The 1,022,580-nt window shown below is 38.6% G+C and overlaps 4 protein-coding genes and 1 long non-coding RNA gene across 17 annotated transcripts; 2 read left to right on the top strand and 3 right to left on the bottom strand.

Annotated features, from left to right (window-relative positions):
* Positions 1-218,705: 218,705 nt before the first annotated feature.
* Positions 218,706-765,330, bottom strand: NAV3 (neuron navigator 3). 11 transcript variants are annotated; one of them, XM_040061191.2, is made up of 41 exons: positions 765,153-765,330; positions 620,185-620,589; positions 405,489-405,606; positions 404,686-404,738; positions 379,595-379,667; positions 375,700-375,877; positions 362,057-362,125; positions 359,223-359,362; positions 351,067-352,105; positions 344,519-344,634; positions 331,298-331,406; positions 329,151-329,534; positions 325,661-325,780; positions 285,781-285,919; positions 282,378-282,654; positions 279,622-280,324; positions 277,587-278,075; positions 276,613-276,633; positions 270,920-270,961; positions 268,389-268,549; positions 266,382-266,570; positions 263,944-263,996; positions 259,208-259,231; positions 256,849-256,926; positions 247,900-247,983; positions 246,161-246,272; positions 244,731-244,852; positions 244,100-244,120; positions 242,756-242,928; positions 240,229-240,382; positions 236,840-237,014; positions 233,009-233,106; positions 232,224-232,319; positions 231,762-231,930; positions 230,794-231,029; positions 228,656-228,810; positions 227,707-227,778; positions 227,085-227,281; positions 226,348-226,466; positions 223,479-223,682; positions 218,706-221,339 (listed from the first exon to the last, which is right to left on the bottom strand). In XM_040061191.2, exons 2-41 carry the CDS (start codon positions 620,254-620,256, stop codon positions 221,220-221,222), a joined length of 6,954 nt encoding a protein of 2,317 aa, XP_039917125.1. In that variant the 5' UTR covers positions 620,257-620,589; positions 765,153-765,330; the 3' UTR covers positions 218,706-221,219. The 11 variants fall into 11 exon arrangements, with proteins under 11 accessions (XP_039917125.1, XP_039917119.1, XP_039917118.1 ...); XM_040061185.2 differs by lacking the exons at positions 620,185-620,589; positions 765,153-765,330 and adding an exon at positions 485,484-485,940 and having other exon boundaries at positions 351,067-352,102; XM_040061184.2 differs by lacking the exons at positions 620,185-620,589; positions 765,153-765,330 and adding an exon at positions 485,484-485,780.
* A 102,608-nt stretch (positions 765,331-867,938) lies between these two features.
* E2F7 (E2F transcription factor 7) lies at positions 867,939-885,348 on the top strand. 2 transcript variants are annotated; one of them, XM_040063498.2, is made up of 13 exons: positions 867,939-867,953; positions 868,109-868,189; positions 870,641-870,916; positions 872,866-873,034; positions 875,465-875,746; positions 876,386-876,544; positions 877,712-877,849; positions 878,629-878,823; positions 879,440-879,524; positions 880,149-880,668; positions 881,543-881,813; positions 883,050-883,474; positions 884,438-885,348. In XM_040063498.2, exons 2-13 carry the CDS (start codon positions 868,109-868,111, stop codon positions 884,612-884,614), a joined length of 2,778 nt encoding a protein of 925 aa, XP_039919432.1. In that variant the 5' UTR covers positions 867,939-867,953; the 3' UTR covers positions 884,615-885,348. The 2 variants fall into 2 exon arrangements, with proteins under 2 accessions (XP_039919432.1, XP_039919434.1); XM_040063500.2 differs by lacking the exon at positions 867,939-867,953 and having other exon boundaries at positions 868,038-868,114.
* On the bottom strand, positions 868,226-872,349 carry LOC120752452 (uncharacterized). Its single transcript, XR_005700712.1, has 4 exons — positions 872,238-872,349; positions 871,460-871,643; positions 870,939-871,009; positions 868,226-869,171 (listed from the first exon to the last, which is right to left on the bottom strand). It is a non-coding gene; the product is annotated as an uncharacterized LOC120752452 (long non-coding RNA).
* Positions 885,349-939,454: 54,106 nt separating the features above from the next.
* Positions 939,455-948,071, top strand: CSRP2 (cysteine and glycine rich protein 2). The gene is made up of 6 exons (XM_040062995.1): positions 939,455-939,526; positions 943,142-943,260; positions 945,188-945,356; positions 946,312-946,444; positions 947,108-947,201; positions 947,781-948,071. The coding sequence occupies exons 2-6, from the start codon at positions 943,149-943,151 to the stop codon at positions 947,855-947,857; spliced, it is 585 nt and encodes a 194-aa protein (XP_039918929.1). The 5' UTR covers positions 939,455-939,526; positions 943,142-943,148; the 3' UTR covers positions 947,858-948,071.
* A 1,776-nt stretch (positions 948,072-949,847) lies between these two features.
* Positions 949,848-1,020,143, bottom strand: ZDHHC17 (zinc finger DHHC-type palmitoyltransferase 17). Of its 2 annotated transcripts, none has more exons than XM_040061778.2 (17): positions 1,020,011-1,020,143; positions 1,002,470-1,002,573; positions 991,850-991,972; positions 987,847-987,924; positions 986,408-986,552; positions 980,494-980,558; positions 979,023-979,185; positions 974,319-974,444; positions 972,920-973,062; positions 970,539-970,639; positions 962,539-962,663; positions 960,905-960,967; positions 959,671-959,764; positions 956,455-956,538; positions 955,930-956,087; positions 954,997-955,091; positions 949,848-952,982 (listed from the first exon to the last, which is right to left on the bottom strand). In XM_040061778.2, exons 1-17 carry the CDS (start codon positions 1,020,071-1,020,073, stop codon positions 952,844-952,846), a joined length of 1,869 nt encoding a protein of 622 aa, XP_039917712.1. In that variant the 5' UTR covers positions 1,020,074-1,020,143; the 3' UTR covers positions 949,848-952,843. The 2 variants fall into 2 exon arrangements, with proteins under 2 accessions (XP_039917712.1, XP_039917713.1); XM_040061779.2 differs by lacking the exon at positions 1,020,011-1,020,143 and adding an exon at positions 1,010,598-1,010,734.
* Positions 1,020,144-1,022,580: the final 2,437 nt, after the last annotated feature.

The following is a 1,022,580-nucleotide window of genomic DNA, read 5'->3' as shown; positions in this document are numbered from 1 at the left end:
ATCATTTATCTGGTCAGTTAAAAAACCCACACATTTCAGTGCTAGTAATTATGAGGACTTGATGCTGAGTTCCTAACAGCCACACAGCCAGAAGTCTGTGGGAGTCTGACATTCACAAGGCATGACACATCATATGCTGTCTTAGTATTTGAGCAAAGACAAGAGACATCACTGAAGGCCAGTGGCCCTTCCGTAGTGTACAGACATTAAGGAACAGAAATGCTGTCTAGTAGTAGCGCTGAAGAGGATATCATCATTTTTGCTCTCTCTGACTATGGTAGTCCATAATAATTGTTCTACTATATTTTAAAAATAAACAAACAAAGAAACCCCCCAAACCAACTATCATAGGGACTGGGAGAGTTTTTGCCTGTTATTTTCTGAGCTTGGTTGTTTGCAATGAAAGAATTGCTGCAAAAGTTGCTTCCTTCAGTTTCTTTCAAGTTCAAAGGTTTATTCATACAGAAAGAGGTTTCCAGTCCTGCAATTTTTATTTCACTACTGAGTTTTCAAGGAAATGGGTAGTTGCTATCCAGTCATTATGTTAATTATACCAAAGGAAGCTGTGAGGCTTGAGTAATGGCATACATATCCTGAATGGACAAGGATGCTCTAGAAGAGTTCAGGAGCCATTTGATGAATGCTTGGAGTGCTAGCCAAATGCTAGCCTCTAAAATCATGAAACATAGATTCACTGTATTTATTATTGTTAATTGTTCCACAGTTGTGTTTAGGGAAGAAGAAGGTATTCTATTATGAGAAAAAAGAATAAACATGCAAATCCAGAAATTATATCCTAAACCCTGTTTTGTTGTTTTGTTTGGAATTTTAACTTTTTTTTTTAATGTGTTTTAGTGCATCAGAAGAGATCTTTAAATAGTGTCAGCCATTCAGAAGTTCCATCAGGAATCCTGCTACATACAAATGAAGAACTAGACTCAATTATATTCTTCATATGTCCTGGTTTTGTTTTAGACTTTGACTGAGCCAAAGGTACAGGAGCATCAGGAAACATTTTAAATAAAAAGCAAGACCAGAAATGATTCCATGTTTGTAATTTTTATTTTTTACTGTCTGTATATTGTGATTTCAAGATACAACCTCAAGATGAGAAAGGAATATGAGCCATAAAAACTAGATTTTGAAAATGAAAGACTCCTACTTGATCCATAAAGAAGGAGGAAGCCTGAGCCAAAGCCAATGAAGCCAATATTCTCAGGCCCATCTTGGCAAGTTTTATGACATATAAAGAGCAGATACTGGAATGGCAGTCACGGAACTGAGGCTAATTCAGGAGCAATAGCAGTTGTTACACATAAAAAAAATAGCAATCAGGGCTCTGACTTCTTACCTTTTGTAGGTCACCCTTTGTGTGACCAAGTATCACAACTGCCACAAATAGATGTACAAGATGGGAAGTCAGGTGAATAATGAGAGCAAATCACAGGCAGGTAAATAAGTAAATAAAACTGGTGGCATGTTAATTTACTTAATGGATATATCTGTAAAATAACTGAACTGTGACTGTTGTGATTCACTGGCTTTGTGTTGCAGATCCCTGTCTTTAACAGAAAAATGTTTTTATTTTGTTCTTCATTACCATGTAATTTACTCCTGTTTGTGCTTTGATTTGGTCTTTTCAATCCTCAGGTTCTTCGTTTTTAGAGATGGACCTGTGTGGGAAGATAAAGGAACTGGGTTTTGCTTGGGGAAATGGAAAAGCTTTTCAAATTAAGCTCTGATTGCAGGAGTTTAAGAACATGTTTCTGAAATTTCTTTTAGCATATTAAATGTCTGTTCTTGATTGTGTTGGTGTTTTTTCCAGTTGACTGGGAATCCAAGGGCTGGTCTGTATTGCTGAAAATTAAACACTTGGAATCCCATTTTGTTGTTCTGTTGTCACACTCTTGGTTTCAGTAAAGTTTGCATGATACCTACTGAGTGGTGATGATGCACTTAGAATGAAAGACGTGAAAGCAGAGAGAGAAAGCTACGTCCCCAAAGTGAGAATTAACCTTCAGTAAAATTAATAAATACTAGAGTAACTATTCAGCTATACGCAACTAATGGAAGTGTTATATGAAGTAAATAATCTTTGAAGATGATTTTCCTAACAATGTATGTGATTACCATTTGGGTAGAGAGAGTGGAGAATAAATTTTGGGGTTTTGTGGTTTTATTACAGCTAAAAATCAAAGGGTAAAATCAAAGAACGTTAGTCCACTCACTGATGTTTGTCTCAGTTTGTCATCTGATTTTATTGTTTTCTTCTGTTTGATCTGTACACATCTGCTGCTGCTTCTAAGTTGTTTAGGCAGATATGGTCTCTTTTAATCTGCATTTGTATAGCAGCTGACGATGAGAACTCCTGCTTTGTGCCCCGGCCTCCTGGACACCGTGGCAGCAGAAATGAAAATGAAAACAGAAGCACTCTGAGGGTGTGTTCAAGTGTAGCCAAACCGACTTGCATATGCTTTGCACAGATATCAGCTATGTAATGTGAGAACTGATCTGAGTCAGTGTCAGTCTCTTCCCCTGTAGATGGTGCCCCAAGTTCAGGGATTCTCTTTTGGGTTGTCAGGTCTGCATCCCTAATCCCCCTCCCCACTTTAAAAGTCAGTTTTCACCAAAGAGGTACTCAGGATGGTACTCCAGAAGAAATTTTTTTCAGTGCAGATGAGCTGGACTGAAGCCCCAGTTCTCTTTTTGGGTGCAATCTACTTTATAAAATGACAAACTATTGAATTCTTAGCTTCCAGAATACCTAGATATTATCATTCTCCTTACCTTATGGCTTCCAAATCCACAGTTAATATATGCATCACACAGACGGCTGTGTAATAAAAAGAATGTGAAATGGGATTTCTAATTTAATTTTGAGGAGTGACCTTGCAAAGCAGGTAGAGGATCTGTGTAATGGCAGTCAGTGTTACCTCTGAGGAGAGGGTCAAGACTTAAACCGTGTCTTCTTAAATCAGTATGAATGATTATCACAATGCACATAAGGGAGCACATTCTATGTCTCCAATACAAATTAAGCATAACTCCATATGGAGTGACTCATTGCCTTTTAAATACAAAATATGCTTATATTTACACCAACCTGAGAGAGGTGTGCGGGTAAATAATATAAATATCAAACTATAACACTGAAATAGAGGTAAAATCTTAAGGCTTCAGGCTTTCTAGATTTCATATCTCTAATTTGAGATGTCCACAAAATGTTCACCATGAGACAGACATACAGCAAGAATGACCCAGGAAGCCAGGCCAGCTATAAAGCATGGTAAGTTCTACTGCCTAACTATGCAGAGTAGGTCAAGAACTTCCAGGTGAATTGAAAATGGGATAGAGTTACTTAATATCTAGTTAATATATTTTAAATTTTAGGAAATACTTCTGAATATTAGTAGCATGATAAATAATTCTCAAAGGAGTTTGTTTTCATTTAGCTCACATTGTCATTTCATTCAGAGTAAAATTACCCTAGTATTTGTATTTAAATGCCAAACCAAGAAAGTGTCAGTTATTTTCTACAGTAATCATTATTTCATAATAATTTCTGTCTGTTTAAGAAATTATTTACTTCTCTTACAAAGTCTGATGTCTGGATTTTTATTGAGCTTAAAAGCATGCAAACCACATAGATAAATGAACTGAAAATTATGTGTCATTAATATAATTGGTAGAAAGGGTTTTTGAATTTCGCTTTCTTCATAGCAATGTTTTAGCCAGCATACAATATGGTAAACTAGCATTTGCTCTGACAATTCTGTTTGTCAGCAACACTGTTTTGTTTACAAACTAAAAGAATTGTTTTGTTTGTGTTACTGCTTTTTCTATAGCATATGCCATAGCCTTCAAATTGCATGAGTATAAATTAGAAGGAAATAGAGCTCTCCAACTCTGTTGTTAAGATGATAAGGTCAATAGTAAAGTCTCTTCTGCAAACCTTGATAGATATTTATCCAGGTTAAAGCTGAATTTTTATTCATTACAATATGTTAGTGAAAAGAAGGCCTTTCTTGCTTTTTAAAAAAATTAGGCAAAAAAAAAATAAATCCTATCCAGTGAACCTAATTCTCCTCACAGTTAGGTATAAATCTGTAGCAAGACCTGCTATCTTAAAAGCACAGTTTTCACGACTGTTACCTTCTCTAAATCAAACTGCCTCAGAGTCCTAAAGAACTTAATGTACCAATGCATAATTTTTAATTTAAATCCTGAATTTGAATACAAGTTTTAAGGTAGCAAAGATTCCCGTTGCGCTCTGGGGACATAGTTTCATCTTTATTCAATAGTTCCTACTTAGTCTGGGTCAAGGTCATCTTCCCTAGCTGCTCATCAGTCAGTACTGAGAATCCTCTATCACCTTCCTAGGCTTTTTGCTTTTGGTGTGTTTGCTTGCCAGTCCTTTCACCTTCCTTCTCAGTCCTTTCTGTTCATCTGAGAATATATTTTGGGATAACATTGCCAGTCCTCAGTAAAATGGTCTGAACAGTCACAGTCATTCTCTTCAGCCTGATGTTAGATGCATTTCTGCAAGAACCAGGATTGGTTCTTTTCTGTTAGGGACGGAGGTAAAGTCTGCAGTCCGAATTCTGACAGATGATGCGGTACAGCAATAAAGTGGTTCCTTTTGAGGAACGGAAAGGTCATTAAGCCATTGGTTTGGTTTTTCATTCGTGTTTGTATGTGAACAGAAGTAGCTACTAAGGAAAGTTGCTTCCTGGATAAAAACAAAATTAAAAACAAACCAAAACAAAAACAAACAAACAAACAAACAAACAAAAACACCAAAAAAAACCACCCCAAAACCAGGAAAATGAAATAATAAAACCAGACTAAAAAGCAGTTTAGGATGGAAATAATAAAGGTTCATATCACTGGAAGCTTGTCTCTCCACACTGAGATTGAACTAAGAGTTTGCTAACTTAAGCTCAGTAATTTGATCCTAGGGAGAAGTTCAGCCCAAAGGAGTGTTTGGTACTAATTAGTTTAAGGATTTTGGCTAATATCTCCTTCTCCTTTAGTGTGGATTTTCAAAGAAATGGTGATTTCATATGGTCTTTGATGTTGGAACTCTAAATTAAAATGTTCTTTCTGAAGATGAGAGCCTAGATTAAGTTATTCTGGGACTAAGAGTGGACTCCCTTCCTTCCTTCCTTCCTTCCTTCCTTCCTTCCTTCCTTCCTTCCTTCCTTCCTTCCTTCCTTCCTTCCTTCCTTCCTTCCTTCCTTCCTTCCTTCCTTCCTTCCTTCCTTCCTTCCTTCCTTCCTTCCGCTGGAATCCATGGCTTACACTTTCCCACCGTAATCACAGAAAGACATTGTCATCATTATTCTTTCATAAATACAAAGGTATCTGGAGAATTACCTTAGGGATTTTTTAGAGCATCAGTCATTCATCCTAAGTTTCAAAAGACCCGTACAATGCTAAGGGTTTTTTTATTAGCTTCCTCTACAGTTAAGCTTTATTTTTGACCTAACTGTTTTCTTTTTTTAAGGAAACTGGTCATGCCATTTCCGTCATACAGTGGTTCATGAAAATGTTTACATTTGAATTTTTCCAGAAGATTCATATTAGTTTTCTTTCCCTTCTACTCTTATTTAAATAGAACTTGATAGATTTTTTTTTTCCTGCAGTCACTTCTGAAAAATCCGTGATGGTTTTCTTTTGAGGAAAAAAGGTTATTTGTCAAAGTTATTTACAATTTAATTGCCAGTTTAATTACAATCTAATGTCTCATTTACTATGACACAGTGTACCCTGCAGGCTGACCTGTGATAGGTGGGAGGAGTCACAGTGGCAGCAGATTCACCTATGTCTGAAGCTGGGCAGCCTCACACTGATGTCAGCAGACCTGCCCTGAAAACCACACCAGCCCACTAGTGATGATCACAACATGAAAAATTCTCTGACCAAGCCTATTTGGAGTATTTCAGTATGGTGGTGTTTTTACACTCTCACTTTTTGTCACTGATTGATAGTCCACAGACTTCTTTTACTGCCTATCTGTTGATGAACACATTCAGTGGCTGTGATAGAAAAGACATCTCAGAGCATGAATACAGAGACTAGCTGATGCTTGTCTCACTTCACTACGGATGCTGTCGTATATCTGATGTCATCTTACAGTCCTCCACAAGGATCTCAGAAATCTATGTACAAAGCTGGAAGGACCTCCAGAAAGGAGATTGTAATGCCATTCTACAAAGAACTATATTTATAGTATACGGAGAATCCATTTGAAGTTCTGTTCCTATTTCTGGTCCTGGTTAGAGAGTTATGTGAGAAAAGAAGATTTGATGCCCCTGCATGCTAAATTTCATAGCCATGAAGTTTTGCTGCTAACAACTTGTGGTCATGCATCTATAAAGTAACTGAGGTTATGAGAGACATTTAGGGGTCATCTGTTCTAACCACATGCTCAAAGCAGATCCTGATAGAACAGGTTTCTCAGGGCTTAGTTCAGTCAAGTTGTGAGTGCTGTGAAGGATGAAGTGTTTCAAGTCATGTAGGTGGCCCTCCAGACCTCCTCACAAGCACTGAATAAAGGAATAGATTTTTTGCCTTGACCTCCTGAGTCTTCTCTTGCTGACACTACCAAGGATGTAGTTGGCCACTTTTACTGCAACAGCATACTGCTGATCTGTGTTCATGTTTCAGAAGCACAGCTATACACTGAGAATTTGAAAGGCTGTGTGTGTGTATGTCCATCCTTGATGAGAATCAGCCAAAATGGGTCAGCTTCCCACAGCTCCTTCATGAATTTGGTGTCAGGGAGTCCATGAACCAACCTGTGAGGGGCCACAACCATCCTTCCTCATAGAGAGCTGTGTCTCCTAGGGTGGTGATATGAACACTATGTCTCTAAAAATTTGGGGAAGCTGTGTAATACCTGGAGGAATATAAAGATTCTTCTGAAACCATTCCATTACGGATGATATACATGAGGTCTGTGGGCAATTTTATGATCTTGACAGTAGATTTTCCTAGCTCAGACTAATGATCAGGAGTGACTAAGCCTGAAAGGGTAATGACATCCTTCTAAGATTGGGAACTTCAGAGAGGTACACCAAACCCTTGGCAAATGCAGTTATTCTTGTCCTGAAATTCACTGTCATCCTGAAAATCTGCTTTAAGCTGTTCCAGGCCTGGAGATGGATTTTTTTCCACTATCTGAAATTAATTTAATTTGTCCAAAGTTTCCAGACAGCAAAGGACTGATTGCTCTCATGCAGCTATGGCCCAGTCTGTCCTGGTAGGTTAGTATTTGCTTAAGAGATTTTCTCCTGGTTCTGCAGGTGGAAGAGTGGAAGTGAATGGCCACTCACCTGCAGGATGTCTGCAGAGCAGATTTAGATTGACGTAATGGTCTGTGGGCTTTGGGAAGCAGAGAGCTACTCCTGTATTTGGGACAGTTACAGCATGTGTTTGAAACAGAAATTGAGGGTCAATAAATGCAAAACAATAGTCTATCTATAACCACTATGATTTTGTAGTGAGGGGAAACCAATCTGGGACACAATATACAGACTGCAGCAATGTGGATACAGCTCGAGTGTGCACCAAATACAGACTTAGTCTATGAATCACCTTTGCAAAGTATAGAAGGAATACTTAACACCTCATGTAGCTCCAGATTTCTACTTAGGCTTTTCATATTCATTCATATAATCCAGCCTTGGAGTACATATCTCAGGACCTTTTCCTTGCTTAATTTTTGAGCTTTCTCATTATACACTGGAGACTTCCTTTCCGAGCAGTCAAGCACAGATTCATACTGAGATGGGAAAATGGTACTTACATTTTCTACAATTAAGTGTTATGAGCTCTATCATAACTTATATACTTACCTCTATTACAGCAGAATGAAAGCCTATGTAGTAGTAATAAAGCTAGTATAAAGTAGTAAAGCTAGTATAGCATTAGAAATTAAATTATTTAATACAAAAGTAAAATAAATCAATGTATTTTCTAAAATAAATCAGAAATAATGTATAAAGTCAAATTAAACTATAAATAAATTAGCAAAGCTAGTATACTTGTAATAGTATAGTATTAAATATATATACTATAGCAGTAAAGGATTAATAAATTTTACATTGAGGCTACTATAGTAGTGGTAAAGCTAGTATAGCAATTAAGAGACTCTTCTCTTGGCATGAAGAGTGAGTTTAAAGTTTGTCTTGGAACTGGGGTTTGTACTGTCTGGAAAAAGATGAAAAAGGCTCTTTCTGATACTATTCTTTTTAACTTGAAGGGGTTGCTGGAATACCCTGAAGCAACCTTAAAATATGCAAAAGTCACTTCACTTTCACAGTAAGAACTATATTTTTAAAAGAGTTTCAGTAACAATTCCTCCTACAATACTTTTGCTGCAGAAAATTATGAATGTTTATTCTTCTAATTAAAAATATATATCTAATGCATTTTTTCATGATAGAAAGTATAGAAGAGTAATCTTTGCCTTCAGGTCATAACCCTTGAGCCAGAACTGGAGAGTTGACTGAACTAAAATTCTCCTAATAAGCCACAGAAAAGTGACTAATGCAATGATAATCTCTGCAGCTCTTACTGGAACCATCAGCACGATCTATCACAATATCCCCTGCTTCAGGATGTCATTTCTAAGGTGAATTTTCTCATCACCTTTTTTTGTTTTGGTTTTGTTTTGTTTTGGTTTTGGTTTCTTATATTTTCTTCTTTATCCTCGCCGTATATTTATAGCTTCCACACAGGAACTGTAATTAAACCTTTTCTTTGCTCTATGCCTTCAGCCTCTAATGCATTGTATAATGTTAATAGTCTGAAAGTGGAAGAGTAAGAATCCACTAATGTAAACTTTTGGGAAAGTTTCCAAAAATATATTCTGATTTGAATCATGTAATAAATTGCACTGACATACAATTAAGCTTCTAATGGTGTACTAATTCTCTCCACAGATATAACAGAAATATGGGACTTTTGTGACTTAGAATTTCTAAAATAGAGCTCTTGGTGAAAGACCACAGGTAATCTGAAGTCTGAGGATGCCTGTGGTCAAAACTGAACACATCTATTTTTTATTGGTATCTAAATGTGGTTTAATGAGTTAAATTAAGTTTGTGCTGATATTTTCTGGCCTTTATTCTTCCTAATGTGAGAGAGTTGTTTGGCTATGGGAGTACAGGGGTTCTGTTTGTCCTTTTTAATTTTTTTTCCTTTCCATGTCTTGTTTGTATTTGCGTGTATCATTTTACTCCAAGTTCTCTAAAGTTCTTCCCCTATTTTCCCTCTCTAACCCTGTCTATAATATTTAAATTGCATTTGAAATAGACTTTCTATATCTGACTTGCTGTATACACATTGCATTATTTAGCCTAAAATTTCCATTATGAAACTCCTCAAAAATCCATTGCTCACAAGATGACTGATAGTTTTGGGATGTGTTCTTACTGTTTTCCATTTGGACATTTCACTGGTTTCAAGGCAGATTTAATAGAACCCACATTTCTCCAATTAGAACTAATTTAGGAGTGTAAAGCTAGTTTGATCTTTGGCTATCCTATCTTCTCAAATTCAAACCTTTTAGTTAAATGCCCTGATTTTCTTCTGATTCTTTATATTCACTTGATGGCATTGACACCAAGAATATTGGCCCTTCACTTGAACATCCTATTCTAGCAGCCTAATTTAATGTCAGCCCGGCTACTGAGATGCTGATGAATATACTCAGTATATGGCTACTCAGAAGCTGCTGAATCTCAGGTTTCTCTTTGCAAATTGCCTCTGTATTTTTGATATCCCTTGACAGATACCTGTTAATTCATTATTCAGCTTTAAACCAATGCTTATAGTAAAAATATTACATATTTTTAAAGTCTTTATTATTTTAATTAGCTTTATAATAATTATATTATTATAATTACCTTTAATTAATTAGCTTTAATAAAACTTACTGCATTTTTTAAAAATTCAGAGAAGCTCAGTTGTATATGGGCACAAAACCACTGGTTGTAGCACCAAAAACTATATATTTCTAAAAGTGGTTTCACTTGTTTTCATATCTCAAGGATTCAGGTTGGCTCTCACTTGGCAGAACCAGTTTGCTGTAAAAACTAAGGCAGATTTGGAACCTGCATCCCAAAACCAGAGATGTGTGCTCAGAGAAAGGTCATCTTGCAGTGGAAAAGAGAACCACAATTTTACACAGTGTCAAATTTACCTAAGAACAAAGATCCAAGTTGCATTTATTGATGCTCAGTCTCTGTCTAGCTGAAGAAAGATAGCCAGTCTATAAATGACAGATTCCCAGTGGAACTGTGCTGGAAATACAAGATGGGAGGATGTAGAGGAGGACAATGAAGACTGTAAATTCAGATTACCATATTATAGCTATGTCTGTGCTAGGATGCCCTGACTAATACAGTTTTTACTGAGGGTCTGTTTGTAGGGTATAGGTAGGGCTCCAGGTCATGAACTGTTCTCTTCCTTCTGGGTTTGAGAAAAACCCATCCATTGCCCAGCGTCTTGACTAAGAGATCACATTCACATCAGGGCTGTGACCTCTTCAGACTGTGTCTGCCGTGGCAGATGAAACAGGAATACCAATCCAGAAAGATTTTTAGAAGTTTTAAAAACTGATTTGTGTGAAACCTGTTGTAGCACTTCTCAGTAGCTCCCACATGGACTAGAACCACTAGCATCCTACTTATAAAACAAACTCTCAGAGGTTTCCTGTTATTAAAATGCCAGTGATGTTACAGCACTAGAACACATTTAGCATAATTGTTTTGCATTGGCATCCATGATTTCTGATGTCTGTTCTGCATATCCTTGTTTCTGATTCCACCACAATTTCAGTCTTCTCTTCTACTATTTTTGTTTTTTCAATGATTCATTCAAGCTTGTAGTTTGAAAGCCCATCTTCTTATTTTAAGAGCAGATCTTTCTATTTCCAACCAGGAAAAGAAACAGCAGAATCAACATAATATTGCTGGAATTCAGGTAATTGCATATATATTTACAGGATGCAGATGCATTCCTTTTCACAGTCAAAATTTGTAAATCAGTTTAATAATGACTGCCCCCCAAAACAGGCATGCTATCATTGCAGGAAACAAGTTGTTTTGTAAACAAATTATGTGGAATGATGCAACATGACATGAGTCATGCAGTTTAAACTTGATTCCAAAGTCATATACCACATTTCATTAATTGGTAATATTTCAAATGTACAGTTTTACAGAACCGGGAGAAATTGGTATTGTAATTTGCCCACAGTAAGGCAACAAATGGAAACAAAAATTCTGAAATTCTGCTTCAGACAACTCATGTTCTCTTGGCATTGAGCACTCTTCCCAGCTCTACTTTGAGCCTTGGGATTTTGTGAACATTTCAGATTTTTTTTTTTTTTCACTTGTTTTACATTTGCAGCTAGCTTAAAAACATTAAACAGTAAAACTTGAAAAAAACAGCACCCAAGTGTCAAATAACACAGAGAAAGTGCAATCCCCAAATTCATGTATTTTTCTAAATTTAATTTTCAAGCCAGTCTTTTAGGATTTTTTTTTTTTTTTAATAGCTGCAGTACTAAAGATTCTCAGATCCTTCAATCTAGTCACAATACCAATACAAAAGAAATTATGTTAGTTGAACTTATAACAAATCCTTATCAGAAAGGAAGGATAAACAAAAAGTCATTTGGCATGAATGGGCCATGGATTTTGGCATATGCTGAAATGGCAGTATTGCTTTATTACAAAGATTAATTTTTCAACTCAGTTATTCAACTAGCTAGAAGGCCAATTTTTATGTTTCTCTCAAGAAAAAATGTGTAAGAATTTCTTCTGTATCTTTCCTTTTATATCTCAGTAAATGTGACTGCTTTCTGGTTGTTTAGAGCTCTGGTGCTTTTCCTAGTTTGAGGTTTTCTGCGCCAGTTTAGTAACCTGTTCTTGTGTCCCTACCTTTTTGGATTCTCATCACATTCATTTGGTCTAAAATTCATGTACTTCTAAGGAGTCTGCACAGAATCTGTAAAATACAGTTGACAGGACTATAGGTGTTTTCATATCCTTGGGTTTGCATATATCTGTAATGGTTCTTAACCATTTGCCTAATCTTTGCAATTTTCATCGTTTCACTTTGACAAAAGTTACCTAGGAGTTGAGCTGGAAAACAGGCAAGATTAGACATTTAGACTATTTCATATCTGAATAATGTGGGAGAGATTAAAAAAGATCTCAGTATCTCCCAAGTATTGTCCTTCTTTGCTGTAACCAAATGACATTATCTCATTAACAAATTTAACCTCTTTCACTTTGAGACTACTAGAATGCAAAATTCTTCCCTCAATGTAGATGATTTGCTCAAATTATTAAATCTGTCTTTCTGAGAAAAACAAATGCATCAGCACATGTATACTCAAAGGATCAAAGCAGGAGGTATGCCTCTGTAATGAATTTTGAATTATTTTGAAACTTCTGGGCAAAAAAAGTCTCAGTGCAATTAACAGGCATGCAGGCAGTATAGAAAACAAAAGGGTGCTTATAGAAATATACATCAGAAAGTATAAGAGTAAGAAGATGAGGAAAAAGCTAGAAGAGAAAGCTTTGTTGGCTACAATAGACATCAAGGGTCTTGAGCCTAAACTGGACTCTGATGGATTTCTGGCTGTAAATGCAGTTTTCCAGATGGAACCTGACTTTGATAACTTAGTGAATTAACAAACAGCTCCTTCTCTGATCAGGTGTTCACTGGTGAGCAGAAAGTGTATTGGCCGTGTAAGCAGGATGGGTATCCAACCAGGAATGCTCTAGAGATATTATTAAAAGGGAAGGTTTTGTTTCCTTTCTAGAAAGGACTTTATTTTGGCATATTGACCTCTATCTCTGATCCCATGCCATTCTCTTTTACCCTTCCCATTTTCCTTCTTTGAAATAATTTTTCTTTAGTGTACACTTGCTTTAGTGTAGCTCCCCCAAATATTCTTGATTCATTGATGTTGGCAGAAAATGCTGATCTGTTTTAATCAAATTCTATATGTATGTATTTGTTTCAGTGAAACTACAGCTGAAAGCAAATACGGGCTACAATTCTGAATCTGTGTAACAAAATTAAAATTAAAAAAATCCTGGGAGCTTCTCTAGGTACTAGGTTTTAAGTTCATGCTACTCTCTTGGGAATTGAGGCTGCAAGTTCAAATCCCTGTTCTATCAAATTTGGAACTGAAATTGGAACTGAAAATTGGATCTGCAACATCTGCATTTCAGGTAAGTATCCTGCTCAGCAAGCCAAGAAGTCACCACCCCCTATCCAACAAATATTTTTCATTTAATGAAGTCTTGAATAGGAGAGGTTTAGCTTCCTCCATGCTATGCAGAGGAGACACTGGTACCTGGCCCTCCCTGCTCCCCTTCCTGAGGAGGAGCCATGTGGAAATTCCAGGAACAGACTCAGTTTCAATAGACCCATTCCTTTCTAGTAAATAAGTATCAAAAGCCTTGCTAAACATAATATTTACACTCCAGCTGGAACTCCTGTGAAGTCCTGGGCTGCCACTCTCTCTGGCACTGCAGAGATGTTCTGTCTTGTCCAGAAATAAAGCTTCCCCATTCCCCCTTGATGCCTAGCCCAATAACAGCCCAAGCCTCCATTCCCTGGTCCAAGGCTGGAAAATAAGAGGAGAGACTTGTGCCCAGTGTCATGGGTTAGTACAGTTTGGTTTTTTAGTTATAGAAGGTTGTAGAATAATTCTCCAGGTCAGGACCTGGGAATTGCTTTAGAAAAGACAGGGACCTATCAGAGGGTTAGCTGGAATATTGGCATCTGTTCTAACCACTGAAAATTGTTAGCTACGACTTTGGGAAGTACTATATAAAACTCCTTGATTTCTTGTAGGTGGGTCTTTTTTTCCTTCTTTCCTTTGGCCAGAGAGAGACAGGTAACATCGAGCTGGGCCTGCTGCTCCCCGCTTTTGGGGGAGATCTGGCCTGAGGCTTGGCCGGATTCCATCGAATCCCAGGTGGGGAGGGGAAGGAGAGGTTGCTGCTTTACAACAACTACTTTCTCTAAACTTCCCTGGAGCAGGGAGAGAGCTCTGCTGGGCCCCTGATAAGAGCTATGGGCACCATTTAGGCTGAGGCCACCCCAATTTACACTGAGGGGTGGGCTGAAAAGGCATTTATGATCCTGCTTGGGTTTTTTGTGATTCTGGACTGCCCGGGTGCTCCGATCTCTGATGTTTCTGTGTGAGTTCTTCCTCCCTCACTAGCGTGGCCTTGAACATCTAATATCACGAGCTACAGAAGGAGAGACAAAGACTCTGGGCAGATTTAACCCTATCCTGGCAACATGAAGCTTCTAGAGCTTGTCCCTTCTCTAAGAGAGTAAGAAAGGACAGAGTGAACATAAAGAAAAAAACAGCATGAAGTCAGTAAAGCAAGAGTAAAAAGACTATTCAGGGACAGAGTGTTGAAGAGTTGGTTGTTCCATTCTTACTTGAGCCATGGAAATGAACTCTATATTTAGATCATTCCTTTAAGTCATGGGAAAGATAAGCATTTGGGGAGATGATTGTTTCAATTTGTGTGTGGATTTGAGCAAAGGTGTTTGTGATAGACTAAATTATATTAATCTTATAAGATGCTTGAACAGAGATAAAGATGAGAAGCCCCCTGCACCAGTGAAGAAGTGAGAAGATATCTCTGTACCTTGAGATGAAAAATCCTTTGCTTTGGAGTTATTCATCTTTAAAAGGTGACACCCCAGTATGCAAAAGTCTAAGACCCATGACCCATAAGCAGCTTGGGAAACTGCTCCTGGGAGGGTCACAAAGGCAGGTTTCTCCGGGTGGCTGTTTTTGTCACAGTTTAAAACCCACAAGAGAACTGTTCTAAATTGTCAGTGGGATCCATGACTCTAAGAGATACTCTTCCCCTAAAGAATTGATGGAAGACTATTGTCAGATAGTGAAACTGACTGAAAATTACAAGTTTTGTCTCTTTGTGTTGTTTTGTAAGCAAGTGAACAGTTTGTAAGGGGAGGGAAGAGTGTTTTTGAAGTTTCATTCTCTTTTAGGGTTTTTTTTCCAGCTTTCTTTTCCTATTCTTTTAGTGTGTGTTAATAAAACTATTTGTTCATTTTTAAAGTTGAGCCTGTTTTGTTTTTCTCCTAGTCTCTCTTCCACAGAAAAAGAGTAAGTACTATGACCAGAATTTAGTGAACATGAAACCACTACATTTATTAGTGTTTCTGCCCGGTTTCAAAATTAAAACTATTACACCCAGATAATAGGAGCAGCAGAACTTGCCTGAAGCAGTTTTCCTTTTCTTAAGGGAAAAGGCTGGTAAATGAAAATTTAGAAGTTTGACATCTATTTGAGGTATTGAACTCTTGTGTTTACTTCATTCTCTCCCTGGATTTACAAGTATGAGCTATTTTCATCCAAACTAGAAGAAAAAGCAAGGCAAACTGGCACCTGTAGTAGGCAGTCTCTTCCTAACTCATATAGGCCTGTTACGAAGGCTTATTTTAAGTTTCTTTTTCTCCCAAAAGACATGTTAAACTCCGTTTTTAAGGGCTTTACAGTATAATCAAACCAGCTCAGCACAGCAGGAATTCACATCTTTTTTTCCCATACTATAAAGCCTGCTTTCAAGTGTCTTTGTACACCATTGCATTTTGGGAATTCTGGAGATTATAAATAAAAACATCTTCCTTTCTTTAAAGTACCTCTGGGCAGGTTCTTTCAACAAAGAATGCAGTGTAAAGTTCACTGTTACAGGAAAATATTACTCCCATTCATATTTTAGGTACATTAGTTTAAGACATACCTTTAAAAGTTTGAGTGTTTAGAAAGCACAACAAACCCCTTTGTTTTCTCGATCTGTGTGTTTGCTTTGCCACTTTCAGGCTATACCTTCATAGTTTTGTTCCTTGTTTACTGATTGCACATATTTTCTAAATGCACACAGATAAACCTGGAAATGCCACTTGTGCATGACCTTATCTCAAAGTGCCAGATGGATATAGACAGGTAGCAAAAGAGCTATACAAAAAGTAAAGATTTTCATTTGTGCTTCCTGACAAGCCTTTCTGAGATGGGAAGAGATTTGCTTAGTCCTTCAGTGAAAGTTGGATTCATATTCTCAAGCAAGTCCAATGGGAAGTTCCTATTAGGTCTGCCAGCTTTGTCTGTTGCATGAAATGACAAAATTGTATTTGAGTAAGACCATTAGGTTTTCAAAGAAAATACTTCTGATTCAAGAAATTTAGCTAAAAGTTCTTGGCTACCTCTGAAGTGTTATACAACAGTTTGTGGAGGGTTGTTGTATAGGACTCAGAGATTTCCAGAAAAAGGTTCACCCAAATGTAAGAGTTAATGACATATCCGAAATGTCAGCTAAATGATTATACAAGCCACTTTTCTCTAAAGTTTTATTAATGTATGACAGGTGTCTACATTCCCACAGCGGAATGAAGACCAGTACAGAAAATAGGAATTGATCATAATTGTTGCTGAAATGGAACGATAATGACCAATGACCTTCTTCACTGATGAGAACAATAACATTTACTGTGGATAAAATATATATTTTCAGGAATGTGGCTCACAAACAGAAAATCAATAAGGAGAAGGTTCAGATTCTGCTGCCTGTGTACTAAATGTTTGCTGGCCGAAATGGCAGCTTACTAGGCAGATCTGTGAGCTGTTGAGTTTAACAGCTTTGCACTTTGAAACTGGTGAAAAAGTTGGAATTGAGACTTACTCTTCACACCCACTGTATAGTTTAATAAACAAAGAGAAAAATAGTTTTTGTGAAAAATATGAGAAATAGTAATTTATCAAAAGAACGTTTCTTTCTCTGAAGAAATGTTGACTCCCAATTATTTTCAGAGATGATTTCAGCAGGAAGTTCAACACACTTCAGATAGTAAAAAAAAGTTGAAACTATGCCTCTTTGTATACAGATGTTTATAAAGAACACTTTATTAAAGAATTTTATCCACAGGATCAAAATGTAAGATAGGTTTTAAATCAGCCATGTCTTAATTCAATGAATATTTGTTTCTATTTGTGCCATATAAAAGCATGCACATGTTGTATCTCTTGCCAAATGCCATTATATTAAATTAAAAATACATACACTGTTTTTTCAGAATCTGTGGCTTCACAAAGTATTACAACAGGAACTCAAAGAACCCATTGAGTTCTGTTTTAATTTTATCATATTCTGGTTAATAATGTCTATTAAAACATCCATTAAAAAAAAAATCCTGCTAATTTAACTGGGAATATATAATAGATGCTGTTTAATGCTCCCATTAAATTAATGCTAAGACTTAGTGTCTTCAATAGATGTTGTTATTAATGATATCTTAAATAGATGCTATTATTAAAAAGAGTAATGCAACATTAGTTAAAAGCAAGCTAGGACTTCACTGTCAAAAGAAAAACTCCTTACATAATAGATACCAAAATATTAGCAGCAGCAAAACATTTTCTTGTTTGGTTCACTGTCTCCTACATTCTACCATTATTTTCCCTTTAGTGTAATGACCTCAATTGCACATTGTAATCACATGAGATGTCAAATGGATATAAAATATATGCTTCCACAGTGAGGGAGTTTCTTAGTTTCTTAGTTTGCTTCTTAGTTTCCTTCTCTTTCTTTCTATTTTTAAATTAGTAAATGCACGGTTTAAATGAACTAGAAAAGTATTGATGTCCAAATATTATTTGATGGTAATTTCTGTGTTTATAATCTGTATTACATTTTAGATACATATTGTTTTATATATGTGTATATAATTCTGTGTAATTGATGGCATAAATTTTGTTTTGAAGACTTTTTTTAAAAAATTCAGTCAAATTCAGAGTTCATAAGGCTATAAAGCTACTGAAAGGCAAGGAATGGCCATGTTTGACTTCTGTGAGACAGAAACATACAAGCAGGTCTCATCACACATGCCGTGATGGAGCTGCAGCAAGTACAAAACAATACAAAAGCCAAAAGCCATGGTTTGTTGCAAATACCACATTATAATAAACCTCACAGGTTATATCCATGCTACTATGGCTTTTCTCCACCTTGAAATGCAAGCTAAAGTACACTCCTCACCAGAGTTGTAAGCTTGAAAGTCATTGCTTTTCTCTGTCATCAAAGAGCGGAAAAACACTGAGCAGATACGAATACATGAGAAAGAAAAGATCATGAAGATAATGCTCATAGTCACATCTCCAATAGGGGACAAGATTCACATCACTTTGTAGACTCATATTTCCTGACATTTGTCCTAGCAGATTATGATCAAAGAAATAAAGCAGTGGCCGGGAAACACCACAGGAAGGATTAAATTAAATGATTATGTAATCTTGCAAAGGAAGACTTCTTCCACTTGCATCCTGGCTGCTAGAAACCTTTTAGAGTTTATTTAGAGACTGATTCATTTTCAACATAGCAGGGTCTTGTTTAGGGATCCCCTGACAATTTTAGCTTGTTTTATTGGGCATGCATTGCCCTGCAGTTACTGTATCCTTGAACAGAACTGGCTGTCAAACCAGCAGCTGCTGCCTGTAACCTGTTCACCAGTGCCAGCCAGCAGGAGACCATGACTGAACTGCAAAGAAGGATAATATCACATACAAAATGCACTAAAGTAATAGTAGGTTGGTACATGATTAAAAATCTCAGATATAGTGCTAGTGGGAACCTCTTTACCAAATCCTTATATTTTTAATGAAGAATTATTTCAAGAAAGTAAGAGAGCTTTGCATTTAAAAGTGAAAAAATAAAAATGAGTACGCTCTTTTAACCCCAGTTGCTTAATATATTTCAGTCAGGGAATTCAATCAGCAAAAGCTAAGTGAATTGAACACTGAAAAGATTTTTAAAACAGATTGGACAGGTTTATAGCCTATGTAAAACAAAAATAATCAAATCATATTCATGTGCTAAACTGATTAGCTTCAGCTCCAGTATAGCACAGTAGGCCTGGTCATGAGGGAATGGGAGGAGAGCTGCAGTTAGAGTGACACTGACTGAGATTTTTGCCTGATAGAAAAACAGGGACAAATCAGGGTTGACAATCACAGTAATAGACCTTTCCTTCAAGAAAAGGATGATCTGATGTTTGATAAAGACACTTTTTTAAAAATTTCAATTTTCATATTTTCATTTTGCATTTAGAATTAGTTACAACCCAGTTGCAAAAACTGCCTGTGGAATAATATAGAGGGTACTATTTGTCAGCTATTAACCACAAATCTTTCTAAGAATTTTTTTGTTTTTAACTTATGGGCTCTCCTTCCTCTTCACTCTCAGCAAAGGAGAAGATACCTTTTTAATTTGTCCCTATCTTGTACAATCCAAGTTATCCAAATCCTTGTGCCTTGTGGGATCAACTGCTCAGAGAGCAAAGAGGGAATACTAAGAGGCAATTTTCTTGGTTTCAGACCAAAAACCATCTGTTTTGAACAGCTACATGAATGAAAGTAATGAAGAATCAGATTTTGTAACCTTTTATGTGCAGTTTATTGAGACCTTTTTTTCAGTAGGGAAAAAATTAACTATATTATTAATGATTAATTCACAACTTACCTGTGCTGCCTGCATTAAAAAGGGAAGAGTAGGTAGATGTTGCTGTACTGAGAACTGACGAGTGAAGTTGAATATCACTGCAGAGTTAAAAGATATTTTTAGTTTGTCTCACCAAGATTTTTTTGAGATGACTGGATGAGGAGCACATTTTATATTAAATTAAAATTGAGTATTTCCTTACTCCTTGTTTACCACATGTATTCATGACTTTAGAAACAAAGTAATAGGTGCTGAAAGTATATGAACTAAGGTTAATTGAAATTTTGTAGATTTGTGATATTGTCATGAAAATTTGCAAACACAAAGTATAAAGTTTTTGTCAATAATCTCTATCATTATTTTGAACCATATATAACTAACAGCATGCTTTTATCAAATAAAGAATTTTAATACAATTTTTGGAAATATTTTATCCAGCCATGTCACAAATAACCGCAATTAATTGATTTTATTTAAAATTTTGTCTCTTACAAAGAAAGGAAAAATTCCAGTTTGGGTGCTGAAAAGCTGGAATAGTTATAAATGTCTAAAAATAGTTATTCTCAGCTTTGAAGTCAGTACAGAGAGTTAAAAAAGCAACACTTCATGCATTTTCTTTCTGACAACAAAATGCTTAATCTGTGGTACATTATTAGAGCTAAAAAGCTCCAGCAAATGGCCTAGAGAACAGAGGAGTTCCTAAATTGGATCACTGAGTCATTCCTTTTACTTCATGGTTCCCCTCTCCATTAAAGCACACTGCTGATCAACCTGCAAGACAGGGATTTGCAATGCCAAATCTTTCAGGATAAAGTTGATTGCTTATTAAAGATTCCTTAATTTTGGTGGTCAAGCTGTCTGTGAATCAAGAGGTGGAGCTTTGAGAGTTGGCGCTGGGGAGCAGCATGGCTGTTACAGAAAAGCTGACCATGGGAAATAACCTTGGGTTGTTTGGTAAAGATATGATTCATCTTGTACTCGTAGATGAAAAAAAATGCATTGAAAGATAAAGAAAATTTTATTACAAAATGTATTCTCTCTCAAGAGGGGAAACTTTGATAAACTTTGATAAACTGAAGATATTTTTCAGTATTAAGAGTCACATTGAGGACACCAGGAGTCACATGTAAAGGAAGATTTAAATTTCCTCCAGTCAATGGACATAAAACTGTCTAGGATTTATATTACAAAAAACACAGGGGTTAAGGAACCTGCAGGCTACAGTTCTGCTGGCTGGCTGAATACTTCATGAAGGACACTTCAGAACAAGGAGAAAACCTATTTGGAAAGGAATAAGGCCTGGTTAGCAAAGAAACACTTAAGAGGTCAAAAAGGGCAGGGACAAGAAAGGGTTTGAGAAATATATCTAAATAAAAAAAAGTTCTCCAGCAATACAGGTAAAAAGAGAACAGAAATACCCAGGACTACATACAGTAAGGGGGAAATATGAGCTTTGGCATCATGCCTTTATTAGCACAAATAATTTTTGCTTTTAAAAACTGAACTGTGATATGAACTGGCAGGGCAAAGCTAGAGGGTAAAGCAAAGAAAATGGGTGTAGATAATTTCCACCAATTTTGATAGAAATGCTGTTATGAGCTTAAAAAATCAATACTGTGTATTTTTAATAAATCTTTTCAGTAAGAACTGTTACTATATGGTTGGAGAATAGAAAAAGCAGCAGTTATATTTTCAGTGGAGAATAAATGTGATACAGACAATTGCAAACTTACTCTTTTGTCTGCATATAAGATAACAAATGGTGAAACAGAGCTCATTAGAGACATTAGGGGTTAGAGAATATTGGTTAAATATCACAGGAAATTACCAAAGTAGCCTGGTAATGTATTTCCCCAACAATCAACACAGGAGGTCTTACCTACCTTAAGAGGTGAAGCACCAAATTACTGCGTCAAATGTAAAATTGTGGGTGAGGCTGAGTAGGTCAGCCATCAAAAGCTAAACTACAAGGGAATAAAAAGACTTGTCCAAGGCAGAAGGACATGGGTAGTGATGAAGAACAGCAGTAGGGTGCAGAAGTTCTTTACCAATACGTCCATGAGTCTGTATTTCTCTGAAGACTTCAATAATGGATGGCACCAGCAATATGTTAAAACTTTCTGCTGATAAAAAAGTCAGAGTTGTGGAATAGATGGGGAAGGATCTAGAACAGCCTTCCCATGCTCTATGCACTCTTCAGGAATACATAAATGGGTTGCTAGAATGACAGTGTTTGGATCGCTTGACAAAGCAGTCTCTTTCAGATATCTTTGTGTTTACCAGGATGCTTCAGAAGCCCATCTTCAACCTTCTAATTTGCATTTCAAAAACCACATGCTAAACTGGCATGGATATTGCTTCTGTTTGATGCATAAGTAGTTTACATGTTCTTTGAACAGTCTGCCCACAGTATCCAGATGCTCTGGAGTCAAAATGATAGTGCTTATGAATTTGACTGGATCCACTTGCCAGCTCTACAGTGCCAATAAAGCCCATAACATATGCCCGGGAACCCAACATTCATATCAGATCAGTCTGAACAAGAAAAAGCTTGGTAAGGTATTTTGGCAAGTTAGTAAGGGTATTCACTGATGGAGCCAATGCCAACAGTACTTAAATCTTTACCATTTACTATGGAATTCTTAGGTTAGATATAAATGTACTCCCAGTTTTTACTTCCACATTACCAAACTTTACTTGCTGTAGCTATTTTACTGATCAAACCCTCCTCTTTACGTGCCCTTTCAGCTGGAGAAGACCACTTAAATTAGTAGACCTGTGAGATCTCTTTTTCATAGCTTCAGACTACCTTCACAGAGAGTTTCAGCTGTCTATTTCAGATGACAGATGAGCTTAGCTGCTCATGAGGAAATTAATGTCTTATTTCACTAGGACCTTCCAGCTGATGCTCCTGTCTTGGGAGCAGCACAAATAGCTGGTGGAGTCTATATGCATGCCACAATGTATGAACTAGCACAAGCAAGTGAAATCTGATGTTCTGCAAACAAAAAGGTTAGTGTAGGTAGGCACTTGCTTCTTTGTCACTCCAGGTTGAGAATTATGTTATAACTGAACTCAGGCCTGAGTAGAATTACACATAAAAACCATTTTATTTAAGCATGTTTATAAGTTGAGTTGGTTGCACAATCATTCTGTTCTGCTGGAGGCACAGTCTGTGGGTATGACCACTCTCTTGTGTCAGTTCTTCAGTGGAAACATAGCCTAACAATATATCTTTGCTGCAGAGTTAGTTCCAGTGACAGGAGTTCATTTGTTAGGAACCAACTGGATTCTTGCCCTGCTTGTGGGCAGTACATTTAAAAGAAATGCTCCATCCCTGTCCTATGTTGCATGTTTACAACAAAGCATTCAGAAACCTAAGTGGAAAGGCTGCCTTGCTGTTGCCTGTGGCACAGATTCTTGCTGTAGCTTTTAAACTGCACTGTTGGTCTTCATCTCCTTGATTATATATTCATACATAGAAATAAGTGTAGAATAAGTGACTGCTTTATAAATGTGCTCTCTCAGAATGCAGAGCCGCTGTCTGCAGAGAACATTTATTCATGGAGGGCCTGCAAGGCCATTGTGTGAGCAGTAAAGTAGTCTGACTATGCCTGCATGTAACTGAGGGCAGCCGTGCCACCAAATCTTACAGTTGCTGACCTTCGGAATGCTGTGTTTACAGCAAGCCACAGAAAGGCACCAGAACCAAGAACAGGTGGCCTTGAGTTGTGCGAACAGCCCATGGGGTTTTAAACAGCTCTGATTTATTCAGTGTGACAGTCCCTGTATAATAAGGTTGGACTTGGAGATTGCAAAATATGAAGTTTCCATGTGGTTTTTTTTGTGAATATGATAAGGAAAATGGGCTATATCTTCTCATGTAAGTGATTGACATTCACTCCATTATCACTTTTAAGATTCTGAACAACACTGCTTGTGGACGCATCTTGTGTTCCCTGCTGTTGCCTGATCTCTCAGCCAACAGTGCTCAGGTAGAGCTTTCCATCTCTTGAACACCAGTCAGTTCCTCTTTATAATTTGCTACTCTGCCATAGTGATTATGTTCCTAATAACCTCAGACTAAGAAGATAATTATTACTGAAATTATCTGTTGAATTTTCTATTTTATTTTCTGTTTTGTTTTGTTTTCGTTTGGTTTTTTTTGTTTGTTTGTTTTGTTTTGTTGGGTTTTTTTGGTTTGGTTTGGGTTTTTTTGGTTTTTTTTTTGTTTGTTTGGTTTTTTTTTTTGTTTTTTTTTTTTTTGTTTTTTGTTTTTTTTTTTTGTTTTGGGGTTTGGTTTTTTTTTTACCCCCCCATGGATTTTGTCACATTTAGATCCTGATCCTTCAAATAGACAAATTAATTCAGTGGATCTGTAATAATAGGTAATAAAACAGGGACACCTGTGCCCCCACAAAAATCAAAATACTGACCTGGTCAGCTCTCTTGAGCAAAAATCTTTCAAACTTAGTGTTGTCAGACTACCACAGAGGTATATCACACATCTCACTACAATATCCTTTCTTCTGGTGTTAAACAAGTTTGTTCTTGTTGTAAAACTGTCCATTTCAGTCAAATTTCTAGCAACTACAGCTTGTGTTTTGGGTAAGTTAATATCTTTACATACTCCATTTCATTGTCAGTGTAATGTGACAAAAGTCATGGCTGAGTATAAATAGCCTAACTCTTTCCATCTCTTACAACTAAAATATTAGATGGGCATTAAAAATAGAAAATGCATATATACAAAACTTTGACAACTCCACAAAAGAATGTCTTTATGAAACTCTCTTCTGCTAGATGTCTCTTTCAGGGAAGGTCACCTGCACTGACCTGGGGATAAGGATGTGACACAACGATACAGCAGAGGCACTTGCATCTTCTGCTCTAAAAGGGCTTTGTCAGAGCCTCTAAGTGCAGTTTTCAATCCAGTCATGAAGATGCCTGACCTTTGCTTTAAGCATTACAGAAATTTTTGACAGGAAAAAACCCAACCCTCCAGTTCTTCATATTTGGTGTAGATTAATTTTCCTCTTACATGTACCTTCATAGCAAGGGGTTGAGTCAGAACTTCCTTTGAGGAGATCATTCGCAGTTCCAGTCCTGGGGCCTTCCTAGATGAGCATTTTGATGGCCTCTCAGAATTCTCCTCTCTCTGTTTCCCAGCTGGAAAACTTGTGGGTCTTTCTGACCCAAAGTAGAAGTTAACTATAATACCCACCTTCACTTCGGATAATGCTGCTATTCCCCACAATTATGGCTGCAGGATGTATCCTGGCCTTTTGTCACCCACCCAGTTGATGGCCAGCTACATGGCCTTGGAGACATAAGAAAGAGCCTTTTTTTTTCTTTTTTGATGAGCATCTGAATTTGTACCTCACCTGAAACAGCTGAAACTCTCACTGTGCAGATAGCCAGAAAACATTAAAAAGAGGTCTCACTGATGTGTAAAGTGACCCCTTTCCAGACAAATTATCAGATACCCTGGGGAGTTCTTCTAATGATTACTAGCTAATGCACTTGCATAGAGCGATGGTCAGTAAGGCAACACAATGATTTTATGAAGTGGGGAAAGATAATATTGCATCACCTCTGTTTTCTACAAAACTGCAAATATACAGTGAACTTTTGCTGACTTCTGTCATTTGTCAATGTGGTTTTGTCTTACAGAAGGCAGAAACTTAAATGGGCATAAGCCCAGTGATTTTCCACGTGGTATTTATTTTTTGATTTACATGAAGTCTCTGTTACATGGCCTCCTATCAATTCACTAGCTGCAGTCTGTCACCACCTTTTAGGATCACATCAATACTAGCAGCACCATTATTATCCTCATTCAGCAAAACACATATGTTCCAAAGTTTCCAATGCCCCCCCAGCAGCAAGAAGAGTTATAAAATGATCTGAAAAAAACCCCTCATTTTTCTTGATACTCTGTCTAACACTGTACTTTAGATGTAACTGAGGTTACGACAATAATCTGGAAAATGTGTTTTGGCTTTTATAATATCTTTTATCTTGATGAAGTATTAGTAGGAGCTCTCTGTGCCAGATGAAGAGATGGAATCACATTTATGTTTGATACAAGAAAGGTAGATAAAAGCAGGCAGAAAAAAGTTATGTGACTTAAAAGCAGTCAGATGCTCTAGAAAGATGACTTTTTATTTTGAAAAGCCATGCATATCTCCAGTCAAAAGGTGGGGATAGAATGAGAATTTGAACTGCACCATTTGTTTCAGCAGTATTCTCTCCACCTACCCTCTTCAACTGTCGTCCCTTTCAATTTAACTTGACTGGAACTGAGTAGGAACTAAAGGGCAATGACAAAAGTTGGACAGAGTATTTTTGTTCCCTGGAAAATTAGTATCGCTCTTCTACAAATCAGGATGCTGTAGCTGTCTGGGCTCATTCTGCACATCAAACTAAACTCCAGTGCAAATTTTCTTCCTCCATTTGCTTATTTTAAGATCCAGCTAATTTCAACTGTTTCATAGTCTTACTAAAATCACCCTGTGGGAACGTTAGAATAATAGTCTTTTTCTTAACATTGTAACTACAAGGTATTTTTAAGGTGAACCTTGAAGTGCCCAAAATGCACACAAGCATATGTTTCTCTGTGTGTGCATATGTGTAGTGCATACTTACCTACACAAGCTGACAGACACCTTGTGGAAAGAGGAAAGAAACAAAGGGCACTTTTCCTGACCTTGGGGTCAGGAACTTAAGTCTGATAAAAGTAAACATCTTTGGGATGAATATAAAGGTTCCTGCGTGAGGCAGCTTTTTTTTTTTTTTTTTTTTTTTTTTTTTTTTTTTTTTTTTTTTTTTTTTTTTCCCCAGTGCATTTTACTTTGTGGAAGAAAAATTTGGTCTTGCTTAAAATACTCCCAGGTGTCAATTAACTCCCATCACAACTGCCTTGTGCAGTAAATTTCTCTAAGCTACTGGTTATCTGTCCTTTTGCTATGGATTTATACAATGCATAATGCATCACTGTTGCCCAACTATTCCTGTACGTGAACACTGAATAAGCTAAGGAACTGAGTAGATATTAACTGCTTAAAAGTAAATTAGGTAGTACTTATTATGGACAGAATGTTTCTTAAGTCCTGTGGGGAAGGGTTGTTTTTTTTCTCCATTTTCTTCCCTTCAAATTTTCTCAACTCAGAAATGCGTGAACTCACTGAATTACAACCTGCTGTTCATGAATCACTCAGATGCTGGCCTGATGAAATAATAACAAGACCATTTCTACAGAAATAGACTAATTTTTATGTTACTTGATTTATATATATATATATATATATATATATATATATATTAAGATAGAAGTTACAGAAAAGAAACCCTCCAAGATACCTTGATTTGGGGATAGAGGTTTGAGGCTGGGAGGGAAACAGTCCTCTGTCTGGCTCTGTGCTAACAATATTTCAGTGTAGGAGATCCCTTGTACAGAATTGGGATGCTAATTTGTAATTTTTCTTGTCCAGGATAAATGTTTGTTTAACTGAGTGCTGATTATAGGGGAATTGCCTCTATTAACACCTAAAATCCTGAGTGTACTTTCTGGATGTATCTCAAACCAATACTGAATATTCAAACACTTGAAAAAGACTAAAAAATACTTTAAATTGCAATAAAATATTTGGATGTTCCTAAACGAAATAGTTTCATTTCCAGTCCTTGTGCAGGAAGAAAGAATTAATTTTGAGTTGCTGCAGCTCTGAACTGCATTACCAAGGAGAGTATACTACCACTAACCACTGGCATTTGGTAGTGCTATTTCGCTTGTAGACTAGATTTCCTGGCAGGAACGTGTACTATTCCGAGTTGAGAGGTACTGTCATGCACTAAACAGCTTTGGTAGAAGAGTGACCACAGTCATGTCAAACATGAGGGTTTGTTTTTCAGTAACCACAGATAAGTTGTACGAGAAGTATGAAGAAGTTTTAGTTTAAGAGAAATTTTAGATAAAATATCATTTCAATTAGCATGTTATGCTGCTTTCTCTCATCTGTGTGTTTCTACTGTAATTCAATTGTGAAATACTGCAGGGGTTTTTTTGTTGGAAACTAATTATCAGCTTCAATGCAATTCAATACATCTTTGGCTTTCTACCTCAGTTCATAATTTTTTTTCTGCTTGTATCACTGAAATTAATTGCAGTTTGTTACCCGTCTAGAAATTATTCAGATTTTAACAAATTTTCATGGTTATGTTCAAGTCTGTTTTCACAAGGAGAGAGGATTTTTCCAACAAATTTGAAAGAACCATGAACATGCCATTGTCAACAAGCTTTAGAATTCCAAGTTAGGGTTTTCAATTTGAACATTATACAGTTACAAACCATGTGTACACATGCGTACAACATTCTTTCAAAAAAAAGTTTGCATCTCATGTCACAGTTTCAGCCCTTGAGTAATTCATGCAGTAATACAACTATAAAATAGTTTAAGGTGGAAAGGACTTGTAGAAGCTTTTTTGTTCAGTGTCCCACTCATTGGGTTAATTTGGCCCTTGTCCCAGCCAAGTTTGAACGTCTCCAAGGGTACAGATTCTATAGTCCCTCTGGGGAGTATCACTCAGTGTTTGACTGCTGTTACTGTGAAAAACTTTTTGTTTATATCTAACCATGGTTTTACTCGCTGGAATTTTCATTCATTCCTTCTTTCCCTTTGATCACGTTGCTCCAAAAAAGCCTGTTTCCATCTTATCTACACCCTCCTATTAACTCGTTGTTTGCAGTCATAATTTCTTTCCACAGCCATCTTCTCTGGGCTGAACAGACCCAGCTCTCTAAGCCTCTCCTTGTACACCATGTGCTCCAGCCCACTGACCACCAGGGTGGCCCGGCCCTCCCCTGACTGGACTACTTTATCATAGTGCTGCATTGGCTAGAAGTTCTTATTAGCTTATTCCTTTGCCATTATTTGTTGTCTCACAGATGCATGACATAATAAATAGTAATTACTGACATCATAAGAAGCAGACTGTGAAAGCACTTGAAGAACACTGGAAGTGTTCTTCTCTTTTCTGGTTTGTGTCACTCTTGGAGACTCTTTTCTGGTTTGTGTCACTCTTGGAGAACACACAGTTGCACATGAACATGCACACACTCGTTCTAAAAGTCTAATTGCAGAAATACCTCTCCAGGTGCCAGATGGACAGAGAACTCGCTCTTGAGGACTCATCTCAAGATCTCCCTATATTCAAGGAGGTATCTGCCTCTGAGATCTATCTGAGCTGCTTAAAAAAAAAAAAGAAAAAAAAAATTAAAGAGGCTTTATAATTTTGAATATCATGTAACAAAGAGATTATATAGAATGATCTCTAAAGCATTCTTTGCCGCATATTTGGTATATAAGCTGGGCATCAGCTGTAAACATTAATTTTTCATTAATTTGTAAACATAATGTCCTTTAACATTCATCCATCAGCACCTGCACTGTGAAATTTAAATTTTCACACAGTTTTAGTATTTAGTTACAAAAATTTTCTATCTTAAAAATTATCAAATAGATGACACTTTCAACAGTATATTGAGACAGAATATGTCTTTTCAGTGGCAGAGAAAGTAATTTTTCTGCATTTAACAATTTCTGGTTTCATTTCTGTTTCTTTTCACAGTTCATGTAATTAAACACCAAGTACAACTTTTTTTTTCTGTATTGCTTTGAAGGCTCCCCCTCCCTGCCCCCAGATACGACCCTTATGATATGTTGCGTTTTTTCATTTAAAGCAATAGTGTCCATATAAATTTCTCCTACAACCACTAGTCTTTAATTAGATTTTGATTTTTAAGGGAAAACCTTTGGTGGTGTGCAGTTTTGAAGATATGATCTTCCTATACTGAAGTCCCAGCCATATTTTTAAAAGAACGTTTAATGCTCTGGGAAATGCCTGCAGGGCTCTAAATCAATGTCTCCCACTGATAATTATGGATTTGTCAAAATTAGCTAATATTGACATAGCAGAAGCATGAAATTAAATATCTTTGTAACCTTCCATACCAAGGCTAGAGCAGAAGTCCAGGGAGAAAATTTATCTGCAATGCACTTGAATTATATAGGTTCTAGTAAACAAACAGCGAGGTAAAATTATTTGTTTTAGGTGCCATTGACATTTCAAGAAGACAAAAAAGCTTTCTTTTTTCAAAGCTCATAATTAGTAACTATACAAATAATAATTTTTAAAATTAGTAAACCTGAAGAGCTTGCTTGAAATTTTTCTTGAATATCTAAAGTTTTGCTATATGTTTTTAAACCTAATGGGCTGGTTTTCTGTTTAGAGAATCATTTGTTGTGCGCCCTTCCAGATTGTACAGCTGTTTTGTAATTGCAGGCATACTGAAAGTGAGACAGCCTGTGACTAAGCAAGAATAAATCAGCCCTGTTTCCTTGTATGAATTAATTTTCTTTAGGCTGGAGACTCTATCCTTTTGCTTGAAAGAAGCAGTAGTGCTTGCCCGCTTCTTTTGACAACAAAGGAATATTATCTCAAAACGAGTCATCTACTCAATTTTTATTGGCCACTACTGTGTTCCACTTTTACATCATGAAGATATGATCCTGCATAGAAGCCTATTTGGAATGATGAGTGTCATAAAATGATAACAAGTGGTTTGATAAAACAAGGAAATATAAGCTGCTAAAAAAAAAAACCCAAAAAAACCCCCAAAAAACACAAACAAACAAAAAAACCCCCCACAACAAACAAACAAACAAAAAAAGGAAGACGAGAAGAGAGGAAGGGACCAAATATAAGGAAAGTATGATTAAAAAACACCATAGCAACAAATCCCCCCTGCCTAATTCAACATAATGTGCAAAAGAACATAATTCTCCTCTGTGAACCCTGCTAAAATTTGAACCTGCTGCCTCCAATTTGGCTGCTGGGGTCAGGAGAAACAATACTGATGGAAGACTTCTGAAAGCCAACACTCAAAAGCATCACAGCCACAGAGGGTGTGGGCAGGGGTACAGACAAAGATGATGAGGAAGTCAAATTCTCTGGAGACTTAAAGTGAGCAGAAAGCTTGTGGGTTTTTTGGAGGGTAAAGGGTTCATGAAGTAGGGAAGAAAGGACTAGGTCCCAAGCTAAAGTCAGAACACCTTTGCTAGCATCACATGATCTCTTAAAAAGGTTAGCCACAACACCCCTCTCCCCATCTCCCTGCGTTGTTCCCCTGCGCTCTCTCCATGTCTGACCCTCCTTGGCCAGAGCTGCTGACAGTGCGGCTGCCTGCGTGGAGATGTCCATTCTTCACTTCTTTCAGCTTTGAAACTGAAATAGCCTGACTTGAAACCATTATCCCTGAGACACAGGTCATATTTTGGCAGCATAATAGAAATATTACAGTTATATGTGCAGATATATATACACAACTATATATATTCTTACTAGCACTTCTATTAGAAAAGAAAAATAATCTTCCAAAAGGAGTGTGTGTAGTAATGTTTGAATTAACATTGAGTACATTTTCAGTGGAAATATTCTTTTTCATTACTGAAACTGAAGCACTCCAGTGAATTATCCCCATAATGTTTCATGGGAAATATTTACTTCATGCAAAAAACAACCTGTGAACTGTACCTCTCCAAACCATTAGGGTGTTTTGCCATACAGCCGTTACATGCAAGTAGTAAGACAGTGACAAGACTAATGGAAAAGATTTCATCAGAATAACTCTTGCTTGAAAGGAAGAAAATTATATTGAGGACCGCAAAGAAGAAAATTACATGTTGTCACCATTTATTTCACACAGGAGAAAAGTTGTGTTTTCCATGCTAAGTGTAGCTGCAAATTCAAAGAACCTCGTATAAACTCTGTATAATTCCAAATAAAATAAAGCTGCATTCTAAGCCTCAAGATAAAAATTCAAAATTATGAACTACCATCATGATCCTGTATTTCCATGTGACTACCAAAGCAATACTGCCTAAATCAGACACAAAACATGTCTGCTTTTATACCTGGAATACGGAATAATAATTCTCTATGGCATGAGAGATGAGTCCATTTAAGCATCACAGGCCTACTCAAAAACATTAGGGAGGGTAAAATGAACTTCAAGAATAGTGCTGCTACAGCTCTACGTCTGGAAAGTTACTGCCAGAAAAAATAGAGGGGATGTTTGCACCTTAAGGTTACATGTTTGACATGCCCATCATATGTCTTGAGTAAAAGCTGTGTGTCAATGCACTTGCCATGTCTGCCTTTACATGTTGAGCCAAGTATGCCTTTTCTAAAGTCATGAATTACATGGTTTAATTCAAATCTATTTTAAAATCAATTCTTTTAACTCAGTGCCTCTGAATTCACTGACGCAAATTGAACAGGAAAAAAACAGGTTTAAGCTGATTAAAGAGACAACATTAAGACTGAACACAACCCCTTTTTTCCTGTAGCCTGAGCAAATGCAGATAGTGTGGATTTATTCATGAGAAACTTAATGCTAATGCTACAGTATTTTGTTTTTCAGGACAAGGAGGATAACCAGAACTTACTGGCACAGTTTTCTCTGTTTTACTTCTGCTTGCATCATGCCTCATGTGCATTTGCTCTCACGAGCATTAAACTCAGAAAAAAATTATTTCAAATTCCATTTCAATGCATCATGAATCACTTTCACTTAAGAAATGACAGCTTAGAATCACATGAAATTGCTTCCAAAAAGGAGCAAGATACCTTGGCAGATATTAACTAATTTAAAGTCTCTTAAATTCTTCTGCAGAACCACTGAAATCTCAGATACTCAGCTCAGCATCATGCCCAGAAATTGGTATGAATGTGAGAAGACCAAAAAGGGTCCTTAGTACCTTTGATATCATACAGCACAAAGGGGAGGACTTCTTCCTTTCTTCACTTCATGTGTTCTGTCTCCAGCATTCACTGTGTATCAAAACCACCTACAAATAGGAATATTTATCCATAATCTTACACTCCATAAAATTCAGTGACAGCCATAGGGTTTTTTTGTAGAGGTTTCTGAGGCAGTCAACATCAGCATCAGCAGGCTTATACTGTGATTATATAGTTGGATTTTCAATTTATTTTCTTTTAAAGTACTATCCTTCTTCAAGTGTTGCAAGTGTTTTCAACTTTATTCCATTTCTCATCAGCAAAATCCTATGCAGCATTCTTTTATGTTATGACTGTTTTTCAAGTGTGGTCTCCTGTGTGGCTGATGATTCTTGTAGGACATTTCAGTACTGAAGGCAACAGATACCTACAGGACTTCCAAGATCTCAACTTTTCTCCTTATACCCTCTATTTCCATTAAGAAAAAAGGATATATAAATAAGAAAAATATCTTCCCCTATAGTATTTCCTTCTGTTACTGCATACAGAAAAGAACCAAAAGGTCTGAGTTCCTATTTGGCTCCTTACCTATTGCCATTCAAGTCCAATTGCTAAAAAGCTTTTACTACGGCACCTCCAGGCTCCTTCTGATAATAGTGATTTGCATATTGACTTCAGTAGGAAAAAAACAGGACTTAGATGAAGTTACTTATCAAGGTACAAAATACATTTTTTAAAGTTTGGTAGCAATGAAGTAAAAAACATACTTCCTTTCATCATTGCCAGGTCAGCACAGTGCGGTTTCTTAAGATCAAGCTCAGCAATGACAATATAATGGACACCAAATTAGAGTAACATGCATTTCTTCTGCTTCCTCCTTTCATATTTAAGTGTTTGATTACAGATCTTAACACTTTGTTAGCATACAGGAAAAAAGTTATTGTTACACTCTGTTTTGCCTTTCATTACTAAAATAAGTTAATTATGGTTCTTGAAATTCATGAAGCATTGCCAGTTCCAGTGGTCTAAGCATATTGAGCTGTCTTCTTGGGAAAAAACAATAAGGCCACATCAGCAAGACTGACATTTATTTCAATCTCCTACTCTAAAATCTGTAGTTAACAAGGTCAAAAAGCATTGGGTGAATTATGGGACAAGAATTCTTAAGATGATTTGCAGCAGGGATTTATTATGAAGCCAAAATTGTATTGTCAGGGTGAAGCAGATATGTAGTGAATATGAGAAAAAAAACAGTCCATCCACTTTACATGCTGTCAAGTGTTAAAGGCAGGAATGATTCACAACTGCACAAATGGTGCAATACTGAGACTGTAGGAATTACTTCCTCTTGTATCCACCTTTGAGAAAAAATACCTTTGCATATGGCTTAAGTGTGGAAATAACTAGTTTTTTCCACTCTCTAAGACAGGAAATTATTACCCTATGTCCAATTAAACTTACTTTGAAAGGAATAACTGAGATACATAAGAATAAATCTGCTGGAAGTAGATCAAAGCATGCATTTTAATTTTGCCTAAAAAGGTTTTCCTCACTGAGATTTCCTTTTCTCTCTTCCAAGCAATGGAGGTTTCCCAGGCATTTGTTTGGGTTTTTTTAAATTCTTCTTACACACTACAGGAGTAGGATAGGAGGTTCTTGCTAGAGGACATGAAGAGAAAATGATACTCACACACCCTCTGACTCTAAGAAGAAGGTTGAAGAACTTTTTTATTTACAAAAACTTCACTTATATAGGTTTTGAACAATGACCAGGGATTGGAGAACAAGGTTACTACCTCTCCATTCCACTGGCCAGACTAGAAGTCAATCAGTTGACTCTCATCAGAAAGGAATGTGGAAACCTGATTGTTTTACAGTATAGACCGTGAGGATTCAGCTACAGAGCTGTAAACGTCTCACAAAAGCTCACATAATGTGACAACAGGAGGTCTTGCATGTAGCTTCACATTCCTCTTGAAAAGCTGTTGTAATATGCATGAGGGGTAAGAGAATGTTCCAGGAGGCTAAAGGACAGCATGGGAAAACAAGGTTGTACCAAACTCTCCAAGAAGAAACTGAGAAGCTACAGGGAGGCTCCTGTTGTCTGTAGGCTTTTTCAGACCTTTGGCCTCATGCAACATATATTGTTTGATGCCAGCTCTAAGCACATTCCCTGCTTATTGTTATACCATTGCTAAGTGATCTAAAAATTGATCTGAAACCGTTTGTGGTGTAAAGCGAAGCAAGATCTCTGAAAGTCTTGCTTCGCTGTTTCACCAAAGCCCTGAAGACAGACTCAGTGAAGAAGATGTTGCAGGGCAGGTGTAGAGAGATTGAGAAGTGGTTGAGTCACCCTGTTTGAAAACCGATCTATATATAATGATCTATATCTAACTAGTGAATCCTTGTCACAGCCCTGGAAGGTATGTAAGTATTGCTGCTCAGTTTTACACCAGTCTGGAATGGAAAGCAACAAATTCTGCTGTGTTTTAAAAATGTCTTTAACCAATTGACTGAAGGCAAATTAGGCAGTAATGGTTGTGAATGTGTCTTATAAAGTACAGCTTAATGCCCCTGCTGGTTAGAGTTGAAGTTTACATGCTATAGAACCCTTATATTTATTGTTCCTTCAATACTTTATGAATTTATGAAATTTCATATCCACAAACTGCTTTTTCTTGGAACACATGATGATATATATGCTGGAAAGCTGCTAATGGTTGGGTTGCTCCTACCAAGGGGAGAAAATTTGTGTTCAAGCATTGTAGTCTGAGTTTGATGGGTCTTTGAGCAACTTGGTCTAGAGGAAGGTGTCCCTGCCTGTGTGGTAGGAGGGTTGGAACTAGATGGTCTTTAACCTGGTCCTTTGCAGCTCAGGTAACTCTATGATTCTATGATGTATCTTCTTATGAGAGAAACTCCATCTGGCTTGTATATAGGTATTCACTCTTTCCCAGCTCCTAAGAGACGTATGATGTAAGATGAATGACAACACACACCATCTGAACACAGCACAATGAAGAACTGAGGTACAAATATAGGTTATCAAAACATACATTGAATTTTCTCCTTTCAGAGCCCAATTTCTTTACACTACTAATATTTACTGAGTGACTGTGGAAAGGAAGAAGGCTTGTACAGCTCCTGTTAGAGCAGAAAATTTTAAAAAGTTGGTCTTGTACTCTGAATGAAACTGGACTCATCAGTCTCTAGATTTATTGTATGTCTAGCTGATAAACATACTAATCATGTAAAAATATATTCCTGGCAAGTGAAATAATATTATATACAGATTTTTTGGGGGATATCTGCTGAACCTGGGAATTAGATTCAGTGTCTGAGAATGCCATATATTTCTTGTCACTGCTTAAAGCAATCTGTCCAGAATACATTATTTCTTTGCACTCTAGGTTTTTATTATTTAGCAAGAAGAAACTTTTTTTTCCTCCCTGAGGATGTCACTTGAATATAACCAGAAGAGCCAAAACTGATTTTGAACAACTTGAAAAAACCTATTACTCAAATAAAGTGCACTTTGGGGCTTCCATATTGACGAGTTGAAAGAAAGACACTTTCAAATTGATGCATGCTTGGGAATGCTGATGAGCAGTCTTGGACATATTGCAGCATAGCAATGCTGTTGAGTAGTCATCTTCTCCAGGACGTGCCTGCAAAACAATAGCTACAATTTTTTTTTTTTTTTTTTTAATGCTACAGAATCTTCTTCTGTATATGGTATTCCTTCTTTCTTTCTTTTTTTTTTTCCCTTATTTTTTCTCTTTTCTTTTTCTTTTTTTTTTGTTGCTATTTTAATTTTTTTCTTCCTTATTTTCTGCTAGCTAAATATAAAAAAAATAGTAAAAAAATCTTGTTTATGGTCAGTCCTTTTATTAAAAGGGGTTTTTTTGTTTTGTTTTGTGTTTTGTTTGTTTGTTTGTTTTTTGTTTTGTTTTGTTTTTTTAAGAAACAGTAGCAGCAGCAAAAGTTCAGAAATGTTCTACAGTTTCTCCAGTATGGAACTGAGGGATGTAAATGGGGAAATAACTTCACTTTGAAGAAGTACTTAATCCTTGGTTAACTGATTTCTTAGTTTCTTCTTCTAAATTGCAAAACATACGTCAACATTGCTTCCAGATATAACTATTACATCTGTATTACAGAGAATTCTCAAAATTTCAATAGGTCTGACTGGAGGAGTTCCTAATATTCTGAATATCTGCTGGTGTATATATATATATATATATGTCTGAAACCACTGAAGTTTCCTCACTTCTGTAAGGTCCAATCTAGATTATTATTGTTTTTAGCACACTGCTTTTAAAACCTGCTGTATGCTCAGCCTTGCTCGTTACTCCCCAAGCCTAATTAGGGTGATGGCTGAGGTTGTCCTTTCAGGACTGTATTCCTTATATACACGTTTGTCCCCCTCAAAATGTTGTTACCAGTCTGTAGGAAAATGAATACCCTAAGATGCCTAAGATGCCAACAACTGGAAAAGCCCAACAGCTTACAAATAAATGGGTTGATATTCTGTAACAGATAGAAGCTTTATGATGCCATTATATTCTTGAGGGATATTGAAGGTTAGGGGCTAAATATGAGACTATATGGCCAAATATGCTATGTTAACACTGATAAACATGACAGCATGGAAAAAATTACAGAGAAATTTAAAGATATTTAAAACGTTAAGGCAACAAATAACTAAGAGCAGGGAAATTGTCAATTTCCTTTATTAAAGCAGCTTATATTGAGAAAATATACCTTGGGAAATACGTAAATGAACCAAGAAGATGATGAGCACTAAAGACAAAACTGCTGAGTGCAACCAGGCTATAATTTCTTCATCCAGAAACCATCAAAAAGAAAAATCAGTATTGTCCAAGGTTGAATACGACTTAAAACTCCTAAGTGGCAATAACTGTCCAAACAGGAAGAAATGACAGTCGTTCCATTACACTGAACATAAATTAAGTACATTTGTCAATGAGTTCTAATGGCAAGACAGAATGACTTTTATGCAGGCAAAGTCTCCTGAAGAAGCAGCTTCTCCTATATATTGACTATAAGTTTGAATTTTAACCTTTATGTTACAATTTGTTTCAGAAGACAATGTCACCTTTCATTTTTCTTACAATGGGCAATAAAATTAGACCATCAGTTCTTCTAAAAATAATTTCCATATTTTGCTATGAACAAAGTGGTTCTTTAAATGTATTACAAAGACATTTTTCAGATTTGTATACAAATATATGAATAATTTATGTGGCTGAATGTGATTTTACAGTTCATTAAACATTTGCACAGACAGAAATGCATTCCTGAAATCCACATTTTACTTATATAAAAAATTGTCATGTTAAACAGTCTGTTAAAAATGGTCATGCTGAAGGATCTGACTTTAATGTAGTTGTCTTATGATGTCAGAACTGTTTGTGCTAGTTTCTTTACTGTCATCATATCATTATTTTTTAAAAGAGATGTGATAGGCTTAAATGTCCTGCTTATCTAACTCATGATTGACAACTGAACTTCTGGACTGCCAGATAACTACTTATCTTCAAGCAACACAATATTAAAAAAATTTAACAGGGTGCAGTTATTCATAATTGCATCTGCTGAAGCTGTAGCCTAAAAAACACATTGTATTTTATTGGAAGACAGTGTTTTCTGGAAAGGTGCTTTTTGTGGGGGGAACTGCAGTGTTATTGTTGAGGTACGGGAGTGTGCAAGTGCTGCACACACCCACAGCCATATGCAGGGCTTTCTATCTAACTACATGCCTTTGTAGTGTGAGTCAGCTGGATCCTTGAGAAAAGAGAGGGTGAGCACAAGAAATTATAAGGTAGGGAAATGTTACTCTTGAATTACTACACACCAGAGGAATTTACTGAAATTACTATTTTAAAATCCAGTTACTCTAAGTTCTGTGGTCCTATAAAGTATGGCTAAAGTATGTCTGTTTCCTAGCCATCTCTATTTCAGAAACGTTTAGTCCTCAATTTCAAAATATCAGATGGTATGTATGTGCTTTAGCCATTAACGATGACTAATGCTAAAGCAAAGGTGCTAAATGTTCTAAATCATAAGACCTGAGATGATATTTAGGAAGACCAGAAAGTTCAGCTTTCACCCCTTTGAAAGGTCAAATGGGAATTAAAAAAAAAAAAAAAAGACACCAAAAAAAAGACCCTGAACTTTTATAAAAGCAATAATATCTTGGCTTTGTATGTGTGTAATGTGTATAAACATTAGTAACAGTGAAAGTTCTGCAACTTGTGGAGTCTCCATTTTACAGACAGGAGAAAATAGGGAATGAAAAAAGGTATGGCCTAAATTCTCAGCAGTGCCACTTAGGTTAATCTTAGAAAACCTTGCTTAATTTATGGTATTACAGGGTAGCCAAAATTCCCAATAAATTTGCAGAAAAGATTAAATTCTAATGTAGCTAGATCCAGAACTCCTGAACATGCACTCCCAAAAATTAACTGTCTTTCTCACAGCCACTCATAGGCAGCAGGAATGGCACCAGAAAGCTCTATCTGAATTTTTATGTCGGGGTTAACACAGGGCATAAATTCATCAGACAACAACCAGTGAAACTGGTAATGTGTGCTCTGTATAAAAAAGACTATCAAATTGTAGTTTGGATTTAGGGCAATTAGTTTATTTAGGGCAAAAATCATGTGGGCAGCCTCTTTGAAGCCAGGTCAATTCATGTTTTGGCTTGTACCCTGCAAAATGGCAGTAATTAATTCTGCTCAGTAACTGGTACACAGAACTCCCTCTCATACATCTTTTAAATCTAGTTTATAGTTGTATTTTCTGTTTCTAGAAAAATCCCACATATCTGTACCACAACAGAACGCTGTGTAGGTACACTTCAGTTACACCAGAGTATGTACTTCCATCAGCTGAGCATAAGAAACGCCCTGTGCACCAGAACAGTGGTCTGTCTAGCCCTCTCTTCTGTCTGGCACCGGGAAGAGCAACCCTGGCCTTTTCCCTTGGTTATCTCCCAGCATCCACAATCACTAGATGTGTGTTGCTAGAGGATACACCCATGAGCTCCCTTTGGTATCTATTTATGGATTTTTTGACCATGAATTTGTCTAATCCCTTCATGAACATGATGATGCCAATATTCTCCTACTGATTTTCTGCATTTCATTGGTGTCCTAGGTTACAATGTAAAATGTGCCCAAAGTATGTATTCTATCACCATCTACATGAAATGTTGAAACTAAGTTGTGCACCACTGTTTCCCGTGCCCCCTCCCTCCAGACTATCTTCTGTTAATGGCCCATCAATGCCGTCCTGCATGACTCATAGATAACTCTCCCCAGGAGCTATCTCTGTTTAATAGGCAATCAAGGACCCATTACAAAACTGATAAAATGATATCAGTCCATTGTGAGATGCTCCGCCCAGGGGGAGGAGCCAAGCATTCCCACCTGGATATAATCTGGCATCTGGGACAGCACAGGCAGCTTTACCCACTGGATTCCCAGAGGACAAGAGCTACCAGACCTTTCTGCAAGAACACTGCTTCAACAAGACCACTTCATCTGGACTGCTACCACCACGGTTTCAGGTTGTATTCTGACTCTGTCAGTGATCTTTTGTACCATTGCATGTGTTTTATTTTATTTTACTTTTTTTTCCTCTCCTATTAAATTGTTTTTTCTGACTTGGAGTCTCTCGCTGGTTTTGTCTTCAAGCCAGCACATATATTTTGGTGCCCAACGTGGGGCAGGAGGTACTGAGAAAAGTCAGAATTACAATTTTGTAGTGAGGAAAAAAGAAACAGCTGTCCACTATGATGCTCAACATGCTTTCATATATCTTATACCTAACTCTCTACATTTTCCCACACATGGGGCAGTATTTGCCGGTCTTAATGCTCATGTGTAGACCAGGGTATGGTACCAGAATTGCTGTATTGGTCTATTATGTTTATTGTATGATAACCTCTGAGGCAATGAGCATCATTTGGAATATATACTCTATTTTGAGTTCTTGTCCTGGTCCAGAATGCTACATCTGGGCTCTCAACAATCGCACCCAGCCCCTGTGGGGAGGGGTAAAGAATTACTTTTTCCAGTCTTTTAGGTATGGCACAGCAGTTTTCAAAAGTATTGAGTTCTCTCTAGGTGCCAAGGACAGCATAATATTGTTGTTAGTTCTGCTTTGCCTTTTCTGCACAGCCTGCACCATGTTTAGAAATCAAACACTACATGGGGTGGTGCAGCGTCTCCTTGAGGAGGAGGGAAAAAGAAACAAATGCAAAACAACGGCATCCGTGTCTACACAAACTGTCGTAGAGGAAACAGGAACTGCATCTATGCAGACTGTCACAGAAGAGAAAAGAACCAAAAACAAAGCAACAGTTTCTGCATCTACTCAGACCATCACAGAGGAGAAAGGAACCAAAAACAAAGCAACAGTGTCAGTGTCTACACAAGCTGTCACAGAGGAGAAAGAAACCAAAGGTGCCATCAGCATCTCCACACAAACTGTCACCGAAGCAGAACCACCTAAACCAGTGGCAGTTGCCCCTGTTCAGAAGAAGAAATCAAAGAGCAAATCAGTCCGCATAATGACTGATGAGGATGTGGCAGGACCTTCACACTCAGCAGAAGAGACAGAGCCAGAGATCATCACCCGCTCTCTATCCCTGGGTGAACTGCGTGACCTGCGGAGGGAATTCACCCGCCAGACAAACGAGTCCATCCAGACCTGGCTGCTCCGCATTTGGGACGCTGCAGCCAATGACACCATTCTGGATGGACTGAGGCCAGGCAACTGGGATCGCTGTCTGGGGACGTGGTCATTGACCAGGGGATCGGGAGAACCCAACAAACTCTCAGCCTCTGGCGGCGACTGCTAACAAGTGTGAGGGACAGATACCTTTGTAAAGAAGACCTCCAGGTGCACCAAGGAAAATGGAGCACAATGGAACAAGGTATCCGATGCCTGAGGGAATTGGCTGTGCTGGAGATCATTTTCTCAGAAGACGAGAGATTCCCTAAAAGCCCAGATGATGTCCAGTGCACATCGCAGATGTGGTTGAGATTTGCACGGCTTGGACCAGAGATGTACTCCCGTTACCTGGCAACGCTGCAATGGAGGGAAGGTGAGGACAAGGTGGGCGTCTTGGTCAATAAACTAAGAATTTACGAGGATACTGTCACCGCCCCATTTCGTACCCATGTCTCATCCGTGGAAACAAGGCTGGCTGAGCAAGTCTGGAGCTTGATTGAAGAGGGCCATCAGAAACTAAAAAAGGAACTTAAGGAAGAAATTTACCACATCTCGCCAGAACCAACAAGAGTCTCTGCCATTAGGAGCAGGTACCCACCAGCCAGGGAGAGAGGATACACTCCACGGGGTAACCTCTGGTCTTTTCTTCGGGAGCATGGAGAAGACATGAGGAATTGGGATGGAAAACCCACCTCCTCCTTAGCAGCCCGGGTACGTGAACTGAAGAGAGAGACACCTACCACGAAGAACTCATCTAGAGCCAACACTGCTCCAGTCTCAAAGGCACAGAACTCCAGACAGTATAAGAAGAATGATATGACTGATCCACTTGAAGGGACCTCAGGAACATATTTACAGGAAGAAAGCAACGTGTACCATGACCAGGAATAGGGGGGCCCTGCCTCTAGCCAGGTAGAGGAAAGGGACAATCGGATCTATTGGACTGTGTGGATCCGATGGCCTGGCACATCTGACCCACAAAAATATACGGCTTTGGTTGACACTGGTGCCCAATGTACCCTGATGCCATCAAGGTATGTAGGAACAGAATCCATTTCTATTTCTGGAGTGACAGGAGGGTCCCAGCAGCTGACTGTATTGGAGGCCGAAGTGAGTTTAACCGGGAATGGGTGGCAAGAACACCCCATCGTGACTGGCCCAGAGGCCCCATGCATCCTTGGCATAGACTACCTCAGAAATGGATACTTCAAAGATCCAAAAGGATATCGCTGGGCTTTTGGGATAGCTGCTGTAGAGACAGAAGACATCAGACAACTGAGTACCCTGCCTGGTCTCTCAGATGACTCCTGTGCTGTGGGACTACTAAGAGTTGAAGAACAACAGGTACCAATCGCCACAACAACAGTACACCGACGGCAATACCGCACCGACAGAGACTCTGTGATTCCTATCCATGAGATGATTCGGAAACTGGAGAGCCAAGGGGTGGTCAGCAAGGCTCGTTCACCTTTCAACAGCCCTATATGGCCAGTGCGTAAGTCCAGTGGAGAATGGAGACTGACTGTGGATTACCGTGCTCTGAATGAAGTCACCCCACCACTAAGTGCTGCTGTGCCAGACATGTTGGAGCTTCAGTACGAGCTAGAGTCCAAGGCAGCAAAGTGGTATGTGACCATTGATATTGCCAATGCCTTCTTCTCCATTCCTTTGGCAGCAGAGTGCAGGGCCCAGTTTGCCTTCACCTGGAAGGGCATACAGTACACCTGGAACCGACTGCCCCAGGGGTGGAAACACAGTCCCACCATCTGCCATGGACTGATCCAGACTACACTGGAAAAAGGTGAGGCTCCTGAACATTTACAGTACATTGATGACATCATTGTATGGGGGAACACAGCAGGGGAAGTCTTTGAGAAAGGAGAAAAGATCATCCAGATTCTGCTGAAAGCTGGTTTTGCCATTAAGCGAAGTAAAGTGAAGGGACCGGCCCAAGAAATCCAGTTCCTGGGAGTAAAGTGGCAAGATGGACGGCGGCAGATTCCCACTGAGGTCACCAATAAGATCACCGCCATGTCCCCAACGACCAGCAAGAAGGAGACACAAGCTTTCCTAGGCGTCATAGGTTTCTGGAGGATGCACATTCCTGAGTACAGCCAGATTGTGAGCCCTCTCTACCTGGTCACCCGCAAGAAGAATGATTTCCACTGGGGCCCTGAACAGCAACAAGCTTTTGCCCAGATCAAGCAGGAGATCGCTCATGCAGTAGCCCTTGGCCCAGTGAGGACGGGACCAGATGTGAAGAACGTGCTCTACTCAGCAGCCGGGAACAATGGCCTGTCTTGGAGTCTTTGGCAGAAGGTGCCTGGGGAGACTCGGGGCCGACCACTGGGATTCTGGAGCCGAAGCTACAGAGGATCTGAAGCCAACTACACTCCCACAGAGAAGGATATCTTAGCCGCCTATGAAGGACTTCAAGCTGCCTCAGAAGTAATTGGCACTGAAACGCAGCTGCTTTTGGCACCTCGACTACCAGTGCTGGGATGGATGTTCAAGGGAAAGGTTCCTTCCACGCATCATGCCACTGACACCACATGGAGCAAATGGATTGCCCTCATCACACAGCGCGCCCGTATTGGAAACCCGAATCGCCCTGGGATTCTGGAAATTATAACTAACTGGCCTGAAGGTGAGACTTTTGGATTATCTTCTGAAGAAGAAGAAGAACAAGTGACACGTGCCGAGGAAGCCCCACCGTATAACGAGCTACCAGAGACTGAAAGACAATATGCCCTTTTCACTGACGGTTCCTGCCGAATTGTAGGCGCTAACCAGAAATGGAAGGCTGCAGTATGGAGCCCCACACGACGAGTTGCACAAGCTACTGAAGGACAAGGTGGATCAAGTCAGGTTGCAGAACTTAAAGCCATCCAGCTAGCTTTAGATATTGCCGAACGAGAGAAGTGGCCAAGACTCTATCTCTACACCGACTCGTGGATGGTAGCTAATGCTCTGTGGGGATGGCTGAACCGCTGGAAAAAGGCCAATTGGCAGCGCAGAGGGAAACCCATCTGGGCTGCTGAGATTTGGCAAGACATCGCCGCCCGAGTAGAGAAGCTGACCGTGAAGGTTCGACACGTGGACGCACATGTGTCCAAGAGTCAGGCTAATGAAGAGCATCACAACAACGAGCAGGTGGACAAAGCTGCCAAGGTGAAAGTATCACAGGTGGATCTAGACTGGCAACACAAGGGAGAAGTATTCTTAGCCCGTTGGGCCCATGATGCGTCTAGTCATCAGGGGAGAGATGCAACATACCGATGGGCCCGTGACCGAGGCGTGGACCTTACTATGGACAACATCTCACAGGTCATCCACAACTGTGAGACCTGCGCTGCAATCAAACAGGCCAAGCGGGTAAAGCCTCTGTGGTACGGTGGACGATGGTTGAAGTACAGGTATGGGGAGGCCTGGCAGATTGACTACATCACCCTTCCCCAAACCCGCCAAGGCAAGCGCTATGTGCTAACTATGGTGGAAGCCACCACTGGATGGTTAGAGACCTACCCTGTGCCTCATGCTACTGCTCGGAATACTATCTTAGGCCTTGAAAAGCAGGTCTTGTGGAGACATGGCACTCCTGAGAGAATCGAGTCAGACAATGGGACCCATTTCAAGAACGGCCTTATAAACACCTGGGCTAGAGAACATGGCATTGAATGGATATATCACATCCCTTATCATGCACCAGCTGCCGGGAAAGTTGAACGGTGCAATGGGTTACTTAAGACTACCCTGAAGGCGCTTGGTGGGGGGACTTTCAAAAATTGGGAACTGAACTTAGCAAAGGCCACCTGAATGGTCAACACTCGAGGGTCAATCAATCGAGCTGGTCCTGCCCAGTCTGAACCCTTGTACACAGTGGATGGAGATAAAGTCCCTGTGGTACACATGAAAGGCATCTTAGGAAAAACTGTTTGGATTAATCCCACATCAAGCAAAGGCAGACCCATCCGTGGGATTGTTTTTGCTCAAGGACCTGGTTCCACTTGGTGGGTAATGCAGAAAGATGGGGAAACCCATTGTGTACCACAGGGAGACCTAATTTTAAGTGAGAACTGGGTGTAGGGTTTCATTCTGTATATGTGTATATTTATCTATCTAGCTGTAAGAATGTATTAATTTAGGTATGATGTAGATGGTCATAGAATAAGGGGTGGATTATGTCCTAGGTTACAATGTAAAATGTGCCCAAAGTATGTATTCTATCACCATCTACATGAAATGTTGAAACTAAGTTGTGCACCACTGTTTCCCGTGCCCCCTCCCTCCAGACTATCTTCTGTTAATGGCCCATCAATGCCGTCCTGCATGACTCATAGATAACTCTCCCCAGGAGCTATCTCTGTTTAATAGGCAATCAAGGACCCATTACAAAACTGATAAAATGATATCAGTCCATTGTGTGATGCTCCGCCCAGGGGGAGGAGCCAAGCATTCCCACCTGGATATAATCTGGCATCTGGGACAGCACAGGCAGCTTTACCCACTGGATTCCCAGAGGACAAGAGCTACCAGACCTTTCTGCAAGAACACTGCTTCAACAAGACCACTTCATCTGGACTGCTACCACCACGGTTTCAGGTTGTATTCTGACTCTGACAGTGATCTTTTGTACCATTGCATGTGTTTTATTTTATTTTACTTTTTTTTCCTCTCCTATTAAATTGTTTTTTCTGACTTGGAGTCTCTCGCTAGTTTTGCCTTCAAGCCAGCACAATTGGCTGGTACTCAGTTCATGTCCCACAGAGTTTGTTGAAAGATAGACTGTATTCATTTCACTCACCAGCACCTTCATATTTTCATCATAGCCCCCTGTGGTGGTTTTGGCTGGGGTAGAATTAATTGTCTTCACAGTGGCTGGTATTGGGGCCCTGCTTTGTATTTGTGCTGAATATAGAGTTTGTAATATAGAGATGTTGGCCTCCACAGAACCAAGACCACTTCAGCTTTTTGCGCTGCTGCACTGGCAAGGAGAATAGGAGTGCTTGGGACGTTGAAGGGACACATCCTGGACATGTGACCCAAACTGACCAAAGGGATACTCTAGACCATATGACATCATGCTCACTATACAAAGTTGGGGAAAGAAGGAGGAAGAGAGGGGCATTTGGAGTGATAGGGTTTCTCTTACCATGTCTCTGTCACACATGATAGGGCCATACTCTCCTGGCTGAACACCTGCTTGCCAAAGGAAAGTTGTAAATTTGTAGTTTTTCTTTACTTATGTGTGCACCTTTTGCTTTCCCTATTAAACTGTTTTTCTCTCAACCTACCAGTTTTACTTTGAATCTTCTCTACATTCAACCACATTGTGGGGAAGAAGGGGGTTGGGCAAATGGCTGTGTGGTGCTTGATTTCCAGCTGGCCTTAAAACATGGCACCCCCTCCAGTTTTTCCTTCTCCAAACTGCAAAGTTGTAGTTTCCTCTTTATTGAGGCAACTGCTCTATCTTTAATTATTTCAGTTGCTCTTCTCTAGATCAATAGTTTCTTACCAGCTCAGTAAACATGCATTGCCAGGCTAAACAGCTCAGCTCAGCCTTGCTGGATTGGGCGTCCCTGCCCTGTTTTAATCTCTCGTGTAGTCCTGCCACAGAAGTGGGATTTTATATCCACTGACTGCAACAGTAAGACTGCCCTACATTCCCATCCCTGTGATTAAAAAAGTAACAGTAACTCACATAGCATGTGGAAATGATTTTTTTCCCCCCTTTTAATTGAAAGAATAGGAATAGAAAAGGAAGCTGTTTCATTATGCTTTTAAAAGGGATTTGGAGATGCTGGCAATCTCCAGAAAAGCTCCTTTTACCTCATTTTGTGCCAAACCTCGTAAAATTACTGGTTGGCTATGCACTGACTACACAAAGCAGATTTGCTTTGTGATTGCCTGGATTAAATCTAGTTTTAAAATATACATTTCAAACAAAATCCAAATTCTCAAGCTGTCTTTTATTTATAGAAGTAACGAAGTCTTTTCAGTTTTTCAGTGTTCTGTAAAAAATGATGCTTCTTAAAACATAAGGAATTTCAGTGTCTTGAAAGCAAAAGATACTTAACAACTTTATTAAACAAAATAATTAGCTGATTATTGACTTGTTTGACTAAATAGGCGCTGCAAGTCCATCCTGGGGCAATAGATTAGTGACCTCATTCTGGTACACAGCTTTTACAGCTGGTACAGATATTAAAGGTATTTTACAGGTGGCAGGGATAGTATCTTGGCATTCAAAAGTCACAAATTCCTCCTGTCTTCTGCCACCAAATACCATGTGAATACATGCATGCTAATCAAGTGACAGATTTTTCTAGCAAAATTGGAATAAAGGCCTTAAACCATTTTTTTAAAAATTTATCCTTATTTTCCCTAGGCCTCAAATCTGTGCCTGTAACAGAAGCATAATATTACTATGTGCATCAGCCCAAAGCATGGACAACCCAGGGTAGCTTCATGGCACGCAACCTTATAAAGAAAATGTAGACATCTGGGTGATGCCAGCATCTTTCTGTTCAAACAGAATATTTGGGTGCCTTCAGCCAGTGAGATGTGTGACTTATTTTATATTTGTGCTGTCCTGTAACCCAGTTTCCTGGTTTGTTGCTGGGTTGTGATGAGCCACATGGCTGAAGAAGGGGTCCTGTGGTCTCCTGGGGTGTCTCGAGTGAATCCAAGACACAGAACCTGAGTGTGGCCCTGATAGCTTGTGGCATGTTCACTCTCCATAGATTTGCAAACTTTGCCCTGCTGTATGTACTGTCTTCCTTTAACCTCCTGGCAGGCCTCAGAGCATCCAACATATCCTCCTGCTGTCAGTCTGTAAATACACTGCTCTGTGGGCCACTTTGCAGGCACTTCAGAGCAAAAGACATGAATACGTGTATAGCCACAGACATGTACCTTGGGGTTGCAATCAGAGTGCCAGAAGAGGTCTTCAGTGTGGGAGGTTACTCAGTGGCATGGGGACTCAGGTCACTCCTCACTTCTGCCAGCCAGTTTACAGCAGATGGTTTTCTCAGCACCATCATAGCCTCCTTTGGCATACTTGGATGCTTTATGGAGGAGATTTAGTGACTATTTAAGCCAAAGTGTCGGTGGTGTATGCTTTCCTGACTTTAATGTCCTGCATCTGTTTACCCAAGTCCTTTCCCCAAAGTTGTTGTTCACTAGAGTGTAGTAGTTTTGATGCCTTCATATTGTCCCTGCTTCTTGGTGAAGCTTCAAAATAATCACAAGACTAAATGAGGTCTTAGTTTACCTTAAACCAACCCCAGCATTTCTAAGACAAATGTAGTTTAAATACGGAGCAGAAAAAGGTCTCTCTGGAAAAAACACTTGGATCTCTGCCGAAGCCACTGCAGAGCTGCCATTTCTCCATTAGTTCAATATTCAAATGCTAGACTGAAAATTACTCTTGGTCTTCCTTACAAGGACTACTTAAAAATGGAAATTACTCTAAATTGCCAGGCAATAATTTCTCTCAGGGGGTCTGCTACATTTTAATTCTACTTCTCTCTTTTCTCCTATGTACACCATCCTTCAAATGTTCTATTTCCTTAAGGCTGTTTATACTCCACCATGAAATTTATGTGCTCTGTCTGCCAGCAAAAATAATCAAAAGTAGGTGATTGCAGAAACCAAGGGATGCCTGTCTTAACTGGAGCACCTGGCTACAGCATTTATATGAGGTTGGGTAAATTGACCATATGTGAAAGTCCTCCCACACAGTAAGTACAAGAGAGATTTTTTGTGATCGGGATAAGTAGTTGATTGTTTCTCCGATCACAGGTACAAAAGTGCCTTCAGAACTTAATACAACAGCACGAAACTTCAGTGGTTCCTTAAATCAAATGACTGACATGAAAATATCTCTAACATCTATATACTGGAATATCAGAATTGCTAAGAGTAAGAAGGGCAATTTCTTGGTTTTTTAGTTATTAGAAAACCTCCAGAGGGAGGATGATATTTTCCACGAGGGAAGAAGGATCAGATCATCCTTTCCACCACCCCACAGGGAAAATGGCCAGTGAGCAATTCATTCTGTACAGAACAACAAATTTTTTTTCTGCCATACATTCTGCAATGCTTGCAACCCATAACCTGGGAAGACCAAGTCCAACAGAAGCATGTCCTTCATAGTACTGCATCTCTTTGCAGCCTTAAACCTTTCTGGTTTATCTTGATCCACTGAAGTCCAGAGTTTCTGTGAGCTGATGCTGAGGTGGATAAACCAAAAAGAGGAAAGGAGTACCAAATTGACATGGAGCTATAAGACATAAATCAGTGACAATCAATATTCTATGCTTTTGGAGACACTAATCAGTAAGAGACATGGTTTTGCCAAGAATGCCTTAGTTTTCATTAACATATGAAAAAAAGCAAAGAGAGAGTTTTTTCTGTTTTTCTGTTTGTCTGCTTTAGGTCAGTACGATGCATTGTGTCTCAAGCAGAAAACTGTAAGTTGTAAATTATGTAGAGCTAGGCAGAGGTGGTCTGTTGTGCATTTTTTTCAGGGGTCAAACTATAATTATTTATTTTCCTTTCTGTTTCCTAAATGTCTGATTTTTTTAAAACTGTAACATGAAAACACTGATAGGGATTATGTGCAGGATAAAAAGGAGTGACAAGAAGTAAAGCTGATGGTACAGAAGGTGCTGAGTTATTTAAGAATACCAAGGTGTATATTTCTTTTCTGATGTTAGTGGTAACCACCTTGGTCATACGATTAGGATTTACTAGGACTGGTCTTATTCTTTTCTTACACTATATTAGATAAACAGTTGGCAAAGACAGTGTGTCAATTTGCAATTAATGACATTAAAACAAGGCTGAGCCAGACACGAAAAGTTGTGTTTAGCCTTGAATTTTTATAAAACTTGCTCAGATAATCTGACCTAAGCATTGCTGTTAACACAGCTGAATTCATGGAGCATGTATTCAAAGCAGGCTTTGATATTGTAACTAAATTAAAATTGATTTTGTAATGAGACTATCTGGTATTTTTTCTTACTTAAAAATCTCACTTCATACTAAGTGGCTTGTGTTTGACAAGTTAAGGAAATCGAATAATATATATGTGATGGCAGGCAAGATCATAATGAAGATATATATGGACACAAAGTTATCGATAACAATAAAAAAACATGTAGCACTCACCACATACTGTTCTTTCCTTTGCAGCTGTGCCATTGCTAGGCAACTGGAAATGGATGAATAATAGATTTCAGATATATATCTATACACTTACATTAGGCTTCATTTGCAGGCTCATGAAAGGGATTTGTGAAAAACTATAATTTTTCTGATCAGGGTCCAATATGTCTTTACTGCAAATGAGGACAAGAAAATAGATTATTTGCAACAGGAACAACTTTTGTTGATAAACATTACAGAGTCCCTTTTTTTTTTTTTTTTTTTAAATGCAGTCTTCTGTTTAGTAACTGAGCATTTTCTCAAATTTTCATGCTTCAATTTTTTAGTAACCATATCATCACATTTTAAAAGCTATGATTCCCATAGTCGATTAAATCATCATTAGTGAATAATCAGTAACTAAATTTAAAAATATTAGTAAAATTTCCTTCAGTAAGAATTATATGTAGGTCTAACAGGTAGAAACTTTTTATTGAATAAATAATCTAATGACCTCTGTCATTTAAAATAAAGTTACTCAATTCCAACTGCACTTTATACATGCTTCAATAAATGCTTATTTGTAGTTATGTTTCACAGTAAGGACAGAGAGACTGCTATAGGAGTATTAAAAGTAGCTGATAATTCACATTTACTCTACAGCCTGCTGCTCCTTCAAAAAGGGGGAAAAAAGGAAAAAAATTCTAGTCCCTTGATAATTAGTACCCTTTGTCAAAGCTTCAGTTACAGTTTGATGAAAAAAAAATCCTAAATGTCAAGAACCATGCAGTCTGATAAATATGGATGACATTTAAAAAGCAGAGGAGGTTGTTTCTAGAAAAGCAGAAGTGGCTAAAAGAAATGTAATATGTGTTTATGTTGAGAAATAATTTTTTTACCATGTGTTCTGCTCATATATTGACTATTTTGTACTCCTAGTTTTGTTTTTCATGATGGCTGTGATCCCTTTGTCTTATATCAAATGGTTTATCTGCATTTTGCAGTGTTTCTTCAGCAGAAAACAGTACATTTGGATGGCCCAGGCCTTTCCACTTGTAATAACTCAGTATAATTGATTGAAAAGACAGAGTCAGAGAACCCTCCAAATATTTTAATTTTTCAGTGTTGCTTAAATTTAGCAAAAAAAATGACACCCTGAGAAAATGAAATGGCATGTACTTGTAAATTGCTAACGGTGTGATACAGATCAGTCACAGCCTTCAGTGATTACTCTTTAAAGAAGTCTGTCTAACAAGCATATTCAAAGGAATTGACTTGCTGAATGTTAACAAACTGAAGGGGAAGATCTTTTGCTTCTGACAAGTTTGAAAACTTTCTTCTTGGAAAATGTTTTTCAGCAGGTTGAAGCAGAAAGCTGGTTCTCCCGATTGCCAGTGCTGGGTGTGACAGAACCTCCTACTACAGTCTTTGTCAGAACAGCACTCAAGAAGCAAGCTGTAACAGAATGGAAGATTGTCATGGAATAAATACCTAATTGAAAAGTAATGTGCAATGAGAAAAGATCAAGTTACCAAACTTCTCCATGACAGGGTTAGAAACATGCATCAGCGTGTTGCAAGGACGGGATGAGAGACGGGCTGTAATGAATTCACAATCTTCATTTCCTGGCTGATCATCCTGCCAGAGCCAAGAGCATTAAGAATGTAAATGCTGTCACACAGTAAGATGCCATCTCATCCTGCATTGACAGGATCCAGGTGCTGTACCTCTTCTGGCTTATTTTTCCAGAGATGGCAGAAGGAACAGCCAGGTCCCATCCATATCCTTAGTGGTAGCATACCTGGACTACACTGCCTAGTGACTACTTGTCAAAGCAGCTCTTACTGCCAGGGATACCTGTGACCTGCTCAGCCAAATCTACCTTCATCAGAATTCAGTAGCTACAAACAAACAAACAAACAAAAAAAGTAACCTACCATATTACAAAAATTGACTGAAAAATTTCATTTCTGCATGAATTTTATCATGTTCAAAATTGTGCTTGACTTATTTATGAATGGCAAATAAGTGTCTTTCCTATTTAATTGCAATATATGAAAATCTAAAAATATAAATCTCTCAGATTGTCTTAGCAAGATCTATTGTAACAGATCTTGACCCTTATAACAGATTTTGAGATATCTTTCAGATGAAGGCAGTAATATAGCGCAAATTTATCACAGATATCAAATTGCACCGTTCATGTATGTTGAAACTACCTTGAGTTTACTTAATAATCTGAGAGATTTTGAACAGCTCATTAAAATTTCTGTCCTTTTACCAGTTCTGTGGCCTCCATCTATTTGATTCATTATCTCAGGTATGTCTCCAGCACTTGGACTTCATATTGCTTTGCACTTGTGAACTACTATACCAATTCTACAGTAACAAGGATTGAGAGACCTGCACAAAAATAACATTTGAGATCTGCTATGTGAGTGTCTTTATTCCATCCCTAAACCTTTGAGTAGCTCAATCTACTTTGTGCCAATATGCAGATCACAAAGGTTCCCCTTCCTCAGTTTTGTGAGGCAAATGAATGATTTTCAGCTTATTGCAAGACTGTATTTCTCCCCAGACTTCTTTACTGATGCATGCTGAACAGAAAGAAGAGCTGTTGTCCTCGTACTAGTTCCCTTTGCACCAAGAGGAATGCAGTCTGGCCACAGATAGAAAGATGATGCCTTACCAACAAGTATCCTTTAAAATAGTGATAAAAATACCAGCACTGAGAAAGTGCCCAAAACCCTATGACATGAAAGATATGCATACAGGTTGATACTTTTTTTGACTGATAAATGAGAGGAGAAAGATGCAGAAAGAGAAAAAATATTGGCATTATTGAGTTTGTGGAAAGACACAAATCTTGACGCGCTCTCACCAGGCATGTATCCAATCATGGCTCTGTTTCTGAGAAAACACAGATGTTCTGCCAGCAATCCACTAATGTACAGAGGTGTGACATTTTGCTGCAGTGCACAGCATTTCATCATCTGCACTATGAGAAGGTCCTGAAATAAGGACTTCAGCCACCAGTTTCAGCTGTGCTCCTAATCACTAGTCTGTCCTGTTTCTGGTGAAATCAGGGAGAGCGTTGCCCCTGTTTTCAGGGATGCCAGGATAAGGCCTTTTGTGACTAAAGTCCTGCAGTTAAACAATGCATCTATATATTCAAGTAATTTTGTTTTCAGGATTATTTACAGTATGGCTAATTTAAATGTCCTGCAGCACTGATAAAATTCTTTTGGGTTATCTATTAAAAGCAATGACATATCTGCACTCATGCACAACTGCTACAGCAGTTGTTCAGAATATATGCACTGTATTTTAAATCACAAACTTGCCTATAAAAATTTCCTCTGCCCTTGTGTAGTCTGTTATGTTATTTGTGGGCTTTTGTTTTCAATATTGATTTCTCAACTGAACTTTCCTTTTTGCACTGAACGGTTTGATATGCACAGCACAGGAGTATTTTTAACTGGGATGGTAGTTATACAGAGAGAAACGTGGTGTTGTCATCTCCCTTCCTTCTGGGAGGGCTTTGCAAAAATTGCTTTTCATGAAAAAAAAACATTGAATCTTCTTAAGGATGTTGGAATTCAAGTAGCAAAATACTAGAGAGGGTTATTTAAAATGTAGTCCCTTTGTTTAAATATTCACATCCCTTAAAAAGAAAAATTCATAAAAGTGGTGCATGGTTAAAAATTAATAAAATTAAGCTTTTTCATGTGTCATAGGTTCTGTTTCATAAAACTATGTATTTGAGAATTAAAGCCATGTGATATTTTTTGCATTGTCATTTTTTTCTAAGGCAAATGTAAGAATATCTTTGTCTTCAGGAATAGCACTTCAGCACGAACTTTGAATCCCAACCCCCAGACATCAGTTTCTTCCTAGATTAGCTGAGTGCATTGGGTCTATTTAACCATTAGCTTTTATTGAAGGATAGATGAATATCAGTCCCTGAAGAATAGTGAATTAGCTACTGCCTTGTAGCAAAGCATTTTCTCTTTTCACTCTACAATAGGTCTGCTATAAGCACAGCTTTTCATGATGTAACTGGCAAGTAAAGTGGCAGGTCTGGAGAAGAAAGCGGAAATCTTTTGGAAGAAAAGACTCTTAATGGGCAAGGGCTTTTACTTTCATTTTAGTAACCTTAGAATAAGGTGATCTTTTGAGAATAGACTTTTATGATAAAAGGATTTGAGTAATGCTTAACTGGTCAAAAATATGTCCTAGTGAGTTTTAAACAATATATGTTTAATTTATGTAGAAAAGTCATAGCAACTCTTAGGAAGAAAAAACAAAAAGGCTCCAAAATCATTGAAATATGAAATATGGCAATAAAAACCCAAAAACAAAGAACAGAAAAAACATAATAGAGAATACTTATGGTAAATTAATTTATGAATTTCTGTTGCTGCTTCTTATGTTTATCCCACTTATTTTCCCTTATTCTTGCTCTCCACAGAAGGCCAGCTGAAATTACATCAATTTAAGAAAAAAAAGATGAGTCAGAAATACTGGCTTTTTTCCTCTATTTATAAATATCTGTGTTTACACTGAAAGAAAGATATTAAGGCCATAGTCTCATCCCTGTTAGCTCTCAGCTAAAGCTCATGCAGGTCTTGGATTTTTCTTTTGAATTTGAAAGGATATTTTAAAGACAGCATAAATAACTCCGCTTGTTTTCCTCAACAGAGAGCTAACAGGGGGAGGAAGGGAGCTACAGATTGTTATGCCTCAGTCCCTGATAACCACAGGACTAAAAACCTTCAAGGCAGACAACAGATGATGTATGGAACAAAAAAACCCCCAGCTCTATAAGCATTACAGTATCTTTTCCTATCTTTTAAGTGTTCTGATGCTTCAAATTTAGTCACTTTGTATTTTAGTTAGAGGAAAAAAACCCACAGGTTTGATAGCTTGCATTAGAGACACAGAAACATGAGATAGCCTCGGGAACCCAATGGAGTGCATTTTCACAGACTCCACCAATGATCAAGAGAGGTGACATCCCGGTGGGGGAAAAAGGGGGTTCAGAGGAAATTTTTGGGAAGGAAAATAGACTGATATCCTGTGTTTCTTTCTCCAGCAACTTGCCTTCATAGATGACAAATCATAATTTTTTCACAATAAAATTACCAATGTATCAACTTTTTAAAAATCACCATTCCAGCCTGAAAGACAGAGGAGAACAATTGTTCAGCTGACCAATTACGTGCTCAGGGATGCTGGATAGGCTTTCACATGATATGAGAGCTCTTCTGGTCCTATATGAAATGCCAGTTGCTGTGTAATTTTCTTTGATCATTCACTACACTGGCCAACAGCTTTGCTGGTCACTCCATCCTTTTCTTCTTGATGAAAATACTGAAAGTAGAAAACTCTCACAGAAATAAAGATGACAAATTCCCAGATCCATACTGGGGAGGAAATTATATCTCTCTGGATGTAAAGAGAGAATTCCTGTGGCATCCTACGGACTTCATCATTTTCTGTAATCAACTTAAGGTCAAAGACCTGGGCCTAATTCACTTGGTATTCATGGCCTTGGAATCTAATGCCCAATCTAACAGAGCAGTTGCCTTTTAGAAATATTTTGATTTCTCTTTCTACATAAAGACTTGACAAACCAGAAGCTGCTGATCTGGTATCATAGGTTGGTTCCAATAGCAGGCTGTCTTCCACAAGGTGAGCTATAAGAAATTCAGTTGAAATGGGCAGAATCTGTCAATACATTAGAAATAAAAACTCAGGCTTATAAATACCCTATTTGATCCGATTGCTGTGTAATCTTACCCTTTTTCTTATGTGCTGTGGATACAAAACCAAAAAAAAAACCTGTCAAACCCTCTTCTTGCTTACTGCATAAAAGTGAAAATGGCAAAAACGTTGCTTTGGCAGTTTAGGAAATATCATTAACTTAATATTTGCAGTTTCATCCTTTGCTTTAGTTAAGTCCATATTTGAGGAAGTCCAAAGTTCATTTTGCATGGTAAATACTGGACTGTAATTAGGCAAGCCTGTATGTGGCAGAGGAGGAAAAACACATTATAATAATGTTTTAAGTGGCAGAAGAACGAAATGCGAGTGCCCACTTTTTCAGCTATTTGTCACAGAGTGTTAAACTACATTTGGAACAACAGCACAGTGTTTCAGAGAGATGGAGACAAAAATGGGTAGCTATGTTTTTTGGATGTGGATGTGGATGTGGATGTGGATGTGTTATGTGGATGATTTTTTCACCTAGAAAGCAACTGAGTTCTGCTCAGAAGAACTCTCTCTCATCACATCCGAATTCTCACCTTATGGAGTGTAGCAGTCCTCAGCCCAGTCCTGAAAAGGATGTCTGAAGGAAACCATGTTGGGAGGTAGAAAAATGTCTAGATTCAGATGGGCTCAGACCTCTGTTTACTGACCTCAGTTTAACTGACAGTGTAGAAATGTTTTTTTGATTCGTTCACTGGATCTAATCCATGTGTGCATCAGAAGCACAAAAGCTTTCTAAGGCTGAAAGATAAGCTAGAGCTAATATACAGAATTTCAGTATATCAACCTGGGCTTTACTCTGAACTAATGTATAGGACTGTCTGCTTTCAAGGTGAATGAAATTAGAGGAAAAATTATCTATAGTACTAGAGTAAAGGGTAACCCTTAAAAACATAAGGATAAAGAGAATATAACTGCCCATGGAATTAATATTAATCTGTATCAGAATGGGGTATTACAAATCAAAAAAAGTTCAATGCGTTCCAGAATGTACTTGTGTTGCCTTGTGACTGACTTAAGATTCAGACAGTGAATAAAGCCGACTTTCTTTGGACACTGGCATTGTGACTTTGAATGTTTCTGAATGATAGAAAGTTATAGGAGAGCCTTAATTCCATAAAGGCTCCTAGGACTACTTATTTCATCCTCATGGGCAATCAAAGAGTTACTAAACCATGAGATCAGAACATATCCAGAACAGAGTATCATTTCATAGTATCACAATGGTTAGGGTTGGACGGGTCCCCCAACCCTATAGTTCCAATCCCCTTGCCATGGGTCGGGACATCTTTCACTAGACCAGATTGCTCCAACCTTGCCTTGAACACTGCCACTATCAAAGTATGACACTAAAGGCTGAGAGTGTAGACCAGTAGTAATCAATAATAAACAACAATTTCATTTTTCAAATGATAGAAACTTTGTTGCCTGACACACATAAACGTGTTTAAGCATGGAAGAAAATTCAAAGACATTAAACTATTTACTTCAAATGGCAAAAGAATTGCAGTAGATTGGTGCAGACACTGCTAGATGCAGAAAAATAAGATGATACATTATCCCCTTCCTTCTCTTGTTTGGTGGCAGCCACAGGACTCATCAGCTAGTGACAGAAATATTCCTAGTAACATCTGGAGTCAGCTCTAAGTTTGAAATGGTTATTTTGCTGATGGGCTGTCTACTATTCCAAATTACTTGATAAAAATCATAATAAAGCACTGTATGCACATGACATTTTTTAGAGTTGCATCATAATACTTTTGTCCAATACAGCTAATGTTTATAAGCTTGACTACATGTTGGAAAACTTTGCATTCAATATGACACAGATTTGTGATGAAGCATGGCTGATTATTTTAAGTCCATTTCAACTGTGTGTATCACTTACCTCAGCCATAAGTTGCTCTGAACTCAGTATTTTTGCCTAAGAGCTCTACTGCGCAAAATACAGTTGAGACAACATAACGGAAAAACTTAAAGGGACTAGATTGCCAAACAGCTAGAACAATCAATTGTCTGTGAAAAAACAAAAGCCGCTGGGTTACTCAAAAAGGCAGGCACTATGGTAACAAACAGAAGTTTCACTTACTGTTATCTCTTGTGTTTGGTGAACACAATTTGTGACTTTTCCATCAATTTAGGTACCAGCACATGTTATTTCCTCATGCAGGAGCCACAGGCCCATTTTATCATCTTTTCCCTGAATTTGTATCCTCCTTTGCAAGCTCTGATGCGTTTCATTACCTCCAGGGACTCAGGGGGAAAGGGAGGCCTTCTTGAAGCATTTGCTGGCAGCTTGTATGTCTCAGATTCCCCTCAAGCAATTGCAAACAACTGGTTCAACTTCCTTGGTGCTCTCCAAGTCAGTTGTTCAGAGTCCTTGATCCTAGCATTAGGACGGCAAAGATTAAACCTCTTTAGTTTAGAAGGAGCCAGGTAGGATTATTGGCCTGTTATCTGTGCCTCACTGGCTGAAGAGCTTAATCTTTCATTTATTTATTTATTTACTGTTTTATTTTTCATTTTTTCCTTATTCTTCTCTCTAAAAATTACCTCATTTAATTATCCCCTTGCCATCTGGCAAAATACCAACACACTGATAAACTCAGGCATGATACAATGAAGCCCCTTAAGCTTGTTATCTGGAACAGGAATATTGACATGCTCCATGCTGTACTCCTTGTTGAGCCTTGAGTATGTGCTCTTTTAATATATATGTTTGGAGATAATGTCTTTTAAATGCACATTTGAACAACACTCTCAGGTACATATGATTATTGGGGCTGTCCTGTGCAGGACCAGGAGATGGACTTTGATGAATCCTGTGGATTTCTTCCAGCTCAGAATAGTCTGTGATTCTGTATTTATTTTTCCTAGAAATTCACATAACTTCCATTTATTGGATGCACAAACTGCAAAGTCTTTATGTTTTTAAAATATACAAGGAAATTTTAGGTCTACTCAATATCATTAGTTTAACCCTTCAGTCCAACATAAAACAGGTTAGAATTTGAAAACAGTCAGAGCAAGTCAACTAAATGTAACACTGTGTCTACTAAGGTAAGAATACTGACCTGCTGACAAATGAGTTCTAAGCAGCAACATCCTGAGGCATTTTGATACCCCTCACAACAGTAATATGTATCCCCAGCCCCCTGTCCTGTCATCCCTGCAGTTTCACACTAGCATGGACACTGAAGGCTTAAGCCACTGCGATGGCGCAAAGTGAAATACAGACTGGGGAAGCTCTTCCTAGGTAACAGACCTTCCATTCTGCCCAGGGAATTAAAGTCTGTAGGAAATGCTGCTCACCTCTGGATTCTCAGCACATACTTCCAAAAGCAGCATTTAACAGAGCTGTATTTGGGATTGTGCTCCAAAATTGCCTGATGCAAAGTAAATCCATGCATATTTATTAGTTTTGATTAAACTGACATAGCCACCAATATTTTTAGAACAGTTCAAATCTGAGACTTTACAATAGTTTAATTATATTATATCCATTTCCTACTCATCCCCCAAATCTATGCAAAGCACCATCATTAATTAGCCTGCCCACTGCAATGGCTAATGATTGATAATAGAGCTTTCTCAGTGTAAGCTTTGAAATCTGAAACATCACTATAGGTAAGATCACATGGACTATGCCCCTCACTGGCTTCAGGTCACTGTCAATCACTATTCTTGCCAGTGCATTTATTCTTCCCACTGCAAAAATTTCAGTAATCTAAGGGATTCAGAAGTGTTTTAGTAATATACAAGACACAAATCACAGAATATGCTGAATTGGAAGGGACCCATAAGGATCATTGAGTCCAGCTCCTAACCCTGCATGGGACCAGCCCCAAGAATCACACCATGTACCTGAGAGCAGTGTTCAAACTCTTGAATTCTGTCAGGCTTGATCCTGTGAATACCTCCTTGAGGAGCCTATTCCAGTGCCCAACCACCCTCAGTAAAGAACCTTTTCCTAGTATCCAACATAAACCTCTCCTAAAAAAACCTCAGGACATTTCCTCAGGTCCTGTCACTGGTCACCAGAGAGGGAAGTGCAATGTCAGCTCCTCCTCTTCCCCTCACAAGGAAGTCGTCAGTGCGATGAAGTTTCCCCTCAGCCTCTTCCAGGCTGAACAGACCAAGCAACCTTAGCCACTTCTCATATGGCTTCCCCTCCAGACCTTCACCACCTTCATTGCACTTTTTTGGATGCTCTGTAAGAGCTTCATGTCTTTTTGTTATTGTGGCACCCAAAACTGCCCCCAGAACTTGAGGTGAGGCCGACTCAGCTCAGAGCATAGCGGGACAATCCCCTCCCTTGCCTGGGTGGCGATGCTGTGCTTGTTTCCCCCCAGGACACAGTCTGCCCTCCTGAAAACAACTTCATGAGCTGTCTCTCTAAAATAATACTTTTTCATTTTATACAGTTCAGACTGATATGTTCTGATCTTTGGAATTTAAATAAGATCTTTTTGCAAACATACATGCAATTTTCATTCAATAAAACACACTAAATATATGCTAAAATATATATTATAAATTTAATTTTTCAATTCTAGCATATGAGAATATACTTTACTGTGATCGCGGCACGCAAAGCAATCACATGGAGACAAGATATTTGCTGGGCAGAGTTGCTCCTCAGAGAGAGAGCTCAAGGCTGAGCCCCTCTGCCTGTTTATTTCTTACTTTTTATACACTTGTGGGTCTGGTTGTAGGTTGGCTTCTGGGGTTACCATCTCTCAGCCCAGTGGCCAGACCAGCTGTCAGTTACAATTGTTTTCAGGTTAGAAATATGTAAACAAAGGACAGGGAATGAAAAACAAAAGGTTTGTTTATGTTACTTTGTGTGAGAAAAGGCAAAAACTGCTCCTAATATTGTACAGAAACTAAAGAAACTGACTCCATCTTATGAACAATCAGAAGGCTTTAAAAAAACTCAGAAAAACCAGGGTGACACTTTACTCATAGAAAACATTGCAGTCACTTCTAAATTTGTGAAAATTGGCAATGTGCTTGAATTAGGGACCTAATCAGAATCAAGAAACAGAAGAAATAAAATACAACCTGTGAAACAAATGTCCCTCTATCTCTTTCTATGTGAACATGTAAGATGAGGATTCAGATCAGGGCTAACATTAAAATCCTGTCTTGATTTGTAACCCATATTTTCCTGATAAAAGGAAAACACCCTCATTAAACAGGTAGTAACCCTGGAGATTTGCTCTTTCCAGCCCCTTGCTCCATGTATTTCTGGCCTTGCTGTGACCAGAAGACATAAAAGCATGAAGGCTACTCTAACTGATATTCAACTAGTAATAAGTAGTAAGAGAAACTGTGATTTTAATTAATATATAACTCTCATCAACAACCAGCATCATGTACTCATGAACAACATCAATCAATCACTTGTAATTGGTCTTATTCTCGGCTAATTGCTGTATAGTTCTCAATGGAAAAAATAATCAGATTCATGAGAACATGGATGTTGTGGGATGCCAGCTAATCAACTTCCAGAGAAATGGTGAACATATTCAGTGGAGCAGTTCTAGAATTGATTATGGACACCATAATCTGTAGAAAAAATCAAGCTGAAAGCAGTGGAACAAGAACTGAACATTATCTGTGTAGAAACATAGGTGGCTACTTAGCATCCCACCTTCATTGAGGCTCAACAGTGACTTCTGATAGCAAAGAGGTCCAGAGTGTTATGTTTCTGCTAGGTCTTGACAATTTTAAGGATATTTATCTATCTACCCTTCAAAGGTATCCAGTTTTCGTTTGTTCTATTTAAGTCTTTTCTCCATGGATTACAGTCTCACTGGCTCACACTAAAGAAGTGTAGTGTTTTGCAATCAAAATATAGAGCTATAAAAAGGTAAAAATTACAAATAATTCAATAATTTGTGAAATTACATTAAAACTTCAAATCCTGATGACCTATTCAGTGAAAAAAAAATTAAATTGTAATACTCAATGTAAAATGCACAACAGGATTCTACTCTCCTGACAAGAGGCCACAAAAGAGTTTCCAAAGTGATCCAATAATTACAGAGTAATTACAGAGTAAACTCTGTAGAAGAGAGTTTTACATAAGAGATGCATAAATTGGGAAAGTTGGTCATTTAAAGGTAAAGAAATAAAGTTATGTTCCTGCATGACTCTGGAGAAACAAACTGTAATTGACCCTTCTCTAAGCAAGGGGAGTGGAGTAGGTGACCTCCAGAGGTCTCTTCCATCTTCATCTATTCTGAGATTTTGTGATTCTTTCAAATATATACCCTGTGCACAACCTTTATATATTTTGAGTTAATTACAAGGTCTCATGCTATTATTTTCCACAAGAATCCTGACCTGTTTAAGAGACTGATCTAAACCTCACCAAAGGCCACAGAAGTTTTTCCAATTGACTTCAGTATGCTCTAAAAATAATCCATAATTCATATGATGGATGGTATCTCTCAAATGAGAGAGAAAGACTGACTTTTGTTTTGAAGTAATAGTTATCACACCAGTATAGAGCAAGACAGCCAGGAGTACAATTTTTGTCAATGCAAATATTATTTATCAATGGATAGAACATTAAACAAATTAATTAATTGGTAGTTAAACTATATTAAATACTTTTTTAAATTCACTTCTTAGTAAATGAAGCCTTGCATTTATGTCTGTATTCAATATATGGCATTATCTGATCTTCCCACTGTGAATCAGGGCTTGTTCTGCCTTATTACAGTATCGATTTAAAATAACTTCTTTACCTTCTGCTGAACTATTCCAAATTTATGCTGATCTGAACTGGAGCATGCTCAAGGAGGAATCAACTGGGTCAATATATCTGTCATCATGGTTTAGTGCAGAAAACATGGAAGTTGGTCCTGGGATTTATTCAAGATTTACAGTGCTTCGAGCTGCCAACAGAGCATTCAGCACTGAATGCATTTGCTTCTGGGAAAGGAAAAATGGAATTTCCTGTGTGAAAATAAGGAACAATAAAGTATTTCTTCTTTGATAGCTGCCTATTTTTTTACTTTACCTTTTGGTTATTTTGCTTACATGACAGTTGTTTTTCTGCCCACTGTTCTAATGTGGCATGTGTTTCATCTTTTGAGATTGACTTCTGTCCAGTGAGTGACATTCTATGAAATTACATTTTCCCATCAGTTTTTTTGTCCTATAAAACATCTTGTTTAAATAATACTCAGCTAAAAAAAAAAAAAAAAAAAAAAAAAAAAAAAAAAAAAAAAGAGAGAGAGAGAGAGAGAGAAAAGTAGTTATGCTTGCTAGACTCCAGGAAACTGGGGAACTGTAGAGACATTACTGAGTCTTGAAAAAAAAAATTCCTTACTGCAGAAACCACAATTTACTTTCTGGATTTGAGTCAAATTAATCTCTTTTTATCTTTTGGCTTTGTAGACGTTTTGTGGAAAGTCTGAGTGAAGTGCCAAATATAGAAGAAAGAACCTTAGCACCTTAGCTTGCTTCAGACTCATCTCCTTCCATTTCCTATAATTTCTTACTCTGATTGAGCTCATCTTAGCTCAGATATTCTTTGCAGAGAGACTATTAATCTGCCCTGTAACTTTAAAGTCAAAAGGAAGAGACCTTCAAACACCGACTCTGGTCTCTGACGGGTGTGTAGAGAGGATCTGTAGTAATGGGAGCAGCTACCACTGAGTGCCACTATCACCAAAACGTTCTGTTTTATGTTTTATCATTGACTCAGTTGATCTTCAGAAATATGCTTAATGCTAAATAGAGGCACCAAAAGCAGATTAAAGCCTCAACTGAGGCAATTTTAAAAAATTCAATATTGTGAGGAAGCTGTGCATCTTTTCATTAGTGGATTTCGCTAGAGCTTATTTTTGTGGAAAAGAACACAAGTTTTTATCTTCAGGATACCATGAGTCTAGAAGTAATGAAAATTTTAAGGCTAAAGGTCTTTTGTCTAGAGGGAATATATTTTACTTCTGTCTTGTATAAATAACACTTATATTCCAGTTATATAATAACTGAAAATTTCTGACCAGAAGTGTCAATGGCTGCTAGTTTATCTCACTATTGGACAAAGAGGGTAAGATACTGAAATAGAATTCCCTGAGTAGCAATAAACTTAAATTGTATCACATTTTATTTTGATGACACATTGTATTATTTTAGTTGCCTTTTCACCTTCCTAGTGGAGCAGTTGCCTTTTCAAGACTGAATGGTATGGTGAAAAGCAAGAAACATATTAACTCAGCCAGTAGATAGTTCAGAGTCAGAAACAATAAACAAGAAATTGCATTTTTTAATGAATTACAAACAATAAACTATTGCTGGTAATAAATCATGCAATCTTAACCTTGAACATATTCAAAATTCTAAGAAACTAAGTAGAAAAAATGGAAAATATATTAATATTAATTTTTGGATAAGTACGTTCATAGATCGACTGCAGTATTTTAACCTGCTGTCAAAACTTCAGCCAGAAACAGAGCTCTTAGCCCAGGAGCTACAGGAGGCTGCTAGCTCATCTTTTCATTTTGTTCCTAAATGAAATAATTTCCATTACCAGGAAAAATTAAATCAAAGTTCTTAAAATGGGATGTGTTAACTCTACAACAGGAAAATAAAACAGTTGTTTTCAAAGTAGCCTAGTAATGGGTTATAGTAGTGGCACTTTTGTGATATGTGTGATACTTGCTCTGTGCTTCCTTTTGCATCGTCATGTCTCAGAAACACCTTTGCAGAGAATATCCATTTGTAAGAAGAAATAGGGGTGGAAATGGCTAGACACTAATCTTCGGCATCTCCCAACCTGTCCAACACCTTCCAGATGGATTGAAAAAGATCATCCTTACATAGATTGCAGCACACTCATCTGGTTGAAGATCTTAAATATAGCTATCCAAGAAAAAATATAATGCATATATTCTTATGTTTTTACTAGTTTGGTCCTTCCCAACCACTGTGACAGACCTCACTGACAGGGCATAAGTCAGGTGAAAAAAATGAAGTCCTGATCTGTGTTTGCACCATGGAAAATAGCTGGTAAGTAGTAGTCTTCTGTTAGTAAAGAAAAGAAGAAAGCAAGAAGCTGGAGACAGTAAGGTCTTCTCCAATCAACCAAGAGCTGTGATGGTCAATGTAATTTAGTCACTTGTTTAGACAAGAACTGGACAGAATGTGATTTTAAATTATCAGTAATTTATAAAATACTACTCTGATATGTCTTCTCTTTCTTATTGTCAAATCTGGATACAGGGATAATTCCTGAGTTATTGGCTTGCCCCCAGGAGAGGCATGATTTTCTGATGATACATGTTGTTTGAAATTCTCTTTTATTTCCATGTTATGGGGTAAGGATAAGGTCAGAATAAGTGTTTTTCCTATAGCACTCTCCCGCCTCTCATTTCCAAGTGGGAAACATCTCCTAAAGCATGAATGGGAAACAAGGATCATAGACTGCCACTGCACAGGACTACCTTGTCCCATCACTACCACCCTACCACTTTTGACTGTTGGAAATACAAGAATCTTAGCAAAATATATTTCTTTCTCCTGTGAAGGATTTATGTGCAGTAGATCTGATTCTCATAGGTATGTCTTTGGTAGTGCTGACTCCTGAAAGGGCATGAGCAGTCATTAGTGATTATGTCCACTAGCTCTAGTAATCCATATTCTCAGGGCATTCCTAAAATTGGTTAAACTAGTAACAATAGGTGCGGTGCTGCTGCTCAGAACCTGAAATTCTTTTCTTTTCTCAGAATCTCCATGTCTTCTTTTTAAAAATGTGTGGAAAGGTGGGAAGTCTTTATTTTTAGAACCATTAAGTAATGGATGAGGATGCCTCCAGCTAATACATTATTTATACCGTTTGCTTAACTTTTTGCTTAATAAAATATAAGTTGAAAGGAAGGCAGAGTATGACAATAACAACTATTTGACAAAAAATTCAGCCAGACTTCATGCTTTTCTTCATTCTGCCTTTTCTAGAGGAAACTTTGCTAAACAAGTCAAACTGAGAGAGAAGCTAAATATTGAGGGTATATTTCTCATTTCACCATCCTATGTCATTCCATCATTAATGATTTCTTTATCAGATGAAGGTAAAGCCAAATTTGATATTTATATTTCCAACATGCTAAGCTGAACAACTTGAAGAAACAGCAGAGAAGGAATAATTAAAAAAAAACCAAACAGGAAAAAGTATGCTTCAAATGAGATATTTACCTCTGTTTGTTTGCTCAATTGCTCAGGCATTTCACTATTGCCTGCAGCAGGTACAAACCATGTATGCATAATATGGGAAGCATGCCTGATCTCCTCCAGACCAATTTTGATTCTTTCACTGCATGTCACAGGAAGTCATGAACAGTTGTTCCATTATCATTGCTTTGATTTCCAAGAACCTCTTAGTTTTTAAAAGAGTTATCAGTAAATTAATTTCATATGTAATACATATATATAGTTTCATATATATATAATAATATATATATTAAATATACTTATTTTAAGCATTCAGTAAACTTAAAGGAGAATATTTCATTCATATGTTCTGTTTGCCAGAACAATCTAATCCCAACATTCCACCAAAACATAACCTACAAAGTTTCATGGGATTGTTCCTGCTTGAACAAGAACTTGCTACATGAAGAACAATTTTTCCAAGGAACAAATGATTCCAGGTCTGTTTTATAAAGACAGTGGCATGAATATGAATATATGTAATCTTTCTTACTCTAGAACTAAAAGCAATCTATGCCCCAGGAAATATATCTTTAATCTAAAATCTCAGAACTGATAATGATTGTAAACAATACTTCGCTGTCATGTGTCAGGCTCTAAATTACAGAATCATTCAAGTTGGAAGGGACTTCCAGAGGTCACCTCATCCTGCTGCTTCTTCAAAAGCAAGGACAACTTTCATCAACTTGCTCAGGGCTGTGTCCTGTTGAGTTTTAAATATCTCCAAGGTGGAGATCATGCAGCGTCTCGTGACAAGATGTTCCGGAGATGATCAGCCTCAATGGAAATTTTTTGTTCCTAGTATCTAATCATAATTTCCTATGTATCAACTAGTGTTTCTTCTTTTTTTTTTTTTTTTTTTTTTTTTTTTTTTTTTTTTCCCCTTTTCTTTTCTTTTGTTTGTTTTGTTTTGTTTTGGCAAGAAAGACATCTAAAATTAAAGTCAGTCTTTATTTGTGTCAATTCCTTCAATGTTAGTCTGCCGTCTCTTATTCTAGAGAAAATGTTGAACACTGGGGACATTTGGAATTCCCAAAACTAGAAGGAAAATAAAAGTTTCTAGGAAAAAAAGGAAACAAGAATGCTTTTAAATCCAGCTTTGTATATTCAGAAATGAAATATATATTTTCTGTCAATAAACAGTCCTGAATTTTTTTTCAGTCTCTGGCCAGAAACACAAAAGGTACATGGCTTTGTTTTTTACTACAGCTGGCTGATTACTCAGCTTTGTCTGTCACAAACCAACTGTCAGCTAAGAGAAAGGTCAGTGAAGATGGTTAACACCATTTCATTTTTTCCAAGTAAATTACAGGTTAGTGTGGTGTTTAGGGGTTTTGTTTTGTTTTGTTCTTTTTTCCCAAAGAAGTAAAATCAAGTACAATTATTTTGTAGATCCAGTAGAGGAGGCTGACAGAAAATAGACGTTCTTTTTTCTATGTCATAGTAAAAAGTGTCTGTGATCCTGGTGACTCAACTGGTATATGAATTTACAATTACACAAGGGCAAAAGGATCATCCAAGCCTAAAGATGCTGCAAAAAAGGTTATTTATTCTTGTCTGAGCAAAAATAATTGCAGCTTTTTCAGATTAGCAATTTATTCATGTTCATTCAAATATTTTAATAATGGAAATGTTTTAGTGACATTAATATATTTACCCATGCTTTAACAAAAGATAAATAAATTACTTATCCTTTTCCAAACTCAGTGTTAATAGTTATGAAATTAAAAATTGCAGTACCTGACCTCCAATCACCTGTGTCTGGCAGAAATCAAGATTTAACCTGGCTTTTCTAATGACGCTGCACAACCTTATCTGTCCATTAGGTTTTTGTGTTGTAACACCAAGATGGCTGTGCACAATTAAAAAAAGAATCTAAGTAAATGGATCTACTGTGCTATTAACTTCTTTTAAGAAATGAAATGGCGTTTGACAGAGTGCTTTGTGCGTTGAAAGGATCTCTGCTTACTAAATCTGCCCATCACAAGATCTAAAGGTGAAAGAATGACCATCTGTGCGTCATCCACATAACAGGAAGTTACTTACTGAGAATAAAAGGACAGTTGCTGACAAACAAAAAAAAAACTATGAGTAGTAATTTTTGAGAGAGATGTAAGCTTAATCTCTTATTGATGCATGCTGAGAAGTCTTCTTTTGCAAAATCAAAAGGTGAACTGAAAATATATGAATTGAAACTAAAGGGTACTGCATGCTGACTTTTTAGTGAGTTGCCACTGGCTTTGAGGATCGTGGTGGATGTAGATGGATATAAGGGGCATATGCGCCACAAGAGAAACCAGAAATGCTAAACTGGTAAATGGGACCTGATAATCTACAAAACTATTTGGGTTGACCACCCAAGGCTTCTCAATCTTTTATGAATGTCTGGAATTGGCTGTTCCAAACCACATTCTCCCAATGTCCATTAAAAGGCTTTCTAGTCTATCTGCAATTATCCTAAACATAACCTCATAATGTTTTCTGGGGTATTTCTTATGGTTCTGCATGCTTTTTTCATGCATGTTCTATCTGCATTATCTGTTTCTCCATTTAAGATACTTGCCTTAGTTTGTAGAGTTCTCCCAGATTAAAAACAGAAAGCTAAAGGGAAACAGTGTCAAAGCAGCACTCACAGATGCAGTCACTGGTGCAGGGTATGGCTGAGTTCCTGTCTAGGCTGCATCTTTGTCCCCCTGGAGAATTCTCATGACAAATTTGGGGTAGGGACTAAAACTTCTCCACATCCAGTTTCTCTTTACTTCTTGTTTCTTTTCTTGTGTGGGAGCCACTCATCTGCCATAAAGTTTTCAAGCAAAATTAACCTGAATAGTTGCTTGAACTCCCCAATGCATCTCCCAGGAAAGGGCAAGGGGCAAAAGGCACTGTTTTTTCTCTAGTCTATAGGGGAACATCTACCTCAGAGAAAAAGAGAGTTTCACAGTGAAAATTTACCTTCTACGGATTGAAGTCTAAAGGTGGGAGCTTAAAATTAAAAATTCTCAGAAAAGCACTGCAGATTGGGGAATTGGCAAATCTAATTCTTCCTGCCTGCTAGGAAGAAAAAAGCTTGCAGCATCCTTACAATGTACAAAATTTCCCTCCTGAATGTGATGACTATGTCTTACATTGCTTTCAGTCTGCTAGTAGGCTAAAATACCACTATAATAAACCCAAAGCTTAACATAAGGGAAAAATAGATGGATTCCAGCTGAGAGACTTAGATTTCTCAGATCATTACAGGACTAGCTATTTGCACTTAGCTAGTAAGTGCTTGGTTTTTCTTATATCTGTTTCAACTCCTGTGAATTCTTTTTCAGACTCACATTGTATGTGACAGGCTCCAAACCATAAACTGATTGAAGCTTTTATCTATCCAGTTATCTTCATCCATGTAGAGGTAGCAAGTGATACGGGTCTAACAGAAGAAGACTGTGAGTGCTGGTGATCACTCATTTGTATGGAAGCATTGTTGGCAGCTCGGCAGAAGAGGCAGCCTCGGCAAGGGTACCTGTAACTAATCCATCAGTCAGCTGGCAAAGCAGAACACAGGCTTGCTTGTCAAGATTTTTTTTCAAGAGCTTAATTTTTGTTGTTCTAGACAGGAAAAAAGACAGAAAAGGAATAAGATGTGGAAGAAAAATTCTGCCTAAGTAAAACCTGGAGGATTTTGATCAGTTCCTTAACAAAACACCACAGGAAGCAAATTAAACCACCCTTGGAGCAGAGGAAGATAGGAAGATGAAACAGGGAAAGGCATGAAGTCATTTTACTTTTCTGTCTCATCTGTTAGTTCCTTTCCAAGTACACAGTTCAAATGTAATAGGATAAGGTCTCTTGTTTGACATGGTGGTCTGGATTGAACTAACAGACTGGTCAATATATATGACAGCATTTGGCAGCAATTGCCAGCTGTTGTCAAGGCTTCAGCTCTACAACACATGCATCCCCACTGCCCCTGAGATCATTTGTCCCACTTGCCTTCTCAACCCCTTACTAGAGCCCAAGTATGAGCAAGTATGCTGCCCCAAGTATGAGCAGCACTCATACTTTCTCCATCAGAAAAAAAATTATAGTGGGTATGTAGGGCAGTTGAAGTAGTAGAAAATACTGGAGAAATCAATAATCCAGAAACATGCTGTTATAACATGAATGGTGAGCTCATGTCACAGAGCACCCTCTGTGGTCACGCACCAAGACCCAAATGTACCACATACAGCATCCTGAAGTCCTAACCAAGATCCTTTCCATTCCAAACTGGTGGCAACAGCACAAATAGGAGGCTTAATACAGCTTCTGGAAAATCTACCACATCTCTCTCTACTTTCTCCCCAAAAGAGTGGGGCTCTTCATTAGCTGCTACAGTGCAGTTCAAGTAGCATGTACAGCACCAAAGCCATCAAGCTGCACCAACAGATAGGAAAGAATCTCCTCTTTGCTCCCTGTCTGGCATACCTATGTATCAAAGAGTCAGAATTGACAGTCTTGTGGAAGAAATGAGAACCTGGAAGTTTTGGATTTCTCCTGTAATCCATATGACTGGAATATGCTCATCATCTCTGTGTTGGTCTTTCTTTTACTTTAGAATCAATCTATTTTTATTTATGTCCTTTATGGCAATATGAAAAAATTGGGAAAATAATCACTGAAAAACTCCTTGGCTGCTTGAAAAAGGATTTAGCTGAGCAAACTTCAACTTCTTTCTGGGTTCTTTCTGCACTGTACAGGTCAGATTTAATGCAAGCTGTTTAAAAACCTGACACCGTTTTGGAAAATGTGTACCAGGTATAACAGGTTGCATTTATACTATGCTCTGTTTTCCATACCTATTAAGTATAAACCATAGTTCAATGCAGTTAATACAGACTGAAATTTGAACAGTCCACTGAATTGTTAGTAAATATATTTTAAAAATAGGACACTTTCATTTAGATACATTTTAGAGCTCCAAAGAAAATCCAAAGTGTATCTGGACTGGTAATGTGAGACAATAATTTCCTCTTGGAGTATCAGTTCAAGTCCAGCCCAGACTTGTAGTAAACTGAAATTTTTATTTTCTTAAAGTTACCTGATCACATTATTCCCTATGGACAAGTGTGAAATATGCAACAGCTGGCACAATTCAGCTTCTTGCTGGCATTTGCAAGAGTGAGGATGGGGTAAGAGTGTAGTTGGAATCTAAATGATTCCTCCCTCAAGGTGATCTGGCCAACACAGATAGAAGCACTTTAATTTGAAAGGGAAACTTGAACTTTGTAGTTAATGGATGAATAAATGGAAGGCTTCAGTCTGCAGGACTGTCAGATTGGTAGTTTTCACAAGCACTTAAATCAAATACCACATCTGAGGAGAAGAAATTAAGATGTAAATATCCAGGAGCCAGTGCCAAGACCAGTGGAATCAGAAAACAGATTTGCACTATTTTGCCTCTGTGCCTCAAAATATAACAATACATCAAGATATCATTGCCTGGAAAATAGTTTGTCATATTTTAAAAAAGGTACAAATTACATAAAATCTTTATTTTCTGATCTGACAACAAAATAATTTTTTTAAAAAGACCCTTAAAAATGGCTTCTCTAAAAATTCAGATATTTAAGTAGAGACGGGTTAATTGGACACTACCATTGCCATCAACAGCAATTTCTCTCTGCTGATCATGAGCACTTTCCTGAAAATTATAAACAGCCCACTCCTGTGTCTGCTGTATAGACTTACTGATGAATCATGCCAGACAGGTCACTCTGAGTGACCACTGGACAAGTCTGAAAAAAGTATTAGACACACCATAAGTTTACCTTGAACTATTTTTAAATGCAATTGCCATAGCAACATAATCTAAACATGCATTGAACCTCCTGAGATGGTAAGGAAATGAGTCTATTGCTTTCTGTGCTGGCTGTGGAGGGCAGAAGCAGTGATTCCAGCAGGGTCAGCTCCTAGCACAGGCTTCACTGACATCTAGGACACTTCATGGTTCAGGAAGGCGAGCTGCATTAGTCTACACCGTGGACATGTAGTCTATATTCCTAACCGAATATAGGAAACACCAGGTGTAAGAAAACATAAATCGTACCATTGGTTTAGTTTTGCATATCAAATCTGTGCAGCATCTTATTCACAGATTCCATTAATTAATCTTGATGAAATCATAATGAGAAAAACATTAACACTAACCGATTTGGGTGAGATGAAATTTCAGACCTTCCTGACATTCTCATTTGTGGCACATACCATAATGAAAAACAACCAACCAGCTTTCCCCTCACAATGCAAGCATTAGCCTCCCCAATGGTAAAACAGAAGGTCAGCTTAAAAGTCCCATTTTCTACAATGAACACCAATGCTTTAAATGGCATAGAAGTGCATGCAAGTATTAGGGCTATTGTTTTCATAAAGCTATTCTGCTGGTGACTATTCATAACCACCCTTGGCCACATGATTCCTTTCCTAAGCAGTTTTCTAATTAGGTTTCCATAGGCTACAGTTTGACAGAGTAGCTAGAAGAATTCATGCATGTATATTATGAAATTTCATTACCCTTTTTTCTTTCATGAATAGCATTCCACAGAGAATGTGTTCTGTGGGTTCTCTGTGCCAAGGCAGCATTATTTGCACTTCTTGGCTAATTAGGGTTCACCACGAGAAATAAATCACAGGGTTGTGCAAAGTTTTTTCAAAGGCTCGACAGAAGGCAACTTTTGAAAGCAACCAGTTGGGCCTTCATGAAAGTCCCCCTGGCAAGCAGAGCTACCATGTTTGCTGGGCTGGTGCCAAGCTGGTCACTGATTGCCACAAAAGGCCCCTGGGAGCTCACCACAATTCCCTACTTGCAAGGCTTGTGAGTAGCTGCCCATGCCAAACACCAGGATGGTACAAACAGAAATCATAATCCAGGGAAAAGTCGAGTCCATAAGATATTATCTCTCACCCAAGTTGGAAATTATTGTGTAATTTCTCACCCAGAGTCTAATCATATTCACTCAAATATTCCTTTCCTTCAGAGTGTTGGGTACTGCTGAAGTTATGTTTTTATCTTCTCTCTCTCAAACAAGACCATGTGTTTCTGTTTAATCTGCAAGTGAGAAAATCAAAATGTACCTCCAGCTTTTCATATCTGCATTTTGATTCTGTAATACCTCCAAATGAGTAGGTAAAGTGGTGAGTATCACAGAAGTTTTCAGGAGAAAATATAAAAGATGAGGTTTCATTAAGCAGAAGTAACACATTGCGTATTGCAGGGGGTTCTGCTGTCTTCTGGAAAGAAAAAAAAACCCTCAATAAAACAGCAAAGTAACCTTGCAATAAAGTATCCACCTTTGACTACCCTAGAAGAGAGTCCTCTTCGGTCGTTTTAAAAGGCTATGAAAAGTGTCCACTTTACACTTTCCTCAAGTATGCACAATTGGGGGACTTCTATCACAGTCTATCCTTTGGTTTCTTATATATTTGTACTTATGGCTTGTGAAGGCCTAGAAATGAGTGTGTATCATGCCCAAAGTTTATATCCATCTGTCACCAGCACTAGAGGCTGCTGCATTTTAAATCACTTCAGCATACTGCTTGCACAGTGACTCAGCCCTGACAGGGGTGTCCACCCTGAGGATGAGAAAATGATTCAGTATTCGTTAGCCTACCTTAATGCAGTCTCTCCTCAGCAGGAGAACAGCCAATCACGTGCCTTATCTGTGCCTGCTTCTGTGATTTATCCACTGAGAGAACTGACCGACAATCAAGAATTTTACTTAAAACCTTTGACGGGCATCTAGCTGCCAGTCTGGACATAAAGCTAAGCTAAATACACCCATGCCAATTTCAGACTTTGCTTTTCTTACAATCTGAGAGATCTCTATAAAATCTTTGAATAAAATAAGTCAGACATTCAGACATACTGCTTATGAATGTATACAATTTTCATAAATCAGAGGTGTTCTGTTTCCTAAACTGATCTTGTAGGTTTTGTTGTTGTTGTTGTTTTGTGTGGATGTGTGTCCAGAGATGTGTGCTCCACCCTGTGCAGGATTTCAGAGTGGTGTTTAAAAGGAAACCACTGAACACCCCAAGTCTTCTGAACTTTTTCATTTGTGAAGGTGGAAAAATACTCTGATTGACTAAAGAAAAGAGAAAGAGAGAGTGAGTCTAATTCCAGCACATTCTTCTCAAATAAATCTCAAGTTGAAACATTTGAAATCTCCCTGCATCATGAGGCAACCTAAAATGTTTTCCAAGGGTGTCTGATTTGATAATAACAAGATGCAAAGAGGAGGAATAGAGTGACAGACCTGTCAGTCTACCTATATAAAGAAGTCTTCCTTCTATTCCTGCGCTGAATTTTCCTTGTGAAACTTTCCTTGTGTTTCTGGTTAAAAGGGTAGAAGAGCAATAAGCTGTGTTTTGTTTTTCTTTGCTTTGATTTCAATACGCTCCCAAATACAATTTTTTTTCCCCCAGTCTAGGTTAAGCTGCAGTTGTGGAAATAATATTTCCAACAAACATTCTGGATGTCAGTAGATTTTGGCTTCTATCTTCACAGAGCCTTTAATTCAGTCAATATGTGACACTTAGTTTCAGTTTCGAGAATGCAGGGCAGAATGACTTGGCCCACAGCAAAGGGGACATAAGAAGGATCAGCCCTGAAGAAGGTCCATTTTTAAAGGATTCTTTGGCCTTATGTAAATTTAAATTTGGAGAGAGGAAAAATTATTATGGTTTTTTTTCTTGCCTCAGGGTGAAATTATTGGACTCCCATGGAAGCTAAATAGATTTAGAAAATTCAGGTGTTTCAAACACCTAGTCAATTTATAGATAGTAGTCTTTCATATAATCCCATGATTGAAGAATTAATGAATCCGACAGCCAGCATCTCAGTAAGGTAAGAAATCAGGCTAATTTTTTTTTTTTTTTTCCAATGTCAAGTCAGTGTCATTTTGGGAAACAGCCCTATTTGGGATCAGTTTTCTGAGCTACTCCTGGCTTCGAGAGAAAAAAGGTAGAGGAAATGGACCATAATTAATATAAGCATAAACATGTCTTGATTTGTTCCAATACCTCTTCCTTCTGTCAATCCAAGCACTATCAGATGCAGTTAGCATTAGCCATGAGAGAATTCTAATAATTTTTTTTTTGTCTACACATTGTGTAAGTTATGAGATATTTTTCAATAATCTTTTCTTAAATTTGGTAAAGTTTCTCCTGGCTCAAGAGTAATATAGGTGTTCTGTTGTTGTTTTGATTTTGAGATTTCTTTAGTACCTTAGAGAATGAAATAAATCCCACAGCACTGAAGGTTAATGATGGAATTGTATGTGTACTCTACCATTTCCCTGTCTTTTTTTATTTTACTGAATTTCTACTGAATGCCATAAATTTGAAGTAATTTAGGGTGTTTCCTTGTAAAGAACACAACTTTTGTTTTAAGTAGCTATTTTACTCTGTGTGTGTGTGTGTGTGTGTGTGTATAGAAAGAATTCTTCTGTATTGTATTGGATGGAGAACTGGTAATTCCCAAAGTCCCAATGGTTTCTTGAAGCCCCGGTTTTGAAAAAAGCTTTTAAAAAATCTTATTTAACAAGAGTTTACTTCTCTGTAAAAACAACAGATGATTTGTATGCACCTGAACATTACCATTTTTAAGACTGCCAGACAAAGCCAGTAATAATGATTTGTATGTCTGGTATGTATTGATATTTTTGAGCCCTCTGCTTTTCAGATAAGCAGATGGGAAATGGATGAATGCTGTGAAGCTCTATGGAAGCATATGAAGCATAAAGAAACATAAATAAAATGGTGTAAACCAATGTGTTTAGCTAGTCTCCAATTTTAACTCCTGCAAGCTCTACAGCAAAGGGATTGGTAACACATACTGATTAGGGCTCGAAGGCAATAGTCAATTAATAAACTAAGATGAACTATATAGGACTGGGATGTTTATTTTAAATTGAAAATGTGTAATTGTCAGCAATTAAAGCCTTAATACTATTCAAGTCAAAATCCCAAAGCTGAGAAACACCAAGTATCTTTTTGCATTGCTATGTATTTGTCCTTTTTTGTATGTAAGTGCAAACATTTTTTATTTTTAAGGTTGGTCAAGAACTGAGACAATTGGGGTTCTTCTTATGCTTATTTCACCTTAATAAGACAGAAAGTTATGGATATTTGATTCTGTAACCCATAAAGTAGCAGAAAATCATGTGTGAAATCATTTATACAGTACCTTTCACAAATGCTTTTTATCACTTATGTCATGTGAAAGTTGCTCTCAGAACACTGCAGAAAAATGTTGAATCTACTGGTACTGCAAGGTCAAACTGGATCAAGAGAAAACTACTACATTTTTTCTGCTTTACTTTCATAGTTATGGAAACTTTTCTTCCTTTACCTGGAATTTAGTGTTTTGGGTTTTTTTAACCTGACAGAAGAATATCAGACTGTGCTATTTCTATTAATATGTGAGCACAGAAATGGACAAAAGAACTTCAAGAAGAGTTTTCAAGTGCCCTCAAATTGACCTTTACTTTTGTATGTGAAAATTAAACAAATATGTGGGGTTTTCCCACTTTTTTTTTTTTTTTTTTTTTTTTTTTTTTTTTTCCTTTCTTTCTTTCTTCTTTCCCCAGGGCTGGAAACTAGTGAGGCTGTTATTTGATATCCAGTCAAGTTGCCAGAATATCTATGGATGCTCACTCATACAATTTAACTTTGAGCTCCATCTTTTATCCACCAAACCAGTGAAGTTGCGTGCAATAGTTCTCCTTGCAAAATACTGCTAAGCCATTTAAGAAATCTGTTTTTTGGTGGATTTAGTGCTTCCTCAGAAAAGAAGATATCACTGTAAAATCTATTGAGAAATGAAACACTGACTGATGTAACACATCTCCTCTCTTCTTGTGATAGTCATAATTAAAACTAAACCATTTCTTGTCATATTTTACTGAATGTCTTCACTCATCATGTGACTTTCTATCCTGTCTGTCTGTATAAAATTTTAAGGTGGCCCACAATAACTTAGAAGATTATGTAATTTTGCAATGCATTATAGAATCAATTTTCATGGCTACTAGTTTAGCAATATTTAACTCTTTGCTCTGAAGACTTTCATTCCTGCTTCTTAGGAGGATAAGGTTTGATTCTATGAGAGGCAGAAAATGTAAAGGGATTTTGTCATCTAAAGGCTGTGAAAGTCAAAAGATGTGTCTGCATTCAAGTCAATATAAGTAGAATATGATGTTAAAAATCTAAAAATAGTATTATGTAAAAAATAAAATGAAATATGTAGAAATAATGTTACTGTAGCCACTCCTTTTCCTCATAAGAGAAAGATAAAGATAAATATTACTTGACCCAAACTCTGATTTTAAAATATTAAAATATTATATATATATATATACACACATACATACAAACACCCACACACATATACACATAATATTAAATTAAAAAAAAAAAAAAACACAGAGAAAACTCAAAAAAAACCCCAAAACAGAACAAAACATTCAAAACAATATATCCTGAGAGTCCTCTGATCTCATTTCATGACTTCCGTTAATAACAACTGTTATCTTGACACTCATATGAAATACTTTTCTCTGTGAAATCACATTGGACCTACCTAGCTGCTTTCTGTAGCATATTCCAGTCTAAAGGGAGAAGGGGGAAAACCACAGACGCACCATAACTGCAACTTTACATTATGAAGTGTGTTCTGTTTTACCTATGGATGAATCGCTTCTTGGAGTAGGATGTTCTGGAATGTGCATTAAGTTGCAGATTGAAAAGGATCAGTTAATATATCTGTATATAAATGTCAATAGCTATCAGTGGCTCTCTTTGATGTTTGTAACTTCTTCATGACTATTGATTAAAAAAAATCTAGTATTCAAAATTGGACAGATACTCGTTAAGCTTTTCAATTTCCTTTTTGCAAGAGTTTAATTTCCTTTACTCATTTATTTGTGTGTATTTCAAAACTTTCAAGGTCAGAGATTCTCTTAAAGAGAGACTCCTCTTAGAAATAGTTTTGCAAAAGCAAAGAAAATCACTTCAGCAAATTTTGTACTCACCTGATGGAATGCAAATGCACATTTTTTCAAGACAAAACAAAAAAATTCCTTTCCATAAGGTATTCTATTTGGTATCTAAATGTTAAGAATTCATTTACAGGTGTAGCTCAGATTTACAAGAGCCCATCAGCAGCTGTTTGGTCTTCACAGGACAGGGGAAATTCAAAGCCACCAGATGCAACTTGACAAACTACCATGATATCATACAATAGGCAGGGATAATCTTTCCAATGATAATAGCTTTTGAGCACTGCAAAGGCTGAAAGGTTTGGATCCACTTGCCTGTGGAAAACAGTTCTTTAGCAGCAATGTGGTCTCTTTGCAGAGCAAAGATGTGGCACAAAGAGATAAAAAACATTCTTAACATAGTGGATTAGAGTGTTCTGAATACACATAGAGTTTGGTTTTTTTCATTTTTGGGTTGCAAATTCTTTATGATAGGGAACAGAATCTTCGAATAAATATCAAGAAATCACTTGGCTGCCATATCATTTAGTGGTTAACAGCACATGATTGTCATATAAACGTCATGGTCCTCTTCATTTTCATAGTTATTACTGGTGAAATAGCTGAAACATAACCAGACTGATAATCTCACATTAATAGATTCAGAACTGATGTTAAACTGTGTACTTTCACTCTCCATGGTAACCATGAAGAGAATGTATAACTATTAAAAAAGTTTAATTAATTGGATTAAGAATAAAAATTAAGAACCAGAAGTAATAGTTTATTGATGTATCAATATCATCTGTGTAATAAAAATGAGTCATTACTTCTGTGATTAGATGAAGGCAAGATAGGATGTGTTCATGGACATTCTATTTTATTCAATCTATTTTTGATGTGTAACTCATATAATGAAAAGTCTGATTGACTTTTAAGGGGGATTTTCATCTCTATGAATTCAGATCGTGTACAACCTAGATGAGAGCCAGCAGAGATACAGAACAAAAGCAGGGATATAAACACTTAAAAGAGGTTTGAATTTCGGCCATGTTCTATTGAACTATGTGATCCTTACTGATCTTTTCTCTCCAGATTTTTTTTTTTTCCCCTGTATGTTAAATTTTACTACAGCATATCTACACCAAGAAGGTTCAGACTTTCCATTTCTTCGCACCACATCTTCAGGGCAAAATACATGCCATCACACTTGTATAATTTTAATTAATAATGCATCTAAGATATGTAGGGATAAATAAGGTAAAAGTAATCACAGTCTCCAATGCTTTCCTTTCTCCTGTCACGTATGTTCTTTCACAGTTGTCTTTCCACCTTTGACATCCTTTTCAAGATTTATGTTCTGCTCTTTTGCTGTTATGACTAGCTGTAAATAAACTAGATCACTATAGTTCTGTCAGAAAATAACGCCTGTCTTGATGGCTTATAACTCTCAATTTTTTTTTCCTATACTTGTTGTACACTGATCTCCTATGCAAACACTTTCCAGGGGACCAGCTAATGTTGGAGCCACAGCCAGCACTCCAGAGAGCACAGGCAGCATGGAGTTTAACACCTGCTAATTTGACTGGGCTGGTTTGCATCTGGTTTTGGTTCATTTTCAGTGCTAGTCACCATTGTCTAACCTTGCTATCAGAGTTCTTGATGGTGCTCCCAGTGTCCTCCTAGGCTGCCTCTGTTGGCCTCAGCCAGGACTCAGTCTGCCAGGAGGGGCGGGAGATGTTCAGGCCTCCTCAGCTGTGGCAGGCACCTGCTGCACGGTGCCTGCAGGGCCCAGATGAGGCAGGCAGGCATCCAGTGCTGGCCTCTGTGTTTGCTGCAAGAGCTCTTGCATGACCAGGTTTTGGTAGTGAGGGAGCTACAGGGGCGGCTTCTGTGGGAAACTGCCAGAAGATTTCCCCAAGGGCAACAAAGTTAATTCCAGCCAGCTCCAGGATGGACCTGCTGCTGGCCAAGGCCGAGCCCACCAGCAATGGTGGTAGTACCTCTGGGATAACAGATTTTAGAAAGGGAGAAATCTGCTGGAACAGCAGCCAGAGAGAGGATTGAGAATGTGTGGGAGAAATAGCCCTGCAGACACCTAGATTGGTGCAGAAGGAGGGGCAGGAGGTGCTCCAGGCACTGGAGCAGAGATTTCCCTGCAGCCCGTGGTGCAGCCCGTGGTGAGGCAGGATGGGACTCCCCAGTCTGTGGCGGTCCATGGAGGAACAGAGATCCAACTGCAGCCTGTGGAGGACCCCACACTGGAGCACACATTTGTCAGCCTGAAGGGGGCTGTGACCCTGTGGGAAACTTGTGCTGGAGCAGGGTCCTGGCAGGACCTGTGGCCCCATGGAGAGAGGAGCCCACCCTGAGCAGGTTTGGTAGCAGAACACGTGACCCCATGGAGGACCTGCTCTGAAGCAGTGTGTTCCTGAAGGACTGCAACCCTGAGGGAGGGACCATGCTGGAGCAGTTTGCAAAGAACTACACCCCATGAGAAGGAAGAGGAGTTTGTGGGTTACTGTCTCCTGTTGGAGGGACCCCACACTGGAGCAGAGGATGAACGTGAGGAGTTCTCCCCCCAAAAAGGAAAGAACAGCTGAGACAATGTGTAATGGATTGACTACAGCCCTGATTCCTCATTCCCCTGCTCCACGGGGGAGAAGGAGATAGACAAAATCTGGATGGAAGTTAAACGTGGGAAGAAGGGAGGGGTGGATAGTTTAAGATTTATTGTTTATTTCTTGTTACCCTACTCTGATTTGATTGCTAATAGATTAAACTGATTTCCCCAAGCTGAGTCAGTTTTGCCTATGATGGTAACAGTGAAAGATCTCTCCCTGTCCTTTTCTTAGTCCAGAAGCCTTTCATTCTTTTTTTTCTCCGCTGTCCAGCTGAGGAGGAAAGGGATAGAGCAGTTTTGGTGGGCATCTGGCATCCAGCTGGTGTCGACCCACCACATACTACTGACACAGAAACCACTTTCAAAGCAGACTCCCTCCACTGTTAGCAGCCTCTAAACCAAGGCAGACCTTCCACTTCTGGATATACAACTGGCTGCATAAACCTCTCACAGAGACCTAGCATAGTTATTCCATCCAGCTGAGCTGCCTGAACACCTCCCATTGAAAGGGGCTGTTTTCCAGCTTGTTGTTTTCAGAGGGGCATCTTGGCTATTTCATGTACTGGGAAGCCTACCTGTCCCAGGGCATATTGCCCTACTGAAAACACAGAGCTGTTTTGTCAGGAGCTATAGATGGCTGGAGTCAGTGGTGGCACAGCCAGATGTGCTGGTACAATGCATGAGAGTGTACTGGCTGCAGGGCCTGGCTATGACCCCAAGCAGAAGGGATTTTATGAGAGGACAAAAACAGTACTGGTTCTCTTGTACAGCACAAAAATAGCAACCAGCAGTGGCGCTAGCTATCTTGTCATTCCATATTATTAACACTTCATTTTTCCCTGATAGCAGGAGATTGTACAAATGTCAAGTTTGAATAGATTGTTCACTAAGACTAAAGTTAGAAAACCAAGTTTCCTATCACCCTATTACAGTCCTACTATACAGACAATGATCTAGTCCTCTTTCTAAAAAGGGAATGCACCATGCGGTGCTTAAACTGTCTCCAAAAAAATAATATCTACTGTTTGTCTGAATTAACACTAAAGAAGTGGATTTATCCAGCTGTGATCAGGTTTAGATTTTTTCCAAAGTTCACCTTTAGCATCATCTAAATTCTTCCATTTGCTTTCATTAGAGATCTAAAATCGTTACATGCAGAGTAAGAAAGGCCCAACAAAATCAGTGAGAAAAATAATGAATAAAAATGTGTTGTATCCTTGACATCTAGAATTATGATTCTCCACAAGCACGTGACCCCTTTTGCTCTTAAAAACCATTATTAATTCCTTGATGTTTTAAACTTCAATTCCTTTATTCACTCCACTGTATTTGCTCAAGGATAGAAGGCCTGCACAATTGCATAGAATGGTTTTGATGAAATCTTGGCGTAAAAACAAAGTCACTGTTCTTATTTTTTCTAAAGGAAAAAGAAAGAAATGCTTACAGACTTTCTGTGCTCCAATTGGCACATTATTCTTATGTTTACAAAACTTTCCTCTCACAATCAATGAAAATATGTATGTGTTTCACTTCTCTATAGAAAGTATTCTTTAATTCCATTGAGTAGGTATAAATTACAGTGGTATCTGAACAAGAAATTATTCAAAATTTCAAATTTGGATAAGCTAGAAAAGCAAAGATGAAATAATGGTTCCAAGGAAATTCTTAACAGCTTAAAAACTGATTTTGAAGCACCAAATTTTATTCCAAAACTTAATATTCATATGTAGGTGAAATCAATATGCTAGGCTGGAGCCTCACATCCTATTGTTATCGTCATCATCTATTTGTATTACCTGAGAGCCCTGGAGTCTCCATTCAAGGTTAATCAGTGTATAAGAACCAGGTGTTCCCTGCCTCAAAGGATGGATACAGACAGACAGGATGCTACAAAGATGCAAGAGAATAGTGTTCAGCAGGAGACATGATGGTATCAGCGCAGCACCACCAGATGGATATGATATCGGTAAAAGAACTTGGAGGAGGGCAATAAATTAGAAATAGCTCTGCAAAAGATTCACCATAGTCAAAGGGGAAGTACTTGGACTAAACCAGAAGTATGAAAACATTGTGTGCAGAAGTTGTGTCAGAGGTTCGGGAACAGCAGAGCCCAGAAAAAAGTCAGAACAAAGGTACTCTCCAAAGTTTATGAAGCTTAGTACAATTTAGAATTTAGAATTTAGAATGAAGTTCAGTGCTTCTTGTTTTACTCAAACACTATTGTCCTAGGTTACAATGTAAAATGTGCCCAAAGTATGTATTCTATCACCATCTACATGAAATGTTGTGCACCACTGTTTCCCGTGCCCCCTCCCTCCAGACTATCTTCTGTTAATGGCCCATCAATGCCGTCCTGCATGACTCATAGATAACTCTCCCCAGGAGCTATCTCTGTTTAATAGGCAATCAAGGACCCATTGCAAAACTGATAAAATGATATCAGTCCATTGTGAGATGCTCCGCCCAGGGGGAGGAGCCAAGCATTCCCACCTGGATATAATCTGGCCCTTGGGACAGCACAGGCAGCCTTACCCACTGGATTCCCAGAGGACAAGAGCTACCAGACCTTTCTGCAAGAACACTGCTTCAACAAGACCACTTCATCTGGACTGCTACCATCACGGTTTCAGGTTGTATTCTGACTCTGTCAGTGATCCTTTGTACCATTGCATGTGTTTTATTTTATTTTGCTTTTTTTTTTTTTTTTTTTCCCTCTCCTATTAAATTGTTTTTTTCTAGCTTGGAGTCTCTCGCTGGTTTTGCCTTCAAGCCAGCACATATATTTTGGTGCCCAACGTGGGGCAGGAGGTACTGAGAAAAGTCAGAATTACAATTTTGTAGTGAGGAAAAAAGAAACAGCTGTCCGCTATGATGCTCAACATGCTTTCATATATCTTATACCTAGCTCTCCACATTTTCCCACACATGGGGCAGTATTTGCCGGTCTTAATGCTCATGTGTAGACCAGGGTATGGTACCAGAATTGCTGTATTGGTCTATTATGTTTACTGTATGATAACCTCTGAGGCAATGAGCATCATTTGGAATATATACTCTATTTTGTGTTCTTGTCCTGGTCCAGAATGCTACATCTGGGCTCTCAACAATCGCACCCAGCCCCTGTGGGGAGGGGTAAAGAATTATTTTTTCCAGTCTTTTAGGTATGGCACAGCAGTTTTCAAAAGTATTGAGTTCTCTCTAGGTGCCAAGGACAGCATAATATTGTTGTTAGTTCTGCTTTGCCTTTTCTGCACAGCCTGCACCATGTTTAGAAATCAAACACTACATGGGGTGGTGCAGCGTCTCCTTGAGGAGGAGGGAAAAAGAAACAAATGCAAAACAACGGCATCCGTGTCTACACAAACTGTCGTAGAGGAAACAGGAACTGCATCTATGCAGACTGTCACAGAAGAGAAAAGAACCAAAAACAAAGCAACAGTTTCTGCATCTACTCAGACCATCACAGAGGAGAAAGGAACCAAAAACAAAGCAACAGTGTCAGTGTCTACACAAGCTGTCACAGAGGAGAAAGAAACCAAAGGTGCCATCAGCATCTCCACACAAACTGTCACCGAAGCAGAACCACCTAAACCAGTGGCAGTTGCCCCTGTTCAGAAGAAGAAATCAAAGAGCAAATCAGTCCGCATAATGACTGATGAGGATGTGGCAGGACCTTCACACTCAGCAGAAGAGACAGAGCCAGAGATCATCACCCGCTCTCTATCCCTGGGTGAACTGCGTGACCTGCGGAGGGAATTCACCCGCCAGACAAACGAGTCCATCCAGACCTGGCTGCTCCGCATTTGGGACGCTGCAGCCAATGACACCATTCTGGATGGACTGAGGCCAGGCAACTGGGATCGCTGTCTGGGGACGTGGTCATTGACCAGGGGATCGGGAGAACCCAACAAACTCTCAGCCTCTGGCGGCGACTGCTAACAAGTGTGAGGGACAGATACCTTTGTAAAGAAGACCTCCAGGTGCACCAAGGAAAATGGAGCACAATGGAACAAGGTATCCGATGCCTGAGGGAATTGGCTGTGCTGGAGATCATTTTCTCAGAAGACGAGAGATTCCCTAAAAGCCCAGATGATGTCCAGTGCACATCGCAGATGTGGTTGAGATTTGCACGGCTTGGACCAGAGATGTACTCCCGTTACCTGGCAACGCTGCAATGGAGGGAAGGTGAGGACAAGGTGGGCGTCTTGGTCAATAAACTAAGAATTTACGAGGATACTGTCACCGCCCCATTTCGTACCCATGTCTCATCCGTGGAAACAAGGCTGGCTGAGCAAGTCCGGAGCTTGATTGAAGAGGGCCATCAGAAACTAAAAAAGGAACTTAAGGAAGAAATTTACCACATCTCGCCAGAACCAACAAGAGTCTCTGCCGTTAGGAGCAGGTACCCACCAGCCAGGGAGAGAGGATACACTCCCCGGGGTAACCTCTGGTCTTTTCTTCGGGAGCATGGAGAAGACATGAGGAATTGGGATGGAAAACCCACCTCCTCCTTAGCAGCCCGGGTACGTGAACTGAAGAGAGAGACACCTACCACGAAGAACTCATCTAGAGCCAACACTGCTCCAGTCTCAAAGGCACAGAACTCCAGACAGTATAAGAAGAATGATATGACTGATCCACTTGAAGGGACCTCAGGAACATATTTACAGGAAGAAAGCAACGTGTACCATGACCAGGAATAGGGGGGCCCTGCCTCTAGCCAGGTAGAGGAAAGGGACAATCGGATCTATTGGACTGTGTGGATCCGATGGCCTGGCACATCTGACCCACAAAAATATACGGCTTTGGTTGACACTGGTGCCCAATGTACCCTGATGCCATCAAGGTATGTAGGAACAGAATCCATTTCTATTTCTGGAGTGACAGGAGGGTCCCAGCAGCTGACTGTATTGGAGGCCGAAGTGAGTTTAACCGGGAATGGGTGGCAAAAACACCCCATCGTGACTGGCCCAGAGGCCCCATGCATCCTTGGCATAGACTACCTCAGAAATGGATACTTCAAAGATCCAAAAGGATATCGCTGGGCTTTTGGGATAGCTGCTGTAGAGACAGAAGACATCAGACAACTGAGTACCTTGCCTGGTCTCTCAGATGACTCCTGTGCTGTGGGACTACTAAGAGTTGAAGAACAACAGGTACCAATCGCCACAACAACAGTACACCGACGGCAATACCGCACCGACAGAGACTCTGTGACTCCTATCCATGAGATGATTCGGAAACTGGAGAGCCAAGGGGTGGTCAGCAAGGCTCATTCACCTTTCAACAGCCCTATATGGCCAGTGCGTAAGTCCAGTGGAGAATGGAGACTGACTGTGGATTACCGTGCTCTGAATGAAGTCACCCCACCACTAAGTGCTGCTGTGCCAGACATGTTGGAGCTTCAGTACGAGCTAGAGTCCAAGGCAGCAAAGTGGTATGCGACCATTGATATTGCCAATGCCTTCTTCTCTATTCCTTTGGCAGCAGAGTGCAGGGCCCAGTTTGCCTTCACCTGGAAGGGCATACAGTACACCTGGAACCGACTGCCCCAGGGGTGGAAACACAGTCCCACCATCTGCCATGGACTGATCCAGACTACACTGGAAAAAGGTGAGGCTCTTGAACATTTACAGTACATTGATGACATCATTGTATGGGGGAACACAGCAGGGGAAGTCTTTGAGAAAGGAGAAAAAATCATCCAGATTCTGCTGAAAGCTGGTTTTGCCATTAAGCGAAGTAAAGTGAAGGGACCGGCCCAAGAAATCCAGTTCCTGGGAGTAAAGTGGCAAGATGGACGGCGGCAGATTCCCACTGAGGTCATCAATAAGATCATCGCCATGTCCCCACCGACCAGCAAGAAGGAGACACAAGCTTTCCTAGGCGCCATAGGTTTCTGGAGGATGCACATTCCTGAGTACAGCCAGATTGTGAGCCCTCTCTACCTGGTCACCCGCAAGAAGAATGATTTCCACTGGGGCCCTGAACAGCAACAAGCTTTTGCCCAGATCAAGCAGGAGATCGCTCATGCAGTAGCCCTTGGCCCAGTGAGGACGGGACCAGATGTGAAGAACGTGCTCTACTCAGCAGCCGGGAACAATGGCCTGTCTTGGAGTCTTTGGCAGAAGGTGCCTGGGGAGACTCGGGGCCGACCACTGGGATTCTGGAGCCGAAGCTACAGAGGATCTGAAGCCAACTACACTCCCACAGAGAAGGAAATCTTAGCCGCCTATGAAGGACTTCAAGCTGCCTCAGAAGTAATTGGCACTGAAACGCAGCTGCTTTTGGCACCTCGACTACCAGTGCTGGGATGGATGTTCAAGGGAAAGGTTCCTTCCACGCATCATGCCACTGACACCACATGGAGCAAATGGATTGCCCTCATCACACAGCGCGCCCGTATTGGAAACCCGAATCGCCCTGGGATTCTGGAAATTATAACTAACTGGCCTGAAGGTGAGACTTTTGGATTATCTTCTGAAGAAGAAGAAGAACAAGTGACACGTGCCGAGGAAGCCCCACCGTATAATGAGCTACCGGAGACTGAAAGACGATATGCCCTTTTCACTGACGGTTCCTGCCGAATTGTAGGCGCTAACCAGAAATGGAAGGCTGCAGTATGGAGCCCCACACGACGAGTTGCACAAGCTACTGAAGGACAAGGTGGATCAAGTCAGGTTGCAGAACTTAAAGCCATCCAGCTAGCTTTAGATATTGCCGAACGAGAGAAGTGGCCAAGACTCTATCTCTACACCGACTCGTGGATGGTAGCTAATGCTCTGTGGGGATGGCTGAACCGCTGGAAAAAGGCCAATTGGCAGCGCAGAGGGAAACCCATCTGGGCTGCTGAGATTTGGCAAGACATCGCCGCCCGAGTAGAGAAGCTGACCGTGAAGGTTCGACACGTGGACGCACATGTGTCCAAGAGTCAGGCTAATGAAGAGCATCACAACAACGAGCAGGTGGACAAAGCTGCCAAGGTGAAAGTATCACAGGTGGATCTAGACTGGCAACACAAGGGAGAAGTATTCTTAGCCCGTTGGGCCCATGATGCGTCTGGTCATCAGGGGAGAGATGCAACATACCGATGGGCCCGTGACCGAGGCGTGGACCTTACTATGGACAACATCTCACAGGTCATCCACAACTGTGAGACCTGCGCTGCAATCAAACAGGCCAAGCGGGTAAAGCCTCTGTGGTACGGTGGACGATGGTTGAAGTACAGGTATGGGGAGGCCTGGCAGATTGACTACATCACCCTTCCCCAAACCCGCCAAGGCAAGCGCTATGTGCTAACTATGGTGGAAGCCACCACTGGATGGTTAGAGACCTACCCTGTGCCTCATGCTACTGCTCGGAATACTATCTTAGGCCTTGAAAAGCAGGTCTTGTGGAGACATGGCACTCCTGAGAGAATCGAGTCAGACAATGGGACCCATTTCAAGAACGGCCTTATAAACACCTGGGCTAGAGAACATGGCATTGAATGGATATATCACATCCCTTATCATGCACCAGCTGCCGGGAAAGTTGAACGGTGCAATGGGTTACTTAAGACTACCCTGAAGGCGCTTGGTGGGGGGACTTTCAAAAATTGGGAACTGAACTTAGCAAAGGCCACCTGGATGGTCAACACTCAAGGGTCAATCAATCGAGCTGGTCCTGCCCAGTCTGAACCCTTGTACACAGTGGATGGAGATAAAGTCCCTGTGGTACACATGAAAGGCATCTTAGGAAAAACTGTTTGGATTAATCCCACATCAAGCAAAGGCAGACCCATCCGTGGGATTGTTTTTGCTCAAGGACCTGGTTCCACTTGGTGGGTAATGCAGAAAGATGGGGAAACCCATTGTGTACCACAGGGAGACCTAATTTTAAGTGAGAACTGGGTGTAGGGTTTCATTCTGTATATGTGTATATTTATCTATCTAGCTGTAAGAATGTATTAATTTAGGTATGATGTAGATGGTCATAGAATAAGGGGTGGATTATGTCCTAGGTTACAATGTAAAATGTGCCCAAAGTATGTATTCTATCACCATCTACATGAAATGTTGAAACTAAGTTGTGCACCACTGTTTCCCGTGCCCCCTCCCTCCAGACTATCTTCTGTTAATGGCCCATCAATGCCGTCCTGCATGACTCATAGATAACTCTCCCCAGGAGCTATCTCTGTTTAATAGGCAATCAAGGACCCATTGCAAAACTGATAAAATGATATCAGTCCATTGTGAGATGCTCCGCCCAGGGGGAGGAGCCAAGCATTCCCACCTGGATATAATCTGGCCCTTGGGACAGCACAGGCAGCCTTACCCACTGGATTCCCAGAGGACAAGAGCTACCAGACCTTTCTGCAAGAACACTGCTTCAACAAGACCACTTCATCTGGACTGCTACCATCACGGTTTCAGGTTGTATTCTGACCCTGTCAGTGATCCTTTGTACCATTGCATGTGTTTTATTTTATTTTGCTTTTTTTTTTTTTTTTTTTCCCCTCTCCTATTAAATTGTTTTTTTCTGGCTTGGAGTCTCTCGCTGGTTTTGCCTTCAAGCCAGCACAACTATCAATATTGATCATCATCAATACTCAGATACTCTGTTAGAAGAGCTCACAGAATCACAGAATTGTTGAGGTTTGAAAGGACCTGTGGTGGCCATCTGGTCCAGCACCCTTGCTCAAGCAGAGGCACCAACAACACTTTGCTCAAGAACATATCCAGATAATTTTTGAATACCTCCAATGATGGGAGACTCCACAACATCTCTGGGCAACCTGTGCCAGTACTCAGTCACTCTCCAAATAAAAATGCTTCCTGATGTTCACAAGAAAACTCCTATATTTCACTTGGAGCCCAACTGGTCCAGTCCTTTGCCACCACTGAAAAGAGCCTGGCTCCTTCTTCTTTATACCTTCCCTTCAAGTATTTACACACATTGAGAAAATCTTTATGAGTTTTCTCTTCTCCAGCCTGAATGGTTCCTAGTATCTCAGCCTTTCCTGATATGAGAGATGCTCTAGTTTAAGTCTATTAATCTTCCTATTGGTGATGCACTAGACTCTTTGCACTGTACCCAAGTCTCACTTGTATGGGGGAGCCCAGCAACGAGGACAGAACTCAAAGTGCAGCTTCCCCAGTGCTGAGTGGAGGGAAAGGATAATCTCCCTTGACCCACTGGTAACACTTCTAAAACAGCCCAGGACATCAAAAGTTGCTGTTATAGTGAGGGCACATTGCTGTCTCATGTTCAATGTTTGACAGTGTAGGAAAAAAAAAAGAAAAAAAAAGTGCTTGAGATTTTTTACTTTTAAACTTGATTTTTTTTTTGAAAAATGATTTTTTTAAAATGATTTTGCAAGAAGGCATTAAATTTATACCAGACCAAGAGGAATCCAAAGTCCTTAGATATGGGATTATAAACCAGTCCTTTAAGGGATAGCAAGCTGCCACCCCATAATAGGTTTTTATCAACACTTAAAGTATAGAAAAGTCATAGAATCATAGAATATGCTGAGTTGGAAGGCATCTGCAAAAATCATGAAGTCCAAATCCTGGCCCTGCACAGGACGCCCCAGGAGCCATACCATGTGCCTAAGAAGCGTTTTCCAAATGCTTCTTGAGCTCAGACAGGCTTGGTGTTGTGACCACTTTACACAGTTGTAAATGCTCAAACACCCTCTTGGTGAAAAGCCTTTTCCTTTTACCTAACCTAAACCTCACTTGAAACAAATTCAGGCCATTTCATTGAGTCTTGTCACTGGCAATGAGAGTGAAGAGATTGATACCTGCCCTTCCACTTCCCTAGTGAGGATGTTGAAAAGTGCAATGAGGTACCCTCTTAATAACTTGCTGAAAAATCAAGTATCCTCAGCCACTCCACATACAGCTTCGCCTCAAGCTCTTCACCATCCTTGTTGTCCTCCCTTGGGCACTCTCTAATAATTTAATTATTAATTAATAATTAATAATCTCTAATATTGTGGTGACCAAAACTTCATGCAATATTCACGGTGAGGCCACCCCAGTGCAGTGCAGAGCAGAGCAGGACAATCCCCTCCATTGTCCGGCTGGTGATGTTGTGCCTGATGCACCCCAGGACATGGCGCTCCTGGCTGCCAGGGCACTGCTGACCTGCACCAGCGTTCAGCTTGCCATAGACCAGGACCTCCAGGTTCCTTTCTGTAATGCTGCCCTCTGGCCTCTCATTTCCTAGTTTGTGCACACAACCAGGGTAGCCTCATCCCAGGTGCAGGAAGGATTCCTTGTTAAACTTCATATGGTTGGTGATTGCCCATCTCTCTGATTTGTCAAGGTCTCTCTATAGGGCCTCTCTGCTCTCAAGGGACTTGATAGCTTCTCCTCGTTTAGTGTCATTGGCAAACTTACTTAATATGCTTTTGACGACTATGTTACATTAAGGGAAAAAGAAAAATTCTGCTTTTGTGACTGTCCTTGCTGGTTTTATTCTCAACTATTCCAAGCATTTATCGTTGCATTTATTTCCTGTGAATTTAATTTCCTGTGAATTAATTTCCCATGAAAGGAACATAGACAGGTGAAATGGATTATTCCTGATACTGAAAAATGTTTACACGACAATTTTGAAATAATAAGTGCCTTTTGCACCTCACTGACCACAGTTTTAGCAAGTAAAACTAGTAGCTTTTAGGTCACATGTATTAATGTACAGTGCTAGCTTTTACAAGTTTTTATACTCTGCCATATTTCTGTCTCCAAAATATTTCAAAACGTAACATTCAGTTGTAAATATTGATCTCTTTTTAGTCCAAATGATTAAGTGGTGGTCATTGTAGCATGACTCATTGCTTCTGAATAAGAACATTTTCACAATATTATCTTTATTATGAAGTGCAGTTATGATTCACATCATTCCAAGCCTTCTTCAAGTGAGGATGGCTATGATTACATTTGGAATACTTCATGCTACTTGGCGATTTACATGTAGTGAGCTCAGTACTTAATGCTAATACTTTCTAAGGGAGGAAAATAGAAGAAAGGTTGACTGCATTCCTTAGAGGCTGGTGCTACCAAAACCATATGCCCTCATTAGATGAAAATGAACCTCCTTAGAGGAAAATTCTTCAAAAATTCTCTCTCAGAATCTTTCCACATAGTACAGGAGGCTGCTGACTCATTTGGTCTTGCACAAGGTTCTGACAAAGACATAGGTTAAAGTCATAGGCAGAGCTTTACTCTTCAATGAAGCTTTGATTTTACGTATGTTACTAGCTCTGAGGGAAGATTGCAATAAGAATTACTATAAAACATGTCCCTATTAGGCTGAATTATCTGAGCTGATGTTTGAAATAGAACAGCTGAGTCCAGCTTGTGTACATATATTGGTATCTGGGATTGTATTCTTGCATCTGTGTGTGACCTAAACTAGCTTTTTGCTATGTTGATCTTGCACACAATGTTCAGTGTTTCAAAGGTAGCTCAATATCTTATCTAATTTATTTCAAAATGGTGTTCTAATAGTAAAGTGAAATTAAAACCTCTAAATTATTTTTTTTAATCATAGAACCAGCAACGTCAACTAAAGTATATGCTTTAAACAACCCTAAATAGTTTTCTTTTGATTTGTCTATTAAAGTAAATAAATGTAAATATGCTATCTATTTTAGAGTATACTGATCTACACATTAAATTTTTTGGCAAAGTAAGATTGTGAGTCTTGAAACAATCAAAACATTCCAGGTGTGCTTGAAAAGGAAAGGTTTTGACCCTACCAAAAAGCAACATTTCATCTTTTTCTTCCTCAAAACAAACAGACACATTGACAAACATCAAGGGAACTGCTGAATTTTAAAGATGTCATATTCTCTGAGAAGAAAATAACATTCTTGACTGCAATTTTTTGACCACTTCTCCTACAGATCTTTTAATGTGCACTTTTTAATGTCAGGAGATGCCTCTGCTTGCCTTATGTAAGGCATGCCTAGTATACAAATTAGCTATGCATTAGTTCTGCCTTCTACATAATGAGTCAATCAAGAAGGAGCTGTATTTGTCACTTATATGTACCAGAAGGTGTGAACATGGACTGAACTGTCTTTCTTTCACAGAATCATGTTCACCTTCTCTTCAGTCCACTTCCATGTCACTTAGGCTGTAACTTAATTTTTGCAAATTTCATACTGGGCACATCTTATTTAACCTCAGCCAAGAAATAGGGAGCTACCTAATCAATTTAGCTGCCTCAGACTGCTGTGGGAATGAAAAGACTGTTTCTCCTGTTGTTTCCATTAATTAAAACAAAACAAAACAAAACAAAACAAAAATCAAAATTAACATTTCACTGTTGAACACAGAGAAAGAGACTTAGTCATGACGTTGAAGCAACCAAGAAATCCTTTTGCAATGCAGTTTGACAGCTGAAAGTCCACAGCTTTTTTAATAGCATTCAATCTGCAGAAGGTATTTCATCTATGTAAGGCAATAAATACAACTACACCTGAAGTTCTGGACATCTCATAACACAAGAGACAGTGACAGATTGAAAGAAATTCAGGGTGGCAAAACAAAAGTGAAAATTCGCTTGCCAAACAGACTTACAGAAACATTAGAAGGGCTAAATGCATGCCAGTTAAGCCAAAGAGGAAGTAAATGGCAGACAGAATTTCACTGCTATTTCAATAATGCAGAGACAGGAGATGGGCATATGATATATTTGTTTGCTGGGTCTTAACCTTGACATGACCACATTGAATTTAGAGCCACAAATGAAATATTTAGGACAATGCCAGAAAAATTCCTCAGCTGTGTCACTCAAAGTACTGGGCTGTACTGAACTGGGTATACCACATCAAGGTGCAGAGCTAGAAAATAATGGACTCCAATATAACCAACCAACCCCCTCCAACCTTAAAAGAAAAACCCACCACAATTCAGAAGCAAAACAAAGAACCGCCAGAGTACACCTACTTAGCTGCACAATGGGGGTAATTTCTTGCTCACACAGATTAATTTCTATCACCTAAGATTTTGATGTAGTTGTTGTCTTAAAACATCGCTGCCATCAGGGTAAGGTATGGTAGTGATCTTTTCTTCTGTTGATTGAATAAAGCTCCCTTCTCAGGAGGGACTGACAATAAAAATAGCAAATAAGTTTTTATTTTCTGGAGAGCCCTCAAATTCTCATGTACTGAGTAAAAAAAACATATTGTTGGAACATAAACAATAACAGAGCAAATATGACTGCATCCTGAAAGTTCAAACTTTCATGTTCCATAACTTTATTCCTTCCAGTCCAAATGCTAGCTGCACTGAAAAATTTGTCTTAGTACAGAGGTGTTGGAAAAGTTTTGTAAGAGGAAAATACTGAAGCTACACATTATTCCTTACCCACAATTTATCTAGCAGTCTTTCTGGATCCTGAAAAATCCAGAATCTTCACCATGTTCATCTCCAGACTTCTGGACAGATCTAATTTACAAAACTTTATCATAGAGAGAGTATTTGCTGAATTATAATCAGTACAACATCAATAAGAATACTTTTTCTAAAAATATTTTAAAATATTTTCCAGTAACAGCCATTACTTGAAAAGAATTCACTCATCATGATGATGTGATTAATTCTTTCTATTTTGTCTCTCAGGGAAGAATTCATAATTTCGTATTTCTTTTCAGGGAGTCAGAAAGAAAAAGAGCTAAATCCTTCCAATCCTACTGCAGTCATGGGATGAGATGAACCAGGAGGATAACAATAATATGATCCGCTGTGGTGCTGATTTCTTTTTCTGCAAGTGCTCTCTCATTTGTGGGATATACCAAAGGTAATCAGTAAACACTGCAGTGATCCTAGATTAGTTTTTTGTGTTAGCTTACTAGGTGAAGCATAAATACTAATAATAATTCAAACAGTGCCCTATGCCAATCAGCAGTTTGTAGTGATGGTGGCATTTATTCAAAGTATATAAAAATGTGACTTTGTTCTCCTTGCTGAGAAGTTCTGCCATGATTATTAATGGTTACTTTAACATAACAGGAAATTTAGCTTAAAGCAAACGTGTAAATTAAAGCCCGGATATTTAAGGAAGATGTCACAATAAGAGAATTGCACTTAAAGGCAGGCAGATGGGAAATACTCAAGGGGGCTGCTCAGCAGGACAGTGTACTAGTGAGTCCTGCTTGCACACACTGGACATCTGTGTCTGGGAACTCAGCAATGTCTTTCCAGAAAGGAGGCCCTAAGCTAATGAAAACTGCTGCCAACAGCAGCCTACACAAACCCATTTGACTGCCAAGCTGCAACATCAGGCTGTGAAGTTGTTTTTCCCTGTTTTTACCAGACTTGTGAAGGGACTATCACTTTATTGCCTTTTTTTTAATTTTAATTTTTTCTAACCACAGATTAGCAAATATCTATTTTCTTTTAATTTACTGTGACAAGACCAATGGGGCAGCAGTGCCAATAACACATAGAGCTCTACATCTGCCTTTTTATTTTACAGAGGAATAAAACCCAAACAAAAATAATAATCAGTGAATACATATTTTCCTGTTACAAGCTAGGTTGGCAGTGGTCCTCTTTTCTACGACAAGCCTTCATAAACAGTCAGGAGAGACAGCTGTGCTCAGAATTGTGCACCTGTAGCATGTCCTCTCCCTCTTCCAGCTCATTGGGGGTAAGAAGATTTAAACAAGGAGAAAACATTGGCAATGGTTTTTAATTCTGTAAAAAAATAAGAGAAACATTAAATATGCTGAGCACTGTCTCAAAGCTTAGTAGAAAGAGTAATTAGCTTGAAAGCAATTTTGAGGTACACGCATTATACAGTACATTCACTGTCTCAAGTTTAGAAATCAGTGGAGAAGAGAAACCATCTAGAGCCAGGATGAGAAAGGAGAGTTAAAATCAATTTATAGCTCTCCTAACTGAAAATTCAAAACCTGTCTTCAGCTCTAAGATGTTTTAATGTAAATTCCATAGGTTGCTAGCCTACATTCTTTTAGGATATGACTGCCAGTATGGATCCTGTTGCCGAGGAACCTAAATGTTTATAGTAGGTGAAAGGCATGTTAAGTTTTTTTCCCAGAAGTTCTATTTTTGTGTTATTTTTAAAGAAGTGTGTATTAAAAATTATTGTTCCCCTTTATAGGGTGCCAGTAGAACTACCTGTAGTCTTAGCAGTTTTGGGGAATAGGTAGCCTATTTAGAAAGAAATGTCTACAGCTTCAATTAATTGCCCCTATGCTACAGAGTTTTCTTTATGCCTCCTAAGAACTCACATAATACTTTTAGCTTCTGGACTGCACCTTCTTGTCTTTTCTTAAGACTGCCTTAAATGTGGGCTTTCTGAAGGCTTAGTATCAGACAAGGCTCTTCCGCATTTTCCATGCGATGCTTGCATATGTCCCTAAGTCAGCTGCGAGCCAGCCATGATCAGGCAAAGGCTGTGTGACTGTGCTGCCACCAGACTCACACAGCTCACCCAGCTGCACTACTCTTGCACTTTTCCTTGGTGCAGCTGCTTCGTGTGCGAGGTTGGCAGTGTGCACTAGCCCCAGATGACAAACCCTCACTGTTAGCCCATTACCTGACTGTGCAGCTTCACAGTCATGTGTGGTTCAAACAACTGTTAAAGACCTCCACAACATTATAGCTGTTCCAGCTTGGCAAGTCAGAATGCAACATGTTAGCTTTGATGCAGCAGAAATTCACAATGCAAATTGACACTAATAGGCACAGTGGTATGTCGCAGTGTCCCTCACACCTAGCAGGCATTGACCACAAGCTAGCTCAGTTCTGCACTGTGGCAACGTGGATCGGTCGGGGTTACAGGCTGGGCAAGTAACCTCCTCCTGGTGGGTTTTTGGTTCCCCACACTGGCAGATGGACCTGCTGGCGTCATGACTGCGGCGACGGAAAAAGGGTCGACTCTCTTTGAGCAGGGTAAAAGGTGGTTTATTAAGGGGAGTCCAGCAAGGAGCTCTGCCTCAGACCACAGCTGCCCAGAGAGAGCCCAGATCAAAGCCCTGCAGCCACTTATAAATGGGGGAGGATCCAGGGGTGGTGACAACGGGTCAGCCGACCAGGGAACACGGCGGTGTAATGGGGGGGGGGGGTCAACTTCTGAACAAGGAACAAATCACGAGAGGGGAGGAGGGGATTCCCCAGGCACCAGCCTATCACTCGACGCCTCTCCTGGATCTTTCCAGAATCCAGGGAAGGGTCTCGAAGTGGCAGACAGGGCGACCAAGAGGAGAGAGAGGGGATTGACAGGGACAGGTGCAGGGGGGAATGATTGACACAAGACATCTTGTTATATAACCAACTCATTGGGGGGAAACCATTACGGAACACAAGGGGGTACACAGTGGAATAAACCATTACAAAAATAACTTCTTATAAATCTTACAAAAATAACTTAATAAAACAACTCTTGCACCACTACAGTGGTACCCTCCAGCTCTGTGTTCAGTGAGGGGTGAATAAATGCTTCTACGTACATAACAGAATTTTTAACTGTCACTTCCTGTCACTGGAGTTTTTCTGAGCAGCAATGCTGGAAAATCTTTATGGTGGAATCACGCCTCCATAAGTCACTTTTGGCTGTGGCCACCACAGAGCTCTGCACCATCTGTCATGAAGGTGACAGAGAAGAGCATTGGAATAACAGCCCAGACGTATGGGAAACCCTGGCATTGGCTACATGGCAGAGAACTGGGAGCTTCACGAGGCAGGCAACAGCTTCCTATTGTAACCTCCCAAGAAATGACAGGCAGAGCCATTGCACAAAACAGACCTGGGCTCTCCAGTAGTTGAAACAGCAGCACAGTGAAAAAGAAGTTGTGGTGGGCAGTTCTCCACACTTACATGAGACCCCTAATCCGTTCTTGCTAGCAAAAGCAGAGCCTGTGCCTTGAAGTGCTCCCCAGACTCTTATAACCTGCCATTAACAAAGATGACAATATGTGGTAAAAAAAGTATTTCGGCACAGAGCACGTTTGTGAGCGACAAGGGTAACTGTTGGATGCTCTTATTATTAATAGAATATGGGAGAAATCAAGTGTGCATCAAAAAGATACACATGAAGGATTTGTGGTAGTTTCAAGCTCTGTCTACTCAGAAATTAAAAAAAAAAAAAATAAACTGTGAATTTACAGCTGATATCTCCATTTAGTATAGTTTAGAAAGCTGAGATTGGATGTCACGTGCTGTATGTATGGCAGGCTTCATTGTCTGTGCAATGGGAAATTAGCAGCAGTTACTTAGTGCCCAGCAGGATATTTGGCAGCTGTTTGAATCAGAAGCTAGACTAGAAAAGAGAGAAAACAAGAAAAAATCCTATACGGTGATGACGCAAGCAAAAATGCTTAGTTTAGAGCCTTGTGAAATCAGAAACTTCCAATTAATTTCATAGTGACTTGTGTAGACCTTTAGTAAAGGTTCATATGATCTGAGCAGGAACTAAAAAGGAGAGTGATGTGGCTATGAACTCTACAGGATTGGACAAGAGACTTCTTTCAGCAAAGAAAGTAACCAGCTGGAGAGACTATGGTGTTTTGTTGGGATTGGAGGAACAGCTGGAATCCTCTCAAGATTTGCCAGAGGATGGTAACATTACAAATAGGATTGATTTTATAAAGCTTCTTTTAGTGAAAGATAAAAAATGTACTGGCCAGTCACAGATTGTTGTCTAGGTTTTATCTTTAGTCAGGTGCAGCCATAAGGCAATTCAGTCCCTCTATTTTCCACTATCAACAAAAGAAGACAAGATGGCTATCTTATGCTCCAAGTCTAAAAGGACGAAGTTTATGTACAAAGAGTGCAACTATGAGTTGTTATTAAGCAGTAGCATTTGAAAGACTATTTTGAAGAACTCAAAGATAATCCAGGATCTACTTCTTGGAACCTGTTGAATATTGTCTTTTTACAGATTGAGTTGTGATTTTGTAATTGTATCTCTTTTAGAGAACCGTTTACTTAAAAGAACAAAATTACATTCAATTGCACTTTTATTAGATAAAAGGAAAGCCATTTTCTGCAAAAGTGGCTATTTAGAAAACACTGACACTGTAATTGTCTTTGTTTATCCTGACTGGACAGAGCTCGACCAGGTGGAAGCTTCCTAATGCAAATAGTTACAATGAGAATTGTTGAACACTTCAATCTAGACAGTCCTCATAACTTGTCTCTACTGCTCTGAGAAGGCGTAGTAGGAAAAAAAGATGTCATAAATGTAAAGCAAGACCTTACGTTGGGCATTGGGAGTGAGGGTGGTGGGAATTACCTATAAGAAGGGGTAAGAAATGCAAGAGATTTCTTAGGGGTGTGATTGAAGTGTCAGCATTGGACAATTTTGGAAATTACATGTTATTGGTAACTGATCTTAATTTTGGACAGATGGATGGTTCTTTAAGGATTGGAATCTTCCAGCAGAAAGGATCACTTTGAACTCAGGATAGTGGCCTGGTGAAGAGACGTACAGCCTTGATTTAGTTTCCAATTATCAGCCAAATGCATATTAGACAATTGAGTATACAGATAAACCATTATGATATATTACACAGAGCACTTACATTGTATATAGAACTAAGTTGGGATAAGTCTTGGATAAACTAAGATTTACCTCGACTATGCATTTTGAGAGTTCTCTACCATACTGGGCACACGGTTACCTTGCTAGCATCTGCTCAACCAGTTCAGGTTATCAACTATATCTCAACACTTTTTAGTAGTCACAACTGGCTTTTAATGACACAGGCCCAGATAAATAAATGGGTTTGATATTCTCCTGCTTGGATACCAAGACAACAATGAAAAACCACTCATCTTGGCCAAAAATTATGTCATCAGAAATGGTTTATGCATTGAGAGATATTTGATGCTTATACATCTTTCAGATGATCTTCTAAGTATCTTCTTGCATTTATGGTCTTCAATATGCAGGGCTGTCTTGGTTTGGAGAAGATGGGTATCTGCTAGGGAGGGCAGGACCTCCCTCGGAATGGAGAATTTAAACCCCCTCCCTCCGAACTATTACAGTTTTGAAAATTAAGGGAGCTCTCAGGCAAAAATATGGGGATAGGAATAACAGTTCTTTACTAGTACGTCTAACAAGGCAAAAAACCAACAACTACGGCATTGATAATAAACAGAACCAGGAATCCCGAGAGACTGCTTCGCAAAGGCTAGGGCAGTCTGGTCTCGGTGCCTCTGCAGGACTCTGAGAGCACCAGCCTGGAATGGTGGAAAATCCTGGGCTGGTGGATGAGATCTATCAGAAGCTCCGTGGTGGTGGCTGGAACGGCAGGACGTCCCCAGCAGGCAGGGGGGTGCAGAGCTACAGCGTAACAAAAGAGCCATGCTGGAGAAGCCGCAACTGCCGGACAGGGCTGGCCCAGCTCCAGCAGGGCAGGCGAAAGAGCACAGAATTCCTGGGCACACGAGCCCAGGAAATCTACGATGGCAGATTTCCCAGGACTGGACTTGGTGGTGACAGTGAACTCCTCCCGCAGCAAGCAGCAACCTGGCCGTCCTCTCTCCGATGCCCAGAGTAAGAGAGAGCAGCTGCCGCTAGCCCCTCCCTTTTCTGCCCCCCAAAACTCAGGGCATCTTCCCCCTCTGAGAGGAACTCCCAGAGACAAAAGAACTGTAGCCAGGTACTACAACTCCTCTCCTTTGCCCCTTTGTTCTGTTTAAGTACCTATAAGATAAGTACCCAACAGTTAGTTTCCTAGCAACTTCTGGGAAAAAAAATCTACACGTAAAAAAGAAACAAATCTAACCCCCAACAAGGACACATTGCAGTATCTTGCTGTTAAAAACCCTTTAACAGACATCAGTGCAAGGAGAAAAAAACCCAAAAAACCTGTGTCATATTTAAAGAGCTTTACTAATTTACATGAATTGGTGAGAAAATGGAAAATTTAAATGTAAAAAATAAACAGTGACATAGTAGTTAATAGTTAAACTATGTTTAAAAAAAAAGTATGAAGTTGAATGCCTCGTAAGGCTAAGTGGCTAAATTTAAGCTACTAAGTGGTTAAAATACTAATATCAAGCAAAAAATGTCTGCTGTAATGAAGGAGGGCAAGGGTTAGGAATTAAAAAGAATCTCATAAAATAGAAGCTGTTTCCACATGATATGGTGATATAAGGTGTAATAAATACGATCGACCGAATTCGATAAATCAAAATTTTGGAATTTATTGAGAGACAGAATGACAGTCTCGGACAACCACAATTAAAAGGACAGCGTCGAGCCCGGGATCAGCGCTGGGTGAACACGGTACCACACTTAGCTAGTATGTCACCCCCCAAGTTCACATTTCTGGCTTGGAGCAGTCTCTTTTTATACACTGGATCACTAAGAGAAACTCGGACTTCGAGGTTCCTCCTTCCGAGGCAGCCTCATTAGACATTCATGTTCCAGTTCTGGGATTCTGAATAGGGCAGCTGGAAAGGACAATGCCGTTAATGGTTGGGTCCAGGTGTGGCGCGAAGATGTTAATTTCAGGAGGAGACAGATGAGATATCGATCTGATGTAATCATCTGTTTCTCCGGGCTCTCATCTCCTTTTTCTGTTATCTTTGTTCTCCCCTTAACGATTCCTGGCAGAGACATCCTCCTGTCCCTTCTTCTGGTAATTCCAATCATGGTTTCTCGTGTCCCTCCCATGTCTTTTCAGGCAAAATAAATTCCTGTACCCTTCTCCGGGCTGTTTTCATCTGAGTTAACTCTTAGCATACTGAATTAGAAACAAAACTTATACTTATAGAAGTTGAATTACATTTTACATCTTTTAACACGAATTAACTTTAGGACATATATCACAGAAGGCTTCGTAAGATATAAAGTGCTATGATAATCCTTGAGGGGTGATTCCACTTAATCCTACTTTATGCCATTTTATTTATATATTTTCTTGCTTCACCTGCTTGTAGCAAACATTAATAGTGATAAAAAACTATATTTGTGATGCAGTGCATCATGATCAAAGAACACTATTAATAAACTTTTGTGATTGAAATGGCTTCCAGCAGATAGTACAGTTACATTTTTTCCAATGTGACCTGTAGCCTATATTACACTTCTAAAGTTCAAAGGTGCTGCAGTATGTCTTTCTTACACCTTTTTAAAGATACTGTCAATGGAATAATAAGGCTAATTTAAGGCTAACATCCTCCAAGAGATGTAAAGGTGCTACATAAAAACCAGTTCTTCAGAATTCTGAGGGCAAAGCTTGACACAAATAAAGGAAATTTAAAAATCAGGCTTCATTTAACCTGTGGATCTATTTTGAAAAGAAAGTCACTTTTTTTTTTTCACCAATGTAATAAATCTTCATGCAAGTACTTTAGTGTGACCATCAGAAAACTGAGAGCAAATGTATCTGCTACACTAAAAAACAAAGCGCTAACTGGACCAAACTCTTGTGAAAGTGAACAGCTTCCAGTTTTGGAGCATCATGCCTTCATGTCCTATCTCACCCTTCCTGTACTCAGACTTGACTCCTACAAAGTGTTTCAGGCAGCTGAACATGGCTTGCTGATATCAAAAAGGAACAGAAAAATTATGTTGTTCAAGCCTCTCTTGAAACAAGTAATATTTTTTTCTTCTTTAATCGGAAGTTTAATCAAATCAAACCATATTAATGGGGATACTTTTACCAGTTCAAAAATTGGACTTAAAGACAGGTGGTTTTCCCTAGAAGCATAATACCAAAATAGACACTCCTACTCAAAGATATAAAAAAGTAGAACTTTTTCCACATGTGATTTTGTTATATAGATCATGCAATATAATTAAATTAAGAAGTCTAAGACATTATTACATTGTTGGAAAATATTGTTAGAGGACTTTTAAAATTTAAATCTCTTGCTAAAACAGAAATTTGATGGAAATTTTACCTGGCTGTAAAATTGTCAGTGATACTCCCAAGCATTTATTTTTGATAAAAATACCTCCCGAATGCTATCAGTCCTATATATCTTCTTTCCATATCCACAAAGATAAACTAAATACTGACACATATAGGTTGAGCTTGCATGTTTTTAGGCCAGGATTTACAACTCCAAGACAGGTGGTGACCTCATCTTGAGCCATGCAGAAGTGTAAGTGAGATAAGAGTCTACAGGTTATCCTCCAGGTAGTATTTTTGGTAAATTAAGACATATCATAAAATGGAAATGGCATGCTAAACCCACAGTAATTCAATTGGTCCATTTTCTTCTCCTTAAAAATCTTTACATGAAAGGTCTGGTAGATACCACAGGTACTTTAACAGTGGTACAGACCTCTCCCTCTGGGAAATTCTGATCTTTGGTTCAGCCAAAGAAATGTGTTACTGCAGGAGTCATTAAGGAGTTAACTTTAGCACAGTAAAATATACATGACCTATATTAAGACCTACTCCATGGCAATTAATCACGAAATTTTCTCTTCCACTACTAGACAGGAGCTCTTCAGTGTGTAAACTGGTAATTAATTACTGACATGCTGGTCTCTTAGTCTGCAGAGACTTCTCTCTGTGCTTGTGCCAGGCATATACCGGATGCTGTTTAAGTGCTAAAGAGAGTCACACAGATATATTTGGGACAGTGATCTGCCTGCTATTTATATTCCAAACTGAGTCAAGCTAAATGGATTTCTGAAAGCCTCTTAAGGAAGATTTAGTGAAAGAAACAAAATGAATAGTAGAAGCAAACCAAAAAGAATAGGAAAAAAAATGCAGAAAGGTGGGATGCATTTCACCTGAACAATAGTTACATGCCACAGTTTACCTATTTGGTACTACGTTGGACAAAAGAACAAACCTTAAAGACAAAAATAGAAGGAAAGGGAAACTATCTTTACTTGGGAGATTCTCACTGTTCTGATTCCAGCAAGGACAGCGTGATTATTTTGCCTTAGGCCTATGCCTCAGGGTTTCCAGCAGTAGAGACATGAAAGAAAGATGCTAACTAACAGAAACTGTAAGTGAATTTCTAACAGAGCGCTAGCAGCTAAACACTGCAGGAATAGTCTTAAGGCCCCACATTAGATACAGGGTCTGAATTGCGCTAAGCTTATCAAAAAACAAGCACAGAAAGGAGATTTGTGAATTCACATGGCCAAGGACAGCATATACTTCTGTAGCCACTGCAATTCTTTTGACTCTCCTATTTTCCTTCTGACAAAGCTGAATGGTGTACATTTTCTGGCCCCCAGGTAAATTGCTTCTGTCTATCTGAAAATAAAGTAATGGGCAGCAGGTCTGAAACTGTAGTCCAGTACTAGCTCCATTTGTCAGGAGAAAGGATGTACGCAGAGTCTGCAGGAGAGCAAGACGTAGCAAATTATTTTCCCTTGAAAAGGGCAAACACTAACTGAGAGTTTAAATCTTTAACATGGCCAGCTAACTATAAACTATCTGAAACTTGTTAAAAAGATGCACTGGCTGTCAATTTGAAGAAAAAGCCAGTGATATGCATATGATTCCACAACCTGAGGCTTTGTTTAAAACTACTTAAATAAATATCAAACCAGCATCTCTTGAAAAGTGCTTCTTGTAAAGAATAGTCAGAAGAAAAGTATTCATTTACAAGTATGATTGCTTGATGTTGTCAAGAATCCTGTATGCTGTACCTGCAGATCTTCTTACACTTCATAGTAAATAAGGTTCATATGCTGCTAAATGAATTCCTATTAAAACTGGGTAATATTTAATGTGTCGGGAACTTCATTCTGATTTTATTTACATTTTTTTTCCTTGGGTGAATGTATTTAATTATCATTGTGAGTCAATTCCTGTGAGACATAAAAGAGAAAATGATACCCAAGTAACTTACATTATTGTACCTGAGTCATCATAGAAAATCCCTAAAAATAAAGATATCATAAAGCCACAATGCCTTATCAATGAGATATTGTAATGGGGACCTTTGTTGGTTTAGGGCTTATTGATTCCTCTGTGTCAATTCCATTTCTTGAAGAGATTCAAGTTTCCTCAGAATACTTCACTTTTTTATATGATACTTAAATCTCATTCACCAAGTCACCTTTTTTCCTAAATCCTTAAGCAAGTGTGATATTGAGGGTTTTTTCACTGCTCTTTTTATGGAAGTGGGCAATGTACATTTAGCATTAGTGCCACTTAGTCTAAAGTTTGCTGAAACACAGCTTTTGCCTACTGAAGCGTACACAACCTTTAAATTTCAACTACCAGCTCTTTGAAACTGTTAAAGACTGACCCTGCTTAGCAAGAGTTTTGCTTAACATCCTGCATTCTTCACCATTGCTTTCCCTGACACTCCTAATGCTGAATTTCATGGAAATAGCTCTGTATATCAGTATTTGAAATACAATCATAACCCCAAGTTACAGTTCAGATGGAAAAGAAATAAGTGGAAACTCATTGTCCTCTGTTAGGAAAGAATGGGAGTGTTGTGCATTGTTCAACCAGTCGCTTATGATTTAAAATCAAATCAAATAATCACCCAGCCATTTCACAAGATATTGCAAAAATGCAATATTTCTACTGATAGTTGAGGATTAAATTTTAAAGCAAGATCCCCTGTGAACTAAAAAAAACTAGTTCAGCAGTCACCAAACTAAATGGTCTGTCTTCCTACAGGTCAGTGTCCTGTGATTGTTGTGCTAGAAGGTACAAGAAATACTAAAGCATATGGAGGCTGTTTATTAGACCAAGCATTGCTTGGTGAGCTAACACTAGACTTTCTTTACTAGGCCTACTGCAACAGTGTCACAGCTCCATAAGACTTGACAAAGTTAAATAATTCTGACAACTTCAGTTTTTCTGCCAAATTTAGTTGAAACTGCTGCTACTACAATGACTACTACTGCTACTGCCAATACTACTACTATTATGACTGATAATCATAATAAAAAGGTTGAAATTTTTTTTTAGTGAGAGCAAATGTGAAAGACAAAGAAAAGGACTACATACAGTTTTCCACAGAAAATGTGATTTAATTCCCTTTTCTACCATCTGCCCACCAATGTCTTAAACTCCAGCCTGAATGATATTACAGTTAATGTCAATGATTTTACAACTGTTAACAGGCATGAAGATTGCATCTACTTTCAGCTCATACTGTTTGATTTCCATTAGCACACTGTCATCACACTGTACCTAACAGAAGGTTCTAAAATCTCTTTCAGTAATTCCCCATAATTTTGGCCCTTATGGAATTAAGAATACATCTCACAGGTGAAAGAGTGTATCCATTTTCCCATGCATCCTGCTAAATATGGTATTAATTCTCAGCTGGTCTAATTACTGCTCCACTTCAATGCAACTATTTGCATGTATGCTTGGCAAATAAGTGCATCAGACTTTTCTGTTTATCTGACTACGTGGGATGTACTTTATATTCACCCGCTCATATTAAAATATTATCTAAAAATATACTTCCAGCTCTCAAACTGACATTTCATTAATTTTCATAGATACCTGAGCATATATTGAAACACAGTCTTGTGCATAGCAAATAGGATTTTCCAGTTTCTAGGATTTTTTTTTTTTTTTTTAACGTAGCTTCCCTCTATTAGAGCATTTAATGCTATGGGGAGCTGCAATGTCTTTGATTGTGAAGCACTCTTCATATGCAGTGATCTCTGCTAGTAGTACACGACACTCAAAACATGTTCATCCCTTGTTTCAGATCAAAACTTTCATTTCTGCCAACAAGTACAGGTCATATGTTTAAATAACTCAGGAATGGAATGACATGGGTGTAGATTAGGATCTCAGGACTCAAAAGTGCAGGAGGAAAGACTCCTACAAATGTACTTACCCAGACCTCAAGGGAAAGAGACCCATTTTTGCAAGATCCTTTTCAGGCATCAGGGTGGAAAAACAATGTGTGGAAAAACAATGCAGTGAGCAGCAGCTGGGCAGAGGCCAAACAGCCCCTTGGAGACAGCAGGTCTGAAACCCCTGTGCTGGAGCTCTCTCCTTGTGCATGGAGAGCTGCTCTGGCCTGGCACACACAGGGTGGTGTCACACCCTGTCCAAAATAAGAGTCTACAGAGGTTAGCAGTTGTGGCTTCTGAGGTGGCCCCAGCTGTGGGTCAGGTGATGCCTGACCCAGCTCATCTTAGCAGTTGTACCTCCTCTTGGCCATGTGAAAAGCTCCAGAAGCGCCTTGTTAAGTGGAAACAGTTTCTGTTAGAAGGAATAAATTCCCTGACAGGAATAGATATCAGAAAGGATTAGGTGTCTCCTTGTACAGCTTCTCACTTTACCACTGAACATATTCCCAGACTGGAGGTGAGGGCTTGTGCATATATTTAAGTGCATTTAAGTGTGGAGTTATACTGGCCACACTCTGATGGTGTCCTCCTGCCTGGCAGAAACAATTGAAGTCACCCAATAAACATCATGTCCAGTCTGTTGAGTGTTATATGATGTGAATTGGTGTTAGGAATCTACAGTGGAGCCAGCAAGACTGAAGCAATGACATGTTTGTATAAAGGTTGAAAGTAAGCCAGGTACACTCTATATGAGGCACCAAATGGAGGGTCAGAGGCAGAAGCTGGGCACAGAGTGGAACAGGGACTTTTTTCCCTCTCTGTCTCTTTGCTTCACTGGGAATTGCGGTCTAGCCAGCACTGTGGGGTTTAGTTTAAAAGCTGGCTCTACAAGAAGTGATATTTGAGGATTCTCAGCTACAATCTATCCTATATAAAAGTTTCATCAACAAGACTTCCTCTCATATATTCCTGACATTCTGTATTAAAAACTCTAATTTAGTGTTGCTAAAATTCAATAGCAATGTTTTGGCAAAGATGCTATGTAAGAATGACAATTTTCCAAAGCTGACCTTTTACCGTATGCCCATCAAATTGAGGTGCTGTTCTCTATGAAGGATTGCTTTTGTACTTACTATACCCATTAAGCTGAGGGAAGAAAAAAAATGAAATCTCACAATTTGATCTCAATATTTCATTGGAATGAATATACATTTTTGTGCATGTTAATTATTGGTCTTTACAAAGAAATTCAAACTTGTTTCTGCAATAAATCTTGAATGAAAATACTTTCTGTAATATCATCCTTCTGTGAGCAATATCAGCATGGATTTTCTAGTAGACAGCCTCAGATAATAAAGGACAAAGATATATTTCATCCTGAGATTTTCAAACTAAGATAGCATGCAGAATAAATGATCATAATATTCTGACAAATTCACAAAATTCTACCTAATTAAAAAAAACCAAAAACCCACAGTTGTAACTTGATACAGAGTTTGCCTTCCCCTATTTTTTCAAAGTAATCTCAAAAGAGAAAAGTTAGAGATTAACTGCAAGCTAAATCTCTTTTCTAAAAGATAAAATAAATATTGCCAAGAGCTTTAGCACCCACATTATCACTTCTGTTTGACCACCATTTTTATGACACACTCTACAAAGAACTTTTGAGCATCTATATTTTCAAGGACAGGAAAAGTACTTAAGTGATGTAAAGGTCCATAAATACAAATAAATATTTATATAGCCAGCATAGTCTGCCACTAAACACACACATTTCTACTCTGAACCCCTAAAAAGTAACCTTTCCTCATTCAGCTAAGGAAATTCACAGCACTGAGGCCAATAAGATATATGAATTAAAACTAGTTTTTGCTTGGCTCAAAGTGCTGGGTAAAATATCTTGAAATGGGCATGTTTTTCTGTTCTTGTCATTTTGATTTTATTATAAAAATAGTTATAAACTTATCAAAGCTTAAACAAGCCCTAAATAAATAAGATTTTCTCATGTACTTCACTGGATTTACCCTTCATAAAAGTTCTCCATAAGTGAGTTAATTGATCAGAAATGTTTGCTTCTCACATCACAGAACCATACAATCATTTAGATTGGAAAAGACCTCCAAGATGATCAAGTGCAAACTTTGATGGAAAACCACTTTGTCAACTATACCATAGCACTAAGTTCCATGTCCAGTCATTTCTCACCCAGGGATGGTGACTCCACTTTCCTGGACAACATAAAGACACAAGCAGTGCCACCAGCTCAAAGCTACAACTTTTCACAGTCACCCTCTGTGGACTGGCATACTCCCCAAAATGGAAGATCCAAAACTGTGCTCTGACATCCTTAGGCTGCAGGTTTCTGAGATCCTGTTTCATTCTTGGGTCAGCAAAATGCACATACTTTAAAATCCTTCACATATTTAAGGAACTTTTGGACATATGCATGCCAGCCTGCCAATGCTTTTCTGGTCTCCTGTTACACCAAAACCAAAATGGGTCAGCACAAAGTAGAAGAGGAAACAGCTGTGACAAGAGGCACGTGTGTGTAGTATTTCCCCACGAGACTAGACAACCGCCGATGGCAAAAGTAAAAGAGTCTGCTCTCTGGCTTCAAGTGGGATTTTACAGCTTTTATTCTCGAGTCCTGCCCTGCTTGGTTGGAGCCTGTCCTGATGACTTGCTGGTGCCAGAGATACCTCCCCCCTCCCGTGTTGTGGCTTTTTCCCCAGGGGGCAGGGCCCAGAGGCATCACCCAATCAGGGAGAAGTAGGAGGGGAAGAGTCAGGTTACAGCTGAGTAAGGACAACCCATGATACAGATTACAGATCCGATACACATAACACAATTAATGCATTACAACATTTCCCCTTTTCTTATTAAATTAAGAAGGAGGAAGGCTCGGTTCGTGGGAGATACTCAGAGTTCGGACCTTGAGTACCCTTAAAGTTGCAAAAAATGACCTTTAGTGCAAACAAACAGTCTAGAAAAACTGTTAAGGAATAATGATAATTAGAAGGAGACGGTTCGGCACTTTCTCCTCCTCCAGGCAGCACTGGCCACTTGTGGGGCCTCTGCAGGTGGCTTTGCAGTTTTAGGGATGAAAGGTTTCACCCACTCAGCTGGCACCCAGTTGAGATCTGGGGGAGTGGACACATAGGCGTACCCACGACCCCAAGTGACCAGATCATGAGGACTTTTTGTTTCTCTGGTCGCTGGATCCTTTACTATCATATCCGGTGACTTTTGCTGAAAGGCAGAACTGGTTAAAGCAGGATTATTTAGTTTAACATTTACATTTTCTAGTTTTTTTGAAAAATTCCCTTTGGACCTTTGAGACCTCCTGCCCCCATTGTCCTGAAAGTCCAGAAATTGCTTCTTTAAAGGGCATTGAGATGCCCAATGTCCAGCCTGATCACACAGGAGACACATTGTTCCTCTCTTGGGTGGTGGCTGTGGCACAGGTACAGGGGGCATGGCGTCTGCCGCGGCAGCTCTTTGCAGTGGTCTGAATGCATCTCTGGAACTGTGATTAAGGTGTGCTGTCATAAAAGGGACCTTCTGGGTGCATATGTGCAGCATGTCATCTAAGGTTGGCACTGGTTCCATGGGCAGGCTGAGGATGGCTGCCTTGCACTGTTCGTTTGCATTGGTCAGTGCCATCTCCTCCAGGACCTGTTCCTGGGCTCCTTCATTCTTAACCTGTAACTCGATAGCTCAGGTTAATCGCTCAAGAAACATTACAAAAGGTTCTGATGGAAGCTGCTTTATTTTACTGTAAGGTTGGAAGGACCCATCGGGCTGGATTGAAAAGAATGCTTTTAAAGCAGCATCTTTAATGCGCTCTAAAACAGCTAAAGGAATTTCCTGAGCTTGCTTGAGTGCTGTGACCCATTCACCATCACCACATAGATGTTCTAATCGAATTGGCAAATTATTAATATCAATAGCTGCAGCAGCAGCAGCTTTTTGTGGCAACTTGTCTCTGGAACTGTGGTTTTGATGAGCTTTTATGAAGGGAATCTTCCTGGCACACACCTGGAGCATGTCATGTAAAGTTAGAGCCAGTTCTATAGACAGGCTGAGGATGGCTGCCTTGCACTGTTCGTTTGCATCAGCCAGAGCCATCTCCTCCAGGAGCTGCTCCTGGGCTCCTTCATTCTTAACCTGTAACGCGATAGCTCGAGTTAACCGCTCCACAAATGTTACTAAACGTTCTGATGGAAGCTTCTTTATTTTACTGTAAGGCTGGAAAGACTAATCAGGCTAATTAGCCTTTGGGTTGCTAATTGAATTGGCAGATTCTTATTATCAACAGCCGTTTCAGGATTTTGCCAAAGCTCTGGAGGCAAATCTTTTTGGAGGTCAAAGGGAACTGTAGTATTCCTTGCTAAATTTGCTTTTAAACGGTTGCTAAAGTATTCTCTTTCATACTCAAGTTTGGCCTGAGCTTTGCATAAACCCTGAATCGCTTGTTGGGGGAAGGGGTCCCAATTACTGTGGACAGCACCCCCTCTTTTTGACTGTTGATATGTGACAGGGGTGGCAGAAAAGCCGGGATCACTTCCCGCTTCCGGGTTCCCAGCTCCCCCCGCCCGCCCCGGGGCATGGGAATCGGGACTGTGGGCAGGGAAACCCTGGGAACCAGGGGCAGGGAGGGGCTGGAGGCTTGAGTCACACAGGGAGCAGTCGGAGGGCGGAGGTTTGAGGGTAGGGGGCAGAGTCAGAGGAGAGGGCAGTGCCGGGGGTGGCACTGAAGGGAAGGAGGGGTCTGGGGAGAAGAAGGGATTGCAGGAAGGAGGGACAGACAAAGGGAGAGACTCCTCGTGGCTCAGGAGCACATGGCTTCGGCCAATTTGGACAAAGGAGTCCCCTCCATCTTGTGACCTCCCCCCACCTGGGGACCACTGAGATGGAAGGTTTGAGCACTCGGACTGCCTGCAAAGGTACGAGCTGGGGAAAATTCACAAAGAACTGGCTTTTTTCCCTTTTTTATTTTGCTTTTGCAATGCAAACTTAATTTTTAAGCTATTAAAAAAAAAAAAATTTGCATCTTCTTTATTATTAGAGGAGCCAGATTCAACTATTTTTTTGTTATAGCCTCCCAAAATTCTGGGAAGCTTATTTGCTCTAATGATAAATGTGGAAACACAGAAAACAACCACAGAGTTAATTTTTTCAGCTGTTTCTTTGAATAATGGGTCCCCCATCATCCAAGGCATTTAAAATGTGGTAATAGACTCTTTTTTGAGACTCAGATAGCCTGGCACCCATTTTTGGCTCAGATTTTGAGTTTCTGTGTCCTCTTTACTGTGACTGAGAAAGCGAAAGGAAAAAAAAAAAAACTTTGCTGGAGAGAAAAAAAGCCAAAAGGAGAAACAGTTTCCTTTTCCACCCCCCAGGCTGCTGAAAGAAGTGTGCTATTAAAACACTTTGAAGGTTTACTCTTAAAGTAAAAACCTTCCCTGAAAGGAAAAAACCCTTTTTCCTGAGGAACATAGCCTCTGAAAAAGATTTTCCCTTAGAAAACCGGAAGGGGTACTCACCAAAACTCCAGCGTTCCTCTCCTTTCTTTCCCAATCATTCCTTTTGCCTGCGACTGACCCTTTTTGGTGCAAAAAGAGCTTCCAGTCTTGGTTCCCAGGGTCATCTTTCCATGAACATGTGGTCACCTTCCCTGGGAGCAGCCTGCTGTTCGGGGGGCTTCTTTGCAGCACTCCAATGGGATTTTTGAATCCAAAGGAGAAAACTGCAGCCCTGGCCTGTAGAATCCTGTGTTTCAGAGACTCCACAGTGAACACCAAGCCTGACGGGTCTGTGTCTCTGCTATGGGTGGGCTATGTTTCGTGCATGAGATTCCTGCATGAGATTCCTCAGCCATGTGCTCCCCAAGTGGTTCTTCTAGGTTTTTGGGAACCTTTTGTGGCTTCGAGCCACACGTAAGGCTCCAGTTGTAGTATTTCCCCATGAGACTAGATGACCGCCGATGGCAAAAGTAAAAGAGTCTGCTCTCTGGCTTCAAGTGGGATTTTACAGCTTTTATTCTCGAGTCCTGCCCTGCTTGGTTGGAGCCTGTCCCGACGACTCACTGGTGCCAGAGAGAGCTTCCCCCTCCCATGTCCTGGCTTTTTCCCCAGGGGGCAGGGCCCAGAGGAAGGGCCCAGAGGCACCACCCAAACAGGGAGAAGTAGGAGGGGAAGAGTTAGGTTACAGCTGAGTAAGGACAACCCATGATACAGATTACAGATCCGATACACATAATACAATTAATGCATTACAACATGTGTGGATCCATCAGACGGACACAGTTCCCCTGGAAAGGAACATGAACATCTATCTACTAGGATGGATATCTTTCCAGAAGAAGTTCTCTTCTCATTCTGTCCTATATAAATATAATTTTAAGAAATAAAATTCAGTAGGAGCATAAATGTAAATTACTGCTCTCATTTCTGTTGGCAGAAAGAGTTACTCAATTATTATTATTATTATTATTTTCCTTTAGAAATCCTGATAGCTCACAGAAATGGAGAAGTGAAGACTGATTTACCATGGAAGTAAAATATCATTTCAGTACTACTCTGCCATCCACACAATGACAAGATCAGGACAAAGTTGCAAATCTATTCCCAAGGCAATGTGAGTTCTAAGCAAGAGCAGGTTGGGGAAAAAAACCCAAAACCCTAAAAACCAGTCATAATAGGAAGGTGTAGGGTACATATGGCTTAAACTACAGCTCTTGATGAAGATACAAAAGCTTTTAATGACACTTTATTATCTGAAACCCTTGCAATACTTTGAATTTAAATTGCTTTGAATTTAAATCTCAGCAAATACATGAGGATGATTGTGTACTAGCCAGAAAAATCAAACTGCTCCTTCCTGGCTCTTGATGAATCACGTGAATGATGCAGTAGGACAGAGAGTGCACTAATGGTCAATACTTTATGGAAGGCTACTTTGGGATGACAGCAGTACTCCAGAATGTGTATATTACTGTTCAGAAGATTTTGGGGAAATACAAAGGGTCTCCAAAAATAAAAATAACCCTCAAGATTTATAGTGGGCTCAAGCAGGTATTTTTAACCTTATTCCCAAACAGCTGTGAATCTCAATCAGTGTCTCAAAAATGCAGAAATCAAAACAGGAAACAAATGCATATATGGGGGAAATTCAGGTTAAAATATAAGGAGACGATGGTGAAAATAGACTCACATAATGAAACCACATGGGTGTTTTGCAGGTGAATGTCATGAATGATAAAATTGTTAGGGCAGTTATGCCTAAATATAGCTGGTTTATTAAAGTAATATTTCCACTATTAAAAACAATGTAATAGTAGCAATTCCGTATAGTGCAATAGAGAACATAACACCTAATGTTAAACACTATATGACTGCTAACTTACTGCTGACATTTGTCTCTATCTACTTTGGGCTACTTTTGTAGCAATCATCTGAGCAATGGTTTTTTTAAAACACATAATCTGAAATTTTACATTATCAAATTCACACATATTTTATAGACATTTCTGTTCACCAACTAGGATTAGCCTACCAAGGTGAGAATATTTCAAATTACATCCATTCCTTCTGTAATTATTTCTAAGTGACTTCTAATCAGGATTTGAGAACCTGCCTATACTCTCATTTCTAATTATCAATGAGGTTTGAAGGACTTTAAGTTGACTTAAGTAGCCCTGATGTATGCAGCTCATGACTCATTCATGCCAACCCAGCAATTATTCATGGTGAGGGAAGAGAAACCAGCCTCTCTTTTAAAAGAGAAATCATGAAAATACAACACTTCCAAAACAGCAGTATCTTGAAATCTGTATTATATAACGTGACATTTTTAGAACAAGTCAACAACAAATAATTTTGACTAGGTCTGCAAGTCAATACATCTGATAGAGACAAGTTTTCATTAATGAGGGAAATGTTACTGATTGAAGAAAGATCTCTTTAATCTAATTTCCACATTAGGCTACCTGGCAGAATTAGTCTTAAATTAAAACTCTCCAGGAGATGTGTGGTATCAATACTGAATTTGGAAGCCATGAGACTGTGAAGGTTACATACTTTCCAAGAAAAATCTTAGGCCATGGTAAATGTAGACAGAAGAGACTGCTTTTTAAATTCAACATATTTCCCTCTAATCTGGGTGCAGGAAGCTGGAGCCTGTAGGATGTGCCAGAAGGTTTGGTGCAGGTCTGAGGGAAGGCAAGAGGAAAGCACAACCTTGCCTCCAGAGCACCTCCCTGTCCACTGCCAGCCCAGAGATCCCAGGCCCTTTGCCCAAACTCTGCAGGGCCACTCTCTCAGTGCTGGCAGGAGTCTCTTGCCTGTCTAGGCAGAGCATGAACACAGCACTTTTTCCACCAATCTGAAAGTCAGGGTATTCAAGATATTTAAAAGTAATCCTAATTTATTTTAAAGCAACCATTTGTACACAAGTCAGCTAATAAATATCCAGGGTGTTTTTTCTTTTTCCATGCTCCAGAAATACACTTTTAAAGTTATGCATTTTCTCAGACAATGATTAATCCAGCTAGAAATTCTTGAGTTTGGAGGTAAACCTGATAAAATCTGTGGAACTGATTCAAAGTCATTACAAAAATTGAGTGATCTTGACTTTCCTTTCACCTCATTATGTAACAAGCTGAATTAGAAAGTCCATATAAAGAAGACAGAATTGTTCCAGGACTTGTCTCCTTGTCTGTGAGTGATTAATATGTAAAGTCAGATTAAAAACTTTTTTTTTTTTTTTTTTTTTTTTTTTTTTTTTTTTTTTTTTTTTTTTGTCTGGCAGGTGAAAACAGAGATACCAGGACCAAATTCATCTCCAGTGACAATTCATTAGGCTCAATACAATTACACTAGGACAGCTTCTAACATTGTTTCAAAAACAAGACAAAGCAGAAATGTCTCTGCTTTTCAAAGAATAAATATTGAACAGGTTCTTTTGTTTTCATTTACCTAGATTACTTTAAAGGAAGTTATTTGAAAAGCTATGAGACATTTTCTGTTTATTCAAACAAAGCAAGCTTTTATCCTCACACACCTGTGTCTTCTAAGCTAGGAAATTAACTATGTTCTGCTAAAGTAGCACGTTTTAAAATAATTATGCTGAACGATCCAGCAAAGTGTCTCAATAGGAGAGTAAAGCACTATCCCATTTAATATAGTAATTAACAGAAAAATCATTTACTGTCACTTGCTGCAGGAAGCCACTGAGATACCTCTACTCTGCAGGACATGACATTGGGGATCAGGACACCGGGCTTATTTTTTGAGTTCTTTGAAGAAACTCCTCGTATATCCTGATTGGATTAAAGTGTCTGCTTGAGCTGTTAAAAACTTAACTAATAAGAACCTTGTTTTGATAACCCAGCTGCTTTTGAACAAACACAAAACATTTAAAAATGTGGGTTGGGTGTTGCCACTGCTCTAAAATTAAAAATTCTTGCCTATCAGTGTGACTGTGAGTTATATATTTTCCCACTGGTTTGCTCAGTTTTTGTTTGAGATGTTGGGAAGATGGGAGCTCTAATAAGAGCCTCAGTGAAATTCCCATCCCAGTGTCTCAAATGGAGCCACACCACGCTGAGCCAATAAAACTTCATTAATTCCAACAGCACCCAGAGCAGGGGTTCTTTTCAACCATAAGAGAAAAACATCCTCACTTACTCTGTGCTATCATGTAGGGTGAACATGGGCTTTTATCTTATTTTAAGCAAACAATTCAGTAGTGCAAAGAAATTGATAGGACCTGCAAGTCTCACTTGATATACTCCACCCTTCACCATCTAGACACTCTAATAATGCACTAAGAATTATGCAGTTTAATTTCATCTACAGTTCAAAATTAGTAACGAAAATCTATAGCATAAAACTGTAAAACTAGACAATTATAGTGAAACTATACCCCCAAGGCAGGGCATTTGGAATTAGATGATCCTTAAAGTCCCTTCCAAATCAAGTAATTTCATAATTTTGTGACATGTTACAATTATACTCTCAGTTGTTCACTTTTACTTTCTGAGGAATTATCTTAATTGACTGATGGACATTTAGGGGGATTATTTTCACAAAAAACAGTTCACACTCTCATCCATTCTTATCCGTTATGAAGCATAGAGTATTACCTATAAATTTCTCCTATTCCTACATATGGATGCAATTATTAGGGAAAAGTCTCAAGAGATTTTTGGAGCCTCTTAATTTAAATTGGATCTTCTTTGATGTTATGAGTCAGGGAAAGCACAGACCTGAGGACTGGCTGAGAAGGGACTTCTGCTAGTCTCAGAGTCAATACTGTTGTCCTTTTAATTCTTTTTCTCATTTCAATAGTCATCATACCTACAACTGCTCACACAAGTTACAAAACAAAATAAAACAAAATAAAAATCTAATGTGCCAAAGAAGAGATAGTGAAGAGAGACTTCTTACTGTTTTGTCCTTTTAAAAAATATTTTGCATGTTTAGAATATGCCAGAAAAGTTGAAATTTCAGAATTCATCTAGTGAAAATTATGTTATATAAATGTTCATGCCAATATAATATATTAGATCTGTGAAGTAGAGTAAGAATGGGACAAAGAACCAGCACATTTCTTCAGTGATTTTTCACTACACAATTAAGAACATATTTATATCCTATCAGAATGGTTACCTTGATAAAACTTACCTGGCCCAAAGCCTAAAGGGTGTTTAAAACCAAAATATTGTTATGTTCATTTTTGTGGTGTTGTCACACTACAGTAGGCCAGTTCAGGGGTCCTAAGGATAAAATAAAGGATTAAAATTCAATAGGCAATATGGTTGTGTTTGTATGAATCTTCTTGGCATAGTTGGTTTTCTTGCTGCCTCCACACTAGTTTTAAATTTTAAAACCTATTTCTTTGCTAAGTAATGGATATTTCCCCCTCCTTTCTGGAAACTGGTCAAAGCTGTGTTCTTGTTAATATGCATTGCCCTCCTGGGAAAGAGAGGAAGGCAGCAAGCAAACTTATTTTCCTACTTAACTTCTAAAAATATTAACCATTTTGATGGTCGTGTCATTATAAAGCAATAAAAAGGTGCCTCTTGGAACTAAAAAAGAGAAATGAAATTTCAAGCTGCTCCAAATTATGTTAGTGTAGAGTATACTACTTTATAAGCAACTACATCAGGCACAGAGAATAAATTTTGATCCTTTTCGCTTCAGTCTGTAATTAGAAGCAGCAGTTTTCATTGTTGTTTTTGCTGAGGGTGGCTTGTTTTCTTGTTTTCCTGGCTGCTCTCACTCAGCTGAACAATTCCCCTTAGCAGTGAGATGAACCTCTCTGAGATCGACCAATTTACTGAAGCTGAGACACAGCAAGGTGAAGTTAACTGCATGATGGTGTGTTTTGTTTCTTCTGTCTTTCAGAGACACATCCCAGGTCAGAGGGACACTTGAATTCAATTAGGATTATATAGAAGGAAGTTTGTTTAGAGCCCTTTCAGCAGTGTTCCCTTATGAAAGAAAGCTGCACCCCAAAGATAACTGGTTGCCATGCAGAAATCAAGACCTTAAGAAAGTTTCTTATTTTTTGCAAAATCTTGTGCTTGTGTGTATATGTCTCAGTTACTAATGCTGTAGCCAGGAAGTGGAGAAGAAAGACACAAATTATTCCATTTCTTATTCTGAATGTGTATTCCCCTTTTCAGTCATTTGAAAGGCAAGAAATGCCCCATGATTTTTACAATCTTTATTTTTTTTCCAAAGTTCTACAAAAGTTCTAATCTGGATGACATACTCTTTCTTCCAGCACACCAGACTCTATAAATTGTTTTTGAGCACCACTTTCTTTGATATAAGCATTTTAATATCTTTGTACCCACTTACTAATCCTCAGTATTTGTATTTCACCACAGTAATCCTTATTGTCACAGTCAGACTCCCTTCAAGCACTGCCCAGTACTTTCGCATGCTCCTAAAAGATACACCTACAGCATTAGTTAAACATCTCTTAAGAGCTGCCTAATTGCAGTCCTAAGACTCCTATCATCATCAACAACCTAATCTTCTCAAGTTATGAACAGGGTTTCTGGGAAAATTCTGAAAGTTAACTAATCTAGGGAAACTTCCCCAGTAACAAAGATGGTCTTATACACAGCTAGAAGGAATTGCCACACACTGAATAATTGACCTAGGGAAAAGGCAATGCCCAGATTTATATTAACTATCCTGTGGTGATGTACATTTCAAAATCAAATAATGAACTTTGCCTTGACATGATCAAGGCAAACATAATTAAACAAAAGAATTCATGTATGTTCTCTGAGTCAATAATATAAACAACACAAACCCAAAGAATGTAAAAGCTATGTGAAGATTACAGCTGAAAAATAAGAGAGAAAATAATGCAGCTCCAGCTTATCTGTACAATTTTCCTCTCAGTGCCAGCCAAATCCTCCTGGGTAATCAGCAGCAGAAATGTAGTGAAACTCTTCTCCTCGAAGCATTTTCTATTCTTTACGCTATTTTCTTTCCCCCCACTCCAAATCTTACAGATCTGCATTAATATTCATCTGTATTTATTGGTACAGGCTCTGTTAAATGTTTCCATTTATTTAATTGGTTTGGTGTGTTTCAACACTGATTGACTCAAGTCCCAGCTTCCGTTAATCTTCCCTGCTGACCATGACAAAGCTCTCATACATTTTTCCCACAAACACAAGTGGCTGGTCATTTTTCAAATTCATTTTGTTACCTTGTACAGAAGAAACTTCTTGTTCCCTCAGCCAAGGGTGGCACTTGTTAAACAAGGTGGCATTTAAGGAGCGACTACTTCAGGTTTTGTTAGATCAGGTAGCCCCTAAAATAACTTGATATAGAGCCTTCTGAACTAGACTGGCAAACAGAATACAGTTTTGGAACAATAGCAGAAGTGTGTTTCTCTCTTGCATAAATTCCTTTGTTATCAGCGGCAATATTAAAGTAAATTTGCAGAGGGCTTGTAGATGTTTTTTGTCTAGATTGACAAGAACAAGTGAGCAGTTCGAAGCCACACAACAGACAATTTCAAAACGAGTTCTCAGCCTGTCCGTGGAATTCCCCTATAAACATGATTTTGCAAGAACAATACTAAATGGTGTTTTGAGTCCTGCAGAACTGGGTGGTATCCAGTTACATGGTAAAGACATTTTTGGTTAGTCCATTCAGGGGGAACTGTTCCCTGTCCTCCCTTCCAGCTTCAGGAAGGTGAAGAAAAGGTGGAGCACATATATGTATTCATCCACATGGCAGAGAGAAGTTTGAAGATGAAGGCTGGACAGCTGCCTTGGGATGGAGGAATCATGAAACCCACAAGGCAGCTTTTGTTGAAGACTGTTAAGACTTTCTAGAATGGAAAGCAAGATTGTTGCATCATTGGTACATCTTTGTAACACTGCTTTTGTATACACAAGTTTTATGCTATTGTAAAGAGACAGAACACAATGGACAATTAGACTCATGATCTGTCATTAGCCAAGCAATAGATACCTAGTCCTAATATGCAGGATATTTCTTCTTTATTGAAGGACAAGAATAATTAGTCTGTGTCTATTGAATTTAAGTGGTCAAATTCCCAGTTCCTACTTTTCTTAAGTTGTTGAATACTGTTTTCTCCACAATACCACATCCCTCTACATGATTAGCAGCAGAAGGCATTGTGGGGGTCTTTAGCTGTCATTAGTTAAGCAGGGTTGGAAAACAAAATTTGAATGCTTCCATAAAGCTATGAGGAACTGAAAACAACATCAGAATGACAAATGTTTTCCAAAACTTAATTGGAAGAGTCATATTGCTGCAGTTAGAAAATACGTTATTTCCAGATCAGGTAATCAAAGAAATCATGTGAAATTTCACAATGCTACTAGATATTGTTTTTGCCAGTATTATCTCTTACTGGTTGTCCTGTTCATACAGCAACACCTTTTCCCTTCAGGCAGCTCCAGGCACATCAGGAGGATTGAGAACAGTTCATGTATCAGCAGTCCTGCCAACTGGACCAAGACCTGAATGTGCTGAGTTTACAGAGGAAGAAAGGGTCCAGACATATGGTACAGAGAGACTGAAACCAAAAGGGTGTTGCAACTGAAGATGGAGAGAAAGGGAAGGGGAGGGGGAAGGGGAAGGGGAAGGGGAAGGGGAAATCCCAATCGTACAAATTAAGATGCTCTCAATTTCATTGCTTAACTCCAAAGACAATAAGTAGGCAGGGTCAATGTTTGGGAAGCCTGTTTTTCTCTGACTAACCTGGTTTAGAGCACTGTTTCTGGAGTTAGGCAATGGATGTTAGCCAAAGGAATATTTTTCTGTGTGGTATGTTTGAAAGAAAATGCATTTGACTTCAGAAGGTGAACATTTTTCTTTTCTCCACATCACCCAGAGTTCAGAAGTTAATCCTTAAGCTTTTTACTAAGTGTTACCTTGTATACACTGATCAAATGTTTTTCCACTCCTAATGATACAACCATTTCATTAAAGACTGGATGCTTTTCTTCTCTTTACTGGTCAGATAGTATCTCCATAATCCCTAGTACCATCTGTATTGTACACAGTTGTGCTGATGGTAGCAGTGCTGACTGACTTTCTGCATCACTTGCCTTTTGATCACACAACATAGCAACTTCAAATGTGATGCTGGGAGAAAGGGAGAGAGACACAGACCAAATGAAAATTAATTTATCTTGTCCAAGTCCAGCCTTTCCCTGAGGCAGAGCAGCAGGATAAGGCAGAGAAAAGCTAACTCCCTTTTCCAGAACCACACAAAGCACAAATAGAAAAAAAGCCCTATAAAGTCATATGGTCCTCTGACTTATCACTATAGAATTGTCCTTTGCATTATATTGTATGTACAGTTTTAACTTACACAACCACTGAAACAGCCAACATTTCCCTTAGGCATTTATTCCAAAAACTACTAGGTCACATTCTGAGGAAATAAAGGGATAATAACTGCAAAAGCTTACCATCTGCCAGATTATAGGTCATAAATAAAAAAATGAATGCAGAACTATATTAACAGATCACGACGTCTAACACTCAAAAATTTGGAAAAGAAGAAATTAATGCTAGAGTACTCAATATCATGCATCTACAAGATGATATATTATCCAATTTAACATTTATATACTCTTTTTCCTCCCTGCCTCACTTAATGAGCTGACTGTGACTGTTTTTCTTCTCCTTGTTTCTAGGTTTCAGACTCAGGCACTACACATAGAACAAACCCTTCTGAAGTTTAATCTCCTTAAAGGTTTTCTCTGGTGCTCTTCAAAATACTACTTGTATATTTCACACACACTATGCGCAGGGCAGCCTTGGACATTGTCAGGAGTGATGTTAATTCCTTCTGACAGCCAAAGAGCCCAGGTGTGGAGCTCTCACAATGTTTGGGTGCTCAGTCTGAACCCCAGAGCCTAAATGTTCAAAGTAGTCAGACATATGCACTACCCAAGTGTAGCTGCTACTGCATCAGTTATAGTGAAGTCCATATAGTACTCCTGGAAATCAGAGCACATGTCCCAGGTCAGGCTCTGGAAGCCAAGGGTTGAAAGCACTGAGTATTAGTGCAAAACAAAGCACTGGCTTAAAGCTGGATAGACCAACAACCCAGACTCTGTATACTGGACTAGGAGTCCATTTGTAGGTTTCTATAGCCTCATGTTACCTGAACTAGAGAAGCAGAAAAAGTCTCAGACTTAACAGATGGGCATTCGTGGACATGCATGTCTAGTTAGTAGGTGCAAAACCTAGGGAACAAGTTCTGATACAGATTCAACTGAATGTTTTAATTGTTTTAGTCAGAATGGAGAAGAGTCAGCAGAAATCACTGAGTTTTTTATGCCAAAGAGTGCCATTCAATACAGTCATCACAGTACAGCTTCTGGTTTAATAATTTCAGCTGAGTTTCCCACATCTAAGGGGATATTCTAGAGACTGAAGTTTTGGAAAAGTACTGGTGACAGTGCCTTTGCTAGTGACATCCTGTGTTGTGCAAAGCTTAATCTAATAGTCTCTGAAACAGCTACCTAATAAAAAAAGATAGGCAAGAGAATGGCAATTTGTGAATCTTAACAACATTTAGTTGTAAGATAGGTAGTTAGTTATTCAGCATTTTCAAGATTTACAAGACTTAACTATGTCAGGAAAATTACTGTCACAGGCATTGGTGTCTAGGGGCTTAGGGTGAGGTCCACTATCAGAGTGTGGAAAAGAGGCAAAGTTCGACATGGTGTTCAGGTTGACATGCACCAGTCTCACCACATCTAGACCTATTGGATAGCACTGTCCTAATGCTTTATTGCAAGTAGTATGGTTGTGTGTATGTCGTTGGGGTGTTCCCTGTTTTATTGAAATTCAACTCTCTCAACAATCCCAGCTGCATATGTGAGAGCTCTCAGCCAGATCAGAACTGGGCCAAACTTTTGACTTCTTATGTAGGTATGGTGATTTTTGGCCTGAGGACTGGTACTGTCTATCACAGACTGCAAAAGCAGTGTGTATCAAACATACACTGGTGTGGAACACACCATGGTGCATTTATATACCATAGTATGTTGTGACACATGAGCTTTTATTTAACTATGTCTATATCTGGTGTCAGAGGCCTTGGTATGAATTGAGCCCTTCCCGCGTCTCTGGTCAGGTGCAATTACATCTAAAGGAGATCACACTGCTGTATCCTCATTATTATCTTGTCTAAATTGAGAAAACTGACACGGGTACTTCTGTTGCAAATTCATGGACACCTGGCCTTTATTGGAAAAAATAGCATGCTACTGTATATAAGAGGCCTTGGATCTCAGGTCAGGTGCCAGGGTCTATAGGAAAGTGTGCTTTACTGGGAGCAGACTTTAGTCAGTGTGCCCATGCTCCTCAAATGCCGCTGCTGTACTCCTAGTTGCTCCTAAGACACATCCTCTCACTTCATTAGTCCCAGAGAAGTATTTTAATTTCTCATCCTACTCCCTGTTCTTTTGCATAACCAACCCTTCTCTACTCTTCTGCACTGCTGCCCACTCACTGCTGCATTGCCTTCTCTCTCACCCGGTAGTCTTGTTAACTAGTCTCATTTTCCCTTTCTGGTAGCTCAATTATATTTTTCTTGTCTCACTAGGTATTCAGTTGTCTTCTAAACTCTGTGTCTGTTCCAGTTACCTCCTTCAGCTTTGCTCCCCACTATCACTGCCTAAGAAGTTGCTGCATTCCTGTTGGCACTGAAGATTCTTTTCAGACCCATTTCTCCTTTTTTTTTTTCCAAATTTCACCAGTTCCTACATCACTGTGCAAGCTGCTTAAGAGATCAAGAGCATTGGCCACTCTCAGAGGTTCCCGGTCTTGCCTGAAAACCTTTAAAAGTCTCTGACAGAAGCTCTATGCCAAATTCCCAATTTTGTCCCTCAGTCCAACTCACAGTCTAAGTTTCTCACTTTGTTTGCCATGCACCTTTCCAGCGTCTTTGCCTCAGCTCTGCCTTGTTCCCTGTGCATAATATCTAGTTAACTTTTTGCAACCTGCTGGATCAAGGGACAGGAGGAGAACTGGAAAAACACACAACTCATACAGTGTGGGGGCGTAGACCATGTACAGTCATAGCAGCACAGAGCTGCAATGGCAGGAAGATATCTCCTTCCACTCCACATTCAGAGAAAATGACATTTTCAAGGCATTTATATCCTGGAATTTCAAAATGTGTGATCTGTCTACACATACTTATCAAGTGTGTGTGGGTTTTCATGTATAAAGGAGTTGCTCCTCACTAAACATAAAATTTGCCTCCAAGCCAAAGACTACTGGAGTTTCTAGACAAAAAGATAGTTCTGACAATGTATATTCCCTCTAAGCATTCTCTACCCCAATCTCCTTCTTTAAATAAGGGAAGTTAGGGACTTATAAGACTCTTAAACAATCTTCTTAGCATTCTTCCAAATTCATCTACAGTACAAAAAAATAAGTTACAGGGGGAAAAATTCCAACAATCTGCTAATCCTTTCCACAGAGAATGATCATCTGAGGACAGGAACTTGAAGATCAAGCCAGAGAACCGGATATAAAAAAAAACCTCCCTTAAAATGCTTCAGGAGTAACCTATTATCAGTTCAATGGACCAGCTGGTAGCTTGGCAGTATGATGAATGTTCAAAACAATGGAAACCAGTCCAAAGTACAAACACTGGAAAAGTAAAAAATCAGGTAGTTACTGTCTTTGATTTGTTCTATATTCATTAATATAAATATAGCACTCAATGGAAAATATGAATGTTCTAGTTCAGCAGAATGGCCTGTGTGCTGAAGTTGTATATGTGGTGTCTTACATCCACAGACATGTTTATCTAGCATTGTTCCTACCTCTGTAAGGTATATACCAGTCTATTTTTAAACAGTAATTTTATTTCCCTTGAAACTGTTTTGTTTTTTGTTTTTTTTTTTCTCCATAAGTTTTAATTAAATATAACAAGAAAAATGTCACTGGGATTAAATAACATGCTGTGAGAGTAAAACTACCCAGTAGTCAAAGATAAATAGTAATGTAAAACCAAAAAATGTTAATGATATACTATGAGTGTAGCGATCAACGAATTAGCCACTTAATTTCTCATTTGAAAACAAATTTGCATACCTAACTTATCAATTCAGATGTGCCAGTAACATTATAATTAAAATGTGTTTTGGTATTTCAGTAAATGACAGCCATTGGTTAAATAGCAGTAATACTAGCCTTTATGACAAACATGGAGAGCACATTGCCTAATTAATTTTATTTTCAAATGAACAAGGAGTGACTCTGAATGCCCTGTTTCCCTGCAAATATGCCTGGAAGGGTTTGTTGCTAACTCTGGAGAATGAAAGATGATGACTGCAAAAATTAGGCACCATTTCCAAAGTCAACACCCTAAACTCTGAAGCAGAAGGGTACTGTTCAGACATCAGCTCCCCAGACAAGACAAGTGTTTTGGATGTGGTTTGGACATAGCTGCTCACCAGACATACTAGGTCTCCATGAAACAGTCTTTCTAGCAACTAATATCAACCCTCAAGAAGGAAATCTGAGATTTCTAAGCCTTTTTAACAGAGAAAAAAACCCACCAAACTTCCCTGACAATTAATGGCTTATATAATATTAAATTATTCATGTTCAGAAAAATGACCACCCTAGATCACACATCCATGAAATTTTGGTCAATATCTACTTTACTGATGAAGATATTGAACCACTTCAGGGACATTAAGAAGGAAATTTTGCAAAAAAATAAAGATATCTCTTCTGATGCATTTTTTAGTACTGCTAATTAATGTGTTGTTGATTAGGACCATGTGTCTGAGAAAACTATACCTTATAACAAATATTGCATTATAAATTTCTACTTATAAATCTAGGAACAAAGACACATTGTAATCCAGTGTGGATGGATTATCACTGCCTTTTAAATATGCTTGAAAGACAATAAGGAAAAGTAAATTATTTTTCTTTTTGACCAAGTGACAAGAATTGAATTTCAAAACATACAGGTTACCTTTTCTTACCTTTTCTGTTTGTAACAAAGATACTTACCTGGAATGTTAATTCACAGAGGATATAGAAAACAAAAAGAAGAACCTGGCAGAACTGGAACTTATCTGCTACTGCACATTTGAAATGATGGAAACACAGCCTAAAGAGATGAAGAAACAAACCATGGTGCAAGCTATGTGGCAAAACCTGCACACAGAAATCACAAAACCATCTCTATCTATATCTGTATCTATCTCTATCTCTATCTCTATCTCTATCTCTATCTCTATCTCTATCTCTCTCTCTCTCTCTATCTCTATCTCTATCTCTCTATCTCTCTATATCTCTATATATAGATATATCCATATATCCATATATCCATATATCAATATCTATCTTGATATCTATATCTATCTGTAGTGCCCAGATACATGCTAGGGTGGACAAAATATTCTTTGCCTTGTAATGTTTAAGGCTTCAGTCACTTCTGTTGCAACTTATTATGGTTATTTGTCCCATCTGCATAGCAATGTTCTGTGTGTCAATTTGTGAAAACCATAGAAGATCACCCCCTACATAAATAAGTATATAAATTGAACTATTTATGGGTTAAAAACAGAGACTGAAATGCTGCATTAATTTTGTCTTTTTTCCTTACAGAGTTTCACATACCTGTTTTTCTAAGAATTTAGTGTCTTTCAGCACAGAGCACTCTCTGTGTTGTCAGTTGCGCAAGCAGCCTGCAGTTTCAGAGACAATGTTTGTTATAAGGTTATTTACTTTCATTTCTTAAATTCTTAGCAAAACTCAACAACTTTTCTATCTGTCAAACATTGTCATACCATAACAGTTAGTCTGGTGGATGTGGGCATTAAAGTGCTTAAATTTTTTAGCACATATTTATCTCAAAATGGTCCATTTGCAGTAAAAGAGAAAACCTGGCTTTGCAGAGGTTTGGAGTATTAAAGCATTAAAGTATAAAACATTGGAACATTAAAGTATAAAACTTTAAGAATAGAAAGTGAGGCTGCCCAAAGCATGCAGAGTACCCTGCCTTCTCGGGTCTACACCAGCCTTCTGTTAATAGCAGACCTCTGCTTTTGGCATCAATTAGGAGGATAATTTCATAAATATAAGGGCTGTCAGAAAACTGTAAGAACAATGTTTTTTTGAACAGGTGTTGCTCTTGGAGAGTATTACACAGGACACAGTTTGATCTTCTTGACTACCTGTCTGAACAAAATGTTGTGGAAAGAATTCATACTCTGACCATCAGCTCTTCACTGACCAGCCCTGAAGGGCACCAATTAGTAAATTTAAAGATTATAGTGACAGAAAGGAGTTGGTGACACGTTTCATCACAAAAGAGAGTTAAATTTGGCACCTACTCTGCCATTTCTTTGAAGGGTAAAGGCAAAACTTGTGCTTTGTTTTTTGAATATTCAAATTGGAAAGTCTGTGGACACTGGCACTTTTGTTAAACCAAAATCCAGTGAGTGCATTCAAACTCTCTCAGCCAGACAGACCACAAGTCTCAGTTTCCAGATTTTACTGGCTTAATATACAACCAACTTGTCACCATGTCATGAAAGAGCCATGATTACTCCTGTGCCATGCCACCCCTCCAAAGATAAGCCTCCAGAAACTGCTGAAGAGTCACTCCATTCATCTTCTCTACAGCCCTAATGGCACTTCTGGAGCAGGCAGACAGCATGAATGACAGCAGCCCTGAAGCTACTTCAAAGTGCTTCACAGACACAGGCTGGCATTTGTTACCTGAGGTTCAGGGGTATGCTTCAGTGTTGTCTTAATGCCTCTTCCTTCTAGTTCAAATTTGCTCTAAGCACTGCTCTGCTACCCCAGAAAAACAAGGCCAAACTGCAAGCTATTAGTTAATGCTTGGAGTAGGAGCTAGCCACAGGCAGTGCAGAACAAAAGACTTGGTCTTGGGGTTATTTGCAACCACACTGTATTCTATTGGCTTTTGCACCAAAAAAGTTTTTTTTCCCCTCCATTTGTTATCTAAACTTTTGCTGTATATATCTGCCAATGCTAATTTTTAAATAAAGATCCTTTGATGGATTTGAATGGAAAATCTGAGATAATTCTATCAAAGGAAACTTGTATTTCTTACAATGATAAAAAAAAACCAAAATATTTTTTAGTAATATCAGATAGCATCACCATTCCCAATCAGTGCTATCAGATGATGGTGCCGAGTGTTAAACGTAACAGTTGCTGAATTCTCACAACATAGAAAACAGCATCTAGAAGGTGAGTGATTTCTTTAAGGTACTGTAAAGGGTCAAAACCATTGCTTCCATTAAGTTTCTGGATCCCTTGTACCCAGGCCTAGAACTGAGAAACTGAGCCGCACTGTAATCATTACCTTTTGTTCCACAGCAAGATCAGAAGTGTTGAAGGAAACTTGTGTTGAAGGATGATTTCTTGGTGTATTAACTGAGAAACAGAGGACAGCTACATCCTTTTACAATGCTGAGGATCTTCACATGTCCTAGGACAGCCGCATTTGTAACATCTAAGCTCATCATCAAAGTCATAACACTAACAAACCTCCTGTTTATTTGTTTATCCATTTTATATCTTCATTGAACAACTGGGAGAGTGATTTTATTTTTGGCCACTTTTTACTTACATATCTCTATGACCACATGATTCATGTGTTGTTATTTCCTCTTCTAACCATATTGTCTTTTATTTTGACAGCACACATCTGGCTGGTTATCTTTTAATTTTTCCTGGGGTTTTTAATTTTTCCTGGGGTTTCTTCTCTGACATGTCTTGTTGTTGGTACCTCATTGATCATAATTCAGAATGAAGGGTGGGGCTCAGAGGAGGGTCTCAGATGGAGAGTCTTAGTGCAAGTGGTCAGTGTAGCAGTTTTTGAGTAATGTTATGGTGCTGGCTGAAATGACTTGGAAAGTGATTTCCATTTTTTTTGCAATGTAACTACATCTGCAGCAGGCTCACAGGAGAAGGAAGCAGCTCAGGAGATAACACTGATGGATTAGTGGAATGAGAAACTTGTTCCAAAGGCAGATTTGCTACTGATCTTGTTTGTCTCACTTGAATGAAATGAGGTGGGAAAACATTATCCTTCATCACAGCTGCTACAGGTGAGCAAACCATACTCTAGGTTTGGGGGTTGTAATAAAATGGTCCCTAATCAAATTTCACTATAATTCTTTTATCATTACTAGTATACTTCTCAGTTTCTGTTTCTTCATTTTGTCTAATCCATCTTATTTTTGTATTTCAGCCTAGTTCAGTCCCAGCTTCTCTTTCTGTTTTGCAGCCATTCCCTTCACCATTTAAATGACATGTCACATGCAACACTGCAGGAAAAATGAGGAGCCAAAATGGGAGAGAACTGCAGCTCTCCCCATGCCTACAGCACTCTGCAATTCCGTGGGTTGGTGGCAGTGCCTACAGCAGCTGCTTTCTTCCACTTGCTTGTGACTCATGATTTCTTTAGCATAACCACAATAAGCAACACCCACACAGAGCCATCAGTCAGTTCAGCAATGGCAGCAGAAAAATATTCTTTATTTCTTAGGAAATATTACATCTTTGGAAAAAAAGGAAATGAAAACAACACAAAACCCCAAACCACTACCTGGCAAAGGCTTAATCATCCAGTGCTCTATTTTCAAGGACTATTTAAATTATTTTTCAAAGAAATTCTCTTGCATAGCCTATTGAGGTGTTTGTAAAACAATTTGACTTTAAGGAATTACTGAGATTTTATAGATTTTAGGGAGTCAATTTCATTGTAACCTGCTAATGGCAAATTTAGAAAGAATAAAGAATGAATGTCACAACTGCTAAATAACTGACATCTCCTCTATGCCAAACCTTTTATTGTCTTCCCTAGCATACATTACTCTAACTACTTCAAATGAAATCCAAATAAATTCATAAAAATATAATTACTTGAGGAACACTGAGAAATATAAATTACCAGCACAAGACAACAGTACATGCCTTGCAGTTCAGCTTCAAAAAAGAGAACAACCACGACTGCTAGTTTGAATAATCATGTCTAGGTCTTCTGGCTCTCTGACTTTAGGATGTATTTAAAAATGCGTCTCTACTGCAAAAAGACCATGAACTCCCAGTGATCAAACTATGGTCAAACTATTGGACTGGAGGCACTTTTTTTTTTCACTCTTTACTGAGGTCTCATATGTGGAAGCTAAGTTTGGATCACACTTTTGTGAACGCATTGCTGTATGCTTTTGAAATAATCAAAGTGAGTAAAGCAGAACTTTATCTTCAGGAGTAGCTCAGAGACATGGGGCAAGGTTAACGTATTTCGTCCTTCACCCATCACTTAAAGAGCCAGTTAATGTACAGTCAAAGTGACAAGATTTTAAGAAATTGGAATTTCTAATTGTCCTGCTATTTTGCTTTGGCTTCTAAGCACTTCAAGTGGAGATGGGAAATTGCATGATAAAGCATCTGAAATACAGCACAGACAGCATGCATCTCTCCACCTATTTTTTTGAAAATAAAATCAATTTTCTTTTCTATTAAAAAAAAAATAATAATGAAATGCATTTATTCTGTGGACTGACTGAGATACCAAGGGTTCCAGTTTAATTTACTTGATAATAAACTTTAGTAGGGCCACAGTCTGTATGTTCAAAGAGGAAATTAACATGTCACTTATTGAACAAGATACTATTCACTAGATGTGTGGGAATCTTTTATATTCTCCTCATTTCTTGGCTTTTTCACCTCTATTCTCAGCCCTTTATAGCAAAAGAGAAACATGAATACTTATCCACAAACACACCTTTGTAGCTTTCATTTCCCATATAAATCAACAACTGGTTACAAATGACAAGAGCTGGCAATATTTTCATGATCCGTGCCCTCAATTAACACCATTCCAGTGGTATCCGTGCTGGGATGGATTTTTTCCTGTGTTCCTGTTAACAGGATTCAGGATCACAAACCTAAGAAGTACAAAGCCACACAAAGCTTCTCCCAAATCTTTCATTTGGCCTTTCAATAACCCTCTCTGAAAATCCCTATTAGCATTTCATGTTTGTTATCACTTGCATCAGTATCATCTACAGGGCAGAAGCAAGTTCTTAAGGTTGAGGTTTAGAAAATCTATGAGCTAAATCCATGGGGAGAGGATTCCTGAGTTTGTTCTGCCAACATTTTCGGTCCTGAAATGCAGGTTTTCCAAAACACAAACTGCTGCTGCTGCTGCTCCTGCTGCTGCTGCTTGTGCTCTCTGCGCAGATATTCCCCATCCTGCCACTTAAGCCAAAAGATCAAGGATGAGCAATTCAGTGTCTGCCTGCTTTGCAAGAGGACTCCAGTGGGCCAAGTTTTTCACAATGCACTAGATGTAAAATTAAAAACCACCATTACTAAGGCATTTCCAAGTGCAAGTACCTCAAAAATAAGCAATCTTCAAAGATTTTCTGAAAAAAGTCTTTTAAAAGGCTCTATTAGTTTCAAAACTTGATGGTCCTGTGACTGTTTTCAAGTAGCGAGTTGATTACTTTGGATGAAATTCGAATTATCTTGTTTGCATTAATGTCCAGAAATAATTAACAAAAGCACCCTTAGCATGTGACCTCACTTACAGAATGGTTTTGCTGGCTTTGTGATTGCTACTCTAAATAGAAAAATCATTTTTCTTAAGACAGTCTTAGCTGCAGAGGTCATGTGCTGATCCATGCAGATGAGTGAATGCAATTGTGTTCTTTCTTATTCCCGAGGACCTCTAAAACATTTTCAGGCTAAACTGGCAATTAATTTGTTGAACTGAAATTCATTAAATGCTCAAATTGCAAACATACAGATGAGTATTAACAGTATATGAATCATATTTTTCTATTTTATACAACAAAATAAATTTCCAGTAGAACTCAGTAGGACGAGTCACACTGCCTAAGGGAGCAATTTCTTAACTCAGGGGACTGAGTCAGATTCCTTTATTATCATTATACCCCCAAGAGGGAAAAACACAGAATGAAGCTGAGCTGAAATGTTGATTAAAATGAGAGTTCTGGACTATTTAGTAGAGGAATTATTGTCTGTGTGGTGACTTTCCATAATTGTCTGGAAATCCTTAGCTCTGCCTCCTTTGCATGCAGAATGTATTTTTACCAATACCTGGCTCCTGTGGTGAAAGCTGTACTGTAGCTGTCCAGAAATTTGTATGTAAATTAAGATTACACAGACAAGCTAATTACAAAAATGTCCTATATTTCAGAAGTTTGGCCTTTCAATTTAAGTATGGTGTACCTTTTCACGGCAAACCCAGCATTCAGTATGAGGAGTGTTTGGACTGCATGTCTCCAGAAGAGACATCTTACAGCATATCTGCTCATAAGCAGCTGATAAAGGAGAAGCCTCTTGTTCCAAGGAACAGTGCAGAAGAATCAAGTCCAACAAATAGTCATTTGGGACTTCTCCTGAACTTAACACCTATACATAGATAAGAAGCGGGGGATCTGGAAACTCCCCTTGATGACTTTCCTCATCATCTCACCACAGGAGTGGGGCTGGAACCAGCTGTAATCCCAGAGAGCTCTGTGTATTTTTCTCCACCCAGCAGATACGAGGGGGTAGGAGGGGTAACCCATACAAAATGAGGCAGTGGCATTGGAGATATATTTTGAGCCCAGAGATATTTTAAGACACAGTAGGTGATGCAACTGGTGCCAGAGATGCTGATCAAGCTAGTGAGCAAGTCTCTGTAGAACATTTTTAGATGTTAGTTTTAACACACTGAAGAATCTTTCCAATCAACAGGCATTACTGAAGGCAATTAATTATTATTAACTCTCACATCAGTCAAAACTGAATGAAATTTTGCTTTTCAAAATAAACTCTATCCCTACCTAAGCATTTTTCACCTCCAAATTCCAAAAGCCCCCCAGGAAGGGAAAAACAAAAAAAAACCCCGGAATTTCTTTCCTGATCCAGATAGTAAATTGACAAAGGAAAACAATGTGCATAGTAGAGAAATGTCTTACTGTCTGAAGGATTTATTTTTAAGACAAGCATTTTCAGATTTTTGAAGTAGATGCAGGTGCTCCCTTTTTGTGTCAATGCCAGAAAAATTGCATAATTTGGCACAAAACTAACAGAAATATAGTCAAAATGAAAATATGCTCTAATAATTGTTCTACCTTAAAAGCTGTATTTCTAAGCCACCCCAAGAAGCTCTACTTAGAAATTTGCTTACTTTTCTTTCATTTTCTTTCACTCATTTTGTTTTATTATTCTTGCTCCTTAAACCCACGTCTAAGAAGTAGGAAGTTAATTGCCTCCATGCTGGCAGGTGCTCATGCAACTTGTTTCATATAGTGCTTCAGTGTTGCAGAGACCATCTTAAAAGTACATATTCAGCCTGCAAAATAAACATAAATAAAATTAGAGGAAAGTAGCACTGATAATTTAGTTAGAGTATTTGTTAAGCTATGCACACAAGCAGTAAAGGCGACAAGGGGAGGTGAGGGGTTTGAAAGGCCACAGGTATCAGCCCACTGCATATCTTTTTCACTCTTTCAACTCCCAGGCCCCTCCTCACCAAGGCTATCTCTAGATTGTTGTTCACATTTCCTGTTCTGTTGCCCAGACCACGTTTCATCTCTTTACCTGTGTCATGTAGCAGAGAATATCCGCCTAAACTATGATACCTGTAGATGAAGTTATTTGCAACTGGCTGTTAACAGCTGTGAGTTTTGGGTTATGGCTCATCTAAAGGCACTTTTCCAGTGTCACTAGGTTAGGCTTACCTTGTGGGTGCAGGGCTGTGGATGGAGGTAGCTGCACTCCAAATCATTAGCCAAGGCATGGGTGGAGGAACAGATACCTGTCCATCTCTTCCTCGGTTTGTTCTACCATCTGCCCTTGACATTTCCTCAGATCTCATTTTGCACTCTTTGCCACTTCCCCTATTCCCTCATTTATCTGAAAAACAGGTAAAGAGGTGAATTCCCAGTACTCACCTGAATGTCAATGGTTCCCTTTACCTACCCTTCTGATTTTGAGCACCCCAAATCATCCTTAGAATCCTGTTGAGCTGGGGAAGGCAGAGGACTTGTCTCATACCCTCCATCACTGTAATTCCCAACCCAAATCCTCAAAGACACATCCTGGAAGATGACAAGCAGAGGCGCCGCTGTGATAACAGCCTTATGAGGGTTTATATCACAGTGTAACAGTGGCCAGTTATTTATACATATTCAATCTATACTATTTGAGAACTAATCTGAACTTTAAAATTTACGTGCCTCAAAGCATTTGCCTTAAATACATATTTCATTTCCCCAAGTAATGGGCAAGCTGAGGCTTGTTTGTTATACCCCATTCTCTTCAGTGAATCCTGCAGCACAAATTACAAATCTTCACTTTCTTTTCTCCTGAACAAAGCAGTTGCAATGTCATTTATAGAGTGAGGCTCTGACTAGAGCTATGGCATATAGCTAATATGTTCTCAACACCCCACACAATTGTGTCAGACTCCTCAGAGAAGAAATTCCCACTTTCTGATGCTTTTTGGAAGAGCTGGGTTTTCTTTTGCTGTAAAAAAATGCTAGCCTAATTTCACTATTAGTCACTCTAACATGAAATTTCTATATACAACTGTATTGTTCTGGAAATTGCATGAGTATCTTCTCCTAGTTCATTGTCCAAATTCTCATAATACCAGTCAGAATGGTTGAAATCCTAATTTGGTGCTTTCTGAGGAAAATATATACAGTGACATAATGCACATACAGTCCTTCCCAAGCATGCATTTTTTTAAGCTTGTTTACAGCTCACTGGCCTTTGTAGAGCTCAAACAGTTCTGTTGGGCAAAGTTCTAGCTCTCCTATAAAATTTCCATTAACAGCTGGCACACTTTATTGTACTGGGCTCAATTTCCTCCCTTATAAGTAGAAGAGCTTAGGAAAATCTGTCGGGTTCCTTAAGATGCAGTGAGGGTTTTTTAAATTCTTCATTGCAGTTTAAAGATCCCTACCAGGGACTGAATTTTGTGCTCACCCAAACTCATGCAAGTCAGGGAGTCTATTATATTAATGGCATATTTCATTTCTATGAAATTCAAAAGTGACAATCTATGACACCAGTTAGGAGTAACAGATAGGAAAGAAGCCCAACAGCCAAGGCAGTGGATGACACACCGCTCTGCACAGAGCTTGCTTCGATGCTTGAGCACCTTCCTGTGTCTGAAAGTACTGCCACAATGGACAATGTATTGCATGAGAAAGAAAAGACTTTTTTCTTGTCCATAACTGTCAGTATCTGCCCAGTAAAAGAAATTGTACATTCTGGGGTTATCTACTTACAATTATTTTGTCACTGTTGTGCCACTGCAGAGTTTGGGCAAATACTTCAGGAACCAGAAGGAAATGATTTGGAGGAATTCCTAGGGAGAAAAGGGATGGATAACATTATTATGAGACCTCTCCTCTCTCTAAAAAAATGCCCTCAACAGCAGTTACAATTTCTTTCAGTAAGGTAAGTTACACATGAAAGAGTGGAAACTATGGTCATAATGAATAAATCCATGAATGCCATCTGAAATTATTCAAAGAAACTGCAATATTTTGCATTTTATCAAAATTGTGTAAACAAATAGCAGTACAAAAAAAAAAAACAAAAAAAAAAAAAAACCAAAGCAAACAAAAATCACCCTCAAACCTAAATTCAAAAATATATACAGAAAAATCCGTAAAGTATCAGTGATTTTCACTGCACTAGAAACTACGAGGTATCTGATGATACAATCTTAAGTTTGTTTGATTTTATGAACTCTATTTATTACTATGACCTCTGCTTTGCTTTAAAAATTTCTTTTTTATGATAGAAAAAGGCAGTATCTTTGAATCTTAAACAAGAACATCAAAGATGGTCATCAAAGAGACAGGCTCTTCAAGGAGAACAAAAAGAGATGAATCACTAACCACATCAGAGGGCTGAGCTGAGCAAGAGGAGGACTGGAAAGACATGCTCTCCCTAAGGATGCTGAAAGGTATCCCAGTGTTGGTGATGATACAAAAGGGAGGAATTTGCTGTCAGATACCGGTTTTGTACACAACTTTAAATCTCCTCTGTCTACAAGCAAAGCTACTGCAAATTTAAGAAGGGCTTTAACAAAGCAGACTGGTTTACATCTTTTACTTGGTCAAAGAAATAAACCAAGGATCCTACTTCAGCAACTTCTGTATAGTACATGCAAGGGGTTTGCAGTTATCCTGCAGTAGTGTCAGGTCCACCACTGGTATCAAGTCTGGGAAGTGGCCTGTAGCCTTCCACTAAGGGCTCATCAGAAAGCAACATCATTTTTCCCCTGGAAGTTGCTCCCAGTGTGCCAAAACTTTGTGTTGTGTGTGTGCTTCTGCTCTCACCTTATGGCATCCGCAATGTCCCAGTTGTCAACCACAAAACTCATATTCCATACCCATTGAATCTGTTTCCCGAGCTCTTTCTTTTTCTGTCAAAACAAGAAAATTATACTTTATTTTCTATCAAAGCTTGAAGCATTTCATATGCTATCAGATGACTATCACTTTCAATCTTTATTGTACTGGGCTCAATTGCGACCAACAACTCATCCAGAAAAGGCTCCAAAATCTTGTCCCCAACTGATTTCCCCCTCCCCTGATCTTTTTATTTCAGCTTCTCCCTTTCCTTTTTAAATAGATATAGATTTACTTCTCTCCCCCTACATAACTGCCTGGATTTAATATAAACCATTCATTGCAACATAGGAAAAAAATGTCCAAACCAGATAAAATCTGACAGAAACACTCACTGTTGGTACTGTCATTTCCTTGCATCTGAGTTCATATCTTAACTGTTTTACCAAGCTTTGAGCAAAGCCTTATTTATGCAAGTTTGAGGGGGAGAAAAACTTTTAAAATACAAGGGAGAAATTTCTACTCACCTGTATCAAGAGCTGCCATTCCAGGAAGTTTTGTTTATACTAATATTCATCTCCCCTGTTCTTGAATCTTGCTTATCTCTTTTCATCCTTTCTCTCCACTGCCTACCTCTGTCATCAAGCCTAAGATTTTCCCCATTATTTATTGCCACTGAACACAAGCTGGCTTATTTTTCATTCCTTAATTCCTCCTTTTTGAAGTAACTCTAAATTCTCTTATTTCCTTCCCCTTATAGATTTTCTGTTTCAAATTACTGGTTCCCAGTTCTAGCTCTCACTATTGTCCTCTACTCTGTCTTCTCTTTTGTATATCTCCTATCTCCAGTTTCTTGCTTGGCTGTGTTTTGGTCCAACCTCTTCCCATAGAAGAGAAAAGAAGCTGTTTTCTAGCAAAACTTAGAAGGGCCAGCAGATGAGAGTTGTTCCTTGGACAGGCTATCAAGTCTAGGCCATTTGCTGGAACCTGTCGGAATTTTGCTATCAGATTTATAAGTTTCTGCTCACAGTAACATAAACGTGTGTAGTTTTGGCTCTCTGTAATTGATTTTTATAAAAATAGCAAGATATTGTCTTTCAAAACAGTAGTCCATGAGGTGACAGCAGTGGTGACTGAGATAATCCTAGAGTGAGTGTTAGATCCAGCTGTACAGGGAGCTCCCAAGCTCAAAGACACCCCAGCATCACCCCCAAGCCTTATCGGGACCTTGGACCTGGGAACTCTCATCAGACAACCAGGTGGTGCCGGGAGCATCCACAGGAGATTTTAAACAGCTCTAGGTAGAACAAGTTTGTATGTGTAGTAAAGACCCTCCTAGAGGAAAAAGGATACTAACAAGGATAAAATATGGACTAATTATTATTAGAAGTGAGAAATCAGTAACAAATAGAGAATTGGTTACAACAGAGTGTTTCTCGGTCAAACACCTTATCTTTTAATGTGGAAAAAAGATTCTTTTGCTAGTAATAACAATCCTGGAAACACTTTGAACTTTAAAAAAAAAAAAATGCACCTGAGCAGAAAAATACCCCCACTATTTTTAACATTTAAGTTGTTTAATGTTACAAGCCTTTAATAAGAGGATCTCACAGTAACATGTGCAGGGTTTTCTTAGTCTTACAGGTGCACCACTACCATGGCAATAATTACCCAGTGTAGCAGTGAGTTGAATATAGTCCTTGTAAATTTAGTAGAATATTTCAAATATGTTTCCTGAAAGCACAAGTCCTTGGTGGTTGTAGGCTGTACATCTCACCACTCTGTGTTCTCATCATGTCAAATCCTTCAAGTAAAGTGACATTACACTCAGTCTGCATTAAACAGTGCTCGTGATTCACTAGACTGCAGTCTTCCTTTAAAGTCTGTACTGAGTCAATATTCTGATAGGCGTTTATTAAAGAGCACCCTGATGTTGCAGGTCTAATCCTTTGATGGGGCCTACTGTTGGGATGTGCCCTCTTTTTGATCAAGTAACACTCACAGTAACTTTTCTGAAAGTCACAGTTTGCCTCTTAACCTGGATCTCTTGGATAAATTCCAGCTCAGGAGCAACATACTGAAACCACAAATGCCTTGATGGTTTCAGGGACAGAAACCAAGTTACTGCTTGAACTGTTTATTATTGATGAAGACTTTAACTAGTGGTGGTTCTCTGCACCAAAGGTAATCACTTCTGGTGATTCCATCCTCAGCTGAGTACTCACTGTGCAGCTCTTCTCTGCATCTTAGAGTTGTTGTGAAAATAATATTTTCAGTCATTTTGAAGGCACTGCAGAATTTTATGCAAGAGCTGCTATGTAAAGGTTAAATATTATTATATTGATTTTTTTCTTTTTCAATAGTGTCCAGCTATCTCAACAGATATTTGAAAATACAGTTCACAGGCAGCTAGGAAGCAATTCTTTCCACAGGCTTGGAAAATAGGGTATTAAAATATTTTAATCTAAAGACCTGGTATAAAAATTCATAATCACTTGACTTGTCTAGAAAACAGAATTCAAAGAGGCTTGTTGTGCTTCCTATTTTCTATGAAATAAACACCATCTATAGATCATATTTAGAAAATGAAGATGTAAAATGTCTTTTTGGGGAAAAAAAAAAAAAAGAAAAAAAGAAAAAAAAAGAAAAAAAAAAAAAGAAAAAAAGAAAAAAAAAAAAAGAGCTTTCTAGAATCTTTAAAGGAGACCAGTCTTCCTGAAGGGGAATGAGTCATCTATAATCACACATCATATCTAAGCAGTTCTTCATCAGGTGTATAGGTTTAATTTCCCACTGGATTATTAATTCTGTCAGATAAGGTGGGCAGGGGTGAAGGCAGGTTGTTTGAGCCATGAGAATTATTTGCTGTCCTTCCTTCTCTCCCCCTTCTCTAAAGCTGTCATCTGGGTGGCTCATATTTTTGCCTGGTACAGTGCCAAACACTGAGAAGCAGCAATAGTATTTTTTACACTATTTTTTTTTCCTCTGCTGAAATTCCAACACTTTTTTTTTTTTTTTTTTTTTTTTTTTTTTGACATTGTCCTAAAAAACCAATAAAAATAAAACAAGTAATTTGTCAGGGGTCCAGTGCAAGCTATGAGTCTGCTAACATCTCTGGCCATTTGAAGTCTCTGAGCCACACTGCAGGGAACAGCTATAAACAAGTGTGTGACTGCACAGTGTGACATCCCCAGCTGTTAGGAAGGCATGGTGGAGACAAAAGTTTGGAGGGACTCTGGTTAAAGCCTTTCCAAAAACCAACCAGCAAAAGGTGAGGAAAGGTGAGTTCTCTCCCTTCCTGAAGCTGAAGTAAAATTTATGTGTTAGGAAGTATTATGTGCCTCTTAGAACTTTCACATCTTTTACTTAAGAGTAACAACCTTCCTAAAGCAAGTTAATAAAATCAGGTATTGGTGTTGCAAATATATCTTCCTTTGATCCTGAAAGATTTAGAATTAACTAAACTGTCAGAAATAATTGACTGAATGAAGAGTGGATCTTTCAATCATTCAGACCTGGATCATGACTGGAGTTTTCCATATTCCCTGTCTGAACATCAAGGAGTCAGATTCTAGCTGCTGGGGCAACTCTGAAGAGAGAATATTTTCTGTATAACAACCTTTTCAATAACTTCAATTATGACCTACTGTGATATGTAATATAAAGTTAATTCGCGTTCAGTCTGAATTAAACTTTGTAAAATATAATGTACTTGGGATTTGAAAAGCGGAATGTGAAGGAGGACATGGAGGATTAAGAAACAGGGTGGGGTTTCCGCCGGGAAACCATCAGAACACTCGTTTACCCAGTGAATGGAAGGAGTGACCAGATAAGAGTGTTGTCGTCCCGCACCCCTCCCCCCCTCCCCCGCCCCCCCCCCCCCCCACCCCCGGAGATGAACCTGCTAACGACGCAGCGATCAACACCAGATAGGTATCTTATCTGCTCCAGCCGAGTTTTACATCTCTAAACACCACTCCGGAGAAAGCAATCAAGACATTGTTCTACCCCAAGAAATCTATTCAACAGACCGGAGACAGGGACATGAATATCTGATGAAGAAAAAAGGACACGAAAAGCAAGGTAGCTCTTCATCCTTAGCGAAAGACTGTATAAAAGCCAGAAGCTCGAGACACACTTTGTGACCAGGGTAGATTTGGAGTGATCAGAGTCCGTTTTGGGGTTCACCCAGTGCTGAAAACCAGGGTTCGACACTGTTCCTTTTAATTGTGGCTATTAGAGTCTGAATTTAAGTCTCGAAAAAAACCTCTATATTTTGATTCATGAAATTGGGCTTGATCATTTATTACACCTACAAATAGAGATATTTCTGAATTGCTCTATGTTCTTTGCCCTTAATTTAAATTTTATAGCTCCAGAAATGATTGCTAGAATCTGGATCTGTCTCTCACAATGCACAAATGAGAAAACATGCAGCAACCTGCATGGATTTAAATAATTTCTAAATACTCCCAAGGCATCCATCTTCCCTCTACATACCTGAAAAGGTGTTTCTCAGAACATTAGGGTGTCTAATCCTCCTGTAAGTAAGTGCTAAGTAGCCTGCTATTTTTCAAGCGGAGCTAGTCTTTTCCTCCCCCACATTGCCCTCCAAGAAACGTGGTTTTCATAAGAGTAAAATGGAGACTCTATTTGAAGTTTCTATAAAAGAACACACAGAGAAAGAAAAAAAAGAAATCAATATGAGCCCCTTTGATAGCTGAAATTAGATGCTTCATAATGCTGTGCCAATCTCCCTGAGCATCACGCACTTCACCTTCAGTGTCTTTTCACTTCTTTTTGTCCATTACCTGTGGGAATAAAATACAGTCTTAGGGTGTTTGTTTGGTTTGGGTTGTTATTTGCATCAATTTTTCAAATGCCTTAGGATTTTTTATTAAATATTAGAAAAAATGTCACATCCCAGATCAATGATTGGAGTCCCTTTGTAATGAAAGGCTCCCACATTAGGTGTTCCAAGTTCACTTAAGTAGTCAGGGAGCATGTTTTTAGTTATATCCTAAACAAACTAAATCAGTAGCTTTTATGAAAGCTCATTGCTAGGGAAGACACACAGAGCAGGCAGAGGTAGTATGAGTGATATGCTTCTCCGAGACTGGCTGAGGGAAAGTGATTTTGAGATATTCCTAAATATATTAGCATTGTACTGATGAAATGCCTGCAAAAGGAGTACTGAATTTGCAGTGGCTGCCTCAAAGTATTTTCGGATAGTCAGCTGCAGAGAAAAATATCAAGCCCAACTTAGGATGCATTTTGTAATAAATCGCCAAGCCAAATTCAGTAAATCAAAATTTAGAATTTTATTTTGAGACTTAAATCAGAGTCTCCGGTAGCCACAATTAAAAGGGACAGCATCGAATCCCGAGGTTTCAGCACTGGGTGAACATGGTAACAGACTCTGTCAGCCTGTCACCTCCTCTGTTCACAAACTGGGTCCAATACTGCTGGGTTTTATACAGTCTTCCGCTGAGAGTGGACTGAGACCGTAAGACTCCCCCTCCGCGGTAACTTCATTAGATATTCATGTTCAGGTCTGGGGTCCGTTGAATGGATTCTCAAGGTGGAACAATGCCATGATTGCTGTGTCCGGAGGAGGTTTGGAAATGTTAAATCGGACCAGAAGAGATAAGATATCGATCTTGTAATAAATGCGATCCACCAAATTCAATAAATCAAAATTTTGGAATTTTATTGAGAGACAGAATGACAGTCTCGGACAGCCACAATTAAAAGGACAGCGTCAAGCCCGGGATTGGCGCTGGGTGAACGCGGCAACACACTTAGCTAGTATGTCACCCCCCAAGTTCACATTTCTGGCTTGGAGCAGTCTCTTTTTATACACTGGATCACTAAGAGAAACTCGGGACTCTGAGGTTCCTCCTTCTGAGGCAGCCTCATTAGACATTCATGTTCAAGTTCTGGGGTTCTGAATAGAGTTGCTCGAGAAGATAATGCCTCTAATCATTGTGTCCAGGTGTGGTGTGGAGATGTTACTTTCAGGAGGACACGGATGAGATATTGATCTGATGTAATCATCTGGTTCTCCGGGCTTCCATCTCCCTTTTCCGTTGTCTTTGTTCTCCCTTTAACAATTCCTGGCAGAGGTATCCCCGTGTCCCTTTTTCGGGTAATTCCTATCATAGTTTTCTTGTGTCCCTCCTGTGTCTTTTTTGGCAAAAGAAATTCCTGCACCCCTCTCTGTGCAGCTTTCGTCTTAGTTAACTCTTGGTATACTGGATTAGAAACAAAACTTATATTTATAGGGGTTGAATTACATCTTACATCTTTTAACACGAATTAACTTTAGGACATATATCACAATCTGATCTAATCATTCGATCGTTAGGGCGCCCATATCCCCTTTTCCACTAGTGGTGCCTTTCTGTAGGTTCGTCCCGAAGTGATTCCCAGCAGAAATTCGTTCTTTCTCTCGACCCTCGTGTCCCTCCATGCTGTTTTAGTCTTAGTTAACCCTAAACATACCTTTAGGTTTACCGATCTCAACTTAGACTGAAAGCAGGTCAATTTTACATTGCATATTATTACATTTCATCATAGAGTAATAACACTTCACAACATGAATTAACTTTAGGTTATATATCACACATTTCTTTGCTGAAAGGGTAGTCACACTGAAAAAGGGTTCCTAGAGAGGTGGCTGATGCCCCAAACCTATCAATATCAGGAAGCATTTGGACAATATCCTTAAACCCACACTTTAACTGTTGGTAAGCCTGAGGTGGTCAGGCAGCTGGACTGGTTGGTCCCTTCCAGCTGAAATAGTAGTTCTGTTTGATTCAATTCAGTTTGATCCAATTAAATTCTATTTCTTGGAATAGGCTGTTTAAAACATTCTAACTGTTCTTCAGAGGTGCAAGCAAACTACAGATTTTTTTTTTTTTTTTTTTTTTTCCCCTGGTGATACCCATCAAAAGGCAATGCTGTTGAACACTCCTATGGGAGAAGTGTGTTTTAATGGTTATCCAGGCCCCTTATTGATCTTCACAATCCTGATTAAGTCAAAAGGCCAAGTAGTTCATCTTGTTCAAAATGCTGCCTGACTGAAGCAGCATAAAGCAGCGGGAGAAACACACTGAGGAACACCCCAAGGTTTTTCTGCTAGTTTGGGAAAACAGCAGGGGAATCCAGTTCAGCTCTTCATTAGCAGAGCAGCTTCTGCAGGACAAAGCAGGGGAAAATGCTTAAAACTGGGTATTCTCCCCACTCCACTATTAATATGCAAAACATTTCTTTCTTGAGTGTAGAAAAATTTAACTGTTTTATGTACAGAAACACCTGGTCATTGCCTTAACTTCCTTTCTATCTTCTCTTTTCTTAAAGATGAGAATACCAGGTTGAGTAAAGAACGATGTAGCGGTTCTGCTTACTAGGGATAACTAAGAAAAACCTATAAAGAAGTTGATGCTAGTATGTTAGCATTCTGTTGGGGGTTAGGTTTGTTCCTTTTTTTTTTTTTTTTTGTCTTAGAGAATTTTTCCCCATAAGTTGCTAAGAGACTAAGTGCTGGTGCTTAAATGGTGCTTGACCAACACAAAGGAGGTGGCTGAAAGTCTGGGGGGGGCGGGGGGGGGGGGGTGGCGTGGGGAAGATCACAGTAGTTTTAGGGCAGGAAAAGGACAGGGCTGGGGAAGCTGGGGGCTCTTCTTGCTCTGGGCATCGGAGAGAGGACGGCCAGGCTGCTGCTTGCTGCAGGAGAAGTCCACTGTCAACAGAAAGTCTGGTTGTGGGAAATCTACCATCATCTCCTCGTGTGCCCAGGAATTCTGAGCTCTTCGCCTGCCCTGCAGGAGCTGGGCCAGCCCTGCCCGGCCATCGTGCTTCTCCATCGCTGCTCTTTGTGCTCTGCTGTAGCCCTGCACCCCCTGCCTGCCGGGACACCCCCCTGCCTGCCGGGACACCCCCTGCCTGCCGGGACACCCCTCTGCCTGCCGGGACACCCCTCTGCCTGCCGGGACACCCCCTGCCTGCCGGGACATCCCTCTGCCTGCCGGGACACCCCCCTGCCTGCCGGGACACCCCCCTGCCTGCCGGGACACCCCCCTGCCTGCCGGGACACCCCTCTGCCTGCCGGGACATCCTGCTGCTCCATCCAGCAGCCCGGGAGCTTCCACCGCTCCAGCTTGGTGCTCTTGGGGTCCCAAGAGACCAGACTGCACCGGGCTTTGTGAAACAAAGCCCCTCGAGGTTCCTGGTTCCGTTTATTATTAATGCTGTAATTGTTGTTTGTTTGCCTTGTTATACATACTGGCAAAGAACTGTTATTCCTTCCCTCATACCTCTGCCTGAAAGCCCCTTTAATTTTCTAAATTATAATAATTTAGAGGGAGGGGATTTGAATTCTCCACTCCTAGAGAGGCTGTGTCCCTCCATAGTAGATAACTGTCTTTCAAACCAAGACACATTCTTATTTATTAAACTTAACACATTAAACTGTTTCATAACATCTAAGTTTGTTAACTGGTGGTATCTGCAACAATGCAAGTTAAATTTCAATCCCTGTATTTCAATCAATTAATAGGTGACAGTGCTCTGAACCACAGGCAGGACAACAGGTCCACTCCCTGGATAGCCTGCACCCCTGCCAGGGGTTACAAAATATTGAATTCTGCATCTGTGACCTTTATATAATGGAGAAGGTCATTTTAATGCTAGGACAGCTGCACTAAGCCATATGGTGAGCTAGAAATGGTGTGATCACCACTCAAAATATGTAGCAAAGCTATTGTTCTGGTAGTGCATGCCCTCTGGTATCCTCAGGCAGAGTCTTATTTATCACAGAGTAAAAGTATAATAATTTGAAGAAAAATGATCTGGACTACTTAAAAAAATATTAAGTTCTTAAACAGAAATATTCACTGCTGGATCTGAAGATCATCTCATGGACATTGCTCTTACAAGCCCTCACATTTGCCTTGGGATGCACACTGCATTTGTCACAATCCATCATAGGACCAGTGAAGCCAGGAGCTCTCACAAGTAATGAATTAATGAGGCTAATTAGGGAACTGTGGGTTATTTCTGCTTCTGTTCATATGGCATCATGATTTAAGCTCACAATACAGCCCAGATGCCAGCCAACCGGTGGAGAAGAGTCCAAGTGGTGAGCACCAAGAACAGGAATGTTCTTTCAAGTAGTTGTTGTCCATCAAACTGATCATTGCTCAAATTTGAAGGAACTGGCCCAAATTTTAGATTTCTACATGAATATCTCTGTTCGTATCACTTAGTGATGCAAGAAGACCTCCCCCATGTGGATGGAGTTAGTTTTTAGGTGAAATGAATATTGGAAAATGTATTCAAATCCCAAATAAATAATGCTTGTGTAAGAATGCAGTACAAAATAGCCAGGAGAGACAGTCTGCTTGTTCTCAAATCTGCCCTACTATTGTTAAGAGTATTAAGATTAGAATCAGGATGTGCTGAACATAAGTGAAACACCTGTGATAAATGCTCCGAAAATAACTCAGCAGTGCAGAGCTCTTATTGGGTCATAAATTACTTGATTAATGCTGAAAAAGCCAAGGTTGTTTTTGTTTTTCTTTGTCAAAGCCATGACAATTTTATTCCAGCAAACAATGTTTTAATGTTGAGTTTTAACAGGATTCTTATCATTCAGATGCAGAATGTAACATTTGATGAATTGTCTTTTTTTTTTTTTTTTTCCCTAATGTTATTCCACTGTTAAATTTGAAAAAGCTTGATGAACGGATAAAAGGGGAAAAAAATATTAGAGTGTTTCACATAAACAAAGAAAGTCCAAGAGGATTCCTTGATTTTAGGAAAATTGCCCTCTCTTGTTATATAAAAAAATAAAACTTTGGATTGATCTGCAGTTCCTTAGGATTAAGAGATTGATTATACTGTCTCAGTAAGGTAATTTAAAATCAGCTCTGAAATAGGCCAGCCAAATTATCATACTTTTTTTGTTGAAAGAATCAGATGTAATGAAGGACATTACAAAACAAGGAGGTGTGGTTATGATGGATGTCTTTCCTTTTCCCAAAAAACTATTTGCCTAGAAGGTAATTAATAATTAAAAGAAATTTGGGCTTGATGAACAAAAATACTACTTTCAACATCATAATGAAAGACCATGAATGGAATGTTCTTAGAGGTATTATTTATAAACAAGCTTAACTGACTACCAAGAGTTCTGCTCTACTACTAAGATTCCTACTGAACTTTCCAAAGATTTACCTCTTAACTAGGGACAAGGTTTTGTCCTAAGTGATTGCACATTAGGGGTAATAACTGTACTTGAAGTCTTTCTGCTTGTGTTGTCTGCTCTTACAGTGGAGTTATGAGGAAGTCAACCTGTACACTTCCCAGGCAGGCAGGGTTAAAAAAAAACCCCAAAAACAACACCTGTAGACTTTTGGACAGTAGGAGTGTACTATGAGGAATGTGCACTTTGATATATCTCCTGAACTCTAAGAGAAGCCTCCACACACATCAGTTTAACTACAGGATTGTATTTCTAGCATCTGTGCTGTTAGTCTCTAGTGAAATATTGTGTTCCAGACACTCAGTAATTTATTTCTGCTCTTTCCAACTGATTTACCTTGCATATTAATATTAACAATCATGTTTGTATGAATGGGTCCATTAATTCTAACTTAATTTCCTTTTCAATAGGTAATATATGTAAAGAACAATAACCAATGCAGCATAATTTTACCCATGGCTATTATAAGTACACAATATCCCATTTATTTCCTTCTAAAAGCATTGCTTTTAAATGACCAAAGGATATTGCGACAGTGCAACTTTTTTCCTGCCTTCAATGCATTGCAAAGATGTAGGAGGGTTGGGAAAGGAGAAGCCATTTAAAACCAAAATGGAGTTTGAGAGCCTGATCCAAAGTCAGATTCTTCCAAGGAGAATGTTTCCTTTTACTTTGTGAGGGTTCTGTACAGGCCCCTAATGAGCATTAACAAAGATGCCCCAGCAGACAACGAAAGAGCAAATGCCTGGCAAACTTTGCCATAATAAACAGTATTTAACTGAGTCATATGGAAAAAGGAAGAAATGTATTACAAAGCATGGCTGAAAAACATATACCATGAATTTCATCACCAGAAAAACCTGACATCACAATCCAAATCACAAGCCAAGAAAAATTAGTAAACATTCTTTCATAAATTAGATTAGTATTATTTTTCAGGTTAGGAGCACAGAAATAGATCAAGTGATAGTTGCTATCATACTTCAGTGTTAGATTGTACAGCAGGGAAGGCAACCAAGGAAGTTAAAACTACCCTTAGAAAACTCAAGCAGTAACAAGGAAAAGAACAGAGTTGTACTAGCTTTTGAGTTTGTATCAGGCAAGATCTTGAATAATCAGGAAAGAGAAAATGAGATCCTTCATTATGGAAAAATACTAAGAGATTCAGATGATCTTGTTTCTGTGGGAGAAGGGGTTGGTTTACTGAAGAATTCTTGGTGGTATGACTAGCACTTCAAAGCTCATATAGATTCTCAAACAGAATATTCCAAGAAAAAACACTTCAGTTCAACATCAATATTGTCATTTTGCATGGTCAATACCTGTACACCAAACTCAGCACTTACATCCCACTGCAGCTGCTTCTATGAAGGACCTGACAGAGAAATACTATTTTTCAATTGAATTTTCTAAAAGCAGTCTATGTTTTTAAAACTTTTGTAAGAGTGGCAAAACTTATGAGTATCTAAAAAGAGGTTTTGCCACTTTCTCTGGGAAGTATTTTTACTATCTCCTAGCAACTCTATCCTAAGATCTTACCAGAATGCGCTAAAGCATCACAGAGTGTACATCAACACAAATTCCCCAGCAGAAAAATCATCTTCAAACAATTAAGCTGGCCTTCATGAGTGGAAATATCCATTGCCACCAAGAGATCTCTCTGATATCTACTCCAGAAAGAAGCATTGCAAAGAAACAGAAATGAGCTGATTGCTTTCCACAGAAATCTAGGTATTTTACTTTTCCATGTTGTTAGTGGTGATTTATTTGATAATTTCTGAGAAACATCTGTCACGTAAGTCATAGTCCACCACAATATTTGGTAGTCAATATCAAATCTGGATCACCTTTCAAGTTATCTTTTTTTTTTTTTTTTCCCTAAGAACTCAGAGAAATTATGATTAAACACAAACTCTTAATGAAGTGTACTGGATGACAGCTGATTTAGCCTATTTACTTTCATAAAACTTAGGAGTGGATACAAATACCTGACAAGACTGCCTGGTACAAAGATCCGGGGGTTGGAGTTTTGCCCTAAGGCATGTCCAGTGCTTCACAGGGAGCAGGTCACAAGCTGACAATGATTTCACGGCAAATTTTTCTCTGTGCAATCAGGTGCCATTAGGTGTTTCATTCCTCCAACAGGTTTATCTCCCTCACGGACACAGGCAAACAATAAAAATTATTTCAGAAACATCTACGGGACTACATAAACCCTGAATACCCTAAGTGTATGGTTAAACAGTAAGAGCACATCACTGCGATGTGTCACAAGTGCAGATCAAAAGGGATCAAAGGTCTCTGCAACAGGGAGCAATTTGTGCAGTTAAGTTACTGGACTGTCTGTGGTAATGCCCAGTGAAATCAGGTAAAAAAATAGAAATACAACAAGCTTTGAATGTCCACCCCATGGAAACATTCCCTCATTCCCACAAAGGCATCAGTCTCTTTAAACCTGAACAAGCCAGAGTAATCAGGCCCCTGAGAAATTTTAGAAGCAAGTAGGAGTGCTCCTGTGCAACTCCCAGCAACCTGTCTCCACTTCCTAGCGCATAAAAAGACAACTTCTCTTTTCATTTCCCCATCTTCTGTTTCCCTTGAACCAAGTTATGCATCCAGAGAAAAATTTCCCAAGAATCTTTTTCTTTCTCGTTCTCATGGCTTCATCTTTCTTTTTGGTATCCCTTCATAATAATTCTTTTTGGAAATACCCTCTGCATTTTGATTTAATTTCCCAAATAAAAAAACCCACTCTGCGTAAAAACTCTCTTTAGCATAAAGTTGGCAGGCTTTCTCCCTTGCTGATAACAGGCATTTAGGTTTGTTGCCAACAGTTACTTCAATAATAGTCTCACTGTCTTACTTACAATTAACGTAGGCTTCCCTGTTAGACTGGTAATTAGGACTTCAAAATGTCAGAATCTGGTCCAGTTTGAATAATCTGGATAGTGATTTAGAAATAATAAATAAAAATATAAAATGAATAGAAATCGACAATATCCAGCTGAAAAGCAATTCGGATTACAGTGTGACTCTGCTCCCTGGTGTGGGGGACCAGGCTGGCACAGTCTTGGGAATTCTGGTGGATGGCCCCCCTGGCTCACTCAGCCAAATCTGTGTGATTGCTCAACAGTTGAATTGGGCACTTTCACATGAGTAAAGAAAAAAAAATCTGTCAGTTTGCAAGATAGAGAATTATCTCTTTGAAACACCAAGTGCCACTGCAGAGGGTCATATTTATTAGTAGTCTTAACGAATACTGCAATTAAAATGTCTAGAATGAAAGTCATGCTCCAGCTGCATAGTAGGTGATGGCAGAAAAACAAAACCAGGAACAAGAGGGTTCTCGGTTATGCCAAATTATGGAAGAGGACCTGCAACGAATTCCTTCCTACTCAAATGAGGAAAATAGGGTAAGGGGCATTTTCTATTGACCTTTGTCATAATAGTATGTGTATTTACAAGACATGTCACAGAATCAAATAAATGTTCTTTATAAGTTTACTTTCCCTGGGAGGATTTGAAGAGTTAAGCCACTGCCAGCTGAGGTGCACAGCCTTCCTGTCCTACACGTCTCTGAGTCACTTCTGTTTTTAAAAACACTGATTTGTCAGAAGACAGACACTTAACCAAGTTGTGCCAGCTAAGCTCTATAACACAGCTGCCCCTTTTGACCTGTGCAGTTAGACAGAGGATTTTGGTTCAAAGGAAAAGCTAAGATTAGACTGACAACTCTCCTATGCAACCTTTCTAAATAGGGTTCCATGGGCAAAATAAAAAAACAATTTGTATATGAGTGAATTCGCAGCCTCTTAAAAAGAACCCTTATTTAACCCTTTCTCCTAAACTCCATAATGTTTCATTTTCTTCTAATTACTTTTTTCATAGACTCTTCAATACCTTTCACACATATTTCTCTGCAAAAGGAGAAACCCTTAACCATATCCCTTTATCCACATATGCCCTGCAAGTATGCCAGGGCTGGCTGTATCCCAGAAGGTGTTGTACCATCTTGGTCTTAAGGAAAAGATACCAAGTGTTCTTACTTTTTTTCACATTGTTTATTAATAGTGAAAGAGATGTAATATTAATGTCAGGGTGATTTAATCCAACCATAGCAACAAAATTTGCTTCCGTCTTCCAATTTAATACATTGGGAAAAAGGCACGTTCTATTTCCAAGTTGTGTCAAATGTAATTTTTCAGTACATATATAAAGGAAATGATAAAAAAGCAGTTGGAAATTTTCTCTTCTATTTAGAGGGAAGAAGATGTTTCTGGGTTTTTTAATTTCAGATAAAATATCTCTGTTTTCAGAAAATTTTACATATTTAACATTTAAATGAAAAATATATTCTAGCCACAGAAAAATCACCTATCTGGCAGCAAACTTATTCTAGAAAATGGAAGTATTTTTATTCTAAAGCAGTGGAATAATATTGTTTATATTTTGTGTTGGTTTTCTTTTGAACTGAGAAATCTTGTTATTTAACAAATAAACCAATATTATATTTCAGTCTGCCATATTCTGCAGGCAAAAAACATCAGACTTGCAAAGTGCTGTAATCATTGGAAATAAGAAACTGGAGTTGATAAGCCTGGCTTCCCATACAATCATTTCAGGTGAATTGGTGACAGCTGAAATCAAATTCTGGGGATGAGCAGATGTGTCTTTAAATGGCTGAGATTACTGAGTTCCTTTTCCCTCTTTTCTGTGTATGCAGACTTAAGGAGAAAAAAATTATATATTTTAGGGGTTTTATAATACAGCTCTTAAAACAAATGGTCTTTTTCATCTTTGCTCATGTTTTTGAGAAGGAGAGGGCTTTTGATTGAGAAAATCGTACAAAATCCAGCCTCCATTTTAAAAGATAGCTTCTTCCCCTCTGTTTCAAATGCTATGTCTCTATGTCTATTGCATTTTATTTACAGATATGTTTATTTGTTGGTCTAGGTGTGTGGCTTAGTGATAAGGAGGTCCTGGTCGTCTCAAAAGGCTAGAAGGCTGAATGCTTCCATTAGGGTGGGAAAAAAAAAAAAAAAAAAAAAAAAGCTTATGAGTTTTAAGTGGTTTTTTTTTCTTAGTTTTAACCTTTAAAATTTTTCTCCAAGCTTCCTACAGCTAGCAGAAAAGAACAGAGAAATTCCAGCTGGGTTAGATCTGAGAATGCACAATCTATGTTTGATATTTCTTAATTTTAGGTAAAATGGTTTATCAATTTCTGAGGTCTGTGAAAGAGGTGGGCATGGAGGTGATGGGTTGGAAAACATGGTTCTGGACATAACAGCAATCTGAGGAGAGAGGGCATGAATCAGAGAAACCTGGAAAAGGACAGTAAATATTTCCTTCCTTCCTTCCTTCCTAAAAAAAAAAAAAAAAAAAAAAAAAAAAAAAAAAAAAAAAAAAAAAAAAAAAAAAAAAAAAATTCCTATGTAGAAAATCAAAAGGAATAAAAGAGGATAGAGGAGGGCTTGAGAATGGAAGCTGTGACCATTAACAACACAGTTGCTGCTCTGAACTAAATCTGCATTTCTCTTATCCTATTAACTGGGAAGGCCAGGTCGTATTTACTGCTGGCTCCAATTAAAGAGCAGCACCACCTCCAGATGAAGCTTCTATGGCAGATTTTTCATGTGGCTACTGCTGTCCTCCCCATCTTCCTCCCTGCTCAGCTGTGACCCAGGGAGCCCCCTTGTCCTCCTCTGCCCTGGGCTTGTCAGGGGAAGGGCAGTGCACATCCCAGCTCTGATTACGTTTAATCCTTCCTTACTGGCTCTGTGAGCATGTCATCAGGAAAGGTGGAAAAACCTCTCTCCTTTTTGAATAGTAAACTGCAAATGGTGGCTAGGGGAGGGTGTCAGAGAATTACCTTGAAGTGTATTTTATCCCACCTGGGATATAGCATATTCAAGAAGTAGCAGAAATTTTTAGAGAGGGCTTGACACACCAATGTCTCTAGTGGAGGAAAAGAACACGTCCTTTTTCAGCTTCCTGCCTGCTACCCACAAAACAGCTGCAGGGGAAGTGAAGATCTTTGAAAAAGATAATACCCTCCCAATCTGGAAGGACCTTGCTCATCATTTCAAAATAGAAGAGAACAGCATGCTAGAGCATTCAGCTGGATCTTCAGTTCCTGAAAAGCTTCGCTTTCCAAGAGATCAGTATGGCTCTCTTGAGCTCTCGAGAGGGTCTAAGAGCTCCTTATCATTTTTTTAATACACTGCTGGAGCTGGCAGCTATCCTGATGCACCAGGTTTCTTTTATTCTGATACACATTTGTTTTATGTTTAGGGTAAAGTAATTAATACTACTGATGACCAGCAAAGGTGTGTTGTTACACCTCAGTGAGGGTTGCTCAGGGTGGAATAACCGCTCTGTTCTTGCTCCAGGTAACTGAAGGGACCATGCAACTGTGCTGAGAAAGGCACAGGGGGACCAAGCCAGTATCTCAGCCTGCAAGGCAGAGTGAGATTTAACAGCCTAATGTAGTACCTACAATGCTGCTCAGTGCCTGCCCTGTGGAGGACTGCAAGGATTGTGCTGGTGAGGAAAGTGGAAGCAGGATTAGGCCAGATGCCAGAGGATTGTGAACCAGGATTAGCTTGTGCCGTCTTCTCCTACAGCACCTTTAAGAGCTAAAATGGCCATCATGCTTATTTCTTCTCTAGTCCACCCAGAAGATTTTCAAAGCTGCACAGTTAAAGTCCAGCAGAATTTCTGTCTGACAATCACAGACATCATTTCTCATGAATAGGCTGCGATCTGGTTATCTTCCAACAGAAGATGGCTGCTGTTTCAGGCTTGGATGAGAAAGCCCATCCTGACCCCAGCCTTGTTACGTGAGAATTTGTAGCGTATTTCCCTTGAAACAAAGAAACATGGCACATAAGACAGCCAGAGACCTGCAGCATTTCTCTCCCAGAGCTACCGAGTGTTATTATCTTGGAAGGCAGCACTGCCATCTGGGGATGGAAAAACAATATTTCAGTCACAGTTACTGTCTCAGGAGGGGGGTGGTGGTGGAAACATGGAAAAATAAACAGAAGCTTGCAGTAGCTCACAATGATTTTCTTACAGTATACATGAGTCAACAATCCCCGCTTGGATTATTGCTCTTGAATCAGTTTACATTATTTTTCCCTTTAATATAAAGGTTCTACCCTTTCACAAGCATAAGTAGGTTCTTGCCTTTTTAATGTTTGTATCATTTAACAACCGGCTACATGGTGCAAATGCTCTGCAATGAATTCCCTGTAATTCCTTGAATTACAGTATTATTCCCTTTTTGCTCACTTATAGCAGTAAACAAGGGAAGAAGTGATTTGCTGAGCCCTGCTAATAAACTGTTCTGGAGGTCAGTCTTCAGTCTTTGAAATTCACAACAAATAATAATGCAGACATTACCATACCCATATCTTTTGACATCCTACTGAGTCTACAGTCATTTTCTTTGCACACAGCATTTATTCTGAAACACGTGACTTATTCCTGGGAAAATTGCTGTCCTTTCTTCTGTCTCATCTAGGCCTGTCAGGATTTCTTTCTGTTTCACTAAGAGAGAAAATTCTGCACATACTTACATAGCTAATTATTTCTCCGATCTTGCCTAAAATCCATGTAGAATATAGAGCTGGCAGTCTTAAAGAAAACCCACACCCTCAAAAACACACAACCCCCTCTAGATCTGATAGTCAGCAAAGTGATTTTTCAAGAATTATTACATCCTGGCATGTAGCCAGCTACTTTGGATATCTTGATTTGCCTGTATGTTTTCTGTATATGTGTGTTTATATTGAGTGTGATGACACTGGAAGCATAAGCTGACCTGAGACCACATAGGGGTCAGAAAGTTGATTTCTTGATTTCTGTTCCCTCTCTGCCCTCAACCTTGTGCTTCCATCCTTTCATTAAGCTGGCTCAGCCAAGCAAATTGACCTTGCTGAAAAAATTGTGCCTGTTTTTTATTTTTAATTTTCTGTGATGAAGGTTAATCTTCAGCCAGATCTGATCCCTGCAGACACTGGGACAAGAGAAAACTGAGATCCTGCAGTTAAAATTGCTGTTTTGAGAGGTGGTACAAGATACGTATCTGTTTACACTGAGCATAGAACCATATCCTCCCACATGCAGTTTACAAATCTAATAACTGAGTCATATCTGAGGTATCATGTTTACGTCCAGAAAAGTATTGCATGAAAATTCTGACAGTTCATGAGTTTTCTCAAAAATCCTTTTTTTTTTTTTTTTTTCTTTTTTGCTGTAAAACATACAGAAGGAGCCTTTGTTATAAGCCCAAACCAACATAAACCAGAACAAGACTCTTAAGGCAGAGTACAGAGATTATTATGTAGATTCTAATCTTATAAACAGATTATATAAGCACACCCAAATAGATTGCCCCAAACAATATTATTTGAACTGACTCACTACTTACTTTTTATTTGCCATTTAACAACAAGTAACTGCCTTCTACTTGAAGCCACTTTCTTTTTATATCATTTGCTATTTTAGTGAGCCCATATATCTTGCCTCTGCTGAAAGGATTCTCCTGCAGTAGATAGAAAACACTTTTAATTCTGTCTTAGAAACCTTCATTTTTACACAATTTTCATGGAGAAAGATTTCATAAAAATGCCGAAGACCCGCTTATGTTTATGAAATACATCTGCCATCTGACAGGCTTTACTTACTCACAGGATGGAAATAATTTGGTGTAGCATTTAGGCTGTCAATCTGTTAAGCAGTTTGCTTAAGAATGAAGTGACCAGAGTGATGTTAAATTGAAATATGACTCCCCAGTACAACTGGGTCCAGATGTTCCAGCTGTGGGAGCCTCCAAGCCCCATGAAGAAGGGACAGATAAGGTCTGCCCTCACAGCAGAAATCCAGTATGCAGGATGACTAGGAGCAACTGCCTGCCCTCTTTTCTCATCTGTTCTGTAAATATGGAAGGGGTGTTTTTGACTGGGATCATATGAAGATTTTGGAACCTGACAATAAGGCTGGCCACCCTTTGTGCATAGCATTTTGAAGCAAACTTTTTTTTGCACATTTATCATACCAAAGATAGTGGCTGCTGCTGAGGCTTGCCAGAATTTTACGTGCTTTTATAACTACCTATTTTTGCTCAAATGTAAGGCATTAAAAATACTGCTTTTATATGGACAACAACAACAAAAAAATCTTTCTGGGCTTCAGGTCAGTATTTCCAGAATAAAACTTAAATGTACTTGATAAGGTCCTCAAGAGGTTTGTTCATTCTTAACCAAGCCAACAACATTGTCTCTGCGGTACAACAGAGCAACTCTTGGCCACTCTACACAAAACGTAGCATTGAGCAATAATACTGGATAGCATCCTATCATCTCAGGTTAGCTTAGTGGCTTTTCTGTCCAAAAGTTTCAAAACACTTCTGAACCCCAAAAGATGCAGGTGATATATTCAAAAGTGCCTGAGGGTTTTGGACACCCAAATCTCATTAATTATAATGGAAAAAATAGTCTTTCAACCCCTAGCAACAAATCTGAAAAACTCAGCCAGATGGTATTTTTACTAAAGCGCAGAGCTGGGAGTTAAAAACTGCTGTGAAGAACTTCACAAAGAAAACAGTGATGTGCACTAGAACAATTAACATTACTGGATTAATAAAAAAAAACCCAAACAAAACAGGTGTATAGGTACATAATTCAATATAGTCTGTTCTACACTTGGCAAAACTTAAAATCATGGGCGTACAAGCCCTTAGAGCTTTCAGGGTTTTTTGTGGCTGATAAAATCACTCTGAGATAATTCCTTCCTGCCTGTTGAACTTCTTTTGCTTCTTCAGTAGCACCTATAGAAGTGGTTGATACATGGCTGAGTTTTATATTTGTACTTTAAAACAATTCTATCCATTATTATTTACTGAAGACAATCCACATGGATTATACATTTTCCCCCCACTGATACTTTAAAATTATTGTTTCAACTCGGTGAGTGCAACTTATTATGAAAGCTCCATGCTAAAATCACTTTAGGATGGACTACAAACCTCTGTGTAGACTACAGGCCATGAAGTCTTTTAACACCTGAGAAGAAATAAGAAAAAAACAACTGAAAAACCCCAAACCAAAATAAAAATGCTCAACCACCAGCCTACCTGATAACATAAAACAAGCTTGTGTCCTCTGTTTTATGGGAATCAAGGAATCAAAAGGGAAAAAAAAAAAAAAAAAAAAGGATATTGAAGAAGAAAAATCTGGAGGAGGAAATTAGAACATGCTTTCAAATCTGTATTTTCCTTTAAATTACACAGCCCTTCTCTCTCGGGTTATGTAACAAAAAAACCCCCATGTATTCTATTTCATCAGTTGAAAGCTGTTTTTTGGGAGATATTTTTCCTCATCTCTTGTGACTCCAGGGGGGAGGATGTCTTCTGATAATGGCCCAGCCATTAAATTCAGGTGGGGCAGTGTTTCTTATCTCTTTCATCACCCCTCCATCCTCCAGGGGGACATCTTCTGATAATGGGCCATTAGGGCCCACTAATGACTTGACACGTTCCATCATCCCACTGTGAGATGTTCCACCCAGTGGGAGAGGAGCAACAGTTCCTAGCTAGATAAAAACTGGGACTGAAGGACACAAGGTATCTGTTTTTTCCACTGGATTCCCAGAGGAAAACCAGATCCATCTTGCCGCCGCTGGACTTTCTACAGGATCATCTCTACTCCACAGAACCACATCTGTTACTCCAGGATGATTTATTTGAACTGCTTCCAACACCCTGTCCAACAGGGTGCCAGGTCATATCCCTAACTCTGTCAGGGTTTTTCCAGGGTTTTTTGATTGCCCTTCCTTGCCCTTTTTTTTTTTTTTTTTTTTTTTTTTTTTTTTTTTTTTTTTTTCTTTTTTCTGTACTACTACATTTGTATTTTCCTTTTTTAAAATATTCCTAATAAAGAACTGTTACTCCTATTCCCATATCTTTGCCTGCAAGCCCCTAATTGCAAAATTATAATAATTTGGAGGGAAGGGGGCTTACATTCTCTATTCCAAGGGAAGCTCTAGCTTTCCCTGGTAGACAACTGTCTTTCAAAACCAAGAGACCTTCCACAAAATATGGTGGAGTGATCAGCCAGACACAGATCTAATAAGGACTAGAAGAATTGCTTGATTCAAACACAGATATTAAATTTGTTTATCACAGAATCAGCTAGGTTGGAAAAGACCTTTGAGATCGTCAAATCCAACCTATGACCTTACACCACCTTGCCAACTCAAGAAGATCTGTTTCATAACCTTGTTGGGCACCAAGGTCAGGCTGTAATTTCCTGGATCCTCCTTCCAGCCCTTTTCATGGATGGGCAGCACATTGGTCAGCTTCCAGTCATCTGAGACCTCCAGTGAGCCAGGACTAATGAGAAATGATGGAGACCATCCTGGTGAGCTCTTCCCTCAGCTGTCTCATCACCCTAGGATGGGTCCCATCTGGTCCCATAGTCTAGTGAACATCTAAATGGCACAATAGGTCATGAGTTCCTTCCTCCTGGATTGCAGTGGGGTTATTCTGCTGCCTGTCCCCATCTACCAGCTCAGGCCAGTTGTTCTGAGGTCAACCTGTCTTATTGTTGAAAACTGAGGCAAAGCAGATGTTAATTACCTCAGCCTGGCAGAATCACAGCATTCATCTTCGTCTGACAACATTTTGACCCTTTAACTGGAATGAGATTTCTAGCATAGCTCTTGAGCTGCTGCAGGTTTGCAGCATGGAAAGGCATTTCCTCCTGGAGACCAGAAGCAAACTCTGGGAGCATCAGGGCTTGTGTTATTCATAATTCATGCGGCTCTTGCTCCCCTATAATCACTATAAAACGATAAGCCAAGTTATGTCTCAGGGGTGTCACCCTGGTTTTTCTGAGTTTTTTCAAAGCCTTCTGATTGTCATAAGATGGAGTCAGTTTCTTTAGCTTCTGCACAATATTAGGAGCAGTTTTGCCTTTTCTCACACAAAGTAACATAAACAAACCTCTTGTTTTTCATTCCCTGTCCTTTGTTTACATATTTCTAACCTGAAAACAATTGTAACTGACAGCTGGTCTGGCCACTGGGCTGAGAGGTGATAACCCCAGAAGCCAATCCACAACCAGACCCACAAATGTATAAAAAGTAAGAAATAAACCGGCAGAGAAGCTCTTGGCCTTGGCTCGGCCTTAGGCTCTCTTTGAGGAGCAACTCTGCCCTGCAAATCTCTTGTCTCTGTGTGATTGCTTTGTGTGCTGCCATCACACAGGGGTTGTATCTCAAGATTTTTTACATATCTATTTCCTTATTGTTTTATAGCCGAGAATTTGTTCTCTTATTTCCTTTGCTCCATATTACAAGATATTGCTGGTCTCTCAAAAATCACAGCAAGAGGAAGATATCCTTTTTTAAAAAAAATTATTACATTTTGGAAAATTTCCATTTTGGGTTGTGGTCAAAGCATTCATAGTCTATTAGTTCTGTTCATCTTCCACACACCTATGCTTTTGCATCTGAGTCCCCATCTTGACAAGACAGCGTCTTGTAAGACAAAGCGCCTTCCAGGGTCTTCTTACTGGGAGCCACATTTGCTCTGAAAATGAGGAACCAGTGAAGGTGGCAAATCACAGGTGGACTGTGATGCTGCATCTGCATTACGTGAACATTGAACTCTTTATTGGGAAAATATGAAAGTGGTATGTGCAGGGTATTCCTTCAGAGCTAAATGGAATATCCAGCTCATGGTGTAACTTCTCTGAGGAAGCTTACTTGTTGTGGAATAGGTTCAAAATTCTCCATAGAAAAGTGAAATCAAGTCACAACTATAAACAGCTGCACCTCTAAAGCACACCCATAGGACCTAGGTTTAAAGCACTGTCAATTTTACACAGCTGCAGTAAAGGAGCTGTTAAAGGATTTTAGGAAATGGAAGCAGAAAGTATCACAGAGAAGCAAAAGAGTCTCCAGAGAAGCATCCATCTGAAGGAGAGGTGAGAAGATGGAAGCTGGACTTTTTTTCTCGGTCCCAGGGGTGATGAGGAAATAGGTGAAGAGTGGACAACAGAGGAGCATGAAGACAAGTATCAGCATTTCACACATGTCAGGGTCAGCATATGGGGTTGGACAGGCCTTTGGCCAGACACTCTACATCTGCTCTTTTGTCATTTGCTACTGCGTTAAGATCTGCAGATTTGTATTAGTGAGAGCAAAGAGGATGACTCTATGCATCTCTCTACTAGCATCTTCGTAGGTCTTTAAAGAATTCAGAGAAGCCAGTGCTCTGAATAATATGGAACTCATAAAAAATATGAAATGAAGGGTTAGTTCCTAAGAAACAAGGAAACTCAAGGGTTTTCTTAAGAAAAATTTATTGAGGGTTACCTTCAGGCCTGTCCCAGGAAATATGAAAGTTTGGTCATGAAAGGAGCCAACCCTTCAGGCTGTTGATGATGTAAGTCTCAAGAGCTGATGAGGCCAGAGGAGTGGTGATCCAGTAACTGGATCAATAGGGGATGTGCAACTGATATCACTGGGACACCACATGGAAGAGTATGTTACAGCTTCTCTGTTTATTTTTTCTGCAGGATGTTGTTGTGCATTATTTGGGTTTATATTGTATTTCATTTTTATATCGGGTTCTATAATGGTTTCTTCTGTACCCCCCTGTTCCCCTGGAAAATGTCTCATCCCAAAATTTGTCCCTGCTCCTTTTACCCTCCCATTCTCCCACACTGGAATGTAATCCAACTCTGTTCTACTACCACCTTATCCCTGATCGGGTAGTGGCTTGTTCCCTTTAGCCTTTAGCCCCCTCCCCCTGGATAAAAGCCAGGAGACCATGTGGAAAAGCCCTCTTGGCTTGCGGGGACAGGGACCAGGACTGGGCTTCGGACCTTGCGCTTGCAGGACCACAGGAGAAAGATTGAATAAAGCTGTGATTCCCCCCCGGACCAAGTGCAGACTCTTTCCTTTTGCCATCGACAGGAACCTGCTCTCTCTAAAGGAAAAGGTTCACGACCACTCTGAGATCTTTGGGACCCTCAGGGAAAAATCCTTCCAACTGTGACTTGTCTCTCAAGCTAGCTGAGGCAAAAACCGGGGCTCCGAGAGAGAGAGAGAGACCGCAGTAGGTTACTATTTTTTCTAAACCCAAAATTTCTCCCATTTATAAATGGCCCCATTTATAAATTATACATGATTTTCTTTTAAGAAACCATATAAAATAGATGGAATGTTTCACACAAAGAGGTTTGTAGTGGATACACTAATGTTGGCTGAACTGTAACAGGGGATATCTATATAGAGGGATAAAACCCAACTCTCAGAGGAAAAAATGCCCTCCCACCCTTGGTTTTTCTTGAAAGGTTTCAAGAAAAAGTTTTTCCCTATTCCAGTAAGCAGCCTTGCCTGAGACCATTGTTCCAGCTACACTGCAGGAGAAAAACCTGGAGAAAGCCATCAAATGTTCCAGCCTGCCCTTTCTGATATGCACCCTTTTTGTTAAGAAGGCAGCTTTAATTGAAAATATGACTGCTTGAAAAAGAACAAGGGTCATGATCTTGCTCCTCAGTGGGAACCCGCAGGAAAGAACTGGCCTAGCTTTGTTAAAATGCCTTTCTTCACAAGCTGGATGCTGTCTCTGCAGCGTCCAGTCCTGCTCATATGCGCATCACACCTCCACCTCCTGCTCCCAGAAGCTCAGTTGTTTTGTGGCTGTCCCAGCAGAAATAAGTTCAGCCAAGATACCTCTTAAAGACAGCTTTCTGATGAAGGTGAAGCAAGGCATGAGGAAGGGCACAGACCTGCATGCAGGGATGCACATTATCCTCAGTGTGTACCCCAGTCCATTGGGTTCAACCACTCTGAACAGTGAAAGAATTTGCAGATGTTCATGCTACATCTACTGTTTGTAAGACTGAGCTTATGCTATCCTAGCAATTTTCAGTTGCATGATGGCATATTGCCCAAACAGCAATAAAGCAGCAAATCAAGCTAAGGATTAAGCCTTTCTTAGACTGTGAAGTTTATTAAAGCTGTGGAAAAAAAGAATAGAATTCATGGTCCCACTACCAAATCTAGTGTTAATTATTATTTAAGCTGTAACCCAACTAAACAAGCCATTTTTAGACTTTTATCCTGAAATGGAAAGGACATTTCCTTTTGAAAACCTAACCTTTTAAAGGCCTTGAAGTTGACCACTGCCTTGTTATGTGGGTACAATACAGAGCCCCACTGACACTGACAGACTCACCTGCCAGAGAACCGCCTGCAGGAGGCCTTTTTAAAACAGATCTGTACACCTCTAACAGCCAGAGAAAGCAGCAAGAGGATTAGTGACACCTCATTTCTCCTGTCCCCCTACGATCAGCCTAAGGACTTGCAAAGGACCGCTATATTCTTTTGAAGGCTAAGTTGTGTGGGGTAAATTGATACTTTTACCCTAAATTTTTCTCTGGTGGTAGGAGCTGAACTGATTTCCTCTAGGTACCCAGTGGTGTTATAACAGGCTGTCTGTCGCTCCATTACACTGCTCCTGACGGCAGAGGCAGCACCATTTACCTGTTGTTTTTTTTCCTGACAGAGAAATCACAACAAATACAAGTCAATCACTTTCCTTTGGAGGGTAGCAGCAGGAAGACTGGAACATTGCTTCTGGATTAAAGCTATTCTGAAGAATTTTATTGTCCCCTTGAGCTAATACTGGAGGACCAGCATGTTAAATGGTGTAAATCAGCACAGTCACAATATCACGTAAGCTTCTAAACAAAAGGTTTTCATTTCCACTCTGAAGAGACACCTGATCTCTACCATGAGAGTATTTCCACACATCACACTAGTAAACCATTGACAATTGAGATCACAGTATAAATTTTGATGATGAAAAGATTTATGTAAACAGAGTGACTGACAACACAGCATCAACTTTACTCAATTGAAAGCAAATGTGATGTATCCAGCATAACCCAAAGTTACTGTGAAAAGCAGACATATTTGTAACTCATCTGTTAAAACAGCAGCAGAAGCAAATTAACTGACTGCTACCATCTGAGAAATAGGACAGAAGCATTTTAGTTGGAAGTAAAGTTTGTGAGATTTGCCCTATATTTTGCTTGTTTAGTTTTATTGTCTGAACCTGAGAGGTCCTACTTCAACAAGGAATTCGAATGCATTTTTAAAGTTTTCTAAAACAAACAGAACTTTTTTAAAGTCTTTGGGTTGTCAATCCATAACCCAGTAAGGCAGTCTTTCCATTAAAATTCAGTGGTAGTATCTGCCCTGAGCTTTGAGGCCTTCCTGCTTGCCTCCAAAATTCAGGCACAATCTATCTTGACAGTGAATTTGCCCCATTTGAAGAATCTGACACTGCAAGTCCCTGAGACTGTCTCAGAATTATATGTCTTAGGATGCTGTGAATGAATTCAGATGTTGCCAGAGACTGACCCCATCCCAGCTTGTGCAGAGATAACTGCACTCACTAAAAGCTGGGAGAGGCAGAGGGGGCAGGCAAAACTGCCCTTAGTGGTACCTATGGAGGGCTGTGCAGACAAAACCAGCCTCAGAACAGACCCCTCTCAAAAAGGGCTGGACCATAGTAATTTAAGTGTAAATTAGAGAAGTAGCTATAAAGTTAAATAAAGCCATAATTCTAGTCAACCAGATCTTTGACTGGTTAAAAATTCAAGGCAGCATTTTTGCTCTGTAGTTTTGCAATCTAATTTGAAAGACATTTATTCCCTCCCTGCTCCACTTCACCCAACCGTGACAATCATCAAACAGAAGTTGTTCAGCCTCATTGCATGAGATGAGCTGTCTGGCTCACAAGCAGTCAAATCTTCTCCTACCCTCCAAAGTATTTTATAACTGAACTATTGATCACCCTTTTTATTACAATAGTTTAAAGGTGCAGAAAAATAAAACATCCACGTGTAACCTGCAACATTTTGGTCTCACAGGAGTTGGGGCAGGAGGGAGGGAAACAACAGGGGGTTGGGGGGGACACAGATTTTGAAATGCAGATTAATCACAATGGTTATTCTTACAGCAAATTTCCATCTGTGCTTGTGCCTAGTTCTCATTTTATGACAGATATTATCACTCCCCTCAGCTAGGGAAGGAGGAGCCCTGGGTTTTGATTCAGACTTTTAATGAGAGAAGAACAGAAAAGAGCTGAAAAGAGCAGAAGGTACCCATATGGGTGAGATCAGTGCCCAGAGAGACGGTGTAAATTAAATGGCTATAGCTAGTCCTTCAAGCAAACTGGGTCTGGGTGGGCTCACGGGATAGTATTGCAAGGAAGAACTCTAGCCACTGATGTGGAATATAGAAAGTGATGATGCAGAGGTAAATAAAACCTAGTGCAAGAGAAGGAGGTGAGCCAAAGGACACAATCCCCTTTGGAAACAAAGAAATGTAGGTTAAAATGCATTATATAACCTGCATAAATGATATAATGGGACATGAGGTAGAATAAAAAATAACACAGACAAAGCAGATTTTTGTTTGAGTCACTCCCATTTCATTAAGAAGCCTCTGTCAAAGTGTTTTTTTTGTTTGTTTGTTTGTTTGTTTGTTTGTTTGTTTGTTTTGTTTTGTTTTTTTTTTTAATCCTAGGAGAAAATGTTATAGACTCCCTGAGGGAGTGGAAGTGAAAGCATCAGATCTGAGGTAGAAGAAAGGCACCTGAATTAATCATTCTGTAATGACGACTTCCAAACAAGGCAAAGAAAGAGAAATATAAAACAACATATCAACAAAATGGTGCGTGGGTCCTCAAAAAGTCCTCCAGTATCTTTAGAACTATAGAGATATAAGAAAAACAATGCAAGAACATTTTAACCTGTAATTTACACAGGCACAGAAAACAAAATAAACTTGTAAAATAGCAGCAGAAGAGAGATGTACTATAGTTTTCAGTTTTTATCTATGCTTCACATACATTTTCCTACCAGGACCTCACCTGCAAGCCAGATGTTTTCATTTCCATATGTTCAAAATACCCGACTCACAATGGAAATGCTGCAGATTGAGCAGATGCAGTATCCTTTTCCTGGACTGGCAGAGGATTAAGGACTTGAGCTGTTGGAAGAGACCAGCAGAACTTGGCCAGCTATGCTAAACTATAAGAATGATGAGAATGGATAAGGCTCCTATCTAATAATACGTAGGGTAGGGGAAGAAAGAATAGATGCAGAGACACTGGAACTTCTTTAACTCAGAAGCAGTACAGGCACAAGAATGAATGATTATAAAGCAGTAATGAATACACTTAGACTTGAAATGAGAAAAGATTTCAAACCATTACGGGAGTGAAGCATCTTTACAATGAGAAAAGGTAATGTTAAAGATAGAGCTTATGAGCTATTGTTTAGTGAATGGAATTGAACATGACAATGAAAAGGAGAGAATAAAAATATGAATGATTCCTTCTAGTTCACTTTTTGCTATAAAAATCCCTTTGATTTTTTTAATAGAGTTCTAGGAAAAAACTGAATAAACACATTTTCTTTAATTATCAGCTGTAAGTTATTTTCTAAATTGCATTAATATGAACATTGAAGAACACGAATCATCCACTAATTAAAATGCAAATGTAATGCTAATAGTCACCTTTCATTTGCCACGTCTAACAATTGGAATATCTGAAACCAATCTAATATAATGGGAGTCTATGAAAGAGCCAAGAGTTTTACATGCTTAGTATTTGCTGGATAGTAACACAGGGTTTCAGGAGGAGATAAATTACATTGCTTGATGAAAAAAGGGATGGAACTTAATTTCAAGACATCCCTCATTGTAGAGATCACTGTCCTTGGAAAAGTGAATAAGTAAGAATTAATGTGCTCCTTTCTTCTCCTCCTCCCCATCTTTCCCTTAATGAATCACAGCATGGGATACCACAATGACCCTTGCTCTGCTGGATTGATGTCCTGTATCACCAGAATAAAACCAGACAGGGACTGGCCTTAGGTACTTCATGCATAACTCTATTAACACAGCTATCAGATTCAGCATCTACACAGACACAAAAACATGTTAACCCATTTCTAGATGCCTTTCCTCATCCCTTGCTCCATCATGGGATTCCAAGTATGAAACACCTGTTGTAGGAAAGCACTTATAGGCAGAATCTCCTCTTGATAGGCCTGGGCTGTTTTCATGCAATCTTCTCTTCACACAACCGGGATCAGAGGTCAATACAGAGGCTTCCCTTAGAGAGGAAACATTCACACCTGGGCATAACATGCAAACCTTGGAGAGCCACTGCAAATTAATATATCCTTTGTCCTCTAAAATAAATGTGGGTTTTTTTTTTTAACTTCTACAATAGTAGAGTCCACAGAACTAATGGAACATCGTTGTTTTCAGACAGAAATCAAATGCTTAAACAATACTGAACTCGAGTCAATGTCTCTGTCTTTAGAAACCTAGTTGTCTTATCTTCTGTTCTGCAAAGTTAAGTAATTGTTTGTTATAAAACATATTACACAATTACATGGTTATTATTGCAATAGTCAAACTATTTTAAATTATATTGAGAATATATCTATGCTGCTTTATGCAAAAAGCTGTTAACTGTATAAAATGAGGTTTTGAATAATCTCTTTGAAATCCTAGGAGCCATCTTAAAATGTTAAGGGTAGAGCTTAAAAACAGTAACATAACAGGAAAAACAATCACTTCATCCATAATGTCTATATTACTTTCATAGTGCTTAATTTAAGTGCTTCAACAACTTTTGTTATTACCTTCTCATTGTAATATAATCTCAATGTTCACTAGACCATTCTTGTAGCATTTCAGTGGAATCACTAATACAACAGTTGTACCTATCATTAATAAATAAAACTATGAGTCTCAAGAAAATGGAAAATTCTGGAATTAAGAAAATTAAGAAAAATTGATGGGGACTTTCACCCTTTAGAAAGAAGTATGACAAAGTCATGTTGACCAGGAAACTAAAGGACTCCTACACAAAATGTTGTATAAGAAAAGGGAAATTCGAAACCTGGTGTCACCAAATGCGAGAGGTATGAAGAAAAGAGAGAGATTTCAAAAAAGAAGCATTACAAGACCCAGAGCAATCGATTTAAACAAATAAGTGGCTAGCCTTTTTCTTTTCCATGCTTCTTCCTGCAGCAGAAAGTGACTGAAAGAAAGCCTGAAAGCAAGAATTCCTGAAAAATCAATAAGTAGATATTGGAGAAAAATGTCAGTGAACCTAGTAGAGTAGGCAACATTACACAGCTGATGAATGAAGAAGGGGTTTAAGAAACTGTTGACTAATGGACTAATGGAATCTGGTGTACTCCCTCATACTCCAAATCGCTAGTAAATTTTCCCTTGAGGGTAGTGGGGAGCAGGGAAGTCAGCAGGGAAGTCAGGGCCACTTCAGGCAAATGGTTAGAACAAAGAGTGAGCGCTGCTGCAACCATCCTGGATAGTGCTTTGGGACAGAGGTTGCTGGAGCTGAACCTAGACCTAGAATAGGTTGTACTGGCACTCAGAGGTTAACAAGACTGCATCAGGCCACGTTAAGCTCCCTCTTCTGGAGAGCAGGAAGTTCAGTGCTAGAGTTTTACAGAAATATAACCCTTTATTCTCACTGCCAGGGCCTTCACTGCTGCTACTACTACAAAAAAAAAAAAAAAAAGGGGGGGGGGGGGCTAATGGCATGAGCTTATCTAATCTGTGGGGAGCACTCAATCGATTTTGTCTGTATGTGACAGCTTTGATGCCCCTTTCCCCCTCTTCAGTTAATGTCTTCTCAAATAGTACCAATGACTCGCAGCTTGAAGTGCTCAGCTCTTTTCTTCACTCAGGTATTTTTGCTCAGGTTTTACCCTCCTGTTCTGCTCCAGGTTTTTAAAAACTAAGTCAGTGTATTTGGCTCAAATTTTAATTTGCCTCTTGCATCCACTCTTTCAGAGAAATGTTTCGAATGAGCTGCCCACTAGCTATCTGAGTCCTGTATCATACGAAGGGTCACACACAGAAATGGGTCATCTGGCCCAACCTCCCTGCACAAGCATGGTCATTCTAAAGCAGAATGCACAGGATTGTGCCCAGATGATTCTTGAATATCTCCAGTGAGGAAGACTCTACAATCTCTCTGGGCAAACTGTGCCAGTGCTCAGTTGCCTGCACAGGAAGGGAGTTCATCATATTCAGGAGGAACTTCTTGTGCTTCAGTTTCTGACAGTGCAGGATCTCCACTTTGATTTGCATGCAACAGATTTTGTGTATTTCTCTAATAGAGTGAGGAAAAATCAAGCAACTACTTGGAAGCTGATTTGGTAAACAGCCAAAAGAGTTCTCTGGGACATCCATATGAGCACTTTTGTATGACGATAGTTGAAATTACTTCCTTTCTCTTGCTAAACACCTTTTATAGTGTGCAAGACCAATAACAGAGGTTCCTTTTGTAGCAAAGAGACAACACAATTCCAGTTAAACCTGGACCACAACCATGACAGAAACTTATTGTCTTGAAGTGACATGTTCCAGAGATACAACTGAAAACTCCATACTGCAAAGGGATAAAGAAACAAAACTAGACAGCAATTTACTAGATTTTGCTAAGCCACTTTACGTAAGGGAAAAAAAGAGAATAATTCACACAAATGAAACCTTAGCAGTTGTCCTTGAGCCAATAAATTTCTTGATGAGACAAAATACAACTGAAGAGATGCATCAGAGTTTTCTGAAAGAATTAAACATGGTATTTTCATTTGGCCTTCCTTCTAAATGAAATCTATTAGTAGTATCACATTGATATTTCAAAAATAAGCCTTGCCTTGAGAGAAGGACCACAACCCAAAAATTGCTTCAAAACTCTTCAAGCATTAAAGCCACACAGGCTTCCTAATGAGAAGCTTCTTAGGAAATGAATCCCATTTCTGTCCTAACTCCAGTTTTCTTCTGCTACCACTGCCTTCTATACTTTGCTTCTTTGTTTGTACTCCAATTCTCTAAAGTATTGCCCTCAAATGCCACATCCTCATGACACACATCATCACACAAGAGTACTAGCTTGAAAAACAGAAAATGTTTCATGTGGGAGATTAGGGACAGGCGGTCGGAAGATATCGCGCTGTACGGGCAGACAGAACCCCTCCCTCAACTCTTAGCTGGTTAGTGTCCTTGATAAGGTAAGCAATACCTAACATGTAACGTAAGCAGACGGATGTGATGTAGCAAACAGAGGTTTTATAACTCCATGTAACCAGTTAATAAACGCCATTAGCCGTCCACCACACTGGTGTCTGTGAGCTGATGGACCGAGCAGCCTGGGTGTGGCTGCCGTGTCGTTCCTGAACCAGGTCGCTACAGTTTCACAAGGCAAGAATATTTTTAACAAGGGTTAAAACCAGTAGACTACAATAACAGCTTTGACATTTTAGGATGTACTGTTATGTCTACTTGAGAAAACCTGCAATATTCCTTCTATATTTTGAATGGTGACTAAATGCTCCTAGAGAACAGTGTGGACATATAGGGTGGGTCCAATCCAGTCCACTCTGAAAGTCTAGGCATGATGAATAAGAAATGGAGAAATAAGCAAATAGCAGGGAAGGAAAGAAGGATGAAAGAAAGAGAATAGGCTACAACTGGAATAACCATCTTGAGAGCTATTAAGAAAAATATCTCCCACATGTAAAAAAGAGTCATATTGCTGTAGAGGAAACCAGCACAGAGCAAAAAGGATTATCCCTGCAGAGTACCTCTACTTTAATGAGAAATCAGACCAGCAGAAAGCCTTTGTAATGAAAGCAAGGGGGATGGAGTGCTGCTGAAAAAAGGTTCACCTGCTCCTCCCCCAAGTCCAAATGCTACTTACTAATACTTTTAATGAAGAGAAATGCTTTAAAACAAAAATGTTGTATATGAAGCTTTATTTAACTGGGAATAATTTTTATGTTGACAACATGATCTTTATGGAGAAGCCGCAGCACAGCACTAATTTTCAAAGTGCTCTCCACCTTGATGCAGTGACAGCATGTCCTTGTGCATGTCAGTTGTTTTTCCACATCCAATAGCTTAGAATTATAGATCTGCAGGAAGACAGTGACTTTTGTCATCCAGTGAAGGCTTCATATCAAGCTTCTCAGTAAAAAATAATGTCATGAAATGGTGATAAGTGAGAGGATTCAAACTCAGCACCTCTTCACAAAAATTTCATTTGAATCTCTTTCGTCACAGCAGTGTGATTTATGTCTTTCAGTTTTCCATATTTTCCTTTCTTTCATTCCTGTATCTTGCTTTTAATTATGATTATATGTGTCTTGGAAGATTAAATGGGAGAAAATAGCACAGTGGCTGTATTGTTTGTCCTCTCATCCCTGTTTCTTTGCATGTTTGCTGGAGCCTGGATCTTTGTCTTTCAAAAGTGCTACACAACAGAGAGCTCTGAAAACATTTCCTGATTTATGCTATAAGACATTAATTATAGTATTTAAATGAAACCATTTGTATGTACAAAGGGTACTTTCAAACCAATTTGGTTCACAAAATTGCTCCTACTATTTATTACTACATGAATATTAATTGTTTTAATTAAATTGCAGTAATTTCAACATTACAAGCCATAAGGAGTAACACACAATGCATCCATCAGAAAATCTGGGAGGCAGTGGGCGGGGAGCATCAAAACTTTGTTATAGCCAGTGGGAAACACACTTATTCGATATGTTAACTTTTATGTGTACCCATCAGATATGTGAACACCTCATCTCTTAAACAGACCATAGCAGACCACATGAGTTTCAGTTCAACTTGACAAACATACACTCAGGATTGTATACTATTGTATTAATATTTTAATGATTTAAAGTAAAATATCAGGATTTCCAAACAAGCAGTGTTAAGGAACATTCAAACCCAGAAAAAAGGAAAAAAATGTCTCCATTCTAAGCAGGCCATAGCTCTCGGATGACAAAATGCCTGAAGCAGTACAAGCAGGCAGCTCCTGACTGGGCTCAAAGCTCCCTGAAATTCCTTGGGAGCAGTATTTTAAGCCTTGACTTTTCAAACAGATGAATGTTTCCCTCCTCAGCCCATCCTCTTCTCTTTTCCCCAGTGCTCTCATATCTTCTTTTTAAATACTCATAACTTGGATGCTGTGGTCACACAGAATTGATTTCAAAGCTTTCCTTCCACACACAGAACTGAGGAGCCACAGGAGCAGAGCTTTGAAGGAGCAGAAGATACAAGCAGCTGAGTTCACACAGCTTGAAACATTGAGCTGCACAAAAGGACAAGCAAAGGGGAAACTTGAGTCTGACATCAGAACTAGTGTTACTGACACTCATATACACTATATAATACTCCTGCTTTTCTTCAGGGAGTAAGATACAGAATCTGGGGTCTTGGTTGACTCCTTGGTCCAATTGCATCTAAAGTTTGAACAAAGCTTCTCTTCAGAGTGGGGAGAATGACCAGGCATCCCCTGTGAACAGTAGGAGACTTAGCCAGACACAGGTATCTTAAGCTTTCCTGCAATGTACCCCCATGGCTTTTTTTTCAACAGGTTTTAGAAGTGAGTCACTTGTAGACCACTTGTTTCTTAACTAATGTGACAGCATTGTTCAATTCACTGAAATCAGTCTGCAAAGGGAAATCACTCGTCTCCTTCATTCCAGCATCAGTTTGGCATTCATGTATTTCAGTATTTTTAAATACTATTCAATAACAAGTTCCTCAGCAATCACGATCACACAGGAACTCTGTAGTTCCTATAATAACTCTGTGAAGAAGTAAAGCAATTTTAATCAATCTTTTCATCTGATTATCAGGGTTTTGGGGATGCTTGGGGACTGGAGCACTTGCCTTGTGAGGAAGGGGGTATGTTCAGCCGGGAGAAGAGATGGCTTCAGGTGGACCTGATAGCTTCCCCCTGGTACCTGTGAGGCGGTTACCAGCAAGACAGAAACAAATTCTTTACTGTGGTGCATGATGGAAGAATGACAGCAGTGGTCATAAAATGGAAGCTTCTGACCTGAAATATAGCAATATAAAAATTTCAATAAGCAAAAAAACCCACATGGGAATAAGTGGCCCAGGGCTGTGGAAAAAGCCAGCTCTGAATTCAATGCTGACCCCACTTCATCCAGGAAGTTTGCCTAGGAGATCTCCAGCAAAATTTTCAGCCCAAATGAGTTTGTGGCTCTGTGTGGAGCTTATGACTAGAGTGACACCAAGGGAGCAAAGCCTCAGGATGTGTGCACTAATGCAAACCTCTGTCTAGCTCTGAAAAAGCCCCAGATTCTCAAGAGTGAACAACTTTTCACAGCACTGTGAAATGAGTAAGATAAACTCAAGCAGTGTCTGTTCTGTATTCTCTATGTGCTATTCTAGATAAGAACTTAAAAAGATAAAGCCTTATCTATCCTCTAGTCAGTAATCACCTTATAGCAATATTTATTATTTCAGTTTTACTGCGAGTCCTTGCTAAGATTTTTAGTTTTGCAAGCATAAGTATGGTCTTCTATCTCATTCTTACATCTAGAAAATACAAAATTATTTTTTCCAAACGTACAGATCTTTGAGGTGCTATGATTCTGTGCATATCTGATCCAGTTAGAACAGAACCACAAATTAATTTTATTCATATTTAGAATAACCTGTGGTCCCTAAATATTTAGAGATTTATCTTCAGAAAACCATGTCAGAATAGTCCTCCAGTGAACCTAACTTTTAGGGTCTATACTATGCCATATTGGGATTTCAAGGCAACTGAGCATTCCGTATTATTATCATCTCATGTGATGCACTGCATACACTGTATAAGGATTTTCTCATTATTAACTTATGACTAAAATGGGGCCACATCTTCTGTTCACATTTATTAGGAGTTTTGTTATTAGTAAGATTTATTTGTTTTTATTTCTACACATTATGACTTCACTTACACTTGAGTGTAAGAAGCCAATCCTAAGAGCTGATAAAGATATAACTACATAGGATATTAATCTCACTTTGTGATGTATAGAATAAAAACATATTTGGGAACAGAGGGGATCTGGAGATTTTAAGTGAATTCTGCCACGTGGACCCAGTGTGGCACCAGTTATCCTGTGAAATGCAGTGGTGTGCCCTCCCCATTGTTCAGGACAGCTGAATTCAAAAGGGAAGAAATGCAGAAAATCACCACCACCAGGGCAAACAAGGAGCTCAGCTCTCCATGTGAAGGTCGAGAGAAGACATGATTTTTCTCTCTAAATACATCAGAGGCTGACAGGAGGAACAGAGAAGGCCTATTAAATCTAAGGAGCAACACTAACACAAGAACAAATGGGTATGTGGTATGACTCAGTTTAGGCTGGAAGTTAAAATATTTACAGGAATGGCCTTTCAGTATGAGTAATCAAGAGGCAAACAACTTGCATAGCATTAGGATAAAGCTTCATTAACTGTATGACACAATTTCTTATGATGGTATATATCCAGGAATTCCCTTCAGTCTTATGAAATGTGCTAACAAGGTATATCTACTTAGATAAGGTTCCTCCTCCATGATTGCTATCTAAGGATAAATTTAGGATGGGGAGACATTCTCTTCCATGTGACTAAGCAAAGCAATCTTGCATCTTAGATGAGGAGAGGCATTACATAATTTGTTCATTATTGCCTCCTGTCCTCAGAACAGAATATCCTTTGACTGTAAAATCCAGGCTCCCCAGAAGATTATAAGAATTTTGTAACTGATCAAAGTAAAAGACAACATATTGCAGTCCTATTATATTATAAGTCATATTATATGACCAATATGTATGTCATACTATATGACTAATGCTATGGCTACTCAACACTAAAAAAAAAAAAACAAAACAGTGGGATTGTCAAGCTGCTGAAATCACAGGGTAACTGTTACAGAAAAAAAACCCCCAAAATGCTCCTTGCTCCTTGTTACTCGTTGTTATTCCTTGCTTACTTCTTACCAATTTTTGGAGGATAAAACCCCCCAAATCAACCCCAATAGCAATATAGCAATCAGCAGTGCTTGGAGTAAAGGGTATTTCACTAAAGGAAACATTGCCTAGGTACCTATAATTCTGAGATAATACACATTAAATTAAAAAGAAAAAAAATACTCCTGACACAAAATTACATGCCACTTAAAAGAAGAACTGAATTTGCTACTACAAAATAAATATGTGGTCAAACCTCCAGACTTCTCAAAAGAAAATTATAAACTAGCATGAAATCATATGAATAAAAACTTCACAGTGAAATGAAAGGCAAACAAAGCCTTTAAGAAAAGAATATCATACACAAAAATGAGGCTTAAAGACCATAAAAAGCAGGATAAATTAAAAAAATAGATATATACAGCTTGTGAAGTAGCCAGCAACAGTATATCGTGTCTACCATGGCTGCAGCTGCAGTATAAAACCCCTTTGATCTCTCAAAACAATCTTTTCAAATTATGGATTTGCAACCCTAAGATTTCCCTTTGCCATGAGAGCAGGAAACTGTTGTTGTCCATCATTATGGCTCATGTGTTTTAGAAATTTGATTATATTGCTGTAGTATTTAGGTTGCTTGGAAAACACCCTGCTGCTTTTCAATGTATTTCATTTTTAGGAAGATGGGGCTTATTAATTCTTTCAAAAGGCACTCTTATAAAGGGTGACATATCAGAAATATAGTGTGTTCTGCTTCAAACAAAAAGTCTTTCTATGAGCACAAATATGCTACTGGATATTTAAGTAACATAAATCACAGTGCTATTAAATTCATAATTTATATAATTAGAAATAAATAATAAGAAATAATAAGAAATAAATCTACACCAGAGATAGGACTCTCTTAATCTGGAAGGATGCTTCTGTGAATAATGGAAATGTACATATTCAGCTCAAATAACCCTTTCTAGTCCTACATTCTATAGAACTAATTACTAAGTGCACCACATTTGTTACACAACACTTATTTAAGGTGACAGTTATGCTTGGAAAATAATGGGCTGACAGTTGTACCAGGATATCCCCTGCTGTGAAAGTTTTTGGTTTAGTTTATTTTGGAAGGAATTTTTGTTCTTCTTAACTTTTATGTATGGCAAAGAGCAAGAAGATGTGAGCTGTACTGAATTCCTTGATGGCTGCAAAGATTTAGTCCTCTAAGCCCCAGGTACAGTAAATCAGAAGTGACAACTCCGGCAAGCAGATAGACAGACTGAACTTCTTCTGCTCACACTATTGAAGCAACTTTACATTTCTGATTCTGATAAGTGAATATATAATAAGAGTGTAGGGGCTTTATTCTTGGATCATACTAGCAAATACCTCCTCTGCTTTCTTGAGGATTACCATTAGAAGTGCTTGCACATGAGCTGAAGCACAGGAAAGGTCCCTGCAAGGTTTCCAAGATCAGGAAGCCACTGGAGTACTGCTGTAACAAAGAATCCACATAACTCCAAAACGGGCAAGTCTGCTCTCCTGTTGCCTCCTACAAAAAAATTTTTCCTCCATCCCATACAGCCCATCAAATGACATCATCATTTTGAGAGGTACTCCAACAATGTAATCTATATCTTATAAAACAAATTTTTGTGATTCACAATTTACCAAACAGGAAAATGAATATGAAATTCTCCATTAGGGTACTGTCAGTGAGATAATAAACTTGAGCAAATAAATCACTATCTAGTGACACAGCATCAGATAACAGGATTGACTGGCTGATTTTATCCCCTTTGGTCATACTTCAAATTTCTACATGTGATGATTGCAAATAGCTCAGTGGTGTTTTAAGTAAAGAGAAAAGGATATATCTCTGTACACTTAAGACTCAATCTCTATCATACAAGGGATGCACAAGCTCATTTTTGAGCAAAGATGTTTTGCTACTGAAGAGGAGTAGCGGAGAAGCAAACACAAGAAACATTTGGTTTACATTTTTTTTTTTCCCTATCATTAAACATGGCATGTAATTAAAAAGGTACTAAACCTGATAATGGGTTTGGAAAAATGAAGACATTATCTCTAAATCCAAGGTGAATTGCTGAATTAACATGAAAAAGTGAGCAGTATATTCATGTATTCCATAGCACCCAGCTGCCTCTGTAAAAGATCATAAAATATATTTATGATGTGTGAAAAGCAAATTTAAGCCTCCCAGTAAAAGCAGCTGAAGCTATACCAGTAAATCAAAGTATTTAGGAAAATGCAGAAAATCAGTTGTTTACATTAATAAAACTGTTATAATATTTTCTTGGACTATTTTGGCCTCTAACAATTATCACTATTCCCAGCAATTACCAAGCCTGCCTTGGATGCTGTTTGCTCCATGGAACACTCCCACAGGCAGCAGGCTCACAGAAAATTTCCCAGGTCTGTGCCTCCCAGCCCACAATTGTTCCTGGGCACATTTAATTGACCTGTATATGGAGTCTACAGCATCTGAAACATACAGGGTCAGACAGGGATGGTACATAATGACATTGTTGTGAGACAACTAACCTCAAAAGCATGTTCTGGCTTGCATCAAGTGCTAGGTCCTAATAATAACTGATAGAATTTGGATGATTAAAGATTATTATTTTCCCAAATGTCTCTGCATATATTTTTGTAGTTTATTATATGTACATTTTACAACTCATTATATCTGCTCCACTTAGAGGGTCCTTTATTCTGCCTGCTGTATGATTGCATCCTGCATTTCTGTGAGCGCACTCAATGACGCAATCACAATCAAGTGATATAAGAGCAACCAAGTGATAGTAAAAGCCAATTCTTTCAATGGTTTTAAGCAGTATTAGCAACATTAGACTGCTCCACTGGCTCGGTTTCACCTTACAACTGCTGCTAGAAGCTGTATCCACACTGGCATGCAGACAAAACCACTTCTGCAGATTTGGTATGTTCAGCCATCACAATTCAAATGTCAGCCACTGTCCTGTCAGTCCGTAGAAGCCACATCTCAAAGCCAGATGCAATGCCAACATCATGTCTCTGGGTATTTTCATCTTCTTACTCACTTTCTTGAGAATTGGTGTGTATCTGCAAGTTTACAAGCATGAAAATATGCTTTAAAGCAAGAAAGGTCTTTTGGGGAGAATGGGTATTGCTAAGTGATTTTTATGCCTTGTTTAACTGAACTCTGTTTCAGGATGTTCCTTTCCTTTTCTTAATACAGCGATGCTTTGTGAATAATCCAGTGAAGCTTGTACAAAGCTGGATTGCAAGAAGTGTTGCAAGAAGTTTTGGAAGGAGGTAAGGAGCCTCTATAAGTATGTGAGGAGCAAAAGGATTGGCCACAAATGGCTAGGACAAACTATAAATTCTGTTAACCATAGAATGGGTCAACCTGCTTGTTTAGACTGAGGGAAAATGAGTCAAAGCTACTGAAGATGGTTTGTCAGACTTCCCTGTGGGCTGGCATCAGAAACTCATCTCCTCTGGAAAACTCATTTATTTCCTGGTGGTCCACCAAAAAGCATCCCAGAAAACTTCTTATATAGTGCTTAATATTCTAAACATTCTTATATAGTGCTTAATGTTCAAACCAAAACCTCACTCTTTTGCTTGATCTGAGCCTGAACAGAACATCTCAGGTTAGACAGCAAGGTACTGACATTGATGAGTATGTAACTGCCTGAGTAATGTAACTACCTGCCCAAGTAGCTGACTCTTAACACTACCTGTTCCTCCTACCTTTCATTAAGTGTGGCAATTTGCTAATGTTCAGAAGGCGATATTTCCTCTTCCTCAGTCCCCTACTGCACTTCAGGATGATAACTCAACTGCAATCTTGTGGCCCAGTTTTGCATACTGTAGAAACATTAGATTTTCTTTGCCTTAACAAGTCTCTCTGTGTTATTCTTAAAGCAAATACATTTCTTAGCTTTCCTAGAACTCCTAATAGTTTACAATAAACATGATGGGACTTGCTGACAGAAAATGCTATTCAGAGGGCACGCTCAGAGCAAATGCATGCAGCACAACATCTAGTTCATCCAAAAGGAATTATATCACAGAGGGAACCTCAGCGTGCTTATCCTTTCATGGAGTACTAGTAATTTGTTTTTTCTTACTTCAGTGTTCTACCAGCCCTTTGCAAGTGTGCAGGGAGAAGCCAGTTTACTATTATGTTGTAAATATAATTCACAAGAAATATGGAAGGAAAAAAAAGAAAAAAAAATTAAAAAAAAAAAAAAAAGAAAAAGAAAAAAAGAAAAGTATGACAGCACAAGTGGTGGAACTGTCAGGAAAAGGTGTCTATAAGCCACTATGGGATTAGGAAGACCAAGAAGGTCTATGAAGAAGACTGCTTCACCCCCACCTCCCAAAGGACCAAGCCGTAGGTAGCACCCCAGAGTGCTTGTCAATCAGACCATCTGAATAAAGGCAGAAGGAAAGGTCATGATTTGGCCTACAATTTGGTAGTTATTCTCATAAGTCAAAGATGCTTCTAAATTTAACAGCCTTTGTAACACAAAACCAAATAAAAAAGCCCCATTCACTCAATCAGGAGATTCTGTACATTTCTAAATGAAATTCAAGCTACTGAAGTGTTGTCTTTTCAAATTCTTCAGCCTCCCTATACCACGTAGGAATTAATGTTTTTCAATCTCTCAGTGTAGTCATATGATTCTGGGTTTTTTTTTCCTGTCTAGGGTCTTATAAATTTATCCATGTAATGAACCTCCTAAAATGATTCCTATTTAGTACAACATATACACGAAACAGAAAACCACATTGCAACAATTTCTTTTCCTAGTTACCAACCACGTCACTAGTGCTGGCCTGCTAGCAAACAAGGATGCAAAACTTGCAGTCTGTGGTGGAGTCTGGGTGTTGTATGCAGAATTTTAGAGAAATGTTTTCCCATCCCAGAACCGATGCCAGTCTTACACCTAAGGAAATAGGTCAGCAAGAACTGCATTGCCTGTGGTACTTTTCATCCTTCTGTTGCAGTGAAGCAGAAGTTATCCTTGAAAGACAACAAAGAAGGAAAAAAATTGCTGTCAAATAGATCTATATTTAAAAGTGAACATTTCAGACCTTGGTACAGCACAGACAAGAAGCTGATTCTCAGCCAACCTGTCTCAGTCCCAGGCTTCCCCTTACTACGGGTATTTTGGTATTGCTGGAAGACTAACCTGGAAAATCAAAGGCATATGCAGAGAAATTTGAAGTTGTGAAGAAGTTGTAAATAAGTTCAAACAATTGGCCTGTTTCCTAGGGAATAACAGCAGTCTGATGCATACTGATACTATTTTGCATTAGTGTGATCTGGGCTTTTCCACTCATCCATCTGTAAGTTTGGAGTCCTGATAGGATTTATATATATATATATATATATATATATATATATATATATATTTTTTTTTTTTTTTTTTTTTTTTTTTTTTTTTTTTTTTCTTGAATGAATGGGTGTAAGTTCAGGAGTGAGCTGCCAGGCAGAAAAGTTGTTGTTTCAGAAATATATGACAGTAACACATGAGGTAAAATGATCTTAAAAAGGTTTCAGGCATGGAAGAGGTGGATAAGGGGTAATTCTGCTGGAGCAGTGTCCTAAGCAGAAGAAGATGGAAGAAATATTGTTGCAACTTGTTGGAGTCTAAGGCATTCTTTTGGCTGCCTTGGAGGGTTAGAGACCTGGACAGGGGGGTCTGGGACCCACCCCTAGAGCTTAGAGGGACTCTGGCTTTGATCTTAGTCCATGGGAGAGGCTTCCTGCACTGCGGGAAGGATTGCAAGCCACAAGAGTGTGAAAGATAGTAGTTTAGCTTATCACAGGGTGAGAAAGCAGTAAATTTAGGTTTTTAGCATTGAAGTGAATGGGGGCAAGATGGAGGATTTGGGGTGTTGTCTCCTGCTTCTTCTTTCTTCTTCCCTCACTCCATTTTCAGCAGTGACGGTAGCACAAAGTAGTTTAAAGAGATTGGGTCAAAGCAGAGATGACCTTTTTAGTATAAGTGATAGACATTGGCGAGTAATGATAAATAAAGAATACACAGCAGTGAGTATAAAAGATAACGACAGCTTAGTTCGGGAGGAGTCGGAGTCGGGGAGTTGCCAGATGCCTGAGCAGCTGCAAACATCTTTTGTGGGGCACTGAGAAAATTGTAAGATAAGAACAATAAATGAAGCATGCAGCCTTGAAAATCAGAACTTGAAGGCTCCGTCTCTTTCATCCATTTGGCACAAGGTTTTGCAGAGGGCAAAAAGACTCTAAAACCACCTGAATGTCGGGGAAAGCCCATGACAGCAAATAGGGGGAACAGAGAGAGAAAGCCAACAAGCAGTTTGCTACTTCCTGACTTGTCGGGCAACACACCTGTAAGATGTTAAACAAAGAGCATGCAATTATGACATTGAGAAGAACACACTCCAAGGGTTTATAGAGTTGATAAAACTTCTGGAGAACAAACCGAGACAGGTGCTGTCTTCTCAAATTCCACACTACTGCATAAATTTCAGAGGTATAAAGTCAAGGTTGAGAAAGTAAATGTGAAATCCGAATGGTCCTAATCTCAAGGTCCAGAATAAATATAACATATTTTACATTTTAGCATACTTTTGCCTACTTTGGGCATTAAAGAAATGAATTCTTGTCACTACTTTTATTGAACTAGGTGACAGGCCCCTTCCCTCATTTGCATCAGTGGCAGGGCCAGAGATGCGTGGAGTTTATGAAGACAGATGTCTCTTTGCTTGGCTATAAAATGTACAGGCTCTTACTCCTAACTATGCCCCAGAAAAGCATGACAGAATGACCTAAAAATCAAACAAGCAAATGAACAAGCAAAGAAGATATAGACCAAATTATAGACATTCTTGTAAAAGCTAGGGAGAGAAAAGAACCAAAAACAAAACTAGCACAACAACAAAAAACTCCTGAAAAGCCAAAGTGATGGTTTTCCCAGATAACCTTCAGGTCCCTGTACAGGAAAACCCTGTGGTGTGGTTCTGCAGTTTCTGGTTTCACCTGAATGTAAGAAAAGAGCAAGCTTATTTCTCAGCTCTTATGTGAGCTAAACTCTCAACTGCACTTCAAAACTCACTGAAAATAAAAAGAATTCTATGTTTGAGTAATTCAGGTAGTTCTCCACTCAGATTGAGTGGTGTCCTGCGAGCATTTCACCACTTTTCACTAGGCTGTTGAAGAGTCCAGCTGAATACAGAGTGGTGAGGCTCTGAGCAATAGTCCTCAGATCCCATTTCTACACAGGATATGGAAACAGTGATTTCTTGGAAAGACAGCACTTGTCTCTCATATGTCACATCCAGGAGAACAATGCTTTTATTGATTTATAGCATCCAAGCCACTGCTTTTTCAGAGCATGACATTTACTATTATCTCTTTGCAAAGCATGACAATGTCAGGGCAATGGAAAAAAGAGTTGGCTATTGATTAAAACAAACTTGATTCATTAAAAATACTGCTGACATTTCCACTGATCTGTGCTATTCTTTTCTTTCACATTAAACAATGTAGTCATTCAAAGCTCTTAAGGTCACTGTTCTATAAATGTGCTGTGTTTAAGGTACATGCCATTTAACCATTCCTTGGCCTAAAGGAAAGAAAAGAAAAGAAAAGAAAAAGAAAACAAAAAAAAAAAAGGGAAGAAGCAGCAAGAAGCAAATAGGAGCTGGGTACATTGCTTGCATTGCATTACTTGCATTGTTTCCCCTGCTCCAGAAAAGAGCTTCCCTCTGAGGAGGAAAAAAACCAGAAAAACTGATTAAATACATACAGGTACTTCACATGCACACTCTCTCAATAAGTACAAAAATAGCAAGAATTTATACTGTAGGACTGCTTGTTTATTCTTCCCTGATGTCACTTTAAAATTGTCATTACAGAAGAGGATCCAGCAAAGCTTAGCCAGCACCCACATACTGCCAACAAAACCTTAAGGCAGAACTCCTAAGAGTCCAGCTCCTCAACCCCATCAGCAGCTTCATCTGCCAGCAGTTCAGCTTCCCAGCAGCCCATGACCGTACCCGGTTCCCTGCTGAAAGTAAGATTTTTATGATTATATGCACAGTTCTTACAATTTTGCTACACAGCATGAAACTGTTTAATTCACTGTTTTACAATTAAAGGAGGAGAACATATTTCTAGAGAATTTCCCATATCCAGTAGGGTTACTGCCTCAGGAAAAGCTAGTAAAAGCCCACATGTGGCAACTTGACCCATTTGGATTACTCTCACTCTAAAATGCCGAGCCTGTATCAATTGTTTGACTTCCCTTCTAATGGAGTGATGGTATTCTCTCCCCAGAGGAAGACAAATACCTCCATTAGGTAGAGGTCCTGTAGCATGAGAGAAGCCAGTCTCACACTAAGGAAGTTGCCTTAAGGCTCACCAGCTTTCTCTCACAACAAAGGGCAGGCATATGGTTTTAGCTACCTAATGAAAACATATTTTCTGGATGTTTTTTGCTCTGCAAAAGTCAATAATTAAGGATTTAGTTGTCTGTAGAAGAATTATGTCAATTTATCATCCCAAAACTTTTTCTCAACTTTTTTTTTTTTTTTTTTTTTAAATAAATAAATATAGGGTTTTCTTTCTTATAGGCTTTAATGTTTATATCACTGAGACAACAGTGGTTTAATCTAAATACATATCCCTGCTTTTGTGCTAGAATTTGTCCCTGAGCCTTCATTTGACTTTTTGGGGGCAACTGGATATTCTAAATCCTTCTTGAAGGTCAGAGAAAAGTTATTAAAATCCCCTGCTTTTTTATTAGTCTGTATATTGACTAAAACTCCTGAACACTGAGACAAAATGCTCTTAAAATGGCTGTAACAAGGTGAGAATGAAATAAGTTCTGTCTTGATCATTCTCCAAACAAGAGGCCAGGTTCTAATTTCCTCTTAAGCCTTTGCTAAATAATAAAGCTTGAAAGACCAGAAGCATTACTTTTATACTGTGATGGGCTGATAAAAGGCTAAAATGAGGAAGAAAAGAGAAAATCTAAGCAAGGTGGAATTTGTTCTGACAACACCAAGTGATTTTTTCTTCTGATAAGTGTACATGATCCTAATTTACTTGTTGGTCAAACCCTCACATGTCCAAAGTGTATTTTGGAAGCAGAACCAGTCGCTAGATTTTAATTTCCAACTCAGAATATTTCTGACTATTTGTATGGCCTATCTCATAAACATGTGATGAATTGGTACTGTGGAAACTCCAGTGAGCAACTCCAGAATCTACAAAACCTAAGCTGAAGGGGGACCGCTGCACATACAGTTTAGCAGACAAATGGGTGTACCTTTCCACACAGAAAGTGTATGTTGAAACAGTCATACAGGGGTTGATACCTGAGAAGGACAATGACACTGAAGCAGCTCAGCACTTATGAGGGGATGGTTTTTAATTAACATTATAACCAGAACATTTGTGAGGATCATTTTTTGTTATTATTGTTATTAAAATTATCCACTATTTTATTCCTGGATCTTCTGATAATGAATTCTGCCCTAACATCACTTATCAGTGATTTTCTGCAATAATCCCACAGTTGCAGCCAAATAATATGGCATGTTAATGACCATGGCTACCATTCAAGCATGAATTCAAAGCATTTATGTCCACACAGAGTCGATAATACCGATGCCGCACATTTGAATGATCTGGAAAACAAATAAATGGGCTAGTATCTATCTGCATTAATTACTTCTGAGAGAGAGAATTGATTCACCTAGGGGCATTTTAGACTGTCTGCAAGAATACAAGAAATACAAATGCCTTCCAACTGCATTGCATATTGAAATTGGGAATGAAATTTGACTTACTTTGGAAATCTGAGAGTATTCAAAGCAATTCTTAATCCAGGGGAACTGAAAGACTTTTCTTAGTACACTACACAAAATCTGTTCCCAACCAGACTTCTCTCCTCTTCCTGTTTTGCACATGGATTAAAATCTGCTGTAAGGCACTAGAGTTAGATTAAGTGTCAGGTTAAGATGTACCACAATTCTAAGAAGTAAGGCAAGTTTTTTTCCTTCCTTTAAGATGAAAAATGTATCCAATCTAAGGAAACTCAAGATTTGGTAATTTGATTTTAGGACTGTAGGGGTTTTTATATTATATTTATCTCTTTCCTATCGAATGATATTGCAATGCACATTGATTTTGAAGGAATTTGCTGATATTCCTAGAAATATTCTCAGAGACTGAAGACTGAAGATACCAGAGAAAAAAAGCTGCTGAATGGAAATATAAATGGAATGTTAGCCTCTTACTAGGAAGAAAAAATGTCACATTTTAAATGCTTAAACATATACCTGTATTTCTAGAAGTGAGCAATTTGTATATCTTGAAGCAAGATAATTAATTTCAGTTCAAGCGTACGCATGACCTTAAAGTACTAAAAATATCTAAGCATGAAACAAACCTTCTTTTGCAGAGACCAGGAGAGAAATCAGTTTAGTTTCTGAAGCTTTTTCAAGCTGGAAATGCATGACTTCTGGACTCTGCAGCATCAGATAAAATAAATATCTATAGACAAAGTGAAAACCCAATAAAAATTTGGTTTTGCAGCAACTCTAGTTAGGATGATATCTGTCCGGGTGATATAGTTAATTATGTACAAAGAGCATCTTTCTTTCACTTTCTTGCTGCCATACATCTCCCGCTGTGTCAAAACCTAAAATTAAGATGCTTGCTTTTCATCCAAGAAATCTGCCTGTCCTTTGAAACACTATCATCAGTAGATGTTATACTGTCCTAGGTTACAATGTAAAATGTGCCCAAAGTATGTATTCTATCACCATCTACATGAATGTTGAAACTAAGTTGTGCACCACTGTTTCCCGTGCCCCCTCCCTCCAGACTATCTTCTGTTAATGGCCCATCAATGCCGTCCTGCATGACTCATAGATAACTCTCCCCAGGAGCTATCTCTGTTTAATAGGCAATCAAGGACCCATTACAAAACTGATAAAATGATATCAGTCCATTGTGAGATGCTCCACCCAGGGGGAGGAGCCAAGCATTCCCACCTGGATATAATCTGGGATTTGGGACAGCACAGGCAGCCTTACCCACTGGATTCCCAGAGGACAAGAGCTACCAGACCTTTCTGCAAGAACACTGCTTCAACAAGACCACTTCATCTGGACTACCACCACCACGGTTTCAGGTTGTATTCTGACTCTGTCAGTGATCTTTTGTACCATTGCATGTGTTTTATTTTATTTTACTTTTTTTCCTCTCCTATTAAATTGTTTTTTCTGACTTGGAGTCTCTCACTGGTTTTGCCTTCAAGCCAGCACATATACTCAAGTAAATTCAATTCCATAAAGAACTACCTGCCACCAAAAATTCTGTTGAGAGGCACAGGCATTTATACACAATCCTGCTAAAAAACTCCAATGGTAGAAAAGACAAAAAGATTCTCCAGAGCCATATTTTACATATACAAGAACAAATTTTTTTCCAGTACATTTTGCCCTGAAATGCAGTTCAGTTTTGAATGTATTGGTATAAGAAGGTAATCTATATGCAAACTGGGCTAAGGTAACTTTATAGGAAAGGCCAGTTTGAAAATGTCACAGACTATGGCACAAGTCTGGACATATCATGTTGATTATGGCTGCTAGCTGAGATGCAAAATTATGGACCTGCAGTTCAGTTAGTTCACTTGTGCTTCTTTGCCACCCTAAACCTATTTTGACCTTAGTATTCTTGTATATGAGGTACCACATTTCCTTTATGACCTTCTGGTTCATCAAATAGATAATGGAAAATTTGTTTTGCAATGCTAATTCTTATAATTGTTTTTTCTTTCAGAACATTGCTGGACTAGATACTAACCTCTTAAGCCCCAGACCTCAAAAATTTTGCTCTCAGAAACACGCAGAATATGAGTCTGTGAGGTTAATGATGAGGAAAATGGGTAGCAGGAAAGTTGACTATGTGAATTATGTTGGTTATTGAAATAAATAATGGAAACAGCAGGTGGCATCAGTGAAAATGACACAAGATTCTGGATAAATATTCCTGATTTTTAAATCAAGGTTAATTATGTACAACCTAATTCTGCTGTGTCTTCGAGTAATATTTAAGGAAAAAACAATCCAGCAAATGTAGTCCTACCCATCTCTTAATTATTATACTGTTTTAAAGCTGTACTTTTTGCATTCACAAAAACAGTGGAGTACCATGTATCTCACAGCAGAAGGAACAGCTCTATTGCAGTGACATACCAGTCATGGAAGGTGCCTTTGAGGTATGATGGCTTTGGACTGGCTGCTTTCAATCCATTGGGGTCTGTCAGAAGGGAAAAGGATCAACTTGGGCACCACAGTGGTGGGAGGATCTTCCTCTGCAGGTCATTATCCAAGAAATTGGCCATGACTTCCTTGATGCTCTGAAAGAGGTTGATATTTTAAGTCACATTTACACAGGCCCAACAATCCTATCTATTGCAAAGCTTTAATTAATAGAAAGTCTGTGATAAAGCATTAAAAAAAGAGGAGAAAAAGGCAAATGGGTAATACAAACACAATTAGTATGCAGTGCTCTGAAATTTAAATTCTGTTCAGCCTAGCTGAAAAGCAAATAACAGAGGTGCTATCATTGCTGCTGATTAGCTTAATACACCCAGGAATTGTGCAGATAGAAATTAGAGTCTGTTCTTCATGGCTATCTAGACCTTTGCATGTCCTCTCTGTTCTTTCATTTCTCTCAGTTGCTGTTTCTTATTTCTACAGTTTAGGTTTCCTGCTTCAGGGACTCTCTTTTATGGTATCCCCATCTAGTACAGTGAGGCCCTGACCTAATTAAGGTTGTAAGAGCTAATGCAGTAGAAATAAGCAATAAAAAATTGTTTTTCATCAGTATCAAATAATAAAACGATGTTATGCATAATAAAATTCCCCTTATTTCAGCATCTTCCAGCATAACTTTTACTAATAAGCAAAATTAATACCATTGAAAGAGATATAAGAAAAAACCCTCTTGAAACACAAACTAACAGACTGGGGAATAACAGAGAAAGCAGAAGCTAAAAATAATGAAGAGGTTGCTCTCACTACAACAAATGATTTATAGCTCCTTAATGGAAGTCTTAGGTACATTGGGATCTGTTTACAGTGAACTCTGAAGATTCAGGGAGACCTCACAAACCTAATTCTCAGATTGTTTGAGTTTGTGAAGCACGGTGGTGGCCAGTGGAATGACAATTTACACACCAGAAGGATCTGTCTCTCTCATGACTATTACCTTTTGGGAGGCAAACCCAATTAAAACTTAATACAACTATCATCCACTTAATCTCTCAAAGACTTATACAGAACATTTCTACAAATGTGTAACAGGGAACATAAGACCTTTTCTCTCTCTCTCTCTCTTTTTTTTTTTTTTTTTTTCCCTAGTATTCTAGGGGGAAGATGTTGCATTCCAGTTAGTGTTCTAGGTATGGGGCTCTGGTAAGGGTGCAAAAACCTTAAAGCAAAGAATACAAATTATAACACTATTAGATGCTCAAGGTATTAGAAGTGATTGCTTTAAAAAGAGAGATGACCTTGTGGAAGATGTTCCCAGAATTTGTGCCATGAATGCACAAAACCCATGATTCATGTGGAATGGGCGTTCTGGTAAGTACTGTGACCTTGCAAGTCAGGTTTCACTACCTAAAGATCTTCCAGAGATGCTGTTATAGTTAAAGAGAAACATCTATCCCTGACTGACTTGTTTAAATAGCCTCTGGTCTGAAAACCCTCTGCCTGCAGTGTTTGCCTCCCTGCTGAACAGACTTGGCTTTGCCATGGTTCAGTGTGGGCCCTGCCAATTTCCCAGGCAGATGCTTCCATCTGCAGAGGCAGGAAGCTAGTGTAGTTCCCTGAGAGAAAAGAGGATACAAAACCAGAGTCAAAAGAGGAATAAAAAGAGCCAGTGTCTCATACAAGAGCACTGCCAGTAATGCAAAGGACATTGCCAACGACAGTCCTCAACCTCCAGATTCTCCTCTGTGCAATTCCAACTCCTTAAAGCTCTTCAGCGTGGGATGAGCTCTGAGCTCATGCAGTGGTGCATTAGACACCTTGAGGGTCCTTGTCTGAAGAGGCTGAGAGAAAAGACTGCCAGGAGAAACCCAACGAAGGAAGAGCAAGGGAGAGGGGAAAATCAAGAACAGACAGAAAAGGAAGGGATCATCAGAGAATGCAGAGAGAAAAGATACAGGCACCATAAAGCCAGAGACAAAAGGACTTCATATTAAGAAGTCACTAGCGCATAAAAAAATTGTGTAAAATAAATGTTAAGAGTATATACACGGAGAACTTACACTGGTGAGGTCTGTCTCCTGATGAGGTCCAGCACACTTTTCCCCAAGGAGCTTTTCTGTCTCCTTGTTCCAAGTGGGATTCACCTACCCTGGCTTATAGATGTTTCATGTTCAGGCACCAGTGTTACTCATCTCAAGATCTCTTTGTAGTCAAGGAAGAAAAATAGACACCTTAAAAGAGCGATTCAATTGACCTACATTAGATGTCTTTCTTTCAATCAGATGAATCACTCTCTAGAAAAACTATTTCTATAAAAAGAGGCAGTGGTAGCTAGATAATGTTAGATATCAGAATTTTAATGACTTCTCCTTGGAAGAACATTTCTTTGGTTGGTTTTCTACATTAGGAGAAAGAAAATGCCTTTCACTTTCAGAAAAATATACTCAAATATGAAAGTGAGACCTTTTGCCCTACCAAATCCCTAACTCTTCAGTTTAGAGACCACATTGAGAAGCCTCTATGTTCTACCACACACATTTTATAAAAAAATATTCTCAGACAACCTTACGTGACCAGATAAGAGGAGATTACACTGACATGCATTATATGAGGACTCAGGATTTGACCTTGAATTAAGAGGACGAAAATCTCAGGTATACACTGACCAGCTGACCCTGACTGTGGTCCCAGTGCTTTGCTGCAGTGAAAGAAATGCTGCCCTAATGCACTTTCAGGGATGGGTTAGGAGCCTAATAATATCTGGTAGCCTCAACATCTTGTCAGGGTGCCAAGCTACTCTACCAAACTCTCATTAGTGCAAGAAGGAAAAATCTGCCTCATCTTGTGGCCTTCTAAATTGTTCTTCTGAGCAAACTAAGTACTACTTGCATTTAAACAAGCTTGTTGGGAAATTGGTAGAGGTGTTTGGGCCAGGTCTTGCAAGAGATACTGGACTGCCTCTCTCCACTGTGCTCTGGAGTTATTAGGAAGCTGTTTCAAAAAGCTGCAACTTGTTTTGTACTTTAATTTTAACTTGGCAAGCACACCATGTGGATTGTCCTCCTCCATACTACATGCTTCCTCTAAAACCATTCAGAGAGGCTGGGGAGAAAGGTAGGCTGTGCTTCTCCATCACAGTTATAAGTAGCAGCAGACCAGTGAGAAGAAGAAATGCTTTAGTTCCTTACTTGCATAGTCCCCTAGTCTAGAAGAAAACTACTTCACTCCGTCTTCCATTCACTGCATTCTTAATAGAGAAATTCCATCTTAAAAGCAAAGTTAAATTAATGAGCTCTTTGCTTCTAGAAGAAAATAAATACATCTCTAGTGCAATTGCTTGTGCTAGATACACTTCTCATCTGCAAAACTGATTTTTAAGTCCCAAAATTATGCACAGCAGAAAAGACAGAATGTTAAAAGTTTCCTATTATTTTGCCTGCAACTCATAAAAAGGACAATCTCTCTGCCCTAATAAGCAACAGACATCTCCAGAAGCTGTTTAGCAGTATCATTTGGCTGGAACACTGCAATTATCTAACAAAGTGGGATTTTCTCCTGCCAACACAGGAGAAAAGAAAACCTTCTTGAAAACTTGTTATTTGCTCTGGGAGTAGGGAGCTTCTATCTTGATATTATCTATCTATCTTCTTTCTTTAAAGACTTCCAGCTAATTATTTTCACCTTTATGCACATTTAGACTTCCTTTACTACCTTCTGCACTTATATTTATATCCACTGAGATAGATGGTAGCTGCAGCCTTGCAGTGCTGACAATGGCAATTACAGTCTCAGCCACATAGCACAAGATCTCATTTGGCCCACAACACACTCCAGAGTCTGGGACTGAAGCTCCAAGCCTCCAGATCTGTAATGCCTGCTGAACTCCAACATCTAAAGATTACACAGACCATGTGGGACTTGGATATGAGCAGTAGTTTTACACATATATGGGAAAAACAGGGGTGTTACAAATAGTGGCCTCAGCATTCTGCTCTGGTTGGCACCTACGAGCTTTGCCTCCTCCTGCAGAAGTATTGAGAACACCCTGACTTAAGTGTGTAAATATCAATCAGAAACAGAAAAGTGAGCTCTGATTCCACAAATCCCCACTATTCTTCCCTTTATTATAGTATATGGGGCCTCTTTTGATCAGCTGCACTTTCTTTAGGCTAAGACTGAAATTTGGGCTTAGGAAATAAAAAGTACATTTGACTGCACCATGTATTCCACGAGCTCCTCACAAGAAATTTAAGTTAGTTTTAGGCAGTTCACCTTAATCAATCTCTTTTTGATTCCCTAACAAGAAAATAATTTGATAAAAGTAAAAGTTCTCCCATCACCTGAGAAACACTATTATTTCAAGAATACTTATTGCAGAAGTATATTCTCCTTATAACTAAACACCAGGAGACTGTTTTTTTAATGCAAACTGCAGGTTAGAATCCTTCACAAGTATCAAGTTTGCCAGCAGAAAACAGGTCTTTCATAAAAGCTTTTAATATTGAGCTTCATTGTGCGCAGACTACAGTTACTAATACTCAACATCTTGCAAGCTGTCTTCTGACCTGCAGCACTGTGAAGCACTGCAGAGTACTTGTACTCTACAATGGCACAAAATGAGAGTAATCGTTATCAGATTGATCTTCCAAGATGACTATTGGCACCATTTGTTCCAGAGGCAGTATTCAACCTTCTTGCACTCCAAATTTTACAATAGACAATATTTTCTTAGCTAGAAGCTTGTCTGAATTTTTTCCTGCTCAGTGCAGCTGCTCGGCAGTTTCTAATATTTATTTTTCTTATTAGAGACAAGCCTAGTGGAAAGACTAAGTCTTTGAAGTACACATTGTCTGACGATAAGCCTGTTCTTTAATACAGCAAGATGAGTTCTGTAAAGAAAATATTGTCAAAAGTTTGATTTGAAAGTAATGTTTAAAAATATCCCAAATCATAGTTTCTTAAATTTTATTGGAATCTGATTCTGAATTCTGTAATTCAAGGTAAAATTCATTCCTGTGTTATGTACCACTCCTTTTCTTCAGACAAGAGCTCAAGTCATAAGCTTCAAATGGGAAAGTTTGAAGAGACTCCTTCATAAACCTTGATTTCAATGAAACAAGGCATTATTCACTACATGAAAAACAGCCAGGGTGCTGAGCTGTCTTAGGTTTATAGCAAGTTGAGAAGAGATGATGTTCAGCACCAGCCTACCCTAGCAAACAAGAGGTATCTTTTTCTCTGTTCGTTAAATAACAAACAGCTGTCATTAGTAGCTGCTCACCATCTAAGACTAGAACATTATAAAGGTTCCATATGAGACTGACATTTCTTGAACTTGGCTACTTTTATAAGAAGGCAAATAGATCTCTGAAACACGTGATTTCTAGAGGCTGTTTTTCAGCTCTGTCTGTTACCATACATGCAATTTTTCATGCCCACCCGCCTTCATCTGTGCAAAAGCCTCAACAGCAGAGTTCCCTTCTGTCACAGAGAGAATCTTCAGTCTATCTTTTCTTTCCCCTCCCTGAAAAGCTCATGAATAAAATGATTTAATTACCAGAAGAGCAAAACTTAAGGGCTATAAAACATAGTGAGCCACTCCCCATGCACAGCCAGACCTAATCCCTATTAGAGTTTTCTGTCTGGAGGTGTTGGAAAAATTATTCCCCAGCCACTTGCAAAGCCAGCAGTAAGGCTTGAGGTTTGGAGTCTAGATGGTTTAACAGTGATCCTTATAACTGTGTCTAAAAGCAAACAAATTCCTCCCTGCTCAAGGAGTATTACTGAATCTTTGCCAGCTCAATATGCCTCTCTGAGCCATGGCGAAACATCAAGTAGCCTTACCTCATTATTCCAAGAAGCTTCCTAATGGGCCTTCTTATTTGATTGCTTTAGAAAATCTCTCCTCTTTTCTGACCCAAAAGCCTTTCTTCTTGCTCAGTTTTCAGAAGACCATGGCCTCATTAAGGGAGGATCCTCTCTATCACCTGACTTTTCTAATGATGCTTTCATAGGACACTGACAAGGAGTGGTACCCTCTTAAGAAAGCAGCCTCTGACAGTACAGAAACCAGACATCAGCCTGGGCCAGCACCAAGCCCTACCACCCCGAGGTGAGGATTGCCTCTACAGGGACTTGGGATTCTGGGAAGGGTCTCCCATGTCAGCAGCTCTCATTGCCCACTTTGAGCTTTACCTTATTCTTGTTTTACAAATCAGCATGCCATCCTCAAAGGAGCTGTGAGCCAAGGCCTGGTCACAAGTTCCAAAATTTTATCTCTGACTAAAACCAGGTCTCCAGAGGACAAGAACTAACTAGCAAAAGATGGTACCATCTTCTGGAGCTTGGCTGTGAAGTGCTCCCCAGGGCTGGTGGCTTCCCAGTATTTGTGGGATTATTCCTGACCTGAACCTATGATTTCAGGTTGGAGCTTTGTGGCTCAGTCTACAGGCAAAGGGTCCCAGAAACGTCAGCCAGCAGTTTTGTTCCATCCAACACTTCAATATCAGCCATGAATCCATAAATGCGGATTGACTGGTACCAGAGTTGACAGCTGGCTTTTTGCTAAATCCTTGAAAAAAATAAGCTGCTTCCACAAATTTCTCAAAAAAGACCATATCCTTCAACAAATAAAAATGTTCTTAATTTCCAGGTTTTATCTCCTTTAATTGGGAAAAGCCTAGTTGTCATTTCATGGAGATCTCACAGTACTCCTTCTTTTGAGGCATTTTTCACCCATTTAAAAAGCAGGAATGTTTTCAGTTTTTGTAAGAGAGATTGAACAGATGGGTGGGCAGACGGTGAGTATAAAATAGTGCTGCAGGAAACAGCCAGGAAAGCAGCTTGCTCCCATCCATCCCTGCTTGTTTGTTAGAGGGAAGATACTATTTGAGATGTGGAATATAATGGGACAGTGCCTCAAAAGCATAAGGACTAAACTCGTTATGGTAGCTTTGCTCAATAGCACCCACTGACTTCAGTGGGAACAGGGCCACATTCTATGAACAGCACTATTTAAACGCTGCCTGATGTAAAAAGGGTATTTTCTGCAACTGTTCTGCCTTCCATGCCACCTGGCATGCTGTAGGAGCCTGAACAGGAAAAAAAAAAATAAAAGAAAATGCTTTTTACATAATCCAGAGCAGAATACATATTATCAGGATGCTGAAAGCTGCAGGACAGAAAGAAAAGGGCAGGCCCTCTTAGAAAGGCAGTGAATTGGTACCAAACACAAGCAATTGCATTTGGATAATCTTTTCTAGTGCTGGTGCAGACTTGATATCTGCCACCAGACCTCTCCTTCTGTCGTGAGCCTCCAGCGAACACCATCCTCTCAGGCAAGAGCTTCATTTTTCCTTTTCCTTACAGTCTCTCTGCTGTCAGGCATGTTCTTGGTAGGACTAGGATCTCCCTTGGAATTTGATTGCATCTTCAGTGAAAGTCTGTCCTTTATCATCTTCTTTGTCCATCCCAATTTCCTCACCAGTGTCCCTGCTTCTTTCTGACTTCCATTCTTTTGGGTCTTCTCCTCTGTTTTCTCTTTCAACTTTGCCTTCTGTATGACCTCTACATGGCCAAGGGGCTTCTCTCTCACCTCAAATTCTGTTTTTCCTGATCATTGTCACACTGCTGCAACTTTTTTTCTAAATTCTTACTTCCGAAGATATGAAGATGATATAGATAATGCATGTATCACAAAGAATTGGACTAAAATATTACCTGAAGAGCTATGAATATATATATATATATATACACACACACACACATACATATATATATAATGAAGGAAAAGGCTTAGAAATTATCCTAAAGAGTGTCTGTTTTCAAGAGCAGAAGTCCTTCAAGCACAATTTATATTAAATACTTATGAATAATTGAAGTAGAAGCGGGTTTAGAGTACTAACATAGGACATTGTCTTTAATAGCAACACCTCTGTACTTCAAAAAAAGTCGTGGCAGGAATCAGGTTTTATGAAGAGTGCTATGAACCAAAACCCAGCAACTTTCCCTCCCTCAATTAATTTATATTGAAAGTCAAAATTTTTACATTGCTGTCTGATTAATTCTGAAGTAAGCATGTGTGTATTTTTTTCAAGCCTGTCTTAGTCCAGATGCTGTTCGGCAATTTTAGCCTTTACTCCACAAAGACTCCAATTTTACAGCCTTGCGCTTTATCTCTGAAAAGCTGCATGTAATAAAGGTTATTAAAATTTTATGAGTGGTGGATCTTCATAGTTAGTAAGCCTGGGCAGTCCTGTTCCACATCAGTGCTATCATGCTTTTGCAATAGGAAGAAGTACAATAGGGAGTTTAAATCTTGGATGCTATTTACTTACCTCACCTTATTCTTCCTGCAGTTCTACTGATTTGAATATTTAATTATATTGTGTTCTTTTGTGAGTATTTTTACAGTGTTTCTTTCTTGTTTTCGAGGACTCATCCTTGTCCCATCAACAAGTATTAAGAAGTCTTCTCTTTCATCTGATTATTAATTTCATGTCATAGTATGATAATAAAATTATGCAAATTGGAAATAATGTAAAAGCATTTATGAGAACTCAGAAATAGCTGATTATTTCTATCTAGCTCTCTATATTAAGAAAATGTTTTCCATATTTACTATTACTTAGTGCTGTAGTGCTGTAGACAGGGAGATTGAAAAGGTAGAAGTTACATTTGCCCTTCATCTCATTTGGATACCCCTTCAAAATATTTTGGCATATAATGACTTGTTAAGGATATGGTATTTCACACAGAGCTTGAAATTTTTCTTACATTACAATTCAGTGATATTATCTAATGCAGTATTTTTTTCCTCTACAAACAGCCACTGGCTAATTTTAGATATTGCATCTGATGAATTATAAAAACCAGAACAACCAAAAGAGTAGATTCTTCATAACACCCAGTAGGTCTTCAGTTTATATGTAAACCCATGCTGATATATTATGTCTTTTCAAATATTTGCTTTGAAAATATGTTTAGCAGCAAGATTCTCCATGGAGTTCAGAAATCATAAACCACAGTGGTTATTTCTGATAATGGATGAGCTAGGGTTTTCCCTACCACAAGCCAGGAGAAACATCCTGTGTATAAAATGCAAAATGATGTCTGTCTCAGAAGAGTGATAAATTAGACCAAGAAGTCAATTTAAGTAAAATGAGTAATTTAAGACAAAATTTCAAAGGAGAAAGAGCTAGCCACTGAGGAATGGGAGAGAGAGATTAATGACTCATAGCCAGTGGAAATTAAAAGCTGAGGACCAGGACAGGGAGGTGGAGAAGAAGGCTACATTCCTGCCAACAGATAGGAAAATAGGAGAATTTGATGTTAGATCATTAGGCCATAGATATGACAACTGCAGCTGATATTGTAAGTGGAGGTTGGCCAAGAAGGAAGAAAAGCTACTGTGAAGAAAGAGGAAAAGAAGACACAGGCACATAATTCTCAGCTGTAGAAAAACTAAGTAAATCTATTAAAGAGATGCCATCTATCCAAAAAAGTCTTGCAGACTTGTCCCAAACAGTCCAGCCTCTTTTGAATTTAGCTGTGATAGAAGGTTTATGGTTTGGGTTTGGATTATTTTTTGTTGTTTACCTTTTTCATAAATTTCAGACCAAAAAATCAATCAAGGTTCAAGAAACAATAGTCAGTTTGTCAGTGTTGAGTTAAATAAAGATTTCAAATAAATGCTTAGGTTAATTTCTTGTTCAAGGATATAATGTTTAAAACAGGTTTGCAGATCAGAATGGAGTTTGATGTGATGCCTTCTAATCACACCTTCTTCGGTGTGATGAATTGAGAGAACATCCTGTAAAGGACGAGATGGCAGATGGTGTGCTATCTCCCCGAGGCAGAGATACAAGGTGTCACTCTCTAAGTACAGCTACTGGCAGGTCTTCAGTGAGGTATTTCAGTACCAGAACTGGTTTTCAAAACTGATACCAAAAAAAAAAAAAAAAAAAAAAAAAAAAAAAAAAAAAAAAAAAAAAGGTCAGGCTTGTTTGAGTCTCGCTAGCAAGGGAACAAGCAGTAAAGAAGTAAAAGTGAGTTAATTGTCCCTGCTTCTTCAGTAAATTACTATTTTAGGGCTATGGCCATTGCAGATTGTAATGCCAGGTGAGCTCATTTAAGGTTGGCTGGGTAGCTCTATCTACCATTATTGTAGCCTCTAGTGTACTTAGAGATTCAATAGATTCATGAAATCTGTAATGAGGATACACGGAAGGTGGTGGCCTAAGGATGCTGCCCAATAGCACCTTTATGGCCCATAGACTACTTCAGAGAAACTCAGAAGTGAGCTGAAGTTAGAACCACACAGGCAGTTTTCCTGGTTTTTTCATCTTTCACCCGAAGAACAAGACTAAATATTCGTTGGCTGTTTGTTTTTGCAAGTTAGTTGTTAGGAGAAGGATGTTGTCTCTTCTGCTGGAGCATTTAGTTAGCCTTTCACAAGGTAAAGGGGTTATATGATTTGGGTGGAATCTATGTCAATGTCATGAAAGCTTTGAGGGGACAGCCCAGATAAACAAATCAGAAGGCATTGAGAAGAAAGAGAAAAGATGAAAATAGATGAATGCCAGAATAATGTTTGCAATCAAAATTAATCTAGACATGAAAGCACACGGGGAGCAAAAACTTTAGTTGCATATAAAACAATATAAGGCACCTGATTAATAAACACAAGTCATCAGAATTGCTCATTAAAGGGCATACACTTCACCTTAAAACTATTACTGAGATGTGGGAACTTTGACATGATCAGCTATTGGGAAGATTCAGTTTCAGGTCAATTAAGTGGGCTGAAGAGCAAGAATTTGACAAGCTCAGAAATTACTAGTCTTGTATCGGGCTAACAGAGTGTCCTGGACTGTGCAGTATCACCTATTCCAAGACTTCAAACAGGAATTGGTATAAATTCTGTTCATAAAAAAACCCAGAGTAGATAAGAAAATATTGCAGTGTCTTATGTATCTACTATTAGCTGTGAGAAATGAAGGAATACTGCATTATCATGAGAGTTTTGGTCTGCATGACACTGCCAGTATTAACTTATATTTGCATATTTGTGTCTTAAGTCAGATATGCTCACTCAAAACAAAGAAAGTTTGTGTTGGGCCTCATCTTGACAGATAAGTAGGGTTTGGATCACAGGGCCAAAAAACCAGGAATAACATGTGATACATTAGCATCACAGAATGACCCTTGCTGTGATCTTTGCGGTTGTGCAGATGTATAACACATGCCACAGATGAAATCATGTCTTTTTATGTTGGCTTTTTGCAAACAGAATGAGGAATCAAAATTTTCTTGATAATGAGGTGTTCTTGAAACAGGAAAAAAAAAAAAAAATTGGGGAAATTAAAAATAAGTAAAAGGAATTTGACAGAACTATGTGAACATGAGTGGAAATTTAAGAATATCAAAAACTCTAATCCCTCTACTCAGATGAAAACAACATTGAATATAAAATAATATACATATAGCCCCTTATTTATGCATCTAGGTGTGTGTACACTTATGTCTACACTTGGAAATATTTGTCTTCTGGTATGTATATTATAGACATATTCACAAGATAAAACTTTTCTGATATTTTGAATTATATGAATCAGAAACAAGGAACTGAGAAACACTGAGAAATAAGGCAAAAGGAGAAGTAACCTGTTGCAGGAAAATATGATTCAATTGTAAGTTCATAAAGCAGAGCATGAAAAAAGAAATTTCCAAGAATTAACAGATAAGACTCTCTCAGATTGCAATGTAAGATGTAACCAAAAGTATGTATTCTATAACCATGTCATGGGTTAATACAGTTTAGTTTTTTAGTTATAAAAAAAAAGTAAAATAATTCTCCAGGTCAGGACCTGGGAATTGCTTTAGAAGAGACAGAGACTTATCAGAGAGTTGGTTAAAATATTGACATCTACTCTGACCACTGAAATTGTTAGCTGCGACTTTGGGAAGTACCATATAAAACCCCCTGAATTTCCTGTAGGTAGGTCCTTTTCCTTCTTTCCTTTGGCCAGAGAGAGACAAGTAACATTGAGCTGGGCCTGCTGCTCCCCCCTTTTGGTGGGGGAGCTGGCCTGAGGCCTGGCCGGATTCCATCGGCTCCCGGGTGAAGGTGGCGGGGGAAGGAGAGGTTGCTGTTTTGTAACAGCTACTTTCTTTAAACTTCCCTAGAGCAGAGAAAAAAATCTCTGCTGGGCCCCTAACAGGAGCTATGGGCACCATTTGGGCTGAGGCCACCCCAATTTACACCGAGGGGTGGGCTGAGAAGGCATTTATGATCTTGCCTAGCTTTTTTTTTTTGTAATTCTGGACTGCCTGAGTGCTCCAATCTCTAATGTTTCTGTGTGAGTTTTTCCTCCCTCATCATCTCGGCCTTGAACATCTAACAACACGAGCTACAAAGAGAGAGAGAGAGACAAAGATTCCAAACAGATTTAACTCTTTCCTAGCAACATGAAGCTTCCAGAGCTTAGCCCTTCTCTGAGAGAGTAAAAAAACCCAGAGTGAACATAAAGAACAACCAGATGAAGTCCATAAAGCAAGAGTGAAAAGAATATTAAGACAGAGAATTAAAGAGTTAGTTGTTCTATTCTTACTTGAGCCATAAAAATAAACTCTCTATATAAGTCATTCCTTTAAATCATAAGAAAGATATGCATTTAAGAAAATAATTGTTTTAATTTGTGTGTAGATTTAAGCAAAAGTGTTTGTGATGAACTAAGTAATATCCTGTAAGATGCTTGAACAGAGATAAAGATGAGAAGCCCCCTGTGCCAGTGAAGAAGTAAGAAGATATCTCTGTGCCTTGAGGTGAAGAATCCTTTGCTTTGGAGTTATTCATCTTTAAAAGGTGACACCCCAGTATGCAAAAGTCTAAAACCTATGGCCCATAAGCAGCTTAGAAAACTGCTCCTAAGAGAGTCACAAAAGCAGGTTTCTCCAAGCAGTTGTTTTTGTGACAGTTTAAAACCCACAAGAGAACTGTTTTAAGTTGTCAGTGGGATCCATGACTCTAGAAGATACTCTTCCCCTAATGAATTGATGAAAGACTATTATCAGATAGTGAAACTGACTAAAGATTACAAGTTTTGTCTCTTTATGTTGTTTTTTAAGAAAGTAGACAGTTTGTAAGGGGAAGAAAAAGTGGTTTTTTGAAGTTTCATTCCATTTGAGTTTTTTTCCAACTTTCTGTTTTTCTATTCTTTTAGTGAATGTTAATAAACTATTTGTTAATTTTAAAGTTAAGTCTGCTTTGTTTTTCTCCTAGTCTCTCTCTCACAAAAAGAGTAAGTACCAAGACCAAAATTTAGTAAACGTGAAACCACTACATTAATTAGTGTTTCCGCCCAGTTTAAAATTAAAACTGTAACAAACCATCTGTTAAAACTAGGTGGAGCAGCGTTCTTTATCTCTTCCACGACTCATCCTCCCTCCAGGGGGATATCTTCTGTTAATGGGCCACTAAGGATCACCACATGACTTATAAAATTACATCACCCCATTGTGAGTTGCTCCACCCAGGGGGAGGAGCCAAGCATTCCTGCTTGGATGAAAGCTGAGAGTCAGAACACTAAGGCAGCCTGTTTCCACTGGATTCCCAGAGGAAGACCGGACACATCTCACCACCACTGGTCCTTCAGAGGAAAACTACACCCTTGTACAGGGTCATCTCTGCTCCAACAGAACCACATCTGTCACTCTAGGAGGACTTAATTGGACTGCTACCAACACCCTGAACAACAGGGTGTCAGGTTGTATTCTGACTCTTTCAGAATACAGATTTTATTTTGTGCTACTACATTTTAAATTTAATTTTCCTGGTAAAGAACTGTTATTCCTATTTCCATATCCTTGCTTGAGAGCCCATTAATTTCAAAATGATAATTTGGAGGGATGGGGTTTATATTTTCCATTTCAAGGTAGGCTCCTGCCTTCCTTAGCAGGTATCTGTCTTTCCAAACCAAGGAAAAATAGAATTGCCAATTATGATAGATACAAGACAAAACATAGAACTACATTTATCCACACGAAGGAAAGACAGCAAATAGTAAAATTATGTCATACAGTGATAAAATTCTTTCTCTCCCACAGTGCTTTAGGATTTTGTTAAATAGCAAGGATTCAATAGAAGCAATTTGAAAAATGCAAAATACTTATAATGCAAGAACTTTTCAAAAGTGAAAACTGATCACAGAATTTTTTTAGCAACCTTAGACTACTTGAGCAACTCTGTTAACTTAAAAGGAGTAAATAGAGCAAATGGAATAATTCCATACCCTTCCAGAAGAATGATACTAGACATGGTAAAAACTTTTGAACAGGAGTAACACCCACAAGGTAATAATGGCCAGGGTAAATTTTAAGGATTTAGAACGTGATATGAATGACATTGCCTGGAAAAGACTGTTCAGCTTCTAAGCTCAGACTTCAAAATGGAGGCTTGTAAATCAGAATTGGGCCAGGAAGGAGCCATGTGATGATGTAACAGAGTAAAAAAACCCAGTTTTTGAACAAGATTCTGGGATTTATTTGATGAGCAAAATTAAAAAATTGATACAGGCACAGCTTATGAGTACATGCTTCAGAAAGAGATTTCTGAGAAGTTGAACTCTTCTGCAGAGGGGGAAGAATGCTTAAATAGGTCCAATATATGAAAGTTGTTCCTCAAAATCATTAATTTGCTTTAAGTGTAAGTAAAAGCTCACCACAATTTTGTTCTTGTTCCTTATTTGTGATTTTTTTAACAAGCCCGTCAGCACTCTGTCATTTCTGCTTGCAGCACATCTTCATGTCCTCACTAGACAACCTGGTAGACCAAAATCTCAAATATTTAGCATAGGCACAAGACTTTTGGCTGATCTTTCTATCCAGAAGGATAATAGGGATTTCAAAGTTAGTTTCTGTGTATAATTAAGGTGAACTGCTGCAATATTACAGGCACAAAGTCATAGCAAATCTGATTTTCTATGATAACAGTTAAACAAAGTTGAAGGCTGTGGCTAAAGCACCAGGGGAAAGCAGGGGGTGTGAGTCCTGGCTGCCTTTGTGTTTTTGTGTTTTCAATGCTGCACTCCATTTTTTTCCCCCCTTTAAATAAACTATGCCACAAAACCGAAAGAATAACATCATAGCAAGAGGAGACTGGAAGTATGCAGGATTTCCTCATGCCAGACAGCATCTCAGGGTTGTGTAAGAGATCTGCTTTGCTATACTCAGAGAGCTTTCCAGAGAAACAGTACAGCCATCAAAAGGACATAGAGCTCAGTACTCAGCTAAATGTGCAGTGTTGGTAGTTACTGTGTTTCAGCAGCTCATAATAAATATTTGTGGACCTAATGGGAACCTCCTTTTTTTAGGCATATTGTTGTTTCTTTATCCTGACCCTTGGACTCTGGTGGCTGATATCCTTTGCCCAGCTGTGTTTGTATAATGCATCCTGCCTACCAACGGTGCCAGGTTGTTAACTCATAATTTAGTTCACTGGTTGTCCTCTGCCTTCCTCACTTGTAGCGCAGAAAGAGGAAATGAAAAACATTAATTTTCATTAATAAATTCTATAATTTTCTATAATTTAATAATATAATATAAAATAATAATATTCTATATTATTGTTCATGGCTTATAATACTTTTACTGATCTTTTCAAAGAACTCCCTGTCTATTCATATCCACTCACATATTGTTAATAATTTTCTTCTTCTACTATCCTTTTTGAATAGGGATCATCAGCATACCAGTTGAATGTAAAGTATTTATTAATATAATAACCCCAGTGTTATTTTAAATTCCATTTTTCAGAATTCCCAGCAATCCATATGCCTTTTGAATCACCACTGTGAATTATGCAGAGATTTTTCAGAGACGGTCAAGGTATGCCATTATTGAGAACCTAGCAAGTATATGAATAATTTAATGTGCTTATTAAAGACTGAGATACTTCTGTTTTCTAAGGCATTTTTCATTTGCCATTCTGTGACTTCTTTTTTTTCCCAAATGCTCTGAAAATCTTATTACCTCCATATTCTGGAGGTGACCACCTCCAGACATTGCAAAGTAATGCAAACCTGTGACTGTTTTCATTGTTTCACATCATGAATAATCACAATAAACAGCAATATAGTCCTAAATGCTGCCTCTCCTAGATGCAGAGTGTTACCAGAGCACAAGTATGTAAGGCTATCAGGCTCTTGTCTATCACACTCCCTAAATTTAACAGTGAACTCAGTGTTGAACATTTCCATTAGAATTCACTCACTCTTCCACACACACCTTAAAACAATCAAGGAATGAATATCTGTAGGTCTCACCATGGGAAGCAATCAGTGCATCTTTCAACAAAGCTGAAAATTTGGTAAAGGAGAGGGTGCCTGAGGCACAGATGATTGATTAAAGAGGATGCAAATCTTCTGTTCAGAAGATAGGAATATTATCTGAGTTCTTCTTGGTGGAATATACTGAAGAGATACTGAAAAGAAATGTACAAAGGAATTGTTGCTTCTCCTACTTGTTCTCCCTAGAGCAGAATTGAAGTTGGCTGGAGCTAGATCCAGTGTTTCATTTTAGTAAATGTCATAGTTTTAATTTCAAACTGGGCAGAAACACCAATTTATGTAGTGGTGTCATGTTCACTAAATTTTGGTCTTGGTACTTGTCCTGGGGGTGACTGTGTATCCCCCAATCGTCTGTTGGGTGCAGGGGGGAGGGAAGCACGTTTTTCCCCAGGAAATCTCTGCTCATTGGAGTGACCTTGGAACGGGAGAGTTGGAACACGGCAAGACAAAAGAAGCTCTGTTGTTTTTTTCCCCGGCAGTTAGTTAGTTTAGTGCTAGCGTAGTTAGACGCTGTAGAATAGCTGAAGCTTTTTGCCTTTTTTTTCTTTTTCTTTTTTTCCTTTTTTTTTTTCCTTCCTTTTTTCCTTTTTGCCCTCTCCTCGGAACTGTTCCAACCTCTCCGGACTAAGGACCTGGGGAAGCACCGGGGGCCTCCACAGGGGACCCACCCCACCAAGACCAGCCCTGCACATCTCCTTTTCTCCCAATGCCAGTGGAGACGGAGCAGTGGAGCACAGTGACGACCCTCAAGAGGAGACTTTCTTTAAGTTTGTTATCCCTCCGTAAGCGGCATGAAGCTCTTGTCATCGGGTATTGTGCTGGGAGAGCTTTGCTTTGCCTGTTTAATAAACAGGTTTTTTCCACTTCTCTCTGAGGAAGTCTTTTCCTGAACCAGTTGGGGGAGGGGAGGGGGGCCCCTTTGGAGGATTTCTCCTAAAATCTGCCTGAAACCACCACAGTACTTTTTCTGTGGGAGAGAGACTAGGAGAAAAACAAAGCAGGCTTAACTTTAAAATTAACAAATAGTTTTATTAACATACACTAAGAGAATAGAAAAAAAGAAAGTTGGAAAAAAAAAAAAACTAAAACAGAATGAAACTTCAAAACCACTCTTCCCTCCCCTTACAAACTATTCACTTGCTTACAAAACAACATAATGAGACAAAACTTGTAATTTTCAGTCAGTTTCACTATCTGACGATAGTCTTTCATCAATTCATTAGGGGAAGAGTATCTCTTAGAGTCATGGATCCCACTGACAACTTAAAACGGTTCTCTTGTGGGTTTTAACCTGTCACAAAAACAGCTGCCTGGGGAAACCTGCCTTTGTGACCCTCCCAGGAGCAGTTTCCCAAGCTGCTTATGGGCCATGGGTCTTAAGACTTTTGCATACTGGGGTGTCACCTTTTAAAGATGAATAACTCCAAAGCAAAGGATTCTCCACCTCAAGGTACAGAGATATCTTCTCACTTCTTCACTGGCACAGGGGGCTTCTCATCTTTATCTCTGTTCAAGCATCTTATAGGATATTACTTAGTCCATCGCAAACACTTTTGCTCAAATCCACACACAAATTAAAACAATCATCTCCCCAAATGCACATCTTTCCCATTATTTAAAGGAATGACATAAATATACAGTTCATTTCCATGGCTCAAGTAAGAACAGAATAACCAACTCTTCAACCCACTGTTCCAACAGTCTTTCTACTTTTGCTTTACTGACTTTATGCTGTTGTTCTTTATGTATGTTCATTCTGTCTTTTTTTACTCTCTCAGAGAAGGGCTAGCTCTGGAAGCTTCATGTTGCTAAGAAAGAGTTAAATCTGCTCGGAGTTTTTGTCTCTCTCTCCGTAGCTTGTGGTGTTAGATGTTCAAGGCTGCGCTGATGAGGGAGGAAAAACTCACAGAAACATCAGAGATTAGAGCACTCAGGCAGTCCAGAATCACAAAAAAACCAGGCAGGATCATAAATGCCTTCTCAGCCCACCCCTCAATGTAAATCGGGGTGGCCTCGGCCCAAATGGTGCCCATAGCTCTTATCAGGGCCCAGCAGAGATCTCTCCCTGCTCCAGAGAAGTCTGAAGAAAGTAGCTGCTGCAAAACAGCAACCTCTCCTTCCCGCCCTTCACCCGGGAACCGATGGAATCTGGCCAGGCCTCAGGCCAGCTCCCCGCCTAAAGGGGGTACCAGCAGGCCCAGCTCGATGTTACTTGTCTCTCTCTGGCCAAAGGAAAGAAGAAAAAGGACCCACCTACAGGAAATTCACGGGGTTTTATATGGTACTTCCCAAAGTCGCAGCTAACAATTTCAGTGGTCAGAGTAGATGTCAATATTTTAACTAACTCTCTGATAAGTCTCTGTCTCTTCTAAAGCAATTCCCAGGTCCTGACCTGGAGAATTATTCTACATTCTTCTATAACTAAAAAACCAAATTGTACTAACCCATGAGACTGTGACCCAAGTTACTTTTTATGGACATATTTCTTTTCTGATTCTTCTTCATGAGAATCACAGAATAAGTAAAATTGGAATAGATTTCAGGTTACATTGCCTAACTCCTTGCTCAAATCATGTTTAACTTAGCAGCTGACGCCGGCTGCTTGTGGTTAGAACACCTGCGCAAGCTCTTCCAGTGTTTCACCATCTTCATTTTGATCCCTAGTCAACATTTTTGTCCTACAATCTACCATTTTAGCTGGGAAGAGGATACTTTTTGTACTCTTGCTCAGTTTTTACTTTCAAAGACAAAAGAGAACATAAAATATTCTGAAAATTGAGAGTAGTTCTTTAATAGTAAGTATTTAATGTTTCTGTAAACTGTTCTCTCAAAAGCCTACCTCTACCACTTAATAACCTCTATTTCTCAGCTTCAGAGAACTAGATCCAGACAGGATCCAGCCATGCCACCTAGAAACAACGAAGCAGAAACCACTCACATCACTACGTCATTAACCATTTGAAATCAGAAAGGTGTGATCAGAAAGGAAGTACAGAAACACTCCTGAGTTTTTAGAAAAAAAATGCTCCTAGAAAATACCTCTTCTTCTGTAGCCTCTCCTGTTTCTTCTGACTTACAGATAATTGCTATCACAGTCTTAACTACGGCCTTTTAAAATGATAATTCTTTAGCTGTCACATAAACTTCATGTATCAACTCTAGCTCTTGACACGCCTGGTCTGGACAGGGTTAAGATATACAATTTTAGAGAACATATTAACGTTATTTCCTCAAAAAGTCACCTCCCCTGTCCTTCTTAGGAGCTCTCTCTTTTAGTAGCATTGTGAAGAAAGGGAGAAGCCCTTCGCTGAAGAAACTCAGTTTTGCTTTCTTATTCAGCTATTTGGCACCCCGAGGACATGAATAAATAACTCTGATGCTTCATTTCTCTGCCTTAAAGAAAATGTGGCTCATCTGCAACTCCCTTCTCCTTCCCCTGCCTTTTTATATACTTTCTCTTATTTTAAGGTATACACAGTTGTACCTAAAATCTACAGGTTTCTTGTTGGAGCCTACACAAAACCCACTCTTCCCACCCTCTGTAAGCATCAGGCAGAAGAAGGTTGTGTATGTGTTAGAAGGCTTGGGAAGTGCCAGATTTACTGGATGGGTTAGTAAAAATGTCAACATGACAACAGCTGCTGTTAAATATCTAACCACAGATTATGCACTCAGGCAGCTTCAAGGGTCACTCAGTATTTGGGCACAGATCAGACACTCAGGCACTGCTGAGGTTCAGAGTGCAACCTATTCAAGAGAGCAGAAATGGATGGAGGGTGTGACTATGGATCTGAGACAAGTTACCATCTCGGTGTAGGAAAACTTGTTTCCCCTACATGGGATTCCTAGAAGAACTAAGCAGGAAAAAAGCACAGCTTTATGATCTTGTGGGTTGTTTTTTTGTTTGTTTGTTTGTTTGGGTTTTTTTGGTTTTGTTTTTTTTTTTCTTTCTTTCTTTGTCAGGGGTTTTGCTTGTGTGGCTTTTTTTTTTTTTTTTTTCCTTTGAGCAGCCATTATGTTACTAATAAGAGAACATTTTGTTTTGTTTTTTTTCCTAACCAAGAACAATAAGTCTGGACTCGTGCAACCATATGTGAAAAATACATGTAACCTGTCTTTTGTCACAGATAACTATATCATTGCCATCAATACCATCTCATACTTAGATGTGATCAAAGCATTGACAAGAAGTGGCAGGAAATGAAATGGAACACAGGTTACAACCAGCAAACAGTGGAGGGTAAGGGCAGGGCAATGGTTATTCTTGCTTTTGTCATCTGTCAGATGGACTGAGGCTCTGTGATATATCTGAGCGTGAAGTCCACAGCCCTGTAAAATTCCAGGTAACACGGAGTAAAATAGCTACCTTTGTCTGCAAGTTAGGATGCTGCATATGTAGCAAACCTGTCTCTGAGCTGCATACAAGCTTTTCTTTGCATTGATATAATAAAACACATTGATATTATAAAAATACTAGCAAAGTTGTGCCGAAGATATAGTAATAAATCTCACTCTGTACATCTGAGTGGGAGAGAGTCCTCCACCGCTCTGTGCATTTGGTGCAAGGGACATCTGTGAGCAGAGTGGATCCTGCCCATGCATGCCCCACTGGGAACATTGCACTGAAACTGAGCTCCTCACCTACTGCTGCCAGACCCACCTCTGATCATTCCAGTCTCACAGCAGCATGTGGATTGAAAGAAAAACAAATGAAAATATCTTCAGAAAACAAATGTTCTGCCCCTGCTTCTCTCCCTGGGGGAGGGATTAGAGTACAAACAAGACTTGAAAGATGTTTGTCATGGTATGTAAGTGCTCAGGTGCTCTCAATACAGCATCAGAAAAAACCCATATGGATTAAAATATAAAATAGCCTTCTCTACTTCCTGCCTGCTTCTGTTATGTTGCTGCCCATCTTCTCTTTTCTCCCTTGCCTCATCTTCATCTCCCATGGCAAAATGAAATCCTGCTCACCAGCAAGTACAAGCACTGTCAGTCAACTCTCATCCTCCTTCTTCAGCCTTCTGAAGGCAAGTAGGGAGCGATAACATGCAATGGTGCTACCCTGCCACAGCATTGCTTAAGTTTGGATAGCTCAAAAAATGAAAGGCTTGTTTTGGGTTACATATGAAATACTTAGGTAAGGCCCACCCAACTCTCATATTTCTTTATCAGTACACCTTCAACCATCACTGTCATTGCACAAAACACCCACAGGTCTGTATTTCTAAGCATAATGCTCCACATGGCTGCAGGGAGGATTTTTCAGGGGGAAGAGGTTGTTTCCCACCAAACTATTGTTTTACACCTCATGCCGCTCAAAGTAAATGGAAATTATTGCAGCCAATTCAGGAATGCTACTGCTGCCATCTCCTGAGAAAAGCCAGGTTGAGCATGTTTAATGAAATTACAGAAGCTGCTGCTGCTGCCAGAATGTCTGCCTAACCATGTCCTAATGAAATAGGGTCTTGGCTGGGCTAGACTAGTCTGTAAATGAGTTATAGCTAAGATTACATTTATCAAACTAGAAATATGGGATCCAAACCCACATGCCTAGCAGTTGCCTGGAAATCTCATTTGCAGATGTAACATTAGATCACACTATATGATGTGAATTATCTTCTCTGCTTCCCGAAGGCACACAGGAAATCCCTGCTCTACTGAGCCATGGAGGCCTCCAAGTCCTGCTAACTGGGAGACCTGAAATTTTGAATTCAGGGACATAAATGCTGCTGGCACTCTAAGCAGAAATGCTTACCTTCTCTCACTTAACCCCGAGCACAGAAATTTTGAGGAGAGCTGCCACAAACTACCATAAATTTAAAAACTATCAAGGGATAATATGAAATCTTCTCAGGTATTCCTGAGCCACCATTGAAAACAGAATTCAGTCTCCTTCACCAACTAAGTAACATCAACAGCTCTGTGAAATTCCCATTTATGAAATCCCCAAATACAAATATTTTTTTCCTTCTCTTTGTCCATATGTGGATGTATGATTGAATTGTTCTCACAGATAACAAAATGTTTCATACTTCCTAGGGGCAACTATGTCTATCTAAAAGGCTTTCCCAGAATCTTCCTTTTTGGATATTGAAAGCAGTATCTTACACTATGCAATAAAAAAAATCTAAAGCTACATATACAGTACCCTCTGAAATAAAGGGTGATAGGCAGAAAGAGTGCCAATCAGTTCGAGAGCTTTCTTCATTAGCAGCATCTTGACACACAGCCCTTGCATGAAGCTGTGCTATGTTGTCATCTGCACCCTGCTCCTGTTAGATTTCTTTGCCATGCTCTCCTTAACAATAATGCTCATCCTGACCTTTGTAAAGTACCTCAACATGATGCTTCAAAATCACTAAGAAAGTATTAAATATATTACCTGATTATTATAGCTTGTGTGACAACCATGAAAAAATATTTTCTGTGTTTGCCCAGAGCTAATGACTACTTAACAAATATCACTATAGTAACATGACTATTTCTAATTTTATTTCAAATTACCAATGAGACTTTGCTTCACTTGCAAGATGAGATGTTTCAGCTTGTGTTGAGAGCTTATCAGAGCAGTGGCTCGCAGAAAAGGGACATGATATGATTAAACTAGTAAGAATTTAGGCCTCAAGGATATGCTATCCTTGAAGGAAGGCTTATGTGAAGAACAGGATGTAAGCCGGATGTGAAATTAGTCAAGTATGGGAAAACTAAAGATATGATGTACTGACTTTAACTGTTTTGCAATTATTAAGGTCGATGCTAAGTAATGCTTGCGTTAATTAGTTATGTCCAATGATGAGCTTGGCTTTTGCAATATGTATGAGCTAATTATGAAAAGTATAAAAATGTAAAGCAACCTTAATAAAGTGAGATCTGCTGACCATGATAGCATGAGGCATTTCTCCCGCGGCTCCGGTAACCCGACCCCGACATCTGGCGCCCGAACAGGCTTCTCCCCCTCCCTCCTCAGAGCTGCGTTGGGCTCAGGTCCTCTGCGACGGTGATTTTTTCACCCGGGGTGAGCACAAAGGTGTGCCCTGCTGACACGCGCTGCCGACGCCTGGAGGGTTGCGACGGTACCGGTGAGCATGGACAGGCAAGCAGCGTATGATCTCTTCGCTTCCCTTTTAAAAAGGCGGGGTGTGAAGGGTCTTGATTTAGATAAGGATCTTCCTTCTCTCCTGAGGCATGCTGCCTCTTATGGGTTCTTTGCTAACCCTCATGCTGTGCATGAATTAGCAGAATGGCGTAAATATGGGGACAAGTTGTGGGAATTAGTTTTAGATGATGATAAATCTGCTAAGAAAATGAGCAAGTTTTGGAAGATTGTACAGAATGAACTGCTTAAATGTGAGGCTGAGAAGCAGGCGGTTGTAGCTGCTAAGGAAGCACAGGGGAAAAATAAGATTTATTATGGTCACCCTTCTGATCCTAATCCCCCGAGAGTGGCTTTTGTTGACTTGCCCCCACCGCAGCCGCCGCCGACGGCCCCGCCACTGCCCTCTAATGCCGACCCCCTGTCTCCCACGCCTCCTGACCCCCCCGCCACGGAGCCGTTCCCCGGAGCCCTTTCGGACCTCGCGGAGGCTATGGCACAGGGCAGGAGAGAGACATGGGCGGCTCTGGCGCAACAGGGGTGGCAAAGGGAAGACCCTGACCTTGCGGCGGCTGCCCAAGAACAGATTGATACTTGCGCTTTTCCTGTTATTTTTCAACCTAATCCGCAAGGGGGCCAAAGAGCTGAGCTTGTAAATCTTGACTGGAAGCTGCTTTCTCAGCTTAGAGCTACTGTAGCCAGCTACGGAGTCACGAGTGAGCCTGCTAAACAAATGTTAGAGTTTTTGTTTAATGCCAACCTCCTTTTGCCATCGGACATTAGAGGGATCTCTAAACTTATTTATACGCCACATCAGCGGCTACTATTTGAGGCTCGCTGGCGAGAAGAGGCAGCCATGAGTGCTGCCTTGCCGCGACCTCAGGGTGATCCCTTGACAGGACTTACAATGGATGAACTTATGGGGCAAGGACCATTTCATCGAATCGAGGCACAGGTAGCTTTAGGACAGGAGAAGTTAAGAGAGGCTATGGCAGTAGCAAGAAGAGCAATGGGCAAAATCAGAGCTCCAGGTGGTACCCCCATATATATGGGAATCAAACAAGGTAGAGATGAACCCCTAGGATCTTTTGTTGATAAAATAATTGAAGCATTAAGCAAGGCAGGTATTGCTGATCACATGCAGGATGCTTTAGTTAAGCAATGTATTTTACAAAATGGGAATGCTAATACCCGTTCCCTTATAGCTGCAGCCCCAGGTCATTGGAATGTGCAGGATTTGTTAGACAAAGCTGAATCCATGCCTTCAGGCACTCAAGTTTTTATGGTAGAAGCTCTTCAGAAAATAGGGGAGGGACTGCAGCAACAAGCGCAGGCTTTTAGGGAGCAAACCGCCTCAGCACATACTCAGGTTTTAGCTGCCCTCGCACCCCTCCAAGCGGCAACGGCACATCAGCGCTCTAATACAGGAGGAAGAATGAAATGTTTTCGCTGCGGAAAATTGGGGCATATCCGTCGTGAGTGCAACGCTACCGGTATCTGGTGCGAGAAATGCCGCTCTAACACCCATAACAGCGTCGCCTGTGCCCGGTCCGGATCGGGAAACTGCAAAACCAGCGCGAAGTTGGGCCGCGCCAAGACACAAGTAGCTCCAGCTGCTCTGCCGACAACCAGCTCGTGCCAGCAACCTCCGGCAGCCTCGAATTGGACCTGGCAGCAGCAGTAACTGTTACCTTGTTCAACAACAGCCCGCATGTCATTTCTACCGGAGTTTTTGGCCCCATTATTGTTAATGGACAGCCTACAGGAGGACTTATTTTAGGTCGCTCATCGGGATCGGTGCTAGGCCTGTTTATTGAACCAGGAGTCGTAGACGCTGACTCCGAAGGAGAAATTTTTGTTATTGCCAGTACTCCTCATCCACCAATGAAAATTCTAAAGGGTCAGAGGATTGCTCAATTGGTACCTCTGCCACAATTGACTGCGAACATTTTGCCACGATCCAAGGAGCCACGCGGTACCGGATGCCTTGGCTCCTCAGGAGCCATTACTCTTCCCGTTATAGACTTATCTACAAGCCAAAAGAGAGCCATAATATTTTTCATCAGAATGCAAAAGGGCTAGCACGAGAATTCAATATTTCAGTTAATGAAGCAAGGGCAATTATTAGAACATGTTCTGTGTGCAGCCATCATAACGGAGGGGTAGGATTAGGATTAGGGGTAAATCCGAAAGGATTGTCTCCAAATGAACTATGGCAAATGGATGTCACGCATGTTCCTGCTTTTGGGAGGCTTAAGTATGTGCATGTCACCATCGATACATTTAGTCACTATTTGTGGGCTACAGCACAAACAGGGGAACAAGCCAAACATGTTGAAAAGCACCTTAACAGCTGTATTGCAGTAATGGGTGTACCTCAGAACATTAAAACAGATAATGGGTCGGCATACTGTAGCCAGCGTATACAACAATACATGCAGTTTTGGAATATTAAGCACACACGGGGAATCCCGCATGTATCCACGGGACAGGCCGTAGTGGAGAGGGCTAACGGGACCTTGAAACGCTATTTGCTCAAATTCTCAGACATTACAGAGCCAAAAGAGAAGTTATTGAGATGCTTATTTGTGTTAAACCATTTGTGTCTTTTTGGAGATAGGACAGTCCCTCCTGTTATTACCCACTTCCAGACAGCGTCCCCTCCCTCACCGCCTATTTTTGTCCAGTATAGGGACCCAAAAACAGGAATATGGCAGGGCCCCGCACAAGTGCTTTACTGGGGCCGAGGATATGTTTGTATTTCGTCCCCAACAGGTCCCGCCTGGATTCCTGCTAGATGGACGCGAGCTGCAATAAATGAACAGCCCCGAAGGGAGGAGGCTTCATCGCTTAAGAAAGGCGCTCCAACCACTGCTGATACAGGCTGACAGCCTGCCGGGACTGACTGGGACTCAGTTCATGATTAACTCTGGAGAGGACGTGAAGTTTAGACTTCTTCCAGCTTTAAATGCTTGTTTACTTTTAGGACCATGCATTTTTCAATGTATACAACGCATGATGATGTCAATGGTAGAGAATGTAAAAATGTCGATGTTTGCCATAAAAGAAAACGGGGGAAGTGTTGAGAGCTTATCAGAGCAGTGGCTCGCAGAAAAGGGACATGATATGATTAAACTAGTAAGAATTTAGGCCTCAAGGATATGCTATCCTTGAAGGAAGGCTTATGTGAAGAACAGGATGTAAGCCGGATGTGAAATTAGTCAAGTATGGGAAAACTAAAGATATGATGTACTGACTTTAACTGTTTTGCAATTATTAAGGTCGATGCTAAGTAATGCTTGCGTTAATTAGTTATGTCCAATGATGAGCTTGGCTTTTGCAATATGTATGAGCTAATTATGAAAAGTATAAAAATGTAAAGCAACCTTAATAAAGTGAGATCTGCTGACCATGATAGCATGAGGCATTTCTCCCGCGGCTCCGGTAACCCGACCCCGACAAGCTTGTAATTTCTGAAACTGAAAAATTCTACCATTTTTTACAATAAAAATTCACCTTTCTTGATCACAGAAGCAGCAGTGCTGATAGTCTTCTTTTCCTTTAGCCAATCATAAAGAACGAGGAAAAAAACTCCTTTGAAAAGACTCAGTCTGAGAGTAGAAGAATAGCTTTGCAGCCTCCGCTTCACTGTCCTATATCCTAGATAACTGTGTATCCCTCCCTTACATCCCACAGTCTTCCTCTAGGCTACAAAATATGAGCTATTTAGTTTTGGTAGAGTACTAAGAGCAGTAAAATGTTGCTTTTTAACTTAATATTCCCCAGTCAGCAGAGATGGGGGTATAGAGAAATGGACGGGAGTACTGAGAGGCCATGATCTTGCAAGTCATTCAGCTTTTTCACTGTAAACTTATTACCATGGGTAAGGTACAGGGCTTCCCAGAGGCTGCTGACCTCTCCTGCTGCTGCAGTGGATCTTGCCATGGCACTGGCAGAGTCCAGGAGGGGATGTTGCTGGCTGGATTGTGATTGCTCTGCTCAGCTGTGACAGCATATGCTCAGCATTCAGAGCCAGAAAAGCACATGATGCTGTCCTTCCACACTCTGAGCAGCCAGCAACCTTCTGGGAAGTGAGGAGATGGACAAGTTAAATGTGTCAGGCAGAGAAGGGGAGCCAAACTGAATGTCAATGGGAACAGCAGAGAGAAGAGGAACATGTATGAGAAACTAAAAACAAGAAGGGATGTGCTAAATGGCAGAAGGGCAGAGAGGGGAGTGAACAAAATATTGAGGGGAGAGAAAGGACCATTGACAGTGACAGGAGATATTTTCTTATCTATGACAGGATCCAAGCAGAAAAAAAAAGGCTAAAACCTCAATGCTTGGAGTTCTCTGACAAAATGCCTTCCTTTGGAAATGGCAGTGCCCAGAGCAAGTTGCAAAGTCTGACTCAACAAAGCCACCATTGCCACTGCAGTCTAAACAGACTGTCAAGGACCCTGTATTAACAAAAAGCTGGATCCATATAGAAATTACCTTTACAATAACTTCCTCTATGTGTATGTGTTGGAAACAATTTCAGAAAAAGCTTATCTAAAAATACCACTGGGAAGAAAATCTCCATGCTTTCATTTTAGAAGGAATAGGTGGTTTTGCTCATATTGTCTGGAATAGATGAGAGCAATGTCTGCCTTGTCCCCTCCTCGTCCCACACATCTTAGCAATTTTTACCACATCAACTTTAGGACCTGTTCTTCCATGAGAGATGAGGGTAGTGTGAGTATTCACAGTGAGGGATGCCTCACTGCCCTACCTACTTAGGCTCCTGGAGCTTCCAAGGGAGTGAGAACCTGAATTCCTGCAACAGGCATCTCTGTCTCTCTGTAGCAAGAAGCTTTGTGCTCTGGATCCTGAAAAAAACTTCCCCAGAGCAACAGATCTCTGCAATTCTGGTTCTGAAGCATCTACCTGGGGAGCTGGCAGGAAACAAGGACAAAAATATTCTCTGCTTGTGGTACATCCAGAGTCCCTTTACTCTGATATTCTTTGGGCACCATTTTGGCTTCAAAGGACAGCCTTGTTAGTTGGAATCCTCTTGACCAGCTGTGGTTTGGTGCTCAGCAGGTCTGCTAATAAAACTGAGGGGAGAGAATTGAGACACAAATAAGCAAAAGAACCAGACCTCTCCAGACCTCTTTTCTTCTCTTTATCCTGCTCCCTCAGAGGAAGGACAAGAACAGGGCTCAGCAAATATGGAGGATTATTATGTGGATATAGGTGAAATTTATGTGCATCATAATATGTCCTCAAGAATTAGGCCAAGAGTTTAAATTTTAAAGTCTGGATATTTGTTCTAAAGTTCACACTGAAGTTCAGTCTTATATTTTACATTTTGATTACTGCTTAGTTCAGGCTCCTCCCTCCCCTCATTCGACACCTACTAAGAAAATATTATTAGTAGCTAAAAAACTTACCTTACTTACCAAGGAATGGTAACAACGAAAAGAAAGTGATTATTTTTTCAGTACGAACCATTTCTTCCAGCATGCCCTATAAAGTTATGCTATAGTTTGTCTATCTTTCTGTAGGTGGAGCAACCTCTCTATTATCTTGAAGCTAAAAATAGGCAGTTAGTCTTTATTGCCAGCAGCTGCTCCACTCCAGAAAAAGAGGAGGCCTCCCTCATTCTGATTAGCAACATGGTCCGAAGGTTTTATTCAACACTACAATTGGCAAAATGGAAAACCACTGAATACTGGGCCTAAGCATGCAATTACATTATAATTCTTGAGTGTAATACTCTGCACGGTTTCTACAAGCTGAATCTTGCAGCAGTTAGTTGACCATCTTATTCTCTGAAGATGATGGTTTATGGAGGAATAAATTGCAGGCACAGAAGCTGAAATTAGTAACGCACTTCACATGCTTAACCATATATTCAGGACAGAAATTAAAGAACATACCTTAGCAGAGAATACATAGCAAAACTAAACATGTTATTTAACCCCAGAGACCCTTAGGCTAGAGATAAAATTTACTGTGTGTGGACGTAGTTTGTTAAACAGGCCGGTAGACTGATACAAGGTAATAATCAGTTCTCAAACAAGCAGTATAATTTTATATTTGGAAAAGTAATTTGTTTTTACAAGAAAACTATTTTAAAAGTATTTGAGACACACTGACTCTACAAAAGCAGTAATACAAAGACATTAAGTAGAAATAAGATTAATCACAGTAATTACTAATGAGACAACAGGGTTTTCTTATATAGCTTTTAGGCTTTTTTTTTTCCTCTAGATGAAAAACACATTTGTATTGAAATGTTAGTTCAGTTAAGATGCAAATTCTGCCTCCAGTGTGACTTTGCACAGCCACAAACAATCAAGAGTCAGTACCATTAGTTGAAAACTGCCACTAGCTTGACCCGGAAGAGCGGGGACAGAGTACGCTAAAGATCATGGCAGTTAGGTGAAGAGTATGGCAATGATGGAGCTAAATCATTCATTCTGCCACCAAAATATGTCTGGTAGCTCACAAAGTGCTGTACAGAAGCTGTATCTCTTTCCGGCATTCAGCCTACATGAGTGGAACAGCTTACCTGCACAGTTTTCCAACTGTGTACACCTTTCCAGAGAACAGCAGGACATATTTAAGGTGTATTGAATTATCAGTGCTAAAATACAGTTCACTAATTTAAATTTCTTTTTCATTCACTAAGTCCTTGGGCTTTCGTCATACAGATAACACGTATTTTGTCTGCTTCTTTGGTCTGTCAGAGCCATCCGTAAATGGCATGAAAAAATCATTAGTGCTGGTTATGTGTCACCACGCAAATATTTTATTTTGTTATCAAGTGTCTTTTCTTCCAGGTTTGGCATTTAATTGTCAAGATGCATTTATGTTTCCTAAATTGTATGATCTAATTTAACAAAAACTGTTGGAAAAACAAGCACTAACAAAGGTGAAACATTATTTCATTTATGAATTCTTTTACTAAAGACATGATTATTCAATGTGCTGTCTCATTGCTATTTATTAGCATTTGTTTAAGGCTGCAATTGAACAAAGAACAGTAAATGCAGTTTAGTGTAGAAAGGCAAGGTCACATGGCCCAGGCTTTAGTTAATTTATCTTTCATGACAGATTCTATTTTCTGTTAATAGTATTATTACCAGCATTACATTTCTCCCATGACAGTGCATCTGGAGCTCTTGCATTGCCAAACTTAGTGATAGCATTTAATTTGTGTGACATTATTCAGTTATCAAGAAAAAGTGCATGCTGAGAAACACTGTCGTTAGCTAATGACAGCATAAAGTGACTTCTTGTAAGCAAGAACAATGTCTCAAGTACTTTGCTAAAAAAGCTTCTTTCTGAGGCTGCACTATCCGATTCCTGTCATGGGAACCTGGGCATTCACCAAGCAGGTCTCCAGATGAGGGTTAGCAGGTAGATATGCTGAGACAGGAGACACAAAAAGAGTTTAACAATTAAATTTCCCACCTTTTCCCTTAAGTAATGGCAGCTGGACAATGTGCAGCTGGACAACATGCAAAGACTGCAGCACTGAATTATAGGAAAGGCATACTGAGATTGCCCTAGTCTAGTCCTTTTTCTGTGGAAGATCATCTCTACGTATGTAATTTTCAACAGAAACAAATCTAAGCCATCCTTGGAGACCTCCAGTGATAGAGAAGCCATGTAACTCATCATGTATTTCCTGTAATATTATAAACACATGGCTTTGTATGCTTACATCCATATTAACTGAAATACAAAGATACCCACGGCATGAGTAACTGTAAACAACGTAGCTGTACAGAGGAAATCTTCATGGAACTTCCTACCAGGATTCAACAGGGCTCTGCTCTTGACAAAACATAACTTATTACCTTTATGTACAAACTGAAAGACAAAGTAAAATGACAGTGCATGTTCTGGAAATTATGGAAGCTGATGAAGTTGTAAATTAGACAGATGATAATTATGGAGAATTAATCATTTAGTAGGGTGGGCTGATTTGAATATCCTGTTTTAATACAGATAGATTTGCACTCATATATGTAAGGAAGAAAGAGCATATTTTATACAGAGAGGATTGGACTAAGTATTTCAAAATGAGAGAACATGAAAAGAAGTCAGGGTCTTGGTAGATAATTAACTGAACATGAGTTTGCAGTGGGATGATGCAATTAGAGAGTGAATGGCAGCCCTGAAGCCTAAGCAGGGAAAATACAAAGTGGGAGTAGAAAGGTGATATTAGCTCTGTTTTTATAGCAAATGTAAAATCATGACAGTAATGCTGTGTTCAGCTCTCATACCCACATTTCAGAATGGACTATCTGATAAACATAGTCACAAAGTCCTGCAATAAATATACTGAGGCCTAAAAGGCATAGATTATTGTGAAGATCTAGAAATGAGCAAACTGCCTGTTTTCTCAAAAAGAAAAAGAATATTGTAAAAGATGTGAAAGATGTTTTCGATTGTGACTGGCCTTTTAATGTAAGAAGAAAGGGCATAACAAAGGATAGTAAGGGTTACTATTGTCTTGAAATCATGGTGTGTAAGATTTAACTGCAAATAAAACCCTTAAAAAATCCAAACCACCCAGTGAATAATTAACCACACCTTTAATGAGGTGATGAATCTTCTACTCTGTACTGATATGTCTAAAGTTCTTTCCTGGGATATTGCACTTCCAGGAGGAATTACAGACCTGCTGCTGAGACTTACAGCTGAGGCGCTGCAGCTTGCAGGAGCAAAATTATTTCTTCCAACCTCAAAGTCTATGATTAGTTGGCTAAGACAATTATACTTTCTTTCTTTGAATTCTATCAAACAGTATTGATGTATACCTGCTGAGGAAGTAGCTCTAAGTTCTTTGACTTTCAAAATAAGGCATTAAACTTCAGCGGTTTTGGACAGATTTTTCTGTCACTAAAATAAATAGGCTAGTATTTAAAAATAATCCTGAGAATGGGGAGATTGTGAAGTTGTTTCTGAATGGCATAACCTGTTCCCACCAAGAAAACAGCCATTCAAAAATCCTGCTGAATCATTGAAACTGAAAACAGTACTTAATTATGTTTCTACAGAGATTAGTTCTGCTGAATACAGAAAAATCACATCCTCCAGTATGTAACTTTGTTTTCCTGTTCATATATTTGTAATTATACCTGTTAAGTAGTCCTGACTGCAAAAACACCAGACTGCGTTTTCAATAAATAATTCCACTTTAATGGCAAAGTAATAATTTAGACAGATACAGTGTGCACACCTGCAAAAAAAATATACGCAAGCTGGTTTACAAGCTAGAGGAACAATAAACCAATAGAAAATACATCATCCAGTTAAGTCCGATGACACCAAATACTTGTTATTAGGGTTTTACAAAGACTACAAAAATTTTCAGATGATTTATTTCACTGTTTCTGTCTATTTACAAGATATGTTACATCAAAAAATGTACAAAATATAAAATGTGTACAGACAAATGTTTCACAAACAATTTCTGAGATGTAAACTAGGTGGACTCACTGAGATGTATTGCAGGAAGTTTTGTATATGTAATATTGTGTGTTTGTGAGCTAAATATGGCAGGAAAAGATCTGCAGGTTTGCTCAGAGCACAGGTACAAGAAAGAGCAGCTTTGCTTTAGTTCTTTGAGTCAGTCAAGGTATATGAACTGACAATTTGCATCAGAAATGGATCCAGATTTGGGGGGCATAATGTTGGTCAGGCTGAATCCTATGTGCATAAATTCAGAGATTTATAAGGGCAATAGCACCGTGTAGGAACCTCTAGATTCAGCAACGCAGCTCAGTGCCATTTGGAAACTGCACTGATTTCTTTAAGTTACAGCAGGTGGCCACGGGGTGGCCACAAGGAGTGAATAGCACCAGTTGCACATCCCGAAGGTAACATCCATGTAGGTGTACAGTATATGACTACACAATGCCAGAGCCCTTAGATACCTTCTTGTTCACGTGCACCTATTTTAACCTCACGGCTCTCATTGTAAAAGACTGTTTCCAGCTACTCTAAGCAGTCTGGATGAGTCCAGTTGCAGCCTGCCGTGACATATGAACTTAAAACATTTTCAGACTTTTCCCCTCAAAATGTATTGGTTTCATACAGATATTGAAATGTGCTAACTGTAGCATTGATAGCTCCTGCATAGTTGTAACAGCTGTAAGTACAGGACAAACACACCAGGTAATAACAGCTTTAGGCTTTTGCATTCTGTATTTGTTTGCAACATACAGGAAATCTCAGCAAGTGAAACATCTCTCAACATCAACAGAATAAAATACAATTTTTTGTTTGTTTGTTTGTTTTTGATTTGATTTGTGCAAGGCTTTTTTTTTTTTTTTTTTTCTTTTTTTTTCTTTTTCTCTGTATTTACAGTACCCACCCAGTAGACTGTGCAAAACCAACCCACTTTTACAGTATAAACTCTTCCTCTTCCACAGTGGACATCACTGCTTCAGTGTTCTTTTATGCTGAATTCTTCATGTACAACTATAGCAATCAAAACAACATGCTGAAACTAGAAAAAGGAAAAAAAAAACCCAAAAACCCATATATTTGTGCTCATGCTGCATCAAGTGCATCCAGCTCTGCTGGATAAGTATTCAAAATATCTATCCTCCCCAAAATTCCGTTCCATGGGACCAAATGGATTTTAGCCGATTTTGTCAGCATTTAGGTGGCAGTGAAAGTGGGTTTAGGTTCCTTTTGTACTTCTGAGGGTAGGCAGAGAAATCTATTCACAAGATAAAAATATTATATAGCAACTGTTCTTTCTCGTATCCATTACTTCAAAAAATCATGATATACAGATATGAGGCTACTATGTTAACTGATGTTTTCTCATTAGTAAATGAAGAAAAAAACAGTGTAAATTACCAATGGTTTAGGAATTAAACCAACTGTAAAACTGTTCTAGAAATCTGTTTTAAGGCAGTGAGACAGCACCATAAGAAATGTTCCTTCTTTCACTGAAAAGGCTCAAACAAATGAAGCCCTAAAAAGCCTTTAATCAGTGTTGGTTAATAATTGGTAGAAAACTGTTGTTAAGGAGTGGGCAGGTGGCTAAAAAAGACCCTTGTGGTAAAAATAACTTTATAAAATCTGTGATTTGTGTACTAAAAACTTGATGGAGCGCATCACCATGACCATGGCAGTTAGAATTAAATTGGCACTTATCCAGCATATCACAGTCATGTTTTCTGGTGATTGCACAATACTGTTTGTGCTTTCTGAGTTACTATCATCTTTTACTCATTTTGGAATGGGCAGCAGTGTATAACCCAAACACCACTGCCATCCCGTGACCAGCACCATGTGGCACAACAAAGGTTAGAAGATAATTAGAAGACTGCATTGCTCATGCAGCACCTCAGGGTAAACTAAAGGAAAAAAAAAACCCAAAGAAGTTTCACTGTAAACTTCTACAGAGAAACACAGAGAGACAGAGAGAAAGAGGATAAGGGAAAAAAAATTTCCAGTTTGGCTAACATGTGCAATCTGCTCAGATGCCCTTGGTCTAGGGCACTTTCCAGTTGACAAATGGAGTCTCACTTGGCTCCATAGGTATTGAAATGCCTTGAAATTAAACTAATTCAAGCTTTCCACTTCAATTTTTCTTCCTGACTTTGCAGAGTTAGGTCTCCTGCCTCCCTACAACACACGCTTCTTACTGACAGACCTCAGTGCGCTGCTTTAATACTGGCAGTGGTCTAGTGGAAACAGATTTTACCATCATCCTACAGCAAGATTTGTCCCTTTCAGAGAGTTGATTCAAGGGATGAATCCAAAATGTCATCATGGTGGCTGGTGCTATCACTGTCACAGCTCTGTGTGCTCGAATAGTTGGCGGCCTCTTGAAGCCTCATTAGCATATTCATCTGAAAGAAGAAAGCAGTGTTTACATAATCTCATCTCATTTAATACTGCAGTGACCATGTTAAAATTTAATTAAGATCCCTTGCTGTATGAGGTGTGTTGGAACCTGGATGAGGGACTGTACCAAAGGATTTCAGAAAGGGCAAGGTGTTAGCGGCTCCTACTGGCACTATTTTCATTGCCTTCTGGTTTTTAAATAGAAGTTTAAAGGTCCAGAGAGTGGAGCTGCCTGATAACTCTGTAATTCAGGGGCGAGGCCAGATGCAGCTGCAACCCTGGCAGAGGAAGGAAGCTGTATCTCAGCTGGACATCTGGACCCATATTTGGAGACAGTCAATTCCAGATATAGATGCATTACACTGGAAAAGCAACTGAAAACATATTCACAGAATATGAAAACATATATACATTTCTCTCTACAAGAGAAAGATGGGGAAGGAATGAGAGAGGGGTGGACTGATGCCAGCTGCTTCATAAATGAGTCCCATCTGCTGTTGAGGGGCTGACCTCAGGAGGGGAACAGCAACAGTTCCTCCTACCCAGGAGAGTAGAGGCTCCCATAATATAGGGATTACTGGTACCTGAAATCCATCTGAAAATCATCAAATGGCAGCATTAAGATCCAGAAAATTACTTGCATGCTTGATGCCTAACTATATAATGGTCAGGATTTTATTTATAAAGCATATACTCCTGCCAGTATGCTAAGGAATGCAAGCAATGTTGAAAATACTTCAGTGTTTTTCAAGGAACAAATACACTGTCATTACAAAAAGCAGGCAAAGAAAAACCAAAGCCAAAGTTGCATTCCTATTGTTTTGTGTTCAAAGCCCCTGTTTCCAGTTTGTTCAGAAATCCTTACATTTCTATACTTTCAGCTTGCACGGTGAAGTTTTCTCTAGGCACTGAACAGTGTTATTAACGCTTTCGTGCACTTTTTGCTGAAACTCTAATAGGTATCCATGCTTGTGAACACAGGATACCTGCGGTGCGTGTTAAATACATCCTGCATGAGACGTGTCCTGTTTCCACAACTGCAGTGTCTGTCCACCCACGAGCTCCACTGGAGGTGGGGGCAAACCCTAGAGATGTTGACCGCAGTGTGCAGGGAGCAGGGGTGAGTAGACACTGAATTCAGGCTGCTCATAGTCTGAGTTTTCACCACAGTGGAAATTAAGCTGTGCTGGAAGCTGCTGGAAGTCCAACGCAATCACTGGAAGCCCAAATCACAGGGTCAACATATCACCTGAAAGCTTATGGAACGGAAGAGGAGTTCAAGTAAGACAGTTTTCTACATTTCTTCAGAACACAAGGTCTGTTTTTGAACATGAAACACTGAGGCTGAGGAACCGTTTTCTTAACACTGTTAAGAGTTAAATGCATTTTTCTCTGAGAAATTCCCTTTTGCAAGGACTGCCTGTATTCTAGAAATACAGTTCTCTAAAATGGTATTTTGAATTGTGATAAAGGCAGTCCACAGAGCAAGCACTACACAAGAACAGCAGTTCAACGTATGCATTTTAATGGTCCATTATTAGAGGAGGCAATGGTAAACCTGAATATCTGGGATCGTATTCAAATAAAACAATACATGGCATTGTGGGAAATTATCTTCTTATTATTTAATGCCACCACACTTGCATTCCTTCTACATTAAGACTATTGCACAGTCATAGTTTATCTTGAAATATGAGAAATGGGAGGATGGCTAATTTCTATTTTCACTAAATTTTCTACAATAGGAAAGTTAGATAATGTGAATATTGCAGTCCTTCATTTGTCTAATGTAGATGAAAACCTGGCCCATGAAGAAAGATGTTTTCCTGAAAAAACTGATTAATAAGCTGCTGAAGAGTGGTACCCAAACAATATAATGATAAAGACCTGATACATGGTACCAGATATCAGATACATCTGGGCAGATGGGAAATGCAGAAAATGTAAGGACATATTAACGTGTTGGTGATACATGCCCTCCTGCCTCCTTTCATTTTCAGCATTTTCCTAAATTATAGGAGGATTCATTCTAAAAGCCTATCGTGGAACAGGTGCACAATACTTTTTTACTGCACAGTGTACAGTTTAACATGTGAGATTAAAGTGCATACTGAAAAGCCTTTTCCCAAAATTTTGAATCTTACCAAGGGATCGCCCTCTGTATCAGTCTGTGGAACATGCTTAGAGGTTGTTCCTTCTTTTGCTGATGCATAGCCTTCATAACCAACATCTTCGGGCCTTAACTGAAGTAGTGATGGCCACTCATGCTGTAGAGTTGCAGAGCTCCATGGGTAGGTATCGGCTACCCACTTGGAGGGATCCTCCCAGGGTGCCCTCTTACCGTACATCTATATTATGGATATAACACAGGTAAGTATTCTGCAGAGTTTTCAGTACTAGTTGTAACAGCAGAAAAAAAGTCATCATGAAAATCGAAACCATTTCAGAAAGAGATTTGCTTTCAGATGTTCTCAGTACTCAGGTAAAATAAGACCTGATGGAGATTGGATCATCTCCACTAAACTCCTTCAATACACAGAGTGGCTGCAAGTTAGAAAATGCTCCATAACTAGTGACACTTGTAGACAAGACTAAGTGCTTGATACAATGTGAACTGAGACCTCCAGGTAATTTGCTTAAGGCATATCAGAGAAATTAACACAGGCCTGTCAAAAGCACTCAAGTTAATTGGATTTTGTTTGAAGTGAATTAGGTGGTGGCAGTACAGATTGTTCACTTCTCCTACCAAAATGAGATGCTGAAGCAGACGTCTGTCCACATTCTAAATGTGATAACTTTCAGAAGGTTAAGAGAAGAATGTCACAAGAGACGTATTTTTCCTTACTCTGAAGCATAAAATGCTTATGAATCTGGGAGGAGGACAGAGGAAGTAAAAATGAGAATATTGTAATTTTAGGAAATCTGGTAGCTTCTTCACTAAAATTCACCCCTCTGTATATTGCTGTTTCACAAGCAACATATTAACTGAGAGCTCCTAGGTTGCTGCTTCAAAGATTTCCTTTTGCTGTGACACTGGGATGGGGAGCCATCCACCAGAGCTTTTTGTAATTTCTCCCACCTCAAAGTTTCACACAACCCAAAGAACACCAAGGCTATTGGCAGGGCATGCACTCATGAAGGATATAGGTGGGCTGCACTCCTAAAGGCAGTGTAACAGGGGAGGATGTTAGTGACAATGGCAGGATGGGTTGTGCTTATCTGCACAGCTGCTGCCAGGCACTTGCTGAACGCAGAGCTTCAGCAGCCAAGTTCCCTGTATTAGGCAGAGAGATACTTACACTGCCCAGAACTGAGGCTAGGCTGCTGCAACAGGAACCTGCCTAAATAAGCCAAGAGAAATGTTTCTCAGAGGCAGCAGGCTAACTCCAGGCTGTAGCACTTCCCTTCATCTGAGATTAACAGTGACTAAGTATTTTCTGGAATCTAGATCAAGGCTTGTAAATCCTATGTCCAACAAGTGAGTTTGCAAAGTACCCAACCAGAAAGGCAGTTTGTATCCATCTTTGGTTCCAGGAATACTTAATTATATGATATAAAAGATTTCTATTAATAATATTTTTATTCTATGGAAGCCATCCAAAGCAGCTAAAAATTGGTACAGCTCATGGAGCAAACATATTTTCTTTTATATGCTGCCATCTTCTGCTCCACAACTGAAGTTTTCATTTAAGCAGTTACCCTGTATGCTTGGGAAAATACAAGCATGAAGAATATCACTGCATTTTTATAGCTGGTCTAAACAAGGGCTGTTAATCTCACTGTGGCTGTTCTATCAAATGTTTGGCAGTATTCTGCACAAGGCATAAACACTGTAATTCCCAGAGAGATAAGCAGTTTTAGGAAACTATGAGATATTCAACCAGCAAGATTCTAAAACTCCATTGCATCAGTATGTCACTGGGTCAATACAAGTGATAAAGAAACTGCAGCTGCTTACACAGTTCTCTACCACAGCAATTCTCCCTGCACTATGCAGTAATTAGTAATTTCTTTTGGTGCCATGTGTGGGAAAATAATGCCTTTCCACAAAGCATCTTTCTAGAGGACATAGAATTGCAGTGCATAAACAAAACAAAACAAAACAAAAATGGAAAAGGGAGAAAGCCAATTAAAGTTTGGGGAAAAAAGTACAAAAAAAAAAGGAGAATGGATTAATGTAAATATTTAGGTTTCTTCCAAAGATGTGGAATTATCCAAAATCCTTACGTCCTCTGATATAACCTGGAGAGTTAACGTCCTGGGGAAGACCTCATTGCAGCCTTCCAGGAGGCTTATAAAAGGGAGGAGAAATAATATTTTAATGTGAGCAGATAGTGATAGGACAAGAGAGAATGGTTTTAAACTAAGACGGGAGAGATTTCAATTAGATTTTAGGAAGAAATTCTGTACAGTGAGGGTGGCGAGGCATTGGAACAAGTTGCCCAGAAAAATTGTTGATGCCCCATCCCTGGGAGTGTTCAAGGCCAGGAATTAGATGATCTATCAGGTCCCTTCCAATCCAAGCCTTTCTATGATTCTATGTAAACATCCTTATCCACAAGCTTTCTCCCACAAACCTGTGTACCTACATGTGTATGTAGGTGGTAGGAGGATTACACAGACCAAAGCTATTTTCTGGCACCAGTGTAAAGCTTATTAACTGTTCCGTTCAGGGGTAGGATGAAACTGCCTTGACTCAGGGAGACAGTCTGAGCTGTGTTTAATCATGTTGGGAACTCTAAATAATGGAAGAAAACCCCACCTTCCTCCAGTCACAGAGCAGAAACCCCCTTCATAAAATACAAGTTATGTTAGTGCTGGAGCAGACAAAGCCAAAACATACATTAGAGTAAAAGCAGGTCAAAAGGAATTTGAGTCTGCCTTCTATAACCCATCCAACGGTTTTCCTCTTGCAAATGCAACAGCATTCGTACCAGGATGCATTGTTTAAAAACAGCTCGGAGAAAGCCTTTGAAAGCAATTAAAAAAATTTCTAGGAAGCAAATGATATACCTGGAGTCCTTCTCTCACAGCTTCCAGAAGATATGGAACCAGGGAATAGTTCCAAAGATCTGTGAACCACACTCTGGAGCCATCAACATCCATAGGGCAAGGGAGGAAGAGACGGGGACCTGAGAAGTCAAGTTGTGCATTAAAAATGGTAGAACTAGGAAACACACTTAAAATAATCTTCTCAAAATTAAAAAAGCAGTACTGGAACAAGCTCAAGTTAAGAGAGTACTAAAACAGGACTACATTAAGGGAGCTAATAGTCTCCTGTTATTAAAAATGAACTGGTGTCATTTTAGCCTGATGAACACTTACAAGTTTTATGGCAAAGCTATGTAAAAGCTGACATCTTTGCTAACATAGTTATTCCATTAAAAGACCTCAGGTCCAAGGGTTTTTATTGCTGTAATTATACCGCAGTGTGAAAGCAGGAGAAAAAAAAAATAAGCTTAGGAAAGTTACTATTGGGGTAATTTTTTAAAAAAATGAGTTTTAAAAATTGTGATACTTTACTTGAAAGTATTTAGCAACAAAGCAAGAACTGCCAGGAAATATATATACTCTCTCATTAAACTTTCCATCTTCTTTTAAATCTTGCTGACAGCTAGACTAATTCCCCATCACCAAGTTGTACTTCCCATTGAGACATGCCAACTTAAAAAAATAGTAATATATTCTTCACAAATCCCTAAAATGCTCACCCTGCATCCTTATCTCAAACCATTACATCAAGGACTCACCAATGGTTACATCTGAAGAGCTGTGTGTTTCTAGGAAGCTGTTGAGATGATGCCATGTTTTGGGGATCCAGTCAATGATTTTCATAAGCTCATTATTGCGTATGTTCTTTTCAATTTCAGTTTCAATCAGTTTCCTTCTCAGATATCTTCCTAAGAAACCTTTAATAGGCTCTGTGTGATTAGCACACAGCACCCACCTGGGTAGAAGAGATAAATGTCAAGCAGCAATGAATAGCAAATACATTATTTCCTCTTAAACATATAGATGAAAGTAATGTCATGGAGTCTTATTAGTCAGCAAGTATAACACTGCTCCAATAAACCTTATTACTGCTCACTGTTTCAACAGAGCCATTTCAGGTTCCAGCAGGAATTCAAGACACTGCCAAAGACAAATGAATGCAGGAATGCAATAATCTTCAGCAACTTGCTAGAGGTGCCAGACAGTATCTTATTTCTTTTATCATTCCCCAACGCCATTCAGAGAGCCATCAATAGAGGAGAGACACGGAAACTGAAATACTTTACTGTGATAAGACACAAGATCAATATTTGTCAAAGAATGGGCTTAGAAGCAGGAAGGTATGCAAACATGGCCACAGTAAATACAGAGTGAATGTACCTGAAATTGTGATGCATCTCCAGATTTGGTGAAGAAGAAACTCCCTGGTTCATGGTTCCAATAATATAGGGACTGGAAATATAAAAGCAGTTAGATTTCTTTGAGGGAGAATTCATTCAAATATTCAGAGTATATTCCTTCTTATTATCTGCATTAGGCCAAATTCAAAATGGTCTCTGGGTGTATTATAGTCATAAATTTAAAATATTTCTGAGGTACCCTTTAAAAAATATTTATTCTTTTAAGATTTCCCTCTTGCACATATATAGTTTACTAGTGCTCATCTGTAATGAAGAAATAAATAAAGCAACCCTGTCTTAATGGAATTTATAATTTGGCAGTAGGCTTAGCTTTTTAATTTAAAAAGCCAGTGAATCTCATGAGTAAGACATTGCATGCAGTGATTTTCTGAAGGGAGGTCGCTATGGTATCACTTTTGCAGCAGAAATAATGTTACAGGCCAGTAAAAGTTCTAAAAATCATTATTTTTACTCTTGCTTGAGAATAAAGGACAGTCAGCCAACTTTGTACTTCTGCACTGCTGCACGAAAAACTGTAGGAAGGGCAAATCTGCTAGATACGCAGCTGCTTCTGTATGGCACGGTTTATCCCAAATTCCACTATTACAAAGTGTAAGCTGTTCTCATGGTACTAATGAGCTTGCGTAATCTGACAGGGTGAAAAGGGTAAGACTATAATTCAGCCAAGTGTTTAAGTACATTATAGAATTGTGTGGTACATTTACATCTCACTGAGAAGCATGGGAGTAATGTAAATGAACTACGTTTTTAATTGAAAAGTGTCAAAATTATTGAAGCACATAACAGCCTTGCAGATGGCCTATGGGAGCCTAAGCTTTCACTGGGATATTTTGCAAAAATAACAGCGAACTTTTTACTGTTTTAATTGTAAAACCTGTGTGCAAGGAGAGAGAAGAGATACTACCTACCATTTATTATATTTACAGTTGAGGAAACCATTGAAGATGTCACTTAGTGAACTGATGTGATGGAGGTTATCAAGAATTATGACAGCAGGGAGGTCAGCACCATTGTTGTCAGCGCTGCATTGCTCAGCTAAGTTTGCTAGATATTGCCGCAGATCCTTCAGCAGAATTAATATTAAAAAAAAAAAAAAAAAAAAAAACAAACAAAATCACAAAAAAAAATGTCCCAAGCCCAGAAAAGATTAGTCCAATTAGACCATAGATGTAATTTCACTGGGAAAAAATTCAGAAAGATAAAATGAGTGCTAAAGAGTTTTCCTTCGGTGGATCACTCAGTTGGATCTGCACATGCCGGAAAACATGCTGCTTACACAGGGCAACATTAAAGCCACATGCTAGGAAAAGCAAAGGTGATAAACACAAGGTGAATTACTGAAGCATTCTGATTTGGAGGATATATTCCTTAGAAACTTGCTGCTAAAATGCCTTGTATCCAGAGGAAAATACATTGCAATAAAATATAATATTTCCAATGGGCTGAGATACTCATACTAACTTTTTGACCTTCATTCTTATAAATGCCACACTTATATACCAAAGCCCCACCACACTGTCACACAATTTCAGTGTATTGAACTGCTTCCTTAGATATCTTCTTTCAGCACTCTCACTGAAAATCTGCCTGCCTTCTTGGGGATGTTTTATCACACCTCATTAAAAAATTATTGTGTAAATTCTTCTTTCCTGTCAGCTGTCTGACTGTTGTTTAGTGCAGAGGTAAAAGAGAGCTTTCTATAATCAAAACATTTAATATTTTTGTCAAGAGTTGCTCTTGAGAATTTGGGCTAGTCAAGTTTTACAGCTGTATCTCTAGAGGTATCTAGTTTTGTCAGTGTTAGAAACTCTCAATATTATGGACAAAGTTCCTATTGCTATTTTATTTTCTGGATCAGGGATAGCAGAATCTTTTCTTCCTTAATGGGAACATGCACATCTTTTATTTCAAGAAATGTTTTTCTTTGCCTTTTTTATGATCAGGTATCTCTCAGGGAACATTACAAGTTTCTTCCATGGAATAGTACCATCTGTATTATTCAAACACCCTTGGAATTTGACAGTGTTGCATTTTCTTTTCTTTTTATTACAAACTCAAAAACTCTACATGAATTTTGATAGAAGTAAAGAAAATGGGGGAAAAAACCCCAACCAGTCCAATCCCAAAAACAACAGCCAAACATCAAAACACAGACCAAGCAATTTACCAGAATTCCAAAAGCTGGCACTTTTGTGGGACAACTTTCTTTACAGATGTGTATGGTATAATATACACATAAATACATTCTCTGCCAAAGTAAATGGCACCACAAAACCTCTGTATAAAGACAGTGAAAAGCAGTTATTTTTGCCAGAATGGCCCTTTTACCCCTTTGGGATCTCTATGTTCTCCCTTCTGTTAGCATTCATTATGTTCTGTGCAAATCAGAAAACTCTGGGCAAACTTCTTCATTTTTTTCCCCCCGGGTACCAAGGTAGGAGTACACCCAATTCAGGACAGCCAAGTGAATAGCTGGCTATAGTGGCTAGCACAGAAGTCCTGCTAGAAACCTGATAATCTGAGCTATGTAAATCACTGGGAACTTGACATGATGTGTGAGGCAATTTCAGTACGTTCAGCGCTTCCTGACTGATGCACACCAGAAATCATACAGTTCTCTCTCTCCAGTGCTGATTAGGAAACTGAGCCCAAGACAGTAATTTCAAATCAACCCTTTGAAATCTTTGCTAACAAAGGCTGATGTTATCATAATAAAAAAGCAAGTTACACTAGTATTACTATATAGTCAACCTTTGGACAAAGAAATTATAGACACTCCAAAAATTTAATTTACATAGGAGTTGGACTCTGCACCTATACCTAAAGTGCGTTTCCTCCAGAGGGGGGGAATTGAGACTTCCTTGAGAGTGCTTCAATGGTGAGTTTAGAACAGATAGGTCTGGTCCCATACATTACTGGGATTGGAGAATGAATTCTTGTAGGAAGAAATACTAACTGAGCAGCAAAAAGTACACCAGTTAATGGAATCTGTTCTGCTTCATCACTACAAATTGGACAACAGATTACATTTTCAACTGTAACTTACCTTGCTTGACTTGTGATCTATGTTAAAAGTTGCAATTGCATCCTCAGGTTTTTTTCTGCCAGATTTAGTGATAATATATTCAGCCAGCCTGTTAGCTAAATAAGTCTTTCCTGTGCCACTGGGTCCCGAAAGAATAATTCTGCGATGTTCCATCAGTAAATTAAAGTACCGTTGGGTAATTGGCTTAGGAATTAATGTGTCAAACACAAAACTGTCCAAACTGTTTTCTTCTATTCCTGGGGATAGAAGAAAAGAAAAATGGCCTGTCTTACCCTTGCTAAGGTAGTTATTTGGCCCAGCACCTGATGGTATCAGTGCTATGCTCAAAGCAAGGTAAGATACCTCTTAAACCAAATCTTCTGAATCAAATCCCTGTTAAGGACTTCTTTACTATAGGAATACTGGTATCCTTCCACAAAAAATTAAACAGCAGTAGTGAATTGAGATGAGTGGGAGAGATACAATCAAAGTAAATGTGAAGAGAAGGCTCAGTGAGGCAAAGATGTGTATTTCAGACATTACTGGCAACAATGACAAAAAAAGGTCAAAGTGACAGCCACAAGGGTTACCAGTTGTCACATCAATGTATATAAAGTCCTCCTGAAGACCCTCTCCCCTCCAATAGCAAACCCCGAGAGCTTTTGAAATGTATAGAATTTTTCCTGTGGAACTGAAAAAGCATAATTATTTCTCATCATAATCTCTGTGTTGGGGTTGGTATTTTTGCCACTGTTTAGAAATCTGTATTTTGTTGTGATTTGGCAGTCAGACAGAGGAGGACAAATACCCTCAGATTTCCCTGAAAAGGCTGCAATAGATATTATGCAATGTCAATAGTTTATGTGATAAATGTGTCCTCCAACTAGAGACAATACTGAAAGGTCAGGTTAGGTGTAAGAAAAATAAAAGGATAGGGAACTGCAGTCTAGAACTCTACAGTATCTGCAGAAGTATTCTTCAGATTTTACCTTTCACATTCACAGTGATGACGTTATTATCTCCAACCAGATATCCACAAGGCAGCAGTTCAGGCACTTCTAGGTTATGGGCTCTAGTTACATCCCCTATACAATAGCTAGCAATGCAGTCAGAGTTTAAACCCAGGCTAGTAGTTGGATCCACCCGAAAAATATACTCCTGAAATTATATGAAAACATAAATCATAAAAAATATTTATTGAATGAAAGCTATTTGGAAAACTGCCTACAGTCATTAAAAGAAAAAAAAGAAAAAAAAAAGAACTGCGACATTAGGCATAAAGCTTAATAGTCGTGTTAGGTATATATATATTTAAAAAAAAAAAAAAAAATTAAAAAGAAAAATCACAAACCAAAACAAAAACTTGGCAAGATAACTCAAAGAATACAGAAATTTTCTAAAATGAAAAAGAAAATTGTAATAATACTTAGGCCAACTTTCCAGTGTCTTACCTTAAAGAGACGTCTGATTACACCATCTAAAACATCCCATTTTGTTTTTCCACTGACTCCAATTGATCCTATCAGGTATGCACGAGGCTTTTGATCCTGCAAAGAGAGTTTTTTGGAAACTGGACTAAAAAAAAGGTTCTAATTAGTTTTCTATGAAAATTCATAGTTTTCCTTATGAAGAATAAGAATATTATTTAGAATGAGAGGTTACAACTTCAGTAATATTCTCTGTGCCAGAAATAGTTAAAGATTGTACTACTTTGATACATCTTTATAAATAAGGGAACACAGACTCTTGTTCTGCTCTCTGATTGCATCTGTGTTCTTAAAGAGATGACTAAAAACTGCACTGTATTTATAATTTTTTATAACACAGACCATGAAAATATGACAATACAATTTCTCAGCAACAAATTCATAGTGGCATCCTAAGGAGACCAAGGCACAGATCTAATTTATAAGGACTTTTAAACAGAGATAGCAAGTCCCGGGACGTCCTACTACTAATTAAACTAAGAATTGTAGTGTCTAAACCACCAGAAAGAGAAAGGCAGAAAGAGACTATGTGACATTAGTCTATGGAGCATGCCTAACTGTATTGAGCATGGATGACAGAGAAGAGAGCTGCTATCTCTGGGATATTTCCCTTCAGTTCCTGGCTTAAAAAACTGGGGGGGGAAAAAAAAAAAAAAAAAAAAAAAAAAAAAAAAAAAAAAAAAAAAAAAAGAGCTACTATATTCCAGCATTTGCTTGAGGTATAATTCTGCTCTGGGTAATACACTTACCTCGGCTCGACTATAGCCCTTGTTTATAGTGACTAAAATTTTGACACTATGACCTTCTTTGTGAAGTGCTCCATCAGTGACATCATCCAACAAAATATCTACATTAAAAGAAGGGAAGTGATCAGTCTGGAAATTTACATCAATTATGTTCACATCATCAGTTCAATATTTGTTAAAAGGATTTTTGGTTAAAAAGAAAGGCTGCCATGACAACAACTTGCAATTGTTATAATCTGTACTTATTACTAATTCATAATTTCAAAAAAACCTTACAAGTTGCCAATTTTTTGTAGGAATATTAGGAGTTTTAACCATGCAGAAATGGATAAAGAATCCACAAATTAAAAAAAATCTTGCATTATAGTCTTGTCTTTGCTTTCCCTCTTGGAACAATATCAAAATTACAATGTTCACAAACAATATTGTTTAAAAACTGAATTAAATTTATGTCTTTGGGCACTCATTTGTGCCCTTTAGAATGTTATGAAAAGAGAAAACAAGAAATCCTCACATTAATATTTTTGCTGTAAAGTAAAATAGCATTTAATTTCACTTTCCAGATGATTCCTTTACCTTCTGTACATATGGGATGAATAGAGTCCTTTTCACCCCCACTAGAAAACTTTGGACTCTTCCAGAATATGGGACTCTATTTTCAGCCAATCCTCTAAGGAAAGGCTTCATTTTTCTTGGAGGTGAAGAGTGATCTTGATCTGCTCTGCACCTCTATTTCTACCATTTCATTAACTGCTAAAATGAGAAAGCAGATTTATTTCTTTTAAGGGCTGGGCCTATAGCTTTATTGCAAGTGATAAAACTGATGCTTTCATCTAGAAGTTCTCTCTGATACTTTACTGTTAGACATTTAAACTAACTATAAAATTAGATGACATTATGGATTTACATTTTCTTCAAAGGCCAGCACAGTAATGCACTAACCTAAGCCCTGTTTGTTCTTAGTGTGAAAAACATTGACATTCATGACATAGTCTGCACAAGGTCAGATTTCATAGAAATTAAATGAGGTCCCAGTAAGATTCAGTCACTTGTTCAAAGGAAAACCAAAGAAGGCTTATGAATATAATTTCTATTAATGTATTAAAAAAGGAGTTTTCATGTTAAAAGTTTGATAACTTACATCCAGATCTAGAATGCAGATTCTGCTGTTGTTTTTTGTTTGTTTGTTTGTTTGTTTGTTTTGTTTTGTTTGTTTTAATTCATTGATCAAGGAATAACTTTTTTCTTTTTTTGTGTGTTTTAATAAATCTATGCTTGCTTTATTCTAGGCAGACAGATATTCTTTGTCACCACTGAATATTTCACTTCATTTGTCCTGTGTTTTGGAATATTTGACAAACCTTTAAGCAAACCTAAGAGCTTTGATAATGTCATAGTTTATCTGAGGGCAAATTATGGTATGATCCCCCTGTGAAATTTTTCTATCTCTAAATGACCTTTATGTAGCCCTGTAAATTCATTTTTCTTTAAGTCTTTAGGAACCAGGAACCACCCTGTAGCAAAGGAACAAATTCCACTTCCTAAGAGCTCTCTCTATCACTGATACAAGGGGCAGAGAAGGTGCCCAAGGGCCTCTAATTTCATGGTACTAACTGTTTTAATTACCCCAGGCCAGGTCTGCTTTTTAGGCATGCTATGATTACTTCAGTTCAATTCTTGTCAGAGCTCTGCCACTCTGCATCAGTCTTGCACTGGTCCTTGTTTGCTCCTTTCACTCCAGTGACTGACTGGAAATAGAGGTGTCTGTAATCACCAAACCCCTTCCCAGGCTGCCACTCACACTGATCTGCAGGGTATCCTCGTATCCTTAGGAAGTGACAGTGGACAGCTTTGGTCATTTCCAGATAACCATGGTTGATTGGAGACATTGCTCCCAGAAAGTGCAGTGGCATCTTTTAATACGAACAGCCAAAGCACTAAATTCTCTGAGCTTAATCCTCATCATGATTAACCTCCCCATATCTCAGGGAGTTTTGTTCAGTAATACTCCAGCTGTCTCAGAAATCCCACAAGACTTGGTGGGAATCTGTCACCCTTCAAAGTTCTCTGGCACAGCAAGAAAATGATCATCACAGTGATCAAAAATTCTAGATTCATAATCAAATTAAATTCTCCACTCCTCATTAGGCACCCTTATATCTTTAATTTCCTATAACAAAAAGTAATTACCTTGCATGTGAGAAAAACATTTAGAACAATAATACAGAAAATTATGTGAAGTTTATTAAATAATGGAATCATTTAAGCTGGAAAACACCCTTAAGATCATCAAATCCAACCACTTCTCCCAATCCTGTTGTCCTTCCTCCTGTTCCTTTTCTCTGTTCTTCTTCCCCTTCCTCTTTTTTCTTCCAGCTTTTATTATTTTCTATTCTTTTGCTGAACACTTCCTCCTAATTTTCTTCATTTTCATTCTTCTATCTTATCTTTTATCACCCCTTTTCTTTCCGCCATTCCTCTTCACCCATTGTATTCTCATCTAGTTACCCCTCTTCTTCTTCAGACCTTTCTTCCTACATGTTTTTTTCCTATATCTACACAGAGTTAGTGCCAAACAACAAAGTGCTAATGGCTGCTACTCATGAGAGACATTCTATAACCACTATATTGCAAAAAATATTTTTTTTGTTAGTTCTGGTGGGGGTTTTTTTGTTTGTTGTTTTTTTTTTTGGTTTTTTTTTGTTTGGTTTTTTTTTGGAGGGGGGGGGGGAGCAGTGGGTTGCTTTGTTTTTTGTTTTGTTTTTAATATGCATGGATCTGTGAGCCGTTAAATTTTTTCTCCCTGCTTTTGCAACACCTCATTGCATGTTGAGGCCCAGTTCAGGGTCCTCCATGCTCAAAGTTAAACCTTTCAAAGATACCAATTCCAATTTTTATTCAAAATCTGATATTAACCAGAAAAAATGTTCAAATAATCAATGACTGGCAAGATAATATGACTAACTGCTGATCCAAATTACAGTAAGTTTGGCATATTCCCATCTGTACTCCTGCCTAGACTCTTTCCACAATTATTAGCCACATTTTTATTGCTTCCAGAGACTGCATTATAATTTCTGTGGCGTCTATGCTAATGAGTGCTCCTTTGCTCCTGCTTTACTCCCCATTTCTTGGCTACACTATCAAAACAAATGTAGAAGGCTTATTATACACTCCATGGCATGGAAAATAATCAAATGTTAACGTTCAGGATGTGGATCAGTTCTGCTTCATACATAGAAGACAATGAGAGTGCCTAATAGGCCAGGAGGGATTTGGCTCCTGTGATAAATGGTGATTTGGTCCAACATAGGCTAGCTAGCTGTACCAAATTTAAAAATGTAAGGGATAAAGCTAACTGAGACCACTTTCTGCCTTTGCTGCAAATATGAAGTCAAGTTAAGGAAGCTAACTGAATGATCAAAGATCTGCAAACCATAAGAAAGTTTCACATACTATACTCATATTTATCTCATCTGGGCAAGAGAATTTATCAAATACAGTTGTCATGTATACTTCAACAGATACTTCTTTTCAAAGAAATTGTAAACTGGATGACCAAAGAGTATTGTAAACTACACAGACAGAGTGTCATAGCTAGGAACAAAGCAAACAATGAACAGTCCTACTGCTGTTCAGGGGCTTCTAAAAGCTACATTTCAGACATAATCACCAGCATTTGTCCTCATCACCATTACTGAATGTATATCTGATGTTAACCTGAATGATATGAGGCGTTTTAATTTCCAGTAATGCTTCTCCTATGAGGCCCATTAAGGGGCTGAAAAATTCTTACTAACTGCTGAGGCATGCATGTGTCCAAAGTGTATTCACCTGATGTAACAGATTCTGTGAGGTTTAAATTGTTCAGAGAAAGTCCTAGCGACTGCCGTGATGAGGAAGATGATGTGCTGCTTGACGACTCTGATGATGGCCGGGCAGGCTTTCCAGTATTTCCAGTCTCTGCCTTTAAACGATCATTCTCAGCTTTCAATATCTCAATTTCATTCTATATGCAAAAGAAATCAACACAAAAGCACAGGAGGTCATTATTTTGGAAAACCAGTGTTGGTGGCTAGTCTGGTGATGCTGTTCCCCTGACCTGGTTAACTGCTTTACCACTTTCATAGCAGTGAAAACTGGATTGCCTTTACTTCTTAAATGAAGGGAAAACTCCCAATAACCTTGTTTTAGCTTTTGCCTCAAGATAGATCCTAAACAATATGAGCTTCAAGCTTTTGTGCTTATTGTATAGTTGACCATAATTTGAATGTGATTAGAATTTTCCCAGCTATCCCCATTTTTTTCAGCTACTTTCTATTGTCAAATACCTCAGGTAATAGTCAATTAAGAAAGTTACTGGATATGTCAATGTTTCTAAACTCACAGAAAATTATTACTACCATTGAATATAAAATTTAAGCATTAACTTAGCAGAGAAATTAAATTAAAAATAAAAAATTAGAAATTGATAGTTTAACAGTTTCACAAACCTTCTTGCTATCAAATAAGACCTTTTGATCATTCAAACACAGGATTGTTCACATCGTGGTGAGCAAACTCTCTGATGAAAACAGACAGTAACAGATGAATCAGAACAACTGGAATTTTTTTAGCTAAATCCTCTGTGGTGCCAAGTGATTACTGAATGCACAATAATAAAATAAAAACTTAGCCTGGGAACAGCCTGGTGCCAGCTAAATCTAGCTTCCAAAGTGCATTACAAAGCAACTGTTTATTCTTGCAGATGGTTCTGCACATCAGATTTAATTCTACATTCACTATCACACTGCTAAAAAGCCCCATTTTTTATGGAGGCTGCACAGTTATATTATACAAGCAAAAACATAAGGGATAGATAGCATCAAAAAAAACCCCTGCTACAGATACAAAAAGATTAGATCACACACAAAGGTGAGGAGACAGTGAAAGGGAAGGGACAAACCAGCAAAGCAGTAACAGAAGGTAATAGATATGTGCATTAGTTTAGTCTAGGATTTAGGGTTCAAACAGTTTAGGGTTCAAATCAGGAACCATTCTGCAATTTACGCTGATTAATTACACAACTCTTAGCAGTCTTGAATTCACCTGAGCTTTGGTTTTTAAGGCGCTTTGATTATAAAAGTATTCATGTATCACTTCCACCAGTCCTATTTTTTCCCCTTTCCAATCCTCATTAATCCTCTAAAATATCAGAGTTTGGCAGCCACAAGGTGGCTGCCTGTTCTTTTGGGCAAACTTCAGAAATGGTGTGTAGTTTTCCCCAACAGATTAGATGGCCACCGATGGCAAAAGGAGGAGTCTGCTCTCTGGCACTGGGTTGGGTATTACAGCTTTTATTCTCAAGTCCTGCTCTGCTTGCTGGAGACCTTTCCTGATGACTCCCTGATGCCAGAGAGCCCTGGTCCCTCCCCGGCCCTGCCCAGAGGCAGGGCCCAGAGGCACCACCCAATCAGGGAGAAGTGGGAGGGGAACAGAGTTAGGTTACATTTCAGTGTGGGGGGATGGGCTCTGCTGGGCAAGGAGAGATCACATGATACATAGAAAAAACATTACAAATCTGATGAAATATAAACCCAATTAATGCATTACAACAATGGTGATTACCAGTAACAACATCTCAACTAGTTGCCTCTGCCCAGATTTGAGGAAGTTTACACTTTGGAGAGCTGTGCCTAGAGTAGACTCCTCCCTCTGGGGAGTTCACCTGGCTCAGGTACTCATCTCCCACTATGAGACTGTCATCAGATGATAAGCCTTCACATCCTTTTCTCCACCAGTGTAATTAACTGTATTCTATTCCTCATAGTTCCTTAAAACCCTTCAGTGCCTCAAGATCAATGCCTTACTTATGTCTGGACAAATGAAACCATATTTATGGACCAGTTTTGATAATTCCCTCTAATTGAAGTTCAGCCAAGTATCCCACAGTAATGTTGGCACCTGGGATGATGGCAGGTACCCTAGGTGTTTAAAGTCTGGCTGAGACTGATACAGGCATTGTGTAAACAAAGAGGTCTAGAAAAGACATCAAGCATACAATTTCTGTATGATGAAGTTATGAAATCAGGTGCTAGGGGCATCTACAAAAAAGTGCCTAAAGGTGCACCTGACCTAAGCACCCAACACAGAGCAATTCAGCTGGAAAGGCACTGGGCCGGATTCAGCTGTGCAAATGTGGGTTTCCAGTGGCATGACAAACATGGTCTTCCATGGAAGAATGCTGAACTGACATGTCCTGTGCAGATGCAAGTACTTGAGGCTGGTTCAAATGGTAAGAAATGCCTATGGTCAGAGAACTCCATTTCACCTTCTGTACCCATTTTGGGGTAATTTTAGGATAGCTCTTTAGCCTTCACTACTACAGGACTAAAACTCGATTGAATACAACAGAAGTTTATCATGCAGCTCATTCCTTGAGACAGCCAACCCTGTCTCAACCTGAATCCCCAATCCATGGCCTTGATTCTGTTCCCAAAATGCAGATATATAGTGCCTTCAGGGATGACGTAGGTAACTTAGCTGCCATTCCAGAAGGGCCCAGTTCCACTGAAGGACCTATGTCATACTGTGTGAATATTATAGATACTTTTGGGCACCCACCATGGTACTGGGCATTTGCCTGTAAGCAACAGTCAGGTCCCATAAAGCTCAGTGCTCCACTGAAGAATATTGCCATTCTTTTCAGCCTCATGAAAGGGAACATCTTCTAATGAAAAATGTATTCATGAAGGAATTCAAGCAATGTAACAAAATAATGTAGCAAAATTTAATGATGCTGGATACAGTACTTAGTTCAATTTTACATTCTTTGCCTTGGCAGCCATAACTGAGTTAGGAATCAGAAATGATGAAAGAGTATGCACATAACATCCTGTCCCCCTTCATGGCTCAAGGATTTAAAAGACTGTAGAAATCACTTTTTGATCTGCTTCTCTGTCATGTTGCTTACCCTAGTCACAGTCTTGAGATAATAAATATCCTTTGGGCAGGGATTATGTTTTCTTCCGTATCACATTTTAGCTATTAATATACATGCTAAGAATACCTTTTTATTATAAGGTGAACACTTATCATACCCATCCTTCAGAGGTACTATCAATCCAGGAATTTACTTTGTTTTGACAGTTTTTTGGTGCCTGAAACAAAGTACTGGGAAAGGAAGTACACCAGTCATACCTTTGGTGTGCATCTCTGTCATCACTTAAAGCTACTGCACTGACCTGCATGCGGTTCATGGCTTCCCGGATCTGATCCAGATGGTGTGCAGAGCTGAGGGCTTCCAGACGAATATCTGTTAATTTTAGCTCCTTCTCCCTCAGCTCGCTTTTTAGCTGGAGAATAATTTCAGCCTCTGCCTCTGTGCACTCACAGATCCTAAAAAGGAGCAGGAAACAGGCAGGAGATTAAAGGAAGGTTCTCTCTCCAAAACAGTGTCATTATTAAATATCAAAGAACAGAAAAATGCTTGCTGCTGGTGAAACCTATGAGTGAAGAAAGAAACATATCAAAGAAACATGAAAATGATCAAACTGCAAATTAAAAAAGAAAAAAAAAAAAAGCCCTCTGCAGAAGAAGTGATCAGATTGCTTTATACTTTTTTAGTTTAGCTCACTATGGTGAAAAAAAATTCTTAACTACTTTTCAGGTATTGTTTTTTGAGTGTGTATCATCCACTGGTATTAACAGGATTTTATACTCTCATAATTGCTTTGGTGCGAAGTGTATGATTTCTCTACGTAACAATAGTCAGAACCAAAGTGTGCTGATTAAACTGTGCTGCTGATATCTATTATTTGTTAGGAATCAATATTTTCTCTCTGATTTGACTATTACATAAACATACAGTCCTTGAATTTATGGTCTAGAAGATTTTGATCTGTAATGGTTTTGATTTGTGATGGCTGATGTTTTGCCTATAGCCTGTCATTTTGTAATGTATAATCTATGAAATCATGTGGGTTGGTTTTGGGTTTTTTTTCCTTGAAGACTGGATTACCATGTGTTTATTTTTCAAGAGCATTTATTTTAAGGGAAGAAACCATTATATTGTAAGAAAAGGTTGAAACATGACTGGCTCAGGGACCCACAACTGTTCATCTCATGTCAGACTGTTTTGCCTCTTTGTATCCTCATCAGAACCACCAGTAGAAAACAAACCACTGAATTCTGGCTACATTGTTACACTAAGCAGTATTTCCAGTAAATTCAGTAAATATTATTTGTTCTTTATTACTGTGACTATAAATAGTTAATATTTGCAGAAAAAATTCAATACGATTTTATGAAAATAAGTATTATTATTGTGATTATTACCTCTAATATTAAAAACCCAGACAACCAACCAACCAACGAACCAAAAAAAACCCCACCAAAAAACAAAACCCAAAAACCCCTAAAGTTCAGCATTTAGTTGCCAGAATGCATGCAAATGCATTTTGGGAAAAGAAGATGCAGCACTCCTCAGGTCAGCAGTTGGGTATACAACTCCATGCCCCACACTCAGTTTTACCGGGATCTATGCTTGTAGACCACTCGACCGTTTTGCCTTTTCTTTGATGCCCAGACTAGAGATGACCTGCACACACATGTATTAGACAGATGCAATTGGAAAAAGTAAAGGTAATGGTTTAGAACACGAGACTCGGTCAAGAAAATATATGAAGAAATCGTAAACAAAGGGAAGATGAAAAAGTTCATGGCAAATAAAATATATGTAAAATAGAGGAAGAAAAATAATTAATATAATTCAAAACATGCACAGATATTTTAAATATGATTAAAAATTAATAAAGATATACACTAGGATTTTTTTCCCCAAATATTATGGTACAGCTTTTTCTGTGATATGTCCATACCTGCCTATGCTAAGCAAATAAGAAATGAAATTTTATTTCTATGCATGTTCCATTTATTATCTAATAAAACAGACATGAGACTAGACTTCCTTGAGTGCCTTAAGAAAGGGTAGTTGTGACCTGATTATTCTCAATTAGGAGAAGGAAAGTAAAGCTAGCATCAGTAGTAGGCATTTTTTGGTTCAAAGAGGTTGATTTCCTCATATTAGAAAGAGTTATGAGTTTAATAGAATGAAAAAAACCCACAGAGAAATATGAATAAGAGCTGGGAACTCTATAAGAACATATCAGATCTTAAAAAAATACTGAAGAAATGGGACAGCTGTTGACTGATGCCTTGTTCTCAGACCTGAAACTTTAAGGGTGGTGATTTAAATAAAATATAAAAGTAAAATTCCACAAAAATCCCAATTTGATAAAAGAGAGAAAATAAATTAAAAATTATATACATCAGTAGCTACAAAGTAGATAAAATAATAACAGGAGAAATTAGTATACTGTAAAAATTCATAGCCACCCCACCTGGAAAAGAACATACATTTTTAGAATGTAATGAAAAAAAGAAACAAGTAAACTGTAGCACTTGGCCTTTACTAAGTGGTTACAGTAGAGTTGCTAATGGTGCAGGGAGAGCACAACATAAGCTTTTGGAAGTTTGGATGGCTAGGTGATTTTGGGCAAGGTCTGCAAAGGGAGGAAAGATTAAGACTGAATAAAGAGCTGCTGCAGAACCAGTGTGTAAATGGTGAAACTCATGAGAAAACTGGCAAATGGATGGAGGAGGTCAGGATTAAAAGATCAAAGCTGTTGACAATGGTTTCTGAACTGCAAATGGCCATGCTGGAGGAGGTCTGTTGCCCAGCCCATCCCATTTGCGAAGAGAGACACTTACGCAGATGCTGACTGTGATGGTTTCATTGACGTTGCTGCACACTCTTCTGAGCTGTGAGGCAATTTAGGTGAGGAAGGAAGAGAGGAATCTGTCAGCTCTTCTATGTCTGAATGTGAAGAAGGAGGTTTGGTGGACTTTTTCTTTCCAAAGGCCTGTTTGAAAGAGCTTCTTAGCTGGAAAACAAAGAGCTTCTTAGCTGGAGAGCAAGATTATTTTCCTCATCACAGCACTTTGTGTGCAGCTCATGTTTTGAAGAGTTAGTTTGCAGATGCCATCCTAGCCACTGCCTGAGGTCAGTATGCAGAAGCAAGGTATTAACATATGCAACATGGTATCTCTAAAAACATGATACAGTGCTTTGTTTTGACTTCATTAATCCAGCGCAGTGCAAAAGTAATGCTATGGAAAAAGTGCAGGACCGAGATTAACAGCTGTTGGGGAGGGGTGCTCATTTAAAGCCATTAAGCCCCAGTGGAATCCCATCCCCATGGCACTCCCTTCAAGGGGTGGCTTTAAATAACCACTTTGCATCTAGGTAGAGGCAGTACTAAATGCTGAAATCAAAATACAAGTCCAATTTACAGGGATTGTCAATTTATTTTCCCCATTAAAACTTTGAATGGTCAAACTATGCAAATGCTATGATTTGGATCACAATCAAGAGGATCTAAGCTGGGACATGAGGTTTGCCTTGTACTATTGAGAAGAATGTTAGCTGAAAGGTATGTACTGCTTGTTGCAGTTTTCTTTAGAGTGGTAAGATCTCTGAATGTACAAGCATTGCCTTTTCCCTCTAGAAGCTTGTATCCAGTATTAAAAAGGGACAGAATAGCCAAAGAGCCATTTATTTCAGAAGCCAAGACAACAGTTTTATCTGCAGTTAAAATTAACTAGCTCATTTATTCATACCTTTGTCTAAATACAGAATTTACTAATCTTAGGAAAAATACTGGGTTTATTTTTATTTTCAGAAAGTTGTTCTGATCAAAACTGTACAGAACACAATGAACCAGCTGGTACATCGGTGAAAAAATGAAGATTTCAAACGTATTATTCTCATGATATAATTGGAGAGTGGGGAGTGTGACCGCTGATCTTAATGAGAAACAATATTCAAGTCCTTTCCAGCTCTTGATGTCTGATGAGAAAGAAATGGATTTTGGCTACACTCCCCCTTTCTATAGCCTAAACTTTGAGATTAAAATGAATAAAGACAAACTGAGAAGACATACAGGATAATCTGGTTTTAGAAGGTATAAAAGCCTACTGCCAAAATAAATAGCAATCATGCCAAGATAGGGTTTTTTACAAATGCATGCCAACTTTTCCATGGTTTATATTCACCTCACTTCCTCTAGAGTTCACCTTGCAGAAACATGAAAGAGTGTTGAATTACAAATCAAGGGAATGAAGGCTCATCAGTATTTTAAAACAAATGTTTATGCAGATGATATTTAAAAACAATAAAAACATATTTTCTGATTCTTTACTGAAAGTATTTAATTAAATCTTTAGCAGTATGTGTATGTTTTGGCTGAGAAACCTCTTAATTTCTTTAAACACCATACTAATTTTAAGCAAGAATTCTTAACCGATTTCAACTCCCTCCATAGCTGGGTAGCATATTTGAGTCAAGCTGTTGAACCAAACACCAACTGAAGAATAATCAAACAGGGTTTCAGTGTGGCCCAGAGGTAGTTCTGGTCACAACAGCTATTTTAAATTGATGTTGTTTTGTTGTAGTAATTGTTGCTTGTACTTCTGTTTGTTTTAATTACTCTGACTTATGCAAATAAAACCCTGCTGATAGTCAATTTTAGTTTGCTGGTAGTGTCACAGTATGGATACACATGAATTTCTTGATATCCATCTGGCCCCACAAGAACATTGTAGATGAAATGGACCATTATGTTAGTCAGACACTAGGAAATGACGAAATAGCTAAAAGAAATGTTTAAACCTGCTGAGTACTTACCCAGTTTTTCTTTTTCTTTTTTTTGGAATCAGCATCATTACCACTTCCAATACTTGAATGACTTGTAGCACTGTTGATACTGGAAACACTTTCTGAAGAATGTTGCCGCCTTATACGTAAATCTAAAGAAAAGAAGTAACTGTGAAATCTGTTTCTGCTCCAAAATAATAAAAATTCTTACATTTATGCAGCATCTTCCTCCTCTTCCTCCTCCTAAATGAACATAAATGGCATTGATGCTTGCAGTGGCTCAGATTCAAGCTATTGAAGCCCGTGAAAAATTACATAGGGACCAAGGGGGATGCATACAGTTAGTCCAAAACTTAGGGGCTTTGCCAAACAAGGCTGTTCTTGCCCTGAAGGCAATGACCCTTCACAGCAATCTATGCACATGTATCCTCATAGCTGAGCACATGGATTACTTTGACATATCAGTGCCACATGTATTACAGTTCTGAGGAGTGTAGGCACTACTCGATTTGTAACAGCCCTAAACAGTGTTCAGATGCTACCTTCTAATAAACCATGATGGAAAGAAACAGGCAGGAGTTCATTAAAAATTAATGAAACAAAATAATCTGGAAGTGGAGAATATTAAAGATGGTTGGTGAGGCTTCTAAGTTTCAATTTCTTAAAAGTGTCTGCTAACTATATCTTAATCACTGGAAATTATTCTTCCAGAATGTGCCCACTAATACCAAAGGAAATTACTTTTTAGATTATTTTCTACTTCCTAGAAATTCGCTTTGCTACACTCAAGTCATGCAGTTAAATGACCTTAAGGAAAACACCTAAATAATGACCTCTCTAATGGAAGATCAGTAACACTCTCAAAAACGAATACTGCAATTATTTTTTTTTTCAAGTAATTCCTTTGCTGTTGCTTATCAGTAGGCACTTTTGAAGTACATATTTATCATGCAGTATCTGCCTAACTGCAATGGCAAATTAATTCAACATCTGGAATGTAAAACCTGCTTTCCTGCTCTGACCTTAGCACTTTATGAAGCGCTTAATGTTGTCAGTCCATCTCTTACCAACGAGAACACCAATTTACAAAGCTGCAACTTTGGATTCCCAAGCTACAACCATGTTACACTGTGAGACTTCACTTGTGTCTCGGGTGTATTTCATTACTCAATTGCAGGGACATGCTTAACTCTCAATCAATTCCTGGCCACCCAGCTCTAGGAAGATACAGCTCCAGGAACTTTGGCAGACAGGAAACTTGTCCAAGGTTTCCAGCTCTGGAAATACCACAGGTATGCCTACCATTCACTATAGAATTTGCTTTGCCTTGCAACAGAGTTCCCAAACAACAGAAAAATTGCTGTTGCTTAGGGTTTTTTTGTTTTGTTTTGTTTTGTTTTGTTTTTTGTTTTTTCCTGGGGAGAAATTCCGCATTTATTTTGATAATGATAAACCCATACCTTTGTGGGTATGATCAGGGCCATTCAAGGCTCCTTGAATAGCAGCTTGTGCAGCAGAATTCTGGGCTTTCAGCATTTCAATTGTTTCCCTTAGCTCTATAAGTTCAGATTCCTGTGGGAACATCAAAGGGAGACCAAAATAATGGCAAAAGAACAATGTTTGTCTAAGCTAAAAGAAAAAAATTACAAGAGAAGAGTGTTCAAAATCAAGATCATGGGACTGCTTGGGTGAATAAGGGCAACAATAAAAAGAATGCATGTTTTCTCTCCAAAGATATTGAAGTCAACTAACATATTCCTTTTCATTTATTCTATATAAAGCAATCATGCTATTTTTAAGAAGAAAATATTAATTTTTAATAAGGAGTAATCGAAAAAGGGTCTCAATCACCTATTCAATATAAAATTAAGAAAAGCTCAATGACTTTATTGAAAAAGACAAACCATTTGAAGTACATCTTTTAATATGTGAGGCTACTATTTAATGGATGAATTAAAAAGATTTAATTTGTTATATGCTAATTTAATTTAAACCCCCCTGTTTAATAGAAATTGTCCTGAAAGTTGAAGAAAAATTACTCCACTTGAGTGCAGGAAATTCTGCATTAGAATGCACAGCTGATTTTTATTAAAAATATATTTTATTATTGCTTTTATAAGCAATATTTTATTTATCACTCCCTGTCCTTCCAGTCTGTACTTATATAATTAGGGTTAAAGGAATTATACTCAACAACAGAGAAGAGAATGAAAAGAGTACGTTCTAAATCTTTTGGGAAAGAAACTTGGAGATGGTCTGTTTCAATGTCACTGCTTTACCCTTTCTGGAAAGAAAACCTTCTTATGGAATTATACTTTGTAAAATAGTTAAAAGTTTTGGTTTTAAGAAAATTCCATTGCAATTGTGTTCTTTTTCCTTCCCCCCATAAGATGAAACAAAAGCAAACAATACAAATATTTTCTACCCAGTTCATAATGAGTCTTGCCACATTTCATCTGTTGGTGCTCAATCAGATTCTGAAATGTTATTTTTGTAGACAGCTACAGACTCCAGTGGTGACTAGCAGCTCACAGATAAACAGTTTCTTTTACAGTTTGGCTCAAGGAAGCTTTTCTGTTAATTGGACATTGTTCAAAATTCATAAGGGTAGAAAGTTGCAGAAGTTCAGTCCTGGAAGGTGCTAAGCAGCTTCTCAATCCTGATCTTTTAAAAGGACTCAGATTAAATTTCTTATCAGGTTTAGAATTTTTTTCCCCTCCTTAGACAAAACAGCAGAGTGAAAACCCAAACTATTTATCTTATGGATAAGATGCCTAACCCTCGTTAACTTTCTCAATGGAGCTGTTTTTCTCTACTTAAACTTCTTTGTTTCCTGTAATTCTATTATCCTGGTGGTGCTGGGAGGCTGGAATTAAATACTGCAGCTGCTTATGGTAAGTTTTTGCTACAGGATCTTTCAGTATGGAGTAAATCAAAAGTCACACATTTTAATTGAATTCTGGAAACAAAAGATTTTATCTTCAAACTATTTTATGACACTATCTGTGTAAACCTGATGCTGCATAGTTTTTTCCAGATGCTGCTGGACATTCATGAAAATTTGATTGCAGCAACCATTAAAGAAAAATCTATCTTATGGACAGATGTCCATTTCCTTTTACTTTTTTTTTTTAAGCAAAACTCTAACATAATTTGCTGAGTGTTTTCTACATTAAAGCATCTGATTTGATAAACCTACCTTTTGTTCAGCTGTCATTGTTAGACTTTGCAATCGGCCTGTCATATTTCCCAAGCTTTTTTCAAAAGCTGCTACTAGATGAGCCTGTGAAAAAAGACAAGATTTGTCATTATAATAGGGAATTTTTCCCAGATCTATTTGATTTTTAAAATTATGTTTTTCCTGCAAGCACATTTTCTCCAGCTCTCTAATATTAGTTTAAACTCAGACTGAGCTAAGTCAGATAGATGAATCAGCCAAATGAACCCAGTGTTCCTCAAGCTTCTTTAGCCTGCAGTGAAATTAGCTCAGGTATCTGCCTAGAAATGAGTTATGGATTTAATGCCCAGCTTTAAGTTTACTGATATATTGGCCAAAAGTAGTCTGCTCTCAAAGAGAAGTCCAGGAGCAATTATTTTCAATTACTGGACACTTCAAAACAGAAATTCAAGTACTTTATCTTGAAAAGCAAATTTTAACTTCATGAATAAAAGAGTTTGGAAAAATCCTGAGCCTCAAACAAAAAATATCACAGTTAATTTTATGTAATTGCTTGGTCTATTAATATTATATTGATCATATATGTGTGTGTATAAAATATATTTTGTAAAATATAACATTTATAAGGAGCGAAAATGTAAATATAAAATAAAATCTTGAAAGCTGGAAGTCTTCTCAGTATGAAAAGCAATAAAGTTGAATCAGATAAATCCTTTTTTTTTTTTTTAAAAAAAAAAACCAAAACAAAACAAAACAAAAAAAAAACCAAAAAAACCAAAAACAACCAGCATCCTATACTGTATGCAAGCTGAATTTATACAAATGATATTTCATCAGATCTAACTGGCACTGAGCTTTGTAGGCAAAGAAGAGCAAGTGGTCATAAAAATCCTAATATGCTTAGCTAGCTTGTACAGCCAAGGGAAAGTCATGGTATAATTTTTAAGGAAGTCCAAATAATTCCATCCATTTCTCTCCCAACATCAAATAGTAGAATCATAAGGAAATGCTTATTTTCTCATTACCATCTCAAAAGTGGTAATAGACAAAGTCTCCAAACATTGGCACTTGGAAATATAACTCAAACCCACCACATTTATATGCACAAATGGATTAACTGAGCTTCCTCACTGAGGAAATTTAGTTTTAATATAGCAGTGCAGGCACACACAGTGCCTGGAAAAAATTTCAGTTGCAGATTTGCATGCTTTTACAAGCATAGTTGAAATTGTTTGAATGTATGTGGTTGTACGGAATCAGAGGTATAACCAAGAAAAAACATGGTTCAAAAAAGGATTTTGCTCTGCATTTTAGGAGACGGAAACCTTGCTCTGTATATTATCCCTCAAATAGAAGAAGATTACCATATATCTAATGGTGGGCTACTTCAGCATCACCACTTCAGAGATGTTATATTGATGAGTGACATTTGTGTTTTGTAAATAATTTTAAATTGCTATAAATATTTAGGTATCTTGAAAGCCACTTATTTTACTCTTATTAAACTTGCTAAAAGTTTGCTCCTGTTAACTACACTATTAATATACTTAAATATACTTAATTACTTACGGGTATAGTGGTCAATCTACCTGTTTTCTGCATCTGAAGGGATATCCTTTTGGTAAAGGACACATACCACAAGGACTAACTCCATATAAACATGACACTAGATAAATATGCAATCTCTTAAAGATTCATTAGTTATTGTATATATTCATATTTTAACATTTTTAACTTAGGCTACATTCTTGAAGTTATAATATTTCATAAAGTGAACCTGGAAACCTGTCAATCAATACTACAGCCTTTGGTTGTTTTTACTACTCTATTCCTCAGAGAAAATAAAAGTAACTGTTTTTAAAACTTACTTTTAACTTTTTAATTAGCTACATGTTAAAAATAGCCATACTAATCCATAGTGTTTTATTTCCAAAGACAATGACCACAGACCTAAAACACTACCAGAGACAAAATAGATGCACTACTACAGAATTTTAGCCAAATGTCTCTTCATTACTTTTGTTTAACAGGAAACTAATGGAGCTCACTGTTCCCTGCCTCATAAAAAAAAATCTATGGCTTGGCTGATGGCCCATGGTTCTGCTTTACTCTGAGAATTACAGTGGGGACTGAGGGCTTGAAAGTAGAATAATTTGTTTAATTATGCATTGCTTTTGTCCTGTTCTAGCAATTAGACTGCAGTAACCACAGTACTTTGGTACCAAACTATGCATACTTGTGCAAAGTATTTTTCTATTCCATAACTACAAATTCATCCCCTATTGTACACGAATAGACAACAAAGAATTTATAGGAAAAATTAAGTACTAAAAAGCAGCATTAAAAATGTCATCAAAGGTCACTGAAACTGTTATTTTCTGACAGCCATTAAGAGAAGGACAGCCATGTCACAAGGATTCTAACTAAAATTCAGCCAGTGACAGAGTACATTACCTTCTTGGAATATTATACCAAGCTTTTTGCATCATAAATGTAATTGGATCAAGATGATGCATTTTTCCTAACTCATTTCAAATACAGACTATTAGGTCTTGATTTGCTAATATAAAGAAATGTAATTCAAAGTCCCATTGACCAAAAACTATTCAGGAAAAAAAAGAACCCTTTTAATTGCATTGTTCATTACTTTAAATGTTTATTACCAGACTGCACTCTTCTACTGAAATATAACTTTACATTCAGAGTAATAAACTGTTCTGTCTTTCTCCATGGTAGCTAATATTCATTTAGGGAATGAATGTCTAGCGAACTCCTACTTGAAAACTTCAGCAGATTTTCTCAACAGAAATACTGTACATCAGAAGAAGAAAATTTAGTTTGAAAGAGGCTAAATTATCAGTATACTTATATGTGTGTTGAAGTATACATAAAATATATATATATATGTATATATTCCCATTTGAGATCAGGCTTCACATTTGAACAGTTAAATGCAGAATAATTCATGAAACAAAGCAAAAAAGAAAAAAAGTATCTGTGTCTTTAACAATGTTCAGCAGAAATTAAAAATTCTAATTAGAAACTTTTTTCCCACTTAAAAATTTGGTCATTTATTTTGATTGGATTGCTAATCCTCAATTTCTGAGGATGATTTAATTAATTTCAAAGTATCCATTCTTGTAAAAATATTTAGGAATTGTTTTGTTTTTTTAAGACACATTAGAAATCTGTGTGTTAGATTCAGTAGTTTTATTCATGGCATACACACATCCTTGCAATACTTCAAAGAGTAGCCTGGATATTACATGTGCTTTATCTAATGCTCGTTCTAAAGTAAAAATATGTCTTCACAATTGAATGTAGTATTTGTCTTTGAAAAAAGACATCCTGGAATCAGAGTTAAGCAATTGGGCATTACTTGAAATATGTCTGCAGCAAAATATATCCAGCATTGACATCACATATATATTCGATACACAGACGTACAGCTCTTATATATGAATTAATTTTGTCTTCTATTAACATGTGAAATGCCCGTTGGAAATAGTCAAAGAGATATATGCTTAGGGAATGACTTCAGTGCTAAGATGACAGATTTGATTTTAAACATTCCCTTAGTAAACTATCCCGGCCAGGCAAACCCCAAATACCTCAGCTCTCAGGTTTATAGCCTATCCTGACCATGTGGTTCACATATGAAACATCTGTCTTCCAACACACTTTGGGACTTGATCTGTGGCATTCAGATTTATAAGGCAAAGGTAAATAAAGTTCCTCCCACGTGATGCTGCTGAATGAAAGGAGGTGTGAAAGGCCGGAAGAGATCGGGTTGATTGCAAGCAGCAACTGTACATCTGGTGACCTCTTCTTTTTGCTGCCTGCTAACATCTTGTTGCTTGGCTGTAGGATAGCAGTTCAGAGCTGGCCAAACAAGAGCATTAGCCAGCAAATCCTCTCCCCTTTCCACTGCCATCCTGGCTCTACTACAGTGTGCAAGCATGCACCCCTCAGCTTTATACAGTACAAAGCAGTGATCAAAGTCCCTCTGAACAGACTGGGTCAGGCTCCTCACTGGAATTTGAGCCCTTGTCAGTCACATATGGAGTCTGCTGGTTGGACATTTTCTGCACTGAAAGCAGGCTTTTTCTGAATTAGGATTGAGATTTACCCTTCAGTCACACTAAGACAGATACCAGGGGTAAAGCAAGAATCTCAGAGAAAATCTGTAAATTAAGCATCCAAACGACAGCTGGACCCAGCTTGAATTTAATCATATGCAAGCAAAACACTAGCACTTCGGGGTTAATCAAATGAAATAAACTGCTGAAGTTAAGCCAACAAAACCTAAACAACAAATGAAGCCAAATAAGAAAATTTTCAGCAGTGTTTTCAATAATGCCTGAGAAATGCTGTAAATTCCAATTGACAGATTTTGGTATAAAATATTGTATCAAGAAAAGGCTTGATAAAATCAATCAATAAAATCAATAAAAGGCTTGATTAAATTTCAACTTGCCAGTCTTTTAATGACTTATGTACTAAAGTCACCAATAGTCTTCTGTGGAGAAGCAAGGAAAGGCACAAATAGTGTTGAAATGAGCTGAATTAGATGCTCTATTTTTCACTCACATGCAATACTTGTGCTCAGTTATACACAGGGAAATGCTAACAAGAAATTCACATAGAGATGAACTATGAGGGAACAAGATTTATAGCTATTAACAGTTTCCTTCTCCAGACCACAGCAAGGCAAAAAGTGCCACCTATTTTCAGACAATGGAGGTATGGAAATTAGGACGAGCTTAGTATTAATGCTAAGATAAAGGCATTTGTAGTAAAAGTATCAGAAAGGACAGAGCTTTTTTTTGGTTAGCAAAGTCACCACAAAAGATACTCCATTCATACACTTCTCTGTCTGCCAGAGACAGATGTACTGACAGAGAATACAGGCAGTGATCAAAATTTTCTCAATTAAACTTAATGTTGGTTCAAGTTTTAGCCTTACTGATGAGCAAATGTGACTCAATATGAGGATCACAGTAGTATTATCCATGTAGAGATTTGATTTTTTTCTGTGAGAATAAATTCCAGATTTTGTGGTTAGGAATATTCCTCCTTTAGAAGGCAGTGACTGGTGAAATATGTCTCTTAAACTACAAAATAAATGATAAACGAATACATGCAAGGAACACATTGCTAAGGCAGCACAAATCCATGAAATTTAGAAAGCCATCTAGTTTTCCATAAGTTTGTCAAGTTAAATCAATTGTTTATTAATAACTGTCTGAATTTTTATGAGAAGTACTTAATAACTAGCATTTAAACATCAATTCTGTAAGTAGACTAAATTCAGTGGTTCTATCACAATTAAATAGTTGAATATACTCTCTGCTTTCAAGCTGAATTTTATTTCTGATGTTTAAGAGACACTTTGTAGAATTTCTTCTCATAAAGTGCTTGAAGGACTGACAGGAGTCAAACATTTAAGCAGTCTCTTTTGATTGTTTGGATTCATGTGGAAGTGTTGTTTTAATACTTTACAAGTTCTGTACCAGAAACAGCAGAGAATGAACTCAGGACCAGGTTTATTGCAAAATACTTTTCAATTTTTTGGTTTTTGTAAAGTATGTATCTCATGAGAACATCCTGCCAAAAATATTTACTCCCTATATACAGTAATATCGACTTTTCTTTTTAAGATGGCATTCATTGTGAATATAATTTTGCTCATGCCTGGAGATTTTGAAGCATCTAAATTTCATGCTCCTGAAAAATTTAATTTTGAAGGAATTTCTACATGTTGGGGATTTGGCAAGTGGAAAGATTTCTCTTGTATCATTTAAAAAAATGCATGTGCAAAATGGATCAGCCTTAAGGTTGCTTATAGATTTAGAATTTAAAGAATATCTCCATGGAGATGAGTTAGAAGGTGTGTAACAGTCAAAAGAACATGATTAACCAAATGTGGTGTTTCTGGATAGGCAAAACCAGATGTCTATGCATGTATCTTTTTAGCTATCCTATTGAATGTGTTACCCTTACAGTTAGATCACTAGAAAAGCATTCTTGCCAGCTGTTAAGAAGCCCAGAGGCAGTATATAGGAACAGATTTCCAGCAATCCAGTCTGATTTATACAGACGAACCCAAATTTATTACTTACCCATGTAGCTGATTTAGTTTGAGTAAAAACCAAGCCAAAACACCTGTTTTTAACTTGACTCAGTTTCTTCAAATTATGGATCAAATCTGATTATAACTGGGAGCTAGCTTTGACAATTTGTCTAGAATAAGTAATGCTTTAGAAACCATCCTGTATGGTGTTTATTAAATAGAAAGACATATTGACCAGAGGTACAATGAAGGACTTCCAAGTAAGACTGAGGAGAGATTGGACACAGTTTGTCCAAACAAACAAAATAATGGCTTCATTTCCTCAGCTGCAAAGAATGTTCTGACATCCTCAGCTTATTGCACTTGTTGCTGTATTATAGACTACTGCATTTCTGGGTTGACTGAAAAGTGATGGAGACTGAGTCATCCTTCAACTGTCCCTTTCAACACAGCAGTTAGAAAGAATATGCTAGTGTTTTCTGTTTTGAGCCAGTGGAAGGAGAGAAGGGAAAACTCTTTTCCTGCCAGCAGAGTAAAGAGAAGAGTGGTACCAGGGACCTGAGTTATCACCTGGAACAGGCACTGAGCACAAGCCTACTAAAGGCAAACTGTTTTACTGATATGACACCTCTATTTAGAATCATGAAAAGTTTTGGGTTGGGAGGGACCTTTGATGATCATCTAGTCCAACTTCTGTCTCTGGACAGACACATCTTTCACTAAATCAGGGGCTTGCTGGATAACTCCTCTGGATAACACCAGGGCACTCAGAGCCTATATGGGTGTGTCTGTGATTGTGCTGTGTCACAAGCCCAGCCAGGGGTCACCTCCCTGCGCTCCCCACTTCCATGCAGAGCTGCTGCATCTCTGCATTTGTGCTGAAAAGTGTCCTGCAGAGAACAATAGACCCACTGGCAAACACACCTACCAATAGCATGATAATTTAGCTCTTTTGACCTCTCAGTGTGGGTTTTAGTTTGTTGCTCTCACGATAGTGAATGAAGTACTGCCCAAACTGGTAAAGATGAACGTCAGAATCTAAAACATGTGAGTGAAGGAACACCATATCCAATATAGATATGCTGGCTATTCTAGCTGCACATTCTCAAATGAATAACCCAACTCAGAATCCAGATTTTGAATTTACAAACAATGCAATGTCCTACATAATCTGACTCACTAGTTCATTCTCAGTACTCAGAAGAATCTGGCAACCTACACTGCTACAGATGTACAAATATCCACAGGTGCTCTGTAGCCATCTGAACAGACGAAAAAGTGCTAAGCATAGCTCTTCCACATTTTCATGTATGGAAGTCACACGTGAACAAGCAGCTTTCACAGAGCTAGAGATAATTTTATCACAACACAAAATAATTTCTTCAAAATCAGCAGTATTTAAAAATCTAAATATTCAGGACACCTACACTTCAAAAAAAGGCACTGTTTGGGCTGCCCAAGATATCAGGAAACTGATTTCTTGAACTGCAAAATGATACATTTTTCTAATTGCACCTCAGATTACCTTCATTCTTCTAACTGCACCTCAGATTTCCCTCACAGCAGTAATGACAATTATAATCTGAACTGCATTTAAAAATCACATTACTAGATTTTCAGTAACTTCACCTGAAACCACAACAACCGGACAGGACTGTAGCTTGCATTCTGTATCTGGCATTATTTTCAGATAACATGTTCCGTAACTCATATTACTAATGTATTACCAATCAGGAGGAACACGAGGAAGCTCTCTGTGAAATACCCCAGTTTCAATTAGTTATTTATGAGCACTGATTTGGTAGCATATAAATTCTATATACACTTGTACACTGTGCTTTCCTTCAGACCTGACTGCATCTTGTGGGGTTTGTCTTTGTGAAACAAAACTGTAATGAATTCTCCTAGAATATACAAATCATGCTTTTCTTTGGTTGTGTCTCCTCCTTACTTTTGGCCTTTTTTTATAACTGGTTCTAAGAAAAGGGTGAAACTGAACAGGAGAGGACTGTCACATTCAATATGTGGAAACTCTCCATTTTTACTGTCTACTTTCTGTAGGGGGCTCCTTTGCAGGAGTTTAAATTCCCCGGCATTCAGGTGGTTTTAGAGTCTTTTTTGCCCTCTGCAAAGCTCTGAGCCAAACGGATGAAAGAGACGGAGGTTGCATGCTTCGTGTTTATTGTTTCTTATCTTACAATTTTCTCAGTGTCCAGCAAGATGTTTGCCGCGGCTCGGACATCTGACGACTCCTCCCGTCCCAGGGTTGTCCTTATCTTTTACACTAATTGCTACGTATTCTTCATTTACTATTTCTTACCAATGTCTATCACTATTACTAAAAAGGTCATCTTTACTCTGACCCAGTCCTCACTAACTACTTTGTACCACGTCACTGCAGAAATGGAGTGAGGGAACAAGAAGGAAGAAGCAGGAGACAACGCCCCAAATTCTCCATCTTGCCCCATTCACTTCAATGCCAAAAATCCCAAACCCACTGTTTTTTCACCCTGTGATATACTAAACTACTATTTTTCACACTTTTGTGGCCTGTAAACTCTCTTGCAGTGCAAGAAGCCTTTCCCATGGACTGAAATCAAAGCCAGCGTCTCTCTGAGCTCTGGGCTGGTGTCCCAGACCCCCCTGCCCAGGTCCCTGACCCTCCAGGGCAACCAAAGGAATGCCCTGGACTCCAACAACTTCCCATTTCCACAAGATTACTTCTACTTGAAGCTGAGGCAATATAGAAATTTAATGAAGGCATTAACTTGGGAAAAAAAACCCAAACAAATAAATAAATAAGTTTATAAATAGTAAAAGTCTCCAAGACTCTGTGTTAAGAGGTATTGATAATGTATTTGTTTATACTACTTACCATCACAAGCAAAAATACTTACATTTGCTGAAAGTTGAGAAGTAAGAGTAGCAACTTTCTCTTGAGATGCAACCAACTCTCTCCGTAGTTTCTGAATTTGCTAGAGAAACAACAGACTGATGTCAGTATTTCACCAGGTTTTTTTGTTGTGATTACTGTTGTGTGTTTTCTTGAGAAATCAGCAATAGGTTTACAAAGTCTTAGCTTCAGATTTTAATCTCAGAACTATCCAGAAATACAAAATAATAAAAGTTGTCTCTTAGTGTTGCTCCAACTGTTTTCTAGCACTTAACCAGTGTATGAGCCAGGATTCCAGTTAAGGGAGCGCATATGGACAAATGCTTAATTACTTTGTATGTACTATCCTCTATTCTCAAAGGAAATGTCATGGTTTTTTACCAAATCCCATAAGTTCCAAACATATGCTTAGTGCAATCAAGGAGAGCCGCCCTGGATGTGGTCTGAGGTTTTAAAACATGAGTACATTTGGGTGAGGTTCACGGTGCCTGATTGTAGACATGATGCAACCAACATATGTTGAATGTCTGCATTAGACTAAGATAACGTGAGATATCTACTGCCACACTGACTGGAATGAAGGCTTTGATGGCTACCTTGGATGCAGATTTTTTCTTTAAGGATGTCTAAAATTAGGTGAGGTAAAGCAGTATTTTTTTTTTTTCTCTAACACATGCTTCCTACAGTCCCTGAAATTCAAACACGCAACCTCTTTAAACCTTATATAGTATTCAGAAACTTGCTTGCCAACTTAAAAAAATAAATGTAACTTTAAATGTGCTTGTTGACATGAAAATAAACTCAGGACTCCTTTATACTTTAATTAAAAACAGAATCCTTAAGAAAAATATCTGTTTCCATTTCAGCTGGGGTAGATACTTAGCATGAAGCTTGCACATAATTTTAAGCTCATTTAACCCTGTTTGAGATCTTACAGGGAATTCTTGGCATTGTATTGAAATCAAGCACAGCATGAAGTTTCACTTTGAAGAGCCTTTCATATTCAGACATAAATTATTCCAGACTAGAGAAGTAAAATGGGTAAAACCAGCCTAGGAAAGGGAACATTTACAGTCACTAGTAAAGACCATTGCAGTACTTTAGTTTTATGACTCCTATGAAAACCAACAAGGAATATTGCACAAGCAACATGAGCATGTTCCTGTACTTCTATAACACAAAAATAGCTCAGGCATTTACACTTGCTCAGTGCAACCGGGGAAATTATAAAGCTGTTCTCCATTCTGGACTGACCCTTTTATATTTTCAAGTTTTCTCTTTGATTTTTAAATGCAATTATTTGACATTCCAGCTTAAGCTACACTTTCATCATGTTCTTGCAATTTCACAAAGGTAGGTCTCATGGAGTGCTGCTCAACATCAAGCAGACCCAGATACTACATGAAAACATCATGTAGAAACACATAAGAAAGAAATGTAGTTTTATCTCTATATACAGCTCTATATTAAAGGCAATAGAACGAGGAATTGTAATTTACACTACTGAGCTATGTCATGCCTCTCTAGCTCCTTTGTTCTAACTTTTAAGAAATGTGAGCTTAGACGAAATTATATTGAAATATACTGCGGCAAGAAGGGAAGGATATGTTTACTTGTTCAATTTCCTCAAAATAACTTTTTGTTGACTTTTTCTTTGATTAGAATAGTAAAAATAGGAGCAGCTTAAATGCAGGAGTTGGAAGGCATGCCTCCCTGTGAAGTGGAAATGCACCCCTTGGTGCTGTATTTTATTGCTGCTACTATTTGGTGCCCTTTTAATACAACCAGGACTTCATTTTGAGAAAGGCTGTAATTGTATACAGCTGCTGACCCAGGCTTGTCACCCAGTCTTATGCACTGTGAGAAAAAACTATTATCTATGTCAAATTTGATTTATATCTGAAATCAATCTGCATTGCACTAGTCCATCAAAGTGGTCAGTTTCAGAAATTTAATATAATGCAAAATGTGAAGGAGAGAATTTCAAAGCAATCATTTGAAGTATTTTTCCTCCTGAAAGGCAGCACCTTACATTGAATTGCATAATCTCTTAGATCCTGCACAGAGTGGTATTAAGTCTGAAATCAGACCTACCTCAACTCTGCCATTCAACACCCAGTTCTCACTGATTCTTTTCACCTTTTCAGAATGATATCCACGAGGCTTTCTTCAGCACAATGCTGAGAAAACATCTTCTAGTACACTAAAAGCTGCACCAGGTTTTCACCAATACTTAAAAGGTGATGCAAAAACACAGGGTGTATTTTCCCTACCAACTACACAGTTAGCCAAAGCAGGTAAACAATAAACTATAAAATAGTGTAAGGCAATACAGAACTATAAAAATGAAAAAAAGTTCTTACCTCTGAATGTGCCTTTTCTTCTGCCTGGAAGAAAACAAAGAAGAAAAGGCTTAGAATCAGTGTACAACATAATTGTGATAATAGAACATAAAAGCCAGCTACACTGAAGTGAAATGAATAGCTTCACATATTCATTACATTTAAGGAAGGTATCCAGTAAAAACAATAAATTGTACTCTTTTCACCTTGCTTGGCAAGGCTCCAGCGGAAACCCCAAAGAGCTTGCCAGCATACTGACAAAATGAAATAGTGGAGAAAAGGAGAGCAGGACCAGAACTGCAGAAACTGCAGCTACATTTCTAAGATACAAACAAAAATTTATTATGCTCTCACTGCATGGACCTTAGTCTGACACAACAAACTTTTATGCTGCAATGATTATTAGGACTCCTGGATTTATATTTGTCTTACTGAATACCAAGAAATGTTCCTAATTTGATAATAAGTAACCCCTGATAAGAGAAGTTGACAGCAATACCTGTAAAACATACACTGGGGAAGGTGTGGGGAAATTGCATTTTAATGTAATTTCTTCCACACAGAGTACTGACCAAAACCTTCAAAGCTATCAAGGCATGCTAAAGTTTTCAATTAAACTTGCTAATATTATTTTAAAATGTAGGTATTTTCCATATTGCAATGTATTGTGTCACATATTGAAGCTTTTTACTCAGCAGCCTTTTTCAACAAGCTAAGAAACTAAACCACTTTAAGGCAAATCTTTGAAAGTCGTTCAATTTCTCAGCACCGGATTAGTCCTATTCAGGAGACATTTGGTGGACAGATAAGTCTTGCTTCAGTGGGATTCTAATGGAAAAGAATGGCATGTCATGAGAAAAGAACCTTTTCATAACATAAAATAAAAATCAGTTAATGTACTGGAAATAATTCCACCCTGTGTTCTGAAGTGGCCCACATCCAGAGAAGCAGTCTACATTATCTGGAAGAGAAGTAAGCAGTAAAAGGAAAATCTAGGTAGAGGAATTTTCTATAAATAACACTAGAAATACTAAGAAAACCCAAGGTAAGGGTTCTTCAGAAGATTCTCTGGCATTGCACTGTCTTATTCTTTTATTACCAATTAGTATACCTGACTTTGAGCCTGTAACAGGCATTAATTATGGGCTGTTAGGATTTTAAAGTTTTATAATAGAAATATGGTTTTTTGCTTCACCTTGTGTAACGGGAGAAGACGTCTGGAAAATGCCTCTTTCCACACATGCGTATCTGTTAGTAGTCACTAAACAGACTGTGATGCTATGATATTTACCTTCGCAACACTTAGAAATGCTTTGGGCTGAAACTACTCTAATACCTATACGTCATCATGTGAGGGTTATTTAGTTTAATGAGATATTCTTTTCAGCACTGCTGTGACACACATACTGTAACACACTAACTTTCTGATCTGTGTTTTCTAACAGGAGATCAACCTACAGAAAAAAAAATATATTCCATTCCCATTATTGCTACATCAAATACGTAGTGCATGGAGAGTCACAAAGGGACTGAGGTGACAATGTCCCCTTATGATTTCTTCTGTGACAACAAAAGCAAAAAATTAGGGTTGGTGATTTTTTCCTAAAACTGCCATGTGGGGACATGTGATTGTCCTTGGATCACCGAACCTGCTGATGAAGGCATTGCTAAGTGTTGCTACCAGACAACCCCCTCAGTGAACAAGGAAGTGTTGCCCCTCCCTGAGTCAGAGAGGTGGCTCCCACAAGTCAGATTTTGTGGACAGTGAAGGAAGTAAATTAATGAGAAAAGCCAGGATTTTGGACATACTATCAGCTTAAAAAATAGAATCTGAAAACCAAATACATCTGAGCAGTTTTTACTTAAATTCATGCTCACACCATTGTAACCCAGGTCTCAGCCATTGTTTCAATAGGCTCTAAAAGGAAAAAAATATTTTTTTCTCACTCTACTTCTCCATCATATGCATGCATCCCATCCTTGCAAGGAGTATTTTTTTCCTTTTTTTTGAAGTCTTAGTCTATTAAAGTACAAATGGCATGTCTTTACACAACTCCTCTGAGCATGGATTACTTAGCACAGTCAGTGAAGTCTAGGGAGTCAAAGTGTAGCTAATGCTGAGAGCCAGTGCAAGGAATTGGCAATTAACTAAATATGTGAAAATCTAAGTGATTCACCTATTGGGCAGGAGGAGATTGAAACTGGAGACAACCTATCATAATTTTTGCAATAACTCAGAGGGTAAATGTATTCACTGCCAAAACTGAATCAGTTTACTACATCTGCTGACATGGTATACTTTTCTGTGAAATAAAATGGATGCCTCTGTACATGCATATCTCTGCAACTTCGTATTAACTCGCATATCTTCCAGCCAATGCAAGTTAAGTCTGGAAAAACCCAAATGCAAGTCAAGAAGAAAGCCAATATATACAGAACATAGTAGTGGATGCAGAACTTCTGTGTCATTAGACTTATTCAATGGCAGAAGATAATGAAATATTTCTTCTGAATCTCATATTCTAATTCTCAAAGAAACAATCTTCAGAGAATAACTTGAAAATTTTCAACTATCCTCTGGTAATTCTACATGAAGGTCTTGATCTTCATTTAGTACTTTGTCAGAATTTCTCCAGTAATTAGGTCACAGAAAACACTAGCACTAAGGCTTAAAACAGTGCTTGAGAAATCCGATAAATACATTTAATTGAGATAACCCTGTAAAGTTATCCCATTGCTCTCTTCACTCAGCTGATGTGATAATGAGTGTTAAACTTTTCCTGTTTCTGTACTCGACTTGTGCATCATCTTTTGATTAATTGCTGAAAAGTTTAAACTATTTTCACAGAGGGCTCAAATAGAAGAAATTAAGATCAAAAATCTTTGTTAAAAGTCAGTCCTAGTAATTTTTTCATACTAATTTCTTTCTGTCCCTTTTCAGATTTTTCTGCAGCTTCCATTATCTTGCCTACATAATGCATTACTTAAGGAGCAGGACTCAGCTGCAATGTGAGTTCACAGTCAGGAGACATTTATAGTATGAACCTGGGTAAACAGTATAAAGTTTATTTTGCGGGAAAAATACCATTCTTTGCTATTGTGGGGCTTAGTTAATATTTCCAGGATACTATGTTGAAAGATAACAGGTTATATAATTAGTGGGTATTAGTAAATTTTTGCTACATTACGCAACATCAGAGCACAGACACTTCAGAGTTGCTTACAGGGTGCTGAAAGCATCCTGTGTCACTTTATAACTTGATTTTTTTATCTATCAGTTTCATAACATTCTTCTAAAATTTGACATCAAAGCTTGAATTATAGTTTTTGACACACCTTCCCAAGCAAACTGATTGTAATGTCTCATAGACAGGAAAATAGTTCTAAAGATTTTTTTCAACCACCAAAACATAAGTGAGAAGCTTAACTTTGAACGTTAGTTATGCCTCACATATAGCCAGCCTGTAAATACATTCTACACCTCCCAGCTTCACCTCCCCTCTCCCGCTTCCAAATAATTCAGGACTAGTCTGAACTGGAATGACTTGCAACTTGCAGTTTAAGACTTGTAAAAACCCAAGGCATGTGTACTTGATGTTTTAGTTATCCCCTTGTATGAACCTTTTGATGATTAAATAGAAATAGGAGAGGCACCATTGTGCATGGATGCAACATACTTTTCAAGCTAACATGAGTTTAGCATTGAGACAGATACCACATGCTACAAATGCATCAAACTGCATGAGCATGGTACTCCTTGGCAAGAAACTGGTGCTGGCTCTGGGTAGAGGAGTCCATCTCTTTAATGTCAGGTGACACTATTCAACACCTGGAAATATGGAGAGGACACACACTATTCATGAATGCATGGGATGAAAGCAGGTAAGTGGGTTACTCTCCTGTGAAAAGGGGCCACTGCAGCATGTAATTGTAGTTAGTGAGGAGGTTGCAAAGCAACTGCTGTGTATCAGCAAGGGAATGTCCTAACACGTTCAACTGCTCCCCTAGAGATGATTTCCTGTTAGTAGAACAACTAAAGCAATAAATGATACATAACATATAAAAAACCGTCATAAGATAAAAAACAAACAAAACAAACAAACAAACAAAGAAAAAAAACCCCCACACAAAACAAAACAAAAAAACACAAACCCAACCAAAACCATCAATAAAATAGAGGAAAAAAAAATCCAACTCAGAACAACTGCTGGAGATAGAAACAGACATTACTCAATATAATTGCTCTAATTAATGAAGATTAAAATTTTATAAAGTTATTTTTTTCTTTGTAAATAACATCTAAATGCTGTCACTTGCAAGAAAAATCAGTAGACACTTAAACTCAAAATTACATCTCCCTTACCCTAATCTTGTGGTTTTCAAGTAGTTTACCTCAAACAGCACCATGATATAAATAATTTTCTAAGTTGTGCACTAGCCGAAGGTAAGCAAAATGACTCAGAATGGTCAGCTACAATAGCATAAAGACCCCATAAAAGAGACACTAAGACATTCACCTTTTTTTTAGCTTTAAAAATGTATACTGGGTGATTTTAAACATTTAAAAGAAATTCACATAAAAAGATTAAAATAATGTTTTCTAAAATAGTATGCAGTAGTACAAAGCTGAAAATAAACATTCCTACTTTACTGCAGTAAAACTCTAATTCTTTTAGATCTCAAAGTATTGAAATTTTGATGAACAATGAACAAGAACAGAGGCAGGCAGAACTTTTTTCTAAAATATCGATACTCACCGTAGAGTAGAGAGAGGATGTACTGGAGACAAGTGATAATGAAGACCCATGTACTTTAAGAAAAGGAAAATGACATGAAATATTGATGCAAGCATAAAACTTCCCCCTTGTAGCTCAATAAGTAAACAAATTTTTAAAATGAGAACCAATTTTCCACAAAGAGCAATTATGAGCTATTAGTATAGAATAACTACTGATAGATTTCCCTGCATTTAGAAAGATTTTCCTATACAGAGAAAACATTTTCCTGTATATGGGGCAGGTGAGTGAGCCGATGTAATTTTGGATTATTATCAGCAAACCAAGCATCACTTTTGTTGTTTTGACAAGAAATCACTTGATAAATACACTCTTCAGAGAAACCAGAAATCAAGCTTTTTTATACACCTGTCCTAAGCTGAGCAAATGATTTTAGTAAGAGACTACACTTTGGAAAACAGTTCACATTCTGTGGGGTGAGCTCCCAAGCTTTCCTCAGCAATGCTGACCTGTGTAGTTATAGTCCATGGGAACTGGTAACTGTGAGAGGTAGTGTCATATTTCCCCTAATCCTCAGTAAAGTCAGCCTCAAGAGCATCGAATGAATGTTGCAGGGCTGCACTTTAAGACATGGGGTTCCTGGCCTACCTGGAAATGGAAAATGAAGACTAAAACTGTAAAAAAAATTGCCCCTTTTTGCTTCTGATGACTCTCCTGAGGAAGGCTATACCCACAGATATACCTTAATTACCTCTTTTTATTTTTCTTTCACAAGAAATGTTTTGATATTTGCAATTTTCCAGGGTTTGATTAAAAAATATTTTGCTTTCATAGCTACCTGTATGCGAAAAACAGACACTACAAGAATACCTGGCCTAGCCAAATGGCCTTTAAATCTAGTTTTGTATTCATAGAAATGTGGTACCCTGACTGTTGAAATGGAGTGGCTTCCAAAGTATGTTTGGTTTTCAGTCTCTGGTTTAAATCTCTCAGCTAAACTGCCATTCTGCATTCATACACAGTGGTTTTATGCATGATCTCACTTGTTTCATTTTAACCTTCTTCAGAGTTCCTATCTTAAAATACATTTGACCTTCTAATAGCATCATTTCATGTTAATCTCTAATGACTGTAAACTGCTGAAAACTGTTTATTGCTGTTGCATTGACTTTCATTTACTCAAGTTGATCACGATTATCTACTGCAGCTGGATATGAAACATAACCAATGAAAAAGCTTTCATCAAACCCACTGGTGACCCATTACTGAAATTCTATATTTAACACCTCTTTTTCTATGCATAAATTGCTTTGTTTTCTCTATTATTCTTCCAGTATTTCCTTTGATAATTCTGGTCCTCAGCAAAGGGTCTGTAGTCAGTTGAATTATGTGATATTCTTCTGTGCAGTCAACCATCCTCTCTGTGCTGACAACTCACAGCTTGAGTTGTCCTGCACCCTACTGCTAGTATTTCATACCCAGATGTCTGCCTGATATATCATCTAAAATACAGTAAAAGGAATCAAAAAGTAGAAGTATTATTTGTCTGTTATTTTATCTAGGACTTTTTCCCCCTTTTATCTTGTAACTGTGACCTTTGCAGCTAAGGCAAGACTTTTTAATTTGCCTGTTATAAAAATAACTTACATTGTCATCACTTAGCAGTAAACAAGATGAGTCTTATAGAATGAATTTCATGGAATTTCAGTTGTCTTTTTTTGTTTAATTAAAGGGTGTAAGAACTTTGCACTCATGGGAATTCTGCAAATAACTGGATTTACCAGAAACGTTAGTCAGAAGAAAATGTTACGCTTCATATAATTAGGAGTTGCCAGATTCTCTGCAGATGAAAAAGAGCAAAACCCAAAACCAAACCACAAAAAAAAAAATATTCACCAAGTTCCAGTTGTTGCAGATAGCATTAAAGAAAGCAAACAGGAATAATCTGCATGAAGTAGTGAGGTCAGTTTAAATTACAGAATTTCAACACAGAATTTCACATGGTGTTTGCTGTAGGAGGCTGTAGGAAAGTGGGGAGATTGAATGACTACAAAAGAAAGGAGATGCTAAGTAGCACTGGTATTTGGGGGAAAAAAAAAGGAAGCACAGAAATAGGACTAAGAAAGCCGAGAAACAGTAGCATAGGTACATTCAAACATTTTGAATTTAGGGGAAAAAAGAATAATTTTCCAAGAATGGCTTCCTCTTCTCTAAAATTTCTGATGGAGGATTTGTACATGTATGAGATACATACAGCATTGCTTATTATGGGGTGAAAGTAATACCTTCCACGTTTTAGGATAAGAAAGGCTTGTGAGTCCAACTCAACAGGATTAATAAAAGCTTCACAAAATCATTTACATTTCTATGGTACAGGGTGCAGAAGAAACATTTTAAAATTTTATTTGCTTTGGACATCTATTTTGTGTTGGCTGATCTAAGTAGTTACTCAGTCTTACCTTCTTCCATGCTGTCCCTGAATGAACCTGAATGACTGATTGCTCGTGGTCTCTCTTCTAAGGAAGTAGCACTACCACACAGTTGAGAGTCATCATAGAGATCAAAAGAAGTGTCTTGTGCAGGGATGCTGTTTGAACGCATCATGCTGGGCCCAGGAAGGTTAAACTGTGATAGGTTGGTTGGACTCACTGGAATAAAAAGCTTTATTAATGAAGCATATTTCCATTAAGTGAATTTTGGTTCTGCACAAAATTGCAATGTAGGACTAACTTGGTTAGGTGGACTTCATGCTGTTGAGAAAATGGAAGGCTTTTATTCCTATATTTCAAGCTACAACAAAAAGGTGAAGCAGATGGCCTCAAAGGAGCTGGAGCTGGATGACACTAATCCTATAAAACCCACGGTAACACTAATACTGGTGTCTGAACATCCTTCAGCAGCCCAAGACAGAAAATCAATGGGGAAGATTTAAAAGTTAAAAAGGAGTAAGAGGTCATAAGTGTTTTTATAAGCAGCTCTTCTAATTAATCAGTATCAGTATTTTATTGTCATATACCTGTATTACTGACTGCTGTTAAGACCAAAGTTTATTTGCATATGCAAGACATTTATCCTTTGATTTTCAGGAGTACTTAGCACTATATTAAGTTAAAAATTCGTGCACAGGCCTCAGTTGAATCTCATCCTAATAAACACGTGTAGTCAGACATGGTTGAAATCAAGAACAGCATTGATGAACCTACTTTAAGCCTTCGCAAAGATCTTTTACCAGTAGGAAGGAAAGCCTGGACCACACAATCTCAATGCCTAGAAGAAAAAGCTAACTGTCTAGCCAAATTCAGCCTCAGTGTCTGGACTTTTACTTTAGATCATCCAAGATGTGTCCTAACTTGTAAACTACCAGAACAGCTGTGTTGTGAGAGCAAATTATTCCACAGGGCTATGAAAACTGAAAAAATCAAAGGACAATGAAAAAATAAATTTTAAATCCCGTGACCTTACCACTCTCTACTGTGAGTTCACAAGAACTATGAACAAAAAGAAAAGGAGATAATTTTAAATAGAAAATAACATAGTAAAAAACCACTGCTTACAGAGCTGTGTCTAAAACTACAGAAGGAAATTCAAAGCAGTGGTTTGTTTAGTGAGGAACCAATTTCACTTTTAAAAGTAGCTCAGCTCAAATTCTTTTCCTGTATGTAATAAAGACTAACGTGTATGTCTGATCAAATTTCATTTGAGTGATCATAACTTATAGATGCCATAAGCTGTGACAGAGTGATAGAAGTGTTAATGCTTCCAAGGATGTTACTAATTCCTCAGTAAGGGCCTAAACCATAAATAGCTCATTGTGAACTTAGGTACATGTCAAGTGCAGTGCAGGTAAGTAGTTTTTATTCAGAATTAAAGAAAGAAATAAAATAATAAGGAAAAAAAATAAACTTGTGTTGGATTAATTTGAACCAAGATTCAGAAGAACCAAATCTAAACCTTGGTTCGTCATCAAATAAAACTGCAATGTGACTCACATCCCAAAATCCTATATTGCACTCAAGGTTAGGCTTTGGATTGGGCTCAGTGCAGTTATAGCCAGGTCTAGCTACTGAAACAGATAAAAAAGGTCTATCTCAAAGCAAATCTATATGTAGGAAAAATGCAATGTTTATTTTCTGACATTCACTAAAATAAGTGGAAAGAATCCTACAGATAGTAAATGTAAAAGATGAATAGCTTTGAACTAGAAGGGGATTTCCAGATCCCACTCAGAATTTATCTCCTTGGCCAAGTCATAAAGAATCTGTGTTTTTTCCCCTGTGCAAAATAGGTTGTACCTTAACCCACTTCATTAACAATGCTGTGAGTTTCCCCTCATAGTGAGGTACAACAATATGGGGATGAAGAAGTCAAAAATAAACTACCTTGTTAGCAGACTAAGAAATACGTACAGTTGAATTTTACGGTTCTGTTACAGAGGGGAAGAAACAGTGGAGGTAAACAGCATTTACCCAGGTTGGAAAAGTGGTATTTTCCAGTTGCAGATGAAGACATAGCTGAAGGAGAAACAAGCGGAGACTGACTGCCAGTGTCTTGCAGGCCTCCAGTTGAATGGGAGCGTAGCCATTCCTTGCCTTCCTCCTGACTTGTCTGCCGGGATGACGGTGTATATCTGAAAAACCACAGCTGACATGCTCAAGACAATGACAAGGTGATGTCTTGGAAAGAAACAGCTGTCACATAAATACCCTTCACCAGTTAGAAACAACAAATCCCTAGGAAAACATCAGGTCTAGTCAAGTGATTATCACCAGGGATTTTAACTAGGTACAATTTACCATTGGGTTGCAACAGAAAACATACAAGGGTTGAACCCCCTTTACTCTTCATCCCCCACCCCAAAGGAGCATTCCCATATTTTGAACAGACAGGATGATAAACCATAGCAGGCAGACAACTGAGCTGACAGAAAAAGACTTCAAAGCTATAGGAAGTGTACAGGTTTATGCAAAAGCTTGGAAGCTGTATGGTTAGGATGGGGAATGGACAGAATAGAAGCCATGTTAGGAAGGAATGCTAGTAGCCACTTACAAAATGACATCTGTCACATATCATGTGGGCAACTGATTAGATGATTCGGAGTGAAACAGATCAACAGCTCTGAAAAAGGAGTTTGCATTGGTAATGACTGCTACTCATGGTCATATGCATGTGGTCTGCCACTCTGAATGCTACCTGACATTGTGTCCTGCCCCAAACTGAGGGGAGGGAAAGGGACAGGAAAAATAAACAATTAGCAGAAACAAGTTCTCTGGAAGGAAGAAGTCTGGCAATCAAATAACTCATCAACTGCTTCCTATGGTAAACCAAAAAAAAAGTGCAATGTGACATGTGGGCTAAGAGGGAGAACTGGTAACTCATTTGTCCAGCCTTGGCTGAGCTGGAAGAAAGGCAATTCTGGCAGTCATTAAGCATTAAAATGTACAGACAGTGTGGGTCTTAATCAAGAGATTGTTTTCAGCAATGTCTGAAATAGCCTGCTTCATTCAGATAATATCCTACTGAGAAATGAACACCTTCTTCACTACTGTCATGAGCCATCAGTGTTCCCCAAAACAGCAAAGCAGAAAGGGCTTTTGATATTCTGGCTTCAGGCTTGTGAGGCACAACTGTTTCTGCTTAGAGAGAAGATTAAATTAACGTGTAAGTTCTTGAGTTGTGCTTGGGGTTGTTGTACAATATTTTATAGCAGTAAACCATCTTGTCCTTATTAAATATTTACTTCCTTTCTCCTTTCAAAAAGACAGCTACGGTCTTTGCCTACAAATGTGGTATACCACAGAGTTACTGAGTGGTTATCAGATTGGAAAGATGGCAAAACGAGAATTCAGGATCAGAGTTTTGGACTGAGATCTCTGCCCATTAAATCAGACTTTTTTTCTTTTTTTCTTTTTCTTTTTTTTTTTTTTTTTTGGGGGGGGGGGGTGGTAACTGATCATTCTCATATGCGTGTGAGCAGTTCTCCCGCTCCAATTCACTTTCACCTACCATTACAGCTGTACGTCCACAAACCTTGATCATCCCATTGTATCCTTGCAGGGTCCCCATTATGCCTTTAATGTCTTCCACCTTTCTATTCTCTCCGAATCCAAAGTGATTGTTTTGTGATGATAGGAAATTTTACTAAATTCTTATTAAGGAACTACTAATTAGTTTAGCAAGATCTTAAAATTTCATAAATATTGATTCATAACTCATGAGATTTAATGGTGTAATTTCAGTTACTGGAGAGCTGCAGAGTGTCTGTGTGCATGCACACATATCCTTGCTTGCCAAATCTTTTTCCTGAATTGGGGAGGTGGGCTTCCATGCGTGATGAGACCAGACAAGTTACCTAATGATCCATTCTTTTAATCATGGAGGAGAGAAGAGGGTGGATAAATTCCGTTTTCTGTGATGAAGACAGAATTTAGTGAAGAGTTAGCAGCCAAAGTTGGACTCTGTGCATTGCTGGATAAGGACCAAGAAAACTGTATGGAGCAGCACACTTTTTATACTTACAAATCTTGGACAGTAAAACTGGTATTTTCTAGCTCTACCCTTTAATAGCTCTTCAGTTCAAATTGCATGAGTGTTTGCAAGAGTTCAAGTCAGATTCACCTCTAAATCCTTGTTTTTCTCCGTAATGTTTTCAATAATTAGTCCTATTGAAATGCATAAATAACTTGTTCTGTCTCTTGAACCTCTCCAGGATTCAATGCCTTTTAAGATTCATTGCATAAGGAAATGATCCCTAATAGTATTTACTTTCCATGGTACATCTTGAAAGAAGATTTATTCTGCCTATTTATTTATAGGCAGATGTGGAAAGAAAAATTCCATTGTTAAAATTTACGTTTTCAGGTTTGAATTGAAATTCCAAGAACTCTGTTGTAAACAGGATCAACAAAAGGAGAAAGAAAACTAAAGGCAATGTAGAAAAGGTTACAGGAAAATAGAGAAGCAGCAGTCATGCTCAAAAAAAAAAAAAAAAAAAAAATACCTTAATCCCTTTTTGGGTAGTGTATTTCTGTCAAGCTGCATGCTGTTAAAACAAAAAAAAAAATCCCTAAGGACATACAGTAAACAGGACTTCTCAGAACTACAAATTTTAAAGCTCTAGGTTTGTGTGTGTAACAGAGGGTCATTTAATACTTTTTAATATAACTTTCATGATAAATCCTTTACTTATTGGAGGGAACACTAGGACATGGACTGCTGCACATTCATTTTTCGTCTAGATGTGCTCTGGACTGGGTCAATAGTAATTTGGAGACTGCCCAAGTCAGAAAGAAGTGCTTCTTTACCATTTCTAACCTTTCTACACCTTTTCTCTGCAATCTCTGTGAGAATCATATGGTCACAGTATGAACCCTTATTTTTCACAGTTGCCTATGATAAGGCAATAGACTTCCAAAAGAAATGAAAGTTGTGGCACCTGCTAAGAGGCAGCATGGCCTTGCCAGAAGCCACAAGACAGCCCTGCATGTAGAAATATGTCCTAAAGATTCAGACTCTTGGCTTTCTGTTTTTGAAGGGCTCACATAGTAAGGCAATGGTGGGGACAATGAAAAGTGGCATCAAAGCGATGTTGCTCCATTTTCCTGCGCACAGTGTAAAGTGGCTGATTACCCAAAGTATATGGATGGAGTTTTCCCCATTTAAACCACATCACTAGAAGGGCACCCATCAGCTCTCCTTCCAAGTGTAATTTGAGCATTTCATCATAGAGTCTTGGTAAATTGGTCTCTGGTTGGTTTGGGTTGAACTAGTTATCATCAAGTAAATATTGCAAAGTTTTCTCCCTTTAGAACATAGCTTACTGTCACCATATGGATTAAAGGGCAAAATAGCTTTTGAAAGCTTCTGCATCACATATCCTAATCACACCTCTGAGAACAGCAGAGGACCCTTAGGACCCTTGATACCCAAGAAATACCCTTATTAAAGGTGTTTCCTATTGTGCTGGGGGTGATGGGAGTCCTACTGTCATGTATTCTTGATCCAAGTAGATAAAGACAATGAAAACACTGCTGGGCATGGACAATCTACTATCAATGAGACTATCTACTATCATGGACAACCTACTCTCAGGGCTTGGGTGCATGGAAGCAGACTACGGTTACCACCAGGAAATTGTACAGACAATTTTACCAGTTTAAAAAGGGCCTTGTTCTGCATTTGGAGAAAGCAAATGGAAGGAGAAAATTAGCAGTATTTCAGCACAGGCCCAGTAATCATGGTCCATGTGAGAGCAGTCCCATGTCAGACAGAGGACTGTATTTTGCTCCCAACATAACTAAAAGGACCAAGAATGCCTGGCAAAAAGAAAACATAAATTTGAATGATTCACCTTTTTTTTCTTCACAGAGAAAAATTGGGCCTCAGAGTTCATTTATTTATCTTTATGCACCTCTAAATTTCAAGATGAATAATCATGATCATAACAGTTTCTTATGCAAACACTTAAAAGTCCAAATGAACTATGTATTTTCCAGTATTACTTTAACTTGGAGATACATGTATTTCAAAGTAATCTATAGCACATTATCTAAAAATAAAGGAGTCAGTGCTCCTTTAAACCAATCCAGAAGCCAAAAGGTATGCCAGTTGTATATGCAGGTTGAGCGACCATAGTATTTTCCAAAAATCCTTTGAATTCAGATGACGAAATGAAATAGGGATGAATATTCCTCAATATAATCATGGAGTTATTGCAACTGCATTAAAGTATGCATAGCAAATGCTCATTGTGTGTTTTTAAAATAATAACGCTTACAAAGATTCTCCTACATTTCAGATAATTGCATGAAACCATCAAGAATGGTCTCATGTAACTATTACTTCAGACCAATAACTGCCCATATCTTTTTAATATCTGAAATCATTCATCCACTGAAAGCTGCGTTCATTGCTTCCGCAGAAATTGGACTTTTGGTAAATAGAACTGAATTTACCTCACCCCTCTAAAGTTGATGATAATAAAGACAGGCCTTTCCTGAAAGAAGCAATGCAAACGTGGACAAAAACCAATATAAAGTGAGGATGAGAATATCATACAATTCCTGATATTTTCCTTTGCCATGTAAATTGGAAAAAGCAATCTTGCAGAAAGATGAATGAAGATGTAGGCTGAAGTTATCAAGCCCAATGTATCTCATTCTCTTTTGTTTATTTTACACTGCTGAAACTGACTGCAACTTCTATGAGGGAAATTACAGGAGGCCTTACATTCCTCATTTTCCTACCTGTCCTTGGTGATGAGGTTATCTTGGGAAAGGGCCATAATATCATATCTTTTAGCTACATCTAACTCTTTCAGAGTTGTTAGGGAATAAAATTTTTGCAAGCTAAGAAACAACTAGAGAGCTCCATGACAGGCTGGGCCAAGCTCATACGGCTCATATTAGTTTATACAAAAGGCTAGGCACATAAGAAAATCTGATACATGATGCACTGTTTCACACCTTAAAACCACGACTATCAATTATGATAATTTAAAATAAATGAAAGTCTTGGAGGGCTTAAGTGGATTTCAAAGCATTTTCATAGATGAAAACCTCAAAACTAAACATTCTTTTAAAGCAAACCAGAGAAAGCCAGTCACATTCCACTCGGCTAATCTTAAAATGCAGCTATTACTGCTGTTCAGACCACTGTTTATTTCTATATTTCTGCATTCCTATGCCTTCCTCACTGTGTTCTTCAGATCAAGCAGAAGAAAGCTACAAATCTGCAATGCTCAACAGCAATTTAGGGTTTGAAAGAACTACTGGTGATGTGTCCACCTGGAAAATTTTACAACAAAAGCAGTAATATTTTCAATTAACCCCAGAAGATGTTTTTATTTTAGTGTATAAGTACTTGCATGATTATTTTAATCCCTCTAAATTCTTGTAAGGTAAAATACAAGTATCCTCCCATATAGGGAGCTACACTGCTATGACAGTAGAATTAGACTTTTCTAGATATTGTTAGTGCAAAACCAGCAAAAGGCCTGAGAGAGATGCAAAATCTGCTTTCCTTCTGAAAAAGAAAATACTTTGCTTGCTTTTGCTGAATTTATTTTCTGGTTGTTACAATGCAATAGAATCTCATTGAATGATGCAGAATTTGGCTGGAGTAAACTTCAACACTTCACTCCAGGCAGCTCTGTGTTGATGCCATACCATCACTCAGTGGGTAGCCTGAAAACTATGGGTAATATCTGATCATCCCTGGAGGGATAGGTGGGCAAAAATAGCAGCGACTTTGCAGATTTGCTGTCTCCATGAAAGGCAACTCTTTTTCTGGAGGCAGTCAAGGGCTACGTTACTTCACAGAAAACACAGATGTACCCTGTGAGATTTTGTTCTCATTTTCTGTGTTCTTTCCAGCTGCTCTTTCCTAAAACTTGATGTCCCAATGTCTCAAGTTAAAGCCTTAATGTGAAAACATATAATGGCATAGCTACTTTCTAAGACTTATATGCAATATTTTAATTTTCAAAATGCTTTGTCCCAGCAACAGCACTACAACTCTGTACACATGTTCTGCAAAATAGCCTCACTCTTTTCCATTCTGTATCTATGCAAATATACCCTGCCCTGTTACATCCCTTCAGACTAATAAGCCTTTGATTATTCATCTTCAGTAACTCTTTACCAACTATTCATGCATCTTTATTTTCCCCATTTGCTTATGAGAGTGCTATTGGGAATATCACTTAAAGCTTTAGTAAATTCAGGATTTTTATTGCATTTACTATTTTTCTCTATTCAGAGATCATGTTTTGCTGCAAATTACTTAAAGCAGCCTTCATTATTTAAAAGGTTGTTATTACTGATCCCATGTTATCTGCTACTTAATCTATTTTGTTTCATATCTTCTGTATTTTTGCCAGGCAAACTGGCCTTTGTGTAATCCCCTGGTCCTCCATCCCAGCTCTCCTCCTCACTCCTTTCTCAGCACAGACCCTTTGAAAACTCTTCTCCAATTCTAATGACTACAGGGTTTTCAGGCTGGGTTCTGAAGCAGGGAAATGAAAAGTTCATCAGGACTGATAAACCAAAATTTAACCTTTTCATTTCCTCTTAGTATGCTTGCCATTACTGATATTTATCCATCAAATTACAGCTAATGCTTAAATGAAAAAAACCCACATTTTTAAAAATATCATCTATCATTAGTTCTCTCAGTTTTTCATGCAGTTTCTCTGCATAGACTTTGTTACTTACTAGTTGTACCTCATTGTCTTCAATGTACTTCAACGTCTTGTACCTCAAGACTTCAGTCTTTCTGTCTTTCTCTATGCTGTATTAGTATGCCTGATTATAAGGGCTGCTGATTCAGTCTTTTTCAAGCTCTAGGGTGACTGAAGAAGAAGAAAAAACCTCCTTGGAGATAATTTTTTTATGCTATGCCATGCTATAATTACTATAGCCAAAGCATTTTGGATATAATCTGGGTTTACAGAAAAAAAAGGACATAATCTGCTGCCAAACATATCTATCTCCAATGTTGCAAATCCGTGCTTTTGCAAAAAATACTTTGTTACATGTAAGTTTTAATGTACAAAAGAGTTTAGAAACTCAGCACTTATATCAGACCTTGCAAAAAAATCAAACTGCAAAAACCCTGCTGGGGCTATAATTCAAGAAATGACGCCATTTACTCTAGGTACATATATTTGTTTTGAGGCCAGATCAACATGAACAATAGCTCTCTCTGGACTCAATCATAACATCCCCATATGGACAAATTCGAAACTTAAAAATATTGCCAACAGCAAAGTATTTGGAACCACTGAAATTAAGTCACTGAACAAATACATAAAGCATTAACAGTGGTGGTTGCTCAGGAACTTATGCCAAGCCATTAATATTTGAAATGTGATGTTTAAGATCCTGCATATAAATATAATTTTTGGCATAAATTCATACTCTTCCATATTGTTCTATTGACCTCACCATCCATATATGTGTCAGTGAAAGATTTTGTAAGCTTAGGATTATTAACTGACCTTTTAAGAAATATTGTCACATTCAGTTCATAGTACAAAATTCGAATTCCTTTTTAAAAATTAAAGGCACGGTGCCAACTACAAATTGCTCATGCATCAGTGTATTTTTAATAATACTACATATTGTTAATGTATATTATATTGGTACATATACAAGTTTTATAATTATTAAAATAAATGATATATTTTAGTATAATATATTAGTATAGCACAGTGATATAACTTGTAATTATATTAGTAAGAGGTGTGATTTTTAGCTGATATAGTAATACTTATGAATGTAACATAAGAAAATGAAATCTATGAAAAGTTTCCATCTAGATTTCTCAAAGTTTTGATTATGAGTTTTTTTGTTTGTTTGTTTGTTTGTTTTTGTTTGTTTTTTTTAATGCTGGTTCAATGAAAGTGAATTCCTTCTATGCAAAGGATGGCTATCAAAAAATCTCTGAGTTTATATAAAAGGCAAAAAAAAATCTTGATATGGTATGTTAAAGGTCTTTTTTCCTTAAAATGTTTGTGTTGTTTGACAACTAATTAAGCTTAAAATACTTTTGACCGATCCAGGACTATTTTCTTTTTTGAATCAAAGGCTAGTGAAATATTTAATATTAATTTTACAGTCTCTCTGTGAGATAAGAGTTTCACTGTCAAATTCTGTAAATTTTCATGGGAAGCGGAAATTATGTAGTGCTTACCAAAGACTATTTTTTTCTCTCCTGCAAAAGTAAAAAAAAAAAGTTACACCAAAAAACAAAACAAAACAAAACAAAACCCCCTCCATAAACCAAACCAAAAACCACAAACAAACAAACAAAAAAACCCCCCCCGCACACAAAAAACCCAAACCAACCAAACAAACAACAAAAAAAACTGGGTTTAACTGTGCCAGGCTGGCTGCACATTTTATAATGTAACTTATTTTTATAATGTAATTTATTTTTTTTTAATAAATCATAAAACATCTGCATAGCAAAAATTCTTTAATATAATTCTTTAACAGAGCTAACAGAAAAAAAAATCTTTCCTTGCATTTCTTTGTCTGTTCCAGGCGCTTGGCAGGACTGACCATATAGCAAGGATCTCCTCTTGTAAACTGTCTCCCTGCCAGTGAAACTGCACTTCAATATTGATCTGTGTAATGATTGTCATGTAAGAAGCATCCTGTCAAGACTGAGTATTTTAAGGCAAGACTGGTCAGCTGAAGACCAGGACACACTAGCTCTATCTGTGCTTTGAGCTAATGGGAAGAGAAAAACAGGGGTCCCACAGCTGGAGGTTTGCTTGCTTTGGAACTGCCAAATGCTGGGACAGCAGGTGGATCCAGTGTTCAGGAATCCTTATGTGCCTGTTGGCTGTTTACCCTTGACTTTGATTAGACAATTTCCCCCCTTTTCTCTCACTGTCTCCAGAACAAGGGAAGAAAAAAAAATCTCAAGATAGAAAAAGAAAAGTGCTTGTAAAACCTTAAAAGGCAGTTGATTCCACATTACAATGCCTTTCAGCTCTCTTTTCTTCCTTCCTTTTTTTTTTTTTTTTTTTTTTACATAAAGGACTAAACTGCTAATTAAACAGTGTCCCTTTAACAAATAGATGGAGGGTTTATTATTTTGGCTCCTGTCCTTTTGCCTCTCACTTATTTCGTGGTCACTATATCTACAGGCAAGCTCACCTTTCCGAAAGAGTAGATCTGATGCTTCCAGTCCTCATGAGCAGGCTCTGAACCTCCTGAGTGCTTGTTGTCAGTCCAGAGAGAGAGCCATGATGGCTAAGAGGAAGGTCAATAGACTCGGAACTGGTGTGAAGGCTAGTCATGGACTGGTAACTTGGTGTGTCCTTACTGCCCGCTGAAGAGCTGCTCAGGTTTGCAGCCCACACAAGACCACCTGATGTGAAAGAGTGCACTGAGGCAGGACTGGAAGCCAGGGAGTGACTTAAGCTTACAACATCTGCATTTAAGTCCGAAGGTTTACTGAAGAGGGGGCTGCTGCTACCACTTTGCCCACCTGCACTGCCCATGCTGCCTGTGCCCGAGGATGGCGATTCCAGGCTGCCTTGCCGTGCCAATGTGGTACTAGGGCTGGGCATTGCCGATGTGGGTTTCACACCTTCAGTACTGGGTGCAGAGGCAGCTTTACCACTTGCCTTGGCACCAAACAACCTAAATGTAAAACAAATAGCTTTAGAGAAACTGATAGCCACATTAAACATTCATGGCGCAACATCCTAAGAGCCAAACCACACATTTTTAATTACCGCTACAAAAATCATGCCTACGTGGTTGATCAATCACAGTGCAAATTTGAATTCACTTAACCATATCACAATAATCATGGTTTGTTTCTTTAGTAACAGCTCTTATTCACTCCTATTCAGATATGCCCTTTGCACAGAGACTCTCCCAGAGAGAGGTAAAATAATCACATTTTTGTCTTATTAGTTCATAAACAGATTACACTTTCACCCAAATTCAGTAATTAAGCATTTCTGAGTCATTAACTTTTAAACACCTCGCTTCTCAAATCTGCTCAAGTGATTACAAAAAACACTCGCAAAATCCTTAATAGTTTAATAAACATCTAAGTATTTGTGCAAAATTCCCCTCTCGTTGTTTTTTTGCACAGATGGTCATGTGGTCATCAGTCATGTCGTAACCACTCAGAGAGAATAAACTGCACCACGGCTAAATGGGCTCAGTCTGTCTCCAAGGGCAGGAATGGTAAAAGTGTATTACACATAACGTCTTCCAACAATTCTAGATATGGAAATTCTATGGTGATGATGAAAAAGTAAACTGCAAGTCCTCTAAAATTTGAAGTAAAATGTCATGCCATGCTTTAATGTATTTCTGGAAATATTTTAAGCTGCAGTTAATGTACAGCTTATAAATTACAGGTAAATAAATGCACAACTTATCATGATGTAAAGTAAGCATGTCTAGTAACACAAGAATCCCTTTTACATACTACCAAACCCACAAAACAAAGATGCAACTCCCCAGCTGCCTGGAGATGCTGTTTGGTAAACAGGCACAGGAGGGCACTATTGGCTTTTTCTCCAGCAGTGCAAGTGTACTCCATCCCTATTCATGGAGCATTCATCCGGATTTATACTTTCAGAAATGTTACCATAGAGCATTTACAATTGAAATTTAGCCTTGCCAATGTTTGTGTCAAAAATGTAATGAAGCTACTAAGATAATGAAGTGTTTGTAGCTGGAACTGCCAACAATGTGAAAGCAAATCTAACTCTTTATAATTTAAAGAGCTCCTCTGTTCTCCATCCAGAATATGGCAGTTGCCCGTTCCATTGACAGAATGTGCCTAAACACAGCGTCCTTCTTCCTTTTGGGGGTTTACCACAGTATTGAGAAGAAACTTCACTTGTGGCTGAACTTAGAATCATAGAATATTTTGAGTAGGAAGGGACCCATAAGGATCAGTGAGTCCACCTTCTAAGCTTCAAACTATGGTAATGGGGATGCACCTAAAATGCTTAAAGCTCAAGGAGCAGCTATTTCAGGTCTGAGAAGGTCTTTAAATCTCAAAGAAATAATTGTACTGTATGAAGAAAATATTGCCCTTTTCCTATACTTGATTTGTTTGTGGCAAAATATTCCCTAAAAGGTTTTTTGCAAAGTATTTCAATGTATTGAAAATACTTGCTTTGTATATTGCATCTTCAAGGAATCAGAGAAATGCACTAACCTTCGAAACGTGGGGGAAGCAATATCTGGGTATTTGGATCCTGGCTGTCTAAGTCCTGGCGTGCCAGATGCGCTTGCTGAAGTTGGGCTGGATTTAGGGGAACTGGACAGTGAGATGCTTTCAGAATCTGATACTGCCACTTTCTCTTTTTCCTTGTCTGTCTGGTTGATGGTGACAGGGCTGGACCTTCCAGACCCAATCTTGCTTGGCTCTCGCAGTTTGGTGGCAGCACCCGCAGACTTGCTGCTCACGTTGGAGTCGATGCTGCTGGTGCTGGAGCGGTGGCCGCCCCTGCCAGGGATCCCGCTGCCGCTGGATTTCGATGGGCGAGGCAGACTTCGATACTGCAGAGTTGTCTTTGAGCTCACATGCAGGACGCCATCATCCTGGTTTTGGGAACCATCTAAGCTCGTCTTCCTCCCTGCGTTGGACTTCCCACTGATGGCTGAAGATTTTGGCATTTTTCCTAGTGTTGCTGACCCGCTTGTGATGGTTGCTCCACTTGTGGTGATAACGGTAGAAGATCCCAACCCAGACTTCTTGAATCCAAATGACCCTGTAGCAGTTGATCTCCCAATGCCAGAGGGAGGCTTTTTCCCTTCATCACCACTGCTTTTTCCTGCATCTGATGGAGATCGCTGTATGGAGGCTCCTTTCAGGGGAGTTTTTACTTTTTCTGAAGCTTTTGCATCATCCGTTTTTCCTAAGTAAATTTGAAAAGGTTACTTATGTTTAACTGCAATGTCTAAAATATCTAGTTTCAACACTGTATGACTACAATTTCAAAATGAAAAAAATAGACAAATAGAATTCCCCTAAGGAAACAGACCAGTTTGGTCTTTAGTCTCCCATCAGCTCTCTGTAGCAGGTATGGCACATTACTGGTAAGTTTAAAGTATTAAACGTTTGAAATTCCTGTGAAGACTTCCAGTTTCATAAACAGATGGAAAATGCAGTTGTAGAAAATTATCTTGAATGAGCTATAAGAAATTTTGACTATTTATTTTTCTGTTAACAGTATTTCTATATGAAAGAAATACTACATGAAAATAAAACATTACATGTAATAAACATCTCCTGAAGTATGACGTCAATTATGCATGTAGAAATTAGTGGTACTTGTAGAGTTCTTTGGTTTTCATGGATTACATATTTTTAGCTTATGACTAAGTTTGTTCTGGTTTTAGTTGCACAAAATTATCAGGGAGACATTACGTTATGGAATGAATTGTCTTGATCTGTAACAATATCAATTACACAAGTTAATTAGTCTTTGTCATATCCTTCATATCTTCTCAAGATTTTTGATTTTTTTGTGAGGTTTTCTTCAGTCCTGTGTTGGCTTGTGAATATATAACATATTTCTATGTTTCTTTCATATTTTCTAAAACTACTGTAATATGCAGAAAGGTCGAAACAAGATGTTCTGCTAGACCAGAAAGTACCCTCTTCCTATTTTACAAATAGATAAAAATTGATATTTCAATTCTAATTGATCTCTAAGCATCTACTGTATACCATGAACAACTCCTAAAACATACCAAAGTTTTTAATTTACTCTTCAAGAAATTATTGAGCTTTAGAGACAGATGACCTAATTTCTCTTAAGAAACTAAAATGTAATGAAGAGTAACACCTGCAAAGCAGAACTAACTCCCCTCCTGTTTTTATCCAGCACGCATTTTATGCTACACAAACAGATGCACATGCCATGATACAGACTCTGACCCAGCAAACATACAGATCATTAGTAGTTAAGGTCTCAATTCTGTATTGCACAGTGGATGCCTGATCCCCTTGAGCAAAACAGATTTGGAAAGCTTAGCTTGGCATGCAGCAAGTTGTTTAGTATCTCCATTTTTAACTGCTGTTAGAGGGGTATATTTTCTGTATCCATATGATCACCATGACAGTGCTCCTTAGGGATCTCACAAACCAGAGACTGAAACATTTAGCAGTTCCAAATTGCAAAGAAACAAAAGGGGTTCGCAAAGGATGGGAATATATTCTGAGGAGATCTTTGTTATCTGCCTTTATAACTAGGGGTTGAAGCATGCTCTATTTTGTCAGGATATGACGAAGCCCCAGAAAATGTTCTACTAAGAATACACATTTCCTTAGTAAAATGATGGATTAGGATTAGATGGTCTTAATAATTGTCTCTTTCACCAGCCTTGGATTTTTTGCTTCAAAACTAAAGACGTGGTTACTACTTCTCAGAGGCCTTCCAAAATTAAAGGGCATTTAACACTGAAAGTCTGTAAAAAACCATTTTTTTACAATTTTGGGTGGTCTGTAGAACACCCATAGTATGTGGAATGTGATAATCAGAAACAACTGAAAATATAATTTGGAGTCTCCTCCCTTGGATATTCAGTCTTTTTGACTCAGCTTCTAATATTTGTCCATTTCTACACATATGCTGAATTATCAAAGGTAAGGTTTCCTAGAGAAGATGGATAAGGCACAGATGAGTCCAAAAATACTTCCAGGAATTAATAGATGTTGACATACACAGATGACATCACAATAAAATGCAATCACAATTTTTGTTATGGATGCACTCTTGTGTACTTAATTAATTATTATTATGCCTGTAGCAAACTAACAGGGAAATTTAAAAGTTATTATAATATTACAATCTGAGCTTGCAGTCAATTATGGGATGAGAGAACATAATGCATATAGTATATATACATATATAATACCCATCAATTATTTTAAGACCTGTAATCTGAACTACAGAAGTTTCCTACCTGGGGTCTTGAGTGCACTTGTTCCTGCCTTATTCTTGGACTGAGTTGTTCCTACTTGTGCAGTCATGCCTCTCCTCCAAGATCCAGTCTGTGATACCGAGAGAGATGTTTTCTGCCCCCCCTTCTCTGACTCTTCAGACAGCCCCGAAGGAAGGCCTTTCCACTTGCCACTGCTGTCTATGCTGCTGTCAAAGTCTTCCTCTGGTTTCTTCAGCTCTTCAGTGCTGCCCCAAGTTTCACTGTCCGTAACTGAGCGCTTCTCTGAGTCTGTCTTCAGCTACAAGAGATTCACATGAGAAATGGTCAGTCCCAGTGTCTCAATTATTTGCTGATTTCTTAAATCATAATAGGGGAGGAGAATCTGGTCTATCAGCAAGGGCCACAGAAACTTTCCTTCTAAAACATTAGTATCCTGATTCCAAAAGTTTTAAAACATACAAAATACAAGCATTTGGGGATGACATTTCTCTTTCTTTTATTTTCAAAAGATTTAATCTCTTTCCTTTATAAATAAACTATAATGAAGTGAAATGTAATTCACTCTAACAATCAGTGGTGATAACCTATTGTTCCTCAATTCAGTCTGAATTTCAGAAGTGAATCATTGTGCTGAAAGGTTTTAATAAAAGCTTGGGTGATAGAATTCCTGAATAGACTACTAATATACCTCAGTTTGGCTTCTTGCTTTTTCCTACCCAAGACCTCCAGTGACTGGATTAGGAATATTTCTCCAGCAGAACAGAGTATGTTGTGCCACCAGTGAACAAGGACAGCATCTTCTGCAAAATTATTCATGCTACACCTGATGGCTTTTTGACTGGTCTGTCTCCACAGAAATCAATTGTTTCCAACAAGAAACTCTCCCTAGCTGTATCAGCTCACAGAGCAGAAGAGAGGCTTATGCCAGCACAACTCATCCATGGTATGAAGACAAGCAGCTGGGCTCATGCTCCCTCTGAAACTCAAGTTTCCCTCTGAAACACCCAAGTGCAGGATGCACCAGTGAGGGCCTAACCACCCTGTGGCATCCACCTTCCCTGAGGCATGCTAATAAGGGGGCTCTGAAGGAGCAGCCCAACAAGACAATGTAGAAGCTGTGAAAGTGGTTTAAATAGAAACAGAGACTGACCCTACCCTCTGTGTTTGACAGGACTGGTATTCTTTGTGCTGACAGGCTGTTTGGCGTAACTCTTCCTTCTATGTTTTTCTGCAGCCTCCTGACCTCAGTCTGAAGTGTTATTTGCACATCACCCTCTCACCGCTCCTGCTTGCCTCTGCCCCTCTTTAACAGCAAAAATATGGTGCTGCTCTCAGGTATCAACAACTTAAGAGGGGCTGCAAAATGGATTGCATTGAGGGACAAGCTATTTATTACTCTGTCACAGCTCCTTTACCACAGAGACCTCCCTGTGTGGCACTGTTGTCATAAGTAGGGTTACTACTGATTAGATGACCAACAGAATAATCAGTTCCTATTTACATATATGTCAGCTGAGGTGTAAAAAATGCAAAAGCTCTCTGCTTGTCCACAATTATTTATGTGCTCTGGACATGCTAGCACAGATTATGGGTAAGGATTAATGGGAAAAAAGCCCAAGCAAATATCTACAAAAATATTGTAGGGTCCTTCAAAAGAGTTTGCATTAAAGTTATTGTTACAACTTGTGTAACATGTAACAATATGCTTACAGACATTTTACCATAAATGAATGACTGTAAACATATAGTCTTACATGAATAGCACAAAAGCCTCTCTTCACCATTATAATTATTTTAATAAGAAAACAATGACAAAATATGCAATTTCTGCCTCAGTTTATAGCTAGTCTATAGCCAGCCCTGCTCCAATCACTTAGAATGACTGAGAAAGGGATCTCTGTGTTGGAATATATCTAAGATTTGGAAGAAAGCTGGAAAAATGAGTATTCTGTTCATCTCAGATTCTGACTGAGATTGCTAGCTAGTATAGAATATGGCGAGTTCTGCTTTATGTGCCTGGCAAAGGCATACCTGATAATGGTCTTTTCCTAGTCTTCATAATTAAGAAACTCTGGAATGAAAGCAAAATTTGAACATGTACTGCGTCTCTACTGCTGAACAATTTGCAAATAAAAGAGAGGCTTATTATAGAGCAGCCAGAACATGAGATAATCTAAATGAAAACAAAACCATGAAGAGTTAAATAGTCAGCCTGATGATTATGCAGTAGAACAAGTGAGCCGGAACTACCTGGCCATCAGTGTTGATGTGAAAGGGAAGAGGCTGATCTTCAGTTAGCAGCCATGGAAGTCCCTGATGGAGCGAGCAAGAAAGGCAATGGTAAGGGCTGAAGAATGTTGGCATTTGAGTGACTACTTTTGCATGAATACAGCATTGATCTGATGGAGATCCATCTGTCCTGTTGGAGTTTAAAGAAATTTCCATTCCAAAAGTAACTGTATTTCCCTACTGTTTGGAGGAAATGACAAGTATGTGTTTTTCTCCTGCTCACAGAGTCTGCTACAATGTATATTGACAAAACAGACCTCCGGATTGCAGACACTGGCTGCCTGCAGGAGTCTGAGTGGAATCAGAAGTGTCAGTCCTGTGTCCTCAATACTTGACATCAAATCACCGGAGACAGCCACTCCTCCCCTATGCTGAGTATTCAGTCTTGAAGTTCCCTGCTTGTAAACAGAAGATGACATGGCAGAGAATATTTTCCCACTGAGACAAACTTTTCTGGTTTTATTTCTTTTTTGGAGGGAAACAAGTTCTGCAAGGATTCTGTACTGATTTCTCTATCACTTGCAATTTTGAGGGGAGCTGGGAAGAAATGCCTGAATACCTGGCACAAGAGCTTTACATACACTGACATACACACACACACATATATGTATTATGGATATAGTTTGTGGCTGTAGGCTATTAAGAACTCTCTTTTGACACTATGCATTGTCACTTTCATCCCTGGACCTAAGAAGGGAGAAAACAATCTCTGCCACTTGGAAAGACAATACAGCCTGTATATTTCTTCCCTAATGCGTTTCAGCTCATAAAAAGCAAAAAATACATAATTTTATTGTGTCACCTGTTAAAAGAGATACTCCAAATGAGCTGAAGTGAGTAGAAATCCATAATCACAGATCCAATCATACTGCATTTGTTTCGTGTTAGGGGGGCCAGGTCTGACCAGCTAGCACCTTCAGCAGTGATGCATGCCCCGGGAGCAGGGAATTTGGAATACCAGCTCACAGCCCAAGGCTCGGTCAATGGAGTCTATGGCTTCTTGCATTTAGGTGTAATAGAGCATTTTTAAAGATATGAATATTTCATTTGTTTAGAGGCATTGATACCAAACTTTTTCTTTTGTTATCCTTCATGCTTGGGGGATGTTGAAACAAATGGCAACAAAGCTACTCACCTGGGCATGAGTGTTCTTCCTTGAAGAGGCTGTTATGTTGGAGTAAGAGCTGACAGATGAGGTGGTATTCAAATCATCTGTGCTGAGGTTGTCAAGAGTGTCACTGAGGCCACTGCTAACCGAACTGCTGTCATCCCAGCTGCAGAGAAAGGAGAACATCTACTTTGCATATGTGTCTCAATAGGCAGAAAGCATCTCAAAATCAATAGATGTGATTACTTATTTTTCAAGTGATTTACCAGAAACTTTTCAGTAATTTTTCCTAAGGTACAATGAATACTGTTCTTCAGACTTTTATATTAATTATTCACTCACAGTCAAGTGGTTGCTTGTTAATTAATGAAAGACGAAGTTGTCCTTAAAAAATTAACATCAGGTCTAAGTTTAAGTCATTAAAACACTTTGTTGCATGCTTCATTGCAATCACGTTCAGTACAACGGCAAAGAATCCATTAAGCTTACCTGATATTGCTAGTCAAAACATTATTAATATCTTGGAGAAGACCTGATGAACTGCCAGGCTACATAAAATAAAGGAGTATCATTTTTTGCAGATTAATCCACTCTCAGCAAGAAGCCAGTATTTTCAAAAGTTTTATTTTCTTGTCTTCAGTATCTGTCTAGCTAGTGCAATGTCATCAAAATAGGAACCCCTGAGAATACAGTCACTGAAGCTGACAGAGAATATGTTATACATCTCTGAAGAAACAGTTTGTCATCCGTTTTGCTTTGGGAGATTGAGGTAAAGGATGCAAATGAGAGAGAAAGGCTGCTCTTAAAGAAATGTCATTACCAACTCTCACAAAAGCTTTGCTTTTGCACAGAAGGGAGGTTGATCTGTATTTGTCAGACTTTTCTCTACAGAATTGCTTCTCTATGGCACTATATTTTACTTTTTATTGCCATATACACCATTATACTTCCAGTATTTTGCTACATCTCCACCTGTTCATCTTCTTTTGGGTTATTCACAGGTCAAAAGTTTGAAAAAAAATTCACCTTATTACTTTCAATGGGATTAATCTATAATATTAGGTATATAAATGTTAGGTATCTCATTTAAGTTATCTAAGTGTCCTCTCTAACTAGTATTACAAGAAGCCTCCTCCAGGACGTAATTCATCCTGGCTTAAAATATCTCAGGCTTTTGGGATAAACTGTCTACTAAAGGTGCCTCTTTTTTGTCTGTTCCTCTCTTAGAGGGGAGAGGGTTGATAAAACTCTTACAGATATGTAATTTCTAGAAAGACAAAACTAGATGTTTACACCTGCTGATAAAGTCCCAACACAAGAGTGAACATTTTATCCTTGTTTGTCTGTAGCCTCTTGAGACGATTTTTAGAAAAACAAATGTATTTCAATCCCCCAGTTAAATTAAAGCTCAGTACTACTGCCACTAGTCATTCAGAGTAAACAAGAAAAATAGCTGTGAATCCTCACTTTACATTTGGAGTTTTGGGAGACAGCAGCAGTGACAGGGAACTGCATGGAACACAATGTGTGCTGATGCCCCACAAAGTTCAGTGTACTAGTCTTGTATCATAGCAGCTGCAGAAAGCATTACTTTCCTTTTGCAAAAGGTAGAAAATCACATTAGTAAGCCAGCTCAGTGACAAGATAAACATATTTCAGAGGGCAAGAGTTTATTACAGTGCTGCACTTTCCACCACTGAGTACAATGACTACAAATATCTTCTGCTACATTTCCAGGTAATAAACACATGAGTGATTTAATAATGAAATTATAATGTCATACGTAATAGGCTGTCCACATTCATCTAAGAACCATCTCTGAAGCATTAGTCATTTAGGCTTTCTGTGTTTTTCACTGTCTAATGTGATGCAGGATTTCACTGATGCTGAAAAGGCTGTGTACCACATGGGAATATACCTTTAGATCAGTGTTAAAATGGAGAACCTTAAGGATGGATAAAAATATAATTAATATAAATCTGATAAAGTTGTAGAAAACATAGTATTACCTCACTAAAAGCTGCTCTTGAAAAAAGAAAAAAAAAACAACCATAAACCAGATCCCAAATTATATATATTAGATACTTCCAGAAGGAACATGTATGACATTTATGTCAAATAACATTTGGCCATCAGCTGAGTCTACCTAAGATCCTGGAGATCACATTTCATCCTCTTTCCCCATGTCCCTTTGTTATTATACTCTGTTTTAATTTTTCATACTTCATTTTGTGGTCCTTTTCCTCTGTAAGAGAATTTACATTTTCTAAATTCTGGAATAGTTCAGCTGATTCACAAAATACAACTACGTTCTCTACAGCTGAAGTTTTCAGGCAAATATTACTATGATCATGTTTTCTATTATGGCTTCTCTGTGGTGTTTCACACTCATCACACTTCACTCACCAGTGGATTATTAGAGGGTTTGGAGAACACTTATGGCTGTCTTGTAAGTTGTAAAGAAGATCATTCTGACACCTCCACTACTGACCTTTCAGAGTCATCACTGGATTTGCCTGGATTTTTTTTTCCCCTCTTTGTCTTGGTTTGAAAAGACAGGTGTCTACTAAGGAGAGGCAGGCCTCTCTAGGAAATGAGGAATTTAAATCCTTCCCTCCGTGTTATTATAATTTGGAAGATTAAAAAAAAAACCAAAAAAACCCCTTTCCAGTCAGAGCTATGGGGAAAAGGAATAACAGTCCTTTACCAGTAAATATAACAGGACAGACAAAAAACCAACAGCAATTATAATAATAGCAAAACAGAACCAAGAACCCCGAGGGCAAACGGTGGAAGCTCCGGCGCTGATGGCTGGAAGCCGGGCACGGTGGACTGTCCTCGGCAGGCAGGGGGGTGTCCTGGCAGGCAAAGTGGGCAGTGCCGGAGAAGCCGCAGCGGCTGGACCCGGGCTGACCCAAAATCCAGCAGGACAGCGAAGAAAACTCCAAATTTCTGGGTGCTCCAACAGATGGTAGAATTCCCAGGATCAGACTCCTCCGTTAACCGTGGACTCCAGCAGCCAGCAGCACCCTCTCCCCTCCCCCCCCCGATCTGTGCTCCCCAGAAGCCTGAGAGAGGTGAGACCCCCACCCTCAGCTCTCTCTCCGGGAGCTTTCTCCCTCCCCCAAACGAAGTGATCAGCTTCTTTTGTCCAGGTTAAGCACTCTCTAACTATCAGCATTTAGTCTCCTAGCAACTTGGGGGGGGGGGGGGGGGGGAGGAAATTCTACAGGAAACTTAACCCTCAACACTATTATAAGTTCTTGAGATATTTTATAAATCTGGGGGCTTTCACACACCAAAATTTGTGACAACATTCAGTATGCCTGTAAAACCAGGAATATTGGAACCCACTTTCTTTCTGGCATATTCTAAGGACTGTTACAGAAACTGAGGCCTACTTGACACAATGTTTTGTACCAGCCTTTTGAAAAGACATGGTAAAACCCAAAACTCCAACAGAACAGATCATATCAGCTATCCCTTTGGCAATGAGATTGTTTTTACGTATTTTAATGTATTATCTAGAGTTGTTTTAATTTGCTCATGAAGCTAAATTTTTGTATTTCAGTACTTACTGTTTCTACTTTTACCGACCTCTTTCCCCAAATCTACATAGTAGAGTTGCTATCAGACAAGTAAGTATGTTTTTGATAATGAAAACACCTTGTTTATAATATGGAAAAAAAAAAAAAAAAGATGATTCATATTAATGTATCCTTTAAACTAGTAAACTCATGACAAAAATATCTGATGGAATTATTGTGCATCAATTTGAGATTGAAAACCCATTTGTGGGAGTCTGCAGCAAACTCTAATTTTAGTTCTTGTTCCTCCTTCATAGAAACAATATTAATTTATATTTTAATATACTAGCTGAGATCCATCTTTCAATTTTTGTTGTATGTTTCATTTATTTTTCTCCTTTTCACACATTCTACAGTCTATGACAGGTTAGCGTTGCTTCTCATTAATGTCCTACACCACTTTTCTGTTAAAACCCATGTTTTAACTACATATAATGTTGACAGAATTTGCTTCATTTTTCTTGGTGTCAGACTCAGGCTGATTTCTTTAAAAGAAAATGTCAGCAAATGGTGTTCAGCTATCTGGGAGACTGAGGCTAAGAAAAAAGTGCATTGTTTTGACAAGTTCAGGCAACTTTTTCTTTGAGAAACCTCTGGATCCCAAGAGGGTCTGGAGAAGAACCTTGATATTCAGCATGACATACTCTTCTTATTAAGGATATGAATTTTGCTATTTTGAAGAGAAATCTTCTTAAATCTGGATAATTCATAATTGTCTTCAAACTCATTACTCGAATGTACCTGACACATTTTTATTTTCAGTAACGTAGTTCATTCTGCTTTGTCTGGGTTCAAATCAGCAAACAGAGAACAAGCAAACAGCCCAGTAGTCACTGTTCTCATTGTGAATGCATATAACACCACAGTGTTTGATAACACAACCACATATTATTTTTTCTCTAGAAATGCTTAATTAATTCAGTGTTTTTAAGAGGTCTGCTTTAGGGACGAATCTGAATTTTGCATTAAGAAAAGATGCCATCTGTCTTCATTCAAAGAAGTTGAAAGCTCTGTAACAAAAGAGACTGTATGAAGCACGATCGAAGCCCCTGGTGACTGTTTTAAGCAACAGATACCAAAAAAGAGCTTCTAATTTACTTTAGTGGTTCACATTTGCAAAAACGTAATGCATGGAAATATGTGCTTTGAACCTATATTTTGCTGCAGGGATACCTTAAAATTTAGGTTACTATCAACTCAAATTGCATGTCAAAACCCAGCACCTCTTTTTTTGGCCTTACTATTGCTGTGCTTTACATCTGTAGAACGGAGACAAATACACGCAAAAATGGTAAAAATGTTGGCCACTGTGTTACAGCTTCCCTCCAAAAACATACTTTGTGTCCTCTCACTTTGCCCAGATTCTTTGCAGTCTTTGAGCTTTGCCAATGTTTTTTTTGCTTAGATCTGTGTTTTTCTTTTATGTACTAGTTATGCCAATGAGATCATTTGCACTACCTAAAGCTCATCCCCTAATTCTAGCCTGCATCATTCAAATCTGAACAATTCTTGCCCATTTTGATGCAAGACATTGTCACTAATTGGCAAAGGTGGAGATGTATATTACATACACATCCCAGTGCTTCACAAAATGCTCCAAATGCTTCAAGCAACATTTCAACTCCTTATCAAATACTCCATTAAGTTGAGAAATCCACAACTTGCTATCTACACAGTTGGTTAGTCTCCACTACCACTCTTTGTCTTACCTTCATTAGTGTGTGCTAGTACTGAAACATAATAATCCTCTCATTGACCTCCCTACCACATAATGTTCTGGAAATAGCAAGGTGTCTGAAGGGAAAACACGGTGCTTAGCATCACTATGTAGAGCTGAACAAAGATTACAAACACATTCCAACAAGTATCCTCAAATGGAAAAATAAATTCACTCAGCTGTGTCTGTGAAGCTTTCCCGTTTGCCTTACATAAGTATCTGGGGTTTTTTTTGAGTTCACACACTGAAGTATATGAACCAAATGAGGAATATTTTATACAAAATACGACATTATTTCATACATTAGGCAGGCAAGCAATAGAGCTTTAGGGCAAAGATGCAATTTGACTGTAGCCTACATAATGAGGACCCACAGATAATATGCAACCCATTTTTCTAGATCTTTGCATGATGTCTGAAAGTTAAAATGCACTGGATTAGGAGAGCAAATGAATTCGGAAGGTATGTGACAAGAGGAAGGGATATTAACAATCTACAGATTGTTACAGAATCTACAGAATCTAACTTAGCTCCATGGATACCTAAAATATTCTCTTTTTAAAGAACTTGTTTCAAAAAATCAAAGCAGTCTAGTTGCAGACAACATGACAGAGCACTCAGACACAATCATTGTTCCACCTACCCTTCCTTTTTCTACTTTCAGCATTTTCCTACAAGCCCTTAAACTTGCCAGTTTATTGAAGTTCACCATAATGTTAAGCTGGGTCAGTGCCTGGAATTTGTTTCAACACTGGCATACTTCATTAATTTTTGAGACCACCTCCAGCCAGTGCCTAAGTATGCAAATGAAGATTTTCACAAGATCATCAGCAGACAGCAAGACTCCAATCAATGTGCTATCATGAATGCCAGAAAATTATGCTTTCTTCAATGTATCCAGTCCTTGCACAATTTGACAAGTTGCTCTCATTGTTTTCTTTGGTTCATTATCCATTTTTACAAGCAGAAGCAGGAGTTACAGCTTTCAAAAATACAGCTCTGGGGGAAAAAAAAAAAAAAAAAAACCAAAAACAAAAAAACACCAACCAAATCTTTCCTCTTAAAGTATTCATTTAATCAGAATAACTGTTCTCTCTGGGGAGGTTTGTAGCTGAATGAAAAGCAGCGCTGTATTTGTCCCATGTTTTGTACTGCACATGAAGAGCTTTAGACCACAGCAGTAGACACAGATACTTGATTAGGAATGAGAAATTCTTAGTCACATTCTTGCTAATGCCAATGGAGCTCACATAGCCCCAGGGACTTTTGTATGGATTTGTGATTCAAGGAATCTGAACACATTTAGCAAAACAACCTTTACTTGCTTTTCAGTAGTTTTAGTAGTAGTAGTTTAGTAGTAACTTTGAGCTTTCAAATTGTGAAACCTTTTTAAACACTTCTAAATCCTTCATTGCCATGGCAGGTACATGCAGGGTGGTGCCCAAGTGCATTTCTCTTGCCGGGGGAATGCTTTTAGAGGACAAATAAGACAACTGAGATCATGACACAAAAGTAACGTTCGGAGAGAATCAGAAACTTGACTTCTAAATGTTTTAGGATCTACAACTCCATACTAAGAGCAGATCAATGGGGAGCAGTAAGGTGTCACCCCTTTCTTTGCCTGCATACAGCTCATTGTTCTATATCAATGAATCCATAGATGAAGCAGGTCTCCCTGCCACTTCCTTAGAACTTCTGGATGTTACTACACAAATCTCCCTAGAAACACAGATGCATGAGAAACAGCAGAAATTTCTCTGATTAGTATAGCTCACTTCCATGTTTGCCAAATAAGATGCTAGTACAGTAGTCTACTGCAGTGGATAGGACTTGGACATCCTCAGTTACACTGTATACAGTGTAACTGTGTTTTTTAAATTACAGTGTTCTAAAAATACAAAATCCCTAGATTTAGGCACCAGTGAGGTGAACAGCTACCTGGGGTGTAAGACAATTCGTGTCAGTGATGTACAAGGCATCTACATTAAATGTGAGCTAGGAAATAAAAGATCTGCATTTAATCCCCTAGGCAGTCAACAGCCAAAGGCACGTACATCCAAAGGGTAAGCAGGAAATACTGGAGAGATAACAGCAAACTAAAGGACTTAAACTATATGTCCACAGTAGAAAGTTTGAACTTAGTACACCTTTACTTTACTCACACAAGTTAAGCCCTGCAAGTGGAAGACAGCATTTAAGCTATTTCTACACACATAAAATCCATAAACAGGCAACAAAATGCAAAAATCAGCCTCCAGACCACACTCCATGCAGACAGTCATTGTTTCTCTACAGCACACCAGTGAAGCAAATATTAAAGTGCATTCTGGGCTGCTGCCATGAACTCTCTTCCCTGACACCCATATTTCAGGTCATGTTTCATGAGAGTAAGGCAGGACTCAGCTGATTGTAAAGATTTTGTAGCTACTTCCATAATTGACTTCTGAGAACAGAAATGATCTCTTAGCTCATTAAGAGGAAAAGATAACAAAATAATTGGATGGTTTACTTAAAGCAACTCCTCACTAACATGCCAATATATCAGCTAGCAAAATTTCTCCATCAAAGTTCGATTCAACATGAATTAATCCTTTTTAAATCTTCTACTGTGATCTCAGCTGCTCATTATTCATGAAACAGCAACACTGACCCATCACAGACATATTCAAGAGGCCATAGAGTTTGTAAAATCAATACTTTCCTTCACTCCACACACTGCAAGAGCCAAAGCCAAGGCCCTGAATCAAACTAGAAACTTGCAGGAGCCATAAATCTCCCTATAGCTATTCTGTGTTCATAGCTAAATGAAAACATAGCCAGTTTGACTTATACTTCACCACCTTTTCCTCAGCAAGTGTAATGTATTACCTGTCATAGCAAAGCAAGGCAAATGCTGAAGCCTTAATCCTGAATTACTTTGAGGTCTTTAAGGTAGAAAATCATGCAATGTACATTTTAAAATGGATGCACGCAGCATATTCAAAGGAAAATTGTTTAGAGTTAAAAAGAATAGGAATGCATTTATGCACCTGCTTTAATGCAGTGTCACTTTGCACGGATTTTTTATTTCATGTTAGAAATTTATTTTATAAGAAGATCCAATTAGAAAACTATATCCTGCCAAAGAAAATACATCTAGCCCAAGAGCACAGTAAAGAAAAATGCATTTTTCCAAGGTCAGTTAATTTCCATATTCTTCCAAGCATTTAATAAGTGCTTAAGAAATAATTTGGTTTTAGACCCAGCAGGGAAAAAAGAAAATGAACTAATGGAAGATTTACATTCCTTGAGATAATTATACATACTTTGCAAAACCTGCATACCACACCACAGGATCTGAGTAAGTCTTTGGCAGAACCCCTTCCGGTTTCCACGTACTTCTGAATACAACACTTAATCTGACATGATAGAGACAGCAGAAAGTCATTACCTAGCTCTAAATTCCTAACAGAACATATGAACAATCAGAAGAAGGAATTTTGTAAAATGAATTTTAGGCAAATGAATAAAACAATAAATATCCAACTAGGAAGATACTTTATTTCTGGAATGTACAGGTTGTTTTTTGTTTGTTTGTTTTGGTGTTGGTGTTTTTTTTTTTTTTTTTTTTTTTTTTCCCCATGAGGCACACAAACAACATCCATTTTTAATTATGTTTTGAACAATCCTGGGATATTTGGAAATTTATGGGCTGAAACAAGATGCAAGAAAGTAATTCCATCAAGAGCTGTTGGCAATATTATAACAAACCAAGGGAAAAAATCTTTTGATGGAATTATCTGCCTGCTGCTGTTTGTTAAGCTTCCTACACACTGGATGCAAGAGATGTTTACATTTTTCAAATGCAGATTCAGACAAGTTAATTAACATTAGTTGAATGAGCACAAATAAAATACAAACTGCCCACACAATTCTTCAGAAGTTACAAAGCAATATAAAGACCTATTACTTCTTGTTACCTCTACTTTACAAAGCAAAAATCTCATTCTTCATATTGTATATGGCCAATTCTCATCTTCTAAACTGAAAACATGAGATGCCCCAAAGTATCTCATGGTATCTGCATTTACAGTCAAAGAAAAATCATACAAAACCCAGCCCCTTAAACACCCTGAGATAAGCAGAATTTGCCATTCACCTTTGCACACTGTCAGTCAGATGCTTCAGATGGGAGGGAGGTATTGAAATATCAAACCTCTTTACTCAACCTTGTCTCTACAGCATATTAAGAAACCAAACAGATCTTCCTGATAATTGTTCAGAAGAGAACTATCCCCAGTAATTATTTGCCCAGTGTCAAAGTCCTGATTAACTGGTAACCTACTCTGCTGTGTACAATCTCTCATGCTTAAGCATGTCTGTTGCTAGAACTACCTGTCTTGTTCTTGTTTATGAGCAGTAGCAGGGGTTTATTTTTCCTGTCTACACCTGATTAAACTCAATCTAAAAGAAACAGTGTACATAACTACTATGTAGCCGAATGATAAGTAAATCTGTCTTCATTCTAGTCATGATACTCATCCTATAAATCTCCATGATGTAGCAAGTCTTAAATCTAGAAGTTTTATACAGCTTTTCTGCTGTGGTACAGCAAAATCTGGAGTAGTTTTGGCTCGTGGCGAATATTTGTTACCCCACACTGTCATTTACTTAGAATGGGAAGATGTGGCAAATAGAGACTAAACCAAAATTTTTACATTTAACATGTAATTTCACTGGGTTTTTTTAAATCATCTTTTACAAGTGTAGGCTGACAGCAACAACATAGAGTTGGACCCCTCCTATCCCTGTCACCTCATTGTAGCATTCCCTAATAACTTTATTACCATAATGTGGTCCCAGATTTGGCAGCCTTGCACTACCATCCAAGTAGCGCATTCCAGCTGCAGGATGCATCCCTGAACACATGAGAACTGTTGGAGAAACAATGCCTCTGAAAGTGTAAAATGAGTTCAGTCTTGGCGGGCAATAGGCTTCCTCACGCATAACCTTGTGCAAAGTACTTTCTCCCTGCAGGTCTCAAGAGAAAGTGCCGGTTTTAGTTGAGTTTAGCAGTAAGTTGTGACTATGGGAAAAGGTGCTAGTTCAAGGCCTGAAGAGGTTCTTAATAAAAACCCTCCCTCTTGAACCTTTTTGAGAGCTTGATCCACCCAAATATTTTCAGATAACAAGGTAAGCATATTTCCTGAAGCCTAATAGGATTACTTGCTTGCAGTCAGCATTGCAACAACCTGTCTGGCAAAGTACAAGTTAAGCAGAACACAAGGGTCCTTCTTTTCTTGGTTTTGTTTGCTAGTATTTTATCTCATACCTTTTGCTTCTTTCCCAAATGTTGCTGAGTAACGACCCAGGTTACAGCTTTAGCAGAGAGTGCATCTCCCGCATCTGCATGACCTGATTTTCAGCATCAGTAACAAATAAAGGCTGCAGTGGTCATGCTCCCTGTGCATCTGGCGTTCAGGGTCTTGGTCATCACTGCTGCCTGGACAAAACTACCAGCTGATTTTAATAAAACTTTGCAGAAAACATAAAGGTCGAGAAATTATATTTCTTAACTCTCAAGCAAATACACGGGCACATGAAGACAGAGGCAAAGCAGATAGTCTCTTTTTTAAAAAATAGGTTCATGGAACATTTTTATTTAGGTTTGAGATTTGGAGATTTTTCAAAACCCTCTAGCCCTTTCACCCACAAAGGCCACTGTGCTGAGTTTAGAAAACACAGATTTCAGAACCTAACTTATTTACAGAGGTTTAGCCATCCAAGAATCTATTTGATATTTGATTTTTTTTTCAATATCTCAAATGTTCAAGATTTTCTTGCTCTGCATTAAAGGGCTATCTTGGAATTTATAATATTGACACTGCTTAGTTTAAGATAAATGCTGTTTGAAGGGGTTAATGCTATCTTTAATCTTGACTTGTGCCAGGCTTTTGCAGCAAATCTAAACGCTATTTATTTGCACCTTATGTTACATGACTGTTTTTCACATAGTTGTTAACAGCAGTCATTGAGAGTAATAGTAATTTAATTGTGCACAGAGATCACAGCTGTCATTGATTCTATCACCAGACATTTTCAAACATCTTTCTTATTCCATATGCCAGTGGTACCCAATCCTTGTTGGTCTCATAATCTCTTTTAAAAATTCCCCGTGCCATGTGTTTATCATCTTGCCAATGAGTGTAGGAGCTCACTTATGGAACTGTTATTTGAGGTTTCAACATAATCCTTATTCAATTTTTAAGTCTGGAAAAGGCAGGGATTTAGGAGTAAGTTACAGGCCAGATAAACTGCTCAGGTTTCTGGACTACAAAAAAATAAACTATCATGGAGCTGTGGGGTTATAAAGATAGGTGGAAATTTTCAAATAAAATATAGTTGACAATACACTATTTTTTAAATAGAAAATGAAACATCTTGAAAAAATATTTTAAAATTACTTTTTAATGAAAAATGGAATGGTTTGGGAACTAATTTTTAAATTTCAGTCAATCTATACTTAGTCATATTAAAATCAGAGATAACTTTCTTGCACTGAGAAAACAGGTGTAATAGGACACTACAAATGTTCTTTCTGTCTCAGCTTTCAGATGGTTCAATTTACTTCATTTGGTATTTCAAGTCATTGTGGAAATGATTTAACACTGAACAAAACTACCTTTTAGTAAACTCAACCACCTTCAGTATTATAACATATACTAGTCATATGAAAAAATGCATATATATAACAAAATAATAAAGGGTAACATAAAATGGAAACCAGAATTTTAAAAGATCATTTCTTTTTTTCCTAAATGAAACATATTTGAATTTCTCTTGTAACAAACAAAAAAAAAATCACTCAAAACTGAATGCAAAATCGGACCCAAAAAATGAAAATTTCCTTCAAAAAGAAATGACATTTTTATCACATCCCTAAAGATACACAACCAAAAAACAATGACCAATTTTTATGCATACTAAACACTTTTGTAATCTTCCTAGTACATTGACAGCTATTTCTTGGAGACATTGCTACCTTCTGTTTTGTAAACAATTGTCGTGTATTATTTGGGTTTATATTGTATTTCATTTTTATATTGGGTTTTGTAATGGTTTCTTCTGTACCACCCTGTTCCCCTGGAAAATGTATCATCCCGAAGTTTGTCCCTGCTCCTTTTCCCCTCCCATTCTCCCACACTGGAATGTAATCCAACTCTGTTCCACTCCCACCTTATCCCTGACTGGGTAGTAGCTTGTCTCTGCCACTAGCCCCTTCCCCATGGATAAAAGCCAGGAAACCACGTGGAGCTGCCTCTTGGCTCCAGGACAGGGACAGGGACCGGGCTCTGGACCATGCAGGGACAGGACCACAGAAGAAAGACTGAATAAAGCCAGGATTCCTCCCGGATCAAGTGCAGACCCTTCCATTTCCCACCAATGGGGACCTCCTCTCTCTAAAGGAAAAGGTTCACAGCCACTCCGGGATCTTTAGGGCCCTGGGAAAAATTCTTCCAACTGTAGTTTGTTTCTCAAGCTAGCCGAGGCAAAAACGGAGCCAGGGCTCCGAGAGAGAGAGACACCACAAACAATTTTCTTCAAAAAATTAAGAACCCAATCCCTTAGAAAGCTGCAGTCCTTCTTCTGTATAACAGAATTATTCCCTTGGCTATTTTTAGCCCAAATTTCAGAGAAACAGCTCATTAAAAGAACCCCTAACAGATGGAAAGGTGGCTGCAGGAATGCATCGCACCATGAGTTTTCCCTTTCCTGGGGATGAAAGTACTGAAATTACAATTATTGCCAGGTTGACTGAAAGAGAATAATGGTGCTCATGGATTCAAGACACTTTTGACACAGGTGTGGTGTGAATGGCAGGAATGTATCCCCTTTTTAAAAGGGGACATGTTTCTGCCTGTAAATATTTTCAGCAGCAGAAAAATAATGCCTGATCTCCCTACTGACACATAAATAATTGTCCAAGTGAATTTACTCCCCTAACATATCAGAGTCTATCAAAAATTTAAGGAATTCAGTTCTGTCTGTTTTTAATGGAATCTGGAAGTTTGGGAAGTGCACTGAGGTCAACACCAAGGGGCAGAAAAAGAATTTTGTGATAGGACCAAAGACGTCATGAATGACATACACAAAAATCCTCCGGCTGGTTCTCCCCAGCCTGCCATGTCCATGCACATGTGCTTGAGGAATGGTAATAGCAGACAGACTGGAAGGGAGGAGATTTTGGCACCTGATGGGCCTTTACTGTCTGTCAAGGCATGTGTGCTCTGTCAGTCCCACTGCATCCTGCTGGGCACCAGGGGCAGGATCTCTCCAGGCAGCTCATTTGGCTGTATCAGACACCTCATCTCAGAGCCAATCTAAATGTCCCTTCAAAATGATTCAATTTGGCTTGCAAGCAAGACATTTTAAGTGAAAGTTATCCTTGCAGCTGTGTGAATTTTTAATTAACTTTAGTAATATAAAGAGTAAGTTCAGTATTTATTATTACCACCCAAAAGACCCCAACCTCAGGCAAGCTGTGAAAATGGGGAAGCAGCTCTAAAATCATAGAGAAAAGAAGAAAGAATGCATGTTCACTGTTCTTTCAGTACATTTTTTCTACTTGGGGAAAAAAAAAAAAAAAAAAAAAAGCCCAACAAAAAACCCATAAAGGATAGGCATGAAGCCTGTAGTCCTGCTGGAAAGAGAACAGAAATAACTAGAATCCTCTTTACCACCTGTTAGGAGAACTGAGAATTAAAATTCTCATCTGCAATGTTGCAGAAAGAATTAGGATGCAGGAAAGTTAACAAAAGACCAGACAGCAAGAGATTGTAGGAATATGATGGATTGCAGCAGAGAGGGAAACCAAGCTCAAATCCTGCATGAAAGAAGGGTGAATGTCACCTACAAAGGTCGGAGCTCTAGACATTAGCAGGGAGTGGAGTTTGGGGAATTGAATTGCTACATCGTCTCTGCCCTAGACACATACAGCCAGACAAAGGGCACTACAGACAGCAGCACAGGGCCTGCAGGAAAAACCCTTCCATGCAATTCCAGCAGAGAAAATAAGTTGTCTTTACGTTAGTCAAGTACTTTGTTTACCTACTTTCCACCTGAAATTGCCCTGTTCTCTCCCATTTAACCTAAAATTCAGATAATTTTTGCTCTCTGACAGACCACATAAAATTATAAGCAGCAGCAGAAATTAAAGGACAGAGGGTATTGCAGTAGTAAGAACAGGTTGTGGTAGGCTGAAAATTCTACTGTAAACTTACCTCTTAAAATCCCCAGCATATACAATATATACTACTACTGTTATGATAGCTCTTTTACAAATAATCAATACTTATAACATCTAGCTTTCTTCCTTACAAGAAGTCCCCATTTCCATATGTAATCCCTCCCAAATTTAATTTTCCAGGAAAGATACAGAATTACTGGCATAAACACAAAATATCCTAAAATTATTTTGAAGAACTAAAATTTGGGCAATGGGGTACCTATCTTATACTGTGTAGCAATTAAGATTATTGTGCTAAAATGTAACAGAGAAGACCAACTATGAGAGAAGCAACATTTATTTCAATTAAATTGCTAGAAAAATGAGTGATGACTACCATTTTCTTTTGCAGTAGCAAAGAAAGTCCTGCAAAAAGCACCACTCCCTTTTCTTGACTGTATTGCTTCAGTTGTTGCAAAGGCACAGAGTATCACAGAGGCAATTTTTCAATTGCCTTGCTATTTTTGTGGCTTTTTTCAAAGGAAGAGAACACCAAAGAGAACAGTCAGAGGACCTTTGACCTTACTTCACTTTTTGCTAATTCACTGCCTTAATAAAGATGGTCACTCTCTTATCCTTCATACAAATCTCTGATTTTCAATTGGCCCCTCTAACATTGCCATTGCTTCTAAGAGAAATCCATGTGAAATTCATGTCATATTCAAGTAATACCATTCTAATGTTCTGATTGTGAGACACTTAAATACAGATGATTTTTTTAAAGTGTGATAGTTAAATGGGTTAAAGATTAATTTTTAATAACAATATGAAAACTGGATGTTGGAGACAATATATATGCACTGTTCAAAAGGGGGCCACTGTGTTCAGCAGCGAAGCTCTGTGTGTGGCCTTCCCCTCCCTTGGAATTATTTCTCTTTCCCTGCTGAAGCACCTGATACATGTACTGGCTTAAGCACACCCTTGCTTTTGGCCTCAGATTCATTCTACAGACATCTAGGCATCCAGCCACAATATCACTGTAATTAATTCCGGTGAAGAGTGAAAATGAGAGTGCCAAATCAAAGTTCAAGTTGGAAGCCAGTTGCAGTCGTCTGCAAACAGACTTGGCCAGCTCTTGGCAGGTGCTCCCACACAAAGCAGAGAATCTGGTTGGTACAGATAACTACAGAAAACCTTGCAGGATTACTTCTTGTGACAAACAAGAAGACTCCATTGGATTTTCATTCACTTATTCGAGTTTTTCTCTGAAAAGTTGTAAATTTACTCCTTCTTCCTCTTATCAAAATATGGGTATGAATCAGGCATGGTCTGTGTGCTGGCTTGAAGGCAAAACCAGCGAGAGACTCCAAGTCAGAAAAAACCAATTTAATAGGAGAGAAAAAAAAAAAAAAAAGTAAAATAAAATAAAAGAAAACAAATGCAATAGTACAAAAGGTCACTGACAGAGTCAGAATACAACCTGACACCGTGGTTGTACAACCGTGGACAACCAGTCCAGATGAAGTGGTCTTGTTGAAGCAGTGTTCCCGCAGAAAGGTCTGGTAGCTCTTGTCCTCTGGGAATCCAGTGGGTAAGGCTGCCTGTGCTATCCCAAATGCCAGATTATATCCAGGTGGGAATGCTTGGCTCCTCCCCCTGGGTGGAGCATCTCACAATGGGCTTATATAATTTTATCAGTCTTGCAATGGGTCCTTGATTGCCCATTAAACAGAGATAGCTCCTGGAGGGAGTTACCTATGAGTCATGCAGCAGGGCATTGATGGGCCATTAACAGAAGATAGTCTGGAGGGAGGGGGCAAGAGAAACACTGCCCAACCTAGTTTCAACAGCTCATGTAGATGGTGACAGAATACATACTTTGGGCACATCTTACATTATAACCTAGGACAGTCTGCTGCAACACAGCAAAGCCTAGGAGTCTCCCAAGACTGACAAGGCTCTCAGCCCCCACTTTTTTTGCTGTTACTCTGATATTAAAAGCATTTGGCAGAATTGAACATGGCAAGCTGCTGGTTCAGGCCTCTGGTCATTCTCAAATCTGTCACATGTGATGGCCTACATTTGGGAATGCTGCAGTGTGCATACTTGGAAAATAAACAAGTTATTAAGGGCTCTCCTGTAGATTGTGCAGCATGTGAGTCCACCTCATTATATCTTTATTCTTTTCCACTATCAAAATAGTCTGTCAATAGAAGTCAAGATATTTATTTGTTAGCTAAAAAAAAAAAAAAAAAAAAAAAAAAAAAAAAAAAAAAAAAAAAAAAAAAAATCTGACATCTACTAATACTTCATTCTCTGTTTATTTGCCTTTTGTCTTATCAAATTCTTCAGTTCTTCAGCTCAGGTTTTTCCAGCAATTTTTTTTTTCTTGTTTTTTATGATATAAAACATTTCCCAGACTTTATCTGAAGGAATTTTTCACTATTTTATTTATAGTTCAATTGCTGAAAGTAATTTCTTTTAAAATCCCTTACTTGAGACACTCACAAAAGCGGAAGTCTCTTGGGGAAGAAATGTAACAAACTGAGATATAAACCAACTTGACAAATTTTTAAAAACATCTACCAAAAACAATGAAACATATTTCAAAAAGCAGCACACAATTAAACACCTAGCTAGTCTTTTCAAAGGAATTGGAAATTAATAAGAATAATGCAAATATACATTTTTAATATTAGAATAAAAATAAAAGCTCTTTATGTTCTGAGTTATAAACGATCCCTAAATATCCTTCCCCTAGGATTAGCATTTCCCTAAGACTTTCCTTAGAAAACAGAGATCATCTTTGTTAATAAACCATAATGCAGAGGATTTTCAGCACGCACTTCTGAGCAATTCAAAATACGAGTTTCTTGATATTATGCAACATTTTTCTTTATGACATGTAAGATGTAGGTAGAGATCAAAATTCCCAGTCACAGACGTCTAAAATTATGACACTTAAGCAGTTACAGACACCATCAAATGGCCTGATTTCCCTGGCTACTGCACATCCTTCAGTCTTCTGACAATCTGCCTAAAATTATGGAAAAGAAAGCATCTGCGCAAAGAAAACAGAAAGGTGTCTGATTACTTCTTTGTTTCTATCTATTGCTCCCAAATATGAGACAGATTAATTTGCCACTTTAAATTATCTGAATTAATTTCTTAGCCTCTTTTTATTTTTAAAGTTTGAAGAGGGAGGAGTTGATTTACTCCCGAGTACCAAGTCCTCATCTTTTATGAGGATGCTTTTTATGACTCTGAAATCAATGAAGTTTACAAATACTGAAGAAAATTTAATGAGAAACTGCTAAAATACCCTGTTTAATGCTGCTTGAAAAGATCCTTCCACTTGAAAGTTAATAATTTCTGAGTCAGGTTCTAAATGCATGGTATGTCAAATTTGAGAGCTTTCCCAAAGAAAGGTTTTGTTTGATGATTATTTTAGGGAATAAATCTGATAAATTTTCATGTTCCAAAACTAAATTCACTGGCTTACAGCTCCTCAAACTAGCCATTTGGTTTCCTCTGCCTTTTTTAATGCATTCTAGGTGCTTCTTCCTGGGTGACAACCAGCAAGTAGAAGCACTAAATTGTATTTTCAAGACCACATCTTCTCTCTGCTATGTCATTAAATTCAGTGGAATTTTGTGACACACGTCCTTTAACAGGTTACTCTCCACACTGAAGTTTACTTTTTGGGACTAGAAAGACATATCTATTGTGATTTGCAATTGCTCCCTTAAAAATAAGAAAATTAACTTTTACATTGCAACATCCTGCAGTATAACTGGAGTACGCAGGGTCAGCAAAAAAACCCCAAATCTGAACATTCTGAATGACTGACAAGAGACCTCATCATGGAGCTGGTGTAAGAAAAAAAATACCTACCTACCAGATGGAGAAATACAGTATTGAAAAAAATTGTTCCTCTTAAATGAGACTAGACCATCAATTCACCAAATTCAGATAGAAGCCTTCGTCTCACTGCAGCTCAGTACCATTAAATGCCAATCATTTGGCAGTCACTTATTTCTTATAATTCAGGCATGATTTTGTGAACTGCCACTTTCTCATGTACTGCCACTTATGTATAATATTCTTACTGGATATGTAGGCTTCAATGTACAGCCTAGTAAGTTCACAACATGCAGCACTGTGAAAGATAAGCCTTTGAAATTTCAGGGTGAACAGCTGAGCCATCATTTTCCTAGCAAGCCATATTTCATAGCCAAGATTACCTCGTGCAACTGAGAAATTGTCTCCTAAGGCCACAACAAGCAACACAGTCCTATGAATCTGTCCAGAACCTACGCCCCAACAACTAATCATGTCAAGTCCTAACTAATAAGATCTTCAGCTACTCCCTTACTGAAAGTGGGACACAGATATTATTAGGATTGAACATGAATTCTCAGTGAGACACAGATGAGAGCAGAATACTGTATGCAGCTTCAAAAATAAATTATAACCCAAGAGGAACTTACCATAGCTTAAAAACCTCTGCCAGTAGAAAAAGGTCTTTTGTTTTCCCTTGCTCATCCAGCAGCACTCTGCTGGCTCAACATGTTCAATTTGGAAATGATACAAACAAATAATATTGGGAGGAGAGAGAAGGAAGAACAGCTGTCAGTCCCATTGACATGATGGCTGCCTGGCAGTGAAGATTAAGAAGCAGTGTTGATAGGCAAAAGCGAAGATAAGCAGGAGAGGACAAACAAATCTTACTTATTCCTGCCAATTCCTAATTTACCCAAACCTAAAGCTGTATTTGTAGGCTAGTTGTGACTTCACCTCCTCCAGTGACAACCCTTCTTTGTGTACTGCAGTGGTGACCTTTTCCTGCAGGGCATAGCAGCACTAATCCACCCTGTCAGCCATCCCAGGAGCCTCTTCTATCTTTAACCTTTGTACAAAAACCTTAGGTACCGTGGTAAGCAGAATTAGTAGCTGCTGCCAGAATCAAATCATTAAAGCTAAATGAGTTCATCGACATTGTTGTCACTACAATGAACAACCTAATCTCAAGTGCTGTAAAAAATATTGATTAAAAGAAAATATTTTAAAGAACTAGCTGCAGTTATTTTCATGAAATTGCCTACATAAAAATGGAATCTGGAAACAGCATTCTGGAAAATTTATTTTATTTTGATCTAGGTTGAATTATTTTACGTAACTTCATTCTCACTGTTTTCTAATCAGTTTACTATGAATTGCTCTAATTTAATGTGATATTCAGATATTCGACGGATGAGAACTTCACAATTTTTCTGCTACTACAGAGAATATTTTTTCATTATTCTATTAATATTTCCATTAACTTAGTGATATATTAACAGCACAATGAATATTAAAAATGCCTCCAGTGACAACAATCACTGTGAAATACCATAATTCTCCTGTTTCTTTGTGGTTTGTGTGCCAAAAAGAGTTTTGAATTTGCTAAATCTCATTTTGGATAGCCATTTTGATCAGCAAACTGTTTATTATAACCTGCTCTGGGGGTTAGCTTTTAATAGGTAGACCACCTACAGTGAGCACACAGCTATATGACACCACAAAGTGAGTCAGGAGATTCTTCTTCATGATTAGATAATGAGCTCTTCCTGAGTTCTCATGTACCAGGTCTGGGAGGCCTCCATTATTTTATAGCAGAAATCAACTATCAGTGGGAGGTGGTATTGAAAGTTTATAGAATAGCTTTTTCCAAAAATCTAAAGCAAATGCAAGCGAGTATCACGACAGAAAGCAGAAAAATGCTTGGCATTTTCTCTTTCATCACATTGTGGCTATTTGTCAAATATAGCAGGCCTTCTTCACAAGTGAGGATTATGTAAATAATATATACTTGAATTTATTTCATAAAACATCAGGATTACTAAACAATGACTTCTTGAATCCCTGTGGGTTGTATTCCCACTGTGTGGTTCTGCATTTATTTTCTCAAATTAACTAATACCAACTTCCTGCCTTCGAGAATTCACTGAGCACCATTTTAAAGTCTTTTCCTTTAAGCTTTTCCTTTTAAAATGCTAGGATTCTTTTTGTCCAGATATATCCAATTATAAAGTTATAAAGGAACATTTCCTCTGCCATTGTTATCAAGTGCTAATTTTACCTTTATAATCAATCACTGCCTTGCAGAAAATCAATAAATACTTTATCAAAATGGACATAAACATTACTATCTGATAAAACTCTCTTTTCTAATGCACTATTAGTAAGATTATGAAATCTATTACTTTTTAAATTCCTTTGTGATCTTTATATTATTGACTCCTGGCTCAAATATTTTGTTTTACTTCTTTGCCTTTTATGATCTGATTTCTTTTCTGATAGTTCTCTCACAGATATTCCTTGCAATTTCTTGCCTTCTAGTATTTACTGCTAATTTTTACTTAAGTATTTTTTGTTACTGCATTTGAGAAAACCAATATAAAACCCCAGCCCAGTGAGAAGAGTCAATTTAACAAGATGCTCTGGGCATAACATAAAATCTTTACTATGGGAAATAGAATATTCAAGTGAGAACAGCCAAATATAATTATTTAGCAACAGTGCTGAGTTAGACTACACGGTGAAACAAAGGGTGTTGTAGTGCATAATTTGGTTTATATTGTATTTCATTTTTATATTAGGTTTTGTAATGGTTTCTTCTGTACCACCCTGTTCCTCTGGAAAACGTTATCACGAGGTTTGTCCCTGCTCCTCAGCCCTGCCCATCCTCCCACACTGGAATGTAACCCAACTCTGTTCCACTCCCACCTTATCCCTGATTGAGCATTGGCTTGTCCCTGCCTCTAGCCCCTTTCACCTGGGTAAAAGCCCTGGGATGAGGGGGAGCTCTCTCTCTTGCACCGGGACAGGAACCAGACTGAGCTCCGGACTGGCCAGGACCCCAGAATAAAGCCGTGATCCCCCCTGGACTAAGAGCAGACTCTTTCCTTTTGCCAACCATGGGGACCTGCTCTCTCTAAAGAAAAAGGTTTGCAGCCTCTGGGATCTTTTGGAACCCTGAAGGAAAATTCCTTCTGAAGTGGTTTCTCTCTCAAGCTAGCCGAGGCTAAAACGGAGCACGGGCTCTGAGGGAGAAAGAGAGCCGCTTCAAAAGGGGCTTTCTAATCCAAATCTCTAATTTCACAGCCCCACTATTTCAGTATGAAATACCCTCAATTAATCTTTTAATGAACAGTTCTATTCCATCTATTTTAGGCATGCCATTTCCAGGAAGAATTCTGCTGTAAAGGAACAATGCCCAGCATGGCTGAATCATTAAGGAATAACATTAGGTGATATTTTTGACTGAATTTGAATAATGGCTGTAAAGCTAACTTTGTAGGGGTTGTTTCAGATGATCTTTACTAACAGTTACTATAAGATGAATTATGGTATCCCTTAGAAATAATACTCAAATATTTTAGTTGAATATATTCCCTGCAGACTGGAGCAACATGCAACTAAAATCTTTGCCCCACAATATTTATAATTTCCATAGTGTTTAGGACACAAGAGGATGAGAAAACAGCCAGCATAAGGATAGAAGCATCAGTGGTGACCACATGCAAAAACTGAGCAAAGAAGCAGATGAAGAAGCCAGAGAGAAATTGTTTGCCTATTCAATAACATGAGAAGTAAGGGTGTAAAGAGTAGATCTACCACAGTTAATAAAAAGAATACAGTCTTACAGTGCAGAAATAAAGCACAAGTAATGTGTGGATGCTTTCAAGGAAAAATGGGTATATGACTTTTGAAAACTTAACTCTGAAGGATTAAAAGGGCTGTTAGCCAGTCTACAAAACCAGCAAACCTAGTACTTCAATTTTTAAAACAAAAATAGCCCTTTTTCTTCTTTTTCCCCTGATTTCAAAATAAGGAAAATACTCAGCACTGGGATGTTGGGAGTATCAGGGAATGTTTGTACATGTAGATAAAAATATTAAATACTGGATACTTCCCAAGACTGGTGATGACAGAGTGACAGTATTTCCTTCCTTTGTAACTGTAACAAAAGGAAAATATCAGCATATGCTGCTTGCTCATTTCTACTTCTGAAATATACAGTAAGAGATAATGTAAATGAAGTCTAATATACAGCACTATGCTGTCAAGCAGAAATTGGTAAATAATCAGCAGATCCAAATGACACTGTCAGAGTACATTTTCAATTATCTAGTTCATCAGACAGGAAGAGCCAAAATAGCTTCTGGAACCTCCTGCATCTTTGCAAAATTCTTTCATTAATAATTTTACTGTATCTGTAATCACTTGGAGACCATATCTATAATCTCTAAAACATTTTCACTGCCTTTTTCTCTCCTTGGCTCGTAGCATCATTATTTATCTGCTTCCTTCCTAAGACAAGCCTTACACTTCATCCTTCCAGAGCTAAAAACTTACCATGCAGTGTCATTGCAAACCACTTAAGGTCACAACCTCTTAATTCAACACCCATCCGTTTTCAGGGTGATATTCAAAGTCAACCAGCTTTAGGCAAAGAGCCAGCACAGATGGTGACAGCATGAAGAGGCAGCACAGCTTGTGAAAACCTCTTCCTCCTCTACTAAGAACCTGTTTCGTCACTGTACACACACACAGAGACACTGTCTCATGGGTGTGTACCACGAGTACATGCCCACATCACTTGGAGAAGCACCTGCAGGCAGGACATATGGAGGCAGAGATATGCTGATATAATGTGCCGATTGGTGATTTGCAGTGATGGGTTTTCTGCAGAACAGAAAAGCAACACTTTGAGTTTGTCCAAATCTTGTGTGACTTAGGGGTGCGCATAGTAAAGAAAAAAGTCATGATTTTGCCTTCTGAAAAGTTTCCTACAACAAAAAAGCATACCCATTTCTTCAGTCAGTCTGGGGAAAAAGAAAAAATCCATGTAGATTTAATGTACTATGATGATTTTAAAACAATAAGTGACATAGCATTAACCCAGCAATTAAATCCAGGCAGCTTGAAATAGAGGCTACTTAATAATGATTTAATGATTTCATCAATTCTGTTATGTATTTGCTGTTAGTTTGAGCTGAAATACACCTGTAACTTTACTATTTTGTATTAGGTGAAACAGGAAAGATTGGGTTTTGTAACGGCAAAGAGAACCTACTTTGTAGTAATTTTCCTGGCTTACCCTCTGATTCTTTTATTCGATCCTCTAATTATTAAAGTCCCAAAGCACCTGCACATAATACAAAGAGTCTGGCTGAAACCCAGAGCATATTCATCCTTTTCCAAAAATTCTGTAAAACATATACTATTTTGTCTGAGAAAGAAAAGCAGACTTTGCATTTAAATTATACAAATGGAAATATGCATCCAAAATGGCTGATTGCTTCCACAGCTTAGTTGCAACTTATCAGTGTTTCATATTTAAAATTAAATAACTCTTAGGCTTATAACTTGAATGACTAAGTCTATGACACAACAGACTTTTGCTGAGAAGGTAATGGGACATCTGGCTATCTGTGTTTATAGCAGTAAATGTACCAGAATCACAGTCAGGGAGATGAGGCAAGCTGCATTTGTAAATCACTGCCAAACAGCAGCCAATCACCCAGGATCTCACCCCAGCATCCTGAAGCTCTCAATTCCCATAAATGTCATTTTGATTTAAAGCCAGAAAAGAGAAAAAAGCAGGGCTACTGCTTGGCTGAGCATACACACAAAAATAACAACCCCACGCCCAAACCAAAACAAATTTTAAAAACCCTTTATCAGCTTGAAATCTTGAGGAAGACATAGCAGCAATATAACACATCTCTTTTAGCCTATTAATTACTCCAGTTAGAGTACTGAGCTTCAGAGGTCAGCCACTAACAAAGATGGAAGATTGCCATAAATGGCTTCAATATATAGGGCGAAAAAAATCCCAACTTAAAAGCTCCCTGTTACAATGAAATATCTTCCCCACTTCCTACATTAATAGATGAGATATTCAAGTTGGAGAGCAGGCTAGCAGGTGACAGATGGAATAAAAAAAATAGCAGACAGCAAAAACATTTAAAGTCTGTTGCAATTAATTAGGTCTCTGCCATCTTGGGAAACTTGGTCCTCCTCTCACACTCCAGATTTCTTGGCTATCAAGTTTGTTACCACCCACTTTGCAAAGCTGAAATAATTCTTTGAATGTTCCCCATCAGCAGCAGTATGTCAAAGACTTTTTTCCAAACTGAATACTGACAACAGCCTTTTGCAGTTCTTTCTCATTCCTGACTACTGTTCCTCTCTCCCAAAATCCAGCCAATGTTTACCAGTTAAGTTTACTCTGATATTAGAAGAGATTGAAAGGTAAGCTGGAAGAGGACAGAGTTACTGAAGAGTGGTACACTGGAAAAAAATCTGAGACCAGAAAACCAATCCAGAAAATGAGTGGCAATCATCTTCATAAATGTAACTGAACAGCAAAAGCAGGTTCTCATATTTACTGCAGAGACAGAAAGGGACAGAAAAAACAGCGAAATTTCAAAATGGAACCATCAGTGAGCTACAATCTCACCATCAAAAACACTGGTTTTGCACAATAAATTTAAAGGAGGGAATCACTATGGAATGGCCTATAGCTAATTGCAAAATAACTAATATAATGAAATTCCTATTAAAATGGAGAATCAGAGTCTACTTTGATTTACAGTCTATCCTAGAAAGGTGTAACTAGAGGAAAGAGCTTGGTATATTTTTCTTTGGTCAAACAAACAAGCAAACTAAACCAACAGATGGTGAGTATAAGGATGAAACTAGCTGGAAATGTGGAAAAAAAAACACCACACCCAAACAACAAAAAAACAAACCCAAAGAACACAACTACTGGAATACAGAAAAGCTGGTCAAACTTAAAAGACACTCCAGGAGGGGTAATGGAATTAAATACTGCTTCAAAAGGAAAAATGTAATGAAAAAGAAATGACCAGAGTGAGTTAAAAGTTCGAAGGTTAAAAAAGTCCTTTCTTGTAAAAGAAAAAATGGGAAGGAAACCAATTATGGCTTCAAAGAAGTCTTGCAGGCAAGAGATAACACCAGAGAAGAAGCGTCATGAAGTAATGTTACTCAAATGGGAATACAGAGGGCTTTTATAAAAATATCAGAAGAAAAAAAACTAGCATTAGGTAGAGAAACCCATTAAGGAAGGGGGTCTAACTTTAAATTAGCGGTTACTATAAAAAAACTGAGGTAGCTGCTTATCTTAAAACATCCATCTCCAAAAAGAAAAGATTAGAACCCTGCCAAGAGTTTGTTCTTAAGAAATCCTTGCTTTACCAGTGACAATTTTTTAAAAAACATTTCTACAATTTCTCTTGGAATTTACAGAAAAATAGCAGATGAAAGAGTTTTATAGAGAAACATTGACATAATAGTAGCTTTCAGGAAATGCATGAATGATTCTATATGTTCTTGTCCAACAAATTATTTTTGTTTCTGCCAAAAATAAGTCCTTTAACAACACAAAAATGAAAATATACTGGGAAACAAAAAAATCTTTCCCTCATTTAACCAATGGAAAATTAAAGCAACCAGAGCATTAAATTGAATTGATGTATAAAGACTGCAACATGTTACACACCACACCAATTATATCTTTTTTCTTAAAATCTGTTGCTGCCTTACATTTTTTGGAGCCTCTGATATTAGCTCCATGAGATCTTACTCTGATTAGAATATGGAGCCAGCTGATTCCTAGGGCTTGCACAAAGTCGCGATGGAACTGACACACAGCCTTTACTATAAACTGGGTAGCTAAGTACGTATCAAAGAACTTTCAAACTGTAGCACAAAGAAATACTATCAGTACATTTTTTGCCATTGTAGGATATTACTCTGAAGTACCATTGTGATAAATGTCTTTCAATTCCTGACACAATAAGCAGTGATTTTTCTAGACTTAATACAGTACTCCTCATGTACTTTGAGTTTTACATGCTTAGCTACTGCAGGTTAAATTCCCTGTTCCATCCCAATTGCATACAGAATATATTGATGCCTCCAGGCCGTGTCTGGATTTCCACAATCTGAGGATAACAGGCAGTTAATGAAACGTTTTTTGTAATTAAGAGCAGCACAAAGGGTTCTTCAGCAATCATTTGGCTACATGTAACAACTGGCAAGTGCTGAGGCATGAAGCTCAGGGAACCACATCACCTCTGCTGAGCCCTTAGGCCCCTCTGAACTGCCAGCAGCATTGCAGGGATGCTTAGGGCTCCCTCTGCACCTGGCCAACATCCTCTGTAACAGAAGGCCAATAGTTTCCCTAAAAGAAGGCAAAATGTCCATGCTAAAGCCAAACACAAAATAAATGCTTTTTTTTTTTTTTTTTTTTTTTTTTTTTTTTTTTTTTTTTTTTTTTTTTTTTTGACAACAGCCTATAAAATAATTTGAGAGTATCACAGCTGAGTCGAACGGCAGTATTGCAGGGACTGATGTTGCTGGCATTCTAACCAGATCAGAAGGGTGGCCACACAGGCATGCACACTGTGCTTGTCATGCTACAAACGCTATTGAAAGCAACAGTCTCCTCAGAACCCTTCTGATACCTTTTATGCACAGTTTCAGCAGACTCTTTAGAAGACCTTGAGGTGTTATTGTTGGAGTCCAGGGCATTCCTTTGGCTGCCCTGGAGGGTCAGAGACCTGGACAGGGGGTCTGGGACCCTAACCCAGATCCCAGAGGGACATTGGCTTTGATCTCAGTCCATAGGAAAGGCTTCCTGCACTGTGGGAAGGATTGCAAGCCACAAGAGTGTGAAAGATAGTAGTTTAGCTTATCACAGGGTGAGAAAACAGTAGGTTTGGGTTTTTAGTATTGAAGTGAATGGGAGCAAGATGGAGGATTTGGGGCGTTGTCTCCTGCTTCTTCTTTCTTCTTCCCTCACTCCATTTTCAGCAGTGACGGTAGCACAAAGTAGTTTAAAGAGATTGGGTCAAAGCAGAGATGACCTGTTTAGTACAAGTGATAAGTATTGGCAAATAATGATAAATAAAGAATACGTAGCAATTAGTATAAGAGATAACGACAGCCCAGTCCGGGAGGAGTCGAGGAGTCACCAGATGCCCAAGCAGCTGCACAGATCTTTGTGGGGCACTGAGAAATTTGTAAGATAAGAAACAATAAACAAAGCACGCAACCTTGAAAAATCAGAACCTGAAGACTCCGTCTCTTTCTTGTGTTTGGATCAAAGCTTTGCAGAGGGTGAAAAAACTCTAAAACCACCTGAATCTTGGAGAAAAAAACTGAGAATGTATGATAATTCTGCTTTGCTACGTAGTTAGTAACACAGTTTGCATCTTCCTCATGATGAAGACCTTTTCCTGCTCTCTGGAAGCTTCCTGCTCCTGGTTTAGCCCAGCCAGTAGGTCACTTTCTGACTGCCCTTTTTAACATATATTCATCTTGAAGAACTGCTCAGGAAAGTACTAAATCATTTTGGCCTTCTGTAAAGAGCATTTAGAATGTGGTAATAAAATCCTTTCTGGGAAGCTCTGAAGGGCAAATATAGGATTGCATGCAGGGTATGCACTGGAGAGGAAGTGTAGGAGCTGTTTAATCTTTTTCACTGGGACTGAGTAGTAAAATACATATAGCAAAAGTTAGGCTGTTTAAATACATTAGAAACCCACAATATTCTCATCATACTATTCCACATTTTCTAAAATCATAGCTGTTCAATATAATGGAATTTATTTTCCTCTAAGAACTAGAAAAAGACAGGGAAGAAGAGTTACATTCATGTCTAACTGAGTTTCCTCATATATATATGGCTTTCTATGGCATGTACATTAATCCACAAATTTCTCTTGAGGGAAAATTCTCTTGAATTCTCCAGGGTCAAATGAAAAGAGAATGTAATTTGCTAAACCTACAGCTTAAGCATACAGCTCTTGAATCTAATCATGTGCCATTCAGAAAGACCTGACAACACGCTCGGCATAATTTCTATATTATGGCACACTTCTGCAAACAATATTTTGGAAAAAACATTCCAAGGTGAAATAGAAGACAATTAACTGGGAAAGAGTGAGTTGTTTAAATTTCACTCTGGAGCATTTCTGTTTGCCTAAAAGATGCATAGTAAACATGCCAGATTTAACATTGTCCTCTGAAAATCTATTTTTATTTATAGCTTTTCAACCTCCATAGTGCAAACCATCCTGAAATTATTAGGTTACTTACAATACCCATTTTTTAAAATCAAAAGATTCTTGTTATTTTGCTTAAATTTTTCTTTTTTTCCTTTTTAGGTGGTGCTTATTTCTTGATCACCCAGTTCAGGTTTTCAAATAAAAATCCTGTAAAGACAGGTGTGAGATACTTAAGTTGGATTAGTCTACTTAGGATTTATCTCAGACTTTTATCCCAGCTTCTCCTTTCAAATACCAGGAACAAAACCCACAAAGCTGCTACTCAAATACAAGGAGGTGTTTTTTCAGAAACTGATACAGAAGGTGGTAGCAGAAATAGGGGAATTTCCTTGCAGCTTTAAGATAGCAAATACCACATTATTCAGTTCTCCCTTGTAGCAGAGTCATGGCTAGTTAAAAGAAAGAAGCTCTTGTCAAGGAAATAGTTATGGTTACCTCAGTAAGCATTAGTCAAACCCACTACAGACTGAGGACCAAAATTACATGGGGCATTGTTGACCAGCTACCTTCAATATTTATTGCCTTTGTGCTGACTTGGACCAAATAGCTGCAGTAAGTCCAAGAATCTGACAAAACACCACCAAGAAATCAAAAATTAATAAACTATCTATCATAATTTTTCTGTGATGTAGGCTGTTCTTACTGCCCACACTGGAAAGCTGCAGAAATTGATTCAGAGTTATCTGGGCTCACTTACCATTACGCAACAATTCAGTGGCTTGCTGGAATGACACACATATACACAAGCCCAGTTGTCTTAAAGTTTACAACATTTCCAATATAATAGATGCATTTCAAAAGAAAATATGTGGATAATTTTATTGAAAATAAGCTGTTTGGGGAAAGCTGTTGAAAATCTAGAAAGGATATTAAGTTGCAAAATTTATCTGGAAGGCTCTAAATTATCGTTGTCAACATCTATTGTTTTTAATATAGAAAATTATTTTTCCCACATGATTCTGCATAAAGTTTATCCACTTGATGTTAATCCATTTCTCAGGAGTATGGCTGGTATCATTAATTTAAATGAGTAGAAAGACAGATGTATAAAAGAAGGAATCATAAATTTCTTTCTGTACTGAACAAAGGAGAAAGACTTGACAAATAAAACAAATTCAGGTATTTGCTATGTGTCAGAAAGTTTTGGTCATAAGTGGCACACTGCATCAACTCCTCATGATTTTAACTCAAAGAAGAAAAAGAATAATTGTTCAGCCTTAAAAAATCATAGTGATTTCTCTTTTAATAACTTTGATGTACAGAGAAAGACTACATTTTAGGAAAATCATTCTAAAAACCCTTGAAAGATTACTCCTTCCACTAAGGAACTATCCCTGGGTGCCAGGCTGTCACTTCACTGCAATGCTCTACAAGAATTTATTTTATTTAAAATTAAAATAAACCTTTTTTTTAAATTCTTCAAAACAGTCATGTCTCATCCTAACACAACCAAAAAGCTAGATGTCTAGCAACATTCCTAGTACAGTCAATAGAGATAAGGCCTTCCAGATGGTGGTTCATGAATCATTAAGATTATACATCTTTGCTGATCTCTGGCTTCTCAGAAAGCATTACACGTCCTCCAGGCACCCCAGATGAAGACCACTTGTTAAATTTTGTCTACTTTAGTATTTATATCATTAAATAAATATCTTAGAGAAAGATCTATACTTGATTTTAAAAAATGAAGTACCTTTATTCTTCATATCTTGTTCCTAAAGTTCACAATGCAATTAAAATTGTGTGCATTTCTAGTTTGAATCGAAAAAAATTCAGCTTTTAAGTCCTGACCATCAGTATGAATCTGTTCACTGATAAATTCTCAGAAGATATGCAATACATAACTTAGTGTTTTCTGACCCTGTAGTTTCTTTTCCAGAAACCGATTGAATTCATATCATTTTAAAATACCCTAATTTCACTTTTAAATCAGTATACATAATGTCTCATCAAAAACTGTTGGGTATTTAAACATAAAAGACACTAGCTTATATCAGTAAGATTTGGTTTTTGATAAAACACTTTGGGGGATGACAAACACCTGTTTTAACCGTTATTGTACTTCCCAGAGTAATGCAATTATTTCCAACACTACACATGTATTTAAAATGCAGTAAAGTAATTTTTGCTTCTCTGAATTTACATTCAAAGCAGTTGATAGTGTTACCAGCCATTTTACATTCTATTCTGCAGTATGAAATATACTAGAGTGTAATGCATTCAAAAGGAATAAAAGGGGAAATTTAATGCATCAGAAATTAAAGCTAATGCACGTAGGTAAGAGATTAAAAGTTTGTTTATTTAGGTAAATTTAATTAGATAAATCTGCTTTTAAAATCCCCTTTAAATAATGTATTTTAGATTATTCAATCCACTAAGCAGGTTTGAATTATAAGTATATTTTATCCTTTTGCAAAAATACTTTTGTAGAGTTGATTGAGGGCTCCACTTCTTAAATTTACACATCTGATCCTGCTTAAATTGTTATGACAGTCCTTTGTTTACAAAGGAAGTCTTTGAAGACTTAGTATTTTAACAATTAGATACAGATGAGATTAGTGCTGTAACTTCAAAAGAAAACAAACTCCTAGCATATTGCTGCGCCAAACATTTCCCTGTGTGGAGCTGAGGTTGTCACAAGGGGCTCAGGAGGGGCAGGAAGCCTCCACAAGAGTACTTTAAGAACAGGTTGATGAGGGAGGCTTATCTTTTTCTCTCTCTATCAAAAGAAGACTCAGAGGTGACATTGTTAAGATTCATAAGTAAAATGTTGAGATAAGCAAATGGAGGGAATTATTTTTCCCAAAAGGAGAGGTTAACATATGCTGTGCTCTGCAGCAGGCAGCCTGCAGCACAGGGTATTCTATGCACTGGCTGGCAGGTTGTCAGCCACGTGATATTATTCTCAGCTTTCTCTTCGTGCTCTCTCCCTTTAAACACAGTCTTTAGCCAGCTTACAGTGTTCAAAGTCTATTTCTCTGTCAAGGAAAATAAAAGGCTCCCATGTTTTTTAACCTGCACAGCTTTTAGAGACATCCTTCTTTTAATTTTATTTAATCACAGATAACCCACTACCAGTTTTCATCTGGATCCCAGCTATATTTAACCATTAATGATAAAGTTACAATGCAATGCACTTCAATTCCAAAATGTATTGAACACTGCTACTTTCCTGGAGACCCAGGACACACTAGCACTGTTTTGCTCCAAGAGCAGCACATTGCAAAGGAAAGAGTCAAAACCTTTCAATTTTCCTCCTGAGTGCTGTAATTAGCCCTACAGCCTGAGCAGCAAAGTGCACTTGCACTTTAGATGTTTAGTTTAACTTAAATTTATTCTTCCTTTCACTTAACTATTTTTTCTACCTGTCAACTAGGAGGAAGTGCAGGTGTACGAAACAAGTTTATTTAACCCCTTTCTCATAACATTTCAAAAGTCCATCGTGATGGGGCTCTCCATTCTTACCTATTTCTTATTGTTCTTGAGGTACGCTGAAGTTGGCAAATCCATATATTATTTGAAGCAAACTTATACCTAATAAATTCAAGGCAAAGGTTTTTTATTGTATTACAAATTAATTTCTTTCCATGAAAGGGTTAATTGAAATGTTCTTATAATTCATATGTTTAGTTTGACAAGCATCCAACTACTTCAGTCTGGAATGCAACTATTACAAAAACAGTTCTTTAAAAAATTACTTTACCAAGAAATAAGTATCTCCTAGGCCATTTAGAACAAAAGACAGCTTTGCAATCATGAGCTGCTTTATCTCCAATAATAAATCATCAAAATTTGTATTTTTATATCCAGTTTTATGAGGCTTCTGTCTAAAATACCACATGCTTGTTAATGTTACAACCGTAAAATCAATTGCAGCTTTTTTATTAAAAGTTTCACTATGATTTTTTAAAAAATAACCATGCAGGAGAATAAAATGACAATATTTGTTTCCTCCAGCCATCAAACAATTCAAGACATTTTAAAGAAATTAATTTGTTTCTTGACTTCAGGACTCAAGTGGGTATCACATGGGAGATTCAAGTTCTTGAATTTTATATTTGAGCCTGGGGTATTTTGGTTAATGATTTAAATCATACTACCCATGTTTTATTCTAACACAAAGAGGCAGTACAGTAGTTTTTGCTGGTAACAGTGAAGTACAGTGGTGGACCAAAATATTTCTGCTGCTGAAACTGTAAGCTGAGTCTTGGAAAGTTTTTATTAAATACATTGATACTCACTTCAGAAGTATATTGCAATCAAAATAAACCATCTACATTTTGCCCAAAGTATTAGAAATCTGTTAATAAAAGATAAAGTCCTGCCTCACTTCAAATAATTTTAAAGTATTAAACCAAATTCTGAAATAAGCAGAAATGCCAACAGACTGCATGTTGTTAATACCTAGCTCCACACAATCCATTTTTAAAAAGTACATTTATGAGAATATTATAAATGTCATCTGTAAAGAGCCAGCCTTTGGTTCAATGAACCTACGGAAGACTACTCTCAGTTCATTTAGCATTGCATAAGAACGTACTTGTCTTGTATTCCTGCAAAAGTATAAATAATTATTTCTAGTAATCCCATTTAAATCTAAACTGAAACTAATTGTCCCTCTTTCTTCCACTTAATAAAAATTTTAAAAAGAGAAAATTTCATTTGTCATTTGCTGGTCTTGTTTTAAGGTAAACATCCGCCATTCACATTTGCCTTTTCTGAGTGCGATTTTCTCATGTAAGCTGGGCACAAAAAAATGTGTCTGCAGACATGATGTTGCAGGATCATGACAGTTTAACATACTAATGTCAACATGCTAACAATGCAGTTTGTTTATGTCACTGATATTAATGTAATATCTGAACCTAAAACCACACAGCTGGTAAATGTTTCTATGTTTTAGTTTGTGGTTCTATGGGCAATAACAATAGATTCTTGAAGCAAGTAAGGAAGGATGAATTTCACAAAATTAGATCAAAGTCCAGTTGCTTTGCCTATTTTATGTTGTCCAAATCCTGACTTTTGAAAGCATGACCAGAAACAAATCATACTAATTCAAATAACCTTCTTTCTAAATTAATAATGCTGTACAAAATCATAGTACTGAAAAATTTATTTCTCATTATGCTTTCAAAGATAAGGAATTCATCCTCAAAGAGTTCTGAATACTTAACAACATAATGAGCCAAAACTCCAGGAGTGCTCCTTTTGACAAAATTATTCTGCCCTTCACACGTGGATACACATATATTTAGGCTTTGGGTACTTAAATTTAGCATCCATACTTTGCAGAAACAATAAAAGCTCAGATACGCATTGAAATAGATACTTCTAACTACTAACATTCTTGAAGGCAAAGCAGATGCCAAGATAAGGAAAGATTTGGAAACCAGACTTGGAAAATGCAGGATCATTTGAGAATAATAGAAAAGTAAATGGTGGGGAATGTTAACACAACAGCTACGAAAAGATAGAGAAGATTAAAAGTATAGAAGAGAACAATAGCAGTAAAAACACTCTAAAATTTAAATTTCTTTACAAGAGAGATTCTATAATTATGGCTTCCATAAGTATTTGAATAGTAACTGCAAAAACAGTGAGGTATAGATATTAGAAATTTTTCCAATATCCTAAGAACTTACTAATATTATAAAATCACAATGAAGAGGATGATAGCAGATCACACAATTATATGAACCATGCTGACTTTATGGCCTACAGTGACTTTTTAGATTGTGAACAGAGTAACATTCACAGTCATACTGAATGGTGAAGGCAGATGCAAAGACACTGGAAACCTCTCCACACAGTGAAGTTTTACAGTAAAACTCAGTTTTGCCCAAGAAAACCTTAGACAGCAAGAAGAAGTTATATCTGTTGCTGTATTTTATGATTTATTATTTCATATCTGAGGGATGTATACTTGTATTTATTGCCATAGACACAGGTACCCAGTGTTGGAGAGACTGGAAATGTTGGCAAAGGAAAGGGTAGAGGGCTGAATATGTGCACAGAGTGAATAGTTCAATCCTTAAGCATATACATTTCCTTTATCCATAGTAAATCCTGCTCTGCAACCAGAAGCAGCAAACTGAACAGGTAATAGTTGCAACTTGACAGAAAAATGGTGACATCAATATCAAACCGCAAAGACACATAGTAGAAAACACAGTATTAGTAAAGTGATGAAACACGTCACACAGAATCACCTGGATAGAATGGCAAAACATAAATATATGCCCCTCCATTTAGGAACATCCCAATGGGGTAAATTCCAAATGGCAGCAGAAATTTCAATGTTCTTCTAGAACTGTATGAGAACAGGCATTGTATTCTATTTGGATTTCAAGTTACTGTTCAAGTTGTCTCAGCCTCGTCTGATGTGAACAACTCTATGAAACACAGCTCCCAGTTCAATGCCTACTGAACTCTGGAAAAGTTCCTTTTTCAAAAGCACTGTACTCCAACTCAAGGCTCATCTACTTAGACAGACACCAGAAGAAAACCTATATTCATTCATGCAGTAAGTTAGCTAATAAACTACAGGCAAAATCTGGAATTATTATAATTAATAATGTATTATGGTGATTATGGCTTGGCTGAGAACAAACAGGCCAGCCTGATCTAGTCTGAAATAACTGCCAAATCTTCTGCACATGTGGCAGATGGTGGAAGTATTTGGGAGACTCCTTATGCATAAGAACTCTGTATTACAGGGGCTCAGGTTCAAACCAACACTAAAGTAGCTGAAGTGGGTCATGATAAAAGCACACTAAAACTTTAAAGCTTTGGGTTTCATCCAAAGAAAAGGTGAAAAAGAAAGAATACTGCATTCAAGGGATGTGGGGAGAATGTGGTTGTACAACCTATTTTGACTGATGAAGGTGAAGAAAACTGTGGCTTATGACGCACTGCATTAAATTCTGCATGTATAGGAAGTGGAAGGACAATGTTTGAACTCAGTTGAGCTCTATTCCCTTCAAGTAGGTACTTTAAACTTCCTTAACAGTTTTCATAAACATCACAGGGTGGTTTGGAAACACTACCACTTACATTGCAACAAACATTATTCTTCCAAAGAACATAATTAATTTTGTGTGCCTATATCGAATCTCTTTTGGCTCATCTTACTTTGAAAAAGGTTTTGAACTCCAAGAATGTTCCTCAAATACTCCCTCAACAAGTCACAGGAGGCAAATGCTAAGGCATAGAGGAAGTAGAAAAGACAATAAATGAAATGTAATGTAATACCACTGAGAATTCTCTTAGCCATATCCCATGTAATACCTGATGCAGAAAATCCATCTTCCTCTCTGATTAATTTCTTATGGTAACTGCAGCAAGGTAAATTGGAAGAAATAGGCATTTTTTAAAAAACCCAAAAGTGTCCAAAAAAACCTGAAAACCAAACCAACCAACCAACCACAACAACAACAACAAAAAACCCAAAAACAAACAAACAAAAAACCCCCACAAAAACAACAACAACAAACCCACAACCCCCCCAAAACAAAAAAAAACCCCACAAACAACAACAACAAAACCAAAAAAAAACCAAAAACCCAATCAACAACAAAAAAAGCAGAGAAAAAAAATCAAACAAAAAAAACCCCCCAACCAAATAAACAACCCCAATGAAACAACTGTTGACATTATGCTGCCAGTGTCCTTTCAGCCTTTACAATTCCTTTCCCAGAACAAGCAAGTTTGCTGCACTACTTTCTGCATCAATGTGCTTTATAGAGCAGTATGCAAGCAACACTTAAGCCTTGGCTTATGTTGACTTTGTGAATTTAATTTTTATGAAGTTGTTCAAAGAGAAATTTTATATTACAATGGGGATGAGCTCTCTTGGGCTAGGTTTCCAACATGGAAATCCTTCAATCCTTTGCTTTTTGGCAAGATGTGGAGATACAGGTGCTACCTGAACCAATTTAGTGTCATCACACTGGGGACCTGCTTGTCTTTTTACATGATCCAGGAAATGGGAATCAGTCTGAAAGTATGGATTTACCAGAAATGGCATTACCCTAGAGATATCAGCTCACATCTCCAAAGAATATTTTACTTCCAGCTCACAAAAAGTTTTAAAATATATGCAGAAGCTACAATTTAAATTGTCAGAGAAAACCCAGGTTGAGTTTTCACGAATATGTGATTGCTGTCAACAAAAGTTGTTGCCTCTAGTATTGGACAAAATATGAAAACTTCTCCCCCGCTTGCTAATGTAAATCAGATATTTGCAGCATATAATTTATTTTCTGCCTAAAAAGAGATGTCAGCAGAGTCCTTTACAAAAGAAAGGCAAGGGCAGATCATGCCAATTATAGCAATGATACCACAAAGAAAATGCGTGTCCTTCACATATCTACAAGGATGACAGAGAGGAGAATAATCTTCTTTCACAGAAGTTAAACATCCCACTGAAAAGGCATACCTTGAAGCTGTGACACGAACCCTACTATTTTTTGTCCAGAGTAACAAAAAATATTGCATAAGGCTGTGACATCCAATGAAGGTTTAGGTACCCACACAGCTGTGAAAGACCTAAACTTTCCCTTCCAAAGTCTCAGCAATCTCTATTGCTTTTTTTTCTTGTGATTTTACATCATAAATGAGGCACACATTCCTGAAGATCATCATAAACCATTTTTTTCTACCTACCATAGGCTTTTTTGTAACCAATTTTGGTAAGCATGTGTTTCATTATCATCAGCACACACAAAACAATTTTTGGTTTTTCAGGGAATAACATACAGTAATATGTAAAAAAATCTCCACCCTATGTCCATGAAGAATGATTAAGTTTGTAAACATAAAGTATTGAAAGGTCAGGGAGGGCCAGAATGGCCTGAATAGCCACAATTTAAATACCTCATGCCTGTGCATTATGAGAAACCTTTTAATTAAATATTAACACAGTACATTCCATGAAACCTCATTTAGAGGGTCTAAAAGAACATCCACCTTCCATTCTAAGGGAAAGTAGTCATTACTTGAAGTAAGTTCTACTTCACATTTGTAGATGACAGACTCCCTGAAAAATATGTATGTACCTGTACACTGTAGAGAACAAACAAATTTCCGTATTAAGACAAATAAGCATACAGTGTTTGAGTGGCATCTAGCACTTGAGGAATACTAAGAAAAAGTAAAATATCCCTTATTTTGGACCTTCTTTCCGCCCCCCCCCACCCCCCCCAGGGGAAATCTGTGTGGTTTGAAACCTGGGTGTGAATATTACATGATGGGAAGAGCTCTAATAACTTCACTCCCAAGGGAAAAAAGAGACATACAAAAACGTGGGCACTAGTGACATTCTCTAATTACATGACTGCCAGCCTCTAAATTTCCCACCGTCTCTCTCAATCTCAGCATAAGGATTCTGTTCTCACTTACAAAGCTCCACAAAAGTCCTTCCTGCTCAAATCTCGTTTTGCATTTTCTCCTTCTGTTACAGCCTGAGTTCTATCCAAATTATTTTTTTAAATGCTTACTGTACACTTTCTCTGGTCTTTGCATCACGTCAATGCGTACATTCCAAAGAAACTATCCATGTTCATCTGAATTTCTTCTAAAACAGGGTTTTTCTGCAAGGTCAACAAATGCTCTGATGTCAGCTAAAGCAACCTTCTTTTTTGAGTAACTGATTTCCTAGATGAAAATTACGTCCTTTATCCTGATGCATTGCTGCACTGTTTGACCAATGCAGACTATTCCTGACTTATGTCACAGGCATATTTTAATCAGAAAATGTGAAAAGTAAAAATTATATCATACTTCAGTAAATATCCCAGAACTTCTTCAACTAATTTGCCAGGTTTATAAAACTGGAACCACTCCACAAACCTTTTCCCCTTTTGTGATTCAATACTATTTTTTTTCCCCTAAAAGAAACTTGATTTTAAAATGAGGGCAAATAGATCCCATAACATTTCAGACTGCCAAATTTCACAGCTGTTCCTTATCTCTATGATGGTCTGACCAAAACCTCAGAGGTGACAGCTCCAAGTTCTGCAAAAGCTGAGTTATGAATTCTTATTTCTCAGATGTGGATATAAGCCACCAATACAAATCTACTTTAAGTGTAAGGAAAAGAAACAGACATACTAGTGGGACCATGGTTAGCTCACACCCATATATAAGCAGGATGGAGTTGTTTGTTTTTTCACACTGTACAAACAATGGGATAGAACCCCAATTCTCACTCCTCACTACTTGCCAGTACTGCCTTCTTCTGATACTTGCAAAGGGCAAAACAGGTGGATAAGACCATAGTTCTAGTTCCAGCCAAATCCAAATGCATGTTTTGAACCACGTCACCTGTTGTGGCATGTTTTATTCATAATGGCTTATTCTGTTCCCCCCTGAATTGCTGGTTTAGTCCTAAATTGTATTCCCCTCTCCCAGTTATCTATCTTGTCCCAGCCCTGCCCCTTGATCCAGATTGTTCCCTGTCTCTCCTCCTGTCAATCCCACCTTGTGCCAGCCCCCTGCCTTGGAAATCCCCTGTTACTCAAAGGTCCATTGATCTGTGTGAACTACTCCCCTCCCCCTGTGCACCCTCATTGGTTTATGTATTGTTAACCCTGCCATGTGATCCTCCCCACTCCTTTCCCTATTGGTTGAAATTTGTACCCTCCCCTGTATAAAAATCCCTGCACAGCGGGGCTTAGGGACTTTTGTCCCTGGATCCTCCACGGAATAAAGCTTTCTTTGGAACCCATACAAAAGACCTCCTCCTTGTCCTTATCTCTGCCATGTTTCTGACCACCAGCTTGTGCCATAGAGCATCCGCTCTAAGACACGCCTCAGTTCATCCTGCTTCTGGTGCATCCCACTCTCAGCACGGTGCTGTTGGGGAGCTAGCGGAATTCTGGCACTGCGTTAGTCACCAGGCACACACAAGCTGTCTACTGCCTAGAGACCGTGTGAATTTTCTCTTTGCTCATCAACTGATAAAGCAACCTGTAAAAATCATGTCTCATTTCAGCAGTTCAAGATTACAAATAAGGTCTGGGCTTCTTAATATTTTATCTTACGTCTACAACAAGAAGTTCTTCCTGAGTCTCCTTGCCATGTGAGAATTTTGCTTTTCTTCCCACTCATTGTGGTATTTTCTATTTTGGGTGCTCAGAAACTTCACAGCCTCAGAAGCTTGCTTCCTATTCCATATGTGACATTATAGCAAGTATGAATGATGCAAAATATTTATAGAGCTTGGATAGGTTTTTACTTAGCAAAGCACTGTTACCTGTCAGCATCCACAGTCACATCATGAACCCCTCTCTGGATGACATCTCGAGAGGCAGCTAGGTCTGGTATTCGGTTCAGACTTCTTGTATATAGGTTGAGTCCTCCATCTGTCATATACCTGAAAATAAATTTGTGGTCAATCAGTGGGAAATGCAACTATCTGGCAACGTGTTTCACTCTAAAGTTAATGGTCTGTGAAATTCAAATGTTTAAGGTAGAGGTTGTCTTATTAGATTGCAGACTTATACCAAATATTCCCACTTTATGTACCCCACAGGAAGATTTGGTATCTGCCTGTTTTCTGGGACCATTTGCCCTTTTCTGTGATGGCTTACAGGTCAACTTCTTTTACTAAAATATTTTTAGACTGAAGCCCACAGGTATGTTCAAAAGCACATTTTAAATAATGTGTTTTTCCTAAAAAATAGTGCTAGGTGCAAGAAACCAGCTTAAAAATAAATAAATAAATTAGTAGCATTTATCCAAATTGGAACAGAGATTAGGAACCCAAACCTGTTGAGGTGCAATTATTCAGATATGAAAGAGATATCCACTGAAGACCTTATGATATCTATGAATATTTTTTAATGTGTGTTCCTTTTACTTGATTCTCACCACTTCACATTACAATGACTGCCTAATGAATGAAACAGTGAGTATAGTGCTGTTCACTCGCTAGAGAACCACTAAAAGTTAATTAATTAAAAGTACAAGCAATAATTTCTGGAATATTTACCTACAGTTTGGTTGTCTCTCTGAGAGGTCTTGGCACTTAAAATGAAGCAGCATCACAAGCCTGTCTCTATCCCCAAGACCTCTCCATAATGTTCCCAAAGGACCTTTTGTTAAACAGTCTTCCCTCCTTGGCTCTTGTTTTTTTCTGTTTCTCTTTTGTATTTTCTGATAACTTTAATATACCGACAAAGTTAGCATAAATTTATTTGTGAAGGACCATGCATGTTTATGGCACTGAACATAGAAGCACACATATTCAGAAAAAATTTTTCGTACCTCATTGAACCGACTCAAAATAAAATACAGACTTACTGAAATAGGCGTAGTCCCAGCGTTAGGTTGATGGCTAAAGTGATCTCCCCGAGTTTACTCACCATTCAGTCTTTCACACAAGCTCTCCTTGAGCCATGAAATTGTGCCACACAAACCCACCTTTCAGTCTAAGCATGTGTGCAAGCACACAAACATATAACTTCAGTAACTGCACAGAATCCCAGGTACAAACCAAGGCACACACACGATTACTACTCCAGCTATTCTGTTGACCTTCTCCCTGTGGCTCCTTCTGGGAGCAGATTTAATTGCAATCATCTGTGACAGAGACCTGAAGGCAAATACAGCAGTCTGGGAGCACCTGCCTCTGCCTCTATACACGTGGTTTGGGTTGGATGAACAGTGCAGGCCTAGAGAGCAAAGCTGCCGCAGTGGAGCCCTGTGTGGTAGTTCCAGTTTGAGAAGGCACTGTGTCCTGGGTAGCAATGTGGATGAAAGCAACATCAAGTGCATTAAAACACAAAGAGTTCCTATGATTATTTTCAACAAAACTCTAAGGCATTTAATGCATGGGTAAGATTTGGCCAACAGTTTGGCAAAATATTTCTGAAGCCTTGGTACCTGGAGTTTGGAGAAGGTAACTTCACATTTGTTTTCAAAGGTAAATTAACAGTCACATTTATATACTATATTCATCTTTTTATTAAAGACAAAATTCAGACTTTTTTGACAGATTTTGTAGCTAGTCTTGAATTATCCAGTAGATTCCACAGCTCTAGTATTGCATATCAAATTTAGCTGTGGCTTGAATGCAATCCAGACTATGTATTTTTTTTCCTATATAAGTAAGGAGAGACTTAACAAGTGCGACAGGCCTTCCTCGCACTAACTTCTAATTACTGCTGCATTCTTTTCCCCAAGTGTTTAAAGTAATTAAACTGATAATGGAAGAGGCATAGAGGAGATAAGACTTTACATGCCTCAATGAATCCTGAAATTTCAGACTTTATCAACTTGTTTTAACATTTACCACACCTAAAACTGTTAACCAAGCACAGAGCAGCTTACTGTCTATTGGGTTATCCTTATTACAGATGCAAAGACAAGTCACATAAGATAACTATATTCACCCTTTAATGTGATAAGCTAATTAATACAACTCATGAGACACTGCAAAGGATTCCTTTTTTTTTTTAATAAAACCATGCATCTGTCAAAGGCATCATTAATATTTCCTTTATGATAAGAGGTCCTCAGATATTGAAGTATCATATTTTCCATACGTATTTTTTCTAGCACATATAAATGTGACATCCTACTTGCCAGTCATAAATGCTGTGTTGTGGACAATGATGTCAGCAGCGCTCCATACACAGATTACTGAAAAAGTAGACCAGGAAGATACAGAAATATGCTTTCTTTAAAATGATGCTTTTTCTAGAGATCTGTCTTTGGATAGTGCTTGAGATGAGCCATTACCCTAGAGAGAGCTTTGATCACAGCCTTAGATTTGCCTTTAGGAGCAGATCATACTCAATTTCATCACCCACTATTCTCTAATCGCAGCTATACTTCAAACTAAGAGATTAGATTGACAGCAAGAATTTTAAAATTATAGAGTGAAGCAGTGTGGTGTGACATGACTCTATGGAACGTCTATTCAACACAGCCTTACACCAGTTAGCAAGCAGCCTTGAGATGCCAACAGCAGCACTGAATAGTAATATAAGTATGAGTAAAAGTGTAACATGGCTGTTCTTTTTTAATGGTGTTCCAGGAGTTCTAACATACACAGGACTGAAGTGACTTGTGTTCCTAGACTGATACAAGAATTGCTGAATTTGGAACACAGGGAATGAAGTACCTCAAAGTACCTCAAACTGCAGTATCCCAATTGATTGAGCAAACAAAAATAAAAATTTTGATTCTTCCTCCTGGATATACTAAGATATAAGATATACTGGACATACTGGTCTAGTCTTTTATAAAGAGATATTGCTGCTGCTCGAATTATATGCACAGTTAAAAACCTGCAATAAAGGCCCATTACAACAACTAGGCTAGACAATTTTTGAAGTGGAAACAGAGAAAGTCAGTGCTGTCAACAACTGCTTTTCATCAGCTGCATGCAATGCCATACCTACCATCTCAAACAAAACATAAAAATATCAAAAAAAGACATACCAGGGAAAGAAATGCAAAATGACGGTTCACAGGACAACCAAAAAATTCCAGTAAGTACTATTGGAACTCAAAGTTCACAGAAAAGTAATTTTGATGTTAAAGGAGAAGAACAGAATTTGAAGGCAGCTGAGAGTATCACTGGGAGATTAGAGGTTTGGTTTTTTATATGTGTATGCATATATTTAAATATCACAATTAGAAATGCAACTTCTACCTGTGTGCCAAAATTTTTTAGACAAATCCTTCTACACCTACCAATCATGTATTAGTTCGAATGGGGAAAATGTGCTGCTTACCCGCTGTTGATGTCATCAGTCCTCAGGCTTTTCCCAAGAATGTCTCCATCACTCATGTAGCCACCAACGTCAGCTTCAGAGGATATGTCCAAATCACCACTTCCCTTTGCACTCATGTCAATCTGTGAGATATTTCCAAGGCGAGAAACAGCTGCTCGGCGAAGTGGAGTGGTGTACATGAATCGAGAAGGGTCTGTGTGTATGAAGCGACTTGCGCTGCTGCGAGGGTAACCAGCACCCAAGGATGGAGCGTCTCCTGCCTGCAGCCGAGGACTGGCCTGCCCCAGCCTCCAAGTCACAGGGGTCGATCGGCTGGATAAACTTGGTATGCTTCTCCCATTCACTTCAGTTGTCACAGTGCTGTCAAAAGTTGTCTCCAGTGTGCTGCCAAACAGAATGGAGAAGTGAACTGTGCTTTCTATGTTCCTGAGAAATCAAGAAATGTGAAGGCTGGAGGAAAGTGTATTTGTTTTTAAAAATTCTCTGTGTGTATGTGCTTGCACCATATGCACACATTGCTTGTATATGCCCTCAGTACTGAGGCCAGTCCTGTTTAATATCTTTATGAATGACCTGGATGAGGGGATTGAGTGCCCCCCCAGCCACTTTGCTGATGACAGAAAGTTGGGCAAGAGTGTTGATCTGCATGAGGGTAGGAAGGCTCTGCAGAGGAATTTGGACAGGCTGGACCAATAGGCCAAGAGCAGTAGTGTGAAGTTCAACAAGGCCAAGTGCCGGGTCCTACACTTGGGTCCCAACAGCCATGCAGTGCTACAGGCTGGGGACAGAGTGGGTGAAAAGCAGCCCAGTGAAAAAGGACCTAGAGATGCTGATGACAGCAGCTGAACATGAGGCAGCGTATGCCCAGGTGGCCAAGAAGGCCAGTGGCATCCTGGACTGGATCAGAAATAGTGTGGTCAGCAGGAGCAGGGAAATTGTTATCCCCCTCTACTCAGCATTGGTGAGGCCACACCTCAAATCTTGTGTCCAGTTCTGGGGTCCTCAGTACAAGAAAGAAATGGAGGGGCTGGAGCATGTCCAGAGAAGGGCGGTGGAGCCTGGTGAAGAGTCTGGAGCACAAGTCTGATGAGGAGTGGCTGAGGGAGTGGCCTGGAGAAAAGGATGCTCAGGGGAAATCTTATCACTCTCTACAACTACCTGAAAGGAGGTTGCAGTCAGATGGGGGTTGGCCTCTTGCCCCAGATAACAAGTGATAGCACAGGAGGAAATGGCCTCAAGTTGTGACAGGGGAGGTTTAGAAGAGATATGAGGAAAAGCTTCTTCATGGATAGGGTCATCAAGCACTGAAACAGGCTGTCCAGGGAAGAGGTAGAGTCACCGTTACAGAAAGTACCTACAAGACTCGTAGATGTGGCACTTTGGGACAGGGCTTATTGGTGGACTTGGCAGTGCTGGGCTAATGGTCAGACTTGGTGGTCTTACAGGTCTTTTCTAACCTAAACAATTTTATGACTCTATAACCTCTACTTGTAGGAATGGTGCCAAACACCTGGTATCTTAACCAAAATTAGAACAAGAGAATATTGACCCTAGAGGCTATGCTAATCTGTGCATGTGATTGAAGGTACTGTGGGAAAACTATTTTGGTGGAAAATTCACCATATGAGTGTGTAACTTAGTGTGATGGAAAATAATCACATGCATGGAATGCTTGACACATGTTTTGTGTGTTACAAAATTTGCAGACACCCTAGGTTCCAATCAGAAGGCAGTAGTTTATCTGTAACAAAATTAAAAGGGAGCTCATGTGGGAAGAAGAGGGAAGAAGAGGAAAAAAACAACACCTGGAGAGCTCAAACTACACCAGTGTGCCTTTCCCCATCACTGACATTTATTTTTAACATTTAGAATTTTCCTTGCATCTGATCTCATCCCCAATATCTACTTATAAAATTACCTAAAATAAATTTTATTGGCTTCTAAGTAAACTTGTATGAAAAAATAACTGTCTTTGTGAATGATTCTATAAGACACTTTGATAGTATAGTATATTAAAGTCTCATGTAAGTTGCTAAGGCAGTTTAGTGTCATAGCTAATTTTTCTTTGCAAGTCTGTCATTCATTCAGCAACTAGTAATAATCTCCCATGGTCCATATTTTTAGTAGTCTACACAAAACCAGTATACCTGTGGCTTATCTGGGTCCCTCTAAGACTGGACATGGTTTCTTCCAAATTCTGTCTCAGGTCTGCAATATTCTTGACGGTTCTCATTCTCCTTGTTTCAGGGTCTTCTCCTGGAAGAAAACAGTAAGACCAGTATATACTTTAGAATGTGAGTTTACAGGGTTGAATAAAGTGCACACATGTATCCACAGCTGAGAACACATACACATGATTGTAAATAGGGCTGTCCCTTTAATCTTTTAAAAAATAAAACTCCATCCTTTCATTAATAAATACATATGCTTATAAATAACATGTATGTAAAAAAACCCACCAAAGTATCCCTGTTAAAGCCCAAATCTATTAACAAAACTGATTTACAGTGTTGGGATTTTTATCTTCTGTAATCAAGGCATGATGCAGCCCAAGACCACTTGATACAATATAATGCCCCTTTGTAGTCCTTGACATTTTACATAATTCACTATGAAAAAAAGCCACAGTAAATCTGTGTCTGGAAAAAAATGGGATGACTCTTAAAACAACTCTTCAATATTCACTTAACATCCAGGCTATTTCAAACAACTTCTTAAGTAAAGCACTTAATAAAGCTGCCTTTCTGGACTGTAATGCTTTCCTGAAGAGGGACATTATTCTTCATATGGGATGAAGATATCCTGGGATACAGGTCTGAACATTCTAAGCACATACATAATTTATACAATTACAGGTTTCAACAGCCTTCAGGTTCCATTGTGAAAAGCTAGTCCTGTATCTCAGATAGTGAACTTTTCAGAACTTCACCTCAAACATCCTGAACAACATTTACTTCATACAGTTAAAAATAAATTTTAAAAAGGAGAGAAGTTATATATGATATGTTAAAAAAGAGAAACATAATGAACCTTGAAGAAGCCTCCAGTGGTCATACACAAAGAAACAGAAATGCAGGTTTTGTAGCAAATTCATAGATCAAGGAAGTTTAATTCATTTTACTTTTGAACCATAAGAGAATTTCAAAAGAAATTCTGTGACAAAAATCTCTGACTGGTTCAAGGCTAGTGTTCTACCACTGTTCATATCCTGTATCTGTTGCATGTAAGAAGGCTGGCAAGAAGCATGGGTATTAGAATTAAATGTAAAACACTGAACTTGAAGTGCAAATAATTCCTTTTTTCACTCTATCAATTACAAATTTCACATAATACCTCACAGACCTTCTTCAGTCAGGTCCTATTGCTGAAACACTCATGGGCTGTTAAGAAAAATCTCAACTCCTGGCATTAAATGGAAATAAATTATTTCATATATATTCCATATAAGCTTTAAATCTTCCTCAGTAGGCAAATGCTGCAGTGAAGTAGCCAACATAACCTGCAGCTGTGGCTTAATGTCAAACAAGCTTTCACAGCAATGCCATTTTGAAGTTTTCCCATCTACTTTGCCCTGGTTGTGTCTTCTGTCCTCTTTACTGCAGCCAAACAGTCCTTTGGGAAATTATGTTTGCCTGTTTTATCACTCACAAAAAAATTCTTCATTGCTTTAATGATGCTAATGTCTATAAATGTCTGGTTTGGCAGTGGGATCAACACCTGGAGAGGATGGAAACAAACAGTGGGGATACAAGCCCTGCACTGCTGCCAAACTCCCTCTCCTCAAGCCACTCCCCAAGTCTGTTCACAATATTTAGTTTCAGAAAATAAACTACCTTTGTACATTTTTACATGTAATGCCTTGCAGGAGTATCTGCAACCACTGAAGTTACAGCTGTTCCTGTGTTTCAAGCTACATGTGCTAGATTAAGCGCTGACAATCAATGGACTCATGGATCCCACCAACTCTTCGCAAGAGGTTTCTGTACCACCCTGGAGATTCCTGTGAGGCAAAAGGGCTCATGGCCAGGCTTAGCTGAAGACATTTACGTCTTGTTAGACTAAGACTGCTTTTTAAAGCCCAGGCAATTTCCAGGCACACTGTCCATGCCTGCCTCCAGCCAGTTGTCTGTGGTGCACTCAGTTCCTCACTGTCAGCGCCCTTTGTGTTCCTTGTTCTGCCAAATGGGTTCAAATTGACTTCCAGGAGCATGTTATATTCCTGCCATAATACCCTATTATAGGGAAGATCCAGGAAATGTTAGCTGCCCTGCCTTGAACCGGAGGTGAAAGAGTAGCTTGTTGGTATAAGAAAATCTTCTATTTGCACAGAAAGACAAATTCAGTGGTCTATGCAGGGAGAATTGAAGGCAAAGCAATACTTTACCTTCATATTTATTTGAGGAACTGAATACTATTCATATTTTACAGTGACCTTGCCCTTTTTCTTCCCTGTTTATCTTTGTCAGTTGCCCTTTGCTGTATGTTAACATTTCAAATTCTTGCAGCAGAAATGACAACAACTGTCTTTTTTAATATGTATTGCACGGTAAATGACATAACAAAGCCTTGAGGTATAATTGCAATACATCAAATAAAAAGGTACCTATATGGCAAGCTGCCAAAATATATTTTTACAGTGCAGAATACTTCACTTTCAGACAAATTATAGCATAAAATTGGTGTTATTCTATCTTGCAGAGGTGAAAAGCTTGAGATCTAATCTCTTTTGATCTCTCATTGACACAGAGGATATTTTCAAAACATTTCCACCAGTTTTAACTAAAAAAAGTTAAAACTGAAGTTTTATTATATTAAAATACTACAAAGAACTATTTCAACAATTCTCACACTAACTTTTAGAGTGGTTTAAAAGGAATTTTCCTTTTCTCTTTTCATCATTCTCTAAAGGCCATATCATTGGAATCTTCCTGTACTGTGGATGAACAAATCAGAAAGTATATATAGTTGAACATGACAGTGAAGAAATTTTCTGTACTGAGTACAAAATCCTACATTTTCATGACAGCACGGACTCCCCATCCACATCAAGCCTCCTTCTGTAAAGAGGACCATAGGGATGATGAGTATGTTTATTTGTCTGAAAACTAGCTATACCATGCCTGCTACTGGAGACATTATGGTGCTTATTGCATCAGGATTGGGTTCAAAGGGATCCCAGATCCCTCTGGGTACTTGTTTCTTATGGCACACTGACAACACAGAGTCCAGCCATATTTGCTGGACCTAACACATCAGAATAGATCCCTGTCTTTTTATCTCAAGTGATTCTGGTTTGTACACTAAGAAAAAAAACATTCTGTTTCACACATGGGGAGACTGGGATAAGACTAAAACCAGGGTAATCCGAAACTTTCTGCCAAAAAAGTTCTGTTCCACTTACAAGAAAGGCCAATTGCTCCAATCATTTGTAGCTTCATCATTTATATTAAACATGATTAATCAAAAATATTTTTCCCCAAATTTTTGCTCATAAACAGTGAATCATTATTCCCTCAGTATATTTCTGGAAAATACATTGATTTCTTTCACTGTTTGAGATACATTCACAAGAAATCAAAATAGACAATTTACAGAAACCACTAGATACCTAGGTCAGACTTTTACATTCGCATTTCTGAAGCTCACCTATCATTTCACATTCAGTAATACTGTTCATAATAATTTCTGTTCTTCTGCGCATGTAATCACATCCCAAAGCAAATGGGAGAGTAATAATTCCATCAACTCTCTGATTTGCATAAAAGGATTTACAAATAATAAACGTTTCCCCAGAGAATTGTCCACTATTAGATATTAACTGAATTCTGAAAGGAAAGTACCAGTTTTACTCTGCAAGCGGGGAAACTGAGGCTTACAAGAGAACAGGGATTTGTCAGTGACAAACAGCTGAAGAGGAGCAGAAGCAGGTTAGAGCTCAGTCTTCTGTGGTAACAAGCTTTTGATCTTTGGCAGAGGCCCTTTTAACCTACTGGTACAGTCTAATAATAAAAGGTATACATACAAAGAGAATTTTTGTTTCTTTCTTGTTTTGAGATGACAGCTTTTTACACTACATAGACAATTTTTTTTTTTTTCTTAATATTTAAACACAATCAGGGCTAACCTACCTACCAGCAAGAAACTCCAGGCTGGACACATGGCATATAACCTTCAAAAAGCAAGCAGCTACTTCAGTCATTTAACTGGCTGAAGAACAAAGCTTTGGAAATGAACACTTTGAGCATTCTTATAAAGGGCTGAGAGATGAAAAGTAAAGCCAGTAACACAGAAGTCTTTGAAGCACCAATGGCTGTGGACTTCAAATACTCACTGGCATGCACAGATATAGCAAAACTGGCTATTTAAGCTAAACTGAGACCCTGGTACTCACAATTCCACATGTAGGGTGCAGTTATCTGCAGGGGTGCAAGTGAAGGGGGAAGGAATACTGGAGGGACACTTTTAGGGAGGCTGAGACGTGTTTTGTCCCACCCAAAACCTGGATTCAAGACACCAATTTCAAATTAATGAGAAAAAATGTCATTTAAATAAAAGTATTTAACAATAAATTAGTAGCACTTAAATATGTCACCTTCTTTTTCAAAAAGCTAAGCAAGTTATGTTCAGTTATTCACAGGCTGTTGCTGCCCTTGCACCCATCAAAAGTAATTTAGACATTTGTCTTCATTTCACACAGTCTTAAGAGGTCATAGTAAGCAAACAAAGAAGAAAGGGCTAGACACTATTTTTGCATACTACTGCAAAAAAACCCAATTCTGTCTTGGGAAATCACTGTCAAGATCAAAAATCTGCTCCGTGCAGATATGTGCTAACACTTCGGTCTTCTCCTGCCCTTCCTGATGTCAAGCCAAAGGTAACTTACCTAAAATATCAGTATAAAGGACCTGTTCTAGGTCACCCAGCATTGTTATTATGACATCTTCGTCCAGATGTGCAGTTCCTTCACGCAAGCACCCTTCCTCCTCCTCCTCCTCTGCCCAGTTCCTGCTGAGGAAATGGGATGTGCACGATGCATTTTCATCATCGGATTTTTTGCTGTCCTCATTGTCAATCTGAAAGCCTTCACCTGTACACCAGTCTCCTGACCTCCTGGATGTCCTGCTTCCAGCAGATGGTGTCCCCTGAAATGCTTGGGGAGTGGTGAGGCTGGAGCGGCAGAGAGTGTGCACTGACTGTGAGAATGCCTTGGACAGGGAGCCTCTACACCCAGATTCTGCATCCTGCTGTTGGTAACTCTGGCTGGACTTGGAGGCGTTTCCAAACCAGTTCTCCCTGTATGAGTATCGCCTCTTTTCCCCTTCACTGATGAGTGTGAGATTGGTTAGAGACTTCTGCTTCTGGAGACGAACACACCCTCTTCTAACCTCCGTGCCTTTAAACACTGACAATTCAGCAGATCGCTGCATCTTTCTGGCTGGGGCTGCAGCTCAGTTAGATTTCATATTTCCAAGGTGGAAAGCAGCTCAATTCCCCTGAAAAGTCCAGGCGGTGCTCCCTGCATTGCCGCACGCTGCACCCCCCAGGTAGCACATACTTGCACTTGCAGTGAAAGCACAGATACATACACTCTACGTGCTGTAAGGGACTAGACAGGCACAGTCATCTTTAAAATTACGCTGCTGTCTCTGCTAAGCCACTTCTCATCCGTCACATTAATCTGCAGTACTTACAGTCATTTTCACTTAGATTTCTCTCAAGCAGAAGAGAGTTGATCAAACACTCTGCTCCAGCACAGAAGTAATCCCAAAAGCCAACTGTGTTTTCCCCTCTCCATCCAATCACCAGTCTCATCGGAGCGGTGGGCCTGCATCTCTTTCTATGGCTGCTGCCTTCTGAAATCTAAAGTAGGCACAAGTACTGTCTCGGGCTTTTCCCTCCCTCTCACCAGCTCATGACTGATCCTAGTGCACAGCTCTACACTTTCGATGGGCTGACACAGAACTGCAAGTAAGCCTCCACGTCAGAGCTCAGTAAAGAGCCAAAATTAACCACTGAAGCACAAGCCTCCTTACATTTTAGTATTCAACCTGCATTCCCAGATATATGGCTCTTCTCTGTTACTGCAGTGAATGCTGCTGGCTGCCATGGCAGCAAACATCCCGGTGAATTAAACCGGAGACACAGAAACCTCTGCCCAGTTTACAGTGCCACAGGTTTCAAGACACATCTTCACCTGAATTGGATGCTACATTATCAGATCTAGCTCATGGTCAAATCCTATTTTTCTCCCTGAAAGGTAAGGATGAAAAATTATTTTTTTCCATATCACTGTTACTCCCTATGCAGGAAGCTAAAAGCAGACTTGCAAAAGGACCTTCAGTCTTGCAATTTCTGCTCTAAATAATAAAAAATATATATATTTTAAGATCATAAGATAAGACATGGAACACAACAGTATTTGTGTGGTAAGATGATTCATAAAAGGAAATATTTAATTTCTTTATCCTTAGAGACCTACCCTGTTTGCACCTCTGTGAGATTCAGAGGCTAGTATAGAATTAAAAAAGCTGTAAAAAATTGTTGTTTCACAATATTCTGAAGAAAACCTATTATGGAGGAGTAATTTTTTTATAAAGCAAATCAGTATTGTGTCTGAACTAAGTTCAGCAATTTTGAATGCCAGTTTTAAATTCATTATCCCGGGATAAAGAAGACATGCTTAAATGTATGCCTTTTCTCACAAAGAAAAGGATATTTGTCACAGAAATAATGGACAGATGAACAGAGAAATAGCTGAATTTAATTATATTTTTTCTAGATACAATTTTTTATCTAGGGGAAATTAATTTCACAAAACATTATGTAGAAATCAAATAATAAAATTGCTGTATAAAATAAACTGCTTTTGTCAGTGTAAAAATATGCTCATCTCAAGTCTCTACCTGAGAAACCGTGACAGAAAAAGAACCTTTAAAAATTCTACCCAGGAATTACAAGCTGTTCACAGATTTCCTGTATGAATAAACAGATGTTAACAGAAGCCTCAGTGTGTATTTCTTGCCTTTCATTTGTTCAGTTTACAGTTTTTTAAGATACACAGGGGGAAATTGTTGGAAATTTCAAAGGAAAGGTACATTTCTTCCTAGATAACTCTCAGAATCACAGAATAACTCAGAAAAAAATCAGTAGCCTAAAGTAACGGTGGTTTTCCATATTAAAGCACTGACAAATTCCTAGAAAGACATGTTCCACATCAAGAGGAGGTACCACTCCCATCCCCACCTAGAAAACACAGTCAAAGAGGAGACAAGAGGTATGGTCTGTCTGCATGAGCACAAAACTGTCCCAAATATTAAACACCTATCACTTTTTCAGCATGGAAACAAAAGATAAGACTACTGTGTTTACTCCCAGGGTCTGCCAGCAGCAGTGATATATAGGTGCTTGGAAGGGTTTTATGAATGTACTGGTGCCTGCGTGCAGCAGAGCCCGGTGTGGTGTGGTTGCTGATGTCCAGAGCTGGTGTGGTGCTGGTGCTGTCCCAGAGTTCCAGCACTGCCTGCACACTCCTGTGTTGGTGTGCACTGATATTGCCATGTGCTGTCCCAGACTGTCCAACATGCCTGATCAAGCTGTGGTTGTTAGAAAGTCCACAAAAGGAGGTATTGACAATAGAAAATTTCAAAAAAGAAGGGAAATCTCACTCTTTTCACATTAATTGGTTTTATATCCTAAATTTATACTCAAATTGGTACAGTATTCTCCATTGCTACATTTTGAATTAACAGGAAGGAAAATGGTTTTCTAATATTGCCGAGGTTGTGGATCCAATCCCTGTATGGGCCATTCACTTAAGGGCTGGACTTGATGGTCCTTCTGGGTCCCTTCCAACTCAAACTACTCTGTGATTATGTGATTTGGCCCTTTGATGCCAAAGTTCTCTTGGTGATTATCTTGGAATCAAGAGAACAGGCTCTTTTCCTACCATAAAGAGCAAGTCTGAATCTCTCCCTGATATTTCAAATCCATGAGTAACCTCCCCACCTGCCCTTTCATGTCCCAGCACCTGCAGATGGTGACTAGTCTCCACAGTAAGCTGTAGGCAGATGTGGACCCACTGTGCCTCCATCCAGCTCCCAGTGTGCATGGTCACATGCAGCAGCCAGCAAGGCAGAGCTGCAGCTGGCCTCAAGAACCCTCATGGGCAGGGCATACCCCTCGTGCTCAGCACTGCTCTGCTAGGGAAGCAGCGTGTGGCGCGGCTGCTCAGCTCCAGCACGAGACCAGACACAAGACTGCCAGAACTGGACAGGTATAGTCAGTCCTCTTTCTAGCTGGGAGCAGAAAAAGTTACAGCAGGGGCTGAAAAATGTTGACACAATGAGCCACACCAAACTTCACATATGGTGCTGGCAATAGGTGCCACACCCCTCCAGGCTGGATGGGTCTCTGGTAGTGGCACAGCTGCATCATGGGCAACCCAGTGAGCCTCAGTGCCTCTGCTGGCCTGTTACTTCTCCCAGCTGGGCTGCAGCCCAGCTTCAGCAGCACACAGGTCACAGACCATCATACTGAAAAGGGAGTGACACCTGGACGGTGTAGGAGCCATGTGAGGGTAGCTGGTAGCTACAACATTCATCTGCCTCCTTCTGAAATACATTGAAAACACAATGAGTCAAATGCTTTTACAGAGAGCATCACACAACCATCATTCAGCCCTCCTGTCTACAAACATTTTACTACATCTCAATTATAAAGTTACACAAACTTTTCTCCCATTAATCCCTTTGCCCCACTTGGTAGACTGGCCATTGTAATCATCCCCAGATACAGTGGATACTTATTCATCTTAGACCAAGTGCTCAGTAGAAAAAACACTGAATTTATCCTTGTACTTCAACACATCTCTCTGCAGGGTGTCATTTACCAAAACATAAAATTGCACCATGGAAAATTCTCAGGTTTATTTATTGAAAAGTAACTTTCTAAAGCTTAGCTCTCCATTTAAAAATGTTTAGATTTAGCAACCAAAACCCACATCTTTCTAAGCTAAGAAGAAAGTATAGGACACTAGAGGAGAGCAAATGTCATGACAGTATTATTCCCCAACTACCTTGGAACTTGGTGTGTTCTCTACCCAAGCGGTAGGAATATGTTTACATCCAGAACAACTTAGGGAACTTCCTCAATTCATCACATTCAGTGTAACATACTACTTTATTTTTACTCTCTCTTTCATAAAAGGAATTATTAAAATTATTTTAAGAACTAATAATCTTTGGGCAAATTTTGCTGTCAGATAAGATCTTCTTTGAAGTCTCAGTGGATGGTATAGAACCCTACAAATGAATTATGTAACAGATCTGGAAATGCATAAGATTATGAATCTCTTCAGCTAAGCTTACTTGAAAGAAAATGCAAACTATGCTTGCATATATTAATTAACTATTTCTTTCAGAGAGCAAAAAATTAAGCAAATAAACATATAAAATATTAAATTTTGAATGTTTTTATCCTAATCCTGCAATTGAGATAGACCTATAACTTTTAAAAGTACTGTTTCATTTCTGGTTCATCCCTCAGATTTTTAAAAATTAGTCAATATTTATAAATTCATTAATAATTACTTAATCAAACACTTCGCATTAAGCTCTTAGAACATGCCAGCACTTGTGAAAGCCAAATGTTATCACTGATTTCATAAAATAATACTTTGTAGTTTACTGACATGTACAGTTTACAATGGATTATTAACTAATTAACTTACTGATATCCTTCTCCAATAAACTTGCTGCAGAAGGTGATAAATATCACAGCTACTTTAAGAAGAAATAGTTGGTAAGAAAGTCTGAACAACTTATTCCCAACCATACCATGAATGCCAACAACCAAACTGGATTACTTTATTAGCCTTTCTTTTCATTATCATTTTGTAATCCTGTTTATAAAGGTATATTCCAGTTTTGTAGAAATTTGAGTGCATAGATACTGAGTAGTCTTGTTGAGAGAAATGGTACATAAAGTACATGCAAGGAATGGTGTTCATAATTGAATGCAGAATTATTCCTTATTTAGGTGTCTCAGACTTCTGTCTGGGATTTCCTAGACAGAGGTCCGCACACCTTTGTGCCACATGATCAACAAGCCTGCCATACATAGTACACACCAGAACTGCTCTTCAGGTGCCTCATGCCTACAAACAGGGTCCATTCAGTGGGAGTACAAGTATCACTGGAGCTGTGCACACAGAGGGGATTCAAGGTGTGCAGGAAGACTAAATACCCCACCAGGTGTGCTCTAGTGCTGATCTGCATGTGCACTGTGGAATCACTTGGGACTGCTCTGGCTGAGCTGTGGAATATTCAAAGGGGGAAAAAAAAAGTAGGAAAAAAGTCTGAAGCACTTCAGATCACATCTAGAACAAGTTCCCACCAGAGACATAGAACAGATTTTACAGTAGCTCTACCAAGATGCAGAACTGGCTTTAAGCATAAGCCATGTACATATTCACCAAGAGCAGCAGATTACTGGTGACAAGGCAAAAATAAAGAGTTTGTCTGGTTTATCAGGACAACCATAAGCCACACTTCTGAGTCCATGCCTACACCAGCCTCCCCACCTCCCTTGCCTCCCAGCACTATTCTCTTCTCATGATTGTGCAGGTAAAACCAAGAAATCACTTGCAAAGCAGTGGGCAGGAAACAAGCATTTTGAGCTCTAACTTTACCTTTCACCAGCTCTGAGCTGGAAGACAGGAAAGACTATAAAGGTAATTAGCTCCCTTGGAGGAGGAAGACAGAGCAGCAGAGAGATGAAAACTCCCTCTACAGATTCTTGTTTTACTTTCTACTTTGTCATTACTATTGTTTAAACAGTAGCAAAGGGATGTGAACTGCTTTGCTGGACACAGAAAGCAGAGCCGTGACTAGTCACCATTACAGCAAGGAAATTAACTTGCGTTTGGTTCCTGAATTACACCAGGAGAATGGGATCTGGCCAACCACTCCTAAATAACTTTAAGATTATTTTTTCTGCATCCAGCTTTTGTCTTTATTGTGGAGAAGTCTTGAGCCAGACATTAAAGCATTAGTTTATGTTCAATTGGCTGATATTGCTCCAAACTGGATTAGGAGTTCTGATATGAACAGCTTGGCTGGTTATGGGAGCAGTGATCTTCAGCCAAGAAGCAATAAAAAAAGAATGAGTAAATATTCAGAAAGCAGAGAAACAGTTTATACAACAATATTGGCCAAAATATTCTAGTCCTGAGGATGTCAGCCTTAGTTCTAAATATTTGGCACTTTAAAAATAACAATGATTAATGAAGTAGAAACACAATACAGGTGGGATAGGACTTTATGATAGCACACTCCTCCAAGCTGTTTAGTGATTTCCACAGATGTTCACTCTTTTGCATTATCCTTACTGATCCTTACTGTTTACAAACATTGTGCTAGGGTGGAGGCTACCAAGTTTCAAAAGAAGATCAAGATAACAGAAACATTATGCCCAACCATAGCAACAGTTGACAATTTCAGGAAAAATGTAATATCAAAATGAAAGAAACTGTATTAATTGCCTAATACCCTGAAAATAAGTGACCCGACCATGGAAATTAACGTTGCCTATCTCTTTGCTACTAGTGTAATTCCTTGATCATACCAGAATCAAGATGCTCTTAAGTAAAAGAAATTAACTGTTCTTTCTCATAGCTAATCCATCATGGAATGCTCCTCTGAGCAACTATCACATGAGCTTTTATTCATGCAGGTCTAATAACAGAATCACCAATAACTTGGTGATAGTTCATCCACACAGACAATTAATTATTCAGCAAATACAGTACTCGATCCACTCCTTTTGCTGCTAACAGTTAAATATGAGTGACATACTTCTGTTTCCCTATGCACACAGGAAATCACTGACCACATTTTCCCAGTGGTTCTACTTTACAGCCTGTCATGCCAATCGACAGCTAATGCCAGAGTCTAAATAATCAGATTAGGAACATCTCTGGTGTCTATTTTTCTTTCTGTCGTTTTCTTATTTTTGATACTGTTTCATTTCTGTTCAGAATGGTAAAAGGTCATCAGACATGGTATTCTGCTTGATCATTTCAGCAGGTATTATTTGCTGTTTTTCTAGAATCTCTCTGGATGATTCCTCGAAGTGTCTCTTGATTTGTCGTGTTTCAGTTAAACTCTTTATATATATTAGACCAAGAAGTCCAATTTCTGGAATAACTAAAAGAGTGACATATCACAGAAGCTGGCTGTACAAATAAAGGATGTTAGAAAACTTCCAAAGGGACTGAGACAGGACAAAACTTTTTTCAGTATGAGTCAGCTAAATGTCAAGACAGTCCCCATAAATTTTGGGCATCTGATTTCCCTTCTGGTGCAGAGATAATTTTAGACTGATGTGTCAAATTAGTGTTTTAAGTGAGTTATATCCTGTGTGAGTAGAACCATATGTCTCATTACAAATCCATTTAAATGTTAAAAAATTGTGGTAAAAGGGCAAAACTATAGGTAAAACCAGTGAGATAGGATATCACCTTTTATTTTTGTAAAATTTTGTAAAATTATAAGAAGATGCTAATGAAAAAAAAAAAACCAAAGCAACAACAAAAATAAACCCTGAAACTCCCAAGTAACAGCTCTTGCAAAAAGTCCCTTTGGAACAACTTGTACACAACCCTGCAGTGCAATTCAGTCCTGATGAGAAATTGAGCTGTGGAACACTTTGCTTTTTGCATCCATAGGGAGAGTCATGGCCAGATCCAGTGCTGATGTAACTCAGCATGGTTCTGTTGACTTCAAAGGAATTATTCCAATATGACTAAAATACCCCATCCCTTCAGCTTTGTAACCTAGTAAGGACTTTGATCGATGTTTACAAGGAATTCCTTCCAACACAATCTTTAGCAGCTTAGCTCTAGCAGCAGCTTATAGGTCACGTACAGTAGTAAGGACTTGCTTGTTTTCTGAATACAGATTCATTTATAAAAGCAACATGTATATTATGTAATTTATGTCTCAGTTCTGATGCTATAATTTAATTTGATGTTATCAAATGAGAGTGTTAAACTTTCTGAAGTCAACTTTCCACTGCTCCTCTTGGAATATTCACTATGATTAAATAAAATAACAATCACATGAAACCCTAGATTTTGAAAGCCCAGTTTCTGCAAAGTGATGAAAAGGACATTGGAACAGAAGGAACCAGTTCAAATAGCTAATAGTGGATTTGAAGCACTAAATATGCATCACCTAAATTTTCTGTGTATTTAATACCACTTATGATTAGAGGTCAGAAGTATTATTTCAACCCATCACAAAGCTCATGGTAAGAAGTAGATGTAAATAAAGAAGTTCACAGTCTTCACCTGACTTATTGTTACTTACCAGATATCTCCTCTAGGCACTGTTTGGCAGTCTTACTAAATGACAAATCCATTTTAGTAGGACTGGTACAGGAGTCAGTAGGTGGTAAAGAGGTACTGTCATTTTCTGAGAGAGTTCTGAAATCAAGCAAGAAAATTGATTATTATTATTATCTATCATTCATGTATTTATGGAAAAAAGTGCTACTTGCAGCTCCATCTAGACTCATATCATTATAGGGTGAAAATTTAATTTTGTCACATTCTTAATTCGCTAGTTTAAGTCCAACTACACAAATGTACAAGCAACTAGGCTTCCTCCCTCTCTCTCTCTCTCTCTCTCTCTCTCTCTCTCTCTGCAGGAACAACTTGCAGTTAATTCCGTGAAATCTGAATCCATTTCTTTTCCTTGCTTTTTTTTGCAGGATTTTTCAACCAGATCTAGTCAGAATCCATTTACATTGGTTAAGTCACATCCCTGCACACACATAAAGGAAATAAAAACTTGTAACTGATGAAATATTAAGTGAGAAAGGCCACGTGGGAAAAAGCTTATGCAAGGCTGGATGGAAATTTGGCCCAGATATTTAAATCTATGTGCAGCTTCTCTTGATAATGCCCCTTATATAACCCTGGGGAATGAAATAATACAAGTTTTTCCATTAACTTTCTAACAAATAACTCGTATTTTCTTTGAGGGCATATTTCTGTGAATATCAGTGATAAATTGTAATGGGAATGCCTCATTGAATGCAGTTAGTTTCTGTTATATGAAGGTAAATAGCAAGAAATACATGAGCACATTGATTATAATAAAATATATCTCACACACCTATTGCCTCTTAAGGAACAGCTGTAGAATCTAGTTTACACTGGAACTGCTGAACTATGATGTCAAATAGCAACATGTACTACCATGTGTATACAGTAAAAGAACACATCTAAAGATATAATAGCCACTTTTTGAAATAAAATTTTAAAAGATCTTCACTTAAATTCTAAGTTTGTCCAGCTTTCCTGACATGAATAGCAGTCCCTCATCTTACTTATTAAAAGACTAGAGAAATAATTATATCCTAGTTTGAAAATGTGACATTTACAATTCAATTTTCAAAATTCATCATGTGTTTCCAATGACCATCTAAAAAGAGAAACATTTATCTGTGTGATATATCTGTATTTTATAAATAAAATTCATAAAAAACAGTGACTTATTTCTCAAAATAATTTTATAGCAACTTATTTTATTAAATAAATTTCTGGTTAATATTTTATTTAAATTTACTGAATGGATTTGTTCAGTAATTCATAACAATAGATGAGGAAACAGATATCAGCACAAAAAGCAGCACAAGTACTGACATGGTGGAATCTATTGATTAGAATAATTCAACTCAGAAATAGAAATGTAAATTAAGCCTGATCAGATGCATTGTTTTCTTACCAATTTCTGTACTTTTGAGATGCTGGAAATAGACAACTGCTATATAAAAAACTATTTTTGGTTCTTGTCTGTCACAAACTACTGGAAACATTAGTTCAGCACATGTTGCAAGGTTAACTCTGCCCTGCCAACCTTGAATGTAGTTTTGCATTTGATGCTTGAGAGGAGAGTCTCTTAAGTCAAAAAAGAGCTCACTCTATCCCTCTGCAGTGAACACACTCTGAAATTCCACAGTCCCACTTACTTTCCCAAAGGGCTTTAAATCATTAAAATTTTAATTGTCTGAGGATGCAACAGAAATCTCATGGAGGAGTACGGATTTCACAGCAACTTCAGTTCTGCTTACTTGAGACACCTGGTTATTTGTTGTGGTACAGACGGACTAGAAAGTGCCAGCCCTTGGGCAGCTGCGATGGAGATACCACAAAGAGGGAACAGGTCTCATAAATAGCTCTTTTTCTACGAGGTCTCCAGGGTGCCAGTGCTTACACACCAGTCGTCCCTTGCAGGGAGCCTCATGCACGATGGCCAAAGCCCTGATTTTATCTAGAGTCAAGCTTAGCCAAGACACCCCAAGAATGGTGAAAGACTAGACTAGGGGTGAAAGATTTCCAAGTAAAATGGTATAGGATTTGGGGCTCTTGGAGAGCAAGGAGACCCAGGTACACACCGGGTACCTGAAACTTCAAGTTGCATTGCTGTGGGCCCATTGTATGTTGTGATACATTGGACCAAGATTATAAATGCCTCTTCTAATTTTTAAAAACTTCTAATTTTAAAATGAAACTGTGAGGTTTGTCTTCTATACTTCTGTCTTTAATGTCTTTCTCTGGGACGTATTATTCCTATGAATGACTCAAGTGATCACTGCAGGACTGCAGCACAGATTAAGCTCAAAGCAAGTAAACGGCAAATTAAGTGATCTTCTCATAAATCTTGCACATGGCCTTAATGAATAATCCTCTCTCCTCTACCTATTCACAGCCCACTGCTTTAAAAATTATTAAATTCTTGCATCTCTCTTGATATCAAGAAAAGGGAAAATAATTTCAGTTTAGTCAAATCCAGCCCAGTAATATTTCTTCCAGTGCTGTGCATCTACAGTGCAGGTTAATTTAGGCAACGTTCATGAAAACAGGACATTCTGGTTTTTTTTTTTTTTTAAATCACGGCAATTTTAATCACAGCAATCAGAGAATATATCCCTAACCCACTGAGTTACATGCTACCTATTTGCAAGAGTATCAAACTCACTTATTGGGACAAATCCTTCTTTCAGTCATACCTGCACAAGCTTATTCTTTCTGATTAAAATGAGCCTGTACAGGGTAATTAAGAACAGAATTTGAAACACTGCTTAATAAGTGGTGTCTAACACAGTCAGTCATTTCCTGCCTCTAATGAAATAGCCAACCTTAGATAAACACAGATAACATCAAAGATTTGTTTGCTTTTTAGTTGACATTCCAAAAGATATCAGATGAATATAGTGGCATTTTTCCAACAGCTCTCTGAGATGCAGCTGTCTGGAATGTGTATCACTGTCAGTGTAACAGATTGGCAGGACCACATCTGCGATATGAGCAGTTCAATCACCCATGTTCAAGAACTGTGAGTTAAACTGGGAACAGATGCAAGGAAGGGCTACTAGGATGCTCATGGGGAAGAAGAAACCCTTCTGGAAAATAAACAAAACAAAAAACCCCACAAAACCATAAAGAGTTGATTTGGTTTAGCCTCACAGAAGAGAAGGAAGGGGATGATTCCCTCATATTTAAAAAGAGCAATCAAAGAGAAGGAAAACACTTTTGCAGACAAAGGACAATTAATAAAACATTTTTATAATGATTTCTTCACTTATTATGATTCTTCCCATCCATTAAAAAAACACCTCTACAATGGAAACTTTTCTTGCACACTTACTTGAAAATCAGTCATGGAAAAAGGGGGGATTTGTCTAAAGACCATGTATTTGTTACAAGTAAAACTGGTGAGTGGAAATCTTTAGCACTATCTATGATTGCAAAACTTTGGTAGTGACTGTTTTCTTTTCACAGCAGTAATGTACATAACAAGAATCAATAAAGCACTGCAGTATGACTTTAAGTCCTCACTTTATTGAAGAAAGTATGTTTAGCAGCATAATTTATTACTAAAAAACACAATTAACTGAGGGTTTTTTTTCTGTAAATGTAGTTTCAACTCCATAATCTACAAGCTACACAAAAGTAGCTTCTGGTCATTAAAACTGGACATCAATATGGCTCCAAGAAACCCTGCATGCATTATGGTTGCAGGATCCTTGAAGAGTAGTATAATTTTTTCCCTAAGCCTGTATAAACACATCCTGAATAGGCATCTGGAATTGAATTTCACTGTACTTCCAGAGATACAACCAGATTATATCCTCCTTCCCATCTGACACTGCTCTGAACCTCCTGCTCTCCCTTGGAAGCTATAGCCTCATGAAAAAATTATGTTAATCACCGTGTAGTAAAGGAGTTCAGAAGAAAGTTTTAGTAACCAGTAACGTGTTTATTTATTACACTGATATGTATATCCTTTTTCTGCCCTATCTATTGAACACTTTAGTCCTTACAGAATCATAAAGTAATTGGGTTCAGAAAGATGATCTAGGTGTCATCTGGTCCAATGAATTTCTTAAAGCGGGTTTGGTCACATTAAGTTACTCAGAGCCTTGATTTGTTGGATCCTGGACATGCCCAATGACAGAGATTCCACAACTTCACTTCACAGCCTGCACAAAGTGTTTCACTGCCCTCAAACTAAAACCATACTTTTTAAACTTTGAATCAGCACCTCCCATGCTATAACTTGCATCTGTTACCTCTTATCCTCAAACTAGTATTTGTAGACTAGCATTAACACTGAAAGAATATCTCTGCAGCACTGCAATTCAGACACTGCTGAAACTTCTTCCAGATGTTGCTATCATCAAACTAAAACTTGGCTGAAAAATGGAAATTTAAGCAAAGCACAACATAGAAGAGCAGCTTGGGATGATGAGTGGTCAGCTAATTATCTGTAGCAATTTCTATACTTCCAGCATTTCGGGCAGTAAGTGATTGCTGATCAATACAGCCCGGGGATTTGAGAGCTTTAGATTGTTTTTCTGCCATAGGAGAGACCTGCTAAACCCCTACAGTGGTTACTGGAGGAGTTAACAAAATAAAGCTGAAGTGCAGTACATGCATCCGATTACAACCCAATGTTCTCCTACTGAATTTCAGTAGGATTTCTTTTTTTGTTATTAATGTACCTTTTTCCTCCGGTTTGAACTGTAGCCTAGTAAGTACTAAACTTCTGTGTTATTCTTCTCAATTTGAAATTTAAGCACTACTGCGAAGACAGCTGAATTCTAAGGCAAATTTCAATACAAGTTTAAAGGACTTGGGAAAATCGCACAATTTCCAGCCTTCTACAATTCTATCTAGGTAGAAGAATGTGTCACTTTAAGTAGAGGCTGTGTATTTTAAACAGTTATGCAGTTTTTTACGCCTTCCTAGTGTATCTTTCTTATCAAGCTTTCTGGAAAATACATCACATTTTCTTCTCATGTGAAATTTAACTTCAAATACAGTCTCCTTTGCCATTTGTTTGAAGCAAAGAGACAATTACTAAAAAGAAATATTACTGGAAGATGCATTCTTCTATCACCCTTTAATATTTGAAATATGTACTGCTTCAAGACAAAAGCTTAAAACAAAACTAAGACATCACCATCATGGAATGAAATGGCATCCATATGTAGTAAAATAACCATTAAGCAGCACATACATCTGAAGGTAAAGCACAGCTCCTTTTTATCTCTCCTTGTTTATGCACCCTAACACATTTGTAGGCTGTCCCATGTGCCACACTACAAATGCTCTGAGTATCAATACAACAGTACCAAAAGAGAAATGCTCAGTGTATCACTGAGGTTATTCCAGACAGTCATATGCATATTAAATGCATCCAGTGATATATATGATTGAAACTCAAGAGGCTCCACTGCATATTAGCATTAATATAACCCATACTGAACCTTTTCTTCCTCCCATAAGATTTTCTGAATTTATCAGTTATCCAGATTGGTTTTGAAGCTATGTTTAGTTGTGTACAATGATATTTATATACTTCCTCAGAGCCTATTTCATCACGTCTTTAATCTTTAGCCAAGATTATCCAGTGTACTAGTCACTAACAAAAACTGGCAGTATATTTTGCTTAATAATGTATTTGTCATTGTATCAGATGTTAAATTTACCCACAACTGTAGCTAAAGCCCTCCAACAGCTGATATCTGAAAATATTATTCAAATCAGCGTGTCAATCTTTCTACACTTTTCTGTCTTCTGAGCTGTACAACAACTAATCTCCCAGCTTCTCTTCAACTGCTCTATCATATAGCAAAATAAATTCATAGAAATGTTGATACATTTCAACAGTTCATTCTTCTTTTCCAGAGCCTTGGCCCCCTGAAGATTTACTATGGCCTTTAAAAATTAACTGCCTTCAGTGAGTTCATCTACACCTATTTCATGTAGAAAACTAAACAGGAAAAGGACTGCAAACTGCAACCTTTTCTGTCTACACAAACTGTTGCAATATTTTTCAATACTTGTAGAAGTTTGTATATGTTTTTGGTTTGTTTCCTCAAATATCCATCAGTACTGTAATGCATTCTGAAAACATCAGGAGTTTATTTCATGATCTTTTAAAAGAATGGTGAATTCTAAGCAAATATTATTGAATATCAGCAAATAGATGTTGAGGTTCTTAGAATGCAAACAAGAATATTCACACTAGAAACCTGACTCATCTTTGACCTTTCAAAAGCAGCACAGAGAATGTACCACATGATCTGTGTTTCTAATCACAGCACCCTGAATGTTGAATGGTAAATATTTGCAGTAGATTGCTTTTGTACAAGGTAAAGACTCAGAGTTCTTGTAAGAAATTGTTCATACACTAACATTAATTAAAAAATAATATTAGGAAAACATTGGCATGATGCTGTGACAGAAACTGAGGGATAACAGCACGATCCACCGTTACTTTATCCATTTTACCTCTCTTTCCTAAATGGTAGCACAAACCTCAATTTTCCTCCATGAACTTACCTATAAATGAAAGGCGCTACCGTGGCAGTGTTTGGGTGGCTGTATTGCTGTTGCTGAGGAAGCTGGACTACACCATTTCCTGAGCCTTGGCCACTGCCTGCGGCCATCGAGGCTGACAGACCGAGAGAGGATCCTGGGGTGAGAGCAGCACTTGGTTCTTTCCCTTCAGAAGAAGCAAGACCAGAGGAAGGAGAAGCCTTCTCACTAAGCTGTGATTTTGGTGTTGACTGGGACTGGTTTCCTTTTGTAGTCCTCAGTTTTTCAACCTCCTTACTCCCGGTGAATGAGGAGGAAGTGCTCTGCTTTGCTGTTGGCACCTTTGATCCAGGTTTTGGGATCCCACTAGAAGATGATATTAAACTTTCTTTCTTGGCTGCTGTTGTCTTGCTTCCCTTTGGGATTAAGCTTGCAATTTTTGAGCTCTTCTTTGTAGATGATTCAATGATCTGATCCTTCTCTTCCTTGACTGCTTTTTCAGTGCAAACTTTGTTTTTGTCCCTGTTCTTTTCCTCTTTGTCCTTTGGCTGTAGCAAAGACTTTTTATTGCTGAGATTTTTGCTGCCAGCTTTTGGAGGGGTTAACTTCGGTGATACTTTGGGACTGCTACTTGTCGAGCCGCCGCTGTTCACCCCCCCACTTAAGACATCCATTTCACCACACTCTGAAAAGTTGTCATCCTCTCTCCCACTGTCACTGGGTCCTGAGCTCAGTGACAAAGGAGGTCTCAGAGCAGTCCTAGCATTAACCAGCTTGAATTTTTCTAGCATAGATTTTTGTCCAGATGAAGGGGGCTTCACACCTTCAGAAGGGGGTGGCTTGAGCCTGTCTGAAGTTGGAGTAGGGGAGGTTGCAGGACTGGGCTGCTTCACAGACAGCATGGTAGAGGTTGCGCTGTGTTTGACATTCATGGATTTGCTGCGCCAAGGCTTGCTGGCACTAGGAGAGGGTATGGCAGAGACCTGCTGCTGCCCAGTGCTGGTGGGATGCTGCACATTTCCATTCATGCCTGCAGAGGAGTGAGGGCCTTTCGGTGAATCTGCTTAAAAAACAGAAAAAAACCATAGTGGTATAGTTACTCTCCCATCTCCTGCTTGAAGGTGATGTCATACTCCCCTGGCATTTAAAGCACACTTACATGTGATCTAAAACAAACATAATTTATATGTGCATGGAACATGAAGGATGCTAATAGAATACGCCTTTCTTTCCAGAATTATCATGGTGTTTGATACTTCCACAAGTCCAAGAAAGCCTCAGAAGCACCTTTGTTACAACAATTTCATTATGCAAATCAAGCCTTCCAAGTTAAGATTTTATTTTTTAATCTTCAATAAAGAAGTTCTTCCAATCACTTGTTCATAACAAAACACCAAAGAAGAAAAAAAAGAATGCTGCAATTATGGCATAAAAACAAAACCAGAGAAAGAGAGGTTTGATGTTTAATGAAAGAAAAATATGTGCTAGAAAGCTAAGGTTTTGGGCAAGAGGAGGTCTCAGTAATAGGGAAATTAAATGGATAAAATCAATGGTCATAAAAGCGAAAAAGGCTGATGACAATACATTTTTTAGTTTTAAGTACTGTTAACAATATTTAGCAGCTCACTTCAGGAACTTATCCCAGTACACTTTCATAGGCAGGAAAAACTTTTATCAACAATTTCACCAGTGTCAGTCCTTGAAAGTCCCAGGGATACATCATCTGCATGGGTACAGCAATGATAGCTGGTTTGTTTCTGAACTCAGGTAGGTACAGAAGGCTCTGGCATAGTCACTATGTTTGCATCATTCCAGGAACTTCAGTGGATCTTCAGAATGAATGAGAACAAGGCTTCTTCTTCAATAATCAAACTACGCCAATTAATAGCTGTCATTTTCATCATCTAGCCTTACTAACCAAAACAGACCAATGCATGAAAGGTTTAAGGTCTTCTGTATGAAGTTCAGATTCCCAAGACATATCTGAGTATACAAACACCATCACTCTGAAACACCAGATAAATGAAGTGGTAGCGGCAATCAAATCATGTGGTTCGTAGCTATTTCAGCAGCTGACATATATTCTTTTAGTGGATGTATCTTGCCGTGCCATTCAGTATTGGGACTGTTGGGGAATTAGATGTAAGCTGGTCTATAGTATATTGAATTCTGTACTACAAAAAGCCCATGAAACATGCAATGCAAATATAGTTTGTGTAATGACAAAAAGAGTTCTTGATGCTTTGCATACACACATAGTATGTCATACCTTGGGGCCCCCGTGTCCAAATAATATCGTAGATGAGAATGCTGAGGACAGTTGTCTCTTCAGCACAGAGTATGAGGTTATGCATCATTTTAATTTTTGCAGTCTCAGCCCTAAACCTCAAGGCAAGATTCAACTACCCATCTGGAAGTCTGAAGGCTGCTAATACATTCAAGAAAGGCAGAATTTTGAGAATACTGAAAGTGAAGCTGTTTTTCCCTTAACAAAGACATTGCAAGCAGCAAATTTTACTGCTCTGAATAGAATTAAGAAGTTCTTAAGTTTAAAAATATTTTTGAAAAATCTGAAGAAAAGTAACATGACAACATGTAACATTTTTACTTGTTTAACTCTATTAGCAACTAGTTCCATTAAGCCAACTATCTCCACCTTAACAGATGCTATAGAAACCCATCTGCCCAGTGTTCTTTTTGTGTGCTCCTCAGCCTGGTATGCAAATGCCACAGCTCTACATGGGTTCTGCCCAGTGTTCTTTTTGTGTGCTCCTCAGCCTGGTATGCAAATGCCACAGCTCTACATGGGTGACAAAGATGATGAAGGGACTGGAGCATCTCTCCTGCAAGAATAGGAGATTTGGGCCTATTCAGCATCCAGAAGAGATGACTGAGAGGAGACCTCAGCAATGTATACAAGTACCTAGAGGGAAGATGTCAAGTCAGGCTTTTCTCAGTGGTGCCAGCAATCAGGTAAGAGACAACAGGTATAGACCTGATGCACATGAAGTTCCACCTGAATATGTAGAAGGATTTCTTTACTGTATGGGGGTGACTGAGAACTGGAACAGATTGCCCAGAGAAGTTATAAAATCTCCCTCACTGGAGATACTAAAAAACCATCTGGATGAACCCATGTTCAATGTGTTGTGAGGTGACCCTGCTTGAGCAGAGGGATTGGACCAGATGAATCACTGTTGTCCATTCCAACCTGACATATGCTGTGATTCAGTAAATGAGCTCATTCCACCTTCACAAAAGGTTTCAAGCAGCTCTGCCGAGTCCTGTTCTAAGCAAGAAAACATTAACTGGTAAAGCTTGTTTCAGAGTATTTTTGGTGACAGGCAAGGTTACAGCATATCACCTGGGCTCCAGGTTGCACCATGGAGCACCTTTGGTGGGCAGCTGCTTAGCTGATCCCTTGGGACCAAGGCAGGATTTATGGCTGGGCCCCTGTCCTTGTCTGGTTAGCCTCAGATGCTCTAAGACAGCCTAGGGCCAACCACAGCTGTTGGAAATTACTGCAGCCTTCAGGCTTGCTTAATTTATACCAGAAATCAGCCACAACACTGATAAAAGTGGGTGTGCACTTGCACACATCTTGCCTTGCACTAAGCTAGCCCTACATATACAGGAGGATTGAGGTCTTAAGCTATACCAATAGTTTTGCAGAAGAACAATTCACCAAAAAAATATGCAAAGCTAATGCAGGATACATGTAACAAACTGGGAACAGTGGGAAGTCACTACATTTTGTTGTATTAGTTATGTTACATATTTATGGCTTCAGGCTACTAGTTGTACTATCCACCCCCCCCCCCCCCCAAAAAAAAAAAAAAAAAAAAAAGTGCTCTGATGAAAAATAATTCCTGCCTTGCCATATTTGCAGCTATATAATTTTGAACTCATTGAAGGGAAAGATGTAAAGAGAAGAGCATTTACTGTTTCAGCAGCAGCTTGTTCTGCTACTTATATACAAAAAAATACAGGTTCTTGGATCCACTGGTATTTATTTGATTCCTATGTCACAAATCATAAACAACAACAAAAAATTACAGAGAACTTTAGCTTGTCATTAATCTTCAATTTAAAGGGCATCCTTAATATTTCTGCAAGGAATGTGAACTGAATGTTGTCAGAAAATATTGACAACCTGTCTGTATATTTAAAGATGTGGAATTAAAAGATCTATTCCCCCTCACCTCCAGCACAAACGCATTACTTGAAGCTGCACACAATTAACTGCTTTCTGTGTATTCTATTCGGCTTGGCTTTAGCTGCTCATTACATGAAACTTGTCCCCACCTTGTGGTGATGTTGAGACAGTGACCCCAACCTATGAAAAGGTTTTCTTATTTCTGCAAACTAAATTTTACAAGAAATCAGTATTCTGTTTCAGGCTTAACCCCTTATTTTTGAGATGCATAGTCAGTTTCTGGTGAAAACATTTTTGCATCCTTCTTCAGAACTCACTGCTTCAGAGCTCAAGCTCTGCTATAAAGGCACAGCAGAAACACAATACTCTCAGATGTTCATTGCAAAAAGAGAAATTTCTATCATAACCCAGCAAGACCATGATGATCAAATGGACATTTTCAAATCCACTTTATATAGGCTGTTGAACAAATAGAGGACATATGAAGAGTTGAACTTGTGCCCAGTACATAATCAGCCTTCTTTGTCTTCTCATCTATCAGCTTTACTGTGTTTTGTGCAGCTCGAGAGGACAACTCTTAACAACAGCTCCTCCACTACAGCAAAAGTACTCACGATAATCTAAATATTTGGTAGGGGGCAGGTATCCAGATTATCCATTTTCAGTCAGTCACAATAAAAAAGGTTAGTAGAAAATGGAAGAGTTGCAAGGGTTTGCCATAAGAATGTTTGAAGGAATGTTTGAAGGAGATCTATCTAGTGAGATTAAAAGAATTCAGCCTGTTCAACTCTCCCTTTCCAGTCCATGAGAAAGTAGCTACCCCTTATCAGCACAAGAGGAGAGCACCACCAGGGACAACTGGAAAAATAGTGGCACCAGAAGAAACATGCACAAACTAGCTATAGATGTACATATTGGCCAGAGATGAACAATTTGCATCAGCATCAGCACACAATAAGAGCTCCAGGGCAGAATTTCTCAGAGTTCATATGGGCAAAATAACCAAATACTGTTTAAACTGAGATTGGAGAAAACAGAAATACCATATCACTACATTGTATTGAAAAGCTAGAAATACCACTCCATGACATAGAGATCTTCTTCAGTGTTCAAATAAACTGTTTCTAAGATCTAATGGATAAAGATTTGCTTTAAAAATGTGGCATGAATTAGAACATTATTTCTTTGCTGTACTCAAAATCTTCTGGTTTTCTACCTTATTAGCAATCTGAATAATTACTTCATTCAAATAGTTTAATTTTCCTAGTTTTATTTCTATCTTTATATTATTAAATCAGAGGCAGATAAATCTGAGAGTCTGAAAAGCAGGCATGTTCTTTAAAATTGATCTGTAAGCTGCAAAGTCCAGGGGAAAAAAAAAAAAAAAAAAAAAAAAAAAAAAAAAAAAAAAAAAAAAAACCAACGGAATCGCACTAAAGCTGCAGGAACAAATTTCAGTTAATGGCTTGTTGAATGTTTTGGTGCATTCCGTGTTTCAGCTCAACCAGAGCTATACACAGTCACCTGTGTCACACAATGGATTGGGTCTGTCAGTGAAAACTGCTCTGCTTAGTAAAGAGCAAAACGTGCATTTGCCCAGGGGAGCCAGGTTTCTTACTGAGTTGAACTACTCCCTAAGCAGAATTCAAAGGAGATCATATCAGTGAGAGACTAAATAACGGAATACTAAGTAAGAGGCTGATATCACATCTTTTGGATCACCTTCAGGTCTCCTTTAACTCTGTGACTACATATCCATTCCCCACTGAGACTGAGTGACTGTGTCACGCAGGAGTGGATTACAAGCGCTACCTATAACTGGATTTTAAAAAAAAATCTTATGCTGTGCATATCTTCTGAGGTCTCCTTATTGCAAAAAAAGGAAGGTGTACAACAGGAAAAAAATGTATCAACAGAGGTCTGTCCCTGAAGAGGTTTGATGGTCCCAATATCTAACAGCTAATTACTTAGCACAAGTCATCTCTTTGTTTTAGAATTTAGTGTATATGGACTGTGCATCTATTAAAAAAAAGCTGGTGAAGTTATCTTGCTCCAAGCATCTGCTTCAGAAGCAAAAATTGATATATAAGGCCTCTCATTTGTGCTGCACTGTAGGGAAATTTCACTTAGTTACTGTATGGTGACACTACTTTTTAAAAAGCTTAAAAATAATATTTTTCTATTATTTTACATTATTACTATTGTAAAGGTTGAAAATTATTTCTAAACAAATTCTTAAAAAAAATCTCAGGTTACAGAACATCCTAAAATACTTCTAAAAATATCAAAAAAGTACCTGGAAATCTCATTGTAATATTCAAAAATTACTCACTATAATAACTAAGTTCATTTCCCTTTAGGAAAAGTAGAGCACAACATACTCCAATACAGGTTCTTCTGTTCTTTTAGGATGTTATGAAAGAGTATCACTTTGCTACCCCTGCATTAACAGCAGGCATTTTCTCTAAGAAACTTCTGCTTTATACCCTAAACCAAACTTGTATTTATCTTTGATTATCATGTAAAGTTAATGTTTTTTCATCCCTTTTGCTCTTTTGAGAGGCAAAAAAACCCCACATGGAAATATCTCATATACAGTAGTCTGTAGATATGCAGCAGTACATCTTCTATTTTCTGTAAAATGAATTGATTGACTTTACAAAAAAAGCCACCCCTTATCCTCTCGCAAGTGGTGACTTCACTAAAAACCTCATCAAGGTTCTCATTCTCTGCTGTAAAGAAATGGGGAAGTAAAAAAATACATCATGCAAAAAGTCACATAAATGTACAATGCAATGGAAGCCTTAGCAGTCAAAAGACAGTTTCCAAGTAATGAGCTAAGAATATTATCTACATTCATGTCTCACCTTGAATCATTTTATTCCCACATATTTCAGTAGCAAACATGTCAACATTATGAAGCAATTCTAAAGCCTAAACTGCTGTACATACCTTCACTCAAGCAGCCACTTCTGCTTCATAACTTCACTATCGTACTTGTGAATTATACAGTGTGTGCTGTTTTCACTCTGATCTTTTTCTAGTTTTAGCTTGGATGTCTTGACACAAACAATTCCTTGACAAAATAAAACCCACTACAAAACTATGTGAAACATTCAATCCTGATAGTGAAAATAAAGAAATAACTATTGAAAAGATGGTTTTATATCTTCAGATACAGCTAGAGGCAAAGCGTGTTCATCAGAATTTTGCAAAAAATCTGGATAGCTGCCTGTTGCTTGGATGAAGAGCATTCACTGCATACTTGTTCCTCCCACAGACCCCAAGGATGCAAACGGGTACTATGTATATGGTATCATTTTCAACGGGGTTCTAACCCAGAGATATGAATAAAATGCTGTTCATTACACAAAGGGAAAAAGAAGGGGAGGAAGGGGATGGATTAGTTACACAATTCAGAAAGCTGCATTTTTGTATTACTCTTTTTAAGATAAAGCCTGAAGAGGCACATTTTCCTGGAAAACAGAGTCAGGGTGAGAGAAACGGAAGGAACCAGGGTATGCAGTTCATTGCAATGGCTGCTCCTAATCCCTGCAAAATTTCATTTCACTTGCAATCCTTTATTCAGTATTATGCACACAATAAGCCAGGTTCTGAAAAAATAGATACATGTAACATTCTGATGCAACTATAATATTCTGATTCTTCTCCACTAGAGGCTGAGATGCCAAGTCCCTGGAAAATGATGGCAGTATTCCTTCGGGGAAGAGTAGGCTTTTATACGGAATAAGATTATAGGCATCTTATATGGATTTACTTTGTAAAAGTTACCCTGTGATATTTCCATCAAAGATGGATAAAATATGATTATAACATCTTGAAAGTTTTTACATCTCAATTTTAATCCCAACTGAACCACAAATCCTAATTCAGGCCCCAATTTCCATACATATTCCTTACCAACTCTAAATACCATATTCGTTTCTTTGACCCTTGTGAATGGTTTTGTTTTTTTCCTTCTTGTATGTTATGGAAAGTAAACTTAGTGACTTTAATCCCTTACCTTTTTCATTTCCACTTGCATATTGTGGAGGCTTGTTTTTGTCAATGCTGTTAAAGCTCTGACTTCTCCTATTTAAATTGGAAGCTCCCTGGACTTTGGTACTGCTGCCTGCAGCTGGCACCCGTGAGGGTCCTGGAAGCCTGGAATGATGAGAAAATCAGTGAGAAATCTGTTAATTTTATGTAATACAACATATAGCAGAGACAGTGTGCAAATATCAGATCGCAATTTTAAACCAACTAAACCCAATGAATTCAGGAAGCAACAACAAACAGGAGGATTTGAATTAGTTAGACTCCACAAATGAAAATTAAAGCCTATCCTTACGCACACAAAAGGGAAAAAAAATGTTTTCTAGTGCCACAAGACATGTAAGAAGATGCTTTGCATTTGCCATTAACATTGCTAAAACAGATTCACCCTAACAAATATTAAAGTGCAAAATCAACATTTATTAATATGTCACTTTTGGAGAGGAAATATTGAAGAAATAGATTAGAAAGCACAGCAATACATTGTTGAGAAATATTGTGTATCTCTTACTATATTAATTTTTTCACAGTTGTGTTTAGCATAAAAGCTTGCTTTTTAGTTATCTTCTTCAGTTATTTTTCAGAATTCAGAATGTTGGCTAAAATAATTCCACCTTACTATTTTAAATGAAAAATATTGAAAATACTTATTTTGTCTAGATGATACAGATGCATTTATACCTTTTAGATAGAAGTATATAACACAGACTCTACAGTTCATTTCTTAGTATTTGCTGCCACCATCTGAACTTACTATGTGGCTATTCTAAGGAAAAAAATGTAGATTCTTCTTGTTTCTGACATGTGTAAACCTGCATCTTTTAAAATTTGTTCTGAGTTGTAAGATTCCTTAATATGTGCCTACTTCAAACTTTCTGAAGCACCTTTGTGGGCACCCCCACAACTTTCCAGTTTTGTTATTTCTTAGACAAAATTAATTGCTCAAATCAGACACAGGCTTTTGCCATAGAAGAGCATCTCTCTTCTGTTTCTTGCTTATTGAAATTATTTTAATAATGGCAGTGGAAATTATACCAGAGTTATCAAATTCAGTTAGTTTCACTTTATTATGAAAGAGCAGCTTTAGGCAGAAGGAGAAAAAAATCACATTACAAAGAAGTATGAAACATTTGATTTTTTCCAAACTTTTTTTTTTGTTTAATACAGTGGCATAACAGAAATATTCAAATAATTTTATTTTCATTTGCAAACATATGTAAACAACTCGATATTCTCTTTCTTTACCAGTTTAAACCTCAGAGAACCATTCCACTGGCAATTTTCATGGCTCATTCTGGCCACCAGCCTGCCCTGCTAGCTCTGTGCCGAGTCCAGAGCAGACCATCACTGCTCTGCAGCTGTATGCATGCTAACCTTTACCGTGACCGGCGAATTTGAGTGATCTTCTGTTCCCTGAAGAATGCACTAAAACAAACTTAAAAATCCATTTGCTCCTTCTCATTACCCTAATTTGACAGGCAGTAAGAGCCCTGAGACCATTTGTCAAAGGCAGTGACAAAAGCAATGAAAAGGCATGTGTAACACTAGAAACTCAACTGTTCCGTTAAAATACAAAATAGTTCTGCATATATTCTGTATGCCAGAATTCAAGAACTTGCCACAATAAGCACATTATGCATGAGGTAATTTTCTCTACACACTTTCCAGTTTACCTCATTTGCTGACTTTCTTAATTGAATTCAGGTTTTAAATTGCTCTTGCAGAATCATGTTAAGCAGCTAAGGAAATGCAAAGAAGAGTATAACAAATAAGGGACAAGTAACATACCTCTGAACAGGCTTCGGAAACACTGCCACAGATTTAAAGTATTAGACAATAAGACTGTTAACTTTGACATGTTGAATGTGGACAAGACAGGAGCATCATCAATAAGGAACATGAAGACCTACAAACGCAGGTGCAAAGCAACTGGACCATGGTATAGCTCATCTCAAGCTATCACCAGCAACTCACATTGTGTTAGTGAGTGTTCTATACTGCAAAACACAATCTTTATTGTAGATTATGCAATTTAGAGTTCATTGGTCTCACCAATGAACTGTACAGCAAAGGTATAATTAATGAACACATTAATTATCCCTCCCCACCCCACAAAAAAAAAAAAAAAAAAAAGGCGCTAGAAAAATATCTCAGCTTCTTTCTTCTACAATCCAGCTTGTAGATTTTAGTGCTCATGGAAATAACAGACTAAAAGTACTGACAAAATCTGAAATAAGTCAGCTCCTACACACAGCTCTGTCAAATTCACTGCCAAAACAAAGCCTCTCATTCATGGGCACGGTGTGCAGGCTACTCTTGATGGAGCAGAAGTCTGGGAAGTCATTCTTTTTTTCTGCTCTATTTTGCTTCTGTGTAAACTTGACTCTATGAACTGAAACTTTCAGGTGGGTTTGCTATATATGCAAAACATCTAGTGGGAATAGGGGTAGACTCCCAAACTTCTTTCCACTCATCACTAAAGTCAGGAATTAGGCCAGAAAGCATGGAGCACTAAAATCACCAATTAATCCTTCACATCCAATATTTTACATGCAGAATACAGAGATGCAGGATACATAACAACCAGAAATATTGCTAATATATAGTACAAATCAACCAACTGGCTGAAAGCCAATTAATACAATGCTTTTCTGTGGCAAAGCTCATCATTCCAAAGCTTGGACACGTAACAAAAATGACACATTGTTTAGTGTCTGCTTAAGTCTGAAGGATAAAATATCAATGGGCATATACTTGCTTGAGTATCACTAACAAGCAATAAATTAGAGATATTTAACTGACCTAGAAGCCTTTTTTTGACTGGTTGCAATTCCACTGTGATTAGACTGAGCTGCATATCTGGCTGTGAGACTGTATGAGAAGAAACAGAGAAATTGAATTAAAGAATTTCTTTGAATATGTATAGAAAGAACACACTTACCAGCAAAAATGAGTTAAAGAATGCAAATTGAACATGGATAGAAAATGCAAATTAACTGGCAACAATGTGAAACAATGTAAACATGCAGATTTTTATGAGATGCAATGAACAGGTTATGAAATAATGGATACTGTTATAAAATGTCCCATTTACTAGAAATTATCTTATGATTAGGAAAACCAAGCAGATTTCCACAGTGACTGAATTCCTGAAGTATAGCTCAATTCACACAGAATGTGAACTTTAAAACCTTGTGGTTTGTTCTTTTTTTTCCATGAAAAGTGCTAAGTACACTCCTACTGGTCTCTCCAGCAACCTGACTGGATTCACAGTAGGGCTGTTAGGAATGGATTTGCTATACCAAATTCAACATGGAGTCAGAAGAATTCCCACTAAAGCAAGGTGACCCTCCTGACAGTAGAGCTATATGGAAAAAGGACACTGTCACAAGTTTTATTACTTTTACAGCACAGGTTGCGTATGTGATGACCCAGGCAAGGAGTCAGAGGCTGCATTAAGAAAGCCCTGGCAGGTGCTTAGACTCACTGTGAAATTCCATAGGAAAATGCACCTTTGTCTATTAAGGCATCCAAGTAGAAACAGAAAACATGCTATGCTATAGGGATAAAAGTTGTGTGTTCCTTTTGACACTCAAAAACTTGGCACTACTAGACAACAAATTATTTCCACTAATCTTTTAGACATCTGCATAGGGAATATGTCAAATGTATGGCCAAGGTACAGCTGTCAGGTAATTTCAATTTCCATAGACAGGCACATCCTTTGGGTTCCACACAGTCTAAGACTGTAGACAGGTGCCTAAGCCAGGTACAATCACAACATCAAATTCCTTGAATTAGTAAGGAAGTCATGGACGACTGAGTAAGCGGAAACTCTGATAGTCACAGATTTCTTTTTCTTCTCAGAGTTCTGCATTTTCCATCAATTTTTCTGAGTAGCACCAGAAGCCACAGTGCTCTAGTCCCAGCTTTACAGACTGGCAGCCCTTTTAAGAGGCACCTGGTGGTGTTGAGTCTGCCAGAACAGTGTTAAGCAATTTCTGCCAGTCCACTGAAGCAGCCAGACCTGAATGTAAACCAGATGGGAGAAGCTGTCAGGTAAAAAAAAAGTCTTCACCTCCTTAGCACTGCAGTGCTGAAAAGGGGCAAGAAGAAGGCACAAACCAAGGGACGATGTGCGACTGGAGTGGGATGTGAGATTATTGCTACTTTGCTAAATTAAACCCCAGCAAAAGGTTCAGAGCCACTTCTGTTCCTGCCAATTAAAAATGGCACATTTGTACATGATGAATATAAAAGAAAGAAGGGTACTTCAGTCTTAAGAGGGCAAAATTCAATATGTAAAAGCAGCATTCAGTTCTCTGCCATACATCTTTAGAGTAATGCCGACAAATTGCCTTTTTATATGACCATAGCTTCTGTGGATATTAGATCTAATATAACTTATAATATATTACTTAGAGTAATACAAAAATAATTTCATAATAATTACACTTTATGTATTTTTATCTACCTAGTTTTTAGTACACTGAATTATATTTCACTTACAGCTATATTTCTTAATAATGTCTGGACTTATGAGGAAAATGTGACATAGGTTGTTTTACTGAGCTTGCTACATTTGTGCCTGGCATAATAGCTTTTGATGAGCTCTTTCTTTTTTTTCCCCCCACATATTTAAAATGAAGGAATCTAGAAATGTATAGCTGTTTATCTGTGTTGACTAAAATAAGAGATTTGTGAGAAAAAATGTATGTCAAATGAAACCTCCGTGCATTTATGCTGTAAAAGGTGGAATGATACACAGTACAATCAAGACAAAGTTAAGATGGGAAAAAGAGTGAGTAGGTCGCAGTGCCTTAGTGTATCATAGCATTTCTGCCTCAAACAACACATTCCAGAGTAAACTGAAATATTAAAACCCTTAATCTCAGTGTTCACAAGCTAGCCCACAGACTTTTAATAGCAATAGATACATAAAATACCTATCTGATAATGCTTGCTAGAATGCTTCCCTTCTGTGCCTGTTACTTGAGACTCCATCCACTAGTAAATTCATGAAACATCAGCCTATAGACTACTTCCAGACTTTCCAGACAGGCTTGAAAGGCATTGATGGAAGTGTCAATGTCAGTAAAACATGGTTCGTAAAGCATGATTTCCACTGTGACACATTAAATTTATTTTCCAAAGTGATGTGACAAAAGAAAGGCAAAATGAGAATTTAACCACTGATAAAGCAGGTGCATCAAATTCCTAATGACTTTAGATTTTCCTTGTCAATTAGCTCTGGTTGTGCTGAACCCATGAAAGCTTTGCATGGATGCATTTCCCAGCTGCTGGCCTCACTTTCATGGATGTGAACTGCAATGCTGTTTCAGACTAGACCTTAGCCTAGCCACTCTCCCAAACATATAAACATTTACCGACTGCCCTCTATCCTACCAGAAAATTGCCTGTGGGTAGCATTTGTCAGTCAGGAAAATAAACCTATTTTGCTTAAAATAGTTATTTTTAATGCTTACAATTCCACACATTCCAGATGATATAGTAATCATATGTCTGCAATAAAGCAGTAAATGGATCTTAACATATCCAACAGTACCAGTTTAATGCTACAGCATCAAGGACGAGGAAGGATTTACTTGTCAGAGGGCTGGAAAGGGGGATTTTGAAGGCCTCTGATTCTCAGCTGTCTACTATCAAGACCCTTTCCACTGTCATAATACTCATATCAGCAATCATCTACACCACATACACTGGACCAGACATCATGCTTAGCTCTCCTCTTCCAAATAACAGATAGGGGAAGTGAAGTAAATGCTGTCTGAAACAGGTAAAATGGCATACAGGCATCTGATACTAAATACTTAGAAATAATCTGGACTCTGCAAAAATAATTTGGACTCTGTCTTCCAGTTGGAAGTCATCAATATTTTGTCTTACAAACCAGGGAAACACTAGTCAACACAGCAGATATGAAATGGTGACAACTGGGAAATTTCTTTTGCTGCGAGAAAATGGAATAAAAATCCTGAGACTGCCCAGAAAGGCAGTTCAGTGCAGAGGTTGCTGAGGTGGTGTCAAGAAGAAAGGACAGAGATGTTGCTGACCCCGAGGAGCTGATGGACAACACCATGTCTGTATTGTGCTGACTGGCTGCAGGAACCGGGGTTCTGCATGGTGCTATGTGGGTGTGCAGCACAGTCAGCTGCACTGGGGACATATGCACCATCAGGATGGGGAACTGACAGAGGTCATTCATCTGCAGGCATGACATGGTTACAAAATTGTCCTTAAAGGTATAGAGGTGACTAGGAAAGCAATCTAGGCTACATTATTAAATTACTTTATGTGGCACTTAGGGACAAGTTTTAGTGGTGGACTTGGCAGTGCTGGGTTAGCAGTTGGACTTGATAAACTTAGAGGTCTTTTCCAACCTAGATCATTCTGTGTTTCTATGAAGAAGGAAGGCAACAGATTGTTTGACACTGGAGTAAACTACCAGAAACTCAATTTTGTTGCCCTACAATATGTCAGAAAAGAAGCAGATCTTTGAAAGTGGATTAACACATAAAGCTGAAGGATGATACTTCTATAAACCTGAAAAGAGCATGAATCAGGCTAAAAATATTTTAACCTCTGTCTTCAAAAAGTAACCCATGCAGTGACACCCTGAATATCATATACTTTTTATTAAGTCTTCCAAAGGATCAAAAGGATCATGTTACATCACACTGTCATTTTCCTATAATGTTAAGAATCACGTGGTGGTTCTGAAATGCCAGGAATGCATTATGTAAAATTTAAAAAAAGAAAAGGCAAAAGGTTTTTAGTTTATAATCAAACTCTTTCTTCCTTACTGACATACTGGAATTTTAATATGCTGTTGATCATATAAAGTGCATTTAGTCTCTAGTGTGAATGCACTCCAGAGCTGTTAGAGACTTTTGTATTAGAACAATTCTCTGAAAAATGACAGGTTTAAAAAGAATGCTTTTTTAATGTAAAAATTTGCCCAGAAGGTCTCAGTTACCCTGCGCAGCTTTTTATTTTTATTTTTTTTTTCTTAAATAAGCTACTTGGCTCCTCATTAAATATCTCTTGTGCTGGTCAAAAAGCATAAGAGATAACATTCTAAGGTATACCTGATTTCAAATTCCAAGTGTGCTTGGAAAGATGCCATGGGAAACAAGTTTCCAAGCCCTCACCATAAAACAGTTTGGGCACGTAGATCCCTCATTCCCCAAATGTACTTTCAAGGAGCACTGAGGAAGAAACCAAAAGAACTTAATTTTCTGTACAAACAATATTTTTCAGACCTTTCTTTTCCCTTTTTATCCCTTTTTATGGTGAATTAATATATGGATATATATACACATACATGTATCTATATATCTACATATATCTACATATATCTATACCTATATATATATTTATAAATAAATAAATAAGCATTTAACATTTTAGAAATGTTATTTATGAATGTGTATTTCATAGACAGAGGTATATTATCTGTATGTATCTAACACATAAATACAAATTCTTTTTTCATTCATAAGAGGAAATGTCTATGGCTCAGGCAGTTCTAGCTCATACTCTGTCATCTGTTCTAAATTATATGGACATTTCTCCTTTCCTCTCTTTGAACTTCTGGCATCTTATTCAAGCAGTCTGTCTGATTCATGATTCATGCTTGAAGGTACAAGTAAAATTATGTTTTCTATGTTTTCCTATTTTTCACAACTCATAAACCAATATGTAGATAACCCAGTTTTTGCATCAGTATTTATGTTCCTGCAGAATACAGAGACTTTCAGTAAGAATTAATTGTCTGCCACAGTGACTATCACTTTCCTGCTTTGGTCCAAGTATTGTAATACAGATATGTTGTGGAATTTAATGAAGGAGTGCATGAACCACAACATTAAAGAAACAAAATGGATATCTAGCTGTAACTGTGGGTTGTGGTTTAGGATGCTGTGCTACTCTACCACTGTGCTTAACCTAACCCATGGCACACCTAAAATGCCATCTTTTAAACCTTACTATTTTTCTCTGAACAAATTGGACAAGTGGATAACAGTGTGCTGCCAGAATAGGATTAAGCCCTTAGGGACCAAGAGTACCATTTAATGACCTTATCTCCATACCATTTATGATATTATACTAGAACAAAATTATATCAGAGTTTCTGCATAGAATCATATATCACCTTTCTACTTCACAGTTTGATACAATAAAACTATAATAAAGTTTTTTCCTAGAGGGAATGGAAACGGAGGTGACAGAAATGCTGATGCTTTTACTTCTTCAAATCTATGCTAATTGTCTCTTGAATCTTTGTATAGATGTCCAGAAAGTCCACATTCGTAACACATCCTAATGTGTGGTTGGGATTGCTGTAAACCTGCATCAGTCAAAAAATTATCACATGGTTAACTGTTTCTATTGACAGTAGTAAAACACATTTGTAAGCATTTCGTTTGTCTCCCCATTGACTTTAAAATGGTAAAGCACTTTGTTATATAAAGAAAATACAAAAGGTTCTACCAGTAGTTCAGCTATTTTCCTTTTTGTATTTTCAAAACAAAAATTAAATCTTGTAAGTCTGGTGAATTATAAATATTACCCCCCCTCCCTTTTTTTTTTTTTTTTTTTTTTTTATCTCCCCACTTCTATTAAATCTATTTTCCACAGCCAATTATTGCCAAGCAGCACTGCCTATGATTCTTTGAAATTTATATGGATTTTTATATTGGAGTTTTCTTGGTAAATGAAGAGAGAAAGTCATATCTTTCACAGCAGCTTCCAACTGTAATGTTATTTCATTAACTGACACCTACAAAACCACATTATTTAGAATATCAAATTTTTTGCACAGTCTGCGAAAACCGTAAGATATAATTGAATATATAAAGGACTGACAGAACAAAGAAAGTGACGGTACAAATATAAACCTATTACTTAAGTTAATGTAAAAATGCAAGGAAAAGACTGGGCTACATGTTGGTATCAAGGACTTTATTAAGGAATAAATAGGAACAAAGAAAGAACATTTTGCTTCATAATAGGTAAAAAAGGAATCATCTACAAAAAAAGAAAAAAGAATGAAGACTGTGCTAATTTAATATGGCTGTCCTTGCACTTTACATGTGTTGAAATTTCATTTGCCATATACAAATAATTATAGGCAACCTCCAATGTTCACAAGACACCAGAATTAAAATGATGACAGGTCTGGGAAAGTAATAAATGTATGGACAGCTGCATCAGATTTCATTTTCGGAGAATGAGAAGATCTAACGAATCTCAGTATAGACTGAGGGTAGAGCAACAAAGAATGTCTGAAGGGAAAATAACTTCATTATAAAGCTTCTATTCCTTCAAAAGGAAATACATAAAAGATTGGATTCAAGTGCTACCAGGATGAATGGAACGCTTGCCATTAAATTCTACATGATCTAGATTAGCAACAGTGAAATTTATGGCCAAAGTGCATAAAAACTGACATAAAATAAGTAATGAGTGGCGAGGGTGACACAGGCCACACAATGAGAATATCTGATATGTACAAAATGAAAATTGCCACTAAACTGATTTAAGACACTCTTTTGAAAACTGCAAGAACAGATAATGAGAAAAAATAACAGTTGCATTTTGAACTGCAAACAACAGAAAAGGCAAGGAAAAAATATTGGTTTTGAGCAGAGATAATTTATAAACAGAAGAAATCAGGGTAACTACATGTTACAGGTTCCTAAAGAAAGTGTTCAGACATACATCAGGTACTTTGCGAGGAGAAAAAACAGTATGCAACAAACAAAGGGAGATACCAATTAGTAAAGGACAGCCCACAGAAATATGTAAGAAGATAAAAGATAAAAGCAGTGTCTGAAGGATTGGTAGTGAAATCATCAAATAGGGGATGAACAGTTTAAAAAAATCTGAAACACTGTTAAGGGATTAAAAATGCTTTTTAATTTAGCTCTCTCTAGGCTTGCTATAATCTGCTAGAGTGGTGTATAACTACAGAAAAGACCATTTATTTTAGAACCTCAATGTCACTTTGAAACATCCTTCCCCCATTATTTTAAGCTTAAGAAATGTTATTAGATATCATCTTAGAGAGGATGGGTTACGTGGAAAAAGTATATGAAAAATATGTTCTTACTACTGCTTTGTTCCATCTTTTTTGTGTTAAGGTTATTAGATAGGTTAGTCATTTGCCACTGAGACACACTAAATGATTTATTTACTTGGACTTCAGGACAAATATAATGAAAGAACTTCCTTTCTGAAGTTTCTGTGATTTAGAACCTTGAGAACTGTAATGATTGCATCTTGCGGAGTAGAACAAAATGGGGCCACAGATGATTTGCAGAGTAAAATAAATGGTTAAAATAAAATTAAATACCTAAGGGCCATTTGAAGGTCAGTTTCCTGCAGATCCTGAAACAATCACATTAATCAACTCATTCTGCATTATATCCCAGACATATAAAAATAGATTAGATTATTAGCACTTTGGTTGCTTAGACCCTTACTAGCAAACAGAGAACAGAAAGAGGAAATAAATATTTTCCTAATTTTTCTTCTCTTCAGAATCAGTGATTTGATAAGGATTCCACAGTGGGAAAAGCAGGAACTACCTACCTCTTCCCCTTCACCAAAAACAAGTAAGTAGCAATGTCAAGAGCTAAGGACAGCAAAGGGACTTGGTTCACTGCTTTCCTATATATTAACCAAGAAACACACAGAGATATGTACACCTTCCATTTTCCGTCCTATGTCAGGGCAATGCACTTGGTGTAGACTGCTGTAACCATATTTTAAGCTTTCAGAATATTTAAATAAAGGCCTTTTTCTAAGAAGAGTGATGTAATCAAGATTGCTATGCAGATTGCCACTATTGATTGATTTCATGGATTGATTTCAATTCATAATTATAACCACTACATTTTCATTACTGTACTTCACACAGCACAAGCTCTGTGTCCAATATGCTTAATTTCTTCCCTAGTACTTCTGAGCAGCAGGCAACACAAAACCTTGTTCCTTGCAGTAGTTATATATGTAACTGCCTGTAGAAATCAGCTACCTAACTTTGTTTATATGCCCAGGAAAACCAGGGTGCACTTTTAATATAACAAATTTAACAATATGCATCTGGACCTCAAGCTGTGCTCATCATTCCTGTACGTAATAAAACAGTTTGTCTGTCTAGGGGAATTTTTTTGACAGCTTACTGAAACCAGTGACTGTCTAATCTGTAAATGAGACAGAGCTTCTTTCTTCCACATATGTTTTCTCTTAGTATCTGGGTGGTTGAAAGATGATCACCACGGAGGTATTGCTCTGATAATGGAATCTACTACTAAAGTGAAGCATAAAAATATAGTGTAGCCGTTGTCATCTATCTGTACTGACAGATATAAATAAGGCCACCAGCACTGTATTTTGTAAAATAAATCTCAGAGATGCAATAAAGTCATAAGGAAAGAGAGAAGTGTCAACTACAGATTTTGTAATATTCAATTCCCACTGTTAGTCATGGAAGAATATAGGAAATTTTGGGGTAAAAAGAAATCAGAAATCACATCTAAAACTATTCTTTGCTTTTGGCCACTATTTATTTACTGCAGATTTTTTCACTAATAGTCTAATAATTTCAGAGTTTTTATAATTACTGGTACAAAACTATGATCTTCCATAAAGAAAGCAAGCTTTTTGCAAGGCAATTTCACTTACCATGAATCAACTTCCTTCCTTACTTTTACATTTAATTTGAAATGTTGCTGTTGGCTGTAGGACTAGATAGGCCAATGATACCCTTTCACATGAAGAATCTTGCTTGCCTTCTGTATGCACAGTTTTCACAATTCTGATTTTGGTGACAGAGAGCTTACATGGGAATAGGGATGTTAGAGTATTGCCACACTGACCAGTTTTGTATAACTTTGTAAGGAGCCTGTGAAAGGAGATTCATTAACCTTCCATGCAAACTTTGCACGAAAGAGAGGTTCCTCCAGAAACTGGTTTAATTACATTACTGGTCTGTGTTGTCTCCTAATCACAGGAGGACCACTACCCTCCTGAATTAGTCACCTGAATTCCCCATTTCTGCACAAGCCTAATCCATCCAGTCTTTTGATATTCTGATTATAACCTTCCCCTGGGGCTTCTGTTTGTTTACCTTAGCAAAACAACCTGTGTATGAAACCTGTAGAGTCCTAACATAATTTGGTTCCTGTTTTAGTTTTTGTTGACAAAGGGCTCAAACACTGTATTAAGCAGCTTGTCTTCATGCATGTGGAAGCATTTAGAAATGGGGATGAGTACCATGACTATCATCATCATCATTACCACCAGCAGGACCAATCTTTTAAATCAGGAGAGTGAGACGCTAGCCCTGCACATAGAAAGACAAAACTTTCTTGGTCCTCAGCAGGGCTTGAAAGCTACAGTCTCTGTAATTTGACCATTTTCAGTGTGACTTCTCATAGGTATTTCCCATGTATAATCTGTATATCTCTTGGAAAAAGTGAAGGGCATCGCCTTCTCATATTTGTTTAACAAAGAAAATACAACAGCTTTTTACTTCCTAGGAAATGAAGTTGAAATTACACAGTATGGTTAGTATATGTTAGCTGGAAGCAATAAAGAAGATAACTTTTCTTGTAGAATATTCTAACCTAAAATATCCACAGTTATTAATTGAAACTAAGATATAGTTTCAAATACTTAAAGTACAACATGAAATGTGATTGATTATTGAAGATTTTAAAAAATGTGTGAAGTGAAAAATGCACCCAGCATTTTCAGTATATAATTCTGCTTTTGCTTACATGTATGCACATATACAAACACATGGACATCAAATGCACATAAATGTACAGAGTGTGTCAGAGATACCTTTATTTTTCTGGTGTCTAGCAAGGTAAATACGTGTGTCTTCCAGTAAAATAAAATACCCATGGTGTAAGAAGATGATTTTCATAATATCCTTGAAAATTTATTCAAATTAGGTTTGAAGCATTTTGCCATTATTGAAAAAAGATGAATGTCCCATTCACGTGTTAGTAGCTACATTCAATATCTGGCTTCTGCCAAAATAATAAGATAATTTTTCTTGTTCCTTTCAAAACCCTGAAAGAACTATTTCTAGGTAATAAAAGCGCACAGGTCAATTTAATGGAAACGACTCCGTTATGTGCATTTGCCAAATATTTTTTCTAAAATATACACCATAAGGGATTTTCTGTCTTAAGGCTTCTGCTTACCAAAGCTTTCCACTGGTGTTACATATTTTAGAAAACAGAAAGAATCAGGAATTTCAAAAGACATATTCAGAACTGGAACACGGTAATAAATACCTGTACAATAAATGTGTAGTAATAAATAGCCATAAAAATTAACATTCACTATGAGAGAATAAAGGAGCTTGTTTTATCAATAACACTTCAGAAAAAAAGTAAAATCACTCAATTTTTGATTGATAGCAGTTAGGTTATCTATTGAGTTAATAATTTCCTATTGTGAAGTGTGAATAATCTGCATTAATATACACTTCAGATTTTATCACTATCCAAAATTATCCATACAGTGAAATGTGTAGGTTTCAGTATCCTAAGGAAACTACATTTTGCCAAAAATATCTCAAGTGGTGTCAAGTGTCCCACAGAGCAGTCATGTGAGCTCCTCAGGACCTCCTAAGTCATGAACTTCCCCCAGCTCAGTTATGTTGGTTGCTTTTGTAATTGTTGCTGAGACACACCTGACATGAAAGAAACCATAGAAATCGGTTTGAGGAATCATGTGAGCTACCTGTCCACATTTCAAATAGCAAAAAGTGGGCAAGAGGCAAGATTAATCCCATCAAAGTTATCTTTTCTTTTTTAATTCATGTTTTGGCTTATTTCTAAAAAGAAGGTTTTATTTACTCATTACCAGCTTTAAACTAGAAAGGTGTTCAGTAAATATTTTATCAGGAAAAAAAAATTGAACCATATGACTGCTATGAAAAGAAGTGTTGGTAAATCCCCCACAGAGAATTCACATTAGTGTATGTTTATATATGCCCAGATATTTGTGGAGAACTTATTTTCACATGTAGCCATTTTTCTTAGGATGGGAAATATTACTTTATGCTAATTTCTTTATATTATTTCAAAAGAGTGACAAATTAAAAAAAATAAAGAAAAAATAGTATTGATAAAAATTGTATTTCTGTTTGTTTCTAAGTTCCAGGGCTCCTTGTTTTGCTACCAGCTCACAATACTAGATGTATTTATAGTAGAAGATAGAAACTTTTCATAGAGGAAAAAGTTTTTCGTAGGCACTTTTCATTATCCTTAAAGGCTTAAATATATGAAACAGAAGAACAGAATGTTGAACAGAAGAAATATATGAACAGAAGAAACCATACTTCCTCAGGCAACACAGAATTTTATAGTAACATGCATCTAAATTCTCTATATGTGAAAGCAAACAGAAAAAAATCTTGCCTTCAGTTTACAGATAAGAAATAAGAAAGATGGCTTCAATCTTAGTCTAGTAATTTTTTACATAGAAACATTTTACATCTGAAACCTAGCTATGAACAGAAAATTAATTAAATAATTAAATGATTTTAAACTCCTAGATTAAAGTGGAAGGTCTAAAGCGCACCGACGGAAGCTGAAATTTCTTTATACCAGCTTTAGATGTCACTTTACAAAATCATAAATGTGGAGGATCTGGGACATGGAATAATTGCCTTTTGTCTTAATGAAGCATATTTTAACATAGTAAAATAGGAGAAAAAAAGTGAAGAAGAACCATGAGATCTCAGGGAACTATAATGGAAAGCTTAACAAAAGATTCATCACCTCTTTTCCTTCCATGTGCAATCACTGTCATCCAAATAGTAAAAAGCATGCTTTATCCAGGTTTTTTTTGGAAAAACTCTTGCAATAGTAATGATGTATAAAGGAATACTGTAAATTTTTTTGCTATTAAAAATTCATCATGGGTAAATTATAAAATCAGGAAATGTTACAGTTCTTTCACTAAATGAAAAACAAAGAACAGTAACCAAAGTTATTTACAGGAAGCTGGCTAAGCTCTTAATTCCTCTGATTAAAGCTGTGAACACTTAATTACTGAATAGCAAGATATTGCCTCTCATGCAATATTAAATATCCTTCATAAAGCAGAAATTCAGCTTTGGAAAATGTTGAGAATGATCAGACTCTTCTAGGTCCCCACCACCATTACCTAGATTACATGTTAATAGTATACTTCAGAGGGAAAGACTTCAAAAACATTAATTTTCAGCAGCAGAGAAAATAAAATCAGTTCACTTCATAATGCCCCAGCCAAACATGTGTATCTTAATTTTTGCATCAAATGAGGTAATTAAAATGCTGATAGCAACACTTCCCTCCAAAACATATTTTTAAAACATTTCTAGTTCCAAAATATAGATTTCTATCAGGCTGAAGCGTTAAAGCTTTGTCAATTGAAAAAAAAATGTTTATTTTACACATGAAGGTATAATTTATATAGGAATGGACTTAAGAACCCGAATCTCAATATATTAGTCTGATACTTTTAATCCAATCTATATCTTTGACTTACCACATTTTAGAAATACAGTTGTCCAGTAAGTCCACAAAAATGTTTTAAATAAGGATATAAAAAATGGAACAAATACTAAACCAAACAAAGGAACAGACAAAACTCTTCATGAAGATCTACAATTGACTCTTTTTCTTTTTTTAACTTCCCCAATAAAATATACATTATTAATACTCTTTCCATTTAAACAGGTGTTTGTGTTTCAAACTCATTCTTCTATAGTGGCCTTTAAGCAGCTACCTTCTGAAAATATGTTTTCAGATGCAGTCTGAAAGCAATGTATCTCAGCAATTATTGGATTCTGATGAGTGCTTTGCTTTCTTAGAACTAAATAAAAAACTGGCCCCTCAAAAGAAACAACTAGATTGAGGCTATTTCTTCTCCTGTTTAAAAAACATTCAAATAGAATTAGGCCCTCAAAAACCAGAATGTGTGGGGATAAAAAGAGTTTATAACAAGTGAAAGTATTAATTGTGCCTTTTCCCCATCTGTTTTGTTAATTATTGGAAATTGTTCATTTACATGTGGAACTGGGTATGTGAAGAAAACATGAAAATAACCAGTATACTAACCGCATGGTGTGCTAGCAACCTGTTAATGTGCAATGGGCAGAAAAATCAATAATAAAGTAAAAGAAAGGCTTACAATTTATTAAATCTGGAATTAAATCTAATTGGGAATGTTCTCTGCTCTTGCTCTAACTCCACTCCCAAGAAATGTGGGCTTGCTACCAAAAAACACATTGAAACCACTGCATAAATAGAAAAAAAAATTAAATGGCCTAATCTTTATACAAAATTTTGTCTTTTTTGAACAGAAAAATAAAAAGCTTTTACATCTGAGAAAATATCTTTTTAACCTACCTTGACTGCATATCTTGGTGAGTTTTGGACTGGCTGATTTCAGCTGGAGTTGAAGGGACTTGCTGTTGCAGCTCTACCAAAGACTGGTAATACTGTTGCTGATGATGTTGCTGCTGTTTGTACCGAGACAAACTGAAAAACAGACCTAAAATGGCTTTCAAATTTCCATTCCGTATTTCTATTTAAAAAAAAAAAAAAAAAAAAAAAAAAAAAAAAAAAAAAAAAAAAAAAGAGTGAGAGAGAGAGAGAGAGAAAGGAAGTGAAAACACTTTGGTTTTAGACTTCGGTTTTGTAAAAGTCATACTAAAATATGTCTGTACATACCTATAGCTATACATGTTTATGACTTATATATCTTCATTTACCTGTAATATCAGAGACATTTTAGGTGTCACTGATGGTTTATTTTTTATTATAATTTTTTTGTTTATATGTGTTGGAATAAACACCTATCTCTGCAATGCCTTCATGATGAGTCATTTGCATGGTCATAAACAAGAGTATATCCAACCTGAAACAAGACACATAATGTGAAATGAATACTCCTGTCCCAACAAAGTACAAATATTCTAATCAAGGAAAAGCTCATTCAGAAAAATCTGAATTCTTTCTGGTCTTATATGTACATCACTTTAAACCTCATGACATTACTCTTTTTCCTTTTGGGGCAAATTCTGTGCACATCAAACAGTGAGTTCTGGAAAATTTGAAAAGACTGTATGGTCATGGTTCTTGTCAGTGAGAACATATCCATTCATACAGATGTGCAGGAAACATGAGAGAAGAAAATAAATGGAAGGTTGTTTTTAAAAAAGGTGACTGTAATGGTCATGATTACATCTTTTAACTTTCAAATGACATGATTTTATAGCTTTCTATTTTATACTGTTATTACTGATAGTGAAGACAAAAACTACAGCTTTCACAAGACTAAACAGCTACCGGAATACAATTCTGGTGAACCCCGATACCATCCCTATGTCTCCCATTACTTTTTTAGCATTTGCCCAGCCTGAGATGAAGATTTTATAAGGATGTTGTTATTTGCTGACAAAGGATCTCAGTGTCAAAAAAGAAACCTCAGAAGACTTTAATGAAATTATCTGCAGCATGTAGGTCTATTCATAACCTGATTATTCATTTTCTTTGGCACTGAGCACCTTGTAAAAGGTTTTTATTAGGCCTGTAGAGTTGCAACCTGACATACAATGCCACAATCTTTCTGCCTTCCCTGCAAATCAAAATACTGAGCTGTGTGTGCTACACAGCTTTCCTAGGCAAACTTTCAAGTTGAATTTATACAAAATTACTGTAATTTTCATGTCTATTAAACCATACCAATTTTCTTTCAATAGGATTAGGTGAAATGTTAATATATATATACTAAGGCCAGCAAACAATGGAGCTTTTATGCTCACAACCTGCTCTTCAAAAGCAAAACAAATCCTGGACACTGGAATATACTTTCCAAAATGTAAATTTGTTCTTAGCAGCCATATTTATTCATCTTCCCTGTGAAGATGCTGCAGGATCTTTGATTAGCAATGAGACCACGAGAGACATGCAGAACTTTTGCAGAGCAATAAACTTTTTAGGCAACTATGACTCTTGCAGTCATGTTGTTTCAAGGAAGATCATTGTCAAGGAATACAGAAAATTTGTATTTAAAATTATGCTAAAAAAACCCCAAACCCACATAATTATCCATTTTAAGTGGCTCTGATTTGAGAAAACTATCGATACATGAAACCACTTTATTTATTCTTATTGCATCACTTAATGCTCAGAGGAAGAATCCTTTGTTAAATCCCACTCAACATTTTTTAATATTAAAATTTTGCTATTTTTGTGTGAATATATTTTTTACTATTTTTAGAGACGGATGCTGTCGGTAACTTTTTCTTTCCTACTTTCACTGGAGTTAAAGTTAGAAGATTTCTCACAAGCAAAACACCCAGAAACTTCTAATGTGTACTAAACATGTACTCAGAAAATAAGTATTTGTATTTGTAGCAAATGGATAATTATTTATCAGTTGGGTTCTCAACCGAAGATTTGGCTGTCAGGATTTTAATTTTTTTTTTCTAGACCTCTTTGCTCAATTGTCAAAATGAGATCATAAACTGGTTGTGAAATCTTCAAAACTTGTTAAGCTTATAGTTTATTGTTCCACAAACTTTCTGGTCATTAATAAATTAATAAAAAAGATACATTTACCAAAGCTTATTACAAGAAACTCAATTTCTTCTCCCCCTAAAAAATTGTAATATTTAGGATTATACATAGTAAAAATGGTATATTTAGGGAAACCACACTTCTGCAGTATTTTGAAGAATATCATTATGAAGATAGTAGTGGATTTACTCCAGATTCATGACCAACTGTGTAACAGAAGAAATAATTTTAATCTTACTTCAGCACTAAATGTTAAAAAATTAGGTTTTGAAGAATAATGAGCATTTTAAATCATAGTCCTTGCATTTAGTCCTATGTAGTAGTATTTATTTTAGGAGTATATGAACTTAAAGCTACACAATTGAACCTTATATCCTAATAAAATTATTTTCCAAAGCAAAACAAAGGTATGAATAAAGGCATTACAGAATGCACACAGATTCTGATTTTAAAAAGTACAGAAAATGCGTCATGTACCATGTCAAGGTATTAAAGAATGATGAGTATCCTCATAAAATAAATTCATGCTATTCACTCATTTAATTCATACTTAACATGAAAGTAAAAATAGGCTGCTCTAGAAATTCTGGTTCTAAATAGCACTGAGGTGAATGGCAGCATGCAAACTTTCAGTATTCTCTTGTAACAAGGCATCTACAAATACACACAAAGGTCCTCTTAAATCGCTTTAGGAGCTTTTCACAATTTGACAATCAAGGTGAATAGACACTACCTATCTGTCAACGGTTTGTGTTGCATGTTTAAAATCCTAAATAGGTTCAGATGGTGAAAGATAGTAATTCTGAGTTAATTTAAAAATCAAATAGTGGTTAGCATTCCAAATTTTTTCTCCATGAATCTTCTAGCATTCAACTGAAATTATCATGTCTGGAAAAGAAAAAAAAAAAAAAAAGAAGAAAAAAAATCCTTCCAGCTTTTAGCTTTGCTACAAGCAAAATAAAAATACAGGGCTGCATCTCTGGACCTGTTACCTTCAGGTGCCATAGAGGTCAAAGGGATTTTGAAGGCATGCAGCACTTTGCAGAACTTGCTAATTTGCTGCAGGACAAAGACATATATATATTATTTATTCATTTGCCTCTTAGATGAACAAGAAAATATTACATAATCATTAAGACAACTTGTATTTTTAATGATTCTGTTTATTATATTTATTAATTTAGTTGCAACCATGTTAGGCAATTAAGGTGACTAATACAGCAGAATAACTGAAGCAGCAAAACCATTCACTCTTTCACTTAATAGGCGACATCAAAGGAATACTATCATTTTCAGACTCATCTGGACAGCATTACTACTACTAATAAATTTGCTGAAACAAACAGTCCTCCCTGGGTTTATTTAACTGAGCAAGATTCTTATGTTCTTGTTTGCTGTTTTGAATCAAATATATGAACAAGTTAAAAAAAGTATGCTCAGGAAGTTCTGTGCCTATCTAATATTGTGGAGGTAACATGAAAAGATTAATACCATTGAAAAAATATTGTTTTTAAACATTGTCTCAAGCTTCAAAAACATTGCATTGGTTCAATTTCAAGGGAAAATTAAAAGGGAACTCTCTCACTTGTATCACTAATATATATTTGCACGCTTTTCAAGACAGCTGGAGCTTGGTATTTAGGTGGAAGTGATTTGTGTTAAGAAATTCAACTTTCAGAAGAAAATTTTGTTATTTGTTCTGATGATTTGTTTTTCTTACCTTCTGCAGAAAGACCTTGGACATTTACGCCTCTGGCTGCCAGAAAGCTAAGGCAGACATCAACATTCTCAATCTGCAACATGAATAGAAATAACAAGCAGGATAAGACCATTTGAAGACACATAGAAATGTTGAGAGAGGGGAAAAAAAAAACCAAACCAAAACTGCCCAGTAATGAATACTTTACATTCATTGCATAGTACAGCTCTTTACTGAAGTTTAGCAAGAATGATTACTGCTAATTGGGGAATCGAGATAAAGCTTTCATTGTCCGCTTTGGTGCTTAAAAACAATTCACAAATGCCCAATCCAGAATGGCATGCTGGCAGTTCAACAACCCACCTAGTTAACATAAAACTGGATTTTGTATGCTATGAACAAACAGCAGTGAAAGCACCCATAGAGAATTAGACTATATATCTGGAGATGTGAGCGACTGAGCTTACTAAAAAATGTAAGCAATAACCTCCAATGGTGTAAGTAAAGGTACTTGCTTGGGATGATGTAGGATTCTGTGAAAATGTTATCACTCTCATTGGTGGTTGTTCCTCTAATTTCTTTCCTTCAAGTCTTACAGTAAATAAATTTTATTTATTTATTGTTTATGCTCCTCAGAACAGTTCTTGCTTAGTAAAGAACATTGTGCTGGCTTCTCCTGATGATTTAGAAGAATTCTGCAGTTACCACATAGAGCTTTAGGTACAAAAATGTAGCCTAAATATAGATCCATAAAAGGGTAAAACTTCTGCCTCTGAAATGAATAATCACAGAATTAGACTGCTTTTGTGTGTCTGTTTCCAATAGATGAGGGAGATGGGTGTTCCAAAAGGTTCTTGATTACCCATATTCAGCTGGTAACCCCAGTGCTTCCAGGACCTCTGAAGGAATAATCAGCTATAAATGTAAAAATTACTATCTTTGTCTATAAATATGCTGCTATGAAAACAGAAAAATTATGTATAGAGAGGTGTTCTGTTTCAAGTGGCTTCAACAGGTTTGATTTTTAAATACTTTTTAGGTTGATGCATTTATTTCAAGGCAATTGGGACCACAAAGATAATTTAAAAAAAAAAAAAAATTAACAGTATATTTTAAATACCTATTATCATTGGAGAATATAAAAAATAAAGCAAAGAATATTCAACACTAAAAATATAAAAAATAAATATTTTATATAAAAATATAAAATATAGCTCAAGTCCATGCAGTTATTTTATTTGAATGTTTAAACATTTTATAATGTGTGATATATGTCCTAAAGTTAATTCATGTTAAAAAATGTAAAATGTAATACAACCTCTATAACTAGAAGTTTCGTTTCTAATTCAGTATACTAAGAGTTAACTCAGATACAACCAGCCCAGAGAAGGGTACAAGAATTTCTTTTGCCTGAAAAGACATGGGAGGGACATAAGAAACCATGATTGGAATTACCAGAAGAGGGGACACGGGGATGCCTCTGCTGGGAATTGCTAAAGGGAGAACAAAGACAACGGAAAAAGGAGATGATAGCCCGGAGAACCAGATGATTACATCAGATCGATATCTCATCCGTCTCCTCCTGAAATTAACATCTTCACGCCACACCTGGACTCAACCATTAACAGCATTGTTCCCTCCAGCTGCCCTATTCAGAACCCCAGAACTGGAACATGAATGTCTATTGAGGCTGCCTCGGAAGGAGGAACCTCGAAGTCCCGAGTTTCTCTTAGTGATCCAGTGTATAAAAAGAGACTGCTCCAAGCCAGAAATGTGAACTTGGGGGGTAACATACTAGCTAAGTGTGTTGCCGCGTTCACCCAGCGCCGATCCCGGGCTCGACGTTGTCCTTTTAATTGTGGCTGTCCGAGACTGTCATTCTGTCTCTCAATAAAATTCCAAAATTTTGATTTATCGAATTTGGTCAATCGTATTTATTACATAATGTCTTATGTCATTGGTTTTCAACCATCAAAACATTAAGGGGTAAATTCACTCCTTGAATGAAAGCTACTTGATCTTTGGCAGTATCTTTTCTTGCCTAGGAAAGTCTTTGACTACTGTCATCTTTCTATATTGGAGTTCTGCCACTGTTCTCTGGAAATGGTAGTAGCTAAAAGGATATAGATATTCTTTTTACTACTGACCCTAGAAATACATATTTCGAGTCTACAGACTGTCTTGATCCATGGGTAGAAATGTATTAATTTATAAATACCTGAAAAATATTTGGATATGCTCTTCAAGGACAATAAAGGACAATACACTCTTAAACACATTTTTAGAAGTCTTTTCAAACCCTGATTTCAAGGGCATGCTAACATTTACAGTGAATAATAAACAATATCTTTACTGAATTAATTACAGAAGAAAACCAAAACTCAAAGTCTGCAGTTTAACTAATGAAATTTACTAAAAAAATTGGGTCTACTGTAAAGTTTTCATAAATCAGTTTCGTTGGTGTCAAAAATTTTCACAGCTTAGAATGTGGAATAACCATCCTAAAATCAATGGAATAACTCCAGCTCTGGCCCAGCTCAGGCACTGCAGCAGCCCAGATATCAACTGTCATTTTCTTAAATGTTTATGTAGTTTTATTACACCACGAAAAAAACCCCAAGTTAACTAGGTAATTTTGTTAGACATAGAGACGTGACACAGCTAAATCAGTTGCAAGTTGGCTGCAGCTGAAATAGGAAGATCTGATTCTTCCTCACCTCCTCTTCCTCCCAGGTGTGAGGGCCCTGCTGCTGCTGGGCTTCAGTGCTTCTCTGAGCACACCAGGAGCTGGCTCTGTGCAGAGAACTCACCCAGCAAAAAGGCAAAGGGATTTCAGTCATTCCAGTTTCCTGTGCAGCCAGATAAGCACAGGAGCCAGCAGAGGCGAGGGTGTGTCCCAGCTAAGTAAAGCGTAGTTTGGGAGAGGAAAGGGGAGGTGGGAAGGAAGGACAAGGCCGATGGAGCCACTCCTGGTGGCATGGCAAGGCACTGGGCTGGCTCAGCCCTGAACTCCAACTAAACCACTGCATCAGTTGAGAAAACAGTGCACATGAAGAGAGCATTTCTACTCAACCTTTAAACAACATCAACTAAAAAAAGAAAACCCAAAACAAACCCCAAACCAACCAACCAACCAAACAAACAAACAAAAAACAACCAACCAACCAACCAAACAAGAAAACAACCCCCCAAGCAAACAAACAAACAACTTTGAACAGAAATGTTTCTGCCCTGAAGAACTGAAAAGAAATTAAGGTTTTTTTGGCTATTAGCTGTGTAACTCATGTCTTTGGACTTTCAGATCAGCCATAATGCAGTATCAATTTCTTCAAAGATGGGAAAATCTGCTATATAATTTACTGGAAGCCAAAGGGAGGGGGGAAAAGGGAAAAAAAGAAAGAAAAATTGGTACAGTACATCAGTATCACCCATCTTCAAATAACTGGAACACATAATTCTAGTTCTAACACATATTCTAGTTCAATTAAGTAATTTTTGATAATGGGCCTGTCCCTTCTGCAGTAGTTCAGGTGACCACAGATATAACAGAAATTTAGTTAACTCGAGAATATTTAAGCCCTAATGTGAAAACATCTCAATATCTATCTGCAATACTGAATAATAAGCCTAATACCTAAACCTTCACATACATTTAGTGAAAAATATTCTATAGAAATAGCACCTGGTTACTTTACATGTCTACTTTTACAGCATGTGTCTTTGAAGTCATGTCTCTTAGACTTGCAGAAAAACCTAATTATTACCACTGACACCAATGACTCAGTATGCTGCAGAACTACAAAACAAATTCTGTTTGGCTTCAGAGTTGACCAAGAGAAGTGTAACAGAAGCCCTTAGTCCAAAGTCACCCTTTTGGTAGGGGTGTATGAAGCAATAGCAGTGTCCAGCTTTCAGACAATAGACTGGGGTTTCACTGTTAGCCTTATAATAAAGTCTTGTTTTGACTTGTGAATTGAGCAAGCTTGGTGTGGTAACTCACAGGCCCATAATACCCTGAAAATGTCAGAAAACAACTCTTGCAGTCAGCTTTCTGATAATAACTGCAGTTACTATAAAACTCTCATAATCTCTTAGGGGATTCAACGAGACATACATTCAGATATATTTGGGTTATTTTCACTTTCTTTCTACTCCAGTCTACAAAATCTTAGCCTTAAAATTGTCCCATTTTGGAGCTCTCAGTGTGTCTCTAAATATTGCTTTAATTATCTACTTCTTGCCCTGGAAAACCACAGTAATTCTTTGAACTCAAACCCAAGCAGCCCTAAACACTTTTTCTTCAAACTCACTCACAGATGAGAGTAATTTTGCAATTACAAAAGTTCCAAGAGATTTCAAGCAAGATTTCTGAAGTCCATGTATATATAAGTAGTTATTCACTGGAGTAAACTCCTCCTAGAGCTGACACTATTTGTGTAGAATTCTACTGCTTGTATATCAGTGGCTGAAGATTTTGTGGTGTAACAGCACCACATAGACACCAGACAAATTTTGTACCATACATACAGCAGCAACTCTGTAGTGAATTTTACTTGCAAAAAGAACCAATTTATATCAGAGATCACGTTTATCATTATAGTGAGTTGTATCATGAGAACTACAAGATATTGTAGCAGAATATACCGCTCATTACAGTACAGAATTCAGGATATACAGATTGACTCCAAATCTTACATATCAAGACAGAGAAGAGTCTCAGATTTGCAAATATGTACAGGTACATATTGCCAAGATCAGACTGTTGCTGTTGACAAAGTTCTCCACCGCTGTCAATCCCTGAATTTTATTTTGTTCCAAGGTTCTTATTTTATATTAAGGATTCAAAAGAGTAGAATAAACGCAGCACATTGAATAGCAGAACTTAAATAATAAAGCCCTAACAACTATAAATAGGATAAGTAATTACCAATATAATAAACCTTCATTGCCATATAGATACTTGCCACTTAGCTATTCAATTAACCATGTTGAAAGTCACTCAACACTACATGAAATTGCTTTTCAGAGGTAACAGGAAGCTAATTCTGAAACCTAATCACCTACTGATCAAAACTCAAGGATATTATGTCAAATTCTGAAATGTAGTTCCAGCATTGTGGGTAAACATACACGTGGATAAGATTATGAGAATTTAAGAATTAATTTGTAGGCATCATCAGGTAGATAACACCATTTGATACTTTTAAATTTAAGCCTAATGGGTTATATATATATATATATATATATATATATATATATATATATATATAATGGGTTATATATTAAGCTTTCTTCATTAATCTGATCCTTTTAATAGTATTCATACACATAGAATCATGAAACAAAAAGCAACTGGAATACTTAATACCATAAATATCAGTATATTTTTACACTGATTGATTTGATTTACAAATATCAAATATTTTTACACTGACATTTAAGGGGATACAGTTCATATGATGATGTAGAAATAAACAGAAATGTCATAGCTCTGATAATATTAATAGATTAGGTGGCATGCAAATAAGATATGTTGGAAATATGTTGACATGGAAGATATTGCGTAGTTGTGGGTAACCTGCTTTTGAATGAATGCTATTTGAAATTTATCAACAGAAAAAATCACTAAATCAGACTGAGGGACTTGCATGTAGATAAACAGTAGTACTTAATACTCAGCTGACTTACAGGAAGAGCTCATTTGTGGGATGTACTCACCAGTGACTCAACACATAGAATATGTCTATTTATTCCTATTATTTTTGCTGTTGCCAAGATTAGTTTTCATCTCCTTTGTCTGAAAGACACTTTCTTCACTTCCAAAAATACATTTAATTGTGGGATACTCAGAAGATGTGTAATTATGACTAATACAGCATTATGTTTCTCTGAGTGTATAAGAAGCTCAAAAAAATATCTTGCTTTGACTAACTCAGTTTTGTTAAGTTTATGACAATATGGTTTACAAGAACGCATAGACACAAAGTTAGTTACTGTTCGCCTACTTTGAGCTGGATTCTTCCTGAAGAATGGGAAGAATAAAACCTTTATAAAAATGACAAATTATTACAATCACAATAGAGTTTCTATACATATATGCTCTTTTATACTCTTATTTTGGCAACAAAAGTCAAACATTAATTTCTATTAGCACTTCATTCAGCACTATCTTCCACAGTTCTGTGTGTATGTTTTGACATTCTGATTTGTGATGAAATTCCCAGATAAAATTTGTCAAAGGTTTTTCCGTGTAGAAGTTTCATAATGTTGGTGATAGTTGATTAAGAACATCCATGGAAATAGTACTCCACAGAAATCCAGAGAATCACATACATATTCACTTTCCAGTGAACAGAAACTCCACAAAGCTCTTCAGTATTTGGTTTTTGTTTTTGTTTTGTTTTGTTGTTTTTTTTTTCTTTCTTTCTTTTTAAATGCAAATAATAAATAGTACTCCATTGAGATTGGTGTTAAGGTATGAGATAGTATGTGTTACAATAACTGTTATTTCAAACACACTTTACCAGCATGTTTCTTCCTAAATGTCCCCAGAGTATTAACCTGAGTTGAGAAATGCATTTGAATCTCCCTCTTGCATGGATACTTATCACTAATACAATTTGTGGAGGATTTAAATAAATGCAGAATTGGAAAATATACTATTGTTGGTAAGAGAAAACTTTCCATATAGATTTAGCTATATAGAATGCTCTGGGAGACATTGAAAAGTATTTCAAGGTGGATATGGTTCAAACTCTGATTTTCCCATGTCTAATAGCAGTAAGGGAATTAGTCATTACACTCTCACAAATACATGGTTAATCCTCATACATACACTTCCTAAACAGACAATTCTTTGGCCAAGCATATAACCTTTCACAACCTGCTACGCCCATAGGTGTTCTCAGAGATTTAAAAGGACAAGTTTATTTCACTTTCTGTTCTTTAATGACTCATCCATTGCACACACTGTGACTTGTTGACAACACACTTGTTCTGTGGGAAACACCCAGATTTTCGGTTTGCTTTGTAATTTTGTTCCTTATAGGTTTTCTTCCCAGCTGGTTTCTCTGGTTTGTGTTTATGTTCTGCCAGTCCTTAAAACAAAGAGCTAAAAAGTTACAAGTCAGAGAAATATAAATAGAAAATGTTTGCTGTTCTATAGTGCCATGTTTTTATCCTCAGTTTCATCATTCAGGTTATTTAACAAAACCAGGCTTGATAAACCAGGCTTCATAAACTAGGCAGGTGGACATTTAGCTTTTTTCACTATGTACAAATGGGCATATGTCAAATGCTTTCTTCACCAAAAAATAAACATCAAGCAAGTCAAGAACTTGCTCTATTTGTGATAATGGAATAGACTGCTCACTACTTATTAGCATGCTTGCTTTATACATATCTATATGTGCTGCAATTTTCTAAGGCTGAGTATTGGGTGCAGAAATACATTTTTGATAGCTGACTTACTCTAAAGAGGTCCAAGTGAAGAGGCCAAATGCACCATCCAGATTAAAACTGGTATACCAAAATGGATTACCCAGTCCAATGTCCTTATCCTCCTGCCTATCTGTTCTTCAAATGCTGCACATTCAACGCTGTTTGGGAGTCTAGGTGATTCTTAAATAATCACTTACACAATATTCAGTAGTGAGAGTTCCCTCTTCACTATAAGACAGGTGGTCAGCATGCCTGAAATTCTGCTCATCTCTTTAGAAAAATGTGCAACTGGTGATATAATTAAAATATAAAAAAGCCCTAATGCCTTCATGATTGTATGTCTTGTGGGATAAAATGTATCTAATCCATAAAAAGTAAGCAATTATGGTTTATTTGTTATAGCACATGGTAAGATTTATTTCAATTACTTGTAAAAGTACCAATCAGTAACCTCAACCATTATAAGAAGTACCTCCTTTCCCACATGCTCCATTCCATTTGACACTGTTGTTGATTTACCTGCTTTCTGTGAAAAGTTATCATGAAATTTTACTTGCAAAACTGTTGTACCACTTTCATTACACTGTATTGTTGTACATTATCCACAATAGCTGATTCATAGGTATTCTAAAAGGGAGGATTCTTTTTTAAATTTAAGAGCAGGGTTTCAAAGGGAGCAATGTGAAATAGACTCATATGGGCTCATTTTGCAAGTATTATAAATGAACTATCACAAGCAAGCTGGTTATTTATATATATATAGAGAGAGAGAGAGAGAGAGAGAGAGAGAGAGAGAGAGTACAGTTTAAACTAGTTTAAACACAAGTGACAGAAAGATCTTTCTTGTCTCTTGCATATTCAAAGTTGTATGTCCTTGTTAACATATAAATGTGCTCATACTAAATTAATTACTGATTTTTAATTTTGAGCAAGACTGTCTAGAAGTTGTATATTTCATCAAGATTCCAAAATTCCTTGTGAAGAAAGTGTACAAGGTAGTGTTATGTAATTTTTTTTTTCTTTTTTTTTTTTTTTTAACTAATACGACATAATAAGGACACTTTAAAGAGCAGACAATTCTCCCAAATCTAAAAGTAAATGCAATGGGAAGAAATGTGACCAATTTAATGCAAAACTTACAATGACTCTTCCAAAGAAGCCGTTCCAAATTTCTGCAGAAGATGCTGGTATGGCAGGCTGCATTTTACATAGTTCCCTTAGCCACAGACTACTGAGACTGAGTGAAATTTGCCATGAATTCTCAGTTTCCCTCATAGAAATGGGGAAATTTGAAGGAAGGGAAAATCGGGAGATAAAGAAGCTCTTGAAAATCATGTTATTTATTTTCTAGTAATTTATTTCCCATAAGCTACTATCATAGCAACTTATTGGAATAACTTTTTGTGACTACACTGGAAGGTAATGTCAACTTTCTACAGGTGGTGTAAATTAGAAAACCCACCCAGATAAAACAGGTGTTAACAGTCCTGCTGGGAGACGTTTCTTGCATTCTGCTGACTCGCAGTTGCACGTGGCTTAGATTAAGGCACATTCCATATTTCTGTCAAAATTATGACACATTTTAGCGGGTTAAGCAGAATACACTGACATGCAGACACATTTGGCTTAACTCTTTTGTAGCAAACTCCTCATTATCTGCACTAGAATAATTTAAGGAGCATTTAATAAAAATATCTATCAGTGAATCATGCAGCTTCATTCCAGAACTGTTCCAAGCTAAGCATTGACTTTCCAATAGGGGACCATATATGCAAATTAAAAACTGATCTACTTAAGGCATTTGGGAAGAATTTTACCTTAGAGAATAATAACTACTGGTATGTAGAAGGCCTCCCAGGCAAAAATTTTTAGGAAATTATACTGGAGTTATTTAATTATAGCTATTTTTTGAGGAAAAAATTACAATCTTATTTGAAAGTGAAATGGCTTCCACTTCCTTTTCCAACAGATATTAAGGAACACGCACATCAAATTCTTCCAACATGCAGTCCAAACACAAAACATGACCAGTAAGCCCAGAAACGCAAAAACAAATTAACTTCTCAAGTACTTGGAGAATTCAACAGACATATGTACTGACCTGCTGATAAAAGAATGTGTGAGGTCACTACTGAGGTCAAAGCATGAGCTGGGGTGTGTATTGTTTTTAAGAAAATGGTACAGTGGGAATTGGATCCCTTCTGGCATGAATTACTGTCAGCCCTGTCAGGAACACAAAAGCGACAATTGGTGCTGCAAATTTTTCACTTAGACCCTCAGTTGGAGCTTGGAAACCTTAGAGTGAATGGGAGATAACTTCTGTAATGGCAAATACAGAATATAGTTTGTTTGTTTGTTTCTGTCTGTACACATCAGGACATTAATGAATAATTTCATTATTCTAAATAAAAAACAATCCTAATCATAATTTTTAGATGGCCAAACAGATCGTTATAAACATCTGCTGGTCATTTTCACATAAAACCAAAAAATGCCCTATCCACAAACACCAAAAGCCCTCCACCACATAAGAGAAGAATGCAAAATTTTACTCTGATCGTCTATATCATGGTGTGAGCTTGCTTCTCTACTTTTCTACTCACTCTTCTTTCTGTTTCTTTTCTTGCTCTCCCCATTTTTATAAAGTGGTCTCTGCAGCAGACATTGTAAAGCACAAAATGCAGTAGTGGTAATTTCTGAAATGCTTTTGCACTACTATAATAGAAATTGTGAGAAGAAAGTTTTGGACTTTTGACTAGAATAGAGTACTGGGTTTGAACCAGAAAACCATGGATGTATCTCAATATGTTTCACAAATTTCTTAGGAAGTTAAATATTGCTGCACAGCAGATTGGATCAAAAGAAAAGACAGGGCAAAATTCTCTTCCAGTTTCTATAAGCAACTTGCTACTTTAATACTCTCATCTCTACAGGCCTGAGGCTGCCAGCACCATGAAAGAGCCTTATGCATGCACTAAACACAAAATTGAAGATAAATACTACCCTGGGAGGACTGTTTTTTAAGGCAATGATAAAAAGAACTCTCTTTGAACAGAGTATTTCTTAAAGCAATGCTCTACTCTAGTGAGCCTTTTTACAATCTAATTTTTTTTTTTCCATTGTGCAACACTTCTGAGTCAGCAAGGTACCAACATCTAAATATTTATGGAACTTGGCAACTTCTGAAAACTGCAGGGCAATGTGAAAAAACACGCTTCTTTAAAACACAGGAGGTTCTCTCCATTAGGTCAAAAGAGAGTCTACATCAGAGTCTTCATTTATTGGATTTAATTAAACCTTTGAAAGAATTCCAGTTCTCTCCTTCACCACTACTTAGTGCATAGCAACTTCATTCAGCTCAACTCAAAAAAGCAGCTTTTAGAAATAAGGGCAGTACAACCAGTGATGGAATGAATCCTTTAAAAAATAAGTAAACAAATAAGCTACGAGGCATTTGCACTTCGTCTCTTGAACTTTGCATCTGGAATCCATCCAGATACACTGCATGCTTTCTGAACCCTCCCTCTTGACTTTACTAGAAGTCATAATGCTACAGCTTGTGCAGGAGAGACACTAACAATTTGCTCCTATCCATCTGGCCTTTTGATTTTATGAACATTCTAAGGTTCTTTTAATTAGATATATTTTTCATATTACCCTGGGAATAGTATAGAATTTACAGAACATACAGTATTTGTAGAACACTGAGCTCATCAAAAGAAAAGTGATAAAAAAATACTTGTTATTAGCAACCTCTAAAAGTACAGCCGAGAGTTTTCTGTAGGACTAAGGTTATGTGGCTGGTCCTCCAGCTGGAACTTAAAGTCCATGGGAATATATGCATGAGAGAACGTAAGTGACTAGTTTTCCTCTGTGTTTAGTTTTCATATTACTTACTCAAATTGATCTAGGCCATAAAGAAAAAGACAAGAAAGCCTGATGGTGAATTAACATCACAGGTTATTAAAACCATTCAGATTAAACCAGGCATCTTTAAAACCCACAGGGATAATAACAACAAACTCACATTCGGGCTTTCACTTTTGCTAGTGTACCTGAGCATTGCATTTCAAACCATGTTTAGCATAATATACATAGGAATATGAGGCCATGCCATGCTTCTAAACAGCTTTCATGCTTGCCTATCTCTGCCCTTTTCTCATAACTATGGTAAGAATTTTCCACATTTTCATAAGATCTCATGTCTAGATTCTCCATCAGGGACAATAAAAGCACCTGGAACTACGGAAAGCAGTGGGTTATCTGCTTGTAAGTTCAACAGGGTCAGATTTTTTTTCTTAACTTCCCAGCCAAATGCTATAAGAGGAATATCAGAAGTGCTCAAGCCTATAAAATGAAGCTTTAACAAGTACTTAGGGCTTCTTGTGACATCACTTCCAATTGTAGTCAATGAAGTATAAAGTGTAGGAGGAAACAATTTTTTAAATAGTTATCTAAGTGTTTTAAATTTCCAAAATGCTGCCAGTATTACGTGAAAAAAATAAGCATTTTAGAGGGGCTTTAGAGGGGGAACATATCTTCAAATACATTAATTCCTACTATCAACAATCTAAATCTTTCGAAACTGTTTATGCTAAGAAATCCAAATAGAAGCTTTATATACACAAGAACTGTGAAAACACCCTTGCACATATGTTTACCCTGGAGTGTTACTGCTGATCTGTCCATGAACTAAGTAAGAGCTCTTACCAAAAGGAAAAAAAAAACCAAAACAAAAAACAAATGCCTAACTTAAATTTGTTATTGGGAGGAATTACTGAGAAAATCTGTGTGACAGGAAAAACAGCTCACAAGGCTGGGATGCTGGTTATTTAGTTATGTGTACACTTAGAATACAGAAGACTATGACTAACTCCATGAACTACTATTTATGAAAAAAAAAAAAAAAAAAATTAGTATGAACTATTGCATGCAAATAGGTCTCAGTTCTTAAGTGTTGAAACTAAGGGACCAAGAAAATTCTTGTGGTGTTTATTTTCCCCTAGAGGAAAAAGCCATTTGTACATTTCCATTGTAATTCCAGAGAAAAGTTGAAGAATCAAGAGGTATGAATAATCCAAACAAGGTTCTAACTAGTGGCCAATACAAGCCTATACAAAATATAATCTAACTGTTATAGAACTAAAGACTGCCAAAAGCTACAAGCTAAAATACAAATATATTTCTCTTTCAGGAAGATTGGTCAGATTCACCTTTCAGAACTTTGTGGGTTTGGTGTTGGTCCTGATGCCACCTGAAATAGTTGCTAGGAACCCCATAGGAAAACAAATGCTTTAAGCTGATATAAACTATTAAAAAGGCAAAAAATATTTGTGGTCAGTTTGTGAGATTGCATACAACCTTGTCCCAACAACAAAAAAAAGTATCTTGGACAGACACTGAAAATGAACCCTGCCCAGACTAATACATATCCAGACACTGGGCCAACTTAAAATAAGTTCAACTCTAAATAAGTGTACCTCTGATTTATGTCATGTGGTCATCTGTTGATCATATGGTCAGCAGACTCCTCAGACTAGGAGTGTTTTAAATAATTCCTGCACATCAGAAAGATGCCAAATAGATTACTAAATTTATATTTATATTATTTATTTCTGCTGAAACAAAAATGGTTGTACGGTATTCTAACTATTTACGTATTAAGTTTCAGGTCATAGTGGATTTAAACAGGCAAGCTACATTTAAAAATAAGGAGATTTTATTAATGTTTTAATTTAAAAAGAAACCTTTACATGAAAAGGGATTAGTTAATGCTGTTGAAATAAGCAGTCTTTGTGATAACTTACTTGTTCTACAGTTAATTTAAACAAATTTATCCATCGGTATCTTATTAGCATTGCCTATAATAGGGTCACCAGCTGTAACAAAGTTTATATCTAGAGTTAACATCAGTATTTAAGTCCAGTTCAGAGTTTTTCAAAATCTTGAATCATGATTTTAAAGAGTTAAGATTTTAGCTAAGTGTTAGAAGCAATTTATATTGATCAAGATGTAAGTTAGGTTAATGGTTATTAGATGCCCAAGCTAGAGCTAACTGTTATATTTTGAGCTTGTTTATAGAAAAAGTAGAGTAAGTGAACCATCAAAAGGACAGATTGAAACCACTAAGAACAACGGCCAGCACCTGGACTTAGTATCAATCAATCACGAAGCAGGGGACCTTGGATAATGCCAGAGGGTCACAGAGACCCTGATGAAGACTCTCCTGACTTCATCCTTTTAGACCACTGACCCAATTCGAGACCACCAACCCAATTCAAGAGAAGAATTGCGCATGCGCAAAGGACTAATAGCCTCATTTTAATACAGAGCGGGGATGGGAGGTGCTGGGGTTATGCATACGTATTGTATGTAAGATCTTGGAAAATAAATAGAGAGCAAAGAGCCTTGTTCAGGGCCGCCACGCCTTTCGGAGATGACACCCGTGCCACTCGCCGGTGAATAAACATACCACTTTCTAACTTTAAAGGGTTAGAGGGTCTTTGTCCGTGACTATATCGGTTTTCAATGACTCATCTTACTAACACAGAATTTCAGGTGCCTCATTCTATCTGGTGCCATTTCAGAGCAGTCTGATCCATGGGCTCTTGACAGCAGGAAAAGGCTGGCAGAGCAGTTATTCCAATAAGTGAAAAAGACATGACTACTCTCCATCTGCTCCCATGGCTGTGGACATGATTGTGAAAGACACGAGACATATTCTGACAAATACAGCACATTTCGTTTTGACATTTCATGGAATATATGGCGATTACAACAGTAGTGCATAAATATACACTGAAAGAGCAGGCAAAGAAGTCCATTCTAACTCCCTAACACAGTAACTTTAGATATTGGGGAAAGTAGGAGGAGAATGAAGGAAAAAAAATGCCAGGGTCAATTTTTTCTTTTTAAGTCACCACGCACATTTTCATTCTCAGAGAGGTAATACTGACCTGATGGAGCACTGCTTCGTGCTAGTCACATGTGCCAGCAATAGCACATTGGAGAGAGGCTGTAAGTGGAAGGGATTTGCAGCAGGGTTCAAAGAGGAGTTTGTTCTTGGAATATAATTAAGGGCAAATAAAAGCACAAGTTTAGGTGGGTTAGTGTGCATAAAAGTCAAGGGACTCCAAAATGGTGAATATGTAAAAGACACTGTAAAATCAAGCAGATTTAGCATTCTTTCCATGAAAGAGGCACACACTAAGATGCAGCAGATGTAGACAGCTTCTGTTCCAGCAAAGATCAAGGGCAGAGTGAGAAAATACATCTGGACAGATCATAGCAGTTTCAATACGCACCTCTTTTTATTTTTTCTCTTCCTTTTCTAACATTGTAATAGTATTATATTCTGGAAGTTATGCAATACTGCTGAAAAAACTTGAACCTTTTGAGGCAGCAAATTTTTGATATTTTATTTTTTATTGGGAGAGCAGGGAGAGGTTGTAAAGACTTTCTAATGTGCGTCATTATTTTTAATGTAGTAACAAAAATTTTTATGGACACATTAGTCTGTAACTAACAAGAAGATTACTAGGACATTCTGAGCTACTTTATTAGCCTCATGTCTTGCAGTCTCTTTTCTGTAAGACCAAACTTTTAAATGCCAGGTATGTACAGTGGCTAAAAGATGATTGAGTGACCAGTACTGTCACCTAGGCATAATGTACCACACAATACCTCCAAAAGCTTGATCATTTGTTGGTAGCATATATTTTAATTTTAAACATATGTAAATGGTTAAAATCACAAGAAGGGTGTTTTCTTTCTTCCCTTCTGCAGCTAAACTCACACTGCAAACCCCTGTTCCACCCTACCATTGCTAGTTACTTTAATTACAATGGAAGTCACAACTTGTTGCTTTCTGACACCCTCTGCTGCTTTACACATTGCACCACAGACAGCATTTTATGGACAGGTACACAGTCCCTGTATCTCCATTAAAACATCTTCCCAGTAGCTGCATTTCCCTGCCCAACCAAGTAAAAGCTGATGATACTCATGCTTGGTGTGTGCCCTCATTTATTTTTTGCTGATGTTAATGCTTAATTCTCAAAATCTGTCTAGCATCTCTTTTCTAAACTTAATCTGGACTCACCCTAAGGGACATTATTAGTTCTGGCAAATCTGTAGAAGAGTGGCCATCTCATGCTCTCACAGATATCTAGATAATACAAAAGTTCATAGAATCTGAAAGCTCCCACAAACTTTGATTCACAAATCAAAATCAAGAAGTAGAGTGGCTTAAATACCTTTGGAAGTGAATAAAATCATTGAGAGTTCAATCAGAATTGCACAAGGCACTTCACAGAGATGCAAGTGTGAGCCATACGCTAAACACACACTCATACTGTTTCTCAAGAGACTTATATGTTACTGAAGCTTCAGAATTCTCCATTGTCAGGAGAGGCAGAGGCAGATTATTTTAGGAAGAAAGGTAAGTGAAAGGCCTGGGTACTTCACCTGAATGTTAAGAAATGTTCTTATGTGAAAAGTCTACCTCTCTGAGGAAACTCAAAGCTTCACAGACATAGAACAATAACCTTCTCTGAATAACATACAGCACTCAAAATTACGAAAGTCTAAGCAGAAGTGAGAGTGGTTAGAAAATACTAAAATAGAAGCCCTCAACTATAACTATAAGAGAACTGGAATTTTGCCACTGTTCCAAAATAATCAGACATTTGAAAAAATCTAGAAAGCTGACAAAATCTCAACATTACCAGAAAGCCTTGTTTGGTTGTACTGTAAAATAAAACCACTTCAGATACTTTGTTTATTTTCTTGTTCAGCTTAAATATTCATTTTTGCTGTTCAGCTAAATATCATGCACTTTATTCTCTATTTTTAAATCCAGTAAACATTCTAGACATTCCTGGTATTTATAACATACTCTCCCTATAGAAGATGATAAAAATACACCATCATGAAGCAGACATATTTACTGTAATCTGCTGCTGCTATCTGGGAAAAATTTGTTAACCACAGGTGCTTTCTAGAATGTATGTCATAGTCAATTTTTGTGTATTTTAACTGCATATTTATGCTAAGACTTTTCAGTGTACTGCTATTAATGGAGGTTTCAAGGCCATTTATTCCTCACCTCTTTGTCTAAGCATCTGCATTGCTAATATATATTTGTTCTATTCCAAACTCCAGGGAATGTTCACATGATATTTTTGAGGGGGAAAAAACCAACCAACCAACCAACCAAACAAACAAAAAACAAAACAAAAACCCCACAACAACAACAACAACAAAAACCCACCAAAAAACAGAAAAACAAACAACCCCCCCCCAAACAAACAAACAAACAACCAAACAAAAACCCCCCACCCCTAAAAACTGAAGAGCATAGAGCATGGAAAGCTAATTACAGATGGGCGAAATGGAGAGACTGTAAACTGCATCTCTTCAAACAATAAATATTTCAAAGTGTATGTCACTCATTAGTTTTCAAGCATACTGCAGCATTTAATCTCTGCATGTCCTCCCAATACGGTTCAAGTTTTTGATCAATTTATGTTCCTGACAAACACAGCTGAGGGATGGGGAGAAAAGAGCTAGATGTGTGAGATGGTCATATCTCAGGGGCATGAGGGGCATATTCCAGACAGTGATTGAGGGGAGTGGGTTTAAAGGAACTGCAGCGGGGAGAGGGAGAAGGAAGGCAGTTTGAGGAAAAACAGTTGACTTTAGGGAACAAAATATCTTTTCGTGTTTGGTATTTTTTGTCTACAGAAGCAAAGTGTGCAAAACCCTAATTCCAGTCTTAACCAAGTAAACCCAGCTATAACCTAATGACTCAGTAGATTTTATGAAGACTGTATAAGTATTCATCACAGTACATGTACTTTTCATTACATGATTATTTCCTTAACATCTAGATGAGTTATTCTCATATGATTCTACATAGTAATAACACGAGGGATTTGTAAGTGTAAACAAAAAGGCTAATAACAGCTCACGATTTATACTTAATAAATAATGTACTTCTAGCCTAGTAAAATAACACACAGAATGTCTTCCTGCAGCATTTTCTTTTATGGCTTCAGATAGACAAATGTGAATGACTCAGAGGAATATGTATCTCAGTGCCTGATACCACAGTGAGTAACTCTGAGCTATTCTATGAAGAGAGATTGTTATAAATCTTGTCGTCCTTTTAATGTTCTCAAAAGTAATGTTCGAAATGTAAAGAGAACTGCTTGTTTCAGTGCAGAATAAAGAGGTCTCACAAAAACTAGAATCAAACCATATCAAAAAAAGAAATTATTTTGTTGCCTTTTCCTCACCTTCCTAAGAGGGTAACACTCCTAAGCAGGATGAATGAAGTGTTCCATTCTTTATTCTCTATTAATTTCACACTTGCAGAAGTTCTTCCATCCTTTCCTCAGCTTTCTTGTACTATCAGAGTAAAAATGTGCTTGGTCTACCACAAAAAGACAACTGTTACTCTGTCCAGCTGTCATCCCATCTATATTTTCTCTAAAATTTCAGTTCCTGGAAATTTTAATGTTTGTTTACAAAAGCACTTGGAATTCCTCCTCTTCCATTTCTATGCTAAACAAGTTTGCTTCTCATCTTACTCAAATTGGCTGTGTTAATAATATTAATAATCTCTTATCATCAAAATTGAAACAAGAATTCAAACTTCTACATCCTTGAGATTCAACCATCATTAACACCTTTAACCTTGCCCTTACAGAAATTGTTCTGTTTCCTTTCTTTAGTCTCTCTATTCATATAGTCACAATTATTTCCAAAATGTATTCTTCTACAGACCCTCATTATTCCCTCTCTTTTTTCTTTTGAGGTTACACATATCTCTAGTCTTGATACAGTAATTTTCATTTTTGCTCTAGTCATTATGTCAAGTTAATCTGCAAACAAAAAAATAAACTTCAATGTCTACACTAATGAAGATATTACTTCCTGTAACTGTCCTTCGATTTGCATTATCTATTTCCATGTTTTCACTGTAGATATATCTACATGCACTGCTTTTTGCCAAAGAATTTTTCAATTTCTGTGGCAAAAAGGATTACATAATTTCAATTACAATTACATAATTACAATCTGAGGATTACATAAAAAAAAGGCATGAGCCCCCTGCAAGGCATACAAAAGTTTAAAAAATTGCTTTGTTGATATCTAAAACAAAGAAGGAAACTCCAATACTGAAGTTCAGCTTCTAAAATTTTGTCCTGCACTCATTATTCAGGATTCAAGAGTTTGAAATACAGGAGATTTCAATGAGAGTTGGCTTCAGCATTCACTGAATGCCAAACAAATTTCAAATTTTCTGAAGCCATCTTGTACATGGTATACTGAACAGTGTCTGGATGTGTAAAACATTATTCAAGAAAGTCTTCCCTGAAACAACTGATGACAGTCTCTGGGAAAGGATGTGGGAATGGGATTAGTTTTTAAAAAGAAGATCACGCCCTGAACCTACCTAGGAAATGAGAGGACTTTTTCCAAGAAAGCATTTTCAGAAGGCTAGTTTAGGACATTCTCCTGGCTATGTCAGTATTGGGGCCTTGGGTTCTGGGAATCCCAGAAAGGTTAAAAGTTTAATGTAAATCACCTACCTAGTGAAGAAACTCACAAAGCACAGCTAGTTAAGTAAAAATATATACTTGAAAGTACCATCAGGAAATGAGAAATCTGAATATGTATCAGGTTGAGGAGTGTCATTTCCCTCACAGAAAAACATCTGCTTATATCCTTTCATAATGGAGCTATATCAGCCTTGTCTGCTCTTCCACCTAGAGCTGTCAGTGTTGCAAGGCAGGAGAGAACAGATTGTGAAAAGAAGTGTTTGTTACCAGTGTGACTCTAATGCGTATTTAACCCACAGTTCCCCCCAAAAAAATTTTTGTATGAGACTTAATTTGGCCAAACCATGGCAGCTGGATTCAGAAATATGTAGCAGCTGGATTCAGAAATATGTACTTAACAGGTAAGTAAATCCTAATAAGCCAGGACACCAAAGAATGCCCATTGCCACGACCCAATTTTTCCCAGGGCAAAATATCCTCATGAAATTCCCAGCTGGACAACAACCTGGCTTGAGGCTGCACAAAAGTGTGGACAAAATGGTCTGAATTTAAAAAAAAAAAAAAAAAAAAAAAAAAAAAAAAAAAAAAAAAAAAAAAAAGTCATACAGCTGTCAAAAGGGATCATATTGGTGTCACTGCAGGAAGAAACTGGACCACACATTAAAGGAGGTGGGGGTTAGTTTTCAAAACTCAGATTGAATTCCCAGTTTCCCAAGGGATCATATTTTTTCGCCCAGCTAAATGTCTGTATATATTTCAATATGTCACACTTGTGTAGAAGGCTCACTGGAAGCTGCTCCAAAGCACCTAGAGCTGCTCCAAAGCACCTGGAATTGCTCCGGCGCACAGAAAGTATATCTTGAATCCATACAGCCAATCTCACCAACAACTGCACCAGCAAAGCCAGGAGATTCTTACACAGTTCAAAACTGTGCAGGCAGGAAGAGCTCACATGTGGGCCCACTTGACAGTGAACAGGGGGATGACATTTTCAGACTTCACATTCCTCAAAGAGCTACACACAACCATACCATATACATTTCCACAAGGAATTAGTGAACCTTAGTAGAACCCACAATGCTTACTTTATAAACAATTATCTGTTTTTCACAAACCATTTTTAGACACAATATCATGCTGAGGTTCTCATCCTTAGACACTGACACTGTGCTACTCCACAGTGTCTGCCCAGCACATCCGTGTCAGAGGAAGTCTGAAGGACATGTGGCACATTTAGCAGTTGTAGTTTCCATCCATTTATCCTGTCCACAGGCTGACTCCCTGTTAAGAAGAGCTCTGCATGCACCCCATCCTCTTGCAACCTTCTCCTCCTCCAGAGGAAAACCCAAGCATGTAAGTAGAGACCACTGTGGGCTTTTGCAGGACTACAGGAACACCACAGATCACATCTAGCACAATAAATTTCAAAGCTATATCTACCAGTATATACAAGGTACATTTGTCTTTAGGCTTCACACACTTCTTTAACATTCTCTCTCACAGAAAAAAGCTCCCTGGTTAAGCAGAGACTGATCCACCTTCTTCACTTTCCTCTTGTTAACGTACACAACTTTTCTTCAGTCTCATAGAATAAAGCAGCATTTTTGGCATTCCTCTTTCTTTTTTTTACAAAACATTTTTAAATTATTAGCTTCTTTTTAAAGGCATTATTAATGAAATCAAATACTATGTTGTATAAAGTATCTTATTCATTCTAAACATAGTCACACCAATTCCCACTTTATCAGATACATGGCTGCTCACCCAAAATTGGTGCTAACTCTGATAACAAAAACTTTTTACTAAAGATTCTTATCAATTTAGCAATGTTCTAGAGCTCCAACACCTTTTCTCCACTCCCTGTTTTCCAGGATGAGCAAGACCTGTATTTTTAGCGAACTCAACTTCCCCTGTGGGGCTGCAGCATCTCTGTATTCTAAATCATAAAAATTACCTTTGATGCATACCTATGGGTTTATAAACTGGTAGAAAAGTGTGCCAAAGATCAGACTGGCAAAATAAAAAATAGTCTTCATGAAGTGCATACAACAACACTAGGAAACTCTTTAATAAGAAATGTCTCCAGCCCTATCATAGCTATGGGAAAACCCCTGCTACCAACAAAAATTAAGGAGGCTTTTGTACCTAGATGGGTATTGGCAGAGACACATCTTGTGGGAAGTAGAAAGAGCTAATTCTAAGGAAAAAACCTAAGGCAACATTAATCTCTGAAGGAAAATCAGCTTGAAATGCAATAAACTAAAATATTTTTTCAACTTCGAATTTATTTTATGATTTATGTTGCTGACAGCACTGTAAACTGCATGATGAAAGAATAGAAACACGAGTTTTGTAAAAGTCACTAGGGACAAAACTGCAAATATCACCATTAAAGGATTTTCAGTCCAAAACCTTTTGATTCTCTTGCGTTTTCTCAAACTACCCCAGGATGGATTGAATTGGTATGTTTTGTGTGCTTACTGTAGGTTTGATGTGATGTATTAAAAGCCAAAATGCTGGAGATTTTCCATTATATTTATCATTTATTCAGGAGGAAAAAACCCAAAAAACTCCTGAATGCTTTATCTTTAAACAATTAGATAAAAGCTTTATAACATATTTTCTACCCAGAAGGCTATCTCTCTTTTTCTGATGGAGGAACTTGAAACAGAAATTAAAGAAACAGATGGGTTATAAAGAAGCAGAAAGGAATTAGCTTTAGATTTTTTCAAAAGGTAAACCCTTGAAATCCCTTTATTTTCTAAATAAAGATTATATGAAATGTCCTTAATTGATAGACTTGTGGAATAATTCTTACAAGGAAAAGACAGGAATTCAGGTGGCGTTATTTTGCATTGAAGGGATTCAAAGAGATGATGAAAAAATAGAAGTTCTATATTGCTCCTTGAAAGCATAGCTAGAAGGAAAAAATAGGCAAGACTCTACGTGACATTCTGGACAGACAACATATGTTGTAATACACAGAGGTTTAAATCCTTATTATATTAATGAAAACAATTCCTAAGAAATACTAAAATCTATTCACCACAGTAGAGTGACCCAGCAAACAAGTGGACCTCTCCAATCCTCTTACAAATTTTGTTTATTTAAAGCTTCTGAGATTTGAATATGAAATAATCCCCTGGTACATCTCAGATTCTCAGGCTTTGTGTGCAACATCAAATGGGTGAACATAATGAATCCTGGTAAAGCTGACTATGCAGAAACTGGGTGCTGCTGGGCTTCACAGGTTTTTAGTTTTTATGAACTTGGACCTCTGGAGCCAATTTAACTTCTCTGCGAGTGCTTTATATATCAATGCCAAAATGAGCATAGGGTGCAAGACACCGCAATAGAACTAACTAAAGGAAAACTAAACCCCAAGCATTTCATATACGTTTAAAATAAACATTAAAATATGTTTACAATTTAAGGTAACAGCTGAATTGAGATGCCTCAAAAATCACTTGAAAGATGATGCCATTGGCAAGAGGAAAACCAAACTATGAGTGGAACAGAACTTGGGAATATTGGTAGTGATTAATCATGAACTAGTATCAATATCATCCACAGAAAGTATCAAGAATTTCCAACAGCAGAAAATCCATGTCAGTATTCTCTAGGTTTTTTAAAGCTTATAAAAGATCTTGGATCTCCTGAAAATGGGTATCAAAGGCCTCCTGGAAAGGGTATCAAATGGCAGATGAATAGAGAAAAAACATTTCCCCTTAATTGCAAGTTATGAGAGCTAGGATTATGAAAACATATGTGCAAGAAGAGGGTAGTGGGATTCTTGAGGTTTATTAACAAAAACTTTTAAAATTAAAGCAGTGAATGATTGGCTAACAAATGTTACTGGAGTACTTTGACTGTTGCTGGTTTGGTGGCTGATGTTCTGGCAAGTTCTGACAGGACATATTGCTACATACTGGTGTATGTCAAACACACAATGTGCCAACTAGCTTTGACTACTGTTATATTTCTCTTTCCCTGCATATCCCAAACACCTTAAGTCCCCTGCTATAAGGAGAAGAGAATTGACCTACCATTATCTGAGTGGACTAGCAAAATTGAGGACTGCCCAGGAAAATTACCTGAAAATATGGTAAAATTGTGCCTTTGGCTAGGTTAGCCCATTGCAGAGCCCAAAGGAAACAAATGGCTCAAAACCTGGGGTCTCTGAGAGAAAAACTGACAAGTCTGAATTACTATCTTCAGTACATTTTAAATTTCCTAACTCAGTTTAGAAATCATCAGTATAGAACTGGTATGTAAAAAGGCAGGAAATAATTTTATCAGTCTGTAGAGATAAAACAATTCAGTAGAGAGGCTGTGTCATAGGAGGGATAAATAAATATATTACTATGAAGTTAAAGTGGCTAAAGACGACACTTTAGTCACTGTACAAACACTGATGTATGACTATGCACAGCAGTTTTCAAACTGCCTGGTTTGACACCCAGAGCACCTGGGATGTATTTTTTGGCTTGGCTGAGCTGAGAGATGGGCTTATGGGAGGAGAAAGATGGATGCAAGGAGAGCCACAAGTACTGCTGCAGCGTGGGCATGCACTGACCGCATTTCCTCCATAGCTGCACAGAGCTAGGAGATGAAATCCAGATTCTCTTTCCCACATAAACATGCAACAGGGAACATACACTAGTGTTGTTTGGGAGATGCAAACATTGCTAGAGGGAATAGTTCTCTCTGCAGCTCGTCTTTCTCTCATGGAAATGAAACTCATTACACAACAGAGTGGTGGGTCCTAAGCAGTCCTAGATGGCCACTAACCACTTGAATAATCTTGGAAAATCATACCACTTCCCTGTACTTTTGTGTCTCCTTGTTTGTCTTGCCTGTCTGGAATGGCAAGTTTTAACATGATTAAAGTAAAAAGCAATTATCTCTTGTAATATGAGTTCTGGCTGGAGTTCCCAAAGTTCTCAGCCAGGGCCACTAGGTGCTGCTGTAATATGAGTAATTAAAATAATAACTATTATTGAGGAAAATATCTATATTGTTTCTCTGGACTATTTCAAAAGGTCTGAAAGTCAGAGAAAAACTTATTCTAAAGCTGCCTGTTTTTTGAACAATAAGAACTAAAAAACTACAATATTTACTTCACTAGTACTCAAAAATTTTCCCCTTACCTTTTGACGCTTTGCAGAAGAAAGATGCTAACACCTCCCACCTTTAAAAAAATGCACTGAACAAATGCACCTTTTTTGCTCTTTCATTTCCATTTTTAAACCCACTTTCAGCAGTTTGCTGTTATGCAAGTTCAACCAAATCACTATACTCCAAAATCCTTGCCAGCTACACAATTATGCACCTTATTTATATATTATTTGAATGTGATCAGAAAGGCAAAGACTCCAGCATGGGAGAACATGACTTGGATTTTAAATGATTCAATAAATGCATGTGATTTTACTAAGGCTCAGATTTTGTGTCTGTCACTTTCAAAGTATTCTAAGGAGGCTTCATCTTATTAAATGTAGTTGACTAGCCATAAACACAGTAGAAGATTAATAAGACTCCATATGAATCACAGTCACTAAATGCTTCCTGTCTGAGAGTATTAAAAAGCCTTCAGACAGCTGGCAGCTATAGCTCAGAGAGCTATATGACTAAAGGGGCTATTTCTGAAAGTCTTGGAGTCAGTTCATCTAACTGGACTTCACAGTGGACAATCCAAAAGGCTATTTATATTTAAAAACAATTTGACAAGTGTTGTTCATCAAACCAGTTTTCCAGACACAAAGACTCCACTTAGTAATTTGTTCTTGGATTTACTGTCCTTAAAATGAAGCTAAATGAAATTATTTGAGTCCTCAGAAGAACAGGTCTGATAAGGTAATTCTGTATTAATTAGAAGTGAGGAAGTTTTGCTGCCAGGTTATCTCAAGATCCAAAGTTAGCACAGAAACAAAGTTAAAAACATTAAGCATGTGTGGAAAATAAGTATCAGGAACCTGTATGAGAATTAGGACTTCATGGTAAAAATGGGATAGAGTAATCATATTTTATATAAATCCTTATTAAAAAGCATTTTAGGAAGGTGGGGTGGTGCCAGCACAAACTAAAAATATATTTTATTCTTACCATTTGAGACTGGCTCCGTGGACAGCCATTGATATCTTCAACCTTTTCATTTGCTAAACAAAAACAGTGAGGGGAAAAGCAAAAGTAAACAATGAGATAAAACTTTCCTTTCTAACCCCTGGCAAAAAAAAAAAAAAAAAAAAAAAAAAAAAAAAAAAAAAAAAAAAAAAAAAAGGAAGAAAACTCAAACCCAAAAGCCTAAAAATCAAAACAGAAAAAAAACCCCAAAACCCTGAAGCAGAAAAAGCACAGCAATAAAATGCAGGGGGTTTTGTTGACAGAGAACTCCTTTCTAAGTAAAGCTCAGTCGTATAGTAACAACACTCTTGTTAGCAGCAGTTGCTTCCATGTGCCAAATCATGCAAAGGGGGAAGTGCGAAGGAGATCGCTGCTAATTCTTCAGCCCCTGCAAAATAACTGCTGACATGAAATCTTCCACAATTGTCTTTGCAGGGTCAGGATACAGTTTCAAGGCATCCCAGAAAGTATGAGCCACTCCAACTAACAAAATGCACACATGGGAGACATATGGTTTAATGGAGCATTCATTTCTGACAATTCAAAGTGTGTAAGATACAGTTCTGGCCATTTAAAGTATGGTTAAACAGCAACTTCCAAACATGCTCACATAAACATATTTTTTAATTAAAACAAGGATGAACCACACAAATATCAGAAACATATGGACCCAGTCAAATTGTATTATTCAGGGTTCATCTTATTGTGAAATATATTCAACTTGAATTATATATCCCCCCATGCAAGGAGTCAGCTTGCAGTGCTTCCCTCAGCCCTGGTCTTACCGATGATCTGGATGATTTCTGCTAGCAGAACTCCATCTGCAATGTCCTGTTGCAAATCCTTGATCAACCGCTTGTGGCCAGATTTTGCTAGGTAGTGGTTAGCCCAGTCAGTGTAAATCTGCAGAGCAGAGCAGGAGGGCAAGGAGAAGAAGGGGAAGAGAGGAAAAAAGACAATAAAAAGTCTTAAAACAAATGTTGGCTTACATAGCAGAACTATTTCGGAACACATTCCCATCGAAGAAGTCAGCAGCAAGGGAAAAAATTTTAATGTGGGGGGTTTTTTTTCTTTTTTTTCTTTTTTTTTTTTTTTCTTTTTCTTTTTTTTTTCCTTTTCCCTAATGGTCATGCCCCTCCCCCCGCCATCCTCTGTTTTATTTTAGCTTCAAATGATTCAGGCTGTTTCATGAGAGTTCAAACTTGCTGTGACCAAGCAAAATTCCCCTGACTGTAAAGGAAACTCCTGTTGTAAATCAATCACATCTATCAAAATTCCACCTCCCACCACATTTCTACCTCCACGCATGTCCCACCAACAATGTTCATACTCTGGGGCTGCCTAAGAGAAAGTGATAGAAAAGACATGTGCCTTTGTTGGAGTAAGGATTAATTAGGGTGTCACTGGTGTTCCTGTGCCTGCTGATGCCTCTGAAGGACTTCATGCAGTAATCACTGTGTCCCACTGCCCAGGGACAGCTTGTTTGCCCCCTTGCCTACAGTTCAAAGTGCTCTAATGTGCACAGAGGAGACTGAGAGCACCAGATGTACAGTAGTCTTATCACTGGAATTAGAGCACATATATTCTGGAAATATGCTGTGCCCTTTCTTTGCCTAAAGAGGAGGGAGGAACAGTGAGACTGAGTAGCAAGCACCAAATACTAAGCAACAGGCAGCACAAAAATGGCAGTTTTCAACAAAAGGTTGAAAAGGACCAGCTGAATTACAACCTCCAAAATAAGGAAGGCATTTCATAAGGTGTGTATGTACATGGAGCATTTGGTACCACTTACAGCACACATACAAACAGAACCAGATTTACTCAGGGTGGGAAAAGAGGGACACCTTCCCCTCTGTGTTGAAGGAGGAGTGCACCCCAAGAGCTTCTCACATCTTACTGGGGTGTCCCAGCAGACAGAGGAAGTTCACAGAAGTGAAGATTGGCAGAGGGTGTCACAAAACAGGAGGGTATCTGTGGCTTTTGGCAGCCAGCCCTGGCTCGCTTTTGCAGGGTGTCTGTGACCTCTTTCCTCACTCCAGAAAACAGGACTTGCACAGACCCTCCTGAACCTCCCACTGCCCTGGGATGATATCACCAAGAGAAAGAATGTATGTATGATAGCACCACCATGTGAGTAAATCTAATAACTAAGAGTCTTTCTTTGCTGAGAATATTGTTTGAAAATGTTGAAACTGCAGCTTCTTCATTAAAAAAAGGTATGCTTACTTTACAAACATCCTTTTATTTAACCTCATAGAGACTTGGGAGAGGAAGGGGTCAGAATCCCATTTATGAAGAGAAAAAACAGCGGCCAAAGCTATTAACTACTTGCTTATTTCATCAAGGAAATCTGTGGCAGAGCCAGGGTGGGAAAACAGATGCAATTCCCAGTCCAGAGCCTAACCCAGAGAACCATCATCTGCTTTCCACCCTACAAAAGAATCACCACTAAAGTGCATGCTCACATGCTAAGGACTCCTTTGCTACCTGAGTACCTTTGCCACAGATTTTCTCCCTCTTCATTAAAAGACAGAAAAATAGAACTTGTTTGGTCTACTCTATTTCTTCCCATATTCTTGCAGGTGGATCACCAGTTGATTTGTCATAGCTTTCTTGACAGCTGCAGAACTTATAAATAACTCCATGAAATTAAACTGTGTAAGTGGATTCAGCTCTCCCATAGTCAAAGGATGCTGCTGTTAAATGGGCCCTTAATCTCCCTGCTACACCCAGAAGTCCACTTGAATTTCCTGTATTTTCACTGACTGGAATCAGTTTTCACTGACTGATACTCTTTTTTCCCTATTACAGCTGAGTAACATAAAAGGCTCCATTAAAATGTTGTTTTTAAAGCAAACTGTAGCTAAGAAAGTGTTCCTTCAACTGTATAATCATATGGAGTGAATGTGGGGTGTCTATAAAGATTGCATGAACACATTTAAAATAATATGAAACTGTGATGATAAAAGACACACACCACACCCATAGCATCATATATTCCCTACTACTTGTATTTCAACTTCAGTCATACTTTTTAAAGTAATGTTGCAAAAATACTCTCTATTAATATAAGCAGAACTATTTTCTGTATTCCAATGAAACTGATCCACTGGAACATTCAAAATTAAATACCACTGTATTATTTTAGGTTAGTTTCATATTACAAATAAAAATACCAGGCATTTCCTTTTTCATTTGTCACACCCTCACATAATTGGGTGTATCAGTCCTAATTCTGACTGCAATTTGAACTATTCTCCCTAAGCAGACAAGGATATTTCAATATAGCAACTGCTTTACAAGTGTCTAGTATTCAAGGAACGGACTTCATTGATCCATCCACCCCCTTCATAATTTTCTTTTTTCATTAATTTAAAAGTGATAAGCATAAAGAAAGCAAACAGCCTTTTGTAAGCAAAAGATGATTAGCCACATTACTCCAAAATTTTTCTGATGGTCAGCATTTGATAGCCATGCAATGGTACAAAAACAGTACTGGGAGGAGCCAGTGTTTAAAAGAGATTTTTCACTTCAGATGTACTATAAAAAAAATCAAGAAGGCAAAGATTTATTGATGGAGACAACATAGCAAACCAACACCCAGTTGGCAGTGGAATGTCACTTTATTTCCTCTCTTTCTGCAAGAAATACCACGTGCTTCTGCTCCCTCCCCTCCCCCCCTCCCCCCTTAACCCTAGGATGCCTTTCTCATTCATCTCATTCTTCTGGGGATCCAATTGGTCAGGAGTCTTGTAAAAAATGAAAAGCATGTAGATAGACACATGAAATTATAGGAATGTACACATGCCACTATAATCTTTTTACATTAAATTCTCTCATGTAAATGCAATGAGAAATAGAGACTCCTTCCTTGACAGTTTTCAAGTATCATAGGTTTTATCTTTAAATCCTTCGGAAAATATAAAGCTCCAGCGTGCTTAATCTTTCGCAATACTCAGTCATCATGGGAGAAAACTCAGAACAGAAGATCAAAAATCAGTAACTTTTTGAAAGTCTGCTTTTTATGAGTACTTCCACTGGGTGCAGTGCAGCTCTAAGGAGAAGCTGTGCATTCTCTCCCTCTTCTCAGAACTAGCAATAGATCATGACATCTTGCAGTAAATGTGCAGCAATGTTTCCCCCCAATCCTCTTATCTTAGATTTTTCTGTAATGAGGCTGTTTCAAAGAGACACAGACACGAGTGTTAGTTGTTGCAACACTTCCTCCTCTCTCCACTGCTCCAGTAACCCTGTGCTACAGCCACACACTGGGCCAGGCTGTTAACTTACTCATTTCCTTCCCAAGCTTCCTCTCATACCACCCTACTCTACAGGCACGTCTAACTGGGGAGTGTTCACTCCAACACCAGGTCTGACACATGGCAGTGTATGGGAGGGCCACTGTAAGCTGACACCTGACAGTGCACAGGACAGCCACTGTCACCTGAGAGCTGGCAGTGTACAGGACAGCCACTGATACCTGACAGCTGGCAGTGTACAGGACAGCCACTGCCACCTGACAGCTGGCAGTGTACAGGACAGCCACTGTCACCTGAGAGCTGGCAGTGTACAGAACAGCCACTGTCACCTGGCAGCTGGCAGTGTACAGGACAGCCACTGTCACCTGACAGCTGGCAGTGTACAGGACAGCCACTGTCACCTGACAGCTGGCAGTGTACAGGACAGCCACTGTCACCTGACAGCTGGCAGTGTACAGGACAGCCACTGTCACCTGAGAGCTGGCAGTGTACAGGACAGCCACTGTCACCTGGCAGCTGGCAGTGTACAGGACAGCCACTGTCACCTGGCAGCTGGCAGTGTACAGGACAGCCACTGTCACCTGAGAGCTGGCAGTGTACAGGACAGCCACTGTCACCTGAGAGCTGGCAGTGTACAGGACAGCCACTGTCACCTGAGAGCTGGCAGTGTACAGGACAGCCACTGCCACCTGACAACTGGCAGTGCACGGGACAGCTACTGATATGTAACAGCTGGCAGTGTACAGGACAGCCACTGATACCTGCTGTGAGGAGCACCGGTCTCAGCAGCACGACAATGGAACAGACCTGATCCTGTGTTTGTGTGGTCCGAGCCCCATGCGAAAGCCTGGTGATTTAACAGTTCGCACCATGAATAGGGATCAGTGGGGTAATCCGAGCCCGGGCACAGGCTGCTCATACTCATGACGGTTTCCCCTAGCATTCATCAGCTGCTTGTCATGCTCCTCTTCAACGGAGTAGAGGAAATAAACTCTGATACCCAAATATAGTTATGGATTTCACCTCGATACTTCACATGTAGCCACAAGGAGCACAGTAGAGCTGCTTGGCAGGATCCGTGATGAAAACATTTGTAATGCAGTAGCTTAATGAAGTGAGAGGATCTCATAGGTTACTGCCTTTTTACAAAATGTTTAATCATAAACCACGTAGTGGCAGTGATATAAAGCATCCTCTTTAAAACTCATACCGAAATGTTACCGCCCATGATCAATGCCAAGTGGGAAATGTCAGATAGGTTTCAGAAGTGCAGACAGCCTAATGCAATAATAATGCATGACACTTCGTCAGTGTCTTTCACTAGATCAGCTCAACATGCTTTCCAGGCATAAATGAGATCACTCCTTCTACTTGTTATTTCTGTAGATGTGAGGAAACTGAGGCATAGAGGCTGCTTTTTGATGTGGCTCACTCAAGGGCAAACAGCTGAAACGACATCCCACATATTCTGAGTAGAAAATAATTTCTTCTGCGAGCTCTTATATCAGGTACTTTTATAAAAATGCTTGGGGGGAAAACGCATATCCCAAGAATTTGGATCCTTCCTCATTTTTTGTTGTTGTTGTTTGCAACAGAATATAGATTCTCAGCTCTTAAAATGGTCTCCTATTGCTATCGAGAAGGTGGCTTTCCATACGCCTCTGTCACTCCCTTATGTGCTAATGCTGCTGCTCAGGGAGAACAGTAGTTGCTGACAATTGAGGTACAGTAAGACCATATCAGACTTCCATGTCATCTAGAATCATAGGTTAATTTTCAAAAATATTTAAATATTTTTCCACTAAATGAAAAAGATATGTGGAATGACCAGATAGAATGCAGTTCTCATCACTTGTCCTTTAAAATAATTTTTGGGGGGGGGACAACTGTATCCTCATTCATTAGCATGGCAGACTTGAAATGCTGTCCTCCAATGCTCACTATCAGAAGCACCTTTGGAGGTGGGAAGGCATTTTAAGAATTCCATTTCCCAAAAGGAATCTGTAGGCAAGAGCAACCTTCTCACAGATTTTTCTTTAATGTTTATTTTGCGGCAAACAATAAAAAAATGGAAGGAAAATTTATCTCTTAAAAAAAAATTTAAAAAAAGTTGCTAGAAATATACCTAGGTTGCAATATTTCACAGCAATACACAATGCTACTTCTCAGCAGAGCAGGAGTCTGCCTTTTATAATATGTTTGGATTATATCAATATATTTCATAATTTTTTTTTTCTTGATGAAAAATAGAGTAAAGGAAAATGAAACTATTAAATTGCCCCAAGACGAAAATTTTAACAGTCAGCCAAAGTGGAAATATGACACTGCTAACTTAATAGAAGGGTTATGTGACTTCTAGTGTAATGTTTTCACTCTACTTAAAATGTTGCCATTGGAAACAACTGATAGTTGACAGCATTTTGAGCTTTTCACCCATGGACACTTTTTCAAATTCCCCTTGAAAAAGAAGAGATTGATGAGTTGTTTCTGTTGTTCTCCAGTATGTTACAAAATGGGCTGTAAATGCCGTATATCTATTTCCTGGGAGGTTTTCTAGTGTGTGGCCTACCTTGGATACTGAATGCTCAACAAAGTCTGCGTAAGAGTCCCAGAGTCCCTGTGAAGAGGATTCGCCAGAGGAGAGGGCATGGCCATAACTTTATTTTGACTTAGCTATGCTTGGCTAATAAATTATGGGTAGCAAAACACTGTTGGAGTGTCCCTGAAGTAGTTTGTATTTATAAAGAGAAGCTGGGCAACACGCTGATTAGTGTTTGAGCAGGGTGAGGAAATCAGATTGCAAAGAGATGCTTTTCTCCTTCCCACTGCCTATACATTAAGGAAAACTCAACCGGAAGGCAGGATCTGACCTTTTAAATATTTTCATATTGGAGGTTATGCCTCTGGGATGCAGAAGAATAATTTATTAGTTTCAGTCCTCCACTTCACATGTAAAAAGACTAACTTTGAAAACAATGGTTTACATTTAGACTGCCATAAGAGACAGATCAACCATTCAATTTATGCCTTGATTTAATTGGGTACAGAAAATATTCTGCAATTCATTTGCTATGGAGTAAATCTAGGGTCTAGGGGTGGGACTTTTTGTAACATTAAGCAAATTACATGAGAAAGAAAAATATTTACACAGTTAAAAATATATAGCCAGAAAATGAAACTAGAATGACTTAATTTATAGACAAGATGGAAGCCAGCACACTTTATTTAACAAGATGAAATGAGTATTAAATGACATTAATACTGTTTCTGAATCCCACTGAGCAAATGAGAACAATTATGAGTTAAGGAATAGAAACCACTTAGAGGGATACATGCCAATTAACCAAAATGTCAGAATCCCTGTAGTACAATTCTATTTTGTAAATAGCAGCATGTATCCATCAACACTACTCAGCAGTTTGTAGATAAAAACACAATTAAACAAAACTCCACTAATCCCAGCTAAGAAAATTAGTAGAAACAATACTCTTCAACAATCCCTGGCAAGCCTTAGATGACTAACCCAGCTTAAAGGGGGCTGTTTTATATTTCCAGGTTCCAGTTACAGTTTGTGATCAAATCACTGAAGTAACATCAGTACTGGCTTACTGTGCTCCCTTACTACTCATTTCTTCCCAAACCCCGACTCAGAATTAATTTAACACATATGTTTGAGGCCAATACTCACCAATGGCACAGGAGTAATACTTTTGATGCTTCTGTGCCAGATGGAAGGTAACAGTATATGTTCCTTTCAACATGTATTTCTCTGTGTGTATTTGCCTGTAAGGTTCACTGAGTAATTTGTATATTGTCCCAGATAAAAATCCAACACTTTATAGAATAAATTCACTTGTTCATGCTTTGAAAAGATTCCTACTGATTTGCTTTACAGTTTAATAATATAGTTTTATTTACTGGCTTCAGTCTTGTGCAGTAGCAACAAAATGCCACTGGAAGGAGCCAGATCTTTGTCCTGAAGCTGCAGGGACCCTGAACAAGCAGCTGCTTCTATACAAGCTTGTGCTGTGGAGAAGTGGTACTTGTCAAGGGAGCAACAGCACCACAGTTATTAACACTGGCCTCGAGCTCCCTGAATTATCAGGAGATATTAAGTGCCTATCACATATTATTAAGTGCCATCCACACAAAGCAATCCTCCAAAGCAGTCGACCTTGAGACTTTCTGTTATAAATATGCTATATATTTGTTCATACAATTTTGGAACTATTTCTTAGATATAAATATAGATAGATACATAGATATAGATATGTGTTTATATCTATATATATATATAGTCTTTAAACTGCATTTCAGCATCCATTTAGTGAAAGTACAATAAAATACCTGTTATTCAATGCAGCTTTTACATAAAACATGGATTTAAACTAGTATCTTAGATAATCTTATTATAGTAAGGAAGACCAGGATCACCCAGTGAGCATTAAGTGTTACACCTAGAGACATCACAAAGAAGGTGTCAACATTTTAGTTCAGATAAGCAGTGTGATTCTAAAGGCAGTGTCCTGTCACTGGGGTTCTCTCAAAAATCCCCTTCACATAAGAAAATGATAATAATAATAAAAAGATGTCCTTCAAGAAAACCATGCTTCTAGTTTTCTTGGCATCCAGGAGAGCAGAGACCCCATTAGTGTGAATCTCAGGTCTCATATATGTCTTGTCACTGCCAAGTTAAGTTTCATGACCAGTTCTGCATTCACTTTATTAAAGAAACCCACAGTAAGCAGAGTTAAGTTTCCTGTGAAGGGAAAGATTAACTAAATGTAAACAGGTTTCCTTTCCGGCTCACCACAGATCAGCCAGAACACCACAGGTGAATGGACAAAACTTCTACAATCTGAGCAGAAAGCATGAAATAATTTTGAGAAAAAAACCTATTGCTTTGTTGTTTTTTTTGTTTGTTTTTTTTTTTGCAAAAAACCACTCTTGCTATTAAACAGACCATTTTTTTGGGTGAACACCTGCCTCTGCAAATCAGAAATGGGGATCCTCACACGGTGCTGAGAAGATTCCACTGTGAAATGACTCCAGATTTTCCATCAAAGCTCATTTTAATGATTTATAACTTGGACAGGGGGATTTTTTCCACACTGCAATTTGGCATTGAAGAACTTGGCCCAGGGATCAAAATAACCCTTTTGCCAGCACTTCTTTTTAAGTGTGGAAAGGCAAATTTCTGATATGTAAAAATACAAAAATAATAAGACATACACCTCTTCTCTTCTTGTGAGAAAAAAGTAGCAAATAAGGCCATACCTAACTTTAAATATAAAGACTTTAAAGTCTTCAGCACTTTTTGAGGCTTAGATAGCTAATTTAAATTGTTCAGTTTCCTCTCATATGGAAGAACTGTTTGACAAATCAGACTAAACAAAATATACTGCTTTCTGAGCTACACATTTTATAATGAGGTGTTCAACTCCTGCGTAATTTTTCTCTGTGTTTTGGTGTTTAAAAGTTGTTTTTCACCAACTGTATGATTTTAATATCAATAATGGTCTTGTATGTATTCAGAACACAACTGAGGTGCTATAGGTAACACAATAATATTGAATAAGCTAATGATTTCAAGTGTTGTGATCTGAGACTCTTACTGTCATTAATCTCTGTTAGAACAGGCCTTGGTGGTGAATGTGAGAGTTGTAATGGTCACGTGTGCAACCACTTTGCCTTTTGCTACCTATCTGAAGCTTAGGAAAATTAAATTATGCTTACACAGATGACAGCCTATACTTACACTTCTTCAGCTCAAGAAATGCAGTGTTTCAAGGACTTGAAAGACTAAAAATGCAGCTTGATACAATTTGGATACCGCTTCAGGACACTTCCTTTTTTTCCTTTGATCAATATTAAAAGCACTGCCCATAATAAATACTTACCCATTCTGATTATAATAATACTTAAATTTACAATCATTCAGGGCAATTACTTTTATGTATGAAATAAATTCTGTCTGTCAATATTCTTAAAAAATGAAAAGAAAAAAAAAATTATCATAGTTAGACAACAAAAGACTTTTCATCTCAAATGGGAATCAATGTTCTACTCTCTCATTCCTTAATGAAAGATGTGTCTCATATACACCTTCTGTAACACAACCAGATTTGGAACGATCCTACAATGGAAAGAAAAAGGTTCTAGATTCATACTAAAAATGCCCTTAAAACCCTTCCTTTCTATCATAAAAGGTGCCTAAATACCTCTAGTGAATACTTTGGCTACACATCACATGAGAAGAGGCACTGTCTCACAGAGGAAGGACCTAGGGACATGGGGGTTTTCATCCACTGTTCAATCTGCAGTCTCCCATGCATACATTCTATCAGATTTTGATTCTCCTACACCCTTCTATAGGACCACAGCACTGCCCAAAATAGCCCCAAAGATATATGACCCATGACTCAAAATTTTTTTCACCCATGATTTACACCTGAAGACAATGAAACACTCTTCTTTTATGAGACAAAGTGGTGCTTTAGTGTTCGAGGTTTGTTCTCTGGGTCCTCATGACTGCCCGTACACAGGGCCTACTTCCTCAGGGGACTGCTTTCCACATCTGCAACTTCTCATCCTCTGTCCTATATTTTCTTTTAAAGTACATGTTCTGGTGATACCATGTCTCTTGGATGACAGACTAGAAATAAAGGATAAGGACTGACTAACTCACTTTAAAGGGCCACTGCCTGTAAATTTAATTAAATCCATATCTTCCACCTCCCACACAATTGCCCCTTGGGACTAAAGGCTTCTGTAAAGGATTAGGAAGGGGATACTCTCATTGCAGCCATACCACTATAGAGAAAATAATTCAAGATTTGGGAAGTTGTGAGCAGGAAGCAGTTGAGGAAGAAAGAGACCCACTGAAAACACAAACAAATAACTCTGCTGGCTAGAGATTATAGCATTTATTTTAGACAGAGGTGATTGTGTTCCAGTCATTCCTTCCAAGAGTCTTTTTGTATTTTGTCCTGCTAATGTAAGTAAGAAACAGAAATGATCCAGTAAAAGAAGCACCATATCTCCTCCCGATGAGTCCCTAATGCAGTTGCCTACCACCTTGTGTCCCATCCCATGTCAGGCTCAATTGCTTTCTTGGATTGTGGTGCTGCACAGCACTAATGGCACCAGTAGCTCGCTCCTGGTAGCTCTGAGAAGGCTGGCACTCGGGGCAGCCCACACAGCTGTTCAATCATTCACAAGGATATGGAGTATTTCTTTGGGGACTTCTGTTTGACACGTTAGCTTTTTTTTTTTTTTTTTTTTTTTTTTTTTTTTTTTTTTTTTTTTTTTTTTTTTTTTAAGGAAATACTTGTTGCTGATGAATAATAAAGATTTCAGTCTGAAACACTGGCAAGGGTTATTTATTCCCCAGCTCTAAATTTTGTTAAAGTAGGCAGGTGCTTATTTCACCTGCCCTTTAAATAAACCTTGCTGGCAAGGTACTTGGCTCTGTAAAGCCAATGCAGCTTCTGAGCATTCTCAGAGGTACAATTTCATGTCTGTACAGATCCTTAATGTAAAAACCTGGAATGGCTATGGATGGAACATGAGCACTGCCAAAACTGACAGCTGCTGAGTGGGAGTTCTGAGGATCAGAATGATGGATACAGACACCTAAAATGCAAGTGAAATAAGTCATATGAACATAAATTCTTTGGGGGAGGAGGAAGATCATATTTCAGAAATTACTGTACAAAGGATATCCTTTGTTAATAGTCCAACCATTTCCTACATTATTTAGTGCATAAGTATGGAATAGAATAGTCCTCAAAACAAGCTTTTCCTTAAATTCTTATAGTTGCTCTTGAAGGTTCCTGATAACAGAGGATTGCAGTTTTTTTAACAGCACTTGCTGAATATCTCTCATTTTGATGTAAATGTAAAACAAATGCTTTGGAGGAACTTCCTGAGAATACACAGAACTCGGCTTTTTTTTTTTTTCTTTTTCTTTTCTTTTCTTTTCTTTTCTTTTCTTTTCTTTTCTTTTCTTTTCTTTTCTTTTCTTTTCTTTTCTTTTCTTTTCTTTTCTTTTCTTTTCTTTTCTTTTCTTTTCTTTTCTTTTCTTTTCTTTCTTTCTTTCTTCTTCTTTTTTCTTTTTCTTTTATTCTTCTTATTTTTCTTTTTCTTTTTTTCTTTTTTTTCTTTTTTTCTTTTTTTTCTTTTTCTTTTTTTCTTTTTTTTTCTTTTTTGAAGAATTTTTATATTTGGGAACTAGAAGTTTGAGTGGAAAGTGAAGTTTGAAACTTTATGAAACTGGTATATCTTTCAAGTTGTTCAGTCCCACAGAGAGGCTTCTCAAACATTGCACCAGATGCTTTATTCTCACCTTCCTTGGACAGTTTAGTGTTACTTCACTATCAGGAATAAAACGCCATACTTACACCAATGTTTCATTTTATGTTACTGCCATTATCTTGTTGCAGGTTATAATGGTATTGGCATTATCTTCCTAATAATTATTCTTGAGTAATGGCCATAAAACTCTTTTAGAGTCTCAAGCTCTGACCTGGAGTCTGCTGAACTACTTCAGTTTTATCTGTGTGTCTGACCAAAAAAAGATGTTCCATACATTAAAAAAGAATGAAAGTGGGCAAATGGATTCTCTAGTTTGTGATTTTACAGTAAAAAAAATCCCATCTCAGCTAGATAGATTAAATGTGCTTCACCATAATTTATGTTTATAAATGTATATATATATAAATATTATACTATTTATATTTATAAAAATGTATTGTGTATGTAATATGTAGATGAATTTACTATATTCCTTCAACTTCTAATCCACAGAAGCATTCTCTTATAAGTAACTATTTAGACCACAGTGCCAAAATAGGTGACTTCGTTACATGTCAAAGAAGCCTGCAGGATTTGAATCCCCAAGGAACACTCTAAAATGAAAATACTGTAGTAAAAGATGTATTTTAGCATACAAATTATAAAGTGTATTTTATTGTAAGCCATTAAAAATATTATATCCTAAAAACGCTATTGAAAATGCTCACAGTGATATTCAGTGGTACAACACATTTTTGTAAATAATTATCTTAAGAACAATGTATTTCAATTAATTGTGTTAGCACACTCCAAATTCTAATCACACAACAGACACAGTGATACAGAGGGCACTAGCCAATTCTGCATAATCAGTTCTGAAATGATGCTCAACCAACAAACTGTTCACAGAGCAGGGAAAACATCTGAATATTCCTGACATGAAACAAAGGTTATTTAAAAACAATAGCATGCACATGCACATTGTCCATTCTTTCAAAACAAAAATTCCAAGTTTATTGGGCATTCCAGTTTACATGAGAGGTTCACCCATTTCCTTCAGTAGTTACTAGGTATTTTTTTTTCTTTTTTTAAAAAGCACAAACCCATAAAACCTACAGTGTGCATTTGGATGGATTCACCCCAAAGACAGAACAAGAAAGCCAAGAATTGAGAAAATTTCTTAAATCCACAGGTAGACAGTATGGTTATCATCTAATTGTTTTAGCTATATATGTTTCAGTCATTGAATACACACATATATAAGCAGAGTTCATGAAGAATCTAACAACTAAATGAACAGCAAAGGCATTTGTGAAGAGAGACAACAAAAATTAGGGAAGGCACAATGTTGAAGCACAACCTGTAGTATTGCGGCAATCCTCAGCTATGTACACACCCCTCTTGGTGCCCTTCAGGGGAATGGGCAACACAAACACCTCAGAGTAGCTGTTGCATGCTCAGTCTCTTACATTGTTTTTTTTCAACTGACCAGACCATCTGACTTTGGCATGAGTGAACCCTTTTTGTGGAAAGCTGTCAGAATCAGAATTTGCAGGGTAAGCCAAACACGTCTCAACAAACTTCATGTATTTATTCACTTGAAGTCAGGAGGCAGAACAAAGGTTTAAAGCAACAAACAGGGAGCTTTTCCCCCCACCACTGCCTGCTTTCACTGTTCTTTCAAAGCATTTATAAAGTCACTTTAGCCTATTCTCTGCTCCTGGCTGGAAGGAGCTCGCATCTTCTCTTCTGTCACTGTGACTGTGGAGTTTTAGAGAGCCATGAGAGACACAGCATGGCCTAGTCCCTCCAAGCCTGCCCTTGGGCCCCATTGAAGTAGAAATGCTCTCTTATACCCTGAAGCAGTTCATGTGGATCCAGGAGATGCCGGGCCTCTGTACCTACCTTCCCTGTGTAAGCTCAATGAAAGTGCTCTGTTCCTTTAAAACAGCAACCTTTTAAAAGTAGTGCTTATCCTACTTTTGTCTTTCTGTACCTACAAGCTCTTACTGATGCTTCTACTTTCTAGCACCATCACTTTTAAGCCTCAAGATGCCCTTTAATCTTACTCTCTACACTCATTTTTGGAAAGAGTAAATTGCTCTCAGCCTGAAGAAGGCAAAGACAGAAAATATTTCCATATAATTACTTCTCCTCTTTTTGCATGAAAGATCATTTTTGCCATACTTCTTGTTATATTCTTGACAGATCTTGTATATGGTTCTACATTGAATCCAGAACTTGAGTGGCTGTCAAAATCTTTGATGGCCTCAAAACATTTTCCTGCAGTACTGTTTTATCCTCTGTATAGCAATGTAAACCGACTTACAGTAAGCATTTTTTCAACTACTCTTAACAGATTCCTTAAAAACAGTCCACCGATTCATGTAGGTCTGCTATATGATGTGTTGTAAATCTTAAAATAAGGAGGGAATATTTCACATGACATCAAAGATTGAGAACTAAGAAGGAAAACTATTAGGAAAAAGGATATCCTTTCATAACATATTCTTATATCATATTTTTCATTACTGTTTTTTTTTTCCCTTAAGAGAGCAGGTTGATAATATTTTAAGTTGTCTCTGTGAAGATATATCTAAATTAAGAGATAAGCTCAATCTGTAAGAACAGCTAGGCATGGAGTTTTGCTAGGAGCAAAGGCAAATGTAAGGTTTTCAGGGATTCAAATAAATTTGTCAGAACGAAAATTGTGAAAATTGTTTTTGTTGAGATGATTAACAAAGAAAAATGAGCTGACTAGAAGAAGCAGAGACAAAACTCAGGGTCAGAAAAATCACTGCAAGAAAAAAAACCAAATAACAGAATAATCGGAATAGTATCAATGTGCTGAACAGCTAAACATTTCATGTTAAGATTGTGGCTAAAATAATCTTGGATGTAAGCAAAGAGGTTTGTGGCAGTGCAAGAATTGTTTTATCAAGTTCTTAAGTAATTTTGTAAGTTTTATAAGAAGTTTTATGTTATGGTTCATTCCACTGTGCCCCCATTTTCTGTAACAGTTCCTCCCCTATGAGTTGGCTGTATAGCAAGTTGTTTTATGTCAATCCCCTCTCCCCCCGGCTCTGGGACATCCTGTCTGTCACTTTGGGACCCCTCCCTGGACTCGGGAAAGTCCCAGGAGAGGCGTCAAGTGATAGGATGGTGCCTGGGAAATCCCCTTTTCCCCTCTTGTGAGTGGTCCGAGGTTTAGAAGTGGACACCCGCTGTTATCCCCCCGAATTCTCTGATTTGCTGACCTGTTGTTGCCAACCCTTAATCCTCCCCCGTTTATAAGTTCGGGGAGGGAAATTCAAAGGGGCTCTCTCTGGGCAGTTTGAAGAGTGGCGGAGCTCCCGCCACTCTGACTTTAATAAACCATCATTAAACCTGCCTAGCAGAGAGTCGACCTTTTGTCCACCGCCGCAGTCACGACGCAATCAAGGCCAGCCGCCGGTGGGGAGCCGAGTCCCACAGGAAGAGGTTGCTCGCCTGCTTGCAACCCCAACTGAAATGCTTTGGTCGCTGTGCAGATCTGAGCAGCCAATGGTCAGTGCCTGCCAGGTGTGGAAGGACACAGCCACAGAGGTTGGCCTGGATTATTTGGGTATTTTACCTTTTAAGATAGAAAGCTGTCCTAAATTGATTTAAGGTGGAAAACGGGATTTAAAAATTTCTCTTTTCTTCCTTTTTCCAGGAATAACCTACTAAAATCTGAATTTCTTGCTAGCTATTCAAGACAAAGGGTTAGGAATTCAGTAAATCTGTTTACTAGCAGGACACCCAATGTCATGACATCAAGTACAGGCAAGATCTTCACTTCCCTCAAGAACATCCAACTGCAGCATATACTGATGCAAAAAATAAATAACATTCCTCTCCTTGCAAAGGAGGTAAAACACATTCATCTGTTTTCAGCTGGATCTTTCATTCCAGTTTCTGGGGTTTGGCGCCCTCCCACCTGTCCCACAGGAAAGCAGAAATATCTCACTAAAGACAACATATAAACAGAAGAATTGTTGCTTTTAGAGTGAGAAGCAGGGCCTGGAGCTAAAACAACCAACCAACCAACCAACCAACCACATCCCCCTTTGGCACTGCAAGCATTCATCACAGCTTATTGTAAGCTCATGGTAGTAATGAGTATCTGATGCTCTGTCTTGTTTGCCAATACTTAAAAAGCTGGCTTGTTTCTATGCTGGATCAATTGCTTCACTAATGCCATTCAAAACTTTGTTCTGCCCTAATTATTTTTCATGTGGAATTAGGTGGAATGAACTGCTTTCTCTAACACTGTCATCTTTGCCAGGCATCAAAAATCAGTGCAAGGCAGGCAGGAGAAGCCCACCACTCCCAGAAGCACAGCAAAACCTGAGAAGGGAGTTCTCGGGACAGGGCGTGGCACTGAGGCCACCGGGTTGAGTCAGGGAAAGCAGGATGTGCTGTGACTAACCCCGGTGGAGCAGGAGCATCAGCTCCTACCCTCACACCATGCGAGTCACTCATCCCACAGCTCAGTGACACAGAGGATGCAGGAGAGCACTAACAGCCGGCACTTACACAGGAAGAGACCTATGGAAAAGCAGCGCTGCATCCAACAGTGACACACACTCCCAGCTCAGTTCTGTGACCTCTGCTGTTGCCATGCCTGAGGGGCTCAGAGCAATAAATGCACCAACTAATTGCAACAGAATAGATCATATAATATATAATATTATTTGATACCATGCATAATTATGCTGCAATATTTCTGATTTTTTGCATATTTGATTATAATGCATATTTAACTTATTTCTCCTTATATGCATATTCCATACCAGTTTGTCTGACATAAAAATAAATATGCCTGATCACTTAAAGTTGGCAGTATTTAAGAAATAGATATTTTCCTCCAAAATGCAGACATCTGTACCAAGTCTGTACCAAGTAAAACAGGAAACTGTGAAGCAGTTTAACCCAAGAAGGATGGGAGCCTAATACAAGAAGAATGAATTCCTCTCTGGACTTAAAGTCCTATTTTTTAGAGGACAAAAACTAGTGAGACTAATCCCACATGAAGTGCACAACTATCTTTAAACTCTAATTTTGTGGTTTACTCTGGAGCATCTGGTTGAAAAAGTGGAATAGGAGGGTCTGAATAAAAAGTGCACAGCAGATACTCTTTCCCACAGTTTTAGTGAAATCTTTGCTAATTTATCTGTTGACTTCTACTGGAGCAAGACTGAATGGAGTACATCTGTTCTGTATTGACTTGTTCTTGCCAAGGGACAGCAGGAATTTGCAAAGCAGGAGCTTATGGAGATGCTAGTATACCAGGAGGGCCACACTCCTGGAATACGGGTATGGATAAACACCTGTATCTCACTATCTCACTGTCCCCTTTTTGTTTTTCTACAAGCAGAACCAAAAAGTATCCCAGGCCTGGCACAAATATTGCTACAAACTAGCTGATCTCTCATTCAAATAAGTGATCACATATTTAGTAGGAACTGAAGGCTAGAAATAAAAATACAAAAAAAGATATTAAGAACAGAATTTCATAATGTGGCAAAACCTCTGCTTGGGTGTTTATCTTACTGAAGGAGGTGACCTGGAGAGAGAGTGAGAATGTATATCTACGCAGATGCCTAATAATTTCATAGAGCATAGAAATTCAGTCAACTGCTTCTAGCAAATTCAGTTTATTCCATCTGTGGGAATTTAAAGAAACAAAACCAAACAACAACAACAACAACACCCCCCTCAAAAAAAAAAAAATAAAAACAACAAACAAACCCCAAAACAAAAACAAACAAACCCCCGCCACTACATATGAGAAATAAAGTAACAACAGTAATTTACTCTAGAGCTATCCATACTTTTATATAATAATAGAAATATGTCAAGCACTATTAATATGTTTATATGACATGTACAGAGCACACAGAGATGAAGACAATAAATCGCTTTCATTCTTCTCTGCTCTTGAGCCAGCCCTGTATCAAGCCAATATTTTGGCATTAATTAATGTAGCCTTAAAAATGCTTCACCTTGTGCCAGCTGACTAAAATAGTTCTCATGAATTAAGGAGCTAAAGCTGTCCCGAGTTACAGCTGCTCTGCCACACCTACCAGCAGTCATGGTTCTCCATGGCCCACCAGACTGTGTGTCCCCTGCCAGGACCCTCACTGAATGACAACCATCTTACCTGGTGAAACGGCTGCTCTGAATCCTCCCAAGTCTGACCTAAACTGTACACAATAATGCAATACAATACTGGCTATACAATAATGCAATATTAAGAGTCTGGCACTGGGGGAAAATACTGAGGGAAAAGGGTCATACTTTGATGTGGTGTTTTGAGTTCCATTTGAAGAGTCCACACATACAAAACTAAAGCTGCGGGTGAGCTCTATTTTATCGTAAATCCTTGGTGAGAGAAAGGGAAGGAAATTATCAGTGTGATAACAGATAACAGCCACAGATAAGCTGTGATCAATTCCAATATCAATGTCAACTTTTAGAACAAATCAATAATTTAGTGAGGGAAATGTTCTCAGCCTGGTTTCCTAGAACACTTGTTTCTAGGCACATATTTTATTTACAAAAGGAAAATGTGCAAAGAGCATTTAAAACTTACTATCTTTGTAGACAAACAGGAATTGTAAGATTCTCACTGTTTGTTACACTGTGTGAAAGAAAAATACATACAATTTGTGTTTGTTTTTTGAAAGATTCACTCAAATGTCTAAAGTAAAAACTGGAAGGAGTAAGATAAAAGCCCCTGTTAAGCAGCAGCCTAGAGTGTTATGGGAGTGGTGTGTTTTCTTGACTTGGATTTTTTGCAGAAAGAATTTGGAAAGGTTTTTTGGTTAAAACGGAACTCTATATATAATTTCAAATGCAGGGTGTTTCACATGGAGCAAGAACTAAATTGGATTGCTTACAGCCAAGTAGAAGTAGGCTGTGTTGATATCCACTTACACTGACCACTAAAGCATTTCAGATTGCAGGAAAGAACGGCACTACTATCCCAAGACAAACCAACAGGTAACTTCCTCATGACTTCTGTTGATATGCAGCTGTAACCCTTTTCCTACCCTCGATTTTCTTTTTAAATCATTGGCATCCCCTCTACAGCAGCAATTCCACTTGTTGCCAGACTCTCATTCTCCTGATTACCTCCACATTCTCATTCACAATTGCTTCAAGGGCACTTTTGGTCAAATCATTTACACTTCAAAGTCACAGGTGCTTACAAATGTTTAACTCTAAAGGGACTCTTTCAAGCGAAGCTTTATGTAAACAAAATATGTGGCATCCATAAGCAGGCCAGAGCCACAGTGTATTCTAAACAGCTGCCTTAAGCCAACAATATGTATTTGCACTAGCAACTTAAACAACCCAGATATAATTCATGACATCCTATTAAAAATCTATTTTTTTTTCAGTGTGGAACATTTCTTTTTTCATCACATCAAAACAAGTATAAAATGAGATCATCAACTTTCTTCCACAAGGCTAAAAGAATTAATAAAAGAACATAAATAGCATATGAAGAAATCTATTACAAACCTCCCAGGACATAATGCGAGCCAGAATCTTTAAGCTGAATAACATCATCTTAATTTAGATTTAGAACAGCACCTGATTCTCTGCTTGGAAAAAGACAGTAAGAATACAGAGCAGCCAGAGAAAGAAAAAACTGTCCCAAACAAGATCAGAATGTGAAGCAAGAAATTAGACTCATGAAAGAATCACTGTAAAATCACCTGATGTCTGATTCTGAAGTATCACATAAGAGTGTGCAAACAGGAAACATATTTCATATTTGCATATTGGTGATAGGAATTCAACAGTCTTGAAAACAAGTAAAAACACTCTGATAATCAGTACAAGCTATTTAAAGTTTTCAGTTTCTAAATCTTTCCTGGCTTGCATATGTAGTTGCTATCAACAAACAGGGAAGAATGTTTTGCCATTAGGCAGAGGCAGACTCCAGTCTACTTTGCCTTTTCTGTATTCCTTATTACTGTGATGCTATTCCATTTGGGATCATGAAAATTTTCCAAGCAAAAAGTTCTGGAAAAAATGTGAGAAAAAGCACAAACTGGCTAGCTGGTCTACCAACTAAAAGTCCTACCTCAGTCTTTGAATTTGTTCACAGGTCTGTCTGTTTAACTTGCTACCAAAATAGACAGTTGTACAGTGCTTGAGAGTCTCAAATACCATGGCATATTCAAATACAGAAAAAAAATATAATTTTATTTTAATTGGTTATGAGAAAATATGTGCTGTACAGGTAATAACAAGTGAATTTGTTATTTTCTTCTCTCAAAATATGATGGAAATCCAAAGAACTGCAGCAAAGACAGAGCTGAAAATCCTGCTCTAGTAGTACTAGGGATATATTATATTTTTGACCCTCACTTAACTTAAACTCATGAAACTGTAATGTCATCAAAATACCTGTAAACTAAGGAGAAAAAACCAAAATGCATTAACTGGAACTTAAAAAATAAATCAAAAACAGCATGTGTATACATGGGCAAGAAAAGCAAGATCTTGTCTCACCCACAACACCAGCTTTACAGTTCAGTAAGAAACCAGAACAGGGGGAGGAGAATAGGCCACTATGCCAGGAATGTGTTTTTGATGAAAAAATTAGTCCTGTTTTATACAATGGCTGCATTCAAACACCTCTCAAAGCAGGCCAGATGTTGGTTGGAGCAAACTAATAACATTCTGTATGTGCTTTTAGCCCGCTCTGACTCTCATCCTATCAGCCATTTGTCCCAAAAGCCTCCACACTGTATCAATCAGCTCCTGACTGGAAGAGATTCCTCACACAGCTGAAAGACACATCTCCTTAAGCAGCTGCTTCTGCTACAAAACTCCTGAGCCTTTCTCATCACTAACAGCACTTTGCACTGGCAGCAAAACAGCTTTAAGGGCAGGACCCACGTCCTCTGCTTGGAAACCTGTGTAACCATCTGAATGTGGTCAGCTTGCCCATGCTTTCCCAGGAACAACCTGCACCTTTTAAGCATCGAGGTGTATAATTCATTTTTTAATTGTCTGGAAGTTGAAAGCCTGAGTTCCAGTGAGAGCAGCTTGCCAGTTCAACTTAGGCAGCCCCTCAGATGCACTAAGCTGACATAATAAGGGGAGGTGCTGAGGAGGGAGCAAAGCAGCAAACAAAGCTTGGGGAAAGCTCACAGCATTCAGGATGTAGTCTCATCCTATTTTCAAAGCAGAACTTCAGAAACCTATGCTAGAATCACGGAAAAATAACTAACATTGGAGAAAACACATTTGGTGCTGATTATATTATTTCTTTTCTGCCAGCTTATACAGTCTTACATGAGCTTCAGATTCTTTCCTCACCATACTGTAATGCAAATCAAGATTTTCAAAATGCTGACAAAAATAAAAATTCTGTATTTCTTCTCCCAAAGAAGAACAAGTAACAGCCCAAAGCATCTCAGCTTAGTAAGGAGAAGGAAATTTGTTAATGAAACCAAGTCCACTTCTAATATGTGAAATGTACACAAAAAAAAAAAAAAAAAAATTACCTCTCTCTCCCAGTAGCCTGCCCAATCTCTGCGATTCCACCAGCAAATCCTTTTTTTTTTTGGCACCTGTTACACTCCCCAAATGGCTCTTAGAACCAGTGCAGCACCACTAATGAAGAGAAACATCTAGAGAGTTTCAACTACCGCACTGCTCCTGAAATGCATTTCAGAAGTAACAGCAGCTGTAATGATTTAAACTATAACACTCCCCCCATCGCAGAGATTCAAAAATATTCTACAGCAGCTAAACAAAGTGCTGTGTATGTTACTAATTAAAGTACTACAGTATCAAGAAGTCCTCCTACACTCCAGGATCTTCAATGCGACTACATAAACAAGGAATAAAAATATTTCTTGCTCTACATAGTATAAGATCCAGGTACATGAGAGAACATTTCAGACTAATAGAAAAAGACATCTTTAGGAAAGCACCAGACACACCCGCTCTGTAAGTGCAGGTACACTCTTATAAACCGTATCACCCTGGAAGTACTCTTGAAGAGTAAATGTCCTGTCCCTCAGGGAGTGAATCCTAGCCTCCAGCTGCAATACTTTTATGCTTTGCAGGTGCACAAGTACTAATCCACGGGTCAAAGTGGAACAAGATGTAGAAGTGCTGAGCCAGTTCATTGGGATGGGGTGTCTACCTTGCCAAGGACAGCAGCTTTTGGGCATGCATTGGACACTGACATAGGTTAATTAGACAACATTCACTGCGCGTCATCAGCACTCCGAACATCAGGTTTACTTTAGGCATCACACTGAATACATTCTAAGACTCAGGTCATACAGGGTCAGACAAGACCCTATAGCTTACTTGGCCTGCTAAGGAGGCAGTTTTCAATGTTAATATGATAAATATAGGAAAATGCCAAATGGTTTGCATCTTATTTTCTGCACAGTCCAAAAAGTCCTCCTCTTGGTCCATGCTGATCTTGGAAGGAGGCTACTTCATACCTATTTTGTTGGAACTTAAGTGTAGAACATATTTCTAGCTAAGAGGCTTCTACTTACACTTTTTTTTTTTTTTTTTTTTTTTTTTTTTTTTTTTTTTTTTTTTTTTTTTAAATTTCTCACTAGAATAATCACCATGTATTCTTTAGCACAGTCATCTCCTCAAATGATCTCCCCAACCTAATTCCTGGTTTGCCTCACTACTTTTGGATTAATTTTCAACTCTATTTAAACGATATTTTGCCGTTTTGAGAAAGACTGCCCAGTTTTTTTTACAACCACGCTACTCATCTTTTGAAATTTCACTCTGCAAATTCTCATATACATGTGGCTTGGCACTCAAGGTAGTTTAATTATTATTTGAAAATATTGACAGCTGAAGCTGGAACAGCATTTGATTCATATCAGTATGTCATCTAATTAAAAATATATCTTATTTTACAGTCAGTCACCAAAAAGTAACATACTGGAATTCTGCTGAACACTCTATTGACCCAATGCCACAAAGGCAAGGAAAAAGAGGCAAAAGAACAACTGTATTCCTTCTTAAACACTAGGCTTCCTGAAAAATAAATTTCTGAAGCTATTGCACCCTGAGAAAACCCTCCTCTTCCATAGCAGTGGTGCCATGCCTGTCCCAGATCTAAATGACCAGCTGGTATACCATCCAAGAAACCACCACCCCTGAAGCTGTTTATCAATAACATGGAAAAAAAAGCCCATCAACTCTTTCTTTCTTAACTGAAGTACTAGGATGAATTATTTTGTGAAGGCGAGAGCTCAAATTGCCTGGAGAATGACTGCCTGAACATAACTGCTTTGGAAAGACCTAAATTCTTTTAATAATTTGTCCTTTAAAGCACCTGCCTTCCCTCCAAAGCAGATGTTGATCCTTGTAGTGCTTCCACAGTTCTGAATTAAGAGACATGCTGTGACTGGTACTTTTGACTTTCTGCCAATAGACAGAAAACTGTGAAAACTGGATCCTCTTTTCCTTTAGCAGGTAGGAGATGGGAAGCAGAGGTGGGGCCCTAAGCAATGAAGTGAGAGAAACGTGTGTAAAGAGAAGCAGTAAGAAAAATGCAAAGCAAGAAGAAAAATTAATCACACTCACTCTTTGGCAAATGTTAGGCACCAGACAGTAGAAAAGGGCATTTAGAAACAAAGTAAGAATAGGGCAAAACCTGTGATTTTAATAGCCGTAAGGGAGCATTTATTTTTCTGCAACTCCACCCCTTTCCTTACAAGATACAATCACAGTGGTGTTTTATGCAGACACATCTCTGTGAGCTACCCTATTTTTACACTCTTCTGAATGTCAACTACATGCAGATCCAAATGAATCCCAACAGGGGCCCCAAGATCCTCTTGCAAATGCACAGTTTACGAAAGAAAACATTTGCAATATTCACAGAGTGAATGAGGTTAACTGAAAGGCAAATTATCCATGACTTATGCACAAATATAAATGTAGTAGTCAAAATACTCTGCTGCGTAAAATCAACATCTACCTTTTCTGAGGGGAAAAGAAACAGGTTCTGTAGTACAGCCAGGTAGTAAAGGAAGTGTGCACGTGTTCTACTCTCAGTATTTGGCATTAGAGGTTGGTCTCTATGGCTGGATGTACTGACCATTCACAAGTGAAAGCGATTACTATGCAAAGGGACTAAGTTTTAGGATGTTTTGAGCTCTATGGATGTGTGGCCAAACTGGGAAGCACTGGATTACTTAGTGTGTTAGTAGAGAAATAGCTGGGTGAACCAGACTTATATTTAATTAGAAAATAGTGTCAAGACTATGCCTGAAGCCACTGAAAAATTATCTGTACAATGATAAATATATATATTTTTAATTGCACCTAAACTAAATTATTTTTAATTTAGTTTTTCCTCACAAATTTTAAAAGCAACTGACTAAGAAGAATCCTACAAAACTAGCTAGGGCTTAAATCCGATGTTCAGAAAAATCTACATCTTGTTCAATTGCAGAATGTTCTTACCACCTTAGCAGAGAAACTCCATTGATGGTGTATAAGAAGGGTCCTGTGCTTGACAGGTGAGGAGGGGCAACCCCCAGGAGCAGGGACAGGGTCACTTTCCAGAGCAGCAGTGCCATTTTAGCAAACTGGAAGACTTCTAAGTCCTGTGCTGCTCAGGTGACAGTAGCCAAGCACCATGGGGAGCCAAAGTTAATGCTTTCTCAGTCTTTAGTGCCTCAGACAGCCTTCTGGTTTTTTACAGTTCAGTATCTAGTTCAATAATAAGGATTCTTAGCAATCTCTTAATTTACCCAAATATTATGAGCTCTGAGGACATTTATGCTGCCAAATTAGGGTTCCCAAAACTTTTCCTCTCCTGGTATGGCCCTGCTATAAAGGGTTAAGATCAACATTATAACTTAATTCTCACTGGTGGCACCCCTGACTTCTCATCCAAGTTTCAAGACCGATTTTTTTTCATACTTACCCATTTCTTTAGCTTCAGCTTTCTCATAAACGTGGTTTCTCTCTCAACAGAGCTCTAAACTACAACCTCTTTATTATTTCATTGATGCTGGTTCCCCCAAATGCCAGCCAGGCCTGAGAAAGATAAATCCTGCCACTCAGGGCAGATCCTTAAATTTCTCATGCCTATGTCCAGTGTTATAGCGACCTCTGGTTGCTGGGACTGTCTTCAGCGCAAGTATAATTACAGGTAGTTTATTTTCTAATCTCCAAGTTTAGAAAACTTGTGTGAACTGAGACTTTCCAATGCTCACATCCTGCTCAAATTTCTGAAGATTTTTCACAGGGAAGGAGTGAAAAGCATTTTGTTGACCCTCCAGCATTCCCTTGCCAAATTTGAAGACTGCTCCAGAAGAGAGTTGTCACAGCTCCATAGTGAAACAGTCATAAGACTCTCCTCCAGCACCATAGTGCCTATCTCCATTTCATCTTCCTTCTTTCCAATAAATGAAATATAATTTGATTGCTATTCTCCTAAAACTTCTGCTTAAAGCAAATACTTGCCTTAAAAGTATCAGCCCATATATTAAAACTTGTCAAAGCTATAAATAGCTGAAAACAAGGCCTTGTGATGAACAGAGATGATCTATCATCCTTATATGTTTTAACGTATCTGGTAGATTGGCACTGAATTTCATTGAGCCCTAGATGCCAAGTTCCTAAATCACTTTGAAAATTGTTCAGAAGCATTACTTCAGCTTTATTTCTCTTGGGAGGTTTTATGGCATGTATAGGGAAGGTTAACTATCCTCCCTGGAATTAAAGACACAGATTACAGGGGTTTTGTCTTCTTTCTTCAGTCTGCTTCAAAGGTTGGATATCATTAAATTGTAAAGTCAGTGAGAGATCCTAGTCCTTCAGGAAGTCTCTCAGAAACCCCTCATCCCATCCTAGGACGGTTGTGTGCAGAACCTCAGTGAGCCTACATGATGAGATGTCTCACCTCCAGGACCTGACTATTTTAACTGCGCATATGCATCATCTGTTTGCAGTTACAAATCCTCTGCTGGGAAAAGACATGGAATCACAATTAAAATCCACAAGATTTGAATGGTCCGGTGTGCTAATTAGCTGGCTGGAAGGAGGAACAATAATAAATAAGCCCTTGAGTCAGAAGCACCCTGCAGCTGCCGGGCAGGCTCAGCGAAGGTCGCAGGCCAGCCCTCTGAGCTGGAGGTAACTGCACCCCTCTTTGGCTATGGGATCTCTGGCATGGACATGACTGCACTCAGAAATGGAGTAATTCAGTCCCAAAGTATAATCCATAGTTCAACAAGATTATTTTATTAATTGTTTTAAGCATTTAATGTGTCAGGTGTGCTGGTTTTTTCCATCCAAAACACAAGTTATAACTTTCTGTTAGTCCCAGCAGACCACAATCCATATTCTAAAAACAGCATTCCTTTAAGTTTCTCAAACAATTTTAAAATAGGCCTATAAATTAAACAATTGCCTAAGTGAAGTAACCTTCTCAGAAAGTCTCCTTTCTCAAAAGTATCTATTGTTTTCATAAAGAAAACACCCACAATAAAAGGTGTTCTCCAGTTATATGAAAGGCACCACAATTTTATTTTTCACAAATTGGTTTTCCTCTGAATGTAGATTACCTGCAGCATCAAACACTACCTGAAGTGAAAAAACATATTATGGGCAATCAAAACATTGTAAAGGGCTGTGTGGAACTTCAGATGAACATGTTGGTCTGAGGGGGTAAAAGTCATCCTTAAGGAGAAGCAATGAAGACTGGAAAAGGAAGTAGAATTGGGCAAGCAGACACTTTAAACTCTTAAAAGCACAAGAGAGCAAAAATAACAGTTTGCAAAAGCCTAATAAATATGTTAGAGAAATTTGGTCATTACTGGAAAAGTCACTAAAGCCATTTGTTATCTGATGTGAAGCCTGCTTGGATCTTAATGCACTGTTAAGTACTCTGTGCCATTAACTGACTGACAAGGGGAGGGTAGATTCTAACAACAGTGGGGAGCAATTTTTTTCAGAGAAAAATATGCTGTCATTTCACTTTTGACATAATTTCTTTTACACTACTCACAGTAATCTCAGAGTTTAAACAATGCTCAAGCAAAAGCAGGAATGAGACCGTGGCCACAGGAAGGTTTGGGGTTTGTTTTTATTTGAATAGAGCCACCAACACTCAGACTCAGAGTATTTGGATCTTTTTTGATGTTTTCCTGTTACGCTTTTCCTTCATAATAATTGTTTTTCATTTTTTAAAAATACAGCAATAAACCCGGAAATTCCACAAAAGCTGTCTTCTTTTATAAGAAAGTAAGGGGGGAAGGGAAACCACAAAACCATATGGAAGTCAATGAAATGCTTTATTTGTTCAGCAGAAAAAGGAGACTGTGTATTTCCTGAATTAAATTTGTTTTCATTGTCCTTTTGTGGCCAACTAGTTTAGGGAGAGCATATAAAATGTCACTCTTCATTTGTGATTTTTTTTTTAAATATGAGTACCTGTATTAGGCAGGCACATGGTTTTGCAGCTGAAGCTAACTTCTTAAAATCTGTGCTTCATGTTTACAATGATGTAACCGGAAGAAGACTGGGTGCTGTTGCAATTTTAGCAATGCAGGTCCCATGTAATTCTCCACAGTTGTATAATAAAAATATTAACAGCTGTATCATTTCTGTAAGTAATTAAAAAGTAATCTTTCACAGAAGGGGTAAAACCAGTCCTCACACACATTTTTTTAATATCCACAATACAATATTAGTAAGGGGATAATTTTGAGCAGCATTAGATATATAGGGATCTGTTGAAGAAAATCTATCAAGAAAATGTACAGACTGATCCATTGTTGCAAATTGCAGGTAATACTGCGATGAAAATTGAAAAAAAATCTCAATGCCCTACATTCTTTCCTATAATTATTATTCACTAAATACTGGACATGCAGTGCTCCAGTATTCACCATTTTTAATTTTAAGGTGATTTAAGAGCAATGAGTCACCTTGTGGTTATGGTTTTAGTGTCCTCCTTTCTAAACCATTACACTTTCTGCTGCTTATCAAGATCCTTAAAATTGCAGTTAAGCTCTTAGTCCTTTGAGGCTCAAACAATAAAATTTCATATGCAGTCACCAAGTACATTGCTAATTCTTATAAGAACAACATGAAAAGCAACCAATACCTATTAATATTTAGATATTCATTAGAAAGTTATCTCACAAATGAATGTGTACCTTAAAAAGTGCAATAAACTGTATCTATACAATACAATCTATAAAAAGTACCTGGGAGAAAGAAAAGAAGGACAAATGTTTATCCCAAGGAAAACAAAAAAGGGGAAGAAGAAGAGTTAGCAAGAAAGTTTTCTCATGCAGTTTTAATTTACAGGTATGGCATTAAATTGGTATTTTGATGACAGCACCTGTAGATACCATATAAAAGCAGGAGAGGGACATAAAACAGACTACAATTTATGGAAAGTACAAGGAAGTGATAAAAATTGCTGTTTTGGAATAGAAAGACTCAGCTTTTTATACAGCATCTGAGGAGCAAAAGGACATGGCTTTTTATCCTGCACAAAAAGTAAAGAAATCTGTGCTTGATTATTCTCTCTGAACAATACTCTGGCATGGTTTTAAATACAGAAATAAATGCTTATTAGTAATTTCCAGAGTTGGATTACTTAGTATTAAATTATCACTACATCCAAGTGAGTTCAGAGATAAGACTTGTGCATTGCTCTAGTTTTCAGACACAATGCAGAAAAAAATGTGAAAGTACAGAATCACCATGTTCACCCTGTTCACCATATCTCAACATCCCAAGCCAAACAAATTAAATAAAAACATTCAAAGCAAATTAAAAACTGAGAGCAAATGATAAGGGGAAAAAAAATTAATCTAGAGACACTGAATTCACTTTACAGATATACAAATATCTCAACTGATAACCTCCTCCCACATATTATCTATCTTTGGATACAATCATATAAAACCATATAATAGACTCCTAAGGAAAAGTTACAAAAGTAGAGTACAAAGCTGGGAACTTCAGGCAAGAAACATTATTTACTTCATAAAATGGAACAATTGGAAAATTGAAATGTTTTAAACCTTTCTGAAACATGGGGCAAGTGGGGAGTTTTAACATAAATAAAAATCCAAACTGAACCGTTTGCCAACTTAAAGGGCTTATGTTAAGGCATCACAAAGAGATGAATTCTAATAGCTGCCATACATTTGCAGTATCTGGGTACACTAATCACATAATGTGAACTCAAGTATTCACTTATTCTGTGAGTCACACACTTGTTTGAAGAATACTCCATTGCATGGGAAGATCAGCTGAGCAAGGATGAGGAAAAGGAAGCACATTTAAAATTATTTATGGTCACAGTGAAACTTGTCAGTTCAGACCTGATTTAGGAGCACTTCTGGGCTCCTTACTGATGTTAAGCTTCCAGCAGTATCAGCAGCTCCAGATACAAGTTCCCTTTGTATCACCTCCAAGCAGTCAACAAACCTATACCAGCAGAAAATGGCTTACTCACAGATATTCTTACCTCAGTTACTTCTCAGCTGGGTCCTAGAAACATGCGTGAATTTTACTAGGCATGAATTTTTCAACCATCCTCAAACTCTACCTGGGAAAAAATACTACAGCATACTTGGTACTCCAAGCTGTCTATATAAGCTCATGCTGAGTAATTCTTATACTCACACTCCACTAATATTTTCACTTTTTTAATCAAGCTGAAAGCTTACTATAAGTTACTAAAATACTGATTTTTTTTCAAATTGTCTTCTCTTAAAAAGATAGACTCAATACTCCTACAATAAATTAATATTAAATACCTATATTGATGCTCATAAAACCAGAAAATGAAAATAAGAATTGCTAAAGAGATGGGTAGACAGCTAGCATTAAAAATTGATATGTGATGCATGGATGGAATTCTCCACATTTCTTTAGCTTATATAGCAAATAAAAGACATTGCAGTTTGGAAATTAAACTGTAGCTATTAAGCCACATAGATGCATGAGGAAACATCAAGGCTTATGTTGCATGATACAGAACAGAATTATGTCTTGCTCCATTCATCACTGTCATCTCCTCCTATAACCCTATTGCCATCATGAGTCTCCACAAAATTGGATAGCCATCGCCCACCTTGATGAGCAAATGTAGTTTAATACAGCAGAAACCAGCTTGACAACCAGAGAGAAATGATTACTGAAAAGGCGGGCAAACTGAATCAATCCAGCTGTCCAGCATCAGTGCTGGCCATAGGCAGGAGAAGAGAATATGTGGTCTTAAGCAGGAAGGGAGACAGCAGATGAGGAGGGAGCAGGAAAATGTCCTCTTCATTAACAAACATTATTTCTGCTCACCTTTATCATTAAACATTATTTTGGAACAATGTTATTTATTTAGTGTTGGTCTTCCTAGCTTCAGACTTACCTCCGAAGCAAGGTAAAGGGTCACAAAAAAAATTGCTGGTGAATAAAACCCTATGTCTTCAAAGAATTTTCATAAAAGCACCAGCAAACAATGTATTAGTAGGGAAAATGAGAACACAGCTAACAGCATAAAACATAGTAAGTAGCAAAGAATCTCATTAATAAGATTTAAATAGTTAGGCTTATATATATGCTCAATCTTCATTGGTACGTATTTAAATACAAGCTTTCACAGTACAGTGACTATTACTTGTGTATAAGCTTTAAGCCCACACCTTCTTTCCAGTTTAAATGGTTGAAGATATACAATATTTGCTTTGCTCACATGTTGTTATTATTATTTTTAGAAAGAGAGAAAAATCAAATCAAAACCAGCTAACTGTAGCAGTTAATGAAACTTCTGTAGACAGATTAGTACTTGGAAGTGACAAAAGTTTTACCTTTCCTGTCCTGATCCTTACATGGTAATGTGTCATCAACACACTTCAGTAAATATTGTGAAGTGCAGCATAATGAATGTACACGAGCAAGAGGGAACAGCATCTGTGTGTATCCAAAATGCACACATCAACTAAATGGGGATGCCTCGGGGCCATTTGTAACTCTTTTGTTTATATCTTTTCCACCCAATTGTTCTCTCTCTGGCTCCTCTGTTGGAAAGAATGGGATGTAACCCAACAGATGATTAACTATGTACAATCAAACCCATTTTGGTGCTTAACCCCAGCAACTGCCATATGTTATTTCTGAATCTTAAGGACCCTTTAGCTGTGGTGACACAGAGCATTAAAAACCAAAACCAAAACCAAAAAAAACAAACACCAAACCTCCTCTCTTTTTTTAAGCCAAACAACAATTTGCACTGAAAGGCATAACCACCTCCCATGTATAAATGCTTGCAACAATCTAGATGTCTCAGAAACACCACAGTATTGCTCAATGTTTAACTAAATGTCACTATTTCCAAGCATGCTGAAGACAATGAGAATTTTTGCAAGGATTTTAATGAGCTTTGGGTAAGAGACTTAAGACTTAAATGGTTTAAGTCACTGACTTCTGTTGATCCATGGGCTTGATTTGATATTCTGACAGGATTATCAAAAGTTAGTTAATAAACATATGCCATGTAAACAATGATGTACCCTAAAACACGATACTCAGCTGGTTTCCATCTCAAAGCTCAGATTATAATAACACAGAAGCCAGGTGTATGGCACTGACCCAGACTTACAGTTTCAGATCTAACTTCTGTAAAACAGACCAGCATGTATTTTATAACAAAGTTATAAAATCCAATATGAGAAGTAGTAATGGCAATCTAAAAATCCAAAATGTATTTTGCAGGGTTTTGAAAAATAATAATTTTTTTCCATTAGATAACTTTACAGATGGTCCTACCATAAAAGCAGCATTCTTGTACTCTTATGTCCATTATTATCAGGTTTTGGTAAAGCATATCAATGCCATTTGAAATGAAGTATTGTTTTTGCACTGTTAAATATGATACAATATTCTGACTATAGGTTTATTATAGCACTGATTTCACCCAAGGTTTATCATTTGACAAGCCTCCAGGGTCACAGATCACACACTTAAAAAAAGGAGCTTTAGGCATCAGTGAAAGCTTTAGGCTTCTGACTTCCTGATAGCCTGCAGAAATAACAACTGTAAGAAGCTACTTGCATTGGATAGCTAAACCCATTTTACAATTTGGTTGAACCTTTAAACACACTGAAAGGTAATGCTAAATCTTAAAATTATTTTGCTGTCATGATTTACATCAAAGAATTGCATGAGGATTCCTGTGGTTATAGTTCCCTGCTCTATCTGAAAACTTAAATGGCTAAAGAAAATCGTGCTAGGAAAGCGATGTTTAAAGATAAGATTGTCCATTCATGACTGTCCCAGTTCCTCCTGTTTGGCAATAAAGTATTTCCAGCAGCATTTTAAAATGGTCCTGCACAGCAAATGTGGTTCAGGTCCTAAGAAAGAAATTCACCATTTGAGAACTTTCTTCTTTCCCACTTACAGAGCATGAAAAAGGTTACATTGTTGTGCTATTTTCTGAAGTACTTTGCCACAGAACCCAAAAGCCACTGCTAATGACCAGCCAGACTGCACGAATCGTTAGGGCTCTACACAAGGACCTCGGGGTAGCTCACCAATGGAAGTGCTGGACTCAGACCACACTTTAAATCTATTTCATTTCAGCATTTACATGTATTTTTAGTGTCTATCTATGTGAAAGGGCAAAACATATTCACACAGAAGCAAGCAAATTTTCCTGAAACTGTGGGGGAAAAAAAAAAAAAAAAATTAATGCACTAAGAAACTCTCCCAGTGGGCAAAAGGAGGGACTTGAGGACCCATTGTGTCTCATTACTGTCATGACTGAAGAAACATTTCAAAGTAGAACAAAATGAGGGTTTGCATGTTTATAGGTCAAATCAAATAATGCTAGAGATAGTAACTTTATACCTTTTTAGCATCATTTACATGCAATGACCAAATTTTTCCAAATTGGTTTCAAAATCCTGTCCTCAAAACTGTGATTGTTCAAGATTTCAGAAAGTCACTTTGTAGTCCTAACTGTTTTTAAAAATCTTCCATGGTTACTTTATGCATGCATATATCTGCAGTCTTGCACCATTTAGAATTACATACCTTATTCTGACAGCTCTGAGACAGGCAATTATTAATCCCCTTTGCTTAAGACAGTCAATGGCCCAAGTGGGGAGAAGCCTGTAACTTCTAATCTAACAAAGAAACTCAGCTCCTCTTCTATCACACATCTGCCTTCCACTGGCAGACAGCATTTCACTGTACAAACACAAAGTTTGTAGACCTCCTCATCATCTTGAAAATGTCACAAATTACCTCAGATTCCAATGAGCAAGCTGAAATTTAACACACTGGAAAGAAAATTAACTGCTATCTGTGTGGTACCCTATACATCTATTGCTTTTAAAAACAGGTCCAAAATTTGGAAGTAACTATATGGAATTGTACACAAATTATTTAGTCAAGAACCTTGTTTTCTCCACTGTTGTTGTGCATTATTTGGGTTTATATTGTATTTCATTTTTATATTGGGTTTTATAATGGTTTCTTCTGTACCACCCTGTTCCCTTGGAAAATGTATCACGAGGTTTGCCCCCACTCCTTTTCCCCTCCAATTCTCCCACACTGGAATGTAACCCAACTCTGTTCTACTCCCACCTTGTCCCTGATAGGGTAGTGGCTTGTCCCTGCCTCTAGCCCCTTCCCCCTGGGTAAAAGCAAGGAGAAGCACGTGGATCTCTCTCTTGGGACAGGAACAGGGACGGGGACTGGACTGAGCTCTGGACCCTATTGGGGTAGGACGCCAGAATAAAGCTGTGATTCCCCCTGGACCAAGGGCAGACTCTTTCCTTTTGCCATCGACAGGGACCTGCTCTCTCCAAAGGAAAAGGTTTGCAGATTCTGGGATCTTTTGGGACCCTGAAGGGAAAAATCCTTCTGGCTGTGGTTTCTCTCTCAAGCTAGCCAAGGCAAAAACAGAGCTAGGGGGCTCCGGGAGAGAGAGAGACACATCACTCCACATTGAAATCTTCCAGAAGACTGTAAGCTTTTCTCTAAAAAGAGCAAGTATTCCAGCCATATAATTTCCACATTTAATGTCTCCGGATACAAAGGGATCTCTATTAAGGTGCTGCAGTTTCCACCTCTCTGTACACATATGGTGTTTGAAAAGGTAACATAAATTTAAATTCAAGTAAAGTATCCATGGGACTTTCATTACCATCATTACAAATAAGGATCTATAATTAATTGGCTTTAGAAGATCTGGCAATACTACTTTAACTATCATTAGCAAATCATTAACATCAGTACTGTGGCATGAAAACAAGACAAGGACACTGTAGTTTACAATTTTTACACATCCTATTTTATACAAGTTTAACAATCATTAATGGCCTCTGGAATCTAAAAATGTGTAATTTCTCTGTTTACCTAAAGCGTGCATATGATACAGAGGATAGCAAGTTTCTTAATGATGACTATGTCAGCTGCCACAGACTAAGTCACCTCTTGGGTCAGAGGACAGTTTAGTCTTCAAGTTATCTCAGTCACTTGCCTCCTCGCTGAGTTCTCCAGCATGGTATTAATTAGTTGCAGTTGTAGTGTAGACTTCTGAAATATCAACATCTGTTCATTTGCAAGACCACACACTTATCCTACATAGGCCTAACACAGCTAGTTATGACTGATCTGGACTTAAACTGAATCACAGACTCCTAAAAGCAAAAGTCTCTATGATGCTCACATTAATTTGGCTTTTCATTAGTTTCCTATTGAATCCATCTATATTCCTAATTTTGGTTTCTATTTTCCATTTTTAAGATTTTTTTTCCTCTTTCAGATGTGTTTTGGAGAGATTTTTCTTAACATGTTCTCTGAGAATCTCTTCAAACACAGGAAGATAATTTGATACATCAGACAAATAAGAAAGCATTAAACTGAGGTAAGTCAGGAATGTTCAAATACCTGATAAATGGTGTATGCTTTTAAACATTATTTGGATACTAATATAAAGTTTACGACACTTTTGCATGAGAGCTTTTTCGACAAGGAACTAAGAGGCTGTAGAAATCCAACTGTATGACCTTTTTGTGCTGATTTAATGCTTTGATCTGCAGACAGAAATGAAAGGATATACTATGTATAGCAGATGTACAAATAAATGCTATATATGATCAGAGTACCAGGGATGTTCCTGAAGGGGTGATTTGGTGATTTGGAGGCTTCTGTAGGGGCGCAGACCTCCTGAGTTTAGTGGACTCTTCCCACAACTTCTCTTATGAATCTTCACAGAATCACAGAATCACAGAATAATGAGGTTGGAAGAGACCTCTAAGATCATCAAGTCCAACCTATGCCTTAACACCTCAACTAGACCATAGCACTAAGTGCCATATCCAGTCTTTTTTTAAACACATCCAGAGATGGTGACTCCACCACCTCCCTGGGAAGACAATTCCAGTGCTTTATTATTCTTTCAGTGAAATTTTTTTTCCTAATATCTAACCTGTACCTTCCCTGACGTAGCTTGAGACTGTGTCCCCTTGTTCTGTCAGTTGCTGCCCGGTGGAAGAGACCGACCCCCACCTGTCTACAACCTCCCTTCAAGAAGTTGTAGAGAGTAATAAGGTCACCTCTAAGCCTCCTCTTCTCCAGACTAAACAACCCCAGCTCCTTCAAACGTTCCTCATAGGGCTTGTGTTCCAAGCCCCTCACCAGCCTCGTTGCCCTCCTCTGGACACGCTCAAGCATCTCAATATCCTTCCTAAACTGAGGGGCCCAGAACTGGACACAGTACTCAAGATGTGGTCTCACCAGTGCCGAGTACAGGGGAAGAATGACCTCCCTACTCCTGCTGGTCACACAATTCCTAATGCAGGCCAGGATGCCATTGGCCTTCTTGGCCACCAAGGCACATTGCTGGCTCATATCCAACCAGCTGTCGACCAGCACCCCCAGGTCCCTTTCCACCTGAACACTGTCCAGCCACACTGTCCCCAGCCTGTAACGCTGTAGGGGATTTTTGTGGCCAAAATGTAGAACTCGACACTTAGACTTATTAAACTTCATACTGTTGGACTCTGCCCATTCATCCAACCGATCTAGGTCTCTCTGCAGAGCCCTCCTCCCTTCCAACAGATCAACACAAGCTCCCAGCTTAGTGTCGTCTGCAAATTTACTAATGAAGGACTCAATGCCCTCATCCATGTCGTCTATAAAAATATTAAATAGAACTGGTCCCAATACAGACCCCTGAGGGACACCACTGGTGACTGGTCGCCAGCTGGATGCTGCACCATTCACCACCACTCTCTGGGCCCGGCCATCCAGCCAGTTCCTAACCCAGCGAAGAGTGCTCCTGTCCAAGCCGTGGGCTGCCAGCTTATCTAGGAGTATGCTGTGGGAGACAGTATCAAAGGCCTTGCTGAAGTCTAAATAGACAACATCCACAGCCTTTCCTGCATCTACCAGACGAGTTACCTGGTCATAGAAGGAGACCAGGTTGGTCAGACATGACCTACCCTTTGTAAACCCATGTTGACTGGGTCTGATACCCTGGCCATCTTGTAAGTGCTGTGTGATAGCACTCAGTATGAACTGCTCCATTATCTTACCTGGTACTGAGGTCAGGCTCACTGGCCTGTAATTACCAGGGTCCTCCTTCCTACCTTTTTTGTAAACGGGCGTCACATTGGCCAGTTTCCAATCGCCTGGAGCCTCGCCAGTGAGCCACGACTCCTGATAAATGATGGAGAGCGGCTTCGCAAGCTCATCTGCCAGCTCCCTCATCACCCTAGGGTGGATCCCATCTTGTCCCATTGATTTATAAATATCCAAGTGTCCCAGCAGTTCTCTGACTGCCTCCTCTTGGATAACAAGAGGACCATTCTGATCCCTGGCACCACCTACCAACCCCTGAGGACAGTTGTCTTGAGGATAAGCTGTCCTACCAATAAAGACTGAGGCAAAGAAGGCATTAAGCATTTCCGCTTTTTCCTCATCTTTAATTACTAAGTTGCCTGCCTCATCCAATAAGGAACCAAGGTTGGTTATACCCTTCCTTTTATCATTGATATATTTGTAAAAACTTTTTTTATTGTTTTTAACAGAAGTTGCTAAGTTAAGTTCAAACTGGGCTTTGGCCTCCCTGATTTTTTTTCTACATGCCCTAGCAGCTCCCTTAAATACTTCCTGAGAAATCAGTCCCTCCTTAAAAAGATGATACATCTTTTTTTTATTTCTAAGTTCCTTCAAAACCTCATTGCTCATCCAGACTGGACGTTTGCCTCGTCGACTCGTCTTTCGGCACACAGGGACAGTCTGTTCCTGTGCCCTCAAGATTTCCGTCTTGAAGCACACCCATCTCTCCTGGACTCCTTTGTTTTCAAGGACTGTTTCCCAAGGAACTCTTTGAATAAGTCTCTTAAATAGGCCAAAGTCTGCCCTCCAGAAGTCCAGTGTAGAGATCTTATTGATATTTCTCCTTATTTCACCAATTATCGAGAATTCTATAATTTCATGATCACTGTGCCCCAAGCGGCCTCCAACCTCCACATCACCCACCAGTCCATCTCTATTTGTGAACAATAGGTCTAACACAGTCCCTCCCCTGGTGGGTTTGCTCACCAGTTGTGACAAAAAGTTATCCTCCACACACTCTAAAAACTTTCTAGATTGCTGTTTTTCTGCTGTATTAAGTTCCCAGAAGATGTCTGGTAGGTTGAAGTCACCTACAAGAACAAGGGCTGATGATCCTGAAACATTGTTCAGTTGCTTATAGAATAAGTTGTCCACCTCTTCATCTTGATTGGGTGGACGATAGCAGACTCCCAGGAGGATGTCAGCCTTGTTGGCTTTCCCCTTAATTTTTACCCATAGGGACTCTACTTCATCATCATTAGTTTCAATACCTGTGACATCCAAAACTCCCCTAATATAAAGGGCCACCCCTCCACCTCTTCTCCCTTTTCTGTCTCTTCTGAAGAGCTTGTAGCCATCTAGTGCAGTGCTCCAACTATGTGAGTCATCCCACCACGTTTCTGTGATGGCAACAATATCATAGTTCCTCTGATGCACCATGGCCTCTAGCTCTGCCTGTTTGTTACCCATGCTGCGTGCATTGGTATACATGCACCTTAGCTGGGCTACTGATTTCTCCCTTAACACAGTCTTTTCATCCTTGGGCCTGCTTCCACACAGCCCAGATGCATCCCCTTCCCCCTTCAAACCTAGTTTAAAGCCCTCTCAATAAGGTCTGCCAGTTCATTGGCTAAAAACCTCCTGCCCTTAACAGAGAGATGTATCCCATCTGATTCCAGTAGAGCAGGTGCCATAAAGGTTGCTCCATGATCAAAGAATCCAAAATTTTGCCAATAACACCAACCCTTGAGCCATTTGTTAAAGATGTGGGTTCTCCTATTTCTTTCATCATTTTTCTCTGCCACCAAAGGAACTGAGCAGAACACTACTTGTATACCTGTCCTATCAACCTCTTGACCCAGTGCCCTAAACTCCCTTTTAATTGCCTTGACACCCCTCTTTTCAATCTGATCACTGCCAGCCTGGAGTATCAGCAGTGGGTAATAATCAGAGGGCCGAATCAGCCTAAGAAGTCTCTCAGTAATGTTTCGTACCTGGGCTCCAGGGAGGCAGCAGACCTCCCTGTGGGATGGGTCAGGTCGACATATGGGGCCTTCTGTCCCCCTCAGAAGGGAATCACCCACTACGATCACCCTTCTTTTTTTCTTGATGTTAGAGGTAATAATCCGTTTTTTAGACAAGTTGTAATTGGAAGTCTCACTGAGCAGGTAATTTTCTTCTAAATTATCTGTCTGGATCTCTAGATCCAGGACCTCATACCTATTCTGAAGTGGCACCTGGCTAGGGGATGGAGGGCAGGACCTCCCCGAGCAGGGACCCGTTCCCATTCCCCTTCATCTACCAGGTGCCCCTCTATTGCCTGAGAGTGAGAGGCATATGGGTCCTCTGACTCCTGGTGGGCCTCCCTTAAAGATGTAAGGGCTGAACTCCACCAGTCTATTTCCCTTTCACTATCTCTGATACTTCTTAATCTTTCAACTTCCTCCCTAAGCTCAGCCACTAGCAAAAGGAGGTCATTCACTTGTTCACACCGTAGGCAGGCCTTTTTCACAACATCTCCTGAAGCCACTGACAAGCTCAAACACTCCGGACAGGAATGGGTCTGTACAGACACATTCTTTTTGGAGGGCTCTACTTGGTCACATACACCTGTACCAACCACAGATTTTGACCGGGTTGAAACCATTGTTTAGGAGAAAGCCCAAGATTAATAAACCAATATAAACACTACACCAAAGTAGCAACAACCAGCAGCCCCGCCTGCTTGCCCTGCCTGCGCGAACTGCTGCGCAAACTGCTCTTGTTTCATTGATGGCTTTTAGTAGGCTATGGTGTCACAACTGTATTTAGGGAGAACTGATTTTCATTCCAGAAAGACAAAAAAAGGTTTGACTGGTACAGACAATATCACTTGAAACAATGGGATAAAGTATGTGATAAGTAAGAATCTAGGTAAACTGTTTTTTCTTTTTTTTTAGGTTTTTAGAACAATGAATGTTCTATTTCTCAAGCGTTTGTCATTGTCGTTAAATTATGTAAGAATCCTTAATGCTTTTATTTAAAAATGAGGTTGCAAGAAAAGTTCTCAGCTAAACATTCTTATTAGAAACACTGTGTTCTTCCTCATTCTTCAGCAAAATTCACCAAAATGGATAGGGTCCAAATGGAATTCCTGTATTATCTGAAAACTCCACTTTGTCTACAAAATTATTAGAACTCTGTTTTAGTTGGCTTTTGCCACACTTAGCAGGGCCAGAGGTCACTATTAGCTTGATTACAGAAGCATGAAGTCATTAATATGCATTAGTTGATATAACCTAGAACATTAGGCATCAAATTATCCTTTTTTTTCCCCCCTCAGTGATCACAGCAACTAAATTCAACCCTGATAAATTGGAGTGGGGAGAAAAGAGAACATAATAGTAAAGACTCATTAGCAAATAAAATGCACTTTTAGAACAGCCTCTTGCTCACAAGATTTTTGACTCATTAGGGAAGCTGGGTGGCCTCTAGCTGAAACTGATGCGGAGTTTCCAGGAATCACCTCAACAGTTACAAAGGGAAAATCTGCTGCACCTATTTTTCCACATCATGTCCCACTATAGGCATTTGCTGCACCTCTCTTTCTACACCATATATAACCGCAAATATTTTATGCTTCTCAATTACCTAGTTTTCTGGATTAAGCAGGAACATCATGTCTCCTGGACTCCTAAGCATTTTTCATAGAGTCAGCAACATGTATTGATACATACGAGGAAATTTAATTATTTGCACATTTGAAGTGACCAAGCTGAGATCTGGAGCATCCTAAGAAGGCAGAGCAGTTCTGTTAAATGAAAAAGGTACAAGAAATCAGATATTAAATTGCCTAACTTTAAACATTTTGCTACAAAGAATCCATATCTTTCTGAGTCACCTAGGCCACTTACAGAGTGCTTGTGAAAAAACTGGCATCAACAAAAACCAGTCTAAGTGATCCACATACATTTCACACCTTTTTATTTAAAACAACCCCTCACCAAAAGTGGTCGATCCACTTGCATTAAAAATGCAGAATGCATGTTTAAGAGAAGGTGGGAATACCTTCTTGGGGCAGGACACAGGCCCTTCTGTTCAGCTTTTAAATCTTTGACTCATCTCAGGCAGAAGAGTTGGACAGCCTGGGCTTGCTCCAGAGCCAGAAATCATGTTCATATTGGGCTCTAATGTTACCAGAGAGATATCTGGTAAATTTAAGATACTGAAAGTTGAGATACCAAGAGATGTTAGGCTGAAAGATTTCAATCACCCTGTTGAAGACACATTTCTTCTTTCTTCTAGCCTGACAAGCCTTTCCATCTTCTGTGGAAAAAAATTCCTTGCCTGACAAAATCTACCCTTCCGGATGTTTTACTAGGAGCAAACTGAAGAGTCTTTCCTCACGTTCACTAAGAATCTGAATTTACTGCTCTTTTTTGTGCACACTTTCAATTTTCTCTCTTAGTTGATTTTTCAAGACAAATCAGCCCATGGATGTACTTAGGAGTCTTGATTATGCCTTCAGTTTCAGAAATGAATTAATGGCTTACTTAAGGGAGAGATTAAGATCAAGAGCACTTCAAGGAAATATTGAACTTGGATAACCCACTTTCTCATATAGGATGTATTAAAAAAACCTTGGGAACTTTTTCATCCAGTTCAGAGCAGAGCTCATCTGTAAACCACAGTACACTAAGAATGGCATTGAGTTAGTGAACAGAATTTCTTTACTCCACTTACCCTTTTAATGTAAACAAAACTTCTACTCAAATGGAATAAAAAAATTAAAACCCCAAATCTTGTCCTATTAGTTTTTCTAATGTCTTTTGTAAAATTCTGTGAACTTTTCTCATCATTTACAGAGATGAACTTCAGCATTACTTCCCAGTTTTGGCTGCACACTCATAACTGCAATTTGAAATGCAAATTTTTTGGCAGCTGTCAGCACTTATAAATGTTGTCTCATTTGAGTAATTATCTAGCAGGATTCTACAAATAATCAGCCTGTTTTCAGCAGGAATTAGATCTATAACATTTGCCTACGATCACTTCCCCACTGTGCAGTGGCCCAGCCAAAGTTTTATGAACTGTCCTTCCAATGCATTTCTAGGGGCTACCATTATTTTCATGCATTTCCTCTGCATGAGAACAAAGTATGACTCTAACTGCAAAAAGCCAGCAAATGGTGAATAGGTTTCAAAATTCCTTGCATGTTAATGATTTAAATTACCACAATAAATTGAACTATTATGTGAAGAAAAAAATATAGTGCTTCAATATACATCAGGATGACACCAGATATTTTGACTTGGACCCAGCATTTTTATTTCCTCAAAGAAAGAGGTTTTACAAAGATTTTTTTAACAGTCTAAACATTCTTCAGAATTTTTGTGTCTAATTTATTGGATAAATTATTTTTACCTAACTTATTTGCAGCACAGTGCTTTTGTAACAAATGACAAAAAAACCCCAAAAGCATGCTTGATCTGAGGCAAGGGCAAACCAATGCATTTTTTTCTCTACAAACCAGCTAAAGAGTAAAACTGTCACCAGCTGCAATGGACATTTCAAACAGCCACGGTCCATTCCTGCAAGCTTTGGCTTTGGTTAATAGTACATTAAATAGCACATATAGCTCAGACTCAAAACAGGGAGAAATAGCCGTAATTTACATTGCTGTATCTGTTGGGGGTCTGTGTTTACTGTAGTCATGCCAGCAGAGCTGGCTGGCGTTCATCCCTGGCATTGATAAAGAAAGAGAGTGGGCATGAAGAGCAGAGAAGATATTCTTTGAAAAAACAATAAAAAATACTCTTGAAGAATATGTATTTTTTTTTAGATTGGACATTAATTCACATCAGTGTTGTCTATTTCAAGCAGAATATTAACAACAGCAGTGGTCCAAGTAGAAGCATTCCATTAGGCATCCAAAGTTCAAACAATTTTTAAGCAATGAGAGAGACCTAAGAAAGAGGAAGACTGTAGTTAGATACTCGGTTGTTATTTGCTCTCTGTTCCAGTATCCTTGAAAGGAATATTCAAAGCCTTTTCCATTCCAAGCCTCTGATCTTCCTTTCAAGTATGGCAAGCACTCTTGAAATCCTGAAAGAACAGTATGAATCATATAGGAGTATTCACTGACCTATCCATTTTTTTTGAATTCTGAATCATCAGTAGAAACCTACTCCCTTCCAGAAGTTACTAGCAGCTATGACTTAAAATGTGGAGTGAGATGTATTGACCCAAGTCTCAGTGAAAAAAAAGTTAGCCTGATGAATGGGACCATAGCACTGTAACCTATGAGAGGAAATAAAGAAAAGCAAGGTTTTGCCAGGTCTGTATGCCTGACTTCTAAAATAAAAATATCCAGGATTTCAGTGAATGCAGCCAAGATGAAGACTGTAGTTGTGATCTGCTGGGCATGGAAATGGACAGAAAATCAACCTCTAGAGAAGCTCTCTCTCTAGTGCAACTTTTGTTCAGTAGGAATTTAGTTCGATATAGGTATAACCATGAGAATCAATTACCATACTTTCATTGAAGGACTATAGAATATTTATATTTCATATTTTATCTATGTTTTTTTGAAATGCATAATCTAATTAGAGTAAAACACAGATGCTGGTAGATATGTATTTGTGACCAGCAAGTCTTCATCATGTTTTTTAAATATAATTTCACTTTCTGGTGTTTTCAGAATAAGGCAATTTTAATATTGCTTAACAGGTCTGAAATTCTAAATTTGTCTGTGCAATTTTCACATATATTTACATATAAAATGAATATAAGATTTATTGTAGAACAGGATTAACTGTTGTATTACAGTGGGAAAATCAAAATATTACTAAACTTCGCCTAAACTCATGGAAAATTCCAGCTTTGCATTTCTATTGGAAGCTCATTTAAACAGATGCATCTGTGTTTTTAAAGTAGAAGACTATTGACTTTTGCAAGTATTGTCCAATATAATTCTTTATAATCAGATCTTTTTTGTTACCTAAAAGTTAATGACAGTCACACAGTGTACTTAGTTACCAAATATTACTCTGAAGTACCCAGCTTTTTTCTAGGAAGATGAACTATGATAATTTTCCCTTAGGACCACAAAAACTTATTGCAAGATTTTATTCATCAACAGTCCTCCTGCTCACATAACTTAACTTTTTCATGTTAGCAGAGCTCATGACACCTTCTTCTCTCCCTGTCTTCAATACTTTGAACTGTCATGGAGATTTCTGGTATAGGATCAACTTATCAAGAAAGGAAAATAAAAGCTATTTATTTCATTTCAGCTCTCTTGTGTTCTGCATTTGCAGGTGGTGGAAGGAAGTACAGTTCTGCCAACAGCTCTTACACCAGTTCCCTAGAGCTTGGTAATTAACAACAACTATGGACACTAGGTCATTTATGGTGTTGCAAAGAACAACCAGACACAGCAGCTCCTTCTTGCCCTGAAATTGCACAGGTGCAGCATGAATTACAAATAGGGCCCTTAAAGGATTTCACCATTCTTTTGATTCTACCATGACAGTTCTTCATGGATGAATTCACCCTTTTAAGCAAATCTAATTTTTGACCATTTAAATAAGAATTTATTGTAAAACTTGTAAGTTAAATATAATTATTATGCATAATTTATATTAAAAAACCCCAAACAAACGAAAAACAAACTCACACCAATACCTCAAAGGCAAATGACACATTAAGTTGGAAGAATTAAATTAAAAATATAAGCCTCATGTAAATTTGCAGATAACTCTGTACTGAGCCTGCTATTGAACAACAGTAGTTTTTAGTTGCTATTTTGTTTTTAGTAATTTCAAACAATTTTTAAAATTCAAATGTGTGTTCTTATAATAATGATGATGATGCTTATATAGACTTTTTATTTCTCAAGTTGCTTCTTTGTCTTACATCCCATGAGCCAAATTCTGTTCTTTGGATGTGCTTATTCTTGCCGTTGAAAATCACATATAATCAAGAGCAGATTTTGGTTATTTTTTTTTTTCTTCAAATACTCAAAACTGTGATGTTAAACATTCAAATACTATTTTCTGTTTATGTCAATGGATATTTCTTTTTATTCCCCCTATTTATGTGGAAAATAATTTCCCAGCAAGAAAGGAATTTGGGTTTTTTTTAGAAATCAGTAACAAAGTCTACAGATTTACAGTAACCTTCATATTAACCAATTGAAAACTGGTAGTTATTCACTCCGTAATGTGACTTGCATTAAAAAAAACCCTTTAATAACTGATTATAACTGAATTTTCTTCTCCCCCCCAAGACATTCCATTCTTATTTTTCCTAACTAAAACAGAGCACATAGGTAGGTGATACAGACATTGTCTGCACAAAATCCTGCACCCACTTAACTAAAATATGTGTGTTTCAAGCCAATTTAGCTAAACCTATGCAGTCTATTCTAGCACACATATTTTCATTTACAGATATATTAGAGGGAGCTTTGTGAGAATGTTCAGTTGGATTATAGATTCTTATTTAGAGAGTGTGGCCGTGACTGAAATTGGATCCAGAGAGAACATATTTCTAATATTAAATCCATTTTGCCCTTTTGGAAAATAAAACAGAAAACTAAGGGATTGGTTGTGGAAATTTCTGTTCTCACAAAGAAAGCTGTTCCTTTCTATATTTTCTTACAAAGTTTAGAGTATTATAAAAACTGTCACATCATCTAATCCTGCACAAGTAATGTTTGCTATAAATCTATAAATCAAGTTGTTCATCGATGGTCTCCCTCTTTTACTGTGAAAAGCCAGCTTTCACAAGGAGCAGTATTTAAGGGCCTTTATCCTCTTATTTCATATATCTGGCTTTCAGGCACCTCCTGCTCCGTTTCTCCATAGGCACATTATACTGGGGACCTATTAAATATATTCAGTCCATGGGAACGTGTTTCATCCTCTGTAGAAGTATAGTAATAGGAACCTGATGATCATATCACACTGAAATTCAAATAAACTGATTTCCCTCCTACAGATTGTAGGGAGCATATATAAAGGTAATTGGTTTTCTTTACCTCTTAATTAACCACCAACTACACTTTGAATAGTCTGTGAATAGTCTAAATACCATGGTGAGAAGGAGCTGTAAAGCTGCATGATCTACGCACTGCAAGCTGCAGCAGCCATCTCACTCTCACTGTTCAGGGCATTGATGCAGCCTGGTGGGGGACTTGTCACTTCCCTTTGTTAACCTTCTCATCAAGTAATCTAACAACATTAAATTTACCTCAAACTTGATCCTACAGGCTGGTCCTATCGAAAAGAATTAGTCTTATTCACTTACAGAATAGATTTTTTTTTTTTTTTTTCTCAATAGTGTCAGAAAGAAGTTTCCCCAGTAACCTCTGCTCCTGGTTCCACTGCATTTCAACAGAATGACTGATGGATTCTCCCAATAAAACCAATGTGAGCAGGGCACTCTTCAAGGAAACGGGGGCCTGTGAATTCAGACTGAGAAAAGCCTAAAATTCATGTCTTCTGTTTCTTGCTGTGGGTATAAAATTTAAGTACAATATCCAACTGTTAAGCACAAAGTAAACACATCCTCCTTCTGCAACAGCTTGAAATAAAAACAAGAGATGTGTTTCAAGTTTAGTCAAAGAACTAAAACCTTCTGGGGACAAGCAAATTCCTGAAAGCCCCACGAATAAAACAGGGGCATAGCTTTTAAGTTTGACAGCAAGGAGCCTCTCTGAGGCACTCAGACTAACAGAATTTTTCATTTAGGTACATCTTCGGGGAAAAAAAACCCAAAAGTGTGCCTGCCACTGAAATCAAGGAAAGTGAGGTAAAATAGTTCGTCTTTTTTTTCTTAAATCCTTGGAGGTTGATCCAAGTAGTGAATTTGTGATCTCACTGTTAATATAGGACCTTTTATCTTTAACTACTGTGTTCTTTGTTTCTACCTCTAAACTACTTTCAAGACTTAAGATCATGTCCTTATTTACAAGATTATAATCTCAAAGAGGTTGTAAACACACTCCTTGTTTCCACCTCCCTCCTGTCAAGACGGATCAGCTCATATTGGCTTAATGTATCAAGAGTCACTGTGCCAGCAGCTAGAAATTTTGCCACTGTTAGTCAGCACTTCTTATCAAGTAGATTCTTCAAATGCCTCTCTTTGTCTGGCCACTGAATGGCATTAATTCCCCTTCCATAGTGTGTCTTTCACCTCCTGGAAAAAGAGTTCTGCATTTGACAGACTCTCTAATTTATTCTACTCCTTCTCAAGCCTTTTCTTCTCTCCCTTCCATAACTTCTAATCACAGCTGTAACAAAATAAAGTAACTACATTCTACGCCCAAACTCCACATACTGCTTTTGCATTATTTTTACCACAGTCTAAACACACATGCGAATTCAAAAATTATGTTGATACATAATTTAATTGTATTTCATCTTCACAGTGCATATTCTTTCTATTTTTATGAACACTACAGACCATAATTATTATTTGGTAGTTCAAAACTCTTTTATGATCATGAGAGTTACATGTTGAAGTGAAAAATGTTTTGTTACTGTCTAATAGAGTGTTTCAATTATTTGAAAAAAAAGGCAGTACATGCCAACTGACAAGTCCACCCTCCAAATTAACTCAAAGAGGAAAAATCCAAACAAGTCAAAGTTCAGAGTAGACTCTGTCTCTCCTGTATTTCTAAAATTACTTCCAAGATGGTATAATCCTCTTTCTGTGACTGACATGCTAGGGAAATAAAAAAGCTCTTACAGAATCAGAAATAATCTTTCCTCCTTAAACACCCCATCAACACCCCTCCATTTTCCTTCCACACTCAGGCACACCATGAAGGTGAAGCAGAAAGGTGTGACAAGACAAAAGGAATGTAAACAATGGAGATGTGATAAAGAATTAGCCTGCAAATATTTCAGGAGCAACAGAGGATCTTAAGGGGGAAAAGAGGTATGGAGTGAAAGACAAACTGAAAGAAGTGAGTTTCTTGAGCAATTCATCATAGGGACAATAAAAAGAGAAACCCGAGGTAGAGCAGAAGAAAACAAGCTGACCTCTGGTCAGACAATAGTAAAATACAATATTAGCAATAATAATAATTATTATATTGTATTTGGAAATATCTCATCTTGATTTAGCAATAAAATTTCAAAAGGATTACTTGTTTCATAAATCTGCTTAGTAACTCCCATAAAAAGAATAATAAAAAAGAGAGATAAATTTGATTAGCTAAGGAAATAGCTGACTTGCTCTTAATGATCAGAAATAACTCCCTTCATGTTTCCCAAACATATACATATATATATCTGTTTTTCATGGTTAGGCACTAATTTAAAAGAAATTTTCAGTCAACTAAATGCTACCTTCTTCCAATTATGAGTTTTTCCTTTGAAAAATCATTATATTTCTTATTTAAAGCAGGATTTAACATTTTTTCTTTCAGATCTTCCTACAAAATTATATAAATGTACAAAATTTTTTGAATACTAGTTTAAATTTGTCAGGTCCACAGGAAAATTTATTCTTAACCCCTAAGACCCAGCACAGGTTCAACTACAGTCTGTTGTAATAAGAAAAAAAAAAAAAAAAAAAAAAAAGTGAGAGAGAGAAAAAGAGAGAGAAATTTTCATAAGAAATTTATATGCCATCCCAGGAAAAGTCATACAAATGTGGTTTTGGTCATGTAGTTCTGTTGATATGTAAAATAGCACAGATAAAATTAACTCCAGACATTTCAGAGCTGTACTTTCATCTGGCAGTCATTTTATAAAAAGATTGCCGTACTCAGTATCATCATCTGTACAATTCCTTTCTTATTTCTTACATACAACTTCCCAGTTCTATGGTTTTATTTTGTGTAAATCTAATACTTAATTTTCAAACTAAGAGTATTAGTATTCAGGTTCAGATATTCTGATTAGCAGATGATCTTCCAATGATTCTAGAAAAAATTAGGAAATAACACTAGAATGATTTTAAGTCTACCCACAATAATTTCAAATAGTAGTTTCCTATCCATTAAAGACATAAATACTTAAAAACTTTAAGAAGCCTCCCCCTATTTATCTTAGGTGCTTTAATTTTTAATCTGAGGCTATTGAGTCTCAGTGTAAGGAATGTTTTAAATTGATATAAACTGACAACTGCTTCAAAAATCCTAGCCACTTCCTACACCCACTGCTTACTCCTCCATTCATCTCCTGTTCCAAGAGTCTGTGAACAGTACTAGAAAACAGACCCAGATTAAGTCATGCTTTTTATTTAACTTCTGGTAAAAGTCTATGAATTCTGATCTATTTATCTACATGACTACTCAAATACTTGTGCTAGCTCAAGACTGAGTGTAAGAGGAGTCAAAAGGAGAATAACATCTATACTTGAGTGTTCGCAAAAGCAGGACTGGAGAGACTCTAATCATGATCCAGAAAATGCAGGTGGAAAAGCACTAATGCCTTATGCATTGCACATGACTTCAAGAAACATTCAAAGTAATGTGTGGATGAGAGGTAGCCTTTGGGAGAGGTGTAGTTCATAGGCTGATTATGAAACTATGTGGCTGTTAGGGGTTAGGTTTGTTCCTTTCTCTTTTCCTATAGAATTTTCCCCCATAAGTTGCTGAGAGACTAAGTACTGATGCTTAGAGGGTGCTTGACCAACACAAAAGATGTAGCTGGGGAGGGGGAAGATCACAGGAGTTTTGAGGGAAGGAAAAGGACAGGGCTGGGGGAGCTGGGGGTCCTGTTTGCTCTGGGAATCAGAGAGGACGGCCAGGCTGCTGCTTGCTGCGGGAGGAGTCCACTGTCAACAGAAAGTCCGGTCCTGGGAATTCTACCATCGTGTGCCCAGGAATTCTGAGCTCCTCCACCTGCCCTGCTGGAGCTGGGCCAGCCCGGTCCGGCAGTCGCGGCTCCTTCAGCACTGCTCACTTTGCCGGGACCCCCCCTCCCTGCCGGGACATCCTGCTGTTCCATCCAGCAGCCCGGGAGCTTCCACCGCTCCAGCTTGGTGCTCTCGGGGTCCCAAGAAATCAGACTGCCCCGGGCTTGTGAAACAAAGCCCCTCGAGGTTCCTGGTTCTGTTTATTATTAATGCTGTAGTTGTTGTTTCTTTCCTTGTTATACTTACTAGTAAAGTATATATATATAAAAAATTCCTTTCCCCATAGCCCTGCCTGAAAAGCCTCTTTAATCTTCTAAATTATAATAACTTAGAGGGAGGGATTGGAATTCCCCATTCTTAGAGAAGTCCCACCCCTCCCTAGTAGAGACGTGTCTTTCAAACCAAGACAGTGGCCATCATGTACATTTGAAATAAATGTTCCTGAAAACAGCACCATTTTAACTTTAGGAATGAAACAATTTTGCTCTTTCTTCATAACTTTGAACACTAGACATCCATTAGGATCTGGTAGTTAAAAGCAAAATTAGCAACACTGTTTCAGTAATTTCCAGGGAATTTCCTAAACTCAAATTTATAAATCCATTTTGCCTAATATTAGAAAACTTTCTCAAAGAGGCACTCAGCAATCTACAAAAATATGAACATGTTTTCAAGGGTAGCTCTTCAGAAATTTTTTTACCCTTCAGTACTTGCCTTTCTGATTTGCATGCGTGCTGATGAGAACTTGACATTACCTTCACTTAGACTTGAAAGATATAAAACACATGAGGAGATAAAAATGGGTTTGGGAAATTGTATACAAAATTCCTTGGTTGTCAGCAGAGCCATGTTAAAATCAAACAGGTCTCTCAGTTTTAAAAATAATACATGAGTGGGTTTCTATATAATCCTCTATAACTAGCAGCAATGTCCTCAAATAAACAGATGAGGTCATTTATAAGCATCCTCTTTCTATATCTACAGCAGCATGACAGAAGTAGTACATATTACCCAGAAAATGCCAGTTGATCAAAGTCATCAAAACCATACATTCCTCAGATGTCTTATTTCAACAAATTCTGTAATGATAGACATTAATGGAAGATTTAACAGAACCAGGTGGTCTTTATCACACTGTCTTTCTCACTTGCCCACTTGAGGAAAATGAGGACCATTCAAAAGTAGGAGTATCCGTAATTCAGTATCATTTGTAGCAAAAAAAAGAAAACTGAAATACAGGTACTTAAATCTAAGTATGAATTATCAAGTTTTGTGCATTTAATAGCTAATCTCTGTTTCATTTCTGACACACTTTTAATGGATTATAATTTGGCTGAATGACAACACTGAGTGTTTTCAGTGGGCTTTTACAACTATCAGCTTAATATCCTTTCCTATGTAAAGGAAAAGAAAGTAAAATAAAACTGGATGAAAATGAAACACTATTTATCTAGGAGGAAATACTCAACATTAAGAGAGACATCTATAGTCAACCCAAAGCACACCATATTTGTTGTTCTAGACCTCATCACCATTCTATTAACAATACATAATGATGCCGCATGCTGCCTTCCAGAAAGTCTGCTTTACAAAGTCTAAATTAGGATTAGTGACTGAGACAACCAGCTTCTACTCCAAGATCAATGTCAGCTTCCTCAGAGGGCTTCAGCAGGAGAGAGACAAAAACAGATAAACAGACAGCATCTTTATTGAGGCCTCTTTTATTTACTGTTGAATGGGAATCAAATGTAAGAGGTGCCAAAGCAACCCCTTGTAGCTCACAAGACATCATGAAGGGAAGCTCTGAGTTGTCTCTGGAGTTGTGCTCATATATGAAATCATACCAAATTTTTAAACAGATGTGAGTGGGTGGTAGAGGAGGGAATCATGTCATAAGCACACAGGAACTTTGAATGGGCCGATGCCTGCTAAGATCATCCATCTTCCCATCTGCAGTGAGGTGAAGTGCACCATCTTTTAACTTGGCATGAAGCAATGAGAATCTGAATTACTGCTCCATCCCAAGGCTACTATGGGCATCAAAGACCATCAGCCCTTCTAATTTGCTGCAATGGCAATCTCTGTGAAATCTGCAGTTTTCCTTCTGTTCAAGAGGAAGGCATGCAGAAATTGTTAGGAATAAAGTTTTATTCCTTGGCTGAGGAATGGGAAAAGACTTAGCTCCAAAGTCTTAAGCAGAATTATGAGTTTTTAAGCTTACAGGAGTTGCAGTACTTTGATCATGTACACCAAGACCTTATAGAGCTGCTCAGCTTCTACAGAGATGGGCATTTCCTGCATCCTGATGCACATGCAGAGGTTATGCATGAAGATACGTTCCCTCTCTCCATAAGACTGAAAGTAGAGAATCATGGAAATGTACAGATATCTGTGGCTCAACAGTAAGTTGAATCATATCCTATCCTTGATGTAGATGCCATACATTGACAGTGAAGGAATTGAAAATATATTTTTGATGAGTTGAAGTCAATCTGAGAAGTAAAATCACAGAAGGAAACTTTTAAGAAGAGATGGTATAATTCAACAGTATTTACTGAACAATAAATGTCATAAAGAATACATGTGGCTAATGGAAGTTGCATTCTAATTAAAGGATCCTGCCCTTTTTGTTGACAAGAAACACCCGAGGAACAAAAATTTCAGTATTAGACCCTGCTGAAGTGCAGAAAAACTCAGGTTTTACCAAAAGACACAGTGAAAGAAGCAGAGAGGAATAATATGAAGATTTTACCCTAATATTTATCAGAGAATAATTTTTTGCCCAAAGCAGGGAAGAAAGTTTTCCAGGAAAATTAGGCTGCAAGGAAATTATATCTTATGAGTAGATCTATAATATGTATTCTCATGCCCAAGTCTATTATGTTAAGATGTTACAGGTTTTCAAATACAAATAAGTAAACTTTTATAAAAAAACATGATGACTGGAAACAGACCTACACACAACAATCAGTACAGTCAAATCAGGTTTCAAAATCTTTCCTTATGCAGTTGATACAGATTTCCCTGCCATTTGAAAACAAAAGAACATGGCCAACCAGATGGCGACCATGAGTGTAGTCTTTTCCTGTGCAGGAATTTCAGAAAAAAAGCGCAACAGTTTGATGCTTGAGTGAGGCAAGGATACCTGCCAACCACCCTAAGACTGCTGTTGTGCACATGTGCTGTCTTCTGAAGAAGAAAGACAACTCCTAATATATGTTATAAATAAATTCTCTAAGTGCTAGGATGGTTTCATTAGAATAAATAACAACCATGAGGCCAATGGGACTTTCAAATTCTTAACTTCTGGCAAAGAGTTAAAGGATTGTATTCTATCCTTGGATATGCATGGATCCCAGATGCACTCACAGATAAAATACTCAGCCCAAAGTGACGTCAGGTTTGGTGTGAATTTTGCCTCATCTCACATCTGCTTTAATCTGGGCCCCCTGAAGTTACTGCAAAAATGCCTTTGATATTAGTGACAGTTAGACACAGTAAGAGTGGCTCCTGTCCTCCCGTGTGCCCTGGTAAAAACCAAAGCAATATTTGTAATTAAGGTTGGGAACAAGAACCGGTTACTGTGAAGTAAGCTGGTGGGTTTTTTCCTTGCATGTGGGTTACAGTGAAAAATGTGCACATGATGTTATCACAGGATAGCAATGAAATTAAATCCCAGTCCTTGGATTAGTGGTAATTATTCATATAGATAAGTGCTCAGAAGTTTTCAAGGCTAATGAATACTGGTCTTATTTGTAGGGATGCCTTAAGGATTTGCCACAGATTTCCCAGAGTAATGAAAAAAGTTTTCCAGTAAACCATGAAAATGGGGTAAGCTATAGGAAAAGCTATTTTCAAACCTCATTTTCAGCCTGAAAGCTAAATTTCTTAATTTTAAGTGCCTTTCCCGTACTTTATCTGTATATTATTTCAAGTATAAATATTTTTAGCTCAATAATTTCTTTTCCTTCTGTACACATTCCAACTATCTTTCTGCCATATAGGCCTTTAAAAGTGTCCTCAAATGCTGCCTGCAATCAGCCAGCCAGAAGCATCTTATCTATTTTACATCAACAGAATTTGTTGGGTTTTTTTTTCCCAATAAGAAAATCCAAAGCTTCTCAATTCAGTAAAAGCAGGCCAAAAGTAAAGAATATCTAATGCAGTAAGATTTAGCATACTAAAAGAATTAATGTATCAGATATGCTGAATATTACACTATCCATTTTACAGTGGTTACAATAATGGATGTGCTAGTAAAGTCAGTGAAGACGTGAGCAGTTCTAGCTAAATTCTGTTATCAGGCAAAAAGGAAATCTTCTTTCATTATAATTTGATGGACACAGCTCTAACATGGGCTGGATTTTTCTTTTGATGGTAGGGAAACAGAGAGATTAAAACAAACTTCACATGCAAATCAACAGTCTGTATTTTTGCAAGGGGAATACTTAAAACTGGTATTAAAACTACATGAGTATTAATTATAAATAACTCATTATTCTCTACACTCTAGAAACTTTAACATGGAATGTTTTAAAAGGGACAATTCCCTTGGCATTCACACAATCTTACCAAGATAGTAAGAATCAATTTGTTTCAAAAGATGGGAAAAGTGTTTAAGTTAAAAATAAAACAGTGTACTGGGATAAGCAATTTACTAACCCATAAATAACAAATTTATGAGCAAATAATGTGTGTTACGTAAAAAATAAGGCTGCAGTTAGCAATCAAATCTGAAAAATAATTGTCTTCCCTAGGAAAATAAAAAAGATATTTCTCCTATCAGCTTCTTTAGTACAGTCTATTAAGTTACTATGTGCCAGTATAAAAGGCAAAGGAAGTAGAATATAGTCTCCATGTCCTTGAATTTACTTCCTTCCATTGCAACATGTTACTTTACGTGGGATTACCCTGCTCTTAGAATGAATTCTTAAATTGACTCTCACTCTCTTTTTTATTCTCCCAAACACAAAAACAAGCCAATCTAAACACTCTGAAATTACTCAGCAGACCAGCAAAGTCTGGTCATGTTGTTTCTAGCTTCTTTCACCAATGGCAGAAAACTCAATTTTGTCAGTGTGTATTATAAAGCAATTCATCATTGGTGCATCAGATTCACACAACAATGCTCAAAGGAAGCAAAGAGCATCCTTTACCACAAAAAAACCCCTGTAAGTCATTGCAATAGTACATAAAATTCTTTGGCCAAAAACACTGTTGAGAAATAAACTAACAGCTGTACATTTTTACTTGCTGAACTTAAGTCCGTGAAATGAACCCAACACTGAGTCTAATATGAGAGAATCAATGGACTGTTGCCTTACTCAGTGCTTCTCCAAAGACTTTTGAACTAGAACAGAACTCATTTTAATGAGCATCCAACATCTGGAAAAGCCCCTTAGGAGTTACAGAGAGCCGAGTTACAGAAAGCCAAGTTTAAAAAATCTTGCAAGAATACAAAATCTCTACTGAGAAAACATCAGAAAGACTGGAATAGGAGAAAAGAAAAAAAAAAATTAAAATCTTTAATTAATATAAATACATTTTGGAATTAAGAGCGAGTTATATTATGATTTGGATATTTACTTTAAAATAATTTCAGACAGTTTCTCCTTTGAGTATTGATAAAAACTGATCTACCTGTAATTAGCAGTAGATTTTTGGACTGAGTCCAAACAGCAATTTTTCTAATGGCTTTGAGTAACGTAGTTTCACTCCTTTCTGTAGAGCACGACTATACCTTTGACAGTACCATAAACAACTATGAGGAAAAACACTCCAAATCTCTAGAGGGCATTTTTTATTGCCTCCTTTCTGTTTCCCACTCAGTTTTCAGAAGTTGGCTGCAATGCTTTGCTGTCTTGAAAGTAAAAAGAACCAAATACATCTGCAACTCTATTTTATTAGTCCTATAGGTTATGCAACAGGTGACTAATGTCAGAAAAGTTCATGTCAAACAGTGTCTGTGCACTTGCAGAATCCAAAGACCTTTCTAAGTCAAAAATACATTTATGTATGTGTATGTATATTTGACTTTTGGCCTCTGCTCACCAGTAATTTAAAATTAGGCCCCCAAAAGCTAGAAAAGCTGGATCTACTAGTTAATATTCAGGGTATCTCCAGATTTTACACATGCAGCAAATGTTTTCTGAGGTACAGATTCTGAGGAAGGACAACTGATAGCATTTTACACATTATTAATCTTAACCTTTCAGAACTTGCCTTCATCATGATGAAACAAATGAAAATGTGATAGAGTGAATGTTTTATTTTTTGATGGCTGAAGAGCCTTATGAAGATGAAACATTTAAAGATCCTAATTTTTTTTTCCTCTTTATGTTGTAATGCATTAATTTGGTTTATATTTCATCGGATTTGTAATGTTTTTTCTATGTATCATGTGACCTGTTCTTGCCCAGCAGTGCCCACCTCCCACACTGAAATGTAACCTAACTCTGTTCCCCTCCCACTTCTCCCTGATTGGGTGGTGTCTTGTCCCTGCCTCTGGGCCCTGCCCCCTGGGGAAAAAGCCCCAAGTGGGGAGGGGCTACAGCTCTCTGGCTTCGGTGAGTCATCCGGAAAGGTCTGCAGCAAAGCAGGCAGGACTTGAGAATAAAAGCTGTAAGATCCCACCTGAAGCCAGAGAGCAGACTCTTACTTCTGCCATCGGCGGTCGTCTAGTCTCGTGGGGAAAAGTTACATCTTTAGATTTAAAATTTAAAAACAGTAGATAATGATAGATTGGTATATATGGGAGAAAGATTAGAAGGAGGAGAAATAAGATAAAATTTCTAAAGAGTTTTCCTTTTCTGTTTACTATGACTTTTATAAACTGTGATCCTATTAAAACCACCACTCCATACACTTTTGTAATCTGTTCCTTTTTTGTAATTTTGCCAGTGTTGTATCCACTGTATATGAATTAATGCCAGATAAATATGGCTATGCTTCAAGAAGCCCTATTTTTCATAGCATTACTCTGAGCTTTCTGGCTCAAGTACACAAATTTGAGGGACGAATGTCTCCAAAAAGAACAGTCTACAGTGCTTCCAGCCCCTCTCTCCTACATGACTCTTCTGCAGTTGTACAAAGGCCAACAAACATCAAATGAGACATGTAGACTGAAGCCAAATAATTCAGACTAAACTGATCAAGTTTACCCATTCAGTGCAAGATGATCTCAGTTCATAAGATCCTTTTTCTTTTGTAGACTAATTAGAACAACTTGACTAAGACTTACTGAAATATTATGTTCCTTGCCATTCAAAAACTGTATGAGCCAACACCAACGCTACACCCTGTTCCCTTTTAGTCATATGAACTTCTCTTAAAATTTTAAACCTGCTTAAGGTATACACAGCTGCTTCTAATATTTGACTGCTAAATTCTGTTCTTCCTCTCCAACTGAATTGCTATAAAGTATGCCAAAGAGTTAATGTTGTTTTGGTGTTTTTTGTCTTATTGCGTAATGCTGCTGTATTCAAATACGGGAAATGTACGACTAAACAACTGAAGCTTGTATTTCTAGGTTCAAGATTGAATAGTTGCTCCTAAAAGCTGGAGTTTCCCTATTTAGCTCAGCACTGTTCATGTTGGTAATACATATAGTTTTACCATGTATAGGCAGAATACTGAATACTTTAAAATACATCTCTGAGTTTGTAGAGCCAAAAAAAGCTTAATTGGTTTTTAAGGTTTATCCTGGTAATAGTGAAGAGAAACCACATAAATTTATCTTTTTTTTTTTTTTTTTTTTTTTTTTTTTTTTTTTTTTTTTTTTTTTTTTCCCCCCCCACTCTTTAAAATGGAAACAAGAAGCCAGGAGAAAAAGAAAAAGGCTCTCAATTAAGACTGCAGTGTGAGCTCAACCCTGGTTGCACTTTAGCTCTGAGCAAATGATTACCAAAAGGGCTAAATACTAAAAAACCAGACATTCCTACTGTTTTCATGGGCAACATTGTATATAAAAAATGAATCACTATTAGGGGAACTATGACAACTTGAAATAATAAGAATGCATAATGGAGAAAAGGCACTAACTAGTTTTATAAGCATCATACATTGTGATCTCTGTAGAACCTCAAACTATTATCATCTTAACTAGCACTAGGTAAGTCCATAGATGCAAACTGTATGTCAAAAATGTACATGAAACCATATCCAGTTTTGGAAGCAGCTTGATGTTGCTACAGCAGTATCCAGCAGAGCACCAATGATCACTTACATACCAGTCAGGTATGTTGAAGACTTCAAACACTGCAGTCAGCCATTTTCCTGTATGTTAAGGACCCCACAGATGCAAATTAGACTGCTGGCAAAATCTTCACTAGCTTCAGGAAGGGAAATCTTCTGTAACTTACATCATCCCTATTGCTCCAGAATCAGAGCTTCCTAGAGAGAAGCCCATGCTGGCAATGCTTCCCACAGCTCTACTCAGCAGGAATAGCCTAACAAGAACTGATAGTGTTGGGTAAGGGAAATATTCAGTCCATGAAGACAGGGGTTGAGGATGACTCGTCTGGTGCTGTTCCCAAGTTATCCTCTCCAATCAAACCAAGAACTCACTGAGGTGCTTCAAGAAACACCCCATTTAATATTTTGCCAGAGCAGTAGAGATGGCACCACAATCTGGTTCCTTTGTGCATGGGAAAATGAGGAATCAGAAAGGACATCCACCTACAAAGACTAGAGCAGCTGTGTCCTGTACTCTTTTCATTACCCTGCATTTTATAGCACCTGTGCTTGGCAAAATTTATCAAGTTTTCTCCATTTCATATAAATGCCATCCAATGTAAAATCAAAGGAAAAAGTTGTTTTTTCTTTTAATTCTACATTTTGAAAGATGATTCATAGTATGTTTCTGAGACAACCTTAGATAAGAGTTTTTTTAAGAAACGGGGGCGGGGGGAGCAGAATCACTGTTTAGTTAAATTGTGACTTGTTGGAGTCCAGGGCATTCCTTTGGCTGCCCTGGAGGGTCAGAGACCTGGACAGGGGGGTCTGGGACCCTGGCCCAGAGCCCAGAGGGACATTGGCTTTGATCTCAGTCCATAGGAAAGGCTTCCTGCACTGTGGGAAGGATTGCAAGCCACAAGAGTGTGAAAGATAGTAGTTTAGCTTATCACAGGGTGAGAAAACAGTAGGTTTGGGTTTTTAGTATTGAAGTGAATGGGAGCAAGATGGAGGATTTGGGGCGTTGTCTCTTGCTTCTCCTTTCTTCTTCCCTCACTCCATTTTCTGCAGTGACAGTAGCACAAAGTAGTTTAAAGAGATTGGGTCAAAGTAGAGATGACCTGTTTAGTATAAGCGATAGATACTGGCAAATAATGATAAATAAAGAATACATAGCAATTAGTATAAAAGATAGCGACAGCCCAGTCCGCGAGAAGAAGTCACCAGATGCCCAGGCAGCTGCACAGACCTTTGTGGGGCACTGAGAAATTTGTAAGATAAGAAACAATAAACAAAGCACGCAACCTTGAAAAATCAGAACCTGAAGACTCCGTCTCTTTCTTGCGTTTGGCTCAAAGCTTTGCAGAGGGCGAAAAGAGTCTAAAACCACCTGAATCTCGGAGCAAAAAAACCCCGAGAGTGACTCTAATTAGGTAATCTGTAGAAGTGTAAAATGCTTCAATAAATAGGTAGATTTACTCTTCACAGAATCACTGTGGGTCAGGTTGGAAGTGACCACAGTGGGTCATCTGGTCCAAACCCCCTGCTCAAGCAGGGTCATCCTTAGAGCACATCTCTTGAATACCTCCAGTGAGGGAGACTCCACAACTTCTCTTGGCAATCTGTTCCAGTGCTCAATCACTCACACAGTAAAGTTCTTCCTCATATTCAGGTGAAACTTCCTGTGCATCAGTATCTGCCCTTTGCCTCTTGTCCTACTACTTGGCACTGCTGAGAAGAGCCTGGAAACCTGTTCTTGATACCCTGCCTTCAGATACTTATAGACATTGATGAGGTCTCCTTTCAGCCATCTCTTCTGGAGGCTGAACAGGCCCAGCTCTCCCAGCCTTTCCTCATAAGAGAGATGCTTTTCCCTTCACCATCTTTTGCTGCTTTTCACTGGACTCACTCCAGGAGTTCCATGTCTTTCCTGTACTGAGGAGCCCATCTTCTGGATGCAGAACTGGACACAGCACTTCAGATGTGGCCTCACCAGGACTGAGCAGAGGGGCAGGATCAACTCCCTTGATCTGCTGGTAATGCTCTTCCTAATGCACCTCTGCACACCATGGGCCTTTTTGTCCACAAGGGCACTGCTGGCTCATGAGCAGTTGCTTGTGCACCAGGATGCCCAGGTCCTTCTCTGCAGAGCTGCTTTCCAGCAGGTCAGCCCTCAGTCTGTGCTGGTCCCTGGGGTTATTCTTTCCCAGGTGCAGGACCCTGCATTTGCCTTTGCTGAATTTCAGTTTTTGTAAACAATGAGATACGACTCAAGTTGTAATTTCCTTTTCAAATATCTACATTTCAAATATCCTGCATTTTCCAGGATTAAGGTAATACGGTCTTGTCTTGCTTGGTTTTTAAAGAAGAGCTGGGTGAAGGGTTGGAAAAAAATTTCCCCTGGTGTCATTTCTTCACAGTAGGTACCGTTGTTAAAGTAACCCTAAAACCACACAGTTAATGTACGATAGCCCTGAATCCATGTGCCTGCCTTCCAGAGGAAATTAAAGATCCATGATTTCCTCACTTCATTAACCCACATAGCAAACTGGATGACAGCCACAGTAACCTTAGTTACAGGGCCCATGTTTAGAAAAGGGCCCCCAAATGGGAGAAATACCGCCACCACCACATGCCACCTGAACCAGGGTAAGCCAGACCACATGATATCCAGTACACAAGAACGCAGACACTCAAGAACTGTTATTCCTTTTCCTCTCAATGCTCTCGTGCTTCACATTGGGCACCAAATTCTGTCTTGGTTTTTAAAGACAGTTGTCTACCAAGGAAAGCTAGAGCCTCCCTTGGAATGGAGAATGTAAAACCCCTTCCCTCCAAATTATGATAATTTTGCAATTAGGGGCTTTAAAGCAAAGAGATGGGAATAGGAGTAACAGATCTTTACTAGGAGTATTAAAAAAAAAAGGAAAATACAAATGGAGTAGTACAAAAAAACAAGCAAGGAAGCAAACAATAATTCTGGAAAAACCCTGACAGAGTCAGGGATACAACCTGGCACCCTGTTGGTCAAGGTGTTGGAAGCAGTCTAAATAAGTCCTCCTGGAGTAACAGATGTGGTTCTGTGGAGTAGAGATGGTCCTGTAGAAAGTCCAGTGGCCACAAGATGGGTCCAGTCTTCCTCCAGGAATCCAGTGGAAAAACTGGAAAAACCTGTGTCCTTCAGTCCCAGTTTTTATCTGGCTAGGAACAGTTGGTTCCTCCCCCACTGGGTGGAGCATCTCACAATGGGATGATGGAATGTGTCATGTCATTGGTGGCCCCTAATGGCCCATTATCAGAAGATGTCCCCCTGGAGGATGGAGGGGTGGTGGAAGAGATAAGAAACACTGCCCCACCTGATTTTAATGGCTGGGCCATTATCAGGAGGCATCCTTCTCCCTCCCCCCTGGAGTAAGGAGGATAACACATCTCCCAAAAAACAGCTTTCAACAGATGAAATAGAATACACATTTTTAGGTTACATAATCCAAGACAGGTCTTTAAGTAGTAATGTAGACAGTGAGGGAACCTAAATGCACATGGAGTCAGTGCACATAGAAAACTTGCTGGACTGTGCCCCTGTCAGGGCAGAGACGTGAGTCAGCCTTTTGTGTTGAGCACTGAGATGTACAACCCTCTCCTCTGTAGCTGGTAATCCCATCCTGTCTCCTCAGGGTCCCCATCTCCTTCCCTGCTCAACCCTTCTTAAAATCCCTTTTACTAGTTTAAGCCTTGAAAGAAAAATAATTGGAAAGGACATGCTAGTTGTAAGCACAGTGACATTTAGACACCGGACAAATAAGATAGAAGAATCTGTATTAGTTTGCTGCTTCCTTTGCTTCTATCTTCCTGTGATGTTAGTGAAAAAAGCTCTCTTTCAATGAGAAACTAAAGGCTGCCTGAACAAGCAAGTGAATGCAGTTGACTGTGGCATTTGTGTTGCAGCCATTTTCATACAAACAGTTTCAGATAACTTTGCAGTATTAACCTCAATGTGTACTTTGTTTAGAAAAGATTCCCCTAATCATCAAAGCACTGCATAAAAAACAATCATAGCAATTAGGACATGCCAAACAGAAGAGACAGCTGTGAAGATTTTTTGGTCCATTTCTCTGCACATCCTTCCTTTGATTCACTTGAGCTGAGCTCAATTTTCTGGTCTTAAACTTCAGGCTCTTTCAAACAGATGCAGCCCTTATATTTCTATCCAACTGTTAACACTGCTCCACTGTCTTCAGAGCAATTGCACAGCCTTGCTCCTGACTCATCCAGTCCTCACCCAAGCATACATGCTGTTTCACCCCATCCCCAGGGCACTGAAAGTCTCTAAGACTCTAACTGCGCCTTCCAAAGACTGATGTCTGCTGAGGTATTTGACAAGAAATAAGTTTGCATACTACAGCAGGGCCAAAAGAAGTTCAACATTTAAACATTTATGTTCTGACTTAAACATAGATAAAAAATTTTATGTTTCTGTGAGTTGCTTCCTTCTCTCCTCACTTATTTGAGACACTTTTTCCATCGCAACTGATGTAAATGGAATTTAGATCACTATTCCACTTGTATAGCATCTAGTATCACTGATCATGTCATTTAAGTGCTTGGATTTAATAGTTTTTAAGTCATAAGATATAGAAGATAAAAGGGTTTTTTTTTAAATTTAACTTTTGTCTACAGTATACTACATTTTTTTCTGTTACACTGTCAAATTTATTATCATGAAGCTAAAAAAATATAGCTTCCTCAACCTTAAAAAGATAGCTTGGAAGATATATTAAGAAATACCCTGAAAGCAGGTACAATACAAAAACACAAGGCAAGAACCAGAGCCCATTAAGAATAAGCACTGTAGTCCTTTAATAAGCTGTGCTATACAATAGATGTACCACAGCTGCCACATTGGACAAAAGTGAAAAACATCACCACTTTCCCATAAGTAACCAAAAAATTTTGGAGATACTGTAAAAAGGACTAAGTTCAGCCTGCTACAATTTAAAATAAGTTTGTTGTTTAAAACTTATTCCAAAGAACATGAAAATATTAACAACTTCATGATTTACTTTTCTCTGAGTTAATCTGTTTTATTTTCACTTCTAACATAATGGAAAAGACATGAGAAACTTAGCAAAGTACTAGACACTTTCTTTAGCATGATCAGCAGTGTTTTAGATGAAGAGGAATGATTTTTATATGTATCTAGTCAACTTTATAGCCTCAAATATTAGATTGCCCAACTTAAAAATTCTGAAAGGAAATTAGTTTCTGTGTTTTGTAAAGACCTTAAACCCTCAGATGCAAAAGTCAGTCACTCCTTTAATATAACATTTTCCCATACACCTTTAATACACATAAAAATGTTAGTATTATTGAAATGGCAGGCTACCTTTTGATGTCTATTTTGCAAGATATTGTCATTTGAATGATGCCTTCTCTTTCTTACACTGGTGTAAGGCTCTGTGTCTGTGTTCTTGGGACTGCCTGGTTTGAAATACAAATGGCAGCAACCAAATTGTCAGGAACAGCACACACTCAGCCCAATCTGCATATTCCCTCTAGCAAAGACAGCAAGCACAATGTCCAAAATGAAAATAAGGAGACTGATTAGACAGGTGACAGTTCCAATGCTTTCCAAACATTTCTACTTCATGACAGTTTGCCAAGCAGAGTAGCTTACAGCTCATGAGGGATTTACCAGAGAGATTACAGCAGCTACAGCCAACAAGCAGCACCCTTTGCAGAGCACACATCCAACTTGGTTAAGCCTGCATGTAGCCCTGTCACTTGCTATAAGCCTTCCTGCTCATTTCAAGTTGTTAAGCAGAAACCACAATTCCTTAATGATATCCTTTCCCATAAGAAATGGCTGTAGCAGTTAGAGCAATGCCATTCAGTTCCTAACAAGAAGAAAAATAATTCACATGAGGGAGGTGGTAATCCTCAAGAAAAACTTTCTTAAAATGATGCATGCAATACTCTGCAAGGATGAGAACACATTCAGGAACATCCCACTTTTATACTGGCTGAATTACCTGTCATCAGAGTCTGTCTCTTTAAGTATATGAGCGGTTTCTAGATTAATGCCACCCTTCTCCCCAGAAAGACTGTTACAGCAAGTGAAGAAGGAGGGAGTCTAATACTGGCAGATCAATGCAAGTGCTGTGTGCATCTGTATGAGATTCTGCAGAGATCGTGGAGAACTTTCAGCATTGTGCAAGTACACCTTTGTCTACATCCACATTTGAAATTGATTTCCAACCAACCCATTAAATATTTCTCGTGTGTGCACATGTAAGACTTGTGCTTATATACACAGTTGTGTTGCCATACATTCAGTAAACTAATTAATTATAGTATTTCTGGGTAATGATCCATTTCATTATCTCTACAATCTCTGCAGCGTTAAGCAGAAAGCTGTGAGAATGTCTTCTCCACAGAGGTGTCTCCATCTCCCAAGCAATGGCTCATTTTGAGTATTATTTTTTGCTTGCCTATTACTTCACCACTTCTCAGGGACTTTCTATATCTTCATATCCCTAATCTGTTTTAAGGATCAAAAAGAGGATGTCCTTCTGATAAAAGCATGCCCAGATCCATAACTCTTATGAGTGCTATGTCTCCACTAGCTTGCTAAATACTCTCAGAAGATTTAAATAATGTACTTTGAAACACAATTGTACAATCTGTTATAATAATGCTAACATTAGCAATAAGTACCTGAAAAGAATCTCACAAAATAGAAGTTCTGTACTACAGGTAAGATGCATCTCAGCTAATTTCAGACACTAAAAATCAAGTGTTTAACTTAAATTAGATAGTTCATCTCCCCTTAATTAAGCAATAGATGCACATACTGCCAGAGGGTCAGTCATTATACATTTACATTAAAAAAAAAACCCTCAGAAAAAAATGAAGGAATTGCTTTCAGGTAGTATTTATGGATAGAGTAGGAGCTCAGACTAGACGTCAACCTTTTAACTGGCTTTAATGAGGTAAGATGAATTCCACTCTTCCTGGAGCCTCACAGAAGCACAGAATCATTAAGGCTGGAAAAGACCTCAATGATAATTGAGTCCAACCCTTGACCAAACACCACCATATCAACTAAACCACAGCACTAAGTGCCATGCCAAGTTGTTTCTTGAACACTTCCAGAGATTTAGGTAAATCCACCTAAATACACTGTTTAATCACCCTTTCAGTGAAGAAATAATTCCTGATGGCTATTATGAACTTCCCCTGGTGCAGTTTAAGCCTCTGTCCTTTTGTCCTGTTGCTGGTTGCCTGGAAGAAGGTGCTAACTCCCACCTGGCTACAGCCTCCTTTCAGGTAGTTGTAGAAAGTTCTCAGTTTTCAGCAGGACCTCCTTCCATTCCTAAACTGACAAATATAATTAATAGGGTTTCAATTCAATTCCAATAAACACAAAAATTACAAGACAACAACTTTTCTTCAAATGATTTTTTGTTTTGTGTTCCCCACTCTTTGTTGCTTCTGAACTTCACTGATCTACGATGTGGTAAAAGAGAGCTGTGACTCTCTTGAACTTTGCTAATATTTTCCATTGGTCCCAAGCTCTTTGCAGACAGGAAAAAGCAGTCCTAAAGAGCCTCTCGCCTGTGCTCCACATATTCTATTCATATTGATCATTAATCACATACACTTAGTCCTGACTTAACAGCAACATTCAGCTATTCAGGTCCTAATATTACTGAACTCAGAAAAATTTCCTTAAAGAAATATAGTATTTTAGGACAATGGTCCTATATATACTGGACTCTTTTGGTACATAGAATAAGACAGAGAAAGCTGATGTGGGTTGGCAGTAAAGATTGTGAGTGGATTTTTACTGACCTTATTTCTACTGCCAAAAGCCATTTATGGGTGGGGCAGATGGAGCCTCAATTTTAATCTTTAGAGCCATGAATATGAACAATTCTCTATGCAGAATTTATGAGCTGTTTTACTTATCAGTATTTCCTCAGAGTTTTCATGCAGTCAGATTGATTACTCTTTCCTTATACTGTTTGTGCATACTCTAGTTTGGCTATACAGTACATAAAATGGACATGAACTGCATACGGTACCATATAAGGAAATGAAACGCAGTGACTTGCCAATTATAAATTGGCAAGTTCTTAAATTTTTTGTTCAAAACCACAACAGGGTGCCACTTATAAGAAATATCTAAATGTCCAAATCCTTCAGCAACAAGGATAACCTAAATTTTTGGGGGACTTTTTCATTAACTAAATTCCTTAAGTCATCTAAACAGTTACAATTAAAAAAAAAAAAAAAAAAAAAAAAAAGGTAAACGGACAGAGTTTTAACTTTTTTGTAACAAGCCCAGCTTTCATAAAACAATTAATTGTGAATGGTTTCACTGCACAAAGTTATTTTTTTTCCTCTTAAGTGCATGATATCCCTGAGTAAAAATCTCTGATTAAATTATTATCAGAAAATACCAGTCAGCTGACATAAAACATCACAGATACAGACATAGCCCAACATTCCCAAAAACAATACACAAAAGCATTGTTCGAAAATCTTACCTTGTGAAAATGTAAGAGGTTGTAAATTGTCTAACCACAACTAAATGGGATGATATTCTTACTCCAGTGAGCAAACGGAAAAACTCCCACTGATTTAAAGAACACAGCAATTTCTAATTTCAGAGGGATTATTTTGTCATATGTCTAGAATTAAGTATTTAAAGTGAAGGAGTGAACAATTGTCATCTTCTTAGAAGACATCACAGAGATAGTGAAAGGAGAAAACTGCAGAAGCATAAAAATGTAGGGTAAGAGAATCTAGTCTGTTTGGAAATTGACTCCCAATAAGTTAAAGAATTTATTTACCATTTCTCCATCACTGTCCGCAGCATTGCAGAGGCAAATTCACACCCCACAGAAACTGGATGGGGTAATGCAGCCTGAGAGAGGAATAGTGGGGGGACAGAGTAGAGCACTACCTGCCAGACTGTGGCCTGTCACTGGGTGTGTGGGCTGCTGGGCTGCTAGTGGGTGCTGTGGGTGCACCAACTGAAACACATGGTCCAAGCAGCATAGGGAATCGATGCTTCTGCTGGGTTTGCCTGTTTCAGTATTGAACATACCAATTAATGCTACAATTAATGACAAGCAAAAAGATATGGTCTACATCTACTTTTTTGCATGCTACTATCAGCAGTAATTCTATAATTTTTTTCAAAATTCTATCCTTTCTTTACCAAAAAGATAACATATATGACATGATATGTGTGTGTGTGTGTGTGTGTATATATGTGTGTGTATATATATATATATATATGCGCGCAAGTATAACATCCATATATGCATCGCTAAACCACCTTCCACGTTAGTAAAAAAACCCCTATTGACTACACTTTTAACTTTTGTAAGTACATAGATAAATGTTATCTGTATATAAATATCTGTATATAAGCACAAATACGCATCTCTGTATTTAATATGAACCAGAGACTAAATATGTATAGTGGTTCCACTCTATGTAGGATTCACTGCTGGTGCCAAAATGCTAAGGCTACATTTATTATCTCTGTGCTAAGAAATTAAATCTCGTGGTGGCTTTAGAGGAGCTGTACTAATCTATTCAATGAACTGCTGGTTTAACACTTTGAGTCATATCCAAACTGTATCCTGCTACTCCAAAAATGTTGGGGCAAACCAATGCCTGTCACACTGAAACACATTTGAAAGCATCCTAAAAGCAGTTGCAGAACAAAATTAATCATATGAGCACAAAAATTATTAGTTAAATAGCTGTTCTAAAGAGCTTAACTGTTAAGGGCAAAACACCCAAACTGCGCTCAAAAGAAGTGTTGATCTCAAATTAAAAACGCTGTATAGTAATGTTGCCTTACACAGTCCTTAAGTATCCAATTGGAATTGTATCAAATATTAGTTGGGATATCATAATTCCTAAAGACTAAACAAGAAAACCAAAGGCAGTTGTAGAATAGTGCTATTGAACTTGGAATTTCTTATTTTTGTAACTAAGGCTCCTCTACTTGAATAGTTCTGTAAAAATGTTTCAGCATTAAAAATAAATAAATAAATAAATAAATAAATAATCACACAGCTAGTGATAAATCCACATTAATGTCATCAAGCAGCTCAGGAACTACCAATAAATCATACTTTGCCTCATAGTGGATCTATGTGAAGTAATACCCCAGCCTTTTCTAAAATGATTCAAAATGTTTTGTTGCCTTGAAATGGTGGCTGTGGGAATAGAGCTGATTGGGATGGACAGTGGGGCAACCCCGCCTTCCTATGAAGGCATCAGCTTGAGGCCCTGGGAGTCAAGCCTGTAGGCTGAGAGGCTAACACTGAAATTGTGGTACAAAGGTTGATAAGTTAATATGTTAATAGAGTTACCTTGTATGGACAAAGTTGCAGAATATTCCCTGGTTCTCTTTCCCCATGGTCTATGTTTGATGCAGTGTTTTGCATATTCTAATTTCCAGTTTCTGACTTGACCCTCAGCCTCAGACCTGCCCCCAAACTTACCTTTTATATATCCCTGTTCTTACCCCAAAGTGCCTGTGGAGGTGGATACTATACGGAGTGTTTACCTTCCCCAGTTTATTGTTTTTATATATTAAAATACTTTTGCTTTTCGGACAACCCAGTCGTGTCCGTCCTTTATTTTTCCACTAACTCAACCTTGAGATCTCTACACCCAGACTGTGATAGCTGGCTATTCATACATTGTAAAAAGCCGCTACTCAACTTTCAGTTCAGGTTAACTATTTCATCCATGCAGAATTTTATGGGAAATAGACTAAATTACAAATATAGGCTTATAATATGGCAGGAACAAATAATCACCTATACCTTCCAAAAGACTAATAGTTGAATATTACACTGATTTATGGCTTGATGAAGATCTGTAATATTTCTCTCTAATTAGGACAAAATAACTCGTTTATATTGAAATGGTGTTGTGAATCTTGTGTTACACTGTGCAAAGGTTGCTTTAAAGATATACAAATATACATCTGAGTGAAATTATTTTTGAAAATACTGACTTTATTGTCATACAAAATAAAATTTTTAAAGGGAAGTGAAGGTTTGTCCCTTAGACTGAAATGTGACTACTATCACTCCATCTTTGCTGACATTTATGTAAGTATTTCAAAATGAAATCTTGCAACTTTGCTCAAATAAATTAAACTATTAATTGTTCAGGAAAAGAGGGATATAGATGCAAATATGTCCCTAATCCTCTTGCTTTTAGGAGGTCTGAGTTATCTAGTGTCTATTTTGCTGATCTGAACCTCCTGTATAATATTTTTTTTATTTTGCCAAATCACCCTAAAATAAATTTTTGAATGACACTATTCAGTTCCACACACTGGTATGTTGAGATTTGCATGCTCCCTTTTCTGAAACTTCACTTAATAAGCTCCCCTCAGTACTCCACATCTCTGTATCATGTCCACAAATAAGGCTGAATAACTCAGAAAAAATTCTGCACTGACTTGGTGGGGCCCTGGGAAAAAGCCTTGTTTTCATTTCCACATATTTTTCTGTCATTCCCCACTCCCTTTTGCTAAAAGCTTATCTTATAAAGCAAAACTCTTTAAGGCTGTGAGTGACATAGCTGTCACAGATGGGGAGGGTTGCTTTGCTCTTGTTCACTGGTAACACAAACACCAACCCATTCCCAACACCCAGCTGGAGAAACCTTGTTCTTGCATAAGAGAAGTCTGGATATGAAAGTTCCGCAAATTAGTCTGTATTGAAACCACCCCCAAATCTGGAGATGGCATCACCTATGAAGAGAGTACTTGCCTGTCAATCACTACAATAGTTTCTTTGTATTATTAGCTGAAACCCATTTATTAGGTTTCAGCTAATAATACAGAACCATACCAGTCTTCAGAGTGATACTGCAGCAAGGAAAAGGAAACAGCAGACACTTAATCTCTCCTTATTTTTGTCAGGAAAAAAATGCATGTTGTATATAAAATGCCTTCTACTTGTGTCTTCTTATTCCAGGCAGGAAAAAAGAATGGATGCATTATTAGCCTGGGAGACAGGAAACTGAAAACATCAGTAACAGATAAGGTTAAAAAAAAATAAATTCATTTTTCTATGATAATTAAAATAACTTCAATAACACTTTAAAAAGTAAGCAGTATTTAAAAAATAGTAATTAATAGTCAGCCAAGAAACAACTTCGCTCTAAAAACTCCATTCATTATTACCATTTCACATATGACCTGATTTCAAGGAAGTACTTGATAGTTACGAGAAATGAAACTAGACTGTGATTTCCCATATCAGTTGCTCAGCCTCACTCCCCCTCAGAGGCATTTCAAAAGAAAATCTGAACTTGCAGCTCTCAAGTTTTCAGATTTGTGCTTCTCCTTCATGAGAAACAGATTCCTTCAGCACTTCCTTCCAGCACCCCGTCTATGGCTGGTAAGCAGGCCAGCAATGACGAAAGCAGGCAGACTGCTCAGCTGAGGAAATTTCTAAACTCCTTTTGAACTTTTATGTGTTATTTCACATTCTCATTTAATGACTTTTTATTTCCACTACAGAGACAGCTTACAAAAAAAGAGCCTGAAAAACCAAACCAAAACAAAAAGACTCCCCCAAAAGAGAAACCAACTTGTTTACTGCATAGATGTGCTGCCAGGAAATCTTATTGTTGTGGCGGTGAGTAAAAATCCTGCACCCTGACTTATGTCTTACTCACCCCTAAATCATGCAGCCTTTCCTGATTAATGAAAGTGGTCAAATGTTTTACAGCACTTGCTAGGAAGTCATCTTTTTGTGCTTGGCCATGCCCATTACTAAGCTGTGATGGTTTTACTCATGCTCTGTAATTCAAATCCTGATGCACAACAGGAAGTTTTCACTGCAAAATCTTTTAGAGCTTAACACAACATCAACAAGATATAAAGCCAGGTGTTAAAACTGTCACAGCGAGATAATTTGAAATGAAATACACAAGAGAGCGCAACAAATATTTTTGTTCTAATTTGTTTTCAAATTTGCTGCAATTGGAGGGTTTCACCTGAGCAAAATATTTTGATCAACTGTTGAGAGATATATTGAAGGATGAAGTGCTTTCTGCTAAATTAAGATCAGAAGGGCAGAGCAGAAAAGGAAGGTTTACAAGGATTAAATATAACTAAAAATATATGACCAAACATCATCCTGAAAATAGTTTAGGACAATACTAATATTATACTTGGTCAAATTCTCTCATGTTTTATGCAGAGTTAGTACATTTAGTGGCTGGCACCTTCTCAGTTTATATATCCAGAAATATTATGATCCTGCTCTAACCACTTCAAAATTATGCTTGCCTTTGGTTTGCTTATTTTCCAAGTTCTCTCAGCTTGGTTTACACAGAAGATACACAAGAGCCATCAGAATTCTGCACATCTTATGTGAGGGAATTATCCCTTCACATTTACCAGACAAAACACGCTGCATTCTTTCTCTGAATTTTAAAGGAGTTATGCTATCTTTCAGCCAACATCCTCTTGCCAGTAAAAACAAAAATGAAGTTTCATGACCTTAAAAATATCATGGGCAAGTGAAGATTCACACAAAATAGTCCACTGCTAGGTTTCAGAATAGATATATGCTTCCTCCTCTTCCAGCTTAATCCCCAAACACCCTCACTTGTCAAAAGACTATTGTTAAGGCATGGGCTTCCTCCAAGACCACATCCTGTGAATCAGGTCAGAGTGAAACACAGAGCTGATTTAAATGAACTACTCTTTGTGTGCCCTGTATGTGAGTGCAAGAAAAACTGTAACTCAAAAAATATTCCAGTATACTAGAGAAAAATGGACAATGTACCTAGACTAGAACAAATACTTAGTCAAAAAATTAGCAGTTCTCATTTGTATTTCATGCTGTAAGTATTTAGTAAATACAAGTTTGTGCTACAAAGAAGCTAGTCAGTGTACTCAAAGGCAGAAATTAGGACCCAAAAAAGCCATTTTTCTTTAAAACATGCCTGCTTCACAAATACTTAGATTTTCCATATCATGTTTAACAAGTCAACAGCCTATCAACAGCATTACATACAGAACCATTGATGAGTGTTATACTACTTCACAAAAGGCATAAAATATCCTGTATCTTTAATGAATTGTGCTAGTCTATATGGGTTGGATACATCAAAATCAAGACTATATGTCTCTTGGAGTAAAATTCCACCTCCAGCTCGGAGCTGGGCCCGCACTTATGCTAGCTATTGACATCAAAACGATGACAAAGACAAAACTGTCCTTATGATGCAAGCAGGAAAAATAACTCATTATTTGGATGTTTCATTCTCAACTGATCCCTTAGAAAAGACAAAGGATAGGCTTGTGGTTATGATGTGGAGATTGGGACTTGAGATACATACGACTTGAAATTCCTAGTCCTGCCACAAAGTCCTAGCCTGAGTGTGGGAAAATCATCCATTTTCCCATTAACCTCTCCCTTCCTTCTGCACTATGGGGATTATGTTTTTCCCCTTTCTCCCAAAGTCCATGTAATACAGCCGTGGGTTCTACAGGGCTGGACTGACTTTTGCACACCACCTGTCATAGTAGGACATCAATCTAGTAAAAATTTCTAGGATCAAAGCATGGTTGAAATAAACAGAAAAATCCACAGAAAGAGCATTATTTTTATTTGAGAGAAGATTTGCACTATTTCAGTGCAATCAAACTTCCTAATCTTAGTGGCACCCCTCTCTCTGATGGGTACTTTGGGATGCTCCTGTCTTCTAGGGACCCCCTATAAAAGGCCGCTAGAGGAAATATTCACCGCAGTGCTCCTGAAGGGATTTTAAATGAAGGATTTTTAAGTTAATATGGCTTCTATGTTCCTTGCTATAGGGTAAAGAATTGAGTCCCCAAGAATCACTCCACTGTCTCTCAGGCTCTTGAGGCATGAGGACATTCCAATACTGATATGCCAGGGAAATGAGTGTTTCCAAGCAAGCCACCAGCTTTCTGAGCTCCAAGAACATCCTACTAGTACTTCCAGGAAACTTAACAGGAATTGCAATATTTCAGTGCAGTGCCTCCGGAAATACCCATAATGCACAATGGCACTTTTTCTGAGGAAGTCAATCTGTATCTGAAAAGAGTCCTTACAGATCTATATCACTGTGGGCCACGGTGCTGTCAGCTCAGGTTCTCAGGGAAGCATGGTTTCATTACCATGCACCTGAAGTCAGCTGAACCACAGAATGACAAAAGAGAATGACAAAACCATCAAGGTTGTCATGGATTCCTTTGCACAACAAAGGCTCACTGCTAGTACTCCTATGACAGGCAAGTGTACACATTGGGTTTTCCAGTGATGGAGACACTATATGTTTCACAGGCAAAGCTTAGCTACTGTTACAGCTAGGATGTTTTACTAAAGCCTGGGGTATAATATAAGCCCATTATTTTTATCTGAATTTGGAGACCACTTATCTCCATTCGTGCTTATGAAGAACAGATTACCCCAGGGGCCTGCAAGAGTGTTCCACCAAGAAAATGTTGCTGGGTTGCTTCAATTCTGCTGGTTTATTCACAGTGCATCACCCCCCAGACACACTCCCATTTTTGAGGGTAGCACTTTTTGTTAAATAGTTGTTTGGTCAGAAAATCCCCAAGCAGCTTCCCAGGCACAATTCCCCAGGCACAAATGTAATACAAAAGAGTAAGTGTGACTGTCTGCTGATAATGTGTAACACCAGTTCACAACGCACCAATTAATACGGAATAAATTGATTTCCATGTTCTTATATTGTAAGAGAAATAACATGAAAGCAGTAGAAATTTAGGCAGAGGTCTAAAGCTCAGGTTGGTAAATACCCTCCTATCCATGATCCCAATTTCAAATTACAGACAAGAAACATCAATCAACCTACATTCAATACAATTTGTTGAAAAATACAAAATACTTAAGATTTGATATTGTGTAACTTTACATTTTTCTCTACTCTATGAAAATGTTCTTGATACAGATGATTACAGACAATAAACATGTAACAGTGAAATTTAGTCCTAGCTCATACAAAGTAAAGCTCTTAAATCAGTTGTAATATAGCATAGACAGATGGTACTGGATACATAAAGAACATTAAAGACACTGTTATCTGTTTGATAGAGAAATAATTCAGAGCACTAGACAAGAAGCTGAAATTGCTGACAATCTGAACTCCTGCCAACCATCCTGGCTTCACTGGGGCTGTGTGAATTTTAAACACACATAGTCCCAGGTGTCCACAGTGCTGACTGAAATTTCTGGCAGCTAGTTCAATGCTTTTGAAAACTGCTGGCTTCCCATCACTAGCAGTCACTATGGGGAGAAGACAGGCAGTTTCTGGCTGCTTCTGCTGCCCTTTCTGTTGCCTTGGCTGTAGTGCTGTAAATGAAACACTCAGCACAATGAGTAGCCCCTTTTCTTGCCAACCCACAAGGCAGATACCTCCGGGGCACTAGTGCTGAGAAAAGGAAGGGTATGACAAAATCAGGAAAGAAACTCATTTATTTACGTTCCCTAGATTCAGTGTGTCAAGAAACTCAGGGGAGCTTGGCCCTCAAAGACCAGACAAAAATGTATCCAAGAAATTGAAAAGTCAAAGAGATGTGGGATTGCAACAGATGCCTCGCTGTGGAGAGATTTGGGGAATGGTGGGAAAGGGTCCTAGGAAACCTAAGTAAGTGGTGTGGAAGGGTTAGCTGAGGAAAGACAGAGATATGGAAGTCATTTATGGCACACATCTGGTATTCCAATGTGCACAGCACTCCCGTTGACATGAACAGGAGCTCCACCCATGTATGGAAAACAAAAATATTTGTCTTGAGATCTGTCTCTATAAAAGACCCTAGCTGTTCTCCAAGTTTGGTGTCTTGTGACAAGCAGGATTTACCACATCACTGACAAACTACTTAAAACTGGTGAGTGAAAAATGAGAGGTTTCCATGCACATCTTAATGACCTAGTGCAAAAGGGCTGGCTGAATGACACTAGAAGCCCTCAGAGTAACACTGAGATGCAGTGGTACGATGCCAAATGAAATGGACTTTAAGAGTCACTTTAACAGCTCCAGCACATGCTTTTGCCTAACCAGATCAAAGTATTTAGCTTGGTTTTGTGACGCTGACATTCATTTTAGATTGCTTTAACAACATTCACTTGGTACAACTAAGTGTTTTGGACCTCATTCTCCTCTGTTGGACATGCTCCCCAGGTAGCACAATCTATTCTGCTCTGTCCTGCTGATTTACTGGGCGCTGCTTCCCCAGCTTAATTGTTCAGATTTCTGTGCTCTAGAGAAGAAGTTGGTTGTGTCTCTTTACTCAGGTGGACACATAATATTCTTTGTCATTTCTTCCAGAAGGCCTTGCAGAAGATCAATTTCCTGAGCTCCCCTAAGACTGTCCTGTATAAAAATTGAACTCAGTGGGGCTGGACCTCTGTAAGAGAGGTCACAAACAACTATCTATTCATTCTCTGGATACAAGTATCCCCATACTACTAGGATCTTACTACAAGCCCCCAAACCTGAGGTATCTAGAAAAGTTTTAGGTTTACATATGTGTACTGGATCAGCTGGGGAGGCTGACTAGCACTTTCTGATAATGAACAGTGATATGAAAAAATGCTGCAGGCAAGGCAGGAAGGCTTGAATAGGGGATACAGAGAAAAATAAGTCATATTCAGTAACCTGTAAAGATGTCAGCCAACAGGAAGGAAGAAGCAGATAAAGCAGACAGCAGCAGAGAGATAGCATGAACAAAGAGAAACTGGAAAGAAAGAAAAAAAAAAACCCAAACACTAAAGAAATAAGATAATACAACTGTAAAGCAATTAATTAACTCAGGAAAGAAGGCTAAAATATTATCATCCAAGTCATGCAACCAAAACACTACAATTAATGTATCAGATTAATCACAGGGAAAATTCACTTTGGAAGCATAAATGATGGTGCAGGGCTCTTGAAAGAAGAAGGTCTAATGATGGGAGGAAAACTTTGGGAACCTAAAGCAGAGCGCTGCAAGGAGCAGCCCCAGGAAGCCAGACCAGAAGACCAATGTGCCTAGAAGGGGTTGCTGACTCCCAGCAGCTGCACAGCTTTGTGCTGGAGAGGATTCATGGCAAAGCACTTGTGACTACACCATCAAATCTGGGAGAATAGCGGAAATCAATCACGTTTTCAGGTGAGATAGAGTAAAACACTATTGCCATTGGCATTTTGCTACAGGTCAATATTACAGACTCACTGAAGGGAGATCCTGTAGTCTAACTCCCCTACTAAAGTAGGTTCACCTAGAACAGGTTGCACAGGATTGCATCTAGACAGGTTTTGAATGTCTCCGGAGAAGAGGACTCCACACCTTCTCTGGATAGCCTGTTCCAGTGCTCTGTCACCCTCAAAGTAAAAAATCTTTTTCCTGAAATTCAATGGAAATTCCTGTGCTTTAGTTTGTGCTCTTTGATCCTTGCCCTGTTTCTAGGCACAACTGAACAGTCTGGCCCCAGCCTCTCAAAACCCACTCTTAAAATAATAGAGTGAAGAGTTATGATGTAGCGCCCAAATAAGTTGGTTTTGCAAATAAATTATTTCTTCATTCCTATAGTTTTAAGTCATTGTTTAATTTACCTTTCTACAATATCAATGGATTTTTTTTTCACTTTGTTACTGTTTAGTGGTTCATTCGACAACTAGAACAGTATCAAAAAGCAACCTACCATGATCTCATGATTAATTTTGCAAGCAGTATAAAATTTTTGGTAAAGAAATACAAATAATACTATACCCACAGTTAGAAAAAATATTAGAAAATATATAGTGGTGTTTTCAGACATGTTTTTTTATAAAAACAGTCTATGGTCCAGCTGAACAGCAAAACTTCATCTGCTTCAAAGACAGCCAGCATTTCACCTCATGAATCCAGCAGCTGGATCCTGTTCCTGTGTACATATATAGGAATAAATTTTCATCTATATGATACTCAGGGAAAAAGAATGTGCTCTGAATACTTGTGTTCAAATATTTTGCATGACTATTCATATCATAAAATGTTCATGCAGTCAGCCTAAACATTAGTGGGTTTAAGAAGAAAGCAGATGGACCTGTTGTATGAGACTTAGGCACCAAAGCACAAATTATGAAAATCTTGAACAAAAGGTCATTTAAATAAACTACACACAGAATAATTTAAATCATTAGCTGTGCACTGTCTTATTATTAAACTTATTATTTGCTTTCATAAGCTTAACTAAGTTCTATACAATTAAGAAAAAAGGTAAATATAATCACCTCAAACTTTTTCTCCCACAGTTTTTATGACAATATCACTTTTATTAAACCTCAAACTTCATCATGTCCACAAACAAGAAAACAACCAAGACCACAAAATCATGTGAGATGAGAGAAACAGCAAGGGAAAAGAGAACTGATATTTGGTGCTGTTTTCCAAACCAGCCTTGGCCTTGTGAGAAAGCCAACACAAGTGACAAAAGTCTCAAACAATCAGGTTTGGTGAGAGTGAAGTTCATAGAGGAAACAGCTGGATGGCAATGACCTACTGTATTGACATGCATACCCCAAATTTATTTCAGAATTCTTAGCACTTAATAGATAGCAACAGGATATGTCACAGTGACTACACGTGTCAATCTATAAGTGCCTTGCAGACAGGATGAGGAAACTTGTGACCTGCAGTGCAGCAAATGCAGAACACTCAAGCAAGCAATTCAAAAGGCAGTGCTTTCAGCAGACAAGAGCCAAAGTTAACTAGATGATGAATTCATATGTTCCACTGTCTTTTGCAGACAGAGATCCATATTTTTTTCCCTCAAAAATCAGTGCTGCCTTACATGCAATGATACATATAACATAAGCATACCAGAAATATGTTTGTCATATTTTACTCTCGGTTGGAAACTCAGACTAGATAGTCATTACATTTTGATTGAAAAGCCTTTTATCTGACCTTTTTTATAGTTACAATGTACAATATTGCATACAACAGTCACACAGAGATACCACATGGATTAATGTGTTTGCTAACAAAAGGTCTATTGGAATCAGCACTCACAAATGGTCAACTTTTGGGACTACACAACCTGTAAAACAGAACTTGCATCTGTTCAGCAAACCTGAAGAGACATTAACTCTAACAGCTCCATCAGATCTATGCTTAGAACTACTGTTTTAATAACCTACACATACTTCTGAGGCTACTCAGATGACATGCATCTCCATCATTGATGAAGAAAAACAGCATTAGTACTTTTAGGCTGATCCTTTGAATCTTACTAATAAAAAAAGCATTAAAATAATGTTATCTTCATAAATACCCATCTACCTTACAGTCCAAACCCCTCTGGCAAAAAGATTCCATGAGAATTTCTTGAACAGTGAATGAAAGAGCATCTTTCAAAAAAATGTGCCAGGAAGAAAATTGAGTAAAGGGCTGCTAATAAGCTTTACTGGGAATGTTAGATGTATGAGGGGGTAACAAAGAAAGGCTTCAGAAATTAGTAACTTTTTGAATATTCAGCACTTCTATAAATCCAGGTGGCTGGGGGAAGATTTCAGACCATCATGTGCACAGCCTAGTCTTACTCTTTATGGGTCATCTTTTAAAACTGCTCAGCAGCCTGCATACATACTCAGAGAACATACATAGAGAAGGATGTCATGGCTGATAGGTTGTCTTTCGGAAGCTGGTTTGCTTTCTGTTCTTTAAAAAACAGTCTCTGAGATGAGAGGTATTGTCAAACCAATGAAATGGCAAAGTGGTATCACAGTTTGTGTCCATCCAGGCTGTTACTTCACTCACTGGAAGTTCAGCAGAGTTCAGGACCAGATGCCTCGGAAGGCTAAGACTCCCCTTTGGTTTCACACTAATTACTAATTGCTCCCAAGTGGTTTAAACACTGAAGAAAAGATGCTTTATATCTTTCTCCAGGCTTTTATAAGTAAACAAGAAACACTTCTCAGCAGCCAATGTAACCTTTTGCTTTTTTTCATGGAAAATAGTATTTGCAAATCTAATTTACTTTTCATGGAATATCCACTAGGGAACACCATTAAAAAATAAATAATATTTTCTATTAAAAATAAATAAACAAGCAGGAACTGCATTTCTATTAAAAAAAAGTAAACAAGCAGGAACTGCATTGTTTTGAGAACTTATTTTCTTCCAACTGATATTATATTCATACTCATGTTATAGAAACAGGCTGTTCATCACTTGTGGTAATCAAGAGATGAACAGTTTGCTCCTTTTTTTATATTATCCTGTATGGGATGTAGGACACCACCAATGCATCATCTCTGGGAGACAGTGAGATGCGACACAGAAAACTCCAAGGAAAAAGATAAGTGGCATGACCAAAATCTTATGCGTAAATATGTGGCAACTTTTAAAAAGGAAATCAAATATTCAGAATCCCAACCCTATGCTTGAAGCACAAAAACCAACTTTCTTCACCAAAACTGAATTAACCCAGTAACTAAAAACAAAGAAAAAATAAGTTCATATATCATGTGCATCTTGCCCCTGTAACAACTCTAATGACATTTAAATGTTCTCAAACTAAGATAGAATTAAAAATATATGTTTAATTCCAGGGTGGTAATCAGTTCCACAAACCAAGAGTACTAGAAAAGCAAGAGGAAGTAGCCTCACAGCTTGCTGAAGCTGTGTAAACCACACATGCAGCTGTAACGTAGTGACTGGAAGAACTACAGAAATATATGCTGCTGACAAGAAGGGACTCAATACTCATGTACAAAACAAGAAAAGTGTTTTCAACTACAACAGAAAGCCTAGCTGAAAATCAAGCAGAAGTTTTTTGAAAGTTAATTAGGGCTCAAAAATAATCCCCTTACAAAAAACAAACAAACAAACAAACAAAAAAAACCACCCCACAAAAAACAACCCTAAGCAGTCTGAAAAATATTGTGGCATCCTAATTCAGATAATCCATTTTTTTTTTTTTTCAAATCACAATGAACTGGGGTTAGATAGGGGCTAGGAGGATACTATTTTGCAGAAGAGAAAAGCACAAGTACTTTTCACTGAGAAGCTGTTTTTCTGGTTCAGCAGTCCTGCAGCAAGAATAGCCAGATCATTTGAAAATTGAAAAGAAAATCAATTGCATGTTTTTATTTTAAAAGAGTCTCCCTGTGGGAATAGGTGTGGGCGTGAGATCTCTTTTGAAATTTCATAATATAACAAAAAGCTGCCAAGATTTTTTTTTTTTAAATACTCTGTTTACTGGGTGCTAGAATGATTTTTCTCTCCTTATGATTCTACTGATCCTTATCAAAAATCATCTGTGAAGTAAATAACACTAACTTTTAAACCCAGAATATTTATTCAAACAGCAGAACTGAGCAAAACAAATTTTCAAGGCTGCTATGGGAATTCAGTGATGAACACAAAAGTCTATTTACTCATTTACCCCCAAGTTCTGCATGCAGAAAGTTTGTATCAAAGTTTTTTTCAAAGCAAATCAACATTTTTTTTTTTTTCCACAGGTAAAGTTTACAACTAACCTTGCTATCTTCGATCTCCTGGGTTTTTCCTTGAAGCATTTTCCTCTCTCCAAAATCACAGGTTGACTTTAACGTAAGCTGACAAGAAAGCATCGGGCTCTCTGCCCCAGTGAGCTCCAAAGACTTTGGTGAGTACTTCTGTGAGCCGGTGGGGCCAAGGTTGGGTATCGGGAGGGCAGTGTGGACAGGCTTTGACCCTACAGCTGGCTGTCTCAGCTTGGAGGCAACCCCAAGCACAGGCATGGCTTTTATAAAAGTATCTTCTTTCTGCCAAAGAAAATGCTCCTGACCTCAGTCTGGTAGACTCCAGCTTCAGCAATTTCAGAACAAATGCTTTAAACAAAAGTAGCAGTCATCTTTTCGAAAAGTTTTAAAATAATAATAGTGCAAGTTTCACAAGGAAGCAATTTTTTTCCTTCATCTCTCCCCTTCTCCCTCACAGCCACTCACACGCACTGCTCAGTGAGTCAGTGGCTCTGTAAGACTAAACACTCCTTTGGGGCGTGAACTTTTCTTGAAGGTAACTGCCACAGAGCTGCCTGTCTGGAATTAAAGAACTCATAAATTCGCTTTCTCTTCTTCCTACAGCATTCCAGGACTGTGAATTAAGTGAATGAAGGATGGGAGAAAAGGAGAGAGAGAAGAGAGGAAACCTCCCTGTACTCCAACTGTCAAAACAGCTCAGAGACCACAACACTGGAAGCAGAGACCTCTTCCTGAGTACATAAATAACCAGCCCACATCTTAACAAAAAAAAAAAAAACCTCTTTTTTTCTGTTAAAAAAAAAAAAAAAAAAAAAGGACATGAGTAGTGGCCAAAGCAAACAGCTGTCGGACGAGTTTTCATCCCGGAAATAATCTCAGCAATGAAGCTGTTTGTCTGATTCCTGGCTATTTTTCACTGCTGACAACCATGAGCTACGGTGTTTCATTCTCAGCTCCTCCCGTGAAATCAGGTTAAAACTGTGCAAGAGCATGGCCAGAAACAGACCCTGAATCACACTGTGGGGTAATGTCTGTCTGTGCTATGAAAAATCCATACAAAAACACAGAGCAGGATATAGGAGAATCGCGAACATTGTTAGAAGGTTTAGTCAATACAGCTTTCAGAACTCCTTTTTTTTTTTTTTTTTTTTTTTTTTCTTCCCCTTTCGTTGTGGTGGTGTTAAACGTCATCTATTCAGTGTTAACACTTCCCTTTCTAAAAACATTGGAAGCTCCATGAAGTCCTTGTCCAACGCTATGTTTCTGCTTGTTGCTCACAGAAATATTCTTTCTGGCAACCTCAAATCCTAGCACATAGAAATACAAGTCAGGCAGGCAGAGCAGGCTCCAAAATGAGTCATTATGGAGAGTCCAAATTGTTGAGCAGCATAAACACTTACTTAAAAGAACAACTGTAAATTCCATTGAGATCCCTCTAGCAGGGGAATCCCTTTTAAACTGACATGAGGAAAAAACCTGTGCAGAAACATCACACCGTTCAACTCCTATGAGATTTTATCACCCAGAATTATAGACATGGGATTTTTTGTTATGTCTTCCAAAATAAAACAGAAGATGACTTGACTTATTCTGCTCCAATATACTACATGGTATTAACTACTCTTGTTCCTTGAACAGTATGTACTATTACCACCACAGATAAAAGCACAAGAGAAAATAGGATCCCTCTGGACTTTTATGTTCTTAAAACAAGGATGGCAAAAGTTAAAAAAAGCATTGAAAAGAAAGTAAATGAGGGGTAGACTGAAAAGATCTTAAAAATGCTTTAAAATTATTTTGCAGAATAAACCTGTTTTACCTGCGGTATTGTCCTCTATTGTTCATTTACAAAGATCACACTGACACGGTAGATAAATTCAGATCTCTGTATTGACTTACAAAGTATAGATGCAATGGGTTTTGTTCAAGAGTGCACAGAGCTAACTGCTCTGCATTTTAGACAAGTTCAGCTCACAGGATCCATCAATTTGCTCCAATGATTGGAATATTCTTGTTCAGAGAATATTGCTTCTGCAGAGAAAAGGAGAAAAAAGCTCCTTGTGCAGTCTGCATTTGTTCTCCAGCATTATAAAGTGCTGAGGCTGTGTAAGGAATTTAAATTTCTTAGGCACAACTGCTAACAGTTAATGTTTCAGAAAATGCACATATGCAAAGACTGAAGTGGACCACAGGAAAAGAGGGATTTATCTCTTGCAAGGTTTAAGAAGATGAAAAATTCTCATGAGAACTGTTACCCAATGATCAAGACAAAGAATAAACTACAGCCATGAGACAGATACTTTCTTAAAAAGAACTTTGCCAAAAAAATGTAATTGAATCTTATTACTTCCCGGGGTTATAATTTTACCAAGTAATGCACTTTGGTAATCTTGCTGATCTTCTTTTGAATATGAGTGATGAGGTCATGATACCCACAGTCTCTTTTGCAACCGATTTTCCCATCACTGAAACCCTGAAAGCAATAAGTAAGCAAACTTACTAGCAAAGAGTCATCTGTAATACATAACCAAGAGGATTTGGAACAATGATGTGAGGCTGGTGTTACTGCTACTCTTTTGAAATAATTCTTCATTATATGTTGACTTTAAAGCTAGTACCAGGTCAGGGCCATCAGCTTCAGAACCCCATTTACCTAGAATTTATATAATGATAAATCACAGAAGTGCTTCCAGTCTACCAAAGATGGAAAGAAGAATATGCAAGATTCTTTGCAGGAATCATGAAAAATAATGGAGGAAAACAATTATACTCTGTAAGTAAGAATGCAGCTACAATCCTGGTATTCCTTTTCTTGTTTTCCCTAATTCTAAGCAAAAGATAAATAAACAAACATCTGCTACTCTTAGCTATAATTTTTGCTTGAAAGGCCCCTCTGTACCTCATGGTGAATGTGGGTTTTATGAAGGCTATCTTGGGGGAAAGAATATTTAACAACTAAGCTTCGGTATCAGTACTGTTTTCCACACAAACACAAAAGTACAGGATAAAGCATCTGTGGACAACATACACAAACTGTCACCAGATGCAGGTGCCAGTGGGATGACCCTGCAGGCAGAAGGTGCCTGAAAATTCTGTAAGAGAAGGAATTGTGGGGAAAGGGCAAAGTTGGAAGCTGCAAAGAAGGGCACACTGGCAGGCATCAAGCTGACCATGTGAGTTTGGTGGGTTTTTCCTCAGTATCTCTAGAGTGGAAAGCTAAGTGCCTGTCAAGCAGGGCAGACAGGGAAAACCTGAAGTCAAAATGAGGATGATTTAAATATATGTGAATAATGTCAAAACAGAAAAAAAAAAAAAAGGCTTATCTGTGAGAAAATAGGGGTGGAGAAGGTGTAAACTCTGCCTATAACCTGGAGTTACATGAAATCAAACACAACACCAGACTCTCTGGCATGAGAGACGAAAGTATTACAGTCAGGACAGAGAAAGCAGTGAGTAAAAAGGTATGACTGATAGAAATAAGGGACACACATATTCACTTAGTTACGTGAAACTGACATATCTAGAAAGGGACTGCAGAGAAACAGGTCAGGCTAAGCATTGTTCAGAGAGGAACTGTAGGTTTATAATTTATCCTCTTGGACTTTAGAGTAGACATCCTCCAGACAGGCAGGCAGGGGACATCACCTGGATTCAGGATTCAAGAGGATGAACACAGATGATGACTGAAGTCCTGACACAAGGGAAATGATGTGTGGGAAAGACTGGAGAGTTATGGGGAAGCTAGAAGAAAACTGAGGTGTGGGAAAAAATAGAGGGTAACATTTCAAATGGTATGCTAGATAAAAAGATAAAAGTGTAAAGAAGAACCAAAAAATGGGAAAACAGAGCAAAGGTCAAAAAACAATCTTTAGTAATTTTGTCAATGGTAGAGGCAATTCCAGTGATATGTCGAAGGTAGAGCCATTGCTTTAGCTGATAAAATAGTGACAATCTGGCTGTAAAGCATGACTGTGTCATACAATCAACATTTTTACAGATATTATAGATTATATTAATGATCTGTACCTCAAAGTTAGACAGCATATATGCATTCAGTATATAGCCCCCACATCTTAAAACAAGACATAGTATTTATTTAAAATAGTAGGAGCAAACCCACTTGAAGTCTAAACCACTTCATAAAAGAAGGTATCAGTCACTTGTAATGTTATGGTGAATTTTTGTTCTCAGGAGTGAACAGAAATAGCTGTTCACAGCACAACACCCCAGCATATATTTCCTTTCCTTCTTTGAGTCTGATACCAGCACAAGTCCCATGAAAGTTGCTCCCCTCCTGCACCCCCAACACTCAGACAAACTGTTCTCATGAACTGAACAGACAGCTGGCAGTGTCTCCCAGAGCACAGGAAATATCAAGAGAGGGGACACCTGCCTCAAAAGTGCAGCCAAGATATTTGTTTGCTCCTTCTGCTCTAAGATCTTCAACAAGGAAGCTGTTGCATGTGTACAGGGTCAAACAGGAAATGTCAGGGGTCCAAAGACTGCAGAGCTCTGTTCTGAGCTGTTTCCCCACTTCATCCCACTGGTGTAGCAGCTGTGTATAGAGTTTATGTGAGCCAGATCAACTTCTGAATGAGCTGACACAATCACATGATTTTGTGCTCACTGACTTGAGATTGAGCAGAAAGTTTTCCCCACCTAGGGATGAACAACTCTTGAAAAAGCAACCAATGGTTCTAAAATACTGACGGTAACTGAACCAATATGATTCATTTATTTACTTCAGATAAGACAGGTTTAAACTTTAATAATGCAAGACACACACCACATGTCTTTTTGGTGTAACAAAATATGTTCAACCTGTCAGATACTGATGAGACAAATCCTTCAGCTCTGACTCATGTTCCCAGCATAATTCTATGGACATTATTTTTGTTATTACAAAAATCAGGTGAATCCATTAGTCTCAAAACAAGACATTGAAAAACTGTTTAATCCTATCTGCAAGTATGTAATGCTACTGAGTAAGCTGCTGTTGTTTTGCTTAACAATTTTGTATTCCAAATCTTATATAATCCAAAGCCCAGTTACAGTCACAGAAAAAGGTGCATCCGGCTTCCTAAAGGAAATCCTTCTGCTTAGGCTTAATGTTTGAGGGGGTTTTTCAAAGAGGACAACCTTTAAATAAGGATATTGGTTTTTTTGTCTGAACAATTTGACCTTTCAAAACTAAGGAGTTTAAGGGTTTGAATGCATTAACTGATAAAGTGACCAGTTCTATAATTTTCATTCATGCTGTACATTTGCAACATCTTCCATCAGATCTTTTCAAACATTTATGCGTAACTTAGTACCATACCACCTTGTGAAGTATGTAAGGTACATTAAAACATTGCCAAGTAGAACCATGAGGCCAAATGACTTTCCCAGGTCTATATGGGGCTTTGGTACTTTCCTTCTTAAGTAGGTTTGTTGTTGTTGTTGTTGTTGTTGTTGTTTAATTACAAATCTGTGTCGGTTAAAAACTACAGTTATTTCTCTTTGTTGTCCACTCTATTTAATCATGAAGTATTTGGCTTTAAGGAATTGAGTGTAAATAATATAGGATTGGAAAACAAAACCTAAAATTTTATAAGGATAAGAGAGAACTGATGGCAACAAAACACACTGTGTAAGTATTTACATACTGATCTACTGGCTAGACTATGCAGCCAGCTGGTAAAGCTTAATGAAAGGATCAGCTTTTCTCTTTGGGAGGTGGAAAAGGAAAAAAAAAAATCTATTTATTCATCTCTAACCAAATGACCCAAATAACAAATGCTGAAGACTCTCAAAGTTGATGTTAACTGCAGCTAACAAGGAAATCAGCACAAACTGGTCAGAAAGCTAACAGTCACCCTAAGGAATGAAGTAACAGCCTTTCTATCCTTTTTTTCTTGTCTCCTTGCTTTCTCATTTACAAACTCTCTCCAGGACACAGGCATAGCAGGCACACTGGCTTCTCCAGTATCCTTCTGGACACTGGCAGGTATCTTTGCCTCTTTCCATTTCTGCTCTCCTCCCAATTTGTCTTTCCTTCTTTGAAAGGATTTCTGGCTTTGTATCACTTTTGGTGGGCCCTGGTGAATTATGATTCCTACTGCTTTCCCTACATTTTTCTGTCTTAAAACATGACAGATACATGACTTCAGTGTTGCATTGTCAAAGAGCACTTTTCCCACTTATCAAGGTAATTGAGAGCTTCAGCTCTTTGTAGAACTGCTGGAGGAATGTCTAAGGTAGACATGACAAAACCAGACATTTATAGAATGCATGATTAAGCTCTTAAATGGTAACATTACTTTCTGTGGATGTGGTAAGGAACAGAATTCCTAGCCTGTTTTTAATAATGTTATTGATGGAAGAAGTTTTGTTCCATTCAAAATTTTGACCAAAGTTTAAATTGTCTCGTGTTCCCCTTGAAAAGCAGTCCTCATAAATTCTCTGCAATCTCTACTGCTTTCAATACAGATTCCCCTGGGGAAAAAAAAAAAAAAAAAAATCCCAATGCACACACACTCCAAAACTTTGATTGAATATTTCATGATACTATGGAGACATTTATAAGCCCAAATTAGAAGAGAAGGAAATTGGCAATATTTGTGGTTAATCAAAGCTGTTCTGACTCTTGATGCTAAGTGTGAACTGTTCAGAAATGTCACCCAAAATTTCTTCAGACAAATTCACTTGCTTTACTTACTATGAAATTTCCTAACTGTAAAAAATAATTCATAAAAAGAAACTGAGACTAAGCAGGAAGGAATCTTCTGATTATCTGCCATCAGGTGGCTGGCAGAGTGGCAAACCTATGCTTTCATCTGCAGTAAACTTTCCTCTTAGGAGCACTGTGGATCTGATAGAGGGTTTCAAAATCACAGTAAAGTTGGCATTCACTTTGGCATTGCAGTGAAAAACTTCTGCATAAGGTTCTCAGTGGTCTATCAAAAAAACACAAAAAAACTGTAGAAAAATAGCTTAGAAATATCTGCTACAGTCATGATCAGACTCTTGGCCAAGTGCAGCAACAACAGTAAGAGACTTTGAAGTCAATCAGCTTTGCTATCACCACCAGATACCCCTGCAGTCAGTGGAAATTACTGCACAGAGACTTTAGGAGACACAAAGAAAACTTGCTCTGCCAAAAGTATATATACAAACAGCAATGAAGAAAAGAACAATTTTTTTAACAATCATGAAAATTGTTAGGCGTGAAAGGTTAGCAATAGGTGTTAAAAAAATACTATATTAATACTTAGAGAATACTTAATGAAAACAAAGTTGGATATATTTTAAGGGATTAGCTTTGATATTTGACCTTAAACAAGTGCACTGCAGCTGGAGGAGCACTTCTGACTCATTATCTACTGTCTGCTTCCTTCTTGCTTTGAGACTGTAATCATTCAATGTCAACTTGCATCCCCCACAGTTTATACCTTTTATAGCTATACCACCTCTACCCATCTGCTACTCCAGGCCTTGATCTAAGTAGTAATTATTGCATAATATTTCCTGTTATTCCTCACTGCTTATCAGTATAGTGGAATGATCCCAGCAATGTTTTTGGTTTCCTGTTGGCCTTTGCAGATAGTCATCATAACTAATTTTGTTAACAAGTAACCCTTCCTACAATGTCCATATTATTTTCATCTTCTTTAACCACATAAGTATTTGATATTTATTCTACATTTCCTGTGATTTGCACTAATTCAGGAGATACTGATACACATTTTAAAGGCAAGTTTTCCTATGGCAAACATAACACCTCAATATTATAAAGTATGAAAAAACATTGTAGTTCTTAGTGAAGCATTAGAAGATTACCATTATATCACCTTTCCTGCCACAATTCCCATCAGAAAATCTGGCATTTGCAGTTCTCTTGTGCTGGGTGGATATATTGGTGAAGCATTACTCCCCATGGCAGTGCTAGGTTTGCAGCTTGACTGTATGATCTTAAGGGTCTTTCCCAGTATAAATAATTGATTTTATAGGCCCCATTGCTGCACACTTCCCTTGCACATCATCTCTTGCTAATGGCCAGAGGCACCATCCTGAGTGTTGGATCTTTTCTGTGACCAGTGCTTTCCTTTTGGATCCCAAGTTGTTACATGAAGAAAAGATATTGTACCTTGAAGCCACTCTAGGGTTTTTGTTTTGATAAACAGACATGCTCTCTTTTAATGATGTTTTTTGTGACATTTTCCTGCTCTTACTGAGGAGTAATGATAACACTGTTTGGCATCCCCATTTTTCAACAGTATTTCCTCACCAGGGCAAAACACTACACTCACTGTGGCTTTCCTGCTCTTGTCTTGTGCTTGACCAGCTTGGAACTCTGGCAGAGGTGGTCACTCACCTCTGTCTGTGAAATAATAAGCAGACAGGCTTTATGTGTCAATGGATGAAAAACCTTGATTACGTATAGTTGAGCTGTAAGTGGGAGCTCTTTTCTTTTAAATAAAAATTGGCCTAATGCACATGCTAAAAATCTCAACCATCTGCCTCTATCTCCTGTTGGCCATATGTGAACATTTCCTACAGTGAGCCTTGAAAGCTTGTGCCTTTCTCCATTCTGATGTGATCAGAGCATGCTCCAGGCCAGCTTCTGAAAAGGGTTCTGTATGTCACTAGAATAAACCTTCTAGTTTTTTGATCAGTAAGTGTCAAGGAACTGCTATTTTTCATTACCAAACAACTCCCATCTACGCTGAACCATACACCTTGTGTCATCTCAACAAAAATGTAAGAGTAAATTACAGTAGCAGCTTTTCCACTCAGCAAACTGTATTTCCTCACTACTACTCTGTCTACAGATGCATGACTTTATCTTTTGTGTGTATCTTTATGTACACATGAGTACACATGTTTAACATGTCAGACAGACATTAATGCCCTTTGAGCAATTCACCTGGGTTGTTTTACCTTTCACAAAAAAAAAAAAAAAAAAAAAAAAAAAAAAAAAAAAAAAAAAAATCAAACCCTCAATAGCGCACAGCTGTCAAAAATAACTTCAGATCCTGCAGATGTTAGAAGCTTCCTTCCTGCTTCTCTGCATACTGGGGAGAAATATTACCTTACAGATGTGGCATGTTATTAAAGAAAAAAAAAAAAAAAAAAAGGAAGTTATATATTGGTCTTACCTTCAAGTGCAAAAAAAGTGCTAGATGGGAGACTGACATATGTAACATGTATTTGGCAGCCATAAAAGCAACATCAGCATTCACAAATTAAAAAATAAAACAGAAAGCCAAAGTATTTTTTTTCCACCTACAATAACTCCAGGATGAGCTACAAAGAAAGCACAGTTTTATCAAAACCAGAAGGGAGGCTAAACTGGTTATTCAGCTGCAGCATCCAGCTAAACAGACACTGTTAGCTATAAATCAGCAAGAACTAAGTTAACAGCCACTAGTGAAAATGTCACTGCTGGTGCGTGCACCTTCAATGGCTACAAAGGCAGAAATTATCATCTTCAGACAGGTATGTCTTCAGACACAAAATGTCTTCATTACACATTCAGCAGCATCACAGCCAACAATACAGTAACTTTCCTGATAGATCCAGAAAGATTTTCTGTTGGTACAAAACTGTGTAATTACTGCAACTTCTCTAGGCCAAGTACAAGACATACACTACAGTCTCTCTCACTGTTTATAAAAGATATAATTAGATTCCACACATTATTCCTTTCTATTCCTTTCCCTTTTTTTCTTATATTCTCTTTGAAAGTTTTATTTTTCATTCCATTCCCATCTCTGCACCCAGGGAGGGAATATTCTCCAGAATAAGAACAAGATGTGCGGGCAGTATTGTTATTTTCTTTTCAGAAATCTTTACAGCACAGCATTACAATTTCTGCAGTACAAACCACCTGAGCAACACTGGGATCTGTAACTAGAAGGCTATTCAAAAATCTCCTCCAATAACCTGTCAAAAATTCTGGCCCCTGAAACCTACTTCAATTTATGAAATTTCCCAATATCCCATTATTTTGGCTTTAGCTTTACATTTTACCCACCTTAACTGTAGTCCAGCCACTTTTGCTTATATTGCCTTCTATGGAATTTTTTGCCTTCTTTTTTGCCTTCTATGGAATTTCTTGACTCTAACATACCTGAGCACTTTTATTCTGCTTTACACAATAAAGCTGAAGCAGTTCAATGCCTAATGCCATGGGATGCTAATGCAAGGAGCAGGAGTCTATTCTTGCTTGAGATGGTGGAGGAGGAGGGGAAAAATAAAAGAGGGATACACAATGTGCAGTCTGCTTTCTGACTTGGAAAAGGTTTCCTTCTGTGATCAGAATTTGAGTTCCAGGCTAGTAACATTCTGGCCAAATTGATTTTCCCACCCTTACATAACTGAACTCTGTTCTTCATTATATGGGTGTAAATCTGCAGCAAAAACTTTGAACTTTCAATGAGTAATTCTAGATCTATGCCAGAGTAATTGAGAGCAGAATGTAGCCTCTTGGTTGCTCACAGATATACTATTTAAGATTTCTATCCTCCAACACACTTGTGAACATTCAACCTTACCTAGCCCCCTATTCTTTCCTTTAATCTATTCAACAAGTTGACACAATATTTGGAATTTTTAATAAAAATCATATTTGGAAATATTTTACTTCCAAATCAAGGCAAAATGTAACAACTGAGAATGTATGTATCAAGAGGAGCTTTTTTTCCCTCAAGAGAAAATCTTTAAGAACTATACAGAGGCATTCCTCTGTGCTGACACAGGCTGCATACATGACTGTCCAGTTCTTTTTCAAGTCTGCAGAACTGTTATTTATTAATCTCTAGACTGCTAATATTATTCAAATAGCAAGCAGCTCAAAAAGTTCACTAAATGTGTATCTTTAAAACTGTTACACAGCTATTTTGTAACCACTGAATTCATTAAAAACAAAAATTATGTCAATGAAGTGTACTTCCTATAAGTTGGGTAAACTTTATCCCTGGTATAAGTTTAATTAATTCCAGTGAGTCTTCCTCAAGCAGGAAAGAATTTATTGTTTATATTACATGCCAACAATTTGCTAGATTTAACAAAGTAAGAATCCTTCTAATGTTATAACTTCTGTTTAAAAATTTATCCCAGTAGGGGTTTTTTGAAACAATTTTGCTGATAATGTCACCCTTTGTTTTTTCTTCACAGAAGCCAGCAGGGTCTCAGAGATTTTTCTTGTGCATGCTAGTGGCTTCAGCCCACCCTGTTTGTTCACATAACACCAAAGTACCTGGAGCTCAGAAATTCTAACATTGTCCAACTGTGACTAGAGAATTTCTTTTCTTTGATCTTTGATTTCAAGAATCCTACACTTTCCCCCTCTTTGAAGAAAGACAGTTGGTTTTAATTAAAAAAAAAAAAAAAAAAAAAAAAAGGCATTAAACAGGAGAATTTCCCAACAGGAAACAGAGTTGAAGTGAGCCAAACCATAGCACCATACCTTTTGGATCATGCCCTCAGCAGGGTGTAAATATCCAGTCATTTTAAACTTCAGCTTAGGCCTCCTTAAATTCTCACTAATATCTGCATTTACAGTGTACAAATGAAATCAAAATCTTACAGAACAACTATTTCTCAAGTATGGCTTCAAGCTAGGCTGTTGAAAGGCTAGAATTTTAAAGGTCTCTACTTTAAAGGTCTCTAAGTAAGTAATTCCCATTGATTTCAATGAAAGCGAGAGGAAAAATCTATTCCTAATTACAGTGGTCTCAGGGAACCCGAGAACCAAGCCCAATTTCCACAAAAATTTTTCCACAGACAGAAATCTTTCCATAAACTTTGGTGCCCACATGTGCTAAATAGTTCTCACTCAAGGACTCTGAGGCTGGGATTATACTATTCACATGTAAATGAATTCAAAGAAAATTTAGAAATTAGTGGGAAGGGTAGAAACTTTAGGACCATTATGAGATTTGCTTAAATTGACAGGCTAAACTATTCGGCATCACTTCTATAAACTCTTTGAAACAAATCTGGCTTAAGCAGAAGCTCTTCTGAACTGATTAAAAAACTTACCAAGGCTGGTTTTAAAGATTTATTTATTCAAATTCTCTTACTCTTACTGGCAGCCAAGTTGAAGTCAAAACTCAGCTGTGATTGGAAAAGATCATTTGGATGTCAGTGGGTTATGTAAAAGCTGAGACTTTTTGCCCAGAAGTAAATCTGAGAATATTATATTGATAGCACTCGTCTGAGAAGTCAGAAAAGGATTTAGAATCTGAAAGCCTCAGATGCTTTTAAAGTTATTTTGAATCCATATTAATATGTTGGTTTCTCCTTTCTGGAGAGAGGTCACTGAGAGAAACCATTGCTTTTCTGCTATGGTATAAGAGTAAAATGTCTATTCCCAAATGCCTTCCAATTTCCAAGTCTCATGTCCTGGAGTTTTGACTCTAAAGGCACGGCTCCCAGACTCTTTTTGAAGTCTATTAGAAACCTTCCTATAGCTATTAATTTTATACAGATGAGACTGTATAGCAATGGAAAGCAGTGTCAACCTCAGTAGTCTTTTTCTATTTGTTTCGAGATAAGAATCATAACCACAGGACCCCAAGATCTGTAGCGAGAACAAAAAAATCTGTCCTCCCTTAGGGAATATAGTGGGTGAGAGACATCATCCAGATTTTGCTGGTAATACCTCAACATGTGCCAGTCTGTTTGAAGAGATCTGAACTGTCAAATCAGGAAACCATCACAACTATGATGCTAAGAAAAATACTGTGAGTGATTATGATCTTACAGTCAATAGAATTCAGATGGAACAGGGTAGATACTCAGAAAAAGTATCTACTTGCAGGAAAAGCAATATGATATCCTATCACCATCCATCATCCATTCATCCATCCTCGCATCTATGTCAAAAATATTATGGGAGCCTGGACACTCATTATTCTCCTGTTCATTTTATGTATACCTATCTGTTGAAAAAAACCGCAAAACAGTGTTGCTTTATCCATATGCTTACAGTAATGAGTGTTTATGAGTCATGACTGGGATTCTACAGTAATTTCATCATTACCCATTCTACTGTCCTTCAGCTGATCAATGTAGGAAAAAATCCAGATTATTATGTATATCCCATGACTGCATTTCAGTTAAAAAAATCCTATGATTTAAGCTTCCTTATAATCCATCTAGAGCCCTTAATTATATACATTTGAAAATGTACCCTGTAACTATTATGGGTCCAGCTTGAAATTAATACTTGTTATTTTTCTACCCCTTTTACAAAATTCCCAACTTACCATAATTTTTTTACTTTAAAGATTCTGTACTAAATCCAAGTTTTATTAGCTCTTAAAGAGGAGAATTGAGAGTCACCAGACATTTTTTCTGCTTGCAGCTGAACCTGTTTGGAAACAATCTGTGTCTATAGTTTGTTAGATGTACACATAAATAGCTGTAGTTAATGAGCGATTTTTAAATTTTCTTTCTAACATTAAGTCAAACATGATGAAGTATAGATTAAAATACGTGAGTTCAACTGTAGTGAAAAATAGCATACTAGAAGCCTTCAGCTGTACACTAGGGTAATGTATTTTCTAAAGGTTTGATCCTGGAGCTCTAGCACATACTCATTTCTCATCACCATCATGAGTTCAATCATCACATGCAGACTATAAAGCCATATCCATTTCAAGTCATTAAGCAGAGCTTGCAAGTTGAAGCTGGGGGAAGTTGTACAGATACAGGACAGTAGCTGGCTCTGAGGTTTTTGCTAATTTGTTCACCATCCTTTGAAGTACAAAAGCAGGAAAGAAAACCACATATAATACTAAATCATCCCACATTTCCAGGAAGATTCTGAAACAATTAAAAGCTACTTTCCTAATGTACAGATGTTAGTCGGTTCCCTAAGAAAGCCAGAAAAATTGTAATAGGAGTAATAAACTTTCTACTTACAACAGCAGAGTTTATGTTTGGTTATTATCAACTGAGCAATAAATTATCTATTGAGCACTTAATAAATAACTGTAAAAGCTGTTTCAGTCAATAGTGATTTTATTAGGAAATTGATTTAGATATTCCTCCAACTTTGAAGACATACAACCATCTTAGATTTAGATCTGGACTGGGACTCGAAAAAAGGAATTTATAAAAATGTGAGGAGATAGATGGCAACAAAAGAAATGTTTCAACAAAAAATAGATAAAGTATATTAAGAAAATCTAAATTTCAGACTGAAAATAACAAGCAGTATTCCTTCTTGACTTTTTAAAGTAGTCGTGCCTCTTATCTGAAAACTACATTGTTCTCTTTCAAAATTCTTTCATACTGACCTGTTTAAGTTATATTTTAAATCAGGTAGTGATAAATTTCAGTGACTAATTACATTTAAAAAAAGTACTGAAAGCATAACTTTGCACATTTCCTCCAAGTATTTTACTCTTAATTTTGAAAGTGTTTAATTTCAAAACATTCTGGATCTTTTATTTATAAAAAGCATTTAAAACAAATTAGATCAAACAAAATACTTTTCTCTCTCTCTGAAGCAACTTAAAAATTTTAAAATAGAGTTGCACAGCTGTAATGCAAAAGAAGAATAGCTGATGTGGGCAAGCAGCTGTTGTGCAACATGCCTGTTTTGCAAATGAATCATAATTGTGTCTCTTGAAACTTGTGCTCCCCCATCTGTCTGTTGTATCCGTTACAGAGGGGAACATGTCTCTATGAAATTATGAACTACATTTTGTATTATATTAGAACACATGTCTGATCTTGCCCAAAGCAAACCTATCAAATTCTCTGCCAGACAGCTGCCGTTCCTGCAAAAGATGCTTGACATCTTAGTGGAAGAATAACACTGAAAAACCATTGAAACCACAATTTGAAACCTACTTCTTCAACTGTTAAATCTACTTCATCTGTAGGAATAGCTGTTTAATGCTAGGCAGGGAGTCACTAGAATTGAGGAAGCAACTTAATATGGAAAGGGAGCCACTGAGAAGACCAGTTGAAGTCATAGTTAAGACCTGGTCTGTACTGAAAGAAAGCAATCACGCAAGAGAGTAAGAGGATTAAAGAGGCAGAAAGGGCCTGTTCTCAGACACATGCAAGCAAGAATTCATCTCATGCATCTTCACAAATCTATGTCCAAGCAAGCCAGGCCCAGCTGTAATTATGTTCAACAGAGAGAAACTAGAGGCTGCTTTGAGTATGACACTAACCGACCTCTTGAGATGCCCGTTTCCATCCACTGACCACTTTGAGTCTCCTGTAGGTATGACTGGATTGGTATGATAAGGCTACAGATTCAAGTTACAAAAATGAGGCAAAACCACTGAACTACTCAATTAGACTATTCACACCTTTGTCCTCCTGACCCCAACATTACTCCCAGTTCCAAGCCACAGGCCTCTGCTCCTTGGCAGTGCCAATCATGTCTACTGATTGAATGGATTCATTTTTAACCAAGCCTTTTTTTCCCCCCAAGGACTTTTTTTTTTTTTTTTTTTTTTTAATATATTTCCTAAGGGTAGGATAATTTCCCTAATCTAACTCCGTAACAACCAACAATTTTTTTTGTGAAGAATGGAAAATATGGCTTCAGATCATGCCTGACAGAAGACAGAATTAAACCTGGACTAGCCAGAACAAGGACAAACACACCATCCCCTGAGCTGACTCTGAAAAAAGTCCCAATGCCACTATGGTTTGTTTTGGGGAAGGGTGTTTTTTTGTTGTTGTTGTTGTTGTTGTTTTTTGTTGTTGTTTTTTCTTTTTTTCTTTGGGGGGGGGGGGGGGTGTTCCTCCATAATTTCCATTTGTTTGCATTGGCAAAAATTAAACAAACAAACAAACAAACAAACAAACCCAGTCAGTGTATTCTGAGTCAGTCTAAAGTCCATCTCATACTCAGTAATATGAGCTTCAGATTACAATCCAATTATCCAAGACAACCCAAATTTTGGTGCTAAGGACAGGAGCATCCTATACCATCAGTCACCAAAGATACGTTCTGAGACTGGGACTGTGCACTGGTCCCATATAAAAGGACAGTGATTACATTCCATCCAAAGCCAGCTGAGATGGAACTAAATGGTCCCACCCACCACATACAGGAAATCCCTTGCATCCACTTAGCCTGCAAGTTCTTTAGGTCAATAGCTGATATAGCACATCTCTAAACTGATGGTCCCCAAGCTTTCTGGATAATTCTTAGTCTAGAGTGCTCTGGAAGAGTTCCAGATATCCTGATTATGAAAACAAGGATCAGAACATGGAACATATATTGAAGACTGGCATGGAATACAACCATGGCTTTGCTGCAACCCCCGTGATAATCTGAGAACTATAGTTCTGAATCAGTTCAGAATAGTTCTAATTTCCTGTGGAGGAAAAATTAGTCTCAGCATAAAATCCATCTCAACTCTCAACAACTTTTGTACATATCGACAAATTTAAACATAGTTTTTGGCATTTAAATAATTGGTCCTGATGCTCAAACTGTGAGCTCAAACTCATAGCCTTGCAACAACCTCTTTCACTGATGATTAACAATTTTACACGAAACACAAGAAACCCATACATGGATTGAATCATCTCCGGTTCTTCTCTTAATTCATAAGAAAAATTATTCCCAAAGTGCTTAATAACCATCTGCTGATAGCCCCATAGTAACAATATATGGAAATCCAAGTTTCTTTTTCAGAATCTCAGCAAGTGATAATGTAGCGAATGGAATAGCTGTACTTGGGCAAACTTAACAACATAAGCTATTTGCATTTAAACAATGTATCAAACCTTTAAGATTTCTTTAGGGTACTTCAGCTCCAGAATATTACAGCAGAATGGCCTAAATGTATTTTATAATTTACATGTCTGAAGGACAGCAGGTTATATACACATTTCATTAAAGCACATCCAAAAGTATTTATATATAAAAACCAGAAACCTTTTGGGGAACAGCTTTTATGTGTTTAGCAGGAAATAAGCAATTAAAAAATAGTCAACCAGATAAGTGTTTTTCCATTTATGGTTGTGCTTTATCCATTTAATTCTTTCTGTTCACACCCCAGTATTTAAAATGGTTGCTTATGCAGGCACATAGAACGATATTATGAAGTGTCTTACCACAAATTTATCCTTTAGTGTTATTGCTTTAGGGATGGTCCTTACAGTACATTTTGGCTCAAAAGCACAACTCACTCTTAATTTCCTCTCTTTGATAGGTTTTCTGCCCTCAGGGTAAAAGATCTCCAAGGATATCAGCTCAGAAGTAGTACAGAGGTATTTGGAATATTTGTTATGCTATGACTGCAGCTCATATGACCTCATCTGGGTTGATATGACTGTTGGCACAACCTGGGTTATCTGCATTTTTAGCTAAACAAAAAAAGGATTGAAATTACTTTCTCTAACTAGAAGGACAGTTCCACTTCCGATCACTCCCTGCATTTAAGCACTACAGGGCTGTGTGTAGCCTTAATTGAAATGTTCGTTGATTTACAAGTCAAACCAAGTCTATGCTGAGGGCTTTGGGGAAATTTTCAACTCTATCCAAGTACTGGTTCAGTCCTTCCAACATTAATGATATAAGGAATATCAATGCAAATTATCTACTAATTGTTGCCATCATATCTGTTTGCCATCACAAAAATCCTAGAAATTTACCTAAGACGGGCTCTCCAGAAGGTATGGTCAACTGCCAAGCACAGAGGGGGATTAAATATAGGGGCCACACACATCAGCTCACTGCCTGAGCATTTCTTCACCATCTCCCATGAAGGGGATAATATGGTTTTGTTAAGCAATCTGTTCCAGTACTTTATCTTCAAAGCAATTAGAAAGCTCTTCCGGGCACATGGTGTTTTGGTAACAGCATGTATTCTGGCTCGGGAGAGGTTTGGATGACAGGGGAGCGTGTGTAAGGGAGTGGCCTTTAGCAGTAGGAAGTATTACTGTTGTTGCTTTTGTAACTTGGGAAGTTGCCCTAAAATCTTTCTGTGGGCAACACGTCCAGAAAGTTTAGTCAAAATGTGTTCTGTCACTGGTGCTGTTTTTGAATAGTCTAAATCCTTGGGTAAATCCTGATTTTATCACACCTCGCGCTGCAACTTTTCCACCCTATTTCAGAGCATAGTGGGGAAAAAAACCCATTTAATACTTTTCTTTTCATACAATGTTACTACAGTATTTTTTCGACAGAAAAATTACCAACTTACACAGAAAGAAGGGGAAAAAAAAAGGTTTTAATAAAATAAAGCAAAACATAGTTCAAATAAAAAGACAAATACTTTTTAAAGTGCAGACATAAAAAACAAAAGGCTTGATTCTGTAAAAAGTTATTTGTATATTTAACTCTATTACAATTTCAGTGGTAATTTTAGCAAAATAAATTAATTAGTGGAAGCTGTGCAACTGTTAGTTTATAGCAGTCTGGTCTTTTGGTTATGCCTAGGCTCCCACCAATGTCAAATTAAGAGAATTTGGCTTACAGGAAAGAATCAGAATGTATTTGTTTAATTAATATTTCAGCAAGAGATTGTAAATATATATGTGCAAGTGTGCAAATTGGTTTTATTTTTAACTTTGAAATGTTCTCAAATATATACTCAGTTTTGGTTTTCCCTTTATTTAAATCTTGGTCAATTTAATCTAGACTTCACCAATGTAAAAGGGTAAAAAATGAAGAAAAGAAGAAAAGTGGCCTAGAGATAGCTCTGTGGAAGGAAGGAAGAAAAAAACCACTGTCAATACCTCTGCTATTATACAAGGATATTCCATTTAATCACAACCTTCATCACAAAGTGCCTTCAGGAGAGTACTGCAAATCAAAATTCGCATCTATTATACAAAGACTCAGTTTTACTAAACTGTATATGTCTCTAATGTTTTGGCAAATTATTATAAATAGGGCCAAGTCCAACACAAGCTTAGGAAGTATCCAGACCCATATACACCACCCCAAATACAAAGATGCCTTGTAATTTTGCAGTTCATTCTCCTTTTATTTCACGTCAAATGGCTCAGATTTTCCTGCTCCCTGCAATCTTTATTCCCTTCTGAAAATCTGAGCTAGTGTCTGTCTCTTGGAGCCTTTCTGCCAGACATATGGCACTACCTTCCATGTGACACTGCTGATCATCTTCCCCAAAGGGCAGTTCTTCCTCCCCTGACATTTCAGAGAGAAAATTTAGATGAAACTTTTCACAGTTTTCAGACTAATTATCCGTTCCCACATGAAACAGTAAAACATTTTAAGTGCCTAAGAAACTCTTAAATTGGACAGGCTGATTTTGAAAATTACAAGAACTTAATGAAAAATCAGACATTCACTAAAATGACTCCATACACATTACTGCAAGACATACTTGTGATTTTCAGGCATTTTAAAATCTGGTTTTAATAGGTTCTCAATTTAATGTTTTTATAACAGTAAAGGTGACAAGCCAATAAAAATATTTAGCAAGGTTGGTTGTTTTTTTTTTTTTTTCCTTTTTTTTTTTCTTTTTTTTTCTCCCTAGAGTGGAATATAATGAACCCAAGTTAAGGCAGATACAACAGTCTAACCAAGTCCATGTCTATCACCCTTGAAAGAAAAACTGATCTGTAATTCACAATGGAAAAAGCTACAAAACTGTGGCTTTGCTATAAAATAGGACTCAACATTTCAACCCAATTTTGACAAGAGAGTGCAAAGAGAAAAAAAAAAAAAAAAAAAGGATAAAAGGAAAAAACTTAGAACAAAGAAACTGTATTTGGTTTGGATTTATTTCATAAGCAAAAGAAAAATCTGTCTCAGGAGAGCAAAAATTAAGGCATGAATAAGGATGAGGAAAAAAATTCACCTCTTCCTTAAACTGTACATTCCTGCATAGCCATTTTTTTCACACAGACCTTTTCAAATGCTAACGGAACAAAAGAATGACTTGGTTCCTTAAAGCTTTGATAAAGTGTGTGCACAGAAGCCACTAACAGGGGACAAACTTTTGACTACACTTGCACTTTTTTTCCAGCAGATTGTCTTGTCTCTATAAACATGGCACCATCAGGGTCAAAACTTCATTTCATTTTGAGAGTTTCTAACAGAAAACAAAATTACCTTCTTGCCCATTTCATGAAGAATATTTGTATTTTTCCAAAAGCATATGCATGTTCAAACCTCTTGCTCTCTCAATAGAAGTTGCTACTCTAAAATATGCAGAGGAAGAAATAATAGGAAATTCACGCCAAAAAACCAGAATCATTTTATGCCATCATGAAAGATAAAAAGAGGATGTACATTATCCTCAGTAAGATTCAGAGAAGCAAAGCAATGAACTGTCTGAAACATATGGTTTAAAATTTGAGGAATTAGCCCAAAACAAATGCCATGGATTTGGTTTTTCCTATGTTCCAGCTAGGTTTAAAAAGGCCAGAATGTTGCCAAATTCCACTCAGTGTCTTCTGTTTTATGGCAAAAGCCTTAGTCCACTGATAGTGCATAGCACTGAGTGCCATTTTAGTGAAGAAGAATGAAGACAAGGCGCCTCTTATTACTTTGAAGGAGACATTTAAAATGGATACTTGGAAAAATCTTATTTAAGAAAAAAGTAGTCAAGGATTACATAACAGAAAGTGTAGGGGGGAAAAAAGAGAAACTTCAGGCTATACAAACACGATGAAACAGCCTGCTATATGACTTCTGCTAGGGTCAAAGAGGCGAAGCAGTTTTCATGACACAGAAGCTGTGGAAAATCCCCAGGAAATAAGAGATCAAACAAACCAGATCTCAAAAATAGGCCAGTTTTTACCAGCATCAAACTCTAGATCACCGTTAAGAGCTATTTCCAACATAAAATGAACTTAAGCAAAGTACATTTTTTTGTTAAAAGCAATAAATAAAGTAATTATTTATATATAATATCGAGTAGATTGATAGATTTTTTTTTTTTTAACACAAAAAAAGAGAGGCAGTCTCAACAGTTATATGAATGCTGTAATCAGAAAAATCCTCTTCCCAAGGCCAGACTTAACACAACTGAGATGTAGGCTGCTGCAAATACCACACAAGATCATCTGTAGACAGTTGACTGAAAAATAGAAAGGTTTAGGAGGGCTGAAAGCTCAAGCCCCCCAGATTAAAACTGGAAAATACATACATATTTTTTAATTGTCAGAATAATTAACTAATAAACATGTAACAGTCAATGGCTGTGATGATCTCTTCATTACCAGCAAGCTAATTCTTTGCTGAAAAGACAGACCACAGTTCAGCTACAATTATTGAGACTCAGAAATCCACACCAGATATCACAAAGAATTCCTATCACCTAATATGTCAGGCAACCTCAGCTTTAAGAAGAAACTAACCATAAAGCCAATCAGCAACTATAAATTCTCAGGCAGAAACATCCCTGACAGTGCAGACCTCAAATTCAGCCTCTGTTTTCTAAGAGTAAGAGAAAAAGGCAACTGATATAACACAGGCAGCCCCCAAATACTGACATATTATCCCAAGGTACCAGGTATTTCTAGCATGGCTAGAGCTGCTACAGGGCTGACCTCCATCCCAGGACGCAGTAGTAGTTTTATTTACAGATGGTGAGACCAATCTGCTCATGCTGTGCATAAGCAGATATTGCTCAAGGAGGCTGTTTTTTCTAAATGTAAAAAAATAACCACAATAAACATGGAATTTGCATGTCTCTATATACATTACAATCTCTCCAATAATCCAAACAAAAATGTACATTATTAAAACATTTTCATGTCTTTACCTAGACATTTACTGGGAGACTTGTAGAAAAAAAAGAAAGAAAGTGGAAGGGAATTGACTTACTTTCCAAGTGAACACAGCAAGACTACCACTTCTCTTCTCATCTATTAAAAAAAGGGGAAATCAGGCTGAGGTAACATTTCTATATTGAACTACTGCAAAACACTGAGCAGCTGTTGTTGCTCAGAGATTTTCCTAGCTTGTACTCATCCACATTCTATTTAATGTGGATCAAGCAGGGAGTAAAATTTTTCCTCATGAGCTTGAGTATGGCTGTGTGCTCAAAAGCTTTTCCTTCAGCTGTATCAGCTGTTATAATAAAAGACAGCACATCTCCTATAAACCATGAGCTCTCCTTTCATCAATGGAAGCTGAAATATCTGTAGCTGAAAGCACCATTTTCCCTCTGATAAAGGCAAATGTTGAATTCAGAAGGCTGAAAAGAAGCAAGTATTGGGCATCCAACAACTTGATGAGATCTTGTAGAAAAAAAACCCCAACAAATTAAAAAGCAGATGTCAGTTATAGTGCAAGGCAAAGAAAAAATGAAAGCTGTAACAAATGAAAAAGTGTGAAAAAGGAACCTAGGCTGACACTTGACTGGGTTGATTTTCTGATTGTCTGGTCCCAGTTTCTGTGTGATTTGGGCTAGTTTCAATTTGGCCTCAGGTGAGTAAAGGGTAGGTGCATATTGCTGGAGGAATCAAGGCTTCTCAACAGTATCTTCTATCCCTCCAAATCCAACAGCATTTGAAGAGCTAAGTACTCTTATTGCAGATTGAGACACCAGGCCACATAAAGGCCTGATAATCCAGCAACAGCTGGAAAAACTGTATTAGCAGCACTGTTTCAAATGCCTTACTCGAACCTAAGCCACACACATATTAAAAGGTGTGAAAAATAAGATGTGCAATCAGTGTGATCCTGTGGCTGTACAAGAAGGGGCAGGGTTCACATCCAGTAATGAGTGTGCCTTGCTCCCCCTTTTTGATGGATGGAGGAAGAGGAGACAGATACCAGGAGCACCATTACGGCTGCACAGCTGTCCTTGAGGGTTTTCCTTAAAGTGGGAGAAGAAAATATACCCCTTTCATCCTATGAAGTTTACTAGAAAAACTACTTTAGGCTACTGGCAGACCTTTTGGGGATTCCTGTGAAATACTGGGGCTGAGAAGCATTATAGTTACGGCACTGAGTAGGTAACTATCTGAGCAAATGTCCTCTGTGATTACTCCTGTTTCTTGCTAATCCCATCATATCTGGCAGATTTGACTGTATTTTTACTGAAAGGAAGACACAGTCATGCATTTGCATTCTGATGAGAGATAATTTACAATTTTTTCAAGAGGATGGGAGTAGTAGGAGGAGGAAGGAGAGAGAATTACACACCATGAATGTTCATGAGCTTGTGTAATTATACAATTGGAGGTAGATAGGATAAGACTCCAAGTCCAACTGTGAAATAAAACCTAGAATTTTAAAAACAAAATAGTATTCTACTCTAGGGGTAGTTCTTATACTACTCCCCTTTACTTTAGCTTGCACTTATCTGAGAGATTTATTCCCAATACTAACTTGGATGTAAGATTACTAAAGGAAAATAATGCGATCTGCAAACACAAGGAAGAACAGAATATGAAAGTGTCACTGGTGAGTAATTACTTCAATTTGTAAAACATGTCTCTAATCATGACACAGCGGCCTGGTGACATGGAGGCCATTACAGTTAAGGATTTTCCAGTGCTTTTGTTTTAAATTCCTACATCCCAAGCCTTATAACTTGTCCATAAACTTCAGCAGACCGATAACTGTGGTTGAGCAAAATAACACCTCCTTAAAGATTGATCTGGCTGTGTCATTATACTGGCTATTACATAAGCCTGAACAGAAAGAGCTTTCAAGAAACATGATTTAAGTAGAGATCCCCTATTTAAAGTGTGAAGGGTTGTATCACATCCATCACAGACACTGTCTCACCTGTGAAGTTACCATAAGAGGCATTGCACTTTCCTCAAAAAGAATTGCAGAAAGCATCCACTACAAGATTGTAGCTGCACCTTCTTATTTATAATTTACTATTATATTTATACATAATATTTATATAGTACTATATTTATAATCTAATGCTCAAAGTTCATGCCTTTTTCATGGCTATTTTAATCTCCATGAAGAAGCCTGAGGACAAGTGTATTTCATCCTCACATAACAACATTTTATAAATTGTTTATAAAGCACAGTAGGAAAGCAAAATATTTACGCTACTTCTTGTGCTGAGGTGAATTGAAAATAGCCCCAAAGCTAAGTTTCTTAGTGCCACAAAATGTCTTCCTGAATACAGTCCCCTCCCACAAACAGCTGTATACACTTTTTCTTTAATGTATGGTATCCTTGTAGGACGAAAATTACTTTGAAAAAATGCTTGAGGCAAAGTTTACCATTGCTTAGATAAATGTTTACATTAAGATTTCTAACATCCATAAAGTAAAGATGCTTTCTGATATTTGAATACTAAAAAAACCAGCAGATGTGTACCTCCACCTTGTGTATGAGAGTTCCCTCATAAAATTAGACCTTATCTTCAGAGTTCAGCAGGAAGATTGCTTGCATATGTACAGAATAAGATTGTTTCAAAATAGCCATAATTTTTCCCCCTGCAATCTGAATGACATGCAAAAAAAAAAAAAAAAAAAAAAAAAAAAAAAAAAAAAAAAAAAAAAAAAAAAAAAAAAAAAAAAGAAGTTGATTTTGGTTTCAAGAATCTACCAAAGAATTAATATGAATTAATATGAAAAAAAACCAGTCTGACACAAAAGGAAAGCAAGGCCTACGTTACAAAGGTTTGTGTGTTTCATGCCTACTGGTGTATTGGAGACAATTCTAACCCTGGGTAACTTTGGACAGAACAAAATTATATGTGACAACTATCTTTACAAAAGAGCATTTTTCACCAAATTTTGTTTTAAAATAAATAGAAATTACAAATGCAAGCATTCATTCACATATATCAAGATGCACACAAAGATAAGTAATTAAAAAGAGTAATTATTCAGCTGAACATAAGAAACATCCAAATAGAATAATATGTGAAATATATTGTGATCCAACTCTATTACTGAAGGCCATTATATTGCTCTTCATAATAAAAATGAATACCTTATTTGAAACACAAAAGTCCAAACTTGCCTCCTAGGTCCTTAGTGCAAATTACTTTGTTTAACATCAGGCATAAAATAATTGTTGGTGAAAGGCAAATCACCTCCAAATCACCCATATGTTACTCACAAGGTCTAAATTTTTAAGGATGCATTAAAAAAATCCAATATTAAAAGAAAAATTAGCTGTGTTAACACCCATTACAGCAGTTGTATGAAAAATAAACCAGATTACTCCCATGAACATTCAGAAATCTAATACTTAAAATATTTAAATGGCTGAATTTACAGCTCAGCATGCTGAAATCACAGTACATGAAAAAAGGTTAATGGTGAAACAGTGGCAAAATCTGCAGCTACAAACTGCACTAAACAGGACACCACACCAAATGCTCTCATAGAACAAATAATGCCAGTAATTAGCAAGTGCTGCACCACAAACTACACACCTGATGGGAAAAAGGTCCAGTTCTGTTCCAATTATTAGCAAATATTTCTTTTTGTCTTTTGGTTTAGTTAAATGTTAAGCACTTGTTCTAAACTATAGCATTTAAAAATTATTGGTCTATTCCTTAATATTTGAGTAAGCCATAAAGGCAAGATGTTGATTTAGATTAGAGAAATATATAAACTTTCCTACTGCCCTTGGTATTTGACTTACAGGTGGCGCATTGCTGTCCAAAATATCATCTAAAAAACACAGTGTTAGGAAGTGGGCAAGAGACACTGAAAAAAATAAACAAAATAGGTTAAAGACCCTTATTCATGCTAGATTAAATTCACCCCTATGCAGAGAGCTGGCACAAGACTTGTGTACCTCTTATGTCTTATTTAAGTCCCATTTTAGGAATGAGTGCATAGATTCAGGCTGTCACAAATATTTCTTAGACTCTATAAACCACGTCTTTCCTCTCTCCATGCATGTGAATTTCTGCCTTTCCTGCAGTATGCCAATCCCAATTAAAAAACAGTAAATAATGAATTTTCTTCAATCTGAAGTATCATAGTTATGTCCCTTATTTTCCATGAGCATAAGCACAATTGTCAGCCACTCTTGGAATAATTACTATATTGTTCATTAATTTTCCCCTAATCGGGGACTATTAATGGAACACTGGACAACTTCCAATATTTTTTTTTCCCCTCTTCCTCTTTCTTCTTTCTTCCTTCTATTCTTCTAGGACAAATAATTAGAACATGATAAAATTCAAATAAAATAAAAGATTCTAGTTTAGAATTCGTGCAGGAGTTTACCCATATTAAAAAAAAATATTTCTTTTTCCACTATTTTTCTACTGAGACCCATAATTTAGGGACATGCCAAAAAAATTTCCAGTTGGAAGCAGTCTATCCAAATGCCTTCCAGAAGGTACGTTTCTCAAAATTTCAAGTTAGAAGGGCGCAGCTTTGATAACTTAGAAAAGCCGCAACGAAATGAAAAGAAAATATTGCTGGTTTTCTCCAGTTCAGCTCTACTGCACTGAAATGAGACCTCAACATTTTGCTTCAAATGCTGTTAAAATCCCGTTAAGCTTCCCAAGGTTGTCCTGCAGTGAGTGAATTCATTGTAACTGCTGCTCCTGGACACGGCACATTCTGTGTGGCATCTCCTGCCACGCGGCACGCAGAGTCACAAGCACCAGCACCACACTCATGCATGGGCAGAAGAGGCTTCTGGTGAGATTAAGTGATTTCAGACCTGGAGGGAAATCAGCAAAGCAACTGCAATGCCACCCATGAGCCATTTGTATATTCCTCTCCAAAACCCACCTGGATGCTCCCCTGTGTAACCTGCTCTAGCTGACCCTGCCTTGGCACCATGGTTGGACTGGATGATCTCAAGAGGTCCCTTCCAACCCTAACTATTCTGTGACTCAGTGATTCCTAGCAAGAAAAATTATCTTATCCTAGGTGCAGAAAGTTAAGTTTTGCCTACATACCGGATCATGCTGTGGAAGCCGTTTTCTTGCTGACAAGCCGTTGTCTTGAAGACAAGAGTGTTTTGTTCTCTGACAAGTTCTATTACAACTGAGACATTACGATGAACATTTTGCCATCTTTAATATGATGATTCCATGAAAAAAATCAGAATGCATTTTGACATTTCCAACCCAAAAATTACAGTCCTCACACCTACACATACAGACAAGCCCAAAATTTCAAATTTTTATCTCACAGTAGCATTAAAACTTGTTTCTAGATGTTTATAAGCTGCCCATTCCTAAGTCATTAGTGCTAGTGAAGTAATTTTCATTATTATAAGACCAACACTGAGCAAAGCATCACAGATCATGTGTAAAAATACCAAGAAAAATGAAAACTTACCCATAAGAGAGTGATGTTAGCTATTTTAAGAGGCAAAAAACCCCTCCCACAACACCTGCATTTACACCTGACATGTCATGCAGTGCCAGAAGCAAATATAGCAATGCTTGATGGCCTGCCATGATGCATGACATCCTCCAACCCCATTTTTTTAGGCTGCGCCCACTGAAGGGTGCTACAGACTTCTCAGTACCTACAGGAGAAGACACTTTACTCAAAAATGCACAGGCAAATCTGCAGGTATCTGCAATAGTACTGTTTTCATACTGAACATGAGTAGTTCCTTTGAAGCAGAAATACATCTTGCTATGTCTGGGCACTGGCAGATGCATCTGGAAAGCTATACCATTTTAAAAACCCCAAACCATACAGACAAACAAAAAGCCCCAATCCAACACAAACCAACAACAACAACAACAACAGGAATATTTAGTTAAAATTTCCTGATTTGGAGTGTAAGGCCACTGAGAAAAGCATTCCCATCAAAGAGAAAAGAAGATTCTATATTTGGGTTTTTCCTCAGACTGACAGATGCTAGACATAAGGAGTACAAGTTATACTGAGAGTTTTTCCATTTCATGATATTCTTGTTGAAATATCTGAAATACTGAACAATACAGAAAAAAAGTATCTATTTTATGATCTGGAAGAAGATAAAGGATGGCTCTACAGAATGTTTAGTAATAGTTGCAGCAAAGATTTTGGATTTAGGTGAATAAATAGTTTCCATTAAAATGTTTACCCTTCACCCAGAATGCTACTCAGTATAGGCAGACTCAAAACACTGAAGAAATTATCTTCATTCTTTGAACTATGTTTCTGTTGATGCATTGCCCAGTGTACAAAAGAGATTTCATATGACAAGATTTACAGTGAAATAAAAGCATTTCAAAAAGCATTCTCCTTAAATTGTCTCTGTGTTACATGGATGAAATAAATTTTATAACAAGAACACAATTCTCCCAGGTTTTAGACAGATGACCTACTAAAGGACAATTAAGAGTGTATACTGAGGCACTGCTGTGCATAGCACATAGGGGACGTAGCTCTAAGGGTGTGCTTAAGCTAACCACTGCAAAGAACTGTTTGTGACATCTGCCCTCAGCATCTCAGAAAATGTGCAGGAAGAATGTCATCTGGACTAAAATGTACAATTTGCAATGAAATGTTATTGCTCCCATACACACAAAATGAAGGAGCTAGAAAAGAGATTATCAAGAGCAACAACAGGGTTAAAAATGAAAACACAGGCCCTAAACCACAGATGGAGTGAAAAAATAGGTTTAGAAACTATATATATATACACATACATATATATATACACACATATACACACACACTTAAAACCACTTAGTATTCTGCTTTTTTTTTTTTTTTTTTTTCTTTGCTGCAGTGTTTTCCCTCTCTACAATCTCCATAGCAGCCATCAAGACACCTCCTAGGTTTTCCATTTTTCTATTCCTAAGAGTTCTCTGCAGAGACTACACATAAAGCCTCACTGGGATAACGAAGTGTCTCTTGTACTTCCATCTGCAAGTGAACTTTTTTATTACACCCTCACCCATGAGATACACTTCTGCTGAACTGATGGGAAGACAAGAAGACATTTTGGCAGGGAAGGATTCAATTTTTTTCTCAGGTATTCAGTCAGGTCTTCTACATCTCCCATGCATTTTACTCATGACATAGCAACTAAATATTCTCCCTTTACAAGTTAAATAGGAGCAAAAATTACATAATGTTGACTGAATACCTGAACAATCATAGCAACAATTCTTGATTAAATAGAAACATAGAACAAACCCCAAACCTTCTCAGTCCCCAAACTGCAGGTAAGGGATGCAAAGATGCAGAGTGAAAATCAGACCCAGCCTTAAATACTGCCATATGGGGGCATTTTTGCTACTGCTACCACTAGCACTCAGATAAAAATCACATACACACCATCCCTACACCACCATATATCAAGCCTGACTGACAGCAGCACCATATAGTTACAACCTTTCTGCTTATTATCATGTTTAGCCAGACTACAGAAAAACATTCTCTATTATGACACTAATTAAATTATTTCATATCTTGATACCCCTAAAATGCCCAGAAGAATAAATTTGATGTTTCTTTAATGAGAAGAGATCCTTAGAGCCAACCTGAAAAAAATAAATTGATGATAGTAACAGCTGGTAGGAAATAATACTCCAGTGGAATGACAATCAAGTCTGAGCACTATCATATAACGTTGCTTAATCTCAATGTCACAAAAGACCATTTTAGTGATCAGAAGTAATCCTTTCAACCCAGGAAGAATGCATCTTTGTTTCTGTTTGTTTGAACTGACTCAGGCAATTTAATTTTTATCCAGTTTCTCAAATTACTTTATCCATCTAACTTTAATCTCATAATAGTAGTCAAAAGGGACAAAAAATTAAGATAAAAATATAACATTTGAACATAAAATATAGTTCTGTGCTCAAAACCTTCTGGGCAAGATTTCAACCCAACTTTATCCATGTCCAGCTTTTATTCATAATAAGAAGCAGCACAACCCTGTCAGCAGTTTAAAAACTGTGCTAATTATAGAAAAAGGAACTTTCAACTCTCTTTAGAAAAGAGCTGCTTCTGATTTAACATAGTTATCTCTCCCTGCCACATCCCCTTTCTTCTCCCTAATGTAAAAAATCCTCAAAAAATAAATTGCAGTATGAACCCAACTGAGATGAAGCCTTTCTTCAGAACCCAAACCAAACAGAACTGAATGGATTTGGATTCTTTTATCTGGTTTCAGCAAATCAGAAGAAACTCTGTTTTTACTTAAGGAAATAAAAGCTGTTTATTCCAAAAGAGGCCTTTAGGATGAATTTCACTTTAGCACAGAAGGTCAGTGAAGATGTAGTCTCTACTTTGGTCCTGCTCAAACCCTCAAATCGTGAAATGAGGCAGAGAAACCCTCGGGTTAGCCATCCTGTGCTGAGACACAAAAAAAACTCGTGAAGCAAGATGAAGAGTCACTTGTTGGTGTGTAGTAAAGGGGTATAGTAAACTCATAATTCTCATGCTCGTGCATAGTAGGATCACCTGTGACCACTATCTGCCTGGGATGTAGCTAAGGCGTTGCTCCTCTCCCAGTGTTTTAACTCAGAATTTTTTTCTCCTTTCAATGAACTCAATGTCTGGCCAAATATAACCTGGAATACGGCTTTTCTATTGTGGTCACATTGCAGACAATTTTTTAAGAAGGAAATATCTTAAAGTTGTCTGTCCCAGAGCCACCCAATTCCAATACACTTTTCCTTCAGATATGTGCATGCTTGATTTTATCAAAATTACCATTAGAATGGTGTGAAGGGAGATAGATGCAATGGGCCTATATCAATGATGGTAACACCTCTTATGAAGTGTTATGACCCATCTTTTTTCCTTGCATTCTTGATGTTAACTTTTTATTCCCTGGTTATGGGATTCTACTTTAGCACTCACATCAACATTTACAGACATACTACTTCTATGGTTGTCCTCCACTGACTTTTTAGAAAAAGCATGACTACCCTTACCGTGATGGCAATGGCCCTAATATTGAAGAATTTGAACTGCAGGCTAAGAAATATCCATATTTTAAAATGCAGTGTCCCAAAATTATTTTGGAATTTAAAGCATTAAAAATGGAGCCACGAAAGATGTAAGAATTGATAAATTGCTAGCAGTGAAGGCCTCTGTGTGCCATTCCACAGGGTGGAGAAACAAGCATGGAAGCTTCAAGCCAGTCAAGAAATGTGTGTTGAAGTAATTCGGTAATTCATTTTCCCATCTGTTCTATCTCCACTGGACTAGACTAACTCTCTTTCCCAACAGACCAACTATGACAACAAATTACTGCCTACTGATAACAATGAGCCAGAATAAATATGCAATTAGCCAACTAAATAATTATGGGTTTTATTTTGTATACTTAAAATATTAAGCAAAAAGAAAAGACAATTACATCTTTCCCCACTTTAACTACTGCCCTTAAAACCAAAATAAATACACTCAAAAACCTATCAAAAACAAAGGAATAATTTGTGAAGGGCCAAGAAAAACAAAAATCTTCATATAAAAATTGAGTTTACACAGACATACTGGAGAGCCACATAATTTACTTTTCCATGTCCTTATCCTACAAGTCTTCGTACACTCACTCGCTTACATACATAGTCCCAGTGATTCTCAAGAGTATTCTTGGAACTGCATTCATTAGCTCTTTTCCAAGAACAGGAATTTTTTTCTATCCCATAGGGCAAGCATGTATGATCTAGCAGCCTAAAACCCATTTGCAAATCCATTAAACACAAAAGGAATCTTCACTTGCATTCAATATATACAGAATCAGGACCTTCTAAAATATTTATATTTTCTTAAGCAAGGCAAGATTTTAGCTTTTAGGTCAATTGATTTTATATAATTTTTTCCTTAGTAGAAGTTCTGGATGAAGATTAATTCCTTGGTTTTTTAGTATTAATTCTGATTTTAAGTCCTTCCTGTGCTGTTATGAACCTTTCTGATTCCTGAAATATTTTTTCAGAACATCTATTATTTTTCCCTTTATATCATAATAATTATTTTATCTTCACTTTTCTAATTTTTCAGGAGGAATCTTGACCATTATAGCTTGTTGAAAAACTCTCAGTAACACAGTTACAGATGCTCTATGCCCGCTTCTTTTCCTTTTACACAAAATATCGACCCAGCCTATTGTTTAGCTACCCCAGGGGTGACAAATGACTGTATTTGCATTTACAATGGTGCCAAGATGGAGTCATTCTATTTCATGTCTAATACTCCCCAGATTTACATTGCATTCATAATAGTGGTGCGTAAGCAAATATAAGAAACAAAGAAAGCATTTGAAAACACTGAAGTGTTTTGGGGTTTGTTTTTGTTTTTTGTTTTTTTTTAAGAGACTGCAGCTGTGTTAAGTGATCCAGGGCAGTATGGCTCTTTCTATGGGTTAATTTATTTGACTAAGCAATGCAACTTGTGTAGGACTTGGTGTTACAACAGTTTGTCCATTCCTGTTACTTTAACTGCATGGCTCAGTAACCTGCAGAGCTCATTTATATCTGGAACATGCTGCAATCCATCTTGAAACTGAAAAACTATTAGATAAAGGTTTCAAATGTATTTTATCATCTAATTCCCATAAAAAGTACTGGAAGGTTGCAATCTATTGCACTTTAAAACTGAACCCACTGGAAGCCGTTGAATACACATGGGACGAAGCACGTATTCATCCCTCGGGACAGATATTTAGATGACTGCATTACACGGCCATGGATTCAGAAGTGTAAAGTACTCTCACATTCCAATGACCAAATCTGCAAATGTACTTAAGCATCTAACTCCCACTGACATAAACAGGAGTAAATAACCTTAAACATCTCTGTTTAACCCTAGTTTTGAAGTCACTTGTGTCTGGTTTTTAAAGGCATTTCTTGCCTAACATGCTGGTAAAGTTCTTAAGGGTATTTCCAAAACTCCACAAATTCCTATTTGCATGATAAGACACCCTGGAAATCTAGCATTTATTTGTAAACTGGGGGTTTAGATACTTCAATTAAATCCAAATTCTCAGCAACATAAGATATGTCACTGCTAGGGAAAGAGGGAAACTGAAGGCCCTTACGATTTTCAGCATCCTACTACTAGAGATTGCTGAAAGTTCCACATATTTTATGGATCTTTACCAAACAGTTCAGTACAACCTGTGATTTCGTATTTGCAATTAAACTTTTTTTTTTTTTAACTTAGTGCCCTCACTGACCTCAACTGCAGTTGTTGAAAATAGCTGCACTAACACTACCACTAATGAGAATTGTATTTGGTCTTTAGAAAGTGAAAGAACTAAGGAAGAAGACGTTTACATTACTACATAACTATTTGAAGGAGCAGTCACAGCAGTCAGAATTCACGAATTCAAACATAACCACCAATATTTTTTTATAGAAAATATTTAAGACATCATTTAATATTCACAGTTATGGAAGAAAATATTTAAGACATCATTTAATATTCACAGTTCTGGAAGCCATTCACATCTCTATAAATTGATCTTGGCAATCAAGCATTCTATATGTGCCAAGGAGATTAAAAATAATAATAAAAAAAAAAAAAAAAAACAACAACACCACACCACCACCACCACCAACAACACAACAACAACAACAACAAAACCCACAGGAAATTGAAGCCAACATACAGCAGCTTATGTCAAGACTGATTTTAAAAAGAGAAATAATGAAATATCATTGCACTGTGTCTTTTGATAGGGCCTTTGATTTTTTTATTATTATTATTGTAATCAGCACAGGGACTGTTTTTAAAACCCAACTGATTTATCATCATTGCCTGTCTCTGCAGTGTTGTTCCTCCTTTACTGGTATGGAATTGGGCACATTGAAAACTGTTTATCCAAAATCAAACATGTCACCCTACAACAGAACCAGAAATTTTAAAGCTGTTCAGCTTATTTCATTAACTTTACCACAACATCATCATTTTCTGTACTTTATTTAAGATGAAATATTCAAACCACCTCAACAGTTTGGGGCTTTAATAGGCTTTGTACCTCCAGTGACCCAGGAATTTTTAAATTCCCATGCATAATTTATATTACTCCTGCTTCTTAAATAATAAAGAAGTTTCTAATAATAGAGTAATATTTGATGTCCTACTTCTAGGACTAAAGTTTGTTGAATGCACTACACAATGACTTTTTTAATTAAGAGAAGCATTATGAACCCATTGGAGCTTTTAGTGGAAAGAGTTCAGAAAATCAGCATCCCTTTATAGTTCTTACAGTTCCTCTAAAAAAACTGTAATACCAGCATTGTTCAACAGGGAGAGAAGAATCTATTACCTTTAAATATAATTACACTAAACTATTTTAAGAGCCAATTTTAAAGAGTGTGTTACTTAATATAAGATGTACCCTGCCTAAGAAGCAAAACGCTTCAGAAAAACAAAATGGCCAATAGCACCACTATTCTTGGAGCAGCAGTATAATGTTTTGAAATGTTTTTTATACACACATACTCAGAGTTTTGAAATATTTTTATCAACAGTTGTTATAAGCATGCAGCCAGTGCTGGCTGCATTAATGTTGTGCCACAGCAGTTCTACACTTGGGTTCAGTGCTGTTCTACTAAAGAAACTGAACCAACAAAAACAACACCAGGACATTTTGCCAATTCTGGATGGCAAGTGTAGAACTCCTATGAAGATTTTAATAACCAGGAAATGGAAATACTTCTAAGTGTGCTATAGTTGGTGCTACTACATTGTTACTCCTGAAAAACAGCATCACCCATCAGTTTGTCATAAATGTTTCGGGATGAATACTGCAACCCTGTAGTGGGAAAACCAGAATGGAATTAAAGGATCAGAGCCTCATTTCAGAGGAACAGACTGGAAATCAAGAAATTTATCCCGAAACCCAGTTCCTGTCCTGCACACTGACTCACTCTCTTAGCTCTGCTCCTCTGTTTCCAGCAGTCTGCTTTTGGTAAGGATGTCGTCTCCTCTAAAACACATTCAAACTGTAAAACAAGTGAAAATAGTTTTGTCTGGTTTTTAGCATTTTCTAACTATTTATTTCAGCCTGAGACAACACCTCAGTGAAGGAAAATTTTATATCAAAGTTCTTTCTTTTATGGGTAATCATGGAAATATCCTTGAAAATGTCAAAAGGACCTAAATTACTTTTTCAAGTCCATTTGATGGTCCCACTGTTCTCAAAAGCAGCAGGATAAGCCTTTGTATGTAGGTAAGTACAGCACAGTCCAAAACGCAGATGAGGATCACCTTAGTCCTTATTTAATAAATTATAGCCATTCAAGTGTAAAGTGCAATATACTGTTTTTTTTAATAAGACAGCAACTAATCATGAGATAAGAATAATGAAGCACTTTCTAGCATGGGCCAAAGATTTTCAAAACTTTTTTTTATAATTATTAAACTAAAAACTCATACAAATTTAGGGTAGAACTTCAGCAGCTGCCTAATGATGAAGATTCCAGCTTAAAATCTAATGACTGCGAAGAAAGAGAGTAGGCAAAATGAAAAGAAAGTTTTCTTCATCTACATAATCACAGCAAATTCGAACAACAATTTTCCTAACACACATGCACTTACCCCACAATGCTTGGGTGAGTTCATGAAAAATAAGTTTGGAAATGTTAAATGCCTCATATTCTAATTTTACGCAGGAGAATCCTTACAGTTTTAGCAGAGTTCAGGAGTCTAGAGAGCTCAGCTGCTCAGGTCACTATAAAAAAAATTGTGCAAATCAATTTCTGACACCTGCTTTATTTAGGCGGTTCTTATGCTCCATGCTTAGGAAAGGAACACCCAGAGAAATAAGTGTGTCCAAAGCAAAGAAAATCTATAATTACTTCACCCTTCAGCTGTATGAGAATGCATTTCCTGCAGGTTTAAAACTCATGAGAAGAGGAAAGATCAGAATTATCTGCAGCCTGAAGTAATTTCTCAGCTGGGAATTTCCTGGAAAATTGGGCTACTCCATGCACATGAAAATAATAAAAATGTGTGGTTTTGGGTATATATGGATATATCCATATATATGGATGCAGAGGGCCCTGAGCACTGTTTATGTGCCCATTTATTATTTTCATATTAATTTGTTAAAAGAAATTAGGTAAACTCATGACTATTACCTAAGTTTAAATCAAATAATACCTATTACACACTGACCTCAACAGTCAAATAATCCCATCGCTGAAGTTTAAGTCTAGACCATAGAAATTTCCTGCTGTTTCCTACCCAGAGTCTGAACCTTCCTGACTCTTCAATTGAGGTTTCACCTTGTGAACACATGCTATGGCTGTCAGGAGGTCCTGCAGTTGTAGTCCAATGGGCTGGCCAAGCTTTGCATCTTCCATCCAATTATCAAGAACATATCTTAGTGCAATATTTAAAATAAATCTGTATTTAATAAGGTAAGATCCTTATGGCCAGGTGCTCCTCAACGGATATTTTATACTGGTTTGTGTAAGTTGCTGGCCAGGATAAATTTTCAGGGTGTCCTAGATTAAAATGTAAGATGTGCCCAAAGTATGTATTCTATCACCATCTTCATGAGTGTTGAAACTAGGCTGGGCAGTGTTTCCCTTGCCCCCTCCCTCCAGACTATCTTCTGTTAATGGCCCATCAATGCCCTGCTGCATGACTCAGAGATAACTCCCTCCAGGAGCTATCTCTGTTTCATGGGCAATCAAGGACACATTGCAAGACTGATAAAATGATATCAGCCCATTGTGAGATGCTCCGCCCAGGGGGAGGAGCCAAGCATTCCCACCTGGATATAATCTGGGATTTGGGACAGCACAGGCAGCCTTACCCACTGGATTCCCAGAGGACAAGAGCTACCAGACCTTTCTATGGGATCACTGCTTCAACAAGACCCCTTCATCTGGACTGCTACCACCACGTTGCCAGGGTGTATTCTGACTCTGTCAGTGATCTTTTGTACTATTGCATGTGTTTTATTTTATTTTATTTTACCTTTTTTTTTCTCTCCTATTAAATTGGTTTTTTTCTGACTTGGAGTCTCTCGCTGGTTTTGCCTTCACGCCAGCGCACAAAAATCTGTTTTCAAAAATATAATTCAAATTTTATACTCTTCATTTTCTTTCTCTTTACTTTCCATCTTGCAAACTCCCAAAAGGCTGTCAGTTTAAAAGTCCTAAAAGTCACCTTAAATAGATGAGTGGATCAGGTATGGCTGGAATGGGAAACATGAGTCAGGAGAAGCAGAACCATTCCTGGGAGAACATGAGACTCCGTTGTCTGTTAGTTATACTAATACAGTGACACAGGAGTTACAGTAAAGGACATAGTAAAGGATCAGGAACATTAATGTCTACCAGATCAGGCTTTTCACTAAATGATATACTGCTTTGTCTAATTCTCACTCTAAAAATTCTTGTGAATCCTCTATACAAATGTCCTGGGTGATGATACACAGATTGGGTTTGGACTAATCATATTATCTCCATCATGCTGTTGGGTTTGCAGAGACACACCACCACCACTCAAAGCAAGGGGATCATCTAGGCAGAGTACACTCCAGGCAATTTCCAGAAAGGGCTTTTACACAATTATATGGAGCTATGTGCTATTTGCACTTTCTAAAATCTTCCCCTCAGTTTCAAAAAATTCCAAGTGTACACAGTTTGTTTCACACTTTAAGGACTATAGCCAGATACAAGTGTCTGGATTTAAAAAGTACCTCAAAATTTTCTTTAAAAACCCCAAAAGGAGATATTTGTGTAGAGAAACAGATTTTATAAAAACTTCTAGTAAATACACTTGCCGTGATGTGTCACTGAAATTTCAACATTAGGTGCTCTTCCTCCCTTATATCTGAAAAAAATAAAGCATTAAGAAATCTCATGTGCTTTGTCATTTATCATTAAAAAGAGACTGGAAGAAGTATTTTTCTTTCGTAACTAAAAATAAAAACAAAAAGAGGTAGTTCATTAAGTTGCATTTGTCTGTGTTTATATGCTTCTGACAAAACACACAGCATTTGTCGATAGGATAATGCACTGCTACATTTGTGATACTTGATGGAAGATGTGGTGGATAGCTTGTTTATGGATAACCTCCACCATGAAATTATTTTCCTGTTATTTACTGTGGCCAGATCTGCAATATTTTTCATTTAGAGAAAATTTTATGAGCCAAGAGGCATGTCAGCTGTGGAAAGTATATTTGCAGCATCTAGAGATGGAGCACTGGAAAACAGACAAATAAATCACTGATAAACACTGGATACAAAACTGCAACAGGGCCTCAGGGAGACCCTCATATATTTTCATAACATCATTGGCTTTCATGGTAAAATGTGACCTAGTACTCTAGGGACACTTAGATTTTTAATGTAATTTTTATTTGATCAAAAGGAAAGGGAATGGAAAAGAAGGACGAGGACCAGAAAGGGAAGGAAAGGATCAAACTCTTAATTAAATCACTTGTATATTAAATCGCAGGGCTGTGAAATTATATGTATTTCTCTCAATAATCTTTGGTGGTTTTGTTTTCTCCAGTTTTGCATAAAGAAAATGTAGTTGTCACAGTACGGAAAAACTGAACTGCAATATTCATCCAAAACCATACACTAACCTCAATTTCTGCAGCAATACACATCAACACAAACTGATTAGAAAATTTTGCACAATTCTTTCATTGTAAGGGTAAAGTGGCTAAGAATATTTTCAAAGACACATGAAAATGGAATTGCCTGTCAATTTGTATTCACTACTTTGTTCAGCTAGTAAAAACCCTTTGCAGTAGCAGCCATGAACTTCTGCTAAGAATAAGAAGCAAATGGTTCAGTCTTAAAAACACTGGACCAAGGGGTTGTAATATCAAAAGCAGAAGAGTGGAGAAAGACATGAAGAAATCCAAGAAAATCTTGGATGACAGTCAGGCACTTGAAGTTTTAGATCTTTTAGAAATTCTTACTGACAGAACTTGAACATTCTTAGAAAATCAAGCTGAAGCTAAAATTATGAAGAGTATTAAGAATTTTAGCTGATGAAGACATTTTTTTTTCCTCATTGTATCCCTGTAACAGTTTGTCCATATCTTTTCTAACCAAAAAACACTTTGATGTGCTCAGCACAAAGTGATATGACACAGTTCTCACAATGTAGTCTGAGGAAAAGGGGAATAAAGAAATCACCGTAATGAATGTGACATAGTGTGAGGGCAGAGCAGGACTGGATCCTAAGGAAGGCTAAAGCATAGGAGGACACAGTATAAACACAATGTAGCTGGTTTTGGACAAGAGCCCAGTAATGCAGGCAAAGAGAAAAGAGTGTGTCTCAGTGAAAAAGTCTATGGCCAAGGCCATCATAGCTCCACTCATCTTTCTCAACTAAGCCCTGAGACCAGCATGAAAAAAATAATTTTATATGGCTGGAGAATATCTCGGATGGGATTAAGAGGAAAAAAAAGTCAAGGAACTTAAGAGCAAGGAAGCAGATTTCTAACAGTTCACTTGACTTCAGCATCCTCTGACTTGTGCTTAAAGTCTTATTTCTTTATTTTTCTAATTGATCCTTGTTAAACAAAGTTTCATATTCCACTCTTATAAGTGGTGATAGGAATGCTTAATGATATAATGTGGCTCTCATAGGTTCTCTATTAGATCATATCTAGAAACCTATCAAAAAATTATCTAATAAATTATGCTACATAACCATGGGTTTTACATGATTTTTCCAATGAACTGTACATGGAAATCCTGAGGAAATCAAATTGACATAGAAACTGTGAGCTATTCTGTAAGAAAAAAAAAAAATCTAAATTACTATTTCAAATATGTCACAGTGTATTTTAACATGAAAATAACATTATGTATTAGATCTCCTTTACTACTAGATATCATTACAAAAATTAGCCATTTCAGTATTTTGTACTGAAGGCAATAAAATACCACTTTTACAGGTGAAAACCCCAAAGCAACAGAAATTACTTATACCAGATGTGAGACTTTAGCCAGAATTATAGCTAACAGAGTGCTGCCTTCCCCAGGCTTTTCAGGCGTGCTCCCCTCAGTTGCAGTACACAGAAATGGGGATTTTGAACTGTGTATCTGTATTCTTCATTGCTCAGATTCAAACACTTACAAGTCACACCCTGCATGCCAAAAGCACTATTTAGCTGTTCTCTAACCTAAATGGGAGACTTCTTTCCTTTATTTTCAATGCAGACTATAGCAAACTGAAAATTTTGATAAAGATAGGAAGATATTAGTACACTACAAAATGAAGTTTTGCTTTTCTAACAGATCCCGCCCTGCTGTTACATTCATGTGAAGATATTAAATCTGGTACAGCTAGTACTAGGATCTCTTGTGGGTTTACTTTGAAAATTTCAGAGAAGCATCAGTTAAAAGTGTCAGTAGGAAGTTGGAATGACCTGCACTATCCAACATCACAACAGCCAGGATACAGACACCTGGAGATTCATGTTTACATGTGTAGGCCAAATAGCAGAATATTTGATCTGTTTATTAGGAGGAGTTAGGTTAGTTGTTCAAAATGTTTGGGAGTTTTTTTCACCTTTATTTATAAAATATGGAACCATAAGTTCCAAGCTGACACTATTTATATTACTATCTGAACTGAGCTGCTCTAACAAATAGGTATATTCTCCTCTTTCCCCCACTCTTTGATGGCATAAATAGCATCATTTTCCACTTCAGAACTAAGCAAGGAAAGAAAGAGACTGTGACAAAGCAGCGTACCTTCTCCCTTCTCCATATCCTAATTCTCTTATCCCTGCTGAGATACAGATGGCACCAAAGAGTCCAAACACAACGATTTACTCCTGTACAGCTAAGACAAGGTAAGTCAACAGCCTTGTGTTGGCCTCTAACTTGATGCTACTTTCCCCAGAACAAAAGTGATTAAATAAAGGGCAGAAAGGGAAAGATAGGTAATTAAGAACTAGCTTGTGGCATTCTATACTGCAACAAACATAGATGGAACTCATACCAATTTCAGTAGCAGTGAAGGGCTGAGAAAAGCCAAAGGCTGTACTTTCACAGCCTGTTCTCAGAAAAACTTTAGCAGGTGCTGTCTGAAATTGTAGTGACACATCTTTGGAGTGGGCGAATAGAAGGCACAATCATGACAAGAGATCATCATAGCCTGCAGGATGTAAGTAAGCTTACCATCTTATCCACAGAAATTTTGTATATGCCCTTCACAGACTGTTTTGGATATTCCTGGCAAAGCCTGCATTACATAAAATATTATGTTGCAATTTCCTTTCTTTCCAGTGTGAATAAATAAATTACATTTACAATACAAGGTAGAATACAGGAAACTTTTGTGCTTTCACATCTGTTACTTCCCTGTGGTCCACCCTTCCATATTTGTCATGCTTCACACTGATTTGGCATTTCACTTTGGTCTTCTAAGGAAGGAAATAAAGAAAGGAAGAAAATAAGTAAATAAGGAAGAAAAGGAAACGGAAGAAGGGGATGAAGGGGAGGGGGATGGAGAAGAAGGGTGGAGAAGAAGGAGGATAAAAAAGCAAGGAAAGGAAAGGAAAGCTTCTCAGCTGCTGTCATCTTAGTCTAACAAGTATTTTACATCAGAACTTCTTATTATCATTGCTACTGGGCAAACTGACATGTGTTTATGTTTTAGCAACTGGAACCAATTTTTTCCACTTTCAAATATTTCCAGTTTGCTCAAAGACACCAAAGTCATTCAGACTAGGAAAAAAGTAAGAAAGGGTTGTTACAGCTTTCTGATGGAACATCCTCATCAAAATAAACTACCTCCCCAATTTTTAACTTCTATGTCTTATTACAGCCTTCCCCATATACTCCATAGGACAGATTTACCCCAGTAAATATTCAACCATCAGGTAAGTATTCTTGCCTCATCCCTTATATCCCACTTCCCAATGCAAGGAAAGCAGAAAAGCTCACTCAATACAACGGAAACCACACTCAATCTCAAGTGAAGGAGTTACCTCCTGGGTTTTATTTCAGAAAGGATTTCATTTCATGTTTTACACCAGAGGAAGACACTATGCCAAGTTTAAATTAAGAACAAAGCCCAAGTAATGGTGCATCACTTGTGGTTTTGGCAATAGTTAAAAAAAAAAAAAAAAAAAAAAAAAAAAAGAGCCTCAAAGAAAACATACCTTTTATGGAAACCAAATATAGACCACAACTGGCAAAGAGAAAACTGCATGGACAAACAAAACTGCTGGATAAACAAAACAAAATTACACAGGAAGCTGTCACCCATTCTTTACAGTGGAAAACCAAAGATAAAAATGAGTCATATATCTTATATTTTTGGACATGGCAAACTCTCATCTGTCTGGCGGTATATGATTTATATTCTCAAAGCAGTCTAATATTTCCAATATTATCCCTCAATAACCAACCAAATAATCAAGCAGAAGGATCATTTAAAATAGCTGATGTCATGGAATAGCTTACTAGTTTGTGAATAGTAGGAAAATGACTGGCCTTGAACTGCAATATGCCTTTTAGATCAAATTATTAGAACATGTATATAAAGAGTGGGCAAGAGAAGGAGGAATGGAGGAAGAGAGAAAAAGTGAGGTAAAGAAAGAAATAGGAAAAATTCCTAATATGCTCTTGGTATGTTAGATACTAAGTTTCTTCTTAGGAAGGTAAAAACAATTTGAAAGGAAATTACTTTTTTTTTCATAGAATTTTGAAAATTTGATTCTGTTTTCATTTTCTTACTTCTTCTGTTTGAAGATTATCATCCTGATTTGTTTTGCATATAGGGTGTCATTTATAAACACTTTTAGTCATTTTTCTGGCAGGAATGTAATCACATCAAATTCAATAGTAAGAAAAAAATTGGTACCATAAACTGGGTCAGGAGAAGTGAAACAATCAAGCACCAACATATGCACCAACACAAGCACTTCATATCTCTGACAGTTTTTACAGTTCTGGAAACCCTAGGAGATCTTTTAGTAATTTATTATTTCATATCCTCAAATACACAACCCCCTTTATCTCACTGTTGTCTAACTCATTCCTTTGCCAGAAGTTATCACACCTCTAGAAGAACTGACAGAAGCAAATGTGCATGTAGGTGCACCTCAGCTACCTTAATTCACAGGTAGGTGAGAAATTGAATCGTAAGCAAAAGGGGGCAGTGAATTGTAATGCATTGTGGGCAGAAACACAGTTTTTTCACCGTTCTGATATGAGCACTGTAATGCCTTTAGGGACACAAGGATACTACGTTGATTTTAATTGCAAGAAGGTAAGAAATATTAGGTCTTCAAGTGATTCCTCTTGAGTCCAGACAAGTCCCTTTTATAAATTACTTGTCAATTTTCCTTTCAGATAATAACTACAAATCCTTCCTTCTCTGCACAGAAATAGAAGAAAAACATAAACAGGTTACTTTTAAATTTTGTCACTGTAAAATGTGGAGCAATACTTTAAAGTGCATGCTGGATGTATCATTCTGACAGAAGAGAAAACACTCGAAGACTTAGCTGATGTTTCTGTTTCAAAGAATGTAAGAATTAGGTGATGTCTGATCCTTATTTAGGATGCTTATACTCTTTCTTAACCACACTAAACTTAAGACTACCTCTGAAAGTCTACCAATTTGGAAGTTTCTTCTCACTAGAATAAATATATAGATGAAGTACAAATTGCTGTGAAATGTATTCCTGTATCTAGGTTTGGACTCTCTTAAATTAACTCCTACTCATCTGGTGATACACTAGTGCTACGTTTCACTACAATGCTAGGAAGCCATGGCGATTCTGCTGAAGTATAAAGAAAAGGAGGTAGGACATACTTGTAAATACCATATATATTGCCAAAGTCAATTCATCACCGTGTTCTTTGAGACATCTTCCCATCCACCACCACACACAGAAATAACATTTACTAACAGTATCTTACTGTTGAGCAAAGCACAATTAAATAACATACACATATACAAAATAATACAGAGACCCTTTATAAATCCTTTAAAACCTGCTTGTGACAGAAACGCCATCAACTTTTAGTATGGGAACTATGATTCCTATTAGTGAGACTGCGGGCTTCAGGGGAACATGTAATAACATATTTTGTAATGAAATACGCTGAGTAAGATACTTGTACTCTAGGAAGAAGAAATAAACGCAATGATTCATAACGTTTTTGTACAGTGCATCAAAGTTTTCTCTCATTGCTGTAGCAATAAAGGAGGACAGAAAAAATAAGTAACAACTCCTAAATAGTTCAGAACAACTTAAGAAGAAAATAGAGGCAAAATATTTTTAAAATATTGACATGAATCTTGTGCTTCCACTACCTGGGGAGGGGAGGAAGAAAGAGAGACAACAAAATGCTTAATTTCCTTTCTCTAAATCTAACACTAAAGTGTTATGCTGACATCATGGCCCCAGCCTGGGTTGTGCAATGCCCTGCTGGGCAGGGGCACGTTTGATCTGCTGAGTGGCAGCATATGCCACATAAGAAACTGGCTGTGTGCGGCAAGGTCCCTAAAGACATGCCACCCACTGGGGTGCTGATCCCCAGAACTCACTCTGCTGCATCCTTCCACTTTGTTACCTCCTTTCTTATATCACTTGAAACAGCAGAAACATTCATGGTTGGATTGCTGAGACAAATTCATGCATTGGAGAAGAAACACAAGTATAATATTTCCCAGCGAAATCAACATACAACCACCTTCCCAATTAAAAGATGTCAATAAACAAAATTAGCTGAAAAGTACAAACTATTAAATACATTTTGAAGTTCATACTTCATTAGGTCCATTTTTATTAAAAGCGATAAATTATTTTTGGAGACATAAAATTACACCAGTCATCTGTACTAACTTGCTCCCAGTTTAAGGTTTCCTCCTACTGATTTTATTTAGAAGTGTTTTTTTGTGGGTGTCTTTTTTTTTTTCTTTTTTTTTTTTTTAAGGTTATATTCAGGGATAAAATCAAGCATTTAGACGCCGTTATATTTATGAGCATTAGTATAGAAAGTATTTTGTAACATTTAGTAAACATACAAAGAAAGAAGTGCCACATCTTCAAGGGTCAGGAGAGTGTAAGGCAAGTTTCTTGAGCAGAGCCTACAGTACGACAGACTCCGAGTTGAGAGCACAAGCACACTGCACTCTAAGTTTCACAGTTAAATATCAACCTGATCATTGTGCAGTGACAAAATTTGGCTTTAAATAGTCAGCTTTGAAAAAGAGAAGTCAGAAGACTGTTCAAGCCCCAGTGGCCCACCAAATGACTGAGGTTATAGTAACTCATTTTGCAAATTTGTGCCCAAAGTTACCCATTTACTTCTGAGCAAAATGACAACACAGGCCTGGATCAAAGCTGCAGCACGCAGTAGAGACAAGTCAGTTACTGTCTGTCAGAGCTCTAAAGTTATTATTATTTATAAAAATGGCTCAACATTTTACAAGGTAATTAAGCATCCAAGTCCAGTACCTTCTGAAATTGCAAACTTGGTATTTTATTTTAAAAATATGTAAAAAATTACCTTATCTCAAACACAGTTCCACAAAAATATATATGAAGAGAGGTATTAGACAAGCCAATCAATACCCATGAGACAAACTTTCTTTCTCCACCATGAGATGGGGTATTGAAACATTATTCTGATTTACTATGCAGAGTGGAAAAAGGTATCTACAGAGATATCTGCTCCAGCAGATGCAGCAGATGCAGCAGCGGGCTGTCATCAAAATCCCTGTTACCATTTTAGGTCTCAAATGCCTGTGGACTTTCTTCCAGTAAGGTCATTTGGAATACACATCTGGGTACATATTCAATAAAGGAATAAAGGTCTATATTAAAAATATGTGGGGAAGAAGTCAATCTTTCTTATTGCTCCAATGCAGAATACCAAACCAAAGAGTAACTCTTTCCAGCAATATTTTTCTATCTTTGCATAGATATTCTTTTGATTCCAGATGTGCACTTTGTGCAAGAGGAGGCACTTTGGTCTTCAGAGAGCCTGTTGCACAGATTCAAAATTCACTCTCAAGTCTCCATTGATTATTAAAACAGAGGTGAGAGAAGGAAAGTGTGGGAAGACAGACAGAGATAGTGCTAAAGGCAATCTTGCCCTCATACATTGCAGCTGTGTTAATTATCAAAGAGTGGGAACAGCCTCACCCTCACAGCTATGGGCGTGATAAAAGAGTGAATTAGCTGGGAGAACGGTTGGAGTCTGCTGGCCGTGCTGTGAGGAGGAAGGGGAAGGAGGTTGTATGAGGGACAGGAAGCAGTGAGCTAGAAATACAGAAGGAAAGTAGAAGAAAAGAGAAAGTGTGGGAGATTAGGGACAGGCGGTCAGAAGATATCGCGTTGTACGGGCAGACAGATCCCCTCCCTCAATACTTAGTTGGTTAGTGTCCTTGATAAGGTAAGCAACACCTAACTTGTAATGTAAGCAGACAGAGGTGATGTAGCAAACAGAGGTTTTATAACTCCATGTAACCATCTAATAAACGCCATTTGCCGTCCACCACACTGGTGTCTGTGAGCTGGTGGTCCGAGCAGCCTGGGTGTGGCTGCCGTGTCGTTCCTGAACCAGGTCGCTACACCTCAGCGGAGGTAACAAGAAAGAGCCAGAGCTGTGTGGAGCTACTCATGGGACTGCAACATAGAAAAGGTATGAAAGATTTTTTAGGTAACGAGGTACTGGTGCTTGGAACCCCCTGAAGTTTTTAAAGGAGCACTCTTGAGTGCTGTGGCCGTCTTGACGACAACAGGGAAGAGGAACAATAGTATAATGGGCAACCTGCCATGCCCAAGTCATCTCATGTTTTGTAACGTGCACATATATCCTTCATCGCATTAGGCTTGTAAATTCCTTGCCAATTTTCTCTACGCTTTTCATCACCTCTTCCCACTGGGATCCACACAGTGCACAAAGAGTTAAAAGATGCAGCTGATTTTAAAATTTTTCTAACCTTCCAATGACAGGAGTGTTGGGTGCGGGGGTTGTTGTTGTTGTTGTTTTAAGCCAACAATACATTTGGATATGTTGGTGGATAAGGTGAAAACAGACATGCAAATAGAATTGCAGCAAGAGGGAGCATGGCTGCATCTTTCACTCTCCTTTGAATTGTCTTTTCTCCATGACAGCCTTGATGTTTACCAGATGGAGACAGATTTGTCTCAGTTACCTCACAAGAAGAGGCAGGCTTCAGATAAGCCAGTATTTTTCCTTTCAAAATGCTGGCATTAACACCTTAGTTTTAAGTATATATAAGCATGAGCTAAAAAGAGAAATTTAAATCTCTGCAGCAACACAGCAGCTTTTCTATGTGCAATGTATGAAGTGATTTGTAATATTAAAAAAAAAATATTTCAAAGTCTGTAATAAACATCAAAAAGCTCTTACAACAGAGATGGTTTTAGCAGGTGAATGACTAGCTTTATAATAATATTCAAACCATTACCATAATTAGCCATTACTTCTGCTCAAAGCTTGAATCTAAATTCATTGGTGCAAAGAAAAAAGGGGAAAAAGAGAACATATGAAGACTTATATTACTTACACACTTTTCTGGCATACTTTTTCCTAATATCTATCCAAAATTAATAGGTACTCAAATGTATGAAGCACTTAGAAAGCATTCTGGAGGAAAAAAAAAAATTGCTTGATGACTTATGAGAGTTTCACTTGCATGTAAATAAAAAGCTTGGTGCCATGATATTTCTTCCAATAATATTTTATGTGAGACTACTGAAATTTTATGCCAAATTTGATTTGCTTTCCACAGTTACCATTTGAGTCAAGGAAAGCACCAAACCATGTATTCAGATCAGTACCTACACATACATGTTCTTATTGGTAGATTTCCCAGTAAAGAAATTTTTAATAGGTGCTTGAGCAGCAAAATTAGATTATGCATCTGTTTAAAGCTACAGAATTAAATATCTTACTAAACTGAAGTTTACCTGAAAATTTTCAGACTAAATCTGACTACTTTGGTTATTGGTCTTACTTTAAGAAATTTATTTTTGATACAGGCTGTTCATAACTGGGTATCATCAACCATCTGAAAAGCAATTTATTTTTTTTTTCCCGTTAAGGAAATTGAATACAGCTTTTCTGGAAAAATTCATCCTATGCTTCCATTAATGTCAACAGTTATAAAAAGTATTGATTTTGTCTTCAATTGCATTGAATTTCACATGGTAGGAATCCAAATGAATTCTCTTTCTTCGTCCATATTTGTATGAGGAAAACTGCAGGGGGAAGGGAGGGAGGAATAACAGATTCTCTGTGAAACTAGAATCTCTTACTGACCTTTTAAAAGCCAGCTTTGAAAATTTCTTGACTCCACAAAATTTTTTAGAATAGCTACTGCCTGTGGAGTAGAAAGGGAAATAATACAAACAACTACAAGGAATCCTACATATTATTAATGCAGAACCATGAATAAAGCAGTTGTAAAAGCTCCCTTTTTCAATCAAATCAGACTTTGACTCTCATTGCTAGTACTATAACTTACTAGAAACCAGAAGGGTGCTTTACATAAAGGTTATACCAAGGCAATCTCTTTGTCAATCCATTTTACTTAAAATTTACTCCTCTGAAATAAAATAAATTAAAAAAAACCAAGAAAAAGACAAGTATTTACTTGTGTTGCTTAAAAGCAGAAGGAAAAATAACAAACAAACAAAAAACCCTGTTATTTTGAATGATAGGTCTACCAAATCAATCGTTCACTAAGGGAGCTCAATTTGTTACTGCTGGGATTTGCCTGAGAAAGCTTCAGGGCACCTCAAATTTATTTTAACAGAACCATTTAAAAGGGCAGTGGTTGCCTCTGCAAAGTAATGACATTTCAAAGATGCATTGGGAAAGTAAGTATCCAGAAAAATCACAGCAAAGACAAGTCTCATCTTGCAGAAATGTTGCCAGGGTTTTCCTGAAAGACAAAAATACATAGAGACCTGAGAAAGCTCCAAATGGTAAAATGGACTTAGTTTTTTGTTGTTGCCTTTTTTTTTTTTTTTTTTTGCTTCATTTTTAGTGATTTCTCCCCATACCATACCTACTATTAATACATTTGAACTTAGAATTGCTGTCTATTAAGCAGACATGAGAAAAAAGGGTGTTGCAATCCTGAAAAGATGATATAAATGTACATGTGCAATGCAAAGAAAGAAAAATGCATCCTTTGTAACCACAATTTACTTTGGACATGCGTGTCTGCAATGTATAGGGGGAATTAGGGAATAAGAAATTCTGTAAAGGAATATTCTCTTTGTCCAGCCAAAATCTGCTTCCCCTTCTTCTAGTCTTATGTGATCTCCCTGGCTCTCACCAGTGGCTGGCTCACAGCTCTCTCCTTCCCACTCAAAAACAGTCCAAATTCTACTAATCTTTTCTGCTGATTTCCAAACCTCTCCATTGTATAATTCCCCTCACAGTTTGTATTCTTCCCATTGTCCTAACTTCTGGTTCCAGTCTTCTCATCCCCTATCCAAGTCTTCTAACTAAAGCGAGCTCCTGCCTTAGAGGGAGGAGCAGGATAATTGTTGAGAATTCATGAATGATTGGTTGCCTAACCTTGGAGAGTCCTTCATGGCCTCCACAAAACACTAATGTTTCAGGAAAATCCTGCTTTACCTGCCTGGGTTGAAAACCAGAGGTCCCTTCTGTCTCAATAATTTGGTGATTGTGTGAAGTTTTAGAATTGTAGGCCACTGCCTCTTTCATATAACTTCATTCACTGATACAAATTCCTCATTGTAAAAGCTCTATAAAGTTTGATAACGAGCAGAATAAGACAGGCATTTCTAAGCTCAGTAATTTCACGCACTGTCTCTCCCTCATGGCTGTCTTAGCATGTTTAGTCAGTTTAATTTAATTTTGAATAGCTTGATTTATTATCCTGTGCTTAAACAGAACATCTTTCTGTTCCCTTGCTCATAATTGCCTAGCTAGACAGTCATCCCAAAGTGGTTCTTCACATAAAAATCTAGGAAAATGGATGCATTTTTAAATGCTGTTTATAGATTCTGTATTATTAGTGTTTCAGTACACCACTATGGTCAATTGTGAAATCAAGAATTTTCAGGTTTGTTTGTGTTGCTGTTTTGGGATTTTTATTTATTTGTTTGTGGGGTTCTTGTGACCCCAAAGTGGGGTCAAAGTAGAGGAAGTTGTTCTGGTTCCCTATGCAGTCATGTTTTTGATATCTCCAAGGCTGGTAACTCCATGATCTCTCTGAACAACCTGAGTTGTGAACAACTTGACTATTTGATCCTTACAATTTAATTTGTATTTTATATTTAAATGGAATTAAAACAAGTCTAAATAATGCAACTTGCTTTGATTATTCATCACATTTTGGGCAATGTGTGCTTTGTCCTATCAACCATAAAACAAGATTCTACAGACAAAAAAATTACAGATGATTATTGAAAAAATTTAAAAAATACAGTAGTCATATCTTAAGGTAGGACAGACATACACAGATAGTGGTGTAGAGCAAATGATCTTTTTGATTTGGAAAATATCCATGAGAATAAATATTTTCTGGTTAAATTTCAGTGTCTTTAATGGACTAGGATTTGCTTTTAGCAACAAAAATTCAGTAATTCCACTGGCAATAGTTCCCTATCTGCTGTGAGTAAATCAGCTGTAACAGCTCACTCCACTTCTCAGGTTCCCAGCAATGAAGTTAAGACACTTCATGACAGCATTAAAATCTATGAGACAGTGAATTTAAGAAAAGACAAATCTTGTAATAGTGAAAGAAGTGAATCTTAACTGAATGATGTATATAAATAAAACAAGAGTCTGGTGGGTTTTTAATATCCAAAGAATATATTGTCTGAAATCCACCCTTCTGTGTCTGAAGACAAAGTAATTGGTCTATAATTAACAAAAAGGCCAGAGCTTCAGTTTGGTCTCTTGCAGCCTGGGGACTAAAATAGTAGTTGTTGCCCCTTATCAGGCAACTTGGATCAATGTATTCCTGTTAACAACTTGGCATATCCGTCATCTTCCCCACTGTGCTGGCTGCATCAGCCACATGGACCCACAGGTTGCCATACTCCATATGGGTGCAGATGTTCCTTTCAGTGTAAACCACAGTCTGTACTTCCAAAATTCCTGTGTGCAGGCAAAGCTGATGAAAACAATTTTGCTACAAAAGCTTTCAAGGCTAAAAAAAATGGTTTAATTTAAGGCAGAATTCTAAGAAAAATGCGATTGTTGCTGAAAATATTTGATTTTACTATGTGAAATGTAGTTTTAGTTCTGTTTTTCAGTTAAAATACAATATAACTGTATCAGGTATAATAAAAAGAACTACTTTTACTCAATGTAGCTGTGTTTTGAAGAAATAAAACAAAATAGAAATTAATTTGAATGGAAAATATATTTTCAAGCAATTTATCTTAGAGAAACTTATTTCCCAATTAAATATCAAGGGTGTACACATTATAAATAGCACTGTGTATTGCATGAAATGAGAAGAGAATTAAATTATCCTCCCAGTCTTATCTATAATAGGGCAATCTCAAAGTTGCTGCCTGGAAATATGTTTAAAAAGCCTGTTTCTTAAACCATGATTCACCAGACTTTCTCAAACTCAATGGCTACCAGGCCCGATGTCTCCAGGACCAAGTTCTAAGTTCTTCCAGTCCTTTCACCATCAAATTTAGGTGTGCACCTGTCAGGCAACCTAGAAGAAACAACCCCTCTCACCTGACAGAAGAGCTAGGGACGTGGGATTGCTTTCATGTGCAGCTAACAGGCTCCCTGGTGAGGAGTCAGGGGGAAAGTAATTGTGGGAAATGAAGAGACAAGGTGATTGAAAAAGCAATTGAGGTACTCAGAACCATGATCAGCTAGCTCAGATATCGACCCCTGCCAGTGCCTGTGGAGCATCTCTGAAAACATATGCCAGCATTCTGGATTGAATCTGCAAGTCAGAAGAGCAAAGCTCCTTGTTGATTTTGTGGTTAGGCTGCCATGGGACTCTAGCATTAATGTTTGCCTACTGTTTGTCTGCTGGATTTTGAGGGGGGGATCTTTTGAGCTTTTTCTTTCTTTTTGATTCTGACTCTAAAGACAAGTTTGGGCTATGTTCTTCTCCCCATTGGACTATATCTTGCAAAATGGACAATGGTCCATTCCAACTTCATGTAACAGTGTTAATATCAAATAATCAAAAGAGTAGAAAGTGAGGATCAAAGCAGAAAACTCATAAAACTCCTAGGAAAACCCTTGTATCATGGTTTTGAATCCTAAAGCAGGAGCTGGAAATACTCCTAATAAAAATGAGGCAAAAAAATTTAGGGCAGCTCACTAAACATAGCACATTAATTAAAATTCACAGAGAAAAGTGGCTGAAATCTCTGATATCTCACAAACATTTCCAATTTTAAAGGAATGGGATTCTTTTCTGCCAGTAATGACAATGTATGTGGCTGAATACAAGAACAGTTCTGACAGCTCTTTTATTTAAACCATATTCCTATAAAAATAAGTGTGGAAACAGCTTGGATGTTCTTCAAAGAGCTCACTGGGCTGCATAATAACATAAATTAAGGCTAGTTCAACCAAATTGGAGGAGAGTATTTTCATTTTATTCCATTTCTGTAATTTTGATGTAATTTGAAGACTGTTGCAGACATGAAGTAAATCTCATTAGGGCTAATCAAAACCTAATGCAATGCACTATTGATTTGAAGAATATAGAAGATATTTATTTATTTAGTATAATCAGCAAAAAGTTTCATACTGTAGACTTTCATATCATATTCCTGTACCTCCTCACATAAATTTCATTAACTAGAGGTTTCTAATTCTTTACCATTTAGTCACATATCTACAGTACTAACAATGGTAATTAACGAAAACACAATCGTATTTGTATAGGTGAGGTCAAGAATTAGGTGTAAAATCATCTCCTTATTGAGAGTCCATCTGTTTTGTATCCAAGAGCAGTATCCAAGTGAAGGAAAACATATCTTATTTCTGAGCAATTCACCCTCCAATCCTTTCTAAACTGCAGTGGCAACACTGAAACTCTCAAGAGCTACACGGTGTGTTTTTCTGAGTGGACCACTTCTCAGCACAAGGCTTGTATGTAAAGGTGCAACCACAAAGGCTACATTCCATCTGACTGGAGGTTGCCCATTAGCATGCTTTGAAATCCTTGCTTAAACAAGCAACTTAACACAGTTTTCAAACAATGTGAACAAAATATGTTTTCTGATTGATATTTATTTGTTTTCAACCAGGTGTTCCCGTACTTGCTAGCTGTCTGTAGTTAGCCCATGACTTGGGTGGGGAACCTCTACAGGCATACACCTTGTGCTACATCTGTTAGTGTGTAGGAGGAGACTGACCCTCTTTTTTAACATTGTCTCACTTTTGCCAGCACTAAATTATTCTGTATTTGAGAGCTGATGTAGTCAAAATAGTGCAGGTCACTCTAAAGTGACTTTCATAAACTTCAATCCCTTGATGTGACCATATAATTTGGGACTAAAACCTTCTCTTCCTCTTGAAATTATATAAATACTATTACCATTTTTTATAGTATATAAAATTACTTCAGTTCTTGGTAGATAACTTTTTCTTTCTGAAGTGTTTTAGTTTTTTAAGCAGTGGCTTTCAACAGCAAGCCCAAGAAACTAAAGGGAACTCTGCATTACTTGTACAGGGCCTTGAACTGGCAACAAAAAAATGAAAGATAAGTATATTATGCAGAGATTCATACCACCTCTGACAAGCATGTACATGTGAAGACTTTAAAACTAGCACTCTAAAGCTGTACTGTGAAAGACTAAATACTTGCTGCACTTAGGTCTTGTAAATACACATTAACTTTCCTTTCCGTTGCTTAACTTTGCACTATTCTCCTACTGATGCTCTGCTCTATAGAGGCTGAAATAGGCCCTGTAAACAAAAGTTGTCTGGCATAACTGTACATTATCAAGCTGTAAACAAGTTGAATCCTCCAGGAAAAATAACAGAACTTTATCATAATTCACTTCTTCATTCTCAGCAGAACTGGCATATGGCTGTTTAAAAACATAATTGAAATGAATAGAACCATGTCAGCAAATATTCAGACCATATGTTCTGAGCTTAGTTAACAATAAACCCTGAGGTATATTAACAAAAACTAATGGAAAAAATTAATACTATCTCAAAGCTCATCAATAATTTCTATTTATTTTTTTTTAAAAAACCCTTTTCCTGGCAATAAGAAGTTTTATTTCACTTATTAAAATATTTGTATTTTTATACACTGTAATAATTATATATCTTTTACTTTTATTAAGGAAAATATTTATGGCTCATTATGCTTATTAAATTATTAAATTCTTGATTAAGGTTTGTGATGCTTCCACAAAGGCAGACATCTTTGTTAATGTGCTCATGAGAAGAAGAGGTTTATTCAAGACCTATAATGTGTTAATCCATTCATACACACATCAGCATAAAATGTGTTGGTTGGGGGACAGGATGGTGGAAGTTTGGGGCTTTTTAGTTTATGCCGTTTACCTTCATGCTTGTTGTTGATGCTATTTTTAACATAAATTTAACATCCTAGTTTTCTTAACCTTTGCCTTATTTCTTTATTCATTATGTCATATGTGATTATTTCTATCAAGAGAATTGCTGTAAAATGACTGTACCCCTGCTAAAATATCTCTGCTCTTTTCCTGATTGATTGGGGAAAAAAAAAAAAAAAAAAAAAAGGCACCATGGTAAAAAATTTTTTCCAAGTTGGTAATTACTCTTTTGTCTAATTGTTTCTATTACCTTTGTTTACTACGAAAATGATAGCTACTCTCTTGATTTTACATCCTCTCCTACTCTGCTCATACACAGAAGATACTGAGAGCTAGAAGCAAGTGACAAGTCATGAGTCTTGTGGCCACCCTGAGTCAGTCCCAGAGCACACAAACCCACAGGACAGCAACCAAAGTAACAGTCAACAGGTTATAGAAAAATCACATGAGCTCTTCCCTAGGACAGAAGAATACCTCTGATTCTATGTCATATTTCCAGCCAAAAGGTTATGTTGTTTGAGGCATCTAAACTAATACCACACTTGGTGAAGCTTTCAGGGCACATTTTCTTTCATTTTCTGCCAGACTTTTTTTGCCACTCCCACTGAGTAAGCAACATCAAGGAAAAAACTATCTGATAAAAGCATAAATGTCAAGGAACTCAGAACCACCTGTAGCACTGGGCATTAAAGAGAGCTATGTTTTTATGAAACCGGTGCTTTTTAAAAAACAAAAGAGAGCAGAAACACAAATAAGCAAAATAATTGTCTCATAATTTCCCCATTTTAACTTTTATTGTTATCCACCACTGGCATTAATTCCATAGTTGTGCTGGCTTGAAGGCAAAACCAGCGAGAGACTCCAAGTCAGAAAAAACAATTTAATAGGAGAGGAAAAAAAAGTAAAATAAAATAAAACACATGCAATGGTACAAAAGATCACTGACAGAGTCAGAATACAACCTGAAACCGTGGTGGTAGCAGTCCAGATGAAGTGGTCTTGTTGAAGCAGTGTTCTTGCAGAAAGGTCTGGTAGCTCTTGTCCTCTGGGAATCCAGTGGGTAAGGCTGCCTGTGCTGTCCCAAGGCCCAGATTATATCCAGGTGGGAATGCTTGGCTCCTCCCCCTGGGCGGAGCATCACACAATGGACTGATATCATTTTATCAGTTTTGTAATGGGTCCTTGATTGCCTATTAAACAGAGATAGCTCCTGGGGAGAGTTATCTATGAGTCATGCAGGACGGCATTGATGGGCCATTAACAGAAGATAGTCTGGAGGGAGGGGGCAAGGGAAACAGTGGTGCACAACTTAGTTTCAACATTTCATGTAGATGGTGATAGAATACATACTTTGGGCACATTTTACATTGTAACCTAGGACACATAGTGCTCTTTAAGACAGTTATATAACACTGTAAAATAGCTTTCTGTTTTAGCGTACACCATTTCTAATAAAAAAGGCTTTTTGAAAGATGCAAAATGTTATAATAGTTCATTGGTTGTGGGTTTTTGTTGTTGTTTTGTTTTTGTTTTTAATAAGTTTTTCAATTTTCAATTTGTGTCAAATCCAGACATATACCATTATGAATACAGACTTTAGTTTGGTAGAAGTTGGCCAGCCTGGATTTGTTTTGCATAGTATTTACTTAGTATTAAAGTGACTAATATTTTCCGCGTCTTCAGAGTATGTATATGCTTGAGGCAAAAAATGCTGTGTTGCATTAGTTAATAAATTGCAGAAAGAAGAGAAATATATATATATATGTGCATTTTGAAATTTTCAATGAAACAAGAAGACTCTGAATTTTATCAATGGGACAATCAGGAGTGTGTCCTGAAAGGACAAGTGCTTTCCACTACCCAAAATTCTCTTCCTGCCAAGGTTCACCCAGACAAGCACGAGTTGTACTCCAGTTGCTCAGAAAGATCCTTGCAAAACAGCTAAGGTCAAGACAGCGGCGGGAGACCTGAGTCCTGAATTAGGTCTAGACTTCAGATGTATTCAGTTTGCATAGCAATGAAATTAGATCTCCTATAACATAGAGGACTATCACACAGCACACTCTTCTCCAGGCCACCTGTGCTTCTTGTCTGTGCATCAGCTGAAGTGCAGATCAAGTAAAAGCTGACCCTGTGATCAGGACACTTAACTGTGAGAAGACAGACCCAGCTTCCTGGAAACTGCATGTATTTTACATGAGACTTCCATCAGGCAATAACACAAAAAAACCCCAGAGAGCAAAGGCCGGGGCTCTGAGCATTTCCTGTGCCTCTCCTCCAAGTGCTCTATCTGCATGGTTTCATTCAGACTGTTTCTTGTCTGCTCTGAAGTTCCTCCTGCTGGGGTTTTGATGAGTTCTAAGATGGAAGTGAACCGCTTGTGCTGGCTGTTCTCAGCTTGGTGCTTAAATTGTTAAGAAGAAAATGCAGTACTCTGATATTAATAACATGCCTTGGTGAAAGGACCCCTGACTGTTTCTAAGATCTTCAGAAATAGTGTTAAAGGGAAGACTGGTGAAATCAGGATGCTCCAAACCAGAATAACATCAGGAAGCTGACATTGCTGCCATACAAATTTCTTTCCGGGAACTAATACTTAGTTTAAAATGCCCAGCATGTCAATTTTTTTATAAAAATCATTGAGGAAAAAAAAAAAAACAAAAAAACAACAACCAAAAATGACCACAATTATTCCCAAAACAAAGGAGTATCCAGAAATGGCAATTATGCCCATTCCAAATATCATTGTGCAGTACAAAGCATTACAGAGTACGTTACAGCATTACAAGAGTACTTTACTTCAATTATTTCATAAGCTATTTGATTTGGAAACCAACTAACCAGTATAATAGTATAATATTCATGCCAAGAGAAAATCCAAATAAGAACAAAGCCAAGACATTTCAAATAATATGAAAACACTGCCAGAAGAATCCCCATCAATACAAAACAAAAATCCACTAAGCTCTAGTTTCATCTATTCATTCCGAATTAGTCCAGGAAAGGAAATAAAGCAGAGTGGAAGGACAGGACAGTGTGCAGACAGGAACAAAGTACAGTGACACACAGTAGCACTGACATGCAGTAGCAATGATTCAGAAAAACAAGTATTGAAGGTTTAGGGGCAAGACAACAGACTGATAACTTCTTATAGGACTGATTTACTTTAAGATCTTAAGGGAAAATAGCTGTTTCATTTGTATCTCGACTAATGATTAAAATGTGTATCAGCAGCAAAAGGGTAGTTGAACCAGTAAAGCTGCTTAACTGATGATCTTACAATGTAATTCCTCTCTTCCTGTCACATTTTATTATGAATCAATTGCGTTTAGTCATCTTAGTGCTCACAGTGCTATGAGCAGTCACCACGTGGAAATGTATGCTGTAATAACATAACAATGCACTTGTTAAAAAAAAAAAAAAAAAGAAGAGAGTAGTAAGAAAAAATAAGATTAGACTGAAAAATCAGGTGGTATAATTTTCCATTTCCACAGGACTGTATCTTTCTTCTCTGCATTCTGTACTAGGGATTTTTCCAGTGGAGTTTTATATGTCTCTACAATAGAGATTTCTCAGCTTCCTGGTATTCATGTCTCTTGCTTTGCTTAGTTTTATCCTATTATTATCAGCTTCCTCCAAGGGCAACACGAAATAACTCCACTCTCTTCTTGGTGTTTATATCCTTATTCATAACAACTGACTTTACAAGCACTCAAAAAAAAAAAAAAAAAAAAAAAAAAAAAAAAAAAAAAAGGAATTTCCAGAAACAAAGAGAGTTATGGACAAATATGCAGGATTATGCATATATATATATGCATACATGCAGAAACAGAAAACAAGTTGGAGTTCCTTGTAAAGACTGCCAAAATTTTAATCTTTCAAGCATAAACTCATTTATAGAAGCAACAGGAAAAAAAGACTTTAGGTATTGGTATAAATAAGACTCCTACTGAAAGAAATACATATTTTTAAAAGTAATATCACAGTGATTTAAGAGAATCAACATTTTCATTTTTTTGTTTTTCCATTGAGAGGAAGGAGAACTAAGTCATGACACTGAGCCTTCTACTACTGCAGCAAAGTACTTCACATCATCCCTTTCACAGATTACTACCCTACTCCATTTTGACAATGTTATTTGCCATCCCCTAAGTATTTAAATTTGAAAGCTATTCTGTAACTTCATTTCTCTTATGGTTCTAATTTCTAACCCTGCTTTTTTTTCAGGATCGTTTTATGTGGAATTTTCTTTCTTGGAAGAGTAATTATTAATCTTTTCTTCTTCTCTAATGCTCCTCCCTCCCCATCATATATTCATAAAGAGAAATTATATTCCTTCTCAATTTCTGATTCACTTGGTTAGACAAGCCTCCTGACCACCCCAGCAGCCCTCTAGTTGTATTCCAACATGTGTACTATGAAGGTTAGAACTGAGAACAACATTCCAAATTACATTGTATCAACACCACAGAAGTTTTCATGTCATTATTTTCACTAAACATTGGATAGAGGATCACATTTGGCTTTTCGTCCCTCTTTGAGCTTATATTAGTCTTATGATCACAGGTATAATTTTCCCTTCTTTTATTTTCTGATGAAGCAGCTCATATATTATAAATACAGAGTCACTTTGCCCCATTACATGTTATTTCATGGACCTTAGAGACTCTCTTTCATGATGTTTTGATCCTCCTTTGATGACGCATCTCAACTTTTTGATCTCCAAATGCCACTGGCAAAAACCTTGTTGTGCCTTAGTCATTAGTGAAAAGGTTAAACAAGATCCGCCCCCAAACCTATCCTACAGCAAGTCTTCAAACAATCTGCTTCAAACCCTAGGTTGAGATTTCTTCATTAATATTCCTTACACATATTTTTAATCATGTACTAATTTTAACTCTCTCTGTCTTAACAAATACTTCCTCAGATGACCATTGACTTTTTGCGATCTATTATATATCCTTCAGTAAGAAGGGCAAATGTCTAGACAAGAAGGTACAACCTACCTTGGTAAATCCATGTAACTTTCTTGCTCATCATTCATTTTCCCCTGCATTCATTCTTCTGAAGTATTTCATAGAGCATTTTATAAAGTTATATAGCTCCTTGAATTAATTTTTTTCTTAAAATATTTGTAAAACACTCATCCCTTTTTATTCATCTAGTGCCATCCCTGGTTTGATAGTCAGTAAAACCCAAGGCCTGCAGTTTGATATATGCCAGACTTGCCCCCATGTCCCGTTCACCCCGTTCTGTATCTTATGAACAAAAGATTCCAGTACATTTACTGAGAATACAGTCCTTTGTGCCTCTTGGGTATGGTAATTTCCATTTTATATGCTCATTCCAGTTATTTAGTCACTCGGCCTTTGGACTCTTGTACAGCATCTATATCAAAGTATTCAATGAGTTGAGATCACACTGACTTTACTTACATCCTTTAATCTGGATGTTACAGTCACAGTGTAATGATCTCCCATCTTTCTCCTCTCTCTTTTCAAGTAACTAAAGAGCCTACCACAATTTCTCATAAGTTCCTGAAAAATGCTTATGAATCAGCTTCACTTTAAGAATGTCACTTATTCACAGTACTTTCTGACTTTTAAAATGGACTTTCAGTACTGCCTGCTCAAGTTCTTTGCATATCTAGGTATCTCTTTCATATTATTTTGTTAAGACACAAGTTTGGGTTTTTTTGCTTTTCTTTTGGGGGGAGGAGGGGGGTTGGCAGAGGAAGTGTGGCAAGACAAGGGAAAGTAAAAGTTCTAAATCTTTCAGTTTTGACTAAAGACCCCCAAGCTCTCCAGCCCTCGAGCCTAAACAACCTTGTTGGGAAGCTTCCTTAATTCCTCAGAATTTGCAATATTACAAATGAAAGCTGATAGTTGTCTACATTTCATGTAAATTACATCAACGTGGGAGCACATTAGATGAGGATCTTTTCTGCTAACAGTTCTACAATATCTTCACAATTCAACAGAATCAAATGTAAAAAAATTCTCTTTGCTGGTTCACTGGCATTATGGTGAAAAATGCTGCTCTCATTTCTGAGGCAGTTGGGACATGCCTTTGTTAGAAATGTTTGTTCTTAAATTTGTAACTATGATCTTCCATATTGACCCACATTTCAAAAGTATTTTTCTCTAACAACTCTAGAGATACCACATTCTACATTAAAATCTCTATTTCTTCATTATCCCATTTTCATGTAAGTGATATTGATCCAAATAACTTTTTTTTATTTATCTTCTTTGCCATCCATATTAATATATACTGAACCCTTCAGACTTGGTGCCAGTTGTATTGATTATTCAACCATACTTTTGTTAAACAAACAATACCTGGTTTCAGAGTCTAAAATAATTCCAGATTTTCCATAATTAGGCATAAGCCCTTGAGCTGTGATGGTTGGAGCACAGTCAGTTCCAGGCCATGCTAACTATGACACTTTATTATCTACACAATTTACCTTGGAAGTCACATAAATATTTTCCCTTACAGTTGCTACTTCATTCTGCCAAATTGACAGCCCTTTTTCATCTAATTGTCACCTTTCTACTTCATAAAAAATGGGTTACAAGACTATGTGATTCTTTCCCTCACTTTGTATTAAAGTAATTATTCATGCCAAAGCCAGAACTCTATCCACAGTGAAGGGATCCGTTTCTAGAATCTGTGAATGCAGTCTAGGCTTGTAAAATTGTTAATTCAGAATGTACCACACTCATTGCATAAACAAATCTCACCTGACATTACATTCATTTTCATCTGAGCTACATCAGATAAAAACTATTCCTCTGATGCTGCACCTTAATCAGATAAAGAAAACAAAATAGCAAGTTTTACAAATGATGCTCATGCTCTACCAGGAAAAAAGTTCTATGTTTTATCAACAGTTTATCTCCCAGTGCCCATTTCCACAAACAAAAGCCCAACAGTTCTTTCCATCTAGTCATTAAATAAACCTTAATGGAGAAAAGTTTTACAAAAAGATAATTGTATGATGGTCTTCATTATATGATGGTGTGACTCAAACCTCTTTTAATCATTCTATCTGTTGTTTGCAACATGGGTAAAGAGTTACAGTGGAGACAAGTATGGACTCCTTTGACAGGGTAAGAAGGAAAACATTCCTTTTAAAGGAAATAACAGTTAAATATAACATGAAAGTGAACCTAATTCCATATGCTTGCTTTAATGTGGTACATCAAAAGTGTTAATGGAGAGTGAGTTGACTGTATTTAAAATATATATACTGGCTACTCCTCTGAGAACAGGTTTTGAGCTGTGGTTTTGGTTTTTTCTGAAGTTGCTTTTACATTCCAGAGGATTTCAAAATACAACTCTGAGGGACTGTCTCACTCCCCTGAGAGAGAGGGCTGGGAATTGACATGTTTCTGCTTTCCCCCTCTAACCTCTCTGTTTTAAACTGTTTACATTTCAAGGTTGTGCATCTCTTGGATAACAACATTTGGGAATGAACTCTGTTTTGTATTTGAGTGAAGAATGCAACCAAACCTTCTGGAAAAAGTATATTCAAACCAACTCATTTTAGAAGCTGCCACAAAAATGAATCACATGTCAGAAAGCAAGGATATGCTGCACACTCTCCTAAGGACCTTATGCCTTCTATTTAGCCTAAAGTGTTAGAACTCTACCCAAAGAACAAGAAGGAAGATTTTCCCTAAGAAGTAAATGCTTGAAGTTGTACTGCAGAAACTTTAAGGAATATTTGGTCTAGGATGTACTTTGTAATCTGACCTGAATATAGGTTTGCCTTATGGTATTTACTTCAATTTCATGTTCATGGAACAGTGCTTAATTTTCTTGTAAGCTCAGGTTAGAATCTCTTCAAGTGCAGTAGCTCTGACTGTGTGGCCTGAAATGAACTACTGATTATTGAGTGCAGCTTTTTCATAGTTTACTTGTTCTGCTCCAGTTACACACCAATCACTTTAAAGCTTTTTTTCTTTATATTACATTTTTTTCATAATTCTCTTTCCATCTCATGCTTCATCCAAAATGTACGTCTACAGCTTTAAAAGCTTAAACTAAGAGACACAAATAGCTTGGCTTTAAGGTACTTAGTCTTACATTGGATTCCTATTTTGCATTAAAAACAAAACAAAACAAAAAACCCAAAACAAACAAACAAACAAAAAAAAACCAAAAAACCCCACCCAAAAACAAAAACAAAAACAAAAAAACGGAGTTCACTTAGGCAAATCTCAAGGGCAGAGGTTTTTCCCTCCCCTCCTTTTGCAGTGACTAGGATGTAAAATTCCTTCAGTTCTGACACTAGGAAACTGAAGAGAAAAAACCAACATTTCTGAACGGGAAGCTGAAATTCTTCCAGGAAGACATAATTTGGAAAGATTTAAAAGAAATAATTCCTGGCTGTCATGAGGACTTCAGCAGCTTGCACAGAGCATCTCGTAAAGAGAAACAGCAGTTGGAGAAAGAATATCTGAAGGAACAGCCTTGAGAGTCAACATAATTTTCATGGCTTTCTGCTTGAAATTTCTGTTGTATCATGTCAAGCTACAAGCTTTGCTATAAACTCCAGGCCTCCTTTTCAGAACCCATCAGATTCATCTTTCAATTATCTTTGAGCATGTACAAAATCTAAAATCCTATTTAGAACTTAAATCTTATTAAAGAGAACAGCTTATACTGGAAACTAGACAAGAGACAAAATTAAGCCTGTTTATACCAACAAATGAAAATAAACAAAAAACTTAGTAGAAGCAACTCAATATCTCACTTACATTGAATTAAATACTGATGGAGTCCAGCAGACTAAAAAAGCTGGAACTTTAGTTTTTCCAGAATGAAAACTCTAATTAGGTAGCAGCCTAATTTGAAAACTATGTTCAACTATTATTGCACATAAGAAATTAAGCTTGTTTGTCATTTTAAGCCAAGAAGGCAGCATGTGGTCATTTTGCATGCATAAGGCTGGGACATAGAACAAGGGTAGAAAGACTTTTCCAGTGCCAACAGAAGACTGTGAAGTGAAGGGCAGTGTACAAGACTCAGCATATTTCTGTTTGGGAAAAGGTTATTGCAAATTAATGCATGTAGAAGAGAGAATGAATTATGGCAGACACTAAAGGGCACTGAAATTATGGGGATTTGGCAAGGCACTTTAACTCACTTTTAGACTCAATAAATCAAACACAACTTTTTATCAGCAGCTACACATAAAATCTGATATTTATACCTATCTTTGAAAAGCTTTCATCCCACATCTCCAATTTTTCTGTAATATGGGCACAGTTCTCTCACCTGAACAACTTTGTGTTTCTCAGCTGGGTTGGTTTGGATATTTTTTGATAGCTTACTGTTTTTATTTCACATGTTGCTTTTCACTGCCTGGTCAAAATGCATAACTATTTTAGAGCAATGATCAATTTGTTAGAATGATGCAGGACATAGAAATACTGCTTAAAACTTGACCAGACTTCAATCTAAAACTATTGCATATCTTTCAAGTGGCTGGCTGAGAATTGTGGGCTACTTCCCTCCGTACATTAACCTGTACAAGGATACCCATTGTACTAATTTCTGTAACAGACAGGTGGGGCACGATGGCACTTTCAATTATTTTAATATGTAAACAACTGGCAATTCTGACAATATCCAGTAGGTGGCAGATACCACATGCAATAAAGTAAAGTTACTGAAATGCAAAAAAGGTCCTCTGAAAACCACTGATAATAGGAAAAGTTAACCTGTTCTCATACATAATTCTTAATTATATAAAGTACCGAAGTAAGAATCTCAATGTAATTAATGTATAAGGCTGAAACACAAACCTAAAAGCTCTTTAAAAAATGGAAACAATTTTTTTTTTCTTTTACTTTCTTAAAACAGTTTTTTCTGGTACAAGGCACAATTCACCATGGGCTTTCTCAGGATAAAAAAAAAATAAAATAAAAAAAAAATTATATTATAATGATTTTCTAAACCTGATACAAATTTTCAGGATTTTTTAATATTTATAAAAGGATAATGAAACACAGAAATTTTTACAAAAATTAAAAATCCACTTACTTTCAAGTGTCTAAAGCATTAAGATTATATTTAATGTTTGTAAAGCTGGCTCTGTAAAAAGAGGTGCACAATCTTATGGAAGATGCCAAAATGGGATGTCTGTCACAATTTTATTTTTTTTCCATTTAAAATGAAAACATAACTATTCTTGAATAGCTGCAGATGTAGATTGGGCTAATGTAGGCAGAAGTAACTGATGAAATTAAAAGGGGAAGGTCACAGACTGTAACTGAATTGTCTAACTATGACTCAAGACATTAACTGAGTTTCTAAATGTCCGTGTGTGATCAGGCCTCATAATTCTCAAATCCCACTTGACTCTCCATACCACCTGTCCATGTTCCCAGCTGGAAAGATTGGATGAAGCCCCTTTTTCTACATTTTTAGAACCTTCCGAAACCACTTTTGAATCCTGAATTTATGGCTGCATCCCTAAGTATAAGGTTCTGTAATAAATTAAATGGTTTTTTTAGTGTGCCTTAGCTTATATTAATTTAAGCAAAATTTATTTTGAGGAAAAAATATCTAACTAATCAATATTAGGAAAACAGGGTTTTTACTTTTTTTCAACTGATGTAGTCTATGGCTTGTATTTATACTAATCAAATTATTCCAGCTTAAAGTACCCTAATGAGCCTCTTGTCCTTCAGCAGAGGAAAACTGCTCTTTAATCTATGAATTTACATATATCAGATTATGCGTTAGGCTTCTAATACTGTCTTCATCAAGACTCTTCAAGGATCTGCTTTTATGTATCAGAATACAAAATTCATAACTCTTAACAGGGTTTGAAATCAGAAATTATGTGCTACTCTGTAGAAGCTCACCTCTGAGTCTATTTCTGAAACAGACATTTTTGCAGGTACAGAGGATGAAAAAGTAAAATACATTAAAATTCCTTGAGCCTAAGGGTTTTTGAGGGGGAGGCCTAAAAATAATTGCCTGAATTGGGGTTTTTTACCTTCTTTCTGCTTCTAAATATTCTTTCAGACCTATACAAAATGATTTTTAAAGGAACAACTTTCTGAGTTTCAAAAACAGAGCTTTTGATATTTCTAAGCTGCTAGAGGCTAAAAAAAGTCGAATTGGAATAAAGTAAAGCATATGTTTTCCTTGGTGAGAAATACAATGATACGATCTTTTGCTCAGTAAACAGAAGTCAATGATAAATCTAATTTATTTTTAATAAGCAAGATTCCTTATTTTCAACATGACTGTAAATAATTAGCCCGGCAACAAAGTAACGTAACATCTTCTGGGGTACTGACATTTCATAAACATCTAGTGTTGCAAACAAACAAAAAAAATTAATAAATAGGAGTACTGAAGAAATATAATCAAAATTGCTTAAGAAATTATGAAAACTAAGAAGCTCTTCACTTTTGATCACTTCAAAGGCATCAAAAGAGAACAATAGCTTAGCATTCCTCAAAAGTATCCTGTAGTTTTTGTGATGAACAGAGATGAGAAACCCATCATTTTATGCCCAGGTCAGTTCTTTTCCTATGTGTTCTCCTCTCTGAAAGTCCAAACTATATTGAGAATTTATACCAACTGGCATCATTTTATGTGGCACTGAAAACTGAAGCAGAATTGCTGAGTTATTTTATACACAATAAACTGTTGGCAAGATAATAATTTTCAGTTGCTAACAGCTTGGAGCTCCTCCCAACAAGAAGGGAAGAGGTGACAATCACAAGTAAATTACAGTTCTCTGAGCCTTGTATCTCCTGTCTCTCGTGAGCTGGGAAAGAAATGACATGTAACATATTTTAAATAAATGTCTACAATGAGAGTTCTCTCTTTGAAAATGTAGCACACAGCTCATTACCTCTAAGCGACATCCATCTCAGACACCACATGTGAGAATACACTTTCCCAAGGTCAGTCTCTGTAACATTTTCTGGCAAACTGCATCTCAGGCTGATAGCTGTGTATGCTCTTTCTAAAATTAAGGAATTAATTCAAATACTGCAAGCTTCTGCTATTGCTAAATTAATCCTCAAGGTATCTGACTGAAATGGGGAACCACAGGCTACTCAAAATACATGCTAGATGCTAGAAATGCAAGATAAAAATGTTAAAGGTGTGTTGTGATTGCCAGCATTACGTGACACAGGCACTCACCAACGAGGCCAAGAACTGAGGAACTCCCATGAGCAGGAGCTACTCCTGTAGCATTGCTCCTCAGGGACATCTCAGAGATGTGTACTCTCACCACGCCACCAGGAGCTCAACAATGAAGGGAGAATGACTCAAGGCATCAGTGTACAGAAAGTCTCTCATTATGCTCGATTTTAAAAAACAAGAAGAGGCAGAAATGCTCTGGTGATGTGATGTCTGTACAGCTAGATGTGATTTTTTGATATCTGATATTATGGTGATGAAATTACATCAAAGGAGTAGGAACCAAACAGAAGGAATATGCAAAATGCTTGCTTATCATCCTGGCTTGTTAAAGAGATACTTCATCACACTCAGTGTGGTTCCTGCACTGTGTGGAGGCAAGTGGAAGTCATGCCACATTGTGCAGACCAAGCACAGCATCTGTACTCCAGGTGTTTGTCCAGAACATGAAGGCTATAGCATCACTATCCTCTTCTCAAAAGACACCACATTACAGTCTGAACAGAAATTTTATGATCAGTTTAAGGTACTGGTTACTTCTGATATTATGGACAATGAATGATAAAAATATGCAAATTATGAGTGCACATGCAAAGGAGTGTGAGAGAGAAAAATTAGCAGGTGCACTCAATTCCACATTGCCTGTAATCATTCCAGATAAATGAAACAGAATTTATATGCTGATAATGTAACATGCAATTTATTACAATTAAATAAATGCACAGCAAAACCTAGCCTTAGGACTTTGAAAACAATAAATGCTGAATTATTTAAAAATATTTCTGAAATATCAACAAGAAGTGTAGAAATATCACAGGCTAATTATCTGCAAAACTGCCATTTGAAAAAGCAGCTCTTTCATTGTAGATGAAACATCTTTGATTTAAAAAAAAAAAAAAAAAAAAAAAAGAAAAAAGAAAACTCCTGCATCTGTTCTGAAAACTAATGTGGTTGTAAAATACCCCAAATTCTCCTTTATCTTTCATGCTTCTCATGCCTGCTTCAGCATATTTGAAACACTGAAAAAGTTTGTGTATGTATAAGCTCTCACTTGGCACTACTTCTGATTAGTTTTATATACAGTAATCAAAAATAATTGCAACTGTTCCTTAAACAGCATTATTTTTGCAGGCTGTGGCACCCTAAATGTTTTAAGTGGCCTAGGAGAATATAGAGAGATGTTTTTCTTGGCTTTAACAATCTCCATTCTGCTCACAGTAAGAACACAATAACAGAGCTGGAGGCAGTTTATTGGCTGAGAGTAAGTCTAACTAAAAATGCTTTTTTTGGACATGGCCAAATTATTCACAATTTCAAGTCAGAATTGGCAAAGAATACTGGCTGAATAAAAATCCTGGGATAGCTTTTTAACTTTTTAGAAGTAGTTTTCTAAACAAAATGTTTCAACCTTTTGTTCAGAAAACGATTTTTATTTCAAGATTGACCTACTTTAAAAAAAGCTGCAAGAAATATTGTTGAACTGAGAACCATTTTTTTAACTAAAAAAATTTCTTTTTTGACAATACAGTCTCCATATCTAAGCACTCATATTTTGTACTCTGCTATACAGAAACTCCCTTGCAATGGCTGACAGTATAGGAAGAGAAGACAAAAGATCTGCTCACACATTATTTTGTGCCTATATATTGTCATAAACCTTGTTGATATTACGATTTTATTTTCTTCCTCCAAAAGTAGCAAGTTTTACACTCCAGTACAGTTCTCTGTTCCAATCCAATCCTTATTGAAGTTTTTGATTTACCATTATGTCAACAATATGGGTATATATTGTTATTAAAAAAAAGTGATGACTCCTTATGGTCAGAGATAAATGTTGTTGCTGCTTACATTAAACTTTATTATGCCCATATAAATCAATGCTTTCCAGTATAAGCTTTCCAGAGATGAAGTTAAATATAATCCTGTTTATATAGCTACATGATGAATTTTACTTGAGGATCACACTATTTTTATTAAGTCTGGAATTAAGATAGAAACTAAAAAAGTAAGAAATTTCCAAAAAAAGATGAAATATAGAGTCTGTTTTCAAGCTAAATACAATGGATCTCTTTTAGAAAAGGGCAGACTTTCTTGAATGTCAGCTGCCACATGGTTCATTTAACTCAAACTTCTATTTACATCTCAAAATCAAGGCCAATTTTGACTCCTGTAGTTTATTTTGAGCTTGTGTTCATGAGGAAAATTCACACCTGACATGCGCAAATGCTTTCTAACAGTTTCCAAACATGTTCAAAAATTTATTTTTCTGGTCTAACCAAAGGCTATGCTAATAAAAAAAAAAATTGCAGTTGCAAAGTCAAACACTAAAATTTTTAGGAAATGTCAAGATTATGCCTGTTTGTCCCACCTAAATTCACCCTGCTTATGTGTCCTTCTCAGAATTCATGCAGTTGTGCATTAGAGCCAGATCTTCCAAACCATAAGTCATAGGCACAGTACTCATTACCAGGATGTATTCTCACTAGCAAACCCCAAAATACAGGCATTGTTACAAGGACAAAACCAGCACTTTTATACAAGCCTAAGTTAATTGAGAGTCGTGTAATAGGACAACCACAAAACTGTGAAGTCTCTACCCACAGAACACCTTTCCAGAGCAAGGAAGGAATCCAACTTCACAACATAGATGCATGTCCTGACTGTCTTTTCTTAGGAAGTTTAGGAGAACTGCTTGCCAGGGTTTCTTCGCTGTTTCTGTTTGTATAAGTTGATGCGTAGCAGAGGTGTGTATGTATCAGAATCTATTACGCACCTTTTCTGCATACTTTGAATTGCATTCTGGGATGCTATGAAATCAAAAGAACTATAAAATTCAAATCAGGACTGTTATGAATGATGGATATTTCTGAGACTGCAGAAAGAGTTATATATATTGATGCCCTGTTGAACAGTAGAGAGATCCAATGTGCCCTGTCTCAGTCTTCTGATCCTGCTCATTGTTGACCACAGGTAATTAATTCTCTGTGCACAGCAGCTTCAAAACCGAGCTCTGTCCACAGGTTTGGGATCTTTGTCCTCCCATCACACACTTCTAAGAGAAATGTGCTTGGGTTTTTAAGTTAATTTTTATTGCAATTACTCTAATTAAAAAAAAAAAATGTTCAAAAGATATGTAAGTAGTTTTACTGACATGCCTAGGATTTAAATTTATAATTATCCATTCTGTGTTCTTGTAGCTTTATGGCTCATGTAGTCTATAATAATGTTAAAATCACACTTGAAACAGTTCACTGAAAACATCCTAATAATAGATGATAATAAAACACACAGATCCCTTCATAGAGGCATATATCTTTCTTAAAGAAAAACAACTCTTAGAAGCTTCTTGTATTAAGTTTTCTATAAATTCAAAATAAAAGTGAAGATATTAAGTATAATTAATAGGTGATAACTGTGGGTATGCAGTTTAATGAAGCTTTTGAATGTGAAGATATTTATTCTTTCTGTGTTTTTTTAATTAATGGGGCTGAATTTAAATAAGTATTGCTGTCTTTCAAGGAACAATGGCATTCTTCATTCATAATTTAAACATTCAAGGGAACCATAATTAAGAAAAATCACTCCACCTTCTTACTGCTGAATTAGTAGATACTTCAAAGTCATTGGGACATAAAGTTCATGAAACATCCACCTCCTTTAATACATATTATTTTCATGTGTAATTTTTATTCCTCCAATGGCTAATAGCAATATTTGCCTTCCCAGAAATCAGAAGCAGTGTATGGGATAAGTAAATACAATTTAAGAAAGGCTTCGTATGGAAGCCAGAGGTACATTTATATCACCTTTAGAGATGGTCCACGGAGTGTGGCACCCTGTGTGAGCTAGCAAGCACAATGCCATGGTGGTTGTGCTGGAGCACTGTTTGTTTCAGTTGTAGAAAATTCAAAAACAATTTTAAAAATCAAGTACTACTTTTTACAAGCACAATAAATCTAAGGTACTACATACAACTCTATGTAAGAAACCTAGACAACAGATATTGGAATCAACATTATGCAAGAAATACAATTTTATGAAAAATGTGCTCAGCAGTTACCAGTGATGTTTACTAATGTGATCTCTTTCAATGATTCAGAAGAAATTACTAAGGTAGCTATTAAGATCCACTGAATCATTCATGGAACATGCTAAGCACAAGTCCCTGGTAATGCAAGCTGATTTGAACAGATTAAATTTTAAATTCAAGAGCTGTAAAAGAAATTACTCAGTGTCAGTGAAGCTTAACTTTCTACAGAAAACACCAGAAGCTCATCCTTTATTTATTTTTACAATTTGGTGGAGGAGGGATGAGGAGGAGGAAAACAAACCAAGATGGCGAGAGAAAATTGAGACACCAGTAAGCTGGTGAATGTGTTTCATAATTAAATATTGCTTACAGAACAAAATCCAGCTGCATACAGAAATATATATAAAAATACATTGTCTTTCATTTAAATACAAAGATATCCTTAGGTAGTGACCTAGGGTAACTTTATGATGCTTGTATCCCCAATCGTCTGTTCTGTTTGTGCCGTATATTGAGTCCTGTGCCTTTAAGACTGGTTCTAAGAGCAAGGAGAAGCGTGGAGTTTGTTTTGAGAAAACTGCCTGACTCCTCCACATTCTGCTGCGGACGGGGTGTTCGGCGGAGGCTTGGAGAGACTGCAGGACAGAGATCTTTTTTTTAGCTTTTAGTTAGTTTCAGCTAGCTAGGGCAGAGAAGTTCCCTGGACTGTTTTTTTTTCCTTTTTCTTGGAACTGTTTAAACCTGCTCTGGACTGAAAACCCAGGGGAGCACTGGGGGCTGCACCTGTGACCCACCGGGGCCTGGACCTCGGCATTTTCCAGCAGTGCCGGAGAGACTGGGACTGAGGAGAGACTGAGAGAGAGACGAGCTATACCCACGGCAAGGACTTTCTCAATTTGCCATCTCACTTCAGAAGGAGAGGTTTTATTGTTTCATGTTATTCATTCTTTATACTTGTATGCACTTCATTTGTTTAGTAAAATAGTTTCTTCCACTTTTCTCCAAAGAGGTTTTTTTACCGGACCGGTTGGAGGGAGGGGCCACTTGGGTTTGCTTCCTTAGAGGGATCCTCTACAGGGGTTTTCTCCCAAAATTTGTCCCCAAATGAGGACAGGTAGAAACTAAGCTTCTCAAACTTTTGTGATAGGAAACATTATATGTTACAGAGACCATTATACAGTGCATGTATATTTAATGTACTATCAAATGTTCAGATTTTTTTTTTTAAATCCTACTATGTAACAAAGTATTGCATATTATAGGCATATTTAGTACACAAGGAAGAGATGGTTATTTAATGGAGATGTCTCTGAAAGACAGGAAAAATACCAGTAATAGTTCTGAGCTATTCATATCTACCTGGATAAAACATCTTAAAGGAGAATAAGAAGAAAGAAAATTATATGCTACTAAATTTCTTACCCTAAGCATGCTATTCCTCTTTGTACATCTGAGGTTACTCTTGACATGCTGAATTTATTTGTGGCCTTGCAATGTTCTGCTTCAAAGATGTAAGACATTGAATCCATCTATGCAATCCCTTCAATACACAGAATTCTTTGCCATAAAATAACATTATTTCACAATTCCAGATAATACTCAGCAGAAAAAGCAAAGGTTCATACATTGACGAGTTAATACCTCCACAGTCGAGGAATTTATTTGCAAGAGGCTGTTATCAAAGTCTGTCATCAAAGTCTTCTTGTGGGGCATTGTGTCTCATTAGTAATATGTCTGACACTTAAATTTATAATTATCAGGTCAAACTGTAGCATTTGCACCTATAAATAAGGCAATAAACTCCCCCAAATCAATCAATACTACTGGATAGCTACTGGTACACAGTAAATTACATGTATTTAGTGCTGTCACACCTTTTGGAGTGAAAATTTGTATCTTTGTGTATTTGTGTCTTACTGTACTCAAAAGAGCAGGAATGAAATATGAAGAATAATAATAGGCCAGAAAAGAACATCAAACAGGAATAACATACATAAAAGAAAAGGCAAAAGCCATTTTTTGTTAGCTCATAACTTGTTCTTGAAGGATGTACCTGGAAGATATATACTCATGTATTCCATGAAAAACAAAACAAAACAAAACAAAACAAAACAAAACAAAACAAAACAAACAAACAAAAAAAACACCCCACAACAACAAAAAAAAAACCAAAAAAACCACCACCACCACCAACAACAAAACATCACTGAGCACAATAGGTTAAAATCCTTAGTTAGCCTTGCAACTTTTAATCCATATTTTTACTTCTAATGCCCTTCAGAAGGGGTAGAGATTTATTTAGCAAGATCACGCAGCAAGAGTCCAGACAAAACAAGAATTGCAAAAGCTATAACAAGCATGAGACAGTGATCTGCCAGCTAAATTAGAGGCTGGAAGAAAAGTGTGGTGATTTATGATAAGTGTTTCTTGATCAGAGTCAGACTGTATTATTGTACAGAACAGGTAGGTTGGGTGAGCCCATTAGATTTATCTGCTTTTTGGTGCTACTGCTGCGTAGAACTACTGTACAGTATCTACAGGGTAGAATGCCATTCCTGCTTCATGCTCTGCTTCTCTTGAGCCTTGTCACCAGTTTCTTTTGATCACGGGTTCTCCAAAGTCACCTGCAATGCTCTCATTTTCAGATTCAATTTCTGTCTTCTCTCTGGAGTCTCCTGCAAATCCTAATTTGACTCTGATTTGGAATGCAAATTTTGGGATCACTGTATCAAAAGATGTTATCACTACATTGTCTAAGTCAATATATATATATGCACATAGGTATCAACTTTGATTCAGGATATGACAATATATTTTTTTAGAATTAAAAAGAACTGGGCATTTATTTAGTCTTAGACAAGAAAATCAGTGGGTGTGCCAAGGGGTACTTATTCAACAAAAGCCTGCTCATTAAAAAAATCATTTTCAGTATCAGTTAACTCTATTCTGTTATTCATTTACTGTTTTCCAGATCCTATGTGCTTCTGCACTTATTCAAGCACTGTTCTGCAGATTATACTGAAAATTGTAGATAACAAAAGCTCACTTTAACTGACTATACGTGCATATTAAAAATGCATTCTTACAAAATGCTGAGTATTCTCCTTCAGCCCTTACTGAACTGTTAGGATAATGAGATTCACTAAATTCACCAGGCTTAATTAGGAAAAAAAAAAAATTCTTTTTTTTTTTTTTCATCTCTGCTTTCTCATCTGTTGAGTACATGGCCACCTACTTGTGTTCTAGAGTGAGTACCTGCACAGGACCTTGGGAATACATGGAAAGGTCAAACAAGCAACTTCACTTTAGGCATCTGCATTGTCGGAAAAGACACCTGTTACTTTTTTTCTCCTCATTCATTGCATTCATATTGGTTGACATTGACAAGATAAGATGTCAAGAATATTTTATGCCAGGTAAACATAAATTATGTGTTAGGAAATGCAGAGGGGGGAGCCTGGCTGAGTTCTCACTGTAGGACACAAAAATACAGACACTGGCAAAACAAAGCAGAGCATCTCTCTGCCCAGAGGTTTGTCTTTGAATGCTATATCGTGTTGCAAATGAGTTTAATTCAATAAACATGTCTCAGTCTCTTAAAGTATAAGCTATCACGGAATGAGAAAAGAAGTAAAGCTAGGGGGACATATACAGCTGACATCTCAAAAATTACGTTATACATTTATGGATTAATCACTGCACGATATAACAATAGGAAATCCAATAAAAGGAAAGATATTACAGCAGCACCGCCTGATTAAGATTTTTCATGTTATAATAATGGGCTTGGAAGTGGAGGGAAACATAGCCAATTACCCATGTTTTGGAGAGACAGTTTCTCCAAGGCCACATCTATAGTTGAAAAGCCACAGTTGAAAAGAACTCTCCACTATTTCATTACAACAGCAAAAAGATGGTTTAAGACGTTGATTTTTCAATGTTCTCTGTTAGTACAGCATTCAGCACTGCTCATGGCCTGAAACAAGGCTCCACCACAGTACTGATAAATCTAGCACACAGGTTCTCACACCTGGCACTAGACAATGGTGAGAGATTGGCCAAGTTCCTGCAGTGGGAGAAAGGGAACATGGTGACCACTGACCATCAGTCACTGCCTCCAGAGGGAAAGGACCCATCTTGTTGGTAAACTATGGCAGACATTAGGACAGACGTAAGAAGAAGAAAGGAAAAAGAAAAGACGACCAAATTAAGTATTCTAATATATATTAATGAATGGAGAAGTGAGCTAATAATAAGCCAGTTCCCAGAAGTTCTGTCACATTTTAAGGATTCAAATACGCTGCCTGCAGCTCTGCTCTGACTTGCTGAAATTGTTTTCTTCTTAAAATACAAAGGGACAGAATGAGCAGGAAGTGAAAATAAAGACCAAGAAAATATAAATACAAAGTCATCAATATATAGCAGAGGTAAAAAAAGAGAACAGCTGTAAAAGTAAAATACAGTGTGTACACATACAAAAAAGCAAATTATAGAGAGCCAAAATTTAAAATTACCCATGAGTTGAACAGATCTAATGGATATAAGCATTATTTCCATGGCTGTCAAGCATATTCCATCACTGAAGTTCTTTAATGATCGAGTGTTGCACTATGTGCTGTAGTGAAATACAAACAATTCTCAATTAGATAAGGTAAAACATGGGCTAAGAAACACAAATATAAACTATTAGGACATCTCACATGCCACACCCATTCCAACTTGAACAAATTAAACCCATTTGTTTTGGGATCCTTATGTCTAGGGATGATACCTTGATAAATAAATTAGAGCAAAGAAGAGAATGACCCAAGGATGGTGTATTTAATGGTCCGAAGACTGAAAGTAGACTAGGGCAAAACACCTCCACACATCTTTCTTTAAAGAACCTGCTGCCAGTCCTGAAAGGAGGGTGAGAAGTTATCCCCCTAGAAGAAGTAGGTAGCATAAACACAATGCAGAGGAAAAGTCAGGAGATTCCCTGTGCCCATATTCCACACAAGAGAGATTATTTGCCATAGCGGGAGTCAGAGGAAAGTTTATGCAAATCTCCAAGGTTTTTTTAAATATATCACATAGAAAGCCGAATGATTTTACCCTAAATTCCACATAGTGACGTTTCCAGAGGACACAATAAACACTGCACAAAGCGTACACGTGGTGACCCTGTCAAGGATATATATATATATATATATATATATATATATATATATATATATATATATATATATAACCAACCTAGTGGTTATATATAAAACAGCCCTTTCATTAGCCTGCACTGACAACTAAATCTTCAAATGCTGTAGTTTTGATCTCCATTATCAGATGTAAGACTTGTAAGTTTCCTTGCTGCTATTGTGACCTCAGATTTCCAGTATTCCCTTCTCTTTTAAGTAGTCAGCTACTCTAACAATACTGAGAGCTTACTTACAGCAAGGACTACTGTACTTGTCACATCATTTGTATTTAATTTTTAAATTTGAAGGCCATTAAAACAACACTCATCTTCTGTGGCTCAGGAATACATTCTAGCTAGGTCAAACGAACTCTTTTATCATACAAAGCAGACACTGTAGATAAATCAAGTCCTTCCTGTCTGTTTAAGGTGCAGCTCACATTGACAGCTAAGCACTGATCTGGAGATCTAAAGCTATAGAAACCAGGCTTATTTTTTAGTCTCTCCCTCTCTCACAAAGTGAATTAGATATTAAGGTTTTAATCAGGTGTTTATTCAGTGCAACTGGATTGTTTGGCTTGGTGGAATGGAAGGTGCTTCTTCATGTTTGAAAAATTAGAAGAAGGCAAAAAGAAGCAAGTCTTATGCATGAATTATGATTTTTGATTCATATTTCTTGAAGAATGCTACTTAGATTCGCTGGATGCTGATTTTGTACAACTATGTACTGCCAAAAGATTTTCCAGAGTGAATGACCTTGTTTAGAAGCACCCTAAAATTTGTGTAAAAAAAGTTAATGGGACTACGAGCACTACTGGTGGCATGAGTAACTATTAAAACAGACAAAAAATCCTATATTCAAAGACTCAAGATTCTATTTAAATGGTCTTTGACATTTAGTGCAATTTGGTGAGCATTCCTTGAGTGGATTATCATAGTCAGATTAAATAATTACAGGAAACCACATTAAACAGACAGGTTTTTAAAGGTTGTTTCTTTTGTTGCTTAAACTATTCATTTAGCCTACTCATCGCTGTTAGCATTCTGAAATATTCTTTGCTATTTCATGCATGCCTTTAACCTTATTATAGTTTCAGCTTCCTCTTTCATGCTTTAACTCACTTAACTACTAAAAACTGGATTGTTCCATGCTCCCTTTGTAGCTCTTCATTGGCTTTTGTTTTTCAGTCATGCCTATTTTCATGGGCATCTATGCAGTGCTCAAGAGGAAATTTGGTATGTGTACAAAGGAGTCACGATAATCCTAATATGCTTCTGAGAATGTCTGTAAAGCAGCTAGAAAGCTTATTACTGTCTTATTTTCTCATTGCACTTTTTCTTTTCAAAATATTTTTTGTTCTATCATGAAGTTCAGTATTTAGATTTTTTCACTTCCCCATGCTGTTTGATTATCAGCTTCTTATAGAATGTGCTTCATATTTCACATGTTTAAAAAGAAGAAATGAAAGTATGCATTTCTAATGACAATTGGAGGATACCTAAATATAATACAACCAGAGAGGAAACTAGTAAATCAAGCACAAGGATGCGTTGCCCTCATTTTCAATGGCAGTTGTTGTCAAGTGGGTTGCAGAAAGCTCATTACTTTTCCAAAGGTGAGACTTTTTATTTTTGCCAAATCTCACACAAGGAAAGATATCTGGGCTAATTATCCATTTCATCAGTCATCATTCACCTGCTATGTTCTTTCAGACCATATTCTTAAAAAAAGACAAAACAACAAGCAAAAGCACATCCTTGATCTTCACTAGGGCTTGTGATCAGTAATATAATATAGGTACTAATAAGAGGTGGGAAGTGGATATGTATGAAAACAAGCTTTCACAAAGGCAGAAATGTGCACTTTTTTCCCACAGTTCAGAGATATGCAAGCCATTCACACTGAAAAAAAAAAAAAAATCTTAGAAATTAAAAAAAAAAAAGTCAAATCCTTCATTTTTAATTAAGTAGAGAAAAAACTACGTATATGCTGATTGGAATTGCAGATGTATACCTTGAAATACTGATGGAGAGCCCCTCCATCACAGACTTCACTTGCAGGTTGGAAGAGCCCTAGACAGAGAGCATAAGATACACTATGGAGTTTGGTTTGTAAAAGTAAAATCTATAAAATCTTCCAACGATACTCTCTAGGCTCTGTCAAAATCAAACAATGTTCTGTTATTTACTGAGCTTGTGGTTACACTATGATTTTCAAGATCCTATGTACTTGCACTAATCCATTAAAAAAAACCCAACACAAACGCTCAATACTTCTGAGTACTCAGGCACCTAATCAGAGTCAAATCCTGTTATCTTGGAGGTGTTCAATAGCTGCACGAAACACTTATTTAATTTTTTTTTTTCCTGATCAAGAGTTGCAAGTTTTGAGGGACTCAAGCTTCCAATTTCCAACTGATTGCTTAGAACACCACTGCACTGACTGTCTAGTCGTTTGACGTTTGTGAATTATGCAGCAGGCAATCACAATGCACACTGAGTGGCTAATCTACCATGAACTTCACTCTTAGAATCTGTGAGAGGAAAGAAGTAGGCATGAGAATACAACTGTAAATTAAGTAACATTAAATTGTTTATACAAAGTAATATTGACAAAGAGGCTGTCTCCTGCAAATCCTACTGCTTTTCTAGCAAGCTGTTGCTGTAGACTAGAGAAGCAATGGTGCACTCCACCGCATTTGGCATTGCTTTTTTTGGGTGGGGGTTGGGGGGGGGTTGAGGACTGGAAATTCATCTTATTCATTAGTGATACTCACCTTTCTCCTGTGAGGATAATTCTGCACTGGCATATTGCTATTTCATCATTCATATGAATTCTATATAATTACTTTTTAGTAAGTCTTCATGAAATCTAAATCTTTAATCATCATTGATGGCTTCCTCTGAATTCCTTCCAACTTTCTGGTGCTAGCTTGTCCGGGATTCAAACTTACTCCTTGCAGCACTGCAAAACGAAAAGGACATCTTGCTCCTAAGATCTGTGTGTATTAATACAGGATGATCAAGTAGGAAAGTTGTTAAGACTGGGCATAGCTTCTGAATAACTGGCCAACACAATGTGGACTATAATTTATGTTTGAATTCAGATGCATAAACTCTCTAACTAGAAAATACGAGGTATTCAAATGTTTCACTTACACCAATGATAAATAAATGGAAGAAAATAATTAACAGCAATGAATTACAGTATATAATATTGTATCACATAAACATTTCTGCCACTTGAATGCTGATTCTCTTTCACAGACCTTTTCACATAAACAGCTCAAATCCTTAAAGGAATCAGCTAGAAGCCTCTGTCTATCATAAAAAAATGCCCATATGCTCCCATCCCAGTTGTGAACTGTGAGGCATCCCTTACACTTCATCTTCTTTTGAAGTCTTTAATCAAATACCTTGTCAGAAATCTACATGGTTACGGTTTCCCATGCTCAGCAGAGAGCTGACTATAGTAGTAGTTCAGGTGAATCCCAAGGGAAAATATGGCAGCTGAGCTGGAGCTGCATTAGACTATAAGTCAGTGAAGGTTGGCTGCTGTTAATTTGAATTTTGTGTTAATAATTTAAGCAGTGAGCTCTATCCTACAAATGTAAAGTACAGAAATGGGCAGGCACTGAGTGAGCATTTGTGAAGTTGAGATGTTGAGAATGTACACTGTTGAGACTTGACATTTTTTGAGAGAATAACAGAAATAACGCAATTTGTAGAGTAGGTCACTATGGCCTTCCACATTTATCTTTGGCAGCATTAAGGAACATGAAGCAATACAGAAAAAAATAATATCTCAATACCAGCCACTCCATGGTGGGAACAAGTAGAGGAAGAAAGGCAACTCCACAGCCCCCCCACTTGTCCTGATGAACATGCAGGATGTAGAATGACAAGAGATGTTTCTAGAGAGAGGCAAGAGCTGTTTTATTTCCTCTGCTACACACATCATTGGAAAGGAAGCATTGCGGTTTTGATCTGAGTACTATGGAGCTGAAAAAGACCTCTTTGATGTTGGTATAGATGCAGGCATCCATGTATATCTGCTTTATCAGGACAATCTGTCTTTCCTTCCTGTAATCTCAGCTGAACAAACCACTCTTTCCAATAATGGTGATCAAGTGTTGAAGTTAACTATGTGTATAGGTCTGAGACATAAACTTTAGAGAATTAAGGATTTTAGAGGGGTTAAGATTTTAGTTAGAGATAAGCTTTGCTGAAATTAACTAAAGTACATAGGTAGGCTTTGCTGAAATTAAAGGTTAGTAATTAACTAAGAGAAATTTGGTTTGGGATCACTCTTCTGTATTATAATAACTGATTACTTGTCAAATTTATGTTTGGTTATCTGTGTTTATAATGAAGAATACAGAAACTGATAAATAGCTTTTAGGAACATGAGACAATTGTAGGCCTCCTCTGCCCAGAAACCCATTGAACAGTCACGAAGACAGGAAATAGGAGTCCTACCAAGGTTTCATTTATCACATTTGCATTGAAAAGGTGGAAAGGTCAGAACGAGGAAGACTTCTTTACTTCCTCATTTTGGGGACCTCTCCCCATGAAAAGGACCGCCGACCCATTTCAAAGGACAAACTACGCATGCTTAATAGCTTTTGAGCTAATTACCATACGACGGGGAATGGGATTCACCAAGGTTATGAATATGCAATTGTGTTTTGGGTATTCAATACTTTTGTAAATAAAAGGACTCTGTAATCACCTGTAAATTGCGGTGTGAATTTGGGAGCTATCTCATCGTCATAATAAACATAGTAATAAACATGTACTTTCTAACTTTAAACTGTCAGAGAGTTTTTGTCTGTCACAGTCGTGTATCAATCCTAGGTCAATACCCATATTTTCTTTATTAAGTCAGGTCTTGTCGAATTAAACATTAAGCAGACAATTAAATGCCTTGCTGACACTATATGTAAGCATTCCTGAGGCCACAGCAAGAGGTGCAGAAGCTCCTGGAGCATAAGAGCAACTACAGAGCAGATTTTCTTGCTGCAAAGAGCTTTGGGGAGTACTCTTCTACCTTTTATCCTTAAAGCAAATCCATGCTGTTTATGCAGCTTTTCAAAGAGAGATTAGTTCTTGTATTTGCAATACAGCTGATAATTTTGTTAAGCAGTGGGCACAAGATTATATTTGAGGTAACATGAAGGAGCTAGATTATACTGAGATGTTTGGGCAGGAAAGTAATTCTTTCATTTGGTAAGACAACAACAACAACAACAAAACCCACAACAAACAACCCCACATCTATAATCATAGATCAATCTCCTCTAAGAGAGAGGAAAAAATTTAAAAATTAGAATTCTGCAAAGATCTCCCATAAACAGTTAAGTGAAATAAACTTGCTATTCTACCCATGAGCATAACTCATCTTAAGCTATAGGCTGGATGTCTTGTAGTATTCACCTAATCACATAAATGTGACTGAACATTTCCATCACTGTAAAGAACTGTCTAAATATCACCACTCTACCATTCTTGTTGCATATGAGAGTAAGCATAATGACAACCTTTTTTTTTTAAGAGAATGAATAAAACATGCTGCTTATTGAAGTGACATACGGACAGACTGTCTTAGGCACTTAAGTGAAAAGATGACCAGAATAAGAAAAATGAACATCACATTATGGTTCATGAACTCCCTTGAGAGTGCTTCACAAGCCACCGGTCAAAACTCCTCATTACTAATTCAGAATTTTTCTTGCAGTTGCCTGAAAATATACAAATCCCAAAATACAGAACGAACACCTTTTTCATAATCCATTGTTAGTACTTATTCTTTCTTTCAAATGTATCTAAGATCTCTTGTTTCAGATACATATTCTTACTGTATCACACCATACCAGCTGCAACGGTGTAGCTCACTTTCTTTATAATTGCAATAGGCATAATGAAGCCATGGAATAGATTGCGTAATATTTGTACGGGATGTTTTTATGCTACTCATATTATTTATTTCTATATAACACAAATATATATATGAGCATGATTTAGCTAAATACAGAATCCATGCCTGTACTCCTTTAAATAAGATGAAGCAATTTCCAAGGATCATTTACACACAGTGTCTGAAAAACATACTCACTTTATGAAAGGAAATAATTTATGCTCTTTTACTCAGACTACTTTGAGAGAATGCCTAACTATTTAGAGAAAAGGTGTTTTCCCCAGTTTTTAGAGGCAATTGGTATCTTTAATTAGATATCTGACCTTTAAAATTTTATTTCTTTTCCTCAGCTGCATCAGGTGCACACCCCTCCCATAATTACTTTGCCCTGCAGACAGCTCATTTTTTTTGTCCTTGATCATTCACAGCTATAAATAACAACCAGAACAGTGCAAGTAACAAGTAGTGAGAAAATATGTATGCAAAATTTATAGGAATTATGCTGGTGAATTTTATTTCATTTTTAAATGTCTTTGACATGGAGCTGAAGTGGTGTACCCCTTTATAGTCTAATCATACATGTGAGGGCTGTTTGGCAGGGTAAGAAGATGCTAATCCTTACTTTCTCCCATATATTCTTAATAATTAGGGAAGTATTAGATGCACACAACTATTGGAGGAGCTTGATGAGACATAATTCAGAGTCAAATTAAAAAAAAAAAAAAAACTTTTTTTTTTTTTTTTTTTTTCTCTATACTCTATGGGATTGGCATGGAAATATATCACTCAATGCATATATGAGACAATTCACCACAAAAAATCCCTTTTTTTTCCTGTGGTGAAACCTTTTAGAAAGCAGAACCACACAAATCTCTGCCTATTCACATTGCATTTGCTGAAACATCAATTAATATCAGCTGAGAGCAAATAAGCTAAGAATGTGTTTAAGAATAAGAAAGGCAAAATATGGTTTTTAGTCAATAAAACATTAAATTATAGAAGGTACAGGAAAATAAAACTTCTTAAACTACAGAGCTACTGGTAATGAAACAGCTTTTAGAACTCCTTTGAAGGCATCCACTGAGGAGCAAATTCGTAAAGGCATCACAAAGCATTCAGAAGAAACTAATTACAGTTAGAACAAGAAAATCTCATTCCAATGAGTCATTGCTTAACTGTCTGGGAGAAGGGATACTGTGCTTTAGAAGGAACATCAGGGTTTGTGTTTCCCTATCCTAAGACAACAAGCAGCTTTCCAGCATCAGAAAACTATTTTCTCAGCAGAACTTGTGCTTTTACAAAGCTGGAGCCCAAGGTGGCAGTGTTACCTTCTGGGATTGCCCTCTGCATCACAAAAGGGAGACAGAAGTACCACCAGACAGTACTCAGCAACCTCCCACCAACTGCTTGAGATAAGGTGCCTTTTCAGGGAGTTGACTTGTCCCACCGATAAAACCAGAGGCATATTTTCTCAGAAAAAAATTTGGTCTCATTAACAATTTTTCAGAAGACATGCGCATTAGAAAACACAAGATAATTATTAGGCTGGGTACCATTTTGAACAAAGAATGGGACGAGGGAAGATGGAGGGGGGAGGGGAGAAAGATAAAGCCCATTTTCTTAAAAGTAAGCTTGGTCCTGTATTTAAATAAAGCCATCATTTATTTTCTTAAAAATGTCATTATTTTGTTAACAAGCTTACACAATGGGTATAGAAGAATAAAAACACCTTTTAAATCCACTGTGAGATACAACTGCAAAGCAGCAAGATTACTTTTAATAAATGGGAACTTTCAAGTATATCTGCCTGGACCTGGCATTATTTTTCCATCCAAACTTTAGTAAAGAATTCAGGCACTCTGCTCTTGCTCTGTTTGAGTCAAGAGTTATTTAAAATTGTCTTAATAACCTGCAGCATCTTTTCTTGGTTGTTTGTTTATGGTGTTCACAGTGTGGAGGGAGAGGAAAAGTCTGGTCTGTAAACCATCACAGAATGTATCATCAGCTCCACTAAACAAGCCAAAATAGACCAGGCAAAATTCAAAAGATAGCTCAGCATCACAAGAAAGCTTGAAAACAGAACTCAGGACCTACTCAGTTTGACTGTCCTGAAATCATCATGGCAAACAGTCTGTTCTGGAAAGATAAAGCAAACTGTGTCACTTCTACTCAATGTTAATTCAAGCTAGGTGGGAAATGTAGAATATAGCAATATGAAGAGCCCAGCACTAATGACAGCATCACTTTAACAAATTTTAACCACGTTTAGCATCTATACTTAAGCTTTTCTTACAAATACTGGAAAAGAGGAGGGGGAGTGACTCACCTTCTGAGAGTTCTCATTTTCTGTGTTTGCTATTCAGAGATGCTAGACAACAAATACAGACTAGAAACCTAATTTTTATGCAGCTATGCTTAGGCCGCCTATGTTTCTACCTAAGTTAAAACAAAAACAAAAACACACACACACACAAAAAAAACCCCAAACAAACAAACAAACAAAAAACAACCCCCCCAAAACATAACAAAACAAAGCCCCAAACAAAACAAACAAACAAAAAAACCCCAACAACAATAAACCTGAGGGAACATGAGGACAGTTCTCCAATATGCAATAAAAAGTTTGTTGATGAACATGATTAATTATAAAAAATGATTTTATAAAAGAATAAAGGAGATCAGAACTGTTATTAGTAATAATTCTTTCATCACTGGCAGCCAGTAGCAATACTGTCAAATAAACAAGATTTTAAATTAAAATCCAGGTTTTTCTTGGAAATGTAAAAGGTATTTTTCTCAAAACCATTTGTTTAAAACCAAATTAATATATCAGGTAGAAGTATAATGCTGGAATCTCTCATTTTTATTTTTACTTTTAAGTGCCTGTTTTAAGCTACTAATAAGTTTCTACCATATAAGAAAAACAGAACAAATCTAGCACACATGCAGTCTGTATCTACAGGTACAGTCTGTATCTGTATCTCTGGAAATGCTTTATTTAAAAATTGGTTCTCCATTAACTCAGAGAAATGTGCTATTGAAAACTAGGAAAACAGACTTCATGAAACAGTGATTTTTGCTGCTTGTAGTGAATACATGTGGTTCTTACAATTATATAAATAATTACTGTAAAATTGCTTTTTGGTTTATATATTACATATTACACTAATAACATTTTATCTTTTCCCTCTGAAATCCTCAAATTTTTGTATTTCTTTAATCCACTAAGAAGGTCTTATTTTTTTAATTGAATTAGCTGTGTAAATACGACTTTCTGTCACTTCACTTTGGAATGCATTAAATAAAAAATAGAAACAAAATAATTATATCAGTATGATTTTCACACAGAAAGAAGCTTAGAATAGCTAGTAGTAGAAGAGGAATTCATATCATGGTGGTTTTTTTTCATTTTATAAGTATATATTCTTGCTGTGTCAACAACATTATGCAATTTTTAAAAACAGTTAGTACTAGAGAAATGTTAAAAGGTATATAAAATCTATTACTTTCTTCTAGTGGCTTTTTCCTGTGTTGTTTTTGTTTTGTTTTTATAGGTTATTTTGTTGTTGTTGTTGTGAGGGGTTTTTTTAAGACATCAGGTGCCTTTAGCAAATGCCTCCTGTTATTGTTGAGGTCAAAATTTGAAATAAATGTCAAAATATTCAGCAAGCACAGTGGCAGCATGACTCTAAGACTACTTCTGCTTCAAGTATCCAAAAGCAAACTGTAGGAGTAAGTTCGCAACATTTGAATTTGATCCTCAATGCTGCAAAACCTTTGCAGCCACAAATGAGCCAAAGGCTGAAACACCGTATTTCTTTCAGAAGTTTTCAACAGTGACAGACTAAAGAAGAGCTAATATTCCAGAGCCCTAGGCAACCATAAAATCGATGGAGAGAAGGATAATACGAAGAATATGTTATCAGCAAAATGCCCATTGCAGTTTCAAAAGGCACAAACATTGTCTGCATTCAGCAGGTCACACACTAATGAGGTTGCCTCTACCGTTGCAGTTGATAGTGGAGCCAAACAGTTCTCTAATTAGGTTTACTGACTAGGGGCCTATATTGTCTTCTCAGCATTAGCAAGTTGGGAATGCCACAACCTTCTGCATTGAGAGGAAGTGGATATCTGCCTTTCTCCTCACGTAACCAAAACAATTATAAGTCAGGAGTGACTTATAATTCTTGACTTCATCCAAGTCATGAATTCATGACTTCATCCATTCATTCATGAAGGTAATTACTTCAGCCTCATTTTTACAAGCCTTGAAGTTACTGAAGGCAAGCCTTAGGCAAGTCAGATATATATCACTGACAACAGTAATCTACTTGATAATATTTACTAAACTTTTCTCTTGCCTTTTTTCCAAGTCTTCCTCGCTAGGGGTCATAATGCATTTATGCTTAAGCAAAACGGCTTCCTATTGCAACATATGTACTGATAAAATATATTCAGAAAGCCATAGTGTCCTGTGGCGGTGCAAGAATTGTTTTATCAAGTTCTTAAGTAATTTTGTAAGTTTCATAAGAAGTTTTATGTTATGGTTCATTCCACTGTGCCCTCAGTTTCTGTAATGGTTCCTCCCCTATGAGTTTGCTGTATAGCAAGTTGTTTTATGTCAATCATCCCACCCCCCTACCTGTCCTTGTCAATCCCCTCTCCCCCCAGCTCTGGGGCATCCTGTCTGTCACTTAGGGACCCCTCCCTGGACTTGGGAAAGTCACAGGAGAGGCGTCAAGTGATAGGCTGGTGCCTGGGAAATCCCCGTTTCCCCCCTTGTGAGTGGTCCGAGGTTTAGAAGTGGACACCCGCTGTTATCCCCCCAAATTCTCTGATTTGCTGACCTGTTGTTACCAACCCTTAATCCTCCGCCCGTTTATAAGATGGGGGAGGGAAATTCAAAGGGGTTCTCTCTGGGCAGCTTGAAGAGCGGCGGAGCTCCCGCCACTCTGACTTTAATAAACCATCATTAAACCTGCCTTGCAGAGAGTCGACCTTTTGTCCGCCGCCGCAGTCACGACGCAATCAAGGCCAGCCACCAGTGGGGAGCCGAGTCCCACAGGCAAAGGTTGCTGGCTTGTAACCTCAACCGAAACGCTTTGGCCGCTGTGCAGATCTGAGCCAGCCAGGGGCCAGCACCTGCCAGGCGTGGAAGGACACAGCCACAGTGTCCATGCCTAATTCAGCCTCTTCTCTCCAAGAGCAAAAAAAAAATTAAATGGACAGTGACTAGACTGCTCTATCGGCAAATCATGCTTGTAGTTGCAAACCATATCAGCCCTATATCCTGTGACCATGTTGACACATACTCTGATATTCAGATGCTCTGTGCAGGGAGCAGCACCCATCAATAAGGACCTTTTGTTTGGGAATCCATCCTTTGGCATCTGTTTCAAAGGGCACAGCATGACGCTTATGCCAATGACTGGTTAAAGCTACCCAAACTGGCTCCTTTAAGTCTTTATTATTATATAATCATGCTGACAGGACCTTGTGGTTTAGACTGAACTTCATACAAACCACAGGAATGGCAGCATAGCATATTAATGTTACCTGAATTTCATTACAAAACCTTTATCTCAATAGTATGTACTTTTGTCAAAATTCAGCTATTTGCTTTGAAAATTTCCTCACTAGTTTCTGCATTAAGTGGAGAGAGCTGTCAGAGAGCACGGCCTGGTATATGGAAGTCTAAGCAATGAATTTCAGAGGAACCACCACCTTCAACTTTTATCTTTGCTAATATGGTGATTTGATAATGCTATTTTAACAATGCTCTTTTAATATGACTATGTATGTGTAAACACATGATTTTATATAAAAAATATGGCAACTAGAATGGTTGAATAGCTCTTTTAATTTTTGAAATGTTCTATACTGCATCATAACACTAAAAAAAAAAATCTGTTTTTATGTAATGATACTGGGAAAGATAATAACTCTTTCAAAATGATTTTTTTGAGATTTGGGATATTTCTAAGGTGTAACTGTTTCAAGTTAGCTTCTTAATGCTGAATATGCTCTTGGATACAGTGTTGTATGGATTTATCCCAAGTTTTAATTAGCAGTATATACCTCAAGAAAACAAACCTGTGACTAAGGAACTGAAAAGATATCTGGATTCCAATCTTGCCTGCCCCATAGACTTCCCTGATTTTGTGGTACATGTTTAGATCTGTGCATGCTTTTCTCCTGTGAAATAGGGGGGGGGGGGGGGGGAAGAAAAGACCCCCCCCCCAAAAAAAAACCCAAAACCAAAAAAACCCAATCAAACAACCCCCAACAACAACAACAACAACAACAACAACAAAACACCATAAAGCCCAAACAAACACAACCAAACCCCTCTTTACTTTTTCTCCTCTGTCATATAATCGTTAGGGTTGAAAAGGACCTTGAAGTTCATTGAATCTAACTGTTAATCCAGCCACTGCCAAGTCCACCATTAAACTGTGTTCCTAACCATGTCATAGCTATTTAGGCTCCAATCCTGTGCCTGTTTGCAGTTTTTGCAGTTGTGACAAGTTTTAGTAAATGCATCAGCATTTATAGGAATACTCTTATAGCTGAAATAGAAAATATGTCCCTGCTTACAGTCTGCCTACTCAGTTTCAATGTGCCCATGCCATTCACTAGCTTTGTTCAGTCCCGAGGGCTGCTATGGAATGGACGGTATCAACTGCAGTAAAACTGTGTTAAAGAAATTATATCATGAATATGAAGCTAATCATGTAGAGGTGGAATGAAGGTACATTATGCAATTTTATTTTGCATTTGTGCATCTGCATGATGTTGCAGTCCTTTATTAAATTATTATAAGCTAGTTTTTGCAGGTTATTTGGAGTTACAGAAGTGCTGTATGTCTTTCTCTAACAAGCATGTTAGTCTATTCATTGGAATAATAAGTGTTTAAGTTTACTTGTGATAAAATAAATGTACTTCCTTTTACAATGTCATTTGGAATTAGATTCATACTATGGGACTATACACTCAACCTTTTTTGAATAGCATAGCAGTGGAGTCAGACTCCAGACTTCATGCTTTGCTTTTCTGTGTATTATTACATTACACTGAACAATTCTGTTCCAGAGAAAGGTTTCTGCCTTACTGTAGTTTATAAATCTGGCTTTCAGGGTTGTTCTGTATGGAAGCAAAGGACTCATTATAGCTGCTGTTGTCCCTCTAATACATATGGCCAAACACAACTTACCCCATTCCTCTTGCTGTTTTTCATGGTACCATTATGGTGCCTCTGCTCCTGTGTGCACCTACTCATCTCTTCCAACCACTATTCGCGACACCATTTAGTGAGGACAGTCCCCCCAACATTACTAGTCTTCCAGACAGAAAGGCCAATTTTGCTTACCAGTCCTTAAATACAAACTTTCAGTTATGTAGGAAAGGTCCTTTCTTTATTGTGTGAATTAGGACTTTCAAAAAGTGCTTTGAATCCTCTTGCTGTCAGGGTATGCAGTGAAAGTGTGTCACTGTTTAAAGGATTTGTAAGCCTCATAGTCTTAGGCAGCTATTCAGATTACCAGTTCCCAGAATCATAGAATGTGTCAAGTTGGAAGGGATCATTGCGGGACATCTTGTCCAACCTCTCTGCCCAAGCACGGTCATCCTGAAGGTAACTAAGACGATTAAGTATATCTTTGGCAACTTGTTGCACAAACCCTGTGATATTACTGGAACACAAACACATATGGCATGTTTAAGCCATAAATGTACATTTACTTGTGTAGTCTCACATATGTAAATGATTGCTGAGGTAGATGATCTATGCCCATCATTTTTAACAAAGAAAAAACAAGGGATTTGTTGCAGTTTATTGGCTTCTTAGGAGTTAAATTTGTTAAAGTTTAGTCCCAGATCACAGATGGATATTCAAGATAATTCAAGGTTTAACAATTACATTAAAGGGAAGCCCACTATTAATACAAAAACAGTATCACCCTTTGCTGCTTTCTGGGTGGCCTTCTGAAATGTGTTGACCTCATAACTAAAATCTTGACTGCAGGCAGCTCACAATCAGCATCTCAAGTAGTTGAAAGTGTATCGAAGTTGAAAAGCTGGAAGGGAAAGGAAGTAAGCCTTGTAAGCAATGTCAGAGAATTTCCTGCATTTCGATTAATGGAAGTTTTGTGGAGTTGGTTGACAAGAGTATCTGCTAAGGATATGCGCTTGACATGGCTTTTATTTATTTTTAGTTATTGGAACTGACATCAGGGAAAAAAAAGTTTTGACATTTAAAGACTGGCAGATTAATTTATAAGTTTTAAAGAGTACATTTTCTACTAAATGTTGTATATGTGTATGCAGTCTGAAAGCTCATGAAAGATATTGTAGTTGACTAATAAATATTTGGAAAGTGATTTATAGCATACTGAAAACTTGACAGGAGGTTTTCTACATGACTTGCATGATTAAGAGTTTGAAGCTTGATGTTTGGGGCCCAGAATTAGTAATATAGTTAAAGTATACTTAAGCCTCAATTGCTTACTGCAACACTTAAATATTTTAAAACTTAAAAACATAGTAAATACTGAGTACCAAAGTATTCTGCTTATCAAGATTTAATAATTTTCACTAATTGTTACCAAATTTATCTTAGAGGCACACACATTAAAGGAAAAAACTTTTTTTTTTTTTTAATATGAAAAATTATATCTGTATCTCCTTGTAATAGCATATTAACTAATAAGGGTGCTGCCAGTTACAAATTCATAGCCTGCACCAGGGGTTATGCTCCATTTTTATCCTTTTAATCATATCTTCTGTAGGAAAATAATGTTTCCTCTGCTCCACATGCTCTTTGAAAAGACAAGTGGTTTGTTTTTTTTTTTTTTTTAATTTAATGTTGTGATTTAAAATCAATAAATCATTTTATCTCTGTATCTTCTTTTATATATATATATATAGTAAATGTGGACATATTTTGTTTCTAATACTCTTCATAGTAGAATGACCCATATCACTAACTTCCTAATTAATTCTTTTAAAGAAATCTAGGAAATACTTACAGAATTTTTATGAGCATTATTTTTTCCACAACATAGACTTTTTTTTAGAAGGGGCTAAAGATTTTTCCATGAGCATGGTCACTAATGACCATGACTGCTTTTGAGGACTGCTCTGAACAGTCAATGTATTCAGTGGATTTAGGTCATCTTCAGGAAACAGTAACACTGCCTTTCAAAAAGGGAGTTATTTTTAAAGAAAATGATTACAAATTATCTTCTTGTCCATCAAGAACATTTGTAACTTTCAGCAATTTTAAATGGAGTGTTTCTCGTAATTTTTTCAATAGTACATTATTTTTCTCTTGTTCTTAGATGAGGTATGAAGATGACTCTAAGATGAGTCATCTTCATTCATGAAGATGACTGAAGGCACCCTAGAATTAAGTTTAAGCATTTCAGAGCTGTCTGTCGTAAATGGTCTGTAAATGCTGGTAAGCAGTGAAATGAGCAGATCAGGTGAATCGAAACAAGACAGGAAAATTCAGAGAATCAGATGGGGAAGTAGGATAAAACAGCAAGAAACTGGATGTTTGCTCTTTGTGAAAGATTCAAAAAGCACTATTCATGCAATCCAGTAAATTATATTCTCGAAATTATATTTAAGGACTAATCTTGAAGGTTTTTACATGAGGTAGGCATAATGACACCTCAAACGATACATATTCTGAGGAATGTTAAATCTGAAGTCCAAGGCTTGGTGAACCTGAGGCTGCAAAGGAGGAAAGTGGCAAGTGATTATTAGCACTGAAGTTGCGAAAATGTATGAACTCTTCCTCCAGGAACATGCTGTCACAGTTTTTTTCCTGGCTACCTTTCCCAGTTGCATCTGGGTTTAGAGCTGTCTACTTAAGGGGAATACCTGATTTAAAAGCAAACTAATTTCTGGACCCAGTTGACAATAAAAATATTTAGAAGTTGTAGGAGGATTGCTTGGGATGTCAACTTATAACACTTAGATAGATCTCAATGCTTGCAGAGATTGGGAATATAGAGCAGACTTTCTCACCAAGGAACCTGAGTTGAAGTTAGACCTAGGCAAGTTGTGCTTGAAAGGTCATACTTATTTGGGTCATCTCCATATTCAAGGTATGTTACAGGGTTTTGCAGAGCAACTTCAGCTGTTCAATTGGGTTCACATCTTCCAGTGCCCCTTCTGTAAGTCTTTGACGATAATATGATGCTCTTATGAGAGATTTGTGTGGCAACAGAAGTCCTTTGTTTTCAGGTTTGAACTGAAACTTGAGAGGAGGCTATGCTTTTTTAAAAAATTCAGTGTACTAGGAAGTAGCCACATTACAGATAATTATCTTTGTTGAAGAGATAGTGCAGCAGTTTTTAAATTATAATTAGTAAATAAAAGGCTTTCACAGACAATAGGTTTCCTATGATAAACCAAGGAGGACCTCTGTCTTTCTGCTTTTTCAGCTTTTGACAAGTTTATTTGTGTACTACAGTGTAACACAGACTAAGGTCTCCTCAGGGGTTTATTCAGTTAGTGACCGTTAATTGAAAAACTCATTTCAGATAATCCCTATGAGTGAAATTAATCTCTTGGTTGTGACGAAGTGATACATGACCAATTTCATCAAAAAAATGAATCAGTAAGACTCTCCATTTTTTTGTAAATGTCAGGTTTGGGTGCTTATTTTTTCATTAGTTATTAATGACATAATGTTCTTAATAATAATAATAATAATTTAAAAAATAATAATAATATTACTTCTATAAATTAAAAGCAGGATCTAATTTTTATGCCCTTACTCACATCACAAGCTTCGCAAAGAGTGTGGCTGCCCTTGTTTATTTTCTATCCCAGCAAAAATGTTCTTGAAACTGATGAACACAGTTCTCAATCTGTTTTAATCTCATTGTTAATTAATTTTTCCACTAATAAATATTTAGAATCTAATATACAGAGGCATTTTAAACAATTCTAGCATAAGACAGGGTAGGGTACTTAGGAGGATTCCCTCAAAAACCTGTAAGAACTGGTGTCCTGAAGCAGTTTAATGGCATGTAATTATCTAGTAAACGAGCAGCAGTGCTTTCTTCATCTCCTGACATGTTTTTAAATGTGTTAATTGCTGTACATTATGCATGGATTTTGTATCCAGTGTGGTGTTACATGATTGCTTTTTGGTACCTCGCAGGTGAGAGGCCAACAAAAATTGCTTTTTCACGACTATAAATTATATATAAATCAGTTGTATCCTTAGTCACAGGTTTGTTTTCTTGAGGTGTAAACTGCTAATTAAAACTTGGGATAAATCCATTACAACACTGTATCCAAGAGCATATTCAGCATTAAGAAGCTAACTTGAAACAGTTACACCTTAGAAATATCCCAAATCTCAAAAAATCATTTTGAAAGAGTCATTATCTTTCCCAGTATCATTACATAAAAACAGATTTTATTTTTTTAGTGTTATGATGCAGTATAGAACATTTCAAAAATTAAAAGAGCTATTCAACCATCATTTAAATCTCACTAAATATCAAATTGCTTCATCTTTAATTGGATACTACACCACAGCATAGCCTTTTAACACTGAAAACCAAGTCAGACTGCCCTGACTTAGCCTGCAACTCAGCTGTCTGTGCTGTACCTGATGAATCACTCCCTATTTTGAGCAGCAAGTTTCACACACTGAAACTTGCATTCATAAATTCACATTAGGCAGTTAATGGGACAGAATCGGGGTTGCTATGGCAACAGTGTAATGTGCCCTGTCACTTAAATGAGAAAATGAACACTAGTAATTATCACCAAGCAAATGGTATTTTTGTCTTTTGTACATGGTATCTTTTCACTGTTTTTACTTTAGCTAATGAATGGATTTGTGATTTTCTACAAAGGCAGAAGAAAAACGAACCAATGTATTACCTGATCTCATTCTGAAATGAGTCAGAATACATCACCAAGCAAAGCTCGTAGGACTTATGTATTTGCAAACAACATTGACAATATTATAATGACATTAGGAAACTACAGTTCTGAGTTCAACAGTAGGATGCATTAGATGAAATTCACAGGGTGAACAAACACTGTCTCAATGATGCCTTCAATCTGAAATCAAGATTACCTTCATGCCATGAAGCCCAAATAGACATAAAGAGCATACAACACTGGCTTTTCTCATTAAGGTTGCAACAGATATTCTGTATTGTTGAAAAATACAGTCAAGAACCCTTTGTGCAATTGCTTTCCCTTCTGAGAAGGTCAGACTGCCCTATTAACATTTCTTTTATGTAAAAGGATACAGGAAAGCAGAATACATCTGGACTGACATTCAAAAATTAAATATTGCTAAAGTCATAGCTTTTTGATCTCCATTATGTTTATTTCTGTTTATTCCATGCATAATTTAGAATCTGCAATACTTATCTTAATATAATAAGGAAAATTATATGTATGTGTTCACATTTAAAGTCTCTATCTCCCACCATTGAGCTGACTCCTCTTTAACCTCCAGGAGTATGAAAACACGTTCTTTTACTCACTTATCAGTAGATAATTTGAAACTGTCCCTATTTTCATGGCTGTTGAGTACAGCAGCTCCCATTTTTATCTTAAATAGACTGAAAGAACAGACTACCATTCTCTGAAACTGCCAGTGACCAATATGTCTTAGAGTTTAAGTAAGCTTGGTGGTGTAACCTGCCTTCTGTCTGGCAGAAAATTCAGGTGTGGTTATTGACAGGATTTTTAAAGGGCCTATCATCAAAATACTCAAAACTGAAACAGATATCTTTAAAGTTCTTAATCTACATGATAATACGATAAATTTCCTTATTCCATGAGGTTAGGACTAGAGGCACAAATCCAAAGACGGACATTTGGATTTTAGACTTAGTGCAGTCCTGACCTAATTTCATAGTCACTGCTACACCAAAGGGTAGATCTGCCTTTGACATGTGTCAAAGACCATAGAGTGTACATGGAATTGTTCTTCTACCTTCACAGACTCCAAGACTCTTAGAAGAGTCCCAGAAGACTGAATTGAGAAGTCCTGTCACAAAGTGAAATCAGCATTTGATAAAATGTAGATAAAGCTCTGGAGAGCCTAAAGAAACAAGGAAAATGCATGAGTGATACAATATAAAAAGGAGTAGGAGGGCATGATGCTACCACCATATGAGTAACTCTACTATGTCCAACACCACAAAATAACATTAGAAAGTTGTTCATCAGTGATTTTAGTGCACTATTATGTATTTTTTATGTTTTCATAAAATAATAAATTTCTAGGTAGTGTAAGATTCGTATGTTGGTAAGTGTGAGGTAAGGGAAAATTATTAATTTTATTGTTTGTATCCTGAGTCTGGAGAAAAAAAATAAAACCAAAACCAAACAAACCAGGCAGTCAGAGATTAACACCTTTCCCAACTTTTCACAATATCCAGTTTACAGAACATTCCTATCAAGCTGAATTCTGTACATATATGTCTGTATACTCAAAGGCAATTTTCCACTTAACCAGGACTTGTTGGGTTTATTAGGTAGAGCTTAGCTACAGCTGTTCTTTTTCTCTTCACCCAAAATTTTTATCTTCATGCTTGCAAGAAATATTTTTCTTTATTTTTTTAAGTAAAGTAATGTAACTTCCAGTTTTAAACCTGGCTGGGAAGTTAAGGACATTTGAGGACTACATTTCAGATCAGTAATCTCTACTATGTGATCTTGTGATCAGTGGCACTTTCTAGCCTAGACTGCAATTCCCATGATGTCAGTAGAGGCACAGATTTTGGCTCTAAACACTATTCATTATGGACTTTTTCCTCAGGCAAATTATAGTAGCTGGTTGCTATTCATCTGTGTATTTAATGATAAAACCACAGCCATTCAGAAAGGCAGATGAGCTGAATTCTAATGTAGAACATAAGCAACATTTTGTAGCTAAGAAAGAAATAAATTAAAATAAAGTTGTGGGGTCCCCTGTTTCTACCTCAGTGTAATCATCCTTCAGTGTAGAGCTCCATACTTCATTCATTCATAAAACTAAAGATAGCTTTATCTCAGTACCAAATGGCAGAACTGCGATATTCTGATCTTTCAGAGAGGTAACATTCCCATTTACTGCTCTGAAACTAATGGTCTCAAATTAGCTACTGATTTATGAAGTCTTCAAGCTTTCCTCCCTCCAACAGATGAGCAGTGGTAGAACACAAAACTGAAGGTTTGGGGTTTTTTTCCTCTACAAATAAAAGTTTTTCTCACATAAATGGTTTTACTAAATCACAGAACATGTCCAAATATTTACCAGAGTTTCACCAAAAGCACAGTTACTCACACATGATTTATAAAATCCCTCTTCATAGTGACCTCCCAAAACTTACTCCCAAACCAAGCAGCCCAGCTGGGAGATACCTTCTATCAGACTTTTGAGAAATTATAGTACAGCTGTTATCTATCAATTCCTGACAACCTGCATAAAATAAATTATCTAACCACTTACTTTAAGAGAAAAATCACTGATAGCAATCTTACTGTTAAACACAGAGACATACATTTATTTACCCAGAGAAAGGTTTTTATACTGCATCTTCTGCTGCTCATAAATTGTGAACAGACAGTTTAAGAACTTACGTTCTTCATAAATCTTCATTTAAAAAAAATTTAAAAAACTAAAACCTTCCATTTAAAGAGGAAATGATGGTATAGTTATAAATAAAAATTATTAATCAACTGTCAGTTGAGAGTATTCTGACCAAATTTACTGTCAATGTCATGGAAAAATTTTTGTGCATTTTATTTCTTTGAACAGGAATTGTACTGTGAAAGAAAAACCAATCATGAACAATGGTCAGGGCTTCATTTACTGCAGGGAGGAAGAGAAAGAGGATGTCTGAAAATAGATTAGTGTTGGGGAGGAAGAAGCCAAAAAACCCTATAAATATGATTGCCTATATTCTGAGAATGAGAAACCTGTAAGTGAGATAGAATTGAAAGTAAGTTTTGATGTTTGAGATGTATTAGATACTGAATGTCTGGGAAAACAGTTATGTGACCATCTGAAGGTTACCTGCAGCCAGACCCAGAGGTCAAATGGAATGTCCTGTCTCACCCCTCAATGTATGGTTCATCCCACACCTGTACCCCTCCCCTGAAGTATCAGGTATCTGTAACCCCATTGGCCCAAGGCTTGTTCCACCCCACCTTGAAGACCCCTGATAAGGGGTCCCAGGGGGGCTGGACGGTCTCTTTGCTTGCACCCTTTCCCGAGGACTTTCCTCTCTTGGAATCTCCTCTCCCTACTTCTGCCTTCCCCCACTTTCCTAGGCCTTGCCACGAGCTGCAGCCTGGCAGCTCAGAGCAAGGCCTCCACATCCCTTACAATAAACCTCATCTTCTAAAACCTAACTTCAGAGATCTCTCGTCTACATTTATCTACACCGTCCTGGAGTCCTCAGCAGCAGGAGGAAGCAATTTCTACAATTGGTGTCCAACGTGGGGCTCGAACCCACGACCCTGAGATTAAGAGTCTCATGCTCTATCTGTGTAATCTCAAAATTCCCTTTTTTATATAGCCATGATACTGGCAAAAATTCAGTGTGAACTTACAGCTTTGTACAAGCAGGGTTTCCATCAAACCAGATATGATCTGTCCTTCCAGACCAGCATAAATCAAATGGACTCCACATCATTTTCTCATGCTCATTTAAAACAAAACCAATGCATGCCCATGTCTAATTTAAAGTGCCATCTTTAAATGATCTCAGAAAATACAGGTGAATATTGATTAATAAATTATATTTTCTTTAATTTCTTCTTATCTGGATCAAATATTTTAAACCAATTAACTGTTCTAATGTTCTAAAAAAACTTCTGCTTTTTTCTGCATTTCACCTCAACTGGGCTTGAATCAGGGCTGACCTAACCATCTGTCTGAAAATAAGGCATTTGCAATCAAAACCAAAGAACCTTAAGTCCTCACATTCTCAGCAGCTCCCAAAACTAGGACACCCTGACAAGTGTCTGATCTTCCCCCATAATTTCTTCTAGGATAACAGAAACACTCACCTCTAAAGATGATGTAAGCATCTATTTAAAAGCCAAAAGCAGAGAAGGTTGTAGAGGAAGCACCACCATTCAGGGACAACTGGATTTTGATCTGTAGGGTAGTGTAGTGGGAAACATATTTGTGCTAACAAGTTTTTGTTGTACTCAAATGGGCTTAAAAGTTAGCAGAAACATCCTCTACCTTCTACAGAATTGTCTTTCCCTTGATGGAAACTGTTACAGAGAACAAGTATTTATTATTTTCTAATGCAAATTTTGTTGAATTTACCCCTCTGAGATTTTTTTCTGAAGTTTAAGCCATTAAGCAATATTGAGCAACATGGATAATTTTTAAATCCACAGCTAGGATTTTGACAGGAACAAAGTTTATACCAATGAAAACACTTCTGAAAATCCCATGTTCATATGATGTCTTAAATATTGAGAAAAGCCAATGAAATCACTAAGTGAGCAACACTAAAAGCACTTACTCTCAAGTTTTATGTAAACATCATGTACAGTTCTGTGCCAAATACATGTTGTCTTGCCACATTAGATATGTGCAACAGACACAGCTGACATCTTTACAGACCCACATGTACTTTCACTTACATAACAAACAAAATCTCAATGAGTTTAAGAGTACTTACCATAGCTACAAGTAGAGAAACATGCATAGATCAAGTATATACCCACAGCATGCCTACATTCAAGCAAGTGCATATGATGAAAACTAAATCTCTTTAAATACTAAGAAAAAGTTAAGAGACTGATGAGGAAAAGGTGCAAAAAGAAATTTCTACTGCTGTGTGAGAATCAACGAAACTACAGAAAAGAAGGAAAGAACTTGTTATTCCCTCTCCTCTATATAGTTATCATGACACGCAAATCAAAATGTAACAAGAATTGAAGCTGACACATGCACAAAACTTCAAAATAATCTACTAAATACCATATTTCATTGAGCACAAACAATACAAAGTACATAACAGAAGCAAAATGATAGCTTTTCTAATGTTGGAGTAAATACCTGCATTAATGCTCTGCATTCCAGAGGCTCCCTAAAAATTTTGAGACTGCCCTACTATACTTGCATTTCACTTTCATAATCAAAGATAAGAAGTATAAGGTGCGGGAAAAAATGCCTCATAACATCAAGAGGTCAGCTGAAAAGATATTTAAGCTCTTACAGTTTCTCAGTTGTACACCACACATAGAAGAAGATAAATGCAGTAACAAGCTGAAGAGAGTTAAATTTCCAGCCTTTCCTTGTATTCAGTGAAGGAGGTTATTTGTTTTAGGGATGTAATCCTGCTCTTTAAGAATACATGAAACCCACATGGGCTATGCATTTGGTTCTTGTCAAGGAGACTGTTATATGAAAACATGGGGTCATTTCAAAATGAGACTAACTGCATTTAAACAGAAAAGTAAACGTTATCTACAAATAGCACAGTACCTTGCTTTACAAAAAAGAGTAAGATGTTGCTTGCCTTAAAATGCTGTCTTTGAAACAGTAAGCCCACTAATATTGTCAAAACATCTAAACAAAGAAGAATGGAAACAGCAAGTGTTACAAACAAAAACAGTCGTACAAAAATAAAAGTCATAGCCTTGAAGAATAAGAGGCTTTTAAGAGGGACAGTCGATTCATCAAGGATGGAACTGCTCAGATAAAACTAACATTTGGAGAGCTTTTGTTAGGTAAAAAATTCCCCTATTATTCACTCCCCACATAGGGATTAAACAATTCCTTGCCTGAGAAAATTGTCCCTGAAAATATATAGAACAGAGGATCTTTCAGCCCTGTTTTCAAGGATGTTTAGGAGCAAACGTTTGAGCAAGGGACAGTAAAGTGGGGGAGGGGGGGAACAGAGAGAAACAGAACTGACTACATAGACTGGGATCCTTGGAGCCTTGACTCCAAATGTAGTGCAAGACCAGTGCACTACTGCTATAACAGGAGAGGCAGAAAGGAAGTGCACCTTAGATTTCCTGCCTTCAGCTAGGATAGCGAGGATCTGCCCTGAAGCTCTGACTCAGCACTGTCTGCCTTGCTGCTGGAGCAGACACAGGGGAGCAGCACTACCACATCTTCCTGAAATCAAATCTATGCACTAAAAAACTTCCCTGTCCCTTACACAGAATTCCCAGATTAATAGTTACGGAAATGCTGCATTTCTGCGCTGCCCATGTCTGATTTAGCACAGAGGACCTGCAGCCCAGTCTAGGAAGCCTTTCCAAGGCATTTTTGCAACTGCCTCTACCTTACTGCTGCTTCTGGAATTTGAAAAGGTGAAGCACTCAGATGTGTTCTAGCAGCCTGGGGTGAGAAAAAACTTGAGAGAATTCAGTCAGCCCGAAATTTTTGGGCATAATCCAGAGTGCCACAGAACTGACATGGGCAACTTTGCAGGTCATAGTCTTGACTGTAAATCAAAAGATACTGATACTGACTGAGTGGTTATCAAAAGACAGATGCAGATTTGACAGTGTCTGACATGAGTGCTTTCAGCTCCCAGTGCTGTCTACCCCTCCTGTCCCATGGGTAACCATCCTGCTTCCAGAGGCAGCAGAGCACAGCCCATGGGATGACACTGGGGCTGGCTGATGCCCAGCACAGCTAGCAGTGGCACAGACTCTGCAGAGAGCTGACACTGACTGGGAACACAGCAGCTGATGAAAGGCCATTATTGCTGTGTGTCCTGCTCATGCTGCCCCTTCAACACACAGCCACAACTGCACTTTTGGCTGTCTGCACAAACAGCCATCTTGTCTGCACACCACACAGCCACTTTCCCTGATCACTGTGTTTCCTTAGGATGGACAAAACTGAGCCCCTCAGCACTAGACAGGGGTGTCAGCATATGACTAAGGTCCACAAGAAGAAACAAGCTCTATAAGTACATTCTCAGTATAGCAGAGCCCATCCACTGCATTGACACAGTCTACTAAGAGGGAAATTTATTTCACAGGTAAATCACCCAGAAAAATCTGGAAAGCTAAAATAATCATACTATGCAAACACAGGCAAATGTCTTTAATGCCCTTTAGTGTCCTAAATGAAGTCCACACTTTCTTACCCTGTAGAAATGAGGTTTCTGGAGAACAATAGTGTAATTTCAGAGAATTAGATCAAGCTTAAAAGACAAAGGAGAGCACTTATATGAAAGTATCCCAAAGTTACTGGAACATTAATCAGTTAAGAAATCTGATCCTTATGCAGGAACAATGAAAGCTTTCCATACTACTATAAAATGTACTCATATCATTAGAAGCAGCTACATCAGTAGTTATAAAAGAAGCAGTAGTTATAAAACATCACCCTGCAATTCAGGCACTATATACTTCTCTATATAGCAGTAGGATATGACCAGTTTTCGCAGAAGTCCAAAGAAATTTATACATTAGAAATTAATAACCCCACATTCCCATATCATTAAAAACATGTTTGTAGTCTTTATCCTCAGCCTATTTAATGCTAACTATTACTATTATCAATAAATTTGTTTACAAGATCATTTGTGGAAGGCAATAATGAAAAACCCCAGTACCTAAAAAAATTGTACCTGTTAAAAATTTCTTCAGAAAGCAGTTGACAGTTTGGGAATCCCTACACAGTCCTAGTATAACTCTAATAACATTTTAAAAAAACTAATAGAAATATTTTTTATATTTTTACATGCACATAATTAATTCATTTAAAGCACAGAAACATCATGAACTACTAGAAGAAATTCCAATATAGCATTCAAATAAAATCACAATTAAACCTTTTCTAACTAAAGGTAATTGCTTTGCAACAACTGAAATTATATCCTTTTAAGTTATTTGCATTTTAAAAAAAATCAATAGAAGCCTTGGGAAATAGAGCACAAAAAGCAGCACAGGAGATAAAATGATCCTTTCATGTTCTGATTAAGGGTTTGTGGATAATAAGGTATTTGTAAGGCAAATACAACAGCAATCTAGAGAAACAAAAAAATACTCATAAACTTTAAAAATAAAAGTGAAAACAGTAAAAAAAGTTTTGTTTGTTTTTGAGTGGAGTTTCTTGTTCTGTTTTTTAATAAACCAGATTTTTGAGGTTTGCATACAGACAGAATAGCATATTTATATGTGATTACCTGAATATTCTTTCCTCAAGCCACAAACTCCTCTGCAACAGAAGTTCCCTAACACTTTTATTTCCCCAGCTGTACTGCACACACAATTAGCTTCTCACGGACAAATCACTTTTCCTCATCAATGGTGCTTCTGGGTTTGCATTTCCTGTCCACAAGTGTATTTGATGGGACCCTGCCCTTGCCAAGAGAGGCAATGCTTTAAGCTGGACAAGGGGTAGGAGAGAGATCAGAGAGGGTTGCATGGGAACACTGGTTCTTTAAAAAAAAAAAAAAAAATCTAAAAATACATGACTGTATATGAGATCAGCATTCCCAAGATGCTTCACAAAGAGCTGGATCTTGTTTTCTGTGGCATCACTTGTCTTCTCTTATGGTCATCTTCATTTAACATTCTTCTGCCATGAGACTGAGCATGCATCTTAGTGCCTGACTTAGCTCTCTGCGTTCATCTCTGCAATCACTACATCCTGTTCTTTGTCCCCCCACTTGCAGAGCTCCAATCAAGAAATACATTCACATACACACACATATTAGTTTCCTTCTTCCTTAGGAATGACACTAATATATTGTCATGATTCTGGAAAAGGCCCTGAGGGAAGCTCTTGTCAGATCAAATGGTAGTGACCAAAGTTATTAAAAAAGAGTAAAATAAAACAGAGTCCCAACCAAAGAGGGAAAACCCTTTCTATACATAGCAAGCCCATGGAACAGTTAATGACCTGAAGGAGAAGTCTCTGTTCAGTCTCATCTTCAGATGTCGCATACAGAACCCTTCTCTGTTTCTTTCTTATTCTGCATGTCTGACAACAGGATGGAGAAGGACCCTTGAGGGAGAATGGGCATTTCATTTTGTTCTGAGGATATATATATGCCTACTGATGCCCCTGTCTTTATATAGGAAATATTTGAGGAGTGAACGTGTTGTGGGTTTGTGATGGGGGTGGTTTTGATGTTTTTTTTGTGAGATTTGTTTGAGTTTTCTCATTTTAAGTGTGAGACCAGGACACAGCTGTTCTATTCGTTTCATAAAGTGCCCCCTGTAGATAATCACAGAATAATACTGGCTGGAAGAGACCTCAAAGGAGCCCTCTACTCCAGTCTCTTCCAAGTAGAGTCTGCTCAGGTCAGCTTGTTCAGGGCTGTTCCCAGATGGAAAATCATTATGTATTGTCTGCACAGCCATTGCACTGTCCTCATGGTGAAAAACCTTTTCCTTTCAGCACAGCTCTTCTTTTTTCAATTTACTCCTGGTGGGAGAGCAAGAGACAAAGAGCGTGGTACCATGTCTTTCATGTTCTCCTGGTAGGAGCTGATGGACTGCTCCTCAAGTCATCCTTCTTTCAGACTTAAACCAATAGCCCCATCTCCTTGGCTTCTCATCACAAGTAGCTCTCTGCTGAACTCCCTATAGCATATTGATACCCTTCTTGTTCAGAGGGGCCCCAAACTGCAAGGATTAGTTGTCTTGTGTTGCAATATGTAACCAAAAATGTGTATTCTATGTTCCATCTGTTGAAACTGGTTGGGGAGGTTTTCTTTTCCTTTATCTCTTGTATAAACCATTCCTCATAACTCCAGGGGGGGGAGGAGGCGGATGCCTTATGTTAATGAGCTGGCTGTTAAAACCAGATGGAGCAGTGTTCTTATCTCTTCCACAATCCATCCTTCCTCCAGGGGCATGTCTTCTGTTAATGGGCCATTAAGGCTCACCACATGACTGATAAAATTACATCTTCTCAGTGTGAGATGCTCCACCCAGTGGGTGGAGCCAAGCATTTCTACTTGTATAAAACCTGCAATTCAGAACACCAAGGCAGCCTGTTTCCACTGGATTCCAGAGGAAGACCAGACCCATCTCACCCATATTCACCATATCACTGGACCCTTTCTACAGGATCATCTCTACACCAACAGAACCACATCTGTTACTGCAGGAGGACTTATTTGGACTGTTTCCAACACCCTGACCAGGGTGTCAGGTCATATTCTGACTCTGTCAGTGTTTCTAGGATTTTTTTTTATAGTTTTTTTTGTTTGCTTGCTTTACTTCATTTGTATTTTTTTAATATTCCTAGTAGACAACTGTTATTCCTATTCCCAAATCTTTGCCTGAAGGCCGTCAAGTGCAAAATTATAATAATTTGGATGGATGGAGTTTACATTCTCCATTCCAAGGAAAGTTCCAGCTTCCCCTGGCAGACTCCTCTCTTCTACGAAACCAAGACAGTAGTTTAGATGCGTTATAAGAAATGCTGAGTAAAGGGGATCATCACTTCTCTTGATCTCAGGTTATGTGTCTGTTCACACAGCTGAGGATGTTGTTGCTGCTTTTGCTGTCAGGCAGATACTGCTGTCCCATGCTTGCCTTTCCACCTACTACAGCCCCAGTACTTTTTCCACAGCCTGTAACTTTGTGAGGAATTGTTCTTTCCCAGGAGCAAGACTCCCAAGAGCTCCTCCTCCAAGTCACAGATTAAGATATTGAACACAACCTGAACAGAACCCTGTAGTAACTTCTCTCTCTACCAGCCTCCAAGCAAAGTATGACCCATTAAAATCACTCTCTCAATGGCTCAATGATCCAAACTATGTAGTTGTTCATCAGACCACAACTCAGACTTCAAACACCTTCACAGAAGAATGTTGTGTGAGAGAGCATCAAAAGCCTTGCCAAAAAAATCTATACTCACTCTATGTTTTTTCTTAAGACACAAAATCATTCAGCTATAGCATTCTTACAAATAAATAGTATTTTTATCCCAAACTAAGAGGCTGGTAAAAATCACAATTCTCACTGTGAACCAGTGATGAAATCGCTGTACTGAGACAACAGAAGACAGCTGTTGACTTCGCATCCTGGCTTTCCTCCAGCTGTCACTTGCAAAATGGTATTTTCTCTTGTGCAATTTCAGCTGTCATTGTTGTCCAGTTTCCATGCTAGAATTCCTCCTGGCAAGTTCCAGGACTGCGGACAACCTTGGCTTTCTAAAAAAACCCCTGTTTCCTGCAGTATAAAAAGAATTTAAAATGAAATTCCCATAGTGTCTAATCTCAGTAGGCAGGGATGCGCAAAGAAAAATAAATAAATAAATAAATAAATAAATAGTTCCATTCTCAGTAGTCAAAGCAATTATAGATAGAAATAAATCAAGTTTGCAGTGCTAATGTCAGCACTGCAAAGAGAGTTGGATGAATCAAAACATATTTGCACTGTTTTGATGTCCAAGTTTCCAAATGCTGTGAATTTCACAAACACTGGAGCAGTCAGCATCAGCTTTCTATCTGCCCATCAAAATTTACTACTAAAAGAAAGCAGTAATTTTTCCTCCCCCCTGGGGAGGGTAGATGGAAAAAGACAACTTATTTGCAATGTATGTAGGATATATGGCTGGATACACACCCACTGATACAAAAGGACTTCTGCTTCCTCCCACTAGAAAGGCCTCCAACACTACCTTTACAAAAGCTTCATTTGGAAATAACTACCAAATGCATGGACGTATTTGTTATATAAACAAAAAGGGTTGGTTTCAAATAAAGGTGAAAAACTGTTCTCAGATTCTGAAGATTGTTACTTCACCTCTGAACTTGAGTGTATCTTTCAGAAAAGAGATTGGCATGCGGGTAAGACAGTGCCTCAAATAACATAGAAAAATATCTGATAAATTTAGAGATTGCCCAACTAAAATTATTCTTTTTCATAGAAGCATACTATCTTTCCAATCTAAAACTAGTCAATTATTAAAGAAGAATTGCTAAATTCAGAGATATAAAGATGAGTAGATCTTATTCTAGAATTTGAAAATAGCATCTCCACAGCCCTTGCCCAAGATCATATGGATCAAGCAATGTACACAACAATAACTTCTACAGATTTCAAGCTTATATTAAAAAATACTTTATGTCTGTAAGTGCAAAGATCAAATGCCAGTGTTGTTGTTTTCTGGTAACCAGTGGAATTTCTTTCTATAGTATTGTTTATTTGGGAAAGAATTAAAACATACTGCAGAAATTGCCACTACAAAAGCAGAGGCTTTCTATAAGGCTCCAATCAAGTTCTACATGTAACATAACTGAGGCACATTTATAATTCCAGTGAAGTCAGACTGAAATCAAAGTTATAACTTGGCATCAAGAGTAAAAATGAAGAACTAAAGTTTTGAGAGTCTTTTATATTATTGTTCTGATCCTTGAAGAGCTTTAATGTTAAAGCAATTTTCACACCTGCTGGATAATGGATGATTTCTGGGTTCTGTAAAAACTCAAACCATGGCACAGCTATTTATATCTGAGTGATCCTCATTTTTTACACACATGCCAAAATCTGTCTCCATCTTTTCTTCACTGGGTACTTTTGAACAAAAGCCTGGGTTATATGGGAAGCATAGACAGACTACTTCAGAGACTACCCTGGGGATGAGGGATGGCAGAGTTGTATCAGGGAGGGGATGAGGCTGAACTGGGACCATGCAGAAGGAAAGGCAAAGCACAGGACTGCACATTTTGTTCATCTACAGGATCCTGACATGTTGCAAAGGTGGTGAAGAACAAGGTCTTCAGCTCTCCTCTGTCTTGCCCCACCACAGATTTCAGTCTGTGATACAACCACACTGTTCAGGTGCCATGCTTTGGAAAGATGCCTCCTCTCCTTCAGCCTTAAGTGCTCATGAACGCTGCCCAGGATGGTGAAGACTTGAAGGTGAAGGTACATGCTTTGGGCATGGTGGGTCTGTGTTCCATCTGAGAGCACAAGAAATTAGGAGCACAACAAGTTACCACCTACCTTCTCTTAATTTTTGCTTCTAAACTATGATTCTGGGTTTTTTCCTAATCTTAAAACAGTAGTAGTCCTCTATTCTTTGAACAAGATTTGGAATAGAGATATGCATCTTATTTAAAGACACATTAAAGGCAATTAGTGTCAGAATCTGCTACCACCTACTTTCTCCAGATCTTTTCAGAAACATTTTATCTGTCTGATATAACAGTTGCTAAGAGATGACTAATTTAAACAGCATCCTCACATCTCCCTGAAGAGTTAGCTTGAAATCACAGATATGCACATTTGCATGGCCATGTCCCCTAGAAAGCAAAGATTGGAACGCTTCTAGGAAATGGCATTCAGTGAACAAAGAAACTTCTGCAACTTGCCAGAACACCAGATAAGTATGTCAAAGTTCAGAAAAGTCATGAATACTGTTAAATATTGAAGTTGATTAATATACATAAAAAGACAACCACCTCAGCAAGAAATAGTTAAGTATAGGGCCATGACAGTTTTAATTGGATTCAGCATTTGGAAACCCGTGATGTCATCCCGTAAGCAGTCAAGGATTCCTTCACCTCTTTCACAATCCTTTCTGAGGACAGCACTTACTGCAGAACGTGGTACCACACCTCTCCCTGTAGCACGGGAGCAGAACTGAATGTGATGATTGCTCCTTTTCTGCAAATTCTGAAGCTTCATATAAAGCATGTCTCTTTCTAAAAGAGAACTGAAATTCATCCAAAAATATTTCCTGAAACTTTTTTTTTTTTTAATCTAATGATTACTCTGTATATTCTGTATCTTCTGTATCTAAAAGAGTAGTGTGAAGAGTATCTAAAGAGCAGTTTGAATTTTGTATTACAGAGGGAGTACATCTTGGCTGAACAGCAAACAGTACCACAATTTATTCTGACTGTGATTGAGGCATCTGAAAGCACAAATCAAATCAGATCATGCCAAGAATATAACAAAAAAATCCTAGTCTAAACCTTTAAGATAATTTGCCTTATAATCTTCCATTATTTGCAGTATCTAAAGAACAAGAGACTAAGAATGATTTTAAAAGACAGGAAAAAAACTAACAAAACAGATTTGTTGGTCTGCCTGGTAATACAAGCTAAGAACGGTCAGATTCTTCCCCAGTATTCTCACAATATCTTTGTACTGTAAAGATGGCCTTAATGAGAAAGACAGAATTCCTTTAGTACCTTATAAGAGATATTAGAACTACAGAATTATTTTATTTCAAAAAAAGGGGGAGCCAAGGGGAGCAGCTAAAATAATCATTCTGGTTACGCTGTAGGCCTCAGCTGCAATCTGCAAAATATAACAAATATGGCACAGGTAAAAGACAACTTTGAACAAGATACAAAGAACATGTGCTCTAAGTGGAAGTAGTAGTCGACATATTTTAGCTGAGCCAAAACAGACGTGAAGGATAGTCAATTTTCACTTACTCATGGAAAAACTACCCAGATTTCAGACTAACCATAATACATGCAGAAAAGATCCTGAACTTTTTCCTTTTCATTTTTAACCTCACTCTATCTATTCATTTTATGTTTAAATATAGATTATGTACAGAACACTCTTGCAGTTATTTTACATATGTTTTAAATGTGTGGGTTTTCTTTATCTTCCATATCCCACCTCATTTATTACCCAGAATAGCAGACTCAATTGTAAATAAATACATACCAAGCGTACTTCTCTTTTTTTTTTTTTTTTTTCCTCAGTGCTTTTAGTTGTTATTAAAATTAATCTCAAAAGACCTGATCTCCCTCTCTTTTAGTAAGAGATTCTAAAGGCTGTAAATGAATTTTCAGCCATACTATCTACAGAGCACAGGTCTATATGAGACATGATTAAGTAAGAAAGATGACTTATTTTAGATGTTGCTAAACTCAGGCTAGAACACCATGATCATCTGTCTGTGACAAAGAGAAGGATAAAAATTGCAAAGGCTGATCTGGAAGAAAAGGTCACCTTAACAGATAAGGTACAATCAAGGACATATTTCAAACATCTGTTTTAGAAAAATGTATGGGCAATATTCATCAAGATTAATAAACTTCTCAGCTTATTAAAAGTGGCTAGTAAACATCTTTCAGGAGATTAAACATAACTCTACTGTCATTTAAAAATATTCAGTGCACATGTCAAAAATTCTTTGACATGATTTAGACTAAAGCTGAAATAATTTTTAGCTCTGCCTTAATTTTATACAGATAATAGAAAATTTATATTTAATGAAGTCTTCTTTTGGCAAAAGGAAATTTGGACTCAAACAGACTCTCAGCTGTAACCCAAATCCTTCCAAGAATTGTTTCACAGATATAATTATAGGGTAGAAACATGCTTGACCTAGTATTGTCACTAGAAAAGGTGAAAACTTAAATCCTGAATTGGCATAAGAGTGCTTGTAGAAAAGTCATCAAGTTTTAACTCCTTCAAAATAAAATAATAGAAAGATTTAAACATTACTGTGCTAGCCCTTTTTAAAACCCAATACCAGAATTAGTCAGTTTAAAAAAAAAAAAAAAAAGACACCAAAACACTTATGTTCCCTTCATCTTTGTAAAAAAAACCTGTCCCAGACTTTTCTATAGGGAGCGAGGGTGAATCCCTAAATACCACTTTGTAGCCAGCACTTTGATACCATCAGCTGAATTATCAAACCATCAATAAATATATATATATAAAACCGTGCTTAACTCAATTTAGAATATAATAATGGAAACAGGCAATCTCATCTAAATCATCATCTACAAATGTTGAAAATTTGCACCCACATTTGCTTAAGAGCATCAAACCATCCAGATCTGGATATTATAAGTTAAAGTGCAATCCATCACACTCAGTGGGACTCAAAATTCTGCCTGGACAATTCTGAATATGAAGGTGGAAGCATGCTTTGCACAACTCATATACTCTGACCAGCCCTGCTGCACTGGCCTCACTGCAACAGAAAATCACTTGATCTGTTTGCCATGGTTATTTGTCCAAGCTTTCAAGATTTTTGGCAGGCTGGCAAAGAGACATCCAGGAACAGTATTTCCACAAGTTGGGAAAAAAGACATGTTTTAGACCCAGACTTATAGCATGTTGTTTATTAATCATACATTTTATACAGTTTTTTAATATCATTTATAAGAGTTATTAATTTTATCTTAAAGAATGAAAACAAAACCTCCCCCTTTTCCCCTCCCCCTTGATTTGCCTCTCATTATATAGATGATTTAGGAACACACAATAGGAAAGTTGTAGAAACTAAATCTTGTCACCTACCATATAAAAAGCAGAATAATGGCAGATTCTAAAGGATGTGGTTTATAAAATAAAGGATAAGCATCTACCCATGTAAACCCTGTATATCTACCGATTTCTGCTTTTCCAATGACACTGATTTTCTTTGTGAGCAGTAACACAGGGATTACACATTATTAGCTGCTGCAGTCATTGTGAAAAGAGAGGCAGCATCCCTCCAGCACAGGCTGTCTGTGAGCGGAATAGGAAAGTGTTTCCTTTCCCTCTGAAGTAGACAGAACTCAAACTAAAGCTATACTCAGTTCAAAGACTTCAAAAAGCACATGCCACAGCTCAGGTTTTAGATGAATCTTAACACACAAGCTTCAGTAGAGCATCAAAGCTTTGGGTCTTCAGGCAGGCAGTACTTAAAAAAATAATTAGGAATTAAATGCATAAAACCATGTAACTGCAGCATTAAATTATGAATATCTTTGCAGAATTGAGAAAAGCTAAAGGTCACATTTGCTGGCTTAGCAACTCACTGTGCTCTTATTTGTCCAACATGAATAAGCATTACAATCTATGCCTGCATACAAGGCACACAAAACCAGGTGAAGCAAGGTTGCTATGAAACCTTTTCCATTTCATTGTCTGGGTGTTTTAATACAATTTGGCTCCTTAGCAGAATCAGATGACATTTAGAAGCCTAGTCACACCTGCAGGATACAATCACATAGTCACTTGGCCATGGTAATCCAAAACTGTAAGATTTTATCAATCCAAATCTTGCCAGATCAAAGCATAGGGAAAAAAAAAAAAAAAAAAAAAAAAAAAAAAAAAAAAAAAAAAAAAAAAAAAAAGCCACTAAAAATGTAGCTATGCCTTCAGAAAGGTGGTTGCATAAAACAACACAGGGAAGAAGTGCTACTGACCACAACAGCATCCATGACTCTAGACATCAATGAGCTACCACCATTGATAGGTGACACTGTCCTTAACAGTTGAAGATCTTGAAATTTGAATACGAGAAGTTTTTGGTTTTGTTAGGGTGCACAGCACTCACAGCAAACTGTAATGCCTTGATACAGCAGTGCCAATAACAAAGGTTTTGGTCCAATGTTATTTGCTCAGCCCTGAGTGACGATTTTAACATTGATATACAATGGAATAGATGCAGAAAGGCAAAAGAAGTAAAGAATGTGAGAACTTCTACCTAAAGAGAAACAAATATAAGACAAATCAATCCAAAGAAAAATGCAATCAAACTTTTAGGAACAATAGAGGTGTCAAAAGTAACTCAGAAATCAAAATCTCAGAATCCTGATGTAGAAATCCCATTCTTTTAAGCTGATTGTGCTGAAAGTAATGTATATTACATTGTACATGTACATATTACATGTACATTTTCCAGATGAGGGACACATTTTAAAACATTTTATAGGCTTGCATATATATATTTGGCACGTGATAAGGAAAAATTATTTATCTTTAGTATTTTAACAACAAACCAAGGATTTCATTTACTGTCCAGTGTGACCTCTGATTCAGAAAAATTCTCTCTGGTCAAACAACTATTCCAAGAAAAATGTCTCCAAGACTTGGAGAGTCTCCAAGAATTTAGAATATTTTTTGCCAACTTAAGAAAAGACTCAGTACCCAACAGTACTATATCAGCTCTTCTAGAAAGCATAGCACTTCTTCATTGCTTTGATTAGATCTTCCTTGGACACTAAGGGCTCAGTTGAAGAGATTTCTGATTTTTACCTCTTGCTCCTTGATTGCAACCTTTCATTTGTGAGAAAGGCCACCATGGTCCAGAAAGCATGTTACACTGACACATTCCTTTTCCTACAGCGCTTACAACTATTTGAAAAGCAAGGCTTCATAGCTAGAGTTTAAAGACATAAGGATTAGCTACAAAGTCTCTTTTGTTTTAAAGCTCCCCAGCCCTTTCTGAATTCTCTCCCTCACCTATACTGCAAAACCTGAACACCTCTCAGTTAAAAACAAAGTAAAGTCTCTGCAGAATTTTCATTTTGCAAACCCACCAGCTATATATTCTATCCCTTTACTGCATCCAGTATCTCAGATTTGATTTGCTGCCTTTCAGAACAGATTTCAAGATGGTTTTCTTAATAGTAAAGACCTTGTGAAGAGATGGTTCACTGAGACAGGTCACTGAATTTACGTCTGAATGGACATAAGCGCCCACAGTTTAGAAGCTCAAAATCAAAACACACCAGCTAAACAGTTGAAGTAACTACAAAACTTTTACAACTTTCTCAGAAACATCTTAGTCAACACTATTCTTTTGTTCACTGTCAAAGTGATAAAAACAATAGGGTGTCCTCCACCTGGCCTGTTAGGCCTACTCATAGAAAAGCACAGTTGTAAGTACTTCAAAGAGATGTCTGTTGGGTGAAAGAAATTGTCCAGTTTCTTCTAGTACACAGTAGGATAAATTACAGGTGTTTTAGTGCATGGGATGCCGTCTTCATTCAGAGACAGAGACAGTCGGGGAGCATGGCAGATAATGCTGTGGGTCATTGCAGTTTGGCCTTTCTCAGCAGTAGATGGTCTGACAGCCTCGCAATGGCCACGGACATTCCTGCTATTCACAGTGGCTCACAGATGTTAAAAAGCAATGAACCTGAACATCTCTAATCCTATTTGCACATCTATTAAAATACAGTATACTATCTGAACGGCATAATTCTGGAGTTTAATCATATTTATGAATTTTATGAGCACATTGTGAGTAGGCCTGATATGATATGACTGTATTAATTTCCCAATGTATCTGCTACTTGCTTGAAAGTTATTTTAAAAAACCAAGATCAGAACAGTAGTAATGCATAAGCAAATTTAGTCAGCTCCTTCAACGCCTTCCAAAGGAGTCTTTTCATGTCAATTTTTGTTGTTTATATGCATTTATTTTTCAGGTTTCATGATAAAAATATTTCCAAGGTGTACATTTAAATAAAAACTGGTACTGTACAAGGATCCACCACTACCAATTGAAGCACAGTTATGCTGAAAGACAACTGACTTCTTTATCTTACTGCAGTATTAGAGAAATAATACATAGATCTACATATGCATACATAAATCTAAGTGCATCTATTCATAAATTTATATGTACACTGATAACAGAGTAAGACGATAAATGGTTATCACAAGACTGCTAATGTTCAATTGATATCCTTTTTATAATTTTAATTAGTTATTTAGCCAGTACTGTACTAATTACAGAATTTACAAAGCATTTTAAAAGCTATAAAATAATTTTCCAGAAAGATTAATATTTATATGGTTGAAATTTTATCCACTAATTCCATGTTTATCACATTTTTAAGCTAATAGTAGAGTCTGAAATATTAGATCAGAAAGGCTATCAGCAAGAAACTAAAAAATAGAATAATACTCTTTTCATTGAACTCCAACTATACATTAATAGATTAGGACTATAACAAGGAGATTGTTAACATTGTATCTTTGTCAGAAAGAAATATTCTAGACTAATGCCATCAAAAATACAGATTAGTTTCAAAAATAGGGTAAATTATGATAAAAAGAAAATTGATAAATTCGTTTCATAAAGTAGAATTACCTATCAAGCCCTAGAGGGGAAAAAACCCCACATGAGATCATAAAACTCTTCTAAATCAAAAGAATGAATTTTGTCACGAAAGATGAAAAAAGCATCTCTACCTCAATAGTACCTAGTAAATTTTTATTTTGAATGTATGGAGCCCACTCTTACTGCTGTTTCAAAAATTTAATTACATCAGAAGCAAATCCTGTTAAAATAGCTGAGTGAGTGCATATTCAATACACCACTTTGCTCAAAGGTCATAAAAAATACTATTCTAAGTACTAGGGGGTTAGAAGAGTTTAAAGCTTATTTCCTTTCTATTGTCTCATTTCTTAGGAAAAGAGTCAGGGAAACTATAAAAAGTACATGTATTTAATTCAGTAGCCATTTAGTTAAATTCTGATAAGCAATCTTTATACGTACGTTTATCTTCCTGACTAGGGGAGAAGTAGTGTAAGACAACATGAAAAACAGAGAACTACCCAAAAGGTTCTTCAGAAATACTTTCCTTTTGAACTTTTATGTGGTTCACAGGCAGGCTGTGTAATCAACATTAACAAGTTCACTTTAAGCCACAGTGTAAAGTGGCTGATCATATATGCTGGAAGGGCTAGAAACACTAAGTACTGCACGTTTCTATTGCTGCATTCAATGACAGCAATTACTGACACTTTTGAAAGCAAAATGTAAAACATTTTGGACTTCTCCCATGACATACAGATCAAATGTATTTGGAGCAGAGAGAACCTTTTCACCTCACCTTGAAACAGATAATCAACCATTTTTTGTTTTCAGCTGGTGCATTACCAACTGCAGAAAATAACTCCTGCTGATCAAATTTTACTCTCAGTAGCAGATGTGTGACTTAAAAGTCTTTACATTTTGAGTTCATCTGTTCTCAGACAACAAACTCTTATCTTCTAGTGCGACTGCACAAGTTTAGCTAAAGGCACTTTTCTTAAAGCAGTACTAAAAATTCTACAGAGTCCATTGACTTTTATTTTCTGTACACTGGCTGTATAATAATGCCTAAGCCAACATTAAAATGGTTGCATTTTTAATTGTACAACAATAAATAATTGCAAAATTTGTATAGTAACAAAGATTCTGACAGTTGTAAACACGGGTAATAATGGTGCCTCTGTCTTCTGTTATCAGGACAAATTCTCTTACAAGGAGCAAACCATCACAACTGTATTGTGGGATAACCTGCAGGTGCTTTTTTTTTATTCTCATCAATGTCGACCTCTTCCAAATCCAATTTTGTATTATTTATTATTTGACATCATGACTTTTTCTCCCAGCTTTCAGAACACTGGGAAGAAAATGTGGTAAGAATGATGTAAGAATCCCTTATTGACAAAATTTGCTATGTAGGTCCCAAGGCACAGAAATGCTTCCTTTTAAAGAAGGGAAATTGAATTAAGACTTTTGAGACTACATGCTCAATAAGTGAACCACAAGAGGAATAAGAATCCTTCATTAGAAAAACCTAGAAGACAATAATATAATCCATCTCAAGATGATACTCTCTTGCTATCTAGAGACTCTCAGGCTAAATGAGAATACATAACATACTATTTTTTCCTATTAATTATAAAAATCTGTGCTTCACTTGACTTTCTCGAGAAACTTCTATATGTGCTTCCAGTTTGGGGTCATCTCCTTTCATACAAAAGAGCTGCATATTTGTGCAGGAAAAAGCTCATCAAGCCTGTTGATATTTTGGCAGATGTCACTTTAGTTGTGACAAAATATCAGGAGAATACAGTATAGCCATCACACTATATCCTGTATTCTAGTGAATTAATTGCAAGGTTCCTTTCCATACTTTTAAATACGCTGTCTATTGACATCAGCGGAAAGATTTCCTCCCCTCCTCCTCTTCCCTCTAGCTCAGGCATTTCAAGTCAGGAATGCCTTAAGTCCTCTGTATTTTCATTTCCCAGAAGACTACAACTACAACCACACCTTTTTATCATATGACTGAGACAATCCATTCCTTGGGGGCGGGGAAAAAAAAAAAAAAAAAAAAAAAAAAAGGGCAAAAATACTGTAGAATTATAGACAATAATTATAAATTTCTAACCTGCTTACCTAGATTCCAGCCTGGTACTTGGACTTCAGTGCAAAAATAATTACTCTGTATAATTTTGTGAGGTGACTGGCACCATGTGTTCTGATTTAAGGTCATGGCTGGTAGATACTACTGTAACATAAACACTGTAGAGTAATGCAAAAATCATAAAAAGGTATTTAGGACTTTGTGCATATTACCATCTGCTTCTTCCAGAAGTCTATTCCTGTTTAATTGTCATTGCTACCTACTCTCACTTAAATCGGGGTAAAAGGAAGATAAAAAATATCTCCATGGCATCTGAACATTAATTAACAGCACTACTTAAACAGGAAAGGCATCATTCTAATTTATGTACCATCTAAGTATATGTATTTCTTTGGAAAAAAACAGCAACATAAAAAATCTACTCTGTGATTGAAAGCATTCATGTTGAGCCCTGAGATGAAATGTTATCAAATTAGTGCAACAAAAGCAAAGAGGAGGGAAGGAGGGAATACAGGGGGGATACAGTAACTGACACTTTGTTTAGGCTACTTGTTTTACTGTATAAAATAAAGTAGAAGGAATGCCAAAAACATCGAGGCAAGGTTTTGTGAGTGAAAATCAGTGTAGTTAAAGTCTTGAACACAGCACCTTATGTGATCCCAAAAAAGCTACATTTTCTATTACATTATTTTGATCATGTCCCTAAATGGAAGTACAGCTACTCATTTATTAACAAACACCACCTAATTATGTTATTTGGTAGCACTCTATTTTCTAATATAATTTTAATTGTCAAATTGTTCTATACTAAAAATACACTAGAACATATCCAATTATTGATAGATTCACAGCTTTGAAATATTACATTTTATTCAGGACATTTACAGTGGGAGTATTCCATAATTTCAATTTCAAAAAAGTTGTCTGATTTTGGAAATCTCTTCAAGTAGGCTAGCTACTCAAAATAGGCTGCTTACCTTACTTTAGACTGACAATTTTTCAATTCCACCTAAGTTTTGTATGTACACAAGGAATATCTACTACCATGGGACTTCCTGGCCCTGACTCAATTCCAAAATCTTCTTAAATATAATTTACTATGAAATAACAATAACATTAGTAATTATTTGTTCTTCCCAGGAGCAACTGCTGTCAAGGCCAGGCTAAAGACAGGGATTCATTCACAAGAGGCACACAGACACCCAGCAGGTGCCTACCTGCAAAATTACAGCACTAAAATAGATGGATCTCCACCCTGTGCTATGAGTCAGATCATCATTCTCTCATCAGCACGTAAATAAATAAATAAATCATCTCTTCCAAACTTTAGAGATATCTAACCTATAAGCAAAAAATTAAGTTGAAAACTTAACTTAACCAAGCACTGCATAGGCGTACGGTTAAAAAAAAAAAAAAAAAAAAAAAAAAAAAAAAAAAAAAAAAAAAAAGTCACTGTCCCAAAGAGCCCTCAGTTTTAGATAAAGTACTACAGGAGTAGAGGCTAAGAGGAAAAAGAAGATGAATGAAAAGAACGGGCAAACAAAACTGCCTGTAGTAACAGAAAGAGACTAATACTCTTAAAATGAGCAATAGTCAGGCAGTTAAGGTGATCAAAAAGTTAAATCCCAGTTGTTACCATATTTTCAGCAATTTCAATGAGTTTGGGCTATGGAGGAAGCATACAGGTATTGCTGTGTTTCCTCAGTTTGTGACTGTCCTCCAGCATACAAGGTACATACACAGAGGTGCTACTTTAACCCCTAGCATTCTGATTTTTCATTCACTCCTTGCTTGATTTTATGAGTAGACAGTCTCCCCCTCCCTATCTTCTCCCATTATGTATGAAGACCAAAAATTTTATTTGTCAAATTATCAGTCAAAATACTGTACAATGAAAAAACTGCATACCACATAAATAAGACATCAACATTACTGATTAAAACTAGTACATTTATAGGCATCCATGATTCTGAAAAATAGTAAACTGCAAGTACATTGCCTCTTAATATAAAAAATTCTCCTTTCACAACCCACTCCTAAAGTTTACTCAAATCACACAATCAGATGATTATTTCTGTCAAGAATATAAAATAAATTTTAAAAAAAAATAAGAGAGAGAGAGAGAAAAGCTTATTTGAAAAAATTCCAGGCTGTTAATAAAGACATGAAATGCATGTTAAATGACAGTTTCTTAAGATTTTCATTAAAGGAAGAGAATATGTTCTTTTCCCCTGTTAATTTACTGCTTGAATTTCTTTTCAGTGGCCTTTAGAGCCATGCTATCTAAAGAGTCAGCTTCATGAAACTGTAGAACAATATTCCCATCTTCTGCATTTATTTCCATATGAATGGAAACCCAAACACTTACAGCTTATCAAAAAACCCCAATTCCAAACTCTGTGAAAGTAGAAAAAATTAACCTGACATTTGCATGGATCTGAAATTTCCAGAAACATTAATATGCTAGTGTATTTTCATGAGGAGAATAATTCATAGCACCAAAGCTCTGGGCTTTACTGCAGTTGGGTTTTCAAAACTAGCATGCAATGCATGTGTGCATGAAAACTAAGGCAGCAGCTGATTCTATATTGGTGGCAAGAATTGTTTCAAGGTAATATCAATACCACTCAGAAACTGAGTTTCTACGGTACTAAAAGCCCACACTTTAAATAAAAGGTAATAAGCACGATATAAAATCAGGCCAAAAAATTAAGTATTAGAGCACAAACCAAATAAAAATACTGTACAAAAAGTTTGATTTTATATTGAGGATACAAGGAATTCTTATAGTTGTCTCTAAGGTCACAAGTCTCATTATTCTACCTTAAACTTTATATAAGCACTTTTACAACAATCTTTCCATACTAATTCTAAAAACAAATTTTAAAACTCATCTGCATCAATTTCTCATCAACCTCCTTCATCTACCATGCAATAGCTAGACTACCTTTGATAAAAAAACCTCCCAGGTGTTTATAAGGGGAGGAATGACTGGAAAAGTAGCTCTCCCTGCTGTCATTCACATTGTCTATCTTTCTTAAAAATAATTTACTCACCAAGACATAGGACCAGATAGATGTATTGTGGGGCAGCCACTGATGAGACAGCCCAGAAAATACAGAGCACAGGCACTTACCAGCAGTCTTCTCCCCCAGGTCGTTCGATTTGAAGAACACTGATAACAACCAGACCTATGTCAACCCCTTCAGTTTAACTTACAGATTGTTCTTTTCTATCAAGGCAGGTTGAGTGTTTCCACTGCACATGGAAACAGTGAACTCTATCCTTAAACCATAAGATGGGAAGCTCTGGAAAGACAGCGGCCAATAGATCTGGAGAAATCTGATAAATTTTCAGCAGCAAAATGACTATATGAAAAACAATGTTTAAGTAAAATCAGAGTATTATCTTGCATTTAGGCACCTGTTCATGTTCTGCTTTCTGGACCTTCTGTTAAACAAATACAAGAGCAAAATACATTCAATGAAGGATTTTAAGAAATATTGCTTCCTTTAGAAGAGACAATATGTGTTTGTTTCAAACAACATTAGATGCAATTCAACCCTTGTCTGAAGAGTCAGTCTCATTTAAAGGCCTCATTCAGAGAAAACATGGTTTGGAAGGTTTTCAGTCTTTAAAACCAATCTGCATTATTGACTTAAAATTGACTTAAAAAAAGAGGAACCTCCTTTTCTAACTCTTGGATGATATTTGTTTGTTATTAGGACTTTCTTTCAAATCCAGTTAACTAATGCTCTCCAAGAGCATTAACACAAATTTTGAGTATGGACTTTAATGGCTCTGCAATTCAGATTGATCAATCTTTGTCTGACAAACTGAATTTAGGTTGTTCTCAACAGTTAACAGCTACAAATAGTGTACTTTAATGTAACACCAGGGCCCTAGTTTCGTCATACACTGCATGCACACACTTAAACTAGCAACTGATGGGGGTTACTACTCTCACCTAATGTGACTAGACACATTTGGGCCTGTTGTTTAGTTTTGGATTGTTTGGTGAGTTAAAAAACACAAACAAACAAACACAAAACAAACAAACAAACAAACAAACCAGAAAAAAATTAACCAATATGCTGTCTCTTGGGGAAAAAAAAAAGTTCCATCAGAAATTGAAATGGAAATTTTCTACAGAAAGCCTGCCAAAAATCATTGGAAAGATTCCCACTGTTATCTAGAGGTCGGAGTAATTACACCTTTAGAGTATAACTGTGAAGAATTTTAATGTAAATCCAATCATAGCCTAAACCACAAGATTGCCCGCAATACTACACCTCTTTAAAAAATTCATGTGCAGCTACTGATTTGATTTTGAGAAACATGATGTTAGGAACACTCATGGCACATGCCTAGAGCACTCATCAGGATGCATTTGTAGACACATTACCAAAATATTCAGAGTGTCTTGCAAATATAACAAATGGTAGGTGCCCCTTCCCTCACTCTCTATGTTATTAAAGGGTAAAATTCTTAAATAGCATTGAAAGCACACATAGAAATAAATTCTGAAGTCTAAAAATTTGGGGGGAGGGAGTGGGGGGTGGGGATGGTTTACTATGACGAACTAGCAACCCATTATTCTTTTTCTTTACTAGAACCCTCATGATTCAAGTGGTGTACTTCTAGGGATATGGTGTCTACAAGCATTCCCAAACAGATGCTGCAATAAATAAAGAAGAAGAAAAATGGAGTTCAGCCTTCTGAAAAATACATTGACAACCAATATGTCACAGAATCACAAAAATGCGGAGCTGGAAATGACCCACAAGGATCATTGTGTCCAACTCCTCCAGGAGCACAGCACCATCCCCAAAAGTCACACTGTGTACCTGAAAGCATTGTCCAAACACTTCTAGAATTCAGACAGGCTTGGCACTGTGACCACTTCCCTGGGGAGCCTGTTCCAGTGCCCAGCCACTCTCTGGTTGAAGAACACTTTCCTGATATCCAACCTAAATTTCCCCTGACACAACTTCAGGCCATTCCCTCAGGTCCTGTCACTGATCACCACAGAGATGAGATCAGAGTCTGCCTCTCCTTTTCCTCTCACAAGGACCTCATCATAGGAAGAAACAAGTACTTTTTGAAAATATGAAATAGTAGCAATGGATTTATTTTCCCCCTTAATGAAGTGTCAATTGTTGCTTTATTATGAAAAATTCTCCTAAGAGAAAAAAAAAAAAAAAGATACAAAAGAAAAAAAACCGATCATATAGTATTCGTGTGCTGACTACCACACAGGAAAGTCTTCGGTTTCCCTGTGCAGCTGTCAGAGCAATCAACTTCAGCCACAGAAAACTTCTTTACAGGGGAGGAAAATAAAAATTAAGACCAGTACCCCTCAAACACATGTTGCATGGTTTCCCTTTCATCTCCTTTGAAATTCTATTGTTACCAAACAAACAGCACAGCCAGAGCTGAAAATTTAACGGTTTAAAATCAGACTCAACTTACTTTAATAATAAATTAATTCCTGGAGCACACTATTTGGAGTCTGTTATGCCAGCTGTTCTACATTGGCAAAATGACAACTCCTTTCTTTCTAGTTGTGACATATCAAGGCAACACAAGATTTTTGACAGGTCAAATGTGGATTGGCTACAGTTATTAGATACATGTTATGGAGGAATGACTTGGTTTGCTTTAATCTTTTGATGGAAATATACAGATAAATAAAGGGAAAGAAAAATACTAACTACTGTTAAAGATATTTAGCACCTCTTTTACTGGTTCATAGTTTGTTTACAGCAATGCTAACCAAAAGCAAACAAAAACACTAGGGGAGAGGAGAAGAGAGCAAAGCAGACATGCACTATTTCCACTTATGATTAGCTCTGAGATCTTCATAATCACTCTTTGGCACTTTTCAATTATAGATCCCCTTAGGAATCTGTCTCTTGGGATCATTTTTGTCTATTTTTTTTTTTTTTTTAATTGATAACATGGATAAGGGTATTAAGTCTTTCCTTAGTAAATTTGCAGATGACACTAAGCTGGGAGCATGTGTCGATCTGTTGGAAGGTAGGAGGGCTCTGCAGAGAGACCTGGAACGGTTGGATGGATGGGCAGAGTCCAATAGGATGATGTTTAATAAGTCTAACTGCTGAGTCCTGCATTTTGGCCACAATAAGCCCCTGCACCTTTATAGGCTGGGGATGGTGTGGCTGGACAGTGCCCAGGCAGAAAGGGACCTGGGGGTACTGGTGACAGCAGCTGAACATGAGCCAGCAGTGTGCCCTGGTGGCCAAGAAGGCCAAGGACATCCTGGCCTGTATCAGGAATGGTGTGACCAGCAGGAGCAGGGAGGTCATTCTTCCCGTGTACTCGGCACTGGTCAGGCCACACCTTGAGTGCTGTGTCCAGTTCTGGGCCCCTCAGTTTAGGAAGGACAAGATGCTTGAGCGTGTCCAGAGGAGGAAACGAGGCTGGGGAGGGGCTTGGAGCACAAACCCTGTGAGGAATGACTGAGGGAGCTGGGGGTGTTTAGCCTGGAGAAAAAGAGACTCAGAGGTGACCTTATCACTCTCTACAACTTCCTGAAAGGTGGCTGTAGCCAGGTGGGGGCTGGTCTCTTTCTCCAGGCAGCAACTGACAGAACAAGAGGACACAGTCTTAAGCCACACCAAGGGAAATATAGGTTGGATATTAGGAAAAAGTTTTTCAGGTAAGAATTATGAAGTACTGGAACAGTCTTCCCAGGGAGCTGGAGGAGGCACCATACCTGGATGTGTTTAAAAAAAGACGGGATGTGGCACTCGATGCCATGATCTAGTTGAGGTGTTAGGGCATGGGTTGGACTCGATGATGTTGAAGGTCTCCTCCAACCTAGTGATTCTGTGATAATATTTACATACCATTTTAGCTCATTACTGCTGAGCATGGGATAGCATGGAATAGTGAACACCTTTTCTGTAAGAGATGAAAATAAAAACTTGATGCAATGTTAACTCCTAACAGACAGCTCTAGCTCATGAGTGTTTCTTTCATGCATAATTTTGTTGGGCTTTTTTTCATATGTGTGTCAGTTCTGAAAATCAGCTTGCATTACTGGTTCGTTTCTTAAGAACAGAGCTCCTCTGGATTTTGAGCCAGAAGTCTCATTTTACAGCAGGAGTAATGCTACTACAGAGCAAATGGTAACCACCTCCACCTGCTTTCAAAAAATAACACAATCCCAGTTATCTACACTCACAAAGGAACACACTAGGAAAATCCTGTAAATTTCTTCTATTATTTCTATTTTCCATTCCTCTGACTGATCCATTTGGTCATCTTGAAATTATTTATGTGACCATTTGGAAATACATAGAGAAGTTGTATTGTAAAAAGTAACCACGTTGCAGTAGACAATGACAAGTGCCATCTACTTTAGCTATCACCTAAATACAACTAATTAAGAAAGTATTACCCTAGCTAATGCACAGTCAAACTGGTTCCCGTATTCCTGTGAGCATATTTAGGTTACTACGGGGAAATTAGGATTAAAAAAGGAGATACAATGCAGTAACAGCTAAGGCATGATAAGTATTTTGGTGTTCATGACAAAGAAAAAGCCTGTATATTCCTTCTTTTCTGTACACAATCTTGTCCCTCCTCCCTCACACATATTTCTAAATGACATGTGCTTTTGTATAGAGATCACAATCTACGGAGAAAAAGACACATTCATCTCTTAAGGATTAAATAGAAGGGTGTAATTAAGGGATTTTACAAGCAAACTGTATGTCCTTTAAACCAGACAGTCTTTTTTACTGTATTCCTACAGCAGCAGCAGAACTGTATCCTGATTCACAACTGAGATTCCACAATGCAAATAAATAGCCACGAGTGCAGCATATTTATTTTAAACACTAAGTAAATATATTTGTCCTTCAATATGAGGATCTTAATGCTCTGAGAAAACTCAATGATAAATGATTCAGAAGATCTTTTAATTTTACAGATGAATAAAACTGAGTTTAAGCAACTTCCCTGTGGGTACAAAGAAAATTGACAAAGCTAGAAGAGAAACAGCCCTTCAATCTTTTGCTTGAACCTTAACATACATAATCCATCCTAAAAGCTATAATGCAGCAGCTATCATATAGCAATAGGAACATTGATATTATTAATAAGCTACTGCATAATACCTACAGATAGAGATGATGTTTCACAAAGCTGTAACTTCTCCACACCAGATATGTAGTATGTTCAGGCAAACTAAACTGCCACTTTCCACAACTGTGACTTAATATTGATCTGCTACATTGTATTGGATTTGTGTGGCCAGATTTTGGCAGAGGGGGCAGCAGATCTACAGGAATGGCTTGTATTTGTGCATTGTAGTCCCCTTTGTTTCTCATTTTCAATGCCAACAATAAATCCAAAGTTGCCTGATCTTTGCAATCAAGCCAAAAATAGCACCTGCTGAAAATTATCCCGTCCAAGTTAGACATTATGGACACAGTGTTTACATCAGGCAATTCAGAACAACAACAACAAAAATCTTTGGCAGCTTCTCCAGTCCTCTTTTCTTGGTACAATGCCTCCATCATGCTTACTAACAACTACTAACTGTCATGGACTTACCATGCAACTTACTAAGGGCATCAATATAGTGATTCAGACAAAGAAGGAAATTTAATCCACGTCAGTCAGATGGCACAGGCATAGTACTTTAAGGCTGCACCTCTTATATCAAGGGCTAGGAGCAATAACCACACTTCTGACTGAGGTGGAGAACACTGACAGGATCTATCAGAGGAAGCAAGTAAACGCACAAATTCCTCACCACCACCACCACAAAAAAAGAACAATTTGAAAAAAAAAAAGAAAAAAAAACAAAACAAAACAAAAAAAAACAACAAAACCTACTTACTCCTGCAATTGCTTTATAAGACTCAAGAGCCCTCAGCTGTGATTCTGGTCCTAAGTGCTACACAAATGTGGACACAGTGTGACAAAACCCTGCACTAAGGATACTGTTTTCCAGAAAAAACATGAAACAAACAGACTACAAAGAAAGAAATCCATTTTCAGCTTCAATTACACTAGAGATTCTCCTATGCACTGTTGTCTGTATTACACGTTTATATGGAAGCACTCACTCAAAATACTTGTATGTAAAAATATACATGCAGGTATGCATGCTCATGCATGCACATTCACCCAGTTATCTGCATGTTTGTATACACACATATACTGAAAAAAGTGATAAACTGAGGTAAGCTGAGCACAGGAGAAGGAAAATGAAAACAAAACAGATAGAGGGTGTAGTGGTTTTAGTGTTTATTCTTTTTCTGTGGGAGAGAGATTAGGAGAAAAAACAAAGCAGGCTTAAGCTTATAAATGAACAAAATTAGTTTTATTAACACACACTAAAAGAATTTAAAAAAAAAAAAAAGTTGACAAAAAGAAAACCCAAACCAAAACAGAATGAAACTTCAAAACACTCTTCCCTCCCTTTACAAATTATTAACTTTCTTATAAAACAACATAGAAAGACACAACTTGTGATTTTCAGTCAGTTTCACTATTTAAACATAGTCATTAATTACTTTAGGAGAAGAGTCTCTGTAGGGTTTTATGAAGATGTTTGTCACAAGACAAAATAGTCCAGTGCTCCCAATGTCACACATCTGCTGCCACCCGGAGTTTTCGCAGACTGTGATGTTCTATCAGCAAAGCTTCTCAGTGTATCTGGGGTACTGTTTACAAACGCTTCTTCTAGTCTAAAAACCTCTTTGTCTCAAGGGCTGAGACCTCCTTTTAACCCAGGAGCGGGGGCTTTAAAGTTCTCAATTAAATCTCAATTACATTAGTCCTCAATTTTGATTAGAATTAGCATTCCCCCCAACAACACCAAAATGCTACAAAGAACAGTTCATTTCTCCATAGTTTACCTCAGAGAAGTCTGGTTAAAAATGTCCACTTCTTCAATCCTATTCCAATAATATTATCAGTTCTTTCACTTTTAACGCACTGACTTCATACAGTGTCTGTTCTACATATCTTCTGTTTTCTTTCTTTTCTCTCTCAAGGAAGAGTTGTGCCCGAGATGAGAGTTTTAAATGTCCTTTCCAAAGCTGCATTGGTATTTTCATTGGTTAATATAGCTGCCAATATCTTGGCTAGCTATCTGATAGGTCCCTGTCCTCCCCACCCAAAGCAACTCTAAGGTCCTGGCAGGGAAACACATTCCACATTTCTCTGAAACTAGAAAATAAAACTGTGCCAACCCATGATAGAGGGCAACAAACATGCAACAAGGATAGAGGGAAGATGCCAAGTAATAAGAATGCTCCTGACAGAGGAAGGAAAAAACGACAGTAACAACAAAAGGAAAGGAGAAGCAGATAAAAGAAATAATAACAAAAGCCCAATGAATAAAGACATGCTGACTTCCATTTCAACTACATATTTATTTTTCTATCAAAAATAATAAACATGAAACTGGTACAACAGCTGCTTTGCTACAAACTTTTGATATATCCTTGTATTCTGGAGGGGCCCCTCACCCTGTTAAAATCTATATTTGGTCACTTAGGTAAAAGTGCCATTAAGAAATATTTCTTGCCCAATACTGACAATTCTAGAAGACATCAAGGACTTCTAATATCAAAAAAGTATAGGGATTTTGCATACACCAGTGCCTACTGAGATACAATTTTATTACACCTTAACATGTTACAAAAAGAATATTCTAAGATGCACTTAACAAGATGTAGTGTATCCCGAAGGAAAAACAACAACAACAAACAAACAAACAAACCAAAAAACAACCAAACAAAAAAAAAAAAAACCCAGAAAACAAACAACCCTCAACAACAAAACCCACAAAACCTAGCCATGAAATAGAGGAAACATTGGCATTAAACTCATAAGCTCTATCAGCTTTTTATTCTCTTAAAGAAAAGAAGCTTTTCTCATTAACCTGCAGGAAACAGAGTGTAATATGTTACTTTGTACATGTACATATATTTAAATCAAAATGGGTATGTATGTGCTTGCTAGCAACTAGCTATGAAAGAAAGGAAGAAAATTATAACCATTTCCAGAATACTTCCCTGCCTTTGCATTCTTTTGTACTTGAGCACTGGAGAACAGCCAACATCAGTACCTAGCCATTAAAAAGATAAAAATGAAGCATCCTCCCAGCAGTATTCTTTTATTGGACCACAGCATGAATGTACCCTGTCACCCTGGTTAAGGTGTAACAAAGCATAGTCTTCCATTCTGATACAATACCCAGACTCTAGAAATTCATATTTGAGGGCTGTGAAATTAATGTGACAAACTAATGCAACCTTCACATATACCTTGTCCCTCATTCTACAGGCTTTGAGGTTTGGGAGGTTTTTCACATGTATTTCTTTCAGTAAGGATGCAAAAATCCTAGAAAAAAAAACTCATTTGTAGAAGCTAGGCTTTAAATTTTCTGTGCATCATTTCTGCATTCATAAAACCCCTTTTCATTTTCTCTATTCAGAGTGTGTATTTACATATTGTAGCTAAGAAAACAACTGGTTTAATTTGGGACTACTAATTGTTGTTGGCAATCACTCAATGCTCCACCAGATGATTTTATTCAGAAGCTAAAAGCCACAGTACCAGGCAAGGTTGTCCTGTCACATATTGCTTTAGGCTAGGCATACCTAGAATGAGTTTAAAAAGTTATTAACTCTGCTCTATAAGCAGACATACAATGCAGTTTCACAAGAAAATTCTTGCTTTAATGGTCATAAACTGCAATCTTAAAAAGGTCTTTATATCCCTCCCACAAAGGCACACTGCAGTACAGCCCCTCACTTGTTTACTTCTGATATAGCAGCAGATGCTTCTCCTTCCAATTTCAAAAATTAGCCTTCCAGGGGAATTGGAGAGGCAAATAGTAGGACTTCCTTGTATGACATACAGATTCAACAACACTTACAATGCTTGTATTGCAAGACTGCAGAGATAATTAGGAAGCTGCAGAGTCCTTGACCTGAATTTAGGATCAATTTAAATCTCAAGGTAATGTTACAGGGTGATTTCAAGAAACTAGCTCATTGCAAATATGGTAAAAATAATAACAACAGCAGGTTTTCCCAACTACTTCATACACACAGCAGTTCTTTTCACTTACAGTAGAAAAATTATCAAAGTGAAAATTCTGTCAATCTTGCTCTAGTGATTTGTGTTTTTCAGAGATTCAAATCTAGTCCAGAACTGGAATATGCCAAAGGTTCGGGTGATTTTTACTTACTTCTTCCAAAAATTTGGGAGGAATCCTGGCTATTCTTTCATTAGTCTTTATTATATGAAGCCTGTTTAACATAATGAAGAATTTCACAGGAAGTGTAAGCTCAAGGGAAGGGGGACAAGGAAACAGGCATCTCCTCTAAATGCATGGATTGATAAAAGATAATCCAAAAAATTTAGGAAAATACTTTCAAAATCAACAAGCAGGATAGCTGAGTGCTAATGCATTCATTATGGAACTTATCACAAAGATGAAATTTCAAGCAGGAGAAGCCTCAAAACACCTTCTGAAGGTATGATCTTCATGAAGCTGGGTGATAAAAATCCTAAAACAATGTCACAGTGCAAGAGAAGGAATCAGCTAGAAGGTCAAGTTCAGATTCTCCACTGTACAGTGCTGTGTGCAACTGTTTCTTGAGCTTATACTCCTTCTAAAAAAATAAGAGATAGGACAAGGTTGCAGATTAGTTCAGCATTTCATCCTTGAGGTTCATAAGATTTTCCGAGATGATGATTTCAGGACAAACACAGACAAATATTATTGAGAGCAGTTTGAAAAATAACAGTACTGAGAGCAAGAAAATACTAAATAACAATTACAGTGACTTCCTTGCTTTGCAGTGCCACTGTAGAGAGACAACAAAAAAAGAAAGCTTTATTTGCTTGCTTAGCTATTTATTATTGCTTAAAATATTCTTTGTACTGAGGCTAATAAGAGCTTTGTTTCAAAAAACTAGGAGCAACAGCAATCAAAAAACTAGGAGCAACAGCAACCAAAAAACAGGATTTATAGTATAAAGTTCTTTAGTCTTTTATTTTCTTTTATACTTGACATATTTAAACCTTTCAGGTAGTTTGTAACCACTAAGGTGTCCTAGAGAATTTTGTATTACCATAAGATATACAAAATTAATGTCATTAATTTCACTGTTTTCTGCTTCTTACCCATTGTATCTTATTCCAAATCAGAGAAGACCACTTGAGACAAGACACTTAAATCTACCTTTGCAAAGAAGGGTAGAAATTGGAAACTGAGTCTTTAGCACTAAGTGAAGACCAAGCCAACATCTGTTTTTTCAGTGGGGAGAGGGAGGGAAGTAATCAACCCAAGTGAGAAGCCACCTTCTTCTCTCACTCGGCTCTGTAGTGTACACCCCAAGCCATGCTGTATACATACATATAGAGTAGTATTTGTTTCAACTATCAAATTACACAAAAATCTGGCAGCAGTAACAGCTGCAAAGCAGCTGATCACCTTCCAACCAGGCAGTGATGACACCCTGTAAAACTTTTACTTGGTATTCCTGAATAAAACCAACTTTTATTCTGTTATCAGACAGACATTAACAGCAACAACTGTAAGATAAAACTGATAGCATTTGAAAAGGAAAGCAACCATCTACAAAACAAAGGCATACTAACAAGATATTTAAAAAATCAGCTAGTATCATTTTAAGAAAATTATTCATTTAATCAGTATTTAATTTCTTAGCTGTTTTGGTGCAGCACTGGGACAAAATGCTTCTCTGTAAGCAAGTTTTTCTTGCAAATAATGGCTTGGGGAAGGCAATGAAAAAGTGTTAAAGAGAAATACATACTATCTTATTTACATCATGGTTCTCCAAAAGGAAGAAGAAGCCCTGTTAATATGCAGCAGAGGACATGAGTTTACATTATAAATTATTAAATACATGATTCATATTCCATAAAATGATGTTTAACTCCATTTATTAAGGCTGTAAAGTTTTTTGTTTGTTTGTTTGTTTTTTAATTTGAACTTCCCTAGCAGCATGCACAGAAAAATTTCAGAAAGTGAGAAGTCAGGTGGTGGGGCCCCAGGGAGGTTTGACAGACAGGGAGATAATTCAAGTCATTCTAGCAAGACTTTTGAAACAGAAAACACATGGAATGTGGAGGGAGAAGGCTTAAGGGAAGGGATGACAGAGGTAATATATGACAAGCTGATATAGAAAAGCAACTGTAGTTTTATCCCTACAGTCCATTTCTACTTAGCAGCTCTGTTGGCTCTTATCTGTGCCTAATTCTAGGGTATCAAAGTAAAAAAAAAAAAAGGAACAAATATCTTCCCTCAGCCCTGATGAACCCTCATGATTCCCTTGCTGCTTTATTTTTGGTTAGAACACTTACATGTCCGGAAAAATAGCCCACAAAATCCCTGCCAGTTGTTGTGCAATATGGGATAACAGTGAACATTGAAGCTAATGAATCTCTGATTTTTCAGAGGGTCTTCAGACCTCCAGTTGTTCACAAAGCATCCCCTGACAGACAGATGAGCAGATGGACAAGAACTGCACAGAATATACATTATATGTATATATGCATAGGAGGGACTGGGGTGCATAAGGAGAAGGGCTAGAAAGCTCAGAGCAGCCTTGGAGAAAGAAATAAAATCAGAATGGAGAAATCAACCTTTTTGTTCATGTAACAAACATCATTCAGATCTTAGGTCTGCAAATGAAAATGCACTATTAAACAAGAATAGCAACAACTCTGGCCTGCCCAAGATTTCATGCCATTATTTTTCAAAACAGTTGTTGAATGACTACAGATTTAGTCATAAAAATGAAAACTGATTTGTGAAAATGGGGAGCACAGACACAGCAGTAGTAGAGTGTTCATGAGAACAAATTATGCTTCTGGCCCAACTGCCTCGTGAGGACATAATCTGATTTTCCTGAAATGCTGTCTCATGCACTGAATATTAGACAAAGGAGACAGAGGATGGAGAAACAGTGTGATGTACATGCTGATTGTTCCTATTACATATGCCCCTTCTAAACCATCTCTCTTGATTTCTTGTTCTAAAGAATTGCATATCAAGACTGCTTGATGTTTTCAAAAGTAAACTATTTTACCCTACCAAGCAAAACCTAACTGATTATTGGACTTTTAATTTATCTCCAAATGGCTACCAGGGAGATCAGCAAAACATCTAACACTAGACAAGGCTTCCTTGCTATTCCTGCTAATTAGTTATATTTAATTATTGTCCAGTAATAGAGCCTTGGTATTTATTTGAAAGTCCCTCTGGGTACAGTGGCTCACCTACCTACCAAAGGAAAAAAAAAACCCACTATCATCTGTTCTGAAAGCAACAGAGATTCTTATACTTTCACATATCTAGCTTCAAAGCATATATTTGGGGGAGATGGTGCATTGTTAAAAATTTTCCTCTATTTCTCATTTGGTTTGGATCTGCCTCTAAACAGAAGAATCAAGGCCTTTTGTCAATAGAGTTTAAAGGAAATGCGATGAAAAACTATACCTGTAACCATTCTGGGTGTGCAGAATTCCAAGACAGTGAAAAGATGTGTAGAGGTGCAAAGTCTCCTATTTTGGAAACAAGAAATTCTGCAAGAATATAATTCTGTATTCTGCATAATGGATTTCTAATCCAGGCACATATCTTTTGGTGTGAGTCAGGATAGGGACTCAGAGGGCTTGTCTGCAACACCCTAGACATTGTGGAACAGAAAGCAGTAGATGGCAGACAAAGCAGACATGCCAAACCTTTAAGACACAGAGTATTATTGTTTACTTGTGTGCTGCCCCACCAACATCTGCATGCCCACAGTGAACCAGTCAGGCTCCCACGCCCAGTCTTCAGACTTCAGCAGGGCCACAGCAGCAGCAGCATTCTAAGGCTTGGCTTTGCCTGCCTGCAGCAAGCAGGTGTTTTTTAACCTGGATAGTCTGTCAAAGAAATGGCCACAATGGGACTTTTTTGTAAGGAAAACATTAAAATTAAATGACTGGAGTAGTTGGTAAATTTTGAATAGGCATTTTAAAGACTAACTACCATAAGCCATATAAGTGGCAGCAGATTACAAATTGCAATGTTGATTTTGAAAACAGAAGAACCCTTCTGAATGATGAAATACAGACAGATAAGACAGCCCCTTTCACGTTTAAAGTGGTAATTTTAAACAAGTTGCCTAGAGAAATCTCTTATTCAAAAGGCTAGCTTGTGGCTCTCTATGCCATGTGCTAAAATCATGAACTTGCACACCAAACTGTAAACAGCAATATATGGACCCGCTACCCATTGACATTTCTGTCCTAAAGCCTTGTTTTACCATATTGGTTTAATAAGGAATTACAGTACACCGTGGAAAGGGCAAACAGATGCAGAAGCACAACATTTAGTCTGAAATATCTACATGGATGAAGCTGCATGGCTGGTACATCAAGCCTGGAAGAAGAAAAGACTTCTGGACAGAGTTACCATTTACACATGGTCCTTGGGCAGACAGAAGTGATGGACATCCCAGATTTACCTGTTCCAGCTCATTCCCTATTTCCTGAGGCTTTGCATCCAGACAGAAGAATTTGTAGAGGGATGGCCTATCTATGCCTGTTTTCTGTAAGAGGTCAAATTAATTAATTACAATGATCTTCCTAAAACCTTTACCCTTTCTGCACCATTAGCCTGCCTGCCTCCCTTCCCCTTCAGCCACAAAAATCAGACTACTGCTTCCACATGGCTACCAAAAGCTCTAACTTAACGACTAAGCTTCATCTTTTACTGTGGCATCAGCCCGGTGAAACATGCCAGTACCACAGCAAGCTACTGCCAGAAATCAATAAAAATGTCATTCCATTTACAGCTACAGGAAGGATAAGGAACTTGACAGTCCTGGAATGACAAGACAAGTATGCACCTATTTAAAATTCAGGTTTAATGAGACAAACACTATCCTTTTGAGATAAGGATATATTTGAGTGTCATACAGACTAGCAATATGAAAAATTATTCAAATATAGTTGTTCAGGCCCAAATCCAGACCACATCAAAATAAGCCTATGCTATTACATATATAGCATAGCTATGAAATTATTAGAAAAGTTACATTCCGAAGCACAGTCTGCATTTTTAAAGCTACCTGAAAAGTCTTATATGGAGCTTTTTTCTCAATTTGACCTTTTTCCTAAATTGCTCATGCAGAAAACAGTAACAATGTATTCTGCAGCAACACAACAATTGAATATTTTCAGAATATTTTTTTTTTATTTATTGTAAGGACACAAGGTATCCAAGAAATTCAGCTTGACTCTTGCCTAGTCTGATCCAGGTAGTATGCAATTAAGGCACCCATGTCAGCCAGTAAGTCAGCCAATATCTTCTAAAGCGGTAAAATGTAAAATTATGTAAAAATTTGATGTAGAGACAATACAGCAAAAAGAGATAGACAAATTACTACTACTTCTTATATTTCACCACCCCCTAGAAACCCTTATTTAAAAAAAATATTAGCCTTCTATAATGATATTAGCATATCAATAATATTCAATTACTAACAAAGATCCCTAAATAGAATTAAAACTAACAATACTTCTGTTTATTATCATCACATTTACTTCTTCAGCATCAACCACAGCACAAAAGCAGAGCCTGTTATCAACTGCAGAGCTTTTGGTGGTCATTACATAGTTCTACAGATGGATAAAATATCTACAGACTGGCTCAAAGGAAAGGTTTGACCTTGAGGTACAACAGATCCTCTTTGAAACAAACCTTCTCCTCCCAAGCAATCCAAAGAGCTAGTGCCTACGAGTGAATCTGCAGGTATTAGACATGAAGGGTAAAAAGTCTTTTGAAATAAGAGGGGGTTGGAAGAAAAGGAGACTCAACCATAGTGGGTTCCAGGTCACATAATAATGGTTCAGAAAACAGTTCACCAGATGGTGAGAGTAAGGCTAATGTTTCTCAGCTTTTCTTTCGTGCCACAGAGGGTAGGAATTCTGAAGTGGAGAAAGTCCCATGTTGTAAACTAATTATCTTTTATCATATACCTCTCTCTCTTCTCTGTTACACAAAAAATGCTCAAAGGCTGAATATATTTTCTATAATAATTACATCATGTTTGTTATCATAGTATATTTCATACAATTCTCTGCATTTTACAGAGGGTTATTAGCTATGACTGAATGACACATATATATCTCAGAAACACTAAAACCAAGTATTTGATTTTATAGAACTTGAAATTTTTATGTTGTCCATAAATTACACCAATTCCTACTTTTTCCCAAGATCAAAATTACTTAAAACATAAAACAGAAACATTCATACCAAAAATTAGGAGGGAAAAAAAAAAAGAAAAAAAGACCCAAGCCAGAGGCATATATTGTAAGTCTGTGTAATAATGAAGCACATAACCTGCACTTCAATACATTATTTCGACAGTCCCACTGAACCTATGCAATAACACAAAGAGCCCAGTAAATCTCACTTCGGGGCACTGTTTGAAGCACTCCACAGCCTCAGATGCTACATCAGAACATATTCACTGTGCTGGCTGCCAATCACTGCAGCCCTTATATTATAGAACCCAGGCAAAAAGAAAATCAGAGCATTTTGAACTTTTAATAAACTAGAAATTGAGAAAACCAATTTTAATAAACTAGAAATTGAGACAAAGCAAGCAAAAACTTTTTTCAGGAAAAAATCCATTAATGTAATACAAAAATACCAATAAAACATGGGTCCTTCTATTATCCTCAAAAAGCTTAAGATATAAAATTGAGGTTTCTGAATAAGCATTAGACATATTTCTAGACCATAGTACAAATAAGCAAAGGACACGAACTTGAAAGGTGAGATTTTTGGGACAGTCTGTTGCAGAGGTAGGATTTCTGAAAAGAACTTCCCATACTACGAAAGCATGAATTTATATGCTTAAACTGACATAGATACTGAAGGATAAAAATTGAACAATATCCAGAACTATGTGTAGAACAGAATGAGAAGGGTCTACCCATGCATCCACAGTAAAAAACAAAGATCTCACCCTGTCTCAGGCTGACATCAGACTTTTACTTCAGATCAGCAGGTCAACAAGTACAGGTTTTGAGAGACAGGTTGCTAGACAAATTCAGGGAATTTTCTGTACTGCAACATTGTGTGAGCATAGCAGGCTACTTTAGCCTCAAAAGCACATTCATTTCCAGTTTACTGAAAATCATCGAAGAATTTGCTAGTAGTTCAAATATAATTAAGTAATTAAGAATAACCTTACCTTCTTTTGGTCTTCTAGTTTATGACTTACTGGATTCCTTCCATGTTTGTTCATCTCTGAAGATAAATCCATCACATTCACTCCTTGGCCTTCAAAATGAAATTGGTTCAGCAGTCCAGCAAACTAATCCAAAAAACAGGAGCTACAAACACAGAAACATGGTGCCTTTTTCCATCACACACCATCTCTGAACATTAGTGACTTGGAGAAATGACTAAGAAATGCATTGATTGAGCTGAGGAAAACTTTGCAATTCACTCTTGAGCCTTCCCAAATGACCATAGTGTTTTTAAAAGCTGATGCTTAAGAAGAGAAATATTCATCTACTACTTTTAATTCCAACTGCTATCTGTATCTTTCTTCACAAGTTTCCATTTTACACGAGGTTACATCCTGACTGTAGACCTGTTGAGACAAAAAAAAAAAAAAAAAAAAAAAATCATCAAGATTGATTTAGAATTTTCTGTCACTCTTTCTAGCTGATTATCTGTCTTCATTAGGTGTACATGTGGATTTTGTATGGTTTTTGTCTTTTTGGCTTGCTGGTTTTGGTTTGGAGTGGGTTTTTTTGTTGGTGGTGGTGGTGGTAGTGGTTGGTTGGTTTTGGTTTGGTTTGGCTTTTGGTATTGTTTGGTTTTGTTGTATTTTTATTTTTTTGTTTTGGTTTTGTTAAGTAGTACTGGAGTTTCATTTAGTACTTAGCAGGATGAAGTAATATATGATCCCATTCATTCCCCCCTACATCCCTATGGGCACACATTACAAATAGGAGAAAGGCGCATGTGTGAGATAAACCCAACGGTGAGACAAAATCAAGAGATCAATATTGATACAAAGAAGCGCTGACAGCATAGTACCCTGCGAGATACAATTTCTTCCCCAGACTAGAGAGTGTTCCAACAAGAAACAAAATTGTAGTTACTTTCAACACCACAGGGTGCAGCACCTATCCTTTTCCATATTTATCTTCACAGACAATTGAACATGATAGCAACAAAGGACTAATCAAGCAATAAGGACAAGCCCTACACAAAAATAACTAGAAACAAACAGAAGATGCATTTGCCTTGGCAAAACCACAGGAATTTAGACAATACACTAAGCTACTATATGAGAGAATACACAGTCAGATAGGCTTGTTACTCAAACACTACTTTAACCTGATACATCTTACCTTGGAATAAAATGAATTTTCCTTGCTATTCTAACTTTTGAGAATCACCTCCTTCTGCAGATAAGCAGTGTATCACAAGCACACTCATCAAAGGAAATTCAAACGCTCAGAGAGAATTTTTCAATTCATTATTTAGAGCATCCTGAGAAAAGTCAGTGAAATAAATAACATGACTAAGGTGTTAACTGCGCATAAAATAGGAAGTCGTCATTAAAACTATGCTGTTAAATTCTTCCATAAATTTAGGATTTTATTGGTTTAAGAAGCAGATCTGATTCAATAGTATACTATAACCTTCCCCAGCACACATAACTTTTCACACACTGTTTCCACAGAATCTGAAGCACAGCAGGACAGAGCCATATCTCTGTCAGGTGTAGCCTGTTCCCACCCCACCTGTGATTTCCCCCATTTGACAGTTTCAGAGATCCACAGAATGCACAAAACCATAATGCCAGGATGCAGGAGGATGAAACACAAGATACCGCTGCAGGGATCAACATCTGGATTCATGCTTACAACAATTATAAAGCCAAGATAAGTCAAAATCACGCTGTTAAAACCCAGCAGTTTCTCTGGTTCATTTCATGGTCAGACGTGAATTATGTTACTTCCCATGCCGGGCAATTATGCTATGCTAGGCAATTAAGCTATTCTGTAGAACTCCATGGTGTTTTCAAGCCAAAGTTGGACAGAATGCAAATAATTTTGTTTGGACTGCCCTCATTACTTTTAACATGCAAAGCACAGGGAGGCAATTCTTGCTCATTCCATTCAGTTCATTGTTCCATGGTCTTCAGCCTTTTAAACATAAACAGCTGTAATTAAATGCTCTTGGCACTTTTTTTTTTTTTTTTTTTTTTTTTTTAACAGTGGAACTAAATTTAGTATTCATTATTTTACACTGATATTTAACATGCACACAATCACAGAATAAAATATCCAGAGTCCTAGATAGCATGTTGATCACACACTAAATAATAGATTTTTAGTAGGTCACAGATATAAAAGTCAAGGTGAATTGAAGCTTTTTTACAACCTTATTCTCTTAACAGACACAAAGAAGTCATTGAATAACAATTTCTAATAATTTACAGATACTTATAGTAAAATAGTTTTCTAGATGCATTTAACACCGCAAACACAGGCCTAAAGGAAGTGGAACAAGCTATCCAAGCCAGGAGCATCCTTAGACTTTCTTGCTGAACAACACAATGAGGAAAATACTATGTGGAACTATTTGTGAAGGGCAGGGGGTGGGGAGGTTAGTGACTTCCTCCTCTCAAGAAACTATGGAAAGCATGCAGGGTGATGAAGCTTCTGTTTTAAGTACCTCAAATACTTGCCTAAATTCAAATGGACTTAAGTCAGGTTAAATGTGTCTGAAATAAATTCTATTTCACTGTGAGCTACAGGTTACTGATAGACTAATGGGGAATAATCCTAGAATGTATTCTGAGAATTAACCAGAATTATCCTTTTTATACTGCTACTATTATTAACACAGATAGTTCTCCAAAAGTTTACACTGACAGGATTTTCAGGAAGCAACCAAAATCCTCAAGCTCCCTAGAGGCCTCTTCCGTGTATGAGTAGTAGTAATAGTAGTAGTTGTAAGAATAATAGTATCTTCCTGTAAGCAGCACATTCACTAAATATTTGGTGGATGTTAACACAAATATCTCTACAGAGTCTGGATGTTGCAAATCAACCTGGTTGAAGAGAACATTCAGGGAGGGTGACTACTGTTTTAGTCACTTCTAATGGTTCAACAAAATCTGTAAAGAAAAAGTTGCTGTACAGCCATAGCAAATTTTTAGATAATGAGTTTTTTTCATAGGCTTCTTCCCATTGTCACTGGCCTTCAGATGTATTAAAATTCCATGACCACATAAGGTGCATTCTGATGGCTACCTGGGAGGCTTCACACCAAAACACTGTTCTGAGGTGGTTATCATTGGCAAGGGTGCGGATGAGGGTTACATTAAGAGACCCAACAGATTACTCCCTTTTCCAAAATCCTCTTGCACCCACATGGACATTCTCAATTTTTGCCATACCATTAAAGCAATTTTGAGACAGATCCTGCTATAAAACTATGCCTGTAATTCGCAATTTTTAAATTTTCCTATTTGTGTACAGGGTAATCTACTGAATTGCATCCTGGGTATTATCAGCTGCACTGATAATGGTTTATGCTTAATAGAGCATAATGTTTTTATTAAACAATTTCTGGAAATCTAGGTAGAGAAATTTCTGGATATGCTGATAGGAAATTCCATGTAAATTTTAGGACACAACAACAATTTTCAGTACTAATACCTCATTATTAAAATGGAGCTTCTAGATTATGTGCAGTTATAATAGATGTGGAATTCAGGGGCTGGGAGGGAGAACAAACTGGAGATGATACCCATTTACTTGTTTCAAACACGATAGCGCATATGCCAGGACCAAAAGCAAGTGCCTCTGTAAATCTCAGTGTACAGCTAAAGCAAATCCCAGACAGAAACCAGCCTTTGCTCTTGCCCATCAGTGTTCCCAGGCATGGCAGCATGGCTGAGAGAAATGGTGGGAGAGTATCAAGAATCTATGACTCCCACATCTTGTGCAAGGCCTGCTCTGCCTCTCTGTCCTTGAGGTTGATAAGGCTCACCACTAGCATTCTACAAAATTATTCAGCTTCACATTGGAGATAGGCAGGAATATCGGGGTATAACTTCCATACTTGATATGATCCTAGGAATCTTCTAGGTGATGTGGCACATCAGTATAGCTCTAATAACTTACCCAGAGCAATAGTTTCACAATGGCCTTGAAAAAGCTCTAAACATGAAAGCTTTTTCTTTGTAGCCTTTTCCCACAGGCAGAAAATATTAAGGCTCTCTGTATGGGTCTAACTTCAAACATTATGATCAGGCACACAAAGAGTTATCAGGAAAAGAAGACGATGTTGAGTCCTGGAGTATTTGAGAGCAATGCTTTTAGTCAGCATTCAGAATAAGAAGTTAGTATCTGATCTCTGCACACACATATGGCACAGAAGTGCCATAGAAAGGCTTGTCTGCACTAGATAAAAGCAGTCCAGGAAGGCAGCTAGTGAGCCAAAAATGTATCTCTAAGCACTGAGGCTTGTCTACAGAATTATTTATTCTGATACAAAATTAATTCTGCTCCAAATGCACACCTGATTCAAGGCAATATAAAAAGCGCTATGTTTACAGCTCTTTCTAATCAATGTAATGGTTTTACTTAGATAAAAAGTGACCCCATAAGGATAAGTCTAGAGATGATGTTTTCTTTAATAAGCGCAAGTGTGGCTGCAACATTTCGTATTATTTCTGTAAGTGGTGTCATCTTATCCTCTGTATTTCTTCATAGGGCAAAACTCCTCTTCAGTACAGAATGCTGAGCCATCACATTATCAGTGAGGACAGAATTACAATTCTTTGCATTGTTCCTCACTCTAGTCAATGCATATTGAAACTTTTTTTTTCATATTTGTATGGATTTAAAAGAATATATATATAAAGGGCGATTAATATTTACATCCTTGCAGTGCTTTTCTGCTAAGCAGGATGCCAGTTGCTTCAAAATTGTAAAACTGAATGCACAAATTAATACTGGTGCAGATAATGAATTAGAAAAGGTAAATTTAAAATCATATATATATATATGTGTGTGTGTGTATATATATATATATATATACACACAAAAATACATATTTATATGAGACTGTTCTATTCTCAAAAACCATTGTAATAAACGGTACAGCAACTCAATTTTTTTGGTGTTCTCAAATCCTTTTTATCTTATGTAGCAACCTCCATCAAACAAGCTGAATTCTCTACACAAAATTTAAAGCTGCTATTAATATGACAATTTTATTTCAGGCTTGGAATCAGTACCAGACAGGAGTTCCTTCTCTCTTCCATCATGCAATTCTTTTGCCACTGAGTATCAGAGATAAAGAAGCATAAGAAAGGGAATACAAAGTCTATTTTTAAGATATAGTCCAGTCTAACCTTTTACCATGACATCTCCTGAAGATTTGTTGTGAGGGATGACAGTTTCATTGTATGCACAGTACTCTGTGCCAAGATACATAACAGCATCAGACCTAAATGATATTTAGTTATCTTACCCAGCACTGCCCTGCTACATATGCAATCTCTTAAGAGATTCATGAAATGTCTGCATTTCACTGTACCCTACAGCACTTCTGCAGACATGCTGCTAAGGACAAATTCCACCTCATATCAATTCCACCTCTAGTTTCAGTGGAATATTTCTCCATTTCTGTCCAAACTTGTTTTGAATGTTCCTCTGTACTACTGAAATAGATAAAAAACAGTATGGTGTAGCTTTTACATTTCTAATGTTTGGAAAACAATAGGAAGAATGAATATTCCTTATTTATTTACATGCTAAATACTCTGGAATATTTGTATTATTTTTATAACTCTGCATGTATAACAAAACAGCTACCTTAAAAAAGAAGATAGGTAAATATTCTGCAAAACCTACCAAAAACCTGGATGCGGTGAGAGAAAGAAAGACAACACTAAGGTGGTGTCCTAGGGTAACTTTATGATGCCTGTATCCCCAATCGTCTGTTCTGTTTGTGCTGTATATTGAGTCCTGTGCCTTTAAGACTGGTTCTAAGAGCAAGGAGAAGCGCGGAGTTTGTTTTGAGAAAACTACCTGACTCCTCCACATTCTTCTGCGGACGGCGTGTCCGGCGGAGGCTTAGAGAGACTGCAGGACAGAGATCTTTTTTTTTTTTCTTTGCTTTTAGTTAGTTTCAGCTAGCTAGGGCAGAGAATTTCCCTGGACTGTTTTTTTTCCTTTTTCTTGGGACTGTTTAAACCTGCTCTGGACTGAAAACCCAGGGGAGCACTGGGGGCTGCACCTGCGGCCCACCGGGGCCTGAACCTCGGCATTTTCCAGCAGCGCCGGAGGGACTGGGACTGAGGAGACGCTGAGAGAGAGCCAAGCTACACCCACGGCAAGGACTTTCTCAGTTTGCCATCTCACTTCAGAAAGAGAGGTTTTATTGTTTCATACTATTCATTCTTTATACTTGTATGCACTTCATTTGTTTAGTAAAATAGTTTTTTCCACTTTTCTCCAAAGAGGGTTTTGGTTTTTTTTCCGGACCGGTTAGAGGGAGGGGCCACGTGGGTTTGCTTCCTTAGAAGGATCCTATACAAGGGTTTTCTCCCAAATTTGTCCCAAACCAGGACATATTTCTAACTGGCGTCCAACGTGGGGCACGAGAGAGTAGAAAAAACTTGTATTGATTATTATTAACTGCATTTTTTTAGTTGTCCTTTGAGTGGGGATTAAACAGTCAGTGGCCATGTTGCTTCTTAAATTCCTAATGTCTCTTAGAATAGAGTCTTTTCTGCATTTCTGTTCCCTAAGCTTTTTTAAAGTTTTAATACCTTTCTAGTCCCTAAGTTTATTTTCTTACCCAAAAATAGCTCCAATATTGTCCCTAACATACAGCTTTTACATTAGGGATGCACAAATTAAAATAGCTATTTTGCTAAGTTCAGTGATTATAGTTTACAAGAAGCTTATAAAGATACTAGAGTTTGTTCTAAGTATGTTCAGTTTATGGTTTTTTCGTCCTACCCTGCGTCCTAGTTCCAGCAGCATATTTTAGAGATTTATCAACAATTGCACCCAGTTTGTTAGAGGAAGAGTAGAGAATGAGGCTCTTCAGCCTCTTCTTTCCTTCTTCTCTTTTGAGTCAGTTACATCACTTTTAAAAAAGGTTCAGCGTCTCCTGAATGTTAAAGACCCCACCTCCCTGGTATTTCACCTAGTGACTTTCCTCTATATAGTTTATAGCTTTTCTAGAATGAGTCACGCACTGCTAAACACTGTAAGACAGCAGATAAAGGCAAGGGAGCAGGGAGATAAATCAGTCACTCAGGCTGCAGCCAACCCCACAGCTATTCAGGCTGCAGCTAAACCAGACAGTGAAGCTAAGACACCGGCAGTTGCTGCAGTAAAGAAGGGAAAGAAGCACACAAACAAAACCGATCGACCAGTAAACAATGATTCAAGTGAAAGATCCTCAATGCCTCCTGACACCCAGTCAGGAGTCAAACCACCTGACACACAATCAGAAGCTGAAGCAACTAATGATACACAGTCAGAAGCCAAACCAACTGATACAAAATCAGAAGCCAAATCAACTAGCACAAAATCAGGAGTCCAACCAACTAGCACACGATCAAGAGCCCAACCAGCTGCTACAACATCAAGAGCCCAACCAACTGCTGCAAGAGCAGGAGCCCGACCAACTGCTGCAAGAGCAGGAGATACTATTGAGTCCTTTTCCCTGAAGGATCTTCGTGGCCTAAGAAAAGATTATACTCAACGACCTGATAAATCTATAATTAGTTAGTTAGTCCGTCTTTAGGATGCTGCAAGCGAGGCTACAATACTAGACAGCACTGAAGCAAGACATCTGAGATCCCTGTCACATAATCCAGTTATTGACCAAGAAATGATAAGAGAAGCTAGTCCTTGCAGTCTCTGAGAACGGGTCCTGAGAAGTGTGGCACAAAGATATCTGTGTGCCAACGATCTCTATATGCAGCAAACCCAGTAGAAAACCATTGAACAAAGGATCCAGCGCTTGAGAGAAATGGCAGTAGCGGAGATTGTCTTCTCAGAAGACATAAACACTAAGAACCCCGACTTGGTACCATGTACACCTGTGATGTGGCGAAAACTTGTACGACTTAGGCCACAAGAATACTCCTCTGCTTTAGCAATAATGAAGCAGGATGAGACAGAGGAGACCGTGCTTAATATAGCGAAGAAGCTACGAACATATGCAGATGCCATGCATGGTCCAACACATGCAAGAATTGCAGCTCTGGAAACACAAGTGCAGAGATTAGCAGACAAGATAGAGGAGAATCACAAAAAACTCAAGCAAGACATTCTCCAGATCTCTGCAGTACAAGTTAGGGCCTCTGGCACCACACGCAAACGTTCCCTAGATAGAGAGGGAAAAGGCATCCCACAGGCTAAGCTGTGGTCCTTCCTGCGTGATTGTAGAAAAAACATAAAAAGATAGGATAGAGAATCTACTGATGCTATGACACAACAGCTGCATAAATTGTTAGATAGCAAGACTATGAGAAAAAGTTCCAGCAAGAAAGAAGCAGCTCCGGTTACCCAGAGAAATAAGGATAATCAAGCTTAGAGGGGCCCTGCCTCTAGCCAGGTAGAGGCTAAAGAAAACCGTGTTTTTTAGACTGTGTGGATTCGTTAGCCTGGCACATCAGAACCACAAAAATATGAGGCCTTAGTTGACACTAGTGCACAGTGCACATTACTTCCATCAAGACATGTAGAGAAAGAATCTGTTTCCATTGCTAGAGTGACAGGGAGTTCACAAGATTTTACTTTAGTAGAGGCTGATGTGAGCCTGACTAGAAATGAGTAGAAGAGACACCCTATTGAGACTGGCCCAGAAGCTCCATGCATTTTAGGCATAGACTTCCTCCAAAACGAGTATTTCAAAGACCCAAAGAGATTTAAGTAAGCATTTGAGATAGCAGCTGTAGAAACAGAGAGTGTTAAGCAGTTGAATACCTTGCCTAGACTATCAAAAACCCATCTGCTGTAAGTCTTCTGAGGGTGGAAGAGCAACAAGTGCCAATTGCCACTTCAATAGTGCACCGCCGACAGTATAAAACAACTCGAGATGCTGTGATCCCCATCCACAAGATGATCCGTGAGCTAGAGACACAAAAGGTAGTCAGCAAAACCCACTCACCCTTCAACAGCCCCATCTGACCTGTGCGCAAGTCTGACAGAGAATAGAAATTGACTGTAGACTACCGTGCCTTAAACAAAGTGACTCCACCATTGAGCGCTGCTGTGCCAGACATGCTGGAACTCCAGTACGAGCTAGAGTCCAAGGCAGCAAAGTAGTACGCCACAATTGACATTGCTAATGCATTTTTCTCCATTCCTCTAGCTGCAAAATGCAAGCCTCAGTTTGCTTTCACCCGGAAGGGCGTGCAGTACACCTGGAACCGACTGCCCCAAGAGTAGAAACACAGCCCCACCATCTGCCATAGACTGATCCAGGCTGCACTAAAAAAGGGTGAAGCTCCGGAACATCTACAGTACATCGATGATATCATTGTGTAGAGAAACACAGCAATAGAAGTGTTTGAGAAAAGAGAAAAGATGATCCAGATTCTCCTGAAGGCTAGCTTTGCTATCAAGAAGAGCAAAGTTAAGGGACCTGCTCAAGAAATCCAGTTTCTAGGAGTAAAGTGGCACGATAGAAGGCGTCAGATTCCCACTGAAGTCATCAACAAGATCACAGCAATGTGCCCACCAACTAACAAAAAGGAAACACAAGCTTTCCTAAGCGCCATAAGTTTCTAGAAGATGCACATTCCTGAGTACAGCCAGATTGTGAGCCCTCTCTACCTAGTCACCCGCAAGAAAAACGATTTCCACTGGGGCCCTGAACAGCAACAAGCCTTTGCCCAGATCAAGCAAGAGATCTCTCATGCAGTAGCCCTTAGCCCAGTAAAGACAGGACCAGATGTAAAGAACGTGCTCTACTCAGCAGCCGGGAACAATAGCCTGTCCTAAAGCCTTTAGCAGAAGGGGCCTGGGGAGACTCAAGGCCGACCACTAAGATTCTAGAGCCGAAGTTACAGAGAGTCCGAAGCCAACTACACTCCAACAGAAAAGAAAATCTCAGCTGCCTATGAAAGAGTTCAAGCTGCCTCAGAAGTAGTAAGGACTGAAACACAACTCCTGCTAGCACCTCGACTACCAGTGCTAAGATGAATGTTCAAAGCAGAAGTTCCCTCTACCCACCATGCCACCAATGCCACATAGAGCAAATAAATTGCCCTCATCACTCAGCGCGCCCGCATTAGAAACCCAAATCGCCCTGAGATTTTAGAGATAATTACAAACTAGCCAGAAAGTGAAAACTTTAATCTCATAGATAAAGAAGAGCAGGAACAAGTGACACGTGCTAAAGAAGCTCCACCCTACAACCAACTGCCAGCAGAAAAAACACGCTATGCTCTTTTCACTGACGGTTCCTGCCACATCATAAGAATGAACCAGAAATGGAAAGCAGCTGTATAGAGCCCCACAAGACAAGTTGCACAAGCCACTAAAAGAGAAAGTAGGTCAAGCCAACTCGCTAAGCTCAAAGCTGTTCAACTAGCTCTAGACATTGCTAAAAGAGAGAAATAGCCAAAGCTCTACCTCTACACTGATTCGTAGATAGTAGCCAATGCTCTGTAGAGATGGCTAGAGAAGTGGAAAAAAGCCAACTAGCAGCGTAAAAAAAAGCCAATCTGGGCTGCAGATGAGTGGAAAGACATTGCCACTCAGGTAGAGAAGCTACCTATCAAAGTCTGTCATGTAAATGCCCATGTCCCCAAGAGTCGAGCTAATGAAGAGCACCGAAACAACGAGCAAGTAAATCAAGCTGCTAAGATAAAAGTGTCAAAGATAGACTTAAATTAGCAACACAAAAGAGAGTTGTTTCTAGCTCGATAGGCCCATGATGCCTCAGGCCATCAGGGCAGAGATACCACCTATAAGTGGGCCCGAGACCGAAGAGTGGATCTAACCATAGACAGTATTTCTCAAGTTATCCATGACTGTGAGACGTGTGCTGCCATCAAGCAGGCCAAGCAGGTGAAGCCCCTATAGTATAGCGAGCAATAGTCCAAGTATAAGTACGGAGAAGCCTGGCAGATTGACTACATCACCCTTCCCCAAACCCGCCAAAGCAAGCGCTACGTGCTCACAATAGTAGAGGCCACCACAGGATAGCTAGAGACCTACGCTGTGCCTCACGCTACGGCCCGTAACACCATTCTAAGCCTTAAAAAACAAGTTCTTTAGAGGCATAGTACCCCCGAGAGAATTGAGTCAGACAATAGAACTCATTTCAAGAACAGCCTCATCAACAACTGGGCTAAGGAACATAGCATTGAGTGAGTGTACCATATCCCCTATCATGCACCAGCTTCAAGAAAAATAAAAAGATATAATGGACTGCTAAAAACCACCCTAAAAGCACTGGGTAAGGAATCATTCAAAAACTGAGAGCAGCATCTAGCAAAGGCCACCTAGTTAGTTAACACCCGAAGTTCCACCAACAGAGCAGGCCCTGCCCAATCTGAGTCCCTACATACAGTAGATGAAGAGAAAGTCCCAGTAGTACATGTAAGAAGTTTGTTAAGGAAGAGAGTTTAAATCAATTCTGCTTCAAGTACAGAAGATCCCATCCGTAGGATTGTCTTTGCTCAAGGACCAAGCTGCACATAGTAGGTAATGCAGAAAGATGGAACCACACGATGTGTACCCCAGGGAAATTTAATTGTTGAGTGAGAACTGTGTGTAATTGTCACTGTGTGCTAAATAGTACTGCCACTGTATGTAGCTGTATATTGCATATTGTTTTTATATAGATGTATGTGTGTGTAGAGCTGGAATATATATTAGTTTTAGTAAATTGACGATATGGGGATACAAGGGGTGGAATGTCCTAAGGTAACTTTATGATGCCTGTATCCCCAATCGTCTGTTCTGTTTGTGCTGTATATTGACTCCTGTGCCTTTAAGACTAGTTCTAAGAGCAAGGAGAAGCGCGGAGTTTGTTTTGAGAAAACTGCCCGACTCCTCCACATTCTTCTGCAGACGGCGTGTCCGGCGGAGGCTTAGAGAGACTGCAGGACAGAGATCTTTTTTTTTTTCTTTGCTTTTAGTTAGTTTCAGCTAGCTAGGGCAAAGAATTTCCCTGGACTGTTTTTTTTTCCTTTTTCTTGGAACTGTTTAAACCTGCTCTGGACTGAAAACCCAGGGGAGCACTAGGGGCTGCACCTGCGGCCCACCGGGGCCTGGACCTCGGCATTTTCCAGCAGCGCCGGAGAGACTGAGACTGAAGAGACGCTGAGAGAGAGCCGAGCTACACCCACAGCAAGGACTTTCTCAGTTTGCCATCTCACTTCAGAAAGAGAGGTTTTATTGTTTCATACTATTCATTCTTTATACTTGTATGCACTTCATTTGTTTAGTAAAATAGTTTTTTCCACTTTTCTCCAAAGAGGGTTTTGGTTTTTTTTCCAGACCAGTTAAAGGGAGGGGCCACGTAAGTTTGCTTCCTTAGAAGGATCCTATACAAGGGTTTTCTCCCAAATTTGTCCCAAACCAGGACAGGTGGAAATGAAGGGGAAAATAGAAAGCATATTCTCATATTCTAGGTATACAATAGAAAGAGTAAGCAAGAAAATACAATTCAATCAAATAATGCAAGTACACCTATATGGATCTTAAATTACTCTGACCCATTAACCAAAGCAACCTCTTTATGCAAGAAAACTACGTATGAGGCTCATGAGAAAGAGAAAGGCTAATCAAAATTAGCACAGAGCTCACATACCTTTGAAATTTTGTTTCCTAGGGAGCTATTAAGCCTTCATTTCTCTTGCTTTTAAGTTTTGATTGGCACGTTGAAAAAAGATGCAGCTGATCTGTGTCTTAGCAGTGGCCGATCTTTTGGGCGTTTTAATCATTACAGTTACTGCTCTAACCAGATTGCCATGACATAAAAAAATCCCCAAAAAATTGTTACTTTTTTTTTTTGTGCACTTTAAAAAATTTCCAGGAAGAAAAAGGCCCTGGGCTTTGGGAAATATGTTGATATACCGTAGCTCTATGGAGACTAATATATCTGGTATACTGCAATACCCCATATCCAATACCCTAAAACTTTGCTAACATCCATGAATGGAATGCAGCACAAGGGGAGGTGTTTTCTCTCTGGTTCATAGGCTGTGAGTACAACACATAGGAACATATATAAAGTTTCAGATATGTTGCTGTTTTGAGCAATTTACATATTCAAACACAAAAACTAGCATACTGAAGGGCTGCCAGTTACTCTTACATGAAACACTTAAATCCACCTCCCCTATTCTACTGGAAATAAGACCTTACACTCCCCAACTCGATAAATCTAAGTTCTTGAAACTTAAGAATATCATCAAATTACACAGCCTCTCTTGATCTCTCAAGATTTGCTAAATAACTCAATTAGACAAAAGATTCAGCTGCATTTTCAGAACATTTTTAACTCAATGCCTGGTACAAGTGATAAAGGAAAAAAAAAAAAAAAAAAGGAAAAAAAAAAACTTACCTACACGCACAGACAATTTCACAGCTGCTTCAAAAGCTGCCAATTAATGCTTTCATTTATTTGATCACCTTTCCAGGTGAAGCCCATGTTCATCACAAGAAATTACATATAGGTGCTGATCAAACATTGCAAACAGTGCTGTATTACCTCAGTATTCAATCCATGTCCAGACCAGTCTCCTGCAATTAAATCAATTGATTCAAGCAAGTATGTGGCTGAAACAACAACTCCTAGAGACTGCTGAGAAGACAGATAACTGACTAAATGAGACTGCTGATTAAGGGTGGGGGAAGGAGGTAAAGAGAGGGGGGAAAAGGGAATGCAAAAGGACTAAAAATATTTTTTATAGAAAGAGCCAAGTGACAAAAAATATTTCAAATATTTGAAGACAAAAATCATCAGTAGGTAGTGCTGCCTTAAGCACGTGAAGTAAAAAGATGACCTTTGATGGTAGAAGTTTGTCCTCACAACCACTCCATCACAATCTAGCTCAAATTTGGGCTGGGAAAGACCCTCTGGGTAAATTGCTTCCTGGTCTGCCAGTGCAGAATACATTACTACATTGTATTTTCTAATGCTTATTCTGGTATTACACTAAATTCCCAAGTGACACAGCTTACAGTGCTTCCCACATAAGAATGGTAAACACCCCAGTAGAAAAGAATGCTCTAAGAAGTATATTGACTTAAAATTTAGGCTGAATTTTCCATTCTTCTACAAAAATATTTTGTATCAATATTTACCAAAACAGGTAATTGCTCACTCCATCTATTTTTATATACTGATTGTATATAAATGACAATTGGACATGACAATTTGGAACATATTAAAAATCTTCTTTTATTAATACAAGTATCTAAGCAAATTTTGATTTTTTACTTCTCTTAGGTCTCAGTCCATTCAAGTGAAACTCAAATAGACCTTGACAGTAGCACATTAACAACTTCATTTTAAGATGTCAAAGCCCAATACCAGTTGCTCCCAAGAATCTCAAGGACGGAAATCCATTCACAGGTTACGTTAAAAGAGCTTTAATTAACAATAACATGGACTGGAAATACACAAATATCTAGATAGTCCTAAGCTTTACTGAAAATGTAGAAGCAAAAGGGTTTGAGGTAACATGTAGGAAATAATTGTTATGGGAAGTATAAGGTCTTTGTGTCTACCTAGAGCACATGGTTCACTCATAAATGCCTAAATTATGTCTCAAGACAATAATGTACTCAAAGAACAATGTCACACTTCACTTGTAAAGAGAGTTGCAACACTAGGCACACCAAATTATTCAGTGTCTGTGAGACAATCTTCAGTGGGATTCATTGGAACAAACACTGTTGCACAGGTCTAAAATCATGGCTTGGTGGTCTCCCTGTAGTTTGAGAAAATAAATAAGCATTCATTTTTAGAATAGAATTCTTCTCATCCAAACTAGGTGAGATGAATCATGACCTAGAGGAATCATTTCTTAAGTGGCTTTGGAATTCACAGACTTTTGCTGTATGTATGAAATAGGTGTGAGGAATCTTCTTCAAATGACACATCTTAAGGGACTGAATAAGTGAGGCTCATATATTCAAACAAATGTAAGAAAGCCATTAGAAAAAAAAAAAATCCAAACACAAAAAACAAAGTCTAAACACAACAACACATCTGCTCAAGTCCTACTAGAATAATCCCATACAAGTAATTTACCAGCTGACTCTTCATTCAAAATGGACGCGCAGGAACAACAGATTTTTCTAGTTTGTCACAGGTGAAAATGCTGGTTGCCACAATAACAGCTGCTCTAGAGGAAATGAATCTGCTCCTTTCATAAAAGGTTGCCTACAACAATTGCTTCACTGAGAGCTATACCTCTTTTTTAAAAGTTTAATGTTGATTTGGTAGTTTTTCAATAGCCTCACTAAAACTTACTGATTCCTTCTAAGTACAAAAGGCACAAATACACCGCAAGTACTTCAAACTTTGTCCTGTTTTTCACTGTTTATATTAAAGAAAATGTATTCTATAGCTACTGAAGTCAACAATAAACCTTGTTGTTGTGGTTTAGGAATGACAATCTCCAAGTTAGTCCTGCTAAAACCACTCTGCACTTGCTTCCCTCTCCCCCTGCAAGTAGGAGAACAAAATGCATAGATCATGGGTCAGCATAAGAACCATCTACTAGAAAGATCAATGAGATAAGAAAATGAACAGTAACAGCAACTGTGTTAACAGGAAAAGGTGTAAGACAAAGAAAGAATTTACAAAGAAAGCCTGAAACAGGAGACAATAATCAAATACCAATCAGCTCTTCCCCACCATAATTTCTCCCACCAGAAGGAACGTCCTTCTCGAAAGCAAGAGACACTTTTCCCAACCCCAGGCAGTGACTGTGAGATAATATAGAAAAACCTCCTAGTCATAGCTCCTCAGCTACTGCAAAAAATTAACTCTGTCCTGGCCAAAAGTAGGACACTTGTGAAGACAAAAAGTAGGCCTTTTGTTATTTTCTTTTAAACCTTAAAACAGCTTTGAGAGCTTTTTTGCCTCTTAATATGCAGAACATTTTTTTTGACACAGTCTTTTCTTAGCAGACATAGCTTGGCCTATTTCTGTAACATAACACTGATGATCTCCTTACCACATCATACTAACTAAGTTACTTGCCCTGAAAAAATAACAATAACTGGGACAATCTTATGACTTCTACCTGTGTAAATACCACTCCTTATATCTGAGCAACATGGATCCCTGACCTAGCTACAAGTTCCCTCCTCACCCATATCCTATGCTTATATTTAGAGATTCTGTGATCCTTTTTAACACAATAAGATTAAAGAAATTTAAATCAAAGGCTCGGTTTGCAACATGTTTTATAATACTATTTGTAATATCTCCTACTATTTACTGCATGAATTACATTAACTGTAGCACTTTTGATTTTATTTCTCATATCTAAGCAATTTTTAATATTATATAGTACTGCAAAATTTCCTCAGATCCTAAAAGCTAAATTATAACAGTGAATTTTTAGTTGTTAATTCACCTTCATCCAAGTTAACTACAGGATATACATTGTCATTTTAAGACCAGCTGAAAACTGGGCATGGTACAGCTGTTTGCTCAACCTCTCTTTCTCCCTCCCTCCCTCCCACTCTGATGGAATGGCGTGGAAAATCAAAGTAAAACCTTTCTATCGAGCTAAGAGCAGTTTAACAGTTAAAACTGATGGTAACACTGATCTACAACTTGGCTGAGGTGAGCTACCAGAGGTTCTATTCCTCTTTATAAACAAACATATCTTCCAACCCTTCAAAAAGTGCCAAAAAATTAACTCTGTTTGAAACATGCAATAATTAAAGAAAAAAAAATGCTAATTATCAATGCAAACAATTCTTTTTTTCTCTGCTGAGACAGCTGTTTTGCAATTTCCCCTCCCAATTATTAAAATGTGATTTATGTCACAAACACACTGCTGAATTAGACCACAAATGTACACTACTTGCACTGCTGTATTTATATCTAAATATTGTCTCCCAGACACTCTTGGTAGTCAACACACAGAATATGTACCATTCAAGATAAAGAAACACAAAGGTCAGAGATCATCCACAATGACAAAATAAGCACAGTTGCTTCATGTGATAAAACACACACGGACTTGTGAACAGTATTCAGCTGCATAATATGTGCATCTCATATGTATAATAATCCAAATTTACCATTAGCCTTACATAATCAGAAATCAGGTATGGAAAAAACCCAGAGAGAAATTTAGCAGCTGGCTTTTTAAGAAAAACTGGTTTCTGAAATTAAAAACTCAAAATTAATTGTTTTGTTCACCAGATGCTCAGACTGGCAAAAAAGAAGACTGAAACAGTTCTGTAAAATGTATTATGTACTCTACCACAAAAACAGTTTCTACCTGAAGAACTTTCTGTAATTAATTGCATTATATATTTAGGTACAAATATTAAAAGGTTTCACCCTAAAAAGATGTCCCTGTCCTATTAATTTTTGACAGTCAAAAACACTTCAGAGTAAAAGGGTAATTCTGAACATATTACTGCATCTAAAAATATAGCCAACATACACAGAATATTATTTTTATGCAGAAAAATACTCCACACTTTTTTACATACTCAATGTAAATTTACACACAAATTCAGTGACTGCTATTAAATAGCATGCACACAGATTTCAGATAGATACAAAATCTTAGTGTTCATATTGTACCTTAATTACTTTCCCATAACTAAACCCAACTTTTTATTCCAGTAATTTAGATGAACCAGCCTAAACAGCCTCAACCAAAATAAAGATTGTTACAGTTATTACTAGATAATACTAACAACAACATTGAAATCGTTGTACAGTATTGATTTGTTTTTAAAAATAGAGCACTGCTTCCTGAATCCTATAAATTTATACAAAGCAATGCCATATGAATGATGTCTCATTTTATAAATACTCATACATACCAAGTGATGCAGTAAGAATATGTGATTTTTCATCATGTCACTGTGAGATTCCACATGAAAATGTTTTGGACATTCATAAATCAATGGGACCAGAGGGGATCCATCCTAGGATGATGAGGGAGCTGGCAGATGAGCTTGTGAAGCCACTCTCCATCATTTACCAACAGTCCTGGCTCACTGGTGAGGTTCCAGATGACTGGAAACTGGCCAATGTGACACTCATTCACAAAGGGTGGGAAGGAGGATCCTGATAATTATAGGCCAGTCAGCCTGACCTCAGTACCTGATAAGACAATGGAGCAGTTTATATTGAGTGCCATCACACAGCACTTACAGGATGGCCAGAGTATTAAACCAGCCAGCACAGGTTTAGGAGAGGTAGGTCATGTTTGACCAATCTGATCTCCCTTTATGACCAGGTGACCTGCCTGGTTGATGCAGGAAGGGCTGTGGATGGTGTCTATTTGGACTTCAGCAAGGCTTTTGACACTGTCTCCTACAGCACACTCCTGGATAAGCTGGCAGCCCGTGGCTTGGACAGGAACACTTTGCTGGGTTAGGAACTGGCTGGATGGCCAGGCCCAGAGAGTGGTGGTGAACAGTGCTGCATCCAGCTGGCAGCCAGGCACCAGTGGTGTCCCTCTGGGGTCTGCGCTGGGGCCAGTTCTGTTCAATATTTTTACTGATGACATGGATGAGGGTATTAAGTCTTTCATTAGTAAATTTGCAGATGACACTAAGCTGGGAGCTTGTGTCGATCTGTTGGAAGGTAGGAGGGCTCTGCAGAGAGACCTGGAACGGTTGGATGGATGGGCAGAGTCCAATAGGATGATGTTTAATAAGTCTAACTGCTGAGTCCTGCATTTTGGCCACAATACACCCTTGCAGCATTGTAGGCTGGGGACAGTGTAGCTGGACAGTGCCCAGGCAGAAAAGGACCTGGGGGTACTGGTGACAGCAGCTGAACATGAGCCAACAAGTGTGCCCTGGTGGCCAAGAAGGCCAAGGACATCCTGGCCTGTATCAGGAATGGTGTGGCCAGCAGGAACAGGGAGGTCATTCTTCCCCTGTACTCGGCACTGGTCAGGCCACACCTTGAGTGCTGTGTCCAGTTCTGGGCCCCCCAGTTTAGGAAGGACATTGAGACGCTTAAGTGTGTCCAGAGGAGGCAATGAGGCTGGTGAGGGGCTTGGAACACAAACCCTGTGAGGAATGACTGAGGGAGCTGGGGGTGTTTAGCCTGGAGAAAAAGAGACTCAGAGGTGACCTTATCACTCTCTACAACTTCCTGAAAGGTGGCTGTAGCCAGGTGGGGGCTGGTCTCTTTCTCCAGACAGCAACTGACAGAATGACAGGACACAGCCTTAAGTCATGCCAAGAGAAATACAGATTGGATATTAGGAAAAAGTTTTTTACAGAAAGGGTGATGAAGTATTGGAATGGTCTACCCAGGGAGCTGGTGGAGTCATCATCCCTGATGTGTTTAGAGAAAAACTGGATGTGGCACTCAGTGCCATGGTTTAGTTGAGGTCTTAGGGGTGGGTGGGACTCAATGATCTTGAAGGTTTCTTCCAACCTAGTGATTCTGTGAAAACACTGAATTACTACTATTTGCCTATTTCTATATTATTGCTGTTTGTAGATATTAAAAAAAAAAAAAAAAGCATCATATGAATAGAGGCTAAGACAGAAGAAAAGGCTCAGAAAACAATGTCTTTTACCCAAGGAGTGGATCACATTGCAGTAACAGAAATTTAATAGTCCTTCAGGAAGCATAATGAACAGCATTATCTCAGGAGACCTCTGTTCTCCACACACATCAAGTGGTGACAGCCCATCCTTACCAGAAACCGATACACAGAGGAAAGCACTTGCCCAAAACTGTTAAATCCTCAGCATGTTAGACGCCTGCTTGTCATCAGAGACAAGCATTACCATGCAGCCTACCAAGCTAGCTCAGATACCACAGTTCAAAGCCACCTTTCTATATTTCTCAGTGACACAAATCGAGAATACCTGTGTTTAATTTGAACCTGTTTGCCTTTACTAGTCTGGCAGTCCACTGCCTAGTTCTCCATACCACTACATCAACAAGCCAAGTCTGGTCTTGGCAGGCAGTGAGGAGCTACACAGACAGTAAAGGCAATCCCCTGGAGTGGAAGGGAACACACGGCTTTATCCTGCCACATTAGGAGCAGTATTGATTGGCTGCAAGATTATTCTGCACAGACGTCCTCCAGTAGAAAGTGGATCTCTAATATTGAACCCTTGAGTAGAGTGATAAATGGGAAAGCTGTGAAACATTTGGGGTTACAGAAGCATTTGGCTAAGCTTTCTCCAAAACAAAAGCAGAAAGAAAACCAGTCTAACGAAGCATTTACACATGCAACATTCCTAGATAATAGGAAGCGGAACACAGTCTTCTACACAGAATCAAGGTGAAAATTCTTGACCTGATCATTCAATGTAACTGAAGCAAGTAAAATCTGTGTGCTTCATAAGAGTTTGAGATAGGGATGGGTAAGATTTGTAAGCAGTAAAACATTACACTCAGCTATACTGTAAACAAGTATTAACAAAAAAAGCCATCCATAGATGTTTCTATACATAGTTTCTCAGTAAGTTCAAATTGTACTCTAGTATTTATAGTCTAGGGGAACTTAACTGCTCTGAGATCAGCAAGTTTTATTAGCACTCCATTGCAGTGCTGGACACCCACAGTAAACATCAGTACATTCAATTGGAACAATTTCATTCTGCTTTAAATATATCTCAATTCATACAAACAGAAAACATCATTGAGAGCAATATCAGGCTACTGATGAGTCATAAAAGCAATTTGTTATTCACAAATATTTTTTAAAGTCATGTTTAAAGCAATTGTAAAAATCTGGTTAAGTTTGTAGGGTCTCTGTATTATGAACATACTTGCTTACCTTGAACATGCTATTGCTTTGTAGGAGCAAAGAAACAATATCACACAGCCCCTCCCTTACCTCTTTTTTATTCTTACCCCTTAATAAAATTAGTTGAAACAAATAAACATAGCCAATTTTCATGACTGACTCACAAAAACTGGACTGGTAACAGTTATCCATGCAGTTTATAACAGATGTTAGCAGCATAACACAGTCAAAATGCAGAGATCCATATTATAATTTATGACCTGAAATTATTTTCATTAAGTACTTATAATAACATTTCTCTGCATAATATTTTCAAAAATAAAACATAATTAGACAATGCTGATGTTTTATAAGCAAACCACTTTCTGGTCCAGCTCCTACAATCAGGCTAAGAAATCTTCACAGCTATTTGTGCTTACAAGAACACAATTTCCTATCTCCACATGAAATGGTGAAAGAATTAATAACAATGACCATGAGATTCACATTTCATCACATTGTTTTGTGAGCTCTCCTTCCTTTATGCAAAAATTGTTGTTGTGCTAGATAAACCATTTAACACCAGGCCCTTCATTAGCATGGAATGAAAAAGGAAATTGCGAAGATAGTCGCAATCCTGTTCACAGCAGGCAACTGCCCATAGTAAAAAAAAAAAGCTGTAATCACAAAAGCAGGTATTAAATGTCAATTTTAGCAGAGCCAGGAGGCAAGCTGGAAGCTGGAGGCAGTCCCTCAAGGACAGGAGAGACACATAGGCAGGATAACTTGCCATACTGCTGTTCAGGGTGCATATGTTCTGTGGGTACAGATCAGGCAAGATAGTCAGTCTGGTACCTCAGAGGAGCCCTTAGTTCTCTTGCACAAGAATTTAAAAAGAGTTTGCTGTTTTTGGGATAAAAGTATTTTTTTCATATATTCCATTTATATTGTGCCCTTTTGCCAGACAATTTTCAAGTGCTTAATATTAATTAGGTCTCAAAAGGCATATTTAAAAAATAGATAATCATTTCATCCACACTTCTATCCTCTGTGGAACTATGTGGTGACAACAACATGACAGCTACTTAAAAAGCAAAATACAATAATGGAGAACATAAAGCGGTTGAGGGTAAATTTTCTTAAGCTTGAAATTTCAAAGCCTATTCAAGGCCCCAGCTGAGCTCCTGCGGGCTTCTTTGAAGCTTCTAGCTTTTCTGATCAACCCAAGGATCTTTTTTCAAAGAGAAATTAAAATCTCAATATTATTAAACCCTATTAAGCACACACCTTTGCCCCATCCTGGCTTTGTTATTTGGGTGTTTTTTGACGTTTCTGTACAGTACTTATGAGCATTTTTTGTTCCCTGTGAACTGTTTTGCACTCTCCTACTTTTTAGAAGGATATCCTATTACTTTATCTCAGACTTACGTTTTTTTATTGACCTTCATGTAAAAGTCAAAATATGAAATTAAGATCATACACAAAACTAGGATGGAATAAGAATAGTGAAGAAAACAATTTTGAGATTATATTTATAAAAGTCTGAAAAAGGCATAGCTGGACAAAAACTGGCAGGTAAGCTATACGTAATATTTCCCAGTTGGTTTGCATTTTAAAGAATTAATGTACTAACAATGATAATTAATTTATAGTTACTTGCTATTGGGACGTTTTTCTTGTTCATCTCCACTATTTAGAACACATTTATTCCACTTTTTTCAATGGCAAACACTGCAGGCTCAAGGTCAAGCACTAGGAACTGCATTGGAGAAGGAAGAAAAAAGGATTTCAGTTTTGTCAGAACAGCAAAATACTATTTTAAAATATCTAGTATGGATATTGAGATGGCATAGAAAAATTATCTGTAAGGAAAGAAGCAGCTGATGCTAATAACCTAGCTAAATTGGTAAAATAACCAATTAAAACGTCATCTTTCATTAAAATGCCAACAAGAGCAAAGGGTTATTAAGATACATGTCAGTCACTAAAACTGATGAATCCTAATTCTTTTGCAGGATGTCTTTTCTTTAGCCTCGCCCAACAGCAAGAGCTCTTACCCAAAATAAAACCAAACTCCCATTCCCTTTTTTTAACACACATTGCATCCAAACTATTCCAAAAGACAAAAATTTAATAGTGCGACAGCACAAAAATAAATTAACTGTCTCTTAAGACAAAGAGATATCAAGATATCCAATCAAAAAAAAAAAAAAAAAGGGGGGGGGGGGGGGTTGGGGGGAAATGCAGAGGGAAAAAAAAGAAGGGCAAATAAGATAGCCTGAGGGGAGCTTGGTATGGCAGCTTATATAAAATGCAGATCTTCCTTCCCAGCCCCCCACCTCTGGAAGGAAGTCTTCTCCAGATTTCAAAGCTTGTATTATAAGGAGCCAATAAAATGTTATAATCTGCTAATGCCTGTTACCGCTGATTCACAGGACTTCCTTTCCCTTCAATTAACCTGCATCACATGGATCACCATGGTTCACTAGACAGTGCACGGAGGATGGGGATCACACTACAATTGACATTAGATAGTAACAAAAGCAGTAGAAACAGAGCAATAATACCTCCAACAACCCCTGTAATTGGAGCTGAGATATTGTAATGACAGATCTATTAGCACTAGATGAGTGGGCAAACATCTGGGTTTCAAGCTTGCAAGTGGCAGTTTTCTGGCCACTCATCATTCTGTGTTTTCTTCCCTTTTAGCTCACTATTAAGCTCAGTGAGTTCTGGATCAAGACAAGATCGTTATTTTATATTATTGCCCCATTCAATCACATCAAGAAACAATAAATTCATGCATATAAATGCATATCCAGGTGGTATAGTCCACCACCTGGATATCATGCTGCCTTCCTTCTATCTCCTCAAAACCAAAATTTAGCAAAAAGGCACGCAATCCAGTGAAACTTCATTCACAATCTGAAAACAGGCTTCCAAATTTAAAAATCAGCAGCTAAATGAACAAATATGCACACATACTCAATTCTTTTGCTTCAATGTGTCCACTTCTTTGGTTTCATCTCAGCCTAGCCTTCCTCTACTTTGCCATCAACACGCCCTTAAACTTGTTTAATTTAAAAATCTCTTCAGAAAACGCAATTTATTTCATTAATATGTCAGCCAGCTAATCTGTTCCTGGCCTAATCAACCTTAGCTTCTATGGTTTTACCTTCCAGGGTAAACCTTACCTGTTTCTACTCCACAATTCTACAATACTAAAATGACAGATTAGATGACTCAACCTGTCTCTATAGTTTTCTCATGAACCATGAAAACAAAACAAATGAAACAACACACTCAGTGTTTATTCATCACCTTTATTTACAGCTTCTTTCTATTCTATAAATTCATTACCACACTATACTTCTAATACACAATATTAGAAAACTCGTAAATCTCACACTCCTAAGGTGTTGGGAGTTTTTGTTGTTGTTGTTGTTGTTTGGAGTTTCCTTTAACTAAACAATTTTTAAGATGCCTATATTTTGTTACACTTCTGCTTAAGAAGGACACAAATTCATTTCAGTCTGTTAGGAATTACTGAGAGACATTACCCACCTCCTCATCAAAATCTCCAGAGTCATCACTGATAGTGCTGTAACACATTTATTATGCCTTCTTCCATATTGCCTGTTGACATTCAATCTGCCTTTTGAGGATGAAATATGCAAACTGTAGATGCAGAATTGTAAGGTTCATATTCCGCTTACTTCTACCTCCTGAAATTCAGCCACAGAGACAAAATCTGTGTGATGCACTCCTGCATTACAACCAGGCCATCAAATATCAGACTGGTTTTATCATGTCAAATTTGCAGGAAAATTCATAAGAAAAGGGAGATCAAAGAGCAGTCTGAAACTTACTATTAAAACATCAGAAAATTGTTTTTCTGAAAGGTGCGTAAATTGGCAATTAATCACAGAATCAACTAGGTTGGAAAAGACCTTCGAGATCACTGAGTCCAACCTATGACCTTACAGCACATTGTCAACTAGATCACGACACTGAATGCCACATCCAGGGCATTCCTTAAACACCTCCAGGGACAGTGACTCCACCACCTCCTTGGGCAGCCCATTCCAATGCCCAATCACTCTTTCTGCAGAGAATTTCTTACTAATGTCCAACCTAAACCGCCAGTGGTGCAGCTTAGATCTGTGTGCTCTTGTCCTTTTGCCGGTTGTGTGGGAGAGGTGACTCACCTGGTTACAACCGCCTTACAGGGGGTTGTAGAGAGTGATAGGCTGTAGAGAGCTGAGCGTCTTCTCAGCTCAGTTGTTCTATCTTTGCCATTGACATGCTTTAGCAGATGTTTTCTAACCACCAAATAGCTGCCTTAACTTGTTTCTATGTTCACTTAGTAGCACCATTGTACTTTGCAACCTGTGATCCATGGGGTTCAACTGAAAGTTCAAAAATTGGCTGAAAATATCCCAAACATGTTAACCAGTTCACAACACTGATAATGGCCCTTTCAAAACTTCAAAGCAGATGCTCAGAATTTTTCTATTCCTAAACTGGATGTTACATCTTCCATCCTAGCAGAGAAAAAGGGATAAAAGTCACATTTACACTCAGTGCATTGGCCATGACAGATCCTTAAATGAAAATTAAAGCAGTTCAGAGACTGTTTTCATTTACACTCAACTCTATGCAAAGAAGCCTGGTGTCATGGGTTGGCACAGTTCTTTTAGTTACAGAGAAATGTAGAATGTATTTCCTGGTCAGGACCTGTGAATTGCTTTAGAAAGGACAGGAACCTATCAGAGGGCTAGTTTGGGATATTGGTATCTATTCTGACCACTGAGAATGTCAATTGCAACTTTGGGAAGCACCCATATAAAAAACCCTGATTTCTGGCAGGTCACCCTTTTCCCTTTGGCCAGAGAGACAGGTAACATCATGCAGCAGCCAGGGGTCGGCCAGGCCCTGCTGCCCTGGCCGGGGCTGGGCTGAGCCGGGCCCAGAGGAGCGGCCCTGGCCGGGCTGTGCCTCGGGCCCGTCTGCTGCCAGCACGGGGCCGGGCAGGCTCTGCCGGCCGGGCCCTGATACCAGCTGTGGGCCTGGCTGGGCCGGGGCCTGCCCCGATTTACACTGAGGGGCAGGGAAAAAAGGCATTTATGATCCTGCCTGGTTTTTTTGATTCCGGACTGCCCCGGTGCTCTGATCTCTCAGCCTGAGTTCTCCCTGCCCTCACCAGCAGGGCCTTGAAAATCATAACACCATGAGCTGCAGCAAGAGAGAAAAAGACTCTGGACAGATTTAACCCTTTTCTGGCAACATGAAGCTTCCAAGGCCTAACCCTTCCCTGAGAGAGAAAAGAAAGGGACAGAGTGAACATAGAGAAGAAACAGCATGAAGTCAGTGGAGCAAAAGTGAAAGGACTATTGGGACAAGGGATATAGGAGTTTGCCATTCCATTTTAGGCTGGACTCTCTTATTGAGCCATGGAAATGAACTTTATATGTAGATTATCCCTTTAAATCATGGAAAATATGTGCATTTGGGGAGATGATTGTTTAGATTTGTGTGTGGATTTGAGCAAAGTGTTTGTGATGGACTAAGTGACATTAATCCAATGAGATGCTTGAACAGAGATAGAGATGAGGAGCTCTCTGTGCCATTGAAGAAGTGAGAAGATCTCTCTGTTCCTTGAGATGAAGAATCCTTTGCCTTTGGAATTATTCATCTTTAAAAGGTGACACCCCAGTATGCAAAAGTCTAAGACCCACAACCCATAAGCAGCTTGGGAAACTGCTAATGGGAGGGGTCACAAAAGCAGATTTCCCCCGGAGGCTGTTTTTGTGACAGTTAAAACCCACAAGAGAACTGTTCTAGGTTGTCAGTGGGATCCATGACTAAGAGAGACTCCCCTCCTAAAGACTGGAGAAAGACTATATTCAAATGGTGAAATTAACTGGAAATCACAGGTTTTGTCTCTTCATGTTGTTTTGTAGGAAAGTTACCAGTTTGTAAGGGGAGGGAAGAGGGGTTTTGGAGTTTCATTCTGTTTTGGTTTTGGTTTTTTTCCCAACTTTATTTTTCCATTCTTTTAGTGTGTGTTAATAAAACTAATTGTTTAAGTTTGAGCCTGTCTTGCTTTTCTCCTAATCTTTTTCCCACAGAAACAGAATAAACACTATGACCACTACACTAAATTTGGCGAATGTGAAATCACTACACCTGGTTATCATCTGAGGAATGGGAAAGTGGAGGCATAGTTCAGCACAAAATTCTGTTCTGTGAAAATTTCTTTCCAAATCAAGACATGACAGAAGATGAGAGACCTATAAATCCTCAAGGAACTCCCATCTCTGGAAAGCAGAGTAGAATTGGACTTGTGACTTACTATGCTATGTTACACTATACTATGCTACATAGTGCTCTACATCCATAATATTTATTGCCAGGTAGAGGTCTCTTGGTATTTTGATTCTTTTGGAGATAAATTATAATGACTCAGTGATGAGTAAACTGAATATTGGTAACTGAGAATATTCATTTTTAATGAAAGAGTCATTTTTAATTACTAAAATAGGAAGAATGAAACCTAAAAGCCACTCATCTCTGACTTCATAAGGTAGTGTGAGTGTAAATATATTTCCAGTGGATTATTTTAGCATACTCTGTAGATAGAAAAGTTAAGACAAACTGTTTAAGATCAGAAAGTTTTCAGTATCTAATAGAATGTAGAAAGCAGACTGCAATGGCTAAATAAAACTTCAGTACATCAGAAACTTCAGTACATTAGAAACTTCACAAGGAAAGAAAGCAAACAAGAGGTACCAGCAGAAATAGATGATCAAGAACAGAGACATTTAGAAGCACAGCATTTAAAAAAAAAAAAAAAAAAAAGGCAACAAACCACAGAAAAACCCCACACTAAACCTCTAAAGTTCAAGCTCTTTACTACTGGGCATCCTTTCTTTTACTGCCTTTAGAAATATCTTTTTAACATACCTGCCCTTGGTTTCCAATAAATCAACTGATCCATCATTTGCTGAGTTACTATACAGATCTTCCTAGCAGAAAACCAATAGTCTGAGTTATAATTGAAGCAGGAGTTACCAGAATTAAGTTTAAAAAACTTAATCAATACATCTATGAACAGTAGGCTTGCTTTAAGCATAGATTCGATAGGTTGCCTTGAAAAAGGCTATGTTAATTAATAACATCCTCTCTCTGGATTTAAATTTTCAGATCTAACAAAAGCAAACAGAACTGGAAGAAGAGTTGGCATCTTAAATTGGCCAAATGAAACACAACACACTGAGAGCAGGATGAGAGAATACATCTTCTGACAGTGAAGTAGTGACTGCACCAAAACATGTGAAATTAAGAGAATTAAAGATACTGTAAAACTGCAATTTTTTGATTAATATCGTCTAAAACAAACTCAGTGACACATGTTACAGATAAAGTCATTGAATGCTTGCATTAAATATAATTTGCTTCATTCTGAAATACTTCTTCAGAAAATGTGAGAAATACACTATTAGGATGATTTGACAGTCTTGTTTATTGCTGCATGGAAAACGATTCAGCTCTGACTTCATGAGTTGCAGTCCATTCCTGGGAAACAAGTTTTCCCCATTCTGTCCTCTGCCCAATATATCTACATCATTTCATCACCAGGGCCTGTTCACCTGTACAGAACAGATTACTTTTGCAGCAAAAAGACTAGATTTGAACCTCTAAGTCTCTAATGCCATCCAACTCTCTCATAAGCTATTTTATTTTCATCATGTGGCTGTGCTTGCTGAACATCCATAAGCATGTATTTTTAAAGGCCTAATATATGTAAAGACACATCGCTCTATTTGCCTTTGTCAATGCACACAGCTGAGGACAGCTCACCTCTCAAGAAAAGCTCAGAAGAAAAATACAAAAACCTTCACCCATCAGTTTTTAGCTTGAGTTACTGCTTGAAAGGCTTTATACCTACTACCAGGTCATATGGTGTATTATCTTTGCACAGGACTGATCATTTTGAAGCATACAAATTTCTTTTCATATCACTACACTGCCATTGCCACTACTCAATGACATGGGATTTGTACACCACTCAAGCACACATGCCACTGCCATAGCACATCTAGAGTTATTCAGTGATGTCCTGTTTATCAGTTTCCTCATGCTTCAGGAAACAGAAAAACACCACATATCTGGCAGAGCTGCTTATGATCCTTGTTTGCATCTGAAAACAGAGGACTACAGCCCATCTCAGCAGAAAGATTATTCCAGAAACAAGAACCCACAGAAAAAGATGAAAGTTTCCTCCAGCACCTCATATTTTCATATCAGAGTGATATTTTTGACCTCATATTTTCATATCAGAGTGATATTTTTTCCTTGATACTACCAAAAATCTTCTTTAGCAAAATATTATAAAATTACCTTTTTTTCAGCTGGTGATCAGCCTTATCAGAAATTCCTACAAAGCACAGCCTAAGCTCTGCTGCACAAGAGCATACACAATTATCCTATACCTCCCAGACTATTTGAGCAGTGAGCTGTTCACACTGATGTGTTTTTCCATACCCTCACCACAGCTTCTGTCCTTCAGAAGCCCATGTTCCAACTTAGACTATGGCATATTTATACCTTTCCTCCTTGGAGACTCCTAATGTTACTAATTACTCTTCTCAAAGCAGTTTGTATTAGACACTACAATAACTGGTGTTTTCTCACAGAGCCTGCTGAAGATAAACATCTCGGGGACTCCAACATCTACATCAATTTGACAAAACCGTCCTGGAAAACTTTATTTCATTGTAAATTCTAAGATCACAGGAAAAAGAGTGATTTAGCATGAAGTGACTGAAATACTTACATAGCGCAAAAATTAAGCAGCACAATGCACGACACAGAGCCTGAAGGACTGGTATTGTTTAGTCCTGACAGATGACTCATAGCCTTAAGTACAGTTATGTGCAAAACTGAATCAAGTTGTTTCAACATTTTTATTTCTGCAATGGTAATACAAAGCAAACAGAAAATCAAACCCTGCCACATGACCACAGGCAGCAAAGGCAGCAGTTCAACAGTTCACCTGACACAACCCTGCATGTCCAAGACTGTCTCCATTCTCCCCATGAGGGCATCCAAGGACTGCTCTCTGCTGCCAGCACCAGTCCTATGACTACAGAGATGAATCATGGAGTGTCTTCTCATGATGTGCAAAATCCCTATTGCTTGGCCACTAGCTGCTCTGAGCATGGAGTAAATCCACTCTTCGGATAGAGTACCCAGCTCCAGGCTGGAATGAGGAGAGTTTGTCTATTTGGAATCTTGATTATAAGTAAACATAAAATTTAGCTCCCAAAAAATGGCTCATCCCTAACAAAAGGCCACAGTTTTGTTTGCAGGTTTTAAGTTCATCACTACATTCCCCCTGTGTCACAACCAGGACCGTTAGGAGCATTTCTCTTCCATCATTTCTGCAATATCATTCTCTTGGGAAATTAATTAAAAGCCTACACAGAGACTTGCATTTCAATCTGGACAGTTTCCCTCCCTCCTCCTCTGCCCCCATCTCCACCGTGGACATATGGTAAAATCAAAGAAAATTATTTTGAAGAATAGTCAGATGTGATGCAGTATCTCAAATGTTTATACATTTCAGAATATCATCATTTAACAATTCATTCTTCACTAGTTCCAGTGGGAGAAAGTATAAGGAACACACTACTAGTATCAGAAGTTTATCAAATAAAAACAGCAAAGAAAATGAAGAAAAAGACAGCTGTGTATTGCCACAAGGACACAGAAAATTACCAGTAACAATGAAGTCATATTACCAGGATAGAATTGTGTCTTCTCATAACATATATTCATTGAACAGGCACAGAGCAGCCTGTGACCACTTACTCAGGGATCAAGAAGCAGGTAATATATCACAAAATTGTAAAAAATGGCATTATCCCAGAGGCTAGTAAAAAGTTTATTCATTTACTGCTCATAACACACTGGTTGGATGGTGCTTCATAGCTCCAATGGAGAAGAATATTTGTTTATATTCTTACAAGGTTTCAATACTTTAAAATTCATATTAATTGTGCAGTGACCTATCTGAGAATAATGCTTAGTTCTTCTTTTAATTTCAGATAAGCACAAAAATGTGTTTATGTACTCAGAGCTGTTCTCATACTAGGGAAAACCAGCACATTTTCACATGATCTCTACTGGGAAGAATCCAACAACAAAAGTGAAAACAAAATTCCCAACAGAAAATTATTTGTTTGCATGGATGTCTTTATAGATCCTCAGATTTTTTAATAACACTTTCTTAGCTATTACTGTATTTCCCCACCGACTAGACACATCAGCTCCAAGCTACAATTTACGAAAAATTCACACTTTTTAATGTCATATTTCCATATAAATAAGCATATTTATAAGGACTTCTTAGAGTTTTATAAGAAACAATAAACAGCAATTACTATCAGAAGTGACTGCTGTCATTCAAAAATGAAAGTCTCTGAATGTTTAAACATGTATTTGTAGGAAAGAGCAATAATAATTGGTGCTTTGGGAGGATTCCTTTTAGAGTTCACATGGGATATAGGGTTATGAAAAGTGACAGGCCCAACAATCAGCTGAAAATAAGGGCACAATCAAAATACCACGTTCTTCTGCAGTTCATATATCTGTAATGCCCCACTGCATGACAGTTGCTTTAAAACATTCACTGTTCTCAAATAAGCATAATAAAGAAGTACCAACAACCTCATTGCTGAAGTCTCAAGGAAAAGACGTCCCTCCAAAGTTCTTCTGTAATGCCTAGAGAAGCAGTCTCCCACACCACCTAACAGGTTTGCCATTCATGCACCAGTTTTGCCAGCTTTTAATCTGCACCTGCAGAACAAAACTGTGCACAGAGATTCGGTGTGACAATTCACTGAGAACAGTGTGACAGTAGAGTACAAGACTGAAGCTGATGAGGAACACAGTGCTTATGAGGTGTTCCTGCTGTCACCACCACAATCTGTGCTAAGACCAGGGTCTTTTTTGGTCTACAGTTTGCAAGAATTTGAAGAGACTATCCAGGAGTTAGGCTAAAGCAAGAAGACAACTCCTCTCCAGATAAGATTACACATACTACTCGGTTTCTTCACATTGCTATAGGGACATATCTGGCATAAAGAATTTTTCTGAAGCGTTGTCTTATTTTCCCGTTAGGCTTTTTTTATTTATATATTTACACTTGAAAAAAATGCTGCTAAGGAGGCAGACAGGAAAAGGTTTTTTGCACAGAAAAGATGTTGTTGCAAAGAAATGTTTAGTCTGCATGAAATGGAAGAATACTTCTTAGGAACCCTTAAGGCAAAAATCAGGAAAGTGGGCTAAAGAGAAGGCACACATGCATATCTCAGCATGTATTTCTGCTGATTAAAGAATATTCTTCTTATTAGGAAATAAGTCAAAAGTTCCTGAATCTTATAACAGTATTTAGCTCTATACTAACACTGATGCAGCTTTCTCTGAGCTAAACTAGTGCTCTCCTTTGAGAGCACAGTAAAAAGAACCAAAACCATTTAGTTATCATGAGAATCAGTTACTCCTAACATGACTTAGCTGTTCTTGATGTATTACTCCACCTGCAGAATATCTGAAGCCAAACAGTTCTAGTAAGTGCTGCACTACATGTCAAATGACCTAAATAAACAAGAATTTGGATGAAAGCAATTAGAGTAAGTTGAAATTTACAAAAGAGTGAAAATCTTACATTAAGAAATTTGAATCTGAGCAATTTCATGAGTCTTCCAGGAAAGATCTGATAATTGCTTTGGTATGCTTTTGTTTCAAGTTTTGAAAAGTTGTTTCTTTCTTGACTCAGTGGTTTCTTGGCTAGATTTTTGATTATTCTTTATCATAAGTAATTTTTATGATAGCATTTATTAGTAATCAATTGCATATTTGCTAGAAACAGTAAGGATTTGTATAGAACCAAAACCAGCCAGTTGCAAGAAGACTTTGAACTGGCTTTTGTCATGAAAATAAAAATAAACCAATCCCCAACTGGCAAACAACACAGTGCAAATTAAGACATTGAAACACTTACACCTTCTTTTCATATAGATAAAAAATACATTGGGTTTTTTTTCTAATTGAAAGATATAAAACATTAAATTTCACTGCAAAATATGTATTTGCTCTCACAGTTATTATTACCTTCAGCTTCTGCATCGCATGCAAAAGAGGCATTAATATGTCAAAAGTGGATCTATAAATTCACAAAAACATCTAGAAGTGAAAAATCAGACAGTGGAAGACCAAGAACTTAATCAGGTATTTTAATCAAGATAATACTTTTCTATTACAATAGAATTACATTATGTGACTTAGAAAACATTTAACCACATTAAGAAAATATTAAAAATTTAGGAGAAAAGAAGAGACCTGACAAGAAGAAATGAATAAATACTATATGGCAAAAAATGGGGAAATCCGTAACAGTCATCAGTGGCAAAATGTTATAGTATTATGATTTGTGAAGTCAGCTTCATTGTGTTTGTTGCATCTAAACATTTGCTAGACTAAAGAAAAAGTAAAATTAGAAAGCCCAATTCTCAGTGAATGTGACAGGAAAAGAACCAACTTCTAGGTTCATGGCAGCTACACAACTAACTTCAGAGATGAGCTTACAATCCCAAACATAATTACATACTTTTTGACTCTGAGTTGAAACATTCACTATTTATATATTTTATGTATATTCTTTAGGTATATTTCTTGGTTTTGAGGGACTTCCACTTTATCCTTTAGAATAATGCTATTATGGCTGAATTTCTTCCTGCCCTCTTAAGGGATGGAAGTTGTTGGTAGGAGACCAGATTTACAGCAGAAATTTGATATGAAAATTCAGTTTCTGCAAAACCCCTAACAGAGAAAAGCAAAACAAAACAACCAAAAAAAAAAAAAATAAAAACCAAAACAAGACAAAAGAAACCCCACAAGCATTAAAAAAAACCTGAAAAAAAAAAAATCTGTGGATATAATGTTGCTAACCAAAGTGCTCCCTAGCAATAATTCTATGCAAAAATGCATGCACTTACTGCAGGAAACATAGCATTCATAAGCTATTCCATTCTTTGTCCAGCTACAAGATGTTACATCCCACCGTCCAAAGAGCAGAACAGAGAGCAATTCTCTGGTCTGTCCTGACACAAGCAGAGATTTCAAAGTCTGTTTCTCTTCTATTATATCAAAAAAAAAAAATTTCAAAAGGGCACAGCAGATGATTTTCAAGCCTTTCCAAGAAGATGACTGAAATTTCATGACTGAAATTTAAAAAGCTCATTTAAAATGCTGAAAGACAGACATAATGCACATAGGGCAACATTGGAGCTCAGACTGGTGTACCACTCAGCACCAGACAAAGCTACCTAACCCTGAAAAGCACAGATATATGCAAAAGTAGAAATTCTCTCTGCACTTCCATAGTCAGAGATTGGGTGGGATCACAAATTTAACACTAATGATTCAATCAGAGTGGAAACTCCCAGGATAAACATATAGCAGATGGCTGGAACAGTAACATGCATGCTGCATTCATTCACCCCTCTATTATTCATCCTGAAGTCCCTCTTGACTAAACTGTAATTTTCAGGAAATTACAATGATCATGGTAGGTAAATGAACAAAAATTAGGCATAATGCAAATGAACTTCATCCACAAAATATGACTCAGGCTGGAGCTATGTATTTTTTAAAAAACACAAAATGTAACTGATCTGTTTCTGTATGCAGATGTAAGTAGATACACAAGTACACAAGCACTACAGTTGCATAAATAAAATTTTGCATGTTATGGTGGCTCTGCACAAAATGGGGTCCATCACTTTCATTCTATTCTTCTCAAAAATAACCCTTTGGTTGATAGAACTGTAATTAGGAGCTGAAGGTTTGTTACTCTGTCAGTTGAATAAATTGATCGGCAACGACGCTTAAAAAAAAGAACGTGGAAAGGGTCTTAAGCAACCAATCTTCAGCGGACTTTGTAGCCAGCAAAACACCTTTCACAGGTGTGAAGTATTCTGACATCTGCAAAGAGAAATTTCTTTAAAACTAAGCATGTGCTAAAGTGAAGTGAAAGCATTGTTATATGTAATAAAACCAGTTTCAATCTAGTTCAAAAGTTTCCTTTTATGGAGCAGGTAAGGAAAATATCTTTTGTATGAGGATATTATTAAATCACTCAACTATAATTACAGATGAATTACAACAATAGACTATATTTTGATAGTAAATCTAAGTGTATATAGGACAAACCACAGTCTGATAAAAACAGAAAAGCAAAGAGGTTGATAAATGACCAAGTCAATCATTCTGCCTGTGTGTCGAGTGACTATTCTCTCTGACACATTTTCAAGTGCCCTGTTTATTCAATGAAAAGATTATGCAAGAGCCTGACACATATCAAATAGTGTGACAGACAGCCAGGCAGACACACACATTACTCAGCCCTGTTGCAAAGCTGCAATTTGTGGCAGAACCCAATGCTAATCTAACCTCTGTCATTTTAGCAGGAATAGAAACTGATCACAACTATTACTACGACATATTCAGGTTTGCTTATTCAGCCTTTCCACCAGAAAGTCCATTGCCTTTTGTGCTGTGGAACTGCATCTTTAAACAGTTGCTTGAATTAATATGGGGAGACAGACAAAAATACAGCTCTTCCTTCAGTTCAGATTTTAAACGGGAACAGGACCACAAAATAGCACAGTCAGAAAACAACTGCACTTAACCTGCTACAGAGCTATCTTCCAAATAAAATAACCAATGAAAAATAAAATATGATAAAAAAATCTCAAATATTTCTGATTCTCTTTGAGCATGCTTTATAGATTTCCCATAAACAGAATATGGGAGCACCAAACTAACTCTACTTTTTTAAAAAAATTCCAGAATTACCTTCTGTTTCTAGCAAATATTACTCTTGTTCTTATTTAGATTTTCTGTATGAAAGAGAAGGAAACAAAAGTATATAGCCTGTCTAACTAGAAGGCGGCAGGTGCCAACAAAAGCTGCATCACTGCAATGCCAGCAAAACCGAACCTAGCACTCTCTCTCAAATTATCATTATTTATATATGATGGATTGTTAATAATGGAAAATATACAAGAGAGACATAATAATAAGCACTGAAGCCTTACCTGGACACAATCAAGGTCTAGTAACATCACAACAAAATATACCAGCAGTTGTGCATCCATGCCATCAGATACTTGTAAAACGTTTTCAAAAGTGCTTGAAATGTGAACCTACATAGTGTACTTTTTCATGGCACAAGCTTCCAGGATTCCCTTAAGAACAAGTTATATTATATTTGGCAACAATTGTATTTTAGAATTCATGATCTGAATTATGCACCATTTTACTTCTTAAGGATAACTCTGATGAGAAAACCAAACTCAAGAGCAAGTTAAGCTAATATTCAAATTTGTGAATGGCTGGAAATATGAAGGATATTTCACAGATATTAATGTTAGCTCCTAACTCTTTGGGCCTTTAAAATTTATTCCTATAGCTCACAGGTTGAAAACTGATGAATACTGTGTAAGTGGCTATTCATTTTATCTGCTATGACAAGAACAAAAAAATAATTTGCTGTTTAATAGTTGTACAGGTGCTTGGGTGCAAGCATTTCCAATAAATGCAAGTTAAAACTGTATCTACACAGCTTGATTCAAAGAAGTTGTAAGCCTGCAATTCTCAATGGCATTGGCAAGAAACCCCCAAAATTTCTGTATATCCCAGAATATCTTGATTCTGGGATAACATTTTTTCAAGTGGTCTGGAAAGCATCTACTACAATACTTAGCTGGTTAAGAGAATATTATTCTATATTTATTTCTGTGGTACTACCTTGAGATTCTAGTCAAGGCCATGATTTCCTGGGCTAAGTGCTACATAATAAAGTGCTAAGTCTCCTTTCTGAAAATTTTAGCATTATTCAGTAAATAGCAGACAAATCCACTCTACGCATGGAAATCTTATTCATGCTCCTATTAATCACCACAGAGTACTTAAGACATTCATTTACAGGGAGAACCAGATTTGCAGAAATTTACATGTATCTAATCACACAAAACACTTTGTCCACATTTCAGCACCCTGTTACTTCTCAAGTCTCTGGCGCATTTCAATTTTTCCCTGTCGAAGTTTGCAAGTCCTTCTACATATCAATAATTTCTAGCCCTCGCAGGATCCAAAAAACCTAAAACACCTTTCTAAGGTAGCCTCAGTTGTGAGGAAACTGCCAGAAGACAACCAAGTCCCCAGAATTCCCAGACTGTGAAGCAGACTGTATTCATCCAGCACTGATATCCAAAAGTAGCTGGGGAAAATAAGAAAAGCATATGGCTGTCCTTCTGAGCCCAACTTTCATCTTGGATGTAGCAGGCTAAGGTACAATTCCCCCTTCTGCCTGACTCAGAACATACGCACTAGAAATGCTACAGAATTTATGATTCTGCATAGAAATGAGTGTTCTGCTTGTTTCATTTCCCACAGAGCATGAAGAAATCTAAAAATAGAGCAACTGAGTAAATCATACAGACTGATTTTGGCAAAGACAGACTTAATCCCATCAAGGCTTTTTAGAAGAACTCCAAGATAGAAAAAAACTGCTTTCATATAAATGAACTGAAAGACCCAGGAAGACAGGATCAGGAAAGGGGAGAAAGTTAAACTGCCAGAAAAATTGAAATCTGAAAAAGAACTTGTACACAAAGGGTAACATAAAAAAATTCTCTCAAAGTCTTAGTTTGTTTTATTTTTTTAGAATTCTCTTATTAAGTAACCCAATATTGAACTGCTTAATTATAGTTCTGTGTTTGAAAAAACAGGTTAAGAACCATCTATCTACACATCTGTCACCTGACAGTCCTCAGCCCATACACCCCGCAAAACACAAATACAGGAAAGTTAGATGTTTGGATCCCCTTCTATATGAGTGATTTCTTGCATGATTGACTCTAGTACTTTTTAGGAAAATTAATTCACGAACACCAGAGGTTTATGTCCAAAAAGGAGACAGAGGAGTCCTTTTACTTTATTTGAATAAAGGGAGAGGCCATGGGGCATTTCCCCTGGGGTCTCTCAGTTTTTCAGAGGATGCAGCCTCCTTTTTATCCTAATTTCCTGGCTGCATTTCCCTCTCTCTTTCCCACTGGCTGAGGTACTTGAGAGGTACAGACTTCCCGAAATGCCTAAGACCTAAGATTCTGCTTTTAATGTATAACCCCACCTAATTTTTAATTCTTATGGGATTTATGGGTTTTCCCCATTGTTGTTTTCATCTTTCAATATTCAATTTCATTTACAAACAAACCTTTGGTTTGTTTGTAAAGGCAAGTATCTTCTTTTCCATTCATCGATCAATAGAATCCTTCCCATTGTTTCTCTTATCTCTCAGTGCTAGTTTTATCTACCAGCAGACCCAGGGCTTGTTTGTAAAGACAAATCTTGTCATTCCTCTCATACTAGACTACTATGTGACTCTCACAATCATCGTTTGCTGTTGTCAGGCTGGATTCAACAAATTACTACTAATACTGCTAACAGAGACAGAGAATAAAGAACATGGGAGAACAATTTAACCACTTCCGATAAGATTCCTCTTTATGGAAGACAGGATCAAAAGCCACAGACTTTTTAAGCTCTCAATACCAAAAATCCCTGAATTTTACAAGTGTCAATACTTGATTATTGGCAGCTGGTATCTCCTTACCAAGCTCCAAGACAGCAGAATGAAGACGCGCTGATCTTCACAGTCAGTGTGGATGCCGCTTCTGTGCCAAAATCCAATCCCAACGCTGCTTGCATGAATGCCGCTTCCTCCTATGCTTTTTCCATCAATGGCCTATTTCATAAAAGCCTTATGACCTCATAGCTTCTTTTTTAAAATATGGCTATAGTCCCCAGAATAAACTCCACACAAACAGATTAATTACTCTGAAATACTGCATTTTACCCAAAGCTAAGAAAAGCCCAAATTTGATACACAAGATCCCTTTAAAAATTATTTCCTAAAGCTAAAGGCTAACAATACAGCTCTCAGATTGCTAATATGGGAGGTACCTGTTGCGACTTGAGGCCATTTCTTTTTGTCCTATTGCTTGTTAACTGGGAGAAAAGACTGACCCCTACTTGGCTACAGACTCTTAAGGTAGGCGTAGAGAGCCCTCCTCAGCCTCCTTTTTGCCTGGTTAAACAACCCCACCCCCTTCAGCTGCTCCTCATAAGACTTGTACTCCAGACCATTCAACAGCTTTTTTATCTGTCTCTGGACAAAATCCAGGTTTTAACTTCAAATTGTTGTCTAGTTACAAGATGAGACAAAGAGGAAAGAGAAAGAGGAAAGTAGCTCCTGCTGCCATTCTATGCAGCAGGGCTACCTGCACTGACAGCAGTCTAACCAGCACCTGCTTCTGAGGATGCCACAGAGCTGAGCTAGAGCAATCCAGAAACACTCCATTAACCACTGAGGGTAGGAACTGTGCACACATACACACCAGACACTGGCATTTTAAGTGAGTAAGCTGTCACACTCATAGAAATGCCCAGCAAGACACAGGCCTACTGGGAAGGAACTGTCCAGGCCCTGGGTGCAGCCTGCCCTGAGCTCCTAAGCCTGCTTCATCTAGTGCTCCACGTCTGCCATCTTCGTTTGCCAAGTCCTAGTCTTTGGTACCACTTTGGGAGACACAGCTTTTGAGGAACAACTGTGTGCTGAAAGTGCACGGGGTGGAAGAGATGTCTAACATCAGCTACTGCACAGAGGGGAGGGATGAGCAATGGGACACTGCACATATCTGACATAATTGCTTCTTCCACTCCACACCACCACCAGCCACCTGAGGGCCTTCTGCAGCAAAATACAAAAAACTCTGCTATGCCTGACAAGAGAAGAGAATGGGAGATGATGTCTGCCCTGAAAGCCCTTCTGCAAGACATGGGCGCAATGGCAGTAAGGGATCATCTTCTCTTTCCTGCAGTAGCCTACAGAGAGTTTCCTGGCTACCATAAATGTTCCAATTGGATCTCTCCTTTTTGCCCAACACTCCTTATTTGTCTGATGGAATTACAAACCCCACATTTTGTTTTCCAATTTTGGTTATAATTTTCCTCCCATTGTGCAGCAACCTAGTGGGCTCTCCCTCTGAAACTGGATTTTCCATCTCTTTTGAGCTATGAGGGGGCAAGTAATCACCCTGCTTCCCTGTAGGCCCAAAGATCAGCAACAGGAATTAATCACATTCACTCTGTTAGTTCCCAATTTCTAGTCTATTAATGAGATCTCAGTAAAGTCACATCTTACTGTGGTGGTTTGGCAATCATAACAGAAATGAAAATCCCTGCTTTTGAAATTATGCAGAACAATAATTTAACAACTGAAATTACAAAAATTGAAAATTATTTTTCTTAAAGGAACCCATCCTTGTGATGGTCTGAATCACTAAAATTGGGGGGGTGGGAGGGGAAGAATGTGAAATATGGAGAAAACGGCATTTATTCCTAATAAAAGTTTTCTCCCCAGATGGAAGTGTTTCAGATAATTAGTCAGCATATGAATGTAAATTAAGTCCAAACTAGAACAACTCTTACTTTTACGTGACGTTTTTCTGTTCTTTTGGCTTGTTGTTGTTTTACATTAGGTTTCTTTCTGTGGGTTTTTAAACCATAAAAAAATGCTTGCTTTCAGTTTTGTTTCCTTACTTTTCTAGTTAGGCATTCAACACAACTACAGGCTACTAAGCTAACTGAGGCATACCCACTGCCAGTTCAGCTTTATCATTTCCTTACTGGGAGGAACTAGAGAACAAGATAATCTTCATAGTGACAGACATTCAGGGATAGTTGTTTGGCCTGGCAAATGCCATGAAAAGTAGTTAAGAACTATTGTTCACTTTGACCATATTTTGTTCAAAAGCAAAAATGCAGACAAATGTTTTAGTCACACCGGGGTAGCTTACAATATGTGGACCAAATGTTTGCTACATAAACATTTTAAATTCCATGTAAATCAAGTCAATCACATGCCAACATGAATACCTGTTAATTTTCCATTTTGGTTTGGCTGGATTTTTTTCTCTTGAATTTCTTAAATTGCTATCTTAAGAAGTCTGACATGTAGTTACAGGGAACAAAGGTGGTATAACTGAAAAAATTAATAATACATAAAAAACTCATTAAAACTCCATCTCCAAAAGGCTGAAAATAGGAGAGGATTTCTAATATGAATTACAGGCCACACACACAAAAATTGATTTCTGCCAATGTATTTCATTTTGGTAACTTGAACTGCTATTAAAAGAATAATGTGCAATAACAGATGTTCTTGCAGATACATATTTCACTTGGAGACATTTGTGTGCTTCAGTGCTTAAAACAGATGCATTGGATGGGCAAATTCATGCTTTGGGGCCTGCACCAACTTACATGCTCTTACTTCTGCAAGGACACTGAAAAGTCTGGACAAATCATCTGTTGACCAAATCCAGACCTGCAGTAGATTTATCTACAATAAGAAGGAAAGTAACTCATGAAAGGAAATTCTGTTACCCAATATGGAAAATAAAGTATGTTATAATTTTTCTTCAACAAGTTATGCAGTTAGTAATTGAGACTCTCAAATAATGAGGTGAATAAGGGAGGGACCACCAGAACTATCCTGTAATTAGTCACTGAAATTCCCCAAAGGCAAATATTGCTGGAGAATTGTCAACCGTCACTGTGCTAAGCATGAATTTAGGCCCAAAGTACAGCTGCAAGTGCTTTAAATTCTAATAACTAAAACAAAACAAAACAACACTTCTGATAAAAACTTGCCTTGAACAGAGTGATCTTTATTGTATGCTAACAACATACTTCAAGATATTTCCAGAACACAGATATATGGTTGGAAATTTAACTTCAATTATCTTTTGAATGGATAAATAATCTTTTGCTGTCCCTTAACCCTCCTGTCATGGGTTACAATAAATCATGAAGATTATCCTTTTCATACTTTTTAAAGGCAAGGCTGTATTCTCAACTAAAGCACATAGCGATTGTACTAATGTATTATCATGTAGTTTGGAGGGGAAAAAAAGATGAACTGAGATTAAGTCTTCATGACTTCCTACTTCTTCAAAATTAGCAATCAGAATTCTGATTTAATATATAAGACAACCTTGATGAACCTGTGGTTCTAAGTTGAAACGGTGGGGGGGGGGGGGGTTCTGTTTTAAATAACACCAGAAGACCAAGGAGAGGGAGAAAAGCCAAACAAATTTTAAATCCCTGGGTGTGGTGGTCCATGGACTATCCACAGAGGACAATTCATTCCCTTGGAGAGTGCACAGCCCCCTAGGCTGCCTCAGCAAACACTAACACTGACACACACACTGACACACATCCCGCCCCCGCCCCAACCCCTTGGGAAGTTCCCTTGAGAGATTTCCTTGTAGCTCATGGTGAGCAAAAGTGCTTCAACTCATGTGCAGCCCCCAGGCTGCCTCAGTTCATAGGACTCTCCTTAGGGAGTCCCTTTGAGAGTTTTCCTTGTGAGTCAAGGTGAGAAAAAAATACTTCAACCCATGAGTCTTTGCAGTTCTATGTTAATATTTCACACCCCACTGATTATTCCCCTCATTCCTGGTTTTTACCCCCCCCCCCATTGGTTCTTTTTGGATCCTTCCCCTGATTGGTCCCTATACCAATTCCCTTCTCCACTGGCCAAGGTGTGAAACCCTGCCCCTGGATATCCATGTACCATAACTCTGTACCTCATGGAATAAAGAAGCTCTTCTGGAGATCAGAAAGAGCCCGTCTCACTGCTCTTACTCCTGCGTTGCCTGTGGTGGAAAATGTGGCTCTGTTGCTCAGGCAGCCATACAAAGAGCAAATCACTCTGCACCTGAAAGTGCCTGTGCCTCCATCGATCTAGGTGTCTTTTTAAAGATGCTTGTAGTGAGGAAGGTCGCAATACCTTCACCACCAGACCAGACCGTGACACTGGGGGTGTAGAAATTCAATAATTTAATTTAATATTCAAAGATGAGACAGTTCAATACACCATTCTATATAGAGATAAAAGGCAGTGGCTGCAGAATCCTTTTTAATTCCCTTTTTAGCTTCAAACTTTGATATAATAGACTATTATTCATTTAATTAAAATATTTGGGATATTTCTGTAATCCTTTTTGTGGGATTTCAACAGTAAGCATCTGTGATAGACCTATGTACATTATCTACCCTGAAATATTAAACTGAAAGGATATTTAAAAATACAGAAAGTCTATAATGATGTTTAAATTGAAAACACCACCAACAAAAATTACATGGGTGAATTGGTTGGTACCATAGTCACCTGGGCCAATTGCTATCACTGCACAAGATGAAGCGCTCTGAAGTGTAAGACTGTTAAGAACTCTCATAGAAGTTATGAATATTTTACTATTAAGCATGCAGCCACAATATCTGGCATTTGAAAGAGACTGGTCAAAGAAGCATAATTTTTTCATTCAAAAAATTTTCTGCTAATTGATCTTCTATAGTTTATTGGAAATTTAAGAAATGGAATCTTGTGCCCCCAAAACATCTGCATTGCTTAGAAGTTTGAAGCTAGTTTGAAGCAGTCCAGTGAGTCATTAAACCAGAAATTAAGCTGAGTATATATCACTGCATCCAGGTGATACTTGTTCTGTCCATTCACATTTTTTTCTCAATTATCTTTAATTCTCAAAACAGACACTTAATCAAGGGTGGAAGAACTTGCCTATCCCACATCAAAAATCAAAATTCCACCTGATAGAGGTAAAGAAAATAGATAATATAATTTCTCACTGATCACAGTTTATATGCAGTGTGAATGCCTTTGGAATTGCTCTGAAATCTTTGCTACTCCCTCTGTCTGGTGAGATAGGTGTGTTGTCACAGCCAAAAAACAACAACGCCAAGGGGAAAAACAAGCCTCAATATAATGTTCAACAACTGAAGTAATGGTAATTTCTAAAGACACTGTGCAAGATATCTTGTGCAGTGAAGAGAAGAAACATCCAGTCACATCTCTCGCTGAGCTGTGCAGCGCATTCCTGTTCTGCAGCCAAGATGGGAAAACACAGTGGCTAGTTGAAGGATCACATCTCCAGCCCACGGGAGCATGGGAACTTCCATAAGAATATGTAACGATGACTGCTCAAGGAAAACTAGGTTGTTTGTGGATAATTCTTCTAGTGTCAATTCCACTCACTACAGAACTTCAGCAAAGAAAAATTAGTCCAAAGTGAACATGACTATGGAAATTTTACAGTTCTGACAATGAAAACATCAATAGCTGTGCTTTTTCATGCACACTGGAAGTTTCACATCTAGTTTTCATAAAGACAAAACTTATCTGCCTTCTCATTTCAATTAACCCTTAATACATCTTCAATTAACCGTTAATACATCTTTCACCTTTCTAAAAGGTGAAAGCACCATACTTATTTCTGAATAAGCATATCCAACAAGACTGTTAAAAGAGCTATTAAGTCCTATTCAGGAAGCAGAAATAAATCCAAAGTAAGTGATCCTTTTGGAAGAAAAAAGACAAGAAAAAGAACTACTTTTTAAAATGCAGGTTTACCTTGCAAAGCGAGGAGGTTGGTTATAAATGTGCTATGCCAATGATCCTGAAGAGTTATTAAAAATACTTTTTTAATCTAGCACTCAAACTTAAAATGTCAAAGTTGAACAAGATTTTCCACGCCAGACAGCTTTTCTTACCCTGGCTCATTATTTGATGCATCAGTGTATGATGCGGGTAGGCACTGAAAGTTGACTTAGAAGCATTTGTTAAATGACCATGGTTTTACCAAATTCCTAGATAAGAGTGAATCTCGAAGAACTAGTCTCCTGGGAAATAAAAACCACATTAGGCATCCTTTTCTTTGGGCATCTTTAACAATTGGTTGGGTTTGATCAGACGGCAGTGGGGAAAGTCTAAATTGCAGCAAGAGGTTACATGAAGAACACCAAGAGCATTATATATATATCATTTCTTCCAGCTTCACATGAAATAGCATTACAATCTGGAGTGGCAGAGTGCACCAAGATCTGCTGCTAGTACTTTTGCTGCCATAATAGCAGTAACCAAAAAATTAAAATGTTAGCAATTACTGTTAGATCCCTCTAATTAATACAGTCTTCTTGTTAAAAGATGAAAAACACTTTCTTTTACTAATATACATAATTTGAAACTAGAGTCTACCCTTTTTGTTTCTGTTTGACATTGAACAGATATATATTATCCAAGATCAATACGACTCAAGGCTGAGAAAGGCCAGATTGGGTCCTCTAGTCTGGTTTGGTGTATAATGGCCCATATAATGCAGACCATCATAGTTGATCTGGGGTGAAACCAAGACCTTATGACAGACTAGCACAGACCTTTGAAAAATGCATCCAATGTTGAACCAACCAAGGCATGTATACACAGATGTTCACTTCATTTCCATGGTTTACTTTATTGACAACAAAATTCAAATAAAACACAGAAGCCATAAGAATTGAGTCCTCAGGCAGTAAAAATAAATTTAAGAAATTGTTCATGAAGCAAAATGGAAGAGAATATTTGCTGCTTGAAAATTTGGACTGCCTAATCTTTGTGAACACACAAGTAAGCAGATTAATGCAGCCAACAGCATCAACTTTGGACTCTAAAGTGAAAACATTGTAGAACGTTTCTGAAGGAACTCAGTGGTTTCTTTCCCTTCGAAGAGGTCAGATCTGCAGCATAAACATTTTCATTGCAGATCCACTATATCTGACTTACTCCTTTTCACATCTTAGTTATAGTAGAAAGTAAAAATCATGAAAAATGCCTACAATTGTTGAAATTATTAATATCAATTCTATTTTAATTTTCCAATACTGCTTCAAATAAAATGTGAATACACTTTGTTTTAATCTGTGTGAAAAATAGCTTATGAATAATTCATTAAATGATAACTCCTTTAATCAGAGAATCATTTAAAAACTTTTGCTAGTGTTAGAGTAACTCTGTTCATTATTGCTTCACTAAATTCCATGAAGAAAAATGCCAAAATTTCTCCAAACTCTATTATTAGCAAGTAAAGTTACTGTTCCACTACAATTTCCTGCTCAAAGAAAAAAATCACTCTGGCTACACAGAAATTTCCTACCAGTATCCAAATACAGACTTTTAAATAAGTAAATGCAAAACTCTGGGAAATAAGGGGAGGTCTCTTGACAAATTTAAGGATTGAAACTCTGTGGAAGAGAAATGCATCCCAAATCCATTTTTGTCCAAACAAACCCCACGCTTTTGTACACGCATCTTTCAATTGTGGTTTTGAAAGTTTACCCCTTTGAGCGTACCTGGCAGCAGCTGAAAATAAGTGCTCCAAATCAATTCCCTGTAATCACAACTGTGACCTCTGCCTCCCAGGAAAGATTGTGAGGCACATACCATTTGAGAAAAACTGAAAACAAATTGATTATTTTGCCACCTCTGCATACAACCTGGATCTTTCCCTACCTAAACAACTCATTTTCTGTGCTCATTATTTCTCTTTTTGTACTTTTTACCTCAGCCTCTCTAATTCATAGGATTACCAATTCGTTTTCTGTCCAATAAACCTTGTTCTTTTTTTGTTTTATCTATTGTATTCTCTCAAGATATATTTTAAGCTTTTTTCTTCTATTTAATTCTTGTTTAATATTCAGATTTTAGCTGAATAGTAAGTTGTTGTTTTGTGGTGTATTGGTGTAATAAAGAAAATCAATGATAATCAAAAAGCATAACAAAATACACAAACAAGAAGTATAAAATATTTGTTTCAGTGACATGCATGCAGATATATAGCATTGTTAAATTTTATTATCTCCCTGTTGAGTTGTGATGATCCTCTGTCTGAAGTCATAAACAAAATAGGAAAAAAAAAGGCTTAGTAAATACTGGGCTGTATAAGCATAGAGAGGAGTGGAGTTTCAAATGCCTAGCATCGAGTTAAAATTACCAGCAAATTGCAAGGATTGAGAAACAAAAATGTTTTGATCAACCACAGCATCTGGCCAGATGCTCAAAATCTGGCCAGCATCACCAGACACACTTTGAGTCCTGCTACAGTCAAGATTTTTAAGTTCCAAATACAACTTGATGCATTCCTTTAGACTTCACTTGTATTTGTCCCTAAATATAGCTTCTGTTTCAACAGGAAAAAAAAAAAAAGATGCAAAGAGAGAAAACAGAACAGTTCAAAGAATCACTTATTTCTTTAATAGTAATAAACGTTTTATACATAGGTATCTTCTATAGACACAGAAGAGATTTTTCCACTGTCCTGGCATCAATGGCTTTAATAAGACAGGAAAGACTCTACACTTTTAGGCAGAGAGGCATGGACTGATGACACAGGGACATTCACATGCCAGATCCCACATCTGGGCAACATCTCCCAGGGTATCATTTTTGCCGACAGGAGCTGGAGGGCCCAGGGATGTGCAGGAAGCTGCACACTCCTGATGTGATCCTTGCCAAGACAGAGCTGGTGCACGTAGCCAGGCTCCCACACACTGGGAGCTGGTTTGAGAGCTGGCTGTTCCACTCCAGCTCCTTCACAGACAGTCCCTTTGTGAGTGATAGAGCTATCACAGCCTCAGTTCCCTCAAGAATACCGTCAGTGTTTCCCTGCATGTTTAGATCCCAAATATTTCCAGTTTACACAAGATATAAATAGGCATTAGGACTCCAGTTCAGTTTTACATTTGTGACATCTGGCTCAACTAGAAGTTTATACAACTGAACAGATATTTCTTCAAAGATGAGTCTTTAAAAGTGAGCAGTCCAATATACACTGTACTTGGATTACATTCTTTCAGAACATCTGCAGTGATACAAACACCCAGAAAGCAGAACAGATTGCAAGGATTTAAAACTACTTTACTGCTAGTTTTATGCTTTTACAGTTTCACTCAAAAAGCTCTGAATAGTGAAACCAATGGGGTAAAGGAGATCAATGGGATTGATTTGTCAAACTACATGAATATCTATAATGTTGAAATAATAGATTTTTTTTTTCCTCAGAAATGTAAGGATTAGTATCAGATGTCTAGAGGGCAAGTACCAAGCATAGTAAGTATGCAAACTCTTATCAGACTATCTTTAATGTGCAGTATTGTTAGAAATAATGTAATTAAGGATAGTAATAGGGATTTTTAAAAATAAATTATGCTAATTATATTATCATTTAAAAATTATGACTAAATATTCAATTATAAGAAATACAAAGGAGATTCAACAATTACATGGCATGTCTCTGTCATGGTGAATATGTTTTAAATTAACATAGCAGCTCATTATAACCAGCTGATTTTACCGAACTACATAGAACAGTTTTACTAGGTATTTCCACTGCCATTTAAATCCAACTCAGTATACAGTATTATGGAAACACTTCCATCCCACTTGCTTAAGCTAATGATCTTTGCTCAAAGCACTCATGTAACTATGTTCAAATATATGAAAATGGGAAAATCATCTTTCTTTTGCACTATATTTTACTCAGCTTTTTTCCATAGAGCTCATTCAGCTGCCCAATGTCTATAGGACTCCTACCATGCTGGTAAACAAATGGTAGACTCCTATTCAGGAGTGGCACAAGGCAAACAGACATCTTACAGAGGCTTCATCACCAAAACTGGAGATTATCCTGTACTACCTAGCCTGCCTACCTCACAGTTCAGGGAAATTCCTATAACCTGCTTTGAAAGATATTTATTCAAACATTTTTTGATGTTTAAGAAACACTTGGACCCAAATTAAGTGGTTACAGAACAAACAAGCATTATGCAAAGAAGCCGATTTAGAACTTCACATTTTCTTTCTTAAATAGAAGGAGTTCAAGCAAGCTGCAAGTGGTTGAAAGTTTATCCTATTAACTTCTTTCCTCCCCAATCCCTAAATACATTAAAACTATGTTACTACATGCTTTTGGAAACATGTTAAGTAGAATGGAAGGGAAATTAGGCTTTTTCTAAACAGAAAAGAAATAAAATTAAAATAATTTATAATAAAAAACCCAGCCACCTGCTTATCACTTACTAAAACTTTCTGTTACATGGTAGGAGCAATTTGATATATAAACTAAGAGTAAATATAAGTTGTTTTTTTGTTTTTTTTCCCAGTTTCTCATAAGTTAAACTAACTTTCTAAAAGTCATTTGAAGTACTGTATGCAGGAAATCCCTAAAGCCTCAGTTCAAACACTACTTGAATCATAAGTCAGCTCAGAAAATAAAGAGAAATTGAAATTTGTAATGAAATATCTGTTTACTTTGGGTAAGCTAATCTAAAAACTACAGATTTCCCTCAAACGTCTTTTTTTTCCATGGAAATTCTAAGTGTTTCTATTTAACTCTTTAAACAGAGGTAATATTCCATTAAAATACAGGTGAATTGTGTATACAAGATAAAGGAAAACATGAAGATAATTTAATTTATACAGCCTAGTTTAATGAAAAAGCCTCTAAAACTTACCAATTTAGATGCTTAGTGATAGGTAAGACATCAGTCATTTTAAGCAGACTCCTGTATTGGCACTATACAATCTTAAATAAAGATCAAGTCCTCCTCATATCTGTTGTTATTCTCAAGAGAACCTCAGTTAGTAACATTACAAAGAAATTAACATTAAATGATAAGCAAAGATAATATCAGAAGCCTATTGGGGAAGAAATAAAGCCACACACTTGTACCTATGAGAACAGCATAAGCTCTTCATGTTTCTCAGCTTACAGAACCTGCAGTTATATCTGGCTATGTTGTCCAACACCTGTACCCTCTTACAGTACTCCTTTGAAAACAGAAGCTCCCTGTTTAAGAGACTACAAATGGTACTACCTATAATTTCTGTACAGTTCAAGCTGTTTCTTCTCTCATGGTACCTTATTTAATTGGCTGCCAAATATACTCTTTCACCTCATCTTAAGTGACTGAAGCAAATGGTCAAAGTTCTCCTCAAGGCAGACAAATTTGAATATCGCACAAAGAACCAGCAAGCATTTTCACACTGTCGGCAATACCGGCCCATGCCTTTCAGCAACTAGCCATGCCCTCAAACACCATAACCCATAGCTAGGCTGCCCTCATATCTTCACATTTTGAATATTACATTGTTTACCAGAAAAGGTGTCCTGTAGTGTTCACACACATCAGAACCCTGGGTTTCCAACTCACCCGACCCAGCTGTATCAGCTGCTAGCAGAACTTGGGAGATACTCTAAGGGTAACAGGAAGATAATGGAGAATAAGTGATTCTATCTGTCTTAATACGATAAAATAGGTGCTTTTGTCCTTTAATCTATGGTACAATCTAGCTCCAGGGTTCACTCACCAAGCCTTGAAGAACTTCCAAATCTGCTGTGAAATTGCTTAGAGAATCTAGGGAAGACCTTGACAAAACCATTGTAAGAAGCAGGCCACCAACCAGAAAAAGGGAAATGCAGTTGGTGAAGCTGCCCAGGAAAGTTAAGGCAAAAGGGCCCTCCCTTTTGAGACTCACAAGAAATGTGTACTGTTGATTCCTCCAAAACTATCTTTTCCATACAGCTTTTGCTGTCCTTCCTTATATTCTCATGTAAGTGACACACTTAAAGAGAAAATTAGAGAAATTTCCTTTTTCCCAAGTTCACTACTGTTTTTTATCTATACACGTGGAAATTACATGAGATAAACAGAAACAAATCTTTACAGGGAAGATATTTAACAAATCTGTTGTCAGACCCCATCAGGTACCTTTGTTCTCTCACTTTATCATTTATTACCAATACAACCCTGTCTCCAGGTGATAGGAACATTTACTAGTCAACAAATGAAAGTAAGTAATTATGATGACGCCAAGACTGACCTTTACACAACTGTTTTCTCACTTCCCATCTTCCCCAAGATGTTTGGAAGTCAGATATGAAGCAGTGTTGCTAGTAACACAATGAGCTAACAACTGATAATATTACGTGTTCTGGATTCAATTTTTTTGTTGAAGTATATGTAAATACCCAGGCTTACAAATAAAAATAAATAAATAAGGGGAAGTCTCACTATACATTCTTGTGTAAGAAACAAGAACTTATATGCACTGCCTTCTTTACAGAGTTGCCCAGCAATTCTCACTACAGCATTTAGTGAAATTCGATGTAAAACCCATCATGTTGCACTACAGCACTGGAGCAGGGGGAATGAAGAATTATGAGTGAAGGTTAGGAAGGGTGGTGTCTTCACCTGGTAGAGGTATTCCTCCCCTTTCCAGCTCTTTCAAAGTATGATATTTGCATATAACACAGTCTTGCAGATGAATGAGATCACACACATGACCTGTGGAGCCATCTAGTTTTATATCTGGCCAAAGAAGTCTGGTGTGTTTCAGGGTCATAATGAGTACCAACAAGAGTGTTGCCCAGGGGCTGATAAGGGCTCTCAGTCTTGGGCCAGTTTGGGTTGGGAATGTGATGCACTAGAAGGTCTCACAGAAATATACCTATTGTCTGCCTAATAAAGTCACCTACTAATAATGCCAGATATTTCTTATCTAAGGCTGAGACTCTTCCAGCCACCAGTGTGGTACTAGCCTTCTAGCAGTAAGGCAAGACCACACTTGGTACCCTTCCTTTCATCCTCTGCTCTCTCCAGGCACATACTAGAACAGCCAGAGAATGCAAGGCCAAGGACAGCAGATGCTCTGCTCCATACTCCCTCTTCCTGCCTCTTCAGATAATGACAGGTAGGAACAGTTCAAGAGCTTGTTGACAAACCAGATCAAGAGGGGTCAGTCCATGTACATGCAAGCATTCAACCTGCATAACCCTCAAGCCCCATCTCATTTTTACAGAATCAACTAGATTGGAAAAGACCTTTGAGATCACAAAACAACACAAGCAACCACATACTTGAAAGAAATAGCCAGCCAGCAGTCCACTCTGCTTTTAGGCCTGCCTTGCTCAACTAGGATGATAATATGGGGTTTTGTATCCACGGTGTGAAGTGCCATATTCTAGGTAATGGATGCTTTTATTTGGTCCCTCTGTCACACACAAGCACAATTTGCATTTTCAGAGAGTAAGTGCTATCTACACCCATCCCTTAGCTACGCTTCTGTTAACCCATGGAAAGAATGGTTAGATGGTTTTTCAACAGTTAGAACTGACATTTCCCAACCTAGTCTTAAGCAGCTGGAATAAGGTATCGAGAGAAAAATACAGTTTATGCTAACATTTTCTCCAGTTTAACAATTTGAATGAGGCCTTTTCATCTGAACAGAGCACGCAGTCATGCTGCAAATAAGGCAGGTATGTGCTATATCATCACACTTGCATTAAAAAAAAACAGTTGAACAAGAAACCAGCAAAACTGGTACAGATTTTCTGTAGGCAGAAGAGGGAAGGATGGTGACAAAAGTTGATGCTCTCTGAAGAAAACTAGAGTGCAGAAATGCTTAATATGTCTCAGTTAAATATGAAAAGGAAAATGCAATAACTTTGCTTCCCATGGACTGCATTTTTCATCCACTTTTTAATTCCCAGGAAAGTCAGTTGGACTCTTTCCACAGACTTCACAGAGCGCTGGATCAAAGCTGTTCTACCAAAACGATAGCTTTCCCATTTGTCCCGGTTCACTAGAACATTTAGGCATGTGAATGCCACAAGGGAAAGGACTATTTGACTGAGAGATGAGTGCGTTCCCCCCACACAAATACAGTTCCTGAAGACTAAAGCAGCCATGCTCCAGCCATTATTGGTACATTTACTGAACCTTTCCTTAAGAGAAAAATCCTCCTGCTTTACTCCTAAAAAGGTGCTAAAAGGCTAGGGAGTACCTGAATCAAGTGTCCAGAATTCTGCATTGCAGTAGGCAAGCAAAGGAAATAAGACAGTGCGATAGCCAGTGACACAGATGATGAAGTACTGCATTGCTTTGCTTATTATATTATCATAGTTATTCCTCTGAAGAGTGCAAGAACATTGGGAAATTACAGCTTCACATCCTTCCTTTATCTCTTCCCCCCTCTCATAAAGGGATGATCATTTCCTAGCTTATGAAAGGGCAACATAAATAATTTCCACATTTCAGGGCAGCTTACTGAAATACAAATCTATATAACACAAAAAAAAAGAATAGGAAAACAGCATAGAAAAAGGATAAAGTAATGGATTTTATTCTGTCTTTTTTCCATACTTCAGAAATATATATGTGGGACAGAAAGTCAGCTCAGTTCACATGCCAACAAAAGCCCTGATGGGGCTGTCACTGTCAGCATCAACTAGAACTGCCTTCAGCCACCACACGCTGTGTGAGAGCAAACCAAATCCCTCTTAGCCCTGTGGATGGGGGTGAGATACCTTCCCAAACCACTTGCATTTAGTACATTTCATGTGTGTCCGAAAAATTGACCCAGATACTTGCATTTCCATTCTATCTCTTAATAAAATTAAAACAAAAAAAAAAAAGAATATTTAAACCCTGCCTCATCTTCATACAGCTGAATAAATCCTTAGACTGTGAGGATTTTTTCATCAGGTGACTATTACCATATCATACTTTTTAGCAATAAAATTACATACAGATAGCATGGTTCTTCTTCACAGCTGAATTTGATCCCCATTGTGATATTTTAATAACAAGGTAAAACCAGCATGCACATAATAGCAGGCTGATCAGAGTTTAAAAATAAATCTTCTCTTCAAAAGTATTAGCAGCAGCAGGTTCTCTTCTCTGCTGTTGCTTTCAGAAATGACTTTATTTGGGTACTAACTATCAGATTCATGGAAACATTTTGAACAGTGAGAATGCTGAAATACTTTCTAATAACAGTGATCACAGCTGCCATGCAGATGACAACAAATGACTTTTCAAGAGAAGTAAAAGACAGAAAAAGATACTTAATATATGTTTGTCATATATTACACCTGCACATCTCAATCCTCCTAAGGTAAAATATAATTGATATAAAGTTTTATAAATAAATTTTCTCCTTCTATACTAAGTAAAATAAAATATTAAAGTAGGTTTTTACACTGAACTACAGCTATAGTATCTGAAGTATCATCTATGTACAACAGCAACTATGTTAATCATATATTTTACAATATTAAGAAACAGTAAGAAAACTCAAAACTGCTCAAAAATATTACTAAGAAAAATCTAAAGTTTGAGAAATAGAATAGTGTCACTACCATTAAAAATGCAATTATATTTTAAGAAATTCATCTTTTAAAATTATAAGAGAGCGTTCCCACTTATGATACATTCTGTCAGGAAACACATTGGAACAAGCTGATAAAATTATTTCTGGACATATGGCTGGTTTTATTTATAGAATTCAGAAAGGGATTTTTATCACTTCTTCACAGATACTTACATACTACTCCTCCTTCTCTCCTTTCCCCAGATCATAGGGATCAGTGAAAGAGTTCTCATTAGAGCTTCCCTGGAACTACCAGGAAGTCTTTCATGTCTCCTTCAAATTAAAGTTGTTCATTCTTTTAATGTAAATCCGCACTAATCTCATTGTGGGCCTTCTTATACATAAGAGGTGACAACAGACTTTGCCCAGCATCCACTAAAGCCTATCTAAACTAACAATAAGGACACCTTAATACCTATTACACATTAAATACACTTATTAGCGAGTAGTTTGATGCCTTCCATTTATATATACACATTCAGAGCTATTTCAGAGCTGATTCATAGATTTCACTTGTGCAGTGAGACTCACACTCAAATAGTACAAAAGAAACACAATCTGAACTTTGTGTCATGAGGGATGAGTTATGTTTATAATACAATGTAATATTCCCATGATGCACAGCAGTATACAGTCTCTGCTTCTATGCCTAGTGCATGGCATCACCTCAAAGAGGAAAGAAATCCATCAAAGGATCACATCCACAAAACCTTGGAAAAATAATAATTTTTATTTTTACATACTCAGATTTGAAAATATAGGTACAAGGAAAAAACCACAATGTTTTGGTAAAAAGCACTTTTCCCTCTCACAAATCTTACATTACTAAAAAGTCATAATGAACCATACAGATAATTTGCTAGGAAAGCCAGCTAGAACTGGCTTCTTCAAACACAAAACCAAACCAGTTATGTAAAAGTCCTAGAGGCATGAAAATTGTGCTTCAGCAATATGAACGTGTAGAAGCTCTGATAGTAACAGGAGGACCCATAAACACAGCATTCTCTTTCCAGAGTGACTAATTTACCCCTGTGCTTAAGTTTGGCAACAGGAACCTTCCCCTTAAAACAAAAACATACTGAAGTGAGATGTCAAATGACAATGAACAGCAAGAAAAACCTAAGGATTGGCAAGGTCTAATTAAAATTTCCCTTATGAAAATAAGGGGAAGCAGCTGTGTCTGATTTTAAAATACCCTTCACAGGCTCTCACCAGGTTGTTCGAACTCCAGGCCTGGCCTTGTCTGCAGTTACTTTAGAACACATGTTAAGAGTCGAGACATGACCTTTGTTACTGCGATCCTGTCCATCTTTCATAAAAATCTCTTAAGACTTTTCCTATCCCAACTATATGTAAGTGAATAAATATTTGAATATTTCAGAGAAAACCTAAAATAATGCTCAACAAAGGTTAAGATCTCCATCCCAATTTGTAGGTGATTTAAAACCAAACAACTTCATCTTGAAATTTTACAATGAGGTTTCACTTACGATTTTCAGTTCTTTTTCCCTATTATTCATTTTTTTTTATGTTTAAATACATAAAATTGATTACAATTCTCCCCACACTGCAAAAGAAGATTTTCGTTTTGTAGATTTGGGTTGGATTTTGTCGGGATTTTTTTGGCTACCACTTGCATTTTTTCTTTTCCTTTAAAATGTCACCATTAGAAAAGGAACCAGATTTTTATAAAGACAAAAAAGGCAAAGCTTTTCATTTTCTATCAGATGCATCTAGTTTGAATAAGCACATTCCTTTATAGAACATCAACCAGAATAAATAATTATTCCCCTCTCATTCAACAAAACTAAAATGGTTGGCTAACTTACATATATGAATTTTTTTAGTGTAGGAACATAAATCTCCCACATTCCTTATAAATCCAAGTGACAAATCTTTGCCTTTTTACTTCACCGAGTCTGGGAGCTCTGAATTCTGTTTATACACAGGAATAAAACTGTTCTTCATTTCCTGCCCTAAGGCCTCGTCTTGACAGATCTCCATTATAGCTTTTCATCTGAAAAACTGGATGCCTTTTATCATTTATCCTCATCTATGTTCCCAACTATCAGTCTTTATATAACATCATGTACTTTCATTCAGCTGTATTCCATTAACCACTACAAATCTCTCTTTATGTGTGTCCAAAATGTTGAAACAACATTCATAGCAAAGCTAATTGAGACAACAGTTACACTTCTAGTTGCAGTCTGGTGGTTCTGATGTGGATACTTTCCTCAGACAAGGAAAGAGGATAAGATATACATGGGAAAGCAGAGCAGAAGGCAGGGAGAAGTGGGGGAAAGCAAGCTCTAGGCCAAGTAATTGGATTATAAAAGTACTTAGACCGGAAAGGACCTCTGGAGGCCATCTGGTCTGACCCCCTACACAAAGCAAATGTAAATTCAAAGTCAGGCCACACTGCCCTGGTCCTGCCAGGTTGTGCTCCAAAGGCCTCTAAGGGCACCCCAAATCCCAGGCTGTTACAGTGTATTAATTTGGTTAATATTGTGTTTCATTTGATATGTAATGTTTCCCCTGTTTCCCTTGGTTTGTCCCTGCTCGGCCGCGCCCATCCCCCCCACTGGAATGTAACCCAACTCTGTTCCACTCCCACTTTATCCCTGATTGGGCAGTGGCTTGTCCCTGCCTCTAGGCCCTTCCCCCCTGGGAAAAAGCCCCGGGACAGCCGGGGCCTGAGGCACTCTGGCACCAGCAAGGATTGGAAAGGAGCTAAAATGAGCTCCTGGGCAAATAAAGCAATAATTTCCCCCCCACCCCCGGCGAGAGAGCAGGCTCTTTCCTTTTGCCATCGGCGGTCGTCTGGGTCTCACTAAAGAAATACCACACCAGGCCACCTCCTTCTCCAATCTCAGACACACTGGTGCTGTGTGGCATCCTCCAGTTCCAAGGAACTAACCGAACAGTATCGGAAGAAGGCACCTGAAGAGTCTCCTGACATCATGGTAACTCTACATGTTACATTTATGTAATAAATGGCTGTGGAAATTACAGGGAGCAAGTGAAATGTCTACAGGATTGCTTAATGTTCAAGTGTAGCAGAAGGAGAGGATTTCTAGACACCCAAAGAAGCAATTCCCCATGAACTTTGATTAAAATACTGAAATGTAACACTATTCTGTGCTATTCTTATGCTGTAGGTATTCCTTGGAGGCTGTCAACAATTTAAAAGCAACAACCAACCCACCCCATTTTTTCTAGTAAGAAAATATCTTAATTTATAAATCAAGGGTAAGTAAAATTGGACAGAGCGCAGAAAGGACATTACAGATGCAGTCTTATACAGGAGATGTAGGAGTTTCCCCACATCTGCAGCATTCACTACTCTATTCCTTCCCATATTGCTAGAAAAAGAAGGAAAAAAGACACCAAAATGTTCAGCATTGTTCTGTGTTCGTGGTAAGCCCTACAGATTCTGCAGTGACTTTACTGGAGCAACCGCTCCCAGAGAGAGCATTTTCAAAGGCTTCCTTAAAATTTCTGACTATTAGCATCATTGCTAATAAAACTGCACAGATTTGCCATCACTGTGACCTGCAAATATCTAGATTGATAGAACTGACTGTCATCTCATATGATAATAGTTGGGTCCTCAATTTCCCCAGTGTTTATTCATACAATGAAAATTTATTCCTGTGACCTTTGCTTCCTAAAATTAAGCAGAATAAATGGAAAAATTATTCTATAATTGAAACCCACAGCATGACTATTGGCAGTTCAGCTCCAGAGATTTTTACCTTTAATCCACACCTCATAAAACCTGTAATGAAAATTACAATTAAATACACTAGGAAATAATAGTAATAGTGTGCTGCTTAAAAGGCCAGTAATGTTATTCTGTTCTGTCAGTGTCATAAACAGAATGCACAAGAGAATAATCTGATAATAATGAATTCATGACTAGTGCTTATGCTTTTCAACACCTTTTGAATGAAGATTTTGGTTAAAAAACAAAAAAGACTGAGCTACTAATTCTTATTTGAACACCAATGGGCAAAAAGGACAAGTGAAACATGTAAAGCATATCTAATGCAACTGCCACGACTGCATTGGAAATTAATCTGACAGACTTCTGAAGAAAAAAAAAATCTCTAAAAATATGTTTATGGAATATTTTTTTTCAATTTTCTTTCCCTTGTGTAGACAAGAAAACACGAGTCTGCAGGTAAATATATCAACCCTCTATAGTCTCTCACCACCACCATGTGAAATGTAATTAACTGCTGCATTTTTTCAAACATCAGCTTATCTCCCACTACATACACAGCTTTCTAATATGTACTATCAAGCACCTTTTATTTTTCTCCTGTTTAGCCAAGCCTCAGTTATGAAAGAAGAAAACCAGAAAATCCATTCTAGGGCAAGATTAAGAAAATGTTGCATCCTGAACTGAGTTTTAAGTATGTTTCTAGATAAATAATGATGCAGCAATAAATATCATTTGAATCAACTGTTCATTAATAATGTATAGTACCCATAGATAATTATGTCACCACCATTTGCAACTTTTTGGAGTCAATTGAACTTTGAGACTCAGGTCTCAAAAATAAGGAAACTTTGTCCTATGGGTTTCTGACTCAGCCATGACCTTTCAGATGACCTAGACTACCACCTTTTCTTACACTCAGCATCCCAAAGAAGACAAGCAGGGCTTTGGGTCTCCCATGCTGGGTTTTATTAGAGTAGCAGGTAGGGCCTTTTAAAACAGAGGGAACTCCTCTCTGGTGTATAAAACAGAATAACAGTAAGAGAGACTTTCAAATCCCTCTCTTCCTCTGCTCAGCCTACCTTTTCCAAAAGGCCTTTTCTTTTCCCTTTTGTTCATGCTTACACTTATCTCTGACGTTCCTTGCTCCCCTCAACCTCCCTTCACCAGGCTCTCTTGAGACCCAAAGGCACCACACAGAAAGTCGCCTCAGCTGTTTCCCATGTGTTTCCTCCTCGCTGTTCCCAGGAATTACCATCCTCCTGCACGTTTATTTCTCCCCTTGGGAACCAGCTGTCATCCTCCTTCCAGAGCCTTCATCAAAGCTGGCATGGGGCCCACAGGACAGGACAAACAGGCAGCTGCCTTTTTCCCCTGCAGCCCCATCAGAAGCAAGAGAGCAAACAAAGGAATTAAATAGCAATATAACCCACAACATTACAATAGAGACTTATTCCTGTAACAGTGAAGGATCTAAGACTACAGGACTTTAGAGAGAGTATACTGTTCTGACATTCACTGCCAGTTTTTAAAAGCTCATCCTCATTCCTACCACCCTGCAATTCCCACCCCACCTCCCCCCCTCCTCCGCTCCATCATGCATCCAGCTTCTCATGCAGCTTTACAAAGTGTAAGTGAAGCAGGCAACCAGGCCAATCTTTTAGGTAATCAATGAGCCACCAAATTTCAAGATATATTTAACATGCCTACTCCAATATTTGCTTTTGCTGGATTCTCTTCTTTATTTTCACTTTTTTTCCCCCCTCCCATTTTCTTCAGAGTTTCTTGCTTTATTTCTGCATAGGAAGGAACATCTGGGTCCTGTACTTGGCAAATTCACAGAGTGGACCTTCGTACTGTAAAAGGAAGAGTGCTGTATTATAAAGATCTCTACAAAAAGCCACAAGAATCTCAATAATCTTGCCAACAATCTGTAAAGCTTCCTGTCTAAAATTTAAATTTCTAGGAAATAAGGACATGGATAATAGCCAGTTGATGTATACAGTTATGTGCTAAAATGTGAATCCAATTTCCAGATCTGATACCAGTTTCCTCTGATTTTCCACAAGCCTCCATTTCTATATTCAGGTCTGTACATTTAAGACATTGGTATTCCCCTCCATCCTGCAAAGATTCTGGATAAGCTTACTAAAGGACTATGCTACAACATAGACAGGAAAAATATAAAGGAAAACAAAAATCCATTATAAAAGCCCCCTAGACAAGGGTTACCATAAACAAAGAGTAGGTTTCTCAATGTTATTGATATGATACAAAAGCTGTAGAAGAGGTCTGCAGGAAAAAATAAAAAACAAAACAACAAAAACCAGTATTCAAATCATAGTATCTGAAATGGTCAGAAAACAGCTGACAACATCCTTATTTTCAGACCTCAAGTTTCCACTCTTCATACACAAAATTGAACATGGTACAATCTGGACAGGAGCAAACTCTTAACGAAATCTACTATGCAGCAGTAAGCTTTACATTTGAAGATCTATAATTAATTGATTTTAAAATACTGTCTCTATGACCAAATTTTAACAGCAACACATACACAAGTTAGAAAGTTCAGTCACTTTCAAGTGCAAAGTTACCTTAAAGTGCAATTATAAATCAAAATTAGAGACATTCAGATCTCTACAAAGTACAATACATTTCTATTTATTAGAAATAGAAATGTTTCTTGTTAATAAAACAGAAAGATACTTGTGTATCAACGACAACTAAGCTTTGTAAATGTTTTGTTTTCTTTACGATGAAGGATTTCATCCTTCAGATGAACCATTTCCCCCATTTTTAGAGAACAACTAGAAGAAGAAAGACTAACAATACATAATGGTGAAGTCCTGCATTTAACTGATGCTAAATATTCACTGTTTTTCTGACTGTTTGGAATCTAAATTAGCTCTTTAGAAAATTAATTCCACCATCTGCATAGGATAAAACTAATCTTAAATAACAATTAAATCTTAAAATAGCAAATTAAATCAAAAAAGAAATTAAATAGAAAAGTGTGAAACTACTAAATTGAGGCTTAAACTCATAACAGCAATAAAAAGCATCAGGGTAAAAGTCCAGTGCATGTACTTCACATTTTTCTTCAAGTTTAATTTTAAGTAACTCAATAATATTTAACTGTTTTTTCCTTCAACACCAGAACTATTAACCTTGCCAATGATTTTAGCACTGTTATCACTATCAGCTCATTTGAAATCAGACTTGCACCTGGCTTCTGATTGCTGGCACCCATTTACAAATTTAAATCAATTAAACCTATTAGTATGTTCTCTGTGACGCACTTCAATTTTTATAGTTATACATTATTAATGTAATCATTTCAGCAAGTCCCATATCATATAAAGAGAAAATATTGGAAGGATTCAAGCTGTAGGAATTTAAGTTGATCAGAAGTTACTGTGCTGTATATTACTTTAACATTAAAACATAATTTAGTGAATATTCACTGTAACTTTTATATAACTGCCTTGCTCTAGGAGAAACATGAGTAAAGTTGGCAGAAAATTAGCAGACAAAGCAACTGCAAGGGGAGCAATCTATGGAAATAAATTATTCTATGTGAATAGATCATCAGATTTTGTTATTGGATTTTTGTACTGAAACAAAAGCAGTCTTTCCCCAAAACCAAGCATGAAAAGTGCATATAACAGAGGCTCAATTTGTAATACCCTATCTGTATTTGACAACTGGTAAGTACATTGTCCAGAAAAAGGTGAGGTTGATTTCTGCTACAATCCACTTAATGGAGTAAGCAAAAAACAAAAGAAGCTTTTAATTCAAAATAAATTTTCAAAATTAAACAAGTACTGAATGTCATTCAAATAATGGTGATGGAATCCCAAAACCAGTATTTGAAAGTCTGCTTCGTGCTAAGGATTTTGTCCAATAGTTTGTGTCTTGAAAAGAAAGCTCATTGCAGTAATTTGTTGGCGAAGAGAAAACCTCCTATCTCTCTAAAATATGCTTAAATATCAGCCAACTGAAACCTTTTTCCTCCTTATTTACTTATAGGTGCATCTTTCAGCTATTACAGACCCCAGTTCCTCCCATCATAATGAAGAGATGTTCTCAGCTATAATCCTTGTATAACCTGTCTTCGACTAATGATCACCTGTAAGCAATCCCAATTTAAATAAAGCTCAAAATTTTATACCCATTAGGATAAGCAGGACTGCAGAAAATGAACCTAAAGCGTGCGATATTTTAACGCTCCAGACATTAAATCATTCTTAAGATGGTTTTTCACTATTAGAATTAATTAGCTTTAGAGTTTTATATGTCATTGCTGGTTAAACTTTGTGTTAATGGGCTTCGGTTCAACAAGCAAGACCTCTTTGGAAATGCCAGTTCATGAAATACAGTTGTTTATCATACCTCTGCAGCAATAACAAGGACACACTGTCTGATAGCTGTAGCACAGAAAGCAAATGCTATTTCATGCTTCACAGCATCAACTAATCATAGCAGAGGCTGTGGCAGATCTGCTTACGGGCTGCATCATCTCCCTGGGCCGGTACATTCTGGGAGTTGCCTCAGCTGTGTGTAAGAGCTCCATAACAGGACCCAAATAGGACTGTCCAAATAGGACAGCAATCCTGATGGCTCCCACCCTACACATCTTTTAGGCTTATAATCCTTGCTCTGCAGCAAGGCTGAAGAGCTACAGTTTGGATATTTGGGCTAATATGAAGAAATCTAGCACTCCAGAGAGGCTGAGGATCCTCGCCTTCCTTTAGAGGCACTGGGAAATGAGTATGATCAACATCAGGCAATACAATGCTTACAGAGCACAGTTTTCTGTCAGCTTGAAAGGCAGACTGAGGCATGTAAGACATTGTCCTGTATGACCTCTAGCTCCTGTAATTTATCACCACCATGGAACAGGAAAAATAGTGCTTTTAGAAAACATATGAATAGTCACAATTTTTCAAAGTCAGGCTTTAGCACACCTTACCCAGTGCTGCCAACCCTACATTTTTACCTTAGTCCCAGGACTTGTGATGGGTTTTAGCAAATCTCATAGACAGACAAACTACAGGTATGGCAATGAAAGTTCCTACATCATCTTGTAGCCTATAAGGACAGGTTTGTCAATATGTCCTAATTAACAGATGTCACACACAACTATTGAAGAAGAGCTCATCAAAATTCAGAGTAAGAATTGTTTCAGGGGAAAAATCCAATAGCATATGTTTACAGAATAAAAATCACTGCAGCTGTAAGGCAAACCAGTGTGCCCTGCCAGCTTCAAGCAGCAACTTTTTGAGACCTCTGACATTTGAATTAGTGTATCAGTATCTACTGCAAATTTCTGCTGGTATGTCTAAAGCCCTCTGAAGATATTTTTGCCTCTGATGTGCTTACCATTTAGGGGCAACTAGTTGCACAAAAATTAGTTCCTAAAAGTTCAGAATAAAAATCAGCTTAGCTCTGAGTCTCATATGATTTTCAGGTCATTTCAATAGATAATACTAAAGGAACAGAGGTTTAGACCACATAAGTAGACAGACCAAAACATAATAATAAAAATGGAAAAAAAAAAAAATTGTGTCTCCTTCAACTTTCACTGAATTTCAAGCTCAGTAATTCTATCATTAAGAAGACATGTACACAGCAAAGTACAATCCAAAGTCAAAATTGTGCAAAATGTGTTATATGTATGTGGAGTATCTGAAAGCTCAGCTCACTCACAGTAGCTCACATGGCTAGAAAAAAAACACCGCTGAAACTAATCACAAATCCAGTATTGTCTCAGTAGAAAAGGAGTTTTTTTCTGAGTTTTTTCTGTTGTTTTTTGTGTAAAATATATCCAACCTCACTCTCCCTTCTAAATGTTTTTCCTCTGTTTTGATTTATTCATGAACATTTTACCAAAGAAGGCCAGAAAGGTTAGATGCTATTTCAAAACAGGAGGTGGAAAAAAGAGTCTAATATTACCTCTCCTCAACCCTCCATTCCTATATACGTATCTGATTTTCTGTTTTAATTGAAATGTGCAGAGGAATATTATGAGCCAGTCTTGTTGCTCAGTGCAACTTTATGTGCACACACAAAGCACCTTCTGCTGGAAGGATAGAAAAAATCAGTAAGAAGATTCATAATTAGCACCAAGAGAACTGAATTTTTTTTTTTTTTTCATGTCTTAGATGCATGTGGAAGCATATTTGAACATTGTAACTGTAGGGAAGAAATGAAAAATTAAAAAGTTCACAGAGAGAGGACAGGGGATATTGGATCTAGAGAGAAGAGGTGACAAGGGGAAAGAAGGTGGGAAGGAGGAGGAGGAACATTTTATGAGGTATGAGAAAAATAAAGAAGCAATTAAGAAGGCGTTGAAGGGAAAAGGAGGATTAAAAATCACTGGTGACTGTGAAAGGACAGTGCAATGCAGAAACAATGAAGAACAACTGGAGGGAAAAAAAGATAAATAATGTGAGAACACCAAGCAGTGAAAGACAGAAGAAAGGCCGAGGCAAGAAACAGTATATGATGAAATAAGGCGAAACTGTCACAATAAATCATAACTAGCCCATGTCAACCAGGGAGAGAAATTAGAATTCAAAATGCAAATTGCAAAAGTAAATATTCATTCAGGTATATGAGGTGTCAAAGCCAAACTGGGGTACCTCAAATGTGATTCTACAAAGGGCTATTATACTCCTCAAATTTTCAGGTACAATACAATTTGACAAAGTACTAGCACCCACACTACTGATTAGTGCTTAGAAAAAACTGCAAAGCAACCATATTCCTGCAGCATTCTTCATATGTCTATTGATCCAGATGTCAGTCTTGCTACTTAACTATGATGTCAGACAACACTGGGAATGCTTCAAAGACATGTTTTCAAGGACAGGATTCTGGTGATATTTTGGCTGTGCAGGGATATGCTTCACAGGGAGCTCTAAGTTTCTACTAAGCAAAGTCTTTATTTCCAAGGCTAGGCTCTGTTTTACATTGTTTTATTTAAGCATGAACAACACCAGAGTTTGTAGTAAAATTCCACTGCCTCACTACATTATGGTATAATGCAATGTAAGCTTGTGTGTACATATACACATGCACACACATTGAAGTTAGTACACTTAACTATAAAACCCTACTGATATAATAGGAAAGTGAATTTTCATAAGAAAAGAAAAATAATCATTCTTTATCTATGACTTTTTTTAAGAAAACAAACACTTCTGCTTGATGATTAAATAGACCTAAAGGACAAACGTTTTAAAGTTCAGAGATGGAAACTCCTCCTTTTCTACACCACTGGTCCCTGACTATTCTCTAATCCCATCAGCAAATTTACCAATCAGTGAATCTGTCAGAAGGTATTTCCCAGGTGAGCTGTTACTGTCTGTGTATTCTGGGCACAACACACACTTTCTATTTTTATTATTTCTTTAGATTTATAAAAGATGTCAGGCATTCTGGAGGGGCTTTTTCTGTGGTGTAGAATCCTGTGCAGACAGATTCACAATCTAATCAATGTCATTGCAACAAAAAGAAAACAGCTTTGTGTTCACTGAACAGTCTTATAATAGTCTACAGACCAAATAAACACCAGGGGAATATAAACACTCCCACATCCTTTCCAGTGATTTCACAAAAATACCTCAATAACTGCCTGCTCTAGTTCACCATAACAAAAAGTCATCTTTGTCAATGCTGTCAGAAATGGGCTAGATATTGTCCCTTTTAACTAAATCTAGAAAAATTTAAAGCTCTCAAATTTCAAAACCCAGGGGATTTTACTGAAACATGCAGGTTGCCAGAATAGCTCCCAAGCCACTGCTTTAAGCAGATTTTGCTGAAGGCCAGTGGGAAATTGCTGCTCTTACCTAACACATCAGATCAGTGTAATTGCAAGGTGGCAGACTCACATGAAGGTCATGAAGGAGTAAGGTCAACCTGAAAAACAGACAGCAGCTTTCAATATTCCACTCCAGGCAGATGAAAAATGCACAGTCCTTTTTAACGTGGTTATTCCAAAAAACTGCAAACCCAAATACTACAATGAAAGTGAGGAGTCTAGTAGCAGTTTTGTTGCAGGTTTCCCTAAAGTACATCCAGGTTGTCTAAATTTCATACTCATTCAGAAGAGTGACCTATCCTCTTTGGAAATTAATAATACCACCTCCACACTTGCATAGCTCTATCAGTTTTATGTCTGTGCCCTCATAGGTATATCCTATACACTGATTTGTGGATAGCTGAACTCCTTCCGCACTGCACTGACATTTAGGGACGAGAATTCATATTTTATTATGGCTTTAAGCCATCTACATTACTCCTTTTTTATCTAAACATTGAGAAAGTGCTGTACATGCCTTTTTTGGTTTTAAGTCACTCGCATATTCACTTATAGCAGCTTTGAAATTCAGCTATTTTTGTCTTTTGTGTATTATACCTCATTAACATAGAATGCAGCTGTCCTAGTGAATAATTAGCTAGGGTAGGATATTGACCCCCATGGACGCATTCTTAATTTGACATTTAAATTAGTATCAGATTACTGTGGCTTCATTGAAAAGTCACCAAACAAAACAGCAATGGTAATCCACACAAGAATATATTCACTGGAACCAAAACAAAACAAAAAAACCAAAACAAAACAAATCAAAAAAATCTGTCTGCTAGATATGCTATACAAAAGTGCCAAGTTATTTATGGAATTAATTCTACTGTGCTGCTCAAGAAGAAACAGAACAAGGCCATGCCCAAAAACAAATCAAGAGGAAGGAAACCTGTTACAAGACAGCAAACAATGGTTATTTGAATATTTTTAAACATGGATGGCAATAGGTGATCCACTTCGCATGAAGAGCAGCTCTGAAGAAGATATCCCAGGCTGACTTAAGAAGCATTAAGGTGATTATGTCACTTGAATGAAGCATCCTTTAGCAAATTCACTTACGTACTAACAATGAATCACTTCCTACCTTAGGAGCACCGGCACAAGGTTTGCAACCTTTCTCAAACTATTGCAATCTGATTACCATGTTCAAAAAGGCCAACACTGTTTATCAGATATCTATTTCTAGCAATAAGTTAAAGGACATTTTAGGTCTTATACAGCATCCATGACAGCAATATAGCTTTTTTCCGATTTCTCTTCAGGAACCCAAAATACAGATAAAAAGGCAGAATTGATTGATTGCATGGCTGCGTGTTTAACTGGTACTTCTCTACAGAATTATATTTCTACAGGTGAAGTCTAAAAAGTAGAGTATATAAATTCTGGTTTATTAGCACAAAACAATGGTTGATAAAACCTACCATCTTCATGAATATGCTGCACACTAGATGAAGATTATCTGACTTCTTAGCCCACCTAAAAATTGAGTTTAAAAGGTGTGAAAAATGCTGGCTCAGCCTGCAAGTTTAAGTTGCCTGTTTTCTTTTTTGAATTGACTGGACAGAAAATCCAACTTTAATGTCTGAACTCAAACCACAATGACTACATGACATAAATAACTGATCCTATCTAAGCTCAAACAATTCTGACAGTCCAACTTGTGCAGCTGCACTACAATAGATAAGGTGTCACCCTATCAGTAATGCTGTCACTTTATCAGGTATTTTATCTGGCACAAAAACCATGAAGCTGGAATAAAACTCAATCATACTTTCTGACTAATGCAAAAGGAATGCAGCTGTTTGAATAAAGCTGCCACTGAAGGGTTTGAGATACAAGGAAGCAAGCATATTAACTTGCCTTGCAAACTTCCTGATTTTCTTCCCATCACCATATCATGTCCTTTCCTACAGCTATTTATTTTGTCTTGTTGGCAAGGTACAGCAAGGAAACAGTCATTTACTGTACAGGGTTGATTGTTGAGGGGAGAAAGCTCAAAAATAGAAGTCTGAAAAAGCAGAGGCTCTCTCTTCACATGAAGAACTTCCCTCTTGGACAGAGGGACTGTGTTTTTGTACAAAAACTGTTAACTCTTTCATCAAAGGGCACTGCCAGTCTTGTATTTACTCCTGTTTTGGTGCTCCAAGCACCCAAAGGCACAGCGTGCCATGGGGTCACTCTCTGTCTCAGCTAAAAGGTCTTTCTCCCCTATGCAGAATTGTTGGCCACAGGCTTCATAGCTCCTCACAGGTTTCAAAAATACTCTTGAGACGCTAATGAAGGTTGGTACAATCTGAAAGCTCAGGTAAGACAGAAAACAGGAGGGGGAGCTCTCACTGCACCACACAGGAGAAGAAACTGGTCAGGAAGGCTCTTAGCCGAACAGGGGAGTTCAGGCAACATCGTTTCTGCCTCCCAATGCTATGCTTTGGTAGCCGCGTGCTGGTGGGAAGGGTGCATCATTCTTCCAGCTAGATCTTTTTCTTTAAAGCATTTCCCATTTTCTAAACCCATTGTTTTTAATTTATTGGTTTTAATATTTTAATTTATTTTCTTTACCAGGAACAAGAATATAATCATATTCTGCCATGTGAAAGGCTGCACTTCTACCCTGTGCTTTTGTCTGACTGCTGAGCTAGGAGACCTGCACACATTTTTAATCTAAAATCCCCCACAACTTTGGTTCCCTCAGTAACTCAGCTACACCGCATGCATGTATTAACACATCAGCACTTGGCTGCCCTGAGACGCATGCAGCGCTACTAAGAGTAGTGTGGAAGAATCATAGTTGCTTTGGTAACCATCACTTTTATTTTACTGACTTCTTTATTTTCTTCTTGCCTTTAAATTCTCAGCCATAATTCCACATGTGTCTGCATTGAGAGTCAGAAGATTAAAGTAAAATATTGTTTACCCAATGTAAAAACCTGACAACTGCAATGTCTTTTGTTTTAAGCATATTCCCAAATATATTTAAAATTATTCTCATCTAGGGCTTTTGAAAGAACGAAAAAAAAAACCAAAACACATTAACATAAAGATGGCTTCTGAACTGATGGTTTCCCTAGGGAGGGGAACATAGAAATACAGAAATACAAATAAAAAATATACAAATACACAAAAATACAAATAGAAAACCAACCATGACTCCAGAGCTGCTTTGTAACTCTCTTAACACTGCCCCTCCCATGGCGCAGAGATGGGGCACAGGGAGCACCCAGGGTGCTGCCTCCAAGGGGCTCTCCATGTCAGTCCAAATACCAGTGCTTATCACACAACCTTTTACTCCCGATCCTAACAGTGTGCATTAGAAGATTTGCCAATACATTCACTGCTGAATAAAAACAGTATCTGCAACCTTTAAAGGAATGCAAGCTCTCTTTATTTTATAATGATTCATACATTTAATTTTAATAATAACCTATTTTAAAAATTATTATTTTTTTAACATGAAATTAATGAAGGATCCATTTCTACTAATGCTTCCTTTTCCTGTAGAACATCATTACTCCACTGCTGAAAATTTTATTTCAATATACAGAGCAATTAAAAAAAAAACTACTACAAGGAATGAAGATAGCAAAACCAACACAAAGGCTTTGATAGACTCAATGTGAAAGTACTATTTACAACAAATCTAGACTAAGGATAGTATCAGAAAATTAAATGTTTCCATAAATTTATGCCTCCAACAGAGAGAAAATCACACAATGATTTTAGGATGCAATACTTCATTTGTAATAGACAGGAAACCTGATCTCTTAAAGAAATATTAAGAGCCAAGAACTGGTCCTGTTAAGGGGCAGGGTGGGGGGAAGGGAGGGGGGACAAGAACTGTGTGAGAGGAAGATTCCAGTATGCTGCTGGTAGTGTAACTGGAAATACAGGGAGATGCCAGACTACTCCAGATGTGCCTCCCTGCTTAGCCAGCAGTTCCTGGGCACAAACAAGCCACAAGGAAACAAAGCTCCACATCATCTACTACAGATCTATGGGTTGCACTAACCTTTAAAAACCAAGTTCAGCTACTTTGGATTTGTAGAAAGTACAACATGGGTTTGTGAAGAGGATGGAAGAAAATAGTTATCTTGTGATCTTTGTATGTAGGTATTTATCCTTTCCCCCTCCAAGTATGTGCACCAAATATCACATAGAGCACATGTGAATAGATGGTACACCATTCCCTCTGTACCTACAAGTCACCTACAAAATGACAGAAACCAAAGGAATCACCTTAAATCTTAACTGTATGACATTTACTTGCTTCCCTGTGAAAAGACTAAGCGGAAATCAGTGTCCTATACTGGGGCCACTTCCAAGCAGAGCAGCAAGCAGCCTGAGGGAGAAAACTTGGATCATCACAGTTTATCCACAGGATCAGCCTTGTGGATGAAAATGCAGGATCTGGAGACAGATCCAATTCACCAACATGCATTCAACAAAGGGTATCAAGCGTTTTTATAAAACTCTAAGGATTACACTACCTCTGAAATACTGCGGCTACTAAACAAACTCAGAACCCAGGTCCTACCCCAAAAGAAGGTACTTGTTGTTAAAACCTCCCCATTTTACACATCTCTTCTTCTAAAGTAAAATGCAGTTTTTAAAAAGAGAAGATGCCTGACAAGTGGAACCAAATGCTCAAGGGTTCAAGTCTTGCTTTTACTGTCTTGCTATTACAGTAAGACATATCAAAACAGATTAAGAAGGTTAATGCTGAATTATGCAAAAATCAGTAATACAGAATTACAGTGGGAAAACCAAGTAGTCTGTCAAACTTCCTGTAGAGAACTTGGAAGTATCTGGGGCATTTGCCAGATAATTTATTTTCACAGAACTATCTATTATCCTAATTTTTTTTAGAATCTCCAATGTCAGTTTTATAGAGAGAATGTTTCCACATAAATTTTCATTCACTGAAAATACCATTAAGATGGTCAAAACTGCATACAAATCCAGATTAAATGTGGTGAATAATTTCAGATTAACAAACAACTGAATGCTGAAAGGAATGATTCATCTGTTACATTTTACTTTTTTGGTTTGATTTCCCAGCTGCCATTCACAGAACTTGAAAAGCAGATGCAGGTCTGCCTTATAATTTAAAGTCTGTAATAACAGGACACACAGTTTCAAATCTAATGTTTCAACAGCTCTACCTGAAGCATTTAGGGACTTCTTCTCTTCCTCCTCTCCATACTAAAAGTCAAAATGCAAAAAGAGTAAAGGTAAATTACAAGAAGAACATGGAGGCAAAACTAATAGGTAGAGCACAACAAATAGGAACAAACCAGCACAATTTCCACTTGTCTGATGTTTAAAGACTGTAGCTCCTGAGAGAGCTCTGTACAAGTCCTCCTGATGCCCCTGACCAGACCCTTCCTATCTCAATCCTGCAGCTCCCACTGCAGGAACTACTGCTCCTGTCATCTTCTGCTTCCAGCCAAACAATACTTGCTTTCCTCTCAGCTCCTTTTCCTTACTCACAAATCATCTACCAGAGGTTTCCATTTGAATCACGTTTTGCATGCAGGTACATTTTGCGTGACACCTTTGGCCACAGCATTGGCTGTAGCCAGTCAGGTTACACTTTACAGACTGCATTTGATTTCTGTAACAAAACAGCACATTGGCATTCCTAGGGAGTTTTACCAGAACTCCTCCCCAGATATCTAGATATATCAAGCTTCATGAATAGGAACAATTCCCACAGCTGCGCAATACCGAGTATTTCTATATGAAGCTCAAGAGCAGGAATCTGGTTCACCACATTTCCCTTATATAGTCCAAACAAAGCCAGGTTCCTACAGGGTTCCTTTGCTGATTGCTATAGGAGCACAAATGCTGCATAAATTAGCAAGTTAAGTAAATCATCTGAAGCCGAGCTGAATATTTAATCTCAGCATAGAGTTCCAGGATGTGCATTTACATATATAAGGTAACTACCTTCAAGACCAAGTTTTAATAACTAAATCATCTAATTTTTGGTATTAAAATATAAATTATATTGCTATATTACTAAACTTTCTTCATACTTGTAAAAATGCTTTAGATAACAGCTGCTATTTTACTGGAAGTTGAGCATGCTATCATTTAATTCCAGAGGAAAAAAGTATTCTCTCATTTGTTAAAACGAAACAGATCTGCCAAACCAAGTTTATCAAGTTTACACTTCAGAAACCTAACCTGAATCCTCAATTATCTCTTCCTACCCCATTCTCTGCAAGTTATTGGAAGAATTCAATTAAAGTAGTATTTTTCTGGTTCCCATGCTAATTCTGAGATGATGTACTTGCCTGCAGGCACAGGAACCTGCCTGCCACTGCTGTACCAGGACTCAGTCTCTGAGCATAAGTAGCTGTCACCTTCCAAAACCAGAAAAGCTAGCACAGGATTAATGCAGTTTCCAAAATATTTACATTGGCAACTACTGTAGAACCCCAAAAGGCAAACACAGAAGCTAAATGAATCTCTGCTAGTTGAAGGGAACACAGAAGAATATTTTGGGCTATAGATTACACCCCTGCAATTCAATAATACACGTTTCAATTATTTTATTGTTAATGGGAAAAACAGACAGCAAGTTTTGTCTCTAATTACTCCCCAGTGCTTAATCCTGCCACTGAAACCTTTTTTCTAACATTCAGCAATGACATAGCAAAGAATCTCTGCACATCAAAGTAGTAGCTTCTTGCTTGGATACTTACATCTAGACATTATAGTTTTATATCAGAATCAGGCTTTATTATGGCAAAAAAAAATCAATTGACCAACTATTCTGCTTCATATTGTTGTATGAATTACATTATCACATGCACATATTACTTGAAACCAAATAATCTGATTATTCTGGTTAACTACATACATGCTCAGAAATTATGTTACTGAACTTCCCCTTCTCCAGGCCAATGAACAAATGTTACACCAAGGAACAACTTAATTTTTCCATGTTAGAGGCTCCCTACCCAGAAAAAGAATACCACAGAAGGAAAGAGTAAGATCTTTCTGTAAATTTGTACAGAGATGACCTTTACAAAATAAATGTAGAAATACCATATTCCAGGTTTTTTCTGCCTTTTTTCCATAATCCATATACCAACAAGGAAAGGATAAAACATTTCCCAGTTCTCCGTTTGAGAATGGCTTTGAATATTTCAAGCCAGGCAACAGAAGCAACAGCTTTGACCAAAGAAAACATGGGATTCCCTCTACAGCCTTTCACTCTCACCTCTCAGAAGCTCTCACACCAGAAGGGAAAAGCAGCTCATATTTGGTGAACTGAGGGCGGGAAGCTGAGACACTTTCTAACTTTCAAGCGTTGGCCAACGCAGTTCTCAGGACACTAGTCAAACTCCAAGAGACAGGAACAACCTTAGGTACAATTTGTGCTCCCACAGTAACACATCTGTGTTAAGGCAGGAAATGCCCAGGCACCTGCAAGTTCTACCCACCTCCCCTTCATACAGACTAAGGAGAAGGACTGCAGCTACAACCCTGTACTCCTGCAATTCATTCCATCTACCCACATGTATAAATTCCTCCATAAAAGAATGAGCCACTTTTGTAAGAGTCCTTTGTGGGCATTGTGAACAAACAGAACACCTTTTTTCCACAAGACTTTAAACAAACATAAAATAAAAGTAAATTTAGTTGGCAGTCATTTTAATGAACAAACAGGCTGGTAAGCATATTAGCAAAATAGGTCACCAGAAGCAGGAAATTAGAGAAAAATAAAACAAAGCTTTGAAAGCCTAAATTAAAAATAAATGAAAAACACAAGTATACATTTTCATTTGTAGTAGTTCCTCATTTGTGGTCAAACCAGCAGTAGACAGTAGAAATTATTTATCTAATCTTAAAATTAATTAAGAGTATGTCAACCATACCCTTATTGCCAGCCCACAGAAAACCCCATGAAAGCAACAATTACAAGGCAAATTTATTTATGATGTCAACAACTAGTTAAGAATGTTTTCATAAGAATGGTCCAAAGCCCACTGAAGCCCCAAGAATTAGTCCCACCTCTTCTTAGCTTTTATTCTTGAAGATGCTTGGGGGGAATACCTCAAATATTTTGACTGAATTGCCTTAATTTAAAGACAATTTCTTCATGGAAGTATACATCTAGCAGCTGGAAAACATAGCCTAGTGAGTTTTGAAGGATGAACTAATTTCTTTTCTTCCCAGCTAGGGCCACCAAACTTAAATCAAGGAAAACAAATATCTGCAGCTATTCCAATTCAGTTCTTTAGCATTTAAAATAATTTATACTATGGAATTTGACTGACCAAACTTGGAATAAACTGGCCCTTCAGCTGAGGATTAGCCATCAACTTCAATAATTAAATACAAAGGAAAATAAAATTATTTTTTGCTACATGACAGTTTAGTAACCTACTGGGATAAAACCCAGTGAAATATGACCTTTTAGTCATTAAAATTAATGAATGAAACAGACAAAAAATATAGAGATCTGAAAGGGGCAATTTTTGCAGTCAAGTTTCAGTTGAGAACCAAAGCATGTTTATCCTCTCAGCTAAAGGTACATTTTCATTTTTTGCTAAGGCGCTCCTGACAAATTAAAGAAAAAAGGCCTGTAGCATTAGACAAACTAATGACACATAAAATATATTTTAGTTGACTCACATGACAGTATGTACTACTACTGAACTTTACTTCTATAATGTGTTTAATAGCAACTGGATATATTCATTCCCTTATACAGGATATATTCACATTTTATTACTAAATACTCCCTATTATCTTTGGTATAAGTTTAAACTGAAATCTGAGCATCTGAATGTCTTGTAGGACTGACCGATCTCTTAGTTAAGCCCTTTATTAGATTTAAAAATATTCTCCAAATGATTAATACGAACACACACCTTTCTCCAGCCAATAAGCTGCTTGAACTCCACTATGCTCAAATGATCTTCACCAAGCGTTGCTACAAAACACTAACAAGTTGACACTTTTACTAATGACATCATTACTAATAAAGATAGAACTCTACAGTGGAATCTTCAGCCAGATGATGAAGACAGCCAACTTCTATGTGGCATAAAATAAACTGAATAGTTACCAGTTCACGAAGACTTTGAAGAATCATCCATCCTGGATTACAAAGCTACTTGAGCCTATAGAATGAGGAGTTATGCAGTTATGGAGTAGGAGTATACTGTTATTTTTAAAGAAGTGTTCAGAGATACCTGCATATGCACAGAGGTGAGTCTGCAAACTCCAATTTCAATTAATTGTACAATCTGTTTTAAGAGTGGTTTTGATCCACTATATCTTTGACAATCTGAACTATTTCAACTGAAATAATCTACCCAGAGAACCTACTTGAAGATGCATTCATTTAACATGGAACACAATAGTACAGAATTCCAGATAATTCTGACTTAGCAGAATTATCTGGATTAATCCCTGCTAAAATCAATGAAATGAGATGGTAGTGGGTTTGGCTGAGGACTCTAGCATTTTTAATTTAATTTTTAGTTTTTATTTAAAGCATGAGAGGGGATGTGTGCTCCATGCATCTGAGGATGCCTTCCTTCCTTTGGTTCCTTTTCCCAGCCAGAGGGATTCTTCTGTCTGCAAAGCCTATCCACACCTATTCCTTTCCCCACCCACTGGATAGGAGAAGAAGGTTAGAAACAACCTGAGAAACAGAAGGGATGAGAAAATGCAGAGGAGCAGGTAGGATGAGAGATAAATAGAAATACACTTTGAAATCTCTTATACCCAAGCCATTATTACCTGGACACTCCTCAGACACAAAAAGACACATTTTTGGCAAGAAATTCACGTGAATGGGCACATATCCTGCATCTCATGAATGGGGTGGAGATCCCATTCTCAAACAGCAGCACCAAGCTGGGAACTGCTGTTTGAGAGGCATGGGTTTCGAAACAGCCAGGCAGCATCTCTGCTGCCTGGACCACACTCTTCTCATCTCTGAAAATCTGCACTGAGTGAAAGGGATCAGTTCATGCATGCTCAAAGACTTCCTAAGAGTTGGCAACTGAATTTTCCAAGCACCTCAAACACATGTCCTGGCTCCAGCCTGGCCTCAGCTTTACTTCTCTGCAGCAGTTCTGCAGCTGCTCTCAGTAACTCCACAAGGGCACTCTGCAGCCCTGCTGCCCTTAGTACAGATAAGAAAGCCCTTGCTGCCCAAACCATGCTCAGAAATGTTAAACACTTCCCACAGTTCAGGATTTATACACACAAAGCCTCACCTTGCATAAACTGAAGCAAGTCTTTGGACTTTATAACAGGGTTGTAACAACCTGCATCAACTAAGAAGATACTCCATAAAGATATATTTTTAAATAGGATTCTTGAGTGGTTTTGGGGGAAAGGATGGAGGTTTTCAAGTGTTAAAAGTGAATAGCAGATTTGATAGAAATGTCTAAGTTTTTAGGCACATCTCATTTTACATGGTCCTGCCTCCCTTCTTAGTTGGAGTGACATAATTTAGTAACATCTGAAAAACTACTGCATGTCTCAAAAGAAGAGCCAGATTTTCATAAAAGAAAAATACCAGAAGAAAAATGTTATCACTGTAAGGAAACCCATTTAGGATAAGTGTCCATCATGTCACAAAGGAATCAGACTTAAATATTTAATATAATTTGCAATATAAAGAACAATATCCTGATCTTAATTTCAAGAATATTAACCCCATCATGCTTTCACTTATGACCTTTTCAAGCATAGTCTGATAGTCCTGAAGCATTGCACATCACTTGTACACATCCCCTTAAATAACACTTCCTATCTTTTTTTGCAATGACGTGAAAGCTCTGAACCTCCAAGGCAACTTGTAATTTTATCTAGACCTTTAAACAAACTGAATTCTAACTTTCTTCCTTAGAGCTCTGGTAAAGCAACAAACAACTAAAAAAAAAAAAAAAAAAAAAAAAAAAAAGAAGAAACAACAACAACAACAAAAAACCCAACAAACTGCAAAGAAAACAAAAAATTAGATAATGAAGCCTTAGTTTCTATTAGCATTCACAAAAAAGAACTTCAAATACCAAGACTTTCCCAAATGACCAGATGAAATTGTGCATCTACTAATTGGACCTTTGCCTCTAACTTTGAGCCAAACTCAAACAAAACCACAGAGCCATAGAGTAAAGCAGGAGAGGATGTCTGTGCTCTGCTAGAAGAGAAACAGAACAGAGGGAATGAACAAATGCACAAAAATCAGAGAACTTCAAAATCTACTGGTGAAAGCAAACATGAATACAAGCCCAGCAGGAGCTCACATGTTTTCTGGCTCACTCTACTGTACAGGATGCTTGAAAGCTGCCCTGTAACATGCAAGTTCCCGGCAGGCAGAGCTGGGTCACTGATGCTCACACTGCACTACTGGGTGCAGAGGGGGCACCTCTCCACACTTCTAGATGATCTGTCCAGAAGTGCTAAGGTAGGGTCAATACTTGTGCTCATGTTCCATAACAAAAGGAAAGATCAAAGAATCTGGGGGGGGGAGGGGGACCCAAACAAGTAAACTAACCCCAAAATTAAACAAAAAAACCCTACAGAAGTACCAAAAAAAACCCCAAATTAATCACCTTGTTTGCCTGTTTGCCTGTTCAATAAGACAAGAGGTGTCAGCTCCTGGTCACAGAAGACACAAATAAATAAAATACGCTGTAATTCTGGCAACTTAAATGGAAAATAAGATGAATTATTAGTAAATAATTTGTAGACAACTTACTAATGACGTAGCAGCAATAGTTGCTTTCCCTCAAATACAATAAAGTGAATGAGGAAACCTACAAGAGAACTTGTAAAGCTTGCAAAATGGGTACAAGACTTGTTTGCCCTAGATGTTCGAATGATCCCAGAGCAATTCATTCTTTTTTGCAGAATATCATCTTAAACTAATGTGTCAGTGATAAAAAATGGTAACAAATTTTCAAGGCCAGATGGCTTTCACCCCAGAGGTTTGAAGGACTTCTTATATGAAATTGCCAAATATTGTCATAATCATTGTGAAATATCCCATTTGTACAATCTATCACTTAAATCATCTTCAGTGCTGGAAATTACAGTAAAAAACAGCATAATTAGATTAATGAATATCCATGATGTATAGGAGAAGAGCCACGATAGATTTAGCAAGAGAACTGATAACAGACAAAAATATTAAAAACTCTTTGAAGGAATTAGCTAGCATGCAAATAAAAGATGATCTCATGGGTTTGCAAAATGCCTTTGATCAGGAAACAGGACAGCAGTCACAAAATCTTCAAGGTTCTAGATTAAAAGCTCTGAAAAACATGACCATTTTGAAATAAGAGAAGGGATCAACTTAGAGATTAATATGTGCTTAATGATAAAAAGAATATGAATGAAAATCATCTTTAGTAACTCTGAGAAATTTCAAAAAATCTAAACTAAGAGCAGCTACAGAAAACTCTCATGGTACTGAGAAACTGGGCAATAAAATGCAAGTGAAATTCAAGTACCAAAATAAGGCACATAACCAAGACTTACTTTGTCTGTCAAAAGCAATAATAGACTCTCAACTTGCTACTACCATTTCAGGACTGTAGTGTAGATCCGTTATCAAATGCAGTGTTAACAAAAAAAAAAAAAAAACACTTAAACAACTACAAAAAAAAAACCCACACAACCAAAGCCACCCCACAGACTTTTCTCACTTTGATGGCTTTCCAAAGGACAACAGAATATTAGGAAGAATTCCAATGAAATCTTCAGCAGGTAATTTTTTTTATATATATATATTAAAAAAATATATATATATATGTATGTATGTAGCATATATATATGCTACATACTCACAGTTTGAATATTGCATGGAGTTCTGGTGTCTAACTTTCATTACAAAAGTCTGAGATGAGAATATTAATGGAAAAAGAATTTTGTATTAGAGAACTATAAAGCAGAACTATTCAGTTTGAGCATAGAAGAGAATACAAAAGTGATATAAATTTCTGTATAATCAAAAATAACCTAAAAATAATATTCCCTAATTCTGAGATATGAAGTGCCAAATAAAATTAAATTAGCAAACATGAGTTTAATAAAAAAAAGAAAAAGTCATTTCTTTCTAGATAAAAGAAATGCAGTGACACATTGCAGCATATGTTAGAAGTCTAAAATAGGTCCAAAAACATTTTAGGCAAGCTCACTGATTAAAATTCAGCATCCAGTAGCGTTCAGGCATGACTTCAGTTCAAGAAGCCTATAAACTGAAGAAAAGCTAGATGAATATACAATATTCATCCCATACTTGGGACTTCTGCAGTCGTGCATCTCTTCCTTGCACTGGCGTCACTGAACACCATCACCTACAGAGTAAATATGTGAATGCATCCCAGGTATCACACTGCTCAATCCCTTCTTTAATATTGGTAGAAAAAGGTTACTTATTAAAAGATTAACCCATTTCACACTGAGAGATAAGCTAGCCAGCACTTTGAAACACAAAAAACATGCAAGATATGAAAAATCATGCTCTCTTCAGTGCTCAGGCTTATATATCTCTGCATGTCCATAAAGATGGGAACCCTCTGAAACAAACTCAGTCAATGACCATTAGGATATTCACAGGTCTAGAAAACAGGACACATAAAAAGAGAAAAGTGAATAGACATGGTCCAGGAACACACACAAGCTTCAACAAGTTTTTCAAATGCTGGTGAGTAGTGACTTAAACCGATCACATGTAGGAATACAGTGGACATATGGCCAGGTTTCTTGCCATCTATATTTCTCTGGATTTAAATCAGCAATGGAAATATAATTCTCAACATTTGGCAACCAATACTAAAAGAGCTGAAAGAAGAGAGAGATATTATAGCCTCAGCCATAAATATACACCCAAATAAGCAATAAAGGGAGAGGACAGGATTAATATCTTCAATACATATCAACTTTTCCACTCAGTCTACATTTACTATGCTGTCAAGTTATCTTAATATTATTCTTCAGAAGCAGCAAATATAGAAGTTAATGCAAAACACTGTAATTTTCCTTTAACTGTCTTTTAATATCAGGAAATAAATAAAATTAAAACTTCAGAATCAATCCATAGATAGGAATTGTGCTCTTTTTTTTTTGAGATTTAGATTATTAATAGGTAAACCAAAATGCTTATCCAGGAAAAAGAACCAAAACACTTTTTAAATTCCATATGCTACAAATACAATTAGGGAAGTGATTTGTACAATCTTTCTAAAATCTGAGTCAAATTCTAGCCCAGGACAGCAGACAAATCAATCCATGACAGTTCTGTGAATAATTAAATGACAATTAGCTTTAATAATGAATTATATTTTGATATAGACTTTTAGATTGGACTTGTTCACTGAAGGTCTGTGATAATTAATGATAGCTGAACTTTGGCCATCTTAGTATAATGGAATTTTAATACTGTTTCCTATTAAAGATACTCAAGTCTATTTTTTCAAAAGGTTTAAGAGGTTTCTCATTCTTTTAAGTTATGAAACACTGATTAATTCAGAAAGAGGGGGCAATATCTCTTGTAAAACTCAGTCCATTTTTGAACTCTTCTCCCTCAGTCTCGGGAAGGCACAGAAAGAATTCAGCTACATACATTTAAAGGATGAAGTGGGGAAGCAGAAATTATTGCGACATGAGTCACAACAACTCTGTGCAGTGCTACAGGCTGGCAGAAGAGTGGCTGAAAAGCAGCCCAGCAGAAAAAAAACTGGAGATGCTGGTTGGCAGCCAGCTGAACATGATCCAGCAGTGTGCCCAGATGGCTAGAAAAGCTAATGGCATTCTGCTCTGTATTAGCAATGGAGCTAATACAGCAGGAGCAGGGCAGGGATTGTGCCCCTGTACTCTGCACTGGTGAGGCCATACCTTGAGTACCGTGTTCAGTTTGGGATTCATCACTACAAGAAGGACCCTGAGGTGCTGGAGCGTGTCCAGAGATGGGCAACAGAGCTGATGAAGGGTCTGGAGCATAAGTTTTGTGAGGGACAGATGGGGTTGTTTAGTCTGGAGGAAAGGAGGCTTGCAGGAGAACTTATCCCTCTCTACAGCTACCTGAAAGGACTTTGTAGCCAGGTGGGAGATGGTCTCTTCTCCCAGGTAACAAGCCACAAGACCAGAGGACATAGCCTTCAGGGGACATTTATACTGATATTAAGAAAAATTTCTTCATGGAAAAGGCTGTCAAGCGCTGGACCAGGCTTGAAACTTATAGTAATACACGAAGAAAATACAATTTATGGAGACTAATTGCTTAATAATCTTGTTGCATATGTTCTTCATGAACCAGGATGTTCACATCCTGTTACCATTTCAAGGATATTGCTCATGGTAGAGTGATTAAACACCGAAATACAGCCAGAGCAGCGGATACTTATAAAAGATATTTTTGGCGGCGTACCATAAATACTATTCTATAATATGACAGGGAAAACAGGAATCAAAGTATAACAGTATTTAAATTGTTCATCTCAATACCATGGGTGAATTAAAGTTAAGAGCTGTTGCAGACAATGGAAAGCTGTCAGCAAATAGGTGAGTAACTCTGAAGAGGTACCTGTTCAAAGATTATCCCCTTGCATTGCATTGACTAAACACAATGGTTTCTTAGCCCCTGAGCAAGACCACAAACTTGAAGAATCAGTGTCTGCCAGTAAAGGCAGAGTTATGGCTTTAGTTCCAAAAGATATTTCCACACTGGTCACAGGCCATAACATATTTTAAAATAATTTCCTTAACAGAATCAGCTAGCTTGGGAATAATCCAACAGCACTGCAGACAGCATTTACCTTTCCTGCACAGATCAGAGAATCAAATTCTTGCAGAAGAGCAAGAAAAAGGAGGAAAGAGGGAAATATCATCCTATCTTAAAACCCACAGCTGAAAGATGCTTGATAGTTTCTTTCCTCAACAGAATACTGATAAAAATCACTTATCTGTAAAAATATCAGTATCAAACTATACATCAGATTAGTATTTCCCCTAACCAATTCATAAAGTTGGATATAAACATTTACTACACATTGTCACTGGTTTTGGATATACTTTCAGGTTTTTTTTCTTTTAAGTGGAAACATTAATACAGCAGCCACCAAGTATTTTACTTCATTCTAGCTACAGGTGTTAAGATAATTTTTCTATTTGATAAGCAGTTCAAGAGTCCCAGTAATGCTACATCTATTCCCCTTTGAGGAGGAAATTACTGTTTAATATTTTCATTATGGTAACAGACAGAGGTTCCAAAGGAATCAAGATTTTGTGGTATTAACAAGGGATAGGGCTTGCAACACCTAAGGACAAGATGAGACAAGATGCAATAAACGTGTTGTAATGTGACAATGGGTGACAGAATAAGGGGCTTAAAGGTGGCAATGAACAGTATGATTTGCAAAAAAATCCATTACCAGACAGAACAGCAAAAATAATGCACAGTTATGTAACAAATAATCTTTCTATAGTAGAAAAAGGGGTCGGACTTTGTACTGATCAATGTTGTTCTACTACATTAGTTGTAGAAACAGGAATATAAGAGCACCTATGAATATCAGATCAGAAAATCCAGGGAGGCTGAAGAGTTTCCTACTGGATGAAGTAAAGGTTAGAGCAGTAACAAGGCAAGAAGAGGAGCATGCAGCACAAGCAAGCGCCTCTTCCCCTGATCCGCCTGTCCTGGCAGGCTGCACACATTCATTCATATGGGATTCACACGGGTGAGCGCATAACAGCAGCTCCCAGGATTAACAGTTAGTGTTCACAGGCATGGTTGGAGGTATGAGCAATGCATGGGTGAGCCAAATTGTCTTCAGATGTCATCTGAGCATTTTCACACTTCTGCTCTGATTTACATGTGAGCGAAGGCACTGGGGAATGAAAGACAGACTGGGGTCATTGTGGGAGTGGGGATGTGAAGCTACAGTGGGTGGCCAGTCCAAAGGTGTTATCCTCTCCGATACAGGCCTCTCCCTCTCTGAGCCAGGATACCCACAGACGCAGCATTTTAGAAGTAAAGAGCTTAAAAAGAATAATAATAAAAGTAAAAAATAATTAATACAGCATTTCATCACAGTAGTTCTTAATAAAGGTGGCAAGAGGAAAATCCACCTTTTTTTTTTTATGAGTACAAGGAATATGCTAGTAGAAAGAAGGACCTACAAGTGCAAATTTGCAGCTTCACTGGGAGTTACAATTTCCTGTAACTGCATAAAAGTTGCCCTACATAGGTCTGTTATCATCACCATTTTCCCTTGAGAAGTACATATTCATTACAATACATAAAGAGAGAGAAAGAGTAAGATCAGCAGACATATATAATGCACATGATCTTGCATGATGCACTGGTAAATCAGGCGTGTGCACGGAAAAATTAACTCAGCCATCTTATGTACTTGCGAAGCAGTCAAAAAACAGCTGTGCAAGCTGGAAACCAAATTATTATCCACCTGAGCATACAATAAAGCCACGCCAGGCTCTCAAGCAGCCAAATATTTAGCACTGAGCTTTCTCTCTGAACAACTGAGACAAGAGGATCAGAGGTGCTGCAAGCCACAGGTCTTAAAAGTGCTCCTCTTTTATGATTAACATTGATAATTTAATTTCACTACTATATAGATCCATATTTGCATAAAGCAACTTTGGGACTAAAAGACTTCTAAGCTGACAAAGCATAGTTCTCTAAGATGTTGACCTTAACTGATAGGTTTCACAAATTAGGGTTTGTGCACTGAATGCAGATTTTTAGACCGAGTCTGATTTATCACTTCAGCTGATCATAAAGCAAGCCTTCTGCCTCTAGAAGGAGAATGATACTTTGTTAGTTTACATCCCAAAGCCAAACCAAGTTGAATCTCCAGGATGAGACATTCCCTCCACCATAGTGCCCTGAGTCAGAACACCCATCCTTCTTCCTATCAGCAGAGCTTTAGGGCTGTATCAGGAAGCAGCAAATCCCAATACAGGATTTGTAGTGTGAAGCAGCTGGTGTTGAGTATATGATATCCATCGTACACATATAGTGCATGGGAAGGTGACTACTTCTAAGTAACTCCATGGACTGAACACACACTGGCAGTTAGAACACAGTTTCATCCTGCAGGTAAGTGTACCAACACTGCCCTATGAACCAAAATGGAAATACTGACTTCTAAAGTGTATCCATAATTCAAGCTCAAACACTGATATAAACAAAAACTAAACATGGAGTTCACCATACTTAGGCAACCAACACAGGTTATATGATCAAAAGGCTGCTATTTACAGCTGCCTTGCTTTTTGATGTATGAAGCATTAGGTAATTAATGAGCCTACATGAGGACCTGTCCACTATTCAAACCAGCAGGTGCTCACAGCATGCCTATGTTCCAAATCCAGGCAAGGGCCATGAAATAAATATTCTTTTAATATGAGTTCATCTTGTCTAGATACACCAGATCTGATGGCCTAAACTGTTTCCCTAGTCTAAGGACAAGTGCAGATCTGTTTGGGCTGAGAGCGAGAACAGGCAGATCAGAACTCCACAAGAAGCAACACCACTTCCCAAGTGTGTGGTACATGGCACCTCCATCTTGAGTCACCCTGTATTTAAATTCATGCTAATTTGCATGTGTGGATCTCTATATCGTACAATCTATATGCCACCTGCTCTGTGCCTACATATGTAGCAAAAGACACAGGGACTTATTCCCAAGCACAAATCATCTTTTCACATCAAGATAGCAAAAAGAAGCTCTCATCCTGCCAGACTTCACCAGCCAAAACCCTATTCCAGGAGATTTCCTGCTAGCATACATCTGCCAGTGCCAAGCTTTGGCCTAAACTTTTTCTGCCCTGCACTGGGAGCAACATGCTTGGAATCAACAAAGAACATATTAGTTCTCTCTCTGTATGGCAGAAATTTGTTACAGAAAGATCCTACTCCAGTGACCTAGAGCTATTTGAAGAGTTAAAGTTAGAACAAACTCTAACCCACTGCATAAAACCTGGCACTTGCCAGAGAAAATCTGTACTTGTAGCAGTATCCCCCATTAAAAAGTGACAATTTTAGCCATTGCAGATATTGGCTGAAGTGCTGCCTGACTCTGAGAGGCAACACTTATAACCTCAAATGCTTTCTATTAACCAGAGAGTTTCAAAGAGAGGCAGGGAAATGTAGATTGGACACAGATCTGCCAATTAAAATAGAGCAGATAAAGTTTTGAGGGCAAAATGAAATGCTTTATCCTCTCCTATCCTTGGGCTGCAGTCTATCTCTTTCAATACACAGAGCAAAAACTGATTTGGCTTTCTTATTGTATGTAAAATTCCACCATGCATCTTGAAAATCTGTGAAAAAAAAATACACAATTAAATTAAATACTGATACTTTAATGCCATCAACAAGATGCTATTTTTGAGAGCATGCATGATATGAAGTAGTTCTATGCTCTGCTGAATAAGTTCTGCATAAATTTCTTGGAATCTAAGACAGTAAAGACAGTATTTTCAGTGAAATGCCTCTGAGAATTTTCTTTGTGACTCATCTGGACATCTGGGCTCCAATTTTTATATATAACTAGGTAGCTTCCCTTTTATCCTGCTGTAAAGACTGGCAGGAGAGAGCAGTATTGAAAAAGTCCAGCTTTTTCCAAGTCAGGCTGTATTGCAGGATAGCCCCAAAAAATGGCCACATGGCTAGCTCTAGTGTAACCAGGAACAGTGGAAAGTTATGATTTACATTCTCCCAGAGGGCAGGGATTAAGAAGTGATCTATTTGATGGGATTAACCGGCTCCAGCTGGAGAAGTACACAGACACGTACCTGTGATTTTATATGTTCGTGCACTGCACATGCAGTCCAGCACACAACAGAGGTGGCCCACAAAAAATCAGCCTTCACTCAGAACACTTCTGGAACTGAGACACATGAGTTGGATGTCATCATTTTAGACCATGCCTGTCTTTCATCATCAGTGAGCGCAAAGAAAGACACGTACATTCCATCATGTTGTCCAAATCTGCAGCTTGCAAGCAACACTGCTCATAGAAGTCTCAGACATTATTTTGCCCTGACAAATTAAAATAGGATCACAGTAAGGTGTATCAGCTTGACAAGAAGATCTGACTGTGAAGCTGTGCTCCAGAGTAGAGTATTGCAGAGAACAGTATCCTCCTCGGTACTGGAGCTCAGCAGGCAGAATAGGCATCCCATGTGGTCACCATCACTGCCCCACCACTGGTGAGTGCAACAAGCACTCTGGTGGCACAAAGTTACCACATGAGTAATTTTTGATCAATTACAGCCTGGGCAGGATCCTGCCTCTCTAAACCACCATTATGGAAGTACAGCATGAGTCCCTCATATTAACTCTGGAATTCAAATCTGAGAGATGATAGTTGAGCATGAAAATAAAGACCACGTGATTTATAAGCAAAGTATGGCTGGCAGCTTTGTCATCCTTGTTTTCTGCATCACCTTTGGAAACACTTTTTTTTTTTTTTAACTTTCTGGTGATTTTTTTGACATTTGTGAGGGTTTGGGGTTCTTTTGTAATCCAAATATCATTTACTGAGACATCAAATGCAAAACAGAACTTGAGCAGAACTTTATTGAGAGGGTTTTTTAATTGATGGATCGGCTGGGCATAAACCTGACTCTAAAAATAAGCTGGGCAACTATTTTTTCTAAGGCAATAAAGCTTGAAGACTGCAAGTAAAATCTGTATAAAAGCAATGAAAATATTGTTCTGTCACTGACATCAGTCATTCATCATCATCCATAATTGACCATCATTGGCATCAGTCAGGGCAGCAGATGAAACATTAAGTATGTGATAGGATATGGACACTATTCATCTTATACAGTATCATATTGCACAGTCATTTAGTTACTCTATTTGTAGTGCAGCTAGACTATGCTTCCAGTTGCAACCTCAGCTATGAAACATGCATGAAAAAGGAGATTCCCAGAGCCTCCCATTCCTTCAGTTTAAGGCTCAATACTGAACAGCATGCCTGCCCCAATAAAGCTGCTCTGACCAGCAATCAATGGAAGAATGTCCATGCTTGTCAGATTGTTGTGTTGTACTCTGTGTTATTTATTTTCATATCGTATTTTATGTTATTTATTTTCATAATGGTTTGTTCCGTAACATTTCTTTGGAGAATAGGGGTTATGTTCTAAGGTTTGTCCCTGCCCCTCTTCCCTGTCAATCCTCCCATATTCCTCCCAGTCCCCTCTTATGGGCCCTGCCTGTCATTCGATTTTTCATCCCAGCCTCTAGAGAGTTCAGGTAAAGACATCGAGTGATAGGGCAGGAGCCGAGGAGGTTTCTCCCTTTATGTTCTCATTGGCTTCTTTAAATGTCCCTCCAACCCTGTTCCACTCCCACCTTGTCCCTCATTGGATGTTGGTTTGTCTCCTCCCTTAGTCCCTCCCCTGCATTTAAGCCCAGAGCTCCTTGTCTGGGGTGGCTCAGCTGGAACAGCTTCCCTGAAGTTCGGCGGTCCCCAGGTGGGACTGAATAAACACCCTGGACTTTGCCCGCCAGCTGAGTCCGACTCCTTCCTCTGTCTTCAGCAAGGTCTCTCCTGTGATAAGGGGAAAACCCCCTTAGCTGCTCCTCTGGTTCCCAAAATGCAGAGGAGTGTTCCCCGTCTGATCGCAGTGTCAGAGCTGGCTTGGGTGGACGGAGCTGCTGCTCCATGAGGTACACTGCGACATCAGACAAGCTTAACTCAGGACCTATATGAACACAAACAATTTAAAACCATGTTCCAGTAAAATCTAACATGGCCACCTTCCTTGTAGGAAGAGTAAGTTAGCAAAAATTTGAAGAAATAGATATTTCTCCAAAGCAGACCTGCATACTGAATCATGGAGAAGAAAGGCAAGGAAAACATAAGTTTAAGTAATTGTTAAATTAAAAAGGAATTAGAAAAATCACACAGTAGAGACTCAGAAGAAAAGACAGACATAAAGATTTGACGAGAAATGGACAAAGTAAGAATAATCAGCTACAGGAAAGATGAGAGCAACCTGCAGAAACCAGACTTTCAAAGATAAAGTTCTAGGGAGACCTCAAAGATCCTGGCCCAGTTTTTAAAGAGCCTTTCAGAGAGGTGAGGATGAAGAAGTTAACAACTAGCACTTTCTAAAATGAGAAGTGCTGAACTTTTTGCAAGGGAAACTGTTTGCTTTGCTCACTGAGTGAGCCTAAGGAGATGATGCCCTGTCAGCACACTATTTTCTAGATCCTCTTCTCAAGTTAGTTACATGTTTGAAGAAGCAAGTAATGGTCACAAGTTCTCAAGTTCTACAAAGTGGGTTCAAAATTGAGAAACTTACAGAGCAAGTTACTGCAATTACTAGTTTGATGTACAAAAGATAAACAACTATCTCTGCACATGCTAACTGGCCTTTGATGTGGGCTGAAGACTTCACTTAGCCCACAAGGAAGCATGGTTGAACCAAATACAGCTGTCCTGTGCTGACTATCAGCTAAGCACAGAAGACACACTTCACACATTTCTGAAAACCAGCCACAACCTGAACCATCCATTTTTGTTCAGGTATCTGCAGCCAGACAAAACCTTGTGTGTGTTCAGCCAGAGAAAGCCCAGAAATACCTGTTCAAATTCAGTGGGATCTATGTGCAGGAGCTGAATGAATGATCCAGGGTGTTGGATCTGTTACTTTCCTACTGGCTGTACTTTATTATTGGTACAATAATGGGGCATGTTCTGTAAAGGAAATATCTCTGCATTTTTCTGAACAACACACCAGATTAGTTTTCCACTATCAGTCTTTACTTCTCTATCACCCTTTGCACTGTATCCCTATGCAAAATCATAACTATCACACTAAAAGATAAAAAAATCCCCACCTGAATGTAAACAAAGCATTTACTGCACAAAGTCTAAAAACCTACATTACATGTGATTATTTCAAACATCAGAAAAATAAATAAACTTTATCTGCAAGCCCAAATTAACATTCCAATAATCTATGCACCACATCAATTTATACTTTGGTGAAGAAAGGAACAGCTTGGTAGCAGACAGTTGTACAATCTAAACCATAAACCCTAATTAAAAAAACTGAAATCTCCCATTCAGTGCAATGCGGAAGTCAGGCTCCAACAGAATCCAGAAATGCCTTCACATTTGGACAGTAGTTTCCAAAGCTAAATGATACTAAAATCTGAAAAGGCAAAATCAAGTTAATATTCATACCATCATTCTGTCCGTGAATTGTCTCATTCTCATAAGAAATATTTGAAGCCCACAGAAAAATATTGAAGTTTTCTGCAAATAAAATTTGTTTCCCTCCAGGATAGATGGTAACCGAACAAGCAATCTGAAATTTCAAATTTTTAATTCAGATAGAATAAATTACATGCTTTCTTGTTGGATCTAGCCCAAAAATATATTGAATGTTTAAAGTTGAGCACATGCTTAAATACCTCATTCAGCTTCATCACTGAAGTATTAGTTTTTCCACCCATTTTTCCAATTATTTTGTGCTTCTTTCAAAATCAAGTTTTAAAAAACTCAAAAGGAAACCTTACTATTCTACTCAAGTTTAATTCTTCTCTCTACCATTGCTAGTTATTAGCAAAAAGGTTTTGGCCTGCATTACTTAATATATAGGGAAAAATTCAAGACCCCTTTGTTAGGGCTGAAGGTATAATTGTATCTATATGACTTTTTTTCTCCTACCCCTCTTCACAAACCTGATTTTCAGTTATCTGATAGTTATTTGACCATACTTACAACACCCTGAATTAGAAGGCTTCCAGATCCTGTTGTTACAGCTTTAATGACAATTTAACCATAGTCTTTCAGCAAAAAACTGTCAACAAGGCAATATTACTGGTTGTAGCAAGGTGGGAGTCAGCCTCCTCTCCCAGGCAACCAGCAACAGGACAAGAAGACATAGCCTCAGACTGCACATGGGAAGGTTCAGGATGGACATCAGGAAGAATTTTTTCACAGAAAGAGTTGTTGAGCATTGGAATGGACTGATGGACTGCCCAGGGAGATGTCCATCACTGGTCATCATCCCTGGAAGCACTCAAGAAAGAAGCGGACATAGCACTTAGTCATGTGGTTCAGTGGACAAAGCAGTGATTGGCCAAAGACTGTACTTGATGATCTGGGGGTCTTTTTGAACCTTAATGACTCTGTAATTCAAATAACACAAACAGGAAAGAAAGTGGTTTACATATTCATGCTGCTATTGGCATTTTTTTGTTGTTGATTTTTTTTCATTTTTTTTAATAACATTACGGTTGAAATAAAATAGGATCTACATTGACAGCAATTCAGACAATATACAATATGCAGTCTAGGAAACCGCTAGTAAAGAGTTGCTCAGAAGTCAGAGTGATTAAGAGGCCTGGATGCATTTCTACTGCTGCAGGTACTATTTTAACCAAGACCACATAAAAAGTAATCAATAAATAGTTTATATAACTATTACTTATAATATAACTTATTCTGTGGAAGCAATGTAAAATAATGTTAAGTGCTGTTAGGATAATTTGAAATTAAATCAGATGATACAAGAAACCTGCTCTTAGTGTATATGTGCACAGGGAGACTACATGCATGCCCATGTACAAATTATTCCCCGCAAGCCACTTTCAGCTGAAACAATTATTGAACTAAGTATTCTCCAGCTAGGTATTCACATCTATATATAGGTTTTCTAGCAACAACATTATGTAGTTAATAATAAAGAAAGCCAGCACTAAAATGGAAAATTTTATTGAAGGTTTGTTATTAGTGAAAGCTGCTGCTCTACAAAAATTAAGTTTTCATAATGTAAATTAACAACTAAGGCAGCCAAAATCCCAAGCTGTTATCAGAGGCAAGGTAATTGCTCTGGCTGGGATCTATCCAGGATTAAAACATCCATACTTAAGAGTCTCTGAAATGCATTCAAGCTCCCAGTATAGTCACTAGTCAAGGCAATGGATTTAAAGTATCTACTTCGGGGAAAGTCAAATCACTCTCTAGGAGCCTGTAGCCTGTCCTGACTTGGAGCTCAATGCAGTCTGCCTTGCCATCAGTGTTTCACATCATTTGAAGTGTCCAAGGGATGACAGATACCAGATAGGGCTGATGAAGACTCACATAGTTATGGACTAACAGCTGAAGGCCACAAGGGGTGCCCAATGTTAGGCACCAGGGGTGCCTATTCAGGGACTTCTGAGATCTTCACCAATTTAACAGGAGTTAGACACCCTATTTATATGTAAGAACTAATGATAAATGTTTAAAATCCAGGTACCAGTCTCAAACTGCAATCAACCCCAAGATATGTTAGTACATAAGGAAAAGGGAAAGGAGGGGTGGTTGCCTGGTGCTAAAAACCAAATATTCTCTCTTTAGAAGCTTGTAGCCCTTCTCCCACCTTGCCTTCTGGCCAGCATCCAGAGATGTGCACCAGCTGCCAAGTTGGAGAATAATGACAAACTGAATTCAAATCCAATGGGAATGCAATCTACTTCCCATGAAAACAGTAGAAAAATACAGCCCCAACCACTATACATTTAAATAACAAAGACAGATTATATAGTACACATAGAAAACTATTTTTCATCTTTAAGAGTTGGAGGGTTTGAAGAAGGGAGAGGAAAACACTTGGTAGCATATTTACTATGCATTGTTCATAAGCATGCCTAGGAGCTTTACTTTATAATCCAATGGAAAAATGCTGATGAATCTTAGTCAAAAAATAGCCTAGGGTATAATGATTATAGGGCTCGGTGTAATTCAAGGTTTACTTGTGAGAGATTATTCCAGCAATCCACCCTCAAACAAAGTTTTTGTATCTTCACTGTAGAAAAACACGTTAAAACCTCCGGCTGTAAACCTGAATTTAAGTCAGAAAATGTATCTACAATCTATCACTGACACTTATCTTGTATTTAGTTCTTATTGCCATGTTAAATTTTATTATAAGCTTCATTTGTAGTTTAATTTAGATAGCTGATTTGTGGCTATATCTTGTCTCTCTCTATTAATGAAAACAGCATTTTGAATTACTTTCCCCCAAGTTTTGTTTCTTCATCTTGCACATGATTTTCACATCTGCTTCCTCTAATTTTAAGCACATTTGTACAAAAGTGAACCAGAAGTTTGCCTGGTTTTTGTACTTCACAAAATACAGGCAGTCTCTGACAATGCTCACATTCCTCCAGGAGTGGCCACTGAATCTGCCCTGTGGCTTTTATCAAGGGGATCTGGAAAACAACTGAATATATTTAAAATGTGATGCTTGAAGAGGAAAAGAAAGGTCTGGCTCAAGAAGGCAGTTGCTTCTGTGGACATCACTTCCCTTCAAAGCCTTCAGGTTCCTGGGAGTCTCTTGTTCAGGAGCCCTTAAGACAAGCAGGGCTGTGGCACTGCAGTGCCCCACATTCACAAATCTCTCATCACATACACCATAGGAAATTTAAATCAATCACAGGGATGCTACTGTCTCCCTAGGGGTTCTGCTGTGGGTTTCTGCTGGGGAAAGGATGAATTTAGCAAAACAAAGCCACATTTATACAACAACAAATGCTTCCCTCTTTCCCTCAACACTTGGAGAAAGAGAAGGTAAATGCAAACATCATTTTGAGAAAAGCAAAAGAGTAGTTTTGTACTCAACACTGCCCATGTTCAAACATTCCTGATGAAAATTCTAACATAGAAGTGAAACACTAGCTTTAAAAGCTTTCTGAAACACATTGTCTAGAAGCATTCATGAAAACATAGTGAGAATCATGATCAAGACTACTGGCAAAATAAAAATGAGCTTAAAAGAAACAAAACTAAGGAATAAATTATATATATATTTTAAAAAGCAGCAATTCTGTCACAATTACTACAAATTTCAAGTGTGCAAAGCATAGGCACACTGACTTTTGAAAAAATATCAAAACAGAAGTTCTGTCTGGCAAGATTCTACACTATATTACATAGAACAGACTTGCTTTTCATTTGCTTGAGATTCTACTGATTCTACTGCTGTGTAGATTCTATACACCTCCCCTTGCAAATAGTGAAATACCTGCTCCTTACTTACTTGCTCCAAGGAAGAACACGAACAAATAGCTAGATACACAATACCACACTGCACTTTGAGTTGGCCAAAATAGCCCTCCTTTGGGAGCTACAAAAGGGAAGCAAGCAACGCATGCTTCCTCAGTGGCATTTGTCATCCTTGCTGGTCACAGGATGGTGGTCAAACCCAGGGTGACCACTGACATCACAGCACAGCCCCTCATTCCTAAATCATCCAATTGTCTCATCTTTAACCTACAGTTAGTCTACTGGCACCTCAGATATTCCATTTCCAGATCCCTAAATGCAGGAAAGTACTTCAAATCCTCTTAACAATACCTAAATTCTCTCCTGCTACCCAGGAACAAATAACAGGATAGAGATGAAGTATTCTTGAGCTGTCTCCTGGCCACAGACAGAAGCAGCAACAGAGATGTCTCATTCAGTTCTTCCTGGCTTGGAAAATGTTGCATGAAGGTGAAATTTTAATCATTTCATGAACATTCATATGATTCAGTTGTGTTCAGAACCAATGGTGGAAATGGCCATTCTGATGAAACTGAAATATCAAGGATTCCTTTTAAGGATTTCAATTAACAAATAGAAGGAGAACAACAAAAAAATATTTTGAGTTCTATGATTTTTTTCTTTCTGAAAAGCCATGCTTCATTCAAAGACACATCATTTAGAATGTTATTTCTTATTATATGGAACAATTAAAGGAGTCAAAAGCCGAATACAATGTTTTGATTTCCTTAAAATAGTCTTTCAATGAAGCTAAAATAACATGGTTTGAAAAAATCAGTTTTATGGACAAATTAACGTTTGTTTTCATCTCATTCAAAAGAAAATTCAGCATTGGCATTTCATTGAGAACAGACGTGCCAAGTTTCAACCAGCTGTAATATTGTAACTGTGAAAATAGATGCCAGAGGTTCATAATCAGATTTGAGCTATAGTTAAAAATTACAATGCCCACACCCCAAACAAACCCTGCTCAGAGAATGGGAAAAAGACATGTGACTTTACAGAAATAACAAACAAACTAACCAACATTAAACAAACAAACAAACAAACAAAAAAAACACAAAACAAAAAAAAACACAACAAACCCAACCACCACCAACACAAAAGAAAAACCTTCAGGAAGAGAACTGCTTCTCAGCAGTATTCCTATGGGAGTCTAACATGGGAAAACAACTCACTTTTCATATACTTGCTCTGAAAAATGGGAGAGTTGCTTTTGCTATGCTTTCCATATAAACCTCTTTCCCTCAAATCTTCTGAGACATACAGGAGCCACAGATGATTTTTACCCAAAACTTTAATATTCAGAAAAGTTTCAAGCAACTTAAGACATGATAATGCAATGTAACTCTCTTCTAACAGAGAGGACTGAAAAATAGTTTTTCCCATTTATGATGCCTAAAATTACTTATGTTTGTACCACATATCAAGCTAATTCATATATGATGTAAACATTTCCAGGAGAGACACATGCATACCTTACTGCACTCTACACACTGTATTCAACCATTCATTCTGAGATTTTTGATTTTACAAGGCCCAAGTCCATTATGTCACAGTATAAGTGGAATTCGATCACTGTACCCACATGCAACAAAAACCAGATTGTTTTTTCTTTTAATCAGTCACTACCACCTTCCTTCAATGTCGAAACTGTTTGAATGATTTTTCTTTGAAGATTAAATCTTCTGTTGGACAGAGCCATAAAACTGTCTGAAGTACCTGTTTCATCCGCTATTGGTATGCTCAAAGATTATCTGATGAGCTGCAGTGATTGAATGAACAGAAATGACACATACTGTGGTATATCTTGGGTAGAAAAGAAAGAAGAAAAATGTATACAATTTTCATCTAAGGACTGAAGACACTAAAAAAACCGTACCAAAATCAACTGTAAAAACAAATTTATAGAATAATTAAGATTGAAAAAGACTTAGAAGATCACTGAGTCCAACCTTTGACCAAACATCACCACGCCAACTAAGCTACAGCACTAAGTGCCATGTCCAGCTGTTTCTCAAACACTCCAGGGACAGTGACTCCACCACATCCCCGGGCAGCCTGTTCCAATGCTTGACAACCCTTCCAGTGAAAAAATTCTTCCCAATGTCCAACCTGAACGTCCCCTCATGCAGCTTGAGGCCATTTCCTCTTGTCCTGTTGCTGGCTGCCTGGGAGAAGAGACCAACCCCCACTTGGCTACAGCCTCCTTTCGGGGAGCTGGGGAGAGCTTAGTGACTGAGTGCCACCAGGATTCAGCTCCATTCACCAGCACCCTCTGGGCCCAGCCGCTCAGATAGATTTACCCAGCAGAGAGTGCACCTGTCCAGGACTTCTCCAGGAGAATACTGTGCGAGGCAGCGTTGAAAGCTTTACTGAAGTCCAGGTTGAAATTTACAGCCTTTCCCTCATCTGCTAGCTGGATCACCTTGTCTCAAAAGAAAATCAGGTTGGTTAAAAAGGACCTGCCTTTCCTAAATGCATGCTGGCTGGGCCTGAGCCCTTGGTTGTTCTGTCTGCCAGCTACCTCCATATCCTCAGGTAGATGCCATCCAGCCCCATAGACTTGTGAGTATCTAAGAGAGACAGCAAGTGACTACTTTCTCTTGGATTGCAGGGGGTCTAGTCTGTGCACCATCCCTGTCTACCAGCTCAGGAGGCTGGTTGCCCTGAGGATAGCCAGTCTTTCTGTTAAAGACTGCAGCAAGAAAGCATTAATTATCTCAACATTTTCTTCATCCTTAGCAATGTTTTCCTCTGCATCCAATAAAGAATGGAGGCCCTCTTTTTGTTGGCAGTGTGTTTATAAAAACACTTGTTACTACCTTTTACAATGGTGGCCAGACTGAGTTCTAGATGAGATTTTACCTTTCTGATTTTTTCTCTACATCCTTGTTCTCTTCCAGAGTTGCCTGTCCCTTCTTCCAAAAGTACTAAGCTCTCTTTCTTTCCCCGCCTTGGTTTTAGCAAAAGCTCCCAGCTCAGACAGGCTCTTCTTCCCTGCTGGCTTGTCTTTGGGCACATAGGGATGGCCTGCTCCGGTGCCTTTAAGATTTCCTTCCAAAGTTATGTCTAGCCTTCTTGAACCCCTTTGCTCCTAAGGGCCATGTCCCAAGGGACTCTCCAAACCAGAGTCCTCAAAAGGCCAAAGTCCACCCTCTGGACATTCAAAGTACAGGTTTTATTGACCCTCTTCCTTACTTCATCAAGAATCAAAAATTCAATCATTTTGTGGTGGCTATGCCCTAGATGGCCTCTGACTACCACATATTCTACCAGCCCTCCTGTTCATAAACAGAAGGTCCAGCTTCAGGAACTTATCTTCCACATCCTTCAGAAATCTCCTAGACTGCATCCTCTCCACTGTGCTGAGTTTCTAGCAGGCAGCCATCAAGATAAAGTCTCCTATGTGCCCAAAACATCATAAAAACATTAGCCAGTCACTTATACCATACTTTATCTACCTCTTCATCCTGGTTCTGTGGTCTGTAACAGACTCCCACCAGGATGCTGGCCTTCCCCCTGAGTCTTACTCAACCTTATCACTGTCCTTGAGCACTGTACAGTAAAAACACTCCCTAATGTGCAGAGCCACTGATTCTCCTTTCTTTCCTATCCCTTCTGAAGAGCTTATAACCATCCAGAATCATACTACATCCTGCCTGGAAATTCTCTACCAAGGCAGCCCCATCTTGTGTATACAAAATGTAAGAAAACACATTAGTCTTAAACCACATACAAAAAGAGAAAAAATTGTGCAAAATTTTAAACCACAGCACAGCTTGTATTAAGCAAAGAAGTCATTCTGTAGCCTAGATAAAACCTACATCATGTGATCTCCAAGAAAAAAAATGAGAGATAAGAGAACACAAAGAGGGACTATTTCTGTCTAACCTCGTGGCTCACAACCCAGGCACGGAGGAGGCGAAACCCATTTAGATCACTGCAGAGCCACTTCCAGTGAAGCCAGGGCATCTCTGACTGGTACTCAAAACTCAGCAGCCTGATGCACTGCAGCCAGTACTTCTGAGTGAGACAGGCCCAGAGAAGAAGCAATAGGGCTGTACAGTGTCCAAACTCCTGCATCAGGACTGCACTATGAGAGAAGCAGCTGAGCTAATTCCACCAGCAGAATCTGTTCCCCAATGAGCACCAACACGTGTAAAGCAGCCTGAATTCTGCCTATGGATGACTTTACTTTGGCACCTGACTAAAGTGCTAAACTGAAATAGTAATTCAGAAGATCCCCCTGGACCCATTCACCTGAGGGCTCTGGGACCTGCAGAAGCAAACACAGATTTCACACTGGGACCTTAGATCTGCAATGCTCCATAGACATTTGTCTCAGATTTTTCCTGCACTCCCATGAGCAATAGATGAGATGAAAAATGACACTAAGAAATATTTAAACTAACAATATCAGTTAGGAAGAAGAAATAAGATCATTTTTAAATGTTTTGTCTCTTAAGTTAAGACTTCTGACAAGAAATTTTCCATTTTCTTTCTGCTTTTCTACACATGTTGTCTACACTTAGAGAAAACAACCAGATATATCCTTAACCACCCAGCAAACATTCACTGTTACAGACTTCAAAGAACCTGAAATTTTTTCCTTCAAATTCAGTGGGGGCAAGAAACAGGGAAAAAACGCATAGTACTGTCATGACTTACCTCGTGTATATCATGTGTTCAGAATAACAAACATATATAATGGAACAAGCTTTTAACAGTGATAAAAAGCATAAAAATAAGCACTTTTCACACTGTCATGTGCACGGGTATTAAGTGATAATGAAAAGCTATTTAGAATATGGCAGAACTGGCACTCCATCAGAATAGTAGGAAGCTCCCTGTTAAGAAAGGAAGTTTTACAAATGCACAGTCTACCTGCTGGGTTTTTCAGTGCTGCTTTATCTTCAGGAAGAATAAAGCTTTCTAGTAAAGCTTAATAAATACACTAATTATCACATGGGAGACACTCTAGAGTGAGATCCAAGCAGATGTCCCTATGAAATTTCTGATCACATCTACATCGTGCTTGGAAACAAGATTAAAAGCACAATCCACAATATGAAATAGAGCTCTTTATAACCAGCTTGATACATTTTAATTTTAATTTGCATCCTGCTATAGTTTTACTTTTGTGCCCACCATCCTACCTGCCTTGGAACCTCAAGACTCTCAGTGAAAAGCCAAGCCAGATGCTCCTGACTGGCAGAGTGGCACTTCCTGCAGTCAGAGCAGCCTCTTGAGAGCTTGGGCTGGCCCAGGGGTTTACAGCTGAAGTTATCACACAACATGTCTTGTTAAAAGTACATGACAAGAGCATTTGGCAAAGCCACATTTGCTGCCTTTATAAACTTGCTGCTGCATCTGGATCTGCAGGATCACGTTACCAACTGACTCTCTGTGCTCTCAGCTTATTTGCTGCAGAACAAAAGCTGTCTGGAGGGTTTCAGGACCAAAGCAAAACCGATGCCAGGAAATCTTGTCAAATAAATGGAACTGGGAGCAAGCTAGACAATAATTTAAGTGACACCAAATACTATTATTTTTAATATTACCTGCTACCCGTAATTATAAAAGTAAAAACAGCTTAAAAACACCCCTATACTTTCACTTAAAAAGGAGATTTCTGGATCTCATAGCTTAAGGGGGAAAAAATACAAAGGCGTAAACTGAAAATATCCTAAAAATAAATAAATAAATAATTCAAACATCAGAAAACCACCAAAATAGTAATAATAATAAAAAAAAAAACCCAGCACACACAAACCCAGGAACCAAAAAACAAAAGGCAAAACCAAACAAATAAACCAAAACCCCCTCCAACCTTGCTATTCTTTTAACAGCTTGGAAGTTTTTACTCAGCCATGTGATTTCTACTTTTCTTTTGCCGTCAATCACACTCCCCAGACATGGCCAGCCCCCATTGCCTCTGCAAAGGTTTTCTGCATAGAAAAACACCTCACCTAGCATCTTGCTTTTCCATATACCAACAAAATGAGACCTTCAGTTGACTGCAGTTCACCCCTTGAAAGGCAGCAGTCTAGGTAACAGATAATTCCTGTGCTGAAAGCACATGCATCACCACCCCTATAGGCAGCCTATCATCTTAAGAGGTTACTTTGAATTATCCTTAAGGTTTTCAGGGTGGTTAAGTTTGACCAGCAGTTTTTTAAAAAATCACATCTATTAAGCAACCAATTTCTGCTAGTTCATTTTATCCTCATTTATGACATTTTAGCCCATTTCCTTTCTCTCAAGCATATACATTATGCCCACATACACAATTATTAACTTGGTACTGTTTTCTAGGTTTCTACCTTAAAGGGAGGTATAAAGGGCCAAGGTTGTCACATTAATTCAATTCCAAAGTTCAACCTGTCAAATTTCAGAGTGCTACCACTGTACCTTGAAGGTGTGTTGGCACAGCGACTGCAGTTGTCTTTGACAGTGTAAAGAAGAAAAATGTTACCTTAAAGGGGCAGCATTTTCATTTTCAAGTTTAAATTGTATTATTTCATCTTAATTGATATTCAAAAAATCTGGACTCTAGTGTTTCCAGGTTATACAGTATCAAAATTCTTTTTCCCTCAACAGCCATTTGCATTATGATGAAAATTCTTTTACTCATGAAGCGTTAGATTATCCTGCAACCAGAAAAATATGACTGTGGAAATTGATTCAAAGTGAGCATGATCTGTATACAGCTACACAGGCACTATTTATCAACATCTTGCCATGAGTTTCATCATTCTAACTTATTTTAATGATTTTTCTGTAAAATTGAGGCAAAAAATATACTCAAATACCATAAAAATATACTCTATTATGAAATCTTTCTGAAAATATGTTGCATTTTTCAGCTGTTTTGCAATGCACAGTACTCCTGATTTATGAGTCTCTTACTGCAAATCAGAATATTACTGTCACATAAAGTTGAATAAATATATCTGTAATTACACACACATACACACACACACACAAAAAAAAAAAAAAAAAAAAAAAAAAGCCACTGTAGCACTGACAAAAAGCAGCAGGCTCAAAGTAACAAACCACATAAACCTTCTCTGTCAGCATTAGCTACAGATTAAATTAAAAAGAAATAGGTGGGCAATAGCCCACCAAAGAGCATATAGGTATTTTCAGTGATTCCTCAGCGGGAAAAAAATACAGTGGAGGCAGAATGGGGAGGGATGGTAGGAGCTAGCATTAAGAAAACCATCCAGACAGATTTATACACAGACAGATATATCTCACAAAAACTCGCTAACTCTCCCCACAGCAGCTGGGGTGGTTGCTACACACGCCGCGCCTCTGCGGACGGGCACAACGCCGGAGCTCCAGGCTGGAGCAGAGCCCAGCACAACGCTTGGGGGGTTCAGGGCGAGCGCATCCGCACAAAAAGAGGCATTAAACCACAGCCGCAAGAGCAGCTTCCGGTTCACAAACACAGAATACAAGACTCCGTTAGTTACTAGATAGTTATAATGACACAGAGAAACCTTTCCACCTCCGACCAGAGAGAGTCGCTTACCTGCGGGGGACGGATCCCCGGCTCCCGCAGCCCTAGCCGCCCACCTTCAAGAAGGCGGCGCTGGCAGTCTCCTGTCCCCGCCGAGCACACGGACCTTTCTAAAGAGGTGCCCTCCCTCTACTGCAATAGCAGGTAGCTCAGACACACCACACGAGCTCCAAACCTGGTTACCAGGCCGCTCCATTCTTGGTGCTGAGTGACCGACATGAGCATCAAGACCTTATCTATTACTGAGAGCAATGAATGCTACCCCAGCGGCCCCTCAGTTCCCCCTGGTTGACTGAGGAGCTGCCGGGTGCTCCCACTCAGACTAACAAATGCAGCAGCAAATAGCAGATAATTCCTGCACATGGGCGTAAGACAGGGCGTTCCTTATCGGCACTAACGCCAAGCTGAGGGTGAGGTGGAGAATGGGGAGAAGAAACTACAACAGTACTTTGGATTAATGAGGCAACACACATTCGGCAGACTGAATGAGAAGAGTAACAGGTTTCAGTTAGAGAGAGGTGAAGTCTGCGGCCTCATTACTACCACCAGTTGTCACTTACCACACTGCTACATACAATCTGTGCATCAAAGGCAAAGGAAATAATGTCTAAAGGGGAACAGGAAACTTTCTTAAAACACTGTTCACACTGGAGTCATCATTCTGGCAAGTTTCATGTTTCAAGAAGAAACATAAATACCGACATCACAGTTCTGAAAGGGTTGATAAGAGAAAAAACCCAAGTCAGGCATGTTTTCTTTCTGCCTTCTGCCACCCAGGAACCATCTCCTTGCATACTGATTTAAAAGTGACAGTATTAAATCCATCTTCAACAGTTAATCAAGATGAACAACTTCTGCACACAAATGTTAACAAATCAAATGGATGTGCTCCTACTGAAGGTCAGATGAGCTTATCTTCTGTGGCAAACTGAAAGGGTCTCCTATGGATCCTTGATCAATGTGATGAAAGTTTTCTGATTTAAAACTTTGAGACCAGACACACTCTTCTCTCAACCAAATGGCAATTTAGCCCAGTATCGTGATTCCAATTAATTACGCTCATTCTGGTCTCATTTGCCTGGAGAATCATCTAGAGTTTTAATTTCATTTTATTTCCCTCCAGATTAATGTTTTTCTGTTTTCTTCACATAATTAGGGGCAGCTTTAAAGGTATAGGGTTTGGGTTTTGGTCTTTGTGAGAGACCTCTACACCAGATGCCTAAAGAAGGAATGTGGGGGGGAAAAAAAGGCAAATAAAGAAGTTCTCCTTTAGCAGCTCCTGGCAATAGTTTAATGGCTTTTGAGCTTGAGGCCACATCAAGGACATGTTTAATAATAACCAATGCACCTTTCTCTCAGCATAAGGGATTTAATCAGTTTCTCTGGCACGAACCAAACAGTTCTGCCTTCTCTTAATAAGGCAATTTAATTATTTTTAAAGTATATAGTAAAGAAAGATGGTCAGAATGACTGGTTATGATGCAGGGCTGAGATTCAGAAAATCTGATTTCTTCTCTTTGTTCTCTGAGCAAGTCCATGATAAGGGGGGAGTTTTTGTTAAAAATCAGCTATTTGACTCACTTTTGCAGAAGGAAGATTTCCTGTTTAATTTTACTGAGATTCAATTCACCTTTAATAAGAAGAATAAAACTTCTTTTTCAGTCTTTATTTAAATTGTAAGACTCTAAGAGCAGGGTTCATCTTTACTGTGATTCAGTATTCTAGTTTAATTAGAGGCCAGTCTTGGTGGCTAAAATCTATAACAGTACTACTAATATTTAAAGTCTTGGAAGAACCAAAATAAGCAGTCTACGACTCTTCAGCAAATATTTTATACCTCCAAGATGGATTGTTTTTATAAGATACAGGAAGTCAGAGAAACAAATGCCAATAAAAATCCTATGGAGCCTCACTCCTTCAGACAACTGAACTTCCCACCTTCAACAGGTAATGTAAAGCAAAGGATGAGGACTGATATGTGCTGTTTGTCGAGTTCAGTTCATACATGCAGGTCACCATGAGGCTACCACCTTTCCTCTCAACATCACATATTTTGTTGGTAAAACTACTCCTACCACCATTTGGTATAGCAAGGAGGAGGTTACAAGTCTGCTTAATGATCAGATCTAACGCAGAATTTCTGTTTAGGTTGATTTGCTTTCCACAGACTTGGCCTGCCATCAGTAGGGATGGAGAAGAAGCAGGATTATCCCTTGCTGGCAGCCTGCAGATTCACTTGGTTAAGTGTAGTATGAAGCTACAGCACTCAGCAACCACTTTCATTAGCACAGCTGCCAAACAGAGCAGCCCTCCCCTACCTTCATTCCCATTGGCCATTACTTTCACTCCCTACATGGTCTTCCCATTTTTAGCCACTTATTCAACAGGTTTGTGATGAATCAGATCAGAGAATGGGTCTTTTTTCCCCAGCTGGTTCATGAAGCTGACACAAAACCACTGGTGCTAGCAAAGGAAGGCAGCTGGTAAGGACAGAAATAAACAGGGAAATGTTACAAATTTCCTTTTTTTTTTTTTAGTGGATGGTGTGAGACAAAGCTGTTATCAAGTGTGTTCAGACAACATCTCAAGTTTATGCAATTTGGTGGTTGTATGAAAAGAAAAAAGAAGAAATTGTTAATATCAAGTTATAATTTTTAGATCTTCAAGAAGTGCCCAAGTGCTATAAGGAATAGATAATTTAACCTCTCTGCATTTGAGTATGTTGTTTCAACAGTTCATCAGCAAAAGGAAACACCTATTTATTTCATAGTGAAGTAGGATACAAAGGATATAAAACCCACCTGATTAGTTCACAGGGGAGCTTGTTCATAACATGTTTTAGAGAGGCTGAAACACCTACTTAGTTCACATATTACCATTTGATCATATCTTGTACATTTGTTTGGCAGCTGCTAATTGTTACCCCAGTTTTTCTGAGCCTTTTGATTTTCTTAAATGGAGTCAGATCTTTTTAGTTATTATACAATATTAAGAGCAGTTACCTTTCCCACAGATGTAACATAAACAAATCCTTTGTTTTTCGTTCTCTGTCCTTTGTTTGCGTATTTCTAACCTGAAAACAATTGTAACTGACAATTGGTCTATCCACTGAGGCTGAGGGGTAGAAACCCCAAAAAGCCAATCTTCTGCTAGACCCAGAAATGTATAAAAAGTAAAAAATAAACAAAGGGGCTCTCCTCTCAGCTCTCTCAGCTGTGAGCTGGAATTGGAAGGACCTCTGCCTTGCAAAAATCTCTTGTGTGCGTGTGACTGCTTTGTGTGTCTCAGTGACAGCTAATCACAATCCTTTCCAAGTTAAATTATCAATTTCTGCTATTCATGCAGTTATTTCTGTGTTCTAATTTTCCTTGTACTTTTGATTTCAAGAACCAGGTGTTGCCCTGCAAAATAAAATACCCAGCCTGGATAAGATGAAAACCACTTAAAAAAAAATATGGACTTTCTTTCAGATCCCACCTTTACATGTGGAATTCGGAAGTATTTGAGCAGTAAGAGCAGTTAAATATGGGGGGTTTTGCTATGTTCAGACAGTCAGAAGTCACCATATTTGAGATGTGCTCATTTGAGATACTTCATCAAATATGGTGCACAAAGGGCATATTCAATATAGGCTCATATGACCTTACCTAGCTTTACCTGTTCATCCTTTGCACTCCTCTTAGATGAATATTCAAAAATGGAGAAACATGAAGAACAGATACAAAACTTTGAAAAGCTTCATTACTAGTCAACATATTATTGGAGTTTTAGAATAAAATGTGTGGTGCCTTTTCACTCTTTCCCAGATAAATTATCAGTTTCTGCTCTTCACAAAAATCTGTGTTCTAATTTGCTCCTGAATGATGAAAAAAGTTTATAGAGGGAAAAAAAAAAAAAAAATAGAAAAGATAGATTCCAGATGGTGATCAAATAAGAGAAATAGTACTCAGGAGTGATTGACCATTTTGAGGAGTTGAGGACATGCAGTATTTCCCCCCCCCACAATGTTTCCATGTTTTAAACAATTCATTATCCATATCCTCAGTTCAATAAACCCAACATGTCTGAGCCAGAGTATCTACCATTAGAGATCTCAGTGTTAGTTTCAGGGTGCCAGAAGAGTCACTGAGAAAGCTTGCTGGAGAAAGCTGTTGCTAAAGTAGACAACACATACATTTTAATTTATTAATGAGTTAAGGTATTGATATTTTATTTTTAAAATTTTGGTCTTATTGTAACAGCCTTGTTTTCTGTAATTAATATGAAAGCAAATTTCATTTGGCAGGGAAGATGATTTCTTGCCTTCCTAATCATAGTTTACTTTCCCATAGAAATTTGGAGTGCCATAAATCCACAATATTTCTGAATTTAAAAAAAAAATAGAATTTGACTGGCAGACATAGGCAGTGAGTATACTTACTTTAAACATCAATAATAATAATAGAGATCTGGATAAAAGAAATCTTCAATTATTCCTGGTAAAATTAGAATTAAATTAAATTGAAACATCATCCTATGTCTCTTTCCAGTGGTGTAAGTTTGATTTAAATAATTTTCATGATTGTTTTATTATGTCATTCTTGCTATCAAAAATTAGAAACCCCAGAAAACCCAGACTGGGTAGACTGAATAGATAACAAGATCTTTTGATCTGGAGACTGATATCACCTCCTTTATGTACAAAAATAAAACCTTATTTCAACATGAATGTGACAAATCACACAGCTCTAACACTTTGTGATTTAATTCTAGAGGATTTCCTACAGTCTGAGGAGAAAAGCATTTTTTTTTTCAAATTTAGGAATTAATTGAAAAAATAGTACCATGGGGAAAGAAAAAGAAAAATTAATAAATCAAAACAAAAAAAAAAAAAAAAAAACCCAAGAAAACAAAAACTAACAAAAAACAACAACAACAACAACAACAAAACCAAACAAACAAACAAAAACAAAAACAAAAACAAAAACAAAAAAAAAGGCAGGGGAGGGTGGTGAAGAAAGAATATGTTTAACCTCCACATTCTCATTTCCTGTCATTTAAATTAGGACCACAGCCATACAAAAATCTAAGTAATAAATTCTTTTGTCTATGAAAATCCTCTGCTACAACCACTTCTCTAGCATTTCCATACATAAGTTTTCCAAATACCATTCTCTGCTACAATCTCTTGCCCTGTGCACCTCTGCCCTCTCAACTTGTTGCAAACCATCCTGTCACCCTCTCAGCTCCATTTGTTCACAAAAAGCAATTTTCCCTCTGTGTCCAGCCCCTTACACAGTCAAAGCCCTGGGCATTGTGCTTACCTTCTGAAAAGCCCAGCTGAGATTCTGCTCTACCAGACTGGGAGCAAATTGTCTCCCTTTGTGAAGAGCTGCACACTGGCCTCACAGTCTTGTAAAGAGGAGAAAAACTTTCCTACCTGAAAGTATCTGCAGTGAGCAGGCAGTTTTCACAGATCAAGTGGAATGTATAGAAGGACAAGAAGCTGTCTAAAGTTTTGATGTACTACTTCCAAATTTGTCTATGAGAAAATAAGGAGTGAACAGCAAGACTCATTTTTAATTAGTCCCAGAGAGTCATTAAATTGTTGCTTATTTTGCAAGCTGCAAGATGGATAATAGAGTTCCTGCATTACAATCTGGTATAAAAACAGGAAAGTAAACTTATTCAAACACACACAAATCCAGACATATTGCTAGTAAAATGTTTACTGATGTTACGCAATAGTCCAAGCACATCTCAAATATTCATTAGGAAAAAAAAAGATGAACACAGCAAATAAACATTTTTCCAATTAAGTGGAAGCTCTTTAAAAGTTTAGGCTGTATTCATTAAAACTGGATTCCATTCTGACGTTAACTAAAAGTAGCCTTGTGGGGTTTCACATTTATCTTTTTTCAGTAATTTGCATATAGATGCAGCCATTTGCAAATTGAAGTACACTTTTTGTGCTGCCTGTACCACAAATTCAACATGGACTCTCAACACAAATTCTTCTCAGGGCTGTCTCTTGCATAGTACTCCTCCAAGTCCTCCAAATGCTTCAGAGGAGCAAGAGCTGCTATTCCCAGGTCCCCCCTGCACACACCACCTGTATGAAGCAAAGTGACGCAGAGTCCCCAGGCAGTGCAAAGGAAAGCCCTTTATTGCAAAAACCAAGCCTTTTTAAGCAGTTAGCTGGTTATCAGTTTACATCGTTTTAAGGCACAACAAGCCCAAGTCAACCAACCACCATACACCACGATGTGGACATGTGACAGTCACACAGCATGTCTCTCATGTCTCTCCACCCCTATTCCAGCTGAGTCACTCTCCCAGAGTTCCCTTCTACTTAGCCCAAGTAGCAGGCCTGAGCTGTGATTTCACAAGAGTAACAAGGCCTTTACTTTATAGAGCTTTACTTATATGCAACACCCACCCTCACTCTCCTCAGCATCACACATGGTTCCCTCCTCAGCTGTAGAGATAGGAGCAGTCTGGGGCTCTTCCTCAAGTACACATACAAAGAATTATTATTTGTTTTTGCTGCTGTTTGGAGGAGGAGATGGGAATACATTCAGTAAAGGGTTCAACCCATTTCTGTGCAAGCACTGCCAGAGCAGGGTCTGTCTCTGTGCCCACCTCTGCACCCTGCCTGGACACTGCTACAAGGCTCACATGTCAGATGGACTGAGCTGACCTCAGCAGTCTGTTGAACTCAGGCGAGTTGGGTGAGCAACAGATGGGCCCACCAGGTAAGGTCTCCCCAGCTCCTCTGGCCACCTGCTCCCTCTGCACTGCCTGCTCAACGAGAGAGCAAGCGCTCTGTGTGAACATCAAAGCATCACAAAATTAATTCATGCAGAAAAACTTGGGAGTCTTCCGACATTTCCATGGATTAAATAGGCCTATAGTGTCAAAAAACAGCGCAGCCACTGCAAGAAAGGGGTAGATGATGAAGTCATGGGAATGGGACAGGAGGGTACAGGAGCACAGCTCACTCCAGGCGGCAGCAACACACCAGAGAGGCTCGGCAAATTAAGAAAGAGCATTCTGACCACTGTAATGAACTGGAAGCTTATTACAGCAGCAGTGAAAGGTGGAAGGTAACTACACAGAAAAACCAGAAAAATCACATTGCTTCAGTGAGGCTCTGAAACATGGATATTTCACATGAAATTTCTGTGAAAAGAGGTGCCGAGACGCCAGTATATGTAAAAGAACTTCAGTATAACACAGGAGGAGGGACACAAAGAGCCAGTCTTTGACACCTGCTACTTCACTGCTGTACTGGCAATGTGGGGCAATCTTCCTTTCCTCCATGGACATGAGCAAATACAGCTCAGCACTCTGGGGGCTTGATCTGCAAAGGCAGGGTGAGAACCCTTCCTCAGAGCTATTTTCTGTTCTATAATCACATTGATCTAGTTCATCTTCATCAAATATGATTGGGGGGGGGGGGGGGGGGGGGGGGGGGGGGGGGGGGGGGGGGGGGGGGGGGGGGGGGGGGGGGGCGGGGGGGGTTGGGGGGTGGGGGGGGGAGTAATAAAGTGCTTTTTGTGTCCCCTGACCCTGTGAAATGGGTATTGCTGGAATTCATATGAGTTACATCTGCACTACCTACTACTTGCATCAATTTAATTCATTTTTAAAAATTATTTCTTGCCCAAACTGCATGAATGATAAGATAGAAACGAATGGCTGCACACTACCTTGCAAGGGCAGGTTATTTCATCAACTCAGGCCATTGGTGTGATTAACGAACAATCAACCAAAGTTCACCAATTTCATCTCAGTATTTTGCCTGAAGATACTGTGAATAAGGTACTATATCTACCTTGAACTTGCTTCAATTTTAAACTGCTCCACTTTATCACAGCTCTTCATCTGAATGACTGGTGCCAGGAACTTGCCACTGTAAAATGAATAACATATTGACAAAGATTGACCTCAATCTATCTTTGGAGTTTGAAAGCAATATCAAGGAATAGGTTATTTTACTTGGAAGTTATGACAATTTTTCTAAGACCACAATTCTCCAAATGTAAACAAAACAGAAAGTACACATTTTGGCAGTAACAAATAAATCAAATTTGCATTGGAAAGCATTGAAGCCTAGATATTTCTGGCCTCTCTACAAGGACTCCAGGGCATAGAGAAAGAATGTTAAATGGTCTCTTTCTTTCATGATTAAAGTCACTGGGGATGGACTGCTTTCTCCCAAGGCTGGATAGATGGGCTCACGGGTCCAACTCCCTCTTGGAAAACACTAGCCGTGTAGCATGGTGCTTCTCTCCTGTACCAGGGATGACTCCTTTCTCCCTCCATGTGCCCCTGCATCGCTTGAGGGGTCAGCACTACTTGTAGGAAGCAGAGTCCCAGAGTAAGACCACAGGGAAACACAAGCAGGCTTTAGAGGTAGCAGCTGTGAACTTCACAGGGTGCCTGCTGCCACTCAGTGATTGCAAAGCACCGACCACATGTGCAATTCTTTCCTTTCCACTGCCCTCAGTGGGGCTGCTTCCCCCTGACAAACATTTATTCTGACAGTTCTCACTGTAGAAATGAATGTGGATTTTCACCTGGGTTTAAGCCAGGACATTCTATTGCCCACACACAATCTTCTGAGCCACAGTACACGGCGCTGCATGTCTGAGTTGCCTGCACAGCTTTGGATATCCCCTAAAGGTGGGACTTCTATCAGCTGGTCAAGCTTCCCTTTCTTGCATGAAGCTGCAGGGTGAAGCCATCTGAAAGCATTCAAGCCTCCAGTGTTACAGAATAGAATTATTAAGGTTGGAAAAGTCCTCCAAGACCACTCAGTACAACCTCCAAATGAATACCACTATGCCTGCTAAACCATATCACAAAGTGCCCTGTACGTTCATTTCATGAACGCTCCCAACTAACTTCACTACTTCCTTGGCGAGCCTGCTTGTCACAGTTTTAATTTGAAACCGGGCGGAAACACCAATTAATGTAGTGGTTTCATGTTCACTGAATTTTGGTCTTGGTACTTACTGTTTTTGTGGGAGAGAGACAAGGAGAAAAAACAAAGCAGGCTCAACCTTAAAAAATTAACAAATAGTTTGTTAACATACACTAAAAGAATAGAAAAAAAGAAAGTCGGAAAAAAAAACTAAAACAGAATGAAACTTTAAAAACAAAAAGCTTTTAAAACTCTTCCCTCCCTTTACACCTGGGAGCCGATGGAATCCGGCCAGGCCTCAGGCCAGCTCCCCCCCCAAAAGCGGGGAGCAGCAGGCCCAACTTGATGTTACCTGTCTCTCTCTGGCTAAAGGAAGAAGAAGAAGGACCCACCTACAGGAAATTCACGGGGTTTTATATGGTACTTCCCAAAGTCGGGGCTAGTAATTCTCAGTGGTTAAAACAGATGCCAATATTCCAACTAACCCTCTGATAGGTCCCTGTCTCTTCCAAAGCAATTCCCAGGTCTTGACCTGGAGAATTATTCTACATTTTTCTATAACTAAAAAACCAAACTGTACTAACCCATGACACTGCTTCAATGCTTAACCACCCTTTCAGTGAAGAAGTTTTTCCAATATCCACCCTGAACCTCCCATGGTGCCACATTTCCCATTGTCCTTTCTCTAGCTGCTTGAGTGAAGAGGCCAACCCCCAATGGAACTTCTTACAGCCATGAAGCCCCACAGCCTGGGCTGTCTTGTTGCTTAAAAGCTCTATGGGACTGGAAGCATGTACCTTACTGAATCATAGGGTAGTTTGGTTTGGAACTGTTGCTCTCCTAGTCTTGTAAGGACCGAACAGTAATTCCTACAGCTGATGCAACTGGTAACAGTGAGTGGTGGGGAGTTACCCTGGTTCAGCCCACAAAGCTGTTGGGTCCCTCTGTGTAATCACATGTGGCTGAGCCCAGCTGCTCCCAGGGAAAGTGACAGGAACAAACCTTTACTGTCAACATCCTTACACACAGGTTGAACTTAGCATATGCTAAGTTTTGGATGCCAGTACCTCAGGAACTATTTCACATGCTTCACATGGAGCTATAACTTTTCCAATGAATTTGCACAAAGAACACAGCAGTAACAGCGGAAAACATGAAAAGTCAGAGGGACAGTAAGACAGCACTCTTGTCTTACAAAAATACACTACAGAAGTCAGAAACTACCTATAATATCACTTGAGCATCCTCCTGAATGCAGTATCCAATGAGAATGGTTGTTCTTGAATAGCAGTATACTTTTCTCCTCATAATTTATTCATTGCTAAGTCTAATCCTCATGCTGATAAGGCAATATACAATAAGGAGAAGAACATAATCATGTTTGAGGACAAGAGTAAAAAAGCATGCCCAAGCCATTTCCTGCTTTGTCACAAATGATTCCAACACTGTTTTGTTTTACTTCTTCCTGGAAGCAGAAAAACTGTCTAATGTTTCAACCAGAGAACTGTATTAAACATAGTCTTTTCTCTATCAGTATTATTAGTCAAGGATGAATTTCATAGCCTGAAAACATGGATAAGCTGGATTAAAAGGGAAAAAAAATGGTGGGAAGAGCTCTGCTCTGCATGGAATATCTTAGAAAAAATATGTATGATATTATTACAGTTGTCTTGTTCATGACTGAAGCCTCTATTAACCTAAACCACAACTAGAGCTATATTGGAGCTGATGATGGAAAATGCCACTGGACTGGTGCTGCTCCTGGAGGACTGTCCTAAAAACCTTCTCTGCATTTCAATGTACATGCTTCTTGCAGGGCTCAAGCCAGTCAAGCCACACACAACATTTGAAATTCTGTTATCCACGTGTAACCATCTTTTCCAGCCTAGAATCTGTTGTTATGATGTCTTGGGCAGGAAGGAGAGAAGTGGCCTCAGTTAAGGAGTCAGTGCCTTGGTGAGAATGTCAGTGTCTCTAGGAAATAGATCTCCCATTGGCACAGAAATCACAAAGCAAATGTATTTTCCATCCAGCACTGTCCCTATCCTACATTATGAGGGAATGATCTTCCCATTCTTGCTCAAGTTATTTGGGTGATTTGTATCAATATCTGGATTCTTTACAGGTAGATGCCTAAACATATTGCAAAAATAGCATGAAGCAGCGATCTCAGTGTTTTGATCCAGGAAGTTTCAGGAGTCTTTCATACACAGCAATTGAATGAACTTTCAGATTAAAGATACATCTTCAGCCCTTTGATCTGGTGTGCATCAGTTAATTACTGAACTCGAGCAGCTGCTATTTCCTAGAGGAAAAGAGAGGGCTTATAACAACCAGACAGGTAAGAAGAAACAAGTGCAGGGAGATCAGTAAAGAGAATGAAATAATAGTGAAACAGATACTATGAAATAGCAACATCAGGGAATAGTGTGCAACACGTCAGAAAGGTCTTTGGAGCTCAAGCAGAGGATGTTTCACTTTCATTGTATAAAGCAAGAAAGACTGTCTTGAACAAAAGAGCGGAATCAGCATTGCATGCATCCAAAGTTTATTTTATGGACTGGATTCAAGTGAGATGCGACAAGAGGAAAGGAAAAAATCAAAGCAAAGGACAACCCAAAGGATTGTAAACTGTCCTAAGGGCTTGAAAGGGTAAAAAAGAGCTAATATATATGAATATAAAAATCTTCAGCAAATACCATCTTAATAAAATAAACAACATTGCCCTGGAAAATCACTTAGTGGATCTGACAGATCTTGGATGATTTTTCAATTATCCGCTGTCATTGTTACTTGGTTGGCATTTTGGCATCATCTGATATTGTCCAAGATTTTGTTTCAAATGCAGCAGTATATTTCACATAGATTTAAAGTTACACTTTTGTACTGGAATACTAGGTAGTTAAGCTTTATTACTGAGATTTTCTTACATAAATGCTTCAGGTTAAATACGGGATTTTCAAGGGTTCAGAGCCTTAAGCAGTACTCGCTGAATAAAAATTTTGATTTCATACATGTATAAGGCATGTACAATGATCACAGTGAAACATGGTCCTTTATATAAAAAAGATTTTTTTAAAAAAAAGGAAAATATTGTGTTTTATTACTACTTTTTTATTAGAGATAACTTGTTCCTAATTGAAGAATTGATTTCTACTCTTCATTACATACATGTTGATTTTGAATGGCTTCTTATTTTAGTGAAGAAATTTTGAGTTGACCTTATTCACTGGACATTTAAGAAGTGCGATTGTGACCTTAGAAATATATATCTACAATATAGAACTGTGACAACACTAAGAGAAGAGAAAGAATATTGTGATCTTGTTACTGAGCAGAAGAAGATCATAAAATTGAGAGAAAAGAGAAATCTGGGAGGGTGAGATAAACTTGTCATCCCACAAATGACAGAGATCATTTATTCAGCTGGGTTATTCAAGCACAGCCTGTCAGCATCAAAATACTAATTCTACTTCTATAACATGTTTTCTGTACATGTTATAAACATAATTTTCCATATGAGAGAGCTTCCAATCACAACTATAATTAAGTTATCATTATTAAGATTATAACAAACTACGAACACATGATACATTTGTTGTTTTTTGGGTTTTTTTTGGGGGGGGGTTGGTTTTTGTTGGTTTTTTTGGGGGGGGGGGCGGTTATTTTTACCTTTTGGGTGAAATAAGTAGACATTTTTGAGTTGTGACTGTTTTCCAAAATTTATATAAATCACACCACTGGTAATTATTAGATTGGGGTAAAAAAACTGCTGGAAGGAAAATAAAGTGCTACGTCTGAGGAACAAGTACTGCAGAAAAGGTTTCCATGGACCAGGGATATCAGTTAGTAGTACACACCTAAACAACTAAGTGATCCTTGTCATAGACCAAGTCCCCACTGGGCCTGTCTTCAAAAGAAGTCAAAATTGTTGTCTGTCTTAGAGAGCTAACATGTGAGAAGAGATGAGAAAGGAAGGGAAAGAGAGATTGAAATAACAGAGACAGGATATGCCAAGACAACACATCAGCATGCCATTGGTTATAAAACATTACGACAGAGAAGGAATCTGAGGGGAATCTGAGCAAACATACACACCACACACCCCTAAAACATGTTTGCAGATACTTGGGACTGTCAGCAGATAAGGGCTGGAGGAAACACTCAAGTGGTAACACGAATTTTACAAAAACATCTTAAAACTGGCATTGTAAAAGCATTAGTCCATACACCACTAGAAGGGCTTTGGAAGTAAAGTGAAACATCTTAACCTCAAATTAAAAGAATGAATACCAACACAAGTAAAAAAAGTGGATGGCAAGAATTGCTACAATAAGTGATAAAAACATTAATGGAAGAGAAAAACAAAATTGGTAAGAGAGAAAGAAAGTAATAAACTTATAGAGGAGATAAATGTCATAAGACAAAGCAAGTTCCTTCCCTCTTCTTAGAGGATAAAAGATCTCTCTCCACCAAAACCCTAATAAAGGAGGTACTAAAATGGGACCAAATATTAGTCATGCACCTGAAAGCTTCGGAGCATCATCCATCCCGCAGGGAAAGACCTGGATTTACAGGGTCTACCAATCACCCTAACCAGTGATCTTAGGATTTCCCAGAGACCAGAAGAAAAGTTCGTGTCTGGGTTCAGGAGCTGCCTTGAGTGAACAGCTGCTTTATCTCTGTGTTTTGTAAAGTGCTTGTCTGTGATGGTTGCCTGTAATTGCTGCTCTGGAAAAAGCTACAGAAGAGCTTACGCAGGTCTGTACTGACAGAGCACTTTCGTCTTCTCTCATGCAACACAAAAGGCCACCTGCTTACATTAATTCTCTTTCACTTGCTTATGGGCAATAACCAAAACAAAAATAAACAGAGAAGATGTCCATGGGCAAAAGAAAACACTTTCTGAGAATGAACTTTAGAAAAATGAGTAGAGAAACCAGGACACTACAGACTAGTTAACTTTACATCACCTTGACAAATACAGGTAGCAATGAGCAGAGGATAAGAAAAATAACACCTTAACAGTATTCACGGTAGCTTGTAATCACACATAATATGTAAAGACAAAAACCCCTTCATAAAGACTTAATGCAATTTCAGAACTTATTGGCAGTGACAGTTCAGTGCTTCTGGAGACTGAAAACCAGTCCGTCATGAAGTGCATTACAAAGGACTGCATTAAATCCACTCACCAGGTCTCAAAAATCCAATCCCGAGATTCAGTACAGTTATACCCAGGCTGGTGAAACCATGGGCTGCCATGGAAAGAAGCAGTCTACCACCAGACTCCGCCCTAACATCAGAAGTAGCAACCGCTAGTAGCGACCATGGGACCAGCTGGTGCAGTGACCTGCCTGGCAGAAGATGATTAATCTGCCAAAAGGTTTTCGATCCAATCAGTTGGCTGAACTGACTCACTCTGCACTCACAGACTGCTCAACCCAGTACAACGTAAGCCAGGGAAACAGATGAGATGGAAGAAGCGTGGGACTGAACACAGCCTCTACTCAAACCACGTTATGCACAAAGCCAAGCCTCACACTGAGATTTTCATAGGGGATAGAGGGGCAAATACGTCAGTCTTTGCAACTACTTAATAACTGAGATTTATCTTAAAGAAAGTGCCATTTTCCTACTGTGACCACAACTGAGAGGTGTGCAGTCTAACAGCTGTTAGAAAGCACAGACTTCCGACCAATATGGAGTTTCTGAAATTGGAACCTAAATGCAGAGCAAATACATACTTCCACACAGAAAATTTGTCAGACTATGTCTAAAAAATTGATTTAACTTTAGGAGGATGCTCCAGTGCAATACTGCATACGACTCAACAAGCTTAGCAAATCTAGCTCACTGCAGCTGAGGAATCTGCCATGTCTTCAAAGACAAAGTATTTTCACCAGCTGCACCTCCCTGAATGGAGCGAAATCACCTGCAGCGTCCACAAGATACTCTGTACTATGTCTAGTGTGAGATATACCCACCAGCCAACATTAAGCTATAATTAAGCTATTTTGGATTTTCCTTATCATCAGAATCCATCTTTGATTCAGGTACAAATCAAGCACTTTATTATTCCTACCACTAGAAGAGATCCATATGGAAAAATGTATAGATGACTGTAATAGATCATTAAAATATCACAAAAAAGGTGATTTAGATACAAATTTAAACTGCAGTACTGTGTACCTCTGATGACTAGCAATGTATTAAATTAGTGAAAATTTATATACATGAGTGAAAAATATCCCCAAGAGCAAAATACTTTAAAAAACCCATTAGAATAAAACAAAAATGTATAGCCTAATATGTTCCAGTTCTTTGTTCCTTTTTGGGTGTAAAGGGTGTGTTTCTGACACTTGCAGAGCATGCTTCCCAAATGGCAAATGCCTGCCAAACAAATGAAACATTGCAGCTGACACCATGGAAGTTTGGCTCTTTTCTTTATTCCCTTAGGGGAGTTATCACACAAGCATTTGCCTCTGGCAACCCATTCTAATGCACATTGTGATAATGTATCATTTGGACACAGACTGGCAAAAAATATGCATAGTTTAGATAGAGACTACCTCATATTTTCAAGGCCTGATCTTGGACATGGTTAATTGAAAACATGGGTCCTTTTTATTCTTCATGCTTTGGTTGCCAGTCATCACCATACATTTCTCTAGTGCAAGCCCTGCCTCCTGCTTTTCTAAACCTCATTCCTGTATGTTCTCCAAAGGGAAAGTGCCATGGAACAATGACCTCTTCCTACTTGACTTATTCTGCTGTCCACCTTTTCTTAAAAAAACTTATTTCATTCAGGAACTTTGGCTTGCATGTCAGGGAAATTGAATGGCATGATTTGCAAATGAGGTAAGTTATAAAGAGAATTTCAAATTAGCAACACAATGTGATGCTCACCTGCCTGGAATAGAGGGGCCTGAATTCTGTGTTCCCAGAAGAAGCAGCTGTTGGATTTTTTTATTTTATTTTATTTTTTATTTTTTTTATTATTATTCTACAGGTGACTGTATGCTTATGCTGGAGTTTATCCCTTCCCAGACACCCTTTGCATTTCTCCCCACGCAATTCTCCATTATATGGACAACTCCTGTGCTTCAGGCATGGGTTATCCACCAAGGAGTTCTTCTAAGCATGTCCTCAAAGTAAGGTTCTTCTGGCCTTGTCAGTCCTTCCCAGGGAACCAAGACCAGCATGGATACTTACATGGATAATTACCTGCCCACTCTGTGAAGTGTCTTGGCATGAGAAGCACTGTCTGCTAGAAGCATCCTTTACCTCAGAGCTCTAAGTCCCATCTCCAACCTGAAGAGAGCCAGCTCATGCTTGCATGTACTGTAAAGCTCCTGTTCCATTTTTCATCCCCCTAAACCCCCTCCTCTAACACTTCAGCTATCTATTGATATACCATGATTTAAGACTCAAATGTCTACCTATCTCCATTTTCCACCCCTTCCAAACCTTTACACTTTGGAAGAAGAGTTGTCATAGATCTGCATTGCAAACAAGTACCTCTCTCAGCTCCATCATTGGGAGACAGTAGTTTTTGAAACCAAAAAGAACTATGTTTAAACAAAAGAAACTCTCACATTTCAGTGCATTTGGTTTCATTACAGAATTTTAAAGCCATGTTTTATTTTAAAACTGAGACATTAATGACTGCTTAGTGGCACTTAGAAAATAGCACTAGTGAATGCATCAGAGCTCTGTAACTGCAAAAACATGGAAAATAAGAATGTCGTCTCTCCTTCACCCATGCTTTCCTATGTAGTCACTGGTTTCCTATTAGTGCAGTATTGCAGAAATCTGATGGCGTAGAGCCAATAACAATGTTAAAATAAATAAACAAAAAATTCCTGGCAGCAACATATAGAGATGGATGGGAAGAAGAAAATTCAAAAGCTACCCAAATGACAGTGTGTAAGATATGTCAGAAATACCAAGAAAACAAAAACAACTCCTATTATAAAGAGGAAGCAAGGGTCCCTTGCATTTTGTAGCTTCCTTCTTCCAACTTCCGATTTAATGCACTGAGATTTCTGGATTATGTAAGCTCTTCAGTTGTTGCACTTTGTAATTAATTAAATACAAAAATAAATGCCTGAATCAATATAGCTATTAATGATGATAGTACAGGCCAGCAAAGAAGCAGCATCCACTACAAAGGACAGCACTCTCCTTTGTGAAGTAGTTGAGCAAGCCTTAAAATTATTGTATTTCTCATATTTCACTTTGTCAAGATAATGAAGGAAGGCACACTTCCCTTCACATTTTTTACAAATGTTTTTGCAGCAATAAGAGTTGAGACCATTTTCTCTTTAAACAAAATTTCAGATTTCAGAACTGAATGCTATGCCAGAGAATAAATTTTGGAGATGTATAATTCTAGAAAAGGGGAGATTTTTGCTAAATTATCTACCATGTTCATTCTAGGAAATCAGCACTATTTTCAAAGTCGTAAAACCTTTCTAGAAAAGAGTAATTGAATATAGCTCTAAATATAAAATGGTACCAAGGTTTTATTAGGCATGTTCCTAATTTGAGATATACATAAAATATGCAAAGAAAATTATGAGCATCTTTCCATCAAGAACTGAATCCATCTCCAGAGACCTATGTATATCTACTAAATCTCAGACCAGACAGGGCTTTAGGACTGTAGAAATATGGATGCTAACTAAGTTTCTACTGAATAGCATAGCCAAGAAACAATGTCTCAAACAAAGCTCTAGCTATGGCCTGCCAGAAAAAGTCAGCTTTACTGCCTTCAAGCAACTCTGGTCTGGAAAGCAACACTAGCCGACGTCTATCACCGTCAAATGTTTAAACAAAAACACATTATTCCTTTCTCAGATTTTCCTTCTTGCTATCCCTTATAAAATGCAGTGTTTGTGTTTTTCCAGTGTTTCCTCATAAAGCCCATGCTTCTAAATTATAATATGCTACTGATCCTCAAGCATGAGATTGTCATCACATGGAATGGAGTGACCTGTCTAATTAAGGTGAGGAAGACATGATATTTTTGGAGGCCGCCCTTCTTGAAGGAACACATTTCTTCATCATTTCACCAGGTATAACATGTGTATGGTGCCAACATAAAATCAGAAGTTGACACCTTCTTGTGGCCTCCACTTCTCTTGTATCTTAGTTATTGCCCTGTAGGAAAACATGCTGGTCTTCATCTCTGTGCTGATTGCTATAAGCTTTGATTGGTATTACCAAAGCTGGGGCAGTTTGTGAAGAACTGCTCCCTATGGGAAAGACCCACTGTGGAGCAGTTCATGAGAGACTGTATCCTGTGGTAGGAGCCCCACGCTGGAGCAGGGGAAGAGTGGGAGGAGGAAGGAGCAGTAGAAATGAAATATTATGAAGTGACCACAACCCCCATTGCCCATCCCCCTGCACTAGCTGCGGGGTGGAAGAGGTAGAACACCTAAGAGAACTGAGACTGAGAAGAAGGAGGTGGGAAAAGTGGTTTTTAAGTCCTGTCTTTCTTTCTCACTGTCTTACTCCATTTTTAACTAGGAGAAAATTAAATTAATCTCCCCCAATTTAAGCCTGTTTTGCCCATGATGGTAATCCATGAGTTACCTCCCTCTCCTTATCTCAGTACATGAGTTTATTTTCTTCCCCCATCCTGTTGACAAGGAGGAGTGAGACACCAGCTGGATGGGCATCAGGCAGCCAGGCAAGGTCAAAATTGCCCTTCCCAATAATAGCAATTAATCCCCACCAGTGGAGATAAAAACCAAAAATGCACCCCATTATAGATCACTAACTCCAGCTCTCAGTGACCAGAAACTCTAAGCACGTGTGCTGAGCCACTGCCTGTCTGATGAGGGGCCCACTCCTGCTTCTGTTCTTACCATTCAGAAGACAATCCAGATTCAGCTGTGAGAAGGACAGAAGACAGCACATTTCCAGTTTGGTGGTTTTCCATGTTATCTTCACGTGGTGTTCACACTAACCAAACTGAGTATTACCAGCAGATAAATAGCAGTTATGTCCCAAGGAGAGCAAACAAATATTTTTCAGCAGGTATATTTCACAGCAGCAGAAGGGTAAAATTTTATGCAGATATGTTACTGTTAATCACCATTGTTATAAGCCATGCTTTGGTTATATCTTTTTGAGACGAATCTTAGAGAATATTTTAGGGAAAGGAAGAAAGGGATGTTTAAAGATTCTTCAAGCTGAAAATCTTTAAATTCTCCTTACAATCAAAGATGGGGTGAATGACAATATTAGGCTTCGAAAGTTTTGGCTTGATAAAGTTATTTCCAACTGAGCTACACTTTTTTTAGTCAAGAAGCTCCACTTCAAAGGACACCGGACTAGCAGCATATCAATTGCTATATGCAGAGTTTTTTCTCTGCTTGTTTTTTTCCAAATATGATTATAGAGCGGCATATGTGAGGGGGTACAAACTCCCTCCTGTTTTTGCTACCTTTAGTAACAACCAGTCAGTTTCCACCAAATTTAACAGAGAGAGGAAATCAAAAATCTACTGAGTTTCTACAGTGTTTTTGAAGACAGGAATCAGAGCAGAGATGTTAAATTTGATCAGTACCCCCACTGAGAGAAAAGCTAAATTTTGAGTCTGGCTTTCAATACACAAGGAAGAATCCACTCATATCAAAGATACGATAACAGAGACTAAATTGCCTTTATTCCCATTCAGAAAACCAGATTTCACCTCTTTGAGAGGATCAAACTACATTCCATATGACACATGCACATCCACACCCACAAATACCCTTAGTAAACCGGGCTTCACAAGCCTCAGTGTTCCTGAATGTATTTCAGTGTTAAAAACTAGTGTGGGTTTCTCACCTTTCCTCAGCAACAAAAGCACTTTAAGCTCAGTTAAACATCATTCTTATTTGGATTGACCCCAGAAAGCTGGGGGACAGCTTCAAAAACACAAATATCAAAATGTCAGTCAGTAGCCCCTGGGTTCTTTGGCTCACCTGACACAGCCTCAGTCTGCCCTAGGGAGAAAGTAAGTGGGTGTGTAAATGCAAAACATAACATTTCAAGTAATCTGTTTTGAGGCATAACAGCATTTGCCATACTTATTCAAAACCACAGATCATTTCCATGGAGAATACTACAAGACAAAAAAGACAAATCACCCACTGCATGCCAAAATCCTCTCCATCCCTGTAGGAAGAAACTGAAAAAGGTTGCAAGCACAGGGATACACGCCTCAGGATGACCTGCACGTATCCCCTCCTATAAATGCTTAAGTAAGTAGGCAATTTTAACCTCATTTCTAAGCTCATACTGCCTGCTGCCATGTGAAGACAGTTCCTTCTTCCATACAAAGGTGAAGCATCTTAAAACAGGATTTGAAATCTGGCAATTTATGCCACTTTATGCATTTGCTGACAGGAATACAATTCTACAATTTTAAATTATTTCCTGGGGTCACTCCTATGCATTGCCACAGAAAACAGTGTCAGTATTAGTCCCTTGTGCTGCAAGAGGGCATTAACACTACTACATCAAATGTGCGGTGTCAACAAGTAAATCATGGAGAGGAGTTGACGAGCTGAAAATTGAACCTACCTTTCAGTACGGCTGGAAGACCAACAGGCACGATGGTTACCATAGTAATCCTGTGACAGCTTCAGATTTATTGCCTTGTACTGCACAGTTACAAAGGTTCTTCAGCTACCTTCTGCACTGTTTCCAGAGTCAAGAGGAATTCTATGATAAACGTCCGCTACCCAAAAGATACATTCAAGGGGATGTAATGCGGGAAAGCTGTACTTTAAATGCAAATTACATGCTTTTTGCCCCTTTTAGAATATTAAAGAGAGATTTCAAAGGAATGAAAACAAAGAACTCTGACCTCTGACACCATGATTCTTTGCTCTACAGATCACAATTTTCTGTGGGACTGCCTACTGCTTATTTAAGTACCATGAAACTGAAAATGAGGTAATAAATTCCACTAAAGGTAGTCTGAGTAATGCATTGATTATGAAAATAAGCATACAACTGAGCAATTCCTAGAGCAGGCAGTCACAGGGTCTTGTTCAGTATATTTAGATCATTCTGTAACCATTAGAAATTAAATTATTTCATCATATTTAATTTATATTCCTTTATATTTTCAGTAACACAAAAGGATATTGCTATGTGGAATAAATATGATGAACCATTAGTATTACAGTATTCACACCCTACACAATAAAGAGCGTGCATTACTGTTACCAGATTGCATTAGATTTCAGTTTACCTCCATGACAGGCTTTAAAGGAAAACACTGATAATTTGCCTTTTATTACTATCGTAAATATTGCTTGCTGCTCTGTTCAGCCACGACTTGAAAAGACCAACTTCTTCCCTTGTTAGTAAACATTGCAATTCATGAAATATTCCATTATATTTTACTGGATTTTTTATGTCCATAATTCTTTTTGATTGCACAGCAATAAAAGGCTGAGGGAACACAGGCTATCTTTTCTACCAAGTGCAGAAGCACGATGCACTAATTTGTGTATTAGCAATTCCCATGTGAATACTACATTATTGATTCTGCCATCTAAGTTCCACTATATGACAGGAAGGATATTGCATATAGGATTAATAAAATTATTTCCTCAATCAATATTTTTTAAAGCATTGATTGTGTACTTTTACTTCAGAAAACCATCTCACAAATATACATTACAATGTGAAAAAATAGTTCTGTGGTGCAACATAGTAAATACAAATGAAGACATGCTGTGTGACACCAATTCTGCAATATGCCTGTGTGTTAAAACATCAGGCCAAAACTGGTTTTGAAACACAAAGGGAGATGCATACTTTATAGATGTTTCATGCAAACGGACACGGCATTCATCTGATTAATAGAAAGCATATTGACATTGTAAAGTGTGCTATCCCAAAGACAAACAGCATAAGGTTTACAGTCTGCTGTTTGCACCCATGCAGCCCAAATTTTGTGACCTTTGTACTGCAGAAACAGAACCCCCATTCAAGTGTTTGCCTTTAAAAACAAATTAGGAAAATATTTTCAGAAGTTTCAGAAGTGTTATCTCTTGCTTGTAAGATAAATAAAGAGAAGACTTTGGCTGGCTTATTGTATCCCAGAAACACCAAGGCATGTTTAGGTAGGGTTCTCTATAAGAGACGATTACATGTGAGAGAATGCTATTTATTTTCATTAAATCTGGTTTGCCAATTCTGCCTGAATGGTGACACCCCCCCCCCAACCCCAGAAACCATCCCACTAGGAGAATCTGTTAGCTTTAAATCAAGTATATTTTGAAACAAATACAAATGAAAAGAGAAGAAGAAAATAAAATAAAATAAAATAAAATAAAATAAAATAAAATAAAATAAAATAAAATAAAATAAAATAAAATAAAATAAAATAAAATAAAATGCAGGGGAAAATACAGGTATAAAAAACTCTAAGAACTATATGCACTCCCTCTCTGCCTAGCCTGGCTGCAGCTGAGGCAGCCTAAATGAAATGAAAAGTTCATCAGGCCAGGCCACGGTTCCTGCCTCCATATGTCCTTTCCCTCACAGCATGTTTTTTAATGACTCTGTATGCAGACATCAGGACAGACCAAATGGAGTTCCACACCTGGTGACAGGGTCTGTGGTAGTGGCAGTAGCTCTGAGTGTAACAGCCAGTACAGCAGAGCATTCAACAATGCACTAGTTGTTGAATGCTCTGCTGTACAGACAGCAACACCCATCCCCACACCCCCTGGGGCCAGGCCATCTGATGGACCCATTGCCAAAACTCCTTTACTTCCTCTCAGCATCCTCAGATTTCCTCTAGCAGCAAAGGAAATGCAGGGTGTGAGTAAGGCTACATCCTGGTCTTTACTTTTTATGCTGACCAGAGGTCTGGTCTTCATGGTTTACATGTAGACCCAGAGGCACTGAATCCACAAAGCTATGATACATTATCACAACTGGTCATTAGTTGTATTTCTGCCCATTAATTGCTGTGCAATGAGTTGGGGCTCCTTGCACCCTCTCTACCTGGCCACACATTATCCCATGAGTTATCACAGAGAGATATCCCAACTGTGGTCCTATTTCTCCTACCAGACGTCAGTGTAGCAAAGTATAAAGCCACGAAGCTCATAGAATATGTTTCTTACAGTATGTTATTATCCTTATAAAAGTGTGTTGCATGGAGGGATCTAAAAGAGTTCTCCCAAGACCAAAGCCTGGTTAATGCTCCTCAGGAATGACAGGTTCAATCTCACATCATTTCTTCCTTAGGAACAAGTCCCAGAAAATTAATTTCTCAGTAGCTGACTGAGAAACACAGAATCAGGCATTATTAGAACTGAAGGATGGCATTAATAAAACATAAGGAATAGAAACAGATCAAATATGTAAGACTCTACAGCTGGTTGTCAATGAATTCATGTTGTTTGTCAGACACTATTACATGCTGTTCTAATCACTCTCACCAGGAAACATTTCAATGCACTATATTTTAGGTCACAAAAATATTTATTTCTGTTTTATATAAAAATTATTAACAAACATAAAAGCAACTATATGTTTCTTTTTTCTCCCCTTATCGCTCCTGGTCAAAATAACATCTGTTCTGCAAAGGGCAGGAAAGGATCAGGGATCAATTCTCCTTATTGACTGTATACACCAGCCAATGCTGGGTCCTTTTCTCTCTGTGCAATGACAGCAATGTGACATTTCCAAGCAGCAATGTTTGCTGACATTGTGAGTCACTTTAATGTCATTTTCTGTACCTCATTTATCAGTAGCCATTTAAATAAAAGACAGTGAAGGGAAACAGAACTCTGCAGACCCCAGGCTTTGCCCAGAACTTTGCTCACCTTTCACAGACTTGGGACAGCCCAGTGCAAGGCTTGATGCACAGTTTGCTGCAGATCAGCAGTCTCATTGTTCGCCATGCTGCAGATAATAAAAATAATAAACTTTGACTGCACATGCAATCACAAGATGCAATGTGAATTGAAATGAAATGACAGCGGGATGCAGCCTCTACCCTGCATCAGAAGCTATACAGAAACCATTAGTTTTTCCTCTGCAGGAAAAAAGAAACACTGAGATAAGTGAAAAATGCCAGCTTGTGGTTACTGTGCTGCTGACTAGTAAAAGCATTTTGGTCAGCTTGGTACATTTCAGTACTGACATCAGATGTGGACAGTGAGAAACTCTCAGAAGTAAGAGAGCTGGGCAGCAAAATTACACCAATGTCCAGTTAGAGACATCCTTCATGCTTTTCTGGTGCTATACTCCTTGGCAGGAGAAAAGGTTGCTGCTGGGGAAGATGGCCTGTGAAGGAAAGAGAAATGCACAGAGATCTAGTTACACGCACATCTACCAAGGACATTATGATATCAAGGGCTGCTCCTGCTTTCAGAAAGCTTTGTGGCATGGAAAACAGGCATGGGACTCATCTCTTCTTCCTCACAAGAACTGAGGAGTAGCTCAAAAGAAGAACAGAACTAAAACCTTATCCTGCCCAGCCATTTAAGGATAAGTGGAAGGAGCGGAAAACCAGCAACAAGCATATAAACACTAACAAGCCCATAAAAGTTGTAGGCTAACAGCCGTGAGCTGAAGGTGTAGTTTGAGTCACTGACTCAGGACCCAGCATTTGATTGAAAAAAAAATGAGGTTACTTCCCTAATTTAAAATTGAATGTCCAGGTAGTCACAGGGGTCAACATAAATAGGAGAGCACCTGTTAGCAAAAATATAGACATTGTCCAGCTTATTCCAAACTCAGTGGAAGAATGTATATTGATGATAATTTTAAGTTTGTTAACTTATAACTGTAATAGTTCATCCAGGGCTGCTTTACCGGTGTACCTTAGCTATTACTATCATTCCAGAATAGAAATATTCCTGTTCCTTTCAAAATACTCATCATGGGCAGAGTCCTTCCCTGTCAGTCCTTCCTTCCTGGCAGGTGAACTACATGGACCTTGTACAAAAAGGAGGCTTTTGATCATACTTAGGAGAACTATGTTTAATGACAGTAACAGCTTTCACCTTCCCTCATTTTTCCAATGACATGGTAAGATTAAAAATGCATCAGTGGTTCATAAGGTGTGGCCTTTAAACACGGGACAGATAATTTTTTCTTCTCACGTGAGTAGTGGTGCAGGTATACTCAGCAATATTTCTTGCAAGGCATTTTAGAGAGAAACATCAGTTAAGATTGGGGAGCTGAGGCAATAGGATTTGAGAAGTAATCAACATATGAACAGAAATAGCAAAATAATTTAGCACTAGCCAACCTCTTGGATTAGTCATAATTGAACAATTAAAATACCATTCAAGTTCCAGAGGAATTTTCATTTTTTTTCTTCTGATTTAGAAGATAGTGATGGAGCAGTAAAGTCTGCAACTAGGATAAGCACAAAAGACAAGGTGCCTTCCTTCTCTTCCACCTCTCTGCAGCCAGTGTGGGATTTTTGATCAGACTTCAAAAGCCTTAACAGTTACAAGCTGAATCAGCATGTGGAGGATAAGGAGTGAGAGAATGAATGGGATACGGCCAACTGAAAACCTGCTCGGTTCTGTCTGATTCTGAAAAGATTTCCTAGTTACAGGAGAGTTCAACTCATTCACATTCAAGACCTGAAAGAGCCTATTTTTTCACAGCTTCTTAGCTGAAGTAGAAGAGGAGCCCAGAGGAGTGTTAACACTTCCTTTGTTTCCAAGACCTGAACTTAGCTAAATTTTCTCACGCAAACAGGTTGAGAATTCACTTTTTTTCCCTTATTTTTTTTAATCTAGCATGACTCTCATTGCCAGTAGTAGCATGGAATAGCTGCCCAAAATCACAAAATAATTACATAAATATTGAAGAAATCAAGCACAGCATTTTCAAGTGCATGGCCCTTGTTCTGTTCTTATCTGAAAACCAAGATTTGGTACATATATTTCATTCAATGCTGAAAATACTAAATACTAAAATACTTCATGATAACATAGTTTTAATTTTTAAAGGCCTATTCTGGTGCAACTAATTATGTGATTAAAAAAGAAAAAAAAAATGAAATTAGCATTTTGGAACTTTGGAAATGAGTACCTAACTTTTGGGCTGCTTAGGCACCAGAATTCCTCTAGAAGTCTTCATAACATAGCTAGTTTATTGTCTGTTGATTTTAGCAGACTGTAATTTGGTCACACAGGAGAAAGAGATTTCCTATTATGGAAAATAAGTACTTTTATGTTATTGTTGTTAGCCTCAAATTATTATATTGTGCAGTGACTCCTGCTAATAGTAGAGGCAGCATTTGACAAGTGCAACATGAAGTAGCGAACATCCCATTGCTAATCCACCAGGGCTGTAAATATGAGAACTATTGTCTCAAAGTCAAAAAATGCTGAATACCTGTAATATATTGCAGGAGTAAAATGTATCCAGTTACTCAAGGTGGGTTATTCAAAAAATTCCCTCAAAATATTTAAAGGGATTTATGATTATTTGTGAGGTTTCAAGCCAGAGTTAGCTTAATGGCACACAGGAAAGCATGCTGAATGAAGAAACCAACTGGAGGGAGCACTGATTCAGCTGAATAGTAAATTAATTTTCTGACCATCTGCCTTGAAGACATTGTGGTTAAAATTCTGACATTGATGCTTGAGTTAGGAATAGCTAAGTGGGTGATATAAGTCTACACACAGAAAGAAAATTTCTTGACTCTGGATATCTAAACAATGAGTCGGTACTTTGGAGCTGCTGGTCTGTGGTTTTGAAAGAGTAGGTGGAAATTATAATGATTTAGTGTTATGAAGCAGACTTATTCCTCTGGATTATGGCTTTCATTAGGATTTACAAAGATTGCTGTTGCCATTCCAGCTTCTCATTGCATATAAACTTGCTCAAGAATTTTCTTACCTCCTTCAGAAATGCCAACAGGAAAATATTTTACCCACCCAGCTGAGAAAAGTATAATAAAATCATAACATGCATTTCTCATTATTTTAAAAAGAAACATTTTATTATTCTTGTTTTGCAATAACCCCCAGAGCATTTTAGGACAAGGTGTTAAAAGACTATTGGAGTCACCTTTAATGGGGTTTGGTCTTTTTGAGAATTCAGGAAAAAGTCAGGTCCCATGGAAATTACTTTAAGTACTACCAAATAGAGAGGTAGTAAATAAAATAACAGAATTAGACTTAATGGTAAAGAACTGTATGAACGTTGTGTGCCTGTATGAAACGTTAGGCACACAAAAATCCTCCTGAGTGCTAGGGTTGTCACACAACAGAAATTGTGTTTTTTCACATTTTCCTGTGCCATGACTCTTCAATGCCTGCAGACCACAGACTAAGCACAGAGAATAAAAGGCATTGTTTGCATGTTATTCCTGACCCTGTCCCTTTAGGAAAAAAAAAAAAAAAAACCTGGAGGGTTTAAAGTTTATACTGAAGAATGGTCTGCACTAATATTTTTTGTCACATTACTGATACAGCAGGCCAACTTTTAGTCCCTTCAGACTATGGGGACACCACACTATTAAAATCCCAGCAATATTTTCTATTACTAACAGTGATTAAAACTCAAAAACAAATAACTGTAATATTCAACTCCCGGATATGCTAAATTGCTTTTTGTATATGTTTTCTGTCCATGCATATACACATGCTATGCACTTATTTTCCAACAGGAATGCAAAAAGGTGCCACCTGGATATTCTGGTTCCTTGTATCCGGGAGTTTTAGGACAAGCTGGCAAAATGCGTCAAAACCCAACAGCTGTGTTCCTTCTCTACCCCAAACAATAGAAAACACAGGAATAAAATAAAAGTGAATCTTGTCAGAGCAACTGCTGAGCATTGCACACCAGGCATAGAGTGCCTGGACTGCAGAGGATGTGCCACGTTGTTATGGTAACAAGATAACAACTTTGGTGCACGCAGCTGGCACTGTCACCTCTGAGACTGAAATCCAGATTGGCTGGGGATCTGCCCCCTGCCTTGCCCCATCACATCACTGCAATGAGACCTAGTGTTGCTGTCCCAAAGTGAAGTCCAGGCCTTGCACGACACAGGTGGGGAAATGACACCCTCCCCTGGGTGTCTCATGACGTCCCCACGATCCTCAGCGTTTGCAGAACATGCTGCAGCTGCCAGGACATTATGATATATGGTAGAAAGGACACAGGCACAACATCTCCAAGTCACTCTCTCTCTAAAGATATCCATGGAACCTGCTGGCATTTTGGCCAACCTGGATAGCTAGATTGAATCCTTAATTTTAAACAAAGATGTATAGCACTCCCCTGCTTGTGTAAAAGATGCAGAAGCAATTTTCTTTCTGCTAAAATTAGACACCATTCATTCTACCAAGTCTTTTGTCCCATTGCCTTATACAATGAGTAGTTGGTCCAGTCTATCCTCTGCCAGCAGAAGACCATTTCCCTTTCTTCCTGTGTCCCAGCTTAACCTCTCTTCCTTTACCCCATCGCCCTCTCCAACTATTCTTGTGATCATTGTTACTTTGGTATCTCTGTGAAAGTTTGGATGGTGGGTTCCCTGGGACACAGCACCGCTGTGGGCACCTGATGCAACCTCTGTGCTCCAGGTAATATCCCAGGTAACAGCTTCCAGCATTTAGCTCAGCATGCGTTAATAGTATTTTCCTCATAGTGCCTCACTGCTTTGTCCCCAACTTTTGCCACTGCCGCACAGGGAGTTACAATGAGAGGGAAAACTGGACTTTGTCTGACCTCAGCCAAGAGCACTTGCACATCTTTCCAGGCAGGTTTCTAAGATGATTGCCTTCAGAAACAATTGTATTGCCCACAATCAGTGCAACTGCCTGGAACTAGAAAATCACCTTCCCATTGTATACATGGAAGTGAGGTGCAGCACAGGGGCATGTCCCAGGGAGCAGATAGGAGAGAGGAGAGGGTCAGAGTGAAGCTGCATGGGCAGCAGTGGGGAGCGCTGCAGACACAGCTGTACAGCAAACCTGAGCACACACCCCGGCTCCAAGGGCCACAGCCCTGGATTGTCACCCACTGTAGCCCCAGTGACACTGAGAGAGCCTTGCTGTAGGATAGTACTCCTTCTCTGAAGGACTCAGGTACTCAGTCCTGCAATGACAATGTGATCTTCCAGGGATATCAATGGCTAACAAGTACCAATTTGGCACCACAGTGCTGGAGCTAACAGACCTGAGGATCAGAGGCTGAAGGCGCAGCACATATGCCCACAATGTGAGATGTCCTTAGTAGAGAAAAAGTTATGAGTGATGGTCAGATTGGAGATGGATGAGGATGAAAAGCGTTTTGCAAACTTCTGCTCTGAGGTCTATTTTTAAATATGATGTATTGCCTTGACCTATTTGTACGCCTAGAGAAATTCCTTGAAGAAAATGGGTAAGAGAAGAGATCATTATAAAGATGAACGCCATGTGAGCTTTTTCTCTTAATATTATCTTGGGAAACCTCAAGAAACCACAGTTGATATAACTAAAGACATTTTAGATTCCCTGAACCCCTATGTTACAGGAGAAGCACATGCTGCATAAATGGACAGCAATATAAATACCTGCTTCCCACAGTATTAATTCCCTCATAGATTAGCTATAGTAAAAATGTGCTGAATTTCAGAGAAAAAAACCTGCTTTGCTCTATAAGCCCGCTTCTTTGAGTGTGGAAATACATAATATTTAAGAATCTGAAAGTGACTTCGATGTCCACATCCCACTGACCTGGCACAGAGAGTGAGGCAGTTGTATCCACTATCTTTTCCTGAGTTCCATCTACAGCAACAAATCTACAGAGAGCCAAGATTGATTTACATGGACATTTACCAATTACACGGGCTTACCTAACCTGATCCTTTTTTTGACTATGTGTAAATATAAAGTGGAAGCATAGTACAAAATATTACAGAACCAAGATCTGGTTGTGGCACAGTAAGCTCAAAATTCTATATATTAAAAGTTCAGCTGACCTGCTTAGGGCAGCAACAGTTTCTACCAATGGAATGCTCCGACCTCTGGATTCAGATGTTCTTTCCTCTTAAATCTTTCTTTGCTAACAAAGAAACTGCACTGCTCTTAGCAGACCTAAAGTGATGACCCTTCAACTACCCAGTAGTTTACATGCACTTTTGTAAGAGCACAAAAACTGATATCTGAAATGAGACAACATGCAAGTCTTATCTTAAAAGAAAAACACCAAAATTGAAAAAAAAATCAGAGATGGTTTCTTTCTTCTTTCCTTTTTTTTTTTTTTTAAAGATAGGAAATACATCTATTTTAAGGTTGTTCGGATGCAAATTATTTTAATTAATAGCAGAAAGTTTTGTTTGTTTTTTGGGTTTGTTTTTGGTGGGGTTTTTTTGTTTGTCTTGTTTGTTTGTTTGTTTGTTTTTTTAATCAGCCTGCTTTCCAGAACAGCACATGCTTATTACATTCCCCTGGCTTTTTTTTACTGCCATTTTTTTTATCCTACCACTTCACCCTTTTCTTCTTTTCACTTCTTTCCTATTATGAGAATTAAACTAATTTGGATCTCTCTGCTGAGTGAAGATATATAGGGAGAATTCTGGTCTTCACAACATGCCATAAGCAGGTTTACTCTCACCTTTGCTGGTCGCTCAAGCCATGCTTGAAGTACTCTCAGCCTTTGGCTCCCAGCTTCAAACCGTGCTGTAATGACAGCAGCTTCTTTGTTAAACCTGTGCATCCTGGCTGAAAATGCAAAGGTATCTCCAAACAGGCCCTAGTCCATTAAGAACAGCAGGATCAGAACCTCAAAGTGTATTCTGAGTTGAACAGGGGGCCACTGGAGTGCGTAGAGCATTAGTGTGAAATGCTCCCTGTACTCCTTCCTCCCCAAAAGACACACTATTTGTACAAAACTTCTAGCAGTGGCTTTCACCTTCTCTGCAGCTTATGTATCTGGCATGATGCCCTAAGTCTTAAGTTATATGAAACTGGAAGGGATTAGCAGCTTCTGTTTCATCAATTATATTACTTTTAATTGCCTTGAAGGATTCATTTGTCTTCACTCCAGTAACCTTTGGCAGCAATCAGCAGTTCAAACACCACTACTCCCACACACAACAGCTCTTTTCAGTCATATTACGTTTACTGAAAGGTCCTTAAGAAACAAAAACAATCTCATTCAGACAGCTTTCCAGATGTATTTATTTAAATTCCACCTCTGAAAAATTAAAAGATTAAGTACACTTCTGAGAAGCATGAAAATGCTTCATCATCACCAGGAATGGGCTTTAAATTCTTGTCTGTGTTTTACAAACAGCATAATCAAAGTTCAATAGAGAATATGCAAAGATTGCAAATCTATAGCAGCAGAGAAATTTACATAAATAACAGATATGAATATCTGATGTTTACAGAAATAAAACTGCATGCTATGCAAACAGACTAAAGTCTACAACAGTAAAAAACATTTCATTATGCTGATTTTTCAAACCAAAGCTCATTGTAGGTGAATATGTAGAAGACATTTCAGTCATGTAATGCAAGGAGAAAAAATCTAGAGAAAAAACCAGTGTGTATATATATATATCATGCTGTATTGCAAAAAGAAATCTGGATTAAGGATTGGATGACAATGAAGATTGTTTCCCCTTCAAGACCTTTAAATTTCACAGCTACAGCAGAAAACTGTATAATTCAATGGGAACCTGGTACCCAAAGACCTTCAAAAACCTTAAAAAAATCTGTTCTTTAATACGCCACACTGAAAGTGGGAATTTGATTTTTTTTTTTTTTTTTTTTTTTAAGGGGGTCATGTTAAATACCAATATCAAGTTAATTGCACTGATCACACTGATTCAGCTCTGGAAATATGACAAGGTCACATACATAGATGACAATTTACTTATTACTGTGAGTTAAAATGTGAAATATAATGACTGTCAGCAGAGCAGTAGTTAGACCAATTCATCCATCCTAGAGCTAGCCTTTCTCAATGTATGACTGAGTGTTTAGAAGAAAACTGGATTCTTGCAAGTGGTTTCCATTGGGAAGCAGCAGGACCCTACAGGGGCAGAGGCAGAATTTTGTCTATTACTCATTGTTTAGGGGTTTTTTAGGATAAAACATTGGTTTCACGAGTATCTGGAAGATAATGACATCTTGTCACATTAAGAACACTGTCAGTACTCACACAAAAACATAAATAAGAAAGGGAACATGAATCAGCTAGCCTACAAATTTCAGGAATAATAATAAAAAAAAAATAATAAAAAAGAAGCCTGAACACCAAAATTCACTAAAAAGCAAGGAGAACCAATACCTCACATCTCCAAATACATTGTGCTTGACAAGGTCACCCTCCTGATTCAGAGAATTCAGTTAATCCTCTGGATGAATGCAGCATGTGTTGCACTCCCAATGAAACCACACAGCCTCCAAATAAGAGGCCATCAACTGCTGCTATAAATGCAGTCAAATGGCTGGGAGCCCGAATAGCATAATTTGATTTTCCCTTTTTTAATTAAAAAAAAAAAAAAAAAAAAAAAAAAGTGTTTTACTGTTTACTGAAGGTGTGCATTGTTTAAAAGGCAAAAAGGTGCTTTTCCTTCTAAATTTTAAAAACATTAATCAAGAATGAAATAAACAACATGTGCAAGTCAAAGGTTAATATCCCAGGGTCTTTAATGTGCATTTACCACCCACTTCTTTTCCATTAACACCATCACCTCCTCCCTGTCTTTCAACACCCCTCCAACTATCCTTGCCTTGTGTCTCACTTATTCACTGCTGAAAAGTAGTAATTATTTTGCAGTTAATCTTCAGGAAATTGCTGCATAGAAAACAGGCTTTGCCTTCTGTTCCAAAGTCTGAAGGGAATGACCACGAGAGAGAAGCTGTTGTTTCATTTTCCCTTTAAAGAGTTTGCCTGGGTTTTGTTTGTTTGTTTGTTTAAAAATGAGACCAGTTTCACTATTACCTTGAAGACACTGACATCATAACACAAAAAAAATATCATATCAAGGGGATAACCAAGGTCTGTGGAGGAGATTTTGATTTTAGAGATAATGGCTTTAGTCCAAGACAGATATAAATGATTTAAATAATGTGACTGTAAAAATTCACAAACACTTTTTAGGATAGAGTATGGCTCTAATTATATCTGAACAATTAACCTTTACAATTGTGCTGTTTAGAATGCTTCTCTGAGTGGGTATATTCTTAATAATTGGGCCATTAATTAAAATTGCTATCTCAAGGGTTGTCAGAAATCTTCAGTAAAAAAAATATATATATTGAGCTGGGATGGAACCAGGACAAAATAATCCCTCTCTGAAAGAGTGTTCTATTATTGTCACTGGGGAAAAAAAAAAAAAAAAAGAAAAAAAAAAAATGAAAAAAAAAAGAAAAAAAAAAAACAAACAAAAAAAAAGAACAAAGCAAAACAACAACAAAAAAAAACCCACCAAAAACCCCCCAAACAAACAAACAAACAAGCAAAGAGAGGAAAGCAGATACTGTTCCTGTATGTTCTCTAACTATCTAGAAAATATAGAGCAGTATTTGAAAATCTTCAAAAGCATTTCCATATCAATAAGGTACCAAAGGGTAACAAGATAACTTAGATTTTTTTTTTTTTTCCTCTGTTCTTTTCCACAAGGTAGAATGAACATATTGGTACTATACATCTTTTTCATTTTCATACTGACTTTTTTTTAATTCTCCCTAAACTGTCTTCATGATTCTAAGCAAATCTCTAACATCATCACTTGTATTTACAGAACCAAGATTCTTCCCAAGTCATCCTCTTAGCAGTGAAAACAAAGGCTACTCTATTTACTCAGAAAATATTTCTCAAACTCCATTAAACGATTATGTTAGAAAAGAGGGGGGAAAAAAACCCTACCAGTGAGATTTAAACACCTGTATATCCCAGTTAGGAGACTCTCTAACCCCTGGCACATCAAGACTGGTGGACAGACTGAGCTTGCAAGTTCCTCATTAGGTTTAATTTCACGGTACTGAAAACACACTTCGCTGGGGGGGGGGGGGGGGGGGGGGGGGGGGAAGACTAATTTATTACTACTCTTCAAGAGTAGCAACTTATGCTAAACATCTTTGATTTTAGCAGGTAGTTAAAAAAAGGTTTGACCTCTGATTATATCCAGACAAGCTTCCTAGTGAATACTCTCGGATGACAACTCATATTCAAAACCACAGGTAAGTCTTCAATATATAAGTCCAAAACAAGTCCCCTTATAAGTTCTGGCCTGATTGTATTGCACTGTATTGAGTCTGTTAACCTTATTGCTAAATACTCTTTTGTTGAGGAGTGATGTTACCCTGAGTGGGAAAGTACTTCACATGTGCAGCAGGATGTATATTTTATGGTTACTTTGGCCAACTCCAGAAATTTGTCAGGGGAGGACGTTTTTTGCCATATGGAAAGGTGTTTGTTCTGGTGCATTGCAGACAGATTTGTTCTGTTTTAAACTCCAGCGCCTCCATATCTGCTATCTGCTCTCCTGCATGCTTCAGGCAAAAGGTTGTAAGGCATTGACAGGATTTTCACATCAGACACACGGAAAATCTATTTCAGGGTCTAAACGTGGAAAGTGGTAGTATAGGTCACTTAACACTATTGGTCATTTTATCTTACAGGAGACACGGATGAGAGGGTTGGGTAGAAGGAGAATTATGCCTCAAGCAGCTCAAGACTGGCTCTGTCCTGTCTGCTCCCTGAAACAGCATGGGTACATGTAGGAACTAATGCACATGTGTGCAGCTAGGAATGGACATTCATACTTTTTCAAACACACACTCTTATCCAGCAATTTGGAGAAGTGGGATTAAAAAAGAAACAGAAACAAACATCTTGGGCCCTCTTCAACTTTCCATTACGCACTGCTTCTGAAAATGCATTTTTTAAAGTTTTTTTCCCTTTTTCTTCTCAAAATGTGCCACACATTTTCAGAAAATTAATGTGAGGGTCTATAGTGCTAACTTTATCAGCAGCACATATGCATTTTAAATAACTGAGTTAACCTTAGGCTAACATTAGCCTATGCAGTATTTGGTGGCATACACTGGAAGTCCTGTGTGCCCGTACAACAATGAAGCAGCAGGAAGACACCTAACACCAAGCTTCATTTAGTATTGCAGCATATGTAACTCTCCTACTGGGGCTACAGAAAAAACGCCAGGCAGTCCAGGTCCTACAAGAGAAAGAAACTGAGCTAAGAGGTGATTCTGAGGTCATTGTTACATCAGTCTAGGACCACTCTATCTGTAAGGGACAGCATGTTGGACCTCTTAAGGCCACCTCCCTCTCCCTCCTGAGAGAAGCCTTAGTTACTCCTCTCATTCTTCGAGGAAGGACATACCAGTTCTGTGGCTCTGACTTGTGTGAAGATTACAAAATATGTGTGTTGAAACATCGGAAACATCTGCTTCTGTCAAATGTAGTGCTTGCAGTCCAAATACCCAAGAATCTCTGCTATCTAATGGCTGGAATAAATCAGGATTTGACTTCCATGCACTGACTGATCATCATAAAATGAAAATGATGGGAACTCAGGGCCTAAAAATCTTTGCATGAAAAACTAATGTGGTATTAGTAGAGAAAACAGCAGTTTGAAAATGGAAGGAACATGTGATGGGACTGGAAGGAATCTGCAGGTAAATCTCAGCTATATTCAGGTCACGAACTCAACTCTCTTGTTACTTCCGAGCCTGAAATTTATTTAATAGAAGAAAATAAAATGTGAGATAGAAGGGAATAAATTATCCTATTTTAACATTATTGAATTATGTCCCATGAAGTTACTGCACTGAAGTTTTCATCAGTATGAGCAGGGGATGAGTAAGCTAGGGTGGAGCAGATTGCCAACAACAGCCTTTAGCTTTATCATTATATATGCTTTAAAAAGTGCTTGCAAATTTGTACACTTGAGAATTTCATGGACCCACACCTGGTGTTAATCTGGTCTTTAATCATGTCATTGATGCTAGCAAATTCTTGCAATGAGCATTAATAACTAGTAAAACTGATTTTACTTTACAGAGATTGAAAGCTGTTAACTACTTTGCTGTTCAACATTCAAGCTGTTAGTCAGTGTTGTAACCAGTACAGTTGCCTACCTTTCTAAGGCAGATAACAAAGAATAAATTTAAAAATGAAGAAATAAACCAATGAAATACCCCAAATGACCACAGAATATGATAGCGCTTTCCAGGTAGTCAGCCAGTTGTCCCCAAATTAGTTACTTTACATCCACAAGATAATTTAAGGAGCTTTGGTTTTTAACCATAATGCAAATTACTTGCAATATGCTATGCAAGAAAAAGATACAGTATTTGGTGTAGATCCACAAAGTTCACTTACAGAGATATTTGTAAATTCCCCCAAATGAAAGGTAAATAAATCAAAGGTATTTGAGTTTAATTTTCTATCAGGGTGTACAAAATGAATAGCAAGGGAATGGGCTAGAATGTAGCAAGAATTCTTTATTGATTCCTCTATGGATGAGATCACAGAAAATTATCTTACAGCCAACCTATTGTATATAAGAGAAATTTATGTTTTGTTTCTAATGTGGTAGACCTTTAAAAAACAAATTACAAGGCTTTAGTCAAAACTGACTCAGTATAAAAGTCAGTGTTTAAAAACTGACTCCATGAAAATGAGCAGCTACAGATAACAAAATAATCACAAGGACACAAGCATAATTTAAAAGGCACTACAGAAAATGTGGATGTAAATGTTATTAGTACATTGTCATTCAAACTAATAGTGTGTCTACATTAGGTTCAAATGCTCACTTGCATCATTTTTAGTGCCACTATCACATGCAAGACTCCCACAACACTTTTCCATTTACCAGCCAAACCTAGCTGAGTGACGCAGACTGTCATTTTGTCTTTATATGCTTATTAATAACATGGATTGAGAAAATACTTACATGTATGAGCATGTGCTACTACTTCTTGTACTATGCTTATAGTAACTTGTTATAGAAGTCCTTTCTTTCAACTCCTTGTAGACAGGTATTAAAAACTAACTAAAATGTCTTTTCAGTTCAGAATGTCCTGAGCACTTTCTAGGAATGGGAAATTTACCACCCTTGTGAGCCACCTGTCCCAGTGTTTACCACTCTCATTGTAAAAAAAGTCATCCTTATGTCCAATCTAAATCAACCTTCTTTTAGTTTAAAGCCATTATCTTTTGTCCTATCAGACAAGCCCTGCTAAAAAATCTGTTTCCATCTTTCTTGGAGGCCACTTAAGGTACTGAAAAACCACAATAAGGCGTCCATGGAGCCTTCTCTTCTACAGGCTGATAGCCCCAGCTCTCTCAGTCTGTTTTCATACATGAGGTACTCCATCCCTCTGATCAGCTCATGGCCCTCCTGTAAACCCCCTCTAAGAAGTCCATGTCTTTCTTTTGCTGGGGACTCCAGAAGTGGATGCAGTGATCCATGTGGGGTCTGACCATGGCAGAGAAGAGGGGCAGAATCCCCTCCCTCAACCTGCTGGCCTTGCTGCTTTTGTTGCAGCCCAGAATACAACTGGCTTTTTAGTTACATCCAGCTTTTCATCTACCAGTACCCCAATTCCTTCTGGCACGGCTGCTCTCAATTCCTCCATCCCTCAGCTTGTACTGTCACTGGGGGTTGCCCAGCCCAGGTGCAGCACCTTGCACTTGGCCTTGTTGAACGTCATGAGGTGCCCATGGGCTGGTTTCTCCAGCTCGTCCAGTCCCTCAGGTCAGCATCCCATCCCTCAGCTGTGTCAACTGCACCACTCAGCTTGGTGTTCTCAGCAGACTTGCTGAGGTGCACTCAATCCCACCGTCCCTGTCATAAATGAAGATGTTAACCTGTACAGGACCCAGTGCAGACCCCTAAGGGACACCCCTTGTCACTGACCTCCATTTGGATATTGAGCTGCTGACCACTGCCCTCTGGATGTGACCATCCAGCCACTTCCTCATCCACCTAACAGTCCATCCATCAAATCTGTCTCTCTTCAATTTAGGGAGTAGGATGTTTTGGTCAACTGTATCAAAGTCTTTACAGAAATCCATATAAATGCCATCTGTACCCCTTCTCCTGTCCACAGATGTAGCGACTCCATCACAGAAGGTCCCTCAGTTGGTCAGGCAGGACTTGCCTTTGGTGAAGCTGCACTGGCCAACTCGGATCACCACTCTCTCCTCCATGTGCTTTAGCACAGATTCTAGGAGGTCTTGGAGAGAGGGAGGGAGAAAAAAAGCTAAGCAGACATTGCTTTCATTTAGAAGTAATTCATGATCTGGGCACTGTATTCTGCTAGCAATAAAAATCTCAGCAGGGTGGTTTTAAGCTGGTATCGAACTGCTTGGGACTGCTTATTTCTACCCAGCTGTCCAGAGTGAAACCTGCTTATCAATGCAGAGCTTCTTTTCCTCTTTGCTGAAATTATCTCCAAGGCTCTGCCAAAATAATGACAATGTTATGACAGTCTCTGAAGGTTTGCTTTGATTACCTCTGCATCATGGTGACACAGAACCACTGGACTGCTTTGATACTCAAGAAAAGGACAACAGGTTACATAAACAGTGTTATCTAGCCACAGAAGAAAAACAAATTCCTCACAGACCCTCAAAAGTAACAGCCTAGTTCATTTATTACTGCTCCAGTCTAACTCACTGCTAGGTTTTTTCCCTAAAACTGGTGTGTTTGCTTCTCTCTTAATAACTAGCCTGCATCCCAAAACAAACCTTTCAGAAACGCCCTGTGCTTCAGTACAGACATGACATACTTCACTTTCTTTCACTTTTACTGAGTGGATCGCATGCACTTACCCATTTCTTATCTTCTTCAGAATGATATTTTTCAGTTTCCTCAGATATATCTTAAAGAAGTCATGCCCCAAAATATATGAGCTCTACAGGATTTTGTGTCTGTAACATGCAGCTAAAGCTTCACAATTAAATAATAGTGATTTTACTGGAATCACATACTGCCTAATAGCTTACAGTGTAACTCAGCGCCTTATGCATGCTGAAATGCCTTCAAATAACTGCATCAGTTCTCCAGTGTATATTCCAAATAGATTGACTCTTGCTTTAACTATTTTGGTGGCTTGGATGACTAATCAGCTTTGTTGTGAGTCAAGACTTTCTGTAAGAATATTTGGATTTGCTACTTCCAGAAGAGCTATACTGCACGAATTCACAATGGTTTTAAATAGATCATAACAACCCTTATCATCTTAGGCTCTTCTGCAAATTCATCAGCTGTTCCACCAACAATTTTTAACTGCTGGTTTGTCAACGTTATTTTAACTTTTGCCAGTTTAATGTACTTCCCCCTGCTTTATTGATTTTTAAAGCTCAATAACAAAACATTAGGACATAGTCCAAAGATGAAAGTTTTATAGTCCAGCTGGAGTTTTACCATAAAACCCATTCATCTGCAGTAAACAGAATTGTTCATAATGAACAATTAAACAATTTTGGGTTTGACATGCTCTTCCAAGTTGCCATTGTTACCTGGGATTGGTTTTCCAATTTACTCGGCATTTTATACAACAAAGAAAAAGACATGGTCATCTATTTAAAAACAAGGTGGAAGTGAACAAATTGGCCAGAAAAAGTTAGATGTTACACACATTTGAGGAGAAGTAACATTTCACTGTAAGAGCTAATTGACATCACTATGAAAAAAGACAAATATAAACAGAACAGAAGTCTTAATACAATAATGACTCCAGAATAAGGTAATTGCACCATAATTTCATATTCATAACTGTAAACTTAATTAATGTTTCATTAACAGATTGTAGCATCTTCCTTATGGATGATATTTCTTCCCAAACCTAAAACAGCGATTCCACTAGTCTTCAGCAAAACATTTAGTTTCAAGCAGCATCTATCATCTTGTTAATGAAAATGTCAATAACACAGGGAGAAGCAGCACATTTTTCACAAAGAGGCTACATATGTAATAAGTCTAATATCAAAAATACCTCATGTTGTTTTTATGACATGTAAACATATTTGATATATTTTGCCTCCCAATCAAATTATTTAGTACACTGCAGGACATCCCAATTAAAAGGGCTCCAGAATTACATTTTATTTCTCTATGAGCATGGTTCCAAATAACAAAAAAATTTCATGTTTTTTATTTGACACTGACAGAAGATTGATTAAAATCTGGGGAAACAGCAACTGCTACTATTTCTGTCAGCTCTCAGTCAAGCATTCTCTCTTACAATTTTTAATAGTGCTTAGGCTTTTTTTAACTTTATGCAAATGCTTTTCTGGTTCAGTATAAATATTAACTTTCTTTATTAACACTATTACTTTACTGACTTTCAGTTACTTCTCAGTGTTTACACCTGAAAGGTATCATCAGTGAGTTACCCTCCAAGCACCAGCTGGGACCACCACTGTTTCAAATTGGAGCTTAGCACCCGCTGCTGCAGTACAAGTAAACCTAACAGTCATGACTGCATTTTGATGTAATAGAATACAGTGTCGAGCCATGAGCCTAACTTTAGTTCTGTAGACTCCACTTAAACACTGAGAACCAGTCATTGCAGTAAGTGACATTTAGCAGACTGTTCCTGAGAGAGCTGACCATCTCCATCCACAATTAACAGTCAAACAAAATTAACAGTCAAAACTCAGCGGATCTCAAGATCCACTGGCTCCATTTCAGACGATTCCCTGGAAAAAGCCTTTTTTGCATACAACCTCCTGATACATTTACACAGAAGGGAGCATTAGTGCTTGCACCATCCAACGCTGTCTCCAGAGGATGCCCGATTTGCATGCAGACAACATGTAAACCAGTGCTCCGGGAAGCTAGCAAGGACCAAGAAGCACTGTCAGAAGAAGGACTGACTTTTTAAATGCTTCTGTCCTGCATAGCATTTCTGTGATGTCCCAAGGTAGTCCAAATCCAGATGACTGAAAGCAAGAACAAGAACTGGTGAGCCTTGGGAACGCTAAGGGATGGGACTCAAAGCTGAATTCCGGTCTGCTAATGTCCACTTGAGAAGAGGAGACAGCTCACGCTTCCATTATCCTATATGTCTTTTTTGGGTTTCCAGAAGAACATTTGTCACTCAATTAAATAGGTACAATTCTAAATATAGATAGGGAAGTGGAAAAAACAACTAAGAGGTGGTATTTCTATGCAGTCATTTTCAAGAGGAGAAAAGAAACATTAGAGTACAAGCAAAACATAGAGCAATTACCAATACATATTATGTATTTTACAAAATGTGTCTTCAAGGAAATGTTACCACAGTATTTCTTATAATGACTGTCAGCCAAACAGCGAGAATGTGGGTAAGGGTCTGATTTGACACTGACAAAATCCCAAATCTTTTCATGACAAGCACAGTACCAGGTCCTTGCAATGTATATTATACTGATTGGTATAAGGAGAATGTAATAAATAACCACAGTAGTGGTTTTGCCCTCATCTTACTTATTTCCCTGATATGATATATGAAGTTTATCTTAAAGAGGCCTAGTGTTCAGAAGCAGCATCCATCCATCTGTGGTAACAATTTTCCATGCATGCATTTATCTTTGCAGTAATAACTGATCTACATATAAACAAACCAGTTCCTTCCATAGAAATTCTAACAGCTCTCAGGCAGATTATTTCATCAGCATGTGCAGGCAATACCACAGGAGGCTAGTACAAAAAAAATGCATATGCATCAATGCAAGTCAAATTCCCTGCTAGAAAACCCAGCTACATGTCTCCCAGCCATACACCTCTGATCCATCTCAATGTGGAACATAACTGCAAAATTTAGCACAAATTAAATAACACTTCTCCAAGAAAATGAGAAACACTGTATTATTACATCCCTGTGTTACCAATCAAACATAATGAATTTTTGATCCTCTGCAGTATAAAGCACAGTACTGCCAGCCATCTAAAGCAAACATTCCCAGACTCTGAAACACAGCTGTAAATATTCTTGCCCAGGGTGCTGATCTTGGTGGCAATTTCTGGCATTGACTCATGCTTACTTTTTCTAAGTCCATACCAGTAAAATCTGGGTAAAACAATAGCTTTATGAAGGCTTTTGTTAGTTCCTATGAATTACTGCAGTTAGCTGTCCAGTGAAGTAAAACTGACATTATTTTTACAGTTCTCTTAAACTGAAATTCAAACTAATTTCAGCTATTCTCTCATAGTATTTTTAGTTGAATTAATATCATTCAGCCATTTTGAAAGCTGTTATGAGACACATAAACTAATACATACATGAAAACATTCTTTAATACAGGAGAATAAAGGTTATGCTGCAACTCTTTTTTATACATATGCAATGTTTAAGTGTTTATTAGAGAAGCCCAAGAGGGCCATGGATTGCCTCAATATACTGTAAGTGCTTTTCTCCCTGCAAGGTAACAGCCTCGCATCTCCTGCACTTTAATCCATTCTGTGACTGATGGTGACCCCTCCTCACAATACACGGCAATATTCACTGGTAAAAAGCCCTTTAACTGCTCTGAATTTGGCCCCCTGAAGTCATATTACCATAGGGGTTTTTGATTTTAACTGTGGCAGTCTAGGCTAGATAGAATGTGAACTCAGTAAAGTAAGTACATTAAAAGGTTCCTCAATTCTCAGATCTGATTTTTGTTCATATTTAAAGCCCACAGTAGGGGAAAGAGGAGAAAATTATTTTTTTCTCCTTGCAGCACTTCAGAGTCAATACATTTACCAAGATACAATCTGAATTCCATTCTGATTTGCAGAATGGTTAGCTAATTGGCAAGTGCATACAATTTAAGAACTAGATTTCGTAGATTAAACTCATTACTTCAAGCTTTTTATGTTAGGCTCTGAGTCCCCGCATAACCTCTTCCCCTGTCAATTATCTGCCCTGCTCCCTTTTCATATTTAATTCCCCTGCTTCGGTGCTGTAATCCAATGCCTCCTCTGGAAAGGTTGCCTCACCTGCCCCCAGTGCTTCCTCCTGTCCAGGCTCCCTCTCTCGCAGCCCCGGCTCCTCATACCCCAGGCTCGACCCGAAGGTTACGGCAGTCCCCTCAGAGCCACCGGCACCTCAGCACAAATGACTTGTCTCGCTGAACTCTTACATTTACCGGAATGAAGCCAGTTACCAGGCGGCGGCGGAGCTGGTTGTTGATCTGTGATACCCTCCAGCTGACTGCCTTTTTAGCATGCACGATCTTCAGGCCACAGACTACGCCTTTCTTTTGTGTCTGGAAAGCCCGCAGCCGTTGCTGGGCACTAGGAACAAACCAACCTTTATATTGGGGGCTACAAAAACTCTTCTTACCTAAGAGGACTGCAATTCCCGTCCACCTTCACTAAAGAGAAAGATTAAATGAGGTCTGGGGATGTTTAAGGATGAGTAGATTACTCCAAAGCAAGGCTTGCTTTCTGTGTTGACTGTTTTGCACTGAAAATAAAGCTCATCAAAGGCTTGAAGTTGCCTTTACTTTGAAAGAAATACGTCATCTTCAAATATGCAAAGCAGGTTTACTGTTGATAACCCAAGAGTTATTGACCTTGTATTTCAGCTGTTCTCAGTGAACACTTGGCTTTTTCTGTAATAAGATCATCTTACCACCAGATGATTATTGATAACTTATGACAGAAACAAAAAGCCTTGAGCAGACTAATTATTCATTGTGCTCAGTGCAAAGTGATGTAAAAATGACAAACACTCCCCCCTCCCTGCACACCCCAAACCAGCCCCTCCCCACACCCCCCGAAAAAAAAAAAAAAAAAAAAAAAAAAAAAAAAAAAAAAAAAGGTCACAGTCAAAAACACCATTTCAGGATGAAACCCAGAGAGCTAGAGAAGATGGCAAGCCACAGTAAGTTTTACTGGAGACCTGCTTGGTGAACAACTCCCACCTGACAAGAGCAATGGCACTACTAACCAAGAATGATTGCAATTGGATTAGGTCCTCACCACCTAACCCAAACCTGCTGGGGCCTTCCCCGTGCTGCCCACCCAGGAAGGGGAGACAATGCATGGCTGCATGAGAAGGCTGTGGAGCAGGGCTGGGTGGCTCAGGACTCACGGGGCCATCAGCATCCTTGCCAACCCAATGCCGAGGCAGTGGCAAGATACGTCCCCCATCCCCAAGTTCTCCGCACGGGTCCAGACAGGTAGGCAAGGAGCAGGTCATGGAGGGAGAAGCTTCTAGACTAACCTGCTCACAGGTTTCCACACTGAGCTTTTTGCCCCCTCGGGGGACCCAGACCGTGGACCCCGGTTTGGGGGATGCTTTGGGCGGCTCTGCCCCTCTCCTTTCCGACGCGACGGCGAGGGCGGTCCCCTGCCCGCCCCAGCGAGAGGGCTACAGAGAGGGCTACAGAGGGCTGCGGGCGCTCCGGGCGGGGGGCACGGCCAGGGGCAGGGGACGAGCGGAGATGCGGCAGGTACCGGCCGCGGCGGGAGCGGGCAGCCGGCTGGCTGCGTCCTCGCTCGCCGTAGGTTTTAAGGTTTAGTGCGTGCGATTTCTCATCCTCACGAAAGGGAGGGGGAAGGAAAGATGATCAAGGAAGGAAACCAGGCAGGGGAGCGACGAAGGAGAAGGGGGGGGTGGGGGTGGAAGTGGGGGGAATAAGAAAAGGAGGGAGAAACAAAGGGAAGACTAAAACCCTCTCGGGAAACAAGCAAACAAAGAGGGTAAAAAGATCTCGGCGGACTCCTCGGGGGTAACCCCCCCGCCGGGCTCCCCGGCACCCCGCCCCGACGTACGCCCCCCCCCCCCCCCCCCCCAGCAGATGACCGGACTGCGGCCCCGGCCCCGGGCTGCTGCCCACGGCCGCGCACCGCGGAGCCCCGCGGGCAAGGACCCCGCTCCTGGCCGCTGTCGCCCAGGGAAGTTCGGCGGCGCGGGAACACCCCCGAGGGGTCGGGGCACCTTACCTGTCGGCTGGCACTCCTCGGGGAACGCTAGGATGAAGCGGGGGAAAAAAATGGGGAGGAAAAAAATAATAATAAAGCCACCCCGGTTTCCGAAATTGCACCGCTCGATCAGGTTACTATGGAAATCGTCGCGAGGAGGCAAAAAAAAAAGCCAGAACCCATCCTCATCCTCTCCGCCTCCGCGAGGGACCGCGGCGCCGGAGCCGCTGCCTCCCCGGGCGCAGGGCTGCGCGCTCCCCGCCGCCGGCTGCTCTCCGCCTCGCACAGGCAGCGGCCCCGGCCCCAGCCCCGCGCCGAGCCGCCAGCGGTGCTGCCCCCCGCCGCACAGCTGGAATTTAAAGGGGCCGTGCTCTCCGGGAGCAGCTGTCCCCGCCGCCCAGCGCCGTCTGGGTGTGCCTTTGTGACCAAAAGTTTCCCGCGGGTGCGCTGAGATACGGGCATCCGCAGGGACGCGGGGGGGGTGAGGGAGCGACGCGTTTGCTGTGCGTGGCCTTGGGCGTTATGAATTATTATAGGCGTAACAGCAGGATGCAAAGGCCTCAACAGAGCTCAGTTGCAATGAGCGCTGTACACAGACACGGATAAGAGGCAGCCCCGGCCTCTGAGAGCTTGTGATGTGAACAGTGAGGACAGACAGAAGGGGAAAAAGTGTATAAAATGCATGAGGATAGGTTGAAAACTTTCTAACCACCCCAGCCGGGAAATTACAATTTTTAATTTGCAACTAAAAGACCCAATACCACAAACGGTTCTGATACAGATCATCCTGCCTGTGTCCCTTATTCGTAAACAGAAGCGCTTGTCAAGCCTGCCTGTTCTGAGAAGTGAGCTCAGCCTGCAGGACACCCTGGCAAGCCTGGAGGCTGGATCCACTTGAAGCCCAATGGTGGAGAGTGCTGTGCCAGCAGCTGCCACCCACAGGCACATGCAGATTTTGGCCTGATTGGGTGGACAGAGTGTAGCAGCCCTTGCCATCATTTCCCTCTGCCCTATCTGTTCCTATCTTTACCCCTCACACACTGCTCTGCTCTGCCCCACTCCCGTGTGAGCCATTTCCCATCACAAGCCCCCTCTCTGCTCCAGCAGCATCAGGTGCTGCAGCTGATTCAGGATAGGTTTTCACCCCTACAGAATATACTCCAGAAGTTTCTGCTTGTGCAATGAGGCTTCTAAGTTATTCCAGTTCTGAAAAATGCCTGCCTGCAGAGCACGGGGAAACCCATCTTTGCTCAATCTATCACTATATGTGATTCAGCTCCCAAGAAAGGGGAAAAGTAGGGGAAAAAATTCTTCAGATTATTGCCTTAAACACCTATGAAGAAAAGGACCCCCTTCTGGAGGAAAAATGTGAATATATTCTTTCTAGATAAAGAACACTTTGCAAGTCATAGGTTTAGGCAAGATGGCTTGGATCATGGTTCCCATGATACCTGTGGGTCTTCAAAAAAACCTTCCTCTTCCAGTCTATCAACAGTCAAGCCTTGCAGTTCTTTATTTTGCACAAATATTCTTCAGTGCTGGTCAACACAGCTGCAGCTGAAACTACCTCATGAGGTGAGGGAATTAGCTACTGGAGGAATGTTTGGATGCAGGAGTTAAAAGTAAACAAAAAGAAACAAAAAAAACTCTCCTGATGAGCTGTGTGGTATTTTCCCATTCTGAATAATGCCTGACATTTCAGCTAGCCATTTCTATTTAAGAAAGCAAGAGGCATTAAATATACAGCAGCTTGCAGCCTAGTGAGAGCTTAGAGTTAAGAAATAAGAAAGATTTTTAAAAGGGCTGACCAAAAGGCCATATTGTCCAGGAATCCAGTTTTCTAAATATCATCATAACTTGAAATATTCCTACCAAAATACCACCATCACTTGAGATATTCCTGAAAATACATAGGGATAGATTTGCCGATAGTTTACACAATAAAACATAATGGGACATCTGAGGCTGCCTTTTCTTAAAGCTGTGAGATGAGAGTGGCTGAGTATCTTAAAATTAGAATTACAAATACATGAATGAAGATCCCAGGTGACCGACATCTTTCAGAAATGACAGTCCCTGGAGTGGATAACCTGTAGGTTATTTCTTTCAATGCATGAAAGGCACAGAGCAGTGAGTTATCTCAGCAGTCTCTGTGCTGCAAGACTTCTCCCTGAAAGGTTAATTGGGTTAGAGGTGTAATTTTTACCCAGTAGAGCTGTGGTAGCAAAGGCCTCTAATGCAGATCCTGTTCACATTGACAGAACTAATATTTTTTACCATGATGTGGAGTGACTTTGTTTCACCAGCACAAAGACCAGGCCTGGTGGTCCAGCCACATCTGCTCAGCTACTCTGTCAGTGCAAGGTGCAGACCCCGGCACCAAAACAGACACCAGCATGCACAAGGCTCCCACCTCTTTTTTGCCAGTAACTACTCTGTGATTGCTGGTCTTTTTCGTAAAAGTTCTTGCAAATGGATAGAATATTTTTTCAGTTTCTTAGGCTCAACCATTTAATCTTATGCCCCAAGCAGTTTTAGGGGCCTGTGTCTGACCGTGAAAGAGTAACCAGTCCTCTAGTCCTAAAGGAAGTGATATTCCAGAGCAGAGAAATATCTTGAAAGCTTACTTATTAACAAGAATTTTGTGCAATGGCTTTTGTAGTTCTGCAGAGAAAATATCTAAACAATTGTCTGTTTTTCCCTCTGTTGCAAAACATTAGACTAGCAAAGCACGGTGAAGATTAAAAAGGTGATTCTCAGATGCCTTTAGAATAAACTGTATAGTTATACCTTTAATATATGAGACTTCAACACATTGGTTACACTGTAGTTTTCTTCTACATGAGCTATGAACAAGTATGTTGATATCACTGATATGAGATTAAGTTTATTTCAGGATATACAATAATTTGAAATTGCAGCATCTTGGCTTGTGTATTTAAATACAGTCAATTATCTTAGCTAAGATATGTTTATGACCAAACAATGACAAACTTACAAAGGCAAACTAATGTATTATCTCTGTGGACTTTCAATGCTTTTAAAATTACATCACCATATGACATGTGACCTCATTACAAAGACTAAGGGAGTCTCCTATCAACCATGAAGATTTAAACGTTGCTAGTCAAATACATTAGCACCTTTTGTCTGCTAAATCCCTATGTCAGACAAAAACCTGTTTATATGACTCTGGTGTCAAGTGACAGCAGATGAGCGTGCTTCTCTAGCCTCGCTGTATTAAAGCAAAAGTTTCTTGCTACAGCAATATCAGAAAGTTTGAAAACACCAAATACTAAAGTTTGTCTCAAAATCTTAACTTAGTCTGATTATTCTCTGTATTTTCTGCTATAAAATAAAATGCAAAACCTTTTTAAAGTGGCATGAAAAACATGGTGATCTTCAATCACACATTATATATTGGCATGTCCGAATGCAAAATTACAACTGAACCTTTAATAGCTGAAAAAGTTTTTAGATGAGAGTAACCTGGTAAAGCTCAGGCGTTTCACACCTTGCAGGTGAACATTTAGGGGATCTCTGTGGCTTCTTTCTGCAAAGGTACTGGGCAGGACAAGCAACTGACACTTGAAGAACTTCTTCCAGATCTACAGGTGCCAGAAGGGAGGGGAGGGGAGGGGAGGGGAGGGGAGGGGAGGGGAGGGGAGGGGAGGGGAGGGGAGGGGAGGGGAGGGGAGGGAGGGGAGGGGAGGGGAGGGGAGGGGAGGGGAGGGGAGGGGAGGGGAGGGGAGGGGAATAGAAAGGCTCTATCCAGAATAGACAATTCCAGTTGCCATCAGGAATACGACTGGGTAAGACATTTCAGATCATCTGTTTGTTGTTAGGATTGCCTTACCCCTTCTTTGTTGAAGCGCAGACATCTGGTGAGCACCATCCTCCTTCCAGGTTTTGACAGTCTCCTTCATTCTGTATCATCGGCCGTTTTAGGTGATTTTCTAAATTTTTCCCCATAAATATCTAAATAGAGCTTATTATAAAATTTTCTGAAACACTACTGATATTACATTCTTCACTGATTAGCAGCTGTATTTTCCAGCTGAAAGTATGTTCCATTTTAAAGTGTGATACTGGAGTCACCATCCACTGGCATGCCCGTGTTGTCTGCAAGGACACACATGAACCTGAGACTAAAGCACTTCTGCTTTCAAGTGGCAGGGACATCTCATGGGAGGCAATGTGACCTGAAAAGTGACTTCCATTCTTTTGTTGTAACACCAGGCATGGGCAAATTCACAAGAATGTGTGTTGTGGAAGGGAAACAGGAGAGAGAAATTGTGTTTTGTCTTGGGGGGGGGGGGGAGGGGGGGGGGCGTGGGAAGCTGCAGTAGTTTCCAGATTTCTGTTAACAAATCGATACAACTTCTGTGTTCTAGAAAACTCCTGGCTATATTGTGATGTCTTATCACCTTCTCCTCCCCAAGATGGCTGCAAGACCCATAGCTTTTTTCTTAAGGTTCAAGGAATAATCCCCAGAAGGCTGTAATCCTCACTGAAAGCATGGGTACTGATCTCCTGTTTTTGTGTACAAGAACACCTCCACACACACATTTATGGGAAAAGAAAAATACAAAGTCAAGTATTCCAGAATTAGGAAATAACACAATTTAAATTGTCTGCCAAACTTAATTTGGCCACTTAGGCCTAGTCATGCTCTTAAATGAGCTCATATAAGACTTGGTGTATTTGTTGGAGGATGTTCACTTGATCAGCAACTTCTCAATTATATGTTTTATCCTAATTACTCACAATATAGTCTTGTAATGTCTTTATCATGCCCTGTAGGCAAAATCTTTGCATATCTATGTCCCTTAGTAGTGCAGGCAGTAAAACTTCATCATTAATTAGCACATGGGGAGTTACTGAGAACAAAGGAGAGGGAAGTTCCCTCCCCAGTTTCCGACATCGACACCACCTTGGAGCAGAGGCACAACGAAAGCCTGACCTCGCACTTGGATCTCTGCATAGCTGGGGATCATCATGCCCTCTTCCCTGTTGGGGAAGGCAAGGCCTGGCTGCTGCAAAGGTGTGGCTGCACAGGAGCATGCAGTGACGCACTTAGAAAGCAGAAATGCTGAAATGCAAGGCAGCCCTGCAACTTCTGGACAAATGTGGTTTTCCAAGGTCTAATAGTTTGAGCAAGTTTTGAAATGGGTTTTCTCAGTGAAGACAGAGTCTCCAGCACCCTTACTTTTGGCTGTTCATGGAGAAGGCACTGCAGAGAGCAGCTGGGGCTTCCAAAATAGCTCAAAGTGGAGATGTTTCTGTAGAATGGTGAAGGACATATCTATGATTAATTCACTACTTACTTTCAAGTACCTGCTCTAAAGCTGGAGTTACTCAAAAAAGAGAGCACAATTTTAATGCTGGTAAAGGAGCACCATTTTTCCAAGTCTCATTTTCACACACAGCTGAATTATTCAACAATTTTAGTTTTTATCACACTATGGCTGCAAAACTATCTATATGGTAAGAAATAGACAATCTGTTAGAAGTATCTAAAAACAGCCTATTCACAGGAAAAAGTGGTTTAAACCTCTATTTCCTCTTGTATTAGCAGTTGCGATATGACTCTGAAGAAGAGATAAGCTCTGCAGTCCCCTGAGCCAAACTCACAACTTCTTTAACAGCATGCTCAATGTTTTCTATACTTCAGGCTTTTCTGGAAAATTCACTTTCCTAATTTCTGCTGCTTCTATTAGCCCCAGATCCTGTATGTTTTATACCAGCTGCATTCAACAGAAGGGTTACCCAACTGGGGGTACAAATTACCTGCTGAATGGCCATCTCTGACTCCATGCTGTTACTTTTGACTTCAGATGGCAAAGAAAATGCTCACCAGTTGACTTGCTTCCAAATGACAAAAAAAACACCCAACCCGCAAACTTCTAAACATTAAACAGAAGGAAAGCTAAACTGAGTTAAAATAACACTGCAAAACAGTTCTATATCATAAACATAGAAATAAAAAAGTGTTATAAAACATGTTCCTCCTGATACACAGAGTAAAGGTACTGTGAAGAATAATTCTGTATTGTTTTCAGAAGAGCTTTTATACATTAGAAATTAGTTTCCATAGCTTTCTTACTGAAAACAGTTTTCTTAGGCAAACAGAATTTTTTTCTTATAACTGGAAATCTGCCTGGCAGACATAAATATATTTCTGTCAAATTCACTGTTCTGCCATGGATATCAAAAAACATCTTGGGGAGACATGGACATAATCTTTCAGTTCTTTGGTCCTCACATGACCTGTATGTCTTCTGATCTTCTGTATTTTAACTCAGAAGCTCTTTCCAGAATACTCTTTCAACTTTGCTTGTATTTGCAATGCAAGAGGTCTACAGCTCCTGCTTTAGTTTGGGACAGGCTTATTTCTTTCTGTAGCTGAACACAAATGGCAGACATCACCTTCCTCATTTCTCCTGAAGTAATGCCTCAATTCTCTATGTAGGTTAGCTGGCTAAAATATTTCCTTTCTAAATAGTCGAGTTCTGCTTTGTATAGAGGTTTGTGACTTTTAGTGCTTAGTATAAGCAAGCACTGAGAGGAGGGATGTACTGAGAAGTGTATTTTCTGCAAGACACATATAATACCCTTGCTGCTCCATGTGTTCCTGCTGCAGCCTCAGCTGCAGTTATAGGTCCAGATTTTGGTAAGGATTTAAAAAATGTTGGACACCACTTATCAATTAGACTAGCAATGACCCAAGGTTTAGAAATCACATCTTATATAAAAGTGTTTTGGTTTTTTTTTTTCCTCAAAAGCCTGTAAGAGGTGCAGGGTCATAGAAAGGCCAGAAACCTGGTCATTCCCTTATATCAAAAAGGCTCCTAGCTAAATTTCTGGGGCTCTCTATGCTAAAAAAGAGAGGCTTGTCAAAGTAGAGCTAATAGTCAGTGGCAAAGTTCCTTATTCCAGCAAAACAATTGAAATGTAAAGTGCAAATTAAGGATCAGAAAGGAGAGAAAGAAAGTAAGATGTAAAAAGATTCTAACAAAGGCTCCTGACTTTGTCATATCAAGAGCTGAAGTTAAAAGTTAGCAGAGGTTGACTGTTAATGTTTCCTCATCACTTTATTTATGAGAAAGCAGAGGGCAAAAAGCCTTCCATCCCTATTATGAGGTTGTTAATCTTCTTGAGTGGAACAACTTAATACTCCAAATATACAAACTCCAAAGAGGATCACACAAGAAAGTTTGTCTCAGACTGTAATTAGAGTAGATCCATTTGTTTGTGTAATTGCCACCACGGTGGAAATCTGTGCTTCTGTATTTGCACAACTTTAAATATTTTCTAGGAATGAACCACCTGAATTTTAATACCCCATAGATTCAGTGCAACACAGCATATTACAATATCTTGACCTTTTCAGTGTTCCATAAATTGATTGTCTGTTTTTTCCAATCCTCCCTTGTTTACAGTCCTGGAATGCTTAGAAGAAGAGGTAATATGGTTGTCTGTGAGTTGTATCTTGTGTATTTATCAGCTTTTTCAGAATCACACTGCTGGTCTCTTGAAGACTTGACAGAAGTTTCATACTGTGTGCCTGAGGTGCAGTGGCATATAAAATCGTGCCAGAAAAGGCAGGGATGAGTGCCACAGGCAGGCTCACCAAGGTCCACCACAGGTGGTCCTGTTGAAGGTCACATTGGTTGACTAGTATTGTTATCAAATTGTGATCTCTTCAGTGAGTTATTCCAACAGCCAGATAAACCTCCAGCTAAATAAATATCATGTGCAACCTTCAACCAACCAAATGTAACTGTTTAATTAATGTGCTTTTCTTAAGTAAATTAAAAAGCAGAGGGAGAAGGCTTCTGATCTTTTAAGGATGTATAAGGCAGAAAATGTAATACAAGATCTAAATATGAAAGGGAGAGAATCCTCTTAAAGCTGAGGATGCAGTGGTAATGCAAAGTAAGAAAATGATTATTCATTTCCAGACATCACCTCAAACTGACGGACTAGTGAAAAGAAGATACAAATTGTACTAACTGCTAATGTTGGAGGAAGATGCAGAGAAAGAGCAATTGCCACCTTTTCATTGCTTGTCCTCCATCAAGGAAAGGAGAGGGAAAATTCCCTTTTGGTAGTGTTCATTATATTTATTATGCCCTCAAAAAAAAACCCCCCAAAACCACAGAACAAAACAGAAATGTTCGGAGATGGCTCAAATTCTTCCTCTGAGACTAAATGCAGATTTTTTTCTGAAGATGCTTTTTCACTTCCAGATGTGCCTTCAGGTCCCACGTGTGCCTTGAGGTAAATTCCTCTGCCTAGTGAGTGTGGCGCTGAAGAGGCCATTACTGCTCTAGTAACTTTCCACAAGGACTGCTCAAACCATCTCATCTGCCCCTTCAAGCAGCAGCAGTAAGAGCTGTTTTGTCTCAAGCACTTAGCAGAATAGGACTGCACTGCTGAAGTGTGGTGGAGCAAGTGGGCATGTCCTGCAGCTCAGCCCTGATACACTGGCCACTACCACAACACTACTTCTGACAAATCTCTGTACTAGCTGTGGCCAAAATCTTCTGCGTTCAGACATGCATCACCATTCGAAGTCTCACATCCAATCTGGGGTGTGGGGCGTGCTGTGAGACTATGAGACAAACCATGTAAGTGAGCCTGAAACACAAAGAAGACTTCAGTTCTTTTCTTCTCTGCATCCCATGAAGATCAGTGCTGTCTATCCAGCCTCCTCCTGAAAGCAATATCAAGATGAAAAATAATCATATTAAGGCAAATCTGGACAAAACAGACCAGCTGCTTATGGGAAGAGGAAAGCATGTTTAAGAATTTTCTCCTTATTTCAAAACCATAAATCTTAAGATCATTAAAATAAGTCTCAGTCTTAAGTTTTTTGGACTTATTGGTTTTGGATTCCCACTTACCTATCAAATGTGATGAGTAAAACTCATATGTCTGTCCTCCATTAATAAGAACATTTTGAAAAAGCCACAAAGAATGAAATCTGGTCACTGCTTTGTTGATGTTACTTCCTGCAGATCTGCTGCTGAGACTGGAGCTCCTCGAATGCTGACCAGTAGAAAATGCTGACCAGCCTTTTACCTAGCAATAAAGACAATCATATCTAATGATCATTACTAATAGTAATCTGTACTTTTTCTTTCTTCTTTGTTCAATATAGAACCTAATTCAAGGCCTCTCTTCTGGTAATCAAAGGTTTCACTGCCACTGGATTATTTAAGGGATTACCTATTGATACATTATCAGTGGTACCATTTGTGCCTTAACAGAGACTGGACATCATCCCAATATCTTTCCAACATAATAGAATAAGCATCATGGTCAGGAGGCAAAAAAGCATTTATTGTCTACGCCATCAAAAAAAACCAAAAAAACCCCAAAAAAACCAAAAAAAAACCCCCAAAAACAAAACAACCACACACACACACACACACACACACACACCCCAAAAAAAAACAAACAAACAAACAAAAAAAAAAACAAACAAAAAAAAAACAAAACAAAAAAAAAAAAAAAAAAAAAAAACAAACAAAAAAAACAACCTGGGATATCTGTGGTGATATAATTTGACTGACAGCCAAAAAGTCTGCAGTAACATCATGCTGTGGCTTATTGCGAGAAAGGCAAGGGAACAGAGGCAGGCATCTTCTGGCAAAAATAATCACAGTAGGCCAGAAAGAATGGAAACCTATAGCAGGAGATTAACCTTCTATAATGATGGAGGTAAATGGTTATATGAATATATCTCTCCAAATTGTCTCTTTTTTCACCAGTGTAAAATTAATATCTGTAGGCCAAGCTCTAAGAATGCTTGGAATGGGATGAAATAACAGTGAAGTATATTTTTGTGATATGATAAATATTTATTTACATCATTCATGTTATGTTCATTAACTTCCAGCTAACATGGGGGATCTGGAGTAGACTCATTGTAAGCAGGAAACTCTGCCTTGCAAAACTTGCTTTCCAAGTGAGTTGTACAGGAGTCAAGGAGTGGTACAAAGTGCCGGGACATAGCCATGCCCACATGACAGATGAGTGCCAGAGCCAGAAAACAGACAATAAATTCACAGTGCATCTTACACTTGGCAGACAGGCTGGGCAATTTACGGTTCTTAAAAAGGACATAATGAAATATTCTTGATGTCCAACCACTCTAACACATAAGAACAGGAGAGTATGACTGAAAAAAAGCAAACAACAAAAACAAACCAACAGACAAACAAACAAACAAACAAGCCTGTGTATCTGAAAACTTGTTCAGAGACATTTTCATAAATACAGAAATGTTTTGGTTGTCAGTTTGAGGTGTGAGCCATTGTGTATGTCCAACTATAGCCTCTCCAAAGTAACACACAGCATAAATGCCTCACTGGCTGAGTTTAAGCTAGGTCAAAAAGACAGACAAGGCCAAAGGAGAAGGATATTTCTTTCTTTGATATCCACTATATCTCATTTTACTTCCCTTGACAAGGTTTTTCATTGATTTCTGAGAGAGATTTGGCCAGAAATAGTTTGAGAGGATGGTGCTTATGAATTTGTGCATATTTTATTGCTAGGATATACTGCCAATACATGACACATTTCCAGATCTTTCAAGTAGTATGTGCTCAACACACAGTGAGAAGGGTTTTACTCATAAAACTTAGCTAAAAGGAAGTGTACAGTTTTCTTTCTGGAAAAGAAGAGTGAGTCATCCATGCATGCATTTGATTTCCAGATCCAAGAGTCTGCAGTCTAGACTTACGGTTTTAATTTTTCTGAACACCTAATCAATCTCTACATCCTGCTGTCAATAAGAGGTTCATGAGGATATAAAAAACAGGGGAGGAGGTACCAGGGTTTTCTTCCAGGTGAGAAGGTGCAATACTTTTCCAGAGTGGCTATTAAAAATAAAACCAGAACTGTGACCTTTAAGTTGAGGGACCCCTTAGTCCTCTCTTTGTCTCACCCACAGAGAAATGACTGCCTGTCTCTGTTCAAGTCTGTTCAAATCAATTAATTTCTGCCTCCTAGGGGTAAGCAGGCTTTTAAGACTGTAGCTGTATTCTCAAGTAACAATTCAATTTGGCTCTGAGCTCTGCAAGAGCACCACCTTGCTACCACAAATGGGGTAGGGGATGATTTGCCTAAGAGAGGCTGCGTGTGCTGACAGGTGGAATAAGGGACTTAGGAAATGAGAAAGTGGTGATGGTATAAGGCATTGTGTTATAAAAAAAGGAGCCTCAGAGAAGAGGTTCTCTTCCTTGACTCCATGTCCTCAGAGTGGAGTCCATGTTCTCCCTTACTGCAAGGGCGGAGGACAAAATGCCATCAGAAAATATATACATACACACACACGGAGCAAAGGGCAATCATTTCTTCATTGAGTATGTCCTGGGTTATATTTCCCAGTCACTTCCTGGGATGTCAGTGATTGAAGGATTTTAGGAGTGAGTTCAGATCAAGGTGTGCGTTGGACTCCACTGTCCCAGATAGGAAGGGAGCAGAGGAAATCCTTCTGCATTTTGTGTGGATCTCAGGTGAAACAGCTTCTCCCTGTTTCTCCCTGAAGCAGAAGAGGAAATAAGGCATTTTCCAGAAGACAAACAGAAGAGAAATGTGGATTAAACAGCAGCTTCCCCAGTAATCAGTGCAGCAGGCAGTGCATCACTTTTCCAAGGATTTGCTAGTGTGAGTCACTGTCAGAGACAGCAGTGCATGGGAGCAGGCACATGGAGAATATCCTATACTGGTCCCCTATCCTGCTACCCTCAGCATTCCCAGTGGTCTCCTCCTGACAATATCAAACAGGGATCAGAAATTAGGCTTTTAAAAGAAAAGCTCTCTAGCCCTCGAACTGCAGCCCTGTCTTTTCAAAATGGATGGAGAAGTTCCTCACCAGCAGGAATGGTGCTTGGATTCCTGTGTTCCTCCAGCAAGAAATTATTATAGCAGAAAAAAAAACCCAGGTCCTGATGAATGCAGCTAATTAAAAGAAGGATCTTCAACTCCTGAGTGAAAACTCCTCTTGGACACAGTGATAGTTACAGCATGGTCACACTTTCCAGGTGTGCTCTAATCCTTGAGAGAGCTGGGGTGTAGCAAACTTGAGTAAAGTAGCAGTGTCTTCCACAAAGCAATCTACTTTCAATCCATATCCAAACTAAAGCTGTCAATGCACCTGCCATCGAAGCAGTTAGTCACTTACATGGGGCTGCAGGAGCAAAACATTGCTTGATCTGCTCAAGTTCCCCCACTTTTCTTCTGTGATATTTAAATCCTGAGCATGCATGTCTATTGACGCTTCTTGCCATTTCATTACCTGTTGTCCTTGTAAAATAAGTTTTGTAGCTCTGAATTTGATTACTATTCTTAGTGCTTATTATGGCAGCATGGCTATATCAGTACATCCAAAAGAAGAGACAGTTGTAGAGAAATATTTATGAGAACTATAGAAACTCTTAGGAAAGATGGACAAGCTCTCAAGCTCTGTTTCTTCAGGTCAGGAAATATATATATTATAATTACTGCATTAAAGACAGAGAATTGTATGAGCATAGGGGAAAATATCCATAAGTCGTTTTGTCACTTTCTTTAAAAAGCAATTTAGAGTCATCACCATTCAACTCAAACTCTTTAAAATGCCAGTTTACATATTTTAATAGTTGCTGGCAAGGAAAATTAGTACTCATGATCTTTCTGTAGGGCTGCATCCTGGCCACAGTTCATATAATCAATTTTCAGGCTTCTCATAATGTTTTCCTGAAGTATCCAAAGGAAAGAAATGCACCTCATACAGAAATGTTGTGAAGTAAAGTCTGACATCAAAATGACCTGAGGTACCGCTGTTCCCTAGAAATGAAAGAAAATTAAAACCAACATAAAATACTTAAAGTACAGAAATGTTTCTGTATCTGGCAGGGCAAACTAGCACCACAATCCCAGGAGGTTTGTTCTCATTTTCATTATCACTACAGTATAATCCACAGTTCAGAAAAAATAGCTCTGTAAATTTTGTTTTGTAGTTTTTAGCTTCAAACAATTCCAGAAAAACTGGGGGCGGGGGGGGTGGGGGGTGCTTATTTCTTCAGTCATGTAAGTTTTTACTGTACTGTGGCTACATCATGTTCTTATACTCACTTTCCAAATTTAACTATATATATTTAAAAACATCAGCGGATTTTTTTACTAAAGGCATTAAAAACAACCTCTTGAACCATGAACCATTTTAGCCAAAGGATTTTTTTTTCCTCTGTCAGGTCTATACATATTTCAATAGTTGAGTATTTTGCTTTTTTTGCACAAACTCTGAACAGTAATTGCATCTTCTATGGAACAGCAAATCTTTTGACAAAAAGACCATCATACTGAAGGGATACTTGGTCTTACAATTGGGAGATATAATCCAGAATAAGTGCCTGGCCCATGCAATAATGATTGAGATCTCAACATGACAGAGTGAATTATTCCATTTAATTGTTAAATTTTTTCAACATGGAAAAAAAAATTCCCACTGACAGTAATTGCTGTTGGTTTGATCTGTATCTTGGCAAACCCCAATTTTTTTAGTCAAACAACAACAAGAACAAAAAATTTGGTTACCCATGCAAATATTTAAACATGTTTACTGCTCACAGAATACTGGAAAGTGATAAAAAAAGAAAAAAAAAAAAGATAAAGAGAGAGAATAAGAAAAGAAGCAAGAGACACCTGCTTCTGTTGGTGTCTCTTGCTTGCAAGTTTGTTCCTCACACCATTGGGGCAGGAGAGAATGAACACCTGTCCCCAGGCTGAGGGACTCATATGGCACAGCACAGTCCCCATCCCTGCACAGTGGGGAGGATGGTTGAGGCTGAGAAAAGCCCCATTCTATCTTTTTGAGGAAGAAAGGAAGGCAGCCGCAATATTTTTAGGAGTAGGTGACAGCTGAAAGTATGTCTTGTGAAGTTGCTCTTTGATGAACGTGTAGCATACCTGGAGGAATAATAGGAGTTTGCCAAGTGCAGACATCTTCTGTTCTCATATAACTAAAGCTGCTTTGATCTAAACTTGACAAGTAATGTGTATATTATTCTACTAAAACCACTTTAGTCTTTTTAACTCAAAAAACAAATAGCCCAGGGACCTAAATCTGCTCTTAGACCCGTCCTCTTGAAACTCCCACTGCATTCAGATTGAGAAGCATAAAAAGTAGGTGCAGCAGAGGATGACTGTGCTGGCTTGAAGGCAAAACCAGCGAGAGACTCCAAGTCAGAAAAACAATTTAATAGGAGAGGAAAAAAAAGTAAAATAAAATAAAACACATGCAATGGTACAAAAGATCACTGACAGAGTCAGAATACAACCTGAAACCGTGGTGGTGGCAGTCCAGATGAAGTGGTCTTGTTGAAGCAGTGTTCTTGCAGAAAGGTCTGGTAGCTCTTGTCCTCTGGGAATCCAGTGGGTAAGGCTGCCTGTGCTGTCCCAAGGCCCCGATTATATCCAGGTGGGAATGCTTGGCTCCTCCCCCTGGGCGGAGCATCTCACAATGGACTGATATCATTTTATCAGTTTTGCAATGGGTCCTTGATTGCCTATTAAACAGAGATAGCTCCTGGGGAGAGTTATCTATGAGTCATGCAGGACGGTATTGATGGGCCATTAACAGAAGATAGTCTGGAGGGAGGGGGCACGGGAAACAGTGGTGCACAACAACATTTCATGTAGATGGTGATAGAATACATACTTTGGGCACATTTTACATTGTAACCTAGGACAATGACTCAGAAAAGGCGCCAGTGGTTCAGATCTTCTTGCAGCTTGGCTTGGTGTGTCTGGATTCATGTCCCAGCCTGGATTTGGATTGCTTTCCAGGGGAATGGTAGTGGTGCTGGTGGAGGCATGAAAAGCCAACTCAGCCATGAAGCGTTTCCCTAACCTGCACTGACACTGACTTGCATTTTACATGCTTTTGCTTGCATTTCAGAGGGATCAGCATTTCATCTATCTGTGGAAATTAATGATACATGTCTTTTTTTTTTTTTTTTTTAAGATAGCCTATGATATCTAAAAAAGATAATTTATAAACCCTTCTGTTCTACTTAATTGTATCTGTCTCAGTAAAATATGCTTGAAATATTGGTAACTTTGATTCATTTATTCTCAAAATGAGAGCAACATTCCCTCTATCTGGTATGTGCATTGCAATAACTGCCTGAAATCCAATAATGTAAGAAAGTGTAAAAAAGTTTGTAAAGAAAAAGTGCCATGTGTTGTGACACTGATGTTTGTCCTCTGCACATAACATTATCTTCTTCAAATATATTCTAACCAAATACCTACTGTACTGTCATGGGTTAGTACAGTTTGGTTTTTTAGTTATAGAAGAATGTAGAATAATTCCCCAGGTCAGGGAATTGCTTTGGGAGAGACAGGGACCTATCAGAAAGTTAGTTGGAATATTGGCATCTGTTTTAACCACTGAGAATTACTAGCTGTGGCTTTGGGAAGTACCATATAAAAGCCCATTAATTTCCTGTAGGTGGGTCCTTTTTTTTTTCCCTTTGGCCAGAGAGAGACAGGTAACATAGAGCTGGGCCTGCTGCTCCCCCCTTCTGGGGGGGAGCTGGCCTGAGGCTTGGCCAGATTCCATCGGCTCCTGGATGAAGCGGGGGGAAGGAGAGGTTGCTGTTCTGCAACAACTACTTTCTTCAGACTTCTCTGGAGCAGAGAGAGATCTCTGCTGGGCCCTGATAAGGGCTATGGGCACCATTCGGGCTGAGGCCACCCTGATTTACACCAAAGGGTGGGCTGAGAAGGCATTTATAATCCTGCTTGTTTTTTTTGTAATTCTGGACTGTCCAAGTGCTCCAATCTCTGATGTTTCTGTGAGTTCTTCTTCCCTCACCAGCGCGGCCTTGAACATCTAACACCACGAGCTACAGAGAGAGAGATAAAGACTCTGAGCAGATTTAACTCTTTCCTGGCAACATGAAGCTTCCAGAGCTTAGCCCTTCTCTGAGAGAGTAAGAAAGGACAGAGTGAACATAAAGAAAAAAACAGCATGAAGTCAGTAGACCAAAAGTAAAAAGACTATTGGGACAGAAGGTTGAAGAATTGGTTGTTCTATTCTTACTTGAGCCATGGAAATGAACTCTATATTTAGATCATTCCTTTATATCATGGGAAAGATATGCATTTGGGGAGATAATTGTTTTAATTTGTGTGTAGATTTAAGCAAAGGTGCTTGTGATGAACTAAGTAATATCTTATAAGATGCTTGAACAGAGATAGAGATGAGAAGCCCCCTGTGCCAGTGAAGAAGTGAGAAGATATCTCTGTACCTTGAAATGAAGAATCCTTTGCTTTGGAATTATTCATCTTTAAAAAGTGACACTTCCAGTATGCAAAAGTCTAAGACCCATGACCCATAAGCAGCTTGGGAAACTGCTCCTGGGAGGGTCACAAAGGCAGGTTTCTCCAGCGGTTGTTTTTGTGACCATTTAAAACCCACAAGAGAACTGTTCTAAGTTGTCAGTGGGATCCATGACTCTAGAAGATACTCTTCCCCTAAAGAATTGATGAAAGACTATTGTCAGATAGTAAAACTGACTGAAAATTACAAGTTTTGTCTCGTTATGTTGTTTTGTAAGAAAGTGAACAGTTTGTAAGGGGAGGGAAGAGTGGTTTTGAAGTTTCATTCTGTTTTAGTTCTTTTTCCAACTTTCTTTTTTCTTTTTTTCTATTCTTTTAGTGTATGTTAATAAAACTATTTGTTAATTTTAAGGTTGAGCCTGCTTTGTTTTTCTCCTGGTCTCTCTCACACAGAATGAGTAAGTACAAAGACCAACATTTAGTGAACGTGAAACCACTACATGTACCTACATCAAAGATAGTAATTACAGATTCAATTATCTACATTTTAAAAATCTTAAATGTGTATTTGTTTGCTACATTATATCAGAGAGTGCAATACCCTCTGACAGGAGCTCTCATACTTCCATTTGTACTTTACAGTTTCCGCTAGCTTCCGTCTAACTTCCAGCTTTTATTTACTTCTTGGAAGACTGTTTCAAAATTATTAACTTAATTTTTAGACTAAATCTAATTCTGACATTTAACAAAAGTAAAAAATATTTTGATTACAAAACTACTTTATGGAAAGCTGATTAGAATACATTTTCAGACATTAAGTTCTTTAATAAAAATATTATATTTAATGGGAAGTGTTAGGTAAAAATGCATTGTAAAGGATTCATTACAATTACTCACAGAATTAACAAACCTGTGGAAAAAAACCCTTTTCTGCTGGTTCTGCTGAGAAGTGACTAAAGGAAACTCAGTTATATTGCACAGGGCATACTGAACTGCATGACAGCACTATAGTCTTGGGGAAGAATATTTGTTTCATCTACACCCCTAAGCTAGGGCACGCAGTGTTGACCAATCTGTTACTGTTGTTTGAACTGATCCTTCTTTCTCCAGTGCAATTTACACATCTCTGGTAAATATGGGAAATAGAAACAGCTGGCTACACTTTCCTGCTGGGAAGTGAGCACTAAAAAAACAAATAATCATACAATGGTTTGAGTTGGAAAAGACCCTGAAGATAACTTAGTTCCAATCCATCCTCCATAGACCAGGTTGCTCACAGTCCCAGCTGATGTGGCATTGAACACTTCCAAGGATGGGACATCCATGACTTCTCTGGGCAACCTGTTCGTGCCTCACCACCCTCTCAGTAAAGAATTTCTTCCTTGTATGTAGTCTAAATCTGCCCTCTTTCAGTTTGAAACTATTCCCTGTTGTCCTGTCTTGACAGCCTTGTAAATAGTCCTTGTACAGCTATTTCATGTGTTCCATTAAGGTTCAGGAAGGTAGTATAAGGTCTCTTCTCTCTTCTCTTCTCTTCTCTTCTCTTCTCTTCTCTTCTCTTCTCTTCTCTTCTCTTCTCTTCTCTTCTCTTCTCTTCTCTTCTCTTCTCTTCTCTTCTCTTCTCTTCTCTTCTCTTCTCTCTTCATAGGAGAAGTGCTGCAGCCCTCTGATGATCTCATGGCACTCTGGACTTGCTCCAACCGGTCCATGTACTTTTCATGTCGGTACCCCCAAAATAAAGAAATTCCTTTCACAATACTTACTCATGAGGGCTGCAACACATCTAGGGTTAAAATGTATGTTGCACTTTGCTTTCTTTTAGTAAAGACAAATACTTTCCTTAATTCTTTCTCTCCCCACTTTTTATTGTAAGGATGATTTCCCAGGAAGAGATTTTCAAAATTTACAATCAAAAAATCTCCAGACTGTAAGAGAGAAAGGAGAAAAGGTACAACCCTGTGAATGAAGCTGCACTTCTTGCAAATTTAATTTGTGTTTGGTAAGCAAGGAAGAAAAAAAATAGTGTTTAGTTTAATATTTCAGGAAATTATACAGTAAATGCCCTGAGAAATGTAGTGTACTGAGGCCCGGGCACAGTCAAGCATAACTTCCCACACACAGAGACATTTGCCAAGCCTGGCTGATGCACAGTTCTTGTACAAGTACTTAATTGTGGGGCATGACTTTTTACCAAATTATTTTTACTTCTCTAAAAAACAACATAGATTTTTACACCAGAAAAATTGTTCTTTTGTCTTCTAGTTAAGAGCATACTTAGTATAAAAAAAAAAAACTGTAGAAATTTGAAATAATTTAGGGTCATCTATTCCATTCCCTTGCCTGTGATGAATTATTTCTTAAATTGCATTCATTAAAGTTTTTTCAACACATGGACAACACTGAAAAGTCATGTCATGCAACCAGCGAAATAGTATAGAACCATAAAACAGGATTACAGGAACAGCTGCTGGAAACGTTTTTCTTGTGAAGTATGATATTTATACTTTGGCAATGAGCAATATTCACATTAACTGCAGATTATTTGTACAATTGAACTCTCATTCCTTTTGACAACTCTACCCAGCCTATTTCCATGGAAGTCCAAGAGACTTTGACCCACTCTTTTGGAAGAAAAACAGTTGGGCTGCTGGGATTTCAGGGTTTAAGTAGGATGTAGAGTACCTGAGTGTTGGCTGACTTCCTTCAAGATATGTACCCACATATACTGTTTGTGCCTTTAAAATAGGTATTTTTCTGTAAGAAAGTGAAGAGACTAATAGAACAGATATAAAAAGGCCAAAAGAGATGAAGGCAAGGAGACTACAGCACTGCCCTGATCTTACTTACAGTAAAATGAGGAAAGTTCTCTGCTTTCAAGAGAAAGGTTGAAAGGTTTATTTTTTATATACACAAATTCCTTTCATTGCATTTTCATAAAACAAAAGGAGTTGTGATGACAGTGTTGCAAAAGGGCAAGAAAAGGTAAATAAAAATTACTTTAGGGGATTAACAGGCTTAATGAGAGTGACCCTGAATTCATACAAAACTGTGTTTTAAACAAAAGCCCTGCTTCTCTGGAAGAGAGGTAGCCTTAGAGAATGTGAATGCTCCCTCTGAATTTCAAATTATCATTCCATTTCTTCACTGTATGTGCATGTGCAATGGGCTCCTGTGAGGTTACTGTGGGACAAGTTCAGAGCCCATCTGGGATGAATCAGGTAATCAGTGACTGTGTAAATCATCATGTTGCCTCAGTCCTGATTTTTATTTTAACTGAGGATGAGGAGAAGGTGGTAAGTGCTGATGGAATTTTGAAAAGCTTTCTGAGGCATTGAGTATGAATGGGAGTGATGTAGCAGGCCAGGGCCAGGGCGCCTGGCCAAAGTTGAAGCTGATAAGGAAACTGCTTCAGCTGGCAGAGAGTTAAACATACAGGAAAAATTTATTCATAATTGTCTGTACAATCACCACAGAATTGTGCCTTCCTCCTCCAAGTCCAGAACAGGAAACTCAGGGAGAGCACCCTGTCTAGCATTTAAATGGTAGCAGAAATCCTGTCCTCAAATTAACAACTTTGGCTTTATTTCCTGAGTGTGTTCAGCTCCAGCTAGAGTAAATGGTAAATGAAAGTTTTATGTTAGCTCGAGCAGACAGACTGACAGGCTGGGGCTCCACCACGCATCGTTTTCTCTTTTCTCACTTGTGCATAGATCAATAAGGGTTAGCACGGGGCTGTGACTGTCCCTGTGCTGGCAGCTCTGGTAGTCTTTGCATCCATTTAATGGAAACTCTGGCACCAGCCAGCTGGGTATATAGAATTACAGCAGTCAAAACATTTCTTTGACATCTGATGAATAATGAAAAGAGCTTAATAGGTACTTCAAACAATTGCCCTTCCATCCATTGGGGTATGGAGTTATCTTTTTGAAGGGCTAAATCCATGCAAGTTGAAAGTTTCCTTTAATCATGAGTCAGCACAGTTTTGTTTTCTGATTATTGGGAAATGTGAAATGTTTTTCCCTGTCAGGACCTTAGAGTTGCTTTGGGGGGGGGGGGGGGGGGGGGGGGGGGTGGGAAGGACAGGGACCTATCAGATAGCTAGCCAAGATATTGGCACTAGTTTGACCAATAAGGATGCCAATGCGACTTTGGGAAGGACACATTTAAAATTTTCATCCCCAGGAAGTTGCTCTCTTTTTTCTAAGACAGCCATGAGGTAACATGGTAGGCAGCAGAGGAGGGCCCAGCTCAGGCCTTGCTGTCCTTGGGCAGCCGAGCCAGGCCCAGCCAGGCCTCTGGGAGCCGCTGCCCACACGGGGAGTGGCCCGGGCCGGCTAAGCCCCCTTCCCCCAGCTGCCAGCGGGAGAGAAGGGGTGGCTGCAGCTCGGCAGTGCTGGCCACGTGCCTGGGGCCCCGGCAGAGGAGGCCAAGCCATGGCCTGGCATAATAGCCACTGGCAGCAGAGAAAGAAAGCCTGCAGCTTCCTAACAACTCTGAGCTGACCTGCCCTGGATGAGACCCAGCAGTGGAAAAGAAAACATCCACTGGCCTTCCCCATCAGCACAGCTTTGCATTTCTTCAGCCCTGCAGCCCGGAGCCTGCACATGGCCCTTGCAGGCCTGGGCAGATTTAACCCTTTCCTAGCAACATGGAGCTTCTAAAGTAGAACCCGTCCTTGAGAGAGAGAAGAAAGGAAACAGAGGGTACATAGAACAGACACTGTATGAAGTCAGTGGATTAAAAGTGAAAGAACTGATAATATTGGAATAAGATTGAAGAAGTGGACATTCTCTGCAGTAAACTATGGAGAAATGGACTGTTCTTTGTAACATCTAAGTATTGTTGTGGAGAATATTGATTCTGATCAAAATTAAGGACTGATGTAATTGAGATTTAATTGAGAACTTTAAAGCCCCCGCTCCTGGGTCACAAGGAGGTCTCAGCCTTTGAAACGAAGATGATTTTAGACTAGAAGAAGTATTTGTAAACAGTATCCCAGATACACTGAGAGGCCTTGTTAATAGAACATCACAGTTTGCAAAAACTCCAGTGGTAGCAGATGTGTGACATTGGGAACACTAGACTATTTTGTCTTGTGGCAAACGTCTCCATGAAACTCCAGAGAGACTCTTCTCCTAAATTAATCAATGATTATGTTTAAATAGTGCAACTGACTGAAAATCCCAAGTTGTCTCTTTCTATGTTGTTTTATAAGAAAGTTAAAAGTTTGTAGGGGGAGGGAGGAGTGTTTTAAAGTTTCATTCTGTTTTCGTTTAAGCTTTCTTTTTCTCAACTTTTTTTTTTTTCCATTCTTTTAGTGTGTGTTATTAAAATTATTTTGTTCATTTTTAAGCTTAAGGCTGCTTTGCTTTTCTCCTAATCTCTCCCTCCCACAGAAAAAGAATAAACACTAAACCCACTACATTAATTGGTGTTTCTGCCCGGTTTCATTAAATTGACATCATTACATATTTAAAAGGTACACCCTTTTGTGACAAAGGGATACAAAGGTAGGGAGACTGATGCTCCTGCACTGGTTTTATTCCTGAACATTTTGACAGTATTTTGCCTACTTGATCTAGATTAATTCCATCATTTAACTCACAAGGGCCTCCTTTGAATACAAATCCCTAGAAAGGGGGCTGGGATGGTATCCTTGTCTTAGATATGACATTTCTGATACAGAACAGAGGCTTCCAAATGGCCACATCCACAGCTGAGGAGTGTACAATGACTTGCCATATCCTTTTAGTTCATTTCATGTACAGACTTTATTTAAAGACTTGTTATAAATGGTAAATGTTAGCTAACTTCACAAAACCTCAAAGGAAGCTGACAGCAGGCATATACCAGGTATTATGGGTTGGCACAATTTTGCCACATCTCACAATTTTGTGAGATGTTTTTCCCTGCCCTGACTGTGCAGTGGTTTGGGGTGAGGACAGGGACCAATCAAAAAGCTGGCCAGGATATTGGCAGCTGAGTTGACCAATGGGAAATGTCGATGCGACATCAGAGGGGACATTTAAAACTAATCTGCTGCTGATCGGCTCCCTCTTGCTTTGGAATCAGCCATGAAGTAACATCATGGGCAGCTCGGCCGGGCCCAGGTCAGGCCCTGCTGCCCCTCTGGGCAGCTAGGCTGGACTCAGCCAGGCCTCTGAGGGCCGCTGCCCACACAGGGAGGGCCTGCGCCAGTTGAGCCCCTTTCCGCTACTTGCTGGCAGGGAAGAGGGGCGGCTGCAGTTCGGCAGTGCTGGCCACATGCTCGGACTGCGGCAGAAGGGGCCAAAACATGGCCCAGCTTAATCACCACTGGCAGCAGAGAAAGCAAGCCTGCAGCTTCATAACAACTCTGAGCTGAGCCGCCCTGGATGAGACCGAGGGTGGGAAAAAAAGACATCTACCAGCTTCCTCCATCAGCACAACTTTGCATTTTCTTCAGCTCCTGCAGCCTTGTTGCTTGCACGTGGCCCTTGCAGGCCCGGGCACATGTAACCCTTCCCTAGCAACACAGAACTATTAAAGCACAATTATTCCTTGAGAGAAAGAAGAAAGAAAAACAGAGGGTACACAGAACACACACCACATGAAGTCAGTTAGATTAAAAGTGAAAGAACTAATAATGTTGGAATACGATTGAAGAAGTGGACATTTTTAACTGGACTTCTCTAAGGTAAATTATGGAGAAATGAACTGTTCTTTGCAGCATCTTAGTGTTGTTGGGTAGAATGCTATTCTAATAAAAATTGAGAACTGAAATAATTGAGATTTATTTGGGAACTTTAAAGCCCCTGCTCCTGGGTTAAAAGGAAGTCTTAGCCTTTGAGACAAAAATTATTTAAGATCAGAAGACGTATTCGTAAATAGTACCCCAGATACACTGAGAAGCTTTGCTGATAGAACATCACAGTCTGCAAAAACTCTGGGCAGTAGCAGATGTATGACGTTGGGAGCACTGGACTATTTTGTCTTGTAGCAAATATCTTCATAAAATTTTAGAGAGGCTCTTCTCCTAAAAATAATGAGTGATTATGTCCAAATAGTGAAACTGACTGAAAATCCCAAGTTGTGTCTTTCTATGTTGTCCAATAAGAAAGTTAAAAGTTTGTAAGAGGAGAGGAGCATGTTTTAAAGTGTCATTCTGTTTTAGTTTGTTTTCTTTTACTCAACTTTTTTTTTCTTTCATTCTTTTAGTGTATGTTAATAAAACTATTTTTTGTTCATTTTTAAGCTTAAGCCTGCTTTGTTTTGTTTTTTGGTTTTTTGGTTTTTTTTCTCCTAATCTCACCCTCCCACAAAAAGAGAATAAATACTGAAACCCCTACACCAGCGTATGTGGCTGGGCAGTTTAGATTTCAGGCTGGCAATACCTCTTTTCTTTCTATCCATGATCCCCGTTGAGGGAGTATCTTGTCACATCAGCAGTAAATAGATAATGTAGTCTTCATATGGTGCTGGTAAGCTATTAAGAAGCCTCCCAGTCATACTTCCATTGCTCTCTTGCTGACTTTGCACCTCACTCATACAGGCACGGCACAGGCAGTGTCAAGACTTGCATTGTCTTTGCCTTTGCAATGTGCAGAAAGTAGCTATATAATAATATATTTCTAAGATGAGGCTAAGATAGAAACGGCAGTGTGTGGGAATGAGGAGAACGAGGTTGTCTGAGTAGTCTGTTTTTAGACTACAACTTTCTCCTGTCTCTTTCTTGCTGTAATGATGATCTGCATGCTCTGTAACATCTCAACACTTCCATAACCCAAATTAAAAAACAATTAAAAGGAAATAAGGAAAGGTGATGCTTTTGAGTAAACTACCAAAGCTCAAGAAACAATATATATACTCAGTGGTAATGAAGAGACTTGAACCTGCTTAATAAATTAAGATGTGAACTATGCGCATTAACTCTTTTGAATTCCTTAAAATATGGAGATTAGGAGCCAGAATGGATCATGACTAAGACCTGAGGATTTTTGGTTGAGAGAAGAAGTGGAGAGATAATCACAGAGACAAAATTGTGGATCAAAGGTTGTTATTCAGTTTTGTAAATAACTTTTCAAAATATCAGTCTTTTGTTCAGCATGCTTTGTTCAAAGTTAATGAGGAAGAAACATTTGTATCTCTTTATAACTGTTGCTTAATGGGTTATTTAGTTTAGCTGCTGACTTGTTCTCCCTATCAGGTGGTAGCAAGAGCAGCCTTTCACAGCAAAACAAAATCTATATGCACTACCATTCAGCAAAGACTATTGGAATCAGTGGCAAATATTTAATGTGTATTTGCAAAAATTACCTTTCTTTTTATTCTGTTTCAGGGTCTTCTTCACACCTTCATGTCAAAGATCTGGTTTCATGGATCACTGCTAATGAAGCTTTCACATACAAGCCATAAGTATATGTATATGTTGTTCAAAAAAAGACAGTTTTTAATTGCTATTACCATACCTCATAGAGGAAAAGGAGCTTCAGGCACATGAATTATTTGTCTCACTGAACAAAAGAAAAATTGAGCAAAAGAGTAAATTTGCAGCATAGGAAAATTAAACATCAGAAGTTATGCCAGTTACAAGCAGAAGAGAAGGGTGGGATCTAAAGAAGTTGATAACTTCTATTTTACAATTACTTGCAAGCACATTCAATAAGAAAAAAAAAAATTATGTACATATATGTAAATATGAGTGGTAATTTAACCCATTTAAGTAAGGACAATGCCAATGCAAGCAAGCTATTTAAAGGACAAAGAAACCCCATGTGTTTGGCTTTTATACTTTTATAATCCAAACCTTCAAAATACTATACAGATTATAATCATAGTAGCTCATGTCATGTATGCTACACATTTCTGTTTCACACATTTGGAAAGAAACTAAAAGAATTTGTTAAAAGAACAAATTTCACACGCTTGAACAGAGTGTGAAAACACAGGGCTTCTGACTCTGCTTGCCTCACTATATCCCTCTACTTGAAAAATTTTGCCATTTCTCTTTCTTTCTTTTCTTCAGGCAACTAATCATCAACATTTCATCAACTTGTTTCCTCTCAGCCTCCACAAGTAAATGACAGAAATAAAAATCCTCATTTATGCTACTATTATTTCATTATTCTGGGTACTGAAGCCACTGCTATTCCTATGGACAGAAAGCCAGGACAGGGCAGGGAACACGAGAAATACCTGCAGCTAAAGTATAATGGATTTTTTTAAAAAGACCTTTTCACATGGAGCTTAATTAGTGTAGAAAGTTTAGGGAGGAGAAAGGAAATCATGAAAGAGTGGTCCATTGTGGCTACTAACTGTGAACACCTAATTTTGACCCATAGTCCAGGAATTCTCCCGTTGCTTTGGGGGTATAAAGAGATGTTCCCCTTCCTGTACTTATGTACCATGCTGCCTCCACAGACCCAGGAGCAAACACACACTCCTTTGTTCTTATACTCCTTTCCCTTAATAATGTGCACGCCGAGAGGAAGCAGGACCAGATGAGCCTTTGCACTGACATCATGTGGATGTTCTGTCATGTTACACACTGATGTTACAGCCAGGCAGGCCACTCCCCTGCTATTCGCTCTCCCTTCAGCCAGCCCTGCAAGCCGAGTCTGTGATGCAAATCCCGGTGAATTCAGAGAAATCTTTTATCAGATCTTCAGAGCAGACTCCTCAAGGCAAAAGCCCAGTTAATACTCCAGCAGAGAACATCTCATTACATAGGGCTGGTCAGGAACAGTAATCAAGTTACTTGAAGAAAAATATTTAGGATGCATTATTTAAACTGCATTAGATATCTATATGGTCATTCCCAGGCAGAATGAATATTTCCTCAATTTAATTTAATTTTATTCCATTTAATTTACACCTTTCATTACTTTGGATAAATATTGCTCTGCTACATGTCTTTGCGAAACAGGCTCTGCAAGAAATGGTGTGAGCTACTGACATAATTTCTATTATCATTTCTAGTACTATAAAACTTTGCAACAGTCGAGAGTTTTCTCTTGAATAAAATATAAACCCGAGGTTCTTCTCTGGATGCAGTTATGTGCGAAATATAATTGCAACCTAAGCATGTAAGTACAGAAATCAGCAGTAGACAGAAACAGCTTCCTTAATGTTTGAATTTGCAATTTTTCACTTACTACATGGAAACAAATTAGCCAGTGCAGTTCCCTCTCTCCATGATGTCTATCCTGCACCATCCTCACAGGCTTTTGGATCTGGTGCCCACTGGCTAAAGTCCAGCAAAACCAGAGCGTAGGTGCATATGAGTCATCTGTGTCTTGGAGAATGATTTCACACTTGACAAGGACCTTTGCATCTCACAGGGCCTAAAATCAAGAAGTCGTTCTGCTTTTCTCATTTTCTAAGGTGCTTTGGAATTTACTAGCAAGAAAACCAGGATTTTAAGAGGCAAAGAGAATTTGATACTCTGACCACCACTTCTCCCCACTCTCCAAATGTTCCAATCACTGAGCTATTGTGCAAAACCAGAGCATTGAGCACTGTCTTTCTGCTGCTCACATCCTCAGGTTCCCCATCACCTGCAAACTAGTCCCAGCACCTTAAAAATATCCCTCACTCTATCAATTCAACAGTGGTTTTTCAGGGATAAGAAATCATAGTTCTTTCCTGCTGCTACTACATGCCGGGTCTAAAGTCAATGAAAGGGTAAAGGGTGAATAGATTCTGGATTTAAAATTTCAAGGAAATTTTGTTCATTGTCCTCTGAAACTGGTGGCAGTACAGAGAGTACTGTGATTACTCAGTGTTGGTAGTACTAAAAATCTGCTCGCCATAAATATTGAATTGTGTTATGATCACTTGTATGTGCTGGGATTCCATAAATATTGGCATTTAGTAATTAAACGGCTGGCTTTAAACTTGAGTAGGCAGCCATTAAAATGGCCATTAAGAGAGTTCAGAACAGGAAAAAGGCTGCTTCTTATTCATTCAGGACACTGGAGCTCACAAAAAAGGGAAAATATTCATTTAAATAGGTCACATATTGTGTATTTTATGTAATTTGTATTGTATCTCTGATCTCCTCATATCCCTTCAGCAAAAAATATTTTTTTCACTTTCATTTCCAGATCATCAATACAAAATCGAGGCTTTGTTTCTGCAGGTCCATTCCAGAGTCCTCCAGAGAGAAGGGCCCATGCAAAATTACTTGCATGGATTTTAAAACATGTGCTTGAAAATACCAGATAGTATTGGAAGACCGGTGTGAAATGACTGATCTATACTGTGTTTTCAAAGGTTATATACAAATGCTTATAGCTGAACACTGTACCTTTCCAGGAAAAATACCCATACATGACTGGGAAACAGATATGGGACAATTTTCTAGCTTGAGCTTTCTGTTAGAAAAATTAAAACATGGTGTTATTGGTTTTGCATTTCATTTAAAAGCACTGAAGAATTTTAGGCAGTTTGAAAATTACTTTTAGGCAGTTTGTTCATTTAATATTTTTTTTTAATTTAAGGTAAATGAATAAGGCAAGGGCAGACTTCACCTTTTGGATGGTCGAAATGACTCCTGTAACTTGCATAGTCGCAACTGTTCTGGGGAAGACAAAGAGCAAAGCAGACTGAACAATAGAGCTTCCCAGCCTGCAGTTAGGGGCCACTGCTGCTCTGCCAACCATTAGGAAGTGAAACAACAGGAAAAACCCTTCAAACACCAAAATCCATGCATTCCAACACATACTAGCAAACAAACTTAATAGGAAGAAATTAAAATGATAAAATGATCGTGTATTGGTCATGGCAATGGAGGTTTCTGTGATGCAGAAGATGAAGTCCGCAGGCTTTTCTCTTTCCAGGAATTCCAGGTGGTGCTGACATTTCTCGTCTTTAAAAGTTACAGTTGCCATTAATTGCTGCTGGCTGACAGATACCTCCATAATGACTATGAAGACACAAGCAGCTTTGAAACTCATGGATATCAAGTCCCACAGCAGGGAGGGAGGAAAAACGCTGCGGCACTGCCACCCAGCAAGCAGGCTCCCTCTGTTATTGCCATTAACTGCAACTCTCTGTCTGCCACTTTGATGGGAGCCAATGTCAGTAAGCTTTACAAGTGGATTATTGGTTTACACTCTGCATGAAAGATGTATCTAATAAGAAGAAATAAGATTAATCTAAAATCGGGAAAGATTGCAAATTGAAATGATTTGCAACAGTTAAGTCTGAAAATGTATGGGGTGGGTATGTACAGCCGTGGAGGTGCTGGAATTTGGGGAGTTGCTGGTATGGTATGCATCTCTTGAGTCTGTTCTATTTTAGACTTAGCAATTACACGTCCACAATTTGTTTGTAGTGTACTGCACCACAGCTGCATGTCTACACAGACTCGTGCATATGTATGTGTGTACCTACAGGGAGAAGAAAAACGGGTGGATTTTTCTAATTCAAGATGGAGCTATATATATTCATAGATGATCCTGTTTGGAAAGAAATATAATCTGTTGACATTTGGGTTTATGAGTGAGCATGTGTATCTGTACAACAGCAGAATGGCATAAAAGAAAGCCGGCCAATTTGTTTTTAACACTATGACTGACAATTCACCTGCCCTTTTCACAGCTGTTTCTCAAGGAATTATTGCAGCTAGGAAGCCTGAAAGCTGAGAAACATCTCATCTCCATGCACAAATGATGATTTTCTCTCCCATTTTAGAAGGCTTTAGAGCTACACAGCTGTAGCTACAGCAAGGACTTGACAGAGGGGTTTGGCTTGTACCACCTCATGTGATGGAGATGCTGCAGTTGGACTCAGTGGAGAGATCTTCACCCCACCATGGATCTGAGTGAGCTCGTGGTCTTGCATAAATTACTGCTGTGGAGATCTCAGCTCTGAGCTTTAGGTCTCCAGCTGTAAAAACAAGCTAATATTATCTCCCTAGTGCTTTTTTTCTGACTCTTTCTTACAGAGGTCTCCAGGGCAGAGGCTTTTACCTTGTTATATTTGGAAGGTGTCTCTTTGCCTTTAGTTGCTTTTCATCCTATGGCTAAATCAGCAAACTGTGATGGCAAGACAGAGGCCACACCAAGGTGTCAGTAGTAGTAGATAAGTGGAAGAAAAAGCCCTCAAACTGACCCCATAGCAGGAGAGTTTGTCCTTGCTACTGAGGACTAGTGGAAGGGAGGGAATATCTGCAGGAACCCTGAAGTCTGTAGGATTTCCTCAAGCCACCCATATGGGTGAGGTCTTGACCCTTTTTTGCTGCAGGGAAACCAGTGTGGAATGTGCTGCAGGTTGCAGAGATATCCCCAGTCAGCTACCACTAGGTGAGGATTTAGCACTGGATCCATCCCTCAGCATGCTCTGAGGTATTCACTGTGTTTCTGCTGAGGGAAAAGAGAATAGCAGGAGGGGCTGAGGTTGGGGACTATGAGATACAGCCTTCCTCCAGCTGTAGCAATTATCTGCACTGTCAGAAAAACAGCAGGTCTTAAATTTTGAACAGAAGGGATTAAATGCATCCTTGGAGTAACTCCAATTTTATAAGAGAAAGATTTTGGCCCTCTATCAGGTTTGTGTGCAGAACTAAATATTTTTCTAACACTGAGTCAAAGGTTTCTAAGATTGAGAAGTTTTTCAGGTAGATGGTTTTTGCTGATGTTCATTTCAAAATTTCAATTTTAAGTGCACTAGAGTGTGTCTCTGTGAGAGAGGCTTGATTCTTACTGTCATTTTTCAAAGGGTTGCTGTGAAAGCAAAGAATTGGCTTCTTTTAAAAATACTGCAACATCCTGAGCTCATTTGGTGGTAAAACATGCCCTCTACCAGTTACTGCCTTCCCTATACGGGTGACTGCCAGAGTGGAGTTGGAGATAACCTGAGGAGGTTATCTTAGACTTTAACCCTAAATGTTTGTAGCTGGTTGCATTCAGTTGGACTAAAAATATTCTAACAGCTGAAGCATGAGGTAGTGATGTGTTTGGACTGTGACACATAGTTCAGTGGGAATCCCAGCATTTCTTGCAGGATAATTCTGGCTACTTTTGTTTCCAATGGACATCTCGTAGACTTCAGTTCCCAGAGGTGGAAGGCTTGACATGATGCTCCCACAGCATAGCATGGGGGCAATGGTGACAGATCCCATGTCTGATGCTCCAGTCCTGCTGCAGCTCCCCAGGATAGTGTTCACACAAGTGACGGTCACAGATGTTTTGTGGCTGCAAAGGGGAAGATGGAGAAAGAGGCTGAGGGTACTTATCTGAGCAGGAGGTAGCTGAGCTGTATTTCCAGAGAGGCCACTTCTGTTCAGCCTTTTAAAGTCTCATTTTCCCCATCTGCTATGTAACGCTCATTTGCCCACTATGGTGTCAGGAGACTTCACTGGTGTCTATGAAGTTCTTTGACAGCTCTACATGGAAAATAAAATAATCAGAGCTTGTTTCTATCTGTATTACTTTTACTTGGACATCAGCAGCTGTCTGCTGTTACTGAATACATTCAGAAAAAAAATTATTTATTTTTTCAATGAACTCATGAATGGTATTTCCCCAGTTCAGAGCTGGTTTCCTAGTCCTGGGGGTTCTTTGCCAATAATAAGATTCGTAGTTATTTGTTTTTCTACAATACTGCTTATGACCTCCCTTTCCCTCTTAAAACAATGCACAAATCCCCTACTCTTCTCCCGTAATTACCTTTCCCTGGAATACAGCAATCTGCATTGTTTGTGAATTATATTTGACAAAAAAACCCACCCCAAAATAAAAAAAAAAAAAACCCACAATGAAACAAACAAAGGAAAAAACTACTATTAAAAGTTTTCTTTACCAGGGATAATGTTACAAGCAATTAAAAAAAAAAAAAAAAAAAAAAAAAAAAGCAAACAGCTGATTGTAAACTGCAAGGGATAGTAAAGAGTTTGCTCAGAGGATGGACACACATGGAGCAGTGAGTGCTCAGTTACAGGCTGCTCCTCCAAAGCCCTGACACAGGAACAGATCCTGTCACTCCTGCATGGCACCACAGATCTATGGAGGCTGCAACAAAATGTCTGCAAAAGCCAAAGTACTCTCTTCATCCGTCAGATTGACTCGGCAGTGAGTCTGAGAGACATCGTTGCTGAATGCAAAGCTGCTAGCTGACAGGCGCTGCCATTTACATGCTTTAATTAGAGACAAGGAGATCAGGACAATGAGAGGCAACTGAGCACCAGAGAACCTGGATTTTTTCACTCTCTTGTCTGTTCGCTCCATCAGCATAATGTTTGCTGGTCAGGCTAGTCCATATTATCAGGGGCTTTTATTTCTAGGTTGAATTTAAACCCTTGACTAAATCTACCTGTTACTAAACAGACTCTTTTCAGCTTTGTATTCCTCACATAAACTTGGTTTAAACGTCTCATGTTTGATAGATTAATCTGGTTTTAACTTCCAGTTACCCCAGATTCCCCACTGGTCCTGAATCCTTGTGATTTTCCATCTGCAGAATTGTATTAGCCTGTAACCATCACAGGCTTAGATACTGTTATGGAGATGCTGCGTGGTGGTTTTGGCTTTCTGATGTCTCTGCTGGCCTGGTTATGTATGGATTCTCCACAAATGGATACGTGCCTCAGACACAGCATCAATCTCAGCACATCCCCATTAAAGCCCCCCCCAAGGAGCTGCTGGTATGCTGCAGCTCCCATGCCATGGCTGTGGGGAGCATTTCTGGGTGTGGGGGGTGTCTTTCTCTGCATGTGGCTTCTTTGCTTTCAACAGAAACATAGTAAATCTAGTATGAGTACGACAATGTACTGTAACTGGAAAATTACACAGAATCGAAGTATACAGTGCAGATTCCCCCATTTACAGCTAGTCTCAAAATATCTATCGCTCCATGGGTCTCAGACAATGTGTTTGGGGTTTTTTTGGTTGTTGTTGGTGTTGTGTTTTTTTTTTTTTGTTTTGTTTTTTTTTTGGGGGGGGGGGGGGTTGTTTTTGGTTTTGTTTTTTTTTTTTGTTTTGTTTTGTTTTGTTTTGGTTTTTTTTTTTTTTTTTTTTTTTTTTTTTTTTTTTTTTTTTTTTTTGCCACTGCTTATTCTGGTTTGAATTTGCTGCTTTGTGTTCCTTCAAAAATAAAGTCTTTTGGAATTTCTCATGGGTCTCTGAAAGCACTGTGACCTCCACTGCTGGTGAATACAATCTCATAAAAGTGAAATAGAACCGTGCTACATCTCTGCAGCTTTATCACAGATAATGCTGAAAAGATTAATGCTAACTCTTGCTCCTTTTCCTTCATAATGGAACTTGTTCTCATCTTCCATTTAGCTCTTTTTTCCCTAATGGGTTCCAAACTCTCTGTAAATCATAGTGTTTGGGTTAAAATGCACATGCTGTAATCTCCAATGTAATTCACAAACTACTGTGAGATTTTCTAAGATATCATAAATAATAAATAAAATCTCAATAAGAATATGCTCAAATACGGAGCTTTGGGTGTGAAGTCTTGCACTTGTTCCATAAGCATGTATTTGTATTTAGCCTTATGTGGGTAACACTGGACGTGACTCACTCACTTGAGTTATGACAGCGAGAAGAGATTCCTGCAGGGAACCTCCTAAAAGCCACTTAAGTTACAGGGGTAACTTCAGGGATGCAGGGATTCAAATTGTAGAGGACTCATGTCAGCAAGAAGGTCACAGTAGTGAGGCATGATTCATCTCTTCCAAACTTACCTCTCTAAAATTGGCAAATCTCTCCTCAGGTTGTTTGCTACCCGATAAATGGAAAAAGAGGGCAACCTGCAGGATGGCTGACTCACCAGGAAGGCTGTGAATTAGGAGGGACCCAGGGTAGCTCACCTTGGGCATCAAATTTGGGTTAGACAAGCACAGTCAAGCAAAATCAGTCCAGCCCCAAATGACCTTGGTCCTTATAGGATTTACAAAACACTGTAGTGCAGACCTTACTTCAGAAGTGGCAGTGACTACCCCTTTAAAATTCGATGTCATAATCCCTGCAGCAGCTTTCCCATGGGACTTCATCTTTCACAAAGCCTTGGGTTTTGCTAGAAGAAAAGGAGAAGGAAAGAGAAGATGGATATGAAAGGAAAGAGCTTTAAAGGCCACTGTTGTTTTGACACTTTGATATGCTGCTCCTTGGGATGTGTAAAAGCTTCTGGGTTATTTTAGAAGGAATGAGTGAGAATTGCAAATACGACAAGCAATATGACAAGAGGAAATGGCCTTAAGGGGAAGTTTAGATTGAACATTAGGAAAAATTTCTTCACCACAAGAGCTATCAAGCACTGGGACAGGCTTCCCAGGGAAGTGGTTGAATCACCATCCCTAGAGGAGTTTAAAATCTGGGGGCACGATTTAGTGGTGGACTTAGCAGAAGTGGGTTAATGTTCAGAGTTGCTGACCCTGAAGGTATCTTCCAAACTAAATGATTCTATGATTCTATCACACTATGAATAGAAACTGCAGAACTTAATTTCCTGATACTCCTAAAGGAATTTCCAGTGACTTGGTTAAGAACGGACATAATGGTTAATGCCATATTATTCCCTTCCTAAAAAGAGAGAACCAAACTCAGGTAATGTAATAAAATTGAAAGATGGCTATAGAAAAGCCCTTTAAACTCATTTTTCAGGCTGCTGTCTCATTTGTTCACCACCACAGATCTACAAAAGAGGGCTGAAATGATCAAAACAGTGAGTGCCACTGGTTGTTGGGATGGCTGAGATCTCCATGAGCAGAGATTGAAGGATTTCAGAGTCAAGAGCTGACAGGAAGGGAGAGATTAAATTGTCAGCTCAGTGAATACATAAAAAAACCAGAGCACCTTGCTATAAAGCCAATGACTCAAATGCTCAGTCCAAAATTTTATCTTGCAGCAGGACTCATTTCTACTGGATGTTCTCAGGATGGTATCTTGCCCAGAGCAAGGAAGAGCAGGAAAATGTAGAACATGTCTACAAAAAACCCTCCAACATTGATTACCAAACAATATCAGTTTGATTGCAGCTGTAAGTATGTGCTCTGGCTTTACTCAGAGCAGAAAGGAGCATCTTGTACTGAACAGCTGGTACACTGGTACAGATGGCTTGTCCTACCAGTGACAAAGGAACCACCAGCAGAGCAACCACCAGGTGTCATTCTCTCTAGGGCTCCGAGCTGAGAAGGAAGAAAGGCTTCATGACAAAAAAAAAAAAAAAAAAAAAAAAAAAAAAAAAAAAAAAAAAAAAAAAAAAAAAAAAAAAACACTGATGGGAAGTGCTTTTTTCTAGAGATAAGACTGATTGCTAAGTAGAAGGAAAAATGCAACTGCAAAAAGGATTCCAACCTAAAGCACACTATTTCTGATGAGCATTTTATTGCAGCAGCTGAAAGGTAACATTAGTACCTGAAAGGTAAATTTAGTACCTCTGACAATGCTGGACTTTAATCAATGCTCAAAACATAGGACTTTTGTTTCTGGTATTCTGTCTAGCTTGCAGACAGGAGCATAGACAGCCCATGGGCAAAGTAATGCCCTGAACTTCCATTAGATCTAGGGCCATACTTTTTTTTTCGTGCTATAACTGAGCGACATTAAGGTATGCTTTGCTGTCTGGTCTGGCAAGGCTTTCAGATCACTTTTTTGTCTCCTAACTTAAAAAAAGCACTATTTCCTGCTTCCTAACTCCTTTCATATTAATTATCCTTACCTTAAAACTGCTTGAAAACAGAAAGGCTGGTAATTAAATCGAAGGATTGGAATCAGGTCGCATTTTGTTGTTTTTTCATGCATGTGAAAATACTTCTTAAAAAAAAAAAAAAAAGTACAGTGCAACATCATTCTACTTTATTAAGACATTATGTTGCAGAGCTCCAAAGGATGATAAAGCCAGACTGAGTGGTGTCCACAGTCAGTGTTTATTCTGTTTTTAACTACCAGAATGAAGCCAAAAGGCCCTAGTTGACCTTTTTCCTCTAAATTCCCTGAAGGCATCGATATGGTGTAGCATAACTTTTCCTGGTTTTGCTGGACTCTGCACCCGCATAAGGAGCAGGGCATGAGAAAAAGGCCTATGGGCAATGTAATTCTGTACTCCAGCTATCCAGCCCCTGCCCGAGCCTTTTCTAGCCATCAGGCCATATGTAGGTGGAATTCAATTAAAGTTTTCTTTCTTTCTGTTTTTTTCTTTAGAAAATCTAGATATGTGGAGATAATCAAATGTCTTAGGTTAGCCTGAAGGCAAAAGCTGGCCTGCAAAATATGGTTATTTCTCCATGAGATATTTTATAGTCAGTTTGTCCTCTCCTGCAGTAACACTCAGCAGCACACGTTTTTCTAGGGAAGCTGGGCTCACAGCTGGGAGCACCTTCCAGCTGTGAGGTACCTCACACCAAGTGGCCTCACCTCTAGACTGAGTGCTCAGTGCTTCAGCGGCATTTCCCTTGCTAGAAAACACAGGGCTCTCAAAACACAGCCATCTGTCATGATGCCTAATAATAATATGAGACCAAAATAAAGCCTGGAAATTTAAGTAGGCTGAAGAAGTGTTGCCTCCAGAACTCCATTTTTCTGCGTGCTGCTTCCCCAGCAACTCCTAACACCCCTTCTAGCACAGTAAGCTATAATTTTGGGCCACTCCAAACCCAGTAATATGTATGTAAGCCTCTCACAGCCATATCATTTTTAATAAACCATTTATTAGCTAAACACGGGCCGATAACAAAGACATCTATACTGAGAAGGATCCCTCCTTTGAACTGAAATTTGCACAGTTCAAAATCCCATTTCTTCAATCGTCGGATTAATGTCTGTGTTATCTGTCTGTGAATGCAGTTCTGCTTTGTACCCATTGTAACAAGGGCCTGTACACCCAGGATGCACATGTTTGTATTTGTAGGAGGAGAGGATTGTATTCACAGCAAGCACGGCTTGACTTGGGGAGGGGAATGCTGTGTAATATTTGCATTACCATTAGAAAGCCCCCATGCTGGGTATTAGGCATTACTTCTCTCATACTTGGCATGTTGTAATAGGTTCTGAATGCTGTAATACCTCTTTGAAAAATCGCTGGAAGTAAAACCATGAAGAGAAATAGAGAAAAAATCTGTCTTGCACGTTAACCTATTCTTGAGCTTGAACCTCTTCTCACACTTCTCTTTAATTTAGGCATGGTGTTTATATAAGTTTGGAAATATGCCTGTGCTTTATCTGGTTTGTAACTTAGCAACCTTTAATATGGGTTTCTTGCTGCTGCTTATAAAGCAGTTGATAAATCTAGTAAAGCACTTCCAGTATACTTGGTAGAGAGAATACAAGGGCTTCATAAAATACATAAGTAATATCCAAAGCGCCATTCATTTTGCTGACATTTACCTTTACGCATAAAGACAAGCACAAAACCACCCACTGCTCAAAGTCACATATAATCAGATTGAGTGGCTGTACATTGCACAAAGCACTTGCTAGAGGGAAGGCTGTGATTTGCAGACTGAAGAAGTTTCATAGAGTATTATTTTTCGGCAACAGGATAATCTTCATTTAATCACTTTGTTAATTTTCTCTCTGTCTTTGAAAAGGGAATTGGCTAGAGGAAAAATGGAAAGGAAGCAACAAAATGGAGAAGATTATCTTAATGCAGTGTATTTTTTACAATTATTTGACCCCTCTGAAGACCATGAAGCACTGTTGAGCTCAATCCTATTCACAAGGTGAGCATATTGCAGAAAGTAAGACCTGGGAGCTCTGAATGACATAGTTATCACAAGTGTTTGGTGTATTTATTAGAGCATTGTACCTTATCAAAACGTGTTTTGGCACACTGCTCTGGGATTCCTGGACGATGCCCTAGAAACTTGTCTTTGTTTTCCTTGCACATTAATGCAGCTACATCCTCCCAGAATTGCACCTGGATGCTTTGCACTTCATGAATGGCAGAGAGACATTTCCAAAGGGCAGGGCTAGAGGCTCATAATTGGAGACTGCCTCACAAGCCATGATTGTTTAGGCATTTAATTATACTGCTGCATTTGAATCTTCTTCTGAACAGACTGGGTATTCCTCAAGATGGCTTGGTATTCTTTTTTCATCTCCAAAGTAAGCCCTGAGGTAGGGTGGGCTCCAGGAGACTGATGCTTAAAGAACAACAGCAAAGGGATTGCTGTTTTGCAGGCTTCGGCTTTAAGAGTTTGTTTCATGGGAAGTGAGAGGGGAATTTTATCAATGCTATGAAAGACGTCATTTGATATAAAGACAGTGAAAGCTATAGACAAAATGCATCTGTCCAATAGCCCAAAACATGTAGCAAAGGCCAATCCATGAGAAGGGGATTTTTATGAACATGTCAAAAAGATATGAGTCATATTCATTCGGGATTTTTACAGTCTTTTCAGTGGATTTTATTTCAGAAAAGGAGACAGGTGCATGCTGGTTTGGCTATAGGATGGTACAAAAAGAGGTACTTCTATCTGCCACATGAGAACAGGGGAAGGGGAAAGGGTAACCATATGAATGACCCATGTCATTAGCAGACTGCAAGGGTTTGTTTAGTCTGATAATTAATTATACACCACTTCAGCTCTCTACCGAGTCCATGCGAGCCCAAAACCAGGTTGGATTGGCCAATCTACTTTTTTTATCACACTGGTTTCAGTCACTGATGATTACTGAAGAAAGTTAACATTTTAGTACTGTTCGCCCTGAACTTTGTGAATATCCATTGCAATTTCTTGTGAACCTCATCACCCTACAGTGAAAGGAAACATCTTCCTCCCACTTGATTTTTTTTCCATGGCTGGAAGAAGATTTCTTCACATGGTTCCAGTGTTCCCAGTACAAAATATAAAGCTCTTTGTAGATGAAACTTGTATTTCTATTTTAAACATCAAGATCCATCAAATTAACTTCTTCAAAAGGCAAAAAATGGTCTGCAGTGCACTGACATGATTTCCTCTGACAACACTGCCAGTTCATGTAGGAGTAACACCAAGGAGACATGCTGGAATTAGAAAATACAGGCAAGCAACAGCCAAGAACCACATGAGAGCACAGCTTGGTGATAGCTGCCAGTTGCATGTTCAAGTTAGCAGATGTCTGTGGGGCTTCTGAGCTTTAGCACCTCCATTGGTTTGCTCAGACGTATCATATCTTTCTTGTTAGACTTTATGTGTTCTTTCTCCCTCCCATGGGCTTTTATGTAGTGGTGCCCTTTCAAAATTTGACTATGGTAAGTTAGATAAATAGACATTTCTTCCTCATATTTGCAATAGCTGTGTGCTTTTGTGCTTTTTGCATTTATGACATAAAATACAAAGTTTCAGATTTTATGCCCTGCAATAATAATTCCCAATTTCATCATTTCAGGCCTAACCTTTATATCAAAACTAGGGTGTGTATCAGCAATAATGTGGACAAGATCCCTGATTGTAACCCTGTACTTGGCACTGGTGATGCCGCACCTTGAATACTGAGTTCAGTTCTGCACCCTTCGCTCCAAAAAAGACGCTGAGGGGCTGGAGCGTGTCCAGAGAAGGGCAACAGAGCTGGTGAAGGGTCTGGAGCACAAGTCCTTCCTTGACTGAGGAATCTGGGGTTGTTTAGCCTGGAGTAAAGGGTGACCTCATAGTGAGCCAGGTGACCTCATAGCTCTCTACAACTACCTGAAAGGAGGTAGATGGGGGTTGGTCTCTTCTCCCAGTTAGCAAGCAAAGTAACCAGAGGAAACTGCCTCAGGTTGTGCCAGGGGAGGTTTAGACTGGAGATTAGGAAAAATTTCTTCATGGAGAGGGCTGTCAAGCATTGGAACAGGCTGCCGAGAGCAGCAATGGAATCACTGTCCCTGGAGGTATTTTAAAGATGTGCAGATGTGGGACATGGGGACTTGGTTTAGTGGTGGACTTGTCAGTCCTGGGTTAGTGGTTGGACTAAATGATCTTTGAAGTTTTTCCAACCTAAATGATTCCATGATTAATATCTGCCTAATATAGAGGGAGGTGAAATTCCCCAAAACACAGTCCAGTGCCCAAATTATCTAATGTCTAAAAGGAGATACTGTGAATACTCTGCTCCCACTGGAAGAACAAGTAGAAGGGCTGAAGTCAGACAGCAGAAGAGAGGCTGAGCTGAGCAGAGCTGAGCAGAGCAGAACTGAGGTTCCAGCCTGGTCTCCAACAATCAAGCCCCGCTGCTGCTCAGACTGTGCAGCAGGACTAGGCAGCGCAGAGGGACAGTGAAAGACCAAGGACCCTGTCACTGCAGGCATCCACGCAGACATTTTAACCAAACTTTGCCATGCGGGCAAGTTTTTAACATGAATGGAGAGATTTCACAGCTTGCATGCTTCCTAAATAATTTCATTTGGTTTGTTCCTTCTTTATTAAAGATGTCTATTATATACCATTCAAAACATACAAAAACAAACATACAGCTCAAATTATCTTAGCTAGATGTGGTTACAGTCACATATATATGTACATATCTTTTTCCTTTCTCAAATTCCATAATGAATGGGTATTGAAAAAACCTAACCTCTTGAAAATCCAGCACCATTGCTTTGTATACCCTTGGGCCATTCTGATGCACTGGTCTAGCTCATTTGAAATATTTGCATTATTACCCACGTTCATTATTAGTCTGGAAAAACAGTTGGAATTAACCTTCCTAATTTTCTTCTAAAAATTCAACTCCAGTAGCAGCTTACCTTACCACGGTATTTTACCAGGAGTTCAATTTGTGAGTTATTTCCCAGGCAGCTGCTTTTTACTCAGACACCAGGAGACTATTGGAGGGATGCTCAGCCAGCACACAGTCTATTCAAGCTCTTGAAAACCCTCTTCTCATCAGGGCCCCTTTTGGCCACCGAGGCCCAGAGCCCACAGGTATTTGAGATCAGTGGGTCTGCTGGGAAAACCTGTTAGAAAGCTTGGGTTCAGTCAGCTTCTCTTTGTCAGTGCTGCAGGTCACGGGCTGTGTTCCTCCAGGCACAGTCATAGCCATGGCTCACACCAGAGCCAGGCTGATGGTGCTACAGCCAGAGCCAGCCCCTGTTTGAATGTGAGCCAGAACACCACCTGCACTAAGTGATGGCTCCAGCACCAACCCTCACCTGGGCCCATCTGCTCTTTCAGCAACCCAGCACTCACACCTCTTTCCTCCTGTATCAAGCAAGTAACTGGGCTCTTTCCCCTCCAGCTTGGTGTAATCCCCAGTGATCGCCCGGCTGCGGGGATGGCTTCCTGACACCCACTAGGGAGCACAAATGTTCTCTTTTCTCTCATCTTCTTTCCTTCCCATGTCCAACCAAATGCAGTGGCTCAGAGTTAGCAAAGTGGGGATAGGGATGAGGGGACAGGCTGAGTAAGGGTGCTGTGAGGTCCTCAGATGTTCTTATTTGAAGGGCTGGGGAAAGAGTGTGGAAAAATACTGTTGACATACACATGTATTTTGTGGGAGGCTGGATCTTTCCCATCCTGCCTAAAGTTACAAGTAACTCTCACAGAGTTAGTTTTGCTCTGTCTTCACATTACAATCTGCCTCTGGGCCAGTTCACCAAAGTTGCTACTTTGGTATAGCTCAGTTGCTGCTCAGGTGAGCCTGAAGCAACTGTTGTATCTTGAACAATCCTTTTGGCTCAGAGCACTTAAAGCTCAGGTGCCCAAGGATCTCACAAGGGACTGTGATGGAGCAGCAGAGCAAAGCTGCTGTCTCCATGCGCCAGGGGCAGACAGAGGTATCAAAGCACATGGTCCTGATGCATGGAGACAGAATGACCCTGGAAAGAGAAAAGAACCAAAGCTAGGTGAGAGCTGAAGGACAGATGGACGTAGGTAGCCTTAGCCCAGTTGCCTGACTCTGTGTTTGGTTGTAGTTGTGATGTTTTGGTTGCCTTCACTCTACTGGTCCGACTGGCATTTGCTTAGATTTGAGGATCTGAGCCCTCTGTGGACAGCAGTCTTCATTAGCTGCTCATTAGTGTTTGCACTGAGTTAGCACAGCTTGTGGAGACTTTCTGAATTCCAACGGGGGCAAAGGAAAAGCTTTTTTGCATTTAGGCAATTTTCCTGAATAGTTTGCTTTGTCATCTTCTTGTTAGTTTGTGGCTACCATGACAGGGAGAGGATGTATTTTACGAAAGATTTGAGCAAATTCCTGACATTGTGCATTCTTGGGAACTGTCAATATTCAAAATCTGTGCTGCTCCAGCCCTTGTAAGAGACATCTAGAAACAGATGGAAGGAAAGAGAGAGCAAAAGCAGAGAGGGAAGAAGATATATAAGGAAGATATATAAGGAAAACCTGATGGCATAATACAAAGGGGGGTTTTGCCTACTGTTAGCGTGATCATGTGCACCACCACCCCAAAAGAGAGGCAGTAAAACCTCTATTGTGCTGTACCAGATTCCTGCAGGCTCCTCTGCAAATCCCAAAGCAGGTGAGCTGGAGGAGCAGTGTTAATCCCTGACAGGGCTACACTTTTATTCTCCATATAAATACTACATCTCTCTATCCAGCTCCTCCAGCAAGCTGTTGAGACAAGATGCTCTGAATAGGTTCCTGGAAATGCCTACTGATGGGATCTGTGGGCTATGCCTATTCTAGCAAACAAAGCAGGGTAGCAGACAGAGCATTGGCTGTGATCATCATGCTGTTTAACTGAGTAGATGAGTAACACATTACCCAGCATGGATTTGACCCATGCCAAGCGGTACTTTCCTGGACAACGCCCAAGCACAGTTCGTGTGATACACAGGCCAGGATCTGTTTCCAGAAGACATAATAGATGTAGTCACTCTGCCCAGGAGGAAGGGGGAAAGCAACTTCTGCTACAGAAGTACAGCCTGGAGCTTGCCATTTCCCTTCAGGGAATGAAGAACAGACGGTCTACCTAATTTGTTAACAATTATGTACCCAGGGACGCCTCAAGTGAGATTGTAGAATTTTTATTTTTTTTAATATAAGTCAAATAGCACAATTCTAAACCAACCCCCCCCCCAAAAAAAAAAAAAAAAACCCTGAGCATAAAGACATGAAAAACTAAAATCTCCTCAAATATTCTAGAATACTTTTTGTATACTTAACAAACTCTTTTAAATGCCAGAGTTCAAAGCCAAAGGAGAGTCTCCTGAGAAGCTGGACACTCCCACTGGAGTGGAGAGGACATCAGAAGACAAATTTCTGAGTCACCACATTTCTACAAAGACAGGAGTGGGCTTGGACAGCACTGAAACAAAGACAGGCAGGGAAGGTTAGGAGCTCATGGGAAGAACAGTGAGAAGATCAAGATTTCTTTCACAGGAAGAGAAAAAAGCAATCAAAAGGAAACATTTGCAGATGCTAAAGATTCGTCTCAGGAAGTACATTAGTATGTTGATTGAGATGTCAAGTGTCTAATAAACTGCATAGGAATATGCAGTTTTATGCATGGATTTTATTTCTACATATGGTTCAGATGTCCTATGGGGAAATTTAAACAAAATCTAAAGCTGCTAACAAATCCCTTTTGGTCTGGATTCAGTTTACTCTGCTTCGCTGTAAACGCAACTGGCTGATTTTTGCATAAATGTGCATGTTGGTCTCCCATATTATTCTCATTGGCAATAAAACTGCCATCTTTAAGTTATGGCATTTTAAAGCAAATTTCTTTGAATTACCTCAATTGATGTAAATTTGGTAACTTAGTGGCCCCTGATGCATCTGAGGAGAAAGCAGAACTGAAGCATTGTATATGGTTTAAAGTCTTGTAATGGTGAAAGCTTCTGTCATCCCTAGCCTGTGTGTGCTACCTTGTGCTCATGGCTTCTGTAAACTCAGAACTAAATTCAGTTTAGTTAATATTTCCTGGATAATATTTACAGCTACAAGCATCCCAATGATATTCTTGTAAGTTGATCCCAATAGTAACTACAAATGAACTTAAGAAAAAAAACTTCTTTCAATGTTCTATCATGCTTATGAGCTGTACTGTCCCATACCTAATATGAAGGGTTTGCTATTCCTCTGTATTTGATCCCTGTTCCATAATAGCAGCAATGGTGGGAGAATAGCCTGTAGCACTGGCTGCCCTTTCCTATGTGGCATTTATCATTCACTGCACCCAGCTGTGCATGAGGCACCAGGCCTCAGAGTCCAGCTAAGAAACTGAAAGAATTAGACTGTGCTAAGACCTGTGTCACTAAGATTAAACTGCGGTGTCTTTTCAGGGCTTTGGTTGTGTTTTTTTGTTTGTTTGTTTTTGTTTTTTGTTGTTGTTGTTGTTTTTGAAACTACTAATATTTCTAAACATTTATAATATCCAAGGGATGTATTAAAAGATCAATTAGACTCTGGCATGTAAAGTCAAGTATATTAAATTGCACACTACTTAATAGAAACAGTATTTTTGTTTGAGGACACAAGGTATCCGGTTTTTCCACTGGATTCCCAGAGGAAGACTGGACCCATCTCGTCACCACTGGACTTTCTACAGGACCATCTCTACTCCACAGAACCACATCTGTTACTCCAGGAGGACTTATTTGAACTGCTTCCAACACCTTGACCAACAGGGTGCCAGGTCGTATCCCTAACACTGTCAGGGTTTTTTCCAGGATTTTTGTTTGCTTCCTTGCTTGTTTTTTTGTACTACTACATTTGTATTTTCCTTCTTTTCTAATAATCCTAGTAAAGAACTGTTACTCCTATTCTCATATCTTTGCCTGAAACCCCCTAATTGCAAAATTATAATAATTTGGAGGGAAGGGGGTTTACATCTGCATTCCAAGGGAGGCTCTAGTTTCCCCTGGCAGACAACTCTCTTTCAAAACCAAGACATAGTGTTATTTCCAAGGGGAAAGGTCTCCAAACACACAGGCACTGTCTACTTTTGGGGTAAGGGGCTGAGGAGCCCATCAAAAGAGCAGCTGTTAAGTTGGTATCATTTGAAAGTCTCTTCTCCCCTTTCATATGGTGCTGGAGGAAGGAGAGAGGTTCTCCAGGGAATCATTTCAGATCTTATCCCTCTTCCACCCCTCCAGTAGCAGCAGCAGCACCACACCATATTCAGTCTGCAAAGCCTGTTCCACTGCAAAGCCTTGAGGAAACTCAGTACTGGAACTATAGGGACAGAGCTGACCACAGCCAATGAACCCAAAAGACACCATCTTAGGGAAGCCACTTCTGTACTCTAGTGGATATTCTCCCTATTTCAGGTTGAGAGAAAGCAAATTCTGCAGAAAGTAGAGCAGCAACTTCTAATCATCCATATCTGTGCCAAGACACCTCAAGACCTCAGAGAAGAAATGCCTCCCTTCCCTAAATGATGAAAGGGAGGTAGAAATACTACTAAACCCAAAATGACTCTGGTAGTAATGGGCAGAAATAAAGAATGTGGAAATACAATTACTAAGGATAGAAGAAACAACGCTGGTCATCCAGGGTAAGGCTGACCAGGAGGAGATATTAACATACATCAGGAGCAAATGAAATTAAATCCCAGTAACAGCTTGGACCTGCTATTAGACAAGATTGTCAGAATTATTTATCCCAAAGTACAAAAGGCAGAAGTACTCAAGCAGTGGTTCCCCCAGGTGCTGAGAAGCTGAGATACCAACAACCAGAGTCAGCCACTGGGGACTGGCACAGCAGAGAGATCGCATCCCCACACATCCTGTTTAGACAATTCGGACATTGCGAGACCAGGTAAATTGCTTGTATAAAAAAATAACAATTTTGGTCAAGAAGCCCTGCGAATTATTAATGCTAATAAATCCTAGAATGACTAAAAAAAATAAATCTGACTTGCAAGGTTACAAACAAGCTTATATTGACATTAGTCTCTAATAAAATCTAGGAAAGACTGGCAGGGAAACCAATGAGCAAGGAGTCAAACCTGGGAAAGAATGCTCTAATTTGACAAGTGTCTTCCAGTGAAAAGGTCTAAAGTTTTGTCTATTTTGCTTACCCAAGAAAAGGACAGGAAGTTATTTTATTACAGTGTAACAGAATTTAAATACTTTATCTGATAGGAGAAGATGCGATTCAGTGATTGGAAACCAGAGCCAGATAAACTCAGCCTAGAATCTCTTCCCTTCCAACAAAGAGGATAAATAATAATTGATCCTTCACTTGCAGCTTTTAAAACATGAAAGAATGTATTATAAAACCACTTACTATGGTTCAAACAAAAGTTAAGGCTGAAAGGCAAAATCATTGCCCAACAAGTTGAGAGACTTGGTAGATCATATAAGGCCCTTCTATGCTTACTTTATTATTTTAATTTTTTTTCCCAGGCCTTGGAACTCCCTGGGAAATCTGCTACTATCCACCTTGGCATTTGTTCTCCTTTTCTGAAACCATGGCATGACATCAAAAAAATGTAAATTCAAATGTTATACACTTTGTGTTAGACAGGTTTTAAATCCTTAGTTTTCAAACCTACATAGATTGCTCAAAGAACTTTTAGTGAATTTAAGAATCTTTTCTAAAAATATGGAAATGACTACTTGTACTAGCATTTTGTATTCTAGCCATGAATTAGCTCTAACTATAAAGATTTCTATATCTTCTATCATTATCATTTTTTAACATTGTAAAACCTTATTTTAAGACTGCAACATGCAGTGGTTTCAAGTTACTCCTAAATTGTAGAGCAACTGTATTATAACTAGAGTTTGCATGTATATCCCTGAGCACACCAGTTCTACAAGTTGGGGGTTGTATCTTCAGTCACAGGTTCTGACTGAGTCACTTTCTGATCACCTAGTGTATTTCTAGACCCCAGATACACACAGTTGAATTTATGCTGTAATAACAGTAACATGTGCTAACCAGAGTATATCAATCAGCAGTTGTAGGTAACATGGAACTATAATCATTTTACTGTAATTGTTGTGTGATTAATATGTCATTCATGTCTGATTACAAAATAAAACATATTTACTTTGCCATTAACATTTTAGCTATATTTACCTATCTCTAATAAATTTTAGCTGTAAGGTAGCAGCTGAAGTAGAACTGATTTTTTCCAGGAAGTAGTCCTGATTCCCAAACACCCATTTGAAAGGAAGGATCCTTTTGCTCCATGATCCACCGAGGCAGTTAGCTCATTTTCTGTAGTCCAGGAGACACATTACATGGTCAGGACAGACTACTATGAACATGTGCACCACTGGTCTCAGTTTGGTTGGGATTCACCCTAGGCAGAAAAGATCCTTAGTCAGACAAAACTCCCCTTTAGTGTAAAAAAAAAAAAAAAAAAAAGGCTGCACAAATACACGAGCCTCTTTGGGGGTTTTTGTAAGTGATGGTATGGGAGAAAATTACAGAGGAAATGTGATGTTTTCTATGATAAGCCTCCAACACTTTTATTTGACTGTTGAGCTGGCATCTCCCCAGTGCTGGCTGAGATAACTGAAAGGCTAGGGGCTGCTCTGATGCCATGTCCATCCAGAAGCTCTTGTATTGAGGATAAATGCATCGAACAAAACCAACAGAGCACATTTGCTGCAACATGCACCACAGAGGACTACTGGTGCTTCAGCAATGGATTACCTGCCCTTACATTATGAGAACATCCATTTGTATTGACTCAAAACTGTAAGTTCTTCTGTAATTAAATAAGTAACAATTATTTTAGAAAACTAATATTTGAGTCAGCTTCTCCTCTTCCCCACCTCACATCACTATCACAATTTATTCCCTTTCACTTTTCCCATTCTTAACATCTTATCTTGCTTGCCAAAAATACTGTTTATATAAAAATCAGTACATTTCAGGCAGAAGTATCATGGAGAATAATTTCTGTAGGCCCGAAACTACAGACTCATGCTGACATTAGTTACCTCCTTCCAGACTTACATGTTTTCTTTCCTAGATAAATTCAGGCAATAACAGCTCAGACTCAAAGTCCTCTTGCAGATTAGATTTTGTAAGTAGCTCCTTCCCTTTTTTAAAATTACATATTTTTTTCCATTTACCTCTGGCTTGGCTCCAGGGGTTGTTTTGAAATAAAATACAAGACCTTCTATTTCCTTTGGATGCAGTGTTTTAAGTAAGGATTTGGAAACCTCAAACCACTCAGTAACTGAGAACATGACATGGTACGGAAAGGGACTTTCTTTCAGCCTCTTGGACCAGTTGGGAGGCCACACAAGGACTCACATGAAAGAAATTATCCTGGCTGAGCAGCAGCAGCCAGGCAGAGGCCTAGGCAAAGACTCAACCCCACAGATGTAGAGGGAACAGCAGGCACTGATTTTGTGACAGTAGAAAGTACTAATTCCATTCCATGGCTTCCAATTGGAACTAGCCCCTGACTTATCCTTTTATAAGGTCACATGCATAATAGAAAAATTCTTGGAAGGGGAAATAAGTTCCAGTTACAACACTGCATTTCAGGCTTGTAATTTAGCAAACGGTCATAATTCCCATGAGAGCCCATGGAGGTCTCATCAGTAATGCCACTGGAAACTAGGGTTTATCTCTAATGGCCAGCCAAGATGCATCCACCTAATGTGAACAGTGGTATTCCCTAAAGGAAGTAGATGTCAACTGTCTGTGACTAGTCTCTTTTGCCCTTAGTGAAGCCATGTTGGCTGTCACCAATCACTTCTGTATTTTCCATTTTTCTTAGCACAGTTTTCAGGAGGATCTGCACTATGATCTTGTTGGGCATAGAGGTGAGACTAACTGATACGTAGTTCTTCAGGTTTTCCTTTTCTCTCTTTGTAAAAATGGGGATTGTGTTTCCCCTTTTCCTGTCAGTGGGAACTTCACCAGACTGCCAAAAGTTCTCAAATATGACGATTAGTGGCTTAGCCAATTCATCTGCCAATTCCTTTAGGCCACACAATAGTGTCTCATCAGGTCCCATGGACTTATGCACCTTCAGGTTCCTTAGATGGTCTCAGACCTGATTTTCCCCTGCAGCAGGTGGTTCCTCATTCTCCCAGTGCCTTTGCCTTCTATGACTTGGCAGTGTGGCTGGAACACTTACCAGTGAAATCTGTGGCAAAAATCATTGAGTACCTCAGCCTTCTCCATATCCTTGGTTACCAGGTCTCCTATTTCCTTCCAGAGAGACACCATATTTTCCCTGGTCGCTCTTTAATACTAACATACCTATAGAAGTTTTTCTTGTTTGCCTTGATGTCCCTAGTCATATTTGACTCTACATGAGCTTTTAGCTTCCCAAACCCAACTGTTGTCCACATAGACAATATCTCTGTATTACACCCAGGTTCCCTGTCCTTGCTTCCACCTCTGTAGGCTTTCTTTTAGTGCTTGAGTATGTCAAGGATCTCATTGCCCACCCAGGAAGGCCTCCTGACATTTTTGTCTGATTTCCTCTTTGCTAGGATGCATTGCTCCTGAGCTTGGAGGAGGTGATCCTTGAATACTCAAAACCTAAATTTTGGTTTTCCTATTTGAAGAGCTGGGCACAATTTCAATGCTTTCATCTTCCTGGTTCGTCCACAGAAATCACTACACAAACATCATGAAAGGACACTCTAGTAAATTCCTCAATGCAGTTTCAAAAGTGACACTGAAAGCACTAATTAAAAAGCTGTTCCATAACAACTATTTTTTTTATCCAGATTATTCAGCAGTAAGCATTATTTATAGTAAAGCTACTGATTTATTTGTAATGTTTATACCAAATGTCAGAACAAATTACCTCCAATACAAACTCTGCTTTACAATTCCATCCATTTTGTTAGGGTTTTAATAATGGTCCTAATTTGCATCTTTATGTTAAAACATGAAAATAGAACTGCTTTTCTTGAACACCCTCATTTTTCATTAACTTCAGTAGAAACATCTCATGTAAAAGGAATGCTAGATCAGAAAGTGGTGGCTACAGTAAGAGCAAACTAAAAAAAATGGCATGCCAAAGGGGACAGTGTCCTCCTGTGCTTTACAAGGAATATCCCTTTTAAATCAGGAAATACTGTGCATAAATCTTAGCAAACATTATGAGCTTCATTTTAGATCCCACAGCTACAGTTTTCTGTGGGTCCCATACTAATTTCAAGAAACATATTACAGTCCCAGAGTGAGTTGAAAAGGATCCCTTCATTACCTACAACCTTCAGACAAAATGGCTGAAGTCAGTTTAAATAAAAGTGCATCCTCTAACAGCAATTAGCTTTTAAGAGCAAAACCCTGGGTATCTCTATTTTGGTTAACATGACAAATCAAGGAAAACTTAGTTCACATGCATAAATTACTCTAACAGTGATATCTTAAAGTTTATCAAACAGAGCATGCATCATCATATCCCTTTATATGCTTCTAAATTTAAGCTTTAAAGTATTTATATGCACGGAACAAGTTTTCTGCTTCTACAGATGATATTCACCATCATTTCCTTTTGATCCATCCTCAGTATTTGCCCCATCAGCCATATGTACAAATGGCAGTGTTTTTCCCCAAAACAGTTAGAAAGATTGCAATGACATTGAATATGACCTGGTTTCAGTAATATTGAATAGATTAAAGTAACAAAACAAAAGCCCCAAACAACACAAAAATGGATCACACTGTAATTAGTTTTATAAACCAAAGGTGTTTCTTTTAGTCCGAGCATTAACATCTTATTAGTCACCGCTGTCTCCTGTTGTTAAATAAGTTACAATCCTTAGCTAAAAATATGCATTTTATTCCTGATTACATTATGTATTCTCACTGAGACAGGGCAGAGGGCACAACTATTTAAGTATGCAAATCAGACAAAACTGCAATGCTGCCAGTTTTTCAGTCTATTTTTTCATCAGTTCACCAGAGGTTCACATATTGCTTCATAACAATTAATAGGAGTTATTTGCCACGTGCATTCATCCACATGTTGTAGAATGCACTTGTGTAAGGAACTTGGTTGGTTTGGTAGTATTTACAACGCAAGAACATGTTTCTGCACCATGTTTGATTTCCATGGATGCATTGTTACTGATGTGAGCAGAAGCTTCCGTGATGGAGGATGTCTCCTCTTCTTTAGACAGGGTGGCAAATCCATTTCAGATATTGCCCAGATGGGAAATGGTATGATAATTAACCAAACATTGAATCTGTTTTTCATAAATATTTCAGTACTCTTCCTATATATTGCCATGAAGATGTTTTAAATGTGGGTTTAAAGTGATAAAAACATAGAAGTCAGTAATATGTGTAGAACAATACAGACCTATGATTGAGACATACACCATGCAGTAGCAAACTGGAGATATTTCTGTGCCAGACAGTCAGTTAAAAATGCAGAACTACATAGACGGATACAAAAGTGAACATGTAGGCATAGCAAGTGACCTTTCAGATGATACAAAAACTGAAAATTTTCTGATGCAAAGACAAATAAAGGCAAAACATCAGTGTGAAGACATTCATTATGTCAAGTCTGCACAGTAACATCAAGATCTGGCTCAGAAACAGCTGAGCTCTCACTGTTGCCTTTAGTGGCTTTGAGAAATGCCCCAGTCTCTAAAGACCCAGTTCATTGTCAAGCAGCAGCAAACAGGTGGGCTGACACAGTGGGGTGAGGTAACGGAGAGGTCTAGCCTCACATTTACAAGAGATTATTGGTAACGAGGGCTCTCTCTGGACTCCAGGACAGTTTGGATGGATGTAGACGAGAGATCTCTGAAGTCAGGTTTTAGAAGATGTGGTTTATTATAAAGGGTGTGGGGCCTTGCTTGGAGTTGCCAGGCACAACTCGTGGCAAGGCCTAGGGAGTGGGGAAAGGGAGAGGTATGGAGTCGGGGAAGGGAGAGGTAGGGAGAGGAAGTTCCAAGAGGAGGGTCCCAGGGAAAATGTGCCAAGAGGCCAAGAGAGAGAGGGTCCAGCCCCTTGGGCACACCTTATCAGGGGGCTTCAAGGTGGGCTGGAACAAGACTTGGGCCAATGGGGTTACAGATACCTGATACCTCAGGGGAGGGTTACAAATGTGGGATGAACTGTACATTGGGGAGTGAGACAGAACATTCCATTTGACCTTTGGACCTATCTGTAAGTAAGGGACATTGTTTAATTAAGGGAGGATTACCTTCAGCTGGCCATAAAATTGTTTTCCAGACATTCAGTAACTAGGACATCTCGGACATCGAAATTTGCTTTCAATTGTATCTCACTTACAGGTTTCATATTCTCAAAATCTAAGCAGTCATATTTATAAGGCTTTCTAGTTTCATCCTCCCCAACAATTATTCAAAATACAGATGAGGAAAATTCTGGATACCAAGTGTCCTTGTCTGTCTATCCTGAATTGTCTTTATTTGCATAATTTACTGTGTTAATATTTATACCCTTGTGTGAAAATCCGAAAGGTAGCATATTAATGTGTTTTTCACAAGCTGTACTTTTTTACCAGGGAAACTGGAAAATTTTAATCCAAGTGCGTAATAAACTTACTTTTTTTTTTACAGCTCTATTCCTTTTAAATAACCATAAAACCTTCTACAGAGGCCATGTTCCAATAAAATTTCAGATTTATGCTTTGATTTTAAAATAAGAAAACAAGAATTTATGTTTTTCCATTGAATGAGGAAAATATTATATTACTGTTTTAGCTCTCCTTTCGCTGTACTATCTAAAGCAACAGTGATGATGTATAGAGTAATTTGGGAGGAAAAAACTCTTCAAGATATATCTCAAGAAAGCACAGTGAAATAACACGCCATGGGAGGAAGATGAATCCTCAACCAGACATCTGCTAAGATCTCTCAAAAGGACATCACAGACCTAATCCACAAGCATGAGTGCTGCAAGGAACACCCTGTAAGGCAGGGCATGGTTCTGCTACTACAAAACAATGTGGCTGTTTGGTGGGATTAGGCTATTTTGTGAGTGTACATGGGTGTTAGCACAAATCTTGGTGTCTGTGCTCTCTTATGCATAGTCTTGGCCCAGAGTAGCCAGCTTGGTGACTGAGGAAGTGCTCATACAAGGCTCTTCCAGGTACTATGGGGTTTGAAATGGAGTGTTTAAGCAAGCAGCCTCAGCATGGCCAGAAAGGAGGGTTCTGGGAATACCTTTTGAAGGGACATAATTTCCATTGGTGTGTTCATTTGGCTTCTGTTTAAACCAATGGACTTAATGAATATCTAAGCAGAAGCACATGTTTGGAGGTCAAATAGTTCCACTTCCAACTTATCAATTGTCAGCATTTAATACAAACAAGTTCCCAAATAATGCACAGGTGATGGTTAATTTATCCCTGAGGAAAACATATTACAAAACCTACATGTAGTGTATCTTCATGAATGAAGGGGGAGAAAAAATTGAAAAATTGAAAATTGAAAACAGAAAAAAGTATCAAAAATATTGTTGAATTAGAAGGGGCAAGTAAATAATTTAGGGTTGAAGAAATCTAAAGCTGTATAAGGCTGGTGTGTAGAGCAAGAAACAAGCTTGGGTAGAGGGTACCAGTTAGGTGCAAGGCCCTTTGTTCAGCCCTTCCCTGTCTGACTTGTGGAAAAAAACTGGCTGCAGCTACCCAGGAACAGGGGACTCCCAAAGACAGCAGTTGTTCAAACATGAGACACAAAAATCCTGCTAAAGAGTACTGTCCTACAGAATCCCTGAAATACGGAGTTCAGAAGGATTTCCAGGGGATCAGAGAAAGGATGGTGACATTTCACCTCTGGCAAGAGTCAAGTTGCTGTACCTGGGATCCCCTCCATGGGTACCCCTCCCCTCCTCCTCTGAGGCTCCTGGCAAGTACTAGAGGGTAGGATTTGATCACATAATTTGGGCCATTAAAAAAAAAAAAAAAAGGACCAAAAGAGGCTTTAATTGTCTGTTTCTCTAGCTAGTGACTGGAATTGGTAGCTTTGGGAGAAAACCATCTCCTGACAACCCTGCTATACGACATGACAAGGTACCTGCTGGAGTTTCCTTCTTGATCTCTCCTCTCTCTTCTCAGATCATTGAGGGAGTCTAGGTGAACAGCTTGTGAAAGAGTCTTTATTTTTAGATGAAAAAGTTATATGAAATGAATCCTGCTTTCAGCTTTTCCTTTCATTTCTGGAAACTACCACTATGTCAGATTAAGACTGGAAGCTTCCCCTCCTGGAAATGCACAGTGAAGGACTGCCTTTACTGAATCATGCTTGATTTGATGTTTCTTGTGTTTCTGTGAAATAATTTCCTACATGTAATTATACACTTAAACAGTATTTATGTGCAAAAAACAGCTACACAGTTTTCCTGTTTTCCAAAAGAAATTGGCTTGCTCTAAGAACATTTTGCCTTGCCACTGTGTTTTTGGACTAGATATTGCTACTTAGGATACAAGTAAGGGTAAGAGAGTATTAATCGTGCTTTTAAATGAATTGTACAAAATGGTCCCACATGAGGTCACACATTTATGCAGACAAAAAATGTGTACACACTGTACAGAAGTTTAATTATATTGAACCCACACATGTAATAAAAAAATTTGGAAATTGACACTGCTTTAATAATGTGCCAAATACTAAATTATACTTTTTAAATTCAGATTCACAGTAAATCTTCTGAGTTCTAAACAATCTGTCTACTGCTATGACACTAGTGCCTCATTCATCTGCTTTCTGACAAAAATCTGCCTCTGTCAGATTGTGAGTGAGTGTAACATTTGAAAAGAAGTCAAATGATAGCCAAATCCTGTGGCACTCATACTGCTAAAACCTGACTGCAAATTGCAAGCAGTTAGAGATGGTGAGAGAATGGTCTCCTGCCTTTGTGAAACCCTCCATTTCAGGGTTTAGCAGCACAGTTTTGGAGACTGCAAGGAACAGTCCTGCCTTAATATGACTTATTTGATTTTTTGTAGTGTATATGTGTTTCCCACTTAATAACTCCATGTGATAGAGTATATGTCTTGGTTTGAAAATACAGGTATCTGCTAAGGAGAGGCGGGGCCTCTCTAGGAATGGGGAAGTCCAATCCCTTCCCTCCATGTTATTATGATTTGGAAGATTGAAAAAAAAAAACTTTTCAGTCAGAACTATGAGGAAAGGAATAACAGTCCTTTACTAGTAAATATAACAGGACAGACAAACAACAACAGCAATAATAATAATAATAAACAGAACCAAGAACCCCTAGGGGCATTGTCTCACAAGTCCCAGGCAGTCTGATCTCTTGGGACCCCAAGAGCACCAAGCTGAAACAGTGGAAACTCAGGGCTGATGGCTGGAAACGGTGGGGTGTCCCGGCAGACCGGGGGGTGCCCTGGCAGGCAAAGTGAGCAGTGCTGGAGAAGCCACGGTGGCTGGACCCGGGCTGACCCAAAACCCAGCAGGGCAGGCAAAAAACCTCCGAATTCCTGGGTGCTCCAGCAGATGATAGAATTCTCAGGACCCAGACTCCTCCATTCACCATGGACTCCACACAGCTAATCGTCGCTCAACCGTCCTCCCCAGAAAACCGGGAGCTGAGAGACTACTACCCTCAGCCCTCAGGAGCCTTTTCCGCCCACACTAAACTAAGTGATCCACTTCTTTTGTGTGGGGCAGGCACCCTTTAAGCATCAGTATTTAGTTTCCTAGCAACTTATGGGGGGGAAAAATTCCACAGGAAAACTTTAACCCCCAAAAGTATACAACCCCATGACCTCCATCGAAATTGTGAGGACACAAAGAAAAATGGAGCTTAGACTGTAATAATGGTTGTGTAAAAGCCTTTGTGAGCTAGGCTGAAAAGAGCCTCAGAGTGATGCAAACTTTTAACAGCTTTTAGGATTTTACTCACTACAGGTCTTCAGCAGCCTTGTTTCCCATACAGCTGTATGGAGGCTCACAGCACTTCCAGGCTGGGCTGCCATAGTGCCTTAAAGAGAGGTGGCAGGTCTTAAAATGCTGCCAGATTTTTTAAGAGGTAAAATGTCCTGAATCCTTAATTTTTCTGCACATGGTCATCTGAATTATGGCACTTGAAGGAGTATCCAGCAGAAGGTAGATGGTTGCAGATGCCAGAAACAGCCTTTTCCTTCTGTAGTGGGAAGGTGATGGAGCATTTATACCAGGGTTTGCTCAGTTGGCACAAGCCTCACACAAGTTAAGTATCCCAAACCCAACAGGCTCCAACACATACATGACATGTACATGTGACGCCTTTAAGGACCCAGAAATAGGACTGGCCCCATGTGCTCTGGACGAAAATTAAGTGCAGGTGTTGGGACTCAGTCCACTAACCTTCATCAGAGCTGGCAGGTTTAAATGTGCTTCCAGTGCCCAAAGTCAGGAAAGATGGTTTCATCCCAGCCCTGTGGGAATGGGTGTATGCCTACTTCTCCACGGCTAATAAACATCAAGATGTTGCTTGCAGGAGGAGGCTGTTTCTTTAGAGAGATTTGAGGCCAACCCTGTGCAGCTGGGAGAGGGCAACTGATGCTTTTTACTGTGAATTGAGAGGAAATATCTCCTTTTTCTGCCAGATCAGGGATAAAAAATGCTCTGTACTAGAATGGCACTCCGAGGATGTTATCCTGGTGGACTGGAGGAAAAACTGGCTGGCACATGGTCCTCTAAGCTTAGACCCATGTGCTCTGCATCCTTGCATGTGGTCAGCATTTGGTCCTAGTCCATGTAGGTGCTGAGAAGAGTCCCCTCTGTTCTGATGGGTGGTGGCTTCAATGAAGCCTTGTGTAGAAAGTGCTGGATATTTGCGGTCAAGGTAGGTGAAATTGGAGGTGCTACTTTGATCACTCTGATAAGTTCTTATCAACAGAACTCACAGTCATGATCAAATCCCGTCTACCACACAACGTAGTTGACAAGATGTCAGGTCTGTCAAATAAGCAAATTATCAATTTTTATTTAAAACACGTTCATACCAGACTATGCAAATATTTATAGGAATTGAACATCTCTCTGTGAACCTTCAAGATGCCTCATCATAGAACCAACTCAATGGCCTTTGTTCAATGACAAAGGAATTGAGGAGTAGTGCCATTAGGTTTAACCAGCCTCAACCATCTGGTCTTTGCTTTGGGGGTGCTTTTCCAGAATTACCTCTAAGTCCTCTTCTGTTAAGTTTGGTCCCCTCCTTTTCCCAACAATTTTACTCAATGATTAACAGAAAAGTCCAATGAAACTGCTCCTGGGTGCAGCCCATAGCCCAGAGTCTCCACTTTGCTGGGGTAGGAGAGTGGCTATTGCTTGCAATCTTGTTCTTAGACCATTATTTTTTTCCTTTGCAAATGCACATTTTCAACTGGCAGAGGTAAAGGAACCTATAAACCTGTCTTTTCCTGTCTCCAACCTTTTTTCCCCAATCATCTTGTCTACGCCATGATGAGTAGCACTGTCTCTCAAAAATCAGGAGCAATGGGTGTAAAACTTCTTACACTGAAGCAGGCATCAAACCCCCATTTTCCAGTCCTTGACCAAGATCTTCAGACTACCATGTAAAAGTTAATATGCAGAGGATGCTACCATTTCAGAGGAAGCCACAATTACTATTATGCTTTGTGGTGTCAATTTTTACACTGCCAGTCAGCACTGACATTATAAATTGCTCTCATTTATTGAGAATGAAGAATATTTTACATGAGTCTAATACAAAGGGAGATGTATCCTACTCAGCCTGAAATATAGATTTTTCTACAGTGGATCAAACTGCCAAGTTAAGTTTGACACAGCAGACACTTCAAAAATACATTAAAAACTACAAAACAGAGTCATAGGACAGCTTTTTCCAGACTCTTACTGCCTTAACCTGGAAGTATGAGGTTTCAGGCTTCCCTTTACCCACACCAATCTTTTAAGAATCTTACTGTTTTAAATTTATTCATTCTGCTTCTCGGTATAAATACCTGCTCTCTGTAACCTGAATGTTCACATCCTTCATGACTTCCTATGGCACTGGATTTCACAGATCATTATGCAAAAAGACATTTCCTTTGTGCTCAGACACTTTCACTCAGTTTAAAATGTCTACAATAAATCATAAAATGTCCCAAGTTGAAAGGGAACCACATGATCATCAAAGTCTGACTCCTGGCCCTGCACAGGACAACTTCAAGAATCACACCATGTACCTGAGAGTACATGAGAGTACATGTGCCTGAGAGTCATCTCACATAGTATTTGTATATGATGCCTGGTATGCACAAAATTTCTCGGTGAGGGAGGAATGCATGGAAAATCCAATAACAAATACACTTTGAAAGTCAAGATTGCTTGAAACGGATAGATTTCCTACCACAAATATGTCAACAGCCATACCTTTTGCCAGCCTTAATTTGTCTCAGTCTATTGCTAGTCCCATGTGGAATGTTCCTGCATTGCTCCCCTATGGTTACAGAAAGAGGAAGGATCACTTCCACCTATGTCTGCAACCAACTGACACAGCCTTGCTGAAAACAATGGCATGACCTGCCATCTGAAGTCATTAATGTGGCATTACATCTATAAAGCCTGGGCCAGCTCTGGCTTGCAGGCAGGTGTGCATGCCAAAGGATTTAATTAACATCAGTAACACTGGACTGATCGAAAAGTCCTCAGCAGAACCACTCTCCTTGCTCACAGCTGAGACACGAGCTTGCCTTGTGCATACACTTGTGTTTGCTCAGGCAGCTTTGGTCTTCAGATGTACTCCAGGCAGAGCAGTCAGAGCTGAAGTCACATAGCTCTCTTATCATTGTTCTCCCTCTTTTACTAGGACAATCTGGACTGATTTTCACCTCCTAGGGGGAAAGTCTTTGCTTCTGCCTGATGGTCCATGTGATATCCATTCCTGCTGGGATGTTTCACACAACCACTCAAAATCCTCCATCCCTGCTTCGGCTTTCTTCTGGGGAGAGGATCTATGTTGAGTCAGTGAAAGCTATGAGTTACAGTCTGGAGGCTGTCCAGGGATGGGTGTTAAGAGCTTGCTGCATTTCAAAGCTTTTCTGAAGGAGGCTTCACACACTCCCCTTGTAAAGCAAATGTCCATTTTTACCTCTCAGCCTGGGATTGTTGAAGTGATACTGCATAACTTCAGGCAATGTTGGGAGTCAAATTCAGGCAAGTGTTGCAGTAGGTACAAGAATTGCATGAGCTTCAGCCATGCCTCTGAAATGGAATAATCCCTTTTGCCTATTATCACAGGGGAGCTCTAAAGATAACTGTGCTGATATTTGTGAAGAGGTCAGATTTCCCAGCAATCTATGCTTCAGAGGAACATTTGAGGAAAAACTGATTACCTCCATTTCATGCAGCTTGGTGCTTAGTCAGAGTGACACAGGTCCCCTGCATGGAAAAGCTGGAAAAAGAGGACTGCTGAACAGCTGCCAGTCACAGAGCATCCTATGCAACAACTGAAGCAGGAGTTGAATATGGAAAACACTGCATGTGATAACGTAATTAACAAATGCATCGTAATGCCTCAGCATAAGGGAGCTAAATTAAGCTATGTATGCATAATCTAGCTTGCATATAAGATCTTCATAAAGACTGTATCCCTTTTATTGTTATCAGTGGATGCTCCGGGCAATAAACAACGCTGCAGTTAGATTTCCTTGCTTGGGCACACAGCTGCTAAATTCAGAAATTATTAGTGGTGTCTGAGAGGGAGGCTGGTGTTGTTGATGAGAGACTGTACAAGGAATAGTTGCAGTATTGCACCTGCCTCTCTGTAAAAATGGTTAGGAAAAATTTAGCACTTAAAAATTGCTGTTCTTGGGGAGGAATCCATAGCACTCTACATGGCACCTGAATAATCAGAATATAGGATAGTTTTGAACAGAATAACTCTATGGGCTGAATGAAGGCTGCTTCCACATATTTACCTACTATGATGCTCTGTTTAGATGGTCATAATTGCTTGTTTGTTAATGGTCTTATGAAGCTGAATTAATGGCGTGTACAATATAGATTAATGCTCCATAAAGGTGCTTCAATATTTCAGGCTCAGGGAGACTACTGAGTGCAAAAGATATATGTGAAAAGGGAAAGAATGATGCGCCCATTTTTCATTTTCATTATGGATGGACCTGATAACAGTCACCCTGCTTCACAGTCTGCTGGGGAAGAAATTATTTACATTTCTGCTTTGCAGCATGTGCCTTCCCTGGGTGAATGCAATAAAGGGTATCATCCGGCTCACTGCTCCTTGAAGACCAGATTCCTCACTCTGAGCCGTGACAGGTCTGTGGTCCACCAAGATAAAGCATATTAATGTGGAAATTTCATGTGACGTTAAGGGGTGTTGAAAGGAGGGCACCCCCCATGCACTGAAGGGTGCTGCAATGCCATCACGCAACCCGAGCTGATTCATATTTGTATTTCTCACAGAAGCATTTAAATGTACACACCCTTCAGTCACCAAATAAATACAATACTTGCATCTCTGTCTTTATAATATATGTTTACCAGTTGTGGGGTGGCTGTCTGAAGCAGAAGGGTGGCCTGAGAGCGTGATCTAGATCACATTCTTCCCAGGCAGGTGCTGGGTTCCTCACCCTTCCCACGGAACCTTCTTTTGTTAACTACAGACAAAAATCACTGGCTTCGAGCAGCAATGTTTTTCACTGCATTCTCAGAGATGAGGCTACAAGGAGCACAGGTGGGTCCCATTTTGCCATCTGTAAGTGGAGAAGGTAATTTGTTGCCTCCCGCTGGTGCTGGGAGGTTCTGTTTGTTGCCATTTTGTGCTTTGTATGCAGAAGGTAATACAGAAGTGCATGTTTGATACAGATATTTGCCAGAGGCTTACAAAGTTTCCCATATGGCATCTCCATGCAGGGCTCGTGAGCCAGGATTTTCTCTGCATGGAACTGAGGCAATAAAATAGTGTCTCTGTCAAACTGGAAGCCTCCAGAAACCAAAATTAATGTCTCAGAAATTTTAGAGGGTTCTCTTGATTTGATTATTTTAAAGCATCTGAAAGTTTTCTTGACTTTCAAATTTGTGTTCTAATTCTCATCCTAGATTCCCTCTGCTCCAACCCTTTAGCTTATTTTTCTCCTCAGAAAACAAGAAACAGCTTTAAAAGGTTGAAGTTGAACAGTTGTGCTTGAAGACATGCACTTTTGAAATAACGTTCCCATTTAGAATTGGAGTTGTTACTGTATACAGAAAGTAATGCTTTCTTTCACTTTGTGTGTTAACCTTGAGCACACTAATGCAGACTTTTCACCTAAACCTAGACAAGGAGTGTTTCTGCATGCTTTCTTGCTTTAGTAATTCCCTCTCTAAAGAGAACAGTGCTCAGCAGTGGGGTGAACAGTTCCTAAGGACAGAATTTATCACCTGCCACCCTGCCCCATCCCCTCTATTGTACTAATAACAAAAATAATTTGCTGATGTCAAAAGCCATACTAAATTTGAGCTAAGTCGTGTTTAATTATGACCGAGAGGGGTAATTTTCAGTCAAGCTTACTGTCATGTTACATAGTGGTACATAAAGTCCTTTTTTTGCCAAGGGAGATATAAGCACTTATGCTTTTAATAGCTCATTAATTAATTAATTTCCTCTGAATAGCAAAAGGTATACATGGTGCTTCCCAAGGATGTAACATATGGAAATGGAACATAATAGGTCACACTGAGTTGGGTGACTTGCCTGTGTCTGACCTGAAGGTTAAGTGGTACTTTGATTCACCTTCAACACCCACCAAAAAGGCAATTTTAAATATAGTAGAAGAGAAAGCAAACATCATTTAAGAGAAGTGTGCTTAATGCTGTTTCTTGTTTTGCCTGTAGTCCTGAAAATGGGACAAAAGCATTTGGGACAAAACATTTTATCCCAAATGAAAGCTGGAAAACCAAACTAACTATTTTAATAAAGAGACTTAATTCAAACCCAAATTGTACTTAGGAAAGAACACCGAAACAAACACATACTATTATCATTAAAACTCACCCAATGAATCCATGAAATATCTTTGCCATCTCCCCACTGCTGGCCAGTCTGTGCCTTTATAACTGCCAGATCTCAGTGACCCAAAATTTAAACAGGATTTTACCCCTCATATACCAACTTTGCGAAGTGGAAGAAGCATTTATCCCATTGACAGAAGGATTATCAAGACAGTTGATTGTTTAAGAGCATGAAGGCAGCTTTAATTTGGAACAAGGACAAGAAGCTGTGTTAAAAAAAAGGGGAATTGAGCCCAGCTATTTCCTTTCTTTGTCCTGTGCAGGTTGTAGCTGGGATCAGCCTCAGGCATGTTGCAGAGCCTGTTGGTAGGTTGTAGGAAGCCTCTCACTGTGGGGCACCTCCAGCTTGAGGTATGCACAAAAATCCTGCATCCCCATGCCCGTGGTGTGGCAAAGCCTTCCCCAAGTGCCTGGGTGTGACAGCCCCACTGCTGCCCCTTTGGGCCCCATCGCCTGTGAAATGCCAGCCAGGAGGAAACTGTGTACCCAAGGCCACAGGATAGCTTTACATCTGACCTGACAGTCATACCTACATCTTGCAATGGCCAGCAAGGCATCCCCCAGTTTCATATGGCTCCAGTTTGAGAAAGGAACTCCATATGGTTAAATGGATGTATAAAACCATAGAGATTTATGGATTCAGGATCTTATCCAGGCTGTTATGGTGATTTAGAGTTGGGTCAGAATCAAAAGCTTTGATCGCACACACAGATTAGGGTGGCATTTGAAATCTGGATCCACTTCTAAAATCTGCATCTGACTCATCTCTAGCTACAGACATGGTGTTTTATGGTTTTATTTCTATTCTAGGGGGACATTTTTATGCATGCCTTGTAGCAGACAGAGGAGGTGGGGATCTCTATATGATTTATATTCAAGGTAATTCATATATAACTGCATCTCCATTTCTCTAGCACATAGCGAGATATAAATTTAACTTTATTCATTTGCTGCACTAGGAAACAATGCAGCTCCTTTGGCAACACATCAGCCACAGACAGGAGTTAGGTAGCAGAGAGATTCAAAGCCAGTCTCCTAATTGACTCTCTGAAGTCATAAGCCATTTGCAGCTATGGCAGTAAAGGCAGTATATATCGGTTTGGGGACAGTAGAGAAAAAAATGTCTCTAGCACCAATCTTTATTTAAGTGACTGCTGGAAAACTTCAAACATTTTCTGAAGGTTTTCAAGAAGAATAATTTTGTGTTTTGCTTTAGTAAACCACTCTGCTAGTCAAACTGTTGAACAAAAATTGCAAACTTTTGATATTATAAAAGGGTAAGAGTTCTGGGTTTTAAATCCCAGTAATTTAATCTTTGTGTAACAGAAGATTGTATTACCCTGGAAGAAAATTCATTTGTTTAGTTGAAAAGAAGTGAACTCATTGAATATGATTCACTTATCTGTGGGTTTAGGTGAATAGCTTTTTTTAATCTGATCAGGGGAACAAGGTGTTCAGCTGGCTCCAGAAAAAAAAAAAAAAAAAAAAAAAAAAAAAAAAAAAAAAAAAAAAAATTTGTTTTCTGAAAATAGGTAATGGCTGCTTCTTTTTGTGGAAAATGTGAAGTCTAGCAGGTGTAAGGCAGAACAAAATGAACATGACAGCAAAAACACATTTCCATATGCTATTTTGAGATCTCTGAGTGAGACTGAATCCATTTCCACAAGGAGAAACAGCACACACACACACAGAGTGGGATATTTCTGTTCTCCAACCAGCACATGTATCTGCCTGAGGGGATACAGGAATACCTAATTACACTTTGAATTCCTGCAACACCAATATCAGGAGGTTGCATCAGGAGCTTGGCATCCTCTGCAGGTAGAGCTCCCTCTTGGCTGCTCCCTCTGCGAGGGAGGTCCCTCTGACCAGATTTTTTCCTCCTCTAGCTGCCACTTCACCTGTCTGCTGAAGCATCCATGTCCAAGGTCAGATTTAGGGCCCTTTTGGGTTGCATTGACATATTTCTCAGCTGTGCCACAGGATCCTGTCTACCAGCTTCCAGCTCTGACATACCTGATAAAGTGATGGATGCAAATTTTTGGAAGATACTGCGTCTTGGATCCTGAGACAGCAAAGAGAGAGAAGAAACTTGTGGGTGACTCAAACTCTAAGGATCCCAGTTCCCGTAGTGAAGATCACTGCTGCAATGGAGATACGTGGTTCTTTACACCATGCATGGGGAGAGCCATACATCCAGCAGGACAACACTGAGAAGTCACTATGCTGCAAAGGGAGCTTTTATATCTAGCTGGGAGGAAACAACAGGAAAAAAATGGGACTACAAAGCTGACTAACTTTTAAAACTGCAATAACAGAAATTCTTAGCTGTACACCTCTTCCTGGAGCTAAATTTTTCAGCCAGGTCAGTCACAGAACAGTCACAGCTGTCCAAGGGAGATATTATTTTATGCATTCAAGATACCTCGGCATACCCAAGAAAGGGGTGACAAAGGAAAAATAAATTAAAAAACAAGACCGAAACCTCACAAGCCTAGGTTACTGTAGAGCATTGGATGTAACACCAGGTGTCATCCAGGCAATTGAAGCTGACCTCTGCACTCCAGCACACCAACCAACACTCCAGTGGTCCTTCAGATCCATTAAGAGCTGCAAAACCACAGCTTCATGAGCCCACCATGTCTTTCAGGAATGCCTCAAAAGCTGGGGTGTTCCTGCCAAGCCCTTCCCTTCATTGCTGAGTGGAGAGATGCTGGCCTGTGTTGAGGCTGGATTTAATCCCTCTGGTGGATGGGACATGCATTTTGAGCTGGCATTACAGTAAATGTGCCTTACTTCAGTTAGATTTAAGCTAATTATTTAGTGGCCAGCACTGACTCAAGGAAAGATTAGAACAAACAAAGTGATTTCCACTCTATTTTTGCTTCCCGCTCCTGCACAATATGTAAAGTAGCACTGCTAGCTGGACTGGTGGGACCTCTTGTGAAAACCAGCATTACTGAACATACAAGCTCACTCTGTCCACACAGAGGAGCATATTCTGTGAGCTCCACATAATGATGGAAATGTCACCAATGTAAGGCTGGAATCACAAAATCTATCCTCCCTGTATTCAGCAATGTCCAGAAGCTCTTGCCATGCAGACTGCTAGATTTACAAGGGTCAGTGTGTTCTTACAGGCTCTGAGAATGCTGTTAATAGTACAGCTAAGCAAAGATGAAAGCTACTTGTTGCTAAGAGGCTTGATCCCACTTTCCTCTTCTTCCTTACACCTTGAGCTTGGCAGTAGTTCTTGATTCAGCAGCCAGTCTGTGCAGACAGGGGAGCGCCAGCCCCAGGGAGGTGATGTGAGTGCACAAAGAGCCACGGGAATGCCACTTCCAGGGACAATTAGATATTAAGTCAAGTCACCTGCAGCATCAAATTGAACAGCCGGAAATGGCCTCAGACCTTTTCCAGTGCAACTTTCCTTTAACCAAAAACCCTGGTGAAGTGTCTCATTTTCTTTCTATCCCAGTAGCCAGACAGAGGGTCCTGAATGTTGCTGCCACAGGCAGAATAGCCAGCAGGTTTCAAGTGTGATGTAGCTGAAGAGCACTTGTTTATGCAAGAGGATTTTGGTGATGTTACTTATCACTGGCATTTTTCACTCCATGTTTACACAACTTTTTAGCTTCTTCAGTTTACTTGTTGAAGGCATTCCAGAACAATCAGCAGAGGATGTAAAGCTGATAGCTTATCACCCAGGCACCAAGAAGACATGTGCATCCTGATATATATCAGGATAGAGGAAGGAAGTGAATTAGTCTCCTGGAGTGTGAATGCTGGTGCTCTACAGCTCGCAGAAGCCAGCACATATGAAAGATTTCCAAAGGCTGGTGAGTAATTTAGTGCTGACTTTTTCAGCTGTGTGGAAAACTACAAACACAGCAGCTCTGCCATAATTGTGAAATGTAAAATGAAAAGATATTGAAGGCTGGTATCTGCAGCTGGATTTGTTCTGCTATTTAAGTCTTGTTTCAAATGGAAAAAAAATCAGAATAATATGTTAATGCTTACACTGACTGTATTCACATATCAAGATTTGGACTATAGACATACAGAGCAATTCTCAATTATTCTGCTTCTGAAAACGTCCTACAGGAAAGAGATGGCAAGGCAGCCTGTTCATTTTCAATAGCTTTAGATACACTGGATTTCATCCTGATTTTATCAATCTAGAAAATAACAAAAAAAGTAATATCCAATCAAAAATATGGCTGTTTGGATTATAGTTTTTAAGAGGATATTAGGAAGGTTGCAGTCTTTCCTTAATGCCTTCCTGGAGTTCTTAAATAAACACACAGATTTCTAGGATTTTGTAAATCAGTCTAATACATTTTGTCTCTGTTCACTCTCTTTTCCTCTCTCTAAATTTTACAGTTACATGCACAAATATTCAAAGTGAGACCAAGTCTGAAAATCTTCCACAGCAGCCTTGAACATAAACAAGGAAATGTAGTCCTTCCCTCAGACCATGTAAAATAGCTAACATGTCAAAATAAAAATGCCTTATGCTGTGAAGGCAGAGATGTAAGAGAGGGCCAAGAACCTACATATCCCCAAAAGGAATAGAATCCTCCATGCAGAGGGCTCCCACAGGTTTCAAATATATTCCTTCTGCTGAAGTGTTTCCTGAATCAGAAATCTATGTACTTGTAGTAAAAACATCATCTTAAGGTCTTTTTTAAAGGTTGAGATCAGAAATTTGTTATACAGTTCACCTTGACTTTAATTGAATTTTATGTTTACATCCTTTCGCATGAAAACTTGACTTTAAATTTCTCTTTCTACCTTTCCGGAGATTGCACAAATCTGGGAAGCAAAACATTTTATTACACTGCAGACTGATATTTGCTGTTTTCACAGTAAATGACAATGATAAATTGGTGCCTGTGATTCTGGAGCCAGTTCACAGAGACATCACGTCCTTTTGATAAAGGGTCTGCTAATACTGTTTGCAAGGCAAAAGCTTGGTCATTAACCATCAGCTTGATAGCTTACAAAGCCTTTTAGTCTCACATAAGGGTAAAAACACAAGAGGGGTTCAATTCTATCCACTAGACGGAACATTAAAACTCTCTTCCATCACTCTGATCACTACAGGTAATTTTCAACACAACCATTCAGAAGTGTAATGCAACTATCATTAAGGAGAACTATACAAAGCTATACCTTCAAACTACGGGCATAATGCCTTGCAGCACAAGAGCTCCATCAAGCAAAAGAGCTTTTTGCCAGCTCTGGCTTGGACCCATAGCAAAATTCCAGCTACTGCCATTGCCAGTGAGCAGTATCAGCTCTGTGCTATGTCACTATGAATGTTGGACATACCAAAGTTCTCTTTTTTTTTTTTTTTTTTTTTTTTTTTTTTTTTTTTTTTTTTTTTTTTTGGTGAATAGGGGACTGATTTGGCTGAACACTTGATCCAGGTCTATAATCCTCCATGTAGAATGTGAGCTCTTCTTTTTTAACACGACCTCCAGCTATTACTCATTGCTTGAGACAAACTGACACAGTTTAACAACCAACCTCTGTGTAAAACTCACAATGGAAATGTTCAAAAAGAAAGGGAGTGTGTAAGCCCATGAAGCACATGACCTTTCTTTAAGACATGCTTTTTCCTCTATCTTCTTAAATATGTGGAATCTACCTGTGATTTTCTCTTCTTAGAATAGTATATCCCCTTTCCAGAGTTTTGCTAACTTATCCGACTTAAGCAGGAATGAAAGAAGTGGGATTTGTGAACGCTCAAGACTGCCAAGAAAGCGGCTGAATGTAGCACAAAATCTCTTGGGTTCCAAATATTTAATCTTCTTACAACTCTGTAGAGTTAGAGGCCAATACTTATTTACTGCTTTCATACTAGAGTAACATACACCCTACCTGAGAACCAACATATTTTGATTTTCATGGGGACAGCATCCTAGAAAGTGTCTGCAGGCAGATTTAAATATCAAGACATTGTAAGGAAATATCATCACTGACTGCTGCTGCCGCTGCTTTAAGACTGCTCCTGGAGGAACTGCGTGCTGCCATCTATTGATGCACTGTAGGAAGGCGCTAGACCAGCAAGCCCCCACTCAGGTGCTTCAGTGAACATTTCCCGCGCTTGGGTGAGAAATCCTGTAGATCTGGGACTCAGAGAGAAACCCTTACTAGGTGACTCAAGAGCAGCAGAATTATTTAACATAGCTCAAGCCAAGAGTTCACTACAGGCAAACCTTAGCTATGTGGGCTCAGGATGGCCGGCACTCCAGAAATATCCTTATTGCATCCTCTTTCCCTTCCATTGCAGGGGAAGCATTAAGATCTTGACTTTTAGGGGGGTCACCTTATGGAGAGGTCACAGGATCCATCCACTACTTCTGCAACTAAGAATTGGATGAATTTGTGATTGTCACCTTCAGCCAGCGCCTGCAGCACTGAGGTCACTTGGCCTGGGTAAGCTAGGAGCCTCCTAGCCAATGCTGGTAACACACCATCATGAGAGCAGTATCCTACAGGAGCAGCAAGCACCCATGACATCAGCTTTGTGTGACACAGCTGCAGCTGCAATCACTGCAGGGGCAAACTGTGTCTGGAGAAAGCGGGTGGTAATAAGGCAGCCCTTCCTAAAAGGGCAGCTGCCTTTGTCCCTGCAGCTCAGAAAAAATATATATTCAAAGTAAAGAGAGGAATAAGGGTCTGTTAAACCTGGTACTGGATCCCTCAGCCCTAAGCAGCTCAAAACCATAGAGGTGGCCTACCCAGAGGCAGTACCCAGAGTGTCAGTCAGCTGTGATATAAGCCAGTCCTCTTGTAAACGCATGGTGTACACTGAGAGAGAACAAAAGGGTCACACTCACCAGCTACATGCAGCAAAATTCAGGGTAGACAAAGAAAGAAGCAAAACCAGCCTTAGCGATGGGGTTTAAGTATGGTTGGCACCTGGATTGCCAGTAACCTCTGGCATGAGTGTAAATTGTGGAGACTCACTGGCAGTGAGTGACTGCTTCTTCGCAAGCACTGAGACACAAGGAGATTTGAGTTTCTTCAATGTTAGGCAGCAAAGGGATGAGAAGGTTGCAGTCTGTGAACAGAGGCTAGAAAAATTATTACAGAGCATTGTAATGAAAGAAGCAAGTTTTAAAAGGGAATCTTTACTCATGATCTGATCCTAGATAACCCTGATAAAATGAATGACAAGAACATCTTTGAGTTAGTCACGGTAGATAGCAATAGGTTAGAGAGGAAGAAGAGAGGTGAGCAAAGAGCTGTGATCTCACTGGAATGGATATTTTAGTTACTATTGGCAGCCTGCTGATTCAATGCTTCCATGATTTTCTTAAAACAAAAGAGCTTTCCTTCTTTCCTCCCCACTTACTCAGTTTGAGACTGCTTCTATGTGCAGATTTGGACCCTGAAAGCAGAGAAGTACTGACCCCTGAGGTCCCCAGCAAAGATAACAAGAATTGGGTGTGAGTGGAAATTGTGGGCTCACACCTCTTTTCTTTTATAGTCTTCCAATAACTCTTTTTTTTTTTTAAGGAGCGCTTCCTCTGGCTAATGCCAGAGGATGGTTTTCATGAATGCTTTTGTATAGCCTGCATAGAATAGTGGGGCATCAGCAAAAAACCTCCCTTGTTGGAGTCCAGGGTATTCCTTTGGCTGCCCTGTAGGGTCAGGGACCTGGGCAGGGGGGTCTGGGACCCCAGCCCAGAGCCCAGAGCCCAGAGCTCAGAGAGACACTGGATTTGATTTCAGTCCATGGGAGAGGCTTCTTGCACTGCAGGAAGCATTGCAGGCCACAAGAGTGTGAAAAATAGTAGTTTAGTATATCACAGGGTGAAAAAACAGTGGGTTTGGGATTCTTGGCATTGAAGTGAATGGGGCAACATGGAGAATTTAGGGCGTTGTCTCCTTCTTCTTCTTCTTGTTCCCTCACTCCATTTCTGCAGTGACGTGGCACAAAGTAGTTAGTGAGGATTGGGTCAGAGTAAAGATGACCTTTCTAGTAATAGTGATAGACATTGGTAAGAAATAGTAAATAAGAAATACGTAGCAATTAGTATAAAAGATAAGGACAGCCCAGAGACAGGAGGTAGTCACCAGATGTCCGAGCTGCGGCAAACATCTTTTGGACACTGAGAAAACTGTAAGATAAGAACTAATAAACGAAGCATGTAACCTTGAAGACTCCGTCTTTTCCTGCGTTTGGCACAGAGCTTTGCAGAGGGCCAGGACTCTAAAACCACCTGAATGCTGGGGAATTTAAACTCCTGAAAAGAAGCCCCCGACAACTGGTGTCCCTGGGTGGGCAGAAACACTCCCTCTGCCCACAGTTTTCATGTTATTTTATGAAATATTCACAAGGAAATTTTCAACCCTTTGAAACCTGGGCTCTTTCTATTGAGATACATGACATATATGAGGCCAGATGAAGCAGGTGTAGTGATAACAAAACACTCAAAACTGATTTTTGAGCCTAGGTATAGGCTGTGAGAAAGGGGCAACAGAAACCCTTCATTAAATAACAATTAAAAATTTACACTCTCTTATTTGACAGGGAGGCCTAGACTTTAACGCTGTTTTACTTCATACATCTCAAATTTCTATTAAATCGCCTTTGGAGTGGGAATGCAAGGAAAATAGGTTGGCAATCTGTCTGGAGACACAAATAAATTTGCCAGATTATCTCAGGAGAGTCCTGTACATTCTAAGTGTTTGCAAGTTTAGGCTCAAGAAAAGATTTGGTTTATAGACTAATTTCTTGAAGGACGGATTTTGAATTATAGAACCAACCAAGGCTTTTGTCACTTAAGATTAACCATTCTAATATCTCATACTATAATTTAGCTTTTCCAGCTGCTATCTGGTGCACTGAGTAACCATTAGCATTTCAGTTTGGATCCTTGTGTTCTGCTGATGTATTCGAGGAAAGGTTTAGATTGAATATTAGGATTTTCTTCATGGAAAATGTTCTCAAGCTTTGGAAAAGGCTTCCCAGGAAAGTGGTTGAGTCTCCATTTCTGGAGGTATTTAAAAAATGTGAAGATGTGGCACTTTGAGATATGGTCTAATGAGACTTGTCAGTGCTGTGCTGACATTGTACTTGAAGAACTTAAGGGTCTTTTCCAACCTAAATGATTCTGTGACTGTATGCTCAGTATGCAACCTGCCTCCATGCAGAGCAATATGCAACTGGTGGTTCCTTTGATCAGCATTACATACAATTTGAAGAACTGCAAAGAAAATATTGACATATTCAATCTACAACATGTATTACTTACCAACATTTCCTAAAGCCTGAGAGTGAGAAGTTCAGCGAGAAGTTCAGCGAGAAGTTCAGCTTTTTTCTATCTCTCTCTTTTTTATTTTTTTTTTTCTTAAGTGGTTTCAATTTCAAAGTCAAAAGAATGATCATGTAACTCCAAAGTTGCATGGGTACATTTAAAAATAGCAAAAGTATGAAGAAAAGTGAGAATTTAAATTTCTATTCAATGCTTATTTTTTACTTACTTCTGGAATTTTATCAATTTCAGTTTCATAATACAACACCTTTCTTGACACTCAGTGAGGAATCTGAGTGGCTTATGCACCACTAAGGTTTGTGAATCAAATTTTAGGACTCACAGCAGAAACAACTGTGTGTTCTTCAGCTTATATTTTGTCTTTGATCCTTTCTCTCTTCTCTTGGCAAGTGTTTTCTCTTACAACTTTTGGCCACCACAATAAAAGCACAATATTAGAAAGCATCCAAAGGAAGTCTACAAAGATGGTGAAGGATCTAGAAGGGAAGCTATCCAAGGAATACCTGAGGTCACGTGCTTCGTCCAGTCTGGAGGAGCCCTCTTAGCAGTCTGCAGCTTCCTCATCAGGGGAAGCAGAGAGGCAGGCACTGATCTTGTGTCTGTGATGATGGGTGACAGGACCTGAGGGAATGGCTTGAAGTTGGTCGGGGGAGGTTTAGGCTGGATATTAGAGAAGGGTTCTTCACCCAGAGTGGGGTTGGGCACCAGAATAGGCTCCCCAGGGAGGTGGTCACGGCACCAAACCTGAGTTCAAGAAGAATTTGGACAATACTCTCGAGCACATGATGCAATTCTTGGGATTCTTGGGTCCTGTACAGGGCCAGAAGTTGGAATTTGATGATCCTTGTGGGATTCTCAGAATATCCTAGGATTCAATGATGTTGGGATTCCAGGATTCTGTGATTCAGAGACAGCAACATTTCTTTTTCTGCATATCTACAACAGAGACAGAGGTGTTGAATAGTTAATAGCACATAAGGATATTCCAAATTCCTGGTAATCTGATCATGTTCCATAGCCTGTTCCTTTGTGAGGTCAGGGCATGCAGCAAGGATACTTACTCATAAATCAGCCTTTACCAGAGAACTAGATCTCTGAATTGCTCTCTACAGTTTCCTGCAAGGATGCTCTTTGTACATCTATATTACAGAATATGAGTCTGATGCACAAGGTCAAAAGCGAAAAAGAAGCTTATGTCAGCAGATTTTATAAATATACCTTATAAATGAAATTTCAGTGTAAACAGAATAAGAGAGTGATTTAATTCCCAAAGATCTAGCCCAGAGACCTCACTAATGCACTAAAGAGATTTGAGCATGGTTATGTCATGCTCAAAACCAGAAAAATTAAACAAGCTATGGGTAAAGTATTGGCTGGAAGAAGGAAATCTGGAGAGAAACTCTTAACATTTCTCCAATCATAATGACTTAGCATTTTCCACTAACAACTTGGGCAAAGCAGAACTTGGGCAAATTAATTTAATTTATTCCCAAACAAAAGTAAGAGTAGGGTGATGAGAAATAAAACCAAATCATAAAATACCTCCCCTCACCTCTCCCTTTTCCTGGGCTCAACTTCACTCCTTATTTTACCTCCTCTGATCCAGCAGTGCAGGGGGATGGGAATGGGGTTTGTGGTTGGTTCATCACATTGTCTCTGCCCTCCCTCCTCCTCAGGGGGAGAACTCCTCACACTCATCCTCTGCTCCAGTGTGGGGTCCCTCCAACAGGAGACAGTAACCCACAAACTTCTCTTCCTTCTCATGGGGTGTAGTTCTTCACAAACTGCTCCAGCGTGGTCCCTCCCTCAGGGTTGCAGTCCTTCAGGAACACACTGCTCCAGAGCAGGTCCTCCACGGGGTCACCTGTTCTGCTACCAAACCTGCTCAGGGTGGGCTCCTCTCTCCATGGGGCCACAGGTCCTGCCAGGACCCTGCTCCAGCACAAGTTTCCCACAGGGTCACAGCCCCCTTCAGGCTGACAAATGTGTGCTCCAGTGTGGGGTCCTCCACAGGCTGCAGTTGGATCTCTGTTCCTCCATGGGCCTCCACAGACTGGGGAGTCCCATCCTGCCTCACCACGGGCTGCACCACGGGCTGCAGGGAAATCTCTGCTCCAGTGCCTGGAGCACCTCCTGTCTCTCCTTCTGCCCTGCCCTTGGTGTCTGCAGGGCTGTTCCTTCCACAGGTTCTTACTCCTTTCATGGCTGCCATGTCACAGCATTAAACATGTTATTCCAGAGGTGCTAACACTGTCACTGCTGGGCTCAGCCTTGGCCAGCAGTGGATCCATCTTGGAGCCTGTTGGAATTGCCTCTGTGGAACATGGGGGAAGCTTCTGTCAGCTTTTCACGTTAGTCATCCCTGCTCCCAGTACCAAAACCTCGCCACACAAGGCCAATACAAGCATACAGAAAAGGGCTTTGAAAACAATGTTTAAAAACATGAGTTAAACTTGTGAATAACCAAGAAAAGTAGAAGAGCAGTATGGTGTTTATCTCTCTCTACCTGAAGCTGAGACTATGAGTAAATTTAATATAATATATCCGAAGCACAGGTAACCTCCTTTCGTATATGAAGTTAACAGAAAACTAATTTATCTCTCCAAAACTAAACCCACCTTTTAAAAGCATTGGCACACACATTCTGCAGAGTAAATAGAATTATTATGGCATCTTTTCCACTTTGCTCATCAGCAAGCTCTACCTCTTTCCTTACATTGAACTGTCAAAAACAAAAGACAGAAATAAAAGATCAACAAATTAAACCACTACACATATATTTTAATTATATAATACATATAATACATGCATATAATTATATTTTAAAACTTTAATTTATCATTAGAGACATTATCCCTGCTATCAGGGATATTTTATTCCTTTAAGTGAATGTTTTTATTGTTACAGTCACATCTTCCTCCCCTTTTCTTTTTAACAACAACCAGAAAATCCCACAACCACCCTTCATTTCCTTTTGATAAATTCTTACTGTTTTGCTACAGACTTCATAGATAATTTCATCCCACTTCAAGGATCCCACCTGAAATCCTGGATGACAGAATGGAACTTAATTTCTCCTTCCTCAAACAGTGGTAGGCAGTATGACTTTGAAATGTCTTACACTCCCTATTCTCCCCTTGCATGTTTGAACTTAAAATTGAAAGAGATGTAATAGATGAAACTATCTCTTCCATTCCTGCAATAAAGTGATCTACTGTACAGAAGAATAAATTTCAAGTAGAACTCGAGGGGGGAAAAGATACATAAAAGATATTGTGGTTAAGACAGTGTCTGCTTAGCATCATGGAACTATAGCTGTGAGATTAGCAACAAAATATTATTGTTAAGCAATGACTTGTTGGCTAAAAACCTTCAACTCATGAACCCCCGGCACCTGAGATTGTCTCCAGCCCTCTGTCCTTGTCTCTGCCACATCTTAGGCTCAAGAAGCTCAAGTCCTCTCTTACTCTGGAAGTTGCTGGCTCCTCATTCAGAGACCTCTTGGAGCCTTGCCTTTTGCACGGGGCTTGTCAATTGCCTTCAGCCAGTAGTGGGAGCAGTACTCTGCTCACGGTTATCCCTGCTGCTAATCACACAGCATTATTCATGATGCTGACCTTGCTAAAACAATTAATGTTCAAAATAAAGCACTTGCTAGCATCCCACGGGACTCCTCACTAAATCAACTTCAAATTCTTTATAGACATCTCTTTTGTCCTATTTGTTCATATCTCTGTACATGCAAACCCAGTTATTTATTTGCTGAGATCATTCTGTCAGGTGTTGCTCATCTTTCTGTCTAATTTTGAGACCAAACAAACACAAACTTACCTCCCCTCTCCTTAAAAAAACAAAAAAAACAAAAAAAAACAAAAAAAAAAAAAAAAACCACCATAAACACCACCACCACCACCACCAATGGAGTTGCATTTTTATTTTCAGAAGATAAAATGCTGTGACTTACTGGTAATTTGCTATTCTAAAGTAATTACTAAAATGGTAATTTTTTTCAATACTTCAGATGGGATAAAAAATAGCTCATTTAAAATATGGCAAATAGACCTTATAGTACAATGAAAAAGATGAAAGAGGAGACTTTCAAGAGAATCATCTTTAGATTTAAAGTAGGATTAATAATATGCCATTGGCTGGCTGAAACCACTCAAATAACTAATGGCAACTAGCAAGCAATCTTTCAGTATTATTCATCAATAACACAATTTTGTGAGGTCCCTGTGCTCCTTTTATCTGAAACGGAATAGCCTCAGTGTTCAAAAAAGGATATAAAATTAAAAGTTTGATCAAATTACAATAAAAATCTAAAACAATTATTTCAGTAGGAACTGGATTGGATAACCTTTGTGCAGGAAGCACTTGAGCAGGTGTAGGGCTACTGTATTACTTGTTACAACTATTGACTGGGAAAGTTACAACTATTGACTGGGAAAGTAATTGGTGCTGAGCACAGTTAATAGCTAACAGAGATGACCCATATGTAAAGAAGTATTGAAAAGGACAGTAGAAACATAGATACAAGGTTTGGTGCAGAAAAAAAACAGTAGATGGAAGAAAGGTGTTTCATGGGATACAATTTACTGTTTAGTATTCTTCCCACCAGTTTTGGAACAACCTGTTTTATAAAGTCCTCTAAATATCTCCATTTTCTAAGAGAAGATATCTCTCAGCATCATTTGGAAATATATTCCAAAATAAAGTTTCTTCTTCATATTTCTTCTCTATTCACAGACTATCTCCAGAAAGAAAGAATCATTCCCAGCTCTTGTTTCTTCCTTCTACTTGAGCAGAAACTGAAGCCCAGAAATTTCAGCCTGAATATAAGGAAGAACTTCTTTACTGTGTGGGTGACCATGCAGTAGAACAGATTTCTAGAGCGGTTATGGAGTTTCCCTTGATGGAATATTCAAGAAGTGTCTGGACACAATCCTGTGCTGTGTGCTCTAGAATGACACTGCTTGAGCAGGGAAGTTGATCAGATGACCCACTGTGGTCCCTTCCAGCCTGACCCATGTTGTGATTCCTCATGGAGGAAGAAGCGAGCAATAAATATTGCCAGAATTACATAACCTGTCCTTTTAAACCCAAAATTTACAGCTCACTAGCTGTTCAAGTGTAGGTATAACTAAAGATAGAGTAGTGAAAATGCAGCAGCATATATGGGTGTAAGAAGAATTTACTAAGGGGAAAGCCAAATTTCTTGTAAATATTTATTCTAGAGTCTCTAGAGTAGTTCATCACAACTACATTTAGTTATGGTGAGAATGTAATACCGCTCCTCAGAGCAGACTGGCATCTTCGGTAGCATCCTGGCAGTGACATCCTTCACCCCTCCATGGTGACTGTCATCTAACACAAGCAGGACAGCCAACAATTGCAGTGGCTTTACTCAAAAGTGCTGGGTTTGATAGATGGTTGAGTTCTGTATTGCACGGCGTCTACCTCAAGTCGAGGCAAATGCTGAAGAAAAACCTGCAAACACACATATTGGTCTATATTTGTTAAACCTTTCCTGCCACTTTGGATCCATAATTTCCTCTGAAACTCCTTTTCCTGCTCTCTGGAAGAAACTTGTCATCTCTGATCCAGACCCTTTGCCACTGACCCTTTCCCCCCACCAGCTGCTTTTCTCTCTGGACAAACCTGAGTTGGATATTTCCTGCTCATTCCCAGAGCTAGGGAATGCTCCTCACTGGAATGTGGAGTGTCTGATGGCACACACCACTGAATACCGTGGCTTCAGTGAATGCTACAGCTTCTGACATAACTCATATCTCCTACAGAGCCTACCACTAAAAGAGTCATAATGTCATCACATTCTTCTGAAGGCAACAGAACTATCTTCTGTTCAATTCACTTCTCTGAATACAGTCATCTAACACCCTAGACTGTCCCAGCCCAATTCCAGATGCCTCTCTGTTAAGGCACAAGGCTTCCAGAAGCCCTACATCACAGCTTGTGCATTTCATCTTGAGCAGGAGTGGGATCACCCTCTGGAACCTGCTCTCCATCATTCTCTTAGCATCTCTTACCCTTCAACATACCTTGTAAGAGGTAGAGCATGCAGAAAAAGTTCAACACTAGTGTCAGCAATAATGTGGTTTTAAAAAATTGCAGCTCAGTACATATTTTCTTCCTAACAGAGCCAGTCAGAATTTTATTAAGTTAGGAATCCATTGAAAAGGATTGTACCCAGCAGAAGCATGAATTACATGAAGGAAGCAGATTTAACCCAAAGAGCCTGAATCCTGTAACAAATGGGCTGGCCATCCTTGCATTCATGGAACTGGCTCTCCTCTCTGAGTCTGCATGACATTCACCAGCACAAGGCATCTGCTGGTGAACACCATGCAGGCTCAGAGAGAGGAGCCAGTTCCACGAACACAAGCACGTTCAGTGCTCAGTGGGTCTCTAATCCTTAATCGTGTTCACAGCTTTGCAGGCTGACACAGTGCCAATATAAAAATACACAAATTTGCCAGACTGAAATCCTCCCACCTCACTCAAGAGGCATGAAGGGACATGGGAATGGAAATGGTTGTGTGACATGTAGGCTCTGAAGAACACTCTTGGGCTGAGCTACACTCAGGTGTTGTGCGTGTGGTGCCAGGTGCAATATTATTGCTCAGGGAATGGAAAAAACTGTTGGAGTTTTATTGTTTAGCAAGGGTACAGTCAGACCCCAATAGGCATTAAAGTTAACTTCAAACAACTGTGTTACTGTGGTCTGAGAAGCTGACTCATCACCAGAAATATTTTAACTAACCATCTGCATGTTTCTGACTCATTGCAACTAAGGAATAAGCCCTATATACTTAGCTTAGTTTAATATGTTTTGTTTTACCATGTCAGAAGTGCACAAACAGGCCAGGTTAAGGCAATTCAGCTTTCCATCTGTAAATTGATCATCTGTTCTGCTGTTAATACTTTTAGACATTCAGCACAGCCTACTAGGAAAAGTTTGTAAAGCATTTTAGTCCCTAAGCATTTAGTTTCCATTTTGTGCTCTGAAAATCCCTGTTTAAATCAAAGATATCCCCTAAGCCTCATACTCCTAGCTGGAGATCCAAGGAAAGCTGTCCAATTTGCAGGGAGAGGTTTGAGTTTCTGCAGTGTATCCCATTGAATATTTTGCTGGCAAGACTTTGACTGATGTTTGTAAATCCTCACAAGCTTAATTAGTTTGAGTCAAACCTAGATTTCTTTGGTTCAGTGAATGTTCTTGAATAAGAAGCAGAATCCTAGTGAACTGTGGAATGATATAGCAGAGGTCCCTCTAGAAATAGATTAAATTCCATAACTAGAGTAGGGTTGCATGATATGTTTTTTAAGTGGCCAGATTCAGGGGTTGTTTTTGTTAAAGCTTTCTGGTAGAAAACACCTCAGCTACACAGAAGCATACTACAGATTCAGATTTCTGCATTTCACATTACTAAACCTTCAAAGGTTAGACTGTAGTTTTGTTTCCAGGACAGTTCTTTAACTGCATTCTTCCTAAAAATATGTTCAGCACTAAAATCAAAGACAAAACACTGAGAAATATTTTATTTTCAGGTAAAATAATGTTTTCCCCCCAAGACAATTATTCACTCAGGCACAAAAAAGAGAAAGTATTGGCTCCTCAGACAAAATGTGTAGCCTTAGGCTATTGTGCCATTTTGTTCCATTATGTCTGCAGCAAAGCTTAAACAGACCAGTGATAAAAACACACATTTTATTTTGTTTATGACCAAGACAAAGTATTTGTCTACATAAATGGATAAAAATATTTGCCTAGTGCAGTTGAAGATGTATTTGGTAGCTCTGGATTGCATGAATATGATTGATTTTCCTCTTTTATCCTTATCTTTCTCAATAAAAGAGTAATGTGGACATGTATCAGCATAATTCATGCCTGGCCATTCTCAAGGCTCTAAAGAGTTTTTATAATGCTTCCCCTTAAGTCAGGGTATACTTTACCAGATCAGCCATTTGATGTTTTTATGTATAGCTTAAGGATTCCTTTGCCCAGTAAATCCCTTGATGCTAGTAGATGTTTGATAGACTTGTGTCACTTTGGCAGGAGTCTAATTCTACTTACAGACACCAAAATTAAAGAATGATTCCGAAATTTTACACTGCAGGAAAAATATGAAATGGGAAAATCAGATTAAGAAGCACTTAGGTAATAAATAATAAAATGATATATAAAATGAACAATCTATCTTTGAAGAGTTTTTTAATGTATAGCTGTTGGTTGGCAATTTTTTCCCTTGCATCAAGGAAAAGCCTAGCTTTTGGAGATACTCAGGAAAGACACAATACAGGGCAAAAGGAATGCATGCTTTTTGGGAAGAAGGACCAGATACCATGCACTGTAGGACATTGGATCACCATTACCTACAGCTCAACAGAGGACAGTCACAGTCCTGGGCTCCCATTCTGCAAGGCACCTGGACCGCAGTTACAAATTTTTGCCTGCCCTGAAAACACAAGACATCTCATTATCTGTCTAAGATTCACTCCATACTTGAACCACTGGCTTCCTTCATGGGTTTACCAGAAAGAGAGCTAAATGGGAGCATCAACTGCTACAGATTTTAGAGCAGAAGCAGCCCATCTCATCCATGCAAGGTGCTGCCCAAGGCATGCACATTATGTCTCCTGCTATTCTATGTAAAAATCTGTGTAAAACACGTTCATCAAGTGATACGATGAAAAGCACGAATGTTTCATAGTAATTCATTATGAGGAAAACTTCCCTTTATTCAAACATGCTCAGTTTGCAGTTCATGACTACAGAAAGGATTTACAAAGGTCTCTTTTCCTCTGTGGCCACAGGGGAGAAGGCAATTTTGAAACATCTGAGCTGACGATAAAGCCCACATAAAGAATAGGCTGACAGCCACAACACTGACATAAAAAATGGCCACCAGATACATCATGAGATCTGTTTTTATTTTGCTTTTTTGCAGTTTTTTTGCTTTTTAGTAGTTTTAGGATTTCTGGGGTTTGTGCTTCTCCTGAAAGGTGGAGGCTATCTTTAGAGATGATGAAGATAAAAGGTTTCCTTAAGCACAGGCTGTCACATAAAGTTTTATGACAAAGGGCAGATATTATGGGATTTAATAGAAAAACTGAAGGAAATGTCAGAAATGTGCGACTTTCTGGAGGGCCCCTCTTGCCTGAGGGAGCCTGATGGACCAAATGTCTCCATTTTCCTCCCTGCCACTTCTCTTTTTTTGTCCTTCCTTGCAAGGACAGTGTCTTTCTGGGCTTAACACGTGCTTATAGGGCTTCAGCTGTGTACAGTCTATCCTGAGCTGCAAAGGACTGCTCTAGCATGTCAAGCAGGACCTTGAACCACCCCCAGTTCCTCCTGCCTCCACAGACTGTTTAAAGCACCCAGCTGGAACAGTCCTTGGGAATCCTTGTCCATATTGCAGTCGCCTGATAGAGTCCCTGCTTAAACTTAGGAAGGAGACATTAATATTCTGTCCTTTATTTTTCAGACCTGTAACTTCTACTGTGGCACCTGCAGGGGCTACTTCTCAGCATAAAATAGCAGGAGGCTACACAGCACCCTTGAAATTTCCTTGTAGTGGCAGAAGGAACCCTGCTGGGATCCAGACAGCTGCCAGACCTAGCAGGCTGCCAGCTACACAGCCCGTCAAGATCCTCCAAGAGAAAAGCTTCCTATCCATGCAAGTCCAACATCTCATTAAAAATCTCTTTCGCCAGACATGAACTAATCAGCCCAACCAGATCTGTAACAAGGTGTTTTGAGCTCACTCTCACACTCCTCAGACCCTTTCCAGCTACTGCAACAGTGTCCTTGCAGCAAAAGCCAGGAACTCCCAGGCAGGGAGTGTCCTTTTCCCACAGCCATCGCATGGTGCCCTCCCCATGCTGCCTGGGGCTCTGAGCCCAACTCTCTTCACATTAAATGCTTCCTGCTATGAAGTATCCTCATGGTGGAACACGATCTGGTGTCTAGGACGGGGAATACAGTAGGAATACTAGGAATACCCTAGTATGGCATGTTGTGAATAAGAGGAAAATGATGGTCTGGTAGACATACAGCACTGGCCCTTCAGAGGATGAGACCCATATATAAGCAACCCCCCCCCCCCCCCCAAAAAAAATCTGAACTTCATAATTTATGCAGCCAAATGATTATTTCAACCTCCTCTGCTTTACTGTCCCGCTTTCACATGCTGCCTTTGTCTCACATCCACTATTTCCCTTACATGTCCAAATGGGTGGCTGCTGTGCTGTGTGTACTCACAGGCATATTCAGGGGCTTAGAGATGTTATGATTCATAGCAAACAAAAACAAATATACATGCTTGCTTCCTGGCTGGACAGTCAGGATCTTTCCTCACTTCCAGACACCCACCCTCCTCTTCTACAATGCTTTGCATGCAATTAATAGCTTTTCTAATACTGTAGAACAGCAAAGATCTGTATGTGGAAGTGCATATGAAACCCACAATCTTTTGCTATAACACAATTTTCTGTGTTTTTTAAGGAATGACAACTAACTGCAAATATGTTTCATTTAGGTCACATTTAGCAAAATGTCTCAAAACAGTCCACTGGAAAAAAAAAATGAAAAAAATATTCTTTACAAAGATGAAGGCACTTTCAGGAATCTGGGTTATATTTCTTAGAATGGCTAAGACTAAATGGATATGAGGCACTTTTTAAAAGTTTAGGAGAGAAGTTACATTAAGCTGCCTGCTCTTTCCTAAAGCAATAATCAGGTAGACTTAACCCTACTTCTAGCCATGGTCTGACAGCCAGCAACTCACACAAGATTTACACATGGTAAAAGTAATGTTGTTGAGAGCTGAGCTAAAACATAAGTCTATTTAATGAGCTTGAAGAATGGCCCATACTTGTTCAGAGAAACCTGCTCGTCTATATCCTTAAAGGGTGCTCAGTTGCCTAGGCAGACTGATCCCTATCCCTGCGCCAGGCTAGGCTGGACCACATTTCTCCCCCATGTACACCACTGTGTAACAGATCAGACATGGTGGAACCTCCTGAGCACAGTGAACTGCTGCTGCCCTGGCAACTGCAATGGTACTGGTGTTTCATTAGTTGTGTGATGTTTACAGTGATTTGGCCAGAAGCAGGTCAGCACTTTTGGAGGGATCTTCCTTGGGGATAAACCTCATTGCCTAACTCCAACCACCACTGTTCCACAAGGACAAAAAGCACAAGGCCTTATGAACAGGCATGCTTTGCCTTTTAAAGTATATAACAGGAATCACTATCCTCCCTCCATTAATCTTACTCTTTTCTTCACCTGTTTCTTTCTTATGGAACCCCCTGTTCTCTTCTCCTTTCCTGCTTATTTTTTTCTCTGCCTTCAGCCTTTTGCTTGTTAATTGATTATGCCTTCTTTGTCTCTCTTTCCTTCCCTCTCTGCCTCCTCTTTGACAGAAGGTGACTCACTGTTCATGCTGAGAGCATCTACCAGATGACTGTGAAAACAAGCTCTGGCTTGTAGACTGCTGGAGGAAATGACAGATGCACCTTCCAAAGTGACTGCCACACAAGTGCCAGAAAATTGAGAAATGAAAATCAAGTTATTTTCAGGTGGAAACATATCATCCTACCAGGAACTGAACAGCTAACAGGAACCTGTATGAAGTATATGTATGAGGTGCTCTGCTCAGGCTGTTTTTCTGGTCTGGCAGCTCTTCTGCAGCAGCTTTTGCAGATATATTTCCCCTTGACAGACTGAAGATTTTGTTCCAAGATGTCCAAATTTGACCTGAAGCAGATTGCATAAATAGGACATTGAATAAATAAGTATTAATATCTTCCTATTTTCATAAATAGCTTTACCAAGATCAGCAACCTCCTCCCTGCTTTGGAGAGAGAGAGACTGACACCTAGCACCAGCTCTGTGTCACACAACAAAGCAGTGACAGCTCATCTGTCCCCAGATACAGCTCCTCAATAATTATTAGGATGATAGTTGGAGTTTAAATTCTCTTCTACAGATACACCCTTCAAATACTATGTGATCTAATTAGACATAATTCAATAGTCTTAATATTCACCCTTTCACAGACTCACGTGGCAGCTACATGGCACTCTCTTTCTGAAAGGGCCAAACAAAAAAAAAATTACTGCAAACTGTTATTCTTGAGTGGTTTGTAAACCTCAGAACTTTAGAAATATGAAGGGTCAAAGTCAAGACCTGAAATCCATCTACTGGATATGAATTTCTTGCACCCTCCATTGGTAAGGGTTGTATTGACACTTCTGACTAGAATGATGACCAGATCAATTTGGTTTCAAATGGCTGCTGTTGGAGTCTGAAGAACTTAAGACTGTCTGGAATTTAAGCAAATTTAAACTTTCAAAGCCACTAAAGCTTGCAACACCTGAGAGATGCTTTTGGGTTTAAAGCTTACATATATTTTTTATCTGGTACATGGTATAACATTATCTACTTTGTCCAAAACGTATTTATGTTAATATTTGATGGTTTTAATACTGCATTTGATTTACAACTGAAAGCTGTAGAACAACAGACAGTTGTCAGGAAAGCAAGACCAGTTCTGAGAGCCCTTCCTCTTTTATCAAGGTTTGCTACGGTAGCTAGTTTATGCCTTGTAATTATATAGGAGAACATGGGATAAGAGTGAATGAATCTTTCATATACTCCAACCCCAGAAAGCACCATTTTTTTCCATTTAGTTTGATCTCCTCTGTTTGAAAACAAAATAAAAATAGCAACAAAACCCCCAGGCCATAAAATTTCAAGATTTTGCTGCATCAAACCCATAAATTTACCATACTAGAGCCAAGATAAAAAATTCTGCCAAGTCTGCATTTCAAAATAGCTAAGATGTGGAGAAGCATTTTTTCCTTGATAGAAATTGTCTATAAAAGGCTTGTGATGTCAACATTGCTGCTTCTTTCTACACATTCAGTCTTGTCTTTGACCTATCATTTAGGGAATGGTGCTTTGTTACAGCTCTTACTACCTCAGGACTCCTCTCTAACACAGTATCTGCAGACCCTTTCAGACAGCTCTGTGCTTGTCTGAGCAGTAAAAGAAGCAGTACAAGAAGCTGCATGAAAAGGCCAAATATCTTTCACATTTATAAGAGTTTTGCATATACCAGTATCAGCTGTATCAGACTAGTGAAGACACATTAGAGATGCAGTTTGCTACGGAGGAATGTTGGGTTTGTTGTGGTGATTGTGTCTTTGGAATGGTTAGGCAAGTCACATCTTCCAGACCCAGCAGGTCCCTCAGCCCAATGCCCTACAGAAAACTGCAGCTGGCTCAGAAGAGCCAATTGAAGAGAGAAGCCCCTCTAAGGCAGTTCTTGTAGAAACAAAATGCTACTGCTTTTTCTGTAGGAGATAGTTGGAATACTATGTCACAGTTGAGGTGGTCACAACACAAAGCAGATACCAGAAGCTGTCTCAAACAGGAACTGTATGTTATTAAGAATGGCTCATCTTTTATACACTTTCTAATTGTTTACTTCTTCTACCCCAGCTATTGGTAACAATAAATCAACATAACACCATAGGTGGAAAGTAACAGTGACTTCTAAAAATACTTTGTCCAGCTGCAAACTTTTCTCCTTATCTTTCTTCTGTTCTTTCCTTCTCTTGGTAACAGCCTTGAAGAAGGTTCCTTATCAGCTTCTTCTTGCTTCTCAACTTCTTCTCGCTCCTGCAGCTAACAGGCCCGCTGTTAGCCTGTTCTACAACACTTTAATTTTTTCCTTCTGCTACAAAGCAAATTTAGAAGAGTTTTCCTCTCCTTGCCTGTCCTTTCTGGACTCCAGGAATTATTTCCTTCACTTTTTCCAGTGTTATGCTGAGGCAACTCCTTAGCACATCATGCTCTAAACCGCACCAGTAGAATGATCCAAATTAAAAATGGATCCAAATTAAAAACATACCACAAATAGACATTTTTTAATACCTGGTATATCTTATGGTCTGACATGCACAGCATCCACAGAAAAAGCTGTATCAGCACTTTAAAAGAGTGCTAATGGGCTTCAGAATGGAGATGGGGATGAGAGGGAAGACTATGGAAAGATCATCAGCCCTACAGCAGGTGGAAACCACCTCCATGGGACACCAGAGCTGTCCCTGGGTTGCCTGTGTCCTTCTGTAAGAGGCAATCCTGTCCCAGGAAGGTCCTGCTTCTCTCTTCTGATCTTCAGATACTTCGTCCCTCACCACAGTGCCAAACACTTCTGGGGATGTACTGGGAACTAGGCCAGGCAATTCCTCGGGGTCAGAAGTAATTCTTTTGTACCCAGGGAGAAGAACTCCTAAATCAGCATGTCTGCTAAAGAAAGTATGAGATTACACTAACTTGGATTTGAGAGTGTGTGTGTGTGTATGTATGTGGTTAGGGTTAGCCAAATCATTCCAGATATTTAAAGAGCAGTCAGGCAAACACCTCAGCTGGCAGTGACCTCCAGAAAGGCAAGGGGCAGACAGGCTGGAATGAGAAGCAAGAAGGATTACTATACATCAAGCACAGTCACATTAAATATTTAATAAATAATCTAACTTTCTTCCCAGCTGTGGTGGTCCGTGGACCGGATTCACAGAGGACAATTCACTCCCTTGGAGAGTGCGCAGCCCCTAGGCTGCCTCAGTGAGCAGTGACTCCCCTCTGGGAAGTCCCCTTGAGAGACTTCCTTATAGCTCAGGGTGAGCAAAAGTGCTTCAGCCCATGTGCAGCCTGGGACTTCGGCTTCATGAGCAGACAGTCATACCCCAGCAGCTTATCATCAAGGATGACCCCAGGATGTTGTGAGACTTCCACCAGCTCTGCAGCTCTATCAGCTGAGTACGTTCTTTGCTGGAGATTACAACTGAGGACCTTGCCCCCCTGTTCAACCTTCTTTGAGGGAGTGAGGGTCTGGACTCTCTGAGAGTCATCACACCATAAGCCCAGGAATCCGTCACCAAGGTCCAGGAGGCTCTGTCTTCACAGCAAGCCCACTGTTATGAACCCACTCTGCCTTTCTTACTTGCTATTTTAGGTAAGACACCCCATTTCTATACCCTCATTTTCCAATGGGACAGCCCATGAAAAGACCCTCTGCTAATGTTAGAATGGGTCCTCTTACCCAACCAGCCAACAAAAACAATTACAACACCACAGGAATTTATGGCCATGTTCATCCACGAGGGCAGGGATTGCCTCTGTTCTCTTGCCGGATGTGATTTTTCATGCATACACATGCCATTGGCAACAGGTGAAGAATTGGAGCAGTTGCTCCAAAACAAGAGCCTCCAGTTCACTCTCAATAGCTACCCTGGTAAAATTTCTATTCACTTTCCAGGCCACAAATTATTCAAACCAACTTTCAATCTAGTCCCTAAATTCATGCAAAGCAAGACTCCTCTCAAAGCTGTGACTGTATTTACCGACGGCTCAGGGTATTCCCATAAGTCAGGTATGACTTGGAAAGACCTCAAGACACAGAAGTGGGAGTCTGATGTCCAAGTGGTGGAGGGATCCCCACAAATTGCTGAAATTAGAGGCTGTTGTCAGAGCTTTTGAGAGGTTCAAAGGTCCAGTCAATCTGGTGACTGATTCAGCCTACATAGCAAGAGTAGCTATGAGAGCAGAACATTCCTGCTTAAAGGAGATTTCCAGCCCGAATTTATACAAATTGCTTTCTAGGCTAGTAAAGCTCATCTCCCATAGGAAGCAACCATTCCTTGCTATGCACGTGAAATCTCATACTGACTTTCCTTGTGCTGTCGCAGAGGGAAACAGGAGGGCGGACACATTAGGCACGCCTGTGGAAATTCCCAACCTGCCAAACACCATAGAGTAGGCAAAAATATCCCACCAATTCTACCATCAAAATGTTCCTGCTCTCATGAGAATGTTCCCCCTCTCATGGGAGCAGGCAAAGGCCATTCTGGCCTTGTGTCCCCAGTGTCAATCATATCAGGTTCCATTTATGCACTCAGGGGTCAGTCCCCATGGCCTGCACAGCTGTCAGTTGTGGCAGAATAATGTCATTCACATACCATCCTTTGGACAACAAAAATATGTGCATGTCTCAGTAGACACGTTCTCTGGAGCAGTGTTTGCTTTGGCCTATGCGGGAGAAACTGACCAGTTCACTGAAAGGCATTTTCTCCTCACATTTGCCACAATGGGAGTACCTCGACAATTTAAAACTGATAATGGACCAGCATATGCATATAAACAGCTAAACACCTTTCTTCAGCAGTGGGGTGTTAAACATTCCACGGGCATACCCATTAACCCAGAGGCAATCAATTGTAGAAAGGATGCACCAGAACATCAAACAGATGGTTCATCAGCAGTGGGGAGAAACAGAGATATTACCTCCCATTGGCTCTGTAAGGCTCTTTATGTTATTAATTTATTAAATTGTTCTAGTTCAGAGCCTTACCCCCCCCCCCCCCCCCCCCCCCCCCATCATCAGGCATTTCTCAAATTCGGCCAGAGCTAAGCTCAAGGAAAAACTGCCTGTGCTGATCAAGGAAGAAACACACCAAATATCAGGCCCTTTCCAACTGATTACTGCGGGAGAGGATATGCCTGTGTCTCAACATCCTCAGGTCCTAGGTGGCTCCCAGAAAAATATATTAAACCATACATGGGCTCCATAAATACTGATACACCAGATGATTACCAAAATGTCTCTGAGAGTCAAGCAGGCTCACCGAAACAACAGAGAAGTGCAGCTTGGAGAAGACAGTGGTGATGACCTCACAGGCTCAAGACTGCACATTGACCAATCACCAGATCACAGAGTCTAGCAAGACAAGATACCGGACAAGAACCTTCTTCCTAAGGATAAAGTTCCTCCTACTCACCCCTGCTAAAACTCCTATCCTCACCCCAGTTTATGCATCCCAATTTACCCCTCTCACCTAACCCCTTCCACTGTCCCTTTGATAAAGAACGGGGGAAATGAAGGGGGAGGGTGGGAAAGAAAGTTTTGAGTTCAGTTTCCCAAGCTGTTCATATTTCTTTAGCAGAAGCACCCTCCCAAACCACTCACAGCAAGTAAGAATGAAGATCATCCACCTCAGTTCAGTAGTCTGGATGCTTCTTGCCATGCAGCGTGCCCTCGCCTGGAGAGTTGGACAGCCACATGAGAATGTGTGGGACACTCTGGCAAAGTCTCTCCAGCAAAAGAACTTATGACTGTACATGGGCTTGGTAAACAATTGATTTCTTGCTGCTAGTCCATGGACTGCCAGGACTTTGAAGGCCTTTGCTGTTTCAACCTCTCCAATCACAGCCAGTCAATTTCCCGAAGTATCCAGCTGCTGAATGAAGACGTAAAAGACTTAAAAACTGAAAAATACCTTGAGTGGCTTGAAAACCTGTTTGGCTATTTTGGACTTATGGGATGGGTTGCTTCCTTTTTTAACACCCTATGGATTCTTGCTGTTATCCTTATTGTTTTGTTTATGTTTTCATGCTTGGTGAAGGGAAAAAAAGCTGTTGGAAAATCTTTCTTCTTAGTAAAGAATACCAAGTTGTCCTCCACAGAGGACAATTCTCTCCCTTGGAGTGGAAGGATAGCCTTTAAGGTACCACAGCTAGCAGTGACTTCCCTTTGGGAAGTCCCCTTGCGAGATTTCCTTGTAGCTCAGGGTGAGCAAAAGTGCTTCAACCCATGAGTCTTTGCAGTTCTATGTTAATGTTTCACACCCCACTGGTTATTCCCCTCATTCCCGGTCTTTACCCTGCCCACCTCCCCCCCGCCCCCCGGCTCCCGACTGGTTCTTTTTGGATCCTTCCCCTGATTGGTCCCTATACCAATTCCCTTCTACACTGGCCAAGGTGTGAAACCCCACCCCTGGATATCCTATATAATCCCTCTCCCCCAGGCCCATTTGGCTCTCTTCCACTCTGGACCTCATGGAATAAAGAAGCTCTTCTGGAGATCAGAAAGAGCCCGTCTCGCTGCTCTTACTCCTGCATCGCCCGGGGTGGAAAATGTGTCTCTGCTGCTCAGGCAGCCATACAAAGAGCAAATCACTCTGCATCTGAGAGTGCACAAAGAGAGAATCACTCTGTGCCTGCGAGTGCCTGTGCTTCCATTGATCTAGGTGTCTTTTTAAAGACGCTTCTAGCGAGAAAGGTTGCAGCACCTTCAACACCAGACCAGACCATGGCATCCAGCTCTGTTTTATTTTCCTGTCAGGTTCTTGTCAATCTGTCAAGAAATGGGAAGAATATTTCAAGACTAAAGTTCAGGTTGAGTCAAGTTGGTCATATCCCTTTACTTAATCATGCTATGGTCATCCAGTTGATCAAAATCAGGCCATAGAGTCTGGACCCAAGGCTAGATATATTGAATGACATATTGAACAGAGAAGTCCAGTTGCTCACAAAAGGTGTTTTCGTGAAAAACACAGTAACACACTCCTTTCTAAGAACAACTCTTTGAATACTCTGCAGAAACACAGATGGAATTTTCATAAGAAAATGAAATGTCTTTACTTAAAAGTGGGGTATCAATAATATTCTTCTCAATAATAATACATAGATTGAAAATACAGGAATGACATTAAAAGTTCTCAAACACTTGTCTTGTGCTGTGTATCCAATCCCTTGTGTCTTTCAGAGTCTCACAAAATAAAAACCAAGACAGAATATCCCATCCACTCAATGAAAGGTAAATGTTCCAATCTTTAAATATCTCAAAAGGTGTGTCATGAGCATGCTATGAGTACAGAACATTGGAATCTACAAGAAGGAAAGAAATTATTGAGCAGGAAATGTCTGGAAAAGTCATTGGGAGAACAAGACCTCATGCTGCAGTAGGGGACAAAAACCACAACTATCCTCTCTAAACTCAAATCTGATGACAGTATAATCCAAGTGCATGAGAAAGATGCAGATGTGAGTGTACACGGAAGTCCTTACAATTCTTCCTGACAGCACATTGAATTTATCCTCTGACTACATGACACATGGTACAAGTCATGGATCTTTCTGTCAGAATAGTATAGTCACAATCTGGTTTAAAACAGTAGCTGAAGCATGTCTTTCTGTCCCTCCCCCAGTTTAATATGGTTTTTCACACTCCAGTTTGAGTTACCTTGTTCAGTGAACAGATGGCATGTCAATGTACTTTCATTGAAATTACTGGAAAACAGAAGGCTGCCCCATGCATTTTTTTACCACATCCTCTACATACTGCTATTTTCACCTCTGAACTATTAACATGCTTTTTTCTTTTCAGTTGCCAGTGTCACACCTATAAAAATGGTCAGGAAGCACAAATGAGTAGTGACAGATATACACTTAGAACTTTTATTCTGTCAAATTCTAGCAATAGTAGATTTTTAGAATCAATATTGACTGACAGCCAGTCCTTCTAAATATCAGCATCCTCATGAATCAAATCTACTCTATATCCCTCTGCATCTGCACAGACAATATAAGAAAAGCAAGACCTTGAGACCTTCAATTATGCACATCTGTGATTGATGTGCCTAAGTTCACCATATACACAAATGTATTGCTAAATAATTTGTACTTAACATATTTCCCAATTTTGTGGGGAATGCAGCAACTTTAACAAATCCATCTACATGTTTGAGAGAATGATAATACAAGCCTCTTCACAAGAAAAGAGATATTTCTCCACTCTCAACTAGACAAGTTACCAAGTCTCAACAGAGCAAGGACATTTCATTCCTGTAAATATTCATGCTTATCTCTAGTGATGATAACAAGATCCTGACCTTGAATCAATGTCACCAATTACCAGCCAGTAGCAGCAGACACATTTGTCCTGTGATTTTATACAAAACCCCACATTATTGTATGACCTGAATGCTTGAGAAAGTCTGCTGTTCTTGGACCAAATGCAACCAGGAATCCTCACTGGAAATGATGGTAGGGTGCAACTTTATCTTCTAAATCACTAAGCATTTCCCTCCAGTATCCAGCATTTCCCTCCAGTGCCCTAGGAACATCAATTTGCTACACATCTTTCTGTGTAACTCCCCTAAAACATGTAGGAATGTCCAGATCCAGCACAAGTGGGGACATTCAGCATCTATGCATGAACACCATCTGGATCTCAATTTCACATTTAATTAGGGTATTGCCAAGCTCTGTGTGGAATTCCTAAAGCCAAGGTCTTTTTGAAGAAAGTACAAAATTAGGTATTCAGAACAATGTGCAGCGACTGGGTCATACCTAATCCAGCTGACTGCAGGATTATCTGAAATCCTGTCTCTCCTCTGGGCCTGAAACCAGTGTTTCAAGCATCCTTCCATGTCTGTAACCTGTTTAGAAATGCAAGACTCAAAACACCACCTGGATTTTGGATACCAAGCTGCCCTAGTGGGTGTTAATCATACTTTCATGGAAGTCAAGGAGTTCAGGTTTCAGGGGCAGATTTGTCTTGTCTTTATTCCAAAACAACCCACTCTCCAGGCAGAAGTGTGAGTTCTAACTGTGAACTCCAGAGTCCATTCAGGTGAGTGTACCAAGTGGCTCTTTACTGGCTCTTTTCTTGTTAATGTAGCAACAAAAGAATGATCAAGCCTAATCTGGAACAAAGCTTATCATAAAGCTCAAAACCAGAATATACATGCTATAATTTTTTCATTATTTTCTTATATGTTTCTTGACTATGGACATGTGGTTCTTTAACAGCCCTCCTCCCTCCTGAGCATTTCAAGTTTCCCATTTGTACTGATCATTTGAAAAAGAAAAGAAAACAAATGAAAAAGGACAAACTAAAAATAAGAGCAAAATCACTTCCTGACTTTTCTGGAAATTATTCTGATTTCTTAATGAGTGAGAAGGTTTAAGCACTAGATTATTAACATTTTTTACCAAGCAATGAAAGTAAGCCTGAACTTTTATTTAGCCATCCTTGGTATTCAGACAAAGAAACCCCAAGCAAAAAAAACAAAAAACAAAAACCAACCAAACAAAAAAAACCAAAACAAACAAATAAACAAAAAAATGGTATGAGTGACTTCCATTTAATATTTGGTGTCAGTTCTCTAGGTTAGATGCAGCATTCTTCCTTGATAGTGAACAGTAAAATCAGTTCTTGGTATTTCACCTAAAGAGACAAGCCACTGAGCCCAATTATTGGAATTCCCAGCTATGTGTCAAGAGGACACTAGATTTATTGAATAAGAAATTCACCCAACGCTTGCACTGAAAAGGAGTAGTGTTTTAAAGGCAGGTAATAGACAACCCAGTTTTTGCCGCTTTCCGTGCATTTAAGAGGAAGGCAGTGCTGTTCTTTATTTTGAGCGCTGTCTCATCTCAGACAATTGAAAACTATGTCAGCAAGCTGCAGTGCAGTCATATTCAGAGATTTCACACAATTACTAGGGGCAACAGAGGCTTGGTAATTATTTTCACTTTTCACCTGCTCAACCAGAGTAGCTGAAAGAGATCAATTTCATGCTGTAACTGAATTCCCAAAGGAACCAGAAACCTCTGGCTGCACACACTGCAGCTCAAACGCAGCATCTCATTCATATGCTCTAAAAGGCTTTTGGCAATAAGAACAGCACTGTCACTTAAATGTGTGATTTACACCTGCAAGTCAACTAGCAGTGTTAACACACTTGAAGATCAGTCCTATAGCTGTATATCATAGCAGACCTTTCATTTGTTCATTTTTACTGTTTTAACATACAGCTTAATGTAAAGAAAACCTTTGTACTCAGCTGGACATCATATTTCAAAGCAAAATCGTTTCCACACTGTGTAATTCTACTGTGTAATTAGAGTGTGGAACTTGTCACTTCAGAACACTGAGGTGGCTCAGAGTTCAGCTGAGTTCAAAAGCAACTTTTTGCAGGTGAATTTCAGAGGTGGGTGCTCAACGTGACTGCCTAGATGCAAGTGCGTTCTCAGGAAGTTCCTTGAAGTGCTGGACCTGGGAGGAATGATCAGGGAAAAGATCACTTTCTGTGTAATCTGATTTGATGTACTTCCCTTAAATGGTAGGTAGTTCCTGCTAGTTTTAAGACACAGGGCTGCTCGGGGCAGACTTCTGGCTTAACCTGACATGCTCATCTCTGGGTTTTCCTATATGTGGGAGCCCCTGAGGCCCCCACAGAAGACCGTGCTCTCCCATGGAAAGAAAGCAAGATATTGACAGGCAGACCTCCTCCACAAGACTATGACAGGGAAGCCCACCTCTAGCCTAGGGGGAGCAAAATGCAAAGAAACCCCATAAGCACTTGCCCCCATGCAAATTCCTCAATCCCCATTGGTAGAACCCTCACTTCTTGGTTTTTCTGTTCCCCCATTGGTTAGATTTGGATCCTTCCTCTGATTGGTTGTTTCTCCAATTCCCTTTCCTATTGGCCCATATTGTAATCCCCTCCCTTACAGTTCAGCATAAAAACGGGGCACCTGAGGGCCTCTGGGGTCTTTTGGTGGATTGCTTCCAGAGAATAAAGAAGCCCTGGAGACCAAGAACTGCCTCCTGCCTGTTATTCCCGTGCCGCCAGAAGAGGAGCTGCCTGGCTCTGCTGCCTTTGCAGCCTCTGCCCCACTGAAATCACCCGAGCTGTTAAGGCTTGGTTGGCCTGGCAACCATCACACGGGGGCTAGATCACAGGGGAGTGCCTGTGCCTCTGAGACCCAAGGTGCCATTTTAAAGGCACTGTGTCGAGGAAGGTCACGGCACTCCGAAGACCCTCAGGGTGGTCAGCGGCATCTATACTCACCAGCACTAACTGTAATTTCTGAGCAACACAGATGTACAGTTTTGCTCAAGGTAACCTCCCTGAACCTGGTATCCTTCCTGTGACTGACAGATTGCATGTACATGGGAGTCCTTAATAAAATGGATATTAAGTGGGTTTACACAAGAGAACTGTAGCCAATAGGCCTGACCAGACCCAATCTAAGTGATTTCCTTCTCCGTCCTTCCTTTGATTTCTTAGTATCATCTCCCCTGCAGGGCATATGGCAGAGTTATATTTGAGAAGGTAATGTTATTTCTGATTCAAAAAGAGGTATTGTTTGTATTTTTCTAAAAGAATATAAATGAGTTTGATAATCTTTCTAGTAAACCGCTGCCCAAAACATACTCCAAAGGCTCCAGAAGAATATCTTACTTTTTTTGTATGTATCCCATTTGTTTTGTATGAACCATATCAAGCTTAAGCACATGATTGTTAAGTTAAAAAAAATAGAGTACAGTCCACTTAGAAATTTTGCCAGTTGATGAGAGAGGGTATATTCCTGTGACTTTCTCTAGAGTGTACTGAAGCAAGAAATGTAAAAAGGGAAACAAAGTGAGTGACTGACTAGAGGGTAGGTGGGCTTTCTGGGCTTGTAAACTACTTTCATATGCAATCCCTTGCACTGCAGCTGATATGCTGCTGTAGTAAGTCAGGTCCTAAAATGCATCAAATTCCTAGCAGTTCCCTCGCTGATTTTTGGGGCTTATTGGGCAAGTCTTGAGCATCAGACAAATAGTACCTGGTTTTTAGCAGAGACAAATAGCTCCATTCTCTTGGCATTTTAAACCCTATTAAGCGTGGGATTCTGTTGTTAATTGTACGGTATTGGTTGACCCCCGCCAAAATAGCCAATTCATACATCGAAGAAAGGGGGAAATATTACTCTGGGATTACAAACATTGGAGAAATGAAAATGTATTTAGAGAAATCTCTACAACCCTTTTTATAATATATCCCACAAAACATATAAGATGGCAATGCTATCCCTCCTCTCTAGCCCTGAAAAGGTCCTTACAAATAGGTATTGCAATTTATTTCACCTCCAAGAGCTTCCTTAAATATCAGGGAAGAAATTTTGATAAATCACAGCTTTCATGTGCCAACCATAAGACTTTTATTTTCCTTCAAATGCATTGTAAATATAATACTAAATCCTTACAAATACCAAGAGATTCAGGGTGTGCTTCTGGAAAGTGCTAAATGTCTTCATTCTTCTGTAAGTCAAATAAGCCCCTAATATCTATCAAATGTAATACTGGATGATTGCTTTCTTTAACTGTCATTATTTTTAAAAAGACAGTTATACAAGACTTCAGCTCTGCTCTGTTTCTTATTGCCAATTTATCTGGTTTCCAGACTGACCTCACCACAGCTGGAGACACATCATATGGCTCTGTGCAGAAGCAGCTTAATACTAGTTTATAACCCCAGGGACAACCCTACATGAGTGCATCTGTATTGCTCCACGCTATAGCCTGGAAACAATACTTTTGTGTGGAAGTAATCCGGCTAGCAAAGGCGGCTGCTCTGCCAGATTGCAATTAGTCCCCTGAAGAACCATGGAGCTCTCATTGCTCAGAACTCTAAGGAACAGAATACTTAAAAACAGTAGAGATATCACTGCCTATAAATCAACAGATCTAGCGCAGCTCCAAGCAAACTGGTTAATAGCCTTGGTATAGAAGGGAAGAGTAGGAGCATGGAAAAAAGCAAACTGATATAAGAAACAGCAGTTCTAAAAACTAATTCATCCATGACAGAAGTGAGGAGGGTTTATTAGCCTGAGTGCAGGGTCACATGGCACCAGCTCAGGTTCAACATCCAGATAATACACTTCTGAAATTAAAATCTCCAGATAATGTGACACGCAGTTATCACCAGAGCATCTGTGCAATGTACACTTTGAGTTCAAAACTTCACCCCAAAGTTCAGTCACTCTGAAGAGTGCTACACCAAGCTCTATGACACAGGACAGAGACTTGCATAAAGCTGTGCTTCAGGGCTCAGTCTTGTCCTTATTATCTCCTGCTGTCTGGGTGAAAAGGTCTTCCCACTGTGCATGTGGGTTTACATTTCAGTGTGGCATCTACCTCTGCAAATGCTGAATGTGACCAGCACTGAGTTTCAGATTCCACCCTGAGAGTCAGGGAGCTATAAGTTGGCACTGACAACCCCAAATGCCTAAAGGGTATATTACCACTCCCACCCCTTAGAGCAAATGCATTGTGCTGTACTGGCCATGCAAAATAGATTAGTATCAATTTAGAGCTAGCTATTGACGGTAACTACAGCTGATGGTGATGGGGTAAATAGCCCAGTTTCAGCTCTGGCTGCAGCCTAGTATCTTCCCAGGCAGCAGGAACTGCTCAGGTGAAAACACCATATTTCCTGCAGAAGAGCTGACTTCTGAGATTTGGTGGCCACAATGGAGGTTTGGTGATCACAAGATGCTGTAAAATTCACAGGTAAGGAGGGTTGTCACATAGGAGAATTATAAGAATGATAAAGATCTCCCCTGAGTCTCCTTTCTCCAGGAATAACAACCCCAGCCCCCTCAGTCACTCCTCACAGGACTTGTGCTCCAGAGCCTTGATCAGCTTCACTGCTGTTCTCTGGACACACTCCAGCCCCTCCATGTCTTTCTTGGAGTGAGGGGCCCACAACTGGACACAGCACTCAAGGTGTGGCCTCACCAGTGCCCAGTACAGGGGGACAATCCCTGCTCTGGTCCTGAAGGACACACTATTGTTGATCCAGGCCAGGTTGCCATTGGCCTTCTTGGCCACCTGGGCACATATTGGCTCATGCTCAGCTGTTGTCAATCAGCACCTCCAGGTCCTTTTCTATCAGGCCATTTTCCCACTACTTTGTTCCCAGTCTGTAGCACTGCATGGGATTGTTGTGACCCAAGTGCAGGAGCTGGCATTTGGCCTTGTTGCACTTCATACAATTGGCCATGGGCCATCAATCCAGCCTGTCCAGATCCCTCTGCAGGGCCTTCCTGCCTTCCAGCAGATCAGCACTCCCATCCAACTAAGTGCTGTCTGCCAGCTGAGAGTGCACTAGATTCTCTCATCCAGATCAATAAAAATATTAAACAGGACTGATCCAAACACTACACCCTGGGGAATGCTACCAGTGACAGCCTTCCAGCCTGAATGTATCTCCATTCACCGCCACCCCCTGAGCTTATTCAGCCAGTTATTTACCCAGCAAACAGTGCACCTCTTCAAGCTATGGGAAGCCCTATCCTCCAGGAGAATGCTGTGGGAAACAGTGTCAGACACTTCACTAAATTCCAGGTAGACAACATCCACAACCTTCCCCTGATTCACCATGTGGGTTAATTTGTCATAGGATGAAATCAAGCTGGGTAAACAGGACCTGCCTTTCATACACCCATTCTGGCTGGGCCTGACTCCCTGGTTGTCCTGTATGAGCTGTATGATGCCACTCAAGATGATCTGCACGATAAAAATAAAAAATAGATTTTTTTGGAGGTGAAGTCTGTTAAAATGAGCAAGAAGTGACCTGCTTATTACTGCCATGGAATTAAGCAGTACTTGAAAGTCCTTGCAGTTTAAGGTACAAAAGCATAACAGGAACTAATGGCTTAAAACTTAAGTCAGAAAAAAATCCAATTAGAAATAAGGAAAAAAAATTAATAGGAACAATGGGATAATATATAAACTAATAATAGTGGAAATGATGGATTCACAGTCTTTTGTTGTCTTCAGATCAATACATGGTTCTCTGGAACACAAGCTTTAGCCAAGAAGAAGTCCTTAGAATCAATACAAGGGTAATGAATTCAATTTTAGTGGCCTGCAACACATGTGAGGTCAAACCAGATGATCTAAAGGTTCCTCTGACTTTATAATCTAGGAAGAATCATATCAGATTGAAGAGTACAGGGCAGAAGAATTAAATGAGTTAAGAGTGTTTAAGGCAGTCTTTGCCAGGACTACTGTGCTAAAAGTTTAACAAATGTGGGACTTTCTTTCTTCTGTTATGCCTGTCCATCTGTTGATGGTAGCACATCACTAGGGTCATATTGAGACTTCTTTTATAACATTTATGACAGAAATTTCCAGGTAAGAGCCTATTTTTCAAATTTCTGTTTTCCATGTTTGGTCTCAAGAGAAATTTTTAAATTATTAAGGAAAGCAGTTGTCCTGGTTTTAGACAGGAAATCAGGAAGGAAAACCATTCATCTGTAAGAAGTTACCTGGCATTCTATTTCACTGCCAGTTCAATACTTAAACTTCCATGTGGTATGCCCATGGAGGAGACTAGCACTACTGAACCATTCTGCACAATGAAATAATCACTAGAGAACCATTCTGAATATTTACAACACAGAATGCTTCCGTTTTTATGTTAAACTACTGATAGTTTTATGGAAGAAGAAATCTTTTCCTGTTAATTTTAGGTAGGAATAGTTCTCTGTTAGTGTTTTCTTGATATTCTGCGAAAGAAAAAAAAGAACTCTATACTTTCATTTGAATCAATGGAGATTGCAGCTGCATAGATGTGTGGTCTCACGTTTGAATAGCATCCTATGCTGTGAGGTCCTGATTCATCTTATGATGAGTCAAAAGAAGCTACACAGAGGTAGTTTTCACTAAAGGTAATCTGACAAGACAGATTGCACACAGTTTCTCCCTGCTACAGCAACCAGATGAAAAATATCCATAGATCCTTTTCTTTTAGATCAAGCTATCCAGGATGAAGATATTACACAGTGTGCAGGAAGACAGGGCTTCAACCATCAAGGTGGCTTGACCAAGGTGACACCAAAGTGTCACCATGTATTATTTCAATAATTGTTTTAATAATTTTAAAACAGTTTTTCAGTAAACACATTGATTATTTATTTCTCTTTAATGCAAAGTTATCTACCTGAGCCCTAGCAGAGGTTTGTGGTACAGGACATTAAGCAAACTGTATCCCACTTAGAGAAGAGTAATGAAATTGGAACTTTACATAGAGCTGATTATTAATTTCAGTATGCAAACAAACAGCAATTTAATTCTGAACAAAATAATAGGAGTGAAATGCTACAAGCGTAATCCTTTGTGAAGGATTCAGATTTTTAACAGGAGCTGCTGGTAGTGATTTTCAGGTGCAAAGCTGAGTCAATGGCTGTGTGATTTAGCAAGTTCCCTGTTTTCTTGTGTGACTTTTGTCAGGTTACTTGAGATCAGACCCATAAAAGGACTGAGGCATGGCCATGCCAATTCCTCAACTCCTAGAAGTGATTTTTCAAACCAGCTGGAGCACTTGCCTGCACCACCCACTAGGCAAAAAGTCAGCTGCCTTGTGTGAATTGGCAACCCTGAGCAGGGCTGCAGCTGAATTAGGCAACTGGAAATACCAAAGACCTGGCGCCCTTCTATGAACCTCTAACCTGAGGTTAAACATAATTGGTGCCTTCTTTGATTTGAGTCCAGGGAAATCACCTACTCTTTTTATAGATAAGAGAGAACCAAGGGACAAAGCAATGATACTGATGGAACATTAAGCAACTACAGCAGGCGGAAAATGGGAAACTCATCCAATGACTTCCTCTATTGGAATGATTTCCAACATGCATATCTTCCCTGTCCCTAAGTCAGCCACTCACCTGTGATCTATTTGTGGCAACTCTCTGCCCCTCCTGTCAGAGCTAGGGTTCTGTATTACAGTGAATGCAAACTTCAAAAGCAATTGACCCCACAGCACAGAGGAAGAAGGGCTTTGCTGGGTCCAGACCCCACTCCCACCCCTGCTACTGATGTCACACGTCCATAGAATCATTCTTAATGCAATCTCCTCCAGCTGTTCTTGAATGTCAAATTGTCATGACTACTGACCCTGCTGGTGCAGAACATGCCTAGATCAAGGCATCCTGAGGTCCTTGAAGGGTGGAAACTTCCAAGCTGCCCTAGGGAAGAGATGATGCTTAAATCAGCAGCATTTTGAGAAACCATCACCAACAGACACTGGACACACCACTACCTTCACTGGTGAGAATATGGTATATACAGATTCCCTGATGGCTCAGCAATTGGGTGACTCGGTCTGGCTTTTAATGGAAATAAAAGCTCGTAATTGGATCTGTCTCTTCTCTCTCTCTGAAATTTCAAATATCAGCCAAAACAGATGGAGAAATATAATTTTCCATCACAACTGAGCTCATGGGAAAAGGCAGCAAAGAAAATGAGAGAGAATAGAGGAACTACTGGGTCTTTGGTCTATCATATTTTTTGTATTACAAGAAGTCATACAGGTTTAAACGTCTTAAAAACTATTTCCTATTCTGAGATGAAGACTGCTGTTGAACATATTGATACTTGTTTTTATCCATCTCCTCTGCCAAAGGTATTGGATTTCTATCTTAGCCTATGTACCATTGATTCAAAATCAAAAATAATCAGGCTGGATTTTGGTCCTGTAAAAAAGTCAAATAACAAAATCATTCAAGAACAGAAACTTGTGTTTAAATTTAGTCATCAATTTGTTAACTTATTCCTGTCAGCTGTAGTAGATTACCTGTGCATATCAAAATATAAAAAACATCTTGAAAGATGCTATGATATATGATGGCTACAACTATTAATCTTATCTGATAATCAGCAACCTTCTTTCAGCTGCTATAGCCAAGCAAGGAAATGTAGTCATAGTTTTGTTCTGATTAAATTGTAACTTATTTACCAGTTAAAATTTGCATTTCACTATTAGAGATTTGTCTTTTTGTTTATTTCACTGCACAAAGAAATTGCTTATTAAATGCACTACATGTGTATTCCTTATGGAAAAGATTAGCATTGCTTAGAACAAATATGCTTCTATATAAAATATATAACAAATAAAAAGTGTATTTTCATGTAATATATGTTCATCACATTGTGTCATAGTTTAATATGTTAATCCTAAACATTCTTGTTTCCATATTACAGAAGAATCATTGTACAGAGGAATCCAAATCACTGTCAATACCTCCATGAAAAGCACTTCTCCAGTCTAAATAAAAATCATTTCCTCAGACTAAACCAGCACACAGTGTCCCTTCACACCCACTAGAGCTCCCACAGCTGCCCACCTTGTGCTATGTCTCACTTCTCCCACCTTAGTCTCTATATGTGACTCACACCCCCCCTTACTGTACTCAGTGCCAAAGTGGGCTCTAGCACCTCCCTTGAGCACAAGCATGAGGCCTCTCTCCCTCCAACTCAGCTTTTTTCTTTGGGTCCACATGCTGAGCTCCACACCTTCTGGGGCTGAATTTAACTCAGCAGATTTCAGCCAGCCTCCTTGGAGCAGTACCCAGCTCTGCTGCCAGGAATACTGGGAGTGTAAAATGATGGCAACATTAAATGAAGGTGTCAAACTTGATTCAAATTAGTTCTCCCTTGACGACTTGGAGAGACCTTTATAGTAACTCATTTATATTCAGAGGCATCTTTAACCTGTAAGAAGCCACAAGTCTTGAAGGTCAAATAAGGCCCCAGGTCCATTCCAGTAGCAAAATAGGGTACTACAAATCAGAAACGGGATCCCAAGTAGAAAGTGTCCCATAGCCTGTAATGATGCTGACAGGTATTTAGACTTAGGGCTCCCAAGTGACGAGCCAACCTACAGATATTCCAATTAATGGCTTATAAATGACCAGATGTCTAAGGCCAGAAGCAATCACTGTGATCAAATGAACTTCTACATGCGCATGCCGTAGTATTCCAGCAAGTGACTTAAATATTAAGTTCCTAACCACCATTAAGGTCTTAACAAGAAAGTCACTGTGCTAGAGCTGCAAATGCAGTTAGACCTATTAAACTTTCACAACATGTAATACCTTATGATAGATGTTATTAATTGGCAGTGGATACACAAAAGGGCTGAGAATGTATATTTCTGTGTCACTTTAAGTAGATGACTAAAAGGGACAGATGGCAATTTCCTGTCACTGGGCCTGCAGCACACAAGCAGGTTCTCAGCTGCTACACTCCTCTCGACTTCTTTCCTTTGGTCTAGAAATCAGGCCTGGGCTTGTCAGTCTGTGACATGAGATTCTGCTTACATTTTCCATGACTCTGCATTTCTTATTATTTTAATGGGTCTGTTTTCAGAGTTCCTATGAGTGAGAGCAGCAGTAATAGTTCACTCCTTAGAAATGTTTCTCTCTCCACATCTGCAAATATGTACTGAGAGACACACTTTGCAGTTATGGAAATAATGTTCCTCTTAAAAATAGGAAGGTTTTAAAAACATGAAGAGCTTTTTTGTATGGGGCCATTTTCCACGTTATTTTAATAAAAGGAGGTTCTCTGAGAGTTTATATTTCATTCTCTTCAGCAAACTATGGTGTACTGGAACTTTCTGAAAAGAAAAAATCAGAGCATTTTTTAAAAAAATAGACTATAATTAATGCAAGAGACAATATCCACCTGGTTTCTACATTCTTACTGAAAAGAACTTCTTCTATTCCTCAAAAATTACTAAGCGAATAATTTTATAAATTATCAGAACTGTGCCTTGGTTTTTTTTCTTTTGTGACAACTCATTAGTAGCTCATGAGCTATTTCAGAGGGAAGTCCTCCCACAACAAAACAGGACAGGAATAATGCAGCAGCATGTCTGCTGTTACCACAACTAAAAAAAAATCTTAAATACAAAAAGGAAAAAAAAACCAAACAAACAAAAACAAAAAAAACCAAACAAACAAACAAAAAAACCACACAACAAAAGCTTAAATACACTCCAGAAAAGAAATTAATTACACTGTGCAGAGCAAATTTCTCCAGGAAGGGTCTCAAGCTTAGAGCAATTACTTTCATGACTGAAGTATCCTGTATTGCAGAAAAGTATGATTTTGGCCATTTTGCCTTTTTGGGTTTTTTTTTGTTTTGTTTTGGTTTGGTTTGTTTTTCTTTTTGGCAATATTGCGTCTCCATAGTCTCAACAGGTACGACTGAAATCTCGTCACTGCACCGCTCCACAGGCTCCCGGGACTTGATAACTTTGGACAAGGCTCCCTTCCAGTTTTTCGTTTATCTCTGTATGAAATGAGGTACCAAAGCCGGGAAAGCCACAGAGCAGAGTCTCAGGAGAGAGAGCCAAAATTCCAGGCTGCTCCCCATGGCGTCTGCTCGCTCTACCTTCCCGGCAGCAGACTCGCTTCAGGGGATGAGGCGAACGATCATAACGCCGTCCGAGCTGCCCGGGGCCGCCGAGCCGCTCGACCCACACCCCGGGCGACGCGGCCCGGGCGCGGACACCGCGGCGGCGTTTCTTACGAGCCGCTGGCCGGGCGACCGAGGCGGCACCCGCCTCCGGCTGACTCAGCCCTACCTCCCCTCTCGCAGGTTTAAGGACGGGGGCAGCGGCTCCGGGAAAGAGGCAGGCGGCTCCCCGGGCACAGCCACCGCCGGCCCTTTCCCGCCCGGCGCGGTGGCGGCGGCGGGAAGGGCGCGGGAGGGGGAGGGCGGGGAGCGCCAAGAAAAGGAGCGAAACGGCTCCGCGCGGGCGGGAGCCCGGTCCCGCGCGCCCGATGCCGCGCGCCGCCTGACCGCGCGCTGATTGGCCGGCGGCGCGGCCGGGGCTCCCCGGCGGCCGCGCCTGATTGGCGGGATTGTAAAGCGATGTCTGAGGGCGCCTGGCGGGAGTGGCAGAGCCGCGCGCCCCCCGCGCGCCCCGGCCCCGGCCGAGGTGAGGGCGCGGAGCCCGCCGAGCCTCCCGCCCCCTCCCTTCCCTCCGTCCTTCCCTCCGTCCCCGCGAACGCAGCGCTGAGCAGCCGCGCTCCCCGCGGGGACGGGAGCGGCTCCTCTTAAGAGCCGAGCTTAAAGCGCCTTCTCGCTTTGCAGATGGAGGTGAGCATCCTGGCACTGCGGGACCTGGCGAGCGCCCGGCCGGGGCGGCGGGGCCGCGTCGAGGCGGCCCAGAAGGTGAGCGGGAGGGCCTGCGGCGGGTCCGGTCCGGTCCGGCGAGGCGCATTCCTTGTACGCGTTGTCCGGAGCCCCGGGCCGGTCAGTGCAGGGAGGAGAGGAAGAGGGAGGGAGGGCGGCGAGAGCGGTGGGCGCCACGGAGCCCCAGCTCCGCGAGTGCAGGGCCGCCTCCCGGGGGGCTTGGAGGGGGGTCGGGCTCTGGATCGTGCTTCTGTGGCTCCCGTGAGCAGCGTTTGAGGTGCTGCCCGTCGGACTGCTCTGCCCTGCTGGTTTGTACAGCAGCATCTTACCTACGAGCGCTTGGGGCACTGGGATGTCCAACGCTACCCTTAAGATTAAGTAGTCCAGTTTAAGAAGCCTGAGTCATGCCACCCTTGTCAGTAAGTGAAGTGATTGCATTCTGGTACCGGGAAGGCACCATTTAGCTTTCACCTGAGTGAAACTCACTCGGTGATCTCAAGTACCCCCAATGGCTACCATGTGGTAGGGTGGAGAGGGCTCTTGTAGAGACTCATGGTTCTAAAGGTAAGAACCTCCAGGCCTAACCTGGCACAGGAATAGATGGTATATAGTTCTTATTTAGCAGTAGTTTGAGCACGCTGATGGACACGTCCACTAGGCTTGCCTTCTGGTCTGTACTCATGAAGTGGTGTTCTCCAGTCAAAAGGCTAAGTAGGGCCACTCAGCAAGGAACAAGCTCGTGGTTTCCCTGCTGCCTCACCAGCCAGGAGACAGTATATGTAGGCTCTGGCATAACCTTGCTCTGTAATGTCTCTTGAACCAGATGCAATTCATGACCTGTTGTCCATGCTCAATCTTAGTCCTCCAAAATTCACACAGTTCTTGTCAGGTTCTGCTCCAGTTATATCAGAGATTTGTTTCAATTACTGCTTACATACTAAGTTCATCAAGCTGGCCTTTCCTGTCCCCTATCTCTTACTTGTACCAAGTGATCTTGCATTTTTGTGCAATACAGGTAGGACTTCACAGAGTGTTGCAGCCACAGGAATAAAAAAAAAAAAAAGGAGAGAGGGTAATAGTGTTTCTTACCTTGGCAGGTATTTATGAGAGTAGAAAATAAAGAACTGATAGTAGGAAATAAAGATTTGAAAAGGCATAGTCATGTTTTTCGTGTAGAACCACTGCTTTTTTTCATTGTGGTATTTACACAAACAAGATCTGAGGTACTGAAACAACAGGTTGCTTCAGGTGCCCTCACTGCAGTTCCATTACCATCAGCCATAATGAACAGGAACTTTAGGGGAAGATAGACTTCTGCATTACTTAAGGGTTGATTTGCTGCCAAACATGAAATTGCAAGAAAATATTGAGTGCCAACACTATATGAATATATATTCCAAGAAATACTATGGCCTCTAAATTGACTCCTGTTTATCATAGTGTGGTAAGTTACAACTGGCTGAGAGTTATTACATCCTTTAGGGTAATTCATAGGTGAATGTAAGCGGAAGTGTTCTTCATCAGTGCTCAGAGCACAATGCTTTTGATGTGCCAGATTTGTTTTCAGTCTGAGCGCTACAAAACTGCTAGTAAAAGCCAGTTTCTGTTGTTATTACAACTTTTTTCTGCTTTCTAGCTAGACTGTGCATGTTAGGATGACCTTTGGAATCACCGATTAAATGTAGTTAAATTACTCCAAGTAAAAGGCAAAACTTATGAAAGTTCTTGCAGTAATCCAGTATAAATTAAAATCTTTTTTCAGGCTTTTATTCAATTTCTGAATTGGATTTCTTGCAGCACAAAATAAAATAAGTTATATTGAGGATACCAATAATGCTTCCTTCAGTTGGTTCCTGAAAAAGTTTAATGGGAGCTAGGGACAGGAAGGAGATAAGCTTCATTCAGGAAATGATAAAAATCATCTGATGAATTAGACTTTTCCTCCTAACAGCTCTTAGTTGTAGTCAAGGAACAGTTATAGAGATTTTCTTGGTTGCTTTGAGCAGCAGACAGTGCAGATGCAAAACTTACCTTGTTGCACATGAGGTTACATCCCCTTTAGTCTGACATTTTGTGAGTTTGAGCTGCATCTGCAGCTGGCTTTGAATCTGGGACCTTTCAAACGGAACTCTGTTTTCTTGCTAAGTGTAATGTGGCCAGTGCATGATCTCAGTTTCCCTGCGATTTGGTGATTTATGTTTGTGGGCAATACTTTCTAATAATAACAGTCAGAGTTTAAAAGCCTAATAGGCCACAGGTTGGACTGGCTGACCTCAGGTTCTGGACTTCAAGGCAGTATCTCAACTACACTTCCTCCAGTACAGCATCATGTAGAATATTTTAATGTTCCCAACAAAAGTAGAAGAACTGTGCTAAATATAGCTATGAGTTCCAAGGCACAAGTCAGTAAAATTGATTTCATAAAAATCATGAAATTGATTGATTGAATGTTTTTTTTCTCTTGTGTCTAAAGAACTTTTTTTTTAATAGGAAAACATATTTGATCGAACCAGGATGGCCCCAGAGACTCCCATTAAGAATGAACCAATTGATTTATCGAAGCAAAAAGGCTGCACACCGGAACGAAATCCAATTACACCTGTTAAGATCACTGACAGACCTCAGCCTGATCCCTGGACTCCTACTGCTAACCTGAAGATTCTCATTAGTGCTGCTAGTCCTGACATGAGGGACAGGGAAAAGAAGAAAGAGCTCTTCAGACCCATAGAAAATAGTGAGCAGAGTGACGTGCCTGATTCATTACAGGTGAGACTCAGAACACAGTTACCTTATATTCAGATAGGATTTGCACCTTCCTTAAGTTGTTCCTCAGTTTTCTTCCATCTGGTTCTTTGCTACCTATGGAAAGGTGCAGAATTGTAAGACATTCCCCAAGACAGTTGCCTACACAGCACTGGCTGAGCAGTAGAACTTCAAGAGATGAAAGCTGTCTTAGCATGAACTGACCTGAGATTCCCTCAAGAGCCTGAATGTTACTTAAAAGGACAGTGAAGGATGTAAAGCATAAATGTGATTTTCCCCAGCTGAAGTACTTTTGAACTACATTAGAAAGAAACTTGCCATGTCTCTTTTAAACAAATGTTATTTTCAAAAACAAGTTTGACAATGAGAGAGCATGCTTTCCAGATCTTATGCCTCATCTGCAACTGTCCTACAAAGTGGTCCACCAAAACCTCTTCTTCCCACTTTTAACCCGAGCTCCTAACTAGTTGTCAGAAAGCAAGGTCATGCATTAAGATTTCTACTTCACAAGACTCAGGCAGTTAAGGGGTTGATTCCTGTCCTCACTTTAGGAAGTCTGTCCCAGGAGAGAATGACATCAAATTGTAGTAAGCATCAAAAACTGTTTTCTTCCTTCGTGCTCTTTTTTTTTTGTTGTTCCAATCACTGCTTTTCTTCTCCTCGTTTATTTCTTGTAGGATATCCTTCCTTGGTTATTTCAGCAACAGGAAAATAATTCTGGGTCCTCCTGCTGAGAAACATCATTTCATAGGTACAGATCACTCTAGAAGTGTAGTTTTTGCAGCAACTGCTGTAGCAACAGTAGTGTAGAAAATTCTGCAGTTTTCATAGTCGTAACAAAACAAACAATTCTCTAAAGATCATTCCTAACATAGTGTCCAGTAGGTAAAAAATAGTTAATGTTTAAGGTTAGTTCATTACCACTCCAAGCTTGCTAAGAGCACACAGCATTTTTGGGGTGGCTACTATAAAGAGTTCAAGTATTTTCTAGTTAATAAAACTTTCACTTAATAATTTCATCCACTTAGAAAGGTAACATACAAAAGAAGTAGAACTTTTACAGTAAGAATACTGCTATTTCCATACCATATAAAACTCAGTTCTATCAGAGCTCCAGCCTGCCACAAGATTACTTAGTTGCAACTAGCGAAGGACAGCTTAAGATCCCATAAGCAAAGAATAATGGGTTTCAACAGCTACCACTGCCTTCAGCTTTTCTTTGCCAGACGGCAAGGCTTCTTTTCCTTTTTATAACTGAGAAGAAAACCCCAGAGTTACCAGTGCAAAATAGTCCTCCATCAGTCTTGTTTTGTGATAAACGTACCTCTTCCAACATTTTTGCCATCGTTGTTGTGCTGGTTCCTATTTTTTTCCCACTGCAGGGACAGAAAGACCTCATTCAGGCTATCCTACAGAATTACTTAAGCTAACATCTTGACTAAGTTGAAGGTTTAAAGACTGAGTAGTACCTTTTATAGTTTCTGAGTGAAGTGCCCCCACCTATTCCCCAATCACCAGTTTCTTAAAGTGATAGAGTCACTGGAAAAGTCAGCAAAAAGAGGTATTTCAGGAGCTTCTTGATGACTTCTTCATCTCCTGTTTTATTAGATCCACAAGTGTTTGAGAGCATATTCTTCCTTCTTTCCAAAAGAAATACTCTTTCCAAGTATAATCTTATCATCTTATGATTTACTGGGGTTTTTTTTCCTTATGCATGACCACAATTTCATGATTGCACAGATAAGAGTTTTTCTGTAGGTATCTTTTTATGATGAAATAAGAAGGGCTTGCAATTGTGTTATCCAAGTGCTCTGTGCTTTCAAGGAATCCATGTTAATTTTTACTTAGAAAATCTGATCTTAAATATTGGTAACATCTGAAATATGCCTCACTTGACTATGCCTTGCTTTTAAAAGCTCTGCACTAAAGGGTTAACATTTATTTTTTAACAGTATGATATAGTAGATGACAACACGGTTGATGAATTTGAAAAGCAGAGACCCAGCAGAAAACAGAAAAGCTTAGGACTCTTGTGCCAAAAGTTTCTAGCTCGCTATCCAAATTATCCATTGTCAACAGAGAAAACTACCATTTCTTTGGATGAAGTGGCTTCAATTCTTGGTATGTATACCTGTGAAACTGGGGGAACTGATCATCTGGGGTAACCTAAGAGGTGGGCCTTCCAAATATCATATTCTAACAGACTACATTCAAGATTTGCCTTCCCCAGGGTCTGGATGCCCTTCTAATCATACTAATCAAGAGTTGGAAGTGCCTAATATTCTTCAGTGTCTTTGTTGTTTGATAGCACTACTATTTTGAAATCTGCTTTCTGACTTTCTGCACTTTTTACGAGACAGATCTTGCTTCCAGCTGTTTACCAGCTCTGTTGCTTTCTTAAATATTCAATATGTTGAACACTGAAAGAGATAGGATTTACAAACTCTCTGAAGGAGGACTTATAGACAACAAATTCTGTCAAAATGAGACATCTGGGGGAATGATTGCAAACTGGTCTGTGTAGGAGATCAGTTGTGTTTACTCCCTGAGTTCTGAACTTGTTTGATGTCATATTTTCTGGGATCTCATGGTTCATCGAAGTTACCTTAGCTTTAAATATCACCTTGTGACGGGAAGGGGCTGGGAGAATGGCAAGAGTACTGTGAGAAAATGTCTTGTATTGAGGCAGTGAAGAGGTTATGAGTAGCCTGTTTTCTGGTTCTGCTGTTAAGTTCGGTTTTAGTTAAAAGATTAATGAAATATCTGCAAGAAGTAATAAAACTTGGGAGAGAGGACTCAGCCAGGACACATTAATAACAAAAATATCTAAGTCCTTGGATACATTTCTTAGCTAGGAAGGGCTTTGCAAAATTTGACTTAAACTAAATAAATCTTGTATCTACATTTAGAACTTAGGTATTAACAGAAAAGATGTAGCAAAAATGAAATCTGTCTGTTTTGGGAAGAGAAGGAACAGAAGAATGATGTCTTCTGTGACTCTGTTAAGAAAGGCCTTGAATTTATTTGCCGTGGTAGAGTGAACTTGAAATAGGATAGAATACAGATTAGATAGATAGATAAAATACTTCTCAAATTTATTTTTCTTTTAGATTCTGCAGTTACTCTTTTATGTGTTTGCATGAGATGCTCATGCTCCAACCTTGTACAGTTGAACATGGATAGTGCTTTACTCTGTGTTGGGAGTGGCGTTACCTTGCTTTCCTAAATAATGGAAACTTTCTTCTAAAACTTATTGATGGAAATTTTTGCTCCCAGAAAGGGGAAGGTTTTGGCCGTCCTTCTCCCTTTGGTTTTCCCTTCCTTGCTTGTATCCACTTGCCTCAGTGACCACAAAATTAGCCCTTGCTGATGTTGCTGCTCTCAATGTAACGAGTGGTGTCTGTGATACAGCTTCTGATACAAATGTATATTGCTTTGTTCATGGAATACCTGCGGAAGGCCACAAAGGGAGCTGTGCTGCTGGTGCCTGACAGACAACAGGATAAGTGTAGCACTCTTGTTTTTCTGAATTATGTTTCGCTCCAAATTCTTCACACACTTGAATGTGCTCGTGATTTTTTCACCCAATATGTGTTTGAGGCTGGTATTATCTCTAATCTTCAGATAAGTAAAAAGGTACATTATGGTTTTGCCTCCCACAGGGAGGTTTTCAAAACCTTTCACCCTAACTAACACTTGTTCTGCTCAGCTGGTGTTAACTGTTAGAAGATTTTTGGTGCAGATGCTGCCACCAGCATTTAGTACTACATTGTGTTACTATATGTAACAGCCATGCTTCAAACAGCATGGAAACAAGCACTTAAGACAGGGAGCATTGCCACCAACCTGTTCATATTCAGTCCTCAACCTTGCTCACATCAGTCAGGTTGAACTAAAGTTGGACGTATTTCATAAATTTCCCATAGGTGTGGGTACAGCCAGCACTGATGATTTATTTCTGTTGTGTTTGGGAGCAGTAGGTCTCATTCTACACCACTCTGCACCTTGTGAAGTTTTTGATGCCCCTTTACTTGGTACTTGCTTAGCTAGTAAAAGTAATTGTGTCACTGTAAGTGCAAGTGGCAGACTGCACTACCCTTGGTTCCTGTATGAGGGGCTTTCATCTCTGTGCTGTGGCAGACCTTTTTCTGCCCTCTGTTACACACAGGCTTGTGTACAGGTACATGTCTGAATGTTGAAGCTCTCTACAAGGAAGGGCCAAAGTGCTCTGAAAACCCTGAAACAGTTTGGGTAGGTCTGAGTGAATGGGGCTGGCAGACTGCAATCAGTTCTCAACACAGTGTAGGTGCATTAAACCTGAAGCCATGGCTGGGCTGGAAGTTAAGAGAATGGACAAAGAGCAGCACACCGTGAAGCTGGCCACGCATAAGTCAGATTTTCAGTGTGCAAATATAGATGTATCTAATAGAATGTACCCACATGAACATTGAAAGTGTCTGTTAGAGAACAACCTGTTCTCTGTCTGCTTCTGGTGAACTAAAATGAGCATCTATGTCTTTTTTTATCTGTTTCCCCCCACTTCCCAAACAGGGGTTGAGAGGAGACGAATTTACGATATCGTGAACGTCCTGGAGTCATTGCACTTGGTCAGCCGTGTGGCCAAGAATCAATACTGCTGGCATGGGCGGCACAACCTCAGCCAAACTCTGAAAATGCTTCAGGAGGCTGGAGAGCTACAGTATGGAGAGTTAATGACCTCACAGCACAAGGACCAGGACTTAGAGTACAAATTTGGAGAAAGGAAAAAGGAAACTATTCCAGATTCTCAAGACAGACCATTTCTGGACTTTTCAGAACCAGATTGCAGCTCTGGTAAGATGATTACTAAATGTGTGATGATACACAGACTCAAGTCTCTTTTTCCAGTTTACTGTGTCACTTTTTCCCTTGTTTTGCCTTTAAATGAAATAATAAAAAGATATCCTTTGCAAAAAGGTGCTGAATACACCATGGAAGGTGCAGAATTCTTCCTTCCATTCTGTCCCTAGCATAGCTCTTAAGACAGATTTTTCTCTCTCTCTTGCAGACTGGCAGGAAGTTCTGCTGGAAAATCCAGTTCTTTCCCCACCTGTATCTGACAGTAAATGCTTTATCCTGACAGAAAGCACCATCTTCATTTGTCCACTCTTTGCATGCTGCCCATATAACATATAATGGTTTTAAGTTACAAAGTCCATTAGAGTCGCAAAATTATAGTGGCACAAAACTGTGTAACATAACATAGGATCAACTTCGGAATTTCTAAAAGCTATTTCTGCAAGTTTGAATTTTTATTGCCTTTTGAAGTGAGACTCCTGTCTGCATTAATCAGTTAATTGCTGCCTTCAATAAAATTCTGCTTTCTGGCAAGGAAATGCTTTACTTATTTTGTGTGTGAGAAACCATCTTACTAGTTTACTGGCTGTGAAGGATGACATATGCTAAGAGGCTTGGGTATTATTTGTAACACAGCATCTGCAAACAGCAGAAAGGACAAGTCATTGCGGATTATGAGCCAAAAGTTTGTCATGCTGTTCCTTGTCTCCAAGACCAAGATAGTCACTCTGGACATCGCAGCAAAGATACTGATAGAAGAAACCCAAGATACAGTGGACCACAGCAAATTTAAAAGTAAGATGGCTAATGAGAGGCAAATTAATCTGTCAGTGAGTAAAGAAAATGGGGCATGTTTGGACTGACACTAAACAGACACCAGTATGTAACAATAAAAGCAATTTGTGCATCTTTTCCTGGAATATATTCTGGGTTTTTTTCATTGCAAATGCATATTTGTGAAAACAGAGCTTGGTGTGGGGAAAAGTCACTTTGACAATTATCTCTCAAGTTCAGCTTCAGAATAAAGAAGAAAATTTGTTGTTGTTGATTTTTTTTTCATACTTAAACCCTGTTTCCTGTACTGCTCTAAATGATGTTTCAGAAGTGAAACATGTTGTTTAATTGAATGGAATTAATTTTCTCTCTACAGAAATATGTTCCTTCTCCTTTTAACCTAGGAAATCTTTTACTTAGCATTACTAAACAAATCTTCTGAGATAAAGACTTCAAGTCTTTAAAATACTTTTAAAATAAAGTACTTGCACTTCAGTCTTGAAATTCTTCCCCAAATATAAGAATAAACCTGAGGAGTTCAGCTGGAAAATATGTGGGTAACATAGTCAGCTCAAAGATGTTATTTACTAGAGTCACAGAGATTCTTCTGAGTGTGTTACACTTTTAAAAATCATAAATATGTGTCCTCTTGTGATCAGCTGTGCACTGTTGTGCCTCTTGCCCCCAACTTCTCTTTACCCATGTGGAGATAGAGTTGCCTTTTCTGGGCAAGTTGATCACTTCCTAACCTATTTCCATCAGAATGAGGAAGGTGAGTTTAAACCTGAGCATCTAAGATATAAAGTAGCAGTGACAATCATGGGGGGAGCTGGCAAGGCAGGCTTCATAAGAGGTTTTTTTTCCTTTATGCATGACCACAATTTTATGATTGCACAGATAAGAGTTTTTCTGTAGGTATCTTGTGTGATGAAATAAGAAGAGCTTGCAATTGTGTTATCCAAGTGCTCTGTGCTTTCAAAGAGTCCATGTTTTTTTTACTTAGAAAATTGGATCTTAAATATCGGTAACATCTGTGGTAACCACTTCCTATGGCCTAAGTCCATGCCAATTTGGTTTTGCCCACCTCATCTATGAAAGCTGTGGTGATAGTCTGGAATGAAATTATCACATAAATATGTCCTGTATGCATTGTAAACCTGACTATTATCTACTCCTGCCTTTTGTTAGCAAAGGTACGAAGACTGTATGATATCGCGAACGTTCTCACCAGCCTAGGCTTGATCAAGAAAGTCCATGTCACAGAGGAACGAGGACGCAAACCAGCTTTCAAGTGGATTGGGCCTGTGGAATTCCCTGAAAAGACTGGTAACTTGTGTAGCTTGCATTTATATTCTTTTTGCTTTGACAGTCCCTTTCCAAGTGGTAAAAATTTGCTTTCTCTGTGTAAAGAACTGCTGCCAGTTCAACATTTGCCCTTGTTAGACTTTGTGCCCAAGATCTGGATCTGTGGAGGGATGTTGAAGTGTACTGTGTCTTGTACGTATTTTTACACTGTATGAATTGTAGAGCAATAGCAGATAGCACTGACATCTTCAAATCTGGGCCTACAGCTGTTCTGGGTTGGAAAATTTTGGTAATTCTGTAATAATTACAGCAATAACAGTAATTATTTTCTTTGTAAAGGGACGTGCCAAGGTAGAGCAGGGCTGTATCTCACATATGGCCCCTTTTACAAAAGCTTTGTCTGCAAAAAACACGGTGGTGGGACAGAGTGTCTCTGTAAGCTGGTGTTCCTTGACTAGAAGCTAGAGCAAAGGGAAGCCCTTTGGCTTTGATATTTGCATCAGGACAGTGCCAGGAAGAAGTAAAAGTGAAGGATAATGTAAATACTATCTTAGTACCCTTTCTCCTCCTGGCTAGCACACTAGAATGTAGCTGCTGCAGCTGCTATGGAATGGATAGGAAGGAAGCCCTTACCTTGTCTACTGGTGCTTACTGAGTTCTAGGTTTGTCTCGGTGTTGTGTGGTTTGAGCTAATATGGAGGTTGCCTCTTCCCTCAACGCAAAGTTTGGTAATATGGCAGAAACCTCAATGATGAGCTGCGTTACCTGAAGGACGGTGGTACAATATTGTGTCCCTACAGATGAGCTGAGTGGGCGTAGCCCAACATCAGACCCTCTGCCGGGGACACAGAGAGAAGCCTCTGTCCAGCACCAGACCAGTGCTACTGGAAAGCAAAGGTTTACACGTCACGCTTCATTTAACAGTTCACAGCCTTGTGAAGCAACCAGAAGGAAGGTCAGTTCTGAGCCTAACAGCCCACGTCAAGCAAAGCAAGGTAACTACTAATTAAGCATGTTCTTTTCTATCCCACTGGACCTGCCCAGATGAGGGCATGCACCAATTTAAGGCACCTGATTGGGTGAATCAGCATGATTAAAAATATTAATTACTCTTGGGAGGTACCTATATTTCTGCTGTTCATGTGATAATGAAACTTTTGGTTTAGAACCTCCAGTCAAATGTCTAAAGGTACATGAGGTGAATCTGGGCCATACTGCAATTGGATCTGCAGTTTATTTTCTGCAGGTAAATGTTTCTGTTCTGTACTAACTGCAACTATACTACAATTTCTTCTGTGAAAACTTGATTAAGAAAAAATCTTTAGCCACAAAATGCTTGCTTTATTTTATGGTTCCTAATATAGTGAAATTTACTGTAACAATCTAACGGATAGTTGTTACAAAAAATAAAGTAATTAGGGGGATTTTCACAGTTCCCTCTTATAGGAAATAACAATGTTGAACACGTCTCCAGTGGGACTAGAGAGTTCTGAATGTCTTGCAGATTCTAGCTCTAGGTGATTAATTATAGTAATTATTTTAAATGGCCAGTATCAAAATATGCTTGGTAAACCTATCTGTGATTAATTGAATGCCTCTTTGTTCTTTCAGCCTCTATTGTGAATTTGGATGAAAATTATTCCAGAATGATAAATCTAGCAGCTGTCTGCAGGCAGAAAATAGAGGAAGATACTGGGTACGTTGCTCTTAACTCTTGTCCAGTTGCAGCTTTGTGCTTGTCATGCTTAGTTTAATAGATTCCATTGGTGAGACTGAGATTAAAAAATTGTCATAAAATCTCATTATTACAATTTTAATACTGGTAGATGTCAGCATGGCTTTTTATTTTAATGGTCATTTTACATCCACTTGCACTTGTACCAGTGTTGGTGTTTTGTTTCAGTAGTTCTTTCTGTCATATGTGTTTATATAGGTCATTCCTTTGACCTATTGTCTGGGTAGGATGAGCAAATTATGATTCCATGGAAGGGCATCTCTGTCTCTCATCTATCTTCTCTACATCTATTCCAATTTGAATTCATTTGTGAATGATTCACAAGTCAAGTGCAGCCAAAAGCATTATTGGTCCACCAAAAACCTGAGAACTCTGCTTCTGTGTAATTAAAAATGATAAAAAGAAGACCCTTCTTCTAAACTTAAAATTGTGTAAAAATTGTTGTTTGGGGGTGGAATTTTTCCACATTTATTTCCAAACATGTATCTCTTTGCTTCTGAGGATAAAATAGGGGTTTAATTTTGGAATAAATGTTTTTCCTCTTTTCATTACTATTTGGTTTTTTTTGTTTTTGTTTCTTTTTAGGAATAAAGCTTGTGACATCAAAACAATACTAAATTCAGCAAAGAACTCCAACACAAGCTTACCTTTGTCCCTTCTTCCGGTTCCTGGGGACTCTGATTTTTGTGTTAACCCTTTGCCTCAGGCAGTTTTCCCTGTGGTTCAGGCAGATGTGCCAAGCTTCTCACTACCAATTGGCATCAGCAGCCAGGCTTCACACCCTTCCACACCAGCAGCCTCCAAAACAGAAAATGGAAAACCTGCCCTGGTCCCCAACCAACCCTTCCTGTGCTTCCCATCTTCACCCCTTTTTATGTTGTGTGGTGGTATTCAGGAAAATAACTCGAGTGAGCTCCTGCCCACTGCAGGAGACCTTGGGAACAGGAGCGCAGAAGCTCAGGCAGCCATAGCTCCCAGTGTCTGCCAAAAACGCAGCTCCCACAAGTGCTCCTCGCCCTCTGCACCTGTAGATGATGAAGAGCCAGCAGCTAAAAAGCAGACGTTGGAACACAGTTTTCTGCCCCTCTCACTTGTAGTACCCAAGGTAAAGTGAATCTCATTATCACTTAGGCTTTCCCATAGTAAGGAAAGATTTTTGCCTAAGACTGTTTTCAGAAGGTTAAATTCAGTACACTGCTCTTGAGAGATAAAAATGCTGCCTCCTACATGTTAATAAACTTGCAAGTGGGCTGTGTCAGGAAGTATAAGCATTAACTGGGAGGTGTTTTCACACTAGCAGGGGAAAATGGACTTGGATTTCTTTGCATAGTGATGTGATGCTCAGCTGTTCTTTGGAATTAGCATCCTGATCATTTTCTTCAGCAAAGCAATGGGTCAAAGGGGAAGAAATCAATGTAATTATTTCTTCTCATCTTCCCCTTTAGTTTGGGCTTTCCCAGGCAGCAGCAGCATTGCTTACTGCACAGAGCTATAGCAAATGTGACTTGTTCTTTTCCCCTACTCTCCAGCCTGAGCCTCTCTCTGAGGCCCAGCGTTACCCACAGTAGGCTGGTGAGAGAGAGATGATGATGATGAAGGTGATGCGTAGTTATCGCAGAATTCACTTAAATACTGAAAGAAGGGGTCAGACTCAAGACCATATTATATAAACCATTTGAATATTGAATATAAACAGTTTGAAACAAGTGTTTTTCCTTATCAATAAAAAAGTAATCCCAGAGGTCAGGTATTTCTTATGTAGTGTATCCAAGTACTGAATGTGAGCTACAGCAAAGGGCACAGGGTTTAGGCATCACTAATATGGCTCTTCAAACCCTCAAACAAAATTTTCAACTTGGTGGTATGCTAATCAGGTTTGTGCTGCTCCTTTGCACAGATGTAGAAGGAAGGTGCATAAGAGGTATTGCATTGTTTTATTTCAGTTTGGAATCTTTGTTTCCACTTTTGTTTTTGATTAGGAGCCTTCTGAGTCTCCCAAGGCAGAATCTTCCCCAGGAAGTGGCTGTTCAGCTGCTGTACATCTAGAAACGGATAGTTTTGACCTTGCAAGTCCTGCTGCTCCAGAGGCGGCAAACAAGGAGTCCGTTAAGCCTTTTGATTGTCAGGAGCAAGAAAAACAATCTCAGAACAAAGACCCTGATGAACCCCCTCCAGGAAATGAGCACATCTCTAAAGAAAATGCCAATCAGCCTTTCCAACCACAGTATCTTTATGTTCAGCCTACTGCTGGTAAGGACAGCCATGAGATCTGGATGCACCCAAACCCCTGTATCTGTTCAGTGAGCAAACACTGAGTCCTACAAATAGGTGAATATTTGGTATAAAAAACCCTGACTGCAGTTCTCTGTAGCAGTTTGTTAACTCTGAAATCTCTTGACTCAGTGTGAACTGTCGCTTCTCTGAAAAGAGACATTTTTCTGAGATTCCCAAATATGAATAGCATTGAATAATGTGGGGTTTGCATGCCTGAATTATGTGCAGCAAAAAAAAGACACTTACCCAGCATTCAAAACTCAAAGGAGCTGGAAGTCTAGATTTAGCAGTAAGCTGGCCAATATAGAACAGCAGCATCCCCTAAGTGTTTGAATTTCATCACTTCCAAACTTTGTACTGTCTTGTAACATGCACTATCAGTATAACCCCTGAAACCCAAGGCACTGGCAATGTAGCCAGCCCAGCTTGTAGAACACTCTGGGGGTCTAGAGGAAGCAGCTGAAAGTATTGCAATGGGATTTTGTGTCCACCATGTTTTATGCCTGTGTTTGTGTGCAGTGGATGACTGCTTTGTAGGAATAGGACTTGTGGCAGATTCCCATGACTACTGCTTTAATCTTTGATTCACTCGTGACATGGAGTTGGCTCTATGGCATTTCACTTAGGTTGGAGATGCTCGGTTTAAAAATGCTGATCCTGGTGTTTTGGGAGGTCAGATGAACTGGAAGCCAGAATAGCTTCTACTTCAACACAGTAGTTCAGCTGTTCTCAACAAAATTAATGCCTCTGTGAAATATCGTTGTGGGTGTCTCCCATTTGTTGGGTTTGATTTGTCTAGGTTTTTTTTCCTCATTAAAAGTAATGTATATGTTTATATACATATAGCAGAGGATGATTCCAGTTAATGAAAAAAAGTTTGTTTAGCCAGGATGTTGCTTGTAATTGAAGTAAGAAGCAGAAAACAGCAAGGGGTGTGATTGGTATGTATATAACCTAAGTAAACGGATGCAGGTACAGTGAATAGACAAGTAGGGGGAAAATGGAGACAGATAGGAAAGATAGCTGGACAGAAGAGTTAGGAGGTTGTGACAGTTTTCTTCCTTTTTTTTTTAATTGTTTTTGTCACAGTTTACTTACTAGGCAGGATTTTCTTTATTGTCACACATTTTTCCTATGGTAGATGAAGTTATTAGTAGTTTAATTCCCTTTTTCAGGTTTATTAATGCTTTGTTTTTTCTCTCTTTGGTTTAGGATTAAGCAGTTTTAATTTCCTGTTCTCTGCAAACCAAGCCCCTGGTGCCATCAGCCTGGCTGCGAACCAGATGCCTTCTCTAAGTGTACCCTGTGTCATGGTGCCATCAGCAGCCTTGGCTTCCTTCCCTCTCGTCTGCTCTCCCTCATTCACCAGCCCTCTTTCCTCAGCTCCTGATGGCTCCTTCTCAGCTGCTGCCTCCACAAATCTCAGTGTATCCAGCCTGGCATCAACCACCCCTGTGTTCATAAGCACCACGGCCGTTGTCACCCCCAAGGTGTCACCTGCACCTTCGGTGGATCCACAGCAGCTGCCTCACCCTGCTCTGCACCTGAGTCCTGTGCTTACCAGATCTTGCAGTGCTGTTAAGCTGGACTCCTCTGTGTGTATGGGACACCCGGTGACCCTTCTGAAGCTGCAGCAGGTAAGGGGGAAAGGTGAACAGCAGCAGTGATGTAAGAGCTGTGCCAGGGGCCTGATGGCAGCGTGTACCGCAGGGTGGTGCCTCTGTGTCACTGCTGAGAGTTGGTGTCATCCCCTTAGCCTGTGTGTGTCCATCTTAGCAGTGGCACAGGGTGTTTGAATACATAGCCCATAGCCCATTTAGTCCTGAGTGGTGAAGTGGTTTTAGAACTCTTAGAGAAATTCTAAAATCCCCCAGCAATCTAAGGGTTTTTTTCCCCATCTGACAGTGTCATGGTGTGCTATGCAATGGCTACAGAAAAACAGTAGAAGGACAGGAGGATTATGCATCAGAATTCAGGAATCAGCTGGCTGCAACACTTTGAGGTAGTAGTGTCCTGGGTTATCCCTTCAGCCCTTTTCTGATCTCTCTTCACTATGTAATAGAAAAGTAATAGCAGCATAAAAGCTGAGTGAAAACAGTTATTCTTGTGGGATTGTTCATCTTTTTGTATAAAGATTTTTTTTTAATTTACCATAGAACCAGATTATTGGTTAAAAAAATCAGAAATTCAAACGTGAATGAGAACTCATTTATCTGAAATATGAGTGACATAAAACATAACAAATAACAAAAGTGAGTAGAACATCATGGAAGAGAGACATTTAAGCTAAAGGACAAGATTGGCATAAGAACAAATGAGTATGAACTAATTACGAAAAAATTCAAGTTGGAAATGAGATAAAGCAGCGATGTACTGGCATCCGGTTCCAGAATGAAAAGCAGGGGCAAAGCTCATAGCTTTTCACATGGAGCTCCTGAAGGAGTGTGTAGCAGGGTACAGAAGTTAATGTCTCCCAGCTGTTTGCCTGCTTGTGTGTGTAGGCTTTGAGAAAACCCTGCCAAATCACTTTGTTTTTGTTTGTTTATTTTTGTGTGTGTGTTTTGTTGTGTTTTTTGTTTGTGGGTTTTTTTCACAAATAGCCTTCGTCAGCTCCTCTCACTCCCAAGAGTATTCGTCCTGCTCATCATGAAGCATTTTTCAAAACTCCTGGAAGTTTTGGAGACCCTGTGGCATGGAAGAAAAATGAAGGCAACCAGACCAGAAATGCCAGCTCTGTGCAGAGGAGGCTGGAAATCTCTAGTACCAGCCCTGACTAATTCCACTCTTTGCAAGGGGTGGGCAGATTGTCCTCAGACCCTATATGAATTACAAAAGAACAAGCTCTTACCTGGCAAGAGGAGCACGTTAAAATGTCACCCCTTTTGGCATGCTTCCCCACTATCTATTCACCCACTGGTTCTTCAAAATTACCCTTGGTACAGAAATCCTTTTACTGAATTGTTCCTTCACTACTGATATGAATTCAGATTGTCTGCTTCACACAGCCTTGTGGGCATGTGATTTTAATTTGGAAAACTCTATTTATTTCTGTGAGGAGATGCAAACGTTCTTTTTAAGTCCCATGGGGTTCTTTATTTATGGTTTTAAGTAAGATGCCTAGCACTTATCTGGGGTAAGCATTTCAATTGCATGTACTCTACTTACCCTGAGTAAATCTGTGGTGAAAATGATAAACTTTTGCAGTTGTGAGAGCAACTGCTTCCTTGGTTCCAATCTGTCAAATGATGCCTCTGCAGTGCAGCCTCTTGCTTTTAATTTTGTATGTTGGAGTGGGATTAGTGAAAAAAAGGATTTTTGCAGTCGAAAAATAACAGATTTTCTCAGGGTAGGATTACTTGAATGTCAGTTGGTTGTTGTACAATTTGCCCTGCACTTGTGATTAGAAAAACCTAATAATAACACAGTATGATTGAATGTATACATGTGAAAAATATTAAGACCAAAATAACTGTGAATGTTAACATTTTTATAGTTGTGTTAATGAACTGTATTAGTCCTTGGATTGGTTGGGGTTTTTTTTTACTTTTACTTTGAGCAAAATATGCAAGTTAGATGGAAAGAATACAAAACCTGAATCCTTAAACAGATTTGACAAAGTGATTTGAGAGTGGCAAACCACTGAGAGGACTGTGCGAAGATTTAATGTCCTGTTTAAATATCCAGTCTAAACTTTACGACCAAGGAATGCTGATAAGTCATTAACCTCATTCATTATTAGATTCAGTCTAACCTGAGTCTACTAAGTGCCTACTTAGCTGTTTACTTAAGTGTACTTAAGGAGTATGTACTTAAGTGCCTAACTCTTCACTTTACAGGAATTTCATGACTAGTTAACAATGTGTTTGAGCATGTTGGGAAGACAAGGAAGAACTTATCTATCTAAACCAGAAAAAGATGAAAAGAGCAGGAGCCTTGAGTTTTAAAGTAATATTAAAAGTAAAAAATTGCCAGTATATGCTAGGAGAAGATAATGAGGAAGAAATGTCTTAACAGTTTGCATTCAGAGTCCTCAAATAAAAGATGGTGCTATTATCAATATAGGATGTAATTTTAAGAGCTAATGCTCTTTTGTTTAGGTATGTTTTTGCTCCTATAGCAAACTGCAGAAAAATTTGTGCAGTCTCCTGTTCAAAAGACAGAAAGTGTTGCTGTTGGCATCACTTTAGCCTGGACTTTTAGCAAATGTAAGGCCAGCATGATCATCTCTCTCTTTGGTACTGGTATTGATTTTTCCAAGGGTAGATGCACTCTTGGATGTGCTATTTTGTTGGTTAAGGGAGGTTAGCATTTTGAGGCTGGGGATTTGTTGAGGGCATCTTATTTTTATAATGAAATGTATAATGAAAATGAAATTTAAGAAAAAGAATTTTAATGAAGCTGAGAGTTTGAGTAATGTGGCCTTCTCTTAAAATAGACCAGTAGGTTTTTGAGAGGGCTTGGTTAGCCCTTGTTGAAAGAAAATCTATAGCAGAATTATCATAGGAAATTTCAGGGGTGGTAAAGAGACATCTTCAGACTGCTAATTTTTTTATAGTTTAATGACACTACAGTTATAAAAGTTTACAATTTTTTCTTCTGAATTATTTCTTTTTATACACCCACTCAGATGAATTTTGCTTTGAAAAGCAGTGTTTAACTAGCACAGTGCTGCCCCTGCACTTCTGCTGGCGTGAATGTGTTGCTGCTGGGGCAGGAACAAGCTGCTGGGGTTCCAGGGAGCACAGTGGGTGCTGATTCTCCAAACCTTGTCTCTTCTGTCTCCCTCTAGTACAGTGCAGTGATATGGCACTTTTAGTGATATGGCAGCTGGGAGCAGGGAGGAGGATTAGAGCTAATATTGGCCCTTTGCTCCAGCAAAGCATCGTCACCAAAATTGCCTTTCTTTGTCAGTGATGTTATTGTGTGCCGTAATTAACTTAACTATACTTGAAAATGCAGGAAGTGAAAATGGATTTTCAATTTCCAATTTCTGCTTACAGTTTTGAGTTTCTGTAAATGCAGCAGGTCTGGAAATGAGGATTGACTCTGTCTTCAGTGGGTCATGGCTGGGAAAGCAGTTTTTGAACTTAGGAGAAAAAGGATTTAGATACGCTGTCTTGATTTTGTAAATGCAAAATTCTCACAAAATAGAACAAAACCACTGAAGCAGTCAGGCAGCTTCATCCTGTACCCATGCATGGTAAACTAGACTGGTGAGGGGAAGCAGTGGGTTGTCAAGAGGGAATGGGTTTACACTTCCCATCTTTACCTTCACTGAAAGCTAAGAATTTAAATAAACTAGGAACAACTCATCAGCAAAGTAGCTTTGGAAAAGCAGAATTTGTATTTGCACTGAGGCAAGGTGCATACCCAGGAAGTTCTGCAGGGTTTGTGAAACCTTTCTGTCCTAAGTCAGTTGTTGAGGAGGCTGAGCATATAACTTATACTTGAATCTATCTGCCACGTTTACATTTCTGATTTTCTTCTGTAAATTGGTGCTATTTCTGTATTTAAAAAGCTGTATTTTTAATGTAAAGCTGCTTCCAGTTTGGTTTTTTTTGCACTGCTAGTTTAATATAGATATTAATTTTATTGCTGTTTATAACTGTTCTTCAGTGATTAGATGTCCTGCTTTTCCTGCTCTCTAGCTATCTGTTTACCTGTCTGCATATAGCTTTACTCCAATCACACTGTGGGGTTGAATATTTTTTTATACTATCTGTTAGCAAAATATTAAACTTTTACTGAATAAAAAATGAAATTAAAACTGAGGCTGTGATTTCAGTGCGGAGGACTTCAAGGACACCCTTGAAAAGAAATATTTGTGCACCACATGTCCAGGTGAGGAGTCTCTGTTGGATGGGAGCACTGAAGGACTAGCAGGGGATAACAGCTCACCCCGGTGGCTCCAGCATCCAGCTATTTCATGCATCATGGCCACAGTTCCCACCCAGCTGTTGCAGGCACAAGGACCAGTGCAAAGTAAATCGGCTCTTAATGTCCCAGAGCTGACCAGGGCAAGACTGGGTGGCCCTGGCCCAAAGCCATGTGAGGTGATCCCCAGCTGGCCACCATGGGAGCCCACCCCAGCGCCACTGCAAGGCCTGCCCAGACACTCCCTGGATCCAGGTGGCCCTGCAGCCGTCCCTCGGTCCTGCTCTCCACAGGATGGCAGCAGCGCCTGCCTGACCACAGCCACGGACACCCGAGGAGCTGTGCTTTCTTTGCGTCCTTAGAACTGCCAGCTGCTTGGAAAGAACAAGTGGGCAGCACAGCCACAGACCCGTAGGTTCCACCTCCTTTCTCCTGCCCTTCCCTAACTGCACACATAGGCCGCAGCTCGACCCAAACCTGAGTTTGCTCCCATTAAAATCAATGGCAGGTTCACTATTGATTTCATCAAGCCCAATATTGCGACCCTCCCCCTCCCAGGATTAAAGAGATGTGGGTTAAAGTCCCCTGTCACCAGCAATGGCTGCAAAATGACTGAGTTGCAAATGACTGAGATCCTCTTTTCTAAAAGGAAAACTCAGAAGCCGACTCAGTGTTGTTTCTGGAGTTTTTCTGACCTGCTACTCCAACAACAATACTTTTCCCTTTTCACCTGATACAGGAGAAATTAGAAACTTAATAAGATTACCCTATGAGAATCATTAACAAGCTCTAACCCTGCTTCAGCTCCAACAACAGGACCATGGCCATTGTTTCCTTTAGGAGGAGCACGGCTGTATCTTCCAACAGTTCTTGTCCTCACGTCCCCACGTGCGCTTGAAACGCCCCTTTTTTTAAGCAAAAAATAGGGGAGTACATCAAACTCCCATCTGATTCAGTTCTCTATAAAAAAGGGAAATTAACAAGCAGCAGCATTGTGGATGAGCATTTCAGAGCTTCCTAGCATGGGCTGTGCAGCCCAGCCAGCTGGGAGAGACTCCCTGGTGCTCAAAGGTTGAGCACTGCCAGCAAACCCAGACAGAGGCAAGCAAAAGGGAAGCCTCCAATGGGCAGCAAAACAAAACCTGCTCCCATCATGTCCAGGGAAGCAGGTTTTGTTCACAAGCTGTCTTGGTCAGCAATGAGGGTTTCCTGAGATGTGCTTTGATCATGGCAATGCTTTCTCCTTCCAGCCCAGAGTTCCTGAGCAAGGCTCCATGACCTACTTAAAAATTTAAAATGTAGTAGCTTGGGATGTAAAGGAACATAAAGAAACCCTTCACACACAACTGAGGCTAATTCAAGCCATGCTGTGATGGTCTGAGAAGATCCATGTGTGCAGGAAGCATTACTGTCCAGATTCTTTCCAGATTCATTTATTGCACCAGAAATGCGATAAGAATTCAGGATATTTTTTTCAAGCACTTTCTCTAAGGACTCCTAGAGCAATTAAATTAATTCTAATCATGTCAGTCAACACCAGCTTAAGTTATGAGAGCATGAAGCCTTCCCCTATTCCCCTTGCAGCCCGCAGTAACTTTGTGGGTGGCAAAAGGCTACATTGGTTGTTCACAAAATCCTGGGACCTCCAAGTATGATATCACTGGATCTCCTAGGAGACAATACCTTCTGCCTCAGCTGGAACTGGATCCTGGTGCATTTACTGCATTTTCCAAATAAATAACTTCTCATTTTTCCCCTGAATGTGAGTTGCCAGACTTTTATGCCTTTCCCCCCCCACCCTGGCCAGGTATTTCTCACCTTGGATGTGACAACAGTGTGATTTCATAGATGATATAGCAAATCTGGGTGGGAGGGGAGCATGAAATTTGCTTTTTTCCAACAGCTGCTTTCTTGTTTCAAAACTTACAGCTATGAACCAGCAGTTTACACTCCAATCCCCACAGCATGATGTGATAGTGAAGACAATGTAGTGAGACCAAACAAACCATAAATATATGTAAAATACTGCATCTTGGTAAGTGCTTGTAACAGCAGCTGAAATGGACCATTTTGGACTAGGTTTAATCTTTTGGGAAGCAAAGGGAAACAATTAAAAGCCTAGAAAATAAGTAAATATAAAGATTCCACAATAAATTGTCCAGGAGGAAACACTTCCCTTATTCAGACAGCCAATTCTTGAACACTAAGAAAAATGCTTTGCTTCTTCATAGTCTCTGCCTGTCACAGATAACCAACCAGCATGTAATTTAATCACCCTACACCCATTCAATATATTGATTAACTGGTAATGATTAATTCTGTGCCTGAAATGCACTAGGAATTAAATGAACATAACGCAGATGATGTTAGGGAGGAGTTGACTGGAGCTCCGCTCTTCGGTGATGACAAAATCCCCCACTTGGCACCTCACCTACATGAGGGTTTTCATCTTTATTGTATTGAAACTAGGATGTTTGGAAGATGATGGTTAAAAATCATCTACGATACTCTAGGCCTAAGTGGCAAACACTCAAACACCTCTGCTCTTCTCTGCCTTTATAGTAACACAATGGCAGTGGTTTCAGTGGACTCACTCTTGGTCTACATTGGCTTGAAGGGGAGGAGGAGTTCTTAATTCTACCCGTCATCTACTGTACATTACTGAGAAAAGCAGTCTTTGACTTCTCTAAATCCAGAGAAATAGCAACCAGGAATATCACTTGGCCTCACAAGAGCTGAGGATCTACCTCAAGGATGTGGAGCAAATGGAAAGAGTGCAGGGACCAGCCCTGTTGAGCAGGTGTTAAGAAAAAATCAGACAATATATTCACTGATTTGAAAATAATTTTGAAAATAATTTATGGATTTTCTGCTCAGCCTTGCTTGGGTCTTCCCATTGTTTGGACATGTCAGAGCCTACTAGCCTGGGACAGAATCAAACCTGCCCTTGTGCTCTTGCAGTACAAACCTGATGGTCCTGGCATGATCTTCCCTTGCTGTCTGATCACTGATTTTTAATGCAAGATTCCAGTCTATCACTGTGTGGCAGAAAGCACATAGTTTGAAGCCCTTATGCATATAAGACATTTACAAAAACATTCCAAATGCATTAGAAAAAAGAGCATTTTAAGAGGCTGAGAAAGCAAAAGCTCTTCGCAGCATGCACAATTACAGAGGAAAAAAAATGTTTCAGAGAATATATATTGGTATAATCAGATAACTATGAAATGCCTCGCCAGAGTAGCTAGGGCTGAGCCAGGAGCCTCTGTAGAGGATAAAAGGATTCACTTAGGCGCCAGCTTCCCTCCTGTCCTATTAAGAGTCTCTCTGGACATCTCTTTAAGTTAAGGCAAGCTGCAAAGTCCTGCACAATCCCAGTCAATTGTTATCTCTGGGAAAAAACAGCAGACAGGAAGAAAGTACCAGACCACCAGCTTTTTCCCAGCAAAGTCCTTGCTGTTTGTTATTTTTTAAAGATGTCTGTAAACCTCCCCTTGGTCTTCTCAAGACATAAGCTTAATTAAAGAGAGCAAAGTGAACCTCAGAGGTTCATAAACCTTTTAAGTCTGTTGAAGCTCAAAAAAACTTGGTCTGGATTATGATTTTGCAGAGAAAAATGTTATTTTTGTAATTCTATGTAAAATTGGGTCATACTTACTTGCTGTTTCATTTTCAAGGATGGATTCTGCTTGGCCAATATTAAAAGAAAAAATGCGATGCAAAGACAAGCAGCAGAAATCCTTCCCTGAAATCCTCCCCATGCAGGGCTATGAGGCACCAACAAGGTCTGAGGCATGACACAGACCTGGATCCTTCTCCTTCAGGTGAATCCTAAAAACTTGTGACAGGGCACAGCAACGGCTGACTGCTCCCCAGGGAAGGATAGCTGGGAGCCAAGGGTGGTAGCAAGGCTGCTGGAGGCAGTAGCGTCCGCAGCCAGGAGCTGGAATGCCCATGAGAGTCTGGTTTGGGCCCAGAGACAGTGGCCATGGCCAGATGCAGCCCAACAACCTCCCAGCTCAGCGACCAGGCTGCTCTGTGGCCAAGCCAGAGGCTGAGCCCCGGCACAGCTGCTACCCAGCTGCCATCTAGCGTGGGTGGGACCAGCCAAAAAGCTTAAAAACAGCTCCGCAGGGAGAGGAGGGAGAGTGTCTCACTGTTAGCTCTCTTCACCTTATCAGCAAAGGACCCCACCTCCGAGTCAGCCAGCCAAGCTCCTCAACTGAGCCAATGACATGTCTGAACCAGGGAAATCTCCAAGACGATGATTTTAACATGTCATTCAATTTCAGGTGATTAATAAAAAGGCTAAAATTAACAACTCTGCAGAGCCAGGTCCACACAGATGCAAAAGCTTGATCATATTTTCCAAAGAAAATTTGCTTCTGTTGTTTGAGAGTAGATTCCAAGATAGGGAGTAAGGTTAAAATGACTCTGTTTAATCCAATAGTGTACTAATGAGACAAAGTGATTAATTACACCTCCATAATGAGAAAGAGATTGTGTACAGGTTTGAATCAGCTTTAACATATCACCTTCTAAACTGACACCATGTTCATATATACCTACTGGCATGTCTGGGCTCTAATTACTGGTGTTTCTCTGTTAAACCAGTGTAATTAAGAGAGAGAGAGACTGTTCTTGACTTGGGCTTCTCCTTGGCAAAGGGAGCCTGGCTGAGAAGATTAATCATATCCAGATGGGAGTAAAAAGAACTTCCCCCTTCAGCATGCTGTACTTCAAACAGAGGACATTTGGATCAATGAGTAGCAGCATGAAGAGATGGATTAATTATCTTTCTAACCAAGAATCTGTGGTCAATCTCTTGTGCTCACCAGGACGAGTTGAACCCAACCATTTTTCGGATGATGGCAGCAGCAACTGAATAGTAACCCACCCTGGGGGCACAAAGGGAATTTTGCCCTACTACATCTGGCTAAAGCTCTCCTCTAGCAAACAGAGTCAGAGCATTTGCCAGAACTGATGGATTTTTGTTCTTAGGAGCTTATCAGAAAGCTGTATCATAAGAAGTTTGCATATTCCTCCAACAGCCCAGCACTGCCACATCTAATTGCCATGCTGGAAGTGCAAATACCTGCCTAACCACAACTGATGATACTCAAGCTCTTTTCTAGAGGGAATTCATTTTTCTATGTCCTTCTTATCCTTTCAAGTTGTTTCCTGTCTGCTCACCAGCAACACAACTTGTTTACAGCAGCTGGAAATTGTATGTGAGAGGGGCATAAAATGATTGAAAATGCTTTGGAGGACAAGATGCTGAAATGAAACCAATTCCATGGAGCAGGAGAATGAGAAAAGAAACTCAGAAACCTTTGTGTAACAGCAGCCAGGCAGTGACCTACAGCTGAACCAGAATAGAAGCTAGGTCATTTCCATTTCAGTCTAGGAAAATGTGAAACAACTGTGAGATGATCACAGGTTCAGAAACAGTCCTGCAAAGAGTGAACAATGTCAGCAAATCCAAGCAATCAGTCACTGAGTATTGCACTGGGATGTTTCCTCATGCCAGTTTTCTCATCCCCTGAAACTGTTCTCCTGGTCTTCTATGGGATTGGATTAGCTGACACAGCTTTAGTGTTCATCCAGTATGGCACAACAGCTGGAGACAGAGCTGCCTCTGCCTGTGTGCATTAACTGAGGGTGAAAACCTTTGAGTCAAACACCCTGCATTTCCAGAAGACAGCCCCTCACATGGTCTTCTCCCACGTATTCCAGTTATATCACTGCATTTTGACATATTCAGATGAGTCTCATCACTTTCCATGTTACAAACCAGACGCACATCCTAATTAAGTTCTGTAAAATAGGGAAGATGTTACAACTTGAGGTAAATCCGTAAATGTGCTGCCTGGAAAGTGGCACAATTTTTCAGGCATAGCCCTCTGGGGCACGACCCCCTCACCTATCCATCTTGCTTCAGGGGGTAATTTTCTCTAGGACTGCCTGCCCTGTACTAGCTCTTATGGGAGTGGAGGAGTTCCATGTCAGGGATGTGTGTTCACATCCATTGAGATGGGACTAAAAAGATAAAGTAACTATAACACTATTATAGGGACAGTCCTTGTTTTCCTGTCCCAAGTTGTCATTTAGAAATCAGCAATTCTAATATACAGGAAATATGGAGAAGCTCCTGGAAGTGGGAAGAGGGAATTTACCTCTCTGCAGCAGTTCTTGAAAAAAGCAAGAGAGAATTCATCTAGTCCTGATAAGAGAGGACTGTTCCACACCATACTGTCTCCAGAATATTTGTATGCCACCTCATTATTTTTAAGGAATGAATCTGTGTCGGTCTGCTCTCAGGAACTTTTCTGCTATTTTTTAATTGAATCCTTCTTATATTATGGTTGAACTCCCATAAATAAAGTGTAAAAATCCTTTTCCTTTTCCATTTCCTTTTCCTTTTCCTTTTCCTTTTCCTTTTCCTTTTCCTTTTCCTTTTCCTTTTCCTTTTTTCTTTCCTATATTATTGAGTATAGAATTGCAGAATAAAACTTTTGGTCATTCAGGTAAGTAATGAATTATGTCAGCAGAAACTCATAGATCAATTTGAATCCATAAATCACATTTGTGGTTTCTGTTAGAGGAATTAAATCTTTTTGTGCTTTCTCTCAAGATAGTAAAAGTTATACCATGAGTGAAATATCCATATATATCTACATATAAAACACTGAAGGTATTTTTTTAACTCTCAGTTTAGTGGATTCAGCATTCAGCCTTACCACAATCACCTCCTATTTTTATCAGTAAGTAATTCAGCTGTGCAGTTTTGGCTTGTTGTTTGGGAATAGATTTTTTCAATGAATATCCTGTTGCACAGTGATCCAGTTCTGGGGGATTTTAGGGAGGAATGAGTCACTCCTATGGGACATAGGAGAGTGTTTGTTGCACAAACAAAACTATCAAAGGATCTTGCTTTGATCTCTGCTTCCTAAGGATGGTTCCTAAGGCTTTCAATTTTGTGAGGCTTGTGGTACTGATTTCTCTGAGTACAGGCAGGACAATGGATGTAGCTGGAGATGCAGAGAAAATTAATGCCTAAGAAAAATATCTTAGCAGCATGCTAGTTAGGCTAAGATGTCTCATTGCAAGATATTTTTTAATGCCTGCAGTAAGGTCGTATCACGTAAGATTGTTATCTCACTGCATTTATCTCAATTAAATTCTGTCCTATCAATACTTTGTCCCTGAGGCGAAGTGTTACAAGATGTTCATAGATTCTGATTTTATGCCATTGAAATGCACATCTGGAATGGGAGCTGTACACACTGAAAATATTTCCATTGATATGAAACTAAGCAACATATCTACTTAGCAACAAATGGCTGTGAGCACTTCACTGCCATGCCCAAACCACAATCTGCTGTGGCCAGGAAAAACACATACCAAATATGATGTATTTGAAGAGCTGAGAAAACTGCTATATGGGTATTCTGGCTAACAAAATAGCTGAAGTCTAATACCCTATAAGACTACTGTTTGGCTACAGGGCTTGATATTTTTTCAGAAAGGTACGAATGGGGAGATAGAAGTGGAGTAATCTCCAAGAGCTCCTAACAGCCCTGCTAGCAGTGCTCCTCATCATCTATTCAACAACATTTTGTCACAGTTCTTAGTGCACTTGCAGCTGGTTCCTCTTCCAAACACCTTCTCCAGATAGATAATTACAAGGGTTTATTTTGGCCCTAAGAAACTTAAAATATCCAGAAAATCTTAGATACAGATGCATCTCAGTTAATGAGGATCTCAGAGGACAAGCAAGTGGGAGGATCCTTGACTGCACAAGGGCTGATATGTTCAAGTTCTGCCAAGCTTTGTCCACATGAACAGCTTGCTGATTTCTAAGCAAATACTAACTGTGAGGTTGAATAAGAAGCTTTCTTAACTCCACTTTAAACACCCCAAGTCCCCAGCAGCAGCAAAACTACAGCCACTCAATTTTGCCTCACTAAAACTCTCACCAAGTGACCTCAAATTGATGACAGCCTTTGATAATGAAATCTATAATGCTGCACTCAAGACCCAAATATGCTCATAACCCAAATATACTTAAACCAAAATGTTGTTTGGGGGCTTCTTCGGGTTTGTTTGGTTTTTTTTTTCTGCATGTGTATGTGACATACAGTCCTGCATAGCGGCTGTTTAGAAAGACCCTGAGCAAGTCAGTGCTTTAGTCTGGGGTTCTGACAAGCACTAGCCATGTCCCCAGCTGTAATGAAGGCACAAGCTGCTCCTAGAAATGCAGCATTGCTGACAATAGCTCAACTGCAAGAATAAAACAGGTGTCTGGCTCCAGCCAACTTGCCAGTGCCTGCCCTCATTTTCCCTCTTTGTAGCCAGGTACATACATTTCCTCAGGGTATGTGCAAAGTACAACCTGTGCACTGGGCATTTATTCTGTTGGATGGGAATTTCAAACAATAGCTACGGTGCATAACTGCTGCCTCTTTATGTAAAGATAATAGCTACTAACCTGACAGTCTTTGGTCTCAGAGGATGTCAGACACTGGCTGTGCCAAGGATCAAATGATGATACTGCCTCCAGGAACCATCTCTATCATGTAGAGCTCCCTACTCTTTTCCCCAGCATTACAAAGGGATCATATTGCACTCATATTCCAAAAAGAAGTGAGTGATTTCAGCTTTCCTTAGTAAGCATGAAATAAAATCTATGCATGATATAAACAGAGTGGGGTTTTTCCAGTTTCTTAACAGTTTAAATAACATAGATGATACTGTCTTGGCATCTTTTTTAGTTTTCCTTGTGTTTATTGCTCTTCTACCCAGGTAAGAGTTTTCCCAAGCAGCCATAAATTCTCTGAGACTGGAAATATCTCAACAGTAGGGGAGCACAGACAATACTTTCTAATTCTGCTCATGGTTTCCATCTTGGAGAGAAAGATGCCATTCTTCACATTTTTGGCAATTAAAAAAAAAAAAATGCTGAAAAACATTTTTTAAAAGCCTTCAGCCTTTGAGAATTTTCAGAAAGCCTTTTCCTTGATAGCCCTTGGCAATTTTTCCACAAAGTTATCAGCCTTCACATGAGAGAACAAACAGTTTCTGTGTGGGTAGCATCATGTTTCAAATCTGTGGTTTCTGGAGCATCATTCCATGACTTTTCCATGGATAGATGACATCTCCTGAACATGTAAGGCTCCGCTGGAAGCTAAGCTATCTGTTCAGTTATCTGCACACAAAGAGCTGCTGGTTTGAGTGAGGAAGTGAAAACATTATAGAGACGACATCAGAAAAATGTCACCTTCTCCTCCTCTGGGAAAACCAGACAATATGTTAAAAGGAATTAATAAAACATGCTGAAGAGTGAATGAATATCATCAATGCATGTTAGAAGGCATAAACACACACTTACAACAGAGACAGTGGTGGTTTAGGCAGCACTGCTCATTCCTGCTTTTAGTCACTTATCAGTAGCCCATAAATCCATCATCTAATACTGGGTTTTTGTAAATTTGTTTTAGCTAACTCCATGTTGGTTGGACAAGTGGTTCTTCTCTGGGCAATACCTTACACCCTCTACAAAATGAAAGACACAGGTTTCTGCCTCCTCTAGTTAGCTGCATTTATTACTTGCAAGAAAAGCACTCATACCATAACATGATGTGCACACCTGAAAATATAATTCCTGCCCTGAATATTTAACTCCAGTCAGTAGTTACTAAAGTAGGCTCAGAGCATCACCATCAACATCCTTCAGTTAAGGAGACTGCATTAAAGTATTCGTGCTCCATTCTCATCACCAGACCAACTGCAAGCAAATTATCACAGAAAGCGCTTACAGACCCGTAAGTGATTTAATAACGCTGTCAGTCAGAATAATATAAGGAGCATACACATAACTCCACTTTCTTTGAATCTGATTGTCACTTTACACATCCTTTGCCTTCAGAGGTTGGTTTGGATAGCACATACAAAAAACAACCCAAAATCTACCAGTGTGGACCTGGTGAACATTAAAAATGAATGTTCTCTAGAGTTTTTAGGAGTTCCCAGTTCATAAAGGAAACATGCATTGGGGTGGACTTCAGAAGACTGAAATGATTGTAAAGGCATCTGTGTTGATGCAAAAATCAATTTATTTTAATCTGGCTTTAAATAGTAATTGTACTGCCACGATAGTGTTGTTTAATGTTTGTTGATGACTTAAATGTACATTTCTGCATCATGAGACACTCTCATTTTGATAAAACAGTCTATTTGAGTTAACTTAACTGGATTTAAAAAAAAATATTTGGTAACTCTGACAATATTCTTTGAAAACTATTTTCTTTTAAAGCTAAAGTTACTCTCTCAGTTTTCTCTCTGTTTTACCTAAGCATACATGAATGTTTTCCTTCTTAATGAGGAGCAGAGGCTAACCATGGAGCTCTGCCAGGCTGAGCCTCACAGGAAACACATGCAGTTCATGTCACTGCATCGCAGACACCACACGAGTGGGGTGAGCTCTTCAGGGCTGTGTTCTGGGGCATCTCTGAGCAGAGACACCGCTCCCTTCTGATCTGCTGGACCTGGGGAAAAGGAATGGTTGAGCAAGGCTTATGAAATAAAATCACTTTAAAATATCTCTACTGCAAAGGGGAAGACCCAGCGCCTTTAATGGATGGGATAGGATAGGGTCCCACAGCACCCAGGCTTTTCCTCTGGGCAGCCCATGCACCCTGATGGGCCATGATGGTTTCTTGGAGACCCACACTCCCCAGCTCCCTCCCTCCAGCCCATAGCCTCAGCACTCTGAAGCAGATGTTTATGGCATCATGTCTATCCCACACTGGCCACAGGCCCTGGCAAGTAATATCCTGGTGCAGGGCGCTTGGAAACTGCTTGTGGCTCTGGAGCTGCTGAATGTGTGAAACAGCCCCCTGCCCTTGAGAGCTTCCCCACACTGGGCTGAAGGGGACTGTCCAGCTGACAGCTCCCCTGAGGAAGGCGAGGCATGCCCTGTGCCCTTCCAGCATGGAAGGATAGCTAATATCACCTCCCCAAGGCACTTCTTAAACTGCTTAACATGTATTTGCATTCAAATGACATCTAATGTAATTTAGACACCTAGAATGTAACTTACTGTTGTACTCATCAGCTCTAGGAAAAAGCAGCATCATAGAAACTCTGCTGAGTGTGGGCCTCATAGTTTCTGATATGCTTCTCACAGGCAAATGGCCTTTGCCATATTGTGATGTCAAATAGAAGAAGAATGGGAATAAAACTTCTCACTTTATCTTTAAAAATTCAGCCTAATTTGATCTGGCAGGAAAATAATTTACTTTCAATCATATAAAGAACATAGCACAGGGCAAACTTACCTGGATGATTTGGGCTTACTGTTCTCTATTTCACTTGTCTCAGTTTCTTTTAAAGCTTAACCTTCAGGCTGAGTGACCTATTCAATCCTTATTCTGAGCCTAAACACAACATTATCATAATGTTTCTCAGCTTCCCAAGAATACCTCAACCCAGGTTTAGCCGATTTTTTCCTTCCCAGGAAAACATATGTGAATTCAGTTGTTCCAGAACATGAAACATTTCTTTCTGCAAATTTTTAGCCTGTGTTACATTAGGAATTGAACTTTCTCTCAGCAACAAACCATAATAAATGTTCAGTTTCCATTGCACAAAGGGAAAATCAGAGTACAGTCTGCTTTGCTTCCTTTGCCTATTAACTAATGAACACAGACCATAAATGACTGTCTGCAAGACATAGTTATCTGTCCCTGCAAAGGGAACATACGCTGCAGGAGAAAATGAGATTGCAAGAAAGAGAGAAGCTGGAGGATTAATAATTAGAGGAAAGGAAACTCATTTAGGATCCTAACATAATCATTATGTAACTGAGCTTTGTTCAAGACCGTTCAGATGATAAAGCAGTATACACTAAGAATCAGCTAATGACTTGCTTGAAATGTGTTACAAGCTAAAGGGTTTTTTAGCCTGAGCCTTGACCAAACCTTGGTCAAGGTGACTGATTTATTAACTGATTATTTTTAAATGTGGTCTGTACACACTAAGAGTGCTTTCCTTTTCCCAGAAAGGAAACTTGCCCTTATCTTGCTCAGAAGGTTTGTCTTTAGAGGGCATATCTGAATTTTCCTAAGCTTTGTTCTTTTTGCTGTGCATCTCCTTCAATCCAACAGTGCCAACAGGGGAAAGCAGCCTGCTTCACTCCTTCAGCAACAGGAGTGAGTTTCAGCTAGTTCTGCTTCTAAATCTGCTCTTCCAGAAACAAGCCACCTTTTAAGAGTCAACTAGCCAGAATGGCCAGCTCAGACCTCAACCATAATCCACATTATCTCTCACATTCTCTCAGCAATAGCAATCTAATATTCTTCTCTGTCCCAACGGGTAGAGAGATGTCAGGCTGTCCATCTTCTGCTAGATGGCAGCAAAGCCAAAAAACCTGTGGCTTCACGATTTGTTTTGTCATAAGTGAATGGTGCTCATGGTTGTCATGGTCTTCCTTCCTTCCTTCCTTCCTTCCTTCCTTCCTTCCTTCCTTCCTTCCTTCCTTCCTTCCTTCCTTCCTTCCTTCCTTCCTTCCTTCCTTCCTTCCTTCCTTCCTTCCTTCCTATTAACACTTCCTGATAAAGTACCCTCATCTGCTATTTCATGGTCTGTTTCATGCCATTCCAGACACACAGCTGTTTTTCCCCATGTCTCCACATATGTTTCCCTTCAAGGTGGAAACGAACCCATTTAGCCCCTATACAAAAGAAGAGAAAAATGTAGGGAAGTGGAGGCATGATAATAACTGTAGACTTATCAACATGGAAACAATGTTGAATGACTCCAATAGTTTTTAGGTCCTCTTTATTTCCATGTCAGTGCTGTTCCTTTTGGTAAAAAAATACCAAAAAAAAAATTATGTTAACAACGAATTTGGGACAAAGCCTAATTTAACTTCAATCGGTGGAAATCTAATGTTTAGCACAATTTGTACTATTTTTAGTCAGATTTTATGAGAATGCATCTTTTTTTCAATAGTTCTGATCAAGATTTCTATTGCTTCACTGTGCTAGAGAGATGTCCTGTTGCATATTAAACTACAGCATAAGAAGTGTAGGTATATCAGTTTAGTACATTCATCTGAAAGTTCAGAACAGACACAACAATGTCAATGTATTCCAGGGATTTGGCATGAAATAATTTTATGAATTTCAAACTTGTTTCATTTTAATGGCATCCCCAGGTCCAGATACGATTCTGCTATTTGCCTGGGAAATGAAGTGCTATGGATTAGAAGAATGAAAGAATGATTGAAACCAAACCACCCTGTACTTGCTTGGAGTGCCAAATCATTCCAGTGCATGAAAAAGATTTTCATCTCTAGTGTACAGCATTTGCAAAAATGATTATAAATTGCTCCTTAACTGCTATAAAAGGTTGGGCACTCGTAGACAGTAGATAGCCAGTGACTATGTAGATTTATAATGTCATTTAGTAGAAGATAAGAGCTATGTGCAAACACCAATGTGAAAGATCCATTACTTATGGACAGTCACTGTAGCCCCCAAGAGGCAGTGGGATGCAGAGGGTAAAATGCCCTCTTGATCTCAAAACTTCAGCATTGTTAAAGTAATAATGGTATTTATTTTTATCTTCAAAGCCATTTGTAAGCATTAACTAATGAATCTTCACTACACGTCTGTGAGGAAGACATTTTGAAGATGAGCTTATGGACAAAGAGATGCGATGATTTATCCAAGGTCACTACACAGTCAACATTAATGGAGACTAGTACACAGTGTGCATTAGACCGCATTCACATTGGGAACAGGGTCTTAAATATTTCCTTAAAATTACATTGCACACCCTTCTCATCCAGAGCGGAACACTACTGCAGCTGTGACATATGTCCCATACAGAAACAAAATGATCTTGGGCAGGGTCATCTCTGCCTCTGGTCAAATATGCTGCAGTCTCTCCTTGGTTTATTCCCACAATATCTAATATAAAGAGAATTTATAGTACAGTGCAATTACCTACACACACTTCCACAACTTGAATTATTTTTAATTAGTACCTTATATATAAAATAAGAGGATTACTTGAGAAAAAATTCTTTTACATATCTGCCTAGTTTCTTGGTTGCCATAGTTAACTGTCCTAATGCAGTTCTATCTGAAGGAGCTAGTAAAAACATTGTTAATTATATGCCTGCTCTTAGAGTTCACAGTTGGAACCATCTCCTTTTTTACAGGGTGATAAATGACTGGGCCAAATTCACAGGGCCTGACACCAAGGACAAATGCAACACTGACAGCCAAAGGGACAAGTGCTCTCAGCTTGCTGCAAACCACTCCTCACCACTCTGCCTTGTCCCTCAGGAGAGATCTCCTCAACTCCTTCTTAGTCTAAACAATTCCATTCAGAGGTGTTGGTTACCTCAAGTCACAGGGACTGAAAGGAGGAAAGGAGTTTCATGCGTAGCCCTACCAGCACATCTGAGCAAACGAGAGCCTTTGGCAGCCCAGCAGAAACAAAAGGGAGCAGGTAACATCCTCTTCCACTGCTGCATCTGTTTGCAAAGCATACTTCCTTGCACACTGGGACAATGCATCAATGTCACTTATACCTTCGGTCACCAGGCACAAGTGATGCTTCAGTCCCACTCCTGCTTCCATTCTATCATAGCATCACTTCCATTGCACCTATAATCCCTCTACAGAAAGACGAGATAATGGGGAGAAATCCAGAAATCTTACACAGCATGGCATGTCAGAGCACCTCAGTCATGGCTGTCATTCACAGCAACAAAATACTTAATCCTAAAGGTAGGTGCAGCCCACTGGAACATTTCCAGCTTCAGCTCCTTGGTGATCAGAGCTTGGGAAGCAGGTGAAGGATGGCATATGTGAATTTAACCTGCACCTCTTTTGTGACCTACATACAGCACTGCTCAGCTTTTAATTTCCCTTGTTCAGGATCTCCACCTCAGTATTGTCTTTGAAACCTATCACTGATATAGGTATCTCATTGCATCTTTGTATTGTTAATTTGTTCAGCCCTGAGGAACAAGGAGGATGTCTGTCCTATTTTATTCATCATTTCACTTTTTGAAAATTTTCCTTTCCTGTCTATAGTGGAAACTGGTTTTGTCTCACTGTTTTTATCTTGCTTTTGCTGTATACTAGATTGTATCCTGCTTTCCTCCAATTGTAGTTAAGGTAGGCAAAGCCTTAAAAGGAAAAATGAGTTTGAACACTGGCAAAATCCTACAGGGATAACTCTAAAACAGAGGAGATGTCTATATGCCTACCTGAAACATCTGTAAACCATAAGGAAGTTAAGAGTAAGCCTTCCTTCTTTTTCCTTCCCAAAGTGTTCCAACCTGTTAACTTTTTGGTGTTTGTTCAACTACATCAGAAAAAAAACCAGGATATTTATGCCAAAAATGCATGATTTTTTTTTGTTTTGTTTCAGACAAGAATAATTTTATGTCTTTTCATAGTAGAGCAATATTAGCTCACTTCTCACCAGAACAGACATCTTTTCTTTCCCTTAACTTCTGGATCTTCTGCCTCAGGTGAATGGTTAGTAAAGGGTCAATGTTGGATCCATTTATTTATCCAAATAATCCTGCTAAGAACAGCAGGGAGTCCAAAGACTGGTAAGAAAAATAACCCACTTGTTGAAATGTTTGGACCAAGCAAGAGAAAATGAGTCCCATCTGTTTTTTATATATTCTTAAGGCAGAATGAATAACCAATACAGGAAAATAAATTTCTGGTGTGTTTTAAAATCACCATTTAAAACTAAGAGGCCATTTTCAGACAGTAGGGGGAAAAAAAGGTTTTCTGAAAATAAATACTCTACCAGATTCCAGGGTTTTAACAATGGGGCATGGAGATTCGGTTTGACAGAAACCATTACTGAACGGCAGGTTTGCTACACCTGGAAAAATAGACTTCTCTTCTTCCAAGCAGCTTTTAAGCACCTGTTCTTATAGATACCACCAAGGTTGTAGATTGTGTCTCCTAAATGTATTTAATTATATTTAATAGCACTTCATCCCTGACCTTACAAGATGAGAATTAAGAGAATGCCTGGGAATGAAGCGAGCTGCCAGCCCTGGAGAAGAGAGAGCAATGGGGAGAAGTTACTTCAAAATGGGATCAATCCCTGCTCTAACTGATTTCCCCCCCGCCCAGTTTCTGACCAATTCCATAAAATAGAATATTATTTCTTTTACATGCATTTCAAGAAAAAGTAATGGGAAAATATCAGGAGAAGAAAACAATTGCCAACGTGCCTATCTGAACAACTACAGCATTACAGACCCTGTTATAGGTTACAGCAACTGATATTAGAAAAAACACAGAGTATCCTCCTGCCATTCTTTTACAGACAAATCTTCTGGGCTCTTCCAAAGCTGTGCCTGTCAGATTAGGCCTATAGCACTGATTTCCATGGAGACATATGTTAAGACCCAGGATTGACAGGCAGGATTCAAAGCCCCTATCACTTTGAATAGGCCTTTGGCACTGTGAACACTTTGGATCGACATCATCGTCTGGTGGGTAAGTAGGGCAGGAGAACCCATTTGTTTTTAAATGTTAAATTACCACAGCTTAAAACCCCACGAGTCTCCAAAACATTCTCCAGAAGCAGCTTGGGCAGCCAGCATTCCATCAGAATCTTTGTGTTACATCTTGGTGGCCTCCCTCTCTCAGTAGTTCATTTGTGCAGGCTGTGCCAAGTCACCCTGGGGACTGGAGCAGTGGGGAGTGCGCCGACGCTCTGGACCCCTGGCCCTCGCCATTTGTGTCACACGATGTGTGGTAGTGCCACACAATGTGTGGGCTTTGTGCAGAGGGGAGGTGCCAAGATGCTGCCTTCCAGGTCCTGCCAGGTGCCCTGAAAACAGCCTGCACCTGACCAGTTTGGGCATGACCAGACACAGGCCTGGGCTCCAGGCAGGCTGGTGGACATTGCTCAGACAGTGCCAGCTCAGCTTTGGCCCCGCCAAGTAATTTTCTTTGTCATCTCATGCATAACAAGCAAAAAGTAAAACAAATTGAAAACCCCAACCCTGAAAAATTCCTGAAGGCCAGGACATTAACACACTACTCATTTTATATAAAACCTTCACGTGGCTTGCAATAAATTCCCACAAACCAGCACAGAGCAAAAACTCCTCACCATGCCTGCTCAACTTCACAGGTGTTTCCTTCCTGCCCACAGGCACATGGGTGTCCTTGGTAAGTAAAACATGTTCTGTGTTTCTTTGGGAAAACAAGACAGCAAGCTATTTATGAAAAATAAAAAAAAATGCACTTCAAAATCATATGGAAACACTTGGCTACACATCGGTGGCCATTGTCACGGTCCCCTGTGCTGGGCCAGCCGTGCTCTGGCCACTGGAGGCTGTGCAGCTCCTCCAGGTTCCTGGTGTTGTACGGCTGAAAGGTTGGATGCTGTAGCTGGCAGCACCACACGGGCAGCCACAGCTGCCCATCGCTGCCCAGCCTGGCTGGCTCTGCCCATGGCTGCAGCACGTGCCCTGCAGAAGAGCTCTTCTGACTAGTGCCACAGTTGCATGTCTCTGCGCTACTTACTCATGCCCAGATGAACTAAGAACTTCTATTTCTTTCATATAATATACATCCTCCAGATGATTTCCAGTGAGGAGGAACCCACTCTGTCTGTAGCCAGGCTTACACAGCCATCTGAGTCATCCCTGATTAATCCAATACCTTGAGTCTATAGGAGTAAATCTGGGTACCTCAGGAATGTGTGGAGAGCTTCAGGGGTGTATCCCTAGAAAATGAGGTAAGTACAGTCTATTGAAAGCCAAAAAATGTGTTAATTCAATTAAGTGTTTGGGATTTTCCTTCCACTTTTTCAAAATTTCAATTTTGTTTACACAAATGGATCACATGTCCAATAGATGCACAATGAAAGGAAGAAGGATTTCCTACATTTAGAGATACTTTTATACAGACAAGGAGTGTACACTTTGAAACAAGGAAAGAAGGAAGCTAACACTCAGCATGTGCTTACAACTTCAAACAAGTGGGTAGCTGCATGAAACAAAAGCTAAATGTTTATTTGGACATCTGAACAGGAAAGACAGCATCTTTTATGGGTACCAACACCATTATTTCATGGAAACAACTCTTGAGGCTTGGGTGTGTTTTCTAGGCTGACAGCAGGAAAGAGGATTTCCAGGATGCAGACAACCTCCTTAAGCACTTCAGGAGTCATGGCACAGTCCAGCCCTGGTCTAAGATAGGTGAAAAGCAGAGAAAGATGGACATTTTCTCATGGAACCTGAAGAAAGCTAAAAAATACCAACTGCCACTTGGAATTAGCTTGATTTACTGGACTCTTTAGCCAGTTTTTAAAACATTTTCCCTGATGTCTTTGCAAAAGTTTGTCTCTGTGGTGCCCCTTTCTGGTTTTGTTCATACACTGGCAATAAATACTTTTCTTGAAGTATGACACAACTAGCATGTCCAGAAAAAATCCCAGTGAGTGTGATAAATGGGAAACATCACTGCATTCCTTGGAGTGAAGAAGAATGACAGTGACGTCTTTCAGAACTATTTGGAGATGGTGCTGAGAAATAACATGACTGAATCATCTCAGGTCCAGGAGAAGTCCACATAAGCTGCTGGCAAAGAAACCATTAGCAGGAGGCAATCCAACTCTAAGGAAAGCTAAATGTTATTATCCTCAACACACTTAGTGTGCTAAATGCTGCACAGAAGCATCTCACACTCTTCTGAAGGAGCCCAGCTGACAGGGGGCACAGAGTCAGGGAACTGCCCTTCAGCTCAGGTTTGTGTTGAGGAATACACGAGGTACAGGCAGCTCACTGCTGGTGGAGGTGCAGATTGAGGTACTGGTTGAGTTCTGGGTGGGAGCCTGAGACAAGAGGCCATGAACTGCCAACCCTTTAGATAACAAAGTGCACAAAGACCAGAGGCATCGGCCAGCTGGATGGACACTGAGGGAGAGAGCAGAAGAGGAGGTCTCAGAAGAAGAGACAAAACTTGTGCACAAGCAGACTGTGGGGGTATAAAAGGCACAGGGTTCTTTGGTTGGAGGGTCTCTCTTTGGAGGCACCAGCTCGGGCTGTTTCTGCATTACAGCACCATGAAAACTGATGTGGGAAACCTAGGGTTGAACCAGTCAGGAAGCCTGGTCTAAATGTAAATGGAGTTTGCAGGGAGTCAAGCAGGACACCCATGGGTGAACTGGAGCTGCCTCCTGTGAAGAGACTTTGGTCCCAACAATGAAAATCTGAAAATTAGACTGGGAAGTTTCTTTAACACTTGCATGTCCAGTGGGACTGGATCATCCAGAGACCGAAAGAAGACATAAGTAAAAGAAAGATGTGGAAAGGCAAGAAGATAAATGCTACTAGGTCCTTATGGCAGGTTTTTTTCCACCTAATTTATGTTTCAGAGTCTCAAACAGCTAGCAACAGAGTCAGAGTCACTGTATGTACAAAGAAGCTCATGGAAATCTTGGAATTCTATTCCCTCAATACAAGCAGACCAATGCAACAAACCATACTGCTCTCAGAGCCCGTCCGATGCCTCCAAGAAGGAAAGAGAGGGAAGCAAATGGAGAGGGGAAAACTGCAGCATGTTGACAGTGCTAGGCTGCTGTGCAGGCTCAGCTGTGGAACTATTTTTCAAGTTCAGATCTTGCCCTTAATCTCTTGTCCGTCTGTCCACAGCAGAGTCACTGAGGTTTACTGACTCCTTTGTTTCCTCTGTAGCATCCTCTAGATGGGATAGAGTAAATCAGAAGTGTGTCAGCCCCAGGCTGACTCATAGCACCAAATCATACAACCAACAGAATTAATCACATCTTGTAATCTTTCTACAGAAAAATATCTAGATCCTGAGTTTCATACCAAAACGAATGTTTTGAAGTGCCTCCCTGAGTCATCCAAGGCTTCCTGAACATCCAGTGAGAGACAATCTGAAAGAGTAATTCAGGCTGTAAGAGGAATAAATGGTATTCCAGAGTCCATTGACTAAAGGAATAAGAGAACTTAAAGCATTTCAACTCTTAATTGAGATGCCTTGTTAACTGCCTATGATGTGATGGAATGAATTTGGGCCAAAGGTGTTCATGCCACTGCAACAACAGGACCCTGAAAGGGTTTCTGTTGTGTTTCCATCTGGAGAAAGTTTAGCTCATCATTTTCCCATGAGCTTTGATCTCATCTCAGTGGCTCTGCTGAAGTCACTAACCCCCATAAGCACAAAGCATTCCATTTTCAATTTAGAGAGTGGGCGTATAAATGAGTATGCCAAAATGGGTTTTGGGTAACCAGAGCAGGATGGAGAAAATAATTTCAAAACCCTGTTCTCAGCAAGGGATGTGCTTCATTATCCTCTCTCATGATTAGAGAAGAACATCAGACTTTATGCTGCTGCTGAACAGGCTGAGTGTTTAACAAGACATACTGTTCTGTTGTCTGAGGACACCTGGAATACACAAAATGCATTATAAGGAATCATTGCTTTTATTAACTGTAATTATATGGGCCAGTAATGAAAACTAGAAAGGACTATAACTCAGTCCCTCCCAACTATCAAGACTCATAACAACCAACATCAATTAGCTAAGCTATAAAGCAAATAGTTTTAAGACAATCAGAAATATCCAGGGTAGGAGTGTAACTGGCCCAACTCCCAACTTTCACACCTCACATTCATATTCTTCTGTCTACCTTATAATTTAATGGTACATGTTCTTGCCTGGGGAGGGAGATGACTCTGTGGAAAATTGAAGTACTGTCTAAATTCCACGCTGCTGTATACCTAGAGAGTGGAATCTTTCATACATATTTGCTGGGAAAAACAACAACAACAACAAACCATTTAAAGTCTAAACTGCTGTTGATATTGAAGCTGTAGGATCATGGATGTGTGGGTTAGAATGTATCTTTAAATGCCATCTACCCCAATCTCATCCTCAAAGCTGGATTGTTGCCATCCCAAGACTCTTTCTGGTCTGGTCTTATTTGCAAGTGAGATAGGGGTTGACTTATCTGCAATGAGAGTGCCCTGTCAGCATCCTTAAACACTCAGGAATTTTTGAGCAGGACTACCACTAGTCAGTCACTTCCCAGCCTGTGCTGATGCATTGGGTTATTCTATAATAGGTGCAAAACTCTGCATCTCTTCTTGTTAAACTATTTGAGCTGTTTAGGTTGGCCTGGTCCTTGTGTTTAGCAAAGGTGTTTTAGATTGAAGCTCTGCCACTCATCTTGTCAAATGTTTATTTTAATTAAATAATTTGTATAAATTCAGAGACAGTTCATTCTGTGTAGTCATTCAGGCTGCTGATGAAAATGTTAAGCAACATCTTCAGTACTCGTCTTGTTATAAATAAGGTTGATGTTCATGGGTGAAGTTATGAATTGTTAATTCAGTATAATAAGTTGTTATGCATTGTTAATTGATATGACATGGTTAATGTAATGGGTAATTGGGCAATAAGTTATCAGGTTGAATGTGCTGTTGCATAGGTGTGGGGGGCCACTGGAGGTGGGTAATGAGAGCCTGGTGAGCTAGCAGGGAGAATCTTCCAGAAAGTTACCTCACAGAGCGATTACATCGATTCAGACTGTGACTGGAGAACGAGCCAGCCTATAAGATCAAAGTGTTCCAGAATGATTGGTCAGAAATTTCTCCATGACATGGAGCAACCAGCACCCACAAAAAGGACCAATAGACGTAAGGACTGAGAGCACACTAATCCTGCAGCTTTAAGAGACTTTAAAACCCCTGGGGTGCCCAGCCCCTGGGTCCTTGGCAGAACTTTGTGTGCAAAGAAGCGCTCTGTGTGGCACACAGTTACTGTTACGCTGACTTGCCCAGCAGGCCTTAAGCTTACCTTGAGGTCTCCTCCTCAGTTGCTTCAAGTTTTTGATAAACAGGCTCACTAAAGTTACCAACCTCGTTTTCGCCTCTTTGTAACACTCTCATAAATGACCACCAACCAGATGTGAGCTACCTTTAGAGCCCAGAGGTCCAGCTGCTCTTCAGTTCACCAGGCACTTTATTTCTCTGGCTCATATTTCTTCAGCTTCCAAATGAGAATGCACCAAAATAATTAATAAAGACATGGTGTATTGCCTACATGGCTCTCTCCTTCTCCACACAGTCACACTGTTCTAGAAGACAACCCAGGCTGACTATTTCTGAGTACCTTCTTGCCCACCTCATGTCTGTAAATGGATCCCAAGAAGACATCCCAAAATCACAAAAGTGAAGTTGTCTGGCTTTCACACAGTGAGGTTTCCTAGGTCATTTCTTCCCTTTTCCAATTCTTAATGATTTTTTTTGCAGTTGTCACAGACTTCTCCCAGTCACCAGATCTGTCAGAGAGAACAGGCTGTTAAGTTGTTCTGTGATATCACTGTGATATCACATAAGCCAATTCTTTCAGCACTTAGGAAAATTTCATCCAGCCCCTCAGGGCTGAATACATCCAGGTTCTCCAGGCAGAACTGTCTGTGCTATTCCCCCACTGCTGCCTGTCCTTCCGATCTCCAAGATGTGCTGATATACACAGCGATCTGGGAGCAAGTTTTGCTTGTGAAAACCAAAGCAAAAGGTTGGTTGAGTCTCTCTGCCTTTTCCACCTCTTCCATAATGTCCAAAACTAACTTTTCTCCTCCAAAAGACCTGCATCTGCCCTTGCAACTAGCATGCTTGTAGGATTCCTAGTATCCTTAAGATCCCTCACTAATATCAGCTCCAGGACTTTGACCTTTCTGATTTTATGTGTATATATTCAAGCAATGGTTTCATGCAAGTCCTTGCTGCCTGCCCTTCTATTAGCACCTGGTATATTCATTTTTGTGTGTAGTTCATCCACTTTCATCCTGAAGGATACCCTTTATAATAACACAATCTGTTTGTTATCTGAACAAGCCCATAGTACCTCCATGGGTAGGATAAATACAGCTCTACGGTTGTCTGCTTCTGTCTTCTGATGCTGTCTCAAAAAAAGTATGACCTACATAGATGTAACATTGATATCTTAACACTGCAGCTTTCGGTGCTTTGCACATTCTGTAGTCACTTATGCTTGTGCAAAGCTGACTGAATAAATAAAAAAAGCTAGCAAACCCAAGGAGTCATTGCAGTTCTTTATTAATTTTTGTTACCCTTTGCTTTCAAGCACTGAGTAGTACAGAATCAGGCCTCCCATATTAAGTCACATTCCTAAAGGATACTTATAAGAACATATGCATTTACCTGTAGAACATATGAGGAAAATTCTCTAGTGTAAAAAGGAGCAAGAACTTATTGTTTCTTGGGAGGGGAGGGCCATAATTGTCTAGGCCTTGTGTGCGAAGTCTTGGTGTGATCGTAGAACAGATACAACCTCAGGGAACCCACAGAGTTTTAACAGTTTTACCACATCCATCTTCTGTCTAGGTAGTTAAGTATTTAATTTAAGTATTTAATTTTTTACATAATCTGTAAAGACACAAAATACTTGCGTGGGTTTTTTTGTTGTTTTTTGGGTGGTTGGTTGGTTGTTTTGTTGTTGTTGTTGTTGTTTTGTGTGTGGGTGGGTGTGTGTGTAAGAGGGAGAGAGAGATTCTCAAAGAAAGGTCTGGCAGGACTTACCCTCTGCCCTATCATCCTACTCCTTCCCAAAAGCATATGCTTTAGACAGAAAAATAACTGCTTATAATAGAAGGGTGTAAGGGTTTTGGCTCTACTCCTCTCCACTGAAATGGCTATGTTTTCATTGAGAGTAAAATCTTTCTTTCTTGCTTGCATCCTGCACCTCAGATTGTGAAAATCAGATTCCCATTACTCTTGCAAGTAGGGCCTCCTGCAGCCTTAAAAGCTTTTTGGGTCTTCTTCCTGTCTCTTAAATCAGTCCCAGCACCTTCAACAGTACTGTGTTTGTTGGCCTCTTTCCTTATCTTATACACACACAGAGTTTCTTTAACTGCTTTCAAATGGGCTTTTGAGGTTTTCTTTAGCACTTTGGATATCAAGTTATCCATTAATACTCTTTGCTGAGGCTAAGCACTCAGTGGTTATACTCAGCGTTGTTTCTCCAGCCTCCCTCCCTAACCAGGATGTTTATTTTTCATATGACTCTTACAATTTTAATCTCCTCACTGGAATTTGCATTTGTCTAGTGAACACAAATTCCCTCCCACTGGCACCCACTAGACTCTAACAAGGTAAGCCGTTCTTACAGGATGTCAAGCTCCCCAGCAATAAACAAAATCTCTTCTACCCAGGATCCCTTTGGCTTTTGCAATATGCTGGCTCTGGAAACGTGTTGATGGGGGTGCTTTTTGAAGGGCCTGGTGGGTGCTCAGTTTGAAGAAACAGTCAGCACCAGCTATCTTAGCCTGCGTCAGCCAGCCAGCCATGACTCTTGCCAAGTGGAACAGCTGTTTCCCAAGATTTACACTTCTTAGCAGAAGTTTTGTAAGGACTTGCCAATAACAGGGATTAGTCCTGATTTGAGATCTCAGGAGACCAAACACCAGTACAGACATATCCATGCAATCCCCAGTGCACAGGAAGAACCAGCTCCTTCTGCACCCAAAGATTGTCCCTGTTTGAAGGTGCAACCTGCTCCATCAGCGGGAACCACTGGTTTCTGGGGCTGTGCTCAGGACAGCAGCAGGAGCCACCATCCCTTGACAGATGTGTTATGCCCAGTTCAGATACAATAACGCCTTCTCCAGGGCCTCAACTCTGCAGCTTGCACAGGAGGTTGTAGTTCAATTCCCCAAGTGGGTGCCAAGCACTGGAAAGGGAGCCTGTGCCTCTTCTACACTTTGTACATACTGTGCTGGCCAGAACACTTGTGTTAGCACGGCTGCATCTACACTACGACTGCTGCTGGCACTGATCTTCTGTATCAAAACACATGCCTCTGCCCCAGCCAACATTCCTACTGCAGCCAATATTTCTAGAGTAAGCCTTGCTGGAGCTCCCAGCCAGCTGTAATTGTATGCAACCGGCAGCATCTGTCTGCTCTTTGGTGAAAGCTTTGTCCTGGAGCACAACATTCTAGCAATGGCTCAGCAGTAATGCTTAACCAAGCACGGGAATGCTTCTGAGTTTTTCCATCTTTCAGCCTATAGAAATGATCCTGAGTAATGGTAGAATTACACTCATTACATCACTATGAGGATTCCTGCCTCACTGGAAACCTTTCCTGGACTTCAGAGAGAATGGAAAGTTTGGAGGACAGTTGTTTTCAGAGCAAAACCATTCTGAAATACCCACCTCCAGCCAAACAATAGAGGTTTGGCACCATCTGTTGCAGTCTAACCAGCTTCCAGCTGTATCTGAACATGCTTACGAGAAAGAGCCATGATGAGAGACAGCTACTGTCACATACAGCTAAGGAAAATGAAATACCGTGAAAAGCTCTGCTTCTCACCTCCCACTGATTCCCCCATGATAAATTCTTCCAGAAAATTAATTAAGGTTCTTTGTGTTTTGAATTCTATATTTGGCTGGAATTCTTTGCACTTGACACATTGTCTAAGTGCCACAGGGAAGAAAAGCGTTATAAATTGTTGCATGTTATGTTGCAGAAAATATTTCTTCCCAAGGCAGTAAAATTACACTCACTCAAGCTTAATCAGGCTATCTCCTAGGGCTTGCACTTACAGAAAACCTTCCTGAGGCTAAGCACATGTTCTAAAGAGACTAAATATGCAGTGATGGTTATATACAGTCAGTGTGAACAAGTCCAGCTACCTGGAGCTCAAGGACACCCCTCTGAGGAGTGCCCACTTCAGAGGACAAGGACAAACAGATCAATCAAAAAACAGCAAACCCCAGCACAGTCAGGCAGGGGTAAGAAAGATTGGAAACTACATGTCTTAGAAGGTCTCCAGCTGCTCCAATCATGCTGGCCTTAAGGCAGGTCTCCTCCAAGTGAAGATGGTAGTTTTCAGTGGCCAGGCTTTAAACCAAGTGCTGGAGAGCTCAGCCTGAGCTGTGGTTTATGGCTACTTTATGTCATTGCCAAAGGGCCACCACCAAGCTCATAGGCACCAGAACAAACTGTTGTACAAGCCCATAGGAAGGAAGACTTTGTGGTGAAGAGGAAGCTGAGCGGCAGTGATGTCCAGAGAAAATGGAAGGGACCCCATCCATTTATCGCTCAGGATATAAGACAATAAATTCTCTAAGGGAATTTTTCTTTACATTACCACGACTTCATCAGCTTTTTCTTTTTAGATAGTCTCTTAGTCCCTGCCCAGTGATAGTGTGCATAACAGCATTCACCTAATTCTGTCTAGGACTTAGTCTTTTCCACAAAAAAACTGGGCTTGGGGAGCACTGTACATGGAGCAGAGCTACCAGTAGTGTCTTCTGAAAAGGCAAACAGAGCTAAAACTACAACAAGCTGCTGCAGTAGTGACCAGCTTTCCAGCTGGCTGCCTTCCAGACAAGGATTTACAGTACTTGACTATGCCAGCATTGGAGGTTAAGAGGCAGAAACCTGACCTATCCAAAAGGAAATGCTTAAAGGAAGAGCGTAATATAACCTAACCCTGTCACACTCATCCTGGGCTTGGATATTTTCCTGCAAACTCCTGGAGCTGGACTTCCAGCCCAAGCCCCTCCTGGCCTGCTGTCTGGCCAGGAGTGCGTGCCCCTCTCTCAGACACACTGCTTGCTGTGCACTGGGGATGTTACCTCCTCTTTCCAAACCACTGCCAAGTAACTCATGCATTCAGCTCTGACCTCCTTTGCATTTCTTCTGCACCTACTGCTCACACTTGGTACTTTGTCCTTCCCTCCTTGACAGCACTCTGGCAATGCACTTTTGGGGGAAGTTGCTCTGCGCTTAAGGCAGTACCTCAGAGGACTCATGACCCACATCAGGGCAGGGACACTCCTGCAGCTAGTGAACAGATGAAAAAAATAGGAAGGAACTAGTAGCTGAAAGAAACCCTTATGCACAGATCCACCATCCAGCAATGCCTATCACCTCACCACAGGACCTGGAAGGGGCTGGGTGTGAGGGCTGGCAGGAACAAAGGAATCTGAGGCTTGGGAGGTGTCTGACTTAAGCTGAGTAAGGAGAATGAGGAGGAAAGGTGTTTTCCTGTTTGTTTAGTCATCTTCATTTCCTCAAAATCCAAACTGGTAATAAAAAATTTATATTAATGTGCCAAAAATTAAACTAATTTCCAAAATCAAGGCTATTTTGCTGGTGTCACATTGAAAACCACCCTTGAACTTCAGATAGATTTGAAAGAGTTACAAGCCCCTAATGTGTGTCAATTCCTCCAAAAAACCTTATACCCCTTTCATCGACTTGTTTTCTCCTTTCAGTTTTTGAGTCCATAATATTCCTCTTGAAATGTATATTTCACTTTCTTTGATACTGCATGCTGCCTCAATCTTAATAGCTTGAGGCACATAGTTTGGAGTCAGCTCAGCCTACATATATGCACATGCTCAGTGACTACAGTAGCAGGTCTTTTCCTATATTTTTTTTAAGGAAAAAGCTGTCCAGCTGTCAGACAGATCAAACCCCATCACTTCCAATGAACATCTTTGCAAGTTAAAGCTTGCTCCCTTCTACATGGTCACTCCTCCCACACCCTCACCCTCACCTGTAGCAGAGCGCTAGAGGTACAGCACACCTCACCAGCCAGGGAGGTTTTCCAGTGTGTACAAAGAACAGTATCACCACATGCAGCAATGCTTCATTTTACGCAGAAAGTGGGGGAATGGTTGAGCAAACCAGTTATACATATGGAAACTATCATACCCAAACTCTGGCTAGCTTCACTGGAATTCTGAAAGTCTTGTCACCCCTCCAAGGACTATTTTCCTATACTATTTCAGTCTTTACTTGCTCCCACCCATTTTGACACCAAAGTTGTTCAAAACAATCTATCACTTTCTTCTTTTTTCCTTCAGATGATAGGAGATTTTCCCTGCCTGCAAGAATAGCTGTTCTTTGTTAACTACACATCTAAATAAAATTAATCCTGGATAGAAACCTGGTCTGGAAAGCTAAGGCTCAGAGGCCCAAATTTTTAGCAGGTAATTATAATCTGAAAATAGAGCTGTTAAACAGGAACAAACAAACATCCAATTAAGAATGAGGAGAAGAAGTGTGGTGTTCCAGGATGAGCACAGATACCTATCCCAATGGAGAACTGGGGGGAAAGAGAATGAATAGTGAATAGTGAATAGTGCCACTTCATTGTGAGTCCAAACCTGGGGAAGGACCGTGCCAGCAATGGCTCTGGCAGTCCTTACTTGGTGGATCTTAAGTATATTTATTGTCTTTCATTTCTATTGTTGAACCACTCTTCCCTCTTCAGCATACTTAGCACATCTGAAGCAGAAAATTTTTTTTTTTCCTCTATAGAGATAGAGCGCTCTGTGATGGGGATACGAGATGCGAGCCCTCAAAGGTATTTTAGTTCCTAATTTCAAGGAGATTCAACAACTCAAATGCATGTGAAGGTTTGGGATTACCTAACTCTCAAAGGCTGTGTACCCACTGCATGACCTCAAATCACAATGGGTTTCCTGAGCTCTGGACTTGTGTTTTGACACCGAGAGATGTTTTGTTCTGTTACAACTGTTCCTGAGTCCAGAATACTTTTGATAAAGGAGTGGGAACACTGCACACATGACATGGACAGACAGGCACAAGGAACTCCTCCACTGCAGATTTCTGTCTTTGATACTTTGACTACAACCCTGCATCTTTGACTACAACCTTGCTCATGCAACATCTCTTTGCCTGGGAAACAGGGGAAGCACATGGACAAACATCCTGCTGTTACCCTGCTGGTGGGGTGTTGCTGTTCTTGCCTGACCATCACCTCACATCACAAATAAAATCTGGCGTTCACTCCTGAACCCTTCTTCTTTTTCCTTGTGAGTGCCAAGACAGAAGAAAGTGCTGTACTTCATGGAAAGCTATTTTATGAAAATCTCCAGCACCCACAGTTAGATCCAATGGCAGCAGATTTAGTTCAGCAGAGAATTAGTTCAGCTGTTTTGGAGCTGAAGTCTTTTTAGATGTAGAAACTCCACAGAATTATTCCTAAAGTTGGTTCTTGAGAATCATACCTTCAACCTCCAAAGAGCAAACATGTCTCTTTTGTTCGAGGATTTAACTACTGCTTAGATTCATTAGCAAAGGTAATTTTGGCCTAATTAGTCTTCTAATTTCTATGTTATCCCTTGTAGGAGTATGCCTTCAGAAATTAATAAAATGACTTATAATATATGCTAATCACATAATCTGGTTTGTCTTTAATTATACATGTAATGTGGAGACTAATTGGAAGATAAAGGGTATTTGGAAGGGCCAAAACATGTAAACCAGGAAGAGAATAGAATATTGTCTTTAAGCAACAAAAAAAAATATGCATTTGAGTTTGTGGAAGATTATTTGTTTTCTATAGCAGAAATATCAGATTGCTTCACTTCTTTTAGAGCTCCTTATTGTAGCAAAACTGATTGATAAATCTAATGACGACTGAGGTTTTTGCCTTACAGAATCTGCCTGGCCTCAAATGGAACACCTAATACATGGACAAAAGCATGGAAAACATATTTGCAGAATAGAGCACAAAGTATAAATAAGCTTACAATTTATATTAGTGGTTTCTAAATGAAATTTTCTTAGTTTGAGAATTTCCTTCTTGCAGAAAACATCACTGAGGTTTCCTCTGTGTTTAAAAAACAGATTGAGCTGGTAGGTTTTTTACCAACTTTGCAGTGTATTTTTCTCCCTTTCCATGGATTTAATGGACAATAACAGTAAAACCAGCAATTTCTTTGACATTTATTATTTTTGTTCCTGAAAAGTACATTTGGTATCAGGTTCTGTCCATGCTTTAAATGTTGCAGTGTAATGTGTCTTTACAAAGCACAGCAAAAAAGAGAGTAAATAAAAAATTATAGCTGTTCTATAAAGTTATCAGAAGGGTGTAATTTAAAAATATCTTACTACACAAAGGGATACAAATCAGCAAAATTTAAGATATTAGAGCTATCTGTGTCCTTTTGCATAAATATTTGAAAGGATAAGAATTTTGTCACCTTAGTGCTTTCTGCCAAGAGGGGAATTGAGGTGCAGATATGTAATTTGTCTTGATGAAAACTAGTTTTTTGTTTAATAGTGGGTGTTATTGCTGCATATTTCTTGGCTCTTTTTTCCCTCTTGTTAGACTAAAGCTGAAACGTGCACTTTGACTATTCCACTTCAATAAATATGTCAGTGTCCATAGTCTTTTGTAGCAGAACCTACTCAGAGGCTGAGATGTGAAAGAGGGAAGCTGATGCACATGCTTTGACTCTCTCAGCCCTTTGCCAGGGTTTGTCTAACAGTTCTACCTGTGCATCTTTACTTTGTGCCTGTCCCAGAATTGCAGCTATAATGGATTTTCTCTTAAAAAAGACCAGCTACAAAGATTTGCAATGGTTTCCAAGCATTCAGTCCTTGTCTTTGCTGATCCCATGGGTAAGATACACACCTTTGATCCAGTATGTGGGAAGCATCCATGCCAGATTTTCAGGTATTTTAGGAAGCTTGAGTTATCATTTAATTGAATGTTCAAGTGCAGTTAAATCCAGGACATCCTTTTGGGCAAAAGTTTCCAGAAATCAGGGAGACACCCTGACTCTTCAGCTCTATCCCACAAACCAGCTTCTGTAACTTAATGCAGAGGGAAAGACATAGTCTCCTCTCTCTCAACAGCCTGCTGCTCTACCTAGTCACATTCTCATCCACAAAAGAATTAGAACATGTCCTAGCGGTGTCAGTGCTTTGCTGGGGTACAAGCCATCTTCTTTCATACAAAAGTTCTTGAGGAGGCTTCATTAAATGACAAGGTGCAGGGCATTTTTCAGGAAAAAATATGTCAGCACCTACCATTGTTCTACATTTTTAATCAGAGTACATTTAAATTGTAAGAGACTCATACAAAATTTCTCTATGGTGCCTTCAGACCAACAAATAGCTGGAAAGAGTGGTGGCCACATACAGAGTCATGAGTTGGAGAGGACACCTTAAAGCAGGACACAGACAATAAACCTTACCTACATGCTTAGCAAGTACAAAGAATCTCATCTGCACTGATCCTTACTATTTAAACACAAAACTATAATAGCTGGTATTTTTATTTTGAAATCAAGTCTTGTGCTAAAAGTCTTGCTAGATCTTTAGAGTAAGTTGCATTTCTTTCTGTGGCTTTATGTCAGCAAAGAATTTGAACTAATGACTGTCATGCACATCTCCAAGTTTAGGCAATATCAGGACCTCTCCTAATTTAGGCAACTTAAAAATATCAACAACTATATTTTTAATGACTTCCCAACTATTCAGTCATTGGGAGCTGGGATCACAGCACAGCTAGATGTCTGCTAATCTTCTTAAGAGAACTAACCACACAGCAGGACTTGCCTTAAAGTTAGTTTTTAATTTTTTAATAAAATTTATTAACTAGGGAATTGGGGAATCAGAACACATTCATACATTTTTTACTTCCTCTATCAACAGGACAAAACCAGGCCCTGCTACACAGAAGAAATAAAACATGAGTCAGTTGAAATATTAACTTAAAATAATAACACAGACATAGATTTTTCATGATGACAAAATATTCAAATGTTCTATTTGTCTGAGAACTTGCAATATTTGCTGAATAATTCGATCAATTAAATTTCCCATAAGGTATTACAAATGGTTTCAACCATCCATTGGTCTTGTTTGGCTGGTAACTTAAATCATCTGGTATGGATTACTGCTATTGGAAGTTTAAATGGCAACGAATCTAAGCAGACCCAACCTGTACCTTGTACAATGCTCATAACAACGAAACAGCATAACTAGATTGGGAAGGCTTCAGCACAGCCTCACAAATAGCTGGCAATTTTCTGAGCATTTACAGCCATCAAACAATATCAGCAGCACTAGCCAAGCATGAAGAGGTTTGGGGTTTTTTTGTCAACGGCACAGTTGTAGACAGTGCCACAAGCCATCCCTGAGGGCTTCACCATGCCATCAAATGCAATCACTGCTCCTTTCAAGGAAGTATTGGCTGTACTTTTATGTGGCAAGAGGTCTGTGAGGATACAATCTGCCTACAAATGAAGACACAAGCTAGAAGGTAACTGGTACTTTTTAAAGAAGAGGCAAATGGGAAAAATAATCACCATCCCTGTGGGCTTCATTTGACCTTCGTCTAATGTTTTTCCATGGGTGTATAACTGAGTGAGCCCAAATGTGGCCGCACACCATAAATTATGAAAACGTGCCTAGAAAAAATGCAGTGCAGAGGAGAATATGAACAAATGTGGATGACATTTAACATACAAGTTAATAGTCATGTTGTTCTTGGGTTTTACTGAAAATTACCAGGCGGCTTCTGGAAAATATGTGCTGTTGGGCATCTGTTCAGAGTTTTTATCAAAACTTCTTTGCAATTAGTGGCAAATTATTGTTCATTCTTCTGGAATTCCTTGAAAAAAGATCACCCTGATTTCAGCCTTTTACTTTTCATAGCCTTGCAATTTATAGCTCTACAGGAAATGTGTTTTCATAATAGATACAACAGCAAGTATTTGTGCCGCAAGAAGCTGTGATAAAGTGTTAGTGCAATTCAATAGCATTTTCACTGTCAAGGGACTTGCCAACCTTAGTCTTTGCAGCTCCCAGCGAGGTGAGTTTGTGATCAGTTTATCTCAGTGATAAGAGTGGTTAATCTCTCCATCCCAAGGCTGGTGAGTCACACCCTGTCCAGCAGCTGGCTCTGGCCTCGTGGAGGTAGGCCCAGCTGGATTTAGGTGCTGTTCAAATAGACTGCTCTTTTCTTGTTCAAGTACTTCACAGCCCTGTTAGTTAATTATTAACACTTCTGGCCAGACTGAAGGCACATATATGGTAGTTGCTTGCCTAAAGCTGGAGTTGATCCAGTAGCCAATTAAGAAGCCCATTGTCCTTGTCCTCCCCGTGCCTGCAAAGGTTTTACTGTTAACCTGACAGCTTCTGGACTGCTTCTGCATCACTCAGAAAGGAGAAATATTTGACCCTCTGTTTCTCCCACGTGGTCACCCTAAGTTCTGTGTGGATCTGATCAAGCTACAGAGGGTGAAGGTCCTTGCTGGAGATGTGGTGCAGCCCAGCTGCTGCTCTGCTCAACCTTTGTTCCTTTCTTCCCACCACCATTGCTATCCAGGGTAGCAGGCAAAGGTGGGGAGGAATGAAAGCAGAGATACCTGGCCAGCCTTTCTCCCTAAGGGAACGTTTCCATCCCAGCATCATCCATGGGTTATGCCACTCTATTCTTTCTAAGGGAACATTGCAAAGTCATTTCAGTGCCAGAGAAAATTGGAATTAAATGCTCCTCTATTGAGGAGCTGCACATAATCTTGATGTATCAACATCCACCTCATCTACAAGCATGATAGTGATGGACCACAAGGGTACACTAATAGAAAAATAGATTAGTAGTAGTAGTAGTAGTAGTAGTAGTAGTAGTAGTAGTTACTCTGCTGAGAAAAAGCTGGCATTAAAACTACTATAAATATCTGGGATTCTTTTCTTTTTTTCAAAGACATGAGGTATGAGGCAAAAAAAAATTAACCATGAGGGAAATAGTCGGAGTGGTGTCACTACTTTCATAGTTATTCCTAGCAGCATAATTGCCAACAGCATGAACAATGGGAGAGCATTGTTAACTTAAAGTGCAAAATATTTTCCAGCAATTTATGCAGCAAAAAAGCAGCCAAAGTGAAGGCATGCAAAGATTTTAAAGGCAAAGATGCAACTAATAGTTCTGCTAGAAACATACTGTTTCTTCTTTCTCAAATAACAAAAAATGTTACTAATTTGATTAATTAAGGACCTTCAGAAATAAAAAAATGCAGCATGAAAATCTTGATTAGCAATCATTGCTACCCAAACTTAATGACTGCTAATGATTAATTAACAATTGCTCAAATGAGTTCCTGCAGCAGTTGGATGAAATTATATAGGAAATTACTGTGCCATGGTACACTAGACAAATGATTCCCCTAGTGTATATTTATAGAAGTAAATTGCAAGCAGCAAAAGCAAGCAGCAGAACCATTATCAAAACTAATCAGTACTGGAACTTAGAATGTTGTTTACCTTTTATCTGGGGCTATGAGACAGTCAGATAACAACCATGAAAACCATATCACCTGTGGCAAGACATCTGGTGATGGGCACTCACCCCAGAGTGTCAGCATTACAACAACATATGCATTTTGTGCCCCCTTGTAACCTTCTAGTTTTGAAGGAAATTTAAAACATTTGTGTATATTGTTTTCTTCAGGGATCAGGCTCAGGAACAGCAATGATGGCTTTCTCTCTAAGGGCTTTATCCAGCAGAGAAAAGCAATCATGCAATTTCATATAAAGCTGTGTGACCCTTGGTTTCAAGGAACACTACAGTTCTATTTGCACTCATCTCACTGCAGGATTAGTTCTTGGTCACTGATTTTTCTGAGCTGTGCTTGCAACAAAGTGAGGCTGGAAACTGCTTTGAAAATACATTGAAAAGAAGAGGAGGAAGGGGTAAAGAGGAAAAATAACACAGTCTTCAGAAAATTATTTGAGGCAGAAATAAAACATTGATAAGCTAATGAAAAGGAGAGACAAACCTACAAAACATGTCACATGGTTGTATTTTGCTTAATAAGAGAATTTATTTTTAAGTGAATGGATGATTCACATGGAAAAATATGTCCTAAGTATTCATCATCTGTGGGAGAGTACTGTTACAACATGCATAATGCATTTTCAGAGAGAACAGTTTGGCTTTGTAATAAAGATGTGGGTTTCAGTGGTTAGAAATGTCTACGTTACTTTAAAAATCTATCAAACTTAAACTTTTGTTAATGGAAAAATATACCAGAATTATTCCTAAGCTGTTATTACATCTTAGTCTTGTCATGCAGAGAAATCTGCAGTTAGTTTTCCATGCTACTGGATCATTAGATAGTCTCCTTGAAAGATACAATCCCATCCATTTTATAACACTATAGCAACAGAGCTATGGTTAATCATCTTCCCGTTCACAATATAAGAGAATTGTAACACTGCAGTGGGGAAAAACCTCCACATCCTAAATCTTTCATTGCTCCTTCTGGGCTGTTAAATCGTTACCTACATCTGCTGTTGTACTTAGTTCTCCTTACTTCCTGCATTCATTTGTTCAGCATGGAAATCTACCGGCAAATAAGCCTCTTAGTCAGTTTTCCAAAAGCAGAAGATTGTTTCATGGATGCAAAGCAAGGCCCAAGTTCATTGCCTCATCCAAATCCAGTTCTGTCAATGACTGCATTGGATGGGAAGCCTTGGACCAGTGTTTATTCACCACAGGGTGCTTGTACACAGTACACGGGGAATATATGTGTGGTCCTGAGCATAAATCAACACATTCATGTGGTATAGCCCCCAGTGCCTTCAGCTGAGTTGACTTGCTAAAATGGGTACCAGAGACAAAAGTAGGATGCAGCTTCTGCATAGCTCAGAACAGAATCCAGGTGAGTACTGAATTGAAAATAAATGTATGAATTCTTTTTTTAACAGACCTTTCTGAGGGAAAAAAAAAAAGAAAAAAAAAAAGAAAAAAGAAAAAAAAAAAAAAAGGCATGACATTTATCACTTTGATTGCTCATTCATTCAAAACAGTGCAAACAGAGTGATTTTCTGTAGCAGAAGTGCGTTTACTGCTTGTACAGCATAACCTGGGCCAATCTGAATTTTCATTCCTAACTATACTACTATCTGGAAACAGGTAACTTCTGAATTTTTCAATTAAATGCAGTTACAAGGACTTAGAAAAATTGATGGATATATTTGAAACAAGTAGGTGAGCTGGGAAAAGGAAAAAAGAGGGAAGGAATCTGTTACTGCAAAACAGCCATTATCAGATCCATGCATTTCAGGCTGCCAGAGCCCAGGACAGGAGCAAATAACTTGTTTAATTCATTAAGAAAGAAAGCAAAGATGAAGCATCTTTGATCCTAACTTCCTGAACAATGTGCTGCTTTTGGCTGTGGTAGAGCTAATTTTCTTCACAGTGGCTGGTGTGGGGCTGTCTTTTGTATTTGTGCTGAACACAGTGTTTAGAACACAGGGATGTTTCTGTTATTGCTGGGCAGAGCTTACGCAGAGCCAAGCCCTTTGCTGCTTTTCATGCTGCTGCACTGGTGAGAGGGCTGGGGGTGCCTGGGAAGCCGGGAGGAGACACACCCAGAGCATGTCACCCAAAGTGACCAAAGGGGTATTCCAGACCATCTGAAATCATGCTCATTGTATAAAGTGGGAGGAAGAAGGAGGAAGGCAGTGACGTTTGGAGCAATGGTGTTTGTCATCCCAAGTCACTGTTGTACCTGATGGGGCTCTCCTGGAGATGGCTGAACACCTGCCTGGCCCCAGGAAGTGATGAGTTCATTCCTTGTTGTGCTTTGCTTTTGTGGTTTTGTGCACAGCTTCTGCTTTCCCTAGTAAACTGTCTTTATTTCAGCCCATGGGTTTTCTGGCTTTTACCCTTCCAGTTCTCTCCCTGATCCTGCTGATGGGGGGACGAATGAGCGGCTGTGTGGGGCTTGGTTCCTGGCTGCAAATAAAATGTCCATATACCTCTCTTCTCATCTAAAAAGTCTAATATGTTTCATTTCCTCACATGAGATGTGATGCTAAGAAACCTTCAAGTAGCCGAACTCACCCACTGCTATCCACTGTAGGACAGCAACTATATTTCTTCAACGCTATTTTCCTGTTAAAAGATATTAAAAATGCACAATTGCAATTTTGTACCACTTTTGACTCAGGCTGCAGATTTGGTCAATAAACATCACTGACCACACCATAAAATATCTATCTAGCCAAAAGGTAAGCCAGTAAATGTGTATTTTTAGTAAGCAATAGTCAGGGGAAAAAAAAAAAAAAAAATCAAAACTGAAAACTCCAGAGCACCAGGAGCCATGCTAAAGGAGAAAAACGAACCTTTTAGAAATGCTTATATTAGTGACTTGTATCAACGATCCTGATGCAAACTGAAGTAAAATCTCAGCTGCATAGAATTTGGAAAGATCAATATTTTGACACCTTTCTTTTAGCTAAACTCAAATTAAGACCCAAATCCTATGCATTACAAAATGTTCCCATACCCTATAGAGTGCTCCCATTTGCCCCTGTTCACAGTAATTCAAAGCCCCCTTTATGGCAGATGTTTGTGCAGATCTATTTAAAATAAAAGAAAAATGGGTTCCAGTTTCCTCTTGGGTATCATTCTAGGCCTGGGGAAATTCAAGTCAGGTGAAAAACTTTTCCTCTGCTGACAGGAGAAATCCCAGTTCCACAAAATGAATCTGCACGCAAGTCCCCAAACATGGGACAGCTGCACCAGATCTGGCAAGTAACCAGAATGCACAAATTGAGCACTGTCTATAATGGTGAAGTTCAAGGAAATGGCCTTAATTGGTCCCTTTGAAAATGCCAAAGAATTGAGCAAAGCTGATGCGCCAACGATGACCATGGAAATGAGCCACTACAGCCACTCAGCCAAAAACAAGCAAAGCGATGAGTTGGCCAAAACACTGAATAAAAAAGCAGCTGAATCTTCTTGTACTCACAATGTCCCTCTGTGTTAAAATCCATTCTAGCTATAAACCAAGAGACCTGCCTCCCTGTCCAACCTCTCACGCCACTTTTGACCTTCAAATTGTTTTTTAACGCATATTCTTTACTTGCAGTTTTACAGTTCCTCACTGTAAGACATCACATACTGGTGCTCTTACTCTGTTTATACCTCACCTCATACAGACAAACCAGCTGATGTTGACAGCCTGCTTAAACAAATATTAAACATGAGGATTTCAGAGTATGGCCAGCAATAGCATGCTGGTACCTTTCAAGCCTGGTCAGTGCTGCTCACCAGCTGGCCCCCATCAGCTAAGTGCTGCTCTCTTTGGATAGCCTCCCGACTTTGCATCCAACACTCCCTGTCCAGACACCTCACATGGACTACAAACAAACCAAAGGACATCTCCGAGATTTCAAAGCCTTGATTCCAGAATTAGTGGATTATATATAAGGATGTTGGGGCATGTCCTTCCTCTCAGGCCCCCCAAAAGTTGGGAGTACAGCCAGAAGCTCAGGTCCCAGGAAAACAAGGATGTCAGGGGTACTGAATATACCTGTGACACAGGACTATCCACGTCAGCTCCTTCAGCTGTTTCAGAAGATCCAGATGCCTAAGCCTCAAGTAACCACTAAAAGACTACAAAGTACAGCCCTACATTTTAAGCAACACTGCAAGCTGACATTTACCCTTCTTCTTTTATGTTGGATAAAAATTAACCAGGTGTTGACACATACTTTCATCCCTCTAAAAGTCATTTAAACTTTGTTATCAGAGCACCTGCAGCACAGGGCATCAGTGACACCCACCTGCTGCTTTCCTGAGGGCTAGAGTGAGACCCACAGGCTGCTGGAATGACATTTCCAAACAAATGCTGTCAAACCATCATAAATGTTTCCAATATCGGGTCTCTGTGTTCAGGCTTTTCAAACACATGCTAATGCCAGCCAGAATTTTACCCAGCAAGGCTCCCTTGATACTTAAGGTAAATTTTTGAGTTTGCATTTGCTGAATTGGGCCTTTTGCAGTGTAAGTTGGAACTCGTGATGAATGAGGAGCTGTCTCCTGGAAAACCAGATTCCTAGAGATATTTTCATTGACAGGCACTTTAATAAGTGACTTGAGAAATTATGGAAGTCCTTCAGTTCAAAAGGCTGAGGAGGGAAAGATATTTTATGAGCCTCAAATGAAAAAATGTTTTAAGCCTACCACCTCTGTTGAACTCTCTAGAAAACATGCTGTGGCAGGACAGTACAGAAAGACACCACAGTGCCATTTCTGTGCTATACACCCAAAGTTCTACTAAGAACTAAAGCCTGAAACTAAAGCCTAACTCCAAGACCTGAGCCATAGCATGGCAATACCAGCCCCTTCATCCCATCAACTACAATGCCTGAGCAAGCACAGTGAAATCAGGTCCTGTGGGTCACAGCTCTGTTCTGCAAAACAACTATGGGGAGCCTACTTAAGATTCACTCAAGCTGATGGGGACTTAAGTACGTCTTTTAGTCGGCACTTTATCAGGGAGCTTATTTACTTCATCCCTCACCAAACAAAAAGGCATTGCTGGGAACTTCTGCAATAAAAATAGTGTAAGTACAGAGCCTGAATCTAGCAAACTGGTCTGGATTGTAAATCAGTAGAGCCCACTGACCTCCTGAGCTTCACAAAAGTCTGTCTCAACTGTGTAAGACAATGAAGCCCTCAGCTGGGATCAAGCCCACAGACCTGGGTGCAGCACAGATGCTCAGACCCCTAGGGATGCTCTTACAGGATGCCGTCCCTGAGTGATGAACTAAAGCAGCCCTAGGCATAGGGAAGAGCAGGGTGGATGAACCCATATTCCAACAGCACGGGCCCCTTCTGCACCCACAAGTGTCAGTCCCACTCCCACAGGGCAGCTTGGAGCCTGGCAAGGGATCGGCTGGCATCCCTTCTGCCTGGAAAGAGACCTAAATCCAGGTTTCCCAGACTCTTGTTAACTGCTCTAATTGCAAGGTCGTCGCACACAATAGCACCACAAGCTGCCTTCAGGGAAACCGGCAATGGTATTTCTGCGAGAACAATCCTGCCTGTGTACTTAGCACGGCAATGGCTTCGGGGCAGGAACATTTTGCTTAAGATCCCAGCTGGTCTCCGGTATCCTCCACACCCCGAGGTAGCATCTGTGCCAGAGCTGGGGCAGCTCTGAGTCTGTGTAAACATGCAAGTCCAGCCATCTTAAAATCAGGAACAGAGGAAGTTTTGCCACCTGGTAAAAATCCCCACACTTTCACTACCCAAATCCCCTACCGGATTTGACTCCAAGTTGCACACAATGAGGTAACATTTATATGTGGAAAAAAAAAATTACTCAACTTCTCCAGGTACTATTGTATAGTATGAAAATCATATCTGACATCTAGTGATTGTCAGCAACAGTGACAGCTGCTGGTTTTAGACAAATGCTGGAGTGCTGACACTGCAATGTACAAGCACAGTATTGTGCATTATCTGCTCGTGTCCCCCTCCCAATCACCTGAAACTGAGCCTTCTGGGAAGACATCCAAGAAAGAGAACACCTAATACTCGGGCCTCTTGTCTCCTTTGACAAAACCCCATAGACCGGAGTAGATTTAAGAGGAACAGAAAACCTTAGCAAAACAAAGAAAACCATTTTTAAGAGCTACACTGAGTGCCAGAAGGTTAAACAAAGACTTTATCTACTCCCAGAATAACAAACTGGTCTAGCGCCATGAGTAGTCTAGCAGTTCTAGAAAGTATATCACTTAATGCCAACAATAACAGACACCTTCGGTCAAATATGACCCCTCTAGAGAAATTTACCATGTATGACTAATTCAGACAGACAGTAGTAAATCAAGCTTGTTCCTCATCTATACATTAAATTATTTATAGCATAGTGAAATTCTAACAGTGGAGTATATTGCGTGATATATTTGTATATTAGTAGTATATTGCACAATAATTTTATTTCATATATATCTATTTTTTCCAACATTTCTTCCCTGAAGTACAGTTGAACTAGGGAAAAAAGACTCAAAATATAAAATACTATAAAAATTCAACTGCAAACTTGCTACTAAGACAAACTAAAAGAGCACTGAAACTTCACATGAATTATCTGAAAAGGTCAGGGCAATAGATGTGAGATGATGTAAGCTATGTTGTCCTCCCAGTCCACGTGAAAATATTAAGTTTGTCTACATGTATATATGTGCACATCCATCTGTGCATGTGTGTGCATTCCATACCAACTTGAGGGCAAGGAGGAGTAAAATACATCAGATTAAGGCTTTGGAGTGAAGGTGGCAAAAAGGCTGCCAGGCATAGGGGAAAATAAAGGATTAAGCAACATGTTATGTCCTGCATTTTCCACACAGAGAGAACAGGAGGAGCAAAAATGCAATGAAAGCAAAATGAGTATCAGGAAATGTTTGTGTAAAGTTAGTGAGCAGCCCTTAGAATCTACTTTCATACACATTACTAGGGTGATTAGCACAGAAAACACAAGGATTACATTCACACAGACTGGGATATCATATGAAGTTACAGTAGCTAAAATAAACAACTCCAAGAATCACCAACTTCCCTCATGTAAGGACTTTTTCTGGTTGTAAAAGTCCAAAGCAGAAAGAGCAGTGTCCTGGTGGCAGGCAAGCTGTCTACGGTCTCCATTTGCAGGACCAGGCAACTCACTGTTTCCTCATTTATACAAACTCATTTCAAACGAGGCCCCAGTGATGTGCTGACCCCCACAAACATCCACAGGCAAGTGCAAAGCCTCAGTGGTGAAAGCCTCACTGAGCTGGCACACTCTTGAGCACATACATTCAGATGCCAGCACAAAGAACAAAACACGGGCAAACAGGCTAAAAAATGTCTGGCTGTGTGCCACGCCAGCCTTATTGCTGGGCTGTGAAACAGTGGGCTGGAAGCAAGGAAAGAAACTGATAGAAATCACCAACACCTCCAAACCTCCAAGGTGTCCAGGTGCCCTACAGTAAATCTGCACGATCAAAAACTGATTTAGTATCCAACCAGCCTGCCTACCACCTCTCCAAACAAGAGCTGTACTCCTGAAGTACACCAGCTCTTAGTGAATGTTTTCCTGAAATGCCAGACTGGTAAGAGCAAGCCAGGTGGGCTGAGAGAGGAAGAAATATGCCCAGGAGGGAGCTTCTGCTGTGTGCCCTAAATTTGGAAAGTCTTCTGCTCAAGCAAGACAGCTGATGGAAATTACCAGCATTGGTTACCGCAAATTATCAGCAAGAGTCTCATCCAATGGTTGAATGTTCATCTCATTACCACACTGGTTTTGCCACCAGACCCCAAATTCACCACAGGAAATGGAATTGCCCCATTCCCTTCTCTGATTATTAAAGACCATCAAAAGCATCACTAAACAGTAAAAATTGTGCTAACTTACAAATCAATTCTATTTTACCTTACATCTTTTGCAAAAATAAAAATCCTCTTCTGTTTGGCATAAAATGGCTGCTTTTTAGGAGAGTTAATTACTTTTGATTTCTGCTAACCCTCTTGCTGGGAACATAATGCCTAATTGAAAACAGTATCTGGTTGCCTGACAACAATTATATGTAAATAAATCAAAACAAATTTTAGCTGTGAATTTCCCAGCCCACGTAATTACTCTTAGAACATCAAAAGCCAGGTTTGGAAAAATGAGTACAATGCCAAGGGGCCTTTACAAGGCCTGATTCACACCAAATTATCATGGGCTGGAAATGAAAGTCCTTTATTTCTCTTGTAAAGCAACACAAAAGTTAGGGTTTGGACTGAAAAATTAATAAGCTTTTAATGCTGCTATACCTGATGAATTTTTTCAGTGTTTGTTGCCCTTTCACTCCACTGCTGTTTCTGCAGGGTTTGGCCTGAGTTGTGCTGAGGATTTGCTGTTGGACGAAGAGAAGCTGTGGCTCACTGCAGGAAGAAGACAGAAACCACGTATGGTGGAGGAGAGACAGACCGCAGGCTGCTTGCTAAATGACCAGCACCATAACAGTATTGCCCAACACTCCATCTTCAGGCTAGATTGTTGACCTTTAATTAGTGACCTTTAATTATAGTTGCAACCAGCTGTGATAGGGATATGGCCCTCTAAAACTTACTACCCCTGCTCAGTGATCACAATGTTAGCTGCCATCCTCACTTGACAGGGGTAAGATGGCCAAGGGAAAGGAGAGAAAAAACAGCCAAAACTTCCTGAAATCCACGGACTTCTTTTAGCTACCATGGTGGAGGGAGGCTGGAGGGTTGGAACTAGGTGAGCTTTTAAGTTCCTTTCCAAGCCAAACCAGTCTATGATTCTATGATTAGTGGGTTCTCAATTTGGCTTCAGCCTTGGCTAGACAGAGGGATCCCCTGCTCTTAGGAGGGTTTTGTAGCCCAGCAACGCTGGAAGCCAGAGCTGCTCTAGCACAGCCTACAGCAGCCCCTGGGAGAGAGAAATGCCAAAATTTTTCTGCTGTTCCTCCCACTCTGAACCATGCCACTGAGGCTGTTACGTGAACACAAAGCATAGTATTAAACTGCAGGGTACAACATGATAAAATACGGGTTTTCAGTTGAGAGCAGAAATGTTTGTTTTGGGTGTGTACTTCTGCTGAGCAAATTATACAGAATAAATAATAATGTGTATAGCCTAGGATCAGAAAAACCCACAGACATCAGTATCATAGAATCATAGATTAGTTTCAGTTGGAATGGACCATTAAAGGCCATCTAGTCCAACACCCCCTGCAATGAGTTGTGACATCTTTTACCAGACGAGGTTGCTCAAAGCCCCCGACAACATGACCTTGAACACTTCCAGGAACGGGGCATCTTCTCTTGCAACCTGTTCCACTGCATCGCCACCCTCACAGTAAAGAATTTCTTCCTAATACATAATCTAAACCTAGCCTCTTTCAGTTTGAAGCCGTTCCCCTTGCCCTAGCCATTCCCCTAGCCCTTATAAAAAGTCCCTCTCCAGCTTTCTTGTTAGCCCCCTTTAGGCACTGGAAAGTGCTATAAGGTGTACTTTGAGTCTTCTCTTCTCTAGGCTGAACAACCACAACTCTCTCAGCCTGCCCTCATACAAGAAGTTTTCCAGATCTCTGATCATTGTTCTGGCTTTCTCTGCACTCATTCCAACAGGCCCACATCTGTGTCCAGATAGATAGATAGATAGATAGATAGATAGATAGATAGATAGATAGACAGACAGATAGATATGGCTATCTACATTTCTGACTTAAAATTCAATCTCTGACAAAATGGGCAAACTATTTTCAGTTACAAGAACAAGCCTTCCAGTGGTAAGAAAAGATCACCCTTAAATCTTTAAATTCCAATTAATGTGTTGTTAATTAAAGCTTTTAAATATCTGGACTGCTGCTGGAAAAGCTCTTAGGACAAAAAAATAAAATCAAAGATAAATCTAACTGTACAAGCAGTAACATAACTTGCAATAAGTACAGAAAATACATGCATTCCTGCAACTCATAGCCAGTTGGAGTTAATAAACCTCTGAATTTTAAAATATTTTTTAACCTAATACTAAAACTTCTCTCATGCTGGTGACTGTCTCCCTATGTCAGTCTCCAGTCTCAAACAGCATTAAATGTTGGTTCTTTGTCCTGTCTCCTCCAGAATCTTTTCCACTAGGATCTTGCATACTATCTTCCTACTTATCTCTGTTCCAGTTTCCCTTAGTACCACTCATCTTGCTTCCAGTATTTACACATTTACCCTGTTTACTCTCTTTGCTTCCTATGCTCACTCCAAGCTCAATACTTGCTCTTCTGCCTGTCACAGTGTCCCCACTTATGCCTACAAAACAACCTCCAGAACATTCCTTTTGTAAATAATTTTTTAATCTCTACCCTTTAGGTAATAAATCTCAACCACCTCCCCTTCAATCTCTGTTAATACATCTCCTCTTGCGATTGGGTTAAGCAGGCTGCCTTTCCAACCTCCCTACAATCTCTTTTATGGTGTAATATGTCTTTTAATTAAGTGTATGGAAGAATATAGACTTCAAGGAAGACCAGAAATTAATCTGTGGTAGACAATTGCAATTCCCTTATTTTTAAAGTTTGTGCAGATAGCTATCTCATCTGTGCTAGAAAACAGTTTACTGTGGCCTAACATCTAGGAAGATAAACTGACTTCAAACACAAAGCAGAATCAATAAGAAACACAACAGCTTCATTTCATTGCCTTGGTTAATGAAGTGTAAAAAACAAACTGACAGCACAACAAAGAGAAAAGAATAATTGATTTCAAAATGTATTCCAAAGGTGACATTTGTAATCCAGTAAAGGAAAATACTGGATTTTGTTTGGGCTTTTTCCTCACAATGGAATTTCACTGTTGTTGATGCTGGATCTTCTTTCCAAGTGATAAAATTTCTATAGTAATCCTTTCAGCTCTTTCATTGCTTTTTTATGCCCACATTTCACAGCAAAAGAGATCTGTACTTTACTGGCAATGGTCTATCACAGCAGGATGGTGTGTGGCTGTCACAGACCATGCAATACATGACAGCGGTTGTCATAATTTGAACGCAGCGTTAACAATAACAAGCCAAGCACTGAAAACTGACCATCGGCGCCGTGCAGACGAGGTTCTGACACCCCCAGCCTCCTAGAGCTTCTGTATTTGTGCCAAGAAAAAAGGAATCCCTGCCAAGGCTGTGTGATGTGTAAAAGCTGGCTAAAGTGCTCTTCTTAAGCACAGTTGTTTTCACTCGCTCTGTGTGGAAGGTGTCATAAATTGCTATCCAAAGAAACCACAGACAAGCAGTGTGCCTTACAACGACTTGTTCCTGATGATGCAGCAGTGCTGCTAGGTAGGATTCTTGCAAAGTCGGTTTTAACTGGGGACCATTGAGCACCCTCATTAATGCTGTGGCCGATAAGGGGTAAAGCACGGTCAGGAGTGAGAGTAGGAATGAGCACTGGGGCCGAGGGACATGGGGAGTTCCAGTGTCAGTGCTGGTTGATGGATATATCTGCTGATGGGGGAAAACAACATCCCAAATGAGCAGTTTCTGCTGGGTAGCTTGCATCGGGTGCTCACTGTGCACTATGTTAACATAATATGTTAATACAATCACAAACACATCTCCAATCATTCAGTCCTGACATCCTCTCCTTGCTGAAACCCTTGCATACAATCAGCCTTTCTATGGTACTACTATTACCTGGTTTTATTGGTTCAAATAATGATTTCGTGATAGACGTAATTAAAATACTCTTACCAGTGATGATAGCTACACTAATTAATAATCAGATTAACTGATTGAACTGACAAGGTATTCTTTCCTCCTCAGACGACACTGAGGTGAGCAGCTCAGCTTCAAAATCCAGATGTGAGGAATTACTGTTGTGTCACACATTCACAATAATTTGGAAGGAGGAGGCATCTTTCCATTTAAGGAAGTTTTCCACCCTTCTTGGCAGATATTGTCTTTTAAATCAAGAGAGCCACAAAGCTGCTGCCATGGATCCTGCACACCAGGGATATGTCAGAGACAGAAATGGGTCCATCGAGAGCTTAATGGAAGCTCGCTTTTGTGGCAGGAGCTCATGCAGCCTCACCTGTTGCTGTATCCACTGGAGAAAGGCATCACACAAATGCAGTGCTGCTGCTGGGTCAGCACAGGAGCTCAGACTCACAGATGCTAGGCATCAAACCAAGAGCTGGCGCAGGTTGGGAACAGCCCTCAGGCACAGGTCTCCCTTGGCAAGATGCAAGGGAGCTGGCCTGCAGCCTGAATTCCCTTGCTTTTTTAGACAGAGCCTGCTTCAGGTGCTAATTTTTCAGGCAAAGGGATCGGAGGGGGGCTGTATCTTATGGTTGGCTCTTGTTGCTGCTGCCACATCCAGTCTTAGAAGCACCAGTAAGATGGTGACCAGTGCCATCTATTCCCATTAAGTGGCTGTTAATGAAGCACAATCATATTTATGGAGAGTCCTGTCTTTCTCCCACCAGGAAATTCAATGGGAGATGAGGTTTACTACCCTTTCCTTTTCTGCTGCTGGAGAACAGGCTTCACAGCATGCTCATACACTCCCAAATGACACATGCTTGTCACTGGCATTACAATCAGTAAAAAGGACTCTGATGCTCATGTTTTGTTCAGATGAGAACAAAATCCCACCAAGCCCCTCTGAAAAGAGTCAGGATAATTAGCCAGCACTGCTGGCTGCAAGGAGACATAGAAACTACCAGCCCCACCACACTCAATAGCTTTTTCTCCTTCAGTGGGATAGTTTTTCTGACAAGTTTTTCACTTCCTTTCTCTACATTTGCTGTTCCTAGCCTGGGAAAGGTAAAGCATCATTGCATCTTAGCATGTTGTGCTGCCAGGGGCAGGGACAGCTTTTGTAGCAATAGTTTGCAGCAAGCATCAGCATGTTGCTGGGTTTACTGCTGACCATCCCCTAGCTGTTTCTGTGGAGTCTGAAATGCTTTTCCTTTGATGTAAGGATGCTGGAAACTTCATGTAATGGCAACACAATGTAACTTGGAAACTTTCTGCCCTCTTCTTTCTCACAACACTTAGCAGGGAGCTCTGGCACAAGACTGCCAGTGGCTCTGAGGAAGGTTACTCACAGGTGATGTAATGCCCCGGCATAACTTGCCTTAGAGCTTCCTCTTCTTATCAGGACAAGAAGCTGCATGCAGAGGCGCTGGCATGGTACAGAAGGCTTTAGAGTTACTGGGAAAGGGGACAATGAGGGGATAAAATATCATATGGGCTCTTTTTTTAGCCCAACCAGTGCTTTTTGAAATTATGTATTTGGATAACTGCTATCTGTGTTCAGCAGCCTGATGGGGCTTGGAAACTTTATGAAAAGAGCAGAGTCAGTGTTTCACCTAGCTATCCCCTCTTTGCTTTATATCTAATATTAAACACATTTCCCTGCCCTCCTCAAAACCAGTAGCAGTATTATTGGAACAAGCTGTGTGGGTCTTCAAATTTTGTCCTCCGCAAATGATATCCTGTCAGTCAGCAACAGAACTTGTACATGGTTGAGATTACTTAAGCTCTTGCCAGCAGGTTTTTCCATGGCACAACACAAGGGATAATTTGGCCTTGTGAGTGTAGGGTGAAAAAAATCAAGCTTTATTAAAGAAATCCATACTTTCAGCCTAGATTATGCCTCCTGCCAGGGAGGTGACATCATTACTACTCCAGGTATTCATATTCTGCTGAGCTGGCATCTAAAAAGAGCTCATGTTTCCCCAGACTTTTCAGAAACTTCTGTTCAAACCCTTAGAACTTCAGTATAGTAACTTCAGTGTTTTGCTGGGTTTTAACAGTGCTGTGATCTGATAACTTCGCCACTGGCAGCCTACACTGTGCTTTACCTCACTAAGTGTATTTAGGATTAGATGCAGACCATGTGTTTAATTTAGATAAGTTTTACTTCAGGCTGAAGTGTTGCATGCAAGACCCTCAGAATGAATGGATCCATCTCCCCGGGGGTACAGGAACACACCCGGTCCCAAAAACTTTGCTGAACTGGAGAGGAATCTGAGAGCCTCTGAGTCAACACTCACTGCTCAATCTTAAAATCCCACCAGCACTCACACTTGTAACAGTGGGCAGCTCTGCAGCTGCCTCCATTTCTGGTTGGAGCTCCTAAAACAAAATAAAATAAAAACATGACCAATAATGAAGAAACAGTAACCTTAGAAAGCACGATCTTCTTATATTGAGAATGTTTTCCATATATGTATGTTGGACTTGAAGAAACAATTAAAACCCAAAAATCACAGCCCTGATAAACTCTAGAATTGTCTGTTATATTTTCATTAATTTGTGCAAACTTCACTAATTTATCATTATCATATTTATAGTAGAATAAATGTAGAACACTCTTGAGATGCATGGATGCTTAGACAAGGAAATTAGCTAAACATATAGTTCCTTCTGTGATAGGACAAATCTGGGTCATGCTGGGCAAAAATTATTTTTTCACCAGCTGATATTGCACTTGAAAATCCCTTTTACTAGGCCCAAATTTGGGGGACAGCCAGTGAGAAATCAACCAAGGTACCATGGGAAGCACTGCACAGTGTCTGACCTCCCAGGCTGGTAAACAATAAATTCTAATTCTAGCTTTGAAACAGCTTTCCTAATGGGAAAAACAGCTAAAATTATGCTCTTGTGAGAACATACTTAAGGTAGTTAGTCAGTAGTAACAGTATTTGGATAAAACTAGTTCTGACAAAAAAAGTCAGAATATGAATATACTCCTGCAAAGTAAAATCGAGACTAACTAGAATAAACTTTTGGTAAATGTTAGCAAAGATTACCAGCAGAGCAGATTGACTGCCACAGGCACACATGGGGCCATGCTTACAAGATCAAACGAGGATAAAATAATCCCAGGTGAGTGGAAGGTACTTAGTGGATGCAAAAGGCCTGAGTACACCGATGCGTGCCAAGTCTTTTGAGAAGTAACTAGGTCAAACAAGCCGATGATTTATTCAGCTTTTCAAAACACGGAAAACAACTCTTGCATAAAATTATGGCATGGCTAAAACCTTGAGAAATTTGTTTGGAGGTGATAAACGTGCTTGAGGTGAATTTTACATGTGAAGGGAGAACGAGTTTTGTGTAGAGTCTATGGGCTTTCCCATCGCTAAGGAAGCAGAAGAACAGAGAGGAAATACACATACACATCACCCCCTGCCCCTGAGCTGCCGAATCAGCAGGGGAAAGGAACAGGAGCTGTTAATACACTTGAACACTGCTTTTCCAAAAAAAAACTGTCTTAATTATAATCTGCTGAGCTCAAAATGGCAAAAGCCAGACAGAAAGCTGGCAGACTGCAGGAGCCAGGCTGCCTACAGGGGCCTGCTATGGTGGGTTAGGTGGGAATTCCTCCCCAGGCCAGTGATTAGAGGGACCATCTGAAATTTTGGGTGAGTCAGAAAGAGTAGTTTACAGCAGGTGTTAGGCAGGAACACAGGGAAGGAGAGGATCAGGTCAGGAGGATGCTGAGGAAGGTGAAGGGGGCAGTGGGGCTGCTTGGGCAGTGGCAGGCATGTTCAGGGTGACAGGTTGAAAGAGTGTAGGACAGCAAGGAGGAATGCAGCAGGGCTGGATTCAGGCTTTATCTTAAATAAATTCTGAACTATACTCTCAGGAAAGAAACAGAGGAAAAGAGACCCGCAGGGGAAATAGAATAAGTATGCTTATAAATAAAATAACTATGTATTTATAGATAATCAATATACATATGCATGCTTATATTTATAAAAGTTATTGATAAAAATAGTCCATATCAATAAAAATAAAGTATGCGGTAAAAGTTTTCATTCTTTCATCTGTTTTCCTTCATTCCAAGTACTATTCCCAAGTGTTGCAGTAATTTATCCGTTAATATTGTTCCTATAGTAATGAACTCACTTGATATACTTATGTCTGACCCTCATAGTTACCCTCGTTCTGACAAACTGACAAAGTACTAAACATGAGAAAATGAAATACTGGGTGTCAGACTGTCTTCTAGCTCACTCAGCAGTGTCTCACCACTGAAAAGTGTTTTATTTCATACCAGCATGGCCCCTTAGTCACAGTGAGAATTTCCTTTCTTTGAGTATGGTCAGACCTTGCTGGATCTGCAAAGCTTCTCTCTTCCCATTGGGATCTCTGCTGTTTATTTTTTATAGTCTGTAGGAAATGTTATCAAAAGACAAAATCTATTAGCTCTGGAGGTCACCCGAGGGGACATGGTAAATAATGTAACATCATCACATGCAGTTCCAGCAGGGCTGGGAGCAGGACAGGTTGGACAAGAGAACACAGGCATTTCTTGAAGCAAATGGAGTCAGCCTGCTCTGACTCATACGCCCCTTACTTGTCCAGCTTTGAGAGATCCTCTCCCTTCATACAACCTCCAATTCAAGAAACAATTGCTAACACTTCTGCTTCTCCTACTGCTCACTTCCCTCAAAGCTTAGCATAAAGTTTTTGCTGTGATGCTTGATGTCAGTCCCTTGGTCTTGCCCACAGGGAACAGCAACTTATTCCACAAGAACAGATACTGGCTTTGTTTATGGAGCAGGATTCTGAGATGCACATAAATCATGGACAGTCTGGTCATTCAAAAGTCATTACCAAAAAAAAAAAAAAAAAAAAAAAAAAGGAAAGAACATTTTAAGGAGAGAGAATAGGTAACCCTTCTCATTCCCTGGCCTGGTGTGGAGGTGATTTTCAGTCATCTCACAGTACAGCAGTTTGGGCCCCGGCTGCATGTCCCCCAGCTGTCTGTGCTAACAGCTCCGCGGGATGTTTCACCCCAGCCCGCGCACAGCCCATCTCACACACAGCGCTTGTGCAGGAGGGCTCATAGGGGCTGCCTCCACCCAGCTCGCTGGGTTTCATTCCTGGGGCTCTGTCGCTGGTGCGTGTGAAAAGGTCGTTCCGTGCTGCCTGGCATTCCTGTAGGCAACGAGTAGGTGATTTGGTATTGGATTAATGACGAGCGGGGGATAAACCCACACCTTCTGCTAGACATAGGGAGCCCTGTGCATAATCCTGAAACCGACAGAGCCGGTGTGCAACGGCTCTGGGAAACGGGGAGACGGGGACACAAAAAGCTGCTGAAGCCTCGGGCGGTTTTCTCCGGCACGCTGTAGACAACCCTAATTGCTGTTCTTTTGTGAAAACTAAATTAAGGCCCCTCCTAATCCGTCCCCACTGGAGCAGTGGTTCAGCGAGAGCTGCGGTCCCGAGTCCCAGGAGCCGGGCACGGGCTCCTGCCTTCGCCCGCTCCTTACGTCCTGGGAAACCTCATTCCCGAGCCCTACATCCCTTCTCCGTCCTCTGTGAAAACACGGTCACGGAGCCTGCAAGAATGTCGAGCAAAATCCTAAAATTGGGTAAAACCACAAGCTGGGGTCCTGCGGTCCCAGACCGCAGCTGGAACACGTCCTGCCGCCTCCCCGGGTGGGTACGGCAAGGCCCAAGCCCTCTGTCCCTCAGTCCCGGACAGCGCAGGGCGGGCCGCGCCAGGAGCGGGGCCGCGGGGGCTGGGCCGGGCCCCTCATGGCTCCGCCCCGGCTCTTTAAGGCGCCGCGGGACCGCGCCGTGTCGGGACGCGCCGAGCCGAGCCGAGGTGAGGTGAGTGCTGGACTGGACCGGACCCGCCTCGGGCCCGGGCAGGGGTCGAGGGTGGCGAATGGCACAACGCGAGCCGGTGCCTTTGGGGGGGGGGGGGGGGGGCGATGCTGACCCCCTCCTGCTGCTTGGCTGCTCTCATGATGGAGCTGCCACGCACCGGGCTTCCCCGACGGGCCGCCGAAAAAGCCGTCTAGGATAACCGGATAGCCTGGAATTCTTGTGTGTCTGTCTTGCGGCTGGCTTCGGTCTCTTGAATTAGAGCTATTAACAAACAGGTCGGAAAGGAGCTGGCGGCTGCCGTGGCTTGTCCCGTGGATGACGTGCTGGGTACAAGCCGCTGCCGTCAACCATCAGCCGACAGCCGGAGTTGTTGGTACTGGCAGTGAGATCACCTGGATGTTTAATTGCTGCTTGCGAGCTCCCCACAGGCCTGCATGAACTGGCCAGAAAGTGCCGAGGGAACGGGGCAGGCTCGAGGCGGGGCTGGAGGTCTGGACATGCTCGCCGTGGGGCTCGGAAGGAGCCCCGGGCAGCAGGAGGCTGCGGGGCGCTGCCGACGGGCGGGTGCGGGCAGCAGCACGGGCCGGTGGCTGTGCCGGCGCGGAGCTGCTCGGGGCACCAGCCCCTCGCCCCTGAGGCGCCTCCTGGGCACCGCTGCCGGGAGGGAGCGCCTGCTGTTGAGTAACTGAGGAAATATTGCCGTTCTTCCCACGCAAGCCATCATGGGAACGTCACGGGGAGGATAAATGGAAATACCTTCTCTGGAAGAGAATACGGTTACCTTGAACTACCGACTTCGGTTCCTTTTTGTTTTTCATTTAATGAATTCCCAAAGCCCTTATCAGAAGTTTCGAGTTAGCTAATGGTTGCCGGGTCGTCTAGTATTTTGTCTTTCTCGGGAAGAAAGGGTGGAGCTGCACGCTGTATTGCCCATTACTGCATGTGAAATCTGGGGCAGATCTGGGGAAACCTGATTCAGGTCCTCAGCTATAGTGTGCCTGAAAGCTAAATTATTGTTTGCTAACAAAACGATCAAAATAATGTAGGCTCATGTAAATGCACTAAAGAACGTGACCATGGTGATGATGAGAGGAAACGAAGTAGTTCTTGTACCAAATACCATTTACATTTTGGAAAGCATGCAGAGTGGAAAAGAATTTTTTTTTATTTTTTTTTTTTTCCCCCAGTCCATGCATTCCTTTTCAAAAGTGTTGTGCAGCCTATATTCTCTTCAGCTAAGGACGCTCTTTGCTGTGATTGATGTCAGCTGCTGTGCGGTAGCACAGCCAAGCACTTGAATAAAAGAAATGGAATCTTGATTTTTAGACTGTACAGTCGTGCCAAGAATGATAAAAGCAAAGTGGGAAATGTCATAAAACTAATTTAATGAGCTAGGTCAGGGTATTAGTGCTAAACCATGGAGTAGTAATGATGCTAATCCCATGGAAGTATTAAACAAAGGGCTATCTCAGTAATTGGTGCAAATGGCACTGCTCAGCCACTCTCAGGAAGTTTCTTAAGCTGTTGCTTAGGAATGTACCTAAGGTGCCCCAATTTAGGTTAATAAATTAATCTTATTTTTCCACATGTCATGAATGGCTGTCTGCTTGTCTTGGACAAAGGTCTTGTAGCAGCCACCTGGCAGCATGTCTTACTTGGGAAACACACATCCTACATTGCATCCCTAAAACTGCTGCTCATGCTGCTGGGGCAGGAGGCTTGTTTTACCGAGCAAGATAAGTCACATAATTCAGGCCAAACCTGCTGCTCTCAGCTGTGATTTGTGAGTCTGCACTACCTTGCCTGGGGTGCGAGGCAGCTTGCTCTGCACTGAGGCCTGTCCCGCGTGTTGGGAGAAGGGCCCCTTAGAGAAAGGAGCTGTTGAAGCACAGTGCTCCTGTCTGGCTCCCTGTGGTGGTGTTCCCACTTCCTCTCTATTGGCCAGAGAGGCAACTGGAGATCGGTAGTCCTCTGCTTCTGGCTCAGAGGGATGAGTGCAAAGTTAACTGAAGGCAGCAGGCTGTGGGCTTTGTGTGGGGATGCTGTTGTGTGTGTCTTCTTGGCAGGCCTAGGAGAGCTTCTCAGAGTAACTTAAGGTGAGTTTTGCAGAGAAAAGTCAGAAGCTCACGAGAATTTTCTTCCCAGCTTCCCTCCCCGATAGTTGACCTGTACTGCAGTGCTGCTGGGGGAGCTTCTCAGGGAGGGAATGCTCTTGCTGGCGGGGTAGGGTGGCAGGAAGTGCTCTCTGGGCTTCCAGTGGGCAAACCATGGTCCTCACCCAAAATCCTGTGTGAAATGAGGATCAGTAAGGAGCACTGGGGTGATGGGTGCTGAGCAGCTCTGCTGGGTTAAGCTCATGGAGGCTGTAACCCTGTCTGGCTGCTGTTGGCCTCTGTGCTGGTGACAGGGGGTGGTGCTGAGCTGCAGAAGAGCAAACCAGCGTTAAACAGCAGTCACAAGCCAAGGGCAGTTCAGAGCTGACAGCGAGATGAGTCTTCAGCAAACAGCTGTGTTAGCTCATGGTGGTGGGGGCCGGAGGAAAGCCCCAGAAATCTCAAAGGTGCTGGGCAGGTCTCCGCTTTGGAACTTTAACCTCAGACCATTAATGGGAGGAGCTGGAGGAACTCCTTGTGGAGCTGCAGGGGGAGCTCCTGGTGGTGGTGACAGGGAGTGCAGGGGAGCTCAGGAGATGGGACAGCCATTGCTTCTGGCTTAATGTAAGAGACTGTTCCAAAGGCTACAGGTGGACACAATGGCCGAGATGCCTGTCCCCATAGTTTTCTGAGTGTCCATTGCAAGTAATGCAGGAGAGGGGGTTTCACTTCCTTTTAAATCAGCTGTGGCTACTTGAGCAGTTTGGTTTGGTTGATATACCTGCCCGGTAAAGGTTCAGTTCATGTAACAGGGGTGGAGTCCCTGGGAAATAATCCCCCTTAAATTTCTTTGAACTACAGTGTGATCTCAAAGGAGTTCAGAACATTCCTACAACTCTCATAAGTGTTATTCTGGTGAGGCGAACTTTAGCCTGTACCACATCCCAAATGACAGGCCCTGCAGTAAAACAAAATGCTGTTGTTGGCACAATTGGTTTGCTTCTATCAGACAAGAGGCCCAGCGTTAATGAAGCATAGAAACTGAAATTACATCCATCTGGGGGGGCATTTGTTCCAGGTACAGTAAAGCTCTTGTGCATGAAACTGTAATTTGTGCATATCCAATTTATGCAACTTTCAAAATCCCCAGGCAGGGACAGAGGACATGGCTCGTGAAGACTGTCTCTGTTTCTCTTGCTGTTTAGCAGCAGTGGTCTCTGTTCCCCTTGCCAGTTTGTCTGCTTTTACAAATAGCCATAGAGAGCCTGCCTAAGCCTTTAAGTCTGGTCTGGCATCTGAACAGCTGGGAAGTTGAACTGGTCCCAAAAACTTCTCACGCAGTAGAAGGTCACGTTTTTAAACAGTTGATGAAATTGCAGGGTTGTGCTCTGATGCCACACAAACTTCACAGATCTGGTTAAAAGGAGCCTGTAACCCCAGCTGTCCTGGGGCCAGGGTGGTGGAGGACACTGTGTTTAACAAACATCTCCCCTTCTCCCCTCCTGCCTGGCTGGGCACTCAGAACCACCATGCCGAACTGGGGAGGTGGCAACAAATGTGGTGCCTGTGGCCACACCGTCTACCATGCTGAGGAAGTGCAGTGCGATGGGAGGAGCTTCCACCGGTGCTGCTTCCTCTGCAGTAAGTATTCTCCAAAATCTCTCCTGGCATAGCTGTAGGGGTCACAGCAGCAAGGGGCTGGTCCACAGGAGGTGTCTCAGACTCAGCTGCTACCTGTGATGCACTGGGGATGGCAGTGGCCAGAGGTGACTTTGTCCATTGTGTGTTGGGATTTATTCCTGCTTCCCCATGTGCTTCCTGGGCTTGGCAGTCCGAGGGGAGAGCTCACCTCCTGGAGAGATTTTATCATATCAGGGGGTGGGATGTACGTCTCAGAGCAGACCACGTCCATTTGCACTCTTGCCAACCTTTTCCTCAGGAGTCTGAGGGATCCTGAGGCTGGAAACCTGCCTTAAGTGTTGCTCTTGCAAAGGAGGAAGCCCAGTGGCAGAGCCTTGTTTGCACTGATCTGAGCTCAGCTGGGCTTCTCCCTGTGGTCCTGGGGCTGGCAGAAGCTGAAGGAACAGTTATCAAACTGCTGCCCTGGAGTCCTGTGCAGACCTGGACAGCAGTGCGCACGAGCACAGCCGAGTTGTTGATGCTTTAGTACAGCCAAAAGCCTAAACTTTCTTGGCACAGGGGCCTGTGGTTTATTTCAGATGAAAGGAGTCCAAAGCATTATTTTCCAGTTCAACCAACAAGCCCAGTGAGGCATTGAAAATTGCTTTCTCTGCTGAAAATACCTCTGGTTAGATGAAGGGAACAAAGGGTCACTGTGAATTGGAGGCTCCTACTTTGCAAGCACAGCCTCTCTGTCTGAAGCAGAGAATTTTACCTTATTGCAAACATGAGGTACTATTTTGCCCCACTTGTTGGTGATTAATACATATGGGCAGAGCTAGCGTTTAGCCTTCTTATGTTGGCTGCATTACTGGGCCCCTCAAACGAGTTTGCTTTTAAGTCTGCTGCCTAACCCTGGTGTGCTGTGCTGGCCTTGAGAGCCTTGGCACACCTACACTTCTTTCCTTGAGCTCTACAGTGGTCACAAGAAACCAAAGATTAGATGCCTCGGCTGCCTTATTTTCAGCCTTTTATGGGAGTTACTATTAAAAGAAACCTGGAACTTACAGTCAAACAATGGATCTAGTGTGTCTGAATACATGGTTTTCCTTAGTGCATACTTCTCTGGGGCTAAAGTCAGTACACTTAACAAACATGCGCTAATTGATTTACTTATTGGATATTAGTGTCTTATAAAAAGGCCCTTGGGCTAATGATTGCCATAAGCAAAAGTCACCCAGTGAAGACATTAAAATCTTTAAACCAAAAATTCATGAGGGTGTTTCTTTTTTCTCCCCAAATTATTTTTCGAGGGCATAATACTTTTGCAGATGGAAAGAGCATGCCAGTTGGCGTACAAAAGGAGGTTTAAGAAGGAAATAGTTCTCCCTTCTACTGTAACCTTGAGTAGAGGGCTTGCATTGTGCTGAAGGACAATGTAGGAATGCCAGAAAAGCACAGCCCCTCTGGTGACAGCTATGAACCAGCCCCAGCTCTGCCCTGAAGCATATTGAGGTGGGGGGTGGGGGGGAACCTTGAAGGTTTATTTCCCAGCCCCACCCTGGCCAAAAGGGCAGGACAGGGGCTCTTCTGTACTGATAGGCTTCTGCTTCATGCTGTATGGCATCTGTCAAGGGAAACTGCTGACTGCTCTTTCTGGGTTTCTGAGCAGCCTCATTCATCAAACCACAGCAAGTTTCCAGGCTTTAAATGTCATGGTCATGAAGAGGTGGGAAGGAATAGAGCCCATAATTCACAAATTCAAACAGCAACTTGCTCCCTCTAATTGCTGATGGTCCCACAGCCTAATGGGAAGAATTTTGGACAGGGAAACTTGTAACATCACTTCTCACTTGATTTTTGGCTTACTATGTGTGCTGATGGAAAGAGTCTCTTAAGGCAGTTTAACTTTTTGTTGTTTTTTGTTTTTTTTTTTTTTTACCTCCAGTGGTCTGTCGGAAAAACTTGGACAGCACTACTGTAGCAATTCATGATGCTGAAGTTTACTGCAAATCTTGCTATGGGAAAAAGTATGGCCCAAAAGGTTATGGATATGGCCAAGGGGCAGGCACGCTGAACATGGACAGGGGAGAGAGACTAGGTATCAAGCCTGAGAGGTGAGTGAACTGAGTTGGGGGGTGCATAGCCCTTGTCCTTCAGTACTGTTTTCAGAGGAGTCTTTCAGGCTGGATTTTGTTTATATTCATGTTTGGAACAGAAATGCTGCAAAATACCCCAGTGTAGTTGAATGCAGGGCATTGAACCTGCATTGCACAAAACTCCCACTGGTGACTGCGAGTTGGAACAGTAGAAGCAGGAGTTAGTGGGAGCAAGGACACACTCATCCTATGAATGAGCTGTAGGGGATTGGATTATGGGGCTGCTGATGGCATTGCATGAGCTCACAGAGGTGACTGTGGGTCTCACATTGCCCTCCTGAATGAGCTGGAAATGACTATGTTCAATGGGTTCTTGCAGGGATGGACAGCTTAGAATCTGGGGCTACAAGCAGAAAGAACCATTTGTGCTTATTACAGCCAAAACCAAGACACTTTAAATAGTAAGCATTCCTAGTTCTGATTAAGTTCTTGCTGTAAAGCAAAGCATGTGGAAAGAAGCTGAGGTTTGTCTCACAACTTGCTTCATGCAAGTTCCCAAATTATTGCTTAACATTTATATGATGTATGCTCTCCAGCCAGTTTCAGTGATCCATTCAGGTTCCTGATTATAATAAGGGGACAGGAACTTAACAGAATTATTGGTAGCTTATGATCTGAAAAATCCATGTCTTGACAGAGTTCAGCTCTTCTAGTTAAGTGAAAAGGGGGAGGCTCCTCAGGAAATCATCCTTTTTATCCTATAAAGCACAGCCTTTCTCTTTTTGTTGTTGTGGCTTTGTTTTTTCCCCTTCCAAGTATAATTGGATAGCCTTGCTGGTAACTTACTTCTCCAGTTTTGCAGCAGTACTGTATTCTGTACCATGTGCTGGGTGCTGGTCTGTTCATGTTGCTAAGCAGAGCAAGAGATCTTTTAGAAAAAGCATAGGGAAAACAAGCGTTCTGTTTCTTTCAGCACACCTTCTCCTCACCGGCCCACCACAAATCCAAACCCTTCCAAGTTTGCTCAGAAGTTTGGAGGGACAGAGAAATGCTCTAGGTGTGGTGATTCTGTTTATGCAGCAGAGAAAGTAATAGGAGCTGGAAAGGTAAGGAGCTCCATGTGCTGTTTTGTACCCGCTACGTGGACTTTAAATTAAGCAAGGTGTGTTATGTCAGTTCCAGCAGGGTACCAACTGCAGGGCAGTTACCTTAAAATTGCATTTCTTTGCACTGGAAATAGTCAAATCAATCAACTTGATTGAAAAAGAAGCACTTGAAATGCAGGGTGATGAGTGGCGACCTTAGACTTGAGAGGTGAAGATTTAATACTGTCTCATGCTGGAGACTTGAAGCAGACTATAGAAGCCCCTCTCACCCAGAAGAGGAAACAATCTTGAGGTGTGCAGCTTGTGAGGGAGGCTGAATGTTTCAGCAAAAGGGGGATGGTCTCTGAAAATACCATGTAAAGCTGCATGGCAGTCTGCCAGCTGTCCGATTCACTCGCTACAAGAGAGCCAAGATGTGCTCTGAATTGATCACAGCAAGCTCAAACCTTTCAGAATATTGCTCTGAGCAGGATGCTGGGTGGAATCTGGGGCTTTGTGCTGCTTATGGAAATGCAGCTCTTGTCTGCCACTGGTGCACTTCAGCTGGCTTTCATTGCACCAGTCTCTAATCAACAGTGATGCAGATATCTCCAATCAATGTGGGTTTTTACCAACTTGGGTATCCCTGTGTATTAATACCATCTTTTTTATTCTTTCCTTTAGCCATGGCACAAGAACTGCTTCCGATGTGCCAAGTGTGGAAAAAGCCTAGAATCTACAACCCTGACTGAAAAAGAGGGCGAAATCTATTGTAAAGGTGAGAAAAGAAGCAAAGACCACCATTTGTTTATGGTTCAAGATCATGTCTCACAAGGACAATTGGTCAATAAATTGTTGATATAAGAAACTTTCAGGCTCATATTCACATGGAAGTGCTCTCTAAGTCATAGGAATAGAGTAAAAAATGAAAGCAATACTTCTGAAGCTGCTGGTGTAGTTGACATTTGCATCAAGTAAAACATCACATACTGAGAAATGCAGCAGCAGCCCTGCCCTATACCTGATCAGAGTAAGGAAACAAGCCAGCAGGCATACTGCTCTGCCTTCTTGAGTGGTTGTGGATATAAACTTGATCCATGTAGTGGTTTGATGACAACACATACTTTACCAGATACTGAGCCACAGAACTGACCCGAGTTGCTCTCACAGTGGGCTGGGAGCTACATGGACCGAACAGTCCTGTTACTTATGCAGCTTAATAAAATGTTTCTAAGCATTGCTTCCCAGGGGGATACTCTAGTGACTAAGGAGAAGCCATTGAGAGGCTTAGCCTAGACCGTGCTGTTCTTAATTAATGTGCCAGAAGACTCAGCTTGTGTTTTCATCTTTCTCACAGGTTGTTACGCCAAGAACTTTGGCCCCAAGGGATTCGGGTATGGTCAGGGAGCAGGTGCCCTTGTTCATGCCCAGTGAGGGGCCTAAAAATGCTCTGCTGAGATCCTGCTAGAAGGAACAAGTTTCCTAAATGTTACTAACTACTGTGAAACAGGTATTAGTTACTTACTGTTCAGCCTATGATTTTAAAAACAAACCCACACAGCTTTTCCCCTCGCCTTGTGTATCACACTGTAACACTTTTAATACTGAGTATCAATTCAATAAAGCTTTGCTTGTTGATATACCCTAATCTAAGTGTTGCCTACGTTGTCAGCAATGAAAGTGAAGGGAGTACTGGGTACTTCAAGGGTGGAGGATCAATGCTTCACAGAGTTAAGGCATAGCTTTGCTGAAAGCTGGACATACACAGTCATGGCCTTCAGAGCTGAATGACTCTCCACCAGTATCACACCATCATATATCTGTGTGCAAGGCAACAAGCTGCTTGCTGCACAGACATAGTAAATCTTCACCTACTTCTCTGTAGGGTGACACAGCTCTAGAAGTGATAGTAAGGGGCAACTGTGCCTAGATGGCTGCCTGTCTCTGGCACAGTCTAGTAAAATAAAACCAAATAATTTTCACCATAATATTCTGGGGGGCTGTGTGTGCTTTGATATTGAGGTGCTGCTATGCGCAGAACTTACTGTGCAGGAATATTCCACCAAGACAGCTGCAGATCAAGAAGTTAGGTTAAAAAAAAAAACCCCTACACTTTGAAACTTGTGTCTGGTTTGGCAAGCAGGCTGATACTTTTTTGGGATAAAAGAACCCTTCACAACACTGAATTTATGGAAACAGGTTCAAGACTGGGAATACTGCAATAGAACATTAAGCAAGTGTGCCAGCATGGTCTGAAGCAGTTTCAAGCAACATCTATGACCATGGTCTGAGGTAGTGAAGCACTCCCAGCCAAAAGCCTAATTAGAAAAATATGTACTACTCAATACACAAAGAGCATTTTGTACAGGTTATAAAGGAACCCTGTGGATATGAGGAAAAACAAGCCAGCTCAATATGTGACCCAAGAGCTTGTCCAGTTCACAGAGCTTGAAAGATTAGAACTGAAAAAGACAACAGTAAGTCTGAAAGAGCACATTTCAGGTGGGAGTGAGGTGGGAAGCAACAGCACAGCCTAGGGAAAAACTCAGTCCTGCTACTCTTACCATCAACATCGCTTTCACAGCAAGAAAATCTGATTTTACTAAAAGGCAGCTAACGGGAGGTGCAAGGCACTGAACTCTAGTCAAGGTGTAATGAGGGTGCAGAGGGCTGTCTTCTTTCAGAAAAACCCCAAAACCTAAGAACCAGCTTTCAAATCATCAATTTTGACTCCCAAACACAGCAATTCCTCTGATGGAGCACTGCAAATCTTGGCTGGAGATCTTCAGCACAGGCCAAAAGTCTTCCCTGGTCTCTCCCTGACAAGCCAAAGGTTGGTCAGCCTGGACACAGCCTCACCGGAAACACCACTTCGGGAAGGGGAGAACACCACCACCAATTCTTAATGTCAAACCAAGACTCCGTAGAAAACGCTTTTTTCTTCCCTTTTAATCAGGTTATAAATATCCTTGGATTGTTACCTTGTTTCTATTCAAGCTCTAACCTATGGCATGGACCAGAAGAGTCAAGGTAGTCTGTCTCCTGCAAGTGCCACCCAGAAGCACAGATCTTGGTGACACATCCTAGCCCCATGTAGATGTTTGGTTGACCCTTAGAATACCTCAAATGTCATTATGTAAGTACCTTAGGCCACATGAAATGTTCCCCTAAGAAAAATAATACCTTGCCAGCATGCTTCACTCAAAAGAGGAATATTTAATTAGTAGTGAATGCTAACTTTAATTGGCAGTGCAAAGGTGTAATTTACCACAACAATGTAGTAACCCATAGGATTTCACATCTATACAGATTTGGGTGCGTGCCATCTGTAAGACACTGGTACATCTTTCTAGAAAGGCTTCTGAAACTGGACATAAAGTAGACTGTATGAAATCACACCCCAAGTCAATACAAACACTGCATCTAAGAGTCAATATTTATTTGATTAATAACTTAGAAAATTTAACAGATTTAATTTATGTAAGGAGAGCTAGTTTATTAAACATTTTACAGATTTTTTTTTGTTCACAATGTAATACACATCAAGATCTTGACAGTATTAAAATAATACTTGGCACAGTTATAAATAATATACAAAAAATCCACAGCTTAAAATGTAGTGATGCAGTTTTACACATTAATTGAAAAAAAAATCTGGTGGACGTCAAAGAATACAAAAACCTGCAAAGAAACAGCACATGTTTAGGGCCAAGACAAAATTCCTATTTATTCTACCTATGCCAGATTATGGTCTGATCTACTGTTGGTCTGGATCAGCTTAAGTTTCAGAAGCAATGCAGTTTTGGTTCAACAAGTGAATTTTAGGTTTGATAACATGACAGAAAAATGCTGCATAGTTGGCTTCCCCCTGCTTGCTTTATGATTTTACATCAACAATTCAGTATTACTCAAGTTACATTTTGCACTGGAAACTTCATACATCCCAAATCCATATGTGCATGTTAATTTTCACAACTACTTACTATCGCTCAGATTCTGCAGGTCTCAACAAATTGTCACCACAGAGCTACTGACATGTAAACAGTGCAGAACTTGCTATGTGCTACCAAGGATCAGCTCTACTTTTGCAAACATTTTTGACACAGAGTGCATGATTCAATTCATGGCAGTTAATGCTACTGGGCAAGTATGACCAAAATTTGCATCATGCACTGATCTGCTCTTCTGATGGCTGGCTGATATTTATTAAAGTGTACTGAAGCTCCTCAAGTCAACCGACTCCCAACTAAAATGTGAAAAAAGAAATGAATGAACAAATATGCAGAACATCAGTGGTGATTAAAACAAACCATAGTGTAAAGCTTTCACACTTTTTTCCTGATTAGAAAAAAATATGAATAACTGAAGTCAATTGTTTTCACAGAAATAGAGCATGTTTTAGGATTACAAATTTTGTCTGACAACAGTAGCCAAAGCTTCTTGCCACCCCTATACCCAAACCGCTCCTGTTAAAAGTGTCCAAGACAACGTTGATTTTTCCAGTATTAAACATTCAAGGACTCTAATGCTGCACTTCTGTAAATCCTGATATCTGGTACTTGCAAACTAAGTGCATGTCTTGAGATCAATTAACAACTAGAGAAAAAATGTTTACTTGCAAATACTGAACATCAACTATTTACAGTTTCACTGCTCCTCTTACTAAGGCAAGGGCTGGGAATACCACTAGATTGCTTTATTACCTGTAATCTGTGTATTACAGAAAACGCTAATTTTGCCAAGCATCAAACATGCAGTGAATTTGCAGGGCATAATGCCTATTAACAGCAATATTTGACATCACTAAAAGCTCATTAGATATCTTCCTACACTTTTTTTGGTTGAATAAAATGAAAATGAGCAGCTTTAAATACACTAAACACACACTCACAGAGAAAAAACTATTTGATAAATTATTTATATACAGATACACATTCTTTACACTGGTTTCAGACATCTGCTTTCAGGTCCCTCCCCAAACTCCCCTCACAGGTTCCTCGAACCACAGGGTTGCTACAGCACTTAGAAGAGAACGAAACTGATTCTCAAGTCTCTCTGTAAACAATAGTTAAGGAAGCAGTGAACAATTCACTATGAGTATATGAAAACACCATAACAAAAATCAGTGCATCGCATTCAAGAAAAGCCCCTCTGGAATGCAATTTTAGATCATTCCTTACCTTCCAAGCACACTTGTAGCATGAGAACTTACAAAAAGAAATTAAGGGCGATTTCCACGTGCCAATACACCATCTTCTTCAGAACACCGCTCTGCATTTTCTGTGCGCACGTGCTGCTATGGGGATTCTTAATTGTTTGTTTTTGTTAAAGTTTGGGTTACACAATTTCAAATCCAAATGAAATAAGCATTTCAGGCAACTTTGGGTTTTTCTGCAATTGCATTCAATTAAAAACTGTCTTGTCTTTTTATAACTGAGTTTGCTTTCACATCTGTGGTATCCCCCCCATGTAATTTCTCTTCTAATGTGTCTCCAAACACACTACACGGTACTGTATGAGGACCAAACCTGATACTAAAACATTGCTAGTTTGCAAGTTGCTTATACAGTTACTTCAAAGATAATAATTTTTTCCCCACTTTTTTTTCCCCCTGAACATTATATACTGTAAACTAATTTTACAGGTGTATCATGCATTTAAGCAGGGCTTTAACTCTGACAGAAAACTTTCCTTATTGGCGCAGTTGTTTATTTCAGACTACATTATTTCAGAACAGGGTTATTACAAGTATTTAGTTGTACCACTAACTGGTGGCAAAAACAATCACCAAAAAATGTGGGCAACATAGTTTTACTCAACATTACCTGACGTGCCCTACACTTATAACTTAACTTGTTACAGGGGATCCCCACCATAGGTTATTTATAACAGTATTGAAAAGCACATTTTTCAAGGTACATCTTACTACAGAAAATCCGTATTAAAAAAATCACATTACAAGAACTACAACATAGCAATCAGTGAACTCTGTATCATGAAATTTAGTTTTATATTCTAGATTCTCATTTCAGTGGAATTATTGATATTGGGATACAAATTTTTCCGCTCAGCACAATATAACTACTTATGTCAATACTTCAATAATCTCATGCTCCATTGTGAAAGACCTTAAATAAAAAACCCGATAACAAATACTGTGAATATGTTGTCATGAATAATTCTCATGTTAAGAATTGTTAAAATCCCTTTGTGATCTTCCTCCTCTTCCTTATCAGGTTTGGCAGTTTATTCTGTCCATTTTTTACTTTTGTTAATAAAACTCTGATGAAGAGAAGGTACCTTTATGATTCATCATCAGCCCTACACATAGCATGCTACTCTTCAAGGGACGCGGAGTCGAGAGAGAGAAAATTTTTCAGGCACCACTCAGTATGATATGCTCACAGGATGAAGGTGGTGCTACACTAGCTGGTAACCTGATCCTGAAGTTTGGTCGTATTCTATTGTATACTGCCTCGTCCAGTCCACAATTACAGGCCGAAAAAGACCACAGCATCTGAATTCAAAGAAGTCTATAATGTTCCTTATACATCCATGGCTAAAAACAAAAGAAAAACACACGTTAGCAAGCAATATCATAGCTCATCTAACAAAGTACATAATCTTTTGCCTACCGACAAATTTGATGCTTCACCCTTATAAGTTTCTACCTTCAGAAAACCAACTCTGTTCAGAATTATTCTTGTACTTGATCAGCAAGTTGATGAGCAAGTTCTGAAATAAGAAGTGGCCACCAGACTGGTGAATGTTTGATCCTTGGGCACAATCAAGACACCAACTTTTCTTCCACTATCTACCAAAATATGTTTTTAGCAGTCCACCACCATGTAGCACAACCTGGTAGTTCAAATCCTGTTCTAAGAGGACAATTGCATTGTACAAATGGATGCAAAACAAAATGGCATGAAGTTAATGTCTTCCTTGAATAATTTCCACATTTATTGGTATCTGTTTCTACATACATACTGGTTCACCAGCTGCAGATCTAGGATCAACCAGGTCCCTTGACAACACAAAATTAAGAAAGCATTATCTAAATTAAATGAACTACTCAAGCACTTTCTGATTCTGGCAGAATCAAATAACTGTCAAACATTTAAGAAACCTTCATAAAAAACTCCCAACATGCTGAGGGTTTTAAGCTTAATTAGATACGGGCTAAACAGATCACAGTTTTTCTGGAAGAGAAGCTTAAGTAATAATATATGTGAGAGCAGGTCTAAGCAAAAAGGAGATTAAACTATTTGATGTCAATGCTTCACAAGACAGTTGTTGCTGAGTCAGTTATTTCAGACATCTGGCGCTATTTTCAGGCGTAATTTTTATAATAGCAGCTATTTCAGTTAAAATGGTTTGTGAATATAACAGTAATTCGGGATCAAACTAGCACTTTTTTTCTATCCTGTGCACCAACCTGTGTTTTCCAGGCAAAGTAATCATCTGGTTTTGTTACAATTCTAATCTGTAAGAACACTGCAACTACACAGAAATGCTTGTCTGCTTCTCACTCTTAAGTTTTGTATGAAGAGGTATTAAAGAAAGACCACACAAATTTCTAGTACAGAAATCCATCTGCTACGTAACAGAATCACAGAATGGGCAAGGTTGAAAGGGACCACAGTGGGTTCCTGGCTCAACCAGGGCCATCCTTGAGCACATTGCACAAGATTGTGTGAATCCATGCTGACTGCTCCTGATCACAATTCCCATCTCCTATCTCTGTGTGGCACCAGAAAAGAGCAGCAGCTCTCACAGGAGACACAGCATATGCAGCAGGATGAGATGTGCTTTTTTCTTTTTCCACCTCCTTTTGTAACATGCTCTCAAACCATCAATATACCAGCTTCGTGCCTTCATTTATGTCCTGTTCTGGCTCCGCAAGCTGCTCCATGACACCATATTCCTGTCTCAGTGCTATTTCATCCCAAAGCCCCCATCTTTCATTTTGCACCCTCATCACTATAGGAACTGGAATCCCAACCTACCCTTTTATATACTAATGCCCAAAACCTGTATTCAACGACTTGCTCTAACCCATGCAACACCCACTTCAGTTCCTGGGACATCCTGCTCTCTTCCCTTCCCCACAAATAGCTTTGGCCGTGCTCTTCCTCATGAATAGGAAGAAAGTGAAGCCTCTTTTCTCACAGTAGAGAGAAAGGGGAGCTACTGCACAAATCAAATTTAACAGCACAGTAAGCATCACTCAGGAAAAAGTGCCCAGTATGGAAATGAGTATCTAGGTCAACATAGACATGTTGCAGTAAGCAACTACCTCTGGTTTGAGCATCTGCTTTATAGAGAGGATATTTATTTCCCCATCAACTCTACAGTGAAATACTTTTCTGTGTTTATGCACCCTACACTCCAAAACATTAATCACTTCCTTTAACTGGATAGAATGTGACTGTGAAAATAGCTAACAAGGTTCTGCACTCCAAGTAGAGAAAATACTCTGAAAGTATTTAGGTGTGTTCTGTTTCAACGAGCAACATGATTCAAATGGATGCAAGCTACGGAAATAAGAAATTTGTATATGCTTCAAAACTTACTTGAATGGGCTTTCAATAGATGTGGTTGTAACTTTAAAGTGCTTGTATCTTCTTGCATTCATCCTTTCATTTGTTGTGATACCCAAGCAAGATATCTTAAGCCAGGAAGAATAGGTAAATTAGCTCACATAAAAACATACAACCAAGTACTACATGAGACAGACAGAAAAAGGACCAAAGGTACTGGTTTAAAGTCCTTCTTTTGACAGTCGAGTTTTTAACTGGGGAGATTATCAGGAGCAAACATCAACCATAAGAGTTTGAAATTGATATATGTTTTACGTAAAAACAAAGAACAAAACTTAAACTTACTGATAAGTTTTACCTAAGCTTTAGAGAATAATTTCTCTTTCCAGGAAATCCTTCTGGAAAGATTAAGTCTCATAGTTCATTAATGACAAGTCATACTTCAAGGCTTTTCAGTATGACTTTTCTTTCCTTAGAAATGATAAAGAAAACTTGGCTTTGGTCAGATTAGAGTACAATAATATGGCCTCAACTCACACCGAAGCAATGTAAGAAGTTATTGCATCCACTTTCAAACCACCACTCCCTTTTTGTTAATAACAAATATAAGTTGGCCCCATAGCTCTTATCCTGTATTAGTCTTTATTGCCTTTTCCTGGTCTGTGTCACCTTTTTGTCATTCCGAGAATGGGAAGCAGGAGGCAGGTATTTTAACCTCTTGCACCAAAAAAAAAAAAAAAAAAAAGGGCCATGTGAATTAGAATTGAATAATATAGATATAGATATATAGATATAGAATATTGAATTGAATAAAAATACTGAGAGACAGCAGATGCTTGCCAGCAAGGCTGAGAGCTTAAACACTTGGTCTAGCACAATGAACATGAAAATTTAAATTTCAGAAGTATTTGATATTCTTATGTCACTCCCAAAACACAGCATTATAAATGAAGTGCTGTTCCATACCTGATACATCTGACACATGAGTAACACAGCCACCCACATGAAGTGAAATACACTGTTTAGAAACATCCAAAACATCCACGGAGAACATGTAGCAATCTGTGTAACGTAGGTCCAAAACCCATCCTTTGTGTAACTTGTCTCACAGTGGAAACCCCAGTCTAGAGAGTAGGGGGAAAAAAAAAATAAAAAGGAAGATTTAAGGTATTGTACAGCAACATATAATGCCCACATTAGAATGTGTTAAGTTAATTAAGAAAATGACAAGTGCCAGAAGAGCTTTACATGCTCTCTCTTCCTTTCCCATCTCCTTGAACACATGACATATGCACACACTTGTCTGTGAAGAAAGAAAAGATCCCTATAGGACAAGAAAAACAACATCTTCTGAATTAAAATACTCAATATAGTCAAATACTAATGTATAGTTAAATTCCAGGATAAAAATACCCAAAACTCTGATATGGCAAAGATCTATAAAAATCCATATGAGGATGTAAAGTACACATGTAAAGTACATTTACTCACAAGAGATACATCCGTAGATCATCCAGCAGATCATAAAAAGCAGGAAGAACAGGTATCCCATAAAATAGCGATGGTTCCCTGCTCCTGAAGTTGCACAACAGGGACCAAATTACTACACTTTCAGCAGCAGAAAGACAACATCACACCAGAAAGTTTAATTGCTTGCTTAGAAGTACTGCTTATTATTGTACATAGAAACATTACTTTGCAATATTAAGCCACTATAGCTTCAAGACAGTGAAATTAGCTGGTTTACTTATGATTTTTATTTCTCATATAAAAAAGCAACTTTTCTTTAATTTTTTGTCACATTACAACTGCTTCACCTAATTCATTTGCAATCTCTTTAATGAGCTAGTAAAATTATTGATAGACAATATTTAGAGCTATGTTAGTGACAGCCGTTGCAGAGCTCTTAACAGCCAGGTATTACACATGAATAAGTACTTTTTAAAAGCTACTGAAAAGTCATCAAAATGCAGAGTTCACTTTTTAAAAGTAACAGAAATATGAACAAATATACAGCCTTCTTTGATAATAAGCTAACTCAGATCTTATGTTTGGATGCTTGATGAAGCTAGCTAAAAACAAAATATCTAATAAAACTTGTAAACAAATACCTGTAACTGAACAGACAAAGCCTAAGAACCTGGCTATAACAATGAATGGGATACAAATGACTCTGCTTTAGATCGAATTCTAATGCAAGAAAATTAAGTTACTAAGAGACTGATCTATTTTTAATAGCAGTAGAGCTAAAAATATGCATCTTGTGAGAGTACATCATAATTCTGAAGTACTTTCCGAACAGCCTTTCTTCTGTTTGTAAAATATGTCCAGTGTTGCAACCTTCCAACAGCTCCAGGCTGTAAACTAAACCCACAGAGATGATAATGAGCTGCAAAGATTTGGCTGTCATCATTTACCAGCACAGCATTTACTTCTTTATTATGTCAAATGTCTTCCCTGCTAAAACAAGAGCATCCTCTGGAGGCAGAAAATAATCAAGTGCTTTTAGCAAGTGAGCTGAAAGACTGTATAAATAAGAGATCAGGAAAAACATACATATAACACAAGCAAGATTAAGGATAAGACACTTCCTTGAAAATCAAGTAAGTTCCTGAAAACACAAAATTATGTTGTAATATTGCCTTCAATCACCCAAGGGTATATGAGAAAGTGTTGGGAATGTCCCTGAGGTATCTCTTTCACTTGCATTCTAAATTTCAGAACTGTTAAGTTTCATAAAAGGCATTCCATAAAGAACACAGAAGTTAAACAGTGGACTAGAAGTCCATCTGAGAGGCGTTTGATGAGATGCTTCTTTTAGCAACATCTTTAATGATATTAAACCAAATTTTGCCTAACAGGAAATCCATACGTGTGAGGTAAAAACATAGGTGTAGCATTTAAAACTATAAATGAAATAGTACAATCTTGATCGCAGTTTAAAAAAAAAAATCTGTGGCAAAAACTGGAGAAACTGTATTTTGAATAAGATTAGGCAAAACACAGTACTGTTGCCTCTGGGACTGGCAGAAATAGAGTCATCCTCTACAGTTAAAAAAAACCCCAAAAACCTGTAAAAAACCATAATGCTATTTTGATACTTTACTTAGAGGATAAATATAAAAAAAATGGTAAAAACATTCTAAGTCTCTTTATGTGCCAAGTTTTATCCCCAAAGGACTTATTTTAGAGTGTCTGTAAACACTCTTACAAGATTCTTCAATCCTATCTTTAGCAACATTCTTATCTTTTTGACACATTCCACACACATCCAAATTCCACCTTTCCAGAAAGGCATGATTCATGTTTCCCTTTCTGGCAAACATACCACAAATGCTGTTTTAAGAATGGATTCTGTTTTGCAATCCCATGTTTAGAGTGACCACGTACCAATCTGAGACAGAAAAGCCATATAAGGTTGTTCAGACCATCACTCCCTCTGGTTCAGCTCCAGCTCCCATACTACAATTTCTAATGCTCTTTCCCAGCATACTTTCAAGAGCCCTAATGTTTACTTTTACCTCCAGTTACCCCACTCTGGATACCACCACTAAAGACAGATTCTACTTTTCCATCATCACTGTAACTTAATACCATTTCCTCCACCTACCCTAATCCCATCACTCACAGACTCTCTCAATACACACAAATATGGTCGTTCCTCCCCCATTTGTTTTTTTGGGTTTTTTTCCAGTTACTGATTAAAATACTGGATCTTTCTGTCCCAGTGACACATACTCCTCTGTAATCCCGCAAAACTTGAACCCATGCTCCCCTGCCTGTCTGAATTAAAAATTTCTTAGTTTTTCATTGTAAAACATCTAAAATATAAACCAAAAATATCTCAGATAGTAACATCTGCAGGAAACATAAAACAGAAGGCAGTGACTCAAGTTGATCTCAGTGAGACTTTAGAGATGTTCTACTACAATTTAAATACCGGGATTGACTACTTTACTCTTGATTTTCACCAAACTACTCTGATTATTCATTATTATACCTATTTGAAAGGACTACAATGAAGCATTTATGAATTGTCAACTGTCAGTGAACCCAGGTCTTAATTCCTCTCCAAGATTAAAGTTACCTCTCTTGTGTCCTAAAAAATTAAAACTTGTGAAGCAAGCTGCACTCAATTCCTTGCTGAGATAATAATAATAATGGTTTTCAAATAAGCTTCTCAAAAAGTATGACTGGGAATAGCAGCATTTAGAGACTTTATTTCTGTTCTACATCCATTCACTTCATAATCACTGGTGAGAACGAAACACAACCTGGATGGTCAAAAAGTGGAGAATACCTCAATAGGAAGTCATTCTGTATCTAACTTCTGTAATCATAACAATTTTAAATATGCATATTTCACCAGTAAGTTACTGAATATTATTGGTCAAAATGGAAACTTCCATCTTATGTAAAGGATAATAATCAGTTGTGGAATGGGCACGTGCCTTTTCAGCAGTTAAACTTTGCATCTTTTCATTACTGAACTTTAGGTAAAAAAAAATACATATGTAGGCAATTGAATTAGACACTGAACAATTTTGAGGATGGATATATAATAGACAATACAAATGAGAATAATGCAGAGACTGTAGAAAAATAATTAAGCTCAATATTGAAAAGCTTTTCTTAAGAGGCCAAGTCACTTCCACTGTGAAATGAGATCAGGCAAAACCTCGCAGAGCATTTTAGCAAATTACTCACCTACACAGTTCCCCACCCACGGGCAGTGGTGGTCAAACTTCGCTATGCATCGATTGCAAACACCACAGTGTTTGGACCTCACTGGCTTCCGTATCTGTAAAGGATAATAAACATTTGTTTAGAAAAGCAAGTTACCCTAATATATTTTAAATAGAAGAAATCACAATCCCTCTATTTAAATGTAAATTGATTGTGCTATTGTTAATTCCTTAGAGAACTTCAAACTTGAAACTAACCCTTAAGGCAATCCTAGCTATTTAGCTTAATCTACACGCTGTTTAACGCAAACAACCTTACAACTGCACTGAAATGATTTTCACATTATTTTTCTTATACAAAGTATTATTTTTTTCATAAAAAGTTCTTCTGTCACCTCCAGCTACTGAGCTTTGTATAGCAACCAGCTTCATTTCAGCTTTTAACAAAGAAAATATAGAATGAGCTTGAGTTCCATGATTCTGTATCATTCATAAGCAAGATCTAAAATAAACTTTTCAGGTTATTTTCTAAAGACAGAAATACGACTCAACAAGCAGAACTCAATGGAACTTAAAATGTAAATTACTCCCAAAAATTTTTCTTGAAAGGTTATGTTTTGAGAGAAGTGGTCTGAGATATATATGCATATACACACATAATTTTTAAGGTGCCACATCTGTAATAATTTTCCAGCTTCAAATCTGGAGATACAAACATCATGAATGTTCCACATACATCACAGCCTTTCAGTGTTAACACTGATATGCTTGAGCATTTTGTGTTTGCTAGTTAACGTCCAAAGAAAAAGCACGTTATATTTGCTTTACAAAAATTAAGATTTTTTTCCCCCTCCTGACTATTGCCAGGTACAGAAACACACTTGGTTTTTGGAAAAAAAAAAAATTACTACAAGCCCATCATAATTTTACTGCGAGTTATGGAGGTAGTGGAATGTGAAGTGTAATTTTTATGACTTGCTAGGTGTATAACCAACCAACATGGCAGACATACTGGATACTTGAATTTTGACACTAGCAAGTTATTTCCACAGTGACAATTTTTTCTTCTCACTGTTGCATTTTTTTGTCTACATATTATGTCTTGAAAACACTGTAGATTAAATAGTACAAATAAATTCTGCCTTTTAAACTGCAATAATAAAATCAAATATGTGTTAATTACAGGAACACTAATTTTGGCTTAGCATTAAAGGAAGAAAATAATGATCAGTGAAACGGATTAAAAAATATACTACCAAGCAGGTACTGCAGAATATACTGAGGTCCAGACTTCCTGTCTCTGCAAGTTCTACTATTGTCTGCAGGAAAAAGAAAAATAAGAATTTAGCATATAAACAAATGGTGACAAGCATTTTCAGACCTGTGGCTGGTACTTGGGTACTTTCTACACACAAACTCAATTCAGATGAAACTGATTTTGATTCTACTTTATTAAACCAATATGCATATTTACTTCCAGATTAATTCTAGTTTATACCTATTCCTAGTCACCTACTGTGATTCCAGTGCTGCTGGTGTGACTTTTGATACCCTGGACAATTTCATCATTAGTCCCTCTGATTTCAGTGGGAGTATAACACTCTGCTACAGACTAATGAAAGGATGCAAAAAGGAATGTGCGTGGTCTGACACTCAACACTGGAGTTCAGTATTGTCCACAAGCAAAATCCTAAACCTCAGGAGAACAGAACTAAACAAGAGCAGATGAATTGCTTTTAAATATAAGTCTTGTGTAGACCCAGGATCACTTCAGTTATTCACATAATTGTGCTTCATAAATCTTTGCCTACCTTCTATGCTTTTGAATTATAGGAAAATTTTATTTACTTATTCCTTCACTTGCTTTAAGAGTGACTTGGGTTATTTTGTAACAAAGAAGAAAGGACATGACATATTAAAACAACAAACATTTGAAATTGTTGCTTACTACACATTTCTAAACACACTTAATATGGTTATCTGAAATGAAAAGAACTGTCTTACCTAGTTATTTCAAAGCTAAAGGCTAAGTCAGCATTAAATACTTGAAGACAAATTCTGAAAATGTTAGGGGAAGTTCTACACTGCATGAATGTAACATATGTCCTACAACAGTTCATACCCCCGGTAAAAGAACATTTTACCACGCAGTTAGCTGCCATGTAAGAATATCCAAACATTCACAGTCATATGCATCTGCCTCAAGAAATCATATTTTGCAATTCCTACCAGTTCAACAAGGATTTTGGAACCACACTTGCCTACTTAAGCAAGTAGATCAAATAAACTGCGTATTTGTGCAATTTGCTGAATCCAATCCAAAGTGTCATGTTTGACTATTCTTAATTTAGTCCAGCTAGGAGGAGAATTTAATTGGGAATTTACTTTGGCGAACTGGCAATAACAGAAATGTAATTTTCAGAGTAAATCCAAATCTGGACACTGACTAAGAACTCAGCTATAATCTATTGCAGAATACAAAAATTATTTCATCTACACCACCCTTTTAATGGTTATCATATTTTCATTTCCACATAAGGAATAACTCCAAGTGGTATGATCTTGATCCACACAGGTCGTTTCACAAATAACCATAAAGTAGAAGCTTGAAGTTCATTTTAGGTGGAATGCTGGCTTCTAGGAAACTAAAACAAAACAAAACGTTGTTGCTGCTTGTATTATTTTGGCTTATTCAATGCTCAGTTTGGCTGCTGAGAGCAGTGCGCTTAATTTAAAACAAAAACATGAGATGCTAATAATGATACAATGTCAATATTTTAAAACTTTCTTAAACAATTTATTGAAATGTAATGTACTGAAGAGTAAACTAACTACTCTGATCAGCTGGTGGAAGGCTGTTGAAGAAGTAGTTTGTATCTCTTGGCTTTACCTTTTTCTTTTGTTCTTCTGTGGCTTTGATGATTCCTGGATCAGACTTCCAGGATTTTCCAAAATTGTAGAAAAGTGCAACGCTATTAGCAAGGAACGGAAGATGTATAAAGAAAAAATTGAGATGTGCTTACAGTCAAGGAATCTCAAGTGTAAAACTGAATTTCCTCTTAACATTCTTACTGAGAATTCTGAAAAAAAAATTAACTAAATTTAAGTTTTACTAAACTGTCTTCAGTCACTGTCTTCAGAATTAACAAAATTCAGCACTGCTGTAAGAACTAGCTTCATAGTTGGCATTTTCCATTACTCAACCTTCAAAACTTACTTTTAAGAATGGTCTATTCCATGAGGTATTTCTAAAGCCTTTATCCTTCTAAAGGATGAATAACGATAGTTCAGTTTTTCTAACTGTTTTCCCTTTTAATTAAATTAAACCCCACGAAATTTATCTTCTTAATAACTATTTCCTGTTTTCAGAATAAACATTTTGGAGCTCTATTTATAATACAAACATTTGACTGCCTATGTCTTCAGTGGCTTGACATTCCTGAGATATCACAGGATGGGCTGTTTCTAGCCATAGAAGGAATTCTGCTGTTGGCCACTGTTGCATGGTAATCATGTCCCAACACCACTTATCTCCAAGAAAGGTAGTGTCTGAAACCTGGTCCAGTAATAAGGCAATATACATATTTTGCATCACTGAAAGTTATTTTTAACATATTAATACGTCTAATACTTCAAAAACCACAGGATTTATTACTCTCTTAGTGTTTATAAAATCACTCACCATAGAGACAGAAAATAACCATTTGTTTTAAAATACATTTCCTGCATTCAATGTCTTGCCATGTAACATGCTAGTCTTACAGTACTTGACATTTCTTCAGAGAATGAAAACATTTTTTAGCAGTGATGTTGAAAAACCAAATACTTCAGATGTTTCTCTTCCACAAAAGGAAAATTATTTATTCTCATAAACAAAAGACCTGACAAAACTGACTGAAGACACCTGCTGTCAGCTGCCAGTTATAACTGCAAGAAGATGTCCTAGTTGACAAATCTGTGGTGGCAGAAGCTTCTACAGCATTATCCAAACAAAAAGGACACCTAGTATACAGGCAGAAAGCACTACACCCCCAAATTACACTGTATTTTGAGTAACTTAGATACATTCAGATCTAAATAGATTGTGATGCGAAAGAACCCTGAAATTCAAACAAATTCAAGGCCTCTTTTTGACTTCTGAAATGCCAAGGAAGTCTCATAGTTCATGTGAAGTGTATCTCAAACAATTTTTATTTTCCTCCTGTTGGGGCAAGGAATTGGCTGTGAATTTCTAATAAAAAATATTGGCATGTTAAATTAAAATTTTAATAATGTATCTTATATAGTAGAATGTTAGTATCAGCTCACTAAAGGCAATTGATCTTTCCAGTAACAAGATGTTACCTGTTAAGTTTAAAACGGGGGAAAAGAACATCAGCTATACTATAACCTTGTTGGAGTCCAGGGCATTCCTTTGGCTGCCCTGGAGGGCCGGGGACCTGGGCAGGGGGGTCTGGGACCCCGGCCCAGAGCTCAGAGGGAGGCTGGCTTTGGTCTCAGTCCATGGGAAGGGCTTCCTGCACTGCGGAAAGGATTGGAGGCCACAAAAGGGTGAGAGATAGCAGTTTAGCTTGTCGCGGGGTGATAAAGCAGTAGATTTGAGGTTTTAGTGTTGAGGTGAATGGGGGCAAGATGGAGGATTTGGGGCGTTGTCTCCTGCTTCTTCTTTCTTCTTCCCTCACTCCATTTTCTGCAGTGACGGTGGCACAAAGTAGTTTAAAGAGATTGGGTCAAAGTAGAGATGACCTGTTTAGTATAAGTGATAAGTACTGGCAAGTAATGATAAATAAAGAATACACAGCAGTGAGTATAAAAGATAACGACAGCCCCGTTCGGGAGGAGTCGAGGAGTAGGAGTCAAGGAGTCACCAGATGCCCGAGCAGCTGCACAGACCTTTGTTGGGCACTGAGAAAATTGTAAGATAAGAAATAATAAACAAAGCGCACAACCTTGAAAAATCAGGACCTGAAGACTCCATCTCTTTCTTGCGTTTGGCTCAGAGCTTTGCAGAGGGCAAAAGACTCTAAAACCACCTAAATCTCAGGGAAAAAACCCGACAACTGGCATCCCTGAGTGGCCTCCTATAAAGGCCTATAAAACCTAAGCACTCAATGGGTCTATTTTATACATTAGAGATGAAAAGCTCTGACTTCAAAATTTACACAACCCAATTTCTTCCTATTTTTTTTTGTAAAGCTACCTGCTGCCAAGAATAAGCTGGTGCAACTGAATTGCTTAGCTAGAGAGAAATTGCATTTTCTTTTCAGAATACTAAAATAATCTGGGTTTTTCACAACAGTGAAAACTGGTTTTCCACTAAATGTACCTTAATCAGACAACAATTACAAACAATAAAGGTACAACTGGAACCAATTTTATGACCCATTTCTAAACACCATACCTCATGTCTAGACTTCTAAGGAAGATGTGAGAAAACGCTAAGAGGGTTTTTATAACCCTAATGTTTTGGAATTGTTTTTCTACTAGCTTAAATTTGGATAACCTGTAACAAAGCAGCTGTCCATCATCTCAACTTACTCCTTCCCCAGGTTACTCCCTCAGATACAGAGAGAACGTAAGAGATGCATACAGAGCCTGTTTTCCCTGTCCTTTTATCACGGTGGTGTCAGATGAGTGCAATGCTGACAATGTAAATTGTGGCAGATAAGGGACTTCTTTGCTGCAGCTGAGAGACTGCATGAGAATGCAAAAGTTTGCTTCTCCAGGGTATTTCCAGCATGTGATGTAGATAAACAACTTCAGCTGTAGGATTGTCTCACCCCCTTTTAAATTACGCAGAATGCCTTCACAGACATCAGGAAGGAAAAAAAGCCATATCAATCTACCTTCAGTATCAAGGTATTTAAATTATGGAAGAGAAACAGAGCCTTACAAGTGGCTATGTTTTGTCACTGGCTATGAAGAGTGTTTAAATTTCAATACAGATGCCAGCACTACAGGTATCTAAATCCATGCTGAACTCCCCTCTGAAGTTTACTTCGAAAGAGATCTTAGCAACTTGCATTACAGACATCTCTCAAAACTCTTCAATGTAAGAAACCCTTGTAGGTTTATAATGGCTTCAGAGGAAGGAATGGTTTCTCTAGAGAGAAGTGTCTCGTTTTGTACTAACATCCTCATTTACAGCTACACAGGGAAAAAGTACCTTACTATATTATTAAGTGCCGCAAAATGCATAATATTCACACCTCCTGCCTTGCTCCCAGTTTGCTCCTCTTTTTATGCAATTTCCCAAGTTTTCATTGAGACAGAAAGCAGAAACACCCACAAAACACTTCCTACTTTTAGTCCTGATTAATATCCTTTAATTATTAGAACAAGATGCTGAAAATTATTCCAGGAATTGGAACAAAAAAGGTCATCTCATTAAAAAGAAAATTAAAACCTAACAAGCACCACACAACCCCTGAGTCAGGCAAACATTGGATAAGTTAATTTTTCATTGTGAACTGTAGTCTACTTAAAAGGCCCCAAATACATGCAGCTTCCTGCTATCAGGCATCATACAAGTCGGAAATCAAGCCAAAATACACATTATAGACCCAGACGTGCCCTTTCACTAACCAAAAATCCTTTTCTCCTACACAGAAAAATCTGCAGCAAGTGTAAGATGTCAGAGATCAAATACAGGCTAATAAACCTGCCAATTCACAGAATCACAGCATTACAGAATGGGTCAGGCTGGAAGAGACCACAGTGGGTCATTTGGTCCAACCTTCCTGCTCAAGCAGGGTCATACCAGAACACACAGCACAGGATTGTGTCCAGACAGTTCTGGAATATCTCCAGTGAGGGGAGACTCCAGAATCTCCCTGTGTAATCTGTTCCAGTGCATGCTCATCCTCACAGTAAATAAACTCCTTTTCACATTCAGGTGAAACTTCCTGTGCATCAGTTTCTGCCCACTGCCTCCTGTCCTACTGCTTAGCACAATTAGGAAGAGCCTGGAAACATATTCTGACACCCTCCCTTCAGATTCTTATGGGCATTGATGATGTCCCCTCTCAGTCATCTCTTCTTGAGTCTCAACAGGTCTAATTCCCTCAGCCTTTCCTTGTAAGAAAGACACTCCAAATCATAACAGCTGTACATCTGGATCTAAGAGTCCAGGCAAGTAACAACAGATAGCTACATGAGAAGACTCATTTGACTAGGAATTTATTAGACAAAATCAGTTTGTAATTAACTGATGCTCTCCAAAAGCCCTTTACCTCCATTTCTATGTGGCACAAAAGAATCCTGCAGCTTACAAATAAATTCAGTTAGCCTGTCTCTTCCACCCTGGATTTTTTTTTTTTTTTTTAACTGTTCTTTTAACTTTAGTGAAAGCGTTTAGACATGGGAACAGAAGTTCTGGAGAGATGTGCCCAGAGTTTGGATTTTTGGGGTCTTTGGTTCCTGTAGAAACATGGGAGCTGACTTCTTTCTTTTCCTGCATGAAGGCTTTTTGCTCTTTTCCAGAAATAATTTTAGTAGTAAATTTTTTTTAACTGCTTAACTGTACCAATTAGTTTGTTACAGTTTTTAAAATCCTATGCAATTGTATCAGCTTTGTAAAAGAATGAAAATCATCATGAATTCTCTTGTACCCAGTTTTAAAACAATCTCTAATTCAAAAAGTGTGCAATGTTTGTTTTCTTTAACCTAGACCCCATCATTTGGAGAGGTATATTTGAAATAAGATAATAAATACAGTATGAGTCAATGATAAATTATTTAAAACAAACAAACAAATTGCCTTATATAATCTCATAATCTCATCATTGCAAATAGGATGCGATAGCCATAAAAGCTTGCTTAATTCAAACTGCACACTCCCGTTTGCACCAAATGGAAGCAGAAGAAACAAAAAAAATACTGTGAGTATTTTGGGTTACAGCAAACTGCCATCTTATTAGAAAAGAGCAGTGTAAGAACCTTTTGACATAACAAACAGTATTTGTTCAGCTGGAACTGAAAAGACTGCATGACAAACAGATATAATCTTGGTAGGACATTTATAGGACACAAGAGAATGTTCTGCCTATAAATACTAATGAAAAAGAATGAAATGTGAAATTCTAGTCTCACATTATTAAAAGTGTAATTTTAAGTAAGTTTTTTTTCTTTTAAAAATAAAACTAAATTAAAACATAGTGACTTAGTGTGTAGGATTTTTGAGTGCATTTTTGTTCCTACTCTGCAAACACAAGAAAACCAGAATATGCTAATGGAGCAAGACATAACTATCCTTTGTTACAGGCAAAATATAGTTACAGGGATGCAGTATAACAGCGACAGGGAGGCAATGGACCATAAACTCATATATAGACTCAAAAATACACAGATCATATTCCTCATTTCCTGCAAGAATAGGATTTCTACATTATCAAATATACCCGACTCAGAAGTTGCTGAGAAAAATCCAATAGAATGGAAACATTTACAGAAAATTCAGTACATTTTCAATATTGGCTTTTTGAATTACATCATTAAACCGTAGAATTTAGAGAGTTGTTTTTCATGTGACCACACTTAAATTTAAGAAAATGCACTGCAAATCCTTCATTTTATTTTTCTTTATGATACATTGCATTAACTGCCCTTTTCTGTCCCATTAGGATTAAACATACAAGAGCTGATGATCTTCCAGACACCTTCACCCTTATCTACAAGAAAAGAAAATTCTTACCAAACACCTAAATCTTAAAGTTGCACTTGCAGCAATTAAGATCTTTATGCTATTTATAATATAAAGTTCCAGTAAGGCAATTCCTGATAGTTGTTTAAGGTTAAAAATTCTCTTCCCCAAGCCAAAGTCAGTCAGAATTTGTGAAAACTGCCAGGACAGCTTTTATCACTTGAACACTACAAAGTAAAAAGTAGTACTCTAGTCTGATGTAAGCAGTCATATAAAGATGTAAAAATACAGGAATTCTTTATCCAACCACAATCCTGTGCCTCATGCTATAAAAACTGAGGAGGCATGCAATTTGCTTTTTGCAATAAAGCTACAGGGCTATTTTCCAGAAGAAGAATGAATTTGGAATCTTATTACAAAGAATTCCAATTAAAAATCAGCAATTAAAGGAAGATGGCCTCAAGCACTTGGTCTCTAAAACAGCTTGTCAGAGAATTCTGTCAACTCTAATGAAAGTAATTAGTAACTGAAGGTCTTAGACCACTAGTTATGTGTACAAAAAGACTGTTGCAAAGGTTGTGAGACACTAGCTTGGGACAGAAGCAGGACAGTATTTTATTGACAATCTGAAGTCAGGTCTTATTAACGTAATTGTATATATTTCTAGTGAACAATTAAGATTATTCTATGACAAAAAAAAAAAAAAAGCCAAACATCAAGCTATTTAATCAGAATGACTAACAGAAAAAAAATCTAAGCAAGTCGGTAGGAATATGAATGAAATGTGAGCGTGACAGTTTGTCAGCTTTAAGGGCGGCTTTCTACATCAAGATACAGGCCATCATATATTGGTTGTACAGCTATTTAAATGTGGTCAAAGACTTTAAATCAAAGTTGGACACATTCTTAGATTAGGTCCAAGCTGATGTTATGTTAGCACAAGAAAGCATTTCACTGTACCTCAACATTTGCAATTCAAAATCTGTAACATTGGCTAACATGAGTTGCTAATTTCTAATTACTGCTTTTTAAAATCTTTCTCATATTAATTTTGTACTCACTTTTCTCATTCTGCAGTCACTACTAAATTTGAGTAAAAACACAAAAAATCAGATCAGGCAGAGGGACTGGTAGTAGGACCAGCATTTCTAAATAACTGTGTCGAGACATACTAATATTGGTATCGCTCTTTTTTTTAACTTAACTGCAACTAGATTTTAATTTTTAAACTGTCAGTGGTTTTTGTTTTTTTTTGTTTTAAACATGCCGTAACAGTCACTTCCAGTTGCGTGGGATTGCTGTTCAGAGCAACATCTTTGCAAACACTGCCAGAACGGAAGCCAAAGTTAGCATGGAAGCAGGGTCTCCTCTCTGTTCTCAACCCAAAAACACACAGCTGATTTACTTAGGCTTGAAGAACATATCAAGAAGATGCCAAAACCAAAGCACTGCTACTATCCTATTTTATGGTAATTCCTTTCAGGATGAAAAGGAAGCCAGTTTCTAAAAAAAGCCAAACCAATAGCCCCATAAAATTCACTTCAATTATTTCCAATCAAACATCGAATCTCAACTATGTTTTCTCAGCTACTGAAATTACAGTACCCAAGAAGGCTGTCTAAAAATTTGAATCTATTTCCTTGCCATGGAAAACTAACATTCCTCACTGAACTCTGAATCAATTTTTACCTCCATGAGTAAGGGAAATTCATATCTAGACAATCAAAGACGAAAATATGGCAATATGCTGAATCTCTATAATCTAGTATTGTTAATACACATATTTTCAAAATAACTGAAAATATAGTTATCAAATGTATCTAAAGTTTGTAGAAAATGGTATTTCCAAAATCTTTAGGAAGATCCAACTATGAAACCAATTCCAGTGGAATTGATACAGACCATGAAGCAGCTTTTCAGAATAGTGTCTAAAAATTGCAGTCAATTATATTGTGTCACCTCACAGCCAGAGAATATTCTATGAAATTGCTAACAGTTCCTCCACATAAGAAGTTGGTAAAGCACAAGAAATTCTGCAGACTACTCTAAGTAAATTACCGAAGCACAGCAGCATGTGCACATTTCTAAAACAATAAAATAATTACCATGAATATAGAAAGCAATGTTTAGTGGCAATTCCTTTTTTAAAATTTTTCTTAGTTTACTTACTGTTATGTGCAGAATATAGCTGTGTAATTCCTCATACTATGAACACGAATAAAAATACTACTGCACACAAAAAAGGATATCATTCCAAAACCAGAAGAACCACGTCACATACATCCAGAATTTTGTTGCCAAATATATTCCAAGAGGCAGTGCACTGTGCATGGAGTGATCAAAGAATGACCTGTAATTTACGAACAATGTCACACGGTAAGTTTCAATTTATAAAACGTAAATCCTGAACTACTGCTTCAGGAAAACACTTCCTATTAAAATATGTACTATATGGGACATAGCAAAATATGCCATAAACACATTTTTCTCACTTTTGTGTTCAAAGTTCACAAGAAATTCCCATTTTTAACCTGCCAAGACAGGCAGAATGAGTAAATACTCGTGCTAAAACTACACTGTGAAAGCAGTTAGGAATCTGTGAAATTCTTAGCAACATGGACAGTGGTTGCAAGACATACTAAGTTTTGACATTCCACTGCTAAAGACATTTTGGAAACTCATACAATTAAAATTGCACATTAAAATTATTTCACTAAGAAAAAATCTTAAGAGACCTTGGTGTTATCAGCCTATATACTTGAAATATTTCAGATTATTCAATATTTTGCTTCTGCTACATTTGCCAATAGAAAGTTGAAAAAAAATCCAGACTAATTTCCATATATCACTACACTTGCCAAGTTCTAAGGTAAAATCCTGCTACATTAATTTAAAAAAAAAAAATTAAGCCATCAGAATAATTTTCACTTTCTTACACTTTTGAATTTTAAAGACTCTTCTGAATAAAGATGAATACAGCTGAGACAAACTAGGTGAACAACTAAGCTACTCCATATTCAAGAAGAAGTTGCTATGAAACCTGTGGAAAGAGACACTCTAAACAACTAATCTCCCTGAAATAAAATTTCTACATCATCTGCCTAAATATCCTGATATTTGACCCATTTTGCTTTTGGTTTGGCTGTTTCCCTCAGGGCTGCCACAGACAAATGTGTGCAGGGAGTAGTTTCCATTTCATTTCTTTACTCCCTTAAAGTATCTCTCTCTTCTCTAGTGGAAGTTCCTTAGATCTTTGGAGAAAACCCTGTAAGGAACATGAGCTCATTTGATGAATATTAAGTGAATATACATTTGGACACACAGTAGTTAGTCTGCACTAATCTCTCAGTGACTTCTGTGCATTTCTGTGTGTGTGAAAGTAGGGAGGAAAACACAGCAGATTAGCTAAACAGAGCAGATCAGCTAAAATTCTATAGAGAAAGAAAACACTATTAGAATAACAGCACAAGTTTATTAATTCAAACCTGGGCTTTGTGAAAAACACTTCAAAAAGGATTTATACTAAACATCAAGCAACAGATAAGAGAAAATAAAATTGTTAATCCTGAACTCATGTCAGTTAGGCAAAAAATATAAAACTTGACAAAACACAAATCTTGAGACATTGGAAGAAATCTTGTCCTTACTTTCTGTAGGAGGCACAGTTGAGGATTTGCACTGACATATAGGTTTTTTTGTGGGAAGAGGCCAGCAAATTGCACAGCTTCAGAGGTGAAAAGAAGACTAAACGTATCATCTCCAAGACCCTGCAAAAGCTTGATAACCTTCCAGTTCCCTCCCAGTCTACTAAGTTCACTAAAATCTTCTAAATTTGGTTTAAGGAGCAGATATATTTGCCTCTTTATACAGAAAGAAAAGAGAAGTAATGGTTCTAAATAAACATTACATCCAACCCCAGAAAAGTAGAAAGCTCCTAAGCATGGGGATACAAGAAGTTCTCCTATCTTGGCCACACATGACAATGAAAAGCAAAGGAGAGATTATGTAGTCTACAGATCTTGAATATCCACTGGAGCATGACAACATGTGTGTGTGTGTATTTGTAGGTGCATTTACAGACATTCAAAGTAATCACAAATACAGCTAAAAGCCTTTACGATAAGGTAACCAGATATACAAAAAACACTATAATAAAGTAGCCTTTTTCTTTAGTCACTTATTTATACAACAACAAAAGCTACAAAATCTGATTCTGACTTAATTTCTCTCTATAAATCTCTTCAGATGCCTTTGTGAATTTAAATTATTCAAATAAAATTGTTTTAATAGTAAATTTGCACATCGTCTTTATTACTTTACAGTAACTTTTCCACTGCCTGCTTTCTACAGTATTCATGCTGCTAACTCTTTGCAGACAGACATTCAGCACCCTCCTCTGGATTATGATTGAACTTCTGTTCTGCTGTTAGCTTCTGTTAGCTCAGTGGTATTCACCCAAGATAATTCCATGTTTCACAAGACAACAGGAGCTATGGTTGCACAAGATCTTTTGCAGAAATAAAGACCAATTCCAACAAATGGAAATTTAAGGTCACCTATCCAATAAAGATGCCAGCAAAATACTTCTTGCATGCACACTAAACAGACGGTGTCTCAGTAAAACACTTACTTTGAAAGAAACTGTACCATAGCCCAAACACCACCATACATCAGCCCTTTAATGAGCCACGAATCAATGTCTAGGTCTGCTATAAACCCAACCAGCCAAATAACTAGGAAGGGAGTTCCCAGCATCACCTTCTGACGGAATTCCTATAGAAAAACAAACACCAGTAAGTAAGTCTATTTTCAGGAACAGATTGTATAATAAACAGGACAGTCACGAAAATGTAAACTTTCAGGAAGCTTGAGAGTGGGGGATGTAGCTTCATAAATTTTTCTTCTTTTCTGTCTTTACACACCTCCCACAAATTTGCAAGGAAAATAAACCCTCCTAAAATTATATTACAAATCAGTAACTTTGTTTTAGAACTGTCTTCTAGATATTTTGCTGCTAATCCAGAATCAAGGCAATATTAGCTCTTTTTAAAGAATCCATAAGCGTATGAACTGCCGCACAGCACATGACACTGTCAGCAAATTTTTATTACTCATGTAACTTCAGTTTTTAAGCCATACCAAAGCATCTATGAATAAAGATAGGACCTTTTTTTGTCTTATATTGTGTGGATACAATTTCCAATGAGCTGAACTCCTTCCAAATAATCAAAGCACAGTGACAATAAAATGTACAAACCACTTCAGGTCAAAAAATCACTGCATTGTTACAGTGCCACAAGGTTAAAGCCCAGACTGTAGCAGTACTTTGAGCATCCTCATGCAATGTACCTTTAATTCAAAATATCACAACAAATCAGTGGTTGCAACATTTAATACCCAGCACAACACTCCTCCTGTGTTGATGGATACTAAGAAGAAAACATTAACTCTTTTTAGACTTTCAAACAATAGACAGGAGGACAGTTCTTCACACTAGAGCAGTATGTTAACCCTTATACCCTCACACCCTCATTTATGGCCTCTTCTTATCTGCAGTATTAAACAATACTCTGAGAAGCAAAAGGCCTCCACATCAGAGATTTATGTATTACTTTCTACTGCTAAGACTGACTGCTTCTTTCATTCAACACAATAACAATAAACAATACATATATGGAGAGGAGGTCAGAGTTCAGGATACCCAAAATGCTTCTTTCCTCAGCTACCTGAGAGTCAGCTATGGAACGTCCAACAGTATGAGACCACTCAATATTTTCCTAGCACTTTCTTTTAGTTAGCACAAAAACTAAAAGTAAGTGTATGGAAGCTTAAGGTTTTACTTCCTCCTGCCCTAAATAAAGTACATTTTTCTCTTTTGCAATTACTTTAATGATTAATAATAAAAATACATTCCTTAAAGCTGAAATGTGGGAAACCACAGCCCTGAACTTCTTTTAAACAAACACACAGGTCCCCAAACCAAGAGCAGCTCTAAGATTGATTTACACAAGTGTTATGCTACTACTTACCTTATCTGCTTTTAATTTTCTCAGAAAGGATGGACTATCATACCCCTTTGCCTGTCTTGCTTCTTGTAGATGATTGATCATCCAAACATTCTTCCTTTGTTTTGCAAGATCAAGTGGTGATTCTCCCTGTCAAGAGTATAAATGTGGGAAATATCCAATTTAAAAATAAAATGCATTTGGAGCACTTTTGAAACAGAAGATTGGCTGTTAAAAACAACAGATTTTAAACCACTTTATCGACATTCTGGCATACTTTTTGCTCTGCAGCTTACTTGACACCAAACATCATTCATTCCTTTTTTTTTTTTTTTCACTCTCCCATAACTATACAAGTGTGGACAAGTCGCATATTAAATATATGATCCTGACAAGATGTACGTTCTGACAGCAATAATTGTTGCCTTTGGCAGAGAACAAATCTATGTTCCACTATTCTACACACAGTCTACTAGTCTGTAAATTAAAGACTGCGCTTCCCCCTCAGCTATTGACAGGCAGCAGAAATCAAGCAAAGAATAAGAATTCGTGACCCACTGGATCATGGAAACTCTTCCAAGTCTAAAGCCTGACTCCTTAGGTAATTCTCTGCCTTTTGGCAGACTGAAGTTATTAATATTATGAATGCTTCTAGGATTATTTTTTCCACAAGTCTAATGTTCTTAGCTTAATTTCAATTATGGAAGTCCTAGGAAGAAAACATGAAAGAATAAACTGAGTGCTCATGTCCAACTTATTTCAAAACTCTGAGCTTTTACTCTGAGCTTGTGTTTCATGTATTATGGGTGCTAAGCCAGAAATGGCTCATGTTTTTATTTCCATAATTTCAGAAAAGACTAACAGATGAAGCAAAAGTGAAACAGAGTGTGAAAGATACAGGGACCAAAGGTGCCTACTAAACTGATTTGATTTTATTGCTTTTTAAACACTTAGGAAGAGAGCTACATGGAAAAGTTATTGACTTGGTCTAAAATTATAGAGGAGGCAAGAGACAACCAATTGCAGGTACCTCCAGCTTCAGTTTTGCATTTGACTCTTCCTCTCTTCTACTGGAGTTAACTCCCCTCCTAAACAAGCCATTCATGGAGGCTTGAAAAATGGCTGAATCCTCCATCGCTCGGCCCCCTCCTAAAAAAAAAGTGAGACAGGTACTAGAAACTGAAACTACCCAGAAAGGGCAATAATTACTATAGACAGAAGCGATTTCAAAGATTTAAAACTACAGTTAGCTACCTATATCCCATAGAAAGACAATGGGAGTGGAGTACTTAACTGTCATATCTGCCTTTGAAATCTTGCTCCAAATCTTTAGGAGAGTAAATAGCACAGAATATAAATTATGAGGTGAAGTTTTTTGCTATTTAACAGGACCATTCACACCTACTGTGTGAGAAGTTTAACTAGCAAAAAACAGTTAAAAAGGAGTAACTTCTGACTCAACTTGGCTTCAAAGTTATTAGCCAGATGTTTAAAAAAACAGATTAACTCCATTCTCAATAGAAATGTCTGAAAACAAACTACTGGTGCCTGTTTCATCACAAGTTTGATAGCACCTTGAATTGCTAATATCTGGGAAATTCCAGAGGTGCTGTTGTTTCACTACCACCTTATATATCCAGACTGTAAAGATTACCTGTGGACAAGCAATCCCCTCTGGGAGTTGATCTCCCAAGTAAATCCTGAAGTTGTCTTGGGGTCCAGCTGAGCATCCCTTCCACTAGAGGGCCATGAGACACCTAGGAGCTGCCTAGATAAAAAAATTGAGGGAGCTTTAAAGAAGTCTTTGACTGCGCCTCTCATCATCTGGCCATTTTATATTTTCCTTGCCTTTACAGGAGTAGTGGATGGCTGACTTGCTTAAAAATTAAAAAAAATGTATCAGGGAACTTAATCTAGTAACACACTTAAGATTGTCAGCAAGCAATAAGGCTTCAATAATATATATTTAAAGTATTTAGGTAGAAAAAAATAATCTGAAGAGTTGTTATGATAGGGAACTGTACATGTAGACCTCCACGGACAAGCCCTAAGATACCCTGCATAATCAAGAAACTACATTTAAAGTTCAAGAAATTATTCATTTCCGGACAAAAAAAAAAAAAAAAAAAAAAAAAAAAAAAAAAAAAAAAAAAGTCTTTTTTAGACCATGAGAGTTCTTTTAGGTCTCTTTATCTCTCTGCTAAAAAAAGGAGCTTCTGCTGCTCATACTTAAATAAAATTCACAAGTTTTCCCCAAGTCCCCAGTGATAACCTGGCTCTCTGGGAAATCCTGCCCTCATCTGCCCAATCTGTCTACTGGTGCGGCAAGCTAATTTCCTTAGGAAAAAAAAAAATCAAGCAAACAAAAATCCCCACTCTACTTAGATTACTGAAAAAGCAGCTTCCATCTCTAACAATCTAGTTCTCAAAAACAAAAAATAAGTATCTTACTACCAAAAGGAAAATACTAATTTCTTGTACAGAATAATAAAAAGAGGGTAAATAACAGAACCAACTCACTGCTTGTATCAAGCTTTGCTTTTGAATAGGAGTGCTATTGTTCAAATACTTCACAAACTGTCACGCAAAGTAAAGAACACCTTCCCGAGATGACTGGTCCCAATTTCTTCCAATCCCAGCAGCACATGCCTTTCTAACACAGACTGACTAGAGCTGATAACAATAAAGTCAAAGCTCGCACCTAATATTTCAGTCACTTCATCATTTGAAGAAGATCAACATCTTGCAGCCAATGTATTTCTTTAATCTCAGCTGTCTTACCACCATTCTTGGTCAATTCCATGGGCTATCTGAGAAAAGGACTTCACTAGAAAGTGCTGCAGAAATCTATAACTAACTGCATCAGAAAGAAGCCTTTCGCAATTCCTTTTATTTCTGAGGAAACATGAGCCAAACACTTAATTAGTTTCTGGCTCAAAGAGAACTTTTTTTGTGAACAGTCAAACAAGGGGCATCAAACTGAGTTTCTACTGGCCTTTAAGAATCAACCAAATTTTTATATTTAGTTTATATTTACTATCACTTAAATCAGCATCAGTTATAATGTCACTGGCTGGAACTGCCATTCCTCAAATTATTTTGATCCTCTGAACATCCAAATTATTTTGAGCCTCCAAAGGCATGCAAAAAACCTAGACTTCACTGAAGAAAATAGGCAGTGGTCAGCAAAAGCAGACACATCTTCTGGCATGACTGGAAAGATAATCATGATCCAGCAGGTTCTAAAAACTATTTTTCTACTGACTGCTGCTGTCTGTCAATAAAGAAGGCAAGACCATGAACTACTTCAGGCAAGCAGATACTTTTTCATATAGCTAAACACAGAAATTTTTGTTACAGATTTCATAAGGGTCCAGAAATGTAAGTAATGTGATGACTTTAAAACTCTTGTCACACTAAAAAGTCTTTCAAGAGAAGCAAGGTATGACATGCTGATTTTTTTTCCACAAAAATACTTTTATTTTCTTCCATAGGTGGCATAGGAAAATAGCTTTTCAACATAAGAAGTGAGACTAGAAGCTAATTCCTCCACACAAATAACCTTACAGACCAGGAATAATTAATATATATTCATCTCAGTGCATGCAAGAGAATAGCTGATATGTTTTAAACATATATAAAGGTGATTTCTTCTGATGAATTTCCATTCATGATTAGAAACATTTCTAATACTCTGCAGTGGATGTAGGACCTAAAAAGCTGCCAGCAAAATTTGGCTGCTCCCCTAAAAAGGCTGTTCTGTGCTCCTTAAAAAAAACTGATGTGTACTTATACATATCTAGATAGACAGATAGATACAGATATATATTTCTATCACTTGCGACGAAGCAGAATAGACCCCGGCCATCATAATCAGTAGGGAAAATGGCGAAAGGACAAATAAATTGAGTTATAGCTGTGTTTTCAAACACAACCACTCTGCCTGTAACACTCTTTAAGTGGAAAATACAAATATTTGAAGAGAAACTGAGTAGAAAAATCTTTTTCTAAAAGTGAATTCTTCACCACAAATGAAACAGCATGGGTAGCAAAATCCATCTAATTTGATATACAGTGTATCTGGAAGTAATGGACAAAAACACATTCCAAAGGCACACCTTACAAGGCTGGAGAAGCTCCAAGTCTATGGCAGAATTTCTAAGAGCTGTTTTGCTGGTCTAACATATGCTGGAGATAGGCTCTGCTAGTACAGAATCTAGATTCGTTGTTAAGAAATTCTGGTAATCAGGCAAGTTAAGTTCACAAGCAAAAAAAGAACTCATATGTTTATTTTATTCCTACTGGCATTTTCAGGCCTCCAATTTGCTTACTGGCACTGGGAAACCAACTAGAGCATTTGTCAGGTTGCTGGAAGAGGACAGAGATGTCACATCTCACTTCAAAGTCACCCCTTCACTAGCAGATATTCAATCAGGTTTCCAATTTTGCAACCAAATACACCGGTCTTCACACATACAGTGTAACTGCACACCCCACTCCCCTATTTTTGCAAATAATCATTATTACATTATTTACTTGAGTATCTTATGGTGCCAATCTAGTGGTTATGCATCACTCTTAGGAATAAAAGCTAAATGACACATTAGTGGCGTTGCTTTTGCTCCATCTTTGTGATCCCATTATGCACACACCTGCTCTTAAGATTTATCATAGGCTCTGTTATTTCTACCTCAAACCACTTACAATTAAAACAGACCAAACGTTTACCTTAATATTCTGAGCATCAACATTAGCTCCAGCTTCTAACAGAAGACTAATAACTGTAGTATTTCCTGCTAGCACGGCCCAGTGCAATGCTGTGTTTTTGTGGTATTTGTCTCCCAGATTAACTGAAACGTTAAATGTAAGTAGTAATCGTGTTGGATCCACACTAGAAAAGAAAATTCTTGTTAGATCGACAGATGAACTCAAATACATCTCAACTTATTGCTGATGCATTCAATTTCTATGAAGTTCGTTGACCAGGTACATTATGTAATAGCAAAGTGACATTTTTTGCTGCCAATTATGCGTGACTCAAAATCTCTTCCCACTAAAACCAGGCACTATTCCGTTGACTTTAAAGGATCTCCTTAAGACAGCTCATTCTGGGATATCAAGAAACATTTGTTCTAGTTACAAACACAAATTCTAGTATTGTGTTTACCAAAATCTAACACTACTAACAGATTTGTAAAAATATGCACATGACTATATACTTAAACAATCAAAGTTCAAAACATGTTAAGTTTCCACTTTGCAATCCAGAAGATGAAACTAAAATAGAATGTGAATTTTGGTAATGGCAGGTATTGGTAAGAGCTAGTTTGTGTTCTGCCCAACAATCCAGAGAGACGGGCCCTTCCAAACAGGAATCTAATTCAAACATTTGTTCTTTGGAGTAGTGCTATTTTTCATCACTTTTTTCCAATCATCACCACAGGAAGGATTAGTGAGCACTTCTTCATAGTACCCTCTCTCTTGAAAAAGTCATTGTACTGGGTTTGGCTGAAATCAAGTTAATCTCCACAGTAGCTCCTATGGCGCTGTGGTTTGGATTTGTGACCAAGGCAGTATTGACGACACAGGGATGTTTTAGCTATTGCTGAGCGGTGCTTACACAGGGTCAAGGCCTTTGCTGCTCCTCATGCTGCCCTGCCAGTGAGCAGGCTGCGGGTGCACAAGGAGCTGGAAGGGGACACAGCTGGGACAGCCAACCCCAACTGACCAGAGATATCTAATACTGCATGGCAGTGTGCTCAGCAATAAAAGCTGGGGAAGAGAAGTAGGAAGCAGAGGACATTCAGAGTTACAGCATCTACCTTGTCAAGTAACTGTTACAGGTGACAGAGCCCTGCTGACTTGGAAATGGCTGAACTCCTGCCTACTAACGGGAAATAACAAATGAATTCCTTATTTTGCTTTATTTATTCAACTGTCTTTATTGCAAAGGATGAGTTTTCTTATTTTTACCCTCCTGATTCTCCTCCTCATCCCACTTGGGATGAGTGAGGAAGTCGCTGTGTGGGGCTGAGCTACCAAGTGGGATGAATTCACAGTAACCATAAACGAAGAAAGGTAAAATGGCAACTGTGGAAAGAACAGAAAAAAACCTAATAAACCCCGCCCCCCCCCAAACCAGTCACTAATATATGCCACATGGTTAACACTAAGATAAAGTCAAAACTGCATGTATTACCTATGTGTTCTGTAAGCTGCCCACATTAAAGGCGTCATTCCATTTTGATCCATCATATCTACATCCTAAAAAAAAAAAAAAAAAAAAAGTTGGTGAGATAAAACTACTCAAGATCCAGCAGATGTAATGTTTGCACTGAGAAGCAGTGTTCTAAGACTAATCATCTGAATTGGAAGAAAACCTGGCAAGCTTTTAGCATTCAAACAGTATTTAAAAGATGAAAACAAACATTAATGCCACCACTGCCAAAAAATAACTGCTCCAATCTATTTTGGAAACTATGAAACAGTCATGCTGTGTAAGACCAGTAACTTCTAACTTACTATTAACCTTCAACATTAAAGATACATATAGGTGGTGTATTATTGCATTAAAAAGAAGAAAATTAAAATAATGCACCAGTATTTGAAAAGATACTTGATAAATCACTATAAATACCACTGTCTGAATCCTACATCCTACTAAATGGTAGTATTGCACCTATTTTTCCATTTGCAAAGCAATTTTCCTTAGCTCACTGAGTTCCAAAGGCATTTATGTATCTGGATATCCAGTTAATGAATGCCAGAGAATTTTAAGGTTGAAAAAAAGCCATTAACAAAAACAATCTCTTGAGAAATAAAATCAATCTATAATCTCTTTTATCTTCTGCCTAGGGAAGTTGTTAATTCCTAAATTATTTGAGACAGGTTAGACTCTCAAGCACATTTTACAGACCAGCACTAACAAAATCACTGCAAGTTAATGTAATGCAGGATATGAAGAGTTTTCCTTAGAGGCAACAGAGCTATGACAGCATTTCCTATACTATTTCCCTTGGTTCTTACTAGGAAAATTAGATAGGAAAGCATTTCAGTGAAGTCTTCTGCTAGAGAAATTCCTGACAAAACTCCTGAAAGTGACTGATGTTTTTTTATGTCATCCTCAGAACCTCCTCCACCAGTCTACAAAATGCCCAGCATCCAGGGATTCCTACTCACGCTGCTGCTAGCATGACCCAGGCAGTTGTTTCCGAGAAAATCCAACTTTGTTCCTCCAAATAATTGCTTTAAAAACACTTCTAGCCTGCAGATAACTTCATATTTCTGAGTTTTTACTCTGTTGCTTAATTAAACATAAAAGGAAATTTAAAATCACAGTTGATGGAGGAGAAGGAAAACAGTTACTTGATTGACTTGCTTGTTTGTTCAGAAGAGTTACATGGTTTGAGATCAGGATCCAACTGTTTACCCACAGTACTAGTATATATTAGATCCTTTTGAGCCTACCAGGACCACACAACTGCTGGCATTGCCTTTAACCCCCATGGTTGAAATCATGAAGGAAATTCGAACCACAGCCCCATCTCAAATTCAATCATCCTTGGAAGCATGACTGATTCACAGCTCATACTATACTTGGAGGATTGTACAAATTACTGCAACATGAACAATCACTCTTTCATCTTTAGATTTCTTAAAGAAAAGTGCCTCTCTGTGATAGTAGCAATGTGTTTTGATGTAAGTAGAACAATTCCTTCAATGATTCCACCTGACAAATCCAAACAACACTTTGAACACTAGGCGACACTCAGCTAAAAGAAAAAACCCAAACCCATGAGCTCCAGAGAATTCCCCACATGTAAGTTACCTAGGCAGGCCACAGCTACTACTCATATTAAGCTACGATGTTGGCTGAGACAGATACCTTTTCAAAGGAACTTTAACAGAGGCAAAGCAGCTAAGACTGACTTGCACACTGCTGTACAGACGTAACAAAGATGTAAGTGTGGATAGCAGACAAACGCTCTAACAAACCTCTCATCAAAAATTCCTTGTAATTTCTCCAGATCATTACTATATGATCAAGTTAGACATTTTAAAAAGGAAGCTCTGTTCCTGCTTTTTACCAAAGAGAGGGCTGAAGCAAAAAAGTAAACCTTCAGCAACTGGTTCATATTAAGAGACTGTTCTTCCATTCTGGTGTGCCCCAACAGGTATTTGAGCATTACTTTCTTGTTTAATTCTCAGTGCTCATGGAGGGGTGTGCCTGTGCTGTTAGAAAATGGCGCAAGCACTGCAAGAACCAAAGATGCAACGATCAAATATCGCACATACTCCTGCCCTCTGCATGGGGTTCAAGTGTGAATTCTGTGGACCACAACTGGCAAAATTTCCTCTTGTTTCCTAAGTACAACTACTCTGGTTCTGAAAGAGAAAAAGCCTTGCATATGCTTTCTGAAAGCAAGACTTGACAAGGAAGGATTCTGAAGAGCAGCTAGAGATCAGAGCAGCATTAGGCATACCGGGACATTTAACAAGCAATCATCAAACCAGTATTGTGATACAATACAGCCTTTCCAAAAGCACATACTGCATCAAGAGATCCCACTCAGAATTTCATTATATCACAGAGAAAGGAACCAGAAGTTTGATTCTCCTTAGAACCATTACTGCTTATTTCACAAAACACAGACCTTCATAAAAAAGACCCATTACATCCTTGTTCAGAATCTTATTCTCCATAAGGAAAAGATCCCTTTCACATCAACTGTTGCCCAGGGAAAAGAAAAAAGGCTTTAAAAGCATGTAGTAAAGAATATTCATCAGTAAGGCAGACGTTTAAGTCTGGCAATATTTCTTAATTTAGAAAAGACGTGCTAGTTACTGATTAGAAGCAGAGATTTTGTAAGATTCCCATGGAACAGATCACAGACCAACAAGGAAGATAATACACAGAACTAAACCTACCTCATTCCTTCAAACAAAAGTTCTGTTCTGAATACACTAGTCCAACAAACACACAGTCAGTCTTGACAGTCATAAGGAAAAAAACAACTGGACTTATAATTCTCTAAGTAATGTGCTCTGAGTTGGTCTAGGAAATAAAAAGCTTGGTTCAGTGTCTTAACACTGCCCTGAGCTTGGTGGACAGAAGGAGCTTCAGTCACAACTGAGGTGACAAGGCTTAGGAGCACTGCTCATGGATCACAGCACCAAAGTAACCAAGGCTGCTGGTACCACTCTAGTATCTCCCAACCTAGATGCCACCTACTTCTAGGTCATAGCTCAGCAGGTGACCCTACATAGCTTGAGACATTAGTACAAAATTGCAAGTCTGAGAATAAAAAATAATGTAATTGATGAGTAAGTGCTACTTAAACTATGAAAGTGATAGTTGAACTATGAGTATGAAATAGTTAAACTATAATTTTAGAACTAGAATATTTCTTACAGGATATTACCCTATGAGCAACTTTCTAGTCACTCATCTGTGATTAAATTACCTCACACTTGCACTGGATGAGAACACATTCAACTATTTGTATACCACAACTTATTCCAGGTGAATGTTTGCATATGCAAGGTTCTGATATGCCTCTGGCATTTTAATTGGTGTAAGCACAAGATCAAACAGTTAAATTGTACATTGAACTTCTTTTAAGTGTCTTCAAGTTATTTTTCAGTTTTTCTTTCTCACTTTTTTTTTTTTTTTAAATAAAGATCTTACCTAAAATTGAACTGTGCTATAGATTCTGTTAATTGATTTCTGATTATACCATGTACTTGTACCAGCTTGATTTTGACCCAGGCAACCTACTGACACAAACACGTTCAAATTCTGATATGGCCAGGTATCAGTCTTTCAGAATTCTGTAAGAGGCATGATTAAATAAAAAGCAACATGTATCAGCCACTGCTGCCTCTTGGCTGAGTAGTACTTGCTGGCATGAAAGTGGGTTCACTTCCAATCAAAGCCAGAGGGCATCTGACCAAGAGTTCTTCCCCTTCAACACACTCCCGAAGTTGAAGGGCTGGACTCAAGCCTCAGATTGCATATTCTACCACTGGCTGCTGCAGCCCGGAAGAAAGTGAAACAGCAACACTGAAACTGGGTTCCAGTTCTGTCTCAAAAATGGACAAGGTAGCAATTAGGAGCAATTTCTTAATCCACCTGTCAGTCCTCTATTCAGTTACAAAAATCGACTTTTCTTTGACCACACTCATCCACAAAGGCATCAAGATCTGAACTAGCACAGCACAACAGCTTACACTGACCCTTATTTTGACATTTATTTAGCTGTCATTTGCCACATAGGTACTAGAATTAGGTTCAGAACAAGGGCTAGCCAGCACTTTGGATATAAGGGAACCTGGTGTCTGTAAAGACAAGCAAAATAAGTAGCAGTATATAGGGTAAGCCCACAGAAGCAAAAGCAGTTCAAATTTCCAAATCCAAATCTTGTCGCCACAAAGAAGGTGGGGAAAGAAATAAAGGGAAGAGATTAATGACCTCAGTACTAATTAAAGGAAAATGAAATTATGTATCTTCCATAGCTTCTAGATAAACTATGTTGTTTCTGTAGTTGTATGTAATATATCTAAAGAATTATTATTTTAGGGATTGTTATTATAACACTATAGATATTATAGATAGAGATATTGTTAGATATTACTAGATTCTGTATTGATACAAATCAGAACTTTGTGAAACGCTATGAAAAATTACTGTTAAAATTAATTTAAATTTATACCATGGAAAGAATACCAAAATCATACTTGAAAATATTTGAGGGATTTAATAAAAATAAGTGCTTTAAAAACTATTGATAAGAAGAGCTGTTTTCAAAGTAACGGGTTTTAAATTTTATGGCAATTTTTATGTCTTTATGTATGTACTCATGCAAAGACATACAGCTTCTTTTGAATTGAAGCATTATATGTTCAAATAAACAGGACAAATCTGTATATAAGCATGAAGACAAACAGGGAGACTTCATAATCACAGTAGAATACTTTAGAGGCTGTCAGTACTTTATTAATGCTGTGCTCCAAATCAGTTCACACTTGTATAATATTAGCAAGATTTTTCTGGTAACATAAATCCAGATACAATTATACATAATTTGAGAAGAAAATACAAAACTTGCTCCTCATAAATACACATTCCAATCATTACATCTTACAAAACAGCAATTATACAAAATAGGATCAGACTCTTCTTTTGCCTAGCTTAACCTTTGTCATACACTAGAGTACTGTTTTACTGAACAGATACAAACTGAATACTGCCTGGAGCAATAGCTTGGGGTTTTTCACATGTACAGTTATAAATGATTTTCTGCAGCAGATTTAGTATTTATTTTACACAGACCAAACTCACTGAATTCATACTGTACATGATTCACGACTGGATCATATCTCACTTGGTATTTGCAAGAAGCAGAATACTGAAGTGTGAACAGCATTAGTAGGGACTGTCATACAAGAGGAGGGCTTTGACTTTTCTTTATGGTTTACACAGTAAATCAAATCTGTGCTTCAGGCACATGCCTACGGGTGAATATATCTACTAACTACAACACAGGGTACGTAGCAAACAGAATCAAGTTTTTGAGCAGACATAATGACAGATGGGACAAAACAGGAACAGTAATGAATACACGTTACATACACATTTTACAGATCTAGCAGTAATATAAGGGGCTAGCAAGAAGGTTTGGGGTTGTTCATTTTCTGTTTATGCATGGAAGTAATTAGGAACAGCAATAAATTAAAAGTTGTTGACTGATGTGTCACTAGATTTTTTATCCATATATAACTGATGATTCTATGAAGAATTCTACAACACTTGCTACCATTGTCACAGTTACATTTGAAGATTAAATTCATTAGAAATAAAGAACTAGGACTTTTAAATACTACATTAGACCAGTGTGAAACGCTCTAACTAAAGCCAAACTACTCAGACAACTGTTGCAGGAAATTAACAGGTGGCATATCAACACTGTAGTCTACAAAAAGGACACGGAATTATTTTTATATTTATTCAAGCAAATATTTTGCATTTCCTTAATGACAGGTATAAGTTTCAAGCGTGTTCCTACTCTAAATTTTATTAGAATCTTTTAAATATGGTATTACTTAAAATTTACCTGTCCCTTTGCTATCAGGTAAGCAACAATCGAAGTATGTCCAAACTGAGCAGCCAAATGAATACAGCTACATCCTTCTCCATCAATTAGCGACGGATCTGCCCCATATTTCATCAGCTGTACAACCATGGATAAGTGACCCTGTCTAAATGTAACAAAACACAAAACACAAACAACTGGATAACTATATGCAGGAAAAGTATTAAAATTTGAATAATGAAATACAAGTATGTTTAGCAGTTAATTACACGAACTCCCACACTAACTCATACTTTAAAAACAGCAACTGCCATGATCTGATTCTCCAAGTGAGTAAGCAAACTCATCCATGAGAAATTCTATGCATATAGTGCACTCATCACATACAATTTGCTTAACTGTACTGCATAGCAAAAAAGATAGTCAACAACAACAAAAAAGTTATAGTTGAGAAATCTAGTCTACTGTGACTTGTTACAAATCACATATGAAAACTGCAATTTTTAAAGATGTCAAACTGGCTAGATACCCTCACTTTTTGTGGGGCTTAAAAACTGCAGTAAAATGAAATAGGGGGGGAAAAGGAAAACTGAAGGTCTACATTTCCTCCACACTATCTTAAAAGCTTATGCATCTTTTTGGCATAATGAGCACAGGTATTTCCTTCTTTCAGAGCGAAAGATCTCTTCAGTTTTGCAGAAGCCACTTCAGACAATGCTTCACAGAACTGATTATAGGTATGAATGAACATCAGAAAACTTAGTCAATATTTTGTGGTATTAACACAGTATCACAGACTGTGTTCTGTAACAAAAGAAATATAAAAGCTAAAATCTTTAATAGAGGTTAACAAGCAAGTCCTCACCTTTAGCAAAGAGATTATCTTGATACATTTCATCTTCTAAAAGCTAGTTTTCCAAGTCTCCTTCTGCCATCTACAGTTAAAAATATTTATATGGACAGTTTCTTTCCCACCTATTTCTAGGTGGTTGTCTGAAGGAGCAGCTACTGCTTGAAGGCTGCCTTCAATTTTTCCAGCCATTTATCATTCTCTGACTATCCTCTACTTACCTGATTTAAAGTATATCTTTAAAAAACCCCATATATGCAATAGAACACTGCAAGGACCACGTCACACAAAATCATCCCACGACCCATCTGCAAAAGTGCCACTGAACTTCAGATGACTTGACAAAAATAAGATCTCAGAAGTAAGGTAAGTTGCCTATTACTGTACTTGTTTTCCTATCGTAGCAATCATCTTCCTCTATATCAGAAAAAAGTGTATGCTGAAAGCTCCTTTAGTTCAAATATATCATATTACAGTGAGCCCAGATACCAAAGACTGAATTAATTCTAGTACAAAGTATTTCCATAAAATACAACCATTTCATCAAACTATCAGTACTCCATGTTCAGCAAAGAAACAGAGAAGAAAATTTCTGAGGACTTTTCCCTACCTTGTTGCCCAGTGAAGTGGGGTAGAATTTAAATCTCCTCCAAGCTGATCAACAATAGCGCCTTTTGATATATAGTATCTGGAATAACAGAAATAGTAAACATTTTTGCTTGTTATGTTTAAATAGAAAGAACACAAGTGAGCATGTTTGATATTACGCAAAAGAGGCAGTTAGAGATCAGAAGACCAGAACCTTTTCTTGCCTTCATATAATTTTCCTTTTTAGAGGTCATGCATATACTTCCAATTTTCTTGCATTTTTGACGTAGGTTGGGAGACTAGAGATGCCTCCTACTGTGTTTTAAACATTATGCTATTTCCTAATTTTATTCTAAGGTAAACCAGAATAATTGCTATATACAGTAGTATGAACAGTGCTACTACAGAAGTATTTAACAAACTATTCTTAAATATTATGGGGCTATTGTATTAAATAGAATTCTGAATTACTAGTAAAAAATCAGGGTGCTAGAAAACTGTAATTTTTAGAGAATTTTGGCTAAATAGTAAAATTATATACCATTAGACTTGCAGCTGATATCATCACTGGAATAACCCTGCTGAAGTCATTGATCCCAGAGATCACACTTAAGTTACACATTTAGTGAAGTACTGAGATTTTTATATACCTTCCAATTGTTATTAATCAAAGTACAAAAATCATCCGAGTATTTAAAAAATATTTCTAAATTATGGGATAGAAAATATTTTTCCCAGAAGAGCATTTCATAAAAAGATGAGCTATCTGTAAGAACAGAAGAAGTTACCTATTTTTAACTGCAACAATTCAAAATCATAGGAATCTGTAATGTTTCTGTGAACTGTTTTCATTTCTGTTTTATCTGGGACACTAAATTGCAAATATTACTTTTCCTTTGTGAAAGAAAATGCATACTTTAGAAAGAAATAATGTCTTTAAATACAGACCTTCCTGGAGGCTTCTAGTTTTTCATTCACCACTGTCTAACCTTTGAAAAGTACTACCTAGCTATAGATTTGTCAGTGTTTGCACATTTTGAGTACCTGTGCCTACTGACTTTTCCCTTTGAAAATACCTGTCAGGTATATATGAACACAGTTCTCCCACCCACACAAGCTGTCCTTCAAATCCTCACCACTGAATTCCTGGCATCTCAAACTACGCTAAGTGCTTCAAGACATGGCAAGAAGGCCAACAAACAACAACTTGAAAAACATTACTCTTAGGTAACTACCTTCATTTTCTAGAATGCTTATTGATTCAGAGAATGAAATTTCAAAACCAGCCCTTTTTGGAACCTTTAGGAACAGAAACCGAAAAATGCATGTCAGACTAAACACATGTAAAGAAAAAGTTTTTATAAAGTTGCTTTAGAGCCATCAGACACAATGGAGTACTTCAATAGATTTGCAAAAGTAAAAAAAAAAAAAAAGTGTGAAAGACAAGATCAGCTCTGATTTATGCAGGACAGTCTACTCCACTAGTCTCCAACACTAAAAGAACAAAACTTCAACAACTTTCTGCAGAAGTTTTTTTATTTCTCCATGAGAAAACCCAAAGATTTTGTGAAAGTCTTGGTCCCACCTAGGTGAAAACACAAAGCACATTATATGGTAAAGGAATAAAGTAATTTTATTACAGTGAAGTATCAGCTAATAACCGTGGAGCTATTTATTCCCTATTGGGAAGGAGCTCCAAAGGAAATCGTGTCTAGATAAAAAGACAGCAGAGAGAAATTCACAGTCAAAGCTTGGATTCATCTCTCTGATGTGACAGCCACTCATGGGGAGGTGAACACTAAACAGATTGTCTTCATTCAAACGCTGGTCCTTGCAGAAAGGCAGAATACGTTCAGATTCTACTGAGAGCAGAACTGCTTACTGGTTAGTAGGTTTTATTTAGAAGGAAGAACTTGCAGTTTGACAACTGGGAAAAGACAAGGCGACAATCTCCTGCCAGATGGTGCATTGAAATAACATTTTATGTTTCTTTAAGGGTGTTTTTAGACTTGGTTGAGATTTATCACTGCATTTCAGTTTCAGTATACAAAAATGGTAAGAATCTTCTGCAAAACCAGACTGAGAAACTTACCTCCTTGTCTAAGCACATCTTGCAGAAGGAAATTTGTGCTTGGTGAGAAGGTCCCTGAAGAAGGAACTAGGCAATCCCACTCTCAGTGAGTCATCTAAGCTTCCACTAGAAGATGCCAGGCATGCAAGTCCTATTTTAGCAAACTACTTACACTCAAAGCAAGCAAATCTCATAAGAGGTCACCTTAAGAAGAAAATACTTCCACTGATCTCCACATTAGGATCACTACGTCTTTGGCAGGCACTTAAAAACTACCTCAGCATGTATTCAATGCTTGAGGAATCAAAGGGCATACAGTCACTGTTATCAGAAGAAGGAAAAGTAGAAGAGAAATTCTTGTCTGTCGAGAAAGCTCGACACAGGGGATGGGGAAATGTAGGAAGTAAGTAACTGTAGAGACATAAGGCTACTTTTTGCATTTTTACAAAACTGAGTTGAAGAGATAGCAATAGAGCACTGTCATAATAAAAACAGAATGGTGTTGTAGACACTCATCCCGGATTCTACAGAAATATGAAAAGATTCTGTAGTTTTCCTTATCAATAGGTTTCACTGTTAACTACACTGAATCTCAAGTCCACAATAGACAGGATGAAGAAATACTAAAAATAAGAGAGGTCTAATTCCAAGCCTGCACTCCTCACAGACAAGCTGCTGCTAAGCTACCTCACTGGAAAGAACTTACATAGTTAACACTCACTAAGAAAGACACTGAGATCTACCACAGGAATATCACAAGAGTAGACAACTTTATCCCCGAAATACCGAGCTTTATAGCTGTTGAGGGTTAAGTCTCCTGTAGAATTTTCCCCCCCCAAGTTGCTAGGAGACTAAATGCTGAGTACTTAACCTGGACAAAAAGAAGCTGATCACTTAGTTTGGGGGAGGGAAAAAAAGCCCCGGGAGAGAGAGCTGAGGGTGGGGGTCGGGCATTTCTGGTCTTCCGGGGAGCACAGATCAGGGGCTGCTGGCTGCTGGAGTCCACGGTTAACGGAGGAGTCTGGTCCTGGGAATTCTATCATCTGTTGGAGTATCCAGGAATTCGGAGTTTTCTTCGCTGTCCTGCTGGATTTTGGGTGAGCCCGGGTCCCGCCGCGGCGGCTTCTCTGGCACTGCCACCTCTGCCAGCCGAGGACACCCCGTGCCTGCGGAGGACAGTCCACCGCGCCCGGCTTCCAGCCATCAGCGCCGGAGCTTCCACCATTTGCCCTCGGGGTTCTTGGTTCTGTTCTACTATTGTTATAATTGCTGTTGTTTTTTTGTCTGTCCTGTTATATTTACTAGTAAAGGACTGTTATTCCTTTTCCCCATAGCTCTGACTGAAAAGTTTTTTTTTTAATCTTCCAAATTATAATAACACGGAGGGAAGGATTCAAATTCCTCATTTCCTAGAGAGGCCTGCCTCTCCATAGCAGACACCCGTCTTTTCAAAACCAAGACAACAGCCAACATGTTAAAGAAATTATCCTCTGCACATAATAGGAAAATTGAGAACACTCGGAAAAGATGTGACAGGCTTGAACAAAAAGAAAGAGCACTAAATAATTTAATTCTGAGGAAATAAAATTAACTAGTGCCTTGCAAAAAGAGAGTGAGAGAGCACCCAATAAGGTGAGTAATATAAACAAAAATTAACCAAGATCCCCTAAAGACAAAGGAATCTGAAGTGCAAAACTGCATCAAGAGAAGAGAATTTTAGATACAGTTAGACACATCAGTAGTTACATGCACTCTAGTAAGCAGCAGGAAGAAAATGCAATGCGGTTCGTCATAGTCATAGAGATGCATCAATGGACAAGAGCTCTGACATACTGTCAAGGAAAAAATGACAAATTATACACATTAAATTTAGACATTCAGGTGACTTAAAAAAAGAAATCAACATTTTTAAGGACATAATTAATTTTTGTTTAACTTAAAGTGTAATACGTACTTCACCAGATCTATCCTGTTGTTGATTGCAGCCCAGTGGAGAAGCGTTACGTTTTCTTTGTCTGGTTGTCGAACATCATAACCAGCTTCCACCAACTCTCTACATCGTTCATATATTCCGTACCTTGAAGAATAAAGTAAGATTTTTCAAAATGCTTATCTTAGATTATAATGCATTCAGCAAACGCCAACAGAAGAGAAATGAAGAAGAAACTTTACTTCCCTTTTCTATATGATTACAAATTACAAACAAGATGATTACAAACAAGAAGCTTCCACTGGCAAAATTTACACTAATCAAATCAAGATATTACAGAAAACTTTTGTCCACAGAAAACTGTACTGCAGAGCAAGGCAAAATATCTACCAGTAGTATTCCAAATTTAAGTAACTGTTCACTTCCCAGGGACTCCACCACATTTGTATTTCCCGCTTCAGTTCTCCTTACTTTCCAGGTCTTGAAGAGCAAATAAAACTTAGTCAGCTGATTTGATATTATCTTTCTAAAATTCTGAAGACAAGATCATCAAGCCAATTACAAACACTAGCAGCTCAAGTATTTCCCATTCTCCTTCTCAAGAAAATAAATAGCAATCTTTCTGATAAAAGTTAATATAGTTTTCTTTTTTGGGGCACTTTGAAATTCTGTACATTAATATGCAATTTATTCTTTTATTAAAGAGAACTATTAAATGTGATATACTGCCATCTAAAAAAACTTCTACCTATATCTGAAAGTTGAAACAAATCAGGAAGCATAAACATCACTTAGGCATTCCATGTAGGAGTAACTCCAACATTAAATAATTTTTACTGTGATGTTTACACTGTTTTAACACCTATTTTTAGTGTCAAAAATGCAATACAGAAAAGAAAGTAAAGATTAAATTTCAAAAATCTGTACATCCCATAGGGATTTCTTAAGTCTCAAGGAGCAGAATTTGGGAATGCCTTGAAATCAAGGTCAAGGCCTTGTGATATCTGACTTCTGCTAAAACAGAATTTTAATAGCCTCTCGAAGTTGTGACTTAACTAAGTTTTTCATATACTGCTTCTATGTTCTACTTTCTGCAGAAGAGACAACCTAAGAAAACGCTCTTCTGTTCCACTTGATCAGCTTGCATAACTGATGCAGAAACCTTCTTCCTAGGGTAGTTACCATTCTTACTTTTTTTTCATGTATTTGAATGGAACCTCAATCTGCATGGTGTGCCCATAATGAACGCTCAAATGACTCAAGCCAACAAACTCATGAATGCTTTCTAAGCCTACCATAGATTTGAAGAACAGAAATTAGTTGGACACTATTAAAAAAGTATTAGACATAACAGCATGCTTAGATCGTGTTGTTTCCAATTTCTTAGGAAAGTTGCATGAGAAACTATGAAAAAGGCTGGAAATTGTTGTCATACTTATCTTTTCAAACATTACAAGAGATCAGAACAAAGACTATTGCATGCAGTATATACCAACTGGTAACATGCTGGTAAAATGTGCTCCTTCAGACTGAGTAAAAAAGCAGCCATGAACAATTTTGACAACAAACTTGGTTTTTTTAATATGTTGGGGCAGGTGGAAAGAAGATGTACCGTGGGAGGGATATTGGGGACGGCAATGAGAGATCTCTGGAGTCCAGGGCAAATCTTGAAACGTGGTTTATTGCATAGTTCGTGAGTACAAGAGCTTTGCTTAAGCTGCCAGCCACAGCTAAAAGTGTGCCCGAGCCAAGAGGCCTCAGTTCTTGTTACAATACATTTTATCTCCTGTGTTGAATATTCTAGTTTACACTAACCAACCAGTACAAGACACAAATGCTACAGAATTTACATACAGCCTATAGGAACCACTCTATTACCATATTGTGCTACATTCCAAACCCTAAAAGCTACCTTCTAGACTCCTTTTCCCTGCCACCTTGGCAGGGCCCCTCCCCCTTGGACCCTTGGCATCCTTTTGTCTGTTAGGGGTATTGCTCAATCAACAGGGATCTTGTCTTCAGCTAACTCAATCACTGTCTTCTGGCTTGGCGTCCTACATCTCAAAGCTTGCTTTCATTTCTATTTCACTCATAGGTTTCATGCTGTTAGGATCTTTTGCCAAGCAATCATATTTGTAAGGTTTTCCTGTTTCATCCTCTCCAACAATGTATGAATTACGATGACTTAAAAATATGCAACCAGCTAGACAGGATACACATATTCAGACAAACATTACTGCTAGGAAAACTGCTAAGGTTCTAAGTCAATCCAGCCTTGAAGCACACCATCTACATAGTTTACCATCTACCTAGTTTAGATCAGTAGTGTGGCCTGATGAGTGCCTGTACAAATGGCTTAACACATACATACCATTCCTGACTTCTCATGTCAAGCTGGAAGGGTCACTGAAACAGGTTAGGATTACAAAAGGCAGGTCAGGCAAGAACAAGGAGTCAAGAGAAAGGAGGAGAGATGGGGGAAAAGAAGGACTTCTGAAACCAGGACAGGAAATTCTGATCTTCCTACAGCACAGTATCACACTGCCATATTACAGTGTCTGAAGGCAGCCTGGAAAATAATTCATACAGGATGGTAATGCAACCATTTGTCGACAAGCTGTTCTACTCCAGTCAGCTGTTATGACACTCCTTCCTGCTGGACATAGCCTGCTGCCTTCACTTAAACTACAAATTGAAACCATAACATAAGAAATAATTCACCTAAGCCCGGCTATCAGGTTTATTGGTCACCAGCTTAAAAAAATGTAATGTCTAAGGGTGAGTTTAGCTAATGCGATATCTATTTGAACTTCAGAAAGATTGGGCAACTCCCTGAGGCTCAAAGCATGAAACCAGTCTGCTGAGAGGCACTTGAATAACCAGAAAGCAACTGGAGGAGGAAATGTGGGAGCAATGGGAAGGAGATAGATCCAGCTGGTCTAGTGAAGAGACGTCCTCAGACAGGGCAATTTAAACAGGAGAGCTGGAAACACCTGGTGGAAGAGGGAGAGGAAATAATAAACGGAATATTGGTGACATGAGCAAAGGGGATGATCAGTATTTCTTTTCTTGCCATCAGTACACTTCCAGGAAATTCCTGTTCCTGATGGGAAAATTTTGCTATTTCTTAGAAGTACTCAAATGACCCAGTTAATGAAGGTATAATTGTATATTATGAAATGTACAAGTATTAAAACCTGTGCCCCTTTCCAGACAGACATCAGTTGTCTGCGCATGAACAGGCAGTGCCACTTGTAGGGCCCCAGTGCCCTGAGGCACCAACCTGGGATTGGATCTCTCAGAGAAGAGCTGAGGGAAAGCTGAGCATCTCCCTTTAAAAAGCTTAGTTTAAACTTTTAAAACTAAAAAGTTTAGTTTACTATATTTTTACTAGAAGTTTAGCTTTTATATCTCTCATCCTGCTTAAGTAAGCAGCATAAAACAACAAGTAGAATTTTTTAAAATAAAATATTCTAAGTTACTGGAAAGATACAAAGACCGTAAGGATACAATAATGTGAACTTCCTAAAAAATGCAGGAGGCAATCATGTAAAGCTTTCATGCAATGGATTAGGATTTTCCTTACATGTATTTGTTTTGGGTGGGTGTTGGGGGTTAATTTTTCCTGTGGAATTTTTTCCCCCCCATAAGTTGCTAGAAGGCTAAATACTGATAGTTAAAGGGTGCTTAACCTGTACAAAAGAAGTTGATCACTTAGTTTAGGAGGAGAAAAAGGCTACCAGGAGCTGAGGGTGGGAGTTCTCTTTTCTTCGGCTCTCGGTTTTCCGGGAGGAGGACGGTCGAGCGACTGGTAGCTGCATGGATTCCATGGTTAACGGAGGAGTCTGGTCCTGGGAATTCTATCATCTGTTGGACTGCCCAGGAATTCGGAGTTTTTTTCGCCTGCCCTGCTGGATTTTCGGTCAGCCCAGGTCCAGCCACCACAGCTTCTCCAGCACTGCTCACTTTGCCTGCCAGGCCCCTGCCTGCTGGGGACAACCCACCATTTCCAGCCATCAGCACTGGAGTTTCCACCGCTTGCCCCTCGGGGTTCTTGGTTCTGTTTTACTATTATTATAATTGTTGTTGTTGTTTGTCCTGTTATATTTACTAGTAAAGGACTGTTATTCCTTTCCCCATAGCTCTGACTGAAAAGTTTTTTTTAATCTTCCAAATTATAATAACATGGAGGGAAGGATTTAAATTCCCCATTCCTAGAGAGGCCTGCCTCTCCCTAGCAGATACCTGTCTTTTCAAACCAAGACAGTGGGATTAAGTTACTCTTCTTCAGAGTGGTTCCTATGAGGCTACATTTAGTATTTGTGGGCAAAACAGTGCTGATTAACACAACAATATTTTAGCTATTGCTGAGCTGTGCTTACACAGGGTCAAGATCTTTGCTGTTCTCATGTTGCCCTGCCAGTGAGCAGACTGGAGGTACACAAGATGGGTGGGCACATGTCAGGGACAGCTGATGCCAACTGACCAAAGAAATATTCACGGCAGTGCGCTCAGCAATAAAAGATGAGGGACAAATGACGGACATCTGGAGTGAGGACGCTTGTCCTCCCAAGTAACCATTACATGGACATGACTGAACACCTGCCTGCCCAAGGGAAGTAGTGAATAAATTCCTTTTTTGCTTTGCTTGTGTGTGCAGCTTTTGCTTTATCTATTAGACTTTGTTCACCTTTACCCTTTTGATCAATTTCTCCAACCCAGCAGAGGGAAGCAAGAGAGTGGGACTCAGCTGCCCAGCAGTTAAACCACTACATGACTATCAGTCAGCAATGGCAAACTGCACATATGCTTTAAAACGAGTGTCCTATCAAGTTGACAACACAACACAAAATGAACCTCCTTGAAAGTAACCTTTGATTGCTACTCAGGTTTTTTGTTAGACCATGCTGCCAAGATAGGTATAACCAAGAAGCACCGTGACAGTCCTGGGGGAAGGGTGAAGAGGGGTGATTATTCTTTGGGGGGTTTTGTGGGGAGGAGGTTGGAGAGGTTATTTGTCAGGTTATTTAATTAAAAGCAAAATTCCAGTCTCACAGAGAATGTGATGCTGCTTTCTGAAGGAGCTTGGCTTAAGAGGCATGAAAACAAGGAAAGCTGTCATAAGTGACCCTGCAGCCTGTTGAGGCAGAATGCTGTTGCCCGTTCCCATAGAATGCTCCAATTAACCTCCACTGATGTTTACAAGTACCTCCTTCTAGAATTCACCAGTACACTGTGGTGAGGCCCTGAGCAAAGACTGCTGGCAAGGCTTCAGATACAAGAAGGAATAGTAGGAACAGATTCCTTCTTTTGGGCTTACCATCACAGACTTCCCATTCTTCCCACCAGAAGGCAATCTTCAAGTCACAGTACATGGTACTACTACTTGGCCACAAAACAGAACATGAAACTCTGCAATACATCCGAACAGCCTTGACAGGAAAACAAGGCTCTTTCCAAAAGTGATACTGAGAATGAGGTATACAGCAATATTTTAATTTAAGCCACCCTCAGTTTGTCTGTTCCTAGCAATTTACGTTTGGTATTTTGAACTCAATCATAACTGTTTACTAGATGCAGCACACAAGGTAAAATTTTATGAATCTTCAATGTATTAAATTGTCAGAAGAGGACTTAAGGATCTTGACAGACAGAATCTGCCTGGCAAAAACGGTAGGAATTTACAACAATTTGCTTCTCTTCCTGGAAACAGCAGGCTCGTTACAATTAAATAAAACACAATCTGCTGCAGCTGTGATTTCTTCAGCTCTGTCCCAGAAGTGCAGCATTCTTCTCTCACATACAACCTAGAGTCTTGTTCCATTAGTTTGCTGCAGCTGACTTCACCTTGCCTTCTCTAAAGGTTCATGACATGCTGTTAGAAAATTACAAACTCAACTATTTCAGACACTCAGCATAATCATGCTTGTAATGTTGTTATAAAGGGCTCTATGCTCTTCAAGAGTAATGGAGAGAAAGACTGAAATCCTCACAGTAGACTGATATATTAATCTAACAAATATTAAGCATCTGAGTGAATTCTAGAGGGTGATGCTATAAACATCAATATGGAGCATAATTAAAGCGTATGGAGTTTGCCTTGTTCTGAAAGAAACAGAATTAGTCCAGGACAAAAATACCATTGTGCAAGCTCATTTTGCTACCACAGTCTCTAAGCCATTTCAGTAACTAACCCGTAACATTTTATTGGTCATCGCAGGTAAAAGATATTCTGACCTTAATACTTTGAAAAACAGTTCCCTACTGTATTTTAAATATGTAATCCATTCTTTTATCTACATAGATATCTACATTGACTCTTGAAAATAAACACTGTCAGCATTGCAGCACGATTAACATTAAATTTGGCCACAATAATAGGAAGGAATCTCTACAGTGAGCACATCACCATGCCAACAAAGAGCAGGTAAACCAGGAGCTCACTCCCTCATCTTGCTATCATTGTAACTCAAATCAAAGCTGTTTGAACTGGAAATGCAATTAAGAGAAGATTTTATTTTTTCTCTTTGGAAATCTCATTCCCATTTATAATGGTGGCAAACACTAACAAAGCCTTTAACACGTTCTCAAGGTTTTTGTGTTAACAGTAGGACAGTTTTGTTTTCAGCAGAAAATGTTTAACTCAAGAGCTGCTTAACAGACCATTAACAGCAGTGTTAAAAGAAAAGGAATTCAGGTCTTAAATACTGTTCCAAAGCCCTAAATTGTCTAGACAGTTGTGGCCATATTACTAATATGGTTTAAAAAGTCCCACCCTTCCTCAGGAAGGTCAGGTACATCTCACTTTCAGCGATATAATCAACGCCATGGGCACAAATAATCAGGAATAATGGATGTGTACCTGTGTCACAGTCTGTCCGATCCCTCCTGTGAGTAGCTCAAAAGAGACAGGAGCTCCTTTGGCAAACCCTTACCAATTCTAATTATTCCCTATATACCTTTTTTTTCAACCAGTTACCCTATAACTGATGAGAAACAGTCGTGAACAAAGCATGTATCCAACAATTTTTTTCCTTGACAAGTTCAACATAATTAATATCTTACACTGCACTATGTCACAATGCACACGACTTCATTTTGAATTATCTCATTGAATAAAACTTAAAAGAAAAGTTAATCTTGTGATAATGAAATCTAACACTTGAGCACAAGGAATCAATCTTCCAGATGTCACAAAAGCACTTATTAATACCATTAATGTTTAATACCAATGTTCATAATGGTCATTTAACTTACTTTCAACAAAGCTGGAATTTGACCAAACTCCCTACAAGACAAAAGTGTCTATTCGCTCTCAACAGAACACGACACTGCAACAAACAGCATGTTTCAGATTTTGTTCTCCTAGTGACAGCCCACATTCTTCTCTACCTGAGAACTTCAGCTGCTTCGCAGCTTGAAAGATTTAAAACAAAACAAAGGCAGCAACTTTGTCAAGTTAACACAGAATGCTTCCCAAGACATCATATTAAAAGTTAGGACTGCTGCCTTGTATGACAGAGGGCTACTGCTGCCAGACAACAGAAACAAATGCACCTAACATATCATTGTTAAATTTCACTTTAAAATCACTTGTGATGGGTTTGTTGTTTTGGGTTTTTTTAGACAAGACTCCATTCCCTCCCTGGAGCTCCAATGAGACCTCTGAATATCAGAGAGGAACAAAACCAAAGGCAAGCATGGATGAATTTTTTACTATTCCTTTGAAAATAGTTTTTCAAGTACCAATGAGTGGCCTGCTTCTGCTTTCAGAAACACAGTGGAGACTTTCTGTGAACCAAACAATTTTGCTATAACCACATATAAGATGGCAAAAAATTACACACATGTTCCAACATCTGCAACATGAAGGTCCGAGACAGTGCAACTTCTAAAGCTACCTAGACGCTCTCGGACATGTTTACAACAAAGTCAGTGAAAAGTGTTCTTTGGTACTAAAACCAAATACTATGACTTTTACTCTAGCAAAAGTTTCTGCAAAATAAAAAACAGAGACTGACTATTTTTGATACAAAATATGCCTAGAGCACCCGGTCTTTGTCAGAACTTACAGGGAGCGTAATGGATTAAAAAATAGAAATACCAATACACTGTTTTCAGTAAGCCAAACCACTGTTTTCTATACAAAATCTTAATGAGATTATAAGTTATTGTATTTGTAGCTCATACAGTATGAGCATGTTAATTTAATTAGTGTTGAATCTACAGATTAAGAAGATAAAGCACTGAAACAGTCCAGTAAGATACAAGAAGCAATATACAAATACATAGGGAAGAATGTGACGAGTCTGCAAGATCTTATTTTTCCTTGATGAAAACCAAAACTGAGCACAGTATTTTACTAACATTGTTTTATTTCTGTGTAATCTAGTGTCAATAAAATCATGTCAAAATAGAATACTAAACTTAAACAGCGTATAAGAAATATAGATGAGTTCTAAATGTTTTCATCTCATTTTTCTCACCATCATCTTTAAGGCTTAAGGAACGACCTCTCAATTTTCATGTATGTTGGAACAATAACATAACTATTTTTTTTTTCCAGGAGAAAGTGAACTTGGAAAAAAATCCCCACCCAAACCAAGAGACTAAAAATAATTCTTCTTATATTTTGCTACCTCTTGCTTCAACTTACTGACCTGCTTGGGGGAAGAGCTCTAGGAGACTGATGAGCAGCCTTTTTATTAAAAAAAAAATAAAATTAGTGGCCTATTTCTTACCTTATAACTCAACTAAAAGGTAAGGAAAAATCAGCAGACACTTTAATCTCAGTGAATATTAATATTTGAAGACAAAGGCTAGAGGATAAGATCACCTATTTCTCTACATGGATATAGACGCTTCTATAAATGCAAATAGCTACATCATTTTAGTAAAAAAGTATCTTTTCAAGAACACTGAATTAATACAGCATCAGCATTACTTAATTTATTGCAAGTCTTATGATATTTGGTGAGTTTATTTTCTGCCTTAAATTTCAGAGGTATTTCCCTTTATGACAGACATGTTTTATAGCAAGGCCTCCAAAACCTAGTAAATGCTTAAATAAAGGTGTGTCCAAGAGGACACAGCCTCAAGCCACTCCAGAGGAATTTTAGGCTACATCTCGGAAAAGATTCTTCACAGAAAGAGTGGTTCAGCATTGGAATGGGCTGCACAGGGAGGTGGCTGAGTCACCATCCCTGGAGGTGTTTAAAGACGACTTGATGAGGCACTCAATGCCATGGTTTAGCTGATAAGGTATTGTTGGGTCATAGGTCAGACTCAGTGATCTCAAAGGTCTTTTCTAACCTAGTTTATTCTGTGATTCTGTGAACTGTCCTCCAAGTCAGGGAAGTGCTGCCTGGATACCACAACTTGATCAGGTCGACAGTCCCCCTTCCCTGCAATAATAACCATTAGGGCTACAATATGATACTGTATTCCTTGTGGTGAGATGTCAACTCCTAGCCGTTGGTTCCTGTATAAGGAGACCAGAAAAGAAGTGTAACAACTCAGCTGAAAGCACAGATCAACCCGAATCTGAGGGTTAAGAGGGACAAAGGTATTTTAGGTTTTCAAACCTAAAATGCAATCAGCATACGAAAATAGAAGTAGGTAACTTGTAAAACCACTTCTGCTGTCAAACACTTATATACTTTTATAAGAAGCAGCTAGTTTGATATTGTGCCAGTATTTTAATTCCTAAAAATACCTTAATGTGAGTATTATAGGTTGCAGTGCTACTATTAAGTATTTAGAGCGACCATAGCAGAGTCAGACATCTGTTTCAGGAAGCTAAACTCCTTACAGCTCAAAACAAATACTGAAGGACAGTACATACTTCCTATGCCTAAACTGGGCCTGTGTCGCATACAGATCTGCTTTCAGTTCAGTCAGAGGGGGTTTTTTTAAGGAAAAAATGCAGGAAAAATCTTGTCTTAAGAAGAAAAAGGCAAATAGCTCTGCAAGATACATAATGGGTTAAGTATTCAAATTAACAATACAATAATAAAAATTAAAATCTTACAGAACTATCTCAGCTCATTGAAGAAAAGTGATGGTGGTGATGGTTTCTGCATGACAAACAGTTGCAAACTAAAAAATAGTATCGTGACAACTTTCTGGAAATTCTTGTAAATTAGTGTCTGCTACAGGACTGTGGAACAAACAGATTTGTATAATACATCTGCATAGAGCAAGCAGTTAAATCTGCACCCAGTTCACTCCTGCAATCCTTCAGTACTAAACTCAGTTTTACAGCAGAACTGAGACTACAGAATCAGAGATAATGGAAGTTAGAGACGTAGTCTTTCTAACCTATAAATCGACCAAACCCTTATGTTTGCATATAAATGTTGTCTATTTACCTATCATCACCTATGGAAAATAAACATCGGTACCATTCTCTCTTCCAACCATCTGTCCAGCAACCACATACATTTACAACTTACCACAATTCCCCCCCCATGTTTTTTATACAATTATCATAAATTTGTCATAATGGTAATTCTGTAGAGGTTATTTCTGAAATCTTCCACTATTGGATTGAAAATTTATCCTCTACTTCACACAAATAAAACAACCTCTTTTACTGTTTCTAACTGATACAAACACAGATCTAGCATTCAAAAATAAACTTACTGTGTGGCTTTGACAATGTCCCAAGTGCTGTAATCATCAATGTGGCTTTTCCGTCCAAGAGATTCACTGTATCCATGGTTGTAATGGCTTTGAGGTTTTATTTCCTAAAAAAGACAAACTTGCTTTTAGAACACCCAAATCATCAAGTTTCTGAGAAAAAAAATAATTTCATGAGAAAAAATAAAACCAATACATAGTTCAATGTACTATTAAGCCACCTAAATATAAGAGTGGTACATTTCCACATTTTGGAAAGCAGGCCACCACGTTCCCCAGTATACTTTTCAAGAAAACACAACTTTAAAGAAAACACAACTTGCAATCACAGGGTTCTGCCAAATCCTACACTTCTCTCCTACCTGTATTTTTACAGAAGGCTAACAAAAACTAACAACACATTTCTTTAGGTAGTATTAGGTTCAGGTTTGGGTTTTTTTGTTTGCTTTACTTTACTTTTATCAACGAAACATAACATAGGTAGAAAAGCTATGTGCCATAAACTGACCAAGTCTCACTCTGTTACTGCAAAAAAATGTTGTATTTCAAATAGCAGAGGTTATCTGTGGGTCTCAAAAGTAAATGGCATGACCACGTCATGTTGTTCAGCAGATAGAGCTCCCTGACTTAATGCTGATGATGAAGGGCAAAAGTTCCAGGCTCAGTGCTTCCCTGCTTGGAATCTATACTCAAATACTGTATGAACACATCACTAGGGCAGCAACATACCATTTTTCTTTACAAACACATGAAAGCTCAGCAAGCTGAAATTGAACAATTAATTTTATACATCTTCCAGACAATTTTCTTTGTGTTTCAGAAGCTATAGCTGATTGCCTGTGTGCAGCCATGCAATTCAGTCTAGCTACATAAAAAAGTATAAAAACTGCAACATGGGTGAAAAAGGAAAAACAAACAAACAAAAGGAGCAAGCTCTCTGCAAGTTCTAAAAATGCATTTCATAAGTATTGTTTACTTTGTTTTCCCCAACATATACTTCCATGAGAAGAATTATTATCTTTAATCTAAACTCAGAAAAAACTTCTAAATACCTTATGAAAGTTGTTCAATTAAAACAGCTCCAACTTCCACTTAGCTACTGAAATGAGTGATCAACTTGTTCATTATACTATACAGATTCTTTTATTTATTTTTTTTTAAATAAAGATAAATGAGTCATGACAATGATCATGTAATGCGCCTAACCTTAACAAGGATTCATAGTCATAAATCTCAAATAGTTCCTCTCCCTAAAGGCGTATGTTGCCCTTTTAGCTCAACTAAGAGATGCATTACCGCTAGGGAGTTTCAAGCGCCAGCAGGAACTGGCCTTCCTATTTCTCACATTCTCTCAGCTGGGCAGTAATTTCTGCAAAAGGAGATGTTGAGCACAATGAGAAATAACTTCTTACTGTGCCCAGTTGTGACTAGTGAGCCAAAGTGTTTTCTTGCTTCCTGCTTAACCAGCTCTCCACAGAATGGACGGGAGTTTAAGTGAACTGCCCTCTAACCCTCAGATTTTACTCATCTTGGCTGCTATTTTAGAATAACTACTTCTACTCTAAAGTTATTACACACATTATCTCTTTTAAAGAGGCAAAAAAAAAAAAGTCTGAAACTCACATTTTAAGTATTTCTAGATTTCAACATGCTGAAGTACCGCCTAGGCAAAAGTCTAAAAACTTTGGATATCAGCTATAACTTCAGTGCAAACTATCAAGAAATTATTCAAGTTGCAAATCTGAAAGCTCTCAATATTTATTTAACAACTGAGTAACTTCAGTTGAGCATGTTTGTATTAATTACGTACAATATACCTATTCCAGACAGGAGGAAAACAAATCCAAGTAAGAATTTCTATTGCATTAAGTACACTTTGTTGCACTAAATTAATACAGCAATTTATGTAGTTAGGAAAACTATGAAAATTTATACACTAAAAAAAAAAAATCTTTCAAGAAACTGAAGCATTTAGAGCTTTAACACTAGAACACAGTTAACACTGATGACTACTGCAGCAAGTCTGCATTTTCAAAACAGCCTTATTCTTACGCATGACTTTTCTTCAAAAAAACCACATTTTTTCCATTTCATACAATACCTGAGTGATCAGCAGATTATATCTCTTTTTTCAATCACAATCTTATTCTGAAGCATTTAATTTTTCTTCCCTAGCCTGAAAAATTACCTAGATGAACCAACTAAGCATCGCCAGCCCAGCAGGAAGGTTGCTCTGTCACCATCTCGACAGGAGAGACAACCTAAAAATGTAACAGGGCATCTGCTGTCATCCAAATAGTATGTTACAACCAATCCTCTTACAATTCAGAAACACAGCTTTGCTTTGTATCTGAAAAAGGCAACAGCTTAACCAATCCTCTTCTACCCCCAGCTACGATATAAGCCAGAGTATTATCTGGAGTAAAAGATGCTGGAAAAGAGACCAGAGATCATTACAATTTAAAAAAGAAAGTAAAATATAAGAGAAGGCTATATTCTTTATTTTGTCCCACATGATTTTTTTTTTTTCTTTTCCATCATATTAGGAAAAAGGCAGGATTTACACCATATCTGTTAACCCATTATTACACCACACAACTGCAGCAGCGCATCAACTTGTAAGGCTCAGACCCTGAAATGCTAAAAGAATAAGTAGACCTGAACAAAAAAACATTCACTGTCCTGGAGCATCTTGATGAGGAGACAGTAGTTTGATGTATTTTTTTAGCCCCCCATAGCTACTGGAAAGGGAAAACATCTCTCATCTAACATTTATTAAAAGCAAACTGAGAAGCTCAGGCTGGTTTTCAGTCACATATTCATGTACCAGACATTTTTACTAGCCTGCATTTTCCTGACCACTTCAAGCACGCAAACCCAGTTGCTGTTCCCTTGAGCCTACACTAGCCAGTCAACAGAGCATTCCCAAGCAGTTGAGTACATTTATGCCAGTCTAGAGTGATCATGAAATCACTTATGATACTAATGTTTTCACAGAAAGGTTTATGGGACTACAACAAAATCTCAGGTGTTAATTAATAACCACGTAAATTCAAAAAAGTGAGAGGTGATATTAGCTCCTGTTATACTAGTTTTCTAATAACTTAAAGCTAATGATAGTAGTCCTAACTTTAAAAAATATGTATTTCTTTTGCACTGATTGTACCTCTGAACTACTCTTTTTAACAGTATTCATTTGCACATTAATGCAAAATAGCTCAAGTGAAAAAACATTTGAGGTGATCACAGGTGAAGCATGACTCATGAGTAAGCAAAAAAAAGTTCTCCCTTTTTCCCCCCAGTACAAACATGAGCAGCTACAATTCATTTAATATAAAGACTCACAACAAATATAAAGTTAAAATGAACCCCATGTTTCATAATTTATTGAGAGAGCTGAGTTCATATTTTTCATTTAGGAATAGTTGAAACAATTCCTAAAATTCCCAGATTTTTATGAGCATCACAGCCTCCAAAATCATACCATGGAGTCTTCTATACCACAGTGTAAACTGTGGAAAAAAGGATGACTTTAGATGTGCCTGAGAAGAATATGCAGACAATGCTCATTTTGGAAGTAAATCTTTAATAGTAAATCACAGCAAAGCATATAAAATATGAGTTTTCAGCCAATACAGTCAATTCCCTGCAGCCTGGACACAGATTCCCAACCTTAGACTCAAAATTTATGACTCATTATTATCTATGCAACCTGACAGTAGCATGCTGGCTATGCTGCCATTCTATGGGGTAACTCTTATCTGGCATTTTGAGTGCTTAGTTTATGGCTCCAATCTGCAGAGTAACCACTGGGTTCCTAAGACAAAAAGCTATCAGGAATCAGGAGAAAAGAAAACCTGCATTTTGTGAGTCACAGTAATACTTGATTCACCTAGTGATAGGTGATTTGGACCACGTCAGTGCAAATAATGCTGTTACACACTATGCTTGGTTGACAAGGCAAAAATGAAAGAAGCAAGGTAGCAGCTAGGAACTAAAAATAATTGTTTCAGGGTTCTGAAATTCCCGTGCAAGGCTAGGGCACCAGAATACAAATGCAGAAGAGTAGGTTTTCCTAGTTTTTCCTAATTATCCTAGGAAGAATGATTTAGAAAGAAAAAAACCAAAGACTAATACTAAGAGAATGCAACATAAGTTTACACCACTAACTGGGCAAGTTACCAATAACAAGAAAACAACTGACAGCCTGGAGTAGGAGACCTTTAGAAGACATGCAATGAGTGAATGCAAACAAGGTATCTGCTCAAGGGGGCACATTTCCCATTGTTAAGCGTTTAGCATAGCAATTTAAAAGACTGCCATTTAAAAACCTGACAATACTAAACACAATCTCTTCTCATATGCTTTGCTACCACAGACAATGGTTTCAGCAGGCATAAACATAAGATACTGCCGTAGAACACCCAGACACCTCTCTAACTGGACAGCAGGCTGCCTGAACAAAGCTCCCTGCACCCAGGCATCGCACAGCCTGCTCAGCCCCAGCAGGACCAGCCTCAGTGGTGTTACACTGGAGGGAATTTGCACAGTCGTGTTGCTTCCACAGCTAAACCAGAAAGAAAACACAGGTAGGACATTTACACAGTATCTCTTTTCAGAGTTAACAAAAAACAGTAACACACAAAATAGAGATTACTTACCAACTTGCTAAACAGAAGAGAAAGCTCAACTCTTAAATTCTACAGTGATCTAGATTACCCGCCTCCCACTATTAAAGGAGCAGAAATAAGCATAAAAAAGTGAAAAATTATGAGTATAGGCTTTTAAGTTCCCACTTAAAAGAATGAACCTCCTCCAGATTCATATACCCTCAAACAAATTTTAGGAATATGCTTTAAATTATTGAAACTACTACAACTTTTTAAAACATATGATATGACAGATTGATAATAAAGTAGCATCATAACATTTTGATCCTAGAGTATAAACTGCATTCACAAATGGCTTCAACAACACTTCCCAAGTGTTAAAATATTTTCCCTTTTTTGATGAAAATATTTATTCCAGAAAAATTTAATTTTTCAATGATGATCAGCTGTTAAAAACCCTTAACAGCCAATTAAAAGATGAGATGCTAATTGAAACCCAAGTGCATTTGTTTTTTGCTATTTTGATCTTAAGTGACAATGGCTCTTCCCAGCTGAGTCAGGAAAACCAGTAAGAAGGTAGTAAAGCAGAGGCCTGATGTCACTGATTTAAAATAGGCAAGTAGCAAACTCTAGGTGTTTAGTTGTTCCATCCTTTTCCAGGGGGCCATTTTCAAGCAAGACTTGAGCCAAAATTGTTATTTGCTAAGAGAGAAAAGTCATTCCTCTGGCCCTTCTTCCCCACTGCTCTTAGTTGCATGTCCCTGCTGCCTAACTCAAGCCAGCTTTGGTACTTGGAGCTCTGGTCACACCACGCTCACTCCTCTCATTACAGGAAATGGGCACAGGAGATCAACAAGAAAAAAAAAATCAATTATTTTAGTAGGACAGTGAGCTGAATCTGTTTCTTCTGTGAAAACACAGGCTCCAGAGCCACTGACAGAGGGAAAGTAAGCCAACAGAAGGTAGCAGGAACATTTCTGCACCCATTAGTTGTTAATTTGACTAAGTAATCATGGACAACACACTTCAGCTTTTAAATAACCAAGAAGTTGGGCTGACAGGTTGAAGAAAATTATTCTGCTTAGAAATTACTAGAGTTGGCTGGTATGGAAGGTTGCAAGAAAGATAAATTTTGCTCATCTGTAAGAATGATATTTTGTTCCTTCATTTCTACTAAGGATCACTTCTTCTGGACAAGCTTCCCACTTCAGTGACTATCCTTTGACAGGGCCCTAATCACTCATATATATCTGTGACTATTTTGACATTACTCATTAGTCACAAAATGTGCAGATTGCTTGCACAGATGCACAAGTAATGCAGTGTAGGGGGGAAAAAAAACCCACAAAAAAGAATAATGTTTTAAAAACAACAACAAAAAAAGACATGTTTTGGTAAAAAGTAAACAACAACAACAAAAAGCAAACCTCCTCTGGAAAACAAGACCAGTAAGATGGGAAAAGAGAAAGTAATGCAAAACATGAAATATAACTCCAAAGGAAAAAGCATGAAGTGCAAGGAAGAGGAGAGTGGAAAATGTTTATTCTTGGAAGCTCTGCTAATATCGACATTTCCAATCAGTCCTCCTCATAACCAAATGCATAAGTTATGCTCATTTCCCCTCAATACTCAGAGCTTTTAATCTTTTCCAATAAAAATGCCTAAATGAAACAAGCTTAAGAAGGATTCTGAGAATAGTATTTACAGAAAAAAAGAAGTTATTCTTTCATGCATAAGATGACCAAGACTGAATTATTGGGATAGCAATTTCATAATTCACAATTATACATAGCAGGAGGATATGAATAGGTCAATATGCCTGCTTGGACATAAGGAAGGGAGGAAAGAACTGCTGCTTACAGCTGCCACACATGGCTCTGGTAGGCATTAGCAGATGGCTAGGACTGCTTTTCCTTTAACGTTATGCAATGCTCCTGCAAGGAAGTGATACCACGATCAAAATCAGACACTCAGATTCTCAATGGTGGCCAAGATCATTGAGACTTAAAGAGAAAACACTAACAAGTTTTAAAATAAAAATGTCAAAACAGAATTATTACCTTCCATAAAATATTGCATACTATTGCCTCTGTTTCTTAAGAGAAACAAAATAATTTCTTTTTTAATTGATGACTACACTATTTTCGTATCTGGCTGCAGTCAGATAATCATAATAAAATTGGAAGTGACTGCAACTATTTCAGGGAAGCTAAATAATAATCCTCATGTGTGTGTGTTACATTTAGCAGAGACTACTGGAGGTTAGTATTAAAGAATTCCTTCCCCCATATTTGGATGTTCAATTTCCCTGTTCTTCATTTACTGCAATATAGTGCTTTTTAGTTTGTTCTCCCAGTTTTCCTCCTACTTTTAAAAAGGTGCAAGAATCTATACAGACAAATTTATACATAGTTATTTGCATATTATAAACACCCACATTCATTTATATACACAAAAACCAGTCACTCATGAACCAACATTAATAGAAAAATGCTCACAAAATAAATACAAAGAAATCAGTCAAACACAAATGACAACAACAAAAAAGAGATACCGCTGGTATTTTAGTATTTTTAATGGAAGATCCTCTTCTTAAGTTTATGGTAACTTTCCTTCCCCTACCCCTTCAGCTAACTCTGCAACACAGGAAGTCAGAGAAACAGAGACTAAAATGTCTTAGTTTTAGAGAGAATCACAATTAATTCTTCTCAGGCATAAGAAGAGTAGATTTTTCTTCTCTAGAAACCAGTTTCTCCCAACATTTACTGCTGGAACAGCTAATCTAACTGTTGACTGTCATCAACTGGGGACAATCTGATCCTTCTCATAGTCACAAAAACACTGAGCTCAGAAAATTAAGAATTCTCTAGGGCTATGTACATTCATAACTTCGAGGAGCCAGAGTGTTCAGCAGCTAGGAGATGTTAGATTGTCTGGACTGGGATGATTCACATACACCTTCAGTTTAGCTAATCCATGCTAGAAAATTTCCACCTAGAACAGACTATATTCTCCATGGGGAAAAAAAAAAAAAAAAAAAAAAGCAGCATGCCATACCACTTTTTAAATTAACTGATCAAATTATGCATTAAAAAAACCAAAAGTTCAGTGTTTGGTTTTCAAATATATACCATCAGACTTGTCTTATTTTGATCCTTAACCATTAACATTAGCATTCCCCGTGCCCCCATTATAGCACTGAATTACACAAAATGAGTACAATACGATAATATAAATTTCCATTCAATTGTATTTCTGTTACTGTTTTGCATTGCTTTTTACATTTTACTGCATTTTCTGAAGTCTGTTCAGTTTACCTCCTGTAATTTTGGTCTAACTGCAGTTTCTTGACACTAAAAGAAAATATGCATTTATGAAAATCCCTGGAGAAGCTAATTATAGAATACATATACAATGGAAATAAATCTGTGTCTAATATTCAATCTTTTTTTAATCAATCTATAGTTTAAGTTGACAATGCTTTTTTAAAAAGTAGTGAAATAGATTGAAAAAAGCCTCACCTCAAACACCATAAAGCAATCTTTTTACTGCTAGAGATTTCCACCCACATGCAAGTCAGGCATCACACAGAGAGCATAATCCTGCATACTCTCCAACGTGGATCTAAATTTTTACATAACAAGTTAGAGATGCTCAACCAGAGGCCTTAATCCAACCACTCTAAGCAGAGGTCAGAGCTCATGTGATTTAAAGCACAGCTGATAATGATAAATGCTTGTTTCTTCAAAACAAGCACCCACAACCAGTCAACTGTTTTCAAGTAATTTCCTTGAAGATGCTCCTAAATTGAACAGTGTTATATTTCAGGAAGCTGCAGCTTCACAAACAGGATTTTCAAGAAGCCTTGTATTTGCACACAGAGCATCAAGAGCAAGTGTTTTAAAAAGAGCATTTGTAGAGGTTAAAAAAAATTAAAAGCTTAAATTGCTGTGGTGTAAAGTTCACTATAAAGCTTGTGTTTAGTCAGCAACTTACATCAACATGTACATTCATCTTTTTGGCTTTCTTTTCAAGGAATGTTGCATTACGTTCTCAGCCAAAAATCTCAAGACTTTGGTAAAAATGAAACTATTCTTTTTCCAAGTGATTTACACATGTCTAGGTCTCACAATACATGAGCTTACAAAGCCATAAACCTTGAAAAAAAAATCCCTAAAAGACCTAGCATTAGGAGTCAGTCATGAGATTAATGTAAAACCATTTACATATTTCACTCTTTTAAAGTGCTAAACTTCAAAAATGCACTCAGGTATCTGTCTATCTCAACACTGATACTCAGCTACTTGGAGGAAAAAAATCCTCCTTTTCAAATTCACAGAAAAGGGTATTCTTAGAAGTCTTTTTCAAAGGTAAATGTTTTTTCCATTCATCAAGTGATCACCAGCAAGTGCGCACGACAGAACAAGCAGTCAGCCGATTTACAGATGCTCTTTTCTCCCTTGCAGATACAGAGAAAAAAGTTAGTACAAGTTGTGCTCAATCCCTACAAAAAATTTCAATTCACCATTCCCATCTCAACTTTTTAGCAGCCAATGGAACCTCACATTAACAGCCAGCAGAGTAAACTCCTATTCCCACTTATAATAAACACAGGCTGGTTAACCCACCAGTTAACGCTAGGAAGTGCGTGAAAGGTGTTTCTAGTCATGCTAATAGACAATCTTCTGCAGCAAATGAGACAGCTCACTGAACTTATGGTCTAACACTGCAGGAGAGTCCCATTCTCTCTAACTCCACACTTCTCAAACCAGGACGCCCCGCTCACCATCCACCTTCTGTCAGTGCTTTAATGCACTTGACCCTTCAATGAGCAGGCTTAGTGAACTGGTACAAAGTTATCCACAGAGGGTTTTTCTACTGGATACATTTTTTATTGAGTTACTTCCTTGATCTGGCTCATCCTGGGACCAGACATGCACCACTGGCATATGAGTACAGCCGGAAGCACTTAAATCACAATCAGCTTAAGACAAGCTAAAAGTGACCTGCAATCAGGCAGGTGATCACACTCCTGGTCCTGGCTGCACCTTCTCCACTACCTCTTACCCATTCTCACAACAGCATAGTAAAGGTGTCACATCAGGTCACAGGCTCACCAAGCAAGTACCACCCCAAGTCACCTACCGGCCACACAATTTGTAAGAGCTGACCCCAAGATGGGGGAAGAGCTGTGTCTGGGTTCCACCATGGATTGAGACCAGTTTAAACTCAATCATAAAAATCACATCCTTCAGAGGCAGCAATGCAAGTGTTCTCAGAGTACGTTCTGATGTCCTCCCTCCCTTGCTACTGCGCTCCCTCCTGTTTGAGCCATCTTCTGATCTTGAGCAGCTTTCCGAGCTCTGATCGCAACATTCCCACCACCCTCCACTTTTGGCACCTCCTCTCTTAAAGAGAGAATGGAGGAAACACTTCTACATATATCAGAGCATCCTACAAGTGTAGGAAGAAATTACTAGATTTCAAAATTGCACAAGACAAATTGCAGTCTAATGTTAGACCACATACCGGGTGTGACAGGCCCAAGGTTTCAATTCAGCCAGACTCCCTTTGACTTCAGAAAAAGCTTTCTACTTTGCCTCACAGACTCATTTGTAGCATACCCCAATGCTTCTCTCAACTACAAGGATACCAGGAAAGTCAAATCTTTATCTCATACTGTCTTTGAAAAGCCACAGAAGACAGTGTATGTGCTGAAATATCAATTATTGAGGTTGCTCCTATCTAAACATGTCAGTACCAATGGCAATATTGTTCAGTTTTCAAGCAAACAGCCGACAAACATTTTCCTCCTTAATTCTGTAAATTTTCTTCCACATTAATAAAGTCTCATTACTTTCCCAGGCAAACACAGTAAAACAAGCTCTGTTGAGAGACTAATTTTCTGTGATATCTGAGAGAAATAAGGCTGGTACTTAACAAGTAAAGGCAAACTGAATCAACACAAATATGAGTCAAACCAGACACTTATCTCTTATGCATTAAGAGAGCCTGTCTCAAAATAAATTTTTAACTTTAAAATCAATCACTGCCAAAATCAGAAGAAGACATGTAGAACAAAAATTGTAAATAGTTGAAAACTAGTTTAAGTGTTTTACCAGATGCCCAAGAAGCCGCAATTTTACCACTGAGAAAAAGACCAGAGTGGTGAAATACTGCATCATTTACAAAGGGAACTGTAACAAAACAACTGGAGGGAAAAAAAAAACAAAACAAAAACAAATAAACAAAAAAAAAAAAAACACCACACCAAACAAACCTTGTAAGAATGGCCAGTGAAGCATTGGCAATGACCATGACAAATTAGAAAAACATGAAAAAACAAAATGCTAGCAAAATAATACAATACCTCCCTCTCCCTAGAAGGGCAAGCACCATCCTAGCAATAAAAGAAATTAGCAAAAGTTGTCAGGATTACAAAGTAAGAATGATAGAACTGTCAATAAAAAACAAACCCACAAAATTTGAAAACGTTCGTTAAGCGCAGAACAAAAAGTCTGGCCAGAAAATCTAAACTGCCCAAACAAAATGATTTCTATAGAAGAACAAGTATCAAACTTCTGTAAAATACTGGTTGTTTGGGTCAACCGTATAGTCCACAAAATGTGATTATTGCTATTCATTAAGCCAGAAGAAATTCCTGCAGTTTGGATACAAGGTCACGTGGGTTATAAATGGTAACCATTTTAAGTTATTGCTAGCTTTTCTAGGTTTTGATATAAAACTGACAAAAATGCAAATACTAATAATATAGCAGACTAGCAAAGACTACCACCATGGCTTCACAGGAAATTAAACCTGTCACTTTCATTTGATAAATTAGTAGCAATGGTCAAACACAGTTAATGTCCAAAGTGTTTGGGTTAGTCAAGAAATTAGAATATAATGGAAGTTAATGTGGTCTATCTTGCATGTATTAAAAACTACAGGTAAGCAAGCTTTTTTCTTATGATTTGCTCTGTGACTATTATACATACTCTCCTAGTTAAGGAATATGCTCCAAAAAACCCCACTCCTGGTTTTTTCAGTAGCTCCCATTTTTAAACCCCCAGACAAGTGTCAATATGAAAACACTAAGCATCCTTCAGAGGCTGTCCCTTGACTGACCCTATTTCACCATTGCCTGCAACCTAGAAGTAAACAACAGTTAGAGATAATTCTTACTGGGAGGGGAGGATGGTGAGTGTGTGGAGAGAGAAAAAGGGGAATAACTAATACTCTCTTTCTGATACAGCTTGGGGATTGTTGGGACAGGACAAAATTAGGGTTTTTTAAATATCAACAAAAGCAAAGTCCTATCTAAAATAAAGATCTATCCTAGCAACTACCTCGAAGGGATGGTCATTTTCTGAGTAGAAGTTTCCAGTGTGCAATGCCCAACAAGACCAGCACAAATATATGACTGGGGAATGATGAGCAGGAATCATAGGATGGCCTTGCTTGGAAGGGACCATCCAGTTCCAACCCCTCTGCCATGGGCAAAGACACCTGTCACAAAAGCTCAGAGCCTCATCCAGCCTGGCCTTGAAGACTTCCAGAGGAAGGGATCCAGAGGGTATTTACTGCCACAGCTGTGCGACTGCCAGAATAGTGCTCTGCTCCCAAGTTCCTGCAACAGCTACTGCATTGACAACAAAGCCATCAAAACATCGAAAGAACGAATGAACATGAGGGACTCAAAAGGGTCAGGAGGACTGCAGACCACAACAGTAGTGTAGGGATCTGATAATCATCAGCATATTAAATAGATACAGACAGACCTATATCTCGAAAGATGTAATGAACAGAAGTAAATTAAATTCAGACTAGAAACATGTTTAAGTCTTAAACAGACTAATTAAATTTGAGGGCAACTTTCTCAGTTATGCAATATGACCTATTACCGTAGGATTTATTTTTTTTTTTTTACTTTATAATTAGTACTCTGGCAATAAAAAGAATTAGCTAAAAAAACTTCAGCCTGTGATATAAGGTTGGATTAGATCTGAAGTCCTCTCCATCCTCAACCTCTGAAGCTACCCAAGATGCTCAAAGCAAGGCTCAACCCTCAATATCGAGCATGCTAATTTGTCTGAGACTTCACAGTTCTGTTGTCCTTTCTAAGCAGTATAATAAGTGATACTTGATCTTTGAATGAGCTCACAAATGCAAGACTAGTCTCTGGAGTGATCCTGAATAAACAACACAGTAAGTCCTGCATCTGTACAGGACAATTAAGAACAATCAGCACTCCAGTAGAACCTCAACAATACCTACGGAACTCCACAGAGAATAGAGCTGGAAAGTCAGACCTTGCACTGAAATTTTGAATAGAAAAAATTAGAGCAAAGCCATTCACAGTAGGTTTACTTTTTTTCTTCAAATTACCAACAAGGAATACAAGTGTATATGCTTCTAACTTCCTAGGTAGTTACAAATCGAACCACAAGGAAAGAGACAAAGAAAAGAGCTTCCATCTGGAAAAATTCCTGTCAAACGGAGACCATAACTGTTAAAATTGCTTTTCAACTTTGCATGAAGATTGTTCTTGGACAAGATTTTTTTAATTCCAAGAGATGCCTGTAATAAACAGTAACTTCCATCTTTCTCAAATATATCCCACACCACATGACACTGGTGAATGCACTACACTGAAGTAATAAACCTGATCTTCATCCCCAGTAATAGTTCTTATCATTTAGGAAGAGATGCAGCTATCAACAGCTGCAATACCTTTGGCAGCTAGAGCCATACTAGGCACATATCTAGAATATTTTTCAAATACAAAGAAGCATTACAAGCAAAATCCATTTTCTTAGATTCTTCTGCCTTCCCGCTCCTTGAATTTCAAAACAAAGCATCCAAACCTACCATCACATAGAACAGAAGAGTCAGGAATTCACTCTTATTTAGAAGATCCAAAGAAATTAAAGTCAAGTCTGTTGACCTACTAAAATAATTTAATCAGAGGATAATAAACATAATCAGCATGAGCAGCATTCCCATACTAGGACTACACTGTATAAAAGGAAGCAGAGCTTGCTATTCTGTCACCAGAAACCTTAACACTGGGAGAAGGAAACAAACCAACAGGGACTACTTAGCCCAGTACTACTCTGCCATCTCAGGGCGCTCTGCATCCCTCGTAATACAGCTACCCTATCAGACTGCAGGTCAACCAATGGCATGTCCATTCTGAGGCCTACACCGACGGGGTTGCCTTTGGTCAGCCATGCACTTCCCAATCCTGCTGAAGAATTCATATATATGAATCAGGGTCACTTCAACACAGTCTACACTCCTCTATATTAACATATTTGACACACCGCTCAGTTATCCACTTGTGGAATTAAGAAACTTGCATTTGGTCAATAGAAAGATCTCTGAACTCCAGCTGAAAACTGGATAATCACCACTGCTCTCCCTCCTCAATTACCATGATTACTCATCCTCAGCATTTATACCACTTGTGCTTTTCAATTTGATCCCATTCAACTTCACCTTCCAGTCACTGGATCTTGTTAAGCATGAACTGAATAAAGCACTGGATTTCAGTAAGAAAATATTCATATAGGGCAAAAGAAAAAGATACCTCTCACTTTTTCAGATAAAGTGACCAGGGCTTTTGTAGGCCTTTCACTGTAAGGCATTATTAAAATAATTTTTAATCCTTTCCCATAGTCTTCACTATTTAACAATAATTTTTAAAGACAAAACTTCATCATTAGCATTACCATATGTTCAGCCAAAAATCATCTCCTTGTTCTTATACATTTTTAAACAAAGCATTATACTGAGAAGTTCTGCTGAACTGCTTGTTCATATTTGAATCCTATCAGTCAATAACTCCTGGGATACAATCCCGCGCATACGCTCCTTACCTTCACTGCACTACTTTGAATACAGCTGCACTAAGGTGTGCCTTGATTTACCAGCATAATTTCGCATGAATTCTAGATGGTTTTCTACAGTTCCATTCTCCTCTTGTTTGTCTGTAAGTTTTATTATTGACAATTTTGATATTACATCCAAACCATTAAAGAAAAAATCCGAGTCCAGTAGACTAACTCCTCCAAGACTTTTAGGAACAATGAAATTCAGGAATAATCTTAACAACTATTTCCAAGATGTATCAGTTAGCCAGCAGTTCTCCAAACACTTATCACATACTATAAGATCATTCTACAAGCATCACAAGTGCAGTTAATATTATTTATTGCACTTCACCACTAAAATTATCTTCAGAAGCTATGTTGTTCCACTAGCAGTCTTACAGCTAGAAAAATGGGATCTACACTGTCATACTAAAGTGAATTTGTCATAAGGCAGAATAAATATCCCTGGAAAGAGTCTATTACTTAAATGCAGCTTGCATTCATGAAGGAGGGAGCAAAGAAAGCCCAAGAACTCAGCCAGCAAGATACCACAAAAACCCCATCAAAAGCACTCCCACCATAAGTTTCCTAAAGCGTTCATATTTCCATCAGTTTCTACCTCTTCCTACAGAAATTACTGAATCACTTTAAACTCAGTCTTTCACAAATAAATAAATAAATAGACTTTCCAGCATCACAGTGTTTAAGCAATTTTTCATTATTCCTTAGAACTTCGTTCCTACAACATTAATATTGTATTCATACTATTTCATGGCAAAATGCAAAGCCTTAGAGCCCAGATAAAAACAAACACAACGCTTAAAAAAAACCAAACTCAAAACAAAAAACAAACCAACAAAAAAATTCCCAAAACTTCAAACAATTTGAAAGTAATCCAAATTAGTCGATACAAAAAGACAGTAAGAAGCAAAAGCCTCATAAAAAAGGCATACAAAGAGTACCTGAAAAAGATACCCACAATAAACAAAAGCACCATAAAAAAAAAAAAAATGGTTAAGACTTTGGCAGTTCTATAAAAAGCATCAGTTTTAAATGTATACAAATGTCGAAACTGTTTATATGTTCCAACGTCAGTACTTACATAAGGACATAGTGCTATTTTCTTAGAAAGTGGAAATCACCATGAATTAAGGCACCTGACCTTCAAAAACAACTGAACACAGATGCACCACATTGTTCAGTGGGCAGGTCTGTGACAATACAGCTCTGCTACAACACACAATCCTTAAGTTTTTAAAAGAGCATTTCTGGAGTGTCTGTTAACAGCCAGTCTGTCTCACCACCAACATGAAAAACATTCTTCTCTCTTAAAGCTTATCTGTACAAAGACTTCAAGGAATAAGGAAACATTCTACAAATCCATGTAGACACTACCTTGTGAGTAAGATCTAGTCAGACACCCAGCATTTCTGGAAACATTGAATAAAACTCCCTCCAAACTAGTGATATTTATCGCATATTAAAAGATTCCAGTTGATGTTACAGCACACAATATATATTAACTTCCTTTCCCATCTTTTGTGCATGGATTCAATTTTATGCATCAAAGGAACAGTATAAAATTCTACGAGATTAGCTAGCTAACTACCAATTTAACTTAAGAGGTTTTAGTCTGCTATACACTAATTACTCAAAGTTAAACCCTAGTCCTCAATCTTTAAAACACAATGAATTTCTGACAAGCTGTAAACGTTTTTCATTCCATTTTCCATTCTTAGATTGCCTATCTAAAGTTTCCATAAGTTAAGAATACTTTCTCTCAAAGAACATCGACATTCTACAGTCAGGATCACTACTGAAAACTTGTGTCACTTCTGAAGATCATCAGATACTGCTACTGAGGGCACTGCATTTAGTGTGACTCCAGTTAGGCTGAAAAAATGTGTAGCAACAGTCCACACACATTCCTTAAAATAAATCCCAAAAAAATCATCAAAAAACCCCCTAACAAACAAACACTAAAACCACAAAAAAAAAAAAAAAAAAAAAAAAAAAAAAAAAAAAAAAAAAAAAAAAAAAAAAAAAAACACAAACACCAACCAACCAACAACAACAGAAAAACCGAGACACTTCCTTCAGAACAGACTGGTCTATTCTTAAGCCACGGGCACAGTTTAGAGAGGTAGAGTAGGTAAGGTATACGACCACATATCGAGGCCTACAGAGCCTTTTCAGTCATCAAAAAAACTAACAGTCTTTTAAGATACTGTTCAGGGAAAGATACCATCTGTTTAGCAAAAACTGGAGCCTGACATATGCACTTAACTGTTTTTTAGGCGGAAAAATCAATTCTTACAGTCCTTAACGTATCAGATGACAAGTCCACACGTAAAAGCTTTTCTAAAACTATTTAAAATACGTTTCAAAACAATCACACTAGTCCTCAAGAATACACGCATGCTGCTGACAAAGGTGGGCGGCACAATAGAAGGGTAAAAAAATGGCACGTAACGACCTCTATATGTTACCTATAAACATTCCTCCCAACATTAAGAGACTGGAAAAAACAGACAGCTTGCTCTCAAAATAAGCCCACGCCACACGGGGAGCGCTGTGCTGGATGGGGCCAGCCCCGATCTGCGGGTGAGCTGCAGACCAGTGCGATCCAAAACCCAGAGGAGAAACACTTATTCCTCCGAGCCGCTTCCCGGGGCAGACGGGCCGGGGCGGGCGACGAGCCCCGAGCGCTGCAGCTCAGCGGCCGGTGCCGCGGCACCTCCCAGGGCACCTCTGCTTCGCCCTCCGGCTCAGGAGCGGGCGGGATCGCCAGCGAGGGCGCACGGAGGGCCGGCGGCGGACCTTGCACCGCTCCCCGACACCTGCACCCGCCTCCCCGCCCGGTCCGGTCCGGTCCGGCCCTGCCCACCCCGGCCCGCCGCCGCCACCGCCGCGCACACCCAGGCCGGCGGCGGGGGGCGGCGGCGCATCTCCCGCCCTCCTTGCACCCCGCCCGCCGAGCCCCGCTCCCCGAGCCCCACGGCGGGACGCCGTCGCGGCCGCGCCCCGAGCCCCGCTCCCTCCGGGCGGGCCGCTCGCACCTCCGGGTGCAGGATGGGGACGCAGCCTGCCTCCTTCTCGTACTCCTCTAGCGGCGCCGCCATCTTCCTGCGAGCCCCGCGCCCGCTGCATGCCGGGTACTGCGCGTGCCCGCGGCGCCCCCGCGCGCCGCCGCTTCCCCTCGGAGCCCGAGCGCGGGAGGGACGTGTCAGTGTACAGCTAGCTATAGGTATGGATTATTTATAATGTACATACACACACCGTATCTCACATATGGTATATGCATGTATGTCTATATCCCCCCATGTGTTTGGAGATAGCAGTACCAGTTCTCCTGGAATCAATTTAGTATAGCATAGGTTTGCGGAGATACTCCTGCAAAGGGGCAAGGTTCATTAATTGGAATATGAGCGAAAAGAGAGTCCTTCACCTTCTACCTTTAATATAGCTTTGGATCCATACTAAGCAATGTCCATTTTTCTTTGGGAGTTATCTTCATGCCTGCTAGGGTAACAAAGGAGAGCACGGGAAGAAAGCATTTAATTAGGTTTTTGCTCTCAGCTGCCAGAATGTTTGAAACCCCCCAGCAGACCTGAGGACTTCCTGAGGAAGCAATTCCTTCCAACCAGTTGTGCCCTACTGGGCCGGTGGTTTCTCACATCCCAACATACACGCACTGCCCAGGTGGCTGCGAGTTTGGGGATAAGTTACAAAACAGGCTTGGTTCTGTTTAGCTGGTTATTTCTGTTCTCACAGGCTGCATAATGTGCATACAGCCAAGATCAGGAATCCTAAAACGCCTCTTTTTTTTTTTTTTTTTTTTTTTTTTTTTTTTAATAAATTACATTTTAATCAAAAATGGGTTTGCAATTACAGAATGTTATTGCTGGTTTGACTGCTGCTTTATATTGCAATATCTATGGTGCTCTTATTTGCCTTTGTGAGAAAGGGACCTTTAGATAATACATTTTGTTGTATCATAATACATTAAGCTCATAAGCCTAAAACCCTACAGTGATATTCTCTTCATTACTTTTTCCTATCTCATACAAAATGTAACAGAGAAGCCTAATAAAATCTGACTGCAGCATTATTAAAATGTTGAACCATAAATGTCTTTTTTTTTCTGTATTTAAATTCAAAATTTTGAAGAAGAATGACATAAGATTTAGAAACCGGGGGTGTGAAACTGGTCTCAAAGCACATGTTTGAAACCATAAGGACTGAAGTGCTAAAAGAGCAGAACAAGACACAGAGTATACAGGAGAGGATCTTTTTTTAACAGTCTATATTATTAAATGTACTAGGGCTTAGATATAATTTGCAATTTGATTTGCATGACGAAGAGAGTTTTCAACCCGCTACAACCTCCAGAAATAGAAATGCTATTAATCATGATAGTTTATCACTCCTATTTATAATAAAAGCAAGGGTGATAAAATAACTAAAAATCTTTATACTATTTTTACTATTCAGATTATTTTTCCTTGCAACTCTGAAGTTATGCTTTGTCCCATAGCTCTGAACTGGATTGTGAACAAATACTCTGACATCTGTCTAGGTATTTATAGCCTGTTCTTCACAGATCTATACATTTGCAAACCAATTCTGTTCCCAGATGTATCTGTACAGAGAATTTTTTCTGTTTAAACTGGGGCCTCCTCTGTGAGTAAAGTTTATGTGCACCCTGTTATGTCTTTCTTCAAAATGAGTGTCCCTTTTACCGCCAATAACAGCAGAACTGGAATACAGGATTGTGCTACTGTGCCTCTGCAAAAGAGCTCCTCGTTCAAAAGCTAGCAGTGGTTCAGAAGTTTAAAAGGTTTTCCCCACTTCAAGCATTCCCTGTCCTTTCCTAATGTACATATAATGTTACATAATTGCATGGAAACGTGATTCTTCATTGTTTTGCATTGTAATTACAAAGAGGTTATGGTCCGTGCAGAGTAAGCAAATGGCATATACAAACCCAACAATCTGCTACAGTAACAAAATTTACTCCTATTTCCCACAAGTCTAAAAGGCTGTAAGGTTAGATGTTTTTCTGGACTCTGCCAAAATAATTACTATCTGACATTGAGAAAGTATTTCACTTCTCTATGATTTACTTTGCCCATTTGTAAATCCAAAACTTTGTCATCTCATTCAGGGGGGTGCTCTGGGATTTATTACCATTGCAGAGCAATTTTATCTCTCTGATTAAAGATGCCTTGTAACTGCCAGGAATTATTGTCGATCAATGGCAGGAAATGCTCTTCCGTGTGATTGCATTAAATGCTCTATAGCTGGTGTGTGAAGTGCTCTCCGTATTGACCAAAGAGGTTTTATCCAGTTCTACTTAACTAGGCATGCAACAGGGACAAGTCTGTAATATTGCTTAAACACCACACACGCACATGAAAATTTATTCTCACAGAAGGAAAACAGTTCACCAGTACCACAGATACAAAGATTTTCTTGCATTTGTTTTGCTTTATGTTAATTACTCTGGAAAGGGGCATAAGATCTGGATACCTTTTAATTTTCAGGTAAGCCAAAAAACAGCAGAACTGGGAAGTAAGTAGCATAAAGTCTAATCATTCTTTATTCTGCGACATGATTTTTATCTTCT

This window comes from Hirundo rustica, chromosome 4, assembly GCF_015227805.2.
Source record: "Hirundo rustica isolate bHirRus1 chromosome 4, bHirRus1.pri.v3, whole genome shotgun sequence".
Classification (NCBI taxonomy): domain Eukaryota; kingdom Metazoa; phylum Chordata; class Aves; order Passeriformes; family Hirundinidae; genus Hirundo; species Hirundo rustica.
This window is presented reverse-complemented; position numbering and strand designations above follow the sequence as displayed.

Bases quoted from the DNA above. Each gene is read 5' to 3' on its own strand.
- NAV3 (XM_040061184.2), bottom strand. From the start codon at position 485,726: ATGCCTGTGCTTGGGGTTGCCTCCAAGCTGAGACAGCCAGCTGTAGGG. The intron at 362,126-375,699 runs GTAGGTTAAAAA...CTTCTCATACAG, and splicing joins CACCAAGATATGCAGTCAAG to TCTCACAGCCAGATATGCAG. The intron at 280,325-282,377 runs GTAGGAAACTTC...AAATTTACTTAG, and splicing joins AAGTGCACTCAAGACCCCAG to GAAAAACGGATGATGCAAAA.
- E2F7 (XM_040063498.2), top strand. From the start codon at position 868,109: ATGGAGGTGAGCATCCTGGCACTGCGGGACCTGGCGAGCGCCCGGCCG. The intron at 868,190-870,640 runs GTGAGCGGGAGG...TTTTTTTAATAG, and splicing joins GCGTCGAGGCGGCCCAGAAG to GAAAACATATTTGATCGAAC. The intron at 880,669-881,542 runs GTAAAGTGAATC...GTTTTTGATTAG, and splicing joins TCTCACTTGTAGTACCCAAG to GAGCCTTCTGAGTCTCCCAA.
- CSRP2 (XM_040062995.1), top strand. From the start codon at position 943,149: ATGCCGAACTGGGGAGGTGGCAACAAATGTGGTGCCTGTGGCCACACC. The intron at 946,445-947,107 runs GTAAGGAGCTCC...TCTTTCCTTTAG, and splicing joins AAGTAATAGGAGCTGGAAAG to CCATGGCACAAGAACTGCTT. The intron at 947,202-947,780 runs GTGAGAAAAGAA...TCTTTCTCACAG, and splicing joins GGGCGAAATCTATTGTAAAG to GTTGTTACGCCAAGAACTTT.
- ZDHHC17 (XM_040061778.2), bottom strand. From the start codon at position 1,020,073: ATGGCGGCGCCGCTAGAGGAGTACGAGAAGGAGGCAGGCTGCGTCCCC. The intron at 962,664-970,538 runs ATATCCTTTTTT...GACTGTAAGCAC, and splicing joins GTTCTTCTGGTTTTGGAATG to ATCTCAATTTTTTCTTTATA. The intron at 956,539-959,670 runs GTGAGTAATTTG...GTGCAACTTCAG, and splicing joins GTGGGTGGGGAACTGTGTAG to GAGCAGGGAACCATCGCTAT.